General features: G+C 41.1%; 1 protein-coding gene, 1 long non-coding RNA gene and 1 pseudogene across 5 annotated transcripts; 1 reads left to right on the forward strand and 2 right to left on the reverse strand.

Annotated features, from left to right (window-relative positions):
* Positions 1 to 331,732: 331,732 nt before the first annotated feature.
* On the reverse strand, positions 331,733 to 905,006 carry NCAM2 (neural cell adhesion molecule 2). Of its 3 annotated transcripts, XM_084617433.1 has the most exons (18): positions 904,804 to 905,006; positions 590,491 to 590,565; positions 587,282 to 587,488; positions 583,213 to 583,356; positions 574,653 to 574,790; positions 564,480 to 564,597; positions 557,712 to 557,872; positions 541,420 to 541,565; positions 509,552 to 509,702; positions 485,971 to 486,158; positions 479,068 to 479,164; positions 465,746 to 465,919; positions 419,721 to 419,840; positions 414,018 to 414,139; positions 388,812 to 388,992; positions 350,521 to 350,725; positions 346,779 to 346,898; positions 331,733 to 335,682 (listed from the first exon to the last, which is right to left on the reverse strand). In XM_084617433.1, the coding sequence occupies exons 1-18, from the start codon at positions 904,853 to 904,855 to the stop codon at positions 335,571 to 335,573; spliced, it is 2,511 nt and encodes an 836-aa protein (XP_084473559.1). In that variant the 5' UTR covers positions 904,856 to 905,006; the 3' UTR covers positions 331,733 to 335,570. The 3 variants fall into 3 exon arrangements, with proteins under 3 accessions (XP_084473559.1, XP_084473557.1, XP_084473558.1); XM_084617432.1 differs by lacking the exons at positions 331,733 to 335,682; positions 346,779 to 346,898; positions 350,521 to 350,725 and adding exons at positions 375,241 to 375,323; positions 376,066 to 376,119 and having other exon boundaries at positions 904,804 to 904,975; XM_084617431.1 differs by lacking the exons at positions 331,733 to 335,682; positions 346,779 to 346,898; positions 350,521 to 350,725 and adding an exon at positions 375,183 to 375,323 and having other exon boundaries at positions 904,804 to 904,975.
* On the reverse strand, positions 444,797 to 446,093 carry LOC311515156 (DENN domain-containing protein 11 pseudogene; annotated as a pseudogene). Its single transcript has one exon. The product of its transcript is annotated as a DENN domain-containing protein 11 pseudogene (transcript).
* A 132-nt stretch (positions 905,007 to 905,138) lies between the features above and the next one.
* On the forward strand, positions 905,139 to 916,759 carry LOC311514741. Its single transcript, XR_014709930.1, has 3 exons — positions 905,139 to 905,450; positions 909,486 to 909,558; positions 916,392 to 916,759. It is a non-coding gene; the product is annotated as an uncharacterized lncRNA (long non-coding RNA).
* The last annotated feature ends 236,674 nt before the right edge of the window (positions 916,760 to 1,153,433 follow it).

A 1,153,433-nucleotide genomic window follows, 5' to 3' on the forward strand; every position in this document is an offset into this window, starting at 1 on the left:
ATGTTGTTTTTCATATGCCAGTTTAATGCAAGCTCATGCCTTTTTTCCCAATATGCCTAGAAAAGAAAAATGGTAAAGAAGCCATAAGGAACTTAGGTCCTGACCCAATTCCCTTTAAAGTTAATGAAAAGAATCCTGTTGGATTTCAATGGGGATTGGATCAGGGCCTTACACTGAGGTAAATTTGGAGTAACTCGACTGGGGTCAAAGGAGTTCACCACAAGGGATGAGAATTATGGTCTCAGAGTGTCCTGACTGGAGGGTGAGGGGGCTATTTAAGGCTTAGTGAGTGTATTGTTTTAGTCTTAAATGTACAATAAACCTGCTATAATGAAGGATTATTATTCTAATGCCAATGGTCATTGACAATGCTGTCTCACATATGCCAACATCTGTGAGTTGTCCCTCGACAAAATCTGGCTAACTATCAAGTACAAAAGCCTAAACGTCTATGCCAATTATGCACAGCAGTATGTGTGCCATTGCTATTCCATCTGCACAAGCCGCACCATATGCCAGTTGCCGCTGAGTTGGAAGAAGTCTCCATTGAAGAGACGCTCCAGTGACTACTCGAGAAACAGGATTCCTACACTCTCTGCCCTAATTTTTCTTTTGTTATATTTAAGAACTTCACTGCCTTTAATTAACCTCAGCTTCCTCAGACCTGTAAGTCTGGATACTAAGAGAGTCTATGCACCAGCTGGAAATTATCAACTTTTCCCAGCATGTCTGAAGACATTCCTGGCTTTACAATACAAACTGATAGACTGTAAGCCTCTTCTTGTCTCTAAAAGTACTTATTAATATTGTGAGTATATATGCTCTCTTCATTTCGATCTATCTATACAAGCCTAGAATGTAAGCTATGCCATCTCATTTATATAATAAAAGTGATTTATTTAAGTTCAAATTGCTACAAACACCCTCCCCCCACATATTAAAGTATATAATGCAGAACCATTGAATAATCAATATCCAATCACTCAGATATAACTTCCTATAATAACCCAAAATGCACATACCAGATTAAGATGCAAAAGATACATTGGAATTATCAGCCGTCAAACAGCTAATTTAGTAAATAAAAGAAAAAAAAAGGGGGGGGAGAACAAACAAACAAGAAAAAAAATCACATCCTATGCAAATATTTAAAAAAAAAATCCCCATCTATCTCCATCACGGGTTGCTGGAAAATTCAGCCCAATAAAGATCTTGGAATGGATCTTATATAAAATCATAACATTCAGTTTCCCATGCCTAGCATAAGGAGCTTTTCCTCATTTTTTTGCCCAGTATTCTGTAGGTAATTGGTTCAAGCTGATTTGCATTTAAAGTTCTGGAGCATAACAGGATGAACTATATGCAGCAGCAGTTTTGTGGACAAAGTCTAAAGGGGCTATCCTTTTTCTCTTCATGATCTATCCACAAAGCAACTTTTGATCATTACAAATTGGTATGATGTTCTGAATTATACAATAAAAGATCTAAAAATATATTTTAAACTATCAATTTCTCAGACACAAGAGATAAGGTAAAGGACAGGTGTGAGAGCACTTTTCCACCTCCTCTGCTCCAAAACAGAGGGATAGCACCCCTTCTTTTTGCGTCATATTGCTTGGCGAAATGAGAACAGGTCAGACAAGAGAATCTATAGTGGGAGGTGGAGGAGCAGCCAGTGCCAGGCTGGGAAGTGTATGGGACTCCAAGCCTTCCCCCCCAGTAAGTGGAGCAGCACCAGCACCTCACGGGGGAATTATTGAAGTTACTGAAGACTGAGAGTCACACAATACCATATATATATTTAACAACAAATTTGTTATAACTCTCTCCAGGCTGGATTTAAATGAAAGTCAATGGGAATTAGGCCCTTAAGTCACTAAGGTACTTTTGAAAATGTTACCCCAAGTTATCTGAAGTGTAAGCCCTTAATTGACTAGTCTATGTGGATTAGTCCACAGTGTGCCGTTAAAAACTGATGCAACTATGAATGGTAGCAATGCTGGAATCGGATTTAGCATAGATTTGAGAAAGAGTCCGAGTCAGAGTGGAATACGAGAGACATAGGATAAGAGAGAAAGAGAAGGAATAGCAGTTGGACAGGGTCAGTTCGAGGTTTGGAAGTGGAAAACAGACCAATGATCTCAAGATCAGTGATGTGGTGACCATATGGGAAGTACTCAGGCCTTCTCCCAAGGTTCCCTTTCCCCCCTCCTCCCTCACACCAATCTTTTTTCTTGTCTCTCCCTCTTTCCTCATTTATTTACGCCTTCCCCATCCCACCCTGTTTACTCCCCTTATTGACACCTCTTACTTATTTCCCCCCTTTCATCTCCTCTTTCAGGTCTCAATTTCTGACTCCTCTTATGTTTCCACCATTCACAGCATTCAGAGACTTCAGGAGAAGCTTAGAGAAGGCACACACTCCAAGCTGCACCCTAGCCAGTCAAGGAAAAGGAAAGTAGGTTTGGAAATCATCCCCTGGGGCCTTATACCCAGGCCCATTCTCTTTTCCATTCTCACAGGCCCAGTCTTCTCTTCACAGGGCTCTTTTGTCCCAGGGGTAAACATGCTAGACCCTTAACAGGTACCAATCCAATAAAGCTGCCATAAAGTTAGACATGAAGAAGAAACGGATGTCAGTGATAGTACCTTAGCACAGGGTTCCCTTAAGTGAATTTGGACTTCTGATGTCCCACCTGATTAATGCACCTACATCTATTCTTTAAATGGGAGTTGGTCACTTCCTTACCCTGTGGGTTGCATTGGCATTCAGTTACTCCATTGGCAAAAACTATTCGCGGACACAAACTTGGGTAGCTGTAAGCATGACTGCCAGGAGCTTTGTCACCAGTCTTGGCCATCCTAGCTCGTGGCAGGCTGGTGTGGCCAAGGTTGGAGTCAATACAAGTTTCCTTAATTGTGCGAATAATGGTTTGAAGCAGACACATTTGACTTCCCTTTCTTTACATGGACAATTTTTAATGTTTTAAGGGGAAAATCAACTATAATATGTAAAACTGTCCCTAAAGAACTGATAACAGCTGCTCTTTTTAATTTAACATTTTGGTGTAAGTCTAAGATGGCACTAATATTCACAAAAAATGTACGATCTCTCTCATACCTTTCTGAATAAGTACTTTGTATGGGTTATGTTTTGAGAGCAACTTTAAAAAATGTCCAATAAAATAAGTTTAATAAAGAAATGAATACCATTTGTACAGAGTAATATGAAGAGAAAAGATGCAGAACAATACTCTGCCAGGTTACTTTGCACTCACAGAACTCAAAGGGGATCTATGCTTTAAGGCTTCAGTGAGTGATGTTTCAAGAACTGTGTTGATGTGTGCTTGATGGGCCTTTAAGGCCTGGATTTTTCTGTGCAGCATATTCCAGAAGATTCATTAGTTGACAGTCATTTGTAGCTGGACGCTGGACACAAGAATGGAGTGAGTTAGCTATTTGCTTCTAAATAAGTACGCATTCACAGGCCTAACCCACTTACTCTATTTCTTTCTTGCTTTTATTTTGGTTTTTCCTTTATGTTGTTCTCACTCAATTTAAACAATTTCGGTTAACTTTTTTAAAAGTCTGATTGATTTATTTGCATTTGGAAAAATAAAACATTGGAATTTTCAAAAGCACTCAAACGTCGTTAGTTGAAAAATAAGTTTTTTTTACAATTTTCTTTTTGAAAAAATTAGTTTTGCAAACATTTGTGCATGTTAAAAAAAATCATTTTTGGCTTTCAGCTGATTTTGGAGGTGGTGGAGCGGGTGTTGGGTTGGTTACTGAAAACAAAAAACATAGTGTTAAGTTTTTTTTCTACAAACAACAACATTTTTTTGCCAAATATAATTTTCACAAAAAAACTAAAAAAAAATATCTCATTTTGACATTTTGGCCAGGACAAAAAAAAAAAATCATTTCCCAACCAGCTCCACTGAAGAAATTACCAAAAAAGGCAGCAGTCACTGCCAACTGCATTAGTTGTTATGATGTATTTTGCTGATCAGTTGGCTGGTGTCTACACCATACATAACTCAAGCTAGCACATTCATTATTTATATATTCATTTATATAAATTAGTCATGGCATTACTGAATAAGGAACAGTTCTTACCATTAGTAGAAAAAAAGCCTCTAACAAATGATGACAAGAATTGGGTGAAATAACAACGCAGATGCCAATCCTGCAGACTTGGGTCTGCGTAAGTTTACTCACACAAGCAGTCTCACTGAAGATGTGTGTATAAATGTTTGCAGGATCTGCTCTAAAAGTATTTTCCACCAATTCAGAGAGATAGAGAGGAGAGAGAGAGAGAGAGATCTCTTGCCTGACATATTTATATATTTATTGAATTATGACCAAATAAATACATACTGAATATTGTTGGTCCAGTGACTTCTTGCCCTGAATAGTCAGTAAATGTAGTATTTTGATTTGCAGTCATGATAATAATAAGTGTTATTGAATAAGATGGAAGGAGTTTAGTATTAATTGCACTTCTCTTATTCTCACCAGTATTTTTAAAACAAAGCTGAGGAGCCTATATAGGGTGTTCTATTAATACTGGATATTGTTGGTTCATTTTCCTTTGTTATTACAGCACAATATATCAAGATAGGGGTTTCATGGGGTCCACTCACTGCTAGGGTTGCTTCCTCCTAGCCACTCCAACTAGGTCATTAAACGTATTTCCCCCTTTCAGGATATCAACATCTTTCCTCACTAGCAGTCTTCCCATTTACTGTCTCTGTCATAAACATACAGCTAAGGGTATCCTAGAATTCCTCCTAACCTGTAAGGCATTAGAAAGCTTAGATAACCAGGTTAGCACCTGACCAACAGGACCAATGGGGAAAGAAGATACTTTCAAATCTTACTAGGGGAAAGGTTTTTTTCATGCTCTTTGTTTGTGTGGGGGTTCGCTCTTGGGACTAATAGGGACCGGACATCAATCCATGTTCTCCAACTCTTTCTAAACAAGTCTCTCATATTTCAAACTTGTAAGTAACAGCCAGGCATGGGGTATTAGTTTATCTTTGTTTTCTCAACTTGTGAATTTTCCCTTTGCTAGAGCGAGGTTTATCCGTTTTGTTGTAACTTTGAAACTAAGGCTAGTGGGGGTTCCTCTGTGCTCTTTGAATTTTCTGCTACTCTGTAAGGTTAACTACCAGCCTAAATGTACAGAGGTGATTCTTTTTACCTTTTCTCTTTAAATAAAATCCTTCTTTTTAAGAACCTGACTAATATTTCCATTGTTCTAAGACCCAGGAGTTTGGGTCTGTAGTCCCTTTGTAACCAACTGGTGAGGATATATGCTCAAGTCTTCCCCAGGAAAGGGGGTGTAGTTTTGGGGGAATAGGACTCCAACTGGTCCTTTCCCTGATTGTTTGTTAAATCACTTGGTGGTGGCAGCGATCCCAAGGCAAGAAAGGAATCTGAGCCTTGGGGAAGTTTTAACCTAAGCTGGTAAGAATAAGCTTAGGGGATCTTTCATGCAGGTCCCCACATCTATGCCCCAGAGTTCAGAGTGGGGAAAGAACCCTGACAGTCTCTATGGTGCCACTTCCCCAGGGATTAGCAGAAGAACCTGGGCACATCCTCTACTCTTGGTTCCAGCTCAGGGACCTGTTAGTCAGCATCCAAGGTCTCTTCCCTCCAGGGCCTTACTGCCTTTCTCTGAGTCCTCTCCTACACCTTCTGACACTCCCGCTCCCCCTACCCCCAGGTTTGCAAGCCTCACAACTCCTTCCTCCTAGGAAGTAACTGTAGGCTACTTGCCTCTGTAGCCCCAAACACACCTTTCTTCTCCCAGGGAAAGACAGCAGCCTACTTCCCAGCAAACCTCCTCTGCTATCAGCTCCCTCACTTTATAGAAGCCCCACATGTTCCCACACAAGTGAACTTCCCCTAATTAGGGATTTCTTCTCAACCTTAATTCTCCCAGCTTGTATTTTAACAGGTTAATTGGCCCATGTGGTCTCCATTAACCCCTTCAGGGCAAGTATGGGCTTAACACCCCATCAGGGTTCAAAACTCTAGCTTGGATTGCTAGGTGCCCAATATCTGCCGGCAATTAGGCTTGTCAGCATTTCCTGATTTATCCAGAGTCATTGCCAGCAGACAGCTGAGTCCCTGGAAAGCAGAGATAATGTTATAACTACTTATTTGTGTAACACAATCCTGATGCATGGGGCTTAGTGCACAGCTTGGGGACAGGAGACAAAAGTCCAGGGTAACTTCAAGCCATTCTTCCACAATCCTGGGTTGAGTCCCAGCTTAAATTGGAGCAGCCTCAGGTTTGCTCTAATATATATATGGGCTGCTAATAGCCATGGCCCATTCTGGCAGAGCTAGCCAAGTGCAGTGATACCTCAACCATGCTGCTTTTCCCTAGTCACACCCTCTGCACTGGCAGCTGGTTGGGGGAGTCGTGCAGAAGGCAGTACAGTATCTTACCACCATGCCAGTATTTCCTAATGCTGGAGGAATTCTTCAGTGGCTGTGTAAACTGTGATGCTGTAGTACAAATCTACCAAAATGAAGGGCCAAATAGCTGTGTCAAAGGGCTAATCATGCATTTCTACTCTGCTTTTAGGAGCTGATTCACCACTATGTTCTCCAGTTTTATGGTGTAACTCCACCAATGATGTCTGAGTGGCATAAAGCTAGAGTATCGCAGTGGTGAACCATGTCCTGATAACATGTCAATCACAATGATATCTAAATGTGTTTGTGGTTTTGACCATTGAAGGTTTATTGTAAGTCACCCTACCATTGTTTGAATGCAGCTTTGTCAAATGTGAATGTAGCAGAACAAATTTGTGTTGAGATCCAAGACAGTAATGGAAACTGATATACAAAAATTTTGTGTAGACACAACCTTGTGGTGTAGAGCTGTTTAGATATGCTCAAATTTCTTCCAAAATTATTATTTTATTATTTTAAATTGCAGCTATAACTTCAGATGTCAGGAATATTACACACACACACACTAATGTACTGCATATTTTAATTTTATTCTACAAAAAGCAAAATAATATCCTAGCTTGAGTATACCATAATAGTTAGTTTTTTTTAATTAATTTCTTGTACTAGGAGTTGCATAGTTATAGTATTTTAGTTTGTTTAGATTAAATAATTTTAATGCTGTACTCAGCATAAATGGAGAGTGCTTTTAACCATGAGAATAAATATTTGGAAGCTGAGGTTTTTAAATTGCATTAATGCCATTAGTCTACTTAATAATAGACTTTTCATTGTAATTTAAAAGGTAGTTTATCTTGCACTAAAAGTAATAAAATGTAACAGTATATAATAAAAAAAGCTATCTCTAAACCACTGATTTAATTATATTCTGTGCTTGTAGTGAACTAGTTTTCTAATTTTATATTTTCATTGTGCTTTTACTTTTTTCTTAGCTGCATAGATGTAGTATTTTAATAACATATTCAGATTGCATTGCCGAGATATGTAGATTAACATTTGCAATGGACTGGATTTTAAATGTTAGAAATAGTTTGTAAGCACTTAGAATTCCCAGTTCTCTGCAGAAATAGGTTATGCAGAAGTAATAGTTTTCATGTAAAATGTGTGTGCTATAAATAGATTTCCGCATATAGAGTGAATGTATTGCTGAAGTACAGAGTGATCTGTGAAATGGTTCCCTCAATAAAGCTCCCAGACTTCCATTTCTGAGTTAGTACGTTGAACAGTTAGCAGTGGGGGGGAGGGGGAGGAGTCATGGACATGTATACACGCATACACATATACTCCAGAGAACACCCCTAATTTCCACCTAATCAGTGGTCATTCCTGTATAACAGTTGACTCCGTACAGCTAATAAGATGGTATCTAGCACCTTCTTCAGTTCTCAATGCTGATTTTTCAGCCCATCATAGGGGAGAAGGAAACTCATTGTAAAGGTGTTCCCACCCTCTGTTGTCATTCCTCAGATGAACAAGTGCATTACTTTAACTCTTTTTAATCTTGTGCCAAGAAGCAAGCAAACAGAAGAAAAAAAAATGATCAAGTCACCATGCAGAAAATAAATTCAAACATCTGCTGATATAAAAGCAATAGTCCTCTTGTAATGTATATGGCAATGATCAGAATATGACTTTTTTCCCCACCGTTGCAGAGTGCAGCACAAAGTTTATGCAGCACTTAAGTCTCACTTTAGCCCTCAAATTGATGGTTAAAGATGTGATAAATTGTCTCGCAGATTTAGGGTCACCAGATGACAAGTGTGAAAAATCGGAACAGCGGGGTGGGGAGTAATAAGCAACTATTTAAGACAAAAAACTCTGAATATTGGGACATCTGGACACCCTACTCAGATTGCTATCAAAATAGGGTTTAAGTGGAAACTAAGTGGGTTTTTTTGGATTCTCTAGACAGGGCTGAATTTCCCCAAATACTGATCTCACATGTGGAATTGCTCCCAATTTCCTCCTGAGTAAATGAAATCAATTTCAGGCCCATAATTCATATCTGAATTCTGACACTATAGCTGAAATTGGTCTTGCAGAATTCTTTTGACTAGGTGCCTTACCAATGGCTCTTAAGGAAAGTAGGCACTCATGGAACAAGGGGAAAAAGTCCTCTCATAGATCAGCAACCAGTTAAAAGACAGTAAACAAAGGGCAGGAATAAATGGACAGTTTTCACAGGAGAGAGCGCTATGTAGTATCTGTATCTGTACTGGGACCAGTACAATTCAACATATTCATAAATGATCTAGAAAAAGAAATACTCAGTGAGATTGCAAAGTTTTCAGACAATAAAAATTACTCAGTGTTGGGCTTAATTATCCTGACTATGAAGAGTGACAAAGGGATCTCACAAAACTGGGTGACCAGGCAACAAAATGGCAGATGAAATTCAGTGTTGATAAATGCAAAGTAATGTACATTGGAAAATATAACCCAACTATATTTGTACAATGATGGGATCTAAATTAGCTGTTGTCACTCAAGAGAGACCTTGGAGTCATTGTGGATAATTCTCTGAAAATCGATGTGCAGTAGCAGACAAAAGCTAACAGTGTTATGAAACATTAGAAAAGAGATAGATAATAATACAGAAAATATCATGATTCCACTATACAAATCTACAATACTCACACACCTTGAATATTACTTGCAGTTCTATTGGCCCCATCTAAAAAAAAAACCTGTTAGAATTGAAAAAAGTACAGAGACTTTTCCGCTTAGAAAAGGAGAGGACTAAGAGGGGGAATGACAGAGGTCTATAAAATCATGAATGATGTGGAGGAAAAAAAGTTATTTATAGGGCTGTTGATAATCCCAGTTAACTCATGCAATTATCACAAGAAATTAATCACAATTTAAAAAAAATAATCATGATTAATCGCACTATTATACAATACAATTGAAATTTATTAAATATTTGGATCTTTTTTCTACATTTTCAAGTATATTGATTTCTATTACAGCACAGAATACAAAGTGTACAGTGCTCACTTTATATTATTATTTTTATTACAAATATTTGCACTGTAAAATGATAAACAAATAGTATTTTTCAAGTCACCTCATACAAGTCCTGTAGTGCAATCTATTTATCATGAAAGTGTAACTTACAAATGTAGATTATTTTTTTGTTACATAACTGCACTCAGAAACACAACAATGTAAAACTTTAGAGTCTTCAAGTCCACTCAGTCCTACTTCTTGTTCAGCCAATTGCTAAGATAAACAAGTTTGTTTACATTTACGGAAGATACTTCTGCCTGTTTCTTATCTACAATGTCACCTGAAAGTGAGAAAAGGTATTGCCATGGCACTTTTGTAGCTGGTGTTGCAAGGTATTTACATCCCAGATATGCTAAACGTTTGTATGCCCCTTCATGCTGCAGCCACCATTCCAGAGGACATGCTTCCATGATGATGATGCTTGTTAAAAAATAACGCATTCATTAAATTTGTAACTGAACTCCTTGCGGGAGAATTGTATGTCTCCTGGTCTTTTTTACTGGCATTCTGCCATATATTTCATGTTATAGCAGTCTTGGATGATGACCCAGCACATGTTTGTTTTCAGAACACTTTCACAGCAGATTTGACAAAATGCAAATAAGGTACTAATGTGAGATTTCTAAAAACATCTACAGCACTCAACCCAAGGTTTAAGAATCTGAAGTGCCTTCCAGAATCTGAGAGGGACGAGGTGTGGTGCATGCTTTCAGAAGTCTTAAAAGAGCAACACTCAGATGTGGAAACTACAGAACCTGAACCACCAAAAAAGAAAATTAACCTCCTGCTGGTGGCATCGGACTCAGATGATGAAAATGAACATACATCAGTACATTCTGCTTTGGATCGTTATCAAGGAGAACTCATCATCAATATGGATGCATGTCCTTTGGAACGGTGGTTGAAGCATGAAGGGACATATGAATCTTTAGGATATCTGGCATGCAAATGTCTTTCGACACCAGCTACAACAGTGCCATGGGAACTCCTGTCCTCACTTTCAGGTGACATTGTAAAGGAGAAGTGGGAAGCATTGTCTCCTGCAAATTGTAACCAAACTTGTTTGTCTGAGAGATTGGCTGAAGTTGGACTGAGTAGACTTGTAGGCTCTAAAGTTATACATTGTTTTATTTTTGAATGCAGTGTTTTTGTACATAATTCTAAGTTTGTAAGTTCAACTTTCATAACAAAGAGATTGCACTACAGTTCTTGTATTAGGTGAATTGAAAAATATTATTTCTATTGTTTTTACGTGCAAATATTTGTAATAAAAATAAATATAAAGTGAGCACTGTACACTTTGTATTCTGTGTTGTAATTGAAATCAATATATTTAAAAATGTAGAAATCAAAAATATTTAAATAAAAGTTATTCTTTTATTGTTTAACAGCATGATTAATCACAATTACTTTTTTAATCACACAATTGGAATTATTTTTTTAATCGCTTGATAACCCTTGTTATTTACTCCTTTACTTAACATAAGAACCAGAAGTCACACAATGAAATTAATAGGCAGCGGTTTAAAACAACAAATACAAGGAAATACTTCTTCAGGAAATGCACGGTCAATCTGTGGAACTTGTTGCCTGCGGATGTTGTGAAGGCTAAAACTGTAAGTGGGATCATAATAGAACTGGATAAGTTCATGGAAGATAGATCTATCAATGGCTATTAGCCAAGATGGTCAGGGATGCCACCCACATTCTGACTGTCCCCAAACCTCTGTCTGCCAGAAGCTGGGACTGCATGACAGAGGATGGAGAACTTGATAAATTTCCCTGTTCATTCTCTCTGAAACATCTGGTACAGGCCACTGTTACAAGACAGGATACTGGGCTAGATGGCCATTAGTCTGACCCCGTATGGCCATTCTTATGTTCTTAATGAATTAAGTACACAGTTCTTATTTTCAGTGGGTGAATTAATCCATTTCACCTCACTAGATACCAAATTGAAAATACCATGTTTGCAAGCTTGCAGGTACTATGATAGGTTCACTCATTAGGTCTCCCATTTGACCATTAGTCCAATAGATTAATGGGTATTGAAAGTGACCATATTAAAAATAATGTAAAATATCTATACATACTTATAGATTTCATTAAAACATGTAGCATGGTGATGAAGCTTCTGAAATGCATGCAATGAAAATTTTTCAGAAATGGCAAGACTGTATATTGGATTAGAAAATCAAAGTATATATGCCATTTTAAATAGTTAAATCTTACCTTTTAATCAAATAAGTCATTCTCTTGATATTTGAAAAGACTGGGCAACACCACAAAATGTCTAAATGATAAAATGTTGGCTCCTGTTGGAAAAAAACTGCAGAAAATTAAATTTCTGTTGGAAAGACTGTGCTAATACTTCATATTGCATATTTCCCCAGTGAAAGATTAAAGCAAACTATACAGTACTAACCAAATGTTTACAACAGCTAAGTCTCAACTATTCACAGATTAAACGTGACTGCAAACAGAAGGAATTTGGCTCAACTCTAGTGTAAAGAAAGTTGAATTGGGAGCATATGAGTGGCCAACATATTTTTTATTGTCAATATAGCAGCCTATGTTGTAGGCTCCACAATATTGGAATATCTAAGTTTTTGTAGTGTGTAACTTTATTTGTATTGTGCAAAGGTGCGATAATAAAGATTTTCTTCTAAGTGGCTACAATAGTTTTAGGAAGTTGCAATCCAAATTACAGTCATTCCTTTTCAGGTATTGTATTTAAAAGCCAAGAACACTGAGAAGCTTTTCACATCTACCATTATTCCAGGACACTTGCTTGTTCTACTTTATCAGCAAAAGGTCTTTCTTTTACAAGATGAGCAGTACAATATTGATCAGAGTCTAATTTTAAGGCTGAACTACTTCGTGTAATACTACAACATGCATATAGGCTGTCAAGGCTGATTCCCCACTCTGGCACTTCGAGTGCAGAAGGTTGGGGCCCACAAGGATTCTAAAAATTAATACTGGCCACTCCTTGGTTAAACTCCCAAGGTTATAGCTTCTCTCTGACCTTGGCTGAGTAAATGTTGCCACCACTCAAAATGCAAAACCCCTTGGAACCCAGGAAGGTGCACTTGGGAATTCCTTCCTGTGGGGTACTCTCAAGCCCTTTCACCCCCCTCGCCCTCCCCAGGAAAAAGCTGAAAAAGGAAAACAAAGAAATCAGTTGTTGCCACCAGCTAACTAGAAAAAATGTGCACAAACCTCTTAAGTCACAAAAATCCTAATCCTGTTCTTTAAAAAGGTAAATTTTATTTCAAACAAAAAGAAGGAAAATACATCTGAAAATTCAGGCTATTGCTAGATTTTTAAAAGAGCAATTCCAAAAATTAAGCACCCAGAATAGTTTTCTGGGGGTTCAGCTTAAAGGTTACAAGCAACAAAAGCATCTGGAGTTAGCACAGAAGAATCCACAAACCATAAGAAATAAACCAAATAAATTGTGTCTTTCTACACATTTTCTGATCTACTTAAATATCTGGGCTCCAAATAAGCAACCCTAGGGATGATTCTGATGATTTTCATACCTGGCCTTCAGCTTCTCACAGCATAACTGCTGCACTGTTCCCCTCTTCTCCAGAGGGCAACAACAGACACAAAGGGAAAGTTTTTTTTTCCCAATTTTAAAAAGTTCTAGCCTTCCCATTGGCTCTTTTGGTCAGGTGCCCACTCCCTTCCTTTACCTGTGGACTTTTTTAACCCTTTACAGGTAAAACAAGTTGAGAACAGCTACTAACAGGGATTTTATAGCTAACTGGCTGGTTGGGTGTCCATAAAAGGGAGTTACCCCCCCCCCCATGTTCATTTATCACATAGGCTCTCAGAGCAGGTTTGAATGCCAAGGGCCTCTATGTTTCTCTGTGTGGCAGGGCTCACTTGCTTTTGCCTCTGCTCAAGTCCACAAACTGCTCAGAGACCTTTCTTACTAGTAAAGCACCTGGTGCAGCTTATGTACAATATTAGTTTCCTCCACCCTTATAGACTATATAGCCTCACCCCTAAAGTCCTAGGGAGCCCTCAGTTTCTGAGGCAAGTTTCTCTCCCTCTCCTTCTTTCAGATTGAGCACAGCTGATCATGAAGACGATACCCCCCAACATGCTCCAGCCTGGTCTGCACAGGAGGTGGTGGATCTCGTCACTGTGTGAAGAGGAGAATCTGTGTAGGCAGAGCTCCGATCCAGCAGAAGAAACTCTGACATCTATGCAAAGATTGCTTGTGAAATGGGGGAGAAGGACTACATGAGGGACACACAACAGTGGCGTGTGAAAATAAAAGAACTATGCCAAGCAAACCAGAAGGCAAGGAAGGCGAACAGTTGTTCTGGTGCTGAACCCCACACATGCCGGTTCTACAATAACCTGCATTTAATTCTCAGGATGACCCTACTTGCACCTCCACAAGCAACGTGGACATCTCACAGGTGTTTGAGTCTAAGGACAACAGGGAGGACGATATGGTGGATGGGGAAGAGGAGACTGGGAGACAGGTGAGAGCCAGGAAATATTTTTAACCCTGGAGCCCTGTGGGTTGCAGGACATCACAGTGGCATTGTGATGCCAGGGAAGGCACCTCTGGTGAGTATACAATTATAATCAAAGTCCAATTAAACTTTGGTGAGCAGACACATTCGGTAGTATTGCATGTTTACTGTGAAGAAAAAGTGAGGTGCTGTGGATCTCTGCTTACAAGAGGCTGCTCCAGCTACGCAGAGGGTGGCCCCCAGAAAAGACTTTTTATGTGGACTGGGATAGCCCGGGAATCCTCCATGGATATCTTTAGGAAACTCTCATGGAGGTACTCTGCAATCCTTTGCAGAAGGTTTCTGGGCAGGGCAGTCTTATTTCTTCCACCATGCTAGGACACTTTCACATGCAACTCCTGAATTAATTCTGCTGGCCTCATTGCAGTACACATAAGGACCGGGTCGATACCCAGATGCTTACAGCATCTTCTTTCTGCCTCTGTTACCCTCAGGAAACGGATATCACATAGGGTCGCCTAGGGGAAATGGGGGAAGTTCTCATTAAAAGTGCTCTTACAAGAAAAAAAAAGGGCATGTAGACCCACCCCACCCCCCACATTCCAGATCGCCAAACCACGCAGCCGCTAATGTGCCTTTACTGTGCTCAGCTTGGGTCAGCAAGTAGTTTAAAGTGGCTAATAGGGGACTGGAGCCCCACATGAGAGATTCCGCAATTTGGGAGTGAAATCACACCCCCCCGCCCTGTTTGTAAACAGCTTCCCATGGTGCTATGAGGAAGGGCCATTGTTTGACTAGCTACCTCTGCTTCCGACATGAGCCTGACATAAACTTCATTAAAGTGCAGTCATCCATGACCTGGAGGGACCTACTCACCAGGGCTGGAGCAACAAAATGGCACAGTGAATCGTTGTGGATTCTGATTATGTTATGGCTTGCACCTAGTGTAATAAGGGTTTTATATTTAATGAAAATGGCCTTGCTATGGAAACATTTTATTCATGAACAATGACTCCTTTATTTTTTCCCATGACCGACAGTTTGAAATGTGTCCTTTGGTGGGTCATCAACACCTGAAAGCAGACTTTCGCTGATTAGAAGGAGGAGAAAGAGAATGCGGGAGGAGATGTTCACCAAGATACTGAATGGCTCCAGGACAGCTGACACAGAGCTGAGAGCTTGGAGGATTTTACTGTCCAGGAAGTTAGATGTGGACATGGAGAGCAGGAAAGCTTCCAATGAGCAAGAATGTGTGGCACAGGATGAGATGCTTCGGATTATGAAGGACTAAGCAGACATGTTGAGGCATCTGGTTGAACTGCAGGAGAGTAGAATCTCTCTGCAGACCCTGGTGAAGAGCCAGCCAGCATCGCCTGATGCAGAATCACCCTCCCCCAAACATTCCCTGAGGCATAGGCAAAAAGTCCATTATCCCTTTCAGTTAACTCAGGGGGTGGGTACAAGGAACAGAAGGCACCCATTCACAGACCTTTGATGGTCTGGAATGTGGCGTTATGTTACACAGCTGAAAATGTTTCTCCCAATTGAACTTTACAACCCCATTTCCCCACGGTTACCTTTTTTTTTTCTGTTCTCCCTCTTTACTTATGTTTGTTAAATAAAGTAAATGGATTCGAGAAATAAATGTTCTTTACTGAGTAGAAGCAGTGGGCTTGGGTGGGAGGTTGGCTTTACAGGGACAGTGATACAAGGCAGCTGAAGGTTTGGGAATGCACAATGCAGACAAGCAGCTCACATTACTGTGGCTCATTATTGAAATGGCTTTTCAAAGCCTCACAGTTATGCAGCACCCCTTGCTGTGCTCTTCCTATTGCCCTGGTGTCTGGCAACTCAAAAATGGCTGCCAACCCCTGTGGAAAATTTCCCCGCTTTTTTCACAAGTATTATGGAGCACACAGCAGGAAGCTATAACCTGGGAATGTATATATGGGGATGTTCTCTTCACTAAGTTAGTAAACTTCTCTAGCACCCTTTCAAACGACCAAAGGCACATTCAAACACCACTCTACACTTGCTGAGCCGATCTTACTGCTGTGCAGATGGCTGGTATACAGTTTCCTGAGTCATGGGAGCAAGGGGTAGGCTGCGTCCCCCAGAATAACTGTAGGCATCTCAATGTCATCAGTGTTCATTTTGTGGTCTGGAAAGAAAGTCCCAGATAAGAGCTTTTTGAACAGATCCAAGGTCCTAAAGATGCACGTGTCATGAACCTTTCCCGACCATCCTACGCTGATGTTGGTGAAACGGCCCCTGTGATCCACCAGTGCTTGCAACACCATTGCCTTCAAGGTTAGGTCCCCAGCCAGTAGCCTCCATTCTCTGTGCTGCCTTCAGAGCTGGGTGGCCAGAGAATACCTATCTCTGAAGCCAGCACTGCAGCCATCAGCAGCACAGAAGAAGCTACAGTTGGCAGTGGCACTGGCTTCATAGCTGGGCACCCAGCCAGCAGCCACTGTTCTGTGCTCTGCTTTCAGAGCTGTGAGGCTGGAGATGAGATGTCACGGTCTGTGACACACTTTTCACAGCTGTGGATTTGGTAGATGCCTACTGAGAGACTGTAATAGTCACCTCTAACCCTTCTCTTTATTAAGCTAACTAGATTGAGCTTCTTAAGTCTACCACTAGAAAGCAGTTTTTTCTCATCTTTCAACAGTCTCATGGCTCTTCTCTGAACCCTCTCCAATTTATCAACATCCTTCTTGTATTCCAGCCGCAATCGCACCAGTGCCAGTCTTCCATTGGTTATATATACTTTTTTTATACCTGCCTTCCTTTCCTCTCTAAGACAAAACAGTTCTTTTACCCAATATGGCCTTCAACCTTGATTGTAGCTTTTGGGACATTTAGTAAAGCTTTCTTAAGCAATTCCATTCTTTTGATAAAACACTTCCTCCCAACTGTCTTGGCTCGTAATTATTTTCAGCTTTGTGAAATTGGCCCTTTAAAATCACTAAGTGATTTATATCTGTATATTACTACTTTGGACTTTATTCTGTCCATACTTTATAAATGGGACCAAGTCATGATCACCTGTACTTATGCAACCATTCATTTTTACTAGTTCGCTGATCAGTTCCTCTTTATCTGTGAGCTTAATATAGAATTTCCCCATGTTAGTTGTGACACTTTTTGAGTTAAGAAATATCAGGTATAATATTTAGAAATTCCAGGAATGTTTTAGTACTAGCAGCATGAGACCACCAGCATTTTCCCAGTTATAGTTCCAAGGAAAGTGTGTGTTTTTACCCTACCAAGTCAAACAGACAGAAAAATAAGGACTCACTCCTTGTAGGTTGCTTCCTGGTTTCAGCCCCACTGAGTGTTCAAAAATTGATGTGTGACTTAACTCAGCCAATTCACAAACATCCTTCTCCTCCTTCTTTCTCCAAGTATCTTATTCCTTAGCTGTCTCTGCTCTCTTCCAAGTGGCCCTATTACAGCAAGGGCAGGACTTCACATGGTAGCACATTGGAACGTAATGTATTATATCCATAGTGCATCCCAGTCCATTAAACACCTCATCAAATTCAATCTGATACTTTGTATCCTGAGTATAGAGAAATAATACACTCACTTGGTCATCTGCATTTGCCAATTCTTTAATATTCCAAAAAACACAAAACTTCCTGCTCCCCTGTTTCAATCCTTGTTGAGTGGGTTCTGTATGTATAGATATGCCAATGTAGCTTTGCTATAGGAGGTTCATGTTGTGCACATTGACAGAAAATGCGCTTTTTAAAAAATTATGATTATTTTAATTTAACATAAATTGGGCACTAGTCTTTTTTGGAATACATTTCCTGTGATTATGTTGCACTCAGCTGCAGTACCTTATTTTGAAATTTACTTTTTATTTTATGTTGTTGTTACAAACCAATCTGTTATAGACCTTTGCTTTGTAAATTTGAGATCCAGTAAAGAAATCTGTTTCTATAATATCATAATCAGAGTTTTGACCTCCAGCAGTTTGGTTCTGAATGTATTGTGCTTATCTTTACACTTTTTCCTGAGTGTGACACACTTTTCCAAAAATGGTTGTCTTTACAAGGTTCACAATTCTCTATCCCTTTGACTTGTGTTGATAGGCATTGCTTCTATATTTATTGTATATGACTCTGGTTTCTGCTGTTTGCTTACTCTTGTATTCTGTCTTAATATCTATTTTTAATTAGGTACATGTCAGTTCTTTCACTGCTTGCTAAGGTTTTCCATTTGGGAAATTCACATTTCACTAATCCTGCAAATATCTACTGTTCTTAGCCCTCCAACACAGGAATACCATAATCATCATCTAATTCAATTCTTGTATCTTAAATTGATTTTGGAAATGGTTCTGCTTGTCATCCACTTTTTCCTAAGTAGGAGTTTGGATGATCTGCATCTTCACTTCTCTGAATAACATCTAATTGGTCTCCTGATACAGTGAATGCTAAGTCCCAAAGAATTCTACTTTGGATATCTGTACTTGAGTACACGATAACAGAGACATCAGTGAGTATATTTGAAACACACTATTTTATGCCTTTGGGCAAAGAATCCATGAGTAGCAATTATATGAGATGCTTTAGACACTTTCATCTCCTACCCAATAAGATCTTTGGTCTTTTTGGTCAAATAGGCTTTTGGCTCATCTATTTTATGTTGCTGCTCCTTAGGAGAAAAAGGAAAGAGTTCTAGAAACACATTTTGTTACCTATTAAAACAGTAAAATGTGCAGTAAACATGGCTTTGATGCATATGGAATGACAATAACAGCAGCTGTTGAAATAAATGTTTGAAAACATTTTGGAAGTATATGGAATCTGAAAGAACTTTCTAAAGGGCAAGGGGTTGAACTTCAGCCTGCTTTTAGAAGAAGAGAAGGACCTTTATCAGATCAGGACACATTATAATATTTACAACAAATAATAGGACTTATTTTTACCCCACTTTTAGTGGTCTCTATGGGTGAAATTCACCTTAAGGTATAGAGGCCAAGACTTATATTCTAAGGTCCTTACTTTGATCTGGTTATCAGCTATACCGCAAATACTTTGGTTTCTATTGTCTAGAATTGAACTGTTTAAATAACGTGGGCTATCTTTATTATATAGGTGTAACATAATGGGCACTCATTTCTTGATATTAAAATGAGCCTTTCCAAGTAGTATTCTGGAATAATTTTGTCTAGCTCTTTGCAGACCCCTCCATTGGAATTCAGTATTGTCAACTCCAAGCATTCAAAAATCATGATTTTTTTTTATGTGTGTGTGGGGGGGCCTTATTAGTCGAATTTTGAGTCTTCAGGATACTCTTGGATCACATTTTTAAGCTTTTCCTCTACAATCGTGAAGGCTAGAAACTTACTGAAGAAAAGAAAGCTGAGATTTTCACTTAATCACATGCCTCCAGGCACCAGAGTTTTAACATATGCACTAAATATCACAAGAGATGGAAACAATGGGAACAACTTTCTCTAGTTCTCTGACAGGTTCCTTTCTAACCTGAGCAATTCATGTGGTTTCATAGTCTATTTTTGCCAAAGATATAATTTACTTTTTAACGCACATAATTAAAGGTGAAACAGACAGGAGTGGTGGCAAGATATGGATTTTTATTTTCTTGTTCCCATCAAATAGCATGGGTCAGTATCCATTTATTCCAGTGGATACAGTGACGCCAATCACTGGCCACAAAGCAAGGAGTCATATGTTCTGTCTTCTCTGTAATCAGCTGGGTAGCGCACCCCCGCCCCCGGCCTCCAATTAGTTTATCAGGTTATCTCAAGTGCTTATATACAAATGCACAAAGCCTTGGAAACAAGCAGGGAGAACTGGAGGTCCTGGTGATGTCAAGGAACTATGACGTGATCGGAATAACAGAGACTTGGTGGGATAACTCACATGACTGGAGTACTGTCATGGATGGTTAAAAACTGTTCAGGAAGGACAGGCAGGGCAGAAAAGGTGGGGGAGTAGCCCTGTATGTAAGGGAGCAATATGACTGCTCAGAGCTCCGGTACGAAACTGCAGAAAAACCTGAGTGTCTCTGGATTAAGTTTAGAAGTGTGTGCAACAAGAGTGATGTAGTGGTGGGAGTCTGCTATAGACCACCGGACCAGGGGGATGAGGTGGATGAGGCTTTCTTCCGGCAGCTCACGGAAGCTACTAGATCGCATGCCCTGATTCTCATGGGTGACTTTAATTTTCCTGATATCTGCTGGGAGAGCAATACAGCGGTGCATAGACAATCCAGGAAGTTTTTGGAAAGCGTAGGGGACAATTTCCTGGCACAAGTGCTAGAGGAGCCAACTAGGGGGGGCGCTTTTCTTGACCTGCTGCTCACAAACCGGGTAGAATTAGTGGGGGAAGCAAAAGTGGATGGGAATCTGGGAGGCAGTGACCATGAGTTGGTTGAGTTCAGGATCCTGACGCAGGGAAGAAAGGTAAGCAGCAGGATACGGACCCTGGACTTCAGGAAAGCAGACTTCGACTCCCTCAGGGAACGGATGGCCAGGATCCCCTGGGGGACTAACTTGAAGGGGAAAGGAGTCCAGGAGAGCTGGCTGTATTTCAAGGAATCCCTGTTGAGGTTACAGGGACAAACCATCCCGATGAGTCGAAAGAATAGTAAATATGGCAGGCGACCAGCTTGGCTTAATGGTGAAATCCTAGCGGATCTTAAACATAAAAAAGAAGCTTACAAGAAGTGGAAGGTTGGACATATGACCAGGGAAGAGTATACAAATATTGCTCGGGCATGTAGGAATGTTATCAGGAGGGATAATCGCACCTGGAGCTGCAGCTAGCCAGAGATGTCAAGAGTAACAAGAAGGGTTTCTTCAGGTATGTTGGCAACAAGAAGAAAGCCAAGGAATGTGTGGGCCCCTTACTGAATGAGGGAGGCAACCTAGTGACAGAGGATGTGGAAAAAGCTAATGTACTCAATGCTTTTTTTGCCTCTGTTTTCACTAACAAGGTCAGCTCCCAGACTGCTGCGCTGGGCATCACAAAATGCGGAAGAGATGGCCAGCCCTCTGTGGAGATAGAGGCGGTTAGGGACTATTTAGAAAAGCTGGACGTGCACAAGTCCATGGGGCCGGACGAGTTGCATCCGAGAGTGCTGAAGGAATTGGCGGCTGTGATTGCAGAGCCATTGGCCATTATCTTTGAAAACTCGTGGCGAACCGGGGAAGTTCCGGATGACTGGAAAAAGGCTAATGTAGTGCCCATCTTTAAAAAAGGGAAGAAGGAGGATCCTGGGAACTACAGGCCAGTCAGCCTCACCTCAGTCCCTGGAAAAATCATGGAGCAGGTCCTCAAAGAATCAATCCTGAAGCACTTGCATGAGAGGAAAGTGATCAGGAACAGCCAGCATGGATTCACCAAGGGAAGGTCATGCCTGACTAATCTAATCGCCTTTTACGATGAGATTACTGGTTCTGTGGATGAAGGGAAAGCAGTGGATGTATTGTTTCTTGACTTTAGCAAAGCTTTTGACACCGTCTCCCATAGTATTCTTGTCAGCAAGTTAAGGAAGTATGGGCTGGATGAATGCACTATAAGGTGGGTAGAAAGCTGGCTAGATTGTCGGGCTCAACGGGTAGTGATCAATGGCTCCATGTCTAGTTGGCAGCCGGTATCAAGTGGAGTGCCCCAAGGGTCGGTCCTGGGGCCGGTTTTATTCAATATCTTCATAAATGATCTTGAGGATGGTGTGGATTGCACTCTCAGCAAATTTGCGGATGATACTAAACTGGGAGGAGTGGTAGACACGCTGGAGGGGAGGGATAGGATACAGAAGGACCTAGACCAATTGGAAGATTGGGCCAAAAGGAATCTGATGAGGTTCAATAAGGATAAGTGCAGGGTCCTGCACTTAGGACGGAAGAACCCAATGCACAGCTACAGACTAGGGACCGAATGGCTAGGCAGCAGTTCTGCGGAAAAGGACCTAGGGGTGACAGTGGACGAGAAGCTGGATATGAGTCAGCAGTGTGCCCTTGTTGCCAAGAAGGCCAATGGCATTTTGGGATGTATAAGTAGAGGCATAGCGAGCAGATCGAGGGACGGGATCGTTCCCCTCTATTCGACATTGGTGAGGCCTCATCTGGAGTACTGTGTCCAGTTTTGGGCCCCACACTACAAGAAGGATGTGGATAAATTGGAGAGAGTCCAGCGAAGGGCAACAAAAATTATTAGGGGACTGGAACACATGAGTTATGAGGAGAGGCTGAGGGAGCTGGGATTGTTTAGCCTGCAGAAGAGAAGAATGAGGGGGGATTTGATAGCTGCTTTCAACTACCTGAAAGGGGGTTCCAAAGAGGATGGCTCTAGACTGTTCTCAATGGTAGCAGATGAGAGAACGAGGAGTAATGGTCTCAAGTTGCAGTGGGGGAGGTTTAGATTGGATATTAGGAAAAACTTTTTCACTAAGAGGGTGGTGAAACACTGGAATGCGTTACCTAGGGAGGTGGTATAATCTCCTTCCTTAGAGGTTTTTAAGGTCAGGCTTGACAAAGCCCTGGCTGGGATGATTTAACTGGGAATTGGTCCTGCTTTGAGCAGGGGGTTGGACTAGATGACCTTCTGGGGTCCCTTCCAACCCTGATATTCTATGATTCTATGATTCTATGATAGTTAGGCTGAAATAAATTCAAAATATAAGGTCCTAAAACATTTATTTGTGAATAATAAGTGAGCTGAAAGAAGCTCAATTTATTACTTTTTTTGCTGGGAATAGATCACAACCAACTTTATAAAGGGTTTTTAAAGTGACACTGGTCCAGGAGTGAAGGGTATCAATCCTACACCTCAGACCAGTGTAATTTGGGGAGCAAAATTCCACATTTTGCAGGATTTTTCCCCCATAGAAAGTTAGTTTTGTTAAAGAGAGAATGAACGAACATAAGAAAAAGAAAGATCAGTATCTGAAAACTGTTCATGGGTCTGGAATGCAAGAGTTGGGCTTTACTGCCAAGTTTGGGTTCAAGTCTCAACTCCCCAAAAGTTTAGAGTCATTCATAGCTGATGTCAAGATGAAGCAAGAAACTACTGATGCTGCTAATGATTACTTCATTTTTTAATGGCCTGGTAAAAAACCAACTGCACTCATGGTCAAAGACTGATTTATTTCAAGATGCATATTTAGGTAGAAAGGAGGAACCTTACATAAGGATTTTACCTCCCTTATACAGTATATCTAGAAATTTGAGAACAGAGGGGATCTTTTCACTAATTACAATAAAGCCAAGGATTTTTAAAAAAAAGTTAATAGCGTAAAATACCTGAGACGGAAGATGGCCTATCTTTTTGAGATTGTCCTAGAAGCAAGCTAGTTTCCTGTTCAACAAGATTTATTCAGATTACTCTTAGGACAACAAAAATTAAAACTTACAAAGTTTAACGTGGATCCCAATTGTTATTGTATACACTTACTATTTACACTTATTAGTGTGCATTTACAGTTAAGAAGCTTGTATTGTACTTGAACATTTTATGGAACTCTCAGGAATGATTGTACTGTTATTGCTAATCATTTTTGTTTTCCCCTGCCATTTGTTGGGAGTTATAGAGTATTACTCCTTGGATCACTAATGATAATTGCCTGTCTGCTCCAAAGTTATAAAGCAATTTTAAAATGCGATTTTTTGTTTGCCTCATCTGTAATACTAATGGAAATTAATTTAAGAATTTAACATTCACAAATTTCATTTTCACTTTGTATATTCAGACTGATGAAGAGGTTTAGTAATTTGTTTGGTATGAGATTAATTTATGTAGATTCATTCACCTTAATTCCCAATGCCTGGATCATCTGTCTTAAATATTTGGTTTATCAATTATAGTATGTTAAATATAGTTGGCATAATTACACAAGATTACTGGTTATAATACACTTAAAATACAAAAACCTTAACATCTGTAAGTTTCATATTAACCATATTACTTTTTAAAATAGAATAATATGTTGTGGCTGTAGGAGATTAAGACTACACAGAAATGTAGATTAAGTATTTAAAGATAGAATTTCTCTACCATAATCAGTTACATGAAGTATCTTTATGGTCTTAATGTAATTAATATACACCATATTCACCAGTCATGAACAGAGGTGGCCACAAATGGTGCACAAACAGCTCCCTCTTTCAGAAATCTCAACCCAAGCATATTGAGAAGTCCCAAGGAGTAACTCTGGCCATAGAATTGACTCTAGTTAGATTAAGTTATAACAGCTTCCACAATGAACTGCATCACAAAATTAACATTGTATTTCTTCAAAGACTGAACAGACCTCAGACGCCAAGAAAAAAAACTTGCAAGAATATGTGTGACAACACCATTTTGTGACTACTGATATGACATAACAGTATAATGAAATTGAGGAAGTTAAAGGTTATATTCCTGTGGGTCATAGGGGTAGAAGGTGTATTACACTTTGTACTTTATGTCTTCTGCAGGGTTTTTGTTGTGATTAGCTAAGAGATGTTTCAGAGTAGCAGCCGTGTTAGTTTAGCTAAGAGATGTGTTCCACTTGTATTTTCCTTTGACATCTATTGGAGTCATATGCAATAAGCACAGCCCAGGATCAGATTCTTACTATGACTCATGGCTAACAAGAAAATGCTTTTACTAACAGACAAGATTTAAGCTCATCCTGTATGAGTGGACCTCACCCTGTCTTCTAGATACTTATTGATGTCAGTTGCTAATCCTTCATTCTTCCCAAATAAAGGTTACATATCTTAAAAGATCCATCCCTTAAAGCTTAAAAGATAGGCAATATCTCCAGGAGAGATTGTTTGCTCTCCATTATAACAAAGAAAGTATTTCCTTTCCACAACATAGATTTTTTTTTTAATGTCCAGAGACAATACTGAGAATGGCTAAGATAGAAGGATTTTGTGCAGGTGAATACATAAATTTAATAAACTCAGGAGAGTTTTGGCAGAGGAGAAGCTGCACAGTAGATTTTTCTGATTTGCCTGCAGTACCGAAAAAAAATACATCTACAATTTCTGTCAAACTGAATCCAAAAATTCGGAAAAAAATTTGCAAAATGGAAAAGGTGATTGTTTCATTGAGATGCCATTATAGAACCTGATATCATTCCACAACATGCTTCAATCTTCCTAACATGTGAATTAATGAAAATAAACATTTTGATGATGTTTCCAATAAAAATTTCAAGACTTTTCCAAAGAAATTAAAAAAATGAGTGCATTCTGAAACAATTACAAATGGTTTTTTGTTGTTTTTTGTTTGTTTGTTTTGTTTTTTGGCAAAGCTAATGTTTCCCATTTTCACCTCTCCTTACTAATGTTTAAGAAGCTCATGGTGGATTGCAAGGAATGTAAACCTCAGATACAATAGTGACACACACTAATCAAATCTACATGAAAGAATATTATGTGAATATTCATCTTCATTTTAGTGACTATGGGTTCCGTTAATGGGATGTTTTGCATAAGGACACAGTCAGGACATATAATAGGGTGATGAGAATGTGAGCATTAACCACATGTGTTGAGTTGTATAGTTGAGTATAATGCCCTGGTCACTTTCTCTTTTCAAAGAGAGTAGTAAGGCTAGATAGAGATAAGTGTAGGTGGATTGGGGAAGTGAAATCTAACCTCCCAACTTCAGTGTGTACATAGATTTGCTATTCAGTCTTTCCCACATCACCACAACTTCTACTCCATAGTTGAAGCAGTGGCTACAGTCCCTCCACATCACGGACTTGGTGTGTTGGGACCACCAACTGTATCTGCATAAACATGGATCACACAACCCCTCACCCAGGCACTCTCCCAGATCATCCATATTGTAGCCATTCATGGTGTCCTATATGAGTTCAGTGCAAGGACCTCTGCAACGGCATGCATCACATGCACAGGATACCTGCAGGACCACAGACTCTCCCCCTTTGGCTTTTCCAGATAGACCCAATGGAAGATTCAGTTTGTGCAGAAGACCTTCCACTGGCTCTGAGTTTGATGTAAACAAAACCTTTTTTTAATAAACCACCTTCTTCCTATCTGACCCAATCAAAGCTCTTTTTGATATTGAATGAAATGGTAATTTACTCCATCTCCTCTCTAAGAGTTATTTATGATGGCTAAAAGCCTCAGATGTTCTAATTAGGGTGTCTTTTTAAATATAAGCCCCACCCACTTAATGCTTTTCATCTTTGGAATCAATATTTCAAATATGTCAATTCCCATTTAATATCTGTATTAAGTAAAGGGCTACAAGGAAATAGATTGTTATAGCCTCCTAAAGTGCAAAGACGAGAGACAAACCATAAGATTCAATGAGCTGTCTCCACACATGTGATATAATTTCCTCACGTATAGGTCCTAAATGGTGCAATCACCTCAGGGATTTAAGCATAAAGCTCAACAGAAAACCACCTAAGCTAGGTGATTTAGTAAATGTCAGCTTTTTAATAGAAAAGGGAATATCCTCACCCACGGTGGCCCTGTACAAAATATTGCTGCCTACTTGCAAGAAGATGCTTAACATCATATTCTGTAGAAGAACATCAACTTTTTCATGTGGAAAATCTAACCTTCTAACAAATTCTGTATATCTGTGCATAGGATACAAAGCTGCCTTTCTGAGGCATGACTTTTCAGCTCTAATTTTGAATAGGTATACCAATGTATGTCTTCTTTAAACTGAATACTACCCATTATAAATAAAAATAGATATAGATGCATTATTCAATTTAACATTTAGCTGCAAGAATCAACAGTACTGTTTCAGTTAGTTATCATTATTTGTTAGAATAATGATGGTTATTTATTTCCAATATTCATTCCATTCTGAAAATTTTCCATTTAATGCTCACATCTCTGCCAACCAACATTTTAGAAAGGGAACCCATGAAATCAGTGAAATTACTCACATAGATAACATTACTCATATTTGCAAAATCAGGGCCTAAAGTTGCATCTATAATGTAATTAATTACTGAACTTTATCAGCATATCATTAAATGGATGGATGAGGGCTTTATGATCTGATTCGCCATTTTGTTACTACAATTTTACTTTTTGTTTAACATAAGAACATAATAAGAATGGCCATATTGGGTCAGACCAAAGGTCCATGTAGCCAGTATCCTGTCTTTCAACAGTGGCCAATGCCAGGTTCCCCAGAGGAAATGGAAAGAACAGGTAATCATCAAGTGATCCATCCCCAGTTTCTGGGAAACAGAGGTTAGGGACACCATCCCTGCCCATCCTGGCTAATAGCCATTGATGGACCTATCCTGTATGAATTCATCTAGTTCTTTTTTGAACCCTGTTATAGTCTTGGCCTTCACAACATCATCTGGCAAAGAGTTCCACAGGTTGACTGTGCAATGTGTGAAAAAATACTTCCTTTTGTTTGTTTTAAACCTGCTGCCTATTAATTTCATTTGGTGACCCCTAGTTCTTGTGTCATGAGACAGGGTAAATAACACTTCCTTATTTACTTTCTCCACACCAGTCATGAGTTTATAGACCTCTATTATATCCCCCTTAGTTGTCTATTTTCCAAGTTGAAAAATCCTAGTTTTATTAATCTCTCCTCATACAGAAGTCATTGCATACCCCTAATAATTTTTGTTGCCCTTTTCTGAATCTTTTCCAATTCCAATTGTTTGATTTAAACTCTTCCAGCAGATAGAAGGAGCCAACAGTATTTTTAGGGATACAAGTTCATAAAGTGCTCTAGATCAATCTGATGTTTTCTTTAAATAAAGAGTTATTTGAATTAGAAAAATACAGCAAATGAAAAATCTTCTCAGAAGATTTTTAAAAAAATGTATTTAATTGCAAACTATGAATATGTACATTGTAGGTACTATGACAAATGAAGTCTGTTGTAATGACCTTGCTTAATTAATAAAATATTGCTGCTCAAATCAGGTTTCACTTACAGCATTTTTAAATCAGTAGTCAATTGAATTATACCAGAGAAACACTCGTCACAATAAAAATAGAAAAAAATTACAGATATAAGAGATGTATTAGGACATTGTAGTAAATGAGACCCTAAAGTTATGAACTATTACTATTAAATAATTACCAAAGCATTAAGGGTTTTTTTTTTTTAGAAAAGATAGAATAGAGAGCTAAGAGAATAAAACCCACAGTCTAATAGCTTGATTTCTTCAATAACCTGAGAAAACTGTTGTTGCAGCCTTTCATGAACTGTACCACTGTTGCAGCTGTAGAGACTTCCCCTTTTTCCCTACCTCTGAATAAGTAAATGAATTAAAAATCACATTAAATTAAAATCAAAACATTAAGAGATTATATGATTACCAGATAGTGTAGTAAATTAGGGAACTTTATAATATCATACGTAAAATGTGTATGAAAAGGAACGTCAACTATAAGTAATACAGTATCAGGCAAAATTTTTGTAAACTTAAATGACAGGATTTATTTACCTCATGAGCAATCCTGTTAGGGAAAGAAAGGGATTGCATTCATACTGGTTTATTTTAATGTAAGTGATAAAGAGAAGTAAAGCTAATGTTTGCAATCAAACTTTCTTATTCTAACAAGTTAGTGAAATACACATCTGTACTGAGAGAGGCAGAAAATAAAAGGAATTGAAACCAAATAGCATGTTTATGAAGACACTTGACCACAGAGTGGAACAATCAGAAATGTAACTGTTTGGTTAATAATGAACACACTAAGTTCAGTCATACCTACAAGTCCCTCCATTGTTATAAAACCTAGAAGAACAGAAATAGAAGTATTGTATAGTTGTTCCAGACTGCTGGAGAACCAGACTTCTTGACATGACTTTGCATTGTATAATGAGCTGTTAAAACACGTTTAAATAGTATCAGATAATATGGAGGAACTTTGTATAAATTATATGAACTTTAAACTGGACATTTCAGTAACTAGAAGAGTGTTGATGGAGCAACTGCAACTTGAGCAAGCATAACTACAAACATGGCCAAGGGATGCAATGCAAAAGGGTTAATCAAAAATGACCTCCAGAGGTAAGTTGGTAACTGGAATAAACCAGCTGATATTCAAAGTATGTTCCAAGATGTTTGTACCAACAGCTATGATCTAACTTGTCTTAGGCAAGCTGATGTCACAAAATGTTGCACAAAAAGACTGGAAAATTCCAGTTCCTTTTGCAAGAACTCAAAAACAGATGTTTCGTTCCTTGACTGAATGGTGAGAAAGTACAACTCTCATTTTGGTTGGACATTTTGAATCTTCAGCAGAAGTATGGGTCACCATCTAATTGGTCCATGTCAGTACCTCCCAGAAGAGGAATCCAGTTGAGCTAACCAGTAGAAACCACCTTGTCTGTTGCAGCACATCAATTCCAGAAAGCACTGGGGAAAGTCATGTCTGTCCTTCATTCCACCTGTGAATGACTCCTGCTGTGAATGACAACAAAGCTGAAAACTGATGGCTGAGCAAAAGATCTCAACAAAAGTTACAGAGAGACTTTCTCATGGGTGATGATCCAAATGAGTCAATTGACCACTTCTGGAAACTGGGTACCTAATTAGTTAGGAGGTATATATGCTTATGTATGTGCTTTAAAGACTGTCAGAAAGTTACAGTGTGTGTCCTTGTGTTGTAAAATGTTCTAATCAAGATTGGTGTTAAGTAGCTTTAAAACTGAACAAGTTACTATTAACTAGAATTGCAGAACACTGTACATGTGTCTGCCATAGTTCAGGGGCACCAGAACAGAGGGGTCAGGGGCTTTTTAGTGGTGGCAAGGGTGAACGATGGGGAAGGGGGTGGGGCAAAGGGGGCTGGGCCACAGGGGAAGAGGCAGTGCAGGTGTGTGGCCACAGCTCAGGCACAGTTGCCCCCCCCCCCCACACACACACACTTTTAGGAAGCTTTTGTTGCTCCTGCCATACTTAATGGTTTCACAGTCCTTTTCAAGCTCTAGGTGTACCAGACATAAAACAGACCAAGTGTGCACGCCTCTTGTACGGCACCCAGTATATACGCTTTGTCATAAATGTAGGAGTTTGTTAGATTGTTAGGAGTGTTAGTTAGATCCTGGGGCTAATATAATTCATTTGGAAGCAGGGTAAAAATGTTGTCTAACTATAAATCTACTCAGAAGGAGACCCTGATGAATTGGCATGTAACTAACTGACAGAATTGTCTTGTGATCTAACTTTGGATTGTTTTTCCTCTGTGTTAGCAACACTGGAGTTGATAACCAATTCACGTAAGTGAAACTCTGAGGGACTCAGTCAAAAAGCTAAACAAAATCACCTTTCCAAGAGAGTGATTGAATAGGCGTTATTTTCTATTTTGGTTCTGTGATTTGATTCTGAAAACTGAATGGGTTATCTTGACCAATTTTCTAATGTATGTAGCCAAATCATACTTCAATATAATGTTGCCTTCTTGTATCCAAAGCTATTAGTTGCTGTTAAGAATATTTACTAAACTCTATACAACTAAGTTCAAGTCCTTTTTCTTTAATTAAGCAATCAAAATTAAAAAAAAAAAACTAAGAAAAGTAGCACAGGCAATCAGTAACGATGTTGCTTAACTAAGGTTTGCTTTATGCGCTGTCCCTCTCACAGCAGCTAGTCTATTCCTCCACCAGTGTAGAATTATTCAATACAATGTATTTTCTGTCGCACTGTCGAATGCACTACTAAGTGTTTCTAGTGGTGGCAATATCATAGCCCATGAGGTTAAAGCTAACTGGAAACTTTTCCACCACTTCTCTTTAGAAAGCAATAATATGCCAGTTCTTGCCTGATATTCTTATGATGCAAAGTTTTCATAAATTGGAGTCATTCTGAAGATCCTGAGAGAAAAAAATTCAATACAGGTTACCATTTGGTGGTTTGTTGGTGGGTTTTTTTTTTATTTGTTTGTTTTGTATTTTTCGTCAAACACATCTGAAAGGAATGTAATGCAATGGACAACATCAAAATAACAAAAGAGCATATCTGGATTAAACAGATCACAGAAAGGAAAACAAGTTAATGCAGCACTACATCCTTATATTTCTCTGCAATGCCTACATATTGCATTACAAGTGGTAAACAACATCATGCACTTCTCAGAGAGCTCTCCAAAACTTTGGAATGAATGAAGGAGGGAGTAGGTGCTAATGTTCATTCAGAATTTCCTTGCTTACATCAGCTTAAGGATTTTAACATCCTAGGGTTTGTTTTGTTTTTAATATAATAGGAGATTTGGTGATTTATCTGAGAATGAGCCCGATTAAGGAAAGAGTCTATGTGATTCTAGAACAAAAGCACTGTTCTTAGGGTTCTCTCACTGACAAAGCCTACCTAGTGTGAAAAATTATTAAACCAAAACAAACAGCAGTCTGAGATTCCTGACCAGGCTGATTGGCTGATGTGTTCCATGTCTTAGTTTACATAATCTAGTCAAGAGGTTCTCAAAGTGAGTTCCGCGGACTACCAGTGATGTGCAGGGAGCTAGTTGGTAACATTGCTCCTCCTCATTTTTCCTGCTGTGTTTCTGCTTAAACACCTTCCTAACATTTCTTTTTCCAACTTGATCAATTGCATAACATCTTGGTAGGAACTATAACAATTACAAATGGGAGGAGAGATTGACCTCAGAAGGTACCATACATCTATGGAGTGACACATAGCCCTACAGCAAGTGAGGAGGGCATGCGTCAGAAGTTTTAAAGAAAAAAGTGCCAGCACATCCAGAGTTCTAAGTGAAAGGAGGCCAATGAAATAAACTTCATTTTTACATTGTTTTAAGGTGTCGTGTTATAGGATTTTTTCAGAATGTTTACATTAAAGTGAGCTTGACACTATAGAGTGTATCTTGTGGACCACATGCTACAACTCCTGTTCAGCCCATCTGTCTTTCCCAATGCAACTATAATCCTTCCAACAATAATGCTCATACACTACTTTGTTCAATCATTAATTTACTAATTTTTACAAACACCTCTCTGAGGTAGCTCAGATATTATGGTGATGAGTGTGGTATAAATGCCTAGATAAATAAGGATTATGAACCCTTTGTGCAGATGTGAAAGTCAAAGTAAAAGGTACAGTGAATTTTTCTTTACACCACAGACCATGTCAATTTGGAGGCAGAATTTGGCACCAAAGTCTTCTTTTCATTCCCACTTGAGAGAGAGCTGTATTTAAAGTGAGCTAACCTATGTTATATCTCCTGGGTGCTGGGCTCTGTAATATTTCTTTCTGCTTCTCTACAACAAATAATGTTAGTCTCTCACAGTAGTAAAATACCATTAAAACCCATCATCTATAGTGTACATCTAGAAGGTTTTGTTTTTAATTTAGAATTCCACTTGCACCAAAACTTGATACGAAATAAAAGTCAAATTTAAGAATAAAGTATTTTGTGATTCATTTAATATCAGCAAATTTTAGTTACATAAAGTTATTTAATTAAAAAAACTTATATTTTTCCATACTAGAGATTTTGTTTGTTTGTTTTGAAGAACAAAACATTTGCCTGCAGATTCATGTGTTTGCCATTAATTTCAATGGGAAACACATTAATGCTTTTTAGCGTAAAATTTGGACCCAATTATCCAAACTTTGAGGGCCCAAACTGTACCATATTCCAACATGTTAGGGGCCAAATCCTCACTTGGTTTAAATCAGAATGGCTCCATTAAAATCAGGGAGCAATACCAATAGTGGAGATTTGGTTTTAGTTTTCTTTAGACATCTCAGTTACATTTGTCAATTAAATAAATAAAGTCGTGTTCCCCAGGTCGACTCAAAATTATAGGAGTAGCTAATCAGAATAAAGCTGTAGTAGTCTTATGGCTATCATCATTCTTGTCTGCAGCACTGAGCCAAGATTTGTTCCTGCAGCAGTGAGGCAAAACTCCATTAGACTTCATCTGGAGTTTGGTCTGAAAAAGGAATGGAGGCTTGGACTCTTTGGGATTACACACACTATTCTTCAGTTCCCTTTGATGCACCACCTATAATATTTCTGGATTTGTGCTCTCGTGCATAAATATTTTCAAAAAGTTACTAGAATGGAACCATCTCCATTCTTTCTTTTTAGTCCGTAAGAGGTTATGTAGTTTATAAAAAACAATTCTTACTGTACTGTACTTCTTCATGAAGAGTTTCCCTGAGAATACACTGCTCTGTTATAAATCTAAGCTTTAATTGCAGTGTCATCATCTTCCTTTGTGTTCTGATGGATTTATAGTTCCCACTGTGAAAGTGAACCAAACCATGCAAAGCTAATACAACCAGGTGGAATAACACTCTGATACAGGACAAATGAAAGACACCCAAGTTAAACAGCTTCCCTATGTGTTTCATCAAGTATGTGAAGATGATCTTTTCCAATGAGAAAGTACCATATGGCATTGAACAAGGAAAATAATCTATTTACAAAGAGGAAATATGTACTGCCTAAAATTAATTTGCAGAAGCATTACTATAGTGAAGCAGGTATCCATTCATTTGTTTTCATATTACCATTTAACCCTTTGTTGGCTTCTCCCAGTTAGTTAAAATTCTAATGATCTAATAAGAGAGATTACCAGAAGGTGCAACATTCCACGTATATTTCAAAATAATCATATACATACTCCAAGCTACTTTACAAACAAAATTTATGAACCGTGTACAGTATGGAAATGAAGAGTTGGTCAGGAAATAGGTCCCCTCCCTCCCACCAAATAATTTTTTTTCAATATTTGGTGAAACAAATCAAATCCAAAAATATTGATTTGCAATACTACGCAGCACCTCACAGGAGTTGCAGTTCAGATGCCTCATTGGCCTGGCTTTTGATGCACCACAGTTTCCCCTGTTGTTGAACCACCACAGTGCACCATGGAAGATGTAGCCCAGCGAGGGAACCTAGCCAATAGAGAGAAACAGAGCATAAAACACTCAAATTATAAATCCCATTGAGGACTATGGCAGCACTTTCAAACTGAATTTTTTTAGTTGTTGTCCCAAAATATTTTGAGTTTCCAGTGTTCAATTTTATATTTTTCACGAGAAAACAGATGCTTCTCTCTCTCACACACACAATTAGTACCAAAAAAAAAAAAGATCAATTTTCTCTCAAAAAGTTCAATAGATTTTTTTTAACTGCCCTATGGAAATCACTTGCCTGTCACTGAGACCATTTAAACAGCACACTTGAAAACTCCACAGCTTTTACAGACAGGAAAGGAAAACCATCATTCTAATTTAACTGCAGAGAGAGTTCAGGCAAGCTGAATATAATTACCCGAATTAAAATTTGTGAAGGTGAACACCGCTACTTCTTAGAATAATATCCTGAGCAGTTGTTTCTTCCAACTACCAATAGCCTAGGCAGTTTCTATTAAATTTTGCATTAAAACTAAAAATGAGAATTTTTTCCATTACCACATTTATTTAAATGTGTAAGTTACTCTCTCTCTCTCTTTATATATATAAACTGTACAATATAGCAAAAATGATTCCCTGCCCCCAAAATGTTGGTGTGTAAAGATATGAGAGCATGAATTAAATTGGGAGAGGAAAGGTAGTGGTACTCTTCCAAACCCACTTGAAATTTCAGAATAAGTCACTTGTCTGTAGATGTTTCAAACACTGTGTGTTTTCTTTGGGCTTGGCTCCCTTCACCCAGGTTTGAATACACCCACGGGCTTGGCTTGGGCTTAGATGCCCTCCTCAGTTCCTTTGGATTGGCTACTGCTTAATCAGGGACAAAATAATACATAGAATCATAGAAGATTAGGGTTGGAAGAGACCTCAGGAGGTCATCTAGTCCAACACCCTGCTCAAAGCAGGACCAACACCAACTAAATCATCCCAGCCAGGGCTTTGTCAAGCCAGGCCTTAAAAACCTCTAAGGATGGAGATTCCACCACCTCCCTAGGTAACCCATTCCAGTGCTTCACCACCCTCCTAGTGAAATAGTGTTTCCTAATATCCAACCTAGACCTCCCCCACAGGAACTGGAGACCATTGCTCCTTGTTCTGTCACCTGCCACCACTGAAATCAGCCGAGCTCCATCCTTTTTGGAACCCCACTTCAGGTAGTTGAAGGCTGCTATCAAATCCCCCCTCACTCTTCTCTTCTGCAGACTAAACAAGCCCAGTTCCCTCAGCCTCTCCTCCTAACTCATATGCCCCAGTCGCCTGATCATTTCCGTTGCCCTCTGCTGGACTCTCTCCAATTTGTCCACATCCTTTCTGTAGTGAGGGGCCCAAAACTGGACACAATACTCCAGATGTGGCCTCACCAATGCCAAATAGAGGGGAATAATCACTTCCCTAGATCTGCTGGCAATCCACCTACTGATGCAGCCCAATATGCCATTAGACTTCTTGGCAACAAGGGCACACTGCTGACTCATATCCAGCTTCTCATCCACTGTAATCCCCAGGTCCTTTTCTGCAGAACTGCTGCCTAGCCACTTGGTCCCTAGTCTGTAGAAGTGCATGGGATTCTTCCATCCTAAGTACAGGACTCTGCACTTGTCCTTGTTGAACCTCATCAGATTTCTTTTGGCCCAATCCTCCAATTTGTCTAGGTCACTCTGGACCCTATCCCTACCCTCCATGTATCCACCTCTCTGCCTAGCTTAGTGTCATCTGCAAATTTGCTCAGGGAGCAATCCATCCCATCATCCGCATATTAATAAAGATGTTGAACAAAACCAGCCCCAGGACGGACCCCAGCCTTATTCATTACCCACCTTCTAAGATTTGCCCTGACATCAAATGCCTTGGGTCTTCAGAAAGGATGGAATCTTTAAATACATGACAGAGACCTCTGTCACTTGAGCAAACGGAGTAATTGATAGCAGTACTAGGTTGCAATCCACTAAGCGGACAAGCACTAGAGATGAAGGAGAGACACACTTTGCAAATGGGTTTTACAGATATTTGCTCACAGCAGAGGAAGGGTGAGACTTAGGAATCTCAGGTTCCATTCCAGGCTCAGCAGGTGAGTGGGCTCCGGGGAGAGAGGAGGAGTGACGCAGGTCTCTTTTGCCCATTGTCCACCCCTTCCCCTGCCTCCCAAGTTTAATGCCTTCTACCCCTTCTCCAATCTATCCCTGACCCAGTCCTGTCTCTTTCTCTCTTCTGACTCCTCATCCCAGCACCATTCTCCATACTTACCCACTCCTGGTCTCCACTCCTCAGGCTTCCAGTCCTAGTCTTCTCCCCAGCTTCTAAACTTGATATAATTCTCCCCATTAACACCTAATTTTCAATCCCCACTTCCACCCAACCAGTCCCCATCTCCTCTGCCCCGTCCCATAGCCCCTAGCGCTCATCTACTTGCTCAGCCAGTCGAGTTTCCCCCCTCCAGGCCCAGTCTCCCTCACTAGCCTCCTTGTCTCAATCTATTCCCCCCACCCCAATGTACTTCTTTAATCTGTCTTTTGTCCTCTCTGCATTCAAATTAGGCAGCTTCCACCGTCATGCTGACTGGGCATTAGCAGGGGTGCACAGAACATAGAAGAAATAGGGTCCCTGTTATTAGTTCTGGTACGTGGACCTGGAATGACCTGCAGAAGCTGGGAATCCTGGACTGAAGAATGCCCAGTGAGGAACAAATCTTTGGGAAATTTAGCTACAGGGATCTAGCAAGTCTCCACTGAGCTTGTGTGAACTGTGATTTTTCAGAGGCTTATGATGTGGACAAATCTGGGTAGATTTTCATGGGAACAACCAAAGCACTTCTCTGACAAAAAGGACACACCTGCCAAATTTCAAGTTCCTGCTCCAAAGCGTGGGGCAACTCAGGCTTCTCAAAGAATAGTTTGACGGTATATACTTAATATGGAAAAGTTTAGCCCAAATGGTTTAAGTTTGGCTAATTTATGAGCAACTGAAAACAGGGTCTTATAAGAGGAAGTGTAGGACTGATAATGCTTCATATACTGATGTTTAGTGTGGGGGGAAAGGGACAGATCATGAGCACATGCATTTTCATTTGACGTGATGATTAGACATTCAGAAAGTGATGTTTGAAAGACAGGTGACAACTGAACAAATAGTGAAAGGTAAAGAGGCAGATTTAAGAGCTGTTGACATAGAACAGTGGTTTTCAAAAAGGGATATGTGTACCCCTGGGGGTACGCAAAGGTCTTTCCGGGGGTTCATCAACTTATCTAGATATTTGTCTAGTTTTGCAACAGGCTACATAAAAAGCACTGGCAAAGTCAGTACAAACTACAATTTCATACAGACAATGACTTGTTTATACTGCTCTGGATACTATACCCTGAAGTACAATATTTATATTCCAATTGATTTATTTTATAATTATATGAGACAATCTGTAATTTTTCAGAAATAGTGTGCTGTGACACTTTTGTATTGTTAAAAGAAAAGGAGTACTTGTGGCACCTTAGAGACTAACCAATTTATTTGAGCATGAGCTTTCGTGAGCTACAGCTCACTTCATCGGATGCATACTGTGGAAACTGCAGAAGACATTATATACACAGAGACCATATAACAATACCTCCTCCCACCCCACTGTCATAAATATAAAGGGAAGGGTAAACCCCTTTGAAATCCCTCCTGGCCAGGGGAAAGCTCCTCTCACCTGTAAAGGGTTAAGAAGCTAAAGGTAACCTCGCTGGCACCTGACCAAAATGACCAATGAGGAGACAAGATACTTTCAAAAGCTGGGAGGAGGGAGAGAAACAAAGGGTCTGTGTCTGTCTGTAGTCGTCTTGGCCGGGGATAGACCAGGAATGGAGTCTTAGAACTTTTAGTAAGTAATCTAGCTAGGTATGTGTTAGATTATGATTTCTTTAAATGGCTGAGAAAAGAATTGTGCTGAAAAGAATAACTATTTCTGTCTGTGTATCTTTTTTGTAACTTAAGGTTTTGCCTAGAGGGGTTCTCTATGTTTTTGAATCTAATTACCCTGTAAGATATCTACCATCCTGATTTTACAGGGGGGATTTCTTTATTTCTATTTACTTCTATTTTTTATTAAAAGTCTTCTTGTAAAACACTGAATGCTTTTTCATTGTTCTCAGATCCAAGGGTTTGGGTCTGTGGTCACCTATGCAAATTGGTGAGGCTTTTTATCCAACATTTCCCAGGAAAGGGGGGGTGCAAGTGTTGGGAGGATTGTTCATTATTCTTAAGATCCAAGGGTCTGGGTCTGTAGTCACCTAGGCAAATTGGTGAGGCTTTTTACCAAACCTTGTCCAGAAAGTGGGGTGCAAGGTTTTGGGAAGTATTTTGGGGGGAAGGACGCGTCCAAACAGCTCTTCCCCAGTAACCAGTATTAGTTTGGTGGTGGTAGCGGCCAGTCCAAGGTGTAATATTTTGTACCTTGGGGAAGTTTTAACCTAAGCTGGTAAAGATAAGCTTAGGAGGTTTTTCATGCAGGTCCCCACATCTGTACCCTAGAATTCAGAGTGGGGGAGGAACCGTGACACCCACTCTCCTGCTGGTAATAACTTATCTAAAGTGATCATCAAGTTGAGCCATTTCCAGCACAAATCCAGGTTTTCTCACCCTCCCCGCCCCCCCACAAACTCACTCTCCTGCTGGTACTAGCTATTCCAAAGCGACCACTCTCCCTACAATGTGCATGATAATCAAGGTGGGCCATTTCCAGCTCAAATCCAGGTTTTCTCACGCCCCTCCCCACACACAAACTCACTCTCCTGCTGGCAATAGCTCATCCAAACTGACCACTCTCCTTACAATGTGCATGATAATCAAGGTGGGCCATTTCCAGCATAAATCCAAGTTTAACCAGAACATCGTGAGGGTGGGGGTGGGGGGGTAGAAAAAAACAAGGGGAAATAGGCTACCTTGCATAATGACTTAGCCACTCCCATTCTCTATTTAAGCCTAAATTAATAGTATTTAATTTGCAAATGAATTCCAATTCAGCAGTTTCTCGCTGGAGTCTGGATTTGAAGTTTTTTTGTTGTAAGATAGCGACCTTCATGTCTGTGATTGCGTGACCAGAGAGATTGAAGTGTTCTCTGACTGGTTTATGAATGTTATAATTCTTGACATCTGATTTGTGTCCATTTATTCTTTTACGTAGAGACTGTCCAGTCTGACCAATGTACATGGCAGAGGGGCATTGCTGGCACATGATGGCATATATCACATTGGTGGATGTGCAGGTGAACGAGCCTCTGATAGTGTGGCTGATGTTATTAGGCCCTTTGATGATGTCCCTTGAATAGATATGTGGGCACAGTTGGCAACGGGCTTTGTTGCAAGGATAGGTTCCTGGGTTAGTGGTTCTGTTGTGTGGTATGTGGTTGTTGGTGAGTATTTGCTTCAGGTTGGGGGGCTGTCTGTAGGCAAGGACTTGCCTGTCTCCCAAGATTTGTGAGAGTGTTGGGTCATCCTTCAGGATAGGTTGTAGATCCTTAATAATGTGTTGGAGGGGTTTTAGTTGGGGGCTGAAGGTGACGGCTAGTGGCGTTCTGTTATTTTCTTTGTTAGGCCTGTCCTGTAGTAGGTGACTTTTGGGAAATCTTCTGGCTCTATCAATCTGTTTCTTCACTTCCGCAGGTGGGTATTGTACTTATAAGAATGCTTGATAGAGATCTTGTAGGTGTTTGTCTCTGTCTGAGGGGTTGGAGCAAATGCGGTTGTATTGCAGAGCTTGGCTGTAGACGATGGATCGTGTGGTGTGGTCAGGGTGAAAGCTGGAGGCATGTAGGTAGGAATAGCGGTCAGTAGGTTTCCGGTATAGGGTGGTGTTTATGTGACCATTGTTTATTAGCCCTGTAGTGTCCAGGAAGTGGATCTCTTGTGTGGACTGGACCAGGCTGAGGTTGATGGTGGGATGGAAATTGTTGAAATCATGGTGGAATTCCTCAAGGGCTTCTTTTCCATGGGTTCCATGGGAGAGTGGTCACTTTGGATAAGCTATTACCAGCAGGAGAGTGAGTTTGTGTGTGTGGTTTTTGGAGGGGAGTGGCGGGGTGAGAAAACCTGGATTTGTGCTGGAAATGGCCCACCTTGATTATCATACACATTTTAAAGAGAGTGGTCACTTTGGATGGGCTATTACCAGCAGGAGAGTGAGTTTGGTGGGGGGGGGGCGGAGGGTGAGAAAACCTGGATTTATGCTGGAAATGGCCCAACTTCATGATCACTTTAGATAAGCTATTACCAGCAGGAGAGTGGGGTGGGAGGAGGTATTCTTATATGGTCTCTGTGTATATAATGTCTTCTGCAGTTTCCACGGTATGCATCCGATGAAGTGAGCTGTAGCTCACAAAAGCTCATGCTCAAATAAATTGGTTAGTCTCTAAGGTGCCACAAGTACTCCTTTTCTTTTTGTGAATACAGACTAACACGGCTGTTACTCTGAAACCTTTTGTATTGTTATGTCTGATATTGTAAACAAGTAGTTTTTAAGGGAAGTGAAAGTTGGGGGTATGAAAGATAAACCAGACTCCTGAAAGGGGTACAGTAGTCTGGGAATGTTGAGTGCCACTGGCATAGAGGATATAGCTGATCCATGAGAGTGGATGCAGTCAAGAAAAGACTCAAGAAAAGACAGGTCAGCAGACATGAAAGATAAGAAGTAGGAAACAGGAATCCCATGAGCTAATGGGGGATGAGAAATTCAATCCAAATATATAAAATATTTTAAACCCTTTCAGTAACTAAATTTTATTATGAAGTGTTTTATAAAAGAATTTTAAGTACAAACTAACCTGAGGAGATCAGTGTACCACTGACTCCAGAGTAATAATTTGGAAAGATAATGAATGTAAAGGTTATTACGTGGAAAGGGTGAAATTTTATCCCTGTGCCAGACCTCACAGGAAAGGAGCAAGGCATGATTGATTGTAGGACAATGCAACACAAAAGTCCAAATCCATTTTAGTATACTGCATGGGAATTAATGACACTCTTTTGGATAGACATAACAGGAGCTAAACCTAACCCCCGCCCCCACCCATTAACTATACTAAAATATAAATCTTTAAGTTGTTTTCTTATCTCAATCATATTAGAGCAGTACATTGGTCACTATGAATGTTGGTTTTGTTTTCAAAAGAAAACTGATTAATTTTATCACTTGCAGATCATTTTTGTATTGGTTTCCTTGTTTAATTCATGAACAAAAACTGAGCAATTTAAGTATAAGAGGGCCACTCAAACTAAAGTGATTTGTTTTAATTATAGTTTGAATAGCATTTTGCTAAGGAAAATCCACGCACTGCATAATTTCATAATTTCTGTATGTTTGAATAAAAGGTTCAAGTTGCCTTGATAAGACTGCAGGCTGCTGTTCTGAAGCACTGCAACAAATCTAAAACCTCTCATAAAATGAAAACCTTCTAGATGAGAGAGTGCGGGAAGACACAGGGAAAACAATAAATGAGGGTGTATTGAGTCCTGTGAAAAATGAAAGGGCTTCTATGATGTGGGAGTATATTATATATTTTAAACACACTCTAAATACAAGAGATGACAACATTCTACATGATGCAGATACTTTTTTCTTGTTTTTAATATATAAATACAGACACGCCTTGAGAAGATTTCTCTCTATGCATGTTTTTCTGTGTTTTTTAACTTGAAAATTAAGACTGTCTCTTCAAAAATCTGAAAGAAAAGAGAACCCAAGGTAAAAAAAAACCCACACTACTTTTTCTTACAGCACTGATGCTCTATATTCTAGTTTCTCATCTTACAGGTATGAGTGGCAGCTGTGTATCTCAGAAAATCCATCACCGTGTGAGTGCACAATTTCAATAGCAAACTTTTCAAGATACACAGCAGCATAGGCCTGCACATTTGTGGTGCTCTTCTAATCCAGCTGATCTCAAACTTTAGCAGCCTGAGGACTCCCATTTGGAATTTAAAATTTATCATGGACCCCCAATCCTTCACTCAGCCCCAGGCCCTGCCCCCACGCCATCCTCTTCCTGGTCCCGCTCCACTTCTGCCCCTTCTCTTCACCGTCTCTTTCCACTCCCGCCCCTGAGCAGCAGTTCCCCAGCATGCAGGAGGCACTGGGAGGGAGGGGGAGAACTTGAGAGAGGAGGAGGAGGAATTGATCTGTGGGGCTGGCAGACCCCCTGGAGTACCCCAGTTTGAGAAACACTGTTCTAATCTATTCTTCTTTTAATGTTAAATGTTGCTTTCTTACATGTATGGACAAAAATTCACAACAGGCCCTTATGCCACATGATTTTAGCAATCATGAAAGCAGGAAAAAACAAACAAACCCAGAAACATCAGAACAGACCAAATTCATGTCCAGTGTAAATAGGTTTGAATTGATTAAAGTCACCATCCAAAATCAGAATCACAATATTAATCCCAGTCCATGCTAGGGAAGTAGTCACATAGAGTATACCACAGAAGAACCATTATAGAGCTGTAAATAAATAGAACAAAATGGTCTGAGTTTGGATTTTACTACTACCAATTAGTGATTTTTTGCAGGGGGTTGCAGCATCTTCAGGCTTTCTCAGGGAGAAGCTGCAATGGAAGGCTCATACATTCAAAGACAGTCTCAAACTAAATATATTAGCAGTCAACAAACAGATGGGAGAGTGCACAAGAATATTCTTTAAATTGCTACATGTGCAGAAAAACCATAATATTGTTTCTTGGACAGATGTAATTTATGGCTTATTTGGGACCACACCTTAAGAAAACAAACAAACAACCCACTCACCATGAGGGATTCTATTACCTTACCAAATGTTTTACAGTGATAAGGGACACTGCTACAGCATATACAATGAGGAATTCTTGTGGCACAATAGAGACTAACACATTTATTTGGGCATAAGCTTTTGTGGGCTATAACCCACTTCATCAGATGCATGGAGTGAAAAAAGTAGGCAGGTATAAATATACAGCACCTGAAAAGGTGGGAGTTGCCTTACAAAGTGGGGGGTCAGTGCTAATGAGGCAAATTCAATTAGGGTGAATGTGGCCCATTCCCAACAGTGGACAAGGAGGTGTGAGTATCAACAAAGGGAAAATTATTTTTGTAGTGACCCAGCCACTCCCAGTCTTTATTCAGGCTTAATTTGATGGTGTTAAGTTTGCAATTTAATTCCAGGTCTGCAGTTTCTCATTGAAGTCTGTTTTCTTTTTTTTTTCTTTTTTTTTTTTGGATGCATGGCCACTTTTAAGTCTTCATGTTTTTGCTGATACAGACTAACACGGCTACCGCTCTGAAACCTGCTACAGTATATGTCTTACATCAATACCTAAATGTTCCAGTCTGGGATCAGGACACCATTTTATTTTTCAGTGCAAATGCAAGTAAGTGTGTAGGTAGCTACTAAACTATTTTACAGTTGAGTATTCCTTGAGACCCTGACTTTGGCCAGGTCTAAACTATAAACATAAACTTGGTATAACTATATCACTCAGGGGTGTCAAAAATCCACAGCCCTTGGTGATGCAATAATATTGACCTAACCCCTGGTGTAGAGAGTGTTATGTCGCTGAGAGTGCTTCATCTGCAGACATAGCTACCGTCTTTCGCAGAAGTGGATTAACTATGCTGACGGGAGAAGCTCTCTAAGAGCCAAGCACCTCCTACTGACTTCATTGTAACACAAATAATACACAGTAAGTCAGGCAACTCATTTTTGGTTAAGCCTGTCTTCACCTTTACCACATACCCATATAATGGCAACTTTTAATGGCAATAACTATATATATATATATATATATATATATATATATATATAATAGTGCTTGCCAACAGAAGTTAGCACTGTACAGTTTTTATGGGTAAATGTAATCATTACCCAACTTCCCATCACTCCTCAAAACTCCTTTGTTGTATTGCCTACAAACAGCTTGACCACATTTAGGCTGTCAGTATGTTGAGACAGCTGCTTATCATACTAACCAGTTATGTCTCATTGTTTCTTTATACTTTATTCTTTATACTGTCCATCTGCCGTCTAATGACTTATACTTCCATTGTAAACTCGTGGGGTAGGAACCTTCTTTTTGTTCTCTGTCGGTACAGCGCCTCACACAATAGATTCCCGAAGTAGTGCCTAGGACTCCTGGGCACTGTCGTATTACAAATAATTAAATACTATTTCCCTCTAATTAGGGAAGGAAATAATTGTTTCCTCCAATACAAATGTTTATAATAACAGAAAGTAAAAACACTGAGTCTTCACTAGTGGCCATTACCAGGATCCTGCCACTTTAATAGAATTATAGTGAACTTAATTTTGAAAAATCCTTGCCTAAGGACTTGGCAATATTTCTATTACTTCTGCTAGAAAAAAAAATTATCTCCAAAAATGAAAAGTCATGAACAAGGGCTGACTTTTTCAAAACTTGTATTACACATGAAATTTGTGAGTTATTGGAAATGTTATAGAAGATTTCCATTTACCAAAACCCCACTCTTCAGAGTCCTTTTTATAATGTTAAACACCAAAGTTTGATTAAGACATTTTTAAAAGATAAGAAATGTGTCCATTTTGAACCCTGCATCTTTCAAATTTTTCATGAATTTAAAACAGAAAAATCTCAACTTGTTCTAAGGGTCCGGCAGCTTTAAAAAAAACTTGTCAAACTCAGGGGTCTAAGAATACGCTTAAATATATATGAAGTAAGACAACAACTGAAATAAAAGTAATAATTACTATATTTTACATACATTCAGGAGTAAGATGTCAAAGTGACTCAGATGACATGGAAACTTAATTGAGACAAAATGAATGGTGATTGGGGATGCTCAGTAACTGCTGACACCATAGCTAGGAACCTACCAAATTCATGGTCCATCTTGGTCAATTTCACGGTCATGGGATTTTTAATTGTTGGGTCCTGATCCAAAAAGGAGTTGTGGGGGGTTGCATGGTTATTGTAGTGGGAATTACAGTACTGCTACCCTTCTGTGCAGCTGCTGTCGGTGGCACTACCTTCAGAGCTGGGCAGCTGGAGAGCAGCGGCTACTGGCCAAGATCTCAGCTCTGAAGGCAGAACCACTGCCAGCAGCAATGCAGAAGTAAGGATGCCATGGTATGGTATGGCTACCCTTACTTCTGCGCTGCTGCCTGCAGAGCTGGGCCCTCAGTCAGCAGTCACCACGCTCTGGCCATCCAGCCCTAACCATAGAATAACTATAAAGCAACACTCACTTCTCACCCATTAGCTTGGTGCTTCTCACCCCACCTCAATATTTTCCACCACTCTTAAAGTTTAGCCACATACAATATCGCATTCAGAAGAATTAACTTTGTTAGGGCAGGGAGGAACACACAAATAAACACACCACAGAACAGCAGTCTATGCATTTGGCAATACATTCATTCTATACCTTTCTCGGAGTCATCTCCCAGTCAAGAAAAATCAGCTCCCTGAAGTGCTACTGTAATGAGACTGAAGCCAGAGCCAAAGGATTTCTTTTCACTTTTATTGCAGCTTCCAAGACTAAACTGAGAGTAACAAAACACCATTCATTGCTGTCAGTGTTAGCAGCTACACACATTTGGTATCTGCAAGCAGTGGCATGGTACTATTTTTCTGGATGAAAAGTCTCATCTATACAAGGGATGTGCAAACATCTAAACACTCAGCAGTTCAGTTTGCTTCCAAGCCTGTGAGGCCCACATCACCAAATTCCATTACCGCTGCCTTCAAAAGTGTGATTGAGCCTTCCCCTGATGGAGTTCTCTCTCTTCTGGGGAAGTGTCATTTCCTTCCCTCAGAAAGCCCTAGTGACCTCTCTGCACAGCTTCCTGACAATGCTACATGCTTAAAGCAGTCCAGGTTCATAGACTTCCCCAGCAGAACAAATGGTTCTTCTTAGGAGCAGAAACACTCAAGATTTAACAGTAGCAGACACCACTCAAGGATGCCAAATCTCATCACAAGAGGCAAAATAGGGATAAGAGAGAGATAACCTATCCAAACCTCATAAACTGTTTCAGCACAGCTCAGGGTGTTGGCAAAGTTTGAGGTCACTTTTTATTTTGTGCTAACTGGTCCTGCTCATTAATATATTCTTAGTATTGAGGCTGGTTAATGAGTTGGACATCAGGTCCAGACAGCACTTATGCATGTGCTTAAGTTTCATGGTCTTCAGGTGCTTACAATTAACACGATGTGTAATAAATGAAGGGGGGAGGGTAGCTCCCTTTTATGAACAGCCAGTAGCTATAAAATCCCTCTTAGTAGCTGTTGTCTAATTACTTTACCTGTAAAGGGTTAAAAAGTCTCACTGTCATGCATAAGTAAAAGGAAGTGAGTGAGCACCTGGATAAAAGAGCCAATGGGAAGGCTAGAACTTTTTAAAATTGAAACAAGACTCCCCTTTCATCTGTCTCTTTTTCTTCTCTGGAGGGGAGGCAGACAGGACAGGGCAGAGCTATGCTGTAAGAGCTTGGGCCAGGTATGAAAAAATCATTAGTATCATACCTAGAAACTAATCATTTAAAACCCCAGATATGTAAGTAGGTCAGGAAATGTCTAGGAAGTTGTGATTAAGTTTATTCCTTTTATTTTGTTATGGCTTGTGGATTCCTCTGTGCTAACCCCAAATGCTTTTTGTTTTGCCTGTAACCTTTTAGCTGGACCTCAAGAAAGCTATTCTTGCTGCTTACTCCTTATAGTGTTTTGTTTTGTTTTTTAAATCTAGCAAATGCCCAAGTTCCCTGATGTGTTTTCTTTCTTTTTTTTATTGTTATTAATACAATTTACCTTTTTTAAGAACAAGATTGGATTTTTGTGTCTTAAATGGTTTGTGTACATGTTTGTTAACTGGTGGCAACAGCTGATTTCTTTCTTTCTTTTTTTTTTTTTTTTCAATCTCAGTTCTTCCTCCGGGGATGGGGTGGGGAGTGAAAGGGCTTGAGGGCACCCCACAGGAAGGAATTCCCAACTGCACCTTCCTGGGTTCTAAAAGGGGTTCTGCCCTTGGGTGGTGACAGCATCTACTCATCCAAGGTCAGAGAGAAGCTGTAACCTTAGGAGTTTAATACAAGCCTGGAGTGGCCAGTATTAATTTTTAGAATCCTTGTGGGCCCCCACCTTCTGCACTCAAAGTGCTAGAGTGGGGAATCCGCCTTGACACCATGTTTAAGTTCCATCCTGAATCGAGACTTTAATATGGATAGTCTCAACTGCAGTGAATGTGCATTCTAGATAAACAATTAAGAAGAGTCCACTCCAGCAGAAGACAATGTTGGCATTGTGGAATAAATCAGTTGGTCCAAATGAAGCTTCTATACTTTTATTCACAAATAACTGTGGTACCATAGATATTATTGATACATTGTTTCATTATACTAAGGAAGACCTAGGCCATAAAAACGAGTGATTGGAAGAAAGGGACATTGAAAAGGAGTCCATGAATGTTCCAACAAAATAGGGGCCTTTATGGATTTCAAACACACACATGCCCAGACAAATGCACCAGCAAAACCAATATTTGTGTAAGCTTGAGTAATTCCATGTGCAAACAGTTATTTACAGATTTTTGAAGCAGAAGAGGGAGGGTTTTTCCTGCCCAGTTACATTAGTAGGAATATGGGTTATTGCTTCTTTCCTCACCCTGAGAAAAGACTCGTGGATTACAGAAAGCAGTCTATATGCAGTGGCAAGCCCACTGAAAAACCTGCTGAGGGAATGGCCATCCAGTGCCCCAAAAGTTTATGGAGGAAAGAGTACCTTCCTCAAGAAAGGCAGCAGAGCTAATAACACAGACTTCCTCTACCCAAGAACTGATGCAAGGTTAAATTGAACGTATGTCTACACTGCAATTATAAAACCTATAGCTGGTCCATGCCAACTGACTTAGGCTCGCAAGACTCAGGCTAAGAGGTTGTTCAATTGTTGTGTAGATGTCCACGCTCAGGCTGGAACCTGGGCTGTAGGACCCTGCGAGGTGGGAAAGTCCCAGAGCTCAGGCTGCAGCCTGAGTCCCAATGTCTACATGGCAAATAAACAGCCCCTTAGCCCAAATGCCGGGATCCTGAGTCAATTAGCATGAGTCAGTCGCCGGTGTCTAATTGCAGGGTATACATACCCTGAGGGGCCCCACATTTTGCTGGATTCAGTTTATAAAAAAACTTAGCACTTATATAGTTCTTTACATGATTAAAGCTCTCTACAAACACTGACCATCTTCAACATTGAGGCAGATAAATGAAGTAACTTGCCCATGGCCAAACAGCAACTCAGTGGCTAAACTGGGATTAGAATTTAGCCATTCCCAACCATACATTAAGTCCTCCAGATCACATGGTCTGTCTCTCTCTGCTGTGTTGCAATCTTTAGCACAAGTCTCTTTTAAAGCTGTTGGTGTATGGACTAGCTGGAGGTGATGTTTGTTTAGCTCTGTAAAAGATGCCCATGTTTTTTTTCTGGTAGATATTCACACACAAAAAACTACTCAATAAAGGGCAACTGAAAGATTAGCAAGAAGGAAAAACATAAGAATTTGAGGTTACTGTAGGTTAAATGGAGCGAGGTAATTTTGCTGTTGTTCCTGCCTGTACATAATTCTGTGTTCAAGCCAACATGCTGCATTCACCTCTGTTTGCTTCCTGTACTTATTTAGAAGCAGCAAAACCTGAATAATTGAAAGAAATGTATCAACTACTGCCCAACGTTTGCTGTTGGAAGAGGCAGAATTTAAGTCTAGTCTAAGGCAGGGATTGGCAACCTTTGGCATGCGGCCAACCAGGGTAATCCCCCTGGTGGGCCGGGGTGGTTTGTTTACCTGCTGCATCTGCTGGTTCAGCCAATCACAGCTCCCACTGGCTGTGGTTCATCACTCCAGGCCAATGGGGGCTGAGGGAAGTAGCACGGGCCGAGGAATGGGGTCTTACCCTGGCGGGCTGTGTGCCAAAGGTTGCCGATCCCTGATCTAAGGAATATGAAAATGATTCATGGTGTTGTTAAACAACTGTAACAGAGATCCCTAAGAATGGCTTGCATCTGTGAGGTTGAAACATTGCTGCTGTTGAAAAAAAGCATTTTTTGTTAGGAATGTTCTTTAAAGAAGTGGAATCAATAAGTGATAATCCTAGCTTCCTACCCCCTGTCAAGACAACTGCAAACATAAAGACTACTTACAAATGACAGAAATTTCTTCAGGGTCTGATATGTTAATAGAATGCAATTATGTATTTCCACTTAATATCCAGTCATCGGAACTTTGTGTAGATTGCATTATTTCTTTTTGCGTTTCAAACAGGAAAATAGGAATTTTGGTATCAGACCAGATCTGAGGTCCAGCTAGTCCAGAATGCAGTCTTTCACAGTAGCCATTACCAGAAACTTCAGAAAAAGGAAGAAGATACAGTGTCTTGGGATAACTTGCTCACAAGTAACGTTTCTTCCCAACTCATCTTAAAGGTTTGCTTAAATTTGAAGCATGAGGGATTACACATCCCTTCTAAAACATTTGATTAGTTGTTTTTTTTAAAAAAATCCTTGCCTAGAGCACTTGGGATGTTCTTATTATCCATATATAGATGTCAAATTCTTTTAAACCTATAAGCTCTTCTATTTAATTTTATATTGTGGCAATGAGTTCCATAGGCTAATTATACATGTAAAAAAATCTCCTTTTAAAATGAGCAGCAGTCCTCCATTTGTGCACTTTTAGTCTTCCCCTTCAACTCACACAAAAAGTCCCTTTCCCTCCACTAAGAAAAGCTGGATTAGTTTCTATCTGAAGTCCATGCCATACAAATACGTTTTTTTCAGTCAGACGTAGTGCCCCTGAAGACTCACACAATGGGCTTCTTGCCTAGTTGCTCTGCCCAGTATGACCACAGTAATCTCGGGCCCTGCTGCCTAGGGAGCTCAGTGCAGTAGAAACAAGGCCTAAGATACAATTAGTATCCACTCTTTTTGCCTTAAATTACAAAAACTTGAGATTTTGTATACAACATATCTGTGTGTAGAAAGTTACTTTGGCATTACAGCCATTTTGTAGAACTTTTTATATCCTAGAGGTAGGATTGCTCTAAACCTTTAAATACATTTTTTTTAATTCACACCAGACAAGTCAGTCAAAACACACTGCTTGCACCTCATTCATTCAGAGAGCTCTCCTACACTTCCCAGACAAAATAGTGCTATACCTCTCAGCTGGACCATATTTATTAGTATGTATATTGCTGTAACATTTACACACCCCAGTGAGGGATCAGCGCCCCACTAAGCTAGGCTCTGTGTACGCACACTGAAAAGAAGACATACCCTGCCCTCAAAATCTTATAATCTAAGGCCCCCATCCTGCAGAAATATGCATGCGCATAGATGTACATACTGAGGATAGGGCTACACTTAAGAGAACACACACTGCTCACACAGCTAGCACAGGTCTAAATAGCAACGTAGATGGTGAGACACTGCTTAGGCAAGTAGAGACATGGCAAAATCCTACAGTATGTACCCTACATGGTTCTGTAAAAGCCCAATCAATGCCTCCCATGCCTACACTACTGTTTTTAGCAGCATAGTGTCCCACTGCCTTTCCCTCCCATTAACTTCAGTGGGACTATGCATAATGAATAGAGCAAAGCACATGAATAAGTCTTTGAAGAGTCAGTTAGAGCTGTCTGAAAAATTTCTGTTGAAACTTTTTGGATGGGCAGTGTACTTTCAACCAAAACAGCTTTCATGATGGTCCAAATTGTTTCCATGGATTTCCATGGATTGCAAAATGAACATTTTCATTTCATTTTGGGGAAGAAAAACCACACACCCCACCTTCCCCCTTCTTCTGTTTTCCCAGTGTGTGTGGGAGGGGAGGGAATATTCAGCATTTCAATATTTGAAGGTTGGATGCCAAAATGCAAGGCAGAAAATGGTGAAAATGTAGTTTTATGTCCATGGGTCCCTCCTGCAATTACTGCAAATGACTCAATTGGATTTTGGGGAATGGGACTCATTGATACATTAGGATTCCTTATCACCTCAGTCAACTGTGATGTCAACGCTTTTATCTTTTTGATGAAATTGTTAATAAGTTGTGATGGTGGTACTCATGCTGGAGGATGTAGTAATCTATGGCCTAATGATCAACTACATGAGACTATTGTGTATGCCAAGGATTTACAGGTGGGCCAAAACTCTGCCTCCAAGTACAAGTACACTCCAAATTTGAAGGTGAGTATGGTCCAAATCTAGACCAACATCTGATGTTTGGATTCAAAGGGCAGATTTAAACTTTGGATTCAAACTCCTGAGCTCCCTTCTAATCCTACATTTTTATGATGTAAAATTTGAGCTTCCAGGTTTGGAGCCCACTTACTCATCAGAAAGAAGGCTTAGCAAAGACATTCCCAAGCACCCTTTTCCTGGTATCTTTTTGAGGGGCACTGCCAAACTTCTCTCCCCCTTTGCCACCCCGGCACCAGGTCAGGCTGATGATTCTTCAATTTTGTAGTATCTTGGAGGTTTAAAGGGGCAGTAGCTGGTCCGATGCCTCCTACACCTTCACAACTCTAAGCACTATGATAGCAAGGAAAAGCAGAGACCACTCCTTGCTGCAGCTTTTTTCACCTCTAAGTCACTCAGGCTGTGGTTGGATATGCAACCAAAACTGCCCAGAGAAAAAAAAATATACCAGCAACTGACAACCCATTGAAACACCGTTATAGATACCTGGCACATAGTTGCATCCTAGAACATGAGGCTCAGCCCTTGTGCAACATTTGAAATGTGGTCCTACTGTTACTCAGCATAAGTAGCTCCAGGAAACACTGAATAAACAGTCAATGATTATAAATATAGCAACAACATATACCTTATTGGATGTCCAATTGAAAGCCAGAAAGGGTAAATGAGTTATGCACTCAGATATACACTGGTACAAATGAAAACTTTCCTTCAGATTATCTATTCCATAAGTATCTCTTAATTAGAGATATCCAATGAGAAAATCAGTGTAGCATATATTATTTACAATATGTGTTGTTATATTGATGATCTTCTCGGTGATATTCAAGGTCCAGTTTAAAAATTATTGAAGACATTGTACATCACTGGTTGTTAAATGTGATGATGATACACCCTCACAATAAAATGTATAACTTTTTTATTGTTTTATTTTTTGACAGAGTTCATAACTTAAAATAGCTGAACTAATCATTTTTATTTTAAATGATTTATATAAACATTGGCTAAGACTTTTAGGTCATATCAAAATTTACCTTGGAGCAAATTTTTATAGCCAAGTTATATATTGCTGGAAATAAAGATTTATAATGCTGACAGACCCTCAACAACCAGGGCTGCTATAAAAAGGTGCACCATAGAAATGCCAAGGTGATATGAGGGGAAAACATATCAGTGAAAACCCCAACAAGGATGTTAACAGTGGACTTATAGGTGATAATTAATAATAAAACATGCCGAACACTGTACCGTTCCACCACCAAGTAGACGACTTTAACAGCCTAACTAAAAATGAATTATTTCCTAAGGTGTTTGCACAGACTGGTTGCCAAGGTTAATGCGATGGGAGCGATGCAGTAAAATGGTGTGTGTCAGTGCTACAGATCCGAGTGTTCTGAGAAGTCTTCCCAGGGAGCACACGGATTTTCTAAAAAAAAAAGGTGTAAAATTCATCATAATCACTAGCTTAAGAAGAGTCCTTATGAGGTCCCCTGTTATTAAATTTACCCTGAGAGAAGTACACGAGGGAGCAGAAGTAGCAGAGTCCACCCCTTTAACACCAGGTCATAATTATCATAGACATAGTGTATGCATGGTCACTACCAGCTGCCTGATAGAAGTGGCAAGAATGCCAACATTAGCCTACCCCAAGTTTTAGTGTGTTGGTTCCTATTTCTAGCCCACTCATGATAATCTAGATTTTTATATTGCTCTCATCACCATGATACCTGAACAATTAGAATAGGATCAGTCTACCATCTACCAATATATACTACCTTTAATCAGAAAAAGAAACAAGCAATTAAAAAAAAAGAGACATGTTTTGGGAATAAGGGAATGTAATTTTGTGTGGGGGAAGGGGTTAAGGGTCAAAACTGTATTTTCCACTGAATGCATCCGATGAAGTGAGCTTTAGCTCACGGAAACTTATGCTCAAATAAATTTGTTAGTCTCTAAGGTGCCACAAGTACTCCTTTTCTTTTTGGGTCAAATTATAGTTGCAGCAGTGCTGTGGTCAATATGGAAAGAAGTAGATTTTAATCACTTGATATTGGTAAATAAAAGTTTTGTGTATACCTGATCCAATCCCAAAACCTTACTCAAATTGATTGCTTACCTTACATTACTGATTACCTTATTGATTTCATGTACATTTAGAGGTGATGTATTTGTGCCCTTTTGAAATGGGAGCACGAGAAGGACATTTATCTTTTCATTATAAGGGCAAGTTAGATGATGACCAATAGGTTAATGAAAGTGAACTTTCAGATTTAAAGGTATCTACTCTCTACAGTTCAATATTCCAGTGAACAAATGATCCCACTTAAAAAAAATGACTGAAATAAGCAAATAGAAGGATATTGTTTAGAGAGGCCTGACTTCTCGAGAATTAAACAAGTATAAACATTATCAAGTTTTCAGGTCATATGTTTCTTATTTGAATGTGTGTGCAATTTTGGTCACAAGGAAAATACATAGTTAACGTTAACTTTGTTAGGCAGACATTTTTAATCCAAAAGTAGTTAACACACGTAGAATAAGGGCTTTCTTCAACTATGAGAACAAAGGTATTTGTTGCCCTAAGTTTATCAGGTTACATTTATCTCTGGAGTAACAGAGGTGTAATTGCACCAGAGGTGTAATGGGCCCATTACATTTTTGTCATAATATATTACAATCCCATGTAGAAAAATGTTTTTCTAAATATAATTTAGAGGTGATTTCATAGGAAATACTTTCAAACCTTTCCCCACATATAGGAAGGAAAGCCAGGAAGCAATTATTTGTTCTTGATCAGAGATGAGACGTGTGCTCAAGGCAACTGTATTTGCCTAAAGGGACATACAACTGAACTAAAAACAAATCCAGTAGAGGTCTCTCTGGATACAGTTGGATACTGCGAGGAAGAGATAACTGCTGTGTACTGTGCATGCATAATATTAAGAGACAAAAGAGTAAAGTATGACTTGTAAAGTAATGAATTCAATATGGAATGCCTGAAGCATCTGCCCCAGAGAGTGTAATAAATAAGGTCAGTTAGTTAGAAAGGGCCCAATAATAATGCAGTATGGTTTGCTCTCTTCCAAGTACAGTTTTTCTGTCTTGTGGAAGGAATTAAAAATCCTTCAGTGGCTATTTAAGGAATTTCTGAGGGGAAAAAATAATACAGGTGTATTACTGTTAAAGAAAACATTGTTTAAAGTCTTTTTGTATTTAAAAGTTACTGTGTCCCCTATGCTGATGAGCGATTGGACTGAATAATCATAAGCGCAGAATATGTTGGACTACGGTGCCCAAGTACATTCTTAAAGCAGTGTTCACAGGATAAGTCAAAGCTGATTTCTGGAAGTATTTAACACTTTTCCAGTTTTGCATTTTTGGGTTTTTTTTACTTTCATTTCTGTGGAACATATTGTTTGACGTAGGTACATCATTTTATAGTACTTTTCTATTTGTGTGCCTTTAAACAGTAAACTGAAAGCCCACCATGCTGTTCTTTCATACTCAGAACATTCATTAGTTTCAATGTTGTGCGTGTATAATGGCCGCAGGGTATTGTCCAGAGGGTTTAGTCCTCAAATCTGCAAATACAGGTCTGGTCTACACTATAGATCTATATCAGTATAACTACGTCACTCAGGGGTGTAAAAAATCCAAACCTTTTGAGTGACGTAGCTATAATGACCTAACCTCCATGTAGACAGCACTGGGTTGGCAGGAGAGCTTCTTATGCTGACATAGCTACTGCCTCTTGGAGAGGTGGATTAACTACACCAACAGGAGAGCTATCTCCCATCAGGTTAGAGCATCTTCATTAAAGCGCTACAGCAGTGCAGCAGCATTGGTGCAGCATTTTATGTGTAGATGTGCCCTTAGGCATATGAGTAGTCATGTTAACTATACTCATGTGAGGGATGCCACTGAGGTCAAACGTGCACAAGAGCTTGCAGGATCAGGGATGTAGTCTTTTATATATTTCATTTGATTATAAGGAATCTTCATGTGCAGAAAAGCAGTAGAGTTTGAGAGAAAAAGTTATTAATGTATTTGGATTTGGATGTATTGACATTGCAGCTTTTATTTATTCATTTAAATAAAAGGAATTGGAAAACAGAAGCCATTAATAAGTAGCTATAAAATTTCACAGTTTAAATGCTTATGAGGAAGAGATGTTGATACACCACATTCAACGTTGTTGTTTTATTACAAGGATAGATATTCTTTCCATATTCCTGAATACATATGTATATTATTTACACACATTGTGAACTTGAGAATAAGAGCATAGTATACTTTTTGAAGCATGGAAAAGTAACTGGCACCAGTATTAGAATAAGTTTCAAGAAGTGTGGAAAACAATATTCCTTTGACAGACTTGTGATATCAAAAGGACATACTATCTCCATACTTTTGATCTAAAACTTGTTTGTGGTGAATTTCTCTATTGCTTGGAAAATTTCCTTAGAGGCTTTATACTAAAATAGATTTGAAAATCTCACTAGAGTGGGAGATTGTGTCTCTCCCACTATTTCTCTTTCTTTTGTTTGTTCAGGAATGGACTGAGTATGTGACTTCAGTACAGACAGGATAAATCTAACAAATAATGTCTTTGCACACTCTACAAGGCCTTCTTTACATTTTCATCTCCTCATGCTAAAAGGTGGCTGTTAGTTTTAAATGGTCTCTCTATTATCTTTGATTGAAATTATGGTATTTTGATTCTTTATATTTTCATGTCCTCATGCATTTAAAGATAAAGGAATTGGAAAGCAGAAGCCATTAACAACAAATGTAAAGTTTGCACAAAGCCCTGACTTGGAAGTCTTCGTTCCGTTTCTTCATCTGTAAGATGGGGCTAATGATACTAACCTCCTTTACGAGTTCTACAGAAAAACTAGGGACTTTTTATTATTATTACTGAAGTTAGTAACACTGCACGTGGTAGTCAGAAAAAATCAAGGTGCCAATCCTGAAATCTGACCTGTGTGGTTAACTCCAGGCCCCTGATACCTGCAACATACTCTCAGTGGGTTGACCTGTGCACCTATTTATGGGCCTCTGTGAAGACTTACGTGTCTTGCTACACTGACCCCGTTGAAGAATCAGAGCCTGAAGTTCCAGTCCTACGATTTCATATACACATGAGTAATTTTCCTAATATGACCATTTCACTGAAGCTAATGGGACCATTCATATGAGTAAAATTAAGCACCTGCATAAAGCCCCAATCCTGCAGTTGACTTCAAAGCAGCTTTGGGCAGGCATGGTGTTATGTCTAGCTATGTACAGTCAGTTACAAGATGAGGAATTAGATGTTTGTAGGATTAGGGTTCAAGTGATGTTTAGTCTTTGTCTATCAGAGGGAACACCCTAGCTAGATAGCAGTAGCTCATTCATTTCCTTACAATAAGTGGAGGCTCAATCCCCATATGATTAGGCAAGTACAAAACTTTCAGGTTTAACAAAGTTTTCCAGAATCACATTCATGCTGAGCATTACCCCAAGTTAAAAAGTTGAGCAGAACCCGCAGAATGCATTCTAATTTCTTGTATATCCTTTTACAAGTTTCAGCCAATATCTTCTACAGTCTTCATACAAAATGTAACATTCTAACTTACTTGAAAGGGCACCTTCCAGACCCTACGCTGCCAGGAATGGAAAGGAAAGCTCCCTTTTCTGCCACAGAAGCTGCAAGTCTATTGTGCTGTCTCTGGCACTAGAAACAGCTGAGATAACACCTGCTTCAACTAGTGAATCAAACAACTGGGGAATCCTCTCTGGTTGGGTAACACCAGAAAAAAAAAATCTCCGAAAGCTTCCTACTTTAGAAAGAAGTGGAAAAGCTTTCTTTATATCTCAAAGAAAAACAGAGGGAAATATACACACAACAAACATTAGTATTGTCTAGAAAGAACAGACTAGTTAAGCAGCATTTATTCGATCCCTCATCTTGCTTTAAATTTCTTAATAGAAAAATATGAATATCCCCATCTGATGAAAAGTGTGTTGAGAATTTCAGCATTCTTTTGGCCATTCACACTCCCATCTTCGAAAAATACAGAATTATTTTAAAAATGTTAAAGTTTATTTGAATATTAAAAGCATCAAGAGTTTTAAAATTCTAAACAGACTACTTACTTGTGTAGCTAGTCAGTGTGTACAGCATAAGCAATACATCATAACTGTGGTGCTGGATAATGTATTAGCATTTGCTGTAAATGGGACAGAAATACATTGAGTATATTGAAATTTATACTTAAGAAAAGGGAGAATATACCTAGAAACTTTTCATATTTTAAAAAAACAAAAGTATTATGCCAAGATTTATCCGCACATGCCCTGGAGCACCCATGGAAAAAAATTAGTGGGTACTTAATAACCACTGGTAGCCAGTTCTCCCCCTCCCCTTGCAATGCCTACCATCCACTGGTGGCCCCACCGATCAACTCCACCTCCTACCTTGCACCCCCAACTTCTCTTTCAAGCCCTACCCATGACTTGGGCAGCCAACCATCTATCTTCCTCTGGTTTGTGAATCGCTAGCAAAGATACTACAGCCTGGACTTAGGTGCCTATCTCTGTGATAAAGGCAGGGCTTAGCACACATCTCCCCAGGCTAAATTAAATGGCTCCCCACCTAGCGTGCTGACTTTATGAATCATATTCTAAGATGTCTATCTCTCCTCATTCTTTGTATAGGGAGCCTAGGTGCCTAACTCAGGTATTCTACACTACAAGCATTGTAGTACAGACACTTATTATAACGATAGAAGGGTTTTTTTTCCATTGCTGAGTAAATCCATCCCCTCCAGAGACAGTAAGTAGCTCAACAAAAGAATTCTGTCAACCTAGTGGTGTCTACAGTGGGGCTTAGGTCAACTTAATGAAATCTGTCAGGGATGTGATTAGTGATGTAGCTAGGTTGACATAAGTTTTAGGTGTAGACTAGGCCATAGGCTTTGTTGCTCACAGTATTATTCTAGTGATTTCTGGATCTCACCCTCAATTCTTTGAGGGTGTCATGTTAGAAGTGTGTCATTAAGAGCGCCATGATTCTGGGAGGATTGTGGTCTTTAGGACTCTACCTCAGGTCAATTTTAATTTGGGAAAGAGGATCATTCACAAGAATTATAAGCATGCATAAGTGTCTCTCTCTATTTTGTCTCTATGGCACATCCCACCCTCTGGGTGCTATATAAATAATAATTAAAAATTAGAAATTAAATTTAAAAATGTTGTCCTAGCCTTTGAAAGGGGTAAAAAGGTAAGCTGATACAAGTGGCTGTTTTGTATAAGGCTAGATATAAAATATACATATTTATTCAGAATTTCTTGTTCTTGTTTTTCATTCTGCCCACTCTCTCATCCATCCTATTTTTTCCTGCTCCATTTTTCTCAGTCTTGTGCCAGCAGAATACCAACTAAGTACACTTCAAATTTCCAAACAGATTTGAATGTTTATTAAATTACACAAAATGCCTTTCCATAACACTGAATTTCCTAAATATTTACAACAAATGACAATGCAAAAGTTTATAAAATGCTAAATTTACAGGAAACTTTTAAAAACAGATAAACAACAAACCCTGTTTGTAATTCGTTTTTCACTTTAAGCATACCTGGCAAAATGAGTAGAAAATGTGCAGTAGGTTGAAACTATCAAGCTCCGCTCAGTATTCATCAGAGAAGCTTCAGGCACTCCATCTGAGATAATTTGCAAAAGGACATGATTCAGTAGAGTGTGATTGCATGGAAAAAAAGTCAGTCAAATAGTATTCACAAAGTAACTTGAAAACCAGTGTGGTGCAGTTTCAATGTGATTCTGTGAGGAATTTAGCAGTTAGTGAAAATGTCAATATCAAATGGGAGCTCATTCACTGTAAAACTATCCAATTGAAATGTAATACATATATTTAACATCCCAGGCCTAAACGTTTGGTATAATATGTCTCTAATGTTGACATTCAAGGAGCGTTCAATTTTTTTAGGCCTTGTGTCATTTGTTTAATTTCATAAATGAACTGTAATTTGCAAAAGAACTTATGTGATCATGAGATTCCAGCAAAGAACCAATAGTCCCTTGTTCCTACCTCCAGTTTGAGCCATCTATTCATTCCCTTCTTTTCTTTGTGCCTCATCTTGTGCCTGTAAAAATTTACTGAAAAGTAGATTTTCCACCTGTGCTGAGACTTCCTGGATAATCTATCTCCTCTGAAAATAAATCCCCTTAAAAACATAATGAGATCTGGATTCTCAAATATAGCCCACACAATGATTTATCAACAAGGAAAGTCCTACCTCCGCTTACCATGAATTGCTAGTTCTGCTCATGCTGCCTAAAGCATAGAACAAAACAAAGGATTTTTCCCTGATTTTCAGAGCACTCTATATGCCCCTCATTCTCCCTGTTCCATACCAGCAGCTCTGTGTTCACCCCCTTTCCACTTCCTCCAGGTCCTCCATTCCCTTCCATGGCAGGGGTTGTGTGCCCCACATTTGCCCCCATCCCAGGGGTTCTGTCTGTGCCCCTGTTTCCCTCTTTCCTCCATGCCACTGTCTGCCCCCATGGCTCCTCCTCCACCCATTCCATGGTCCCTCATTTCCCCCCCATGACAAAGGCTCTCTGAACTCTCATTACCCCCTTTTCTCCCTTCTTCCCAGGGGCTCTGTTGGTCCCCCCACTCCCTCTTCCACCCATGATAGGGGTTCTGCGTACCCTCTTCTCCCCTTCCCACATACAATAATGCCCCAATCGCTTCCCCACCAGGGGTTCTGTGTCCCTGATTTCCCCCTACCCCCACATCAGGACCCCCCAGTTCTTCCTGTCCCTCTATGCCAGAGCCTGTGTGAATACCTGTATTCTCCCCTTCTACCCCCACGGCCCTCACCCCCTCTTCCTCCTCAACTATTCTGCTTTATCTCTGGGAGATAAATCATTCACAGTATCAACATGTTATACTCCTTAGAGGGTGAGCAGAGATGGGGTATTGTTTTTCTGGAAGGCGTTAATGAGCACCATCAACCAATTGTTTGATCTATGGACGCTTGCAGAGGTGCTTGAAGCTGTGGCTATACTAAAGAGCTGGCAGAGCTTCATGGCCTCCCCCCCAATGAAGTCTGTGGAAGTGCAGGTGCTCAGCCCCTCTCCAGATTTGACCTATGGATTTGACATTAAATGCAAAATCCTTGGTATTAATGGGAAAGAGGGAGCTCTAAAATAATCTTGCAAGTCTTTACATATCACCTGTCCGCCTGAGGAATTCTTATAATTTTTCCTAACGGGGACCGCATTTTAATAGACCATATATCAATATTAGGAACATATATGGTTCCCACAGTATGTGAGTACTTCACATTTTTTTAATTAAGTTAATGTGTTTTTCCCCCACTACACCTCTGTGAGGTAGGGAGATACTATTATCCTCATTTTATAGCTGGGAAACAGAGAAATTAAGTGACTTGCCCACAGTCACACACAGAGTTTGCAGCAAAGCAGGGAAATGAGCCCAGTTCTCCTGAGTATCACAGCAATACCTTAACCACCGGACTGCCCTTCCTCCCAAAGGGACTGTCCATCTCTTCTATGATCCAGGATCACATGACATCCTTACATGGACAGCACTAGGAAATAAAACAATATTAGAAAATAATTTAGTGTGTGTAGCTGTGTTTTAATTGAATTTAACAGCAGGAAACAAGGAGGGGAAACCATCATCACATGTCTAGCCAGTCCTTCTCTGACCACCAGCAAGTTACCTGCAGAATACAAATTCTTCATACAGCATAGTTTGGCAACCTCTGTTAATGCCATATAAAGTTCCAAAGAAGCCACATACCACTGAGAGAAAGAAATCTCTCACTTTTCAAGGAATATAGCTAACGGTACTGCTTTTTAAACATGACTTTCTAGGATGGTATTTCAGTGTCAGCCAATACATGAGTAAGTAAATATACATCAACATCACTCAAATGATATTTCCAGAAGTAATAAATATGACCCAAAATGCCCAGTTCTACACTACGGGATAGCAGTTATTGATATTCCTATAAATCCTTACAAAGAAGAAGGTGTAGGGCTGGATATATTTTAGCAGGAAAGCACCTTGTTATTGGAAAGGGCAGGAGACACAGAACTAATGGGAAGAACCAGATAATGGTAGAATCATAACACAGACAATACCATAAATTGCCTGTGTGCAAGACATTAATCTTTCCAAAGATGTTGCAGCGTGCCTTATAGATGATGATATGCTATCCAAAATAATCTTTGCAGTGCTTTGTGTTGCATAGATGCCATATTAACAAGGAACACAATGGGTTCTTTCTCCTCACCTCAGCAAGTTTAATTGATGTCATGCCAGATTCTCAGTTTGTTACTGCTGATGAAGTCTAATATTTCAGTGTTAAGGTTTTATCTCAAGAAAAGAAACTATTTGGAATATAGTTGTGACAAACTACCTCAAAGCAACACAAACGACCATATTTAGGAATCATGTTCTTTCCTGTTAAAGTAAAATGTCCCATCAGCTGTACTGAAGGAGAGCTATAATGACATTAATTATCCCGTCAAAATAAATTACAGGTGAGCATTCCCTAAGGATATTGCAGATAATACAATACAGGTCATGTTTCCTATGTAATTAAGGTAATCTGCACCCCAGCTATCCAGTAAGGTCTGTATCCTGTGCAATTTTATTCTTCATTTAAGAAGTAAAGAAGAGGATTTTCAGTAGAAATTTGATGTTCACTTTGCAAGCAATCCACATTGCATTGTTTCTGGACACATAAGCCTAAACAAATTGTATGACATTCAAGAACCACTTAAATCTTTAAACAAATAATAGCAGTACAACTCAGTATTGAATCTCTAGAAAAATATCAGGTCTGAAAAGCTCTGTGTAAGCTTGAAAGCTTGTCTCTCTCACCACCCGAAGTTGGTCCAATAAAAGATATTACCTCACCTACCTTGTCTCTCTAAAGCTGCAGCATTATAGATAGAGCCAAGGCTGCCTTTATGAAGATAACAAATAATGATTAACGAGTAATGCATTTGCAGACGTGGGGTTATATCATTGTAAAACCAATGTAAGAGAAAAGAGAATCAGGCCCAAATTCTGCTCTCACTTACTCCCACATAACTTAGTAGAGTTACTCCAGATTCTCTTACACTGGTGTTAAGCAGAAGTGATACTGTTGAAGTCAACGGTAACGATATAAAGCTGGTATGAGACAAAGGAGTATCAGGCCAAGCTGCTCTCAGTGCCCTGATCTGACCTACTGAATTAGGTGCATATTACTTTGACTGCATATAGTGTCAAAAATCATGGGAACAGACACTCAACATGTGAAAGCTGTCATAGCTCAATTGAAGTCACTGAAGCCATGACAATTTTCATCAGCTGGGGAACTGAGCAGCAGTACCCAGTTTTTTTTCAGTTAGAAGTTTCTAGATAGTACATTTCCATTCTGAACAAGAGTAGGGAGTTATCAAACTGATTATCTTGAATATAAGGGGCCAAATTATCTAGTCCATGAACTCCACTTTGCCCCTCATGAGTGTAAAGTGGGTTTGAAGCATTTAAAGCTGGAGATGGCCTTCAGAGCATTTACCCTGTACAGCAGCTCTCTCCTCCAATGAAAAGCTGATGTTAGCAGCTATGCATCAACCGCTACCCTACATAAAGCGTAAGTGTGGGAAGTGGGTGTGGGAAGATATTCAAGGAGCAGGCTAGAGCAGAGTTGGGGAGGGAGCATGCTAAAGCAGAACTCTGCGAAGCCCAATTCTCCCCAGGCATAAGGCTCCCAAGGGAGGGAGTAGCTCCTTTAGAGTCCAAAATTGCATTGGAGCTGAGCAAGTTCAGTATCAGTTACCCACAGCCACCTCCCCACGACAGCTAGTGAGAAATTTTATGACAAAAGTTAGCATTACAGAGTTAAGTCAACTTAAATTATGTTGAAGAACATAAGTCACTTTAATAACATCAGTTGTGTACGTCCACACTGTGTGTCAGCAGACTGTGTCCACAGTCATTGCTCTTGTATTGACAGAGAGAGCATTCCATTGTGGAAAGCTATTCCACTGTGCAAATCACCACCCTTTGCCCCTTGGGAGCTCTGGGAATGGATCGAAGTGGATCATGGGGATATGCTTGCCTTCCCATGATGCAGTTCTTTCCGTCCCATCATTCCATGGGCTTCCTACTTGTTTTGCACCATTTTCAACAGCCCTTGTAATCTGTGCACCTGCCATCTCTCCCTGATAGCATGGATGCTGAACTGCTGACCAGTATGGTGATGAGCGTTATGAACACAATGCAGCTGGTCCTGCAGTACTTCATGAGCTGTAAAACAGAAAGTGAAACAGTAGTGCCTGATCTGTGGTCTGCCATGGAAACAAATAATTCAAGTTTGCTGCTGGCATTCGTGGAATAGCTTGCCACGGTGGACTTTTGGTACTGGGCTCAAGAGACAAGCGCTGAGTGGTGGGATCTCTTTGTGATGCAGGTATGGGATGATGAGCAGTGGCTGCAGAACTTCTGGATGCATAAAGCCATCTGCTGTGTGGAAGCTGGCAACTTCAAACTGCTATCAGTCAGGCGTGAATCAGTTTGTAGTTGGAAAGTCCACTGTGGGGGGTTGCGTTCATGCAAGTGTACAGGGCCATTAATTGCCTCCTGCTTATGAAGGACTGTGACTCTCACTAATGTGCAAGCAATACTTACTGGCTTTGAGGCAATGGGATTTCCTAACTGCAGTGGGACAATAGATGGAATGTATATCCCAATTTTGTCCCCTGACCATCTTGAGACGGAGTACATCAACCAAAAGGGCTACTTCTCCATGGTCTTGCAGGCATTGGTGGATCACCAGGGCTGTTTCGCTGACATCAGTGCGGGATGGTCAGGGAAGGTGCATGATGCATGCATCTTTCAGAACACTGGACTGCATAGAAAGCTGGTACTTTCTTTCCAGACTGGAAGATTCCAATGCGTGATGTGGAAATACCCATAGTGATCCTTGGAGACCCCACTTATCCCTTGCTTCCATTGCTCATGCAGCCTTACACCAGGAACATAGACAGCAGCAAGGAGTGCTTCAACAACAGGCTCAGCGGGTGCCAAATGACCATTAAAAGGTTGTTGGTACTGTCTTTTTGGCCGGTTAGACCTCAAGGACATTCTCCAAGGAAAGATCAGCAAAACAACTAGTGCGAATCTTTTTAACTCGACTGTGCTTCCAGCAATGTTATATGGCAGCAAAACATGGTCGCTGACAAAGACTGAAGAACATCAACTGTCTGTTACACAGAGGATGATGGAACGAACATTTTGGGGCATTTCTCTCCGCAATCACATCCCCAATTAAATAATTATGCAGCAGTCTGGAGTGTGAGACGTTGTTGTTGAAAGCAGGCTCAGCAAAATGCAGTGGGTGGGACATGTGGTCCGACTCAGCGACAAAAGATGGACCACAGCTATATCTGAGTGGTATCCATGAGAACAGAAATGCCCATGCAGTCGGCCTCCAAAGAGATGGAATGACTTCCTAACAAGGAGATATGGACAAGCATGGCGAAGGATGGCCAGAGCGAGAGAAGATTGGAAGACGTGTTGTGATCAGCTCAGTTTCAACTGATGAAGGACCGACAGTCTACGCAGTCTATGCAGACCTCAATGAGGAAAATATTCCAATGGTCACTGTGACCTGCTCCACTCTGCATAATATTTGCAAAGTGAAGGAGGAAAAGTTTCCCCGTGGGTGGATCACCGAGGCAAATACAAGTGCAATTAGAAGGATGCAGGGGGAGGCTATTTGAATCAGGGAGGCTTTGAAGGAGCATTTAGATAATGATTCCCAGTAATGTGTCTTTATGTGATGCATTTGGCCAAGCAATATTTACTTGCCACCTTGAATTATCCCGTAGTGCTTGCTTCCTGAGCGTTAATTGTAGTAAGCAAATATTCCTACCTATACTCCTGTGTTTCAATATCAGCACTGACCGATGTGTGTATGTCACCAAAAAAAAAAGCATTTTATTTTAAAGATTCAAGTTTTATAACAGGACAAAACAAATTTTTGGTCAAACAGAGGATATGGCAAAGAGGAACAGTCTTGCAGTTAGGGCTCTCACAGCTGTGTGTAACTCCAGCTTTTGTTGGGAAACCGGTCCTTAGGCAGGAATTGCACAGGGTACTGTGAGGGACTAGGAACACTCAAGGAATGTACTGGGAGTCTGGGGAGGGCATGGACCAGAGTTCTGTATTGCTGCACGGGGAGTCATGCACAGATATGCTTGGATTGTAGGGTAATAAGGGACTTCATCATCTCTGTCTGGCCCTTCAGGAGCTTTATCATCTCCTCCTGCCCCCGAGTCCTTTCCAGGCTATTCAGCCTCTGTCATTCATTAATTGTCTCCCTTCACACTCTTGTTTCGCTATGTGCTGCATCTGTTGACTGCAGCACTTTGTGAAACATGTCCTTCTTACTCCTCCTGGCTCATCACCTTATCCGCCAGTGTGGAGATTCGGTCCTCAAGGGCACATCTGCAGAAGCCAAACAAACAATGAACAGAGACAGTATTATAAGTGAGTTCACAGCTGTGAATCCCAAAAGTTACTCACACTTCTTTCTCCCTGTCCCTTGGCTAGCACACAGGTTGGTGAAAGTCCCAAATATGGTGAGTTTGTGAGGAGTGGGGGTGGATGGCAAGGGGGAATGGGCAAGAAGGGACAAAGGGAGGTTTGCACAGAGGGTTACTACAAGTGGCTAGGGGGACTTTTCTGAATATTGGTACCCTTTTCCACGGGCTAGGGTAATTGAACCTGACATCTCACTCCTAAGGGTAACCCAGAATTCAAAGAAGCATCTCATGCATGAGTGCAGCTTCAGACCAACTCCGTATGCTGCTTGCCTGTATTTTGCTTTGTTCCCTGCAGAAATAATTGTCGGTTGGTGTGACAAAGTTTCATACAGTGCGGGGAGAAACAACGTAGCTCTGCCAAGGAACCTTTGGCAGAGGACTGCAGAATACCTACAGCAAAGTTTCCTAAAGATCTCTATGGATGATTCCTGGGACATCCCTGTGTACATAAACAAACATTTTCATTGTGGCCCCACTGCATAGATGGACAGGGTCTGTTGTTAATTTCTATCCCTTACTCCCACGTCTACCATATAACAAAGTACATGAGACCTCAATCTGTTCTCTCCATGCAGCATCAAAGCAAAACTACTATTTACTGGAGCTCCCCTTTCCTGCATTGTTCACACCAGAGCTAGAGGGCTAGGACTGGCTAAAGCCCTCTGGAGTGGAAAAGAGTCCTGACTTGCCATGCCACCAGATGACCTTGCTATGTGCTCCACATTGTCCTCCAGCCCCACTTTCTCATCCACCACTTCATCATTGGGGTTGAGTCCACTGGCCGCTGCCTCTGGTTCCACTGAAGTATCCACACAGTTGGTGATGGTGGAGGTGGGGTCACCGCTGAGGCTGGCATGCAGCTCCTTATAGAAGCATCATGTCTTCAGCACTGCACCAGAGCTATGATTGGCCTCCCTTGCCTTCTGGTACACCTGCCTCAGCTCCTTAATCTTAGCAAAGCAGCACTGCTGTGTGTCCTTCTCATGCCCCCTCTCCTGCATGCCACTAGCAATCAGCTTGTAGATATCAAAGTTCCTATGGCTGGAGCAGAGCTTCAGCTGCAGAGCTTCCTTTTCCAATAGCCTCAGCAAATCCAACAGCTCCGGTGTGCTACATACAGGAGAGCATCTGCTGCAGAAAGCCAGCAAGGTCAGCTGGGAAGATGCTATGTGAACTGTGCATGTTGAGCAAACAGAAAGAGGAATTTCAAAAATTCCCAGGACTTTAAACAGGGGAGGATCTCATACCTGTGTATCTTCAGGGCAGCGGCGTTCAAACTGCTGACCAGAGCCATCATGAGGGGCACTGTGAGATACCCATGGGAGGCCAATTTGGGTGACATAAGCCCAGTGTCTACACTGACACAGTGTCACTCTAACTATGTTGCAAAAAGCTCTATGCCATTTGCCAAGGTGGTTTTATTATGTCCTGTAGCAGGGGAGCTACATCAAAGGGAAGAGCATTTCTGTGTGTACACCTCGACTGTTTTGGTGATGATATCTGACTTTTGTGGACAAAACTGTATAGTGTAGACAAAGCCTCAGTGTTGTTGGAAAATGTCAGTTCAAGGATGGAAAAGGTTTGCTAGTTTCCTAGTGGGCTGCGAGCTCTCCAGGTTCCAGGGTCCACAACTCCAGGGCAGGCTCGTCATGGGGTCTGCCCCGGGGCTGGGGACTCCAAGGCTACCAGACTCCTTTGGCTCCAAACCAGCCCTGAGATGCTTCTGAGGTCCCAAGTCTTCCAGTCTCCCTGACATGGAGTAGAGAGCGTAGATGCTTTAGAGCCTCAGCTCCATCCAGGCCTCCAGGGCAGCTCCATTGTTTGGGCTGAGAACCTGAAAGCCTTCAGAACCCCAGCTCCAGCTCAGGCTCAACTCTCAGCTCTGCAGCAGAGGCTGAAGTCAGGCATCTCAGGACTTCCAAGGTTCCTTCCGTGGAGCTGGGACCCTGGAAGTCTGGCACCAGCTTACAGGATCTGCAGCTCTAGGGGAGCTCCACCATGTGAACTCACCTGGGCCAGGGACTCCAGATGCTTCCAGATTCCCAGGATAGCTTTTTTCTGTCAATATATTACAGGAAAAACAGAACAAAGCAAGGGCCACCAAATAATCTCAATCCAAAATGCCGTGTAAGGTCAAAAAAGATTAGAACTTTATTCTAGCACACAGCAAACAGAGAGAAAATTCCAGAACAGTGCCCAATGAAGAAGAGGTGGGGAATCTATTGTCCCACAGGATTTCTTGCTCACACTATTTATCTTTAGTTTTACTACCAAAATTCTCTTGCCACTTATAATAAATCTGCCAGGCAATGCAGGAATCTTTTTCCCTTTAAAGGATTACATATAATATATGGATGATTCAGTAATTGTAGTGCCTTGTACTGCAGACAGAAAAATGATTTAAAAAAAAACAACAACTTTTCATCCAAATGAAAATTATGTATGTACTTATGTGTTCATATATAAATGCATGCATACTCCATTACCTGTTCTGCAAAATAGAAATACTTGCCTGTTTTATATCTTTTTTAAAAGCAACAAGTGTTCCTCTTTTGCAAACTGGAACAACACTTTTTCCCCATCTGGCAAAACATTGCATGATTTCCCTTATGTATTACTTCAACGGTGGGTTCTCCCATTCAGCAAAATAGATGTTTTACAGCTTTCATAATAAAAATGCTGATTCAAAAGCAACTAATTCTAAACATATAAGTACGAAATATAACAGGGAAGTTCAGAAAAGTTGGGAACAAAGAAATTAATGAAGAAGTGTTAGATTACCAAATTCATGGTAGAGAGAATTTGAAACAGGATTGATATTAAAGTGTTGAAGAGGTGCGCATGCTATAGTATCAATATGTCACTTAGAATGAACTGTACGATGACATTCATAATGCTCACACAAGTTTTCTTTTTTCCATTAAGGTTAAAAGACAACTTTTTGTCAGCTCATTAGTAAATGTATATCAATGTAAAGAACCTAGAATAAATGTAGTTGTTGAAAACTTCTTATAAGACATAGTATTTAGTAAAACAACATTCAAATTTACTGCTATGTGTTTTATAATTGCATATGCATCATATATTTTTGTTATTGGATATATTGTTAAATATCAACACGGGAGCTGCCCCTTTAAGAATAGGATGGGACACTTGATGGTAGGATATACTTGCAGGCATCCTTGAACACAGCATTCATCCACAAGATCTGCTTGTAGTCCCAGACCATGGAAGACTCAGTTTGTATGAGCTCTAAAGTCAGGACTCAAGTTAATAAACTTATTCTTCAAGAAAGTAAACCTCATTCTTGAAATCGTATCATGAAGTGAGTTAAAAGTACATATCACACTCTGTGAATTATGGTAGCTAGAAAAGAAAAGAACGGTGTTCCTGTCAAATCTTATGATGCTCATTAAGTATTTGGATGAGCTCAGGTGAGTTTAATTATGGTTCAGATTTTGGAAGATAAATCTCAAAACTGCGCACAAAATGAACAAGACTGCCTCACAAAGTTGGTGGTTTGTCATTGACTAGCACTCATATATAGAATGATCTGCTTAGAGCACTTGTGTCTTTAGCACTCTTGAGTAATGTGTTAACTGTCTGTTCATTACATTCATTTGCTCATAGATCTTCTGTACACACTACTACACAGGTCCTGGTTTCTTCATGCCCCAGAGGTTCTCAACCCCTGTGCTCTGCTCTGGGACCCACCCCACACCTAACCACTTCCCTCAAGCACCCACACCCACCTTGCCTCTTCCTGCCCCAGTTCTACCCCAGGCCCTGCCCCTAGCCTACGCCGTCTCCCAAGCACCCATCCCTGCCCTGCCTCTTCCCGCCCCTTCCTGCCCATTTCTGCCCCCTCCCCTGAGTTCGCCCCATCCCCACTCCTTCTCCTGAACACCGTGGAACAGCTGATCGTGGCAGGCAGGATGCACTGGGAGGGAGGGGAAGGAGTTGATTGGTGGAGCCACTGGTGGATGGGAGGCGCTGTGGGGCTGGGGGGAGTCACTGGCTGCCAGTGGGTGCTAAGCACCCACTAATTTTTTTCCGTGTGTGCTCCAGGGCTGGAGCACCTATGGAGTCAGCGCCTGTGTGCTACTAGAATACTCTATGGACATTCTGAAAAAAAGCCCTCATAAACCCCAGATGAAGTAAATAGATGTATTCATAACTACATTTTCTAGATGGGGAAGTAGGAAAGTAAGTCAACTTGCCTAATGTCATACAGCAACTACATGTCAAGCCAAAGAGCAGAATACATGTCCTCACGCTCACAGGTTTAGGCCTATGACACTATGCCAGAATACTGCCCAAATAAATAATTGAATCTTTCTGTGTCTCAGTTTTTCTGCAAAGTGAGCAAGTGAGATTGTCAATGATACGTAAGTGTATCACATGGCTCTAAATGTGTCACATGAATATCTCCCTTTCTCATACGGTATAATGCTGGTGTGTGTGTGTGTGTATTTTCAGTACACATACACACAGTCCATAGGCCAGATATATAGTATATATAATATATATATATATACGCCTGTGGTCTGGAAGAGCATGTGAGGTTCTTTACCTTATGAAAGGCTCACATAGGTGCTGCATTGGAACAAGGTCCAACAGGTAGAACTGCTATACAGGCATGGAAGACCACGCCATGACCTGGCCACAGATTTACATTTATGTAGGTCCAGTGGCCCCAACACCTCACATGACTGGTGCACAGGTGCTGTGGCTGCTAGTCATAGTTTGGAATAGGTTTCAGAGTAACAGCCGTGTTAGTCTGTATTCGCAAAAAGAAAAGGAGTACTTGTGGCACCTTAGAGACTAACCAATTTATTTGAGCATGAGCTTTCGTGAGCTACAGCTCACTTCATCGGATGCATACTTGGAATAGTAGATTTGGGGAACAGAAGATCTGAACATTGAGCTCTGACTAGAGGGTGGATTTCACCTCAGAATTTCACTCACATAGAGCCTGACTACCATGCAGGTAGAGTGAATTTCACTGCTATAGAGTATAAACAGTGATTTTGTAGAAATAAGCCCATACAGAAATAAATTGCATTGTACTGTATGGTAATGTATCATTAGAACACTATCTCAATTGACTGTGAATTTGCCTTAGTACCAAGATACAACTAAACACAGCACAAGCAGAAGAGAAATTTGTCTAAAGCAAGAACCCAATGCTTAGAGCTTTTGAAAAGATAAATATGCTCTCAGCTAGTTATATCTGTAAACTGAGCACAGGATTAATTTTATGTCAGCAAATTACAGTTTTTAACAAGGTATACATGGCATGGAAACATATAATTGTTCAACACTTGAAATATGCTCTCTTTCAAATAGAGGTAATGAAGTTAGTTGAAGGTGCAGTACAGGGGAGGGGGGAGAGAACCTCACTTCTTATCTGTTCAATGACTTGTTCTTTACAGGTGGTTGGTTGGCAAATTAGCAGCTATTATTTTCTGCAGTGATAAATCCTAATATTTGAAAAAGCTAGTACAGATGGATTGCAGTCCATTGCCATTTGCCACAGTACAATGAAGATTTAATCTTTATGATAAGCAATTCACTTCTTTACACGACTGCTATAGTGGTATTTAAATTTAATGTCATCAGTCCATTTTTAAGGCAGGTAGCAACTTAGTTTCCTGCAGTTTTTCAATATAAAGTTATTTTTATGGTTTGTGTGACAAAGTTCCTGCTCTACCTTGGTGGGTCTTGCGATTTTTGGTGGATTTGCTCACCTTGGAGCTTCACGGCAGCCCTCAGCTTGGCCGTTCTTCTGAACCCACAGTCCAGGTCAACTCCTCCTGTGTCTGACCAGGAGTTGGGAGGATTTGGGGGGAACCCAGGCCCACTTTCTACTCCGGTTCCAGCCCAGGGCCCTGTGGAATGCAGCTGTCTAGAGAGCCTCCTGAAACAGCTGTGTGACAGAGACAACTCCCTGGGCTACTTCCCCATGGCCTCCTCCCAACACCTTCTTTAACCTCACCACAGGACCTTCCTACTGGTGTCTGATAATGCTTGTACACCTCAGTCCTACAACAGTCCACGTTCTCACTCTCAGCTCCTAGTACCTCTTGCTCCCAGCTCCTCACATGCACACCACAAACTGAAGTGAGCTCCTTTTTAAACCCAGGTGCCCTTATTAGCCTGCCTTAATTGATTCCAGCAGCTTCTTGATTAGCTGCCGATGTTCTAATCAGCCTGTCTTAATTGTCTCCAGAAGGTTCCTGATTGTTCTGGAAACATCCCTGTTGGGAAACGGAACGTCCCTCGCTTGCTCCTCAGCTATCTGTTTTCTATTCTTTCCTAAAGCCCCCTGGCCTGGATTTTTCTTACTTTTTGAGCCTGCCTTAGTCCACCCCCCACCCCCCTGTGACCGGGCCAGACGCTTTTTTGTTTTGGTTTGTTTTTTTGCCGTTTTTCTTTGCTGCTGTTGAGTGCTGGTCGGCCTCCAGCTCGCAGCCAGCACCCACCCCCCGCCCCACGCCTGCTCCCGGGCACTGCTATTTGCCTTAGCTGAAACCCCCGGAGGAGGGGGGGAAGATTGCCAACCTGCTATCCGGAGGGGGGAGTGGAAGCCCCCAGACGCAGCCGTTTTGCTGTTAGCTCGGAATTCCTTATTATCTCTGAAACATTCTCAGCATGCCGGAAGCCTTGGTACAAAGCCAACAGAGCTGGAGAAGAAGAAGATAGATGACAGAAGAAATCACCCAGGGAAGCTACAAATCATCATGGAGGGGGGCCGTAAGACTGAGTACTTTTTTGAATTATACTCTCGTGGGGGGGAGTTTGACTGTGGCTTAATTGCATTTATGGCGGCACAGGGGGTGTGGCACGGAGCTGCCCCCTGATCCATCAGTGCCCCCCGCAACATTATTACAACTGTCACGCCCCCACCGCCCCGCCGTCCGTCCCTGCTGGCAACCTGCCATCTGCCTCGGATCCAGCTGTTTGCTTTGAACTTTGCCTTTCGGACCGGACATAAAAGCCAACCAAACGAGACTCTTTGGACAAACATGTGTGTGAAGGGTTAATGTCTAGCTATTCCACCTGGAAGCAGGCGGGGCACACCCTGACTGTTTCCTAGGAGCAATGCACACATTGCTCTATCCAAGGACAAGGGCTAGATATGAACCCTGAGAACTTGATTGTTTGGACAGCAACTGTGGGAGGTTTCTTTAGCCTGGGCTCAAGGCCTGAGAACCAGGATTGTAGTAGATAGAGGATGGTAACTAAGCATATGAATCAACGTCATACATTCCTTTGTGTAGCAGTGTGTAATGCTTAGGGGGAGAAATATAATAAAAGGAGAAGGTGGAAGGCAGGGGGGGCAGAACAGCCCATCTCCGCTGACCAGCCTGTTTGCTTGCATAAAGCTGTGTTCTGTCTCATCACTGAACCGCAACATGCGTGGGTCCACACACACCCCCCTCCGGACTGTTTATCCCACAGCTTGCCCCTAGCACCGGACCCCGATTCCTGTTTTTCCCCCCTTCCAGTCCAACCCATTTGGTACCCACCCCTGGCCTGCAGGCCAGCAGGGAGGAGCGGTTAATCTGCTTCCCCCTCCCCCTTCTGGTGTCTCCCTGTCTCTCCCTGCTCACAATGGCGGGGAATGAGAGGGGCGAGGCCCCTCTACCAATATCAGTTGTTCTTCCCCCACCTCCCCCCCTACCCAACCCCCGAGCCCCCCCCCCCACCACCACTGTCAAAACACCTGCCACCACCCCCACTGGGGCACCGGCAGCAGGAGGCACCAGGGAGACTACTGCCACTGCTACGTCCACCGCCCCCCAGATTCTAGGAACACCCCCCCCACAGCTGGCCGGAAAGGCCAGGGCGGGAAGAAAGGAAAGGGCCCCGCTAAAACCACTAGGCCCTCCATGGCAGGGGCTGCCCCCACCGCTGTGGCCTCGTCATCGACCGTGGCGTCCCCTCCTGCTGGTCCCTCCACCAGCTCTGCAAATGTCCCTCCCCTGGCCCCCAGGACGTATGCCCGGGCGATGGCAGGCTCCCCCCTGCCTGCCGCCTCATCATCTTGCCCACCCACTGCCTCCGCTACCATCACCAGCGGCCGGGGCCCCTTCCCCACCTTGACCAGGAGACACGGTGTCCGTTGCCTCCTGGTGCCCACCTTGCCCCACGTGGAGACATACGTGCAGGCGTTGGCGAAGGTGGTAGGACCCACGGCTATTGTGGCGGCCTCCAAAATGTATGGGAAGGTCACTTTTTTCTTAGCTTCGGAGGCTGCCGCCCAGGAGGCGGTAGAGAAGGGCCTGGCAGTGGGGGGGAGGGGTGTTTGTCACCCTAGAGCTGCTAGAAGACCTGGGCGTTCGCCTCGTCCTCACCTCCGTTCCTCCCTTTTTACCCAATGCTGCCCTGTTATCCGCTCTCTCCACCCTGGGGAAATTTGTCTCTGTCATCAGCCCTCTCCCGTTGGGCTGCAAGAACCCCACCCTCCATCACGTCCTTTCGTTCCGCCGGCAAGCGCAGCTTCTACCGCCGGCGGTGGCGCGTGACAGAGAGGCGCTCGAGGGGTCCTTCCTAGTCCTCTACCAAGGAGCCTGCTATCGGGTCTTTTACTCCACCGGAGAGGCCCGGTGCTACCTCTGCCGCTCAGCGGGGCATGTCGGCAGAGACTTCCCTTTGGCCCGGGGGGACGGGCACCCGAGACCTGGCAGGACATCGGCCCCATCGTTGCCGATGCTCCTGGCAGCCCGGCACCTGAAACCAACCCTCCTCCTACTTGACCTGCCTCTGCTCCCGTCCGGGCCCAAGAAACACCTCCCCTACAACTCCCAGGCGAGCAAGGGAGTCCCACCCTTGCTATTACCAATCCAGCAGAGCCTATGGAGGAGGGTGTGGCCAAGATATTACCGGATATAGGAGAGGGCCCGCCCCAAGGAGAACCCCCTGCCCCTCATCCTGCCTCACCATTACCCCCCCGAACCCCTGAACCATCGCCTCTGCCCCCCCGACACGACCCCTGCTAACCAATCCCCAGACGATGCTATGGAGGGCTGGACCCTAGTCCAGTTGAAGCGAGGCAAGCGGAAGGCACGAGCTCTGTTGCACCCATCCTATGAGGAAGCCCCCCGGAAGACCAGGAAGGGAGGCCCTGATATTGAGCCTTCCACTAAGGCCAGGAGTGAGATCCATCTGCTGGTGTCGGGAGGGGAAGACAGAATGGCACTGGAAGGCAGAATCCCCCCTCCACGAGAGACATGCCCCTCCGAGACCCCTGAGGAAGCTCCTTCTGCCCAGATACCACCCGAACCCCCCGCGAACCCCGAGGCGACCACTGAGGCGGGCCCTAGAGGAGAGGCCCCCGGGGTAGCAGGAGTTGGCCTCTCCTCCATGTATGCGGAGATTGAGGCCCTAGATTTGACCCTGGTCACCCAGGGAGAGGATGATCTACTGCCGGCTGGCTTCGATCTGGGTAACCTCACCCTAGCCCCCCTTTCCCCATGCTCCCTCCCCCTAATTGCCTTCCCGGGCGAGCACCCCGCAGAAGGTGGTCCACCACCTGATGCCATGGCCGCCAAGACCACCACGGAGCCAGTGCCTAGCGTCACTGGGAGCCAGCTCCCTTACCCCTTGACCCTCGACTCTGCTCAGGAGGCACCTTCTTTTAGTTGCTCGCCTCCTGAAGCCCAGAGCCTTACCTCTTCCCCTGCCCCCACCCCTGTCCCTGCCCAATTCACCTCCTCTTGCAATGCTATTGCCGCCCCTGGGGTTATTTCTTTCCCGCCTTCTGCAGATCACCCCCAGGGAGCAGCCTTTGCACTTTCTAGTTGCGACCCATTAGGAGTTGCAATTTTTCCCCCGCCATCCTCTTCCACCCCCAGCCTGTCAGCTGCCCCACCAGTGGTCCGCACCCTGCCTACCCGCCTTAGCAGACCACGAGGCTGTATTAAGAGCCCCACCAGGGAACACCCCGGAAATTGTAACCCCACCCCCCATGAGCTGCAGCATGCACTACGGAAGTTCCTAGAACACACCCGTGGTGCCCACAATAGGGTACAGCTAGCTCTTCAGCTATGGGGGGACTTTGATCAAATTCTTCAGGCCACAAGGGCCCTTATAAAGGAGGGCAGGGGGCAAGGAAAGTGTGGTGCTGCGGCCTATGAGTGGGCCCGCGGCTTCTGAAAAGATTTACTCATCCACGGGATGGGTCACAGGTTGCTGCGCAACCCGCAGGGGGCCATGGACACCCCCACCAATAAGAACCCCCCACCCTCCCAGCCCTCCGCATGATGCCTCTCATTATTGCGACCCTGAATACCAGGGGCTGTAGGATGGCTCTCCGCAGGTCCCAGGTGCTCTCTTACCTTCGGGAAGGGGGGTACTCTGTAGCTTTTCTGCAGGAGACCCATACGGACCCGACTGTCGAGGCCAGGTGGCGGCTGGAGTGGGGGGACAGGGTATACTTTAGCCACTTCATCACTTGGCAAGCTGGACTGGCGACCCTGTTCTCCCCCACCCTCCGGCCCGAGGTGCTAGGGGTCACTGAGGCAGTGCCGGGCCACCTGCTGCACCTTCGAGTCCATATGGAGGGGCTCGTGGTCAACCTTGTTAACATTTATGCCCTACAAACGAGCCCAAAGCAGCCACAATTCTATCAGCGGCTGTCCGACTTCCTCAGCACCCTAGATTCGCACGAGTGCCTGGTCCTGGGAGGGGACTTTAACACCACCCTCGAGGAACGGGACCGCTCAGGGGCCGAGCCGAGCCCAGCCACCATGAACATTCTCCGTGGAATAGTCGAACATCACTCCCTAGTGGACGTCTGGCGTGACTATCACCCAGATGACACTTCCACGTTCACCTTTGTCCGGGTGGAGGCCCATCAGTCACACCACTCTCGGTTGGACCGTATTTACTTATCCCATTTCCATCTTTCACAGGCCCACTCCTCCGCCATTCGGCCGGCCCCATTCTCCAACCATCATTTAGCCACCATAACGGTCTCCCTCCGTGCAGAGAGACCGGGGCCGGCCTATTGGCACTTTAACAACAGCCTGTTGGAGGACGAGAGCTTTGTGACGTCCTTCCGGGAGTTTTGGCTGGCCTGGCGAGAGCAGTGGCGTGCCTTTCTCTCGGGGCGGCGATGGTGGGATCTAGGGAAGGTGTGCGCCAAGCTCTTCTGCCGTGACTACACTCGGGGCACCAGCCGATGGAGAAATGCGTTGATAGAGCAGTTGGAATGGGAGGTCTTAGAGATGGAGAGGCACCTGGATGCCAACCCCAAGGACCCGTCCCTCTGTGGAGCGTGCCGGGAGAAGTGGGAGGAGCTCCGGGCCCTCGAGGACCACCGGGCCCGAGGTGCCTTCGTTTGGTCCCACATCCGCCTCCTTCGGGAGATGGACCGTGGCTCCTGCTTCTTCTATGCCCTGGAGAAAACGAGGGGGGGCAAGAAACACGTCACCTGCCTTCTTGCGGAAGACGGTACCCCCCTCACGGATCCGGAGGAGATGTGTGACTTCTACACAAGCCTTTTCTCCCCGGATCCAACCGATCCTGGCGCTTGCCAGGAAGAACTCCCCACAGTCAGCGTGGGCGACCGAGACCGGCTAAAGCTGCCTCTCTCCCTGGCCGAGTTCTCGGAAGCCCTCCGTCACATGCCCACCAATAAATCTCCAGGCATGGACGGGCTGACTGTGGAGTTTTAGCGCGCGTTCTGGGACATTCTCGGCCCAGACCTAGTCATCGTCTGGGCTGAGTCCTTGCAGAGCGGGGTCCTCACTCTGTCATGCAGGCGAGCGGTGCTCGCTTTGCTGCTGAAGAAGGGGGACCTCCGCGATCTACGAAACTGGCGTCCCGTCTCACTCCTTAGTACGGATTACAAAATCGTAGCGAAAGCAATCTCGCTGCGGCTAGGGTCCGTGATGGCGGACGTGGTCCACCCAGACCAGACCTATACTGTCCCGGGTCGCAGCATTTTCGACAACCTCTTTCTCGTCCGATACCTTTTGGAACTCGGGCGGAGAGATGGTCTATCGTTCGCCCTCCTGTCTCTTGATCAGGAGAAGGCGTTCGATAGAGTAGACCATGGGTACCTCCTGAGCACTCTGCAGACGTTTGGATTCGGACGTCAGTTTGTGAGTTTTCTCCAGGTGCTGTATGCCTCTGCAGAGTGTTTGGTTAGGCTCAACTGGACCCCGACCGAACCGGTCAGCTTCAGGTGAGGAGTGTGGCAGGGGTGTCCCCTCTTGGGCCAGCTGTACGCTCTGGAGATCGAGCCTTTCCTAAGTCTCCTCTGCAGAAGGATGACAGGGTTGGTGCTGTGGGAGCCGGAGCTGCGGCTGGTCCTGTCGGCGTACGCCGATGACGTACTCCTCATGGTCCAGGACCCGGGGGACTTGGCGTGGGTGGAGGCTTGCCAGGCCATCTATTCGGCAGCCTCCTCTGCCCGAGTCAACTGGGTCAAGAGCTCTGGCTTGGCGGCGGGTAAGCTCCCTCCCACCCGTGCTTCAGACCGTCTGGTTGAGCGCGGGTCCACTGCTCTATCTAGGCATTTACCTTTCTGCCACGCACCCTTCTCCGCTGGAGAACTGGCAAAATTTAGAAGGCGGGGTGATAGAGCGGCTCCGGAAATGGACGAGGCTACTCCGATGTCTCTCCCTCCGTGGGAGAGCACTGGTGTTTAACCAACTAGTCCTGTCCATGCTCTCGTAACGGCTCAACACCGTGGTCCCGGCCCTGGATTTCCTGACCAACCTCCGGACATCAATTCTAGAGTTCTTTTGGTCAGGAATGCACTGGGCCCCTGTTGGGGTTCTTCATCTACCCCTGAAAGAAGGAGGGCAGGGCATGAAGTGTCTGCACACTCAGGTCCATGTATTCCGCCTCCAGGCCCTGCAGAGGCTCCTTTATAGTGCAAGTAGTTCGACGTGGAGCATATTGGTGCACGCCTTCCTGCGCCGCTTCCAAGTGTTCCGATACAACCGGCAGCTCTTTTATCTTTGTCCGAGATGTTTTCCGCAAGACCTCTCCGGGCTGCCGGTCTTTTACCAGGACCTCCTCCGGTCCTGGAAACTGTTTTCAATGACCAGGTCCATGGCGGCCACCGTGGGAGCAGATCTCCTCATGGAGCCCCTGCTACACAACCCCTAGCTCCGTGTGCAGGTGGTGGAGTCCAGCTTGGTGAGCCATGGTTTGTTCCTGGCAGAAGTCATGAGAGTCAGAGACTTCCTAGACTATGACCGGGGAGACTGGCTGGATCCCCTGATGCTCGCTCGGTGCATGGGGCTCTCCAGACCTCGTATCCCCCGACGCATACTTCAGGAGGTGAAGGCCGCCTTGACGCACGCTGCTCAGGCTTATCTCAACCGAGCCCTGCGTGAGGGCGCACTCCGCCCATCCTCTACCCCAGGCCCACCGGACCTTTCAATTGGGCCCCTACCCCGTAGATTCCAACAAACCCCTCACCCTTTCACTGCAAGCCGGCTGCATGAACTGCAGCTGGTCAGCTTCCAAATCGTACCACGGAAATATCTATACACACTCACGCTTCACACCATTCACGCCCACACCCTGGTGTCCTACCCCGATACAAAGTGGCGGGACCTCCTGCCACCTTTGGAGGGTGAGCAACCCCGGTGGGCCAGCCTTTATTCCACCTTGGTCCTGAGGCCTGTCGGGGACATTAGTTGGAGACTCCTTCATGGAGCTGTGAGCATGGGCATGTTTTTGACATGGTTCACCCCCATCCCGGATACTTGCCCTTTTTGCAACATGAGGGAAACCCTGGCACACGTATATTTAGCATGTGCCAGGCTGCAGCCCCTTTTACGGCTCCTCATGAATATTTTATTATGCTTTTGGCTACACTTTTCCCCTCACCTTTTTATCAACACACACTCCCCATCCGTGGCCCCACAAAATCGGAAGATCTCCTGGTTAACCTCCTCCTAGCCCTAGCTAAAACAGCCATTTATAAAACCAAAGAGGGGAGGTTGGCTAATGAAGCGGCCTGCGATTGTAGGGCCGTTTTCCGATCCTCAGTACATTCACGTATCCGGGTGCAGTTCCTCTGGGCAGCGTCCACCGACTCCCTTGATGCCGTCGAGGAGCGATGGGCACTGTCCGAGGTTCTCTGCTCGGTGACCCCGTCCGGTTCCCTCCGTCTGTCCCTTTGATTGAGGGGAAGAGGGAGAGACCCCAGCCCCAGCCGTTGCTGTCGTGGATACCGTCCTATCACACGTGGTGTACATCCCCCCCCGCACCTCCAAACCGCCCACCCCGCAGCCGTGCCCATCTTGTTGGGCACTCTCAGGAGAGGAATAATCGGTGACACTGGGCGTGGCACTAGGTAACTCGAGGGGGTGGAAGATGATGAGTGTCGAGGAAGCCCCCCCGCTCTAGGCCACCAGGTAACTCAGGAGGGTGGAAGAGCATGAGTATCGAGGAAGCCCCCCCGCTCTGGGCCCAGACTAGCCTGAACACTTCTCCCTCCTGAAGGCTGCTGTGTTATACCTTGTGTTTGCTTTTGTTTTGTTGCATAGTTTTGCTTTATCCTTTTTAGTGATTCTTTGTAAATGTTACACAAATAAAATTCTTTTCTGCCTAAAAAAAAATAAAAAAAATTACTCTCCTATAGCCGTCTGGCCTGACCCTGTCACATTTGTTACTGCATTTCAATCAATTTAAGACATTTTAACATTAGCCATGTTTATCACCCAAGTGGTAAAAGCAGAGGACAGGAGGAATTTTAGAGTTACTAGAAATGCACATGGGTGTCCATGGTTATATTATGCACAGAGCTATTTTCCAGGGACTATTTAAAAGACAAAATATATCTTTTGGTCATACTTTCCCAGGTTTTTTATTTTGCAGAAATACATTAAGATATGTTGCGCAATATTCTCAGCTGTACCCATTGTCTATGGGGCACAAAGGAATTGGTTGTGGCTCCCTGAGTCTGAGGCTGGTCCCACACTGGCACTGACCTACTTTAAGGTAGCCTTGAGTCTGTTCTAAAATACAGTATCTGGCTCTGGCCCCCAAGGATCAAATGTTACATGGAGATTGCTGGAGTACAGTGAAATTTGAGTCAGAGCTCCCTAGTATCGCATACGTCACCCACCTAGGGGACAATGCAAGCCTTATGCCTGCTGAGACACAGTGGGTGAATCTACATCTGTTAAAATCCATACCAGCAGCTTTCTGGCTCCTTTGAACCACAAGAGAAGTACAAAAGGAACATATTATAGAAAATGAATCGTACCCATTTTCTTCTCGGATCCATGCACAGAGACCTGTTGCTGGCACAGGGAAACAAACACACATCCTCAGCGATGTAAAAATGGGCAAACATGTTTTCCACACTCCCTATTTTCACTATCCTCACAATATATTTTAATCATATTTGTTTTCTAATGCAAGTGTCTCTGTACAGAGCCATTGTAGACTGTAGGGGATAGTTATTTAGTCGCTAGTATGTAACAATAGTGAAGAATCATAAAAGTCACATTCTTCTAACACTGAACAAGCATCCTATAAGTAGAATACAGAGTAGCAGCTGTGTTAGTCTGTATCCGCAAAAAGAAAAGGAGTACTTGTGGCACCTTAGAGACTAACAAATTTGTTAGTCTCTAAGGTGCCACACGTACGCCTTTTCTTTTTATAAGTAGAATAGTATCCTGAAATCTGTTCATTTCTGTGTCCTCTTTTCTCTTTCTCCATTTGTGTCACTGTATAGCTTCTACCTAGAACTTTCCCCAGTCTCCTGCCTGAATTCCTGCTACAGTTTTAAGGAAAAATATCTTCACAGGATATAATAGTAATAATGTCCCAATTATTACTATTGCCTCCTCAAAGGACAATGTCAGACAGCTAGGCATTTTGTCTTCTAAGTATGTAACTTTGATCTTTGACCTCAGTTCTATTTTATAAAGTCCAATATTTTGGTGGCCATGCTTACTGCATGCAATGTTTGCTGATATTATTAAAAAATATTATTTGGGACCTTTTTAAACTAAGGTTATTTCTATAAGAAATGGTATAGTGGTGAGCTGCTGAGTCTGAATATGGAAGGGTGACCACCTATCCTCTATTTGAAAAGAGAATCCCTTATTTTGAGACTAAAATTCCATGGCCTACATCCAATAAAGAACTATTAAAGCAGCGGTTTTCAACCTTTTTTCCACGTACAGAGCCCTAACAAATTTTCAGTGGAGGTGAGGACCCCTGTGGAAATCTATGCATAATCTACAGAGCCCCAGGGGTCCACAGATCACTGGTTGAAAACCACTAAATTAGAGGATTAAGTAAGATTTAAAAGGTATGTTTTCAAGAAAGGATCATACACAATGATACAAACATTTATTGTGGGATGGTATACATGAAAAATAAGCTTTGCTATGTATTTTTGTACATAACCTACATTTCAAGGAAATAAGACATCATTTTAGTTTAAGGCAACTATAAAGTGGTTAAATGGCTAGAGAACCGATGCAGCTAGGGTTCCTGGGGACTTCAGAGCCTAAACGTGACATGTAAAAGGGATAAATAGGAATGAAGGGGCTGATGGTATAAAAAGCTGTCCTCAGCCTGGCGGAAGACCAAACACAACATTCTGATCCCCTCCAGAAAGGGGGAGGAACTTTGTACCTGATTTTCCCTGTCCCCTGGAGAACATTATGGCTTTGGTTTTCTGGTTTATACCCTGAAAGAGGGAGACACTTTTTATTAAAGATTAAGCCCTGGAAAGGGACAAGTTGAGGGTTTTATTTTTTGTCTGCTTATTGAACTGGTGAGTTATTCTCATCACAAGAGTGCTTTATATCTGCATATTGTAAATAATTAAAGTGCCACTGAACGGTTCTCCAGAATACATGGCATAATTCCTAGATTTTGTAACACCAATGAAACGTCTTCTTGTTTTGCACTGCAAAGAGCTTCCTTTGTTTAGCTCTTTACTTCAGCTCCTAACAATTCTCGCAGATGGTGAGGGCAAGCACTCCATGAGACTGGCCCATTTGCACATATTTTTTTTTTAACGTAAATGTTCATGTTCTTTCCTTCTAAACAAAGTTTCAAACTTTTCCTCAAATCTGTGACTGCTTTGACCATCTTCTGAGGCAGTCTGTGCATGAGAAACAAGCTGGAAAGCAATGTAAAATGAAAGCTATTCTAAGTTTCAGTGAGGTCATTCTATATGATGAGTGATCTTTTGTTTTTTGTTTTCATTCAAGACACTGTTCAATTATCATGCTGGAGGAAGTTTCTTGGCATATACTTTATGTTATTAAAAACCTGATTGTGATACTCCTAAAACCTTATTACTGATTTGCTAAATTCAGCTAACATGAGAATACAAAATGTCTTTAGAAGAAAAAAAAGTAATCTCAGATGTTGCTAGCTCTTACAAGAAGGAAGAGAATTATTATAGGAACATTTTGAAACCACTAAAATAGAGTACTTACTTTTTTTCAGTGGAGAGACTTTGGAGGTTCACTTTCTGTTTGAAAACATGACTCTTTTAAACAAAACAAAACAAAAAAAAGAGTGGTTAGTAGAATGTCCAGATCATTGTTAAGGACTCTGGAAAATGAAATTATGTGAGATGTTGACTGTGCACAAAGGAAGAGGAGATGGAAAAATTGTTCATTGTGAATAAGTTATCTTATAATTTCAGTTCTTTTTGGTCACACTCCAACCCTTTTCTCTGCATATGAACGAGACATTCACTTGTGTTCAATTTATACTTCACATGAACCAATGTCAGCCTGTGGACTGTTCATGAAGTGTTCACATTAACTATTTGCTATTTGTACTGCTAAAGCACATGATATTTCTACTCTCAGACTGGAGAACTGAAATGTTAAACAGGAGAAGAAGAAATAGCAAATAAAGAATGAATAGTATCTGTGGTATTTGAACTAACAGCCATTGTTCAGATAAGAATGGTGAATGAGAAACAACCACTAAGCAATGTGGTTAATGTATTGGTCACAACTTTTGTAGAACATAACCTGTAAAGGGAACAAATCAAACAAACTAGCAGATAACTTCTCCAGTACAAAATGAAATCTTTGCCACTAAAGCCCCAAAACACAGCGGTAGGTTACCCTTCACCAAACTCTAAAAATAAATGGGAATTTGGTAAGTCCTGAAATCCTCCTCAGTATGCATAAATATAAGGGCATTTTACAACAGTTAAGCTATTATATATACAGTACCTAGATATAAAAACATAACAACCAATCTGATTTTTACAATTATGCAGGTGCAGTTGCAACTATTAGTACATGAACAATAGAATGACTAACTTGCACATATAGTTCTTGCAGCGGAGTGAACAAATTGTGTATTTGTGCATGCAAATGGAAAGCTAACTAGCCAGTATACAGTATGTGCTCAAAATCATGCTCACACAAATTTGAAAGTCAGGCCCTTAATATAAGCCTTTGACAAAGTGGCACTTGCTGAATCCCTTGTTGAAATGTACACTGATCTGGCTAAGTCAGTGATTCATTACATATAGTGGAAGAAAATACACGTGCCTCATGCATACATCTAGAAACATGAAGTCCAGTGTACTGACATTTTATGCTATGAATTGCCATTGTTACTGAGTGGCATGCAATTTTCAACTGTTCAGACTTGTTGACAACAATCCTTTATAATATGCTCATGGCAGTTCTCTTCTTTGTGACAATCCAAAAATTGTTGAACATGGACAGTTGAAAATAGAGGATTTTTTCTCTTCCAGTGGGAGCTCTTAACCCGTTGATTTAAAAAAAAAAAGTTTGAGTAGAGATCAAGTAAGGAAAATTTTAGTCTAAGAAGGAGAATTTGTAGGCAAGTTAAGTGTGGGATTGGGGAGGAGGCAGTGCTTAATTTGTGCCGGAGTTGAGCCCCAGCTCATGTAGGCTTGGCAGTTCATAGCCCCAGCATTGTGTGCTTGCCACACCAGTTATGAAAATAAAAAAATTGCTTGAGCCTGGACACCTCTTTCGTTACAAATTAAGCACTGGGAGGAGAGTGAAGACTGCAAATAAAACTATTTTGCAGTCTGAACTACACAACATTTGTTCCTAAGTAAATGCTACACTAGATGGAAAAAAGCATTCAAAATATATCTTTGAAAACAATATATTCTCACTGGTCCTTAATTAAATGTAGTAGTCTAAGGACTATTACCAGACACTCTCAGCTCAGCTAGAACATTCTCTCTAGATGTCTTCCCAGCCAAATTAAGAACATCTCCAAGACTCCCTGCTTTTTAAGGCAAGCGGAAGAATTGACATAGTACCCATACCTTGACCATCAGCTTTTGTCTCAGCCCTTCTCTGCACTTCAGATGGCTTCCATTGTTGTCAAAGGATTTTGGATTAGTTACCAAGACCACACCTAGTATCCAATTCAAGGACTTATCAACAAATAAAAAGGGAGAGAAGGAAACTGAAATAGGAAATGTAAACAGGGCAGCTGAGGGAGAAGTAAAACCCAGGAACTTGAGTGAAGCCGGGAGAAGTGGTCTAAATGAGATACGGGTGTAAGAGCATGTCCTTAATGGATTAATTTTCCTACTTAAGCTAGAATAATTGTCTTTACATAGATCCACAATGCTTTCAAGAGCTCTGCTGTTCTTCAGGTGTGGAATAAAATCCATAGTTTTGTTAAAGTGTATTTGACATAGATCAATCCCTGGCTAATTTTGTAGCTCATTTTTAAATGAAAATGCTGAGTGTTGGAGTGTTCATGATGAAATTGCTGAGAGCTGGTTAGTTGACAACTTTGTCTGTTACCGAGCTTTTAATATTAATACAATTGCACTCTTATTTTTCACAGGTTCTAAAGAAAGAATTATTGATTGCAGGGCTGGTACATTCTGCCGACAATTTCTGAGCCTCTTTCCTATGTACTCTTAACTCCTTCGTTGCCATTCCTGAAGTCTGCAATTGTTCTTTTTCTTGATGTATAAATTCTTGTATTCTTTAATAAGAACTTGTTTGCATGGAGAATTATTCCAGAACCACTGTTCCTGAATGACTGTATGGGGTGATGCGCCTATTCTGAATTATCTTAATCCAATTCTGCCTCACAGTCATACGCGTTCTCTCTGTCCCTGGCCCAATGACTGTTCCAATATGAATAAATATATAAATAATCATTGGGCCACAGTGAGTGACAGTGAGAATAATGAGGGCATTGACCTGGGAGGTGGGAGACCTGAGGTCCAGTCCCCTTGATCCTATCACTCTTTCATAGAATCATAGAATATCAGGGTTGGAAGGGACCTCAGGAGGTCATCTAGTCCAACCCCCTGCTCGAAGCAGGACCAACACCAACTAAATCATCCCAGCCAGGGCTTTGTCAAGCCTGACCTTATAAACTTCTAAGGAAGGAGATTCCACCACCTCCCTAGGTAACGCATTTCAGTGTTTCACCACCCTCCTAGTGAAAAAGTTTTTCCTAATATCCAACCTAAATCTCCCCCACTGCAACTTGAGACCATTACTCCTTGTTCTGTCATCTGCTACCACTGAGAACGGTCTAGATCCATCCCCTTTGGAACCCCCTTTCAGGTAGTGGAAAGCAACTATCAAATCCCCCCTCATTCTTCTCTTCCGCAGATGAAACAATCCCAGTTCCCTCAGCCTCTCCTCATAAGTCATGTGTTCCAGTCCCCTAATCATTTTTGTTGCCCTCCGCTGGACTCTTTCCAATTTTTCCACATCCTTCTTGTAGTGTGGGGCCCAAAACTGGACACAGTACTCCAGATGAGGCCTCACCAATGTTGAATAGAGGGGAATGATCACATCCCTCGATCTGCTGGCAATGCCCCTCCATATACATCACAAAATGCCATTGGTCACCTTGGCAACAACAGCACACTGTTGACTCCTATGCAACTTCTCGTCCACTGTAACCCCTAGGTCCTTTTCTGCAGAACTGCTGCCGAGCCATTCGGTCCCTAGTCTGTAGCAGTGCATTGGATTCTTCTGTCCTAAGTGCAGGACTTTGCACTTGTCCTTGTTGAACCTCATCAGGTTTCTTTTGGCCCAATCCTCCAATTTCTCTAGGTCCCTCTATATCCTATCCCTACCCTCCAGTGTAACTAACTTTCCTCCCAGTTTAGTGTCATCTGCAAACTTGCTGAGGGTGCAATCCACACCATCCTCCAGATCATTTATGAAGATATTGAACAAAACTGGCCCCAGGACCGATCCTTGGGGCACTCCACTTGATACCGGCTGCCAACTAGACATGGAGCCATTGATCACTACCCGTTGAGCCGGACAATCTAGCCAGCTTTCTGTCCACCTTATAGCCCATTCATCCAGCCCATACTTCTTTAACTTGCTGGCAAGAATACTGTGGGAGACCGGGTCAAAAGCTTTGCTAAAGTCAAGGAACAACACGCCCACTGCTTTTCCCTCATCCACAGAGCCAGTTATCTCATCATAGAAGGCAATTAGATTAATCAAGCATGACTTGCCCTTGGTGAATACATGCTGACTGTTCCTGATGACTTCCCTCTCCTCTAAGTGCTTCAGAATTGATTCCTTGAGGACCTGCTCCATGATTTTTCCAGGGACTGAGGTGAGGCTGACGGGCCTGTAGTTCCCAGTATCCTCCTCCTTCCCTTTTTTAAAGATGGGCACTACATTAGCCTTTTTCCAGCCGTCCGGGACTTTCCCCGATCGCCATGAGTTTTCAAAGATAATGGCCAATAGCTCTGCAATCACATCCGCCAACTCTTTTAGCACTCTCAGACGCAACACATCTGGCCCCATGGACTTGTGCAACTCCAACTTTTCTAAGTACTCCTGAACCACTTCTTTCTCCACAGAGGGCTGGTCACCTCCTCCCCATGCTGTGCTGCCCAGTGCAGCAGTCTGGGAGCTGACCTTGTTCGTGAAGACAGAGGCAAAAAAAGCATTGAGTACATTAGCTTTTTCCACAGCCTCTGTCACTAGGTTGCCTCCCTCATTCAGTAAGGGGCCCACACTTTCCTTGACTTTCTTCTTGTTGCTAACATACCTGAAGAAACCCTTCTTGTTACTCTTAACATCTCTTGCTAGCTGCAACTCCAAGTGTGATTTGGCCTTCCTGATTTCACTCCTGCATGTCCGAGCAATATTTTTATACTCTTCCCTGGTCATTTGTCCAATCTTCCACTTCTTGTAAGCTTCTTTTTTGTATTTAAGATCAGCAAGGATTTCACTGGTAAGCCAAGCTGGTTGCCTGCCATATTTACTGTTCTTTCTACACATCGGGATGGTTTGTCCCTGTAACCTCAATAAGGATTCTTTAAAATACAGCCAGCTCTCCTGGACTCCTTTCCCTCTCATGTTATTCTCCCACGGGATCTTGCCCATCAGTGCCCTGAGGAAGTCAAAGTCTGCTTTTTTATAGCCCAGGGTCCGTATTCTGCTGCTTTCCTTTCTTCCTTGTGTCAGGATCCTGAATTCGATCATCTCATGGTCACTGCTTCCCAGGTTCCCATCCACTTTTGCTTCCCCTACTAATTCTTCCTGGTTTGTGAGCAGCAGATCAAGAAGAGCTCGGCCCCTAGTTGGTTCCTCCAGCACTTGCACCAGGAAATTGTCCCTACATTTTCCAAAAACTTCCTGGATTGTCTGTGCACCGCTGTATTGATCTCCCAGCAGATATCAGAGTGATTGAAGTCTCCCATGAGAAACAGGGCATGCGACCTAGTAACTTCTGCGAGTTGCCAGAAGAAAGCCTCATCCACCTCATCCCCCTGGTCCGGTGGTCTATAGTAGACTCCCACCATGACATCACCCTTGTTGCTCACACTTCTAAACTTAATCCAGAGACTCTCAGGTTTTTCTGCAGTTTCATACTTGAGCTCTGAGCAGTCATACTGCTCTCTTACATACAGTGCAACTCTCCCACCTTTTCTGCCCTGCCTGTCCTTCCTGAACAGCTTATATCCATCCATGACAATACTCTAGTCATGTGAGTTATCCCACCAAGTCTCTGCTATTCCAATCACATCATAATTCCTTGACTTTTCCAGGACTTCCAGTTCTCCCTGCTTGTTTCCCAGGCTTTGTGCATTTGTGTATAGGCACTTGAGATAACCCGCTGATCGCCCCTCTTTCTCAGTATGAGGCAGGAGCCCTCCCATCTCACGTGCTCCTGCTCGTGCTTCCTCCCGGTATCCCACTTCCCCACTTACCTCAGGGCTTTGGTCTCCTTCCCCCGGTGAACCTAGTTTAAAGCCCTCCTCACTAGGTTAGCCAGCCTGCTTGCGAAGATGCTCTTCCCTCTCTTCGTTAGGTGGAGACCATATCTGCCTAGCACTCCTTCTTGGAACACCAGTCCATGGTCAAATAATCCAAAGCCTTCTCTCCGACACTGCCTGTGTAGCCATTCATTGACTTCCACGATTCGATGGTCTTTACCCAGGCCTTTTCCTTCCACGGGGAGGATGGACGAGAACACCACTTGCGCCTCAAACTCCTTTATTCTTCTTCCCAGAGCCACGTAGTCTGCAGTGATCTGCTCAAGGTCATTCTTGGCAGTATCATTGGTGCCCACATTGAGAAGCAGGAAGGGGTAGCGATCCGAGGGCTTGATGAGTCTCGACAGACTCTCCATCACATCGCGAATCTTCGCTCCTGGCAAGCAGCAGACTTCTCGGTTTTCCCAGTCGGGGCAGCAGACCGATGACTCAGTCCCCCTGAGGAGAGAGTCCCCAACCACCACCACCCGCCTCCTTCTCTTGGGAGCGTTGGTCGTGGAACCCCCAACCCGAGGACAGTGCATCTCATGCCTTCCAATCGGCGGAGTCTCCTTCTGCTCCCTTCCCTCAGACGTATCATCTGGTGCACTCTCCACGTTAGTACTGTGGAGAGAACATGAAAACGGTTACTTACCTGTATCTGCGTTGCTGGTACATGGACGTTCCCCTTTTTTCTTCTGGAGGTCACATGATGCCAAATTTCTTCACCATCCTCCTGTCCCCGCTGTGCAGCCTGCTCTGAATCTTCAGAACCTTGTGCCCTTCATTATTGCCAGGGGAAAAGTATTACCAAGTGTGAAATGCTAGCTTACCACGTTATCTTCACCCCAAGGAAAGATGATCTACAGCCATCAGATAAGCAGTTATGGGCAAAATACTTTGTTGATTGCTTCCCCAATGCCCCAGAACATGCCTGCATCCCATCACAGCTTGAATGCTAGGGGAAGGGAATAAAAATGCTTGTTAAAGGGTGTCATAAATATAAAGGGAAGGGTAAACCCCTTTAAAATCCCTCCTGGCCAGAGGAAAAATCTTCTCACCTGTAAAGGGTTAAGAAGCTAAAGGTAACCTCGTTGGCACCTTTCCAAAATGACCAATGAGGAGACAAGATACTTTCAAAAGCTGGGAGGAGGGAGAAAAACAAAGGATCTGGGTCTGTCTGTATGCTGCTTTTGCCGGGGACAGAATAGGAATGGGGTCTTAGAACTTTTAGTAAGTAATCTTGCTAGGTATGTGTTAGATTATGATTTCTTTAAATGGTTAAGAAAAGAACTGTGCTGAATAGAGTGACTATCCCTGTCTGTGTCTCTTTTTTGTAACTTAAGGTTTTGCCTAGAGGGATTCTCTATGTTTTGAATGTAATTCCCCTGTAAGGTATCTACCATCCTGATTTTACAGAGGTGATTCCTTTACTTCTATTAAAAGTCTTCTTGTAAGAAAACTGAATGCTTTTTCATTGCTCTAAGATCCAAGGGTTTGGGTCTGTGGTCACCTATGTAAATTGGTGAGGATTTTTACCAAACCTTCCCCAGGAAGTGGGGTGCAAGGGTTGGGAGGATTTGGGGGGGGGGAAAGATGTGTCCAAACTATGTTTTCCCAGTAAATCCAGTTAAAGTTTGGTGGTGGCAGTGGAAATTCCAAGGGCAAAGGGTAAAATTAATTTGTACCTAGGGGAAGTTTTAACCTAAGCTGGTAAAAGTAAACTTAGGAGGTTTTCATGCAGGTCCCCACATCTGTACCCTAGAGTTCAGAGTGGGGGAGGATCCTTGACAAAGGGAAATTGGTATTTTTATGCTGTCTGGACTCTGAGGGCCAAAGGTTCCCAAACATAAGCAAGAGATCCCCAAGCTGCTTTTTTGGCTACCCCTCAAGGACATAAAAGCTTGCTCATTATAGCTTTTACTACCTTTTAAACTTAAGATAGTAACATGTGTGTATAAAAAACATATAGATAAATATATGCACATATATATTATATTATAAAAGTGAAAAGTGTTCATGGAAATTTTTCTTAAAATATAAATGCTGTAAAATTTCCCATGAACTACAAATTGTCTTTTTTTAACCAGCTCTCCTAAGCATAATCGATACAAGGACTACGTATTAGTCAGACTGCACTAGCCTATAATAGCTGTAGTCAGAGTTAAAAAATTAGGGAGAAATATAAAATGAATTTAGTAACAAATGTGTTTGTATGATTTATACGGTGCATTTATATTTTAGAATATTCATATTTTGTATAATGACAGGTTTCAAAGTAACATCCGTGTTAGTCTGTATTCGCAAAAAGAAAAGGAGTACTTGTGGCACCTTAGAGACTAACCAATTTATTTGAGCATGAGCTTTCGTGAGGTGAGCTGTAGCTCACGAAAGCTCATGCTCAAATAAATTGGTTAGTCTCTAAGGTGCCACAAGTACTCCTTTTCTTTTTTCATATTTTGTGTTAACTTTTTGTAGATGGGGTCTTTTTGCATATTTCAGTGATGCAGGGCGTTTGTAAAATCAATTTGGGTAGTGGGTGACTATAGTGTAAGTAATATTTTTTTCCAAAACTGAGACAGCACCGACAAGACTGTTACTGCACAATATTATGCCTACTGCTCTGTTCCAGGATAGTCGTATTCCAATTAAAATCGGAGGTCTTATGGGATTTTATACACTGTCCATTTGTTTGTGCCATTTTTAAAATTCATGCACAGCATGGAATGAAGAATGCAGTCTTCAACATAAGATAAGAACCATGAGTTGACAAAACAGAAGCTTGACACTTAAAATTAAGTTTTTATATTAATGATAGATATCTGTATTTTTTGATGCAGGGCACTGAATAAGTCTGAGCAGATATTACCTCACAGGAAGTTTGGCATACTGTTTAGTAATATGAGCTTTCAGCAATATAGAGAGTTCTTTCTTATTTGAAAGTCATTTCATATCATGAAATCTCTATATGAAATCTCAAAGTTTCTTAATAGCAAAAGAAATGCCAGGAGACACTTATCAGCAATTGTAAATCTTGCATAAAATATACAGTTCGGAAATACACTTAAGAAAAAATTCCCAATATCTGGGACTTAAAATTGTGCAGTTCTGATTCTCCCCATGAATACAGAGTATTTGAAGAAAAACAGCAAGTAGATAGACTGATAGAAAGAACTTAACTAATGCACTCAGCTATCTCAATAGCATTTCAGACAGTCTCCTTTCCCCTGTCCAACCCTTTCAGTAACTAACCTTAGAAGCCTGACATTTTCCCACAGTATTTGCACATACTATTATGAAGTAGAAAGGAGTTGGATCCCAGGTAATTTTCAAAGTAAAATTACCAAAAAAGAAAAACAAACAATTAACAAAATTAATAATTGGGTGATACAACAATAAATTAGATGGAATTATTAATTGCTTCTCCTATAAGTAGTTCAGGGAAACCAAATCAAAAGTTGGAATTATTGATTATGGTTATTAATAAGAGTGCACACAGGGGCTAATCACATACACTTTATCAAGGATATTTTTCCTATACATTAAAGGATGCCCAAAAATAAACAACCAAAGTTGATTTTGAATTTAAGAAAACATTTAAGTAATCAAAAATGATAAATGTATCTTATACACCATTAAATCAACAATGATTATGCAAATGAGATACACCAGATTAAAAAAGGTAAATAAAATGAGCAATACAATGTATCAACTCTTAAAACAGCCTCAACTAAAACATGAAATTCTAAAATATAAAGCAAATTAAAGCAAAGTTGATTAAGTATGTTGAACGGACTAGTATTATAAAAATGAGTATAAAATTCAAAGAGCCATGAGCATAAACCACAGTGGTATTTACTTCATTATTTAGGATGCTAAGAGCATCAACAGGTTGCTTACCCTAACTAAGGTTAACTAGTAGCAAATCATTATTTGCTTAATTCTACAGCTAAAGTTAAAGAAATAGTATCAGGCGTAAACTAAAGAAAGTAACCAGATTACAACAACTAAAATTCAACTTGATATCAAAACCGCTTAAACTAAAGAATGAATTAGGATGAAACGACATAGGCTGGATAAAGTAACATAGTTGAAAGTGCTGTCAACTTAAACAAAAACAAACAAGACCTTTACAATTTTGACTTCTGTCTTAGAAAATATTATTCTGAATCTAAACATGATTTTTAGGCAAATTCATAGTCATATGATGACTATGCCTCAAAATTAAGTAGTTTTTAGATACATGTGTCTAACTAAATGTGTTACTATGACAACATGGAAAGCAAAGATATAATAACTACATACACAGTGACTGTCACAGTAACTAACAGTGCAGCAAGAATAAAATAGCTTTGGGTCTGATGGCGTTAATATGCAATTTTACAACTGTGAAATTTCAAAAAGCAGTTTGATTAACCAGTGTGTAGAACTAAAGTTGAATCAAGTAGGTTGAGGGAGTCAGTCTTTAGAGAGCTTATAGGTGGACAGTGCTCTGCAGAAGACACACAATAGCAGATTTAAAGGTAGCCATGCTGCAGCAAAAAACATCAGGACCAGACTTCAAAGAGTCGGAGAACACTTCAATCTCTCTGGTCACGCAATCACAGACATGAAGGTCGCTATCTTAAAACAAAAAAACTTCAAATCCAGACTCCAGCGAGAAACTGCTGAATTGGAATTCATTTGCAAATTGGATACTATTAATTTAGGCTTAAATAGAGACTGGGAGTGGCTAAGTCATTATGCAAGGTAGCCTGTTTCCTCTTGTTTTTCCCTACCCCCCCCCCAGATGTTCTGGTTTAACTTGGATTTAAACTTGAAGAGTGGTCAGTTTGGATGAGCTATTACCAGCAGGAGAGTGAGTTTGTGTGTGTATGGGGGTGGGGGGGATGTGAGAAAACCTGGATTTGTGCAGGAAATAGCCCAACTTGATTGTCATGCACATTGTGTAAAGAGTTGTCACTTTGGATGGGCTATCACCAGCAGGAGAGTGAATTTGTGTGGGGGTGTGGAGGGTGAGAAAACCTGGATTTGTGCTGGAAATGGCCCACCTGATGATCACTTTAGATAAGCTATTACCAGCAGGACAGTGGGGTGGGAGGAGGTATTGTTTCATGGGTCTCTGTGTGTATATATTGTCTTCTGCAGTTCCCACAGTATGCATCCGATGAAGTGAGCTGTAGCTCACGAAAGCTCATGCTCAAATAAATTGGTTAGTCTCTAAGGTGCCACAAGTACTCCTTTTCTTTTTGCGAATACAGACTAACACGGCTGTTACTCTGAAACCTGCTGAGCTTCAGTTCATTTGCAAATTTGACACCATCAGCTCAGTATTAAACAAAGACTGTGAATGGCTAGCCAACTACAAAAGCAGTTTCTCCTCCCTTGGTGTTCACACCTCAACTGCTAGAAGAGGGCCTCATCCTCCCTGATTGAACTAACCTCATTATCCCTAGCCTGATTCGTGCTTGCATAGTTATACCTGCCTTTGGAAATTTCCATTACATGCATCCGACGAAGTGGGTATTCACTCACGAAAGCTCATGCTCCAATACGTCTGTTAGTCTATAAAGTGCCACAGGATTCTTTGCCGAGTGTACACACAGGACACCTGTTCCATCTTTCAACTAGCATTATATGTATACAGTACATGACAAGCTGCTGCCATAAGTGTGAGGTGTTCAAAGAGGGTATCCCCTGGTCCTTTGCTTCTCTGCTGAGAACTATGCATCCTGGGATTTTTCTTGCTGTGAAGTGTGGGATGTATAGCAGAAGCCAGGCAGTTCTTTTTATTTTAATCCCACATTTCCACTGTCCTACCCCATGCTTCCTTTGTGGGTAGACTAGTGCCATTTTCAAATTGCTGTCAGCCAGAATGGGCCTGACAATGCACCATGCCACTATGCTGGGACCCTCAAATACTCAGAGGCTGCTTAGGATGTATTTCAGCACTCAAAGGGAGAAGAATTTAGCTTTGGACTCTGCCCACTGTCGAGCCAATCAGGTGATACGATAGAAGTAGCAGTTCTTCCAGCATCAGAGGATTTTCAGCAGTGGAGGAAATGAGACAAGTATGAGGAAGAAGAGGAAATCACTGAGCAACTGATACTAGCGGAGGAGTCCCTGGAGCAGCTTTTCACCATGCAGCACCATTTCACGGAAACCAACATGTATTGGTGGGAAAGGAGTCCCAAATTGGATAAAAGAGTGACTCACAGATTCATGGGTGTGCTTGTTCTGAGCTAACAGTTTATAGGAACTTGTGATACCCCTTGGTGAGATAAGAGCAAATCACCTACCTGAACCCCTGTGAGCGTGAGAGGGTGATTTCAGCTGAGCTTATTAGCGTGTGTATAGGTTCTTTTATTGTTTCTGTATGTTTTTTTCTATAATGAGTTTACCTTAAAAATAAATAGGTTTGCTTAGAAAGAGTTGTACTGCATAATTATGCTGTTTATAGCCTCTGAGAAGGCAAAGGGACCCTGCTGAGGCAGTCTGTTTTGCAGGGGAATTCAGAAGGAACTGTGCAGCCTAGAAATGCCCACAAAGAAGAGAGGGAGATGTGGGTCTCTACCCAGGAGGGCTGATGACTGGGGAGCTGGAATTCTGAGAGTGCATGCCCTTGATGGACTGTAGAGGAAGAATATAAGTGCTCTTCCTCTCAACTGTGACATTTATTATAGACACTCTGATTTATGCCTCACGCTACTGGCTAAGTGTTAATTTTGTCATTTATCTACATGGAACCTTGAGATTTTTTGGTTGGGAAGTACTGTCTGTATTGACACAGAGAAAACAGATTGTACCATCTTTTATGTACGTTTCTGTGTCACTTAATAGGAGATGTATTGAAAAATCTGTTTTGATACCAAGTATATTTGTGGTGTTACATTTTATTTCTGACTTTATTAGCATTTTAGTTTAATACAGGTTTATTCAAAATGTTAAATAGAAATCTAATCAAAGAGAGGGGGAAAGAGGACAGGTCACTCTTTTTAGGGTCTGAAATGTGGGGACATTAATATACCTTTGTTTAGTTCTTTCCTTAAAACCACGTATTTCCCTTAAAGGTCACAAGAGAACATTCATACAGTTAGAAATGTCTGTTAGCCAAGGACAAGGAAGCATCCCAAGTTTCAGATGTTGGTAACTTGGTCTACAATCAAGCCTTGGTTAGCCTTTATTGCAACAATACATGATTCAAGTGTGTGTTATTTCATTGTATCATTACATTATACTTCTAAGCAAAAGACCATCAAATTTGCATATTCAGGTGTCAAACATCAGGCCATGTTAGGCACCACAGTATGCAGCTCTGCGTAATGCTGTTTAAATCTTGGTTAATAAAAATGTTCAAAATATATTTGCAGCAACTCACTATCCAACTTCCTATTCCAGCATGTATTCTAGATTATTTGAGATATCTAAAATTATGAAAAATCAGAATAAGCAATTATGTTTCTCAACTTGAAAATCAAAAGTAAAACATCTGAAGTGAATATTTTTAGCAGTGCAGCAGTCTACACAGAATGCGCCTTAGCTATAGCAGTATTACCAGCCTCAGATCTTCAATAAATAAGAGTCAGGCTGTTAAAAATGATATTATGAAAACATATATTTTGGGTTATTTAATTGACTTTCTGGTTTTTCAGCTTTTACAAAAACAATGAGGAGTCCTTGTGGCACCTTAGACACTAACACATTTATTTTGGCATAAGCTTTCTTGGGCTAAAACCCACTTCATCAGATGCATGGAGAGGAAAATACAGTAGGAAGATATATACACTGCACCCTAGCTAGAATGTGCGTCTATATAGCATGAATTCACATATAACACAGTACCGCGCATGGATCCCAAATCCCGTATTCTAGTGAGGGTCTGGTGTATATACAGAGAACATGAAAAGATGAAGATTGCCTTTCCAACTCTAATGAGACAAATCAATTACAGTGGGCTATTATCAGCAGGAGGAAAAATCACGTTTATAGTGTGTGATACATCATGGCCACAGGGTAGCAGGAGAGGTTTTTTGTTTTTTTTTTTAAACGGAAAATAATTTTATTTGTGTAACACTTACAAGGAATCACCAAAAAGGATAAAGCAAAACTATGCAACAAAACAAAAGCAAACACAAGGTATAACACAGCAGCCTTCAGGAGGGAGAAGTGTTCAGGCTAGCCTGGGCCCAGAGCGGGGGGGCTTCCTCGACACTCGTGGTCTTCCACCCTCCTGAGTTACCTGGTGGCCTAGAGCGGGGGGGCTTCCTCGACACTCATGGTGTTCCAACCCCTCGAGATTATTCCTCTTCTGAGAGTGCCCAACAAGATGGGCACGGCTGCGGGGTGGGCGGTTTGGAGGTGCGGGGTGGGATGTACACCACGTGTGATAGGACCCCTCCTAGGTGACAGTAATGATGGTTTCCACAGCAGCAATGGCTGGGGTCTCTCGCTCTTCCCCTCAATCAAAGGGTCAGACGGAGGGAACCGGACGGGGTCACCGAGCAAAGAACCTCGGACAGCGCCCACCGCTCCTGGAAGGGGTCAAGGGAGTCGGTGGATGTTGCCCACAGGAACTCCGCCCGGATACGTGAATGTACTGAGGATCGGAAAATGGCCCTACAATCGCAGGACGCTTCATTAGCCAACCTCCTCTCTCTGGTATTATAAATGGCTGTTTTAGCTAGGGCTAGGAGGAAGGTAACCAGGAGATCTCGCGATTTTGTGGGGTCACAGATGGGGAGTGTGTAGATAAAAAGGTGAGGGGAAAAGTGTAGCCAAAAGCATAATAAAATATTTGAAAGGAGCCGGAAAAGGTGCTGCAGCCTGGCACACTCCAAATGTACGTGTGCCAGGATTTCCCTCACATTGCAAAAAGGGCAAGTATCCGGGATGGGGGTGAACCATTTCAAGACACTCCCATGCTCACAGATCCATGAAGGAGCCTCCAACTAATGTCCCCGACGGGCCTCGGGACCAAGGTGGAATACAGGCTGGCCCACCGGGGTTGCTCACCCTCCAAAGGTGGCAGGAGGTCCTGCCACTTTGTATCAGGGTGGGACACCAGGGTGTGGGCGTGAAGGGTGTGAAGCGCGAGTGTGTATAGATATTTCCGTGGCGCAATTTGGAAGCTGACTGGCTGCAGTTCATGCAGCCGGCTCACAGTGAAAGGGTGAGGGGTTTGTTGGGATCTACGGGGTACAGGCCCAATGGAAAGGTCCGGCGGGCCTGGGGTAGAGGGTGGGCAGGGTGCGCCCTCGCGCAGGGCTCGGTTGAGATAAGCCTGAGCAGCGTGCGTCAAGGCAGCCTTCACCTCCTGAAGTATGCGTCGGGGGGTACGAGGTCTGGAGAGCCCCATGCGCAGAGCGAGCATCAGGGGATCCAGCCAGTCTCCCCAGTCGTAGTCCAGGAGGTCTCCGACCCTCGTGACTTCCGCCAGGACCAACCTCTGGCGCACCGAGCGGGACTCCGCCACCTGCACACGGAGCTGGGGGTTGCGTAGCAGGGGCTCCGTGAGGAGATCTGCTCCCACGGTGGCCACCACAAACCTGGTTGTTGAAAACAGTTTCCAGGTCCAGAGGAGGTCCTGGTAAAAGACCGGCAGCCCGGAGAGGTCTCACGGAAAACCCCTCGGACAGAGATAAAAGAGCTGCCAGTTGTATCGGGGCCCTTGGAAGCAGCGCAGGAAGGTGTGTGCCAGTATGCTCCACGTCAAACTACCTGCACTATAAAGGAGCCTCTGCAGGGCCTGGAGACGGAAGACACGGACCTGAGTGTGCAGACACTTCAGGCCTTGCCCTCCTTCCTTTAGGGGTAGATGAAGAACCCCAACAGGGGCCCAGTACATTCCTGACTAAAAGAACTCTAGAATCGATGTCTGGAAGTTGGTCAGGAAACCCGGGGCCAGGACCAGGGTGTTGAGCCATTACGAGAGCGTGGACAGAACTAGTTGGTTAAGCACCAGTGCTCTCCCTCAGAGGGAGAGACATCGGAGTAGCCTTGTCCATTTCCGGAGCCGCTCTATCACCCCGCCTTCTAAATTTTGCCAGTTCTCTGGCGGGGAAGGGTGCGTGGCAGAAAGGTAAACGCCTAGGTAGAGCAGTGGACCCGCACTCCACTGGATGGTTTGAAGCGCGGGTGGGAGGGAGCTCACCTGCCGCCAGTCCCCCACCGCCAAGCCAGAGCTCTTGACCAGTTGACTCGGGCAGAGGAGGCTGCAGAATAGATGGCCTGGCAAGCCTCCACCCACGCCAAGTCCCCCGGGTCCTGGACCACGAGGAGCACATCATCGGCGTACGCCAACAGGACCAGCCGCAGCTCCGGCTCCCGCAGCACCAACCCTGTCATCCTCCTGCGGAGGAGACTTAGGAAAGGCTAGATCGCCAGAGCATACAGCTGGCCCAAGAGGGGGCACCTCTGTCGCACTCCTCGCCCGAAGCTGACCGGTTGGGTCAGGGTCCAGTTGAGCCTAACCAGACACTCCGCAGAGGCGTACAGCACCCGGAGAAAACTCACAAACTGAGGTCTGAATCCAAACGCCTGCAGAGTGTTCAGGAGGTACCCATGGTCTACTCTATCGAACACCTTCTGCTGATCGAGAGACAGGAGGGCGAACGACAGACTGTCTCTACGCCCAAGCTCCAAAAAGTCTTGGACTCGAAATAGGTTGTCAAAAATGCTGCGACCCAGGACAGTATAGGTCTGGTCTGGGTGGATCATGTCCACCATCACGGATCCTAGCCGCAGCGAGATTGCTTTTGCTATGATTTTGTAGTCCATGCTAAGGAGCGAGACGGGACGTCAGTTTCGTAAATCGCGTAGGTCCCCTTTTTTCGGTAACAAGGTGAGTACCGCTCGCCTGCATGAAAGAGGGAGGACCCCGCCCTGAAAAGACTCAGCCCAGACAGTGGCTAGGTCTGGGCCAAGGGTGTCCCAGAACGCGCGGTAGAACTCCACGGTCAGCCCGTCCATGCCCGGAGATTTATTGGTGGGCATGCGACGGAGGGCTTCCGAGAACTCGACCAGGGTGAGAGGCAGCTCTAGCCGTCTTGGTCGCCCACGCTGACCATGGGGAGTTCCTCCCAGAGCACCTTGCAAGCGCCAGGATCAGTTGGATCCGGGGAGAAAAGGCTTGTGTAGAAGTCATGGGCCCTCCCACACATCTCCACCGGATCCATGAGGGGGGCACCGTCTTCTGCTAGAAGGGAGGTGACGTGTTTCTTGGCCCACCTTGTTTTCTCCAGGGTGTAGAAGAAACGGGAGCCGTGATCCATCTCCCGAAGGAGGAGGATGCGGGATCGAACAAAGGCACCTCGAGCCCGATGGTCCTCGAGGGCCCGGAGCTCCTCCCGCTTCTCCCGGCACGCTCCACAGAGGAATGGGTCCTTGGGGCTGGCGGCCAGATGCCTCTCCATCTCTAAGACCTCCCGTTCCAACTGCTCTATCGCTGCATTTCTCCGTCGGCTGGTGCCCCGGGTGTAGTCACGGCAGAAGAGCTTGGCGCGCACCTTCCCTAGATCCCACCATCGCTGCGCCGAGGGAAAGGCACGCCACTGCTCTCAACAGGCCAGCGAAAGCTCACAGAAGGACGTCACGAAGCCCTCATCCTCCAACAGGCTGTTGTTAAAGTGCCAATAGGCCGGCCCTGGCCTCTCTGCACGGAGGGAGGCTGTTATGGTGGCTAGATGATGGTCGGAAAATGGGCCTGGCCGAATGTTGGAGGAGTGGGCCTGTGAAAGATGGAAACAGGATAAATAAATACGGTCCAACCGAGAGTGGTGTGACCGATGGGCCTCCACCCGGACAAAGGTGAACGTGTAACTGTATCTGGGTGGTGGTCACGCCAGACGTCTACTAGGGAGTGATGTTCAACTATTTCTCGGAGAATGTTCGCAGCGGCTGGGCTCGTTTGGCCCCTGAGCGGTCCTGTTCCTCGAGGGTGGTGTTAAAGTCCCCTCCCAGAACTAAGCACTCGGGAGAATCTATGGTGCTGAGGAAGTCGGACACCCGCTGATAGAATTGCGGCCACTTTGGGCTCATTCCTGGGGCATAGATGTTGACGAGGTTGACCACGAGCCCCTCCATACGGACTGGGAGATGCAGCAGGTGGCCCGGCACAGCCTCAGTGACCCCTAGCACCTTGGGCCGTAGGTTGGGGGAGAACAGGGTTGCCACTCCAGCTTGTCGAATCGTGAAGTGGCTGAAGTAGACCCCGTCCCCCCACTCCAGCCACCAGCTGTCCTCGGCGGTCAGATCCGTATGGGTTTCCTGCAGGAAAACCACAGAGTACCCCCATTCCCGAAGGTAAGAGAGCACCTGGGACCTGCGGAGAGCCATCCTACAGCCCCTGGTGTTCAAAGTTGCAATAATGAGGGGCGTCATGCGGAGGGCTGGGAGGGGTGGGGGTTCCTTGTTGGCGGGGGTGTTTGCAGCCCCTGTCGGGTTGCACAGCAATCCGTGACCCATCCTGTAAGTGAGTAAATTGTCACGAAGCTGTGGGCCCGCCCGTAGGCCACGGCACCATGCCTTCCTTTCCCTTTACCCTCCTTTATAAAGGCCCTTGTGGCATGGAGGATGTGATCAAAGTCCCCCCATAGCTGGAGAGCTAGCTGTACCCTGTTGCAGGAGCCATGGATGTCTTCTAAAAACTGTCGCAACGCTTTTCGCAGCTCATGCGGGGGTGGGGTTGCGATTTCCGGGTTATTCCCTGGTGGGGTTCTTGGTGCAGCCTCGTGGTCCGCTGAGGTGGGCAGGCAGGGTGCAGACCACCAACGGGGCATCTGGCAGGCTAAAGTTATTAGGTCCGTCTCAAGCCTTGGGGTAGAAGAGGATGGCGGAGGGAAAATTGCAGCTCCTAGTGGCTCGCGGTTGCTCCTTGGGGGGGATCCGCAAAAAACGGGAAAGAAATAACCCCAGGGGCAGCAATAGCATTGCAGAAGGAGGTGAATTGGGCAGGGACAGGGGTGGGGGTGGGGACGGGGGCAGAGGCAAGGCTCTGGGCTTCGGGAGGCAAGCAGCTAAGAGGTGGCACCTCCTGAGCAGATTCGAGGGTTAAGGGGGTGGGGAGGGGGCTGCCAGTGATGCTAGGCGCAGGCTCTGTGGTGGATTTGGCAGCCATGGCTTCAGGTGGTGGACCAACTTCTGCAGGGTGCTCGCCCAGGAAGGCGGTTAGGGGGAGGGAGCATGGGGAAAGGGGGACTGGGTAAGGTTGCCCAGTTCGAGGCCAGCCGGCAGTAGGTCATTCTCTCCCTGGGTGACCGGGGTCAAACCTAGGGCCTCGATCTCCTCATACATGGAGTAAAGGTCGTCTTCTTCCACCCCGGGCTACTCCCCTCTGGCGCCCGCTACGACGGTCGCTTCGAGGTTAGCAGGGGGTTCGGGTGATATTCGGGCAGAAGGGGCTTCCTCAGGGGTCTCGGAGGGGAAGGTCTCCTGTGGAGGGTAGATTCTACCTTCCAGTGCTATTTTGTCTTCTCCTCCCGGCACCGGCAGATGGATCTCACTCGTGGGCATAGCGGAAGGCTCAGTATCAGTGCCTCCCTTCCTGGTCTTCCGGGGGGCCTCCGCATCGGATGGGTGCAGCGGAGAACGAGCCTTCCGCTTGCCTCACTTTCCCTGGACGAGGGTCCAGCCCTCCATAGCATAGTCTGGGGGCTGGTTAGCAGGGGTCATGTCAGGGGGCAGAGGCGATGGTTCAGGGGCTCCGGGGGGTAGCGGTGAGGCAACATGAGCGGGGGGTGGTTCTCCTTGGGGCAGGCCCTCTCCTATGCCCGGTAATATCTTTGCTGCACCCTCCTCCATACACTCTGCTGGATTGTTAACAGCAAGGGCGGGGCTCCCTCGCTCGCCTGGGCGTTGAAGAGGAGGTGTCTCTTGGGCCCAGGCAGGAGCAGTGGTGGATCAAGCAGGAGGAGAGGTAGTTTCAGATGTCGGGCGGCTAGGAGCGTCGGCAACGACGGAGCCGATGTCCTGCCGGGTCTCGGGGGTCTTGGGTGCCCCTCCCTGCTGGGTCAAAGGGCAGTCTCTTCGGACATGCCCCGATGAGTGGCAGAGGTAGCACCGGGCCTCTCCCGTGGAGTAAAAGAGCCGATAGCGGGCTCCCTGGTAGGGGACTAGGAAGGACTCCTCAAGCGCCTCTCCATCACGCGCCAGCGGCGGCAGTAGAAGCTGCACTTGCCGGAGGAACGAGAGGACGTGATGGAGGGTGGGGTCCTTGCAGGCCAGCGGGAGAGGGCTGATGACAGAGACAAGTTTCCCCAGGGTGGAGAGAGCGGGTAACAGGGCGGCATTGGGTAGAAAGGGAGGGACGGAGGTGAGGACTAGGCGAACGTCCAGGTCCTCTAGCGGCTACAGGGGGACAAACCGCCCCCCCCCCCACCGCCAGGCCCGTCTCCACCGCCTCCTGGGCGGCAGCCTCTGATGCTAAGAAAAAGACGACCTTCCCGTACATTTTGGAGGCCACCACAATAGCCGTGGGTCCTACCACCCTCACCAACGCCTGCATGTATGTCTCCACATGGGGCAAGGCGGGCACCAGGAGGCAACAGACGCCATGCTTCCTGGTCATGGTGGGAAAGGGGCCCCGGACGCTATTGATGGTAGCGGAGGCGGTGGATGGGCGAGGTGACGAGGCGGCAGGCGGGGGGGGGGGGGGGGCTGGCAGGCAAGCTGGCAGCTGACTAGCACTCGAATGGCAGAAAAAAATAAACAGCAAAAAAAACCCCAAAAAAAACAAAGAAAAAGCGTCTGGCCCGGTCGGGGCGGGAACTAAAGCAGGGGCAAAAGCAAGGAAAGCCCAGGCCAGAGGGCAGCAGGAGAGGGCTAGAAGGGAGCCTTGTTCCCTGTAGAGGGAAGAAAGTTTGCTATAAATTAATTAAAGCACCTGAAGCCAATTAAAGCACTTGAAACCAGTCACATGATAACCCCCCCACACACTTCAATCAGAGAAGAGGAGGAGTTGAAACAGAGTAGGATTGGTGTTGGAGTAGAGAGCAGTTTGGGGGAAGTGCTGCGGTGGGCTAAGAAGACCAAGACCCTAGGTAAAGGGACACCTGGTTTGTGCAGAGGGAGAGCAGGAAGCCCCACAAGCTGAAGGACAGGAGAGGGTTTACCTAGTGGTTTACCGCTATCCCTGGGGCCCCTGGGCTGAGACCCGGAGTAGAGGGTGGGCCGAGGTCCCTCCCTCTCCACTCCCTTCCTCTAGGACACTAGTGGGACAGTTAATACCCCAGTTCAGGGGCAACAAATGGTGCCCTGAATGCCCCCCCTACTCCCCAAGATGAGAGAGTGCGAGAATCATCATAGTAGTGCCGGCAATTTGCGACAAGTGTTAATCAGGATGGTCGATTTCAAACAGTTGACAAGAAGGTGTGAGTAACAGTAGGAGGAAATAGTTTTTAGTTTGTGTAATTACCCATCCACTCCTAATTTTTATTCAGGCCTAATTTGATGGTGTCCAGTTTGTAAATTAATTCCGCTTCTGCAGTTTCTCGTTGGAGTCTGTTTTTGACGTTTTGTTGTTGAAGAATTGCCACTTTTAGGTCTGTAATTGAGTGTCCAGGGAGGTTGAAGTGTTCGCCAACTGGCTTTGGATGTTATAATTCTTGATGTCTGATTTGTGTCCCTTTTGTGTAGAGACTGTCCGGTTTGGCCAATGTCCATGGCAGAGGGTCATTGCTGGCACATGATGTTATATATCACATTGGTAGATGTGCAGGTGAACAAGCCCCTGGCGGTGTAGCTGATGTGATTAGGTCGTATGATGGTGTCCCTTGAATAGATATATCAACAGAGTTAGCAATGGGGTCTGTTGCAAGGATAGGTTCCTGGGTTTGTGTTTTTGTTGTGTAGTTGTTGGTGAGTATTTGCTTCAGGTTGGGGGGCTGAGTATAAGCGAGGCCAGTCCTTGCTCGAGAGCCCGAACTGCAACATGTACACGGCTATTTTTCAGTGCACTAGTTCAAGCCCCACTAGCATGAGTCTTTCTACCCAGGCAAGGAGGATTGCTTCCAGCTGAAGCATAGACATATCCTTAGGGATCTGGGGAAGGCAGGAGTTTGAGACACTGGACCAGATTCGGCTTTGGCATATGCTAGTTTATCACCACCCCTGATGACCATTTTAAAAAAAAAGAAAACAGGACCCATGCCACCAGGCTATCCTATGTGTTTATTACCACAAATATTCAGCGATCATTTTATGTAAATTTGAAGGAGGAGATATTGTCTAATTTTTAGAATATGGAGCTAGGAGTCTATTCTGGGCTCTATTCTGAATACTGCCAAGGAAGTGCTACATAACCTTGCATGATCACTTAACTGCTCTGTACCTCAATTTCCTTACCTGTACGATGGCTGCAATTTGTGTGAGGCTTACCTAATTACTATTAGGACTCTGTTAAGACCTTCAATAAAAGACATCAAAGCTTTTTTCCAATGTATTAATATTTTGATAAACAAATCCATCAGAGAGTCTTTGCCTAGCAAATAAAACAATGACCTTTATAGAGAAGAGTTTTTTGCTACAGCACATGAGCTTCAGTTAGTTTGGCACATATCTAACTAAAATGTCACCTTTAAATCAGTATGCACGTCAGAATGAGAGCCTCATTCATTAAGACATTTGTATTCAAAATAATTGCAGAAGTTAATAACAGTTGATACCCTTTGCTGTTCCAAAAGAATGTACATTGGCATTATAAAAACCACCAATCTTTAATTTGCATGAGTCAGTTCAGATTCAAGTGCCTTACCAAACACCTAGCATTTTTACCCTGAGAGATCAGTCAAGGCCTGGCTTTTGCTTTTGAACACATTGAAGTCATCCAAAGGGCTTTCCTTAGGCACCTGAGAAGCCTCATGCTGTGGAAAAGCCCAGAATAATTTCGTTCATGTCTGCATTCACTATAAATTGTTTTAAAATCTGTTTTGACTTTTCTGACATCTTTAATCTTCGGTGAAACCTCAAACTACTTAGGGCCCCCGAAAAGGAAGAATCTATTTCATCATTCAGAATAAACAATTTATAACCAGGTGCCTTCAATTCTGACTATCCTGTCTAAGGAGCAACAACATTCTATTCTCAATTAGATGTTGGTTTCCCTGTTCCCAGGAGCATTGTACTCTCAAAGAGCTGTTATCACTCCAACTCTGGGGTGAAAAAAACCCCTGCTAATTATACCAATTAAGTGGTGTGAATGTCATTTCTACATTTCGTTCTGTTCCAGGTCAGTAAGACTGCAGCTGGAAAACAAAGACATAACAACCTTAAAACAAGTTTATTGAAACAGTCATTTGTGATTTGTCACAGGGAAAGGAGAGGGCGCTGCACAAAATCTTAAGTTCAGAGAAGTCATAATAACAGTCTGACTGAGAAAGGAACTGACAAAAGCCAGGGAATTCACAGAGAGAATTGCTATTCTATTCTTTTCTGATCTGACTCTGCCTAGGCAATATAGCATGTGTGATACACCATGTCTGCTTCTGTTTTTAACCCTTGCAACAGTTAGATGCAACAAAATAGACTAAGAACAGAGTGGCAGCTGTCAATTAATGTTGATTTATTTTCAATTATTTTGATTTCCACACATAATTAGTTTTATAATTCCCTTTAATAAGCTTGAAAATGACACTTCTCCCCTGATGCATTTTGGCCTCCCTTCAACAAATATTTGCACCTCCTCCTAATTTCTAACAGAACAGAAGTCAGTGTTTCTACCTGTTGTGAAGTTTGTCTGTACACTAACATCAGTAGCAGAACGTAGTGATTTGAGCATCTCTCTCAGAGCTTGGACTTCCCAGACTCAAATTATGGCTTGCCAATTGTGGTGCAACACTGGAAAATCATTTATCCTCTTTGTAGGTGTGAGCAGGTGATGCTTCCAGAATAGTTAGCATATGCTCCACAGGTTCAAAACTCACCACCCTGCTGGGGATTTCCTTTATTAACACACACAAAACTAACAAATTCCCATCTTAACAATTCTCCCCGGGCTTGACTGTTGCTAGAATTTTTCCATTAACGCTGCTCAGAACCTAGATTCCTTGGAGCAAATTGTTTGCTCCCATTGTCCTTATGTCTAGAATAGGTTAATAAGCTGCACCTGTCCTGGTGAGCCAGTCCCAACTAATCTGCTAACTGAGTGGCTCAACAGAAGAATTTAGCCATCCAGACCTTTCCTACTCTAGGAAAAATATCCAATGCTATCTGCAACTGGTGCACCTGAAGCAGTGCTGAACTCATTTGAACTGCTAGTGCAGCAAAGGACAAAGAGTGTACAGCACTGTTTCAGAGATGCGGGTAATACCTATCTCTGTTGACACTCACACCTTGTTGTCAAATGTTGGGAATGGGCCACTGCCACCTGATTGAATTGGCCTCATTAGCATTGACCCAGCCCTACTTGGTAAGGCAACTCCCATCTTTTCATGTGCTGTATTTTTACACCTGCCTACTATATTTTCCACTCCATGCATCTGATGAAAGTGGGTTATAGCCCACAAAAGCTTATTCCCAAATAAATGTGTTAGTCTCTAAGGTGCCACAAGGATTCCTCATTGTTTTTACCATATAGTAGTGTTTCTCCTCCTTGACTAGATGAAACTTTATAAAAAGTAGTGAATACAAAATAAGTGACAAATAGCAAATAATGTCACCACTGCAAATCCCCATTCTTCCTGCACGAGATTCAGGAGAGATTGGAGGCAGAAGAATTCCACAGCTGTATATGTTAAGGGAATGGGAATGGATGCTGGTGCCAAAAGAAGCAGTTGAGTTCGAAATTGCAATCTGTGCACATGCATAAAGATTCATCAAACTGGGACACTGTGGTCAGGAGGAGCAGTGTCATAGGGGACCTTTTTGCTGAGTGATTAATGTGGTTAGGGTAGAAGTGTGAATTTAAAAGAGGGACCCACTTTTCTGCTACCTTTTCTCTGAATGAGAAATTGGGAGGGACACTTAACAGTAAAGGGCAGAGTGGTGAGTGGGAGAAAACAGTATTTATCACTCGATGATCCCGTTCATGTTCTGTTCCCAGACACCACTCTCCCTGCTTAGTCAGCAATTGGATTTGCTGCCCACACTCTGCCCCACACTTAATCATATGAAACCACCCATCCCCCTCCTGGCTGAAAACCTCCTCAATTCCTCTGAAACATCTATGGATGCTTAGAGTTAGAACTGGCTGAAAAATTTCCTCTGGGGTTAGTACATTCATGTTGTGAGCGTGTCTATACTGAAGCCAACCACCTGTGACAAGCTCATCAATTGTCCTTGTAGCTAAAATAGCCAAGAGTCTCTCTACCACTGAAGTGAGTTTGATCAAATGGACACCTTCCTAAAGTAGCCATTCTGGTATCCAGCATGTTGGTGGCTGTCAAGGCTGAATCCCCACTCTGGCACTTCGAGTGCAGAAGTGGGAGCCCACAAGGATTTTAACAATTAATACTGGCCACTCCAGGCTTGTATTAAACTCCCAAGGTTACAGCTTTTCTCTGACCTTGGCCTGGTAAACGGTGCCACCACCCAAATGCAAAAAAACCCCTTGGACCCAAGAAGGAGCACCTGGGAATTCCTCCCTGTGGGATACCCTCAAGCCCTTTCACACCACTCTCCCCTTTGGGGAAGAGCTGAGAAAGAAAACAAAGGAATTTAGCTGTTGCCCCCAGCTAATCAAACAACATGCACAAACCTCTTAGGGCACCAAAAATCAATCCTGTTCTTAAAAAAGGTAAATTTTATTAAAAAACAAACAAACAAAAAAAGAAAATAGATCTGGAACTTAGTCTTTTGCTAGATTTTAAAAGAGCAATTCCAAAAATTAAGCACCCAAAATAGCTTTCTTGGGGGCTCAGCTTAAAGGTGACAAGCAAACAAAAGCATCTGGGGTTAGCACAGGGGAGTCAATTAGCAATAAGAAATAACCAGAAATAACCCTAATCGAGTCTTTCTAAACATTCCTGATCTACTTACACACTTGGGAGTTCCAGATAAATAGTTCTAGGTATGATCTGTTGATTTATGATCATACCTGGCTTAAAGCTGTTTACAGCACTGCTGCTCTGTATCTCCACGCTCTGGAGAACAACCACTGACACAAAGGGAAAGCTTCTTTCCCAATTTTAAAAAGTTCTAGACTTCCCATTTCTCTTTTGGTGAGGTGCCCTTTTCTTTGCCTGAGGGACTTTGTTAACCCTTTACAGGTAAAGCAAGCAGAGAACAGCCACCAAGAGGGACTAACTGGCTGTAGCTGGGTGTCCTTAAAAGGGAGCTGCCTTCCCCACCCCCCCACACACACTTAATTTATCACATGGCCCCCAAATCAGACGGTGCTAGCCAACCTGGTTTAGGTCAGGTCCACTCTGGCTGGGATTTCTTCCTGGAGGCTTAGGAAACAGAGTTAATAAAATACATGCACCTTTAATTTCACTAATAATTACACAAAGAACTAAACAGTACTTTTTACATTTCAAGGACAACAATGACTTAGAATGCAGGGACATTTTTAGCCAGTTGATTCTAGGAAACCTTCCCAGAGAGTGCATCAGCCACTTTGTTAGAGGCTCCTGAAATGTGTTGTATTTCAAAATCAAAAGTCTTGAAGAGCTAAGTTCCACTTAAGAAGTTTTTTGTTAGTCTCTTTGACTGTGTGAAGCCACTTCAGTGCAGCATAGTCAGTCTGCAGCTGGAACCACCATCCCCAAATGTATGGGCATAGCTTCTCCAGAGCATACACAATGGCATAACATTATTTTTCTGAGACTGACCTGTAGCTTTCCCTCTTAGAAAGTTTTTTGCTGAGAAACACAAGAGGATGAAATGGATGATCTGGTCCTTCCTTCATTAAAACTGTTCGTACACCACACTCGGATGCATCTGTGGTTACGATGAAAGGTTGGTTGAAGTCCAGAGCCCTTAATACAGGGTCAGACGTAAGGGCTGCCTTAAGCTGGTTAAAGGCTTTTTGACACTTTTCAGTTAACTGAACTGCATTTTCAGTTAACTGAACTGCAACTGTTTTTTCCTCTTCAGGTCTGTCAGTGGGATGGCAATTTGGCTGTAGTGTGGTACAAATCATTGGTAATACCTGGCCAAACCCAAGAAGGAATGGACCTGCTTCTTTGATTTAGGGACAGGACAATTTTGGATAGCATTTACCTTAGCCTGTAGAGGGTTGATAGTAACCTTGACCCACCTGGTATCCAACGTATGTTACCGTGTTTAGGCTTATTTGACACTTTTTGGCCTTAATGGTTAATCCCTTATGTGCTTGAAGACAGCTTGGAGGTGTTCCAGGTGTTCTGCTCATGAATCTGAGAATATAGCCACATCATCAAGGTAGATGACTGCAAATTCCCCAAATCCAGCCAGAAGGTTATCTACCTGTCTCTGGAAGGTGGCAGCTGCATTTTGCAGTCTGAAAGGGAGCCCATTAAATTCATACAGCCCTACATGTGTGCTGAAGGCTGACTTTTCCTTGGCTGGGTCATCTAGTCACAGTTGCCAGTACCCCTTATTTAAGTTTCTCCAATAGCTCATCTGTGCATGGCATTAGATAGTTTTCTAGGAGAGTTACAGCATTTAGTTTATGGTAGTCCACACAAAAGTGGATTTCCCCATCTGGTTTGGGAACCAGAATCACTAGAGAGGCCCACACACTCTCAGAGGGGCGGATTACAACCATCTGTAACATGTGCTTGATCTCCCTTTCTATTGAGGTTTTGGCTTGAGGAGCCATCCGGTAGGGTTGGGCTCTAATTGGGTGAGTATCACCTGTGTCAATGGAGTGGTATGCCTGTTCTGTCCATCCTGGGGTGGATGAAAACATTGGTGCGAAGCTGGTGCACAGCTCCTGGATTTGCTGTCACTGCTTATGCCCAAGGGTCATGGAAAGGCTCACATCTTTTACACCACCATTGTTTTTTCCTTCATAGTAGACTCTTTCAGGCCATTCAGAGTCATGGGCTGTAAACTGGAGAACCTTGATTTCTCAGGAATAAAAGGGCTTTAGAGAATTAACACGGTATATTTTATGTTTTAGTTTAGGGTCTGGGAATGCTATGAGGTAATTAACAGCTCCCAGGCACTCTCAGACCATAAATGGCCCCTCCCATGATGCTTCCATCTTATTGGCCTGCAGCACTTCCAGGACCATGACTTGGTCACCTACTTTGAAGGAACACTCTCTGGCATGTTTATCATACCAGGTCTTTTGCTCCTGTTGAGCATTCTGTAGGTTTTCTCGAGCAAGAGCTAGAGAGTCTTTGAGGGTGTTTTGCAGGTTGGTTACAAAGTCCAAAATGTTAGTTCCTGGAGAAGATGTAACCCCCTCCCATTGCTGCTTTACGAACTGTAATGGGCCCTTAACTTTGTAGCCATAAACAAGTTTAAAGGGTGAAAATCTCAAACTGGGATGTGGTACAGCCCTGTAGGCAAAAAGTAACAGTGGCAACACTAGATCCCAATCATTGGAGTACTGATTCATGAATGTATGTATCATGGCACCCAAAGTCCCATTAAACTTCTTCACTAGGCCATTTGGTTGATAGTGGTAAGGGGTGGCAATCAAGTGTTTCACCCCATGAGCTTCCCAAAGATGTTTAATGGTCCCTGCCAGAAAATTGGTCTCCAAATCTGTAAGGATGTCTGAGGGCGAAACTACCCTAACAAAAATGTCTGCCAATGCCTGGCTCACGCTTTTAGCCCTGGTGTTGCTTAAAGCTACTGCTTCCAGCCATCGGGTGGCAAAATCCATGAAAGTCAGTATGCACAGCTTTCCTCTGGGTGTCTTTTTAGGGAAAGGACACAGAATATCCACAGCTACATGCTGAAATGGAACCTCAATTATGGGACGTGGCTGGAGAGGGGCCTTGACCTGGTCTTGGGGCTTTCCCACCCTTTGGCACACCTCATAAGACTAGACATAGGTAGAAACATCCTTGCCTATTCCCTCCCAGTGGAATGACTTCCCCAAATGGTCCTTGGTCCTGTTCACCCCAGCATGGGCACTAGGGTGATCATGGGCTAAGCTCAAGAGCTTTTCCCTATACTTAGTTGGAACTACCAACTCTCTTTGAGGATGCCAATCCTCCTTGTGCCCGCCAGAAAGGATCTCCTTGTATAAGAGTCCTCCTTCTTTAACAAACATGCACTCAATCAGAAGAGCTGAGAGGCAGTGGGTCACTCCATGCTGCCATCCAAGCTCCCTTGAGTCTCTCATCCACTTCCTGCTCTCCCTGGAACTGTTGTCTTGATGCTGAAGACATTAGATCCTCGCTGTGTAGTGGATTTGGGTTTGGTCCCTCTGGAAGTGATGCAGGTGATGGGGTTGTTTCCGTTGACTGTGAACTGCTCTCTGCTGCTGCACTACGCGGTATTTCAGGCTCCAGGTGAGCCTCTTGCTCTGGTTTAGTTGCTGCTGCAGATGCAGGCTCTGTGGCGCCCTTTGGTGCTGGCTCACCTGATTCTGGTAGGCTTACAAGCATGCTCTCTGGTGCTCACTGCTCCACCAGTTTCAGTTCCTGGGCTGATTTTGCTTGGGTTCCAGGAACTGGATCTACAACTGCTGCCAAAGACTCTGGGCTGAATTCTCGTTCCACCACCTCTGGCTAGGTTCCTGTAGAAGGCTCAGGAATGGAGTTAGGTGTGGAGGCCTGTTTAGCTTGGCTGTAAGTGACCATTCCCACCCTTTTTGTTAGCCTCACATGGTTGGCTTAGTCTTCTCCCAGCAGCATGGGAATGGGATAATCGTCATAGACTGCAAAATCCATATTCCTGACCAGCATTTGTACTGGACAGGCAACTTGGCTGTAGGCAAGTTAAGAGTTGTCCCTAAAGGGTTGTACCATCACTTGGGCCTCTGGGTCAATGAATTTTGGGTCCACCAGGGACTGGTGGATAGTTGACATCTGTTCTCCAGTGTCTCTCCATGCAGTAATATTCCTCTCACCCACACACAGTTTCCCCTCGCTCTGGGGATATTTGTGAGACATCTGGGCCTGAAGTCTCTTGGTTGGACTCCGGGGTGATGAGTTGTAGTCGGCTGGTGCTCTTGGGGCAATTGGCCTTCACATGCCCCAGCTCATTACATTTAAAGCATCACCCACCTGATTGTGGCCTGGGGCGAGGTGGGTGGTTGGAGAGTGGGGTGGTGGGATAAGAGGGCATCTGGGGTCTCCCTGGCTGTGTGGAGGGCTCTTCCTTGTGAGGTGGGGCTTTGGGCTGACCTCGATGGTGGGGTGTTGATAAATGGGAGTTACCCTACTCCCCCTTCATTTATCACAGTGGCAAATGTAATGATGATAATGGGAAATGGAAAATTTTTCAACTCATTGCTGTTTGAACTCTTACAGAGCCAGAGACCCTAAACTAAGGCAAGTATCAGCGGGTAGTAGTGTTAGTGTGTATCCACAAAAACAACAAGGAGTCTGGTGGCACCTTAAAGACTAACAGATTTATTTGGGCATAAGCTTTCTTGGGTAAAAAACCACTTCTTCCGATGCATGGAGTGAAAATCCACTCCCCACCCTGATCTAATTGGCCCTGTCAACACTGGTTCTCCACTTGTGAGGTAACTCCCTTCTCTTCATGTGTCAGTATATAATGCCTGCATCTGTAATTTTCACTCCATGCATCTGAAGAAGTGGTTTTTTACCCACGAAAGCTTATGCCCATATAAATATACTAGTCTTTAAGGTGCCACCGGACTCCTTGTTGTTTTTGTAAACTAAGGCAGAGGTTGCCATTGGTTGTCTCTGGGTCTGTCCTGAAAGACATTTTGAATTGACAGATTACTGTATCACTATAATCTTTAGGAACCACAGATGGTAACTCATTTGTGTGTATGTTTGCATGCTTTAACTTGTAAATAAACTTTCTTATTTCTTTTTCCTAGTTAATAAATCTTCAGTTAGTTTGTTACAAAATTGGCTCTAGTCACTGTCTTTGGTGTGAAATCTAAGGTACCAATTGATCTGGGATAAGTGACTGGTCTCTTGGGACTGGGAGCAACATGAATATTTTGTGATTTTTTGTGTAAATCACCATTCACCACTAAGTCCAGTTTGCCTGGGTGGCAAGATAGACTGGAGAGCCTAAGGGAACGGTCTGTGACTCCATGATCAGACTGTTATAGTGATCCAGGAATTAACATTTGTTACTGAGTTGGTGAAATCTAATTATAGAACATACCACCAGTTTCGTGTGTCTACCCTGAGGCAAGTACTCATGGTCATGAGCCACTCCAGACAGCGTGACAACAGTTGCCACATATTAGTTGCATTCCGTAGTTAGTGCTCAGTTAAACAGTATTTGGGCTGTCACCTTCTATGTTCCTGTGAAGAGAGAAGGAGTAGTCAAAGTAGCTTGACCTGATTGAATCTGAGAAGGAAATTCACCTTCAGAATCTGTAGTGTCACACCAGTGGAGACCAGCACAGGCTTTATTAAGCATTTGGCAAGCATATAAAACATCTTTTCCTTTGTGAGCTGCATTTATGCAGTTTCAAAATCATGTTGCCGTTGTCATTTTTCTTAAACATTTCTCTCATGTAATGTGATGTATTTTTTTCTAATTAAAACTGAAGTGTGCGATTATTACTGATTCATTAAAGAAAATATTTCAAGGACTTTTTGAAGCTAGCTGAAAACATATTTTTGAAAACTGGGAGTACTAAGAGAACTAATTAAGGAAAGGGAGCAAATTTTAATGTTGTAAGGCTAGGTCTGTGAACCAAGTTACAGTTATTAGACACATTGCATAACAGTACACACTTGGGTCCCACTCCTGCAATGAGCTCTGTGCAATAGAAGTGGTCAGGATTTTTTGACAAAACTGCCCCCACCCCCTCAGAAAATATTGAGTCATCTTTTTTGGGTGGGGAGGGGGATGTACCAATTTAGGTACTTTTGCTAGGAAAGCTTTCTCAGGTCCAACAGAGGAGAATTCTCAATATGAGAGCTCATTCTATCCTGTAATACCCAATAGCCCAGCAATTATGAGACTCAGCTGTGATGTGGCAGACCGGATCTGATTCAAAGCAGAGACTTGCACCTGGAGCTCTCATGTCACAGTGGAGTATCACAACCACTAGCCAATAGAGTAAGTCTCTGTCTTTAGCCCAATTAATATTAAATACAAAATAGAATGGCTCCAGTAGGAGAGATTGAGTAGAGAACAGAGGCTGAATCAATAGTCCAACAGTTAGTGCACTTGTAACCTTTGGGTGAGCTTGAGTTTACTTTATTGCCCTTCTCCAGTGGCTCATAAACCCAGCTCCCATAAGAAAGTACCTAGAGACCCAGAATTCAGTCTTTGGGGATTTTCAAAAAGAATTGAATAGGGTCAACATCTCCACAATCAAGTCCAAAAGAATTTAATTCTTAAATACCAACTTTATAAACGCTTAGGAAAAAGAAACAAATTATAATAATAATTTTTATAATATAACTTTGCTACTTGATAAGCTACATACATTAAAATTATACAAAAACATAAAGAAAAAAAATAAATCTAAACAGACCAGTCCCCACAGAAACAGTGAGAAGAAACTCAGAGTATCCAAAAACTTAGATTGAATTCACCTAGTCTCAGCTACAGTCTTTGATCACCAAAATCTACACGGTCTGCTAAATCAAAAGAAACATCTTCCCTCCACTTGCTTGTAGAATTTTTCAGTTTGAATTCACGCAGGCTCTTCCTCCTCCTTTGCTGAAGTCACTCAGCTAGGCAGCTAACTAGTTAACCAACCAACCAACAATCCTGTTACAAGAAAAATAAAAAGAGAGAGAATAGAAAAATAAATAACTCTTTCCCCATCACCACATTTAAATAAGAGAAAAGTTGCTGAATCACACTCATTAAGAGAATTTAACAAAAACGGATTGGCTAATATCAAACATTCAAAGTGTAGAATTAAAATAAATATTTTCCCTTCCTATTTCCACTTTCTATAATTAACACTGCCTGGGCTCCTCTGTTGGAGGGTGTAGCAATATCAATAACCTGCTGCAAAATGTTTCCGAGTTAGGAGGAAACATTTGCCTGCTTTCTGTTCCTGTGGCTCAACTTCTCCGAACACACACAGTGCAAATTGCCTTCTGTAAAGGCAATTCTGCCTTCTGCCCTAACTATTTTCCCTCATGGCATCTGAGTCCAGCAACAGGGAACTTACTGGGCACACCCAAAACTATCACACCCAGTTCCAGAAACTTCTGAGTATGGAGAGCTAGTTGTGCCTTGCCTAGCATCCATGACCCAGACACAACTCATACCTACCCATCCCCCAATAGAGGTCTTCAGGAGATATCTCTCTATTAGACACATGGGTTATACACTCATGTGGGAGACATGGGTTCAAGTCCCTGCTCTGAATCAGGCAGAGTGAGGATTTGAATGTGGGTCTCCCAATTCCCAGGGATGCACCATAACCCTTGGGTTATGTGGGAGTGGAATGAATCTCTGTCTCTCTCCCTTCAAAAAAACATCATAAAGTCTCCATTTTGGCCTGATGCAGACTGGGGAGTTTTTTTGAACTCTCAAAAATTTGCACAGGAGGGGAAAGCCATTTCCTGCCCATCTCTACTGTGCAGATGAACACCAGTTCAAGCTCACTGTAGGATGCAAAACCCAGGCTTTAGGGCCTAGTCCTGAAGGCTTCACTCATGAATGAATTTTACCCTTAAGGGCTTCGTCCTGCCCAATGAACTCAATGGGAGATTTAAGTTATCTAAGTTCCACTGGGAGCCATTTAGGTCTCCTGAAGCATCCCAGAACTGGGAGGGCATAAAGGGGACTTTAAGCAAACTTAGCCCTCCCATTGCTATGAGTTCACTGCTTCAAGAGGCACAGACCAAACTCTCTCCCAGTGTTTGTTTGTTTTTTTAAAAAGGGCAGTAAATTAGCACATTATTATGCAACAAGACAAGGAGCTTTAATACTTACACCACCTAGTAAGTCACCTGATTTGAATCCACCTCAGTTTAGACCAAACTGACCTCTGAAGATGGAGCTGGGGTCCATCACAGCATGTCAGATTCCCCAAAGGTAAACAATGAGGCAACAGAAGCAAACCAGAGCAAGAGTAGTGCTGCTCAATTTGTTTACAGTGTCAGCTCATCTATTCAATTTGTCACTCGAGTTCAGTTCACAATACAAATACATGTGAGACCACCAGTCGATCAGCGTAGGATTAATTCAGTCTAACACATCTGCCAGGCTATTATGTTATGTTGCAATCATCCCTTCTCCTTAGGCAAATGTGGGGCATTTTAGGTGATTTTTTATTTATTTGTTTTTGTTATTATGTGTAGTTAATGTCTTCGTATGGACACTTTGCAGTTAGTAGTTAAACATATTTAGGGTTCAGTCATGAACCTACTTTCATATATATGATGCAGGGGGTTAAGGGAGCATAAGAAGACAGAAGACCCCCTTACTCCTCTGCACTGGCTACTCACGTGAGCAGGTCAAGAGGCAATACAAAGGATGGAAACAAACAAGGAAACAAACAAGGATTTTTTTAGGTAATTTGTAAATGAGACATGTACCTTTAGAAAGGATTTTACTTCTGCTGTGTAATTTGATACACCAAAGATAATGGTATAAAAAACTCACCTCACTTGTGCATTACTACCATCACAGAATGGTAATGGGAGGGAAATTTTAAACTCACTTCAATGATGTGGGCTTGAAATTTCCCAACAGAACTGAAGCTGGAACATAATATCTTTGATGCTGTTTCTTTAAAACATCTGGGAAAGTGCTGTGAATTTGAAATGAGAGTTCCTTCTTTTTCTCCCACTAGCCAATCAGAGGTACAAGAAAAATAAAGCAGTAACAGAAGCAGTGAAGCACAGGGACAAAGGAAGCAGGTGGCCACAGTTCTTTGTTTTTGTTTGTTTTGTTTTTATTTGTTTTTTTTAAATCAGCTCCATCTTTACTGAGTGTGAGGAGTTTGCACTAGTCACTGCTAGAGTTCAGCTGCCTTACATCTTATTTTCATGTAGCTGCTACATTTAATTCATCCGAAAAAATTGTATACCAATACATAATCTTGGGGAATTACATGTTTTTCTTAGAAAATATTTATAATTCACCATACCCAGAACATTCTAGGCTCAGTCAATCAATGTCCAGGCTAAAAATACTTTCTTTTCCTTTCTACCTCCTATCTTGTTGCCAGATATGGAAAATTAAGAGCAAATGCAGGCAGCATATCCATGGCTAGCATCACGGTTGCCTGAATTCCCTGCTCTGGCTTCTTTCTCTATGGCCTGCTAAATGCCACTCAGCCAGAAACGCCCCTGTAGCAGCTAGGTATATGGCAGGATCTAGGGACTGACACAACTCTAGGCTAGGCCTGACACTATTCAACTTTTTCATCAATGATATGGAAATAAATATAAAATTACTGATTATAAAATTTGAAGGTAATACAAAGATTGGCAGAGTGGTAAATAATGATGAGGAAAGGATAGACCAGGCAGTCATACAGACTGATCTCACTCTGGACCCATTCAAACAAAATGTATTTTATTATAGCCAAATACAAAGTAATACATCTAGAAACAAGGAATGCAGGCTATTCCTAAAATAGAGGACTGTATCCTAGAAAGCAGTGACTCTGAAATGGATGTAGGTGTCATAATGGACAAACAAATTAACCCGAGCTCGTAGTGCAGTGCTGTGGCAAAAAGGGCTGGTGTTATTCTTGCATGTAAAAATAGGGTGTTAGAGCATAGGATTAGGGAGATGATTTTACCACTGTACGCAGCATTGGTGAGACTGATACTAGAATACTGCACCCAGCTCTATTCTCCACATTTTATGTTAAAAACTTGGAGAGGGTGCAGAAAAGAGCCACAAATATGAGTCAAGATCTGGAGAAAATGGATTACAGTGAGAGACTTCAAGAGCTCAATTTGTTTAGTTTATCAAAAAAGTTAGATTAAGAGATGACTTGATTACAATGTATAAAGTACCTCCAGAGGGAGAAAATACCAGGAACTAAAGGTCTCTTTAATCTAGGAAAGAAAGACATAACAAGAATTAATGACTAGAAGTTTAAGCCTGAAAAATATACAAAAGAAGTTAGGCACAAGTTTTTTTTAATAGTGGGATTTGATTAACCATTGGACAGAACATAAGAACGGCCATACTGGGTCAAACCAAAGGTCCATCAAGCCCAGTATCCTGTCCTCTGATAGTGGCCAATGGGAGGTACCCCAAAGGGAATGAACAGACAGGTTATCAAGTGATCCATGCCCTGTCACCCAATCCCAGTTTCTGGCAAACAGAGGCTAGGGACACCATCTCTGCCCATCCTGGCTAATAGACACGGATGGACCTATCTTCCATGAATCTACCTAGCTCTCTTCTGAACCGCATTGAAACTACCAAGGGAGGTGGTGGATTCTTCATCAGAAACTTCTGATATTCTATTTTTTTCTATCAGCTCTGGAAAAAAAAAATCCTCCAGGGGGTTGACAAGACCTTGTACATTTATTGAGCCTCATGTCTGCTTGGTTTTCTTCAGTATTTCTTAGGGACACACAGCCAATGCTCACAGCACTTAGCTAACAATTCTGGGTCTTTAGTCTTTCTGAAAACAAGTACTAAAGTTCCATGCCACTATCCCAGCATGTAACACTCATTAAAGGGACAGTATTTCCATATTTTAGACATAAAAACTATAATTACTTTCATAGAATTCTTGGAAAATATTTATTGAGCGTCAAACACACGATCTAAAATTGTACAATCAGTCACTGAGGTAACACCCAAATAAACTTGACACATTTATGAACTGCTAAGAACCTCTGGTATTTCAGGACTGGGGAAATACAAAGGATTGGGAAATACAGTGATATAAATTGTGTTTTTCATGCTACACAGTAAAATATTAAAACAATTTATTGAGGTTCTTCACCAAGAAAAAATATTTTTGACAGCAAATCTCTGTAGTATAAGTACTTCTTCCACTCTTAAAATGGGTTTTGGCCTTGGTTGTACTTGCTTATTCCTAAATCTCCATAATCATAAATCTTGATTGCTATAATTACCATACATTTATGCACTACTTAACACACCAGTAACAACACTTCATCTACTAATTTTGAACAAGCTTGTCTTTATAGGAACAAATATATCTAGAGTAACATGTAAATATGAACAAGTATTTTTTCCCCCCATCGAATGTATTCCACTCCACTTCCTTTATTTTGGATAACATATATAAAACACTTTAAAAAAAAAAAGGTCACACACTTCCAGGTCTACCACCTTCCCAGTCCCTTCCTGGCTCGTAACACAGTTCAGCTGTTCTCCCTGACCCTTTCCCCTCATCCTGCCCCAGAAGAAGCTGTTTTCTTTGTCTCCACCTCCACTCAGCCCCTCTAGCTACCCTTACTTCTGGCTGTCAGCTCAACACTGTTGTTTCTGATGTCACACAGTTATCCCTAGCTTTCCCAGTTCTCCAGTGGATAGGACATCTGACACTTCTAATTTCCCAAACAACATTTCTACTTGTCTTGGGTTTCTGGGCAATAGGATTTTTCCAGTTTGGAATTTTAAATCAGGGATGTAATTGAATTGGAATTAAATCAATAGGTTTTTTATAGAAATCAAAAGAATTTCTACAGAACTTGTTCTACAAACGTTTTCTAAAGAATGCAATACAAATTATACTCTTTAGGGTTTTTTAAACTGTACTTTAGACTTTAATAGAATTCTTTCTCAAATTCTATAGAAAAGTACACTCTATACTAAATTTTGTAGAATTTAGAAGATTTTTTACAGAATTCCTTTTAATTTCTATATATTCTGATTGTCATAATTGATTACAAAGATAATTCTGTATTTATTTACAAATATTACAAATTAGAACATTGTCAAGTGTTTGCCAAACTCAAGGAACAATCCTAGCACAGACATACATAGAAGATAATTATCCAACAAATATGTGTCTTTCCACCCTCTCCAACAGCTTGTCCACTGGAACAAAAGAAATTCATTTTGATGGATTCTTACCGTCATCACCAGTTTTTATGTTTGCTCTCCTCTAGAACAAACCCTCCAACCTCAAATGACCTCACTGAGACACCATCTATTCTATCAACAGTCACTCCTCTCTCCAAAAACTCATTACAACTCCTTGTCTTTCACTAATGGCTCTGTTTGCCCTTCATCCAAGTTTTACTCTCTAAGGTCAGCTGCCTTTCAAGAACATGCACATCCCAAAGACTCTGCTGTCCTACAAAGAAAGATAAGGTTTCTATTGCAAATGGGTGATTTTTACTTATTTTAATCAGTCAGATCTCAGATTATTACCAAAACATGTAGTTTTTACAATATAGAGCAACCTATTAACTTTCATTGTCACATTATCTGTATCAATTTTCAAAGGAAGTACTGAACCTATTATTTACCATTTTAATAATACTGAAAATTAAACATGTGTTGAATTGTTCTTATCTTGCTGTTAGTCTAACCTCCACCTTGATATCTACCTAAAAATCCTTTTATAAATGAAAATCCATAAATTCCGCAGTGATACAAATATAATTGTATTGTTGACAACAGCCTACAGACCAAGTCAGGAACTCCAACCTTGACTATCTGAGTAAATAAAATAAGGAAGCATTCTGAGAGTGTCATTGTTCTTTAATCCACTGTTATTATAGAGTGTAGGTTTCTTCATCCACACAGTCTAGATTTTGAAGTTTATAACAACATCTGTTCGCTTAGAGAATATCTTAAATTAAACTTTCAGACTGTGTCAAACTTTCAGAATAGTTCTCTTTAATACTTCTTGATTTTTTCCTGTGTCTTTGACCTTTTCCACTTAATCTTATTTTATGCATGGTGTTATATAGAGTCCTATTCTCTCACCTTGTGTTTAATTATATCTCCTTGTGCTTAATTCTTTGATTTTTTTTCCAGAAAATGTTTCAGCCATTCCTATTATTCTCTGTAACCTGTTCAATGTAGATGTGTTTATAATAACACAAGGACTCAAGCTGCAAGAACCAAAGATTGTAGATATTGAAAACATGCAGGTAGGAGGGATGATGTTTGGGTGACATCAAACTAAAAAAACACAAAGTTCTTTCCCAAGTTACAGATGCTCAGGATCCTGCTTACTGATTTCAGCATTATAATATCTAAAGTCCTGTGGCAGAAAGGCTTTACATTAGGACTCCTAAAGTTTTTAAAATAGTGAGAAATTTTTCATAAATCTCATGTAGACAAGGCTTTTTTTGTAGGGGACAAGGAACTACAGCTGCATTTACTCTTCCCACAAATGGAGCAGTGGGAGAGAAACTGTTGTGCTTGGATGACCTGGACTGGTTATTTCCTTTTCTCCATCTACCTTTGGGTACACAGCAATTAAAGGAAGACATGGTGTTTCTGATCCAAGATGGTTCCTCACTGAATCCCAAAGGGCTGGTACTCCCCGTAATGATGGTTGTAGAGACAATGGCCCTGATTCAAAGCCTATTGAAATCAAAGAGAGTCTTTCCACTGATTTCAAGGGACCTTTGGATCAGGTCCATTGATAAGATAGAATCCTATTTTTAGGGTGGGAGGTGTGGGGGCAGAATCTGCTTGTAGTCACAGCATCTGCCACCTTAGATGAATAAAACTGAAAGAATTTCTAAAATGTAATTTTTCAACATTTTTGCTTTTTATATTTTGCACTTCACTCAGCTGTGAAACTAAACTGGGAAATTTTAATTTCTGGTTCTCATGAACGAGTATAATAGTGATATGTTTGGTTTGCTTTGTAGCTATTTAGAGAAATATTTACATTTTAAAGTTTCTAATATTTCTATTAATAGTTTAATTTCTATTTTCCCTCACTAATATAACACCACTGAACACATCAAGTATTATACCCAACCCTGATTTAATTAATTTTGAGCATTATCTTTGTTCTTTTACTACATGCCACACACCTACAAAACTCCTTCTCTTAGAGGTATGAATCACTGGAAATGTTTAGAATTCAAGCAAACAAGAAGTTAAAAGTAGATCATAATTTAAATGATTTATTCTGATGTGAATTTTCTCCAAGAGAAAAGAACATTTTGTTTCACATAAAAGATCCATTTAAAAAAATACCTTTGAGAGTTTAGTTACAATTTTGGACTGCCTGGAAATAAAACTCTACACAGAGATCAAATCTTAAAACTTGTTTTTAAAACCTTGTCTGGAATGATGACACCTAACTGATCAGACTAATCAAACTTCCCTGTTCCTAGGTCTCTCTAGTTGGAGTTTTGATAGCTGTAATTAAAAAAGCACTTAACACTGTAGTGTAGTAGTTAAATTCCAGCAGCAGCAGCAGCTTCAACTGCATACTGGTACCTTTGTGATAAAGTATCTTCGAAACATCCCATTAATAATGCAAAACGTACTTTTGTAGAAGTTTCCATTTGAATTGACATTGTATTTTGAGCAGCCTTACCTCAAGAGGAGCTTCACATATGCTGCTACTTGAATATAGGAAACCTCTTCCATACAAAGTAATTGATACAGTTTTCGGAATAGCGTAAAGAAATGTCTCACTCGGTGATCTCTTAACTTAGTCCTAAATTGATCTGGTCCAATCTTATAACCGTGACTTAATTCAACACCATCTATCTGGAACATTTCTGTCTGGAAAAGACCCAGGACTTAAAATGGATTAACCCTGAAGTGCTTTATGAAGGAAAGTAGTATCTGAATGTGCAATATAACAAGCATTATGGATTGGAAAGGTGTGTTGTGGGGAGCGTGGTTTAAGTGTATGTGACAGATCCTTGTATATCCTTAGAATTTCTGATGCCTCAGTTCTGACTGGCCCTCTCAGCCCCTTCTACAGTCCTGCTCTGGGTGAAGGCCACACACTGCTTCATGCCCTTGAATGGCATGGTGCATTGGCTTTCATATTCACCTTTCTCGACCATCCCTGAAGACTAAGTTCCAGTTCTCATGAGAGAGTCCATGGAGCAGTTTTACTAGGTAACAGTCAATAACCCAATTCTGCATGAATATTTTAAAAATCAGGATATTACTTAGTCGCCTCTGTAAAAAAAAAACTTTAAAACCCATGCCTGAAAAAATGACGTGTAAGTGACGTATTAGTCAACAAAAAGGGGTATTTATTCCTCTTCTGCAAATACAAACAAAATAAATACATAAATATGCCTTGATTAAAACAGAGGGCCAGACCTTGCAGTCTGGCTCAATTGCACAAGCCAGAGGTGATGATAGTACAGGTTGTGCCATTAGGGCATTAAAGCTCACCTTTGCTATCTCCTGACTCTAGAGTTACTATGTTCACAATAGAGCCTTTCACAGTGCCAAAGAGCTTGAAACTGGTATGATGATATGGTCACAGCATATACACAGAGAAGTTAGATTTAAAAAAAAAACATATACATCTCTTGCTGGCAGGTAGCAATGTAACATTATTTTATTTCTTAAACTTTAGAACAATTACACACAAGAACCCAAAAACACACAGAGAAAAAACAGGCTGCTCCTTAAGGTAGAAAAGCACAGCTTACCCCACCTTGCTTTAATGTGATTTTCCATTCTGACTCTGATTGCACACTTTCCTTGATAGCCTCCTGGCGTGCAAGCAAGACCAGGAAACATCCCTCAAACACAGTCTTCAAGTGATACTAAAAATTTGCACTTCCAGCGCAGTGGACATCAGGCAGGGGGGCAACACAGAAGCCTCTGCATTTCCTTTGTGTCACCAAAGGATCCCCTGTAGGCCAATATGGTATCTCTCAGACTTAGTCCTGTAGGATGCTACATTTCCTTTGTAGAAGGCCTTCTAATTAGAGCTTAAAGAGAGAACAGATTTCACAATTAGTTTTCATTCTTGTTTGGAAGAAAAACCCAATAGTTTTAAATTCTCCTCAAAAGAAAAATTTTTAAATGGATTTGTTGTGTTTCAATTTTGAAATATGTTTTATACTATAATATATAATACAAATAATAAATTCTAACTGAAAACATTTTGAAAGGAGAATATCAAAGTCTTCATTCCAAAAATGTCAATACAAAGTTTCGACATTGTCTGATTTTTTCTCCCTGAAATTAAATTTCAGCAAAATTGACACAATTTCATGAAACTTTTTCCTTTTGGCAGAACTGCATTTTCTGTTCCACTGAGGTTCTTCCAAATAGCTGTACTCATAATCTCTACATTAACTTTGCTTTTACAACACTAATCATCTGAGAGTATGCAACATGAGTATACTGATTGGTGCACTTGGCTGAAGTCAATAAATAGCCCTGCTCATATTTCTAGACATCCCTGAGCTATTCTTCCCATAAACCAGGTATCTCTAAGTAATCTGCATCTCTAGGATTTAAGACTATCCCTAAAAAATAAATTGGTTCATTTGAAAGTATCATTATTTTGTTTCTAATGATGCTTTCCCCTAATATAAATGCCAATTGTAAGGAAGATTACAAAACACATCAGTGATTACATGAACAAATTCTCTAAAACACACAAGGAGTTACTACCATTTTTGTGCGTGGGACTCCTCACACCAAGAAGTTAAAAGTATGGAAATTGCTAATGCTTTCAGCAAAGCTCAACTGGATTTTCCATTTGTCTGATCATGTATATCCTCAGCAGTAGTTTGGTTTGGTTTGAATATTAGTATGGTTTCAGTACATCATATTGTCATTTTTTGTGTGCATGAAGGGCACCTTTAAGGCAAACTGATGGATGGGTTCCATATAAAAACATACTGTCAATACTACTTTTTATTTTATGTCCTAATTTTAGGCAATTGACATTGTCAGAAAGCTGAAGTAGAGTAAACAACACTGACTGCTCTTGCCATTTTTAAATAATTTATTATCTGGATCCTGGAGGAACACTTTTCATTTTCTTAAGAGAATTTGTTACTCAAAGACTGTAAGTGGAATGAGATTCCACAGAGCGAGGAAAGATTTAATGCACCAGTATGGTAAGCTAACAAGGAGATAGCAGAACTTTGCTGCTTTATACGTTTTCTTTTCTTTTGCTGAAAGTAAATTGTAAAGATTTTTAATGTAAATGAAAGGGTTTACTCTCTTTATATTAATCTGTTAGATACCCGGTGCTTTACAGAGAGCAGAAACACTAAAATTGTTTAAAAAGATATTAACCGACACTTACAAGCAAACCTACTAATGCCAAAAAAAAAGGGCTCAATATATTTTTGGTGATAGATATGTTTTAATTAACCTATTTCGCTAAATTGCAAACATCTAGGCCAAAATTTTCAAAACCAGGAACTGAAGGTTAGTCTCTTAAATCCATATTCAAGCACCCAAATAAATGGCCAGACTGTCCTAATGCTAGATTATTTTTGGAAAACTTGGCTCTGTTGTCTTGCTGATGTTGATGAGACCCTCCTTTAAGTAGCAAGATATCTTTCACCTATCGCTCTTGATAAACATTGGTACACTGCATGGTAAGCTTTCTTTTCTTTCATTTCTATCCACTTTACATTACAGCACCTATACTTTCCTTCTATTTTATTCTAATTTTCATTTTGTTTCATCTTTTCTCTTTGCTGCCGCACACAACCCCTAAATAAACCCAACAGAGACCAGTCTTATTAAGCATCATCCATTCTTAGGAAATTGCCCCCCAGGGTATGCCTATACTGCAGCTGGGAGCAAGCCTCCCACACCGGGTAACAGACTCAAGCTAGCAGGGCTCAAGCTAGCGAGCTAAAAACAGCTTGGACCGAAGCTTGGGCTCTCAAGCCTTTGGGACCCCCTAAACTTGAAAACTCAAGCTCTGGCTTGAGCTGGAACATTCGCACTGCGCTTCTTAAGGCACTAGCTCAAGCTACACTAGCACAAGTCTGTTTACTCAAGCTGGAAGGCTCGCTTCCATATGCTGTGTACACATACCCAAAGTGTCCCCAAATGGACTGAGTACAACTGGTTAGAAGATCAACTCAGTGAAACTCAGGGTTTTTTTGTTGGCTTGAGTGGTTGCTGAAGACAGTTTAATTAGATATTGAATCTAAAAAATAAAATGCCACACACTCAAATAAAAGAGAAAGGAGGAAGTGCTGTCAAAGAAGCTACAAACATTTTCAAACATAGGCCCTAATCCTGAAAATATTTACATATGTGCGTTGACTTTTATGGGAGTACTCACATGAGCAAGCATACTTATCTATAGTGTATAGGAATTGGATAGTACCTCTTTAAATATTCAAGCCCTCTAATGGCCTTACTGTCTTCTACACTGCAGAAGCCATCACAGGGCTCAGGCAAAGGCGCTGTTTAATTGTGGTACTGATATTGTCCTTACAGGGTCCTAGAGCATGGGCTCGAGACTGAGCCTGAACATTTACACCACAATTAAACAGCCCCACAAACCCAAGCCTCGTGACCCCAAGTCAGTTGGCATGGGCCAGCCAGGGATTTTTAATTGCAGTGTAGACATACCCATAATTCAAGAGTCTGCAGGACTAGAGCCAAAGATTCCTATACTCAGTCTTTGCTTTTTCAAAGTACCTTCCTAAGATTCCACATCATCTTAATCCTCTCTCTAAATAGTAATTTAGTCTTTTCCTCTAACTCCTATTTTCATGTCTGTATCTCATTTCCCTGCACCAATAAGAGATAAAATTTAGTTTTTGACAAATTCCTTTAAGCAGTCTAGCATTTTCATAACTTAGTGGTGAACATCATAACAGTAAAATAAAATAAACAAATAAAAAATAATACTTTTCAGAAAATAAAAAAAATGCTTACAACTTTGGCAATTTCATTCTCTATTTGATTCATTTATTTTTTTTTTGTGACAGCCACAGCAAGTCTCAAAGAAAGTATTTGGCTCTTGTTAAATGCTAACTTGGTTAATGAGAATCTCCAATTTCTTTCTGTCAGTATTACAGCTATTTAGGGAGAGAAACCCTATTTGTTTATCTATGTCTTTGGCTCCTCAATGGACCATGGTGTCTTGGTATCTACAACACATGGTATTTGTTTCTGCTCCCTGATTGGATGCATACGTGCTGGAACATGATACTGCACCCCACTACCCTCCCACACCTGGCTTGAAGTGGTTTCCATCATATACAGGGTTTACAATTTTGTTCAATGGCTCTCAGCACCCTCACTATAAAAATGGTTCCAGAACCCCTGATTGGATGTCAAACTGTTAAAAACAGGAGGGAAAACTAATATTTTAAGATGGCCACTTGCACAATTCTGATGTGAAGCCACCTGAATAAATATTCATAAGACTTCCACCTTCCACTACCATTCTTGTAAAGAAACCCAAACTTTTACACATATTTGAGGGAAATAATTTTAAAATATTCCAAAATACCACAGAGTGATTTTTTTTTTAATTAGGGTTCATGGATAATTTGTTTCTGTTTTCAAACAAGTTCTAGCAATAATTATGCAATTTAATATTTCTGGCGGATGAGTTTGTATTTCTTATTTAAATAACTTCAGAAAATTACACACAAACACTCATCCTCCAATATGTTAAAACTGTCTGGCAGTTTCACATGCAGTAAGTTAAAGACAAGTATGGGAAGTTCATTATCCACTTTTCTTTTCCCTAAAGAGACAATATGGCAAAGGAAGCTGCAAGATGCACATAAAACAAATGTGAAAGAGATAAAAGTATGGAACAAGCCGCATTATTAAGGCACAGTGCTTTAGAGGATCTTGAACATTGACTGTTTTGCCTTCTGGGCAGCCCAGGGAAGACAAAGTAAAACGAAAAAAGTTCAGGAAAAGATACAGTATTTTGAAGGTCAAAATGTCTCTCTAAAGCTTACAAATAGCTTTAGTATAAAATTGTACTCCTCCTGTACATGGAGGACATGACCTTTTGAGCCACTTCAGAATGTTTGCTCTGTGCGGCAGGATGGAAGAAGATTCATTACTAGGTAATGAACATACACCTTTTCATTCCACTTAGAGCATTCAGGTGTGAGTGGAAGCAGGGAAAGTCAGAAACCTTATGCTTCAAGGTCTACCACAGCAAATCTATATTCTCACGTTACAGTAGAAAAGGAAATGTTGCTCAAATTGGGGTTTAACTCAAAATACAAATCATAGTCTGTCCTGCTAGTTTAAAGATATTTTTAAAATCTATATTTGATCCTAAATTGAAGTCTCCTACTTCCCATGTTTGTAAGACCTAGGCGTGTCATGGGAACAGCGTATACACTTGGGGACAAGTAAACCGCACACTAATCTGAGTTTGACTTGCTCTTCTTTGCTATACACTCCTATTCCACATACAATAAAGTATGTTGAGTTTTTGAAGATTAAAAAATAAATTGATAATGTATTAAATAATGCAAGAATATTGCCTAAAACAAATAGTTTTCTCTATGATTCAACATTTCTCCCAGCTTTTTCAGTATAACTCTAATGCATATGTATCCTATACTTCAGACATTGAGGGATTTTAAAGCATGTAAGAAAGAGGGCAATATTTCCAGGGTTTTTTATCCAGAAAATGATCACTTACTGGGCCATGTCCATTAACAACCATACTTTCAAGGTCTATTTATAAGCCTAGTCACTGATTTAGTCTTTGCCAATGCCCAGCTGTGCTTAATTTGTAATGAAAGAGGTGCCAGGGCTTAAGCAATTTAAAAAAAAAAATCATAACTGATGCAGCAAGCCCAGAGATGCCAGGGCTATGAACTGCCAAGCCTAGAGGTGTCAGGACTCAGCCCTGGCAAGCCCTGGCACAAATGAAGCACTAATGCCCAGTAAATCATGGATTGAATGCCTGTGCACAAATGTGCTAGGCCCTGATGTTCTGTCACTCTAATCTAAAGCTTGGTTGGCGCAATTTTTTTTCAGATCAAAATTTTTCTCCATATTTCTGGTTGTTAACAGCTATTCATCAGATCTCCACACATTACCATGATAGACAAAAGCAGAAATTGAGACCTTGGAATTTGTAAAGCAGTAAGACCAGGGAGAAGGGGATGGTGATGGGGATACCTGTTAAGGAAATACCAGATATATCCATTGTTAAAGAAACATAACCTTTTATTTTATTTATGGTAACATCATTCCATTGCAGGAGGCAGAGCTCCTTGTTTTGTGCATGCCTGTTATAATCAGATTATACAGCTGTGCACTTAAGAAGGAGTGTAGATAACTGAGTTAACTATAACAGGGTCATGATCCTGATGTCAATTCATTGTACTGAAAATTCGCCCAATTATCTGAAATTATTCAGTGCCCCCCATTACAGTCAGCTAATTGAGGTTGTAGTCTAGTTTCTGTGTAATCTTCATTAATTAAAGAGGTCAGTTTTGTTCACTACAATGACAGAGGCTCTGTTGACTGGATATAACACTGTATAAGAGCTGTGGAAGAGAAAGAGTTCTTATAGAAGCAAACATGGACATAAATATCCAAGGCCAAGATTCAGAATGATCACAAAAATACCTCAATTGTAGATGAGGAAGGTATATATAATTCTGCCTTTAAAAGGTACACATTATTATTATTATTATTATGTTCTATGTTGCTAAAGAATTGATTGTTCTGTTTTCTTCAGCCCAGTAATTAGCTCCACTATAACTGAACAAGACATGAGACCCTTTGCAGCATCTTCACACAATACAAAACAGATCACTTTCACAAATGATATGGGTATTCCAATCACACTTGAGAGACATGAAAACTCAGAAGACAGCCCCAAACACTGAATGAAAAGGAAGCTGTGCTACAGAGGAATGTGATGCAGTTGCTTTTTGAAAAACCCCAGAGGCCTAAACTTGATTTATGCCATCATGCTAGAAATTCTCTCGGTGATGCACTATTTCCCTGACATGGCTTCCAGACTGCAACTGGTCATGAGTAACAGTTTCTACAGGCAAGTATCTTCGATGAAAATGGACGAGTCAATGGCCCACAGAGACAGATGAAAAACAAGGGATTCAAGAGGAGCAGCTGGAGAAAGTCCATCTTAATATCAAGTTTGAAAGTACCATTACCAAATACCAGGTAAATAATACAAATCTGTCAGCATTACTGCAGATAATAAAAATGTATTTAACTGATAGGCTGTAGCTAATCACCTTCTTCAGGATGCCGCATACCAGGTTTACATACCATGTGGGTAGCAATGCACAAATCACTGAACTTAGCTGCCACTTAGTTTTGTAATTTTGTCTTTTGAACAATATTCTGAGTTAGTGTGGGAATGTTCACATACTGCAGTATATGCTGGTACCTAATTACACATTTTTATTATTCATATCATACTAATGGCCAAAGGCCACAACTGAGATCAAGATCCCATTATGCTTGGGCTAGATTGTATTATACCAGGGATTGGCAACCTTTGGCCCGTGGCCCACAAGGGTAAGCTCTGGCGGGCCGGGCCAGTTTGTTTACCTACCGTGTCCGCAGGTTCAACCAATTGCAGTTCCCACTGGGCGCGATTCACCACTCCAGGCCAATGGGGGCTGCGGGAAGTATGCTGCATGCCAAAGGTTGCCAATCCCTGTATTACACACACGCACGCATGCACGCACAGAGTAAGGTCACTTTTTCAAAGAGTTTATAGTCTGTATAGCCAAAGCAGGTAAAGAACGGGAGAAAGGAAGTATTACTGTCCTCAGTTTACAGATGGGGAACTGAGACACAGTGATTTGCAAAAGGTCATAGGGGAAGTCCGTGAGAGAGCTAGGAGGTAAACTCAGATCTCCTAAGTCCCAGTCCAGCATCTTAACCACAAGACCAGCCTTCCTCTCTACATATATGCCTGTAATAACTAGGTCTGAGTAGAGCTAGTTGAAAAAAAAAAGGGGGGGGGGTCACAACATGTTTCCCCCCCTCCTCTTTTTTTTAATTGTTCAACCAGCTCTATAGTTGGTCAAAAAATAGGATGATTCATTCAGAAATAATTCCCATTTTACTTTATTGAAACATCAAAATTGAGAGAATTCCAACCATTTAATCAGAAAGAAAAGAATCAAGTCAATGGTTTAACTATTAAACTAGATCCTTAATGCAGTGTATCTCTATCTTCCTCTCATCCCAACACATGGAGTTGTAGGCAAGGGCCACTCTAGCTATAGATGAACTAGCCAGCTGCCTAGGGCAGCAGATTTCTGGGCAGTTGCCTAGGATGGATGATTTGGACCAGCCACCCTTCCACCATGATGAAAGGACAGCTGGGCCAAATTAGTCATCCTAGGCCTATTGGGAGAAGGCAGTGAATCCATAGAACACTGAAGTTTTGCCGGGGGGTGGGGGGGAAGGGGGGCGCAGATTGCCTTGAGTGGCCTGATACAAAGCCCATTAAGGTCAATAAGGGTCTTTTCATTGACTTCAATGGACTTTGGGTCTGGCCTATAAAGATCTGTGCAAAACATTGCGGGACCAAAAAAAAAAAAATTAAACAAAAATAACTGAGTAAATTTTAACGTTTCACATGATGTACCACAACACAGAATTCATTTTTATCAGCACAGATTCACATATATTTGATTTAAACAAAAAATCACTGCAGCCAGAAAATAGAAATTTTTGAAAAATATAATATGATTTTTTTCTAACAAGCAACACTAAAATTCATTCTTGGAGGGCAATTTACTAACTTTTTGTATAGCACTAGGGAAATTTTCACATGCTAAAACAAAAATTTTCCACAATTCTAATTATATCAGGTACAATAAGTAACAGTAATTGACATTGAACTACTGGAGTGCACATATACAAAACTGAATGACTTGTATAAAATGCAGGGGAGACAAATTTCTGCAAGCAGCTATCGCTACTGTATGTGTGACTCCTGTGTTTACATTCACAAATGAGCATTTAAGGTATAACTGCCCATTTGAATGCTTACTGCAAGTGCCCATTTGCTTGCCAAAATGTGGAATTTCCACATGTGATTTACCTCACTATGTATGAAAATTTGAATTTTTTTCTTACATTGGCTTATGCAATACCTATACATTGAATTTACTGTATTTTTAATGGTGCTCTAAGTAGTTGGATATCTAGAATTACTGTACGTGAATGGTTAGCATGTATGACCAACTACTTTATCTTCCCTTATCTGGCAATCTCCCAATATTATCATTTCAATATCTCCCTTTTGTGAAAACAAGGGTTTTTTTTAAGTTTTGCTAGAAATGACTAGGGATTTAACTGAATGTTGTCCTAGTTTTACTCTTGAAGTACCACAGCTATTTTTCATTTGACTTTAGCTTCTCTTTTCTTGAATACCTTTGGGGAAATGATAAAGAGCTAGCTTCCAGTACCTAACGAAGGACAGAATTTGATGAATGTAAAAGAGCAAGTCCAAATAGGTGGTATGCACTAAGAACTTTGCATGGAGTCTAAAAAATAGAGGTTAGTGTACTTTTTGGTTTTGCTTTTTAATGGCCTCCTGTGAAAACATGAGATGAAAATTGATATTTAATCTTTGGAACAATTTCCACAACATAATATCACCATATTGTTTTTGTTGGGACACAAACTGCAATATAAGGGAGTTTACAGTGGGAGAGCGGGGATGGTGGTGAACAGAATGAGAAAAAATAAATATGAAATATGTCATTTAAAATTTTTTAAAGCTATTAGTTCATTTATTTAACATCATGGTTCTAGTGAGCCATGAAAGGTATCTTTAGAATAAAGAAAGAAAGAGCCTTCTTAAACCTGTGAAACTCCTTCCTGCCACCTAAAAATGTTGTTGAGGACTTTACCGTCTCACATTTACTGTAGCTCTACATCCATGACAGAATACATTTCCACTCATACACACCTGAACAATCACAGGCAGAGACCTGCATTCCAACTTCAGCCACAGCAGATGATACTGCTGACAGCTAGTCAGCTTCAATATCTTTCCTTTAACACTTATCATTGTGGAGACCTTCTTTACTGGAAGAACCATTTTGTATTTTTATTTTCTACTGGTCTCCTTTTCTCACTCAGGCTATCCTTTCTTCTCCTTCTCCTCCATTCTTTTCTCCCTTTTGATTTTCCCATACCCTCTATTTCTCCCTATTTAGTCTCTTTTCTTCCCTATTTCTCTCCCTCACTTCCTGATTTGATTTCACTAGCCATTTTTACCATTGCACCTCTTCAGCAGAAGAGCATTAGGAGGCAGTCTGTGCCCTCCCTAATCCCTCCAGTCACTGCATATTTGCACAGAGACCAAGCTAGATCATGAACTACTGGCAAATATGTTGTTGCATATTACATCAACGGATAATGACGAGTAGATTTATCCATGGTGGAACTGGTATTTAGCCAATGAGATTTGTGAAAAGGAGGAAGCACTAAGGCTCAGTGGCCATCAACTTGTTTCCAAACCTTGGTAACAGATAAAATTGGATCAAGATTATGAGCAAACTGTGTTTGAGATTTTAATATAAATTTGGTTAAAAGTGTTCCCTCAGTGCTTCCAAACTATGGATAGGTCACTCTAAGGGAGACCTTGCATGCTCAGCCTCATTTGACCAGTGACACCACTCTGCCTGCAGGACAGGGGTGCAAAAATCCAAAGAAGGGCTCACAGTTAGTGTTAAGGTGCCACCAGACTCTTTGTTATTTTTGTGGATACAGACTAACACAGCTACCCCCGATAGCTTCTTTCCTTGCTTCTGTCTCTGATTGGTCATCCTGTGACTGGGAGAGGGGAGTCAGTGTGACAGCTGGTGAGATCAGCACCAGTTAGAGGACACTATGTATATAGATGAATGCACACTCAGGAAGCTTTGTCTTCACTGCCCCAAATGGTGTTTTACCTCAGGCTAAATTATGAGTGCTAGCAATCTCACTGTGAAATCTAGTGGAGACAAGGCATTGAAGTTTTACTGCTATCAAATTAGGTGAGGTACACTACAGGCAGGTGATATAGAGTTGAACTTGCCTAGCTACCTTGCAATAAAAACTAGAGATGCCTTGTTTCCACTAGGATATTACATGAGGATAACTACACGTGAGCCAGCTGTTTAAAAAAAAAAAAACCTACCTTTTTTTGCTGGAGAAGCACTCCCTTAGCTAGGAGGCAGAAACTAGGGGGCACAAAAGTGCTTCTTTTAAAGCCACCGCCCTGACTTCTCATCCTTCCCCAAACTTTTAATTATTTGCTCTCCCAGAACAGACAGGCAGCTCAGAGTTGCTAGAGGGGATCTTGCCTTCTTTGCTTCTAGTTTGGATTCTTCCAGTGAGTGGGGAATGAAGAGAAAAGGGAAGCCAACAGTATATCTCCTTGTTTAAGTCTGGGCTTTGAACCTTTTCCAGGCCCAGCTGTCCCAGACAATGTCCCAGGACTGTATCTAAAGCAGTTACTCAGTGGACACTCTCCCCTATTCCTTGACAGCTGCTTCTCTCAGTTTAGCTTGAACAATTAAATGAACTCCTAAGGACCTTGATATGATTAATTCAAATGGCTTCTCTTCACCAGTAGGTATTTGATATTGTTTTGAGTACAGATGTGAAAGTAAGCCAGTATGGTATGGCACACCTGACCAGCTTCCCCAGGCTGGCAATTTAAAGGGCCCGGGGCTCCCTACAGCTGCTGGAGCCCCAGGCCCTTTAAATCGCCTCCCGAGCCCCACTGCCGGAGCCCTGAGGTAGCGGTGGCATGGCTCCGGAGGTAATTTAAAGGGCCCGGGGCTCAGGCAGCCGGGTGTGGGCAGCAATTTAAAGGGCCTGGAGCTCCGCTGCAGTAGCATGTCTGGAGCCCTGGGCTCTTTAAATTGCCCCTGAGCCCCAGGGCTCCCAGCCGCCTCTGCAGTTGGGAGCTCTGGGGGTGATTTCAAGGAGCTGGGACTCCCAGCTGCAGCCAGATCCCCGGGGCCTTTAAATCTTTAAAGGCCCCGCCTCTTCTGGTTGAGGCCACGCCCCCGCTCAGGACTCCGGCATACCGGTAAGTCCTTTAAGTTACTTTCACCCCTGTTGGAGTAACAACTGAGTGGAAAGGCATTGGGATCCCTGGCCAACAGGAGGCATTGGCAGTATAGACCCTGCCTATGCCTTGCTGCTATGGAGGTCCAAAAAACAGTTCAAGAGGTGCACAAAGGAGCTGGATAGGGAGAAAGCATCAGGCCCATATGGCTGAGATCCATTCAAAATTTACTATTTGGAGACACACTGAATTTACGCAGGTGAAATTCAAATTAGTGAACATAGGCAAAACACAACATTACGAATTTACAACCTCAGAAGCAACATATTGTAAAATGTTCACACTAGCAACTGAAAGGAAACACTGCTGGATCTTGTCTAAAAGTCTGCATAGAAACATTAAATGTTAATAGATGCAGACAAGTTGCTTTTGTAGAGTCAGGCTTTGCAACCTTTTCACATCAAAATCTACATTGCATTCTGCTCTTCCTATCATAATTATAGCATTGATGTTTGACTTTTATAGTAATTTTTCATAATTTATTCTCATGCCTTCCTGCTGCTGCTAATTTATTTGCTAACTTCCCCCTTTCCCTTAAAAAAAATCACTTTTAAGAATAAAATTACACCATCCCATACATTTTGCTCATTTGATTGCTATCATTTTGAAAATGCTGTAGCATGCAGGACAAATCAGAATTCACTTAATAGCTGCATTTGTTCCTTTCAGCACTTCTAAACTGATAATGCCTAGAAAGCAAGTATTTTGGTATAGTGGATTGGAATATTTAGGTGACCTTCAACTGAAAACTTCAAAATGGAGCTCCGTGGTAGTAATAAGCACTTCAGCATACCAGACACACATAATTATATATTTTATTTATTCAAGTACTCCTGTATTTTTAATAAGCTGACAATATTTCCAATTTATAAAGCCAAGAAGAGAGAATCCCTAAACAATCTTCAGCATGTTATTTGTAGATTTCCAGCTGTTTCTCTCCTCACCATGGGAATTTTGTTTACAAACATATCCACATGCATTTTAAATAGGCTGTGTTTAAAAATAAGGTCATATTTGTTGATGAGGCATCAAAAAGAACAAAATGAACATAAGAGAGACAGAGAGAGGACACTGCAAGTGTTCATAAAGTAAATCAACAGCTAACACTTCATCTACAATTGTAATTAAAAAAGAGACCCAGTTACACCACCATTCTCCCATGACACAGATAAAACACAGTTAAAAGCTGAAGCATAAAGGAAAGCTCACTGTTTTGCTGTGACTTGGTTAAACCCTGGACAATCTGTACTGAAATCCTTCACTGGTTTCTGCTGGTATGTGAAGGTTTCAGAGAACATTCGGTACACACATCACATCACACTATAGCCAGCACCAGCCCCCAAAGCTGTGAAATTTCACATGGAAAGTTAAGCAGCTTTAAGAATCTACCATATATATGTGGGGGTCAAATTGGGAAGAAATAAAACTTGGTACGTTCCTATACTCCATTCATAAAACAAGCTCCACCCACCTGGGATGCCAAAAGGAGACTCTGCTCACCAGTAGATCTTAATAATATGATTGTCCACCTCCTTTTTTAGATGCTTTGGTCAGCAGTGAAATTGGGCACTGTCATAAATATAAAGGGAAGGGTAAACCCCTTTGAAATCCCTCCTGGCCAGGGGAAAGCTCCTCTCACCTGTAAAGGGTTAAGAAGCTAAAGGTAACCTCGCTGCCACCTGACCAAAATAACCAATGAGGAGACAAGATACTTTCAAAAGCTGGGAGGAGGGAGAGAAACAAAGGGTCTGTGGGTCTGTCTATATGCTGGTTTCTGCCGGGGATAGACCAGGAATGGAGTCTTAGAACTTTTAGTAAGTAATATAGTTAGGTACATGTTAGATTATGATTTCTTTAAATGGCTGAGAAAAGAACTGTGCTGAATAGAATAACTATTTCTGTCTGTGTATCTTTTTTGTAACTTCAGGTTTTGCCTAGAGGGGTTCTCTATGTTTTGAATTAATTACCCTGTAAGGTATCTACCATCCTGATTTTATAGGGGGGATTTCTTTATTTCTATTTACTTCTATTTTTATTAAAAGTCTTCTTGTAAGAAAACTGAATGCTTTTTCATTGTTCTCAGATCCAAGGGTTTGGGTCTGTAGTCACCTATGCAAATTGGTGAGGCTTTTTATCCAACATTTCCCAGGAAAGGGGCGGGGGGGTGCAAGTGTTGGGAGGATTGTTCATTGTTCTTAAGTTCCAAGGGTCTGGGTCTGTAGTCACCTAGGCAAATTGGTGAGGCTTTTTACCAAACCTTGTCCAGGAAGTGGGGTGCAAGGTTTTGGGGAGTATTTTGGGGGGAAAGACGCGTCCAAACAGCTCTTCCCCAGTAACCAGTATTAGTTTGGTGGTGGTAGCAGCCAATCCAAGGACAAAGGATGGAATATTTTGTACCTTGGGGAAGTTTTGACCTAAGCTGGTAAAGATAAGCTTAGGAGGTTTTTCATGCAGGTCCCCACATCTGTACCCTAGAGTTCAGAGTGGGGGAAGAACCTTGACAGGCACAATGGTGAAATTTAAATGCTCATCACTGGATTTCAGAGTTTAGCAGTCCTTTTAAAGAAAATGTGGGCAGATCACACTTCTCACACAGCTATTGTTTCAGGCTGTCTGTATCTATTTATATTCAACCCACATTTTCAGGAGTTTCTACAGAACCATAAAAAGCTCTATCAGTTTAAAACAGTAGCAAATAGGACTCTGAATTCCATCAGATTTGACAGACCACCATGAACCAGCACAATTCAACTGCTTCTGCAAAGTGGTCTGTATGCTTAACTTCCATTAACTTATTTTTATTATTAATCTTCTTAATGGATGCTAAGCGTGCAAATCACAATATGGTATCAACCCTTTATTTATGCCATATTTTATTTATGGCAGGTAGTGGAGAAGGCTGTGGCTCTATTTTCACAGATTGTGTCATCTCATTATTTACCTGTTAAAAAAAGAAATATGTAACATACCTTACAATTTAAATACTCAATCTCAAATTGACATACATCTATATACATTGATCCTTATGCCTGGATATGAATATATATGTACATTATTCATACTGTAGTAAGCTAGTGCTCAGAACTGCAAAATGTGAACTAAAATCTGCAGAGGCAACATAGTCCAATGGATAGAGCATTGAAATGGAATATTTTTTCTACCTTGTGGATTCATGATAGGCAGAGAGACAGCAAACTCAGATTCATTCTTAGACTGTGGAAAAGGAGACACTTGACAAATGTATCTTACAGCTGAATTGAAAATGGGATTACTTGTGGCATTAGGTGTTACTTAAATTAAGTAAGAATGGTGCTTCAGAGCAGGGACCATCTATCACTCTGTTATTATAATGCCTAACAAAATGAGGCCCAGATTTCTGCTGGCCCCTACATGCTACCATAATACATATAAATAATAAGAAGAACAACAACAATAGCAGCAACATCTGGATCTCAGACTGTTAAATCTTTGGGGCAAGAATTGGGGTCCTCCTGTTTTTGTATAACACCTAACACAACAGTGTCCTGACCAAGGACTTTGGTAAACTAGCAACGACAGTAATGCTAATAGAAATGCAATAGTCAAATGTCCATAATGCCAGCAGACGTGTCAGGATTATAAAACTGAAAATTGAGACTGGGAGACATGGTACACTGGAAACCCAAGGAGGACAAACTATAATCATTGTGACAGAAGAGAAATAGTAACTGAAAGCCACTTGCTACTTCACTGTACAAAATACAAATTAGTGAAAGAAAGATAATTCAAGCTATCATAAATAATAAAAGAATTCCTGATAAAAAGGGAAGAAGAAAACCCTGGGAACTTGGAGAGAAAGGGAAAAAATAAGAAGTCAGGAAGAGCATTTCAGTGTGTGGCAAGCTGTCGCTGGAGCAGACATGGATAGTAATATACAGTGGACACGTTGTTTAAAACACCATTATCATTGTGAAAGAGTGCTCGAGTCCTAAAAAAAAAGTAAGAAACAGGACACACTTCTAGTACATCAGGAATACTGGAACGCTGCTCTGTCTCCCACAAAAAGCGCCAGAACTGCATTTCAGTGTGTTCCAGCATGACTCAAGCCCTGCTATAAAACCTTGCTCTGTATATATACTTGATGTATTAACTCTGGCAACACTTTCGTACCTTGTCATTCCATTAAAGTTAGTGAAACTGAACTGAAAATGAGAGATTTTAAAATATTTCTTGTTGTTTGTAAACATTTGGGACCTCATTCCCATTTACAGTAAGACTTCTTTACAACAGTCTGGCAGTGTAAAGGGGCCTTAAGGCTGGTTGACCTACAGAAATTGTACCACTTTGACTACACCAGTATTCTTAAAGCAATACAACTCCTTTCCTCTTCATCACCAACACCACCCACGCACCCCTCCTGTAGATGCAGCTAAATCAGTATAAAGGTGCATTATACTGGTATAGCTATTCCAATACGGGCAGGGGAATAAGCTATACCAGTATAATGCACCTTTATACCTGTATGACTGAACTAACACAAGGGCTTGTACCGGTATAACTATTTCAGTGAGAAAGCACACACCTAACTGACATAGTTATACCAGTAGAAAAACTTGTGTTTAGAGCTGGTCTTAAGGTGGGGGTGCAGCTGTGATTTACATCCCTTTTCACTGCCAGAGTAGTGTAAAGGGGCCTTACTGTAAATGAGAATCAGACCCTCAAATTCTTTAGTTTCCCATAAAAATCAGTGTCAAATAGGAAGAAAATAGCCTTGGTTTTGAATTAAAGGACATTGACATTTTTTTCGGCGAGAGAAACTGGTTTAATTGTATGTTACTGCATCTTTCCCTCTATTTGCATAATTCTCACGGATAAGACTAGAAAGATAAACATCTTTTCTGACAGGTTTGTATAACAACAAAGTATAGCAATACACTGACATTCTCAACATTTATTTATTTGCATTTTTACTTACTATTTCCCTCTATTCTTCCCATCTTTCAAGCAAGCTTGATAGGAATGGTGACTAAAGCTCTTGTCATTCTTGTTTAAGATGCAAGATCTGTTGTAGCATGCAATATGTGTTAATATAAGAGCAGAAGAGAAGTCATGCATTGTAATGATCTGAAGCAAGACTCTAATGCTGTTGGCTGTTTGAAATAACAAACAATACTTGTTCAAACAAAGGGCCAGGTTCCAATACCCATACTTGTCTTGGGTAGCATCTTATGCCATGAATGTTTCAACTGACTTCAGTGGAACTGGTTGTGGAGTAAGGTACTATTTAATAAGAGGAAGATCATAAGTCTCTGGACCAAAGTGGGTCTACATTGTTGGCAAAGCTACTCTGGAGTATCTAATTAGCTTCTAAAAGCCAAGTTCAGCTCTGGGGTCAAAAGGGGACGCTTCCATTAACTTTAATAGGAGTGGCACCTGCTTGTGATAGTGCTGAATTTGATCCTGTTTCTTAACTCTGACTCCTCAGTTAGGCTAAGGTTGAAACTTTACACTCTGCCCCTAGTAATGGATGAGATAGAATAAATCGCAACTCATCATCACAGTTCCTCCCGTTTTACCATCTAATTGTATGGATGGAGGGTAATTTATTTAATCTCTTTTTCTGAAACACCTGCATCCACCCCCGCACCCCCCGGTGATCGAGCGCCTCCCACTTTCTCTCCCTTTGCTTGTAGAGGGGAGTAGCAACTGAGCTGTCTCTACCCTCATGACTGGAATCAATCTGCACATGGCCAAGCAGCAGAGTAAGGGGCAAGGGGCTTTACTCCCGTTTGGCAGAGCAAAAGCTGTGAGAAGATAGCCGACAAGAATGAGAGGCTCCTGGTCGATTGGTGTAGCTTACAGGCAACACACCACCCCCTGTCCCAACTGTAAGCATACCGTGTTGCAGTGCACTGAAATATTTTGTGCTAAGAACTCACCTATACTAGATACTGTCATTCTTAAGGCTTGTTCCTGTCTCTCTTCATTACAGCCACTAAACTGGTGATGCAAGTAAGGCTATAGCCTTGGCATAAAACAAAGAAAAGGATTTAAACTTTGATTAAAACACACAGAAATCCAAATTGCTTCCCTACAGAAAATTCCCTAAGCATGTCTTGAGGAATTCCATTGAGCGTGCAAATATAGGTGCTTCTAGGAGAAGCCAGAGAAAACAACCTGCCTATTTCTTACCTACCTGGCCATGCCTGCCTGTGCCTTTGGCTGCCCTGTCACATGCCCTTTCTAGAAGTGCTGTCTGCAAGTACATAAAATGGGATACTTCCCTTACATCTTTGAAGGCTTTGTCAAAGTCACAGTTCTTCCTGGTGAGTTTGATCTTCTCAGGCACAAGCAAAAGAGAGGGTGATCATAGTGGTGGCTCTTATAAGCTGCTTCATAGACCACAAACTGAGCTCTGTCTCCAGAATAATGAGAGAGGACTCCACCTGCTCTCTTCAGGCTGAAGAGTCTTTAAAATATTGTAAGTCTCCTCTGCAGAAGAAACATGTCACCCCTTCTCTGGGAGGCTGTGGAGGAGAAAGACAGAGTGAAGGCCTTGCCCCACTTTCATTAGTCTTTGTTCAACATGCTCACCAATTTGTCAGACTCAAGGGGCAGGAATTGTCCTCCATGGTACCCCAGAAAACTATTGCTCAATAACGTTTTGACTCAAAGCCTCAAAATTCTAATCAAGATTCTAATTAACTAATTTGGAGTAGTTTTGGTAGATAAAGTAAGGTAAATAATGCAGATGAACATGCAAGTGTAACCTTTCCTTGCAAATATTCATACCAAGTACAACAACTGACAAAGCTCTCTCTTTTCCACAATTTGCAATAGAAGGGTTCGATTCACTGCTTATGATGCTATAATGGACTATACTGCCACAGGACTTCACATAAAATATAATCTAGTAAAACCTGTTCAGCAGATGTTATATTGCACAAGAAAATAAACATCAATCAGGTCCTCATTTAAGAAAGCCATAATAAATTATACACATACATAGACTGTATTCTAACTTTTGCCAATCTAACTAAATTGTGAGGAAAATTCCCAACGTTTAAACTAAGAATTGAATTTCAGTATATGTCCTTTATATAGGGACAAAACTGAGATTCGAAACATCAGTGCTAATATTACTAAATCTATCAAACTCAGTAACTAAAACAACTGTGAACCATTCAGTTTTGGTAAAGAAAATTCAGTTCTTTTATGCCAAAGTATTTCAAAGGGGTTGAGTTCCTTATCGTCCTCAAACAGAATTACAGCTAGTGTTTCTGTATTTGAGTGCTTGTCTGGCAAAGAAACCCGTCCTCCATGGTGGAGGAACTGGAATCAGGAACAGAATAATTGCAGATGGAGTTATGCTATCGTGTTATTACTCCAATTCTGTACCCCTCAGGATACTGGTCTTCCTGGCTGAATCTGCATTGCCTCCTGTTTCGCATATTTCAACCTATTTTCAGTGCAATTCTAGTCTACTGTGCCTAACAGGAGTTTCCCAGCCCTTCCTAATTGCTCCCCAACTGGATTCTGTCCCTCTGGGGCAGATCTACTCTGCTGCTCCCAACAGAAACATGCCTGGCATATAGTTAGAGCTAGTTGGGAATTTTCCAATGACATGTTTTTAGTCTAAACTGAAACTAATCATGGGAAACTGAAAGGGCTGGTTTAGAAAAAAGTCCCAATTCAAACTTTTTTTTTTTGAAAAACAAAGTTTTAACATTTTCAAAATGAAATAAAAATGTGTCAAAACAACTTTTAATTATGAAATTTTAGTTAATTTATACTAAAGAAGATATAAATAATTTAAAAGGCAAAATCAACCCAAAACATTTTGAAATTATTGAAATGAACTGTTTCAATTACCCAAATAATTTCCCCCCCCAGATTAACAGGTCACAAAAATGTTCAAAGTGTTGCCTTTTTCCCATATTATTTTGAAAACTTCTGTGGGATGGTATATCTGTTTCCTGCCCAGGTCTACATACAGCACCTTGTGATGTGGCTGACTAATTGGTGCTCTTCCACACAGGGAACCGCTATAGAATGCTGCCCCTCCCTCCCTCTGGGCTGACATATGACGTCATCTTCATCATCATTATTTATTATTTACTTAGCCTCAGCCATCATGCAGGTCTTATCCACCCCCAACACAGTCTCTATGGCCTAACCTGTAGAGCTGTTGAATAAGGCAAACAAGTTATTTTCAAATAATTGTTGTGAATCAGTGTGTCAAGTTCACTCTGCTACTATTCAAGAGGCCACATTATTGATTGCTTGCAAATATTGGGACAACCTTCAGTTTATTCATGAAATGTTCAAACACCCTAAATGTTTAATGATATTTTAGCTAGAATGATTATCCACTGAAAATTGGTACTATCCATGCATTATTCATTGCTCCTATTATTCATTCTCCTGCTTATAAAGTTTCAGTCATCTGATCAGAAACACCGCTGTGTAACTTAGAGGACCAATCATGCCCTATGGAAAGGGAGTAGTCAATTAGAACAATACATGAACCATTTTTCTCCAGAAACCATTGAAACAAATTCAACAAATATATTAGCAGACATCATGATTTATTCGCAAACAGAAAAAAGCTAGCTAAATCAGATAATGTTTAATTTTCTCCACCTATTTATCTGCATAATTGATTGGTTCTGCAATAAATTCATTCCTTAATTGATTCACTGCATAACTATTTGTCTATATAATTTATTCATTTTACTGTTCATCCCCTGCATTATTATTGCATATAATTGATTCACCACATAAAGGTTTTACTCAAAGTTAAATTGATTCTTTGCACAATTGATCAATAGCATACTAGTCCTGGCCAGTCTCTGCTTATCCTCCGACTCCTCTCCTCAGCACCATAGAGGATCTGTTCTTCGCTTCTTATTCCTCCAAAACGTGAAGACCATGCCACATGTTGTATTTCAGACATGATACCAATAGTCAGGATAGCTGGTCTGTTAGGCCATAGAATCATAGAATATCAGGGTTGGAAGGGACCTCAGGAGGTCATCTAGTCTAACCTCCCTGCTCAAAGCAGGAACAATCCCCAACTAAATCATCTCAGACAGGGCTTTGTCAAGCCTGACCTTAAAAATATCTAAGGAAGGAGATTCCACCACCTCCCTAGGTAACGCATTTCAGTGTTTCACCACCCTCCTAGTGAAAATATTTTTCCTAATATCCAACCTAAACCTCCCCCACTGCAACTTGAGACCATTACTCCTTGTTCTGTCATCAGCTACCATTGAGAACAGTCTAGATCCAGCCTCTTTGCAACCCCCTTTCAGGTAGCTGAAAGCAGCTATCAAATCCCCCCTCATTCTTCTCTTCCGCAGACTAAACAATCCCAGTTCCCTCAGCCTCTCCTCATAACTCATGTGTTCCAGTCCCCTAATCATTTTTGTTGCCTTCCACTGGACTCTTTCCAATTTTTCCACATCCTTCTTGTAATGTGGGTCCCAAAACTGGACACAGTACTCCAGATGAGACCTCACCAGAGTCTAATAGAGGGGAACGATCAGGTCCCTCGATCTGCTGGCAATGCCCCTCCATATACATCCCAAAATGCCATTGGCCTTCTTGGCAACAAGGGCACACTGTTGACTCACATCCAGCTTCTCGTCCACTGTAACCCCTAGGTCCTTTTCTGCAGAACTGCTGCTGAGACATTCGGTCCCTCTTCTGTAGCGGTGCACTGGATTCTTCCGTCCTAAGTGCAGGACTCTGCACTTGTCCTTGTTGAACCTCATCAGGTTTCTTTTGGCCCAATCCTCCAATTTGTCTAGGTCCCTCTATATCCTATCCCTACCCTCCAGCTTATCTACCTCTCCTCCCAGTTTGGTGTCATCTATAAACTTGCTGAGGGTGCAATCCACACCATTCTCCAGATCATTTATGAAGATATTGAACAAAACTGGCCCCAGGACCGAACTTTGGGGCACTCCACTTGATACCGGCTGCCAACTAGACATGGAGCCATTGATCACTACCTGTTGAGCCCGACAATCTAGTCAGCTTTCTATCCACCTTATAGTCCATTCATCCAGCCCATACTTCTTTAATTTGCTGGCAAGAATACTGTGGGAGACCATGTCAAAAGCTTTGCTAAAGGTCATCTGAACATGTCATCTAAAGGGGGTCCCTTTTAGCAGTAGTGCCGGTCAACCCAGTTCTCTTCTATGAGTGCCTTCTACACATAAAAAAAAGCAAATACACACCAAAGAAAACCCAAGATTTGTGTTAAAGGAGCACCCCAAAGGTAGGTCAATAAATTAATTATTCAATCCTGAATTACGTTAAAATCTCTTGATTGTCAGTTACACATAGTGGAAAGGGGCCATTAATTGTAATATAGCCATAGTAATGGTTATCTCTGGTAGAAGCTGTAGGAATATATCTTTTGCATATGTTAATTTTGCATTCCAGATTATCAGCCAACAGACAAATCAGTCTCCAAGAATGATATGAGCTTTTCCAACTAAATACTCATTTTATGACTTTGCACATGCCTGGGATTCGTGGTACCATTACCAATGTTTTGTTCCATGGCAGGTGGCATGATCTGAGACCACAGCATCAGAACCAGCTTTCAACAGGTTATGATGCTGACCAAGCCATTGTGAGGATGATGCTCACTAATTATTAACTGGACAACTGGGCTGATATTTTCTGAAAGGCATTGGTTCTCTGTTAAATAGTTGTCTATTTCCCAGCAGGCTTTGGCTGGGAACAATCAAGCAGTTTTCTGGCATTCCTATGGTATAAGTCCCCTTGCTGTTAAAGGTGGTTGTTGTGGCCACCTTTACCATAATTTATTTGCAGGTTTGAGTGCAGTTGTGTTAAGAACACAAGAAACACTGATATGGAGCAGGTCCTCAAAGAATCAATCCTGAAGCACTTGCATGAGAGGAAAGTGATCAGGAACAGCCAGCATGGATTCACCAAGGGAAGGTCATGCCTGACTAATCTAATCGCCTTTTATGATGAGATTACTGGTTCTGTGGATGAAGGGAAAGCAGTGGATGTATTGTTTCTAGACTTTAGCAAAGCTTTTGACACGGTCTCCCACAGTATTCTTGTCAGCAAGTTAAGGAAGTATGGGCTGGATGAATGCACTATAAGGTAGGTAGAAAGCTGGCTAGATTGTCGGGCTCAACGGGTAGTGATCAATGGCTCCATGTCTAGTTGGCAGCCGGTATCAAGTGGAGTGCCCCAAGGGTCGGTCCTGGGGCCGGTTTTGTTCAATATCTTCATAAATGATCTGGAGGATGGTGTGGATTGCACTCTCAGCAAATTTGCGGATGATACTAAACTGGGAGGAGTGGTAGATACGCTGGAGGGGAGGGATAGGATACAGAAGGACCTAGACAAATTGGAGGATTGGGCCAAAAGAAATCTGATGAGGTACAATAAGGATAAGTGCAGGGTCCTGCACTTAGGACGGAAGAACCCAATGCACAGCTACAGACTAGGGACCGAATGGCTAGGCAGCAGTCCTGCGGAAAAGGACCTAGGGGTGACAGTGGACAAGAAGCTGGATATGAGTCAGCAGTGTGCCCTTGTTGCCAAGAAGGCCAATGGCATTTTGGGATGTATAAGTAGGGGCATAGCGAGCAGATCGAGGGACGTGATCGTTCCCCTCTATTCGACATTGGTGAGGCCTCATCTGGAGTACTGTGTCCAGTTTTGGGCCCCACACTTCAAGAAGGATGTGGATAAATTGGAGAGAGTCCAGCGAAGGGCAACAAAAATGATTAGGGGACTGGAACACATGAGTTATGAGGAGAGGCTGAGGGAGCTGGGATTGTTTAGCCTGCAGAAGAGAAGAATGAGGGGGGATTTGATAGCTGTTTTCAACTACCTGAAAGGGGGTTCCAAAGAGGATGGCTCTAGACTGTTCTCAAGGGTAGCAGATGACAGAACGAGGAGTAATGGTCTCAAGTTGCAGTGGGGGAGGTTTAGATTGGATATTAGGAAAAACTTTTTCACTAAGAGGGTGGTGAAACACTGGAATGCGTTACCTAGGGAGGTGGTAGAATCTCCTTCCTTAGAGGTTTTTAAGGTCAGGCTTGACAAAGCCCTGGCTGGGATGATTTAACTGGGAATTGGTCCTGCTTCGAGCAGGGGGTTGGACTAGATGACCTTCTGGGGTCCCTTCCAACCCTGATATTCTATGATTATATGATTCTATGAACACAGAAGCGGGCCTTATTACCATGACTAGGTACAAGACCCCTGTAGGAAAATATTTCTCTCCCACTATTATAGTAGATTGAGTATTGAATCTCCTTAAGATCCAGGACACGTGGCAGGTGCCCTCACATTTATAATTACTTACTATGATTAGGGACTTCTGGCTGCAGGACAAACACTGCAGTTTGAATTATTGTATTTCAAGAAAACCTGTAGCGTTGGCCTTTAATCCAATTGCCAATGTGCTGTGCTTTCCTTCTGCATTATTCAGAGTGGCATCAGAAAGGAGTTTTTGCATACATGCAATAAATCCTTTTCAAATGTAAATAATCTGATTTTCTGAAGACATACAAACAAGCAAAAAAACAAACTAAAACAAAAAAATCTAAACCCGATAAATATATCTATTTTAAAATCAAGATAGTTGCAGCATCAAAGACTAAGTAAAATACCTACCTGAATGTCTGTTCTTTAAATAAACCATTTGCAGTTTCACTAAGTGACAAATTGTACTTGACTGAAAGTACAACAAACTTCCTTTTTGAATGTTCTATATTTAAATATTGCTTAACTGATTTAAGTAAATTTTTCTTTCAGACATTTTTTCATTTTGGTTGACAAATTACATGCCAAGTTTGAGCTTAGTGCAAATTAATAAAATTGAAGCATAAATTCATGAAAAATTTGGTTTATAATGTAAATGGCAACTATCCTTTAACTACAGCAGCCTCCAGGCTGTTAGTGTAGTATTCTAATACATCACCCATGAAATCAGTGTATTGTACAATAACATTTAACAATTAATGTCCAGAGAAATTATGCATAGTAGTTTTAATATATGTATCTCATGAATTTTACAGTTTGAATGTAAATGGTATATAAAGCATATTTGACCATGGGTATTTCCAGGCTGAACAGTTCCCTTCCTTCACTGTGTTATTCCCAGAACAGACAGTTTACCCAACGACACCGGCTTGCTTTTTCTTCAATGATCAGAGCTGTAATTGCTGCCATTGCAAGTTACCCACACAGCACTTCCTGTGAAAGCTTACTTTATTCCTAAGGTAGAAGCATTACAGAAAAAACATATTAAAAAAAATTAAGAAACTACATACATGTTAATAAGTTTGCCAAAGTTAACTCCAACCCTAACATGGGCTTTGGCAGGAGCAGTCCTTCAAACGCCAACTCAAAGGGGTTACAAGTTCATCACAGCTTTAGCTCAGAACAAGCACTCAATTATGTGGCCTCAGTAGGCCCAGTCCTTCCAATCCTTTCCAAAGGATTGGGCTCCTCTGTGGCCCAGGGGTCCTGTCCATTTGCTGCATCAGGAAGAGTCCGTGAGCCAGTTTAAAACCAGGCTATTTATCCAAAATCTCTTTCTTTGTCCCTGGATAGTCTAGTTTGAACTAGTATATGCCAACATCTCCAGGGGAAGAGACTTCAAAGGGTGATAATGGAGCAAGCACATTAGCATCCCACTTCCCACTAGAGAAGGTATATACAGTGCCAAAACAACACATACACAATGGCATTTTTAATACAATGTACCTCAAAATTAGTAACCCTAATTCAAAAAGATTCAACTTAATTGAACAAAATGTATCTTAATTCCATAAGGTTTGTTCAGGACATTACAGGATATTGTCAGTCTGTCACACTACTTTCAGTAGACAGGGACAATAACTGATCACTGTCATCTTTGTAACAACACATTTGAAGACTGTTATGTTCCCCATTGGTCTTCTTTTCTTCTGACTAAACATATCCAGGGGTTTGTTTTGTTTTTTTTAACTTTCCCTCATAAATTAGGCTTCCAAAAACCTTCTTTTTTGCTTTCCTTTGTACTATCTCCAGTTTCTCCACATCTTTCTTTCAAGTGTGGTGCCCCAAACTGGACACAATATCTAGCTGAGGCCTGACCAATATCGAGTAGAGTGGGATAATTACCTCCCCTGTCTTACATACAACATTCCTGTAAATACAGCCCAGAATATTAGCCTTTTTTCCCCAACTGCATCGTATTGTTGGCTCATATTTAGTTTGAGATTCATTATAATCCTCAGGTCTTTTGCAGCAATAACACTACCTAGACAGTTATTCCCCATTTTGTAATTGTGCATATGATTTTTCCCTCTTAAGAGTAGGATTTTGCATTTTTCTTTATTGAATTTCATTTAGTTGATTTAAAACCAATCCGTTCGAGGTAATTTTGAATTCTAATACTCTCCTCTAAAGTGCTAACAACCCCTCCCACCTTGGTCATCCACTACTTTTATAAGCACACTCTCCACTCCATTATCCAAGTTGTTAATAAAAATGTTGAAAAGTACCAGAACCACAACATAGCCCTGTGGAATCCACTCCAGTCTGAAAGATAAGTGCTCTTTGAGTACAGTCTTTCAACTAGTTATGCACCCACCTTTTAGTAATTTCATGTATACCACATTTTTCTAGTTTCCTTATGAGAATGTCATGAGGGACTGTGTCAAAAGCCGTATTAACATCGAGATATGTAATGTTTACTGTTTCCCCCCAAACTATGAGCCCAGTAACCCTTTATACACCCACACAAGTTTTGAATATTACCAAATTAATTTCAAAAATGGATATTCTTTGCAGACTAATAATTGAATGGATACCCTTTTGTTTAGGTTTTCTAACTTTTGATAAACAATTTGCTACTGTACATATTTAGCAGAAGGGATTGCTTTATTGTGACAACAGCTGACCTTTCCACCCTGTTTCTCAGTCCTAAGAACTTCTATTCATCATAACTATTTCCACAGGAAAAAAATGTGATAGAGCAAACAGAGGATTATAACCAAAAAAAAAAAAACCTTTTAGTACAAATCAGCAGCAGGAGGCGATGGCTTGTGGGAAGAATATTTAATGAACATTTATTCTTCAATAATTAACCACTCTGGGAGTAAGTTAGCCATGGATACAAGAAAGGCAAATTGGCATTTACTTTATGAACATTCCTAAGCTTTAACAGTACCAAAAGAGCTATTTATCAATGAAATTCTAAATCATAAACACCAACCAGCTGCTGCAAATACATTTGAATGAATCTTGACACAGGGAGGCATAATTCAAATATTTAAATGTATAATGAATCATTTAAGCCATTGTTGAACAATGATGGGATAATACGTCATTTATTAAATGTCTCCTTCTAGCAGCAGAATATGAATATGATCTTCACAAGCATTTGGTTTAGATACTCTAACTAGGGCAAGAGTACTTACATTACACTAGATCAACACATGATTATTTACTGGGGAACTAAAAAATGACAGTGCCTAATTTCTGTCAAATGGAATTTTTTTATCTACATATGAAAAAAAACCCACTGGATTAGTACATTTTGCCACTTTGTGCAATAAATTGGAATACAGAAAAAAATTGTACTTTAAGGATGGGGGTGGCGGTCCAAAATGTTCTGTGGCAAATTGCCGGCACTACTATGATGGGTCTCGCACTGTCTCTTCTTGGGGCGGGGGAGGGGAGAGGAGGTTCAGGGCACTGTTTCTTGCCCCCTGAACTGGGGTATTAACTGCCCCATGAGTGTCCTAGAGGAAGGGAGTGGAGAGGGAGGGACCCGGGCCCACGCTGTACTCCGGGTCCCAACTCAGGGGCCCCAGGGATAGCGGTAAACCACTAGAACTAGCGGTTCCTTCCCCTGGGCTACTTCCCTCTCCTGCCTTCAGCTTGTGGGGCTTCCTGCCCTCCCTCTGCACAAACCAGATGTTTTACCTAGGATCTTGGTCTTCTTAGCCCACCGCAGCACTTCTCCAAACTCTCCTCTGCTTCCCTCCAAATCTGCTCTCTGCACCAACACCAATCCACTCTGCTTCAACTCCTCCAAACTGCTCTCTGCTCCAGCACCAATCCACTCTGCTTCAACTCCTCCTCGTCTGATTGAAGCAGGGGGGGGGTTATCATGTGACTGGCTTCAGGTGCTTTAATTAATTTACAGCAAACTTTCTTCCCTCTCCAGGGAAGAAGGCTCCCTTCTAGCACTCTCCTGCTGCCCTCTGGCCTGGGCTTTCCTTGCTTTTGCCCCTGCTTTAGTTTCCTCCCCCCCCGACCGGGGCAGACACTTTTTCTTCGTTTTTTTTTTTTTTTTTTTTTGCTGTTTGCTGCCTTTCGAGTGCTGGTGGGATGCCAGCTTGCCTGCCAGCCCCCCTACGCCTGCCCTCGGACGCTGCTATTGCTTCAGCTGCAACCCCCGGAGAAGGGGGGGGAGGACTGCCGACCCCCTCCCCGGAGGAGGGGAGTGGACGCCCCCAGACCCAACCGTTTTGCTGTTTGTTTGTGGACCCGCAATTAATCGTCTTCTTATCTTTGCTTGGCATTTTTGGAATGCTCCACAAAGACCGGGAGAGAAGACAGCTGACAGAGACATCGCCCGGGGAAGCTACAAAACATTGTGGAGGGGGCCGTAAGACTGAGTAACTTTTGATCTGTACTCTCGTGTGAGGGGGGTTGACTGTGTCTTACCTGCGTTTGTAGGGGCACAGGGGGTGTGGCACGGAGCTGCCCCCCGATCCATCGGTGCCCCCACCAACACTACTACAACCGTCACAGCCCCCCCGCCGTCCGTCCCTGCTGGCAACCTGCCGTCTGCCTCTAGCCTCAACTGCTTGCTTTGAATTCCATCATCTGGACCAGACACAACAGCCGACCAAACGAGACTCTTTGGATAAACGCGTGTGGGTCTGCATTCCCCCCCCACCCCTGGACTGCCCACCCCAAAATTTGCCCCTACTTCCTGACCCCAACTCCTGTTTCCTTCCCCTGTCCAGTCCGACCCTTTGGCCACCCACTGCCTGCAGCCCAACAGGGAGAAGTGGTTAATCTGCTTCCCCCTCCCCACTCCTCCTTCTGGTGTCTCCCCGTCTCTCCCTGCTCACGATGGCGGGGAATGAGAAGGGTGAGACCCCCTCTAACAACCTAAGTTGTCCCTCCCCCACCTACCCCCCTGCCCAACCCCCAAGCCTCCCCCCCCACCACTGCTGCCAAAACACCTGCCACCGCCCCCGCTGGGGCATCGGCAGCCGGAGGCACCGGGGCGACTATTACGCTGCTATGCCCACCGCCCCACCAGATTCTAGGAAAGCCCCCCTGGTTAGCTGGAAAGGCCAGGGTGCAAAGAAGGGGAAGGGCCCCGCCACAACCACCAAGCCCTCCATGGCAGAGGCTGCTCCCACCGCTGTGGCCTCATCATCGACCATGGCGTCCCTCCCCGCTGTTCCCTCCACCAGCTCTGCGAGCGTCCATCCCCCGGCTCCCAGGGTGTATGCCCGGGCGGTGGCGGCCCCACCCCCGCCTGCCGCCTCGTCATTTCGCCCACCCACTTCTCCCTCCTGAAGGCTGCTGTGTTATACCTTGTGTTTGCTTTTGTTTTGTTGCATAGTTTTGCTTTATCCTTTTTGGTGATTTCTTGTAAGTGTTACACAAATAAAATTCTTTTCTGCTTCAAAAAAAAAAAAACCACTCTCCTGCTACCCTCTGCCCATGATGTATCACACTTCCTTTCAAAGTCAGTGCCAAGGCTCTCACTGACTTCAATGAGAACAACATCAGGTCTGTTATAAGATGTTCTCTTTAAAATAAACATTCAAAGCCCTAACCTACTCAGACTGAGGTCAATAGAAAAACTCACAATACTTCAATGAAAAGAAGATCAGCTCTTCATACTCTACAATACAAGATCTGTTCCAGTTTTCAAATGAAGCCATAAAATTTCCATTGTAGTCCACTCATTAAAGCAATCAATGCATAGTCCTTAACCTTTACAATGGATGATACACATATTCCTGAGTTTACTTTCCAGTGAAAAGACCCGGGGGAAGTGACCAGCATTAGCTATTTCTGTGCACCTTTCTTCTATATGACATGATTGTGCAACCTATACTGCTATATAGGTGCAAGGTTAGATTGCACAATTAGGGCATCTTTTAAAAAAATACAACATTGGAGCAGTAGTTGCATTCCTTCTCGTATTCACTTCCCTATCGGTCACTAGACTGAATATAGAAGAGCTAGTAAGGATTCAATTTTCTGAAAAATCAGGCCCGCTGTGTATATGGGCACAACAAGTCAAACTATGTCATAAATGTTAACCTGGAAACATTGTTTCATATTGTGAAATAACAGTATATGTGAACATTAGATTGTTAAGTAATGTCTGGTCCTCCTCAAATTGTGTATAAAAACATTTACTAACTTGGGAGGAAAAACATTGTGATAGTTTTTCTGTCAAGCTCTAGCGTAAGCACCAGATAAGGAATTACTGCTGCAAAGTCAGCCAAAACTTCCTTCTTGACAGCTGCTGTGCAAGCTTTGTAGGATATCATAAAACATATGTTTCCCTTTTCTCCCCCAAGGACTGCTCACACTATTTTACTCATACCATACTCCCAGTTTTGAGGTCATAACCACCACATGTGTGAAATCTGCAGATCCAAACTTGCATTGATTAATTTATTCTATATCATACCTACTTTGATAACAGTTCCTGCAGAATGAAAGACCTAAAAAGTTTTCATAAGTACACAGTACAGATCAGATAGTAAAATAAAAGCTTTTTTCAAAAGCGATATACATAGCATAAGAAAGACTAATTAAAATACCAGGGGCCATAAATACACAACAAAATCAGCAGGGGTAAATCAGCACAGCTCTATTAAAGTCCATGGAGATATCTTGATTTATAGCAGCTAATGATTTGGCTTCAGATGTTATTTTTAAATGAGATACTAATAACTTGAAGAAAAAGTTATCATTTTCTTATAGTGAAATGGTAAATAACATTCTTTGCAAAGATACCACTATACAAAACAGATACTTAATTTAGTCTCATCTATTTTAAAAATGAAAAGCCAGAGATGGGTTGTATCATTTCAAAATATGATAATCTCTTCATAACCTGGATATACTGGGAATAAGTGATAGTGTCAAATTATTTCTTCTGAGTATTTTTGTAAGTGTAAATAATTGTGTTTGTGAACAGTTATGTAAAATATTTTAAACTCATTGTCATTTACCATAAGAGCACTTCTCAATTAATAGTGGATAAATCATTGAATAGCAATAGCTAATTCTTAATACAAACAAAATCCATCAGTATAAGCATATATTTTATGTCACAAGGCTATAATTAATTAATAAAGCAGAAGCAAAATAGAAATCACAGCCATAAGTAATTACATTATTCCACAGCTTCATTTGATAGTTTTTCTGAGACATTGCCATGAGAAGAAGAATAGCTATAAGCTTAGCTGATGGGGCTAGATGGTGCAGTGGAGTGTTATACTGCCAAAACCCATTGGCTTTTTAGTTGTGTAAATGGGTTCTGTATTCCAGACTTGTACAGTTGTAAAATGCTAGAAGTAAATTGAGCTAAAGGAATTTCTGTGAAGAATCAGTCAGAAACATATTAAAATGTTGTTTGAATAATTTACGATTTGTAATTGTAATGATGTGATGTATCATTTGTGATTATGACCAGCTTTTTTTCCATTAGCTTTTCAGAGTTAATTTCAACAAATGAATTCCTGTTTAAAGATCAATGTGCTGTGTAAGACTGAGGTTGCATCAATATGGAACATTTGATGAGAAGAAGAGTTTCTGTTTTTAGTTAACATTTTATGGCCTAAGGTGATAAGAGTTAAACAAATGGGAGTTGTGCTTGTTTGACATTCTAGATACCCTTAAGCCTATATTTTAAAGCTGTACGAATTTTTCAATATGAAATTGAGCTACCTTAAAGCATGATATCAAAAAATATGGTTCCAAGTGGCTGTTCTTCATTACCCTTCCTGCAGGATTGATTATATACGAAGTTTACTAAGTCAAAACAAACAATTAAAAAAAAAAAGCTTTATGGAATGCCTGTAGTTCTTAACTACTCTTAGCCATGCCCCTTTTTTCTCTGCTTTTCAATCAATAGAAGTAGTGGTCTTGCACAATACCAATTACATATTTTAATCAGAGACTTACCACCACTGCACATTTTGCTCAAATGAAGTTGGGAACTAATGGTGCAAACATTCTATAAAACAAAGAGTTACTTTACAGTGTTAAACCTGTGAAAAAGCATAGTGCTCCACAGCCTATTTTCTGAGCCTTTTGCTCACTAGTGATGGGGCAAGAGTTTTTATAGAATACTATAAGAACTAAATATAGCCCTTGATAAACTTGAGCTCAACTCAAAATCAAAAATGAGTTCTGAAAAAGTTTAACTTACCCTAGTTTCAGTTTGCTTGAAGCTCTGAACTTCCAGGTTATCACTAGGGCAAAAAGTATCAGTGTCATAATACTGAGAAACAGAATCTTCTTATAATATTTGAGGCCTGGCCTCAAATAGGCTTTTTTGTTTTCTTCAGGATTTCCTGTACTGCCAATCTCAATAAAGTATTCAGCCCACTTTTTCAGACTTAGTAGTTTCATACAAGTGAAAAAAACTTTTGGACAAGCATCTGAAAATATTTCAAACTTTTAGATGCTCAGAGATCACTTGTTCAAACTTAGTACTTTGACATAGACACAATTAGATAGTATTGTGCTGGTAGATCCGGTTTTCTCCAGCACTGATAGCTTGAGTTGTAATGTTTTGGGAGTGCTGACTGGCTAACTGATGGAGCGTGTGGAGTGAGTTCAAAAAGAGTACCTCTGCACAGTAGACAGGCACACTCACAAGGGGTGTTTCACCTGAAGTTGGTCCTGATGCCTCACTCAGCCCTCGCTACTGGCTCCAGATAGCTGTTTGTGCACCACAGCGCCAGACCCCAAGACCTTGCCTGAGCTGGCAGGCTAAACCTGAGGAGGGGTAGCAGGCTGTGATCACTAGTGAAAGGGCATGTCTGGTGCTCCTACTGAATAAAGTATCTTATGGTGAAGCCAACAAAACAACTTCCAAAATACAACATTGCTGGACCCAGTGCTGGAGGAAGCTAATGGATAGTTTAGAACAATGTTGCAGATGGATTATGATACACTGGTCAAGGAGAAAGCTAAGGAGTCATGGTCCAACACATGGCAAATACTGAACCTTAGAAACTTAATGAAAATGGAAAGAGAAACAAAATTATACGAGCTCAGTCATTGCCACGAGAAACAAAGACTATGTTCATTGCTCAGATACCGAGGCAGGAGCAAAAAAAAAAGTATGTGATTGGCGCAAACATAACATGCAGAACAAGGAATTAAAGGATGAACACAAAGGATAAGACATTTATCAGATCATAAGAACATTCTACCAGGCTGAACCATTTTTGATAACAATGCACATGTTGAAAAGTTGAGTAGGGAAAAGTTGGTTTAAAACAAAATGAGATGGGTAGACAAAGGAGAATTCTACCATGATGAACACAGGATATTGACACTGGGAAGAGAAGATGGTGGACACCAACATGGAGTCACATTGATGCTAAAGCTGAATGCAAGCCAGTCTCTTATGGCATTTGTCAAGGTTCCTCCCCCACTCTGAACTCTAGGGTACAGATGTGGGGACCTGCATGAAAAACCTCCTAAGTTTATCTTTACCAGCTTAGGTCAAAACTTCCCCAAGGTACAAAATATTCTACCCGTTGTCCTTGGATTGGCCGCTACCACCACCAAACTAATACTGGTTACTGGGGAAGAGCTGTTTGGACGCGTCTTTCCCCCCAAAATACTTCCCAAAACCTTGCACCCCACTTCCTGGACAAGGTTTGGTAAAAAGCCTCACCAATTTGCCTAGGTGACTACAGACCCAGACCCTTGGATCTTAACAACAATGAACAATCCTCCCAACACTTGCACCCCCCCTTTCCTGGGAAATGTTGGATAAAAAGCCTCACCAATTTGCATAGGTGACCCCAGACCCAAACCCTTGGATCTGAGAACAATGAAAAAGCATTCAGTTTTCTTACAAGAAGACTTTTAATAAAAATAGAAGTAAATAGAAATAAAGAAATCCCCCCTGTAAAATCAGGATGGTAGATATCTTACAGGGTAATTAGATTCAAAAACAGAGAACCCCTCTAGGCAAAACCTTAAGTTACAAAAAAGATACACAGACAGATATAGTTATTCTATTCAGCACAATCCTTTTCTCAGCCATTTAAAGAAATCATAATCTAACACATACCTAGCTAGATTACTTACTAAAAGTTCTAAGACTCCATTCCTCGTCTATCCCCGGCAGAAACCAGCATATAGACTGACACAGACCCACAGACCCTTTTTCTCTCCCTCCTCCCAGCTTTTGAAAGTATCTTGTCTCCTCATTGGTCATTTTGGTCAGGTGCCAGCGAGGTTGCCTTTAGCTTCTTAACCCTTTACAGGTGAGAGGAGCTTTCCCCTGGCCAGGAGGGATTTCAAAGGGGTTTACCCTTCCCTTTATATTTATGACAGCATTTAAACAGATAACTCTTTGTACGCTGAAGGCAAATCAAATCCTGTGCAGTCATGATAGTACAAGTATATGTGCCCAAGGAAAAAATAAGACTAATTTTATAACAATCTTCAGAAAGCAATACAAGAAGCTTCAAGAGCAGACATGCTGTTGGTGATCAGAGATGTAATGTGAAAGAAGAACCATATTGGAATTTTTGGGCTGCAGCAATAAGCAGATTCAGACTCAGTGAAGAAAATGAAAAAGGGAAAGGGTTACTAAATTTCTGCTGAAGTAACAATCTGGTGATGATGGACACACTATTTCAGCAAAGAAAGCTGCAGAAGAAGTGGTCCTGATGGGCAAAGAAAGACCATGACAGACTTTGTACTTGTGAATCACAGATGAACATCAAGTGCATTGTCGTGCAAATTGTTTGCAGCCAATATTAGAGCAGATCATAAGTTAGTGCATCAATCAGGTTGAGGCTGAGGGCAACTGAAATAGTGCTGAAAACTTAGATTTATGATGTGGACAAACTGAAAGAGACAGCCGTCAGGAAAGGATACAAAGAAATCACATGGAAAAAATCATGGCTTTTGTGAAAGAAGAAAAGAGCATTTAAGAGACATGAACCAGTATAAAATATGGGAGTACAAGAGCAGTTGAGCAAGTACTGGGCTACAGAGCCAAAATGAAGAAACCAGCGTGGATGATGAATAAAGTGCTGCTGCTGCTGCGTGACAGGTGTAAGAAGTTGGAGAAGAATACAAAGGAAGAGACGAGTCTAAGAGCTGAGTACAATAGACGGACCAGAAAGATGAATCGGAAAAAAGAGACAGAAACAACTGGGTAAGTGAAAATGTGAAGAGAAATGCAAGATGGGTTGTACTGAGTTAGAGATATCAACAGTGAAAGACAAACAAGCAGCAGCAAATCACTGAGGGTGAACAAGAAGAAGCAATGGACAAAATATTTTGAAGAGGTGTACAATGTACACAACACCGTAAATGAACAGTCCTGGAGAAGCTTTCCAGTACAAATGAGGGAGAGCAGATTCCAGGATTCTCAGAAGGAAAAGTAAAGATCTCAATAGAAAGTTTGAAAAAGGAAAAGTTGCAGGAATGTGACAAAGTGTTACAAATAGGTGAGGAACACATGGCAAAGGCAATGCATGACAACTCCAAGAAATTGATCAAGGTTACAGAAAACATCTACAGCAAGTTGATGAGTGTAGTGAGTGTAGACAAGAAGCTGATGAAATGACTCAGGACAACCATAGCAGAGAAGGATGCACTCTATTGGACAGATCTGTTCAACTTGGTACTGGAAGCAGTATTCTTCAGAAGTCATGGCTGTAGCACTGAGAGATTAAATGAGAGGAATTATGTTACGTCAGAGGTATGTGAATAACTTCAGATGTGCAGATAGCAATGACCTCAGAGGATTGACCAAGTAGGAAATAAGTGACAAGGTAGACCAGGAAAGCAAGAAAATCTGGATGGAAGATCAGCATGGAGAAGACCAAAACTTTGGCAATTGCAAGACAAGGGGAAGATGCAAAGTCAGAGACAAAACTGGAACATGTAGAAGAATTTATGTACTTTGGAGGTCTAGTGTTGAAGAATTGGAATTGTGAAGATGACATAAAAAAGAAGAATCAGACTAGTCACTACTGCATTCAGAAAAATCTGCAAGTTTTGGAAGATTAACATTTCAATACAAAAAATAAAATCACTGTAAATGAGACAATCATCATGCTGATACCAACTACAGGTTGGGACACTGGAGTATGAGGAAAGCTGATGAATGTAAGGTATTTACTGCAGAAATGAGTAGGATTAGGGGAAGACTGAGAGTTTCAAGACAGCAGAATATGAAGAAATGAAGTGATAAGAAAATGGCTAGGACAAGAAATAATGGTGTTATTGAAGATTTAAGAAAGATAACTTCAATGGTTCAGACACACGTCAAGAACAAACTCAGAAAGTGTGTCATACATGGCAATACATAATACAGTGCAAGGAACTAGAAACAGAGGAAGACCAAGGATGTGTTGGAAAGACATGGTGATTAATGGCATAGGACAAAAAGGTTTTAAAATGAACAAAGCTGTGAAGCTAGTATAAGACACAAGGAGGCAGAAAGGCTTCATTCAGCCCAATCACTGCTGAGCTGAAAAATGGTGATCAAACAAGAAGCTGTAACATTGTTCCTAAAGAAACAAACTTGAGGAGTCAGCATACCTGGAAATAGCAGAAAACCAGAAGACCTCATGGGGATATGATGATAGAGACAAAGGATAGGCTCAGAGTTGAGCTACCACATTGAGACTCAGGAGATATAGATTCAGTTCCTTGGCCTGCTACAGATCTGTTGCGTGAAGTTTGGCACTTCACAGTCTATATGTGCCTCATTTCCCCATCTGTAAAATGGGAATAAGAGCACTTTTTATCTGAAATGTCCCAGGTTCAGGGAAACTGCATCTGTATTCCTCCTCTGTGGTCCAATCCAGGAGTGCCCAGTCAGTTCTCAGGCCTCCAGACATTACCTCTCTCTGGGAAAGGCACCCTTCACATCAGGGGATTAAGGCTGCACAACCTAGTGTCATATATTGTGATATCCTCAGCAAGCCAGTCTGCCTGAATGCCAGCACCTGTGTGTTGCTTTCTTCCCAAGAACTTGCCAGCGGTTACAAGTTATAATGCATCTCTTTCTCAGCACACTACCTTTTTACTTAGGATAAAAATATTAAATTGAAAAAACTATATAAACAATAAAAGTTCCTACATATTTACCAAACAAACCAGAAGTCACCCATTTTCAAAATGGGAAGTCTGGTTTGCCAATGTCCCTTCTGACCTTTCAGCAGGATTTGGGGTATTTTTTTGCCTCAACAAAATGAAGATAGAGTCTGTTTAAACTCATTTTTACATGCTCAAAGTTTGTTCTGTCTCTCTTGGTCTCTGAAAAGCACAGTTTTCAATGAGCCAGAGAACCCCAAAATATGTCTTAGCCGTAGACCACAAAGGAAACTCAGAATCTACAGAAGTCTTAGATTTTGCTTTTTACATTTTAAAATGCAATGAAGAGACAACTAAATGAAATCATGATCCCATTGAAGTCAATGGCAAAGCTCACAGTATTTAAAATAATATTGCCTATATTATACTCCAAAAAGCATATCAATTCATAATTAAATCTAAAAGTCCTTATTTCATCTAGACACAACCGGATGTTTAAAGGTCCTTAAACCTAAGGTGATCTTTCATACGCCTTACATTCTGCGCTTACTCAAGACAACAGGTAAATTAATATCATACTTTAAAATCTTCATTTCTAAGTTACCTGCTCTCGGTCCTTCAATCATTCTCTTAAACCACACACCTAAAAAAAAGTTTTAGTATAAGAAATGGACTGAAGGAAAATAAATGGAATAATAGATTTCAATACAGAAACTACAGCTGGTTTTCATTGTTTTATGTAAGTTCTAAACATCTGGTCTGGAAAATATTCCATTGCTTATATATTGTAATGGTACAAATGTGCTATTAGTAAAACCCTCGATGTAACACCACACGACTTAATATTTTGGCAGAGTTTAATATTTTTGAGGAAACGCTTTTGGGGAAGGGAGGGGTGAGACACTTGTTTATCAGTTTAAACTGCAGGTGCTTGCTCTAAAATTATTGAGCTTGATGGGTGCCAACACAAAGTCTATGTTAACCACGGTGCCATCAATCTGAGTGCTAGCTGGGAAAGTATAACATCCTAAGTTTCTTGATTCAGAATTCCTGTCATGCTTCTTATTGCAATGTGCAAAGCATACTGATACAGTGGGGGATGAAAAAAAGCAACATGATAAACTGAGGATTTATTTCCTTTGAGATCAACAGAATGCAGAGAACTGTGACAAATGAGGGATCTAGTGGGACTGTGAAAACGTCAAAGGCCTGATTACCTTATCTTCTGTAATTTATCACTCTTTCCTCTCATGACTTATCATCATTGCAAGGCAATATCTGAGGTCTAGAAAATATCTGCAGATTGGCCCTGTAATGCTGAAATATGTAAGGTCTTCCCAGAATCATGGAAAATTAGTGAAAACAACAAACTCTAATGCTGACATGATTTCTTTCTCAGAAAAGGAAGTCAGTGAACAAGGATGTGCTTGAGACATATAAAACCTTAGTATCGGAGTATGTAAAAGTAATAAATATTTATTTCTGACAGCATATCACCAATTATATTTGTTTAACATTGTGGAAGTTGAAAGAGTACCAGAATACTAAGGGAATGAACATTATTTTTATTGTTAAAAAAATTGGATGTGCCTCAAAAATATCACCCTCCAGCTTTTTATATATAGATATATAGGGAAATCACAGATAGATTGAGCCTAACTAGTTTAACTCCACATGAATAGAGTTACCCCAGAGTAAAATCAGATTAACACCAGGGTGAAAAATCATGGAGCAGGTCTTCAAGGAATCAATTTTGAAGCACTTAGAAGAGAGGAAAGTGATCAGGAACAGTCAGCATGGATTCCCCAAGGGAAAGTCATGCCTGACTAACCTAATTGCCTTCTATGACGAGATAACTGGCTCTGTGTATGGGGGAAGGCAGTGGATGTGTTATTCCTTGACTTTAGCAAAGCTTTTGATATGGTTTCCCACAGTATTCTTGAAGTATGGGCTGGATGAATGGACTATAAGATGGATAGAAAGCTGGCTAGATCGTCGGGCTCCACGGGTAGTGATCAGTGGCTCCATGTTTAGTTGGCAGCTGCTATCAAGTGAAGTGCCTCAAGGGGTGGTCCTGGGGCCAGTTTTGTTCAATATCTTCATTAATGATCTGAAGGATGGTGTGGATTGCACCCTCAGCAAGTTTGCAGATGACACTAAACTGGGAGGAGTGGTAGATACACTGGAAGGTCAGGATAGGATACAGAGGGACGTGGACAAATTAGAGAATTGGGCTGAAAGAAATCTGATGAGGTTCAACAAGGACAAGTGCAAAGTCCTGCATTTAGGACAGAAGAATCCCATGCACTGCTACAGACTAGGGACCGAGCGGCTAGGCAGGAGTTCTGCAGAAAAGGATCTAGGGGTTACAGTGGATGAGAAGATGAATATGAGTCAACTGTGTACCCTTGTTGCCAAGAAGGCTAACAGCATTTGGACAGTAAAAGTAGGAGCATTGCCAGCAAACTGAGGGAAGTGATCATTCTCCTCTATTAGGCATTGGTGAGGCATCATCTGGAGTAATGTGTCCAGTTTTGGGCCCCACACGACAAGAAGGATGTGGAAAAATTGGAAAGAGTCCAGTGGAGGGCAACACAAATGATTAGGGGGCTGGAGCACATGACTTATGAGGAAAGGCTGAGGGAACTGGGATTATGTAGTCTACAGAAGAGAAGAATGAGGGGGGATTTGATAGCTACTTTCAACTACCTGAAAGGGGGTTCCAAAGAGGATGGATCTAGACTGTTCTCAGTGATACCAGATGACAGAACAAGGTTTTAAGTTGCAGTGGGGGAGGTTTAGGTTGGATATTAGGAAAAACTTTTTCACTAGGATAGTGGTGAAGCACTGGAATGGGTTACCTAGGGAGGTGGTGGAATCTCCTTCCTTAGAGGTTTTTAAGGTCAGGCTTGACAAAGCCCTGGCTGGTATGATTTTGTTGGGGATTGGTCCTGCTTTGAGCAGAGGGGTTTGTGGCAGTTCAATGACGAGACAGAACACAGCTTTATGCAAGCAAGCAGGCTGGTCAGCTGAGATGGGCTGTTCTGCCCCCCGCCTTCCACCTTCTCCTTTTATTATATTTCTCCCCCCTAAGCATTACACACTGCTACCGCAAAAAGATACACAAAGGAATGTATGACGTTGATTAATATACTTATTTACCATCTTTTATCTACTACAATCCTGGTTCTCAGGCCTTGAGCCCAGGCTAAGAAAGCTTCCCACAGTCGCTGTCCCAACAATCAAGTTCTCATGGTTCATATCTAGCCCTTGTCCTTGGATAGAGCAATGTGTGCATTGCTTCTACAAAACAGTCAGGGTGTGCTCTACCTGCTTCCAGGTGGAATAGCTAAACATGAACCCTTCAGGGGTTGGACTAGATGACCTCCTGAGCTTGAGGACACTTAACAGTATTAGTTTTGATTGAACTAGTGTGCTAGAAATAGAGCGTAGCCATGGTATTATAAGAGGCAGAAGGGGCTAGCCTTCCTGATTGTGCACCCATCTGAGACACTAGGCACGTGGGCAACTAGGCACATTGGGGGCAACTACTCCCTCCCATTGCTCTCAACACCAAGGATACACACTATTTCTAGCATGGTAGCTCAATCAGAGTGAGAGCAGATATGTCTCCCTGAGCTCAAAGTGCAGACATAACCTTAGACCCTATACTCCTCGTCTGGTATATCACAACGATTCTTCAGTTGAGCTACACCAATTTACAGCTGCTAATAATCTGGTCAATGAAATCTGCTAGCAATGCTTTAAGTGGTTGTTGCCCCACAAATCTATAACCTTCTAGTAATTTAAAATCCCATTTTCTATTCAAGGAATCCATTTCCAAAAATTGATTCATTTGTTATTTTGACCTTTGTGTATATTTTTAGCAAAGATGAAGGGGGGCAAGTTAAATGTCGGAAGGCAGAGTAAATTGCATGGTGTGCCACTGAGAAATGAAGGATTATAATGCAGAGGCGAACAAGCTGATCTCTTCATTGTTCATCACAGGCATTCTAATCTTTGGAATTTTTAAAAAGTGTCTAATTTTTGTAAAAAAAAACAAAAACAAAAACCAACCCCAACTGTTCTGTAAAGAATAAATGGACACAAATCAGATGTCAAGAATTGTAACATTCATAAACCAGTCGGAGAACACTTCAATCTCTCTGGTCACGCGATCACAGACATGAAGGTCGCTATCTTAAAACAAAAAAACTTCAAATCCAGACTCCAGCGAGAAACTGCTGAATTGGAATTCATTTGCAAATTGGATACTATTAATTTAGGCTTAAATAGAGACTTGGAGTGGCTAAGTCATTATGCAAGGTAGCCTGTTTCCTCTTGTTTTTTCCTACCCCCCCCCCAGATGTTCTGGTTTAACTTGGATTTTAACTTGAAGAGTGGTCAGTTTGGATGAGCTATTACCAGCAGGAGAGTGAGTTTGTGTGTGTATGGGGGTGGGGGGATGTGAGAACCTGGATTTATGCAGGAAATAGCCCAGCTTGATTGTCATGCACATTGTGTAAAGAGTTGTCACTTTGGATGGGTTTCAGAGTAGCAGCCGTGTTAGTCTGTATTCGCAAAAAGAAAAGGAGGACTTGTGGCACCTTAGAGACTAACCAATTTATTAGAGCATAAGCTTTCGTGAGCTACAGCTCACTTCCTCAGATGCATATCGTGGAAACTGCAGCAGGCTTTATATATACACAGAGAATATGAAACAATACCTATTCCCACCCCACTGTCCTGCTGGTAATAGCTTATCTTATCTTTGGATGGGCTATCACCAGCAGGAGAGTGAATTTGTGTGGGGGGGGTGGAGGGTGAGAAAACCTGGATTTGTGCTGGAAATCACTTTAGATAAGCTATTACCAGCAGGACAGTGGGGTGGGAATAGGTATTGTTTCATATTCTCTGTGTATATATAAAGCCTGCTGCAGTTTCCACGATATGCATCTGAGGAAGTGAGCTGTAGCTCACGAAAGCTTATGCTCTAATAAATTGGTTAGTCTCTAAGGTGCCACAAGTCCTCCTTTTCTTTTTGCGAATACAGACTAACACGGCTGCTACTCTGAAACCTCTGAAACTCACTTTCATACATCAATCACTTAAGGATTTTTATGAATTATAAAAGTCTTCAATAATTATGACTGCAGATTGAGATTTCACCTCCTTACTGTATTATTTTTGCTTACTTGGACAAAAAATTACCAGCAGCTATGGTAACTAAGGCATACAGAGTTTAGGAGTCTTTGTTTCCTAGCAACAATGGCCAAAATTATATAACCAAAAGTTTCCTTGCAATTCTGGATTGTAAGAGCCAGAGCCATAAGGATCATTTTATATCTCTCAAAACCAGACTGTCATAATTAAATGTTCAAATATGTAGACCTACTGTGCAAACAGAAAAATAATATAGAATTATTCAAATCACCTACAGTAAATACTATTTTTAAAGGCTGTTATTTTGAAGTGTATGCATAATTTCTCTCAGGGCACTGCAAAACTAATTAGCATAAAATGTATGGCAAGATTCTACCATCATTACAGTGAATAGTATTTTACAAATATAAGTCCTATTGGTTTACTTGGAGCTACTCATGAAGTAAAGTACAACTCAATTTCTATAAATGTGACAGTTTTTGTCCCTAAGTGAGTACATTTTATGCCCTATATTAGCTGAAGATATGTTTTGAATTTGATAACATACTGTACTACATTAATGCATTTATGCTGGTATATTTAACAAAATTATTAATATTTTAACTGACATGCCATTTTGTCTGTGTCAAACTCCATAGTGCAGTTGTTTCCTACTACTCTATCACTTTATACAATTGAAGGGAAAAAAACTTCGTTTTTATGGAGAAACTGTAAGCAGAACCACTTTCCACAAATAATTCATACATAGACTACAGAATTGCAAAGAAACATCTTGTAATTCAGCATGTTATATTAGAAGCCTTGTACATGCACAAGACATGCTCAGTAATATCCTAACTTTATTTGAGGCATCTTCCTTCACACAGCCTCTGCAGCATGCCAACAATCCCTTTGATCCCATGGTCTGAGAGGAAAAGACTCATTCATGGCCAATACTAAATGGAGACAGACACTATAGTTAAGCTGAAAATGGACTCCCAAGTGGAGGTTCTCTCTTTGGTATAGTATCCAATTTGGGGAAAGAGCTGCAAGAGACAAATTGTGATATAATTTAGCAACTGTAACAAAAATATTACTAAGGATTATTATCCAGGAATATATAATACAACTGAGATTTTCCATTAAAATCTATTATTTTAGCAGCTTAGAGCTGGTCAAAACATTGTGTTTTGTAACCTTCTTTTTTAAATGAAGGAGAAAAGTTAAAATTTTCATGAAAAAGTGTCCACTTTTCCAAACCAGCTCCACTTACAATATGCTTTAAAAAAGATTCAAGGCTGAAATTTCTCGTGATTATTCACAGGTTTTGTACTCTTTTAACTATGTCAGTTCAAAAACAGTTACAGTTAAAGTGGTGCAACAACCTAAGGGTAGACATAGTTATCTCAGTATAAAGGTGCTTATATTGGTATAGCTTATTAACCTAAATTAAGGGCAATAAACTTTGCCAATATAGCACTGTTATAGTGGTATAGTTGCATTGTTCACGCTTCAGGGTTGCGTTACAAACTATATCTGTTTCTGAACTGATAAATTTAAATTGGTATAAAAACTGTGTGTAGACAGTGTGGTAAGTGACATACATATTTTTCAGCTAAACTTTTTTAAATTGGAGAATCATTATCTAAGAGCAATATGACTTTGCCTTTTCAATTGTGCCCAAAGGAAAGTTTCCTAGCAAGTTTTCAAGGCAGGGCTAGAATAGAGAGGTGTATTTAGTCTATGGGGCTGTATGTCTAACTTTAAGCTAGTGAGTAGATACAGATTTCAGTGGGGCTCCATGAAAGCTTAAATTAGACATCTCCTTAAGTATATTACTGAACAAGGGCCTTAAGGATTTGAGAATTACTCTTAAGAGTAACATCAGCTGAAAGAAGATAGATGGATTCTCCCTCAAATTTAAAATTAAGGTACAGTATCAGTATTGAAGTTTAATTTTGAAGGTTGAGCCATAGGACACCTTGTTCCAGGGAAAAAGACCAGTCATCTCTGTGGTGTTGGCTGAGAAACTGCAGCATAAGCCAAGAACAATCAGACTCCCAGAGTGGGATTCACAAAAAGTTATTAAGCATATGAAATGGGATTTACAAAAGTATTAACGTAGAGAACTCCAGGGTGACTTTCCACCTGGGACTCTCTCACATTACTAAGTCCCTCCTACAGCACTCTTGTAACTGCAGGACCAAAAATTCTAAGTGTGACTCAACCTAACAATTTCTGTAAACAGAGGGAAAATTTGCCTCCTGCTCTTATTTTAGAAGTTACTTATTAAAGCCAATTCTTGGAGGCTAATACCTACAGACACATTTACTAGATTTCTAAAATATTTTTATTGCCATGCAAAGCAAAATAACTACATCTCCTTTCACTGTATTTTTTCCACAATTCAAGACTGATATTTCAAACCTTAGCAATTTAGCAAACACTCACAGATCATCATTACTGAAGTTTCAGGTAATGAACCTACGTTTATAGGTAACCCCTATGAAAAGGCATTCTTTATCCTGTTCTGTAAGACTAGATGCCAAACATGTTCATCTTGCCACTAGTATACAAATTCACATTGGTAAGCTTTCCATAATTTGTCAAATAAAAGCTGAAGGAAACATTTATTTATGTTCAAAATGCAGGAGTCAATCAATGACTCAATGTTCTCAGTTTTATCTTTTGAGATTTTTTTAATTGACATTAATCATAGCTTAATTAAAATACATTTCCTTCCAAGCTCTTTAATAATGTACAGTTCATGAACCTAAACTGTAAAATATAGTATTACACCGTGCAGCTAAATATGCAGAAAAGTTAAATACCTTTGAGTTATGCAGACATCCTTTTTATCATGCCGATTAGTGTTGGTTTGTAAAACTACAGCTGTATTACTATACTAAAATCTTTTATTTTGCATTATGTAATGTGGAGCACCCTAGGTTTTTCACCCTCTCCCACCCGGCATGGTGCATATTCATCCATACCTTCAGACTTCTATAACATCACCAAATCAAAGACTTTTCTAGTTATTGACTTTTATTATAAAGAATTTTAATTCAATACCAAGTATGCATGATGAAATAACTAGATTTCTTACATGCTTTTATAGAAACCAATACACATTATCAATCACAACTCACGATTCCCGGTAGCTAATAAGAAGGTCTGTCTTTTATACATATTTATAAAGGGTTGGCACACCCACCTCTTGCGAGTGCCCCCTTGTTTGGGCATGCGTCTGTACTTCTTTCAGTCCATGGTGACCCCTTCTGGCAGTTTCTCCGACAGTTTCCAGTCACTCAGCCTCTGGCTGGTGTATTAGTCCAACAAAGTCTTAAAGCCAGTCAGTGGTGGGCAACCTGTGGCCTGCTGCTTTAAAAATTCCCTGGAGACTCTTCATCTACTTTAGCGTGTTCTGGCTCCAGCTGGGCCTAACAGTTCAGATCCCCTTCCAGTGGTTTATCACTGTCCAATTGTAGGGCACTTCCCCTGTGGCTTATGGGGTGGACCCAGGCTCACCCACTACTCCAGATCCCAGCACAGGGACCCTAAGAATAGCAGCTACACATTGCTATGTCCCTTTAAGACAACTGCTTTCAGTTATCTGGGTCACTTCCCCATGGTCCCAGCCTTCACCAGTCCCTCAGGGCTCTTCTATGTTCAGGCCCAGCAACAAGCCAGGAGCTCTTTTTCACTTCTCCAGTCCCTGCCAGCACTGAGCTGTCTGTTGTCCTGCAGTCCTTCAGCCCACTAGGAGCACCACCTTCGTTCCTCAGACTCCAAGCAGCAACTGACTCTGGTCTGCATGGAATCTCCTTTTACACTAGCCTTAATTCCTCTGATTGGCTAGCCCATTGCAGCCTCCCCCTGATTGCACAGGATGTGGCCAGTTTGGAGGACTCCTCTACTACTCTTTTTCTGGGACAGGTGTAACAGGAGCCTGAGGTCTCCAGCAGGAAGCCTCTAGGCCTAGTCCACCCTGTCATAATATGATTGTACAGGTCAGAGCTCTAAAAATGTTAGATTTCATCTGGAGAAATGCAATAGTCTCTAACTACTTATATGTTAAAACAGTAAATTATGATTTTTATAGTTCAATTTTTAGATTATGTGACAAAGTTCCTCCTCTACCTTAGTGGGTCTTGTGCTTATTGGCGGATTTGCTCGCCTTGGAGTTTCACGGCAGCCCTCAGTTTGGTCGTTTTCATGAACCCACAGTCCAGATCAACTCCTCCTGTGTCTGACCAGGAGTTGGGAGGCTTGGGGGGAACCCGGGCCCGCCCTCTACTCCGGATTCCAGCCCAGGGCCCTGTGGAAGGCAGCTGTCTAGAGTGCCTCCTGGAACAGCTGTGTGACAGCTACAACTCCCTGGGCTACTTCCCCATGGCCTCCTCCCAACACCTTCTTTATCCTCACCATAGGACCTTCCTCCTGGTGTCTGATGATGCTTGTACTCCTCAGTCCTCCAAGAGTATGCGTTCTCACTCTCAGCTCCTAGCGCCTCTTGCTCCCAGCTCCTTATATGCGCACAACAAACTGAAGTGAGCTCCTTTTTAAACTCAGGTGCCCTGATTAGCCTGCCTTAATTGATTCTAGAAGCTTCCTGATTGGCTGCAGGTGTTCTAATCAGCTAGTCTGTCTTAATTGTCTCTAGAAGGTTCCTGATCGTTCTGGAACCTCCCCTGTTACCGTACCAGGGACAAGGGACCTACTTAACCTGGGGCTAACATATCTGACTTCTATTACTCTCCTGTAGCCATCCGGCCCGACCCTGTCACAATTATTTCAGAATTTTTTTTAATAATATTCCTTCAACTTGGTGTCAACTTGAACCTGCTCCATTTGTGTCAGGTAAATATATTTTTCTCTCTCAGTTTATATGGTTTTTTAAATTATTTTATCAGGAAAGCTTTTTGAGATTCCTGCATCTTAGTTTTAGAAGGGTATCAGACACACAAGAATGGCAGCAGCACTACAAAGCTTCCTAAATATTAGATACAGATAAAAGGATCCAAGATTCAATTCTTTTCAAGATTCCATTCATTTCCATTCTGTGTTCTGCTACACAGGCTCAAAGGTGGAATTCTGAGGTGCTCAAAAAGCAGTTTGGTGATGAGGGAGTTGAAACTGCAATACTACACTCAACTAGAGGATCTTCAGTAAGAACATTTTTGGGATAGCAGTGCAGCCACCATATACTGTACAAAACAAGAGCAGCTATCTGTATAGAAAATATGGAAAGTGTCAAGCAGGCTATGATGTCATGACGTGGGGCCACATCCTTGTGACTTAAATGGAGTTATGCTATGAGGACCCCAATCCTGCAAAGACTTGGGCACATACTTAACTTTATGCATTGCAAGTATTCTCAGTCTTCAATAGGACTACTTTCAGTGCATAAAACAGATGCATAAGTTTTGCAGGACGAGGGCCTAGCTAAGCAACTGGTGTTACCTTTATTTGTGAAAAGTTAATTTGGATGAAACACCTGGTAGTCTTAGCACTCTATTCACTCTAATAGACAGATTCAGATCCTCATTCTGTCCTAGGGGCCAGGAGATGAGGTGCACTTAAAATCTAGAATTTTCTGTCTTCACTTCTCTAATGCTAATCTTCTATAAATGCTTATATACACACACACACTGACAGTTTTAAAGTAATCCAACAAATACTTGTCCTTATAGCTCACATTTCCCTGCTGAGTTTAGCAAATGAGAAAAAAGCAGTTAGATATAAAACCCTATAAGCTACCAGAACACAATAGAACCAAACTTAATTTTGTACTCCCTGATAAACATCTGTTCTTTTAAAAAGTCCACCCTTTCAGCAATTATAAGATTACCAAGGAGCAAATAAACATCCAAATAACCTTTATTTCATTTCATCTCCCACAGAGAGACACTGGAACATCTATTGTCATCTCTCTCTCTCACATACACACATCTTCTCTGTTCCCTTCTGTTACCTCTAAATTGTTTGCATCCTACATGTATGCTTCAAAGAAAAAGTCTTAACTTCAGCTGTTTCCCCATTGATGTGTGTCATAAATATAAAAGGAAGGGTGAACACCTTTAAAATCCCTCCTGGTGAGAGGAAAAATCCTCTCACCTGTAAAGGGTTCAGAAGCTAGGACAACCTCACCGGCACCTGACCAAAATGACCAATGAGGAGACAAGATACTTTCAAAAGCTGGGTGGAGGGAGAAAAACAAAGGGTCTGTGTCTGTCTGTGTGATGCTTTTGCCGGGGACAGAACAGGAATGGAGTCTTAGAACTTAGTAAGTAATCTAGCTAGATATGCGTTAGATTATGATTTCTTTAAATGGCTGAGAAATTAAGTTGTGCTGAATAGAATGAATATTCCTGTCTGTGTGTCTTTTTGTAACTTAAGGTTTTGCCTAGAGAGATTCTCTATGTTTTGAATTTAATTACCCTGTAAGGTATTTACCATCCTGATTTTACAGAGGTGATTCTTTTTTCCTGTTTCTTCTATTAAAATGTTTCTTTTCAAGAACTGAATGCTTTTTTTAATTGCTCTAGAATCCAAGGGTTTGGGTCTGTGTTCACCTTTGCAAATTGGTGAGGATTTTTACCAAACCTTCCCCAGGAAGTGGGGTGAAAGGGTTGAGAGGATTTGGGGGGGAAAGACGTTTGCAAACAACACTTTCCTAATAAAAATAAACCCAGATAAACGTTTGGTGGTGGCAGTGGAAGACCAAGGGCAAAGGGTAAAATAGTTTGTACCTTGGGGAAGTTTTAACCTAAGCTGGTAAAAGTAAGCTTAGGAGGTTTTCATGCAGGTCCCCACAACTGTACCCTAGAGTTCACAGTGGGGAAGGAACCTTGACAATGTGTTTTGGCTCAGAAGTCGACCCTAATCTGTGCCGGTTGTAAAAGTGTTGTTTGTGTAAGTCACCTTAAAAATTATCCTCTTGTTAATCGCCTGCTTCCTCCAGGGCTGGTATCACTCAGCACAAGTTAAGCAGCCCCACTTAAATAAACAGAACTGCATGGAACATAAATCAAGGAAGAATTTGGACACCACATTCCCCATATGCTCCCTGCATAACACTTTCCCTCATAAGTTCCTACTATTCCAGTAGAGACATTAGAGGTTTCCCCATGTTTTCTTCCACCACAGGACAGTTCTTTCTTCCTCTCCTCCACAATAAGAAAAACCTGAGACATCATTTAAATTCAGAGATCCAAAAAGGAACTGAAAAGGGATGGACGCCCTACCCCCATCCTCCATGAATTCTAAAAAACCTAGCAACAGAAAATGCAAGATAATTGGTCGCTGATGCAACAGATATGGATGGGTGTGAGTTTTGGGGCTGCCACAGAACAAACTTTCCTTATTTTATTAATCCAAGTAGCAAACTGATTTGTTTTACTTCAGCATTAAACAGCTAATTTAATAAATAACATGAACAAATCATTCCCAAGAACATCATGCCACCCCCCCCCCCACAACTCTAGGGCATTTTTTCTGTAGGTGTTTTCTCCAATAAACAGATACATAAATGTGTTCTATTAGCACCACATTTCCAGGCTCAGACAGTCTATGTCCCTAACATCTCTTTGTCTACAACATGTGCACACTGATGTAAGAATCATAGAAACATAGACTTTAAGGGACCATTATGATCATCTAGTCCAGTGGTTCCCAAACTTGTTCCGCCGCTTGTGCAGGGAAAGCCCCTGGTGGGCCCGGATGGTTTGTTTACCTGCCGCGTCCTCAGGTTCGGCCGATCACGGCTCCCAGTGGCCGCAGTTCGCTGCTTCAGGGAGCTGGTGGAAGTGGTGGACAGTACATCCCTCGGCCCGCACTGCTTCCAGAAGCTCCCATTGGCCCGGAGCAGTGAACCACGGCCACTGGGAGCCACGATCGGCTGAACCTGCGGACATGGCAGGTAAACAAAGCAACCCGGCCCACTGGGGCCTTTCCCTGCACAAGCAGTGGAACAAGTTTGGGAACCACTGTTCTAGTCTGACCTCCTGCACAACGCAGGACAGAATCTCACCAACCCACTCCTGTAACAAACCCCGAACCTACATCTGAGCTATTGAAGTCCTCAAATTGTGGTTTAAAGACTTTGAGGTGCAGCGAATCCTCCAGCAAATGGCCCGTGCCCCACGCTGCAGAGAAAGGTAAAAAACCCCCAGGGCCTCTGCCAATCTGCCCTGGAGGAAAATTCCTTCCCGACCTCAAATACGGCGATCAGCTAAACCCTGAGCATGTGAGCAAGACTCAACAGCCAGACACTCAGGAAAGAATTCTCTGTAGTAACTCAGATCCCACCCCATCTAACATCCCATCACAGGCCATTGGGCATATCTACTGCTAATAGTTGAAGATCAATTAATTAATTGCCAAATTAGGAGTCAGACGTATATAGAAGATGTTTGATGGCCATGTTCTTCAAATGGTCCAACAACACACAAACAATAAAAGCAAACAACAAAGTGAAACTAAAATTGTAAAATAAAAATATTAAAAACATAAGTAAAATTAATTGTCAAGCAACTTTCTGGACGTTTGCTCATATGGGCTAGATTGTAGCCTGTTCTATGCACCAATACAAGGGTGTAAAGGAGTGTAAGGTACTTCCTTTCTCTCTTGTGCCAGTATGCTGTTCCACCACTTCCAGTGCGAAGGGGCTAGGAGGCTCCAGAGAGCCACTTCATCCTTACTTGTGTCATGGTCTGACTTGGTTTCTGGAGAGATTGGAACACCTAATGTTAAGCTAACACAATACATAAATCTATACCTTTTATGGACATTATGCATAACTCAAAAGACAGAATTAGGTGAGCATTCTAATCCCTTGTTATGTTTTCTAGTAAGGATAACCCCTCCACGAAAGCCACATCAAAGTCATGATTCTGAAAATAAAGAAATAAAAGCAGGGGGAAGGTGCGTGTGTGTGCGCCCGCACAGACATGCATGCAGATGTGCACTCACATATATAATATTTTTCCTCTCAGAGCTCTTAATAAGCGGATTCTCCCTCCCAGGCCACTCTCATAGTCAACTGAGCCTGCACCAGTCCAGTTTAGTTAGTCAAAGGAAGGCAAGAAATGCTTTAAAAAATAATAATCAAGCTGTTCTTAATCAGTCAGGTTATTTTTCCTCAGCTCAACTTTATGCAGCACAAAATCAGCTTCGTTTAGGCCCTTAATTTGCCATTGTTGACATCATATTGTCCTGACAGTTTAGAATTGAAAAACAGAAATCATCCACAAGTTCAAAGTGCAGGCAAACTCCTGTCAATAAGGGAAAGAGAAGCACTCACATTTACCCAACATGTGAAGATCCCCCTTCTGGAACCCTAAAACAAATTTAGCAATCTACAACAGAAGACCCCCTCTCCACATTCCACCTCTTTCCTTAGTGTGTTTCCCTGAAAGAAAACAAACCAAGCCCTCTTCCCAACTTGGTTTCATTAAGACTCTCTCCAAACCTACCTCTGTTGCTGGTGCTTTGATTGCTTCAATTATCTTTATCCCACGATTACAGAATTAGTCCTTCCTTCTAGTGCTGCAGCCATTATTGCATTTTGAGTGTGGTAATACGTAATTTAAAGGTGTGTTGTGCTAAATGGCATTTTATTTTTTCCCATTTTTTATTACTAAGTGTACCCACATTAAAATTGGTATTTGTACTCAGTCTATGTAATGCTGATGCACACTTTAAGAGGGAAGAATGGCTGTGTGTTACAGCACATCATGAGATCTTGGCCTAAAGTTTTAAAAGTGACATCATTTTGGGTGCCTCAGTTTTTGTGTGCCCAAACTGACACCACATAGGGCTTGATTTCCAGAAAGTGCTGAGCAGCTACCCTCTTTAAACTAGGCCTAGTTAAGGTGTCTCAAGTTGGGCACCCAAAATCAAAGTCACTAGTCACTTTTGAAAATTTGGAGTCTGGGCTCTATTTCTCATTCTGCCATTGACTTTTTGAGCAACCTTCGGGAAATCATTTAACTTCTCTGTGCTACAGTTTTCCCATTTATAAAATGAGGATCATAGCACTTTCCTATTTTACAGACGTGGTGTGAAAAGTAATTAGTGTTTATAAAGCACTGAGAAAGCCTGGAATGGAAAGTGCAAAGCATTCTTATTTATTCTGTTGTGCTTCTTAACAGTAGGATGTGCAGAAGAACCAATTAAAATTCAATGTTTGCCAATCATGACCAGATGGTGACTATAGCTACCTCCAGTTCTAAATAGTACCAACTGGATATGGGATTATGTCACTTGGTGCTGACTTTTTAATGGGAGCCAGTGCAGATGTCATTATCTGACCCAATGTAATTCTCCCCATCAACCAATATTAATAATGCAAAACTTCACTGTATTATTATGGGCACACAGGGAAAATGAGAACTACAAGGCATCAATCTTGAACAGAGCTCTGTGCAAGAGAATCCCTTTGTGGAATTTACGGCAGGATCAATGCCTGGGAAAATACCCAACTCAGTTAGCCTACAAAAAGGAGAAATTGCTCATTTTGAATTTCCAATCAGAAAATATTTGCACCCCTGATAACACATTTGTGTGTTGATTCTCCAATATAATTCTTTTCTCTTATGTTTTCTACAATCTGGAAGGCCAATTAAGGCATGTCTACACTGCAAAGAAAATCCCATGGCACCAAGTCTCAGTGGAAACATGTCCCAAGTGGCCTTCCACATTGTAGAAACCTACGTAAGACTACAGATGCCTTAGAACTTTAGTTTTCTCATCTTGTGTACAGGCTTCAGCAGTGCAAAAGGTTATTCTATTTTTGTTAAATTGAGCCTTTAAAGAATAATACGGAGCTTTCAACCTGACCAGAATTGATCTGTGTATTGATATTGTTTTGCTTAGTTAAAATGTATAATACAGCAAAGAGTGGGTTGGGTTTTTTTTTTTCATATGAGAGTTATGTGGACCAAATTCACTGACAATGTGATAAAAAGTTCAGTCTTCAAAATTAATGCTTGTAGTACATTTTTAGTAACACTTTATCCTAAGTGTCCATCATCCAGTGTTTAACTAAAGCTAAATAACCATGAAACATTTACAGAAATACATGTAAAATGTACATGAAAACTCAATGAATTCATTATTAAGTTGTGACATTTAAAATGTTAGCTATTTAAACATATATCTGTGGAGAGAGAGAGAGAAGCAGAACAATGCAATTTAACATTTTTCAAACATCAGTGAAACCATTTACTGTTACTTTAGAGACATTAAAAGACAGGACTAGGATGGAATGCAATTTTTAAAAAAATACCAATAATCCACACAAAGTGCATTATCAAGGCATTTTTTATTTCCTTTCAAAATTAGCAATGGGGCTAGAATCTTAGTGGATATTGACTTCTGTTGCATGTTAGTAAATTACAACCCAGAATTGTGTGGGGGAGGAGGGCATTACTACCTGGAGTTTCTCATGTTTAGCATTCAGAGTAAACCCAGCAAAACTAAGAATTTCAGTTGTCTTTTCTCTGTGATTGGAAAACACAGACTGAACATATAATGTCGTGGAAGTTCTATTTCCATTCTCATTTCTAACCTATCGTCTTTTCTCAACTACTGTTTCAATTAAATATGATGTACTCAAGATGGATATTCAAATAAATGTAACATAATGAAATGCTGGGTTACTCATTAGGTTAACCTCATTAGCATGAGATTAATGTAGTGATAAATAGATCGAAATGTCTTTAAGTGATGACAAACCCAAACAGATAACTAAAAATACTCCAATTGCTAATTATATAGAAAGAAATTTCAATTATGAAATGTATTTAATGTGGTATGACAACTCTGCCTCATCTTTAGTTCAAAAACTGCATTTCTCATTGATATTTTAAAATAAAATAAAAATTGTTTCTTATAAGGTATCATCACATTACCTGTAATTTATGGTGATGAAGTGTTTTCTGAAGTAAAACCTGTGTAATGAACCTATTGTCTGAATTGAGAGAAGAAGACCAGATAGGGCTGGATCATTATCTCTGCCTTTGTATATTGAAACAACAAAAATCTTGTCAATTCCTGCTGGGGAGGACTGAAGAAAGGGCACCTCCATCCCACAGAAGCCTGTCCACAGGGGTTTGTAGGGATCAGGACGCGTGGCAGGGGAGTGGATGGGGCAAAGGAACCATCCACATATCCCCACATAAGCTCTGCGGTTAAAACCCTAAGCTAGCATTACCTCTCCTTCATGCTTTGGAAACCCCTCCAGGGGAACTCTGAAAGCACTGGCTAGCATTGCAGTCCCTGACAACATTATTCTGACCGAGCCATGCTTCCGTAAAGCCGGAGAAGAGGGTTGCAGGGGGCAGAGCAAATGCAGAAGCATAGGACCTCTGTGTGAATGGCCCTGTTCTCTGTGAATGCCTTGAGTATAATCACCTGGTTGGTGGGGGCAAACTCTCTGCTCATTCCACAGCTGGAAGTAAACCTCACCCTCAGAGAGAACAATGCCAGCAAAAGTTCCCCTGAGTTTCCAGTTTCCTATGCAAGTACTTCACAATGAAGGGACACTCTTCCAGCCTGTGGTTGTTCTGTGTGAGTTTAGTCTCATCCCTTTGCCCCTGTGTCTTGAATGCCATTAACAATGCTAGCTTTGACCAACCATTTATCAGCTTTTCACCAAAGTGTCCCTGTTAGGAATGCCCTTCCTAACCCTATTCATATGGCGACAAGACTCAGGGTTTGGTGGTGGGAAAAAAGGGGGGAAATCCTTAGAAGCTCCTCAGAGAAGGGATCATTTTCTCCAGTGAGATTGAATACATGTAATTGGAGGGAAGACACAGTATTTGTAATTAGAATTTGGTTAATAATTCTGTTAGCCACGATGAGCTAGAAGAGAATCCAATTCCAATCCAATCCAATCTCTCTGAGTTTCATTGGCTCTGTAGGACTGGTAGAAATAAAGAAAAGAAGTACAACCATATTTTTATCACCAAAGTAAACATCTATAGCTCTGAATACACACAGAGAGCACATCTGTTGCCATACTGATATAGTCACTTTTCCTGAATAGAATTACACTTTAACACTGCCTCATTGGGTATATGCAGTACAATACAGATCATTCATCTTATATTCATGGACACTGGGTAATAACATAAAATATTAAACAAATAAAAAACTTCTTTGGAAGTGAGCACCGAGGTATATAGAACAGAAAGATAAATACTGAGGCAAAGCCAAGCCAATCAATAGCGAAGGCAATGAGTCAAAGTCTGTTCTCAGATAAGCATGCTGAACTCCAACTGAAAGCAATGGAAGTTGTGCATTCTTATTTGATGGTGAACTTTGGACAGGAGTGTTAAATGCATTATGCAGAAAATAAAGAAAAAATTCTCATTGCTATGAACATCATACAAGTTTCAGGGTGAAATCCGGACTCCACTGAAGTCAATAGGAGTTTTGCCATTTATTTCAAAGGGGTCTGGATTTCAACCACTGACTGTAGTGGGGAGGTGTCTTGGTGTACCGCTGCATGTACTGCACCCATGAAGACAGCTGTCTCCAGGGCTGCAGATAACAGGAAAATGAAAGAGAAAACATTTTTCATGGCTGTACAGACTTTGCTCCAATAATTGCATCTAGAAAGAGTCATCAAAGCAGCATCTCATCCAATTCTGTTGATGTCTGAATGTTCTGATTAAACTAAAACTAAGATATATTATGTTAATTCCTTCAAGCCAAATCAGATTTTAACCGTCAACAAAACATTACTGTATGCCCCACAGAATATCAGAGACCCATTAATACAACCAATTAGGAGAGAGAAGTATTTTTTTACATCTACTATTGTCATCCATATCAATAAGAAAGACATAGACAGTCACCTAAATACGCGAGGTTAGAATGTTATTATGTGATTGATATTTGTCAAGACTTCAACAGTGAATTAATTACAATCACTGCTGTTATTATTTCTGAAATATGACATAGACATAGGTGATTTTATAACATAAAGTATGAGAAATATTTTCCTGGCCTCAGGTAATATATTATCCCACATGGGAAAATGAACATTCAAAGGAAAAAGTAATTTCTTAGGGCATGGTTACACTAGAGATTTTACAGCAGCGCAGCTGCATCAAGATCTCTAATGTAGATGATGGTGGTAGCTATGTCAGCAGGAGAAGCTCTTCCACCAACATAAGCTCTGGAGTGGACAGTGCTATGTCAGTGTAACTTATGTCGCTCAGGTGGGTGATTTATTCACACCCCTGAGTGACATAAGTTCTGCCAACATAAGCTGTAGTAAGAAAAGGAGTACTTGTGGCACCTTAGAGACTAACCAATTTATTTGAGCATAAGCTTTCATGAGCTACAGCTCACTTCATCAGATGCATTCAGTGGAAAAGCTGTAGTGTAGACATAGCTTAACTAAATACTTCCCTAAGGGAATTATTTCTTATTTTATCTGCTGCTAAAGAGTTGTCATAATATTAGAGCACAAATTCTTAAAAAGTCTCCTAGGATTGCCATAACTGTTGAGAATTTTTGCATTTATTTGTAGTCTTTTGTGTCAGGTAAAACTACATTATTCTATATTATTTTCTCATTTTTTCTTGATTTTTGTTACAAAGCAGCTTGATATAATTAAAGTCCAGTGGCTCAGCAGGGAAACATTTTTTGTTTTTATTTTTAATGTCAGAGTTTGAATTTAAAGGTGAGCACCAAAATTCTTTCTGGGACATTGGAGTCACGTGAAACTACTGATTTTTGCTTTGCAGTGGTTCCTCTGCCAGAGCTGAATTTGTATCCCATGGTGAAGTGGCCTGTAGCACCCAAACTGGTTATGCCTGCTTGCAAACTTTAATTTAGTGATGTTAAGTTGTATATTTTTATTTTGATGAACCAGTGGTCACACAGGTACCTGGCGTTCGTATCAGCCCATCACATTAGGATTGCTGAGGCAGTAACCTCATAAAAGTCTATGCCTTGGCAAGCTAAAGGAACTGAGCCAGTTGTGCTTTGACTTGTGCCATCAGCCCAGAAAGCTAGAGGTGCTGAGCCAGAAAGTTCATAAGAGTCCTGGCACTGCCAAGTAACTAAAGATACTGCAGCAGTAGTTCACAGATGCCCTTGACTTATCAGCTCAGTATGCTAATTGTGGCTTAAAATAAGGGGGTGGGGAATGTGGGAATGTAGTTGCCCCCTGTCTGCTAAAATCAGGAGAGTTTCTTTTTTCTCCTCTTCTGATGGGGTAGGGGATGCTCATCTCTCCCAGCATAGTCCTCCTGCTGCTTCTTCCTTTGCTGGTGAAATAAGGACTCATCAGGTAATCTAAATGGGTATCAACAGTGGGCAGCTCATACCTGGCTGAAGAGTTTATAGGGCTCCAACTCTACGCACCATTAAGTGGGGCTGCACAAGCATCTGATGCAAGAAGAATCTTCCAAGCTGGGAGTCCCCTATCTGCATCTGTCTCCCTTTTATCTACAGGCAGATCTGTCCCTCTGCTGATCCCCTCATCCCTTAAGAGAAGAGGGGAACGAGGAGAAGCCTGTCACCTCCAGGTTTTCCTTCCCCTACAGGGTAAAAAGAGGCCCTGACATTGGCTTCTTTTTTAAACAGAATACAGTGAAAAACAGATCAGTTCCTTCTCCACAGTGTCCCGCTACTGTGCATGTGCTATTTTGAAGATTTAGTAACAAGCTCTTGGCTAGTTATAGGGATACAAAACAAGAGTTGACACAGGAAAAAAAATACTAAAGAACCCATTTTTAATTAACTTTAAACTTGATTTGGTTGAAAATCTTAAAAATTCAACCTGTATTTACAGATCTTGCACTGTCATTCTGGGGAAGATAAAGTATATTCTGCACAAGAGAATATCTGCTTTAAGTGAAAAGCTCAATGTCACCTTGAATATGGAACCAACCCCTCCACAATATCTAGTTAGTGAGGGTCAAAGTTTATATTATTGTTTATTTGCTGTTTTATTTAATAATTTTTCTGTTAAGGTTTTCATGCCTTTTTGTATACTGGTGTAAATAAATCTTCTGTGTGTATTACCCTAGGAGTGAGATGCTTAATTAGAGAAGTGAAAGAGGCTAGAAAGATACTTATAGCCTATTCTGTCTGCCTTCAGGGCCTGTTAAATGATCAGTGAGAGATACAGGAAAGATATCAAGAAGCTCCACTATGTAAGGTAAAACAATTAAGCGGCAGAGACTGCACATAAATCAAAAGAAAAGACCCACCAATACAATTTGTTACAAACTCAGGCGGTACTAAAGGAAGTTGTCCGTGACAGAGCCATATTGGCATTTCTGCTGCGTTGTGCCTAGTGCAATTTATTCTCTACAGGGATTTTAAGTATCCTCCTATGCAATCATTTGACTGGCATTTTGGAAAAATGCCATTTTCCTAACAGTTGATAAAACTGAGGCTAGATTATTCAAAGAAATGACATAGAATTTGTCACCGACCCAAAGTCACTGTTTTGGGCCAAGTTATTTAATTCACTATGGTGTGTAAGTAAAATGGGAGGATTCTACATTTTTCATTCCTCTTTTAATTAGATCATGAGTTTTCAAAAAATTGCTAGTGAACAGTTACTGAGGAGAAGGGTGTCCGAGCACAGAATACTGTATCTCAAGTACAGTGGCCATTTCCACTGTTTTTAATTTGTTTACTCCAGTTTACTCCACTGTTTTTAATTTGTTTACTCCCTGTTCTTGCTTTTCACTTCTAACATTCTCATCTCCAGCAGCCAATGTTATTTATAAACAAGGTTGTATTCCAGCTTCCATACTAATTTGCCCCCAATTTTTTGCTCATAACTTCCTTTTTGAGCTGAAATTTTCCATGTTTGATCTTAGACATATGTGTATTCCTCAGTAGATATACTGGCTGAGCCATTTTTAAGTTGTGTGTGCAAGGAAAAAAAACCAACAACACTGTCCATGTGTTGTGATGAAACTTTACGCTTGCATTAATGACACACACGTGAGTCTAGACCTTGGTGCGTTTGGCTTGTTTTAATGGCCAGACTGTGAATAGATCTGACACAGCTGTGCAGGGAATTAAGGATTCCTTGATATTTCATTGAATGGCTATATTAGGGCTACCTAGATATTAGCTTTGGGCCCTTGGGAGCACAGGAGCTACACCCTTCTTCTGAAAGGAAATGGGCCATGGACTTCAGGTAGACCCAAGCACATGCTTAAGTGCTGTCCTGAATAGAGATGCTTTCCTAAATTGGGGCCAAAATATGTAACTGAGCCCTAACACGTGAAAAACAGTCAAGTTCTTGACTCACTGCATATTTAAACATTTGCATTGCATTTGAATATGCAAATTTACACTCTGGCCCCTATCCCACAAGCTTGTGCAGATGTGTTCATGCAGCCACACAGAATCCCATTGATTTTATTCAGGCATCCATCTATATGGAGCAGCTTTCAGGATCGGGGCCTCTATGAATAATTCTTAACCGTATCATTTCACACAGGTTCCTAATGCTGATACCCAGCCCAAACTTCTGGAAGAAAATATTTGTCATTATTTGAATTATTAACATTTGAAAATATTATATATAGTCATTAGACCTGAATGTTTCACTGAAATGCTTTACTTAAAAAAAAAAAATCACTGAAGGACTGCAGTAGCTTTACAAAGTGTGTGTTTCAATTCATTAAGTTGCAAGGCCATAGCAGCTGCTAGAGGAAGAACTACAAAGTTGCACAAAAAAAATATTTTAAAGTCACCATATCTCCAGTGGCAGAATCTATGATACAAGAGAAAATAATAATAAAAAAGATTTAACTGTTTGCATTTTTTAAAAGCCACATTATATATATCAATTGGACAGATTGTAGATGAAAAAGATTTTTCACTGGTAAAATGCTTTAGAGTTTGTCATATTGTTCTTTGATTTCTCCAGAATTTAAAAACCCTTCATACCTCTTTTCTTAAATTCTGTATAACCTTTGGTCATTTACTTTCTATAGGACACTTAGAATACATGGAAATCTAGCTATTTCAACTGTGTAATAAAAAAGTGGATTTTGCCTTTTCAGTTCTTTTCTTTACACCACTTCACTGTGCTTATAGTGCACATGAAAGGACGAAATAGATACAGACTGTAATAACATCTCAGAATGAAAGGAGCATCAGCAGCTATCTATGACCAGTGTCCTATCTGTTTAGTGTTGGGACCCAGTTATGTTATTTCCTATCTCAATTGCTTGTCTTTTTATGTGGCCCGGGTGAATACAAACACTTACATCGTATGACATGTTACAGTACAATCTCAGTAATCCACAGCTTTTGAAGAATACACAACTTTTAGATAATGAGTTGAGTCCATTCTGGAGCCTCCCAACCTTGAACACACTACCAGTGTTCAAAACTACCAGTTCTTCCATTTACAGAGCTACTGAGGTACCCATTAAAATATTGATTTTGAGTCGCTAGCCCTGTAAGTGACCTGCAGAATTCATCTTATAGAGAACCAATAAATTAAACTGGACAGATTCTTCCATTGCATGCGTCTCCCACTGAAATCTTTAGGAGCCATGGGCAATGATACTGCTGGGCTAGGGGGACTCATCTCCATCAGAATATCCCTCCTGTTGCTTCTTTACCGGCTGGTGAAATGAGGACTTCTCAGGTAACCTAAATTGGGATCAGCAGGGGGGTTGTGTTGTACCCTTACATCTTACTAGTCTCACTTTGCAGTCCATAACTCAACCCCACTAAGATTTCCTCTCCAACATCATATCAGTCTGGCTTTTGTTTCCATCACTGATGTATATAACCAAATGACTCAATCTTTTGCAGCCCTGTATTGGCTATCCTCCATTGCGACAATACACACTTCTAGTAGTGCTTTCCCTTCATCATTCATAGTGCATATGCTGCATTTTGCTAAACACATTTCTTGCCCCTTTCTGTTTTAGCCTCTGTGCGCATTCAGATCACCCACCACCAACAGCAGGCTCCTCAGAAGCTGTTGTGTTCACTAGTCCCTGCAAGTCTTGGTGGAAATTCTCTTTCTCCTCTTCATCACATTCTTGTTAAGGTGCATGCACTGATGTCACACACATGACCCACTTTAACTTGGCTCATACAACCATCAGTCTGTCACTTCCTCTAATAACTTTAAAACACATCTTTCCTCAACTCTTCTCTCATTCCCCCTCCCCCCCGACACCTTATGCTTCCTTTTGCTATCTGTGTAGGTTAAGTAGATAAGTGCCTGGGGTCCAGTTAGAAGGCCTCTTCATATATTGATCTATCTACATTTGTGAGCTTAGAGGAACCTAGCATTGATTAGAAAAATAGCAAATCCTCTTAAATAAATTCCTTTACCTGCTGATAGAAGTCCTCTATTGCACTGAGACCCAAAAGTATCATTCTGCAAACCATTAGCTGTCTGTGTTTGAACTTCAGCACATGGAAAAGTGTGCATGAATTACAAGCTGGCCTGTTTGACCCTAGTTCTTATTAACGTACCTCATCTTAGAAGTTATATTACTTGACCATAAACAATAGGATACATGTTTGTGCTTTGATGGAACTATTTATTAATCTTGGGTAATCAAAAAAGCAATATTTGTTTTCTTTTTTCTTCTGAACTGTATATTCTTCTATTATATTCCCAGCTTTTGTGCCCATTTAAATATACATATTCATTTAACAAAATTGAGAAATACTATTGTTTTTGAATGAATGAATGGTTATTAATTGATTAGGATATTAATATTAAGTGGTCTGATCTAAGATTACTGCCTGAGTAACAAATACTTTACTGAACGAACCGGATGTTGAAATAGTAGGCAACATTCCCTCGCTACAAATCCAAAAGCAGTTATAAAAATTAATAATAAGCCTGTAATAAATTACTAATGAATTAAAACATAATTATATCAATTTAGTTTGCAGGTTTCTCCCTAAAATCAACTGGCACCCTAATACGTATTAATACTTAGGCACCCTGTCATCCCTTCTTTAAGTATCGTTAGATAATTGTCTATTTTTCCCCTTAGCTGATAGCGAATTGACTCAGTAACCACAGTTACTGCACTGGCTTCCTTTTACAGATACTCACTATATCCTTCCCAGTGTATCAATACATTTCTTTTTCATGCATCATATAACCAAATACTATGTTCAGTTGAAAGCCCTCCAGGCTCCTCAATCTTGTTTCTATGTGATTCTTTTTTTAAAAAAAATGTTGAAATGCAAATGTAATCCCAGTGTAGGAAAATTAATGCATTGCATCCATATGAAATTCATAGGACATTTCACATACTACAATGTTTTAGAGACAGGTCTTTTAGAAGTTTGTCTGTATACCACTGAATGCTAACACAGTATTAGATATCTAACTGGAGATGCCTTTATATTTATTCCATCTGCTTATCTGTGGGGGAAGTACTTGTAATCTAAAGAACTCATGTTTTAAATCAATTACAAATTAACAGCCCAATCCTGCAATTTTTACTCACATGAATAGTCCTTCATGAAAGTAAGGACTGGAACATAATTAACATATTCCAATTCCTTGCTCAAATACATATTACCATTTGAGAGTTGATCTCATTCTCTGATACAGATTCCTTGTTGTACTTACCACATTGGTTCAGTTTGTAGCAGCATTTCCAATATAAACAATTATTTATCAGGAGATCATATTTTTGTCATAGAAATTCCTATCAGACTGAGTCTCGGCATATTATCAAATTTGGAAAAAAATATTTTTGAATATTTTTTAGGTTAAACAGGTTAGTGGTTCTATATATTTCTACTCTCTCCTCTTCCTCAGATTTCTGTAAAAAAAACCCAACAAAAACCAACACCCACAAATATATAGGGTTGCATTCTTGTCACAGTTACACCAGCATAATCCTGGAGTATCTTCACTGACTTCCACAGAGTTAACGATATAACTGTGATGTGTATCTAGGCCTAATTCAGTTTTTCACAAAAATGTTGAAGGCCATGAGTTAAAATACGAGTAGTTGCCTATAAAGAGTTTTTTTAAACAATTACCAGTGGACGGATACCTTGTCCAGACAATTGCCCACTGTGAATGCAGAGCACTATCTTAATAGCCAAAAGCAAGGTTCTTCCTTGGCAAGGAGCAGAATCTATTGCACAGAGTTGTTCCTTTACTGGAGGCATCCACCTTCCTGCTGCGGGAAGGATGTTCCAAGGGGAGCAGTGGGGGCAAAAAACCTAATTGGCATCACAAATGAGCTTGATAAGTTTATGGAAGGGATGATATAATGAGACTGCCTACAATGGCATGTAGCCAATCTGCAACTGCTAATAGCAAATATCTCCAACAACTGGTGCTGGGACACTAGATAAGGAGGGGTCTGAATTACTACAGATAATTGTTTCCCAGGGTCTGGTTGGTGCATCTTGCCCACATACTCAGGATCTAACTGATCGTTATACTCTGGGTCTGGAAGGAATTTTCTCCCAGGTCCCATCAGCAGAGACCCTGGTTTTTGTTGTGGTGGTGGGGTTTTTTTGCCTTCCTCTGCAGCATGGGGCCCAGGTCACTTACAGGTTTAACCTAGTTACAAGTCTCTTTAACTTGAAGTCTTAAAATCATGATTTGAGGACTTCAATACTCAGCCAGAGGTTAGGTGTATATTACAGGAGTGGGTGGGTGAAGTTCTGTGGCCTGCAATGTGCAGGAGGTCAGACTAGATGATCATGATGGTCCGTTCTGACCTTATAGTCTATACTGCACTTTCTCCTCCCCTCAGCTCCATCCTCTTCAGTGGCCTCTGCTCCTAATGGGTAGTAAAGAGCGGGCGCTCTAGGTCTTATTCCCCCACACACACAAGTTCTAGGTCTTACTCCCCCCACAGCACAGCTAATGGGTAGTAAAGAGCAGGCGCTCTAGGTCTTACTCCCCCACACACACAAGCTCTAGGTCTTACTCCCCCTGCAACACTAGCTTCCAAGCTATGGAGAAGAAAGGGAACTTCAAGCACTTCTATTCTGTCTGTGGTCATTACTGTTTCTTCTGGCCAGGGGGAAGATGCTCCCCACTCACCTGAAAATACTGGGAGATGGTACTCATGGAGTAGTAGTAGTGGAGAAGTACTTCATGGAATTCTCTGTAATGGAACATCAGCCACTGCTGTAGGATAAACTTTTAGTTTTGAAAAATAATAGGGGGAAATGATCATTCAGCCTTAAAAAATAATTCAAACATAGTCAATGCACAAGATTTCATCGAGTTTAAACTATATGGGAAGTTGGAAGAGTGTGTTTTACTGTTACTGAGATAACTTGTAGCATGTGGGGATTGAAGGGGAAGGATAAATATCTCCAATTTTGAATGCTACATTTCTTAAAGGATTCCTTTAAAAAAATCCTTAATGAATTAACAGATTTACCTGTAAATTCTCATAAAATTTATTCTGTACTCAAAGAGTAAGAGCCATAATTTAGGGGAACATATTTTTGGTGGCTGAATCCCTGCTTTAAGCACAAAATTTAACTCGTGCTTAACTATGGAGTTGCTACTGATGCTTCATAGTGATTTGAACCTAGAACATAAGGCATCTTTACTTGGCTCAGCATCTCAAATATTTTACAGTTTCAGTTTCTCTCCAGTTCTCTGCCGAGGAGAGGAGAGAGATCTCTTTACCCGAAGATTCAATTTGCTCTGGCTCTGTTAGCCAGTCTCTCTCACCGGCACTTCCTTCCTATGCCTTCTTATACTACCTGTGTTAATGGACCAATTTGCTCATTAGACCTCCTCCAGCCCATACTAATCAGGGTGAGTCAGGTCCATCCTAGGGGTAGTTAATTTGTATTTAATCAACCTGAGTGCTGGCTCAGCATCCAGTTCCCAGAGCTCTGTCACAGAAAGCAACAGTTTTACTTCTGGAAGTGCCACCTCTGATTCCCAAATGTTTAATGTCAAATGTACTAAAAAGAATAAGAATGGCATACAGGGTATATCTTTATACATGTACAGATTAGATCCCAGCAAGCCATATTACTCAATGTATATGTTTCAACTTTTAACTCACCTGCTTTCTTTCAAGAAATATTTCTAAACCTGGCAGATTTCCCACATCATCATATTTTGAAAAGAGATTTAAATTCAGTTCTTAATTTTATACTGAAAAAATCAATTTCTGTCCCAAGAGCATAAATGGCTAAAAACAATTTGTCACTTTCTCCCAGAATTAAGGTTAACTGATCTACGGTACTTCTTGTAATCCAACATAAACATTTTACTATTTTTTATCTTTTACATAATTCCTACACAAGGACTAATTTTAACACTGAATTCACTGAGGAGCAATATAGGAGATTGGTCCAAAAATGAATAGGATTAAAAATACATTCACCAGTATCCTTTGTATTTTCCCATCAAAATCTTGTCAGAAGATCAAAGATAGTTGTTCAATAACATCCTTTTGAGTTTATTAGAAAGTGGAACCTTTTCAATGAAAAGAGGTGTGTTTTTTTTTGTTTTATTTATTTATTTATTGCTTTGTTTTGTTTAATTTCTCAGGACACACAAATCTCTTCTATAGTGTAATGAGAAATACTGAAGGCTAAGTCAAAAAAGACAAATGATCTCTTATTCCATTAAAAAGGGCATAACACACTCCCCCCCACCCCTTCAAAAAACCCACCCTATACTAAGAGACATTTTAGTTTGCATGGTTTAGCACTCAAAACTCTGGGAACACCAGAAGTTAAGGTTCCATGCACAACCTTAGCTCTGTCTCCCTGTGCGTATGCATTTCAATGAAGTCTTTGATTGCATATCACATACTATTTGTCAGCTAATACATTATATTATTTTCTCTGCAACTATATGATATTCAATCAAGTGTTATATATGAAGTGCCTACCCCTGATTCTGGGCACTTTTCCAGCAATTAAAATATATAATAAAAAAATAAAGATCACTCAAAATTCAAATAGATGCTGGACTGCCCATAAAAAATCCACAACAATACTCACAATACACATTGGAAAACTCTTTGCCTTCAGTCCCTAAGAATGCATCCGCTACAAACACATTAGGAAAGAAACATGAACTCTGCAGTATGCACTGAATATTTTCTAGTTGGTGAAAGGGAGAAGTGGGTTTCAGAGGCTTGGCCCCTTGTAGAAAAAAACTCTCCTACCAGCCACCTTCCTTTAAGACAAATGGCTATGTAAAATATTACAGCTGGACTAGATAGATGTTCCTAAGCTTTTGACTGCCAGAAGCTGCGAGTGGACAACAGGGGATGGATCCCTTGATAATTGCCCTGGTCTGTTCATTCCCTCTGAAGCATCTGAAGCAATATGATGACTCAGCAAGCACTACCGTTTGCAGAGTGCTGCCATTTTGATGCGCATACCTGTCAAAAGACCTTTTCCTTATATTAAAGATTGCAGCACCTCAGACTCACATCTTGAAAATAAAGTGTTCTTGCAATTTATCAGACATGTAGGAGAGGGGCTTCCCTGAGTGGGCCTCTGGTAGCTGCAGGCTGCTGAGGAGACTAATGCTATTTCTGAGACTAACACCCCGGCTATGATGCAAGTCCTTTTACGTATTTTTATTCACATGTTCTGTGTTACAGCGAAGTGAAACCATTTTTTAAGCCCCCAAAGAATGGCATTTAGATATCAGATACATGTTCAAAACATTTTTCATTTACTTTCTGTTTTCATAGTTTTCCTGTAAAAGGATCCAATGTCCATCCAAGTTAACTAAATATTTTGATTCAAGCAAATAATTCTGAAAGGGGGAAGAGCAAAAATGATATAGCATAGTGCATGTAAAAAATGCACAACAATTTTAACTGCCAAGGTTAACATTTCTGGGCATTCAATCTATCTTGGGAATATGCATTGTTGGATCTTGGTATTACCAAAATACGTTTCCCTAACGATCAGTCACCATCATGATTGCCATTGTTGATCTGTAGAGTCAGTAACTGAATCTATCCACAGAATGCAACATACGCTATCTTAATATTATATAGCCCCATCTTTGGACCTAAACATATTGAACTGTCATGTGTGCGTTTACATCATTTTTACTTGAGGGGACTAGTGAGAGTTTTCCGTCTTTACTTGTTTTTAAAATACATCCAAGACTAAACTATTGTATCCTGAAAACTCCATTTCATGTCATACTTTGTCTCCAGTTAGCATGGTTGCAAAGAATAACAAATTTAATAACTTTTAAACAGCAGGGTATTGGAAATACCAGCATTAGAAATATTTAAATTAGACATTTGATATATAATTCTTCAGTTCCCATCAAATGCTGTCTAGCTTTTGTTGCCCACTTCAATGGACAGGGATATGTGAATTGTATTTTTAAGGTGCTTTCTTTGATGTGAAAATAAACAACAAAGTTCAGATAAGAAAATTCAATATATTTGCTGTGTACTTCAAGTCAACGAATGAAATAGATGAAGTGCACTTGCTTTATTTTGACAGGGGAAAATGTCACAAGGCACATTCAAAATGAAATGTAATAATTGCAGGAAAATATACTTTAATGTTATTATAACAACAGGATATTGGAGATGAAAGAATGGAAATAACATTTCAATATCTCTGCTAAGGGATAGCTGAAAATTGTGCACTAAAACTGTACTTTTTACCTTGATACAGGTCCAGTGATGAACCTCAGAACGCTTTTCAGTTACCTGAAAGTTCACAGTATTCTTTCTTCTCCTTGGGCTGCCACCTTGATGTGGTGAAGAAGCTTGTGTATACTTACGACCGTAAGAGTGATGCACTCGGGAGTCCTTTACTCCTGGTTGGATCACCCATGGCAGTAAGGTCGAAGGTGAGGTGCCAGACAAAGCGCAGCCCACCACAACCCAGTATAAGACCTCAACAGCAGAACAGGCAGATGAAGCAGGATCACCTCTCAATGGCTGTGAAGGCAGACGAAGGCTGCAATGGAGGAGAAACCCCCGGTCGTCTTGGACCTCCTTGCCACTGGACAGAGATGCCTCTTCTGCCAAGAGTTGTGTTGCTGCTGGTGCACAATAGCTCCCCAACATTAAACTACTCATGCACAGGCTTCTTTCACAGGAAGAATTTCTGCCCCACCCTTACCCATAAAAGTCCTGCAGCGATGGGCAAGTGGCAATGGGGATAGGTGAAATGATCACCAGGAGTCCCTACTCACAGACCCACATGCAGGTGCTGCCCTCAAGATGTTTTTCATGTGCCCCTGGACTGGGATATGGGGGTGTTTTCAGCAGCAGTGGTCATGACTGAGCAGGCCTTTTTAGGAACCCCTTTGTTCACCCCATATGGAAAGGGGCTATAAAAGATGCCCCAAACATAGGCTATCCCACCATAGCTGACTGCATAACTGCATCCAGAGGGATTACTCCCAATGCAGTCATAAAACCAAAAGGTTTCTTGCAACTTGCAACGTCCATACCCTACTAGACAGATCAAAAGGTGAAAGACCAAAATGCAGAATGGAAATTGTTGCCTGAGAACTCTCGAGATACAACATCGACATTGCTGCTCTCAGTGCAACAAGACATGCAGATGAAGGCCGCTTGAGGGAAGAGGGCAGCAGTTACACTTTCTTCTGGAAAGGAAAACCGGAAAGCGACAGGCGAATACAAAGTGTTGGCTTTGCAATCAAAAACCTTCTAGTCAACTGCCTGCCTGAGCTCCCCATCAGCTTCAACGAGCGCCTTATGATCCTCCCCATCCAACTGATCAATAAGTCATTTGCCACTATCATCAGTGCATATGCACCAACACTTGACACTGGAGAACAGAAAGAATCCTTCTCCACTGACCTTGATGAAATTTTGTCATCCATTACAAAAACAGATACGATAATCTTCTTAGGGGACTTTAACGCAAGAGTTGGCCAAGACTTTAACATATGAAATAGCACTGTTGGGAAGGAAGGAGTAGGCAAGACCAATTCCAATGGCATCCTTCTACTCAGCAAATGTGCAGAGCATGACCCTGTTATCACAAACACACTCTTCAGAAAAAGCAACAAGTACAAAACAACTTGGCAATACCCCCGCTCAAAACTGTGGCACCTTCTAGACTATGTCATTGTAAGAACACAGAATCTAAGAGATGTCTAAATCACCTGAGTCATGAGAGGAGCTGATGATTGCTGGACTGCTGCTTCCTGGTGAGGTCAGTCATGTCCATCAGGATTGCACCGAAACATAGAAAGCAATCCAAATCACATAGACAGCAATACAAAATCCAAAGACTTCAATCCTAAATGCAACAAGAGAACTTCCAAACACTCATCAGTGAAAAACTGACCATGTGCACATCAGGAAATGAAAACACAAGTGTTGAAGAAGACTCGGATGCTCTAAAACAGACCATCCATAAGGCTTGTGGGGAATCCATCATCCTTGTTACGTGCCGCCATCAGGAATGGTTTGACAATGACAACATTGAGATTACATCCTTTTTGGACCAGAAGAGAAAAGCTTCCTGTGACTGGCAAAATCAACCACTATCCAGTCAGAAGCAGAGCTCTTTCCATCAGCTCAAAGCTGAAGTTCAAAGGAGGATCCAAGAAATCAAAAACAAAGTGTGGGAGGACAAAGCAAAAGAAATCTGAACATTTGCTGACAGACATGATATTTGGAGCTTTTTTGGGGAGACAAAGGCCCTGTATGGACCAAGCTCATGTGGCCTCACACTGCTGAGATCCGAAGATGGTAGTACCCTTCTTAAAGATAACAAATCCATGAAAGAGCACTGGAAGGAACACTACCAAAAGCTTCTAAATTGAGAATTGACTGTCACCGACAACATCGTCGACTCTGTCCCTCAACACCCAATCTGGGAAACCCTTGCCAACCCACCAACACCTGAGGAGGTCTTCAAAGCAATTAAACAAATGAAGAACAATAAAGCACCAGGTCCTGATGGCATACCAGCTGAAGTACTGAAAGTGGGGGGGGGGAACCCTGACTGGCAAAGACTTGTCAGAGAGGGAATGTCCATTTTTGAGGAAAATAGCCTTGACCTGGATGCAGAAAAATGCCAGAAAAGAAAGGAAAGACAACTGTCACGCAGCAATTGTGGCCCAATCCTGTCTTCCAACACCACCTGCAATGTCTGCCAATGAGCCTGTGGCTCCAGGATCTGGCTCCTCAGTCACCAAAGGACCCATGAAAAATAAAACCTGTGAAAGAGATCATCCTCGACGTCAAGGGATCGCCAGTGATGATTACAGTATTCCTTAGCTACAGGAAATATTGAGACATCATCTAGTTAGCTAATGCAATTATTGAATAGTTGTTTTTTAAGAGTGATTGCTATTGTTCAATGTCCTGCACTTTACACTGTCCAAAGCAGGTTCAGAGTAACAAAAGTCCAGCTTGGCAAAATACTGATACAAAATGGATGTGTTTAAGCTAAAAACTAGTTTGAGATCTTCTAGGCTCCTGGTGAGGTCAGAAAACTGCTATAGCTACAGATAGAAGCAGTGCTAAAAACAGACAGATGAAGCCATAATTGGAATCAGCAGATAACTATGTAACTTTGATGGGAGGAAGTTGCCACCTCTTTCTGGACATTGCTTTTCTGGGAGTAACTTGGTAATTAGCTTAAACTAGCTAGCAGAATAAACAGTTTGAAGGAGCTAGTTTTATCTTTATGGCTGATACCTCCCCACAACTTGCTCAGAACATATGATTTAACATCACGCTGTTGCACCTTCATTGTCCCACATGAAAAGACCACCTTCATCAGGTTTGGCTAAATTCCTGAGCAACACTGGAAATATGAAGCCGACATTCCTGATGTTACCTCCTCCTTAGCATCCCTCCTAAAAGGAATAAAGAAAAGTGTTAAGATGAATTTTTTATTAACTTTTTAAAGTTTCAATCACTTTCAAAGTTTTTCTGCCTTCATCTGTGTATTTAGTGAAAGATTTAAGAGTTTTTGTCCCCCATTTCTCCTAACTGCTACTAAAATGGAAGGATACCAGAGTTAGCAAGGATTTTAAAAATACCTTATCTCAGTTGAGCCCAAGACACCTCTTCCTAATCAATTCAACATCTATAAAATTACAGATTTCATTTCCTAAAATATATATTTTGGATTCTGTTCTATGCAGATTCTTATGCTGTAATTGTCACCACAGGATCTTAGCAAAAAATTTACAAAGAAATAATTTGGTACATTTTGACTTCTTTTTTCCTGTTCACATGTCCATCAAATTTCAAGATACTGTTGTTATTAGAAATTATTCATTTTCCAGGATTTCTACACAACCCTTTGGAGCTTGGTAAATACTGTCCCTAGGTTTACAACTATAGCAACACACCACACAACACTGTAACTCCACACATCAAATTAAGCTCAGCAGCTTGTTTTGTTAAGGACCTAATACTTGGTCTGTTTGTTTCACAATTGCGAGACGAGTTGGAGTGAAATCACATAGAGCAGTCTGAGCTCACCAATGTACTGAGAATTAAATGCATTTTAAAACTATTTTCAATTTCTAGGCAGAGAGGTTCATTGGCTAGATGGTGTCATTTCACCTGAGGCTAACAAAGTATCACTTCAAGCGCCACAGAAATGTCAACACACTGTAGAAATTATCAAACAGATTTCTTCTCTCTACAAATGAAAACGAAGGTGAAATTAAAGAAAAGTAATAATCTGCAGCCAGATGGTGCTGTGTAATTCGCAAGGGGGCATTCATAGCTCTGTAACATCTTAGCTGCTACTTGTAATATAAATGATGTGAAATAATGGGGAGAACATACCAGTTTTCAGCAAAGGTGGCCTAACTCTGCTCTCTTTGAGGTTGATAGCAAAATTACCGTACAGGATCATATCCAGATGTATTAGCTTTAATGAGTTCTCATAATCTTTATACTTCATTACTTGTACAAAATATACTACAGTGTATTTACTCTATCGTCAATAAAAAACTATTGTCAGAATAAATTACCAGTAGAACGATGCAGACTACAGTGCATAATATAGCCTCTAACAGATACTAGAGCTCACCTTTCCTTAATATCTAAACAGCAGGTGCACTCCGTACCTTCTAAATTTCTGTGCAATCACTATCACACAAACTCCACTGACTGCAATGTACTACTGTGTAATAATCATCTTGAAATTATTGCATTTCATGCAGGAGAGTCTGGTTATGATTTAAAATGATTCAGGTTGATGCAGGGGTGTATCAGTTATTTTTATGCAACACTGAAAATATACAAGGAATGAGAAATTATACTATCTGTTTTCAGTTTTAATGAATACTGTACTGGAATGTGTGGAAGTACCATGAGCTAGCAGTTAGAATCCTCTTGTCAAATTACACAGATGAGCTGTGATAACTTTGCTATGATTCTTTATTTGCCGACACAGTACAAAATCCGGGTTGCCAGGTTTTTCAACAACTAGCCCTCTGGCCTCTCAAAACAAGCTCTAAACAACCCACTTCTTAGCCAACAAACATTAAGCACTGCACTGCTGTTTAAAAGTTATAGTAACACAAAACAGCAGCAATGAACTTACAGATTGCATAATATAACAATGGTACAGAGGCTTTGTTCAGCCAATTTTTCTAGCTGCTGGGTATACATATACTGAGAGTAAAATAGACTAATGTTCATTATGGCGCTACTTTTCATTTTTAGTTTAGCTGGCTATTACCATAGTACAGATCTCTATCTTTAGGTGTTTTGTTTTGTTTTTACTGTGTTGAAGTGGCCTGTGTATGTAGCAGTTAAAGAAAAGTTCTCCACATAAAAAAAGTAAATATGAGCTTAGCGTCTCCGCTCCTCAGACAAAACAAGTTCTCTCCAATACTCTGCCTTTGTCTCTCTGCACAGTGTGCTGGCAGCTGTAGTTCTGAGCCCCTTGTCAGTTCTTCAGCGTGCATCCTTCTTTATTAAGCATATCACTGCCGTATTTGCGAATAGCTTCCTGAAGTCTTGCTGAAAACAACACGGCAACCTGATTTACTCATATTAAATAGCTGAAAGAAATGCGTCTTTACAGTGTGTTTTTCATTGTTGTTTATACTCTCTATTTTCTGGGGCATGTAAAACTACATATGGTGTTGTGCAACAGTTTTTTTTTAAACAATAATTATACAATCTGTTTTCAATTTGCCCAAGGTTTATGACTTATATGAAAAGAGACTTTTTTCCTGATTTGCTTTTGAATATCCTCAATCCAATTATATATATTAAAAAAAACAACCCTGCAGAGATGTTGAGCAGTACTGCAGAACGTGAAAAGCCTGATATGAATATCTAAATACAGGGGGGGAAACATGCACTAATAGTGAGCCAAATAGGTGCCAAATTCTATTCTGTTCCATGTTTGAGATACTGGGCAAATGATCAAATAAATTAATTCGCATATTTGCATATAACCATAAACTTAATCTCATGGTCAACACACTTTGTTTCAAACAATGGTGAGAGTAAAATTAGGAGCTGCACAAAGTTGGTAGCTCTGGTGGAGATAGCTGGGTGGGGGAGTCTGAACAGAAATCTAACCGGTAGCTGGGTGAGTGCCTGATGGGGCTGTTGGTACTTCTGGGGGTTAAGCTGGTGCTAGGGCTTCTGGAGGGCAGGTATTTGGAGTAGAGATTGTTGGAAGGATCATGGGGCTCTTGATGGGGAAATACAGGGGCTGGGACTCCTGAGGTATAACTGGGTTGTGGGGAACCAGGGTCTCTTGGAGGGGAGGTAGGAGGGTTATCAGGCAGCTGTGGGAAGCCTGGTATAGTTGGCTGCAGAGAGAAGGGGAAGGGAGTCTGGGGCAGGTGTGTAACACCTCACCTTGTGCTGCTACATGGGCCTCTGCTACCACCTCCCCGCTGCTTGTTCCTGGCCCTGATCCAGCAGGGAGAGGTGGAGCTTGGTGGCTTGCTCAGCAAGCACAACAGCAGCCTCCAGTAACCAAAATGCAAAACTGCGGGTAAATGCTTGCTGCCTTCCAGAAACTTGGCAGCCTGGTGCATGAGAGTCCAGATGTGACTGACAACGGGGCTGCCAAATGTGTGGCTGCCACTCCAGCTTCATGGCATTGTCTTTAACTATAGGTCTGCAACAAATAGACAGCAATATCTCTGTTGTATGGTACCTGCTGCCTCTGGGCACTGTATGAACCACTCTATGGAAGATCACTGGGGCTAGATCTCTACAAATCAGCTGGGAGAGATCTGGGGATGATAAAGGTAGGTAAAACATATAAGATTATGATGGCAAACATCTGACTGTAGAAGATTTAACTAACCAGATCCTCACCCCTATAAAAGCCACATTGTGCCCCCATAAAGTTTCCCTAACTGGGCAACTATCTCCCCATGGTACCAGAAATAGCGTAACCTGTTGCTAAATAGTCCTCCCCTTGCTCCCCCAGAAGAGAGAGTACGTTAAATATTGGCCTGGGGAGGGGTCATATCTGGAGTGCTGCTGCTCTCAGTCAGTTGCTAGGTGATGAGAGGACCCTTTGGGCATCTTCACAGTGCACCAGAGGGGACTGCTTAGTTGTTATACATCAAGATCTGCACTAGACATAGCTTGGTTGGGCCCACACATTGGGGTCTGTGGATTCCCCCCTGGCATACTGTAATCTGGAGAGAATTAAAAGATGAACACTGGGTGATGATTTAGCTCGACCTTTAACACCGAATGCACAAAGATGTGCAGGATGATTTTAATGTACAAATGTCTAGATAGAAAGTTCAAATAGACTCATGTTTGTTTTTAAATGGAATCTGCCTGCATTTTGGAAACAAGGTTCAGCAAGTCAATAATATTGTTCTAAGTAAGACCCCATGATGTGTGCCAGGATCATCCAATACTGTTCAGAACTATGACCGGTGTCGGAAACCAACATATCACAGCGAGTGACTAGTGAAATAGCTTTGTTTATTTGCACAGACATATTGTACTGATAATTACAGCATAGGTGTAGGTCCCAGATAGATTCTTTTGCACATGCTATAGTTCTACTGAGATTATGCCATTTTACAAAGAAAACTGGGGAGATGAAAAATTGACCAACTAACTTGCACATAATCGGTTTGAGATTGATCTATTGGATTTATTGCTCTTGAAAGGTTCTAGTTCAACTCATCATACCTCTTGTTGTGGATTTCCCTAGGTTTCTATGTTAAATGTAAATTTATGACATTTAACAACAGAACAGTGAAAGAACAGAGAAACATCAATTTACAAACAAACAGAAGGGCCTTGTTTGAATTCCTTCAGGTACAGAAACAACTTGTTAAAGAATTGAAAAATCAACATCTGCCCTACATAGCCTGATGGAATACATCTAAGGTAAAATGTCCTACCTATTATTCAAGACAAATATTTTCAGAATTCCTGATCTGAATTTCCTGTGTTTATTCCTAATGGCAGTGAATCAAAACTTAAAAAAAAAAAAAAAAAGATTATTTCTTTTCATGGTAGTTTGAATTTTTTTTTCTGTGGTTTGCTAAGTTAAATTTTAAAATGGTTCCCAACTCAAAGTCTGCTGAAAAATCCCCATCAAGCAAGAGTGTAACAGGGACTGCATGGTGAAGAATGGTTCCAATGACCCTCCCTGCTTTTCATCTTTCTAGGCTCACTCATACCATGCAATAAAATACGTCTGCATAGTTCTCTCTCAGACGCAGCAGGGTAACCAAGTCTCCTATGCCTGAGAGCCTTCACACTGTCCACTCAAAGGGAGATCTCCTCCCTCATTTTCAGCCATGGGAAAGGACTCCCTGTGTGCAGAGCCCGCATAGCAAATACTATACCATCCCTTGCCACACTCCATGGTGAGGGATGTGCCTAAAAAGTTATGAGGGATAGGAGGTGGAGTGGCCAGAGTGCTGTACTCTTCAGCAATCTTCAGCTGTGGCAGCACCCACTTGGACTTCCAAACTGCTCTAACTAGGAGCATGATACACTAAAAAAAAAATTGTCTCCACTCTCTTCAGCTATGCTAAGCAGAACTTTGGCACAGTTAAGGATCTGGACTTCAGAGCTGAATAATGACCTATGAACAGAATTTGCTTTATATCTTGTATGGCTCCCGTCATAATAGCAACGGTCCTAACAGAAGGTGAGTTTGCGGATGCAATCCCATCATCACCAGCACAAAAGGACTTTCCTCACTCTTCTTGTTGGGTCCAATTTTCTGTGCCTACTCTGCTTATAATGGAAATGATAGGCCTCATTGCCAGTTTCACCCATAATAATTTATTGTTTCTACAGCATTAGATACACATCATGGAATTACAGTCTTATGTCATAAAAGAATAGAGCTTTCTAAAGGAATGCCTATTTCATGTGTTCATTGTTATTAGCAACAAGGTTATAGGAGTTTAAATTATTTAAATTAATCCGTTAATCTAAATGCACTGCCTCCAAGGAGGGATTTATTCCAGAAGTGCTGATTCTACATATTGGACAGGGGACATTGAGTGCTCTGAACTGGCTAACCTAACCCCTCACCTAATATTAGCTCATAATAAAACATGACATGTTTAATCAAATTATTTAAATTCAAATAGATGAGACCAGACACTGACTATTTCCAGAAATGCCTATTCAGCAATGAGGAACAAAATGCATAGACAATTTATAGGAGTCTTCGTGGCTTAGATAGGCAGTGCACTAAAAGTTATTATAGCAGTCTTTGAGACCAGGACAGGTAGATCTGTTGCATGAGCTAATAACGCTATTATTCAACTGCTGCAAGAGTAGGCAAGTATGTACCAAGATGACATGAGAGATTCAACATTGCTAACCTCAGTGATTAGATTTGCTCATAGAAAGTTGGTAATTTATTTAGTACCCATGAGTAGCTAGTCATTTATAAAACTTTAGCATTTGTATCTATTTATATCTGTATCTCATGTCACAGCTAAGGATTTCTGAGAAGTGAGCTATTTGATATCCTTAGACATACTTGTCTGTGTTTCTCACAAGAAAGTCATGGTGCTGTCATTCCCCTCCAGCTGCACCAGAACCCCACCAGCTTCAAATGACCACTCCAAAAAGCCACATGCACAAAAATCTCATGTCTCATACAAATGGCCTATAAAATATTTATTATGAGATACTAGTTAATATATGCCTCTAAAGAACTGCATTAAAAATAATCAGGTTAGCAGTAGCATGTAGGGATGGGACAGCATGAGATTTGGCCTTCTCCTCTGTTACCATTCTTGAGCAATGTGTTTCTAATGTGGTCAGTGCTTTCCTAAATATTTTTCATGGCAGAAGCCATTTTTTAAGCGGTAGTGCCAAACACCTCTGCTCATTTCAAATTTATCATAATTACTCTGCCTTAAAAAGTGAAAACAACATTAATAAAAATACAGCCTCATGGAAGTGTTTACTTAACCATGGTGCAAATGCAGATTGTAACAAATTTAGCAGGACTGATTTGCTTTTTCTCTGTACATATTAACACCACTATATTTCTTCTACTGATGTAAACAACAGCTCAGCCTATAAATCCCTTCCCCCTGCCCCCTTCCCTGCCATTGCTAACATCAGGAAGCCCTTCCTTTTCCAATGTCTGGCAGTCATAGACATGGTGCATCAGACAAAGGAAGCTATTTGAATCCACCTCTACTAGAAGGAATAGGACTAGAATTGGTCAGAAATTTTCTGGCAAAACTTAATTTTTCCATTGACTCGAAGGGGCTTTGGATAGTACTCATAGTCAGTTATTTTATCTGGCTTGCTATGTTAACTTTTCCAGTTGAGCCATGGAGATGTCTGTTAATCAAGGTTACATCTGTAGCCTTCCCAATCTCAGGGGCTGTTGCCATGGCAATGTAAAGTAGCCAGTTTTTAGCAAAGAAAATACATCAACCAGAATCATAATCAATGAAGTTCAAGATTAACTTGGGGGTAGGCCTTAAAATTGTCCAATAGGGTTACTAAAATCTTTTCCAATAATGTGTTAGAACCAGGCAAAGTGAAAGCATTTGTAGTAAGTCAGACCTTTCACATCTGGCTGTCTATCTAGATTACCCTTTCAGCACAACAGTCAGACTTTTAAATCAGTTTTATATAAGCTGTTGGGCACCCAATAAAGGGATCCTGCTCTCAATGAGAATTTTTCATATTGCTTTCATTGGAAGCAGGATTGGCCTCAAAATCTAGCAACAACATTTTGTCTTCTTGAAAATGAAGTGAAAAGCAGCAAGATGTAAACTTAATAATGACATATAGCAAAAGGTCATGTTTCTATTTTATATATCACCTTCACCATTCCACTATCAGGGATAGCATAATGGAGAGACCTTATGTAGCAGTCACCTTTAACGACTGCCAGCCATTATTTTTATAGTCACACTTAACTATAATTGATTCTAGGGAAGACATTACTATTGATTCTTAGTACTCTACAGTGGAGCAGGCAGTTGAAAGAAAGGTGGGTATATATATATATATATATATATAGTGGGTACCACAAAATTCACTACAGCACCCATTAAAATCAAGAATTACTTACATTTAAACTTTGATTATATTATTGTAGTGCTCAATGGCAATGATCAGTAAAAACACATAAGACGACAAATTTTCCAAGTTGATCCAAAAGGTAATCTTTTCAGTCTCTTCCAATAGCAGCCCATGATATCTAATTAAAAAAAATAAATTCCATGGGTGCAAGATGCACTGAACACGATATAGTTTAACAACCAAAGGTGTGGTGCAAACAATTTTACAGATGTGATTAACTTCAGATAAGTAGTCTCATTGACTACAATGGACTTTGCACATTAGCATTTCATGCACAATGCCCAATAGTTAAGACCTCTGTGACAGATTCTCAAGAGACCTTAACCCCCATTTAGGAACCTAAATAAGTGGCAAGAGCTCAGCATTCAAAAGCTACCACTGAGACGAATGAGAGTGAGTGCTGAACTCTGGCCACTTATTGAGGAACCTCTGTTGGAGCGGAGGTCTCTGGAATATCTGGCTATCTGTTGTTAAACAGTAACAAAAAGAAAGATTTACAACCCTGTGCAGACTAAAGAAATGTCATAACACCACGTTTTTCATTACTCATTCTTCCCATTAACAATGCAGCTCACCTCTGCACACAACAAAAATTGCCAGTACTCTGACCACACAGACACACACTTTCTATTAAAATATTGTGTTTCAGTTAGACACACTGACCTCTTACAGTTGTCAGAGATTAGATATTAATTATTGATCATGTAAGAGGTCAGATTGGACATTGAACTTTATATGCAGGGTTTTATCTTTAAAGACAAATTCCATTCAAGTGCTTAAGATTTCTTGGTGGGAAAAGTAAGTAAATAATAATAAAAAAAAAGTTAAAATTTTGGAAGATCACACTGCAGATTTACCCGAAACCAGAGTTTGCCAAATTGCTAGTGAATAAGTAAAAGGCCATACTGTAAGTATGCTATTAGAGGTGGTCAAAATTTTTCGGTCAAAAGTGATTTTCTATGGAAAATTTGGTTTTTGACTAAATGATTTTTTCTATTAAAAATGCTTTTCCTGAGCAATTTCAATTTTTGGTAAAAAATGAACATTTTAAAATCTGGTGGTTTTTTCTGTTTTTTTTTCTTTTTTAGTTTTCATCTGCAAAACACAAATTTTCATTCAAAAACTGAAAAAGAAAAAAAAGATTCTGAATCACTGCTGCGTACCACATGTGAAATATCACTCAGGTGCTTCAGTGCCTAGTCTTCTTTAGGGGCTGCTCTTCATCTCACATAATGCACTGTGCAACTGCTATGATGTACCCTTATCTCTACGCACCAAGAAAGGACAATATGGAGTATCAGGGGAAATTTAATCTGGCCAGGGACCTCAGCCTCTCAAGAATAGATGCATGCATCACTTGACCTCAGCTCCCAGGAGGCACCATGGTGATATTTCAGAATCAAAATAGTTTGGACAAAATATTTGAAATTTAGATTTTTTTTTGGAAAACTCTAAATTTTCAGTGGAAAAAAAATTCTGACCAAGTCTAATAGTAATGCACCTTTACTTTTGTATTATTGCAGTGTCTAGGAACCCCAGTTGTGGATCATGACCCAATCATGCTAGGCACAGTACAAACACAGAACAAAAGTAAAGATGGTCCCTGCCCCAAAGAACTCATGAAGATCTACACAATCTATTTTGAGTGACTGCCTCATTTGGGGTTGGCTTTTAACAACAAATGGCAGACTGACCATTGTGTGTGGCTGGTTTCATTGACCCAAAGAAAAGCTCAGCTTTCAAAAGCTTATGATATAATGATTTAGTGTCTGAACAGAACTGTATCAAAAACAGAAATGTGTTTAATCTGGCAATATAAGTAGCTAATAGGAGTGCAGAAATCAGTGGTGATGGAAAAATTTGTATAGTGGGGATGATGAGAACCATTGAACCAAACTCTAAACCCTATGTATAATGGAAACCACTTCAAGCCAGAGGGTGCTGCAGCACCCGCAGCACCGTAATTCCAGCACCTATGGCAGAAATTACAGAAAATAAATATGAAATGCATTACTTTCCCTATCATGTTATATTGTGCATCATATGTAATTCTCATCCTAAACTCTAATATCCAGGAACTATTCCATTCACATAAAATAACAAAATAAAATTAGAATAAAAAACATTTGCCCTAATCCCAAATTCTTTGGGCTTTTCACCGTTACACATTTAACACACAGATACTTTCAAATGAAGGCTCCAGGAGACAGATGTTTCAGTGCCCCACAGTATATAGTCAGTTTCAAAGTGGCAGCAAATCCAAGACTTCACTGCACAGCCATGGTAGTCACTACATACCATTGATACCAAGTATCAGAGGGGTAGCCCTTACACACAGCCCCCGCAACCTGAAGCAAATACTTACCAGCAACTACACATCACACCACGGAAACACTGAGCCAGGAACCAATCCCTGTAACAAACCCCTTTGCCTTCTCTGTCTCCATATCTACTATAGTGACACCATCATAGGATCCAACAACACCAGCCACACCATCAGGGGCTCGTTCACTTGCATATCTACTAATGTGATATATGCCATCATGTCCCAGCAATGCCCCTCAGCCATGTACATTGGCCAAACCAGACAGTTTCTACGCAAAAGGATAAATGGACACAAATCAGACATCAAAAACAGTAACATATACAATCCAGTAGGAGAACACTTCAATCTCCCAGGACATTCAATAACAGATTTAAAAGTAGCCATCCTTCAACAAAAAGAAATAAAAAACAGACTTCAAAGAGAAACTGCAGAGTGACAATTCATGTGCAAACTTAACACCATTAATTTCAGCTTGAATAGGGACTGGGAATGGCTGGCTCACTACAAAAGCGATTTTCCCTCTCTTGGTATTGACACCTCCTTATCAATTATTGGGAGTTGACCGCATCCACCCTGACTGAATTGGCTTTCAGCATCGGTTCTCCACTTGTAAGATAACTCCCTTCTCTTCATGTGCCAATATATATTTATGCCTGTATCCGTAATTTTCACTCCATGCATCTGACGAAGTGGTTTTTTTACCCATGAAAGCTTATGCCCAGATAAATCAGTTAGTCTTCAAGGTGCCACCGGACTCCTCAATACCATTGATAGGTACTTTCAAAAATGAGTGCAGGAGAGAATTAAGGTAAGTTATAGCACCACACCTAACACTCTGATTTAGGAGTACCACAGATATGCCAAGATGTCTTTCAAAATGTACATGCACATTGCCATACAACTCTGCTTGGGATGTTAAGAAAACTAGTACCAGATTTGAATAAAACTATACTTTTAAGAACACTGAATACAATAAGAAAAACTATGATTAAATCAAGCATTAATAAGCAAAGAGTTACGACAAACAAGTTCAATTAAGCTAAATTAATATCACATTTAAGTAATGAGAAACCCTTTCAGCCTTGAACAATTAAAATAGTCAACAACCAACTGTGTCTGAATCTTTTCAAAACCAGTGAACTCAAAATATGCAACTATTAGAACAGAACAAAATATAAATTATGTATGAGAGAGAGAGGGGTGCAGACAAAAACATTAGTCTCAATGAAACTATAGCCTTTTAAGTAAACAACAAACTAATCACCCTGGGGAACAATGTCAAAAGCCATAAGAATTTTAGAAAAATATTATATAATTACTAAAGGGGGTATGGAAGAAAATATTTCCAAGATCCTAGAAAGTTCATGGGATTGATGATGGAATACAGAACCTTTTCCTTTAGGTTATTGGCTTAAATCCAGCCTAGACCAGTAATAAATGGAAGTTACCTCTGTTCTGCTATTTGCTCATTCATATTCAATATGTTGAACAAGTTGGTGGTTAGTCCAGTTTCTAGTGAACATATCTATGTAAGAAAAATCATCATTGCAGTATTAACCAATATAATATTCTTAGCATAGCTTATTGATTAGGGCCCCATTTCAGGAAAGCAACTCATTTCAGGAAAGTACTTTATCATATGCCTAACTTTAAGAATATCTAGTGAAGTCAAAGGAATTTAAGCAGATGCTTAACTGTTGCGCTGAGGAGGGATGGACTTAAGCACATGCGTAAGTGCTTTCCTAACCTGGAACTTGAAATGCTACAGGCCAAAAATTGACTGTGATACCATCAGAGACACACTAGCAGTGTATTTTCTGTCTATTTCTGTCTATTTTGCTTGTGCACTTTTCACCATCTAATTGCTGATATTGAAAAACATGTAATATTTTGTTTGCTTGGGTGAGTATAGCCTGGAGGCAGCAGCCACACCAAAGAATAATGATTCAATAATTGAGAGAGAGAGACCGACACACACAGGACTTATACAGGACTTTATTCTGATTGGCACAACAAATAAAAAGTGCAATATAGAAGACAATAGGCATAATAATATCTCTAAGAGCCAACTGCTTATATATTCAGAGAGATGGAACTCTGTGTAATATTGCCATCCAAAGGCTCCAATGAAAGGAAATGTAGTTTTCCCTAAAGCTCACTTAAATTTCCTTTTGCTTAAACTATTTTCCAAAGGCCAAAACTGAGGTACTGATTATTCTGGATAAATCTGCAGCATTTTATTGTTCAAAATATAAACAAATGGACACCTCTGCCACCAAGAAAATTAACTACAACTACATGTGACAGTAGGTAGCCATTAAATATTTTAAATGCTTGAAATATCACACCCAACAGCTTCATTGCCCATGAACTACAGTTCCCAGTATGCCACAGTCAAATCCATCAGTTAACCCTATTTTCTCCATAGCTCCAGAGAAATATACTGAATGTTTAGCTTAAAACAAAAGGATTTGGTATAAACACCACATATTTTAACAATAACTATCTTTTTAAAATTAAATTAGTGGGATTTATATCTGTATACACCTTAATGATGATTCTGTAAATACAGGTTTCAGAGTAGCAGGTATGTTAGTCTGTATCCGTAAAAAGAAAAGGAGTACTTGTGGCACCTTAGAGACTAACAAATTTATTAGAGCCGAAGCTTTCTTGAGCTATAGCTCACTTCATCGGATGCATACTGTAGCTCACGAAAGCTTATGCTCAAATAAATTTGTTAGTCTTCAAGGTGCTACAAGTCCTCCTTTTCTTTTTTCTGTAAATATACACACTGTGATGCTGCCAAACTAAACGCCAGCTCATGACAGGGACCCTATCTCTCAACTGAACAATGACAAATACATAGCTGGAATTAGTCCAGCTCATCTGTATATTAGTATTGTTAAAAGAGATGTTATGTTTATAAGGATGTGTTTAGTGTTTAGACTTTATGAAACATTTGTAGGATGCTGCATATATTAATCTCATTTACAACATCTGTTTCCCATGTCAAAAGGTCATATCAAGTGTTTGCTTGGAATCCTCTGTAATCATGTAAGTCTTCAAACAAAAAATAAACATTAGTTAATGTAAAATGCTGGCATCCTACAGAAGGCCCATTGAAACCAAATAAGCCATTGTGAAACATCAAAGACTTTGTTATTGCATTCCTTCCCACTCCCTCCTGAAGAGGAGACTTGCCTCTCCCATCAGCTTGAACTCTGTGGGGAAGGGAATAAAAATTCCTTAACAAGAAGAAACTGTATCTCTACGGTGCTTGGAGTTTGGGAAGGTAAGATTTGTAAGCATAAGAAAGGGATCCCCAGATTCTTAACCTGGGTTATCCCTAAAGGACATAGAATTTCCATATTATGGCAGCTTCTATTACTTTTTGGAACCTAAGACTAACTCATTTGTATATATGTTTACCTGCTTTAACCTTGTAAATTACTCTCTCGTTTCCTTTTCCTAGTTAATCAATATTTAGGTAGTTTATTATAGGACTGGTTACAAGCATTGTCTTTTGTGTGATATCTAAGATACAACTGACCTGGGGTAAGTGACTGGTCCTTTGTAACAGGGAGTAACTTGAGTATTGCTGTGATCTTTGGTGTAAAGGGCCCTCTTTCACAAAGGCAAACTTGCCTTTGTGGAAAGATAGACTGGAGTATCCAAGGAGACTGTCCGTGACTCCATAGTTAGACTGTTATGGAGCCTGAGGAATTTACCCTTGTAGGTTGGTAAAATCTAATTATGGAACTTGCAGCCAATGCGGGGTTTTTGCCCTGCTTCTTAACAGAATGCCCTGGGGTTGGAACTCTCGCTCCTGAGCCACTCCAGACAGCTAGACACACACTATTTACCACATCCCACCCTTACTCACATTAGTAATCCCATTGATAGTGCTGTGCAGCAAGACAACTGAATATCGCTGATGCTTTGGAACCCTGCTCCTGGCATGCCTTCTCTGCTGTGAATCCTTATAAGGTTTTACAGAGGGAGTCTGCTGCTCTGTGTAACACTCTCCATCAATGCTAATGCATATTTTTACAACAGCACTTGCATAGACCTGTTTCAATCTATTAAATTAGACAAGTGAGACTTTTACCATCGTCTTGAAGAAGGGATGCATCAGCTGTTTCCAAGTTCTAAATATTCCATCTATAACTACAAAGGTGAAGTCTATAGTCATGTGAGGAAAAAATTGTCCATGCACATGGAAACAAAAGATACCCCATTGTTTTAGATTAGCAAGCAGTGACGATTCATAAACTAAGCTATATTCAAGGGTTCTTCCTCCTGCATTTATGTCTGAGGACAGCATATATATGCATAGGAAGCAAGTACACATACATAAAGGTGAGGCACATACAGTGCCATAAATAGCTTTTTGAATTATGAATTTTTCCCTGTTGGAAAATTTACCTTTTGTAGTAAAAAGTATTATTTTTTCAGTGAAATGAGAGTATTTCACCTGTAGCATTTACTTTTCTCCTCCAAGCTTTGTCAGCTTAAGTCCCCACTTTTGTCCTGTTGTTAGGACAGATCAGAAAGCAGTCCCCTTTGGGGCCACCCATATGAACATCCAGGTGCCTCTGGAAAGCCATAACCATTGGGGCTACATGCTTGCTCCTTGTGGAACTGAATGTTCCATTCAGAGCTAGTTGAAATTCTTTTGAAGAAGAATATTTTGGTGAAAAAGGTACACTTCATAAAAAAAGTTCTTCTGTTTTTTTAAAGAATTGGCCCCATCTTGTCACTACTTTTCATTTTTTCACTAAATATTTTCCTGATACAATATTTACTTACACACACACAATATTATTGAAATGGTTACCAAAACCAGTTTTTTTGTTAAGAAAAAATGTGATAACCATTTTGATAACATTTTCCAGCAACATTTTTGATCAAAATTCAACAGGAAGTACAACGATTTTGGAAACAAATTAAACCTGGGTCCATTTTGAACACTCTGAAATGAAAACAAACAAACAAACAAACAAACCCACCACCCTTTAATTCACTTCAAAGTAAGACTTTATCAATAGCTATGTAAGGGCATTACACCATAGTGTCTGAGCACTATCCACACATAATCAAAAGCAGTAGGGAAGAACCTAGAAGTCTCTGGCTTGCCTCCCTTTTGTGGATATGTTTTTATGGTTTAAAACATAAAAATCAATCAGCTGTCCTCCCAAAAGGAGTTTATGTTTTATCTTTTCTTGGGAGTCTGGGGGGGGGGGGGGAGGGAGGTTGTTCAGATGGGAGTGTCAATATTATGAGTGGTTTCAGAGTAACAGCTGTGTTAGTCTGTATTCGCAAAAAGAAAAGGAGTACTTGTGGCACCTTAGAGACTAACCAATTTATTTGAGCATGAGTTTTCGTGAGCTACAGCTCACTTCATCGGATGCATACCGTGGAAACTGCAGCAGACTTTATATACACACAGAGAATATGAAACAATACCTCCTCCCACCCCACCGTCCTGCTGGTAATAGCTTATCTAAAGTGATCATCAAGTTGGGCCATTTCCAGCACAAATCCAGGTTTTCTCACCCTCCACACCCCCACACAAATTCACTCTCCTGCTGGTGATAGCCCATCCAAAGTGACAACTCTCTACACAATGTGCATGATAATCAAGTTGGGCCATTTCCTGCACAAATCCAGGTTCTCTCACCCCCCTCCCAAAAACCACACACACAAACTCACTATCCTGCTGGTAATAGCTCATCCAAAGTGACCACTCTCCCTACAATGTGGGTGGAGGGTGAGAAAACATGGATTTGTGCTGGAAATGGCCCAACTTGATGATCACTTTAAATAAGCTATTACCAGCAGGACAGTGGAGTGGAAGGATGTATTGTTTCATATTCTTTGTGTGTATATAAAGTCTGCTGCAGTTTCCACAGTATGCATCCGATGAAGTGAGCTGTAGCTCACGAAAGCTCATGCTCAAATAAATTGTTTAGTCTCTAAGGTGCCACAAGTACTCCTTTTCTTTTTGCGAATATTATGAGTATCATTCTTGCTATGGTGGAAAGGCTTTTTTCCCCAGACAGGAAGGTTTTGCAGGTCTCATGACAACAAAGAGACTCAGGATTTGCTAAATCTCCTCTGGAAGTTGTATCCAGGTCCAGATCCTTTTGACCAGCAATCCTGTGCCCCTCTCTCTCATTTACTTTGACCAGTGTTTATATAACAGTATAAGGAAGCACCCTACTCCCGTTTTGTTAGACTGCTGGGGACAGCCCTGAGGCTCCTCCATGCATTTTATTTGAGCAGCTGTTTTTTTTTTTTTAACTATTTACCTTGTTTTAGCTCTACTGTATCTTTTTTGTTGATATTGGCACTAAAAATAACTTTCCATACTTATTAGTTTACAGAGCTGGTTGAAATTATTCAAAATTTTGAAGACATTTTGAAAATTGGTCAAAGGAACATATTCAACAAGATTTTGTTGATTTTTTTAACCCAGAGTAGAGCTAGCAGAAATGTTCTGAATTATGAAATTTTGAAGTTAAAATTTTGAAAAAAAAATATACTATGAGAAAAAATATTGATTTTTTTTTTCACAAGAAGATTGTCCCTGGATTTTTAGACCAGGTCTATTAGTTAGAGTTCCATATATATATAGTGTCCAGTCAGTTACAGTCCCTTATGATGCCAAACGGCTTGTTCTGCTTCATGCAAACAAGTTTCCGCCCCAGTAAGGGTTTCAGCACCAGGCTTGTTACAACAGCAAGATGTAGGTTTCAGAGATAATTGTGTCCATTCTCTTCAATGCTGCAGGGAGAGCCATTCCATGAATCTAGTTCTTCTTGTGAAGACATCACCCTAAAGGCAAATGCTGATACATTTGACTTAAGACTCTTCTAAACGAAGGAGACTATGTCACAATAAGTTAAACATCAAGTTTTAAACCCACTAGAACAAAATGTGTCACTTCAGGCAGATGTTCCAATGACTTTGCCAAAAGCATCTAAGAAATAATATTGAAATGATTCTCAGATCCAAAGACTGGATCCAGAAATCCAAGAGAGAAAGACAGTGTGGACTTCAAGATCACCAACAACCCAGAATTTCAGAGAAGCATACCAGTTCAAGCAACTCACCAGGTTCCAGCTCTGAACACAGGGAAAGGAAGTGTGATGTCATTTACAAGGAAAATCAGTACAGCCCTTGCATCAGCATACTTTGAAATTCCAGTTCCTGCTGAGTCCCATCTCGAAATAAGACCTTTGGTTGGGCCTGGGTGCTTTTTTTGTGTTTTGTTTTTGTTCCCTTATCTTTTCCAGACTAACTTTAAAATGAATTATGTTTATTTTCAAAAGTAGTTGGGAGATTTACGGCTTGACAGACAGAGCACTGCATAATAGCCAGATTCTTAGTACTGTAAATCCAGAGGCAGTGAAATTTGTTTTGAGTAATTCTTGTTCCTTTGTCTGAGAAGCTGTTGGAATAATACAGAACATCTGAGAGGTTATGGAAAACAAATAAATTATAAACACCCTAAAATTATAACAACAATAAAAAAGTGTTATGGAATCATCCTCTGGACATTAATAAAAAAATCTGTCACAATGCCTGCAGCATGTTTTTGTATGTTTTTCATTGTGTCAGATGTAGCTCTCATCCATAAACTAGAAATGTGAGCAAGTTCAAATTAAACATATATTTTCTGTGTATCTTCTAATTCAACTGTCACCTTCTGACTCGTTTAAAAGGAAGCTAAAGGGGAAAAACCACTTTGTATCTGTCACTTGCTTTGATTGAACATATATATTAAGCGGTGTTTTCATTTTGCTGATGCTCCAGTCAATATACCTGCAATGTTTCCTCTGTGTTAACCATAAGTTTGTGCTGGGCCCCCTTGGGAGGAAAGGGCATGCAGAATCTTTCAAGACCTTGCATTCCTGTGCCGAGGTCATGCTTAGTTACAGCCTTTTTGTTCGCTGCCCTGAGTTCAATGACTATATGTGAAGCTAGCATTCGCCTGGTTTGCTTGCCTACTCAAAGGAACGTGGAGGATTGTCAGGCCTGTAGGGGCAGGAGCAGATTGGGGCAAGAGCAGTCTCTCAGACCTACCAGGAAGCTGGGTATATACCCCGAAAGGTAGTGACATTAAAGAGACTGGAGTGGCTGCTTTTATTATGAATCTATAGCCTGCCTTGGGCTCACCCGGTTAGACCCTCGCTTGGAGGTGGTTGAATGGATGGCTCCTCCCCGCATCTCCTTGTAATAATCAGTAGATAGGCTTGGAAGCACTGGATTATTGGTAAATGTCAGTTAAAATCAATTTCACTGTACGCACACAAACCAATGGAAAATATTTCTATCAATAATAATGAAACTTTATAGACAGGCAAAGTAAGAAAAATGCTACTTGGGAATTTATCAGAGTTTGATGTAAGGACATATACTTTGTATATTTTGACACGATGTTGACAATTTGTGTTTTAACAGTTTTAAAGCTTTAACTTTTCAAATCTCAACATCTACTGTCATTAGATAATTATTGTCTGACCCCCGCCCCATAATTTCCCTCAATTGTAAAATCTCAATCTATAAAAAAGAAAAAAAAATGATTAAAAATAAACACCAACATTATGCATCAACTTATAAAAAAAACATAAAAATCTAATTCTGCCAAGCCTATCAATATAGATGGTGTCTCACTGGAAGGGAATACATTCTATGCCTTTTCAAAATCTAACACGGCAGCCATGCTCTTCCTGCATTCCCGGAGGCATTACGCGTGTCTGTACTACAATGCCTCCAGGAGATCCAGAACATGTAGAGATGCTCAAGACTCTATCGTAGGCACAGAAAAAAATGACAATTTTTGAAAGTAACCTGCCTTTTCCCCATGGCATTTATTTACCACTAAGTACTTTATCAGCATTTTAGAAACATCAAATAAAAAATAAAGTTGGAATGTACTTACTATATTTCCCCTGCAGCATATATCTAGCCTTTATTGAAATAATGTATCCATTACTCTTGGAGATTGAACTTTCAGTGGCAAGTTAAAGCACTGGTTGTTTAAATAGTAAATATAGCTTTTGTGTTGCAACACTGTCCCTCATCTAATTTGTTTCTGTTTTTCACAAAATTATGTTTACCTGTCAACATTTTTAAATTATCTGCTTTATGCAGGAAATGTTTATCACCACATGGGCCCCTGAGAAATAAAAGCCACCACATTTTCTCTATTACCTATCACTATAATTCCAAATTAATGTGATATCAATAACAATTACATCCCAAAGCACAAATTGCTGCATTTGATAAAAATTAAATTATGCAATTTCCTCCGTGATGTCTCCCATTTCCTCTTTCTTTCCAGGGATTTTTGAATTATTTATGTTGCTTTGTTTCTTTTGCAAATGTTTGAAATCTCAGTACAACCTAGTTCTTGCAACTGCCTGCTATAAATATACCTTCTGCTACCTGTACACCATCTCCTGAATCTGTCCTTTTTGAGATTGTACAAACATAGTGTTGTTGCTTAGCCTGATTTCAACAGAAAATAAGTCACTGTAATCAATGGAATATTAATCAGTTCAAAGGATTCAAATATGCTTTAGCAAAGGCAGAGCCATTCTCAGCAAAGGGAGTAGCTTCACTGCCAGAATTATGTTGCCTTGAAACCCAGAAAGAGGTGTCTCTTTCAACACTTTCAAGAACTCCCACCATTACAGCCATCTCCGTGCCTGGGGTATGGGACAGCATGACTCTGTCCTTTAGGCCCTTTCTAGTGATGTTACTTTGAATTCCCTGGGCTTGCAATAGTTGCCCCTTGGAGACTTTGTGGTGGGTTGCGTAATTTCTGGTATGTTTAGTATGTGTGTAGGAATTTTAATTGTTTTTATAGATTTTTTATGTGATGCTTTCATCCTTAAAATAAATGTGCTCTGCTGAAAGAGAGCTGTGTGGTGACTTATAAGTCCTGGCACACACTATTCATAGATCTCGGACAGAAAGAAACACACAAGTATCGGCCTTTAGGAAGACTGGCTTGTTGGGGATATCACAGTGTATTGGAGAAAACTATTCAGCCTTACAATCCTCAGTCAGAAGGGAGTAGGACTTGAGTCCCTGCCCAGAGACAGGTGATGGATGAAGGCTTGAGATCTGACTTGGCACTCCTGGAGCGGACCATAAAGTGGGGATATAGGTTGAAGTTGAAATCACCAAGGATAAGGGTGAGAGTTTGTGAAGAGAAGGAGAGCCAGGAGTAAAAATTAAATGAGAAAGAGGAAGGTGATCAGTCATGAAGGAGGGTTGGGGGGAGGTGATGTTTACATAAGGGAAGAAGCAAAGGGAATGTTGCTTGAAGAAGGTGAAGGAAAGAGAGAAAAAGTGAGGGGCTGATAGAGGCCAGAGAGAAGTCAGACACCACATCACATTTCTGAGGGATGGCATTTGATGGGAAATGCATAAAGAGTGACTTTTGTAAGAGTAAAAGAGTACTTGTGGCACCTTAGAGACTAACAAATTTATTTGAGCATAAGCTTTCGTGAGCTACAGCTCACTTCACCGGATGCTTATGCTCAAAAAATTTGTTGGTCTCTAAGGTGCCACAAGTACTCCTTTTCTTTTTGTGGATACAGACTAACACGGCTGCTACTCTGAAACCTTTTGTAAAAGAGTGGCTGTACAGGCAGATTCAGAGGTGGGGACCCAGGTCTCACTGAGTGCCAGGAAATGCAGGGATTGAGAAGTGAAGAAGTTTTGAAGGGTAGTGATCTTCTCAGAGATGGGGTGGGCATTCAAGTGGGAACAGAAGAAAGAAAAGAAGGGAAGAAAAAGGATGGGGATGGGGGTAAGGCTTAAAAGGTAGAGATGGTGACAGAGACGGATGAGGCGGGTGGTAAGAGTGGTGATGGAGAAAGGAAGGGCCAGGGGTGTGGGAGATGTCACAATAGGAACATGTGGCAATACGGTGTAGGGTAAGGGAAGAGAGGATGAAAAAGACAGAAGAAATGAAAAGTGGAGTGTAGAATGGAAGGGGAAATGAAGATATAGGGAGGGGATGAGGTAGATGGTGGAAGGAAGAGGAAGATAGGGATTAGGCACAGAAGTGTGAGGAGCATGGAGGCTAGTCAGAGATCCGAATGAATAGTAGATCAGTTAAATATGAAGCAAATAACTGAGTTACTTACATATGCATAAGATCAAATCTAACAGCTGGCAAGATCAGTCAGTGAGTCACAGATGAGGTGGTTACAGTTTCAGTCATTCAGCTGAGCTGAAAGTTAATTTGGGAGGCAAAAAGAAAGAGTGATTGTTTCAGAGGATGTAGGAGACACAGCTAGAGACTAAAACAGCATCCCCAGGGGATGAGAAGATGGGCTCCTGGCCACACTGGGCACAGCCTGTGGTGCACTTGGAATTTTAAGAGAGAAAGGGTCGAGGACCATGGTAACATGACGAACACCAACAAGACCACAGAGTGAACTCTAGTGAATGCAGTGGGAGGATACAAACCCTTGGTTCCGTGAAGCAGATTCTGTCCTAGTTGGCCACAGAGTATGGCTCAGTAAACTGGTGATAGCATTTTAATGAGGAAGGGTGTTTAGTTCAAAAATGTTTATTAAGTGCTTTGGAACCTGTGATGAATGGTGCTATTATATATAATTCTTTCCATTTTTTATTTTTATTTTTTTTACAGGCAGGCTTGTGGGGGCCCATCACTATAGTCTCTGTGCAACACACATATTAATTATTGAATTATATAATTATTAATCATTAGAGACAAAGGATTTATGTATGAAGATTTACTCTCCAACAATAGTAGGCACAGCCTAGAGGGGAAAAGCAAGGAAGTTAATGAAGTTCCTGAGGGAGACACAATATAAGGTTACTCATCCACTTGCCCTTTTTGCACTCTCCCTCTCTTTCTCTCTCTCTCTCCTGACTTTAGGAAATCTCAAATGAGAAAAACAATGCATGCTGTGAGATGAGTAATTTAGCCACGTGTCATGTTTTCCACTTTGATTTGATTGACTCTGATCTCTTAAACAAACACCAGAATCACTGAGTAAGTAAAGCATGCTTGACCAATGAACATAAACCATGTAATAACAAGGTCACTTCACCTGCCCTGTGTTGTCCACCAAACCTCATAAGGATGGCCACTAAGTTGCAATACAATCTAGCTCTGCAGCAGCTCACAAGGAACTACCAATGAGGTGGAATATAACTCTCTCTAGGCTTGAGTGATTCTCTGTGAAGAAAGTAATTAATCAGAACAGTGATAGGAGTCAAGGGGGCACTCCATGTCTGACGTGTTCAGATGAGTCTTATGTTTAGAGTGTTTATATCCAGCGACCTTTTGAGGATGTTAACAGAAGTAGCAAGAAGCAATTATGTTAATTTCAGCTGCAGGTGGTTGAGAAGTTTTGCTAGTCAGGTAAAAAGGGAAACATTTATTTATAACTATTTTGTGAAAACTACTTCCCTTGCCCCCTACCACTGGTGATAATACAAAGACTTGCACCAAAGTAGGACAGACGCATAGATATTAAGGTCAGAAGGGACCATTATGATCATCTTATCTGACCTCCTGCACAATGCAGGCCACAGAATCTGTCCCACCCACATCTGCAATAAATCTCCCACCTATGTCTGAGCTATTGAAGTCCTCAAATCATGGTTTAAAGATTTCAAGGTGCAAAGAATCCTCCAGCAAGTGACCCATGTCCCCTGCTACAGAGGAAGGCAAAAAACCCTCAGGGCATCTTCCAATCTGCCCTGGAGGAAAATTCCTTCCCGACCCCAAATATGGTGATCAGCTGAAACCCTGAGCATGTGGGAAAGATTCACAAGCCAGATATCCCAGAAAGAATTCTCTGTAGTAACTCAGATCCCACCCCATCTAACATCCCATCACAGGCCTTTGGGCCTATTTACCATGACTAGTTAAAGATCAATTAATTGCCAAAATCATGTTATCCCATCATACCATATCCTCCATAAACTTATCGAGTTTAATCTTGAAGCCAGATAGGTCTTTTGCCCCCATTGCTTCCCTTGGAAGGCTATTCCACAACTTCACTCCTCTGATGGTTAGAAACCTTCATCTAATTTCAAGTCTAAACTTCCCAATAGCCAGTTTTCTCCATTTGTTCTTGTGTCCACATTGGTACTGAGCTTAAATAATTCCTCTCCCTCTCCGGTATTTATCCCTCTGGTATATTTATAAAGAGCAATCATATCTCCACTCAACCTTCTTTTGGTTAGGCTAAACAAGCCAAGCACCTTGAGTCTCCTTTCATAAGACAAGGTTTTCCATTCCTCAGATCATCCTAGTAGCCCTTCTCTGTACCTGTTCCAGTTTGATTTCATCCTTCTTAAACATGGGACACCAGAACTGCACACAGTATTCCAGGTGAGGTCTCACCAGTGCCTTATATAACGGTACTAAAACCTCCTTATCTCTACTGGAAATACCTGGCCTGATGCATCCCAAGACCGCATTAGCTTTTTTCACGGCCATATCACATTGGCAGCTCATAGTCATCCTATGATCAACCAATACTCCAAGGTCCTTCTCCTCCTCCATTACTTCTAATTGATGCACCCCAGCTTATAACTAAAATTCTTGTTATTAATCCCTAAATGCATAACCTTACACTTCTCACTATTAAATTTCATCCTATTACTACTACTCCAGTTTACAAGGTCATCCAGATCCTCCTGTACAATATCCCGGTCCTTCTCTAAATTGGCAATACCTCCCAGCTTTGTATCATCTGCAAACTTTATTAGCACACCCCCACTTTTTGTGCTGAGGTCAATAATCAAAAGACTAAATAAGATTCATCTCAAAACCAGTCCCTGAGGAACTCCACTGGTAACCTCCCTCCAGTCTAATAGTTCACCTTTCAGTATGACTCACTGTAGTTTCCCTTTTAACCAATTCCTTACCAACCTTTCAATTTTCATATTGATCCCCATCTTTTCCAATTTAACTAATAATTCCCCATGTGGCATGGTGTCATAAATATAAAGAGAAGGGTTAACACCTTTAAAATCCCTTCTGGCCAGAGGACAAATCCTTTCACCTGTAAAGGGTTAAGAAGCTAGAATAACCTCGCTGGCACCTGACCAAAATGACCAATGAGGAGACAAGATGCTTTCAAAAGCTGGGAGGAGGGAAAAAACAAAGGGTCTGTGTCTGTCTGTGTGATTCTTTTGCCAGGGACAGAACAGGAATGGAACAGGAATCCTTCTTTTCAGAAACTGTATGCTTTTTCATTGTTCTTAAGATCCAAGGGTTTGGGTCTGTGTTCACCTATGCAAATTGGTGAGGATTTTTACCAAACCTTCCACAGGAAGTGGGGTGCAAGGGTTGGGAGGATTTTTGGGGGAAAGATGTTTCCAAACAACGCTTTCCTAATAAAAAAAAACCCCGGATAAACGTTTGGTGGTGGCAGTGGAAGTCCAAGGGCAAAGGGTAAAATAGTTTGTACCTTGGGGAAGTTTTAACCTAAGCTGGTAAAAGTAAGCTTAGGAGGTTTTCATGCATGTCCCCACATCTGTACCCTAGAGTTCAGAGAGGGGAAGGAATTTTGACACACAGTATCAAACACCTTACTGAAATCTAGGTAAATTAGATCCACTGTGTTTCCTTTGTCTAAAAAAATCTGTTACTTTCAGGTTGGTTTGTCACGATCTACCTTTTGTAAAACCATGTTGAATTTTGGCCCATTTACCATTGACATCAATGTCCTTAACTACTTTCTCCTTCAAATTTTTTTCCAAGACCTTGCATACTACAGATGTCAACTAACAGGCCTATAGCTACCCGGATCAGTTTTTTTTTCCTTTCTTAAAAATAGGAACTATGTTAGCAATTCTCCAGTCATACGGTACAACCCGAGTTTACGGATTCATTAAAAATTCTTGCTAATGGGCTTGCAATTTCATGTACCAATTTCTTTAATATTCTTGGATGAAGATTATCTGGGCCCCCCGATTTAGTTCCATTAAGCTGTTCGAGTTTCACTTCAACCTCAGATATGGTAATATCTACCTCCATATCTTTATTCTCATTTGTCATGCTACCATTATCCCTAAGATCCTCATTAGTCTTATTAAAGACTGAGGCAAAGTATTTGTTTAGATATTGGGCCATGCCTAGATTATCCTTAACCTCCACTCCATCCTCAGTGTTTAGCAGTCCCACTTCTTCTTTCTTTGTTTTCTTCTTATTTATATGGCTATAGAACCTTTTACTATTGGTTTTAATTCCCTTTTCAAGACCCAACTCTACTTGACTTTTAGCCTGTCTCACTTTATCCCTACATGTTCTGGCCTCAATAAGGTAGCTTTCCTTGCTGATCCCTCCCATCTTCCACTCCCTGTATGCTTTCTGCTTTTTCTTAATCACCTCTTTGAGATGCTTGCTCATCTAGCTTGGTCTACAACTCCTGCCTATGAATTTTTTCCCCTTTCTTGGGATGCAGGCTTCCAATAGCTTCTGCAGCTTTGACTTGAGATAATCCCAGGCCTCCTCTGCCTTTAGATCCATAAGTTCTTCAGTCCAATCCACTTCCCTAACTAATTTCCTTAATTTTTGAAAGTTAGCCCTTTTGAAATCAAAAACCCTAGTCGCAGATTTATTTTTGTTTATCATTCAGTTTGAACTGAATTACCTCGTGATCACTTGAACCAAGGTTGTCCCCTCCAACTATTTCTTCTATGAGGTCCTCACTACTCACCAAAACCAATTTTGCACCAAATGTGACAGGCAATTTACACTGTGATAAGATTGGTCTAGACTTGGGAAAGTGGTTGAGGTTAACTCACAGTTAGTTATCACATTTCGGGTAACCCCAACTTTTATGTTGATAATGCAGTATCTCAATCCCAACAAGGAGTAAGTGCCATGTTTTCAAAAATTACTAGTGATTCTGCTGTCTTAGTTTGTGGCTACCCAAGTTGAGGTGTCTTAAAAGAAGCATCCGCCCGATTTTTGGAAGTAGGGTGCTCAGCCCTTTCTGAAAATCAGATCCTATCAAGGTGTCTCAAATTAGGTACTCCAAAATTGAGGCATCTAAAGTCACTGATTACTTTTGAAAATCTTGGTCAAGATTTTAACTGTTATAGCAGACAGTTGTGAGCACTTGTTCACTGGCACAACATTAAACAGTTAAGTGTGAGCCAGGGTTTCATGTCAAGTTTTCACTGGTGATTCCCATTGTAACAACCACCATTCAAAATCTTTTTAACCTTTTATTAAAAGACACAAAAAAAGAAGGAAAAAAACAGTTCAAGCATTAGGAGCTTAAAATATTATGTAAGGCTTTTAATTTAATATTATTCCTCATACATTTTAGTTGTATAGAGTCTTTTATAGGGCCTCTCATTTAACTGTTTAATCTCTAGAATTTTTCAGCTCATTTGCCAACCCATGACTTTACCAGGATCCTTGCAGATTACTGTTACTGTTCTTTTAACTTAAATAGTTAAGACATCTGTTTGGTATTTGGCCACTCAACCCTCATTTTGTGTCTAAAACTCAATGCAGCTCTTTGGGTTGCATAAGCAATGAGATGCCTTTGTATAAGTCAATGGCATGCCCTCTTCTGGAACACTGTATTTTGTTATGGTTATCCTATCTTATAAAAGGATACAGCAGAAAAAAGGTGGTTCAGAGACTGACTTAAAATGACTAGAGGCATTCCATAATATCCATATGAAGAGAGATTGAAAAGTTGAGACTTAATTTCGAGCAGATGCATTGGCAAGAATATGATAAAAATATACAAAATAAGGAATGCTACAGTGAAGATAGGATAAATAGAAGTATACTTTCTCATAGTACAATAGTGAAATGGTATGAAAAAAGTATTAGAGGAAAAAATGTTTAAAACATACACTCAGGATTGCTTGTATATGCAGTTACTCAGGAAATTGATTGAAACAATAATCATATGATTTTAATCTATCAGAATTGAGAAACCCTAATCATGATCAATCCATATATTAAAATAATATTTAAATAGATTTGAATAACATATAATGCTAAGAAATTCATGATCTGTTTGTTGATATTGGATGAGAAGAAAAAAAGGCTACACTTGTCAAATACTTTTTTTATTATCTATTTGTTCAATTCTACGTTTTTCAACATTAAAGGTGTAAACTGAATTACAGTATTTATTAAAGTGCTGCCTAAAAATGCATTAAACAAAAAATAGCCACTATCTCTGAAATGGAAAAATCAACAGTTTTCCACATATCTTTCCAAGGATGTTGCATATCGTATGACTTTCTACCAATTTTGCCTAAGTCATCTGCTCTAATCCTCAGTTGGCAGATAGGACAGCTACAAAGAACCAAGTCTTAATGGATAAATAAAAGGCTGACACTGAAGTCAGAGGCTTGAAGGGACAGCTTATCAGGGCCCTCAAAACAAAACAGAAGGGCCCACGCTTCCAAGTGTAGTGCTGGACTCCTTATTCCCCCGTGGTTGTTTAAATATACAAAAATAGTTGTGTTGTATTATCTGATTAAAACAAGACATGCCTTACAGTAGCCTAGAACCTTCTCAGAGCTAGTGTGACTGCTCTCAGTGGTTTATGCAATGAGCCTTCTTCTCCATGCTCCAGAGACCCTGGGTTACTTGGAGACCCAAACAAACTCCTCAGTCCTCCAGGCTAGTGTTGGTTGTGAGGGATCTGGAAGACAGATGGGTATGCAGCCTCTACATCTACTGAAGTCTCAAGTCCCTGTGGGACACCACAGAGGCCAGGGACACCATCTGAAACTTTGTTGAGCCTTTTGGGGTTGAGAATAGCTCTGATACCCCGCACTATACTTCTGTACAATGAAGAAGATAAGTTCTCTATGTTCTACAATTTCTACTGAGGAAACACTCTCTATCACATTCATACCCAGAATGAGAGATATTTTCATTTTGGATCAGATTATGTTTTATGCAGTCATTGGAGCTGTATGACTGGATAAAGAATGGATGGGGTGGAGCCCACAACTCTAGGGAGTATCCCTGGCTCACTGTTTCCCTGAACTACTTGTCTGTGGTTGATGAAAACCATTTCTCTAGGACATTGGAAATCCTATCCCCTATCTTCAGCTCTGGGCGGAGGTGTCAAGGTTCCTCCCCCACTCTGAACTCTAGGGTACAGATGTGGGACCTGCATGAAAAACCTCCTAAGTTTATCTTTACCAGCTTAGGTCAAAACTTCCCCAAGGTACAAAATATTCCACCCGTCGTCCTTGGATTGGCCGCTACCACCACCAAACAAATACTGGTTACTGGGGAAGAGCTGTTTGGACGCGTCTTTCCCCCCAAAATACTTCCCAAAACCTTGCACCCCACTTCCTGGACAAGGTTGAGTAAAAAGCCTTACCAATTTGCCTAGGTGACTACAGACCCAGACCCTTGGATCTTAAGAACAATGAACAATCCTCCCAACACTTGCACCCCCCCCCTTTCCTGGGAAATGTTGGATAAAAAGCCTCACCAATTTGCATAGGTGACTACAGACCCAAACCCTTGGATCTGAGAACAATGAAAAAGCATTCAGTTTTCTTACAAGAAGACTTTTAATAGAAATAGAAGTAAAGAAATCACCTCTGTAAAATCAGGATGGTAGATACCTTACAGGGTAATTAGATTCAAAACATAGAGAACCCCTCTAGGCAAAACCTTACATTACAAAAAAGATACACAGACAGAAATAGTTATTCTATTCAGCACAATTCTTTTCTCAGCCATTTAAAGAAATCATAATCTAACGCATACCTAGCTAGATTACTTACTAAAAGTTCTAAGACTCCATTCCTGGTCTATCCACGGCAAAGACAGCATAAAGACAGACACACAGACCCTTTGTTTCTCTCCCTCCTCCCAGCTTTTGAAAGTATCTTGTCTCCTCATTGGTCATTTTGGTCAGGTGCCAGCGAGGTTACCTTTAGCTTCTTAACCCTTTACAGGTGAGAGGAGTTTTCCCCTGGCCAGGAGGGATTTCAAAGGGGTTTACCCTTCCCTTTATATTTATGACAGGAGGCCTATCCAATCTTTTGCATAAAGTGGATTCTGGGGGGGAGGAGGACATCGGGATGGGAACTTCATTACATCCATTCAGGCATCAGCTACAAATGCTGTTGGCTATGTAGACCCTCTTCAAAATGGAGCCAAAATCAGGGTTATATCTGTTCCTAAGGACTTGGAGATCCTCCAGCGAGGAAAGAGATGCTCCTGCAAAGCAAGCTGCCAGGACACTCAGAGTGACAGAGGAGGCCTCAAATCCCTCTCTGAGGGAGTCCTCCATCTTTCTATCCATGGGTTCCTCAGGATGGAACTCTCCTTCTGAGGAAATAACTGTATCTCTGGTGAGGGACGCTTTCGTAGCATCAACCTTTGGTATATCAGCAATAGAGCCTTTTGGTTCTTGAATGTTACAGAACCTGAGGTTGCTCTGGTTAATATGCTTAGTTTTATCAGGCTTGTTCCATTCATCCCTAATCACACCCTCAATGGAGGAGTGAAGATGCATTGCAGCCTCAGGGGAGGCTTTTGAAGGAAGAAATTTACTTTGACGTTTACCCACAGGAGCCTGCTCAGGTTACAGAGCTCGACAGCTCATCTTCCTGAGTGGAGGAGGGAAAGTAAGAGTCATATCTCTTGGATTTTTTCTACTTCTTCCTCCCACCCCTCACACCACCTCTTTTTAGCCTTTTTAGATTTCTTAACCTTTTTAATACAGTTTGCGAGAGTGGAAGCTTTTCTGAAACTTAGGCAAAGCCTTTTGTGGCTTGCCTTCCTTAGGGCCTGTAGCCCTCTCTAGAAGTCTGTCTCAGAATCCTGCCCCACTGGCTCCCATTCCCCGTGTGAGAGGGGCGAGGGGAACTCACCACAGCCCTCTTGGTTGGTTTGGGAGGGAGGGAGGGGCTGCACAGAAGCCCTGCTTCTTTCCCCAGGATGCTCAGGACCCACTTTAAGATGGGGAGGGGAGACTTGTGGCCTCGCAAGCCTTCCCTCTTTGCTCTGTAAGGATCCCCTGGGATTTACCCCCAAATCAAGTGATCAGAGTCCCCCTCACTTTTGGAGCCTTTCCCCGCTTTGGATTGGGGTTTCTGGTCCATGCTCCCCCTGTTGGAGTCACGGCTGCCTTGGTGGGCTGGGGACCCTACACGCCTGTCTGACTCATGGCCCCAGGATCTAATGGAGTTAGGGATGGAAGGCTGGGTGCAGGCTGGGCACAACTTGCTGTCTGCCAAGCTTGGAAAGGCTGCCTCACATCTACAGCACCACTTGGATTTGAGTCTGTGCTTTCTTGGCTCAACTTCTATGCCTTTATGGGACAGAGAAATTGGCAGGGAGACAGTGAAGTGGATGCTCAGGGAGGGTTAAACCCATGAGAGATTGACCCAAGGAGGGGGAAGAACACCAAGGATGGAGAATACCGCTCCCGCTGCCCAAAAAATTAGGCAGAAAAATTAAAATAGGAGTGAAAGAAACCATCATTTTCTGCTGAGGCAGACAATTTGGCACCAGAGGGGTGTGTGGCCAGACCATGTGGAGCCAAACAATGATTTGCCTCCCTAATAGTCAGAGAGAGGAGACCAGCTCAGATGTCCAGAACTGTGGGAGACACTGGGCTGCAGAAAGGACATACAGTACATAAAATATAACACATATAATTTGATAATGCAAAACCAAAGCTACTTGATTGATCTATACTGATGAGTATCAGTGATAATTAGAGCTCTGTGAAGTGACAAGTTACCATTTTTCAGTCCAAGGCTTGGCAAACTGGGTCTAAGGTGAACTTTTTGCTGTTGCTGCCAGCGAACAGAGTTCTGAGCAGAAAAGTAATGCCTTGATGTGCAATGGGCAAATAATTAATTTGCCTTCTTCGTTGCTTTCACAATTTTTTTTGTCCCTTATATTGGTCAACAGAGCATTGTGTGGGGGAAGTGATACTGTATTTTTGGAGGTTGGGGGGGAGTTATTTTTATTTATACCTAAGAGCCCAAGTCATAAAAAGACTCCAGCATGCTAGGTGCTGCACAAACACAGAACAAAAAAGAGGGTCCCCAGCCTAATGAGTTTGCAATCTAAGTATAAGACAAGAGACAACAGGCAGCTACAGACAGACAAATGGGGAGCTCAAGGTTCTTCTGCATTTAGCAAAATGCATATGGAGAGGTAGAAAATATTTCACTGTTTTTATTAATCTCACAAACTTGAAAATTTTCCACAGATTCACCAAAATGCATCTCTAACTATTCTGGTGGAAAGGTGGTCTTATGTTTAAGGCACTGCACTATAACACAGTATATCCAAATCATCTTCATAACTCTGCCACCCACTTCCTGTGTGAACTCATTAATCTGTCTGTGTGAATTGTCACATTGCTGAATTTCACCATGTGTGCCTCATTTCTCCATCTATTAAATTAATATTACTTCTCCCCGTCACAGGAAAGTTTTGAATATACATGTGTATGTTGACTATACATCTGTTTAATTTTAAGCCTGGGGTTTTCAAAAATGCTCAGCATGGGCCTAGCTCAACTTACATTAAAGTCAATGTTGCAGCTCCCAGTGACTTCACTGGGAGCAAAGTTTGACCAATGACAAAATGTTTTTGAAAATTCCATCCCCAATTCATCTTGCATCTTCAGCTGGTTTCATTATGCTTTTGTGAGTTGAAGTGCCTCCTTCATATTAAATTACTAAATTTGAACCTTCAACGTTCCCGTTGTATGAGAAATTCCTGTTTTCTTTCTTGTTGTCATGTATCTAGCACACATTTTCTTTTTTTTTTGCAGGAATCTTACTTTTAATTACTGACACTGGTATAGCCCACCCAAAAATATATACACCGTATTTAAAATTAACAAACTGTTACTTTGATAAGAGCAATGCTTTAACACTTGATGATTGCACTGCTGTTTACTTTTTTTCCCTCTTCTGAAAGTTACTGTATTGCAACCTCTGCTGAATAAATAAGTGAGAAATTAGTGTTTTGCTAGTGGGGAACTCTCAGTTCCCAGTTTATCTTAAACAATCATTATAGAAAATAGGAAAGGTTGACAATCATATGCCCCTGGAAGCCAATACTACAGGATCAAGCCCTAGGTCGCTTAGAACTATGTGTTTGCCTGTGCCAGATTGTCCCTTACAATATAATTTCTAGCACTCTTTAAAAGCTTTCTTTAAAAAAAAAAGTGTGTTGAGCACTACAGCTTCCTAATAGTGCCAGTCCCCTCCCCCAACTCTTCCTACCCATTCTTGATGGTTATTAATGGCCTTCAAATATTTATAGACAAATATCAGAGCCTTCCTGAATTATCACTTACAATGAAACTATTTCTTTTAGTCTTTTCATCATAACTCAGTCCTTCCAGTCATCGAAGGACTATTTGATGTTTCCTATACTATTTCCTGTACTCCCTCCATTTTCTCTACATCTTTCTGGTAATGTGGTACTCATGAAATAAACACAATATTCCAGGAATAGTTTTGCCAGAATCACAAAAGATGAAATTCTCTTCTGTTCAAAGGGCCAGTAAAACACCCGTTTCTCTCTTTAGCACTTAAGTCCTATTGTGAGAACAAAAGAATGTACTTGTGATTAAGCAAATCCAGATAGATTTTGCACCAAGACCGTCATACTCTGTCAGAGTCTGATGACAGGCAAAATCCAGTCTCTAACTATAACAAAAGAAAAAAAAATCCCTTGACAAGGAATTAATAAATTAAGTTGTTCGTTGAGAAACAGAAGCTCCCAATACTTTACTGCTTAGGGAGCAACATCTCTGCTGAATGGATGTGCTTCCATCGAGACAAAAGATACAATACACTCAACCAGTCACTGCACGCAAGTCCATCTTACAAATCATGCTCTCTGTGGTCAAAGATTTGAAAGGTAACTTTAAATAATCACACAGCTCTGAGTCCACATTTTCTTGGCTTTGTGTGCAGTTATTATTTATTGTTTGCTTTAGAAGAGCAGTGGAGAATTTGGCCATCCATGACTTACTTAAGGTCATGCAATAAGGCTACGGCAGAGTCAGAAATTGAGACTCAGCTCTTCTCAGTTCCAGTGTAGCATCTTATTTATTACTCATGCGGCAGTGCTGCCTAACTGCCCCGAGGCTGGGACCCCATTGCGCGAGTTGTTGTACAAACATGGAATGGGAGACAAGCTCTGGCCCATAAAAGCTTACAATACAAACAGATTAAAGACAGACAACACATGAAAGGAAGAAAAGGCACAGAGAGCTGTGGGGCTTTGCCCAATCTCATACAGCAAATCAGTGGCAGAGCTCAGAATAGCACCAGAGGCTCCTGACTCCCTGTCAAATGCCTGTCCATTAAACTCCACTGCCTCCAGGGGACAGAACCCCTGTCTGATATTAGACAGACATACACACAGAATATTTTTTCTTATGGATTTTGCTATGGTGGCCTATGAAAATCTCCAGCAAGGAGAAAGAGATGTCAACCTAGTAAGTTTAACAACAGGGCGGGCGGAGGGAAATCAGTAAAACTGTCTGCGAAACTCGTTCAACATATTTTCAGTTCTTTATTCTTAAATACTCTCCCCATCAATCTGCTCAGGGATAAGGAACAATATTTAATTTGTAGCTTGTGGATGGAGATGGAGCAGGTGTTACTTCATGTGCAAATCTCTGTTGCCTACCAGTATGTGATCAGACGAGCACAGATCAAGTTTAATATCATCTCATACGCCTATATCTGAACTCATTTTTACAGATCTTTGAAGTGTTTTTTCTGAGCTTTGATGTCAACATAATAGCTGCGTGTTCTCCCAAATTGCAACATTTAAATCACACAGAGATGTTCCTAATCTGTGTGATATTGGAGAAAATTGCTCTCTAAAGATTTGCCCTTGACGAAGCTAAATACCTATGGAAAAATAAAAAAAAAAAAAGTCAGTGGAAAACATTCCATCCAATCATCCTGTTTTAGTTAAAATTCAGTGCAGGAGCAGAACTATCACAGGCAAAAGAGTGGATCTAGTGCTCAGGAGTACGTGATGTGGAGAGCACCAGCCTTACATGACTGGAACCCCTCCATTGCAGCTGCATTTTCCTCCCTTCCCCCACCAGCTTCTGAGGACATTATCTTTAGGAGACTGAAGTAATACTTGGGTGGAGATTTTCAGCTACTCACACTCCCCGCCCCCAGAATACAAAACAGAGCAAATAATCCTGATTACCCAGTATTGGGTAAATAGGTAACTAGGCAAAGATAAGTCCAGGCAGACACTTTGTGTCAGAAATCTCCTAAGACTGTGCTTATACACATTCTCCCCCAAATTAAATTTAAAAACCTATTTTACCTCATTTTATAATACCCAGGAGCAAACCTATATCTATCCTTCTCAGTACTTATATGTATCCTCACGACACCACTCTAAGGCAAGGATCTACTATTATTCCCTTTTTACAAATGGAGAACTGAGGTACAGAGAAAGTAAATGACTAGACCAAAGTCACACATGAAGTCTTTGGCAGAGTAGGGAATTGAGCCAAGATCAGCACCTGAAGGAAAGTTTCCTGAAGCTAAACGTAAGTGAGGACAATGGAAGCAAATAAACATGGGGGAAAAACCCTTTTTATACTTCCGGCCACCTTCCCGAAATTCCTCTGCCCCCAAATTCACTCCCAATGTACTCATTGCCCCTCACAGCATTTTTACTTTCTCTCCCTATCCTCCCCTATATTCACCTGCTCCTCAAAGTGTCACACTGTCTCCGAATAGCACAAGGGAGTTAGTGGACTCATCCCCCCTGATAATAATGGGCTTATGATGGCCATTTTTAAAAAAGAGCATTGCTTCATGACTTCCTCTACAGGGAAAGAGTTTTATGTTTCAACCTGTAGTATACTCCAGGTTGAAGCATCACCATGGGCAGCTATTCATCACTGTATCCTACGCTCCCACTGAGGAAGCTATAGATACTAATACAGATGAATTCTATTAGCAGCTAGCAGCAGCAGTGCAATCTGTTCTGCCACACAATGAATTTATTATACTCAGAAATATGAATACAGCACTAAATTGTCCCAAAACTGGCTTAAAAACTATTCTCAGGCCCCATTTTATTCTGGAACAATAAATGGCAACTCTGAAGATATTTACTCTCCCTTTGTGCTTCTCGCTACATTACCATCACTGGCAGTTGATTCAGGCACGTTAGAATTCTATCGGGAAACCTGGATATCCAAGGATGACCAGATAAGGAAGGAGATGGACTGTATATTGGTCCAGAATCGTAATATAGCAAGGTCATACATGGTCTATAGAGGTGCAAATCCTGGTAAATACTGACCATAGTTTCCTTACTACTAAAATGTCAATTGCTCCAATTTCAACATAAGAATTCACCTATTAATGGTACATAAGGAACAACACATCTGTGAAAATTCAGTACATGGTAACAAGTTCTCTGTCACAGTGAAAAACACATTTGAAGCACTTGGTGCCTTCCTGGATGACCTAGAATTAGCCTGGATAGCAATAAGGAATGAATATTTTGAGTGCACATTTAACGTGTAATGAAAACATTAATGTCCAGACCTGGATGCATTAGCTGAAGATGCAATCCCTAAACCTGAAACTTGTGTAGGTTCATCTACACTGGATAAGGTTCACACTGCAAGACCCAAAGGCACACCACCTTAACTTCTCCATAAAGAGCACCATAAAGCCCATAAGCATAGCATTACACCAACTATTTGTCTGGGCATGGACCATAGGGAAGTTACCAGCAGAGTGGAAGGAAGAGATCATTATACCTCTCTATAAGCGGAAAGGCCCATGCACTGTATGGTAACTACAGGCCAATAACTCTACTTTCTGTCCCTGGAAAAGACTTTAAATGTGTCTACTGGTGCAACTCCAGTATTAGCTTGTGAAATGCCATCACCCAGAGCAATCAGGTCACTGCTATATAGTCTACAATGGACACTATACTTACTCTCCATCTTTTATCTGAGATCCATCATGAATTTATCTTGTCTTTGATATCAGCATTTGTAGACCCAAAGGCAACAGAGCTGTCAACAGAGCTGCTTTGTAGAAAGCCAGATTAATGTAGCCTGATCTATAGATTATGTATTAATTATATTGATTACTTAAGAATTCCAAGTTATCACTTTGAGGATAGTTATCACTTTGGTCCCGAGATCAGGCTCAATATTATTAAAATTACTATATAGTTGGGAACCCCAATGTGCACAGTTGCAACTTTCAAACTATAGGAACTCTTCTATATTTACAAATAGTTTATTAATGTATTTAGCAAAGTCACAAACACTAACTTAGTAAGGTAGATAGGGACTACAGAATGTACATCTGCACATCCTCACACCATCACTTGCAGAAAGACCTGAAATGTAAGCCATCATCTTCCTCACCACCATCACCTCATCACCAGTAGCCATCTTTCTGCCACATCTCTCTCTCCCTCTGCCCATAGGCTAGGATGTAACTTTTATAATATACGCTGATGCCACTATGTCTAATGTATATTCAGTAGAGGCATCTCCCCTCTTCCTTGTTTGTATCTCCTCATCCTACTAATATTGAGGTGTCTTTCTTCTATAATTTAGTATATTAATGAGATCAACTTATTATCATATACATCAATTCGTTGACATGACACTCTTGCAGTTGGATGTTCTTTCCAAAACTTTCCAAAAGCTGGTGTTAACTCATGTTTCTGTGGCTGGCTGATGTCATTATGGACAAAGTTCCCCCTTACACACTCTACTTCCAGTTCCCCAAAGCTTAGGGGTTACTGTTAGGCTGCTTATCTGTGCCTCAAGCCTTATGCTAACTGCTGAAGCCAGTGTCTTACAGGATACAAACCTGTAGGTTCCTTGCATTACTGCTGTATATAATAAAGGCAAAATATAATGAAGGCAAGGCAGTGAATATAATAAAGGTAAGCTAGCCCTATGGGCTACATGAGGCATCAGTGTTTCAGACATCTTCCAGAGGCTAATTCTAGATCTACATAATGACTCAGGGGCATGAAAGCAACGGGGGTCCCAGAGATCCCACAGGTTTTACACTAGCTCCGGGGTGAAGCAGGGATGTGTCCTGGCCCCAGCCCTGTTCTGCTGCACAATGGATTGCCTCCTTGAACATATCTCCACACATACCAGTATAACTGTCAGTTCAAACTCTTTTACCAACCTGGATTATGCAGATGATGTTGTTCTCTTTGGTCAGGAAGCATATGATTGCAAAGATGCACTGGAGAGTTTCCAGCACAGGGCAGCTGTCTTTGGGTTAAGGGTTTCTTGGGCAAAAAATAAAAATCCAGAGTATCAACACAAAGGTTGTGATACAAGACACCTGTACTTCTGGACAAAACATGGAAGTAGCGGATGACTTCATCTACTTAGGCTTTAAAGCATCATCAAATGGGCACAGTCAGACAGACATCCTGAAGAGACCTGGTTTAGTAGCCTCAGCCATGAAGAACCTGCACAGGGTCTGGAGTCAAAAGTTGATGGAACTATATACAAAAGTACAGATTTATCAAACTTGAGTGTTTCCAGTCCTCTTAAATGGATGTGAAATATGGACATAGCTTAAACAAGACATCAGAAGGCTGGAGGCATTTCACATACATAGCCACTGGCAACTACTGGATACAACATGTTTGACTTTATCAGTAATTGGGATGTATACTTGAAAACTGGCTTTGAGAAGATTGAAGTTATCATTGGCCACAGCTGGCTGACCCTTTTTGGTCATGTTGCTTGCCTTGGAAACACAGTCCCCACACATACAGTTTTGAAGATCAGACGTGAGATCAGGAGGAAACACTGCACAATTACTGACTGGCTGTGGTCACATGGTCACCCGTTATTCACATGGCTTCACTAGGTCAGTAACAATCTTGTGGAGCTCCTGGAATAAAGTTGTCCAGTAGGGTCACAGACACTTGGTGCTACAGATCTCTGTTGTCTAAGCATATTATTGCTGTGCTTAAGGGTAATATTTCATTTATGAAGAAAGGAAAATGGTTAAGCCTAAATATTTAATTTAAAAAAATTATCAGAACTACCTGAAATTCACGTCTGCCACTTTCTATGTAAATACACAGTTGTTGTTTTTTTTAAATATATGGTGACATAGACCTGAAACACTGAAATATTTCCAATTAAAATGCACACAAAATCCAAAACAAACTACAGAGAAAATACAAAGGGAATAAAACCTAACACTGTTTTAAATTTCACACTGAAATGTGTGTGTGTGCACGCGTGTGCGTGTGTGTAAATATGTCTGTTGAAGCTAATGAGGGAGACCAGGTAGGTGAGGTAACCTCTTTTATAAGACCAACTTCTGTTGGTGGATAGGACAAGTTTCAGCTACACAGAGCTCTTCATCAGGTAATTTCAGAATAAAACATTAATTCTATAACTCTATAATATTAACTATACAACTTTTTCACCTAAATTATTTTAAACGGCCTGAGCTCAGTCTTACAATTTAGCTTGGGCAATCTCTGACTGGTGCCTTCAGAAACAAAACTGATCTGTGCTCTTGTAGAAGGTAGAGTCAGCAATAGGTACAAGGGCTATGGCAGGAAGCTATGATTCCCCTCTCTAAATCACTCAACAGAAAGGCTAGCTACGGACATTGAAGGCACACAGAGATCACCATAATCTGAAGATACAAAGCTCCATCACATTATTTCGGCTTTCCCCATATTTCCACAGAACTAATTCAAGATTAGTTTCTTACTAGAACTCCAGTGTGTCCTTTATCACAATCCTTCTGTCACAGGGTGGTACTGTCCCTTTTCGAGTGTACCTGTGCCTGGTCACCTGACGCCAAATGGACTATACGAATAGGTACCTGGGCAAATCTGGCTTAAGAGTCATTTAGGAAAGGGGCAGAGAAAGCAGATACAGGGCCCTCACTGCCAGCTCCCTGGCAACAGGGAGACAGGCCAGGAGCAGAATACCCCCTGCAAGTGATTAGGAGGGAAGGAAGTGGGAATGTGCTGGGGAAAGCCCTAGGTGGCGCTGCTCAGGGAACAGAGCATGGAGTATTCCTGCAGGAAGCCCTAAAGCTGGAAAGATTGAAAGGTAAAGGGGAAAGATCCCTGGGAGCTGTAGCCCAGGGAGGGCTGAGGAACTGTTTTTGTTGTATGTGCCTATGTTTGGAGAAATAAAGCTACCTGGAAAGAGACTGTGGGCATGGCAATTGTTTCTTTGGGAGCTGTGGAGAAGGACAGCTTGTTACACCTTCCGTATTTTTATTTCTAAGTAGCTCTACATGAAGACACTAAGAAGCAAGCTTGAATTGTGCAGGTGCTAGTTTGTACTGTACTATATAACCAGTGTCAGCACCACGGTAAAACGACTCAACTTCTGGAGCTCAGAGACTAAGGAGCTAAGCAGATCTATTTCAATGCTGCAACTTCTACAGGTCGCTGTCCACAGCTGGATCAAACCTCTGTCAGCACATGATTTAGTAGAATAGAGTGGGATGGAACAGAAGAGTGGAATTTCAAGCAACACAGTATATGCGGACGTAAAATTCCCATCTGATGAAATATATATGGCAAGATGAACATGACCATCTCTATAGTCTTCCTTACTCCCACTGCTTGAACTTGCTGTAAAGCTAAAAGTGTCTCCAAAACAATTCTGTAACGGCTTTGAGCTCTTTCCCATTAATGCAACTTTAATGTGCCAGTGAAATGTGTGCGCCTAACTTTTGCAAAATATATTTATCTTTTTTCCCCTTTTCTTTGTGTGAAGAATGTGCACTGGTTATTTTAAATCACTTCAGAAATATGTAATAGATGTAAAAATAAAAGTATTTGTAAATCATGTGAAAACAATCAGAGTTAAAAAAAAACACAAGGCAAATACACTGTTATCCAGCTTAGGAGCATAAGTACAGAAAATTATCATATGAAAAAATGGCACATTCAAAAAAACAGCTATGCTAAGCTCTTCGATCACCAAAACGTTCCGTTAAGAAATATAAAAAGTATTAGCAAGGAAAAATTACGACAAAAACAGGGGAAAGATGCTTGATTGAAAAAACGAATGTGTTGTATCCAGTAATATACATTGCAAAACAGTCTACATACTGTCAAACGATTTTCCCATGCACAGAGGATTTAGATAGCCCTGGTCTACACTTCGAGGTTAGGTCCATTTTAGCTGCATTAGGTCGATTTTATAAGCAATGCGTCTACGCAACCAACCCCGTTGCTTTGACCTAAAGGGCTTTTAAAATTGACTGCTGTACTACTCCCTGGCGAGGGGAGTAGTGCTGAAATCGACCTTGCTTGGTCAAATTTTGGCTAGTGCAGACACAATTCAATGGTATTGGTCTCAAGGAGCTATTCCTGAGTGCTCCAATGTGACCACACTGGACAGCACTTTCAACTCCAATGCACTAGCCAGGTACACAGGAAAAGCCTTGGGAAATGTTGAATTTCATTTCCTGTTTGGTCAGCATGGTGAGCTCAGCAGCACAGGTGACCATGCAGTCCCAGAATTGCAAAAGAGCTCCAGCATGGACCGAACAGGAGACACTGGATCTGATTGCTGTATGGGGAGAAGAATCCGTGCAGGCAGAACTCGGATCAAAAAGAAGAAATGCTAATATAGATCCCAAATTCGCACAGGGCATGATGGAGAGAGGCTACAACAGGGACACACAGCAGTGCCGCATGAAAGTTAAGGAGCTGAGGCAAGCCTACCAAAAGACAAAGGAGGCAAACGGTCACTCCGGGTCAGAGCCCCATACATGCCGCTTCTGTGATCAGCTGCATGGCATTCTAGGGGGGGACCCTACCATTACCCCACCACTGTCCATGGATACCTGCAAAGGGGCAGTCTCACGCAACAGGGAGGAGGATTTTGTGGATGAGGAAGAGGAGGAGGAGGAGAATGTGCAGCAAGCAAGCAGAGAATCTGTTCTCCTCGGCAGCCAGGACCTTTTCATCAGCCTGGAGGCAATACCCTCCCAAGGTGGGTTCCTGGACCCTGAAGCTAGAGAAAGAACCTCTGGTGAGTGCACATTTGTAACTACACTACAAGGTTTAAAAGCAATTGTGTTTAATGCTTGATTTTAGAATCAGGGGTGAAGAATTGGGATGCATTCGCGGCCAGTACAGCGACTGGAAAAGTCTGTTAACATGTCTGGGGACAGAGTGGGAATCCTCCATGGATATCTCCATGAAGCTCTTCTGGAGGTACTCTGAAAGCCTTTGCAGAAGGTTTCTGGGGAGGGTTTCTGCCTTATTTCATCGTCCATGGTAGGACACTTTACCACGCCAAGCCAGTAGCAAGTAGTCTGGAACCATTGCAGCACAAAGCTTGGCAGCGAATGGTCCTCAGTTTTGGTTGCATTCAAGCAACATTCAGTCTTTATCTTTCTGTGTTAGCCTCAAAAGAGTGGTATCATTCATGGTCACCTGGTTGAAATAGGGGAATTTTTGTAAGGGAACAGTAAAAGGACCCTGTTTGTGCTGGGCTGTTTGCGTTTGGCTAAAACGGATCATCCCCTGAGAATTGCCATGTGGTGGGAGTAGGGGTGAAGGGATCAACTAAGAGAATAGCAACACAGTGGAGTGGGGGGAGGGGTGTGCCGCACATCCACCCAAAAACTGCAGTCCCTCCTTTTAAATGGCAAACCCAACCAGCATTGCTTGCTATGGGAAAAGAGGGTGCTACAGTTTGAAACCATTCTCACATGTTATGAAGGTGGAAGAAGCCAACCCTGAATACCCTTTGGCTTACCATGGCTGACTGGAAACCAAATTCTGTTGCCCAGCCATGTGTGACGTGTCACCATACCGGCATGCACCCAATACAAAAGGCAAAATGCAACCTTGTACCTAAAGCATATGTGCTGTCTGCTGTGAGTTGCTTGATTCATTGTGAAAGAATCTCCCTTTTGTTCTCAGAAATGTATCTTCTTATATTCTACTCTCCCTTTTTACCCCCCCCCCACCCCCGCAGGTGCAAATGTTTTTACACTCCCCTTATCATCTCCATCCCAGAGGTTATAGCAGATTAGAAGATGAAAAAAAAACACACTCACGGTGACATGTTTTCCAAGCTCACGCAGTCCTCCCTCACTGATAAGGCACAGCTGAATGCATGGAGACATACAGTGACAGAGGCCAGGAAAACATTAAGTGAGTGTGATGAGAAGAGGCAGGAGGCGATGCTGAGGCTAATGGGAGAGCAAATGGACACGCTCAGGCATCTGGTGAGGCTGCAGGAAAGGCAATAAGAGCACAGACCACTGCTGCATCCACTGTACAACTGCCTGCCCTCTTTCCCAAGTTCCATAGCCTCCTCACCCAGACACCCAAGAATGCAGTTGGGGCAGGCTCCAGGTACCCAGCCACACCACTCCAGAGGATGCCCCAAGCACCAGAAGACTGTCATTCACACAGTTTTGATTTGTAGTGTGGCTACAAATCAAACATGTGGCCTTATCCCTCCCTCCTCCCCCACCCTACCTGGGCTACCTTGTCAGTTATCTCACTTTTTTTTCAATTAATAAAGAAAGAATGCATGGCTTCAAAACAGTAGTGACTTTATTTCCTTTGGCATCTGTAATTGAAGGGGGAACGGTGGTTGGCTTACAGGGAATTAAAATCAACAAAGGGTGCAGGTTTGCATCAAGGAGAAACACACACAACTGTCACACTGTAGCCTGGCCAGTCATGAAACTGGTTTTCAAAGTCTCTCTGATGCGCAGCACACCTAGCTGTGCTCTTCTAATCGCCCTGGTGTCTGGCTTGTCAAAATCGGCCACCAGGCAATTTACCTCAACCTCTGACCCTGCCACAAACGTCTCCCTCTTACTCTCTCAGATATTATGGAGCACTCAGCAAGCAGCAATAACAATGGGAATATTGGTTGCGCTGAGGTCTAACCTAGTCAGCAAACAGCACCAGCGAGCTTTTAAACATCCAAAGGCACATTCTACCACCATTCTGCACTTGCTCAGCCTATAGCTGAACTGCTCCTACAGTTGAACCGCAGCCTATAGTTGAACTACTGTCCAGACTGTCCAATGTAATTTTCTGGTCTGGAAAGTAAGTCCCTTCTTGCAGCCGCTCAAACAGCCCGGAGTTCTTAAAGATAAGCGCGTCATGCGCCTTTCCAGGCCATCCCACTTTGATGTCGGTGAAACGTCCTTTGTGATCCACCTGTGCTTGCAGCACCATTGAGAAGTAAACCTTGCAGTTTACATACTGGTTGGCAATGCGGTCCAGTGCGAAGATAGGGATATGTGTTCCGTAGGGGATATTGCCCCTCCACAGTTAGGAAACCCCATTGCAGCAAAGTCATCCACTGTGACCTGCACATTTCCCAGAGTCACTACCCTTGTTAGCAAAAGGTCAGTGATTGCATTGGCTACTTGGATCACAGCAGCCCCCACAGCAGATCTGCCCACTCCAAATTGATTCCCAACTGACCGGTAGCAGTCAGGCATTGCAAGCTTCCACAGGGCTATCACCGCTCGCTTCTCAACTGTCAGGGCAGCTCTAATCTTGGTATTCCTGCGCTTCAGGACAGGGGAAAGCAACTCACAAAGTTCCAAGAAAGTGGCCTTACGTATATGAAAGTTTCACAACCATAGGGAATCATCCCATACCTGCAACACTATGTGATCCCACCAGTCTGTGCTTGTTTTCCGGGCCCAGAATTGGCGTTCCACTGTATCAAACTGCCCCACTGCTGCCATGATGTCCCAATTGCCACATCCTGTGTTTTCAGGAATGTCTGTGTCCATGTCCTCCTCACAATCGTCCTTGACCTGGTGGCACCTAGCCAGGTTCTGCACATACTGCTGGATAATGCATGAGGTGTTTACAATGCTCACAACAGCAGCGGTGAGCTGAGCGGGCTCCATGCTTGCCGTGCTATGGCTTGCCTGGGTAACCCAGGAAAAAAGGCATGAAATGATTGTCTGCAGTTGCTTTCGTGGAGGGAGGGGAGACTGACTACATATACTCAAAAACACCTGTGACAATGTTTTTGCTCCATCAGGCATTTGGAGCTTAACCCAGAATTCCAATCGGCAGCGCAGACTGCGGGGACTGTGGGATAGCTACCCACAGTGCACCACTCCCTAAGTCGATGCTACCTATGGTATTGAGGATACACTCCATTGACTTAATGAACTTAGTGGAGATATACACAATCGCCTATATAAAATCGCTTTCATAGATTCATAGATACTAAGGTCAGAAGGGACCATTATGATCATCTAGTCCGACCTTCTGCACAACGCAGGCCACAGAATCGCACCCACCCACTTCTGCAAAAAACCTCTCACCTATGTCTGAGCTATTGAAGTCCTCAAATCGTGGTTTAAAGACTTCAAGGAGCAGAGAATCCTCCAGCAAGTGACCTGTGCGTCATGCTACAGAGGAAGGCGAAAAACTTCCAGGGCCTCTTCCAATCTGCCCTGGAGGAAAATTCCTTCCTGACCCCAAATATGGTGATCAGCTAAACCCTGAGCATATGGGCAAGATTCACCAGCCAGATACTACAGAAAATTCTTTCCTGGGTAACTCAGATCCCACCCCATCTAACATCCCATCACAGGCCATTAGGCCTATTTACCATGAATATTTAAAGATCAATTAATTACCAAAATCATGTTATCCCACCATACTATCTCCTCCATAAACTTATCAAGTTTAATCTTAAAGCCAGATAGATCTTTTGCCCCCACTGCTTCCCTGGGAAGGCTATACCAAAACTTCACTCCTCTAATGGTTAGAAACCTTCGTCTAATTCCTAAACTTCCCAATGACCAGTTTATATCCATTTGTTCTTGTGTCCACATTTGTACTGAGCTTAAATAATTCCTCTCCCTCTCCGGTATTTATCCCTCTGATATATTTATAGAGAGCAATCATATCTCCCCTCAACCTTCTTTTAGTTAGGCAAAACAAGCCAAAGTACTTGAGTCTCCTTTCATAAGACAAGTTTTCCATTCCTCGGATCATCCTAGTAGCCCTTCTCTGTACCTGTTTCAGTTTGAATTCATCCTTCTTAAACATGGGATACCAGGACTGCACACAGTATTCCAGGTGAGGTCTTACCAGTGCCTTGTATAACGGTACTAAAACCTCCTTATCCCTACTGGAAATACCTCTCCTGATGCATCCCAAGACCGCATAAGCTTTTTCCACAGCCATATCACATTGGCGGCGCATAGTCATCCTGTGGTCAACCAATAATCCAAGGTCCTTCTCCTCCTCCATTATTGCTAATTGATGTGTCCCCAGTTTATAACTAAAATTCTTGTTATTAATCCCTAAATGCATAACCTTACACTTCTCACTATTAAATTTCATCCTATTACTATTACTCCAGTTTACAAGGTCATCCAGATCCTCCTGTATAATATCCCGGTCCTTCTCTAAATTGGCAATACCTCCCAGCTTTGTATCATCTGCAAACTTTATTAGCACACTCCCACTTTTTGTGCTGAGGTCAGTAATAAAAAGATTAAATAAGATTGGTCCCAAAACTGATCCTTGAGGAACTCCACTGGTAACCTCCCTCCAGCCTGACAGTTCACCTTTCAGTAGCACCCATTGTAGTCTCCCCTTTAACCAATTCCTTATCCATCTTGCAATTTTCATATTGATCCCCATCTTTTCCAATTTAACTAATAATTCCCCATGTGGCACGGTATCAAACACCTTACTGAAATCTAGGTAAATTAGATCCACTGCATTTCCTTTGTCTAAAAAATCTGTTATTTTCACAAAGAAGGAGATCAGGTTGGTTTGGCATGATCTACCTTTTGTAAAACCATGTTGTATTTTGGCCCATTTACCATTGACTTCAATGTTCTTAACTACTTTCTCCTTCAAAATTTTTTCCAAGACCTTATATACTACAGATGTCAAACTAACAGGCCTGTAGTTACCTGGATCACTCTTTTTCCCTTTCTTAAAAATAGGAACTATGTTAGCAATTCTCCAGTCATACGGCACAACCCCAGAGTTTACAGATTCATTAAAAATTCTTGCTAATGGGCTTGCAATTTCATGTACCAATTCCTTTAATATTCTTGGATGAAGATTATCTGGGCCCCCCGATTTAGTCCCATTAAAATGTTTGAGTTTTGCTTCTACCTCAAATATGGTAATATCTACCTCCATATCCTCATTCCCATTTGTCATGCTACCATTATCCCTAAGATCCTCTTTAACCTTATTAAAGACTGAGGCAAAGTGTTTGTTTAGATATTGGGCCATGCCTAGATTATCCTTGACCTCCACTCCATAATCAGTGTTTAGCGGTCCCACTTCTTCTTTCTTTGTTTTCTTCTTATTTATATGGCTATAGAACCTTTTACTATTGGTTTTAATTCCCTTTGTAAGGTCCAACTCTACTTGACTTTTAGCCTGTCTCACTTTATCCCTACATTTTCTGACCTCAATAAGGTAGCTTTCCTTGCTGATCCCTCCCTTCTTCCACTCCCTGTATGCTTTCTGCTTTTTCTTAATCACCTCTCTGAGATGCTTGCTCATCCAGCTTGGTCTACAACTCCTGCCTATGAATTTTTTCCCCTTTCTTGGGATGCCGGCTTCTGATAGCTTCTGCAGCTTTGATTTAAAGTAATCCCAGGCCTCCTCTGTGTTTAGATCCATAAGTTCTTCAGTCCAATCCACTTCCCTAACCAATTTCCTTAATTTTTGAAAGTCAGCCCTTTTGAAATCAAAAACCTTAGTTGCAGATTTGTTTTAATTAATCCTTCCGTTCAGTTTAAACTGAATTAGCTCATGATCATTTGAGCCAAGATTATCCCCTACAACCATTTCTTCTATGAGGTCCTCACTACTCACCAAAACCAAATCTAAAATGGCATCCCCTCTAGTTGGTTCAGCAACTACTTGCTGAAGGAATCCATCAGCTATCGCATCTAGGAAAATCTGACCCCTATTATTATTACTAGCACTCGTCCTCCAGTCTATATCTGGGAAGTTAAAGTCTCCCATGATCATGCAGTTTCCATTAGTATTTACTTTATTAAATAACATTAAAAAGGGCTCTATCCATATCCAGTTTAGATCCCGGCGGTCTATAGCACACCCCAAGCACTATTCCAGGGGAGACTTTAATAGTTTTCTTCCCCAATGTACTTTTTGCCCAGATGGACTCTGTCTTATCCATTCCATCGCTTTTTATTTTGATACATTCTACCTCATCCAATGCTACTATATACAATGCTACTCCACTACCTTTACCTTTATTTCGGTCTTTCCTAAACAGCACATACCCTTCAATACCTGTAGTCCAGTCATGACTACTATTCCACCATGTTTCTGTTATCCCTAGAATATCTGGTTTCACTTCCTGCACCAGAAGCTCTAGTTCCTCCATTTTGTTACCTAGGCTCCTCACATTGGTGTATAAACGTCTTAATTTTTGCTGTTTGGCCTCGCTCACATTCTGTACCCTATTAGGCACGGTCATTCTACAGCCAGTATAACTGTCATTCCTCCTTATATACATTCTCCTACCCACAGCTGTATCCTTTCTTACTTTGTTTTCTCAATGCTAAAATCCGGCGTGGAGATTACCTGGACATCTCCCAACCATCTCCTCCAAATTGCTAGTTTAAAGCTCTTTTAATCAGTTGTGCCAGCCTCCATCCTAGAAATCTATTTCCTTCCCTACTCAGATGAAGTCCATCCAGAGAGAACTGTCCTCTGTCCATGAATGCCTCCCAGTGGCCATACATCCCAAAGCCCTCCTTATAGTAACACCGCCTAAACCATCTGTTGATAGTCATAATCTTGTCACACCTTTGTTGCCCTTCTCTAGGAACAGGCAGAATCCCACTAAAGATTACCTGAGCCTCAATTTCCTTAAGTGTCTTCCCCAGCCTAGCATAGTCTCCTTTAACACTTTCCAGAGAGAATCTAGTCGTATCATTTGTTCCCACATGAAAGATAATTAGGGGATTCTTTCCTGCTCCCTTTAGGATCCTGTTCAACCTCAGGTCTACATCCCGTATCTTAGTACCTGGAAGACAGCATACCCTTCTATTCTCTGGATCAGCTCTGGTTACAGGCCTGTCTATTCTTCTCAGTAAAGAGTCCCCGATCACATAGACCTGCCTTTTCCTGGTGATGATGCTATTCTCCAGTCTATCTCCTGTTCCCTCTGGCTTTCTGAAGATCAACTTCTATATAATCGACCTAATTTCATAGTGTAGACATACCCATAGTTATTTGTAATCAGAAGAGTTGGTTGGGATGTTTTCTAGTCAGTTCACCAGTTTGATGAAAGTTTGGTCTGGAATGTTTCTGAGGTCCAGGATGAAATTTCTATTGGAGAAAGAAAAAGAAACAAGCCAGAATAGCCCAGCGGTTAGGGCACTCACTGGGGATGTGGGAGACCCAGGTTCAAGTGTTTACTGTGAATCAGGCAGAGCCCTATCACTGAACTATTGGCTATTTGGAAGGGGGAGGGAATGTCAGATTTTTTTCCCCACAAAAAATTTCAAAATGACTCATTTTCATTACAATGTAGATTGAAAACAAATTTCAAAATCTCAAAGATTGCAGCAAAATTAATTTCTTATTTTCTAGGAAGTCCTAGCAGTTAGTGGTGCACTGTGCTATTTGCTGTAATGTTTAGGTCTGAAGCAAGCAAATTAAAGCCCAACAAGGCCCCACAGAAACACTGTGCCCATAAAGGATTAAATAAAATATTATATATTTGTATTGCTCTAAAAAAATATTGCAATTTAATATTCTTACAACAGTCAGACCACATTCAGAAACTTGAACCTCAATCCTTGTGAAACGTCAAGGTTGGTGTGAGGCATCTGATTTGGATCCTTGAATCCAAGCCCACCCTCTGCTTTGGGTTCTATGTTAAATCCAAAACCAGAAGGGAGTTATTTTATGACCCTCTTTCAGATGCAACTGAAATCCTATGACAACAGCTTACAAGATATTGGTACCACTGATTGCTAACCTGACTGTTATCCTTGATTCAGTCTTGGAACCTGACCTTTAAAGCTAGTACAAATCCAGGTGTGAACATCATTGTTTTAAACTTTTTTCATAATACTGTAGCAAATATAATATTTTGCATTAGTGTATATAATGCCATGCATCTTAAAGCACTTTAAAATTATGCATATATATGTCTAACACAGTGCATCCAACTCTGAGTTAGTACTTAGCAGCAGTTTAACAGAGTATAGCAATGCAATCAGGTTTAAAGGTATCCTGTAGTTCCTAGAGATTCATATTCAATACTGGTGCTGTATTTCAGAACAGGAAACTGATTATCATCTGGAATATGGAGAGGTGGGTTTTTTTGTTGTTATTTTACTATCGACTAATTGTGAGACAAAGAGATTCTTGTGTATCACATGGTGCACAACCTGATCACTGTAGTTTATTGTAAAAATACAGTTTAAAATTACGTTAGGAGTAATTTGACACTATTAGTAACTTACAGCAAGCAATCTTTGTAATGTAACACCTACTGAAAATAAACTCACTTACTCTTACAGCTGTTATATGCATGGTTGCCACACCTGAAATACTATTCCAGTTAATGCCAGACATCATCTTGCTTCAAAAGAACAATATACTAAGGGTAAAAAGATGTTAATATCCAAATATTAGCGATAATGCCTATGCTAATGTATACAAATCAAAACCTCATTTGAATATTCATTTTGCTACACTGTTGCTATTACCAGTATTCTATTGAACATTTTCTGACTTCTTAAAAAAGAAAATTATTAAAAAGACAAGACACAAACTAAAGTAACAACATGATGCCAGAAAAAGTTTATCTAGAAAATGCTAGAATACCTACTTCATTGCCAGCCAATTTTTTCTCATTGTTCTTTAAAACAAGTGTTGCAATACCGTATGAGCCATCATCATCAAACAAGTCCTTTAGGTAATACTGGAATTTAAAGACATTTTCTCTCTATGAAAATAGTAGAGAGCAATCACATATATTTTTTTTCCCTTTAGAGTGCTGTATATAGTACATAATTGTTGTTCCTCACAATGATTGGCACTAATTATATATCATCACTCCTGGAAGGAGGCATGCCTTTCAACTGTCTCTAATTTGGCTCAAAAATACTCCTTGTTCCTCCTCCATCCGATGTCTGCAATTTATAAACTAGAAAATAATGTCAAACGTTGAAGTAACAGTTGTGGGGTTTCCTTTTCCAAGTCCCCCCCTACACACACACACAGTCACCTAAATGCACAGTCCTAATTGCTCCTTTTCAGAAACTGTTCCTTCACATTCTATGAATATTATCCCTGATGTCTGCTTGACAGAGACTAGAGAGAAATATGGAATACTGCTAAACCACATATGAGCTGAGTCTTTGTTTGTGCAGGATAAATATCTGGCAAATGGGTTGAATATATATTGGTGGTTTCAGCAATATCTAAACAAGTATATTGACAACAGCACTATGCTGCTGTTAAACTTGTATCAGTCACTTACTCTATAATTTTCTGTGCTGAATGTCTCAATTACTGGAGATTCTGTTTTGCTCCTTAATGATCTGACTTTTGCAAATTCATGGACATGGACTTGCAGCCACAGAATCACTAGTCCTGCTCTCTAATCCACTAATAAAAAAATTAAACCAGGTAGAAAAAACTTAGTTGATATAAAACAGGAAATGTAGTTTACCTCTGGTTACATTAGCATTATTCACAGAAACAAACAAATACAATGAGACCCTGATCTTGAATGGGTCTGTTAAGCACTAGTGCAGTACAAACAATATATAATAAATAAATAAATAATAATAATGAGCAAATGAGCACTTATAATTAATGTTATGTATTGTTTTATTTTGAAATACAATCAAAAGGAGGATGCATAATATATTACAGCAATTACTTAGTTGAACTGCTGACACCTTAATCAAATTCTGCACGGAGTAATAACTCACAGTAGTTTCTCAGTTTCCTCCCTGATTTGCCTGAATCTCACAATGTCTTATAACATATTACAGTAACAAAGATGGACAAAATGTTGTTTTCTTTGGAACAAAATGGTGAAATTTGAAAGTGACTCCAGAATGACAGACCACATGGATGATGAGTATCTAAAGTACTTACATGGGCTCCATTACCATCATATCTGTGCACCTCATTTTTTTTTTAATTAAGGCAAAGTTACAATGAAATGTTTACAAGTTACATCATGCATTACTTATTATTCAGGATCAAGTTAATACTCAAAGAACCTCACTAAAGATTCTGGCTTGCAGTCTGTGGACCTTCCTCTTCTGAATATGGTCAAATGTGAGCACATTTCTAAATACCTATACTCTTTTTGGTGCTTCTCCATTCCATAACAAGGACAGTCCATGTTTTATTCTAACACAGTTCCATAGGAAGAGAAGTCACATTTTTCCAGTAATGCGCAATACAAAGTGTTGCTGCTAACTTTTAAAAAAAAGAAACCTGAGTCTCTCTGAATTAAGTTAAGAAGTGTGAGCAACAAGGGTGATGTCGTGATGGGACTCTGCTATAGACCACCGGACCAGAGGGATGAGTTGGACGAGGTTATCTTCTGGCAACTCACCGAAGTTACTAGATCGCAGGCCCTGGTTCTCATGGGAGACTTCAATCACCCTGATATTTGCTGGGAGAGCAAGACAGACAATCCAGGAACTTTGGAAAGTGTACAGGACAATTTCCTAGTGCAAGTGCTGGAGGAACCAACTAGGGGCAGAGCTCTTCTTGACCTGCTGCTCACAAACCGGGAAGAATTAGTAGGGGAAGCAAAAGTGGATGGGAACCTGGGAGGCAGTGACCATGAGATGGTGGAGTTCAGGATCCTGACACAAGGAAGAAAGGAGAGCAGCAGAATACAGACCCATGGATTTCAGAAAAGGAGACTTTGACTCCCTCAGGGAACTGATGGGCAGGATTCCCTGGGAGAATAACATGAGGGGAAAAGGAGTCCAGGAGAGCTGGCTGTATTTTAAAGAATCCTTATTGAGGTTACAGAGACAAACCATCCCGATGTGTAGAAAGAATAGTAAATACGGCAGGCAACCAGCTTGGCTTAACAGTGAAATCCTTGCTGATCTTAAACACACAAAAGAAGCTTACAAGAAGTGGAAGATTGGACAAATGACCAAGGAAGAGTATAAAAATGTTGCTCGGACATGCAGGAGTGAAATCAGGAAGGTCAAATCACACTTGGAGTTGCAGCTAGCAAGAGATGTTAAGAGTAACAAGAAGGGTTTCTTCAGGTATGTTAGCAACAAGAAGAAAGTCAAGGAATGTGTGGGCCCCTTACTGAAAGAGCGAGGCAACCTAGTGACAGAGGATGTGGAAAAAGCTAATGTACTCAATGCTTTTTTTGCCTCTGTCTTCACGAACAAGGTCAGCTCCCAGACGGCTGCACTGGGCAGCACAGCATGGGGAGGAGGTGACCAGCCCTCTGTGGAGTAAGAAGTGGTTCGAGACTATTTAGAAAAGCAGGACGAGCACAAGTCCATGGGACCAGATGCGTTGTGTCCGAGAGTGCTAAAGGAGTTGGCAGATGTGATTGCAGAGCCATTGGCCATTATCTTTGAAAACTTATGGCGATCGGGGGAAGTCCCGGACGACTGGAGAAAGGCTAATGTAGTGCCCATCTTTAAAAAAGGGAAGAAGGAGGATCCTGGGAACTACAGGCCAGTCAGCCTCACCTCAGTCCCTGGAAAAATCATGGAGCAGGTCCTCAAGGAATCAATTCTGAAGCACTTAGAGGAGAGGAAAGTCATCAGGAACCGTCAGCATGGATTCACCAAGGGCAAGTCATGCCTGACTAATCTAATTGCCTTCTATGATGAGATATCTAGCTCTGTGGATGAGGGGAAAGCAGTGGATGTGTTGTTCCTTGACTATAGCAAAGCTTTTGACATGGTTTCCCACAGTGTTCTTGCCAGCAAGTTAAAGAAGTAATGGCTGGATGAATGGACTATAAGGTGGATAGAAAGTTGGCTAGATTGTCGGGCTCAATGGGTAGTGATCAATGGCTCCATGTCTAGTTGGCAGCCGGTATCAAATGGAGTGCCCAAGGGTCGGTCCTCGGGCCGGTTTTGTTCAATATCTTCATAAATGATCTGGAGGATGGTATGGATTGCACCCTCAGCAAGTCTGCAGATGACACTAGACTGGGAGGAGAGTAGATACGCTGGAGGGTAGGATACAGAGGGACCTAGACAAATTAGAGGATTGGGCCAAAAGAAATCTGATGTGTTTCAACAAGGACAAGTGCAGAGTCCTGCACTTAGGATGGAAGAATCCCATGCACCGCTACAGACTAGGGACCGAATGGCTTGGCAGCTGTTCGGCAGAAAAGGACCTAGGGATTGCAGTGGACGAGAAGCTGGATATGAGTCAACAGTGTACTGTTGTTGCCAAGGTGGCCAATAGCATTTTGGGCTGTATAAGTAGGAGCATTGCCAGCAGATCGAGGGACGTGATCGTTCCTGTCTATTCAACATTGGTGAGGCCTCATCTGGAGTACTGTGTCCAGTTTTGGGCCCCACACTACAGGAAGGATGTGGAAAAATTGGAAAATGTCCAGCGGAGGGCAACAAAAATAATTAGGGGTCTGGAACACATGACTTATGAGGAGAGGTTGAGGGAACTGGGATTTTTCATCTGCAGAAGAGAAGAATGAGGGGGGATTTGATAGCTGCTTTCAACTACCTGAAAGGGGGTTCCATAGAGGATGGATCTAGACTGTTCTCAGCAGTAGCAGATGACAGGGAGATTACAAGGAGTAATGGTCTCAAGTTGCAATGCGGGAGGTTTAGATTGGATATTAGGAAAAACTTTTTCACTCGGAGGGTGGTGAAACACTGGAATGTTTTACCTAGGGAGGTGATGGAATCTCCTTCCTTAGAAGTTTTTAAGGTCAGGCTTGACAAAGCCCTGGCTGAGATGATTTAGTTGGGGATTGGTCCTGCTTTGAGCTGGGGGTTGGACTAGATGACCTCCTGAGGTCCCTTCCAACCCTGATATTCTATGATTCAGGCTTTAAAAAAAAAGGAAAGGAAATTTAGCAATGAAGGGTTAGGTTCAAAAGGTAATTTAGATGCGTTCACAAACTGGCGGTGGCACCTGCTACCTCTTTACACCCAATATTCCAGTGGTTAGAGCACTTACCCAGGGTGTGAGAGATGTGTATTCAAGTCCTCACTTTGCTTGATGTGGTGCAGGGACTTGAAGTCAAGTCTCCCATCTCACAGAAGAGTGCCCTAACCACTGGACTATAGACTGTTGTGGGATGTGTCTCAGTCTCTCCTGTTGAAGCTGTTCCACTTTGTATAAATAAACAAACATTAATTGGGGCTGAGAACTACTAACCTCATTTTGTGAATGGCATCTAAGTTCCACTGTGACTTGAGCCTGAAAAATTGAATCATTTCATTTCAGACATGTCAAAATGTCTATTTTTTTTCCCCAACCAAAACAATTAGCTGAATTTTACACACATTTGCTAAATGTTTAGGTCTACCCAATTTTCAGTGAAAAAAAGTTTTAGCTGAATAGTTTCTAATGTACTATTCTTCAAAACCAATTTAGAACAGCCATACTGGGTCAGACCAATGGTATCTAGCCCAGTGGCCAGTGCCAGATGCTTCAGAGCAAATGAACACCAAAAGACAATTATCAAGTGACCTATCCCTTTGACCCAGTCTCAATTTCTGGCAACCAATATCATGGTTTTGGAAAGCCCAGTTCAGGATTTTTGAACACTTAGGACTGGCTACATTGTGTATTTTCTTTCCTTACCCAAACCCTATACACTACCACCTACAGTGATGAGATAGAGTTGGTCACAAAGTGAACATAATTTGAAATTGCATTATAAAAAAACAACCTCTGCCCATATCATCTGCTGCTCCCTTAAGTAACCAAAGTTCTCTTTCTAGCTGTATCCAGTATTCTGACTGGAGGTAGGATATGGCTTCTCACTTATTGGAACAAGATTTCCTTACAACTCCCCCACCACAGCTTTGCAAATTAGTTCTGCCTCTAGGTAGGCTCATTTGTTGTCCTCCAACCTGCTTCACTTCTACAGACCAAGACATGTTCTTTCCTTCTCAGTTTTCAGCCAACTTTTCTTTGTTTTTAGTTGATGCCCTCTTCTGTTGTTGGAGGGGTAATCTTCAGGAAGGGGTTTCCCAGGTTTACCAACAGCAGCAGGTTTTGTTTTTTTTTCCCAGTAAAGATGAACTCCAAAAGGGCAGACATTTTGCTGAAGCAAAAGACCAGAGACAGGGTTGCCAACTTTCTAATCACACAAAACCAAACACCTCCCCTTCCACAAAGCTCCTCCCCCACTCACCCCATCCCTCCTCCCTCTGTTACTGGCTCTCCCCCACCCTCACTCACTTTCACTGGGCTGGGGCAGGGGATTGGGGTGCAGGAGGGGGTGAGGGCTCCGGCTGTGGGCTCTGGATTGGGGCCAGAAATGAGGGGTTCAGGGTGCAGGAGTGGGCTCCAGGCTGGGTCAGGGAGTTGGGGTGTGGGAGGGGGTGAGGACTATGGCTGGGGGTGTGGGCTCTAGGGTGGAGCCAGGGATGAGGGGTTTGGGATACAAGGGTGGCTCAGGGTTGGGGCAGGAGGTTAGGGTGTGGGAGGGGGTGCAGGCTCCAGCTAGGGGTGCAGGGTCTGGGGTGAGGCCAGGGATGAGGGGTTTGGGGTGCACAGGGGGCTCCGGGCTGGAGCCAAGGGGTTCAAAGTGCAGGAGGGGGCTTAGAGCTGGGGCAGGTGGTTAGGGTGCAGATTCTGGGAGAAAGTTGGGTTGGGGTGCAACCTGGGGCAGGGGGGTTGGGATGCAGGGTGCAGGCTCCAGCCGAACAGCGCTTACCTCAGGCGGCTCCCAGTCAGCAGCACAGCGGGACTACCTCAGGCTCCCTGCCTACCCCAGCTCCTCTTAGCTTCCGGAAGCAGCTGGCATGTCACATTGGGAGCTGTGGGGGCAGTGCTGGAGGGTGGGTACAGCGTGTGGATCTTCCCTGATTTCCCCTCTGCCTAGGGGATGGACATGCTGGCTACTTCCAGGAGCTGTGCAGAGGCAGGAAGCCTGCCTTAGCCCCACTGCGCCGCCGATCAGACTTTTAACAGCTGAACGGAGCCGCGAGGGTCCCTTTCCGACTGGGCGTTTTGGTCGCAAACTGGATGCCTGGCAACCCTATTGGAGCCCCTTTCTCATAAAGTTTCTGTTCCACTGAGAATCATCTCCTGCTATAGTCCTTTAAACTGAAAGAATGGAATTCACAATCAAACTTATGGATCCAGCGGTGTGGAAGTCAACAGGGTTACATTTGCTTACATCAGGTCTCAGTTTGGAGCAATCTCTAAAAAGGCATTGCTACTATAAGATTAAATTTATGAGAAAATATTTAATGCAAACACATTGAATGACTTTTTTAATTATTAGCTATTAAATATTTAAGCATAATCACATATCATTTGGATTTTATTATTCTCACTGTGTTCTTACAAAACATACTACAAATTTCCAGGTAAGAGGAGGAGTATGCATAATAACTTGCAACCATTCATAGCATGCTACTACTGATAATTTTACTGTTGCTATATACTTAACATATACAATGACTTTTTCAGAACTAATGTTTTCTTGGGATTCTTACAGAGAATGTAATTTGGTTTTTGCTCTTAATTCTTTCTTTTTTCATAGATCGACACTGTAGCAATAGTCACTGTAAAAAATAACAAAGAGGACTTAATCCAGCTCTCAGATATGCTGCTGCTAATTATTATTTTATAAACAAAGAATTGCCATGCCTTCCTACACATCCCTAGGAACTGATCATTCAAGATATGCATCATGTGCACCTGAGACCTGGCTTGAGCCAAAGGATCCATTTGAAATCAACACAAATCAAGAAATTCAGAATTAAAACTGAAACTTTAGGCCAGATCCAGCCAGTCGTAACTACTAGCAGAGGAGTGCACAGTGCAACTCAAGAAGGGTAGAGCACATGAAAATGAAATATCCTTTTTCTGAGTAAGGACAGTCAACCTGAAAATTTTCAAATGATAAAGGTCTGCCAAGTCTGAGCTATGTGGGATCACGCAAATTTACTTAATATAGCCCACAACTGGGTCTGATTACATCAATACATTCTAGCAAGAAATAGAGTACTGTATAATTTAGATAATTAAATACAGACCTCTGTATTGGTGAGGATTAAAATGAACTACATTCCATCTACTACCTAAAGGAAAGCATGGGGCATTGAATGATCAACACTATGAAGGTGATAGATAGCAATATAGAATACTCATACTACAATAAAGATGATAGTTGACAGGAAAGCATCATAGAACAAGCACATAATTCATACAGATCTTTGGTGCTTGTTATACATTCATGTTCTTAGATAGGTACTGCACATTTATGGCAAAATTTCCCCTTTTATTATTGTGATTATTAAACTAGTGATAAGTTTTAGTCTGGATTATGCCCAGTTTCTTTTTTAAAAACAATAATGTTTCATTCCACTAGCTGGTTTATGCGAAAGTTGGTTTATCTGCAGTTTATACGTTATATACACTTTTAACAACAGCTACTGAATTACTTTACAGAATGTAATTGCACAGTGCTTCAGGAGAAAATGCATTTAGAACTTGTATAATAAAAATAAATGGCAAGAGTTACTGTGACTATGCTCAGTTAAACATAATTTCCCCCCCTCCCCAAGTTCCACAAGCAATTAGACTAAGCTATTTGTAAACTGATGTTGGATGGGAGTTACTGAGAGACAAAAACAATCTTTACCAGTTTAAGTTCTTTTTTTTTTTCATAGCTGCATAATTTACTAAATATGTTCCTTAGGCTAAGAGCTTGTATGTTGAGTTTCAGTTTGGAGGGATTTTATAACTATATATATAACCTAGTTGCAAAACCCTTGGGAAACTGATTTTATAAAATCTATTATCAGATGCTTTTGTTACTGATTTATGTATTGTCCCCCCAAAATTATTACAAAAATCCCCAATTAACTTCTTACTATATATATATATATATATATTATACACAAATGCACATTGAAGCTTGCCTGTGAATAGTAGGATACTGTAGTTGCAAATGTTTTTCTGTAGGTAGATGAACTCAGCTCTTAAACCTGCCTGTTTCCTATTAGAAAAAAAAAAAAAAAGCAACCTCATCTGTGATTGCACAGTGATTTTTTAACTGAGTTTCTTTACTGAATACAGAAATGTATGTACATTCTGTACTGTCATGCCCCATATTTAAATGAGGTCATCTCCGAGTCCTTGCTTGTTCCCTGGGACAGGTTTCTCCAGACAAATATATTCGTTTGTGAATAAAAGTAATATTTAGTTCACTACAGAAGCTTAAACACCACAGCCATTTTTACGGTTCATACCTAACAGAAATGTGCTGGCCTTGTACTTCAGTTGAGAAAACAAGGAGCTATGCTTGTTTTCAGAAACTAAGACCTGATCCTTTTCCCATTCAAATCAGCAACCAAACTCCCATAGTCATTAGTAATGCAGGATTCGGCTATAAACGTCTCACAGAAGAGAAGGCAAATAGCTGAAAACATCCTGTTTCATAAATGACTTGATGGCCCTGTTATTTTTCCTGCAGTAATGATCCAGTGATCATTTCAAGGTATTATATCTTGTGAACCAGCACGGATAGAATGTAATGATATCCGCCACTAGAAAGTGCTGAATTCTAGATTTCCAAGGTATGTTGTCAGTGCTTTCCAGCTTTGGTAGTCTGTGATATCAGAATTTAAAAATGCATTATTAGGATCATACTATTGTTTATCCTCTACCTGTAAAGAAGAAGGCTGGCCAGTGACACAGCCAAAGTTCCCTCACAAGGAATGTCCTAAAACAACGTGCACAGTAATACATTTACAGACAGGGAAAGCATGCAAGGACAAAACATGCAACAAACCCAGCAGCATTAAAAACAAGCAGTTCCATATTGCAAACACAGCATATCATGTACCACGTCATGTTTTGCCCAGAGAGAGCATTCTTGTTTGAGGATGTTCTGCCTTCAGCATAAAGGTACTTAAACAGAGTTTCTCCATAAATCTTATTATCAACATTCTTAATTGGAAATTTGTGCAATGCCTAACATAGTTAGGCCTTGATCTGGATGTAGCCTCTAGGAACTGCCACAATATTAAATAATAATATAATAAAATAATGAGCGTTCTTTCATGAGTTGCCTCCAAAACAGAACTTTCCCAGTATAGATCACCTGGTCTGAATCATCTGATTTAATGATAATGTAATTGTATTGAATTTTTTTTAACTATAACCTTTGAATACTCTTTCTGCCTTTCTTCTTTTCAGCACAACGTTTTACATGCAGACAAAGCTGCTTGTTTTCTGGAAATAGTCAAATATCATTGCAAGTTTTTGCTCTGTGATGGGTGCCGGGTAACTTTGTCATAACATTAAATACTTAATTTGTATTGCATGAATTTTAAAAGGTTTAGTTAGACATTAAGCCATTTAATTAAAAATGGAATTAACATCTTATTTTAGAAATCCTCTCTGTCAAGGACATATTTTGTATGGTATGTTAAACCTTTCCTCTCAGGAGTGCCTTTTTTGTGAGTTCCAATGGACTAATACACACCTGCATACAGGAGAAATAAGTGATTTTTTCCCCCTACTCTTGCATATCTGTAGATCTAAGAGATTTAGTTCTCTTTAACCTCTGTTGTTTAATATAAGCAAAGCTGTGAGTAACATAAACCATAGATCCAAGTTTCAGTTTATGGGAGCTTCTATCTGTGAGTTTTACTTTTGAGTTTCAGATTTGAAAACAAAGGCACAGTTGCTCTCAGAATTCCCAGGCACTGAGAGTGCATAATGCACCATCCCTTTGGTTGGTGCAGTAGGCTTTCCTCACTGTGAACCTGGTCAGCTCAGCTGGGTCTTGAAGTCAGTAGACTCCCATTGACACTAAATGAGCATTTGAACAGGCCTTGGATCATACAAAGGGGGTAAGATTATGACCTAGCCTCTGCCCAGCCCTTCCTTGGTTTTTTTAGGTGATTTCTGTAACCAGAAAACATAAGGACTGTGATTATGGCTTGCTCTTGAACAGCTGGTATGTACAATGAAAGCAAAACATTATTTTCCTCTTATCTCTCTTTGGACTCCCTAACAAAAGCCAGTCAGGATCTAGGCCTTACCTTGGAACTGCCTGAGAAATAAAATATGACATAAGCCTTCCTTCCCTTATTCCCTTCAAAACCCGTTACATGAAGCATTCTGGCTGTAATGAAAGCTACTCCCTGTTCTGCATAGTTCAGTCTTTAGGAGCTTGTGGTTTTACCTAAGAGCTCTTTGAGGCACAGATTTCTTTCATTTGTCTGACACATTCTAACTATTGTAAAGAGCCACAGCAACTTAGGCCATGTCTACACTAGCTTGTTTACAATGGCACAGCTGTACCGATGTAGCTGTGCTGCTGTATGATTGCTCGGGTAGCCGCTCTATGCCTGCAGGAGGAGAGCTCTCCCGTCAACATAATAAAACCACATCCACGAGCTGCAGTAGCTATGTCAGTGGAAGTAGCTCTCCTGTGCCTTAGCGCCGTCCATACCGGCGCTTCTGTTGGTGTAACTTATGTCACTCAGGGATGTATTTTTTCACACCTCTGAGTGACATACAATATACCGACAAAAATGGTACTGTAGACATGGCCTTGGAGTGCTATGTAAATAACGATGATCGTAAAAGTTCCAGAAAATATATTCTGAGGAAAACCAGAGTGTTTAAAAGCTTTATAGAATGCATCCAGCTACAGAAAGAGTAAGAAGAGAACACAAAAAAGGACATGGATACTTCAGTACCACAGTTCTTCATAATGCAGAAAGGCCAACACTTTCAAATTCTGTTGCCTAACATTGGGCACTTAAATCTATATTTAAGCATCTAAAGAAGTGACCTGGTTTCATGTGGGTTGAGTTCCTGTAAATCCCATTAAATTCATTGGCATTAGTGAATTCCTGAAAATCAAACTACTTTAATTTAAATGCATAAATATGGATTTAGAAGCCTAAATGTAAGCACCCATATTTGAAAATATTGACCCATATCTTTCTGGACTTGTCTGAGGCTATTCAATACTACAGTGTGCTCCGATATGTTCTGGCTGACCATTGATTTCTGAGTAAAAGCTAAATGAACTTGTCTACAACACAACTGTCTCCCAATATGATTCTGTGGCATTTGTTATCAACCAAGATTCTCAAGTGAGTAGTCCTTTGGATTAAATGAAAGAGGATCGGTAGCAGGTTGTATTATAATTGGGGTCTGACTTTGGAATTCAATCTCCACCTGCCTTGGTCTGCTAGTGCCCAGATTTGATTATCCAAAGGATATACCTAGGCATGTGTAGTGGGGTGCTGGTGCAAAAGCATCTAGTTAGCCCCTGCCCAATCAAGTCCAATCAAGGGAAGCAGATTGGGGCTGAAGGAAAAGGCCTGACGTGAGCCTGAGGATTGGCAACACCTGCTGGCCTGACAAGCCAAGGGCTATAAAGCTGGGATGGAGCCAGAAGGCAGGGGGCAGCCAAGGAGAAGTCAGTCAGGGAGGGAGCTGGAGGCCTCCTAACTGAAGGCTGACTCTGCCTGTACAGTTGTATATAGATGGACACTGATAATGGGACAACCTTAAATAAATAAAGACAACGGTGTTGCGCAATGCTGAATCCTCTCTGAGCCTTAATGGGAAGAGCAAGCAGGCCCCAGGGAGAGGGGCATGTTGTGAAGGCATGTTTCCAAGGCTTTTTCTAGATGAAGTAGTGGATGTTGGGTAAAGATGTGGGGTACACAGCTGGGGAAATAATTTAACATCATTGGGCTAAACTGTAAAACATTTAGTAGTTTTTTGTTCTTCTGCTTTGTTTTACACTCTCCTGCCTTTTACGTTTCCTCATAATTTCAGTTCTAGCATAAACCACTCTAATGAAACTTAGAATTAATATCTCAAGTGCAGTCCTCACTGCCTGCACAGAATATCCTGCTCAAAAGCTTTATTTGCTATTGATTCCAACATGAAATGACTTCACAACTCTTCTCTCCAAAGGTAAACATTTGATACAATTTCAAATCATATGCATAAACTACCCACTAGCAACATTACACTTCTCACAAATATCATTTGCACTAGCATTGATCTTACTGCGTGTGGCAGGTGTAAAGTAAGTGGTCCTAGTGCAGTAAATCAAACGGAGGGAACTGCTTGGTTTGTGTTTGTCTCTGGTTTGGGTGCTTTTTTGCATTCTCCTTATCCACAGCAGTTCCCTAGGTGGTTACTGAGTATTTTCTAACACAGTGAATAAATTAGTTTCATAGGTAACTTATAATATCTTGGGAATACATTTATAGAATGAGTTATATGACTAGTTTAAATAATGTAATTTAAAGGCACTTTAATACATTTGAGTCAGGCCGTGGTAGCAACCACAAACTTACAACGGTTTATAAGGCAAGGATCACCAACCTTTGGCACGCAGCCCACCAGGGTAAGCCCCCTGGCAGGCCGGACCGGTTTCTTTACCTGCTGCATCTGCAGGTTCGGCCAATTGCAGCTGTCACTGGCCACGGTTCGCCATTCCAGGCCAATGGGGGCTGCAGGAAGTGGCACGGGCCGAGGGATGTGCTGGCCGCTGCTTCCCGCAGCCCCCATTGTCATGAAGTGGAGAACCGCAGCCAGTGGGAGCTCTAATCGGCTGAGCCTGCGTACATGGCGAGTAAACAAACTGGCCCGGCCCGCCCGGGGGCTTATCCTGGTAGGCCACTTACCAAACGTTGTCAAGCCCCGTTGTAAGGATTTTATTATCTCACCCTGATATAATAGAAATCAACCTTTGATAGTAAATGGTAAAGTCCCACATTATTATCACTGTAGAAACTACCAGCTACTTATGGCTAAGAATGGAATTTCTCATTTTCAAGGGAAAAAAAATCAATATTCTATTGCTTTTTCTTGTGGCTATAATAACACAGGGTTTTTGTTTGTTTGTTTGTTTTTGGAGGGGAGGGGGTGGCGTTATGACTGATTTGCAGACCGTGTGTGTGCGTCAACACATGTGCACACAAACACATACATAGGTACACATGCATATTAATCCTAATTGTCTCAGGTTAACTTAAATATATAAAATGACTGTTTAAAATGTATTCATCTGTCAGTTCACCAGTTTGGCAACAGGAATTATTTCCAAAAGAAGAGGGATTTGCTTTCCAATTTTCAGATGTCTTGTAGTTTCCTTGCCTTGCATATTAAAAAACCTTTATTTTTTTGAGGAAGAAAGAAGTCTTAGGTTTCAGTGGAATGGTTTTAACAACTACATAAACAAGATTCTGTACAAAGCCAGAGTCAGTACCTTAGGCAGAGAACTGCTAAACTCCATCAGTCTCCACTGGTATGTCTACATTGCAAAGAAAAACCTGCAGCACCGAGCCTCACAGCCTTGGTCAACTGATGCAGGCTCATAGAGCGAGGGCAGATGATCTAAAAATAGCAGCATAGATGTTCTTGCTCAGCTGGAACCTGGGCTCCGAGACCTCTTCTGACACTGGGTGTCAGAGCTCAGGCTCCAGCCCAAGCGGGAATGACTATACTGTTGTTTTTGCCACCACAGCATGAGCCTGAGTCAGTTGACCAAGACTCAGTGTTCTGGGTTTTTCTTTGCAGTGTAAACACACCCCGTGACTCTTCCTAGCACCTATTGCTGGTTGCTAAGTGCCTGTAGTATCCACAAGATGGCACTGTACCACACAATCTATGGCCAGTTGCAGGAGATGCCCACTAAACTCTGCAGTAGTTAGGCTTTAAAAGAGAAAATGATCTTGGTTAAGACTTTCCATGCTTGCACTTCAAAACAATGGGGAAAAGTATAAGTTGAATTATGTAGCAACATTAGCTATCTCATCAGTCAAAACACTCTTGTTTTAGTTGTGTAACATTAACTGGATATGGTTGAGAATATTCATCACATTGACACGGAATATTGTATTCAATACCATTCTTTTAAACATTACTGAATCACAGTATTTTCATTATTATTTTATTATAATAGTTACTCAGTAGACCATACAGCGCATTATGTATTAGTCATTTAGGTGCCAGTAACAAAGGCACTTAGGGGACTACATTTAGGCAGGTGAACAATTCAGTTGACTTTAACAGGATTATTCATGTGCTTAAAGTTAGGCACATACTGAAGTGCCTTGAGGAATCAGGGCCATAATATACAACATTCTCTCATATTCTATTTTATGCTAAAAGCTTGTTGATAATCTCTTCATTGGTTTGAGGGCAACTACAAATCTTGCTCAAACCAAATGCCTGTTCCATGGCTTACCTACAGGCCTCTATCCAAAGCCCATTGAAGTCAGTGGAAAGACCCCCACAGATGTCAACAGTCTTTGGGTCAGGCCTTATGTGGAGTGCCCTCTGCAGTGGAAATGTTCCATGGTTTAGGAGGAAGCTGGCTGTGTATCTTTGGTCACATAGTGGGGCTAAAACTTAAACTTTGTAGGTTGGCTGTTCCACTTCTCTCCCCTTCCTCTTTCCGTAAGGGACTGGCACACTGGAGTGGTTGTAAGGAACTGGATTTTATTTTCAACACCAGTCACGAGTTACCACCACTGCAGTGAGATTAAGGGACAATGGGGGCGGATTCATAGCTCTCAGGTTCACTCTTTCAGGCTGCCTGCAGACTCAGCAAGGCAATTAAATTGGTTATATACTGTTCATATTTGGAAGGCTCCCTGAAACCATAAGTGTTAATAACTTATTTTTTTATTTAAATGAAATCTCAGAATCTGACTATGCCACATATCCACATAAACACATCAGGAAGGTCAGATTCAGTCCACAGGTCACATGATGACTCCCCTGCTTTAAAACATATACCAAGATGGCTCCTTTGGAGATGGGGCTATAAACAACCACACATTTTTATGTGACCTTGGATACCTTACTTGTCCCCACCTCCATACCTCAGTTTACCCATATGTAGAACAGGAATAACAATACTTACCAACATGTTGGAACTGATTTGTGCTGGGCAGTGAAATATTATGAGACAGCCACATCCCTAAGAGGCTTACAATGCAGACATGGTGTCATAATGTATTAAGTGTGAGGATTATGCACTAATAGAAATATCCTTTTCTAGGTCCAACATATTTAAAATTATAAAAAATACAAAGTTCCCAGGAAAAGCTTTCGTAATGTGAATGTGACTAATCTTTATTTATCCTGCAACATTGATTTTATTGAACACAGAAATGCTTCCTTCAGAAACGTCTGGAGACTAACCACTTAGTATAAGGCATTCATTATGGTTTTTTGTTTGTTTATAAGACCATTTGTGTTTCATTCACATATTAGCTTACATTAAGATGTTCAGCTTTCTTTCCTGACAGAACAAGAACTAGAAAGGAAGTAATACTTACTCACTGTCTATATATGGACACTGAACTTCCCTCAGAGGCAGTTTATTTGTGGGAGGAGGGTTATTAAATCATCTTGCAAGCTAGCATCCCGAGAGCTAAGTAAGCCAATTTTTAATATTGTAACTGGCAGCTTGGAAGCAGTCATTTTAAGAAATAAATACAGGTCATGAGACAAGCCTACTTGGTACTCCAACCAGCATTCTCAAATGGCAGAATGACAAACACTTTGTTATTCAAAGAATGCATTTTATATAATGAAGTGAAATTAAAAAAAAACAGAAATCATGCATAATTAATATGTCCGACCAATAACTTTGACCTAGAGGACTTAAGACGACCACAGGACCCCAATAGTGTGCTTTCAGTAAATATCCCTAATGGAGCTACATTAAGAAGATTTAAAAAAAAACAGTTTATTTGGGAAAAGCCAATGAAAATCATTACTTCTCTGTTACTCAGTTAGGGAGATTTTCGTGAGCAGAAAAGTTGATGCACAGTCAATGCTTCTTTTAGGAAATCCTGTCTCTTGTTACCTCTTGCTCTCACATCACTAAATCAAGGAAGAAAAAAAGAGACCGTGGATTCCAGACAACTGACAAGCTTTCTATTTCACTCAAATCCCCATAAAGTTAAATCCCCTCTGAGTAATACTGTGTTTCCAGTCAAATATCAGTTTTCAAAATGCCCCAACTCAGTTCATGGTGATGCTCACAATTTTTATGTCACGATGCTTTTATTTATGTATTTATTTATTTTTGAAACACAATGTAGGTTTATTGGTATCAGTTGTGTTTGTGTTGAAAATATGTTCTTTCCTATGAAACAATTGTTTCAAATACATGTCTTTTTTTCAAATTATTGGTAGGTAACAATTAAGACTGATATCTGGATCACCTTCATGTCAGACTGAGAGACAGATTGACACAAACACACAGGACATTTTAGTAATCTGCCCATGTAGGGATGCCAGCCTCTGCACCCTGAAATTTAGAGTGAACAACATATACAGAGCCTTGCCTGTCACAGCAGAGTAGTCCAAGGTTCAGGGTAAAATTTTCAAAGATACCTAAGTAATTGAGGAACCGAAGTTGGATTTTCAAGAGCATCTAAGCAGGTTAGGCGCTTAACTCCCATTAAGAACAAATGGAACTGAGAGGCCTGTCTGCATTTTTAGGACCTAAAGACCTTTGGACATCTGTTCCTTAGCAGTCTAAGCCTCAAGTGGGAGTTTTGGAATTTAGGCACTTTTAAAATTTTTACCAGGAGTCACATCTTAACCTGATAAAGCATGATCCAGCACCTTGCATCTGCGTAAAAAAAGCAGTCAAATTCCTAACCTGAAAACATGATAAAGTTTTGGTAATATGTTGAATGTGAGTCATCTAATTCAAGTTCTAAACCAAGAGCACACAAAGATTTTTGATGGAGCTCACAGGGAAAATGAACCACCAATAGAGATGTCGGGGGAATAATATTCTTAATTTTCAAAGCAATTATAGGTAAGCATAAGAAAAGTAAAGGACAACTGATTTCATCTCACAAGCTTGTTCAGGTCAGAAATGCCTCCCGCAATCCATACAAATGGACGAGCAAACCAAAATATCATAGGATAAGCAGACGAAGCTCAAACTGAAACAGTAAAACCACAAACTTGTTGGCAAAAATATCTGAAGGGCCCAGTGGGTAATACAGACAGGTAATTGTATGCAACCAGAGTAAAGATTGCAGTGCATGTCTGAGGTGCTCAGTAGTTATGACAGTGGTAAGATGTGTGCCTGTGGGGGGCAGAGTAGAGTACAAACTGCTAGATAGCTTATTATATCATTTCCATGCTTTTGTGATTTTGGTCAGATACATTATATGTGCATCAAAGAATTGTTGCAATGACAAAGACACACAGACAGAGGCAAGGAAAGGAAAGAAGAAAGTAGACCATTTTCCCCCCAGAAATACTGTATTTTATTTATATTTAAACTGTAGCTTAAAAGTGTTTGAATGAATTGATAAGAGCAGAAGTATTTCTAGTGGCACACAGTCTAATATTAATTATAGTTTTTATATATTTTTTTTCAATTCATTTTAGGATTGTAAGAATTTATTTTCAAACTCTGCCATTACCAGAGGTGTAGAATGTTGTTTGAGAACTGGGGAAATTTCACAGGAAGCAAAAAAATTGTTTAATATGCAAAATAGATTAGAAAAGTTTTCCTTCTTCAGATAGTGCTATAGAGCTCACTCACTATTAGTGTATCAATTTTATTTTTCAATCTCTATAAACCTCATCTTGTAAAGTATTTCTTCTTGCAACTTACATCTCTGCCAGCATTTGGAAGAACAGTAAAGCAAGAGAGGTAAGAGATTGAAGTAGCATATGGCAGGACAGACAGTACAATATCAGCTTTATAGAGACTGCTAAAATAAACTAATACCAAACAGTTCTTACAAGAGCGTGTGTTGCTTATTTTATTTTTACAGGTATTTCATCATCCACATGGAACACTTCCTGCTGCCTTTCAAAGATAACTGATGATGATCCACAGTATGCATTCAGTCTTTTGTGACATTCATCATAGAATATGATTCTTAAACCTTTGAACCAGTGAAATAAAAATAATCAATCTGATTTAGATCATTATTCTTGAAAATAACTGATGCAGTCACCCCACTTGCTTGGATGTGTGCAATTCACAAAGCAGCAGTCTCCCCTCCCTTCTCTGAGCCAAGTTAAAAGTTTCCAAAGCTCTGTCCACATTTTATTTGGGTTCCATGGACAATAACCACCTCTTTGCCCATACCTAGGTAGGACTCTACCTCATCTATATAGTGCTGTGGTTCCCACAAGGAAACCTTTTCCAATTGCTCATCAGTTGCTGAAGTCCCACCCATGTTCCACTTGGGTTGCTGAACTGTGATTTACTGAGCCATGGAACCTGGATGAAATGTTGCTTTAAGTATAGTGGGACAGTAATGTACACCTTTCTGTATGTATGTAAAAGTCTTTTTGTCTATTATTCTTAAATGGGAAGCTCTAATACCAGATTTCTGCCAAGCAATCTGGGCATGCCCAACATAAACAAAAAGCCCAGGAAATTTGTATTTTCTAAAGGCTGTGTGTGTGTGTTTGTTTACGGGGTGGGGTGGAGGGCGTTATTATAGGACTGGTCAAAAATTTTTGTTGAAACTATTTTTCAATCATATAAATTTTTCATGACGTGTCTGCTTTTCATGGAAAATTTTGATTTTTCATAAAAAAAAAAGAAAGAAAATCAAGACACCTGAAAACAGACATCTTCTGCCTTCTGTCAGTCCCATCAAATGGGGTCTACTGTATGAGTCCTCTCCCTCCAATGTGCTCTATCCAGTGTCATATTCTCTATCACAACACATGCTAACAGGTCTTCTTTTACGACATCCCGCCACTTCTTCTTGGGTTGGCCTCCCTGTCTTTTTCCTTCTGTTTTGATCTGTTGGATTCTCTTACATGCATAATAGTCAAGACTGTGCTGTACATGAGCAAACCATATGAGCCCCGCACACCTTTCTTTTCTTATTTATGTTTGTTACTTTAAGCATGTGTCTAACATACACATTCCTCACATGATCTTTCTTGCTTACACTACTCACCCACCTCAACATTTACATTCCTGTGGAATAGGTCATCTGCTCATGTTTCTTCTTTGTTGCCCAACTTCCAGCACCATATATTCTCTCTCTCTCTCCATTTGAGCCAGGCATTTATTATCCTAGCGCCAATTTTATCCTCCATGTCCCTGGATTCTGGAACCCAGTTACTTGAAACTTTCCCTTTTTCGTATTGTCTGCCCACCTGGTTCTGTTCTGAAAACAGAAATATTTCACCCCAAAACTGATTTTTTTGTTTTTGTTTTTAAATTTTTTGCTTGGGATTTTTTAATCCAACTATTAAAATCTCACATTTTCAATAATATCAATGAAATGTTCACACTGGTAAGTAAAAAGCAATCATTCCTCAGCTTATGGTTAGCCATCATTTTACATGTGTTATTAAAATTTGCTTCTTGAAATCTACTGATAAAGAAAGCTTGTTCCATCACTTATAGGGTATCTTAGGTCCTGACTCTGATCATTACTCCTAAAAATAAATTTCTTTAAATATAATTTATATATAAGATTTAAGGGAGTTTTCACTATATGGGAAGATGGAAAAGTCTGAATTATTGCACTACTAAGATCATTTATGACACAACAAAAAACAAAATCCTACAAATGACAGGGTACTAAACTTCTTAAGAGATCAATTTTAATTAATTTTGACTTGTAAACTAATTAACAAATTTTCTTGTGAAATTTTATCTTACTAATTTAAGATAAAAGCTATACATTATATTATGTGTGCATATACATAATATAATGCATATTACACACACACACACACGTATATACACACACACAAACACATATATATACACACACTTCACATATTAAAAGCTTAACTTAAAAAGTTCAGATCTCCTCTCAGTAGATGCCTCTAGGTAGATCATTCATTTCATGTGCAACCTACATAGTACAGACTGATTAAGCAAATCAGATCCAAAGACATTCCATGGAGAAGCCTTTATAAATGTATTCCCTTGCTTCAGCTCTAGAACCTTCCATTATAAAACATGAAAAATGTGAAAATCATGTGGCTTCAAACTTCATTACAAACACCAACACAATCCACTTGTCAAAAATTTCACTGAACCATCCCAAACCTAAGGATATATAAAATATATATTTACACCTCTAGAGGCAAGGTGGGTGAGATAATATCTTTTATTGGACCAGCTTCTATTGGTGAGAGAGACAAGCTTAGACAGAGCTATAACTATACAGCATATTCATAACTTCATATTCATGTATGCACATTGCACACAAAGAGGCACTATGCACTATGGTAACTCCACCTAAACTGAGCCAAAAACAGAACCTCTCATTTAGCTGTAGAGAAATCTAGCAAATCCTATAGTCACCAAGACTCACAGGAGTAAAGACCATATGGATACCATCACCAACCCTAGAAGAACGGGGAAATGCTGTATTGTTCTCACTCCAAAGATACTCCATGAAGATTTGTAATAGGATTGCAAGGCATCAAAAAGAAAATGAAATATTGGATGCATTAAAGTTACTGTTGTCTAGAAAAGTTTGCTCTCTTTTCCAAAGCAGTGTCACGCTCTCATGAGCTATTGATGCCACAGGACACAAGAGTAAAGAATTTAGGAATCTGGCAGGTGTTTTAAATTTTTTCACCAAATAAACACTGAACCATTTGCTCATTTGTCTTGAGGGAATGAGAAGCAATAACAACCTCCACTGAGTGCTAGTATAGAATACGCTCTGGAAATGGTTAGTGAAATAGTTACAACTGTCTATGCTGGCTGGCCATAATGTGTTAAAATGTGTTGGCATGTGCTATATTTAAACTGTGTTTACAAATGAATCAGCTAACAGCGTTTCATTGCCACAGCAGAGTTCTGAGGGGACACATTGGTCCCAGATATCAAAGAGCAAAGAAATCAGGATGCCTATGTGGAAAAGATGGCAAAGCTATCAGCAAGAGAGCAGAACAGAAATAATCACCATCTCTTCTGAGACCTAGAGAATCGTCTGTGTTTTATATCCAATTGTTTTCTGTCATCCATATGCTCAGGAGCACTCTTGACAGTGAAACATATGTTTAGTAATATCCTGTGAACAGCAACCCCAGAGTTGTTTTCAGCATAACTGTAGTGTGAACGGTTGAAAGAAGAAAAGTTCAACTGCAGAAAATGGTAAATAGTCTGAAAGAGAGAGTACAACAAATAAAAAGAGCCATGCTATGAGTTATGACAATTTGTCAATCTTGACTTTAAATTTCCTGGGGCAGGTTTATTAATATACATCAAAACTCTACCGTGATTTCAGTTTTGTGTTTTAAATTCCTTGTTTTGGGAGAAAAGGAAGAAATAAAACCAGAATCAGTCAGAAAACATGTACTAATTGCCTAGAAGATTAGGAAGACTTTCTGGGAAATACTCACTTAAACGGGATTTTACAGGTTTACACAATTGTTGAGCAGCTCACCCAACCGGGTTGAAGGAGTCAGATGAAATAACAGGTGCTGGCACAGTCTGATAGAGGACTTCTTTGGTCTAAAAAGCCCACAAAAGACTATGGCCAAATAAATTTGTTAGTCTCTAAGGTGCCACAAGTGCTCCTCATTTTTTTTTTTTTTTTTTTGCTGATACAGACTAACACGGCTACCACTCTGAAACATTTCTAGCTCTGGTATCGTTGTCCAACAGCTAATTCTTGGGAAAGCTCAATGCAAATCTATCTCTACATAGTTCTTGAAAGTGGAAATTAAGTAAGTAATGATTATGGAAAGGATGAAAGGCCTTTAAGTATCTGAACAAAATATAAACAGGGAACCTAAGTGCAATGAGTCAAATCTACCCCTGGTCTATCTCCTCACTCAAAAGAGTGACACAAGAGATGAACTTGCTCCTACTAGACAAATCCTCTGCTGCTGTAAATCAGCATAGTTCCACTGACCTGCAACACCCGAGGATAGCCTTAAGTCTCTAAAAGCAGCCATTACTCAAACTTTTTGCTAGAGAATTATTATGAAGAATAGAGTTGGCTGGGAATTTGATCAAATTATTTTGGGGGGGGGGTCAGAAAATGACTGTTCATCAGAACCAAGACTCTTCACATGAATGTATAAGTTTCAGTAAAACTTTTTTTGGGAAAGGTTTCTCAAGATCAGAGCAGATTTTCTGATCAAAACCAGAGGGGAAGGGAGGACAGAGAGAGACTGAACCACATTCCAGTAGCCCAGGGGCATGTCATTCAACTGGGATGGGCAGACCCAAGATCCATCTCAGCTCCAATTACTATTTAATTATTTATTTGATGTAGAACAGCTTCAACAACAGAGACTGAGAGAAGTCCACCCCAGTAGTCTGGTGATTAGGCCACTCACCTGGGATGTGGGAGAATGGCAGCACAGGAACTTGAACTGGATCTCCCACATGCCCGATGAGCACTCGAACCATCAGGCTACTGGTTTACTGACGGCGGAGCTTTTGTTGTTTACAAAATAAATTCAAAAGATTGTGGTTTCATCCCCATATGGAACAGAAACATTTATGAAATCTCAGAAATGTTTGTGGGATCAGACAACTGTTTCTTGCCCAGCTCTAAAATGTATTTTAAAAAAAACCTGGATACCGTAGGAATGCAGAACCAATAGAAAAGTTATTCCCTATTAATAATCTTAATGTCTAGAGGGTCACAAAAACATAGCAATGCCACAGAAACCAGAAATACAAATCCATAAACTAATTCAGAATAATTGTATTTTTAATGGATCATATTCCTTCCTGGCTTCTTTCGAAAACTTGTCACCGCAGAAAAATATTCAGTTTAGATTTCCTACAGGATTAATAATCTAAGATCCAGTTCTGCATTCTGATTCATGTGGACAAACCCTTATGAATTAATGAAGAACATATAATTCTCTTTAAGGATAGTACACACACCCCCCCCACACACACAAAACAAATCTCTTACCTAAAAATTATTATTTTTAAGGATATGGTTTAGTCATGAAGGTCACAGATTCCATGACTTTAATAGACCTCTGACTTCTTCAGCTCAGGCTTCCAGCCCCAGGGGGGCTCGGGCTGTCAGTGCCCGCACCTTGTACCCTGAGTTTGTACCTTTTTACTCCCAACCTCCAGCTTGGACTTCGGCTTCAACCTCCTCCACCCATCCCCAGGCCTGGATTTTGTACATTTTTACTGTGACTATTCTGTGCATTTTGCTTTATTTTACCATCACAGAATCTTATCCATAATTATTTTTAATGCAAGTCATTGTAATTTGGCAGTCTTGCTATATAAAGCCAAAAAATCTGACTATAGTTTAAGGCCCAAATCCTACATCAAGATCTCCTAGTGAGGACCCCGAGTGATTATCCCATTTCCCGCACTGAAACTAGAACAAACCTAGCTCTTCAACAACTAGAATCGTAATAAAATCTCATTGCAATGGATGTAGATGGGGATACCTTTTTCAGGGTCTTGATTGACCCTTTTTAAAAGTAACTGTATCCAATTTCTATTTGTAGTAACAGATCTAGTGTCCTGTTATGGAAATCTCTCTCATTCCCCTCCCCATTGTTATCTGATGCTTATGGATCTATCAGTGGTAAACATATCTTCAGTGCCAGCTGATGTAATGGGTATGTCGCACCATTGAACTGAGATTTCAATGGATTGCCAGATCATCAGCAGAATATTGCTGCAACACAGATGTAGGAGTGGGGAATAAGCAGCTTGGCAGTTAATGTATTTATTTTTAAAAAGACACTAAACTGAAAGGTCTTATCGCCAATTTCCAAGTCTTTCTGGAAGCAAAGGTAATAAGTAACACAAATTCACACTGGACTTCTTAACCTAAGGACTATGGCACCTATAAGTGAGAGTCATCCATCAGTAGTCAAACCAAAGAGACAACATAAACAGTTATTTTCATTAAATTTTCCCACTGCCATTTCAATTTCATCCAGTCACATATTTCACTGTGCTCTGAACTCCCAAATGCTATATTCCATCCATTCCCACATAGGTTTGAATTTTCAGTGGTTTGCTAAATTTGATCCCAGCAGCCTAGTTAGTTACAGCAACCGAAAAAGAGTCATATCATCTGACATTTACAGAGGTCACCATACAACAGTCAACATCTAGGGTCAAATTGTGACTTTACAACCATCCCTGTGTACCAGGGCTTTGCAGTCCCAGGATCCTCTCAAGGGCCATGTTCTCTTGGTGAAATCCTGGGAGACTGTAATCTGCTTTTGGCCCATACTAGTCGTAGTTTACTCCTGCATCAGGCTGACTGCCATGGCTCCACCCACTGCCTGCCCCTCTCCACCCTTCTGTTCAGTGAGGAGGAAGGTAACAGCCATGAATCCCATTTAATATTTTTTCTAGGGCCTGGATTGGCTAATTGGGGAAGCCACACAGGGCACATGGGTGAGAGGGGAGGAAACATCTTACTGGGCACTATGCCTTTGTGTGGCTGTGCCATGATCTAGCCCTTTGTAATGTTACTATGCTATCTCACATAAGGCAACCTGGTATTTTCAGAAACAGGACATATCTTAAAAACCATACGGCATGGCAAGATTTGGGTAAAGGTTTAATTTTTAATGACAAACTATATGTAGCATATTTCATTCTGAAGGGTATGAATGTGCTTTAAGGGTGAAATGTCCTAAGGCATCTATGTAATGTAGGAGCATAAGTCCCATTGACTTTGAACAGGACTTGTGCTCCTACATGAATGGTGGGATTTTTCTACACCACATTTGGATGCTTTAGAAAAATCTCACCTGCCCTGTACCAGTATCCATTCACCTCCACAATGATGCAGCCATATTTGTAGTTGGAATGTGGCAGATAATACAGTGCTATCAGCATTACAAAAATGTTTCTAGAACTTGAAGGCTGTCAACAGACTAAGCTAGACTCACTCCAGAATATAGACTGTTATTAACTTAGAGGAGGTCCTCAGGGAGGAAAGTTTGTCAGGAGACTAGACTGTGATGGCTGCAACTGAAGAGATCCTCACCTTTTTTGCCATGCAGCCATAGGAAGCTAATGCAACCCAGAAAGCGAGCAGTGTGATTAAGAAGGGGGCCAAAGATGACCAAAGACTGTGTAGATTCAGTGTTTCCCTTCAGCAGCACATATCAGCATGGCTCTTTGGAGCCACTTGTAAGAGTTAAAACTGCTCCCAACAGGCAGAAATGCTGTCAGAGAATGGAACCTCTGTCTATCTTCTCTTTGGGTGAATCCCCTCTGAAATGCGAGATAGATAATTACTCACTGTGCCAGGGAGCTTAGAATGATCTCTTCAAGGAAGAAAAAAAAATTTGGGAGTGAGGACAAGACCTGCCAGTACTTGAGAATGAACACAACTGAGATGTGCAGAGAGTGTGCCAGAATCAGAGAGAGCTTTATTGTAACCCAGTAAGTCAATGAGATAATACTTTGCTTCACATAAGTAACTCCTTTAGATTTAATAAGGTACTGATTGTCTCTTAATAAAATATCAATTAATTCTATTTTGTTAAATGACAGTTAAAAGTGCACTATAATAAAAGTGCTATAATAAAAGTGCAATTACGGCTCATTTAAGGCCCAGCGCTAAAAATACTTAAAGTATTATTGGGGCACAGTGCATAGAGTCATGAGAAATCCCCCTAGCTGCCCTAGCCTAGTGAGGAAGGGGGACTCTGGAGGAAGCTCAAAATGCTGTGGAGGTGGCAGAATAAGTAGAGTGCTCTCCAGTGGTCTGAGATCTGTACAGGAGGGGAGGATGGCAATGAATGGGCCAAGGGGAGAGACACATATTCACCCACCAGTCGCACAGGGGTTCTTCTGAGATATTATCTTTCTTCTACTTCCCTCCATTTTGGGGAACCCAGAGAGTAATGATAGGACAGGGGAGATACAGACAGCGTGAGACTCTATGTTGAACTCTTACGGAACCTTTGTGCTCTCGTGATTCTGAGCTGCTTTTAAGACTAGAGAGAGAGACATGTGGTACACCGGGGGCCTAAGCTATGGAACCTTTCCTGTGCTGCCCTGTGGGTCACAGTATTGCCTAGAATCTCCACAGTGCTCTACACTGTGGAAATCCTACCCACCATCAGAATCAGTGTTTTTAGAGCCCCCTTATATAATTCTGGTCTTTCTCTGTGGTGCAAAGGGGCCACTGTGGGAGTAAATTTGCAGCCACAGGTTCTCTGTACAAATGTTCCTGGAAAGCCACAGATTCTCGAATAGGTAGGTTTTCAGGGCTGCTCCCAAGCCTAGTTCTTTAGTTTGTAAGAACCCATCCCACCTCAAGGAAACAAGTGGGGATTAAAAATTGTGAGAAGCTTGCAGAGACTTTCCTTCCCTTTAACCCCTCTCAGGGTGTTTCCTTCAGGAGGGAGTGATCAGGCCCTTTGATCCCTATAGAATGAAATTAAGATACCATATTAAAGACTCTTCTGCACAACAAAATGAAACTGCATGATCAAATCACCCTTAATAAATATCCCCATAACAGATAACACAAACATACACAGAACAGAGACAAGGAACCTAACTGTGAGGCATAGTTATTCAGTGGTTACGGTGGTCACATCTAATGCTAGAAACTTTGGTTCAATTCCCCGTTACCCCTGAGACTTCCTGCATGACCTAGGACAAGATATTTAGTCTCTCTGTGCCTCAATTCCCAATTTGTAAAATGAGAATAATAGCACAGCCCTTCCTCACAAGGATGTTATGAGGATAAATCCATTAAATTGCAAGGCGCTCTGATATGACTATAATGGAGACCATATCATTTGTAGATTTAGAACTACCACAATCCAATAATTTTATATAACTTTAGGAACAGTATTTTTTATTATCTGAAATTAGTTCTGTCCTATGCCTCAGCACAACACATACCCTGAAAAAGCCCTGTGCTTCTGTCCTCAAAATGCCATGAAATTGATTTATCCACCTGAAACTGCATGAAGCTAATGCCTTTCTTGTGATGATTCGAGAGAAAGCATGTCCAAGACTATTTAAAATGTTGTCCCCAGCAAAGTTTTGTTCAATAGTGAATTTCCAAGGCTTACATTTATTAAAAAATGTCTATGTACTTAAAACAGAATCTAAAGCCCAGAAGGGGCAATTATGATTATGTCATTTGTTCTCCTATATTACATAGGCCAAGCAAGGTTAAGTCATATGATCAGGTAAGAGTCAGTTATCAAGTAAGGCAGCATCCAACCGCTAAAATATAACTGTACCTCAAGTAATAAGACAGCTTTATCTAACAGCTTTAAAAAAAATGAATCCTAAACAGAAGAGCTCTTGTGTCTAATTATATGGGGCTACTCACTGTATTTAATTTATGCATAAAGCAGTTAGCTGTATTTTCCATGAGTTCTCTGTGTGGTTAAATTGGTGCACTGTTTGCATTGTGTTCATTAGAGCTGAATGAATAGTTCACCGTTAATAAATTATTTGGCTAATGAAGCCCTCTACTTCTGCTTGGGGAACAGTCAATAGCAGATCACAATTTCCTTGAATTTTTCGTTTGAGGGTTATTTTAATATCATTTTGAATTTTTTACTCTGTGGGTTGAGCATACATGTTCAAAATTCAAACTCTGTTCCTTGGACAGATAAAACAGAAAGACTGTGTTCCCTAATTAGATAACAGTGCAAGCACTTCTGATTTGAATGTATGTGAATTTAAAATTTTGGTTTCCACAAATCCTAGTGCATGTGACTTTGAACTTTGTTTTCCATTAACATTTGTATTATTAAATAGCAATCATTTGAATGCATGATAGAAAAAGAATGTAAAACAGCACAAAATGGCTGACATGAATGCATTTAAAAATCCAGATGAATACTAACAGATAGTATTTTGCATTATTCACTCAGCTTTAATATTCATTTGTAAAAAATCCATAAATGCACAATGATGATTGAAAGCCTCGGCAAGATTTGGCCAACTATACAGCCGAGCATAAATTTAAATTGCAACATAGACAGAGGGAATTCCTTTTTCACTGCTCATGAAATGTTACTAACTGTGCAAGTCACCACAGCCTGTCAACTTCCTTCATCTTCTACAGAGAATTATTTGATAGTGACAGACTGTTTTGTTTGTGGCACACAATAGGGAGACTTTCAGAACACTTGCTGCTCATGGTGATAATTCTGATACTGCCATAGCTGATGTCCTAAAACTGGCTGCCTTTAAGTTTTCTGTCAGTGCTATGACACATATTTTGGCAGTGGGACAAAGGGCACATGGTGAATTTTTATATGAGAAAAACAGAAGGTTATGAAACACTGGCAACTGCTCTTTGACAATGCAATACTGATGTGTGGAGTAGTCCAACACAGAGATATGTATTGGGGACAAAATTCTGTGGCTTTTGACAGTACATACAGATACAGGGGAACCCCTAAAACAATTGAAAAGTCTAGTTCTCCACACATACTATAGAAAATATGTCCTAATATAAAAGTAGTAGTGACATAAAAAAGATATGTTTGCATGTTGCTGGAAGAAATATCCAATACTGTACATTAAATAACTTGCTCAAAATATGTTTCTAATGAAAGGCATTGTCATCTTGGTTCTATAATGCAGTTAGTAGATACGAGACCTGCTCGGGAACTAACATAGCCATTAGAAAATCTATTTTAATTCTGCCTATACATCAGCAATTCTTGCTCATTTTAATAGTTCTCGGTTTGTTTATGATTGTATCGTTCATATTATGTGCCAGGTGACAGCCTCAGGAACTTCAGTCCTCTAGTCAGAGATAGAAGCGCATGTGTAGTGACAGTAGAAGCTTTAACATATTATATTCCCAATGTTCTGAACAGGTTAGGATCTCCAGGATTTATTCAGCTCTTCTCCTGCTAGCAAGGCATGAAAATTTGCCAGTTATGGTGATGACTTTTGTAGTATGGACCTATGCCCACAACAAACTGGACTAAATCTACCAATTCATTTCATACAGATCAGCAAGCAGTGAGAACATGGTAATGACTTTTTGTCACTCTGAACCTGGGTAGAGTTCGAACTACTCAACGTTGATAAATGCAAAATAATGCACATTAGAGGGAAACATTTAAACTACACATATACTTCTCAATGGGGTCTAATTTAGCTTTATCAAATAAGTAAAAAGAACTGGGCATCTTTGTGGGTAGCTGACTGAAATTCTCTGCTCAACAAATCAAAACTAATGTTAGGAGGAAAAATGGGCACAGAATAATACAGAAATTATAATGCTATTTGATAAATATAGCAACGGTTCTCCCCCATCTGTGGAATACTGTACTCAGTACCCATTACCCCATCTTAAAAAGGATATTGCAGGATTAGAGAGAGATCACAAATTAGTGACAAGAATTGTTAGAAGCATGAAAATACTCAAATGAGGAGAGATTGTAAAGACAGATTGTTTATTTTAGAGAAGAGACCTTGAGGGGCAGAACAACGAATGCTAATTGGAAGGTTGATCAGGAACTTCTATTCTCCTTGTCTCATAATACAGGAAAAGAAAAAGAACGTTCAACAAAATTAAAAGGTGGAAAACTGAAAACTGATAAAAAGGTAATATGCACTGAATGCGTGGTTATACTGTGGAACTCGTTACCACTGGATGTTCTTCAGGCCAAGGATTCAACAAGAGTCAAAGAGGGATTGGACATTTATACGGATAATGAGCACAGAGTCATAATAGTAAATATTAAACACATAATTTTAGAAGGAATATAACACCTCATGCTTCAGGGCTTAAACTGAACTCTATTAGCGATTAGGAGGAGACTCCTCTAGTAAGCAGATTATACCACATCCATCTAGTTCATCTTACTCTGAAGCATCTGGCATTGGCCTCTAATGGATTTAGGATATTGGGACTACATCAACCATAGGTCTGATCCAGCATGGCAAGCCCTATGTTTTTTATTGAGTTGCAGGGGAAAGACACCACAGAACAGGGATCAGCAACCTTTGGCACGTGGCCCGCCACGGTAAGCCCCCTGGCGGACTAGGCCAGTTTGTTTACCTGCCGCGTCCGCAGGTTTGGCCGATCGCAGCTCCCACTGGCCGTGGTTCGCCGCTCCAGGCCAATGGGGGCTGCAGGAAGCGATGTGGGCCAAGGGATATGCTGTCCACCACTTCCTGCAGCCCTCATTGGCCTGGAGCGGCAAACTGCGGCCAGTAGGAGCTGTGATCGGCTGAACCTTCGAACACGTTCCAAAGGTTGCCGATCCCTGCCATAGAACCTATTAAATATTTTTCTGAGTAATCTGGCTTCATGTTCATTTCTTTCATATTTCCCCCGATTATCCATTTCCTTTCATTTGAGGACACATTCCCAAAATAACACACTACATAACTGTCCCATTGTACATTACAGAAGTCAAGTTGGTGAATGCAAATTAGATGGTTTTTGTTTTATTTTTATGCACGACTAACAAACCAAATTTGAACTGAAGCAGGGTTTTTAATTCTGAAACGTGTCATAGTCTGCTCTGTTCTCCAGCACAGCGCCAAAAAACAAAGAATGACAAAAACCTAAAAACTGTCATGCTTGTACCCCCTAAATTTCACAAATTTTGTTTAAATATTATGTTACTAGTATCTGGTTCTTTCCCTTATTGATGCCATAAATTCTATTAGGAGATAAACCACTCTGTAGAACCTCCACCTCCCCTTTTCCTCTCCCCCAACTACTTTGTTCAGATGCATAAGTCTTGAAAAGCAATGGTTAGGATGTGTAATGGAGGTGGGGGTGAAACAGGTTTCAAAGATGTTTGCATAGGAAACAAGATTTGGCCCTACACTAGTTAAATACACAGATACACTCCACAGACGATGTAAAGACACATAAATCCATTTGAGTCAATACAGCTACACAGACTTAACGCAGCAGAGGATCTGGCCCATAAATTAGTCATAGAGTGTAAGGCAGGAAGGGACCACCAGATCATCTACATTGTCACCACCTTCTCACACTGTAATATACAACTCAGAATAGCACAATTGAATTGTTTTGTGTCTTTTCATAATTAAACATAAAAAATAGTAATTTATATTTAAGATCACAGTCATTTTCAAGTCAGTATTATTTAGTTCAAGAATATGACAAGCCTCAGTCACAATTCTTTTCATTCAGATTAATGAATGAAAATTATTTAAAGCATCATATTTCACAGAAACACACACTGGAATACATTCACCCATTATTTGTCTCCATGTGGAAAGGAAGTAAACTATTTGGACTAACAGAACATGGGAAGAAATTAACAAACTTGTGGGTGGGGAAATGAGAGTGTGTGTAAGGGAAACTGGGACTAAGAGAAGTAAACTTGTAAAGGCAAAAATGTAGAATTCCAACAGAGCCACGGTTCATAATAGAGATCAATACGGATGAGCAGCTTTTCACTGATTATGACAGACAGCAATAGGAGAGCAATAAAGCCACAAAATGTAGGATATTTATGCCCCCTTTGAGAGTCTCAACTATGAAAATAAATGGATTTATTAAGAGGTGCTCTTCCTTTTTCTTTTTTTTTGTTCATTCCATGTGGGGCATGGACCCATCTAACTAGACACCTTTCTTGTATTTATTTGGATTTAAAGGTTTCTTATAACTATGGCGTAGTAACTGTCTGGATATGTTGGCATAGATACATGCAACAGGAAGCATGGTCAGAGCATCCGTGGGGCATGCATGTATGTAAATAGATGTGTAGCGTCATTTCCTTCCCCGCCCCCATTTTGTTAACTAATAGGCTTCTCCTTTTGTTTCAGTGTGACCTGCTGTAATCCTTAAACACACAAGTTTTACCCTGAGAAAAGCCCTGATCTACAGGCCATTGAAGTCAGTGGAAAGATCTCATACCACTGAACTATTTCACCATTGATGGTTTTAGGAGAACATCAGCTATTCTGCCTATTCTACAGTCCCAAACAGTCTCCTATTCCTGATCCAATGCCTGAAGCCACAGCTGTCCTCTCCTCCCCTGCCAGGCCCTCCACAGCTTTCACTCAATAACTTCTATAATGCATTTCTGATTTGCCAGTAGGAAAATATGAGATTCCCACCCCCCAACCCACGCAATCTGAAGCAGCCACACTGCTACTCTAAGTTATGTTCAGCGTGTGTGCACACACACACACACACACACAATATAGGCTTACCATTGTTATCAATAATTTTGTATTCTTCCAGTAAATGTAAAGCTTTGACTTTGCATAAACCTGATAGGTTTGAGAAATACTACTTTGAACATTCAGATTTGTCAGTGACTGCACTTTTGCCATTTTAAATCGGTTTCTTTGTTGTTCTAAATCTGGTGACACTTTTCAACCAATACTGGGAATACATACAACTTATTTCATTGCAATTCATGCAACATAATTTGGTTTTAAAATAAATTTGCAAAAGATACAAAGACCATGACAAGTACAGTCATCGATAGCTGATGTGACTTCAAAAGAAACTGTTTAACTGGAGAAAGGGGCCAGGGATTTGTCCCCAGAGACATCTGAAGGACATGAAGACCTCTTACTTTGCCATTGAACGTCACTGTTGTTGCACACTAAATAAAGACAAAAGGGCCAGTATACCTTTAAGAAAAAAGTGGCTCAGCTATGAAAAATTGTGAGTATGTTGGCACCTCTCCAGAGAATGCTTCTGACGGAAGAAAGAGTTAAACAAGCGGAGACTGAAGCAATAGAACAGTCAGACAAATTCCCACAACAAAATGAGAAAAAGGAGACTTGGGAGGAAAGGGGTTAATGGAAGTTTCATAAAGAGGTTATAATGCTCATTAGAACTGACTAATAGCAGTCTCTCCTGTTTCTTTTAAAGGGACTTACCACTTAACATATGCTAGTGTGGGCTGTCACTGTGCATGACAACTGCACCTGTATTTCTCCTTAGTGTCCCAGCCAGGTCAACAACATTCAGGCCACCAGCTCCCCAGCTGTTGCTTCTCTTGGGCAGAGACACACATCCCTTTCCCTCCAGACTGGGGTATTTCCAGGCTACACAGTTCCCTGCCTTCATTGTGCATTTCTCAGCACAGACAGGTTGTTCAAGAACACCTGCTTGCTTTCTTTTCAGAGACAATTAACTGGTATAATTGCTACAGTGATACGTTACCACACAGCTCTTTCTAAGCAAGCCTATTGTATTCATAAGGTAAAAGCAGTACAGAGAAAACATTAAAGACAATAAAAGAATCTATACACATACTAATAAGCTTTCCAGAGTTAACCCCAGCTCTAACATGGGCTCTGGCAGCAGCAGTCCTTCAAACATCACACACTCAGGGTTTCCTTTGTGGCCACAAGTTTATCACAGTCTCAGTTCAGAACTAGCACCTAATCCTTCCAACCCTTCCCTAAGAACTGGAGTCCTTTGTGGACCGGGGTCCTGTCCATTTGCCATAAAATAAAAAGGCCCCAGACCAGTTTAAAACCGGGATATTTATCAAAAAATCTTTTTCTCTGTTGATCCCTGAAGAATCCAGTAAAAATGAATATATGTACACCTCTCAGGTGTGGGCAGTCTGGGGAGTTCAAAGGGATGATAACAGGGGAAATACATTAGCATCCCCCCCTTTACTAGAGAAGGTACATACAATGCCACAACAACACGTACATAATTGCATTTTTTAAATCAATGTACCCCAAAGGTATTAACCCTAAATCAATAGTTTATCTTAATTCCACAAGGTTTGTTCAGGTTATTACAGGATATTGTCAGTCTGTCACTTGGGCATTCAATGCAAAAGCCATTCTTCTGTTAGGTCAGCTGAGGTTTCCTCTAGCTATAGCTCTGCAGTCTGCCTTATCAAATCAGAAGCAAACACTTCTTTTTTTTCTGCCAGCCTTAGAAATGGAAGCCTGTACACTACATCTGACAGGTGAGCAATGTGTTTCCATTGACTATGAACATGGTTTGTATGCTATGTTCTAAAATACTTTTTTTAATATTAATCTCTTGGTTCACATGGTACTTGTGTACACTGGTCTAGGCCCAGACACATTTTACTTTCACTTTTAGAAATATCAAGAACTGCCTAAAAACCTACCTCTTTGGGGAACAGAAAAGTTGGGTGATTTAACAGAGTCAGTGCAGAGATCATCAGTGCAGTCCCTTCTTCTCTCATGCTTAGTTTATTGGCCCACCTTTCCACTGACATGAAGTGGGGGAGGAGTTTTGGCAGCTGTAATACCATCAGCAAATCACCACTGACATAAACAACCCTCAAGGCCAGGGAATAATTTGGCATGTTCCCAGATTTGAGAGGCCTGTCACTATAGGGAGCCAAACTGCCAGCTCAACCGTGCTGTAGGTATGATGGTGAATAACCTGTAATTATTAAGGGGAAAAATTACTAATTTCCACCCTCACAGTTAGTTTACATTTTTAAAATTATAATCAAGGACAAGGGGGGAAAAAGAGAGATTAAATCTTATATTCATATACTTCTAGGATTCCAAATTGGGAGAGGTCAGGGAGTTGGATTAATCGTAGGATTCTTAAACCCGAATATCCAGCTATGGCACAGTATTCAATATTGTGGTATAACAGGGCACTGGGCCCTCAGGCACTGGCTTTAGTGTGGGTCCATAGGTTCAATTACACCTCCTGAAATCAGGAATGGATTAACCAGTGTGAACTGGGCACATTTGCACAGGGTCTTCATCTCACATTTGGCCCAGTCAACCCTCCATCATGATGGAGTAGTAGCCAGGCCAAATCTGAGTGGCACTGTCACCCAATGCACCAGATCATAATGCCTGGAGTGGGGAGCCATGCCTGGCCCTATAGGAAAGCAGCCACTGCTGCGGTGGCAGTGTGGGGCAGGCCCATGTTCCATCCCTGACCCTCCCTCTCCAGGCATTCCCCCCACATTGGTTTTAGGGTTGTGATGTCATAGCAGAGGATTCTGTTGTGTGTGGTCAGGAGGAAGAAGGAGAAGCAGCAGCAGCAAAAAAAGAATGCAGACCTATGATTTTGGGTCCTGCCCCACATTTACACTAGAATTTAACATAATGCACCCATTGACTCAGGAGGCTACATCTGCTGTCTTCTCTGTCCATTTCTGTCTCTCTCTGACACATAAAACTACAATTCAATTAATCTCCTACCGCTCCTCTTTTTTGGGAAACACCTTGCCCCTGCACTGCTCAACATATACTCCAGCCTTGCACATGATATGTTTTTTTGGGTGGTGGCTCCATTTGCTTCAGCTATCTATTCCACAAAGGAACTTTTTACTTTTATCATGAACAAAGGGCAGATGTTACATCCACCAGCTTTAACCAGGTTTTTCCAAATCCCTAGCACAGCAATATATAGCATTAAAGTTAGCAAATATATAAATTACTCCTGGGGGAATTCTGTGTCAAAAAATTAAAATTGTGCACACAATATTTTCACATTCTGCAAAATTTTGCATATTTTATTTGTCAAAATAACATAATATAACCACACCGGTTTCAATAACTTTTGGTCATTTATTCCAAAATACCTGTAAGCAAGTATGTCTAACAAACAAAAAAGATTCCGAATTTTTTTTTTTTTGCAAATAGATTCCTTACTAGGCATATTAATATGGAACTCTGATTAATAATTCATTTAAACTACAACACAACTATTTCCCACACCCTCAAGAAACCGTGCAAAGCTGTGTGTATGGAGGCGGGGGGAGAGTGTGTATGGGGGGTAACGGAGGAGCTGAGGGAGAGGGAAATAATTGCTGGAAAGGAGCCTGGGTGTGAACTGGAGGATTGTTGGGTATGGGTGTGAAAAGTATGGAACAGGTTTTTTGTGGGGGTGGGCAGGGATTGTTAGGGAGCTTCTCCCATGCAGACGCTGGCTGACCCCTAGCCTCTCCCATTCATTCAGGCACATGTCCCTCCACTTACACTCAGACATCCTCTCCCCCCATCCTCATATGGCCCTGCACTCCCTCCCCGTGCTCATGTGTCTCTGTGCCCCAACTTAGACACTCCCCCATCCCTATGTGGCCCTGAACCGCCTCCCCCATCACCATGTGACCCTGCACCTCCTCTCCCACTCAGCTCCTGCCCAAGTTTGTCCTCCCCCATTAGCCCTTATAAGTCTGTGTGAACCCCGCCCCCAGCACCTCATGTTGTCTATCTCCCCATAGTCCCTGTCTCTGGACTTGCCCTGACAGTCACTGTGAAGAAGACAGACTCTTTCTCTTCCCTAGTTTGCTGGGAGCTGCTGCTGTGGTCTATGGCCACAGTGCCCTCTGGTGGGAAAAAGGCAGAACTGCAGTAACTTTTCAGGATAAACCTTTTTCTGCACAACAAATTTAAAAAAAAATGTGTGGCTCATTAATTAGGCACGCACACAGTGGCATAGAATTTCCCCAGGAGTAATAAACCTCTGAATACACAAGAGCAATTTTTTTGCACAAAAGCTACACTAAAATAAGATCAAGTTGAGTTCTTCAGGAAGGTTATACAAGGGAAGCCAAAGAAAAAGGTTCCAGAATATATTGGTTTCAGAGTAGCAGCTGTGTTAGTCTGCATGTTAGTTTGGATGCATCCGATGCAATGAGCTGTAGCTCACAAAAGCTTATGCTCAAATAAATTTGTTAGTCTCTAAGGTGCCACAAGTACTCCTTTTCCTTTCGCAGAATATAATGGTTTCCTTTCTGAGTTGTCATATTATTCCCAGCTTCACAGCAATGTTCCCGGTGACCTATTGTAGAGTGTGTGTGTGTATGCGTATGTGCATCTATTGGGAAATAACACTAAGGTGATGATGCAAACCACTGACCTCTGGCTGGTTAAAGGCTATTGACCTGTTGGTGTACAGAGATCTGCATAATACATAGGTACTGAGAAACAGTTATGTAGTTATTATTTAAATCAGGCATGCAGAACCAGACTTCAGGCAATTGCATATGTGGGGGAAAAAAACACTGTACAGCTATGCCTCAGTAACTCAAGACCATCCCTACTCTTTGACTGGCTGAGACGCCTTGATTTCAGTATAGCATTTTAATAATCTGAATTAATGCAAGTTTTGAAAGAGAGAATGAGCCTTGCCTGCAATATTCAGCAGGAAGCATTTGCTTTCCATGAGAATGAGAATTTCTTTGGCTCTGCTGTGTTAGAGATTCTCAAAGACTTCATGTTTACTTCTTTGTGAACATTTGCACTGTACTGTAAAATGCAAATACAAGTGCAATTTTCAAAACATTGAAAATCAGATACATAAGAAACCCAGTTATTTCTGACGAAACTATTTTTTTTAAAAAGGGTGCTTATGAAGTTTTTATTTGTTTTTCTGTCACCCAAAAGATCTCGCTTGCACACAACTGACAGAGTATTCAACAAAAAGAAAAGGAGTACATGTGGCACCTTAGAGGCTAACAAATTTATTTGAGCATAAGCTTTCATGAGCTACAGTTCACTTCAGTTTATGCTCAAATAAATTGGTTAGTCTCTAAGGTGCCACAAGTACTCCTTTTCTTTTTGCGGATACAGACTAACACGGCTGCTACTCTGAAACCAGAGTATTCAACGTCAGCTAACACCGCCAGCTGCACTGCACAATTAATTACATTGTTACTAGGCAGAACATAGTCTGGCACACACAAATTAATATTATCTCAATCCAGGACATAGCCATTACTTTCCTCGACTGCTGTAGTGGGATAGCTATATTTCACAGCAAAAGAAAGCATTTGAAAAGAACTCAACTACAGTAATGTTGTCATTGTTTTGAGAATGTGAATTTATCTTTAAAGAACACTCATTGTGTAATACTTCCCAAGCATGAAATTCTTGTCACTTTTTTGTTTGTTTTTTGGGTTTGCTTCTCTAATTTTCAGCAGAATAACCACTGCAATAGATGGAAGCTTTGAGGAAAAACTATAAAACAAGACCTGTGTTCATGCTCCATGACCTCAAAGCAATATCCATTCTGGATCCCGAACGGAAATTATCAAGGCACACAATTATAAACACTAATGAATCAGATGACAGAACTGAACTCTTTTTTATAAAAAAGAATGTGATTTTATCGTTTAGAGATTCTCCATCACATGTCCAAGGGAAGCAGATCATTCAGCAACCATCAGTCAAATGAAGCAGTTATTTCAATTATTAATCAGGCCACTTCTCATGTTCAAAAAACATGTTCCCTAACAGTCGGATAGTTTTCCCAACTATCTTACATAAGGCCTGGATATTTTCATTTTACCAGTGTCTTAAAAACAAATAATGTCAGGAATCTAGGAAACATAATCAGAACATTTTAGTTTTGTTGAGTGCTTAGCAAAGTATAAGGTGATATCCTCTAGTTAATGTCCTGGTCTTCCCTCAGGTTTATTTATTTTTAAACAAAGTTACATGTCATTACTGTAACTAGCAAAATTACGGCAGAGTATATTTTTATTTGTAATTTACTTTCAATTTGTTTTATGTATTGTCTCTAACATATTGCTAGATTTCTTCAAACATTAAGCCCTAATAAATAATTTGGGCCTGTTTGATATTTTAGAATGATAAAACAAAAGTAAAGTCTTCAAGAGAGAGCACTGTGTTTGTCTCCTCTGAAGCCTTGTCTACATTAGGCAAGAGTTTTGCAACACTTCTCAGGGTTACCAATAGTGTTCAGCTCCAGCAACATTAGCAGCATTGCAGTCAAAGGACATATGCTGTGCTGGCTTCAGCGGACATTGTAAGCATAAAATGCTGGCAGGAGCTGATGACCTATCTACATTAAGTCTCAATGTTGCTATCACTAGTGGAGGTGAAACAGCATTAATAATGGGAAATCTAGCAAAAAAAAAATCACTTAGTGATAGAAAAGTCTTTAGAGTCTGTGCTTAACACTAAGAAAAATGACTGATGAATGTGATTAAAATTTAAATGTGTTTTATATGAAAAAACTAAAGGCCTCATAGTTTCATAGGTGCACCCATCAAACTTGTTCATGTCATTGATGGCAAGCATGATGCATCAGAATGGGAACTCAAAACAGCATTTTTTGTTTGTTTGTTTGTTTTTAAGTATGGAATGGGACAGACTTGAACACTGTTAATATGCCTACTCTGCAAAGGCAAACATGTTTCCTGGTACTGTGAATGGTGAAAGGTTCAATCAATGGTGTGAAACATTCTCACCTCCCAATCACTCAATGGGATGAGGACAATGCATCTCTCTGGAGGTGTGCAGCACCTTTCCTGCTGCCATTGACTCATGGCTTAACTCTAACAGACAGGAATTAAATTCAAGGTCCAGATTTCTGCTGTTCTTACAAAGGCAGACCAACCAATGATTTCAGTGGCAATGCTGCCTGCATTGAGGCTGCAGGATCAGCCTCTAGATCATCGGTGTATAGCATCTGATACTGTGTGATGAGCAAGAAATGTATTCATTACTTCATCATATTTATTTTCATTTCTTTTGAGGGTTTGTAAGCAGGTAGCTTGAAGCTGGTAATGTGCTCTTCCCCAAATAATTCAGCCTCCTCTTTTTGTAATTACACATGATCCTACATCCTTTATTTTTGCCAGAGGCTTATGGTGTGCCTTAATTCCATACTAAAAATCATTAGTAAAATTAAATACAGAAGCTAAGTAAGATCTTTTTGAATTCCATATACAAGTTACCCTTCCAGTTTTATAATTTAACAAGTTATGATTAACTGCACATACAGTAGCTGTGGTACTATGCCTAGATTTCCCTACTGGCTGTTGGGACACACTGAGACTAATAGCTATTTTCCTCCTCCCCTCCTCCTCTTGTCACCAAACTCTTAATTAGGAGAAGCGGCAATAATACAAAACCCTTACAAATTACTTAGCAGGGATGGTGTCATTTAGCTGCAGCAATATGAAAGCAAACTACGAAGCAGCCTTCATTACTTTGGGGGTTTTTTTGCTGGACAGGTGTCAGTGGAGGTGAGTCGTATTTTTAATATTGTTCAAGTTGAAGCATTTATATACAGTATAAAACTACTTTTTTCTTCCAGTTCCTTACCTCCAGCAGAATTGTTTTAAGGTGCTCTGACTGCATAGGAACAGATTACATATGTCACTGTGGATTGTGGCATCAGCATGAGGAGCTAAAGGGGAAAGACAATAGACATTAATATTGTTATATAACATGAGGCATTTACAAATGCATGATATCACTGATAACTGATAGTAGTTAAACAATAAGCCAGCATTGTCAACTTTTGTTGCCTAAATTTAGGCACTGTCATAAATATAAAGGGAAGGGTAAACCCCTTTGAAATCCCTCCTGGCCAGGGGAAAGCTCCTCTCACCTGTAAAGGGTTAAGAAGCTAAAGGTAACCTCGCTGGCACCTGACCAAAATGACCAATGAGGAGACAAGATACTTTCAAAAGCTGGGAGGAGGGAGAGAAACAAAGGGTCTGTGTGTCTGTCTATATGCTGGTTTCTGCCGGGGATAGACCAGGAATGGAGTCTTAGAACTTTTAGTAAGTAATCTAGCTAGGTATGTGTTAGATTATGATTTCTTTAAATGGCTGAGAAAAGAATTGTGCTGAATAGAATAACTATTTCTGTCTGTGTATCTTTTTTGTAACTTAAGGTTTTGCCTAGAGGGATTCTCTATGTTTTTGAATCTAATTACCCTGTAAGATATCTACCATCCTGATTTTACAGGGGGGATTTCTTTATTTCTATTTACTTCTATTTTTATTAAAAGTCTTCTTGTAAGAAAACTGAATGCTTTTTCATTGTTCTCAGATCCAAGGGTCTGGGTCTGTAGTCACCTAGGCAAATTGGTGAGGCTTTTTACCAAACCTTGTCCAGGAAGTGGGGTGCAAGGTTTTGGGAAGTATTTTGGGGGGAAGGACGCGTCCAAACAGCTCTTCCCCAGTAACCAGTATTCGTTTGGTGGTGGTAGCGGCCAATCCAAGGACAACGGGTGGAATATTTTGTACCTTGGGGAAGTTTTGACCTAAGCTGGTAAAGATAAGCTTAGGAGGTTTTTCATGCAGGTCCCCACATCTGTACCCTAGAGTTCAGAGCGGGGGAGGAACCTTGACAGGCACCAACATGAAAGCGGTCTGATTTTCAGTCCTTCCGACTAGTGCCCACTGATTTCAAGAGCCTTGATGTGCCCAGGACACTGACCCTCTGCATATTGCTGGGAATGCTAGCACCGGGGAGAATTCATGTTACACTTTTTCAAAAGGTGCAGCAGGAGACACTGGGAAATTTGGCTGTCCCACTGACCTTAGGAGCTGTTGTCTGCACAGGTGTAATGCTCACAGTCATTGACTCTTGGGTGACAAACTTCTTTCCTAACTCAGCTCAGCATTGGTGCAGTTCTCAGAGTTGTGGGGGAAGATTCTTGTTTGCACAAAGGGTTGGACAGTAGAAACCTCACACAACTTGTGTTACCTCTACAGGGGTAGCCAGGATACTGGAGCATCTGCTACCTAAACACAATGTCCCAGGAACATTAGCAGCACAAGAACCACTAGACTCGTCAAAAGGGAGTATGATGTGGCTAGGTATAGCCATAGCTACTCCCTACTCTGCTATATCCAGTAGTGTCTTTAGGGTTGTTTTTGGTGAGGGAAAATATACACAGAACCTTTTTCACTAGCATTAATAGCTGATTTATCTAAGTAGTGCTCCCACACTACTTTCAGAAATATTCTGCCTGCTTCTGTTTTCCGCAGGCATAAAACAGCGGTACCCTGCAGCTCTGCACCCCACTAACGTGTCCGTAAATTTGAACCTTAAAAGTAATGTAAGAAATTCCATTAACGTTTACAGGAGTTACACGTGCATGCTACGGGGAGACTAGACCCCTAACTGCTTATATTATAGGATTAAAAACCTGATTAAACTGAATGCTGTGGTGTTTTAAGGCCCAATTCCGCTTTTCTCACTCAAGCAAGACTCTCATAAGAAGAGAATGTTTGAACTCAGGAAGAGCACTGAAATAAAGCCAATATAAGAAATAAAACACTTACCATCAGTGATTAGAGTCAGAAATGTTTCCAAAGGGAAAATCTGAAGCCTCTTTACAAATATTTAATGCCAGCAGATAGTTGGTAAAATTCCCTGTGAAGATACTCTGTTTGCTTGATGTCTTTCTAAAGAACACTATGTGAGGGAACCATAAAACTTACTGGTTTCTTTCCTTTTCATATATACACCAAAATGTCTCCCCGCTTTTTGTTCTCACTCTTTCAAACACACACCTCACACACCTGACTCCGAAACGCACCCACATGCACATGCATGTTTCCCCTTAAAAGTTGGGATTGTGAACCCTCTATCTTTTTGTCCAGATTTTTTGTCAGCTTCTCCCCCCTTTTTTCTTTAGGAAATCATTTATCAATCTGTCCTTTCTTCAAACTGTAATTCCATTCTGTGACCAAAGATTTGAGAAATCATGTACTTATATTTGGCTTATTGTATTTTTCAGACGATAGTGTCATATGGTAGTTTAACATGTCATGTTACACTGCACTCTGTCCGCTGAGACATTTGAAAGCATGCAATTTTACTCAAAATCATAAGGAAAAATATCCTGAAACCTCTGAAAACTGGATTAAAAAAAAAAAAAAAAGTAAAGTTTCAGGGCAAATGTGCATTTTATTATAAACAGTTACTCTCTCATTCTAGAGAGAAAAAACGTTTTAGTATCATACAAAGGTAATCAGGCATTTTTATATCAGCCATTATTATATTTTATCCTTAGTTCTTATTTTGCCCTTTTCAAACATGCCACAGTTAGATAAGGCCTAATTCATTTTATCTGCCTTTTATAATTGCTATATTTTTATTATCTTCTATCTTTTCCTGGGCTCCATCATTGAGTTCTGAAAATTAGAAATGTCTTCTTCATCCTTTGCATGATATCTTGAATGATTCATTTCCATAGAATTATATTTTCAACATCATCAAATCTTTAGTTACACTTTTTACAACACAGTGTGAGAAGCCTCTTTTGTTATAAACCATGTACTTCTGAAAAGGATTCATTTTTTAACCAACTCCTTAAATTGTATTAATCTTTCTGAACTAATGAAAGTCACAATGTACTGTTAGAATACCAAAGCACTTAAAAGTTTTTTGAGGGGGTCCAACTGAAAAGTCAAAGCCTTTCACAGAAGACTGCCACATATTTTTCCTCCTGACCAAATATCACAACAAATAGCATATCATACAAGCTGGAGCCCTAAGAAATATTCAAACCACTTCTTGCAAGGAAGAGCCATATCTCTTGTCCGGTGAGAGCCAGTGAAAAACAACCCATTACTTGTGGAAACTATCAGCACCTATTTCACAAGAACAAACCTGCCAACCTCTCTGAACAGTACTACAGTCCTCTCAATCCTCAAAGCCAACCATCCATGCAGAACTATCACTCTGTCTTGAACCTCACATTCCTAAGCTAAAATAATTGAGAAAATAGTAAAAACCAAGCTCCAAAAATGTGTGACATCTGTCAACATCCTGGATGCTTTGCAAGTGGATTTCTGACAGGGGAACAGCACGGCAACAGCTTTGGTAGCACTAAAAGATGATTAATAGATTCACAGATTCCACGGCCAGAAGGGGCCATTGTAATCATCTAGACTGACCTCCTGTAATGTCCCAAAAATAGTTCCTAGAGCAAATATTTTAGAAGAAAAAAAATAATCTTGATTTAAAAATTGTCAGTGGTGAAGAATTGCCCATAACTTAGTAAATTGTTTCAATGGTTAATTACCCTTACTGTTAAAAATCTACACCTTATTTCCAATCTGAATTTGTCTGGCTTCAAATTCCAGCCATTGGCTCCTGTTACACCTTTCTCTGTTAGACTGAGGACCAATTATTAACTATTTGTTCCCCGGCTAAATACTTATCAATTGTAATTGTAATCAATTGTAATCAAGTCACCTTTTAATCTTTTCTTTGTTAAGCTAAATAGATTGAGCTCTTTGAGTCTATACTATACCGCATGTTCTCTGAACCCTCTCCAATTTATCAACATCCTTCTTGAATTGTAGACACAAGAACTGGACACAGTATCCAATCAGTGGTCACACCAGTGCCAAATAGAGTTATAATAACCTCCTACCCTACTTGAGATTCCTCTGTGTTTATGCATCCCAGGATTGCATTAATTCTTTTGGCCACAGAGTTACATACTAGGAACTCATGTTCAGATTATTATCCACCATCACCACCAATCTTTTTCAGAATCACTGCTTCCCAGGACAGAGTCCCCTAACCTGTAAATATGGCCTATGTTCTTTGCTCCCAATGATGTTCTGTCCATTGCCAGGATCTCCTCATTTCAACAGACAGCGATCATGTCTAAGTGGTCACACTACTCAACCCCTCCTCATCTTTTGAGGCAGTTTACCACAGATGCTGCTGTTCCATTTGTATGACCTAGTGAAACAGAAGATCCCCAGTCTATTCCCACCTATCTGACCCAGCAATGGTCATGGATAATTGGTCCTCTCCTCCAACAGCTCTCAATCTATAGGGTTTGCCAGTGATCCATCCTGTGTACCTTATACCTTCAACATCCACATAAGATCACTTAGAAAAGTGATGATAGGACACAAGCTCTATTGTCAATAATCTGCTGACCCCTATCTGTATCTCTCATTTTTTCACAGATGCAACCAACACCTTCATAAGGTTGTCACAATGCCTCAAAGAGATTGGCTTAAACTAGACAAGACCAAAGTGATGCAGGAGAGAAAGGGGAAATGTGTCAAGCAATGAGGCACACACTGTCCTCCCTCTTTGACAAAGTTTTCTACCCCTGCCCCCATTTGGCAAAGTGATGTGAAGCTTCAGGGTTCACTTAGCACTTAAGCTAAATGATCGGTTAACATCATTGGCTAAAATCATTTTTGTCCCTCAGCAGCTTACTTGGAACCAATACTCTTCCCTCCTGAAAGAGGGTCTGGACAGTGATCCATATATTTGTTACCTCCAAAGTGGATTACTGGAACACATTGTCTCTGGGGTGAAAGGTAGCAGCAATGTGGAGGCTACAGGTCATGCAGAATTCAGCAACTTACCTCCTATAGAAGCCAGGCTTCTGTGATCATATCGCCCCGTCCATCCACCAGCTTCCAATTCAATTTCCTTGTCAATAGAAGGCCACTCGTGGACAGGACCCTGGTTACATCAGTGACCTCATATCAATCCCTCATCTACCATGACAGCACTACACCTCTGGGACTAAATTTTAAAAAGCCCAGGATGAAAGAAGGCAAGAGCCAGAGATAAAGCATTCTTAGGTAAAGAGATTTAGCTGTGAAATCAACACTAGACTGATCCAGAAATGGACTAATTTTAGGGCACATTGCAGGACTCTCACTGTCTTATGAGCATTTGCTTCATAACTGGAATAATGGCTGTACATTATACTCCAGGCAGAGCCTAGTAAAGGAGATTCCTCTAAAGAGCTCACAAAGCATATCTGATTTACCTGTGCAGTGTGAATCCTAAAATAGTTACAATAGGTAGGTAGGTAGGAAGAAAAAGTACTATTGTAATGACAAAAATAGGGTATCATTAAAGTGTGTTATATTATATAGATACAACTAACACGGGTATCAATATGAATGTGATAAATTGTGGTATATTATGCAGCATCAGCAGATACCAAGATATTCGAAGCCGGCCCGAAAAACTGTCTCCACCAGCACTGGTTCATTTTCCGCAGTTTTCTTGGTATGGTCATATTATTAAAATAGAAGACCAACGAATTTCAAAGCATGTAAACCAAGGAATGTCGGTATATGGCAGGCAATCACATGGGCATCAGAAACTATGGTGGCATGATAAGATTGTGTGTGAGGGACATAAACTGAATGTACAGATTGACCACCTTAAAGACCTAGCCAGGGATTGATCTGGTTGGTGCTAGATCTGCAACAAGGCCACGTCACTTTGGGATTTGACATGCTACTGCTGATGAATCAATATTCAGTGTTTTAGCATCTAACAACAAAAGGAGTATCCAATAAAGGAACTAGTTGGTTCAAGTTGGCCAGTTCTGTTGGACTTCTCTTAGCATTGTTTCCACTGGGGCTGTAATGCAGAAGACTAAAGATCTGCAACTAGCCACAAGGATGATGAATTAGGTGGGCTGTGGGATCTTTGATTCAGCATATTTTTTTGTTTCTATGGACTTTAGTTAGAACCTTAATGTTGCCTCACATAGAGTTGTTGGTTTCTTCCTTCTAATTCAATGCCACAATGCAATTTCACATTTTAAAAATATTTTTAAAATATATATCTTTGGGGAATTAATGTGAGCAAAAACACCCGAGCAAAATTTTACATAAGTGATTTCCTCTACTATTTTGGTTTCTCCCTTATTTCCCCAAATTTACTCAAAACCAGGCAGTAGATGCATGTCTGACAAGCTGAGAAAGGAACATAAGAACTGGGAGAGCAGAGGATAAAACAGACCAAGGAATAAGATGTCAAGTTTTCATTACTGCTGAAATTTTTCATTACTGCTGAAATTCACTAAGAATAAAAGGATAATAAAATGATGGTATTGTGACTCAAAGTATACCCCACAACAAGCCCTCAGAGTCTTGATTTCCTCAGAAGTTTACAAACTTAATGAAAAGTATTTTTATTGAAATCCCTCAAGGCAAGTTATAACTATTGATTCCAAAGTCTGATATTTGAAGTTTGAACGTTAGGAAGCAGATGGGCTGGAAAGATTTTTTTTTTTTTTTTTTTTTTTTTAGGTTTCAGAGTAGCAGCCGTGTTAGTCTGTATTCGCAAAAAGAAAAGGAGTACTAGGGGCACCTTGGAGACTAACCAATTTATCTGAGCATAAGCTTTCGTGAGCTACAGCTCTCTTCATCGGATGTGAGCCAGACAGTTCCAACTTGGAAGTAATCATCACATGAACGCACTCTTAATACTTATAACATAATGTTAACAAAACAATCCACCTTGCATGGCCTTTATGTTACACATTTGAACTCTACCATCTCCCTCTAAATACATCATCTTGTAGAATAGATACTAGGCTCTTGGCTTGTTGAATACCATTCACTAAAGTCAAGAATTTCATATAGTCAAACACTCTGGATAAGCAAGCAGACATCTGGAGCAACATTGGCTATAATAGCAACAAACAATACTTAGCACTTATATAGTGCTTTTCATCCATACATTTCAAAACACCTGTCAAAAAGGTGGATTAACATTATTATTCCCTTTTCACAGTTGTCAAAATGGAGTCACAAGAGATGAAGTGAATTGCCCAGGACTACACAGTGAGTCAGTGGCAGAGCCAAGATTAGAACCCTGCAGTCCACTCCTCTGCTAAGTCCACTATTTGACATAACAAAATTTACCTTGCCAGAACTGAGGATGACTATACGCTATATTTATTTATATATAGTGCAATTAGAGATGTACACTATTCCCTTAGGGCTCTGCTGGGAGGTGACAGCCGTAAAGTGAAGTTGAAGCTTAAATGGAGAGCTGTCACTGAAAGATACCCACGGGATGTGTCAAATCATTGCATCATTCAGGTCACGTCCCCTGAACCGCCACCACTGGACATTTCTGAAGCTGAGCTGGCCAGCTGCAAGTTGCAACACCCTCTGGCTCTACTCTCTATTGCTGTTGTTGTTTCCTTTCTTAATACTGGTGGAAGTCAAGCCCATCCCATAGAGTTATATTATCTTTCATAAAAATTCAGCTTACTTCTCGATATATTTTTCCTGCTTTGAAAGGAAAATTGCAGTTTATGTTTGGTAGCATTTCAACAAAACTAAAATACACTTTCTAGAACCTGAAAGCAAAGCTCTCATTGGCTTCAAAGGGAGCAGGCATAATTATTTACCTTTTCAGACCCGAAAACTGACATTTTAAAAAAATGGTTTACAAGACAAATGTCAATTGAATCATCAAACTACAAGTGCTCTGGTTTTATGCTGCTGGAAGTATGTGCAAGTGAAACATCAATAAAGACAACAGAGATGGATTGGGATTAGATAACCAATTCTTCTTCGTCTAGGCGCCTACAAGGAAGGTTTTTATAATGTTAGGTTTTGTCTCTCTCCCTTAGAATTATTGAACCTCAAGGTGAAAGCTCACATATTTCACCCTGACCATGACACCCTCCCCACCCCCACAGTATCACATCTCTTCAGTGGCTCCTTGAACTTCATCACATTCAAACTCCTCATCCTCACTTTCAAGACTCTGCACAATTCCAGACGGCCTTATTCCTAGACCTTTCCTCCTGTCAACTCACCACCTTCCATCCTGTGCTCTGCCCACTCTTCTTCCTTGGTAGGTCCCTTTTCCCATCCGTACCTTCATGTGCTCTCATTGTTGCAATCATGTTTGCTCTTCATCTAATTTAGGACACAATCCTGTAAAATACTGAGCCCCCCCTTGCAAGGGGCTGAATGCTCCTACTATTGGTGGTAGGTCAGGGAGCTCAGCTTCTTGTTGGATCAGACCCTTATATTGTGACCTCTTTAAGGTAGAGGCTTTGGGTAAAAATTTGGAAGACTTTGGGCCTCAAATCCCATTTATTTTCATTCTAACTCCGGTGCAGATGCACAGCTGGTGTAAATTGTCATAGACAATGGAGCTGTGACAATTTACACCAGCTGAAGATCTGCCCCTTAACCTCCTAAGTGCCAAAGTCATTTTTAAAATGGAACTTAGGTTTCTAAATCATGTGGATTTTTGAAAAAAATTACACTTTTTCCTTTTCAATTATTATAAAACACCAAGCAAATATAAGGCATATTGTATATATTAAATAAACCATCACCCTCAATAAAACACAGCACTGTTAAACACAGTGTAAATACTAGGCCACCCCCACCATGCCCACCAGCACACACTTTTGCCGATGTTAATGCATCACCCAATTTCTTACTTCTGGAAATGTGATACTGAAGACCATACTGGCTTGTTATACAGAAAGAAGCTGCACATACTGTGGACTTAAAGGAAAGAGGCATCAGAGTCATGGGGGTACTGGCAAGCCTCAACCAACAGATGTGCGTCTGATGTAGAGCTGTCTCGGGGACAATAGGCAACATAAGGATAAACTGAGGGAGATGTGGATTAATATATAAATATATAATGTTCTGAGTGGTGTGGAGTGACCCAGGAGAGAGAATGGCAGAATATTTTATTTAAAAGGAGCATATGATCAGCATGGTTGATCAGAAAATTAAGCTGCTGGGAATAATGGCTGAAATCCTAGTGCTGCTGGCCATGTTAACACATTGTTCCTGGTGTCAATGGGAACATGTCCAGGTCTTGATCCTCCCTTGTATTTGCTCCATGAAAAGAGGTAAAATGGCTCAAATCAAAGACATCTGCTAGAATCACTGAGTACCTTGTTTACTAAATCCAGCAAGAGGAAAAGCCTGCAGTAGCTCAGCTGTTCTCTTGCTGCTGTAATTGGGAAATTATATTGGATTTCATGGGACACAAAGAAAACAAAAACAGCATGAAACATCAAAATGGAAAGCCCCCAATAAGAGCTGAGGTCAGGACATTTGTTTTATTTTTCTACAAAATAGAGCACAAATAGGGGAAGCAAACAGAAAAACTCTAATTTCAATTTTAAAAAAATCTATGGTATATGTATGTTTCAACCTAAAACAAGTATATGTTTTTCATTGTTAGCTCCTAGAAACACTCTTGAGAAAGCATGAAAACAGTGAATATGATTAAATGGTGAGCATTGTCTCTTCGATTAAGAATGAAATATATTGTTTTCTTTGTATTGCTGCTTTAGGATGTATTCTTCCATACCAGAAATGCATGAATAGGGTTCTATGGTTTTACAGGTTACTTCTTTACTTGTCTTTTCACATCATGCGCATAAGATGACCAGAATACAATCAGGCCTGGTCTACGCTAGAAACTTTTGCTGATATAGCTATGCCAGTTAGAGGTATATATATTTGACATTGGTGTAAACATAGGAATACCAGCAGAAAGGAGCTTTTGACTGGATAGCTTATTTCACTCACTAACTAGTATAAGGTACACCACCAAAACAGCTTTTTTCTTTGGTGCTAATATAAGCTGTATCTACACGAGGGGAGTTGATAGTATAGGACACGTTTCCTTCATTGAGAGCTGGCCTTAGTGACATTTCCTATCATATAGTCCGATGCCGTTACAATCGACAGAGTGTAGGCTCCCTATATATTTTCTCATCTAATTATTCGGCCCAATTAAAAATGTCTCAGCTAACTTGCCAACTGTTATTTTTCTTTTTATCTCACATACAGCACCGTCGCTGCTTTTTCAAGTGTCTCAGAGTTCCCTAATTCCCTTCTTCTGATCTCACTTGTCACCCTTGTGCCAAGAAATAGCAGATGTTGAAACCTCACAGGTCAGCTTTGCATTGGAGGAGAATCAGTATCTAGTTCTACACTTAGTGCCACTTGTTTATTTTATCCTATATATAGTCCTGGAACTGTGAGGATCACAGAAAACACACAGGCATTCCCATCTTCCAGCATCCGTTCCTAGGAGCACCTCTGATATCACTTAACCAGAGTAAATTCTTGAAAGAGAGAGCTAATGCTCTTACTGATTGTCTGAGCTCCCCACATTGAAACTGTATCAGAAAAAACCCCCACCGCATTTCTTCCAAGACTAACAACTTACTTGCACTCTAAGAAAACACCACTATATATAACAATGCCATCTGATAGCTCTTGCTGTAACACAATGTAAAGTTCCCCCATTTGCCACACCATTTTTATTATTTATATAAGCTTTATTTTAATTTCTTAATTTGCTGTCTACTGTTATGACAATAACTTCAAAAAGTGCTGTACAAAAATTATTAAAACCATACACAGCTTAAACCTCAAACAGTCCGGCCCTTCAAAAACTTCCCTGGCAGGCGACATCCAATTAATCAGAAAGAACAAAAAGCAAAACAGTACAGCAAGAAGATAATGATCATCCTAGAGCCTGCCTGAGGGGACGGGGGGTGGAGGAGGTGGGGAAGAAACCTGAAGTTCACTAATTTTAGGCTCTGATGGAGATCACAGAAGAAGTTCCAACAAGGAGGAAGATCTTCAACTGAGAACACTCAAACCCAACCTCAGAAAGCAGAGCATCAACCACAGCCCTTCAAGAGACAATCAGACCTCAAGTTTCAGGGCAGCATATAAGGAAGAAGGCACTCTCTTAAATCTATGGGTCCCAGACCATCCTTTCTTTTCTATTTAAATACCTAAGAGAATGCATAGCTAATACTCTATGGACAGTTGCCATCTATTAAAGTCAGAGTAGCAAAAATAATTAAGGCCAAAACAGCAACACATTCTCCACCCTATCACTATACATAAATCACCAGAATTGGAAAAGGTGCAGAAAAGGAGGAAGGTCTTCAACTGAGAACACTCAAACCCAACCTCAGAAAGCAGAGCATCAACCACAGCCCTTCAAGAGACAATCAGACCTCAAGTTTCAGGGCAGCATATAAGGAAGAAGGCAGTCTCTTAAATCTATGGGTCCCAGACCATCCTTTCTTTTCTATTTAAATACATAAGAGAATGCATAGCTAATACTCTATGGACAGTTGCCATCTATTCAAGTCAGAGTAGCAAAAATAATTAAGGCCAAAACAGCAACACATTCTCCACCCTATCACTATACATAAATCACCAGAATTGGAAAAGGTGCAGAAAAGGGCAACAAAAATTATTAAGGGTATGGAGCAGGTTCCCTATGAGGAGAGATTAATAAGACTGGGACTTTTCAGTTTAGAAAATAGATGACTAAGGGGGGATACGATATAGGTCTATAACATCATGTCTGGTGTGGAGAAAGTATACAAGGAAGTATTATTTACTCCCTCCCATAACACAAGAACTATGGATCACCAAATGAAATTGATAGTCAGAAGGTTTAAGACGAACAAAAGGAAGTATTTCTTCACACAATGCAGTCAACCTGTGGAACTCTTTGCCAGAGGATGTTGTGAAGGCCAAGACTATAACAGGGTTCAAAAAAGAACTAGTTAAATTCATGGAGGAGAGGTCCATCAATGGCTATTAGCCAGGATGGTCAATGATAGTGTTCGTAGCCTCTGTTTGCCAGAAGCTGGGAATGGGTGACCAGGGATGGATCACTTGTTGATTACCTGTTTTGTTCATTCACTCTGGGGCTCCTGGCATTGGCCACTGTTGGAAGACAGGACACTGGCTAGATGGACCTTTGTTTTGACCCAGTATGGACATTCTTATGTCCCTAAACACACCCTAAACATGAGTGAGTGGTGTTGTGATATGTTGCAATGTCACTCACTCAAATTTGGCTCACCTGCCTCTCCATTGTGACAGAGGGGCAGCTGGACCAAACTTGAATAGCACTGTGACCCTACATGCCAGATCACACCACCACTCACTTACACTGAGGTGGCCAGGCAAAATCAGAGCAACTGGCGGTCAGGCCAAATCTGAGCAGGTGGCATTGCAACAGAGTCGCAGCACCACTCAGGTCTGGCCCAGCCAAAAAGTGGTCAGGTAATGGCCTGGGTGACCCCTGCCAGTTCTATGGCTTATGCACCCAGTCCTTACTACACTGAACTCTCATGGACTTCAATGAGAATTTGCCTGACTAAAGACAAAGCAAAAACTGTAAAGGATCTCAGGATTTGCACCACTGTGTGTTTCTCATTGAAAAACCTTTTCAGTATTGTTATATTATCAAATGCTGTCTGGTTCTCCTTTATCAGTAATAGAAAAAACAATAACATCTTCCATGAGACTCTCAAAGCATTAATATACTATGGCTCCTCACACTCCTACAAGTGATTTGGGGCAGGGACCCATGTTCTTGTTTGTCCATCACCTAGCACAGTGGGATCTAGGTCCATGACTGGGGCTCCTATGTAGCACCACCATACAAATAAATAATAATGTCTTTAAGTAATATTGTTTCCATACGAGAGATGCAGAACTGAAGCACAGATGGTAACATTTTCAAAAGTGCCTAAGTAAAAAGAAAGCTTCAGTTTCATTGACTTTCAAATGTCTACGGGATTCTGACTCCTAAGTGAGGTAGGTGCTTTTGAAAAATTGCCCAGGAGAAGTTAAATTCTCCCCACTCGCACTCTCCATGGAGAGTCTCATCAGGTCTCATGCAAGTTGGATGTTTCTTGTTTCTTTCAATACCTGTAAACGTCTACACAAGGCCACATATGATTTGGCCTTAAACTACATTGGCTGCAAGTGAAAGGATTTTGTCCTGCATGGAAAAGGCACATTATACGTTATGATTATTTGTTTGTTTGGGGTTCTGTGGGATGCATTATAGTTCATAAAACACCACCTTTATTTTCCCCCTAGGTATTTATGGAAATAATTGTGTTTAAGTTACATAGAAACTATATGGAATAAACAATGTGATCAATCTTCAGTAGTGTAGGGGAGAAGGCATATGGCAGACATAGTTTTGGGATTAAATTAGGAGAGAGACTTTTTGCTGTTGATTTTATAAATAGCTAGCTGGCTCAGAAGATTTATACAGCCTTTTACTGCTGCAGACATGGTCTGAATCTGACGTGTGTGTGTATGAGAAATAAAAAGATAGGCACCATCTGAAGTCTGCTTGAAAGGCTCAGAGCATGATTAGCTGTGGAAGGAGGAGTTCCAAGTCAGGTTGCATTGGCAGAGTTAGGTTCAGTGTCTGCTTGGACTACATTTGGATGTTGCCTTCAGCCTCTCAGTTTCAACATTAGTGTCCCAATTCCGAAAAGTACTTAAACGAACGTAGTCCCATTGACTTTAATGAGACTAAAGGCTTAAAGTTAGGTATGTGCGTAAGTATTTTGCTGAATTGGGGACTTAAAGATTATGCCGCAGATTCAGGAAGGCACACCCACTCAGAGTGCTGAAGCACATATTTAAGTCCCTAAGCACTTGTTTCAAGTTAAGTATGTGCTTAAAATCAGTCCTAGATAGAGATGGACTTTACCAAGTGCTTAAATGCTCCCTTTAGGGCTCAATTCAGGAGAGCATTTAAGCACATGCTTAAATTTAAGTATGGGCTTATGTGCTTTGCTGAATTGGGCTTAAATTATCTGTAATATTAAATTAACAAGACAGTCCCCAGCCAGTAGAACACACATGGCAAGCCTTTTTTTTTTCTTTTTCCTGAGATTTAAGTCACAAAATATGCATACTGTAGTCATAATATTAAAAAAAAATACTCCCTAAACTTTCTGATTACTAATAGAAGAGGAATTTGATTAGCATATTGGCATAAAAGGAAAGCCCTTTAAATTGCTATGATCATAAAAAAAGGTGAAAATGAAAACATAGAAGGACAATAAAATGTTATTACCAGGATGAACTACATTAATGGAGATGAAAGTCAGATGAAAGTTACTGAAAATATGTACAAGTGGAGCAGTAAGGAAAAGGAAGATCTATTTACAGAGAGTGTTGAAAAAACAAAAGGGTGTTTTCTGTGAAGTGTTCTTGATTTGGGGACCTGCTCCCACCTCGGTCTGCCAGAGATCAGATTTGTGAATGTCCAGGCTTTCCTGAATGTTCAGGCAAAGTCCATCTTTATTCCCTTGTTGTTCCCAGAGTGCTGAGGCCAGAAGTGGCTATATTTTTGGGGGGAAGGAGACTGGGGTATCAGGCTTTTGCTTATGTTATGATTTTTAATTTTGGGGTAGGTGCCCAGAGCACTGGATGGGCCCCTCTTTGTATATTTTTGAAACATGGATAAATAACTATGAAATCACAGTTTGAAATCAGCAGGGAGAGGGAATGAAAATATTACTTTGGAGAGAGAGTTACACAATCAAAATGATAAAACATGAATGCTCAAGAGAACAAAAATAAAATATAATCTCTCTCTCTCATGCTGGGTCTCATTCAGCCTTATTTACCGTTGCAGTGACACAAGCTAATTATACAGTTATCAAGAGATAACATGGCACCAAGAGCGCTTGTCACCCCACGCTGTGTAATTACAATAGTTTCTAATAAAATTACTGCAAGGGGGCCCCAACCTCTCCAACACTGAGGTCCACATTGCCTACTTGCCAGAAGAGTAAGGGCAGTACCTCATCTTCATATTAATGCACTTACACATTTAAATAAAAAAAAACACACACACACACACAATTTGCTTGTTCTGGTATCTCTCGAATGAATACAGATTGCTTGTTTGAGTTCAACAATAAACATCTGCAATTACACCTTGTCTTATCCTTAGATTGTCAGCACTCTGGGACAGAAACTGTCTCTTTGTTCTGTTTTTTAAGTGCCTAGCACAACGGGACCCTGGTCTGTGACTGGAGCTCTTAGATTCTACTGCAACACAAATAATAAATGATAATATTAATTCGTGTAAGGCTAATACCTAGATATGTCTACCACCAGAATCTTAGTCTAATTAAGAACAAGTGCAAGAAAAACAGTTATTAAAATATGCTTTTGCATAGACCAGATCTTATTTTATGGTTCAACTCGTTTTAAGGACAGGGATCATGTGCAAAACTGAAAGATAGTTTTTGACTTGGTGTGGGTCCAACTCTAATTGTACACATTTGGTTTTTAAAATTTTTTAAACCTAGGCAGACACTTAAATTGTACGGTTACATTTTGATTAATCAAAATATTTTTCACCAAAGTAGTAGTTGAGAGAGGCAGCAGAACACGTCTAGAACAAATTCACATCTGTTTCATCTTGCCAAGACATTGTGCAATCATCTTTAGAAGGGATTTTAGTAGACTAGACTGTTTACACTACATAACTTGTCACCCCTAATCATCCTTCCTCAGTTTGACACTAATGTATCCTACAAGGACAGCCAGAAGTTGTGTAAAAATAAAGATTTTTGGCAAAGGGCTGGGGATGTCAAAAATCTTGTAAGTGATTCAAGGTGACTGTGTCAAATAATGTACTTTAGCCATGGTAGAATCACAAATTGATGTACAAGACAAATATTTTGTCAAATTCTCCCTAACATTCCTAGCTCCTCTTCCTTGTCTGTTTTCAAGAGTGAATTTCAGACAGCTTTAATTCTCTATTGTTTGGAAGCAAAACAAACAAATATTGATTTATCCATTAATTGCATCATTTTCCACTAATGCCCCATAAGCTAGGAGAGAGACAGGATGGGTGAGGTAATATCTTTTATTGGACTAACTTCTGTTGCTGAAAGAGACAAGCTTATCTTTTTTTCATATCTGGGACCAACATGGCTGCAACAATACTGCCAACCATAAGCTAGAACAGGGATCGGCAATGTTTGGCACACTGCCCGCCAGGGTAAGCCCCCTAGAGGGATGGGCCGGTTTGTTCACCTGCCGCATCCTCAGGTTCAGCTAGTCGCGGCTCCCACTGGCTATGGTTGGCCGCTCCAGCCCAACAGGGGCTGCAGGAAGCAGAGGCCAGCACATCCCTCCACCCACGCTGATTCCTGCAGCCCCCATTAGCCTGCAGCGACGAACCACAGCCAGTGGGAGCTGTGATCAGCCGAACCTGCAGATGCAGCAAGTAAACAAATGAGCTCGGCCAGCCAGGGGGCTTACCCTGGCGGGTCGTGTGCCAAAGGTTGCCAATCCCTGAGCTAGAAGTAGGTCAACAAAACAGAGGGGAAGGGATAATGACAAAGAATTCCTAGGGGCAAAAAAATGATCTTCCCACATCTCAGGTTGGGAACACAAGAAAGGAGTTCAGAAATTGTGTGACACATAATATTTATTGTTAACTTATTATAATGCCTAGAGTTCCCAATCTGAATTCAGCTCTCATTGTTCTAAGTACAGTGCAAATTTGCTCTGAAAGCTTAAATTTGATTGTAAGATCAAGGCAAAATAAATGGTCTTAAACAATAGGGCAGAGAAGGGTCAGGGAAAGTGAGGGTAATAGAGATAAGAACATATAGTTACAGAGTTACCTAGTGCACAACTTAGTCAGGCAAGCATCGTGGCTCAGTCTGTCAAAACTAAGTATATACTATAGGAAACAAAACATGTTTATTAGGCTACCGATTCAACTGAACAACTCTCTGCAAGAGTCAGTTCTCAATGTTTTTGGATGTTTTTCTAAAATGTATATTCTAGGCATTATTTTGGGGAAGCTTTATAGCTTGTGTTATACAGGAGGTCAGACTAGATGATCACAGTGGTCCCATCTGGCTTTGAAATCTGTGAATCATAGTAAAAATATGGAAGAGATGAGAGCTTGAAGGTCAAAGAGGCCAAATCTACACTACAGACTAGGAGTATGATTTGCTTGCTCACGTACACATACTAGTTCTAGATGTCATTGAAGAACTATTGGCATGTTTCAACCAGCTCTAATGCAATATGGCTCATATGTCCAGTCAGTACTATCAGATCCTGCTAAACCAGTGAGCATCAAGTATCTGTGACTTGTTTGCAAGCATTTTGTTACATACCAAGAATTATTAGCAGAAATCATTAGGTCAATATTCCTGATCAAAACTATTTAAGAAAATGCTTATCACTTTGTAATCAATTCACAGACAGAAATAGGCACAAATAAAGTACTCCATACAAATTAGTCACCAAGCTCTAGTCTAAGAACATACGGTATGATGTTTCTTTTTCATCTTCCTGGTATGTGTGCGCCCTACAATCTGTCTCTGGAGACACTTTCAATTTGATATATTAAAGTAACAAGGCACCTTCATTTACCACATAATTGGAGAATGGACTTTAAGTAGTCATATGGCTGGATGTGCTTATTTTCATGACGATGAGTTTATTGTAAGGTTTTCTTTTTCTAAAGCTTGTTATTTGTTAATCTGAAGCCACCAGAAAAACAAAAGGATAAAGTGTCATTCATAATGTATTCATGTATTCTGGTAATATTTAAAGTTAAATTTAAAAAAAAACCAGAAGAACAAACTCTGATTGACAGTAGAATTCTTCTGTCTGCACTACAGACCTCTGTTGAATATTCTGCATGCAGAACAAGAGCTAACTAAGCTGTAGAGATATTTAATGGGGACTGGAGAGGAGAACTTTCCCATTAGATAGAAAACTGAGCTGCCAGTACAATATGAATGGTCATTTAATTTTTCCTAATATTGCAGCTTAAAAGAGAGTCCCATGTTTCAAAATTATAATGCTTATAATTTAGTGGAAGTGACACTATACTTACCTATTGACTTGGGGCTGTTAATCAGGATTAGATTGTGCCCTGCAAACTGCTAGGTGCCCAAATTTGGAGGTGGGCACAAGAAGCCTTCTTGCTTGAGCCTTGTGCAGCAGCAAGTAACAATTGCATTGTCAGTGTTCCATGGAGCATAGAAGCTGCATCCTCTGGGATGCAAATCCCAAACAAGATGAGGAAGAGGGTGTCTTATGTCACCCACATACACACAGGCCAGAGTTGACTGAGCGTACAAAGAACAATACACTTTGCTCATTGAAATGGGTGTAGCAGTAGCTGAATTCTACTATACACCATGACCATTCTGCCCAAGCTCCCCCTTGGGTGGTACTGAACTATGCTTTGAGGTTAAACAGGGGGAGGACTAGAATCCAGATCTATTGGGTGCAGGGTGGCCAAAGTCTCCAAATCCACTACCCAGCAGCCATGGCAGAGCCACATGGATTATCACATAGACCCTGTGGAGTTAAGCACCATAGGAAGTACTACCTTGTAAGGATGGACTGATGGCTTCTCTCATGGCCCTGACTGGTCCAGGCATCCTATTTAAGAATAGGATCAGTTCCAGGAAGTGTCTGTGCTAGGAGGTGTACTCCCTACTAGCTGTAGCTATGGACCTGCCTATCATCTCACTCTTGGACTCTCAACCCTGGCTTGGAACCTTGAACTCCAATTCTGATCCTGACCCCTGGCTTCAGAACATGGAGTCTGAAACTGGCTTTGATATTGGAACTCCAACTTTGGCTTTTGACACTGGTTTTTACTACTTGGGCTCTGACTTTGACCCTGGGCTTTAGGGTAACTCGGGCTATGGACCCTGGTTTTGCCCCTTGAGCCCTGTCTCTGTTCCTGCCCCCCAGACATCCGTACTAGAATCCTGACCCTGACGTCAAACTCAGGCTGTCTGTCTTGGACTCTGACTCTGTTTCTGACTCCTGACCAAGGCCATTGGCTGTGACCACTAGGCATGACTGCTCAAGCCCCTGTCATGACACACACTGTATCAAATAAGAGGATGTGTCTTAAGAGTACAAATGAACCCTACACTTTATGTAACTGTGTGGAATGACTCAGCACCAAACTAAGTTGACAAGGAGAAGGGGTAAATTGGTTAAATTAAAGAGCAGTCAATTTAGAACAGATACAAGTGAATTCTACAATACCATTCCATGCTGTATAAAACACAAAATGAAGAATTACGTAGGAGTGGGATTAACTCTAAAAAAGAGCCAGCAAGAGAACGCGACAACTGCCTTCTCCAAACGAAACTAGACAGAAAATTTGGGCAAGCCATAGTTGGCCTGATTTGAAAATGTCCTTAGCACTGCTGATGTATCTAACTTAATGTAACTACCCAACAGGAATTCAGTCAGTTACACTATGATCATCCTGTCTTCTATTATCTGCACCAACGCTTAGGTCTGATCTACGCTTAAAACTGAGGTCAACCTAATTACAGCATTCCATCCAGGAGTGTGAAAAATCAACACCCCTGAGTGCTGTAGTTATGCCAGTGTAACCTCCAGTGAGTAGATGCCGCTAGATCAATGGTAGAATGCTTTCACCAATCTAGCTACAGTCGTTTGGGGAGGTGGGGCGCCTACGGTGATGGGGAAAAAAAACCCTTCAATCACTGCAGGCTGTGTCTAGACTTATATTATGGCCTTCTGCCAGCATAGCTACACTCCATAGCTATGGTACTATTGTCCCCATAGTGTAGACACAGCCTTCATTCTTGATCTGTCCTGAACAAAAATCAGGACAGCTGATTATGTTGCCAGTGGCAATTAGTCCAGCAGGGTATGGCCCAGTGGAGAATCTTATGATCAGTAGATATGTTAGCAACCAATAAAATCTATTCAAAACCAGTAAGAAACTATTAAATGAAATCAGTAACAATAAAAAGGCAAACAAAAGATTATCTGAACAAAACATCAAACAAAAGCCTATTTCAAAATAATTCTAATGAAAAAGCGCACACATCTTCTAAATTAGAAGTGCATAATTTAAATCTGCCTGGAAGCAGCTGTAACTTGCCCTCTGGCTATTTGCTCTAGTATACATTATATGTGGCCAATTCCTATTTAATTCCCAAAACAAGTCTGTATTTTGCCTCAACCTGGTATACACTGCATGATATTGCAGCAATGCAGAACTATTTTTAAAAGAATGTGTAATCGAAACACAAGGGTTGGTTATGGCAAAGGATAGGGGGATTTTTATTTCCATCTACAAGGACTGTTCCACTGACACCAATGTAACATCACTGAGTTCATTGGAGTTATTCCTTATTTACAGTGGTGTAACTAAGAATAAATTAGGCAAGATATTTCAGTAATCCAGGATAGCCCACCCATTATACACCATGGACAAGGATTCACTGACCTCTTTGTCCCACAACATTCTTGGAGGCTCACACAAAACCTAGTTATCAGAGTAAACTCTGCCTAATTACCCATCTCCCTCCACATATGGGGCAGAAGAACTGCTGTCTTTCCAGTTATCCATTGGTGAAGAAAACCCAGTTTGGCATTCCTGAATATAAAGCTGATTTTGTTCTGCATTTCTCCCTCTTCACTCTTTCAGTGGAATAAAAGCTTAAAATAAACAGCTCTTTTTTAACCTTACCTGCACATTTCCCCTAGGGTTGCCAACTTTCTAGTCACACAAAACTGAACACCCTTGTCCTGCCCCTGCCCCGTCCCTCCTCTGAGGCCCCTGCCCCACCCCTTATCCAAGGCCCTGCCCTCCTCTCACTCCACACACACCCCGCTCTCCCCACTCTCACTCACTTGCTCATTTTCACCAGGCTGGCTTAGAGGGTGGGTGAGGGCCCCAGCTGGGGGTGTGCACTGTGGGGTGGGGCCAGATTTGGGGTGCACGAGGGGGCTCCAGGCTCGGGGGGGGGAGCTGAGGGGTTCAGCGTATGGGAGGGGGCTCTGGGCTGAGGCAAGGGGTTGGGTTGTGGGAGCTGGTATGGGCTCTGAGCTGGGGATGTGGGTTCTGGGGTGGGGCCAGAAATGAAGGGTTCAGGATGTGGGAGGGGGCTCTGGGATGGGGCAGGGGTTTGGGGTGCAGGGTAGTGAGGGCTCCGTCTTGCGGTACAGGCTCTGGTGTGGGGCCAGGGTTGAGGGATTTGGGCGCAGGAGGGCTGGGAGGGGGATCAGGGCTGGGGCAGGGGGTTGGGATGTGGTGGGGGGGGTTAGGACTCTGGCTGTGGGTGCGGGCTCTGGGGTGCAGGAGGGTACTGTGTCTTGGGACTGAGGAACTTGGACAGCAGGAGGGGGATTATGGCTGTGCTGGGGGGTTGGGGTGTGGGTGGGTGAGGGCCCTGGCTGGGGGTGCAGGCTCTGGCGTAAGGCTGGGCATGAGGGGTGCGGGGTGCAGGATGGTGCTCTGGGCTGGGACTGAGGAGTTTGAGGGTGGGAGGGGGATCAGGGCTGGGGCAGGGGGGTTAGGGTATGTGTGGGGGGGTCGGGGTGCAGGCTCCGGATGGTGCTTACCTTAAGCAGCTCCCAGAAACAGTGGCATGTCCCCCCTCTGGCTGCTACCTAGAGGCACGGCCAGAAGGTTCTGCATGCTGCCACATCCTCAGGTGCCGCCCCTGCAGCTCCCATTGGCCACAGTTTCCAGCCAATGGGAGCTGCAGAGTGGTGCTTGGGGCGGAGGCAGCACACTGAGCCCCCTGGCTGAGTCCCAAAGCCTAGGAGCCAGAGGGGGGATATGCTGCTGGTTCTGGGAGCTGCGCAGAGCCACATCAGGCAAGCCGCATTGCACTGCCAACCGGACCTTTAACGGCCTGGTCGGTGGTGCTGACCAGAGCCGCCAGGGTCCCTTTTCAACCTGCATTCCAGTCAAAAAAAGGATGCCTGGCAACCCTAATTTCCCCAGAAAATGCCAGGAGCTAAAGTAGGTCAAAGAAAGCAGATGGGTATGGAGTTCTAAGTTTTCTCCCATGTGTTCTATTAAAGGTGTTGGTGTTCTGTTAACATACTACCATACCCAGTGGAACCCACTGAAAACATGAAGGGGATTTTTGTTTCTACTTCCATGTCCCATGTTTAGAAGAAAACTGGAAACCATCTATGGTATAAAGTTGTATTGAATTTGAGAGATATGGATCAAGAGTTTCCAAAACGACTAGTGACAATTATTGAATATCCAGCTTAAGACATCTTAATGGGACCTAATTTTCAGAGAGCTGGCAACTAAACCTATTCAGAAAATGGGATGTTTTTCCATGGAAAATTTTTGCATTTTTTTGACAAAAAAATACAAACACTGATTTAAAAAAATTGCCCCGAATTTTGATTTTTCCAACAAAATATTCATTTTTTTAAAAATGAAAGCAGACACTTTCTGCCAATATTTTTCTTTGGTTAAAAGCCCATTTTTATGTTGAAAAAAAAATTCAGCAAATATGCTATATCAGCCCTAATGAGTATTCTTGCTCTGAAAATTAGGACTCTTCAAGGTATCACAAGTTGGACAACCAAACACTACAGCACCCAAAGTTGCTAGTCACTGTTGAAAATCTTGGCCATGGAACTTGAGCTTACTCAGCAGTTTAAGAGTTAATCAGTCAAGAAAAAAGATTTAAACTGTCTCTTCTTCCAGCAATTTGGATGTGACTTGGAATAAATCAACCTGATTAGTAAACAAAGCCACATAGTGTGTAGTTGATATGAATTGCATAAAATGATGTATTGTTAATCCTCCGATTGCATTAATTCTGTCATAACAAATGACAATTTTTAATTATTCACCCAGAAAAATATGGAGAAGATTTCAGTTTCATAAGCACTGGAAGTTTTGAAAGTTCTATCACAGATCAAAAAGTTTTAGAACATCAAAAAGTTTTAGAATATTCAAGAAAAATGTTTAAGAAATTAGTAATTTCTCCTCTATCTCACATTTAAATGGATCATAAACCTTAATATTTTCTCAATTATCTTAAATTATAGAATGCATAACCATAGTATTAAAAATAATTTTTGATTCTGCCCTGTTAAGAAAAAAGTTAAGATATTTATGATGCTAAACAGAAATCAGCAGTGTCCAAATAAAAATTGGATTGTTGACTGACTGTTTTAATAGAGGTGAAAGAAAGATGCATTTATCATCTGTCTCATGAATAGCATTTAGCAACATAACTATTAACGCTAACCAGCATAGGACAGGAATTATTCAGTAGGGAATCAGGCCCCATTTTTACAAGCCAAAAAGCTAATGTACATCTTAACCATCTCAACCATCTTGTAATATTGGTTAGCATAATTCCCTTGTATTTGTGGATTTTCTAGGTTTAAGGCTTTTGATTTCAAGAAAGCACTTAACACATGCTTTAATTTAAGAACATGTACTGATGACATAAATGGTATTCAGTTCATTCTTATTTGCTTTGCTGAACAGCAACATGGAGCTATGTGGGTTTTTGGGGAGGAGTTCATCCGTGGACCAGTCCACACAAGAGATCCACTTCCTGGACACTATAGTGCTAATAAGCAGTGGTCACATAAACACCACCCTATACCAGAAACCTACTGATCGCTATACTTACCTACATGCCTCCAGATTTCATCCAGACCACACCACACAATCCATTGTCTACAGCCAAGCTCTAAGATACAACCGCATTTGTTCCAACCCCTCAGACAGAGACAAACACCTACAAGATCTCTATCAAGCATTCTTACAACTACAATAGCCACCTGCTGAAGTGAAGAAATAGACTGACAGAGCCAGAAGAATACCCCGAAGTCACCTACTACAGGATAGGCCCAACAAAGAAAGTTACAGAACACCACTAGCCGTCACCTTCAGCCGCCAACTAAAACCTCTCCAGTGCATCATCAAGGATCTCCAACCTATCCTGAAGGATGATCCCTCACTCTCACAGATCTTGGGAGACAGGCCAGTCCTTGCTTACAGACAGCCCCCCAACCTGAAGCAAATACTCAACAGCAACCACACAACAGAACCACTAACCCAGGAACCTATCCTTGCAACAAAGCCTGTTGCCAACTGTGCCCACATATCTATTCAGGGGACACCATCACAGGGCCTAATCACATCAGCCACACTATCAGAGGCTCATTCACCTGCACATCTACCAATGTGATATATGCCATCATGTGCCAGCAATGACCCTCTGCCATGTATATTGGCCAAACCGGACAGTCTCTGCGTAAAAGAATAAATGGACACAAATCAGACGTCAAGAATTATAAAATTCAAAAACCAGTCAGAGAACACTTCAATCTCCCTGGTCACTCGATTACAGACCTAAAAGTCGCAATATTACAACATAATAACTTCGAAACCAGACTCCAACGAGAGACTGCTGAATTGGAATTAATTTGCAAACTGGACACCATTAAATTAGGCTTGAATAAAGACTGGGAGAGGATGGGTCATTACACAAAGTAAAACTATTTCCCCATGCTTATTTTTCCCCAACCTACTGTTACTCTCACCTTCTTGTCAACTCTTGGAAATGGGTCATCCTGATTATCACTACAAAAGGTTTTTTTCTCCTACTGATAATAGCTCACCTTACCTGATCACTCTTGTTATAGGGTGTATGATAACACCCATTGTTTCATGTTCTCTCTGTGTGTATATATCTTCTTACTGTATTTTCCACTGCATGCATCCAATGAAGTGGGTTTTAGCCCACAAAAGCTTATGCTCAAATACATTTGCTAGTCTCCAAAGTGCCACAAGTACTCCTGTTCTTTTTGCTGATACAGACTAGCATGGCTACCACTCTGAAATCTTTAAAGCTTGCTCCCTGTGCCCTGCAACAAGTGGATGAATAAAAACATAATGTCCTGTTCCTCACAGGTTTTCTGTACATACATGCAGATATTAACAAATTAATAGAAACCACTATGTGCTCATGAACAATTTGCAACATAAATGTTCAACAATTCGCAAAAAGATTTGTCAGATAAAGTATTTCTTGCCACTAGTTTTCCCAACTCTAGTAATGAAAAAAGACCATGCCCAATTTTAGAGTGTAAATAAAATATATATGAAAATATGACAACATTTGCAGAATGTTTCTTTGTCTACATATTTAAGAATCAGCAGAGTGCAAAGGAAGACCCAAAATTTCAAGAAAAGCCATCATTCTACACATTCAAATTCCTAGCTATGCAAGGTTTTCCCACACAGCTGTTTTGGCACATGCACACTACTCGAGGATAACAGTTTCATCACAGTGGGCACCTCCACTGAAACCAGTGGAGTTACAGCAGTGATGAATTTGACCCATTAGCCAGAACTATCATATGGTCTACATTCAGATCCTGTCTTTTTTTTTTAAACTATGACATTTTAAATATACTTTACTGAACTCTTTAGGGACGTGTAGATTCAGTCATCTTTCAAGAACCTTCTACTTTCACATTTATAGTTACAGACATGGAAACTCTACAAGTCAATAGCAGGCTTGTGTGGGGAGATCAGAATATCTAGTACCTGTAGACCTCAAACGAAGTCTGGGCTTCATGGTGCTAGGTGCCATATATACATACATAGTAAATGAAAGTCCCTGGCCCAATCTACATAGACAAGTTGGGAGGAAGGAATTGATCTTTTTCCATTGTACGGATGGGGAACTGAGACACAAAGCAATTAAATGTCTTACCCTACATCACACAAAATGTCTGTGTCAGAGTTGGGAATGGAACCTAGCTATTCTGAGACCCAGTACACTACTTTAATCAAAAGGACATCTTTCCTGTCATCTTACACTGATGATGAATTACAAAATGTTCCATAGGCTGGCTGGGGTAAACATGTGACCTTGAGGGTAAACAGAAACTTCAGGGGAATTTAAATTGTTTATCTATAAAACTGGTTTTATTTTCTATAACTTGAGTCAATCCAGCAAAGCAGTGCAATAGTTCCTCACCTGTAGCATTTAAATTGCATTAGCATAAAGAAGCTCTAGATTTAGGTTTGAAAAGAACTGATGTGAATTAAGAATTATGTACCTCAGGACACATGATTGGTGTATATATATATATATATAATAGAGCCTTTCAGAACACTGGCTTAGGGCGTGAGAGGTAATAGGATACAAAGCTTCTTGCTTCCAGGTCACTGTTCTTTATACAGTCAACAACAAGTGAATGTTGGTGCCTGGCAGTTGGCCAACCTATGTGAAATGAGTTGGTGGTTAACTAGGAACTGGACTAAGGAAAGTGTCAGCATCAAAAGCCCACCGCAACTGGTTCCATTATTGGCTATCTCAATAGAGAAACAAAGGAGGAAACTAAATGGTGTAATAATTGAGTGACCTACTTCATCCCTAGAGGTGGTTCCTCCAAGTCTGGTTGACATGTTTCTGTGGCAGTGTGGAGAAGCTGCTTCTGCATGAGCTGTATTTGTTTTGTGGACAAATAGAGGGCTTTAGTCTCCAGGCTGTCAGCCTAGCAATTCCCACCCTTAACCATCACCAGGAACTAGTGTGATTAGCTGATTCATTTTTGGCACTGCTCACTTGGCCTGAAGGGTGGTCTGCTGAGTGCCAGTATCCAGGGGCTGAATATCCAGGTGCTGAGGTAAAAAAGGCCAGCACCTTTCATCAATACTAAAGTAAACAAATAACCTTTAAAATCTAGCTGATTTGAAAAACTTAGTTCAATTCACATTTTAAAACTTACACTTTTCAGTGTAAGAAAGTACGTTAACAACAGGAGCCAGGAATTTGGCTAGTTGAAAAAATGTGAGAAAATTTTTCAGGAGTTGGTGCTTTGACAGAGATAGTGATCCTGTGATGTTAGAGGCAGATTGGTAAAAGTATTTAGGTGCCTAAAAGAATGCAGGTAGGTGCTTAGTGAGGTTTTCAAACTTGTTTATGGGAGTTAGGCACAGAGGTGTTTTTTGAAAATCCCACAAGGCATCCATTTGCAACTTTACATGCATAAATACCTTTTAAAAATCTAGCTCTTGGTCCTTAGAGCTAGTATCACAGAATTGTTCTGTACAAGCTTCTTGTCCTTTTCCTTCATAATACTAGTGTACAGCAATGCTACCTTGGTACTCTCCAGCTAATTTGTATGAGCTTGGCCAGGGATGAGGAGGAGGGTTAGAACAGAGGGAAATCTAGTGGTCCTGTTCCTACTAACTCACATAAGTGTTGCAGGACCGGGTCTTTAAACTGTAAATACTTGTTTGTTTATTTGTGGATCTTTGAAATAACAAAAATCATCAATAGCATTTCTTTTAAGAAGGTATGATGCACTTGTCTAAACAGACAGTATCATTCTATTGTCAAATTAATTTATTTATTATTCTGCACTGATTTGAATAGCTTGTCACTAGTCATTTCTTAATTAAAGTTATTACTCTTCAGGTGATTAGACAGACTTCAATCTGAGTAGCCTTCAGTAGTTTTCTTTCCAATAACAGTCTAAAAATTAACAATCAAGTTTATACTGTGGGTGGGATTCACATCTTTTAGGTGCCCTGCCACCAAATGGAACTCCCAACCCTGAGTTATATGCCAAAGCCCTATGTATATGTATATGCCCTATACAATACACAAGGAGAGTTAGATGCCTACGAATGGGACTCATAAAAGCCAGCACACTGAATGGGTAGCTGTCTAAGCTAGCCAACAGGAAATGCCTAAGTCCCACCCTTCAAAGGGAGTTAGGTGCCTCCCTCCATTTGGGATTCACAGTGTAAACCCTCTCCTGAAGTTAGACGCGTAAAGCCAGGTGAGTGTATTTCATAGAAAACCAAGGAGGGGAGGGGTACTATCCTTTTATCCAAAATTCAAGTGGTTACAGCACTCACCCAGACTGAGGGAGACCTGGCTTCATATCCCCACTCTGTCTGCCTGGAGCAGGGATTCAATCTCCCACCTCCCAGGAGAGTGCCCTAACCACTGGACTATATGTCTCTCAATCTCTCCTGCTGAAGCCGCTCTAAAGTATAATTAAACAGTTAAATTTAAATAGTCTTCGGAACGGGGGATGAGAATCTGGGTCTCCCACCTCCTATATGAATGCCCTAACCACTGGTTATAGAGTCACTGTCTCTGTCCCAAGAAACAGGTCACATATTCTGTCCCCTCATTTTCAGAGGCCCGTCACATTGTCAAACTGGTGGGGTTCCACTGAACAGGGGTAGCAGGATTTGGGTGGAGGTTGTAAGGGATCATCACTGACTGTGCTTTAAGCACAGCTCCACAGAGGTCCAGACACAGGACAGTAGATGAGCAGGGATTAGGATGGTGGATCAGCATGGGGAAGATCTATTGACCATCTTCTTGCCCCTTCGGAGTGAAGGCACAGCAGCAACAGAAGCTGCTAATTCCCCATGATCTTTGGAAAACTAAACCTTGGAATTAAATTTGGCCCTGTAAGAGTATGTCTGCACCTCAGCTGGGAGAGTGCCACCCAGCCGGGGCGCACAGATTAGGGCTAGGTTTGCTGGTCTCAGTCACCATCTTTGCCGCAGTGCTAACACTGTTATTTTTTAGCAATGTTAACTCAAGTGAAGCTAGCTTGACTCTGCATACCCGGGCTGGGAGGCTCACTCCCAGCTGCAGCGCCACCGCACCCTGAGGGGAGTGAAGCTTCTCTAAAAATAGGATGAAGGTTCCTTTGGAATACATTCAAGTCATTCAGAGCTTTCATTCCACCTCACTCTCAATGGGCCCCGCTGTGTCTATTGAATATTTTTGTCACATATTGGTTTTCATCACTAAGATTATAGAGTGTGATGTCTTAATCACGGGTTCACTTTAGTTGTATTAGAGACTGTGGCTCCTTAAGTCACTTTATCATGTGAAATATATTGAAACCCCAGCTGGGACTTCACACATTGCCATTTCCGTTCCTGCAAAACACTGGGATACATATCACAGATGGTCCATCCTTACAATGATTTATTTGTGTGTATATCATCTCAACTGTTTTGGCAGCACTGGATGGGATGGGGCGTTTGCCTGGCAAAGACTTTCAAGTGGGTACAATATTCTGATCAAAGGGATCCAACTGTGATGAATACTTCTGGAATATTTTCTAACAATGGCACATCTGTGTTTATTCATATGCAACTGTGTATTTTCTGACCCGAGAAGTGGGGAAAATACAACAAATGCCATATGGTACTGTATGTAACATCAATGGAGTGATGATGTGTTTCTCTATAATACAGTGGTATCTGATCTTTCTGCATTTTAACATGGACCCTACACAAAGTGCAGAGGAAAGACTGTACAAACACTAATCTAACATCTCTAGATGCAGACTATGTAGACATTACCAGTACTTAAATTATACTTTCATTGTCATTTAAACCCAACCAGGATTAACATATAAAATTGAGATATATCGCATATCTTCATTTACAAACTGCAGCTTCTATTAGAGGAAATTACTTTCCCCTGCAGTTTTAAATTTTGGGAGGTTTCAAAATGAGGGCAGCTTCTGTATCAGCACAATAGAACAAAGGTAAGCTCAGGTTCCTTGCTACAACTGCTGCTCATGATATTCTACTGCATTATTGTATATCTCCGACTAGCACACACCAAATCCTCTGACGAGGCAGATAATCACTTGCTAACAGCCTCCTAAAATGATGAGAATAAATGATGGCCAACCTGGCTGCAAAAGAGATGTTATAGAGAAATTAACTTTATTTGGAATGTGTGTAGGGAGTGATTCTTAAAGGGTATTTGTACTTGTCAAATGGATGAAGGGGGGGGTGTTTTATTTTTACCTTTTGTGGCTACCAAATGTGGGAAGCTTCCATTAATAACTGAATGGTTATGGTACGGCTAATAAATGGGGTGTTATTAAGAGAGTGTTTCTTCCCTAATGAGCTGTTTGGGGCCTGAATCTGGACTCATTTACACTTGTGTAAATTAGGAAGTGTAAAACAGGTGTAAAGTCAAAATGAGTACACATGGTATCCAGACAGGAGGCTATGTATGGCCCAGATGAACTCAATATACTTGGAAACAGGATCAACTGTCTTCATTTACTAAATAGATTTTGAAAACAATCACATCAAATGTTCTCTCCTTTAAGGATGTCTGGCAGTAGCTGAATAAAAAAAAGCTTGCTAAATACCATTTATCTGCATGAAAAAGGTTTGTTCCAATAAAATAGCAAATTGAAATAAATCACTTAGAGAGCTTCTCAGACAGCCAGTACATAATAGTTCACTATATTGCAATCTTAATCTGCATCCCTAAAAATTCAAACTGAAGAAAACATTAAGCCCGGCAGTTCACAATCAAACACATTTCAGTCATCATGACAAGGAGTGTACATCTGCCAGAAGCAGGAGCTGCTCAAAAATGCACAAGACAGTCCTAGACAATTCCACCTCATGATGGATGCACTCTATACTGAATGTTGCTAAAATCTGCATGCTATTACAGTCAGATTTTTAAAGGAGGCCCATAAAACACACCTTAAAAGCATCATGCATGTCTGTTTTTCTGCACAAAACCCTACATTTCAGAAGTCTGCTCTGAAAATGTGGTCCTCTACGTTAAGGTATAGTCTATGATGGGTAAATGCCAGAAGATAGAGTGCATATAGGGCTCCAGTCAGGAATTTAGGAAACATGGGGTTTAATACTCTGCTACAGACTTCTTGTGCAACCTTGGGCAAGTTACTTAGCCTCCCTGTGCAGCAATTTGCATTTGTAAAATGGGAATAATAGCACTTTCCTACCTCAGAGGGATGTTGTTAGGATAAATACATTAAAGACTGTGAGGTGCTGAGGTACTTCAGTTGATGGGGGCCATAAAAATACCTTAGATACACGGTTAAAGCAGCAATTTTTTAGCCTCTCATTTTAAGTCCAATTTTAGTTGAAGGAAAGCTTGCCTCCTGCAAAAGTTTCCAGATACATAAAAATCTTTTCTCTCCAGTCTACAATAATTCTTTGATCATATACAGAGCTGGGAGGGAGAATTTTTTGGACATTCCCAAGCCAGACACCAGAGCAAGTTTTCACCTAGTTGTTGGAGGAAAGGAAGAAGCCCGAAAGTCACTTCCCCCTCTCTCTATTGTACTCTCTTACTGGCCTTGTAAGAGCCAATCACAACTGCTGTCCCTGCCTGCATTCAGAGGACAAAAGTGCTTAGAACAGTTGTTCCCAAACTTGTTCCACCGCTTGTGCAGGGAAAGCCCCTGGCAGCCTGGGCCGGTTTGTTTACCTGCCGTGTCTGCAGGTTCGGCCGATCGCGGTTCCCAGTGGCTACAGTTCGCTGCTCCAAGCCATGGGAGCTGCTGGAAGCAGCGCAGGCCAAGGGACGTACTGGCCGCCGCTTCCCACAGCCCCCATTGGCCTGGAGCAGTGAACCGCGGCCACTGGGAGCCGCGATTGGCCTAACTTGCGGATGCAGCAGGTAAACAATCTGGCCCGGCCCACCAGGGGCTTTCCCTGCACAAGCGGCAGAACAAGTTTGGGAACCACTGGCTTAGAAGCATGGAACATGATGAAAAATCGGAAAGATGGACGGTTTAGTTTAGTGAAGGAGACATGCTAGAAGTATACAAAATGATTAATGGTAGGGAGAAGGTAATCCAAGTGTTCCTACTTACTATTTCTCATAAGGGAATAGCCAATGAAAACGAAAGGCAACACATTCAGAAACAATAAAATGATTTGTTTTTAAACACAATGCATCATGTGGAACTCATTGCTCCAGTACAAAAGGGAATCCACAATTTTAACAGGAGAGGTCAAAAATGGATTAGTTATTTACACATAGAATGAGGACATCAACAATCACATTAGATAGTTTGAAAAAAAGAATATAAATCCTCATGCTAAAGGGCATATAAAGCCATCATTTGATAACGGTTAGAAGGAATCTTGCCCTGTCGGCAAGTTAATCCATAATTGTCAGTTGCAGGGATTCTTACCCTTCCTCTGAAACAACTGGCACTGAGCACTATTGGAGACAGGGCACCTGATTAGATACAGTATGGACACTGCTATATTTCTGACTCCCTATGCTGCAAATTACTGAGGATTTTCAGAGGCTAGTGTTAAAATCAAGCCCCCAGTTCTTTAACAACCTCTGCATCAACTTAAAATGCAGCTAACACCAGTTAAAGAGAAACTAAATAAAGAAACCAATGAGAAATTAGTAATATAACCAACAATAATGCAATATCCCCATTTTTGCACCACAAAGACTTCAGTGTTGTTGCATGCATTTCAGTAATGCATAGAGGCCACAGTCAGAGAGCAGGGCTGTATTGAGCTAGGCACTGTATCAACACTATGAGAGGCAGCTGCTGCCCTAAAGAGCTTACCATCAAAATAGGGGAAACAGATGACTGGTAAGACAAAATACCATCAAAATAGGGGAAACAGAGGCACAAACAGGTGAAGCAGTGTTGCCAACTCCAACAATTTTATCATGAGTCTTCTGATATATGTTGTTTTTCTTAAAGCCACAGGCTCCTGGAGAGAAACTCTCATGAAAAAAAAAGTTTATTTCTAGCCCTCATGGGGGCAGAGAAAGGCTCAAAAGCCAGAGATCAAGAACCCCATGATGATTATTTGTAAAATATCACGATTTTAAAGCTAATCTCTTGTTTGGGAGGGCTGACTCAAGATTTTTGAATGCATGTGGTGGGCTGGCAATACTGTGAAATGACTTGTCCAAAGTCACCCCACAGGTCAGTGGCAGAGTCAGGAACAGAAACCAGCTCTCCTGAATCACAGTCAAGTGCACTGACAGCTAGACCATACTACCTCAGTTCTACCAAATTCTAAACAACCTTCTTTGTGTCTGAGAGGGGAAAAAAAAATTATTAACTGTATAAAGGAATACAGACCACATTTCACTCACAGTTTTAATACCAGTAATACTAGGATGAGTCCTGAATATATGAATCAGTGGCTCAGAGATAACGTTAAATAAAAGAGGAGACAAAGGGCAACTTTGCCATTATTAAATGCAATGTTTGAGTAAGTTCACCATTCATCAGGGTTGCAGCATGGAAGAGGTGTGTGTAGAGTAATTCCTCCCTCCCCCAGATGGTTTTTAATAAATCAAACTATAGCTCCCTATATAATCCTGTCAGTGCTCACCAAGGAAACTGGTCTGGGATGGACCAGTACTGAGCTGAAAGTCTGCTAAGGAAAACTTTGGCACACTCTTCTCTTTGAGCAGCCCTGCCTCTAATCAAGCAGGAAACAGGGACAGGATGAGAAATTGCAAACAGGCAGGACAAAAAATCAGTGGAGAGGTCCAGATGAGTTCCCCCAGGAAGGTATGAAGTATCAGGAGCAATTTCCTGCAGTAAAAGTTTGCAATAAAAAGTTTGTACCCAATAAGAATTTATCTTGAATCTGCACACAACTAATTCAGCAGCACGGTAAGCCATGGTTTGTTAAAATACCAGTCCTTCTATTTCACTCAATTCCATAGCCCCTGGTAATCACAGCAGATTGTTTTACATTATTTTCTACCTGCTGTTTGCCTCAGCCTCCTGCCTTCCTCTATTTATTTCCTATTTCAGCCTTCATCCTCAATGCCCCTCTTCCCAACTCCCTTGCCCTTGTATTTGTTCATCCCCTCTTGACAACCTCCACCACCTCTACTCCTCCCCACAATAAATTAATGACCCAAAAGGAAATAAACAGGTTTAGTCCCCAACATAATTATTACCCTGTTTGCTGTGCTTGCATAGTATGTGCTTGCATGTCATTTTCTCCATACCCTTTGTCTGGTGTGGTGTGCTGTGGTTTGGTTTATTTATCTTACAAAATGTAAGGGCCAAGCACCATGTCTTTCTGTGTGGTAGGAAAGCTCCTAACACAATGGAGCCACAACGCTGAACAAACCATGTGGGTGTTAAAGTGCTACAAAAATAATAGCTTTGTTTCTCTGTATGTACCACTAATCATGATCCATTCACCTTAGGGACAGGAGAGGAAAACCTAGCAGGGGCCAAGAGTACTTACCAGCTGAAAAGCAGGGAGACACACCAGGCAGTAACTGTTTACAAAATGGCCCCTTTAGGGCTGCCAGTCTTTGGCTCTGCCAAATTTAAAGGGCCAGACCCAGAAACTCTCTGCAGGAAAAGTAGCTCAAAAAGAGTGTAATCCTGCACTAGGGACATGTAGAAGGAATCAGATAGTTGCCAAGAAAGGTGTTTCTGGGAAAGGAGCTGTTGCTTCTCAATTGGTGTTTCACTGGGTATTTGTTGTGACACTTGATAGGTTGCTAGGGCCATTGGTGGGTGGTGTTCTCTGGAGAAAAAAAGATGTATTTCTCTGTACAGCATGTTGGCTGGTTGTTGTCCTTCATACTAGAGGTGGCAGCATTTCAGGGATGTACTATGTATAGAGAGAATAATCTTGCTATTCTTGGAGTTAATGGTAAATCTTCAATTGAGGTTAATAGTTTAAGCACTTTGGGATCCTTTTGGATAAAGGTGTTATATAAAAGTCATTATTATTACTAAAAATAATCTGGTTTGACTTTTCCAGTTTACCAATGGACTCTTATTTATTGTGGCTCCAAAAATCAAGACTGATGGTCAGACCTAGATTCAGGGTATGCTTTTTTTCATCCTCCCAGTTAAGAGTCATCACTTTCAAAGGATGCAGTGAGCTAGTTAACCCTTTTGTGATTCTTTATACTGCAGGAATGTTTAGAGGCTCCAGCAGAGATCACTGCCATATTCAGTTAGGTGCTGTACATACATACATATAGTGAACGACATTCCCTGCCCCAAACAGCTTACATTCTAAGGCCTCAACCCTGCAAACCCTTATACACATGCTTAACTTTAGTACTGTGAGTAGTCCCATTAAAATCAATAGGACCACTCATGGTAGTAAAGTTAAGCATGCACATAAGTGTTTGCAGGATTGCCAGACAAAAGGTGTGAGTAAAGAAACATTACTATCCCCACTTTACAAATGGAGAATTGTGTCACAGAGAGATTAAGTGACTTGCCCAAGCTCACAAAGGCGTTCTGTAACAGCACCAGAACTGGAGCCTGGATCTCCCTAGTCTCAGTCCAGTGTCCTTTTTGTTGATTTGATATCCCTCTATTTGCTAGCAAATTATGAATTAGGACCTGCTTCACCTTCTAAGTGTACATGGTAATACAGCTTTACCGAGAAAACAAACATAAGACAAAGTATTTGAGTGATAAAACTTCACTGAATAAGTTTTCATAGCATTGTGTGGACTTGTATTGGTGAATGCCAGGGACGTAACCTTAAAATGGTGGAGGTGAAAAGATAATCTTCATCTCAGTCACAGACAGCCGGAGTAAAGATATTTTCAAGAAGCAGACCAACTCTTTTACTTGAATTCTAACAATATATACACTTCTCACCTGAAAACAAATCTTCTCCCTGGTTGTCTTTCAATATCACCAAAGCGCTGATGATTATTTTTAACATCCGCTCTCTTCTTTTTAGGCAATATTAACATGAAATTCATAAGTAACCCACCCAGTAGTTCCTATTTACTATCATATTTCACCACTTCTAGTACCTCCCTTTCATTTTGATTCTGCAGATTTAGAATGAGATCTTCAAAGGCACCCAAGTGATTTAGGAGTACAACTCTCATTAAAACTCAATCCGGCTTGAAACCCTTAGCTCCAATCCTTCAGTGAAGGTTACTAGCATGGACACTGCCTTTGCACGCCACATGGTGCAAGGGTGTGCACAAGCAGATTGTGTTTCAGGATCAAGGCCTTAAACTGTTTCAGTAAATACAAGTGTGTCTGTTTAACACTGCCAAGTTATCCACTAACTGAAATTAAATTAACTAGTGGGTTTCTCTCTCTCTCAGCCCTGGTCTACACTAGGACTTTAGGTCGAATTTAGCAGCGTTAAATCGATGTAAACCTGCACCCATCCACACAATGAAGCCCTTTATTTCGACTTAAAGGGCTCTTAAAATCGATTTCCTTACTCCACCCCTGACAAGTGGATTAGCGCTTAAATCGACGTTGCCGGCTCGAATTTGGGGTACTGTGGACACAATTCAATGGTATTGGCCTCCGGGAGCTATCCCAGAGTGCTCCATTATGACCGCTCTGGACAGCACTCTCAACTCAGATGCACTGGCCAGGTAGACAGGAAAAGAACCGTGAACTTTTGAATCTCATTTCCTGTTTGGCCAGCGTGGCAAGCTGCAGGTGACCATGCAGAGCTCATCAGCACAGGTGACCATGATGGAGTCCCAGAATCGCAAAAGAGCTCCAGCATGGACCGAACTGGAGGTACGGGATCTGATCACTGTTTGGGGAGAGGAATCGGTGCTATCAGAACTCCGTTCCAGTTTTCGAAATGCCAAAACCTTTGTCAAAATCTCCCAGGGCATGAAGGACAGAGGCCATAACAGGGACCCGAAGCAGTGCTGCGTGAAACTGAAGGAGCTGAGGCAAGCCTACCAGAAAACCAGAGAGGCGAACAGCCGCTCTGGGTCAGAGCCCCAAACATGCCGCTTCTATGATGAGCTGCATGCCATTTTAGGGGGTTCAGCCACCACTACCCCAGCCGTGTTGTTTGACTCCTTCAATGGAGATGGAGGCAATACGGAAGCAGGTTTTGGGGACGAAGAAGATGATGATGAGGAGGAGGTTGTAGATAGCTCACAGCAAGCAAGCAGAGAAACCGGTTTTCCCAACAGCCAGGAACTGTTTCTCACCCTAGACCTGGAGCCGGTACCCCCCGAACCCACCCAAGGCTGCCTCCTGGACCCAGCAGGCAGAGAAGGGACCTCCGGTGAGTGTACCTTTTAAAATACTATACATGGTTTACAAGCAAGCATGTGAAAGGATTACTTTGCCCTGGCATTTGCGGTTCTCCTAGATGTAGTCCTAAAGCCTTTGCAAAAGGTTTCTGGGGAGGGCAGCCTTATTGCGTCCTTCATGGTAGGACACTTTACCACTCCAGGCCAGTAACACGTACTCGGGAATCATTGTAGAACAAAGCATTGCAGTGTATGTTTGCTGGCATTCAAACAACATCCGTTCTTTATCTCTCTGTGTTATCCTCAGGAGAGTGAGATATAATTCATGGTCACCTGGTTGAAATAGAGTGCTTTTCTTCAGGGGACACTCAGAGGAGCCCATTCCTGCTGGGCTGTTTGCCTGTGGCTAAACAGAAATGTTCCCCGCTGTTAGCCACAGGGAGGGGGGAAGGTTGAGGGGGTAGTCACGCGGTGGGGAGAGGCAAAATGCAAGGTTTACCATGAAAGAGTGCAAGAGTGCAGCCACTGTTTTATAAAATGTGTCTTTTTAAATACCGCTGTACCTTTTTTTTTCTCCACCAGCTGCATGTGTTTCAATGATCACAGGATCTTCTCCTTCCCAGAGGCTAGTGAAGCTTAGAAAGAAAAAAAATGCACTCGAGATGAAATGTTCTCCGAGCTCATGCTGACCTCCCACACTGACAGAGCACAGACAAATGTGTGGAGGCAGACAATCTCAGAGTGCAGGAAAGCACAAAATGACCGGGAGGAGAGGTGGCGGGATGAAGAGAGTAAGTGGTGGGCTGAAGACAGGGCTGAAGCTCAAATGTGGCGGCAGCGTAATGAGAGGAGGCAGGATTCAATGCTGAGGCTGCTGCTGGACCAAACCAGTATGCTCCAGTGTATGGTTGAGCTGCAGCAAAGGCAGCTGGAGCACAGACTGACACTACAGCCCCTCTGTAATCAACCGCCCTCTTCCCCAAGTTCCATAGTCTCCACACCCAGACGCCCAAGAACGCGGTGGGGGGGCCTCCGGCCAACCAGCCACTCCACCACAGAGGGTTGCCCAAAAAAAAGAAGGCTGTCATTCAATAAATTTTAAAGTTGTAAACTTCTAAAGTGCTGTGCTTAAAGTGCTGTGTGGCATTTTCCTTCCCTCCTCCACCACCCCTCCTGGGCTACCTTGGTAGTCATCCCCCTATTTGTGTGATGAATGAATGAAGAATGCATGAATGTGAAGCAACAATGACTTTATTGCCTCTGCAAGCGGTGATTGAAGGGAGGAGGGGAGGGTGGTTAGCTTACAGGGAAGTAGAGTGAACCAAGGGGCGGGGGGTTTCATCAAGGAGAAACAAACAGAACTTTCACACTGTAGCCTGGCCAGTCATGAAACTGGTTTTCAAAGCTTCTCTGATGCGTACCGCGCCCTCCTGTGCTCTTCTAACCGCCCTGGTGTCTGGCTGCGCGTAACCAGCAGCCAGGCGATTTGCCTCAACCTCCCACCCCGCCATAAACGTCTCTCCCTTACTCTCACAGATATTGGGGAGCACACAGCAAGCAGTAATAACAGTGGGAATATTGGTTTCGCTGAGGTCTAAGCGAGTCAGTAAACTGCACCAGCGCGCCTTTAAACGTCCAAATGCACATTCTACCACCATTCTGCACTTGCTCAGCCTGTAGTTGAACAGCTCCTGACTACTGTCCAGGCTGCCTGTGTACGGCTTCATGAGCCATGGCATTAAGGGGTAGGCTGGGTCCCCAAGGATACATATATGCATTTCAACATCCCCAACAGTTATTTTCTGGTCTGGGAATAAAGTCCCTTCCTGCAGCTTTTGAAACAGACCAGAGTTCCTGAAGATGCGAGCATCATGAACCTTTCCCGGCCATCCCACGTTGATGTTGGTGAAACGTCCCTTGTGATCCACCAGAGCTTGCAGCACTATTGAAAAGTACCCCTTGCCGTTTATGTACTCGGCGGCTTGGTGCTCCGGTGCCAAGATAGGGATATGGGTTCCGTCTATGGCCCCACCACAGTTAGGGAATCCCATTGCAGCAAAGCCATCCACTATGACCTGCACATTTCCCAGGGTCACTACCCTTGATATCAGCAGATCTTTGATTGCGTGGGCTACTTGCATCACAGCAGCCCCCACAGTAGATTTGCCCACTCCAAATTGATTCCCAACTGACCGGTAGCTGTCTGGCGTTGCAAGCTTCCACAGGGCTATCGCCACTCGCTTCTCAACTGTGAGGGCTGCTCTCATCTTGGTATTCATGCGCCTCAGGGCAGGGGAAAGCAAGTCACAAAGTTCCATGAAAGTGCCCCTACGCATGCGAAAGTTTCGCAGCCACTGGGAATGATCCCAGACCTGCAACACTATGCGGTCCCACCAGTCTGTGCTTGTTTCCCGAGCCCAGAATCGGCGTTCCACAGCATGAACCTGCCCCATTAGCACCATGATGCATGCATTGTCAGGGCCCATGCTTTCAGAGAAATCTGTGTCCATGTCCTGATCACTCATGTGACCGCGCTGACGTTGCCTCCTCGCCCGGTATCGCTTTGCCAGGTTCTGGTGCTGCATATACTGCTGGATAATGCGTGTGGTGTTTAATGTGCTCCTAATTGCCAAAGTGAGCTGAGCGGCATCCATGCTTGCCTTGGTATGGCGTCCGCACAGAAAAAAGGCGCAGAACGATTGTCTGCCGTTGCTCTGACGGAGGGAGGGGCGACTGACGACACAGCTTACAGGGTTGGCTTCAGGGAGCTAAAATCAACAAAGGGGGTGCCCGTACATCAAGGAGTATTTCAGGCAGGACTTCACGGAGGGTTCCAATAAGAAATGGTGCACCTAAGTTATCGTTCTTATTGGAACAAGGAGGTTAGCCTGGCCTCTGATTGATACATGGCTAGATTTACCTCGCTGCACCTTCTCTGTGAGTGACTGCAGTGTGACCTAGAGGAATGAGTCCCCTAGACAGGGGAGGAGGCAAATGAGTAAAAAACAAATCTGGTGTATTTCTTGTTTTGACCCACTCCATCTTTTACATCTTTGGCTGGCAGCAGACGGTGCAGAAGGACTGCATGCCATCCACATCTCATGGCTGCTCGGCAGAAGATGGTACAGTATGACTGCTAGCCATCCTCATCTCTTGCCTGCCTGGCAGAAGATGGTACAGTACGACTGCTAGCAGTCCGTATCGCCTGCCCGCTCACCATAAGACGGTTCAATAGGATTGACTGCAGGACTAAAGAGAATGACCTGGTCAAGTCACTACAAATTTAGTCCCTGCGCCCATGTCTGCCCAGGCACTCCCAGCCGACGTGGCCAGGAGCACCTCGGACATGACGATGACGGCTACTAGTCGTACTGTACCGTCTGCTGCCACAAGGCAAGGGGTTGCTGCTACTGTGTAGCAATGCCATACCGCGTCTGCCAGCACCCAGGAGACATAGGGTGACGGTTACCTGAGCGGGCTCCATGCTTGCCGTGGTATGGCGTCTGCACAGGTAACTCAGGAAAAAGGCGCGAAACGATTGTCTGCCCTTGCTTTCACGGAGGGAGGGAGGGAACGGGGGCCTGACGATATGTACCCAGAACCACCCGCAACAATGTTTTAGCCCCATCAGGCATTGGGATCTCAACCCAGAATTCCAATGGGCAGCGGAGACTGCGGGAACTGTGGGATAGCTACCCACAGTGCAACGCTCCGGAAGTCGACTCTAGCCTCGGTACTGTGGAAGCGCTCCACCGAGTTAATGCACTTAATGCACTTAGAACATTTTCTGTGGGGACACACACACTCGAATATATTAAACCGATTTCTAAAAAAAACGACTTCTATAAATTCGACCTTATTCCGTAGTGTAGACATACCCTAAGAGGATGTTTTGATCAACAGCATTAGAAAATATTTCTCACCCTACACTTGGGAGTCAAGATAACTGTCTACACTTTCAGCACATTATAACCTGTCTACTGCATATGCCCTTTTAAAAATATAGGCAGTACAAAATACTGCAGCCAAACATGTCATGCATACCAAGAAATCCAAGCACATTACGCCAGTCTCACAATTAACACAGAGTTCCCATTAGGGAATGAATTGATTACAAAATTTTGCTGAAGACATAAAGAGCTGTGCATAGTAAAGCTCCATCATCTATCACAGGTGTAGTTCTGGCCTACTTATCACAACATATTTTGCAATTTATTGGAAGGTGGCCTTTTAATTAAACTTGCTGTTTGTCACATGCAAGAAGACTTTTCAGACCAGACAAGCTTTTACTTTCTTTTTAAGACGGCTGTATGTCTGAGTCCATTTACAAGAGTTTTTTTCAATAGTTGTAATGTTTATTTCTTTTATTGCATTGGAAAGTGTCCTAGCAGTACATAATATTGTCCTTCTGTAAAGTGCTGTATGATATCTTGGTCTTATACTATGTGAGTGATTGTTTTTCTTCCAGAGGTGAACGAGGATGTTCAAACACAAGACTTGTTTGTTACTGAGCTAGCCCATTAAACACCTCAAAGAAATGCCCTCTTTGGTCTGAGATTATTAAGAAATAGAGTGTCCCTCAACAGAAAAAAATGAACTCTGGTAGATTCATTAAAGGAGCATTGTCAGGTCCAGTCTGGTCCAAATTTTTATCATGTCAAAACAAATTTTACAAAGCTAACTTTCTACTCTGTTCTTGTCGCTGCAGCATCTTTTGCTGCCTTAATCACATAACTAACTTCTGCCACATGTGGTTCATTCTGTCTCTTCAGCAGAATTATTGCTATGATGATTTTTTTTAAAATTCCAGTAAAAGACTATTTTTTGTTTAACAAAAGATTATTCTCCTACAGTGAATGAAACCCAAAGACTGCAGTACTGTGCTAAAGCACAATTCAGGAAAGCATTTTTAACAAGAAGAGCACTTAAATGTGTGTATAACTCCAAGCATCTGCTTCAATGAGACTCTGGCTATGCCTGCCCTTACAGTGTCATGAAAAGTATACACTATATGTGTAGCTACATGCCTCAGTGAAAGGCTCCCCTTCAATGTGAAAGACGTACCCTTCAATGGGTCTTAAGCACATGCTCACAGTTACACGTGTTTAAGTGCTGTCCTGAACAGGGATGGACTTACACATGTGCATATGGATGCAGCTGTACTGCTGGCTAAGTCTATGGCTGTTCCTAAGTATGAGCTCCAGACATGGTCATTCGTAGGGGGTAGCAGCAATGCTTAGGATCCAGTGGGGCTTAGGATGCTGACCTTTAGGTGCCAATAGGCCAAAAAGCAGGGATCACAGGCACCAGGGTTAGGCAGCAGCTTAGCGGCAGGTTTGAAAATGCCTGTGATGCCTAATTGGTAGACTTAGACACCTATCTGCCTCTTTAGGTACGTAAGTACTGTACTTTCAAAAATCTGTCCCTATGCTCTTTGGGACAGGGCTATTTCTTATCATGTGCCTAGCACACAAAGGGGTCCCATTCTTGGTGTTACTGTAATAATACTAATCTATGCTACATTTGAGATAAAAGGAGTATCGTACACTGTAAGTTTACTGGGACATTTCTTAAATCATGTATCTTATTTTTTGGCATTACCACACAATTTTGGTTTGTTTCAAAAATACTGTAAGGCTTTAAAATGTTCTGAAAAGGTGAATGTCCTTGAATTAATCCTGCCTACAGAATCAGCCCCTCACTAGCTGATAGACACTTAGCAAAAAAGTAAATGTAAAATGCAACACTTCATGAAAGTAAAAGTATCTTTACTATTAATATACAAATGGTGAAGAGTGACAAATAATTGATATACTTTAAGCCATACTTTCTATGTCTTTCATAAATACAAAACTTCAGCATTTGCAGTATTATTAATTATTATTATTATTATTATTTTTACAGTTTAGATATATATATATACAGCATTTCATAGGGACATAAGATTTTGAAACAATAAACAAACTAGCCCCAGTAGTAGCTAACTCATCAATATATAATTCAGATGGTATATACCATAAGTGGGCTGTTGACAACGTGTGGAATAACAAAAACAATATATGGCATCCCTTAGCTTATACTGTACACAGCATACAAAATACATACCAAGTGCTCATTGTAGCAGGAAAGCTATTTTTTTTAAAGTCTTGTCTAAATAATTTACATATTTGTAGTGAGAACTCTATACCATGAGCAATAACATTTCCTGAAGGAGTAAACTGTTTTGTTTTATTTTTTGTACTGACTTATATACATTCTGAGGGGTTATTCTCCCCCACTCCCACCCATAGTTTTCTTTATTTTTTAAATATAGCCTAATTACATGGCAAAATTATAGGGTCTATCTGGGCTAATGTTCTCCCTTCGGTAGCTTTCAGAATTCAAAAATCCCCTGAATCGGGCTAACCTCTTCAGCGGCCTCTTCTGGTTTAGCAGCTCAGTTTCTCTGCCACCACCCTATCTTGCTGCAACCTCTCATCTTAGCAGCTGCTCCCTCTTCTAGATTGATCAATCCTTTACACCAGCTGCCTCTTTTTCTGGCTTTCCTTATTTTTGTCAGCTTTCTTGCCCTGCATCAGGTCATCCTGCCATGTCTCCAATCCCAACTGTAATTTAAAATCTGTCAATACAAATTTGGCAGACCATATTTATTTCATTATCTTGGGCTAGAAAAGGCAAATCCGAGTTTGAAATTCAAACAACATTGGGTTCACAATATCTTTTAAGAGGAAAGATACATTGGTAAACTACAATCTTTAAAGGGCCTGATCCTAAGCCCATTGTAGTAAGTGGAAAGACTCCAGTTTGTATCAAGCCCAATCCAATCTTCTATCAATTGCTCATTTACATGTATGGTAGAAATTCTGCAAATCCTTTAAAACTTGGTGGTTTTCCAAAAGCAATCAATTTGATTAGGTGCGTCCTTAAAATTATATTAATATCTGAAAAATGTTGCAGTGAAGTGTGAAGGGACTTTTTTTACAGGACTGTTAAAAAAACAAAAACAAAACAGAAATATTGACTTAACCATGGTAGTTTTCCACTTAGCACTGCTGCCGTCTGCAGCAAACCAAATTGAGTTTAAACCTCCCCCCAGAATACGTCTCTTACCTTTCTGACAAAGTCAGGTAATCACCATTTGTTACTTAGAGAGAAACATTTATTCATCTCCTTACGAACTTTGAAAACATGCTAAGGAATGGGATAAAATTGTGATGCAATTTTGAGATCAATATTAAACCCTAATAAGGAAAAAATTCCCTATGAAGAGAGCCAGTATAAGGCTGATATACCACAAGTCCCATGTGTGTCCTAATGGTATGTCTACACTGTAACTAGATACCTGTGGCTGGCCTGTGCCAGCTGACTCCTGCTCACAGGGCTCTGGCTAAGCAGCTTGCAGTGTAGACATTCGAGCTTGAGCTGCAGCCCAAGTTCTGGGACCCTTCCCCTTCCCAGGGTCCTAGAGCCCAGACTCCAGCTCAAGCCCGAACAAGGGAAGACTGGAAGGGGGACATGATAACAGTTTTCAAGAACATAAAAGATTGTTACAAGGAGGAGCAAGAAAAATTGTTCTCCTTAACCTCTGACAAGGAAAAGAAGCAATGGGCTTAAATTGTAGCAAGGGCAGTTTAGGTTGGACATTAGGAAAAACTGTCTCTCAGGGAGGTTAAGCACTGGAATAAATTGCCTAGTGAGGATGTGAAATCACCATCATTGGAGATTTTTAAAAGCAGGTTAGACAAACATCTGCCAGGGTTGGCCTAGATAATACTCAGTCCTGCCATGAGTGCAGGGAACTGGACTAGATGACCTCTAGAGGTCCCTTCCAGTCCTATGATTCTATGATCTACACTGCCATTAAACAGTCCCTTACCCCAAGTCCTGCAAGCCTGAGTCAGCTGGCATGGGCCAGCCGTGGGAACTTTTAATTGCAGTATAGACATACCCTCACTTCTGATTCTCCAAGGTGATTCAAGTGGGAAGAGCCATGAACACATGTAGAGCCCGTTGAAATCAATAGATAAAATCCTGGCCCCCACTGAAGTCAACTGGATTTTTATCATTAACGTCAATAAAGCCAAGATTTAACTCAATGGGTTTCTACACAGGGATTCCCCTCCACATCCCTGCAGGTCAACTTGCAATATTTGTGTCTGTGGGCTCATACGGTACATACGCCTGGTTGTGGTTTTCTACACAAGAGTGAATTTCACCCAATACCTGTAGAAAATACTCTAAATAAATAAGTTATTTTCAGAGACAGCTATAACAGAGACAGTTAAGCCATGAATATTTCCGCAGGTAACATTCACAATGGTTTTACTCAAAGTAAAATGGTGGGGAAAGATTCCAGGGTTCCTTTCAGATCTGAAAGGGGCTGTTAACATTTTAGAGGGAAAGGGAGGACTAATAACAGTGTGGAGGATCCCTAGATGAATCTCAAAAAAGCTTCAACTTGAGGCATTTGGTCCGAGTACCCCCACACAAGGCAATGCCTTCCCCTACCTAAATCCTGAACACACCATTCTCTACCTACCGCAAAAGCATTTAACAATGGCTCCAGCAAATTAGAACAAAAGTGCTACCTCTCCAAATCTTTTACAGGTTTGGGGTTTTAAATATTAAAGTGAATTGAAAAATATGATTGCCAGCTTAACTTAGATACATTTTACATTTCTGAGGAGGAAATTATATCAATGTAAAAATTTCAAATCTTCTAAACAGAATTAGTAGGCAAATTATTGAAGGAGATTTTTTTTTTTTTTTTTTTTTTTTTAATAAAGCAGAGTGGCATGCTATTCAAAGGCACAAATACATCTTGATTATCTGCTCTGAGAAATGGAAAAAATGACATGATTGTAATATTACCGTTCAATGATTGCCACTTAAATGAATAAGGACTTGATCGATTTCATTACCATCATGAAAAGAAAGCCACTTTTCAGATAAACATCAGTTCAAAGATTGAAGATGTCAAGTGAAATTTACTATGCCATGAACTGTTGTCAAAACAGCCTATCTACATGACTGTCGTATGCTAAAGTTGTACATATCTATGAAGAGGATAAAAACTAGGCCCTGATCCCACAAACTGTTCCAAGCAAGTAGAACCTTCTGCCTATGCACATCCCCACTGAAGTCAATGGGGTGCTGCATGGGTGAAGGGTCTGCCCACCCTGCAAAATAGCTTGAAAGATTAGGGCCTAAATAAATTAAGCTTTATCACATCAGGTATTAGCATCAACAGAATAGTAAATATTTCTGGGGCCCCCACGAAAAACAATAAATCATTGGTGAGGGGGAAGGAACAACAAAAATACTCTCCATAATATATATTTTAGAATAAATTGCAAAAATATAATCGCAAATAATTTTTAAAAAAATATTGTGGTAAATCAAAATGCATCTCCTACTTAAAAAAAATCTAAGCAGTTTTCACTCTTTTTCTCTTTATCTGTTGTTGAATAGAGATTGTCTTTGCCATGTTTCATGTAATCTGCCAAGAACTGTCAAAAATTTAAGAGACTTCTTGGCCTCCTTCCCCAAACTAAAACAGTGTAACAATTCAGGTTACTTTTACCAATAGTTATATTCAGTCAACTCTTCTGACATTTCATACTAACACTTAAAATTACTTTCAGACAGTAAAAGTGACATTTATACAGATATGTTTTCAGTCTATAATAAGAAAGAAAAACAAAGAAAGGCTGTTATTCCAGTTCTACACATATCTTACAATTTAAACTACAAGCTGCCCTCATTCGGAAACATTAGCAAAGAGAGATATTTCAGCACATTCTTTCATAATGTAAAAAAACAGTTATAGGTTTGCCCTTCACCTGCATGGCATCGATGACGAGAGCAAGAGAAAACCTATTAATCTTCAAATCAAAGAGTACACTTGGAATAGTCTATCACTAATTTAGCTCCATCTGATTCTCAGACCATCACACAGCACCCCGGGCAAGAGACATAACTTCAGGAAAAATAAATACTTCTGGGAATACCAGTTGATTTGTAATGTAGTGTACTCAGACATGCTTTAGCTCCTATTAATATACTGAACAACAAAATATATTTGTAGGGTGGGTTTTTGTTTTTGTTTTAATTTTTAAAGAGTTGTACAATCCTAGTAATAATAAACATGCTGTATAGAACTTTTAGATTTTCAAATCCCTTTGCACTTGTTTTCCCCCCTTACTTCTCTCCCTGCAATTTAGATCCATATCCAAGCAAAAATTGCCTCCACAGATGAAGAACCAAGGAAACATCCTGGGGTTTGCAGCCACAGAAGCCACTAACAAGATTCAGAGGGAAATAATCCCTTGGCAAGCAACTATAGTCTGGCCTGGATTCTGCCACCCTTGCTTACAGTGCAAATGTACCTTATTGTGTGAATCATCCCATTTGTTTCACACTGGATTATTTGTATAGTGAGGTTTTCCTTAGCATAAGTGAGAGTGGGGAGGGGATAGCTCAGTGGTTTGAGCATTGGCCTGCTAAACCCAGGGTTGCGAGTTCAATCCCTGAGGGGGCCATTTAGGGATCTGGGGCAAAAATTGGGGACTGGTCCTGCTTTGAGCAGGGGGTTGGACTAGATGACCTCCTGAGGTCCCTTCCAACCCTGATATTCTATGATTCTATGAGAGTGACAGGATCTGGCACTCTAATGGCAGAAGCATGAAGGGAATGGAATTCCCTACTTCCTTGATGAGCCTGGAGAAACTACTGTTGGGGAAGGTGACAGTGTAGAAGGTGGAATACACAAATGACTGTCCCACCAAGAGGATTAACTGACTATTTTCCTCCCTGCTCCATCCCTCGATGCTTGTGCCCCACCAGCCTACTCTTCTACAATTGCTTGAACAGTGCGTTTCCCCTTCCTTTACCTTAAGCTATCTGAATGGTCCAGGATACTATTTGGTTACACACTCACACAAAAAAGGGCTTCAGTGGAAAGGTCTCTGGCGCTGAGCATTTTTGCCAGTGGGAGAAGCTCCAGCTGCATGTACGTATTCTGTCTGGGGAGTGGTCTGTCAATTACAGATTAGGGACCAGCCCCACTCACTTTACGAAGGATTCTCACTGACTGCTCAGTTCGAGAAAGACACGAAGGAGAAAATTAGCAGGGTAATTGTGCTGCTACCTGCTCAGTGCATGGGAGCAACAAGGCAGGCTTCTGAGGAGCCACCCCTTCAGCTTACCTTGACCCAGAGGCATTGGCTGAGCATTATAAGTAACAGAGTTGCAGCAGAATCATAGATCATCTTTCACAGCCTCTGTATTCCAGTGCTACCTCCACTACCCCATTATTGTCTCATGATTCTGTTTAACCTATTTCCCCAACCATACCAACCGTCTGCCCTGATATCTTGACTCATTGTGCATTCTTCCCTAGGTGATGGCCAAGAAGGATTTAAAAAAAAAAATCACAAAATTGCTGGGTTCTTCTTGACTAATATGTCAATTTTAGAAGCAACCCAAGGAAACGAAGCCAGGGGCCATGAATTTCAGCACATCTGCAGCAAGAGCTCCATTAAACACATTAGTGTTTAGATGAGTTGGGACACTAAATAATAATTCTCCCACCTTACAGGTAATTTCCCACAATTCTTTTTATCGTAGTTGACTACAAAGTCATCTGCCTGGCCACGATGACCATATCAATTAAAAGTTACATGATCTTCTCCTAGAGAATGGACAACCAAAGTACTAAGACTATGAACCAAATTTAGATGTAGGTTACGTGGGTGTCACTCCACTGAGTAGAGTTAAACCTTCATATAACAGATCTGTATTCAGTTATGGAGCAGTTCTACGATGGGATGATCCACAACTTGCCCCTGAAGAGCAGATATTTTAGTTAGTGGTCATTTGTTGACTATGTCTGCCTCTTCCAAAGTCAAGGCTTGATTAATATAGAAGATGATGGATGCTGAGGGCTGGACTGGGCACAAAATGTTATTCCTCCAATTGGTAATAATGAAAAATCAATTGTCAGTAGAGGAGGATTAATTTTTCACCAAAGGAAGAAGATCGTCTGATCATAATAGTTCATAGCTATCACAACCAGCATAAGTAAAAGTGATTGTCTTGGAGACTGTGGAGCTTAAAAATATTTAGATTATTGGATACCACAAATTTAATAATTTTATAATGTTCTTAACCATTTAGTCAAAGTTCTTCTCTTCCTCCTTTCTTGATGTGTTTTTTTTATAATACAAAGGATATGCAATTATTATTCCTGTGCTACAAAACAAGTGCTGTGTTAAGGACAACTGTTTAACAACATACCTACTGGGTTGGGATGAACAACTCCTTTGTTATACTGAAATGCAATACTTTATTCCTTGACTAGGTGGTTAAAATTAAGAAGGACTGATATATATCTATAAGTACATGGAGGCAACTAAGTTGAGCTCATGTTTATTTTAAGATTTCACTTGAAGCCAAAAACTGTCATAAATCAGTTTTCTTTTCACACAAAAAAACATGTTTCCACATTTTAGTTCACACATGATCTCCCAAACATTAACACAGAATATCTGAAAACGGAGTAGCCTTTCAGAGTCAAACACTCATATAGTTTAGACAAGACCAATTTTTTTTCTGCAAAATATTCAACCAGTTTTGTTTTAAATCTGTACATCATGTTTATTACCCTTGTACTATATTTAAAAAAACAATGTGCAGGTCTGTCACCATCTAATAGTCAGTCGTTCTATTTTGTGTCAAATGATAAAATACAGCCAAGGTGGCTATTCAACTTTTGCCAGCCCTCTGTCTCAAGTTTCATACTGAGATTGATGTTTCCCCCCTTCTTCTTTTAAAGGCCACCTAAACCTTTTGTTCTATTACCAGTGGAAACAAATACAGGAGTATATGGCACTTTCTTTCATGTGTTTAGCTTGCATTGTAGGATGTGGAGCTATTTGTTGTATTGTCTGTGGCTGGGGGTAGCTTGGTAAAAGTGGTTTTATAAATAGATCACCTTTGTAATGTAATAAATTACAGTACTTTTTCTGCAGATTCAAATTGATACCAAGGGACTGTGGTCAGCAAGGACTACATACTAAAACATTAACAAAACAAAATAGAGAGGTACTGTAGACAGAAGTAGTTTGATCATATGTACACGTGTACTAACTATTCCAAGCTTAAGTTGCCCAAGAAATTAAGGTCAGCTGTAGAGTTTTGGTCAAAGGGTTACTCCAATCCAAATACTTTTTTCAGACAGCTGTAGTCATCTTTTTATGCTTTGCTATCATCTTCTTTTGACTGGATGATGTCATTAGAAACTTTGATTTCTATAGTTTCTGGATTTAAAGCTTCTTTCCCATTTTCTTCTTTTAGTGGCAGTTTCCTGTGAGAAATGAGAAAAAGCCATGATTTACTTAAAATAATGCAACAAACTGTTTTTTTAAAGAACAATTATATCTGTTATCTGTAGAGTTATATACATATAAAGAACTAAATTATAAGCACCAAACTGTTTTGTAAAGAAAATATAAGTGCAGTATCTATTCATATAAAGCCTCTAAGGGCTAAATTGTGGAGGCTGCTCCCTGCAACGCACTGCAATGCAGGTAGCTAGTTCATGTGGACACAGGCACTGACTTTACAATGTGCCGGGGGGTGCTCACCCCTGGGTCTGCTCCAGCCCCTGCCCCCACTCCACCAAAGCCTCACCCCACCCACCTCTTCCCACCCCTGCTCTGCCCCCACCCCACCTCTTCCTTCCCTTCCCGCCCCCTCCCCTGAGCGCGTTGCATCCTTGCACCCGCCCCCTCCCCCCGCAGAGCCTCCTGCGTGCTGCGAAATAGCTGATTGCAGTCGACGGGAGGTTCAGGGAGGGAGTAAGAAGCACTGAGCTGCTTGCTGGTAGGCATGAGACGCAGGGGAGGGAGGTTCTGATGGGGAGCTGCCGGTGGTTGCTCAGCACCCACCATTTTTTTCCTGTAGGTGTTCCAGCCAGGAGTCAGCACCTATGCAGGTGGATAAAGGAGTGTCATGTGCACTGTTACTTCCCTGTGTGGTAGCCTGAGACAGGTATGAATCTGATCCCGTACAACCAGTGGATTAAGATATTCCTCATTAATCCAAACAAAGATTCAGAAATAAGTTGTGCATTTGTTAAAAAAAACCCAATATTCTTAGATGATATAGAAGTCTTTCATGCCCTTACATCCAGAGAGTGAAATCCTGGCCCCATTGAAGTCAATAGCAAAATTTGCATTGACTTCAGTAGGGTCAGGATTTCACCTATCACAAGAAGAGAGCAAGTGTAAAAAGATCTGAAAGACAGAGTTTATTTAGGAAGTTTCAGAAAATGGAAGGAAACACCAGAAAGCTGACCAAGGCCCTGATTCTGCAAAGCACTTAAGCAAATGCTCGATGGGACCTAAACACATGCTTAAGTGCTTTTCTGAAAAGGGGCAGACCTAGATCAAACATTTTTGCTGAATCAGGGCCTAAATCAAACTTGATTTTATAGAAGAATTAGATTTATCTTGGGGGGGGGGGTTTGATCTTGTGACTGATAATGTATGCTATATTAAAAAGGGAAATGGAAACTTGAGTCATCATTACAAGTCTGCTCATTATATCAAGCTTGTTTTAATTAACAGTATCTCTTCAGGATGACTGACTACTCAAATCTTCAAGCACAAAACACAAACACATTGATCATCTTCACTTCTCCCATTGATGAAAGCTAGGCATGTAGACCTTCAGGATGGGATTTTCCAAAGCATTCACGGCTGACCTAACAATGCATTGGAGTTGCTTCACTAGTGATTCCAATGGAGTAAGAGTTCAGAAAAATGCTAAAGAATTTTTAAATTCATTTCCTTAATCTACAGAAAAGATTTTTTTTTTAAACAGAGAACATGAGACATCTGATTTTATTCAAGAAAATTGCTAAACTCTTTAGTCTAGAGTGCATTGTACTAGGGGCATCAAGGTAAAGTTCAAAGCCTGTTTGAAGACCCTCTTTGGAAAACCTTATAATCACAGTATCTAATATTAATAAAGAAAAACTAATCCCCCAATCCCTGGTTTTATGAAATTTAGACTTGCTGAATGAACAACAGTTTATCAAAAGGTTAAACAATGATCAAACACTACCTGAAAGACAATAAAGACAAGACAAGGAGGGGATTTGTGACTTTGAAGATGAAAATCTAAAATAATTTTTGAGAAGCTGAAGGAAAGGAAATGACTCAAAACACAAGTGATTGGGCAACAGACAGATGGATTAATTGAGATATTAAATAGAAGCTGACTATGCACAAGTAGTAGGCTTGGAGCAGGTCACTAACAATTTCAAACTACTTCAAATAGAAAAGTTCCTGTGACACCATGAATGTAGGGAAATGAACTCCAGATAGCCACGTTTTTAAAGATCATTATGAGAAGACTGAAGAATGGCTTTAATTACAAAGGAGAAAGGAAGAAACAGAACACTTGACAAATCTAAAGAACCCCCTTCTTTGACTTCAAAGTCTTAACAAGCTTTTTTTTTTTAGGTTTGATATATACTTTAAAAAAAACCACAACTCCAGTTGTAATCAGTTTAATAAAATCTCACAAGATATTGACAACGTTTAATTTTATTTTAAGTGCAGGCAATATTTTTTGTTGGTTTGGAGTTTTCCTGTATGCCTTAAATTACATTCAAATGTTAATTTGTATTTGCCAGAATTCATATTTTTCCCATTTGAATTGGAATGCTTTTACTTGAATTAACATGAGACTGAAAAGTAGAAAGCAATTGTTAACTTGTTTTCTGGGCTTGCAACATACTGTGATGACAAAAAGCCCATGGCTATCTGTAATAATTTTTCGGTTTCCTTAGATAACTAAATAATGCTACCTGCGTAACAGTCATAAAAAGACTCATTTACTTCACTGGGCTTTGGATCAGGCCTTAACTGTGTAATTCCAAAGGTATTACCAATACTAGGGAGATAGAATTACAGAACAATAGTTTTCAACTATTTCAGGACTGTAACCCATCCATCACAAATGACCCATTGGTATGACAAATTATATTCCAATATTAATATACACGCAATGGTCATGTTGCATGTGTTATTGCATTCATATTACAAAAATAAAATGAAGTACACTTCACTTTTCACAAAGTAACTACAATTGTAACATTTAATTAGTTAGTTCTTGAATTAGAGAGAAGTTTGCGCTTGCTTATTTTTGAATATTTCAGAAAGGTTTTAAAAGGTCCCTCGCCAAAGGCTCTTAAGCAAAGTAAGCAGCCATAGGATAAGAGGAAAGGTCCTCTCATGGATAAGTAACTGGTTAAAAGACAGGAAACAGAGGGTAGGAATAAATGGTCCATTTTCACAGTGTAGAGAAGTAAAAAGTGGGTCTCCCAAAGATCTGTAGTAGGACCTGTGCTGTTTAACATAATCATAAAAGATCTGGAAAACGGGTTCAACAGTGAGATGGCAAAGTTTGCAGATGATACAAAATTGCTCAAGACAGTTAAGTCCAAAGCTAACTATGAAGAGTTATAAAGGGGTTACAAAAAATGGATGACTGGGCAGCAAAATGGCAGAAGAAATTCAGTGTTGATAAATGCAAAGTAATGCACATTGAAAAATATAAATACCAACTATACCTACAGAAAGATGGTGTCTAAATTAGCTGTTACCACTCAAGAAAGATCTTGGAGTCACTGTAGATTGTTCTCTGAAAACATGAGAACAATGTGTATTGGCAATAAAAAATGCCAACAATGTTATGAACCATTAGGAATAGGATAGATAAGAAGACTGTAAATATCATAATGCTTTATATCCATGATATTGAATATTGCATGCAGTTCACCCCATCTCAAAAAAGATATTAGAATTGGAAAAAAGTACAGATTGGGGCAACAAGAATTATTAGGGATATTGAACATCTTCCCTGTGAGGAGAGATTTAAAAGAATGGGACTGTTCAGCTTGGAAAAAATACAACAAAGGGGGGATAGGATAGAAGTCTATACAATCATCATGGGTGTGGAGAAAGTGAATAAGAAAGTGTTATTTACCACTTCACATAACACAAGAACCAGGGGTCATCTGATGAAATTAATAGGCAGCAGGTTTAAAACAAAGAAAAGGAAGTATTTCTTCACACAACACAGTCAACCTGTGAAACTCATTGCCAGGGAATATTGTGAGAGCAATTTGGTTTAAACAAGAATTAGGTAAATTCATGGAGGCGAGGTTCATCAATGACTATTAGCCAAGCTGCTCAGGGATGCAACCCCATGCTCTGGGTATCCCTAAGCCTCTGACTGCAAGGAGCTGGGATGGGACAACAGGTGATGTGTCACTCAATAATTGCCCTGTTCTGTTAATTCCCTTTGAAACATCTGGCACTGGTCACTGTCGGAAGACAGGATACTGGGCTAAATGGACTATTGGTTTGACCCAGTATGGCCATTGTTATGTTTTTATCCTGGTGGTGCATAACTGAATTAAGAGTCAGCTGTGACCCATTTTCAATCCCAAACCTATTCAAATACCATGGCTTAATAACTTTTCATGTAACTGATGACAATACTAGCTCACAAAAACATATGATTGTGTGTCAAAGTAAGTAGTTCCTTGCCTTATTAGTGAGAGAGGTCAACCTCGGCACAACTCCAATATCAACCAATGGAAGACAGTGTGATTGGGTTTTTACGGCTGGTATCACATATTAAATTCAATAAATTTGGTCTCAAATCCCATGAGGATATCAGGATCTGCAATATCTCAATGCTAACTGTGCTCAAAACTTTCTTATCCCTCTCACTGTGTACAAAGTATTCTGCAAATTTTAATTTCATCTTGGTTCAATATTCAATTAGGATTTCTTTTGTAGATGACAAATTATATCTTTATAATCTTTGGAAAAAATGATTTCAAGACAGAATGAAACTAGGCTGTGATTCTCGGCCCATTCTCCCCACAAGGTTTTTAAATGTTATTATTTCCCCTCCACCCAGTCAAAAATAGTGAAGCATTTGCCCTACATACTTATATTAAGATCATTCAGGAGAAAACATATCTGCCAAGTACTCTGGCTTTGACAACTAGCTTTTGTCATTCTATAAATTTGATTTTACTAGAACAAGACTTTGATTTCTTTGTGCAGCCCAAACTCTATTTGCAACACTTTCCTCCTTGAGAACCAGGGTACTTGTGTACAGAGAAGAGTGTAATCTGAGCCTTTTCCATCACCATACACTAGACTTTGAACTGCCTAGCATTAACACTTTTATCCTGGACCCTGCTATGATTGCTTTGTGCTGGTCTGTAGCCACAAAGCGGTTGGAAAGCCTGATTAGCTGACTACCTGAGGATTAGGAAATACCCAGTTAGCATAGGGCGGGTGCATATTTCATGTGCTCTGTGCTGGGTAATAACATGAAAGGACTGCATGTTTTTTAAATTAAACTGACTCTTTACTGAGATAACTATTTGCAGGGATATTGTACCTGCAGCTAGCATTATAACCATGACTAGGTTCTAGGTGATTCCTCAAACACTTCCTTTCTGTACCCTGGGCTCCTTCCTTCAAGTTCCATGCCTGTTGCTACATCTTTTAAGATTTGTTGTTGTGCTTTTGTGCAAGCATGTGCTGATTTGCTTGGGCCAGAGGTTATTAGTACAGAACGCACCCTAGGGACATGTCCTTTACTGCCAGTCCATTACAGCCTGTTAGGCTTCATAGTCCTTCAAGCTGGCTGGTTTTCAAACCAGTCTCCCACTGGTTTGCGTTACTGCTGTTGGCAGGGAACTTGCTTCCTGATGCTGCTTGCATTCTGTTGGATTGTGTCCTGTTGGTCCTGTTATTCATATACCTCAATTCTTGTGACTCTCCTGTATGAAGTGAGCTTATGGCTGAGGCTCTTCCATATCCTTTTTGTCCTGGCTGTGGCCCAGTCTCTCTCTGGATGTGCTGGCTGTCTGCTGCTATTCTGCAGTTATCATCAGTTTTGGCTCCATCGCTGTCCTGAGTCTGTAGCTACCTCATATGATTGGTGTCCCACTGTAGCCTGGACTGTTGCTTTGTGCTATTACTTTGAGTGGCTATTGGATGGTTGAACCCAGACCTGCTCATCTGTGCATAGTGGCCTCAGGTCCTTGGCTCCTTTGTAGTAGTAGGTTGCCTGATTAGCTTATCATTCTCTTAACTGTTTCCGTGTACTGTGATTGTTCCTCCACGTGGCTGCAGCAGGGCACCCCTCATCGGAAGCAGAGTCTTGATTCTCCAACCCATCAGCCTCTGTGCTTGGCAATTATGTAGTCCCTGGGAGTGTGTATTTCAATGATAAAACATTGCCAGGTATGGATCCCTTCCTGCCTCTTTGCCTTTGCTATCGGGGTCCTGGCTGTCTTTCTTGAGGACTCTGCTTTCCTATTGGTTTGTGGGTACTCAGGGGGAAGACCTCTTGTGCTCCGATTCCCATTTGGTGCTGAATCATTTGAATTCTGCTGCATTATAAGGCATGGTGTCTGGGCCAAGTATGATCTACCTTACAAAATTCACCTTTCAGAGTTCTAGTCCTCCAGATAGTCCATTTCTCAGAAACTGGAGTAATGATCTCAAACAATTTCTCTCTACAGTTTCATTCTGTCTGGGATCAGACCTCACCTTTATCAACTGTCCCAGTGTTTCAGGCATTATTCTTTGCAGCAATGGGCTTGTTTAGATCAGTGGCTTTCAACCTTTCCAGACTACTGTACCCCTTTCAAGAGTCTGATTGGTCATGTGTACCTCCAAGTTTCACCTCACTTAAATACTTACAATTCAGACATAAAAATACAAAGGTGCCACAGCACACTATTACTGAAACATTGCTCACTTTCTCATTTTACCATATAATTATAAAATAAATAAATTGGAATATAAATATTGTACTTACATTTCAATGTATAGTATATAGAGAAGTATAAATAAATAACGGTCTATGAAATTTTAGTTTACATTGACTTTGCTAGTGCCTTTTATGTAGCCTGTTGTAAAACTAGGCAAATATCTAGATGAGTTGTGTACCCCCTGGAAGAGCACTGTGTACCCCAGGGTACACATACCCCTGGTTGAGAACCACTAGTCTAGATGGAGAGTTAGTGAACAGGAAGCCAGGGTACAAGTCGACAGTGCATTAGCTGGCTATGCGGACCCTGGTACCACACACTGAATGTTCCCTAGTGTGCTTTGATCTATCCGGTTTGATCTACTCCTGTTTGAGGCAGGTCTAGACCAAAGCACAGTATGGTACTTTAACTTTGCAATAGCAGTATCGACATGGTCAGTTAGTGTGCAGCTTACTATGTACTAACTCTCCATCCTGCCCCTCCCCACCCACTGCAATGAGAAAGTAAAAAAGCTTTACCTTCATTTCTCATCAAGTCCCCCATGGTCAGCTCTGTATAAAGACACAATTTCTGCTTCTACAAGTCTAGACTGAGTCTCTCCAAGCTGCCTGTTAGCTCTGTTTCTAGGCACTGCGTTTTTTACCTGTCAATCACTCTTACTTGCTGTGGGTCTCATTAGACTGACTGCCGCCATGTTTCACACACCATGTGCTGGGTAATATATGAGAGAAATCCATGTTTCTTTCAACTAAAGAGCTTTTTATTAAGGGAACTATGTACAGAGATATTGTACCTGCAGCTAACATCCTAGCCATGGGCACAGACTGACTTCTGGTTCCCCTTCCAAACCATTCCCTCCTGTAATATGTGCTCCTCCCTCCAAGTTCCAGGAAGGTTGGTACGGTGCAGCTGGATCTATGCCACTCTCTTGAACCCCACCCTTTGTGGTGAAGATAATGGTAAGAGGACAGGGCTGTGCCTAGAGTGTCCCTTTGCTACAGCTATTACAGGCTACCAAATGACCCACTGGGGGTCATTGCAGCCAGAGGAGGTTAGAGCACCCTTAAGGGTGCTCTAACTTGGGCTGGAGAGCAAACCAGCTCCCAGGATCGGGGATGGGCAGGAAGTGACCTTTGCCTCTTTCACATCATGTTTTGTGCAGAGTGCAGCTTATCTGGGCTCAAAGATCTAGTCAAACAATTTTTACTGTAGTCTTCAGGATGTTCTGCAATTTGGCTCTTCTGTCATTAATGGCTGGTAGTACGTCCCAGTATACTAAGCCTATATGACTGTTTTTGTGTAACAGTATGTACTCTCCACATTACTTTACACTGCCAGCATATCATTGATGAAGTCCCATCAATTGTGTTCTGTCTTAAGCATTTCTATAATGCTCATCACAGTAATACTGTATAACTGCAGTCATATTACATAGTTACACAGTTATGACATAACACAATTCAGGAACATAGAATTATCCAGTGACAAATTCTGCTGCAGTTGTTTTGTGTTGAAAGCTTTTCACTGATGTATTCCCAACAGAAACGGACTATCTAGACAGGTATGAGTTTTCTATAGCACTCCTCACTGTAGTATCTCAGCTCGTCCCCAAAACTCAAATCTGTATTACAGTGGACCAATAAAATAGTATTGCTGGATATATCAGTTAAATTATCCAGCTGAATGTCAAGTACACACTTTTTTATAGTTGGCCTATTAGCTGAAGTTTGAACTCTTCATACACATGTTATTTAAAAAAGAAACATACTAACATGGTTACCACTCTGAGAATTGATGTATGTATCAGCAAAAAGAACGAGGAGTACTTGTGGCACCTTCGAGACTAACAAATTTATTTGAGCATAAGCTTTCGTGGGCTAAAACCCACTTCATCAGATGTATGCAGTGGACAATACACACACAGAACATGAAAAAATGGGGGTTGCCATACCAACTCTAACAAGACTAATCGATTAGGTGGGCTATTATCAGCAGGAGAAAAAAAAACTTGTAGTGATAATCATGATGGCCCATTTCAAACAGTTGACAAGAAATTGTGAGTAGCAGTTGGGGGAAAATTAGCATGGGGAAATAATTTTTAGTTTGTGTAATGACTCATCCACTACCAGTCTTTATTCAAGCCTAATTTAATTGTGCCCAGTTTGTAAATTAATTCCAGTTCTGCAGCTTCTCGGGGTCTTTTAATTTTTTTTTTGTTGAATATATTTTGTTATATATTTATATCTTCCTACTGTATTTTCCACTGCATACATCTGATGAAGTGGGTTTTAGCCCACGAAAGCTTATGCTCAAATAAATTTGTTAGTCTCGAAGGTGCCACAAGTACTCCTCGTTCTTTTTACATCAATTCTTGTTAGAATCCCCTAGCATTTCCCCACCAATGTCAATGGTGGCCAGTAGCACCAGATCTTCCCTGATTGTGTAGGGACTCCTACATTTTGCAGTTGTGTGTGATGGCAAGTAAGATGCCTTTTCTGTATTTTCAGAAACAGACAATGATTAAGAACTTGTTTTCCTTTACAAAAAATATTTTATTTTCTATAGAAATATTCAGTTTGCTGGTTTCTGTCTCCACATCATTTACTATTTAAGGGTCTTTGCACAGCAATGAGAGATTTTTTGCTCTCATTCACCCAAAGATCACAGAAGCTTTAGCTCAGCCTCTTCTTCCATAAATATAAATCCATATTTGAGACTTACTTTCTGGATGAATTTCTTTAGTAATTGATCTGTCTTTCTTAGATTCACATGGTTAGGGCCCCAGTACCAGTAATTATGCTGCCATTATAGCTATTTAAATATCAGTCCATTTTCACAAATAAACACAATTTTCAAGAGAAGAAAAAAAATAAGATATGTACATCACAAATACTCATCACAATGAAAACTCAGTGGCTGACTTTGAATAGTGTCACACTTATTTGTGATCTACCATAAAACCAGTCACACTCTGCACACATCTTGAAGAGATTATTTAAAATGGTAATAGCAACAGTGTTGCTCCACTGAATTTGTTCTATTGGCTATAATATGTAGAACAGAGGCCAGAATCTGGTGCTCATCAGAATTCAGACTTTTGGATTCTATGGATCCAAAAAGCTCTTCCCCCCATAATGGGGCAATTGTCTCCAGAGAACCTCCTGCTGGCAATGCCCTGCCTCCATTTTCCCTTCCGGGCAGGGCCCCTTAAAGAACTCCACACAATCCAGAAGGTATGAGACAAAAGTCCCCCATTTGAAGTCCTACGCTATAGAAGTTCAAATACATTCAAAATAAAGTCTCTTTTGCCCAGACTCCAGCTGGGCCCAGCCCTTCCTCCCTAAGGGACTGTCTTGTCCTGCTCTCTGAGCAACTGGAGAATATGCAAGGCTTGTCTGTACCCTCTCCCTGCTCCAGCCTCTGACTCTCACTAAAACTCCTCAATCTCCTCTCTCTTTGAGTCAGGAGCCCATTAATCTTCGTCCCTGGAGCTGAATCTCATCCCTGGAGCTGGATTCAGTCTCTCTCCTGGAATTATTAGTCCCTAGTCCTCATCCCCAGAGCTAGCATACAATCAAACAGACCATTTTACTTCTTGCAGGAGCCATTCTTACCCCCTGCAGCACTCACTGCTTTTCTCCAGGCAGCTACAACTCCTCAGGCTTTTGTTCTGCCTAACACTTCTAGCTCAAATACTAGGCTCATACTCCAGCTCCCTCCCCTAGGGTCTACCCCATGTGTCTCTCTGTTCCTCCCGTACATCCCCAGACTTGGCCTGACTTAATTAACTCATTCATTGCTACCCATCTGGGGAACTGAGAGGATCTTGGCACAGGTGCATTTCCCCTTCAAAGGGCCAGCCACCCTGTGACATCCCCTTGATTCTTGAGCCACCATAGATTGTGAGGTCCTTGTAGCCATCCTGGAGAGCTCCTTCAGCTGCTCCTCAGCATGCAGCTTCCAGCAATAGAGATGAGGGGTGGGAAGTGAGCAACTCGGAGGTGCCCATACCTGAGCACAGTTCCACCAGCTATACCAAATGGCCTTGCCCAGATAGCTGGGCTCTGAGTTACACAACTGTAGAGTGTGTGTGGGGTGGGACAATGGGGAAAACCAGAGAAGACCTATGTTCACAAAGGGCACACAAGCAGCTTTAGGATGCAGCTTGGGGAGGACCGCATTCATTTGGAGTGTATCTCTAGGACCACCGGAGAACAAGAAAGGGAGTGTGTCCTACAATTTTCCTATTTCCTTCCACCCTCAATGCCAGAAGCAATGAAAAGAAAGGCAGGGGTCTAAAAACTACCACTGCCCCCTCCCATCTCACAGCAGCAGGGAAGGGCTGGACAACCCACAGCTTCTGTTGTGCTGTGGGTTAGACAAGTGAGTGGTAAAGGGATGGAGCTGTCCTTCCTGAAGCTGTCGCTGCTAGAACAAAATACACTGATAAACAGAGCATCCCAGCATATCCCACAATTCTATTAGTGCTACTTTTTTTTCCTTGCACATCGCTGAAAATATACTCATTCTAATCAGGCAGTGCATAGTTATTGAAAAGCTGTTAGAAAGACCAGGCTACATACTCAGGTTCTGTGAGTGGTGTTGTTTCATTTGGCTCATTTACTGGACTCCCGTCTTCATGATTGGTAATTCTTTCATCCTCTGTTCTCATTTCCACTATTGGCTCTTTTGATCCATCTTTCCTAAAAAATATTAAGAGTCTTAACCTCCATCATTATGGTCTCAGAATACATTACACTTTATTAATTACCATGATCCCTCCTTTCAAAAAGTCACTGAAGAAAAAGCAAAACCAATTATCAATGATTAACACTGGAATATGTTCAGCAGTTTTGCTCCTGATTTCTTACAACCCTCAAAGCATTCCTTCACTGTGGCTGCTTATCTGGCCTAAAAGCACACATGCGTACCATAAAATCTCAAAAGAGCATTTGTTTATGAGTACATAATAAATGGACAGCTTCTCGCTTGCAAAAGATCTTTACTGACTTCAGCAGAAGCAACAAGTAAAACATAGGGCTTAATTGTTATTTGCACTATGTCCCCTTTACAACACTCTGGCAGGGTACTGAGCCTTAAAGTCGGTATATATATAAAGCTATGGCCATTTTAGGGCTTCTCTCCACTGCTGTAGCAATGTAAAGAAGGCTTAGTGCAAAATGTAAATCTGACCCTTACTCATCAGACTTGAATAGCTCCCACCAAACATTTCAATCATCTTGAGAAATATATTTTTTTCCTATCTCACACTTCTCTTGTTTACAAACAGATGAAGACCCCCCCCACCCCTATACTACTGCCCCCCCCCCATAAAATCAGACGAATGCTAAGCAAATTTTGTGTTGGGGGTGGTTGCTTGCTATGCACTCTAACAGTGTCCAGCACAATATGTCCCCAATCTGGGCTAGAACATCGAATCACTACAGCAATACAGAAAATGATAATTAATAACTAATACAATTTTTATGTTAGAAATGCAGATCACTGTGTACCCCAAAATGTTGTCATCTTCCAATACAGAAAGAACAAACAAACATCCCTTTCCTCTCCTTGAGATCACATTCTGAATCCAGTTCCTAGGAACTGTAATCATTTGAATGCCGAAAACCCAGGACAACTGACATAAGTGGGCAATCACTCATCTTTAGCAATCTGATTTCTAGACCGGTTGCAGTCCAGAAATCAGCCTGGTTACTAGCTCCTTGAGCTTAGCCTGGGTCCCATGACAAGGGATATGTCTTAGCTTACCTCATGGCTTATATTTCTATATTGTTGCCAGAAAATACAGTATAATTCTTACACAGAGGTAAGAGCATTTGTAAAGTCTATCTGAAATATGGATGGAGAGCTCTAACCCTGAGTGGCTAGATATTCTCAGAAAGAGTCCTTCTTTCCTACCAGCTATGCAGACTGCTAGAGAGACAGGTAATGGGAGTGTAGCAGAAGAAATAGTGTAGACCATATTGACCAGCTAGGGATCTCTGTTACAGTAATACTCAACAGCCCTTTACATTCTGTAAAAAGGATGCTTAACCAGTGTTCATATACTTGTGAAAATGACATTTAATTTGCAATGCATTTAAATTAGTCAAACATTTATTTTTTTAAGGCATCAACTGGAAGTGATCAATTTAGGAAATATTTGAGTGTTAATTAGGAGCTAGCTAACTGCCAACCTTTTCATAGAGACACACATTAGAATGAGGCTTACTTCAAGCACGGGCAACAATTATGGATCATAATTAGATTGATGAAGGGTCTTATAATTTCTACTGATTTTATCCTATATATTTAGAATCTTATTCCCAATGAAAAAAAAAGTGTATATCCAAATCCTAGAACATATGATTTTATTAGAAAGCAGAATGGATGTAGAATGTGCTTTCATTTATAAAGAAATAATTTATATACACTATGCAGAAAAAAACATACTAATTGCAGGAAACATCTTACTTTAGTTCTATCTTAGTTGCCTTGTAAATTCTGCACGGGCTATATTTCTACAATCAGTACATATGGAACATAGTTCTTGGCAATACATTTCTCAGAAATCAAATGTCATTAAAAAAATAAATTGAGAGTGTTACCTGCCCTACTGAAAAATATGCAAACATCCAATGTTTTATGTTAAGATGCCTAGTAGATGTGAAATAAATGGAAATTGAGACTGCTCAAGATTGTCTGGAAATTTTAGATTGTCCTGCATTACACTATATATGATGTGTTGAAACATGCGGAAATAAGGATATAGGACTGGGATCATAAGACAACAAGACAAGATTTGCATCTCACAAGACCATCCCAAGAGAAAAATAAACGTAAATAAATAAGATGTCATGCCTACCAGAAAAGAGTCTTGAAGAAATCCTAGCAGAAATCTCTTTTTTTATATGTGCTTACTGGTCAGCTTTGTATTTTCTTGAAGCTGCATATTGTTGGTAAATCAGATATTGACCGATCAAATGAATCTGGGTTTGCTACTTAGATATAAAATGTTTATCAATGACATTTGAAACTTTAGCACATTAAGGTCCTGATTCTGGAAATTACCTAAGCACATACTTAAATCCCTAAGTACTTATCCCCAAGCCTAAGAGCTTTGCTGAATAGGGATGAATTGCTAAATCAGAGCCTCAGAGCTCTGTTATGTCTTTAGATGTTGTATCTATTGAATCTGAAGATATGGTGTTAATAGAAAAGGCGATGCTATTATTTTCTCTTATTGTAAGCCACATAAAGATAGTATACTTGCAGAATTTGTTACATGCCTACTCAATTATGCTAGATGGACATGTGAGAGAAGGAATGTTTTCAGATCTAAAATTCAAGGGAGGAAAACATTTCAAAAATGGGAGGAAGTTAATTATAGATATTATCTCCTTCAAATGCTTCGGAAACTTTGTAAAAATTGGGAAATAATCTTGACTTATATGACCAGGACATATATGGATGACTTCCATAGCTCTCATTGATCTCTCAGCATTTAAGGTCATTTCCTTCCACATAAATTACCTGTGCCTTCATATACCTCCTATGCATATGGCTCCCCCCGGCCCCCGGTAACTGGCATGCTGTTTTTTCTTAGTCACTTATTTTATTTTTAGCTACTATTTGCAGTAGCATTTCAGCAAAATCCCACTTTCTATTAATTTATAGTTCCACTATGTCCTTCTTCTGACATCTAACCTTTTTTCCTTTTTTTTAAATGCCCCCAAAAAGCATCATGTCAAATGGCAGTGATAGCAGCTGTTCAGCTTTTCTAGTGTTAGTTCTACTTGTTAAGATAAAATGTTCCTTTGCATACTTCACAACAAACCAGTGTGCCCTTGTCTCTTTTCCCAGGGCTATTCAGTGGCACCAGTCTCGGGGGAGGTACAGAAGTCCGAATTTTGGCAACACAGTTCACTGCATTTGGAGCTCCAGGACGAGCCGAGTGTGTGTGGCACTACAATGGCTCTATCGTCTGTTCCCCATGAAAAAGGGTGTTCCTGTGCATATTAATCACTCAGGAACACTGTCCCTCTTATGGCAGAATAGTTTAAATAGCCAAAACAGGGAATTTTAACATCTTTTAAAAAAGCAACATTTGCCATCAGTTACCATAAACCTGATATACCACCATTGTTGTCGTACAGTGCAAATATCAGGATAACATGAAGATCCACTGATTGTCCCATGTAGGAGAAATAACTTATGAAGCATGACTTCCGTCATATCGCAAACTTGACACAAAGGTACTATACACGTTTTGAACAGACAAACTTTGTTTTAAGCATTTTCCTGAGATATATTATTGATACTCACAGGTATGCAGCTTTTCCTTCTTCTAGTTCTTTACTCTTTCCACTGGAGCCACTCTTTTTCCCACAAATTCTCCTAGTGATGCACATTAGCAATCCACATTGCCGTACGAAGAAGCAGCTGACATCAGTCACAACAAGGATTAACAAAAGGGCTGCTACTCCTAGGCCAATGACTGCACCGAGCCCAAGGCCATTAAAAAGGGTGTCTTAAAAACAAAGAAAATATTAGAGTTTGTAAATAAAGTCTCTATTGGAATATAACATTTTTGTTCCAACAATTTAAGGAAGGTTTGGACTAAAAAGAAAAAGGAAACCCCAGTCTCACTAAGGAACCAATTTTAAATCAATGTAACTAATCAGGCATAAAAAATTAAGCATGCACATAAATTGCTGCAGGAGCATGGTCCTAAATACATAATCTTTATTTTAGAATGCTTTCCTGTGAACCAAATTCTACACATGTGTAACTCCCCTTGACTTAAAGGGAAGTTGCCTATGTGCAAATGAAAGTAGAGATTAGCAGGTTAGCGGATTAAGAAGTTTATCCCCAAAATATAGATGATTTTGAGATTACATTCAGGTGTTTGAGAACAGGTTTAGCTGAAAAATAAAGAAGCTTTTTAGAACATGTGTTATCTAACTGATAATCCATTATATCATATCATCCCACAACACCAAGGACTCACAATGTTAACATGAAAAGAAAAGGAATACTTAGAGACTAACCAATTTATTTGAGCATGAGTTTTCATGAGCTACAGCTCACTTAACATGGAAACCCATTTTAAACATTATACAAACCTCAGTTTTTAAACTGAAAATTTAATAAAACACCAATTGCAAAGTTACTTAAATAGGATTATTTTACATTGAGAAGGAGGCTTCAAAACCTGTATTTTCCCCTTAAAAATCCAGGTTTGAATTAAAATTGAAAGAAATGTGTTAAAAGAAGTAAACATGGGCCCTAATCCTGCAAACACTTACACACATGAGTAGTCTAAGAGAAGTCAGTAGGACTACTCGTATGAAGAAAGGTATGTGTGTTCTTAAATATTTTCAGGATCAGGGCTTTGTCTTGCTCTCACCTGCACCTTAAAAAAAAAAAAAAAACACACTTTAAAAATAATTGTGAAAAAAGCATTTTGCAGTAGATTTGAATACCTATACTCTAGAGTCCGAGGCAAAGCTAATTTCTGGATGTACACATCTCTGGAGACTGGCTTTTTAATGGCAATGCAGGATAAATTGAATTTTACACTAACACCTACCAGTGAGAGAGAGAGGTTTAGGAAGGTCATAAAGTTTTATCTGCGTACAGAAGAAGAGGAATTGTGTCTGATCTCTGAGGTTGGAAAGCACCTCAACAAGAGCTCATGACATGAGGACTAAGGGATCTAGATAAAAACAATGGGTAGTGGTATCCTAGCCAGTGACAGAATCCATACATAAATTGACTATTGCTATGCTTCTCATGCTAGAATCCATGAGTAAATTACACAAGGAAGTACTAAATAGCCCACAGCAGCGTGTTGTTGCTTGCTCTGTGCTATCTTGCCTAGCAACGATGTTCCAGATATCAAGCCAGCAAAGTACTGATACCCTCCCAGCTGCTCGAGTAAGGGAAGGATTTTGTTCGACAGTAGTATAAACAAGCACTATGATGACACAGAGCAAAATGTATAATCGCAAACTGGCAAAGACTTTGACGGTGTTTTTACCTGTCTCTCTCCACCCCTCTACCCCGACCAGCACTGCCAATATACTTTGGAACAATCTTAGTTAAAGCACATATTTTGTAGATGGATTTCTATTTTTTGCTTAAATTCCTTAACTAAAATACAATGTATTTGGCCATTATAATAAGTTGATGTTGCTTGTATATACTAAATCACTGCATTATTTTAACAGGAATATATGCTTCATTAATGTATGTTATGGAGCTCTAAAAAGGCGGTTTGAAAGGGAGCTGGGTTTTTCTAATTCTGTTGCAGTCAATGTCATGCCATTTTGTATGGGTTTTTTTATTATAACACCATTATTTAGAAGTTTATCATGCAATAAAACAGAATTCAGTATTTTTCCCTTTGAACTCTTTTCCCAAAAAGCGTAACATAGAAAGGAAAACACTAGATAACACCTAAACTGCTGGCATAGCCCCAATGAAAATAATGCATTATTTATGCAATGTCCCGGCCAGCAGTCTTGGAATCCTGACATTTGAAATGAATTAGTTTCTTTATTTTTGATGTAAAATTTCCAAGTTAAAGTTGCCAAGTGTGACTTCTAATACTTGAACACATTAGATAAAGACTGACATGCCTTGACTTACAGTACCCCTGTAACTATGAAATGCCTATACAGTCAATGGGTAATTTACATACAAATATATTTTGAATTAATAATTTAATTCAGATTGTCAAAAAGACTGAACTGTGCACACACTCAGACCTTATGGAAAAATGTAGATTTTAATAGTGATTAAACCAGCAGAGTCCTATAAAATGTAATGAGGTTCTAGAGAAATGGCTCTAAATACCTACAGAAAGTAATATTAAATGAGGTCATTTCTACATAGTTTTGAACCATCCTATAGACTTTTGTGGAGTGGAAACTGTGCCCAATAAAATCAAACATCCATCCACCCATCTCTGGAAAGAGTCTTGTTTTATAGGTCTGTTCCATAAGGAGCTAAAACTCCCACAAAAGTTTATTTTTAAATTTCAACCAAGTATCATTATTATGTCAGAGGATAATGTGTGTCAAACTTTCAGCCAGAAAAGACAAGCAAGCACCTAGTGATTGAGGAGGCTGCATAACTAATTCTTCCTGATCACAAAAACCCAGCCATCTGAGGAAAATGCCTATTACCACAGCATTGGTATCCTCCACAAGGAGATTCTGGCAATTGTTTATGATTCAGGATTGGCTGAGACATCTTCTGAGTCATTAATATTTGATTGATGTATATTTGTCTGCCTCTGTGTTAGAGAAGTTTCCCTTTCATTTTCAGCTGCCCCCCCACCCCATCTGAATGTTTGTAAATAAATTATGCAGATACAAAAGATCTGAATAGGTATTTATGCCAGGAAATGAAAGACACTGTATATTAATCAATATATCACTACAGTCTCATCTGGTATCAGAAAAAAAAAAATTATGCAGAAATCAATGTATTTTTTTTTTTAATGACATTGTCCTGAATCTCCTGGAAGGAGCTTCTTCCTTCCCGTATACCTACAGAACAGCACAGCAGAATCAGTAACTAATGAGGGTGACCACTGGCAGGGACGGGGAACATGTCACATGCTTGACTGCAGTACATGGTTCCAAGAGCAGTGTTTTGGTGTGAGGTGTTGGTTGGAAGGTATGCTTGTTAGGAAGAGGTACACATAGCTTAGTTTTGGAGGGACAGTAAGATGTACCCACAACAGGGCACCGTCTGCAGCCATCATATGCTCCCATAGCAAGATGGCTCAGGGACAAACCACACCCAGTAGCAGTCTGCTTCCCCACTGCCCTACTCTTACTGTGTGCTGGTACAGCACCCTGCACAACGGGGCTCAGATCTCAGCTGAGGCCTACAGGTGCTACCACAGTATTACTTCGACTACTAACAAGAACATTTCTATAGTGCTCAGTATTTCCTGTTTCAGAACTGAAATGATTCATCCACATAACAGACAATCAATAGGCGCATTAGCGCAAGAGCATTTTATTATACTTGGGTTTTATAACTTTGACTATAAGCACACATAGAGCTTTCTGAGATCTGAAAGTAATTCGTTCTTTCATCTTGTTACCTGCTGGCTCCTGCACATAAAACATAACTAAATGCTTAAAACCTTTCTGACTTTATCTTAGATAACATGACTCCAGTATTTGCAGAATTCCTTTTACTATCCTATACTACAGAGGCACCACTGCAAATATCGAGGACATGCTATCTAGTCATCAAAAGCAAAAAGCACTGTTTTGGCAAACTAAATTTAAAAAGCAGATATGACAAACTAATGTAATGTTGGATTTAAATCTGAATCTCATAAATTAATCCTTTCTTTCTATTATTTTTGTTCTTTTGCTCTGACACAGATATGGGCTGTTTTTTGTTTGCTTTTCTACTTTATCTCACTAAGAAAATAAACAACCACTTTTTACATTTTAGGTTCTTGAAGCAAAGCCCTATTTCAGTAACTTTTCAAGTTCATTTCAGTTCAGGCTATTCATTCCGAGATTTACATACTGTTTATCAACAAGACCAAAAAACAAGAGTGTTGGTACAACATGTTATCCCAAACATCCTTTACTACATACATGACTGGAAGAAACCATGTACTGAAAATAAGAAAAAACATGGTTTAAAATCTAGGAAAAAATGCTCATTTTTCTCTTCTTCACTCTTTCCTTATACCCATACTTTATTTGGGCTTGATAATCTGTTTTCTACTTAAGAAAAACTCCCAGTAAAGTCAGTGAGCATTTAGGATGTGAAAGGCATTCAGGGTGAAGCTCTTAGAATGCATCAATGGAGGCTCCATGTCTCAGGAGCAAGCACTCATTATGGGTACAATTCATTCAGCATATTATTTATTGTGATGATTATATTTCCTTGTGCAAACATCCTTTGGATAGGCAATATTAACCCTAGCGGGGCTGTGATTCTGGGAAGCCCATCACTGGCCTGTGTAAAGGAAGTGGAGGCTCCTTACCCTCTCCCCCTTTGATTGGGTATAGAGAGGCTAATCACTCCTGCCTTTCTGAAGCTCTGAAAAGTAGGTGCCGAATCGCCTGAAATGAAAATGTGAAAAAATCCATGAAATATTTCATAATTTTTCACTATTTTGTATAGCACTAATGGTATCCCAGCATGCATCACTGCAGTTCTCTGAACATCTGTCCTTTGTGATGCAATAGATCAAAATGTGTAGGTGTTCATCACTTCATCATGAGCTCAGTCTTCAATAGCAATTCTGGAAATACATCAGCCCTACTAGTTACATAGATTTGGACTGTGCTCCTGAGAGACCCAAGGGAACTTTCCAGACATGGATCTCCCTCAACCCATGCAAATACACGCTGGACTTCACAGCCCCCAACCAATTCTGGAACCCAAGAAGAGTCTGGGGACTGCTCAGGGGCGCGGGTGCTGAAAGACCTGGACAGTTTAAGGAGAAGTGACAGGCCAAAGCTGGGAGAACCGCTGATGATTTCTGGATTCCAGCAGGATCCACCAAGCTTAAGAGGCAGGCCTTGTAGTCTGGTCTACAGGAACCGAGCAAGCCTACTCCCCTCAATGGAACAATGAGGGGGAATCTGCATGAAACAATCCTCAAAGTAAGTCCATCCTCTCAAGTCTCTGCCAAATGATTTAGTGCAGAAGATGATGATGTGGCCCATAAGATGTGGCATACTGGTTCAGAACTAACTTCCATCTAGCCAAGTATCCTGACTAACAGTTGTCAGCACCAGATGCCCCAGAGAAAGGAAAATTAAACTCTGTAGGCAATAATTATGTTGTAACCCACTTGCAGAATTTTCCTCTTCCGACCTCTTAGTGTTCAGCTTATATCTTGAGGTATAAGGTTTGTTTTTTATAATTTAAAGAGCCTGTGTAGGTTCACTTCCCACATATAAATCTCTAATACTTTTGTGAATCCATTAAGATCTTGGGCCCAATGTTTCAACCGTGGATGCTAGCTGCTCCATATATAAGAACCTAACTTTAGTTTGAAAATTATGGATTCAGCATTATCATGTAGCAATGAGTTCCACAGGTTAATTATGAATTGTATATATAGTATTCCCATTCATTAGTTCAAAATTTTCTCCATACAGTAAATCTTTCTTGTTTTGTTTCCTCATTATCATTCCTTAGTTTCTCTTTGCTTTGACCCTTTCCTTCCCTCACTTCTGACCCCTGTTTTTCTGACTGCCTCCCCCTTTCTTTTCCATTCATTCTGTCTCGCCTTTTCTTCTTCTTACTACAGCAACCATGTGATCCCTCTTCGGTCCTTGGTTTCCTGATATCTGTGTCTTTTCTGCCCCCTTTATTCCTTCATGAAGACTTATTTTTAGAATACTTGACCCTAGTTAACAATTTTCCTCATTTTGCTTCTGCACACCTATCTTCCTGGTTTACCAACTCCACCAAAGTCTGAGGCTGGACTTGATGGTTGGGATGCCATAGGTTTGCCATCATTGCTTTTCTAATACTGATGGACCCATTATCCTATCCTGTCATTCCTTACTATGGACATTTAGGAATAAACATTAAATTAGTGCAAAAATGCATCTGTTTTTGCTGCTTTTTTTTCCTGTCTGTTTCTGAATTATTGTTTAAGGATGTGATTTTTCAAAAGTAACCAGCACTGGTTTAACTCTGCTCCCACTGAAGTCAATGGGACTCAGCGTTAGCCTAACTCAGCTTCCAGTGAAGTCAACGGGACACTTTTCAAAATGTTCCATAATGTATTATATTGACTTAAAGTTCTAGTTGCCTTCTGTGAAGAGCTACAATAGTAAAATATGTTTAGATTCTTTATGTGCATGGCTTCCCTACTATATTGAACACTTAATATACATCCTATTAATTCTATGTTAATTTGAGTGAATTGAGTCTGAGCATATTCCTTGAAAGGTTTATTATATACCCATCTTTAGTAATCGAACCATAACCATACCTTTTAAAACACTGATCTGAAAAATATATTTGTCATGCATTTTGATTGTCATTTGTCAAATCAATGCTGCTTTTAGTATAATATGCTTTTAATTGCACAGAATGTGGCATTAAGAATATGCTATACATTAACGTCATGATAATGAAAGGAACTGCCAGCTTCAAAAAAGCACCGTGTGCATCCACTTCTTCAAATAAACACTTATCAGAGGACAATGATTCATGAAGCTTTAATAATAAACGTGGTACACGTTCTTAAAATAAAAGGTGGAAAGTTTTGGCAAACTCTTCAATACTGAACTGTATTTTCAAGATCTAGTAATACTTTTGTTTAGCATCAGAAAAAAGTTTTAAATAAAGTAGGTGGGACAAAAAACAGAGGAATTCGGCAATTAATTCAGAACTTCCTCCTAAGTGGGGAGAAATGAGTGGAAATACTTAATTTTGTAGACTCCAACTAAGTATTTATTGATTCCAAAACTAGTGCTTTATGTCCACCCCTGTACGTGGTTACTACAGGTATTCCGAAGGCTGCTTTCACTTGAATATGCACACATAGCTGCACAAGGGCAATTCATATACTGTCCTCTACATCCAGAGCACAGAATCTATTGCTTGTCCACAAGGGGATAGCATTCTTACAGGCAAAACTTGTGTATTCAAATAGATTTTGTTTGTGTAAATTCTATTGCTTGCATGTCCATGTATCACCTGTGTATCATGCCTTCTGTGATAGAGCACAAAAAGTTCACATACAGGTACTTATGCACAAAATTGTATGTACACAAATGATACTTGAGACCCCTCCCCCATAGGAAAAGCCACCTTTGCACTTACAAGTGTTTATTATTTTTTCCTCAATTGCAGCTTAAAAATATTGGAGCTGATTCTCCATTGCCCTCAACCTTGCAGTTATTTATACCAGTGCAAAGTAAGTGCAATGGTGTAAAAGCCTGCCATTCCGATGTAGCATTTTACACCCATTTTGAACTGTAAATGACTGCACAAATGTAGCGCAGTGGAGAGTCAGGACCATTGTATTATACCTAGAATCCACAATTCCTTCAAAATACTGTGTCCCTCCCCCCCCACACCAAAAAAAAAAAAAAAAAAAGGGAAGAGTCAGAAAGCTGAAGGAACTGATAACTATGTGGTAGAGAGATTTTCTGAAACTACTAACAAAGAAGGTGGCAGGTGGAAGGAATTACCTTGTTTGTCCTCTCTTTCACACTGCCCGCTTGTACTCATTGCAATAGAGGTTGTCCATGATACCAAATGGCTGGCATCCTCACATCAAATATCCTTAAAAACAGTATCTAAAGTCACACTAGATATTGTTATTGCATCTATAAAGGCTGGAACTTAGCTTTGATTTAATGGCTTCTTATTTAGTTCATTAAAAACTCTTGCTTTTGATTTTAAAAAAAAGTATCTTTTGACAGGCATTCAAATAGCAAGAATGTAGTATTGCATTATTTCAGACACATAAGGATAATGCTAAATATTATCCTTTTCTAGGCTGTAAAACTGGAAAATAGTATCTGACCTTATAAGATTCATGTGTTAGGATTTAGCGGTTTAGGGCTAGACAGTACAACTCTTACTCATATTGGTGAGTAATTAATGAGTAGTACCAACTGAATTCCATTGTACTATCTGTGTGATAAAGTGTTCAGCAGAGTGAGGAAGCCTTATAGAACAATCTTTTACATTAGACTCTTATAAATTATTATTACCTTTATTAGAATTCAGATTACATATTCCATTTATTCCTCCTCACTAGGGGCCTGCTCCTGCCCTCATTACAGTCAATAACAAAACTTCAATTATGTAGGATTGGGGACTAGATTCTTAAATGCCTTATATTGCCATTAAAGAATAAAGCAACTACTGTCTAGCTATCTAGTTTCTGAGCTGCTACACTTCACTATCATTCCTTACCAATGTAAGTTGGCAAAAAGAAAAGGAGTACTTGTGGCACCTTAGAGACTAACCAATTTATTTGAGCATGAGCTTTCGTGAGCTACAGCTCACTTCATCGGATGCATACCGTGGAAACTGCAGCAGACATTATATACACACAGAGATCATGAAACAATACCTCCTCCCACCCCACTGTCCTGCTGGTAATAGCTTATCTAAAGTGATCATCAAGTTGGGCCATTTCCAGCACAAATCCAGGTTCTCTCACCCTCCACACACACAAACTCACTCTCCTGCTGGTAATAGCCCATCCAAAGTGACAACTCTCTTCACAATGTGCATGATAATCAAGGTGGGCCATTTCCAGCACAAATCCAGGTTTTTGTGTGTGGTTTTTGGAGCGGGGTGAGAGAACCTGGATTTGTGCTGGAAATGGCCCTACTTGATGATCACTTTAAATAAGCTATTACCAGCAGGACAGTGGGGTGGGAGGAGGTATTGTTTCATGATCTCTGTGTGTATATATAATGTCTGCTGCAGTTTCCACGGTATCCATCCGATGAAGTGAGCTGTAGCTCACGAAAGCTCATGCTCAAATAAATTGGTTAGTCTCTAAGGTGCCACAAGTACTCCTTTTCTTTTTGCGAATACAGACTAACACGGCTGTTACTCTGAAACCAATGTAAGTTGGATTTTCCTGTGTCTTTTGTGTCCAATACTTATAGAGACAGAAGTATATAGTGTGTACAGAAGTGCAAAAGTATTCTAATGATGGGCCACGAAGGAAATAACATTTGTCCAGGTCCAGTCAGTCAAATAAGAAAATGGTTTTGAATGTTCAGTTTCTTCTGTTGGACATTAAAGAATCAATACTTTTTTTCTGGTCAATTCTGGTAAAAAAATTTCTGGTAAATTCAGTGTTATTTTTGATGGAAATGTATATATGAGTTTGCCAATGCTGTGACATTTTGACATGCAAATCAAAAGAAATTGATGATGTGCCTGAGTTTAATTTCAAAGGCTCAGATAGTGAGATTATATCTTATTCAATACTTCATGAATATGAATAGTTTGGAGTCTGAAAAGCCAGTAGTTGGACATTTGTCACCATTTACTCTTTCCTTTCACAGACATACAGTTTTTGTATGTCTAACTCACAGGAGCAAATCTAGAGAGAGAAGATAGGTGAGGTAATATCTTTTATTGGATCAGCATCTGTTGGTGGAAGGGACAGTCTTTCTAGCTTACCCAGATGTTGTCTTCAGGTTTGGGATACATACTCAGTGGCATAGCTAAATAGAAGGTGGAACAGATTGTTTAGGGTAAGTAGTCAAAACATATTTTAAGGGCCCATTAAAGGTGCAGTCGCCTATTAACACTGCTGTAGTCATAGGACAAAGAAGGTTAGTGGGTTACAAATGGTTGTAATAAGCCTTAAAACTAGTGTCTTTATTGAAACGATGATTTTTAGTGTAGAGCAAATTTTTTAATTTAAGCTCCCAGGTTCATCTTTTGAAAGTGTTGTGCAGGTTTCCTTTGAGGGTGAGGACTGATAGGTCAGACATGGACTGATCAGTTTGTGAAAAGTGTTCATCCACAGGTGATATGGTATTTTTGTCTTTTATCATTTTCCTGAGTTCATGCAAATCTGTCATTTTACAACAGCATAGCTCTTATTTACTAGTGAACTATTATAGGCTAGCACAGGAGGCATTCCTGTCCTAGCTGTCTTTTTTTGTAGCAGTTGTCACCTGAGATGTTGATGATGACTGCAGTTTGACAAAAGTATATTGTGTATTTTTATCTTATTTCTTCTTTGCTATATGTTTCTATTTTGTACAATTTATCAATAATTATTGCTGCATTATTTTTGGATATACACATAAAATAAACTATAAAAATTAATATTTGAGCATAGTGCTGAGATTCAAGACCATCTGAGGTCTTGCATAGTTGTAATTGTTTTGTAAATAGAACTAGGGGAAAGAAAATTAAAAAAAAAATAATTACATGAACACCTTATAATGAAAGAGAAAAGCAGTCCTACTTACCCATTCAGCCAGTCAGGAGCACCTTCCTTACTCCCTTGGTCCCTGCCAACAAATGAATCTATTCTGTCCAGAAGCTCCTTTTATGTGAGCCTACTGGGCTCTGATTGGCTGCCCCCTGCTGCCTCTTCTCTGATTAGCTGCTTTCTCAGAGTCTCTCTAGGCAGCCTGGAGGTCCCACCTCTATTGCTCTTACCTGAGTGTGGTAGGAGCATGAGGCCTCCAGCAGGGGGCCTCTGAGCCTAGTACACCCTGTCACAATAAACAGTTATGCCTTGTGTTGCTTGATACGTTCAGCAACATTCTGATTCTGATGGTCTTTGTGAAATAAGATCACCATATAATTCCGCCTGCTGTAGATATACTGTGAATGTTAACCCAAACTCTTTCCTTGTCATTATATGACAGCAAGTCAAATGCCTACCAAATGCCCCAGTAATAAATTAGCTCATTGCTAGTTATGGCCATAAGCCAGCTAACACTGAAGTCAGTTGCATGACTTCAATGACAAAAGGATCAGATATGGAAGTATGTGCTGTAAATAACAGAAAATGTGGGTGGAGGAGGGGTTGATATTTTCAGTTTCATAGTTGAGAGTGTCCATTTTAGAGCTGATACAGTTTCTGAGCTATGAGTATCAGAAATGATGCTTATCAAGAATGTTATGCTTTTCTTGTAAATCCAAGAGAGGCTTTCCTTTGAATTATATATACCGTAATTACCTCTTGTAGAAAAGCAGTCTTTCCAAATGCATTTGTCCTCTACTTTTTAGGCAAGGATTGTCCCTTAATGACCCTTTTAGACAAATGAGTTATTAGGGCTTAATTCTCCTTTACACTAAAGCCCTTTTATACCATTCTGGCAATGTAAAAGGATCTAAAAGTGGATGTAAATGAAATAGCCACAGTGGTGTACAGGGACTTCAGAGTCCAGTACAGGGGTGTCCAACTGATAGCTCTTGAGAATGAAAGTGCTAACAAGAAAATATATATTTTATTGTTAATTGAAATGCCTTCCTGGAGCCATGGCTTTTGATATTTAAAAAGAAGGCTTTGAATTATCCCTGGCACCTCAAATCCCCCCCCCCCCCCGGTAGTTCCAGGAGCACTTCTGCTCTGACCTGGGAGTACTTCATGCAGCTCTGGGTCTTTCTTTTCTGCAGCTGCTCAGCAGCTCCGCGGTGGATACCTGCTGTGTCATAGGGGAGGAAGAAGTAAGGGTATATCTACACCACAATATAAGCCCAGGGTTCAAACTCAGGCTTAACCCTCTTCTGGCTACACATAAATTGCGCTAAACCAGGGTTCAGTCCCGAAACATCACTGTGTTGGAGGGTCCAAATCTGAGTCAGGTCAAGCCCTATTGCTTTGCAATTTACATTCAGTGCTACTGGATTTGTGCTCTGGGAGTCCACCAAAAGTATCGCACAGACTGAATTTCTTTGTCTTCTGGACAGTCAAAGTTTCCCACACTGCACCACAAACAAAGAGCTACAATGGCCACGTTGGAAGAGCACTAGGCAGTCTGGGATATGGGTGGTTAAATTTTGGCCTGCGTAATGCAGTGTAGATGCCCTTTGTTTGTAGTGCAGTGTGGGAAAACTTGACTGTCCACCAAACTTGACCTTCCAGAGGACTTAGAATTTGGACAACGCAATTGTGGGATACTTTTGACAGACTCCCAGAACACAAGTCCAGTAGGACTGAGGTTACAAGTGAGTGTAGACACTCAAGTTTCAGGTTAACAATCCCAGGATCTGCTACCTTGTGTTCTAACTCTGGGCTTTTGTTGTAGTGTAGACATACCCTTGGTTGCTCAACTACCTGCTTCCCTGCTAGATTGTGAGTGCCCCAGAAACATCCAGATAGACCATTGACTAGTTCTACCTGGGCCTAGTGCCTAGCAAAGAATGGCTGTCCTTTTGCACAGAGCCATCTGGGGCAGCCCAGGAGAGGTGGAAAGGAGAAGAAACTGAAAACCCAACAGCCAATTATCTGATTATCTGCCCCAGAACAGGTTGCTTCAAATTTATGCCAGCTGACTATGTACTAGCTGGAAAAGCCTGATCACTACATCCTTCAAAGTGCAGATTGTGGCTCCTTGGCCTTCTTGAAATAAAAATTTGGCTATATATAATATGGCTGAAAAGGTCTAGTTGGATACTCAACTCTGTCTCCACTGTCATTACAGTACTTGAAAGATTTATTAGGCTAGGGAGACAGACAAGTATGCACAACATTAATTATGTGAAAGGGAATGCTGTGTGTCTCTCCTTAAAATAAACATACACACAAACACACACACACACAAAAAAAAAAAACCACACAGGAGGAATTCATCATTTATATTCTTCCTCAGAACATTCCCTGTTTTAGGGAAAAAAAGCCAAATTAAAAAAAACTCCTGTATATTGGGTAACATTCACACCTCATTTATCCTGAGAAAACAACATTTTTTTGACAAGTGCATCTATATGAGTGCACATGAATTTACTGAGGAGGAGATAATCTGATGGGCAATATCATGCCATCAGTCTTTAAACAGGCCTCCCCATTGCCTTCAAGCATACATTTGCTTAAGTAGCAATGACACAATAGTGACCCATCTAAAGATAATGCAAAATAAAGGGGTAGAAGTATTCTGAGAGTGTAGCTGAGCTAAGGTATTAACAAGTTTCGTCATAATTTTTACTCTCTTTACCATTAGGAAGTGACACCCATAACCTGGACAGTTTTTGAAATACAAGGTGGAATTGAAATTGGTCATTAAACATACTTCCAAATTTGTGATCTTTGCGGTTTTTATTTCAGGGGTTAATTTCCATATAGGCATGGTACCATAGCAACATTTATTAAGAATAAAGATTTCTGGCTTGTCCCAATTGATTTCAGAACCTGAAAAAACAGGGGAAAAAATGGATGACAGAAAATTGCATTGAAGGAAGGTACTAGGGTCTTAAAGAAATAGGGACAGATCATCAGTGTTAAATGCTAACACAGAAACAGCATCTTGGAGCCCTGTATGTATTCATGTCCCCTTGACTTCAATGGCCATTTCAGTTATGCAGGGCTTGGAGATTTGGCATTTAATAGTGATGTCCCTTCAATGCAAATCCTTACACCAATTCACGCTGGATGAGGATGAACATGAATTCAATCACTAACACAAAGACTTGAGTTTTAGGCCTGGATTTTCAGCTGCACCAGTACTGTACACAGCAAAAGAAGGGGCAAAGCAGGCTCTAAGCCAGCTATATGATCGCATGACCACTGGAGGCTGCCCTTAGTTATATCCAGATGCAACAAGAGTCATTCTTCAGCTGGGGATCTTTAGAACACACCCAGCTCTCGGAATGCCCTCTTCTCCTTCCTACATGCTTCCTCCACTGGGAAGCTAAGAGGGGATAGCGTAGAACTAGCCCAGAATTCCTCCATACTGTATCCAACTAGGGTAGTTTTTGTGTCATGAGTTCTACCACTGACTCATTATATAGCTCTGGGTAAGTGACTTAACTTCTGTGCTTGGTTTCCTAATTTTAAATTGGGAACAATATCATTTACCTACCTATCTCATGGAAGTGTTGTAAGGATCAGTGAATGTGTGTGGAGGGCTTTGAAAAGGTATGGCTTTATATAAGTGTTGCATTACTATGAAGTGAAGAAAAAGGACAATGCCTTTGTCTTGCCACCTGTTGAACCCAAATCATGTTGTGTGCACTCCACGCAGTTTTGATTAGTAACCTTGTGCCAGCTGATAGTATTATTCAGAGAGAATACAGTCAGAAGGCCTGAAAGAGAAATAGGACCTATGTTAATTGGTCACTATATTTGGACTGACAAAGCATTTAAGAGTTCCGTGGGATTTTCTGCCTGTTCACTAAAGTTGGGGCAAATACAAATACAGTAGTTGTGAGCTCATCAGAACAATTTAAATTCTAAATACTATTGCACAATTACAGTAAAACCTAATCTATACAGTTTTTGTACTGTATAACTATTTTGGCTATTTTGGCAGTGTGATTTTCTTTTTACACAAATAACTATGTCGGTAGAAGCCTTAATGCGAATGGAGTTATACCGCAATCAAGGTGCCTTCTATTTATTTAGCTTGTTCCCCTTTTCATATGGCAATAAGCTATACTATATAAAGCATTTTTATACTGTATAGTTAAAGTGGTACGACTTGTGCGTGTGTGTGTGGACAAGCCTTAAGGACCACTAAAACCATCTTGGAAGAGACCAGATAATTGCTCTTCTAGAAGAGTAGTGTAGCAGCCACCTAACATAAGCCAAAATAAGAATGGGGGAAATGGTATTATGGATTTTAGTGATAAAATATTGGTGTTAACTGTTGAAACAAAAATGTTGTCCATGAAGTTCCGAATTCTAGTCAGCCAAATATGATATAAAGGAAATACAGGACAAGGACAAGAGGTTTCACCAGTAATAAAGAAAATACAGATAAGGATGCTTTCATTCAATTTTCTTTATTACAAAAATGGAGACAGAAAGGGTACATAAAATAAAATGGACATTGAACAACAAATGGAAGACATGCATAAGATGACATACATTTCTGGACATTATGTTTGTAATGATGCTGAGGAACATCACATGTACAATATGCACACATTCTTCAGGGAAGAAGCTGAGGTGGCAGGAAATGCCAATAGAGCAGAATGTCAGTGAAACAAGAAAGGGATGGAGGGGAAATTAAAAGTTAATGTTTCACAAATTAATTATTAAAACCCCAGAAACTGTTTGTATTTAGAGTGTTTTTAGAAAATAGAAATTCACAGAGATTGTAGCAGTTAAAGTATTTTTCACACTAGCAGAGTGAACACATAGTGTATAACATTTTCAATGAAACAGTACTGAAAATACGCAACTGATCAGGTTTGCTAAGCTTGTGTTACATTTCAGTTAACGTGCATCCTGATAAAAATGACATGCTTTATAAAAATAACTATTTTCCCAGGGAGAAAATGTGCACATTGGATTTGTAAAATAAATATGCTATACTGTTCATTTTAATAGCATAAAATACAGTGTGCCTCTAATGCCACATAATAATGCCAATTTTAGTTTTTCTCAGGATTATGTACTAAATATACACTGTATAAAATAAGGGTGTATAAAAATGGGTGTAACTAACACCAATTTTCAAACCCAGTGCTGGAAAAACTGTTAATTCCGTAGGAAAGTGCCTAAGGCCCCAGTCCTGCAAACATTTATATATGTGCTGAATTTAAACATATGAGTTGTCCCATTGACTTCTATGAGACAACTCAGATGCTTAAAGTTAAGGACATGCATAAGTGTTTGCAGGATTGGGCCTTATACAACTGCTCCTTGCCTACACGCTTTTATTTAATTGTATAAATTGCTTTTAGAAATATATTATATGATAGATACTAGTTTATAATCTGCTGATGTTTACCAAGTAGACTTTAGATAAGCTATTACCAGCAGGAGAGTGGGGTGAGAGGAGGTATTTTTTCATGCTTTGTGTGTATATAAAAAGATCTTCTACACTTTCCACAGTATGCATCCGATGAAGCGAGCTGTAGCTCACGAAAGCTTATGCTCAAATAAATTGGTTAGTCTCTAAGGTGCCACAAGTACTCCTTTTCTTTTTGTGATAAATTATATCATTCATTTGCTAATTTATATAAAATGCATAGGATGATATCACAGGTATATGTACTATTGTCTGTTAAACTTGTATCCTCTCAATTCAGATTCAGTCAGAACAATAATGCCATGCTCATCTCCTACAGATTAACATAATTACACTTAATTTAGTGAAGTAATTTTACTCTTTATTTTATGGGGAAAAAATTCTTCCCCCCGTCTCCCCCCATAGAAATCTATGTAGACACATCTACACCACTGTACACTGCCATATATTGTATTAGTTTTTCTACTAGTTTTCTATGGACTGATATGATTAGAAGTCAAAAATAGTTGGACTACTTCTTAAAAACCAAAAAGAGACTATTTGGAAAATGCATGGGTTAAAGGGATGACTTTGGAGGGATATTTGGCCTTGCACCATTAAAGTGACTCCTGCAAAGGTGAAATACACCCTTGCTCATAGTACCCATGAATGGGGTATATTCTACACAAATGAATTGTGTGTTCCAAAGAAATTTACTTATACAGAACAGGTTTAGGGTGATGAAGAAATATTTACCTTAATGGTCTATTTCTATTACCTAAATACAGCTAACATGTATTATTAGACAATAGTTAGAAAATATACAGGTTTTCTAAGGATAAAATAAATGCTGGTCCCATCAAAGTCAATAGCAAAATTTCCATTGACTCCAGTGGGGCCAGGATTTCACCCAATATGTAATTTAAAATGTACATCTAGGGAATAACTGCACTGGCTACATTATATACTTCCATGGGGAAGGCAAGGCCCAGGCAATAATAGATTACATTATGCTGGCTCTTCTGAGATTTATTAGGAGCTGAAAGGAAGATGAGGTGCAACTATGCAAGAAGGAAGCACAATCCAAACAGCTGACCATGGAGCCTCAGTCGATCTCTGACTGCTGTTAACAGGGTACATGCTGAATATGCCACTGGTGTCATGAAAAGGAAGCATGCAAGTTAGGATGGTAAAATGAGGAAAAACAGCTGATTTAGAATGAAAATGTAGATGTTAAACATCCTGGAGGAGGGAAGCACATTCTGAATGTGATTCTGAGAAGTATTTTCCTTGTGTGAATCATTGCACGATGTATGTTCAGTACAAAAGCAAAGCATGAGAAAACCCAGAGAGCAGTCTCAATATTTTGATCACATTGAACACAGCTTGAGGTCTCCTCATGTTTACCCTTTCATGAAAACCTTTTGTCAAACAGGTAATAAACCATTTAGTGCTCACATTTGTGTAGCTTCTTGATAGAAAGCTGGAGATAATACTGTAGAGTCAGAGGTTAGCATATAAGGCTACATATGCTAAGTGTCCAATTCTGCAGATATTATACGTGCATTTCCTACTGTAGTGAATAGAACTGTTCTATACATAATGACCACAGCATATCAAGGATTGGGAAAACATTCTGGTAGATACAATAATAAACCATGTTTAATTGCAATAAATAATGTCAAGAGAATCCAATCATGTAAGTGCAGGCTTATTAATTGTTTTCCCTCTATTTTGCTTTATACATTTGAAAAAATGTGGCAAGACTTTAACAAGGAAAACACACAGGCCCAGATTGTTGACCCCTCAGAAACATAAAGCAGGCTTATTTTGCCTTAATGGCAAGCTGGAGATTCCCCCACAGCTTTGGCGAATGGGGTGGGGGTGGGAGTGGTCATGGAGTGAGCACAGTGTACTCAGATGTTCTCCAGAAGCCATAGTGGTCCCTAGGAGGTCATTGTAGATGTCCAAAGACATAGCAGGGGTTTTGAGGCTGTTCTAACTACTTCCAAAGGCCAAACTGTCCCGCAACAACCCAGATGATCGAAGAAATTAAAAAAATAGCATATAGTCAGCTCCACCTGTTGTGGTTCCTGTGCAGGAGATTGGAGCCCATATCATGTAAATCATTACAGTATAAGATTCCCTTTTGCCCTCTTATTCTTGTTTATTTAAGAAGATTATCCAGTAGAATCTCAGAGTTAGGAACACCAGAATTATGAACTGACTGGTCAACCACACACCTCATTTGGAACAAGATGTGTGTAGAAGGCAGCAGTAGAGAACAAAAAACAAAACAAAACAAAACAAAAACAAATACCGTACAGTACTGTGTTAAATGTAAACTACTAAAACAAGTTTTTAAAAATGATGTGACATGGTAAGGAAACTGATTCTGTGCTTGTTTAATTTAAATTAAGATGGTTAAAAGCAGCATATTTCTTCTGCATAGTAAAGTTTCAAAGCTCTATTAAGTGGATGTTCAGTTGTAAACTTTTAAAAGAACCATAATGTTTTCTTCAGAGTTACAAACATTTCAGTTATGAAGAAGCTCCATTCCTGAGGTGTTCATAACTCTGAGATTTTATTTTATTAGCCTTCTCATTAGCTGGTTTTACACATACAGTTGTATTTCAACACATTATGAACAACAACAGGACGACACTGGGTGACAGGATCATGATTCTGAATTTGGCTCAGGAAATTACCATGCAGTTGAATTTGGTTATTTGCATACTATACATCTATTATGTTATTCCATTAATTTAAATGTTGTAAATGTCATTCTCTGTTTTTTAAATATAAAGTTTACATTTCCTGGGTTTTATTTCAGTGTTGTCAGCTCTCTAAATCCATTATAGCTTTGAAATGGGACTTTAGTGTGGTGATTGTTTATATTTAGCTAGAGACAGAATGTGGGTATGTACATCATACATACAAAAATGTAAACACACAAAAATACAGATAAACACATTTTATTTCTAATGTATAAAATATAGGTAGCTTTTAGTGTGTAGTATTATACTGTTTTTATTTCTCTTTTTAGCCAAATGTTTTATATTCCAATATCTCTGTTGTTATAAATAAACCATTGTACTCTGGCTTGTACCCGTATTATGTAAATCATTTGGCTGATAAATTATTTGTACATGTTTGTAACTTGTCAAAATTCAGGAAGCAAAAAAGATACAAAGGAAACCTCTTTGGGGAAGAATACAGTCCTAGACTTAAAAAGTTTTTTTTTTTTTTAAATTGTAGCATATCTAGAATGAATAATACTAAAACCATTGTTGCTTTGAGTTGCATCACAATATTGTGGAGGTTGTTTTTGTTTTTGTTTTTTAAAGTTCTCTGGGTCACTAATTAGGATTTCAGGCTCAAATTCAGTAGCAGTGTAATTTAGGACTTTAAATTATATTAAATGAAACAATGTCTAGGTACATGACAACACTGGGAAAATGTTACATTTTCAATCATAAAAGCTAAAAGCTTTTTTAGAATTACTATATTGTAATAATAAATTTACTTACCTAACATTTAAGTCCTAATGACAGCAATGTATCAAATTAAATCTGTGCAGATCTATATATCACTTAACTTTAGTTTGAGTTATCATCTGAAAGTTGATACGTATATACCTGGCAATTATTATTTCATCTGTAAGCACTTCCATTCTCTCTACTTCCCTGCTCCTTCTTGTGAGAAGGTATGATATTACAATTTACTGTACAATAATCCTATTTTACTAATGTTTTAAGGATAGGCTTCTCAAACTATATTACAGACCAATACATACATCTCTATATTATCTCAGGAAACTACACAGTCTGAGTTATAGACCAAGGGGTTATACTGGGCTTGATTCTCCTCTTACTTGCACTGGCTGAAAGACAATGTAACCTCATTAGGCCAGATCTTTGACCTTACTCTGGTGACACAGAGCAGCTGTAAGAACAGCTATTCATCCCTGCTGTAGAATGTATAACCAGGGGAAAAGGAGTGGGGCCAGGTGTCCTTATACCCCATGAATCTCCAGCTGTACTAGGCAGCTAGCTGTAAGTTACCAATAGCCCTGAGATTTCTCTAATTTAACCTGGTGATTGTTCCAGTACCTAGTTGATCCCAGGGCCCTTTATTTTCCAGGGTGGAAAATATTTTCAGTGGCCACCCACCACCCAAATGGAGTAAGCTAAAAAACAATTCAGTTTTTTAAAATTTTTAAATAAACTCCATTATCACAAAGAAACAAAAATGGGGATTTGGTAACCGAATGTGATGATCTAGCGTCCAGGAATGTTGGTGCCTGGGACGGTTGCCCTGATTGCAGGCCTCTAAACCCAGCCCTAGTCCCAGGATCAGGAGAAGTACAAGTGATATAAAGGTTTCAGAGTAGCAGCCGTGTTAGTCTGTATTCGCAAAAAGAAAAGGAGGACTAGTGGCACCTCGGTTAGTCTCTAAGGTGCCACTAGTACTCCTTTTCTTTTTAAGTGATATAAAGCTTTCTCATTGTCTCCACTCCCTATGGGAACTATGACATAAATGTGCTCCCTTGGGGATAATGGAATCCAGGTTGCCTTCTAAGACACAGATTTAACTCCCATTAAGGTTTTAGTAAGTTTTCCATAAAGCTTCAGTGGGTCTTTAAATAGCTTCGAGTTCATCAGATTCTGTGTGCCTGCTCATTATTTTTCATTTGTCATCCTAAATGTCTGTCTGCAATATCAGAATTGTTTGTTGTGATAACAGAGGAGTACTTCACATGGGGAACAAGGAGAAGGTAAACTGTTTAGAAACAAACATTTTGCTTTTGCACATATGTCCTTAATAGGTTTTTGTTTTGTTTTTTTAAGAGGGAAGAACAAAGGAAATATATGATATATTACACACATTAAAAAAAATGTTAAGGTTGTAAATCAAGCACTCAAACGTCAGGAACTGCAAAATTAAGGTTGTCTATGCCTGTCCTTGTGTGCATGCACTATGATAGTTTTTAATAATATGATCACATACTATTTTTTGCACAGGACCCTTCCCTCGTTCAGTGCAGAGAATGGCTGGTGCTCACTAAATAAGCAGCTATTCAAAATTTTGTTTTCTCTTCCTAATTCAATATGTGGCCCCAGGACTTATTGACTGCACACTATTTAAATCCTGCTCTGAAGACAGAATTATTAATTTCCTCATGGGCTATTCTATGGTGCTCATTAATATAATATCAGAGCGCTTCACAAAGATTAGTAATTTATTTTCCTAACATGCCTGTGTATTATTTCCATATTACGTATGGGGAACAGAGGTACAGACAGACTAAGGCAGGTTACTATTGTCTATGTGGACTGTCACAAAGGGGACACTTTTTGCCAGTGTGTTTTACAACTGTTTTGCAGACAGAAGAGGAAAGTTGAAAATCGGGCATCTCGGGATTCATCTGGGATAAGCATGCTCTAGTGGTCACAGATCTCTCTGCCCTTTCTCCCCACCAAACCTGATCCTTTCTGCCTGGTGCCCCCCCCCCCCGCCTGTCTCTGTCCTGTCTCTCCCACCCTTAGCTCTTCATCTGAGTCTCCTCCATGCCATTTCCCTTTCCCAGCCCCAATCACCTTCTGTAGGCAATTCCAGGCTCCCCTTCTGAGTCACAGTCTTTCCTCAAATGTGGTTCCCAGGCCCAGTCTCCCTCAATGGGGCTCCTCAGCCAAGAACTCTCTCGGTACCTTGCTCAATAAGTCCTAGTATCCCACTCACCCAGGATCCTTATCAATTTTAGTGTCCACTCACATCCCATTAGGTCTTCCAGCACTCTGGTGCTCCTGTTTTCCTCTGACTCTCAGTTCCATTCTCCATGTCCAACCAGTCCCAGTCCCCCATCCTCTCCTAGTTTTCTGTCCCAGTGCCCTCCTCCCCACCAGCTCACAGCCCCATTCTCCTTGTCCCAGTCTACTTCCTCTGACACTGCTCATGCAGCTTTTGCTCTCTGCCTTCCAGTCAGTTTGCTTCCTCCTACACAGGGGGAGCACTGAGAGCACAACAGAGAAAGTCTTCCTGCTCTTAGGTCCTGTCCCCAGGACCAAAGAGGCCACTGGCAGCAGGAAATAGTATTTGCAAGGAAACTCCAGTTCAGACCCTGTATCCTTGGGCTGAAGTATGATCAGCAGAAACAGATTCTGAGAATCTAGCTGCCAAACTCAACAAATCTCTACCGAAGGTGTGCGGATTGATAGTTTCAGATGTTTATAACTAGGCCACATTTGGGCATTTCTACATGGGGACAGCAAAAGACACATTCCTGATACAAAGGCAATATGTCTACACATTTCCAGTATCTGCCCCAAAGCAAGGAGGCACTAGAATTTCTCAACAAAAAGTTTGTACATTTTTTTTTTAGCATGGGAAAAACAATATATTATCCCCAAATCTTGTTTTCAGAAATGGCTGAAGAAAACCTGAAAAAATCAGCCTGAGCCAGACAATTATTAAAAAATTTAGAACAAACTGTTAGAATTTGGCAGTTATAAGCAACTGAAAACAGGTTCTTAGACTGGAGTGTGTTAAGCAACCTTAACTACAATCGGTGCTTACAACTCCACCTATAATCCAGATAAATATAATAGTTTCTATGAAAAATAAACTGCTTTTTCAGTGCCAGATCAAACAGTCATTTCTGGCTTCAGGCTCCAACATGGCACAACCCTTGAGCACATCTTTCGCTTACGTTAGGGGGACTCTGAAGCCCCTTGCTGAATTGCAGCCAAAATGCTGAATTACCATGAGTAGGTATATTGACGAGAAAGTCTGATTCTCCACTCTTTCACACAAATTTTATGGTGGTGTAACTCTATTCAAATTAATGGAATTGCACTGATATAAAAAGGATGTAATATAGTGGGGTGGGGGGGAGGGGGAGAGAGTCCAGGGATGAAACCTTGGCTCCACCTAAATCAGTAGGATTTTTGCCATTGACTTCAATGGGGCCAGGATTTCAAACAAAGTGGTTTCTGGATCAGATCTTAAGATTCCTAGTTGTACTAGATATTTCAGTTTATAGACAGGGATGTCTTTCTATAAATGCATGTAAGTCAGTTTTGGGAGTTACACATATGTAATCTGGGAAAAGGATACGCTCTTGGATGAGAGATCAGCCATGCAAGATCATGTTTCTAAAAGACCATATCTGATATGATATACTACAAGTGGATTTATCAATTATCTTCTAAAGTGAAAGCTTTCAGGAATTATTTGAAACCGGTAAAAACTGTCATTTACAAGTTTTTAAATATGTGAAGACATTCCTTTACATTGGTGAAGATGCACAGTTTTTCTTTAGCAGATACACTGATTTGGGCCAATCTTTCTTCAAATATAAGGTATATTTATAACCTTTTTAAAAAAGCACAGAATGAAAAAAAAGAAAAAGTTTTCAAAATATTGTATAATTTTGTTCAATATCTCAATGTTTTGTCCCAAGATCATACCATCCTGAAGAATTGCACAATTTCACAGCAGTAATTTTACTTTTTGAAAAGAGTTCTTAACACAAAGCTCTAGTTTCTGCCTTATTCTGGAACTGCATTGCTTTCTAGTATTATGAAATATGTAATAGGATTATGAGTTCCACCTCTTTAGTCTCTGATACCATGATCAGATCCATATGGGTAAACCTTTACATCCATGTGGATCCTCACCATGAATGAATCTCTATGCACAAAGAAAGGTCTGCCGACGGGAATCTAACTGCATGATCTGGCCTACTTTTTTAAGTATACCAACTGTGCAATAAACAGTTCATATGAGTCATAACTATGTTTACTGTTCTTTGTTAAAGTTCAAGATAAAGAACTCTGAACGTGTCTTTCATGACCAACACATGCTATGGAAATAAGGCTTGGGAATGCCAGCTTTCCTTTTTCGAAAAGCAGGTACAGGGGCCATAAGTGGTCATCACCTTGGGGTATAACTGTGAAGTACCTATTATGTGGATAGAAGCATTTTGGTAGAGAGGAAGAAAGAAAGTAAAATAGATTAACTAGGGAAATTTACAAAGCTTAACTGAGATAGGGATGAATACTTTAAAACAATCCTATATTGTAAAGCATAAAAAAATCTAATATGCATACAGTTTAGTATTAAATACCACAAAAGTAGCTAATGAAGCAGAATATTTGACAGAACAAATATTATATAAATATTTTTTAAAAGGAAATACATGCAGAGGGGCATATATGGGATCAAAATACTCTCATGAAAGACACACATGACAAACATAAGAACCCACTGCACCAGCAATGACATATAAAAGTCTATGGACATGTTTCTTAGGTAAACAAACTATAACTGAGAAAAAATGAATAAAATCATGAACACAGACAAACAGCCAATCATTGTCAGTTTGTGTTTGTTATGAGACATATGGTTTGTGTGTTGAGAAAAAAGCCACTTGTGAGAATTTTTCAGGCATAGATTGATCAGTTACTTCCATTATGATATTAATTGGAAATGTATACTTTACAAGAGCTCCAGAAAGTCTAATTTTTAGCCAGGTCTTTATTTATTTCACCCCTAAAAATAACATTCCTAGGGAAAAGAAGAGAACCTGCTGCTTGTCTTATTAATAATCTCAAAACATGGACAACAGACTTATGGCTACAATGAAAGAAAAACTAGCAGCATTTGGCTGCCATGATTGGCTTCCATTTTCACCGTTAGTGGCTTCGGAGCATCTATCTGCATTGATGAAGATTGTTATAGAAAATGAGGAGTGTAAGAAAAAAGTAAATTAGAGAAAAAAGTGGAAAGGTTGTAAAATATGTGAAATAAAGTACAAATTAAAAGAAAAAAGCAAGAGTGGGAAAGAAAAAGAGAAAAAAATAATTAATGCAATATTTACACAATGTCAAAGACAGTCACTCAAAAACAGTCTCTCTAACAGTAAAAACAAATTATGTTGAAAATATTGACAAAAGTTGTACTTTTTAAAGTGAAAAATGAGTTCCTTTGAAGTTGTAGAAATGACAAAACTGGATACCAAAATGTGTAATCCACAGAAAAGCAGCACCTCTATAGTAGCAACGCATGCTTCCCCACAATAACCCAATAATCTGTGTCAACATTACTTTGTCGGAAACACTTTCATGGGCACGAGGGATATTCGCTCTCCTTGCTTCAGGACCTAATCCAGCACAGTACTTATGGACATTCTTGTGGACAGTACTTATGGACATTTAAGCATAGGAGCAGTCTCATTAAGCAAGCCTAAGTGTTTTGCTGAATTGGGTCCTCAATCTATCGTCTCTATACTGAGCAAGAGTTTAGTGAACATTGGGGGTGGGGGGCACTGAAACCTTTCACTTCAATATATTCATGACCCCTTTTATTCACTTCCACAAAAACTCAAATGAGCTCATCTTTGTTTGGAAAAATGTGGAAAGAGAAAGGGTTATAAATGCTCAACCAAAGATGAATTTACCTGAGTACTTCTTGTGCAGTGTTTGACAAACATCCTAAATCAGGAAACAGTCACCTGATTGAGGAAATCAAACACCCAACATGAATTACAAACAGCGGATACTTGAAGCAATTGTGAAGAGCAACCCATAAGCTGAAATATTTTCACTTACATTAATTGTCGAACAATTGTGAAAAATGAACAAATTCATAAAAATGAAGTGTCTGTTCATGGCTTATTCATGCTCACAAAGAAAAACTATGTTTGCTAAATAAATTGGTTGTGCAAATTCATCCAGCTCTTATGTTCAGCCTGCCACAAGAGTGCCACTTTGTGTGGCTGGTCTTTGTAATATTGTTTACTTAGAATTTGAATGAGACTGTTGAACTCATTTCAAACAGGCCACTGAATTAATATTGGAGGGTGTAGCCTTCCCGACTACTGGGAAAATGTTCCATGTCCAATTTCCCATCTTTTGAGACGTTTAGTCATCACAAATGCCACTTTCGATGACCATTTCAGTGTAATGTGTAAAGCATTATGTGTACAATTCCCATGGGTATTTATGGCTGTGGCAGAGCTAATTTCAGTATATTACGTTGAATATTTACTTTTCTGGCATGTAATCTATACCCCCAATTATGTAACTTTGTCTGGTAATACAAAATGTTTATATATTTGAAACAATCAAGATTTCTGAGAAAACATGATGAAACAGCAATTAATATAGGGTTATATTGACCAAATATTGATATTGACCAAAATAAGAAAGGTAGGTGGATTTATAGAAAACAATTCCAGTGTAGAAAATCTGGTCTAGAGACAATAATATCATTGGCCACATTAAATTCAACTGACTTAAAAATGTGAATTTCCAAGACTGGCAATTATGAAAGTAGGAGGAAACCACAAGAATCAATTATAGTCTAAACTATACTGTTTACATTCCTTATTATAATTATTGTTGTCATTATTTCAATGACAGTAGCACCTACAGGCCACAACCAAGATGGGGCCTCATTGTGCAAGGTACTGGACAAACGCATAGTAGGAGACAGTCCCTGCTGTTAAGAGCTTGCAGTGTAAACAGACAAAAAAAGACAGAGGGTGGGAGATAGGAAGTATCTCCCCACCCCCCCCTTTTGCAGATGTGGAACCGAGGCACAGGAAGTATAAGAACTTGCCCAAATTCACACAAGAAATCTGTGAAAGAGCCAGGGCTTGAAACTGCATCAAGTATTATCAATGCATTTAAACTTTGCTTACAGCATTAATAATCTTGCTCTTGTGTGCATATGATTTTTATAGAAACAACGGACAGTTTTCAAATACTCATACAATCAAAAACCCATTTCCATGAGAATTCTTGTAATAATGAGTTGAAAAGACACAATGTGATCAAACCAACCAGTTACTGGGAATGGGTGCAGATGTTCATGAGACTGGGTCTGCACTATTTCACTTTACACAGCATACTTGTTTTCCCAGTAGTCATGACTATCAGACCTTTTCAAAAGCAACATTTTTCTTTATGAAATATAAAAGAAATCAACCTGGAAAGAAACAAATTTTTTTTTGCCTTGAGACTTGTGGAAGTTATTGTGCTAAACTTTTAATATCTAAGAAAACCTTTGACCAGCTTAATTGATTTCTGACAGCTTTTTCATATAAATCTTTCAGACATACATTTACATCAGAAATATTCTTTAAAATGTCCTCTCTAATTCGTACAATAGTGGACTTTTAAAATTGTAAAGCAATATGCTAGCAATTACATTTAATATGACAACTAACTTTTGTGAATGAAAGTATTGTATATTTAAATGGTAGTTAAGCATTTCAATATTCTGCTATGCCTAAAAAGCCTATTTTTATTCAAATGATAAGATAACTTTTAAAAATTGCCCCATTTTCAAGGAAAAAAATGTGAAAACTATTATGCATATTTTTTGTTGAAGTGGAAGTTTTGTGCAATTTGAGTCGGGATGGGCCCTCTATTAGTGATAAGAGTCTGTGCCAGCAGTCATGCCTAGTAGTAGGGGAACATGGGCCCTCCCACTCCACCAGATTCTGACCAAGCGGCCCTCTTGGGCACTGTAAGAAAGGCATCTACTACCTGCAGTCAGCTAACACACTTCTCTGGGTCTCTTCCTACTTCTCTGTCCCTCCTGGCTTCATGCTGCAGTCCTGCTTCTGGGGATACTGTCCTGGTGTAACCCCTCCATAGCAGCAAGCACAGGTCTGTTTCTCTCTGCCTGCCACCTTGCTGTGCTGAACAGACTCCCTTCTGAGCCCCTTCTCCAACTAGAGTATACCCAGCAGGCCTGCCAGGGTGAGTTTGCCTGGATCCACAGTTGTTCCTCTCCCAGTCTCTCTCCACTGTGGGGTCTATCTACCCCATGGACCTCTCCCCTTAAGTTCAGTGCCAGAGTTTCCAAGTCCAAGGCTTGCATTCCCCCACCCGAAGAAAAGAAATCTGCATTCTGATGTTTATTCCCTGACCTATGGGCTACGTAGAAGGTGTGGGATTGAAAGGCTAAATACCATTTCATAATCCATGGGTTGGTGTCTTTCATGGAATTTAGCTAGTGGTGGGGTGTGTGGTCAGTTATCAAGAGGATTGAGGTTTCCCAGTAGGTAATACCGCAATGCTTCTATGGCCCACTTCACCCTCAAGGCCTCTTTTTGCATAATGAAATAGGCCTTCTCTCTGAGAAATAGTTTTTAGCTGACATAGAGGATTGGATCCTCTTGCTCACCCAAATGTCAGGACTCCACTGCCACTAACTCCATGTTTGAAGCATCTGTGTGGGGTATGAACTATCATGTGAAGTCAGGGTGGCAGAAGACTGGTTCTTTGCTTAGAACATCTTTCAAGATCCTAAAGGCTTTGGGCCAAGCAACCTTCTTGAGGCTAGAGTTCTTCACTAAGTCACTAAGCCTTGGCCCTTCCCAATCAGAGGTCTAAGCTTGCCCTTTCTAATGGATTTCAGAGTAGCAGCCGTGTTAGTCTGTATCTGCAAAAAGAACAGGAGTACTTGTGGCACCTTAGAGACAAACAAATTTATTTGAGCATAAGCTTTTGTAGGTTAAAACCCACTTCATCAGATGCATGCAGTGGAAAATACAGTAGGAATATATATATATATATATATATATATATATATATATATATATACACCCACACACACACACAGAACATGAAACAATGGGTGTTATCATATACACTATAATGAGAGTGATCAGTTAAGGTGAACTGTTACCAGCGGGAGAGAAAAAAACTTTTTGTATTGATAATCAAGTTACGCCATTTCCAGCAGTTGACAAGAACATGTGAGGAACAGTAGGGGGGAAAATAAACATGGGGAAATAGTTTTACTTTGTGTAACTATTTCCCCATGTAAATAGTTGTACTTTGTGTAACTATTTCCCCATGTTTATTCCCCCCACACACACTCACTGTTCCTCACACATTCTTGTCAACTGCTGGGAATGGCCCATCTTGATTATCACTACAAAAGGTTTTTTTTCTCTCCTGCTGGTAATAGTTCACCTTAACTGATCACTCTCGTTATAGTGTATATGATAACACCCATTGTTTCATGTTCTCTGTGTATATCTATATCTATATCTATATCTTCCTACTGTATTTTCCATTGCATGCGTCCAATGAAGTGGGTTTTAGCCCACGAAAGCGTATGCCCTTCTAACAGAGTATCCCAGGTACATTACTTCATGAAACCCCAACCGACTCTTGGCTGGATTTGCCATGAGGCCATCTTTCTCAAGGGCTTGTAGGGCCATCCATATTCACTCGAGGTGTTTCTCCTGTTCGTAACTGTAGTGATTATATTATCTATGTCGGCTGCCACGTGCCGGCCATGTGGTCGCAGGACTATGTCCATCAGACATTGGAAAGTGGCCACTGCCTCATGAAGGCCAAAGGAAATGGTCTTAAAATGGTTCAGTCTGGCCAAAAGGACTTGTGAAGGCCATTTTCTCTTGAGATCCCTTTTTTGGGGCGGATCTGCCAGTAGCTCTTGATCAGATCCAACATCAAGATATACATTTTGTCCCCCACTTGCTCCAACAACTTCTCAACTTGATGCATGGGTTATGCATCAAATGTAGACATCATGTTCACTTTTCTGAAGTTGATACAAAACAGAGTTGTCCCATCTGCCTTGAGCACCAACACAATGGGGCTTTGCCACCTGCTGTGAGATTCTTCTATCATCCAGGGGTGCAACATCACTGGCAGCTCCTGACATACAGCATCCCACATCTTCCTGGGCAGGGGGTCAGTGGCTCTGGTGGATCTTCCAGCTGGGCTCCATAGTGATTTGGTGACAAATCAGCCAGGTTTGTCCAGTTTGTGACAAGAACACAGAAAAGAAATATCAGACCACCTATCTGAACCCATTGGGCCAGAGCCCTTCCCCCAAGGCAATTGTGTCTGAGACCTGCAGTAAGATAATATGCAGACCCAGCTCTAGATTGGGAGGAAAGGTGTTATGAATAAGCTCTTGCAGCCTTGCCATGCCTTCAGAAGGCTTATGGGGTAAATCTGGGTCTCTTTCTTTTCACTTCAGACCCATAGACCTTCACTGGGCTACCATCTTGGATGGACCCTTCTTCCAGGCTCTGAGGGGCAGCTGTCCAGGCTTGCCCCTAGCTACAATCCATGAAGGGGTAGCAGTGTTGAAAATCACTGTGCTGCTCACACTTGAAACAACTGCCTGCCTGTAGAGCTGCTGTCTTTCCTCACTACATTGGGGATGTCACCTTAGCTTCCACACTCCCTGGCTCACTAGGCCTCTGTGACATCAGTCATTCTTGTTCAGTGTTCAAGTCTCTGTTGCAGAAGGGATTTGGGTCTTGGCCCAGCCAGCAGTCTCCTGCACCCTGTTCCCTCCACTGCATTTGATCTTTCACATTCAGTGATGGTCTATCCTCAGGGCTCCCACCCTTGGGGGTCGGGGTGCCTGTTCAGCTGCCACAACATTTTCAATGAGGCCAGTTACTGCAGGTCTCAGACACTGCCTTTGACAGACCATCTGGCTGGTGTCTCTACACCCACTCTTATCTCCTGACCAGAAAAAAACTGGATAAATTACTTAAGCACTTTATCCTCTGCCACTTGCACCCCAGTGCACCCACCTGGAATTAGACAATGCCAGCAATAATATTTCAGGCACTGGGCCATGACCTGGTGGTGGGCCCCTGGTAGGTACTTTTCTCTCTGGAAGTGTTGGCAGTACATCTCTGGGGAGATATCATAATAGTCTAAAAGAACAGTCACAATCATATGGTAGTCTCAAGCATCCATGGGATCCTTGGGCTGGCCCGGTCAGGTAATAGGACCAGAAGCATAGCCCAGTGATCTGGCGGCCACTTCGCCACAATAAACACATGTTCAAATGTCCCTAAGAAGGTTTTGGGGTTATCTTCTGTGCCTATATCTGTTAGCTTGACCAGGATCTGTGACATCAGGACCCTCCCATAGACTCTGACCTTTGATTAGCAGTGACTCCTGAAGGTTGTAGGAGTGGTGCCATCTGCTGACCCAAGTATTCTTGCTATTCTTGATGTTGTGTGGTCAGGTCTCAAATGAATTGCTGCTACTGCTCCTGTGGCTGTTGAGCTGCTTGCTGCTGGTGTTGTGCAGCCAACTGTTGGAGTAACTGGCTCTTTTGCAGATGTGGCTTGGTTGCCTGTTGATGTTGGCTCTCCACAGTCCATTTCAGCAGCTTCTCCACATCTATGTTGTCTTTTGGTGGGGTTTTTTGTTTGTATTTTTCTCTGCTGGCCTTCTTTTTGTCCTTCATGCACTGGGGTGCATCAGGACTGGACTGTCATGCCCACATTCTCCACCAGCTGTGAGCGGGGATATGCCTCCTCACCTACTGGTAAGAGACTGTAGCAACAGCTCCATCTAGGTAGGGGACCCCAGTCCTTCCACTTCATCAGGTACTGACCCAGGGACCCTCTTGGGTGCCATAAAGAAGGCATCTGCTATCTGATGTCCAGTAACACCATCCCTTGGGTCTCTTCGTACTGCTCTGTCCCTCCTTGGCATGTGTCATGTCACAAACCCTTGCAACACGGCCCATGAGTGGGGGGTCCTGGCTTCATGCATAAATCTCTCCCTTTGGAATTACTTTCCTGGCATAATCCCTCTGTAGCAGTGATTGCAGGTCTGTCTATCTATGCCTGCCACCCTGCCATTCTGAAGAGACTCCCTTTTAAACTCCTCCTCCAATTGAAGCACACCCAGCAGGTAGGGGCTTCCTGGAACCAAAGTTGTTCCTGTTCCCCTGTCTCTCCACTGCAGAGTTGATTCACCCCATCCCAGGCACAGAATGTAATTTTTCAATTGTTGAGAGCTTTTCTTGTCTTTACTGACCTGTAGTTCTTCTGGCTACATAGGTATCTGGATGCCTATATTTCAAAAGTGCCTAGAGATACAGAGTCCTGAATTTTTCAGTGTTCAGTCTGAGACACCAAATAGGGTGGGGGCTTAGCACTTTTTGAAACACAAGCCTCTTTAAAAATTTCTCAAGTGAAGCACCCAAAACGCTGCACCTAAAATCATTAGCAACTTTTGACAACCTAAGGCTGAGTATTCTTTATCTTGTTTAGTTAATGTTCAGATTTAAAGTCCCTCCATTTATGAGTACCAGTGGGGCGTTAGTATGCTATTATGGTTTGTTATCAGACATTTGGTTCACCTCAAAAAGGAGATTAGTAACCTTGAATGCAAAGTTCTTATTAGATAATGCTGTGATTTCATTATTGTGATTAGACATCACTGTGATCACATTACTGCACATTTTTTCCTCTATGGACTTACCTGGAGTTTCATTATGCCATGTTCACTCAAAGTGAGTAATATTTTATACTGTGAATATCCCCATTGCAATCGATGGAATGATGTAGTAAAATACTACATGGAATATGGCTCACAGAAATCAGTGAGATTACTCACCAAATAAAGTGCGACTCTATGTGAGTAAAGTAGGCAGAATTGTGATCTTGCTGACAGACAAACCGCAAGATGCTTAGTGATTTGGTGTGATTAAACAACTAAAAGACTGGCCTATCCAAACCTCTGGGTCATCAAAACTGTGCTGGAAATCTGCTAATATTAGCACTATGTGTGATATTTCAACACTGCTGCTTTCAGACTTGGATGAACAGAAGTGAAGATGCACAGAAATGAAAATAACAAAGATTTTTCACAGAGCAAAAAATGTTAATTTCAGTTATAGATGGCTTTTCACTTTATTGAAACTAGTTGCTCCACTCCTCATCCAACTTTCTCACTGTACAGGGATAGGGAAGATATGGGCGTATTTTCATTATTTCTCTATTGCTTTCCATTCCAGTAATCTTCCCATAGTTTAACATTGTCTTGAGCCACCATATGGGAAGAATTTAGTTCTTTTGGGAAGGATGTGCAAGACTTTTTTGACATTTCTCTCAAATGTCCTACTTTCTCTGGATGTGAGTGTGGCTAATAATAATAGTGTGAGGTTGTTTGTACATTTCTCTCTCCTCTGGAGTCACATCAAGTGCTGTTCTGTCAAAGTCTGTTAATGATTTCTAGCCTCCCCAGCACAAAACCATTAGAGTTTCCTCAGGGAATGGAGTACACAGAGTTATTCCTACACTACACTGAGAGCTTGCCATTTCAGTTAGAACAATACTTAAATCCTGTCTGTAACTAGATAATATTCTTATTCAACATACTTTTAGTATTCTTTTGCAGGATTCCCTTACGTGCAAAACATGGCATGTTTGCTATGGCTATTACATCACCATTTTGAGGGGACTGTCAACTTAAATATATTTCTTGTTGCCACTTTGGATAAGCATTTCTCTAAGAATACAATATGGATTGGATTCCTAGCCGTGGATTGTATACTCATAGTGTAAAACAAGTATGAATTCACCTAGCTCTTTACGGTCTCACTGTCCTCTAGAATATTCTGCTTCCCTTCAGCTCTCTTCTGATTGTGGTTGACAAAGAAGCTTCTGTTTGGAAATGCACCAGTGTTGCTATTTTTAGCTCTCTACTTCTCCTGTGGACTAGACATTTGTTTAGGATTACGCTTTGCATCCTTTGTATGTGTGTGCCATGTTCTCTGAAAGATTCTTAGGGACATGGTGCAAGTTTTTAGAGGAACTAGTTTTTTCCTAGCCTTCTGACTTTGGGATCACATCATCTATCAAACTACTGATAATTGGTTTCAGATAACTTGGTAAAGCTGTAGGGGTTGTTCTGCCTTGTATTAGATGCACTAATATGGGTGGCTGCTTACAGATTTACTGTTTCAGAGAGCACTGATACCTTCAATGCTTCCTTTAGGATGACTTGTGTTTTGTTCTTCTAGATTTGGCTGAAGACAAATGAGTAAGTGCTGAAAAGGCCTTCATGGGTGCACTGGAGAATCTTTTTATCTTGGAAATATCACCCACGGGTTTTAATTAACACTGGAACACCTTAGTTCAACTGAGGCCTGCATGTTAGACACTAGCTAGTTCAGGGTGCTTTATGGGCCTCTGACCTGAAACAGGTTTCAGAGTAGCAGCCGTGTTAGTCTGTATTTGCAAAAAGAAAAGGAGCACTTGTGGCACCTTAGAGACTAACAAATGTGTAATACATGTGTAATACATTTGTTAGTCTCTAAGGTGCCACAAGTGCTCCTTTTCTTTTTGCGAATACAGACTAACATGGCTGCTACTCTGAAGCCATTTAAAAACTGATTACTTTATTTTTACTGATGATACATACATGTCCCTGGAAACAAGAATAAGAACTGGAAGCCAGCAGCTGACATTGATACAACCTCTTAGCTGAATGTATTGCTTTAAAAGTGGTGTCATTCTGAAAATAGCATAGTTTCATTCAATAGATCTCCTTCCTGAGTGTATCCGGAGTTACACGTGCTCACTAGTGACTAAAGTAAATTTTTACTACTTTTTGGTTGCTGGCAGCACTGAAGACCCAATATAATTCAGAAAGGCTGAACGTGGATTCTGTTCCTTCATGTTCATTATCTACAGAATTGTTTAATAAGATTTAGCTACTTGACCACAGGTGCAAACCCAGTGAGGGCAACGTGTTTGCATGTAGATTACTGAGCACATAACTGAAAGAAAATGCAGTTAAATGCATATAGCTGAAGACCTAACATGGCCTGAAAAATATTTGTTACTGGCAATGATATAAAAGGAGATAGGATTCTGGCATGGCTTTCATGGAGACAGATTAAGGCCTGTAGCTGGGAATGCAGAACAAAGGCCAGGAGGGTAACTAAGTCAGGAAGTCAGCACTGGAGAATGGAAATCCTCCAATGAACACTGTCAACTTCCTTGGCAAAAAAATAGAACAGATGTTTAAAAGAACTGAATAAAACAAAATCCACAACAATCTACCATTTTTTGTATCTTGAACATTTTCTTCTCCCCCAAAATCACTTTCTTGGGCTTTTCTGTAGGTTGAATCCCCGTATGACATTACATTTGTGACTTTTGACATTGTGGTGTTAAATGGAAGGAGTGATTTAAAATCTACTAGAAATCTGCAGAGAAGGCTTTAATGGATATGATAAGTTCCCAGGATTGTCACCATCCACTTGGGGGGAATTATTTCTGTGATTTTTTATGTTTTATTAAGAGTTTTAAACCACACCTGAAGCAGAAAAATCTCAAGACACGCTTATCTGTGGGGCCACGAAAGTGCCTACACAAATGTCTTGGACGCAGATGGAAGAAGGGGCTATTGTATTCATATTGACTTCCTAACTCTCTTAATATAAAAAACCTGTTGCATCAATAGAAAAATATGTTGTAATACATTCCCTTCTAGATGAACCTTTAGATCTCATAAAGCTGTCATATCTAGTCAATACTGATGATATAAAGTATCTGTTTGGCATGATGAACACTGACATCTTTGCTGCTATTGGGCACAGTGTGAAAATCAGAGAAAATATCACCTATTAAATAGATTGTCCATCTTTGCCCATCACTAAATGACTTTGGTCAGGATGAGTGAAGGTGCTTTAGCACAACTGACAGCCATTTGTTCAAAAGGGTAAGCAAGATGCTCAACACTGACAGCAAAGGTCATTCTGTTTGTGGGAACTGCACAGAGATTCTGACTGTTTCAAGGCTGTTAATACAACACATCAACATTGGGGGCAGCAGTTAAAATAAAAATGGCTCCTGAAACCGGTATAGTAAAAAAATTGATACATTGGGGAGGAAAAAAAAAAAAACCTGACAAAGCTGCCAGTCATTTTTCTCCTAGATGTGAGCAGAGTCTTCTGGAAAAATATTCAGATCATTTAAAAATGGTTCTACAGAATTCCTATGGGATGTTAATTTCACACCCACTTTATGCTTTGCAAAAGTAGTTGTCAAGGAAACTAATTAGTTGCATAATCATAATTGCAGTAATTACCTGTATCTAAGGGACTATACGCTACATGTTCAAATAGCTGCAAAAGCATGTGCATAAAATGAAAAATGCTCCATCTCCATTTAGATGTTGGTTACCTGAATTGCCTTTTATACACAAGTATAGAGCTTCGTTACCACATGTGCAGGTATTTTGTGTTTGTGTCAGTTGTTGCAATTATTTATGATTTTAAACAATTATAAACAATTGTAAATGGGTAAACTTGTGTTTCATTTGATATATCTATATCTAAGAAGCATTTTGGTGAAACTTTCATACCGTTAAACAATTCCAAATATATCAAGTGTATAAAGGAAATTGGTTGCCTTTCTTCTGTTTTACACAAGGTTCTATCACATTTTCTACTCGCAAAAGTTTTTTCATTGAGACAAAAGCTTTTTTCATAGAGTCATGTGAGCAAGGCCAAAAGGGACTATTGTGTTCATCTAGTCTGACCTCCTGCATAGAACTTGCCCAAATAATTGCTCAGCAAATCTTTTTTTTTCCTTACAGTCCACAGCTCCTTCTCCATTTTGTCCTGAGGTGAAATCTTAATGCTGAACAGTGACATCATAATGTTTCTGTGGCAAACAGATTGATGTCATGAGGCATCCCCTTTCACTGCAGAATCAAACAGAAGTAGACTGGACTGTGAGGCAACTGAGCCCCTGTCAAAACCCTAACAAATGTCCACTGACTTACACCGACCAAGGGCACACACCAACACCCTGCTTACACCAGGGCTTGATTTGATCCTAAACTATTCTTACTAAGTTATGTGAAATGCTTCTTAACTATATATAAATTCCAGAAATACGACTTTTAATGTCAACAGATCATTTCTGATAATATGAGAAAAGCCATTCACATAGATGCCTAAGACACTCCTCTTGAAAATATGTTTTCTAAAAAAATCCACTAACACTGTGGTGGGTTGATTGTTTTTTAGCAGCCGATAAGATAACAGGAGAAAAAAACAGTGTGTTATTTATCTGAAAGATTTCCGGTCTATAGCTCATTTGGAATCAACACCAGTTAAACCAGTGCTGTTCATACATTCAGACTCCATAAGAAACACAAGTATTGCTATGGTATTACTTTTCTCCTTTGTTCCCATTGGCCTTGATATATATTTGGCAAGTTTTAAATTTTAGTTTAATGCATTATCTGTGTAATTTATAGGATTAGATGCTGCAAAAGGTTAGCACCTGATTTTTAAACTTAAACGTTACTGCCATAATCTGAACTAAAACCTTGAAAACTCATAGCTCTAAAATTAAGATGTGTTTTAGTTATAGCAGATCAGAAAACATCGCAAAATCCTAAAAATCTAAATTATGTCCATTGCATAAATTAAAGGAATCAAATTAGACTGTTGCTGAAAATGATGCATAGGAATTCGTGAGTTGTGCCTCAAATTTCAGTTTGAAATATTTTTTTTATAGGTTACATTTAAACTCAAGAATTTAATAACTGAAACACCACTAGCCCTGAACTACTTTGTGTTTTTTGTTTTTAAAAACTGTTAACACCCAATTATGTAAGCACTTATGCACATGAGCAACTTTATTTATAGAAATAGTCACGTTTGAAGAGTTGGAACTTTAGAACTGTATCCTTAAAGAGGAACTAAGGAGATTAAATCAAAACAGCCCTAGTTAAAGGCTTGATCTTGCAAGGTACTGAGTATGCAACCTGCTCAAGCAGAGCCCTTAATACCATGCTTAATTTAAAGCATGAGTAGTCTGATTGACTTGGACTGAACCCCAGGATACCAACACATGAATAGATTTACAACAAACAACATAAACCATTAAAAAAAAAACTTAACAAAGGTACAGCAAGTGCATTTCTGAATAACAACAATCTCTCTTCTTAACTGCCAGCAACTGAGTTTGGGATTCTGTGTTTCTTCTGAAATTATGGATGACTTCACTAATACCAATAGTAGTGAAAGGAAAGGAACCTTGACTGAAAGTCCTTTGGGGCAGGGACCATCTTTCTGTTATGTGTGTACAATGCATAAGAGCACAAGGGGGTCCTGGCCCATTACTAGAGATCCTAGGCCCCATAGTAATATCAATAACAACAACAAACTCCTCCAGTTTAGGGGTTATAAATCCAATTTTTGCTGATAATAAAGAGTACTGGGATCTCAAGTCTAAGCAGTTAAAAAGTTTTCAGTTCTCAATAGGCTTAAATTCAGAGACTGCAGCAAGAACCAAAAAGCACACATGTTAAATACTATCAGCAGAAAACAACCAGCTCAATATTACACTATATTTTAAAATTAACTTACCAGTAATAATATTGGGCTTTGGTGGCATGCTGAACTCATACAATGTTGGTTCGGAATAACCCAGTCTATTGGCAGCAGTAATTTGCACTTCATAACCCATGGTCCATTGCAGATGCTCTAAGATTATGTGGTCTCTACTACCCTGTACTTTTTTCTCTAGCCACTGGTCTTCCTTATCTTTCTGTAAAGATGCAAATATTAGTTTAAATAATCACAAATTCATATACTAAAGCCAAAATTATTAATATTGCATATCCTAAATTAAGCCCCAAATCTTTTTCAAAGGTTATGAGTTCTCACAGTCCATTTTGCCTTCAATATGAGTTGTAGTAATCAGCTCCTCTGAAATTAGGACATTTTTTACTTTGGTCCCTAAATATGGATTTAAGAACATATCATTAGGTGTCTGAGTTTGAACAGTTTGTTATAAATTTGTATTTTGTTCAAGTACTGATGCCCATTTCAAAACAGAAGAATCACAACATATTTGTTCTTGTAAAGGTACGAAACTGCTTCATTTAGAATAAACAAAGTTTCAGTGATTTTTATTATAATCAATGGTTTTTAAAAGAAAATTCCTAATATAAATAAAGTTGGCCAGTTACCAAATGCAGTAAATAAATGCTCATAAAAACATAGTTGTGACTGCATCTGTCCTTCGTCTCAGTGCAGAACTCTGAACAATGATAGAAATTCAGTGGCCCTACATTAACACTGAAGCAAACAGCATATCCCAGTGATGCAGGTTATGAACTCATTTCTAACATCCGGTAGGATATATAATATCATGTATAGTGTATTTTACAGTTTTCTGAATTCAAACCTTTTATGCTTATTAACTTTCATATGGAGCATCTAATTTAATTGCAAAATTAATTAAATAATCAGTGTAAACATGCCTTATTTTTATTGAAGTTAAACATGTATGTAAGGCCCTCATCAGTGAAAGTAGCAAATGTTATTTGATAGAAATTATATTATGTTTAAAAGATGGATATATAAAAATTTTATATTGAGATCTTAAGGTAGACACATAAACAATAAAAAAATAAAAATATAAAGACATTGTATTGGTATATTTGAGGCAGCGCTAGAAGTGCTGCCCATAGTTACAAGGAGCCAAGGGCTGAAGGTTACAAGGGCTGAAGGTAGAAATGAACTGGCTGGGCAGGGAGACTGCGACTGGAAACAAAGAGTTGGGTGGGATAAGTGGGATCAAATGAGGAGCCAAGTATAGTGGCAGGAGAGACTGAGACAAGGATACTTGGATCGTATGCTGGGGGAGGATTCAGATGAAGAGCGTAGGGAGCCAGGAGACTGCGGCTAGCTGAGCAAGAAGACTAGGCCAAGGAGCCTGGGAATGATACAGAAACGATGAGTTTGGGGAGGGAGAGTAGGACTGGGAGCAAGAGTGGAGGAAAGACTGGGACCCAGACAGGGAGCCCTGAGATGGACTGAGATTAGTTACGGAAACTGATTGGGACTCGGACAAGGTGGTGGGGAGAGAGATAAGATTGGGACATGGATGTATTTGGAGGGTAGAGGCAGACTGGGTTAGGCTTGGGAGAAAAGGGACAGAAGGGTCTGAGTCCAATAAAGCACCCTCCAGAACCTGAAATAGAACCCAACCTTCCTGAATCTGAACAACCTGCTGATGTCAGCTAATATCTGTGAAACCCACTGGCAATATTTGTCCTAATCCCCATTTAATGGCTGGCCCACACACAGAGTGACAAACTACATTGCTATTAATTACTCCATTAGTGAAGTGGCAAGGGGACTGTGTGGTGGATCTAAAGGTTCAAACCTGCCGATGAGAATCAACATGACACTACACGTTAGAATTTTTGTTTTTTAGTGGTTGTTTAAAAAAAAAACCCAGGAAATTACACCCAATAAACTATGTTAAAAGAATGTTATGATTGCAAAGTTAAGCCCTGAAAAGTTATGAAAGTAGCATTATATATAGTATGTTATATGTTCAAAGCTCCTAATGACTTGCAGATGTGTGTGTGCTCAGCACTTCTGCAAATCAGACACCAGGGTCTCAAGTTGGGCACTCAGAAAAAAAGGAAAATGCATTTAGTTACCATCTATAAAAAGCTTGGTTTAAGTGAGTTGCCTAGCATCACACAGGAACCCTGAAGCAGAGGCATGGATAGAATCCAATTCCCAGAGCTGCATTCAAATTCCTTAACCAGAACACCATCCTTTCTCTTCTTACAATCCCCTACCTCATTCACTACACACCTTCCAATTTCTGCCACAGATGAGGCAGAAGTTCTACAAGCAACAGCCTCTTTCACTACAGAACCCTCATCCAGACCCAGAACAGGTCCATCATGTGAACTGAATGAGGCTGGGGTCCTGTGGAAAAAAATAGCATGTGATTATATAGTTAAAGACTGTAAAATAATATATACACACAGTGGGGCTGAATTAAGATTCACAGGCAATCTTAATTCTGGCATTTCCTATCTTTTGAGTGTTTGACTTTGTAACCTCAACATTTTTAAAATAGCTTTTTGTGTATAATACATAAATGAAATTTTGGTGATCATAGTGTATAGCTATAGAAATCACAGCACATTATGTTTGTATATGCTTTGTATCTATATCTATCTATCTATCTATATTCAAGTGCATGGGCTATAGGTCTTTTTCCTAAAGTCTATATCTGTGCCCTATGGTAACATGATCTATACTCTGTGGAGCCCATTTCAAAATTGAATAAGTACATGAATAAGCACAAGAGCTAAGGGCCAAATCCTGTCTCTACTCCCTAAAGCCCATGTATCAGCAGAAACCCAAACATAAAAGCATTGCAATGGGATATCCACCCCACACAAGGCAGAGCAGATTAAGTGAGGTTAATTAACTTGAGAGGCTGCAACTGAGGAAGAACGAGGGATTTTTAAGTTCACAAGATAGAACTCAGCTGAGTAGACAGGGCTGATATAAAGCCAGGAAGTTGTCCACACAAAGGGGCTGCAGGGAAAGTAGGCTGCAATCATCCCCTCAGAGTAAAGATGTGTGTTTGAGCTACAGAGTTCAGTAATCTGCAGTTACTTCCTGGGATGAGGGAGTCTGGGTCAGTAAACTCAGATTTGGTCCAGAAGATCAAGAAGGAAGTTGCAAGGAGTCCAGGAAAGTAGCAGCAGGAGCTGGCAGACCACAGTTATCAGATATAAGGTCCCTGGACTGGAACACGGAGTAGTGGGCAGGCCTGGATTCCCCTACCAGCCACTAGAAAAGCAGCAGTGTACCTGGCCTTGGACTGGAAGGCTGACTGGAATGGCAATTGGGCTGCTGACCCAGTGGGACTTTAATACCCTGGAAGGGGAGGAGCATAGTGACCTGGGCAGAGGCCTGAGTCACAAAGAATAAGCACCCTGAGTCTCAGAGGAACAAAGAGAAGACAGGGCGAGGAAAAGGGAATCAGACCTAAGTGCAGCATATTCCCCGATGTGGTCACAAGGAGGCATTCTATTCATGAGTGTACCCAGTGACAGGCATATTCTTTACAAAAGAAGAAATCCAAGAACTGAACTCAAGGACAACATTATGTAAGAAAGATTTAGCAGTATGTTGCTAACACAAATTGGAAACAATTAGAATAAAGGCAAAATTGGGAGAGTGAGCTGCCTGGGATTTCATCAAGCTTTGCTAACTCATCTTTCCCTAAACACAGGTAAAACCTGTGTTCAAAGCCCACCAATGGCATCTTAGGTAAACAGATAAAAAGAAGAGCAGAAGATTCCTTCACTATCACTGATAATCTCATATGAATTTTCAAGAGTCCTTTACTCAGGATAGTACTGGGCAATATGCTTAAGCTAATTTCTTTGCTAGAGTGTAGGTGCATGTATGTGGGAAACCCATTCACTATTTCTATAAATCTCCCTGTTTATGCTAAGCCCCTTTAATTGGTTACTTTAGAAGCAGAAAAACAGAACCATAAAGAAAGATTTCTACCTCATTAGGCTTTTCTTGTGATTATACTACTAATTATTATTTATAGAATGCTGTACACAGTGCTTTACCAACACATAAAAGACAAGAAGCTCCTTTAAAGCAAGGGCTTGCAATCTAAAATCTGTTCCTTTAGGTACAAAGGCCTCCTATTAGTATTACTATTAGCAGTTTCGTCTCTAATATACATAAAGAAATGTAAATCTTCAGATGTTACAGTTAGAACAGCAGTAGCTTCAGAGATTGCACTGTGGGTTTTATTTTATTTATTTTTTTTTTGTAACACTGCTTATTAAGTAGATCACAGATGTTGTAAGCCTGGTCAGTGGGCACTATTACGACTGAGATTTTCAAAGCTGTCTAGGAGAACTGAATACCAAGTTCCATTAATTTTAAGGCTTAGGGGACGAGTTTTTTTTTTCAAAGTATAATCTCTTTGCTGAAACAAACCTCACACAAAGTCATAGACCAAAGAATATTATTCACTATATGTATAATGCCAACTCCTTGCTAAGTGCTTTACAGACAGGTATGAAGTCAAATGGTAAAATTTTCATAAATCTCTAAGGGTCATATTTTAAAGGTATTTTGGTGCCTACAGATAAGCTCCTAATGAGTTTATGAAAAGCACCTAAGAATCTAATCCTCATTGACTGACTTAGGCCTTGTCTACATTACAGAGGAAATTCGATCTAAGCTATGCAATTTGAGTTACGTGAATAGTGTAACTCAAATCGACTTAGCTTAGATCTACTTACCAGGGGGTCCACACTACGTGATGTCTAGGGGAGATGCTCTCTCATCGACTCCCCCTACTCTTCTGGATCCGGTGGAGTACAGGAGTTGACGGGAGAGCGATCTGCAGTTGGTTTAGCAGGTGTTCACTAGACCCGTTAAATCAACCGCTGATGTATTGATCACCAGTCGTCGATCTTCTTGTAAGTGTAGACTAGCTCTCAGACTCCTAAGTGACTACCAGTCAAGTGAGATGTAGAGATAGATGACACCATACACATTAGTAAAATACAAAGCAAATTCAAGAAACTGGCAGTCAAAGTGGAACTCTGAGAAACCAGATCCAGGTACTCAACTGCCATGTGGTAGGTGTCCCAGAGGAGGAAGAAAGAACAACATGCTGTCTTCTAAAATATCCATATAAGTAAACAAATATTTCCTAGTGCAGTTAAAAAAAAAAGAACCAAATTGAATTGAACCCCACCACAGCCTCCAATCCAAAGTCTTGCCAATGAAAAAGCTCAGAGCCTTAATATCAACATTGTGACAAGTGAAAATAGGGAACAATCCTCAAAAGGAAACAACTTTCTCTTATCCTGAGATAGCTTTATGGATACACTGCACAAAAGAATGTGAGCCTTTGGAGAAAAAAAAGACAAAAGACCTTTATTTTTCATTGTGGTATCCAGCCAAACTGCAAATAATTTACAAAGGAAAGCCAAAAATGTACGGTACTCCAGTGGAACTGATGGATATTTTTGACTTCAAAGAGACCTTAGGTGAGTCTCTAAAATCACCATGGGAACTAAGCAGATAACCAGTGTGAAGTAGAGATGGGAATAGGAAATACAAGAAAACTTCATGAAAGAAGAAAGAAAACTGCATGGTGAATATTAAAATATGTGGACTCCCAAAAAGCGGAGAAAAACAAGTTAGTCAATACTTGGTTAGCAGCATCTTTGAAACTACTATTGGTCGGTGACTCACACTTGTTTCAGGCAGCTGGGGACTGCAGGTAGGCGATAATGCTCTACAAACAGATTTAAACAATTCCTGTTTAATACTGATGTATTAGTTTCTTTTGTCGTTTTCTTGCTCTTGTTGGGACCTGGCAAGGAATACAATACGCTGCCAAGGAAGCAGGGTCTGAGAACTCATTAGGAACAAGCCTTGCAGAATAGGGAGGAGAGGCCTATGATTATTGGACCAGCAGCTATATAGGCTGACACTTACTGGAGATGGCTCAAAAATTCAATAGGCCAAATTCCCTGCTGGTGTGAATGGGCAAAGCTCCACTGAAGTCAGGGGAGCAGCACTGTTTGCCAACTCTGACGTTTTTATCACATCTCGCAATATTTGATGCTCTTCATACAGCCACACCTCCGGGTCATTATGTGAAAACCTCAGCTTTCAGTGGACCAAAAAAAAAAAGTTCCTGATCCTCATGGCTGCAGAGAAAAGCTTAGAAATGTGACCTGAATGCAACATAAAATCTCAAAAATCAGGAGGAAAATTCAAAGGACCCCAAAGGAAGTTGGGTATGTCATTACTCAATTCTAATTCTCAACTACAATGGGACCAGGGGTGTCAGGGAAAAGCTTTGTTAGCTGAACAGTGGCCTGGAGGAGTGAAGGAGGATTTCTCCCTTCCAAATCGATATGGAAACCCCCCTTACACTAAGCCTATGTATTTAGGCTTAAAGCAATAGGTGAGGATTTGGGCCTAAAACAATAACCCAGAAGTGTTTCAAAAATCTGTATTCAAAATCATATACTCTGCAGTATATAACAGAAAGATCTGTGCTACAGAATTACTTGGTTAAGTTTATGAAAGTTTATGAAACAGAACAATTATCTGATGCAAAAACTGACAGGAGTAGGACAGACAATTTACATAATACAAACTGAAAAAATGCCCTGGACTAGACGGCTTTGCTATGATCTTCTATGAAAATCTTTTATGAAAACTTTCCTCAGTCTTAGGAAGAGTCTTTGTAGAAATATTAATAATGAAGGAACTGATCCCAAGTATCAAATAAGCAATTGTAAAACACTGCTCCCAAAGAAGGAAAACCTGTTGATTGATGTTCAGCTTATTATCTAATATACTTGTTAAACACACAAGCAAAGATGTTGATCAAGAGGCTGGCAATGAGGCTGGAGGGAGTTATAGGAAAGCTAATTAAATGGGACCAAAACAGATCAGAGAGGGGAAGCAGTCAAGAGATAACTAAGAAATTTAAATAGCATCCATTCATTCTGATGAAAGCATCATGAACTTATGATTGTATTTCTTGTTGCGGAGAGGACTTTAGGCAGCCAACGGGAAAAAGTCATTTAACCGAACTGGAGAAATATGGACTTTGGCCAAACAAAAGCAATATCTATCTATGATTATAATGCTCCAAGGTACTACTTTAAATAGAGGAGGCGGTTGCAGTGGGGAAAAAGCATTTGCACTACACACTGGTCATGTTCTCAAGGCTCTCCCCCTAGTTGTTCCCCCTCTGTCCTCTTTTATTCTCCCTAGTGGATGTTGCATTTCCCCTTTCTTGGAAGCTTTTCTGTCATTTCTCTCTTCCTCATTTCATCTCCTTCCCGTTTACCAGATTGCTGTTGTCTCTCTTTACCCTTTGCATAGAGGCTGACTTCAAGCAGTAGGAGTAATGGAAGAAAATAAGAAAAGAAAAATTTAGATGGTCAAACCCGGGTAAAACATCCCTGTAATAGCTCTATCGAACTGTTGAATTTTCTCCCAAGGGAAGTGCAGGAAGGCTCTTCATTTAGGAAGTTTAAAACTGGACGAGACAAAGTGGTATGGGGAATAATCCTTCATCAGCAGGGAGATAATGTGGATGACAGCCTTTTATTTCTATCCTCTTCAACAAAACAGAATGAGAAGATTTTCTGGATGTTTCTGCTAAAATATCTAGCAATAAAATAGTTAACAATGACTTTATCTAAACTTTCATCATAGGCTTGATTGTTAATATCTTATGGAGATGATGCGATACTACACTTATTTTGGGCTGCCACGCTGCGGAGACGAATACAATGGCTCACACTGGGGAGACTTTATTGGCAGGCATAAAAGATAAAAAACAATCTTTTAAAATAAAAACTTCTATTCTGCACAAAGTGCCATCAAAAATACTGAAGAGATGCTATGGCTTGCTTCAGACCCTCCTCACAGATGAAATAAGATTGGGTAATGACACATGTCTGGGATACACCTTATCACTCTTGCTGTTTCATCTAGTTATAAATACTTAGCTGAGCAAATAAGAATTAACAGAATGAACCTAGGACTGCAGTTGTGAACAATAGAGCATAAAATTGATCTGTAAGCTGACTCTGTATTACTGTTTCTCACTCAGCCTCTAACATCTGTACCTAAACTAGTGTTAGAATTGGGTAGATTTAGCTTTGCACCTAGATACAAACTAAACCTATAAAAACAGAAATGCTCCCAGGAGGATCAACCCTTTCTAAAAACAGTGAACTAAACCCAAACTCATCTGGTTCTGTTGGCATGGAACAAAACTTAAATACCTATAGAGTCAGATAAAGGACTTAAACGAAGGCAGCTCTTTTGATTTGACTTAAATGTTGTTCACAATAAGAGCTGAGAATTGGTATGGGGTGGAGACATGGAGTGGACTATGCTATATTAGAACTGATTCTCAGTTCCCTAGCTCACTCATCACACCTGCAAGGTCTCCCCTGGAAAATAAAATGAATAAATAGACAAGAAATACAATTTTATGCAGTTTCTTCTTTTAACATTCATTCATTCTTGCATTACCATGATGAAAAAAAAAATGTTTTCTTGACTCACTGATTTTTTTAAAACCTGGTATGTCACAATTTCATGACATTTCATAAAATAAAAATGTAGAAACACATACTCATAACAATATGGACAATATCAAATATTCTCTGTAGATATATATCCCCAGAGAATATTTGATATTGACCATATGTGTATGTTATGTGTATGAGTTTCTACATTTTTATTTTATGAAATGTCATGAAATTGTGACATGAATATATATAGTTCAGTATACAGGAATGATGTAGGAATGATGTTTTGCAGCAGGTTAGAATTGTTATTTAAATCAAATATTTTATCTGGACTCTGTATATAGTACACTCAGTAGTCACAAATTACATAAAACAGATGCTTTAAGTGAATGTATTATATTTTGGCCAAAGGGCAGACCAAAGAGCATATGATACACAAACTTAAAGTTCCAAGCTTATCCAATATAGGCCCAGAATTAAGTAACATAGGAACATTTCAGAACAGATAAGTGAGAAGAATTAAGGTCTTTATAGTGTGTACATACATTAAATCCATATCCTGACCTGACACTTTTAACATGTATTTTATATCTTTCTGTACATAAATATCTAGACATACTATATTTAACTGGGAAACTCAGCTTCACACAACTGTGTTATATCTTAAGAGGAGGTTACTCACCCTGTGCAGTAACTGACTTTATTCAAGATGAGTGTCCCTGTGGGTGCTCCACTCCAGGTGTTGGTGTGTCCCTGCGCCTTCACTCGGAGATTTTTACAGCAGTACTCGTATCGTTTGCGCACGAGCAGAGCCTACCCCCCCGCTCGGAGTGTACCTTAATAGTACACGTGTGAAACAGATCTCCTCAGTTCCTTCTCTACAACGGAGGCTACCCCAACTCCAAAGTAGAGGGGAGGAGGGTGGGTAGTGGAGCACCCACAGGGACACTCATCTCAAAGAATGTCAGTTACTGCACAGGGTGAGTAACCTCCTCTTCGAGAGAAAGATATCCCTGTGGGTGCTCCACTCCAGGTGACTTAAAAGCAGTGTACCTCAAGGAGGTAGGGACTTTGGATTTGGTAAGAATGTGGTAGATAATACAGCTCTGCCTAATCATGCATCAGAGAGAGGGCCCTGAGTAAGGCCCTTACTTAATGCTTAACGAATGTGTGTTCAGAAGACCAAGTGGCCGCTTTGCAGATGTCAGCCAGAGGAACTTTGCGTAGAAAAGCCACGGACGTAGCCACTGATCTAGTGGAGTGAGTTCTGATGCTGGCAGGAGGCGTAACTTTCTTTATCTGGTAGCACAGTTGGATACACTCAGAAATCCAGTTTGAAAGTCTCTGGGTAGAAATAGGTGTCCCTCTGGAGCGCTCCGCAATGGACAAAAAGCGTCTGGAAGAATTCCTAAAGGGCTTGGTTCTATCCAGATAGAAGGACAAAGCCCTGCGTACATCTAATGTATGCATTGTAGATTCAAAAGAGTTTGTATGTGGTTTAGGAAAGAAGGTTGGTAGGTGTATTAGCTCATTGATGTGGAATGACGAATGCACCTTTGGAAGAAACTTGGGATGTAGTCAAAGGGTAACCTTGTCCTTGAAAAATAGCGTATAAGGTGGGTCTGCCATGAAAGCTGTTATTTCTCCTGCCCATCTGGCGGAGGTGATTACCACTAAGAATGCTGTTTTCATAGAGGGGTGTAAGAGGGAGCAAGTGGCTAGGGGCTCGGATGGTTGTTGAGTTAAGCATGACAATACTAAGTGAAGGTTCCATAGAGGGGTAGGAAGTTTTTTCTATGTCCAGGTATAGGGATTGTAGCCCCTTAAGAAAATGCTTGCTGATTGGATGAGCAAAAACAGAGATATTATCCATCTTGTCATGAAAAGCTGTAATAGCAGCTAAGTGGACTTTGATGGAGTTGAAAGCCCGATTGCTTGAGGTCTAATAGGTAGTCAAGTATGAGAGGAAGAGGTGCAGAAGTAGGAGGATGTTGTTTTGTTGAGCATCATTGTGTGAATCACTTCCATTTTCAAAGATAAGTGATTTGAGTAGATTGTGTTCTGCTACGTAAGAGTACTCTTTGAACCTGCTCAGAGCATGCTAGTTAGTCTTGGGAGAACCATGTAGGAACCAAGCTTTGAGATGAAGCATAGACAGGTTGGGATGAAGAAAATGGCCATGTTGCTACAATAGGAGATTCAGAGCCCTTGGAAGAAATGAAGTACTTGTGATCCGCCCACTTACAAGTTGACAGGCTTGCAGCCGGAGTCTACCAGATGGCCTTAGCAGGTTCCAAAAGGGCTGTGTTGATCGGTAATGCAATCCTAGAGGAAGAAGAGAGTTATAGGATGTCTGTTAACTCATGCTGCTGTTCAGGAACCTCCTCCAAGCTAATTCGTAACTCACTAGCAACTCTTTTGAAAAGATCTTGAAATTTTGAGGAGTCGTTTGAAGATGACGGGGGAGGAGGCAATAGGGCTTCATCAGGGATAACAAATGGCTCTACTGGGTTGGAGGCAAGTTGGGACTGATCCTGTAGTTGTGATGGTGCTGCCTGGACCCTTACGTTAGTGGCAGGTTCATCAGCTGGCAGTGGCGGGCAGGTTTTGCGCCTGGCTGTGATGGTGTAGCGAGTGTTGTCTCGAGGATAAGATGCCCGTGGAGCCCAATATTGCCACTATGGTGGGAAGGGCATGGGTGGTGCCATCAAGGGGTTCACACACCATGGGGCAGGATCCTGAGAGTATGACCAGGTGATTTTTCTATGACCTCTATTGATTGGGGTCTGAGGATGGCAGATCTGATAGGGTGAAAACTCCCCCTGCAGACCAGCTTCCTCATCACTGGAGGAATGCTGTCTGGACCCTGACTGAGCATTTGGAGAGAGGTAGGCATTAAGTAGGGGTGACTGCAGGATAGGTGACACCAGCAGGTCCCTTGACTGTATCAGTTGTGGTGCTGGAGCTTCTCTGTGAGGTGAGGGCTGTGGAAGAGGAATCTGCTGTGAAGAATGGTTCCTCTGCACCGGTGCCCTGAGCATTGTTTCATTGCTCAGTGGGAGCTCAGTGGGAGACGGTGCTAGGAGAGCAAGAATAGCCTATGGGGGGGTCAGGCATGTCAACATGCGTCGGCACCGCTTCCGTCACGGTGCCAAACGGTGCCACGAGAGAGGCAGGCAACTGGAAGCCTGAAGCATCAGCACCAGAGCTTCATGCTAGTGCTACTGCTGCAGCCACAGGTGGCTTTCACGCAGCACAAGAGGAGCCCTGCCCATCATAAGTGCTCAGCTGGGAAAGCACCAGGAGGGAGACTGTACACCTGCCGGAGAAGTCTTGTCCCGTGAAGAACCCTTTGCGGGTGAGAGAGGGTGCCGTTTCTTTGCAGTCTTCTTGTCTTTTTTGGGGGGGGTGGGGAGCTGCGGCGTGTAGCTATGTCAGCACCCGGGTCTGAAGCTGACCCTAGAGATTTCTGGAGGAGGAGCAGTTTTAATCTCAGCTCCCTGTCCTTACGTGCCCTGGATTTAAGTTTACTGCAGTGGGCACATTTTGGGGGGATGTGGGACTCCCCCAAACATTTTATACATTTTGAATGGCCATGTGAAAAAGGGATGGCATCATTGCAGTTAGAGCAGCGCTTAAAGCCTGGGGAGCCAGGCATGTTGGAAGTGGCTGCCGCTGACAGGAACACATTTTTTTTTTTTGTAGTTTTAAAGAAAGACACAGGAAAATTGCTATCTAATTACTACTGGTAACAAACTAACTAACAGGGAAAGTATATGAACGAAGGAAGAGAAAAGTCTCTAATGAGTCTGCTGAGCTCCGTCTCAGGCCGGGGACAGTAGAGAAGGAACTGAGGAGACCGGTCTTGCACGTGTACTATTAAGATACATTCAGAGTGGGAGGGCAGGCTCTGCAGCTGCGCGACCGATATGTGTACTGTTGTAAAAATCTCCGAGCAAAGGCACAGGGATGCACCAACACCTGGAGTGGAGCACCCACAGGGACATCTCTCAAAGAAGAACAGTCCTTTGCTCATTTTACTAACATGTCTCTTCTAGACAATTGCTTTTCCCCCCCTCTCATCTCCACTGAGATATTATATAACCTACTGGACTGCAAGCTGCTTAAATAGGTCAATTAAGATTTAGGGATTTGTTGTTAGTGTCTATAACAGGCTATTACTGCAAGATCTGCCACCTCATTCTCAACTGATTTTGAACTACCAATCTTCTCTGGCTACGGTTAGTCCAGGAAAATCACTTCACATGCCAAGTTTACAATTTGTATAATTCCACGGCTATCATCAAACAAGAAGTTACATAGTAAGAAACATGCATGACAAAAACTATTTTTAAAAGAATATGTTTGCCCATTGACAGAGCTAACAGTAAAGGTAAATAAAAAGTAGCTCTTCTTGCAGCTCGCTAGTTTCTCTATAATGTAAGGTCCTAGCTATCAGCTGTTGAATGCAGCGAAATACAAAATTTCATCCCCCTGGTTTCTTTCACACTGACCATCCATCTGGACTTGTACCTCTCCTTTTATACTCCAGTGCTGGTAAAATGACCTCCTGGTTACACCTAGTGAGGTAATACGGGGCTGATGGTAGATGGTATAGTCATTCATAGCATATGCAGAAGTTAAGACAAGTGCAATGATAAAACTTACACTCATTGAGTCAAATTCACCACTTTTGCAGGTGGTAAATTTGTCCCCCACCATGTTTAAGTATGCTACAATATGTTGGGATAGGAAATACAGTTTTAAGTATCTTGTTAGCTACTTTTTATCCTGCTATTGTCATAAGTAAATAAACACATTTTCTAGTCCTTTTCCTTTTAAATGAAGGTCTCAGGAAATGAACAACCACTGTAATGTTGCTAACAAAATGAATGACCGCCCTGCACCTTTAAGCAGGGTTTTTTAGGCTGGGCTGGCCCAGTGAAGGGAGCAGTGCTTTATGGCCGGGGGTGGTGGGCTGGGGAGAGGTGAAAATTGCAGCAAAAGAGGCAGAGTGGTGGCTAACTCATCCCTTGGGAATACAGGGTTTGAAAAGGAGCAGCAGAGTGCTGGGAGCCTTCCTTTTTACACAGACCAAAGCCCTTCCCCCCCTTCAGTCCCAGGAGAAAGGCAGGAACTAAGAGGAAGTCTCAGCCCTGGTCTACACTAGGACTTTAGGTCGAATTTAGCAGCATTAAATTGATGTAAACCTGCACCCGTCCACACGATGAAGCCCTTTATTTCGACTTAAAGGGCTCTTAAAATCAATTTCCTTACTCCACCCCTGACAAGTGGATTAGCGCTTAAATCGGCCTTGCTGGCTCGAATTTGGGGTACTGTGGACACAATTCGACGGTATTGGCTTCCGGGAGCTATCCCAGAGTGCTCCATTGTGACTGCTCTGGACAGCACTCTCAACTCAGATGCACTGGCCAGGTAGACAGGAAAAGAACCGCAAACTTTTGAATCTCATTTCCTGTTTGGCCAGCGTGGCAAGCTGCAGGTGACCACGCAGAGCTCATCAGCAGAGGTGACCATGATGGAGTCCCAGAATCGCAAAAGAGCTCCAGCATGGACCGAACGGGAGGTACGGGATCTGATCGCTGTTTGGGGAGAGGAATCGGTGCTATCAGAACTCCGTTCCAGTTTTCGAAATGCCAAAACCTTTGTCAAAATCTCCCAGGACATGAAGGACAGAGGCCATAACAGAGACCCGAAGCAGTGCCGCGTGAAACTGAAGGAGCTGAGGCAAGCCTACCAGAAAACCAGAGAGGCAAACGGCCGCTCCGGGTCAGAGCCCCAAACATGCTGCTTCTATGATGAGCTGCATGCCATTTTAGGGGGTTCAGCCACCACTACCCCAGCCGTGTTGTTTGACTCCTTCAATGGAGATGGAGGCAATACGGAAGCAGGTTTTGGGGACGAAGAAGATGATGATGAGGAGGAGGTTGTAGATAGCTCACAGCAAGCAAGCAGAGAAACCGGTTTTCCCGACAGCCAGGAACTGTTTCTCACCCTAGACCTGGAGCCGGTACCCCCCGAACCCACCCAAGGCTGCCTCCTGGACCCAGCAGGCAGAGAAGGGACCTCCAGTGAGTGTACCTTTTAAAATACTATACATGGTTTAAAAGCAAGCATGTGAAAGGATTACTTTGCCCTGGCATTCGCGGCTCTCCTGGATGTACTCCCAAAGCCTTTGCGAAAGGTTTCTGGGGAGGGCAGCCTTATTGCGTCCTTCATGGTAGGACACTTTACCACTCCAGGCCAGTAACACGTACTCGGGAATCATTGTAGAATAAAGCATTGCAGTGTATGTTTGCTGGCGTTCAAACAACATCTGTTCTTTATCTCTCTGTGTTATCCTCAGGAGAGTGAGATATAATTCATGGTCACCTGGTTGAAATAGAGTGCTTTTCTTCAGGGGACACTCAGAGGAGCCCATTCCTGCTGGGCTGTTTGCCTGTGGCTAAACATAAATGTTCCTCGCTGTTAGCCACAGAGAGGAGTGAGGGTTGAGGGGGTAGCCATGCGGTGGGGGGAGGCAAAATGCGACCTTGTAATGAAAGCACATGTGCTATGTATGTAATGTTAACAGCAAGGTTTACCCTGAAAGAGTGTAGCCACTGTTTTATAAAATGTGTCTTTTTAAATACCACTGTCCCTTTTTTTTTCTCCACCAGCTGCATATGTTTCAATGATCACAGGATCTTCTCATTCCCAGAGGCTAGTGAAGATTAGAAAGAAAAAAAAACGCACTCGAGATGAAATGTTCTCCGAGCTCATGCTGTCCTCCCACACTGACAGAGCACAGACAAATGTGTGGAGGCAGACAATCTCAGAGTGCCGGAAAGCACAAAATGACCGGGAGGAGAGGTGGCGGGCTGAAGAGAGTAAGTGGCGGGCTGAAGACAGGGCTGAAGCTCAAATGTGGCGGCAGCGTGATGAGAGGAGGCAGGATTCAATGCTGAGACTGCTGGAGGACCAAACCAGTATGCTCCAGTGTATGGTTGAGCTGCAGCAAAGGCAGCTGGAGCACAGACTGACACTACAGCCCCTGAGTAACCAACCGCCCTCCTCCCCAAGTTCCATAGCCTCCACACCCAGACGCACAAGAACGCGGTGGGGGGGGGCCACCGGCCAACCAGCCACTCCGCCACAGAGGATTGCCCAAAAAAAAAGAAGGCTGTCATTCAATAAATTTTAAAGTTGTAAACTTTTAAAGTGCTGTGCTTAAAGTGCTGTGTGGCATTTTCCTTCCCTCCTCCACCACCCCTCCTGGGCTACCTTGGTAGTCATCCTCCTATTTGTGTGATGAATGAATAAAGAATGCATGAATATGAAGCAACAATGACTTTATTGCCTCTGCAAGCGGTGATTGAAGGGAGGAGGGGAGGGTGGTTAGCTTACAGGGAAGTAGAGTGAACCAAGGGGCGGGGGGTTTCATCAAGGAGAAACAAACAGAACTTTCACACTGTAGCCTGGCCAGTCATGAAACTGGTTTTCAAAGCTTCTCTGATGCGTACCGTGCCCTCCTGTGGTCTTCTAACCGCCCTGGTGTCTGGCTGCGCGTAACCAGCAGCCAGGCGATTTGCCTCAACCTCCTACCCCGCCATAAACGTCTCCCCCTTACTCTCACAGATATTGGGGAGCACACAGCAAGCAGTAATAACAGTGGGAATATTGGTTTCGCTGAGGTCTAAGCGAGTCAGTAAACTACGCCAGTGCACCTTTAAACGTCCAAATGCACATTCTACCACCATTCTGCACTTGTTCAGCCTGTAGTTGAACAGCTCCTGACCACTGTCCAGGCTGCCTGTGTACGGCTTCATGAGCCATGGCATTAAGGGGTAGGCTGGGTCCCCAAGGATACATATAGGCATTTCAACATCCCCAACAGTTATTTTCTGGTCTGGGAATAAAGTCCCTTCCTGCAGCTTTTGAAACAGACCAGAGTTCCTGAAGATGCGAGCGTCATGTACCTTTCCCGGCCATTCCACGTTGATGTTCGTGAAACGTCCCTTGTGATCCACCAGAGCTTGCAGCACTACTGAAAAGTACCCCTTGCGGTTTATGTACTCGGCGGCTTGGTGCTCCGGTGCCAAGATAGGGATATGGGTTCCGTCTATGGCCCCACCACAGTTAGGGAATCCCATTGCAGCAAAGCCATCCACTATGACCTGCACATTTCCCAGGGTCACTACCCTTGATATCAGCAGATCTTTGATTGCATGGGCTACTTGCATCACAGCAGCCCCAACAGTAGATTTGCCCACTCCAAATTGATTCCCAACTGACCGGTAGCTGTCTGGCATTGCAAGCTTCCACAGGGCTATCGCCACTCGCTTCTCACCTGTGAGGGCTGTTCTCATCTTGGTATTCATGCGCCTCAGGGCAGGGGAAAGCAAGTCACAAAGTTCCATGAAAGTGCCCTTACGCATGCGAAAGTTTCGCAGCCACTGAGAATCGTCCCAGACCTGCAACACTATGCGGTCCCACCAGTCTGTGCTTGTTTCCCGAGCCCAGAATCGGCGTTTCACAGCATGAACCTGCCCCATTAGCACCATGATGCATGCATTGGCAGGGCCCATGCTTTCAGAGAAATCTGTGTCCATGTCCTGATCACTCACGTGACTGTGCTGACGTTGCCTCTTCGCCCAGTATCGCTTTGCCAGGTTCTGGTGCTGCATATACTGCTGGATAATGCGTGCGGTGTTTAATGTGCTCCTAATTGCCGAAGTGAGCTGAGCGGCCTTCATGCTTGCCTTGGTATGGCGTCCGCACAGAAAAAAGGCGCGGAACGATTGTCTGCTGTTGCTCTGACGGAAGGAGGGGCGACTGACGACACGGCTTACAGGGTTGGCTTCAGGGAGCTAAAATCAACAAAGGGGGTGGCTTTACATCAAGGAATATTTCAGGCAGGACTTCACGGAGGGTTCCAATAAGAAATGGTGCACCTAAGTTATTGTTCTTATTGGAATAAGGAGGTTAGTCTGGCCTCTGATTGATACATGGCTAGATTTACCTCGCTGCACCTTCTCTGTGAGTGACTTCTCTGTGAGGTTCAATAAGGATAAGTGCAGAGTCCTGCACTTAGGACGGAAGAACCCAATGCACAGCTACAGACTAGGAACCGAATGGCTAGGCAGCAGTTCTGCGGAAAAGGACCTAGGGGTGACAGTGGATGAGAAGCTGGATATGAGTCAGCAGTGTGCCCTTGTTGCCAAGAAGGCCAATGGCATTTTGGGATGTATAAGTAGGGGCATAGCGAGCAGATCGAGGGATGTGATCGTTCCCCTCTATTCGACATTGGTGAGGCCTCATCTGGAGTACTGTGTCCAGTTTTGGGCCCCACACTTCAAGAAGGATGTGGATAAATTGGAGAGTGTCCAGCGAAGGGCAACAAAAATGATTAGGGGACTGGAACACATGAGTTATGAGGAGAGGCTGAGGGAGCTGGGCTTGTTTAGCCTGCAGAAGAGAAGAATGAGGGGGGATTTGATAGCTGCTTTCAACTACCTGAAAGGGGGTTCCAAAGAGGATGGCTCTAGACTGTTCTCAATGGTAGCAGATGACAGAACGAGGAGTAATGGTCTCAAGTTGCAGTGGGGGAGGTTTAGATTGGATATTAGGAAAAACTTTTTCACTAAGAGGGTGGTGAAACACTGGAATGCGTTACCTAGGGAGGTGGTAGAATCTCCTTCCTTAGAGGTTTTTAAGGTCAGGCTTGACAAAGCCCTGGCTGGGATGATTTAACTGGGAATTGGTCCTGCTTTGAGCAGGGGGTTGGACTAGATGACCTTCTGGGGTCCCTTCCAACCCTGATATTCTATGATTCTATGATTCTATGAGTGCAGTTTGACCTAGAGGAACGAGTCCCCTAGACGGGGGAGGAGGCAAATGAGTACAAAACAAATCTGGTCTATTTCTTGTTTTGATCCACTCCATCTATCTTTTACATCTTTGGCTGGCAGCAGACGGTGCAGAAGGACTGCATGCCATCCACATCTCATGGCTGCTCAGCAGAAGATGGTACAATAGGACTGCTAGCCATCCGTATTGCCTGCCTGCTCACCATAAGACAGTTCAATAGGACTGACTGCAGGACTAAAGAGAATGACCTGGTCAAGTCACTCCAAATTTAGTCCCTGCGCCCATGTCTGCCCAGGCGCTCCCAGCCGACGTGGCCAGGAGCACCTCAGACATGACGAGGACGGCTACCAGTCGTACTGTACCATCTGCTGCCACAAGGCAATGGGTTGCTGCTATTGTGTAGCAATGCCGTACCGCGTCTGCCAGCACCCAGGAGACATACGGTGACGGTTACCTGAGCGGGCTCCATGCTTGCCGTGGTATGGTGTCTGCACAGGTAACTCAGGAAAAAGGTGCAAAACGATTGTCTGCCCTTGCTTTCACGGAGGGAGGGAGGGAAGGGGGGCCTGACGATATGTACCCAGAACCACCCGCAACAATGTTTTAGCCCCATCAGGCACTGGGATCTCAACCCAGAATTCCAATGGGCAGCGGAGACTGTGGGAACTGTGGGATAGCTATCCATAGTGCAACGCTCCGGAAGTTGACTCTAGCCTCGGTACTGTGGAAGCACTCCACCGAGTTAATGCACTCAATGTACTTAGAGCATTTTCTGTGGGGACACACACACTCGAATATATAAAACCGATTTCTAAAAAAACGACTTCTATAAATTCGACCTTATTCCGTAGTGTAGACATACCCTCAGTAGGACTCCTCTGGGGTACTAAAGCTTAATTGGGCTTCACTCCAGGTGGAAGCAGAGCAGTGAGCAGGGAGAAGGAGGAGGGAGAAAATCCTCCTCCCACTTCAGTCCTGGAATGGAGAAGCAGGGCTTTGTCCCAGCATGGCTCCAGGCAGACACAGAACAATGAGAGCAGGGAGGAACAGGGAGAGGATTAATTCTCCCTTTACCCTGGTACAGGCTGGGCAAGGCAGGCATAGCAGAGTGAATTCACAAAGGGAGGTGCAGTTGAGTACTGAGGCAGCTCGGAGTCAGATTCTATCCCTAAGTATACAGAGGAGGAGAGGGAAGGGGAGTGAGGCTGTGCGGTGCACAGAGGTTTAGGGAATAGGGTTTCTGCTTTTACCTGCTGTGGGTAGGAGACAGCAGGGGGGTGGAATTTTGCTTCTCCCTCCCAATTAATGTCAGTGGGACAGGGAACTGGGGAGGAATCAACCCCTGCACAGAGTTGACAGAGTACAGTGATTTGGGCCGGGGTGAATCAAGGGCAGGATTCTTGCAATAAGAGTGAGGGGCCCGGGGAGCCTGGGATAGTGCCTTTCATTACAAAGGGCAGCCTATCAGGCTTGGGCAAGGGGAGCTCAAGGTGAAGCACTCACCCAGACAAGTGAACTGGCTGCGTTCGATGGTGGGACAGTCAGACGGGATTTGATACAAGCAATCAGGGTTATTGTGTCTGAGGTTGTTTCCACAGCTTTGCAAGCCATACAAGGTGTAATGGCTCGCCCAGATCTAGGACATTCAACTCAGGTAACTGCAGTACATTCCACGCAGGTGATTTCAGGAGATGAGGCAGACACAGAGGGCGGGGTGAGTTAAATCAACAACGGATAAACGTTTACAATTGTAGAGGTGTTTGGATCTGCTTTGGGGAGAGGTACATGAGGTGGTTTAGGGTCCCATACCAAAATGATGTGGCAAAGGTGAGGACTGTGGGCACTAGTGGTTCCTCTGAAGCTTACCCCATCATGTGTTGGGGTTTTTTGGGTAATCATATGGGTCAGCAAGAAACTGTCTCAGTTTGTCTGGGGAGGCCCAGCCCGTAAGCAGATGCAGAGTGTAAGCAGATGCAGGGTATTGCACGGCTGATACAGGCTAACTAAATTCCTCCAACATGGGGACAACCTTGGGAGAAGTGTCTTGCTAAGGCTGCATTCTTTAGCTGTGCTTGTGTTACAGCTGAAGCTTACCCAGAGAGAAGCCCGGCCTTATCAGATATGTAAATATAATCCGGTGGACATGCAATACATTCAGTGGCATACATCTAATCACAGCAGTTGCTGTTGCAGAATTGGGCGGGCATGCAATACATTCAAGGGCATACATTTCTTTATAACAGTGGCTTTTGCAGCATGTGTACATTCAGGCATGCATGCAAACCATGTTTTGGGTCTCATACAGGACAATCCTGCCATGGTGGTGAGGGGTGGTACAGGACGCAGGGTCGAACAAATGTGACGTGCAGGTAGGCCCTGTTTGAACAGGGCGTGGATGACAGAAGAAAGGTGGTGCAAAGGTCCAGCTTCAAGCATTGGAATGGGCGAAGGCCTCCTGTGGGACTACCCCAGCAAAGCCAATGGGTCAAATGTATGTGCTGGGTTTCTTTTAATGGGGATTTTTATCCTCTTTATATAAAATAATAATGATTAAAGTCAAGGGTGGGGTTTGGCCATGTTGTTAAGGCAATAATTCCACAAGGAGGAATTCGGGGGTACAGTGGCAGGGCCACCCAACCAATTGCCTCTGCACAATTTCTGTATTTTGCCCTGAGGCTTGGCCCCCGGAAAGGCTCCAGGGAATTACATTGCTTCATAACCTCTCTGGGGTTGACAATGGCCTCGCACACACCTTGTCTCATTTTCAGCTCCACAGTCTTCTGGAGTTGGCACCAGGAGCCAGCCGAGAACCCAGGCAGATGCCCCTGGCACTATGGAACCTTGGCAAAGAATGGTTGTCAGGGTGTTGTGGAGATCAGTTGCTCCGTGCAACGTGGCAGGGCTGTGAGAGAAGTTTTAATGATTCCATGCAATTTCGGGATCAGGAAGGCCGGTCATCAATACGGCCCTTTACAGAGGAACCGGTGCTGCGGTACATGCTGTCATTCGCAACATGCTGTCAACTGGCATCCTCCACAATCTCAAATTGCCTTTCTGCCATTACATTCATCAGTAGGCTAAATGGTTATCCTAATCCTTGCAGTGTTTTTTTGTTTGAAGGTTTTTGGCTGGGTGGTCACGTACTGGTGGCCGCAGGGTGGATTGTTGTTGTTGTCCCCTCATGGTTTACATACTTAGGAATCTTATGCAGATCCTTGGCTATGTATGTCGTAATGGACAGGAGGCAGCCTTGTTCAGGGCTGCATTCTTGACAGCATTTTTTGGTGCTTTCAAGATCAGTGAGCTAGTACCTGGATCCGGTAGGGACTCAACCGGAATGGCTTTGCAACTGCGGGATATACAATGGCATGAGCATTCAAAAATGTAGCACTTGCGACGGTCAAAGACAGCTCAACTCAGCTGGGGTGAATCTGTGATCTTCCAGCAGGGTGGTGAGCCTGGATCTGCCCAGTTCAGGCTTTGAAGGCCGACAGGGTTATAAGGCCAAAGGGGGAAGGTCCCTTTTTATGCATGGTGAGGGGAGTCCCCTCACAGCATATCAATTTGTTACTGTGTTGAGATGGGGGCTAATGAGGATGGGGCTGCCAGCCCATGAATTGGGATCCCCCTCATTCAGAATCAGGGCAGCAATGGCAGCAGCACAGCTAGGTATGGGAGCAGAGGCAACCCAGGCAATTGGGCGTTGGCATTCAGTTGTGTACCGAACGTATGTCAGACCTCAGGCGGCAAGTCAGCATTAATTTCTCGTAATCTCATTACAAATATTGGACGACCAGTCATGAAGATGGATCTGTGGGCATAGTATTGTCTTTTGGACCCATAGGCATGTGTTCAGGTTGCCCAAGGGTTTGCAGCTGGGCTTCAGTGATGAGGCGATACTCAGTTGGCATGCAAGGAAGAGCATGTTTTGGGATCAACTAATACCAATGCTATATGCTGTGCAGGCCGGTCAGTGGCCCTCCAGACATAATTGTGGTGCATCTTGGGGAAAACGATTTGGGAATGCTTAAAGAGGTGGAACTAATGCTCAGAACAAGAAGGGACTTGGGGCTGATCCTTGAACTTTTTCCAGGAGTTAACATGATTTGGTCAGACATCCTTCAGTGCAGGGTCTGGCGGGGGAGCCATGAGCCGCACAGTGTGAACAAGGCAAGGAGATATGTGAACAGAGAGGTGGCCAAACTCCTTGAGACCATAGGAGGGACAGTAATTTCACATCCTGGTATAGTATATGGGGCAGCAGCATTGTTTCGGAAGCATGGGGTTCACCTGTCTGACTTAGGTGCTGTCCTGTTTTTAACGGATATAAAAGATGGCATTAGGAGATGTCTGGGAACCAGACTGGGTATGGGGAGGAGGCAGCCATGCTAATTGCTGGTGCCTCCTTGTGGTAGATGTCCAGTCCTCCATAGGAAAGGTATACAGTGACCGGATAAATGGCTTGGAAAAGGACTTAAAAAGAGGCGTTCATTAAAGGAATGAATGGGGGGGGGTGTCATAAATATAAAGGGAAGGGTAAACCCCTTTGAAATCCCTCCTGGCCAGTGGAAAGCTCCTCTCACCTGTAAAGGGTTAAGAAGCTAAAGGTAACCTCGCTGGCACCTGACCAAAATGACCAATGAGGAGACAAGATACTTTCAAAAGCTGGGAGGAGGGAGAGAAACAAAGGGTCTGTGTCTGTCTGTATGCTTTTTTCTGCCAGGGATAGACCAGGAATGGAGCCTTAGAACTTTTAGTAAGTACTCTAGCTAGGTATGTGTTAGATTATGATTTCTTTAAATGGCTGAGAAAAGAATTGTGCTGAATAGAATAACTATTTCTGTCTGTGTATCTTTTTTGTAACTTAAGGTTTTGCCTAGAGGGGTTCTCTATGTTTTTGAATCTAATTACCCTGTAAGATATCTACCATCCTGATTTTACAGGGGGGATTTCTTTATTTCTATTTACTTCTATTTTTTTTATTAAAAGTCTTCTTGTAAAACACTGAATGCTTTTTCATTGTTCTCAGATCCAAGGGTTTGGGTCTGTGGTCACCTATGCAAATTGGTGAGGCTTTTTATCCAACATTTCCCAGGAAAGGGGGGGTGCAAGTGTTGGGAGGATTGTTCGTTGTTCTTAAGATCCAAGGGTCTGGGTCTGTAGTCACCTAGGCAAACTGGTGAGGCTTTTTACCAAACCTTGTCCAGGAAGTGGGGTGCAGGGTTTTGGGAAGTATTTTGGGGGGAAAGACGCGTCCAAACAGCTCTTCCCCAATAACCAGTATTAGTTTGGTGGGGGTAGTGGCCAGTCCAAGGATAACGGGTGTAATATTTTGTACCTTGGGGAAGTTTTGACCTAAGCTGGTAAAGATAAGCTTAGGAGGTTTTTCATGCAGGTCCCCACATCTGTACCCTAGAGTTCAGAGTGGGGGAGGAACCTTGACAGGGGGGCAGTTGGGGACTCCTCTGATTGGTACGGCAGCCAATCCCCCCATCCTTATAGCCCACCTTAACCCTCCTATGAGGCAGGGATGGATGGTAAGGTCCTGGCAATGGATTTGCTGGAGGGACAAGGAGAGAAAAAGAAGGGGAGCTGGTAAAAGCCGGGGATTTATGGAATAAACATGGGGTTACCTGCATTGTTACCTGCTAGGTAGTCCCAGATATCTAATAATAAAGTTGTGGCCTGATTTAACCCATGTCAAATGTCTCCTGTCCTTCTTTCGGCATAGCAAGACAATGGTTTCTTGTTTCACTTCAGTGCTTAAAATCAGGAAAAAATAGGATGGAATGGGATGTCGTCACTTCCTGCAAAGAAGCCATGTGTTTTTCTTCTTGTTTCGACCCCTGCACATTCTTATTTGTTTTCAGTAAGAAATGGTGGCATGATCACCTTGTACTTAACTCTAACTGAAGTGTGCTTCAATTTACATACACAGTGTAATATATGGGGTGCCTCCATACCTTTTACATCATGACCTTTTTTAACACTACTCTTTATTTAGCAAAATGTATTAATAAGTGGTAGAACCTACTTAGTTAAAGATATTTGGAAGATCATATATGAAACATCATTGAAAGGAGTTGATCTGTGTGGCAAAGAGGAGTGAATTGTTTAAACCTGCTAGATTTGAGAAGAAATACTAAAATCAGACATCCACCCAATAGAATCATATAATTACCTGTTAAAGAGCTGATACATTTACTATGATATATGAAAGTCCTTCCTCATTGCAATCTATCTGTGGATCAGAATATCTAAACTAAACTTTAAATGTGTAGAAAAGGTAGAAAATGCACAATGGCAAGACAACTTCCAAATGGTAGTTCTGTTAACCTAGAGAACAATTAAGCTGATTTAAGTTGCATTAGCACATTAGGATGCCCTTACATGTGTATAACACTACAAATAAACACAACCATAAAAGGCTAATTATTTTGTTTCAGAATATTGTTTAATCACATACTCTGGAATCTAACACCAGCTCTCTCTTACGTATTATATTATCTTATTAAACTTTTTAGATTTGAAAACAAGACAAACATTTTACTTACCATATACTAAAACAAAATCTCAGAAAAGTTTCTGACTTTTCAGTCACACATTTAGTATACTAATCTGGCATTAAAAATCACATCAAAAGGAGTGATCCAATCAATCAACAATAACTACTATACATTTCAAATATACAAATGTTTTTCTTCAGCTGTGTAATAAGCAATCTATTTTAAAACAAAATATTGACATTTTCCATTAAACCTCTTCTCAACATTCAAAACACATAATATAGATCAAAATATTCCCCAGTGATTAATGGAATACTTACACTTCTGTATTTCACGATATATTCCAATATGGGGGATCCTCCATCATCCTGTTTAGTTATACTAAGTTTAAAGCTCTTTCCACTGCCTGGCTGTCCATGAATTGATGGAGGGCTTGGCTCACCTGAGTATTGGGGTGGCCGGGGGAGGGGGGGGGGAAGGGAAGAGAAGAAGAGAAATTCAATATTTCTATTTTATATGTATTATTTCTACTGTTTGTTTAATTAATATTATTAATCAAAACCTTCATAATCAAACAGGATGTTTTCAAGATTTCTGTAACATACTTAATGATACTTAATGATCATCCTGGCATCAGTGCTGTCACGTTTGTTACAAAACATATAAAAGACTTGTACACTAAAAATAAAAGGGATTTAGAATAAAAATAGTCTCAGTCTCTGTGATTTGATATTTCTTATCCTTTCAAATTTAACTTGTTTAAGAAATGACTCCTTATGCAGACACTAATTTAGAGAAGCAGCTGGTTAATTTTAAGCACATAAGTAATCCCATGCTATTCAGCAAATCGTTATACGCATCCTTAACTTAAAGCATGTGCTTAAGTCCCATTGGTGGAATCTAAATCATTATTAATGGACAATAAACTGTCATAAACAGTAGCAATAAACTGTCCCAAAGCAAACCCGAGGCTCTTTTAGATTATAGAATACTATCATTTTATTAAGAATGAATTTGAAGAAAAGCATTTTGTAAGATCTTGAAATGTATGAAATTTTACTTCAAATACACTCTATTTTTATAATAAACCCATCCTTTGATGTTGTCTCTGTTGTTTCTTACAAGTAGGTTCTATTATAATAGGAACATTTGTGCTGAAATTTTGATCAGAGTACGTTTTAAACCAGAGCATAAATACAGGACTCAAGAGTACTGCCACTGCTAAAAGGAGAGAGCTGTGTTATGGTCTGCTGGAGCACAAGTGCATGTTCCATCATATCTTTACTCTAAGTATCTGATCCCTTCCAGGAAAAAACAGGGCACTGCCATAAAAAAGAAACTTACTCCTGGAATGCTTCAGAGGGCAAGATTCTTGTATATTTCACTACTAGACCTGTTTAAAGTTTTGCCTGAAAGCTGTTTTTCAAATTATTTTTGTTTTTTAAGGTAATCATTTTTTTTTCTTTCTAATTGTTCTTAGATTTTTTCAACTAAGAAAAGGAAAAAAAAACTGTTTTCTAAAATGGAACATTTTTAGTCAAAATATTTTTTAACTTTTGGTTTTTCAGTGAAAATTTGAAAAACAAATCACAGGAAATTTGGGGGAAATATTTTCTTTCAAAATTTTTCCTCAAAAACTATTAGCATTTATTAACTACCTCTATTCAATACCTTTTCTTCACCACAAAATGAAGCAGGTTGTCTGAGCAAAAGGGTGGGACGATAGTGCAATTGTGAATGTAAAAATAAAACACGTGTCTTAGGCCTGTTTTTCTCAGGTCATCAAGAAGAGAGGCTAAATATGTGCAGCTTTCTTGAGAGACCTGCTGTGAAAAAAAGCTGGAGACACTGAATGTAATTTAATTAGGCTGAAACTTTATTCCTAAATGTCTGGGAGTATCCAACTGAAAAAATTGTACAGTGCAGGTAATTCCATAATTATTTACATATACCCAGAGGGCTGCTGGCAGCTCTTCCTCTTACTCATCCTGGTCCCCAGCCAACTTGCTGCTGCAACTCACCACACTTCCTTGGATGAAGAGTAAGGGGTCTAAAATGGGAGGGGGGTTGACTCCCGATATACCAATCATATGAGCCCAGGACCACCCCCCTGTTTTTGCTACTTTAAAGAATACCTCCTCTAAATTATTTTCCAATTCATTCTGTCTGAGCACCATATCCATTCCCTATAGAATCTGTGATAAGACATATTCCCCACACTGGCCCTGAGAGGGCTGAATTAGTCCAAGTGGGCCCAATCAATCAATTCGGATGCAAATGGGGGAGACTTAAGCTGGAGGAAGCTAATTAGAAGAACGCTCACCTATGAGGCAACAGGTGGGGCTTCTACAAAGCCACGAGGTTAGCAACAATGTGGAAGGCATCAAGCAGGAAGCCTGCAGTCCTCCTCCCTGAGATAAGGGAGAAGGAAGGGAAGAAGAGGCCAGAGGTGAGAGCAGTAAGATGGTGGAGCTACACATCTTAACTGTTCACTACATGGCCCTAGTCTGGAAACCAGAGTAGAGGGTTGGCCTGGGTTCCTTTACCAACCACTGCAGAGTGATACTGGCAGTGTTCAGAAAGACTGCCTGAGTCACTGTGGGAATGACAGGGTCAGAACAGCAGGCATGAGGACTGCCTGATGCAAGGTGGACAGAAGAGACTTTTAAAGGGTTCCCAGAAAGGGAACCCAATTAATGACCTGGCCAGAGGGCTGAATCACAAAAGAAGCAGTAGCAGCTCCTGGAGTGAGAGAGGAGCTGCAGACCAAGATAAAGTGACAGAGAGATAGGGTGCAACTACAGGAAGGGGCTTCTACCTCACATTGCTAATCCCCAGAGTGGCCAGGAGGAGGCACCATCCAGCAATGAGTAGAGTGCCCTGTCACAGAATTCCTGCACTGGATATATCCCCAGCTTACACAATGAGTTGTGACTTCATAGCCTAACCCCCTTTTGTTTTTTGCCCCCACTAAGCCTCCAACCTGCTGTGGGGCTTGTGAAAAACCCACTCCATCTTGGTGAGGGCGAAAATTCCTTCCCAGACCTCCAAGAAAGGAGCAACTAGTGTAATGGTCACACAGCAGGTCCTGAAGAAACCTGTATTTTAACTACTGCCACAGGTGGAAGCTGTTCAGCTTGGTCCAGGTAAAAAGGGGACCTTTTGCTGCAGAGACGTGGGCATAAATAGTTCCCCTTTCTTCCAGTCACCTGGAGGGGGGCATGGGTCTGTGTTCCCACATTGACCTGTAATTGAGCTGCCTGACTCCCAAGCAGGTAGCTCTCTAGTCCTTAAAGGGGCAACACACCTTCTCTGACAAACCACACAAAGGGCCCCAATACTTAACATGTGGTAAGGTCGTATCAAGAGGCCAGGTTTTTTTTTTTTTTTTTTTAAAAGTAATTTAAAGGCAGGCTATAGTTCAGGTCACTCAACTTTGACGGTGCCTCTCTTTAAAGATAGTGTTAGAGCAAAGTAATAAAATGGGTAAGTGTATTTGTAAAATAATTATTATTATGAATATGTAGATAACTGATGTAAAAAACTTATTAAACATTAAGCATATGAACCTTCCCTGGGATAGTGATGTAGGTACAGTAGTATTTTTAAGAGAAACAGAAATATGAACATGATGGGACAACAGAAAAAGAGTCAAAAATGGTCATGTTAGATTATTCAGTTCTTGCTCTTTAGCACCACATATTTAAATTTGAATTCAGTTGTTTAATACTCTTTGTTATTCTAACATATTGTACCAAACAAAAACTTCATTTACTTTGATGTAGAAATGAATGCACTGATAATTAGTCATACTTGCTGTGAACTGTTGCACTATATAACTGAACCACACAACCCTGAATTTGAAAAGCTTTCTATGAAACTGCTACCAAAACGAATGCTGACTTCACCAGCAGTGAAAAGACAAATGGGTCCTAACTACATATATCAAAGTACTGACAAATCTATTTAACCTTTCCCCCATAGCCTTCCAAACAAAAGTGCACCCATCACTGTGGCATCAGAGTGCATCTAACGTACCTTAAATTACATGTATTAATATTTCCAAACTAAAGGCCTGATCCAAAACCCACTGAAATCAATGAAAATCATTCCAATTTTATCAATGAGTTTTGGACCAGGCCCCAAGTAATTATAAACAGTTATATAAAAGCTGCTGCTATTCAGAATTACTTTAACTTTACAATTATTTTGAAATGTTTGTGAGTTTGCAAACCATACATGATTTTATGTATCCTAGGCGTTGTAACCCCATGGCAGATTGTGAAAACTTTACTCGGTGTGAATGAGCATGGCAAAAATTGGCCTAATGGCAACAGTATATGCCTTTTGCTATAACTATTTGTCAAAGAAACAAACACTATACATGGCCATCTGTCACTGGATAGCTTCTAAAGCCCAGTCTGTCCGTGACTACTTTATGAAGTACCTCCCTGGGGGTAATTGAGAGTTGGCTGATTAGTAAACAAACAATTGGACCTGATAAAGGTTACCCAAGCTCAACCAGAGTGGACTCCAACGGGAGACAGGAGACTCCTGTGGAGGGGAACCCCAAGGGAAGCCTGAGCCAGAGGAGTGAATGGGGAGCTAAGAAGGAGAGCTCTCTGGGGAACCTACCAACACAGGCAGCCGGTAAGAGAAGCTCCTGGAGAGGAGAGCCTCCTAGATGGAGGGCTGCAGCCACAAGGCCTTCAAGAGGACCTGGTCTCAGCCAGCAGTTCCACAGACACAAGCCAGAATACCGGCCCAGCAAGGATCACCTGCTGTCTGTGGAGAAGAGTTGCAGTGGCAGACCTCTCCAGATTCCAGAGGACATATTTCAGTATGGGTAAGAGACCTAACACTAGAGGCAGAGACTGGAATTCAGAGACCCCTGAGGAAAAGCCTGGATGGAGGTGAACACTGAATTCAGCTGTGGGACATGGACTAAGAATGACCTAGCGTGACCAAATTGATCCTGTATTCACACCCTACACACTACTGTAATAATCTTTGCACAAAGTATGCCTTGTAAAGTATCATTTGAAAACTCATAATTCACTGGTCAATAATATTGTGATGAAATGTGTATGGCATCATTTTATGAATTCCCCCCGAATCACATTGGTGGAGCATGTTCAAACTCACGTAGCAGGTCTTAAATAAAGGGATGTGTTTACCTGAAATTTACATATAAACTATAAATAAAGTCCTCAGACAATGAAATGGGGAAGGCAGGGGACAAAGGAGATCTGAATTTCAGTGAACATGGGCAAGGGATAATTTGCTGGGGGAAATTTCTACTGAAATGGCCACATTCTATTCTCATTAAAGTCAGCGGTACAGCATGGGTATAAATGAGAACAGAATTTAGGCTCATATGCTTTAACATTATATTCTCCAGGATAAAACATTTAAGAGACTTTTTTTCTAATATTCTGATAAATATAAATAACTAGAGAAATTTTCCAATATAGGGTCATCAAAATGACCTGAAAATGTGATTTCTGGGATCATCATAATCTGGGGCAGGGATTGGCAATTTTGGCATGCGGCCCGCCAGGCAATCTTTGGCACGCGGTCCTGGTGGGCCGGGCTGGTTTGTTTACCTGCCGCATCCATAGGTTTGGCTAATCACAGTTCCCACTGGCTGCAGTTTGCCACTCCAGGCCAATGGGGGCTGCAGAAAGTGGCTTCCGCCGAGGGATGTGCTGGCTGCCGCTTCCCACTGCCCCCATTGGCCTGGGACAGTGAACCGCAGCCAGTGGGAGCTGCGATCAGCCAAACCTGTGGATGCAGAAGGTAAACAAACTGACCCTACCCACCAGGGGGCTTACCCTGCATTACCCTGGTGGGCTGCATGCCAAAGGTTGCTGATCCCTGATCTAGGGGAATGTGGTATTGTAAACTGTGCATTTTACTCATAGTGAATCATTTTTGAAATTATGAGCTGAACTAGAGGTAAAATAGGCTTACAAGAGTACAAATAAACTAACTTTTCATTTAAAAACAAAGGCATTACTCACGAACAGGTAAAGTCTGAAAGATCTCAATTTTGCTATACTCTCCTTGTCCTTTTCCATTTACAGCTGCAACCTTGATTTCATATGTTGTGTTCGGTTCCAGATTGCTAAGAACAACCATTGCTAAAAGGAAAGGAAAGAAAGCGGTGAAACAAAAATTGACAAAACGATTAAGACAATAACATTTCCAAGGCCATTTTGTAATTAATTGGCTTTGAAATTAGGAGTCTAATTTTACACTGTTTTATTTACAAAAGTGAAAAATAGTCATCTGGTTCAATGCTAATAGTTCCAATTGGTTTTGTTACTACACAAATTTTGCTGCAATTAAATAAGTTATGCCATCTGCGGACGTTAGTGTAGGATTTACAGAAGTCAGGTGCAAATATAAAGAGCTTGGTAGTGCTTCACATTTCTATGAGATGCCGGGCCTGATTCCCCAGTAAGACTGGGACAACTCCATTGACAAACAGTTGCCCAAGACACCATTGGATGATGGCCCCACTGAAGGGACACACAGGCTATGTCTACACTAGAATAAAAGACCCCGGCATGGCCGTGGTTGGCCCACATCAGCTGACTCGGGCTTGTGCTACAGAGCTAAAAATGGCTGTGTAGACACTTGGGCTGGATACTGGGATCTGGGACCCTCCCCCATTGTCGTGTCCCAGAGGTTGGCCTCCATCCTAAATGTCTACACAGCTATTTTACAACCCTGCAACATGAGCCCTGTGAGTCAACTGACCCATGTCAGCCGCAGGTGTTTAATTGCTGTGTAGACATACCGTCAGGTGGCGTGGGGCTGCTTCAGTGGTTATTCTGGCATCCTCCCACTCCTGGCCACCTGTATGGAAGATGCAGATCTGGAAAAGAGGTCATGGGCTCCCTTACTTCCAACTGAAAACTGACTGCTGTAGTGCCTTCCTTGGGACCATTATCAGCTGCTGTAAATTGAGCGGGACAAATAAGCAAGTGAATGACAAACACTTGAAATGGGTTTAAACTGCAGGCTGCAAGTTTATTAATTATACCTTAGGGAGGGGACTACCCTGCTCACCCCTAGCTCCAACATAACAGGGAGTTATTTGAGTAAAGCTAGTTACAGGGCTTCAGCCACAAACCAAACAACAAGTTGGGGTGAAACCTCTCACCACCATCCCACATAATGAGGAGGATGGAGAAACAGAGGCCACAAGGCTGGGAGGGAACTTCATTCTGCAAAGACTTCAGATCTCCTCCCCACATGTGCAAGATCCAGCAATGAAATCCAAGGTCTCATTTACCTCTGAGAGCTGTCCCGTTTATCCTGTACCCACACTGCACACCAGCTACAAGTTACAACAAGTCAATTGTCTTAACAACACTGTATGAACTTTGAATCCTTTTGTTCCCAATCTAATTGTGCCTCCAGGAGGCTGCAAGAAGGGCAAAACAACCCACCAAACCACATGGCAATTTGGTCCTAGGAGAAAAATTCCTTCCTGATTCCTAAAAATGAGTGATCAATCAGGCCACAGCATCATATGCGGTATACCCTCTAACCTACAATTGGGAGAGGGGAGGGAGGAGGGCAGGGAATGAACTGGAGAGTAAGAGTCTTTTGAAAAGCCTGAGATAATTTAAAGAGGCAAAGGGGGGAGGCACCTGGCAGCCAGTCACCTGACCCCATTCCTATTGCCCAGCCGATGGCTAGGCAAAGCACCAAAGTTGGGTGGGGAGATAGCACCCCCCATTCCTGTGATGCATGTGTTTTGGGCTTCCCTCATTGCCTCCTGTCCACACCAGGTCCTCCCTGACTCAGGGTATTAGAAAAGTTTTTCAGACATGTCTGTATCCATCACCAGCTCCCTCACAATGTAAGCTGAAGCGTGGTCTCCGAAGACAGAGCACAGTGTCCACCCTTGCCCTTTGAATGTAAATTATCCATTTGCCATGCTGTGGAAATTCCACTTTGTTTTACTAACAAACCTCTAAAGAGAGAAGATTCTTGTCAAGAGCAGAAGAAATTTTCTAAGTCCTAATATCAAGAATTTGAAAGTTAACTGATCCCATCTGTAGATTCTTGAAGAGAGGTCTATGGAATGCGTACAAGCCAAGGCACTCAGGGACATTCTCAACAAATGATTCAGAAAAGAAGGTTGGCACCTTAACCTTAGATACATAAATATGTCACCTAATATCTTCAGCCAGCTGTTGAAGAGCACTTAAAAGAGCAAGAGCTGATTACCCAAGATGTGCATCAGTAAGTGCCATGTATTAGAAGGGAAAATCAAACCCTAGCCTGAGTATTCCATGCAAACCAAGCTTGACTCTAGAACTGTAGCTGTACTTCAGGATGAAATTATAAGCACATGCTTAGAACAGTAAAAAAGTTGCATGAAATGAACTATACTCCTAATAATACAAACATAGAGACAAGGTACAGCAAATCAGCAATATAATCTACAAAAGAGTTGGATTTCAGATTCTCTCTGGAAACACAGTACAGTATATTATGAAAAGACTTGGCATGATCAATGCAAATGTTATTGATGTCACATATGTGCCTTGAGACTTGAACACAACAGGAATCCACAGAACATGATTTCCCTGTGCCTACATAGAAGGGATACTCAGTTGCCCTGACAATAAAGTTCCCTGTTCCCTCCCAGGGTTCAGATCCACATGGGGAAAAAGGATGGAGATTTGATGTGCTGCAAGAGAAGCACATCAACCCTCACCTCCCTGTAGAGCTAGGGCTGTATTCTCTTTATTGTGCAGTCACCTTTGAGGGGCAGCCACAAGTCTTTGGTAGTGCAACTCCATTGGAGTCACTGTGCCAGGGAGCCTTTTTCTTTCTTTCTTTCTTTCTTTCTTGCAATGGTGAAGTATTTCAATGGTTGATTTAGTATCATTTTTAAAGTTTTATTTATCCTGAACACATATTGTTTCTGTTATTACTTTTGTTATTTTATTGACTCCATATTTATTATCCTGTCTATTTTGGATGCCTCTTGTTTTCTGTAGTAGATAGAAGCCCCATTACAAGTGGATCTAAATGAGTTTAATGAGTTTTGGAAAACAGGAATTTACACATTTCACACTTTATTATGAGCATATTATATGAATTAGTCATTGACACATGGTGATCATTTTCTCACAAACAAAGCTGCAGAGTTACGTCTGACAGCATTCCTTAGTTTTGTCATTCTTTCATATTTTTTTAAGAAATAAACTAAATTATTAGCAATTATCTATTGAAAAAATAAAGACATTGGATGAGAATATTCATATTTTCAGAACAAGTGTAATTTTACAATATATAGCATTCAACCATAGCAAGATGAAATTAAAAGAGTAGAATAAGCAGCAGCACTGTTTGATGTGCCTTTGAGCCATGACTGCTTTCCACATCTGAATAAGGGCATTCAGAATAAACCTTCGGGCACACAAAAAATTAGTGGAACGGCAAATGTTTTTAAAATTTAAACAGCATTAAAATGTGGCTATGCGTCTGCCCTTTATAAAATCCTAGCGTGTTAACAACCCCATAAAATCCAAGCACCCAAGCCTGCAGATACTTACGCACATGATTGAGTCTATGGGACTACTGAAATGAGCAAAACTATTCATGTCGTCAATGCTTAAAGGACCACGGCCTACATTTGAATCTCCTACATACCACTGTACATCAGATACCTTGATCTGAAAAACAGCTTTATGAAAACAATATGCTTGAAATCTGACAGCATAATCTGGCCCCAAGCCTTGGCATCGATGGAAAGTTCTGCTTAAAAATCTGAGCGTATGATGTAGCCCTTGACTGTTTTATGATTGTATTCTTAGAAAAAAGGAAGAAATTAGCACAAACTATAATATTTTGTAGAACCCCTTACTTTCGTTAAGCAGAAAACAAGCACTAGAGTAATAGGCAGGTGGTGGTAACTACAGGAACTATCCAACTACTGAAGGGTAGAATGTCCAGGGCTTAATAGGATCTCAAAGAAATGATGGACTTTCCATTGCCAGATAATGCAGTTTATTACTTTGTAATGAAACAATGGGGATGGGAGAGCATTATTAAATACAGTAATTATCAAAAATGTATAATGTATGCACCCATTGCAGTGGAATCTGAGTAAAATAATGCCCAGTTCCTCTCTCTCCAACTTCAAATTGATCTTGTTCTCTCCTTAAACAGGGTTTATAGTCTCCAACGGCCAGTCCTAGGTGACTGTGAATGACTCAGGATTTTTATCAATGGTCACCTGGGCAAACTTTCACAGGCATCAGTGCTAAGGTTTACATTTGCAAAGCATCTCCACAAACTAAAATAAACCCAGAAGAAGTTTTACTAATGTGTGCACCATTTACTATATACATGCATGATACTGTTGGCAACAGGATCATGTCCCGAAGACCAGCAGTAATTTAGGGCCACCTTCTGCCATCCTTACTTACATTCTATTCTATTCTATTGAAGGTATGTTGCCCACCTCCCTATAGCCGCTGAGCATTATCCACAAGTGCTCTAAGTGATGTGACTAGCGTTTGTCATATATGACTCGCAAATAGTGGGATGCATTAAATAGCATCTTACTCTGCTCCGCTGGCAGACTCATTCACTTTGCTGGGATTACTAACAGAGTAATTGCTCAACAGGGGTAGGCCTTATTCATGTCAAGTCATACATATTGAGCAATTACTCTGCTGGGGGAAGAAGAGCTTCTCAGGTTTTGAAGGCATTATTGGACCTATAAATATGGTACAGACACCCTAAACTGCCCTGGCCTTGTTATTCCCACTGGTAAGGAGTTAGCTATTGGTGTGCAAGTCATATGGTGCCAGCCAATAGCTCTGAAGGATTAGAAAGGCCTTGTGCAAGAGGAGTGTGACCCAAAATGTTAGGAGAAAAGCTACAAGGGATGTTACACTTAAAATAGAGAAAGCAAGAAAGGAAAAGGAAAAAAAAATCAGTCTCTGCGTGTAAAAGTCAAACAATATTTCAGCTGCAGTCCATAAATGTTTCAGCTTGAGAAGTCTTGTTCATTATCACAGGATTTTAATGGCTATGAAGCAGAATAGTGCATTTATATAAAGTGCAAAGAGTGCTACTGCAAGGTTAGCAGTGAAACAAATGGTGTCATAAATCTAACCACATTTTTAAAAAAGATTTTCTGGTACCAAGATTAGGTTGTTTATATTGCTTGGTTATCATAATAGGATATGAGAATAGAATTATTTAGGTTTTATAGTCATATTAAATTGACACCCACCCTCCGCCCCCACAAGACTGCATAGCATAAGGACTCCCTTGTGATTGCCACAGATAACATAAATCATCACCCAACAAAGGAAAGCTAGGGTACAAATAATACAGTTATAGTACATTTAATCCCACAGTAGATACTTTTATGAGGACAGTTAATAGAAATATTGTATACATTAATACACTGAGAAGATTGTGGACTTAGCTGTTGCACAGAACAGCTTTCTTCTGGTCTCTGTTTCTAATTCACTGAAGAAGTAAATAGCATAAAAAATCCTAGACAAAAGTTAAGTAACTGCTATATGAAATTAATCTTCTGTTTTGATAACTTCCAGAATCAAGTGGAACCTACCGCTAGCTACAAAACCAGAGTCAGACCATGCTCTCAGATGCATATCTTAGAAGGTGGGAGCACTGCAGAATTTCCATTAAATGGGAGAAATTTCTGTCACAAAGAGGATGGTTGATCCTAGGATACATCATCTCTCCTATCTCCAGGTATGATTCTCCATTATGTTGCACGTTGTAGTAAGTAAGCATAAAAGAACTACACCAGTGCCAGTATGTGGAAAGTTCTCATTTAGTAGTGTTTTACAGTCTGTTTGCCCTCACCTGGTAAGTGACTACATATGGTGCAAGGCAATAGGGAAACAGGACTACTGACTTCTGACAAAATTGCTTTTCTCAAGCTCCACAGTGTTGGGCAGGAAGAAGGGAAGGCTTCCCTCCACTGCATCATCTCCCTTGAAACCTGTGTGGCCTCTTCTTTGTAAGATTATGCCGACCCACGTAATCGTAAACTGGTTCTATGCTGTGAAGCCCCCTGAGGGTGTGAGATCTAGGGAAGCAACTGGAGAAGAAAAGGGAGCAAACTATGCCAACATTAAGAATGGGTCTGGGAGGACAGTGTTGAAATACTGGCAATCTGTAAAAATGTCACTGCCTTCTGTTGATATCAAGAGATTTGAGGAATTTCTCTGCAATCCTTGGAATATTATGCGTTTGGAGAATTATGTCCCCTGTCTGATCTATGTGTGTATATGTGAGGGAAAGTCTTAAACCCCCTCTCTATACCAATGATTCACAGAAGTTCTAACAAATTAGCCCTCAGAAGATTGATCTTCTGATCTAGGCCACAGAAGTTTTGCAAAACAGAGAGAGGGGATGTATTCTGATTGGAAATAAATTAGAAAGAAAAGAAATTTAGGGATTTTGCTTCATAGTAGGAATTGTGTTGATTCATATTCAGAAACAGTCTCATTGTCCCAATTCCATCTGTCCGCCTTACCCAAATAACAACTAATTTCACTAATGATGATTCAAGCATCTGGCTGTAAATGTCAGAATTTGACTAAGACTATGTGCTGCACTTTAATAAGGAAAATATTTCAAGCTGCATACTAGATTGGTAGAAAAAACATAACTAAGGGTCCAATCCTTATCCCATTGAAATCAATGGCACAACTCCCATTCACTTTCTTGGAAACAGTTTTGGACCTTATGCTGTCTCTGTTTAATAAAAATTCAAAACTAAATGCAGACCTGATAAAAATCAGTGAGATAATGGCTCTGTCCAAAAGTTGCACCAATCTGTAGACTATAATGTAAAATTATTACAGTGGTGAAATAAAAAAAGTGACAGCTTAATTACCTGTGAATCAAATATACTGTTACATGGATCATTTCATTTTAAAATATAATTTTCTGTAACTGATTAAAAAACTGCACTTGGCAAAAGCATATTAAATGTTTTGTACACAGTCACCAAAACACAATTACCCTTTAAATATTTTCTTCCTTCACATATTTAATTTTCATTATTATTAAGTAATTTGAGGATTCCAGGATGTCAGGTACACAAAATGAATCTAAAGAAACTGCAGGAACCTCATGCCTGAGGATAGCTCAGGGATCATCTTTGATGCATCTTTTCATTGAATTAAATCTAATAAGAAATGCTAATAATACACAAGTGGAACAATTACTGTTATAAAAATTTGAAGAGCCAGAAATTAAAGAAAATGAAGAATAATGTTAGGACCTGATCCAAAAGAAAAAGAAGTCAGGGTAAGTCTTTACATTGATGGGCAGTGGCTCAAACTCAATGTACACAATAGCTAATAATGTTTAATGAATACAACTGGCTGGTTCTATAAATGCTGTACTCTAACTTGGATTTAAACTACAGTAATATGCTTTATTTAGAGAGGGCCCAATCTTTATTTAAAAATCACAACACTGAATTCCTGAGACAGTAGATTTTTACTCAAGTCTAGCATTTATCTGTTTTCTCTATATACCATTCAAGGATACCACCCATATATTGTGAAGCAAACACATGGAATAGCCCAGATATCAATCCAGAATTATCAGGATTTCATAATGGAGTTGAAAACAGGGGTTCATTCCACTACTTTCATGCAGTAAATAAGCATCCTGACTTTCACAATAAGCCAAAAATCAAGCTAATCCCATTTTAAAACAAGTCCAAAACAAGCCAATCACTAAAAACCCCAAGACTCTACGTGACTAGATCCCCCCAGTGTGCAGCCTGGGACTGTGGTGGGCCCGCTGTTCACCCCGACTCTCTCCCCACCCTTGTCCCCACTTGTCCCCACTTGTCCCCACTTGCCAGGAGCCGATCAAAAAGAAGCAGCAACAAGCTGCAACAAGCTACATGCCAAACAAGTACAAGCCAAAAAGCAACTCACAAGCCCATATTCTGTTTGTTTTTTTTTTATGAGTTTGGCATGTCTGGTTCATTCAACACAACTGAGTCAACATTAGTATCAAGAAAGCAATTGTGCTGTCCTTAAAACATTCTTTAGGATATAGTTTCTTATTAGCAAGAATTAGGTTTGCATGAGGAGACTTATTTATATTCATATTTTCATTTTCCATTTCATTTTGTTCAAAGAGCAACTTTCAACTATATTTACTCCAAATCATGGCTCAGCAAACAATTCAGTGAACCTGGAGACATAAACAGAACCATAATCTGAGAACAGAAACAAACCTATTTAGATGGATCTGTGTTATATGTGGTCAGTGAATTGTTCAGCTAGCCTGGATGAAATACAAAAATACGTTCATGAGCTGCATTTCAGATGATGTGTGGAAAAGACAATAAGAAGAAAAATGAGGAAACATACAATTGCTCCAAAGGTTTATAGAATATAGACGAAAAATAAAAAGCTGCTAATGTTCCTTATTAGTGATGTCTCTTATTGTTATCAGGTCTTTTTTTTTTCAAATTGTTGCATCAAATAATAAAGGACAGTTAAATCAATTAATGGTTTAGAACTTGATTCCACCACCCTTACATTGAATAGTAGTTTACTTGGTGAACAGTCCTAAGAAGTGGGATTATTTGTGTTGTCAGAGACTAACTCAGAGTAAATTTAGTAGAACCTGACTCTTAAATGGTGATTGTCAAGAATCATGTAACTGGGGCATCTGACTTTAGTTATCCAAGGACATTTAGAAACATATTCCAAATTTAAACATTACACAAACATACTGAAATTTCCTTTTAGGCACTGCCTTTCATGTTGTGCAGTTTCCCGTTGCTTTCATCCTTAGTAAAATCTTTTTGGAGCACTGTTAAAATATTTCTTGCAAATAGGAAACAGTCCCTTCTAGGTGTCCACAGTTCACTGCTTCAGTTGTTTGTTGGTGTAGGTTTTCTTAGCTATTGCTTTCTTCATATCACTGTACTTGATTTAAATCACTTGACTGTGATAACAGTAAGGAAAAACACATGAATAGAGCCAGCCAGCTTTCCCTGACCTGACTTGACTCTGTGTCTGAACATAGTACGTAAATCTTGAGAGGGGCTCCCTCTTCTGCAGCTGCCACTCTCTATGCTCTGCTTCTGCCACTGCCCACTCCCTTGCTGCCTCCCTGCACATCTAAGCCGGGGCAGGGGTGGCGGGGGGTAGGTCAGAATCTCTCATTTTGTTACTTAGCTGAGGGACAGACGAGTGGTCTGAAGAGAGATGGGAACCAGCTGTCAGTTTTGAAGCTGAGCCATCTCTCCCTATGCCAGGGTAATGGGGGAGGGGGGGCAGAGAAGCACTGCACTCACCCCCCAGTGGAACACGTTCTGGCCCCATTCTCAGTCTTCTCTGTACTCTCACAGAACCTTGGGATTGCAAGAGGACATAGATGGCCAGGGTTACTGCTGCTTCATGGTAACTCAACAAGACTTCCACAGGGAAGAGAGGGACTAAGATATGCAAAAGGGTTGGAGTTTATATGTATGAACTCACTCCCTCCTTCTTCAGCTGCTAGTGACCTGAGTGTTGCAGAGCTCCTGAAGGCCCATTTCTGCACTGTCCTAAAAATTCCAAATATCAATCACACTGGTGCAGAGCTCCAATGTGTAGAAATAAGGGTCTCTCAATTACCCTTAGGATTCTGGTCACAATCTTCTTTACATTGAGAAGGCTTGTAGATATCTGTGTGTTCTTGTCCTGATTGGGGGCAGGAGGAAATCTTATTCCAATGGGACCATTTGTGATGCTCCTATCTTTTAATCTTCCTTTTATTATTATGCCATCGGGAAAACACAGCTTGCCAACGCTTTCAAAAGACATACAGATCTATGTCATAACACTACCTCCACCATGCTTAACAGCATGGACCCAATCACCCTTCTTTTAGGATTTTTCCATCCCTTCTCCATATGGAAACTTTTCCTAGAGTGTAGAAAATTTATATTGATATTTCATAAGACAATAAAACTTTGTTCCATAACTTTCACCGTGTCCCACATCACTTGAGTAAATTTTAATTAAATTGCTTTGTACTTAGTGTTAGTTTCAGCAGGCTAGACTCACATTCAATTCCTTTCTCCTTATCACTTTCCTCACAGTTTTTGAACTGATGTTAGCAGTATTTTACTCCTTAAGCAATTTTGCAACTTCTCAGGCTTTACACCCTTCTGATTTCTTCAACTATTTCTATTCTGTTCTTTCACACAATTCTGTAGCTCGGTAAGTCTCATAATTTGCTGGCTTGACAACACTCTTCCTATTTTATAGCATTTTCTATCGTCCACTTAGGTACTCAGAGATGTTGCCTTATTTTTCACAAGATGTATTTTACTTACAAAATGATACTTTTCTACAACAAGGCCAGAAACTAGACAATTTTTATCATGATTACAAGATACTCCTATTCTTCCCCTCAGTTGAAGCAACAACATGTGTGAAAGCACACCAATCCATCTTTTCGCCTTATTGAATAGCTGAGAGGTACCTGTTTAAAATGATTTACTTTCTTTTCTTCTCCCTCTCTCGCTCTCTCTTTTTTTTTTTTTAATTTTCAGTATGCCTCTATAAACTTCCTGCTGACTAAAATTTGGTGCTCAGTGACATAAATGTTCGCCAGTACAATTGTTATATTTACTAACTGATACTGGTGCCTTGTAATAGCTGACACATACAATGAAAAAAAAAAGACAGAACAATACAGAACACATTTATCAAGTACAGCAGCAGCAATCCACTGTCTATAAATTTTAGGGCCAAGTATACACAACTGTTAATTATCATTCCACAGGAACAAGAGTGGTGAGTGAAACTAGGACATACTTGATAAAGCTGCATATGTATAGAAGAGCACATACTAAAATAGAAATACACGTTCAGCTTTATGCAAACAATTTAGCTGCATTTTAAAGACAACAGATCATTTGCATCATATGATCTCGTGTTCTCTGGTGCAGAAACTCCATGTTCCTTTCCAACAATCATTAGCCTTTTCATTCTCTCCTGGTATTTCTACATATCGTTTTATGTAGTCTTTCCTGAGAAAGTTAGCTGGGTTGAATTTTTCTGTGCATGGGGTTTTCTGTATTCTGAATTTGTTCACATTGAAATGATTTCTTACTTTTAAACTTATCTCCTTTGATTGCTTATCATTTATGGTCCCAAGAATGAAGACCCTGATCCAAAGCCCATTGAAGTCAGAGTCTCAGAAAGACTCTGACTAACATCAGTGGCCTTTGAAGAATTGGGTCCATAGAACCCAGTTCTGTTTTCAGTTATGTGAATGCAAATATTTCTGTACTTCCTTCTCTGGCTGGTGTAAGGTCTGAAGGAAGCTGCATCCAGCCCTCAGTCAGAAGCACAGTTCTCATGCTGCAGAACCTTGCGAGTAAGACAGTGAAGCCAGAAGTGGATGGAGATTCCCACTGTTCGCAGAAATGTCCAAGAAAAAGACTTCCAAGCCACGCTGGGATGGGGAAAGCAGACATTCTTACATATGGTTCCTTCTGGAGATATGACGAGTGTCCACAGTAGATCATTAACAAGTGTTTAACCTTAATACACCTTTGATTGTCATTGCTATACTTTTAATAGAACCAACGTTATGGCAGGATAAAATTATTACTATATATATAATCTGAGAAGATTAAACCCTTTTAGTAAATCAAGTTCAGATCACAGTTTAATTTCTTTTAAAACTTTGATGTAACAAATAATTCTGGGCCAAATCATGCAGGTGTTGTGCTCATGAAAACTCTTACTTTCATTGGAGATATGAGCGCATAAGGGCTGCAGAGCTGGGACCTCTATTTGTAAATCAAAGTTTTACTGAATGAATGTACTATACAACAATAAATGATAAAGAATAGGAACAAACCATATTATCTTACTATAACAAGGCACTGACCCTTTAAGGGACCAGCATTGCCATTACCCCCTGTTATGATGTCTCATCTCCCTTAAGGCAAGGCATTCTATGCCTTGTTGTTTTTATGGAGCATGTGACTGATCATGTGGCAGACAGCAATGCCTGCTGGGAGAAGAGACAGGAAACAGAAGGCAGATCTTCAAGAAGAAAAACAATTCTCTCCACTAGGAGACCTGAAGGGAAACAGTATAGCTGTTTGGCCTGTTGTGGTAAGGGCCTGCCGAAGGAGCTTGAGGATAAGTCTAAGCTGCAATAAACCACCCATGGCTAGCCTGTGTCAGCTGACTTGGGCTCATGGGACTCAGGTTGAGGGGCTACAAAAATGCAGTGCAGACATCCAGACTTGAGCTGGAGCCAGGGGTCTGGGACCCTCCCCCTTCTTGTGAGTGTCTGGGACTTGTATGCTAGAATTTTATAGCCCCACAGTTTGAGCTCTCTGAATCTGAGTCAGTTGACATGGGCCAGCTACAGGTGTTTTATTGCAGTGTAGACATATTCCAAGTGGCCAGAAGCTAGTGAGAAGGCCAAGAAATGTCTGAAACAGGTGTAGACCTCTGCAGCTAAGACTGGTAAAAAGGACTATTCACAGACCTTAGTGGCAGGCAGAACAGGTAAAATAGCCAAGTCGAAGGTCTGTTGTGATCCCTGTTTTTCTCTGTAACATGGGGTAAAACACCTGAGGCCAGACATGGATGGGAGATGGAATCCTATGCAAGTATTGGAATATAACTTGCATATTAGTAAACTGGAAGTGTAAAGGGCAAATTTTATTTTGGGACTCCGGTTGTGTTGTGTGTGATTACTCCAGAGGTGCAGAGTGAGGGGAAACTAGAGCTGGCTGGGCATATGGTGAGGGAGCAGGTAAGATGATCTTTTAACATTTTCGCTTCCAGAATAATATGAAAGTATGCTAGTAATATTTTGTGTATTATTATTGTGTATTTCACCTTAAGAAGTCATCTGAGACAACCCAATGCAAAAACCTTTGATATTTCCTAAACAAAACAGCAACAAAAAGTCATAAGAATAAAATTAAGGTTGTAAATATTTATCTATTAACTTAAAAATATTATTAAAACTATCTATTGTAGAAAAAAAACAAATGCATTTATATAAATGTATATAAAATATACTCATGTCTCTTTATATAGATGTTCTAGAAAAATATAGAATATAAAATTTCTTATTATTAATTATCAAGTTTGTTAGAGCAGTGTGTAATAACCAACCAAGAATGAGGCCTCATTGTACAAACACAGAGTTCTAGATGGTCCCTCCTCTGAAGTGTTTACGAGCTAAATGATAAATTCACAGTATTACAAATTCCACTTGCAAAAATAAAATCAACTGCCCCACACAGCCAGTATTTTACCTTTACCAGCCCTGAGACCCAATCCATGACCACCATCCACACTTCTCCCCAAACTCCTGAAAAAAAAAATTGAGCTTTGCAACATGTCAAAAGTTTAACAGATCAAGGTTTGACTGGAGCCAGTTCCTAAATTGAGGGAACTTAAACGGGAAGGTCCAGTTTGAGCATAACTGGCAATTTCAGCTGTGACAAAACAGTACAGGGTCAGGAAAGATGGGCTCTTAGGAAGCAAAATCCCCAACTGCTAGGGTGACCAGATGTCCCGATTTTATAGGGACAGTCCCAATATTTGGGGCTTTTTTCTTATAAAGACTTATATTACCCCCCACTCCTTGTCCCGATTTTTCACACTTGCTGTCTGGTCACCCTACCCTACTACAGATGGCCTTATTCAAACCTAATACCTTGAACTGTGAAATAGTCACCACAAGGAAGCCAAGAGGAGCCAGTACAATTCATGGACCACTTGTGTTAGCCCAATTAATGCAGAATTCAATTGCGTTCTTGTTATCTTACACTTCCAGGAGACCTCAAGATGTTGCCTCACATAAGGGCTTGATCGAAAGCCCATTGAAGTCAATGGCTATCTTTCCATTAGCACCACTGGGCTTTGGATCAGGCTCAGAGAGATCATTGCAGTAATGCCTAACCCTGAGGTGACAGAAGCATGAATCACTGTAGCAAATTCGGCATCTGACAAAAATAATTACACTTGCCCCCCTTACCAAATTAATTTGGAATGATGCACTGCTTGTTGTAGGTGCCGTCCAGCTCTCCATTAGTAGACAGGGATCAAGCAAGACTCCTAAACCGAGAATTTATGCCACAGATAAGATTTGCATACCTTCCAGCAAGGCTGTTGAAATTATACTGCCAGTGCTGCGGATGTCCCTTCTTCCCTGCCTCCAGTCTAATAATACCTGTCCCTCATCCGGATTAAGTGTGATCTGTCATGTAGCCCTCATCCAAGCTGTAATATATTCCAGTATTTTAGTAACTGCACAAAGATACCTGCTGTATTTCTCATACCAGAAAGGAGTGACAGCACTAAAGGAGTTAATGCATGAACTGATAGATGGCCATTGTCATGTCAACAACATCTTGTAATCAATGGTATCAGAGGCTGCTGACAGATCTAATAAAATCAGCCTGGATGCAATCTACTTCAAAGAGATCATGGACCAGTGATAACAACCATTCCTTGTCCCATAGCTGGATCTGAAACCAGAATGACTGGAGTCAAGGAAATCCATAACCCCCAAATACTACAAGATGTGCTATTCACATATTATTACTGTATATGAAGATGTATAATTTAAATGCTATCTTCCACAGTTTTACACGTCATCAGTGTAGCACAAGTAGAGTAGGGGCATTAGGGGACGAGAGCTGAGGAAGCGTTGTTCTAGGTCAGCCATAAAAATGTTGGCATACTGTGGGGCCATGCGGGTACCCATAGCAGTGCCGCTGATTTAAAGGTAAACATTGTCCCCAGATGTGAAATAGTTATGGGTGAGGAAAAAGTCACAAAATCACAAAGTTCAGCTACCAGGTTTGCTGTGACCTTATCTTCATCATCTGGACCCATGGAAAAGAAGCCCTTGAGGAATTCCACCATGATTTCAACAATTTCCATCCCACCATCAACCTCAACCTGGACCAGTCCACACAAGAGATCCACTTCCTGGACACTATGGTGCTAATAAGTGATGGTCACATAAACACCATCCTATACTGGAAACTTACTGACTGCTATTCCTACCTCCATGCCTCCAGCTTTCATCCAGACCACACCACACAATCCATTGTCTATAGCCAAGCTCTACGATACAACCGCATTTGCTCCAACCCTTCAGACAGAGACAAACACCTACAAGATCTCTATCAAGCATTCTTACAACTACAATACTCACCCGCTGACGTGAAGAAACAGATTGACAGAACCAGAAGAGTACCCAGAAGTCACCTACTACAGGACAGGCCCAACAAAGAAAATAACAGAATGCCACTACCCATCACCTTCAGCCCCCAACCTAAACCTCTCCAACGCATCATCAAGGATCTACAACCTATCCTGAAAGATGACCCATCACTCTCACAGATCTCGGGAGACAGGCCAGTCCTTGCTTACAGACAGCCCCCCAACCTGAAGCAAATACTCACCAGCAACCACACACCACACAACAGAACTACTAACCCAGGAACCTATCCTTGCATCAAAGCCCGTTGCCAACTGTGTCCACATATCTATTCAGGGGACACCATCATAGGGCCTAATCACGTCAGCCACCCTATCAGAGGCTCATTCACCTGCACATCTACCAATGTGATATATGCCATCATGTGCCAGCAATGCCCCTCTGCCATGTACATTGGTCAAACTGGACAGTCTCTACGTAAAAGAATAAATGGACACAAATCAGATGTCAAGAATTATAACATTCATAAACCAGTCGGAGAACACTTCAATCTCTCTGGTCACTCGATTACAGACCTAAAAGTTGCAATTCTTCAACAAAAAAACTTCAGAAACAGACTCCAAGGAGAAACTGCTGAATTGGAATTAATTTGCAAACTGGATACAATTAACTTAGGCTTGAATAGAGACTAGGAATGGATGGGTCATTACACAAAGTAAAAGTATTTCCCCATGTTTATTCCCACCCTCTACTCCCCACTGTTCCTCAGACGTTCTTGTCAACTGCTGGAAATGGCCCACCTTGATTATCATTACAAAAGGTTCCCCTCCCCTCCCCCACTCTCCAGCTGGTAATAGCTCACCTTAAGTGATCACTCTCATTACAGTGTGTATGGTAACACCTGTTGTTTCATGTTCTCTATGTATATAAATCTCCCCGCTGTATTTTCCACTGAATGCATCCGATGAAGTGAGCTGTAGCTCATGAAAGCTTATGCTCAAATAAATTTGTTAGTCTCTAAGGTGCCACAAGTACTCCTTTTCTTTTTACGGATACAGACTAACACGGCTGCTACTCTGAAACCAGTATTTGAGAAGTGTATTTTATTTGAGAAAGGAAATTATTTTCCCTTCAAGGGGGAAAACAGTCCCAATGATTATCATGAAAATTTACTCGACCTGGCAGATAAAATTATATATATATATATATATATATATATATATATATATATAATTTAAGTAGATGTGCAACCAGTATAAAGCTTGTATTACACATCTGTTCTGAGAAATGTAGCCTCTGGGAGTGGAAAATGAGATTATTTATTCATTACAAAAAATCAGTGAATTCTGAAGACAAGAAACTTTAAAACTCATATTATTATTTCTTTTCATTTTATACAGCCCTTTCAGATATGTAAAATCATTGTATTTTCTTTCTCATATTCTAATGCTCAAAACCTAACCAGTCACATGGACTTTGTTTCATTTAATGCTCTTGAATTGTAATGAACAAACACTGTATGACTTACAGCAAATAGTTACATGTAATAACTCTACCCAGATGTACAGACACTCTTTTCTCAACCTGTATATTAAATAATTTTAAAATTAACTTTAATATTTTTTTAAACACAGCATGTAACCCACAGTACCATTCAGTCATGAGGTAATGAAGATGAGTATACCTTTAGAACGCCTTTCCTCTCACCTCAACAACAACACTACAGATCCCTCTCTCATCCTTCCATCTAATGTATCAAGTCTTTACCCATTCTCAGTCCATCTGTTGTGTGGCAGAACACAAAGATTTCTGCCCTATAGCACTACTGCTAACTGTAGAGCCAGGCTGCTGGCTTTTTACCAGTTATTCCTGTGCCCCCAGACTGAGCTCCTGATGTGAACTAGCTCCATATATCTAGTCCCAGTACAAGAGTGTGGTTGGGAACAGATAACAAAATGGGTCATATATTTGGAGCTCAAGAGAGAAGAATGAGAGAAGGTTATATGCTACGGAAAGGTGACAAGAGAAGAAGGGAGATGTAGTGAGACTCTTAAGAGATGGAAGAGTTTTGCCTGACCTAATCTTCCATCAGACAAAACTGTTATTTCAGGTCTGGATAGGGAGCCTACAATCATTTCTTCCCAACCTCCCACCCCCAGCCCAATCATTAGGAACTAGTCACTTTTGTAAGTGTTACATCAAAAATCTCCCACAGTATCTATCCAAGGCCCCCATGAGGCACCCATTACTACAGCATTTGAACACCTCACAATGTCTCTGTGAGGTAGGGAAGTGCTATTATCACCATTTTACACATGGAGAACTGATGCATGGGGAGACAAAGTTCTGGAACAGCCTTCCAAGGGAAGCAGTGGGGGCAAAAGACCTATCTGGCTTCAAGATTAAACTCGATAAGTTTATGGAGGAGAAGGTATGATGGGATAACAAGATTTTGGCAATTAATTGGTCTTTAACTATTCATGGTAAATAGGCCCAATGGCCTGTGATGGAATGTTAGATGGGGTGGGATTTGAGTTACTACAGAGAATTCTTTCCTGGGTATCTGGCTGGTGAATCTTGCCCACATGCTCAGGGTTCAGCTGATCGCCATGTTTGGGGTCGGGAAGGAATTTTCCTCCAGGGCAGACTGGAAAATTCCCTGGGGGTGTTTCGCCTTCCTCTGCAGCATGGGGCACGTGTCACTTGCTGGAGGATTCTCTGCATCTTCAAGTCTTTAAACCATGATTTGAGGACTTCAATAGCTCAGACATTGGTGAGAGGTTTATTGCAGGAGTAGGTGGGTGAGATTCTGTGGCCTGCATTGTGCAGGAGGTCAGACTAGATTATCATAATGGTCCCTTCTGACCTTAATATCTATGAATCTATAAAAGTGACTTTGGTCACACAAGATACCTATAACAGTGTAGAGAATTGAACCCAGTTCTCCCACGTCCCCGACCTAACACCCTAACCACTGGAACAACTGTCCTTGATGGTTTTCAGACTGGAACATTCCTGCTTGCACCTCAACTAAAAAAACACTTGCAACAATGCACTTTTAGCACACCTATCTTTTCTTTTTTGGAAGTCACAATGTGCTACAAGCTGCAAGATTACAAATTAGGTGACTATTTCACAAGCTCCCAGTGATTTTTTTTTCTTTTGAGACCTTACAATGATTTTTGCTCAACAGTCTATACAATTCTATATTTTTTTATGATGTTGCAGGATTGACACGTTCTTAAAGACACAAAACCCCAAATAGGGGAACCACTTCCTTAATCAGCTAGCCCAGGATTGCCCAAGAAAAAATGTTCTATCATAGCTACTTCACAATTCCATGACAACATGTAAAACTTTTAAATTCACAATTTTAAGCCAAATAAATATCTGCATGGCACAAAGATATACACATTTCCATCACTGTTCAGTGTATTGAAGAATTCAAGACAAATTAATTTATTTTATCAAGTCCAACACCTTCACTGAAACGGCTGCTTAAAATTGTGATACCTTTCAATTTGGCTAAAACTCTGCATATAGTAGCAGGAATAAACAAAACAACATGTATACAATCCCAATGTATTTTCACCTGTTTTTTTTTTAATTTTTTGAAGAACTGTGTACTATAATGCACAGCTGTCTCCACTTTTATCCATGATCCATGGTTGATTTATTAAATTTGCCCAATCTCCAAAATAGGCACATATTCTTAAACCATGCAGTTAATTTGAAAGGCAATAAAAGTAATGAATTTCACTTCTCTGGATTTTGCTTTTCCCATCTTGTTATCAGACTCCTAAATGTGCATCTTTAATTAACACTAATAGACTAATGAAATGATGTCCCTTTCATGAGGCATAGTTGTGCTGCTCCAGGAGCAGCCTAAGAAGCAGATTGTGACGTAGAGTGTCTATGTCACAATCTGCTTTCCATTTCCTTCCTTCATCCAGGGGAGTACATACCCTGTGCCCATCCACTGCCTGGTGCAGCATACATATCTCTGCTGAAGGGGGTTGAGATGAGAGTGAGGTGAGACTCCACCCATTCTTGACCCCCACACAGGAGAAGGCAGGGATGTAGCAGTCCCCACATGTGGGAATGATGGAGGATGCAGTAATCCCTTAGAAGTTGCTATCCCCCTTCATCCAGCTATCCACAGCATGGGTACCTAGCAGAAGGGAGTAAGGGGTTGATTTGCGCTCTCTTACTCTCCTGGGCAGGTATACAAAATGTGCCATAATCTAGCCAGTAGGATGACATTCACCTTTGAATTTTATGTTCAGGGACATCAAAGGCAGTAAGAAGAGGTCCTTTAAATACATTAGGAGCAAGAGAAAATTTAAGGAAAAAGTGTAGGTCCTCTACTTAGTGAGGAAGGAGCGCTAAATACTGACATTAAGAAAACTGAGGTACTGAGGTGTTTAATGCTGATTTTGCTTCCATCTTTACTAAAAAGACTAATGGTAACCACTGGTCAATACAATTAATATTAATAACAAGAGGGAAGCAACAGAAGTCAAAAATCAGCAAAGAACAGGTTAAACAATATTTTGATAAGTTAGATATATTCAAAGTCAGCAAGGCCTAAAGAAATTCATGCTAGGCAATTTACAGAATTAGCCAAAGCAATCTGGAAACTGTAAGCAATTACCTTTGACAACTCCTGGAGGATGGGTGAGTTCCAGAAGACAGGAAGGGGGCAAAAATAGTACCTATCTCAGGGATCGGCAACCTTTGGCACGTGGCCTGCAAGGGTAAACGCCCTGGCAAGCTGGTTTGTTTACCTGCCACATCCGCAGGTTCAGCTGATCGCAGCTCCCACTGGCCACAATTCACCATCCCAGGCCAATGGGGGCTTTAGGAAGCGGCATGGGCTGAGGAATATGGTGGCTGCTGCTTCCTGCAGCCCTCATTGGCCTGGAGTGGTGAACTGCAGCCAGTGGGAGCTGCGATGGGCCGAACATGCTGATGGGCTGTGTGCCAAAGGTTGCTGATCGCTGACCTATCTTAAAAACGTGGGAAGGGAGAGGACCCAGGCAATTATACATCAGTCAGCCTAATTTAGATATGAGGAAAGATACTGGAACCAATTATTGAATGTGTAAGCACCTGGAGGAAAATAGGGTTATAAGGAATAGCCAGCATGGATTTGTCAAGAACAAATCATGCCAAATAAACCTAATTTCCTTCTTTGGCTTCTTATACTGTCCTCGTCGATGTGGAGAAACAGGAGACTTCCCATATCTTGATTTTAGTAAGGCTTTTGATAGTCCCATATGACATTCTCAGAAGCAAAGTATGGAACTGTGGTCTAGATGAAATTATTATAAGGTGGCTACACAACTTTTTGAAAGACTGTATTCAGAAACTAATTATCAACGACTTGTTGTCAAACTGGGAGAACTGGTATAAAGAGAACTGTGATCAATTGTTCTCTATGTCCAGTGAAGGTAGGAGAAGTAGTAACGGGCTCAATCTGCAGCAAGGGAGATTTAGATTAGATATTAGGAAAAACTTTCTAACTATAAGAGTAGTTAAACTCTACAATAGGCTTCCAAAGGAGGTTGTAGAATCCCCATCTTTGGGTATGGTTTAGGGTTATTTGATCCTGCCACAGTGCTCGGGGGCTGGACTTGACTTCTCATCATCCCTTGCAGCCCTACATTTCTATGATTCTATGATTATGGAAATGGCCAGCAGAAAGCCTCTGTGGCACTTAAAACCTCAAAATACAATTTCAATGGCCCTTAAGTGACAGACAGACCTTGCACTAACCCTTTGCACAGGGATGAATTTCATTCTTAACATTTCTTCTACACCCCCACTGCATGGCAATGCTGCTATACAAGGTGGTGGTTTACATAGTTATACTAGGCTCCCATTTCTTACTGCTGCCAGTTGGGAGAAAGAAAGGGGGAGGAGATAAGAACTGAGAAAATGTTGGTTCATATAATTATGTTGGGAATTGTAATGGAGGAAGGGTTAGACTATTCATTCCATTTTCTCCAGTTTTGTCACTGCCCCACGCAGCAGTAAGAAAATCTTGGTAATTCCATGTCACTTAATCACTTTGAAAAGTATTTGCTTGCACAATATTACACCTACCAGAAAGTATGTTGTTTTATACTACAAAATGCTGCTGAAGTTTATCTAAGCATAAATATTCGATGTGTACTTTACAGTTTATAAACAAAGTGGAAATGTAAAATAGATGCAATACTGCTGTGGAAGGCAAAATCTGCAGCTGCACCATGCTTTCCATTTATCATTTATTCATATCCAATATTGCATTACATGACCCTCTTTCTTAACAAGGGTAATTCATATGAATCAAATCAGGAAGTCTATCATAAATGATCAGCATGTACATTGTGAATTTCTAAATATCAGGAGCTTGCTTTAGATTATATAGTGAAACGGACTTTAAAACAGGTCTAAATGTACATTAGCAAAAGTGTAGTGGGAAAATATGAGAAACACAAGTGGTAATAGCATACCAGATATAGCGAAATTTGTTTTGAATAGTCATACTTTGCTTAGTCAAACATATTTGCTACACATATATTTCTTATGAAAAAAGAACTCTTTTATTTGTTTCTAGAGGCTTTCAAATATTTGTATCCCTATTCTTAAAGAGCAGCACAATATAAATCAGAAAGAATGGCATACATTTTGCAATGTGCTTTCTCTCCTCTATTGAAGGCAATAAGACACAAAATTACAAGCTACAGAAGAACAAGAACATCAAGAATTGGCAGTGGTTATATCTGCATAACACTGAGTTACTTTTAGGTATGCACTCAGGCTGTGAAATGGATTCTCTGGGTTTTCTTTACTTCCTGAGTCATTTTATTCACCTTTGATAGTCAGAAGTGTACACACGTTCATCCACTTGAGGATTAGATTCTATATAAAAACTTCCTGAAATATTCAGACTTAGCTTTCCCTTTACTTAGATGTCTTCTGTATAAATGTACCAACTGGCCTTAAATGACCCTAATCTACCATGTAGAGATTTGTTTTCATGTGAGACAAGTCTGTCCCTAGGAGTTTGCACTGTAGTTTATTTTAAAATATTTATTTGCAAATCAGAAACAAAATCAACCTTTCTATGCCATATAAGACATCTATGTTATGAAGATGAACATGGATGCAGACAAAGAATAGGTTATAGGCAGAGTTACATGGACTTATTTGCATATGTGCATGCATGCGGACACATACACATAAAAGAACTAATGAATTTGAAGGTTTTGCTTATTTGGAAAGAAGGTTGAAAAAGGAAGTTTCTAACACACACACACACACATCCCTCCCTTTTGGTAATTATTTTCAGGTTTTTTGGTGCTTCGTGTATTCTGTACCGTTATGTGGTTGCTTTTATCCATAGAACTTCAATTTATGAGAGTGGAGATTATAGTTGTGATTTCTATTCTTAAAGTTGTACATAAAAGACATAATGGTGACACCACCACTGGCTGCTAATAGTACAAAACTATGTAGGAAACTCAAATGCTCAGACAACGAACTGACAATAATACCGCTAAGCCTAGTATTATGGGTCTACCATTTCAAAACTGATCAGTGATTTGGGGAGACTTGATGCCCAATTTCAGACACTTAAGTGGTCCCAATGTTCAGAAAGGACTATGTACTCACCCTCTGCAAGCCTTTAAAACCTCCTCAAGTTGGACACTCAAATCAGTGGTACTCCAAACTCCTAATCAGTTTTGAAAATGTATAAGATCTGACCAATATGCTTCCCATACCCAAACTCAGTTAAACACTCTGGCACCAGAGTCATACCAGCATATTTTAATTTTAAATGGAATATTTTATGGGTGACTGCCTTCTATTTTCTCAATTTCATTTTTGATTATTACCCTTTACTATACAGTTATAACTGAGTAAAAACATTTAACTACCCATTAAAAAATCCCCCCCAGATGGATCAAACCCAATCTGACACTAAGCACACCAGTATTTACACCCCACATGCTGTTGCAATAATCTTTGTATAACATATGCATTGTGAGGTATCATCTGAAAACTAATAACACATTGATCATTAATATTCTTGTGTGATGTATGTGTGTGGTGTGAATTGAGAGTTAGGACATATGCTGGAATGATTACTAAAGTGTGTTTAAACCAGGCATTCAGGAAGGTTGGTAAACAGTTCTGCCCCAGACAAAGGAATGTGTTTTCCCCATCTTGGAGTTACTTCCAAAGTACTTTAAAAGACAATGAAAATGTATTTACATGTCATGTAAACACACCCATCAAGTTAACAGGTGGAAGCAAACCCCATACTAACTAGTGTGGGAGAAGACAGCATGGTGTGTGCACCCAGAAGGAGAGAAGAATCTTTTTTCAAGAGTTTACTGGTCTACTGGCTGAACCTCAAGTGATAAGTACCCGAATCATACGATTGTATACAATATTACTGTATTAACAAATGTATAGAGTGAAGTCTTTTAATTACACACTGGTGACTGATATCACTGTGAAATGTATGTATTAGCACTGTATAAGGAATTATTGATACTCACTGATATTAGACTCCACAGTTTGCCCCAGACTTAAGGGAATGTCGCAGCTATCTACCTGTCTCCTATGTAAATTAAGCATGGTGGAATCAGAAACAATGGACACCCCATTTACATAGACATCATACAGGAGGTTGGGAAGCCCACAGGAATGGAAGAACAGCATGGGAGCATCCTTCCTCTTGAAATAAAATCACTGAACTTTGGAAGATATAAGAAAAGACAGAAGGCATCTTTGGTATCCATCAGACAGACGCAAGAGGCTAGAGATCTTGTAAGATGAAAAAGATGGCCCTTAAACTAACGGTGTGTGGGGGGGTGTTCAAGTATCTGGAGATGAATACGAGTAAGAATCCGACTTAGGTAAAGATTTTTCACCAAAGGTTGCAAGGGAAGCCAGCACCCTGAACTTTTGTGGAATGTCCTGACTGATCTAAGCTGGGAAGAAGAATGACTGGTGAGAGAAACTATCTTGAACAAAGCCTGTAGCTTGCTAGATTAAGTTTTAGACATTTAGAAGTGTATTTTGTGTTTTTACTTGCAACTCTTTCTTTCTTCATTCGTTATACTTGAACTTACATAATCCTGTGTATATTTTGTTAATAAATGTATTTCAGTTTTACCATAAACAAACTCAGTGCTGTGTTTAAAGGGAAGGGTGTACTTACCCCCCCAGTTTACAGGAACAACAAACCTTATTATCTCTCTGAGCTGTCCAGGAGAGGGCTGGGCAGTTAAGAGAACACAATTTGGGGAAAATTTAGGACTGGGAATTTGCTGGGATTATTTATTCATTGTAACCAAGGTGGTGGAAGCCAGAGTGTGACTGGTGTGTTGCTGACAGATTGCTGGGTTCAGTCTAATGGACCAGGGCTGCAGCTATACACAGTCACTTCAGGATGTGACCTGCACGCTGGTATGCTGCTTGTGAGGGAGCCAGGTGAGGAACTACAGCCACAAAGCACGGTGAGGGTTACAAGGCAGGCAGTGACCTAACCCCTCACTGGTCTGAATTGTCCCCCAAAGACCATGGCACCCATGACATCCTTAAATATCATGCCATTAAGGAAACTTCTCTCTTTCCAGCAGACCTACAATGGAGGGGCAGGAAGGTCCCAAAATACTAGTTATAGTGTCATAATTAAAGTGCACATTTAGTAGGAGTTCATCTTGTAACATGCGTAATAAATAAATGAGATCCTTCCAGTGACTGTGTGGTGAGTTCCAGTGATGCTCCTAAGCAATGTTCCATAGTCTTTAAAAAGCCATCACTGCTCCCTGTCTCTCTTGTCCTCAGTTTAAGTGCAGCAGGGGTTATCAATGACTAGCATGACATCAATGCCATACACTTCCAGCAGGTCCATTAGGAAGCTTCGGTCACCTTGTGGGTCCAGGCCCATGCCCCGGGCATGGTCAGCTGTCAAGGTCTTGTCCTGGCTGGCTGACACCTCCATCAGTGTCTGAAATATCCGATTGTTCTGCTCCATGAAAAACAAGATAAAGAGGTCCTCTTCACAGGAGCTGCAGTCCTCCTCCACCTCCTGAGAGTACATCAACATCTGCCTCTGGTCATTGAGCCACCGGTATTTTTCCTTGTCGGCACTGTTAATCTTCAGGAGCGGCTGCAGGTGCTCATTCTGCGTCTTCACATTCTGGTTATCCACATAGACATCGTAGAGATCTCGCTTCTCCTCAAAGATCTTTTCCGTCATGCAGGCCACATAAGACACTTCAGTCTCCAGCATTTCTATGTCTGCCACATTCACATAGAAAAAAGGCTTAGACTCTGGAACGGTGCCCCCAATGCCAGGCAGCGAGACATTGGCTAGGCAGCAACAGCAGTACACTCTATAGCAGACAACTCCTACTGGCAGTGGTGAAAATATCAAAATGCGCTTGCATAGCAGAGAGAACTTCCAGAGGATGAGGATCTGCTCTCCAAAGAACTTAATGAACTGAGACATACAGCCTGCGGGGTGTGTGATCTTCATCTCTGGATACATGTATCTGTGGATGGAGGGCAGCCAGTGAACGGGTGGCTGAGAGCTGGAGGTACCCTTGCCAGCAGGGAGAACCCCCTTCTTGTCATCATAGAACACCTCTAGGTGGGAGCAATGCCCTGGCATCTCCAGCTGGTGTCGGACCAAGGTGTACGAGCAGGGTGTACGAAGGGGAGAGAATCCCCAAAGACTTCATGCGGGCGCCAACCTCTAATTCGCTCTCCACGGGCATGTTTTCAAAGCAGGCCAGGCCGAAGCAAAGCCCTTTCCGGAAATAAATGAAATCCAACTGGACTTTGTGCAACCCACTTGCCATGGATTTGAACTCAACACCTTCTAAGTCAATGTCTTGGGGCAAACACCATTCCACCATGTTACCGGAGCAGGGATCGAAGGTGACCACGAACACCGCCACGATCTGGTCCGCCTCCGGCCCCCACGGCAGCTCCCCGGGGCCACCCCACGCCGCGCTGCCCCCTGGGGCCAGACTCCAGCCACCCCACTCTGGCTCGGGCTGCGGCAGGGAGACCGTGGGGCCCTCGGCCCAGAAGAGCAGCGGCGCCTCGTCTGCCGGGTCCACCATGGCCTCGGCCGGCCGACTGCGCCGCGGAGAGCCAAGCGGGCGGGCGGGCGGGCGGGGAGGGGCGGACAGCTGCAGAGCAGGGGGCGGGCTCAGCCCGCTCGGGCGCGGGGCTTCCGGGCTGTGTTTCTTGACTTTAGCAAAGCTTTTGACACGGTCTCCCACAGTATTCTTGTCAGCAAGTTAAAGAAGTATGGGCTGGATGAATGCACTATAAGGTGGGTAGAAAGTTGGCTAGATTGTCAGGCTCAACGGGTAGTGATTAATGGCTCCATGTCTAGTTGGCAGCCGGTGTCAAGTGGAGTGCCCCAGGGGTCGGTCCTGGGGCCGGTTTTGTTCAATATCTTCATAAATGATCTGGAGGATGGTGTGGATTGCACTCTCAGCAAATTTGTGGATGATACTAAACTGGGAGGAGTGGTAGATACGCTGGAGGGCAGGGATAGGATACAGAGGGACCTAGACAAATTGGAGGATTGGGCCAAAAGAAATCTGATGTGGTTCAATAAGGATAAGTGCAGGGTCCTGCACTTAGGACGGAAGAAACCAATGCACAGCTACAGACTAGGGACCAAATGGCTAGGCAGCAGTTCTGTGGAAAAGGACCTAAGGGTGACAGTGGACGAGAAGCTGGATATGAGTCAGCAGTGTGCCCTTGTTGCCAAGAAGGCCAATGGCATTTTGGGATGTCTAAGTAGGGGCATAGCGAGCAGATCGAGGGACGTGATCGTTCCCCTCTATTCGACATTGGTGAGGCCTCATCTGGAGTACTGTGTCCAGTTTTGGGCCCCACACTACAAGAAGGATGTGGATAAATTGGAGAGAGTCCAGCAAAGGGCAACAAAAATGATTAGGGGTCTGGAACACATGACTTATGAGGAGAGGCTGAGGGAACTGGGATTGTTTAGCCTGTAGAAGAGAAGAATGAGGGGGGATTTGATAGCTGCTTTCAACTACCTGAGAGGTGGTTCCAGAGAGGATGGTTCTAGACTATTCTCAGTGGTAGAAGAGGACAGGACAAGGAGTAATGGTCTCAAGTTGCAGTGGGGGAGGTTTAGGTTGGATATTAGGAAAAACTTTTTCACTAGAAGGGTGGTGAAACACTGGAATGCGTTACCTAGGGAGGTGGTAGAATCTCCTTCCTTAGAAGTTTTTAAGGTCAGGCTTGACAAAGCCCTGGCTGGGATGATTTAATTGGGGATTGGTCCTGCTTTGAGCAGGGGGGTTGGACTAGATGACCTCCTGAGGTCCCTTCCAACCCTGATATTCTATGATTCTATGATAATAGTAAGTTAAAATCAAAGTAACCGTTTTAGTATTAGGATAACAAACCAATTCTGCTTCTACTATATATCCTTAATCAAGTATGAACATTTTCCTCCCACAACGCAAGTTTATAGTTATAACTTGTGGAACTTTTTATGGTTTTCACTGAAATAACTCACATATGAGGCAGGTAATTTCACTGTTTAAGCATTCATCGATAGCTGGCAGGTGCTTTGGCAAGTAGACCAGAGTGGCCAAAATGATTAGTGGTAATATCACAGGCTCACTGCCTGTACATGCCATGGCTTTGTGATCCCAGGAATTAGTGCTACCATGAAGACTGATACTTTCTAAAATGCCCATTTAATTAATTTAAAGTAAAATATCTATCTGGGATTTTAAAAATAAAAGGTCTGATTTTCCATTACCATGCATCTTGTGCAGCCATTTACAAAATGCCACCATAGTGATTTGTTAGTATTTGACACACAGTTCTGCCTCATTTTGAATTGGCGTAAATGATGGCCCGTTGGGAGAGTCAAGTCATAAAAGCTAGACTCTAAACCCAGACGTGTATTTTGTGTAGCTTGGAGTATCATTAAAAACGTAAACTCAAAAAACACCACCATGATAACTTCTGATCCCTTTAAGTTCCCACAGTGTGTTCATAATATTCTGCAACTGGATACACAGTTCTCACTAAAGGAAAAAAAAAAAAAAAACTAAACTAATCTAAAACAGGGTTGTCTTGGGACAGACATCTGGCTATATCAGAGTAACCAAGCTTTCATAGATTTTGGATTGTTCTAAGTGGCTTGCACTGTACCAGGCATTTGTTTACAACTTTTGCTCATTGGAATGGGCTCCTGAGTTACACATCTCTTGCCATGAATGTCCTGGCCAGAGATCAGTTGCACAGCCTTTTTTTCAACATGGTTCAGAAATGAAGAAATGGGTAAGACAGAACATATAATCTAAGAAGCAATGGGCAATAACTATCAACAATCAGACATTGGATGACCTCACTATGAAAATGTCATGATAATACAAAGATTAGATTTCAGCACAAGAAAGGACACCTTATTATAATGTGTTTTTCATATAGAGATGTGGATAAGACCTCCATGAAAGATCACATAACATAAATCTATGAAGTCTCTTGAGGGTACATGTGTTTGAATTATGAGGCATCTGTCAAATAAGTCTAAGCATTTGTTTGGAGACAGCAAAGTGAAGCTGAGTAGTTTTATCCTGAATCTTGAACTGCACACAAAAATTACTACAATTTTACCACAGGTACACTTGGAATACCATATATTATGAAAAGTAAAACAGAATAACATCATAATAAATTGATAGACCACCTTTTATCCTGAAGGATCCCAAAGAGATTTACAAATTATATGCATTCTCTCTCTCTGATACAGCCACCTCCAGGGAGGAAAGGCAACACCCACATGTATAACTTCAGGGGTTCAGCCATCTCATCAGTCATACAAACACAACTCCCATTCACTTTAATAGGATTTGCAAGTAAGGGAGGATCACCCCAGGCATGGCACATAGAATAACAGTGGACAAATATTTGGGTAAAGGCAAACCCTTAGTCTATTAAAATGTGTATAGGAAAGTTTAATAAATGTGCCCAGACCAGACATGGCCTTTATTTTTAAAATCTCATGAGAAACTGTTCTCACAATAAAGAGGATGGAATTCAAGGTACCAATTTAGGAAGGATGCAAGAGGAATTGACCCTACTGGCATTTGAACTTGGGAATGTAGATATTTCAAGCCTGAGATGCATGGCCTCAAGAGCCTAAAGAAGGACTGATATTATTTTAAATGCATTCTCGAGATAGATAATAAAGTTAGCTTATACTTATACTTGTACTTATAACTTGAGAACTATTTGGGAGCAATCTGTAAAAAGCTACATATTTATAAGAGCAATATAACTTTTCCCTTACATATTGTTCCTAAAGAAAACATGGTTGAAACCTAATTATTAAGTGTTACATTCCTCTGTGTGTGTCTTTCTGTCTCTGTTTAAAATCACCCTATTGCACCGCTTGTAGCCCATATACTGATAAAAAATCCTTTTGTAATAATGAAACATGGAACTAAGCATTTTTATGAAAATAAACGTATTATTCCTCCTTCTATTTTACATTATAATGAAGCACTGGAAGAAAATCATAGAAATTAGGAGAACATACCCTTCTTACAGACAGTGCTGTTCAGTATTGACCCAAAGAATATATTAAAATGAATGAAATTTAGTTATGAATGATAATATGTTAATCTGCATTCCCCTTGGGAAAGTGTATATATAGCAATCTATCCTAGCAGAACATGAATAGTATGGTTTACATTTCATAACTAGGGCAGCACCAAGTTCATTGACGCTTGATCCTCCTCTGCCTTGTACATTGTGCAGTCATTTATACTTGTGCAAAATGTGTGGGAAGGGATTGTGAAACACTACCTATGAGGGCCTGGTTTACCTTTACTTTGCACCTAATGCTGTCATTTGCATCAGAGGTCAAAAGAGTGTAAACCTCTATCATTCTGCTTTCATAGCATTTAATACCAAGTTTTCACAGATCTAAACGCCTGCAGAATGTGAAAGGCAATAGAAAATCATGCCTTGACTTTTTGACTTTTACCTTCTTATAAATAGTAAGGAAAGTTTGCAGACACGTGATAAACATAGACAATGGCATGTAGCCAATCTGCAATTGCTAGCAGCAAATATCTCCAATAGCTGATAATGATACACTAGATGGGAAGGGCTTTGAGTTACTACAGAGAAGTCTTTCCCAGGTGTCTGGCCGGTAGATCTTGCCCACATGCTCAGGGTCCAACTGATTGCCATATTTGAGGTCAGGAAGGAACTTCCCCCAGTTCAGGCTGGCAGAGATCCTGGGTTTTTTTCACCTTCCTCTACAGCATGGAGCATGGGCCACTTGCAGGTTTAAACTAGTATAAAGGTGGATTCGCTAGAACTTGAAGTTTTTAAATCATGATTTATGGACTTCAGTAACTCAGCCAGAGGTTAGGCATCTATTACAAGCATGGGTGGGTCACGATGGTCCATTCTGATTTTATAGTCTATGAGTCTATTCTTCATTGAGGAGTAGGCAAGATAGCAGGGTGAAGGCTTAAAAGAAAACTGGTTATGAATTATCTAAACACACAAAATAAACAGCCTCAAGGTTTATTACAGTTGTAGACTTTTTTCTCATTCAAAAAGACAAAAATGGGGGAAAGCATTTTCATTGGGGTGGGGGGAAGAAGCAGCAGCAGCAGTTGTAGGCTGACAAATGCAAGAGAAACTGCAACCAATCTCAAAGATATTTTTTTGAAAACGTTTTAAACAATTGAAAATAGCAATTTAATATGGAAGTGCTATCTCAGTGTTAACTACAATGACATTGAAAATGGGATAAAAAGTAACAAAGGGGAGTTTAGAAAGACTTTTAGAAAACATGCTGAAGCAGTCTGAAAGTAAGAGAAAATTGAAGGAATGAGGTGAAGGCCCGTATCTTTATACTGGGTCCTGCAATGTTAGTGATCACCTGTCACAGAAGATCAAAAAGAATATTTTATGGTAGTTTTGGCTTGGTGAACTTCTCTGTCTCTGTAATGAAGAGATAGTCAATAGAGGGATTTTTGTTTTGTGACTACATTACATCATTAAGAACAGCCAAAACAAAACTGAAATGAAATACACTTGCAATATCTGCATTGTTTTACAATTAAAATAAATCAGGCACATTTTATTGCTTTGTCAGACAGTGTAGTATAGGATTACCAATCTGTGTATGCTGTGGGCTGTTAAAAATGAACATTTTTCTCCAGTGGTATCAGAGATATTGCAGTAGTTTCCTATATTTACAATAGTTTCAAGGACTGTACTGTAGCCGTAAAATATTTTACAAATCTTTACTAAAGTCCTCAGTGTACTAGCAGAAACAATGATTTACTATATCATCCTCTGTTAACTATGGATACATGATGAATTTTTTACTCTAATCAACTGCACACTCAACTCTCCCTCATATGGTCAGACATTCAATTTTTCATTCATTTACAAAGCACAGAGGCTCTCTGAAGTTCAAAAATGATTCTTCAGGTTTTGGAGAGGGGGGCTCTGAACTGTTACTACTAGCAGAAGTAGTCACAAATATTACCGACTTCTGAGTTATTAGAGGATAATCTGATTTTTTCCCCCACCTCTCAGTGTTGCAGTGTGGGGCAGAGTCGCACAGTGGAATGGAGTGTAAAGTAAGAGACTCTAGGGAAGTGGAGCTGGATAGTTGAAAGGAAATAGAGTGTGACACTAAGGGAAAGAGAGGGGAAATTGTGTAGAAAAGGGAATAAAAAAACGAATACAGCGGGGAAAAAGGGGACAGCAAGAAGAAAATGGGGACATTATGAGGTTTAGTGTCCCATATTACCATTCATTCTGAGGGGCTGTGTACCACATTGCACCAGTTGAGTGGTATGGCTATGCAGATCCAAGGAATTTCACAGTCTTGTTCACAGAGGGGCTGATCACAAACAGCAAGTACTTGTGCTCACTCTCAGTTTTCACAATGAATTAATGTACACTTCAAAGAGATATTGTACTAAAGCAATCCCAGCAATCAATAAGCCTTGTTCCCCTAACTCAAAACACATGAATCAACTATAAAGTATAATGCCCCCAAAAAATCTTTCAAAATCAAACAGTGGAAAACATGGCAAATAGACAACTCCAGGAAGTACTGATAACAGGATAGGTCAATGCAATTACTTTTTTATGTAATCAGTTCATCTCTGTACACTCCCAACATTAAAAACAAAGACTAAAATTCAAAGAAAGTCTTCTGGGGAGATGTCTTAACATATTGTGATACACAGTTAATGCTAAAGCATTCTCTTCTTTAGCCTATCTCTCAGCTTAAATTAAGCATCTTGCTAATGTCACACCCAGATGCCAACTGTATTGTCTTTGGTAACAGGGTCCAGATTACATTTCCCTATATCACAATTTTCCACATAGCAATGCAACTTAATTTTCATAGAATATCATAGAATATCAGGGTTGGAAGGGACCCCAGAAGGTCATCTAGTCCAACCCCCTGCTCAAAGAAGGACCAATTCCCAGTTAAATCATCCCAGCCAGGGCTTTGTCAAGCCTGACCTTAAAAACCTCTAAGGAAGGAGATTCTACCACCTCCCTAGGTAACGCATTCCAGTGTTTCACCACCCTCTTAGTGAAAAAGTTTTTCCTAATATCCAATCTAAACCTCCCCCACTGCAACTTGAGACCATTACTCCTCGTTCTGTCATCTGCTACCATTGAGAACAGTCTAGAGCCATCCTCTTTGGAACCCCCTTTCAGGTAGTTGAAAGCAGCTATCAAATCCCCCCTCATTCTTCTCTTCTGCAGACTAAACAATCCCAGTTCCCTCAGCCTCTCCTCATAACTCATGTGTTCCAGTCCCCTAATCATTTTTGTTGCCCTTCGCTGGACTCTCTCCAATTTATCCACATCCTTCTTGAAGTGTGGGGCCCAAAACTGGACACAGTACTCCAGATGAGGCCTCACCAATGTCGAATAGAGGGGAACGATCACGTCCCTCGATCTGCTCGCTATGCCCCTACTTAGACATCCCAAAATGCCATTGGCCTTCTTGGCAACAAGGGCACACTGCTGACTCATATCCAGCTTCTCGTCCACTGTCACCCCTAGGTCCTTTTCCGCAGAACTGCTGCCTAGCCATTCGGTCCCTAGTCTGTAGCTGTGCATTGGGTTCTTCCGTCCTAAGTGCAGGACCCTGCACTTATCCTTATTGAACCTCATCAGATTCCTTTTGGCCCAATCTTCCAATTGGTCTAGGTCCTTCTGTATCTTATCCCTCCCCTCCAGCGTATCTACCACTCCTCCCAGTTTAGTATCATCCGCAAATTTGCTGAGAGTGCAATCCACACCATCCTCCAGATCATTTATGAAGATATTGAATAAAACCGGCCCCAGGACCGACCCTTGGGGCACTCCATTTGATACCGGCTGCCAACTAGACATGGAGCCATTGATCACTACCCGTTGAGCCCGACAATCTAGCCAGCTTTCTACCCACCTTATAGTGCATTCATCCAGCCCATACTTCCTTAACTTGCTGACAAGAATACTATGGGAGACCGTGTCAAAAGCTTTGCTAAAGTCAAGAAACAATACATCCACTGCTTTCCCTTCATCCACAGAACCAGTAATCTCATCATAAAAGGCGATTAGATTAGTCAGGCATGACCTTCCCTTGATGAATCCATGCTGGCTGTTCCTGATCACTTTCCTCTCATGCAAGTGCTTCAGGATTGATTCTTTGAGGACCTGCTCCATGATTTTTCCAGGGACTGAGGTGAGGCTGACTGGCCTGTAGTTCCCAGGATCTTCCTTCTTCCCTTTTTTAAAGATTGGCACTACATTAGCCTTTTTCCAGTCATCCGGGACTTCCCCGGTTCGCCACGAGTTTTCAAAGATAATGGCCAGTGGCTCTGCAATCACAGCCGCCAATTCCTTCAGCACTCTCGGATGCAACTCGTCCGGCCCCATGGACTTGTGCACGTCCAGCTTTTCTAAATAGTCCCTAACCGCCTCTATCTCCACAGAGGGCTGGCCATCTCTTCCGCATTTTGTGATGCCCAGCGCAGCAGTCTGGGAGCTGACCTTGTTAGTGAAAACAGAGGCAAAAAAAGCATTGAGTACATTAGCTTTTTCCACATCCTCTGTCACTAGGTTGCCTCCCTCATTCAGTAAGGGGCCCACACATTCCTTGGCTTTCTTCTTGTTGCCAACATACCTGAAGAAACCCTTCTTGTTACTCTTGACATCTCTGGCTAGCTGCAGCTCCAGGTGCGATTTGGCCCTCCTGATAACATTCCTACATGCCCGAGCAATATTTGTATACTCTTCCCTGGTCATATGTCCAACCTTCCACTTCTTGTAAGCTTCTTTTTTATGTTTAAGATCCGCTAGGATTTCACCATTAAGCCAAGCTGGTCGCCTGCCATATTTACTATTCTTTCGACTCATCGGGATGGTTTGTCCCTGTAACCTCAACAGGGATTCCTTGAAATACAGCCAGCTCTCCTGGACTCCTTTCCCCTTCATGTTAGTCCCCCAGGGGATCCTGGCCATCCGTTCCCTGAGGGAGTCGAAGTCTGCTTTCCTGAAGTCCAGGGTCCGTATCCTGCTGCTTACCTTTCTTCCCTGCGTCAGGATCCTGAACTCAACCAACTCATGGTCACTGCCTCCCAGATACCCATCCACTTTTGCTTCCCCCACTAATTCTACCCGGTTTGTGAGCAGCAGGTCAAGAAAAGCGCCCCCCCAGTTGGCTCCTCTAGCACTTGCGCCAGGAAATTGTCCCCTACGCTTTCCAAAAACTTCCTGGATTTTTTTCATCACTGAGTGTTTAGTGTGTTGTAATTATCAGTGGAGGCTCCTAGTCTCAGTTCATTGCACCACCCTTATTTGAAAACAAAAGGAAAAATGGAATGGGGAGAGGAGGAAGACCACCCACACACATGCCATCTGGAGGAAATGGATTGTCTTAATACATCTTGTTTTCCCTAGACCTGCAAAACTTCTGAGTTCTGAGGCTAACTACTACTGCTATTATGTTGTGGTAAAATGCACTAAAACCAAGACACTATCCAACTTCCACAAAACACTGATGCAATATAGAGTGTTCAAATGAAAACAAATAAATAAATAAAAACAACACTACTACCAAACGCCTAAGGTTGACTCTCCCTCTTATTTTCTCTTCTCTACTAAAACTTAGGAATGAAGAACAGATGGAGAACAGGAAATAAAATAGAAGTATCACACTACATATGCGACAGCAGAAGCAACAGATTTCCCACTGACATTTCAGACTTTGGATTCCAAACTGAACTAATGAAGCTCACAGGTGTGGTTCTGATACAATATGCATCTAATTGTTCAGCTACTTTTTTAAACTTCTTAAGTCAGGAAACCAGGCTGCAAATCTGGCAAGATCACAGTCTCATCATGAAAGTTGCAATCAGGCCAGAAATGTAGTACTTCCAATCTTTTCTCTTGTGGTATTTCCACTGAAAATTATGAACAGCAAAATCTTGCAGAATTGGAAGGATGGGAATAACTAGAGCTCTGGGATATACTTTTTTCATTTTATTTTTTTTAAATTCATTTTATTTCATTATATCCATTAAAATATTTTATTTTTATTAGATTTACATTAATAAAATACCTGAAATCGCCATATATAAATCCCCACATCCAGCCCTGCTATCCACTTTCTGCCCCACATCCAGCCCTGTTCGCCTTCCCCGCACAGGGTTCCCTGAGAGGGAGCTGCCATGACAGCCTGGACCAGGCAGCAGTGCATGGATCATGCACCCTTGCTCCAGTGGTGGCACCAGCTCCTCCCATCCCCTCACCCTCAGTTCCCTACCGAGCCAGGCTTCTGGAGGGCCATTTTAGCATCACCAGCCCTTGAATACTACTGCCAGCGACAGGGACCAACAACTCCACAGCCAGCTCCATGTGGCTCTGCTCCCCGCCAACAAGGAGAACAGCCTGGCCTGAAATGGTGCCCCCATTGCTATCCTGTGTGCCAGGTCAGAATGTCATTCACTCGTATTTGACATCAAATTGGGGGGAGTGGTGTTGCAGCCTGGCACCCAGTGTTGGAACTCAGGGGTGCCATTCCAAGCCAGGCTCTTCTCTTTGTCAGCGGTGAGGCAGGGAGCAGAAGAGCATGGAGCCACTGCTGAGAGACTGGTTCCTGCTGCTGGCAGCATCATCCAAGGGCAGGTGGTGCTAGAAACTGTGGCAACTACAAAAGGTGAATTTTCACTTTATACACTGGTTTGTTTTATTTCATGCTATTTCATATCTGTGATAAAGACAGAGCTCTAGAATAACCAATCCTATCTGAATCTTTAAAAATGGTGGAGTTGGTTCAGGTTTTGAGTGAAGGCTTAGGTCAGCTCCTATTTAGAGATCTGTAGTTTAACGCTAGAGCTCACACTGACTTACTGCATCACCTTGTCAGGAATTAAGGTGGGAAAATAATTTTGGGGCAGCAGCGAGACCAACAGCAGCTGGGAGAAAAATAACTATTTTTAAAAGTAATCTTTAAATACCTAGTTAGACTCAATTGACTACACTGAAATACTCAGCAGTTAAAAAAAGTCCAGCACAGGTCTAGGCACCACTTAAGACCCATTCAGGTCTTAGATAGTTGTGAACATTTGCACAATACACCTGGTTTTAAGATCACCATTGAAAAATTAATTACATTTTCTGCAGTAGATGTGTCATAAAAATAAAGGGAAGGGTAAACCCCTTTGAAATCCCTCCTGGCCAGGGGAAAGCTCCTCTCACCTGTAAAGGGTTAAGAAGCTAAAGGTAACCTCGCTGGCACCTGACCAAAATGACCAATGAGGAGACAAGATACTTTCAAAAGCTGGGAGGAGGGAGAGAAACAAAGGGTCTGGGTCTGTCTGTAGTCGTCTTGGCCAGGGACAGAACAGGAATGGAGTCTTAGAACTTTTAGTAAGTAATCTAGCTAGGTATGTGTTAGATTATGATTTCTTCAAATGGCTGAGAAAAGAATTGTGCTGAATAGAATAACTATTTCTGTCTGTGTATCTTCTTTGTAACTTAAGGTTTTGCCTAGAGGGGTTCTCTATGTTTTTGAATCTAATTACCCTGTAAGATATCTACCATCCTGATTTTACAGGGGGGATTTCTTTATTTCCATTTACTTCTATTTTTTATTAAAAGTCTTCTTGTAAAACACTGAATGCTTTTTCATTGTTCGCAGATCCAAGGGTTTGGGTCTGTGGTCACCTATGCAAATTGGTGAGGCTTTTTATCCAACATTTCCCAGGAAAGGGGGGGTGCAAGTGTTGGGAGGATTGTTCATTGTTCTTAAGATCCAAGGGTCTGGGTCTGTAGTCACCTAGGCAAATTGGTGAGGCTTTTTACCAAACCTTGTCCAGGAAGTGGGGTCCAAGGTTTTGGGAAGTGTTTTGGGGGGAAGGACGCGTCCAAACAGCTCTTCCCTAGTAACCAGTATTAGTTTGGTGGTGGTAGCGGCCAGTCCAAGGATAACGGGGGTAATATTTTGTACCTTGGGGAAGTTTTGACCTAAGCTGGTAAAGATAAGCTTAGGAGGTTTTTCATGCAGGTCCCCACATCTGTACCCTAGAGTTCAGAGTGGGGGAGGAACCGTGACATGGTGGCACAGTGGTGGGATTAACCTGAAATCATTTTGAGATCCAGTTGAGATTTTTTGAACTAGAAATACAGATTTTAAAAAGGAATTTTTAGGAAGTCCAGAAAGCAGCTTTGAAACTGAAAGCAGCTTGGTTTCTCTCTGCTTTGTTGTCAAGCAGAGACAAAAGGGGATTATCTTGTGAATTGCAGGTTTTCTTTGCCTGGAGGCAGGGTACTTAACTCCTGCAGGGAAATTCACAGTCTTCCAACCCAGAGGTTTTTTTTTTCTTTTCTTCCTAAAAGTAAATAGGGGGTGTGTGCTCTACCCATTTGCCTGGAGACAAAAGTGGCAGGGTTTTTTTTAGGATTTTGATTTTTTTTTGTTTTACAAGGAGCACAGGTTTGAAAAGAAATTTTTTTTTCCTTTGGGCTGGGTAAGCAGGTTTCCAAGTAGTTGGAGGTTTTTTGCTTTAATTTGGGCCCAGAGCAGAGACAAGGGAATTGTCTTTTTCTGTAGGCTGACAATCACTATCAGAGAATAGGTATTCTATTCCAGCACAGCAAAATTTTACAGCCAAGTTTTGTTTGTTTATTTCTAAACCTCGGGTGTAAAGTTAGTTAAAAACAGAGAGGTTAGAATGGCCAAATCCTCGGCTCGACTACAGCTGGAATTAGCCAAATTTCAGGCTGAGGAAAAACAAAGGGAACATGAAAGACAGATAGAACTCATGCAGCTGGAGAAGGAGGTACAGGAGGCTGCCCACAAGAGGGAAATGGAGGCAAGGAAGCATGTGGAGGAGATGGAGAGGATAAAGGCCCAGCAGAATATACCAACAAACCCTAGCAATCCTTCTCCAGGTACCACTTCCCATCCCAGAAAGTTCCCCACCTACAAGGCAGGTGATGATACTGAGGCCTTCTTAGAAAACTTCGAAAGGGCCTGCCTTGGGTACAACATCTCTACTGACCAATACATGGTAGAGCTGAGGCCGCAGCTCAGTGGACCCTTAGCTGAGGTGGCAGCTGAAATGCCTAAAGAACATATGAACAAGTATGAACTGTTTAAATCCAAGGCGAGAGTCAGAATGGGGATAACACCCGAGCAGTCTCGTCGGAGGTTCCGAGCCCTAAGGTGGAAACCAGACATGTCATTTACCCGACATGCCTACCACATTGTGAAACATTGGGATGCCTGGATATCAGGAGCAAGTGTTGAATCTCCAGTAAATTTGCCCTTCCTAATGCAAATGGAACAATTCTTAGAGGGTGTTCCTGAGGAAATAGAAAGATACATCCTAGATGGGAAACCCAAAACTGTAATCGAGGCAGGAGAGATTGGAGCCAGATGGGTGGAGGTGGCAGAGAAGAAGAAAACTGGTCGCAGTTGGAGCGGAGACCAGAAGGGACCACCCCAGACCACACCCTATTACCGGGGGCCGCCCAAAGCCCCACCTACCTCCCAAAGAACCCTCCAGACCCCTTATCGTCCCACCACCCCGTTCTCCAGCAACCCACCTCGCCCCGGTGACCCGTCAGCTGGACGATGTTTTAAATGTAACGAGCTGGGGCATGTAAAGGCCAACTGCCCCAAGAACCCCAACAGATTACAGTTCATTGCACCGGAATCACACCAGAGGTCCACAGGCCCAGATACCTCCCAGATACCCTTGGAGCGGAGGGAAACTGTGAGTGTGGGCGGGAAGAAGGTCACCGCATGGAGGGACACCAGAGCACAAGTGTCAGCTATCCATGCTTCCTTAGTGGACCCCAATTTAATCAACCCAGAGATCCAAGTGACGATTCAACCCTTCAAGTCCAACTCTTTCAATTTGCCTACAGCCAAGTTGTCTGTCCAGTACAAGGGCTGGTCAGGAATGTGGACTTTTGCAGTCTATGATGATTATCCCATCCCCATGCTGTTGGGGGAAGACTTGGCCAATCACGTGAAGCAGGCCAAGAGGGTGGGAACGGTCACCCGCAGCCAGGCTAAACAAGCCGTGAGGCCTAGCTCTGTTCCGGAAACTTCTATCAGGGCCTGGTCAGAGGTGATGGACCCGGACCCCAGGCCAATGTCTGCAACAGCAGTAGTGGATCCAGTCCCAGAGACCCAGACGGAACCAGTCCCAGAACCGGAACCAGCCAAACAACCAACACCAGACCCCGTGCCAGCACTGAATCCAGTACTTGCAACCTCAACACCAGAGGGCCCCACAGAACCTGAACTGGCAGCAGCCGATAACCCTACACAAGAGGCTCAGCCGGAGCCTGAATCCCAACATAGTGCACCAGCGGAGAGCGGTTCACAGTCAACAGAAACAGCTCCATCCCCTATATCGCTTCCAGAGGGACCAAGCCTATGTCCCCAATCCAATGAGGAACTGGTGTCTCCAGCATCAAGGGAACAGTTCCAGACCGAACAGGAAGCAGATGAAAGCCTCCAGAGAGCGTGGACGGCGGCACGGAGCAACCCACCGCCTCTCAGCTCTTCTAATCGATCCAGGTTTGTTGTAGAAAGAGGACTTTTATACAAGGAAACTCTTTCTGGGGGACACCAGGAAGACTGGCATCCTCAGAGACAGTTGGTAGTTCCAACTAAATACCGGGCCAAGCTCTTGAGCTTAGCCCATGATCACCCTAGTGGCCATGCTGGGGTGAACAGGACCAAAGACCGTTTGGGGGGGTCATTCCACTGGGAGGGAATGGGCAAGGATGTTTCTACCTATGTCCAGTCTTGTGAGGTGTGCCAAAGAGTGGGAAAACCCCAAGACCAGGTCAAAGCTCCTCTCCAGCCACTCCCCATCATTGAAGTTCCATTTCAGCGAGTAGCTGTGGATATTCTGGGTCCTTTTCCGAAAAAGACACCCAGAGGAAAGCAGTACATACTGACTTTCATGGATTTTGCCACCCGATGGCCGGAAGCAGTAGCTCTAAGCAACACCAGGGCTAAAAGTGTGTGCCAGGCACTAGCAGACATTTTTGCCAGGGTAGGTTGGCCCTCCGACATCCTCACAGATGCAGGGACTAATTTCCTGGCAGGAACTATGAAAAACCTTTGGGAAGCTCATGGGGTAAATCACTTGGTTGCCACTCCTTACCATCATCAAACAAATGGCATGGTGGAGAAGTTTAATGGAACTTTGGGGGCCATGATACGTAAATTCGTAAATGAGCACTCCAATGATTGGGACCTAGTATTGCAGCAGTTGCTCTTTGCCTACAGAGCTGTACCACATCCCAGTTTAGGGTTTTCCCCATTTGAACTTGTATATGGCCGTGAGGTTAAGGGGCCATTGCAGTTGGTGAAGCAGCAATGGGAGGGATTTACACCTTCTCCAGGAACTAACATTCTGGACTTTGTAACCAACCTACAAAACACCCTCCGAACCTCTTTAGCCCTTGCTAGAGAAAACTTACAGGATGCTCAAAAAGAGCAAAAAGCCTGGTATGATAAACATGCCAGAGAGCGTTCCTTCAAAGTAGGAGACCAGGTCATGGTCTTAAAGGCGCTCCAGGCCCATAAAATGGAAGCATCGTGGGAAGGGCCATTCGTGGTCCAGGAGCGCCTGGGAGCTGTTAATTATCTCATAGCATTCCCCACCTCCAACCGAAAGCCTAAGGTGTATCATAGTAATTCTCTAAAGCCCTTTTATTCCAGAGAATTAAAGGTTTGTCAGTTTACAGCCCAGGGAGGAGACGACGCTGAGTGGCCTGAAGGTGTCTATTACGAAGGGAAATGTGCTGGTGGTGTGGAAGAGGTGAACCTCTCCATGACCCTTGGGCGTATGCAGCGACAGCAGATCCAGGAGCTGTGCACTAGCTACGCGCCAACGTTCTCAGCCACCCCAGGACTGACTGAACGGGCATACCACTCCATTGACACAGGTAATGCTCACCCAATTAGGGTCCACCCTTACCGGGTGTCTCCTCAAGCTAAAACTGCTATAGAACGGGAGATCCAGGATATGTTACAGGTGGGTGTAATCCGCCCCTCTGAAAGTGCATGGGCATCTCCAGTGGTTCTAGTTCCCAAACCAGATGGGGAAATACGTTTTTGCGTGGACTACCGTAAGCTAAATGCTGTAACTCGCCCAGACAACTATCCAATGCCATGCACTGATGAACTATTAGAGAAACTGGGACGGGCCCAGTTCATCTCTACCTTGGACTTAACCAAGGGGTACTGGCAGGTACCGCTAGATGAATCTGCCAAGGAAAGGTCAGCCTTCATCACACATCTCGGGCTGTATGAATTTAATGTACTCCCTTTCGGGCTGTGAAATGCACCCGCCACTTTCCAAAGACTTGTAGATGGTCTCCTAGCGGGATTAGGAGAATATGCAGTCGCCTACCTTGACGATGTGGCCATATTTTCGGATTCCTGGGCAGACCACCTGGAACATCTACAAAAAGTCCTTGAGCGCATAAGGGAGGCAGGACTAACTGTTAAGGCTAAGAAGTGTCAAATAGGCCTAAACAGAGTGACTTACCTTGGACACCAGGTGGGTCAAGGAACTATCAGCCCCCTACAGGCCAAAGTGGATGCTATCCAAAAGTGGCCTGTCCCAAAGTCAAAGAAACAGGTTCAATCCTTCTTAGGCTTGGCCGGTTATTACAGACGATTTGTACCGCACTACAGCCAAATCGCTGCCCCACTGACAGACCTAACCAAAAAGAAACAGCCAAATGCTGTTCAGTGGACCGGAAAGTGTCAGAAGGCCTTTAACAAGCTTAAAGCGACACTCATGTCTGACCCTGTACTAAGGGCCCCAGACTTTGACAAACCGTTCCTAGTAACCACAGATGCATCCGAGCGTGGTGTGGGAGCAGTTTTAATGCAGAAAGGACCTGATCAAGAATTCCACCCTGTAGTGTTTCTCAGCAAAAAACTGTCTGAGAGGGAAAGCAACTGGTCAGTCACTGAAAAAGAATGTTATGCCATTGTCTACGCTCTGGAAAAGCTACGCCCATATGTTTGGGGACGGCGTTTCCACCTGCAAACCGACCATGCTGCACTAAAGTGGCTTCACACCGTCAAAGAAACTAACAAAAAACTTCTTCAGTGGAGTTTAGCTCTCCAAGATTTTGATTTCGACATCCAACACATCTCAGGAGCTTCTAACAAAGTGGCTGATGCACTCTCCCGTGAAAGTTTCCCAGAATCAACTGGTTAAAATCATCCTTGAGATGTGGAAAATATTGTTAGTCTTTATGTACTTGGTAGTATATTTAGAGATGCATGTGTCTTATTAACTCTGTTTTCCTAGAGCTCCAGGAAGAAATCCCAGCCAGTGTTTCACCCTAGCTGAGATTTGGGGGGCGTGTCATAAAAATAAAGGGAAGGGTAAACCCCTTTGAAATCCCTCCTGGCCAGGGGAAAGCTCCTCTCACCTGTAAAGGGTTAAGAAGCTAAAGGTAACCTCGCTGGCACCTGACCAAAATGACCAATGAGGAGACAAGATACTTTCAAAAGCTGGGAGGAGGGAGAGAAACAAAGGGTCTGGGTCTGTCTGTAGTCGTCTTGGCCAGGGACAGAACAGGAATGGAGTCTTAGAACTTTTAGTAAGTAATCTAGCTAGGTATGTGTTAGATTATGATTTCTTTAAATGGCTGAGAAAAGAATTGTGCTGAATAGAATAACTATTTCTGTCTGTGTATCTTTTTTGTAACTTAAGGTTTTGCCTAGAGGGGTTCTCTATGTTTTTGAATCTAATTACCCTGTAAGATATCTACCATCCTGATTTTACAGGGGGGATTTCTTTATTTCTATTTACTTCTATTTTTTATTAAAAGTCTTCTTGTAAAACACTGAATGCTTTTTCATTGTTCTCAGATCCAAGGGTTTGGGTCTGTGGTCACCTATGCAAATTGGTGAGGCTTTTTATCCAACATTTCCCAGGAAAGGGGGGGTGCAAGTGTTGGGAGGATTGTTCATTGTTCTTAAGATCCAAGGGTCTGGGTCTGTAGTCACCTAGGCAAATTGGTGAGGCTTTTTACCAAACCTTGTCCAGGAAGTGGGGTGCAAGGTTTTGGGAAGTATTTTGGGGGGAAGGACGCGTCCAAACAGCTCTTCCCCAGTAACCAGTATTAGTTTGGTGGTGGTAGCGGCCAGTCCAAGGACAACGGGGGTAATATTTTGTACCTTGGGGAAGTTTTGACCTAAGCTGGTAAAGATAAGCTTAGGAGGTTTTTCATGCAGGTCCCCACATCTGTACCCTAGAGTTCAGAGTGGGGGAGGAACCGTGACAAGATGTCTTATTTTTTTCAATACTGCTCATAATTTTTGTAGTTTACAATCAAACTGTTAGAGCTGGATGGGAACTGGATTTTTTTATTTCACAGGGAATTCTGCAATTTACAAAAAAAAGAGGTCTAAATTGACTGTAAAACAAAATTCTAAAAACACATTATATATGTTTATATATTGGGCTGGTCAAAACATTTCACTTAGATAAAGTTGAAATGTTTTGTTCCAATTTTCCTTTTATATTTTAGATTATATAACATAAAGCTTTGAAACAAATATAAATTCAAAATGGAAAATTTAAATTTCTGATTCTGAAAAGATCAAAATGGAACATTTCAATGACATGAGAACACCTTTTTCCAGTTTTTTTTTAACAAGCATTCATCAATATTGAAATATTTCTGCAAATATGTCTACCACAGACAAATTGGCATGTTCCAACAGAAAAATATGCCATCAGAAAATTTCCAAACCAGGTCTGAAAATTTTAATTTTAAGATATTCCCTTTTGAAAAAGGTGAATATATATATATATATATATTTTACAATGGGAATATTGTATACTTTATATATAAAATGTGTGTGTGTGCATGCATGCGTGTGTGATCCTTTCATATCTGGAAAACTGTCAAAAAGATTGTGTTCAAACTTTCAAAAATTCAGGTTCAGGAAAGTAAATCTGGAAAATGTGAGAAACAACAAGTGAAGGTTTTATGAAGTGAAGAGGTGGGAAAACAGGATGTTTGAATATATATCTTGTGCACCCTTAACTGTAACAGTCAAATTGACCAAAATCTTAATAATATATTTCTGGGCAACAAAATAAATGAGCCACATTCTGATTCAATAGCTATAATAATACCATACTAAAGATTAAAAGGAGATGATTTGGGGCTGAACCCCTAATCCTATCCTCTTGATTTGACTGGACTATGCTAAACACAGAACATGTGTGTGAGAGTCAGAGAGATTGGACACATTTGTGTTCCCCTAATCCTGTAGACAATGAAAATTAGTTCAACCCCTGTGTAAATCAGGAGTCTCGGGGCTACTCTAACCTATACCAGCTGAGAACAATACCCAAGGGCAGGAGAGGGCCTGAGAGGGATTGCTGTACTGCAACACCTTCTGGCCAACACCCTTCTGTCTCCTCTAGGCATGCAACTGACTTGCCGATGCCAGGGGGATCCTCAGGTGACTCTATTTAGATGAGACTTATAGACATTTTGTGTCTTCAGAGTGGTGTCAAGTGGCCACAGGTTGGCCAAGTTCTGGCCCATCTGTCCAGCATCTCAACCATGCAATATCTCAGGACATTTATTTTAGCACTAAAGAGATACGAGTTATTAATAGTTTATAAATATGTTTTAAAACATATGTAACAAAGATTAACTAGTATATAAAAGGTTATAGAGTAGCTAAAATCAATAATTCATCATCAGGATTTAAATAGCACACACTAGCCCTCTTAATATTTCTTAATTAAATGCACAGTGAAGCATATTCAAGACTCTTAATTTAATTCTTCTGTGATTTCCCTTCTTTGTGATTGATCACTTTGCAAACTGTGTTCCTCATATTGCATAACTGGCATAATAAATAAATCAAAATCATTACTCTTTGAATAACTTTAGGTTTGTTTACCAGACTTCTGTAAAACCAAGAAATAATGTCAATGAACATTTAAAAGACTATAAAAGGCCAGATTCTCAGCTTATGTAAATAGGTTTAGTTCCACTGAAGTCAACAGAACTATCTACAAGAACTGAGGATATGACCCAGGAAGTAATATTGATAGGTGAGACAAACTCAGATAACAAGAATTTATATTATTACTCCTTGATAGTATCTTAATAATTTTTTTTAACTTTTTTACAGACTCACTTTGAACTCCATGGGAGCGCACTACTTTCCAAGTTTCTGAAGCAACTTCTTTCACATCCACTTGGTAATGATGAATGGGCACACCTCCATGTGAATCTGGCTTATTGAAAGAGACCTTGGCAATAGTCTGTGACAACTCTATAATTCTTACTCCGTAGGGACTGGATGGCACATCTAGAAAAGAACAAACATCAATTTAATTCAACAGTAGTAATCAGATAATCCACAGAAAGCACTTGATTATCCATCTCAAACAGCCTCCTCAGAAAAAAATACGTTATAAAATATTTTAATGCATATGACTTCAGGTTCTGTTTTAAATAGTGAAGTTTACATTATAGTCCAGTGATATGAAACCACAAGTAAAAGAAACAAACATTCTTGTATGGACAATTAAACAGTGTTAAAGTGCGTATAAACATACTCCATTTCACCAAGGAGATGGTTCTCTTCTGTCTTTCTTTCATAGTACAATCAAGCTAATTTAGAGGAAAACAAGAGTGGATTGACTTTTTTTGTTCACTATCAGGGCTGTTGATTAATCGCAGTTAACTCATCCAATTACTTCAAAAAATTAATCACAGTTAAAAAATTAATCATGATTAATTGCACTGTTAAACAATACAATACCAATTGAACTTTATTAAATATTTTGTATTTTTTTTACATTTTCAAATATATTGATTTCAATTACAACACAGAATACAAAGTATATAGAGCTCACTTTATATTATTATTACAAATATTTGCAGTTTAAAAATGATAAACAAAAGATATACAGTAACTCCTCACTTAAAGTCGTCCCAGTTAACATTGTTACGTTGCTGATCAACTAGGGAACATGCTCATTTAAAGTTGTGCAATGCTCCCTTATAATGTTGTTTGGCAGCCGCCTGCTTTGTCCACTGCTTGCAGGAAGAGCAGACCATTGCAGCCAGCTGGTGGGGGCTTGGGGCAATGTGCATCTCTCTCTCTGTCACACAGGGTGTGTGTCTCGGTCTCTGTCTGCCATGCTGTTTCCCCTCTCTCCATTCCTGCTGCCTTGCAGAGTGTGAGGCTACATTAACAACAATGGGATAACCCTTGAGGGCTCAGTCGAATGCTAGTTCATCATTTAGCAGTAAGGCATTCCCTGGGAAATATTCCACCCTCTTCCACCCTCTGACTTCACCACCTCAACCAAGCTTCATAATCATCATTGCTGGGTACAGTATTAAATTGTTTATTTAAAACTTATAATGTGCGTATATATATATTTATATAATATAGGTTTTTGTCTGATGAAGAAAATTTTCCCCCTGTTTACATTAATTCTTATGGGGAAATTGTATTAACTTAACATCGTTTCACTTAAAGTTGCATTTTTCAGGAACATAACTACAATGTTAAGCAACGAGTTAATGTAGTATTTTTCAATTCACCTCATACACATACTGTAGTGCAATCTCTTTATCATGAAAGTGAAAATTACAAATGTAGGGGGGTTTTGTTACATAGCTGCACTCAAAAAACAAAACAATGTAAAACTTTAGAGCCTAAAAGTCCACTCAGTCCTACTTCTTGTTCAGCCAATCACTAAGACAAACAACTTTGTTTACATTTACAGAACATAATGCTGCCCGCTTCTTATTTATAATGCCACCTGAAAGTGAGAACGGACATTTTCATGGCACTTTTGTAGCCAGCCTTGCAAGGTATTTACATGCCAGATATGCTAAACATTCATATGCCCTTTCATGCTTCAGCCATCATTCCAGAGAACATGTGTCCATGCTGACGACACTTGTTAAAAAAAAATGTTAATTAAATTTGTGACTGAACTCCTTGGGGAAGAATTGTATGCCTCCTGCTCTATTTTACCTGCATTCTGCCATATATCTCATATTATAGCAATCTTGGATGATGACCCAGTACATGTTGTTCATTTTAAGAACACTTTCACTACAGATTTGCCAAACAGTGTGAGATTTCTAAAGATAGCTACAGAACTTGACCCAAGGTTTAAGAATCTGAAGTGCCTTCCAAAATCTGAGAGAGATGAGGTGTGGTGCATGCTTTCAGAAGTCTTGAAAGAGCAACACTCCAATGTGGAAACTACAGAACTGAACCACCAAAAAAGAAAATCAACCTTCTACTGGTGGCAACTGACTCACACAATGAAAATGAATATGCGTCGGTCCACACTACTTTGGATCATTATCGAGCAAAGCCCGTCATCGGCATGGACACATGTCCTTGGAATGGTGGTTGAAGCATGAAGGAACATATGAATCTTTAGCTCATCTGGAAGGTAAATATCTTGTGACGCCATCTACTACAACAGTGCCATGCAAACACCTGTTCTCACTTTCAGGTGACATTGTAAACAAGGAGCGGGCAGCATTATTTCCTGCAAAAGTAAACAAACTTGTTTGTCTGAGCAATTGGCTGAACAAGAAGTAGTACTGAGTGGACTTGTAGGCTCTAAAGTTTTACATTGTTTTATTTTTTGAGTGTGGTTAGTTTTTGTACATAATTCTATATTTGTAAGTTAAACTTTCATGATAAAGAGATTACAGTACATTATTTGCATTAGGTGAATTGAAAAATACTATTTCTTTTGTTTTCACTATGCAAATATTTGTAATAAAAATAATAATATAAAGTGAGCACTCTACACTTTGTATTCTATGTGGTAATTGAAATCAATATATTTGAAAATGTAGAAAACATCCAAAAAAATTAAATAAATAGTATTCTATTATTCTTTAGCAATGTGATTAATCATTCAATTAATCAGAATTAATATTTTTAATCGCTTGACTGCCCTATTCACTATATAACTAAGTAAAGGGGAATAGCAGCTTTTAAATCAAACTTAAATCAGCTATGCTTTCTATCTAAATAGAGAATTCAGATTCTGTATTCCTATAAACAGATTAATCTGTCATAAAAATAAAATATTAAAGCAAAATATAAAAATATTCATACAAAACTATTTAGCCATTTTTATAAAATTCTGCAGTGCAGTCAAACATACACATTTCTTTTTCCTGGACTGGATTCCAAAGTATTGTCAAGGATCTTTCTGAAAGGTTTCTGTTCTATTTGCATTTTAAGGATTAATTTGCAGTCTAACTTGGAGATGAAATATGTTCTCTGTAATCAAAAACTAGAGCACAGTTTTCAAAGCAGAAAAGAACAATAAAAATATTAATCATAGGTGTTTGTGTTGAGATTTTAAGATATTAAATAAAAGTGAGAAATCTATTTCAGAGTCTCTACATTTTCAGAAGCAGGAACTCGGCTTTATATAACATGTCCCAACTAACTAAAGTCTTTTCTTTTTCTTTTTTTTTTTTAAACTTGCCTGGTCCTGTAGGTTTTTCATGTGATTCAGCAGATGAGTACTGTACATGGGCATTTTATATACATGGTAGTGCATGACAAGTACTGGCAAGCATTTTTTGTTGTACATGCAGAAGACAAAAAAATCACATGTGATTAGACTCTTTTTATATATTTGAAACTGGCCTCTACGCAATTTGCTTCCTACTCGCATATTTCACATTCTACTATTCATTATCCTACAATATAAGAAGAAATTTATTCCTCTGTTTCAGAGTGGTATGTCAGAGACATGTTCAAAGCTGTGCAGATGTCTGAAGATGACTAAAACTTATCCATGTACTAAACTATTCACATAAAATGAAGTCTTCATCTACGAATGATCAAACCATCTGGGATGAAGTAAGAATCAATATGAACTTCTGTCAGTACTTAAATATAATTTTCAGTTCATTTAGACACAAGATTCAAAAAACTATTTAAAGACACATTCATCTTTCTAACTCTCATTGAAAATGGGAGATAGAGGAGACTATAAGTGACTGTTGTACCTCTGTGGAGAAAAAGGATGTCCCAGTGGTGAAGGAACTAGCTTGGGACCTGGGTACAATTCTGTCCTCCACCACAGAATTCCTGTGAGACCTTGGGCCTGTTACCTAGCTTAGAGCGGCACAGCTGTACCGATGCAGCTGCACCACTATAAGATCTCTCGTATAGCTGCTCTATGCCGATAGCATAGAGCTCTCCCGACGACATGCTAAAACCACCTCAATGAACAGTGGTAGCTATGTCAGCAGGAGACACTCTCCCACTGACACAGTGCTGTAAACTACCACTTATGGTGTGTGTTTTTCACATCCTTGAGCAACATTAGTTTTTCTGGCAAAAGTGGTAGTGTAGATATGGCCTTAGTCTCTCTTTGCCTCAGTACCCCATCTGTAAAAGAGTGGGAAAAGCACGTCCCTACCTCACAGAGGGGCTGTGAAATACAATAAAAAGATTGTCAGGTGCTCAGGTATGATGATGATAGGTGCCTTATACTTTTATACCTTCCCTTACCTTCATCCTAGGAAACACATAATTCCACTCTCCAACAGGCCTTCCTCTCCTCCAACCTCTATTAGCCACTGCTGGTTACCCTTTTAAAGAGACTCTTATCCAATAGTGCCTGCTGCTAATTCCCAAAACTATCCAGTGGGTTCCTCTGTCCTACTCTTTTAGCTTTGTATATAATTCATTATGATAAACATGGCATATGGGAGGAAACATCATAGGTGCAGAAAGGATTTTTGTTTTCTTTCTTACTGCAGATCTGAGTATAATTTCTGCCAAATGATTAATGTTCAGTTTCTTTTTGTTACTGCGCATCAAGTAAAGGAGTACTTGTGGCACCTTAGAGACTAACCAATTTATTTGAGCATAAGCTTTCGTGAGCTACAGCTCACTTCATTGGATGCATACTGTGGAAAGTGTAGAAGATCTTTTTATATACACAAAAAGCATGAAAAAATACCTTCTCCCACCCCACACTCCTGCTGCTAATAGCTTATCTAAAGTGACCACTCGCCTTACAATGTGTATGATAATCAAGGTGGGCCATTTCCAGCACAAATCCAGGGTTTAACAAGAATGTCTGGGGGGGGGAGGAAAAAACAAGGGGAAATAAGTTACCTTGCATAATGACTTCGCCACTCCAAGTCTCTATTCAAGCCTAAGTTAATTGTATCAAATTTGCAAATGAATTCCAATTCAACAGTTTCTCGCTGGAGTCTGGATTTGAAGTTTTTTTGTTGCAATATCACAACTTTCATGTCTGTAATCGCATGACCAGAGAGATTGAAGTGTTCTCCGACTGGTTTATGAATGTTATAATTCTTGACATCTGATTTGTGTCCATTTATTCTTTTACGTAGAGACTGTCCAGTTTGACCAATGTACATGGCAGAGGGGCATTGCTGGCACATGATGGCATATATCACATTGGTGGATGTGCAGGTGAATGAGCCTCTGATAGTGTGGCTGATGTGATTAGGCCCTGTGATGGTGTCCCCTGAATAGATATGTGGACACAGTTGGCAACGGGCTTTGTTGCAAGGATAGGTTCCTGGGTTAGTGGTTAGTAACCTATTTCCCCTTTTTTCTTCCTACCCCCCCCCCGACATTCTTGTTAAACCAGCTTTTTTTTAAAATAAAAGATAGCCCTCATGGATTAAAAAAAACCCATGAAATTAATGTATCTTGTGCCTGTCTCAATCTGCAAACAGACTGAACCAACAGCTCCAAGAGAGGTGAACTGACCCATTCATCTGAACTGTGAACCCTGCTGCTACACCAAGAGAACTAGGAGGTCTTGTGTAGGAGTGTGGCTGGGGAGCCCCAAGTGAGTTTTTCCTGGATTGCCTTAATTCAGTCCAGCATCATGCTGATAAGCATCAAATTCATACTGATCTTTCTTCCAAAATCCTTGTGTTTGTCTCTTCCTGGCACAAACTTAACATAAACCACTTTTTGTTTTAAAAAAATATTGACTCAAATGATAAATTTCAAGATCACTGTTGGCAATGCAACTTTCTATTCATGGTTCACAACCATTTGAAATAATACTACTAAAATCTCAACCAAAAGGTAGAATGTGTGTTTAATAACCAATGTCTTCTTCCTGCACACTAAGATTTCACGTAATATTATGCTTCAACGGGACCTAGGCAAATCCAGGAATGGATGTTCTCACCTCAGGCTCTGAAAGCCAATGGGACAATCTGCCAAGCTCACCTGGTTTGTCAAGCCTAAGCCTGTCCTAGAAAAAAACCACACAGTTTTAGTAGACTTCTGTATTAAAAGTTGAGGCTATGATGTGAAATAATGTATTCAGAGTGAAAAGAGATGAAAAATAATGGGACTTTTGCATTCTAAAAGTTGTTTGTTCAGCTATTCAAATACTCAGGCAATGAAGAAGGGGAAGATACAAAGGGCCTGGTATTGCCAGGAGTTGAACACCTCCTGGGAGGCACTGGGCAACTCCAAATTAGATTGCTTTAATGGGAAATGAGGATCCTCAGCACCTTGCAGGATCACACCCTAAAAATAAACTAAAATAATCCAGTTGTTTGTATAGCTGTAAATAAAAGTGTCTGGAGTATAGACTGGTTCAACAGCTCTGTATAACTAGGGTTAACCATAAGAAACAGTACAGCTGCAAATTTGTATCATCACTGAGTCTAATATTTAAAGTTTGGCAGCAGAAAAAAGACAATGGCATTGTGCCTCAGGAGCACTTTCCAACTTACAGAAAGTACAACACAAATAAAATAATATTATCTTACTGGCTGGGAAAAAAACAATGCCCACACCAAGCAGTGGGTAAAACTGCCCACACCAAGCAGAATAGCACACCAAGGAGCAAGTGAATCCTGTAGTGCTTTAACAGAAAACAATTCAGTAAAACAATAAGTGTTTGGGACTTTTACCATAGAAGCAAATTTGTTTAATGCTGTCTGCTTAATGGAAGTTTATGTATATATATATATATATATATATATATATATATATATATATATATATATACATATACACACAGAGTACACCAGGATTAATGCTTCCAATTAAAACCAGACGGTGAAATCATGGCTATACTGAAGTCAATGTTACAGTACCCATGGAGTTTAAATAGCCAGCATTTCACCTAGAATGAGCATTGTTAAGAGGACTCCCTAATCAACCAAAAGTAAAGCAGTCTGGACAGTAAAACTAGCAACCAATCAGCTGTCAATGATCTGAATCCTCTGATTGCTCTGTTCTTCATTATTCTTGGATTTTCCTCTCCTCCTTCTCACCTACTTCTCATCCATGTGTAAAGTTCAACGTATTTTTTTTTAAATCAATTAGTTAAACTGGAGCATGTTTTGTGTGTAGACAGGACCTGAGATTGAAACTGTTTGAGGCAGGGACTGACATTTACTATATCTTTGTACAGTACTTAGTACACTGGAGCCCTGACTTGACTAAAGCCTGTAGATACTACTGCAATATAAATACTAAATAAATAATAATTAATTAATAATAGCACTGTAACTAAAGCTACTAGCAGAAAGTGGGTATCTAATACAATGTGAATTTCACATTTTGCCATTTACAAAGGCCAAATACAGTATATGATTAATAATGTAACTGAATACAACATTTTTCAAAACTAATAATAATTCTTTTTTCATATACTGTTCCTCACTAAATGTGGCTTGATTTATCTTGATTTGAACAGAACTTTGCTACATATTTTTCAATAAGTGCTGGTCAACGACTATACAGAAGCGATTGAAATAAATTACTGCCACAGGTGGAAAAGTGCAAATCTGAAAAAGTGACATCAGTCTCATCTGTGGTATAAATGAATAAAAAAGTAGAAATAAATCAGTGGTGGGAGTATAGCATTTGTACAATATTTGTTTTGCAAACATTTTTGCCCTTGACTTGAATAACTTTATTATACTGAATTTCCTGTCTGTCAAGTAAGAATTCACTGCAGCAAGTACATTCTTATAAATGTCATAATTTTTCTTAACTAATATTTTGAAGCTGATATTAAGGGTCATTCTGCAAAAAATTAATAAAGTTAATGATAAAACAAATGTTAATTGCTTATGACTGTGAAAGAATGACTTGTAGCCAATATAGTCAGCCTTTAAGAGCTGATGAGCCATTGTAGCAGCAAGTGAAGTTGGGGAGAGAGCGCAATAAAATAATCACTCACCATTCTGGGGTTGTGTTGTGATGTTGTTTTGTGACTTTGGGCCAAAAACCTCAGCTGATCTGAACTGGCGTATCTCCATTGGCTTCCAGTTTACACCAGCTGAAGCTTTGGACCTATGTGTGGTGATAATACAGTGTAGTCACATATTCACAACATTACAAGGAAAACATCACAAAGCAATTCTATGACGTGACATTGATTATGTAGAAACTCTTTCTGATTCTGCTAGCTGGAATTTTTCTCTTTTCCCCTCCTGAATGCTAGGAAGGAGACTGGAGGTACTTTTTTCTGTTCTCTCTTCCTCCTTACCTCCTGGATTCATGGAGTGAAAGAAAGGTTCTAGCAACAAGTTGTTTTTGCATTTCACAGTAATGGGAAAGTGGTTCTGACAGCTTACATACTGTTGTAACAACTGCCCTGCTCTCCCTGAGAAAATACACCTGAGATCAGTGTTCTGCTTAGTCTACCAGAAACACAGGCATAGCCAGTAGGACAGTTGAGTCAAACTCTGTGTATGTGGCCCTGAAGATATACATTCTGAGGAAGAGTCATATGTTGAGTATCACTGACTTAACACCCGACCCTGGTATGTTGCTTAATGCTGTGAAGAGTCTCATGGACTTAAATGAGACTCTTCAATATAGAACAGACTTTGCCTAGTAGTGAACGTTTACAAGACTGGGGTTTAGTGTTGGATGAGTAAAGAATTTGACTCACATATAAATAGGGGCAGAAGAAATACGTGGATGAGTGTACGTAGTTTGCCTATTACAATCTATGGTGTCTTCCTGGAAGACTTGAAGGGCTTGAAAGCTTGTCTCGCTCACCAAGAGAAGTTGATCCAAAAAAATATATTACCTCAAGCACCTTGTCTCTCTAAGGGACTGACATGGCTATAACAAACCTGCATATCTTCCTGCAAGCATAATTCTTAATATTAGTTTTGTTTGTTTGATTGATTTTAAATAGAAACAGGTTAGTCTGCAGAGGAACTAGTTATTAAAATTAAATCACTTAAGGGCCAGTGCTGCATAGCAAAGCACACCCAGTCTTTAGATTTTTCAAGATTGGGTCTATATTGTGTATTTTGAAATTAAGTAGACATATGTACTGCAGCAGGATTAACTGCAGCAGGTGATGTAGCATTGGCAAAGGGAACTGCAATATGTTTTTACTATAATCTGAAGTACACATGGGATTATTTTTTTGGGCTGCTATAATTTATGCACCATTGGTTTTCATCACTTTTCCTGACCAATTGTCTGTGTTATATCTAATGCAAGTACACCCTATGCGAGATATTAGCCCCTTCTTTATGCTTTATGCTAGTACAAAACACTACTTTAGGAAACACTATACATGAGAGATGATTGTGTCTGCATAGACTGCAGGGAAATGATAAATTGATTTTTTTTAAATGGTATATATGCCATAATTTAAAAAAATAATTCTGAGAGAATTTGCATGGCAGAGTATCTCTAATTACATAGGTTGGAGAATTAAATTTGGGAAACTTCATGAACTTAAGGGTTGGTTTGAGAATTTATATCTTACACACTTAGCTTTGGAAATGAGAACAGAAGTGCTAAAAAGTCAGTGTTTGTCTGTCAAGCCTATAACACCAACTTTAACTTTGACTTCTCTTTTATGAAAAACCACAGTATTTTACAGTAAAGCTCTGTCATAAATATAAAGGGAAGGGTAAACCCCTTTGAAATCCCTCCTGGCCAGGGGAAAGCTCCTCTCACCTGTAAAGGGTTAAGAAGCTAAAGGTAACCTCGCTGGCACCTGACCAAAATGACCAATGAGGAGACAAGATACTTTCAAAAGCTGGGAGGAGGGAGAGAAACAAAGGGTCTGTGTCTGTCTGTAGTCGTCTTGGCCGGGGATAGACCAGAAATGGAGTCTTAGAACTTTTAGTAAGTAATCTAGCTAGGTATGTGTTAGATTATGATTTCTTTAAATGGCTGAGAAAAGAATTGTGCTGAATAGAATAACTACTTCTGTCTGTGTATCTTTTTTGTAACTTAAGGTTTTGCCTAGAGGGGTTCTCTATGTTTTTGAATCTAATTACCCTGTAAGATATCTACCATCCTGATTTTACAGGGGGATTTCTTTATTTCTATTTACTTCTATTTTTTATTAAAAGTCTTCTTGTAAAACACTGAATGCTTTTTCATTGTTCTCAGATCCAAGGGTTTGGGTCTGTGGTCACCTATGCAAATTGGTGAGGCTTTTTATCCAACATTTCCCAGGAAAGGGGGGGTGCAAGTGTTGGGAGGATTGTTCATTGTTCTTAAGATCCAAGGGTCTGGGTCTGTAGTCACCTAGGCAAATTGGTGAGGCTTTTTACCAAACCTTGTCCAGGAAGTGGGGTGCAAGGTTTTGGGAAGTATTTTGGGGGGAAGGACGCGTCCAAACAGCTCTTCCCCAGTAACCAGTATTAGTTTGGTGGTGGTAGCGGCCAGTCCAAGGTGTAATATTTTGTACCTTGGGGAAGTTTTGACCTAAGCTGGTAAAGATAAGCTTAAGAGGTTTTTCATGCAGGTCCCCACATCTGTACCCTAGAGTTCAGAGTGGGGGAGGAACCGTGACAAGCTCAAAAGACTGCATGACATTATTGTAAGCTGTGGGGATGTGGACCATTACTGTAGGTACTAATATCATGCTTTGGGGAGGTTGCTGACCTGTAAATGGGGAGAAAGGTTTGAATGGAGGGAATCAATGTCTTGCCATTGGGGAGGAGGAAATAAGAGTTTTTTAACAGCTGGGAGGGTGTAACTGGTTTATTACAATAGAGGAAGTATTAGGAGCCAAGAGGAGAGCTGGACATTTGTGTGTGTGTGTGTGTGTGTGTGTGTGTGTGTGTGTGTGTGTGTGTGTGCACGCGTGTGTGTAGCGGGGATAAACGGGGGATAGGAAGAGATATTCATCTTGTCATATTCAAATTTCATTGGTTTCAGAGTAGCAGCCGTGTTAGTCTATATTCGCAAAAAGAAAAGGAATAAGGTACTAATGGCACCTTAGAGACTAATCAATTTATTTGATCATAAGCTTTCGTAAGCTACAGCTCACTTCATCGGATGCATTGGATTTCATTGGAATGCACATGACATAACACTGGACAACAAGCATTTCCTTATGCCCTGTCCTGGAGTCACACCCTCTTCACCTGGGAAGAGTTGTTTTTCTCTATTATTTCAGAGATTTGGTCTTGGAATTGGATTTCTCTCTTTTACTATTTTATATCTCTACAGATGTGAAGATTTTTGGAGAGCTAATCATTGAAAGAGCTTAGGGAAATAGATTTACTGTGCAAGTATTTTCTAATTTTCAGAAGTACAGAACTTTCTTAGTTATGGACTAAACTTTTAACATATCAAATGCACTATTTTAACTGAGGACTAGTCTAAAGTCTTGAACCCAAGTAAGTGGGGACACTAGAAGATAATCAGATAAGTTGCTACATGTGTGTTTTTGGCCTAGTTGTAGAAGCTTACTCACACAAATAGCCCCATTATATGTGACCACTTCAGTAAATACTCACCAACATGAGTAAATGTTCCACAAGCAGATCTTTTCTGTTTTATTTCTACACAACTAAGGTAAAATATTTTCATTTCTGGGAGTGGATTCTAAGTTGTGGGAGGTTCTGAGTTGTGGAGAGGCTGAGTGAGGAGGTAGGGCAAGGAATTCGCTTTATGTGTAATGCTTGGAGCCTGATGGTGTTTCTATGCAAAAGGCAGATTAGGAGGTTCCCGGAATATATATTTTGATTCACTGGCAGGGGGCAAAGGCAAACCAAAGTAGGATCAAAAATGTTTTTCTCGAGTGTTTACCAGGCTCACTTAAAGTTGGATGGAAAGTCTACTTAGTTTCTGATAAATAATACTTTCAGCTACTGTTGGCAGCACAACTGTTTTGATAATTGTTACAAAGGAGAGATGTACCACAACCAGAAAGATCAAAGATGTTTAAAACCGTCTTTTCTTTAGAGGTAATGGGGTAAACTTTCAAAGCTGTGCATGGTTTCTACACAGTAAATCCCCTCAATAAATAACACAATTTGCTTCTGCAACTCTTGAAACACTGAAATAAAAGTGTAGTCTATAGTGCAATGTGTTATAAAAGTTTAAAAGTAAAAGTAAAGGAAACATCAGACAGTCTCCCTTCAGTCTGAAAATGCATAAAGTAGCAATAATACCAAATATATATTCCCACTAGGATTGTAAAGAGTATATCTTATTCTTTAGCCTTACATTTTATTACAGTTGCAACAAAGCAGATTGCAGAAAAATATCGTATAAAATAATTCCTTACACTACTAAAAGACAAAACAAAAACACCAAGACCTCCTTTATGTAACTCTAGTTAGCTAAAGTAGAAAAATGATCTATGACCAGCTCCTCAGTGGTTGTAAATTGGAATGAGTTCAGCAGAACTATGCTGATTTATATTATAAGAATTGGCCCTTACTGTTTTTTGATCCTGTAAACTTGGCGAAGTTTCACTGCTCTATTTTGGCATTTGACATGTGAGAAGTGAAAAAATGCTATGAAACCAAATCTGGTGTATTCTTTTCGTCATTCAACAAGAAAAAAATCCTTCCACATACTCAATACTCTGCAAAACCGAGCATATTTGTGAGCACTGCCAAAGGGTGAATACACAAATTTATTTTAAAATTAATCTACAATCCTCTAGATGAATTTAAAAACTTCCAAAAGTTCTGTTGCAATTAGCATCCAAAAGTCTGACAGCTTGAATTAATTTAATCCTAAATCCTTGGGCCAAATCCTGCTCTAAATTACACCTGTACAACCCATGGATTTAACTGGACTTCTAAAATGAAGGAAAAATTCTGCACTTTTAGTTGGCAGACCTGGACTATACATCTCTTGAAAATAGGCTTTGCTGCAGTATTTCAGCACTTTTAGTTCTGATCCTGGTCCTCACATGGAAACACTGGATGCAAAAATGAAAGAGATGGACCTGATTCTCCTTTTCTTACACTGGCATAAAACAAGAGTTACCCCATTAAAGTTCAAGTTCAGTGCAAAAATTTTGGGAAGATCTTATTTTGTGAGAACCAGTTTGTTTTACCTACACAATGTCACATTTTATGAGGACTAAAAAGACAGTTCTAAAGGCTCCAGTGGAATTAAGTGAACGGAAAAAGTCCAATTGTACTTCACAGTGGTAAAAATACAAAGGTATGGATATAGTAACTTGGACACAATATACTCACCGGCTTGCCCAAGGGTGTATTCCTGATGTCTCGTTCCTATTCTGTTAGTAGCTGTGCAGTTGTATCGCCCAAAATCATTGTCAGATGTGGGAGCAATCTTTAAAAGAAGCATAAACAAATTTTAAATATTATTTTCTAATGATTAATTACAAAAATGCCATTGACCTTCTCAAAATTTAAATTAATTCTCTTTAAACTGTATTAGGATGTTCCCTTATTTTACCTTATCAAATACATTTCACAAAATGGTGACATAAAAGTGGTAGATCTGTAACAAATTCTCTCTTTTTCAAAGCTTGTATGAAAAAAAATATTCATTAAACAACAGAAGGACAAGGTGAAATATTTCAAATCCACAGTTACACCACTGAATAGAAAATATCCTCTAGGGAAGTTAAAGGCAACATGACCCCTCCTTCTGTCCATAATATGCAAAGGAGGCCACTTTGTCCCAAGAAAGAGGAAGGGACCAGGCTACGAGCCCTCTGGAAACATTTAACCTAACATTAGGGGTAGGCTCAAAGAGGAAGGTGAGCTGTCTTCCAGGATATCTGGTCCCTCACAAATGGACACTGCAAGATTCAGGGTATGCATAGCCTTATCTGTGATCATTGGACAGTAGCATGGCTGTGAAATATTGGTAGGGGAAAGGTATTAAATGTATTTCCTTATTTGAGTAATACTATTTTAATTTAAAACGGCGTTTCTCAGATGTGGCCACCAGGGGCTTTCCTTGTGTCCACAGCCTCTTGGGCTGTGATGGTGGGTGGGGTGGGCAAAGCAGCAGCCCCTCTCCCTCCTCGTTGCTCCTGGGTACACCACCTTGATATTGGTTGCTATGGAGATACCTGGGGCACAATGTGGGAGGACCAGGCAGCCAGTGAGTGTCTCCACCTTCCCCGAAGGGGGTAGGGGGGGGGCTCAGGCTTTGGGTTCAGCCCTGGGGTAGTGAGGCAGCAGCCTTTTCACAACAGAATTCTTAGCTAGCATTAAATCAATTACAATGATTTGGACATGTATTTGTGCATATTTCTTTGTTTTTCCTACAGCTAATTAAGTATTTTACGAAAAAGTGTGAGAGCGGCCACCTGGAACAGGTGGTGGCTGCACTATGAGGCCACCAAATAATTTGTCCTGTGAACCCCTGATTTAAAACACTGGATTCTTAGAACTTGTCCATATAGAGAGTTAGTGCATGGCAAGCTGGGATATAAATCTGCAGCATACTAGTAGTCACATAATAAATTGCAGTGTGAACATAGCGACTGGGCATTAAAAGTTCCACAGAGCACTTTGATCTACTGTTGTTTGAAACATCAATGGGTCAAAAAGCACTATGGAACTTTTAGTGCGTGGTAGCAGTGTCCAAATGGCCAGCTAGCACGTAGCACACTAGTGGTTCTCAAAGCCGGTCCGCCGTTTGTTCAGGGAAAGCCCCTGGTGGGCTGGGCCAGTTTGTCTACCTGCCATGTCCGCAGGTTCAGCCGATCGTGGCTCCCACTGGCTGCGGTTTGCTGCTCCAGGCCAATGGGGACTGCGGGAAGGGTGGCCAGCACATCCGTTGGACCCCGCCGCTTCCTGCAGCCTGGAGCGGCGAACCGCGGCCAGTGGGAGCTGCGATTGGCCGGACCTGTGCATGTGGCTGGTAAACAAACCAGCCCGGCATGCCAGAGACTTTTCCTGAACAAGCGGCGGACCGGCTTTGAGAACCATTGCACTAGAGCACTGTAGATGTACACCACAGCTTGCTATACACTAACTCTCCATATAGACATTCCCTTAGTGGTCATTTTTTTAAACAGAAGTTGTGACCTTACAATTTGTATGAATATTGAGGATTATGATCTCTCTATCTCCTACAGATAATGTAGGGACCCAATCCTGACGTCCTCTTTTAAGCAAAACTCCCATGGTGTTAATGGGATTTTTGTCTGAATGAAGGACTCAGATTAGGAATTCAGGCAAATTTATAGTCACCATTATGTAAACCATTGCACATTTTCCTGATTACTAACTTATTTTTGCATTACACCATTGGATTCAACACTTCACTCCCCTAACAATATATATATATAAACACTATTAGCGCCAGTAATGGCTATAACAAGCAGAAACAGATTTGTTAAACCCAAGATATCATATTCAGAACATTTCTCATTACCTCTTCAAGGACTTTTCAATCATTCATTGTCATTATTGATACACTGCAAAGGGTAGAAAGATCCAATAGGGAAAACAAGCAGGTAAATAAATGAGAAGGAAAATCAGGAGGGATTTCTTTCCGGGCATTACTTTTTAAGTTGTGAAGATCTCATTTTTTAAAAACAGATATTCTAAGACACCACAACGATGCATTTTTCAGCCACCCACTCACAGTGACACTTGAGTTCTCACTGCTCAGGAGCCTCCAGGGCTGGCCTTCCCATGAGGCAAACTGAGGCGGTTGCCTCAGGTGCCAGACGTGGGGGGGGAGGGCAATGGGAGGGGTGACTAGGACCCAGATTGTAGAAAATTGTGTCTGCTGCTGGTGCATATGTATTCTCTCTGCTCTAGATGCACAGAGATGGTGGAGTGCTGTGCTGGAGGAAAGAGGGCACAAGAGACATAACAGGCAAGCAGGAGAAAAGGTGAGAGGAAATAACAGAAAGCAGCAGGAGCTGCAGGGAGAGAGAGGAGGAGGAGGAGCCTCTTATGTACCTCTCTAGCACCCCTAAGAGCCTGGATGGATTAACACCAGCTTCTCAGGGAGCTTCCTGTTTCCTGCTGCTTCCCTGAACCCACTTGAGGAGAACAGGCAGTCAACTGAAGTAGTAGGACCCAGTTGGGCCCTTAAGATGTTGATATCTTCCTCATTCAGGCCCTGCTACCAGCCTGCTTATTTGTCCCCTTCAATTGAGTGTTGAGAGCCACTATAGCTGGCACAGAACAGCAGTCATGAGTGAAAGAAGAAAACACCCCTCTGGGGCAGCATTCAAAAAAACAAAGAAAGCAAAGAAAGCTTTACTATCTAAGCAGGACTCTCCTGAGATACATAGACATAAATGTTCATGGTGAGCCTTCCGGCCCCAGTGAAGATGTGAATGGTGAGGAGATGCCTGATCTTCCAGTTAGTCAGAGTGCAGGTGACCTGGCAGCTACTGCAACATCCATATCTCCATCTCAAATGGATGCAACCATGCACATTCCTGAAGAAAAGTATAGATCAGAGAAGAGTGTGGTAGAGGCACAAGAAACAGCTGCTGCTGAGTTTAGTTCCTTAAGTCTAGATGATGCAGAACTGTGGACCCACTTGTGCAGTAGCCTGAGGGACCTCCTTGTACTGCATGGGCCACTTCATGTTCCCCAAAGACAATTAAAATAGACACATTACTGGCGTGAAATCCCCAATGGTGACAAAGTAGAGAGGTCATGCCTTATGTACTCAAAAACCCAGAATCCTGCATACTGTTTCTGTTGCAAACTCTTCCAGTCTAATGTTCCAGCCAAATTGGGTTCTACAGGAACAAAGGACTGGAAAAATCTGGCTAGAAATCTGGCATGGCATGAGAAGGTAGCAAATCACCAGAGAACATTCCATAGGTGGAAAGAGCTTGAGATGAGACTCAGGTCAAGGGCCACCATAGATGATCAGCATCAAGAGAAAATTGCATCAGAGTCTCTTTACTGGCAAAATGATCTGAAAAGGCTCATTGCCATTGTGAGAATGCTTGCTACCCAAAACCTAGCATGGTGTGTCACTTCAGATCAGCTGTATGTGCCAAACAATGGAAACTTCCTTAAAATTGTGGAGCTGATGGCTGAGTTTAATGCTGTACTCCAGGAGCATCTAAGAAGAGTCACCACCCAAGCAATGTACACACACTACTACCTTGGAAAAACAATTCAAAATGAGATCATACAGTTACTGGCAACAAAAGCCAAGCAGAAGATTGTGGCAGATCTGAAGTCAGCAAGATATTACTCTGTTATTCTGGACTGCACACCTGACATCAGCCGTATAGAACAAATTACTTTAATGGTGCATTTTGTAACAACAACAGAACCTAGTGAAAATGTCCCTGCAATGGTGACTGTCAGAGAGCATTTTCTAGAATTTATTGACATTGATGATACTACAGGAACTGGTATGACAAATGTGCTTCTTAAAAAGCTGGAAGATACGGGAATTGTGATAGCTGACATGAGAGGTCAGGGTTACGATAATGGTGCCAACATGAGAGGAAAGAACAGAGGACTGAAGACACAGATCCAAGAGTTAAACCCTCGAGGTTTTTTGGTCCCATGCAGTTCTCATTCATTGAACTTGGTGGTCAGTGATGCAGCATCAGCTTCTAGTGAGGCTGCTGAATTTTTTGATGTAATTCAAAGCATCTATGTATTTTTCTCTGCATCAACTCATCGATAGCAAATTTTGAAGCAACTTCTGGGAACATCCTCTCTGACACTGAAACCACTGAGTGCCACACGATGGGAAAGTCAAGTGGAGATGATAAAGCCTTTCAAACACCAAATTGGGAAGATAGACGATGCCATAGTTGCTATTATGGAGGGTAATGCTATGACAGAAACTGTTCGTGGGAGAATAGTGGCAGAGGGAAATGGAATCACCAGAAACATATCTAACTTCAAATTTCTGTGTGGCTTAGTGTTGAGGCATGACACACTGTTGGAAATAAATGTTGTAAGCAAGAGACTCCAAGGTGTTGACCTTGATATATCTGGAGCAATGTAACAACTGGGCAAAGCAAAGTCATACCTACAGTCTTACCGGTCAGATGAGGGATTTCAAAACGTTCTGAAGAGTGCACAGAAGTTGGCAGAGGATCTTCACACTGAAGCTATTTTCCCACCCATTCAAGAATACAAGAGTCACCGAAGGAGAAGACATGTTGATTATGAGGCACAGGACAATCCCAGTCCCAAACAACAATTCAAAGTTGAATTATTTAACCAGGTGCTTGAGAGGAGTAGAACAGGAAGAAGGTAGAACTGAGACCTTTCAAAGTTTTGGCCCAAGCGAGGGTGCCTGGGGGCATCATTTGAGCTCCCTGCCTCAGGTGCCAAAATGTTGTGGGCCGGCTGACCCTGGGAGCCTCAAACAAACAGTCAGTGGATTCATGCTTTAAAATCAAACTTCATCTATGAACCTCCTTTTCATGTGACATAACTACAAACTCAATTTAAAAGAAGACAGTCTAAAGATAGTGACATAGAATAGCTAGCTAGCCAGTAGTATTTGTTTGTGTCAAATTCACAGTGACTTTGAACCCATTTTCTCTTACAGTCTCTTAAAATCTTGTTGGCATGATAGTAAGCAGATACTATCCTGCTCCCTATGAAATCAATGACAGGGTTTTCGCTGACCTCAAGGGAAACATGATAAGGCCCACTGACAACTTAGAAGCACATGTGTCAACAGTAAGCACTGCATTGTATTTTATAGACTACACGGATTTGCTGAAATTACACAGGAAACTTTCCCACAATCTATTCAGCACTAAATTATCAAAGAATTAGGAACAAAGCAACTCATTAGGATTAGATTTAATGTAAAAATATATTAGCAATCAGATATAAAATACATTTGTTTTACTCACACAAATGGAAGATCTAAAACATTATGTCTTGTGTAATTTTATATATGTAATACTGAGAAATTATCCCTCCCCAGGAGTGATAATATTCTTTTTCACTTTTAGAGCACTTTTCATTCAAGGACACCAAAGCACTTGATATATATTAATTCATTTACCTTCACAACACTCTTCTGAGGAAGACTCTTTCTGACTCTTCAGGGGCTGCCCTACTGAAACTATGAGCCAAATGTATGTTAAAACTTCATAACTGTTTTCTACTATCTTTATAACTTTAGTAGAATAACTAGATCAGATACTTATCTGAAATAATGTACATGTTAGCAATGCTACTTCATTCCTTTCATTTTACATATTTTTGATGTATTTTGTTGTAGTGCATCAGGATGCCAGTACATAACCTTTATTTCCATATTTACTAACTTCATTGGGGTCCATTTCCCCGATAAACCAGAACTGGAAATGGACTTAGGGAAAGGCATTCCCTAAAAAAGGCGGGTAACAGGACTGGTGTCTGGTACAGTGAGGAGACAATCTCCTCTTCTCCACCTCCTCAACCCTCACATGAGAAGAGAGTGCTGGAGTCCAAGCAATGGGCTAGGGACCAGCTGTTGAGTGGGGAGGGGCTGACATCAGTCCTGCCCCAGGTGAAAATTATTAAGGAAGGAATCATGACCTGCACTGTATGAGTTATTGCAGGATAGTTCCCAGATGAGTTAAGTTAATAAAATTGTTGGGGCCTAATTAAATCACATCCTTGGCATCTTCTTTTTCCTCATGTGTGGCAGACAACATAGCTTGTTCCTGACTTATTGGGACTGGCTCTAAGAGATAAGAAAGGACTTTAGTCTCTATACAACAGCCTTGTTATGGAGACTTACAACAAGACAATTAGTTTTGTATTGCATATACCTGTCTGCTTTGAGCTGGACTGAAATAGCCAATTTTTTTTAATGCAGGCACTAAATCATTGATAATATCAATCTACTGAATCAGTTTTACTATTTTTTAAATCTTCATGTTTTATTTACTACTCTGCAAAAAACTCAGGTTATATTAATGTTCACTGAGAGTGGTGAACTGAAGGCAAGACAATTGATTAGAACCAAGGACTTCTTTCTAGCTGATCACAAGGAATATGGAGATAAATAGCTCATAAGATTTTTTTCCCCCTGAAACTTCTTCATTACATCACAGATCTGATCCGCAAGTGTTTTATACAACCCCAGTAATAATTCCTGACCGGTGAAGAAATTAAATGACTCCACACTGATAAATGTAACGTGCTAATTTACATTTAAAGCCTTACCTCTAATATCAGCTTTCTTCCTGCACTGTACGTCTTTAAATGGGTAGTGTTTTTTGCTGGTAAAACCAATTTTCCTCTTCTCCAGTGAACTGAAGCTATAGGATTAGATAGTACTTCACAACTTATATTGATAGGATTGCCTTCCCAAGAATAATACAAGGTTTGATTTGACACAAATGTTGGAGCATCTGCAAAAAAAGAGAGTAGTAAACAAATATGTTATCTGCCTCTGTTTCCATAAAAAATGCAACACATTTTTATTCAGGTATATACTATTGAGGTTATCATAGAAATCTGAATTTAGAAATGTGTCATTTCATAATGTGGACTGCTCCAATGTCAATTCTCATCTATGAGTTTCTCACGTAGTCATCTTGGATAGTTCTCTGAAACCATCCCATCAATGTGCAATGGCAGTCAAAAAAGCTAACAGAATTTTAGGAACCAATAGGAAAGAAATAGATAATAAGATAGAAAATATCATAATGCCATTATATAAATCTATTGTATGCCCAGACCTTGAGTACTGTTGAATACTGTGTGCAGTTGTCCAGCTATACCAAAAGAAGGACAGGAGACACTTGATATGGATTTAATCAGGCTGCAACTTTATTATTAGATGTCTGGGACTACCTGAGAGAAAAAAGTGTACAGTGAACGTAAACCCTGTTTGTTTTGTAATTAACTGGGAATGTGGCTTCCACCAGCTCCCCCTCTTTTTCCATCCAGGTCCCACCAGCAAATCCATTGTTGGGACCTTACCATCCACACCCCCTCGTAGGAGGGGTAAGGTGGGCTACAAGAGAGGGGGTTTGGCTCCATGCCGTTCCAACCATAGGAGCCCAACCCCTCCCCCCCCCCACCGTTCTGTTAATTTAACCAACGCCACCTTTTTTAAGTCCTTTACCAGGCCATTCGTCTGGTCACTGGATGCCTTCCCAATGGAGAACCTGCACTGGACATCCGCCGCACACTTACCAAGTAAGTTGTGACATACAGCCTACCACACCTTTTATGCTCAGCATAATAGGTCCTCCCTAACACCCGCTGTGGGGAAGGTGAAAAAAACCTACTCCACCGAAGCCAATATGGTGGTGAGGGAAAAAATTCCTTCCCGACCTCTCAAAAAGGAGTGACTACCACAATGCCCACAACAGGTTCAAACCCACCTGCTAATCATGCCTTAAGGGGAGGGAGGGTGGGTGCTGCCTTGCCTGCTGCATGGAGAAAGAGGTTTCCAATGCCAGAGCTTGCACCTTTAAGGCCTTCCACTCTTACATTCCAAGGGGATGAGTCAGTGCTGCAAAGCAGACCAACACCACCTATTTGCAGCAGTTTCTGAACTCTGTTCTCTTCCCCTTTGCCCCATGCTTGCCATAAAGCACTACTGTCTTCCTCCAGCAAGCCTGGACAATGGCCCCCTGCTTTTGGTGCAGGGCAGTCATTCTTGTTGTCCCATCTATATATCTATATCAAATCTATACCTATCTATCTATTGATAGATTAGATTCATATGAACTGGAAAAGTTGAAGAGAACGGCAAAAAAAAAAAGATCAGAGGGATGGAGCAGCTTCCATATGAGGAGAGATTAAAGGACTGGTATTATTCATTTTAGAAAAGAGACAACTAAGAGGGGATGTCATAGATGTCTATAAAATCATGAATGCTGTGGCAAAAGTGAATACGGAAGACTTATTTACTTATTCCCAGAACGTAAGAATCAGGGATCACCCAATGAAATTAATAGGCAGTGGGGTTAAAACAAACATAAGTAAGCAGTTCTTCACACAATGCACAGTCAACCTGTGGAACTCATTGCTAGGGGATGTTGTGAAGACCAAAATATCAGTGGCTTCAAAAAAGCATTAGGTAAATTCTTGGAGGATAGGTCTAACTGCTATTAGTGAAGATGCATCCCCATGCTCTAGATGTCCCTAAACCGCTGACTGCCAGAAACTGGGACTGGACAACAGGGCATAGATCACTGGATAAATTGCCTTGTTCTGTTCATTCCCACTGAAGTATCTGGTACTGGCCACTGTTGGAACACAGGACCTTTGGTCTCACCCAGTATGACCATTCTTATGTTCATGATGGATTCTGGATCTCTTATTTTGGAAAAATTCTCTTCCGGTAATACTGTATTAGATGAGGCCCTAGTTAATCTATTTCAGAGTATTTTATTTGTTACTGCTCTAAATAACTCTATACCATATCATTTGAATCCTTCTGAGCTCTGACTTGACAAACTGCACATAACTACCTTGCTGCTAGCTTGTTGGAAGGAAGATATCTACATAGTTAACTTAGAGAAAAAAATTAATAAAATTGGTTGCAGCTTTATTATGGCCAAAAAATGATGAACAATTAATGGCCAGTAACAAGAAGCCTATGAAAGCTAAATCTTAGAAATGCAATGGAGGGCCTGTCCTAGTCTCCAGGCATATAATCTGAAAGAAACTAAAGCCACACCTAGTATAATAAAGTGCACCAGGGATCAACTGCCCAAAAGTTTATGTATATTATGAAAGCAACCTAGTTGTTGTACTGAGAGCATAAGCCCTCATCTCACATGGCAAAACTTTCACCAATCTCTTGTGGTCAAATTTTTGGAATCCCTCTCTTACCTGTGGTCTAAAGTGGCTGACAAAGGGTACATTATGACACAAAGAGGAAAATCCAAAGCATCACAAGAAAGCATCTGTAAAACCTGAGGTTAGAGACAGTGACATGTATTACCCACTATCCACTCTATCCTGAATCCTGATGATTAGTATCCTTGTACTTAGTTAGGATGAATTTAATCCTAGTCCTTTAAGAAAACTTTAAGGGAAGGGGCAGGACAAAAGAAGGCTGCACCGCTGTTGCATACATGCCTTTAAAATTGCCAGGCTAAGCAGGTGGCCAGCTGGGGAGTGTGCAAGCCTACCTAGTTGCCATGCTGACCACCAATAGGGAATTGGCAGATTGTGATATGATCACTACAATCCTGTCTTCTCCCAGTTAGGCCATGTCTACACTTGGAGCTGGGGGTGTGATTCCCAGCTCCTGAAGACATACTTGTTCTCGCTCTCAAAGAGCTAATGCCCGAGAAACAGTATTGTAGCTACAGTAGCATGGGTATCGGTGAGTGATGGCATGGACTCGCCACCTCTGATTAAATATGTACAGGGTCCTTGTACGCACTGTGTTTGTTCTTACACTGCTGTTTGCCACCACCTATGCAGTGATCCAATGACTGGAGGTTGAAGTTACACAAATTCAGACTGGAAATTAGGGGTACAATTTTAAAAGAAAGTAACCATTGTAACAGTTTATCAAGGGTTGTGGTGGCTTCCCCATCACTAACAATTTTTAAATCAAGACTGGATGTTTTTCTAAAAGACATGCTCTAGGAATTATTGTTGGGATGTTCTAGGTTATGGATAAAGACATAGTAAATAAGCACAATGGAGTCTTCTGGACTTGGAATCTATGTTGCTGTGGCTACATTACTATTTGTAGCGTGCTAGTTGATGAGAGATAGAGTGAGTATGTTTACACGAGCTGCTTCAATCACACCTCTTTCTCCAAGTATTGATGTAATCTCAGTGTTCCTCAGAGTAAAACAGGCATCCAATGGCCCCCTAGCTGAATTAAAGGAAGATGATGCATCCCTAGTCCATCTCCTGCTTCTGTAAATAATCCCTATCAATCTGAAGAGGTTGGATGAATTTTAATCTCATTGTTGCTAGTAAATTTTTTAATCACACTCTTGTTATATTTTAGGGGTATTAAAGAAAAATTCAGTGTGTTAATCAAAGTCAAAATTAAAAATTTTTAGTCTTTTTCATTTTGGAAGAAAAAAGAACATATGTCCACTGAGAACATATCCTAGAAGCTGATCACACAGTAGTGCCATCTTTGGAATCTGAATGTCTGAAATTTGGCTTTCTTCATATATGTAAATGGTTGTTAGCCATCTTATAGCCTAGTGGGCAATCTTACCTCTATTATATTCTGCTTTCCATTATATTCTGTTTTATTATATTCAGCAGTAATACAAGGAACCTACAGGCTTGTATCCTGTAAGACATTGGCTTCAGCAGTTAGCATGAGGCTTGTGGCCTATGAACTTTGGCATAGATTAATTTAGGTAACTCATAAATTTGGGGGAACTGGAACTACAGTGTAGGGGGATTTTCTTTCATAATGACATAACCTGAGAACATTAACTGACACCAGCTTCTAGAGGTTTTGGATGGAACATCTGACTGCAAGAGTGCCATGACAACAAATTGACATATATGATAACGGGGTGAAATCGTAAATACACTAACCTATAGAAGGAGGACACCTTAACATTGATAAGGGGAGGAAATACAAATAAGGAAGGGGGGAAGAAACTCCTATTAAATATGCATTAGACATGGTAAGTCAGCATAACATATTATAAAAGTGGCATGCCAGGGGAGCGGGGAGAGAAATGTAGCCCTTGGGAGGGCCCAGAATGATGGCTACTGGTGAAGATGAGGAAGATGATGGTGATGAGGAAGATAATGGCTAACGTTTCAGGTTGTTCTGCAAGGGATGGTGTGAGTATGGATGTTCAGATGTACTTTCTGTGTTATCTCTATCTACCTTACTGAGTTAGAGTGTGTGTGACTTTGCTAAATGTATGAATAAATTAATTATTTGTAAATATAAAGGAGTTCCTATAGTGTGAGTGTTGCAGTTGTGCAAATCAGGGTTCCTAACTATACAATAATTTTTAATAATACTGGGCCTGATCTTGGGACAAAAACCTGTCAACCCTCAAAGTGATAACAGGGATTTTTTATTCTTAATCTATAGATCAGGCTACAGCCTCTATAACTAACTGAATGAAAGAAGATGGTCTTGTGTTTACAACTGAACTGAGATCTATGAGCACTGGGTTCAGTGCCTGTCTCTGTCAAAGACTTCATATGTGACCTTCAGCAAGTTACTCACTTTCTCAGTTCCTGGAGTGTAAAACAGGACAATTAATATTCCTCTCCCCCATCCTTTTTCTGTTTAGATTTAGATTTCTATTTAGATTGTAAGATCTTTGGCGCAGGGATAGCCTTTTCCTATGTATATGTACAGCACCTAGAACAATAGGGCTCTAATCTTGACTGAGGTCTCTAAACACTACAGTAATCCAATAAGTAATATTTGAAGATCCAATAGTACACTGTCCCCCTACTGAAAAAGCAGAGATGGTATATCCACATATCTTCAGCATGTGTACTTGAAGTCTCCTCCACAAGAGGGTAGCTTAGCTAAATGTGGGTAAAATTAAATTGAAATCAACACTAAAATGTATTACACTATTAGAAAATGGTGGATCTGGAGGGAAAACTGTAAGTCCGTGAAAAGACTAAAATAATCAGTTTATATTTAAGGGGAGTGTTAGGAGCTATGAGACCAGAACAAATGCTGACGTCTAGCCTTAGGAATGGTTTAAGTATGTGTTTTTTGAAATGCAAATATACAAATTCCTTCCATATTTGCCTTTGTGAAAGAACATCATCTTCTGGTGTAATTCTGCTACTGTTACAGGTGTATATACTGGCCTTGACTGACATCACTGGGAGTTCTGAACGCAGTAGTCAAGGATGATTTATTACTGAGAGAAAGCAAAGCTTTTCAGAAGTATTCAGCTTTTTCCTTTTCCAAAGGGCAGCAGCTGGATCTAATTTAATAAGGAGTGAAAATATGTGTTCTCATGGCCATACTTGAGTTTTGTGGTAGAAGCAGGAGCTCATCTTACTCTTCCAAAGGTTATAATACTGAGTAATTTAATCACACCTCGGTTCATGCAATACTTAAATACTTAAGTCAGAGCTATGGTACTTATATGTAATATCTAAAGGGCAGATTTTGGCCTGAAAGTACTTTTACATGAAGGATGAAATAGCAGAGGAGTTGCAGAATTTGATATTTCATATTAACAGAGCTTTGTGAATGGGAAAGCTTGCCATAGCATCTGCCTGCATTATGATTAGATGACTTCAGCACTCTTACAGCACTAAACCTAAGTACTATGGCGACTGCTGGTATGATGGGTTGATTAGGGAGAATGGTCAGGAGGGTAACTGAAAAACTGGCACTCCCCCAGCAGGCAATTTTTGCATACCCCGAATTATATGTAAGAGTGACACTGCATACTAGAGCCAAGAAAGTATGTGTGCACCATGTCACACCACAGCAATATGTGCCACAAAATGCAGCAATCCCATCATGCATTTTAGATATGCAATTTCTAATCCATAGCACATAATTTCTCAAAATTACTTGATATTCCTGAACTAGTGGACATTAGGGTGGATGCAGAAGGTGGCAAGTTGTTCTGTCTGGTCAGCAGTAACTTTTCCACCTCAAGGTCCGATTTTTGATAGTGATATAATCCAGGCTGGTTGTGTGCTGTTTCTAACTCACTTTTGATCAAATCACATCCCCTGTATCAAGGGAGGTTTTATAAGGCAAATGAGGAGGTTGTGAATTTCTGTAGGTACACACATCTTGGAGAACAGAAGACTACCAGGGGAGACATCTATCAACCTCTTAAAAACAAAGACAAATCCAAGTTTCTGAGACCTACATTATTTATTCAATTATGTTTTTAAAAATGGACTGAATCTTATGTTCAGGGCACATACACTCATGCTTAGGCTGTTATGGGAATAGGGTGCCATAGAGAATAGTAGAAGGAAATTACAAATAGGACCAAATGTCCCTCAAACAAAGTTGCTTCTGAAATCAACAGTTCAAAAACACTTGGCATTCTAAACTAAAAAAAAAGGTCTCTCAGTTTTCCCAACCTCCCAGAAGCCCTGAAAAAAGGTCAACAGATCTGGGCTTTGGCAAAGCGATGTGGGAATCAAATTCCAAAGTCCATGGCCCTTCATGGTAAATTCCATGCTTTAAGACCCTTCATGAGCTCCTTCACTCTTACCAACCGGGAGGGATTGTTTGCAAATCTGAACTCATTGAGGATGGGTGAGGGTCCAGATGACTGAAGAAGGGCAAACATAGTACCTGTCTTTAAAACTGGGAACAAAGAGGACCTAAGGAATTCTAGACCAGTCAGCTTAACTTCACTGGAAAGATTCCTGAACAAATTATTACAATCTATTTGCAAGCACCTAAAGGATAACAGCATTATAAGGAATAACCAGCATTGATTTGTCAAGAACAAACCACACTAATTTCCTTCCTTGACAGGGTTACTGGCCTAGTGGGTAGAGGGGAAGCAATAGATGTGATATAACTTGATTATACTAAGGCTTTTGACACAATCCCACATGGCATTCTCCCAAAGAAACTAGGGAAATGTGGTCTAGGAGAAATTACTATAAGGTAAGTGGCACAACCGGTTAAAAGATGATACTCAGAGAGTAATTATTAATGATTTACTGTCAAACTGGGAGGATGTATTTAGTGGTGTCTCACAGGAATCAGTCCTGGGTCCGATACTATTCAACATTTTCATTAATGGATTCGATAATAGAGTGGTGAGTATGCATATTCAATTTACAGATGATACCAAGCTGGGTGGGGTTTCTAGCACTTTGGAGAACAGAATTGGAATTCAAAATGACCATAACAAATTGGAGAACTGGTCTCAGTTCAATAAGATGAAATTCAATAAAGATAACTGCACACTACTGCACCTTGGAAGAAAAAAATCAAATGTACAACTACAAATGGGAATAATTGGCTAAGTGGTATCAGTGAAGAAAAGGATCTGGAAGTTATAATGGATCACAAATTGATGATGAGTCAACAATGGGATGCAGTTGTAAAAAAGGCTAATATCGTTCTGTGATGTATTAACAGGAGTGTCATATGTAAGACATGGGAAGTAACTATCACTCTCTAGTCAGTATTGGTAAGTTCTAAATTGGAGTAGTGTGTCCATTTCTGGGGGTCCTACTTTAGGAAAGATATGGACAAACTGGACAGAGTCCAGAGGAGAGCAACAAAAATGATTAAAAGTTTAGAAAATCTGACCTATGAGGAAAAGTTAACAAAACTGGGCATGTTTAGTGTTGAAAAAAGATAACTGAGGGAGGACCTAACAACATATTTGAAGACTGTTAAGGGCTGCTATAATGACGACTGTGATCAGTTGTTCTCTATGGAGCTAGGACAAGAACTAATGGGCTTAAACTGAAGCAAGGGAGATTTAGGTTAGATATTAGGAAAAACTTTCTAGCTATGAGGGTAGTTAAGCTCTGGAACAGGTTTCCAAGGGAGGTTGTGGAATCCCCATTATTGAAAGATTTTAACAATAGGTTAGACAACACATGTCAGGGATGGTCTCAGTTTACTAGGTCCTGCCTTGACACAGGAGATTGAACTTAACTCCTCAAGATCTCTTCTAGCCCTACATTTCTGTGACTCTATGATTTAACTAGGGTATGGAATCATGAGAAAAGAGAAGTGATCTCTGAGATAAGCAGGACCCAACCACTTAAGATCTTAAAAGACTATAACCAATACAATAAATTGCATCAGGAAGTGAATAAAAATCTAGTGCAGATTGTAGAGCAGAAGGTATACTATGCATTTTCTTCAGGAAATGCTCCTCAAATGGGCTCCCATATTCTGCAGAAGCTGAAGTTTCCCAGTGATGTTAAGCAACCCATCCCAAAGGAAAGGGCATTACAGCAGGAGAGGGTGTCAAGGCTGAATCCCCACTCTGTCACTCTGAGTGCAGGAAGTGGGGGCCCGCAAGGATTTTAAAAATTAATACTTGCCACTCCAGGCTTGTATTAAACCCCCAAGGATACAGCTTTTCTCTGACTGTGGCTTGGTAAACGCTGCCACCATCCAAATGCAAAAAAACAAAACCAAAAACCAAAAACCTTGGACTCAGGAAGGAACACTTGGGAATTCCTCCTGTGAGGTACCCTCAAGAGCTTTCACACCCACTCCAGGGAAGAGCTGAGAAAGAAAACAAAGGAAATTAGCTGTTGCCCACAACTAATCAAACAGCATATTCACAAACCAAAAATCCAATCCTGTTCTTAAAAAAGGTAAATCTTATTAAAAAGAAAAAGAAAGAAAATACATCTTAGGCTTTTTGCTAGATCTTAAAAGAAACAATTACAAAAACTAAGCACCCAAAATATCTTTCTTGGGTTTCAGCTTAAAGGTTACAAGCAAACAAAAGCATCTGGGATTAGCACAGAGGAGAACCACAAGCCAAAATAAGAAATAAACCTGATAGTGTCTAACTAAACATTCCCTATCCAAATTATTTCTTCTAGGTATGGAAGATACTTTTCATACCTGGTTCAAACCTTACACAGCTTTTCTGCTTATAGCATTGCTGCTCTGTGTCCCTGCAGCCCAGAGAACAACAGACAAAGGGAAAGTTTTTTTCCCAATTTTAAAAAGTTCTACCTTCCCATTTGCTCTTTTGGTCAGGTGCCCACTCCTTTTCGTTTACCTGTGGGCTTGTTAACCCTTTACAGCAAGAAGAGAACAGACCAAGAGGAATTTTACAGCTAACTGTATCGCTGGGTGTCCATCAAAGGGAGCTACTCCCCTCCCCCTCTTCATGTATCACAGAGGGCATTACAGCAATCCTGTCTCAAGGTGAAATGGCAGTGACCACTGTGGCAAAATCCACATTCAGAACAAAATAATGTTGACACCCGAGTCAAGCACAGATTCATCTAAGTGGGACTAGATGTCACATGGAGAATATAACCCCCATAAGTTGCTTTTTTACAACAAAATTAAGGATCATATTATAATGGAAAAAGTCCTGGTGTATGTATGTGTGCTTTTGTATGGCCTGTATTGCCGTTAATTGCTTCTTGTATTGTATTATGTCCTGATGAAGGTTCAGTAGTTAGCATCTGCCTCACAAAAATACACACAGTTTCTTACAGAAACATTGTATGTGTTTCAGAAAAATAGAAATCATTAAAATAGAAGCATATTTTTGAAATTACTGAGGCTGGAGCATATAAACTATAAACTTCTGCAAAATCAAATCTCGTAAAAACGACAGTATTCTAGAAAACTGAGGAATAAGTTAAATGCCCCAAAATTCTGGTGACAAAGAAGAATACAAATCAATTGAATAATAAAGCATATCCAAGTAGAAATGAATGGAAAGGCCTTCTCATAAGTAAATATCTCCTTAAGCAAACACAGAAATGATTAGAAAAGTTCAACTAATTGCTACATTTTCTTTGTTGAATATTTTACCTAAATCCATTATGCAGAATTTACAGAGGATTTGAAATATACTAGTATTTAGAATACCTATTGTCTTGTCATACATAAAGAACAGTTCACATATATTAGACAGTTAAAATCTTTGGAATACAATTATGCACTTCTTATACACGTATAGCATGGATGCATTACAAACCAGAGATTAAGCGGATGTGCAACATAGGTTTCATTTGTGCCTGCCAGAAAATAGATCCAGGACTGACCTTAAATACATCCCACCTTTTTCTGCAAGATATGCTTCCCTAGACAGACAGTGAGCTGCTTGCAAAGCAAAGCAAAGCAAGCACTGTCAGTAGAAAAGTAAAAATTGGACTTCTGTACTTTAAAATACAGATGATCCAGAACCTAAATTCCAGATCTGAATACACTGAACTTTGGTTAAGTTTAGATCAGGGGCCAAGCTTAATGGCTGGTCCATAACACTGTCACAGACTGAACTCCAAAACCTAAATGCAATCCCCAAGGACTCTGGGGAATGTTGGAAACAGATTACCTTTCAACTTTGTGGATCTCTACTGAAAAGAGAGCTGTAGAAAAGCTACTATTGATAGTTACTACAGTTGGACTAAAAAAAAATATAAATCTGAATGGTAAAATGAGGAGGAGTATCTTTGGGAGGCAATTCAACATATAGTGAACAAGAATACACAGCACAACATAATAAAGGCATGTAATTAAGCTAAAGTCACTGATTATACTAGGATCCTTTAATAAGACTATTTCAATTTTACAGTGACATTTAAGAAGTTCAGAATAGGGTGAAAAGTAAATTCATACTGTTCTTGTTCTTTTTAAATAGGAAAAAAATAGTCTTAAGTCAGCATTGCAACTAGGAGAAGTTGATCTGCATAAATTATGTAGAGCAGGAAAGCCTTGGCTCAAATCTGTCTCCATACATTTGATTATCCCTATTAGGCTTAATGCCTCAGAAATAGCAAGGGGAGCACAGACTAACACATCACTTGTCACATCCAGAAGGTAATTCAATTAATGATTTCATAGATCCAACCCTAGTGTATGTTCAGAGTCATATGCAGAATTGGATATGGCAAATTACCTGATTCAGCATGTGTGCTGAGGGACCTATAACAGCCAAGTGGTACACTGAATCACATTTTTGCTTGTTAATAGAAGACCAGAGGTTTCCAAACTTTTGACTATTTTTTTCCCAAGGAAAAAATATTCAGGACAGCAGGATGACACTATAGATATAGTGGACCAGATTTAGCCTAGGTTGATGCTGGCTTTATGCCCAGGCAGCTATCCTGTGGAGTGGTAGAATTGGATTGCATTAACTATCCTCCTGATGACTGGAGGATAGATAATGTGACACCAACTTTTAAAAGAGGCACCACAAATGATCCTGGTCATTATGGATCAGTGAGCCAAACTTCAGAACCAGGCAAATTGGTTGAAACTACAGTAAAGAACAGAACTATCAGACACAGAGATGAACATGATTTGTTGGGGGAAGAGTCAACACAGTTTTTGTAAAGGCAAACCATGCCTCACCAATCTATCAAAATTCTTTGAGGGGGTCAACAAGTGTTGGGACAAGGGTGATTCAGTGGATATAGTATACCTGGACATTCAGAAAACTTTTAACATGGTAACTCAACAAAGGCTCCTAAGCAAAAAAAAAAAAAAGCAGTCATGGGATAAGAGAAAAGATTCCCTCATGGATCAGTAACGGGTTAAAAGACAGGAAAGAAGGATAGGAATAAATGGTCAGTTTTCACAATGGAAAGAGGTAAATAGTGATGTCCCCCAGGCATCTCTACTAGGATCCATACTGTTCAGCATATTCATAAGTGATGTGGAAAAAGGGGTAAACAGTGAGGTGGCAAAATTTGCAGATGACACAAAATTACTCAAGAAAGTTAAGTCCACAGCAGACTGCGAAGAGCTACAAAGGAATCTCACAAAACTGGGTAACTGGGCAACAAAATGACAGATGAAATTCAGTGTTGATAAATGCAAAGTAACGCACATTGTGAAATATAATCCCAACCATACATCCCATATGTTGGCACCCAAATTAGCTGCTACCATTAAAGAAAGAGATCTTGGAGTCATTGTGGGTAGTTCTCTGAAATCACCCGCTCAGTGTGCAGCTGCAGACAAAAAAGCGAACAGAATGTTAGGAACAATTAGGAAAGGGATAGATAATAAGATAATACATATCATAACGCCCCTACATAAATCCATTGTTACACCCACACCTTTAATACTGTGTACAGTTCTGGTTGCCCCATCTAAAAAGTGTATATTAGATTTGGAAAAGATAGAGAGAAGAGCACCAAAAATGATTAAGTCTATGGAATACCTTCCATATGTGGAGAGATTAAAAAGAGTGGGCCTGTTCAGCTCAGAAAAGAGACAACTAAGGGGGGATATGATAGAGGTTTATAAAATCATGACTGGTGTGGAGAAAGTGAATAAGGAAGTCTTATTTACTCCTTCACATCACACAAGAACCAGGGGTCACACAATGAAATTAATAGGCAGTAGGTTTAAAACAAACAAAATCAAGTATTTCTTCACACAACACGCAATCAACCTGTGGAACTCATGGCCAGAAGATGCTGTGAAGGCCAAAATATAACTGGGTTTAAAAAAGAATTAGATAAGTTAATGGAGGACAGGTCCATCAATGGGTATTAATCAAGATGGTCAGGGATGCGACCCCCATTCTCTGGGCGTCCCTAGTTTCTGACTACCAGAAGCTGGGAGTGGACAACACAGGATGTTTCGTTCAATAATTGCCCAGTTCTGTTCATTTCCTTTGAAGCACCTGGCATTGGCCACTGTCGGAAGACAGGACAGTGGGCTAGATGGACCATTGGTCTGACCCAGTAAGGCCACTCTTATGGTTATAGAGCTCCTGGTCCTCCATAGTTACTAGAGAAGACTAGGATGTGTTGCACTGGGGATCACTAGAACTTGGAGAAGCAGAGGGAGTTCACAGACTTTTTCCTACAGACCTTTAAGAGGTCTGCAGCCAGGGAAGGCACCTACCCTGCAGTACTTCTAAACAGTTGCCTCCTATAACAACTCCTTTGCTCCTTCCTAAAAAATGAGAATTGCACAATATGGGAAGGCTACATGCCACATGAAATAACAGCCTCTATGTTCTCTACTTTTGTTCCCCTTCATACCTATTTTGTAAGGTGCAATATTTTGGGATCAACTGCTTTTTCTATAAATGTAAGTGGAAAAGCCACTGGTTGACAAACTGGCCACCATCTTCCCTTCATCGTGAAATAGCATCAGTGATATCTGGATGACAGAGGTAAGACTGTGTAGTCTGAAAGAGTCCTTTCAACCAGAAAGCAATCAGAGCACTCACACAGAAACAGTGTTGCCAACTCTTGTGGATTTTATCTCCAGTCTAAAGATATTGCTGTGGTTTTGTTTTTGTTTTTTCCTGAAAGCTAAATATAATAAATAAATAAAATAATATAATAAATAAATATAAAACAAAACAAAACAAAAAACAATTTGGCTTGCAACTGTACATTCTGAATAATGTAGTTTGTTTTTTCTTTCAGATCATAGTATAAGGTAGGTGTCCAGTCATTCCAAGGTGTGTCTTTTGAAAAATGAAGGAGGGGTTGGAGAGGAGAGAGAAATTACAAAGAACTCAAACATATTCAAAAGTAACAACTCTAAAGGTTATGTGCTGAATGTTCCACTTAAACATTCTGCATACTGCTATTGCTCAAAGGTTCATTCTCTAGGTCACAAAGTCCTCACAAGCCCTCATCCAGTGAGATGCCACAGCTGGAATCCTGATGGTGATGTCACACATACCATTGAACCATACTAGATTTTCAAGCCTGCCTATAGTATTAAGATACAGAAAATTCTACTTTTTTCTGCATATAATTCTGTAATGTTTCTCTTTGTTTTATTTTCAACAATAATGGGGAGCTGCGTGCCAATCAGTGGGCCATGTGTCATATGTAGATTCTTTGGACAGCCACAATTCAGTTGTTATGCTGGGCACAAATATGGTATGCAGAGAATGTAGCTATCATTGAGAACTGGCACATCCTCCAGCCTCCTTTGGCAGGGTGCCTTAGACTGGTGATGAAGCATCAGGAGCTTATGGCCTAGAAAAGTATTTTAGTTTATATGTTTTAGATGGTTGAGGAAGCCTTTAAAGAGTACAGGGAGGAGTCAAAACTGAATGAAGATGAATGATTTCTCTCTTTACATGTTTAGAGAATCTTCTAAGAGGCATGTGAGAGGAACTAGTGTCAAATATCACAATTTTGCCCTCACTTACAAGGAGTCTCACTCCTAGTAATCCAGGGCTTTCTCGTGGTTCTCCAGCAGGCCATGGCCATACTGAGTGAGAGCCGTCCCACAGCAACAGGAGACAATTCTCATTTGGACCACCATGTGCTTCCGTTCAGTGGAATGACCTGATAGTAACTAACTCTCTCTTGCAGTTGACTCAGTGCTCCTGATGATCTGTCTTGATCAGACCATGAGGTAGGGAATCTGACAAAGAAGATCTGATGCAGATACTTGTACTGCCTGTGGTAGTGAAATCAGAGCACAATATGTCCCAGGCTTCTTTTAACCCTGTTTTCCAGGTGTATGATTGTGTATATAATACTATACATTCACGTGTGTCACCATGGTTTGTTTTTTTGTTTTCTTATTTGTCTTCTCTCCATGAATCAAATTGCCCAAGATAGCTGTCTTGATACTTTCGTAAAATATTTGAAATGTGTAAAATTGTGAATATGATGTGAAATAGTGGAAAATGTACAGTGACATCACTGAAAAAAAATTATTATTTTTGCTTAGCTCCAAATACGGTCACACAACCACATGAGGTAGCTAAGTACCATGTTCTGGCAACCCATAATATCATCTTAGAGAAAAATCTAAGAATTATGCATAAAAGAGTCAGATACCATGGTGAAAAGTGTGGTCTTAAAATTTGAACAGAACAAAGTATTTTAAATTGATATTTGTAACCGTGGTATTTTCTGAAATGCAAAGGAAGACATATGTGATGGGAAAATAGCTTTTCCTTTTTTGAAAGATTGTTTTACTGGATATGTTTATTACTTTACTAGCTGTTCTTTTACTACAGGAAATTTAATATTTCCTAGAAGATGATACTTTAAAGTAGGTTAAATGAGTTAACTTCTACCTTCAGCTATACCAAGGCAACCTCAATAAAGGAACTGAGTTTGCACATACATAATAGAAAATAGAATTTGCTCCAATATTATTTAGCATTAGTTTGTCACAGTGAGCATATTTGGGTCTGTGAGGGGAAACCTATCCGAATTAAATGCAATTTATTTTCTGATATTGAGGTTATATCTAATGTTTTAGTTTAGGATTTCTAGCTAGTTTAAACTTAAATGTAAACCTAAACTTAAGCCTTAAATTTAAACCTGACACTTCTCAGTATCTCCAAAATGCTGATTCATCTCAGATGCTAAAATGTGTCAGGCTGAAGTTTAAACTAGCTACTAATATTATATATATGTGCAGTTCCATGTAATCCTGAAATCCACAAACCTCTATTTATTATACAGGATATTTCGGTTATTACTTATAATGACTTTTAGTGTGTACATTAATTTGATATTGACTTTGGGTAATAAGTATAATTTAATAGGACATACTTTCAAATGTCTCAAAGTTTATTCTGGAACATTTTAAAATCTGAATGGTATCTAAAAAGCTGCTAGAATACAAAACTCCTGCTATTTAGTAGAATATAAATCCAAATGAGTTGATCTAAGATTTATTCTTCATAAATTCAAAGAGAACTCAGTCACATGTATTAATTTCTGACTCTTATGAAAAAGATTGTATTGCAATATTTAAAAGTATCACTCTGGTCAGCTGCATTACTTTGAATATCATGAAAGGTAAGCATCACACACACACAGTTACAGTGACAAAGGAAATGAGCTGCAACACTCCTATTACATTTTTGAAAAAAGTATTAGATTATAATTATACCTTTGCACTTCATATTTAAATTTTTCTATTTAAAGAGCAGCATCTCTTTAAATAGCCACCAACCAGCAGTTGGTTTTAGCCAATTAGATGTAACATGAATCCATTGAATAGAACAACTTGCAAACTACTGTAAGGAAACAGGTTTTTTTGCTTAGAGAATACTGAATTTAAAAATAGTCTACTACCAGGCAGCACTGTTGAGGCAAACACACAAACAAGTAAATTTCATCTGGATGGAAACAGAATAGCAAGTGTAGCTACGTTCTTCTTGTAAAAAGAAAAAAAAGTCACCATGTTATTAAAAGTACACTTTAAAATTACATTATGCTTGCGAGAAAAAGCGAACAAAATCCATAACTAAAGTTTACATTTTAACCTTGTGCTTATATTTCAAGTATTGTCTTAGAACATTCACATGAGCTAGGACAGTGGTTACCAAACTTTGGGCTGTGGCAGTGGACTGCGACTCAGTCCTGGGTGATCTGCTGGTGCAACTGCATTCTCCAGTCAAGCTCTTAGTAAACCTTTAACTCCATGTGACTCATGTAATCTTGTTCAGTTTTATACAAAACTGTGTTTTTCCTTGTTTGGACACCACATTTTGCTCTCAACATTTTTTTAAAGTGTAGTTTTTCTAAAACTGTTTGGTTTCAAAGATCTTGAGGCATTTCTATGAGTGCATATTGCTAGGGATTTCTAACATTAGAATTGTTTCCGTTACAAAGAAAAGGAAACACATACATTGTTTATTTACAGTTTATATACAATTTATATGTATGTAAAATTAAAATTAACAATTTCCTTAATAAGTGTTAATAGTGGGCCACAGTGCCTGATGCAGCTGCACAGGTGGGCCTCAAGGAAAAAAAAAGGAACCCCTGAGCTAGGGAAGAGATAGCCCATTTTACAGATGGGGAAATAGAAGAATGGAAAGGTTGAGCCACTTACTTCCCCAAGATCACACAAGGAGTCTGTGGCAGAATCAAGAACACATATCTTGACGCTCAGACCCCGCCTTAACCACAAGACCATCCTTCCTCTCTGCTTAGGAGTCTTGGAGTAGTGTTTTTATAGATCCTTTGTAATGTGCCTGATCCTTTCGTCATGCACCTAAAACTTTTAATTCCCTTTAGGTCTTGTTTGCTCCTATAGCTGTGCATAATGTTCACGGTTAAAGTAAAAGTTGCAAGTTTTAATAGATTTCCTGGGTTTTGTTTTCATGTTAAAACCTCAACATTTCTTTAGTGTAGTTTACATTAAATAATTACGACCATAATTTGACAAGGAGCTGTGTAACCAAAGTCAATTTTATTTTAACAGTACCTGGTTTGGTGGGGTGCTTTGAAAATATTTTAAAATGTTTTGATACTTGTGTCCTCTTGGGTGCAGCTGATATCATTTAAATGTCTCCCATGCCATATCTCTGGGTTTAACATCCTATTCTCTAGTCCTGCATGGTTTATACCATTAAGACTAAACTGTGATTAATCCTGACCTTTTCCTTTCTTTTTAATTAAGAAGCTTATTTTATCAACCTCACCCTAAATCCTAACCTAATCAATGTAATCTCTAATCATAGGATATATATTTACCCTTCCTCTTCCCCACAGCCCATCCTAGAATCTTAAATCCCTTGTTCACAAGTGGCTTAGGCTCACAGGGCCAAATTTGTAAAGGCATTTAGGTGCCTAAAGATACAGATAGGAGCCCTATGGGATTTTCAAAACTGCTTAGGTGCTTAATTCCCTTTAATTTCAATCCTACTAGACTCCTATCTGCATATTTCAATTCAATGCCTGAATACCTTTAAAGATCTATCCTAATGGGCCTTTTTCAATAGAAGTTAGGCTCCTTAGTTCCTAAGGCACTTTTGAAAATGGACTTAGACTCCTCTGTCACTTAGGTTCTTTTAAAAATTGTATGGCTTGTCAGCATGAGCATGTTCGCTATTTTGTCTTCGTTCAGGTTGTTAACAGTCCTTCTTCACTTCACTTCATTGCCATGTCAGTGAAGTGACATAGTAGTGTTAAGACTTTGCAAGATTATCATATGACGTATAAGATTAGAATTATTCATGAACGAAAAGAAAGAGGAACACAAGTGAGCCTAGCACATAGTAAATCCTAGAATTCTAGGTAACAGTGTGTCAGTATATAGAAGTTTGGGAGGAATCTGGAATATAATTGATGCGATGCATAACCATCATTAACATATAAGGGGATAGAGCCAGCCTATCATAACTTTGCTTGGAGACTAACTACTAACAAGAAATTCTTGTATCAGCTTCTATGAAAAGAAAGCGAATTGGAACAATACATTTCTACTCTCATTAGTAATATATAACAGTACAAACATAACTTAAATGGAATATCAATTGGAATCAAACATGCTAGGTCATTTGTTCTTATTACATTAAACCCTGAATGTCTGGGTTTATCTGCACTGCTTTTCAATCAGTTCTCTAGGCTGGTCCTCATTTGTAGTTCAACTTCCCTTTAAGTAATGCAATACCTTTGAAAAGCTTTAAAGTTAAATGGCATTGAGCCAATGAATTTGCATAAACTGCAACACAGTACAGTTCACTAACATAAAAGAAAGTGAAAAGGTCCAAGACAATAATCTGCTCAGCATCTTAAATTCAGTGCTCTTACATTAATGAAGTTGACTTCAGCTTGCAGACAAAAACAATGACTCTATTGCCAATAAGAAGAAAAGAATATGTTAATGACAGAATCATCATAGGCACTGTATAGGATTCTTTACAGATACATTTTGTAGTGTGTTGTAATACCATTTCTTTGTTTATTCTGTAGCACTGAACGCAATATCAGCAAGATGAGAGACAAACTATGCACTGATGATGTTTAATATAATTTGGAAGAAAAGCAGCAGTAGCATAATGCTTTAATGACTATTTCTTTTTTTTTTTTCTCTCCACAAAGTAATATTTTGCTATGAAAGCACATATGTCTGGAAATCACTTGTTCAAATCTCATTACTGCATGAAATATGTACCACATTGCATTCAGCACCTTGGTATTAAAGTTTATGGTGCTAGGTAAAACAAAACAAAACAAAGAACAAAAACTTAGAATATCAGGGTTGGAAGAGACCTCAAGATATCATCTAGTCCAACCCACTGCTCAAAGCAGGATCAGTCCTAATTTTTGCCCCAGATCCCTAAATAGCCCCCTCAAGGATTAAACTCATAACCCTGGGTTTAGGAGACCAATGCTCAACCAACTGAGCTATCCCTCCCCCAAAACTTCAGTTGTGCAAAGGAAGTCCTCATTGTTTGGACATGCCAGCACATCATACATCTGTAATCTCCCTTATCCATGCTGTCAGTGCATCATTTTGATTTCAGTGAGGACAGAGGAAGCTTCAGAGGCATGAACAGACTATTAAAAAGGGTCATTTGGGGTTGACCAAATTCTATGCTGGCTTGATCACTATACAAACCACCCCACTGATGACAACCCAGTACAAATGTTAATTATTCTGCTGAACAGTTTGTAACAATCATTTCAAGAAATCAGTGTGAACCATTACTAGAGCGAGGAAGATTTCCATCTTTTGGTCAGGATTCTGTTATTTTTTTAGGATTTCTTTACTTTTCTAGTCTTCATTTTTTTCAGAACAAACATGGATGGCAGGTGAACACCCACCATTGGGAAGGCTAGCCTGCCTCCCACCTTTTCTGCCCTCTTCTCCCACCCACTGGAGCCCTGAGTGTCTCCCCACGGCTGAAGAAGCCCTGGCCCCCCAAAGCTCCAGACGAAGCTCCACCAACACCTACCCGCTGGCCCCAGCACCACCCTGGGCCACACCTGGCTGCTGGCAGGCCAGAGCTCAGGGCCACTAGCTGGAGCTGAGTCCCTGCTGGCTTCAGGTAGAGGGGGAGGGAGGGCAGGGACTCAGGATGCAACATGGGCAGGGACATGGCCTGGTCAGGGGACGCTTAACCTGCCCTGGCCTCTGATACCTGCCACCCATGAGAACAAACAGATTCTCATAATAAGGAGATTAACAGTATTAATTAGAAACACTAAAGTGTTAGTTGTGTAGTAATCTTGGAATTTTAAAAGGAGCCTAATAGTGTTAGAAGCCCAAATCTCATGGAAATTCAATGGGATTTGCATGCCTAACTCCTTTACGACTCTTTTAAAAACACCAGCCTAAAAAATCTTTTGCTTATGCTTTCTATATATTAGGAACAACACTAGTATTAGTCGTGAATTACAGTGTAATATACATTTATGTCTCTGGATTTAATGAAAAAATGCAAAGGCATATACTATTCTAGTATATAAACCAAGGAATTAAAAACTCTGGGATAATCCCAGTGTGTTATTGGTAGATTAGTACATTGACTCAGGGATTCCTGAGAATCCCTCTGTAGCCTTCAGCAAGTCACTTAACTTCTGTATCTGAGTGTCTTCACCTGTAAAATGGGGAATACTTTGTTTTCAGTAAAGTGTGCAATACAATAATTATAGTACCTATTTCCAAGAACTGTATGGGGATTGGTAAATTTGTTTTTAAAAATACTTAGAAGGTGTAAAGGACATTGTTGTTATTACTATTGAAGTGCTGAAAAAGTCGATAAATTTAAGTAATCTGGAAAATCACAAAGATTCTACAAAGAACCTGTTCAATACAGACTTCACAGATTCTCGTAAAGAATCACTCCTTTTCACCATTTTGCTGTGGGAGTGCAGCATAATTTAATGGTGGAACAGTAGGGTTGTCAGAGGAGATCTCCAGCCCAAATATCATCAAGTGACTGGAAACAAGAGGCAGCTACTGGATGTTACATCAGCTACAGACAAGGAATTTACTTGTGGAGGAGAGAACTACATTTTGTTCCTGATGATTTTGACAAGATTGTGGTATGTAAAAAATAGCAAGAGTGTCCTGTGAAGAGATAATTTTGAAGAGATCATTTTGTTAAAAAAAGTTTTATTATGGGAACTGGATGTCTTGGGAGATTGATATTGGAATAAAGACGCTTCCATCCCTAGGACACTAATTTAAATATGGCTAAGGTCAGTAGAAGTCATTATCATTTGGCAAGATCTCTGTGGTTTGGGCAAATTAAGTTGTGGTCTCAGTTCATTTACTCGCGGACAAGTGTTCCCATGTTAAAAAACTTCACTACGAATGGCGGTCTAATCAGAATAGGCATGAAGACAGAACTATTCTCTCATCACTAGAGGTATATCCTTCATGTCATGAGTAAGTTTCACTGTTTAGGCAATGTGGAGAAATTTGCACTCCTGCTACCAGAGCACACTTGCTCTGGAAATAAATATTGTACTTCAGTTATCAGTCTCACAGAACCATTCTTAAGTATTATGGTCCTTTACAAATATTCAAAAGTTAATATAAAAGCGTAAAGTGTCAATAAAACACTGAAAGTGATAAAGAATTTTCATCAGGTCTAATCATATAATGCTATGTGAGGTCAAAACAACAAGTCATGCATTATACATTTAAAATGTTTTCATCTTAAATCGTGCTAATATATTAACTGTCCAAACAAACAAACAAACCAACCAACCCACCAATTATTCGCTGATGGGTTCAAAGATTTTTCAATTTTCAATGTAGAAAGTTTTCTGGCATTTCAAATTAGTTTGAGCAGTTAACCACATTCAGATTTAACAGTAAATGCCAATAAATGTTCACATTTAATACCTCCTGATTAGTTTAATTTAAGTGTTAAAAGTAAATCTACCATACTACTGCCTCTCACTCAGAAGGAAGACGGTACTACAATTCAATTTAAATTAAAGACATCTGCTATCATACTAAAACTCATACTAAGACAGAGACCTTTGACTACATTATTCCATTGTATTCATCTAGAGATTAGGTTATTGTGCCCTTCAGTATTAACTTTGTGCTTTTAATGTGCTCTTAAATTTCTGTAGCTCATATGTTTCACATAATGTGGCCCATGAACCATTTCTATAATTGGAAAACCCTACACTGGACACAGAATATAAAAGCAGAAGTAAAATTGATTTTTTTAAAAAGAGTAGCCACTTTATAATTTCAGTTGAACAATATATTTCATGTCACCGTAGATTTATATGACAGGAAAACAGATCTTAATGACAGGATTTTAACGGAACACATCAGAGTATTCATTTTTTGTTCCTTACACCAGTGACACAGCAAAAGCATTTTAAATTAAAATGTACAGAAAGGAATAAATTTTCTGTGCACTGAGGGGTAACACTGAAATGTGCAAGGAATGCATCTTTTAAGAGAGTACACTCTCAAAAACATAAGAGTATTTCACAAATCTCAGAAGTCTCCAAATGAATATTGTTCATGAATAACTGCATTAAATCTATTTTTATAGTTAAGTTTAACAGCTTCTGCTGTATTTGTTTAGTTCTATTTGTGTTGGCAAATCTCTCCATCTCCTGTATCCAGCATAAATTACTTGCTCCAATTCTTCAGTCTGAATACTGTTCATTGTCTTTTTGGACTCACTTCCTGTCAGAAAGGTGGCACATGCAGCCTACTGTGAGATCTCCGTCAATGCTACTTCAGGATTCACCCAGCTGGGATTCAGCAACAGCAAAACAATCATTACTTATTTTCCCTTCCTCCCCACTATAGACCCAATCCAATGCTACTGAAGTCAATGGAAAGATTCCCATCGACTTCAGTGGATTTTGGATGAGGCCCAATATACCAGTCAGTCTCAGATACTGATGAATGAATATCACTACTGTTGCTTGTGAAGTTTCTACCAAACAAAATTTTGATTGGAAGTGGCAGGATCAGTGGGGGTGGGGGATTTTTCACGTTTGAACTCCAAGAATGGTTATAACAAAAGTAGGAGAATAGTTGAGGGGGAAGAGGAGTGTAATGGGGAGAGAGGTAGAGAATATTCCCAACATTTTTAACTTTAGAAACTTCAATTCAAGACTGAGATGCAGCTCAGATGAGTTATTACTTTATTCCCCAAACCATTTGCATCTACAGCTAGTCTCCACCAGCCTGAAAGTCTTGAAAAAGTTTCTAAGTTCATTTATAAGGTATGGCAGTGAGGGAAGCCACCAAAATATCATTATGGGTGAAACTCTGACCCTCATGAAGTCAATGGCAAAAATCTCACTGGCTTCACTGGGGCCAGGATTTCGTCCTGTGTATTCAGAATTGCTAACTTTGGAAGAACACTTTTTCTTAAATTATTCGAGTTTAAGCATGAATTACCAGTAAATCTTGATCTTCTATTAAGAATGTATCTTTTTTTCTTTTAAAACAAATTTAAAGAGAAAACAAACTGTTAGAACTTACATTCAATATCAAGGTACATGCTCTTTTGATGCCCACCAATTCTACTTGCAGCTTCACAGTCATATCTCCCTGAATCTGACAACTTCACATCTTTAATATGCAGTGACGATTTTCCATGCTGCCCTTTGACTTCTATACGGCCATCTGGGCTCTGTTTACATTGATTCAAGAAAGAGAAAGGGTTTTATATATAGATAGATATGTATATGTGTATTTGTTTTATATATAAAACACCATTAATAATTATGACTGATTGTACAGTATTTGTTGTGAAAACATCTCATAATGTACGGTGAAATAAATATTAATGACTAAGTAATTTCAAAATCTGTCAAACATACATTTTAAAACAAAAATCTAAAGACAAGTCTGATTCTAGACTCCATGGTCAAGGGAATAAATACATTCTTAAGGGAACACTGTCAAGTAGTTAAACCCCCAAATTACCTTTTTAAGATTGATATAATCTGTCTGTTCAATTATAAAGGGCCTGATTCTGATCTCACTCAGACTGTTGTAAATCAGGAGTAACTCCCATCATGTCAATGGAATCATACTGGTTTAAAATCACTATAAATAAGATTAGTGTCTCTCTCAGTTGTCCTTCCTGTCTGAGAAACTGAAAAATCCAAAAATGAAAAAGCAGCTATTGATTTAGCTTTTCTCCTAAAAGTACAAATTAACTGAGAAATCATGGTCTGGAAACACTCTGTGAACCACTGGATTTCACTGGTGATACCTTTGATGACATAACATAGAAGTAAACTGTGATAAACCATCAAACAAACAAACATATATACGTGTTGGCTTCTGCTTTACCAGGAAAACAAGTTCAATATTTGCCAGCCTGGGGGTGAGGGAGGATATATTGAGGTTGGGCAGAACAGGTAGGAAGAAAAATATAATTTACAAGCCTATAAGGGTATGAAAAATAAAACAGACATTGAAAAACGTTTTTAAGTACTTGAGAGTGGCATTTTAACTTCTGTGAAGTAACATTGTCCAGAGGAATGAGCAAAGGGTTAGGAGTTTTGAACTCCTCAATTCTAATCCTTACTCTGCAGTTTATTTGCTTTATAGCTTTCAACAACTCACTTCACCTCTTTGCCTCAGTTCTTTCATCTATGAGATGGGGACATGATACCTACCTCTCAGGAGTGTTGCCAGGAGTAATTAGTTAATGGTTGTACAATACTTTAAACATCTAAAGCACTCTGAGGTCCTATCCTGTAAACACATGCTGTCGGGCTCTACTGCTTACTACCATAAGTGTTCCTATTGTGGCTGCTAGTGTTTGAAGGATTTTACCTCATGTCTATATGATTATTTTCTGAGTTAATGAAGGAAAATGACATGCAAATCAGTTCACAGAATTGTTCACATCAACACAATATCAGCAATGTATACGCCGGAATCATGAAAGAAAGAAACCTGTGGTCCTGTTCCCACCTCAGAATCCAATAGCACAGACCTCGTTTCTTGTGCACAATCCCATCAAACTCAATAGGATTCTGCATGGGTGCAGGGGTTTGCAATAGTAGCTGCCAGTGCAAGAATATGCCCTAAAATCCCTCAGACTGATAGAAGTAAAACAAGATCACTATCTCCTACTATGTCGATCTTAAATGCTGCAAATTATATTAAACAAATGCATATATTCAAGTCATCAGGAATATTCATACAAATGTCAGAATTTACAGTCACTACTGAACAATTACTAGACTAAAAGATCTTGATACATCATGTTTTGTGTAGATTGTTTTGTTTATTCGTTTGTTGTAATCTTTTTTAAATTTTGTTTTTAAAATATGTTTATTTATTTATTTGCAGATCTGGCATGTTTTCGATTTTTGTTTTAATATTTGTAAAAGTTGATGGTTGTTGTTACTTGTTGGATGCTGCTTAATTGGTTCTACTTTAAAAAGTGAAATAAACAAATGGATAATTCTACATCAAGTTTGTTCCTGTTTAAAAAATAAATTGAAGCTAAAATGTTTTAGCAGTTTACAATACATTCAGTGACTACACTTTCTGATTTTACCTTGAGAATTGCAACTGGATCATATTGGGTAACTTTTAAAATTGCTATCAAGAGACTTCCTATACTGAAACAACCTTATGACTTGTGAATGTAACTTTAAGTTAAAAAAGTCAGAGGTACAATAGGGAGAAGTTAACAGCACTATCCATTCATTAACAACTGTCATCATACAGGAGTAAGGTAGTTCAATAGAAAGAAAAAAATGATCTGATTGATGCACAAGATGTAAGAGCTGATGTTAGGGTTAATACCAGGGGGCAACATTCTCGTTCAGGACCAGGAAGCTCTGATTGAAATATAGGTCTCTTCATTAAAATTACACCTACTTAATTCTGATAAACATACAATAATAGATTTGTTCCTTAGAAGAATCTAAATCTGTCCTTTCAGATACATCAATACAGAGTAATGAGAGATGGCATAAGACAAATATTGTCTTTGCACTGTTGGTTTACTAAAGCCCTGCAAAAAGAATGCAATTTTTTTTAAAAAAAGTCCCACTTAAACAATGATGAAGGACCTTTTCATTGCACAGTGCAACAAATTCTCCCTGAGAAATTGTAATGTGTTATATTATCTCTAGACAAATATATCTGCTTAAATTCTTTTACTGTCTGACTTTTACAAACAGATTGGGGCAATGGTCTCCTGTTTCCAACAGTGGCCATTACCACATCTTTTGGGGAAAAGGTGCAAAAAAGCCTAAGTAAACAATTACAGAATTAAAATGGTTAGCACAGAAGTTCCTCCATCAGTTGGTTTATGTCCTGAAGGATGGGGGTTTGTATCCCTTCCAATTCTTGGGGGTTTTATTTTATTTATAATACTATCTAATGAAACTGTGAATATTTCCATTATTCATATAAATCATAGAATCATAGATTAGGGTTGGAAGAGACCTCAGGAGGTCACCTAGTAACCCCCTGCTCAAAGCAGGACCAACTCCAACTAAATCATCCCAGCCAGGGCTTTGTTGAGGCGAGCCTTAAAAACCTCTAAGGATGGAGATTCCACGACCTCCCTAGGTAATCCATTCCAGTGCTTCACCATCCTCCTAGTAAAATAGTGTTTCCTAATATCCAACCTACCCTTCCCCCACCGCAACTTGAGACCATTGCTCCTTGTTCAGTCATCTGCACCACTGAGAACAGCCGAGCTCCATCCGCTTTGGAACCTCCCTTCAGGTAGTTGAAGGCTGCTATCAAATTCCCCCTCACTCTTCTCTTCTGCAGACTAAACAAGCCCAGTTCCCTCAGTCTCTCCTCATAAATCATGTGCCCCAGCCAATCCCATTTGTTTGTTTTTGATAATAAAAACATCTTCACTTTTATTTGTTAAGTAGCAGTACAATAGCTTTATTAATTACCAGTGCCACTCCTTTAAACCTGCCGAAGCTGAAATTAGGGACTTGGTGTTTAACGAAGATCCGAAATGAGGGGAAAGAAAAAAAAATACTCACAGTGGAAATTTAAGATTATGCTTGATTTATTCCTCAAGCATAAATAATTCCTACAATAACCTCAGTTTCCTGATTCTTTATTTTGGAAGTACATAGATTTTAATAATGTTTCACACTACATATGTCCAATGTAGGTCTCTTTGGGGCTAAAATGAATGATGTTCCTCAAAATGAGAAGTATGACTATCCAATACAGAAAATATTTCTGCATAATGTTAGAATAATCCCAATGAATCCAAAGCATATGTTCTTGAAATCAATTGGAATTTTGCCTAAGGACTTCTGGTTTCTCTGTGTATTTATGGCATCATGGTTTCAGAAAAGGAAAATATACACACACAATGATCAACATTATATACAATGGTGAACATTATAAAGGAAACATTTAATTTAGTGTAAAGTTAGTTTTATTGTAATATTTTTCTGTAATTGGACTGTATGCCATGGCAGGACATTATAGTGATTATCACCACAGAAGTATATAATAAATAAAGCAAATATTTCCTTTTAAATGTTGACCACCATACCTCATTGTTCTAAGTTTCAGATGAATTTTGTCTATTAACTTTGTTAGAAGAGTAAGAAGTTATGACTATCTCCAAACCACCAGAAATGGTCAGCAAGGCCATATCTCCTTATCAAATTCTAAATAAATTTAATAGGCCAAATTCTTCTCTCTGTTCCACCTGTGCAAACCCTCTATAGTTGATCAGTTAAACAGGTACAACTGAGAGCAGAATTTACACAAATATGGATAACTAATCAAGATGTTACAACGTTTTGCAATGCTAGGGCTAGAAACAGGGCCATCAAAACTACCTACCTATAAAAGTGTATATTCTACTTTGATACTCTACTGCTCTGATATTCAGGCCCTCTACCTCAGTCATAACCCAGTGGGCTTTATCAGGGATTACTCTGTTTACTTTTCCTTTATAAGTCACCAGTATGGCTTTATTAGGTTTAAAAAGGATATAGGTGGAGGAAATAAAAATGCTATGGGAATATACAGTATTTCAAGAATAAACTGACATGTCTATATATAAATATTTCTATTTATTACTCTTCATTGACATAATTTGATAATTAGAAAATATATATTATAGTGTCTTGTTCATTGCTATTTCAATTCCATTGTGTTTCTCAAAAAATTAATTGCCAACTCTTTAGGCCTAGAATAGTGGTTGAAGATGCTTTTATGTCACTGCTACCAACCAAAATTAGTTTACTCATTTACTCTCAGTTTGTTGACTTTTTAATGTACACATAAAATACAGTGTCTCCTATTAAAATAGTCAGAATTTGTCCAGAGATACAACATTCATACCACAGCTACCTCCTATACTTAGTAAAGAGAAAAGCTATGTGGTAGCTGAGATCATTATGCGGTAACTGTTGTCAAATGATGACTTCAGTATGACCACTGTACTTTGTATTTCTTAAACATGTGAGGGTGAAAGTCATCCCCATTTGAAGTTATATTGTGGCCAACAGCAATCAGTTCTACAATTCAATGCTGTAATAGTAAACTCTTATCCAGAGGGTCTTAAAAGCTAAGTTGGAGCACAAATTATCAAAGTCAGCGAGATACTAAACCACAACTTATTAATTAGCCAATAGATGAACATAAACTCAGACTGGCACTTTCCAGGAAGCAAATGCCGGCTGTAAGTTGTTCATAATGATCAACAATAGATTATGGCATAGCAGTAACATTTCCGATTGCTGAAAGTGGTAGGTTCTCTTCTCAGGAGAGCCAATACATAAATAATAATTATAATTGCTTTTTGTATAGCCTCTTTCATAAAAGTAGCATAACATTTAATTGCTATCCAAAGTTCTTCTGCCATGTAAAACCTAGTAGATGGGGTGAAAAAACCCTAATATATGTATTTTTAAAAAAACTGCATTCATCCCAGTTCTCTGGGATTACCAGAGGAGCATAGACGTCAAACAATCCCAGAAAAAGCAGTTCAGACAATCCCATTATCTATCTAGGTTTTTATACAGATGCCCATCACTGTGTTATCTTTCTGGATGGTTTCCAGGGCTTGAACACTTCAGACCCCCAGGCAATTATGTATAGGCACTATACTGCTGGGCTTGTCTGACCCCAATACCCATACATAGCCACAGCAACACGGTGGGATTAGTCAATACACATGGTGATGTACAAGTGTGGGTTGCCAACACAAATGTGGGCACTCAGCCTGTGGGAAGATGTTACCAAGAAAACACAGGAGAGGAATGCTGATTCAAGCAGCATTAAGCTTCCTGTATAACCCTTTTTAATGTAGTGTTCTACAGTTCTTGGATGGGAATGTACTGCCTAGTGTAGCTCCTCCCAGTCTCTTCCCCTCTACTCCAGGCCAGAACCCCATTTTCTACCAGGCCCATTTTTTCTGGAAGAGAGTGAGGCTACTATACAGATGGGAGAGTGTTATGCATAGCTGCCTTTTCCCTCCATGTGGCCCTTCTCTGGCTTATTCTGTTTTGGTCATACACACATAAGAGAGCACTGTGCCACAGAAATTTACAAACCAGTATATTTAGACACAATAAAAATGTCAAAAAAACAAGCTAAATTTGGAACACCATATACTTCAAAAATACACCAGCTTAACGAAAGTAATTTTAAAATTGATGTAGTAAAACCTGGGACAATCCAGACAAGGGAACACATTCTGTGGCATTGGCTACACTGGAGTTTCACCCACTTATGGGAGGTCTCAGTATGGCCCTATGACCTCATACAATAATGCTGACTATATTTCCAAAATCTTGATCTATGACACTTTCAAAATGTAGTCAAGTAGGACTAGAAGCTAATGATCTGATAAATGAGAGTTCAACAAAGCAATCCATCCCAAGAAATCTGACTGAAACACGTACAACCTATTCAGTGAACTGGAAAATTTAACCTCTCACAGCATGACAGCCCTAGCATTTTGAATAGTGATAGCAATCTAATTCCATCAGCCTTATTTACAAAGCTCTAGAGATTAAATATTCAAGGTACAATAAACTGTCAAGAGCAAAATGAGATTGTTCTTTATAGATGCTGAAGTGAGCTCAAAGTTAATAACTGTGTAGAGCCATGATAAAAAATAAAAATCTTTCCAAACAGAAATCAAGTTGAGAGGTTCTCTACATAAATACGATACCCCTGCCCCAAAATTCAGTTCACTCCTAGTGAATTCTATCAAATACCTTAAGATGATGACATCAGTGTGGTTACCTGGTTATCTGTGGGCTTTGCAATTTATTTATTACTTGTATTGCTTTATATATCATCTGTTACCTGAATTTTCCTGCTGTGATCCCTGGAACTTCCTCCTGATAGTTGGTGTCCCATGTATTCAATTATTGGCAGGCTGCTGGGTGGAAAACATCTTCCAAGGCTCCCAAGAGAGGAGTGGGGTTGATGAGAACCTCATATTTAAGGGTTCCAGAGGAGACATCCTGCTTTCAGGAGTCTCGAGGAAATTGCTAAGAGAACAGTATCCAGGGAAAGAAAACAGCAGGTTTTGGTGTAAACCAAATTTTAGGACTAATCATGTGCTCTGATTCAGAGAATGTCTCCAGGGGCATGATTCCAGTGATGTTACAGATTCAAGTATATAATTTCTCAGTTGTTTTGTGTTGGCAGATAGTTCACAATGAAATGATGGTTGGAAACTCTTTTCTTTTCTTCTTGCTTCACAATTGTAGCAGGTTGTTACTGGTATGACTTGGGGGCGTATTTGTTGGTTGAGTTTGATTGATCAAACCCTTCTCTAACTCCAACTGTGGGATTACTGGACCAAATGAGATGGCATTGTACATTTGCCAGAATGTGCATTTTGAGTTGGCTGGGAGTAGCGTGGCAGGTGAGAACAGCTGCATGAAATGGTGACTGGATTGTGGCTGGGCTTTGATAGTATTGTTTGTCTGGTGAGAGCAGCTGTGACATTGTGTTGATTATCTTCTCTCCTATAGAGCTCTGTATTCATACGTTAGGCTGTGAAAGGATCTATTTTATATTATCGAAGGACAAGTACAAGATCTCTAATAAAATCTCTAAATTTAACATCTAGACAGGTTGAAATAACTTTATTTGTTCTCATATTAGAGTTTAAAACTTGTTTTTATGACTAAAGGATCATGACTCCCCATATCACTCTATTAGAGTTCAGTGCCTGTCACTGTACAGAGAGATCAGGCATTTCTCACTGACAACTTGCACCTTCCGTGATATGCTTCAGTGTTGTTTTGGATACAAAGAATGCCACGTTTCAGCTACCAAAATGATGAAGGAACAAGGGTCTAGTATTTAAATGTTGTTTTTTTTCTTAAATACATTCCCATAATTGTCCTGGAAACACATAAAAGCCTCTGCAACACTTGCAATATTTCTAGTCTGAAATCTTCCAAAGTAGCAGTCACAGATGTCAACAGTAGCAGAGCCCAAACAAGAAGACACTTTGACTTTATGCTTAGTTCTTCATTCTTCCATTTTCTGCCGTCAGATAGTTCCTAACTATAAAAGCAAGGACCCATTACGATATGTCTAGTGAAATTTTGAACACATGATATTGAATTTTCAAGAAGAGGCACAGTAATTGAAGTTGATGAACAGAATCATCTTTGGAATTTCATGAAACACAACCATTGTCAGGAAACTTGCTGCTTTCAGTTGCTGTTGAATTGTCATCCATGAAAGAGGAAAAAGTTCAAACCAGACACTTGTGAGTCATTCAGTCTGAAGCAACTCAACCAGCAGATATAGAATGGCCCAGTAAGCTGGTCCTTGAAGTAACAAGGTAGAAGAAAAGAATTGCCAACTGAGTTGAATTGGATTAGGATAAAATTCCAGAAGTCCAACAAAAATAGGTGATGAACAATTCCTAGTCTGAGAATCTACCTTTGACGATGAAAAAGGGCTGTCATTCACAACAGCCATCAACGTCCAGAAGCTGATGGAAGCTCCCTTCTGGATGGTATATTCACAACATTCCCCATAGTCTTCAGGTAAATGTATTCTATCCATGCACCTGTTGAAAACAGCAGAAAATTCCAGAGTATTGCTACGTGTTTATGCCTTAATGTCCAGTGAATCAGAATAATGCTACAGCAGAGTCTTGGACTTGAATGATTTTTATGGAAGACCTTGGGAGTCATCTAGAACAGCAGCTGGCTTATTACAGATTTCAAGCAGGTAGCAATCATTGCAGCATGCTACAAATTTTTGAAGGGGTTGAAAGCTGCTTATTCCACATGGGATAACTTATTCAGACTAAGCCAGTAACTGAAGGTCTACAGTGTAATACATAGGAAGTCATGAAAAACTAGTCTTGAAGTAAATGCATTTTGTTGCTTTGACTTTCTTTCCATCTGCAGACATAGTGGCTACTTTCAATGAACTCAAAGCGGAAATGCAAGCAGGTACTATGCAGATTTTTATAATTCAGGAAAATTATATTCTTGAGAGCTCCAGATGGCATTTAAGAAATGACAACATGATATAAACTATATAAACCTTGATTGCTTCGTGCTGGTGCTTACTTGCAACATTTTAGCTGGTGAGTAGTCAGGTGACACAGCACATACCTAAATCAAATACTATGGCATAAAACAGAAGGTCGGGCTGCTGTTCTCGGAAGAGCTCACTTTGGTTTGCTTTTAATCATGAAGGCATGTGAAAGGGAAATGATAAGGAAAGAACATTGTATCTGGTCATTTAAAATCATCTCCTGTAAAGGTGCAAATCACTAAGGAGAAATGGTTGATGACTAATAATGATGAGTATATTAGCAGCATGCGATAGAATCTTACAGAGAAGCTCGGCAACACATGCCTCTGTGGTAATAGAAAAAGGGGAAAAATAAAAATAAAGAATTAAATAAATTGTTTCAATCATCTGCCCTTTGTTATTAGAGGCTCCGTTCCTGCAATAAACAATTTTATTCAAATAGATGTCAGTTCTACAAAGCAGGATGAGCACAATTCACAGGAATAAGATCATAAAACATAAGTCTTATCTAATACAGACCTTCTTTAGTACCGCCATCAAAAATAATAGTTTTACCACAGAATCACATCTAATCTTAAATGCAGTTACTGAGATAAAATAATCTGGCTACAAGAGGATCAGCCACAGGTTGCTATATTACACCTTTGTGCTCCCTTTGGAACTGCTCAGCCCCAGTTCAGACTCCAGCAGAAATTGGAGTAGACAGAGAATCCATTATTCTAGTGGGAGACGGCCAGAGCACACACAGTCCCAAAGCATGTGCAGATATGGGGTCTAATCCTGTTTAGATTCTAATACCTTCACTCACCAGAATCTAGCTACTAGTGATCAGTCAAACCCTATGCATGTGAACAAGAATCACCAGTATGAACTATCCATGGCAGCAGTTGTGGTAAGTAGGATCACTCTGCTCAAGAACTTTGACCAGATGCCCTTTTTATTTAAATCAATAGCAAAACTGTCAAGATCAAACCTCCACATGTTTTGTAACTGTTTACAGGAAACTATTCTTTTAAATAAAGCACTTTTAAAAAATCATAATATGGGGGTACAATTCTGTATGTTGACTCACAGAAAGTGGTGATAACATGGCTCTAGATACATTTTCTGCTTGCTACAATGATATTACAGAAACACTATAAAGCTATTTTGTCACCTTACTTATCTATGGGATCCTTTTTTAAACCATACACTCAGGGCAACATTTAACCGTGGCCATATGTATTCCAGCTCCATGCCCTCCTCTGTTTGATTCAGTGGATTTTTTTTCTTTTTTAACTCATAAAAATATTTTGGAGATGGCACATATGCTAATGATCACCACACAGGATTTCTGAAGGCTGTCATAAGGCACTCAAAACTCAACAGTAAATGTCATCAGTCTTCTACATTGAGTAAGGATATGAATGGGCCAACAGAGTGCGGATCCTGGATCTGTGGTAAGACCCAGCATCAAAAAGGTCAAAATGCTATATGAGCTTATTTATTTGATTTTATTTCTTGGTAATGTGTTACACTTTGGGAAACTGTAAGGTGGACTGAGAAGTGGAGAGCTATGGGAAGAGATCTCCTTCTCCCAGGGAAGATAACTCTGAGTTCACTTAAATTTTAATATCTTGTTCCTCATTCAGAGAGTCACTGTACATTTATAACTGTGTATTTTAAAGGCTCCCACAGCAGCTTCACTCATTCTGGCAACTTTCCTAGGCACAATTCTACAAAGCACTGAGCACTCCCATGAGGTGCTGAGCTCCCTCAATTCCCATTCAAGTCACTAGTAGAGGAGAACACACACACCTCACAGGTGTGCAAAACATCCTGCAGGATTGAGACAATAGAATGCGGCTGGAGATGGGCTAGGCAGGCCATCTTCTGCAAGGCACTTCCCCTCACCCCACAGATAAGCTAATAAAATACTTCGAAATGCTGAGAGCTGTGGAACATTGGTGCAATTATGGGTGAGTGAAGGGGCATATTCCTCTCTGTCTTTCAGCCTGTGGGGACCAACAATGTTTTTCTCCTATGAACTTTCAGCTGGCTGAAAGACACAACAGAAAGCAGGACCTATTGCTGCTGAGTGCTGCAGCCTCAGCAAACTCTTCCTCTACTCCTCTTTCCTCTTGCCACAGAGTTGAAGGGGCACAAACCATGTATGCCGTGGTATCTACAGAGGAGTTTTTATACCAGGTCAACTCATGTTTTTTGCCACCAAGGGAAAAACTAGTTAATTCCAGTGTAAGGCATTTTCTATTTTTAAAACTGCTTTGTTAATGAAAACCACATCACACTTAGTTTTAGTTACATATTCAAATTGTGGTCCTGTATCTCTGTATCTTATCTGACAGTGGCAAGCAGAGAGAGAGAGAGAGAGAGAGAGAGTTAATACAAATTAATTTGCCTTGCTTGCTTGTGTCCTGTGTTGGGGGCTATGTGCTGAACCAAGAGGCTTGCTAGACTTGGCAGAATTTAGAGACTTGCTAGGGTTGGCTGAGTTTACTAACAAGGCTCTAGCCCACTACCCTTTGATCCCTAATCCCTTTAGTAACCCTTGACAAGGAGGCGGGACTAGCTCAGGGAGAACAGGGGTTTAAAAAAACAGGTCCAAAACAACCAGATGAGCTAGTGAACATGGGAGATTTGCAAGGGAGTCTAGAGACGATGTGTTAGAGACAAACTCATCTAGCAAACATACTTTAAGCTTAGGCCAATAACGTTCCCCCCCCTTTCCTCCCCCCAACCAAACAGATAAAAACACCTACAAGAATAAAAATAATGCAGGCAGAACTCCATCAGCAAAGTAGGGGCAATCCAGTTTACTGCACTCTTTGAAGTATGTATGATTAACTGCCTTGTGGGCAGGTGGCATATATGTATATTTGGTGCAAGCAACTCATGGCCCTCAGAGACCGAATATGGGTGCTTTAGACCAGAGTGGCTGAACTGGAGGAGCAAAGGGAAACAGAAAGGCACACAGAGGAGACTTTCAGGGACATGGCAGAGTGGTCCCACACCCTTTCTGTCAGTCTCTGTGCTGCTGAGGACAACAAAAGTCTTGGGGAATGAGAACATCAAGCTGGAGCACAGGGAAACAATACCATAATTGGGACTCCCCTTCCAGATGATGTCATGGTATCTTCTAGCACTGGGGGACCCAACATTAGGAAGAGACAGGCAATAGTAATGGGGGATTCAATTATCAGAAAGAAGGATAGTTTGTTTTGTGATAACCAGGAGAACTGCATGGTGAATTGCCTGCTGGGTGAGAAGGTGCAGACCTCCTGAGACATCTACACAGACTTACCTAGAGTGTTGAAGAGGAGCCAGTGGTAACAGTACATATAGATACCAATGTCATAAGGAAACATATGAGAAAGTTCCTGAGGTCAAACATAGGCTGCTAGCTAATAAATTAAATTCCAGGACCTCCATGTCAGCATTTTCTGAAATGCTTCCAAATCCATGCACAGGACCAGTTAGGCAGGCAGAAGTGCAGGGTCTCAATGAGTGGATGAGACAATGGTGTTGGGAGGAGGGAGTTAGGCTACTAGGAACCGGGAACCTTTAGGAAAATGTGGAGCCTATAACAGAACCAGATTGCTGGCATGTAAATTGAAAAGGTTATAGATGAGCTTATACACTAAGAGATGGGGGAAAGGTGATGGGTCCGGAGCACACAGTTTGGACAAAGACATATCCCCAATGAGTGTCTGTGTGTGTGTCAATTACCATGTTACCAAATTTTGCAATTTTACTGTGAGCAGTGAGATTTTGCCTCCTGCGATAGGAGGTTTCACTTGAGGGACCAAACAAGATCTTGTCCCTATTGCACTAGGCATTGGACAATTGCATAGTAAGGGACGTCCCAACCCTGAGCAGTTTACAGTCTAATGCAAAGAAAAGTGTTAAGTTTGTGATGAGAGAGCTGGAAATGGGCCCACCAAACTCATCCCATATAAAGCCATCAAACATCCATGGATTGGAACAATTTTCAATCTCTGTTGATTCTAACTGCTGGCCTACAGTCAAAGGCTCTGCCATGAACTAGCAGACCTTTTGAAGTTTATGCAGACAAGATCTTCCACTTTCTGGACACACAAGAAAAATCTCTTACACCTGGCACTCAGCCCCAAACATACCTTACATTAAAGCATCCCACCCTCTTCTTGAACAAACATCTCCTGTTAACCAAAATGCATATACTGAAAATAAATTAAGACAAATATTAACAAAATCTCCAAAATCACTTCTGAAAACAGTATTTTGCAATATAAAAGCATCCCAACGTTTCAATTATTCCAGGGTCCTTAGTGTGATTTTTATACATTTATATATAAATTTCAAAGTTATGGGAAACTTATGTATATGTTTGAACCCATAACTTTTCAGATTTACTTCAGCTGTAGTGTGATGGGGTGTCCACCCCATACAAGGCTTGACTTGGTTAAGGTGGCACGGTGGGCCAATTAACTCTCCAGACTGCACCTGAAGGAGGAGCCAAGGAGCAGGAATTGATTAAATGAGTCTCAGCTGGGGAGGAACAGAAGGGGCCTGTATAAAGCCCAAGAGCTGAGAGCAGAAGGGGGCTACTTTGTAGTCACTCCATGTGAGAAGGAAGGTGCATTTGGATCTAGGATAGCTGGCCCACAGTTACTCCCTGGGAGGAGGAAGTTGGAAGCTGGCAAACCCAGAGGAGGAGAACCAAAAAGGCTCAGGGGAAAGGCAGCAAGGTATAGGACAGGGAAGATCCTTGGTTGCTGAGGAGAGGGACCCTGAGCTGGAACCTGGAGCAGAGGGTAGGCTCTGGTTTCTCTCCCAACTGCTGGGGAAGTGGTGCAGACCAGATAATGGAGAGCAGTCTGCCTACACCAGTTACCCTGAAAGAATCTGATGCCCCAGGCTGGGGAAAACATGCCCTGGCTGGAGGGCCAAGTAACAAAATGGAAACTGCAGCTTCTGGAGCCAGAGGGATAATGGCTCAAGAGGGTCCCAGAGGAGGGCACAGCACCTGGAAAGAGCTAATCCCCAGAGTGACACAGACCCAGGTGCACCTAGTGATGAGTTGACCCCATGACATGTAGGAATAACTTGTGTGGGGGAAAGCATGCTGTTATCTGTTATGTGGATCAGTCCATGTTGGGAGACCCATCAACCTCCTTTGCTTGTGGGTTACACAATTACCTCTAGACAGCAATGAAATGTTGGACATCAGGATTCCTGGTGTTTATTTCCTGACTCTGGGAACAAAGTGTGTTACAGTGATAATAGATAGCAGCCACATACAATCTGACTCCTGTTTGGATCATTTCCAGGGTTTGAACCCATGACCTCTGGATGTAAAAGCTTGAGCGGATACCACTTCAGATAAAGACCTACATGTACTAGTCTGGAGACAGTAATAGTCATACACCTCTAGAACATGACAGAGAGCCAAACTGCGTTAATGCATTTGTCATGATCCTTCTAAAGGGGAATGTGGCAAAGCAGATGAGACTTGGCTCTGTTGTGTTAAAAGCTTGGGTTCTAGTCACAGATCTATCTTTAGCTTCCCAGTGAAAACTCTGCATGATCTTACCTGTAAAATGGGTGAATGAAAATTATTCACTTAAAGGTAGCAGTATGAGGTTTTAGTTAATAGAATTGTTGTGAAGGCATATAAATGTAATAAAATGTCAAAAAAAGTACTGGGACTAGAACTCTGTCTTTCATTTTATAGTTCAGTGCACCATTTCTCCAAGATTCCCCTAAATCATATATAGAGAGAGGACCTTAACATATTGTCCTGAAACCGCCTGCAGCAAGGGCCAAACTCACATTACTCATAATACATTTGTGAGAGTTGCAGCACTCCACCTCCTGGCTGACAACAGGAAAGGGCCCACCATGGAAGAGTCATGTAAGAACCCATGTAAGAACACTGAGGGAACTTTCCTGAACATGCTCAATTCAGCATCATTAACATCATTGTAAAGACCCTATGTGCTATATATGATAATCAGATTGGGTCGAGCTGTTGCCCTAGATTTGAGGCGTGTATATACCTGGAATATGAAAAAGCTAATTGCAACCATATTATGTGCACTCAGCCACTATGAATTAATGAAATAGAACACCATATAGTTAAGGGTTAATTTGGAGACAGGTTTTCAGAAGCAAGGTCATAATTACTGGCAGTTTTAATCAGTATGGGAGGAGGAGAGGAAAAAGTAAATAACTGAGAGTGAAAGAAGATATCTGGATGGATGGCCTTTACTATCAGACACATCTAGACTCAACGTTTATTGAAAGTTAGGAAAAGTGATAATTTAGTAGGGTTCATTATGACCTATGTGTTTAGTAGAAGTTAGTTATAAAAAGTTCAGATAACAGAGTGTATTTGGGAGCAGTCCTCTGGAGCTATCCTGGGAGAGACACTTTCCTGTGATCTTTACTCCCCGGCAGGGAGGCGTTTGGTCAGCACTGACCTTTTGTTGATTACTCAATACCATCTCAGAATATATGTAAATATCTGGGATGTTCTAAACCTATTGCTTATGTCTGTGTTTGCTTAAATCTAATAAACTGCAGTGTTAGGCAAGAGCATGCTTACTTGCATTGCTCCTTGATCAGACAGAATTGCTGAGTTCCTGTTGATTTATTCCTTACACCACCTGGAGTGAAATAGTTAAGTTACCCCTATTGGGGGTGCTGATAATTCCTGGTAACAGAGTCCATGGGCAAGATTCAGCATTGGTATAAGTGGATGCACCTCCCCCTCATTTAAACAGAAGTCAGCTCTGCTTACACCACTATTGAATTGTATCCCATATTGAAAGGGGGAGGTTGCAGCATAGCAGCACAGAAAACTGATGTGGAATTCTGCTGATGTAAATAAACATGACGTCTTTACAATTTTCTCTGACCAACCTGATTAAAGCACCAAAACTCATGAGATTCATGGAGGCTTTCTTATTATTGAATTGAGTTCAAAGAAGCAATCATAATGTATTCAGCCAAAGAACTAGAAAAACAAGTAGTGAACTGAAGAGAGTGTTTGCATGTGTCCTCCTCTATGTGAAACTGCCAAGTTTCACAATTCTCAAATTAATTTCAGTGGCAGATAATGTTGCCATGGTTAAGATTATGTAGCGTTTCCATTATATGTTATTCTTCTTTGTGGTTTGCATCTTAGAATAAAACTTCTTTTGGACTACCACTTCCCAAAGTCCAGAAACAAAGTCACTCAAACAACTCTCAAAAGAATGTGTTTGTTCAAGTGTAAATTACATGAGTGTTTAAAAAAAAAGTTTAAGAAACACTTTTGCCCCTCCACTTTGGTAAATGACTCATCTGTAATATGGTTTGATTGCTTTGGGTATTTTAACAAATATAGTAGCCAAAAACAGTGATAATTAACAAATTATTAATGTTCAGTGTATTTGCAGTAATTAAAAAAAAGTCATAGAAATGTTTACAACATGAGCAGAATACTTTTGTGGAATAAATTGGCCTGTCGGTTCAGTAATTCTTGAACACAGAATTTCCACGAGTCTCAGAGTTACTTCAATTGAGCATATCAAACATCTACAAAAAGATTTAAGGGCCAGATTCTGCCATTACTCACAATATGAATAGTCTCACTGAAATTAGTCTGAGCCTATAAGATACTATTCAAAATAAGTATTGGAACATCTGGACCTAAGTAACTAGATATATTTTATACTAGAAATATGTTTTCAGAATCAACACACATACTAAACTACTGTTTACTTGCTAAAGTATGAAAGCTCATAAACAGAGTCATTATAGTTTCCACTTATGCATTTTCATGTTTCCAAAATTAACAGACATTAAACATATGTATTTAATCAACAGATCATAACTCCAAATGGGGCCACTGAAATGTATTGGTTAAACAATATTCATTCACATAAAATTAGTCTACACATATTCATAGCAACGTTATAAGGCTGTTATGTTTTTTTAATGTAAATTCCCATACTAAACATTTCCTCTTTTTATTACTATAAAAAGTGAATGTTATGTTTAAAGAAATATTAAGATTATGATAAATATTGGAAAACCAAATACATTAAATTTAAGATTCATGAATTATAATACCAGAAGGGATCACTGCAAACATCTAGTCTGACCTGCTGTTATAAGACAGGCCATAAGACATTTCTATAAATTAATTCCTCCTTGAAGTAGAGCTTATTTTTAGGGGAGAAAAATCCAATCTTAATTTAAAATTTTCCGGTGATCGGAATCACAACACTCGGTAAATTGTTAATTACCTTCACTGTTAAAAAAAAAAATCTTATTTCCAGTTTGAATTTGTCTAGGTTCAATTTCCAGCTATTGAATCTTGTAGCTTTGTCTGCCAGATTGAAGAGTCCTCTATTATCAAATTTCTGTTTCCTGTATAGGTACTTATTGACTGTGATCAAGTCACCACTTCTCCTTCTCTTTGTTAAGCTAAATAGATTGAGTTCCTTGAGTCTGTCACTACAAAGCATATTTTCCAGTCCTTTAATCATTCTTGGAGCTCTTCTCTGAATCTTCTCCAGTTTATTAAAATCCTTCTTGAACTGTTAACACCAGAAATGTACCCAGTATTAAGGCTGAATCGCTGTCTGTAGATTCTAATTCCATCCTTAACTCATCCTGTTTTGCCTGAGTATTACAATCCTGTCTGTGTGGTTCTTGACACAATACATTATATCAGATGCCTGTAATGTATAGTGAGGTATATTAAAGGTCTAGCAGCAATAAATTAAAGAGTACTCCATAGGAGTAATTCCCTCACCTTTGACATGTGTGTCACATCCTTGCAAGTACTTGCACTTGGTTTATAGAACCAGAGAATTCTATAAATTGAAGATTCATTTTTTTAAAAGCCTGTTAGGTCACTTGCCCCACCTTCCGGACAACACGAGATAATCCTCACAGTACAAGTTCTAGTTCTTTGCCTAATTTAATTTTAAATGGTTTAAGGAACTAGGCTTCAAATATTTGCCTTTAAATAATGTTCTAGAATATAGCCAGTCTCTGTTTCAGGGAGTTTTTCTTCAAATTTATGTTAATTTACCTATGTATTAAATGCTACTTTATTACTCTTACATCCTCTTGTATCATGATAAGTAACTCCTCACCAGGTGTATATGTACACACCTGTGCTAGGTTTGTGGAACATAGCACTAAGCATATGTACATGGGTAGGGAATTCTATATCCAAAGACCACTGAAATAAAATACTGGTCATAGAATAACCTAAAACACAAAGCTGGAACTGCTGAAACATTGATGGTATTAGAGGGCAGATTCCCCTTATAGGATGAGGTTCAACAAGGAGGTCTCAAACAAAGACAGATTCCTCCCCATTATACTGTTTTGTTTTGTTTTTTAAAAAATAACAGAACCAGCTTTATAAGTAGTCAGTATACTAAGCAAAGATAAAGCTTAATAAGGGACCACTCATCTCTTATCTAGCGCTGTTTTATGTCTACATTTCAAACTGTTTCACAAAGGTTAGGTAACAATTATTGATATATTATTAACAAGGTAACTGATGCACAAAATGTTTAAGTAATTTAATAAGGGCCAGATGGCAAAACAGTGGCAGACTCCGGAATATAACCCAAGTTTCCTCACTCCCAAAGCTGCTCTCAGTCCACTATATCACAGCTCCCATGGTGAAAGAAGATTCTGGAAAAGGGACTCCTACAGTAGATAAAACTCTGAAATGACACATATTTCAGAACTTTCTGGGTGATACCTTACAATACACTACCTCATGTCTCCTATCCTATGTCCATTGCATGACTGTAACAACTGAATGCATTTTCAGAAACAATATCTATCCTTAGTTAAAGAAACAATAGCTATTGAAAAACTATATGAAAATCACTGGAACATAAAATAGCTGCTGCTTACACAGAAGCCCACAAACCGATATGTTGTGCTATTGTGTTTTTTGCTGTAGTAGCAGTTAACTAACATTAATTTCCAAGCTTTACTGATATAATAGGAGATGCTGGTGTATAAAAAAGCTTAAAAATTAAAACCTGTTAATTTCATTCTCTGTTAGTGTAACAGAGGTAATTGCATTCGTGAAGGGTAAACGGGGGAAAAATGTATTTGCAGTGAAAGTAATTAAAGGTGGGTAAGGTAATGTCTTTTATTGGACCAACTTCTACTGGTGAGAGAGACAAGTTTTCAAGCTTATATAGAGTTCTTCTTCAGGTCTGGAAAATGTACTCAGAGGGTATGTCTGCATTGCAATTAAAAATCCATGGCGGCCCACGCCAGCTGATTGGGCTTGTGGGTCTTGGGTTAAGGGGCTGATTAATTGCAGTTTAGATGTCTGAGTTTGGGCTGTAGCCCAGGCTTTAGGGTCCTGCGAGGTGGGAGGGTCCCAGGGCTTGTGCTGCAGACTAAGCCCAAATGTCTACACCGCAATTAAACAGCCCCTTAGCCTGAGACCAGCAAGTTGGACTCAGCTGGTGCGGGCCAGCTGTAGGAGTCTAATTGAAGTGTAGGCATATGCAGAGTGTCACAGCTAAATACAAGGTGGAACAGATTGTTTAGCATAAGCAGTTAACGCATATTTCATAGAATCATAGAATCATAGAATATCAGGGTTGGAAGGGACCCCAGAGGGGTCATCTAGTCCAACCCCCTGCTCGAAGCAGGACCAATTCCCAATTAAATCATCCCAGCCAGGGCTTTGTCAAGCCTGACCTTAAAAACCTCTAAGGAAGGAGATTCTACCACCTCCCTAGGTAACGCATTCCAGTGTTTCACCACCCTCTTAGTGAAAAAGTTTTTCCTAATATCCAATCTAAACCTCCCCCACTGCAACTTGAGACCATTACTCCTCGTTCTGTCATCTGCTACCATTGAGAACAGTCTAGAGCCATCCTCTTTGGAACCCCCTTTCAGGTAGTTGAAAGCAGCTATCAAATCCCCCCTCATTCTTCTCTTCTGCAGGCTAAACAATCCCAGCTCCCTCAGCCTCTCCTCATAACTCATGTGTTCCAGTCCCCTAATCATTTTTGTTGCCCTTTGCTGGACTCTCTCCAATTTATCCACATCCTTCTTGAAGCGTGGGGCCCAAAACTGGACACAGTACTCCAGATGAGGCCTCACCAATGTCGAATAGAGGGGAACGATCACGTCCCTCGATCTGCTCGCTATGCCCCTACTTATACATCCCAAAATGCCATTGGCCTTCTTGGCAACAAGGGCACACTGCTGACTCATATCCAGCTTCTCGTCCACTGTCACCCCTAGGTCCTTTTCCGCAGAACTGCTGCCTAGCCATTCGGTCCCTCGTCTGTAGCTGTGCATTGGGTTCTTCCGTCCTAAGTGCAGGACCCTGCACTTATCCTTATTGAACCTCATCAGATTTCTTTTGGCCCAATCCTCCAATTTGTCTAGGTCTTTCTGTATCCTATCCCTCCCCTCCAGCGTATCTACCACTCCTCCCAGTTTAGTATCATCCGCAAATTTGCTGAGAGTGCAATCCACACCATCCTCCAGATCATTTATGAAGATATTGAACAAAACCGGCCCCAGGACCGACCCTTGGGGTACTCCACTTGATACCGGCTGCCAACTAGATATGGAGCCATTGATCACTACCCGTTGAGCCCGACAATCTAGCCAGCTTTCTACCCACCTTATAGTGCATTCATCCAGTCCATACTTCCTTAACTTGCTGACAAGAATACTGTGGGAGACCGTGTCAAAAGCTTTGCTAAAGTCAAGAAACAATACATCCACTGCTTTCCCTTCATCCACAGAACCAGTAATCTCATCATAAAAGGCGATTAGATTAGTCAGGCATGACCTTCCCTTGGTGAATCCATGCTGGCTGTTCCTGATCACTTTCCTCTCATGCAAGTGCCTCAGGATTGATTCTTTGAGGACCTGCTCCATGATTTAAGGCAAAGTGGCCAGTTAACACCTCTCTAGTCATGGCGGGGGGGGGGGGGGCGGTTATTGTGTAGACTGAATATTCACACTGGATTTATGGTTTATTGCAACAATCTATAAACCACTAGCCCCTACCCACCAACTATGTTCTGTTCTTTTGTCTTCCGTTTCCCCATATATTTAGCTGTTACACCATAAGACAGCTTATGCCAACCTAACTCTGTTAGCATCTACACCGGGATTGGCAACATTTGGCCCGCAGCCTGCCAGGGTAAGCCTCCTGAGAGCCAGGCTGGTTTGTTTACCTGCTGAGTCCACAGGTTCGGCTGACCATGGCTCCCTCTGGCCGCGGTTCACCGCTCCAGGCCAATGGGGGCTGCAGGAAGTGGCGTGGGCCGAGGGATGTGCTGGCCACTGCTTTCCACAGCCCCCATTGGCCTACAGTGGCCAACTGTAGCCAGTGGGAGCCGTGATTGGCCGAACCTGCGGATGTGGCAGGTAAACAAACCAAATGTTTGCCAAATGTTGCCGATCCCTGATCTACACTAAAATGTCACTCCCACTGATGCAACTTGCCTGCTATGCCGACTTAATAATTCCACCTTTTTGAGAAGTATAGTGTTTCAGTCGACGTAGCTTCCATCAACTGTTACTGCCTTTCAGAAGGTGTCCTACAAAGCTGACAGTTAAATCAGTGCAAGTGCTCCTGGTGCTGACACGCACTGTCGACACAGGGAGCATACTGTGGACATGGAAAAAGCAATCTAATTACTCTGGTGGCAGTACGGCAACATAATTTAGGTCTACGTAATTCTGTAGTGCAGACATATCCTAAGGAAGAGTTTTGTGTAAGTTTGAAAGCTTGTTTCTCTCAGCAACAGAAGTTGGTCCAATAAAAGACATTACTTTAATCACCTTGTCTTGCCAATATTCTGGGACCAACATGAACACGGCAATATTGCATATAACACAGAGAAAGAAAAGTCATTTACAAGCTTCTGGAACTTTACTGAAAACATTACATGAACTATTACAACTCAAAGTACTTGACAGCATCCATTTCATGTGTAGTTAGCACATTAGGAGAAAGATTAAATGGCTGACATCTCTAAACTTGAAATTCAACTAGACAGGATATATCCATTCCTTTTCATAATGTATTAACAAAATGTAAACTTTGTATTTAAGTAAGTTTAGAGATCGGGTCAAACAATAAATTAAATAAGACTTGGTCCAAACAAATAACTTTTTATGAAAAGAGAAAGAGAGACCCACAAACCTCAGAAAATAGCCCAGTAGTTAGAGCACTCACTGGAGGTATGGGAGCCTCAGGTTTAAGTCCCTACTCTGCCTGATATAGTCTGTCTCAATGTCTCCTGCTGGAGTATTTCTCTTTGTGTATATATTCATGGGGACACAGAGACACACATTAACTCTACATCTTGGTCGTCAGCACAGTCACCTGGGCTGTGGGAGAACCAGGATCACATCTTTGCTTCAAATCGTGCAGCACAGGCCTTAAACTTGGGTTTCCCAAAGTTCAGGAGAGTGTCCTAACCATAGGGCTGGGTGGCCTTTCTCTCTCTCTCCCTAAATTCCATCCTGGACCTTACAATCCTTTCCTGACAACATTTCTTGTGGAAACTAGTATTTCCAGAAAAAGTTGGTTTAATCAAATCAGTATTTTACAATGAAAAATGTTAAGTCTAAAAATTCTCAACCAGCTCTACTTACTATTTTTTTTAAAAGTGCCTTATTTCGAGTCTGAATCTGTCAAACTTAAACTTCCAGCCACTGGAGCTTATTATACCTTTGTCTGCAAGACTGAAGAGCCCTATATTACCAAATATATCTATTTCCCAAGTTTGCACTTATAAATAGTGACAAAATCAGTCCTTAATTTTCTCTCAATAAGCTAAATAGATTGAGCTCCATGAGTCTTTCACCTCAAGACATGTTTTCCAATCCTTTAATCTTCTCCAAATGCTCTAATTTTTCAACATCCTTCTTGAATGGTGGACACCGGAACTGGACACAGTATTCCATAGCAGTCACACCAATGCCAAATAAATAGGAAATATAACCACTCTTCTCTTGGTTTATTTCTATTTATTCATCCAAGGATCACATTAGCCCTTTTGGCCACAGCATCTCACAGTGAGGTGACATTCAGCTGAATATCTACCATGACCCCCAAGTCTTTTTCAGACCCACTGCTTCCCTGGATAAAGTCCCACATCCTGTAAGTATGGCCTATATTCATTGCTCCTAAATGCATACATTTACATTTGTCTATATTAAAATGCATATTGTTTGCTTGCATCCAGTTTACTAAGCAGTCCATACCAGTAACCTATTATTTAACACTTCCCAAATCTTTGTGTTCTCTGCAAACTTTATCAGTAATGATTTTATTTTCTTCCAAGTCACTGATAAAAAAGTTAAATGGAACATGGTTTACAAACAGTCCTTACATTACACTATTACCTTTCTCTGCCAAACCTGTAATCTGATCAGAAATAAATATCAAGTTAGTTTTCTCAAAGTTCTGGGGTCGCTGCATCTCTGACTCTTTTGTGGCCCTCTTGAGAGCACCCCCATTAACATCTCTGGCCTCCAGTTGTCACCTCTCTTGGGGTCGGAACTCACTTTCCTCTTCCTCTAGAATGGGGGTGTAGGCTGCAATTTCTCCTGCCCTTCACTGTTATCACATTAGCAAGCCTGAGGTTACTTCAGCACTTGTAGTCCTGTTATCATAGAATCATAGAATCATAGAATATCAGGGTTGGAAGGGACCCCAGAAGGTCATCTAGTCCAACCCCCTGCTCAAAGCAGGACCAATTCCCAGTTATCTCCCAAGGTCTATGACAGGTTTTACCAGTGATCAGCCAGACTTCATAAAACAAAGTATTTATTTACAACAAAAGTGTTAAAGATAAAACATAACTTGAAAACAATGAACAGCTTATATGCATGCCTGTCTTACCAGTTGTCACCCATCTTCTATATCAGGGAGCAGCAACCTTTGGACCACGGCCTGCCAGGCTAAGCCCCCTGGCGGGCTGGGCCATTTTTTTTACCTGCCGTGTCCGCAAGTTCGGCCAATCGTGGCTCCCACTGGCCGCGGTTCGCCGCTCCAGGCCAATGTGGGCTGCAGGAAGCAGTGCGGGCCGAGGGATGTGCTGGATTGGAATACCCCTAACATCTGGCTGATCCCACTGGAATAACCCTAACATCTGGCTGAGTTACTGAAGTCCTCAAATCGTGATTTCAAGACTTTACTCCCTCTTGGTGAAAGTCTCATGTCAGTTCTAAGACTGAGTGAATGTGATCCATTCTCTATAGCAATCTTCCCATTTTATGCAATTCTCAATTCTTTGTCCGCAGGGACTCTCGAACCCACTCAAAACCAGTATATGTAACTTTCCACAAGGGGTGGTACTTCCGCAATCTTATTTACACATTTGGGGATTAACAGTAATTTCCCCCTAGTTAGTTAGTTTCTGATAGTTCATTCATACTAGGTGACTTTCTCTCAGTTGCTGCATTGCTTATCATATTTCAAGAAAGATGTTAACTCCTTCAGTGGGCAACAATGCAAGGTGAGAAGGAAAACTGACTCACATTTCTTTCATAAAATTAAATCAGATGACAAGATCTGGTTTTTTTTATAAACCCATGTTGATTGGCATTAATTATATTCCCTTTTAAAATTATTTATTAATCAAGTCCCCAATCATTCATTCCATTATATTTCCCAAGATCAATGTCAGGGTGGCAGGCATATAGTTACCCATTTACCCTTTTGCACATTAGCTTTCTTACAGTCCTCTGGAATTTCTTCAGTATTCCAAGACTTATTTCAAACCAACACTGACAGTCCAGAAAGCATCCCAGCCAGCTCCATTAAAACTCATCTTCAGTTATCCGCCATTTGTTATTTAGCCAGATACACTCAATAACTCAACCTCATAAGATTTCCGGAGGCTGCCAGAGTCTGGAATGACTGAATGGAGGCCTAGAGGCTGGAAAAGGAGCTGTCTGGTTTGCAAAGGTCGGGACAGGTGTCTATAAATCTGACAAAGAGCTGCTGTGCAGCCAAGTGGGTATGGAGTAGACAGGCCCTAGAAGAACCACTAATGCACAAAGATTTTAATCTTCATCTATCATTAGAGGTAGATCACTGATAAGTCATGTTAACATGATTAACTAGGTTCAACGAAGTATGAGGACCACAGAGAGCAGCCAGCTACAATCTTTTCTATGATTTTTTCCCAAAAAAACATTTTGGACATGTCAAAGTTAGCAAGATTGTCAGCACCAAGAGATGATTTTGAGCAGACATCAGACACTAGCTTTCTTAAAAGAAACCAGGACCCTGTGATCCCAGATGAAAATGTTGCTTGTTTCAAACATCAATAAACTCTAATACTGCACTACTACTGTTGGCTATCCAGAAAGGACATGGATGCTATTCACAGGTCATGATGGGGACACTCCTGAAACTTTCAGAAGCTTAGACAGTCAAATTAGCCACTCCTAAAATAAACTCAGCCTTTGCTCCTCAAGATATTGATTTGCCTTTCTAATAGGTGACTACTCAGTCTAGGTCTGAGCAATGTAATGTATACTGTAGCAGGAAAACTCTTTAGAGAGAAAAAATGCAATCCAGTTAACTGAGTGTCAGGAACCCAGATTAACTAAATTATGCACCATCTGAAACTATGCTTCATAGATGCTATGATGGTAAAGGCAAAATAACCTATCCTCACCTTCTGCATAGCCATGGCATAAGACTTCAAAACTCTTTACATCACAATTATTTGAACTCAACATTAAACATTTGCATCCGATGCTGTAGCATATTTGCTATCACTTCTTTTGTCAAAGATCTTCTATAAAGTAAGGTGATCTATGAGAACAAATCTTGCAGAAGGCATTCAGGCACCATTATATGTTGACAGTTGGGGATAAAAGATTTGTATCAAGTCCTACCAAAACATAAAATCAGTGGTATTTCAATACTCTTCGTCTCCAGGATGCCTGGAAGTTCAATGATCCATCAAACTCTGAGGGCAAATCATGAAAACAGGTCAGTGTCTTGACCTCAAATAGAGGAGGCAATGACTGGTCCATAACAAAGGTGTAATTTCCACTTTGCCAACATCTCGTCCCAACTCCAATATGAGATCCACAGAATCCCACAGAGTTCCAAAGCTAACCTCAGCCTAAGCCCAAAACAAGTGTATACAATTCTGGCATCTTTCACCTAAATCTCAAGTATAAACGTGGGTTTGGGTTTCTTAGTGTACTGTATGCAGCTTCTGTGGGACTATCTTTATCTTCTTTGACAGTTCCACAGAATGAACACTTTCCATTGTTTTACCATGCAACATAACAGTAATATGAGCAGTAAATATTTTAAATCATATTAAAATGAGATTATTTCTGCCTAACCCTTGTTTTATGTAATCCTTATTGTATGCCTAAAACATGGTTTAATTTCAAATTTACAAAAAACTTAAAAACATTTTTGGAAATAACCCTCCTTTAACTATAAATATAAGTTTTCAAGTACAAATCTCCAGGATATTTAAGCTAGTTAATTTAAGACTGAGGGATATTGTTTGTACGGTCTCCAAGTCTATGACGTCCAGCAGATTCTGTGAGTAAATACAAATAGGATTGTTTTATAATAGGTTGGTGAGTCATCTTCTTTTTTTTTTTTTTTTTTTTGGTCTAAAGAGATCTAAGCTAAATTTATGAAACCAACTGAACATGAGCTCCCAGAGTGGTGATGTAGCAAAAGGGGCTAATATATTCCTTGAATGCATTAGGAGGAGAGTGTCAAACTGGAATATGGAGACACTGTATTTGTATGTGGCATTGGGGACACCACTACCAGAATAGTGTGTCCAGTTCTGGGTCCACCCTTTAAAAAGGGATGTTGAAACACTGTAGAGTGTTCGGAAAAGAGCTACTGGAATAATTTGTTGTCTGCAAAACATGCCTTACACTAAGCTTCATTTATATACCTATTAAAGGGAAGGTTAAGAGGCAACTTGATCAGTTATTTACAAAGAGAGGAAGCACCTGATTTTAGAGAGCTCTTTATTTTAGCAGATAAAGATATACCTTGATCTAACGGCTGGAAGCTCAAGTCAGCCAAGTTCAAACTGGAAATAAGATGAACACATTGGGGGACAATTAAAAATTGGCAACAGATTACCAAGGGATGTGATACATTTTCCATCAAATGGAGTCTTTATTTGAAAGATGTGATGTTTTTCTTTAAAAAAAAATGTTCTAATTCAACTGTAGGCTGGTGGGATAGACACAGCATTCACTGGGTGAAATTCTATGGCTTGTATTATCAGGAGGTTGGATTAAATAACTATAAAGGTTCCCTTTTGTCCTTAAAAAAATCTATGAACAACTGTGAGGGTCAAACAGTGGAAATAACAGAGTCTGTCAAAAAACAAACAAAGTCAAAACCAAGGAATATCTACGACTGCCACAAGCACTCTTAAGTAACCCCTGTTGTGCCTACTTACTGCAGCACACGTTTTATCAGAAGATCTTAAAACAACTTAATCATGAACAATAATATTCCTTTATTTATAGCCTAATGATGCATTCTAGTCCACTTATAATGCAGGTACAGTTTTGGTTGGTTGGTTTATATAGGATATACCCATTATATTTCCTTTGTTATGACTAGATTCTGTCCTGGTTACCCTTCTACCATGGCTGTAGTGCACTAAAGGGATAACACGTTAAGAGACTCCTGGGATAGGTGGAAAACCACAAGCCTTGTGGGCATCACAGGCCTCACTACTGCTTCTCCACACATACCTTCAAGGGGCCTCTTGAATGACTAGTCAGTTATACAAGCTGAGGAATTAAAAAGGGACCACTTTTGGTTTCTCAGTATATTTTAATTGTACTGTATAACATACATGTCAATTCTGTTTCATAGGAATTGTAGTGGTCTATTTATATACTTTGAAAAAAGCAATTAAATATTTTAATGTAAAATAAAAATGTTATCACAAGAGTAAGCTACCTACCTGATAAGACTTTTGCGCTGTAATTACAAAACTGAACTGACTAAAAGGGGCAGCAAAAACTTGCAATAAAAGCCAACAAAGTAGATATTACACTCTTAACAGCATTTGCAGCTTAAGAATCTATTTATGAAGACCAAATTCATTGTCAACTCTAATATTTTAAAGAATTACTTTCGATAGTTTGAACACAAACATGTTTAATGACATACATTTGTAATAATATAGTTTTATCTACTTAAATGAGAGCTATATCCAAAACCCATTTAACTCAATATGAGCTCTTTACATTAACTTCCATCGACTTTGGATTAGGGCCTAAGTGTCTGTGTAGTGTGTTAAATAATTGTTTTTTTTTAAATTTATATCTATATCTATACAACTCTCATGCTATTGGCAATTTTAATATTAATATGTTTTGCAATTTAAAACATTTTTATCCTCTAGCTTCTAAATATCATTGATGGAATCTACAGTTGAAAACATCCCCATGTCCATTCAGAAACTTTTAGGACCTAGATTTGATTTGCAAATGCTGAACAAGAAGTTTGAATATTTATTTTCAAAGAGATGGTTCATTTAAATAAAAAATGCTGAGCAACCTTCAGATTTTTAATTTAGTCTCAGTTATTCATTCTCAATTAGAGATAATTCAATCAGATTGGAAAAAACCACTGTACAGCAGTCAAAACTCTATCCATGGCAGAATAGTGGATCACATTAAAAAAACTCCACTTAGTAACGTTTTTTTAAAGATTACATTCTTCCAAAGATGAGGGTGCCAGACCCAGAAACAACCAAAAATATATGGCATGCACCAGTATTCTTCTTCTTGCTAATATTGAGAAGAAATAGTATAAGAGTCATTACTGAAAACTTTATTTTCTCATTCACTTTTAGCTCATCTAATAGCATGAAGTGGAACAAGCAGAACAAGTTAAGAACTACTTCCCAAGAGTCACATTCGAGCACATATTGGGTTGATTTTGTAGCCCAGAAGCCCGTAATCTCACTCATTATACATGCTTATTGACAAACAAACCTGGTGGAAAAAATGCTAAAAACGGTGGCATCTTCCCATTCTTTTTTAAATGAGAAACAGATGACTTGTCTTACAGATTTTACCAATGGAAAAATGATACTGTCTATTGAAAGACTTTAATCTGTAGCCAAATGTACTTCTTTTCTAGTACAGGCTAAACTGGCTAGTGATATAGTACTATCATTTCCAAAGGAAGGAAACAGCTAACTTTAAATAAATAAAGCTAACAGCCACAATGTCCTACTCGCTAGCAATAGAAGACAATTGATACAATTTTGCTAGAATCTTTCAATAAGAGAGAAATATAATTGGGATACATACTTGTGCCGACCATTTGTGAATGTGGTGCTGATGTGCTTAAAGCTATGGTGGTGATTAACCACAGCAGTCTATGTCAAAAAATGTGTTAAATTTAAAACTAGTGACAATCACATAAGTGTCCTCTATTTATATATATATATATATATATATATATATATATATATATATATATAAATAATAATATATATTATTTTTTTCAAAGGAATTAGAACTTTAGAAGTAAAGTCATAATATGCATTGGGCCAATGTATTCCAATATTAGCTTTTAGCCTGCAGAGATCAGTGACAGAGTAGGCTCACCTCACTTACAGTGCAGGTAGCTCCCTGAACTGATTAAATAAATACTACCCACAAAGCTGAACAATAAATTATTGGGCTCAATGCAGGAATTACTGGAGACATTTTATAGTCTATGCTATGCAAGTCAGAACTGTTGATCATGATGTTTCATTTTGGTGTCACAAGTAATGTATCTATAAAAGCTCTTTTTTAAAATAAACTCCTTTTTCAGGATACAATCTAAATGTAAATGTAAACAGATTCAGAGATGACACACCCTTGGTTATGAAATTTCCACCATGCCACTGTAATAAGGTTCAGATACAAGTGAGTTGGGGAAGGTATAAGTGAACTCCAAACTGAATAGCCAAGTTTCCAAGCTGGTGACTTATTCTCTGCCCCATTAAATATTGTCCGGATGAGCAATGAATGAAGTAAGAGGGACATTCAGGGGTAAAACCAAAAGGCAATTGTATAACTCTCTCTTTGACCTTTTATGTGCAGTATGTCAAGCACACAAAAGGTAGCCGAACTGAGTTTGTTCATCACTACCTTTTTAGATTGATGCACAATCTAAACAGAAAGAGGTGCAACATGTATCAATATTGACACAGAGAGTTTTTAACTTCCACACAATGTAATGAAAGCATAATACTGTATGAAATATAGGGAAATACTTAGGTCCAGATTGCTCAAAAAGTTATCAAGCTATTAATGGAATTTATTTCAGTTCACTGGCTGATATGACAAAGCTATCCCAAGGTATATTCCAACACCAGAAATTTTGCCCTTTGTATGCACAATAGAAGGATACTACCATAGGCAAAATTTAACCAAACATATTTTGGTTGGTCTTTTGCTTCTGTTTTAATGTATACTTCTTGCAAAGATTGTGATATAAAATTATATGTCCGAGTGCAAATATTAATTTATATGGTTTTACTGAAATGAGAATATCTCATCCAACCAGAGTACAGGGAGTAAAGGAAGGGCCTCAAGCAAAGGCCACTTAAAGTCAATGAAGATCTTTCCATTATTTTCTTTTCACTTTAGATCAGACCCTTGAGGAGGCAAAAATGTGCATTTTTCTTCCATTCATTAATTCTCTGTACTCTGTTTGGCTCTGGAAGAATCTGACTGGCAGAATCACTGTACAGTTATTTTTCAGTAATGGTACTATGAATACGGAAATATCTCTAACCTGAGCGGCTACTACAATCCATCTGCTCTGCTTCCTGTACTCAATATTCTCATTTTTGCTACCAATCAAGATGCCATCTCACTCCCTTCAAATGAAGCAGAGAAACTCCAAAATGTACATGAAAAAAGAAAAAAAACACCAGAAAGCAAATAGCATTGTGGAACTACTGAAAGGGAAACTATTAAACATTTGACTCAGTCCCCTCCTGTGGCCCTGCTCCTGTTCCTATTGCAATCAGCTGGAGTCTTGCTTTTGACTTGATTAGGGGTAAAATTATGCCTTTTTTCTAATACCTCTCTGCCCTTCACCGCTCCCCTCCTGTACAGTTCTTGTTCCCACAATAACTGTAATCTATTTATGTTTTTGGTTATATCAGAAGAATCTTATCCTTTCCCACCCCATTCAGTTGTGAAAGAAAACATTGTAGAAACAAATGTATTGCAGTTATGGTGGGGTGAAGAGTCTTTCTGAGCTTTATGAAGGAAAGTTGGGAGCAAAAGAAAAAAAATGAGGATAGAAGAAAAGGAGGAGTAAAGAAAAGATGCAAAGGTTTAGGCAAAAGTCTTCCAAAATGTTCTTCATTTTGGCTGCCTCAGTTTTTGGGTCCCCAACTTTGGACACCTGCAGATTGATTTTCAGAAGTGGTGAGCACCTAAAGCTTAGGCTAAAGTCAATGGGAGCTGTGGAGAAAACCACACCTATGAAAACTGGGTTCTACATGTCTCAAGATGGGCACCAAGAAATTAAAGAACCCAAAATAATCTCAAAAAGTTTAGTTTTAATTTTTGACAGTTTGACTTTTAGTAATTTGACAACATATTTTGTTTCATATTTTCATTTCTTTCATTTAAAATGTTAGGATTTTTATACCACAGTGCTATGACCTTGTACACATAAAGCATCCTCCAGTTCTAATAGAAGCCTATTAATCATTTTCTGCATTAGTTTTATACTTATAAAAAAAAAGACAATACATATTTAGACTTTTTATCTCTAATCCTGTAGAAACATACATGAAAGGCTGCTTTACCTTGTCACCTTCAGAAAAAGTTATTCCATCGATGGCTCTTTTCCAAGTAATTTCTGGGACAGGTTCTCCTTCTGCCTCACATATCAGTGTTGTTTGACCATTTTCAAATGTGGTTTCATTTTTAAGATGTATTATCTGAGGCTGTACTGTTAAAAGTATAAATTATATTACTCATTGTGCATTAGAAACATTATATAACAGTCTCTTTTAAAATGTCCTTTTTGTTTTAAAATTTCATTCATGTTTAGTCCATTGAGATTATCAGCAGCACTAACACAGCAAAACAAACTGCAAAGTGGGATTTATTTTTCAAAACAATGTAGGTCAAAACTGAATACAGACCTTGCATTAACAAGTTAAATACATCCTATGAAAACAACAAACAAACAAATAGCATTAACGTAATATTAAGGCAGAGAAATCAAGCACTCAGGAGTGCAGACATGAAATGTTCTCGTTGAAATCTCAACTTTATTTCTGCTTCTTTGTACTTATGCCTTAAAACACTGATATTGAAATGATCCCGAGTTTGAGGCCTGCTCTACACTCAAAATTTAAAGGTTTCAGACTAGCAGCCGTGTTAGTCTGTATCCTCAAAAAGAACAGGAGTACTTGTGGCACCTTAGAGACGAATAAATTTATTAGAGCATAAGCTTTCGTGGGCTACAGCCCATCCACTTCATCGGATGCATAGAATGGAACATATAGTAAGAAGATTATATATACATACATACATACATACATACATACAGATCTGTTGGAAGTTCCCGTACAATCTGTGAGAGGCTAATTAGGTAAGATGAGCTATTATCAGCAGGAGAAAAAAACTTTTGTAGTGATAATCAAGATGGCCCATTTAGACAGTTGACAAGAAGGTGTCTAAATGGGCCATCTTGATTATCACTACAAAAGTTTTTTTCTCCTGCTGATAATAGCTCATCTATAGCTGACCTAGTTACTGCAACTTAGGGAGATGAATTACCTTTATTCACAGAAAAAGCCATTCTGTTGCTGTAGGAAGCATCTACCTATGAGACTGTAGCTGTGCCATGGTAGTACCTGTAGTGTAGCCATGCCCTGAGATCACTCTGATATTAAGACAGATCAATGTCCTATACTACATTAACTTTGAATCAGTCTAAACCGTAGGGAGGAAAAAATTTTAGCCTGATGAATTTAACCTTTCATAACTGTAAAACTATTGAAATAATTTTCTCCAAACTGGGGCCCTGATCCTGAAGAGATCCATGCAGGAGGACTCTTGACAACTGGGAATCCACATGGATGCAAGGGTCCACATGCATGGACAACATTACAGGACCAGAGCCTGTACTTCTGCTAAATTGTTATTTGCTAAAGCATCAGTTGGAATACAAGTCCCACCATGCTTGGTGCTGTAAAAACACAGTTCCTGCCTCAAAGAGCTTATTTAAAAAAGATAAAAAACAAACACAAAAATAGACAAAGGTTGTGGGAAAGGGATATAACATAAACAAAGTGATTAAGATAAAGATGGTCACACATCTTGTTATTTCCATTTTTTCGATGTATTTATTCTATTATTAGGTTTTTGCTGTCTTCTACACACACAAATCATCTTGAAGCAAAGACTAAGCATGAAAAAATTTAGCCTGATACTTGAACAGTTTACAAAGTAATGTGTGAGAAAACAAGGTTCCAAAATTATTTCCGTGATTTCCCCTAATTATAGTGTTCAGAGTGGAAGCCATGTTAGTCTGTATCAACAGAAAGAATGAGGAGTACTTGTGGCACCTTAGAGACTAACAAATTCATTTGAGCACAAGCTTTTATGAGCTAAAGCCCACTTCATCAGATGCATGCAGTGGAAAATACAGTAGAAAGATATATATATATACACAGAACGAGAACATGAAAAAATGGGGTTGCCATACCAGCTCTAAGCAGACTAATCAATTAGGTGAGCTACTATCAGCAGGAGAAAAACAAACGTTTGTCGTGACAATCAGGATGGCCCATTTCCAACAGTTGACAAGAAGGTGTGAGTAACAGCAGGCGAAAAATTAGCATGGGGAAATAGTTTTTAGTTTGTGTAATGACCCATCCACTCCCAGTCTTTATTCAAGCCTAATTTAATGGTGTCCCAGTTTGTAAATTAATTCCAGTTCTGCAGTTTCTCATTGGAGTCTGGTTTTGAAGTTTTTTGTTGAATAATTGTGACTTTTAGGTCTGTAACTGAGTGTCCAGGGAGGTTGAGGTGTTCTCTGACTGGTTTATGAATGTTATAATTCTTGATGTCTGATTTGTGTCCATTTATTCTTTTGCATAGAGACTGTCCTGTTTGGCCAATGTACATGGCAGAGGGGCATTGCTGGCACATGATGGCATATATCACATTGGTAGATGTGCAGGTGAATGAAACTCTGATAGTGTGGCTGATGTGATTCTGCTTTAGGCAACTTGCCTGTATAGCATCATATAGGATTTCCGCTGCATATCTAGGGACCAAAAGAAGTTCTCTTGGATGGCAATCAACTACCTTAATTACAAGACTATCCTTTCTCTTCTTACAATCCTTTGATGCATTATCTTCCCACTTCCAAACTTCCCACTTCCAAAGTAAACAAGACAGGGGTCCTCTAGCCTCATTCACTACACAATTCTGGTTCATTCTTGGAACACCATTGATCTCGTATATTATAAGGCAGGGGTTCTGTTGGAAAAAATAGTGTGTGATCATATAACTAAAGGTTGTACCTTCATGCATATGCAACAGCAGGCAAATTTATGGTTGTACTAGTCAAATTAATTTTAGCCTCTTTTATGTTTGAGTATTGGACTTTGCAACTTGAACATTCCTTTAAGAGACTGTAGTGTTTTGCACGTAGCATTTTCCTAGTTTTTTTAAAAGAAAACCTCAAATTGCATCCTGTAGAACCATACTGACCCTCCCATTGGTCCCCAGAACAGGCCTCTACCAATTGAGCTAAAGGAATAACCTATAGCTGCAATATGCTGTTATCTTCAGTATAAACCAGTCACAATGTAACACATTTTACTATTGGTTTGCACAAGTATTTGTTAGACAGGAGAAAAATATTAGATTGTATTACTGGCTTAGGAGGGGAATGCTATCCAGTGGTTACAAATAGCTAAACCAAGTACCCAGAACTACTTCAGGAAAGCAGTTTCACAAAGTGGGTGGATAATACATGCCTGCTTCTTAAAAGAAGTACTAGGAGGCCTTGCCCAATAACAAGAACCATGATGTGCACAGAAGTAACACCAGTCAGTGGAAGACCAGAGGCTAGAACTCATAACTTCCTCTTGGCCACCGACACAGCGCATCTTGAGCTAGCCCAATATTGCCAGCCATAAGAGTTCAAAATTTATGAGTCAAAGCCAAAAATGAGAGATTATAAAAATTATAAACTGCAGTGGAGGACTTTTTTCCCACTCTTGTCTCTGGACTTTTTACTTCTTAGAGGAAGTTCTCACTGCCAATATCTGTGTTTCCTTTCTGGTTGAAAATTCAACCTTAAATGTATACACAAATATGCTCTCCTGCCCCACAATACTATGCAGAGGGTCAGGAGTTACTCTCTTCTAACTTCTATGGCAGGAGACATGTCATTCTATTGCTCTCGAAATTCTTGCTCTGTCACCCTCCTGCCTCCTTCTCCACCCACCAACCCCTTCCCTTCACAATCTCTTATTTTCCCACATTTTCCAAGTGTGCTCTCTTGGTCTCTCTATGCCTAAAAGTACCTGTGGCTGATAACGGGTGCACCTGATCAAGTGCTAAACATGGTCTAGCTGCCAGGCATGTCCAATATCAGTTCAGAAAACTGGGTTCAAACAAGGCTTCATTTTCTTGCATCCAACAGACTCTCTACCACCCCACCACATCCCCCTGTCCCTCTTTATTCCCCAGTCTCCATTCCTGATCCCTCCATATTCCCTATCAGTATCTCTACTCACATTCCTTATACCCGCCACATCCTCCCTCCCTGCTGTCCCTCATCTTCCAGATCCTCACATCAGTTTCATGTCCTGCATTTGAACATTCCCCTTTTCTCCACCTGGATCACATGTATAGTGACTAAAGGGCCACACTCTTTCTGAATGGCAGGATGGCTTTTGCCTCATTGGAAACAATGGGAGGTGATGGTCACCTTTACTAAGCGAATCCTCAGGTTTATCAGCTAACACTGTAGGGAAATGGTGGCCATCTTGGCTGAGGGCAGCCTGTGGCTTTAGTCCCATTGACAATAATGAGAGATGATGTCCATTTTGACTAAGGTCAAAACTGCATCTTTGAAGATAGAAGAAAATCATGTTAAATCTTAAAATAATCCCCATCTACCACTCTCCTATTCCTTTTCTATAGGAAAGATATAAAGCTTGATGGTCATCAACCACAGAGCTAACCTTACAAATTGTACGTGCCTGCCTTTTGTAGAGGTTATTCGGATTAGCACATGAATATTTTCCTAAATTTATGCATGACAAACAATTCAATTTCCCCAAAGGGATGCATGTTCTAAACCTCACAACTAAAACGCCTTGGTTTTTACAGGTTCCACTATTCTAAATTTCTTGAAGATCTTCTTCCAGTGGGTCACTATAAGAGGAAATAATTCAGCTTGACGTTTTAGACACAAGGAGCTGACATTTAACGGACTAACCACTGATTAATCATAGAATATTCCTAGCTGACAGTTATTACTAAGAAGAAGGAGAAAAGCTTGAAAGGGAGAAAAGGATACTATTTCATTGCCCTGTTTTTATAGGCCATAAGATCATAATTCACTATTGACCAAAAGGTCTTCAATGTATTATGGTAGTTGGTTAACTTTTAGCTATACAGGTAGGATAATAAGATAGCATTTAAAAAAGAGTACTATGTATTTATGCCACAGTGAGGTTCCAGGACTTCTGTGGATAGGAAAACTAGAACAGACATTTTAATATGTAAATGTTCTATTTCTGATTGGACAAGGACATTCTCAAATTAAATTGATACTTTCTTACAATGCTATTAACCAGACAAGCAACCAATGGAATTAAATAATTTTGGTGCCAATCCAGACATGCCACTAATGAAATTATGGAAGTTTGGGATGGTAATCCAGAAAGGTTGAAGGCGTTATGTTTCTTCTGCTACAAATACTAACGCACTTACAATAAAATGTACTAACAAGCTGTGATCTTGCTGAGATATGTGTCTGGAATGAAAGAAGATTCAGGAAAGAAAGGACTTGCACGCAAGCTTAGTTAAAGTGAAATGTTTTATGCAGAAAACAAAATGGATGGTCCCCTGTAAGAAAAAAAAAATATTACACAAATGGGACGCTAACAAAGAGACTAAACATATATCAGAGAAACAGCATTTAAAAGTAAGTAAATACGTCTGTTGTCTGAGCAATCACGGTCAGTAGCATTTTATCAATAAAGGTGACATTATTTCTCCAGAACATAAAGTTTAATGTACAGAACTATAAGTGTCCATCAGAAGTATTCATGGAAGATTATATGGAACCTTTTCTAATCTGTGACACTAGTTTCCATATATACCCACTTAAATAAAACATTGGGTTTGATTTTAGTTTGCTTTGTTTTTTTCAGCTTTTAGAATTCAGGTTTTCAAGCTTTTCTCTGCAAAAGAATGAGGGCTAAAAACTTTATTTATGCTTAAGATGAGATTTTCACGTAATCAAATAACTTTAGGATGTGGCACTTTAAGAAAAATATTGGAAGATTCATAATAGAAATCACTAGACCTGGCAATACTATAATGTTGTTGTTGTCCTTTTCTTTAACATCTTCAAAAGAGCCCACAGTTTTACCTAGGGTCAAAAAGTTCCTGTAGGATCTTCAGACAAGGGGTTAATAAGACTCAGGATTAGGAAAAAGTTTAAGATCAGAGCCATTGCTGCTTCTGGAAAGAACTACCTCAAGCCAGCTAATCATCAAGATATAGCAAAACTGCAACCCCCTCTGCTTCCAGATGGATGGTGAATTTGGTAAATATGCTGCAGGCCAATGAGAAGCCAAAGAAGAGGCAGAACTACCTGAAATGCAGGTTCCTGAGACAGCATAGAATCATAGAATATCAGGGTTGGAAGGGACCCCAGAAGGTCATCTAGTCCAACCCCCTGCTCGAAGCAGGACCAATTCCCAGTTAAATCATCCCAGCCAAGGCTTTGTCAAGCCTGACCTTAAAAACCTCTAAGGAAGGAGATTCTACCACCTCCCTAGGTAACGCATTCCAGTGTTTCACCACCCTCTTAGTGAAAAAGTTTTTCCTAATATCCAATCTAAACCTCCCCCACTGCAACTTGAGACCATTACTCCTCGTTCTGTCATCTGCTACCATTGAGAACAGTCTAGAGCCATCCTCTTTGGAACCCCCTTTCAGGTAGTTGAAAGCAGCTATCAAATCCCCCCTCATTCTTCTCTTCTGCAGGCTAAACAATCCCAGCTCCCTCAGCCTCTCCTCATAACTCATGTGTTCCAGTCCCCTAATCATTTTTGTTGCCCTTCGCTGGACTCTCTCCAATTTATCCACATCCCTCTTGAAGCGTGGGGCCCAAAAACTGGACACAGTACTCCAGATGAGTCCTCACCAATGTCGAATAGAGGGGAACGATCACATCCCTCGATCTGCTCGCTATGCCCCTACTTATACATCCCAAAATGCCATTGGCCTTCTTGGCAACAAGGGCACACTGCTGACTCATATCCAGCTTCTCGTCCACTGTCACCCCTAGGTCCTTTTCCACAGAACTGCTGCCTAGCCATTCGGTCCCTAGTCTGTAGCTGTGCATTGGGTTCTTCCGTCCTAAGTGCAGGACCCTGCACTTATCCTTATTGAACCTCATCAGATTTCTTTTGGCCCAATCCTCCAATTTGTCTAGGTCCTTCTGTATCCTATCCCTCCCCTCCAGCGTATCTACCACTCCTCCCAGTTTAGTATCATCCGCAAATTTGCTGAGAGTGCAATCCACACCATCCTCCAGATCATTTATGAAGATATTGAACAAAACCGGCCCCAGGACCGACCCTTGGGGTACTCCACTTGATACCGGCTGCCAACTAGACATGGAGCCATTGATCACTACCCGTTGAGCCCGACAATCTAGCCAGCTTTCTACCCACCTTATAGTGCATTCATCCAGCCCATACTTCCTTAACTTGCTGACAAGAATACTGTGGGAGACGGTGTCAAAAGCTTTGCTAAAGTCAAGAAACAATACATCCACTGCTTTCCCTTCATCCACAGAACCAGTAATCTCATCATAAAAGGCGATTAGATTAGTCAGGCATGACCTTCCCTTGGTGAATCCATGCTGGCTGTTCCTGATCACTTTCCTCTTTAGGTTCTGAGGTAATCAGGACTTACAGATACACTTGTAAGGAAGGACTGACTTGAACAAGTCTATCTTGAACCCATGGGCCATGAGGGAGCAGTCTTCTTCTGAACAATTCTTCAATATCAAATTAAAACAGTAGGAATCTAAGGCTTCCTCTTCTGAGAGCACTGATATCATTGTCTCTATAGCAAGGCATACTAGACTGTAACATGTTTTATTTCTTCTCTAGGAGGGAGAGAGAGAGAGGCAGAGGAGTAATAAGGAAGGCAAGAGGTAAATTTGAAAAATGTATAAACTAACTATGGATGACAAAAGATCTTAGCCAGCTCATGGAATTAGACAGGTTATATTGCAGGTGGCACTTGATGCTGAGTGGAATGAATTAGGTCACAGGTAGTTAGAAAGACGCCTCCTACATGCACAGCCCTAACCACTGGTCCCCCTGCCTCTGGTACAGAACACTTTTTCTTTCTGGGAATGATAAATACCTGAAATTAGATTTAGGATATTGATAACTCCTGGGTGTGCAGAGTTCACTTTTCTCCTCTGTAGAATGCATAGAATTCCTCCTCTGGGTAGATCTGTAGTGTTTAATCAGGGAACTTCCATTGGGTATTGATAGGCCTCTTTTTCTGAAGTTTATTAACCAATTTAATACATTCAGAGAAAACATTACCCACTTGCACTTTAGCCACTATAAAGTCTTCAATCAACATGGATGATAAGTCTGGAGGTAATGACGGAAGTGGGGGGAAGAATCATGTCCCAAAGCGCACATTCAATTTTAGAGCTACTGCAGCGTATCTATTTAGTCCTGAAAACCATGGGTAGCTGAGACTCCTTCTTGCAATATGTTGGGTTATGTCTAACAAAGGTAGAATAGGAGATGGTAGTTGTATCATCTCACTTGCCTGAAGAAATGGGGAGAAAGAAATAGCAGTAATATATTCTCTCCAACACTGTCATACATCTCTTCTGCTGGAGGGCAATTGCCAGGAACTGTGTAATGGCAATGAAAGCTTTGCTAAATCTCTTGCACATTGAATTGATAAACACTGGCTATTTTATCTTCCTTTCAGGTATAACATTTAAGCAGCACTTTGTTAAAAAAAAAGATAGATTTGGCAAAAAAGTTCTATCTTAGAAAGTTTTGAAATGAACAGAACCAATCATTGAAAACAGAACTCCTTTGGATTCTAGTGTCTGTTTTTATTGGAGAACAGGAATTGAAGTCCATAATCAACTCTCTTTCTTTCCCAAGACTTTGGTGTAAATGGAATTCTGATAAAATCAGTTGACAACAGCAAACATGGAGGAGGTTGCAAACATGCAGAATGGCAGAATCAAACTGCCAAGTGACCTAGTGAGGTAACAGCAGTGATGTCTGTGAGCAACAAAAGAAAAATAATAGAAACAAAATTTAAGTCCTGTACCCAGAGAGGAAATAAGCATCCCTGATACAAAGCATGGGCGCATACGTAATTAGAGTTAGTATTTTTTTATCTGGTCCCATTAGTACACTTACTTTAGGTAAGCAAATATTGCAGTCCCCATCTTTGAGAATTAATGATTCAAAGAAGGGGCTTAGGTCTGTATGAGAGGATGGAGAGATTTGCAGGAGTGCTCTAGGGGTTTGAGCTTTGTTGGCTGAAGCAGGGTTTAGCTGGTAGTTAGTACCTGTTCTCTTGTAATATATGTCAGGGCACCTACAGCTTTTGGGTAGTCACCTCCTTTTTATAAACACACAACACAGAGACAGAGATAATGGCCTAGACAAATAAAAAGTGGAACTATAAGGTAAGATTGAAAAAAATGAGGCCTGGGTTATGACAAAAAAGGAAACAAACAGAAAAATAAAATCTTTTAAATCAGTATGTATTTAGGAAAGTCCAGATAGCAGAAATATTGGAAATGACAACAACAGAAAGAAATAAAAAATCAGTTAACACTCATGTTTTCCAGCAGCTGTGGAAGGATCAAACAGAAATGAATTTATAGCAAAAACCTTGGTGCAAGTCTTAAACATTAATTTGGATGAGACCTCCTAGATGGCATTGGATATCAATACGAGTGCCACTATGCCAGGAAAACAGAATGACAGAGAGAGATTACCAAGACTGGCTCATGATCAGCAAGAGATCCTCTATGAGGGAAATAGCATGCTTCTGACATCTTCCTGATATAACCCTCATCACAGAGAACAGATATAAAATCCTCGCAAAGATAAAAAAAATATTGTGTTCCAGAATGTAAAGGTAGAAGTTCTATAATCTTCCAAGTTTAGGATTTTATATAAAGAGAAAACATATTTTGGGGGAGTGAGAAACAGCAAAATAATTGTTGAATAAAATAAAAACTGTAGCCCATATAACAAATCCAAAGATTGATATTGATAAGCACAGACATAAGCATGTTAACTCAGAAACACAGCATTCAAAAACTTTTACTACCCTCTCCGCTACATCCTCTGGAGTTTAAAAGTGCTGAGTTGTAACTTATTACATTACTACTTAACCTTTATATTGCAGTGATGACAGGCTTCAACCAGATCAGGGCTTCACTGTGTTGCATACCCTACAAACATATAGTAAACATATATAGTCCTTGCCCCAAAGGTCTTGCATTCTAAAGAAAAATAAATAACAGGTGGATGAGACAGACAAGCAGGCAGTAGGGTTTCAAGGACAATAAAAAAAACAAAAACTGATAGGATGTTTTAGCATAGATTGGCTGTGTGCACAATTCTGAGCAGTAATCAGAAGCTATCTTCCTAATCATTATCAGACTGCAGTTTTCTGAATGAACTATGTCATTAAAGGAGAGATTTGAAGGAGAATATGTGTTGTCTTTACAGATTATGACTAGGAGTTTTCCCTTTGTGGAGAGACAACACGGAAGAAAGGGCAAAGAGTCTCATGGGAGAAGAGGAATATCAGGCAATTGAAGCTGGTATTGTTAAGAGTGAATGCAAGGCGTTGCGAAAAGGTAGTATGATAGAGATTGTGCAGATACTTGTAGCTTATGACAAAGGATTTGTGTTGGATACAATCGTTTTCTCTTATTTTCCCTCATTTCTTGGAAACAGCAGAAGGATTATTATAATTGAAATACACCCAATAGATCTTATAGCTATTGTGTGAGCCTAGTGTCATACAGGAGCCTCCTACACCTGCCCATTCAATCCCTACATCTGGTGAGGTGCTGCTGCACTCTGGCGGCTTGGCCACTGGGGACCCTAATTCTACTCCTCAACCCTCCCCTTGTCTGTCCCATGCCCCTTTCTTCATCCCTTTCTTGGGGGATGACCCTCAGGAGGTGGTATTTGTATTCCCCTTCCTTGCTCCCCTGCGGGCTGCTGTGTTCCCTCTGCCACTCACTCCCGTGCAGTGATAATGCAGTGTACATGGTGCTGCACCAGCGTCCTGCTACCACTGAGGGAGGAGTGCTCATGCCCCTGCCCAAAGGCTGCAGGGCCACTGATGGTGCCCAGCCGGAGGATGACTGGGAGTCTGTGGGCTCAGTTGAGGCTACAGAGCTCTCAGACTCTACCATGCTCTTGGACAAGCTGCGCCTGTTGTTGGTGCAGCTCACTCTCCAGTGGTGGGGGTATTTTAATCTTTTACTCCAGGCTGTGAGAGCTGTGATGGGGGAAGGCAAAAGCACCAGGAAACAGGATGCCGCAGCCTACCAGTGGGCCTGCAGCTTCTGCAATTCTCTGATTGCATTTAGGGTCAACCCTGGGTGGTTGAATGGCTCCGTGGGGGTGGGCAGTGGCTGTAGTGTGAGTCTCCACAGGTGCCAGGTACTTTCCTTCCTTTGGGCAGAGGGGTTCTCTGTGATGTTTCTGGAGGAGACTCAGTGGTGAGCTGGAGCTGGTTCACACCAGTTCACTGGAACGGGTTGTTAAATTTAGAAGCCCTTTTAAAACCGGTTGTCCTGCAAGGGACTGGTTCTAAAAGGGCTTCTAAATTTAACAACTGGCCAAAAGTGGCACATTAGGCACCGACTCCGTGGGTGCTCCGGGGCTAGTGGAGAAGCAGAGCATGGCCGCACATTCAGGGGAGGAGGCGGAGGCGAGCTAGGGCCAGGCGCGGGGTGGGAAGCTGCCGACCACCCACCAAATTTTCCATGGAGTCAGTGCCTAAGCCACCACTTTTGGTGTGATCAGTGGGGGGAGCGGCCAGTCCCCCCTTAGCTATGCTACCCTGCCCCTAGGAGCCAGAGGGACCTGCCAGATGCTTCCTGGGAGCTGCCCCAGGTAAGCACCACTGGGACTCCCCATCTCATCCCCCAGCAGGTCCCTCTGGCTCTTAGGGGTGGGGTTGGCACCCACTACGGTGGCCCACAAGACCCTTCTGCCTGGTTCTGGGGGCAGTCAAGGGACAGGGGAGGGGGGTTTGGATGTGGCAGGAGTCCCGGGGGGGCGAGGGTGGACCACGACCCCCTCGTGGGGTGAGGAGGGAACCAGTTGTTAAGATTTTGGCAGCTCATCACTGAGGAGTCTCACACTGATTCAGCTGCCAAAGGAGATGAGGAGTACTTCAGCCACTTCACCAAGCTCTCAGATGGGGTGGCAACCCTATTTTCCCCACACCTATTGTCCAAGATACTGGGGGTTGCCAAGGTCATGCTGGGACGCCTTCTGCACCTCCAGGTCTGTGTGGAGGAGCTGATTCTCAAGCTGGCTAACATCGATGCCCTGATACTGGGCCCGGCGCTGCACCAGGTGGAGGACACTTGATCATGCCCCTCAGAGTTGGACCTCATTTATATTTCCTGATTTAACATCTTGCAGGAGCGCTCCTCCAGCATTATGCTGGCCCCATTTTCGCACCACCACCTGGGGGCTGTGACAGCCTCAATGATATCTGAGAGGCTGGGGCTGGCCTACTGGCATTTCAATAACAGCCTTTTTGAGGATGTGGGGTTTGAGGCATCCTTCCAGGAGTTTTGGCTGGCCTGGCAGAGGCAGAAGCAGAGGCACACCTTTGCCTTGGCACAGAGGTGGTGGGACCTGTCCTTTTGCAGAGAGTGTCAGGAAAAGTGGGATGAACTTTGGGCCCCCAATGACCATCTGGCCTGGGGTCCCTTCATTTGATCCTGCATCCAGCTTCTTTGGGAGATGAATTGTGGCTCCTGCTTCTTCTACAACTAGAGAAAAAGAGGGCCAAAAGGCACATCACCTGCCTCCTGGCAGAGGACAGTATCCCTCTCATGGACCCAGTGGAGAAATGGGGAAGGGTTAGGGGCTTCTGTGCCAACCTATTCTCCCCAGATCCGACTGATGCCAACACCAGTGGGGTCCTGTGGAACAAACTCCTTATGGTCAGTGTAGGCGACTGGGACCAGCTAGAGCACCCACTCACTCTGGCCAAGTTCTTGGAAGCTCCCCACCTGATATTCACCAACAAATCTCCAGGCATGGATTTCTACCACTAATTCTGGGACATTCACTGTCTGGACCTCTTCACCATCTGGGACAAGTTCTTAGGTTTCACAGAGCTCCCCCTGTAATGTTGGCAGGCTGTGTTGAACTGCCACCTAAGAAGGGTTACCTTCATGACCTAAGGAACTGGCATCTGAGTCTATGTCTCACTCCTCAACACAGATTACAAGGTCATAGCAAAAGCCATCTTGCTGAGGCTGGGGGTCTGTGCTAGTAGACATGACACACCAAAATCAGATCTACATCGTCATGGGCAAGACCATCTTTGATAACCTCTATCTGGTCTGGGACTAACTCCATCTTGTGTGTTGGGATAGTCTGTCACTACCCCCATCCTGTCCCTGGACCAGGAGAAGGTGTTTGACAGGATAGATCACAGTTATCTCATGGGCACTCTGTGGGTATTCGGCTTTGTGTGCATTCTCCAGGCACTGTACACTTCTGTCAAGCTCAGCTGGTTCTCACCCGAACCTGTCACATACGGTTGAGGGGTACATCAGGGCTGCCTGCTGTCCAGCTAGCTCTATACCATTGGCATCGAGCCCTTCCTTTGTCTCCGCCACAAGAGGATGATGGGGTTAGTACTGTGGGAGCCAGATTTATGGGTGGACCTGTCGGCAGACGTCAACAATGTGCTCCTCATAGCCAGGAACCTGGGCCACCTGCTGTGGGTAGAGGCTTGCACCAAGGTCCTCATTTGCCCAGGTAACAGGGTCAAGAGTTCTGGCATGATAGTTGGGGACAGGTGGCAGGCATACCCCCTCCCCCTCGCACTCCATGCCATCTGGTGGGGTGTGGGTCCTCTGCTCTATCTTTCTGTCACTGATCCCTCCCCACTGGAGGCTTGAACTGGAGGCCAGAGTGGCTGACCACTTGCAGAGATGGATGGGGCTGCTCTGGTGCCTTTCCTTTTGAGGTTGGGTACTGGTGCTCAACAAGCTGATACTGTCTATGCTCTGGCACCAGTTCAACACCCTGAACATGTCCTCAGGAATTCTAGCCAGCATCCACAAGAAAATCCCAGGGTTTTTCTGGCTGGGGCTGTAATATGGTCTCTGTGGGGGTCCTAAGCTTCCCCCGGGGGAAGGGTGAACAGGGCCTCATCTTCATCCACAGCCAGGTCCACTCCTTCCACCTTCAGGCTCTGTAAAGATTCCTTTACACTAGAGGTACTCAGGCATGGAGCATACTAGCACATGCCTTCCTCCACCACCTCTGAGAGCTCCAATCGGACTGGCAGCTCTTTTTTCTCCCCCCAGAGGTGTCCCCCGAGACCTCTCTGAGCTGCCAGTCTTCTACCAGGACCTCCTTAGGACCTGGAAGATAGTCTCTGTGACCAGGTCTGTAGCAGCTGCTGATGGGGAGAACCTCCTTGCAGAAAGCCTGCTGCAAAACCCCCATCTCCATGTACAACTGGTGGAGCCCCCCCTAGGTGCATTGGAAGTTGGTCCTAGTTGGTACCACCCACCAGAGTCAGAGTCCTCCTGGATTATAATAAGAGGGATGGGATGGGCCCCATTGTGCATGTCCAGTGCGTGGGGATGCCCACCCTGTGTTCCCTTCCAGACTCTGCAGATGAGTGTGATCGAGTGGACACAGACCCTCTTGCCCATTCTTCCCAAAATTAGCCCCTTCTGTCCTGCTCCTTCCAACCTATTTTACTTCCAGTTCTCTCTCTTCATTACTCCAGGCTCCTCGTCCTGATCCCATTCTCCTTGCCTACCCACTCCTAATCACCACTTCTCAGGCTTCTCATCTGAGTCCTAGCTTCCTTCCTTGATCAGTCTCAGTTTCCATATAGGATGGTCTGTGCACGAGTCATGCCAATGATGTATACAGGCTGATGTAGAAAGCCATTAGACAGGCAAGGGAAAGTTTAGGCTGAGGGTTAGCCTTATAGATATGCCATTTACACAGACCAATGTTCCCAACATCCTGCAGAAGTGGTGCAGAGGGGTCATGATTAATGATTGGTTGGGACGTGGATTCCACTTTCCCAAGCCCTCTTCATGCCATTCTCTTAGAGCCAGCTTTATACAGATGGAGTGGATTTAATCCTTAGTATTACTTCTATAAAAAGGTAGAAATTAGCCCTTTTTTAAAATAAACAAACAAACCTGGAGTTAAGGAATAAATTGAACAATACAGTAGTGTATTTGTTTTCAACATTGTTGTCTCAGTCATTTCAATTGTTAATATTTAGTGTTAATGTCAATGAATATTTATGTATACTTTTTGTTTTACTTGTGTATTTTCAGGATTATAATTGTCAAGTTCTTTTATATTTCAGAGACTGCCCCCCCCCCACCAATATAAATAGAAGTTTTTTCTACTATACTACATTTTTAATTTAACAATTTAGGTGACATTATTTTATGGTGGCAATGCTATGTGCTGACATAAATGTGAGAATTTTGTGTGTCTTCTCTGGGGTTTATTTTTTCCCCTTCTTTCTTTATCTGACATTGTGAACCTGAGATGTTTCTTTACCTTAGGGCTTTAGTGAACAAATTATAGCCTTGATCCTGCAGTCTGATCCTGCAGTCTTGACCTCTTCACCTGCACAGAGCCTTAGTGTCTGCAATAGAGCTCCATCTACAGGGAACTCCATTTAAGCTAACAGTATTACACCTGTGTAAGCAGAAGAGTCCGCCCACATAGGTCGGTTTGGAGTAACAGAGTTCATAAACAGCAATAAGATTTTTGGCTTTCTCACTTAAAAACAAAAAAGTATCAACCAATACATTTTTTTTTAAAATGAATAAAATACATAACAATAAAACCCCTGCCTTTGTATGGTTTTATCTGGCTTAAAAAATCTGTATTTAGAAGGCTAAATATCCTTTTTTTCACTCCCAATGCTTCCTCTCCTTCTGGCCCTTCATTTTCTCACAGTCCAACAGCCAACTTTTAGAAGGAAACCAGAGAAAATTAACAATTTACCAGTTCAGTGTTCTGTATCTGAATTGTAGAACAGCAGATGCTGAAGATAAAAGAATTTCCAAGTCAAATTCAGGAGTAAAGCTTAAAGTGGCCATCTCAGGGAAAGCTTTCCTTCTAACCCAATGCCAAAAGTTGGCTGCTGCATCAATAGGAACCTCCTGGGGGCACGGTTCCGTATAAACTCGTGAATTATAATTTCAGTTACTACTGTTCCTCAGTAACTGTTGCTTGTATTTAACAAATAAATAAGAAATAAACTTAGCTGGCATTTGGATTAAAAAGTCAATACTTTATAGCTTCACTTGGGCTTCTTGATACTTTATTTTCTTCCATAGATTGATGTCTACAAATAAAATTGTGACCTCAGTATGGGCCTAATATTCCAATGGTATCAAATTGCCAGTGTTCCACTGACTTCATTTTATACCCAGTGAGGCTCTATCCCGATATGTCTTTTTATATCAAATATTACAACCAGATGCAATCAGATAACTGACAAAACAAAAACAAACAAAATATCATGATAGTATATGCCATGAAATACTTACCAAAAACTTGGAGGAATGTCTGTTTTTTATCATTTCCTGCTTTATTTTTTGCTCCACACACATAAGGACCTGCGTCAATATTTTTGATATCTCTGATTGTTAATTCTGTATTGCTTCCTCTCAAAATATATTTTTCATTTTCATCAATAAGTTTGCCATTCCTGAAGAATAAAAGGGATTTATAATCACTCAGTGTATCTCATAGTCTGAAAGACCACGTTCAGTTTTCTGATTGAGAAGTGTCAGTCCCTTCAGTGATTTTCACCAGAGGACATGACTATTTTGCTACCATAAAAAGCACAGAAAAATGTGTGGTAGAGACTAGCATTATATTTGGAAAGCTGTTGATTTCACTCTGATGTAAATTATTTGAGTGGGTAATTGGATGTCTTTATAAATGTGTCCAAATTCTGGGCATAAGGGAATCATTCTGGACTGTATCTTGATGCTCAGAACTCCTTGCCATATGATTTTTATTACCATGTTCTAAAATACAAATTAATTAGAAACAGTATAACATTTTCATTCCAATACATTTTAACACTGATTAAATGACACTACTATTCACATTAGTGCAATAATTTATAAAAATGGTTTCATACTACTTACACATATAGTACACTGGCACTTGTGTCCGTTTTTTTTCTTCTCAGCTGTTGTTGGCTACTCACAAATCAGTAAACAAACAAACCTCCAGCCACTGGGATATGTGCAGTGCAGATGGTTTAGAAATAATGAAACCTGTGAATACTCTGATGGTTGATCAGTACTTGACCAACTCACTTCTTCACCCTGGCATATACACGATTATATTGTGCATTCTTTCTACTAGAATGTAATCTTAACTTTATTTCTCTTCACTTTGCCATATTTCCTTTGACCTATTTTTTCTGTTGCTCAGTTATGCAGCTTCTTCACATAATAAATAAATAAAAAAAGTGCCTGATTGTCACAAGTGCTGAGCTCTCTCTGACTTCCATGGGATTTGGGGGACCAAATCAGGCCGGTTTTTTTAGGTGCCTACATATGATTTAGGAGCCCAACTTTAGTCACCCAAGTTTAAAAATCGGGGCCATGGTGATTTTCAGTTTCTTTCTGATCATTTTATGGTGATAGTCATATTTATTAAAACAAATTCTAAAATAATTCAAATATATATCTTATTTTAAGCAAGAATATAGATCCTTTCTAGGGAAGATTAATTTTATGCCAGCAGCAGTGCATTGATAGGGTATCTTTATGTCTTGTATTTTAAGAACAAAGTTAAAACTCACTCCAATTTTAATCCATTGATGCTTTAATTTTATAAACTTGATGGTGACACTCATTCATCTCCTTTTCAATGTGAGTTACTTTATTTGTTTAGCAGACTTACTTCTGCACTCAGATATTTCCATACAATTTCTAGTGTTTTCAGTAGGAGATGCAAGGGAGTGTCTGCCGTAAAAAATGGTTCCAAAATGTCTCTTGTCACGAACGTTTCCTACAGCCAGGAAGATTTGAAAATAGAAACTGGGACTTCCAGAAAACGGGACAGACTTAAATTGATACTGATGTTAGAGAACAAGAAGCTATGTTTTACACATTAGAAGATTATTTCTTTTGTGGGTTAATTCTAAGTCTTGTAACTAAAGATAAAGGGATTGATCCTGCAATTAGTTGCATTGATTCCAATGAGATTACTCACATGAGTATGGCTTGCAGGATCAGTCCACACTTATCTTACAAACTTGGGAAGTTTAATTCTGTTGGAATTCTTCACTCACTTATTCTGGTTTTCTACTAGTGTAACTCCATCAACTTCAGTGGAGTTACCCTCGATTTACACATGTGTGACAGAGGAATCAGTCCTTCATAGAAATGAAATTTTAACTAGGTATATTCACATATTAAATAAAACAAAAACTAATCTTTGCTTATCTTTCTTCTTATATACATCCCAAGACTAATATGTAAGTGTTCTATTGGACTGGTAGGGAAACACTGACACATTAGCTCAATTCCCTTAATCATGCATAATGCAATCCAGAATGTGACTGGAATTTAAAATAATGTTTACTTATACTCCCATAAGAACATAGCTAAAACAATTGACAGACAGATGATCAATAACTTAAAACTCTATCATATAAATACCATACAAAGGAGGACTTTGGTTCCAATCCTGAAGCTCCTGGTTTGGTCAGCATTTTGCTTACTGAGTCAAACACCACAAAGGGACCTTACAAGAGGGCTAAATGTTATTGGTACAAGGTTAGCCCGGCTGTAGCTCAGCTGACTTCAGTGGTGAAGCACCTGTTTATGCCAGGGCTGAATTTGACCCTTAATTGTAGCAACATGTGGGAAACTGAAAAGAAAAACCCCAGGGGACGAAGTGAAAACTGAATTTTTAACTCAGCTGAAATCTGGCTCTATTCAACTGTAAGGAAGAAAAGATTATGCCATAATAAACCAAAATCTTTCAGTCGTTAAAGAAGAAAAAATTCCACTGATGTCAATGAGAGTTTTGGCCGTGTCAGGATTAGGTCATAAAATATATTCCAAAGAATTTTGTGAGATAAGTAATTTAAATAACGAAACAGGACTAACACAATACTTCAATAAATCAAAACTCATTATTTCATTTGAATGGTTGTCATATGAAATTCCTATTGTTTTCAAACTCATATTACTCATTCAACAGCTGTTTTGGCAAAAAAAAAATCAACTCCATATAAAATTGATACTAAATTTTACATAAACTGTGAACCCATTACTCACAGAAGTCAGTGGGGATTGAGTAAGGGGTTCCCGGTCTGGCCTGTATGAAGAAATAGTCCTGATGAACCATAGTTACTGATAGTAATGCTATGTAGATAGAGTATTATTGGGAAACCCCACTGGAATTTGTGTAATGGAGGATGCCCAGTGCCCAGTCTCCCAGGCCAGCAGGATTTTGCCCAGAAAATGCCTGAAAATCCAGTACACTTCTGCAAGATAGTTAATTGTGCAGGTTATCAGTGAAAAAAATAATATTTATTATTACTTCAGTTTGTGGAATCAGAAGTACCTGTCCAGTACTGTAAAAACCTACAGTATTGTAAAAAAAATATTTCTTCCTTAGTGATTGTTACCAAGCATATAGCATAAGTGTGTAGATATCTTGGCATAAACACAAATCTTCGATTGCTTTTGACATAAATGGTAAATAAATTACAATAATAGTACTATGCATATTTCTAGCACTTTCCATCTTAGGATCTCTATGTGCTTTTTATATAGTACCCATTTTACAGATAAGTAAACTGAGGCACAAAGAGGATAAGAGACTTGCTCAAGGTCACAGAACTCAATTGCATAGTTGGAAACAGACTGCAAAATCATGGATCCCAAACAATAGATCACATTTCTTCTCATAGTCTACTTTAAAATCTAATAAAATCAAACTCTGGTGGGGGAGTGAAGATGAATTTAAATTGCATATTTCTGATAACTCTGGAAAACAAATGCCAAAATAACATTGTTTCACCAAAAACAGAAATAGCACACAGTACTAAACAAGACAAAATAACATTCTAACCCCATATCTGAACAAAAGCTCTGTGTAGCTCTAAGCTTGTCTCTTTCACCAACAGAATTAGGTTTAATAAAATATATTACCTCACCCACCATATCTCTACAACGTCAATGAAGCAGTAATGCTGAGGAAATGGTTTGAATTAAGGTCCAAATATAGACTTATAGATCAGTCTCTTGCAAAAGCCTCCTCATATTGCCTACAAGTGGCAAGATTTTGGTGGAGTAAACTTTAAAATTAACTTCTCAGAAATAATAAGGGAGGTAAATATTTTGATCTGTTTTTTTTTCCTCAATACAGTCAAACCTGATCTATTAATTTCAAAAGAAACTAAATCTGAATGGATTTTTCTTTTTTTGGTTCAGTGGCAATTCCAAAAATAAAATAAAATAGTTTTGATTCAACCTGAAAAAAATTTTTTTAAAAAAATTGACTAATTGAAAAGTGATTAAAAAATCAATGTTTTGTTTAATCCAAAACAAAACGTTTTTCATTTTAAGCATTTTCCCACATTTTTATTTAATAAAAATAAAATTAAATATTTCAAAACAAAAAAGTTGATTTGAATCGAGAAATCAAAATGTTTCATTCTGAAAATGAAGTGTTGATTTTTTTCACAGATTTTTAAAAGATTTTTTTCCACCAAAATAATGTGGGTAAATCAATATGAATTTGTGAACTATTTGAGTCATCAAATCTCGATTTTTTGTTGAAAAAAATTATTCAGCTGAAAATTTTGCCCAGCTCTACTTAAAACTCATCTTGAGATGTCTCTGAGATGAGCATGAGAACAAGATAAAAAATATCATCAGATAAAGATACTGATTAGTCAACGGAAGTGAAATCAGAAATGAAATTGACTATATGCATAATAACATGTGGAATTAAGTTTGCTCCATCCACCGAGGAAATAGTTGAATTCCCACCTCCTATTATTATTACTTATTTGTATTTCAGTAGCATCTAGGTGCTGTTACCAAGATCAAAGCCCCATTGTAGCAGGCATTGTAGTAACACATAATCAAAGACAGTCCCGCTCCCCCAGAGAGCTTATATTGTAAGCAGACAAAACAAATAACGGGCAGGAGGAGAAACAGAGAAGTGAATGGACTTTCCTAAGGTCTCAGAACACAGGTCAGTGGCAGAACGAGAAATAAAACCCAAGTCCACTGGCTCACTACCACATTCACTGGACCACATAGTCTCTCAGGGCCTGAGTAAGGCTTTATCCACTAGAGGTATTGGAAGGTTAACAACAACCATTTTCCTTAGTGAGGGGTCATTCTTGCTACTGAAGGAAGATCTGGTTCACAGACTATTTGCATAGGGCCTTCTGTAAGGTGTTTCATTTGTTTGTGTATTTTACTGTGATACTTTCAAATTAAAGTACACTAAAGATATGGTACTGAAGACTGACAATTCTAAACATACAGCTCCCCAAGACACAAGATGACTGTGTCCATCCTTCTCATCTTGAAAATGTAAACCACCATGTTGAATTGTCTTCTTGCAGTGAGGCAAATGAGGATATTAGATTTCTAATAAACTTGAGAGAATTCTGCCCAGCTGGGAGCTACATTTTATAACAAAAAGAAAAGGAGTACTTGTGGCACCTTAGAGACTAACCAATTTATTTGAGCATGAGCTTTCGTGAGCTACAGCTCACTTCATCGGTAACTCACGAAAGCTCATGCTCAAATAAATTGGTTAGTCTCTAAGGTGCCACAAGTACTCCTTTTCTTTTTGCGAATACAGACTAACACGGCTGTTACTCTGAAACCTGACATTTTATAACATGACCTCAAAGGGATACCAAGTTCCCAAAATGTGAAACTTTTGTTTGTGAATTCCACATCACCACTTCCAATAATTTGGGTTTGCATGATTTATTTTATTTTTGTTTCATCAGATAGAAACTGAATTCTCAGCTATATTAGTGAGTGGGGCAAAGATGGCACTTATTTACACCTTCTGCAATCCAAAGGAATTCATGTCAGACAAAGTCAGCACACCATTTGACACATACATCAGAAAGCAGGTGTCAGTCAAGGGAAACCAACATCTACCTAAGATGAATCTAACAGAATCTCTTAAGTTTCAAATGCTGAGTAACAATGAGAGAAGATAGCTGAGGAGAATCCCTATGGAGTCCAGTGCACTCTGAAAGATGTTCACAAATCTCTTGATCCTTTTGAAAGAGCACATGGGGGACAATTCATTCAAGCCCCAAACAGAAATATGTGTCCATACAAGGAATCTGAGCTATTTCACACTCAGACACCGGATTCCATCCTTTGTGAATAGATCAGGTGTTGAAACAAAAGGCATGTAAGTCTGTGCCATAAATATGCATGGAAAAGCTGAGAAACCAATGAAAAGCTTTCAGAGAGGTAACCGTGTTAGTCTGTATCAGGAAAAACAACGGGGAGTCTTTGTGGAACCTTAGAGACTAACAAGTGTATTTGGGCATCAGCTAGAACCTACTTCATCAGTTGCATGCAGTGAAAAATATAGTAGACAGGTATAAAAGCTGAGATCCTTAAAGACGTTATGTGGCAAATTTTCAAAATTGCAGTTTTAACCATATAAATCTCACTGACTTCACCTGGAAGATATACTCCATATCCCCCAAACAGTTTTCTATTTTTACAGATTCAGATTTGCAAGAGTATCCACAACTTGTCTGCAAATAATGGAATCAAATATCCAGACAAACTAACACAACACACAGAAGCCATACCTGTTACTGAATATCTGGCTGCACTGGACGATCAGATGATTAAAATCAGCTTAAGATACATCTTCTTTTACATTGTATTGATGTATAATATAATACTGTTACTTTGTGTGTTGGACATGTATTTATAGCATTACAACTGTATTCAGTGTTATTTTAGGTAGTTGTATTTGGGATTGGAGAGTGAAAATTTCATGGAGAAATTCAGAAATATATCTGTTGCCTTTTTTAAAGTCATAGGTTCTTCAGCTTTATTTGTTTCTCCTTTAATGTGAGACACATTAAAATATGTTAGATATTTTCCAATTTTTCTTTCTTGATGATAAACATAGTTTGATCACATGTGTGTTATTTAATTTGCCTAGCAATTCCTGATAAACAGCCATAAACACAATGGAGGTAGTTTATTTCAGTATGATACAAACTCGTAACACATTTCAAATCTTTCTGATATACAGAACTAAACTGAATTTACCTATGCCAGCTGATTTCAGGTTCAGGAGAGCCAGTGGCTCTACAGAATAAAGTAATTGCCTCTCCCCGATCTGCTGTAGCATTAAAGGACTTCTGTAGCAAAATAATTGCTGGAGGAACTGAAAGAAATGTAAAAAAATACATGTGAGGTAAACTAATTGAAAAAATATAAAGGTTCAATTGCTTCTGTGGAAACTTTGAACAGAACAATCCTTATTAAGCATTTAATTTACAAATACAAAATGAAGTCAGCTTACAGTATCAGATAACACTAAGATATTTTCAAAGTTGTATTTCCTTCAGACGACATTAATCATTATTATTTCTTTGTAATGTTATCAAACCACTTGTGTATGGTTTCTTTTGAAGTAAACTAACAACAAAATGAATATAAGCATCTTTTTCTCCTGATCTGTTTTATTAAATAAGATTTAAAAGTAGCTGAAGGATCATAGCTACTGTGTGCATGTCAGTGCAGAGAGACTGATTAGTGTTAATTAAACTACTTGAAATGAAAATGTCTCTCTTTTCTCCTCCCTCTGACACAATCGTGCAGCTGAGAGGCAACCATGCACTGATGTGAGACAGCACTTTCAAATTAGGTATCAACCCATAATGTTCTTCTTGATTAAACATATTTAATTCTTCTAAACAAACTATAGTATATTTTCTGGACAGGAATATCATCAGCTTAAAATGATACATTGTGCTAGAGTTCTGCATATACAATCCATATCTAAAATTATATTTCCAAAAATTCTAACTAATTATTGTGTCCTGAGAATTGCATATTTTGCATTTTTGACATAATGCAGTTATTACTAAAACAGTAATTTGCACTGAATACCTCATCAATATTCATAATAAAAAGCTGTTTAAGAAACAATAAAGTAGAAGATGTAATTTAATATCTCCATTCATGATACTAATCCTATTATTCTACTGGAATGGACTAAAGACAGATGGTATGAATCTTAATTTCCACAAAATTCATACTCAAGATGAACTAAAAGCATCTATTATATAATTAGAGAAGTCATAGTTAGACATCTCTGATAGGTAATCAAAAATCCTAGATCCTCTATGGCCAAGCAGATTTGAAATCACATATGTTCTTTGCTTGTACTGTACCGAGAGAAGCTCAAGGACTTTGACCTGAATTTTCTGCCATCAAGTTCACTTTGCTCTGCTGCCTGACATTCACGCTGCCTGTGCTGGAATGCCATCCCACAGAATAAGGAAAGGAAGGGGGGGTGTTGGAAGAGGACAGAACAGGGAAAACAGAAGAGCTATTTTCCACCAAGCCCAATTCTCTGCTGGCAAGGATATCTTGTCAGCAGGATAACTTAGAGTTGCCCCTGTGCAGCTTTAACTTATGTGGTGGCTGCTGGGTGAGGATCAGGGAACCACAAACAGCTCCCTGTTAAAGTCTCCTCCCTCCACTGTATCCAAGCTCTGCTTGGCCAGAGGAGAGAATCACTCCCTTTTGCTTTAAGCCAAAGACTTTATTTTCACAGACAAATCACTGCCTCCCACTTTTAATTTCAAAACATCTCTCTGGCAATTACAGAAATTTCTTATATGGAAAAATATTAGGCATGTGTTTAATGAATTTCTAGCTCTTTTGTGTTATGCTCTAGCTCCTGGACCTGAGCAGGAACCAACTCCAGGTAATCAGACAGCTCTTTGTGGACCAACAGCAAGTTCTCCATTGACCACAAACTCCATGTATGGAGTTTGGGATGTATAAGTAGGGGCATAGCGAGCAGATCAAGGGACGTGATCGTCCCCCTCTATTCAACATTGGTGAGGCCTCATCTGGAGTACTGTGTCCAGTTTTGGGCCCCACACTACAAGAAGGATGTGGATAAATTGGAGAGAGTCCAGCGAAGGGCAACAAAAATGATTAGGGGTCTGGAACAAATGACTTATGAGGAGAGGCTGAGGGAACTGGGATTGTTTAGTCTGTAGAAAAAAAGAATGAGGGGGGATTTGATAGCTGCTTTCAACTACTTGAGAGGTGGTTCCAGAGAGCATGGTTCTAGACTATTCTCAGTGGTAGAAGAGGACAGGACAAGGAGTAATGGTCTCAAGTTGCAGTGGGGGAGGTTTAGATTGGATATTAGGAAAAACTTTTTCACTAGGAGGGTGGTGAAACACTGGAATGCGTTACCTAGGGAGGTGGTAGAATCTCCTTCCTTCGAAGTTTTTAAGGTCAGGCTTGACAAAGCCCTGGCTGGGATGATTTAATTGGGGATTGGTTCTGCTTTGAGCAGGGGGTTGTACTAGATGACCTCCTGAGGTCCCTTCCAACTCTGATATTCTATGATTCTATGATTCCACTGAAGTCAAGAATTTCAAGATTATGGACTCAATTCAGAAACTTGCTTAATCATTTCAAATGATCAAAAAGAGATATAATGAAGTAATTTTATTCTAAGCCTCATTCTTTCTTTGTAGGCCCAAGGCTTGCAAACATTTGAGCTTCCCATCTTTCTTGATTGATCTGTAATTTTATTTTTGGTCCAAGCCTATTAGGTACCATTAAGAGAAGATGGTAATAAAGAAGGAGCCTAAGAGAAAAACAACAAACTCAAAGCTCCAGAAACTAACATTTATATATCAAACACATTTTCTTTTAAAAAAATTGCTTTTTAACTTTTGTTTGTTGACCTGGATTTTGTTAGCATTTCACCTATTGTACAATAAAGTCAAGATAACCAATCCACTGAATAGCCATTCAATGCTAAATCAGTTCTTGGAGGGTTCAGAATACATCTTTTCCTTGTCATCCATGAACATTAATTAGAGAGAATAATTTGTGGAAGAGAGATCATCAGGAAACACATACCTTATAATTAGGCTTGGAAGGATTAGTTTTTAATTGGTTAATGTCAGTATTATATATATATATATATATATATATAACCAATTAAAAACTAATATATAGTCTATACAATTTTGACTTTAAAACTAGAAAAATAAATGAACTGAAGGATGGAAAGTGATGTAAGATCAACAGATCCTATGAATTTTCATTAACCAGAAGTTCTAAATTCCAGCCCTGCTTTCAAGGACACCCAGAGAAGTGAGAAATAGCTCAGTAGTCAAACTGAAATAAATTACCACTAAAATATTCTAACACTAATGTAAGGTACAGGTTCAGCACAGAATTGTGTTGAGATACTACACTGATGGGAGGCAATATAAAGTCCTAAAATACGTATGCTAGTGTTCTACATGTTTCCCACACCCTAGCTCCAATGACAGAGAACAAGTGGCAGCACATTAGGCCTGCTTCTTCTCCCACTGAAGTCAATAAGCCTGTTGTCATTGACTTTAACGAGAATAGTATGAGGCCCTTATTGCCCTTCTGTACTAGTATTCATGTCTTCTGTCAACTGTAATTCAGTTGCCCTGTATCAGCATGTGATGTGAAGATAAATTTACTTCTTGTCCTATCATGTCTGTACAATATACAGTGGGCATAAATGGCAAAAAGTACATAAGCACCATTTCAGGTATTAGAGTAATCCTAAGAAAAAGCAAGCTCCAACCTTATTCTATGACACCAACCAAACTGGGTGCACTATGCTCCGAAGGAACCTCTCTCTTCATAAATCAAAGTGAAATCAGGTGCTAATGTGCAAATGTACATTTCAGATGTTCTATTTTTAATATATTTCAGACAATGCACCTGACTTGCTGTGAAGAAAATTCTGGAGAGAAGATATGCATCCCTAATCAAATACTGGAATGTAATGACTGAAGAAAGGAAGATGATAATGAAGATTTTGTCTTCAGATAGAAAGCTCCAATTATACTGTCTTGGTCATAGATACGAACTACAAGAGCACAATAACATCAGCTCTTTCCATCACAAAGTACTGCATTATTTTTCTGAGCACTGTTTCCTGAAATGAGATATTCAAATGGTGCAATAATAATATGCCAATAAGTTATACTTTTTATTGTATCATGTTTATGATTGGACATAGAAATATTGTATTCCCAAAACAAGGAACCTCCACAGCTGACTGTCAATTATCTAGACAGATATATTACAAAACTTTTTTTCGGGACATTCATTGCATTTTCCTCTCCTCACAAATTCAAAAGGTGGATGTGATAAAGGAAGCGTATAGAGCCTCAAGAGTTACGGTGTTAACAATACATGGAATTTCAAAGAGTTTTGACATGACTGTGGGATTGAGACAGAGCAGTGTGCAGAGTCCACTTCTCTTCATTCTAGTTATGGAGTTAATTAGTAGGAGAATCAAGACTGTGGAGACACAGAGAAAACAAATGTATACTGAAGATCTGGCCCTTTTGATTGACAGAAAAGAGGGACTGGTAAATATGGTATCAGAGCAGGCATCTGTTTTTGAAGACCATGGTTTGAAGGTAAACCCAAAAAACCATGAAGTTATACAAGTACAGACAGGAGAAGAAGAAAGAATGAGAGAAAGAGGACAGCAGGAAAGGATGTAGAAGATCAAGGATACATGAATGACTTTGTCCAGTTAAGTTTGAAGAGAAAAGGACTGGAATCACAAGATTTATGAACCTGCACTATAGACCAGAGTGGCGAAGAACTGCTGGCACTCTTACCCCATGTACATAGGAATTGGAGTCAAGACGTGAAGTGAAAAGACATGCTGTATATTTTTAACTTGACAAATTTTCCTTGATATTTCTTTAATTCTACGAGTCTCAAACATGACAGCAGACTTTTATATGGATAGTTTATGTTTCCAGAACATTTTAAACTAAGATCCCATGATCCATTTTTAAACAAAGAGGGCTAGATCCCTAGCTGGTGTAAATTGTGAAAGCACCATTGATATAATGGGGATTCACTGATTTACACAAGCTGAGAATCTGGTCCAATGTTCCCTACATTTCAGCAAAAGCCCAAATCCTACAGGAGACTGAGCCTTGAGAGATACTTGAGAGCTTTTACTGAAGCCACTGTAAGCTCAGGGTGCTCATTGCCTTGCAGGATTGGACTCACAGTTATTACAGTTATATAAAATACTAAAGGGGGTGAGGGGTTAATCAATATTATTATCTGCGTTTCTAATCTATGTAGTGGGTGGATATTCAATGAGATACAAATCCATATCCCAGGCTACCCTAGTGGTAATGCATAGGACTCACATATTTTTATGGTCTGAAAAATGTACTGGTCTTGAAAGATGCCCAGGTTAAACCTCTTCTGGTCTAAAAGAACTTGTAATTTCCATAAAGAAGTAAAAAAAAATAATACAAAAAATAAAATTAAATTTAAAAAATCACAATAGAATATTGCATTTCCAATAACCAGAAGGACTAATCATTCAATAATTAAACCTTAAAGCCCTGAAGGTCTGTTTATCATCTACAGTGCCAAGCTACGGACAAACTTGTTTAAACAAATAGGTATTGTGTTGTATGCAGAGTCCTATCAATGCCACACTTTCAGTTGCCCATCCAACACTTGATCATAAGCCCTTCTGCCAAACCATCCCTTTTACCTCCTTCTCATTCACATGCATCAACTCTCTTACCCCAATTCATCTTCTGAACTTCCCTACCCTGTATGATAAGTGCCTCCTAAAGACTCCTTTCTCCACTATCAAACACTACTATCTGCTGTACTTCTGTTACCTGTACATAATCTTGTCCTCTCTGCTTCCCATGAGTCAATCTCACAATCCCCAGCGTATCTCTACCTCGATCGAAGTACCCCTATGGACCACATCACCTCTTCCCATTTACCAGACTCTGTTGTCATCCCATTCCCTACAAGTATCCAGTCCTAACCTGCTAGCTGCATGACTCAACTTTTATATCTGTACTCCAGACTAGCACTTAGTCCAGTCCCCTGCATATAAAAGGAAGACTGTTAGACACTCTTCAGAACAAAAACTTTTAAGCTCCACTTTTGATAGAAGACCCCACCTCTGCAACCTCAGTATATTTTTCAATTTATTATCAACGTCTAAATATTTTCCTTACTTGAATGTAACTTTAAAAGGTGAAATTATTTTTTCAGATAACATCAGATTGTTACATTTTAAAAATGTAGGCTTTGACTCTTTATTTAATCTAAATCTGTACGAGAGTTACTGTCTCACAATGAGAATGATCTTCCATTTGTATAGTACTTTTTCATCCCAAAAGGAATCCAAAGCACTTTGCAAACACTCTTTATCCTGTGATCCCTTCAAATAACATACAACTGATATTTATCCACCTCTCTGTTGAAATTCATCCATGATTTAATAGCACTCATCAATACTACACAACATTTTAGACCAGTATGTTAAGAAGAAAATACTTTCCAAGTGAAATTGCAGGGAGAATTTAGGTAGGTGGGATGTATTTGCGTCCTGGGATAATATTTCATTAGGGACACTTGATTTAATAACTTGGCTCTTAAGAAAAGCACTCTGGAATCTTTAAAGGTACCAAGGGACCAGCACCTAAGTTTTGTACCTCCTTTGAAAGACAGTTCTCTTAATACTACAGTAAATTTTAATCCCATGTTGGGACATTGTTCATTATTGACCACATGTTTATTTGTCTGTAATAAGCTATGCGTACCCACAGAGCTGAATAAATGATAACAACACTGACTTAGAGGGACAAGTGTCATCTCCTGAATTACAAATACTTCAAGTAGCTTCCTGGGTTTCCCTCATGGCTAGCCAGTACCAACACAGTCAAATCCTTCTTAGTGTATGTGATTTCTCAAGATAGCTTGCAAAGTGGCATGAAAGCAGCCACCTAAATGAGGGAAATTCTATATTCTGAAGATATATCTATATTTTAAAATAGGCAAATATGACCAAGTGCTATACTTCAGCCTTCCAGTATAAGATTGATACTATAACCACCATTAAAATGATGAACCTAAGTCTGTCCATCTTAGGTATTTATGAGGTGGTATTCAGATTGGTATCGAGTACTTTAGTACAGTGTTTCCCAAACTTGTTCCACCGCTTGTGCAGGGAAAGCCCCTGCCGGGCCGGGCCGGTTTGTTTAACTGCCGCATCCACAGGTTCAGCTGATCGTGGCTTCCACTGGCATGGTTCCTTGCTCCAGGCCAATGGGAGCTGCTGGAAGTGGTGCGGGCCAAGGGACGTACTGGCCGCCACTTCCAGCAGCTCCCATTGGCCTGGAGCAGCGAACCTATGGACGCGGCAGGTAAACAAATCAGCCTGGCCCGCCAGGGGCTTTCCCTGCACAAGAGGCAGAACAAGTTTGGGAAACACTGCTTAGTATATGTTGTTTATTTTTGTTCCTAATATCTCATACTACAATGAATTAATACTACAGTATTTATATATTTGATAGGTGTTTTAACACCTGAAGAGTTGCTCTAACTCTCCAAAAAATGTTAAAGTACTCTAAGAATTATCACTTACAGAGATCCATATATGTGCAATTTGTTCCCTTTTAAAACTGGCTTCTTTACCTATTTGCTCTCCATTCTGGCACTTCCCTAGTACCAAGAATTCAAATGTCCAAGGAGCCATGAAGGGTAGGGCAAGAGAAGGGTCTAGAAAACAATCAGGGAGCTCCTGCAGCAAAGGATGGGGAAGGACTCTATATAGGTGGAACAGAGAGATGCTGGGGCCCAGGATGATTAAGAAGAAGGGGGAAAAAGGTGAGTTGACCTACAGCATCAGCTTTTTCTGCACCTTCTGCTCCTCAGTTGGCCTTTCCCTGAAGAACTCAATTAAAACTGTATTAAAAATAAAATGGAAGATTTCACAAAGCTCCAAAACTGGACAGTATCCATGCACAAAAAAACCTCTTGCATAGCTCTCCTATGCTTTTTTAAAATTATTTTAACTATCTGACTATCCCATTTTTATTTTATGGAAGAGGAGAAGGTACTGTGGGGCTGCACTTGTGAAGGTTTTACAGGCAGAGAAAATTGATGCATTTTTGCTGAAACAGATTCAGAGACATTTCCCTTTCTTGTTAGGTGTCATTGCAATTTATTTATTTATTTATTTATTTGTAATGTTACTTTACAGACCCAGTTGGAAATAGATTTAGTACACTTAGCTTCATCTTACAGAAGACAGTCATTCTGATAAATCAAGGAGGAGACTCTACAATGTGAAATGATTTTAGTGTTGCTCAGTTGGTAACTCTTTTGCCTCTAGATCATAACACTGAGTTCAAAGCTAGAAGTGTTCACTGATAAAGATGTTGGGCCAGATTCAGACTGAGTATGAAGAGGTACAACTCTACTGACACCATTCACTCACACAAGGTTAGAATTTGGCCCACCATTTTTAATGCAATGCGTTGTGCCAGACACAGCCTTCCTCTCCATCTCTTTTTAAAAGTCCAGTATGAAGTGAAAGATTTCATAGCACTCTTCAAAATGAGAAGGAGATAACTCCAATGTTCAGGTCAACAATTACCTGTCTTGATAAATTATGTTCCAATATCCATGCTGTGAGTGAACTCACTGCAAAATGGTTGCTCTTTTTCTGTACCCAGTGATGGAACTAACAGCATTTATTTTATTTACTTTGTGAAACACTCAAGGATACCTAGAGCATTCAATACATTATAGGCTGTAAAGCTTTTTTTCTATTCAAATCCCCTTTATTATATATTATAGTCAAGAATTTTTTTTTCCAAGTAAGAGACACCCAGCCATATAGGGTATATCTACATTTGAGGTGGGCGTGTGTGCTTCCCAGCTCATATAGACTTACCAATGCTAGCTCTGCTTGAGCTAGTATGCTAAAAAACCCAGCAGTGTAGACAGGTAACATTGGTGGTGGCCAGGCTAGCTCCCTGTATATGTGGTGGGGCCGGATGGATATGTACTCAGACAGCTAGTCCATGCAACCCCAGCCACACTGCAATTTTTAGTGCACTAGTTTGAGCCAAACTAGCACAGATAAGTCTATGTGAGTTGAGAATCACATGTCCCAGCTCAAATGTAGGCTTACATATAGAAATACTGTGATATAGTAAATACTATAGGCTAGACTATGGGAATTGCACATAGCCAGGACTCAGGAGTATTGCACACAGAGGAACCAGAGGGAAACATTTCCCCTTATATACACAGAGCATGCACACTCCTATACCCTTTAATTGGGGCACAGCACAATCTTCTGCCCTCCCTCCCACTCCCTTTCCGTGCACTATTGATAACAATCTAAAGATGTATTGCTTTAAATATCACAGCTATTGTTTATCGCTATGGATTCAAGGAATACCTGTGCAACGAGTAACCTTTACTCACACGAGCAGTCCAGACTTCAATAGTTTCATTGATACTCAAGTGAGTAAGGGTTTGCATGACAGGGTCATTCAGAAACAAGACATTAGATATTAGAAATGGCACTTAGATACTAAGGAGCTAGTATAATAGACATACCTATTAGTTAGATAGAACCTTGCTGGCCAACAAGTGAATAGAGACCCATTCACATATGTTTTATTGTGCCGACACTGACTTTAACAGTGAGGTCAACCTACATATTCAATTTTATGCTTGCACTTTCATATTCCTTGTTAAAAGGGTTTCTAATAAATTGTTAAAATTTATTATGACTTAAATAATAGTGGCGTATCCATGGTGTATCCAGTTAATTCAACTGTAGTCCTACAGTTAAAAATTATGTTCATGGTGTTTAAACAGGTTTTAAATACTGACAATTCATAAAATAACTGTGTTACTGTGAAACTGAATAACTGCATAAAATTAAGTGGTTTATAACAACACATGACATGCATTGAAAGATATATACCCAGCTAAATTACGGCATGTTATAATCTGAACTCTGATCTTGGTGTGGTTGGCTATATCCTGCGAAAGATATTTTTTTTAAACCACTACATTTACACATAACATTTACATACATTTATACCATTAAAGGAGATATGATATCTCCTTAACTACATAATTATATTAATTAAATTAAACATAAAAACCCACATAAGGTAAATCTCACAATGTACAAATTGTAAACAGTAAACAACTCAATTTCTATTTAAAGAAAAACAATGTAACAATTATAGTATGTAGCGATCCTGCAATACGTGGCCTAATTAAGATTTCATAGAAGATGATGAACCTTGTTTAAATAATGCTATAATCAATGAAAGCAAGACCTCATTTCAACTTCAGAAAAATCACTGTACACCTTACCATTCACGATAACTGTGATATCCCGAAAGTCGATTTCTCCTCTAGCTTCCACTCTTCCTTCACATCTATATATTCCTTCATCACTTTTATTGATATTAAGAATTTGGAGGTTGTTGTTTGGTAACATCACAAATCGATCTAGAAAGGCATGTAATGAATAAAGTGATATCGGTAAATTAAGACAGTTTTGGGATACTAATTTAAATTACTAAGATAAATGAACTTGTCTAATGAGATCAAATAGTTCATCAACAAAACACTTTCAATTTAAAATTAAAATGTAATATCATAACCTAAGTTATTTCACCCCCAAAAATATTGGTTTATCTTTTGTTTAAATTCAGTTAGGATTTTTTCTATATAAAATGGAAATGTAGTTGTTCCTCTGTACATTTTTATTCCAGACTTGTTACTGCAGTGCCAATGGAAGCACAATATACCTACAGTACATTCAACCAAATATTCAATGATGTGCTATTTTTTTTAAAATAAGATATATTATATGCATCCTCCCTCACACCCTATTCAGTTCTTGTCAAGGACCAACTACCCTGCTTTTCCAAATTAATGTTAATGGGTGAAATCTTGGCTCTATTTAAATCAATGATAAAACTCATACTGGCTTCAATATGGCTAGGATTTCACCCAATATGACATCATTTATTTCCCAATTCTGCAACTCATTATGTGTAGGCAGCCCCCACAGAACCTTGCTGACTTCAATAGGTGTCCATCAGTATGAAACAAGTTGCAGAACTGGGATCTTATTGCAGATGATATGGTGATAAGATTATGAAAAAATGTGCAACTTTTGTTTCTGGCAACAGGAAAAATAGAATATTGTAATAGGTTAGCCCAGAAGTAGAATCCTTAGCTCATTTAATGTCTTTTGTAAAACTAAGAATCTGACTCAAATTATTACAAAGTGAATTAGATGCTTATTTACCCTAGACTGGTAAAAGGATTAGAGAAACATAGAAATGTCACACATCAAACCTTAAAATTGTACAGATGGAACTAGATAATGTTCTTCTAGGTAATAGTTGTCTCTGTTCTTACTAAACAACTGTTTGTACAGGATCTTTCAGTTTCAGCCAAAAAATTTATATTAAAACTATTTTTCTTACATATTATGACCCCGGATCATGTGTCTCACTGTGAGCTTGGCATTTCAAGATGCTGAATACACCAACCCTAATCCAGCAAAGCACTTAAGCACATGTTGAACTTTAAGCAAGTGGTTAAGTCTCATTGACTTCCAAGTTACATAGCTTAAGTGCTTTGCTGAATTGGGCCTAAGCATGCACTTAAGTGTTTTCTTGGATCAGAGTCACCACTCGTAGCACCCTATAAGAGGTGCAGATATAAGAGGCAGATGGATTTAATTTTTCAAGTCCCTCAGTCTAAATCAGCCATTATCAGCTTATACCTTTTGAGAGACATATTCCTCCTTAGGTCACTATATGTGATTCTTGTGGTTACTGTATACATGGGCCTCAACTCAGCAAAACACTTAACCAGGTGTTTAAATTTAAGCATGTGCTTAAGGGATTTGCTGAACTGGGGTCCTGGTGCTCCACTCCCTTTGTCGAGTTCTAAGTATATCATGAAGAAAGACACTGGCCGTTAAGATCTAATCACTGATTTTCAAATCAATAAAAGTCACAATCCAATACACCTAGAAGTAAAACCCATTTCCTGGTGTGATCCTCTGACAGTCACCCTTCAAAATGTTCTCTCTTTCAAAAGGTGTGTGGGGGGGGGTGGGGGGGGGAAAGGGAGATAATTTCTCTCTTTAAACTTTTGTTAGCTTTTTATTTGTTGAAACACAATTCTTAGATCATAAAAAATGTACATTTTCAAACATTTGGAAAGTGCTGTTCAGAGGATTAATTTAATATAAGAAAAGCTTCATCCCTGCTGGCTGGATGTTCTGTCAACTACCAGGCCTTTTCAGCTAAGGAGGCTATTTCAATTTCATCAAAGAAAATGAAATGAAAATGAACTCTAACGTTGGGTGACTCGGAACACCATAAATACCCTAATCTTGTCATGGGATAGACTGGAGAAATGTGTGTATAATAACAGGAGAAATTCTTATGAGTAAATTGGGTTGATCAGATGAACAAAGCTCTTTCTACATCCCATACTACATACTAGCATTTAGGCAGACAGATTAATACACAGCACATACAATACCTATCGGAAAGTTGAAAAAGAGTGGAAAGTGAATTGAAATGATTTCTCAGAAAAGCCACACACCACTCTGTATGACGTATCCACTGATAGAGGTGGAAGGAATTACTGCCTTTCAAGACATAACACCAAATATTTAAAAGAATTGTTATCTACCTTGCATAGTAATTATGTAAAGTCAGGCTGAACCAGTAAACTCACCTGAAGCTTTGCAGTCATGCATTAGGCCTGGATAACGTGATTCACATAAATAATAGTATGCTCAGAGCAAAGTTCAGAGCATCCAACCGCTCTAGCGGACACCATGTTTATACAAGTACTAATTTATGATACATCCCATAAAGTACTATATATGATATACCCATAGGTTCACAAATATATAAACTGTATGCTTTTGTAAGGGGATCACAGTCAATGGATGTGGGCAGTTAACAGCTACCAGACAATGCCAGCTCATCACACACGACAGTCAACAACATTCACTATAGCCTAGGACAGTGTTTCCCAAACTTGGGACTCCACTTGTTCAGGGAAAACCCCTGGTGGGCTTTCCCTTGGCCCGCGCCACTTCTAGCAGCCCCCATTGGGCACGCACAGCAAACCGCGGCCAATGGGAGCCGCGATCGGCCGAACCTGCGGACGCAGCAGGTAAACAAACCAGCTGGGCCCCAATGGGGCTTTCCCTGAACAAGCGGCGTCCCAAGTTTGGGAAATACTGGCCTAGGACACTAAGAGTATGTCTATACTGCAATTAAAAACTTAAAGCTGCTCCAGGACAGCTGACTTCAGCTCACAGGGCTCGGGCTAATAGGCTATAAAAGTGCAGTATAGATGTTTGGACTCAGGCTGGAGCCTGGGCTTTCAGACTCTCCCCACTCACATGATCCCAGAACCCAAAGTCTGGCCTGATCCCAAATGTCTACATTGTAATTTTATAGCCCCACAGCCTAAGCTCCATGAGCCTGAGTCAACTGACCTGGGCCAGCCACGGGTCTTGTACTGCAGTACAGGCATACCCAAAGCAGGATGTGAATACCCATAGCTAATCAGTAGACAAGCATGAAGCCTACACAAAAACGTGCTGGAGAGCTAGCAAGGCACCTCCATGAAAAACTTGCTGAGGACAAAATGCTGGAAGTACTTGAAACCATTAGGGCTTCCACCAGTTCTGCCACTGATGCAGCTGAAACAATGGTAGTATGAGTGATTTATGGTCCCCCCCTCCCTGCCCCACCCTAAAATTTCCTTTTAGAGGCAGGGCCTGAAAGCAGCTGCCAGCCCACCTTGAGTACAGTAGTTTTTCAGAGAAAGGGTAAAATTCACTTCTGTGATGGCAGCCAACACAAGCTCAATGCACCATTAAACTCCCCCTTAAAAGGACTTATGCAGGCTCTCTGTATCAGGATTAATTTCACCCAGAGTGCACACAAGAATGCACCATTTTCCTTCCCATAGCTGCACAGTTCTAATTAGAGGTGTGTAAACTCTTGATTTAAATCAGGAAAATACTCAAAACCATCATGGGTCTGTGTTCAGCTTGTTTCCAGGAAACAGTGATGGCTTTCATAAATGTTGTTTCTTCAAGCTATCAGCAGAAGCTTTTTATAACCTCAACCCTCCTCTCTGTTTATTGGTTCACTTTATGGCATTCATAATGTAATTTGAGTCAAGATCACTGAGATAGGTCATCGGGTGCAAATCACATGGCATTTCTTCAGTGGCCCTAAATTGGTTGAGCCTATCCAATATGATCAGTCCAATAGGGTCAGCCCAGTTCAGTAGAAGTATTTTTCATTTGTAATCTCAGAATGAGAGAGGCTGTAGTTTGTTTAAGATTTTTGATAAAAAAATAAAGTCATCATAATCTATCTTGAAATGTCAGGGGAAGAACCTTAGAAAGCAGAGTCCTAGTATACTTGTAATTCCACCGTTATTGGAAATTTTTCCTTATATTTTATATACTGGCTCCCATATTAATATCTAGATTTCTGATTGGGAAAATCTCTTGAAATCAAAGTTGTCTTGTTGTATCAGGCCTAGTCCCTTAGATTATGTTCCTGAAGCAGGCCCTTATATTTCTCCCGTAACTGGCCCGTTATTAGGCACTATCTTATTATTTTATATTTTGGCTCATGCACCATGTTTATCATACTTTTAAAAGGAGAAGTTTTCCTCACTGAAATAAGACTTGTGTTGTAACATCAGGACGCACGCCTACTTCCTGTTTCATGTTTTGTGAAGCAGTGATCCTGTATGAAGAAGTATGAATGGGTTGAAAAACCATACGAACCAGTTTCCACAAAAAAAGTCTGCAAACTTTTTTTGCACTGAACTTGGAATGGTTTGCACACCTGTAATTCTAACAGTCTGAAGAATCGCTTACAGATGTAAATTGTGATGGTTTTGAAGAGAGTTACACCCCACATTGAAATGATCAGAAAAAAAACCCCAAAGGAACCAGACAAAAAGGAAAATATATAACATAACAGCACACCACAATACATGACAGGGGTGAAGTATACACCAGTACACCTTCAGTACAATATCTCCGCAATCAGCTATGATGTAGACCAAAACAACGTTTACATACAGTAATCCTGAACCTTACAACAATGTCATATCCAGCAAGTGGTAACTGCATGTATGACAAAACTATGCAATTGAGCACCAGACTGTTGAATAGAAAGATTCGTGCAGGTGATGTTCAGACTAGCCCTTGGTAGTTAGTTCCTCTTGTGGCTGACTCCAATCAGTCCCAGAGACCTGAATGCCTCCATATAGCCTTGCAGTATTTGTGATAGGCACTATGGAGTGGGCAGTGTGCTTAACTACTTATGCAGCAATACTGCTGTGCAAAAATAAAGAGCAAATCACTGTCTTGGTGAACAGAACAAGGTGTGATCTATAAAAAACAGTTGCAGGCCACCTTCATCTCTAGTACCAGGCCCTTGGCGCCTGCACAATGGAATTGTGATTCATGACAATTAAGCTTTTGAGGCTGACATTACAGGAACTCTACAGAACATGCTCAGAGAGTTCTACATTCCATTGAGCTATTGAGCTCTTACATCCAACTTTAAAGATACAACATCAAGTCAAGAAAGAATCTTTTAAAAGAGCGTGGGCTCTTTCCAAGGTCATGGTCTCCTCAGTAATTTTATTTAATTTCCTTGGTCAAAGGATGATGGAAAGCTGACCCCTCTGTCCCTCATTCCCTCCCTTCATAGATAAACAGGAGAAGGACTATCGGTGTCGGGAATGAACAGATGTCTAGGAGTTTGGCTCTGGGGGGAGAATTAAAACTACTTTAGAATTAGGAGTTGCCATTCCCAGTCAGCTCTACACTTCCTTGTGGAACAATTTTTTAAATCAGGGGTCTCAAAGTCCCGGCCCGCGGGCCTTCTGCGGCCTGAGCACCTCCCCACTGTCGCCCGCAGAGGAGAGACGCATGCAGACACATTGCTGGCAATGTCTGCTGCAGGTGCCGGCCCCTGCAGCTCCCATTGGCTGGGGAGAGGGATAGAGATACCATCACTAGTTGCTGGGCAGAGTCAGCCATGGAGGCAGCCTCACTTTTTTCAACTGCCCAATCACTGAAGTCAAATGTCAACAAACTGACAGAACTGAAGCATTGCCAGGTGTCTGGCAAACACTAAAAACTCTCTGGCAGGCGAAGAATTGTATAAAGTTATATGGTAGTTTTATTATTTCTGAGAAATTCAAAATAAAAAATACAATATAAATGTTTTCTTTTCTGAACACTATCTTCAGTGACATTATCAACTACCTGAAAGGGGGTTCCAAAGAGGATGGCTCTAGACTGTTCTCAGTGGTAGCAGATGACAGAACAAGGAGTAATGGTCTCAAGTTTCAGTGGGGGAGATTTAGGTTGGATATTAGGAAAAACTTTTTCACTATGAGGGTGGTGAAACACTGGAATGCATTACCTAGGGAGGTGGTGGAATATCCTTCCCTAGAAGTTTTTAAGGTCAGGCTGGACAAAACCCTGGCTGGGATGATTTAGTCGGGGATCGGTCCTGCTTTGAGGACCCCTCAATCCCCTCAGGAGGTCCCTTCCAACCCTGATATTCTATGATTCTATGACTGGGACTGGCCCTAAGGTAAATTGAATTTGAGACCCCTGCTTTAAATGTTCACTTCTGATTCAGTAAACAACCTTCCTTTCTGGTAAGCAGATCAGTCTCCTGTGTGGATAGCACATTCAAGCATTAGGAACTGCCAAGACTTTGTACAGCCTAAATAATCATAGTTAATTGTGCTAAATCATATCCGAGAGGTTTATTCACTTTGTCACATATAGCAGAAATATTTTCACTTTATAACTAAAAAGCCAATCACAGTGTATCTCTCCACAATGCAGGTGCTAAAAAAGATTTTAAATGGAAGCTGCTTCCCAGTGCACAATAAAAAGCTGCATAATATAACTGGAAATTATCCTTTCAACAGCAGATGTCAAATTATTCTACATTTTAAGCTTTCTATAAACAAAAAAATGAAAAAGACAATTAAAATAATGAATATTTATCTCTATAATAAACTAATCTTCTTGTACACATAACATTTAATGAATTTAAGTATTATATACTGTAGAAATAATGATCAATTGGTTACTAGAGAATAATCTCTTCTCCACCATCCATGGTAGTATGTCCAGGTGATACTGTGAACACTCACACAGCTCAAACTCTTCTAGCTATATACTATTTAAAGCCCCAATTCCTACAGCAGGAGCTGCTATCTTAGGTCCTTGCAGAATCCCTTTGAATTTTAATGGGGATTTGTATGGGCATAGCAGTCTGTGCTAGGAGTTCTCAATGCAAGATCAGGGGATAAAGGAACAACATTTTTTTCTGTTTTTCTTTAATCCGTTTTTCAACCATATACTGTTTAAAATCCTAACATTTTATATCTGTCTGGCTCAAACAGCTAAACAGCTTTATGTCCTGTCACATCTTAAAAGAAAATTAAACAAACTCAAAATTACATTATGAAATGCAGCATGGCACACTGGAAATATTTTAAAAATTCAGATTAATTTAAAATGCATGATCTTAAGAAAAAAAATTTCAAGATTTTCTTTTTATGATTAAATCTTCTAAAACAGGGTTGATTGGTAACCAGAACAAGAACTAGAAGTGCAAAAGCAAATTAAATTAACATACTGTGGAGTATCCCTGATCTTTAGGAGAAAATCTCACATTTGTAGGCTTTAAACTGTAACACTGACAAAAAGACCGCTTGCTTAATTGTTCAGCTACTGTTTGTTTCCAAAATCCCTTAACCCCTACCTTCTTTAACAATTCAATTATATATAAAAAAGTTGCATTGCTCTTCTACAGGTAACTCTTTCACCATGAATTCTGCACATGTGACTATGTGGGTAACGACAGAGATTAAACACAGTATGTAAGTAGCAAATCCAATTAAATCTCTGCCTGGCTTTTGTACCATGAAGGTTCACACATGAATCTGAAAGCACCCAAATAAGTGATTTTTCAGCTTTACAATAAAAAGCCTAATAGGTTTATTAAATCTGCTCTTCTTTGGCTGTAATCGTACCTTAGAGATGCTACAGTTCCATACTTTCATGTCACTAAATAAACTTTAATTTCATTTTGAATTAAAAAGAATATGAAAAAACATATCTTAATGACCAGCATGAGGAATGTACAAACTCAACCTTGCATTTTAGTCCATTTAATGCCAAAGCTGTGAGAGGATAGGCAGGTAGGCAGATAGCTCTCCAAAGATGTTTTCTGTGCATTGTGAGGTACATAATAATTGTGTTGCCCCACAAAGTCATAAGAAGCTGTATTGGGACAGTCAATTGCCTCCTAAAGACATCACTAGTGTGTGTAGTGGATACTGAAGGCCACTAGTATACCACATCCCATGAGAACAACAGGCATGGGGAAGAGAAGATGATCCAGGGTTTATGGTTTGGAATGAAAATCATACACAACTCTATAGACCCAACTGTACAATCCTTAAACATGTTGGTGAGAACTCACTCGCTCAGGTAGCTCTATTGGCTTCAGTGGGACTACTCATATGAAAAATTGCTCACAAATGGGCTGACAGTCCTTGGCTGAATTTTGCTTTAAGCTTATTGGGTTAATATGAAACCAAAGTGAAACTGAAAGCATACTCTTCAGTAAGATATCTATTCTTGATTTAAAGCTTCAAGTGATGGAGAATCTACCACATCCAAAGGTAAAATTAAAGTTTATGCTTAGGAATTCTTCACTGCTATCCCACATTACAGTTTTGATATATCTTCTTTTAAATAATATTTTAATATATAATTAGAACATATAACCTAAAGAGTTACCAAAATACTAACTGTCAGCAATAGTTGTGACTTCCTCATTTCGATACAACCAGCTGACAACAGGTGCAGGTGAACTAGTAACATGACAAATCACTTCAGCATCTTCTCCTTGTCTGAATTCTTGTGGTGTTATTATGTCTCGGAAAGTGAGCTTTTCTAAAAAGAAAGAAAACTGAATTTAACAAGCGTTTCCTGTTTTGTTTAGCAATACAAGTTACATGCACAGTTACTCTGAATACAGCAAGAAATCATAGAAATTAGAGATGTGAAAGCTAGTTCATTTTTTCTCTGAGTGCAGCAGAGGACTGTTCCAGTGTATTATCTATGGCTTTGGCCAGCCTAGGCATAAATGTTCCTGGTAATGAGAATTCCACTATTTCCATTGAGAAATAATTGCATAATATCTTAGAATCATAAAAAATGTAGGGCTGGAAGGGAGCACAAGGGAGCTCAAGAGATTATCTAGTCCATTCCACCACCACTCCCTCTTAGGCAGCACCAAATAAGATCATCCCTTACTGATGTTTGTCCAACCTGTTCTTTAAAACCATCAATGAAAGAGATTACACAACCTCCAATTACGTAACCAATTCCAGTACTGAAGTATCCTTCCAGTTAGAAAAAATTCTCCTGATATCTAACCTAAATCTCCTATGCTGCAAACTAAGACCATTACTTCACCTAGTTTCTGTGGACTTGAAGAACAATTGGTTACCATCCGCCTTACAAGAGCCCTTAACATATTTGAAGACTATGAGGTCCCCCATCAGTGTTCTTTTCCCAGGACTAAACATGCCCAGGTTTGTTAACCCTTCCTGACATGACAGGTTTTCTAAACCCCCTTTAAAATGTTTTTTGTTCTTCTGTAGACTTTCTCCAGTGTGTCCACTTTTTCCTTAAAGCATGGTGTCCAAAACTGGACATAATAGTCCAGCTGAGTCCCCACCAGTGCAGAGTAGAGTGGTATAATTACCTCCCTTGTGTTTAGTAGAACACTCCTATTAATATGTCACAGAATGATATTAGCTTATGGTTTTTTTGCAAATACATTGTATTGTTGGCTCATAGAACTACCGCCTAGCTAGTTATTCCCCAGTTTCTATTTGTGCATTTGATTTCTCCTTCCTAAGTGTAGTGTTTTGCACTTGTCATTATTGACTCTCATCTTGTTGATTTCAGACAGATTCTCCAATTAATCAAGATAATTTTGAATTCTAACCCTGTCCTCCGCAGTGCTTGCAATCCCTCCCATCTTGGTGTCATCCAGAAATGTTATATGCAATATGTCCACTCCATTATCCAAGTCATTAATTAAAAGATTGATTAATGGGACTCCATTAAATATGGCCTCCCATTTTTATAGCAACCCCTTAATACCTAGTCTTTGAGTATGGTATTTCAACATGTTATGCATCCACCTTATAGTAATTTCCTCTAGACCAGATGTCCCTAGTTCGTTTATGAGACTGACATGTGGGATAGTGCCATAAGGATCTTTGAAGTAATCTCTTCCGTTTGAATATACAAAATAATTTCTTACTTACTTCTTGCTTTCAACATTTTTGGGCTCAACTGTGGAACTCTTACTCATATTGTGAGCATTAATTACTCCAGTGAGTAGCCTTGTTGACTCAATTATTTGGTGTTTTTCTTCAAGTCCCGGCTGCTGAAGGCAAGTGATTGTGAGAATTTCAGTTTTCATGGGGGAGGAGTAGTGTGGGGGACGACTTTCTAGCTATCATGTTGTGGAGAAAAGCCTGACATCATCAACTGGCTCAAAACCCAAAAGGCAAATAATAAGAAACCTGATTATTTTTAAATTGTGATTTTTTTTTAGCCAATAAGACCCATTTTTTGGAGATCTGATTTCTGAATATTTGGGGAGGTAATACCATAAGTAAGTATTCAGTTGTGTGAGTAAGGGTTGCATAATTTTAGCTGTTATTGCAGGATAGCTCAACAGCTACACTGTGGCTTTTAATCCACCACCTTCTTTAGGCACTACTGTGGAACTGTACAGACCTAAGACGAGCTCTGGAGGAAACTGCTTCTCAGTGACACATCCTCTGTCGATGCAACTCACTGCATATGTGTAGTGCACAAACATGTGGTTTTATCAATAACATTTATTTTTAAAATTATCTATCATTTGATATCTGCTGCACTGTTAAAGCTGCAGTACTTTAAGATTTTATCTTGCATTTACCTGGCACATTTCAGTTCATAAGTCTTGGCCTGACCATGAACCATATCCTGCCATGAATATTTATGCAAAAGTCACCATTCAAATCAATAAGGAATTCTGCTTAAATACTAATGGCACAGTATGGCCCCTCTTTTTGGTTTTGTGTTAGCCTTAAGCCTCTTCTGTATTATGTATTTTGCATTGAAGTAAAGAATTCTGATTGATCTAATTGATGTAAAGAATTCAGTTCAATATTCCGTACTTTTTAAAGTGATGTCAATTACAACTTGACAAAAGACTAGGGACCGAATGGCTAGGCAGCAGTTCTGCGGAAAAGGACCTAGGGGTGACAGTGGATGAGAAGCTGGATATGAGTCAGCAGTGTGCCCTTGTTGCCAAGAAGGCCAATGGCATTTTGGGATGTATAAGTAGGGGCATAGCGAGCAGATCGAGGGACGTGATCATTCCCCTCTATTCGACATTGGTGAGGCCTCATCTGGAGTACTGTGTCCAGTTTTGGGCCCCACACTACAAGAAGGATGTGGATAAATTGGAGATAGACCAGCGAAGGGCAACAAAAATGATTAGCAAAAAGAAAAGGAGGACTTGTGGCACCTTAGAGACTAACCAATTTATTAGAGCATAAGCTTTCGTGAGCTACAGCTCACTTCCTCAGATGCATATCGTGGAAACTGCAGCAGGCTTTATATATACACAGAGAATATGAAACAATACCTATTCCCACCCCACTGTCCTGCTGGTAATAGCTTATCTAAAGTGATTTCCAGCACAAATCCAGGTTTTCTCACCCTCCACCCCCCCACACAAATTCACTCTCCTGCTGGAACACATGAGTTCTGAGGAGATGCTGAGGGAACTGGGATTGTTTAGTCTGCAGAAGAGAAGAATGAGGGGGGATTTGATAGCTGCTTTCAACTACCTGAGAGGTGGTTCTAGAGAGGATGGTTCTAGACTATTCTCAGTGGTAGAAGAGGACAGGACAAGGAGTAATGGTCTCAAGTTGCAGTGGGGGAGGTTTAGGTTGGATATTAGGAAAAACTTTTTCACTAGAAGGGTGGTGAAACACTGGAATGCGTTACCTAGGGAGGTGGTAGAATCTCCTTCCTTAGAAGTTTTTAAGGTCAGGCTTGACAAAGCCCTGGCTGTGATGATTTAATTGGGGATTGGTCCTGCTTTGAGCAGGGGGTTAGACTAGATGACCTTCTGAGGTCCCTTCCAACCCTGATATTCTATGATTCTATGATTCTAAAACTTCTGTAGGATGCTTTTACATATTCATTTTGCATCATGCAGTATATTTACATTTGAAGAAATAATCCTCCATTAATTGTTTAACTCTATTTTAAAAATAATAGTACTTTGGTGGTTTATAAATATTTATACCTCATCACATATAGGATTTTATGTCACATAAGTCCTTATACAACCAAGAACAGGAAAAAAAATAACATAAAAGCCATTGCAAACTCTTTTAAACTGTATATGTTGTGTCTCTTGCACTCCAAATCAATGCACAATTTGACTATTGTAAGAGGATTTATTTTGGTGCAGATCTATCTCCCTCACAAACACATTTTGTCCTTTTCATGATAGAGAGGTATATATGGTGCATCCTCATGATAAGACTTTGTATTTCAAGACATCAGGTAACTGATGCTATAGCATACTGGATTAATGTACTCTGGATATCAATTCCATTCAAGTCTTTTTCACAGTATATATGCTTGACTGCAACAGATACAATCTATTGCTCCTAAAATTAGATTTATAGAGAAGGGGTATATATTAATTTAGTGTTAATTTTCTGTATAGCAAATGGAATTCAAAATAGATCCTCTCTTTTTATTGTTAGTTTTTCCTTTATGTTTCACTTACGATAAATTTCCAAAACAACAGTAGCTTCTTGAGTCTGTCCTTTTGCATCAGTTGCTTGACACCGATATATCCCAGCATCTTCTACATTTGCATTGTAAATGGTTAGCCGTGATCTAACACCTTCTTTTTGAATGACCACTCTTTGACTAGACACAATCTTCTCTCCTTGTGGATTGTACCAATCTATATTGTCTGGCTCCCCAATCGCTAAAAAAAGCAATGTAAAAAGTAAAGTTCAGCTATAGACACTAAGTAACATTCAGTTGAGTTCTTTCTTTGCAATATCCAGCTTGCCTTGTCTGTAGGAGAAACACAAGTTATAAGACAGACAAAAGAGAAACCAGCAAGTCTGATGGCCATAATTTAACTATTTTGAGCTATTAATAAGAATTAGGAAAATGTTTATACATCCAGCTGAGCCAGATAGCAAAAATTACATTATCCAGTAACTATTTGGGCTATCTGTGGGTATTTTAGAAATAAAAGATTTGGATCAAACCTTTGCCCAAAATCCGAACAAACTTTTTACAAGATTCAAAGACCAAAATCAGAGACCTTTCCCTCCTCCATGACATACTCTAATATTCAAGTACTAGCAAATTTGTCCTACTTAGGTCCCAGCCAATGTTCAAATTTAAAAAAAAAAAAAGAGGAAAGAAAACAGAACCCCCCCCCTTTTTATTTGCTCTACTGATTTTTTTTCCTCAGAGATGTGTTTTCACTATGTTCTATCTGAACCAAAAGCAAGTTTTTGGTTACATGTCAAATTACCATGGTGTACAGCCATGGTAATAATCACATTTGTAGAAAGAAACAGATTTTGAACCAGAATTACAACTTCATTTTGACAGTGTTTTTAGAAAAAAAATTCTTTTTAATAATTGTCTATGGAACAAAAGCATTTTGGCAAACAAAATTTGTAAGAACATTATACAACATTATAGATGCAATCAGATACATGTTTACCTATTTGTATTTAAGAGTAACTATTTACATTTCCATATTTAAAGGTTACATTCTAGTTTTACGTTGCCATTGGACTAACGTTTTTAAGTGAGCCAGGAATTGGTGAGCAACCACTGGCCTATATTCAAAGAACAGTCCTTAAAACTGTATCACACTTTTCAGAACGATCTGATTTCCAGCTGGTTGAAGCTGTTTTTTCCTCTTTTTCTTTTTTTAACTCACAGTGAATAAACTGTAACCCATCTAACTGCCTGAGTGGTTGGCATAAATCCCCTCAGATATAACTATATGCTAGATATTCAGATAACATTGGGCCAGATTCAGTATCAAATCCTGCTACTACCACATTCTGCATCACAGAATTACATAGACCATCCCCCAACTTGGAATAAAACTAAAATCCCAAGGCGGAGAAGTTTACTTCTCTGCAGAGGTTGTTGTATATCAGCTATGTGACATCAGATCACATCCCTGCTAAGGGAGGAGAGCCTGAAACCCTTTTTGCCCCGATAGATTATGAGAATGACACCGGTGAGTCTCCCAAGTAAGTGAAAAGCCTCCCTGAGCCTGTGGCTGTGGGGATTGGTTTCTACAGGTGACTGACAGTCAGCTGTGAAGAGCTCAAAAAGGGTGCATGCCCCAATGAGCAGTGACAGCTGAGAGTTCCACAAAGGTTCAATGGACTTGTTTGACTGGACAGGAGGATATGCCAGCAAATCTAAGACATCCCCCAGTGAGACAGGAGTGGTAAAGGACACAGGATCAGTCTGGACCAACACAAGATTCCGATCTGGTCCTCTGCTTTTGGCTGTTTGGAGTTCTAGATAGTTGTTGTTAACAAGGCTTATGAGGACATGTATTTTGCACACTATGAGTCATCCAATGATGAGTCATTTGAAAATAATAAAAATGAACTCTTACCTAATAACATTTAAAAGATACGGCAGTTCCACTGTTACTGCAACAAAACTGTAACATTGTTTACAGATTATTGATTAAGCAATTTGACAAAACAGGTATGAATATTCTCATCTTAATGCAGGGATAATTTTGACCACAATGATGGCATAACTCTAAATGCACATTTTATATTATATATAAAATTATTTCTAAGAAAAATTACTGGCCTCATCTTGAGAGAAGCTAAACACATCAGTCACAAATTTGATTTATAAAACGCAACCTCCAGGTTCCCTGACTTTTTTTAAACATGGTCAATTAATAGCAGAACCATGACTCCAGCAGGTAACTCAATCCTATCCATAATAATAAAGCAACTGTCTCACCTATGCAGGTCTCAGCCTGACACTGGTTAAGACCTTGGACCTCACTAATTGAACAAGATACAACAGAGATACAAAGTGAAATCCTGACCCTTTTAAAGTCAGTAATAGTTTTCCACTGACTTAAGTGGGGCCAAAATTTCAGTCTTATAGCTGGATGTCAGTAGCAAACTAAAACTACTTCAATGCCACAGAATGAAGCCTGGCAAAACTCCCATTGACTTAACATGGGTCAGGATTTCATCACCATCTCCACACTAACCCTCTTAACATCTCCACATACACCTTCAATTAGAGATGATAAAACAGACCCACGTCAAAACCCACATGAAAGCATCTTTGATGTATGATTTTTTTTTTTTTTTTTTAGTACTTTTCAGGTTCAGGTCCTATGTTTGAGAAATAAACTATTTGGCAAAGTTTTCTAAAGTACTGCTAAAACTTTCCCTGGGTAAAAAGTTGATTGCACGAGAAAAAGTAATTCTAACTTTTCAGGTTACATATGCTCTGTTGGATACTGAAACAGTCACTCAGGTGTAACTTCAGAGCAGCATGCTATGTCTAATTTATTCATTAGCTATTTACCAAAAATGATTCAATTATGATCTTATATATTCATTCTAATATTAGTGTTTAGACAAGTAAAATTATTTTAATAGAGCAAAAAATTTACATACATAAATAATTTATACTGATGGAAATCAATTTCAAAATAAGAGATTTAGTCTGTTTGGCACGTGAAATCAACAGTCTGTAGACTGAAAGCATACATTATGTGAAGCCAATGTAACAGGACTTGCTATTTATCACAACATGCAAATAGTCAGAATTCAATGCAAATATTGAAACAATATACTTTAAATATAAATATTTCTAAGCCAATTAATAACATTCAAATTATGAAAAAGTTTGATCTGAAAATTTAGCAAAACATACCTGGAGATATAATGAAATACATACCTGTGCATGTGAAGAATTTGGATTCGCCCACGCTAAGCTCTACCTTGCTAAGTGAAATCGTCACTTGAAGGAGAGCTGAAAAATACAATGTAAATACAGCATGAATACATTCTGCATGTATCAGTTAAAAGATGCCTACACACAGTATATGTACTGTACAAGCAGCACAAAAAAGATTGAGTGTCAGCTAAACATAGTATCTCCCAAAATAGAGTATTTATAGCAGTGGTGAAAGAAATCTAAGAGTAAGTTAGAGATCACGTTTTAGATGCAAACTATAACATCCCAGTAAAGTTAACTTGATGGGAAATGTCCTGGAGATCCTAAGTATTCAGTTTCTCTCTCTCTCACACACACACACACCCAAGAGATAAAAAACCCTCTCAAATACATAGCCACTCTATATGAAGGACCTAAGCAACACCGATACTTTACACGCTGCTTATTGTAGATGCAGCACTGAAAGCACAAATGAACTAAGAAACCCTTTTTTCCAGAGATGGAATACAATTAACACAGGGCCTTACTGAATCCTAGAGTAAGTAGGTGCATCTGCATAAGTCAATTGGGTGCATAGAATTTGGCTTACATATGCACACACACCAAGATAGAATACTAAAAGAAAAAGTCATACTAATTTCAAGTTCTACTAGAAACAGAAAAAAAGTAAAATATCTGCCAGATGGAAAAGAACCAAAGTTTTAGGGAATGAAATTTTATTTACAAAGTTCTGAGAGTATTATAAACAAAAGAATTATAGGGTGATTGGGACTCTAAAAAATATTAGATAGTGTCTTTTCAACATTTTTTTAGTTTTGAAACACATGATTGATTCATATATCTCAAAGGCGTGAGGAAGTGACTGAACTCCTTTAAAACCATGTTCTGTACAATTGTGTACAGTGAATGCTAAAGATGGCCATTTAGACGGAAGATTTCACCTCACCAGATCCTTGATCCACCGTTATCATGGGAGTCTGAGGATATGTCTACTTTAGAACTAAACACCCATGGCTGGCTCGTGACAGCTGACTTGGGCTTGCAGGCGTGGGGCTCAGGGGCTGTTACACTATGGCATAGACATTTGGGCTTGGGCTGAAGTCTGAGCTCTGGAACCCTCCCCCCTCGCAGGGTCCTTGATCCTAGGCTCCAGACCGAGCCCAAACACCCACTACAATTAAACAGCCCTTCAATCTGAGCCCCGCAAGTCTGAGTCAGCTGGCACAGGCAAGCTCAAGGTTCTTCTTTGCAGTGTAGATGCACCGTAGAGGACAGCTGGGGGTGAGCAGAGTTACTATCAAATTTATTTTATATGACAAAATCTTTTTCTTCCATGAATATGTTACATTTTATAACACTTTGAAAAACTCCTTGTACAGTACTGACTGTACTGCTATTAACTACAGAATAAAAAGTGAAAGCATAAGCCCAAAAACAGATTTGAAAGAGTATTTCATACATAATATAGCGCCATACGGCAATTATTACCATCAGTAAAAGACAATCCAAACAATTATGCAATACCTGTTCTAGCTCCACATAAACAGCTTGGATAAGGGAAGACACAGACCATATTTGAATTTATAGACTAATAACCCATTTCATGTAAGAGAAAGTGGTCCTCTCCGTAGAACTTCAATAATGGCCTAAAACATTTACAAATCAAAAGTTCTTCTTAAACCCACCGTAAACTTTTAATGAATAACAAGTGGGCATGATTTAAGTCATTATCTTCTTAACTACTTTTAATTTATTCAGTTGTTCTGAACAAGAATGAAATGTTTGAGTGTGGAATTGGGGGATTGTCTGTGAGGGACCCTCAACTATGGAACACCTTTTCTGAGGGCATCAGAATGAGCTCAAGTCTTCCCATTTTCAGAGACTGATGCCAAACCCATTGTGACAGGATCCCCAGGATGCAACCTGGATTTAGGGTAACGCTGCTCCCCCATAACTCTCTAGCCTGGGCTGTCACTCACAATACTATGTTAGTGACATGCAGAAAACTCCTCTGGGAACTATCATCACTCAGTACAACAGCACGTGCAACCCCAAACCCAGCTATATAGCATGAATGCTCCCTGAGCCATTCACAAAACAGAAAGGCACCAGCAAATCTGTCAACCCCCAGCCTTGCACCCCGAGAATATTCCATTCCTGGTCAGAAGCCAGACCAGTAGATGTTTATTACGCAGGCCATCCCTCCTTCCATGTGGAGAGGACATTCACTATCCTTTGTAAACTGAGTTGAGATTTCCCAAGCACTTCAAGCAAAACAAACTGTTTTAGGTAAAATATAAAACAGATTTATTAAGTACAGAAATATAGATTTTAAGTGATTATAAGTGTTAGGCACAAAAGGTCAAAAATAGTTACCAAAGAAAATATGAGATAAGTGCAAGTCTAAATCTCTAGTCCTTATTTGTCTTGACAGTATTTGAATCAATCAGTTTTCTCACCCCATTAGATGTTGCAGTTCTTAATACACAAGCTTCCCCTTTAAGGCTGGGACCAGTCTCCTCAGTTCAAGTCTTTGTCTTCTCAATTTCTTGTTGCTTCCAACATAGGTGCAGGAGGAGAAAGGCCAAAACATGACGCCACTATCCCCCATTTTATATCCTCAGTCCATGTGCCTGGAAAACACTAGCCCAAGCATGTCCTGGTGGACTTTGCTGAGTCACAGGGTTGAGCAATCTCCCACTATGTGATGCTTGTGCAGCTCTCTTATAGTATTGTAAATTCCTTGTTTACAACTCCCCTTCTGATTAATGGTTGCTTAACACCTTCCTGGAAGTGGATCCCAATGTAGCAGGAGAGACCCTCAAACTTACAAAATATTTCAGTAACAACCATATAGGAAAAATCTCAACTTTATACATACTAATGATATACATATTTGGACAAAACAATGGGTTCCAGCAGATCATGACCTTTCACATGATACCTCATATGGCATGCTTTGTATGAAATATATCATATTTAGATGACAGGAGTGACTATGGGGGCTCCACACTGCTGCTTTCAGAGTACCTCCCCCATCTTTTCACAACAGCTCTCCCACAACAACAGAAGAAGACTATATTAATAATATTAATAAAATAATAACAACGTGTTCAAAGTATAAGTGGTCAAACCCCAAAATAGCAAGCACACAGCCCATTTCAGGTTAAATTATATGCTAGTCTAAATATTGCATCTGACACTCCATAAATGTTTGGCACTCCATAAAAACAGTCAGACAGTGAGAAAGGTTGTACAAATAGAAGTTTAAGCTCAGTTTGTTGAAAAGTCTGGGAGACTTATTGATCTGACAAAATAATTCAGGACACTATATGTTTATACATCTGACCACAAACAAGACCCAGTAAACAAGAGATGAACTAGTTATCTAAAATGTTAAACCCATTGTTTTAGAGTTCCCTTTTAAGTTTCATTGCATAGAATCATAGAACTGGAAGTGAACTCGAGAGGTCATCTATTTCAGTCCCCTGCACTCAAGGCAGGACTAAGTATTATATGGACCATCCCTGACAGGTGTTTGTCCAACCTGCTCTTAAAAATCCCCAATGGTGGAGATTCCACAACTTCCCTAGGCAATTTATTCTAGCGCTTAACCACTCTGACAGTTAGGAAGTTTTTCCTAATGTTCAACCTAAACCGTCCTTGCTGCAATGTAAGCCTATTGCTTCTTGTCCTATAGTCAAAGGTTAAAAAGAACAATTTTTCTCCCTCCTCCTTGTAACAGTCTTTTATATACTTGAAAACTGTTATCATGTCCTCTCTCAGTCTTCTCTTCTCCAGACTAAACAAACCCATTTTTTTCAATCTTCCCTCATAGGTCATGTTTTCTAGACCTTTAATCATTTTTCAAGTATCAGAGGGGTAGCTGGGTTAGTCTGGATCTGTAAAAGCGACAAAGAGTAGATTATAGTTAGTTCAATCAGGGAGGATGAGGATGAGGGAGGATGAGGCCCTGATTGAACCAATCCTCCCTAACTAACCTCATTATCCCAAGCCTGATTCTTGTTTGCATATTTATACCTGCTTCTGGAAATTTCCATTACATGCATCGGACGAAGTGGGTCTTCACCCACTAAAGCTTATCCTCCAATACGTCTGTTAGTCTATAAGGTGCCACAGAACTCTTTGCCACTTTTAATCATTTTTGTTGATCTTCTCCAATTTGTCCACATCTTTTCTGAAATGTGGCACTCAGAACTGGACACAGTACTCCATTTGAGGCCTAATCAGTGTGGAATAGAGCAGAAGAATTACTTCTTGTGTCTTGCTTACAATACTCCTGCTAATACATCCCAGAATGAGGTTCTCTTTTTTTTTTTGCAACAGCGTTACACTGTTGACTCTTATTTAGCTTGTGATCCACTATTACCGCCAGATCCCTTTCCGCAGTACTTCCTAGGCAGTCATTTCCCACTTTGTATGTGTGCAGCTGATTTTTCCTTCCTAGAGTGGAGTACTTTGCATTTGTCCTTATTGAATTTCATCCTATTTACTTCAGACCATTTCTCCAGTTTGTCCAGATCATTTTGAACTTTAATCCTATCCTCCAAAGCACTTGTAACCCCTCCCAGCTTGGTATTGTCTGCAGACTTTATAAGTGTACTCTCTTGTGCATTTTCAAAATTAAACTCCATGTGTGCTGCACCAAAGAAACTAAACACTTACTTTGCTCCATTGCTGGGATGACTATATTGCAATTCAGTGTGGAAAATACCCTGTTGTTGCAGTACATAATTCTTCATTAGATATTCTATTTCCCCTCCTTCTCCAGAATAGAGTAGCTGACCCTTGAGAATAAACTGGGTGGACTCCTTTGAATAGTTTCCAGAAGCAGCCGACACCCTACACAGTTAAAGAAAGTTTCTTACTCAGAAGACCAAACATCAGTCAGAGATCACCAAAGAGGTTGTAGTTCAAAGTTGTCATCCTTTTCTTTGGCTAACAGGTTTTATTGGTTGTTGTTTTATCAGAGCCAAATAAAATTAAACTATCAAGGACAGGTCACACAGAATGACTATCATACCACTTGCTGTCATACAGTAAGCTATCAGCTCTTCATGGCATGGACTGTCTTTTACAGTGTGTTTCCACAGTGCCTAGTACAATGGGATCCAGTTCTTGGTTGGCTCTTATGCACTACCAAAATACATACATTACTCTTGTTTGGAGCTTGCATAACTTCTTTTTAATGTAGGTCAGTGGTAGAGGAGGAGGTTAAAGCAAAGCCAGAATCCAGCATTTTGGTCTGCAGAATGAAGAGAATGTGTTTCCTGACGGTGTGTGCAGCTTCCAGTTGCAAATGGCACTGCATTGTTTTTTTCCTTCCCCTTCCCTTCCCCTGGGCCCTTTGCCTTTTTTTAACAAAAAGATAACCTTTGTAATGAACAGGTGGCCTCCCTTAAGGTCAGGCTCTGTGACTTTCTGTAGACATATAGTCATATATTGTCTACTGGATAAGGTCTTTATATATATGAACTGAGTTCACATGCACTAGTTGGTGATCTATATTTAGGCCATGCTAATAATGTGCACATGGGATGACTACTCCCTTTCAATTTGCATCATTGTGTACACACATCAGGGGCTCGGGGCACACTAAGTGTATGATGTTCTGGGAGAGTATCCCATAGTCCTTTGCTTCACTGCTGAGCAATATGTATTCTGGGATTTTTCTCACTACATATTATGGGATGCACAGGAGAAGCCAGGTGGAAGCCAGTGGAATTCTGGAACTTGGGGTCAAACTAAAAAAAAAAATCTCGTGATTCTGCTGTCTCACTCCTGTTTCCTTTTTTTTTTCTGGATTGCTGTCAGCCAGCATGGACCCAGCTATAGATCTGCAGCACTATGCCAGTAACTGTTGTGATGGGGCAAGGCCAGATGGCTATAGAAAAGTAGTGGGAGATAGATATATTAGCTCCAGGCTAAACAAATCCCTGGTACCAGGTTAGTGAAATGGAAGCTGCTCTGGGTCAATTAAGACACCTGGGGCCAATTAAGAACTTTCCAGAAGGCAGGGAGAAGGCTAGGTTGATTGGGACACCTGAAGCCAATCAGGGGCTGGCTGAAACTAGTTAAAAGCCTCCCAGTCAGTCAGGTGGGTGTGCATGTCAGGAGCTGTGGGAGGAAGTTGTGCTGTTGGAGAGGCTGAGTAGTACACACCATATCAGGCACAAGGAAGGAGTCCCTGAGGTAAGGGTGAAGTGGAGCTTGAGGAAGTGAGGGCTGCTGTGGGGGAAGTAGCCCAGGGAATTGTACATGTCATATTTCTAAAAGGTCAACTACCATAGCTGATACTATTAGGGTCCCTGGGCTGGAGCCCGGAGTAGAGGGTGGGCCCAGGCTTCCCCCCACCTTTGCCCCCTGATTCATCACTGAGACTGGGAGACAACAGAGACTGTGCAAGAAAGGATAACTTCTCCTTAGCTCCCTTGCTGGCTTATGAAGAAAATGGCTCAGTAGACTTTGACCCTTGTCTCTAGTGAGAGAAGGGTTACATGGAGGGTCACAGTGAGCCTCTGAGGCTAGCGAAATCCACCAGGAAACACGGGACCCACGGAAGCAAGGACAGAGCTTTGTCACACTGTGAATACTCAGACACTGTTCGGGCTTTATCTGAGCTCTTGAAGCAACATGGCTTTAGTTTTGGACTTCGCCCATTGCACCAAGCAGATGCTGTGACTGCAGCAGCGGCTTCTCCAACAGCACCAGCAGCAGCAGCAATGGAAAAAGGAGGATGACACTAAGCAATTGCTACTACGGAAGCTGTTCCTGGATCAGCTCCACGCAGTGCAATGCTATTGCTTAGGATTGCCCCAGAGCCACGGTGGCAGTGTACCAACATGCCACACTCTCTACATGTTGAGAAGCAGGTTGTCATTGCCATCTGGAAGCTGGTAACCCTTGAACATTAGCAGCCCATAGGCAACTAAATCAGCCCAGGGAGATTGACTGTTGGCGCCATTACTGTGTGCAATGCTGTTGTACCCAATATCAGTCCCAAGATATTAGAGACCAGGTGGGTGAGGTAACACTTTTATTGAACCAACTTCTGCTGGGGAGAGAGACAAGCTTTCAAGGTAAACAGAGCTCTTCCTCAGCTGTGGTGGGCCTGGTTTCAATACTGGGGTCCTGGCACTTAATCCTCAGGTCTGCTGGGGCCATTGTCACACAGATGCATGATACCATGGATAAGGAACTTTCACACTGGGTTATAAAACTTCCTAATGATCAGGAGATTAAGTCTCTGCCTTGTCTTGTTCTTAGGCCTTCTAGCATTGAGTGTCAGGTCTCAAAGTTATCAGGGGAATAAAATGGCTTTAAAAGAGTTGGGATCCCAGTTGCAATTGTTCACACTGCCTGGAGCTGGGGCCAGGGAGGGGAATGGCCTCTGGAAGCACAGCTGTGGAGGTACAGCAGGGAACATATGCTGGTGTTTTCAGTACCTTGTACTGTCCAGGAGCTGAAAAACATGGCTGGGTCCTGGTTGAGGGCATAGGATTGTCTGTGGGTCCACTAGCTGTATGATCTGCAGAAGAATATGCTGCTTCTGTACTGCCTCCGGAGTGGAGTCGCCTCTGCATGTTCCTGTCTTTCTCTACAGTGTCTTTGCCATGGCAACACTGTCTCTGGAGAACTGCCTGTCTTTTTCCCCTCTTCAGCCTCAAATACAACCTCCACCTTTCCCTTGTATTCAATCTGGGGGAGAAGAGATTCTGCACTTAGATCTGTGAACATTGCAATCTGAATTCTCCATTCCTTCCCCCTCAGGTTAGCCAGTCATTCCAGCCATTGATAAAGGCCCTGGCCTTTTAGGGTCTGGGTGCTGAAGGAACTGTGGCTGGGGAAGTAGGAAAAAAACCACAACAAGCAGCAGTTATTGTTCATATTGCAGGGAGGCTATGATAGCATTTTTAACATGCATTTCTAATTTTCCCTCCCTGAGATTCTTCCCAGTCTTAGAGGAACCTCAGAGCTAGGGTGTGGAGGAGGGGGCTAGAATAGGATTTTGGGGTAGGCAATATATACTGTTTGGGTTTGCAGTTGTGCCTTAGAAGCTGGGTGTGGGGGAGCTGGGAATCATGTTCCCAGTTTGGCTTTGCAGTTTTGCTGTGCCTTGGAAGTGCTTATGTGGGGCCAAAGGGATTAGTGGGGGGCATCTGGGGGCATCTGGGGGCAAGCTGGATAATAATCCCCTCTACATCCCCTTTATGCTGTCCTCACTCTTGATGACATTATATCGAGGCAGGTGACTAGGACTAGGTGACTAGGACGTAAATGATAACTCTTTTCAAAAAGACTAAGGCAGACCAACAAGATATGCTGTGAAGCTATTCACCAGAATGGCCCCCCCACAGCACAGAAGAGCTGTAGGAGAGGAAGAGAATTGCAAGCTATACTGCAGGCAATGACCATTCCATTATCCCACAAAATGTCCATACCAAATGAAAACAACTTATCTGTCTTAAATTCTGCTTACCTCCCCTCCAGACATGCTGAAGGTGCAGAGAAAAATGGACTGGATTCTCCATTAATTGATTGAAGCCAGTTCCCAGTCTCTGTAGGTCTATGAAAACCCATTAAGAGCTATACAGCTATGATACCCCTAAGGTAAACTTCTTTTCCCATATGAATGCTTGTTACTGGGTATATATACTTCAGCAGAGCACAGCAGCCTTAGTATCTTTACAGGCATGCAATGCCGCAGTCTGTGTCATGTACGTTGATTATGCTAACCAAACACCTTTTCCTGGAACCATTAAATCAATAAATGGTGTGAATTTCACACAAGTGAATGTTTTCACTAGTTAAATATGCTGTGGGAGGGGACATGTGGTACAGATTGCAGTTGCACCATGCTGCCATCTGCCATTTTGAGTAAGTGAATGGGTTTGGGGGGAGCATTTGCCAGGCTGGGAAGAGGGATAGATGGGTGTGCGCCCTCCATGGCATTGGCTTGTAAACGGTTGATAGAGCTTTAGCACGAAATAGAAGCAGATTGCCAAGTGGGAGCAGCCACCATTTTGAAAACGTGTATAGGGAGGAGCAAACAGAGTGCGGCTGAGGGAGGGAAAGAGGCAGATGGGGGTGGAGACTTGGAAAGGCTCCTAGCCCACATCTGCCAAAAATAACTGCAGCTGTGCAGCAGCCAGAACGGAAGTTAGCACAGCTGTGTAGTAAAAGAAGAAATTGTGAGGATAGACACTTACACGCTGAGGTATCGTCGATATATATTTATTCCAGTGACTGGCCTCAAGAGCTTGCTGCACGAACACTTCACCCCAGACGGAGAGATCTAGAGTCTCAGCATGACTCCAAGCGGCTGCTTGAGACATGGTGTAAAGGCTTCTGGAGTAATAGTCTTTCAATACTGATACAGTTGAATTGAGGAGCTCCATACCAGTTTTGAAATGAGGGAGGGGACATCCAGTCAACTTGACATGAGAGAAGTGGCGGGCACACAGGTAAACAGACTGAGCATCAGGAAGGGAAACTCATAAAAGCACTGTGGGATAGCAGTTGGAGGGCTGCCAAAGTAGTGCTATGGCAGCTTTGCAGGCACACAAACAACGGACTGAACTAACTCAATTTGCATCAAAATTAGTATACTCTGAAAGGGGACTCCAGAGTTCTTAATACAAATGTGGAGTTGGTGCACTCTAAGGAATTGTGTTGTGTATACACAGGCATTTTCATAGTAGACTAACTAAAGTTACAGCAAACAAATGGCTCCCTCCTCCTGCCCACCCACCACGTACACAAGCCCAATAAATGATATACAGTATAATACATTTTCAATATGATAAAATGAAAATTGGATTGGAAGAAATCTAATTTGCCAAAATGGGAATAAATGTGCTTAATTCCCCAGTTACTGCACAGCTGAAGGTTTGTCCAGAGGAATCACCGACATACAGGTTAATATGCTAGAAGACCCATACATTCCAGCTCATAGGTATTAACAAGGAAAAGAGGTTTGTCTCTTATCTATTGTGCTGAACACAGTACAAATGAAACTAAGTTTGTATGGCATAGCATGACATAAAATGAAGTAAACTGTTAAAAATGCCCATTGAAAGGGTCATAAATAAACCATTTCACTAGAAAACTCTTTTCTGAGACTAAGAAGCAAGTATTATATCTGGAAGAAACTGAAGAAAAAAAAACATTTGAATAAATTTATTCCAACAGAGTCACTGTTGTCTGCTTTTGCATATGTCTACACTGCAGCTGGGAACATGCCTCTGAGCCTGGGTAAATAGATATGCTCTAATTCTGCTCAAGCTAGTGCACTAAAAATAGGTATCCAGAGGTTGTAGCTATGAGAGCATCTACACAGAGATTGCCTGATTCCACTCAGCAGAAAATGAGTAATTGCTCAGGCCTTGCACAATTCGCATTTCCTCTGGTTGCACAAGAGAATGGTTAATGGAAGCGCTTGCATCCTGAGAACTTTGGAAAATATAGTCACTTCATTTAGGTGCCTTATTAGGAGCTGAATTCTTTTGCAAGTCTGTCCACAAAGGTATGTCCACACTGCAGCTGTCAGGGTGCCCCCTAGCCCAGGAAGACAAGTATGATCAAGCTAACACTCTCTAGAAATAGCAGCGTAGATATTGTGGCATGAGCAGCGGTATGGTCTAGATACCTGAGTACAAGCCTGTCCAATACCCTGAGTCTATACTAGGGCAGCTAGCCCATCCAGCTACAACCTCTACATACCTATTTTCAGTGCACTAACTTGAGCAGAATTAGAGCATATCTGTTTACCCAGGCTCAGAGGCACGTTCCCAGCTGCAGTGTAGACATATGCAAAAGCAGACAACGGTGACTCTTTTGGAATAAATTGATTCAAATGTTTTTTTCAGTTTCTTCCAGATATAATACTTGCTTCGTAGTCTCAGAAGACAAAGTTTTCTAGTCCTAAGGACCATGAGGCTTACTGGCGGAGCCAGTGACAAAGTCCCATACCACAGCTATTAAGAGAAAGAATAATGTTCTGGCTTGCAGATGGTTCTGATGCTCATGGAGCCAGGAGCAGGACACAAATACAGGCATATCTTCGGCTCCATTACCAATAGCAAATTCTTGCTCTGACACCACTGTCAGTCCTAGAACTGCAATCTAATTTTACCCTTCCTCCCTGCAGTCCATGGAGATGAGGCAGGCCCCCTGAGATGGACAGTTAAGAAGCTGTGTGATCTGACAGACGCACTGTGGAGCAAAGGAAAAGACTTTGAGACCAAGTGTAGAATGTGTATTTTTGTTATACTCTATGGAAGCAATAAATCATCCAGAAGTCCATGATGTACCCAAAGCATTCCTCTTTATATTAACCTGTCCATAATAACTACAAGAGGAGATGGGAAGTAAATCCTAGGTTCAGTTTAGCCAAACTCTGTATAAAAGCAAGTTATCCAGTCTCACTACAAGTTACACTACAAATAAATCTGGTGATTGAGGGACCTCAAAAAGTCAGAGTCTGGATGCATATCCCAATTATGAAGAAACGTATAGAGCTCCTCTACCCCCAACACAAGTCCCATATACATTTAATGGTGTGGTAAAAAAAAATCAGTCTTGCTGACTTTCTTCAGGAATTAAATATCTTAGCATCTCAATAACACTGTTTGCAGAGTTTAGTTACACAGCATACCTTTGCATTTAATAAACTGATGGCACTTTGCACATTCTGTATATTAAGTGATATGTTCTAGATAGGTTATGAAAACAACATGTGCTATGAAAGGTCAAAGCAAAAATAGGAATGGAATATACTTTTCCTCCAAGAATGAAATATACTTTTGAAATAGTCCTCTCTCTTCTCTAGCTTAAGAGTTTAGCAAAAATGCTCAACCACATTTAGAATTCTAAGCATAAACGCAATAATAAACTCTATAGAGATATAGTAGCTACATCCCTGAAATCAAAATGAAATCAGATTCTACATATGGCACTTTAATATTTACAAAATAGGAAAATATCAGACCATCTGCCCCATTTTTCCAACCTAGCCAACATTGCCCTTTACTGGCATTGCTTTATGTAAATAGGAATAGAAAAATATCCCTTTATGTAAATTAGAACAGGAAAATATTGTCTAAGTGATTAGTCTAGCAATCTGTGCTTTTGAGGTAGTCAAGCAGAGAGTCCATTACAAGGCTAGCAGAAGCTCGCTCATCACTTATTTGTAGTGTGACATTTAATTAAAACTAAAATATTGTGAAGAGACTACATAGCACAAAAAGTTTTACATCTCATCCACGTTTATTTCAGCGGAAACCACTTAGACATGTAAGGTATTAGGTAACCTGATGATGCCAATATACAGCAGCATGCATATTTTTAAGTTGTTGCTGTACATCAACAACTAATAAATTAAACTACAGGCAACAGTTTGTATCAAGACTGGTTTCAAGGTCTCTGGATGCATGAGTGAATGCTTTGTCCATCTCGTCAATTAAGCTGTTCCATGGACTCATGCCAGCAGAGAGTATGTTTATAACCGTGTTACAGAGAAACCAGAATTCAAACATTTGCTACCTGCTGGTTCTGAGAAAATACTGCTTTTTCCCATGTTTCCAAGGATATTACAGTGCAAGCCAATGAACATTTACAGTGCATTCCTGGGCATACAACTTGCAGGGGAACATGCTGTGAAAAACACTGCTACCATAACATCAACTGTTGTGGGGAAATAATGAAGGGAAGTCAAAATACGCACTCAGCCTTAGGGAGGTGTTATTGTACAGCAGTGAATAAAGTAGAATTGGAGAGGAAGCTGGATGGGATATACAATCTCTCTCCTGTACAATGCTGTCAGTAGTGACAAAGAGTTGTTACCATTTGTAATGGGGTAGCAGGATTCTGATGTCGAGCTACCTGCTTAACTGGTTTGGGAAACATCCAGGGTGACATTGATACAAGAGGAAACTAAGAGAGGGGAAGACCTGAAGGGCATTCCCTAGTCAAACTCCAGGAGAAAGCTTGAGATCAAGTTTATATTAAGTTATCGGAAGATTTTGTTTTGGTTTTAATTATACAGTCACACCCAAGGAAGAGTTTGAAGTTTGACAGAGGGTCTATGTGTTCTGTTAAGTACGAGGAGAGGTTAAGCTCATCTGTGCCCCCCAAAAACTATTCAGTAGTCCCTTCCATGACTACAAGATCCAGGCTAGGACTGATGGGAAACCCTAGCTATTTCAATAGGCAGCAAAGGCTGTGTTTTTAATTAGTCTGTTTGCTAAAGAGCAGGTCTCTGAGTTCAGTGGCTTGAACAAAGAATTCCTGTTCTATTCAGTACAACAGAATCCTAACTCTTCTCTATCTTAAGAGTCATGATATGGTCCAATTGCAAGATCTCAATTAAGAATAGTTCAATATCCCAAACCCACATAAGGAGGTCAGCAGAAGTAGTACTGCTCCACCAGGCAAGAGGGGGACAGGATTTGGGGAGTTTGCCCATCAGAGAGCATATTATCAGGTGGTACTTTCAGAGGGTTTTGTTGGAAATGGTGGGGGTAGATTGATGAAGGGGCAAGGTTGCTGAACCTATAACTACACAGATCCATTGGCCATTCACCCCTAAGGCCACTCCACAACCTGAAAGAAAGTTTCATTCCATCACCACCCCAAATCAACAAGTGACTGCTGAGTGCAGCAAGGACTTGCCTTCAAGTGAGGTTTCAGGAAAGATTCAACATTGGCATGTCCAAATCCTTATATCTGCCTCCATTTTCATGGTTACCTAATGATCATGCAGCATTTGAAAAATAAGAGGGGGGTGGGAAATGTACAGATTTCGACAAAATCTATTTCAGTAAGGTATGAAAAGTTTTAGATCAACTATACTCCAGCTAATAATTTTAATTTTAATTCATTCTGTGTCTTACAATTTACAAAACCTTACCATGTCAGTCCATTTATTTTTTTTTACTTAATTTCTGTTGCATTAAAATAACCATAATTTGGAAAATGTTGATTTTATAGAGACCCTGGATGTAAGAATGTAATTTCTCATGAAGATTCTGTAGCAGAGGTGGGCAAACTCTGGCCCGTGGGCCATATCCGGCCCATGAGACCCTCCTGCCCAGCCCTTGAGTTCCTGGCTGGGGAGGCTAGCCCCTCCCTTACTGTCCCTCCTCCCTCACAGCCATGCTGCCACACGGGCAGCAGGGGACAAGGAGCAGGGGTGTGTGGAATCCCGGGGGGGCAGTTTGGGGTGGAGGGTCTTGGGGGGGGCAGTCAGGGGACAAGGAGCAGGGGGGGTTGGATGGGTTGGGAGTTCTGAGGGGGGCAGTCAGGCAGCAGGATGTGGAAGGGGGAGGGGACGGGGGTCAGGCTGTTTGGGGGGCACAGCCTTCCCTACCCAGCCCTCCACACAGTTTTGCACCCCAATGTGGCCCTTGGGCCAAAGAGTTTGCCCACCTCTGTTCTATAGCATACACTCAAAGAACTAGATATTAAAGAAATTCAAGACCACTTGAGTATAGTTAGCTTGTATATCCAGAATGAGACTCATTTAAGTCTGAGTCTGAACACTGATTGCAATCATGTTTGTACAGTTTTGTTTTATAATAGATTTGGTCCCTATTACCCAATGAATCTTAGATCTGTTCATTTTATTAAAGAAAATCAAACCATTACAAACATACAAACAAACAACAAACCACAAAACAATGATAAAGTTTGCTCAGCTTCTCAAAATACTGTCACTTATCTCCTGCATACAGTGTTGTATAGGTGTATGACACTATACACAGATAGTAAAGACAGAGGGTCAGATTCTGTTCTAGTTTCACCGGTGTAAATCCAGAGTAACTCAGTCGAGATCAATGGATTCCATTGGAATTATACAGGAATGCAGCATATGACCCACCATCCCTATTCTGAAGAGTGTACAATCTACTACAAAGATGAGACAGGACGCTGGAGGAGAGGATATCAGCAAGAGGGGTACAGAAGAATAGACAGATTAAGGTTTTACAGTTACTTGGTAAGCATAGTATGCACCATATTAATTAATGGTTTTTGAGGTCATATTTGACTGCTGAGATCACTGCTTGCAACACTGTATTGTGTGTGTCATACACACTTAGAACATTGGTTGCAACTACACTTGAGTGGTGACATGTTGATTGTATACTAATGTGGTTCTGGGTGAATTAATACATTGTTGGGCAGTTAAGAGTAAGCAAGTATCCTAATTGAGAAACACTGTTCAAGTTAAAAGTTGAACTGAAAAGAACCCAGAGTTAAAATTAGGAAGCTGAAGCTCCCTGGACTCAGTACAAAGGGGTAGATTCCAGTCTATATTGGCTACAACACTTATTCAATCAGAAAACCTAGTTTGTTAGATTTTGGCTATAAAATGTAACTGGCACATCAGGGAATTCATAAAAAAAAATATTCCCTTTCATGCTTACATCAAGACAACTGGGATGCAGGCAGAGGCAGTGATGTGCAGAGCCTTGAAAGTGAGAATAAGGAGTTTGATATGTAATCAAGGAAAGAAGCCATGGGAGGGGTAACTTAGAGGAGCAGAAAGGAAGATGAACTTGTCAGTGCTTTTTTGTACAAATGAGAGAGAAACAAGGTAGTGTAGTAAGGGGGTGTGGCCTCCTTCAGAGATTCATGGGGAGGAACCTCTGCCCACCCCTCGTGGGTGGAACCAAGACACCCCCACCCACCCTGCTGGAAGCAGAGCGGTATGACCGGAAATATAAAAGGTGGGTCATGCAGCTTAGTTGGGCTGGATCCACTGGAGGAAACAGATGTGTCCCTCCCACTGCTGGGGCTGGAGGCTGAAGAGGACCCCTGCTTTGCTGAGGACCTACCAGAGCTGCCGGCCATCCAGAGCACTGGAGGACGACTCTGAGCCACAGGTACAGTGTGAGGGGAGTGTAAGAAGTAGCTCAGGGATACCTGACAGTAGTTTGGTTGTGTTGTTGCCTGAATCCCGGTCACCATGTTTCAGCTGGACCTGGTGCAGTAGGGTGGGTCTGGGTCCCCCTAGATCCCTGATGCCAACCCCACCCCATGGTGGCGGCCTCCATAACTTAGGCCAACAGGCCTGTGTTTACCTGCTATCTGCCAGAGCTAGGACATCAGACTGCCCTGAGACCCTAGACTGTCTGGTACTCTGCCCTGCCTGAGGGCCTGAGACCACACAGCTGTTGTTGCTCTGCTCTGCCTGAGGGCCTGAGCTGTTTGGTGCTCTGCCTGGCTGGAGGCCAGAGCCCTGGACTACTTGCTGCTTCACCCTGCCTAAAGGGCCAGGGCATTAGACTGCTAATCCCCTACTAAGTCTTGCCTAGAGAGGGTCCTGAGAACAAGTGGGTGTGGCCTCCCTCCGAGATTGATGGGGAGAGACAGCCACACACTCCTACAATGACAATGAGAAATCTGTCAGAAGGAGCAATGTCCCCTTTAAGCAAGCATATAGGTCAAATTCCCTGATGGCATAAGTCCACTGGTCTCAACTTGGTCTTAAATATTAACTAGGCTTATATAAATGATATGTTTTTGCCTTTGGGAAACTATTATATCACAACTTTTCATCCCAGTAGGACTTGTTTCTTTTATGCTGGAGCATGAAGAAGTTAATGATCACATTTTAATAAGTATTGGGCTTCATCCCCTTCATTGTTATTTTAAGTTTCTTTCTTCTTATTGTCCCTGCCTTTTTCAATCCTTTTTCAAGCCTGTGATACTCCATGTAGCAATGGAAGAATCTTTAAAGACTCCAAGTTTAAGTTAATTAAACAAAATTTAGATGCTTAAACTTTTTTTTTTAAAAGTGATTATTGTAAAAAATCAGGCCCTCCCTGAGATTTCTATTACTTCCTGGTTTTAGTATAGTTACGAACATAAAAAAACTATGTGGCTGATAGCTGTTGGTTTTTTGGGATATTATGTTTCCATTCTGTATCCTGGATTAAACTAGGAAGTAGAAAGGAATTGTTAAATGTTAATTCAGCTTTTTGTACATGAGGTGTTTCAAAATAACTTTGAATTTAGGGCAAATCTTCTAGTTCTCATTTTTATCTGAACCATTGACTCATTTCTAGGATTAATTCAGCAGAGACAGAATTACAAAGATGATATACAAATGACCTATCAAGGTTATAGGTTGGAGAAAAAGAGAAGATATGAACAAAGCAGTTTCTGTATCAGATCAAACAGCTAGGAAGCACATATATGTATGCTGAAGAATTCTATTTTAAAAGTTCCAGTCCAAAACAGAGCGGAAATAAAGAAAGGCCTTATGGATGCAAAATGCTAAGTAAGCCTTAGTGAAAAACAGGAAGTAATTCATTTAGTTCAAAGATAAGTTAGCCTTGGTTGTAGGCTTCCTATAATGCAATCAGCAAGCCCCCAGCATTTCCCAACTTTGGAGAAGATTACAGTATTGTCAGCTTGTAACAGGGTGCTTAGAGAGCCAGGGGGCCTAGTGGTTGGCATGCCTTACTTCTGCCTCCCTGTTTCTCTGGTCAAAGTGCCTCCGTTTTTCAGGCAGTGGGGGTAGGGGAACTCGGACCCTCCCATTTCACTAGGTCAGCTTACCCAGGGCCCAGTGCAAGCTGATCCCTGAACAGGAGGCACTCAGAGCAGGGAGTCTAAATCCACCGCCCTGGGCTATTTCCTACCAGACTCCCTTCAGTTTGGGGCATAGTCATCATCGTCCCATTTGCTGGGATGCCTTGCTTCCTGTCGTGCCCTTTTGACGATCTTGGGTAGCATGCTGCTGTGGTCCTAGGCTCCTTCAGGTGGGGCAGCCATGAGTTTGGTGAAGTCAAATGGGCCACGTTCTCTGGGATGCAATCACCCAGTTACCAGAGGCTCTGAGGCAGTGGTGGGCAACCTGTGGCCCATGAGCCAAATGTGGCCCATCGGTGTAATCCGCTGGCCGGCCGCCAGACAGTTTGTTTGCATTTGCATGGCTGCCTGCAGCTCCCAGTGGCCGTGGTTTGCCATTCCCGGCCAATGGGAGCTGCAAGTGGCCATGCAAATGTAAACAAACTGTCTGGCAGCCTGCCAGCGGATTACCCTGACGGGCCGCAGGTTGCCTACCACTGCACTCCTCCATAGTCTCCCTTGGCTGAGCAACAGAAAATGCTTCCTGGTTGCTGCCTTAGTCAGCAGACTAGTGATCCTTCCTTTCAGGTAGGGTGGTAGCTAGCTCTTGCCTCTTTACCAGTCAACCCTGAAGTGGGCCCAGCTCTCTCTTTTTCTCCCACCTCCAGGCCTGGCATTGGCTGCAGGGTGAGATGTGCCCAAAGGCTCTCCTTAACCACTGCCATGCTGGTGGGCAATATCTCAGCTTCCTCACACAGCTATTAATATAATAGTCACAAAGGAAGACTAACACCATCATTAATATAGAATAGCAAACAAAAAACAAAACAAACAAATCAGTAAAGTATTTTGCAGCATATCACCACACCTGTTTTTTATCTTCCATAATTACAATCTCTTTGGGGCAGGGATCTGTCTTCCAACATGTTTTTAAAGCACATAACACAATTTTGGCACCATATAAATAAAAAGTTATTAAAGGAATGAATGAACAAAGGCCGAGGAAAAAGGTCAACACTAGAATTTAATCCAAAAGCATGTTATCTGCTTCTAGCTAAAATGTGTATCAATACTTCAAAAAAAGAGGAATCACTAAAATCCTGACTTTGCCTATTTTACCCATCCTAAGTAAATAGACGCTTTGCATAATCATTAGTCAAAATTTTTTTGAGTAAAGGTCTAATCAACATGAGGTAGGGTGGCACGGTTGACCCAAAAAATCTGAGAGTTAAAAACAAGTAATTGGTTCTCTTCCTCTTAGATAAAGGCCCATCTAATTGCTTTTTCTATTGTCCAATTTCACTCCTACTAATTACATATTTTTAGAAATCAGCTGAAAAAACACCCCCATCTTGCCAACACTATGCCATTTCATTCAGTACTTTCAGAGGAGCTTCATTGGAAATAAGTTATTCCACTGGACATCGAAAAGGGGTTTGATAGACTCCATGGGGCCTTCTTCTACTGAGAGCTGGATAGGTTTAGCTTTCTTGCTAAGTAATGCAAGCAGAATTGATGGCATATCCAAGTAAGCTATCCTGTAAGAAATTCAGAGCACATTTCATCTTAAATTGGAGTGTGGCTTTCTCCATTATTTTTTTTTTTTACTCAGCATTGTGTTAATTAATGATATTTTCAGAATCTTCTCTTATACTTCTGTCAAATGCATGTAGCATTATATAATAATTATCTGAATTTTTCAAAGTTTAAAAAAAGTTCTTTGATAAGTCTAATGTCCCATGAAGTGAAGTAGCACCATATTCCCCAGTACTGTATCCATGAATGAAGTTTCAATTGGGCTAATGATAATTTATGTTACCCATACAAGTGTGTAAGTGGCTTGATCATCTGCCTGCAATTTGGTTTGTGCAAATATCTACAAATCCCATAAACTGCACCTGCAGTCTCAATGAACAAATTTAAACTCTATGGAGGTTGGTTAGTTTTTAACTGCATGTTGGCAGGACTACCGGCTCATTATGAGTTGCTTCTCTAGAGTGTTAAACTACTGAGAGATGTTTGCTACATTTTTAATTGCTTGACATCAAGTTTCAGGATTAATTAAAGAGTACAGCATAAATTTCCACTTCATCATTTTCTCATGAAGGGCATTTGCTTTGGATTTATCAGCAAGAAATAGAGTCCTGATATAAAGAGAGATTTTCACTTGATCGGTAAAGATTATTAGTTCATTATACCTGGTGCCTTGTGGAAGAGTGCATGATTTGTAGGTAAACATGGGAGTTTGTGTGTCATAGCATGTGCAACTTCTACATCTGTTAAAATAAGCTAGTTTTCCCTGATGAAAGAGCTAGAACTCACACAAAGTTCATTTTGCCTCATGGGACATTACAGATGGCTCATGTTGGTGAAAAGGTTGATGTGAGAGACTCATTCTGATGTAGTCTGTACAATAACAGCTATGAATTCTGAAATGTAGTCTGATCAGTAACCACGGCAATATTGTACTGAATATTGTTACCTACACTCTGGGAGGCATACAGTAAAATCGAAATAGCTTAGCCACTGTTGTGTTGGAGCAGAGACAATATTCAATTTTAATACGTCATATTCCTTGAACAAGGTTTTTTTATTATTATTATGGCTTCTCAATTGTACAAATATATATCAGGCAGGGAAAATGCTATAGTTCAATATAAAGAGTAACTCACTAAAACTATTTTTAGTGGCAAGACCTTTTTTTAAAAAAAAGATGCATAAACCTAGGTTTTATTTAGGCACTTCTCTAGGTCACCTGATTTTCAGAGACACTGAGCATCCAGCAGCAGACATTAACTTTAATGCTCAGTATTTCATAACACCTCTGATAACCTGGCCACTGATTTAAAAGCCTAAGTATGTATTTAGAAGCCTACATTTAGGTACTTGTTAAAAAACACCTTCAACCAATATTTCAGTCTTATCTACTGTAGCATCCTTGAGTCAAAGCAGCTGAAAACAACTTACAAAACAAGAAAAGCCAGGTCAGAGAGGTCTGATATGACCTTTGATTTAACCAGCTTAATTGATTTGGGAAAGCCTGTGTGGGATGACAAAGATTTTCAACAGATGGAGTGTAATAAATTGTAGAGGACTTCATCCATTTCTAGCTACAGAAAGTCCCTTTTAAGGCAGCTATTTAAACTACATGTAGATTATATTGAAGGCATTTTAGTTGGAATTATAAAACACCATAAAATATATAAATAGAAAGCATGTGAGGTTTAAAATAAAATAAACTACTTAGTAAGATCTCATTGAATTTATTAACTGTGGAGAAATATGATGGGGAAATATTAATCTTAGATTTAATGTTAAAAATTGACTTTGCAAACACTGCAGACAATGTGGATTAACCACCAGATAGCACAGGATTATAACACATTTAGGCAGATGAAATAATTGAATAGTCAGGTGAACACTACACTGGAAAAACATACAAGTCTCTCAGCCTATAAATGTTCCTGTGAGCAAGAGCAGGGGAAAGGAATAGAGTCTTAAAATGTTGTGGTATTCAACAGAACCATATTCCAAAAAATTTCACGTGATGGAGGCAATGAATAAAGCCCTGATCCCACAGATTATTCCATGTCCATGCAAAAAGCCTTATTGAAATGAGAGGTCTGCCCATACTGAAAAATGCACAGGATCAGGATCTAATTTACTGTCATCAAAATGTATTTTAAGAAGATGACAGAACAAGCCCAAACTCTGTTTACTCTAAGGATTTAAAATAATTTGCAGAACTTCAGGAAGGGCTATGAGACAAATTGAAAGATTGACTATAACCTGTGGAATACTGAGTATTCATTTATGGATGATATCACCCAAAGAAAAATATTAATGCAAAATAAAACTGGTCCCACTACAGAGCGTTAGGAGACTTCACAGTTTACAATCCCTTGGCATTCAAGGAAAATAGAATAAAAATGTAAACTATGGGCCTGATTCAATGCCAATTACAGTAAATGGAAATAATTCCATTGGACCAAGTTCAATATCAATTTACAATTATATTATTTCCAGCAATCTAAGACACACTGAAAGATGTTCAATCAATTCAACTGTTCAGGCCCTGCACAACCCCACTACATACAATTTTGCTGAAAAAATAATTCAGCCATTTAAGTGTGGATAAGCAAAAATAAATTAGATTTAAGAGCATAGTAGGCTTCAAAGCTAGATGATTATCTAGAATAAATATCTGAAACAGCTAGGAATCCACTTCAAGGCAAAACAAAACAAAAAAGTTGGAAATGAATTATCTACAGCATACCAAACTACAAGGAGATTTCACACCCTGTAGACATTCTCTGAACTTCCTTAGTTTCCAAATGAGATTTAAAAGTTTTATTTGACAGTAAAACATACAAAGAAGATATCAGGAATATCTTTTGATATAGGCCTAATTTGATGAAAAATGTGTTTTCATTTATTTTTTACAATTAAGTTTAATAGCTGGAGTATATTATATGAACTCCGCTTGGTGCTTTCTCTCCAAAGTTAAATTGAATTAAATTTAAGAGTGACAGATCCCAGTAAATTTGACCCTGGGACAAATTCAACGCTGACTAAAATGAACAAGCAAATCTCCAAAGTCAGTAGAAGTAAGTCCCTTTACTCCAGGGCTGAATCTGGCCCAGTCTCTAGGATGATCAATGTAAATGATGAACAGTGATATTTGTAATTAACTATAAATTGTTTACCACTCATAACATAGTCACATGAATCAAAGTATGACCGAATAAACCAGGAAAGAATGATAAGGGAGACTGAAGAAAAGAGTCAGAACAGCCTCCACCTCCCCATTTTTATGCCTGCCAATACCGACACTGGAGGAAGCACCAATTCCACATCAGCATCGTTCCAGGAACAACTTGTTTCATACATTACCATCAACCATCACCAGTATAGGTTAGATCCTAAAGACAATTGAGATAATTGCGTACTGACAAACACAATAACAGTACTTATAAATGGCGCCAAAACCAAATACTTCGAAGTCTGTCCATTGTTACAGGCACTGAAGGCGAGGGAGATGGAAACGATACCACATGATAGAATGTTGGGTTATATTTTAAAGTATTTCTGAGCATGAACAAAACAAAGTATTAAAATGTTAGCATTTGTATGATTTAGGGTTAAATTGGGATTGTCGGCACAAGCATGAGCAAGGGATAATGCATAATCTGCACCACCTGTGAGCTATTGTGACACTTTTATGACACACAATTCCCCCTCTGCTTCCTTTCTCCTGAAGGATAGCAATTAATTGTTGACCACAAAATGGCAGAAAGCGTAGGGGAAGAAAAAGTGAAAACTCCATCCATTCCTGCCCATCCCCACCAATTTCTTCATTATTTTCCAGGAGACCTTGGAAACCCAGAAGGAAAAATACCTGGGGGCCAGAAAAGTGCCTTTTCTTCATCCCATTAAATGTAGTTCGGGTTCAGCTGAAATACAATTTTGAAAAATCACTTTTTCATTTGTCACTTGTGTAATCAGGAAAAGTTTGTGCACATACCAAAATAATTCATCAACTCAAGGGTCCAAAAGGGACCAATGTGATCATCCAGCCTGACCTCCTATGAAGCACAGACCATAGAACTTCTCAAAAATAATTCTTAGAACATATCTTTTTGAAAAGCATCCAATCTTGTTTTAAAAATTGTCTGTATGGAGAGTACACCACAACCCTTGGTAAATTGTTCCAATGCTTATATTGCCCTCACTGCTAAAAATGTATACCTTATTTCCAAAGAATTTGCCTGGTTTAAAACTTCCAGCCATTGGATCATGTTATACCTTTCTCAGCTAGATTGAAGAGCCCACTTTTGAATAGTAGTTCTCCATGTAGGTACTTATACACTGTAATTAAGTCACCCATTTTCTCCTTGTTAAGCTAAATAGACTGAGCTCCTGGAGTTTATCACTATAAGACAGATTTTCTAATGCTTTAATCATTCTTGTGGCTCTTCTCTGAATCCTCTCCAATTTATCAACATTCTTCTTTAAGTGTGGACACAAGTACTGGACACAGTATTTCAGTAGCGATTAAACCAGTGCCAATCAGAAAAATTAAAAAAACCTCTGTGCTCCTACCTGAGATTCCCGTTTATGCATCCCAAGATTGCATTAGTCCTTTTGGCCACAGCATGCACTTGGGAGCTTATGATCAGACATCTTTTTTTAGTCAGTGTTTTCTAAAATAAAATCTTTTTTTAGTCAGTGTTTCCCCAACCTCTAAGCATGGCCTACAACCTTTGTTCCTAGATGTATACATTTTACACTTAGCCATATTAAAACTCAAATTATTTTCTTGTGCTTAGTTTACCAAGCGATCCAGGTCGCTCTTTGTCAGTGACTTGTCCTCTTCATTATTTATCACCCCCCCCCCAAGTTTTATGTAAGCTGAAAACTTTATCAAGATGATTTTATGTTTTTGTCCAGGTCATCATAGAATATCAGGGTTGGAAGGGATCTCAGGAGGTTATTTAGACCAACCCCCTGCTCAAAGCAGGACCAGTCCCCAATTTTTGCCCCAGATCCCTAAATGGCCCCCTCAAGGATTGACCTCACTACCCTGGGTTTAGCAGGCCAATGCTCAAACCGCCAAGCTATCCCTTCCGCGTCCGTCCCCCCCCACCAATTCCTGCAGCACTGCATTAGAAACACTCCTGCTCAGTGATGATTCCCCATTTACAATTACATTAGAGACTATCAGTTAGCCAGTTTTTAATCAATTTATGGTGTGCTGTGTTAATTTTATATCATTTAGGTTTTTTGGTTTTCATCAAAATTTCATGCACTACCAAGTGAAATGCCTTCCAAAAGTCTAAGTATATTACATCAGAAACTGAACATGAATATTGTAACCCAAGGCTGAACGCATACAGTCTCCAAAGCAGCAGCAGACAACATTACACTGGGAACCCTAGTAGTAGAGAGCTTCTGTGGGAAGTTGGGGAGAGAGAAAGCCAGGTCAAGATCCTGCCCCTTGCCTACAACCTTCTTCCAAACTCAGCATATGGACCAAGTGACCCATCCCCTTGTTTTGGGGGTACATTGGGAAGGAGCTCCTTTCAAGTGCTTGATTTTTAAACCTAGTTGTTTACATAAAATAATTATTGTATAGTACAAAAAAATCTCACATAGCTGATGCAGTTTCACAGATATGGCCGGAGGGAAGGAGCAAGAGAGAATGGAATAGATCCCACTTATGATTAATTTCCTAAACATATATAGGAAATTAGACATTTTATTAGCTTAAAGTGAAGCACATATAACCCATAATTATCATAAATGCAAATAAAAAAATCATGTAGAGGACCAGGTGGTTAAGAGAAGGCAATCTGCACTTCAATAATGTTTTGTGTAATATAATTAGCTTTCTTACATATCAAAGAGAAGACACTTCAGCTTTTATACAAAGGATACTGAAGTATGGTTATTAGGGCAACCTGTGGTAGTAGAATAGGTTCTCTTGACATAATTGTGAAGAAAGGACTACCACATATTTATCTTGTAAACAGAGAGAAAAAAGAGACAGAGATTGTCTATTCTTTATAGACTTCGTAACCTGTATTTCTCATCTTTTTCACCAGAGTGGTGCATAGTACTCCTTTCCAACTATCTATTTCCTGTGTTTATATTTTTAAGTAACCTATTTTAAATCCTATTGTAAGTGACATTCAGAAGACAGAATGTGGTTGCATAAAGGAAGTGGCCTTCTAATAAAGAGAGCAGAATTGTAGACAGTGGATCAGATCACATCCTCTGTTGGTGAAAATCACGATAGCTCCATTTACTTCAAAATAAACTGTATCTTCATAACACAAGGTGTTACACTAAGTAATTGCCTACCACTATCACAGCATACAATTACCACAAGCAAGTAGATCTGACCTGGGCAATTTTTCTTAATTAGTTTTTTGCATGTAATTGTTATTGTATAGTACATAACTTCTCACATAGCTGATGCATTTTCACAGATGGGTGGGGGTGGGGCAGCAAGAAAAAAATGCAGTTTCAGTGACATTGACAAGCTTTGTGAATTCATGTTGATTGGGTCGGTGGGGAGGAATCCAAAAAACAGAAATGTTTTGTTTCAAAATAAATTTTGTTATTCTTGGTTCAAACTTTTTTTATGACAAAATGTACTTTAATTTCATTTAAAAAAACCAAACATTTTAAAAAGATCAAAATTGAAATGAAATATTTTCATTGAACCAAAGTGATTTTTTTTTCAAATATCACATGTCAAAAATTTCATTTCAGTCTGCCCCAAAACTTTTTTTACTTTTTGAAACTGACAAACAAAAAGGTGTGTTATTTCCTTAACAAGCAAATAAGACCTCAGTATTCATCCCTCTTGAAAATATAGTGATCTCTATAAGATGCACTAGAGCAGGAATCAGCAATGTTTGGCATGCGGCCTGCCAGGGTAAGCTCCCTGGCGGGCTGGGCCAGTTTGTTTATCAGCCACGTCCAAAGGTTTGGCCGATCGCGGCTCCCACTGGCCACGGTTCACCGCTCCAGGCCGATGGGGGCTGCTGGAAGCGGCGGCCAGCACATCCCCTCAGCCTGCGCTGCTTCCTGCAGCCCCCATTTGGCCCAGAGCGGCAAACCGCGGGCAGTGGGAGCCGCGATCTGCCAAACCTTTGGCCGCGGCACGTAAACAAATGTGTGCCAAATGTTGCCGATCCCTGCACTAGATGCATAAACCACCACCATGACCACAATAACCCTAACACATTGCCAGTCTACTGAATTACTTCTTGAACCCATATCTGGTGATTGACCAAGCCTGCACAACTGAATGGGGATTATTTGAACTCAACCTCTGAGTCCCCCTAAAACATCAGTCATAAAGAAGCAGCTTTGCATATGGAGTAATTTATTTTTCTTCCCCAAATATAGCCTATGCCAAACTGACCTGCTTTAAAAGTGTAGAGAAAAGAAGCAAGGGACATGAAAGGTTTCTACCAGCAAAGGAATAGGTCAGCTCTCTATTTGGCTGGCTCCTTTTTAAGCCAGTTTAGTAGAGTTCCTTGAACCAATCCAGAATGCACAGGGTTATATTAAAGCATGGCATTGTAGGTCCAAGCTCCTTGAGTCTCAGCCTGAAATCAGAATCTCAGTTTTCATTGGGAGAGCAAAAAAACTTGCCATCCCTCTCTGACACTTGGAATATTTTGAAAAAGGTGACCCAGGTGTAACTGATGTCTGCATGAGTCTGCAGAGTGATGGAAACCATATTTGCAAGAGATGTGAACTGCCCCATTCATCTTAATTTTGAAGCCTGCCGCTCCCCCTGCCCCTTAAAATGGCATAGTGCCACAGAGCACAGGAATGTACATTAGGGTTGCCAACTTTCTAACTGCACAAAACCGAACACACTTGCCCCGCCCCTTCCCACAGCCCCTGCACCCTGTTTACTCCCTCCCTCTCCCTCCATCGCTCGCTCTCCCCCACCCTCACTTGCTTTCAATGGGCTGGGGCAGCGGGTTGGGGTGGGGGACTGGGGAGGGCTCGGGCTGGAGCCAGAAATGAGGAGTTCAGGATGTGGCAGGGGGCTCAGGGCTGAGACAGGGATTGGGGTGCGGGAGGAGGTGAGGGCTCTGGCTGGGGGCGCAGGCCCTGGGGTGGGCTGGGAAGGAGGGGTGGGGAGTGCAGGATGGGGGCTCAGGGCTGGGGTATGGGACACAGGAGGAGGTGTGGGCTCTGGAAGGAAGTTAGGGTGCAGCAGGGGGCTCTGACCTGGGGCACGGGAGGGGACTTGGGGTGCAGACTCTGGCTGAGCGGAGCTTACCTCAGGTGGCTCCTGGAAGTGGCCGGCATATCTGCTCCTAGGCGGCGAGGCCAGGGGGCTCTGCGCGCTGCCCCCTGCCTGAGTGCTGGCTCCGCAGCTCCCATTGGCCGCAGTTCCTGGCATGGACTAGGCGCCAGACATGCCAGGTGCCTCTGGGAACCACGCGCCACTTAGCCCCACTGCACCACTGACTGGACTTTTAACGGCATGGGTCCCTTGTCAACTGGGCTTTGCGGTCGAAAACCGGACACCTGGCAACCCTAATGTACATAGGGAACCCTGGTTTCTATTTTTAGTGCCAGTAGGCCTCTGGATCGTCTTCATCTGGTGTTGAAAGCCTCCAGTGGCTTCCTCTATCTTCATCTGTCCAATGTCAGCACTCAGAGGCACAAACCCTATAGGTAACTGATTTGCACAAATGAGTATGGATCTTGGTGCCTACTTTTCTGAGTAGAAATTGTTTTCTGCTCAAGAGGAAAGGACGACCTCCTAATTATCTACATCCTGCCACCTTCCCCCTGGCGCCTCACATAAGGGTGATTACCCAGAGGGAGAGTAGGAAATCTCCTTTTTGTTTCATTAAGTGTTTCAGACCACTTTTAGGCAATTTGTTAGATACATTATTAATCACCTAATCACCAGGTACCCTATTATGTGTTTTTTGAAAACATAGTAATTGCTTGGACAAACCATCCTAAATTTAGCTGCAAAAATGTTTTCTGCAGTTACAACTTCACCCATTAACATCTACTTTGCTTTGAGCAGTTTTCTTCCTTCTCCCTCATGTCCAGGTATACACATCTCAAACAATAGTTGTTTCCCCTATACAGTATTTCATGCCTTTCTCAATCCTGGATGTTTGCAAAATGTACACTCAGACGTTAAAATCCAACAACAGTCACCAAGTTATTACCATTGTTTTCCCACTTTTGCTAATATATCCATGACTTGATAATATTTTACAACATGCATATGTGGAAATTACCTTGATAACCTAATAAAAAACATCTCTGGAATAAATTAAACTCTAACAGCAATAAAGTGCTGACCCTGAGACAACTGAAGTGGGAGCTTTCCCATTAACTTCAACAGGTGCAGCATCAGACACTAAACAAATGTATTCTGGAGAATTTCTTTTAGAAATAGAGACGTTTGAGGCATATGATGCAACTTCCATAAAGAGATTAATTTTCTCTCTTTAATATAGACGTTGGTAACTATCTGTTTCTCTAAAGTAAATTCAAAGTTATAATCCAAACAAAGTGTTAACAAATACAGGAATGTGTTTACTTAATAAGCAATTACCTTGTTATATTTATGTGCATGTAATACTCTTCCATAATATATAAATATGATTCAAATAATTATCATATTATTTCTGAGCTGTACAGTTCTAGAATGACTGCCTTCTATGCTTTCTTTAATGTTTCCATACTTATAATGTGTAAATAATTTAAAATGCAATGAGTCTGGAATTCCTACAGTGAGTCTGGAAATTCTGCGTTAAAAAAAAGACTATTTTTTAAAAAGTTAGTTTTAGTGCAACTGAAAGGTGCCAGATTGAGAGCACCTGACTCTTACTACATAGAAGAAAATACAAATTCAAGACCCCTGTCATTCCAAAAAAGTAATATTTTAAAATACTTTTCCATCACAACAACCAGCTCTGTCATAGTCAAAACTGACAACTTTTGTGACAGCCCTAACAGAGAGGTCAAGGACTCAGTGAATATGGAAACTGATCTAATGCTAGTCAACTCAAAAGAGGCTTGAGACATGCAGAGGGGGAAGTGTGAGGAACTTGTACTGCTACCTCAAACGCTGCACATGTTTTGTGGATAAGCAGAGAACTTCAGTAACCAGGACTGCCAATCCAACACTTGAAAAGATATGATTCTCTTCAACACTAATCCTGAAAGATGTGGAGTGTTCTCAATGGCTTAGGGAGAATAAAGCAGCCGTAGGACTTTTTTTTAATTTTTTTTTTTAGGGGGGAAGGAACATTCATAGGAATCACTATGTTAAAAAAAAAGTTAAGGATACAAGATCAGCTCTCAAACGAAGAGCTGGGAGAACTATTCATAAACTACCAATGTATTATATAGATTTGTTCAGTTTGTTTGTTCTAACTGTATTCTTTATTTTTAATTGTTCCATAAACAATCTGTGACCTTGATCATATGCAAACACTTATGCAGATGAGTAACTTTATGTGCAAATAATTCTATTTTGCATAATACTAGGCATGTGCATACATAGTTGCAGGACCAGACAGCATGTATGCTAATACAGTCCATCTTTTGCGTTGTTTGTGATCTATGTTCTTTTCTTTACTATTGTTGTGGCATTGGGTCACCTCAGTCACATGGTAATGTTTTTGTTTATTGATTGAATGCATGTAAATGTAGCAAAGAGGGAGAAGAAACTATCAAGTCACTGGACATTTGATTGTCAAAAGGAAAAGGATAGAAATAATGGCATTAGAAGGAGTGACTGGATATGAGAATTTTCAAGATGTTTAAAAGTTTTTCCTCTTCAAGCCACTGGAGATAGGCCTTGACCAAGAAATTACAGCTAAAAATATTTGGTGATCTTATTGACTGGAATCAGGTTTAAATCATACATTTATGTAACAGAAAACTGACTCTTTAACAAAAATTATAAATAGCATGTTCTGATTTATTTTAAAGTCTCGTTAACAGTATAATAGTTCTTCCCTGATGATGTTTAGAAGGGTGTTTGGGAAAGACTCCAGAGTAGCATCACTTCATCTACAAACTTAATTTAAAAAAATACACAGAAAACTTATGTTTGATGGAGAAAAAATATTTTTAATTGCATTGCATTCATAATAAATAAATGCAGATAGTTTATTAGGTAGCTCTTGGAAATACGCTTAAACAAACTCACAGGAAAACCTTACCAAGCCTAGCATTCCAAAGAACCTTATGTATTTCTATCTGTTAAAATCTATCCCTTAAGTCACTTCCTAATACAGATCAAAGACCCACACAATAATTTAAACTGGAAAATAATATTATGAGTAAGATTTCATGAGTCCAGCTACACTCTTTAAAAACAAAAAAGATTTTCACAGTACACTTGACATTCTACATCATCGGGGTCTTTTAAACTAAGTATTAACAGCAATCTTGCCTTTTCTCCCTTTTGCAGCAGATGCTTCTCGCTTCTATCTATAAGACAAACAGATGCATGCAATTTTGGGTACACAGAAGGTCACTAAAAGGAACGAGTAGCTAGAATAACAAGTGTATCTTGTTTCCCAGAACTATTATTGTTTGGAACCTAAACATCAGAATACGTTTTTTTTTTCTTTTGGTAAACTAATAAAGTCAAGGATCTTATTTGTATGTTTGGTTTTTGCCTCCCCCACCTCCCCCACAATATTATCATGCACGAAAACATATGGGACCAGATCCTCTGCTGATGTGAATGGACATAAATAATTTACACTTGGTGAGGATCTAGCTCATGAGGTAAATAGTAATTTTGTAAGCTAACGAAATAAAGATCGGATTTTGTCAACGTAGCATGTTTTACAGCCACAAAATAAGTCATTGCACATTGTTCAGTTGAAAACTTTAACATGATACTTCAGATATTTTGAGAAGTGTAAAATATTTCTATCATACAAAAAGCTCACTTCTTATTTCCTTTGCACGAACCTGTCCTGTGAATTAGCAAACGAGTTCTTCCCAATGCAATATTGCTTCTAAAGAGCTGTAGAACCATCGAGGAAAAACCAGAACTGTCTATATGAATCCCACAAACATTCTGTATTTGTGAGAATGCACCTCTTAATGTTTAGCATCCACTTCAACATGTTTTAAGACAACATACTGCTAGTATATATGAGCTGGTTTATAGCCGTATATGTATGTAGACGTTTTATATTTACAGTATTATCTTTTTACAGCTGCTGTCATTCTTGCTTTCCCAGGACCCTTCTGAAAACGAGACACAGGACCGCTAGGAATGTTCTTTTAAAAGCTACTTCATGAAGTGAAATACACATAGTGGGTATGAAACACATAAAAGTCTCTTAATCCTCAAAACCTTCACTTCTAATGATTATTAAATTGCTTTTTTCCATCCTACTGGTAATTGTATTGAAAATTGAATACTTTTTAAGGGCAGTATAGTAGGGAAATGTTGTGCTTACAGGTACATTGGGTTTTTGCTCATTAGATGAATCTGGAAGGTAGGATTCCAATTTGGCTTACTTGGACAGGCAGAAAGACCAGATGCAAGACTTTAATGCTGGGCACCCTTAATCCACTTTCTGAACCATTCAATCTCTCCCAGTATACACTGCCTTCAAAATCAGCAATTAAATATAATAAGCAATTACTGCACTCACATAACAGAGAGCTATCCAGAATAAAGCACAAGGCAGAATTCCAGATACTTTTAGCTCCTATTACTAGAAACTTCACAGAAAAGACACCTTTCAGAAGCAGATTCAGGATAAAACAAGTTTGCCCTGAGCAAACAGAATATCAGCAGAACTCCCATTGGCTTCTACAGGAATTGCACCCACTTATTCCAGGTTCAATTGGTAAAAAATATTTAAGAGACAGTTCCACTATTTCCAAGGACTAACTGAAGCTAAGGGACACTTTCCGTATATTTTCTTACGTCTGCCATGTAAAACAAGGCTTGCACTGATTATGAAATTTGTGTAGTGTCCCTCAGGGAACGTCCACAATAAGAACCTTGTGAGTTAGGACATGGCAGAAAGTGTTAATGTACAGTAGCCTCTACAGGGAAAACTTCTCAGCAGCATGATAGTCTTATAAAATAAAGCAGTCCTTCCGCTGCTTTGGCAATGCTGTCCTGAGTGCAAACTATGATCCTTCTTCAATTGTGAGACTGACCACCAGCACAACAGAAGGGCCAAAAGGGAGTGATTAATCTTATTTAGACAGATCAGTTACCCTGAACTGGCCCCACATCACTTGAATTTGTGACCAGAGTACATCTGACTCCACATCTGAGGAATAGGTCTAGCATAACTGCTTCTCTTTTTTTTTGAATTGTAGAAAAAAAAATTAAAAACAAGTTTCAAACCAATATCCAGATATTCTGTAAAAAATAAAGCCTGGCGCTGACGTAGCATGTCGGGTGAAGATGCATTTTGTCGATGGGAGAATGCTCCTCGGTCAAATAATTACTCCATCTCAAGGAGACTCAGAAGCTATGTTGGCAGGAGAGCGTCTCTCGCCAACATAGCGAAATATAGACACCACTTTAAGTCAATGTAACTTACATTGCTCGAGGCGGGGGGCATTTTTTTCACACCACTGAGCGACGTAATTTGCATCAACTTAGGCAGTAGTGTAGACAAGCTGTAAATTGTAAAGTAGATACTGGATAAAAAAAAAGTGTCATCTATGAGGTATCCCAAAGAAAATTGGCCCAAGTGCAGTGAAATGTAAAGATTTCTGCATCTCTCTGGGCAGATTTCCCTTTTCACATAGTTTGCATGTGAGCAGTTTCCTAAACTAGCCTTCTTTGGCTCTCAACTTCCAGGATGAGTGAAAGGAAATGCTAAGCGCCCCAAAGAAAACTCAGGTCAGCATCCATTATTCTTAGGAACTTTACCCTGAAATGGGAGTCTATAACCAGGCCAGCCACCTCCCGTGCACCCCCTTATGGCCTATGGTGATGCTACAGGCATCCTGCCTCAGTTTCCCCCTTGCACTGTTGTAAAAAAAATTACCATCCTTGGGGATTAGTTTTATTAATGTAAAATAAATTCCCCATGCAACTCAAAATTTCCAAAGTCCATTCCTAAGGCCATACAACACAAGATTTCTCTTCCACATATCCCTGCCTGAGGCAACTCCCTTGGTCTCAGGGTCTTCCCTGCAGGAACCTTTTCTCACTCTCTGCAGCCTCTGCCACAGCTCCCTGGGCTTCCCCCTTCACAGCCACCTGCTGCCATGAGGTAATTACTTGATTAAACCCAAGCACTTTTTTTATAAGTGCCATATGGCTTATAATTTCTATAATTACTGAAAGATTTCTTTGACAATTTAAAATGTGTTTCACTTCTGTTTCAAATGTCCTTTTTCCACATGGTTAATCTTCTTTACACTGAAATGTGTTCCTTCTCCTTACTTATTCTCCTTGGCCACAGCCCAGCCTGCAGCACTGTGGACCCCCCCACATCCTGCTTTCATATCTAGGCATCACTTATTTCCTCCTGTCTGCTCCCACCTATCATGTTCATTCTCTCTGTTTTTTTTTTCTTACACCTCAAGAACCTATCTGTATGGATTAATTTTGGCCTATTGCTCTTTTCTCTCTGCCTTCTCACTCTCTGTGACAGAGATGACAATTTCCTGCAATATCCTTGAAAAACTCTATTGAACTACATTTAGGTATCTTTGGAGTACGTTGTAGTAAATCAAAGAATATGTATTAGTGTGGGCCTGGATGATTAAAGGACTATAATGAGTAATGTGGCTGATAAGAATGGAACGTGAAGTAGATTTCCTGAGGAATCTCTAGGAGGAGGTGAATGCAAATTCCCCTCCCCAGTTATGCAAACCCAGACATTTGAAACTATGCACTGAGGAGAAGACCACTGTCTGATTACCTGTTCCTGAAATCTCAAGATCAAAGGCCCAAGCTGCATAAAGGAACAACTGAACTATTAATGGTTGTGCTAGTTCTGAACAAAGGCTGTTATTAATTTGTTACCACAGAAAAACTCCTTTGTCGGGTGTGAAGGACTGACTTCTACCAGAACCGTTGTTGGAGTTGGGGGGTGATCTCTGGTAACTTTATTAGCATACATGTAGGTTCTTTCATTGTTTTAGTATGTTTTTTCTGCAACATTTTCACTTTAACAATAAATTTGCATGCTTATAAAGGGCTGCATGATAACTCATAACTGCTGACAATTTAGTTGTTCATAGCCTTGAAAGAGAAAGCAAAATGCAGATGCTGGCCTCTTTAGACTGGCTGTCTTGCCAGGGATATCACAGAGGCAAGGAACTGCAGTCTGGAGAATCTCTGGTCAGGACGGAGGGAGACCTGGATCTCTACCCAAGAGACGTGGTGATTGAGGAGATGGGAAACTACAGTGGGTTCCCTCAAGGAACCACAGAGGGGGAACACAGTTGCAGTTGCCCTTAAATGGTGGAATGCGTGGGATCTATTGACATAAGTGGGTGAATTGACATAAGTGCCATCAGCAATGAATACAGGCACCACAGAAGGGAAAAGCACAGTGGAAAGTCTCAGTCCTTTCAGGAAAGGAATAGCAAAAAGAAAGAGAGGGGAAATGAGGTTTGAACAGCTGAAGAAAGGTCAGCTGCTTCAGCTATACAAAGAAAGGTAGCGTGACATTGAGGATGGACAAAGACTCAGTTAGTTGACTTGCTTTATTCTGATGACCAGAAGAGGATGGTCCATGTTTGCAGGGAACATCCAGCCAATGGCAGAGGAAATTCTGTAACCAACACCATGGAGAGAAGCAGAGAAGAGGCTTAATTCAACTCAGTGCAGCAAGGTTTTTCAAGGATATTGCAAGAAACTGACTTCCGTCACACTATCTATTTCTATCCACTTTTAAAGTTGCTCTTTGGATCAGGCCCAGAATGAGCAACTAACTCAGTACAGTGAGTGGTGGTAACCAATTCTGAATTCTTGTGACTGGTCTAATTGTCAAAATGAACTGAGTAGCAAACTCAGCTCTCCAGAATGGTTTTCTAATTATCAGGAAGCAGTATATGTCCATGTATACATTTATGAACAAATTATAAAGAAGATCAGCTAATCTCTACCAGCTCAACCCCCCAAAAACCTATTAAAAAGTAAAGTAAATATAGTATATAGTAGTATATATATATAATATATAAAAAGTAATATATTTGACAGAACTATTTGTTTATTAAAATACTATAAAAACCTCAAGTTAATGTAACCCATCCATTAAAAAAAGTCAGCGTTTTAAATTTTAGAGGAACAGCCAAACAGTCCTCATGAATCCGTTTCGGAAATATAAAAAAAAACCAACATTGTTTCAGGCACAAATATTCTTTCATTTCTGTTTATGCTTCTAAAAATTAAAGGTTCCAGGAAACACTCATGAGAAATAACCTGCCTGCAATCATAATGAAACAGACTGGCTGTGGAACCCCTTTCATTTAACCCCAAAAGCCCTTTGATCTTCTAGTGCTATTGTATGGGTGCTAACAAGTTTCCATTTCTAATTTTCCATCATGGTTTAGGAAATTAATTTCCTTTCAAAAGATTGTTTTGAAGGTTTTCTTAATTAAGTAGAGAACAGGCATGAAACGGATATGAAATTAGCTAGACACATTCATAAGCAAATAACCTGTGGTTCCAGGCAACCATAGGTGTTAAAAATCAATCTCTTCCTGGAACTGAATATGTATTTATCAGTGCTGCTATAGTTTCTTTACTTAGATCTTAATCTGTTCAAATTATGAGTAGTTTAAAATAAAATACACAGAACCTTAGAAAATGAGGCTTTTCCATGAATAATAACAAATAAGCTCTGGATCTGAGACTGAAAAAGTCTTTTCCTCTGATCACGCAATTGAGATTAAGAATTATAAAGGCTTTATGGAGACCATCCTGTTTCTGTTGCTCAGCAGAATATTAGAAGAATGTTAAAATTTCAATTTCCATTTATGCTTGTCAACTGAACTTTTTAAAGAATGACACTTCTTCACAATTGGAGATATGCAAACTAGTAAGAATCCAGTTCAAATTTCCTTTTCTTATACTATGCAAAATAAATCCAAGTTCAAATCCAAGTAAATAAAAATATTCCACTGATATTATAATTAAAAATAGGGGGACAGTTCTGACCTAGGCAGAGGAGCATTTTCTAGCGGTTGGGTAGTAACAGTCACGTTGGAGTCAGGATTCTTAGGTTTTATTCCAGCCTCTGCTACTAACTCATCATTTGTGCTGTAGTACAGGTCACTGAACTGCTGTATGCCTCAATTTTAACATCTGAATGAAGGGCAATATTTTTGACCTGTATATCACTTTTTGAATCACAATGTTACATATTAAATTATGTAGTCAGGCTTCTAGAATCGTACATTCTGTGACAAGACATCTCCAAAAAATGAGTAGTTCCAAAAATGGAAGAGAAACAAACATTTGATCCTGTCAGAACCCTTTCACACTTTTAGCAGCAATTTGCATTTACTCTTTTTTTTCCTAAAACCAGAACCACTCCCCAACACAGAAGTAAATTACATCTGAAAACCCCTTCCATGGATATATAGAAATGGCAACCATCAACTTGCTTTTAAAAGTGAAACACCAACAAACAGGAAATAAGTCAATTGACTAAACATAGGACGGTGACAAGCATGAGGATACAAATGATATTTTCATTCGGTAGGGATGACCTTTCATAATCCACTTTGGGATCTGCTTGGCTGTAATCACTGAATACTGAAATGTCTTCACTTAATTAATCATGAACATATTTCTCAGATGGCACTTCCCAAAACTGAATTCCTTGGGGCAAAATGTGCCTATAGTACATCTTCCCAAACAATCAGGATATACCTCTTTCTGCTGTTACAGGGGCACCGCCCCCCTTCAAGGAGCCAGATGCAGAGTCCAGTGAAATCAGCGGGAGTATTTCCCGTTTGATTTCTATGGGCATTTGGATCAGACCCATATGCAGGGGAGTGATGGTGGATGGAAACAATATCAGTAAGCCACGTTTTCCCTCCCAACACTGCCCCTTTGCCTAATTTTTCTGCAGACAATTAGGAACCTTCTGCTACTTTCCATGCCACATAAAAGGAAGGGAGGTTATGGTCCTATAGTTTCTCACAAGTTTAAATAGCGTTTTCAGGGCTCATTTAAAATTGGGGAGGAGTGGGAGAAGACAGTGCAAGCCGATCCCTTAGGACTCTCTACATGATACAAAATTTTAAAGAGTAAGAAGATTGACTAATGAAGAGGATTAAGGAATTAGGTAGTCATGCTTATTACAAATTATATTCTTTAGTTCATTCCCCTACAGAAAAAAACAAAACATATTCCTGGAGAAAAATGGGAATAAATATCAAGCACTAATAAACCATAAAGGAATATTATTATGGATAGAGACAAGGGGAGTTTAGTAGATTTAGAGGTTTCCTGTGGCCCTTTAAAAATAAATAAATACATAAATAGCTTTATTTAAACTTAATATATTTCATGCTTCAAAGGTATTCCGGTTGCATTATTATATGTAGTTAAATTCCTTTTTTCTATTTTGGCTAGTTGTTTGAAAACCATAAAATTGAGATAAATACTGGGGGAATGAGTAGGGTGAGACAGTTAAATAGGTTAATGCACCAACCATTCACCTACAAATAACTGGCCTTCAATCTGGCTCATTTCACAAGTAAATGTAGATTACTTCAGATGCTGGCATAGTTCCAACATTTATTTTTATTTACATCACATAATTAATTACAAATGACAGTTTCTTTTCAAAGGGGCAATGTTGCTGCAAACAAGGAGCAAACTATTTGCAGAACTTTGTAGAAAAGAAAAACACACACAAACTTTGGCAGATTAAATATCAATTATTTTATAAAATGTAAGGATAGTCCTTTAAATGTGCTACAATTATAGTACAATTCAGTTCAGTGGGACTTTACTGGCAAGTAAACTATAAATATGAGACAGACCCTCTGGGTAAAAGTCAGAGGCAAGTATCATCTCCACAGGATTGGGCTATACATCGTGTTTGGTGTTTTATCCCCTGTGTCTATTACATTTGTTACAGAAGGTTGCTAAAGGCCCTGTGTCTTACTTGCATACAAGCTGATAAAAATCTAAGTAATTTCCACCATTATAAATCCCTAATTGTTAGGTTATATCTTAAAACTCTAGGGCCAAGTATGCTCTGCTCAGAAAGGAGAGGATTAGGAGCTGAATTTGTCCCTCTCTTACTCTACCACCTCCCTACTCTATTTCTGCCTCTGCTCCCATTCTAAGTCCCTTCCATCTTCTCCAGCACTATGGAAAGGACTCCCAACACCCTCCTAGTATTATGCCACAGCCTCCTCATCAGATTCCCTCCTTGCTTCTCACTGAGGAACCATATTAAACTTTGTGTCAGATTCCCTCCTCTTTGGCTTACAATTCTCATCCAAGACTTCTCTACCTTGTTATTTCTTTCCTAGGAGATTAGTTAGGACTCAGCAACGAAAGGGAGGAAGACACAAGTAAAAGAGGGGCTTTGTGACAGGGTAAGTTGTGCAGGATGCAACTATCTAGGAAAGATTCCAAATGCTGCCCAGCATCACTGGGCAAAAATGCCTAAATCCTCCTACCACAGTGCCCTACCTCTAAGGGTTCACATCTCTCAAATTCACAATATAATTTGAAATGGTAATTTTGGCATGAGTTATCAGCCATGCATATATTTATAACTAAGTATATGCAGCCTTCATTGTGCTTGTAGGTCAAGCTCATTGCATATACCAAGGGCTCCTTGCATTCCTGCTTTCCTCCCCACATGCTCCTTGTGTTCCATCCTCCCATCCCCCATGTTACTCAAATAAGAAAAGAAATACAGTATTTGATATGAAGAAACTGTCTGACCAAGAAACAGGAGGGATTTCAAAATCCACCTCTCAAATGGATATCACCAATGATAGGTAAGAATGATGACACAGAGGAACTATGGGCTTTCTTTGAGATATTTGCTGGGAAGCAGTCACAACTTCACTTGGACCAAAAAAGACAAAGAAGAGAAGAGTAAATACAGCCACACACATGGAAATGGACTGAGGAAAGAAAAGCCTTTAAAAAATGAGACAAGCACAAGTGACACAATAAGACCACCACCGTGTGCTACAATGAGAATATGTAGAAAAAGATAAAGAAAGATGAGAGGATAGCTTCACAAAAATAGTGAGAGAAGCTGAAGATGAATCACTAAGCGGTGGCTCCAAGACACTATTTCAGGTGGGTAAGCAACTGTCATCACAGTTCCACAGTCACACTGGTATCATAAAATTGAAAGATGGAAGATAGTTAAAGGAAGCAGAACAAAAGGAATGATGATGAGAACAAGTACTCAACCAACCAGAGCTAGCAATTCCAACTGATGGATGTGAAGAAGATGAATTAAATCTCTCACTGCTAGAAATTTCAGAAGCAGAAACTGAGAAAGCAATTAAGCAACTAAAAAAACAGCAAAGTTCTTGGTCAAGATAAGATCACTGCTGAAATGCTGTAGTAGTACATGAAATACATAAACTCTGTAATATATTTAGGAAGAAAGAATTCTGCCCAGAGGAAGAAAGGTGTGATAGTTTGGAAGTAAGATGTTATGTGTAAATTACCAAAAAAAGGTGTATGATAATTGGCGAGGAACAATACTACCTACATACCTGGAAAAGTGTTCTGTAGTATACTATTGAAGAGAATCAGATTGGTCCTTGATGAAAAACTGTGTACTAAGAAAACAGGCTTTAGACTACGACTGTATATATCACATCTTTACCCTGAGATGGTTGATTTAAAAAGAGCTTGCTTACCAGAGATTAATCTTGAACGTCATAGATTTCACCAAAGCTTTCAACTGCATTCAGAGAGATTTCTTATAGAAGTTCTTGCAACTGTTTGGGCTTCCTAGAAAGATAGTGTTACTGGCCAGATTCTGTATGAAGGCTCAAAATGCTGTGTGAGGACAGAAAGTGGAAAGACTGATTGGTTTGAGATCATCACTTTAGTGCAGCAGGATTACATTTTATCACCAATCGTTGCCTGTACTGTGATAGATTTTTTGTGTGCGAAACATCAAAGGAAGATATGAGTATAGGGAAATTTCAGGATCTTCACATTGTTCTGTTGGACACATACAATGATGCCATGAAAAAACCACTGCCAATGTCAAATGTGAGGCTGTCAAATAGGATTAGGAATCAGAAAAAAAAAATGCTCATTGTTGAAAGAGAAGTCAGTATGTGACTGATAGTGAAGAATATGGCATGGTTAATGAGTCTGTATATATTGGAAGCACAGTCAGTGCTGATGGACGACTCCATAAAAAGATGGAAGCAAGAACTTGGAAGGCAAGTGGAGGCTTTTAATGACTGACAAATATCTGGAAAAATAAGGAGATTCACAGAAGAACCAAGATCAAGTTATAGAATGTCATTGTGATTCCCACCTTGTTATATGTTTCTGAAACTTGGCAAATGCTAAATGCCCAGAACAGGAAAATTAACACATTCCATTAGAGATGCTTATTAAGAATACATGGTATCCATTGGTGGTACAAAGTAATCAATGCTAATGTATTACAAAGGGCTGGTGAAGAGACTATAAAAAACAATTATTCAAGAAAAAAAGGTGCAGTGATTTGCACATGTTGTATAATGGTCAAAAAACTGTATTCCTACACAAGCCCTTAAATGGATATCACCTAGTGGAAGACAGAAAAGAGGAGGATAACAGATGACACCTAAGAAAACCATTGAAAAAGATGCTGTCATGAAAACAGACTAATGCAGCAAGAAATTTGGTATTAAACAGACAGTGCTGGAAACACTGGGTTGCCTCATGTTACAAGACATGAGATCATTTAATAAATCTAATAATTCTCCCCCACCTTTTCATGGACTCCCTGCAGCCCCTTCACCACTTCCCTTATGCCAGGGGCTGTGTGTGACCCCATGCCCTTCTCCTCAAATACCATTGCCCCTTATTCTCCCCTATCCCCGTTACAGGGGTTCTGTGTACTCCTGCATTCCCCTCTTCTTCCGTAGCCAGGTCCCTCATTCTCCTCCCCCATACCAGGGACTCTGTGTCCCTCCATTCTCCCCCGCCTCCCCATGCCAAGGGCTCTAGGTGCCCCCCTTCTCCCTTCTCCTCCCACACCAGGGTTCCCATTCTCTCCCCATGCTATGGGCTCTGTGGCCCCCTGATTTTCCACTTCCTTTCCATTCTCCTCTTCCCCCCATTCCAGAGGCTTTGTGTGCCTCCACATTCCCCCTCCATGTGCCAGAGGCTGTGTGCGCCCTCAATTCCCCCTTCCAGTATTCCAATTTCCCACCAAATCAAAAGGATTCTTCCTTTTGATGCCGAGAAAATTCCCTAAAATTTTGATTAATTGTGGTGTTGAAAAGTTATTGTGTTACATCCAGACAGACACCAAAGAGGGAAAGTCCATCAAGTTGAGTGTAGGGCCTTGCTTTGCTCAGGCAATTAACCAGAGCTGCTAAGGAAACCTATTTATCTATTGGCAAACTGGCAAAGAATGGGATATAATACTCCCAGAAGCTGAGAGATTTACTGTCTACTGTAGGTCATGTTGGCAACCACAAGACTAAAGTTTCCATGTAAACTTAAAACTCCAGACTGTGCCAGCTTTTCTTATATCCATTAGAAATACCCTTTTTACCTTAATACAATGGCTACCATTAAAAAGACAACATTTAACAATTCACTCATATTACTTTCCTATACTTAGAATAAAATAAAATGAAATGATGCATCTCAGATATTGTGGTGTGGTTACTGCTGATAAAATGTTGAATTTTTTTTTTTAATGCTAGTGGTTGAATACCATTGTTTCTTCCATCACTCTCTGCTGAAGCTTGTCCAATCTGGCATACAGTGGCACACAGAAAAGGCAAGAACTGTTTTGAATCAGCATAATCAAGTTAAAAATCTTCCTTAGTTTTTAATATTTCTCTGCATGAATTTAATTTTTATTCAGAGAATTGTGAGCTGCAGTTCTGGATGTCCTTGATTGTGGTGAAAATGCTGGTGGATTTTAAAACTTACTTTCCTTACATTTTTCTTAACTTTTCTGAAAATATGCATGCCCGGTCATCCTTACAAAAAAGAAATCTATATCCCCAATCACTCTAGAAGGAAGAAAATTAGTTTCAGGAATGAATTGTCAGACACATGGTCAATTAACCTAATGTGTCGCTGTGAAACCTTTTGCCCAAACAGACCTAAAGACACAGGATGTTGTTGTGGTCAGGTTATTCAGCCTCTGAGACTACTGCCTCTTTTCAGAATTCCACCAGCTCATGTAGAGTGACTTAGGTTACACATTACAAGATAGTCATGATCTTGATTCAGAGATGGACCAGGTGGTATCTGATCAATTCTTTATTGGTAACGAGGCTAGCAGTTGGAGTAGGGAACACAAACATGCATTCATACATCTGTATACCCTTGTAACACTAACACATACACCTTTTAAACTAGAGTAAATCTGTTACTTGCTGGAAAAAAAATAAATAAAAAAAACAAGTAAAATAATGTTAATAAAAATCAATACTTCAAAGTTGTTTTGAGTCCAACATTTTGCTCTGAAAACTCAGACCATATTTAGGAGGAATAAGTGAACACTGACAACAGCCGAATCTAACCTATGTGGCACTTCAGCCTCCGTTGGCCAGTCTTTCAAAAGGGCTCAAAACATTGGGTATTGAGTTCTTTAGATAATCTGTCGTAAGTGTCACAAAAGTAGCTGCTGAGTTCTGAGCACTCTTGAAAATCTGAACCTTATATGACTGCCTCTAAGAAATGAAGCCCCCTGAATATCTGGCAATTGGAGGTGCTATACGCATGAAATCTCATCCTCAACTCTGGTCCTGCAGCAGAGTTCACAGAGCCACAGAACTGATACCAGCAGCTCGTGTGTTTCAGGTTCTGGTGTTGCAGGATTTAGAGCTGTGTGTATACCCATTCGCTAAAAGTAAATTAATTGCTTTGTTATTCTGAAAGAAAAACATGTTAACGCCTTGCACTTTATCTTTGAAAATCAGCTAATGTAAGTATGCACCAGATCAAACTTCTCCTGGTATTTTTAATGCAAATTCTTACTCCTGCTGCTTAATAGGTGGCCAACACATAAAACTCAGTTTCCAGGTGAGAAAGCTCTTTTTATTCCTTTCAAATCAAGTAAGGCTCAAATACAATTAATGCACTGTAGCAAACCCACAAGCAAAAGTTTTGGAAAGCTTTATGTAAATAAGTTAAACTGTTACTAACTCATATGCAAAGTGGCAAAAAAAAAGTCAGTTTTAGATACTTATTTTCTAATCAGGTTCTTTGGCTAAGAGAATGCTTAATCATTTCAACTGGATGTGATCCTTTGTTATCTCAATGTCTAGTGATGCCAAGGCATATTTTGAAAACTTTGTCTTCAATAGGTTAAAAAGTCTGAAAAGCGAAAGTCATTTTCTTCTAGAATTACAAATTGTACAATAAAAAGACTCAATATTGAATTTCTGCAGGCCATAGTAGAAGAAAACAAGGTGTTTCACAAGTAGTGAACTCTGAAGTAAAGTTATTTTAAAAGACAGAAGGCAGCTGGAGACCAGAAAGGAATGGAGCCACTAGCAGGACAGGTATGCAAGTTGTATGGGAATTGTTGATGAATTTGAAATGTGACCTAGTTTCAAAGAAGTTTGTCTCCTTATACTACTGATCTTTTAGCTGCTACAGTAAAACACTCCCAAAAGCAACCAGCTATATAATCCTACACTAATGCCAGTAAATATCAATGCTGGAAGACAGGGATAGGACCTACACCCATTATTTATCTATTTGTTCCCAAAGAAAATAGGCAGCTTTAAAGGACAATGAGACATCCTTTAATGCAACAGACTGTCATAAATTTGTCATCCTCTTCTACAAGTGTTCACCGTTAGGGATTTACAAGGTCTGTAATTGATATTATTAATATATTGATGAATAATATAATTTGGTCCATGCTGTGTACTTCAAACTGACCCCACTCTCAGAGCTCCTGGCATCAACACACTGGAACTATCACAACACTATAAATTGGTTAGTCTCTAAGGTGCCACAAGTCCTCCTTTTCTTTTTGCGGATACAGACTAACACGGCTGCTGCTCTGGAACACTAAATAAGATTACTGTTCTCTACCTCTAATCAAATCAATCCTGCCATAATACAAGGTTAGGGACTAGAAGAGTAGATGACCCAATGGAGTTTCCAAAAATACACCACAGACAGAATGTAAGATGTGCTTGGAATTTGGATGAAATAAAAGGATGCATTACTAATAACTTTTCTCTTTTGCTTGTTTTAAAATGGTGTCATTTTAACAGCTCCTGTGGTCAGACAAATATGCTAATGTTTTGCCTCTTAGTGTGAGCTTTATAGCCCTTTGGATCACTACCAACTTCTGTCACACTACCTATGGGCCAAAAGATCCCCTACATGCAGTATTCCACTGTAGAGGACTAGAAACACCATGAGTTTGAACTCCTGTGCTTACATATTCAAAAGTGATTAGTGATTCTGGTGCCTCACCTTGTGGGTGCCCAACTTGATACACCTTAAAAGGACTTAAATTTCAGAACGTTCTGAGCACCCACCCACTGAAAGCCAGACATCTCTAAAGATGGTCTTATGTTGGCCATCGGAACTTGCTAATCACTTTTGGAAACGTACACCATGGAGTTTCCACATCATTCCTGGGAATCTGAGTATGAGAAAAGGAATGGTTTATCATACACCCACACATAGAACTGCATTCATGTTATTGGTATTAGCTAATAGATTTCTTCCCTATTTTCCATCAATTTCTCAACTGGATGGCTAGATTTCTTATGGTTCCCAGTTCATGTTGTCTTTACTTCACGGTTCTGACCTCACTACAACTTACTCCTAGTCTTAGTTTCTGTCTCTGAGTTGTTTGCATATTACTGCAAAGCAGGGGAGGTTAAAGATCAGTTCATTATTCATTCCATGGGATACAGGTTTCCGCTAGATGCTAAATTATAGCTGTATATGTAACACACTGATGCAGTATGTGTCAATTCTCCTCTAGTATCTGGTATACATAAAAGGATAAGAGCCTGGTACTGTTGCCAGACAATGAAATTAAGTGGTAGAGGCCAATGTGTTTAGTACAAAGGCTCCTGGATATAAACCTCACTGAGGATACAAATGGGATTGTTACCTATTCTGTTTTACCTCTCCAGTCTACTCAAGAAAATTCTAAAGCTTATATACTTAAAAGCAAAACAACCTCTCCCCTCACGTCCCCCCCCCAAAAAAAACAAAACACTGTCATAAATATAAAGGGAAGGGTAAACACCTTTAAAATCCCTCCTGGCCAGAGGAAAAACCCTTTCACCTGTAAAGGGTTAAGAAGCTAGGATAACCTCGCTGGCACCTGACCAAAATGACCAATGAGGAGACAAGATACTTCCAAAAGCTGGAGGGAGGGAGAAACAAAGGGTCTGTCTGTGTGATGCTTTTGCCGGGGACAGAACAGGAATGGAGTCTTAGAACTTAGTAAGTAATCTAGCTAGATATGCGTTAGATTATGATTTCTTTAAATGGCTGAGAAAATAAGCTGTGCTGAATAGAATGGATATTTCTGTCCTTGTGGCTTTTTGTAACTTAAGGTTTTGCCTAGAGGGATTCTCTATGTTTTGAATCTAATTACCCTATAAGGTATTTACCATCCTGATTTTACAGAGGTGATTCTTTTTACTGTTTCTTCTATTAAAATTCTTCTTGTAAAAAACTGAATGCTTTTTTCATTGTTCTTAAGATCCAAGGGTTTGGGTCTGTGGTCACCTATGCAAATTAGTAAGGATTTTTATCAAACCTTCCCCAGGGAGGGGGGTTCAATGTTTTGGTGAGGATTTCGGGCGGAAAGACGTTTTCAAACAATGCTTTCTCAAAAATAACCCGGTTAGACGTTTGGTGGTGGCAGTGGAAGTCCAAGGGCAAAAGATAAAATAGTTTGTACATTGGAGAAGTTTTAACCTAAGCTGGTAAAAGTAAGCTTAGGAGGTTTTCATGCAGGTCCCCACATCTGTACCCTAGAGTTCAGAGTGGGGAAGGAACCTTGACAAACCTAGATTTATGTTAATTTAATTGATTTTCCAGAAAGTTAAAGTATGGCCAAAAACATGTGTCTTATTTGCAGTGTTGTTCTAGCCCGGTTGGTCTCAGAATATTAGAGACTCAAGGTGGGTGAGGAAATATCTTTTTGGGTGAAAGGCACAGGCTTTCAAGATACAAAGAGCTCTTCTTCAGGTCTGGTTTCTGGTCAGTGACAGAAGTTGGTCAAATAAAAGATATTGCCTCACCCACCTTCTCTCCAGTGAGATCTAAATAGATGCATAGTCTTTCCCCCTCCACTAATCAGAAGAGTCATGTATCAATTACTGAAATGAGTTCCATGCCCAGATTATTCTATACACTACAAATGGTTCAGTTTATGTCAGATGTAAATATTAATGTGATTAATTTGATATTTATTGTGTTTTTAATGGAATAAGCAAGTGACCCTCAGAGGGCATGCAATGCTTGAGTGAAAAAATTAATAGCTGGTGTACAATTTCCTATTCCTAAATGACTGGCATTATCTATATCACTACTTAGGATAACTTTTGGCCTCATTTTAAGCACTGGCAATTCCCACTGACACAACGCATCTCAGGTTCAGCTCCTCTGATGAGAAGGATTGATGCCTTTTCAATACTGCTGAAAGCTGTTATAAAATGGACAGTAATCTCTCACTCTCACTGTCTATTTAAAGACTCCCATCTTTCCAATTATTGTCATGAAAAATCCAATTTAATTGTCATTTCATTCCTTGATTATGTAACTGAAAGTACACGTGCATAAGGGTACATAGACAACAACTGTTGTTCACTGTGACAGCAAACTTATACAAGTAAATGCATACAAAATAAAGATGGCCTACAAATATGGTATGATTTAAATTCTAGGAATTGTGTGCTAATTAAATCAGTGGTTTGGCTCCAATGGGTACTACGGTCCAAGATGTCTAAAGTTATCTAAAACTTTATATCAACACGGCACATACATTTAAGCTTATATTTATGTGAAATTGTATTAAAATATGACCATATTGTTTTCTTTCCTAGTGTAATGTACTAAAAAAGTTAATACAATAAAATTGAATCTTTTTAACCATATATCTTCACTAAAATGTTACTACTTGAATAAACAGCAGGTGTTCATCTTCCTGAAATAATTATGCAGTCTCTCCTTAGGCGCATGAGAAACATCAAGTAGTTAAACCTAAATAAAGATTTGAGAGCAATTATATTTTTGCACTCACATAGACCATTGGGTTTTGTAAAAATACAAGCCCTTTGGTAGTGTATCTTTGTTGCTAATGCTTAGTTTGTCAGAAACATTTCTCTTGATGTTTGTAAGTGTGAATCTGCTAAAAGACAGATGTCTGACAAATTTAAGAAAAAATTGTACAAAGGAGGTGATACAGAACTGAAGTATTATTTAGTTTTCCATGCAACATACCATTGACTTCTCTGATAAAAATGTAAAAGCATATTTATTTCCATAAATTACATTCCTGGAGATAAGACAATATGCATATGTTCTTCACTGAGTTGTTTGATTTGACTAAGGGAACGGCCTATTATGAAACTATTACTGCTTGAGAAAACACCACAAGGCAGAGACTTATCACATTAAGCCAATTTATTTTTATAACACAAAATCCATATTTGATCAGTATTTATCTAAATTGAATTTGGTTTGTGTTCTGGAGGTTCAAAAAACTTCGACTGCTGAGACCAGAAGAAGAGCTCTGTGTAAGTTCAAAAGTTTGCCTCTTTTCACCAACAGAATTTGGTCTAATAAAAACATAATACCTCACCCACCTTGGGACCAACTGGGCTACAAGAACACTGAAAACAACAATGGAAGATATTAACTGCTGATGTTGTTTGTATCTGCAAGTTAGTACTAATATTACAGAAGGAAGGAAATTAATTAGATTCTGAAAATTGATTAGCATTTTTGGACCATTGAAACAATTTGTATGGCACAATTTGTACAAAAAACTGATCTATGGTTTGTTTGTTTTGGTTTTTTTTGGGGGGTGGGGTGGGGGGTTAAAGTATTAAATTAATTAAGTCATCTGCTTAGTGTGCCAGGGATTGCACTAGTGCAAACACTGTTCAGCAGAGGACTTAAAAATGTGAGAGATCTCCATGCCTACAAATTTAATCTGTGCATATTTGATGCTGAATGTCTTCTTTGTTAAGTACTTTATACCAGTGGTTCTCAAAGCCGGTCCGCTGCTTGTTCAGGGAAAGGCTCTGGCGGGCCAGGCTGGTTTGTTTACCTGCTGTGTCCGCAGGTTCGGCCGATCGCGGATTCCCACTGGCCGCGGTTCACCGCTCCAGGCCAATGGGGGCTGCGGGAAGCAGCGCGTGCTGAGGGATGTACTCGCCGCCCTTTCTGCAGCCCGCATTGGCCTGGAGCAGCGAACCGTGGTCAGTGGAAGCAGCGATCGGCTGAACCTGTGGACGTGGCAGGTAAACAAACTGGCCTGGCTCTCCAGGGGCTTTCCCTGAACAAGTGGCAGACTGGCTTTGAGAACCACTGCTTTAGACTATCCTCAAAAGGAGCCCAAAATACAATAAAACCGTGTTTTAAGTTAAAAAGTGACTCAGCAAAAGTAACATTATGGGGGTTTTTAGCGAGTCAGGGCTCACCAGCATGGCATCTCCTGCTGGTCGTCCAGGGAATTAGCTCTTGCAACCCGGAGCGCCCTCTGCAGGCTGGTGTGCTGCTTGCCTCAGGCCCCCGTGTCCCTCTTGGGCCCTGGTGCCCCTTTATCTTGGGTGCTGCCCCCTAGCAGTACACCCTCTCTCCAGGTCTCCCCACTCAGGGGAACCCCCAGCCCTCTATCCCCACCTCACCTCAGTCTATGGCTACTGCCAGTCACCATCTAGCCCCCACTCACTGGGGCAGACCGCAGTGTACAAGCCATTCATCATTGGCAAAGGTGGGTTTGGACCTGCTGCCTTTGCCTAACCCCTGGGCTGCAGCCTCTGCAACCCCAGTACCTGGTTTGGCCTTTGTCAAGGCCTGCAGCCTGCGGAGTTGCCAGGCGGGAGCTCTCCTGCTCCTCTCGCCTTTCCCCAGCCCTGCTCGGTTGTCTGTACCCTCAGCTCCCTAGCAGCTAGGTCCTTCTCCCTCTGAAGCTAGACGGAGAGTCCCTGCTTGAACTCCTAGCTAGCAGCCCTTTTATAGGGCCAGCTGCGCGGCCCCAGCTGTGGCTGCCTTCCCCATCAGCCTAGCCTTTGGCTTACTGCTCCAGCCCTCTCCCAGGGCTGGCTGTAACCCTTTCAGGCCCAGAGCGGGTGACCACCCCACTACAGGTTTCCATTTTTTTTGTCTCAAATTCTATGTAAAATGCAAGTCCATTTCCAAGTAAAAAGGTGTTTTCTTTCAAATTGGCAGCCCTTCAAACTCCATGTGGGACCTGGCAGTCAAGCTGGGCTCTTTTTTCTTATCCATCATTTATAATAAAGGAACTCCAGGGCACAGTCAGCTACAAATGTGAAACTCCATTTTCCCTAAATTATGCCTTTGGTGACATTGTGAAATCCCATTTCATTCAATGAGTTTGCACATATGTAAATGATTATTACGTTCAAAGTACAAGACCAAACAAGATGATGGATGTTCAAAAAAGAAGGACCTGTCTTCTATTCTGTCTTAGCTGTATTGGTTCTTCAGTGCTAAGGGAAGTAAAAAGTGAAAATAAAAATATTAAACTTGCTTTACTCTCTAAAAGCAGATAAATCTCTGAGTACACATCAGGAACAGATACATTCACAGTAAGAAGGTGCAATTTTACAGTCACTCTTCAAAGAAGAATAATTTTAAGTACAGCCACGTCCTTGCTTAAAATAAGATTGCTTCATACACAGATGATAGCAAGGAAAAATATCATGTTCCTAGTAGGGTGTGACTATATTAATGAGATAATGTTATATTACCTTGGGAATAACTTCTAATACCATACATTAACTTTTTGTCCAAGCCTAGATGTTTCCAGAAGCCTGAGCTGAATCAGTGTTGAGCATTTCTGCAGTTAATAAAAGTGCTGTGCTTTCTCTCCTGGCAAACCTGACTTCTTAGTGATTACATAATTTGGAAGTGTAGACACTAAGATCCTTAAAGGCTTCTTCTTGTCTGACATTGATTTAACCTTGGAAGCAGAACTGGAATCTGAGAATGTTTTAAATCTTAAACTATTATCTGCAATATCTGCTTCCTAACATCAACCCAGGCAAGGCACTTGAGAAGATTTAGGAAAAGAAAAGGCAATGGATAAAATAGATTAGCCACACCTGTGCATACAGTAGCTTATCTCCAACAAAATACAGCTTTACATGACATTTACTTTATAGTTTGGAAGTGCAAATAATCAGTTCTGAAACAAAGGACTAAATCTAAACAGTAAAGGTATGCAGGGGGTGTTAAACAATTTAATAATCTTTCCAATTGTACACCATTACTGCCTTGTGCAATATGATTTACATTTAACAGATTCATTTTGTATCATGTTCCAGAATTTTTAACAGAAATCAGAGATTATTTTGCTTGTTAAATATACATTTTTGAGTTTACTCCTTAGAAAGAAAAACACACATTTCTTCTCATTGTACAATAATACAAAAGATGCAAAATATTGAAGATAAAATTAATGTGTTCCTATAAGTTGTCTACAGAAACAAAAAAAAATATAGTGAAGCATCTATATAAGAGGATTATTGATTAAATCCTTCTGGTGTAGCAGACTAGTTATTCTGACTACTTTGCCAATGTCTAGCCCATGTAAACAGCGAAATTTACGGCACTTTTAGAAGTGAATCATTTACTGAATCACTGAATCAACTTTACTGAATCAACTCTATCTCCCCATAAAAATGATACAACAAACTATTCGTGATATTTATTTTATTTTAGTGCAGATCAATAAACAGACTTCAAATTATTAGTGATGATTTGTTTACCTAATCATTCAAAAAGACAGGCAGTTAATTTTGCTATTGCTCTTGGTATCTCCCTTGATTTAGTGATGGTATTAAAACATCTGAAACCTGAATACAAGGAAGGACATTTTCTATAACATGTCAAATTCCACTAATAAATAAGGTCTTTATGGGTTCCCACATGCCGGGTGTTCTTTTGAAATTCTGTCTGTTTGACATTAGCTGAAGACACTTGCACATATAAAGTACTACTCATTACTGCAGAGCCTTCCATCTAATTTAAGAAATGCTTTACAAATGTTAATGATTAAGCCTCAAGACTACTGTGAGATAGGTATTATCTTCATTTTTATAACATTACTTTGCACTTGTATAGCATTTTTCATTTAAGATCTTAAAGTAACATACAGATACGGATGAGCATGATTATCAAAGTTTTACAGATGAGGAAATGGAGGAAGAGAAAAGTGAAGTGACTTTCCCAACAACACTGACTGAGACCAATGATTTCACCACAAGAACATTATGTGGATTTTGTTCAAAGTTTATCTGATCTTGTGGATGTCTCCATTCTCTGCTTTTCATCCTACTCCCTCCCATCTTGCAACCCAACCAGATTCTTTCCTCATCCTTCCATGCCCCTAATGCTCAATTTCTTCCTAATCCCCTAAAGGATATCTACCCCCTACATCATTCACCCACTGAAATGCCAAACAAGTTGATAGGCCGCCAACTCCTCTACCACCATCTTAATCTCCATAACTCTTCTGTGCAACCAAATGCCCTCTGTCTTTGAGGAGGTCTCAGATCTGGAACTCTGTTTGTTTCTTTCTGTTGTCTCCCCACTCCACTTATTTAAACCTTGCATTCACACGGCCCTCTCCAAAACAAAAGCAAAGTAACCCAACCAAAAAAACCAAACATTCTCCACACTCTGATCTCCTGTAATTCACAAAGAACATACAGAATCGCTAACATGAAGACTCACTAGAGTCACTAGAAACACATAAATCTCTGCATGTGAACAATATCCCAACCTGCCCAGTGCCCTACCTATTGCTTTAAAGGAAGGCAAATTCCACCTCAGAATGCTTCTTGCCAAAAGTCTGAGTTAGATTACAAGATAAAACATTCTTTCCTGTCCCAGTTGAAAAATTGGCATATGCCCTGAGACATGATGATTCATATCCTTTTCAAGCTAGCCAGTGTTAAAAGAAATGCTATGCCTATTCAGATAAATGATAAACCTTACCAAACTATTTGTTTCAGTAATATCCATGGCAATGAAGTCCACAAGTAGATTATACACTGTGCAAAAGACAATTGTCCATGACAGAGTTTTGCGTCTTCCTTGGAAGCAGCTGGTATGAGCAACTGTTGGAAACAGGATATTGGTCTATTTGGAATATTTACCTAACCCACTATAGCAGTTTCTATGTAATAACATTTAGTTTTTAATCTTTGTAATGCTGGAATTTTTCAGATTACCAGTCATGCCATCTGAATACTTAGAACATGTCCACAGAATACATCCATTCCTATGTCCCTAACAAGGTCCACAGCTATGGAAGGAGGCTTGCTTTGCAGGCAGCTGCCTACTTTGCAATCCTCTCTCTGCTCCAGTGTTGCCTTATGCCCCCATAGCTGGGCAACAAAACATTTTTCAGCCTCTGTAGCACAAAAATGTTTTTGAGAGAGCAACTTTAAAAGGACAATTATGAAGCCATTTGCACAGCCCCATAACTTCACTGTTCTGCAAATCTCTGCCTGGTCCAGGTAAAAGAGGGCTTTTCCTGCATGAGCATGGACCTAAATAGGCTGCCCCTCTCTTCTAGTCACCTGAGGGGCATGAGTCAGCATCCTCCTCGCTTACCTGGTCTGTAGCTGCCGCAGCAAGTCACCTTCAGGTTATCAAGCCCTTTAGGGGGCCACACACCTTTTTCTAGAAGCCAAAAAAATGGCTCCCACCAGTTAATGTGCGGTTAGGTCATTATCGAGAATCAGCATCAAGTTTGAAACATTATTGCATTTCATTCTGCTGCAACCCATATTTTATGTTACTACCATCTCATTTGATGGATATGAATATACTGTGGCAACTCTAAAAATGCACACTGTGTAGGTACCAAGTTTTAAACCAATAGAAACAATTTAGCAAAAAAATGTACGAACCCACTTATAAACAAATCAATTTCAGGAAGAGATTCTGGCAAGTTCTTTTAATACACAAAAATGCATTTGTGATTTGTGTGTTATAAAGGAGTGTTAAGAATGCTAAAACGTCTACCTCACTGTGGAGTTAAATTAAGAACCCAGGCATTGACATTCCTCTTATTTAGTAGTTTTTATCCTCAAGTTTGTAGCGTCCATTGCTTGGTTAATAGGGACTAGGAGCTGGGTAAATAGAGTAGTGCAACTTTCCTGAATATTTACTTGAACACTTAATGGATTGTGTTCTGCATCTGTGTGGCTGCACAGGGTAATAAGGCTCCAAAACTCACCCACCTGCACTGCTGTGTCATATCCACCCATACTGTGGCTCTGGCAAGGAGAAGAGCATGTGGGGGCTGAGTTCTCCAACGGTCTCCCCAAGAAGTAGAAAAGGAGCGGGCTAGAAGTGCTCTATGTATTATTTAGTGCAGCTGGTTCCACTAAGGGTTTTGCCTAGAGGCACAATCTAACTCTACATGAATTAATTTTGGACAAGTTTCCCCTCCTTTTTTAGTTTGCTTTCAATAAACCTTAAGAGGGCTTAGTTTTACTGGAACAAATATTTGCAAACAGAGGAATTCAAAGTTGCATTCCATGAAAAAGAAATGTTAAATGGGTATATATGAGGTGTGTATCCCAGAAGTGACTGTGCACTCGTCAAAAAATTAATCACTACTTATCCACTGTCAAATAATACATTTGAAGAAGTTGCAATCAGCTCATGGATAATTCCAGAAGCAGAAAAATTAGGCTAAAGTGACTAAATAAATTATTCATCATGAATTATTTTCTCAACTCTAGTAGGCATGACATTCACTCATTCATCTCACATTAAGTTCAAATATTTTTTTTCTGAAAGGACCTATACCCACACAGTCTATAGGGCGACAGCCTCTCTCTGACTTTCTTAAGGTAAATTTCATAGTTTAATTTTTAGATGAAAAACTAAATCCTGGTTATGCATCTGGATGTGTGCAAGCACAAGTGCCTTCCCCATGGATGCAGTGGCAGGAACAGGGTCTTAAAAGATAATCAGGATTGCCACAGTACCTAAGTGAAGAAGATTGTCTTTGCTATACCAATGAGTCTATGAGCACCCTCCGAGAAATATACAACTTCCACTGAGTAGTAGTTACTTCTAATTTATATCTGCATTTTTGGCTCTGATTCAGCAAGGTATTTAAACACATGCCTAACTTTAAACACATGAATAGTTCCATTGACTCAAATGGAACAATACAATCTTGGAATCAAGACCTTAGGTGGGATTCTTAAAAGCAACTAAGTGATTTAGGAACACAAGGAACACATACTGAAAGTCTGTAGGATTTGTGCTCTTACTTCAAGTAGACACGTTTGAAAATCCGACCCTTAGTTTATAGTTTGCTCCATGGACTCTAGCCACAACGGGAGTGCTACATTTAAAGCCTGCAGGATCAGGCCCCGCATTAGTGCAAGATAGAAAGACTGGCAGCTTCTCTAGAGCAGTGCATGATTGCTACCATGAGTCATCTTCAAACTTTGTTTCTTTGCAAAAAATAATTTCACATTTTAAAAATTAGGCTCCCCCACCCTGCAATTCAATATACCTACATAGAAATTATATTAAAATGAAATCTCTGACGCAATCCAGCAAAAGCAAGGAAATGTAATGAATGCTAAATTGGACTATATAAAAGGAAGAAAAAAAGTAGTGGTCTAACACAAGGGCTATGTTTTACTGTCAGATACATTTTTTTTAATATACTGAAATGCAGTGTGTTCTAATATACAATAGTGCAGGGATTTAGTGGCATATTTTTATTGCTCGGTATATGGCATACCTCAAAGCAGGAGCAAGTATCCAAATATTTTCCCAGGATTTGACTTTATCATAGGGCCAGATTTGATGAAAACTCTGTCTGGCTTCCATACTTCATCCATATTTTATACTGGGGAAGCCAGACAGAGTTTTTATAGAATCTGGCCTATATTTAGGCAAATTTTTAAGAAGTGTTATCCATCTTGAAAGGTCAGAACAGTTCCAAGGGAGTCCTTTCAGTCTATCAGTTAAATACTCTGTACAACATATGCTTTTTCATACATATTATATAAAACAAGCATTTACCTTCTAGACTAGACCAGGGGTGGGCAAACTATGGCCCAGGGGCCACATCCAGCCTGTTATAAATATAAAGGGAAGGGTAAACACCTTTAAATCCCTCCTGGCCAGAGGAAAAACCCTTTCACCTGTAAAGAGTTAAGAAGCTAAAGATAACCTCGCTGGCACCTGACCAAAATGACCAATGAGGAGACAAGATACTTTCAAAGCTGGGGGGGGGGGGCAAAGGGTTCTCTCTGTCTGTGTGATGCTTTTGCTGACCAGAGCAGGAATTCAGTCAGAACTCCTGTAAAAAATCAGTAAGCAATCTAGTTAGATATGTGTTAGATTCTGTTTTGTTTAAATGGCTGATAAAATAAGTTGTGCTGAATGGAATCTATATTCCTGGTTTTGTATATTTTTGTAACTTAAGGTTTTGCCTAGAGGGATTCTCGGTTTTGAATCTGATTACCCTGTAAGGTATTTACCATCCTGATTTTACAGAGGTGATTCTTTTACTTTAATTAAAATTCTTCTTTTAAGAACCTGACTGCTTTTCATTGTTCTTAAGATCCAAGGGTTTGTGTTCACCTATGCAAATTGGTGAGGATTTTTATCAAGCCTTCCCCAGGAAAGGGGGTGTAGTGCTTGGGGGGATATTTTGCGGGGGGAGACGTTTCCAAGTGGGCACTTCCCCTGTTCTTTGTGTAACACTTTAGTGGTGGCAGTGTTTAACCTAAGCTGGTAAGAATAAGCTTAGGGGGTCTTTCATGCAGATCCCCACATCTGTACCCTAGAGTTCAGAGTGGGGAAGGAACCTTGACATGGCCCATCAGACCTTTTGATCTAGCCCTCAGCTCCCGCCGGGGAGTGGGGTCAGGGGTTTGCCCCGCTCCAGCTGGGGAGTGGGGTCAGAGGCTAACCCCACTCCACGCGGCTCCCAGGAAGCAGGTGGCATGACCCCCCTTCAGCTTCGAAGTAGTATGTGGAGGTTTGGCCAGGCAGCTCCTCTGCTGCCGACTGGCCGGATTCCCAGCCAATGGGAGCTGCAGAGGTGCTGCCTGCGGACGGGGCAACACGCAGAGCCTCCTGGCCGGGCCTCGGAGCTGGAAGCAGGACATGCTTCCGGGAGCTGCTTGCGGTAAGCACCACCCTGAGCCTGCACCCCTGAGCGCCCCCCGCCTCCATGCCCCAATCCCCTGCCATAGCCCTGATCCCCCTCCCACTGTCTAAACCCCTTGATCCCAGCCCAGAGCCCCCTCCTGCACAGCAAACCCCTCATCCCCAGCCCCACCCCAGAGCCTCACCCCTCCTGCACCCTGAACTCCTCATTTCTGGCCTCACCCTGAAGTCCGCACCCCCAGCTGGAGACCCTCACCCCCCCCCGCACCCCGACCCCCAATTTTGAGAGCATTCATGGCCCGTCATACAATTTCCATACCCCGATGTGGCTCTCAGGTCAAAATGTTTGCCCACCCCTGTTCTAGACCAAGACTCAGCTATTTCATTCTTTTGGATACGTACATAATGAAATGTCTTAACAACCTGACAAAACATTTTTAGCAATGTATTAATCATCCACAGAATGGTCATTCATATTGGTAATGCAAAGATGCAAAATTAAATGTTTTGGGCTGGATGAAAATAGTTTGCAAGTAAAATGTGGGAGTTTAAGATGTTCTTATGCAGGTATTTTATAAAACATTAAAATAACACAAAGCCAAATTCATAATAAAAATATGAGATTATTTTTCTCCATGGGCTATTCCTAGGGGAATTGTGTGCCAAAAATTGTGCACCAAAAAAATTAAAAAATTGTGCACGTTTTAAAATTCTGCAAATTTTGTCAAAATAACACTACATAATCACACAAGTTTTGATTATTTTGATCATTTATTTCAAAATACTTGTCAGCTAGTATGACTGTAACAATACACACAAACATACACAAAAATTTCTCCAGGAGTAGAGAGATAAAGAAACCCCTATGACAACCCAGTTCCTGTTTCTCTGCCCCTTCCCTACTCCCCAAGCCCAGCCGGGGTTCCAGACACCCACAACCGCTCCCCCACCCCAGAGCTCAGCTGTGGAGTCCCCCCAGACAATACCTCCAACCCCCCCCCCAGAGCCCTGCCGTGTCCTCACAGCTCAGATACCCACACCTCCTTGTCAGATACGTCTCCCCCCTCCCCCTAGAGGCTAGCCGCAGGGCCCCCCAGGCCCAGGCACCTGCATCCCCTACCCCCTAGAGCAAAGCCATAAGGTCCTCTAGCCCAGACACCCACCCCCTACCACCCAGAGCCCAGTGGTCCAGAGGGAGAGAAAGCCTGAAGTTTGGTCCCAGGTTTGTGTGGAGTTTCCTGCATGCTGCTGCTGCCACCACCTCCTTCCCTCTGGGTGCGTGGTGAACTGCAACTGCCAGAAACGCTCCAGCTCCTCATCCCCTTCCCGCAACCCCCAGCAGTGTCTTCTACGTGCTAGCTGGGCTCTGCCAGATCCAGAGGCCCCTAGTGGTGGCCAGCAGCACTGCAGCCTATTTCTGTGAGGGAAAGGAAATTCTGTGCAAAAACCATTGATTTCTGCAAAATTCTGCATTGTGCAGTGGTGCGGAATTCCCCCAAGAGTAATGGGCTAAATTCTAAATTCCACACCTTATTGTCATGTGTTATTTCCATGGATGTAGTACTCAGTGACCTCAATCAGGAACCAGGATTTCCTTGAGTTAGGTGCAGTACATACGCATAATAAAAAGATAGTCACTGCCTGAAAGAGCTTATTCTAGTGTATAATGCAGCTGTAACAGATGAAGTTAATGGAGTTATGCCAGACTTGCACCAGATGGATGATTTCACAATTCTGGCCTTTTATTTCTGAGTGACTCCTGTTGCTGTTAATAAGAGTACTGCATGTGGAGGGAGAGAATTACACACTGCTATGTAGGATGCATGTTCAATTAAAGCACTTAATTGAACTGAGAAGTTTATGCATTTCTTTAAATGTCTATTTGCTAGAGCCGTAACACTGTTCCTGAGTTCCTTTACCGCTGCTGCAATGAGCATTTGTCCTCCACAGCAGCTGTCAGCAGAATACCTATTTGTATGGAACACAAGAACATACAAGTACATCACCGATAATAATAATAATACCTGACACTTATATAGACCCATTCCTCTTCTTGTGCTTTACAAACTCTATGTACTGCGATTATTTCACTCACTATTGAAACTCAGGAGCTTTGACAGGGAGTGGAAGGTAAGAAGACTGTTCCATGGCAGCAATCTTTGTTAGGTTGGAGAGGCTATTTTCTCAATTACACTGCCTTAAAGAGGCCAAAAATTGTATAATGTATTGTTTTGAAGCACTGGTAAAACAAAAGTGTGCTCTCAGGCTAGTTCCACTTATGCCACGTTTCAGCCTGAAGCAAATGTGTATGGCTGAGTTTTAAACCATTGAAAATAGGTTCTCAAAATGGAAGTACTTGCATAAAGCATTGCAATTCTAATGTGCGTTTCTGTCTCTCCCCTTGACATGCCACTGTGCTGAAGTGATTGCTTTCCACACTCTGGTTTATTTTCTTGATTATATTGGAATACGATTATTCTGAATGCTAAGTCCTGCTCCTTTTCTCCTTCCAGTTGCTGGAATTGGATCTTTTCAAATGTGCTTCTTTTTCCTGCTCTTTGTTTACCATATTTAGCTTGAGTTTTTTCCCCCTCTGTATGCAATACTACATACTGAAACTCCAGTGCCTCTATTTTCACTCTGCAGTCAGCCTTTTCCTCTCATTTGCATCCCTTAAATACATACAAGTGTAAAAAAAGAATGATCAGAACAAAGGGCCATTCCTACTGTGGTGACTTAGCTGTTGACTGTATTGTACAGACACAGTACTACCTTGGTCATTTTCATTGTCTCCTGTAGGTTTATGGCAGTTATCCCCATGCACCTTGTTGTGATTCAAGCAAACTCAAATGATTAGAAGAGGATTTTCTCTTCAAGATTTAAAATGCATGTGTTCCTTCTCAGAACATACAGAGTGTAACTTAGTGAACTATATTGCCTTATCCACTACAGTCATTTGGTTCATTCTTGTTCCATGATCTATTAATGAAACACCTTATGCTCCCTCTCCTTTGCAAACATCAGAAAGCAAATCAGCACAAGAATTTCGCACAATTTGAGTCAACACATTCAGTTTTCCATTGCTCCTTTAGATAAGTAGGTGTTCAGAGTGGGCAGGTGGGAGGGCATATGGCTCAACCCCAAATGAATAGACACACTTTCTTTTTTAATCCATCCCCAGCCAGAACCACGAGGCCCTGCCAGTAGGTATGCTCCTAGGGGCTGGCAGTCTATTGCAGTGTGCTGTGACCCTTCTGTGGGTGGAGCAGCTGCTATGGTTATGTAGAGGTATAGGATGTAGCTGGAGAGTGCAAAGGGCTACCATTCACATAGCAGTGAAAGGCTGAGAATGCTAATGTAAGCGGGGGAATAGTCCCACTATTGTGGGGAACTTTCCTGGCTTCTGCACTACCCCGGTGAAGTGGGCTAGCGAAAGGATCTGAGTCCTCGCTCCCACTTCCTTTACCCAGTGGCCTCCCTGCCCTTGAGGACTCCCCTTCCACTCTCCTGTCTGGCAGAGTCCTTGTAACCCCATCTAGGCTGGGCCCAGGATTCCTGGGGGGGCTCAACCCCCAACCCTGCTGTGGTCACCTAGGACAGGGGTTAGGATGTCCCCACTCTGGGGTACTTTCTCTGCACTGAGCCCTTCTCTGACCCACTGACCATTACATACAATTTAAAGCAATGTAAGTTATTTAATCAACAAATAATTTTAAAAAGAATGAGGAAAATGGGAAAGGTTAAAGGAAACACATCTCCCCGCTCTGTGGCAGGGAACATCACAAACAGTGTCTCTGGAATGTCAGGGCAGGTCACAGTCTGTTCCTTGTAAGTCCCAGGCCTTCTTCTCAGGCCCTGGCTGTGCTGTAGGGATGCTGTGGGTTGGACACTTGCTCTGGGGGTGGCCACACGCTCTCAGGCTCTAAGTGGTAGGACCCTTCTTCCCAGCGTCGCCCCCACCCTGTCAGGGTTACAATCCAAGCCTGGGCTGCAGAGCCCCTTGGCTGAGGCGTCTCCCTGTGCTGGGACCACTGTCCAGGGTCCCCCTCACTCTCCCCAGCTGCTCACCACACCCAGCTCCAGACTGCTCCAGTCCCAGCTCCACCACTCGGTCTCAGCACTGCTGCTGCTGCTCTGTCTCCAGCTCCCTGGGCTGCTTCTCTGGCTCCTCTACCTCTGGTTGCTACAGTTTTGCTCCCAGCACAGGTCTGCTCTGCAGGCTGCTTCTGTGACTCTGCTCCCAGCACTGACCTGCTTCTTGGGCTGCTTTTCTGGCCCCTCTGGCTCTGGTTGCTGCAGCTCTCCTCCCAAGGCAAGTCTGCTCTCTCTGGGCTGTGCCTCTGGCTTTGGGGCTGCAGCTCTGCTCCCAAGACAGGGTCTGCTCTCTCTGGATCTTGCACAGCTCTGCTCCACAGCTCAGCTTGGGCCCCTGCTTTCTCCTTAACTCAGCCCCACTCTGTCTGACCCAGGCAATTCCAGCTCACACGGAGGATGGGAGCTCCCTGGCCTCCTGACTCCCTGATTAGCCGGCCTGCCCTGTCATTCAGGCTGACCTGGAGCATTGGCCTCTCCCCATTGTTCCTGGGGGCTGTCAGTCTCAAGGTCCTGATTTCCCATATGCCCTTCCCCTTTTAGTACTGGGAGCTACCTAATCAAAACATCCGCACTGAATGTTAGTAAGGGGCCAACAGTCCCCTTACACTAATAAGAACATTGAGCTACCTGCTGCAGCTAGGAGGTGGCTCTGGCTTGTCTTCTGTTAGGTGGATACACAGTTATAATAGAACCTAATTGTGTAAGACAAGCATTCCTTGAATTAATGCAGAGAAAAGCACCATGTTTGGGGGGGCATGCATAATCAAGCATTGGGTAGATCACCCATCATGCTACACTAAGCCATACTTGCAGCTGAGGTAGCCCTCTACTGGTACTCAGAAACAGTGAGCTGCAAAAACAGCACCAAGACACATTTACTCTGTCCCCTAAAGTCTATATGGACCTGAAAATTGGGGCCTGTGCACTTTAAAAGAGTAGATTTTATGTCTCAGTATGAAGCGCATAGTAGGAGTCCAAAATTATGAACAGCTAATTAAAGAGATTTCTTGGCAGCAGTATTTGAGAAAGAAGGAAGAAATCCAAGGTTTCAGGAGACTGGGGAACACTCCATAAAGCAATCTCAGTACTTAAGTGACAAAGAAGTGATTAGAAGTTAGAAATTAAGTTCTGGAGTTGTCTAGTCTTCTGTGCACATACTGCAGTATCCTCTTCTGAATTAGCAGTCAGTATGCTCACCTGGGTGGTGACTTCTTTCAGTATCTCAGGAATTATTTCATAATAAAGCTCCCAGTGCTCATTGTCTCCTCTTTCGTTCATTGTCTAATGGTTTGGTCTCATTAAGTTATACATCAGCTTGCCAGGGAAAACCTGCTTGGGACTCCCATTGCTGTGCACTACTCACATTCATCTCTTTTAGAAAATGAATTCAATTTGTTCTGTTAGCTTAATCATAAAAATCTGACCTACTGAAAACTCAGAGCTACACACAGAGAAAGAGCCATTAGTATTCATAAGTGAAACTGTGGATGTCCTTATTAGTGAGCATTAGAACCTGTATACTGCGGTCTATAATGCATCTAAGTCTCATCATCTCAGCATGCAGATATATTGGTAAACACCAGATGAGTTCACATGTAGCTGTCAGACAAGTTCAGATAGGGAATGCTCACTATTGTCCAGCTATACCAAAGGAGGACAGGAGACGCTTGATATGGTTTTAATCAGGTTGCAACTTTAGATGCCTGGGACCACCAAGCAGATAAAAGTGTACAAGGCAGGTAACCTCACGTTCATTCAATAACTATATGGAGGCTTCCATCTGCTCCCCCTCTTTTTCTATCCAGCTCCCCAAGCCAACCCATTGCTGTGACCTTACCATCCACCCCCCGCCCGTCATAGGAGAGTTAAGGTGGGCTATAAGAAAGGGGCTTGGCTCCCTACCATACCATTCATAGGATCAAGCAAAAAAGCTGCCTGATAGACATACAAAGAGAACAAGGATTGGACTTCAGAGGATGTTTGGGGAGACAAGACTGAAACAAGGAAACCTGGTGTTGGGGGGAGATTGGGTCTGGAGGAAAAAGGAAAACTAGCATTGGGAGTTGAGAGGAGGCTGGGAGTGGGAGCCGTGGGGAGGAGGATGAGGAGGAAGTTGCAACTGTTTGGGCAAGGAGACCGGGACTAAGAGCCAGGGAGCAAAACATGATTACATATTCAACAGTCACAAATACTGAAAAGCATCCAAGAAAGACAACAGAATTGCTGTACTAAAATAATCACTGAAATTATCTGTTTAAATAATGTCAGATTCTTAGAAAAATCAAGAGAAACCCAGTAGATTGCTCCCTTATTAAAGAATATTTCTCTTGAAAAAGCCAGTCAGTCTCATGTACCATTTTGTGATTCCAAAAGTAGAAGTCACTGGGATGCACTTTTTTCTTCGTGGTCTGTTGTTAAATTTAGCTTTATTTACAATGCTGTGGATCCCCTTTGTGAAGCTAAGTGGCACTCCTATGTAATAAGGGAAGTGGTCCCTTTACGCCCCACAATTTTTTGGCAGGACTAGGGAGTGACAATGAATACTAGGCCATCTCTGGGAGGCAGAGAACAGCAGGGGCAGAAAGCACACCTTCTGTCTTCAGCGCCAGTGATGTCACCAATTGACTGCCATGGACATTTGGTTCTGATCAAGGGAAGGGAGGCTGACTAACTATGAAATGGCTGCATTCAGACCTTGGGATGAACAAAGCACAGGGAGTCAAAATATGGGCTTGGGGTCCTGGGGGATGGCCTGTCAACTGACCGAACCCTGGACCCAACTGCCTCCTGCTATGGGATCTATGCCCCCTCCTGTAATCCTGCTGTCTCGGGGGAGGAAAAGGCTGTCTAAAGGTACATTGCAGATGGCATTACTGCTGCTGTTGGCCACTGAAGTGGCACCTTTGCACTATGGTGTATGCACCCCCAAGGAACCTAGGGCATCCCTAGAATCATTGAAGGAGGGCAGGGGTCTCATCCATCTTGTTCAAAAACAACACCCAACCATTGAAGTGCAAATCTTCTAAGGCCTGTTGCACGTTGAGAGCATTGCCTGAAATCTACAGCCAGGATGTCCTTCTCATGGTCACCAGAGGACATAACTCTGGCCAAAGTGTCTGTGACATCCAGCGCAGACTGCAATGACATCTTGGCCACTAAACAGCCTTCATTGACATACACCTGAAATTCCTCTCTGGAGGTTTCAGGCAGCTGGTCCACAAACTTAGACATAGCTGTACAATGTACAAAGTCATTCTTGGACAAAAATGACCTCACCTTAGAACAACTGGAGGAGTGTGACCTCCGTGACCAAGGGGCATCCCATGGATTCCACGGACTGCACTGAAAAGAATAGGGAATTGGTGGGCCAGGGCCCGCATCCCAGCCATGAGATGAGTGGCAATCGTGGTGCACAAAGTGCTCCATAAACAGTTCCCAATGTTGGTAAGGTGATTGTGGGGGGGAGGAGGGGGCGGAGAGAAGATCCCAATATTGACACCAAGGAGCCTTGGGTTTCTGGGGATAAAATTGGAGACCGTCTTGAGGAAGTGAGTAAATGGTCTCACTCATTCTTCAGCCAGAATGAGGGAGGGATCAGCACTGATGAAGGAAGTGGTACCATTGGCACCAAGTATGCCAATGGTGGAAGCAGTGTTGTCCCAGAAGTCAGCAGCAGTACCAAAACAGCTGACTGTGCTGAAGTGGAGGGCAGTGAAAGCTGCCATGGTAACATCCGCAGGGCTGACAGTAATGGTGCGGATGTCCTTTGTACCAAACCTGTTACTGGCCCTTCTTCCACAGACTATGGAAATGGAACATTGGGGTCTGGTGCTGACAGACCCAAAGGTTCAGTGGCCTATCCAGCCAACAGGGCTATATACAATGCAGCCTTGGCCATATCCTGGACCAAAGGAAGTCAGGGCAAAGGTCTGGTATGCTGCCAATGAGGAAAAAGAGTTAGGGTTGGAATCATCCTTGACGGTACTGGACTCAACCAGTATCCTGAGGCCAGATCCAGAGTTGATGTTACAGGGTCTCTAACCCCCACTACTCAGTACCAGGGCGAAGTTAGAGGCAAATGCTCCATCCTGTCAACCAGCATTAACCCTGTGCCAGTCCACAGTCTTCCTAGGGGAGGTGGGAGAGTCCCCACAAAACCTAGAGTGGTCTTGATTGGTCTTATGCAAACTTCTCTTTGGTGTACTCGAAGGGAAATGGCTCCTCTGTCTCTTCAAAGAGACACTCCTGGGAGTGAGGAGGCAGCACTCATGAAATCAGAGGGAAACCTCCAATCTGACAACCGCCTTGGTGCCAAAGCAGGCCACCTGGCTTGTTCAAGCAGGTACTGCGTTAGGTGAAAGTCCCTAGCCACTTGAGTCTGTTTTGTGAACAATCTCCAGGTTGAACGCTGCTCCTTGACATGGGCCTCACCCAAGCACAGAAAGCACAGCATGAGGGGATCATTGTCAGGGATTGCTCTATGACATGACAGACAATGTTTAAACCCTGGTGAGGGCAACACAGGGGACTACGTAACTAAATACAACAAACAGAGTTTAATTTAGAATCACTTACCAACAAAAAAACCCAAAACAATCCAGGTGAACTACACCCAAAACCAACCCGAAACAAAATAACAAAAAACATTTTGGGTTGAAAGACACATTTCATTTGACATGAAACAATATTTGTTTGGTTTTTTTTGTTTTGGTTAAAAAAATGTTTAGTTTCTAACCAACTATTTTTCATATTTTTCCATTCGGCCCATAAACTGAAAAAAAATCAATCATTTGCCAAGCTCTAGTTCTACCACACAGATTACTTCTCCATCACAGAGTTTCAGTGCTCCAAACAGGCATATTGTTCTGCTCAAGCATTGCAAGTTGCAGAATTAGGCCCTATGTTTGTACGGCCTAGCATAACTGGACTCCAATCCTAACTGGAGCCTGTAGGCACTACTGTAATACAAATAAGATTTAGTTATATCAGAATTTAACTATTTCTTCTAACATTCAAATTTTCCCAACCATTCTCCAGCACTTTCCAGGTTGTAATGAGTCATTTTAACTTTATAATACATCTATCCAAGAAGGATCCTTAAAAACAGTGACAACTGCAATCACTAACTAATATTTCAACTTGAAATATTCAAAACAAACTATAGAAGAATAAACACTAGCTGAAACCTTATCTATTTTATGCATATTAACAGGTATAATTTATAGCACCATTTTTTCTCTCTACAGGCAGTGCAAAAAGCTACTAAATATGCTCCCACAGTTATAATTTGAAGTTCTACTTTTCATCAACAGATGACAGTAGCAATCTATAGATTCACTACAATGTACTAGGTATGTCCAAGATTGCTACAGGACCCTATACAGAGTACCAATATTGTATGGGTGATTGTCCTATTTGAATTTGAATAGACTTTTAAAAACACAACAGTCTTAAACAAAATTGTTCCAACTATTTTGCTACCTCTTCACATGTGTATTGATTTCAGAATTTGGTTAGCAAGTTGTCACCAGAGTATTGTCCTGACAACAACGGGAGCTGGAAAGGTCCTAGGGCAATCATTTGTGTATTTTCGCATCAGATTTAATAATCTAAGTGTTTAGATGCTCTAGACAGGTGCTACAGAAAACCCTTAGATTTAATAACAAATAGCGCCGTGCATAAACCATGAAGGAATACTGGACACCATATACATTTCCTTTTTCTGAATAACGTATTTATCCTACTCAAACTAAAGGTTTGAGTCTGATTTTATCTCTGCACATACACAGCACTAGAAATGGGAATAATCTATGCATCTGAGAAACAAGTAGCACACTGTGAAAAATGCTGCTGTGCCAGGATACTGCCCTTTTCCCAAAAGGTGTATTAAATCAGGCAAGCATGTCTGATGTGCTTCTGCATCAAGGTAATAAAAGAATGCATCAGAGTTTGATGGAAAGTGAGAAGTAGAAACCTTATGTGCCAAACACCCCCGTTTGAAACTAGTGCATCATTCAGGAGCAGATTTCATGAGCACAAATATATAATAAACACACAAACCTCATCAGGGGCTAGATTCACAAAAGGACTTAGGTGCTTAACTGCCACTTTAGGCACTTAAATCCCAGAATCAGACCCCATTGGGATTCACACAACCTCCACTCAACTGCTGCCAAAACCTGTAGGTGCCTACATTCATTCAGCAACTAAAGTTTTGCAGTAAAAGTCCCCTAGGTGCCTATGTTTCTGCCTGTTTGTGTGGTCACTACATCCTTATTCTAGACATCTGTATGCTTAAGCCCCAGTGTGATGCATGAACTGAGGGAAGAGGGGTGTTCCTTCACCTAGCTCACCTGCGTGGCCCAATGTGGTAACATATTCAGTGCTCACCTACCAGATTGGGTCTAAATAGACAAGCTTACACAAAACAGAGGTGAGGGGACGAGAAGGAGCTCCCTCATAACTTAACCCAGTGGTTAGGGTACTCACCTTGGAGATCCAAGGTTAAAGGTCCTCATCTTCCCCTCCCCTCCCCCCGAGGTGGGAATGAGGGATCTACCATCTGGCAGGTGAATGCCCTAGCCACTGAGAATCCCAAGCAGAAGGAGGTGGTCCCCTGAGAGGGGCATGGTTTAGGACACATCCCTCATCTTGGCATAGGGAGGCCACTTGTCTGGTATTATACTGGACAGTCCTCTTTTTGAGAGGTTTGCCCCTGTCCAGTACCATCACAAAACCAGATGTGGTTTTGCTCAGTACTGGACAGGGGAAGCCATTTTGAACAGCATGCTGCTCCACCCCCACTGGTGTAATCTTGCAAGCATGCTGCATGCCAGATCAGGCCATCAGGGTGAGACGCTCTTGAAAATGGCATCTCCTATGCGGTGTGGCATTTCTCTATGCAGGGAGCCACCAAATGATATGGGTTTGGTGAATCTCACTCTGAGGTGCCTGTCTCTCCCCATTTGTTATATTGGAAGCCTAGGTACCTAACTCAGGTTTTGTTAATTCTAGAAATTTCCTAGGCACCTAAAAGTTAGGTGTGTGATGCTTTGCATGGCTCTGTCTAAATTCCTTTGTCAATCTAGCACCAGATATTTAGTTATTGAGGAACTGTTTACCTACATTTGATGCTTAAGTCAGGTACATCTGAGCCATTCTTTGCTTCATACTGGTCCATACCAGTACTTTTCCTTGACAAAGGCCGATGGTGGAAAGGAGTAGGGACAAGCAGGTGACACATAAGCACTGTGATGATGTAGCTGCTGTATTGTGGTGGCCTGGTCTCCTTTCTACAGATTGTGGCATTATGCTGGTTCTAATACTATTTCAAACTAACATGAGAACTGAAACTCCAGAGATATGCACAGAAGCTGTATAAATTTATTTTCAACTCCAGCATTTAGAAGACCAGAATCTGAATCAATTCTTATGTACAGGAGCTAAAATGGTTTATGGAGCCTTCTCTACATCTTGGGGAAAACAATTATCTGGTTGGTTGGTTGGTTCTTTTTTGTTTTTTCAAACAATTCAAAATAAGGTTGAAGTTATTTGTTTTCCAAACAATTCCTCCCTTCTTTCAACATTTTAAAACCTTTAATTCAATTTCTATAACTTAATTTCCTGATGCAGCAGTGGAAAACTGGTTAGAAAGTCTGGAAGGAAAAAGTGTAAACTAAATCTAAAGGTTGAAGAAAATAAATAAAAAGGGGGAAAAGGCACATTCCAATCCCAATGGCTGGATGTGTTTTGAGCATATTATTATTTTCCCCTCTCCACTATTTAGACCATTGCCAAAATGTGATTTTACCTATGCTTCACCTAACTTAAAGATCTACATTTAAAATTAAGAATTGAGGGACATGGGTGCAAATAGAAGGTAGGTCAAGGGATGCACATCATTCCCTTGCAGACTGTCATACATAGGTGGTAAAAATAATGCATACAAGACCCTGCCCTTCTGTGAATCACTCAGAGGACCTATCAGGTTTGGGGCAGAAAGGAGGACCTTTTCTGAAGGGGATGGGGGAGGCAAGTGTCACCAACATAGAAAACGTCCTACATTTCCTCCCCGCAAAATCACCTCACACAGGTTTTTCCATGGAAGGCGGTGATGTTTTTAGGCCTTCAGGTCTACTGTTTTCAGCCAGGTGTTAAACTCTGTCATGAGTATGTTAAATGTATTTCATCTTTCACAGTAGCAGCCGTGTTAGTCTGTATTTGCAAAAAGAAAAGAAGTACTTGTGGCACTTTATAGACTAACAAATTTATTTGAGCATAAGCTTTCGTGAGCTACAGCTCACTTCATCGGATGTTAGTCTCTAAGGCCACAAGTACTCCTTTTCTTTTTTTGTATTTCATCTGCTTATCTCAGACAAGAGTAGACATGTAACACACAACTGTATCTCTATGCTACAGGACATTTGATGGTTATTTATCCCTTGCTATACAGTACTGTAGTCTCCTATCCAGATCCTATTTGCACAGTTGCATAAAAAGTATTTAAAAGGTTTTTGCTCATTTCAAGGATTCTTTAGATCCTGTATATGACAAAACTCAAATGGATTCTACATACATTGGATCTTTTCAAAGGAGAGACCCTCCCATCTGTTGTCTGAACAAACATCCCCGTTAGGATATGGTCTATTCATTTTTTAATAGATTCCTCACCCCAGGAATTGACTTTTTCCCTGACTAACTTGTCAGTTTAGTAGATTATTTAATAGACCAGATAATAACCTCATTATATTTTACACACAACAACAACAATTATGCTAGATGGCGAGATTTAGCCTGCCACACTATTGATGAATGATATACATATTTTGTCTTTGTTGGTTAAGCTGGTTGGCGCCTCTTGACTGTGTAGCATACGATCTATCAGAAAATGGACAACACAACCCTATATAAAACTGTGGCCTATACCTTGGCAAGGGTTTGGGCCAGATGCTCTGCTTTGTTCAATGTCTGCTGGAAATAAATGGAGGTTTATCACCAATGAGTCAGTTGTGTCTTCCTGATCTGGGTCTTGATGCAATTTAAAGGAACTTTGACCTGCTATAATCTATATCAGTTAACTATGGCACTCAAGAAGCCACTCACAAACAGAGGATTGAGGCTGCCCCATTACTGTCATGCTCTGACCACATTTCCTTCCTCTGATATGTGGCCCTGCAGCCTTCTATGATGAAGCTTCAGAGCCTTGTGGCATAGATCCAGAACAATGTGATAATAATGAACTACTGTGATATAAACTGCAGTCAAAATATGCAAAAGGCATTTTCATTACCTCATTACAAAGATAGATTAATAACCACTGATGTGTAATCATGGAAAATTATGTTGTATACTGTTTGAATGTATAACGTGAGATTATTACATTAACGTATATAAATAGTAGGAAAGAAATAATGTAATTTTTCATAATTCTCCTAGTAAGAGACAAAATGCAGTAATTTAAATATTATACAGGCACATTATGAAATTGTTACTGAGTCATTCATTTAATTTTCTCTGTATATTAATCTGCTTAATCAAATTTAGTTTAAAGCTCAAAAAAAAATCCAGAATAAAGATCTGATGAAAAGATATCAGAAAGGAGTAGATTCCAAAGTGTACAAAATTACCTTTATATTTGCTTGAATGTAATTTCTAACCTTAGTAATATTGTTCCATTGCAAATGGATTTAAGTAGAATATTGGGCAGGGGGAGGTTTGTAATGTACAGCAATTGGTGGCACCATTGTAGTCCTCAGTCATGAGGACTACATTAATGAAGCTAATCAACAACTGTTTGATACTACCCACTATAAAAAGAACAGGAGTACTTGTGGCACCTTAAAGACTAACAAATTTATTAGAGCATAAGCTTTCGTGGGCTACAGCCCACTTCACTGGCTGCATAGAATGAAACATATAATAAGTATATATACATATACATATACACACACACATACAGATAAGTTGGAAGTTGCCATACAAACTGTGAGAGGCTAATTAGTTAAGATGAGCTGTTATCAGCAGGAGAAAAAGACTTTTGTAGTGATAATCAAGATGGCCCATTTAGACAGTTGACAAGAAGGTGTGAGGATACTTAACTTAGGGAAATAGATTCAATATGTGTAATGACCCAGCCATTCCCAGTCTCTATTCAAACCCAAGTTAATGGTATCTAGTTTGCATATTAATTCAAGCTCAGCTGTTTCTCATTGGCATCTGTTTTTGAAGCTTTTCTGTTGCAAAATTGCCACTCTTAAATCTTTTACTGAGTGGCCAGAGAGGTTGAAGTGTTCTCCTACCGGTTTTTGAATGTTATGATTCCTGATGTCAGATTTGTGTCCATTTATTCTTTTGCATAGAGACTGCCCAGTTTGGCCAATGTACATGGCAGAGGGGCATTGCTGGAACATGATGGAATATATCACATTGGTAGACGAGCAGGTGAACAAGCCCCTGATGGCGTGACTAATGTAATTAGGTCCTATGATGGTGTCACTTGAATAAATATGTGGACAGAGTTGGCATTGGGCTTTGTTGCAAGGAGAGGTTTCTGGGTTAGTGCTTTTTGTTGTGGTGTGTGGTTGCTGGAGAGTATTTGCTTCAGGTCGGGGGGCTGTCTATAAGCGAGGACTGGTCTGTCTCCCAAGATCTGTAAGACTGAGGGATCATTTTTCAGGATAGGTTGTAAATCTTTGATGATGCACTGAAGAGGTTTTAGTAGGGGGCTGAAGGTGACAGCTAGTGGCGTTCTGTTATTTTCTTTGTTGGGCCTGTCCTGTAGTAGGTGACTTCTGGGTACTCTTCTGGCTCTGTCAATCTGTTTTTTCACTTCAGCAGGTGGGTACTGTAGCTTTAAGAATGATTGATAGAGATATAGTAGGTGTTTGTCTCTGTCTGAGGGATTGGAGCAAATGCAGTTGTATCTTAGAGCTTGGCTGTAGACAATGGATCGTGTGGTGTGTCCTGTATGGAAGCTGGAGGCATGTAGGTAAGTACAGCGGGGTCAGTAGGTTTCCGGTATAGGGTGGTGTTTATGTGACCATCGCTTATTAGCACAGTAGTGTCCAGGAAACGGACCGTTTGTGTGGATTGGGCTAGGCTGAGGTTGATGGTGGGATGGCAATTGTTGAAATCATGGTGGAATTGTTCAAGGGGTTCTTTTCCATGGGTCCAGATAATGAAGATGTCATCAATGTAGCACAAGTAGAGTAGGGGTGTTAGGGGATGAGAGCTAAGGAAGTGTTGTTCTAAGTCAGCCATAAAAATATTAGCATACTGTGAGGCCATGCGGGTACCCATAGCAGTGCCGCTGACTTGACTATATATTGTCCCCAAATGTGAAATAGTTGTGGGTGAGGACAAAGTCACAAAGGTCAGCCACCAGGTTTGCTGTGACATTATCGGGAATACTGTTCCTGATAGCTTGTAGTCCATCTATAAAGAACACAAAGAAGACTCCACACCACAACTTACCCAGGAATGTAAGGATACCATCAAATCCTTCCCCAAACTACTCCAAACTCATCCCCCAAGAACCCAACCTGGAAGCCTTCTACATGCTCCCCAAGATACACAAACAAGGGAACCCAAGCAGATCCGTCATATCTGGCTATGACAGGACACTTCCTGTCTTGTGTGCATTATTCTTCCTGAAGAAATATCAGGACTCATGGAAACCATCCACTCACCACACAAAGGGTCAGTTTCCTCCAGGACACAACCGACTTTGTCCACAAATTCTACAACATTAACAAGCTCCCTCAGGACCCCATCCTTGCCACTATGGACGTCACTTCCCTCTACACCAACATCCCTCACAATGACAGCACTGCTGTCTGCCTCAAATATTTACAAGAAATTGGACAACCCTCAGATATCCATTGTCAAACTCATCCATTTTATCCTTACCCATAACAATTTTACATTCAACAATAAACACTTTGTCCAAATCATGGAACAGTCACGGGCACTAGGATGGCTCCACACTATGCCAACCTATTCATGGACCACCTTGAGGAAGAATTTTGGGGCAAATGCATTACAAAACCAATGCTATACCTGACATTTATTGATGATATTTTCATCCTCTGGACAGATGACTTAAACTCTCTCATAGATTTCCACCACAACTTCATCAACCACCACTTGTCCATTTAACTCTTTCTGGAAAAATCCCACACTACCATCAACTTCCTGGATAACACAATCAGCTTCAGCAGTAGAACTCTCCAGACAACTATATACAAGAAAGCCATGGAACACCCCACTTACTTTCACAGATTCAGTAGCCACCCCAAACAAACCACAAAATCAGTTATGTACAGGCAGGCACTCACATATCACAGAATATGCTCCAAGGAGAAAGTCCAGGATATATATCGTAACACACCCAAAAGTGCCTTATTCAAACAAGGACACTCCACCAGAGAAGTAGATCGTTACATGGGACAGGCCACCCAAATAACTTGAGAATCTGCTTCAGGAACAAAAATCCCACCCTTTAAACATAATATTTGTGATAATTTTCCCTTGTGATGCAATTTTGCTTTTAGGTATAACTGGAAATAAAGTAAAGTACATTTTCATTTAGCTGATCATATCATTTGAGCTTGTGTACAAACAAATTAATTTGAAGTATGTGAGTAATGGCAATGGTGGCTTATTCAGAATAATAAAGAAAAGTATACTCTTGAAAGCCTATCATATAAAGCTATCATTTTCCATCTTCTTTTTGTTGTAAATCTTGAGAAATGCTATATTTTTCCATCTCAAAACAGTGGGTTTTTTTGTGAGGTAGTAATATGACTTCAGGAGTTTTTGTCTAGACCAAATCATATATGATTAAAGAGAAATATTTTACTTACAAAGACATCTTCACAATGGGTGGTCACAAGTCTATAAGGTTTTTAGTAGCCCTTCTGTCAGTTTTCCCTGGGGCTACACTCTTACTGAAATTTAGCATGCTGCCTTTAAAGGCAAGGAAAGAATCAAAAATTTAATTGAATGGTTTTGCCTGCATAAGCAATCTACAATTGTCAATATAGAAAGAAATCAATGAAAACAAATTCCTCCTTGGTTTTCTTAACTTTTTCCAGTTCTGAAGCCCAGAAGAGAGACTGAAAGAAAACCAAAGTCAAATACCAAGAAATGAAATGCAGACTTAGTTGTGAATGTGACTTTTTTTAATGGGGTGGATAGTTTCTGCAAATACATTAAATTGAGAGGAAGAATCCTAGTCCATTCAGAGTTGGGAGAACTGATAGTTCAAAAATACATGAACTACCTCACTGTAATGCTAAATGGCAGTGTCTATGCTGCAGTGAAATCTTGCATCAGCAATCTTGAAGGGCCAACATTTTATAGAATTGCATTTTGCCCCAGGTACCTAATTATTGGTTATTGATAATGGGAGAATTTATACTAATTCCAAATGACTTTACATCAGACCTTATTATGCAACACTGAAGCAGTTATGGATGAGCTATCACTTGGAATTTATGAGTGAGTACTTCTACTAAATCAAGATGAACAGATTCACTAATTGCAAATTTGTTAACTGTCCCATCCTAGCATTTACACACAATTGTGGTCTCCTTCAACATTTCACCTAATCTTAAACAACGTGCTGCAGCATGGTCTTATATTACTTGCAACTAAAATATCACTTTTTACAAAATAGAATTCAGTATATTTAGTATCACAGAAAATACCATAATTTAAATGACACCACAAGTGTCAAACAAACGAATATAGAACATTTTATGATTCATTACCATTGCAAATTTCAACATTTGGTCTCCTAGTCATTACTGTGAATTAGTGAGGCTCTATGATGAATGTTTCCCAAATTATCCCTTTAATTAGCAAATTGACTACGTGAAGTCAGCATACCAAGAGCTGGAACATGGCTGAGAAATTAGGGCTCTATGCTGTGTCATTAAAGTAAATGGAAAGGGTTTCCCCGCACCACTGAGTTGAATGGGATCAGGATTGAGCCCTTAGAGTTAAGCAAACTTTTGTGAGCATTCCAAATAGCAAATTTTACATGGGTCTTGTTTTGGCTCATTCAGGATGGGCAGGAGATCACCTTGGCTGTGAATAAAGACTCATCAGGTCTCCCTCCCTTTGATTCTCCCTGATCCGCTATAGCCCCAGGCGCTGCATCACCCTTTTAAATGGACAAATGGGAGCACCTGTTCTAACACAGAAGAGCTGGATTTACATCATTTACAGGGGGCTAGCCTCCTTGTGACTACACCTTCCTGGATTTTGAGAACTACCCGGAGTAACATGTACAACTTTACTGATGTGAGTTGTCAGTATTGCAAAATGTCAGAGTGTCTTAGCACTCAGCAAAGAGGCCACATTATTAGATACACCAGGGATTTATTTGTCCTTAAGTCACTATCAAAATATTCAACCTTATACGTAACTGGCTGTCACAGTTTTCAGGCTACACATAGATGGATAGCACTAGTGATACCACACCATCAGAGGCTCGTTCGCCTGCACATCTACCAATGTGATATATGCCATCATGTGCCAGCAATGCCCCTCTGCCATGTACATTGGTCAGACTGGACAGTCTCTACGTAAAAGAATAAATGGACACAAATCAGACGTCAAGAATTATAACATTCAAAAACCAGTTGGAGAACACTTCAATCTCTCTGGTCACTCGATTACAGACCTAAAAGTTGCAATTCTTCAACAGAAAAACTTCAGAAACAATCTCCAACGAGAGACTGCTGAATTGGAATTAATTTGCAAACTGGATACAATTAATTTAGGCTTGAATAGAGACTGGGAGTGGATGGGTCATTACACAAAGTAAAACTATTTCCCCATGTTTATCCCCACCCCCACCCTCCACTGTTTCTCAGACATTCTTGTCAACTGCTGGAAATGGCCCACCTTGATTATCACTACAAAAGGCTCCCCCTCCCCCGGCTCTCCTGCTGGTAATAGCTCACCTTAAGTGATCACTCTGGTTACAGTGTGTATGGTAACACCCATTGTTTCATATTCTCTATGTATGTAAATCTCTCCACTGTATGTTCCACTGAATGCATCGGATGAAGTGAGCTGTAGCTCACAAAAGCTTATGCTCAAATAAATTTGTTAGTCTCTAAGGTGCCACAAGTACTCCTTTTCTTTTCACCATTGTAAAATGTTTCATTCTTGTTGGCAGAAGATCAGTTATAGCAGAAGTGAGGGTAACATTCTCTTATAACTTTAGCTTGAGCGATGACAGAAAAACCCATAAGAATGAGGTCTGTTAGAGTAGCTGTACTGTGCTCAGCTTTTGTGATGGCAGAGTTCCCCATTTTCATTTGATGATGTTGAGGTCAAGCAATTTTTCAACACAAACTGCTACTGACTTATGGAAGTATATTGTTGAGCTGACTCTTCACCTGATTATAGATCACATAAGCAATATATGCACATTTGAAATCACAAATCTGGACTGAAGCAGCTTGTGATGATGAGAAATGAAACAGATGCATCAATATACCTAGACAATATATAGGATGTTTGATTTTAAAATGTTATTTTGTTGTTTTTTGCTCTTTTAAAGATCAATGACTTTGCTGTCAGTGCAGCCCTATGAAAAAGAAATCCATTGTGCTCAGCAGTTCAACGTGTTCCTAACCGATATACTAAATACTTGTGTTGGGGTGTATGGGGGGATTTCTTCTTATCTGAATTTGCCAATCAATTCTGTTCTCTTCTCTCTATGGTTATATTTAGCTTAAAGGTTCTACAATTCTTTCAGTGTGGACCAGTCTCCCTTCCCCTGTACTGTCATGGGATATCACCTCTAATCCCATTTGTCGTCATGCAACCGTGTGGCAACTAAGCAATAACTTATAATGGAACAGTCATATTAGGAAAGTATTTAATGTATTTTCGTCTGTTTAACAAACTTTCTGTCCTTTTCCCCCCCAAAAAAGTTAACCACACTGCCTGCTTTAACTGTTCCTTTTCAACCCCCTTCCATTTGTTCAGTTCCTCTCTCTTAACCTTTTCCATTTTACATGTCTCTGTCACCTGCATGTTTCTCCTCCTCCCCTTGCACAGCAGTAGTCCCTAGTGGAGGCCACTAGGTGGCTCCTTCTCCTGAATCTGAATGCCTGCAAACACAACCCAAAGAAGGGAGGGTGCTTGTGACCTGTGGGTGTGGACCACTAGCAAAAGCTACATGAACCTCATTTTGAGAATGACTGAGTGGCTGCTTTTGCTCAAGTGCAGATGCAAACCCTACCCCTCACCTCAAATACACAGACAAAAATCAAAAGCACAAAGCTTTAAGCGATCAGGCAAAAAAAAACTATTTTTCAGATTTTCATTATTTTTTTCAGCCAGCCCCTAGCAACCTCTTGCCCCTAGGCAGTTACGCTACAACATTATATATCATAGTGAACAACCTGGAATGTCGGCCGAATCCTAAGCTTATCCCCTTCCCCTACAACAGGCACATAATTCAGAACAACAACAAAAAAGTTGTTTAACATAAAAATACCCTTTCTTCTTTTTAATAGATTTGTGCTAAGTCTCACAATCTGACTATGAAAAGAAATATTTCAGCTTTAGCTGGTCTCAAAACCATAACAGAATCATGAGATAAATGTACAGAAGCAGGTCCTTAGCCTGTTAAAAACGTTAGCCCATTAAAAAGGCTTCTTCTGATGCAAGTGCAATTAGAGTTGATATATATACAAAATGTTCTGGATCTGATCACTCAGTGTGTGTGTGTGTGTGTGTGTGTGTGTGTATCTATATATATATATATAAATAAACAGAAGGTTGGAGCCCAAATGTTGTAGATTGAGCAGCACTGGTAGTGATATAATATCCTCCTTGTAGTTTGCATAGTTACTTAGGAAAATCCTCTTACTATAATAGTATTGCAGCTTTCAGAGATACTACTTTTTTTAAGTCTAAATATGGAGACATGTCATGGCTATCGAGTCCTGAGGTGTTTACATTGGCTCACAGCAATGGAAGCTCTTTCTGGATAGAAAGGGCCCTGAGCAAAACTTAGTAAATAAATATTCCAGCTGGCAGTGGGAGTGTGTGATGTTTCTTGGGGCACCCAGGACTGAGAGTTGCCATATTATCCCCTGTCTCTAGCAAAAGGGAGGTTTTTTTTGTGGTAGCTGTTTGTCAATGGGAGCTTTATCCTGGACTTCACTGAGCATAAGAATGGCCATATTGGGTCAGACCAATGAACCATCTAGCTCAGGATGCTGTCTTCTAACAGTGGTTCGTGTCATATGCTTCAAAGGGAATGGACAGTAAAGGGCAATTTATAAAGTGATTCAGCCCCTGACATTCACTCCCAGCTTCTGGCAGACAGAGGTTTAGGGAGTCCCAGAACATGGGGTTGCATCTCTGACCATTTTGGCTAAAATAGTCATTTGATTAACCTATCCTTCATAAACTTATCTAATTCTTGTTTGAACCCAGTTATACTTTTGGGCTTCACAACATCCCCTGGCAATGAGTTCCACAGGTGGATTGTGTTAAGTGGTACTTCCTTTGGTTTGGTTTTAAATCTTGCTGTCTATTAATTTCATTGAGTGATCCCCTGGTTCTTGTGTGATGTGAAGGGGTAAATAACACTTCCTCATTCACTTTCTCCACATTATTCATGATTTCATAGGCCTTTATCATACCCCTGCCCCTTATCTGTCTCTTTTCTAAGCTAAACAGTCCTACTAGTTTTAATCTCTGTTCATACAGAAGCAGTTGCATACCTCTTATCATTTTTGTTGCCCTTCTCTGTACTTTTTCCAATTCTAAATGTACCTTTTTTTGAGATGGGATGACCAGAACTGCAGACAGTATTCAAGTTGCAGGCCTACAACAGATGTATACGGTGGCGTTATGACATTTTCTGTCTTACTATCTATCCCTTTCCTCATGGTTACTAACATTCTGTTAGCTTTTTTGACTGCTGCTGCACACTGAAGTAAATGGGACCTTAAGCTTAATTTGCTGAATTGGGGCTATAAATCCCGAAGAAGAACTATCCTTGACATTTCATATTCCTTCCAGTAAATGGGACCTACCATCGAGTTTTATTTTAGTATTGTTCGACCTGGATGAACAATGAGTTTGTTTTGATGAGACAATTAATGTGATCAAATTGATCGATTAATGTGTTATTACCTATTTTTTATAAACATTTTTACATTATGTAAACATCTAGACTGGTTTCCCAACAGGAATTTTCAGAAAAACTGCTGTTCCAGAAATCTATTCCATGCACCATTTTTTACCTTATAACTAAGACTACAGTAGTGACACTGACTCCCTGTGCTGACTAGGACACATTGTGTTTTATTAGTCTGAAGTCAGTGACATTTATTTGAAGCGCTAATTAAAATGTTACTCAATTCCTCCCCCCCCCCCATTTTACTCATCATTACACTGATTCAAGGTCATATTATTTGTCCAGTACTACATACTTGCACTTAATTGGTTTGTCTTTTATGTGTTTTCAGTATACCTCAGAAAATGCTACCTAGCAACTAAGTGTAATTAACTTCAAAGGGACTTATGAACTACTGCTGCATTGTCATCAATTTGGCGAAGCAAGCTAATAGTCACGACAGCCTAATACATGGTTTAAGCAGTATTATTTCATAACTCACAGGCACTGGTTCTTGTCAAAGTGTTTCACTTTTGTTTTAAGTGACAGTTAAACATTTTTGAGGAGCAGATTAAATAAAGTTACAAATAAGGTTTATTACAATATTTTAGAGTTCTATGCATAAAAGGTAAAGTAGGAAGAAAGATTTAGCATATCAGAAATTTCTATTTGTGAATTTAAATTACATCTCAGCAAGAGTCTGCATGAAAGAAATTCTGAGTTTAGCATTCATTGTCTCTTTTTTTTTCCATGAGCTTTGGGCCTCTTAAAGCCAGGAGGAGGATCCATGGCACTTAGCCAACAGAAGCACCTCAGCACTCCATAGCCATAAGAAGTCTCCAGAGGTTAGACATCTCTATCATGGTCAGAATACTGCATTTGATATTCCACAGCAGCTCCTCTCCTTGGAGGGGAAGGAGATCAGATCATATAGTTTGATTGCATCCAATGTGATAATCATATAAGACAATAATAAAAGTTGATTGAAATGACATGGAGGATACAATTGCATACATTTTTCTCTTCCTCCTCCTGCCAGATTGCCCCGCAATTCCCTAAAAGGCTAAAGAAAGAAAAAAAATAGCTAGGGAGAATTCAGAAGAAGTCAAGAACCAGATGTATTTTTGAATATCACGCCAAACTCTCTAAAGCATTCTAAACAACATGCCATGCTGACCAGAAGTATTGAATCCAAGTAGGAATAATGAGGGACAACTTCTGAACCCCATTCCTGCCACCTCACAAACCTGAAGATTATTCATCTATTTATAACTGAGGATCTGAACAGAATTATGATTTTTCAAGTTTCTATACGCCAGGTCCAATTCCACATCCCAATGCTCTAGGTCATCAATTTCATTCATAAACTCAGTAATGTATTAATCCACAAGCATTTGGGCTTCTTCTACAAAACTTTATATGGCAAATTTCCTTACCTCCCCAGAATCACCCTTGCTCCATAATAATTAATATAGATAATTTATATCCATAAACATACAAAAAACGCAGACGTTAAAATATGTTATTAAGGTTGCAAAGTTAGGAAATGCCAGATGGATGCTTAAATGTGTCCCCTTGTGCATCCATCCTGAGTACTAAGTTAGATAGGGATTGGGGGGGCACCGGACATCTGACTCACACTTATGTCATGTATTGACACATCATAAACTAACCTCCTCTTTTTTTTTTTGCTCCCACTAAGACCCCAACTGCTGTGTGGGGAAGGGAAAAAAACCCCAAATACCTTGCTTGGGCCAATCAGGTGAGGAGAGAAAATTACTTCCCAATGCCCTGAAAAAGGAGTGACCACAGTATAACATGACAAAATCTAGTATTTTAATTACTTCCACGGGTGGGATGGTGGGTGTGCCTCAGCTTGGTCCAGGTGAAAAGAAGAGAGCTTTTACAGCACAAACGTGGACCTAACTAGTCCCCCTTTCTTCCAGTCACCTGGTGGGGGAGGAATGGGTCAGTGTGATCAGCTATGAACTTTCTCTGGCTCTCTAGCCCTTAAAAGGAACAACACACCTTTTCTGACAAGCTACAGAAAGTGCTCCACCACTTAATGTGTGGTGAGGTCATTTGCAATAACATAACACTTAGTTATGGAATCATTATTTTGCTGTCAGGAATGGCACCATCAGTCTTGTTCTGGTTCTGGCTACTCTGGAGATTTAATGGTTAATAGTGCTCTGAGTAAATCTCTTTGTTCTGAAAGGCTTGGAATCTTCCCTCCCTCCCCGCACACACACACCAAAAAGTTGAGTGGATGATCTCTAATCCCTCTGTTTCTAGGATTAGTAGGATACCAGAAAGAAGCGGAACATCCAGAAATGTATCATCTACCTTCTTGGGGGAAGAGCAGTAAATGTATTTCTCAGAACAGGCATCATGCCAACATATTTCCAAACAGTATTGGTCTTCAATCTGAAATCACACATTCACTCTCAGTATCTGTTATCAATGGAACGTGGTTCACTGGAGCCTGGGCAATCATCTATATTCTGCTTATACCTCCTCCCCACTGACCAGGGCCAGTGATAGTTCCATGAAATCAATGTACAATATCTCATCACTGGATTCAGTTTTACTTTGCTTGCTTTGCCAGTAACATGGTTATATATTAATGGTAAAATCTGTACATTGGCAAAAATGCTGGGCAATCTCTATATGCATGTTCGTGTCCACTCCTCCCACATAGTCAGTTAGCCGGCTGGTGGTTGGGTTTGTCATCCTCTCTTGTACTTCTTGATTTCCTCATGTTTTCCTCTCACATCCATCCTTCATATTCCACTTTGCAGTAAGCCCATATGCACTTTTTTTATTTTTCTCTTTACTTATACTTGCACCTACAATTTTACTTATTCCACCACTTTGCAGATTTGTATAATTTAAGAAGTTCAGTCTCTGAACAAATGCTCATGTACCTTCCCATCTCTGCATCCCACCACCCAGGGCCGGCTCCAGGCACCAGTGTTCCAAGCAGGTGCTTGGGGCGGCAGTTAGAAAGAGGCAGCAGTTCCTCCGGCCGTGGCTGCAATTCGGCAGCAGCTTCTTTGTTTTGCCTGCCACGGTGGCAAACCGGCGGCAGCTTCTTCCTTTTGCCATCCACAGCAGCAGGTTTTTTCACTGCTTGGGATGGCAAAAACTGTAGAGCTGGCCTTGCCATCACCAGTCTGTCTGTAATCTGTGAATCTCTTAAGACTAGCTCACAAGCCTCATATCTAACATTTTTAATATTTCTTTATTGTTCCTTCTAGATTTTCATGTAGAAGAAGATTCTTTCATAGAATCATAGAATATCAGGGTTGGAAGGGACCTCAGGAGGTCATCTAGTCCAACCCCCTGCTCAAATCAGGACCAATCTCCAATTTTTGCCCCAGATCCCTAAATGGCCCCCTCAAGGATTGAACGCACAACCCAGGCCAATGCTCAAACCACTGAGCTATCCCTCCGCCCTGGATTTCATTCTTCCTGGATACACAATCAGCTTTAATTTCTGCTAGGACATTATCAAAATGAAAATATATTGAAATCTAGGGCCTCTGAGTCAGCTACAGTTAACAATAAGGACACTTATGTCACCATCCATTTCTGCCAGCATCCTTCATTCATATAAAAGTTGAACCACTACTGGAAATACTGTCAGCATTTCTCCACATTGTCACTGAACCTTAATTATGGAGGTAGTTTGGAACATAATTTGTGTAAATAGATAATTATTTTGCATACCAAAGACACTAAATCTACACTAAGTCACATCAGAAATAAGTCCTAGGACCTTTTGCTCCAAAATTATGGGCCTTTACCACTTGAAATGAAGGACCATCTCTATTACCTGACAGTAGTTGTAGGGTTTTTATCTTCTGTAGGGAGCGAGCAATCACTAGAGAGCTCTCTCTCTCCCCCCCTCTCTCAGGCACTACCGCACAGTCACTTATTTTTCAATAATAATGTTTTAATCATAAATCATTTCTGATTTTGTATGAGTTTTTATTAAAACTTTAAGCCTTTATAAGGAGAAAGAAAAAAATCTAAGAATTAAAAAAAAAAAACAGTAAAATACATTATAAAAAAGTGCAGTAAAATAAGCTTACACTATCCATATATTTTTCATTTATTGGGGTAAAATATTCAAAGGCGCCTAAATGACTGAGAAACCTACATAGCCTTGGAAGTAAATGAGACAAGCTCCTAAGTCACATATGCACATCTGTAAATGTTTCCTTGTATCTACTTCTGAACTGCCTGCAACAGCTACACAGCTTGGTGCTGAAATAAGTTCTGATAGTTCAGCTTTGCAGATTCATTCAATTTTTGTATTTTGAGAAAACATTAGAAAGGTACAATATAAAATTAATCACTTGAACAAGTGAAATGATATTCTTATTTGTTTATTTTCCTATTAAAAAAAAATCAGGACTCTATTCTCCCACTGGTGTAAATACAAGTTCTGAAAGTGACAGATTTAGGTTTTTTAGTGTTATTTGCACCAGTTTTTAGGTTTAATTTCTTCCATTGAACCTATTGGTTAAAAAATAAAGTGAGTGTTGTTCTCACTCAAAAACTATTTACATCAAAAACCTGGGCATTATTATGTTGAATAATATATCCTAGGTAATATTCTAAATTATGTAAAGTTGGTTGTGGAACTCCAATTCAGATTGTCTTTATATAATTTGTCATTCACTTTTTGCTTCTTTTGTAGCCAGTTATACTGTTCAAAGTGGGTGCAAAATGCCATCAAATCAGAACTTTTAATTTATAATGGGAGTAGTATTTTACTCCCACTTTGCACATGAGTAATCGAGTGCATAAGTTGCAAGGCAATTAAGAATCAGGCCCAGTTGTTGTTGTTGGTATTGGGCTTTTTGCTTGTGCAGGGAGTATAGGATCTGGCCTTTTAAAAATGTGTTCATAATAGTATGTAAATCCTATATGCAAATCTCTTTGAAGGTCTTACATTTCCTTCGCTTTTCAGTATAAATCCTATCCGTACATAAATCAATCTTATTCTTGTTCCAAGCTTCTATGTCCTTTGCCGTTTACCTGAAGTCACATTTGTTCTAATATTGATTTTTATCCTACTTCCAGCTTCCATGTCCTTAGATTTAATTTAAATGACAACTAAACTTAAGCTTCCCTATTTTTAGCCATTATTTTATTTTATACCAGCATTCTTTTTAATACCCTCAATTTTTTATTCTGAAATATATCTTATTTCTTCCTGGGGAAGAAAATGTAAGGGAAAAAGGAGTGCAGGAAAGGGCTATTTCTCTAAGAAAAAATATTAAAGGCAGAACAGCAAACTCTCCCACTATCAACACAAAATGAGGAGTAACCGGCAAGGCAGTAGTATTTCTGGGGATCATAGTGTATCACAAATTGAACATGAGCCAACAATGTGATGCAGCTGCAGAAAATGGCTAATATCATTCTGAAGTGTATTACCAGGAGAATCATATATAAGATGTGAGGTCACTGTTCTGCTCTAATCAGCACTGGTGAGGCATCAGCTGGGATATTGTGTCCAGTTCAGGGCACCATACTTGAGGAAAGATGTGGACAAATGGGGCAAAGTCCAGAAGAGAGCAACAAACATAATTAAAGGTTTAGAAAATATAATCTATGAAGAAAGGTTTACAAAAATGGGCATGTTTAGTGTAGAGAAAGACTGAAGGGAGACTTGATAACAGTCTTCAAATAGGTTAAGGGTTGTTATGAAGAGGACAGTGATCAGTTGTTCTCCATATCCACTGAAGGTAAGACAAGAAGTAACAGGTTTTATATGTAGCAAGGGGCTGTAGATGCACCACTTCTATGTGGGGGGAAGTTGTGGAATTCTGCCTTTGGAGGCTTTTATGAACACCTGTTGGGAATGGTCTAAATATACTTGGTCCTGCCTCAGAGTCTGTGTGTGGGGGAGGGTGGAGCGAGAGAGAGAGTAGGCTAGATGAGTTATAATTCCTTGATACTGATATTTACACACTGCAATCGACCACAGTGGTCAAACCTATTATAAAAGCTTTCTGAATTGCTTTTACATCCCCAAATCACAGACATAGTTTGACTTCTATATTTTTTTTAGGGGGCAGCTCTAGCCAGGCCAACGGGGTCATAGAATCATAGAATATCAGGGTTGGAAGGGACCCCAGAAGGTCATCTAGTCCAACCCCCTGCTCCAAGCAGGACCAATTCCCAGTTAAATCATCCCAGCCAGGGCTTTGTCAAGCCTGACCTTAAAAACCTTTAAGAAAGGAGATTCTACCACCTCCCTATGTAACGCATTCCAGTGTTTCACCACCCTCATAGTGAAAAAGTTTTTCCTAATATCCAATCTAAACCTCCCCCACTGCAACTTGAGACCATTACTCCTCGTTCTGTCATCTGCTACCATTGAGAACAGTCTAGAGCCATCCTCTTTGGAACCCCCTTTCAGGTAGTTGAAAGCAGCTATCAAATCCCCCCTCATTCTTCTCTTCTACAGGCTAAACAATCCCAGCTCCCTCAGCCTCTCCTCATAACTCATGTGTTCCAGTCCCCTAATCATTTTTGTTGCCCTTCGCTGGACTCTCTCCAATTTATCCACATACTTCTTGAAGTGTGGGGCCCAAAACTGGACACAGTACTCCAGATGAGGCCTCACCAATGTCGAATAGAGGGGAACGATCACGTCCCTCGATCTGCTCGCTATGCCCCTACTTATACATCCCAAAATGCCATTGGCCTTCTTGGCAACAAGGGCACACTGCTGACTCATATCCAGCTTCTCGTCCACTGTCACCCCTAGGTCCTTTTCCGCAGAACTGCTGCCTAGCCATTCGGTCCCTAGTCTGTAGCTGTGCATTGGGTTCTTCCGTCCTAAGTGCAGGACCCTGCACTTATCCTTATTGAACCTCATCAGATTTCTTTTGGCCCAATCCTCCAATTTGTCTAAGTCTTTCTGTATCCTATCCCTCCCCTCCAGCGTATCTACCACTCCTCCCAGTTTAGTATCATCCGCAAATTTGCTGAGAGTGCAATCCACACCATCCTCCAGATCATTTATGAAGATATTGAACAAAACTGGCCCCAGGACCGACCCTTGGGGTACTCCACTTGATACCGGCTGCCAACTAGATATGGAGCCATTGATCACTACCCGTTGAGCCCGACAATCTAGCCAGCTTTCTACCCACCTTGTAGTGCATTCATCCAGCCCATACTTCCTTAACTTGCTGACAAGAATACTGTGGGAAACCGTGTCAAAATCTTTGCTAAAGTCAAGAAACAATACATCCACTGCTTTCCCTTCATCCACAGAACCAGTAATCTCATCATAAAAGGCGATTAGATTAGTCAGGCATGACCTTCCCTTGGTGAATCCATGTTGGCTGTTCCTGATCACTTTCCTCTCATGCAAGTGCTTCAGGATTGATTCTTTGAGGACCTGCTCCATGATTTTTCCAGGGACTGAAGTGAGGCTGACTGGCCTGTAGTTCCCAGGATCCTCCTTCTTCCCTTTTTTAAAGATTGGCACTACATTAGCCTTTTTCCAGTCATCCGGGACTTCTCCGGTTCGCCACGAGTTTTCAAAGATAATGGCCAATGGCTCTGCAATCACAGCCGCCAATTCCTTCAGCACTCTCGGATGCAACTCGTCCGGCCCCATGGACTTGTGCACGTCCAGCTTTTCTAAATAGTCCCTAACCACCTCTATCTCCACAGAGGGCTGGCCATCTCTTCCCCATTTTGTGATGCCCAGCGCAGCAGCAGTCTGGGAGCTGACCTTGTTAGTGAAAACAGAGGCAAAAAAAAGCATTGAGTACATTAGCTTTTTCCACATCCTCTGTCACTAGGTTGCCTCCCTCATTCAGTAAGGCCCACACATTCCTTGGCTTTCTTCTTGTTGCCAACATACCTGAAGAAACCCTTCTTGTTACTCTTGACATCTCTGGCTAGCTGCAGCTCCAGGTGCGATTTGGCCCTCCTAATAACATTCCTACATGCCCGAGCAATATTTTTATACTCTTCCCTGGTCATATGTCCAACCTTCCACTTCTTGTAAGCTTCTTTTTTATGTTTAAGATCCGCTAGGATTTCACCATTAAGCCAAGCTGGTCGCCTGCCATATTTACTATTCTTTCGACTCAGCGGGATGGTTTGTCCCTGTAACCTCAACAGGGATTCCTTGAAATACAGCCAGCTCTCCTGGACTCCTTTCCCCTTCAAGTTAGTCCCCCAGGGGATCCTGGCCATCCGTTCCCTGAGGGAGTCGAAGTCTGCTTTCCTGAAGTCCAGGGTCCGTATCCTGCTGCTTACCTTTCTTCCCTGCGTCAGGATCCTGAACTCAACCAACTCATGGTCACTGCCTACCAGGTTCCCATCCATGATGGTGACTGGCAGTCAGGGCCGGTTCCAGCTTTTTTGCCTCCCGAAGCGGCGAAGGGGAAAAAAACCAAAAACCCAAGCCTGGTTGAGCAGCCGCCGAAGTGCCGCCGAAGAGGAAGAGAGGGACTGCAGGGCCCACCACCAAATTACCACCGAAGACGCGGACTTGCCGCCCCAATGACAGAAGGAGTGCCTCCCCTTTCTATTGGCCACCCCAGGCACCTGCTTCCTTCACTGGTGGTGTTGTTTTTTTGTCCTCAGCACAACTTAGACTACTGTTGTAGTTAGACACCAGTCTTTCAAATCCCCCATATTTTTTGTGCCAATATAGCATTCTCTCCATAAGCACTAATATTTGGTTATAATATGACAGGCGTTTAGGAAACATGGATAGGTTAAGACAATAGTAGTCAAATATTTTTAACTCTATAAATGCCAAATCATATGCTAGTTACACTGAAATTGTTTTTCTTTCACAACCAACCTATGCAATAGTGTTGCTATGGTGATTACCCTCGCAAAGAACCTTCTGTAGTAAGAGTGGGACTTTAAAAAAACTTTGAAAATCTGCAAGTATGTGCGAAGTCTGTTAAATTCTGTATCTGGACTTTCCGTCAGTGGAAATTCCCTCCTTATTAACTGAGTGTGTGAGGTATGTCTCCATTTATTTGGATCCAGTTTCAAATTTACAAACAAACATACATTGATAAGGCTTCAGGATAAAGACCATGGTCAACACTTCTCAGGCACAACAGAACATTCTACAATAAAGGTAAAGCTCATCAGTGCGAGAGGGAGAGAAAGAGAGAGAGAGAGAGAAAGCGCTCTCTTGGGGGCTGGCCCAAGACTGTGGTATGAACAGGAGACCATTAAAAACCCCACTGCATTCTGCTCTGTGTAAGATGCATTTTTTTGACCATGTCTTTTCTGACAAACATAGCAATGTGTGTGGATAAAATATCCCAAAACAAACACATCTACATGCACTTCTTCACCTGGGGAGAGGATGAAAGAACAAACGGGATAGATATTAGTCATACTGTCTAAGGCACTACTGGAAGGCATTCTATGGTGATGAGTGTGCAAAAGAATGTGCATATATAATAGAATAAAGTAGCAACTTAAGATGATCAGACCCTCCATGATATTGTTGGAAAATATTAGCATGTTCCAGGAACTCCTCCATGTACACTAGACAGGCTGAGTAGAACATGCCATGCAATACTCTTTCCATAAGTCTCTCAAAGGTGCAGTGACGTTCCACAAGCCTGACTTTTGGATCCACTTCCACTCAACCCACTGCTAAGATCTAGGGTGGAAAGGTCAGACTGAACCGACTACAATACACAGAATATTATCTATTCAAGTCAAAGGGTAAAAATTATCTAAAACAACTGCAGATTTATATAGTCCACACAGAATGTAGTGCTACCATCTTTTTTCTTCACCAGAATTATGGGGGAGGCCCAAGAGCAGGACGAAGGCTCATTTCTGCCTTCTTGAGATGCATTTCACCAATGGCTTTTAAATCTCTTCTTTCTTTGAAATTGATAACTGGTGAGGTCCTTGTATAATAGGTTGGCATTCCACTCTTGTACTGTTCTAGTGTAGTATACCTTTATTGAATTAGGAGAACAACTTTGTACCAGAATCATTTTCAAACATTGCTGCTTATCATTTAAGTGTAAAGAAACTCTGGGAGCTCACCTTCACCCCTTTCTCCTTGTGCCAACATTTACTCAAGTGACTGGTAACTTCTTTACAATTTTTGGCTTTGTTAGAAAGATTCAACAAGGGATCAGGTGCTTGTTTCTGTTCTATTTTTATACACATACATTTTAGCAGCTGTTCAATTCCTCCTTTTCCTTTACTGGAAAGCTACCCCGTAATTTGGTGGTAATTATGGTTTCAGACTCCGGGGCTAGGATAACTTACTCCCCGCAGAACAGTCACCTATAAAGCATTTGTTTCACCTGGCTCACTTCTTTAATGGGAATTTTCACAGACAGAATTTGCAGAACACATTTACTGGCATCTATTATATGGTTATTAGCCATAATGAAATCCAAGCGAACTGTGAACTCATTCACTATCTCAGCTCTCCAGACCTCTTGTTCAAGTTCCAGGCATTTTTATACCCAGTTTTCCCTATTTTTGAACAGTCTCATATTCTCAATTTCCTGCCTCCATTTGAGACCAGACAGGCTCTCCTAGGACTTTCAGCAAGTCCAGGGTAATAATTTCTATACTGAGCCTGTGCTCACAATTCCTGTGCATTTCATGATCGCCATTATATATTCAATAGCTAACCTCCCATTCTTGTTATTTAACTGTCCAGATTTAAACAAAGGACTGTGGGGTTTCACCCTGTGCCTACCAAGTATGTCTTGCTTCAGGCTGGTGTCACAGCATCTTCTGAAATGAAGGAGGGGCTCTCATTAGGTACTTAGTCTTGCCTTAAATATGTAAAAATCCTTTTCACAGCCAATCTTTTCACACTACCTGAATTTAAAGTGAACTGGTTACATTAATGTGGGCATACTTGCTAATTTCACTTGTTTTAATACCATATTTAACATTCAGGCTGTTCCAGTTTACTCTGGGGAGCAGCCTGGTAGTCCCAGGTAGACTGTAAAAGGTGTTTTAATGCCATTTTTACCCAATCTGCTCCTGTCTTAAGCAAAGCACTGCTCAGGCAGATAGAGGAATCTGGCCCCAAATCTCCAGTAATCATTCTGGCATTCCCTACTCCCTTCTTCTGTATGTTACAGATACTCCAGGAAATTGACATAATGAGGTAGAAAATTTCAATTACATACAGTTTGACAGAATGTGAGATCCAGTGACACTGCTGCTTAAACAACTGCAAGTCTGTCTGTACTGCAGCAGTAGGGAGGGCTGATATTATTCCTTTACATTCTTTCTTAACAAAAAAGCAAAACGGTAAAGAAAAGAGTGACACTAAGCTAACACAAAAAAGTTATTAACATGAAAAAGCAGTCAAAATGAAATGTCAGTATGCTTTGTAGCTTTGGAGTTTATAAGAGTCCTGGGAATACAGTATTCCTACAAGTTATTGTTTTAATATCAGATAATCCAGTAGTAAGCAACAAAGACGGAGTTAAAACAAAAATAAAAAAACATGACATTTTTAACTCTAAGGCTTGTATGGTGCAATGTTCATAAAAGGAGAGCAGCTTGAGTCCTATCACATTTTGTACAGGCACAGAGGAATTAAAATAGCAGAACCAGCCAATGGTTCACGTAAATTCAATCACCTTTCTCTAGTAGTTGCCAATGTTGGATGTTTCCGAGGAAGCTATATATTGTCCAGTGCCAACCTAACCTGGCAATACAACATGGAGAGAAGTTTCTTTTAGACTCTGTCGTGACACAGGGACTCACAGTCCATCCTAAACAGGAGGCATTTAAGAAACAACTAAACTGTAGAAACAAAAAGACTTCTACAGCGCGTCAATGCCAGCTTTTGCTCCCTTGTTGTTTGGAACAACCTAGTGAACACTGTTGCAGACACCAGTCTACAGTCAGCTTAAGCCCTCAGAAATAAGGATTTCCAACTCTAGTGATTTTATCTTATCTAGTATGAGTGTAGGTCACTATTTTTTACTTCTCTAAACACTGGGATTTAAAACCAGTTAGGTCATTTGCTTCCGTAATATCATGCAGTATTGAGTGTTTTAGTTCCACTGGCTGCTTTTTTTAACCTCTAATTTCAATTTGAGACCAACACCTGTTTTTCATAGTAATCTGTTAGAATTGCTGGATTCAGTTTTTATCACTATACTGAGATTTTAGACAACGAAATCTAGTTTTAACTGAAAGACACTAATTTCTTATTGTCATTTTCTTCAGTGTATACTCATTGCCTAGTCAGGCAAAGCTCCTATTGAAGTTGATGAGTAAGGAGTGTTTAATACAGCTCTTAAATCTTTTCTTCATTAATATGTCTGCAAAAGGGCAGTCTGGTTGCTATCTTTAGATTGTACTGCAATTCCCTTAAGTTAATCAGGTTGCATAGTGAGATGTTACAGGGCCTCAATAAGCATCTTTTTACTAAAATATTTTAATTATTGCACATTCACTGGATAATGTTCCTAGTTTTATATTATCTTAGTGGTCTCATGATTTTCAATTATTGAGTCCCATCTTCTACGATTAGCTCTTACAGTATGCTGCATTAGAGTACCAGTAGAAGCCACAATGGCTTTTTAAACTACATATTAAGCACTGAAGGAGGCGGAGAACTGCTTCTTTAAAGATGTTGTAATCATAATTTGCTCATTAAACATTGAATTTTCTGCTAAAATTCTAACTTTTTCTCTTTATACAATTATCTTAATACTACCTTGTACCTCTATAGTACTTCTCATGAGTAGATCTAAAAATACTTTACAAAAATGGGTGAAATATTATCATCCACCTTTTATAACTGGGAAATGGAGGCACAGATGTTAAATTACACAAGTCAGTTGCAGGCTCAGGAACAGAATCTATGCCACCCAGTCTAGTCCTCTGTTCATTGGTGAGTCCTGCTTCCCTTAAAGAGGTTTGATATATCTTACAACTTTTCTGTAAAGAGTATGTTTAAAAAGAGCCGATTTCACTACAGAAACTTAAAAAAAGGGGGGGGGGGAGTGGTTTGTTCTGAGTTATAACTATTACACAAATCAACTCTAAAATTTAGAGAGTTCAATCCAGATGAAAATCTTTTATGTTAATGACCCTCTGAGCTGCAGGATTCCCAGTTTAACTTATTCTAGAGCAACTGCAACCAAGTGATTATAGCACAGTTATACCATTCACTCTAGTATTATTATAATTTAAAAGTATAGGAGTCAATTTAAAAGACAGTTACACTGGAGTAAATCTGAAATTAATCAATTTAAGTAAATTGAGTTACTTTGGATTTACATCAGTATATTGAAGAACAAAATATGCCTCTGGGTGGGTGTGAGAAACTTTTGAAAACATTAACTAAAGCCACCATCTGGTATGCAATATCACAAACACACACACACATACACACACAAACAATCTTATGGTCACTGTGCTGACATATTAAATATAAGATAAGCTCACTCAGTGCCAAATATTTCACTTCTTGTGAACCCACAAATTCCATTCAAGTCAGTGTGAGTTCTGAGAGCCCAAAATATGCAGGAGTTCATGAATTAAGGTTAAACATCAACACTCCAAAATATGATCAATATTTGTACAAGAAACTCATCTATTTCAAGGTCTTTGATTTATGGCTGTCAAGGTTCCTCCCCCACTCTGAACTCTAGGGTACAGATGTGGGGACCTGCATGAAAAACCTCCTAAGCTTATCTTTACCAGCTTAGGTCAAAACTTCCCCAAGGTAACAAATATTACCCCCGTTATCCTTGGAATGGCCGCTACCACCACCAAACTAATACTGGTTACTGGGGAAGAGCTGTTTGGACGCGTCCTTCCCCCCAAAATACTTCCCAAAACCTTGCACCCCACTTCCTGGACAAGGTTTGGTAAAAAGCCTCACCAATTTGCCTAGGTGACTACAGACCCAGACCCTTGGATCTTAAGAACAATGAACAATCCTCCCAACACTTGCACTCCCCCTTTCCTGGGAAATGTTGGATAAAAAGCCTCACCAATTTGCATAGGTGACCACAGACCCAAACCCTTGGATCTGAGAACAATGAAAAAGCATTCAGTGTTTTACAAGAAGACTTTTAATAAAAAATAGAAGTAAATAGAAATAAAGAAATCCCCCCTGTAAAATCAGGATGGTATATATCTTACAGGGTAATTAGATTCAAAAACATAGAGAACCCCTCTAGGCAAAACCTTAAGTTACAAAAAAGATACACAGACAGAAATAGTTATTCTATTCAGCACAATTCTTTTCTCAGCCATTTAAAGAAATCATAATCTAACACATACCTAGCTAGATTACTTACTAAAAGTTCTAAGACTCCATTCCTGTTCTGTCCCCGGCCGAGACGACTACAGACCGACACACAAACCCTTTGTTTCTCTCCCTCCTCCCAGCTTTTGAAAGTATCTTGTCTCCTCATTGGTCATTTTGGTCAGGTGCCAGCGAGGTTACCTTTAGCTTCTTAACCCTTTACAGGTGAGAGGAGCTTTCCCCTGGCCAGGAGGGATTTCAAAGGGGTTTACCCTTCCCTTTATATTTATGACACGCCCCCCAAATCTCAGCTAGGGTGAAACACTGGCTGGGATTTCTTCCTGGAGCTCTAGGAAAACAGAGTTAATAAGACACATGCATCTCTAAATATACTACCAAGTACATAAAGACTAACAATATTTTCCACATCTCAAGGACGATTTTAACCAGTTGATTCTGGGAAACTTTCACGGGAGAGTGCATCAGCCACTTTGTTAGAAGCTCCTGAGATGTGTTGGATGTCGAAATCAAAATCTTGGAGAGCTAAACTCCACCGAAGAAGTTTTCTGTTAGTTTCTTTGACGGTGTGAAGCCACTTTAGTGCAGCATGGTCGGTTTGCAGGTGGAAACGCCGTCCCCAAACATATGGGCGTAGCTTTTCCAGAGCGTAGACAATGGCATAACATTCTTTTTCAGTGACTGACCAGTTGCTTTCCCTCTCAGACAGTTTTTTGCTGAGAAACACTACAGGGTGGAATTCTTGATCAGGTCCTTTCTGCATTAAAACTGCTCCCACACCACGCTCGGATGCATCTGTGGTTACTAGGAACGGTTTGTCAAAGTCTGGGGCCCTTAGTACAGGGTCAGACATGAGTGTCGCTTTAAGCTTGTTAAAGGCCTTCTGACACTTTCCGGTCCACTGAACAGCATTTGGCTGTTTCTTTTTGGTTAGGTCTGTCAGTGGGGCAGCGATTTGGCTGTAGTGCGGTACAAATCGTCTGTAATAACCGGCCAAGCCTAAGAAGGATTGAACCTGTTTCTTTGACTTTGGGACAGGCCACTTTTGGATAGCATCCACTTTGGCCTGTAGGGGGCTGATAGTTCCTTGACCCACCTGGTGTCCAAGGTAAGTCACTCTGTTTAGGCCTATTTGACACTTCTTAGCCTTAACAGTTAGTCCTGCCTCCCTTATGCGCTCAAGGACTTTTAGTAGATGTTCCAGGTGGTCTGCCCAGGAATCCGAAAATATGGCCACATCGTCAAGGTAGGCGACTGCATATTCTCCTAATCCCGCTAGGAGACCATCTACAAGTCTTTGGAAAGTGGCGGGTGCATTTCGCAGCCCGAAAGGGAGTACATTAAATTCATACAGCCCGAGATGTGTGATGAAGGCTGACCTTTCCTTGGCAGATTCATCTAGCGGTACCTGCCAGTACCCCTTGGTTAAGTCCAAGGTAGAGATGAACTGGGCCCGTCCCAGTTTCTCTAATAGTTCATCAGTGCGTGGCATTGGATAATTGTCTGGGCGAGTTACAGCATTTAGCTTACGGTAGTCCACGCAAAAACGTATTTCCCCATCTGGTTTGGGAACTAGAACCACTGGAGATGCCCATGCACTTTCAGAGGGGCGGATTACACCCATCTGTAACATATCCTGGATCTCCCGTTCTATAGCAGTTTTAGCTTGAGGAGACACCCGGTAAGGTTGGACCCTAATTGGGTGAGCATTACCTGTGTCAATGGAGTGGTATGCCCGTTCAGTCAGTCCTGGGGTGGCTGAGAACGTTGGCGCGTAGCTAGTGCACAGCTCCTGGATCTGCTGTCGCTGCATACGCCCAAGGGTCATGGAGAGGTTCACCTCTTCCACACCACCAGCACATTTCCCTTCGTAGTAGACACCTTCAGGCCACTCAGCGTCGTCTCCTCCCTGGGCTGTAAACTGACAAACCTTTAATTCTCTGGAATAAAAGGGCTTTAGAGAATTAATATGATACACCTTAGGCTTTCGGTTGGAGGTGGGGAATGCTATGAGATAATTAACAGCTCCCAGGCGCTCCTGGACCACGAATGGCCCTTCCCACGATGCTTCCATTTTATGGGCCTGGAGCGCCTTTAAGACCATGACCTGGTCTCCTACTTTGAAGGAACGCTCTCTGGCATGTTTATCATACCAGGCTTTTTGCTCTTTTTGAGCATCCTGTAAGTTTTCTCTAGCAAGGGCTAAAGAGGTTCGGAGGGTGTTTTGTAGGTTGGTTACAAAGTCCAGAATGTTAGTTCCTGGAGAAGGTGTAAATCCCTCCCATTGCTGCTTTACCAACTGCAATGGCCCCTTAACCTCACGGCCATATACAAGTTCAAATGGAGAAAACCCTAAACTGGGATGTGGTACAGCTCTGTAGGCAAAGAGCAACTGCTGCAATACTAGGTCCCAATCATTGGAGTGCTCATTTACGAATTTACGTATCATGGCCCCCAAAGTTCCATTAAACTTCTCCACCATGCCATTTGTTTGATGATGGTAAGGAGTGGCAACCAAGTGATTTACCCCATGAGCTTCCCAAAGGTTTTTCATAGTTCCTGCCAGGAAATTAGTCCCTGCATCTGTGAGGATGTCGGAGGGCCAACCTACCCTGGCAAAAATGTCTGCTAGTGCCTGGCACACACTTTTAGCCCTGGTGTTGCTTAGAGCTACTGCTTCCGGCCATCGGGTGGCAAAATCCATGAAAGTCAGTATGTACTGCTTTCCTCTGGGTGTCTTTTTCGGAAAAGGACCCAGAATATCCACAGCTACTCGCTGAAATGGAACTTCAATGATGGGGAGTGGCTGGAGAGGAGCTTTGACCTGGTCTTGGGGTTTTCCCACTCTTTGGCACACCTCACAAGACTGGACATAGGTAGAAACATCCTTGCCCATTCCCTCCCAGTGGAATGACCCCCGCAAACGGTCTTTGGTCCTGTTCACCCCAGCATGGCCACTAGGGTGATCATGGGCTAAGCTCAAGAGCTTGGCCCGGTATTTAGTTGGAACTACCAACTGTCTCTGAGGATGCCAGTCTTCCTGGTGTCCCCCAGAAAGAGTTTCCTTGTATAAAAGTCCTCTTTCTACAACAAACCTGGATCGATTAGAAGAGCTGAGAGGCGGTGGGTTGCTCCGTGCCGCCGTCCAAGCTCTCTGGAGGCTTTCATCTGCTTCCTGTTCGGTCTGGAACTGTTCCCTTGATGCTGGAGACATCAGTTCCTCATTGGATTGGAGACATAGGCTTGGTCCCTCTGGAAGCGATATAGGGGATGGAGCTGTTTCTGTTGACTGTGAACCGCTCTCCGCTGGTGCACTATGTTGGGATTCAGGCTCCGGCTGAGCCTCTTGTGTAGGGTTATCGGCTGCTGCCAGTTCAGGTTCGGTGGGGCCCTCTGGTGTTGAGGTTGCAAGTACTGGATTCAGTGCTGGCACGGGGTCTGGTGTTGGTTGTTTGGCTGGTTCCGGTTCTGGGACTGGTTCCGTCTGGGTCTCTGGGACTGGATCCACTACTGCTGTTGCAGACATTGGCCTGGGGTCCAGGTCCATCACCTCTGACTGGGTCCTGATAGAAGTTTCCGGAACAGAGCTAGGCCTCACGGCTTGTTTAGCCTGGTTGCGGGTGACCATTCCCACCCTCTTGGCCTGCTTCACATGATTGGCCAAGTCTTCCCCCAACAGCATGGGGATGGGATAATCATCATAGACTGCAAAAGTCCACATTCCTGACCAGCCCTTGTACTGGACAGGCAACTTGGCTGTAGGCAAATTGAAAGAGTTGGACTTGAAGGGTTGAATCGTCACTTGGATCTCTGGGTTGATTAAATTGGGGTCCACTAAGGAAGCATGGATAGCTGACACTTGAGCTCCGGTGTCCCTCCACGCGGTGACCTTCTTCCCACCCACACTCACAGTTTCCCTCCGCTCCAAGGGTATCTGGGAGGTATCTGGGCCTGTGGACCTCTGGTGTGATTCCGGTGCAATGAACTGTAACCTGTTGGGGTTCTTGGGGCAGTTGGCCTTTACATGCCCCAGCTCGTTACATTTAAAACATCGTCCAGCTGACGGGTCACCGGGGCGAGGAGGGTTGCTGGAGAACGGGGTGGTGGGACGATAAGGGGTCTGGAGGGTTCTTTGGGAGGTAGGTGGGGCTTTGGGCGGCCCCCGGTAATAGGGTGTGGTCTGGGGTGGTCCCTTCTGGTCTCCGCTCCAACTGCGACCAGTTTTCTTCTTCTCTGCCACCTCCACCCATCTGGCTCCAATCTCTCCTGCCTCAATTACAGTTTTGGGTTTCCCATCTAGGATGTATCTTTCTATTTCCTCAGGAACACCCTCTAAGAATTGTTCCATTTGCATTAGGAAGGGCAAATTTACTGGAGATTCAACACTTGCTCCTGATATCCAGGCATCCCAATGTTTTACAATGTGGTAGGCATGTCGGGTAAATGACATGTCTGGTTTCCACCTTAGGGCTCTGAACCTCCGACGAGACTGCTCGGGTGTTATCCCCATTCTGACTCTCGCCTTGGATTTAAACAGTTCATACTTGTTCATGTGTTCTTTAGGCATTTCAGCTGCCACCTCAGCTAAGGGTCCACTGAGCTGCGGCCTCAGCTCTACCATGTATTGGTCAGTAGAGATGTTGTACCCAAGGCAGGCCCTTTCGAAGTTTTCTAAGAAGGCCTCAGTATCATCACCTGCCTTGTAGGTGGGGAACTTTCTGGGATGGAAAGTGGTACCTGGAGAAGGATTGCTAGGGTTTGTTGGTATATTCTGCTGGGCCTTTATCCTCTCCATCTCCTCCACATGCTTCCTTGCCTCCATTTCCCTCTTGTGGGCAGCCTCCTGTACCTCCTTCTCCAGCCGCATGAGTTCTATCTGTCTTTCATGTTCCCTTTGTTTTTCCTCAGCCTGAAATTTGGCTAATTCCAGCTGTAGTCGAGCTGAGGATTTGGCCATTCTAACCTCTCTGTTTTTAACTAACTTTACACCCGAGGTTTAGAAATAAACAAACAAAACTTGGCTGTAAACTTTTGCTGTGCTGGAATAGAGTACCTATTCTCTGATAGTGATTGTCAGCCTACAGAAAAAGACAATTCCCTTGTCTCTGCTCTGGGCCCAAATTAAAGCAAAAAACCTCCAACTACTTGGAAAACTGCTTACCCAGCCCAAAGGAAAAAAAAAATTTCTTTTCAAACCTGTGCTCCTTGTAAAACAAACAAAAAAAAAATCAAAATCCTAAAAAAAAAACCCTGCCACTTTTGTCTCCAGGCAAATGGGTAGAGCACACACCCCCTATTTACTTTTAGGAAGAAAAGAAAAAAAAAAAAAAAAACCTCTGGGTTGGAAGACTGTGAATTTCCCTGCAGGAGTTAAGTACCCTGCCTCTAGGCAAAGAAAACCTGCAATTCACAAGATAATCCCCTTTTGTCTCTGCTTGGCCACAAAGCAGAGAGAAACCAAGCTGCTTTCAGTTTCAAAGCTGCTTTCTGGACTTCCTAAAAATTCCTTTTTAAAATCTGTATTTCTAGTTCAAAAAATCTCAACTGGATCTCAAAATGATTTCAGGTTAATCCCACCACTGTGCCACCATGTCAAGGTTCCTCCCCCACTCTGAACTCTAGGGTACAGATGTGGGGACCTGCATGAAAAACCTCCTAAGCTTATCTTTACCAGCTTAGGTCAAAACTTCCCCAAGGTAACAAATATTACCCCCGTTATCCTTGGAATGGCCGCTACCACCACCAAACTAATACTGGTTACTGGGGAAGAGCTGTTTGGACGCGTCCTTCCCCCCAAAATACTTCCCAAAACCTTGCACCCCACTTCCTGGACAAGGTTTGGTAAAAAGCCTCACCAATTTGCCTAGGTGACTACAGACCCAGACCCTTGGATCTTAAGAACAATGAACAATCCTCCCAACACTTGCACTCCCCCTTTCCTGGGAAATGTTGGATAAAAAGCCTCACCAATTTGCATAGGTGACCACAGACCCAAACCCTTGGATCTGAGAACAATGAAAAAGCATTCAGTGTTTTACAAGAAGACTTTTAATAAAAAATAGAAGTAAATAGAAATAAAGAAATCCCCCCTGTAAAATCAGGATGGTATATATCTTACAGGGTAATTAGATTCAAAAACATAGAGAACCCCTCTAGGCAAAACCTTAAGTTACAAAAAAGATACACAGACAGAAATAGTTATTCTATTCAGCACAATTCTTTTCTCAGCCATTTAAAGAAATCATAATCTAACACATACCTAGCTAGATTACTTACTAAAAGTTCTAAGACTCCATTCCTGTTCTGTCCCCGGCCGAGATGACTACAGACCGACACACAAACCCTTTGTTTCTCTCCCTCCTCCCAGCTTTTGAAAGTATCTTGTCTCCTCATTGGTCATTTTGGTCAGGTGCCAGCGAGGTTACCTTTAGCTTCTTAACCCTTTACAGGTGAGAGGAGCTTTCCCCTGGCCAGGAGGGATTTCAAAGGGGTTTACCCTTCCCTTTATATTTATGACAATGGCTGACATAAGAAGCTGTTCCTTTTAACTGTGCCTGCACCAGTGTAACAATAAAAAGGTAGGTTTCAGAGTAGCAGCCAGTAGATATTGAAGAAAGACTGTTGCAATATCAAGCTTTAAAAAAAAAAAAAAACCCACACACAATACATAAAATTTGGCCATTTTTTTTTCTTTTAGATAAATAGTTGTTAAAACTTTCATTTCTCATGTTAACTGTGGCTCTGTGGAACAAACTTACGTGTTTATCATCTCAAGCTTAGACAGTTGTGGTAGCATTTGTTATTGAAAAATCCAGCCACTTATTTTTGTTGACCATTTTTTTCCAACAGGCTTGAGTCACTATGTCTCTGAATGACATGTTTTCCCAGGTGATGAATTTAGTTCTCATATTTTTAAAAAAGTCATCAGCTTCTGGGTCACATTCTTTCCTATTCCATCTTATATTTTAAACTCTTCAAATATTGTTTTAAAACATATTTCATATATACATCATATAGACTCTTTACAGCTACTAGCACATCTCCATCACCATATTAAGAAACAAAACAAAAAAGCTTCAATGTTTAGGGTAGTTACTGAAGGGGTTTTTTTGGTTTGTTTTTTAAGATCAGAGGAAGACTTAGAGCCTGCCCTAGATGAGAAGTTTGGAAGAGTTGAAGCTTCTTCCAGAAGGGTCAAATCCTAGTCTTCTGCACAAAGCCTTAGTAAGGATCTTCATGAGATTCAGAGGGAATGGAATCCTCCCTCTAAATTTTGACCATGGCCCATCAGTAGAGCCACTCCACACAGGTTTTATAGGCTACTGTGCACATAGGAAGTCTTGACTGTGGTTGTCTGCTTCCCAACATAACCAGCCGCTCTTAGTCACTCAAGAACTCTCCTCTGAACTACACCATCCCTGTCTTTGCCTTGCGGATTGACAGCAAATGCACCCAGACCCCAACTCCCTTCAAAGTGCCCCCTGTGGAATCCAGCTCCTGATCCCCGGATAGCCACAGAAATCCCAGCTGCTCTGTTCCCACAGGAACAGTGTACTACAATTTGTCAGTTTTACCTTAGACCCCTGGTCGTATAGTAAACACAGCACCTGAGTTCAACTGGAAAACAAAAAGAATTTAAGAAACAATAGAGATTCAAATAATAACAGTGTGAAAGGTGGGACCAAATAGTTACACATACATTGTCAGAACACACATTCTAAAGCCTAAACTTAACTAACAAGTTATCTTCCTGTCTAGAGTCTACCCAAAGTTCTCGTTAGCATTTGCTAAAGCCCTCTCTAACGTGGCTGATCAGCACCCAGCCTCCCAGCCAGGGTTGAGATCCCTTTTTCATGTTTGACAAAGAATTCCCCCGGGAGTAAGTAATAGTTGCATCTCTAAATTTCATTTGTTCGTTGTGCAACACAATGCATCTAATTACCATACTATATCAAAATATCTGTCACAGACTGAATGGCTGGGTTAGCTGAAAGGAGATACAGTAAGATGTATTATGGATACAAACAGATGCTGTGTTGAATTCCTTTACTGAATGGGTTATGGCACATTTAGTACTAGTGTGAAGTCACAAAATTTAGTGAACCAGAAATTCACTTCTTAGAAAAAAAATATTTTTCAAAGGTTATTTAAATCTTATTTCTATGCCAAATACCACTTACAGACTAGCTCGCCAGACATTCTTGGTTTAATTAGTTTTCATTATAGATTTGCAGTTTACCTTTCAAGAGTTACTGTCGCAATGGAATACTTAAAATGCATTCCAGCTTCATAACATCTTTGGATGCCAAAACACTGTCCCTTTAAGAAGGTGCTATAATGTTTTTAGAATGAAATGTCAAAAAGGATACCGAGGGTGTGACTTACAAAGAAGGGTGGTTTGAAACTCAGGTACTAAGAAGACAACTAAAAAGGCTCTGAGGACTGAAATTAAAGCTCGTTGCTCCATAATGATTTGGGGGCACACTCAAATCCTGCACCATTCATCTGTTCTGCCCAATGTGCTATATTCTTAGGAGCGGGCACAGCAGTGCATTAGACACCATTAATGAATTCCTAGGACTTCAGGGAGAAGTTTTAGGGTATTTCAGTGGCCAGATTATAACAAGGTAACAGATAGAGTAATGAAACTGTGCAATAGGTCACCAAAGAAAAAAAAAAGCCAATGTTTTATTAATGATACAGAACTATTTTGGGTCATGGTGTAAACTAGGGAATAGTTTAATTTTGAACTAATATAAATTTTATACTGAATATATTATACTAGTGCTAATGTTTTCCTTGTAATTATCACCATGTTTCTATTGCATTTAGGTAACAATAGGGGAGCCAACAAGAGGCTAATTCAAGACCAGTGAATTTATGATTATTAATCAAGCACACTAATCTGATGTACAAATTCTCTGCCCTAACTGAAAATGGAGTGACATCAAACACAGTGGAGGTTTATATTTTGCCTAGATATTCTTATTTTTTATTCTCTGTTATCTGAATGCTTCATTTGAAGCATAAACTACTTGCCAACTGCTATGACAAGGATGATATAACAAATTTTACTCACCACTGGGGGAAAAAAAATCCACCGTGATCTGAGGACAAACAATTTTGCAAGGGTCTATTCTTGATGCAACTCTCTCCCATCACAAGGTCCACTCTAACAACCTGCAACCCTCCTTAGCCCCACAATTCACTCCTTCCCACCCCTGAGATGTTCCTATATCTCAAAGCCATGACCATATGCAGTGTTATCCTGGAAAATTTCTCAACGCGGCAATTCATTGACACGTGGAAAGCAGCATTACCAGCACTCGCTAATTAATATGATACTATCTATCCATTATAATCACCAAAATTAATCAAATGTAATACAAAAATTGGGATCAGAAGTTTTTTTTTTCACATCACAATATGAAGAAATTAACCTACAGGCCTTGTCAATATTCGCAATCACATTCTGGTTTCTTTTTATACATTTAGGATATGTTCAGACACACATACAGTCATGTACAAGAACTTTTTCCATTATTAAAAATTAGCTCCTTAACAAACAGGACTTAGTGCCAACAGATATATTCATTTCTCAGTCTAGCAGTGAACATCCAAAGTGGGAAGAGGTGCTGTCTCCCTTTCTGTTCCCTCCATCTTAAGTCATATAAAGGAAAGTTTACATACATATAAAGGAAAGTTCACAGAAAGTAGACATGTAAAATATCTGTAACTTCATCTCCTGTCTTGCTATTGCAGGATTGTTTCTTGCACTATATTTGCTAGTACTCTGTCCAGTCTACTTTCAGATGATCCACACAATGATTTTTCCACAGATTCTATGGGGGAAATTAGTCCTCCTTTTAATAGATCTCATTCTCCTCTGCTCCCCTCTTTCCCACACTCATCTATCAGCCTCCACACTTGCCAGCTCCTGTATTCCCTTATTCTGTTCCATCTACGGAAAACTCTTCCCAATTCAGGACCACTTTATCTGTTCATCACGTCTTTATCTTACACATTGTATCTCCTTGAGCTCACCTAGATCTGTCAGACTCTCAGCAACACAGATCTGCTGATGTCCTTGCGTTCAGTGGTCTCTCCTCTCACTCTCTTCCCCCAGATCCACAGCTGCTTCACTGGAATTGGACTCCTTCTCACTCCCTGTTGATTACAGTCCCTTTCCAGCCCCACATATTTTCCTCCTTTGATGTCCATTGTATTTTATAGCTCATCTCTCTCCGACTTAACTATCATTCACCTTCTCCTCCCCCACATTACAATTTGACTGATTACCCTGCTTTTCTCCTTAATTCCCTATCTGCAGTTTTGGTGCTTCACTTTCTGAAATGAATTCAGTGCAGTTGCCACTGGCAAGTGCTCCTAAGACAGAATTCCAGACAAATTTCTGCCAAACTTACATTTTGGCATACATTTGTTTGTTTTGTAATACATGAAAATCTCACATTCGGGAAGTTACACATGACTTTTCATGCCCCCCCCCACCCCTCGGGAGGGCACACATTTCATACATTCATTCCCACAGTCTCCTTGATTTTATTTAGCTGGCTACACAGATGATGAATCTTAAATTTGTAGCTGTAGTGCATTTCAATTCTGAATACACTGGAAATATTTACTAAGACAAATTAAAGGGGAATTTCCTTTGGAATTGTCATGTAATTAGAAAGTCAACATCTTCTGCTTACCCACTAATTATAGAAAATTGTATTTGATAGCTGCATAATTATTGAAAGACAATTTCCTATTCCTCTGAGATATTTCCTCGTCTTTAGTGCTGTTTAAAGGATATTTCAAGATGTCTGCTCAATTCTTCTGCATTTAATTTTAACGTATGCATAGTGTAAATAAAGCATACTGTATGCCAATGGATTGCTTCTATGTATCTGCCAACTTAATTTACATTGCATTATTGCTTCTGTTGCATACAAATTCCTAAACTTTAATCTCTTTCAGCAGACAAACATTTATGATCTCTGTTTAGAATGATGTCAAGTGAGGACCAAATAATACCTCATGCCAAATATTTGATCCTCCTATATAACGTGACTTATTTTCAAGTCACATAAATCAGAACTAGACATGAATAGAAAACAAGACTAAGGCATCTCTAAAGGAATACATTTATTATCCACAGCAGGCAAGAAAATTCAGTTAATATTGCGGAGGAAAAAGCATTAGTGAGAGGGTATGTGCGCGTGCCTGTGTGTATTTTGAATAGTAAACATTACCAAGAAATTGACATTTCCCTACCATACACTGACCATATTATCTGAGAATGTAAGGTATCACTAGATATTTTATGCCCAAAATTCAAATACATCCTATGAAGAATCCAATTAGGCATTACTGAAGTAGATCATACTCTTGTCTTCATTAGGCTTTAGACTCTGGACTTGGGTTATTTGTTATGGTCTTCCTATAAGGGAAGAAAGGAGAGGGTGGAAATTTACCTTGACACAAGCAACGTAAGATAAAAATATTTAGTGTATGTGAATGGAACAGACATACACGAAACAGTTAGTCTAGATATAATACGGAGATAGAAGGAAAAATGAAGTGAGTCCCTAAAATTAAACAGAATTAAATGTTCTTAAAAGATACTCTTTTCTAATTCTTCAGGGCATGATTCCACAATATATTCTTACAACTTAGAGGTACTACATTCACAAGACTTGCAAGTGAATGGTGCAGGTGAGATGGTAGGTCTCATCTGAAGGCTTCTAATAATATTTTATAGAAGTCTTGTCGTCAGGCTTCAGGTATACTATAGTCTAAAAAACAAAACAAAAAACTCAACAACACTATTCCTTGTTCTTAGTACTGCAGATGCCCCTCTCATGGGACAGACCCCAACTTGAACACTTTTAAAACAGTGTTTCTCATGCAAAATTTAATCCAGACCTTTAGGGCATTAAAGTTAAGATATACACAGAGAAATTCAGCTGTTACAATGAAAATATACAGATACTTCTCTTCAATCCTCAGAATGTTCAGGACATTTCCTGAACAGTAGGGAAAGGACTCATGAATTTTGCTTATCAAAGCTATATGGAGCAGAGTGACAGTACAATCTGAGCTGCAGTTTTTCCTGGGCAGGAGAAATTCAGACCCTTTAAAATCTTCATTTAGCCAGGTTTTATTGGTTTTTAAAAGAACCAGTTTCAACACATCAGGGGTCTAGGCAAAAGAGTTGTAGCACATAAATGCATTTAATACCTCGCTCCCTAATGCTCCAAGAGTTGTCAGCTGAGGTTAAGCGGTTTAGCTAAAGAAACTCATATTTAGGCTTCATTGATTTGGCCAGGAAGCAGCTCTGTCTATCATGCCAAGCTCCTTAGTTCCAGTTACTCTAAGGAAAACACAAGCCAATACAGGAATACACACTTAATCCTTGAAGTAGATTCATCATCTGCTATTTTGCCAAATGATCCAGAATTAAAGGCTTAACTCTGGAAAGAATTATTTCCACACTTAGATTTTGTCCATAAAATAAAGCCCTTATGGATCCACTGCACTGTCCAAACTGAAAACAAGAGCTGACAGTTCGTTCATGAAATCCCACATGAAGGTCCTGTGACAGCATGGTCTTCAGGAGAATCCTTCAATGAGATATTGTCTATATGATCCCCATTAATTTTGATGGCTATGCTCCATTTTCTGAGCTCCAGGGAAGCATATCAGGAATTTAAGAATTGAGTGGCACCGTGGTTTAGATAGTCAATGTGGTAGGGAAATCTACACCATCCTGGCTATTATGTTTGTCAAAACCTCCTGGAGTACCAGGAGGGAAGGGAAGGAAACAAGGCAAAATCTGAGAGCAATTACTAAGGACTAAGTATGCATTCCTTCACTCTGAACTCTTTCATGTGAGCCTTGTGAAAAAAGAAATCTTGACATTCCAAGATTTTTGTCAAAAAGATATAGCACCAGAGTTCTCCCCGGTTTGAGGAATATTTATGGGGCTAAAGACTTTTTTACGAAACAAGTTACCAAAGTTAGAGGTTTGAAGCAGTAACCTCATGTCAAGTGCACATCTGTGTCTTTTGCTTTGTTTTTTTCTCCCTCTCCCAATTTGTAGTAGGCTTCCAAAAAAAAAAGACCGCTCTGACCTCTCAGATAATGTCTCTCTCTCTCTCTCTCTCTTTTTCAGATAGGAATTTCAAGTATGGAGAAATTAATCTTTCTTACTATTGCTGTGTTTGTCCCTGGTCCATTGTCTCCAACAAATATTCTGTAAGCAGGCCCAAACATGTTATGATGCTGGTAGACAGACTGCATAGACTCATAGAAGATTACGGTTGGAGGAGACCTCGGGAGGTCATCTAATCCAGCCCCCTGCACAAAGAAAGCCCAGTCCTAACTAATTCATCCAACCAGGGCTTTGTCAAGCTGGGCCTTAAAAACCTGTAACCATGGAGATTCCACCACCTCCCTAGGTAACACATTCCAGTGCTTCACCACCCTCCTAGTGAAATACTTTTTCCTAATATTCAACCTAGACCGCCCCCACTGCAACTTGAGATCATTGCTCCTTGTTCTGTCATCTGCCACCACTGAAAACAGCCTAGATCCATCCTCTTTGGAACTCTCCTTTCAGGTACTTGAAGGCTGCTATCAAATGCTCCCTCACTTCTCTTCTGCAGACTAAATAAGCCCAGCTCCATCAGCCTCTCCTCATAAGTCATATGCTTCAGCTCCCTAATCATGTTTGTTGTCCTGTGCTGGTCTCTTTACAATTTGTCCACATTTTTCTGTAGTGGCAGGCCCAAAACTGGACACAATACTCCAGATGTGGCCTCACCAGTGCCGAATAGAGGGGAATAATCACTTCCCTCAATCTGCTTGCCATGCTCTTACTAAGGCAGCCAAATATGCTGTTGACTCATATCCAGCTTTTCATCATCTGTAATCCCCAGGTCATTTTCTGCAGAACTTCCACTTAGCAAGTTGGTCCCCACCCTGCAGCATGGGATTCTTCCATCCTAAATGCAGGACTCTGCACTTGTCCTTGATGAACATTATCAGATTTCTTTTGGACCAATCCTCATAGAATCATAGAATCATAGAATATCAGGGTTGGAAGGGAATCCAGAAGGTCATCTAGTCCAACCCCCTGCTCAAAGCAGGACCAATTCCCAGTTAAATCATCCCAGCCAGGGCTTTGTCAAGCCTGACCTTAAAAACCTCTAAGGAAGGAGATTCTACCACCTCCCTAGGTAACGCATTCCAGTGTTTCACCACCCTCTTAGTGAAAAAGTTTTTCCTAATATCCAATCTAAACCTCCCCCACTGCAACTTGAGACCATTACTCCTCGTTCTGTCATCTGCTACCCTTGAGAACAGTCTAGAGCCATCCTCTTTGGAACCCCCTTTCAGGTAGTTGAAAGCAGCTATCAAATCCCCCCTCATTCTTCTCTTCTGCAGGCTAAACAATCCCAGCTCCCTCAGCCTCTCCTCATAACTCATGTGTTCCAGTCCCCTAATCATTTTTGTTGCCCTTCGCTGGACTCTCTCCAATTTATCCACATCCTTCTTGAAGTGTGGGGCCCAAAACTGGACACAGTACTCCAGATGAGGCCTCACCAATGTCGAATAGAGGGGAACGATCACGTCCCTCGATCTGCTCGCTATGCCTCTACTTATACATCCCAAAATGCCATTGGCCTTCTTAGCAACAAGGGCACACTGCTGACTCATATCCAGCTTCTCGTCCACTGTCACCCCTAGGTCCTTTTCTGCAGAACTGCTGCCTAGCCATTCGGTCCCTAGTCTGTAGCTGTGCATTGGGTTCTTCCATCCTAAGTGCAGGACCCTGCACTTATCCTTATTGAACCTCATCAGATTCCTTTTGGCCCAATCTTCCAATTGGTCTAGGTCCTTCTGTATCCTATCCCTCCCCTCCAGCGTATCTACCACTCCTCCCAGTTTAGTATCATCCGCAAATTTGCTGAGAGTGCAATCCACACCATCCTCCAGATCATTTATGAAGATATTGAATAAAACCGGCCCCAGGACCGACCCTTGGGGCACTCCACTTGATACCGGCTGCCAACTAGACATGGAGCCATTGATCACTACCCGTTGAGCCCGACAATTTAGCCAGCTTTCTACCCACCTTATAGGGCATTCATCCAGCCCATACTTCCTTAACTTGCTGACAAGAATACTATGGGAGACCGTGTCAAAAGCTTTGCTAAAGTCAAGAAACAATACATCCACTGCTTTCCCTTCATCCACAGAACCAGTAATCTCATCATAAAAGGCGATTAGATTAGTCAGGCATGACCTTCCCTTGGTGAATCCATGCTGGCTGTTCCTGATCACTTTCCTCTCATGCAAGTGCTTCAGGATTGATTCTTTGAGGACCTGCTCCATGATTTTTCCAGGGACTGAGGTGAGGCTGACTGGCCTGTAGTTCCCAGGATCTTCCTTCTTCCCTTTTTTAAAGATTGGCACTACATTAGCCTTTTTACAGTCATCCGGGACTTCCCCGGTTCGCCACGAGTTTTCAAAGATAATGGCCAGTGGCTCTGCAATCACAGCCGCCAATTCCTTCAGCACTCTCGGATGCAACTTGTCCGGCCCCATGGACTTGTGCACGTCCAGCTTTTCTAAATAGTCCCTAACCGCCTCTATCTCCACAGAGGGCTGGCCATCTCTTCCGCATTTTGTGATGCCCAGCGCAGCAGTCTGGGAGCTTACCTCGTTAGTGAAAACAGAGGCAAAAAAAGCATTGAGTACATTAGCTTTTTCCACATCCTCTGTCACTAGGTTGCCTCCCTCATTCAGTAAGGGGCCCACACATTCCTTGGCTTTCTTCTTGTTGCCAACATACCTGAAGAAACCCTTCTTGTTACTCTTGACATCTCTGGCTAGCTGCAGCTCCAGGTGCGATTTGGCCCTCCTGATAACATTCCTACATGCCCGAGCAATATTTTTATACTCTTCCCTGGTCATATGTCCAACCTTCCACTTCTTGTAAGCTTCTTTTTTATGTTTAAGATCCGCTAGGATTTCACCATTAAGCCAAGCTGGTCGCCTGCCATATTTACTATTCTTTCGACTCAGCGGGATGGTTTGTCCCTGTAACCTCAACAGGGATTCCTTGAAATACAGCCAGCTCTCCTGGACTCCTTTCCCCTTCAAGTTAGTCCCCCAGGGGATCCTGGCCATCCGTTCCCTGAGGGAGTCGAAGTCTGCTTTCCTGAAGTCCAGGGTCCGTATCCTGCTGCTTACCTTTGTTCCCTGCATCAGGATCCTGAACTCAACCAACTCATGGTCACTGCCTCCCAGATTCCCATCCACTTTTGCTTCTCCCACTAATTCTACCCGGTTTGTGAGCAGCAGGTCAAGAAAAGCACCCCCCCTAGTTGGCTCCTCTAGCACTTGCGCCAGGAAATTGTCCCCTACGCTTTCAAATTTGTCTAGGTCACTCTGGACCCTATCCCTACCCTCCAGTGTATCTACCATTCCCCCCAGCTTAGTGTCATCTGTGAATTTGCTGAGGGTGCAATTCATCCCATCATCCAGATCATTAATAAAGATGTTGAACAAAACTGGCCCCAGGACCGACTCCTAGGGTACTCCGCTTGATACCGGCTGCCAACTAGGCATTGAGCTGTTAATCACATGAGCCCGATGATCTAGCCAGTTTCTATCCACCTTATAGTCCATTCATCCAATCCATACTTCTTTAACTTGCTGGCAAGAATACTGTGGGAGACCGTATCAACAGCTTTGCTAAAGTCAAGGTATATCACGTCCACCGCTTTCCCCGTACCCATAGAGCCAGTTACAGCATCATAGAAGGCAATCAGGTTGATCAGGCATGACTTGCCCTTAGTGAATCCATGTTAACTGTTCCTGATCACGTTCCTCTCCTCCAAGTGCTTTAAAATGGATTCTTTGAGGACCTGCTCTATGATTTTTCTCGGGACTGAAGTGAGGCTGACCCGTCTGTAGTTCCCCAGGTTCTCCTTCTTCCCAACCCCCTCCCTCACCCCCACCCCGGCTTCTTTTTTTTCTTTTTCTTTTTTTTTTTAAAGATGGGCACTATATTTGCCTTTTTCTAATAACCTGGGACCTCCCCCAGTCACCACGAGTTTTCAAAATTTATGGCCAATGGCTCTTCAATCACATCAGCCAACTCCCTCAGCACCCTCGGATGCATTAGATCCATACCCAGTCTGGCAGCTGGCCTTGTCTGTGAAGACCAAGGCAAAAAAAGCATTGAGTACTTCAGCTTTTTCCACATCATCTGTCACTAGGTTGCCTCCCCCATTCAGTAAGGGTCCCACACTTTCCCTGACCACCTTCTTGTTGCTAACATACCTGTAGAAACCCTACTTTTTACCCTTCACATCCCTTGCTAGCTGCAACTCCAATTGTGCTTTGGCCTTCCTGATTACACCCCTGCATGCTCAAGCAATATTTTTTATTCCTCCCTAGTCATCTGTCCAAGTTTCCACTTCTTGTAAGCTTCCTTTCGTATTTAAGCTCACTGAAGATTTCTCTGTTAAGTCAAGCTGGTCACCTGCCATATTTGCTATTCTTTCTGTACATCAGGATGGTTTGTTTCTGCACCCTCAATATGGCTTCTTTAAAATACAGCCACCTTTTCTGGGCTCCTTTCCCCCTCATATTAGCCTCCCAGGGGATCCTAACCATCAGTTCCCTGAGGGAGTCAAAGTCTGCTTTTCTGAATTCCAGGGTCTGTATTCTACTACTACATCTTCCTCCTCCCTAATCCTGAAGTTCAATACCAGGTAATTAGAATAGCTTAATGTTTGGGAAGAAAGGGAGTACAGTTGGAGAGGCAGGATGCTGCCTGAGCTCCTGCTGTGACTGTTTGGTTAGGAGCCCCAGCAGGAGAAGAAATGGCAGGTATAAGATCTCCCATGAGTTGCCTGCTGCTATATATTTGCAATGGGAGTTGTGGATCCAGGGCATGTGTCTTTTTCCAGTCCCATTGTTACACTCTGCACCCCTGTCTTGTACTAACCGTGCCCCTATCCAGGAGGGCCCATACTCCAGCTTGAATATTTTTTCTTTTATAAAGTCTCTCACACATTCATATGTGGAGCACACCAACAGGAAAAAAAAAAAAAAAAACACAGAGGCAGGGAAAGTGAAGGCTCCACCAATGGAAAAGGTGAACCCAGTTATTGGCACAATGACAGACAAATGTATTTTTAAATCATAATTCAGCTGGATTTGAAATTGAATTACTGTAAGCAGAAGGCCCCTAGCTTTTCAGTTATATTTGCATTATACATTCCTTGAAATAAGGCGTTTTGTTAAACTAATGGGATTAATAGGCACTAAAAAAAGAATACACCAAAATGGAGCATAATAGCCAGTTTTAATACTGTGCACACACCAAGTCATTTCCTGAAAAAAATGCCATCTAACTCCTCACATAGTTTTTAGACCTGAAATGTGAAACATTTAATTTTCTTTGTTATTATTGAAAATGGCAATGAATGTTTGACCATGGAGAACTCTAATCACCACACCTACAGTACAAACCCTCTCTAGTTTGTGTCATTTACAGATTATGTTTACTTGTTTTGATTTGTAACATACAGTATTTCTCTAATGTAGTTTTCCCTTCATCAGAATTTTTAAAAAAAGAACTGGTGTTTTTTTCAGTTGTTGAGAGACATGAAGTGCACTGGGTCTGTGGCTCTCAACCTTTCCAGACTACTGTACCCCTTTCAGGAGTCTGATTTATCTTGCGTACCCCCCTGCCTGTTTCACCACCCTTAAAATCTACTTGCTTACAAAAATCAGACATAAAAATACAAAAGTGTCAGAGCACACTATTACTGAAAAATTGCTTACTTTCTCCTTTTTACCATATTATTATAAAATAAATCACTTGGAATACAAATATTGTACTTACATTTCAGTGTCTAGTATATAGAGTACTATAAACAAGTCATTGTCTGTATGAAATTTTAGTTTATACTGATTTGCTAGCACTTTTTATGCAGCCTGTTGCAAAACTAGGCAAATATCTAGACGAGCTGATGTGCCCCCTGGAAGACCTCTGTGTACCCCTGATTGAGAACCACTGCACTGGGCAATTAACCCTGTATCATCTACCATTTCACAAGTCTCAGAGTAACAGCCGTGCTAGTCCGTATTCGCGAAAAGAAAAGGAGTACTTGTGGCACCTTAGAGACTAACCAATTTATTTGAGCATAAGCTTTTGTGAGCTACTAAATTGGTTAGTCTCTAAAGTGCCACAAGTACTCCTTTTCTTTTTACCATTTCACAAGTTACTTCACAGGCAATATCCTGGTCAACATGTTAGGAGGAGCCCTTTACACTTAAAGGCCTGTCCAAAATTTCCAACCTAAGTGCCTGAAGTCTTAATACTCTCCTAAATCCATATTTGGGCACTTTAAAAAAGGCTTAATTTTCAAGAGCACTAAGCACCTGCGGACTTTTTGACAGTCACGGCCTTTACTTGGCTGCATAGTAGAGAAAGACTTGGTCCTGCTTAGTTTACAACCTTGGCCTTGTGGAGTGTGTAAGCAGAGACAACTCATCTGATACTATTCCCTACGGATAAGTGGGAAGAAAGGGGTTAGAGAGGCAGGGAATGGGAGGAGCTCTGGATTTATTCCCCACCTCCTGCACTCAGTGATTAAATATATAGTAGGGAGTATATTGCTCCATGAAAAGGAGTGAAGTAACTTATTCCCTGTTTCAAACAGATGGACAGCAAGGAAGGAACTGGGTCTGAGTCACACTTCATTCTCTCGTCTGGTCCTAGGGCAGTGCAGCTTTATGTTTTACTCTGGAGAGGCTGTAAAGTTACAATTTAGCCCTGCAGGATTTGTGCGTGCTCTGCACTTCTCAACATCGAACTACCATTTTAGGTACTAAAACATGGATTTAGGAAATAAACATCTCTTCAGGGTTACAGACACCCACGAAATGATGCAGCCTTTCTGTCATATGCATGTTCACTGTCCAACTGAGGGAAGAGAGAATGGAAATCCAAAAATTTTAGTTTCTACCATTTCACTGTCCATGGCCTGGCTTCCAAAAGTCTCAAACAGTGTTTTTATGAAGTCAAGTTGCTCACTGTTTTAAATCATCTATAAGAAGAGTATGTGTTTATCGTTTCTTAAAGTCACGAATGGTTATAAAAATACAATCAATTCAACCCAGTCATTGGCAGACAAATGAGAAAATAGGCCATCTTCTCTAAATTATACAGAGTTCAGGTTCAGTATCTATTGGTTACTCTCATTAAATTAATGTATTTATTAGAGATTAAAGTTTTGTGGATAGTCTCATTAGGGCAGAACAGTAAAACAAACCTTTCAGTAACTAACGTTTGGTTTCTCCCATAAACTTCCCCTACCCCAAAAGGAATTCATTTGGCCAAAGCAAGGGAAAACAAACTGGAGGTCAAAACAATTTCTGATAAATTTATCTTGCTCCAGTTTCTCCGTGGGGTAGAAGATGACATTACACATCTTTCACCTACAGAGTCCCATAGGTAAATTCTCTCACCCAGGGATACCACACAGTATTATGGTTCTCTTTGGGGAATTAAAATTCAATATTCCAGTGCACTATACCAGTGGTTCTCAACCAGGTGTCCGGAGGCCCTGCGCGGCAAAGAGCAGGTTTCAGAGGGTCCGCCAAGAATGGTCCGTGTTAGACTTGCTGGGGCCTAGCACAGAAAGCTGAAGCCGAAGCCTCACCGCATGGGACTGAAGCCTGGGGCCCCGAGCCCTGTCACCCAGGGCAGAAGTCGAAGCCTGAGCAATGTAGCTACACAGGGGCCCCTGTGGCATGGGGCCCCAGGCAATTGCCCGGCCTGCTAACCCCTAATGCCGGCCCTGACTTTTATATGTAGAAAACCAGTTGCTGCGGCAGAGGTGAGCATGGAGTTTTTATAGCATGTGAGGGGGAGCCTCAGAAAGAAACATGTTGAGAACCCCTGCACTATATCATCCCATTACAATATGTATACATCTTTCAATACCTTATACAAAAAAGTATTAATAAATAATCCAAGTACAATTTGCATGCATACTTTACTGTTTCAGAGCACAAATGAGTAAGACCTCCTTATTAATTTACAGCAGGATTTTCTGACCCCGGGCATAAGTCTTTTTTGGGGGGTAGGGCCGTGGTTTTGTTTGGTTTGGGTTTTACTCCAGCTTACCTGGCATGTCAGCACCAATAAGCCATTATATAGTAGGTCTTTCACTTCATATTGCATGTGCCACAAAAGGATGTAACCATCATTTTATTCATTTATATAATGTGTGTCTATGCACGCACACACACACACAGAACTGATAACTCTGTGTTACTTGTGATGGCGATACTTATGAACACAGAGAGAAAAATGGAAGAAAATATTATAGACGTCTTGTATCTCCAAATAATATATCCTACTAACATGTATATGTTCAGTATATTCTTTAGACTTTGAAGTTTCAGCCCTACACTATTTCCAATACTGGAATTTTAAAAGAGTGCTGTCAAATAAGAAGGCTGTTCAGATATTGCTCTAGTGGTCAACAGTGACAGATTTTAGTCACTGGTTACTTACTGATAGCAAAAACTTATTAGCAGTTTCCACATACAAATGTCTAATATCATAAGATGCTGAGTATATCCTAAGAAAGTTTAATGGAAGATAGACCAGCTCAGAAGCTAGGGATGTGTTAGTGCTTGATCTGCATACCTTAACTCCAGAAAGACCACTATTGAGTTCATTAGCAGTTTTGTCTGAGAAAAAAAAAATAGCAACGAATCCTCTAAGTAATGCATTTACTTAAATTTGTAACTCTTTTTCATAGGAGGAGAACAGAAGCCACTCGTTATAGAGTAAATTATAACTTTGAGTGATGTTATTTTTTGTTTATCTTTGCCATCAGTTTTTCCAATATCATATTCACCTAACCTTATTCATTATGAGTCAAAATTATTTGAAAACTGTAGTATCATTTTGATACCATACAGTGAAATAAATAAATAAATATTAAATATTATAAAGGTTGAACATTTTATCACCTTAGTATTTTATGATACTAGATTTCAAAATTTACAATAAAATTTAAGCTAGAAGCTCTACCTACATAACACAATCCTTGGGTGTCAAAAAGAATTGCTACTGGAAAAATTATACATATTAGAATAACATTTCTACATTCATAAATAAATTACAAAATACATACAGAAGCAAAATAAAAAGTTAATTTTATTCTGGTCAAAAAGCATTATTGTTTGGGTTTTGTTACAGTCAATAATAAAGGAAATGTATTTGATATATATGAAAAATAGGTTTGATTTCACAAAGTGAAATAAAAAGACATATGACAGGAATTATGCAAAATAAGTTAAAATCACAGAAACTCAATAAAAGTATCAGAAACAAACTGTTTTAAATTAAAATCTTTAAGACACCATGAATTATGGAGCCCACCAAGCAAACAAACGGACTTCCACAGTGGCATATAGCAAGAATAAGTTAAAGACATAACAATGCAAGGCCAGATTTTACTTAGAATTATATCAGTGCAACTCTGCAGACTACAGTGAAATTGTACAGGTGTATTTCAGGACAACAACATTTGGCCCACAACATTTATATTACATATAAAGCGCTAATCAAACTAAAATCTGAGCACTAACGTTTAATAGATCTCATTGTGCAACTATCAATCTGGAACTTCAATTTTGTATCTGAACTAATTAAAAATTAAACAGGACATTTTCTTACCTCTAAATTGAATCTCTGGGATTTATATACACCATTCTGCACTGATGGACTTGCCCCTTTCTATTTTATCAACAAACAGATGGACCAGTCACATTAAAGCATTTTCCACTGAGAAGTGAGACATGAAAATGACTGTTCTGGTTCAGTGGATTTCTACAGACTTATTCTCTAATAAAATAAAACATTAGAAAGAGGAAACATACATAGACCTAATTATAGGACAGTCTCCAGATTGGTTTTCAGTGACTCAGATATATCAATTTACTACTAGAGAAATGTCATTTTCTGCTCATCAGATGAGCCAATCAGGAATGATTAGTTCCGATTAGTAGTTAGTGAGGACAGAGAAGAACTGTCAGATTAAAAGACTTGGCATCTAAACATGTATTGTGATATTATAATGAGTTCAATATTCAGCAAACTGAGAGGTCACTAAAAGGCAAATATCCAGAAGACAGAATATCATCTGGATTTTTCATCTCAGGAGGATGGACAGAACACAGAAAGCGTGTGATTTAGTGTAAAGCAGTTTTGCTTTATAGGCTACTTACATATCAGATCTCAAAAAAAAAAAAAATCTTGGAACAGGAGATGTTAATGTATGCTTCTACATGAAAAAATCTGTCACCCGCGCTGAGTAATCAAGTTACAGTGGAGTTTCTCCAAGGACACCAGATGCACAGATATAGTTATTTTTTTTTCCAATATATTTAGCTATTCTCAGCTTTTCTTTAGTAGTTCAAAGTTGAATTGGTAGATGTACTGTAAACATATAAAAACTGCACATCTTTGAACATCGGTTTTTAACGTCAATTTGGTGCTTGTAAAGCAGGGATTGGGAACCTTTGGTACGCAGCCCCCACCAGGGTAAGCCCCCTGGCAGGCTGGGCCGGTTTCTTTACCTGCCGCATCTGCAGGTTCGGCTGATCGCAGCTCCCACTGGCCACTCCAGGCCAATGGGGGTTGTGGGAAGCGGCGGCCAGCACATCCCTTGGCCTGTGCTGCTTCCCATAGCCCCCATTGTAAAAAAATAAATACATAAAAAAATTAAAAAGTTATTGGCAAACAGATAACAGCTTATTTCTATCTTATCTGGAAAGGGACCATTTTGGCTAGTCTGAACGATTTGTTTGTTTTGTTTTCATTTCACACAAATGAATTAGATGCTACCATAAAGGCTATATGAGTAATAAGACAGATATAGATAAGTGTGAGTATGAGGCGATAGAGATAGCATTATCCTTAGGGAAGGATAAAAAAAATGATTGCAGGGGAAGACTCACATTGTCCGGCTATAACGAAAGAAGGACAGGAGACATTTAACACGGATTTAATCAGGCTACGACTTTATTATTAGATGTCTGGGACTACCTGGCAGATAAAAATGTACAGTGCAGGTAGCCTATGTTTATTCCATAATTACCTGGGAGGATTCCACCAGCTCCCACTCTTTTTCCATCAAGGGAGGGAGAGTGGATGCTGCCTTGCCTACTGCATGGAGAAACTCCAGGGCTTGCATCTTTAAAGCCTTCTGCCCTTACATTCCCAGGGGTTGAGTCAGCGCTGCAAAGCTGATCACCACCCACCTTTTTACAGCAGTTTCTGACCTTTTGTTCTCTCCCCACCCCCACCTACCCAACCATAAAGCACTACTGCCTTCTTCCGGTAAGCCTGGACAACATCTCCCCCCACTTTAGGTGCAATGCAGTAATTTCAACAATACTCCTAGTAAAAACAATTGCTACTTTTTAAAAAAGTCTTGTGTATAAGAAAATCTTCCATCCACACACAATGCTTTTAAAAAAAGTTCTAGATTCAGTCAACAAATAAAGTATAATTTAAATGAAAATGCTTTCATGAATAGGGAAGTGCAGCTAAATATGAGGATTCTTCCACAATCGCTGTAACAAGGCCTGTTACGTACCTTGGAAGCTTACCAAGTCAAAGTATTCTGGTTCTATAGAAGCTAATACTGACTTGTTTTCCTTCTGTACAAGTTAGTGCAATCACATGCATTCAAACAGAGACCTACACTCTTAAACTTTCTGGAATACTGAGAATTATATATAACTGCCTCAAAACTGGACTTACAAGAGCCACTGACATAGATCTGGTAAAAAAATGTGTTTAGAATAGAACACCTGATGATGTGGAAGTTTTCCACGAAAAAGTCTACAGTTTATTTGAAAATATTTGTGTTTCCTATTTTAAAGTAAAATCCAGACAAATTTGAAAAATAAATTGATTTTCCCCACCATAACAACAGAACAACTTAATTTGCTCCACTGAGTGGTGAAAGGGGATGGGTGTTGTCATATAAAAACATCTTTCCTCCTGAGAAAGGCTGTAGCTTGAATAGCTCTAAACCTTTCAGAGACAGCGCTACCCTGTATTCTCTTCTTGTAGGTGGAGGCTTCACTGTACTTACAAGGGTATGGTTCAAAGAAGAGAGGCAGCTCACTCAGAACAGCTACTAAGTTTGTTGAAAGGGTGAGTGTGCCTACCACTGTCATCTACAGCAATTATAGCCAAGTGATGGTGCAAGTCAAAGAGCAGAGAGATAGACAGAGATTAACCTAGTTCCTGTCACTCTGTTCATCTTCTTCTAGTTTATGTTGATGAATCCTGCATCTTGCCTGTGCCCTGGAGGCATGAAATCATCTTGCTCAAATTTTTAACAATCAGATGAATGTGCAGTAGGCATAGAATATAAACAGCCACATTCCCACTGAAAAAGGGCCTTTCTGCCAAACAGTGCCCCATTACTTTCACCACTGATGTTTACCTTTCTTTGTTCCAGAGAAATGACATTAACAACATCTCACTGGGTACACACTGTCTCTATTTAGTTGCATTTTAAGTGCACCATTACTCATCAAGACTATCATCCATCTGAATAGGTGGAAGACACCAATTTGATAAGGTACATTATTATTTTCCTATAACACAGTGCACATTTGCATAGCTTTGCCATGAACAATAATTCAAAGAGATAGTATTTTGAGACCTGAATCTCGGCCTTGGTACTGTCTGAAACACTTAACAAAAAAGGTGTTATAAAACACTAACACTACATAGTTGGAGGAATTCAATCTTCACCCTCTCTCACATCAGTTCTGCTAAAATGGCATGTACCTCCAGTAAGTGCTGTATCTTCTGGATACTAATTTAAGTTGTGACTCTGATGCAGAGCTAAATCAGCTGAACACAAACCCAGGGAGACAAATCAGCATTGACCATCATCTGCCACAGAGTGGCAGCTAAGATATCAGTTTCCCCATGAAATTAGAACAGGGAATAAACGTGGTCTTCACAGAGAAAAGGATGATGGAAGATGTGTTGTTGATATCATACTTAAGGTATTAGAGATGTATCTTTGTTGTCCATGAAGATGATACATCAAAGAACACCTTTATTTGTCATTATAGCAGAGACCACAATGCTTTGTTCTTCTTAGAAGATGGTAATGAAATGTCAAGATCAGAATAGATGGTTACACTTTTGAAAAATCAAAGGCAAATTATTTTGGATAGAAAACCCTCTAGCCAGGGAAGCAGTGGTGGGAGGATCGATTCTCTTTTAGCAGGTGTTCCTGGGCATCAAGTTTGCAAGGATTCTCAATAGATCTAGATTCTCATTGGATTAAAATCCTACATCCTAAGAAACTGACTGCTTTTGGTTCTCCCACCTGGTGTTTATTAGTACTTCATCCCCATGTGGGGTAGCTGTACTAAAACTGTTCATAGGACATTTTTTCAAGCAGTGTGAAACTTAGATCTTTAATACTTTGTTGAACCACTGATTTGTGTAGCAATGTATCCTTTCTTTCTGTCATCAGAAATCAAAGACGTATAGCCTCCTGAAGTAGAGAAGATAATTTAAGAGTATGGTACTGTTTGATCTATCGCATTAATCTATTTGGCCATGAGGTAAATAATACGTTTTAAAATATAGCAAAGGGAAAATCATGAGGCACGGGCTAACCATGTATCCTACACCATTTTATCTTGCAATTACAGGCCCAAGAAGAAGGAGGGGAATTTGTTCAGGAATTAAATTATTTGAAGTAGATTCAGTATTTAGATGCATAGAAGTTGCATTTGTTTATTGAGATATTTTTGACAGATAACTTCAGGAAATGCGGAAGGAAAATCTTTACTTTCTCTTTCTGAGAAATAGGAATAGGTTTGTTTCAAATTCAAATTCCATATCCAGTTCAGGTTTCCCCAATAGTAATACCAAATTCAAAAGCCGACAAATCTTGAAGCTAATACTATTGTAACAGCAGGGCCTACCTAAAAATACTGCAAGTTTGGGGAGAGCAGATGGAAATGTCCTAGGAGGGCCAGTACTATCTCTATTTTAAAACATCTGCATGTATGTCCAGGATTGAATACAGACCTATTTCCACAAATCAAGATGTGCTTGCCATGATCCCAATGCTTTTTGGCCTTAGAAGAGTTAGCTATGTGAGGATGACCTTGATACATCTGCCCATGTAATTCTATCTATAATAAACATTCTGGCCAGAGCGCACAGATTGCAGCAGTATACAACAGTAGTCAAAAACAGGACATTTAGCCTCTCAGGGTATATGTGGACCATACATTAAAGACAATGGGTGGCTTCTTGAAGGTAGAAAAAAGAAAAAAATGTGAATTCGATATAAAAATTAGTAGCAATTAAGCAGCTGCTTTTTGTTGTCACAAAGGTTGGTAAAAGTTCATTCAGGTTCAAAATCAACCCTCACAAGCTATCCTGGTGAGCTTTACACACACATGTACAGAAAGTTCCCAAGTATATGAGGTTTGGATCTTTATTATGGAAGAGTTGGGAGGCCAAAACAACGAGTAAGGTGAGCCCTATACATCTTCATTAGAGAGAAATAAGATTCCTGCTATGGAAAGTGGGAGGGAGAAGTTAGAACCCAAGCATTTTCTGCCACTTCCTACTCTTGCCCCCCAGAGTTTGCCGCATTACAAGGGCCCTACCAAATTCATGGTCCGTTTTGGTCATTTTCATGGTCATAGGCGGTGCTGCTTTCAGAGATGGGCAGCTGGAGAGCAGCAACTCCAGGCCGGGAGCCCAGCTGTGAAGGCAGAGCCACTGCCAGCAGCAGTGCAGATATAAGGATGGCACGGTATGGTATTGCCACCTTTATTTCTGTGCTGCTGGTGGCAGGGCGCTGCCTTCAGAGCTGAGGGGCCAGACAACAGCCACCAATCTTCCGCCGCCCAGCTCTGAAGTGAGCGCAGACCTAAAGGTGGCAATACTGCAACCCCCCTAAAATAACCTTATACCCCGCCTGCTTGCAACTCCCTTTTGGGTCAGGACCCCCAGTTTGAGAAATGCTGGTCTCCCCCATGAAATCTGTATAGTATAGGGTAAAAGCACACAAAAGACCAGATTTCTCAGAAGGAGACCAGATTTCATGGGCCGTGGCGTGTTTTTCATGGACATGAATTTGGTAGGGCCCTACACATTACAAATCGATCATCTGTAAAAATATAGAGAAAATAAACTGCAATCCTACTGAAGTGGACTCGTAGCACTCATCTCCCAACAGAGGAAAAAACCAACTTTAATGTGACTGGTCTTTCTGCATGCCAATACAAATGAAGAAAGGAAAACCTATCAGTCCAGATCAGTGGATCTAAGGAGCAGAAATGAGGTGAGCATGCTGACTGCTGTGCAAGGAAAATATATAAGTATGGATAAATTGCCAATTAGTATAGATAATCTGCACTGATTAATAGACACAAACTTTAAACATTTTTTTAAATATTAGAATGGTTACATTATTTATTCATGCTACATGTCAAATAATACTGCACCTACAATTTCATAGAAAAAAATCACTAACTTACCTATTTGCAGTATTAGTCAAGCCACAAAACAGATCACATTCCAGTTGAAGGAAATACAGTTGGTTAGGTTGACAAAAGCCAGTTCATTTGGTTAAAAATAAAATTAAAAAGGAAATTAATATGTATATTTGCTCTAGAAATTTATAAAGATTCAACATCATTTTCCTTAATGAAGTGTCTCTTATTTTACCTCATCTTAACATTTAGGATTTTTATTTGTTTTAATTTGTGGTGCAGTAAAAACAAACAAAGAAAACAAAATCAGCAGGGACGCAGGCAAACCAGAATGATACATATGCTTATACCCTATACAAGACCAGCTACTTTCCGCACAAAAGTAGTCTAATAAGTTATTATGTTGCAGTTTTAGAAACTGCTATTGATATTTATCCCATGGGTTGTAAGACTGCAACCACATATGGCAACATTAGAATTAATCCAAAAATATATAAACACAAGGCACATATTGTATGCTGGCAAAAACTGATGCCAACAGACAAAAACAGGGGCCCAATCCCATAACCACTAAAGTTCGATGGAAATATTGGTACTGATTTTAGTGGGATTAGGATCAAAGTCCATAACATTTATACTTAGATCAGTGGGATAAAAATAGAGTGGGTAGTGAGGAGCAGGGTGGGGGGGGAAGGAAATGGGGACAGAGGAGCGGCATTTTAAAAAATGATCCTCCTGGGACACAAACAACACGAACGCCCTGGCCAGCAGCCACTGCAGCACAGAACTAAGGGAGACACATCAAATTCCATGAATAGTAAGGAGGGGACACAACAGAAAAAGTCTGCACATCACTGACTTCGAGTATACTTTACATTTAGATTGTAAATTCTTTGGGGTGGGACTGACTTTTTGTTCTGTGTTTGTACAGAGTCCAGCACCATGCAGTCTTGGGCCCATGACTTGGTAGAGCCGGTCAGAAAAATTCCAACAAAATATTTTTCTTTGGAATTTGTCCATTTCATCAAAATTGAAACGTTTCAAGGACACGCTTCTGACAGAACACTGCCTGGTGTCCTGCCAGTTTGCCTGCCTGGTGGGCTGATGAGGAGCAGAGACCTTGGACGCCTCAGATCCCAGGCTTGCAGCTCCTTGGCATTTGGAGTTCCCAGGACTCCAGCGTCCATGGCAGTCTCCCAGGCAGACTGCCATAGAACCTGGTCTGTTTCCTTTTTCAGAGAATAGTGAATATTTTGTTCCAAATATATTTTGTTCTATATATCAAAGCCCTCCGCAAAAAAGTATTAATTTTCTTCATCTAACTCTAAGCCTAGGTGTGATGATGTATAAAAAGAAAGATAACTAGTTATGCTATTACAGTTACCACTGTTACAAAATTGCAATAAATCTTGTACAAAGTATGTCATGTAAGGTATCAATGGAAAAATTATAATCTGTTAGGTATGATTATCCTGTTTAAATCCATATATCTGAAGTTATGAATACTGGCTATGTGTTTCCATCTCAAATGTGTTTTGTTCTTGGAGGACACCCACAAGACATATTTAGATCCAAGCAATCCCCGTGTTGATGGCTATTGAACAGACTCGACTCGCCCAGTGAGCCCCTCCTGGAGATGTTTTAGAGAATGTCTGAAGGGTGGTTCCAAAGAGGATGGAGTTAGGCTGTTCTCAGTGGTGGCAGATGGCAGAACAAGAAGCAGTGGTCTCAAGTTGCAGTGGGGGAAGTCTAGGTTGGATATTAGAAAACACTATTTCACTAGGAGGGTGGTGAAACACTGGAAGGCGTTACCTAGGGAGGTGGTGGAATCTCCATCCTTAAAGGTTTTTAAGGCCTGGCTGGACAAAGCCTTGGCTGGGATGGTTTAGCTGGTGTTGGTCCTGCTTTGAGCAGGGGATTGGACTCGATGACCTCCTGAGGTCTCTTCCAACCCTGATATTCTATGCTTCTATGATTCTAAAACAGAGGCAATGGCCATCCCATGACTCAGCAAGGAACGTAAGGGCATATGATTTAAGACTCCCTCTTTTTTGCCACCAACTTTCCAAGCTCATGGGCTGAGGATATAAAAGAGGAGACTGACATCACTGCTTTGTCTTCAATCCTGCTCTACTTTTCTGGACTGTGATTTCTAACAAGGAAGCTTTGAATGAACGACTGATGACACCCAATCTTTTAGGTGATCCAGGGAGACTTATTGAATGCTATTATCCTGATCTACAGACTCTGAAATCAATTGTAATGTATATGTTTCCTTTAATCATTTAATAAGTCTCCTTTTCTTTTTATTAATAAATCTCTAATTTTTAGTTTACTAAAGGAATTGGCTGCAGCATGGCATTTGGTGAAATCCTGAAGGCACATTTTGACCTGGGGAAGTGGCTGGTCCTTTGGGATTGGAAGAACTTGTTATGTGACTTCTGGTTTTAATAATCATTTATCACAGAAGTCCATTTGCCTTGGTGGTAAGCCAGGGGCTGGGATTCCTAAGGCCTTTTTGTGTGTTGGCTTCTTGTTAACCAGTGTGGTGACACATTAGCTCACTTTTGCAACTGGCTTGGTGAAAGCTAATTACAGGATAAGCCACCGGTTTTGGGGTGTGTGGTCCCTGTTTCTTACAGTCTGTTCTGAATTTGGCAGTGACCCATACTAGGCAGTGTGACACTAAGCACTACCACAGGTATCGGTAACCTTTGGCACATGGCCTGCCAGGGTGAGCCCCCTGGCAGGCCGGGATGGTTTGTTTACCTGCCACGTCTGCAGGTTCGGCCGACTGCAGCTCCCACGGGCCACGGTCCACCACTCCAGGCCAATGGGGGCTGCGGGAAGTGGCGCGGGCCGAGGGATGTGCTGGCCACCAATACAATACAATAAATAATTTATTAGTTTGCCCAATCTAAATACAGATTTCACCCATCTCATAATCAGTAGTATATCGTGCTGCGATAGGGTGACCAGATGTCCCAATTTTATAGGGACAGTCCCGATTTTGGGTCTTTTTCTTATATAGGCTCCTATTACCCACCACCTCCCGTCCCGATTTTTCACATTTGCTGTCTGGTCACCCTATGCTGTGAGTAGTCTGATTGAAAACATGGATATGGCAAGCAGAATGTGGTCCCCAATGAGTCACTTAACAGCCTGGGCCCACAAATCATTGCTCACATTAGCAGCCCCCTTGACTGCAACAGAGTTACTCACAAGAGCAAGTATTTGTAGCATTTGGCTCTACTACTTCTCCATTTTCATCTTTGTCTTGTAAAAATGATATGCAGAAAAATCAAATGCAGGATAAAATACACATTTAAAATATACTGAAACTATCACCAAAGATGTTCATAATAAAATGTTAGGTTTGATTCAAATCTCCATTATGCTGGCATGAACAGCTGAATTTCTCTAAAATGTGCAGTTGCAAATTGTTATTACAGTGATAATCAATTTTTCTGCCTATCTGTAATTGGCTAATATAACAATAATAAATATTAAACAAAGGAAATAAGAAAAAACAAAATCACATATCAGCACCTTTCATCAAAGGTTCTCAAAGTACTTCACAAAGTACATTATTATAGGGGAGGGTTTATAGTAACACCTATTATTAAGGTTGCCTGCCTGCCTGCCACTTCCCATTATAAGACCTTGTTTTCAGTTGGGTTGTAACTTCGTCAAATTTCAACAGTTCAGGCCAAGGTGGGTTTTCCTTTTAGAAAACGTCACCCAAAAGGATTGAGCCATTTCTAAGAACAAGGCTCAGGAAAGTTTGGCTGTTTTGTCCGTATTAAAATATGCTGGCAATTTTTTTAAAAATAGCTTTAGTCCAATTCCTTGGAGCAGAGGGTTGAAATCAAGCCTTTTTGTCTGGGATATACCTTTTGCCATCCCTGTGAAAATCCACCCAAATTTGAACTTTGAAAAACAATCTGAGTTTGTACATCTGTCAAGGTTCCTCCCCCACTCTGAACTCTAGGGTACAGATGTGGGGACCTGCATGAAAAACCTCCTAAGCTTATCTTTACCAGCTTAGGTCAAAACTCCCCCAAGGTACAAACTAATCCACCCGTTGTCCTTGGACTGGCCGCTACCACCACCAAACTAATACTGGTTACTGGGGAAGAGCTGTTTGGACGCGTCCTTCCCCCCAAAATACTTCCCAAAACCTTGCACCCCACTTCCTGGACAAGGTTTGGTAAAAAGCCTCACCAATTTGCCTAGGTGACTACAGACCCAGACCCTTGGATCTTAAGAACAATGAACAATCCTCCCAACACTTGCACCCCCCCTTTCCTGGGAAATGTTGGATAAAAAGCTTCACCAATTTGCATAGGTGACCACAGACCCAAACCCTTGGATCTGAGAACAATGAAAAAGCATTCAGTTTCTTACAAGAAGACTTTTAATAAAAATAGAAGTAAATAGAAATAAAGAAATCCCCCCTGTAAAATCAGGATGGTAGATATCTTACAGGGTAATTAGATTAAAAAACATAGAGAACCCCTCTAGGCAAAACCTTAAGTTACAAAAAAGATACACAGACAGAAATAGTTATTCTATTCAGCACAATCCTTTTCTCAGCCATTTAAAGAAATCATAATCTAACACATACCTAGCTAGATTACTTACTAAAAGTTCTAAGACTCCATTCCTGGTCTATCTCCGACAAAGAAGACTACAGACAGACACACAGACCCTTTGTTTCTCTCCCTCCTCCCAGCTTTTGAAAGTATCTTGTCTCCTCATTGGTCATTTTGGTCAGGTGCCAGCGAGGTTACCTTTAGCTTCTTAACCCTTTACAGGTGAGAGGAGCTTTGCCCTGGCCAGGAGGGGTTTCAAAGGGGTTTACCCTTCCCTTTATATTTATGACAACATCCCTAGTGGAAACTGCTTAGATTTTAACAGCTCAGTAACCCCAAAAGATTCCGCCTAAGCATGCTCCAGCCTGGGGCTGAACGAGACTTGCCTTCTGTTGTAGTGGGACATACTGGATCCAGGTCTGGGCACCTTAACTCAGAGAAGAGGTATTTTATTCTGTGTTCTCAGTGCTCTCACTGGTCCTCCTGCTGGGCCCAGGCAGCATGGAAAGTAACCATTCATTTCAATGCTCAGGGGACCAGAAGCCTTGGTGTTGAGAGAGGACAGGAGCAGAGAATGTGATTAGGAGACATAAGGAAATGGGCCGTACTGGGAGCCACTAGGAGAAGGGTAAATGGGACTGGTGGGCAAGGAGATTGAGGTAGCGGTCTATCCAGCACATGGAAAGGTTCCATCCCTGTTAATGGCCCGTCTGGGTGTCAATATGATGCCACGTGATGACATTTTTTCTCCTTTTAAAATTAGAAGTTACACAGATACACCCTACATTAAAAGAACACTATTAACATTGCCAAGTTAATCACTCTAGAGTCAGGAAATGCCAGTAATAAGGTTGCCTGTGCATTATAATGAAGTCTTTAATTACGTGATTACATACTATATTTTTCCCCACAGGAGATCTCTGCCTCATTCAGTGCACAGGATGGACCTGCTCTGGGGATCTCAGGGTTGTGAAGAGAAGGAGGCTGTTGTCTATAAGAGCCCTGCTTCATTTGTTGCAGAAGTTGGAAGCTTTGTAATGAATGAAGCTGGGAATTGCAGAAGAGAAAGGTCAGTTTCGTGGCTAGGTGGAATATTGTCCTGGAGAACTGAATTCTGTCTTTGCCTCTGCCACACAGGTCCTATGTGATGCAAAGGAAGTTACATAAAGCAGTGTATCCCAAATGTTTCAGTAAGGTGACCCATCAACTGCATTTTTTTTTGCGCCCCACCCAGGATCCAAACTTGCAGGTGACAGGGGGAGCAAAATCATAGCTCAGTGTCTTCCTCCACCACTGCTGTGTTGTCCTCCTCACCATGCTGAGGGGGTGTTGACTACCTGCAGCAGCTCCCTCCATCCTGGCATGAAAACCCTACTCCTGGCCTGGTGTGAAGGCCTGTACTCCTCCTGCAGCAATGGTTCCTGTCCTGCAGGGCGAGCCCTGCTCCCCACTCTGGGCATTGCAACCTGGCTCATAGAGTGGCAGTGGCACTCGGGTTTAGCCATTCAAATTTGGCCCAGCCACCCTGGCATCACAATGGAGGGGCAGACAGGTCAAACCCAAGTCACCCTGCAACCCCATGCATGAGGTTGCAACACTCGGAGTGAGGAGCCAAGACCAGCTCCATGGGACAGGAGCTGCCACTGCAGGGTGAGTTCAATCTCCAACCCCCCACCCCCACCCCGAGCCTCCACTCATACTGGGCCTGCAACCCATCTGCAAACTTCCCTTGCACAATCCACTTTTGGAGTATACAGACTTAAAATACTCTTTTCATGGTTGGTCACTAATTGTGTGCTCCTCTTCTTCTGTGTGACCCCCTCCCCACAACACACATGCACAGACACCCATCTCTTCACCACAAAACTAAAATGCAGTGGTGGTTAGAACTATCATGACTCTTTTATGGGAAGTCAAGTTTGGTGGCCTGAGCAAATTAACTAGTTTGGATAATTATAATATACTTTATCTACGATACCTACAATTTCAACTGCAATATCAAAGGAAACACATATTTTTACTCCTCTGCTATGCTTTTGTGCAATGTCCCTCTGAGCTTTAAACAGCTTCCAAGTATGATACCCAAAGGTATTTCTCATACAGAAGGAAGAATGCAGCTACTGAGTTTCAAAAACCACTAATCCTGGCACCATTTAATACAAATATCTCCAATCTAATACAGATCAGCCCTTCTTAGGTTGCAAGAACAGGCAAGGTCACAACCACAGCTGGAATGTGGTAGGCATTTCTTTTGTTAAATAGCACCCCACCTTCAATAAGTCAAAGATTTAAAAAGAAAGGCATCCACATTAATGGGTACAGTTAATATGCAAGATACAATGGATAGAAAAAACAGATATAATCAAAAGAGGTAATTTACATTAATTACACTGTTTCAAAATCCCCTCCTCTATTACATCTGTGCTTACAAAGCTTTAGCAGGCTGGCAAAATTGAAAAAGGTTATTGCACAGAAACAGAAACCCTAAAGCTATGCATTTGCATTGCTGTTTCAGACATCTAGAGAGCTATTGTGTATTAATTTCCATACTACTGTACTGTGATGATACAGAATTTAATACTTTGAGAAGAATACTCCTTGAAACAATGTCATTTTTAAGTTAAGTTTAAGTTTTACGTAAAAAGCAAAAACTTGTACACTAATTTCTTATGAGACCAGATAGCATGAACATGCTGGTTTACTTGACAACAAACTCTCTCCATGCCCTTAAACCTAATAGAATGCCTGCAGATAGCTTGGTTTCATGGATTTCAGAGTACATTGCAGCAACTTGTGTGCTCATCCTAGAAGTGTATTAAAAATATGACCTTATATTCCATAAACAATATCCTGTTTCACTTTGTAACAGGGTCAACTAAAAGACTATTGGAAACTAAAAATTCTGAAGATATGTTGCCGTGCACACCACATGCAGCAAGCTGCAGTAAAGGTTGTGTGTTTCCTGAGTAACTGTTTTCACCTTCAGTGGACATAGAAAACAATTAACATTCTCACTCTGTAACTCAAGACACCAATAATCAAAGGATCTTTTCAGGTGGAATTCACTGGTGTGTTTCACCACCTTTGCACTGGAATAGTAGGTGTAAATGGGCCATAAGCCCCTCCCCCCCGTGAAGTACCCCAGGTACAGGTGTCCCTCTTTGAAAGCTGCAGAGCCAACTCTGTGCTCCGGCTCCACTCCCCCACCCCCAAGCACAAGGTAGAGTCTGGGGCATGTTGATGGGCGGGGAGAACATTTCTCATTGGCAGCATGGGAGTGGTTAGAATGCTGTGTGTGTCACAGGGACTCCTGCAGCCTGCATCCAAGTTAGAACAGCCCTCCAGGCTACTCTCACCTGTAGGAGAAGCCATGCTGGCCCCCAGCAATTCTTGAACAGAGGAAAGTGCAAGCTGTCACACCTTGGCCCCTGCACTAGCCCCAGGACCAAATGTTAATCTTAAAGCATACCTCTAAAAAATGCATGTTCAAGGGAAGACTTTGGGATCAAGATATCTAGGACTTTATTTTGTTGTAATTAATTATTTTATAAGTCACTAAGCCAGTTTAAAAATAGTTGTTTATTTTGGTGCCTACACAATATACAATACTGTAGGTTGGCTCTGTTAAATGCTATTACCAAAGCTGTGCTGTATTCATTGATAATGTTGGCACACCAGCAGAATGTCAGGCAAGATAAAAATGGATGGATTTGAAACAAACATTTAATATGAGGAAAAACTCATTGTTTGCCATGCAGGAATAATACTTTCAAGCTCTTAAGAAACCACACCAACCCATAGAAAACAACCAACATACCAGGTAATAAAACACATTTTAAACTTTCCAGAGGGTCTAGTGTCTGAAATAAAATTTTACAAAATTTTGGATTTTAAAATGCCTCTCAAAATGGATAGTTTTTAAATAGCTTTTCAGTGCTTTCAGGTTGTGATAAGGGGTATATCATCTTCTTATAATAAATACTCACTATCATTGAATTAATTTGGTTAGAAAGAACCCCTAGTGGTCATTTAGTCCTGGTTGATGGCAGGACTGATTTCAAGTTCCTTAGCAACTCTCCCTGATAGGATGATGTCAAGTCTAGCCCTGAACATATCCAGTTAAATTGTTTCTGTAATTCCCCTTTTACAGCTCATTCTACCACCAAGTTGTTCCTGTATATTTTTTTAATCCACCATGCTGCCTTTTAATCCTACTACTACTACCATCTCTTCTTTACTAACTAATGCATTATTGTTCCCGTCCACTTCAACATGTCCTTTTGTACATGTGGACAATTATCTTCTCTCCCTTCACTCTTCTTTTATGTAAGCTAAATGCGCGCAATTTTCTCTATTCTGTCGTCAGAGGTCTTATTTACCAAACCACATTTATCATTTGAGTTACTCTCCACTGAACTCTAATTTGTCTTTTTAAATTGCTGCCCTAAATAAATACTACACTCCAAATGCCGCCTAGTCAGGGTCAAGAGCAGCAAAATTATTTCCTTGCTTGTTTTACATTGATACTGCCATTAATGGCACCTAATATAACATCTCTTTCTCTCTCTCTCTCTCTCTCTCACACACACACACACAGACGCACACAGTGTCTTTATAAAATAGTTTAACTCTCATTGTATTTATTGTATACTATAACCTCCCGATTCCTCTCAATACCACTTTACTAATTTCTTTTTCTTAATATTATAATATTAATAACTATAAAATGTTCTAGGCATATGTAGAATTGATAAAACAGTATTCTAAAAATCTAATCTGTCAACTGCAGCAACAACAAAGCTAGTCTACAAAAACTGAAATATATCCCATTTCTCTATTAATCCTTTCTTCCCTTAAGCCATGTGGTTAAATGTGGGTTAAGGGAAGTAAACGTGGACTTTAGACTTGTTCTCCTTCAGCACACTTTGTACATTGTGCCACACCAGATGGAGAAAGATTCCAGACTGAGAACTCTCTTTCCTATCGCTCTGCTGTATGACCTCAGATGCATAAATCTAGACATTTTCACCCCAGGTGGATTGATTTAAATCACCAATTTCATTCATGATTTAAATCAGCAAGCAGGATATAATCCATTTTAATTGTGTTTTGAATTTATATTTTTAGTTATTTCCCTAAAGAAAGGTTGGTTCTCATTAAACCATTAAAACCGAATGCAGCCTTCACAGTACATTTGATGCTTCTTCTTGTTAACCAGAAGCATATGCTGTAAGCAATTATTTAAGCAATTCTATAGCTTAACTTACCTTTATTCAGATTCTTAATTTTTAATTTTTTATGTTTGAAAATGTTGGAAGATGCATTTCTGATTCACTGGATCATGACAAACGTTTTACTTGTGATGTGTGCCAAGCACTAATTGGATGGAAATCCAAATTAATATAAAATACACAAAAAAACCCAAACATTTTTATTGAATTAAAACTACCTTAAAAGTGCTGGACAGACAAGAAAAAAAGTTTATCAAAATGTATCAGAACACGTTTTGCATTTAAAACTAATGGATTTTTTCAACAAAGTATTATCTGTAGTTACTTACTGAACTAATTGTTTCTAGTTACCATTTTAGAATTTATAGATCTAATCCTCTCATACCTACTTTCTATTCCTGGATTGAAAAAGGAAAACAAGCTTTCTTACCAATTGATTTCTTACCTTTGAATGAACTAATCATTTAATTGAATAAGTTGAATAAACTGAAATGAAAAAATCTTCTCTTTGGACCTCATCAAGACAAATCCCTTACTATTACAAGCAAACCTGTCATATAATCCCATTCATGAACTGAACTGATCACTTTCCATTTTAAAACTAGTTAAGCAGTTTGCCCATGAGCACTACTTCAGAAGCTCTGGCTAAACATTCCTGCTAACTGCATTTTCTAAACACAGTTTGTCCTTGCCCATATTTGTGTCTAAATCATATTCATCAGCAGTTTCGCTGCAACCATTAATCAGCAATGGGTAAATTCAGGTAGGCAAGACTCCAGAAAGCTGTCTTGAGAAACTGTTTATTCTCTTCCCTTTCTTCTCTCAAATTTTACTGAAAGAAATAATGTAATTTGGTAGAGCTGTGAATTATTCCCATTTTCAAATGATATTTCATTTTTACTTGCATTAAGGTAGCACTAGTAACTCCATCTAAGATCAAGGCCTCATTTTACTAGGAGCTGTACCAGGTACATTTTAACACTGTAAGCACTCAGAAGTGGGGACTATACATAACTTGACAAAGACAGACAGGGAGTGGAAGGAAGTATCATCCCCATTCAGAGAGAGATTAGACAATTTTCCCAATGGTACAAAGGAAGTCTTTTGAAGGGCCAGGAATAGAACCCAAATATCCTCAGTCCAAGGCCCTATTACAAAACTATCCTTTTCAGCCAATTTTCTAGCCAACAGAAGTGTTATCCGCATGGCTGCAGATGTATAACTGACAACTCCATTTTCTTGAGAGCCTTGCTGGAGTCAAGGCATTTGCATGAAAAAACTTTAGATATTTCGTGCTACTTTTACCATAACTTAGCTTTTGTGACTTTATTCTGTAAACCTACTAGAGCCAGGCTAGCCAGTTATTCAGAAATACAGTCAAACCTCCTTTTCAAACCATCTATGGAATACCTCAATCTGCAAGTTATTAATTTTAAATTAATTCTCAGCTTCACTCCCTTTGTACTGTATCACTAGTACTTTTACAAACAGCCTCAGCTGAGGAATCGTGTGAAAAAACTTATTACATTTTCTAAGTCTCTGTGACTTATTTGTTGAAATAAATGGCATTATGCCCAGTTATAAACAGTGTTATATATTAAATATGTTCTGTTAGCAATTACTCAAGTCTGTGACATTTAAGAAAAGATGCATCTTATTTTATGCTGACTTTGCTACCATTGAACATCCTAACAGAAGAAACTATTCCTATTAACTTTTTATTAATCAAAAAGACCACTACTTTGAAAACTTCTTAGTTGCAAGATGGAACAAATTTAGACAAATTGGCTCTAGACAGCTTTAGCTTTTCCTCATGCCAATGTCCTCAATAAGCTGCTGATTCAGCAAATAGAAAAGCCAAATACTTCCTTTGAAGCCACTGCTTTTCAATGTGTCAGGTGTCAAGGGATGTCACAAAAGCAAAGCAGCCATCACTCTTACATCCAAACTGCAAAACGGGGTATTACTATTATCTTATTGTCTCTTAACAATTTGAAAAGTTAGTGTGCCGTGGTCACTTCCAAAGTGGGGGCTATCAGCTGCCAGTGACATGTGCCCTCCCACATACTAGTGTAATTTAAATTGTCTCACACTTAAACACTCAAAACGAACAATTCCATAGATACACAGAAAAGGCTGGATCTCTTAAAACATTTGTCAAATATAGTGTGATTAAATTACCAATGTACAGAATTTAAAAACAATTCACTTTATCTTACCTGAAAGGAACCATATTTCTCCTGGAAAAGTTAAGGACAGCACACATAACTCACAAACTTTACAGAATACAGCTCCCTATGGTAATGCAGCACTGGGTTTACACTGCCATTACGTTGTCAACAGAATCCTAAATGCAGGTATTGGAAGGATATATATATACACATACACACACTTCCAAATTGGCTAGTACAATAACGGCAATACAGATATATTATACATTTTTTTTAAAAAAATCAGAAAGGATAAGTAGAAATACAAAAGGACAGTACATTTCTCCATGTAAAAGAGGACATATCATAACTCTGGGGGAAAACCCCAAGCAACTACATACTAGATAGGTGAAATAAATATGTAGCTTTAAAATATATTTGTGATTTCAAAGTCAACCCAAATATACAGCTATGTAAAAATTCCAGCTCTAATAAATGAAAATGATTCAAGTATGAAAAATAATCACAATTTGAGGATAGAATATCCTTATCAGTTCAGTATATTTTTGAATTCTCTATATATAGTAATGTGGAGCATGTAAGTATAATTCTCTCAGTTTTCTTTGTTGTTTTCTACACAGAGCAAAAAGTACTTACATCCTAGATTACTTTTATTTTGGATTAAGAAAAAGCAGCAAAGAATGAACAAATTTAAAAATATCCAGGATCAGTCATCTTACATTTAGCATTGCAGTGTATAGAAAACAGAATCACAGCTACATACACAATGAGTAGAATTAAATGAATCATTGTGGAGGATAAAATGTACATGTAAATGGCCAATGGAAATAGGAAGAGACTATTTGGTGTACCGAAAGCTTATTCACTTACCAGACACCATACGCTCCTTAAAAAAGAAAAATCAATCTCCCCCGTACCCATCCCCACAAACCTCCCTGCCCCGGACTCTGTGTTAAGCACCGGTACTGCGCTCAACAACATACAGTGAAAGACAAAGGAAGATATGCTCTGCTTAGAAGAGATTAGTTTTAATACACTATTTTCTTTTTCTCCTTCCTGAATACTGCTAGCTCATCCTTCTGACATAATTATTATGCTAAAAGATATTGGGCATATTCCTGTAGTCTTTACTCTTGCAAGAGACCAACTGAAGTGAATGAGAGTTTTGCTGGGGCAAAGTCTCCAGGATATATTTAAAGTGTCTTCATCATTCTTTGCATACTCAGAATTACCCATTTTAGAGCACCAGTGAGGAATGTGTCAGCAGTCGTTATCAGGAAATCCAGATAGCTAGCATCAAGAGGTTTGGGTTTTGTGAAAATGCCGAGTATTAGAGTTGGCATCACTTAATAAGGACCCAGAAAATAGGGTTGTCAGCTTAACTGGGATGAGTGGCCATGAGCTGATTACTTGAAAATCATTTAAATTCTGTTTTATTGAGACCTCCACGACCTTATGTTGGATTATAGGGACAGCTGCTTGCTGATTTGGCAGTTTACCACTCAATTAAATCTGAGGATAGAAGTCAAGTTAACATGCAGCAAACCCAAGCTGCTCTAAGCTATATTTGGTGCACACAGTACCTCTTGCCATGTTCTCAACATATACAGAATGAGTCTCTGCAAACTAGGAAAGCAAGGATTGTAGATGCACTTGACTCACCTAAATACTAGCTCACTCAAATTGCCAAAATACCTGAAGTATCTCAAAAGCATCACGGGAGGAAGAATTAATGATGAAAATAGGACAATTTTGTTCTTGTGGTCTTCCAGTAGCAGGGGATCCATCAGGCCAGAGGCAGTCTATTGTGTAGTTTCATCCAAGAACATTCACAGAGAGAGCTCAACAGGGTACCTTTTTGTCCAGAATGTACAGAACTTCAGAAGAACTCCAGAATGATATCTTCTGAAGCAAATATAACCCTATTACATAACATTAATTCCCCTTCTCTAGATGGTTGAATTCCCTGCTACAAGATGAGAAATTTACGATTAAGAGCAAAATTGGCCTGTTCTCATGAGCAGATTCTGTCCATCTGAAGACAGACTACTGTGAATTAACAAGCAATCCACAAATGAGGAAGGGCAGGAGAAGAAGAGACAGGAAAAGAAGACTCAAAAAGGATGATGGTGGATTTCAAGACTTGATGACCAAATGCTTCAGTTAATGAGATGGCCACCTTGTAATGAGTGAAAAGACCCCCAAAGTTTGCAGAACTCCTTATGCAACACACTACTCTATCCCCCTTAAGTGGAAATTGACCTACAAGGTAGTTTCTAACCCAAGGTGTTTTACCCCATTTGCTAAAGACCTCAAAGATGGCTCTTCAGACAAAGCTTGAAGTGATGGACTTTGATATTTTAGTTCCCTTGTTCTTTCCTGCATATGCCACAATTAAAGCATCTGTCTTTCTGAATATGTTTGTTATGACCAAATAGCTTTTGTTTGTCAGCCTTATATCAAGGTGAGGTTATATAATCTCTTTTAGCGGCGATGATTTTAGACATAACAATGGTAAGCAAATGGCTTAGTTAATGTGATATGGAGGAATAATTTTGAAAAGAAAAGGCAAGTACGAGCCAAAGTACAACTTATCAGGGGGAAAAATGGTACTTTCGTGGGCAGGCATTCAATTTGTCTAGAGCACCAACTTCTGAACTTATGCAAATACAATAGAAGAACAGGTTCAGAGACAGGTTCTTTCCTGGAATATGGAAGCAAGTATGAGAGTTGTTATGTATCTAAACTTCTGAACTGTGGCTCAGTTTTCTCTACTTTATAGGTGGTTCATTCAGCACTAGAAATTACCCAGTTAAGCTACCTCCATTAAAGCTATGGATATGGTTGTCAGACTCCAGAATCATTGATTTCTTGGGCATCAGACAATCCTAGTAGAGTGGATAACTGAATCCAATTTCAAAGTGTGCACATGACACAGCAGTCATCCATTTTTCTTGTTTGGTTTCTGCCGACAATAACAATGTAGGTGGAATATAAGGACCCATGTTGCCTGATCCCTTAAAGTTGAACAAAAATGAGCGGCTGGTTATAGATGAAGAAGTCATGTTGTTACAACAGTGTCTTCAAAGGAAGCATAATGATCTTTCATATCTGGTTATCTGTCAGGTCATCTGACTGTTTGCCTGTGTTTCACTGTCAAGGTTCCTTCCCCACTCTGAACTCTAGGGTACAGATGTGGGGACCTGCATGAAAACCTTCTAAGTTTACTTTTACCAGCTTAGGTTAAAACTTCCCCAAGGTACAAAATTATTTTACCCTTGGATTTCCACTGCCACCACCAAACTTTATCTGGGTTTACTGGGAAATGTAGTTTGGACACGTCTTTCCCCCCAAAATCCTCCCAACCCTTGCACTCCACTTCCTGGGGAAGGTTTGGTAAAAATCCTCACCAATTTGCATAGATGACCACAGACCCAAACCCTTGGGTCTTAGAACAATGAAAAAGCATTCAGTTTTCTTACAAGAAGACTTTTAATAGAAGTAAAGGAATCACCTCTGTAAAATCAGGATGGTAGATACCTTACAGGATAATTAGATTCAAAACATAGAGAATCCCTCTAGGCAAACTCTTAAGTTACAAAAAAGACACACAGACAGGAACAGTCATTCTATTCAGCACAGCTATTTTCTCAGCCATTTCAAGAAATCATAATCTAACACATACCTAGCTAGATTACTTACTAAGTTCTAAGACTCCATTCCTGTTCTGTCCCCAGCCAAAGCATCATAAATACAGACACAGACACTTTGTTTTTCTCCCTCCTCCCAGCTTTTCAAAGTATCTTGTCTCCTCATTGGTCATTTTGGTCAGGTGCCAGCGCGGTTATCTTTAGCTTCTTAAACCTTTACAGGTGACAGGATTTTTCCTCTGGCCAGGAGGGATTTTAAAGGGGTTTACCTTTCCCTTTATATTTATGACATTCACATATATGCAAACCTACCAGTAAAGGGAAACAAAATGGGTACCTAAGTAAATGTCTAAGTTTTCAGAAAGATCTCAAAACATTTCCTTGGACAAAATAGTTTCACAAATGCCAATATTTGTTTTTTCCCCAAGAATGACTTCAGGTTTTGGAAGAATGAGAGTCAGGGGGAAATAAGAGTCCAGATGATAGGATGTGGTACAACAGTTTTGTCAGTGCACTGATGGTAGGCCTTACTTAAAGGCATATTGGCTGGCTATGGAAAGATCACTCATGTACAGAGCACTAATGTACAGAGTATCCCTTGGTGATGTATAGTTCTTTTAGCAACTCCTATACCAACCAGCACTCTGTGCTGCCATTGTAAGGGGATGCTTTGTGTGCAGCTGATCTGGGTGCATTTTCAGGTTCTCAGGATCAGGGTCATTTAGAGCGACCTGAAGGCAAGAGAATTAATTGTCTCAGACAAGCAGAATGCACTTACTCTCCCATATCTGCAGAGCTATTTCTCAGTTATGCAATTCCTGCACTCCAGTTGGATGAAAGCTAGTCTAAATTATACTAGCAGACCAGGCAGGCACACAGCTGGCCCAAGATCAGTGAAATGCAAAGGCCACTTTTATATACACCTCTCCTTAGCTGTGCCGGGCACTCCTTGACAATACCAGGAAATAGGGAAATACAATCATCAACAAAGAAGCTCCCACCCAACACCTTTAACAAAAGATAGCAAAACAGAAGCTTACTGCTTCCTAAAACACAACCATACCAGCAACATGGTTTTCTCATGTGTTCTCTCTTTACAAAGAGTCCTGTTCCGGCCATACCAAAAGAAGGACAGGAGACCTTTGACTTGGGTTTAAATCAGGCTAACTTTATTACTAGATTTCTGGGACTACCCAGCAGATAACAGTATACAGTGCAGGTAACCCCATGTTTATGCATAATTACCTGGGGAGCTTTTATCAGTTACCCCTCTTTTTCCATCTAGGTCCCTCCAGTAAATCTATTGCTGGGACCATACCATTCAACGCCCCCACCTCCCTCGTAGGAAGGCTGTGGCTCCCTGCTGTACCAATCATAGGAGTCCCCAACACCCCCCCCCCCAGTTTGTTCCTTTAATGAACACCTCTTTTTAAGTCCTTTCCAAGCCATTTATCCGGTCACTATATACCTTTCTTATGGAGTACCTGCACTGGACATCCGCCCTACACTTAAACAATGAGTTGCAACATGTGGCCTACCGCCTGTCATGCCATGCATGAACAGAGCCATTCCTGAACCTGCTGTGGGGAAGGCAAAAAATCCCCACCTGCACCTAAGCCAATATGGTGGTAGGGGAAAAATTCCTTCCCAGACTCCCTAAAAAAGGGGCGGCTAGCATAATGCCCACAGCAGGTGTTGACTAAACCTGGTATTTTACCACTAAAGGGGAGGGAGGGTGGGTGGTGCCTCAGCCTGCTCCATGTAAAAGGGAGGCTTCAGGCACAGAGCTGCCTTTTTTAAACTCTGCATTCACAGGGGATGAGTCAGCAACCATGCTGACCCCTCCTTTTGCAGCAGTTTTCATCTTCCCCCACCCCCAGCCATAAAGCACTGTTCCCTTCATTAGTCCAGCCAGCCAAACACCCCCCACCCCCGGCATAAAGACACATCGTGGTGTGCTCAAACTCAGCTTGCCAACAAGATAAAGCACAGTTGCCTAAATATGAAGACAGATTTTAGAAAACACTTTCAATAATAGAAGCAGTCCCATTTCAATCTATACTAACTTTTATAACACCATTCGTTGATTCAAAATACCGTCCACTTTATGAACTGTTATGACTCAAAAAGAATTAAAATGATTTTTCAACATGAAGTCAAAATACTACAATTGCTCATGTTATGTCTCTCTCAGTACCATTAAGAGAGAGAAAGGACAATTGTTAATTACATGCATTATTTTATGCTCAAGGACACAAGAAATCAAGCCCCAGCTTTTTCTCCTCCCACCTCCAAAATGTTGCTCTTTCTCACTGCGAAACACTACGTTGGCATAAATGTACTGTAAAGCAAAAAGAACAATCAATCCTACGTTTAATAAGGAATAATTAATATCTCAGTTTCTGTATGGGTTAAGTTTTTCACTTTTCTTTCTTCTGACATTAAGCATACTTCCAGAGACCAGGTTTTGTAGCAAAATTCACCCTTCTGCAGAAGGCCAGCACAAGGTCTATCCACGATTTCAGTCTCCAAACTAGCGCTGAAATAATTTAAGTAGAATATAAGCTTCGTGATAGCCTTCTTCCCAAACTTGGCTACTCCCAAGGTTTCTCTCACGCTGTTGAACTGCAGTTGGGAGGTGCAACTGCACCACACGTAGACTTTAAGCTAGGTTTAATTGAGCTAGCTGCCCAAGAACAATCTCAAGCAGAATGCTGGTCTGTACTCAGAGCGGCTACTTATGCTGCTAGCCCATGTCCCCGCAACTACAAGGCTATTTTCAGTGACCTAGCTCAATCAAAGCTTAAACATGCTGCAGTTACACCTCGTCATTGAAAGGTAAATATACCTTCAAAGGACTTGGTGAGAGACTAACAATATCCTGAACAGACCTCATAGAATTAAAATAAATTACTGAAAAAAATTAAACCTTAATAAATTAGGGTTAATACCTTTGGGGTCTGTTGTATTAAAAATGCAAACATGTAAATGTTGTTCTGGCATTGTATGTACATTCTCTAGTAGGAAGTGGAATGCTCATGTAATTCCTCTGTTATCAGCCTTTTGAAGCTGCCCCCAGAGAGGTTTGTATTCTAGTTCTCCAGGGACCAACACACAAAGAGAGGGGATTTGGGTAATTAGTCTGATTTTAAACAGTCTCATGACCTTCTTCCTGTTCCAGCAAACAGGCAGGACACCCTGTCCACAGAGGGTAGGGTTGGAAGGACTGGGCCCTACCAAGTCCTCATAGGACTAGGTGTTCATTCTGAGCTGAAACTCTGTTGTACTTAAAAAGGAAAGGAGTACTTGTGGCACCTTAGAGACAAACCAATTTATCTGAGCATAAGTGATCTGTAGCTCACGAAAGCTCATGCTCAAATAAATTGGTTTGTCTCTAAGGTGCCACAAGTACTCCTTTTCTTTTTGCGAATACAGACTAACACGGCTGTCACTCTGAAATCTGTCGTACTTGTAACAACAAGGAATCCCCTAGAGGGGTGAGGGGGTGATTGAAGGACTGTTCCTGCTAGAATCCTTGTTAGAGTGAATTCTGGTAAGCTTATTGGCATGTCTGTAGGTTCTTCTTTTTAATGTTTTCTCTGTAATACTTTTTACCTCAAGAATAAAAGAATAAAAGGTTCAATGGCCCTTAGCTGTGACGGACTTCTCAGCCCATATGATAGGTTGGGTCTCTCTAAATTGCCATTCCCATCTCCCTTAAAATGGGAGTAATAAGACACTTGCCACAGTGAGTCAGCAAAGCACACTTAATATTTCAGCAGGCTCACTACCTGATAGTGGGTGCGGTTTTCAGACCAACATTGCCAACTTGTTATTCTCTCGTTAATTACTTATTTTCTTCAGTAAAGAGACACTTTAGCTAAATAAAACTGGGGGGGGGCGTTATTTGAGGGGGGTAGAGAATCTTTCCTCCATGTTCACATTATTTCTTCCTAAAATATTTTACAGCTTTTTAAAAAAACAAACCCAAAACTAAAACCAAACTCAGTGTCATTCATCTTAAGAGATTAAACTGTGTGTGCACTTTCCAGGTGAAAATCTAATAAAGTTTAGGTTAAAAAGCAGTCTGAAAGAGATTGTTCTCCCTGCAGAGAAAAGGTTCAAAGTTAAAACTAATAGTGCATTTAAGGGATGACTATCCAGACAACCACTGACTAAAATAACCCTACTTCCCCACCTCTACTCCCTTTTCACGTAGAAAACCTACTGAAAGGGTTTAAATGCTGTAGGTACATTTTTATACCAATAATGCCAGTGTAAAGTCTTGTATATCTCAATTTGTAGTTTGTTCCATTTTCTGTCCCAGATAAAGTAAAAATGTATGAATGCCAAATATGAATTGTTAAATTTTGCAAAAAGTCCCTATGGAAGTTTTTAAAGTGTAAATCCTAAAGTTGTGCTGCTTTGTTCCAATATTCCTTGCCACATTCAGTTTAACCCAAGAACTGTATTCTCAATAGTACACAGGCGCTCCAGATTTGCACTTTGCACTCCCCAGCCACTGCTAAAGATCTAGGCCCACAATTTTAATGGACATGTACTACATATACATACTTTAAGTCACCATGAATATGTATTTCCTTTTTCTTTGAATATATGAGTGTTCCTTTTCATGTAGACATTGTTATATGTATGGTTTGTGTCTAGCAAATAAATATTCAGTTGGAGAAAGAGGAAGTCCTGTTTTAAGAGTGCAGTCCTGATCCAAAGCCCACTGTGGTCAATGGGAGTCTGTTCATTAACTTAAGGAAGTTTTTGATTAGGACCTTAATAAGAAGGACCCCACTTAGCAAAAGTAAGGCAACCCTGATCTTAATCTAACTACCAAAAAGGTTACTACTGTATTACATATAACACCTAAAGGATTAAAAATATTACCTTGATAATTTTGTAATATTTTTTTATAAAATATCTGATGGCACCCCAGCCAATGGAATAATCCTCCAAAAAAACAATTCCATGCATTCTTCCTTACAACGACACTGTCTAAAAGCGGCAGCAGCAGCATCTTGCTGCTGGTGATTCGTTCTGACAACTTACATGCTGTACATGCTCCTTTATGCAAAAGATATTATTTCAGATTATCATTAATTCCTGTAACTTTTATGAGGTTCTGGTTATTTGCCTGGGTAGGTCTTTAGTTTAATCTATCAGAACATTTTGACTTACAACTTTTTAAAGTTGTATAGGTACACATAAATCATTCAAAAGAAGGAAGTGTTCACTTTGAAGCATTCCAAGTCACAATTCCCTCCCCTCAACAAGTCATATATCCCCTGCTTGTGACGGGAACCAAAAAAGTTGGGAAGGTCACTGATTCCAAACTAGCTATTCCCTATCTTATCAGCCGTGTTTTGTTGCCTAGGAGACAGACTTCCCCAACTATGCTTTGAGAGTTGTATTAAAAGGGGAAAAAAATACCAACTTGCTAAAATCATTAGGAGAAACCTATAGTGACCGTTAACACAGTTCCCTGTTGTTTTCCTTAGCCAGCAATGTGTTAATCACAATAAACAGGAATATGTATAAATAATGCATTAACTAACAGATGTCCAGTCAGGTGCTTGAAAATTTATAAAATTACCAGACAAATATGTATTTTTCCATGATATAGAAAGAGGAACTAATGGGATTATACACAACCTTACTGTAAGTATTAGCAAGCATTAAGCAATTATCAGAACCAAGACAAGGCTGGGATTAGCTTGTCATACTGCAGGATCGGGTTCTCACAGAAATTGTGGAAACTATTTCCTTTTTTGCTGTGTGCTAATTGTATAATTTTCTAACGAAACCAATCATTGACTTATTTGTAGTCTCTATTTAATAAATTCAAACCAGTCAACCATTATAAAATTAGACAAGATATATAACTATAGATACCAATTACTGAATTATTTATCAATTTGTGGATTCTAATTATTATTATTATAATTGGAACCCTGATCTGCAGTTTTCAATACCTATTTCCACCTCAAAAATAATGATAATCTTCTCTTTCACGTCTATTCCCATCTCTGCTTCCATTTTAGATTCATATGGTCTCCCAAGCTTCTTACAGTCAGAACACTGTAGCCCATTTTCCAATCCAATGTGTAACTGTATGAATCTAAAGTCTTGCTGGTCTCGGAGTCTTTATTTATTAAGGAATATAATTCAACATTTTCCTCTTTAAAAATAGGGTTTTTTTAAAATAAATATAATAAAATTTATTTTAAACCTCTAAGAGAAACAGCATAGTATGCTGTATAAAGCAGTATAAAGTAGGTTTAGTAAAACAAGTAGCTATGAGATCCATTGCTGCTCCTTTTATCTTAGAGGTTTAGAAAAATAAATATTATTTTAAGATGAGTATATTCTTTATAAAAAAGAATAAAAATACACACAAAACTTCCCTTCCCCGCCCCCATATGTATGGTTGATTATGAGAATGTCCTTTCCACTGATGATTGAGCCATCGACAAAGAACTACTGATCATTAAAATGTCAAGTGACTCCTCATGCATTGTCCAACACAAAAGTCACCCACCTAGTTTAAAGATGCTTGGCAACATCTTCATCCCTGCATCTGAATTGTATAAAATAATTGGTTCCAAAAATTAAAACATTTGGATTGTTGACCCATTTCTGCACTCGTAACATACCCAAACAGCCACTCGTAACATACCCAAAAATACCCAAACCAAGGTCAAGTATTTCCTTCCTAACATCCTGTTCATTAAAAAGATAATATCTTTACAATATGCCAACATATCTTCCCTAAAAAGGCATTTGGAAGATAAAGCAAAGTGCCACTGGATTATCCAATATATACAAAATATTAGCATTCTGTATTCTGTTCAGCCACTGAGATATAAGTGTGTGATTTGTGTTTACCACCACAAACAGACCAACACAAGAAGCACAAGATCTATTCTTCAGTTCAGCAGACTATGTAAACAATCTTATGGCATTCTGCATTAATTATTCACCACTGCATAAGTAGAAGAAGTCATTAGGCTAGATTCGCCTTCCCTCTTTTGGCCACTCTGTACAGGTTAAGACAGGTGGCACTAAACTGAAGAGTCAGGTCTTAACTAACCATGTGATTATTATCCCTACAAAGGAGAGCTCTCAACAGCCATATAGGGGTTGGACAGAGCTCTTCTGAAATTCTGACCAGACTAAGGCAGTGGTGGGCAACTGTGGCCTGTCAGGGTAATCTGCTGGCAGGCTGCCACAGTTTGTTTACATGTGCATGGCCGCCCACAGCTCCCAGTGGCCGCGGTTTGCCATTCCTGGCCAATGTGAGCTGCAGTAAGTGGTGGCCAGCACATCCCTGTGGCCCGTGATTCTTCCCGCAGCTCCCATTGTCCGGGAATGGCAAACCACGGCCACTGGGAGCTGCGGGCGGCCATGAAAATGTAAACAAACTATCTGGTGGCCTACCAACGGATTACCCTGACAGGCCACAGGTTGCCCACTGCTGCTCTAAGGGTATGTCTACTCGGCAATTAAAAATTCTCATCTGGCCCATGCCAGCTGGCTCGGACTAAGGGGCTTGGTTTAAGGGGCTGTTTAACTGTGGGTTAGGCATTTGGGCTCAGGCTACTGCCTGAGTTCTGAGAACCTCCCCCCACCTCACAGCATCGTACTACCAGACTCCAGCCCAAGCCCCAAAGTCTACACTGCAATTTAACAGGCCCTTAGCCTAAGCCCCACAAGCCAGAGTCAATTGGCATGGGCCAGCCACGGGTGTCTAATTGCAGTCTAGCTATACCGTAAGATTCTCTAAGTTATGCAGATAGACCACGTCCAGACGCACTGTGAAAATTATGGAGATGTCCCATTGCAACATGACAGTTCCACTTCCCATCTCTTGCACCAAGTGAGCCTTGGCACATGAGATAATCTGGGCCATATTTTCTAAGTGACAACAGAAGAGAAGGCATTATTTTCCTAATATCTTCTGTCAGCACTAAATCTTCCAAATTTACAAAAGTTTCTTTAAAGTCTGAGATTTTCAAGAAGTTACAAAAAGTTTTAACTATGCAGCTCTTCTTAAATCTGGTTCCAATAGAGTCAGGCAACTAAAACCTTGTGAAACATTCTGAAAATTCAGGGAGGTTGTATATCAGCGGTTGCACATTTCAGCAATCTTCACACTGAGTTGGTGGCAAAATAAAATATGTTCCCCAATAAATGTACAGTCATCTTAAGATTCAGGCAAAACTGATACAAGGTTTTGCAATCTAGAAATATATCTTGAGTTGTACTGGGATTAGAATTCCTAAATTTAGATAAATTGTTTTTCCAACTGCCACTGCTTAAAATTGTATCTTCATTTTCTCTTAAAGTTCATACATAAGTCAGGAAGCTTGCATTGCAGATTCCGAACATTGTTCTGCCAGTGACCTCCTCTGGTAGCCTCTAGGGAGAGAAGAAAAATTCAGTTTCCACACTAGCTCAGTTCAGGGATTTTTCTCAGCAAATAACTGTCAAGCACACCAAATTATGTATGATTACTTTCTTAGTTTTGTTACACAGACTACTGCCTATTGGGAACTCAGCTTATTTCACCTCCTTCGAAAGGCTGAGTTCTTCAAACCACAATAGCAATTAGGATAAAACTAAGTGATTTATCCATCAAGTCACAATTCCCTTGTGTCCAGTTCTGTTCAGGTCAAGAAGTTCAGCATTAGCTTTGATCTAGTATTGTAAATTTAGTTGTCACTACATCAGACACAAATTAAACTATGCTAGAACTATATCACACCATTATTAATCAATCCTTCATGCAGATAAATTCTCAATTCACAAACAGACTGACAGCAACATTGAACCCTAGTCTACACTACGGGGGGGAATTGATCTTAGTTACACAACTTCAGCTATGTGAATAACGTAGCTGAAGTTGATGTACTTAGATCGACTTACTGTGATGTCTCCATTAAACATAGGAAATTGAGGCCCCACCTAATGCTTCTCTCTTTGATGTTAGCTGACTCAGGGTATGTCTTCACTACCGGCCAGATCGGCGGGCAGTGATCGATCCCCGGGGATCAATTTATCGCGTCTAGTCTCGACGCGATAAATCGACCCCCGAGCACTCTCCCGTCAACTCCTGTACTCCTTATAGATATGGAGGCAGCTAACACAGAGAAATAGCTCACAATGTTACAACAAACATGTCTTTCATGCATTTCCCTCTGGCTCAACTAGATTCAGGAGACTACACTTCCTTGTGATAATTGCTCCTAGGACTCTTAAAAGGCACAAACCACTATGTTGTTCTAGAGTATAGTTAGAAATTAAATGGTTCTTTTTACTACCTCTGAGCACCACTTGTTCTCAAATACCAAGAGACACCACCATGTACCTCATAAGGATCATCCACTGAGCCCACTTGTACAATCTCATACCCCTATTTTATAGCTTCTCCCTACCAGAGCTCTGATTATTCATAATTTGAGAAATGAGCAATTTATGACTCTCCCACCACAGAAACTTACTTTCCAGGTGATGGAAATATACTCATCTGCTCGGTGTCCATAGCCCTTGCTTATGGACAGTTCTAGGCACTTCAGGTAAATGACCTTGTTCTGTCCTCTTCCAGGTGTACACAGACAGACATGAGCAAACAGAAATCCATTACTTTCTCAGCTGCCTCCCTTCAGTGCAAAAGGCAGTGGATTACATTAGTTTTGTATTGTTGTATGTTCTTCTATTTTTCTTGGGGGTGTGGGTGGGGTGGGGTGGGTTGTAACAAGGGAGAAGAAGCTACATGTACAACCAGAAATGAGCAACACTGGTGTCAAAGCAGGACACTGTGAGGTAAATTGACAACATTCTTCAGAGAGCAGCCTCTAATGTTGATTCCAACACCTGGGAATGGGAGGAAAAACTGCCATGGCTGCAGACCATAAAAATGACCCCATTTGGATTTTTTTTATTCCTGTACCTCTGGGTTAAAAAATAAGGAATATGTGTCAAATATAAACAGTGCAACAAAGATGGAATGCCTGGCTGGTTGTCAGAATGAAACATTATGCAAAATGCTCCTCAGAAGGCAAGGACTTTGAAGATGACAATATGGACATGAATATGTCTGAACAGTCTGCATCAACAGGTTAGTAAATTTATTTTTGCACCATTCTTATGGATTGCCTCCATGCCTCAGCATGCTAGTAAATAATTTAGATTTATATTTGTGTTTTTGTGGATTATTTATGAATTTCAAAATGTTTGCGTTCAAAACAGAATAGGAATATGTAGGTTTGTCACAGACAATGCTCCAAATGTAGTAAAGGTAAAAAGAACTCCAGAAGGAGACAGCGAAGGAAACCTGAGACGTATAACATATGGATGCAGTGATCATTCAATGAATCTTTTAGCCAAAGACTTAAACTCCAGGAATAAAAAACAATTGTTGAAATTGCAAAATACTTACACAACCACCACTTTGCTTAAGTTTCACTGAAAAGAGAAAGCAGATCCAAACAAATTCTCCTCCAAAATGTATGACAAAATTTGGTGGTTGGTTGTTTTGTGCTATTTATTAAGAAGTAACCTATGTTGATTACAACTTGTGAAGAATATTGTGACAGAAAAGACTGAACTATCACAGCCAAATAAGTTAACATTGGACTAAAGTGAAATGCAGAAAATATGCTGAATGTACTGAAACCTATTTCTGTACACTTGGACAAACTGAAGAAAGATTGATGCTATTGACATTTGTAAAGAACTTCAAGAGACACTGAAGAAAGAAATACCTGACTACAAAGTTGACAGACTGTAAAGCAAATGGATCATAGAATATCAGGGTTGGAAGGGACCTCAGGAGGTCATCTAGTCCAACCCCCTGCTCAAAGCAGGACCAATCCCCAATTTCTACCCCAGATCCCCTAAATGGGCCCCTCAAGGATTGAACTCACAACCCTGGGTTTAGCAGGCCAATGCTCAAACCACTGAGCTATCCCTCCCCCCGTACTTACTCTACCTTATTTTCTTGCCAATATTCCAAACCCAAAGAACCAGGGTAAACATTTAACTGCTGACAGTGCTGCTGCTTTTATGATATGGACAACTAATAATCATCCAGCAAACATGCCAACTTTAATAAATTTGCGGACCAAAGGTAACCCATTCAAAGCAATACCATGTTTGGTGGTGATGTTTTAAAGAAAGTCACATCACTGAACTAGGGGAGGTCACTAGCTAAGCACATGAAACCACAGATTGTTGAAGTGCTAAACCAACTTTTGACAGCAGTAACCTCTTCTATAGTGACACCCATGTCTCCATGAGTTACAACTTGTCAAGGTTCCTTCCTCACTCTGAACTCTAGGGTACAGAGGTGGGGACCTGCATGAAAGACCCCCTGAGCTTATTCTTACCAGCTTAGGTTAAAAACTTCCTCAAGGTATAAACTTTGCCTTGTCCTTGAACCCTATGCTGCCACCACCAAGCGTGTTAAACAAAGAACAGGAAAAGAGCCCACTTGGAGACTCTTCCCCCACAAAATATCCCCCCAAGCCCTACACCCCCCTTTCCTGGGGAAGGCTTGATAAAAATCCTCACCAATTTGCATAGGTGAATACAGACCCAAACCCTTGGATCTTAAGAACAATGAAAAAGCAATCAGGTTCTTAAAAGAAGAATTTTAGTTAAAGAAAAAGTAAAAGAATCACCTCTTGAAAATCAGGAAGGGAAATACCTTACAGAGTAGTCAGATTCAAAACATAGAGAATCCTTCTAGGCAAAATCATAAGTTACAAAAAGACACAAAAACAGGAATATACATTCCATTCAGCACAGTTATTTTACCAGCCATTAAACAAAAGGAAATCTAACACATTTCTAACTAGATTACTTACTCTTAAGGAGTTATGAAGAGCATTCCTGGTCTGTTCCCGGCAAAAGCATTACACAGACAGACAGAGCCTTTGTCCGTCCCCCCCAGCTTTGAAAGTATCTTGTCTCCTCATTGGTCATTTTGGTCAGGTGCCAGCAAGATTATCTTAACTTCTTAACCCTTTACAGGTGAAAGGGTTTTGCCTCTGGCCAGGAGGGATTTTATAGTTCTGTACACAGAAAGGTGGTTACTCTTCCCTTTATATTTATGACACAACTGAATACCAAATTCAGGACAAACTACTGAGAAATAGGGCAAGCACACTCCAAAATTGGTGTTTATTCTCCCATAAGATATACCAGCCCAGCAACAAAAGTAAACTTCTGTTTCATCACACTGGCTAAGAAGAAGTCAGAAAAAATGGTCTCCTTAAGTATTCCAGTCCTTGTATTACCACCAAAAACGCTAGACTAGTGGTTACTTAAAACCAGTTTCATCAACCAAAGGGTTCTTCTGATCCCAAAGGACTAGCCACATACCCAGGTCAATATGTATCTTAGATCTTACCCAATAATCTTGCTGTTTAGTATCTAATATCTAAAGGTTTATTTATAAAAAAGAAAGAAAGGTGAGAGTTAAAATTTGTTAAAGGAATCGAATACACACAATAATTGCAAAGTTCTTGGATCAGGTTTCTAGCAGTGATGGAATAAACTGCTGGCTTGTTAAGTCTCTGATTGCTTCCAAATCATTGGAAGACCCTCTGTCCTCTGGTTAGAATGCTCCCATTGGTATAAGTCCATAGTCCAGAGGTTTGAGCAGGAAAAAGGCAAACAAGATACTTCCAGGGCCTTTTATAGCTTCTGCCATCTGGCAGGAAACCCATTGTTTCAAACAAAGCCCTTTGCAAAGCTTATGGAAAAATACAGGTAACAAGATGGAGTTTGGAGTCATGTGGGCAAGTCACATGTCTATGCCTGGCTCACTTAGTCATAACAGAGGCCATTACCCATATTCTAGTTAGAACATTCACAGGAAAGTCCGTCAGGTGTGGATGAGGGTCTTCCATGGCCAATTGTGAGTTAAATATTCCTTGATTGGCCATTCAACTTGAATAGTCCCTTCACGATATGCTGGCTAAAGGCATAGGCCTGTAACCAGAGCTGATCCAGAAAATAGGAGGGTGTGCTGTCTTCCAGGTGCTAAGATACGGGATGTAGACCTGAGGTTGAAAAGGATTCTAAAGGGAGCGGGAAAGAATCCCCTAATTATCCTTCATGTGGGAACAAATGATACGGCTAGATTCTCGCTGGAAAGTATTAAGGGAGACTATGCTAGGCTGGGGAGGACGCTTAAGGAAATTGAGGCTCAGGTGATCTTTAGTGGGATTCTGCCTGTTCCTAGAGAAGGGCAACATAGGTGTGACAAGATTATGACTATCAATAGATGGCTTAGGCAGTGGTGCTATAAGGAGGGCTTTGGGATGTATGGCCATTGGGAGGCATTCATGGATAGAGGACAGTTCTCTCGGGATGGACTTCATCTGAGTAGGGAAGGAAATAGACTTCTAGGATGGAGGCTGGCACAACTGATTAAGAGAGCTTTAAACTAGGAATTTGGGGGAGATGGTTGGGAGATGTCCAGGTAATCTCCATGCCAGAATTTAGCATAGAGTGGAAAGAAAATGAAGTAAGAGTGGATACAGCTGTAGGTAGGAGGAAGGGCAGTGTAGATACAAGTCTAATAGGTTATACTGGTAGTAAAATAACCGTGCCTAATAGGGTACAGAATGTGAGTGAGGCCAAACAGCAAAAATTAAGATGTTTGTACACTAATGCAAGGAGCCTAGGTAATAAAATGGAGGAACTAGAGTTACTGGTGCAGGAAGTGAAACCAGATATTATAGGTATAACAGAGACCTGGTGGAATAGTAGTCATGACTGGGCTACAGGTATTGAAGGGTATGTGCTGTTTAGGAAAGACCGAAATAAAGGTAAAGGTGGTGGAGTAGCACTATATATCAATGATGAGATAGAATGTAAAGAAATAAAAAGCGATGAAATGGATATGACTGAGTCTGTCTGGGCAACAATTAAATTGGGGAAGATAACTATTAGAGCCTCCCCTGGGATAGTGCTTGGGGTGTGCTATAGACCGCCGGGATCTAATTTGGATATGGATAGAGCCCTTTTTAATGTTTTTAATAAAGTAAATACTAATGGAAACTGTGTGATCATGGGAGACTTTAACTTCCCAGATATAGACTGGAGGACGAGTGCTAGTAATAATAATAGGGCTCAGATTTTCCTAGATGCGACAGCTGATGGATTCCTTCAGCAAGTAGTTGCTGAACCGACTAGAGGGGATGCCATTTTAGATTTGGTCTTGGTGAGTAATGAGGACCTCATAGAGGAAATGGTTGTAGGGGATAATCTTGGCTCAAGTGATCATGAGCTAATTCAGTTCAAACTGAATGGAAGGATTAACAAAAATAAATCTGCAACTAGGGTTTTTGATTTCAAAAGGGCTGACTTTCAAAAATTAAGGAAATTAGTTAGGGAAGTGGATTGGACTGAAGAATTTATGGGTTTAAAGGTAGAGGAGGCCTGGGATTATTTTAAATTAAAGCTGCAGAAGCTATCGGAAGCCTGCATCCCAAGAAAGGGGAAAAAATTCATAGGCAGGAGTTGTAGACCAAGCTGGATGAGCAAGCATCTTAGAGAGGTAATTAAGAAAAAGCAGAAAGCATATAGGGAGTGGAAGAAGGGAGGGATCAGTAAGGAAAGCTACCTTATTGAGGTCAGAATATGTAGGGATAAAGTGAGACAGGCTAAAAGTCAAGTAGAGTTGGACCTTGCAAAGGGAATTAAAACCAATAGTAAAAGGTTCTATAGTCATATAAATAGGAAGAAAACAAAGAAAGAAGAAGTGGGACCGCTAAAAACTGAGGATGGAGTGGAGGTCAAGGATAATCTAGGCATGGCCCAATATCTAAACAAATACTTTGCCTCAGTCTTTAATAAGACTAAAGAGGATCTTAGGGATAATGGTAGCATGATAAATGGGAATGAGGATATGGAGGTAGACATCACCATATCTGAGGTAGAAGCGAAACTCAAACAGCTTAATGGGACTAAATCGGGGGCCCCAGATAATCTTCATCCAAGAATATTAAAAGAATTGGCACAAGAAATTGCAAGCCCATTAGCAAGAATTTTTAATGAATCTGTAAACTCAGGGGTTGTACCGTATGATTGGAGAATTGCTAACATAGTTCCTATTTTTAAGAAAGGGAAAAAAAGTGATCCAAGTAATTATAGGCCTGTTAGTTTGACATCTGTAGTATGTAAGGTCTTGGAAAAAATTTTGAAGGAGAAGGAAGTTAAGGACATTGAAGTCAATGGTAAATGGGACAAAATACAACATGGTTTTACAAAAGGTAGATCGTGCCAAACCAACCTGATCTCCTTCTTTGAGAGAGTAACAGATTTTTTAGATAAAGGAAACGCAGTGGATCTAATTTACTTAGATTTTAGTAAGGCGTTTGATACTGTGCCACATGGGGAATTATTAGTTAAATTGGATAAGATGGGCATCAATAGGAAAATTGAAAGGTGGATAGGGAATTGGTTAAAGGGGAGACTACAACGGGTCCTACTGAAAGGTGAACTGTCAAGTTGGAGGGAGGTTACCAGTGGAGTTCCTCAAGGATCAGTTTTGGGACCAATCTTATTTAATCTTTTTATTACTGACCTGGGCACAAAAAGTGGGAGTGTGCTAATAAAGTTTGCAGATGATACAAAGCTGGGAGGTATTGCTAATTTAGAGAAGGACAGGGATACCCTACAGGAGGATCTGGATGACCTTGTAAACTGGAGTAATAGGAATAGGATGAAATTTAATAGTGAGAAGTGTAAGGTCATGCATTTAGGGATTAATAACAAGAATTTTAGTTATAAGCTAGGGACGCATCAACTAGAAGTAACGGAGGAGGAAAAGGACCTTGGAGTATTGGTTGATCATAGGATGACTATGAGCTGCCAATGTGATATGGCTGTGAAAAAAGCTAATGTCGTCTTGGGATGCATCAGGAGAGGTATTTCCAGTAGGGATAAGGAGGTTTTAGTACCGTTATATAAGGCACTGGTGAGACCTCACCTGGAATACTGTGTGCAGTTCTGGTCTCCCATGTTTAAGAAGGATGAATTCAAACTGGAACAGGTACAGAGAAGGGCTACTAGGATGATCCGAGGAATGGAAAACTTGTCTTATGAAAGGAGACTCAGGGAGCTTGGCTTGTTTAGCCTAACTAAAAGAAGGTTGAGGGGAGATATGATTGCTCTCTATAAATATATCAGAGGGATAAATACCAGAGAGGGAGAGGAATTATTTAAACTCAGTACCAATGTGGACACAAGAACAAATGGATATAAACTGGACACTAGGAAATTTAGATTAGAAATTAGACGAAGGTTTCTAACCATCAGAGGAGTGAAGTTTTGGAATAGCCTTCCGAGTGAAGTAGTGGGGGCAAAAGATCTATCTTGCTTTAAGATTAAACTCGATAAGTTTATGGAGGAGATGGTATGATGGGATAACATGGTTTTGGTAATTAAATATTCATGGTAAATAGGCCTAATGGCCTGTGATGGGTTTTTAGATGGGGTAAGATCCAAGTTACCTGGGAAAGAATTTTCTGTAGTATCTGGCTGATGAATCTTGCCCATATGCTCAGGGTTTAGCTGATCGCCATATTTGGGGTCGGGAAGGAATTTTCCTCCAGGGCAGATTGGAAGGCCCTGGAGGTTTTTCGCCTTCCTCTGTAGCATGGGGCACGGGTCACTTGCTGGAGGATTCTCTGCTCCTTGAGGTCTTCAAACTACAATTTGAGGACTTCAATAGCACAGATATAGGTGTGAGGTCTTTTTTAGGAGTGGTGGGTGAAATTCTGTGGCCTGCATTGTGCAGGAGGTCAGACTAGATGATCATAATGGTCCCTTCTGACCTAAATATCTATGAATCTATGAATCTAAATACCTTGTGGGGGTAACCACAGGAGCAAACACATTTGAAATACAGGTACATAGTCAATATCCATAACATCAGCTACAAAAAATGATACATGCATACAAACAGGATAATCATATTCAGCACATCATAACTTTTCCATAGATACCTTACTTAACACACTTTGTACAAGATTTGTTGTGATTAGGTAATAATGGTAGCAACAATTATCTGCATAGTCATCTTCTAATCAGATAATGTCACATACGGCACAGAATTTTTTATTCAATTGGACTCCATTCAAAATTGAGAAATCAACTGCAAGCTGAAAAAGCAGAAATACATGTATTTTTTTCCTCTTCCAGTCAATGAATGAAAATGAGGGATGGAAGGAGAGAGGGAGGAAGGGGATGAGTTCTACTACTTTGAAAAGTCTGAAGGACAGTATAAGTAATTTAGCAGATTGTTCTGACATTATCAAGAGATTTAGGCAAGTATGAGCTTGAGCTCCCGTCACTTTCAGATAGGCATATTTGAATTTTTTCCCAGGCCCACCTGAAATAATCAGTTTAATTTCCTGACTACAGTTAATCCTTCTGTTCATTTACGAAATCATTTGTTATAAATGTGAAGCATTTTCATAAAATAAATGTATGCATCCAAAAACATTTAAGATTGTTTTAATAAAAATAAATGTTATATGCTGCTTTGGGTGTTTAATTAAATTCCAGGTACCATCTTAGTGCAGTTTGACACAAATCAGGAGCAAAAAGTTAATTATCTAGTAAATAAGCAATATATCATTAACCACATTAACCATTTTCTAACACTAAAAATGTACAATTAAGAATCTGAAACTATTAAGCTACATAATTCCTTAAATAAAATATATATAGGATACCAGATGCAGTGTAAAGTTTCTATTTAATTGTAAAATGTAAATCAACATGTTTTATCAAGTTATATCTACCAATGAGAATGCACATTTCTTTAGAAAATAACTGAAGTACAAATGGAAAAGTTGATTAAAGTCAATTACTTAAATTGAGGCTTGTGATTTAAAATCACTTTGATTATAATCGATCCACCTGATGCAGCACCTTAGTGCACAACAGGCTAGAGCTGTAGATTTGCACTCCAGCTTGCCATGCACTAACTCTCTGTATAAACAAACACTTAGATTCCTAAGTCTTCATTTAGGTACCTGAGATGGATATTTCAAAGTGTCTACATTATTTAGGAACACGAGTCCTATTGAATATCAAAGGCAAGTTCTAGCAGTGAATACAAGATATTATATTATGACATAGAAACAAAGTATGAAGACACTGAAATCACTAGCCAAAGATTATCCGACAAAAGATCACAGTCCACAGAGTCAGAGTTATCTGTTGCTTTCATTTCAACTTTTCTACAGTGTACAGCATGTGTATGGCATGTGCTTTTAAGTGAACGATTCTAAGAATAGCACTACAGTATATCAGCTTTGATGTGTCCATTTCAAATTGCTTCCCCTCCTACAGAGTTGAAAAATGTGTGCGCTTTACATTTTTCCATTGAGACTCTGGAATAAAATTGCTAGAGACTGGGCTGCATATGGGTAGCTACTGTAGGCAAACCATGCAACTTTTAAAAAATAGGAAAAATACCCTACCAACTGGAACAAAGTTTCATATATTCCTCTCACTGCTAGGTATAACCCAACTAGTACAATGAGCAAACAACTTTTAAAAAGGAATGCGGTCTCAGGTGGATTGTGTTGATTGGTGCAATATCACAGAAGTATTAAATGTGAAAATGAGAGTACTTCCACATTCCTTTATCAAACAAATGAGAAGAGGGAAAAATGAAATGAGTTACAAGGGTTTCACATGCAGACTTGTGATGAGACGCAGCACAGATGGAGCAAGTGCAAGGTTTGAGTTATAAGTATCCCTTGAATGGTATTACCTGCCCAACTCCTAATTCATGTTCAAATATTTATAGCTTGCAGACTTTCCTGTCTCATTAGGGTTGCCAGGCGTCTGGTTTTTGACTGGAACACCTGGTAAAAAAAAGGGACCCTGTTGGCCCTGTTCGGCCCTTTTAAATGTCCGGTCGGCAGCACAGCAGAGGGCTGGGGCTAAGGCAGGCTCCCTGCCTGCCCTAGCTCCACGCAGCTCCCAGAAGTGGCCACCAGGTCCTTGCAACCCCTAAATGCATGGCAGCCAGGCAGGCTCTGTGTTCTGTCCGCGCACCGAGGGCCCGCTCCGCAGCTCCCATAGGCTGGGAACCACGACCAATGGAGCTGCAGGGGCAGTGCCAATGGAGCCTCACTGGCCGCCCATGCATGTAAGGGCTGCAGGGACCCTGCACCCCAAACCCTCTCTGGCACCCCAACCCCTCATCCCCCGCCCCACTCCAAAGCCCACACCCCCAGCCAGAGCCCTCACCCCCTGACACACACACTCCGAACTCCTCGGCCCCAGTCTGGAGACTCTCTGCACCCCAAACCCCTCATTCCCAGCCCCACCCCAGAGCCCACACTGCCAGCTGGAGTACCCATCCCCCCCTGAACCCCTGCCCCAGCCCGGAGCCCCTTCCTTCACCCCAAAACCCTTATCCCCAGTCCCATCCCAGAGCCTGCACCTCCACCCAGAGTCCATACCACCTGCACCCCAACCTCCTGCCCCAGCCCAGAGCCCTCCCCCACACCCCAAACCCCTCATCCCCAGCCCCACCCCAGAGCCCGCACCCGTAGCCAGAGCCCTCCCACTCCCACACCCCAGCCCCCTGCCCCAGCCCCAGCCTGGTGAAAGTGAGTGAGGGTGAGGGAGAGCGAGTGACGGAGGGAGGAAGGGGGGATGGAGCTAGCGGGGCGGGGCCTCAGAAAAGGGGCAGGCGTGTTTGGGTTTGTGCAATTAGAAAATTGGCTATCCTAATCCCATTCAACAATAAAACTGTTTCTCTATACTTTTAACTCTTTTGTAAGCTCACCATGAAGAGTTCTTTCATTCATTGGACATATAGTAAAACATCTCAAAGCATCTAGATCATTAATGGCTTATTAATTCTACAGTTTTGAAGAGGGAAGTAGCCTCATTTAAAAGTATTTCAGGGACAAAGTGTTTTTTTTGTTTCTTTGTTTTTTGGAAAGTGTGCATTAGCTGTTATCCTACAGTCCCTCAATATAGAAACGATCATCCATGTTTTTTTTAAAAAATCACCGTAAATGTTACTCTTTCTTCATTGTTGACTTAGTTCTGGATAGTTACTAAAATACTAAACTTATTACTTAAAGAAACAAGGAAAGTTAAGAATGAAATAGAAGCCATGCAGGGAGACATAAAACACACAAAGATGCTGCTAGTAATTTCAAATTTATATACACACTAACTGAACAATATTCAGAGGGGTAGCAGTGTTAGTCTGTATCAGCAAAAACAACGATGAATCCTTCAGGCACCTTAGAGACTAATAAATTTATTTGCGCATAAGCTTTCCTGGGCTATAACCCACTTCATCAGATACATGGAGTGAAAAATACAGTAAGTAGGTATAAATATACAGCAAGTGAAAAGATAGACGTTGCCTTACCAAGTGGGGGACAGTGCTAAAGGACTTCTTTTTGCACAAACTGGACACCATCAAATTAGGCCTGAATAAAGACTGGAAGTGGCTGGGTCACTACAAAAAATATTTTTCCGTCTGTTGATACTCGTACCTGCTTGTCAACTGTTGGGAATGGGCCACATGCACCATGACTGAATTGGTCTTGTTGCACTGACCCCCCCCCCCCCCACTTGGTAAGGCAACTCCCATCTTTTCATGTGCTGTATATTTATACCTGCTTACTGTATTTTTCACTCCATGCATCCGATGAAGTGGGTTCTAGCCCACAAAAGCTTATGCCCAAATACATTTGTTACTCTAAGGTCCCACAAGGACTCCTCATTGTTTTAACTGAACAATGAGTTCCTGCAGCCAGGATAACCATTATCTCCCACCGTACTTTTCCAAAGAATAGCACCTCCAACATGGTGGGGCCAGATAAAGAGGTGTGTTGACAAAAGGCTTGCTTGACAGAGGACCTAAAAGCATACCAGTCATCATAAGAAGCATTGCACTCATGAAATTAAAAAAAACAAACTATATGCCATGGTATATATGGTGTATCCTTGCCTATTCCCATGAGAGCAAATAAAGTACTATATAAACCACTTTAAAAATCAAACACAGAATAAACAAGTAAATCTGATCAAAAAATACAAGGCCAAATTCTGCTACCAGATAATTTTAGTTCATATTGTTTCAGAGCATTGATATATAACAAAAGTGAATAACATTAAATTGATAAATATCAGCTGAGATTCAACCCCAGGATACAGCCCATCACCACCCCCTTCAGTAAAATCCCTGATGAAACTGAAAAGCCTTGTAGTATTCTCTGAAAGGCAACTTATTTTAGATCTTTCAGACTGTAACCGGGATCATCTGCCCCTTTAAGGGCCAAAAGGCCCTGAAGCCAACCAGTCCTGTTCAATCACCAGGGACAGCTGGGAAGGGGTCAGGTGCTTTCTACAAACATCTGAGTTGGAGAGCACCTGCAGCAGGTGGACATGTTCTTTCATCAGGGCTTAAAGCAGGGAGATCAAAGAGAAAAGTGTGCCCTCCTTTCAGCATTCAGAGAGGCATGGGGAAAAGCCTCTGGGAACTGTAGCCCTTGGTGGGCAGAGCACTGTAGCCCTTGGTGGGCAGATAACATTTTCATGTTTTGCTTAAGTTTCATGTTTGAAGAATAAATGGTGTCCTGGAGAAAGGGGCTGAAAGACTCTGGCTGTGGCAGAGAGACCCTTTTGTGCTGGGGAAAACAGACCAGCAGCCCTACACAGACCAATGAGTGTAAGTCAGTGTTTCCCAAACTTGGGACGCCGCTTGTTGAGGGAAAGCCCCTGGCGGACCGGGCTGGTTTGTTTACCTGCCGCATCTGCAGATTCGGCCAATCATGGCTCCCACTGGCCGCAGTTCACCAAACCTGCGGATGCGGCAGGTAAACAAACCGGCCGGGCCCGCCAGGGGCTTTCCCTCAACAAGCGGCGTCCCAAGTTTGGGAAACAGTGGTGTAAGTGAATTCCAGACATATCCAACCTGCAAGCCAAAGAAATTCAAATTTGGTGACCACATTCAAGAACACTTAGGCTGCTTTCATCTAATGGAGAGGTTCAGACTCTGACTTTAAGGCCAGAAGCTCAGTCTTGAAGCCAATTAATTCTTTTGCCCCCACTGATCCCCTTGGAAGGCTGTTCCAGAATTTCACTCCTCTGATGGTTAGAAAGCTACATCTAATCTCACACCTAAGCTTGTTGATGGGCCAGTTGATATCAGACAACTTCCACTGACTTATGAGTTATTCAGACAGATCTGAAGATAGACTTTCACTCCAGAACAACTTAATGGGCACACAGCACTACAGAATGAAAATGACAATGACCCTGAAAATGCACAACAGACTTAAACTACAATAGTCTTTGGAGAGCTAAGAAAGCAGAAAAAAAAGAGGGGTGCACACAGATTCTAGTGGCAAACTGAGAGAAAAGATAAACTAGTTTTCATGATAAAGGAATTTCAGGAGATGTCATTTACACTTCTTAAAATCTCAGCTTTTGAATTGTTGCATCTGAGATCCACACAGGAACCAGTGAACTGAACTAGGCAGATGGATATACAGCTAAAAAAAGCAACAATTGACGAAATGCCATTAACTGCACGTAGGGTTGGGCAGGAAATAATTTTCCTATCCCATGAGAAATTTTGAGATCTAAATTTTTTTCCCTATCCCCAAAAGTGAAATATCTCAATTTTTTGAACCAAAAAAATGTTGAACCAAAAATGGGGAGGGGGGTTTCAGATGTCTCGAAAAATTAAACTTTTTTTCATTTTGAAAACATCAAAACACAGCATTGACAATTTTGAAATCTTTTAATTCCTCTCCTGCAAAAAATGAGAAATTTGTTGAAACTGACAATTTAAAAAAAAATATTTTTATGTTTGACAAATCAGCATTTTCCAAAGTTTCAAAATTAAAAAAAAAAAAAAAATCCCAGCCAGCTCTAACTGCAAGTAAGCATCTATCACCAAATACAGCTTTAGCCATTCTACTATCAAGATTATTCTTCAATATTTATATAGTGATAGGGATGTCTGCCACTGTTATATACAATATTAATGAATTCTTGTGGGAAAAAAGGGATCATATAATTAGAGTATAATACACATGTGGGTCAAATAAAGCTTGCATGGCAATTTTAATTCTTGCATTTCTTAACTTCTTAGAGCTTGCCTTTTTGACCTGAATGTTCTCTTAACCTATTCTCATGTAAAATAATCATATGTCTGAGTTTAGTCTATATATCATTTATTAAAACTGCCTAGTATATCTGACCTTCATTGAGGTGATCAGGAAACCCAGTCCCTTGGTGGAAGAAGATGGAAAACAACTATATTCCTTTTCCTTATTTCAGGGTTGGTATAATTAGGACTTCTTATTTTAAACAGCTGATGTTTGATAAAAGCCACTAGGCATATTAAGGACCCTCATGAATTTAAAAAGACGTCCTCAGCAGTATACCCTTCTTCAAAGTTAGATATCAAGACCAAAGACAAACAAAACCCCTAGCAACAGTAATGATTCTAGAAAAAAAAAATGAAAGCTATGTGCAGAGCTGTATTTAATCATTTACCAAGATGAGGAAAAAAAAGTTTATACAACTCACTTTTGATTACACAAGTCAAGCACAACTGCTTGCAACATCTACTAATCAACTTCAAAACCTTCCATTCTGTTTTACTCTCTATGTTAAACCTTTTATCCTAACAAAAAAAAGATTGAACACCATAAAAAACAAACAAAAAAACCCACCCTACAATTACCTATAAATAAAGGAAGTCAGATATGATAAACATTACTGGAAATCTACAGATTCACACTGGAATATTCATGGGCTTGTCAAGGGCTTTGCATACATGTTGTAATAGGTTTCCTTCACTCTTACATAATGTTCCTGTTTGCCTTTAAAAAAACAAACATTATTTGGTATCAATGTGCAACTATACATAATGTGTTCATACGTGTTGGCTATTATAAATGATAGACCATGGGCCAAAAAACAATGCTGAATCTGAAGACATTGTAAATTTTGGATTTGGTCTATGAAACTGAGGCATCTCTCATACAAGCACATACAGTGATCATAAATTAGCAAGAATTTACCTAAAGATTCCATATGGTGTCTCTTGTGCCAAATGAATCTAATTCCCTTTGACAGGGTTACTTTCTTAATGAATAGGGGAGAAGCAACAAATGTGTTATTTTGACGTTAGTATGAAATTCTCAAACAAACTAGGGAAATGTGGTCTAGCGTACAGCAAGATGAGTGCAAAACTGATTGAAAGACCATACTCAGAGAGTAGTTACCAATGGTTTTCCGTCCAACTGGCAGGATGCACGTAGCGGCATCCTGCAGGGGTCTGTCCTGGGTCCAGTACTAGTCAGTATTTTCCCTAATGACTTGGGCAATGAAGTGGAGAGTAGACTTATGAAGTTTTCAGATAACACCAAGCTGGACTGGGTGACAGGCACTTTGGAAGACAAGATTAGAATTAAAAACGACCTGGGTAAACTTCAGAACTGGTCTGAAATCAACAACATGAAATTCAATAAAGACAAGTGCAAAGTACTGCACTTAGGAAGGGAAACAACAATCCAATACACAACTACCAAATGGAGGATAACTGGCTAGGTAGTAGTACTCCTGAAAAGGATTTAGGGGATATAGTGGATCAAAAACTGAATACAGGTCAACAATGTGATACAGTTGCAAAAAAGACTAGTATTCTGGGGAATGTTAACAGGAATGTCTTATGTAAGACACTGGAGGCAATTGTCTTGCTCTACAGGGCATTGGTGAGGCTTCTACTGGAGTACAGTGTCCAGTTTGGGCATCACACTTTAGGATAAATTTAGGAGAGAGTCCAGATGAGAACAACAAAAATGATAAAAGCTTTAGAAAACGTGACCTATGAGGAAAGGTGAAAAAAGCTGGGCATGTTTAGTCTAGAGAGAAAAGAAGACAGAAGGTGGACCTGATAACAGTTTTCAAATATGTTAGGGGCCGTTACAAAGCGGATGGTGATCAATTCTCCATATCCACTGAAGGCAGCACAAGAATTAATCAGCTTAATCTGTAGCAAGGGAGGTTTAGGTTAAATATTAGGAAAAAATCTGTCTAATTATAAGGATAGTTAAGTATTGGAATAGATTACCAAGGGAGATTTTGAAATCCCTGTAATTGGAGGTTCTTCAGAACAGGTTAGACAAACAACTATCAGGATGGTCTCGTTATACCTGGTCCTGTTTCAGGGCTAGGGAGGATGGACTAGATGACCCTTTCAACCCTTCCTTGCTATGATCCTATAGAAAATATTTCAGTATTTCACTTCACTTACAATTGGGAAACTATGTAATAATTCAGATGCCACTGTGAAGTAACTGGTAGTAAACCTTGACTTTTTAATGGCTACCAATATGTTTGGTTATTCACACACACACACAGATAAAAATGAGCTTGGTGGTCTTTTAAATGTGTTTTCTTATCACCGGATATATTGTCACAAGGACTGAAATGCTGATTCATTCTTTTCTCAGAGGCAACCCAGACTATCATGGCTAACTTAATATTTTGATGAGTTTCACTGGCATAACTAGGTGAGTAAGTTTGCACAGTGCTTTTCTATATTGCCTCTTTCTGGATTATACTAGCAGTCATTTTAATGATTTCATTGTGGGTCTCCCCGCCAAAAAAATGGTAAAGATAATAAAAGAAAGCTTTTTTTTTTTAATTTGTATTTACCACTGTACATCTAACAGATTTCTGGCACAATTCAACGATAGTTCCACTTAAATGGTAAAAATGGGAAATGATAGGATACAAAACAGGATACAAATAAATAGGATATTAAAAAAACATTAATGAAAATGTTTATCCAGTGCCAGTAAGTATTTTGGATTTGTTTAACTTGTTCAGTGCTGCTTACATCACTTCTGAACTCATCTGAGTTCTCAGCAACATTTAAGGGACTTCTCATGGAAGTAAGAGACAGATGTCAAGTTTGTTACAATCTATGCAAAACAGCTGTTTTTGAATGTAACCCCAGTTGCTAGTTACAACCACTGGGGGAAACAATGAATAACTACATGCGAAGGGCAAACCTTTGCTGTAGGGCCATCATTCCACTATTATGGCTAAAATTCACCATCTGTTTCAACACCTAACAGATTTTTTGTTTGTTTTTTCCTCAGGTTGATGTTTTCTTGACCTGGGACATCTAAGTATGCCTCCAGCATTACAAGTCTTTACACGAAGTACAACAGGGAACTACATTACCTTATTCCAAGATTTTTACATGCACAAGCTAATGCTAAGTGGGAATACGAATCACTTACCACCAAACACACACAAAATAACATGTATAATGTGATGTATAGGGATTTTTAGCTGTGAAAATCCCATTAATAGGATTCACATAAATAAATCCCCCAGGTAGTGCCTTAAAAGTAGATGCCAATGAGTTATTTATAACTTTACAAGTCTTTTTGAATGACAAACAATTGTACCACTTTAATGACATCTTCTGAGAGACTGTGTACATATAAAGTGCATAGCCTCAAAATAATTCATATGGCTGGAAGTCTTTTTATGCCAGTTGTCAAGGTTCCTTCCCCACTCTGAACTCTAAGGTACAGATGTGGAGACCTGCATGAAAACCCCCCTAAGCTTATTTTTACCAGCTTAGGTTAAAACTTCCCCAAGGTACAAACTATTTTACCCTTTGTCCCTGGACTTTTTTGCTGCCACCACGAAGCGTCTAACAAATATAACAGGGAAAGAGCCCACTTGGAAACGTCTTTCCCCCCAAAATCCCCCCCAAGCCCTACACCCCCTTTCCTGGGGAAGGCTTGATAAAAATCCTCACCAATTTGCATAGGTGAACACAGACCCAAACCCTTGGATCTTAAGAACAATGGAAAAACAATCAGGTTCTTAAAAGAAGAAGTTTAATTAAAGAAAAAGTAAAAGAATCACCTCTGCAAAATCACGATGGTAAATACCTTACAGGGTAATCAGATTCAAAACACAGAGAATCCCTCTAGGCTAAACCTTAAGTTACAAAAAGACACAAAAGCAGGAATATACATTCCATTCAGCACAACTTATTTTATCAGCCATTTAAACAAAACAGAATCTAACGTATATCTAATTAGATTACTTACTGAGTTTTTACGGGAGTTCTGACCTGCATTCCTGCTCTGGTCCTGGCACAAGCATCACACAGACAGATAGAAGCCTTTGTTTCCGCCCCACCGCCCCACAGCTTTGAAAGTATCTTGTCTCCTCATTGGTCCTTTTGGTCAGGTGCCAGCAAGGTTATCTTTAACTTTTTAACCCTTTACAGGTGAAAGGGTTTTTCCTCTGGACAGGAGGGATTTAAAGGTAGTTAGCCTTCCCTTTATATTTATGACACCAGTATTCTGTGAGTTAAAATGAATCTTCTAGAGACCGCATATACTTTTTCCATTGTAGAATCCAAGTTCAATATTTTTATTTTGAGGTAACCAGTTTGGAAGCCTATTTTTCAATGATTACTGATTCATGCCAACAGACATCTTATTTAAAATATTGGAAGATAATTACCTTTGTGACAAAAACCAAACAATGAATCTTGATGTAAGAAAAATTCCCATTGAATTCAAATTAATTTTAGATTTCTAAAATGAGACTTTCAGCAAGACTCATGTACACAATTTAATATCAGCCTGCACAAGTTCCCCTTCACTCCACCTCCAGCACTGAATATTGAGAGGGTGATGGCAGGAAGAGAAGAGAATAAAGAGCTTAGAATGGTGGAAAACTATGAACTTATAAAACTCCTCAGAAGGATACCAAGAGCCTACACATTCAATCAATGAAAAAGATTATAAAATGCTACATCCAAACAAACTTCCATCTACAAAGTCTGATCAGCCAGTCACACAGGGCCAAATGCAGAATTCTTCTCTCTGGCAAAATTCCCATTGAAATAAATGAGGGTTTTGCTTGAGAATGAATTAAAGATTTATTCCACTGTTACCATCAGCCTCTGAAAGCTTCCTCATCAGAATTAACTCTTTCACCATACCAACTATGTAACACTTAAGTCCTTGCCCTATATACAGGGGTAAAATGTCACACTTATTGGATACCCTTTAATTTACTCTTCATTCCCAGGAGAAACAAAAGTTTAGAACTGAGAGAACAGTATACTGACCACATACTAGTACTTTTAAAACTACATGCACAATAAAATGTAATTTCAGAACGATGTGCCTTAAGTGCTTGTGCACTATAAGGTGGATAGAAAGCTGGCTAGATTGTCGGGCTCAACGGGTAGTGATCAATGGCTCCATGTCTAGTTGGCAGCCGGTATCAAGTGGAGTGCCCCAAGGGTCGGTCCTGGGGCCGGTTTTGTTCAATATCTTCATAAATGATCTGGAGGATGGTGTGGATTGCACTCTCAGAAAATTTGCGGATGATACTAAACTGGGAGGAGTGGTAGATATGCTGGAGGGGAGGGATAGGATACAGAAGGACCTAGACAAATTGGAGGATTGGGCCAAAAGAAATCTGATGAGGTTCAATAAGGATAAGTGCAGGGTCCTGCACTTAGGACGGAAGAACGCAATGCACAGCTACAGACTAGGGACCGAATGGCTAGGCAGCAGTTCTGCAGAAAAGGACCTAGGGGTGACAGTGGACGAGAAGCTGGATATGAGTCAGCAGTGTGCCCTTGTTGCCAAGAAGGCCAATGGCATTTTGGGATGTATAAGTAGGGGCATAGCGAGCAGATCGAGGGACGTGATCGTTCCCCTCTATTCGACATTGGTGAGGCCTCATCTGGAGTACTGTGTCCAGTTTTGGGCCCCACACTACAAGAAGGATGTGGATAAATTGGAGAGAGTCCAGCGAAGGGCAACAAAAATGATTAGGGGTCTGGAACACATGAGTTATGAGGAGAGGCTGAGGGAGCTGGGGTTGTTTAGCCTGCAGAAGAGAAGAATGAGGGGGGATTTGATAGCTGCTTTCAACTACCTGAAAGGGGGTTCCAAAGAGGATGGCTCTAGACTGTTCTCAATGGTAGCAGATGACAGAACGAGGAGTAATGGTCTCAAGTTGCAGTGGGGGAGGTTTAGATTGGATATTAGGAAAAACTTTTTCACTAAGAGGGTGGTGAAACACTGGAATGCGTTACCTAGGGAGGTGGTAGAATCTCCTTCCTTAGAGGTTTTTAAGGTCAGGCTTGACAAAGCCCTGGCTGGGATGATTTAACTGGGAATTGGTCCTGCTTGGAGCAGGGGGTTGGACTAGATGACCTTCTGGGGTCCCTTCCAACCCTGATATTCTATGATTCTAAGCAGTCGGTACACAAATAGTCCCATTGATTTCAACTAGCCATATGGTTAAATCAAGTCCACACTAAAAACCTTGCTGAATCAAGCCCCAGGAGAGAATGAAGGAAGCTTTGCTTGAGTAATGACCGCCAGATAGGACTACCGAGTCCAATCCAGCTCCCACTGAAGTTAGGGGGGAAACTGCCATTGATTTCAATGGAAGTTGAATTGGAGCCCCAAAAGTACACTGTAAATATAAGAACTAGTCCCCCCACACACTTTTTCCCCATCTTGAGAAAATGTTTAAATATCCTTAATTTACTATCAAAAATGTTGGCAGGTTCCCTTGGCAAATGTTTTGGGGGTTTCAGTGTTAATCATTGAATCATAGATCATCAGGGTTGGAAGGGACCTCAGGAGGTCATCTAGTCCAACCCCCTGCTCAAAGCAGGACCAATTCCCAACTAAATCATCCCAGACAGGGCTTTGTCAAGCCTGACCTTAAAAACCTCAAAGGAAGGAGATTCCACCACCTCCCTAGGTAACCCATTCCAGTGCTTCACCACCCTCCTAGTGAAAAAGTTTTTCCTAATATCCAACCTAAACCTCCCCCACTGCAACTTGAGACCATTACTCCTTCTGTCATCTGCTGCCCCTGAGAACAGCCTAGATCCATCCTCTTTGGAACCCCCATTCAAGTAGTTGAAAGCAGCTATCAAATCCCCCCTCATTCTTCTCTTCTGCAGACTAAATACTCCCAGTTCCCTCAGCCTCTCCTCATAAGTCATGTGCTCCAGCCCCCTCATCATTTTCGTTGCCCTCCGCTGGATTCTTTCCAATTTCCAAAATCATTAATGAAGATATTGAACAAAACCGGCCCCAGGACCAACCTTTGGGGAACTCCGCTTAATACCAGCTGCCAACTAGACATGGAGCCATTGATCACTACCTGTTGAGCCTGATGACCTAGCCAGCTTTCTATCCACCTTATAGTCCATTCATCCAGGCCATACTTCTTTAACTTGCTGGCAAGAATACTGTGGGAGACTGTATCAAAAGCTTTGCTAAAGTCAAGGAATAACACGTCCACTGCTTTCCCCTTATCCACAGAGCCAGCATTTTTTGATGCTTGATTTAACTGACATAAGCAGATTGAAAGAAATTAAAAGAACCCCTGCAAACACAAAGGTTGCAGAGCTTTGTCTGGATTGGTGGGAGGAGGAGGGAGAATAGTCGTTCTTTTAATGACTTCTCAAGGGTTGGGAGGGGGAAGCATCCCCAGAGATAGTGGGAGACTCTGGTGCGGCTTTGGTAAGTCCTTGAGTACCCAGAACAGCCTATAGAATCACTGCCACCTCCCATATGAGCCCCCCTCCCCTGAGATTCTGGGACTAGCTGGTGCCCTTTTTAGGCTGTTTGGTAGCAAGGAAGCAGGCACCTGAAATATTATTTAACACCTGGGTGAAAATAATTTGGGATTTTGTCAGTGGGTTGATTTAATCATCAGGACAGAGGGAGATAAAGGGTACATCCAGGACCTTTTCCTGGGAGAGACTGTAAACTGGTCAAATGCTGCAGCAAAGGGTAGAATGAGGAACCACCAGGCCTCCATGGATTATCAAGGCCAGAAGATGTGAGAATCAGTGGGAATGGCGAGGATCAGTTATTACCCACCAAAACTATATTTGGCACCTGGATTATTCAGGGACAAAGGGGTACACCTCTCTGACTGAGGATCAGATAAGTTTTTGACTGATGTTAGGAAGAGAACATGGGTGGTGGGTGAATGAGCCGTTGGGGGAGGCTAGTCACCGGCCCCTCCCCCTCTTCCCAAGGCTCCACCCCAGCTTCCACCTCCCCTCCCCACGGCCACCGACCCCCGCAGCACACCCCCAGCCACAGCGTGCCAGGCAGACAGATGGCACGGATGGAGCACCCCTAACCGCACCGCTGGCCAGATCAGCAGCATGGTCTCAGCGCCCCCAACTCCATCCCCAGAGCACCAAATGGGTGGCACAACATGGTCCTGCCCCCGTGCCACCAGCCCCGGGCCTGGCAAGCTCCAGCCTCACCCTGCCTGCTCCAGCCTCTCTGCCACAGAAGAGCTCCAGGAAGGGAACTGGAAGCAGGCAGGAGGAGGTATATCAGGTTGTTTGGGGAGGTACAGCCTCACCTGTCCTATGGTAATAGTTCCCTTCCGTGGCCGGTGGGTAACTATCTGGGAACACAGCAGGCAGTGGGGGAGACACCCAAGCTAATTACTGGCACCTCCTTGTGGCTGGTGTCTAATGCAGGTACTCACTACACAGGGGTCTGGTACTCTGAACAAATGGAATTGGAAGTGGTCCTAAGGGAAGGCATCTCCTAGAGAAGCTGGGGAACAGAACTGGGGCTCTTAACATCTCCTACAGTGAGGAGACAACCCTCTTTCCCCAGTTCTTTAACACTTACACAAGAGAAGAGTGGTGGGGTCCCAGCAACAAGCTAGGGACCAACTGTGCCAGGGTGGAGATACTGACAGCAGCCCTCCGTCAGGTGGAAACAATTAAGGAAGGAATCATGACAGAGTTATTTCTGGAAAGTTAATAAAGTTACAGCCTAATTAAACCACATCCCTTGCATCTTATTTTTCTTCACACACGTCCAGGATAATGAAAGAAACTACAAATAATGATGGTGAAGCAGTATAGTTGCTGCCCCACCCAAACTGAGACTATAAATACACTAACAGCCAAGCAAAGAGCCCGTGCTGCACACGTTAAATTACAATGCAGACAGCCAACATTTTCTGTAAAATGTAAACGTTATTTTTATTTTATTGTTTTACATTAAAACCCCACTCTGCTCAGACAGCTTTACAATTTTTTTTCTGGGCCTATATATATATATATGCCGAGAATCTCCTTATTTACTTTTTACATACAACACCACTAGTACAAACTAGACACTTAAAATGTTAAAAGAAAAGGAGGACTTGTGGCACCTTAGAGACTAACCAATTTATTAGAGCATAAGCTTTCGTGAGCTACAGCTCACTTCCTCAGATGCATATCGTGGAAACTGCAGCAGGCTTTATATATACACAGAGAATATGAAACAATACCTATTCCCACCCCACTGTCCTGCTGGTAATAGCTTATCTAAAGTGATTTCCAGCACAAATCCAGGTTTTCTCACCCTCCACCCCCCCACACAAATTCACTCTCCTGCTGGTGATAGCCCATCCAAAGTGACAACTCTTTACACAATGTGCATGACAATCAAGCTGGGCTATTTCCTGCATAAATCCAGGTTCTCACATCCCCCCACCCCCATACACACAGAAACTCACTCTCCTGCTGGTAATAGCTCATCCAAACTGACCACTCTTCAAGTTAAAATCCAAGTTAAACCAGAACATCTGGGGGGGGGGGGGTAGGAAAAAACAAGAGGAAACAGGCTACCTTGCATAATGACTTAGCCACTCCAAGTCTCTATTTAAGCCTAAATTAATAGTATCCAATTTGCATTTCCAAAATACCTCTGAACAGCATACTAATCCACAGAGGTCTCCCTACCAACACTACAGAAAGAGGGATTCTAGGTGGACTCCTCCTGAAGGTCGAAACAGCAGACTGGACTTCTACATAGAGTGCTTCCGCCGACGTGCACGGGCTGAAATTGTGGAAAAGCAGCATCACTTGCCCCATAACCTCAGCCATGCGGAACGCAATGCCATCCACAGCCTCAGAAACAACTCTGACATCATAATCAAAAAGGCTGACAAAGGAGGTGCTGTTGTCGTCATGAATAGGTCGGAATATGAACAAGAGGCTGCTCGGCAGCTCTCCAACACGAGTTTCTACAAGCCATTACCCTCTGATCCCACTGAGAGTTACCAAAAGCAACTACAGCATTTGCTCAAGAAACTTCCTGAAAAAGCACAAGATCAAATCCGCACAGACACACCCCTGGAACCCCGACCTGGGATATTCTATCTACTACCCAAGATCCATAAACCTGGAAATCCTGGGCGCCCCATCATCTCAGGCATTGGCACCCTGACAGCAGGATTGTCTGGCTATGTAGACTCCCTCCTCAGGCCCTACGCTACCAGCACTCCCAGCTACCTTCGAGACACCACTGACTTCCTGAGGAAACTACAATCCATCGGTGATCTTCCTGATAACACCATCCTGGCCACTATGGATGTAGAAGCCCTCTACACCAACATTCCACACAAAGATGGACTACAAGCCGTCAAGAACACTATCCCCGATAATGTCACGGCTAACCTGGTGGCTGAACTTTGTGACTTTGTCCTTACCCATAACTACTTCACATTTGGGGACAATGTATACCTTCAGATCAGCGGCACTGCTATGGGTACCCGCATGGCCCCACAGTATGCCAACATTTTTATGGCTGATTTAGAACAACGCTTCCTCAGCTCTCGTCCCCTAAAGCCCCTACTCTACTTGCGCTATATTGATGACATCTTCATCATCTGGACCCATGGAAAAGAAGCCCTTGAGGAATTCCACCATGATTTCAACAATTTCCATCCCACCACCAACCTCAGCCTGGTCCAGTCCACACAAGAGATCCACTTCCTGGACACTACAGTGCTAATAAACAATGGTCACATAAACACCACCCTATACCGGAAACCTACTGACCGCTATTCCTACCTGCATGCCTCCAGCTTTCACCCTGACCACACCACACGATCCATCGTCTACAGCCAAGCTCTGCGATACAACCGCATTTGCTCCAACCCCTCAGACAGAGACAAACACCTACAAGATCTCTGTCAAGCTTTCTTACAACTACAATACCCACCTGCAGAAGTAAAGAAACAGATTGATAGAGCCAGAAGAGTTCCCAGAAGTTACCTACTACAGGACAGGCCTAACAAAGAAAATAACAGAACGCCACTAGCCGTCACCTTCAGCCCCCAACTAAAACCCCTCCAACGCATTATTAAGGATCTACAACCTATCCTAAAGGATGACCCAACACTCTCACAAATCTTGGGAGACAGGCCAGTCCTTGCCTACAGACAGCCCCGCAACCTGAAGCAAATACTCACCAACAACCACATACCACACAACAGAACCACTAACCCAGGAACTTATCCTTGCAACAAAGCCCGTTGCCAACTGTGCCCACATATCTATTCAGGGGACACCATCACAGGGCCTAATAACATCAGCCACACTATCAGAGGCTCGTTCACCTGCACATCCACCAATGTGATATATGCCATCATGTGCCAGCAATGCCCCTCTGCCATGTACATTGGTCAAACTGGACAGTCTCTACGTAAAAGAATAAATGGACACAAATCAGATGTCAAGAATTGTAACATTCATAAACCAGTCGGAGAACACTTCAATCTCTCTGGTCACGCGATCACAGACATGAAGGTCGCTATCTTAAAACAAAAAAACTTCAAATCCAGACTCCAGCGAGAAACTGCTGAATTGGAATTCATTTGCAAATTGGATACTATTAATTTAGGCTTAAATAGAGACTTGGAGTGGCTAAGTCATTATGCAAGGTAGCCTGTTTCCTCTTGTTTTTTCCTACCCCCCCCCCCAGATGTTCTGGTTTAACTTGGATTTTAACTTGAAGAGTGGTCAGTTTGGATGAGCTATTACCAGCAGGAGAGTGAGTTTCTGTGTGTATGGGGGTGGGGGGATGTGAGAACCTGGATTTATGCAGGAAATAGCCCAGCTTGATTGTCATGCACATTGTGTAAAGAGTTGTCACTTTGGATGGGCTATCACCAGCAGGAGAGTGAATTTGTGTGGGGGGGTGGAGGGTGAGAAAACCTGGATTTGTGCTGGAAATCACTTTAGATAAGCTATTACCAGCAGGACAGTGGGGTGGGAATAGGTATTGTTTCATATTCTCTGTGTATATATAAAGCCTGCTGCAGTTTCCACGATATGCATCTGAGGAAGTGAGCTGTAGCTCACGAAAGCTTATGCTCTAATAAATTGGTTAGTCTCTAAGGTGCCACAAGTCCTCCTTTTCTTTTTGCGAATACAGACTAACACGGCTACTACTCTGAAACCTGTCTTTAAAATGTTAAGATTCACAAGGTGCCACATAATGTTCTTAACATGCTATTAATAATTTTGTTTCAAAGTGATACCTCACATAGAATATTATAGAGCAAGGGTGGCCAAACTGTAGCTTGCAGAGCCACCCACACATCCCCTCATTCTCCACCTACCAGACTGGGTGGAGGAAGGCTCAAGGCTTCTGCCCTGTGGCAGAATGATGGGGCTAAGGGGCTTCTGCCGGAGATGACTGGTGTCCCCCGCAATACCTTGAGTCATGCCCCCCCTCTTACCCTCAGTGGCCCATCCCTGCAGCTCCCAGATGTTAGCGCCTTGTGGAGAGGTAGTAGCAAAGAGCTGGGAGCTGCAAGGAGGGGCCACTGCGTTAGTTCCGTGAGGAGAGGCACCAGCAAAAACAGTGGCTCTTCCTGCAGGTCTCAGCTGTCTGCCGCTGCCTCTCCCCATGGCCGCAGCTCCCAGCTTGCCAGCTCCAGCAGCTGCTGTGCAGGGAGGGGGCCTGGCGGCACCATGTGACTGAGTGGGGCCAGCAAACCATGGCAAAAATTGGGAGGGGGGCTCTGGCCTCTGCCCAGCGGGGAAGGTGATCTCAGGGCTTCAGGCCTGTAGGAGGCGCCCCAGCTCTCCAACTTCTGACGACTGTTGTATGCGGTCTGTGCGGTAAGTTTTCCAACCCCTGTTATAGAGTGCCATGATACATCAATCTACACTACTGGTTCAATAGCTACACTTTCAAACAGCTGTTCTTTTTCATACAGTAATTTTTCCAGGTATACAATACCTTCCACATAATATTCTGATAAGCCAGACTGCTTTTAGGTTTCATAAGGAAATAAAATTTGTTGACCACACTGTATTTGTGAAGTACTTTATGTTGGATTTCCATATATTTTGTTCAATAAATGTTAAATAAGAGTGCGTAAATTATTAGCAATATTCTTGGAATGGATTTTGATGGTTTCCTCTCTGATCTACTTTTCTGTTCTACTGTATACATGTTCTTATCCCACCCTCCTTACTGTAGAATCTGTGCACCTTTGAGTAGTGCATTAATCAACATGAATAAAATTTGTCACATGTGGTTTGTTGTTTTCTCTCTCGTTTCCCGAGAGGGAGAATCGTGTGTGTTGTGTATGGTTCCCACTCCCCCACAGCGTTTTCCCGAAATTTACACCCTGCTATGTGTTTCTGGTAGAGAAGGCAGATCCATGCTCCTCAAAAAGCCTGAAGGAAATCATGACATATTGCAACCCTAAGATCCATCATCTGTATTTGTTCAACGTGACATTAATAGAGTATGAACTCATATGTCGAAAGAAGTTCCTGCAAGAAAGTCCAAGCAAAGAAAGTTTGGAATTGTGTAGAGCTTAATTTGCAGCAAAATGAAGATGTCTGCTTAGTTTGCACCAGTAATTAAATAAGCAAATATGATGTTTGGTTACATTAGTTAAGACAGAGGAGAAAGAAAACTACATGTTAACCACAAGACCAAATTTTAAAATATTAAAAAATTATGACACCTGGGACTCAGCCCCCCAGTTTCACAAAATCTCACCTGCTTACTTCAGTGACAGTCCTCTTCCCTCTTCCCATTCCCCTCCACCCCCCGCTATTTTTTACTCACGAGCCCAGCAGACAAAAGACAATTGTGTGTTTGAGCTGGGCACTATTTTAGCTCACACGTTACAGAATTAATATCTGTACTGCAATGGCAGACACAAATTGTGGTGACTTTCTTGCCGCCTCTTGGTAGATTTGCACCTGTTTATACCTAGGTTGAATTTAGCCAAACAGTTAAATTCTACGGCTGGGTTTGAATTAGCATTGCCGTTGCCAGCACAGCTACTGTTTTAGTCATGCTGCAGTAGGAAGAGCAATCCGTCCTTCTGCTTTCAGGCATCAGCTGATTCGCAGGTGAGAGAAAGGAATTTCCCTTCCCACCTGTAGCTGGCCAATTGCCTTAAAAGGGGTTGACCTTTTCTGAAGCATCAAAAGTAGGTGATTCCTAGGAGGCAGGACATTTGACTTCACTGACCAGTAGTCTGACCTGGTATGGAACACTATGTGCATGTAGGCTACACCCATAGGCTGCTCAGTCTTGGGTGCTGTTTTTCAGCATTTTATATCCTTTCATGTTTAGTTCCTTAAGACGGAAACTAGGATTAATTCTTTAGATGATTTGTTTGTGCAATAAAAACCATTATACATGCAAGGGTATATTATAATAGTTGACTCTCAATGTTTTTTTCCCCCCCTTAGGAAGAAGAAAAATGGCAGGCTGATCAACAATACTGGCATTTTAGGAAAATAAAACAGTCTTTGGCTAGTGGTACTCCCTTCCTATTGGACAAAGGGACCACATTGGAGGGGGGCATGGATCAGCGTTCACGTTGCACTCCCCATCAGTACTTGGGCCAAGCCAGGGAAGCGAATGATCCAATCAGAAGAACATTGCATTTTTGGATAGAAGACTGCATTGGGAGAACAGATACAGATTGTCATTTTCCTTTACCTTTCTGCATTATGTTCCTATATTAAGTTGTCCATATTTGAATAAGACATCTAAAAATGCATGCAAATGCTCAAATTGGCATCAAGGCACCCAATATTATTTAATCAATTTAAAAGTTGCATATATCAAGGCATTTCTGTGCTGTACAAAAAAATACATTTTTAATATACCTTGTCCAGATCAAATGAAAGCAGTTTACTTTAGTAAGATATATATGGGTTAGTGGTCTCTGTTTCATATAATAGCTATTAAAAAATACCAGTGCAGCCAACTAGCACATAAAAATGCCTATTTGGGGCTACAATATATTTATACAGTTTATGATCTGAAGGAAATAAAAATTTCTAAATATATTTCCTAAGATTCCCTGCAGACATTGTAAAGAAATCCCTACAGCGATCTATCAGTCTTGCTTACTAGCATTATTCGGTTGGTACTTATATATACTTATTTGAACCACTCCTTTAATTAGGAAAGAAACAGAATACAGTATTTTAAAGATTAAACTTTTCCCCCCAGATTAACACATCCCGCCCTCACTAGATGGAAATGCACACTTCCTTAAACAGAGTTGATTCCATTTTTAAAATATGTCCTGTTATAAATAATTAGAACCATCTTATTTCTATATAAACATGGCCTTGAAAAATAAGTAACTATATCTACTATCAATACAATTTCAATATAATTTAAATCAAACCTGAAGCATATCCTTCTAGCTGCTGCCATTTCTATTCTCTCAACTGTGTATTAATAAAGTGCAGTTATGAATAGATGCTGGTGATGAAGAATACTGGTGTTTTGCATTAGCTATAAGGTGTCTTTATCCAAGTGCACACAGTTTAAAGTATTATAGTTAAGCAAGAATAATTGTAATTAAATGAGGGACTTGATTTTAAATAGCAAGAAAGATATTACTTTTGCCTTAAACTGGAATTGGATACTTTTCTATATTAAAATTTGCAGTTTTATCCTGAGCTGTTGATAGCTGAATTTGCCTAGTCCCTCCTTCAAAGAAATGCATGTTATGAATTTTTCTGCAAACAATATACTCTCAACTGTGGACTAGAAATGTTCACATTGTTCTGTCTGAAGACTAATTAGTCAATATTTGAGAACACAGTAGTGCTTTTAAAGAACAAATGGGATGCAGAAAGAAGAATTAAAGCTTTTTTATACAAGAATATTCATACTGGGTCAGACCAATGGTCCACCTGGACCAGCATCCTGTCTTCCGACAGTGGTCAGAATAGAATGGAGTATGCTTCCTTGAATTCCCTCCCACACTTCCAGTAAATCTTCTATTTGATGCAATCTAAAGTCTTCCAAAAGCAAGGGCATTTATCTACAGATGCATCTTACTTACATCCAAGTTTCTCAGATAGGTACAACCTTTCTAAAAAGAAGCTAGAGAATAGAGTTGGGAGGGTTAAGATAGAGCACCCAGTTAGGGTGAAATCCTAGCCCCACTCAAGTCAATGCCCAAATACCCATTGAGTTAAATGAGATGGACTCCAGTTTCTTACAAAGCCAAGCACTTCAAGACTGCTGCCCTGTAGACTGCAGATATAACAAAAGAACTTAAGCTGTGAGTTTAAATCAACATTTAATTCTTGTCGCAGTCCATAAATTGGGCCAAGTAATGGTCAGAAAAAGTACAACTAGTCTGACACTAGCTCAAGTCTTCCTGAAGGTTGTTCTGTTGCAATCAACCAGAACCAGTCTGCCTCTTTTTAATAAAATAACCTCTTGGTTCGGCTGTTGAGGAGTTAAAGAATTCAGTGGAGAGGGAAAGGGGTGAGAGATGGGAAGAGAGAGATAGAAGACAGATGGGAAGGAAATTTAAATTTAAGAGACAGAGGCAACAATGCAGTCATTCCTGAAAACAATGATTTGGCACAATATCCAGAGAGAGGAGCAAATACTCCATTATAGGGAAGAAAATCCCTCCCACATCTCCTCTCCATTTTAAGTACTTAAAAGGAAAGATTCTTGGACTCTAAATGGAATAGTTGAGACACCCTCCACAAATGATTTTATGTATAAGAAAACTGAGCCATAGCTTCAGTTAAGTGAATATAAATACTTCCTTTTTCACCAAAAGGGTTTCTTGGGGCATGTTTGTAAAGCACTCTGGAAGCTCTCCAACAGATGGACACTAAAAGTGTGACTGCTTGTGAGCACCCAGGAAAGATTTGTACTCTACGAATAGGCTATTATCATACTGGAGGTGAAATGGAAACTGTCTTGATACTGTAATATTAGTCTACTGTATTAATATAGTTGGAAGTAAGTAAACCCTTCAAGAATATTGGAATAAAACAAAATTAATCTTTTAATTCATAGTATTATTACCGTTTGCATTGTAGTTACATTTAGACGACTCAGCCAAGATCAGGGCCCCATTGTACTATGTATTGTACATACATATTGTAAGAGACAGTCCCTACCTCAAAGAGCTTATTACAAATTAATTAGACAAAGGGTGGCAGAAAGTAAGCATTATAATCCTGCAAGACACTGAAACCAAGAAGTCTGTGGAAGAACTGGAAACTGAAGCCAGCTCTTCTGAATTGTAGGTCTGTGCCTCAGCCACAAGGCCATCCTTCCTCTCAAAGGTATGGTGAGCACATCACATTTAGCATATTTATATCATGGCCAGACTCTCTCTCTCTGCTTCTTTCAAATATTGTTCCAACTACCCACCCTCTATCAAATCAGCTCCTGTGTAACAATAAGCAAAATCCATCTAAATTCAGTGTTCAGTCCTACTTATCTTAGCACATGGACTCAATTTCAAAGGCATGAGCTTGGAGCATTATTTGATTAGTTTCTACAGAATCCAAATTCCTTTGCTCCTTCTCTTCCAGGCCATGCAAGAAGTTTGCAAGGATACTCATTTCACAACAAAACATAAAAGAGCTGTGATACATTTTTATTGCCATTCTTGCACTCTGGACTCCAGAAAAGAAATCAAAGGTGCTGGCCCTAATCCCTTTTAATGTCACTTTATGGTCCAGTTAAACAGCTCCACACTTCTATCAGATTGTAGTGTCCCATTATGGTGCAAGTTTTGTGGATTCCTAGTATTTCACAGATCTGCTGAAACAGTTTGGAATCAAAATTTATCTCCTGACTTTGCATAATTAAATGGGGGTGCTAAATTTTTCCCCCAAAAAAGAAGGCAGTGTACGTTTTTTTTTGAACACACACAAGCATAGCAATTTCTGCAATGTTTTTCCACATCAGAGCCATTCTGATCTTAGAAGCTATGAAGAAGAAGAAAAATCTGTAAATAAGAACAGAAAAGTCTGTAAATATTTATCTCACCCCTAAATTCCCTTCTTCTCATTGTTCAACTTATTAATTTCTAGAATAGTCAATAAGTTTAATTGACCAAGCCATTTTTAACATTCTTAAATCTTTTCCATTAAACAACTTCCAGTGTAGTCAATTTTGTCTCTTCCATTTTCTGTTAAAAAAAATATGGTCACCATATATATGCAATAAAACAATCTGGATCATTTGTAACTGTGATTCTATATCTTTTCATGGAATCTCAGAGAACTCACACATTGGAATTTTTTTTCCAATTGACTATTTTCTCTATTCCTTGGAAATGAAACTTCCTCGAAACTTCACTTTAGCTGGTGCTCATAGAAGTATAGGACTGGAAGGGATCTCAATAGGTAATCTAGTCCAGTTCCCTGCACTGAACACAGGACAGGTTCCTTTCTACGAAGTTGAAGGAGACTGCTTTTAGACAGCTTTAATTTTTTTCAGCATGCTAGCTACGTTTACAATTTAATTTCAGGAAGGAACCACAGGTCTTCCATAAAAACTAATTTTCTACCTTGGACTGTTACTTCATACTTTTAAAACCGGTTGTCCATGAAAGTAAAAGATTTGAACTCAAGTTCAGCAATAGTTTTTTTTGTTTTTTTTTAAACTGGGGCAGCAACGTGTCACTAAATATAGTATTACAATATTACAAATATTACAACCCACTCTAGTTTAGTTAGAAAAATGTACAAAGATGGTAGATGGCAAAAAACAAGTTATAACAAAGTACGTCTTATAATTCACAGAAGTGTGGGACTACATCTCTTTCAGGTCATTAACCAACAGTTTTTTTTTCTTACCACTCCTCTCTTGACAGTTTATCCGCTTCTCTATCAAATTACATTTACTGTTATCTAGTCCTAAAACCACCTAATACTACCCCTATCACATACCATTGGATGCTTTACAGCTTAGGAGAAAGCTCACCTCAAGTCAGGGATTGGCTACTCTCCGTCTAAGTTTTAAGTGTCCAGCATTACTAGTTCATGAAGCTTTGAAAGCACCATTGACCCTGTCATAAATCTAAAGGGAAGGGTAACCACCTTTCTGTATACAGTGCTATAAAATCCCGCCTGGTCAGAGGCAAAATACTTTCACCTGTAAAGGGTTAAGAAGCTAAGGTAACCCCCCTGGCACCTGACCCAAAATGGCCAATGAGGGGACAAGATTCTTTCAAATTTGGAAGCGGGGGGAACGACAAAGGGTTTGGACTGTCTGTGTGATGCTTTTGCTGGGAACAGATCAGGAATGTAAACCTTACAACTCCTGTAAAGTTAGTAAGTAATCTAGCTAGAAAGTGTGTTAGATTTTCTTTTCTTTAATGGCTTGTAAAATAAACTGTGCTGGAGCGAATGTATATTCCTGTTTTTGTGTCTTTTTGTAACTTAAGGTTTTGCCTACAAGGATTCTCTATGCTTTGAATCGGATTACCTGTAAGGTATTTACCATCCTGATTTTACAGAGGTGATTTCTTTTACCTTTTCTTTAATTAAAATTCCTCTTTTAAGAGCCTGATTGCTTTTTCTTTGTTCTTAAGATCCAAGGGTTTGGGTCTGTGTTCACCTGTACAAATTGGTGAGGATTATCATCAAGCCTTCTCCAGGAAAGGGGGTGATATTTTGGGGGAAGACGTCTCCAAGTGGTCTCTTTCCCTGTTCGTTGTTTAAAACACTTGGTGGTAGCAGCATACTGATTGAGGACAAGGCAAAGTTTGTACCTTGGAGAAGTTTTTAACCTAAGCTAGTAAGAATAAGCTTAGGGGGTCTTTCATGCAGGTCCCCACATCTGTACCCTAGAGTTCAGAGTGGGGAAGGAACCTTGAGAGACCCTCACTGATTAACTTGTGATTATGATCCCACCCATTTCAATTTATTTTAACATATTTCTGTGGGAAATGGGGACAATTCAAACTTAACATAGTCCAATCTATTTTCAAACTTGTTACCATGGTGAGTAAGAAAGGGTACATTATCGACACCAGACCATTGGTAAACCATACTGAAGACACTTCATGAAGAACTTTCGATAGAAAATTATTAGAATCAATTCTGCTTGTACAGTAGATATTAGATGGATTTTGTCCATTTTTTATTGTTTTTGGGAAAATGCTCATATTTGCTTTTAAGAACACTTTCCCCTGCTGCTTATTCCTTGCTAAAATATGCAGGGCTTGATTCGTCACTGTGTTACTCCAGTTTCACAAGCTTGTAATCTATTCACAACTTGTTTCCATAGGGGAAAAAATTTTGAAATCAAGCAAAACAATATACACATGATTAATCATAATGTATCCATGACTTTCTGGGCAGCAGCTTACATCCTATAAAGTTCAACTTGCTTGACCTAGCAGGCTGACCTAGAAAAACAGTGAGTTTGCCACTTAATCTTCCCACAAACAAATTTATGTCACAGGCGTGAACTGCAATTTCCTACTAGAAAATGCTTATGGGAAATAAGCTTCCTAATTTATCTTTGGGATTATTTATAATTAATGAGCAAAAAAGGGAGATCTCTACTGAGATTTCTGGAGAGTGCTGGAGCACCGTTTGGGGCTTCACATCTATTTCCATTGTGTTTTTGGAAGGTTACCCACCACTTTGGGGACCTTCTTGAATCTTCCTCCTCAACAGGTTTTACTCAGAATGCAGTTTTTAATCTTTATCCTAGAATGGGTCCCTTTTCCTCACACTGCTGATCGTAGAGTAAGGTGTGTCATCCAGTGGTATATGGACAATTGAGAAAGTGGCTAAATCCTCTCCTTTATTATCCCAACAATGGTCCTGATCTATCAGAGTACTTAATGCATGTTTAACTTTAATCATATGACAGTACCATTGATTTCAATAAAATCAAATGTGTTCCTGGATTAGGACCAATAAACCTGAATTTTGTTCGGCAGAATTAGGGTCTCTATTTTAGCTAGTACAGCGGCAGTGGGCTACCTAGTTAGGCATTCCACTGCTACTAGAGATGAGAGTATTTTGACACCCTCTCAGATGAAGTAGCCTTCACTACTGTAGAAATCACACCCAGATTGCTTGCAGGACCTAAATAGGCTGAACTCTGCAGAAACTCATTTCATATTGATTGGAGCCATTATGTCATTGAGTGATAAAATAAGCAGTAGAAACACAACTCTAAAAAAATTAGGAGATACTGTTTTCATGTAGGTGTCTCATCATTTTTTGTGAAAAATAACTATTATAAAGAAATGTATGATACATAGCAGTATTGTTAAATTATTCAAAGTTTTCCTCAAAGCACGACCAATACTTTAGAGCAGAGGTGGGCAAACTATGGCCCGCAGGTCACATCCGGCCTGTGGGACCTTCCTGTCCGGCCCTTGAACTCCTGGCTGGGGAGGCTAGCCCCCGGCCCCTCCCCTGCTGTTCTCCCTTCCCCGCAGCCATGCTGCCGTGTGGGCAGCACACCTTGCATCCGCCCACCTCCCAGGCTTTCCAATAAGCCTGTCCTGATGCTCTGAGCGGCTTGGTAAGGGGACGGGGGTTGGATAAGGGGCAGGAGGTCCTGGTGGGCAGTCAGAGGACAGGAAGTTGGATACGGAGGTCAGGGGACAGGGAGTAGGGGGGTTGAATAGGTGTGGGAGTCCCGGGGGGCCTGTCAGGGCAGGGCTGTGGATAGGGGTTGGGGCAGTCCAGGGACAGGGAGCAAGGGAGGTTGGATGGGTTGGAGGTTCTGAGGAGCACAGTCAGGGGGCGGGAAGTGGGAAGGGGCAGATAGGAGGCGGGAGCCAGGCTGTATGGGGAGGCACAGCCTTCCCTACCCAGCCCTCCATACAGTTTTGCAACCCCAATGTGACCCTTGGGCCAAAAAAGGTTGCCTACCTCTGCCTGAGAGGGCTAAAATTACAATTTAAATGAATTAAGCTATAACAATGTTCCATTATTATGTTTTATGATATGTAAATTGTTGCAGCCTGAGGGGAGATTATATTGCTTGAATAAGAAAGCAATATGTACTAGATTAAAGATATGTGGTTCTCTGATTTTTTAAGAGTCTACAGATTTTTGGGTGCACATTTCAATGGATTGCCATTCCTTTACTGTATAGCAATTTTAATACTGTGGACAAAATATCTTAAAAGACTGGTCTTTATTTTATATTCTTACTCTTTTTATCCAAATGGAGCAAAATAAGCCCAATATTTCTTTTTTGTTACTGGCCAATTTATGACAAGAAAGACAGCGTGGGATTAGGTGGGGAAGATTAGATAACAGTAAAACAGAGGTTAGCAGGAAAGCAGACATCATAGGTCACAACAGAAGTAATTTTTAAGGAGGGATTTAAAGAAAATTAAAGGTTGTGGGGCTTTACAAATTTTGATGGGGGGAGCACGGGCGTAAGTGCAAAGGTGCTTGAGGGAGAAGCAGATGGGCAAGCGAGAGACTCCCTTTCTTAGTAGAGTGAAAGTGGTCGGGGTGGGGGTGGGGAGGGGTCACTGATTCAATACCCAAGTAGATCTGTGTGCAGCTAAATGGAAAAGAGCCTTAAAATGAAAGAGAAGACTTTTGTGTTTGATGCAGTGGAGGATGGGGAGCCAGTGGATGAGTGCTAAGACTGGACTACTGCAAGATCTGGCATATCATATATGCTAAATACCATGACTCAGTTAGGAGTAAGATAAGCAGGAGAAGCCAATTTCTATGTTGAGACACATATGTCTCAACTAAACTGGGAGGAGTGGTAGATACGCTGGAGGGGAGGGATAGGATACAGAAGGACCTAGACCAATTGGAAGATTGGGCCAAAAGGAATCTGATGAGGTTCAATAAGGATAAATGCAGGGTCCTGCACTTGGGACGGAAGAACCCAATGCACAGCTACAGACTAGGGACCGAATGGCTAGGCAGCAGTTCTGCGGAAAAGGACCTAGGGGTGACAGTGGACGAGAAGCTGGATATGAGTCAGCAGTGTGCCCTTGTTGCCAAGAAGGCCAATGGCATTTTGGGATGTATAAGTAGGGGCATAGCGAGCAGATCGAGGGACGTGATCGTTCCCCTCTATTCGACATTGGTGAGGCCTCATCTGGAGTACTGTGTCCAGTTTTGGGCCCCACACTTCAAGAAGGATGTGGATAAATTGGAGAGAGTCCAGCGAAGGGCAACAAAAATGATTAGGGGATTGGAACACATGAGTTATGAGGAGAGGCTGAGGGAGCTGGGATTGTTTAGCCTGCAGAAGAGAAGAATGAGGGGGGATTTGATAGCTGCTTTCAACTACCTGAAAGGGGGTTCCAAAGAGGATGGCTCTAGACTGTTCTCAATGGTAGCAGATGACAGAACGAGGAGTAATGGTCTCAAGTTGCAGTGGGGGAGGTTTAGATTGGATATTAGGAAAAACTTTTTCACTAAGAGAGTGGTGAAACACTGGAATGCGTTACCTAGGGAGGTGGTAGAATCTCCTTCCTTAGAGGTTTTTAAGGTCAGGCTTGACAAAGCCCTGGCTGGGATGATTTAACTGGGAATTGGTCCTGCTTTGAGCAGGGGGTTGGACTAGATGACCTTCTGGGGTCCCTTCCAACCCTGATATTCTATGATTCTATGATTCTATGTGCATTCTGCCTTTAAATACTGCATGCGGAATGTTCAACAACAGTCAATTTTCAAATTTTTATAGCTGATTTCCAATCTTTTATACAAGCGGTATATATATAATTAAAATGCAAACATAACCACAGAAAAGCACATTATTCATAACACTACTCCCCATTTAAACTGTGGCATTGAGAGGAACTGCTACATCACATACAGTCTCTCCCTTGAATCCAATCTCTATAGCCTACTAATGGAACTTGGGTTAAATTCTATCAAAATCTTCTATATATATTAACCCAGCACTTATACACACATACACACGATGGTTCCACAATTGTGCATAAATATCACTAATTCATTCTCTAGGTGTAACTATAAGATTTTGTCGGCCACAAATCATGGAAATATTTATCAAGTTATTTCATTAGACCTCTAGACAATTTTGATCTCTTACACAATGAAATACATAACTAGAATTGTACAACTTAATTTTGATACAACTTCCAAACATTATCTCAGTCATTAGCAGTCATTAGAAAATTTTAAATCCAACCTTTGAACTATCACTATTGGAAGCCACAAGAATGTAGTTTGACTACTAGTGTACACCAATGACTTCCTAGATACACAACTTGAATGTGAAATCCCTAGGTACGAAGAAAAGATATTCTGTCTCTTGATCCTAATTCCACATATTAATAATTCTGATATATTTAATATTTACATGGCTTTGTAATAACTTGGCAGTTCTTTACAAAATGTTATTCCTTATGTCAAGGGCTTGCACTTACAAACAGTATTGCAATTCTAATAACTCACTTTTGTTCTAAAGGTAAAAATGAATATCTATTTCATGAATATTGTGTAGATCCTTTTTACAGTCAATGAAGACTGGTTTTTGTATTTTACACAGGATGTAGTACTAATGAATATTTTCTTTTACTCATGCCCCAAGGTATTTTCCTTTCGAAGCTTATTTTCATGGGTTAAATTGATTAAATACTATAACCACCATCATTCATATGCATAGCTCACTGATTCATAATCTTACCTTAATCATGTACAAGTATATTTTAGAACACAACAGGATTATGGATAGTGTACGTTTCATAGATATATTCTTTCGGTGTCCTTGTGATAAAGGCAAATGCAAATAACGTAATTTAGATGCAGCCTATAACATGTTCTTTTCACTCCTGAAAGGCCAAAATCCATCTTGCATGTGTAATTTATGATCTTGGATTTAATGAGGACTTTGACAGCTGACAGGAAAAGTATGACAGTTTCCTTTTCAAGTACACCTAAACTCTGATTAAGAAACTGTGATACGGAATGTTAAAGGCCATTTTTGTTGTCCTGTGCTGCTCATTTTGTACAACCATTGTAAATGGGGTTTATTAAGTTTATGTAACCAAACGCGTTATTAAAACTTGACGCATACAGCATGTATTAATTTCATTTATGCTAGAGAGGAAGGTTAACTGCTTCTGTGGTAAAATTTGACCTTTGAATTTCAGTTGAATAGAAGAGCCCATTATTCATGCAGTCTGATTTTCTTCCCTTTTGTAATATAAAAATGAGTTTAATTTGAATTATTTTATTATGCCACAAAATGTAAAACTCAGAGGAATAGATAAGGAAATCCTTATTGCTATTGACGTTATGTCTTGTTTCCGCATAGTGCTCTGTGTACCACAATACTGTTTTTGTATTTGGATTTAAAGGTAAAGTATTCCTTGGATGTGCTAATCAATGGCATCGTGATACACATTTTTATTCTGTGTATTTTTTAAAGGAATACAAAATGTATAACAGAAAAAGTAGAAAACCTATGCAACTTGCAAAACTGTATAGTTTGAGACATTATCCTGTTCCCACAGAGAGAGCATATACATCTGCTCTACTGGCTGGATTTTCAGAACAAGACACATCCAATCATAAACATAAGTCTTTTCACGCGCTATTTTTCATATTTATCTGGCTATTTGCAGTCACAGTTACCAGTCTGTGTGCACAATTATAGTATTTGTGGGCTCAAATCATATGTGCAATTGAGCATGCCTAATTTAGAAAATCTGGCTGTAAGTGTCGTAAGGATTTCAGAATGACCATCTTAAAATGAATAAAAATACAAGCTGCTTTTGAGCGTTAAGTCTACTGGACTAACTCTCCACCAATATTTAGGAGGAAAGTTAAATCAAACAGTACATTGTCATTTCTTTGCAGTTTTATTCACCATCTGAAAAAGGAGTAAATATATATATATATATAAATCATGTTTATTATATTTGAATGGATTTTTTAAATTTACATAATGCTAGTTCTTTACCTTCTTCCCATCTTACAGTCTTAAATGACTAGAGTGGGTGTTTATTTGATTTCTTTAGTTTCCTAACTAGTAGTAGAATTTCAGATTTTATACAGATTTTTTTCTACTAATATTTCACACAAACTCATTTACGCTTTATTAAAAAGTCTATGCTTACTGTGAGAACAAACCAAGAAAGTGACAAGGAAATAGCTAGTGCTACATCTGCAGACACTACACCACCTTCCGATATGTTGAGCTTCCGCAAGAAAGCTGAACTGCTTTGAATAGGCTATGCTCCTCCATCTGTGTTTGCAATTTGAAGCCAATGCGATTTGTGTCATCTGTGTCACTAAACGGAATCAGTACCTAACTTTAGGCTCCTATTTCTGAAAATGTTGGCCCCCGTGTATAAAAAACTTCACAATAACTTTGTCAGTGTACTGAAAGTCCAAATTACTTCAACCACACTGAAGCAATTTTGTATTGAAGTGACAAAGCTTTTATGCCACTAAGAAAAAATATGTTTGGCCTCTGATACATGCACATACACACATGCGTATGATTACTTTAAACTTGTGACCAGCCAAATAGAAGTCAAAAGGACTGCAATAAGGCAATTGCTGCCTGGGGTGCCTCAGCACAATAGGTGCACTTGCCTTAGAGTCACCTTTATTCATTCATGCAAAGGAATGTTGTTTTGCAGCATCAAGAAATCAAACCCTTTTATTCATATGATGTGCCACAATCCGGAGATCCTTCATAGTAAAAACAGGTCCTGAAGACCCCAAAGTAAATATGCAGCAGCGCTTCAATTCCATTCAAAGGTCAACTATCCACAAAACATTAACCATTCTGTTCCCGTTCCTTTAGGCTCTGTTCCAGGGTCTCACTCTCCAGGCCTTCTTGCCTAGGAGTTCCAAGACCTGCTTTTTCTCCCCAAATCTGGCCTCACACAACATGGCTCTTTTCAGAGTTTCTCTCCTCCAGTTTTCTTCATCTGTGAATCCTAGCGACACTCAGGGGACCCTCCATCTAGAACCAACCCCTTTGTTCCTGGGCTCTTCATGCATACCTCTACAGAACTGGCAAAGAGAGATACTGAAAGCAGGTTAAGTTGAACAAGTGGAACTTTATCAAACACTGTGTACTGCTCTGTCCATGCGTCCGAGTTGCTTCCAGCCTAACTCCCTGCATTCCTTGTTCCTCTGGTGTCCACTCAATAACTATACCTCCAGGGAGCAGGTGTCCTCTGTGTCCAGTTCTATTGATCATGATTCATCTTACCTATTTTACATTAACAATAAATAATTGATGGCCAGAACTGCTACCCTGTGTCCCCTTGGAGACAGGTTGCTAGCACAAAGCCAAATTGGAATCTCATCTTTACCACAGACTCAGCTGGCTCCATAATCTGAGATACTTTGGTCTGCTCAACAGGCAATCACACTGCGAGTGATCAATCTCTGTCTCCCTGTCACCTGTCTCCAAGTCTAGCAAACTTTCTCTCTGTGGAGTCTCCTCCCTCCCTCTGGGGTTGGCCTGCGGATGGTTTTCTGTCTCTCCACTCTGATTAGCTCTCTCTAGGTGTTGTGTCTCCTTACGTGTAAGTAAGGCTATGTCTACACTGGCAATTGAATGACAAAACTCTTGTTTTTCAGAGGTGTTAACTCTCCCTTCCACCCTCAGAAAGACAAAAAGGTTTGCTGACGACAAGCGCTGGTGTGAACAGCGTTTTGTTGGGAGGAGCCCTCTCCTGCCGACAAAGCTAACTCTGCCTTTTGGGGGTGGAAGTTTTGGCCAACAAACAGCGGCTACACTGCGTGACTTTCAGCGGCACGGGTGTAGTGACACAGTCATATCGCTAAAAGCTATGTAGTGTAGACATAGTTTAAGTGTCTCCTGTTCCTTCGTATCACTTTTCCCCCTTGCTTAGTTATCTCATATGGCTTGGGTGTCACTAAGTGCATCATGACTCCCTTAGTCCACTCCTTCTCCAGTCTCTTTATTGGCTGGATCCTCAGAGAAGTGCCTGTCTCTGGGGCAGATAGGTCCTTGGCTGACCTGTCATATTCTAGTGCCTGTTTTCCTGATTGTTGGCCATCTCCTCTCAGCAATGTCCTCATCCTTCTGGCCCCAACAGGTCTTCTCTCATTGGTACTCGGTTTTTGGTCCTTCATCTTAACAGCGACTGAGCTAAAGTGTTTTGGCACTCCTGTGTAATAAAAATGCTAATAAGGAGTCTGAACCAGAAGAAATCGCTTTGCTTAACAGTCTCGGCAATTTTCACAAATGATTCTACTTTAACATTACTCTGTGGGTATGCTGACCAGGTGGTGTGGTGGTCAAAGTCCCATTTGAGTACAAATTCACTGAATTCTTCCCAGGCAAATTGGGTCTGTTGTTGGTGAGAATGCCACCTGGAATGCCATATCTCGCAAATTGGGCCTTCAATTTGCCAATCACAGACTTGTTTGTTGCATCAGACAGGGCATTGACCTCCCAATTACACTGGACTGTTATCAAATACTGCTTTTCCTTGAAGTCCTCTCCCACCTTTTCTTATGGTTGGGCACCTCATATAGTAACTGTCTCTTCTGCTAGCAGTTATCACAGAGCTAGCACATATCAGACCCTTCTATTAGGGAGCAGAGTTGTGTATCCATTCCTAGCCAGTAAACACATACAAGCTCATCTTAGAGAGTTATCAATCAATGCGCAGGTGTGAGGCACGCATTTTTTTTTCCATGGCATTCTTACATAATCAGGCAGTGAAATGGTTCTCGGTCTTCAAAATATGATTCTGTCCTGCATTCTTGAGCTCATCTTTAATCTGAAAAGATGATTCGGCTCCTACTATTACTTAGCTTTTGTCTTCTGGTCACTGCTAGTATTGCTGTCTTGACTACTGTTGCTGGATGTTGTTTTCTCTAGCCTCTTTGATTTCCATGAGCTTCATTGCTGTAACTAGGAGATTGAAGCACGTTAATGGATTCACTATGTCCTGATCCCCTTCCTCCAACTTGCTGATGCTGGCTACATATGTCCTGCTCAGAGAGTCAGCTAACAACAGTAAGCATCCTGGACAATATCTGATCTCTATCTGATAGCACTGGAGGCTTATCAACATGTGGTGCAATCTCTTTGGAGCACTAAGAAGGGGCTTTGCCATGATTACCTCGATGGATTTGTGGTCTGATTACACTGTTATTGAGTAGTCATGGGGTAGTGTACTGATGGACTCGCTCCATTCCAATTATCAAACCCAGAAGCTCTTTTACTATGTTCAGTCTCTCACAAGGCCATGCTGGCACAAGTGACCAGTTGTTCCTGCAAAAGAGCTACACCCAATTCTTTCTCTCATGTATCATACTGGAGTCTCAGGGGCTATTGTGGCTCACAGTACTGCAGGACAAGGGCATCAGTCATTTGTTCCATTGTGTCAAATGTTTGCTACTGGAAACCTGCAAAGTCCCACTCAACTTTCTGCCCTATGAGATGACAAATGGGTACAGCCAGGTGTAGACATAAAATTGATCAATCCTACGACGTGCTCTACCTTTTTTACATCAATTGAAGTTGGCACGTCTGACTCCCTTGATCTTGTTGGGATCTGCTTTCAGTACTTCTGCTGTGATTAGCTGTCCAACATATCCCATTTCATGCTGTTTGAGTTGCATTTTTCCTGGGTTGAGTTTTATGTTCTTATTCCTGCATCACTGTAGAAAGAGCTTGTAGTGCTCTGTGATGGTCTCGTTCAGCTTCTGTATCAATGCTTCCTTAACCTACAATGAGGATATAATCTGCAATTATTTTCACACCAGCAAATCCTTCCAGTGCTTGGGAGAGTCTTCTCTGGAAGACCTCTGGTGCTGGGCTTATGCTATTTGGCAGGCATATCTGTAGCAACCAAACGGTATTTCAAAATTTGCCAGAAGGCTGGACCCTTCATCCAGGCTTATGTTGCCTGGTCCATTCCTCACATCACAGACCATAAAGATTCTGGCTTTGGAAAGTTCTGGCAAGAGATCATCAATTGTGGGCAGTGGATAGTGGCATCTTTTCAATGCCCAGTTCAGTGGCTTTGGGTCTATGCAAATGCTTAAATTTGCCTGATGGAATCTTTACCACCACCACCATGCTACTTTTTCCAGATGGTACTTTCTGATATACTGTCTTCTTTGAAAAGTGAGCAGGCTGCCTTTTACAATTCTGTGTTATCCTACACCTTTCTGGCTTCTGACTGCAATCTGTGCCAGGTCTGAGTTCAGTTTCAAAACAAAGAAGTTCTATTTATGTCTTATTTATGCATGAGGCAGAGCTACACTGGCTGCAGACTGCTCTTGCACACTGAATTACATAGGCCACTGGAATTTTCCTTCATGGGAAGCAGAGTTTCCACTGTAGGGTCTACTTCCAATCACAGCTTTTACTGGAGGCACCCATTGCCTTTGAAAAATCTGCATATGCTTTTAAAATTCTCTCCATTATCCATGGGACTCTCCCTTTTGCTTCTTGCACTGACCCTATATATTTCTAACACTGTGCCCTACCAAATTTATTGTGTGCATGGCTGTATTCCCCCAAGAGGGGTCTGTGGTGCTTGCCATCCACCAACACCACAAGCTTCTGTTGGTACCATCTTTTATTTTTTGGGTTAGTTACTATAAGTTCACACTTTGTTATGGGCTGCATTATGCTCTCACTGTACATTATTAGAATGTGCCTGCTCTTTGTAATGGATGTGCTCAAGCCCAGTTCCCTCTGAGGAATCACGTTACAGGAAGCCTTGCTATCCAGCTGAAAATGCACAGCGTGTTTCCTTAGTAACATCATTGTATGCATGAAAATTGGTATTTTCCCTTGTTGCTTTCCTGTTTCAACAGCCTGAACCGGATATAATCTTAGGCTTAAGGAGAGAGAATCTTGATGTCATCGCCGCTGTTTGATGAGAGTGTGTGTATATATAATTTGCCTAACAACTTTGTCCAACTCAAATATATCTTACCTATAGTGACATTAACATTAAAAATAACTAAATAAAAATAGCATTTATAATTCAAAGTTGTAAAAACAAAGTATTTTCAATTAAGTTTTACACAGCATCAACCAGATGTACAGTGATTTAAAGAAAAGCAAGTGAAAAATATATAATTTACATTGACTTGATTTAAAAAAAAATAATCAATCAACGTTGTGAGAAACTCAAAGAAATTAAAATCCAAAGCAAGACAAAGAAGCAAGACACCTCTTCAAAAAGATTTTCTGTCTCAGTGTGGACATACATGTATACTGTATTTTTCTGTAATCACAGTCCCATAGTTAAAAATGGAGTTGTTCTCTTCACGTAAAAGCAGAGATTCAACAATTTATTACACACAAGGAATACATAACACAGTACTTACTGTTTGGTCACAGAAATATTTCATTTTATTCATTCAGAGAATTTGCAAATACATGTTATTTGCAGAGTACAAATTCATATAGAATGGGTTCTTTTTGAAATTTACCACTTAATGTTAGACCATTTTTTTTCAAATGATCTCAGGAATAAGATATAGGCTCTTCAAACTTCCTATACAATTAAAACTCACTGATATACTATTTATGAGCAACATATAAAAACTTAGTTTTGGATGAATAGAAAGACTATTTTTTTGCAGATAGTCTTCATAGCTGAAAATTTCTGCTTCAGCTTGGGATGATTAATAAAATAGACTTCCACAAAGAACAGTCCTCTTTCAAAATGGTTATTGACTTATATTGTTCCCAACAGCAGTCAATCCAGACTTCCCTCAACTGAGATGGCCCCTTACAGCATAAGGAGACAGCAGTTTGGTTCAGCTCCTCCCATTAGTGACATCAAGAAGGGGGGAAATGAAAAAAAAATCTCTTTAAAAATCAGACAAATTTAACTTAGAACTATAAACACTGTTATAGACTAATTAAAACTGTATGTTTATTGCATGGTCTGTGTGTTGTCCTACTCTAACATGTCTGGACCTATTAAATTTGGCCCTAACTCTTAATTTACTGGGTTTGTAATGCTCGTTTTGGGGATAATTACAGTGTTTTTACCCTTAGATTACTGATATATACTCTTAACATTAACTCCAGTGTGTATTTGAAATGTGTTTTATGTTACACAAATTTTAATTGTATTACCAGGATTTGCTCACAACTGAACTGTGTGAACTTATTGCTGTCTTTACCTCCCCAATCCTTGTTCTTTCCAATCATTATGTCATGTCAGATAATAATTGTACCGTACTTTGTTTTGGGGAGGGGGATTGGGGGAGATAAGAGGCACTCCTCAGTCTATCCTATAAAGTGCCTAGCACTTCTGTATCTTGTAAAAACAAAAATCTTCTGAACAAGTAGGTTAAGGGGAACTAGGGTTTATGGACCAAGTCATAGGAAACTTCAAAAACAAATGCAAAAGCCAAAGTATACTTGCGATGTCACTTCTATCAAAATAAGATTGTTTGGCCCAGTAAGCTTTATCAAGAGAGAAGAACAAACTTATGAGGGTGAGAACAAAACATCTGATAGTGAGCATCGGCCACAAGAAAAAATATGCTCCACTGGACACAGAGTATATAAAACCATCACCCCAGAAGATGAAAGAGTTGCCAGTTATGAACAACTGAAAACACTGGGTTAGAATGGAAAGCATCACGCAAACTTAAGTGGCCACTGCTATTCCTGTTATAAGTAGAAGGTTTTACAAGTTCAAAAAACAAATTAAGTAATTGAAGGGTTACAGATCTTCAGAACAAAGAGGGGAGGGGGGAGTTAAAAATACTTATAGAAAACAAAATATTTTAAGGGAAAAAATATTGCTGTAAACAAATCCATCTCCTTTTGCAGGATAGATCATTCACATTTAACTCTTCTGACTAAGTCAACAGGCAGCTCTTACATTTCCCCCTTCTAGGTGTAATTTTGCAATTCTTATCTACATCTTCTTATACCTGTTTTGAGTATTGATAGATTTAACTGGTAGAGTCCTCTTTCTTCCTTCCCCCCAACCCTCCGAATTTTTAAGCACACCAATCCAAGTATGTAAAGCTTTTTTAGTAATTGACTCTGATAAGCTGTTTATTTTTAACATCTAGCCCTCTTCCTCTTTGTGTAGCTAATACATGTCAGTCTGTGAAGTTTTTAATCTTATGTCAGCAGGTTTTTTTTTCTGCAACACTAGCTGTGTTCAAAGTTATCACCTCAGCCATTTGATTGCCCACACTCTTCTGTAGTGATTATAAGTTTCCTTGATGGTCTTTTTAGGGATGATATTCCAATAGCAAATATATATGCTAAAGTCTCCAGGGCCGTGATGGCCCTGGGCCTCAGCCATTTGATTGCCCACACTCTTCTGTAGTGATTATAAGTTTCCTTGATGGTCTTTTTAGGGATGATATTCCAATAGCAAATACATATGCTAAAGTCTCCAGGGCCGTGATGGAAAGAGGCTACTCCAGGGACACAGAACAGTGTTTTACAAAAATCAAGGAGCTCAGGGAAGCATACCAAAAAGCCAGGGAGGTGATCAGGAACTCTGGGTCACAGCCCCATACATGCCGCTTCTACTGTGAGCTGCATGCAATTATGGGGGGTGACAACACCACTACCCGACCACTGTCCGTGGACACCTGCAAGGGGGAAGTAGCATGGAGCGAGGATGATGAGTTTTTGGAGGACGAAGAGGAGAAGGAGGAGAACGACAGTGCACAGGCGGCAAGTGGGGAATCTGTTTTCCCCCCTGGCCAGGAACTATTCTGAACGCTGGAGCCAATAGTCTCTCCCCACTCCCAAAGCATGCTCCCAGACCATGACCCTGGAGAAGGCACTTCTGGTGAGTGAGAGCTTGATCGGAGCCACATGGTGGTGGGTGGGGGAAACCCAGCCACGCTGGGCTGTTCACGTTTAGTTTAAAGGGCTCATCCCTGCTCAGAGTCTCATCGGAGCTCCGCGGTGTGTGTGTGTGTGGGTGGGGGAGAATGTTGTGTGAAACGATCATCCCAGAGAGCCTTCAGGCTGCCTGCAAGCTGAATTCTGTTGCCTGGCCGTATGTGATGGCTTACTCACACCAAAGTGGCAGGCACTTCAGTATAAGAGGCAAAATGCGACCTTGTACAGAAAGAACATGTGCTGTGTACTATGAATTGCCTGTTTCACTGAGAAACAGTGTCCCCTTTGTTCTCTAAAATGTATCTTTTAAAAAAGTATTCTCCCTTTTCCTCCTCCTGCAGCAGGTGCAAATGTTTCAATGCGGCCCCTATCTACTCCGTTCCAGAGGCTGATCCACATTAGAAGGCGGAAAAAACAAACTCGGGATGACATGTTTGCCGAGCTCATGCAGTCCTCCCACACTGATAGGGCCTAGTTGAATGCATGCAGGCAAACAACTGTGGAGTCGCGTAAAGCATTACATGAATACGAAGAGAGGAGGGACGTGCGCGATGAAAAAAGGCAGGATGTTATGGTCAAGCTCATGGGGGAGCAAACTGACATGCTCCGCTGTATGGTGGATCTAATGCGGGAAAGGCAGCAAGACCACAGACTACCACTGCAGCCCCTGAATAACCGCCCTCCCTCCTCCCCAAGTTCCACAGCCTCCTCACCCAGATGACCAAGAACACAGGGGGGGGGGGCTACAGGGACCCACACAGTCAACCCCAGAGGATTGTATAAGCAGCAGAAAGCTGGCATATCCTAAATTTTTATTTGGTTTCTGGACTTGTCCTTCCCTCCTCCTCCACCCCACTAATCCAATACCCCCCTCCACCATCTAGCTTCTGATTTCTCTCAATGTTTTGTGCAACAAATAATAAATAACGGTTTTTAAACATATATATATATATATATATATATATATATATATATATATATATGGGGCGGGTAACTTTAAGAGAAACAAACACAACTCTCACACTGTACCCTGGCCAGTCGTGAAACTGGCTTTCAAAGCTTCTCTGATGTGCAGCATGCCCTGCTGCACTCTTCTAATCGCCCTCTTGTCTGGCTGTGCGAAACTGGCTGCCAGGCGAGTTGCCTCAACCTCCCACCCCGCCAAAAATGTCTCCCCCTTACTCTCTCAGATCTTGTGGCACACACAACAAGCAGCAATTACAATTGGAATATTGGTTGTGCTGAGATCTAACCGAGTCAGTAAACTGCGCTAGCGTGCTTTCAAACATCCAAACACACATTCTACCACCATTCTGCACTTGCTCAGCCTACTGTTGAACTGCTCCTTACTGGTGTCCAGGGTGTCTGTGTACGGCTTCATGAGCCATGGCATTAAGGGATAGGCTGGGTCCCCAAGGATAACTATAGGCATTTCAATGTCCCTAACAGTAATTTTCTGGTCTGGGAAGTAAGTTCCTTCCAGCAGCTGTTCAAACAGACCAGAGTTCCTGAAGATGCGAGCATCATGTACCTTTCCCAGCCATCCCACGTTGATGTCGGTGAAACATCCCTTGTGATCCACCAGTGCTTGCAGCACCCTGTGCAGTTTATGTACTGGCGCCCCAGTGTTCTGGGGCCAAGATAGGGATATGCGTTCTGTCTATTGGCCCGCTGCAGTTAGGGAACCCCTGGGCATTAAAGCCATCCACAATGGTCTGTACATTTCCCAAAGTCACTACTCTTGATAGCAGCTGGTCAATGATTGCTTTGGCTACTTGCTGCACAGCAGCCCCCACAGTAGATTTCCCCACTCCAAACTGATTCGCGACTGACCTGTGCATAGCTGTCAGGTGTTGCAAGCTTCCACAGGGCTATGACCACTCGCTTCTCAACTGTGAGGGCTGCTCTCATTTTGGTGTCTTTGCACTTCAGGGCAGGGGACAGCAAGTCACAAAGTTCCATGAAAGTGGCCCTACGCATACTAAAGTTTCTCAGCCACTGGGAATCATCCCATATCTGCAACACTATGCGGTCCCACCAGTCTGTGCTTGTTTCCCGGGCCCAGAATCGGCATTCCACAACATGAACTTGGCCCAACAGCACCATGATCTCCCAATCGCCACATACCGTGCCGTCTATGTCCATGTCCTTACCACTACAGTTAATCGCACTGTCATCGCTTCCTCGCCTGGTTCTGCGGGTACTGCACATACTGCTGGATAATGCACAAGGTATTTACAATGGTCAAAACTGCAGTGGAGATCTGATTTGGCTCCATGACTATGGCGCCTGCACGGGTAATCCTGGAAAAAGGGCATGAAATGTAGGAGAACAGAGTGGCAGCAGAAGCTGTGCTGTTTGGTTCACGGTAGCTGAACAAAGGCTGAAAATGGTTGTCTTCTGTAGCTTTCACGGAGGTGGGAGCCCAGGACAGACAACATGGAGAAGCTCGGAAGCGTGGCAATAGCAGGAGAGCAGAGATGGTGGTGGAAGCTGTGCTGCTCGGTTCATGATGGCCAAGCAGAGTTGAGTTGGAGAGGTGGATTCATAGTAGCAGAAGAGCAGCGGTGTACCATCTTCTGAAAGCAGTATGGCATCTGCATACCAAAAAGGCACAAAAAGATTGTATGCCGTAGCTTTGACGACACACACCCAGAAACACCCACGAGAATGTTTTTGCCCCATCATGCACTGGGAGCTTAACCCAGAATTCCAATGGGTGGCGGGACCTGCGGGAACTGTGGGATAGCTACCCACAGTGCACCACTCCGATATTCGATGCTAGCCTTGGTACTGTGGACGCAATCTGCCGAATTCATGTGCTTTAGTGGGGACACAGAAGATCGAATGTATAAAATAGATTCCGAAAATTCGAATAGAATAATTTCAAAATAATTTTGTACTGTAGACGTACCCTTAGTGACATTTTGATTTACGGTCTTCTTCTTTGGAAGGTGAGCAGGCTACATGTAGAGTGCATACGCTCTCCTGAACTTATTATTTTACTATTCTGTGTTCTCCCACACCTTTCTTGCTTCTGACTGCAATCTATGCCAGGGTTCAGGTCAGTTTCAAAACAAAGAAGTTTTATTTATGTTTTAACTCCCTTGCATGAGGCAGAGCTACAGATATATATTTATATAAAACACACACGGGTTTCAAATATCTAGCTCAGAATATCTCTGCACAGGAACTATTTAGTTTTTAAACATATTCATATAATAGTCTCTGTGTTTCAGTTGTAAGAAGGAAAAAAACAGCATTGTTTTTGATGCAGACATTTAACTTAAAACCATAAGCAAGATGTCACCTGGAGGGAAGGGGAAAAGAATAAAGCCCTCTGAGTCACAAATGTCAAATCACAATCCATGATTTAATCAACATTTGCCATGACAACCAGTATACTCAAAAATCCAAGTGGAGGTTTTGGGTGTACAAGGAATAGAGGGTCAGGCCTTTTAAGTACACCATAAATTAGACACTCTTCCTTATCAATAGCATAAACCTAAATAACCTAACACGATGCATTAAGTTTTCCATTTAACATTTCAAAACACCAAAGTAGGTGCATTACAACACATTTTCCATTCTGAACTGGAGATTGGGTCATTCATAAGTCCAAAGAGGGACTCAACTGATGCAATAGCTGAAGCACCTGCTCAAAAGTGCTAGACAGTCAGAGTGCTCTCTGGCTAGCTGTGGTTTTAAACATCTGCCCACTGATCAGATCGAAATGTAAGACTCAGCTCTCAGAGACCCCACATGGATTTTTGACACACAAGAACTCGGTGGGGTCCGTAAAAACAAATGAATGGATTAAACTCCTACATATATTAGTTTATTCCCCAATCTCTATTACAAAGATGTATAAATACAAGCCGTTGTGACTAGTACAAAATAAAAATAATTGTACGCAAGTTGTTTCTAAAAATGTGACGGCAGCAAAAGTAATGTGACATGTTGTATCCTTTTGAGTGAAGCAAATGGCACAACACACTCTGGGTTGTCTACCGTGCTACAAATGAAGTGGCACATCACAGGTTAAAAGCCAAGTTTTTAAACTGGAAACAGTTTTTAAAAAACAAACAAACTGTGTTTTGTTTTGTTTTTTTTTAAAAACAGATTGAGTTACTGTTTCCAGAACATGCTATATATTTTATTTCATTTCCTGTTTAGCTAAACAGTACTTTAAGCAGCCTAGAGATTTAGACTAAGATTTTTGGCTTCCCTGGAATTTTGGCTGCAGGGGCAAAAGGAAAGGCAATGTTTAGCTATTATTGCTTCTCACTATTGTAGGCAATTATATACTACATGAGAAATTCTCACCCCATTGGAATCAATGAACAAACTCCCATTAACTTCAGTAGGGCCAGAATTTCACCTTATGAAAGGTTAGGAAGCTGGTTTTAGGTTGTATGCACAAAATTGATTTAATTAGCTTCTCTGTATCTCTCATTATCATACTATCAAAGCACCAGACACCTGTTAATGAATAAATATTTCCTAAAAACACCTCAGCATGGTAGGGCAATGTGGTAGGTTACTTTCCTTTTACTAAAAATTAACGTGGACAGAGGTCTTCTCATGTTCACAGAGGAATTCTTCTGACAGAACTGGAAATAGAATCCTGATCTCCCAATCCCAGCGCAGAGCCTTAACAAGAGGCTTTCTTAACAAGGTTCCTTTCTTCCACAAGGAATATGGTAGATACAAAAAACCCACCCATGTACAGAGACATATTTGGGTATGCATCAGGTGGGACAACACAATATAAAAAGGGGCAGCAATGTTAAAGTTTCCATTCCATTTTTTAAGACATTCAGAATTCTCTTATCAGCCGAAAATGTTCATCCTACATATATGCTTGAAGGTGAACTTTTTGGAAGTCTGAGCAACACTGGTTCAGCTATTTGAGCACAAATAGAATAAAAAGAAAAGAAGACGACCACCCTTATCCAACCTCTGCAGCTGAAACTGCCGGGGTTCCATTTTGAAACAGCCAAGTTAGGATTTTGAAAGCTGAAATTTAGCAGGAAAATATCTCTCTATGAAGAGAAGTGTCCTTGGTTGTTCTCATGAAAATTAGTTTTATGAATTATGAGCCTTTCAAAAAATTGCCAACTGAATATGCACACTAAATTTTTTCCCCTCAGCTGAAGAAGTACTCAACTAAGAGAGGATTTCCTGAGCGTGCATGTTTGGCTAAATTAGCTATGTACTGAAAAATGTAATGAAATAGGTTAGTGCAAATTGGTTTGGACAGCTGGGGCTGAGAGAAAAATCCCTGTTGTCCTGCATAGGAAGGGCAAGATTAAGGCATAGGCACTATAGACTTGTGCCTAGAGACTGATCTCCTGGAGTCACGCTTATGCTAAAATAAATTGGTTAGTCTCTAAGGTGCCACAAGTACTCCTTTTCTTCTTGCAGATACAGACTAACACGGCTACTACTCTGAAACCTGTCATGATGAGATCAGAATCTCAGCTTTCCATTCTAAAATATGTTTCTTGCCTTCCTGGATGTTAAGAAAAGCTTGAAAACATGACTCAGGAGTCAATGCCTGTCAGAGTTTGTAGATAGCCTGAGATATCAGCTGTGAGAGGTGCAAACTGCCCCATTCATCTTTCTGAAACTTGCAGCCGCCTAATGAGGACCAGTGCTGGCATTTTGTGGGGCAGCAACGTTGCATGGTCATTTGGTTCAAAAGCTGATGACAGGTCGTTCAAAAATGCAAGGAAATCTTTCCGATTAAACGTAGTCTCAGATCTATACTCAAGACTGAGCCCACACTGGTACAGATTAAAAAAAAACAACAACAGACGATCCAGATGTAGTAGGAACTAGTTCATACCCATGGCCTTTGCTAAAAATGAAAAGTTTGAAATCAGATGGTATTTGGCAAAGTTAATATCGAAAGAAGTTTGACTGAAGGAAAAAAAAACATTTGTGAGTGCTGCTGGTAGTTTGCCCTCCTATAGGAAGGCATTAACAGCTCTCGTAAATAATGGGTCTAATGACTCTCCACTGAACTCTCAAAGGCTATAACATTCTATTTCTGACTACTTTGTCACAAGATGTCATGTAGAAAGCCTAATGCCAATGTGTAAAACAAATCTGTGACTACTTGAGTTATGTTGCAAGACAACCTTTTTTTCAGAATTCAGAAAGCCTTATTTTATGAGGTTGGTATGGAAAAAGTCAAAACAGATCATGCATGTGTAGAAGAGGACTAACAATAAAATTAGAAGCATTAGCAGGATTATGAGCACACTGAGTTAATTAGTTTTTTTTTTTCAAACGTAAATTCTTCATCTCAAATCTCTGTAAATATTTAGGATTACAGGGGACCCTGATAGCTTTACTTTGTAACTTAAATACTCCCAATGTAAGCTATTTTTAGTAGAATGTGTGTATACACACACACACACACACACACACACAAATAGTAGGCTGAAATCTCCAAAAGCATACATCAAAGGAAAGCAACATAGATTCCTTTCTATACTCAAAAGCACAGGGGGAAAAAAAAAAACACAAAACCCCCACAAAAAGTCTTGTTGTCTACTGTTTTTTGAACAGAGTATGCAAAACAGATCCCATACCCAGAAGAAATAGCCTCCAAAGTGGAATTTCACTAATGGTATATTTTCCAATGAAGATCTCCACTGCAGAGATTCAACAAAACTAAACATTACTAAATATCAAAAATTCCTAAAAAATATTTGTATAGTGTGCAAACTTGTAGTTGTTTATTACTGCATCATCTTTATATGAAAGTAGTTTATAGTGTGCTCTAAATTCCCAAGTTATGTTATATATTAATCAGTTATGTGAAATGGCTCAATACATTACATAACTGTTTTACAAGTGTGGGGATGCCTTCCTGGGTGCAGAAAGAGAGGAGAGGAGAGTGTGAAGAACTATCTGGGAAGACACAAAGCGGGACAAATGCTTCCCAGAATCTCAGCTTTTTGTTGTGTATTTTAGTTATTAAAAGTAAGTCTCTGGCTATATGGTTGCAAAGAAAACATTGAAAATGTGACTAAATGTAATGGACACACAGTGAGTCTGCAGAGAACCTGAAACAATAGCTCTGAGGTGTACAGCTCTTCTCACCTCAGTTGGTACTAACCCACGTGCCAATTATGATACTTTAACTATCAACATTGTTAGCCATTTCATCACTTATAGAAGCATATGAGAAAGGAACGATATAGTGGGAAGATCTACAAAATCTATTTTGAGGGACTGCTTATTATGAATAGGTCTTTTGTAAGACAGAGATGCTGAAGGGGGATGTGATTGGTTTCCTGAAGTGGTCTCAGCTAAATTTGGAACAGGCTGTTGTATTGTATACTTTATGTCAATCTACTGTTGACAGGATGAATGCAAGAGACAAAATGGGTGAAAGATTAATGAATTAAAATGATTAATTTTGACAGTTGAAGAAATGCATGCCTTCCTGATATTTAAAATAATGATGCTGAGTTTGAGAAGAAAGTTTAAACGCTAAAACCTTACAAAGTAAGATGAAAGCAGAAGAGTGAGACAAGAACGCAAATGCCCTTATATAACATGGTTCCATTGGGCTTCAGTACATATGTATGTTAATCAGAAAGGGAAAATGAGGCTTTCAATCACTCATGAAAAACTGGAAAGAGAGGAGAGGCCTACCCACCCAGGTCAAGAAAGCATCCTTTATTTCAGCAAAGCACTTAAGCACGCAGTTGACTTTTAGCATATGGTTTAAATGATTTGGAAGTGATTGTGCAACTGCAAATCCATTGAGACAGGTTGAAAACCAATAACGAGAGAGAGAGAGAGAGGGAGAAAGACAGTGCGAACACATGTGCGCAAATGAATGAACTCTCACTTTTGAGATTTTTGGGCTGCTTAAATGTGCAAGTAAGATGGAGTGAAACCATTTGTTCATGAGACTCACTCAAATTAAAGACAGCTTTACTGGCAATTAGTGGGGAGAATCAAAGAATCTTCAGGAATATTATGAATATAGATACCTCATTTTTATGCACCTACTAGGATTATTTATGATACTACAAGAAAAGGATCAGTTAAACTTTGAACTTTGAAGAAGTTGAATATGGTGTGTTCACTACAAATATTACACAACATTTCTTGTCTAACCAATTGCCATTAGCAGCGTGATTTGATGACGGCTGTATATGCGTAAATTCTACCTGGCAGAAAACAGCAAAAGAAACCTTCCTCCTTTTCCTGTCTCATCTGCATTGTGAGATAGCCCTTGGTTGAACATGAAGTGAGAGCTCTCAACATTATCCAGGAAAAATGTGAGCACTTCTCTAACAAGAACAATACTGAAGCACAATTTGTAACCATCAACCATCTGTAATTTGTTTACAGAGTAATGCCAAATACAGATTGAGAAATGAAAAAAAAATCTCAAAATAAATGTAAGTTGTTTATTTGATACAAAGCAAAATAGACCTTCAATCTGTTTGTGTCCAGGATATGCTGGTGATATAGATCTAATAATGGCAAAATAAGAGATTTCATTTCTTTCTTAGGACTAACAATAAAGAGCAGAACTGTTGACTTCATATAGCACCTTGTTGAAATATATACATAAAGCAGGAGGATCTGCCGTGTCAGAAAAAACAAAGAAAAAAATTCTGTTTGTCATATGCCAGCCAGATGCTGTTTCATTTTATGAGAAGTAACCCTCCATGATTCTAGACTTGTGTTACTACCCAGACATATTTGAATTGCATCCAGAGTTATAGCTGTTCTTTTGTTGCCATGATGATTTTCCCTATGTAGTTTTACTTGTAATTAACACTTCACACACATTAATTATGCTATACCGTATATAGCACCAAAAATAAAACCCAAAACCTTTATGTGATGATATTCCCTGACAATTAAACTAGTATTTCAGATATTGACATACAAGAGTAAATTTTCCCCCCCTCCAAAACTGGGTATGAGGATTTATCTGTTCATTCCTCATCATAACCTAAGCTGCATAGCTAGAACCTTTTTGCATGTTTACAGTGTAAATAGAGAAGAGATCAATAGTGTCCATAAAAAAAAAAGAGTTATTCAGTAGAATACATGCAGTAGGGCTTTATAAATATCAATATTAACAAAAATTATGAAACTATGAACCATTTTATACTACAGAGTTTAATATGTTGTTAGTTAACTATTACACCCTATGGGGTCAGGTTTCGGGGGGAAACTATTTTAACTTCTTTTTTATGATGCAAGTCAGTTGATAGATTCAGATGTAGCCATACTCAGAGCCCTGCACAGATACAAAATTTGTATCTGCATCCAATCCGCAAAAATGATCCACAGATATCCACATCCATATCCACAGATATAAGCGGATATCCGCAGATTCGCAGGGGTCTACATATTCAAACTTCCAAGCAATGACAATTATTTTACAGATTTGTTTTTATCAGCATGAATATATCAGGTGTGGAAAAGTTATAAGCTCCTTCGGAATAAGATTTTTTTTAAGTCATTTTAACAAAAAAACCTATTTTTGTAACTCCCTTTCCTTAGCGTCCTGTCAACATCTTTCAACATGTCTGTATCAACCTATTTTATAAACAGATACTGTCTCAGTTGTGTTTTTTTAAGCACACTTTTTATATTTGTTCAGGTAACACTGTGCTTTTGTTGAAAACTAAAAAAACCCACCAAAAGACCTTTATTTACTACATGACATATTAATATCCTCTTTATTTGTAAGGTCTGAACAAGTTTAGCACAATACAATGACAAAGTTCGATCACGAGCTAACTCTACCCATCTGAGTAACCTGAAGGGTATTTCTTCAGGGAGTTCTTTATGGCTATCAAGTGAATTTGACAACTATGAAGTCATAAATTGATAATAAGCAACATTAATTTGGGCTGTTATCTACATTATTTTGTTAGAGCATTATGCAAATCAAAGCATTTATTTTCAGGTATTATAATTTTTGTTGCTATTCAGTAAAATATAATTTCAATTAAGTATGTGAATCCTTTCTGTATATTGCATTCTCTTAAATTACAATCATTAAGTCATAAGAATTGATGATTGAAGTATATTTTGCCTTGTATATTTAAAATCATAACCAAACTGATAAAAATGCAGGAAAAATGCTTTTTAGAATACAAGAGTAAAATCCATAAAGAGCAGCGACAGAGAGCGAGAGAGAGAGAGAGGGAGAGGGAGGGAGAGAGTTATACAACTACTAACATGACAAAATCATCTTTACTTGTATAATTATGGTAACAATAGCAGCTTAAGTTCAATATGTTCTATTGTTTTTTCAAGTAGACTTAGGTCTTGCATCAGTATCAGCACATCAATTGGTGTTTTGCCACAGACTTCAATAAGTGCAAGATTAAGCCCTAGATGTCAAGATGTAATTCATTACAAAATAATATTTCCACTGAATCACTGTAAACTGTAATTATTTTCAAATATAAGCAGCACTGAAACTAAAGTATTCCAAGGCAAGTTACAACATCTTCCTTAACTGAACAAAATAATAATAATAAAAAAATCAAAGTTACACTACAACTGATTTTGGAGGAAACTACTGTAAGATTTGTTTGTCATATTGTGAATGTACTGTCAGTCAATACTTCTAAAAAATACCCATTCTCAGCTAGGAAGGAGAGTTTGAGTACTCAGGCTAAGAGAAGTGCTACCCAGCACTTTTAGCTTTACTCATAATATCATCAGCATAGTAATTTCCTACTTACTAATTGCCATGCTTGCCCTGTTTCAGAGTAACAGACGTGTTAGTCTGTATTCACAGAAAGAAAAGGAGTACTTGTGGCACCTTAGAGACTAACCAATTTATTTGAGCATGAGCTTTCGTGAGGAAGTGAGCTGTAGCTCACGAAAGCTTATGCTCAGATAAATTGGTTAGTCTCTAAGGTGCCACAAGTATTCCATGCTTGCTCTGTAAACTTACGGCTCCAGGTATTTTAGTTTTAACAGTCCATTTCCCTTACCATGTTTTCCTTGGATAGTCACTTGAGAGTTGATCTTGTGAGGGGCTCAGCTTCCACTGATTTTGATGGAAGTTGTGTGTTCAGAGACCTTTCTGGGGTCGCGTCTTCTGGCAAGATGAATCCCCCCACCCATGTCTATCAGCATTTTATGGGCCCAGCTCTGCTTCCACTAACAATTTTTAGTGGGATTAGGATCAGGTCTTAAATCACTTCTGGAATTTAATTTGACTTAAACAACTACAGACCACCTCATACACAAAGCACACAAATTGAAAGAAGCTCAGCTGTTCAAAACGCAGGCCATGGTGGGCTGGGAGGGAAATGGAGGAGCTAGAACTGTGCTACTTTCAAGTTTGTGTTTAGAAACACAAATCTGATTGTCAGGGTTCCTTCCCCACTCTGAATTCTAGGGTACAAGTGTGGGGACCCACATGAAAGAACCCCTAAACTTATTTTTAACAGCTTAGGTTAAAAACTTTCCCAAGGCACAAACTTTGCCTTGTCTTTGAACAGTATGCTGCCACCACCAAGTGATTTAGACAAAGAACAGGGAAAGGACCACTTGGAGTTCCTATTTCCCCAAAATATCCCCTCAAGCCCTTACACCGCCTTTCCTGGGGAGGCTTGAGAATAAACAAGATGAGCACAGACCAGCCTTGGCTTTTTAACACCCCCAAAAACCCAATCAGATTCTTAAAAACCAGAACTTCATTAAAAGAACAAAAAAAGATAAGAGAACAACTGTGTAAGATCAGAATGGAAGATAATCTTACAGGCAGTCAGATTCACAACATAGAGAATCACTCTAAGCAAAACCTTAAGTTACAAAAAGACACAAAAAGAGGAATACACATTTCCTCCAGCACAGCGAATTTCACAAGCCAAAACAAAGAAAACCTAACACATTTTCTAGCTAGATTACTTACTAACTTCACCGGAGTTGGAGGGTTTGCATCCTTGATCTGTTCCTGGCAGAGGTATCACACAGACAAAAGCCTCCCCCCCTCCAGATTTTAAAGTATCTTGTCCCCTCATTGGTCATTTTGGGTCAGATGCCAGCCAGGTTACCTGAACTTCTTAACACTTTCCAGGTAAAAGGACTCTGCCACTGTCCAGGAGGAATTTTATAGCACTGTATACTGAAAGGTGATTACCCTTCCCTTTATATTTATGACACTGATTCTGAACAATTCTCCTAATTTAGCTTTTTAAATTAACAGGAACTTTTAGAAAGAAGTCTAATTCTATCTAAAGTGCTCTGGCACACAATGGCCTGAAGAGGGAGAAAATCATTTCCCTTTGAAATTTGGCAGCTTGTGGCCAAAACCAAGTTCGGAACTGGCTGAACTTCACAAGAAAGCTGTGATTCTGTTCTGTACAGATTCTTTTTCCAACAGTTCATGAGACAGCTGGGCTTTCATTTTTGTTGTTTTTGGTTTTTTACCTTCACTCAAGTTAAGGATTTGCTTACCAGCTTGTGAGAGGTATGAAGTTCCACTGCCCCAGGAGGAATTTTGGCTCAAACAGGCAGAATTCCACCTAGTTCCCCAATATTCATGAGGTAGCATGTTTGTTGTTAACCACATTTCAGAGCCTGAAGAATGACTTCTCCCCAGCCCTACCCCCAAGCCACTGTGAACACGGCCATTGCTGCTGACTAGTGGGGAAGAGAGATGAGGTCACATTCCTTACTCCTTTCTGGCCTTCCCAAACCTTTAGTCTGACACTCCGCACCCCACCCCCCAGACTCTAGTCGAGAGAAGCCCCTAATACAGGGACTGCCCCTGCGATCCAGCCTCACTACTGGCAAGCAAGGGTGGGCGAGACTCCTTGCTGATTCCCCCTTGTGCACCCATAGAGCAGCTGGACAAAATCTGGTGTAAAATCTGGAGTATTTGAAAGACTTCAACTGAGTTGGAAGTAGGCAGCAGAGGAGCAGGATGTGCCCACGTCAGCAGTGGGAATTCTTTTTTCTGCTAAAGCATATAGTGGATCATTAACAGAAGTATTAAAAATATTCAACACAGTAGTTTTCCCACTTATATTAATTTCAGTCAAAATAAGTAATGAACTGAAATTCAATACCTTTGCTGAATTATATATACCAGTGGCGCCATTAAAAAGTCAACGTTAACCAACAGGCATATCTCAGTATCAGAGATATCGTTGCTGTTTCTGGACATATTCTATATGGGGTGTGATGCTCTGTACCTCGGGGGAACACCCTACATCCCAATGTCCATCCTTATAATATGATTGTGTGGTATCCAATGCAAAATTTGTCATGTTGGGTTTCTTCAGAAGGCTCATGATGCACTGAGCATTGTTGTTATAGTAATTTTATAGGTTGTAATTTCATGTATATATAATTATAAGGCTGAATATCTGTCCTCATGGCTTAAAACAAGCCCAGGCAAAAATTCTCCAAGAGCAGAGGGGCAATTCACACCTCATCAGGGCATGTATGGGACTAACCCAGCCCAGCTTCACAGGAACAAAGGATACTGGCCTAGGCATCAACAAAGGATCTGTTGGACTCTCGAGTGAGACACCCCCGCTTTCTTTGGTCAGTTTTGCACTATGATGAGGTAATGCTCACCTGACTCTGAAGAGGTGCGGGGGGCAAAGCCAAGAGGGAAGAAACATGATAAAAGGGAGAGACGTTTGCCATGCTCTTCCTCTCTTCCACCTCCATCAACAGACATCACCACCAAGTGACTGAAGCGCTGATCAAAGAGGAGAGCCTGGCTGAAGGGCAACCAGCCAGCCTGTGGTGAGAAGCATCTAAGTTTGTAAGGACACTGAAAGTGTTAAGATCAGCTTAGAATGCATTTTGCTTTTATTTCATTTGACCAAATCTGACTTGTGCTTTAACTTATAATTACTCAAAAAATCTATCTTGGTAGTTAATACATTTGTTTGTTTATTCTACCTGAAAGAGTGCATTTGGTCTGAAATGTGTCAGACTCCCCTTGGGATAACAAGCCTGGTACATATCAATTTCTTTGTTAAATTGACAAACTCATATAAGCTTGCAGCATCCAGCGGGCATAACTGGACACTGCAAGACCGAGGTTCTTAGGGTTGTGTCTCAGACTGGAGATATTGGCTAGTGTCATTCGCTTGCACAATCCAAGGAGCAGCTTAAATGCCAGAGGCTGTGCATGAACAGCCCAGGAGTGAGGGTTCTCACAGCAGAGCAGGGTAAGGCTGGCTCCCAGAGTCAAGGATTGGAATGACCTAGCAGATCAGTGGTCCAGATAACACCAGGGGAACATGACAAGGAGAAACACTACATTTCCTTTAATAGACTTTAGAGAGTCATATTATAGTGTCTGCCAGCAGTGAATGTTCTAAGTAAGTTTGCAGAGGCACTTTCATATTATTTTCCTTCATGTTTCAGAAATTACACCGCAGGCATGAGACGATTGCATTTCTATAGCTTCATTCCCCACAGGACTTGGTGGTACATTAGTAGTGTCCAGTCTTCCAGTATTTGAGCAGATCAAAGGAAGCCAGGTGACATTCTTATTGTAATTTGGTATTTTCATAAAGGATTTGTTTGGCTCCTTTTTAAATTGAATTGTATCACTTTACATAAAGGAAATCCAGCAAAAAAAGTTAAAATGTAGCAATACAATCATTATTTCTTACTGTATATTAAAAATGGGGCACATATTGCTTTGGATTTCCTGCTTCTTAAAGCCTGATTATGCATAGTGCTTATTTATTTCTTTGAGTTTAAACAAATCCAGGATTTTCTTTTATTAGATTAAATGTATATCACATCATGAACCTACATGCATTAAGTTTATGCTGTGCAATTTACATAATCTTTGGGAATTAAACAGGTTCCACTCACTTTCCTTTGTGATATTTTAGAGCAGTTAAACATGCTAGTAAGTTATAGTGTAATAATTCACAACCAGGCAAATTTTGGCACACAGATATAGGGTGAGTACAGTTAAACACACAAATGGTATGGTATAACTCTCACTCTTGATTGTCTTGTTATTATTAAATGATCTTGTTCTATAGAGTTAAAGATTAACATTAACCAACAGTTACCATACTGTTGTATCTGAGATATAACAATTTTCCTTAGCATTGTGCTTTTCCACTGCATGATAGCATGAAAAATATGCACAATTTTTAAAACTCCTTTTGTTTCTTTTAATAGCATTAATCACTATGCAAATACTGTACTTATTTACCATGGTAGACATGAAGAAACCGTGCTAAAACTATTCATGAGCATAGAAGCCCTGGAGTGTGAAAAAGACAGATTGCATCCTATTATGCTACAAAAGAATGTCCTCGCACTAATAGATGGTCACATATCATAATGAAAGGGGACATGGGTACCTGAAAGAGAGACCTATCTGGCCTCAAATACCTACATACATATAGGTGACATATTAAGAGATACTAAGTAAGGCAGACATCATCCACTGCACACACACTACCATCAGCAGTAAGTGTTACTGTAGCTAACAGCAGTTTTAACAAAGAGGTCCCTGCTGAGAGGAGCAGTAAAATGTGTCACATCACTCAGCGCGCTTGGCAAATGGCAACCTGCTCTGTGATGGAAGCCTGCATCTTGTGTTGCATATATTTCATAACCTTCCTGACCGACCACCGCTGTACACATTGCAAGTATTTGGCCCACATTTACGTGTCAGTATATTGTTCCACTCAATAATATCTAATCCTATAATCTTCCTCACCTCTAACGACAGCATGCCCACACACAAGAGAACTCTAAGACAAGATAAATAGAAGAAAAGCAGTTTATATTAACTGTATATTTTTATATAAACTCTATATTAATATATTAATATAAACTGATTAGATGAACAATTCCCTATAATTACACTATATGATATTATTTTCTTCTATTTATCTTGTCTATTTATCTTTTATGTACTTGAAAATTGATATCATGTCCCTCCTCAGTCTTTTTTCCAGTTTAAGCAAACCTTTTTTTTTTTTTCAATCTTCCCACATAGGTCATGTTTTCTAGACCTTTAATCATTTTTGTTGCTCTCCTCTGGACTTTCTCCAGTTTGTCCACATCTTTTCCAAAATGTCAAAACTGGATACAAGACTCCAGTTGAAGCCTAATCAGCATGGAGTAGGGTGGAAGAATTACTTCTTGTGTCTTGCTTATAACACTCCTGCTAATATATCCCAGAATGATGTTTGCTTTTTTTTTGCAACAGTTTTACACCTGTTGACTCATATTTAGGTTGTGGTCCACTCTGACCCCCAGATACCTTTCCACAGTACTCCTTCCTAGGCAGTCATTTCCCATTTTGAATGTGTGCAGCTGATTGTTCCTTCCTAGAGTGGAGTACTTTGCATTTGTCCTTATTGAATTTCATCCTATTTACTTCAGACCATTTCTGCAATTTGTCCAGATCATTTTGAATTGTAACCCTATCCTCCAAAGCACTTGTAACCCCTCTCAGTTTGGTATCATCCACAAACGCAGTTTAATTGTGCCGAATCACGTCCTTAAATTTTGTGATGTCAATGGGAGATCTGTATCGGGGTAGCCATGTTAGTCTGCATACACAAAAACAACAAGGAGTCTGGTAGCACCTTAAAGACTAACAGATTTATTTGGGCATAAGATTTCATGGGTAAAAAAAAAAAAACACTTCAGGTGATTGATTTTCTCCAGAGTCCTTCTCTGCATCCATCATTCCAGCACAAGCCTTAGGGTAAAGAATCTAACTTGTTATATCTACCCTTATTACACAAAAAGTTTGTTCCAAAATGATAAAAATCTCAATAACCTCTCAAATCAATTAGCCTGATTATCCCACAGCTGTCCCCTTGTATAGTCATTGACATTTGGATAAAGTGAGTGCAAAGGGGGTGTAACCTACCCTGGTAACTTTTTGACAGTCACTTTGCACAGGTGCAGAAAATGACAAGAAGCAAGGCAGAGGAGTACCAGATCCACTCTATTTTTGAAACACGAAAATAAATAACCTCACAGGAAAAGTGACCCTCCATTTTGTATCAGTCACTAGACCCTGTACTTCCCCCAGGATGTGAACATTAGCACTCTACAGACTGCAACTGAGCTAATGAACTGGTTGCCACAGACAACATCTTGTTAAGTTCTCTTTCACAGATAAATTTCCAACTAGATAGGAGGGGGAAAACAAAACAAAACCCTTTTGCAACAGGATAGAAACAGTTCATTAAAACTTTCTGCATATCTTCACTCAAATTGATATATTTTTATTATTAAATACCATTCATCATTTGAAGAAGCTTTCTAACCACTAGTTTAAAGTACTTAGGCGAGTTCTCCAGACTTTTTTCCATCTTTCTTCCTAATTGGATACTCTTATTATCCCTCATTAATGATTCTCTCAGCTTGTAAAGACCTAATTTTTTGGTGTTTGTCTATCCACTATTTCCGCCCATACAGTAAGCGTTTTGTTCAAGCTCACAATGCGGAATTTCAGTCCCCTTCAACCAAAATATGGATCGTATCCAATTTTTGTTTCATTCTGTTAAAGCCTGAAGAGTCTATTTTCATATCCCTGGACTGTGTTTTAAGTTAAGATGAAATTATCAAGATTGCTTCCATGGGACCAATGATGTCTGATTCAATATAAAACTTTTGCAGCTATTTACTTCTGTGTTTCCAAGTTATCAGAGAATCCCATTTTCTAGAACAGGTTGTATTCCTTAAAAGCTAGTCTAATTATACTAGCAGTATTTCATAGGCTTGAGGAGACTTTATATGAATTTCTCCTACATGAGTATCTGCTCTAAAATTCGAGGTTAACCTAGAATTCCTTGTTTGTTCCTTTCATCAATTTATACTGAAGAAATCAACCTTATTTCATCCTGTTTAACCTGAATTACAGGTTTCAGACAGGAAAGGAGAAATGGCAGCATATTGCTTGCTTCTTGATTTTCAGCTCTCAGAGTTTCATGCTATGTCAACTTTCTAGTGTTTAATTCTAACCGCAATCACCAACATTTTAAAATGTGACTAATACTTTTTTGGGTGCATCAGTTACTGGTTGCCAAACTTGATGCACCTTAAAGGGACCAGATTTCAAAAACTTCTAAGCACCCAACTTCTGAAAAATCAGAACTCTTTAAGGGGCCGGAAGTTGGGCACTCAGTAATTGATGTACCCAAGATGCACTAATTCTTTTTTAAAATATTGGTTTACAATTATTAGGTTGTGTCCACTTGTCCTCAGCTGGTGTAAACTGGCATAGCTCTATGAAATTCATTGAAGCTATGCCAAATTACATCAGCTGTGGTTTGTGGCCTTTTGCACTGCTCTGTAGTTTCTGTATCTACACATTCATACTAAGAATGAACTGATTTCCTTTGCCATCTTCTATAACCTTTGTGACCTGTGAGTGAATTAATTGATCCTTTATTAAGGAGCAAATATCCTACTGGATCAGTAGCTAGATTTACAATGATTATTTTAAAGGATACTAGGTCTGTTTATTAAATCTTGGTAAATGCAAAGAAACCAGCAGGCATCCGCCCACTCCCACCCCAATATACTGTAGCATTACAAAAATCTTAAATTGAAAAAGAGGAATGACAGGAAAAGTTGTCTTCTTACTAAGACAAAATTTACTTAATTATTTTAGCACAGGAATAATTTTGTGTTGCACATAAAATGTGTGTACAATGGATCACTATAATCTTCACTAATCTTTGAAGATTTGGAGAAACATATAAATTTGATTGGTAAACAATACCATAAATACAATGGAGAAAACATTAATGTAATGTTCCTCATCCCCAATAAAGTTTGAATTAAATACGGTTATCGCCTGATATTGTGATACACATCACCATTTGGCAGAGGTCATATGCAGAAATTAAAAAAAAATATTTTGTCAAGTGCAGACTTATTAAAATACTCTAGATACAGATTTCCCTTTTTAGCTCATTTTAACAACTTTGAAATAGGAACTGCAAACATCTGACTACAGTAGTTTCTCTGAAGAAAGTACTTCGTAATGTATCATCTGTTGAAATGCTATATTATAACAATACACCCACAGTAAACCACACAAGGTAGTTTTATGCCTGCTAGAATGACAATAGAAATGTGGGGGGCAGGAGGGGAAGGCCAGTTATTCTACCTTCTCCATGGTGGAAGTATACTAGTTTTTCAAAAGTCTGAGCTAAATAACAATTCTAGTTTCCCTGTACACACAGACCAATAGATGCTGCATGTAAAAGTCAAACATAATGGTTATATATGTCCTTCTCCTTTTTATGCCCAATGGGTATGACATGATGAATAATTAATGGCATTATTTGATCCTAAATGGCAATACCAAAACCAGGAAAGGAAAAAATATTAACTTTAAGTATTAGAGGAAGAACTGTTATCATAAAGACAGGAAGCATTTTATCTCTTTGTATAAGAGATGCATTCATTTTTTCACATATTATTTCTGTAATTTCTGTAATTTGTTGTGAAAACAGACATTTAAAGTACATTTTAAGAGTGCTAATGATCAAAGTTTAATATAATTTTATTTAATAAAGAAAAAATCATATTTATCTTAAATATAATAGAGATAGAAGCTACTGAGGTAAAAAGATTATTTGCTACTTGCTAAATATTGTCCTATGATTTTACATGCACACACACAGTGTGTGTGTGTGTGTATAGAATAAATAACTAACTCACTCTTAGGGAGTAGCAAGTATCAATGATTTTAAAACACTATAAATTATAGTCATAATCTACAGCAAAAATATTTAGAGTTGAAAACATACTTATGACTTTTATTAATTCTTCTTAGACTACCGTTGTATACTCTAAAACTAGAATCTAAAAATCACCTTGTTTATGTTCATTATTTGTGTCTCAAACTTTCAAAACAAAGTGTTCTAAATTTATAAAATCAAAGTGAGGATGGTTTTATAAACTGCTATTCCTGAAACTCAACCTTAGAGTCAAGCAAGGTTCTTTCTTTTTCTCACATAGACACTATTAATAAAAGCTCTGTTGGTCAACTTGCTTCTAAATGAGATTCGCTGGAGTAACTACTTTAAACTCACCAAGATCTGGATTGTGATACTACAATCTAGCCTGACTAAGGGGACACTATAGTAGGGGCAGGAACCAGATTGTGATGCATTCATTCACAAACTGGTCCCTGCTTCGTCCTTGCTCCAATGGGAAGTCATCTTCAAACACTCACCCCTATGCTTTATTTATTTATTTATTTACTTACTTGAGGGAGGGCATCGATTTCTTCACTGTTCATACCAACTCCAATATGCTCTGCCTACTCCCCTATTGCCACTCCCTCTCACACACCTGCTCCCTGTGTGGAAGAATCACAATCCAAAGACAGCTGCTTCTCCCCATGCAGATACTGGTCATGGGATAGCCTGTGCAGAAAAGTAAATGGTCTCCTTGAAACCCCTACACTGCTCTGCAAGGGTGAGCAGCAGGACTCATGATAGAGCCCTAAACAGTCCTGTTGATGATGCACAATATAATCCAGTTATAATCTAGTTTACTAAACAGGAAAATGGAATGGGGAAAGCAGGATGTATTAGTGAAGTGGCACTGGGGAGGAAATGAAAGTCCTGCAGCAGAGTGAGTTGGCAGATTCAGAGAGGCAAGAGCAATTAACAGCAAATTAGCAAAATGTAAAAGCACCAGAAACAACTTTGTTCTGTCAACAATATTCTTTAGTATGTACAAAGCAGTCTTCATTTAAGTTATTTTCTAGCCATTTATAAATGGCTATCTACTACTTCACTAAAAAAAATATAAAAGTTAAAAAACCTAAAACAGATTCTAAGATTTTACAGGCATTTATCATTAATATCAGCATCTTTCCTGTTCTTTGGTGTGAATATCCCTTGTTAAATGTTTACAATCTGAATCTACCCTCTCAAGGTTCCTTCCCCACACTGAACTCTAGGGTACAGATGTGGGGACCTGCATGAAAACCCCCTAAGCTTATTTTTACCAGTTTAGGTTAAAACTTCCCCAAGGTACAAACTATTTTACCTTTTGTCCTTGGACTTTATTGCTGCCACCACCAAGCGTCTAACAAATATATAACAGGGAAAGAGCCCACTTGGAAACGTCTTTCCCCCCAAAATCCTCCCAAATTCCTACACCCCCTTTCCTGGGGAAGGCTTGATAAAAATCCTCACCAATTTGCACAGGTGAACACAGACCCAAACCCTTGGATCTTAAGAACAATGAAAAAAGCATTCATTTCTTGAAAAGAAGAATTTTAATAGCAGTAACAATAAAAAGAATCACCTCTGTAAAATCAGGATGGTAAATACCTTACAGGATAATCAGATTCAAAACACAGAGAATCCCTCAAGGCAAAACCTTAAGTTACAAAAAGACACAAAAGCAGGAATATACATTTCATTCAGCACAGCTTATTTTATCAGCCATTTAAACAAAACAGAATCTAACGCATATCTAACTAGATTACTTACTAAGTTCTAAGACTCCATTCCTTTTCTGTTCCTGGTAAAAAAACACACAGACCGAGAGAATCTTTGTTTCTCCCCCCCTCCAGCTTTGAAAGTATCTTGTCCCCTCATTGGTCATTTTGGTCAGGTGCCAGCAAGGTTATCCTAGCTTCTTAACCCTTTACAGGTGAAAGGGTTTTTCCTCTGGCCAGGAGGGATTTTAAAGGTGTTTACCCTTCCCTTTATATTTATGACATACCCCTTTTGTGATCATGACCTGATTTTCTATACATCCATCTTACAGACTAAGACCAAACTTTTTAGAAGTGACACGTGATTTTTGGTGCTCTACATGAAACACTTTGTAGGCAACTGGTTTTTCAGAAGGCAAGCGCTCAGCACTGTCTGAAAAATCAGGTTCTTCAAAGTTGGGCACACAAAAATTTGCCTCTTGAATAATTTGGGCACTGATAATACTCTGAAAGTCACTCCTAGTTTATATGAGCCTTGTTTCTTTCCATCTATGTCTCTTGACAGATACTTATATAGAATCCTCCCTAAATGGAGAGAGTACCATATTAGGTTAAAACTGTCTGCAGAAAATCTTATAGTTTAACTATATATGGTCTTATTTCTTCTTTGTCTTCCTTCCTTCCTTGTCTACACAATTCACTGTACATATCATTACTTTATGTGTTAAACCAAAATATCAACAGGGATGTAGAGCTCCATGCATCAGAATAAAAGGGTGGAAATGACACACTAGCTTCACTGCACCAACATGATATAAATAGCTTCATGGGACTCATGCAAGTTTCGGCTATGAAAAAAGCATTACTACTCCAAAATATACTAACCAGACACTAATTGTTTAAGCCATCCTTGGAGAATATCGTTCCCCCTTTCTCTCTCCCTCCTCCCTCGAGTTTTCTCCAAGATTTCACTGAAGTGCAGTACACCAAAATACTTTCTCCCTCCGGTACAATATAAAGGTCCTCCTGACTGATTATGTAAGAAAAATCATAGCATATGTTTATACAAGGAGATAGAAACATTATAAGTATATAAATGGTCCATCAAAAACCACAGTAAACATTGTTACACTTTGGCAATTTGCAGTGTGATAAGGTGTCCTTCTTTCTGACTCCCTTGAAACTTCTCGTTCTATAAAAAATCAGAATATACTTCTGTCTTAATTTGATTTTATTACAAATATTTTGATCCAATTTAAATATTGCACCAGGTGGACACTCTAGAATCCTTTTAGTCTGAGAAAGCACATCTCTGGGTGATATGCATAACTGATGGTAAGTGTTGAAGTGAGTCCATCAGGCAGACTCTATTTTCTTTTGGAAGAGAGGTGAGATTATCATTTTTGTCAGAGCGAAAAAGAGAGGGGAAGGGTGGACTCTTCAGATCTCATCAGCACAGATGTTTTAAAAAAAGCCTTAGGTAACGAATGCAAACCAGTAAACTTACCATCCACTGGGGGGATGAATTTGAAAGTTATCTTTAGGGATGAGGTGGAAGAACATGTGGTGAAGCACAGTTTGATTAATGACAGCCAGCATGGATTCAGACAGGAGAGGTCATGCTTAACTAACCTTCTTTATTTCTTTGAAAATTTTACTGCCATAATAAATAAGGGGGAAAAAAATCAGTGGATATACTCTATTTAGGCTTGCAAAGAGCATTTGTCAAGGCTCCTCACCAGAGATTAATGGCCAAGTTCACAGCCATGCATTCAATGGTAAAACTGTGTTCTAAATATGAAGTTGTCTTAAAAATTAAGAGAGAAAGGAAATCCATAGAAGACTTCTAAGATTAAAAAACTATTACAACTAGTTTGTCCCAGAGGTCAATTTTCAGGAAATGAGCAATTTGAAGTCTGAAAACAAGTCAAATTCAGATCTCTAATGAGAAAGTGCAATTCCAGAAGCATCTAACTCTAAATTAGAAAATTAAGAATTTGGATCATTCAAGTAACTGAGCAGGCAGTTGGGAAATACTGTTCAATACAGACACATAGCACTTAGTGTGTAAGCAAAGAACCAATCTCGGAAATTTACTGTTTCAGCTAGCATGTTCTAAATGTTGGACATGCGACACAAATATGCAAAATGATGGATACAAGGAACAAATACAAGGAAGCTGAAGATGGCGTGTGATTGATGAATACATATCACTTTCTGTCAACCTCTTACACCCCTCCCCACCAATAATTTCTCTCTTCCACCACAGAAATTCCTTTTAATGTACAAGTTCCACAAATTCTGTCCTACCAACCCAACACAATGGTTTTGTTTTGTTTTATTAAAAGCTAATTGCTGATGATGGCCCAGAGGCACAGAGAAAACTAGAGCAGGAATGGTGGGAGGATTCAAATAGGAAGTACAAGAGTAAAAGCATTTCTCAACTGCCAAAGCTCAATCTGCTGAGATTCCTACATACAAGCTAGTGTGCAGAAAAAATACAACACCATACATGCATAAGGGGAAACAGGAGGTACTTCAATAGCTAAGTCTTGTAGTGTAGCTTTTAAAAGTTAATTTTACTTTAAAACTGTCTAAATCCAGGCAGTAAAAGTTCCAATGATAAAAAAAATAGGACTTCAGCAGTGTCATGACTTTGTTTCAGACCAACCTAAAGTTAAACTGACTTTTATATTCTACAGGGGTCACCATGAGCCACTGAAAAATATTGCCATGAGAGTAGAAGCACTATCAAAGTTTCAGAGTGGACACATTATCTCCTCACCTTGGGCCATCTCCCACAGTTTTTAACAGAGGCAAAACTCCCACAAACATGAATGGAGATTTTAACAGACTCAAGACTACAGGAAGAGGATTCCTCTGATTTTTTTTAATACAAGGCACTTAGATAATAACCAGTTTGTCTTACACTTGTATCACCCACATTTAGCAGCAGCACTTATGATCTATCTAATGTTGGACTGGGGGGAGGGGGGAGGAGCAGGGAAGTGAGACATACCACTGGATGAATGATACCATCTTCTTTTTGTCATAGCTACCTCTCTATTCATCCATTTTGACACACGTAATCATGGTGTCTCCAGTTCCCAGTGCAAGGAGATAAATTAGATTTTAAGGTGACATCTCACCTTTGATATGCTACTGGGCATTCCCAGATAGCTTGTAAAATATGCAAATACGCTTATGCATGCATAATAATTGATTTTATATATTGCAGGGTGATGCTTAGGAAACAATTAAGTCCTGTGATTTAAAAATCTTCTCATTGCCTTTTTTACCTAAGAAAAACATGGAAACTATTTTCTTTTCAATCTCTGTAAATTCTTTGACATGCCTTTCCAAAATAAGTTTCTTTGATCCCTCCTTTTGCCAGTGCAAGATTGCTCCCTACAGTAGTAGGGAGCAATCTTGCACTGGCAAGATTAAACCCTTTGTCCAGTCCACTTTTAAATGACTAAACACTTTTCCTCCCATGTGTCTAGTAGATCTCACTGAAACAGGATTTCAACCTTATTACTTTAGAACAAAGCTTATAAGGACACAGGGAAAAATAGGAGTCATAGAAATAGTGGGAGGAGAGGGAAATAATGCATCATGCCATGCAGCTCTGCACAGAGCATTTCTCTGCACTTTGCCTAACATATAAAGAACAAGGACAGTGGCTTTTTTAACCTTGGACTAAAGACAGAAGGATAGCAAAATTCCAAATAGTTCTTAAACTGACACAAGTCCACTTCTTCCCCTCACGGCCCTCCTTCCAGTTTTCCTCTGCTTTCTATTTATATCCCTGCTCTAGTTAATATTTTCCTTGCCTATCTTATTGCAAAATGTATATATACATGCACACATTTTTAAAATAAATTCTCTCTAACCTTTTCTGCTTCCAAATACATTATATCCCTAAGACACTTTTTCTCAAGGCCAATCAAACAAAAATATAAAATGTGTAGGCCAGCTGATTCAGGATAGACAGGATAATTAGGTATAATTAATAATTATAATTATTTCATAATTAGGTATGGAAGAATAATATTTTAATAGATAAATGTTAGCAAGCATTGATTTCACCATAAGCACACAAAATGACAAAAAAAGTGCTTCCATTGATAATAATCAAAACTTAGAGATAGGCAAAGTACAAAAAATGCTGCTTGAGGACGTTTGATTTAAGGCTGTTTACTCTATATATTTTGCCATGTGATGTTGATAACGTGCGTTTTACTGGTGGTAAAGCTTTAACTTATTGAATATCATCTACTAACATGAAATAATTATTGGCTGATCCCCCTCTCCTATAATTTCCCATAACTGTGAAATTCCAGCATCTGAATTTCCAGAAGGAGTGATTTCTATTTGGGAAGATGGCTCAAGTACGCTTGAAATTAGGGCTTATTCTGGGAAGTTAGATTCAGTTTTAAGTATGAAGTAGCTACAGCCCCTCTGCCTGGATGGTGTCAGAAATTCATGCACATGAAATACATTGTCAGTATCAGATACTATTTTATTATTGTTTTAGTTTGGGAATTATTTTTTGCCTAACCATAAAGATTAATTCTCTCCATTGTGCTTAAGTTTTGCAGGGGTATCGGCTCAGTGCCAAATCCTATATACTTTGAGTGAAAACTGTAATAAATGGTTGTACTGTAACTGATTCATGTATCCTGTTGGACATGCAGTGAAAATACTTCAAATTAAGGCATTTTGAGGTCAAGGTCATTACTGGAATCAAATGGCTCTGAACATTCAGTTGCCAAGGGGTTCACATTTTTTATTCTACTGAATTCTTCCTGGAATCTCCAGGGATTGTGGCAGATGGCTTCTGAAAAGTCTCCTCATGGTAGTGGAAAATGATTATCATAAAATGGAAATTATCGTCTACATTTCACAGTAGTGACTGATATTTGAAGTTCTCTGAGCTACAAAGTGTATCTGAAAATTCTCAGAATATTTTACTCTTTTAGCAGAATATGTTCTAGCATTCAGGAAAAATAAAGGCCTGGTCTACACACAAAAGTTGTAATGCTGTAAACTATACAGTATTGTTCTAGAAGTAGAATCCCAACCCAGCCTCAAATTCAGTGTGGATGCAGATGTGAAACTGCTTATACATGTGAGTGTATATTATACACACCTGACAAAAGCATATATATTTTATTTCATAGGATGTTCACCCCATAACAGCCCTGAAAGGGTGAAGGAAGCTGAGAAAGGGGCCAATTAGTGAGAAAGGCCACACAAGAAGGGTTTAGGCTGGAGAAGCACCCCTGACTGGAAGATGGTGCTCAGATGAGCAGATGGGGGACTAGGCTAGTATAAAGCCAGGAAGCTGGCAACAAAAATGGCTGCAGTGAGGAAATCTGCAGCCACCTTCTGTACATTACAGGGAACCCAGGGAAAGAGCAAAATGCTGGGAACCTGTCCCTGAGGGTAGGGCCTACCCTGAAGAAAGAAGGATGGAGGAGAAAGACTGTGGTAGGAAAGTAAGAAGCACTCCAGGGAGAGAGCAGCAAGGTGGGGGACTGAGCAGATCTTGGCTGCGCTGTAGGGTCCCTGAGCTGGAATCTGGAGGAGTGAGTGGGCCTGGCTTCCCCTACCACCCACTGACAGTGTGGCAAACCTGGACAGCATGTCCAGAGAAACACTAAATCCTGGAAGGGGAAACCACAGAGTGACTTGGACAGAGGACTGAGTCCTGAAGAGGAAGCTGCAGCTCCTGTGGCAAGATAAGGGGGTCGCAGAGTGAGAGAACAAAGGAGGGTAAGAGACTGCAAAAGGAGTGGAAGCTAGTCCACAGAATAACCAAGAGGAGGCACCACCTGCAGTGAGTGAGTACGCTATGGCAACTTTCTACACCAAGGGTTCTACAGGTAAACTATTTGGTTTAAAAAAAAATAAAACAAAAAACACCTCAAACCCACAAATCACATTTATAAGCAAAATAGTTGTACTGATCCCAGAAGCTATGTAGACCAAGCCTCAGTGAGAAGTGAATCTTGAGGAATGTCAAAAAGGATATATGTAATGAAGTGACAAGAGTAAAGTCAATTGAAATTAACTCAAAAATCTGAAGTATTTAGGCTTTGCCATACGGGTTTGAATGGCTCAATCCATGAAAAATATGTATATATATCTTCAGTTGCACACAGATAGCCCAACCAGAGACTGGCTTGACAAAAAGGTTCAAGACCACACCCAGTGCCTGCTCCTTGTTTACACAAAAGCCTTTTGTAGTACCTGGACAAAGCTCTGGGAGCATAAAGGGGCCTTAAATTGTAAGCAACTCACCTCCAAGACCCTTTACACTGCCAGAATGGCGTTAAGGGTCCTTCAAGTAAAGGGGAAAAAAAAATCACACCTGAAGGTCTGAGGCCATAACTATTTCCAAGTGAACTGTAGTGAAGCCTCCGAGTAGAATGTTTAATCAAAATGTAATAAAAATAAAGCCACAGTAGTCAGCTGACATATTCCATAGCTACTAACAGTTTAAAAATCTCAGAAGACAGCTCTCCAATGTGAAGTCAACTGACAGAAGCTTCATCTTTTCAAAACAAAACAAAACAAAAATCATGAAGTAGAGAACATCTAAAAATGAAATGTGGTATTCTACAAGGAGAAATAGTTCTGCAAGATATCTAGAAAAAATAGATGTTAAAAGGAAACCACTACGTTTTCCCGGATGCACATTAGCTGTAAGTTACATAATTATGTAATTTACAATATCGCTTGGTAGTACTTGTAATCATGTCCTTTAGCAGTACTATACCTCTCTTCTTCTAATGGAAAGAAAACAACGGAAGCGTATCATGATTTTAGTTATTTCTTTGCAATTACTACTAGGAACAACTGTACCTAATTTGCCTAAATTTTCCACTTATTCAGGCTCATTTTCAAGTGAGACTGTGTACTCAAGCTTTCCTCAGTTTGCATTCCACACCTAGATTTGACAATAAAAGGTCTTCTGCCTCATTAGTAAATTGTGTTTATGTTCTGATCCAAAATCAAGTTCTCTTGATTATAAAAACCCTTAATGAGCTGCAAATGTATATTGTGGGCTCTCACTATTTTTGTCCCAAATAAAATTGAAAGGACTCAAAAACAAAAACAAAACACCCCAAACCCACACAAACAAACAAAAACTAAGAACAAAACTGAAAGGGAGGAACAGAAAATAGAAGGCTTTTGAAAATAGATTCTGGTTGGGGGGGGAGAAAAGAAAGGAGACAATGTTTCTTAGATGCAGAGTTTGTATAAAAGGAACACAGGAGGACAAAAATATTTATTCAAACTAAAAACACAAGGTAGAAGAAACTAAGAAAAAAGTTTCAAAGGGTATGAAACAAATCTAAACTTAAAGTCTACTATATGCACCCCCCCCTGCAAAAAAAAGAGTTTCTATACAGAGCTGCCATTTGTTTCACTCTAACTTAATGGCTCAGTTTTCTTTTGGCCTCTCCTCAATTCTGTACTATGAAACAATGAGGCACTTCTGGTGTTATCAGTTACACTGTTATTCTGTTGTTGATAATCTGCTGGGCTGTAGCTGTAAATATTAGTTATATAAGAAGAAGAACATATTCTGATGTTGTATAAGTGTAAATCCAGTGTAACTCCATGGAAAAGTGAAGTTACTCTGGTGTGAGGGAGCTCAAAATATGTTCCAAGGGGTATGCAGTACACCCATGTATAAATTAAAGTCTTTGAAAAGAGTTACAGCTTCAAACTGTGATCATCTATCCACTAGTATTACCACCTATTGCACATTTTCTTCCAGCAGTTGCACCATTATGTTACCTAGATGCTATGTATACATGTGTTCAATTAAGCAGAACCACTGTTGTTTTTTTATTTTGTGTGGTTGTATTCTTATCTCCCAACCTAAAACAGACATGTCCTGTGCTTCTGGTTTGGAGAGACAGTTTCTGGCTTCAAAAGTTATACACAGTGTTTCTCTTAAATTAGGTGACCTCTATTTGGCCCAAATGATATACCTGCCTATGTTCCCCTATCCCGTAAGACCAGTATTACATGCACTTTTCCACTTATTTTTTATCCTACCATATGTCGCTTATTCTGCACACCATGTCATAATACTCTTTATGACTGCATACACTAGCTGTGATGTCTAGAATACATTTCCAGCAAGTCAATGTTACTCCTGCATTATAGAGCTACAGATAATTTATAAAAAGTTATGCGATTAATAATGACAATCACTTGGGTCACCACTACTTTTTCAGGGTGGAAGGCTGTGGAAAGGAAAGTGTGGGGCATATCTCATTTGCTATACCTAAGGCTACACAATTGCTGTGCCACCTATTTCATACCGCTATTTACTGCTGTGCTACATTACAAAGCTACTATTAACATTACAGGGCTCCTCAATTCAGAGGTGACCTACTTATGCTATCACTTCCTTTTGAGGGAGTCTTGACTGTTTATGCCTGTCACAGGGCTTTTGAGAGAATCATCCTCCCCAACATAGAATATGCCAGTTTTCCACATCCAAGAAAGTCTACTGCATTATTTGTTGATGAACAAAACCAGAAATGCTATGTGGGCACACACAATTTATTCCATTCAGGTTTTGGACCAAAAAAAAAAAAAGGTTGGCTATTGCTACAGGTATCAGTATTCCAGGTAGGAAGAATTTGATAATGCAGTGCAGTAGGGTGCTATTGTGATTGTTTATACTGAAAAGGAGATAGGAACACTCATATCAAAACAACTTCTAAATCTGAAAGCCAATGATTTGGAAAAAGCCAAACACCAGGAGACTTGCCTTCTGCTGCTCTTGCTACAAGATAAAACTAGAAATACTAAAAATAACAAAACTTTTGCCCCTCACAAGGTATAGTCGTATTACTAGTAATTCATAGAGGAGCACTTTCATATCTGCAAGTAAAGATCAGAAACAACTAACAGTACCCTTCTCTGCAATCTCTATTATGTCAGTTTTAGATGAGTTATGAAGCTGAACAAACTATATCCACACTATCATTCTGCCTGTCATGCCAATTGCATTGTCTCTTCATGATGTGACCTACATAGTTAAGCCTTGTCTATACTAGGAAATTGACCTTTTGCTGACAACTAATGCAGAAGATTGTTTAACTGCAAGTGGAGGCAAGACCAAAAGTTTAGCAATATTGCAGAAAGTGTGGTTGAGATTCATTCTGACTGCTTCACTATAGTAGCATATTTCTTCAAAATATACCATCACTTTTCTTCCTCTAGTCCACGTCATTCTGTGGTAGCAAGAGTGGAAGCTCCCATTTAGTCAGGCTGCTGGCATCTTAACCATGTGTCAATTAAACCTGTTCAGGATTAAAAGACCAGAGGCCTCTTGTGCTTTGACTACACCAGTGCTTCAATCAACCCTACCACCTATGGAGCTGCACTAATAATGACAATAAGGTGAGAAAGTGTAGGAAAAAAGTAGATACCATTTAGACTAGACCTTGCAGATTCAACCATAGTTACTGAAATAGTATGAACAGTTTGGTCCTGGCTACACTTGCAGTTACACAGTCTTTTCAATCCGTTGAAGCAGAACCCATTCCCTGGAATTGACACATCTTATGGTGAAATTCTGGTTCCACTGAAGTCAGTAGCAAAACTCTCTGACTTCAATGGGACTGGCAATTCACCTTTTGTGCATGGTTTATGGTATTACCAAACCCAAATGATATAAAATCATGAGTCAGGGCCAAACAATTATGAGATTGGTTTAAAATCGATACTTTACAATGTTGTGCTCTTTACCTACTGTTTGGGTTTTTTTTCAGCTTTTATGTTATATTAATGCTTTCAAGCATGTTGTCAAGCTTTCTTCTGGAACCACGAGGGCTAGAATTGTATCTTTGTGTTTTCAAAAGTGAGATTTTCCCACACGCACCTGACTTAAGAAGTCGGGGCTTTAAAAGTAACAAGAGTTGGCAACTCTGCATTCACGTGAACCTACACCAACTACTGCTACGACCACCGCAAAAAAAAGTGGTGTGGGGTAAGTCTTCTTGATTAGCAAAGTTGGTCTTTGCTGTATCATTACAGTTAAAATAACATCAAAATAAAGCAGAGGCAAAGAGTCCTTCATATCCTTGGAGTGTTACTCAAAAACCATTAAGCCACTCACAATAGATTTCTGATGTTAAGTAAACATCACGAAAAGAGATACGTTATGAAAAAAGTAGAGTTATGGTCATCAACCCTTTGTTAGCATCATCAATGCGAAGAGTCACAGTCTAATCAATTCCTTCTCTTCCAATACAATTTCTTATTTTTATATATCCCTCTCACAATCAGCTCACAAGTCTTGTTCATGTAGGCCAGGGATTGGCAACCTTTGGCACACGGCCCGTCAGGGAAATCCGCTGGCAGGCCAGGCTGGTTTGTTTACCTGCAGTGTCCACAGGTTTGGCCGATTGCAGCTCCCACTGGCCACAGTTCACCTTTCCAGGCCAATGGGAGCCAGGGGAAGTGGTGCGGGCCAAGGGATGTGCTGGCCGCCCTTCCCGCAGCCTCCATTGTCCTGGAACGGTGAACCATGGCCAGTGGGAGCTGCAATAGGCTGAACCTACAGACTCTGCAGGTAAACAAACTGGCCCGGCCCGCCAGTGGATTTCCCTGATGGGCCACATGCCAAAGGTTGCTAATCCCTGATGTAGGCACACAAAAGGACTGAGGGAAGAGTTGTACATTTGATTATATGGCACTTGCTTATCTATCATTTCTTGTTGCCCATTTTTGTCTTTATCTAGCATTAACGTTTGACCCACTGAAAATGTGCTCACCGTGACTGTATGTGGTGGGTCCTTTGACCGGCTGGCCAAATGAAAAGGGTTTGCTGCCTAATAATGGCTCCTTTTGGAACTGGTGGCAGAGGGAAAGATTTACCTGGATGACGCAAGGAGAAACAGGAAGTGGCCAGACCAGATGGAGGGGCACTGTCCTTCCAGGTGACCAGAGGTGGGGTGGCATTTCTACAATGGGGGCAGTTCTGGAAGAGCCCACTCACACTGGGATAAGGCTGGCAATACTCACCCTCCCACCTATGTAGTCAGGGTAGAACTAATTTCTTCATGATTTGTGGGGGTATTATGCTGATTGTCCTCTCCTTGTGGTTGTATTAGGAATTTTTCCCTCACAGCTAGGTTGGCCAATGTGTGAGTGTGGGGAAGTTGTCTTCCCCCACACCACTGCTTAAGGGACTTTAAGTCAAAATGCTGCAACTTAACCAAAAATGTGACAGATGTCCAGTGCAGGATTATGGAAGGGACCCTGATCAGATCAAATGGATTGGAAAGGGATTTAGAGGAAAACAGCCCTTAAGGAAGCTAGAGAAGGAGAGCCCTGGGCTCCTAATATATGGTACTGCAGGGAGCCACTTCCCTCCTTCCTCTTCCAACCCCTTAACACTTATACAAGGGAAAGGTAGCAGGAGGCCAGAAATGGGCTGGCTGACACCATGTTGGGAAGGGGAAGGACTGACAGCAGACCTCCAAAATAGTTGGAAATGATAAAGTAAATAATGATGACCTGTGCTTTACAGTTAATTGGTACGTATTCCCAAATATTTTAGGTGAATAAAACTATGGCCTATTTAAACCACATGCATTGCCTCATGTGTCTGTGTCTTCCATGTGGCTGGAAAATGGCATTGCTGCATCTCAAAGCCCCTTTTTTAAAAAGGTCAAGAGGTTTCAACCTTCAAGAGCATCAACCACAAATAAAAGAACGGATTTCTTCTTCATCAAGTATGTCAACAGAGTACATTGTTAGAGGCAATGGTGCAGACATTGCTAAAGTAATTAAGGATGGAGGACTTACAGGTGACAAGTTTCACATCTTGTATTTAGTTTGTGAAAAATGTCTGGCAGTCTCAACTGCTAAGAAAGTCTTCTTCTGGTTGAATATAGTTTAACTTAGAGGCAAAACAAACTGACGGGACATGAATACAAGGTGGAATTACATATTTCATTAACAGAAATAAAAATGTATGAATACTGTTTTTTAAAAAGTTTGTATCCCTTCTTCAGTGTAATTTGGTTCAACACATATGTATACTCCTTTGCCTAAATGAGAGAGACCTTCTAAGTCAGCTTCCTTGAGTCATCTAACACAATAAGCTTCTGGAACCTCAAATTAATTTTGATCAATTAATTTACTTGAAGCACAAATATTCATTAGAGATCCCAAGGCTAGCTTTCAGAACGTGATGGAGCAGTTGTAGGGTAATGTCCAGTTTAGCAAGGCGATCAAAACCCTGATTGAATGAGCTTGTCACACTAATGGCTTATGTTTGCACAGCTTGCATTTGAATTGAAAGACATGCATTGCTCTGTGAAAGTTAGGAATCTTCAGATCAAAAAAACAACTAAAGTAAAGAATACTCTTTTGAGGAATTGGGAACAGCATCAGCAGTAACTCCCCAAACAGCTTTCAGTTCCTTTCTCTGCTTAAGATTTCCCAGAAGCACTAGTAGGAGCAATTCCTAATTCAAGAATTCACACATCAGCCTTTGGAAATGATTTTCACAAACTTCTTCAATGGTATGCCAGCCACAAAATGAGCAATTTGTTCTCCAAGTGTTTTGCTCTCAAAATTCTTTGCTGTTCCTGTCATGAATAACTTCAATATAATGTGAGCTATTCATTATATTCCTGGAAGGAGTCATATTGACCTGATCTTGCCAGTTCACTTTTTGAATTCTTAAATTCTCTACCAACAAGCAAATGTTCTGAATGAGTCTAACATATCAGAAGATGACTCTGCAGTCCTAAAAAAACAGGTTGGTATCCAAAGAAGCAGAGTATATCATTTTTGAAACTAAACCCCAGTTGATTTACAGACATGAGTGCAGCCCTGATAGAAGTGCTGAGTCAAATGAACTGCATGACAGCTAAAGCAAGTTATATTGTCTGCCAGAATTGACTACTCTTACCCTCTTGGTCCTTGTCCCATGTGACATCTACTGTACCTTTCTCTTCTCCCTCCCCTTCTTGATATCAGTGTTTAATTTAAAAAAATAACACTTGCTGACAGGGCCGTCCCTAGGGGAGTGCAGAGCCTGGGACATCAGAAAGTCGGCACCTATCTGCTGCGGGGGTGCTCCCCCCCACGCTGCCCAGGGTCCACTCCCACTCCATCCGGTAGGCGCTGGGAGGAAGAGGGAGGCGCTGATTGGCAGGGAGAGAGTCCCCGACCACCACTACCCGCCTCCTTCTCTTTGGAGTGGTGGTCGTGGAACCCCCCATCTCAGGACAGTGCATCTCATGCCTTCCAACCAGCTGAGTCTCCTTCTGCTTTCTCCCCCCAGACATTTCCTGGTGCAAGTGCTAGAGGAGCCAACTAGGGGGGGGGAGCTTTTCTTGACCTGCTGCTCACAAACCGGGAAGAATTAGTAGGGGAAGCAAAAGTGGATGGGAATCTGGGAGGCAGTGACCATGAGTTGGTTGAGTTCAGGATCCTGACACAGGGAAGAAAGGTAAGCAGCAGGATACGGACCCTGGACTTCAGGAAAGCAGACTTCGACTCTCTCAGGGAACAGATGGGTAGGATCCCCTGGGGGACTAAAATGAAGGGGAAAGGAGTCCAGGAGAGCTGGCTGTATTTCAAGGAATCCCTGTTGAGGTTACAGGGACAAACCATCCCGATGTGTCGAAAGAATAGTAAATATGGCAGGCGACCAGCTTGGCTTAACGGTGAAATCCTAGTGGATCTTAAGCATAAAAAAGAAGCTTACAAGAAGTGGAAGGTTGGACATATGACCAGGGAAGAGTATAAAAAATATTGCTCGGGCATGTAGGAATGAAATCAGGAGGGTCAAATTGCACCTGGAGCTGCAGCTAGCGAGAGGTGCCTCTCAAAATCGCACCTCAGTCAAGAGTAACAAGAAGGGTTTCTTCAGGTATGTTGGCAACAAGAAGAAAGCCAAGGAAAGTGTGGGCCCCTTAATGAATGAGGGAGGCAACCTAGTGACAGAGGATGTGGAAAAAGCTAATGTACTCAATGCTTTTTTTGCCTCTGTCTTCACGAACAAGGTCAGCTCCCAGACTGCTGCGCTGGGCATCTATTCCCCATGTTGTGATGGCCAGCCCTCTGTGGAGAAAGAGGTGGTTAGGGACTATTTAGAAAAGCTGGATGTGCACAAGTCCATGGGGCCGGACGAGTTGCATCTGAGAGTGCTAAAGGAATTGGCAGCTGTGATTGCAGAGCCATTGGCCATTATCTTTGAAAACTCGTGGTGAACGGGGGAAGTCCCGGATGACTGGAAAAAGGCTAATGTAGTGCCAATCTTTAAAAAAGGGAAGAAGGAGGATCCTGGGAACTACAGGCCAGTCAGCCTCACCTCAGTCCCCGGAAAAATCATGGAGCAGGTCCTCAAAGAATCAATCCTGAAGCACTTACATGAGAGGAAAGTGATCAGGAACAGTCAGCATGGATTCACCAAGGGAAGGTCATGTCTGACTAATCTAATCGCCTTCTATGATGAGATTACTGGTTCTGTGGATGAAGGAAAAGCAGTGGATGTATTGTTTCTTGACTTTAGCAAAGCTTTTGACACGGTCTCCCACAGTATTCTTGTCAGCAAGTTAAAGAAGTATGGGCTGGATAAATGCACTATAAGGTGGGTAGAAAGTTGACTAGATTGTCGAGCTCAACGGGTAGTGATCAATGGCTCCATGTCTAGTTGGCAGCCCGTGTCAAGTGGAGTGCCCCAGGGGTTGGTCCTGGGGCCGGTTTTGTTCAATATCTTCATAAATGATCTGGAGGATGGTGTGGATTGCACTCTCAGCAAATTTGCGGATGATACTAAACTGGGAGGAGTGGTAGATATGCTGGAGGGCAGGTATAGGATACAGAGGGACCTAGACAAATTGGAGGATTGGGCCAAAAGAAATCTGATGAGGTTCAATAAGAATAAGTGCGGGGTCCTGCACTTAGGATGGAAGAACCCAATGCACAGCTACAGACTAGGGACCGAATGGCTAGGCAGCAGTTCTGTGGAAAAGGACCTAGGGGTGACAGTGGACGAGAAGCTGGATATGAGTCAGCAGTGTGCCCTTGTTGCCAAGAAGGCCAATGGCATTTTGGGATGTATAAGTAGGGGCATAGCGAGCAGATCGAGGGACGTGATCGTCCCCCTCTATTTGGCATTGGTGAGGCCTCATCTGGAGTACTGTGTCCAGTTTTGGGTCCCACACTACAAGAAGGATGTGGATAAATTGGAGAGAGTCCAGCGAAGGGCAACAAAAATGATTAGGGGTCTGGAACACATGACTTATGAGGAGAGGCTGAGGGAACTGGGATTGTTTAGTCTGCAGAAGAGAAGAATGAAGGGGGATTTGATAGCTGCTTTCAACTACCTGAGAGGTGGTTCCAGAGAGGATGGTTCTAGACTAATTCTCAGTGGTAGAAGAGGACAGGACAAGGAGTAATGGTCTCAAGTTGTAGTGAGGGAGGTTTAGGTTGGCTATTAGGAAAAACGTTTTCACTAGGAGGGTGGTGAAACACTGGAATGCATTACCTAGGGAGGTGGTAGAATCTCCTTCCTTAGAAGTTTTTAAGGTCAGGCTTGACAAATCCCTGGCTGGGATGATTTAATTGGGGATTGGTCCTGCTTTGAGCAGGGGGTTGGACTAGATGACCTCCTGAAGTCCCTTCCAACCCTGATATTCTATGATTCTAGGGCCTGCCAGTGGGCAGAAGGCACTGGGGTGAGGGGGAGACTCTGCTGGGGGCGGGTCTTCCTTGCCCCCCCCACCTGCCTCTCACCTCCCTGTTTGCCTCCTGACCTGCCTCGCTCACCCTGCTCCCGCCCACCTCCCTGCCCAAGGAGCCTCCCAAAGCACCGGGCCTGGGGCAGTCACCCCAATTCGCCCTATCCAAGGGATGGCTCTGCCTATTGATATCTTGCTTTGTTCACTGTTGGACAGCTCTGCTGCTCCATGGCTGCAATGCATCAGGGAGAAAGAAAGGGCATTCTCACACTTCTATGCAGGGCATGATTAACTCAAGAATAAGCCTAATATTGTTAGCCCTTGATGGTAAGAAGAGCAGAGTAACAAAGAACATCCTAAATACAGAAGAATATATTTGGATTCTGTTTGACAACTGTAAAGGTTTTATCTGGGATCAGCCCATACAGAAATAACTCTGGATAAGAAAAAAATGCATTAATATATGTTCCATGAGGCCCATGACTGGGAACAAGAAATAATAAAACCAATTACTAGACCTTATTGTTTTGCACAGTGCGTGGGTGGGTTCCAGTGGACATATACTCAATTTAGTACATTTTTCATATCACTATGTGTGTGGTAAATTAACTTGTAGTGCCTAAGGCATCTGTTCATTGGTTACAGCTTAATTATTTTCCTACACAGAACAACAACATACAAAGGAAACCTTGCATTTTTTTAAACACTGTTTCCATAAAACAGGTTTCATTTTAGGTACAAATAATATTCTTTGTACAGAAAAACAGAATCTTTGTAGAAAATAAAGAAGGTCTAATCTACGAATAGGTTTCTTGAAATTCATTTGTGAAGTGCCAATTGTCTGAAAAAGCATTTATAAATACAAAACTGAATTCCAATGGGTTCACCCACTCTTAGTAATAATTTTAGAAGTATATAAACAAGCATATTTAATCTTCTCTTGTATTTTTTATAGTTGAAATGATCACTTGCTTGATCCTGATGATTCTGGTATAAGCATAGCAGGCTATCAGCTAAGACCTAACTGCCAGCAGATGCTTCCACTCCAACTTCACTATTCATTACTAAGTGTTTAATTTTGTACATTTTCCTCTTCCATTAAGAGTGGAAATTCAAAACACTTTTTGAAAAGATATTTTATATGATGGAAGGGCACAAACAAAGTTTTAAGGCAGTTGCAGTGAAACGTCAACATTAAGCTCGCATTTTATGTAACATAAGTGTGTAAAAATTCCAAGAGATGCATCTTCTCTTTTAAAAACATACTTCATTTTTCATTAAAACACAACTTTAGTTAAACACTGCTAGAAAGTAATAAAATTTGACGTTATTTGACTAGAAATACGAGTGCAACAGAGCCCCAGTAATTTGGATAAATGATTGGCATTCTGAATAACATCACAATATGGTGGCTAAATAATACATTTTGGTAAAATAAAGATAATTTTACAGTTTTTTTTTCTTTATTTAGTGAGAAGTGGTTGATTCTTGATAATGAGATTTCAACAGCGCACTCTGCTATTAAATCTCTGCTTAGAAGTTGGGGGAAGCAGTCATAATAAGTGTGCAATTTATGGGACATGCCGATTTGCTAGATGCAAACTGGTGAGGCTCTATGGTATAACACTTTCATTAGAAGAGTTGGGTTCTTCTGAAATAAGAGCAAATATACTAAAACATATACATTCAAAGAGGATGGGAAATAAGCAACAAGAAATCCCCTTAAATGATGGAAATTATACTCTAAAACAAAATGAAAACTTGGTGACATAATCAGAAGGTTAAAATGTCCAAGAGGGAGACAAAGTAAATAGGTCGAGGATGGATATATATATATATATAAACTCCAAGCCCCCACAATCTGTTCTGTCTTTTCTATTTAGATTTTAGGTTCTTTGGAGAGGGATGGTCTCTTACTACATATTTATACTTGTCATAAATATAAAGGGAAGGGTAAACCCCTTTGAAATCCCTCCTGGCCAGGGGGAAGCTCCTCTCACCTGTAAAGGGTTAAGAAGCTAAAGGTAACCTCGCTGGCACCTGACCAAAATGACCAATGAGGAGACAAGATACTTTCAAAAGCTGGGAGGAGGGAGAGAAACAAAGGGTCTGTGTCTGTCTATATGCTGGTCCTTACCGGGGATAGACCAGGAATGGAGTCTTAGAACTTTTAGTAAGTAATCTAGCTAGGTATGTGTTAGATTATGATTTCTTTAAATGGCTGAGAAAAGAATTGTGCTGAATAGAATAACTATTTCTGTCTGTGTATCTTTTTTGTAACTTAAGGTTTTGCCTAGAGGGGTTCTCTATGTTTTTGAATCTAATTACCCTGTAAGATATCTACCATCCTGATTTTACAGGGGGGATTTCTTTATTTCTATTTACTTCTATTTTTTATTAAAAGTCTTCTTGTAAAACACTGAATGCTTTTTCATTGTTCTCAGATCCAAGGGTTTGGGTCTGTGGTCACCTATGCAAATTGGTGAGGCTTTTTATCCAACATTTCCCAGGAAAGGGGGGGGTGCAAGTGTTGGGAAGATTGTTCATTGTTCTTAAGATCCAAGGGTCTGGGTCTGTAGTCACCTAGGCAAATTGGTGAGGCTTTTTACCAAACCTTGTCCAGGAAGTGGGGTGCAAGGTTTTGGGAAGTATTTTGGGGGGAAGGACGCGTCCAAACAGCTCTTCCCCAGTAACCAGTATTAGTTTGATGGTGGTAGCGGCCAGTCCAAGGACAACGGCTGGAATATTTTGTACCTTGGGGAAGTTTTGACCTAAGCTGGTAAAGATAAGCTTAGGAGGTTTTTCATGCAGGTCCCCACATCTGTACCCTAGAGTTCAGAGTGGGGGAGGAACCTTGACAATACTGTTCATAGATCAATGGGGCCCTTGTCATAGTTGAGCCCTCTTCTCACTAAATACAAATAATTAGTAAATGGCTTTATTACCTTGTCAACATTTTTAAAATGGCTTTGTGATTCTTCTGTCATGCTTAAAAGAACTCTAAACAATTTATGTTTCTGCCAAATAATATTTGCTCTCAGCTGTGTTAAATAGAAGTTCAGTTTGATTGAGTTTATTGCCAGTGTGGACCTCCGTAAATAGGTCTCATTGAACGAGTTCAGATACTCATCCCATGATGCATATTTTGCTTTTGCTGTCTCCTGGAATCTACCATATGTGGAAGCTGTGCTGGGAATTCTAGGATAGGTTCCCAGAGAGAGTTCAAACTGTAGTGGTTTAGAGTATTCCAGTGTGGACACAGTGCAAAACTACAATGTTTCAGGGAACAAATCAATATAACTAAAGGTCAGAGTGAACTATTTGTGCTAAAAATCAGTACCATCTCACTGGTTCAATCAGGGATGTTTCATTTCTCTTGTGTAGACAGCCTAAATATATATATAAAAAAGGTCTCAGGGAGCTACATTTTGACCACAAAATGGTGGAGAAATATGTTGGAAAATAATGGTGAAAAAAATGAGTTATTATAGACCACCAGGAGAGAGAGAGAAAGAACAATAAAAATCCTGGGACCAACTCTCAAAGTATTCTAAAATTCACAGGTTACTATGTTCATGGGGTATTTTAAGTACCAACAGTTAAACAAGCAGGCAGGAAATATCAAAAGAGTTTCTTAAATTACATAGAAGACACTTATCTCTTAAGTGTCTCATTTCAAGGGGGATCACTCATGTTAATCACAAGGTTACTTATGTTCCATCCATACTATTTGGAATCTCCTCATTTTTATTGTGCATTTGCAATAGAAATACACAATCATGAAACTGCAGTTATAGAAATAATTATTTACACTAACTGAAGTAATCGTACTGCATTTCAAGTTTACTGAATGAAAAAACACCTTCATTATGTGTGTTTGTGATCCATTGTGTCTCACATCTGCACCTTGGCAGGGTAAGAGGAATAGTAAACGATGACTTTCTAGATAAACTGAGACACCAACCAGAGTAGACATAATCCAGGATCTACTTCTTACAAGGAACAAATTGCAAATATGGAAAAGATAAGAGAAATTTGGAACTACTAACGAATCTATTTGTTTTCCAGCATCTTAAGGAAATGAATAACAGAATGCAGCAATGGCATCACACATCAGGAATGTCAGACTATCCAACAAGTGACATATGTGAAATTAGTCTGGTATTTTCAGTCCAATTCCCCATGGACAGATGTGATGGTTTTGTGATCTGGACAACTGGCACCATTGACAGTTTCAGCAAAAAGGTCAATAATTGAATGGAAACTTGCAATTATTTTGCCTGTTCTGTGGCTAGAGGACTGCAGGCTCCAGAGTTGTCAATAAGTCACCTTTCTTAAACACTAAATTCAGATGAAAAATCCAGATAAGTTTAAAAAAAGAAAAAGGAGAAAGCCAATAAATGGAGGAGTGAAAAAATGAGTCATCTATTATAAGAGAAAGCAGTCACAGAGTCATATCTTGCTACAATATCTTACTAACAAAGCATTTATATAAAGTCATAGATCAGCACAGCGACGATGATATTTTGTCCGATTACAACTTTGAAACCTACACCACCACCACTTACGACAAGATGAAATTCTAATAAGATATATTCTCATATCAGCACATTAGGTCATAACTTGCAGGCCTCGGCATGCTGTTCAATGCACAGCACAAAGGTGCCATTGGGTCATTGGCTTCCATTTTACACAAACCCTTTTATATCAGAGTGCTTTATCACAACTGGAATGTCATCTCTGACCCTAAAATTGAGAGTATTACTCAAGCAGACAGCCAAGCCCATCTGTCAGTTTTCTCCCACACATCCAGGGGAAAGCACTAAAGGAAAGATATATAGCCTGACTCTGTCACCTCACACTTTTATGTATTCATTTATACCTGTGTATAGCATATCAGAACGATAGCATTTTACTATAATATTATAAAGATGAAAATGACCACGTAAGGAGTATCAACCTTGTTGTTTTAGTTATTACACATAACTACTAGGCATAGTTACACATCTACCCCACTATCCGTTCTTCAGCCAGCCGATCATCCAATCCACACAGACTCCTTCTACCCAATTTCCTTAAACTTTTAAAGATAAAAAGTTTTTTAAAAGAAAGTGGAAAGAACACCAACTGTAAGATAGTATTTGCTGTATTTCTTCAAATAGCTTTGTATTGTAATGTTGATATTTTTAAACTGCCTCATTAGTGCAGTAGGAATTCTGTTTCAACTGTAGTTTGAACATTCAGAACAGAGGCTTATCATGCCCTTCTAAGAAAAAATGCAACAAGGAAACACTGGTCTCCAGGAATGACCAGTTTCCAATATATACCTCAGGACCTGATCTTCCCAAAAAACAAAAACACCACACAGCACACCAAACAAAAAAAAAACAAAACACCACACAGCACACACATATCAGCACACACTGTGTCAGTTGATCATGATTAAGCCTTAATCTCATCACATCTATCACCTTCCTTTATACATTCTTTCCAGGGCCAGGTACATTCTGTGAATGAAGTTGGTTTAAAACGTCAGTCTAGGGACTAGCATTTGTTTATATGGTATTTATCTGGTTACACAAGTTAGCCCGATCAGTACAGAACATCTGAATTCCCAGATCACTTTCCTGCTTTCTACTTATGACTATATTACTCATATTAAACTAAGCTAAGGTTGAAACTTTCTCTCTGCATCACATGCAGACTGTATAACAGATTACAATTTGACTGAACAAATTAGTAACTTCCCTTTAAATGACATCCTATTTATAAATATCTACAGTGAGGAGGCCTATGAATGTCATAAGTGAAGGATGGCCTCCCAAAGTAAAATCTTAAATTCATTCCTGACAAACAGTAGCCATATCAATGAGGAGACTAACATCCCAAAGGGACAGAATGGAATGGGGCACATAAGAACAGACAGAATTGGAAGGACTGAGTAGTAGACTGGCAAATGCACTGACGTGTGCCAAGGTAATCCTGAGGCTACAGAACCGACTAATTGTTGATGTCAGCTCAGTCAGAATGGAGGTAATACTGAGTCAAGAAAATGAGGATGGGGTCTTTCAACCAGTACATGGTGCAAGCAGTGCCTTCTCCAACACTATTATTCACACCTAGAAAAGGAAGTGTTGGCTCTGGCCTGGAAGTGCGGATAGGTTTCATACATACCTGTTTGGAAAAAAGTTCAAATTTGTCTCAGAAGACAAGCTATTACAGGTGACTTTTTCACCCATATCTAACTTCTGAAGCGGTATAAAGGTGGGTAATATGCTTTTTCATCCCTTATTGTTTTAATGTACAGATAAGGCTGAAACCAAAAGCATGGACCTGAACAGTCCATAACACTGGTGTGAAGTTTTAGTAGGTTGACCCAGGCATGAGTATTTAGAGGCACAAACAAGAACTCCAGCTTTAAGCCATCGGGATTTCAAAATACGATGCAGACCCAGCAACTCGTGGTCTATTATTTACCACACAGGTTTTGGCAATACAGCAGATGACCTTCCTGAACTATCATGAATGTGATATAAACAACATAACATAGTAGACGAGCACGTTTGTTCAATTCCTTCATTAAGGAATTGAGTTTTGGGTTCTGTGGTGAAGCTTCACCTCTTCATGTGCAGTGGCTCTTGGGACTGCATTTACTGTGATTAAAAACAGAGTGAGAACATATTTGAAACAAGCAAAGAGCAAGTTATAGTGGGGAAGATGGTACTTTAAAGAATTAAGTAATTATGCCTAACACATTTCGGGAAAGAGACTAAAATAGATCTTGGGATTGTAAGAATTATTCTTTTTTTTTGTGTGGAAAAAAGGGCACAGAGACCAGCAATTGATAAATATGTGAGGTAGGATGTCCATGCATGCCATGGGAATCGAGTGGTGGATCATTCTGGCTAAAGACTTGTGTGATTTGCCTAGTCACCGCTGACTATTATTAAAAGGCAGGAATCTTAGGTACTTATATGATCACATTACCCTCCAGACACCTTGCCTCTGTGATCTGTTCCTCCACAATTACCTTACAGTAGCATTTTCCAGAGCAAAACACCACACACGAGGATTTTGTCCTCAGTCAGTTAACAGAAAAAAAGTGAAATTGATGCACAATTCAAGGGTGAGACAAGAGTTCATTAATTCCCAAAAAGTTCACTATACAAGTGTTTTTAAAAAGATGTATGCAGTGTTGTAGTAGCCATGTTGGTCCCAGGATATTAGAGAGACAAGACCAGCTTCTGTGGGGGAAAGAGACAAGCTTTTGCGCTTACTCAGAACTCTTCTTCACATCTGGGAAACTAACTCTGACTGACACTGATAAATGCAAGGTGGAAGAGATTGCTTAGCATAAGTAGTTAACACATATTTCAAGGGACCATTCAAGGTAAAGTGACCTGTTAACACCCCTCCAGTAATAGGGAGGAAAGGAAGGGGGATGCATCCGATGAAGTGAGCTGTAGCTCACGAAAGCTTATGCTCAAATAAATTGGTTAGTCTCTAAGGTGCCACAAGTCCTCCTTTTCTTTTTACGGATACAGACTAACACAGCTGCTACTCTGAAACCTAGTTATAGACTGTTTCTAATAAACCATAAATCTAGCATCTCTATTCAGACCAATTTCTGTCCGCCCAATAAAAGATGTTACCTCATGCATCTTGTCTCTCTAATATCCAGGGACCAACACAGCTACAACAATACTGCATACATATATACACTATATACACCTTTATATTTTAAGACACCAGAAAAAGCTCAAGTGTCTAATCTATTTTTTTCCAGCCAGGAGGTGAAGCCAGACAAGTCCAAAAGAAATCTACATGAACCAAATATCTTTAAAAATTCCATTCAGAGTTACACTTGCAATTTCGGTGGGGCTACAGGAATGAAATTCACAGCTGAACTTTGTCCCCTGAGCATAGAAAGTACTCCCCTCACCCCCCGCCCCAAAATGGGAAGCCACTGTCGGTATTAATGGTGACAGTCAATTCTAAAAGAGTCAAGTCGGAACAACACAACTGAATTAAAAGTGTAATCTTTCTAAAAAGCAAACAGATGAAAGATTTCCATAGTCTAGCTCCAATTATGTCAATAACATTACACCTGGGATAAATTTGGCCAAACATCATCTGGATAATAGAAAAGTTGTTTGTCTCTGTCAGCAGTTTATATGAGAAGAAATCAATGCCAAGAGAGAGAATGTATCAAGATTTCCTGAGAGATTAGTTATAATGATTTAAAGCCTTACAGTCTTAAGCTTTTTGTTACCCTCCTACTGCTCTAACAGACTGGAAGCAAGGAAGACTGGTAGAAAAACATTTCCATTCAAGACATCCAACATGTGCATCTTTCAAGCGGATCTTACATGCCATGCTCAAGTATTAGACACTTTAAATGGTTCAAGGTTAGCTCATAAGCTCATTTTAACTATTTCTGTCCTAACAAATACTCACTACTGCCAAAGAAATGTCAATCCAAGGGCTTCAGCTAATAACATGAAAAGTGTTCATTTCTTGTATGGTACTGTTGCTATTAAGACCTTCACAACCCCTATTTGTCAGTAATTAACATTACCACAGTTCACACAATATACTTTTTACAAAAAAAAAAGGGCACACTATCAGTGTGGTACCATCTGTTAGAGAAAAGGCAAAACTGTAAACATTAGTTGTAGAATGTCATGAGGATTCCATCCCAAACAAGCATTATCTGCCAAGGTCTCTATAATAAGATCTGTTCTTCATATATGGGGAACCCGATCCTGACACTAAATCTCTGTCTGCTGGCACAATAATCTGCCCAAATGTATGTGATTACTGGATCAGCCTCATGGTATGGATAATGCAGACAGTTATGAAAATTATGGAAAACTGCTTCTTTTGAAGACAGTAACCACAGTAATTTTTGCTCAGGGGGCTTCAAAAATAGAAAGGAAGACATAAAAATATATAAATAAATCAAGATTTATTTTGTCACAGTATCTGAGTTGGCATAATTATTTCCTGTTCAGTAAACAAATGAGTAATTCCCCTTTAAATAACATCTGAAGTCTGATCCTGTGAAGATACCAGTTTAACTTTCAACTTGAAAAATTGCCGATACTGTTAAGTACACTCTGATATGGTGACTGTTGGTAAACGTACTCTGCATGACAGTTTTATGGAAACAAAAATTCCCTTGATGCTACGACTCAAGGAATTCAGAGAGGAAGTGGAGAAGGCCGAAATAGGGCCTAATCATGAACTATTTACTCACATTGGTAAGCAGTTATTGACACAAGTGGCTGCACTGAAGCCAAAATTTATAGGAGCACACATGTAAGTATAGGTTACTTGGCTTATCAGTTGGTACAAATGTGGGAGGTACAGAATTGAATAAAGTTTACCTTTCAAATGAAGTACAAGCCATATTTCACAGTTTCCTGTAGTTGTAATATAAAATATTTTTTAGGCACATTAGAAAAAGACTCCAACTATAATATAATACAGGATAAGTAACTTTTGAAATACAACACAAGTGTTCTTTAAAACTAAAAGGAAACAGTGGTTTGAAGGATTTATTATAACTATGAGAAATAAACCAAAATCATAAAACTTCAGACAGGAAGCACTTAGTGAAACCACCTGGAGGAGTCTGCTGCCACTCAAGGCGTCTTCACCTACTTTCCAACATTAGGATTGGCTCTGGTTAAATCACGCTTAAGTAATCAATGCTGGCATGGGAGGGATGCTCAATCACGCAACAAGGGAGTGACCCAAGTTGGTGTATCTTTTAGGAAGCCTCTTCCAGCTAGGCCCTTGTGGCCCCAGATGCAACGTGAAACTGCCCTCCTTTGGTTAAACACCCAGGAGAAAGCACCCATACAAACATCTGTAGGGCCAGAATACCCTATGTTGTCCCTGTCACTCTGCAGGGGACAACAACTTGTGGATTCATACAGAAACAGATCCACCTCTTCCCCACAACTTTCTTCTGCCCCCTGGCCCTTCCCCCGACACAAATACTCTCTCTGCCCAAAAGAGCTGTTGCATGTGACCACCACACAAAGCCCTCACAGAGCTGGGCTTGGCATATGTAAAATTGCTAGCACCCCCTACACGGGGTCCTGAAGTCGCACCCTCAGATAGCCAAGGAGCGTCAGTTCTACGGAATCTGGAAGGATTGATGACGTTAGCCCATAAGGGTCTAATTCTGCTTCCTCTGATTTACTGAGGGCAGGATCAGTCCCTAAGCAATATGACAATGTTATCTTACAGACAGTGATCAACTGGCAGGACACCTTTCTGAAGCTAACAGAACCATAATGTCTGTGTGTCCAGTTTCATGATTGGTTTGTCCCATATCATGGCTATAAAATGAAGAGATAATCTAACATTAACATACTTCTAACTTATGTATAAACAAACAAGAAAATAATCACTGATACCATTGAAAAAATATATATTTAAGAAATGTTAACAATTCAAACAAGCTGCCAAGATGTGGATTAAGAGAGAGGGAAACATATGAAGGTATGTAAAAGGCATAGAATGGTGTGAGGCACCACTCTGCATCCCCCGTCTCAGTTTCTCCTTCCCTCAGGGCCCCTTAAGAACTACATAGACTCCAAAAGGTATAACACAATTCCACTGCTGGTGTTCTACTTTAAGTCCAAATAAACTTAAAGTTTTTTTCCACCCAGACTTAACATAAAGTTTCTTCCAACCAGACTTCAGATGTCCCTGGTCCTCCCGGAGGATCTGTTGTCTGTAGTTTTCCACCATCTCTCCTCACCAAGGAATGTCATCGTCTTTCTTCTTTGGGCTGTGCAGATTCATATAGGTTGCTGGTGCAGAACCTTTTTCACCCTGTTCTCAGGCTACTCCCAGTCCCAGTCCTTCCTACCTGAAGTACTGTCTTTTCCTGCTCGCTGAGCCACTGGAGAAGATGCAAGGACTAACCTGACTTCTTTCACCTTCTCTCTGCTGCAGCTTCTGGTTGCTCCCCCTCAATTAAACCTCTTGCTCGCTTTTATAATCACTTACTTTCTTTTCAGCTGGGTATGACAACTGACAAGGAAGGCCACCCTGTTAAAATATGCTGGACAAGAAAAAAATAGGTTTATCAAAACATTTTGCATTTAAAACAAAGGAAATACTACCTGTGGTTAGTGAACGTAACTGATTGTTTCTAGGCACCATGGCCCAGATCCACAAAGGTAAGCAGGTACCTAAACCCCAAGCTCAGATGCCTACATTTAAAGTTTAGGCATTTAAATCCCAGGTTTGACTCCACTGCAATACACAAAACTCCTGCCAAACCTTGTAAGCACCTAAAAGTATTCAGCAACCAAATTTTCAGGGTAACAATTTCCTAAGTTTCTTCCTCTTAGCATGCACACTGCTGCCTATCTCACACCTAACCCCAGATCAATTAACAAATGGGTGGGGTGGGAAGATAGACATCCAGCCAGCTAAGTCACATGTGGGGCTCAATACAGTAGGTGTGCTCAGAGGCCATTCAAAATCCAACCTGAGGAGCAGGTGCTGCTGCCCACCTTATAATTCTTTGACAAGTGGTTAGACCATTCACTTGGGATGTGAGAGACCAAGGTTCAACCCTCCCCTCCCATCTCTGCCAAAGGGGGAGAAAGGATTTGAACAGGGGTCTCTCACCTCAACAGAGAGTGCCTTAACCACTGTGCTATGGGGTATTCAGATGTGGGACTCCCTCAGTCTCTCCTGTTGAAGCTGTTCCAATTTGGATAAATAAAGTGATTGGAGCAGGGGGACTGGACCGGATTCAGAGTCTCCCACAGATGTACAAAGTCATTCTCAATCTCACTGTCAGTCTATGGTTCTGTCAAGGCTGAAACCCCACTCTGTCACTCCGAGTGCAGGAAGTGGGGGCCTGCAAGGATTTCAAAAATTAAAAATACTTGCCACTCCAGCCTTGTATTAAACTCCCAAGATTACAGCTTTTCTCTGACCTTCACTTGGTAAATGCTGCTACCACCCAAATGCAAAAAAAAAAAACAAAAAAAAACTTTGAACCCAGGAAGGAGCACTTGGGAATTTCTCCCTGTGGGGTACCCTCAAGTCCTTTCACCCCCCGCCTCCAGGGAAGAGCTCAGAGGAAAACAAAGGAAATTAGCTGTTACCACCAGTTAATCAAACAGCATATGCACAAACCTCTTCAGACACCAAAAATCCAATTCTGTTCTTTAAAAAGGTAAAATTTATTAAAAACAAAAAGAAAGAAAATACATCTGGAACTTAGGCTTTTGCTAGATTTTAAAAGAGCAATTCCAAAAATCAAACACCCAAAATAACTTTCTTGGGGGTTCAGCTTAAAGGTTACAAGCAAACAAAAGCATCTGGGGTAGCACAGAGGAGTTCACAAGCCAATAAGAAATAAAAGAAATAATCCTAATTGCGTCTTTTTAGACATTTCCTAATTTTCCTCACATATCTGAGGCTCCAGATAAGTAGGTTTGAAGTATGAATTGATCATCTATAATCATGCCTGTCTTAAAGCTGGTTACAGCATTACTGCTCTGTGTCCCTGCAACCCAGAGAACAACAGACAAAGAGAAAGTTTCTTTCCCAATTATAAAGTTCTACCTTCCCATTGTCTCTTTTGGTCAGGTGCCCACTTCCTTTTCTTTTACCTGTGGACTTGTTAACGCTTTACAGGTAAAGCGAGCAGAGAACAGACCGAGAGGATTTTACAACTAACTGGCTGGCTGGGTGTCCATCAAAGGGAGCTACTTCCCCCCCCCCAGCCCCCGGTATCACAGGCGCCATGATTGTTCCTCTGTGAATAAATACATAACTAGTCACTAGGCCAGAGAGAGAGGGCGCACGAGCATGAGAGTGATTCTGTAGTCCAGTGGCACCCACCTGGGAGATGCTAGTCCAGTCTCTCTGCTCCAATCCCTGTTTCATTATTATCTCCAGTGTAGCAACTTACAGCAGAGGTTTAGGGAGACCCACATCAGAATAGCTTTCCTGTTTCTTGCATTTTCAACTCCTAACTGGTGTCTCAACACCGAATCAACTCATCATTGAACTGAACAGCATATGCACAAACCTCTTAGGACACTTCTGCAGACTATGAATCTGACCCTCTGTAACTCAGATTCTGTCACTCAAATGGGGATACTTGTTAGTTAGCTCACAAAAGGATATTTTAGTATTAATCAGAGCTAGTTGAATAATTCACTCAACGTCTTCCTCCTCACAGAATGTCCACAAACAGATGACAATTTCCTTAAATTATTCACTATTCAAATGTACTTGAACTTTTTAGATATTTTCTTTGTTAGTTTAAAATATGTAATACCAGATACTCAAAACTGGTTAGTTATAACAGATCATACAGTATTGTTTCTGTTCCCTAATTAGTTGAGTGACATTCTTTTAATCGGGAGGAGAGTTTGAAGACACAACCATGGCTTAAAATGTCTCAGGGAAACTTAATAATTTAAAAGAACTGCTACATAATCAGGATTGGGATTGAATACAAACTGACTGATTTCTCTCCCGCACAGCCTTCAGCTCATCATTATTCTGTATGCCACAGAACGATTTATTATTTCAGTGCAAAAAGTTTAATATTCTCTTGTCACATTCACCCTAAATAACTGCAGGTGCATGAACAGTCCCAGGCAAAAATGGTGCTGTAAGCTGCTTTTTGTCTTGATTACCTCGTCACTAAGGCTCTGGTGCGATGTATTTTAGGAATCCTGTCCATGTCATAGCATTTACTAGAATGTGATTCTTTCACATCATCAAGGTCACTATGTAATGGCATTTCTGGTCCAAGAAACAAAGAATGGAGGCTAGAGTGTAGGAAAGGGTCTCTAGGAACCCTGTCTGCCTGCTGTCCCAAGCAGCACCCCATTCAGTATCACATGTATTTGTACCAGAGGTTATACAGGTTTAAAACTCACGGTCCTCGACTACTTGATTATGTGACTGTAAAAATGAATGAGTTGCAGCCACGCTTCCATACTCTTGTCTTCACTTTTTGCAAGCTGAGTGATTATTTTGCTCATACGAATACTTGTGGAAAATAAATTTTAAAGTCAAGCTAATACATGAGTAAGTTCCCGCTACCCTAATTTATTAATTAGCTAATATTTTACAGTGCTCTCAAGAACTGTAAAAGAGATTTCTATTCTCCCTCCTATGCAGAGCTTTGGCTACAAGCCAAAAGCACAGAATATAGATTAGGGGGTGCAAATGCAGTGAAAACTCACCTTTGCACTTCCTTGTCCTAGACAGCTCCATATCAGCCTAGAGCACAAGCGTAAGAGCAGCCAGAAGGTTACCACAAGTTACCATGGCTTCCAACAGTGTAAAGGAATAAAGAGGGCAGGAGGGCATGAGGGGTAGATAAGAGGGGATTTAGGGAAGCTCTGCCTTCGCTTGCCCTCTATGTTGACAGTGGTCTCGTGGATGGGGGAGTAGTATAGACGGTTCTTTTACAGTTCTATGCTATTCGATGTTCCCTCTTGATAAAAAGAGGAGTTCTCTAGTGACCTTTTCTTCTCTTTTCCATCTCTGCTTGCTTCAGGGAGGAGAGCAAGGTCCATGAGTAGAGGTCAAGGTTTTCAAGAAACACTGCTGATTTTGTATGCCCAACTTGACACACCTTAAAGATATCTCATTTTCAGAAAATGCCAAACACCTGCCCTCTTTAAATCAGATCCCATTTAGTGGGCATCTAAAAGTCATTATTTGCTTAGAAAAAGTCTTGGCCATGAGCTCTAAGTCTAAAATAAGTAACATAAGAAGTAGAATCATAGGGTTAGAATGCCATCATTTGAACCTATTGGCTCTTGTCCTGTCCTCTGTGGCAAGAGAGGACAACTTCCCACCCCCCCAAAAAAAACCTTTTAAATAATTAAATAGTTAAATAGACAACTGTATCGTCTCCTTCCTTAGCTCTAATAGAGACAATTGTAGTAGTCAAAAGAGAGGCAGAGTTGTTGATAGAGTGCTTTCATTTGGTGACTTGTAGACTTGAGAACAAACTCCACTGCAGCCAGTCCCAAACCCAGTTAAAAAAAGAAGGGGGGTTGGCATCAAGTTGGCAGCATGCCATAAAACTTTGCCAAAGAAACACAAGAAATGTGTCTTTTATAGACCCATATGAAACTAGGGTGTTCCATGGAAGAAAGCAAAGTGTGTTGGATCATATTAAAGAACTTCTGTATTAAAATCACAAATCAGTTTGATTCCCCATAGTTTAAATTCCAGGGTATTACTAATTAAGAGGTATCCTGGTTTTTAGTACTGTTTCTCTCCCTCTATGTGTGAAACTTGCAAGCTGCTAACTTTGTTAGTACATTCTAAGACAGAGTCTGTTCTCAAAGCAATTCTTTATAACAACAACTACTCACACAGAGAGAGACTCAAAGCAATACTCTGTAACAACACAAACAGCACCCAGAGACTCTCCGCCTTTTTGTTGTATTCATCTCGCTTTGTTAACAATTATGATTAAAATAGAGATAGAGGATGTATGTGGATGCTTAGTGTGGATAATAACTGAATGATCAGGGAGGTGCCAGCCTAAGAATCCAGTGTCCATCGGCTGAAGAAGGCGTCAAGTGGAAATAACCAGAGGACCCCCGGAGGACAGACTGAAATCCACCCAACAGCCTCAAAAATGGGAGAACCAAAGAACAAGATAACGTCTGGCAGCACAGAGCCGTCAGGAATGTGCCATCTGCTGATTGATTCAGCAACAGCATGATGAAGCAATTCCCATAGACTGGCATAGGAAGAAATTCTTATAAAAATGGACTCTAGAAAGTGAGTACTTTGGGGTCTGATTCTGCAAACCCACTTCCAGGAGCATCAGATGGATGCTGCTCCCTCCTCATGTCCAGGCCACCTAGCCAGTGGCTTGGCATGAGCAACTCTAAGGCTGGTAACTATGATAACAACCTTGCAGAATCTGTGTGTGTGTGTGTGTGTGTGTGTGTGAATAAATATGAAATTGAATGGAATGTTAAAGCTATAACTAACTGCTTACTATGATTCTTTCTGTATTCACAATAAATGTGGCATTTTGCCTTTTCTCCTTTAATAAGATGCTACTGGTTTTTATTTTATTGGTATAACATTTGCTCTGGTTGTGCATTCTGGACACGTGGTCAAAGAAGAGGGTCCAGAAAATAAGATGTGTAGCTTGGAATATAGGGACATTAACTGGAAAGAGTGCAGAGTTGGCTCAGACATTAAAGAAAAGGAAAGTACAGATTGCCTGTGTTCAAGAAACTAAATGGAAGGCAGCAAAGGCAAGAGATACTGGGGAAGGCTAAAAGTTATTATAGCATGGCATGTTGAATAAGAAAAATGTAGTTGGTATAGTTTTAGACAAAGTGATGCAGGAATGTGTAGTGGTTGTGGATAGGAAAACGGACACAGTAATTTTGGTTAAGTTAGATCTAGAAGGGCCCCCTAAACATTATATGGTCCTATGAGCACAAGAGGGATGTGACAAACAAGGAAAAAGAGGATTTATAAGGGGTGGGAGTGTGTGTGAGAGAAGGGACACTGTTGTTCAGGTGATAAAGAAAGTCATCATAGGAGTTGAACTTAATGACACATGGGGAGAGATGCTAAATGCTTCAAAAGATCTCAGCAGCTGTGGATACGGCCTGTCAATGTACCTTCCCCATTCTGAACTCTAGGGTACAGGTGTGGGGACCTGCATGAAAGACCCCCTAAGCTTATTCTTACCAGCTTAGGTTAACCACTGCCACCACCAAAGTGTTACACAAAAAACAGGGGAAGTGCCTACTTGGAAACGTCTCCCCCAGAAATATCCCCCCAAGCCCTATATCCCCTTTCCCAGGGAAGACTTGATAACAATCCTCACCAATCTGTATAGGTGAACACAGACCCAAACCCTTGGATCTTAAGAACAACGAAAAAGCAATCAGGTTCTTAAAAGAAGAATTTTAATTAAAGAAAAAGTAAAAGAATCACCTCTGTAAAATCAGGATGGTAAATACCTTACAGGATAATCAGATTCAAAACATAGAGAATCCCTCTAGGCAAAACCTTAAGTTACAAAAAGACATAAAAACAGGAATATATGTTCCATTCAGCACAACTTATTTTATCAGCCATTTAAACAAAACAGAATCTAATGCATATCTAACTAACTGTTTACAGGAGTTCCTGCTCTGGTCCCGGCAAAAGCATCACACAGACAGAGAGAACCCTTTGTTCCCCCCCCCCCCGCCCCCCCTGACTCCAGATTTGAAAGTATCTTGTCTCCTCATTGGTCATTTTGGTCAGGTGCCAGCGAGGTTATCCTAGCTTCTTAACCCTTTACAGGTGAAAGGGTTTTTTCCTCTGGCCAGGAGGGATTTAAAGGTGTTTACCCTTCCCTTTCTATTTATGACATGGCCATAAGGAGAAGGAAGGGGCAACTATTTTACAGGACACCGAGATAAATGATTTGCTAGTTGTTAGTGGACAAACTGAACAGTTTTAGTAAGAAGCAGAGCACATCAAGGCTTAGCACTAAACCACATTTTGTTTCCTTTGGTACTCAATGCACTCACAGAAAACACCCAGAGAGTGGCACCCTGCTACATGTTTTTTCCGCTGCCGAGAGCAAAGAGGAAGTGGAAGAAGATTTAGAGAGATGGAGGTGTGTACTTGAAAAAAATGGCATGAAAATCAGCAGAAATAAAAACAGAATTGATGATACCTTACAGGAAGACAATGGGACTGTAAATCTGGGAGGCCATCTACAACCAAAGGTACAGAAGTTCAAGTACCTAGGTATGATTGTACAGGATAATGCTGAATTCAACAACCAATTTATAAGCAGAATAGGAAAGGTATGGACTAAATGGTGAGAAGAAGCAAGTGAAGAATACCTATCACATTGAAAAAAAAAAAGATCTACAAGATGGTAGTTAGGTCTGCACTTGTGTATGACTCTGAATCCAGGGCCCTGAGGAAGAGACTGGAGCAGATCTTGAATAGTGGAACTGAAAATGTGAAGACAGATGCTTGGAGTTACAAGGATGGACCATAATCAGAATGGATAAATGAGGGGAAATGTGAAGATGGTACAAACCAGAGAAAAGCTCAGGGAATCCAGGCTTAGATGGTTTGGACATGTGAAGAGAAGAGTGGAAGAATATATGGGAAACAGAGTGTTAAACTTAGAATTGGAAGATAAGAGAAAGGTTAGAAGACCCAAAACTAGATATGGGTGGAGTTTCTGAGGAACTGCTTCAAGCCAGACTGGAATGAAGCAGAAAGACTCAAAAGAGCTGACCCCGTATAAATGGGACTAAGGCTAGAATAAGAATCAGAATTTAGAGCTAAAAAGGCGGTACTTTAAAATGCTAACAAAGACAATTTCTGTGCATATGGAGAGAATGTTGGAATTTGATTGTGCCCATTTTATACTGTGTTTAGCAGAGAGTATGATCTAATAGCTAGAACCTGAAGCTAGACAAATTCAGACTAGAAGTAGAATCACAGAAGATTAGGGTTGGAAAAGACCTCAGGAGGTCATCTAGTCCAACCGCCTGCTGAAAGCAGGACCAACCCCAACTAAATCATTCCAGCCAGGGCTTTGTCAAGACAGGCCTTAAAAACCTCTAAGCATGGAGATTCCACCACCTCCCTAGGTAAATCATTCCAGTGTTTCACCACCCTCCTAGTAAAACAGTTTTTCCTAATATCCAACCTAGACCTCCCCCACTGCAACTTGAGACCATTGCTTCTTGTTCTGTCATCTGCCATCACTGAGAACAGCCTAGCTCCATCCTCTTTGGAACCCCCCTTCAGGTAGTTGAAGTCTGCTATAAAATACCCCCTCACTCTTCTCTTCTGCAGACTAAACAATCTCAGTTCCCTCAGCCTCTCCTCATAACTCATCTGCCCCAGCCTCCTAATCATTTTTGTTGTCTTCTGCTGGACTCTCTCCAATTTGTCCACATCCTTTCTGTAGTGAGGGGCCCAAAACCAGATGCAATACTCCAGATGTAGCCTCACCAGTGCCAAATAGAGGGAAATAAGCACTTCCCTTAATCTGCTGGCAATGCTCCTACTAAAGCAGCCCAATATACCATTAGCCTTCTTAGCAACAAGGGCACACTGTTGACTCACATCCAGCTTCTCGTCAACTGTAATCCTCAGGTTATTTCTCTGCAAAACTTATGCTTAGCAAGTCGGTCCCCACCCTGCAGCAGTGCATAGGATTCTTCCTTCCTAAGTGCAGTACTCTGAACTTGTCCTTGCTGAACCTCAGATTTCTTTTGGCCCAAACTTCCAATGTGCTTAGGTCACTCTGGACCCTATCCCCACCCTCCAGCATATCTACCTCTCCCCTCAGTTTAGTGTCATCTGCAAACTTGCTGAGGGTCCAATCCATCCCATCATCCAGATCATTAATGAAGATGCTGGACCCCTGGGGCACTCCGCGTAATACTGGCTGCCAACTAGATATTGAGCCATTGATCACTACCTGTTGAGCCCAATGATCTAGCCAGCTTTCTATCGACATTGTAGTCCATTCATCCAATCCATACTTTTTTTATTTGCTGGCAAGAATACTGTGGGAGACAGTATCAAAATATTTGCTAAAGTCAAAATATATCACATCCACAGCTTTCCGCATTTCCACAGAGCCAGTTATCTCATCATAGAAGTCAATCAGGTTGGTCAGGCATAACTTGCCATTGGTGAATCCATGTTGACTGTTCCTGATCACCTTCCTCTCCTCCAAGTGTTTCAAAATGGTTTCCTTGAGGACCTGCTCCATGATTTTTCCAGGGACTGAGGTGAGGCTGACTTGTCTGTAGTTCCCTGGATTCTTCTTCTTCCCTTTTTTAAGGATGAACACTATATTTACCTCTTTCCAGTCATCCAGGACCTCCCCTGATCGCCACAGAGTTTTCAAAGATAACGGCCAGTGGCTCTGCAATCACATCAGCCAACTCCCTCAGCACCCTTGGATTCATTAGATCTGGACCCATGGACTTGTGCATGTCCAGCTTTTCTAAACAGTCAACCTATTCTTTCATCAATGATGGCTGCTCACCTCCTCTCCATATGTTGCTTCCCAGTGCAGCAGTCTGGGAGCTGACCTTGTCTGTGAAGACTGAGGCAAAAAAAAGCATTGAGTACTTCAGCTTTTTCCACATCATCTGTCACTAGGTTGCTTCCCCCATTGAGTAAGGGTCCCACACTTTCTCTGACCTCCTTCTTGTTGCTAACATACCTGTAGAAAGCCTTTTTGTTACCCTTCACATCCCTTGCTAGCTGCAACTCCAATCATGTTTTGGCCTTTCTGATTACACCCTTGGATGCTCGAGCAATATTTTTATATGCCTTCCCTAGTCATCTGTCCAAGTTTCCACTTAAATAAATTAAGTCTGCATCCTTAATAGTGACAGTAAATTCACATTGCAACAACTTAACTAAGGATGTGGTGGATTCTTTGTCACTTGAAACCTTTAAAATCAAGACTGAATATCTTTATTGTCTAGCTCAACCAAAAGTTATGGTCAGACTAGAGGATCACAGTGGTCCCTTTTGGTCTTAATCTGTGAAATTGACACATAGATTAAGGCATTTTTTTCCTGAATATATTCTCCTTGATTTGAGTGCACAATTTGGGGAATTAATTTTTCTTAATAGTACTTTGGCAACTTTTTTTGAGAATGATGTCTGCATTTATCAATAAGATTGGACTGCAGTTTGTATATTCACTGGATTTTTTGTCCTTTTAATATTATGGTCAACAGATGAATACATAAGGACAATAGCAATTTTTCTTCCAGGACTGATCTTTGCAAACAGACAAATTAGATTTCTACTGAACCTAGCTGAATCCTTTTAGTTATCCAGAGATATATGGCCATCTATTTTGATTTTTTTCTTAATATTTATATATCTTGATTCATTTTTGGTTGGCATGTGCAATGTGTGCATTTCAAAAGTTCTTTCCAGTTCCACAGATATTCCCCATCTATAGTATTAGGAATACTACCAGAATGGGTAAGCTTTGAGGTACCCACTATGGATACTATGGGGAGGTATAAATATTTTAAAAACAATTCTAAATGAATGCGTGGATTAATTCTTTTTATGAACTAAATAATTATTTTGCCCCTATTATCAATGTAATAATTAACTTCTAGTGATCCAATTCAGGAAAGCATCCTTATTCAGGAATACACCTCTACCCCGATATAATACTGTCCTCGGGAGCCAAAAAATCTTACCGCATTATAGGTGAAACCATGTTATATCGAACTTGCTTTGATCCACCAGAGCGCGCAGCCCCGCCCCACAGAGCACTGCTTTACCACGTTATATCCGAATTCATGCTATATCAGGGTAGAGGTGTAGTACATATACATGTGCTTAATTTTAAGCACATACGGGAGCACTTTCCTAGATCAGGATACTCAATTAGTATTTTCATGTATTGATGTGTATATATACAGACCAAAAATCACCCTTTTTTGATGGTTCCCGAAAGTTTTTTAGCTATTGCTTAACACAAAGCATATTAATTCTTTCCAGTTACAGATACATCAGTTTGCTATCTAGCTTGCATTCACTTTTAATTTGAATTAAGGTATTCTGAATATTAATTATGCAAAGCTGCCAACCCAGCGTCCCCTGTTTTTTTCCCCTCAGAGTTTTTTGTTTTGGAAGAATAAAAGATCATTATTCCTCTAATGTCTGCCTTCCAGGCATCCCCACCACATAGAATAGCTTGGGGCTCCTTGTTCATTGAATTCTAAAATTGATTCTGTTTCTACTCATAAGAAATCATAAAAAAGATTTCTCTAATGTGAGAACTACATTCAGACTCCATCTAGAATTGCCTTTGGGCATGTCTAGATTGGCAATAGCTTGTATAATTTGAGCATTATCAGATATACAGTACATGTACATATACACACCTATGCATATTTAAAATGTTAACATGTCTATGTATATATTATCAGATATTTTGGGATAAGAAATCTATTCTTAAATCCATTCTAGATGTGTTGTATTAACTAACCTCCTAATGTCTACTAACCATAGGTCTTTAAAAAGATTTTAACTCTGTCTTATGCCTGACTTAGCTTCATTGCTCTTTGGCTCTCCAGCAGAAGGTCAAACACTTGATTAAAAGTCACTGTCACCAGCAGATATGACTGAAACAGTATTTAGCTCAGAAATGTATTTGGATACATTATAGATAAGTCTGAGGACTTCAGGCTTGATGAATATACATTATATATATTATATATATATATATATATATATATAGATTATATAGTATGATATCATATTGGCAAGGATACTACCATATGCCATGATTGACAAACCACTTAGCAACTAAGTAGCAATATAGTCAGTCAACTATTCTATTATCAGTGTCATTCCTGTCTTCCTGATTCATAATTTCAGTGTTTCATATTACTTTTGACTCTTCTCTTTCCTTCTAACCCCATAACCAGTCTCATGTTAATTCTGTAGCTTTTTATGGATTCAGAGATATTAAGACTATACATGACCACAGGAATCATCTAGTTCTTCCTCTCTTACATGACAAAATCTGCTCTCTTTCTTTCTACAGACCCCATTGTATTAGTCATCGTTCATCATAATTTATATAATCATTGGACCTTCTAGCTAAGGAACAAAAGTATTACTGTTATGAGACCTTAAATAGATGTATTTTTCTTAGTTCCATTAGGCTGAGAAATGGCAAAGGAGTTCTGAACTACACTTATTGGTCCTTATTAGCCAGTGTATGTTGGCCTTTATGGTTTAAGTAGTGCATTTCTGTCTAGGAACATAACATATATCAAAGAAAAGGAGTACTTGTGGCACCTTAGAGACTAACCAATTTATTAGAGCATAAGCTTTCGTGAGCTACAGCTCACTTCATCAGATGCATATCGTGGAAACTGCAGCAGACTTTATATACACACAAGGTGGATGGTGAGAAAACCTGGATTTGTGCTGGAAATGGCCCACCTGATGATCACTTTAGATAAGCTATTACCAGCAGGACAGTGGGGTGGGAGGAGGTATTGGTTCATATTCTCTGTGTATATATAAAGTCTGCTGCAGTTTCCACGATATGCATCTGATGAAGTGAGCTGTAGCTCACAAAAAGCTTATGCTCTAATAAATTGGTTAGTCTCTAAGGTGCCACAAGTACTCCTTTTCTTTTTGCGAATACAGACTAACACGGCTGTTACTCTGAATCATATATCAAAGGCTTCAATACTCAAGAACTTATTATCTTGTATGCTAATTTGTGAAACATCTATGTGCAAGAAACCTTAATTGAAAAAAAAAATGTTGTGAAGCCAATGAATGATCTCCACAACAGCAGTTCCAATTTAAAATCCCTTACTGATTATGGGCGACACTGGAGCAAAGACACTCACAGTTCAGAAAATCTTGAAGCAGATCAAACATCTTCTCTACATATGACTAGCTAGTAAGGTCATTTGACACAAATACTTAGCTTTTGGGAGGACTTAATTTTTATTAACAAAATTATTCTCAGTAAAATTTAGCAAGACGAAACTCTGATGGAAAATAAATTATTTCCTCATGTCTAAATTGCATATATGGTATTTGTTAGTGTTTATTGGCCTTGTATTTCTAGAAATATCACTTATGTGATACGAAAACATGTTAGCACATGAATCATCAGTTCAGCAATCACGGACCTGCTTAATCTTGGCCAGTAGTTAGATCTCAGCCTTTAGCAATGAATATAAGGTTACTGTTGGTGTTCAAAAATCAATGAATCTTCTAGAGAGAAAGAGCAGTAATCTAGCAGAAGTGTCTTTCATTTTAAATCAAGATTGTGTTAAATATATTACTCCAATCATTGTTTATCAAACTTAACCCAAAAGAGCAATTGTCCTTAAATATTAAATAACAGGAAATATTTTGAAACAATTCTATTCACTTTAGGGGAAGTTAACCACTACCAAAAGCAGATGCCACTCAAATTTATGTCTATGGAGTTGCATCCCATTAGGCATATAGTGAATTTGAGCCTCTACATTGTCTTTTTCCTCTCTCTCTCGCCATTTATTTCGGCTTAATGTCATAGGGCGAGATTCTGTGCTGCATCTCTTAGAGGTCCAATACTGAACTTACATCCCAGGGGAGTCTTTAAGTCACCTTTGCACTCTACTGATCCTGGGCTTCTCTGAGGACTCTGGCTCTGCCCCCTGCTGCCCCTAACATGAGGTCTCCCACTCCTCTGCCATTATTTGCTAGGGAACCCTTGGAATGCACCCTTGCCAGATGCATAGTTCCTGCACCAGGGAATCCTTCCTCCAGCTGGAAATGGGGCTTTTAGAGACCCTTTTTGCCACTCCTGCCATTTTACCAAGCATAAAGGGGCTAGAGTAGGGGTAAGGGTCATAGTCATTATCCTTACATAAAGAAAAGGAGTACTTGTGGCACCTTAGAGACTAACCAATTTATTTGAGCATAAGCTTTCGTGAGCTACAGCTCACTTCACCGGATGCATACTGTGGAGCTGTAGCTCACGAACGCTTATGCTCAAATAAATTGGTTAGTCTCTAAGGTGCCACAAGTACTCCTTTTCTTTTTGTGAATACAGACTAACACGGCTGTTACTCTGAAACCTATCCTTACATATTACACCACCAATGCCACAAAGCTCGAGAGACACTTCCTCATTTTCAGGAGATTTGAATAGACTCCTCTGATTTACTGGTGTAGTCAGCAATGTGATAGAGATACTTATTGTACACACCCCTCAACAATTTACTTTGATCCACCTGTCAGATTGGGGAGCCAAGCAGAAAATCAGTTGCACAATTTAAATAAAGTGCTGCCCCAGTTCCCAATTGGTGCCTCACTCTGCCCTGTGCTTCAGAGAAAGCAGCAGTGCTGTTGACTGGAATTACTTGAGCAGACTTACACTATGAGGCATTCCTGATTTATATGGTCTTTTATCCCTAACTCCTTTCATTTATCTCTTTGTTAAGGCACCTCCTACATTGCTTCTTCCTGCTTATTCTTCATTGCCTTTTTCTGTCTTGCCCTCTATTTTCTATCTAAATATTTGTCTAGGTACTTACATAACCTTCAGCTCCCATCACTGTTTCATCAAGGAGCTAAAGTGTTGTTATACCCATTTTACAGATGGGGAATTTAGATACAGATTGAGTGACTTGCCTGAAGTCACACAAGAAGTCAGTGTCAGAACCAGGAACTAAACCCAGACCTTCTGAGCCCTGGAATGGTGGTAGTATACAGGACCCTAGTAACACAACAGACTTCAAAGAGAAACATACTGAATTAGTATATTTCATATGAATGGATACATGGCAAACCAAATTATGTGTTGACAAATTATGGCCTGATTTGGAAGAACTCCGCAAGTAGTGAATTTAAAGTGTGAAGTTTATTTTGTTGGACAGCTGTGGATTTCAGCAGTACCTCATGACCAGAACATGTGTACTGAAGCTCTAGTAAGGAAGGACATGGGACTAAACGTCTCAACATGGGTAACTCCTGCATCTGGTGAGAGTCTTGACAGCTGTCCATCACAGTCAGTTGCTTTAGAACAGAGATCCTCAATCTGTGGGGTGCACCTTCCTAGTAATGTTAAGGAGGGAATGGCTGGGGCCTGGACCAGCCCCCACAGGGGGTGGGGAGAAAGCACTGCACAGCCCATTCCCGGGGGCCTCAGCTGCCAATCCAGGTCCCCGGCCTTGGTGCCCCTGGCTGAGGGTCTGTTCCTGCCCCCACCCCCAGCTGTGGCCCCAGCTTTGCTCCCTTTCCCCTGTCCATGTCCCCCCACTCCCAGCTATGTGGAGTGGGGCAGACAGGGATAAAGGGGGGATGTAAGGTAAAAAGTTTGGGGACCACCGCTTTAGAACTTAATTGTGAAAAAGGTGTAAGAGGAAGATGAGCAAGAAGGCAGGGATCAGAAAAAACAGCAGATGAGCACTTCACAAAACAAAGATCATGCAAATATCCTTAGCGGCAAAAAACAGAAAGAGCAATCAGAAAATATATGGTAGAGAAACAGAGTATTTTATAGATTACTACGTTCAAAAAAATTGAACAAGTACATAGTAACATCTATTTAAGTGCAAAGATTACTGAAGTAACTAATTATATACCACTTTGTCTTCACAGCAAAGACTAAAGTTCAAAAATGCTTTATATTTTGGATTCCAAGAACAATATTTTCTAAACTGCTGTAAGCATCTTAAAATGCACCACCGCTTCCCACTAATAAATTCCAGTCAGAGCCAGTTGTGAAGTTATGGAAAAAACAAGTAATGTAGTGCATTCAAGAATGGGAAGTTTATTTTTCCCCAGTAACATTAATCCTGTATTCTGAACTAGAACTACCATAAGAAACAAACTTATTTGCAGGTTTCAGAGTAACAGCCGTGTTAGTCTGTATTCGCAAAAAGAAAAGGAGTACTTGTGGCACCTTAGAGACTAACCAATTTATTAGAGCATAAGCTTTCGTGAGCTACAGCTCACTTCCTCAGATGCATATTGTGGAAACTGCAGCAGGCTTTATATATACACAGAGAATATGAAACAATACCTCCTCCCACCCCACTGTCCTGCTGGTAATAGCTTATCTAAAGTGATTTGTGCTGGAAATGGCCCACCTGATGATCACTTTAGATAAGCTATTACGAGCAGGACAGTGGGGTGGGAGGAGGTATTGTTTCATATTCTCTGTGTATATATAAAGCCTGCTGCAGTTTCCACAATATGCATCTGAGGAAGTGAGCTGTAGCTCACGAAAGCTTATGCTCTAATAAATTGGTTAGTCTCTAAACTTATTTGCGTTCAACAAATGCTCTAAAGCAGTGGTTCTCAAAGCCGGTCTGCCGCTTGTGCAGGGAAAGCCCCTGGCGGGCCGGACCAGTTTGTTTACCTGCCTCGTCCGCAGCTTCAGCCAATCGCAGCTCCCACTGGCCGTGGTTCGCTGCTCCAGGCCAATGGGGGCTGCAGGAAGCGGCGCGGGCCAAGGGACGTGCTGGCTGTCCTTCCCTGTTAAAAGGGGGTTTTAAAATAAACGTATTTAAAGCTAAATTTGAAATTGACAATCTATGTTAAAATCTAGTAAAATTATTTACATTAAATTCACAAATAAATATTTAGTAGTACATGTCTGCTGCCAAGTTTTAAAGGAATGCGAACAGCTGATAGAAGTCACTGGCTGGGCACCTAGAATCAGGGTTTCTTGAATCACTAAACCAAGTGAGCTGTAGCTCACAAAAGCTTATGCTCAAATAAATGTTAGTCTCTAAGGTGCCACAAGTACTCCTTTTCTTTTTGCGGATACAGACTAACACGGCTGCTACTCTGAAACCAGCTTTTGACAGCAGTAGCCCCTTCTGCAGGTGCAGAGACAATATTTTCTTTCTTTTACTTTACTCAGCTAGTTCAGTTCAGTGACTAGTTGATTCAAAATTAAGAAACCAGTTGGGAGTTGAAAAAGCAGGAAAGCTTGTTTTTCCTCTTTCAATCTATGAATAAAAACTATATATGAGAGGGTAAAATCTACCCATTCTAAAATCTTGAATAGCCTGGCTACCCAATTCAATTCACCAACTATACTACACAAAACTACACAAAACCATTTAGTTTTAAATGCAAAATATATTTTGATCAAACAAGTATATAAGGTTTTATTTAATAAAAGCATTTAAAATGCCATTTGTGTTTTTCACTTTAATTTCCAATGGAATAGAGCTTGACACAAGTCACAAGTGAAAAATAAATCATCATCCAACAAATAAGAAATCCATGATTCACCATTTTTAATATAATAAACATGTAAAAATTAAGCATCTGAATAAATGCTAAGTTAAGCTACGTGATTGCTTAAATAAATATATATAGAGATAGCATGTCCTCCTGGTTAGCAAAAAGAAGCACCAAATTTAGTGTAAAGGCTATATTTAGTTGCAAATAACATGTTTTAATGGCTACCAACTCACGAGAATTAATCTCTCTTAAAGGAAATAACTAAAAAGTACAAATGCAAAATATGGTTAAAATCAATTATTTAAATTAAGGTTTCTTGATGATGATTTAAATCATGATTAAATATCTGCAATTAAAATCAATCCACCCTGCTATCATCTTGGTGGAACACTCCATTCTGGGAGCAGGAGCCACCTCATATAGAAACAATACCGATCAGTTGAGATATCACTCTAGTCCAGGGGTGGACAAACTACAGCCTGTGGGACAGATCCAGCTCACCAGCCATTTTAAGCTGGCCCTTGAGCTCACGCTGAGGAGCAGGGTCTGGGCCTTGCCCCTCTGCAGCACTCCAGACAGGAAGCAGAGTCAGGGGCCGCTCCACGCGGCTCCCGGAAGCCACCGTAACACAAACACACACCTTCGCAGCGTTCCCATGGGAGTTACAGGGGAGGTGCCTGTGGACAGGGCAGCGTGCAGAGCCGCCTCGCCGCGCCTCCATGTAGGAGCCGGAGAAGGGACATGCTGCTGCTTCTGGGAGCCGCTTGAGGTAAGTGCCGCCCGAAGCCTTCACCACTGAGCCTCTTCCCATGCCCCAACCCCAGCCCTGATCCCCCTCCCACCCTGTGAACCCCTCATTCCCAGCCCAGAGCACCCTCCTAAACCCCAAACTCCTCATCCCCAGCCCCACCACAGAGCTCGCACCCCCAGCCGGAGACCTCACCCCCCCAGCACCCCACTCTCCCCCAGAGCCCCTTCCTGCACCCTGAACTCCTAATTTCTGGCCTCATCCTGGAGCCCGCAGCCCAAGCAGAGCCCTCACCCCCTCCTCCACCGCAACCCCAATTATCTGAGCATTCATGGCCTGCCATACAATTTCTATTCCCAGATGTGGTCCACGGGCCAAAAAGTTTGCCCACCCCTGTTCTAGTCAACGAACCAGGTCCCACAACATTCAATATGGTACACCTGGTTTTATTTATTTTCAGGAAGAAAATCAGAATAATTTTAGTCTTTGATAATTAATGGCAAAGGTACACAAAAATGTGTTAATCTGTTGACTTCAACAATAGTCAGCAGTATGGTAATGGCTTGCTGTTCAAAGAAGATATATTCTTATCCACTGAACCTTCTGCCCTTGACTATTTTTTCAGAACAATTAAATCATTTGATTTCCTGTAAGGTATTTTTCCATTTCTACTGTTTAGTGTTGATATGTAAAGGTAGCTTTGCTCATTTATTTAGAAGATAGAGGCTTCCAGTCTTGCACTACTCGTGATCTCTCTAAACATCCCTAGAGAGGAAAAGTGCATTTTGATTGCATCACCACAAGTTTATTCTTGTCATTGTAATACTGGTTAGTGGAGCATCAATGTATATTATACAACCTGAGACAAGACATTTCTGGCATAAACAAATGAAAGAGTTCAGGTAAGTATCCACAATTATACTGGAATTCATCAAATAGTTACGCTAGCAATTCTGCCTAATTCATTACAAATGTATTATATTTCCAACCATATGTTTATAAAAACTTAGCACTAATATTTTTCCTTTAACAAACAGTGAAGTGAAACTGGCCAACTGTGAGCATTCAAGATGCCAGGCAAATAAAGCTGCATAAAAGATGATCTTATACTTCAAAATTAACATAATCATACTGGAAACCTTGGGATTACCTAAAGCAAGGTTGCACAGCACACCTATATGTAAGTCATTACAGTGACAAGGTGGTGAAGGACACTCTCTGGAAGGTTATCATTAGGGAGGAGATGGTCATATTTTTAGTGCCTATCTTAAAATATTTCCATTGGCAATAATTCCTTCATAGGATAGCCAAAAAGAATACTCATTGTAACTAGATACTTTATTTTCTTACAGACTAGATTCTACTCTCACCCACACTGATGTAAATCAATGTTGCAGGTATTGTAAATACAAACTGCACTTCAACATACTATCTTCTATCACAGCTTAAACAGTCTCACACTTCACTATGATATTTGTTATGATATGATATGATATGATAATTGTTCAAAGCACTAGCAACAGAGATTTGAGGCTATGTCCAATGTTTCTACAAGGCACAGCAATATAAAATTGCATTAGTCGCCATACTGTCTTTCAGATAGCACCTCAAGAATAATGCTGACTGGCATTCATCATGTATGTGCACCCACTGCATTGTTTTTAAATTTGAGTTTAACAAATTCAGTGCTTGTTAGAGGTGTCCTTGTCCATATCAGCACCTGTGCAGACTGAAGTAATCATCAGTTTAGTCACAATACAGGTACAGGAGGGGCAGCAGTAGTGAAAGCCTCCCCACACTGCCCTGTCAATGTTTCAGTCCTGACCTAGAGGAACACAAAGCTCATCCATGCCGACTCAGTCTCTACCCTCTGCAATAAATACCCATTCAACAATGAAAATTAGTGCCAAGACTAATAGTACTACTTGGTGATGAAGACTTGTGCTCACCAGAATGTGGACTGTGATGATCAAGTCAATTTACACAGGCCACTGAACTGACACCTTCTCACTGTCAGAGTAAGCCTGGGTCTGATGAATATTAGAGGCCTAGAGTTCTAAGACTCTACATTATATATCAACCTAAAACAAAAGAAGACGGGGAAAAAGGCATTTGCTACTGCTCTCCTGCAGGAAACAGATAGTGAGGGCTATTCCTTTCTAATCCCAATGGAGAACAAACTTCAGTGGAAGGCAATAACTCTATCAGGGCCTCCTGAAATATGTCCTGGGGGAAATATTTTTTAACCACTTCCTTAATCTCATGCTCCCTGACCAAACAAAAAGTAAGATTTATAAAGGTATATATGTACACTCTCTTGCCACCACAACAAAATATATTTCAGTTCACATTAACGCACTTCTGTAGATTCAGATTGCAAAACACTGGAAAACAATTTATTCCCATCATCACTTCATTTATGTAGGGAAATACATCTCAGCAAAAAGGAGGATTATGCATTATTTAGAGCCATCATTTCTGAGCTCCTATTAGTTTAATTTGAATTTAATATGGAAGCAGTCCACGTAAAACTACCCTCCTCAGAAAGAGAAAAACAGAATCACATTCTCTAGGAGTAACTGTGTTGTTGTTGTTTCCATTAGCAATGACAAATGGAATGCAACTTTGTTGATTACTTCATCACATCAATATCAAAACACTTTCCCTATTATCACTCCCTCCCTAATTTCCTCAGTTTAAAATTGAAGAAATCTTACCATTATCAAAATTACTCTATTTTCTGTTTCCTTGTGTACGAGTCCATATGAACATGTTCAACTCAAATTTTGATATGTACGGTTTCTTAAATAGTCCCTATTTTAGGTCAGTTTTTGCATTTTGACAAGAATCTGTGACTTCCAGTGAAGTCAGTGTTCAAATTCAAGAGTAGGACTTGGACCTTTATTTTTTACTCTATTACCTGATCCTCTTTGATGATATGGTTGTTTAGAAGCCTAAACACAGGAACGATAAAGACCCTATTCGTTCTTTCACAGACTCAAATTAAACTGTTCACCTTCTTATTTGTGAGCAAGGCAGACAAGCAGGACAACCTGTATACTCCAAATGAATGGAAGCATACTTGCATTCAACTGTCATTCTCTAAAGTAAATTACCTTACAGCAGAACTAGTTAGCTTGCACCCTGCCTTTCTCAGATTATTAATTGCGAAGATGATCCATACTTGTTTGTCAAGCCTCTGTACAACATTCACAATACTGAGCCTCCACTTTTCATTGCAACATCAGTTTATCAACTTTCATGCCGATATACTTCTGATTGAAAAGGTAGTAAATTCCTAGGAACTGCAGAGATTGATTTAATTTATACCTCTTTGTCTTGTGCTCTCATGGCCTATGTAATTCTATCACATTCAATTAGACTGACATATCATTAACTTTATGGACACAGATTATTTCCCAACTTTCATCATTGATTTCTTCATTGTAAAATTAAGCCCAACTCTCTATTCACTTCCCTTTCACCATGCATCCTGAGAAATAATTTCTTATGCTTATGTAATAATCCACAGGACAACATTCAGGTTGTTATGCTCCAAAAAGTTAAGATGATTACTTCGGAGGACCAAATCTGCATGATTGCCTGAGTGATCATCTGAACGGCAAACCTTGAATTTAATGGTACTGAAAAATGATACCATTTTAAAGCAGAAAGTAAGCCGGAAACAGTTTCCAGTTCATTATCAAGCAATAGCAGCTCTGGTCTATTAACAGAGAGACTATTAATACTGTAGAACACTTGCAATTTTATCTAGTCTTGTTTGGAAAAAATCCTCATCAACGTAACAGATGAATGTTACTGAAGCTGAGTATTAAAGATAGAGTACCAGAAAGTTCAAAATGTGAGAAATAATGAATTAAAGTAGCTAGTAAGAAAGCCCATTTGTTTTTTTAAAACCACTGACAGTGCTGCGTAAGAGAAAGATCAGATGCCACTGCTGGGGAACTGGAATTCCAGAGTGTGAATGAATTAGGCTTGATAAAAATTGAAATTATATCCCCCCTCTGCCAAAAATTCATATTTTTAGGAATAAGTGGTGAATTTATAAACCTGGTGGTAGCTTTTAAAGTAAGTTGAAAGTGGTAATAAAGTTGAGAAGGTTCATATTATCTACTAAAAATGAATATAATCTTACTTTCCTTGTCATATTTACTAGTAATCAAAGCACCTAAAACATGTCCATTAGCTAAATCAAGATGGAGTTAACAGGCACTAGATACTAAAATGACAAAAGAACAAAGTTCTTAGTAACTTGGTAACCACAGGTGATCAAAGCATGTGAAGCCAATCTGATAAAGAGAAATGCATCTGAATTTTATCTAACTTGTTTTGACAAAAGTAAGTAATTTATAAATAATAGTTATTTTAGACATTTGACTGAATGGGAGAAAGAACAACAGTACACTCATTCAGGATTACAATTTTTAACCTGAAAATGTTGCCTGCAGTAGCTGAGGATTTTAGGAGGGAGAACTGGTATAAAAGATGGTCATACAAGTCACAGATATTAATAACTATCTAAAAACATTTCTGCTTTAGCATCTGCTTTATAGAATGCAGTACAGCATACTTTAATTGAGCTGATCTGCTACCTGCTGAGCTTGTTATGCTTACAGATGAGAGTGCTGTCTGATTAGCTATATTTTATTACACCTACAAATTTAAAGGTGACAGCTCACTATGGAAGCGTTATAGGGCACGCAAACCCTTGCAGCAATGTACTGTTTTGCATATTTTAAACAGATATTTTCTACATTCTAAACTACATGGATCTTTAACACAAAATAAGAGGCAAATAATAAATAAATGCATTCAAAAATCATACAATCTCTTTGGCATTATCCAGAGCTATTGTTCATACCAGCTTCAATGTTATCTGTTTAAAAAAAATGTATCAAAACTCTTCCCTAAGATTTAGTCTAAAACTACTATCAAACCTCAGTTTATAAATAAAACAGCAGGAATTTCCCATGCTCTGAAATGGTGTCATTTCCATATAACGAAACTGTCAGTGACACCTGTTTAGAGAAAGGTCTCCCCCTGTGTAGAGAACAGCAGTGGAGGAGAAAGAGGTTTTAAAATATTAAATGCTGCTTTCTTTTCATTCCATGTCGCCAAAAAGGAAACAATTAAAACAGGTTACAATAACCTAAGCACTGAGTTCATTTCATCATTATTAATTTTAGTCACTGCCAAATATAAAGGCCTGCAGAATTGGCACGAATACAGACTTCAATACCATGACAAATAGTAGCTAGCTGATCAGATAATGTAAATAACGTAATACAATGTTATGTTTGTTACTTATATGACCTTATGTTAAAAAAATAAGAAAATAAAGACAATGTTATATAATAACCATTCCCCTTATTACATTTTTACTAGCCTCTAGTTTACAAGTAGCATAGGTCATGAAATGTATAGTAATTTCATCACCCACAGCTAAATGTCAATCTAGCACAACAATGAATAAAGTGTATGTCACATTAACTACAATTAGTTTATTTCATTAAACAAAACATCTAATGCTGAATGGTAACACATTTAGTCATCTAAGAGCATCCCCGTACACTCACTGTTCTCAGTTTAACAAATTTATTTGAGCATAAGCTTTCGTGAGCTACAGCTCACTTCATCGGATGCATGCAGTGGAAAATACAGTGGGGAGATTTTATGTACACAGAGAACATGAAACAATTGGTGTTACCATATACACTATAACAAGAGTGATCAGGTAAGGTGAGGTATTACCAGCAGTACAGCAGGGGGGAGGGGGGACCTTTTGTCGTGATAATCAAGGTGGGCCATTTCCAGCAATTGACAAGAACATGTGAGGAACAGTACAAAGGGAAATAAACATGGGGAAATAGTTTTACTTTGTGTAATAACACATCCACTCCCAGTCTTTATTCAAGCCTAAGTTAATTGTATCCAGTTTGCAAATTAATTCCAATTCAGCAGTCTCTCGTTGGCGTCTGTTTTTGAAGTCTTTTTTGTTGAAGAATTTCCACTTTTAGGTCTGTAATTGAGTGACCAAAGTGATTGAAGTGTTCTCCAACTGGTTTTTGAATGTTATAATTCTTGACGTCTGATTTGTGTCCATTTTTTCTTTTACGTAGAGACTGTCCAGTTTGGCCATTAACTTAGGCTTCCCCCCTACCCCCGCTCTCCTGCTCATAATAGCTCACCTTACCTGATCACTCTTGTTACAGTATGTATGATAACACCCATTGTTCCATGTTCTCTGTGTATATAAAATCTCCCCACTGTATTTTCTACTGCATGCATTCGATGAAGTGAGCTGTAGCTCACGAAAGCTTATGCTCAAATAAATCTGTTAATCTCTAAGGTGCCACAAGTACTCCTTTTATAGAATCATAGAATATCAGGGTTGGAAGGGACCTCAGGAGGTCACCTATTCCAACCCCCTGCTCAAAGCAGGACCAATCCCCAAATAAATCATCCCAGCCAGGGCTTTGTCAAGCCTGACCTTAAAAACTTCTTAGGAAGCAGATTCCACCACCTCCCTAGGTAATGCATTCCAGTGTTTTACCACCCTCCTAGTGAAAAAGTTTTTCCTAATATCCAACCTAAACCTCCCCCACTGCAACTTGAGACCATTACTCCTTGTTCTGTCATCTGCTACCACTGAGAATAGTCTAGATCCATCCTCTTTGGAACCCCCTTTCAGGTAGTTGAAAGCAGCTATCAAATCCCCCCTCATTCTTCTCTTCTGCAGACTAAACAATCCCAGTTCCCTCAGCCTCGTCATAACTCATGTGTTCCAGTCCCCTAATCATTTTTGTTGCCCTCCACTGGACTCTTTCCAATTTTTCCACATCCTTCTTGTAGCGTGGGGCCCAAAACTGGACACAGTACTCCTTGATGAGGCCTCACCAATGTCGAATAGAGGGGAACAATCACATCCCTCGATCTGCTGGCAATGCCCCTACTTATACATCCCAAAATGCCATTGGCCTTCTTGGCAACAACGGCACACTGTCGACTCATATCCAGCTTCTCGTCCACTGTAACTCCTAGGTCCTTTTCTGCCGAACAGCTGCCGAGCCATTCGGTCCCTAGTCTGTAGCGGTGCATGGGATTCTTCCGTCCTAAGTGCAGGACTCTGCACTTGTCCTTGTTGAACCTCATCAGATTTCTTTTGGGCCAATCCTCTAATTTGTCTAGGGCCCTCTGTATCCTATCCCTACCCTTCAGCGTATCTACCTCTCCTCCCAGTTTAGTGTCATCTACAAACTTGCTGCGGGTGCAATCCACACCATCCTCCAGATCATTTATGAAGATATTGAACAAAACCGGCCCGAGGACTGACCCTTGGGGCACTCCGCTTGATACTGGCTGCCAACTAGACATGGAGCCATTGATCACTACCCATTCAGCCCGACAATCTAGCCAACTTTCTATCCACCTTATAGTCCATTTATCCAGCCCATACTTCTTTAACTTGCTGGCAAGAATACTGTGGGAGACCATGTCAAAAGCTTTCCTAAAGTCAAGGAACAACACGTCCACTGCTTTCCCCTCATCCACAGAGCCAGTTATCTCATCATAGAAGGCAATTAGATTAGTCAGGCATGACTTGTCCTTGGTGAATCCATGCTGACTGTTCCTGATCACTTTTGTCTCCTCTAAGAGCTTCAGAATGGATTCTTTGAGGACCTGCTCCATTTCTTTTTGCAGATACTGACACACACGGCTGCTACTCTGAAACCTGTTCTCAGTTTACAATTGCTAAATGACAGAATTGAGAATGTGGTAAAGGCTAAATTCTCTGCCAATTGTTTTGCTTTTTAGAAGGCACTTAGGATCTAATTGCCCATGCTTTTGAGGGAGGGGAAAGGATGTCTCACATTAATGCTAATGTGTGTTATACTCACACTTCAATTTGCACATGGATCTGAAAGCAGATTCTTCGTAACAAGATGGTGACTTTCCATTTTATCAGTAGCTACTTACTGAACATTAGGCATTAAATTAAATGGAGAACTTTTTGTTAAAACTTCACAAATATTTGGAGAATTCGTTAGGGTGATCGAAAGTCAAATTACAGTACTAGTTAAAACTGGAACTACGAAGGATGAATCCAGCTCTTTGTGTTTAAGAACAGCCATACCGGGTTAGACCAATGGTCAGTACCAGCTGCATCAGAGAGAATACACAGAGGGCAACTGTCAACTGATCCACCCTCTCATCCAGTCCCAGCTTCTGCCAGTGAGAGGTTCAGGGATAGCCAGCTGCAGCCCAACCCTCAAGAGCCCAAGCCAGCAGGCCTGGGCCAGCCATAGGTTTCTAATTGTAGTGTAGACTAGTGGTTCTCAACCGTGGTCCAGGGCCCCCTGGGGACAGCAAGCTGGTTTCAGGGGGTCCACCAAGCATGGCTGGTATTTGACTTTCCAGGGCCCAGGGTAGAAAGCTGAAGCCCCACCATGAAGGACTGCAGCCTGGGGCCCTGAGCTCCAGCACCTGGGGCTGAAGCTGAAGCCTGAGAAACTTAGGCTATGTTTACACCAAGCAGCTTTTAGAGATACCAGCAGTGTCACTACAGCCGTGCCGCTAAAAGGCACACCATGTGGCCGCCGTTTGTCGCCTCACCTGCCAACAAAAAACTTCCACCCCCAACAAGCAGCGGAGAGAGCGCTCCTGCTTACACAGGCACTTGTCATCAGCAAAACATTTGTCTTTTGTGGTGTGGGGTGGGAAGGGGGTGGTTTAACATTGCTGAAAGACAAAAGTTGTGTCATTCCGTTGCTAGTGTAGACATAGTCCTGGTTGCGTGGTGCTCCTTGTGGCATGGGCCCCCAGGCAATTGCCCTGCTTCCTACCTCTTAATGTCAGCTGTACTTTCTATATGGAGAAAAACAATGGTTGTGGTACAGGCGGTCCGTGGAGTTTTAAATAGCATGTTGGGGGGGCCTCGGAAAGAAAAAGTTAGAGAACTCCTGCTGTAGACAGACCGTCAAACTGAGGCTTCCTGAGGTGTCGCTTAACCTGCAAGCTCAGGCCCTTTCAACAAACCCTCTCTAATCCTTATGATTCCACACTCAGGCTGAGCTCTCTCCCTTTTATGAAGCCCAGGTGTCCATTAAGTTATTACCTGACACCTCTTAGTCCCACCTACCTCTGGCTGAGAAGCAATTACAGCACAGGTGTTATAGATGTGACTAACTTTCTTTTAACCCTTCCTAGCTTGTGACCCCATCACAAGTCAAAATCCAGCAAGGTACATAACCCAATTCAGTGGAACTACTCAAATGCTTAACTAAGTGAACTACTCATGTGTCTAGAGTCAGGGCACTTACCTAAACTTGCTGAAAGGAGCTGTATTTTTTTAAATCACTTCAGCCATTCTTCTTGCTCCTTTTTGAGCAAGTCTCACAGAAAGCAACTTTCCAAATTGGATGCACAAGTATTTAAGAAAAATTAATTAAGAACTAACCAATCTAACCAATTAAGCACTAACCATCTAACCAACCACAACACTGTTTGGATTTCAAATATTTGCAATCAATCCAAAAAGTAATTTTATTTATATACAAGTTATTAACTGAATTTAAATAATAAATAAATTCAAATAACTAGTGATCTATTCACATTTATTCTGTGGGGAGGAAAACAGACTAAATTAATCTAATAAATTAATCTCAGATCCAGGTTGTAATCAAATAGTTTAAAATCCAATAAAAATCATTTTAAAAGGCAGCAAGAAATATTAAGGTTTATTATTATTCCCAGATTAAATGATCTGACTGACACAAGTTTTGCTCTTTTTATTATCCATCTTTGGATAAGTTTATTACTACACTTGAAAGTACACAAATATTAATAGCAAACCCCTCCCCCCCAACACTATCAGTTCATCCAACCTATTTTCCGTTCCAGTTATCACTTGCATTGAAGTGTCAGATTATTCAGTGCAATGTACAGAATCAGGTATTCTATGTTTGTTTTTTTTACATTGGGTTTTTACTGGAATATTTGGTGTACAATCTATCCTGGACCACCATAAATTATTCCTGTTCAAAGGTGAGGTAAGGGAAAAATATATTTAATTATGCAGAGAGCATTTCAGGAAGAATTGGAGATAATTGATTTCCCTTTGGCTCTCAGTAGAGCCCAAGACAAAATCAGAACCACCACACTCCCTGGAATTTAATTATACTTACTTTTAAACTTTTGCAAGCTATAAAAATCAAAAATAGAAACTTTAAAGTAATTTCAGTCATTGTGTGGGTTATTTTAACTCTGAAGTACATATTACTCCAGCAGGCTGGATATTTTCCCCGCAATACCAGGAAATGCAATTATAACATGCATCTGAGTAGGATGGGGGAGGGATAGCTCAGTGGTTTGAGCATTGGCCTGCTAAACTCAGAGTTGTGAGCTCAATCCTTGAGGGGGCCATTTAGGAATCCAGGGGAGAGAAAAAAAATGGGGATTGGTCCTGCTTTGAGCAGGGGGTTGAACTAGATGACCTTCTGAGGTCCCTTCCTACCCTGATATTCTATGATTCTATGAATGAGTGTCCAAAAAAGGACTTAATATTGTGGCTATCCTTTGGTCACAATTTAATGCTGTAATCAATCTGCTTTTGTTAGCAGGATGACTTTAATCTCTTTAAAGAAGCTGAGTCTGGAACTGGGAAATAAGGGGTAAAACTATAAGGGTATGTCTACACTACGGAATAAGGTCAAATTTATACAAGTCGTTTTTTTAGAAATCAGTTTTATATATTCGAGTGTGTGTGTCCCCACAGAAAATGCTCTAAGTGCATTAACTCGGCGGAGCGCTTCCACAGTACCGAGGCTAGAGTTGACTTCTGGAGCGTTGCACTGTGGGTAGCTATCCCACAGTTCCCGCAGTCTCTGCTGCCCATTGGAATTCTGGGTTGAGATCCCAATGCCTGATGGGGCTAAAACATTGTCGCGGGTGGTTCTGGGTACATATCGTTCGGCCCCCGTTCCCTCTCTCCCTCCGTGAAAGCAAGGGCACACAATCATTCCGCGCCTTTTTTCCTGAGTTACCTGTGCAGACGCCATACCACTGCAAGCATGGAGCCCACTCAGGTAACCGTCACCCTATGTCTCCTGGGTGCTGGCAGACGCGGTACGGCATTGCTACACAGTAGCAGCAACCCCTTGCCTTGTGGCAGCAGACGGTACAGTACGACTGGTAGCCGTCATCCTCATGTCCGAGGTGCTCCTGGCCACGTCGGCTGGGAGCGCCTGGGCAGACATGGGCACAGGGACTAAATTTGGAGTGACTTGACCAGGTCATTCTCTTTAGTCCTGCAGTCAGTCCTATTGAACCGTCTTACGGTGAGCGGGCAGGCGATACGGACTGCTAGCAGTCGTACTGTACCATCTTCTGTCGAGCAGCCATGAGATGTGGATGGCATGCAGTCCTTCTGCACCGTCTGCTGCCAGCCAAAGATGTAAAAGAGAGATGGAGTGGATCAAAACAAGAAATAGACCAGATTTGTTTTGTACTCATTTGCTTACCCCCCTCCCCTGTCTAGGGGACTCATTCTTCTAGATCACACTGCAGTCACTCACAGAGAAGGTGCAGCGAGGTAAATCTAGCCATGTATCAATCAGAGGCCAGGCTAACCTTCTTGTTCCAATAAAGACAATAACTTAGGTGCACCATTTCTTATTGGAACCCTCCGTGAAGTCCTGCCTGAAATACTCCTTGATGTACAGGCACCCCCTTTGTTGATTTTAGCTCCCTGAAGCCAACCCTGTAAGCCGTGTCGTCAGTCGCCCCTCCCTCCATCAGAGCAACGGCAGACAATCGTTCCGCGCCTTTTTTCTGTGCGGACGCCATACCAAGGCAAGCATGGAGGCTGCTCAGCTCACTTTGGCAATTAGGAGCGCATTAAACACCACACGCATTATCCAGCAGTATATGCAGCACCAGAACCTGGCAAAGCGATACCGGGCGAGGAGGCGACGTCAGCGCGGTCACGTGAGTGATCAGGACATGGACACAGATTTCTCTGAAAGCATGGGCCCTGCCAATGCATGCATCATGGTGCTAATGGGGCAGGGTCATGCTGTGGAACGCCGATTCTGGGCTCGGGAAACAAGCACAGACTGTTGGGACCGCATAGTGTTGCAGGTCTGGGACGATTCCCAGTGGCTGCAAAACTTTCGCATGCGTAAGGGCACTTTCATGGAACTTTGTGACTTGCTTTCCCCTGCCCTGAGGCGCATGAATACCAAGATGAGAGCAGCCCTCACAGTTGAGAAGCGAGTGGCAATAGCCCTGTGGAAGCTTGCAATGCCAGACAGCTACCGGTCAGTTGGGAATCAATTTGGAGTGGGCAAATCTACTGTTGGGGCTGCTGTGATGCAAGTAGCCCACGCAATCAAAGATCTGCTGATATCAAGGGTAGTGACCCTGGGAAATGTGCAGGTCATAGTGGATGGCTTTGCTGCAATGGGATTCCCTAACTGTGGTGGGGCTATAGACGGAACCCATATCCCTATCTTGGCACCGGAGCACCAAGCCGCCGAGTACATAAACCGCAAGGGGTACTTTTCGATAGTGCTGCAAGCTCTGGTGGATCACAAGGGACGTTTCACCAACATCAACGTGGGATGGCCGGGAAAGGTGCGTGATGCTCGCATCTTCAGGAACTCTGGTCTGTTTCAAAAGCTGCAGGAAGGGACTTTATTCCCAGACCAGAAAATAACTGTTGGGGATGTTGAAATGCCTATATGTATCCTTGGGGACCCAGCCTACCCCTTAATGCCATGGCTCATGAAGCCGTACACAGGCAGCCTGGACAGTAGTCAGGAGCTGTTCAACTACAGGCTGAGCAAGTGCAAAACGGTGGTAGAATGTGCATTTGGACGTTTAAAGGCGCGCTGGCGCAGTTTACTGACTCGCTTAGACCTCAGCGAAACCAATATTCCCACTGTTATTACTGCTTGCTGTGTGCTCCACAATATCTGTGAGAGTAAGGGGGAGACGTTTATGGCGGGGTGGGAGGTTGAGGCAAATCGCCTGGCTGCTGGTTACGCACAGCCAGACACCAGGGCGATTAGAAGAGCACAGGAGGGCGCGGTACGCATCAGAGAAGCTTTGAAAACCAGTTTCATGACTGGCCAGGCTACGGTGTGAAAGTTCTGTTTGTTTCTCCTTGATGAAACCCCCCGCCCCTTGGTTCACTCTACTTCCCTGTAAGCTAACCACCCGCCCCTCCTCCCTTCAATCACCGCTTGCAGAGGCAATAAAGTCATTGTTGCTTCACATTCATGCATTCTTTATTCATTCATCACACAAATAGGGGGATGACTACCAAGGTAGCCCAGGAGGGGTGGTGGAGGAGGGAAGGAAAATGCCACACAGCACTTTAAGCACAGCACTTTAAAAGTTTACAACTTTAAAATTTATTGAATGACAGCCTTCTTTTTTTTTGGGCAATCCTCTGTGGTGGAGTGGCTGGTTGGCCGGAGGCCCCCCCACCGCGTTCTTGGGCGTCTGGGTGTGGAGGCTATGGAACTTGGGGAGGAGGGCGGTTGGTTACAGAGGGGCTGCAGTGGCAGTCTGTGCTCCAGCTGCCTTTGCTGCAGCTCAACCATACACTGGAGCATACTGGTTTGGTCCTGCAGCAGCCTCAGAATTGAATCCTGCCTCCTCTCATCACGCTGCCGCCACATTTGAGCTTCAGCCCTGTCTTCAGCCCGCCACTTACTCTCTTCAGCCCGCCACCTCTCCTCCCGGTCATTTTGTGCTTTCCGGCACTCTGACATTATTTGCCTCCACGCATTCGTCTGTGCTCTGTCAGTGTGGGAGGACAGCATGAGCTCAGAGAACATTTCATCGCGAGTGCATTTTTTTTTCTTTCTAAGCTTCACTAGCCTCTGGGAAGGAGAAGATCCTGTGATCATTGAAACACATAAAGCTGGTGGAGAAAAAAAAAGGGACAGCGGTATTTAAAAAGACACATTTTATAAAACAGTGGCTACACTCTTTCAGGGTAAACCTTGCTGTTAACATTACATACATAGCACATGTGCTTTCGTTACAAGGTCGCATTTTGCCTCCTCCCACCGCGTGACTACCCCCTCAACCTTCCCCCCTCCCTGTGGCTAACAGCGGGGAACATTTCTGTTTAGCCACAGGCAAACAGCCCAGCAGGAATGGGCTCCTCTGAGTGTCCCCTGAAGAAAAGCACTCTATTTCAACCAGGTGACCATGAATTATATCTCACTCTCCTGAGGATAACACAGAGAGATAAAGAATGGATGTTGTTTGAATGCCAGCAAACATACACTGCAATGCTTTGTTCTACAATGATTCCCAAGTACGTGTTACTGGCCTGGAGTGGTAAAGAGTCCTACCATGAAGGACGCAATAAGGTGCCCTCCCCAGAAACCTTCTGCAAAGGCTGCAAAAACCTTCTGCCCTCCCCAGAAACCTTTTGCAAAGGCTTTAGGACTACATCTAGGAGAACCGCAAATGCCAGGGCAAAGTAATCCTTTCACATGCTTGCTTTTAAACCATGTATAGTATTTTAAAAGGTACACTCACCAGAGGTCCCTTCTCCGCCTGCTGGGTCCAGGAGGCAGCCTTGGGTGGGTTCGGGGGGTACTGGCTCCAGGTCTAGGGTGAGAAACAGTTCCTGGCTGTCGGGAAAACCAGTTTCTCCGCTTGCTTGCCCTGAGCTATCTAAAACCTCCTCCTCCTCATCATCATCTTCTTCGTCCCCAAAACCTGCTTCTGTATTGCCTCCATCTCCATTGAAGGAGTCAAACAACACGGCTGGGGTAGTGGTGGCTGAACCCCCTAAAATGGCATGCAGCTCATCATAGAAGCGGCATGTTTGGGGCTCTGACCCAGAGCGGCTGTTCACCTCTCTGGTTTTCTGGTAGGCTTGCCTCAGCTCCTTCAGTTTCACGTGGCACTGCTTCGGGTCCCTGTTATGGCCTCTGTCCTTCATGCCCTGGGAGATTTTGACAAAGGTTTTGGCATTTCGAAAACTGGAACGGAGTTCTGATAGCACCGATTCCTCTCCCCAAACAGTGATCAGATCCCGTACCTCCCGTTCGGTCCATGCTGGAGCTCTTTTGCGATTCTGGGACTCCATCATGGTCACCTGTGCTGATGAGCTCTGCATGGTCACCTGCAGCTTGCCACGCTGGCCAAACAGGAAATGAGATTCAAAAGTTCGCGGTTCTTTTCCTGTCTACCTGGCCAGTGCATCTGAGTTGAGAGTGCTGTCCAGAGCGGTCATAATGGAGCACTCTGGGATAGCTCCCGGAGGCCAATACCATGGAATTGTGTCCACAGTACCCCAAATTCGAGCTGGCAACGTCGATTTAAGCGCTAATCCACTTGTCAGGGGTGGAGTAAGGAAATCGATTTTAAGAGCCCTTTAAGTCGAAATAAAGGGCTTCATTGTGTGGACGGGTGCAGGTTTACATCGATTTAACGCTGCTAAATTCGACCTAAAGTCCTAGTGTAGACCAGGGCTGAGTGTTTCTTTTGTGAGAGACTGATGTGCTGACCTCCATGTTCAGTCATGCCTAGGTAAGAATAGTATCTTTTTAGAATTATTTCTATTTTTAAGCAGCTACTGTAAGCTGTTGGATAGGTAGATTTATACTTCAGCTACAAAGGCTCTCAGTATGCCTGCAACCATGTGGCCCAGAAATCCCAAGGAACATTCCTATTTTCAAGGAACATACCAACATTCCCATCAGTTTTAAAAGAATGCTTGTTTAGTTCCATTTTTGTTCGTTTGTTTGTGGTTTTATTGGTAAATTCCAACAGATTCTTTTCAACAGGACTTTGCGGATACAGGCTTCATTGGGGAACCCTTACTTTTTTTCGAACTAGTCAGAAAATATCCAGATACTGCAGTAATGGGTATCAACCAAAGTTTTGAACAGGGATCCTAGAAATCCATTTGCCATGGAAAATCTGGAGTTTGTGTTTTTACAGAGAATCTTTAGGTTTTGCATTTTCTGAAAAAATAAAAAGATACAAAGCAGAACCCCATTTTTCCAAACCTCCATTAACCAGCTCTCCATATTAACCAAATCACCAGCTGCCCAGGACTGACAGCGGCTTAGGCAACCCCAGCCCCAAACAATCAGCCCTTGGCGGCTCGGGCTCAGGTAGTCAGCCCTGGACATCTAGTAGTTTAGTTAATCTGGAGAGCCAGATAATGGAGGCTTGGATAAATGGGGATCTACTGTATATCAATAAAATGTGTTCAACTGATGCTTATATATATTGTAGCTAGTGAAACTAAAGTTCAGTGTTTCATTTTAATCATGGAAAAACACAGATTTTTATTATTTTATTTTATTGGAGAATTTTGGCTTTTTAATATGGAAAACTAGGATCCTGGTTATGAAGTATTTAGATAATGTAGCTTTATTTGTCTCTCTTCCCTTCATTCAGCAGGGACTGAACTTGTAATTATTCATGTGATTATTCACAGTAAACTTCAGCTGAAAAATTGCAGTGTAATTTAGTTGGCTGAGTATATAGTGTATATACACAAGAATGGTCCACCACCAGTCATATATTTCCACTCTGACAAGACTTCCCATTGTGCCCTGATGTCCTCTGCTCCCCTAGCACCCCTCTTTCAGATACATTTCTTTGAATCCTACCAGTAACAAAAAAAACTGACACTGCCTTTCCCTCTTAAAGTTATCATTAGGGCCCTACCAAATTCATGGTCCATTTTGGTCAATTTCACAGTCATAGGCTTTTAAAAATAGTAAATTTAATTATTTCAGCTATCTAAAACTGAAATTTCACAGTGTTGTAATTGTAGAGGTCCTGACCCAAAAAGGAATTGGGGGGGGGGGGGGGGTGTAGCAAGGTTATTGTAAGGGGGGTTGCCGTACTGTTATCCTTACTTCTGTCTTCAGAGCAGACTGGTGGCTGCTAGCCAGGAGTCCAGTTCTGAAGGCAGAGCTGCTTGCAGCAGCAGCAGCATAGAAGTAAAGATGCCATGGTATGGTATTGCCATCCTTCCTTCTGTGCTGCTGCCTGCAGAGCTTGGCCCTCAGTCAGTAGCCGCCACTCTCCGGCTGCCCAGGTCTGCAGGCAGCAGCGCAGAAGGACGGGTGACATGCTATGGTATTGTCAACCTTACTTCTGCACTGCTGCTGGCAGGATGCTGACTTCAGAGCTGGGAGTCTGGCCAACAGACACCGCACTCCAGCTGCTGAGCTCTGAAGGCAGCGCAGAAGTAAGGATAGCAATACTGCAACACCCCTAAAGTAACTTTGTGACTCCACCCCTGCAACTCCCTTTTGGGCAGGACCCTCAATTTGAGAAATGCTGGTCTCCCATGTGAAATCTGTATTGTATAGTGTAAAAGCACACAAAAGACCAGATGTCACAGGGGGAGACCAGATTTCACAATATGTGATGCATTTTTCATGGCCATGAATTTGTCAGGGTCCTAGTTATCATGATTGGTCAAAGACTGGTGCTCCCTTAGAGAAAGACTTTGCTGGAAAATGATTAACAAACTAACAATTGCTTTCAGCTCCAAGCTGGAGCTGGGTATCAGGGCATTTTTATCCCAAAAGTAAGCATGCAGATTCCATGTTTAACTCCTGGCCATTTGCAAAGACAAGTTTCTTTCTCTGACTCCCTTTGTATGCAGGAAAAATTCAGAAGCAGCTGGAACTCAGTAATATAGGTTTTCCCACCTGGAACAAAAGAATAAATATCTTACACAATTGCTCCTCTATAAAAGTAGCATATGTTTTAGTTATTGGATGTACATGGGATTTTATGTTGAGTGACTCATATAAAGAACTATAAATGTGGCCCATCTTGAGTATTACAGTACATACATATACATCAGAATTTTCACAAGAGGTCAGTTCCCATTTAGACACTGACATAAGTGGCCAAATTTTCAGAAGAGCTCAACATGCAATATGGTGAACCTTAAAAAAAAAAAAAAAAAAAAAAAGCCCTTATTTATTTTTTCATTTAAAGATTTGTTTTTAGGTAGTTGGCAGCCAACCAAAAAGGTGAACAAATTAAAGATGAGGCTGTAAAGCTATATGTACAAACAAGCTGATCTTCAATGGTGTTGAATACTCAGACAGCTTTTAGGATAAATCTCGGCATTTATACAACAGTCATTGTACTGGGCAATGTGGAGCTATACTTCCCCAATAGGCACACCAGGAACACTGTACCTCAATCTCTGCCAGGGCTGCCCCTTGCACATGCCGCAGTGCATTTGTTCCATTCCTTAGGAGGGAGCATATTGCTCCACCTAGTGTGCCAATCCAGTTCTGCCACGACCTCATCTCCTTTCCAACCCTTCTAGGGGCATATCTACACTGCAATCTCACATAGGTAGGCATACCCAGGCTAGCTATATTTGTGTTAGTATTACTAAAAATAGCAGGTTTCAGTGCAGGCTAGCAACGTGCTTTTACAGCCCATGCTGAAGCCCACGCAACCGTGTCTACACTGCTAATTTTTAGCAATGGTAGAGGAGATAAAGTTAGTGCAGATACGTCTGCCTGAGCTATAATCATCCCTAAAAACTGCACTGTAGATATACCCTAGGAGTCTGGCCCCCCAGGGGAAGAAGAGAACAGGAGCAAGACATCCCAGGACTCGTCAGAACACAGAGACTGCAATTGTGAGAGGCCTTCACAGTCCACGTGCTCTGGGGATTTCTGCAGAGCCACACAAGAGGGGAAAGCACCTTACCCCTCCCTCTTCACCTTCACAGCTGTACACAATCTGGCCATCTGCCTTCACTTTCATTTGTGAACACTCAGCACCTCTGAAAATCAGGCCATTAGTATTGGTCTCTCAGGTGCTAATCAAATCTGGACCAAACCTCAGTTTTTCTATTTAAACCACTGTTAATTATATTAAGCACCCACATATCTGTATAATTGGTATAAAGAGGCAAAAGTGGCAAGGGAAATCTGATCTGTGTCTAATAATGATACAGATATACACTTTTAGCATGCTATGGGACTCAGAGCCCAGACCTATATCTTTATAGCATAAATATCCACCATGGCCTGATTTCCAATGACCACCTCTGCCTCCCACTGACTTTTAACAGGATTTGAAAGTCAGGCCAGAAATTAATTTCTGAAGTTCATTTTAATAATAGTTTACCTGAAATAAAACAAAGTCATTGTTTTCATTTTTTCCCAGTAATGTGTGCCAGCTGAGGTGTTCAAAACTTCTCCCTCTAGATTTTTCCTTTACATTCATTATTTACGGTAGGTAAGCTTAGGTGCATACTTACTGAAACACCTGAGTTCATCTAATTAAAAAGTTGCAGTGTAAATGTTTCAGGCAATTTTCATGCAATTATCCCTAGGGAACTGCTAGTAGCAAGAGTTGTAAATAAACCAACAGTGAAAAAAAAATATCATTTTAAAAGACTGTATGATCTAATTAAACAAAGGAATACTTCCCTTACTTAGGACTGACAAATTCACCTCAATACTTTAGTTACATTCCCTGTTAATTTCACATTTATTTCCTAAAAAGTTTGATATATCTTTTAAAAACTACAGTGCTATAAAAACTCTAAATGACGTTTCATATTATTGCATTTAGTCATGTGAGAGCTCTGAAAGGTTTTCTTTACCCAAAATGCTGGGTTTTCTGAAAATCTTTGTTTCAAAGCCAAGTTGGAAAGCCACTTCTCCCATGAGTTTCAATAACCACACACATGCACAACACTGACAGACACACAGAAATACCCTGGGATTATCTCCAGGATCCAAGAATCTAAGAAAATGTGACTGAGTGAATAATGGCTATTTTGTCTGCGTTTCTGACAGTCTGAAGTAAGTCTTCCAAAAAAATAAAATAAAAAAGCAGCCCCCTGGCAACAATAAACTGTCAATCATACTATTTCTTCTTTTAATAAAGAATAATGCAATAATGTCAATTCAAAAGTATGCCTTATCTCTTGCAGGAGAAAGGAAAGGGATGAAATGTATGCATAGATTATTATAATCATTATGTTTCTGGCTAACAATATGATTAAAATAAAGAAAGGATTACATTCATATATAATCTAAGTGGTTTTGTGTTAGAAAATAACACACATTTATATGAAAAGTGGTAGCCAAGAACATGCCTCAACGCTTTCAGTTAGCTAATATTGCTATTGGAAAAATGCTACAACTCCTGATGCTCTCATGTGATTGGAGGAAATAAGAAGGGTCTGCAATGATGCTGAATCCAGGAGAAATGTTCTTTATCTCAATAGAGGTAACTTAAACTATGAACCAACTGGTGTAACTGGGCAAATCACAACTTCATTGATTTCAGTGGAGATGTGCTGCGCACTAGGCCTAAGTACATGGCACTTCAATATCACATATTGGCACAGGATTCAATTGTATAATGCTAAGAAAAGACAATCAAAAGTACATATGTAAAGGAACCATAAATAAATGTGGGCTGTATGTACTATATATACTTTACTCGGATATGCCTGGGATTCCTTGCATCTCCATATTAACTTGGGCAGCTATACTTTAGTTTTTTTCTCTCTCAATGAAGATATAAACTATTAATATCTGCTTCCTCTTCCATAGTTTGACCAGCACATTGGGCAGTAGTGTTTAACCTCTTCAATGGAAGACTGGATCAACTGACTTTTGGAAGTCATACTATTTCCCATATTCTCAATGGAGTCATAAATTCCTTCATGCTGACTTGTAACACCTACATCTTCAAAAGCTGAACCTTTTTTTAGTCAGTGTAGACATCATATATGTAACAGAAAGGGACAAAAAAAAACCCCACTTCAATATTATTCTTAATCTGCTTGGTCTCATTAGATTTACTCTTTAATGAAAGAGAGAAATTATTAAACTATGGCAAAAGAATAATGGGGGGGAAGTGGGTCAAGATTCAAGCAAAAGCACCAGCTCCTTAATTAAGGATGTTTCCACACATCTATCTATAAAGTCCAATTAGATTAATGTCTACTTGCAGAATCAGACTTATTTATTCAGGTTATGTGGGGGGACCTTTAATCCTCCAGACTTCCAAAAGTTTATACAACATTTTCATTTATCTGATGCATGAGTAACAAAATCTTTTTAGTTTTTTTCTTTGGCATGAAATATATCCTCAGTAGTGGACTTAGAGTGTGAGCTCAAGTTCTCTAACAGCTAAGTTATATTTAGTTTGATTATTTCTCAAAAGTCATTTGCTTTCAAGAGAATAAGGTAGATGGGAGGCACTTGCCATCCTCTGCAAGAAAGAATAAATAAGTCCTTGAAAAATGTAGAACTTTCCTTATACATGGAGGAGAAGGAAGCAGCAACATAGAATTATTAGGGAGGAAACAGACCCGAGAAAGGCATAAAAGTAACCAGACAGTGCCAAACTTACTGAGTTAAAGTTCATATTTCAGTACTATACCTAGATTCCAACATCCAGAATATTAAGCTATGATTCCCATACCAGTTTTCATTTGTTGTTTCTTATGTCAAGAGATCATATAAATTGCCCACTTTTGGAGGGACTACTGTCTCAGGGGAGTTGTCTATATATTGTATAGAAAATTAAAAATAACCATGAATATTACTTTCTTAAACTATTTTCAAGTCATAGATTACTTCCTATAACACTAGGCCAATTTCTCAGAAAATGTTAGCCTATTATGTGTTACTAGAAGAGAGCCTTATTAATCAGTTATCCCATTATCCCTCAGCCTACTGTAATTTAATAAATAATAATAATACTTTGAAAACCTTGGTTCAAGATATAAGTTCTATCTTCTCATCTGGTACACTCAGTGTGACACAATTTTTTTTTTCCATTTTGTTTTAGTATTAGTGATTTAAATCAAATGTGTACCTCCTGGCACCGTCAAATCAAAAGCTCTTCTGTTCACTGCTGCTGCTCAATAAAGATCCACTTTTTAAAGGCCAGAATGTGAGCCACTATCGGTATCTGTACAGGTGAGTTAGCAGACATATGGCATACCATTACTTGTGTGTATTGACCATTCATATTACAAGTCATGGGAAAAGGAAGAGAGCAGCTACTATTCTCTCTCCAGGTGGGCAGAGAGTGTGCAGGTGTTGAGAGGAAGTCTTGGCTCCTTTACCCAGCACAGCAGCCAGCTCAGCTGACACAACAATATCCTGCACCAGATAGAAGGGGGGAACCAGGCACCAGATTTGATCTGATCTAGTACTGGAGCAGTGCAACTGTACAGGGCCACTTATTTAGTGTTTCTGACAAAGCCACAGTATACTCTTAATATCTCCTAGGTATCGGAACCTTGCAGAGCGAACAACAGACCTAGCTCTGATTCAGGATGCATGTGTAGTGTATTTTCAGTTTCTCATTAGTTACTAGTTTTGAAAAGACAATACAATAGCAAATGCTGAAGATTAAACATATCATAGCGCTTCATAGCAAAACTGTCTGCAGTTCCTTTTTTTGCAACACATTCCTTGCCACTTAAACTGAACTTCCATAAATAAAAATAGCTCTATTTAAGTATGGTATTAGCCATGAAATACCACTTATCTATTGAGTTTTAGCTGTTAACTGATCAAGTTGAGGATGTGATATATTGTTGGATGAAACAGAGCAAGGAAGTGGATCCACGCCATGTAATAATTGCACATAATCTCTACAGCACTCGAAGAAAAGGAAAAACCTTGGTCAGCTACATCAATGCAGAACCTATTTCTTGGATCACCTCACTGAGTCGGATGCCATATTGGCACATGCCTATGTCATAATCAAATGCATTGAGCTGGGAAGCTAATTAGTGAAGTGGTTATATCTATTTCCTTTCTAAGATATAACTTAGAAGGATGGAGGTCTCATTTTTCTTAACGTTAAATTTAAAGGAAAAGAGGCCTTACTTTCTGTTAGTTTCACCCTCAGTAATACACAATTTATCCTTTGGGGAAAGTTTATCTTCTGCAAATTATGACAGCAGTACTATATTTCATGCTTTGTAAGGGAGATCCATTGTTTGCTTTAGGTTACTTCTCTTTCCCCCTTCCTTTCAGTATTCATGTTTTGTGTATCTCTCTGAACAGTAATTCAGGGAGAGCGTAACAAACAACTTAATGTTTTAACTTTCAGTACATAAGAACAACATTTATTTTAATGCAAGTATTACTAGATTGTGCCCTTTACGTTTTATATTAAAATTCCCAGAGACCTCGGTCAGGTTCTGGGTGCTGTTGTGCTTGGTGGACTGCAAACAGGCAGAATCCTAAAATCAAATCAGCAAATGTGGACTCTTGAGCCCTTGTACAGGACCATTGACTTCAATAGGTCTCCATGCAGGCACAGGAAACAGGTTTGGGCCATAGAAGTAGACATAGTGCCTGCCTTTACAATCCAATACATTAAAACAATAATAATTAGGTTTTGAATGCACTTTCATCATCAACCCTGATTTTGTAACACTGATCAACTTGTAACTTTGCTGTAAAAAAGTCCTCGGCCTGTGAATGATTTTACATCAGTTTTAAACTAAGAACAGAAGAGCTCCTCCCTCTCCACTGTATTGTGAAAACAGCAGTATTAAAATGTATATTAAAAATAAAACCTGCTTTTATTTCAGAAATATATAGCCTCAACCTAAGTGCCACGATTAAAAAGATATCCCTTACTCAGGACAATAGATATGCTACTTTTTTTGGGGGGTGGGGGGGAGCCAAAATCACCAGGTGTATCAGAAATAATCAAGTATGCCACAGGACTGAACAAATTAAATAAAGAATAACAGATTGAACAGATAATAGAAAACATTGTGTATAGCAAACATTTCTCCAGATAATTAGCGCAAATCAGAAAAGCAATTCAGACATACACGTATACAAGGCTTTAAAATAGTTTAAACAGCTCTGCAGGTTTTCCACTCTGTAGAAGAAGAGGTTAAGGAGCACCTCTGGTCCAAGGCAGCCCTACCTGCTGCACCTGCAAAGCCTGCACAAGCTAGAAGGAGGGCTTAAAAGGGGATGCAGAGCAGCTCAGAAGGAGGCAGACAGTGGAAGGCATAGGTGCTGAATGAGGGATGCTGCCAACCATCCCCTGGCTTGAAGTAGTAATAGCAACCCAAGTGCATGGTTTCTGCCTTCAGCACCCCCACTATACAAATTGTTCCTGCACTGCTGGTGGAAGGGAACAGACCTATGCTCTGAGCTTTTGGGAAGGAGTATCCCAGGAGCTCTTACTGCCTGATGCTTGAAGAATCTGAGCAGACAAAACATGCAAAGGAGGGACTGATGACTTTTGAAGGTTAGAAACTTTATTTTTTGTGTTCAGATCTTTATTTACCCTGCAGGAAGAGGGGACTGTGTTGCTGACAAACCAGGTCAGTCCAGAGCCACAGGCCAATTCACTTGTGTTAGTGTAGATCTAAGTGATTGTTCATGTATAAGTGGTTTGGGTGTTTAAAATTCATACAACTAATGGGATGTTTCTTGTATTGTTTTCACTTTTCTATTCCTGTCATAGTGTAATAGCAAACATTTACATGATAAATACCCTTGCAACTAAATTACCCACAAAAGAAATCTTGTGAAATGTGCATTCCTCACACACCATCATCAGAGGAAAGGCCCACTTGGGTAAAGAGACTGTCACAGCTTGTCTTCTGTGAGAAGAAGATATAATATGGATTCAACGAAAAAATCCTTTATCACTAGACTGTTTGGATTCTAACAGGGCATAATAACTGAACGAGAAGTCAGAGATTATTCTGGGTAGTCCTGGATAAGACATTTGGGAAACTGGCAATCTATTTCATCACTGCGTTACAAACTGTGATTTATCTGTTTTTATATTGTACCTGCTTTAACCTCTCAATAATTCTCATTCTTTTTTCTTAGCTAATAAACCCAACCTTACCATAGAATTGGCTGCCAGCATTGTCTTTGGTGTAAGATCTGGAGTACCAATTGATCTGAGGTGAGCGATTAGTCTCTTAGGACTGGGAGGAACTTGACGTGTTGTGATTTTTGTTTAAGTAACCTGTTACCACAAAGTTCAGTTTGTCTGAGCGGCAAGATAGGGGCTCTCTGTGACTCTATAGTAAGACTGGGATAATGGCCCAGGAGTTCACATTTGTTACTGACTTGGTGAAATCTAATTATAGAACAGGATTCGGCAACCTTTGGCCCGTGGCCCGCCAGGGTAAGCCCCTCGGCGGGCCGGGCCGGTTTGTTTACCTGCTGTATTCGCACCTTCGGCTGATCGTAGCTCCCACTAGCTGCAGTTTGCTTTCCTAGGCCAATGTGGGCTGCGGGAAGCGGCGCGGACTGAGGGATGTGTTGCTTTGTGTTTTTTGCTTCTTTTGATGAAAAGTCTAGAGTTTCCATGGAAAAAAGTCAATTTTCCATCCACTTCTCCCCAACATTGCAGTAACATTTGTCTATAATCAGGAAAGCTAAGCAAAGCAAAGCATTCTATGATGTTAATTGACACTGAAGCTTCAGTTTGTCTAAAGGGGTCACACAAACACAGCAGGTAGTCCATCTTTCTTCCTGAAAGATGAGCTCCTGCCTGCCACAGAATTTTAATACATATATCTTTGAAAATTTAGGCATATATATATATATATGCCATCCTAATGGCTGCCAGGGTGCTTTTATTTTTAAAACCATAATCAACACTCAAAATAGACATAGAAGGAATTATTCTTTCTTTATAAAGCTTAACCGTCTGTGATACTTTTCTCAAATTATATAATATGTAACTTTATAGTCATACTTTGCACTTCAGACATAACTGATATGGATAGCTTTGTAGTTAGAAGAACACAAATTCATTTGATTCTTGTGCCTTGTGTCTGGAAAGACTTTCTTTCTTTCCTGTGGCAAATTGGCAATTCAGGGAACATTTCTTTGCAATGGGCTACAAAAATATGCTTGAAGAAAGTACATTATGCTAACTTTGAGCTGCCAAATACATATTTTATACCTCAAGCAATATGCAGAATATGAATGTGAAACACTTCAGCGGTATTTTGATGGCTAAAGTCAACACTCATTGTTCTTTATAAACGGAAGTAATGCAGCCATTAATACAGCTATGCTAATGGAGAATTTGGCAATTGCTTCACCCTTTGAAGGTGCTTATGCATTGGATCCTTGTAAATTGCACAGCCATCCTGGTACTTATGCAACATGAGATACAAGATGAGTAAAAGAAACTTAAAATTAAATATATTTCACCTAAATGAGGAGAGGTTTTAAACACTAAACAACTTATCTGACTAACAAACTCTGACATCTTATTTGTTTAAAGGAAAAAAGGACTTAATCTGAGCGCACTAGTTCTATCTATTTAGTTGCTGGCTATGACATGCTGCCACTAGGTGGAGATTGCTTAATGAGAAACTACCTATTTATCTACAGATGTATAAGAAAAATAATGTAAAAATATAAAATTGTTAATGGAAATAAAATAGTAAATTATTTAAATCATATTCTACTTTCTTCTGTGTCTGATGTAAACTTAAACTGAGCACAGAAACTTGACAAAAAAAGAATCTGACCATCATAGACCATAAAAGTTCAGATTGTACTGAAATGTATTTAAAATAATCCAGTTTGGTGAGCATTGCTGAAATATGTGCATCCCTTGAAAATCTTCTCTACAGACTGTTAGCACTCCTTTGTTTGAATCATGGAGAAGAAAAGACTTAGTAGAAAAAAAAAAAGATGTCAAACATTAATACACAGAGACCTACATTAGTACATTACCACCCAAAATCAACAGAATTATTGCTTCTTGCCGATGTAGAAAATAGAAATGATGCAAGTTCTTCTTTTTTAACAAAAAAGAAAAAAAAGAAGAAGCTGCAAGTTAAATAGGATTTGAACAAGTATGCCTAGCTATTTCCTCAGACCACAGGACTGCGGCATAAAATGGAAAGAATATGCCATTCTGCTCAGTCAGCTCTACTACCCGTGTCTTTAATATGTAATGGAAACATTACAGGGACACAGTCAACTTAAAATAAATAAGTCGCACTTTCTGAATGTGATGTACTTATGTTGCGGGATTTTTTTCACCCTCTTCCTCAGATTTACACATGGTGGGGGATCCTCTTTATATGGGTCTCCCTCTCCAGGTGAAGGGGAAGAGGGGTGATCTGGTCAACTCCCCTATAGTTGGGCTAAGCAGATTTCTAAGTACTTAATACTGCTTACAATATTTCTTGTGATGTCATAAGGCCATGTCTAGTGTCACGGGATATCAGCATTTTCTGCTTTTGTTGTTGTTGTCGTCTTTTGAATAATGACAGTATGAATATGGGATTTTTGTGTTTTACTTTTATATGCTCCTCTTCCCTAAAATGAATCCTTCCTTTGTTCCTATCTTGCATCTTTTTTTAAATAAAATGCTCTACTGAAATAAGGATTTGTTATACACTGATCTGTCGCAGCACCCCGTTACATTTCAACATACTACTAAAATAAAACACAGCATTTTGATGATTGTAGCTGGAGAATAAGCAGGACCAAATTAATTTAAATAAATAAGAATCTTCTTTTCACACAAATACAACACTGTACATGTGAGGTAATAAAGAGAGAGGAAAAAATCAGCCAGTGAAGATTATGCTCATAGAAGTGTTTTTAAAAGAATAGCTTATTGACTTAGAAATCAATATATGAATCCAAAGAAATTTTTAGACACATTTGGATAAACAATGTTGAGACTGCTCAAAGAAATCTGGACCTCTATGTTCCATCTAATCTCACAGGTGGCAGGTAACTAGGGCTAGAGGGATTTTAGATTTCCCAAATCTATTATCTGAGCCACGTTGCTGCCCTGGCACCTGTCCAATTTGCTGGGAGATGCCCCGCGACTGGTGAGGTTAGGGCCAGCAGAAGTAGAGCAGGGGAGAAATCCTGGGGCCCTGCATCTGGTGACAACAGTCAGGAAGAAAGTTGGGGGTGGGGACCAGACATCATGAGGAGAGGGTCCTGCCTGCGTGCAGATGTGCTCATCAAATGACGCTGTGGCAAGCTCCTCAAACTCTACAGCCAGTGAGAGCCAATGGGCTGAGCAGGGAGCCAGGCCCAGCCCTGCAGAACAGGAGCCACTGCTGCAGGGGGGTGTGGGGCAGTCTCAGCCCCTACACTCCCCCAGAATATTTTCACCAGTCACCTACATCTAACTCCCCTTTCTTTTCCATTCCCTCCCTAGTGCCCTCCTTCCCATTTATGTATATCTTCTCCTATTTTACAACTGTACCTCCCCACTCCAATGTGTTATGTCTATACAGTATTACTTGGTTTTGTATTGTCAGGTCTTGCAGCTTTTATGAGTTGTAAAACTGCATAATTCTGTTGTAGATCCTGTGATGCATGCAGTATTCAGAAACAAATGGAAGCTCTAAGTCATTTATCTTTTTTTGTATTTTTTATTGTTTCTATTTTTAAAAAAAATCAATAAAAAAAATCACAAGGCAAGTTACATGGGATTTAAAGCTCCCACCTGTCTAACCTGTGTTTAGGACCATACACATACAGCTTTTTATAGTGCGTGATTTTTAAAAATCCAACACTTACATCTAAATACAGCAAAGGGGCATTCTCTTACTAATATTGGAGTGATTATACTAAGGGATGATAGAATGTTAGTAAGGAATAGATTGTGCTAAGCATATGAACATGCCTAGTGTGAGGTAGATGTTTCCAGAATCCTGAGAAGACTTAGTCGAAGTTAAATGCTCATGGCAGTCATGGTTGTAAAATTTTTGCAATGGGAAAAACAGGAGGGTAGAATCAGTATTCAAATAAGTGTTATGTAAATTAGAATTGCAGTGTATCTAATGCTTTACAAAAGAAACAGCCTTCAAGAACCTAGTTGTCTTACGAAGCAGTCAACTGTATTTTCTGTCAATTTGTCTGTATCTCAGGTCATCTCCAAAATAAACACGGAGGCTAGTCCATTCAAACAGTTATTAGACACTGCAGTGTGTCAAAAGCTTTTCAGGTAAGCAAGATGGAAAAAAAAATGTTTCCTACATTTGTAATTACAGACAGAGTAATAAATATCTTTAGCAATATGTGGATATTCAAAAAGATTACCAAGTCAAACTTAAATAGAATTTCAATAACCATGTCAAGCAGAAACTCTTTTCTTTGTGAATATTTCCTGCACTGCTGGTAGTCCACAGAAACCAGATATTTCTCATGAGATAAATTTAACAAGTAGTGGCTATCCGATTATCCATGTTCATTATGCTTGTAATTGTTGAAAAATGAGTGGCAAAGCAATGAAAGCTTTTACAAGTTTTACTGTAAGCTCCAAAACTGTCACTGATCTGCATAAGTAAAGCAACCATAAATGAAAGAAATAGTGAACGTTTACACTATTGCAGTGCGGAGTCTGATGATAGATTTTGCTAATGTTGCTGTTGCTTGACAAAACTGCTCAGTGAAAATTCTAGGCCAACATCACTTTTCATATGCCATTCTCTTGAAAAAAGATTGTTGACATAATCTTAATTTTGACACAAAACTTGTGAACTTCATTTTTATATGGTTGTTGACCACAAGTCAGTTTCAGGGCACTATATTTCACTTCTTGTCTCAAGCAAAGCAGCTTCTACAATGTTGAGTAAGATTATAAATGTAAAACACCTAGAAGAATATTTGCATTTTTTGGTGTGTTCCAATCTGTGTGATCTTTTGAGTGTCCACAGTATATGGATTCAAATTTATGGAAAGTATTCACAGTGTCATATAAGTGAACAAATCAACTGTCAGAGCAGTTATGAGCCATTGACTTGGTTTGTCTTTAGAAACTCTCTTGATATGAGGTTCCAAACAGGTCACTCTTTAGGCTGAGGTTAATGATGAAAGGTTTTTTTTTTTTTCCTGGCAATTATACCCCAACAATTATGAAGTGCAGTTACAATCTGATTTACTGATCACCAAGATTAGACAGTCACTTGGACAATGGACAGAAAGCACCACTGAGTACTCACTGCAAATGAGTGCCCAAGTTCCAGAAAAGCTTCCTCTCATTTCACAAGCCGCATCAAACCCAAAACCACAAGTCAACTGTGATACATTTCTATGGTTTGTGGCTCAATCAATATCATATCTGCTATGCTTCTTCCAGTCATCTCATTGATTTCTGTAAACTGGAGGACGTTCTCTCTGGTGACATTACTGTGCAAAAACCTTAAGCAAAGGGTCACATTCCTTTTACCCACGTTGTCCATTCTTTCATCTGTAACCATGTTAACTAACCTTGAATGATTGAGCTGTTTCATAAGTGTGACTTATTTCATACCGAACACACTCTTACTGCTTTTAGCAGAGATAAAGGAACTTTGGACAGTAAAGGAATAAGGAAAGTCCAAACACGTGTGTGGCTGGATGGGGGGCTGCTCCCCCACAGCCCATCCCCCTTTGGTTTTCTCCTTAGTCATGGCCTGGGTAAATGGGGATGATGTGAGTTAGCAGGCAAGGGTGTGCATACAATAGCCAAACTGAGTCAAGCCTAGGTTTTGAAAGAGCCTCTTATCTCTGGTTAGCTCTCCTTTCTTTAGTTTTAGATTAGGATCTGTGCTACATATGAGGCTACAGGTCTGATTCATCACCTATTTTTAGAAGTCAGGAAGGATTACTTCCCGTTGGGCCAAACTGTTATGTAGCTCAGTTGGTTTTTTCACCTTCCAGGGAGCCTCTAGGTAGAACAGTTGGGTTAGAAGCAAGAGGATTTGTGGCTTTCAGAATGCTGTTATAATTATTGACTCATCACAACTTGAGGCCAGTGTCCAGTGTGGGGAAATGCTAAAAGGGACAGCTCCTGAAGGTAAATGAGACCTAGGATTGTGCAGTTGAACCTTACGCTCATGGGAGTAGAGGAGCTTGAATGTTTGCAGATTGAGGAGCCTCCAGTCAAGTATCTTCTGAAGTTTTAAGTTACTATTTAGGGACCTAAAGAATGGACTTAGGAGTCTAACTTTAGGCATCCAGTCAATTGTTCTCTGAGCACAGTGAGACAGGTTTTTCCAGTCTGATGAAGTACTCATTTCTTTATACTTGGTTACAAGTCGGGTGTCTAAATATAGGATTTAGGTGCCTAGCTTTAGGGAGACCCAGGTTTGAAAATTTAAGCCAATGTATTTATGCTAATTATGTAAGCAGTGTGTTTCATAATGTCTTTAACTGTTTGTTTCCTTGCTCTAAAGTGATTGGGATTTGTAAATGATAACACAGGTTAGTATGTTACTGTTAGAAACCTGACTGACTATTGAATTTAAGATTTTTGTTCCTGGAATATGAACTAGTATTTCAAAGTTAGAAGGGTTGTTGCAGAAGAATTAAAGTAGATAAAAGCAGCTGAGGGGATGTAAGGATAGGTATCATGCTACCACCATGGGAGTGATCATGATAATGAGATGATTAATATTAGTATGAGAGTAACAATGCTACTATATATTACATTTTGAGCATAGTAACTGAACTAGAAGCTACTAGAAACCTAGAAAGAGTGGACACAGTAAATAAAACGGATGTGCCTTCTCTTTTGAGAAAAATGGCTCCTGCCTGAGCACTTGCTGAATGTTAAACAAAGTGGTATATAAAATACTGAGGTAATTGTACAGGAAAATGCTTTGATACCCCAAATACCATTGTTTGGTAATCTTGGGCAAAGGCTGACTTTAAATTGCTCCAAGGTGTGGAGGGCGAGAAGAGGGGTGAGAGAGATAGGTGGGAAATGGGTGGGACCATGTCCATGTAGATCCATAGTCCAAAGCCCATCTAGATGAGAGGAATGTAATGTGCAAATGCTGTTACAACCAATAGGCTATAGTGGTGGCCAAAATGGAACTGTAATGGTGTTCCACATCTTGCCAACTGAGTGAGAGGATTCTATTCCACCAACTACTGCACAGATTACAGGCACAAAGTTGGTTTCCTCTGGGTTTGTAGAAAAAACAGCATTTTGTCTAAAGTGACAGCCTTAACATTCTTAAAACAGACCTGAGCAAACAGTGGAAATTTCCATCGTTTTTCTCCAGAATGAAAAAGCAAAATTTCATTTAGCATTCATAACAGTAAAGAGATGGAGTTCCTACTCTGACCCAAACAGATTTTACATACACAAGCTGTAGTTCAAATTTACCCCTCTCCTGGAGTTTGCTTTTTATTGTTGACTTACACAGTGCAATATAAATATCAGAATTAGCTTCCTCCTCTGAACATTTCCTGCACATTTTCTTTGCAGGGCCTCCGCTGCCTGATGCTCAAAACTTTTATTGCTCCCAGATTGGAATTAATTGGGCTCAGCTAATCTAACATCAGAGTGAGTCAGCACAAATAATTCTGCATCTCCACAAAGACTTCTAGCACCTGACATCAGTGTGACAACGACAAACTACTCTGCAGTCGTATGTAAGGTCCTAAAAATGACAACATTTTACAACGATCCTTTTGTATCTACTTACTATCATTCCAGTGTTTGAGCTTTACTAGCAAGAATACCTACAAAAGTGCATTTTTAAAATCTCACAGTAGAAAATTCACCTTAAGTGAATGATGACTTGTATATTTCATCCCAAAATTCATAATTTGTAGTATTTCATTGCACGTCATCAAATCTAAAACGCAAAAACATTATTCAACTAATCAACACGCTATAAACTGGAAATACAAATTGTTCACATGCCATCTGCAGACTAAAACTTATTTGCTAAAGAAATAATGAGTTAATTATGAATGACAAATACATTTTTAAATGTTGATTTGTTTGACAATTTGCAAACAGAAAATATACCTATAATTTGAATACATTATTTGTTGTGTATTATTCACTCAGCTCCATCTAATGGGGTCATGTACTTTGTTCTTGATTGACAGCTGCTGCTTGATCAGATTTTTCTGACATTTTAAGTATTTTTTTCTATTTTTACAATACTTTTTCTACCCTGAGTCTCAGATAATGTTATCCTAATGATTACAGCCAGGCATGGGAGAAGGGTGTATTTTTGTTTTCTACCCCTTTTGCAACAACCCAGAAGAATTGGAATAATCATGAAATACACTTTCTGTAAACAGTACTGAAAACTACTACAGTTTTGTGTGTCACTTTTATCAGTCAGCAGTCCCGCATGCTATTATTTGAGAAATTAATCACAGCTGTTTCTTAAAAATCAATCTTAAAAAAATTCTACAAATTGAATATTCTTGCACTCTTGCCCACTCTTGCCCTCTCTCGCCCTCTCTTTCGAGATGTGATACAGCTTGAATATTTCTGTGAATCCAAAATATACCCTAGCACTATTTCATGAAAACAGTTCATTTGTCTTAACTAGTTAACTGGTCAAATTACACTGAAACTGTATTTGTTACAGCTGACATTCAAAAGTTAATTACTGACATAGATTTGGCATCTATCCCAGTACAGAAAAAGGGATGTATGGATTAAAACTACTTTGCATTCTGGTCAGAAATGCACTCTAGCAACACGACAACGAAGAACTTGGACTCAGAAAGGATCTTTTTCACAGGATTGCTTTAAAGGCTGGAGATTAAATAAGAAATCCACCTTGTCAAAGTGACAGATTTGCTCTGGAAAAGTTAACAATTAAGATTAGAAAAAAGAAATATATATTGCATGTTACAAATCATAGTTTGTAATACAAATAGGGCTGTCCTTGTTGAGCAAGTCATGCTAAAGCAGAAGCAACTGTATTTAAATTCAAATAGAACAAAGAAAGATTAATTTTACTCAGATTTCTCTCATCTGCAGGAAATGTTTACTCAATATACAATGCTAACAGGTTATGGAACATATAATTGCAAAGCTTAAAGACTTTCAAATGTAGTGTTAAAAGTTAAAAATCTTTGCAACATTCAAACTTGCATTTTTGGGGATTACCGTACTACCTACAAGGCTGTGCGGTCTAGGGACATAGAGCAGGTGAGTGCTGTTCCTGGCTCTACCCCTGAATCACTTTGTAACCATGGTCAAATCAGATTACCTTTCCATACAATCATATTACTCAGGTGGAAAACAGTGTCAATAGTAACCATTTAACTTAGAGGTGGGGGAGAGATTATGTCTCCCTAACAGTGTAGAGGCAGGGAGTTATTTTGCCCCAATCCACCTTTGTGGTGTGGGGGGGAGCGGAGAAGAGAATGGAGGCATAGTCTCTCTGCTTCCCAGTAGTACTCAGCACATGACAGGAGTGACTGGTATTACTTCCAGACGCTCTAGTGGCCCTGGAATAGGTGTCTCTGTGTGGGACAAAGGCAGGGAAATGCACTGGGGAGGGCACTACCATGGCTGTAGCAAGGGACACTTCCCAACATACTCCCCTCAAAACACAGGAGGCATTAGTGAAATCCCTGCCCCACTGAAGTATCTGGAAGTTTTGCTATTAACATCAGTGGAGCCGAGATGTCACCCATTGTGTCTCCAGCCACCTCCATTTAGGTGGCACATCATCTTCTGCAGTGCAGGTCATCTAAGCAAGAAGCATAAATCAGCCCTTATTATTTTGAAATCCTCAGTTGAAAGTTCCTAGATAAGTAACATATTTATGATTGTTGTTATATGGCTAATTCCAAATAGCACTTAAATCTAGGTGAAAAACTTAGATGGGACACAAAGCCATGAGTTTGTGAAGCTGGGAATTGGCAGAACATGCTGAAGAAAGGACTGTTATCTCTAAATGTCGCCAGTTATAACCATAAACAACATATGTGCTCCACAAGCAAAGTTGTATCATGGAGCCTCTGCTAACCATCCCAAACTTACCTAATATGCAATACAGGCTGTTCTGAAAACTACCATGACACTGGGGCCCCAGAATGAACCCTCCTTTGCAATCTACCTCTTGTTCCTGTTCCTCCTAGTAATTCCTCTTCTCCCATCTCCAAGATTGAGTTTAACCTAAGTTGAAATAGGTTATATTGATATTTACAAAGCTTCTCCAGTTTGTTGCAGTGGATGTTCAGTATCATGTGAATATAACTATGGATGGAACACACCCATTTTCTCTCTGATTGCTCCTTCATCTCCTTTGTGTAAGGAGTTGTTTTGGAACTATGTGTCAGAGCTGGTATTCCAGAATGCTCCCTGTATCAAAAAATGTGGGTGAGAGCATCCACCTGGATAATAACTTCCACTTTTGTAGGCAAATATTGGCTATTTGGTTGTATGTACAAGGTTCCTCCCAAAGTGCCTTCTTTTAAATAAAAGTATTCCCTATCAATTACTTTTAGTATTTCCTTGATTTTTTCTAATCAAAATTGTTATGGCTTTATTGTTTGTTTAATTCTTGAACTAACATTACCATTATGATAAAATCTAGCACTTTCATAATGTGTACACTTAAAAAAAAATCCATAGGCCTCAAGGCAAAATACAAAGATGGCCGTGCATGATCATCCCTGTTTTAAATAAAGAGAAACAGTACTCCATAGTGCAAAAGTCACTCTAAAATGACTGATTTGAAAAATCAGTAAAGAGTAGGAAACAGAACTCAAGTATATTGACTCTTGGTCCAGAAACTTTAGTAATAAGTCTTGTTAGAGAGATATACAGCACCCAGGTTGCCGAGGTCACCGGGGTCAAGAGGCTGCAGAAGGGACAAGTCCACCTGGGAGGCAGGAGGAGGAGGTAAATGGAGCTGCGGAGTGGGAGCCAGGGGCTCAGACATGTCCCCTCTCCACCCTCCCAGCAGCATAACTCCTACAGGGCCGCCGCCACTCCACCTGCTGCTGCTCTGCCTGCTGAGCAGCTGCCCTCTGCTCAGGGAGCAGTACTTAAAGGGTGCCAAAGAAAGTTCATCAGGGTGCCATTTTCCCTAAGGCCAGCCCTGGAGAGATACAAAAGTACCGGAAGGCTCAAAGTATGACCTCCCTTTTTCTCATATAACCTATTCCAAAACAATGATACAACGTTAGCAGTCCCACACTCAAGACCAACCTGGAAAAACAAAATGATTGGTTTTCCCACAGAGGGAAAACAATTTGGTATGGAGAAAGAATTTGTTTTCGTCCTTCAAAGAGATAAACCATGAGCGATTATTTCAAAACTATGAAAAACAATCTTGACTGTATCATATTTTATTGTAATTACTCCTACAGAGCCAGAGTACTGAGCTGAGTGCATAAAACAATGTTTGTATCAAGGTCTTATGAAAACTCTGGCAATTTTTCTTAAATTTCCCAGCAAAGAGAGTGTTTGCTTAGTTGTTTTTTTAAATCAATGACTACTCAGAACAGACTCAAGAGGATATGCTTCAGAATATAACTGATATATACTTTTGTATGTTCTGTGCTTAGTCTTTTCAATAATGTAGGGATGGCATTTAGTCGGACATCAGTACACATATTTTGGGCCAACTACAGTCCTGGGAGAGGAATTGCACTGGAGAGGAATTCATCCCCTGGGGCAGGTCAGATAGTGATAGTGCCAGGGTCCTCCCTTGGGTACTCTGCAATGGGAGCGAAGATTTAGGTTCCAGGTTGGTCTCCACAGAAGCCCTTGGAGGTGTGCTGAATCACCACATTGACCAACCAGTCTGGCCCCAACTCCTTCATGCAAGTTTCAAGGCCCCGGAGATAGAGGCTGAGGGGGTAGAGGATATTCTTTGCTCCGAGAGACTGAAGGAGTGAGATTAGTATACTAATCATCACCTTTGTTGCCAGTTATGCTACTATGTCTTATCACTGTGGTTCTCAACCAGGGGTCCACACCAAGCAGGTGTCGGGGGTGGGTGGGCACCCAGTATGGCCAGCATTAGATTTGGTGGGGCTCAGGGCAGAAAGCTGAAGCCCCACAACATGGGGCTGATGCCCTATGCCCTGAGCCCCACCAGTGCCCAGGGCTGAAGCTGAAGCCTGACTAACTTAGCTTCATGGGGCCCCATGTGGCATGGGGCCCAGGCAGTGCCCTGCTTGCTACTCTCTAGTGCTGGCCCTGGCTTTTATATGCAAAAAACAAAACAAAACAAAACAAAAAAAAACCAGTTGCTGTGGCAGAGATAGTCTGTGGAGTTTTTTTTTTTCCTTTTTACAGTGTATTCGGGGGGAGGGCTCAGAGAGAAAAAGATTGAGAACACCTGTCTTGTCATATAACAGAGGCAGGATGATCTTGTAGTTACGACACTATTGTGCAAATCAGATGCATCTACCATAGATCTGCATCTACCATAGATTTCCTCTGTAACCTTGGGTAAGCAGTTAGTTTCTCTTTGTTTCATTTTGAATTAGTAAAATGGGGAGATTAATGGGGAGCTGAAGCTTCTCGATACCACCATAATATAAATAAATAATAACACAATAAACTCAATAGACTATGAATCCAGAAACAACTAATTTGACTATGCCACAAATGTTGCTGATTTGCTTCTAAGTTGGTAAAATGTTATCACAGTTTATGTGCAGAAAAACAGTTATCCTTCAGGACAACTAAGAAAAAAAAACCTCCAGGCTTGATTTTCTTCATTAAATATCACAATACTTCACACTTATAGTGGCTTTTATGTAAGAATATCAAACCACCTTACAAAAAGTGGCTAAGTACTTGTATTCCCATTTTATAGATTATTAAACCGAGGTACACAGATGAAGTAATTTACCTAGGTCACAGGATATGACAGTGGGAGAACTAAGAACAGAGCTCAGGTTTCCTACTTCCTAGTTCCGCTGCTCCAACCTCTAGAAAATGGTGCTTCCTTTACCTCCTTTCCAAAGTATTTCTTCACTATTAATAGGTCCTCTCTTTCCATGTCAACAGCTGGATCAGAGATCACTTTATTCCTCTGTTATTATGAAGAAGATCAATGGTTATCTTGACCAGAGACGATGCAACAAATGTTAATTTAACAAACCTGAGATATCATTTCTTATGAGATGGTACATTTTCTCTGCTGTCTAAAGAACATCACTTCTTAACTGACTCACCACATAACTGGCTAGCCTATATATTTAAAGACAAATAGCATTAAGAAGGAAGGAAAGATTCCACTTTTGCTTAGTCTTGGGCGCCTCTTCTAAGACGAACAACGATGTCAGTTATGAGTGTTGATTTCAATAGCTGAACACCTAGGCATTAAAAATTGGATAGAGATCACCTACATTCAAATAGACTTATATCTTTCCTGTACTGTGCAAAAACGTGTTTTATTTATTTATGTATTGTAATTATTACCAGCAGATCAAGCACTAAATTTCTCAGTATAACCAGCTGTTTTGATGCCACTTGGACCTGTGGATCACTAACGTGCTACTTTAACACTAAACCAGCCCTCCTACATCTAAAAGGTGAGCAGCTTTGAGTGAGACGATTTACCCCCATTAAAAAGAAAATAATACTGCAGAAAAATTGAGCTTGGATAATTCAGTTACATTGTATTTGGTCAGTGAATGGAAGCACAGCTCAAAGGAAAGACTTGTGTCAAATAAGTGTAGGGCAAAGCTCAGAGTCAACTCAGTGAATCTTTGAGAATGACCACACCGCACCCCCCGAAGCAGGGGGAACACTGTCTGGACTTGCTGAAGGAAGACAGCAGTGCTTTATGGAGGTGGAGAGAGGGCAAAAGAAGATCAGAAACTGCTGCAAAAGGTGAGCAGTGATCAGCTTTGTGGGACTGATTCACCCCCGCCCCCGGAATGTGAGGTTGGAAGGCTATAAAGGTGCAAGCCCTGGGTGTTGGAAGCCCCTTTTTCCACACAGCAGGCCTCATGGGCTGACGGATGGAGATGCTCATGGGAAAGCATCCACGCATGCAGGTGGGCAGGCTGTGTTTGCTAGTGGGACCATCAGCAGTGCTGTGCGACAAGTGGTCAGTGAAGTTGTTTCTGAGGTTGTTTCAACAGCATTGCAGAGCTTTCAAATTATATGGGTTCACCCAGAACCAGGATGTTCTTCTCCACTGAACTCAAGAGATGGGGGCCATGCTAATTGCAGTATGATCTGCAAAAGACGGAGGTTGTGGGGGCGGGGCGGGATTGTTGGCATGGGTGATATCCTGGCTTGCAGTGTGGCAAAAAGTAATTGTTGCAAGGGCCTCAGTGAGCTGTGGGGTCTGGGTTCAAACTGTCCCTCTGTGAGTTTACTTGGGGAAGACAGGAGTGGTCCTAACGGGGTAATAGATAGTCTAGCCTGGGAGCAGACAGACAGGGTCTCTCTGTCTTATCAGAGACCCATGACAGACCCGTCTGAGGGGCACACCCTTGAGGGGGACACTAACGGTGTTATACATTGCTTCAAGCTAGTTTGCAATTGTTGCAACAACTTCAGGGATCTCTGAGTGAGGGGTCTGGACGGGGTGACAGGGTGGGCCCAGCATGGGCTCAAGTTTGGGAGGCAGGAGATGGGCAGATGGGGCAGATCCCCCGCACAGATATGGGAGCCCCTGGTGGGGATGAAGCCCCTGGGCACATTTTGACTCAACGGCTGTTAGGAAATACAACTTCATGGGATAGAGTAGAGGTTCCTGTGGGGAGCTAGGGAGGTGCAGGGCACTGAGAATACCCCATAAGTCAGTCTCAAGTACAGTTATGGTGGGGTGGCTGACCCGATGGAGTTCACCTTCTCAGTACAATTAAGGATAAAATCCTGAGAGGGGAATACATGGACATATTATCCTTGTCGCACAGGGAGGTGTTGACAGAGAGTAAGCATGGGCAGAGCAAGCAGAATAGAGAGCTGCCCAAGCAGCCAAGCGTGCCTAGAACATGGGAAAATTGAGAGGCTCCCTTCCTTATCTACGCAGGTGTGATAGTACAGGCTTACCCGGAGAGAAGCCCTCCCTTGTTTAAGTGTATGGACATAATCAGGCGGACATACAATATGTTTAGGGGCATATCCTGGTTTAATTATAATGAGCAGTTTAGATTGAAGGCAGCAACACAAACTGGGATCCAGTGGGACATACGTCATCACACACTGTGATTGGAGTGGATGACTCCGAGGGGACCAGGAGTTCACACAGACAGTAGCTTGTTCATCCCATAGGAAGCTCAGTAGGGGCCTGAGTCATGTAATGATATTTGCAGGCATTTAATGACCGTGGTTGTTTTTGCAGTACCTGTAAATTTAGGCATGTTTGCGAGACATGTTTTGGGACCCATTCAGCCCATTCTTGCCAGAGCGGTAGGGGACGGTCACAAGGAGGAAACAGGATTGCGGGTGGCTGAGGTGCCAGCCACAGGTTTTGTTCGGTTGGAACAGATTATGTTCACAGAACAGAAGCAGGGGAAGGGGGCAAGCTGAGGATGGTGCAATGGGTATGGGCACCAACACCAATTAGGTCGGAGGTGTTAAGGGTTCTCCTCTGCGATTACCCTAACAAAACAGATGGAGCATATTTGTCTGAGGGGTTTACTGTGGGATTTCAGATCCCCATTTCAGAGAATAGGACCCATGTGATGTCAAAAAAATTGAAGTCAGTATTTGGGATGGGACATATTGCTCAAGAAAAGATTACACAGGAATTAAATGAGGGCAGGGTGGCAGGGCCATTTGATCAATTATCTATAGAAAACTTAAGGGTTTCTCATCTGGGTTTGATCCCCAAGACGAATTAATTGGTATGTCCCTGGAGTCATCACCTCTCATACCCACGAGTCGGCTCTATTAATGATGGGATAGACCCGGCGATATGTTCGTGCACTATTCCCCCACTGACGAAGCCATTTGTATGGTTAGGTCTTGTGGCCCGGGGGCACTAATGGCTAACATTAAGTGTGATATCAAGTCTGCTTTTTGACTGCTGCCGGTGCACCCATTGGACTTTGACCTTTTGGGTTTCTCTTTTGAGGGACAATTGTATTGTGACAAGGTTATGCCCATGGGCTGTTTGGTATCTGGTTCAGCATCTGAAAAAATTAGTACAATGTTGCACTGGGCAGTGGTTTCGGGCAGCTGGACTATGCCAAGTAGTGCATTATTTAGACGACTTTTTGTTTGTGGGACAAGCTGGGTCAGATGGGTGTGTTCACCTGTTGGACACATTTCAGGTCCTGGCTAAATGACTGGGGGTACTCCAGTGGAAGAAAATACAGAGGGCCCTTCCACTATGTTGACCTACCTGGGGATCGAGCTGGACACCAGGGAGTGCATTCTGCGACTCCCTCAGGATAAGCTTCTGGAGCTATTGAGATTGCTCAGGAAAGCTGTAAGAGCCAAAAAAAAAAAAAATCCATGCTGCGAGACCTGCAGTCTATTCTGTGGCACTTGAACTTTGCCTGCATGGTTGTTGCCTTGGGGTGAGCATTTTGCGCCTGGATTGTGGTGGCAACAGTGGGCATAGCCAGGCTACACCATTACATACGAGTTAATAGAGAGATGAAGGAAGACTTGAAGGTGTGGGAACGTTTTTTGAGCCAATTTAATGGGGTGTCATTGTGGAGGAAGTAATGGTTATGACGGGGGGTGGGGGGGTTAAAAATCCATTCGGATGCTTCAGGGGGTACAGGTTTTGGCCTGTTTTATCAAGGCAGATGATGTGCCCAGAAATGACCTGCTATCTGGATGCAAATTGGGACTGTGTGTGATATGACTTTCCTGGAATTCTTCCCCATTTTAGTTGCAACAGTTATTTGGGGACCGGAGCTGACTAAGTAAAGGGCATGTTTCTGGTGCGACAACATGGCAGTGGTACAAATTATTAATTGCCAAACGTGCAGATCACAGAGGATTATGAAGTTAGTGAGTTCTACAATGTTTAAACCTTAACATCTGTTTTTCTTCCAAGCACATGCCAGAGATGAATAATGGCATAGCAGACACCTTGTCTCGTTTTCAGTTTGACAGATTTTCTGAGCTTGCACCAGGAGCTAGCAACGAACCTGAGCAGATGCCACTGGCTCTATGGAGCCTCAGTATATGATGTTATCAGTGGCATGGAAATTCTTGGCTCCAGGCACACAGCTCAGCTATAAAGGAAGTTTAAGGAGTTCTTCCAATTTCAGGATCTGGAATGCTGGTCACAGATATTGCCCACTACAGAGGGGCAGAGGTTGCGGTACCTGGTCATTGACAATCCAGCTGCTGACGTCCTTGATAATCCTGGCATAGTGCAAGGCACAATGGGTTATTTCGGGAGAATGGGGCTTCACATATTTGAGCTGCTATAAAAGAGGCTATTGGGCAATGTCTGGAACCCAACTGGGTTCGTGGGGGAGGCAGCCAAGCTAATTGCTGGCACCTCCTGGTGGCGGGTGTCCAGTGCAGGTACTCCATAGGGAAGGTATCCATTGACCAGATAAATAGCCTGCTAAAGCACTTAAAAGGAGGTGCGCGATAAGGGAACAGAACAGGGGAGGGAGGAGCCAACCCCTCCCCATTCTTATAGTCCACCTTAACCCTCCTACGAGGGGGTTGGACGGTAATGTCCAAGCCATGGATTGGCTGGGGAACCTGGATGGAATATGAAGGGGGTGGAAGCCCTAGGTAATGATTTGAATAAACATGGATTTGCCTTCACTGTGCACTTTATCTGCTGGGTAGTCCCAGACATCTAATAATAAAGTGGCAGCCTTATTAAAATCCATATCAAGTGTCTCCTGTCCTTCTCTCAGTATAGCCAAACAAAGTTAACTATTCCCACTCTGTTCATACATTATCTGAGACATTAGTCACCAAATGTAATATATAATATAATGTATATACTATAATAGACAATGTAATAAGTTCATGACAAAATGATTTATCATGACAAATATTAAAAATACACAAAAATATTTAATTCACAATATCTTACTCTTTTTAATAAATATGTAAACAATACTCTAGATGATGTATGTAACAAGAAAATGTGTGTGTGTGTTACAAATATGGTAAGAATAAGATTCTGCCTTCCAAGTTTGATGAGTCCCTTCTCTGGCAGACCGCTTCATGTCCTCAGAGATGCTAAGGTCTCACAAGCTGTGCCTTGAGCTCTCCTCACATTTCTTTCATGTGCTGCTGATTTTTAGATTAAATATTGACAGATGAAGTTATAAAATTCATTATACACAGTCAGCTTTTCCAGCATTGTATTTATTAGTAGAAATAGGACACTTCTCCATAAACGTCTACATCTATGGGTTAATACAGCCTTGTGTTAGACCACCAAAACCTGCAGCTAAGTCCTTTGAGTTGCGGAGCAACCCCCAGAGATTTTCAGCACTGTCAACTCCTTTTGAATTTAATGTGAGTGGAGGGTACTCTGCATCCTTCAGGACTGGACCCATTCACATTCAGAATCTTGAAAATAGTCACAAGGACATTCAAGTTGTGATTAAGCAGTATACTGTTTGGTATAAAACAGAAGACATTTTGAATAAGGCTTATATATAAATGTTTCTAAAGTGGCATCATGATGTATTCTCCATTTAAAAACATACACACAGAAAAGAACACTGCTCTCTAGACTGACCTAGACCAGATTGGGTATAAGCAAGGAGATATTTCACTTTCAAAAACAAAAGGCTCAAATGGGTAAAAAATCCGTTCTTACAATTTATGTATAACTCAAATAACAAACAAACTGAAATCTGAAAGATGACCTGGTGACTTTCCAACTCAGCTGCAGAAGGTGAGATCATGCAAAAAGTCAGGAGCAAATGTACATTTCTTCCTGCCCAAAAAATTAGGATTGACAAAGCTGCACTAAAGCAGGATGAGAGATGACAAACTTGGTGCAGAGATAGTCTTTTTGTTCTGTGTTCGTAAAGTACCTAGTTCAATGGGGTCCTTGTGTATGATTAGGGCCCCTAGACACCACAGAAATACAAATAAATAATAATAAATGTATAAGAACTGCCTGTTTTCTAGATCTGGTCAAAAATTTTCATCAGAACTGGAAAAAAACAAAACAAAAACAAACAAAAAAAACCAAGAAATGGAAAATAGCTTTTGTTGGGCTATACCAAAAGAAGGGCAGAAGACTCTTGATATGGATTTAATCAGACTGCAACTTTATTATTAGACATCTCAGACTACCTGGCAGATAAAAGTGTACAGTGCAGGTAACTCTATGTTTAGTCAAATGACTCCCTGCCATACCAATCATAGGAGCCCTGAACCCCCATTCAGTGCTTTAACCAGCACCTTCTTTTAAGTCCTTTACTAGGCAATTTATCTGGTCACTGGATGCCTTCCCTCTAGGAATACCTGGCCTGGACACATGCCCCACATTTACAAAATAAGTTGCGACATATTGCCTAACCACCTTTTCTCCTCACCAAAAAAAAGGTCCTCCCTCACACCCACTGTGAAGAAGGCGAAAAAACCCTACTCCACCGAAGCCAATATGCTGTGAGGGAAAATTTCTTCCCAGCCCCCCTATAAAGGAGCAACTAGCACAATGCCCACAGCAGATCCTAACCACACCTGACATTTGAACCTCTAGGGGAGGGAAGGTGGGTGCTGCCTTGCTTGCTGCTTGGAGAAAGGGTTTCCAACACCCAGGGCTTGCACCTTTAAAGCCTTCTGTCCCTTATATTCCTGGAGAAGAATCAGTGCTGCAAAGCTGACTGCCACCCACCTTTTTGCAGTAGTTTCTTACCTCCTTCTCCCACCACCATAAAGTACTGCTACTTTCCTTTGGGAAGCCCGGACAACGTTCCCCCTGCTACAGGTGTGGTGCGATCATTTTAACAACACAGAAAAATGTCTGAAAATGTCTCGGTTGCCATAAAATGTTAAGTTTTCATCAAGAAATCAGTCTCCCCCCACACCCCATTTTTGGCTTTTCAGTTTTGTGATACTTGGAAAAAAAATCAAGGAAATTTTTCTACAAGAACAAAATTGTTTTTCATCAAAAATGGTCACAGGAAAAAATAATTTCTCCAATCAGCTCTACTGTTAACATATAACACAAAGCAGAATGAGAATCCAACCACCGTCCCAGCTAACTGAAGGTATCACAAACTGAGTACTCATAGGGTGAATAGAATAAAGGAAGAAGTTCCTCAGGTGTCACTCCACAGAGGTCTTTTCTTACACTCAGATGTCTGGAAGTGTGACAGAAAAAGTACACACACAACAAAATATATAAAAAACACATAACAAAGAATAGTTTTAAAAGCATCAACATGCCAGCAAATAGAATTTTCAGCTAATGCTCTTGGCACAGCAATAATACTCAGGAGGGGAATGAACTCCCACCAGAAATAAAGGATACTTATGCAATCTCATTTTGCTATGAATGGTAAAACCAGGCTACTTCAACAATGAAGTTGTTGTAAAAAAAGTCCAACAAGCAAAATAACAATTGTAAAAAGAATCATATAAATCATACAGCATACATGATCAAAAATAGTCACAGAATTCTAATACAAACCCATGGATGGGTGTGGGGAGAGGAAGTGAATTTTACCCAAGTGCTAAGAAGCTGTTGGACTCAATGCCTGGCACATAAATTGGCACAAATCCATTTAACATCCAATCATTCAGCCACAATGCTTCAATGACTTAGCAACATGATCTGAATACTGAACGCTTTAAAAATAATTTTGATGGGTGCCACAAAGCCATAGACCATACCAAAAAAGAAAATAAAAAAGCCTCTGAGACATGCACAAACCACAAACAGTGCATTTGCCTTGAAAGGTAAATGCCCCTACAAAAATATTCTTTCAACAAAGCTTTGACCTGGGCAATGCCCCCTGGGCATAAACCTAAAATACAAGAGTCCATACTTTTACTGGTTGGACACTATTCTAACCATACTTCTAGTATCCACTTCATAAACACTATATGAATGTTCAGTGACTCAAAGAAAATGGTAGTACTATTTTATTTCTACCAATCACCCCTCAGCATGTCATAAACAGAAACAAATATTTGATTAGTTTTTGTTTATTTTGCTTTGATTATTTAGTAGAAAAAGTACAGTATTTTTTATTTATAGTTTAAGAGAAATTCTAGAGTTTGCATTATTCATGAGCAAAGAACAGAACCACCCCTCTCTGTGATTTATTAAAGTGGCAATCCTGGAGGTATTTTGGAAATACCTGCATACAATCTATACCACAAGGGCAGAAGTGCTGTTATTTCTCACTGCTCAATACCTCTCTATCCAAATACCTCATCTCCATTTGAAATTCCTCATTTGAAACATAGGCCAGGTTTAAAGCCACCCTCACAAAGCTCTAAACAATGTTGGCCAACTTCAGCCCGGCTGCAACTCTCTTGAAATGAATGGATTTGAACCTGTCTACATCACGTAGGGTGACCAGATGTCCCGATTTTATAGGGACAGTCCCGATTTGTGTGTCTTTTTTCTTATATAGCCTCCTATTACCCCCACCCCCGTCCCAATTTTTCACATTTGCTGTCTGGTCACCCTACCACCAGGCCTGAACATGGTCCAGTGTGTTTTAATAATGAGAACACTAAGGGAAATTTGTTTCACTCTGGATTCCATGATATGTTCCAAAGAATGCTATTTGAATAAAACACTGAGGACACCATCATTTTGTCTAGTATATTGCCCATCTGCTTCCATTTAAGAATTTCAGTCTACACAAAAACCCCACAATTCTTCTTCGTATTTAAAATAGGGCTACATTGTAAATATTCAGTGTAAACTTCATTGATTAGAAAAGGAAACTGCAGATGCCAGAAACAGGAGTATATTATTATTCTTAATGTCTTATATCTATGTGTCATTTCTCAACCCAGAAAATTCTAAAGAGCTTTACGAAATGATATATCATTAAAGAACCACTTCACAAACTGCTGAAATGCATCCACCTTTGGTAGTTGTTTATGAGTGCTCAGCAACATTGTACAACTGTTTAGAACAAGAAATAAAAAATAATCTACCCAGATGAAATTACATAGAGAATTTTAGGTAGGCAAAACACAAACAAATTTAGCCAGGATATAAAGGAAAAAGGATAACCTATTTTTCAGAGAAGAGTCATGGTACTATTGATGCCCATGAACCATCAGAACCCTATTTTTATATCTTGTCTCAAAGGTGGTATTTGTCAGTTCTGACTGGGAAGGAATTATGCCCCAACCTACTGAATTATCAAAATCACTTCCTGAAGCATCCAGATTTTCCTTGGATGTTTTCTGTTCAAGTGCTGACCAAATCAGACCTGACCGTGTTTACAGTGTGAGAACGGAGGAGATCACAGCCTGTCTTTAATATGGCTGCAGGCTTACTGAAAGATCTATCAATGCATTATTTTACAGACATATTCAGAACAAAGTTCCTCTCTTAATCCTATTTGCAATGTTCTCAACAGGTCACATTAAATCGTACAGGAAATCAATAAACAATATATTTCTATTCTAAAAAAAATGAAGGATAAGGGAAAACATTACAGAACTATTCTACAGTAGTTTGTTTATGACAGTGTAGCAACTGCAGATAACCCAAAATTCATCATATAGAAACACGGTTCAGTGCATAATCATTCCTTACTGAAATTAATCACATTGGAAACAAGAAGGAAATAATTCCTTTTAGAAGGCCAAGTGTTGTTTGTTATCCTCACACATATAGTCTCATTGAAGTCAGTGGAAATACTCATTTGAGTAAAGTGAACAGAATTTGGCCATGGCGCCAATAGTTTTCTAGAAATTAATAATTACAGTACACATATCTCACTTTGCAGTAGATCTTACTTTAGACTCAGAAGTTCAAGACACTGCTTCGGTGCCAGGTCATTAAAGCTGTAAATTCTGAAGCATAGGTGTATCACGATGTATGTTCTGTTAATTAAGTCCTTAAAGAAAGTGTGTTCCATAAATCACATCAAAAGTTATCCAACTAGATGGTATCTTCCCAATCTATATTTCTTCAAAATCCAAACTGTTTATTGTGTCTCCAAATCAGAAAGCTACTTGTGCAAGTGCTAGGGCCTGATCCAAAGCCCACCGAAATCAGTAGAAAGACTCCAATTAACTACTCTAGGCTGTAGATCAGGCCCCTGGTGCTTCAGTGGAACTACTCACAGGCCGAACTACTCACATGCTTAAAGTTCACCATGTGCTTACATACCTTGCTGAGCAAGGGCTTATAAAAGTATATTTGTCTGTATATATTTGTTATTGTTTCTGTTTTACAAAACAATAGAAACTTTTCCAACAGAAAAGATAAAACACCTGTGATTTTTACTTGGCAATGTTTTTTTTCAGGGGGCAGTGTTAGTTTTGGCAGGGTTTTGGTTTTGGTAGGGGCAAGGATGGTGTCCCTAGCTTCTGTTCGCCAGAAGCTGGGAATGGGAGACGGGGATGGATCACTTGATTACCTGTCCTGTTCTGTTCATACCCTCTGGAGCACATGGCATTGGCCACTGTTGGAAGACAGGATACTGGGCTAGATGGACCTTTAGTCTGACCCAGTATGGCCAGTCTTATGTTTTTTTGTTGTCTTGGTTTTGTTTTGCTGAGTGTTAATTATTAAATCTATTTGAATATGCATTTTATTTTCAGTAAAATAAAGGAATTTTGAAATCACGTCTGTCAGCATAAATTGCTATCATCAATCAATGTATAAGCTATCTTATGCTCTTTTGGGTTGTACTGACTAACCTCCTATAGTTACTTTCACTGCACAAGTTAAGAGACAGATTCTGATCTGTTACACTGGTGTAAATCCAGAGAAGCTGGCCTGAGTTAATGAAGTTTTGAAGTCAGTGGAGTTACTTTGGACTCACACCAGCGTAACTGAAGTCAGATTCGAGTTCTAAGGAAGAAAAACAAGCATCTCAATCTCCTGTCTTACTTTTGAAGGTATCTGGTTTAAAAACAATTGTATTAATTAAAGTGACTAGAGAGTATTTAATAAATAATAATAATAATAATTTGTTTAAGACCAGTTCATAGTACTGGACATCTTTAAAAAAATAACATTGGGCTCATTTTGGTTACCAATGTAAGAAAACTATTCAAAATATCAATTTGTTGAAGTGAAGCATTATCTTGAAACTAGCCGTCGTGAGATTACTGAAGTACTACCAAATAGCGTTCTAAATGCTGAACTTGTAATTGGAAATTATTCTGAGTTAAAATTTAGCCACTGAAAATTCAATTATTTATCAACAGGCTAGAGGATAGAGTTGTGGGATTTTTTTTTTTTTTTTTTTAGATTTAGCTATCATAATTGATCAAATCTAAAATGTTTGATATTAATAAGATACTTTTAAGATGACAGGCATAATTTTAGTCTCTAAGCCTTAAATGTGCCTTCAAAAATCTTGAACTACTGCAATTTAATAGAATATCCACATTTTTCTTGCCAAGCCACTTCACTTTGTGACCTTCAAAATCATTAAATTGACCCAGTCCAATAATTATAATTTGTAATATGGGCAACCCTAGGATATGCTTCATTAACCAATTACCCTAATTTTATAAAATAAATAAATGTTAAAAAATCAAAAATGTCCTTTAAGATGAGATGGGACAGATCCTTATCTGGAATAATTTGGAATAGTTCCATGCCTAATATCTGGATATAAAGGACTATCTGAATTCCATAACTGAGTGAAATATGTGTCCTCATTTCTCATACTGTACCTTACAATGCAGGTACAACAGCATAATTAGCCACAAATTGTAATTTAAACAAAAGTATAAGTCATAATTTTCTAAAATGTCGTCATTTTAATAACTTGACCTTTCTGAATGGGAATCTGTGGCATCAGCTGAATGTAAATATCCTTCAATAATTTAAGAAAACCATGTACAAACATAATACAATCATCAGGGCTGGACAACCTCTGCAGAAAGGTCACAAAAAAGGCAAATAAATATAGTGTTCAAGTTCCAAGGTCTTTTTTAAAAAAGCAGGAAGTGCATTTTCTCCTGCAAAACATTTATAATTTGGTCATTTCTCTATGTTAACACTCATAAAGCATGATAAAAGTATTATTAAATAAACAAACAACTCCCACTAGAAAACAAAACAAAAACATTAATTCAAACTCTTAGGAAGAATCAGTACTTTCTCTCTAGTGCTTTATTCTATAAAAGAGCACCTGGGAGTTCCTCTCCATTTTTTCCACTTCATAGTGCTGTTGCAAACTAACTAAAATTCCTCCACTCTCCAAATGTTTATTTGGATGTTTGTTTATTTGTTTGTAAGAAACATTCAGTTTCTTCACCATCCATCTTCAGGTGACACTTCAGAAACAACCCTTTCCTTGGTAAAAGATCATTCTGTTGTAGCTTCCAGGTATCCTTGTATCCACCCAAAATACGACTCTTCCATCAGTTGGTGAACAGTAGACCCTCAGACATTCCGGGTTGGCTGCAGTGCACTTCCTTTTGGGGGAGATGAGGGTAGGAGTGTATTTTTATTTTGTTGCTGATGTTTTATAAATGTGTAACTGGGAGAGAAAGGAGATTTTCTAGGTACCAGAAGGTCCCCAAAACCTTGACCCAACCAGACGTTGATATCTGGGGTAAAATCCTGGCCCTACTGAAGTCAATGACACAATTCCCATTGACTTTAGTAGAGCCAGTATTTCATCCCTGCAATCTCACTCAAAAACAGACTGTGTGACACACCTGGCCTCTATTTTGAGAGATGTTCGTGATTGATGAATAAACCCTTATTAGGACTTCCTGGAAGGAAACACTGCATGTGGCTAGCAGGAAGCACAGCAGCAGAACAGATTAACATCTAAGAGGTGAGAACTAAAAACATGCTTCTTTCCCCATATTACATCAGAGAAGGATGAAACTTCAAGCACAGGACATGACAGGGAAAACCATTTGATAAGCATACAAATGCATCTCTTACCACAGCATCATCGTGTGTGTTTAAAATAACTGAAATTCGACTGTAGCAGTTTTTGTATTCCAACTTAATAAAAGGGAAGGATTATAGTGTGGCAACTCAGAGAAAAGTCTCCTACCCATACCAGTAAAATTTTGAACATTGACATCTTGAATGGTAGCTGCTTCATTCACTATCAACCAGTGTCCCTAGTTACTAGTAAAGATTGAGTAAACCTACTCTCTTTTGTTTGAATATTTCCACATCTGTTAAAAGATCAATTTATATATAGCCAAGTATTGTTGGGGGTATTTTTGGTTTTTGGTGGTGTCCCCCCGCCCCGTACTAATTTAATGTGGGCCTTTCCACACTGGAGGATTGTCTAAGCATCTATGAGAGGTTACAAAAAATATATCTTTTTTAGTTGCAGTTTAATGACATTGCCAGTGAAAAAGAACTTGCTTCTCTGTGATGAAAGTTAGGAGTGGGAGTATTTGGCCTCGTTAGCTAATTATGACATTGATAAGCACTTAAGTTAGTCAGTTTTTCACTTCTGTCATTTGCTTACAGTCAGCTGCTTAGTTTCAAAACGTTTTGACTGCTTAAAAGGGAATACATCACCATTTCCTTTCCCCAATCTAACAGCACTTCCCAATGAAATAGTTTCAATCATGCTTCATAAAATCCACTGCAACTATATTGCTGGAAACATAAATCCTCGAGCTAGGTTTTTAGTATTTCCAAAGCAAATGATGCCAGTGATTGTTGACTGGCTTATTTTTGTACCCAGCCTCCTTCTCTATTAAAAAAATATAATGTACATATGATTCAGGTTGTTTTTTTTAAATACTTGTGCTGGTGATGTGAATGTCCTTGCTACTGCATCCCCAAATACTCAGACTCAGTAGAAAAAAATCCCAAGTGTTTACAGAGCAGCCTTTCAGATTGTGAAAGGCATTTCAAGAAATCCTTCAGTTTTTGTCATTTCCTTTGAGTAAACTTTTATCTATACATTCCTTGCCCAGACAATGTTTATTTTTCAGAAATGCTGATTTTTTTCTCCTGTACCAACCTAAATAGAGAGATTTTCATTACACAGATACTCCTCTCACTCCCATTCACCATTTATTGCAGCCGATTGAGGTTGTTTGTTCCTTCCACATCTAGTCAGTCTCATTCTCCCTAATTTTCTAATACAATTCCCTTGCTCTACAAAAATAGTGGTTTTCTGTTGACAATGACACCAGATACTATATTATATATGTACCAAACACACACACACACATACCTCTCTCATTTGTCATTGTTAAAACTCTTGTTCAGTCTCCCTTAATGGTATTTGTAAATTTCACCCCACTGCGTAACTCCTGGCATTTGCAATGCTAGATTTCAAGGCTATGTAATCCTTTCCAAGAGCAGCTAGAGAATAATCACAATTTGCAAACTTGCTTTCTTCCATTCGCCGCCTTCCAGGCACTACAAACACCACCTATATACCCTCTACACCTAGCTGGGTCAATGCAAATTCTGAGGGATGCTTCCCCCACCCCTGTGTATGGCTATGGTGAAAATCCTCCAGACTGTTACTGAATTGTTAATTGCAATAGCTCCAGAGCTCACTCAGAGATAGTGAAAGCACAGAGGCATTTCTGCATAGCTCGAGAGCATCTGATGGCTCTTTGCTACTTACCACTTCTTAAACAAAATGTCTAGTGTGCCAGGAGCTTTAATCGTAACTGCCATTAAGTGGGGATTTGCAGTGCTCTACAGCCCCAATGCCTTTTTTAAAAAAAGGTGCAACAGTTCGCACAGGCACTTTACAAGCTAGTGTATAAAATCTCTCTGCTGTAGATAGTCATTCCTAACGCTCCCTGGTCTGTGTGTGCGTGCTGCTAATCTGCATCTGATTGTGTCACTTCAGCTCCTATGGAGGCGGGGGAGAGGGGAAGAAGAAGAGGGGGAAATGAAAGGCTTCACATCCAAAATGTCAAGCTGTGCTTGAAGAATGATAGAAGACAGACTGGTTTCAGACTCTCACTCTCTTTTCTTAATACAGCCAGATACTAAGAGGTACAATCACCTGAATGGAGCTCTACCACCCCCTGCTGGCAGAAAAAGCAATGGAGGGGAAAACTGTCTGGAGCACCAGCTCCTACACCATCCCTTGACTGATTTTTTTTTAAATCCCCCCCCCCTCCCAAAAAAAAAAAGAATTGCATGCGATACACATACACACAATCATTTTTCACCAGGTCCTTGACTTTAGTGTGGTGATTCCAGATATAATTTGTAGATCCTTGTACAAGGGAATAGGGGGGAAGGAAGAGACTGGTGTAGCAATCTAGTTCAGTTTTAAATTAACACCAAAAACTTGTCTGAACAGTTTGAAATAGTGTAATTAGTTTACACAAATGGGCACAGTCAATGTGTCACAACCACAAGCACAACCCCTCTTCACCAGTCCCCCTTGACCTTCTCGCTCCCTAAAAGTAGCATAAATTCTGAAATAAATGTATAGGTAACACAGAAAATAACAAATCTATATCTTAGGGACAATTGCTGTAGGATGTGTATACTTGTACTAAGGAAAATTAAAGCAAACAGTACATACAGGTGTAATCTTAGTATATATCACTTCTCTCCAAACACCTTCGTTTTTAGCATTATTTTATTTTAAATGTTATACACACACCCCTATATCCAGAGATATATTCACATATTCAACTCACTGTCACAGATACCCTGCTTTACTGATCACAACAATTCACCTTCACTTTGCAACAGACTGAAATGAACCATTCTCAGCCACTTTTTATTACAGAAGGAGAAAGAACTTGACAGGGAGGCTTCAAGTATTACTTCTCACCGACAACGGAGTGCAGGGGAGAGCACAAAATCTTTTTTCCTAAAAATAAAGCCCACGTTGGCTGCACACAAAATAGCAGACCTGTATTTCAAAACATGCCTCGGTTTGAGGGTTTTTTTAACTGACACAAACTCTTGCCAAAAAAAAAAAAAAAAAAAAGCAAACAAACCACACACACACACAAACACACACACACCCCACCAACCCCAAACACATTAATTATTAGAAAAAAAAATAAGAAAAAAAAGACAAGATCCCAAGCAAAGCAGCTAAGTGCAGTTAGCATCTTCCAGCTCTTTTTCTTTTCTTTTCCATCTAAATGACTTATTTTTTTTCCTTGCAGACATTTTATAAGAAATAACAAAACACAACTTTGGGGGGGTGGAGAGGTTAAATAGGCTTCCTCCCCCCGATGGCCTTTGGAGTGAGACATTTGCTTATTTTTGGTTACTGTAATTAGGGCGCATTCTGGTGTGCAGGGTAGCTAGGAAATGCAAGAAAAGCCCCGCTCCTACCTTGCCCGCAACTGAGGAGCAATCCGAGCAGGTAGAGAGAGAGGCGGCTCATGTTCAGGAGCTCACGCTGGTGGACAGTTCCCAAGTTAGAGGTGCCGAGCACAGGAAAACCCAGCCACCGCTGCCCGCCGCCGCTCTGGCCGCCGCTCCCGGCTCGCGCGCACAGCCCGGGCAGCGCCGCTCGCCAAGTGACTGCCAGCGCCGCTCCGCGCCGCACTATATCAGGGAGGCGGCGGAGGAGGCGGTGGGGAGGCAGCGGGGGAGGGAGGTAAGTATCGTGTATCCCTCCGCGCGTGCTCTCTCTCCCCCTCCCCCCACACAGAGGCGCGGGGATTCCTCCGCCGCTCAGCCCGCGGCTGCTGCTGCCGCCGCTGCCGAACTCCCTTCCCCGCCCGGCCCCGGGGGCTGGTGCAGCCCGGCGGGAGGGAGGCGCCCCCCGGCATCCGTCCGGCCTCTCCCATGCACCCCGGGGGAGCAGCTGCGGCTGGGCCGAGGAAGCTACCTGGGGGTTGCACGGGGCGTGGGGGCGGCGAGGTTGCGCCTCGCTCCCGGGGCTGCCAGCGCCGGGGCCGTTGCCGGCAAGGGGCGCAGGGCTGGGCGGCAGCGGGGGCGCTCGGCGGGGAGCCCCCTATTCGCCGGCCGGGCAGGTGAGCAGCGCTGGGGTTGCAGCTCGCTCGTGGCTCGCAGCCGGAGCTCGCCTTTGCAGGAGGGCTTGTGCCTGTCACCTGCCGGATTCGGGCCAACGTGCGTTGGGCAGGGTGCGTGGGGTGGGGGTGGCGGAGGTGGGTGCATTTGGTCTTTCATTCGTGGGACAGGCATAGGTGCTGCTGCCGTGGGGGTGCCGCCCCACCCCTGGCTTGAAGTGGTTCCCATCATATACAGGGTTTGCGGTTTGGGACGATGGCTCTCAGCACCCTTGCTTTACAAATTGTTCTAGCACCCCTGGGGGCAGGTGAGAAGGCCTTTGCATGAGGATTGTCCCCCCCCCCCACGCGCACACACACCCTGTTGTGAGCATAATGCTGTGGTTTATCTTGCTCTTGTCAGCCTTTCTGTGTGTGTTACAATATTCTAATATCGGGCAATGAGACATATGGGAGCCTCATTTATGTTTTTAAAATGTCACAGATCTTTACACTTATTCATTTATTTGTCTAGGAAATTTCCTGTTTTGACTTTTTATTAACCAAAAAAAAGGGGGGGCGCTCTACGATTTGTAGGAGTTTATTTTGAAACCATTCTGCACTAAAGCATACGGCTTGCACTCTACGTTTCCTGATACTATGGTCAGTACAGTCTTGTTACAGACCTTGCTATATAAAGAGTCCACTTTTTTAAAAAAAAAAGGAGAAAAAACAGGAATTTTTAACCAGCATGACTTTGAAAAGGTAAAATCCATCCTGTTCTTTATTGAACTTTGGTCTCAGGAGCCTCATGAATGAACTTATCACCTTACTCCCTCTCTGATACATGCTGGGAGATAGAAGCAGATTTATTTTGACAGAAAGCTGTGATATGTAATTAACAAAAGACTACTCCAGTTTAACACTTCCATAATATTTGAGATCCTTTTCCCTCCAGCCTTTATTTGGGGATGGGGATGGAGATGGGGAGGGGGGGGGACTGTTTATAGAAAACTAACCTAAAGTAACATGATAAATATCTTCAGCCTGACACTTGCTGGGAAATATTCATAAAAAATTGGAGCTACAGGAAAGGAAGATTATACCATTAGCTAAACCTTGCTGGACACAACAAGAAATATAATACAGCTGAATGGTTGCCTTTAGTGGATGACATTTAGAATCCTCAGAAATATATTCAGATAATATTAATAGAGAAATAAGTGAGACACTTGTGGTCAGTGGTTAATCTTTACTACATACATCAAATATGTAATTATTCCAAGGATATGCTAGGCCACCCTGTTCTTAAGGGGAAAAGTTTTTGGAGCATACATTTCAAAATGAAAAAGAAGCAGCTTCTTGCACAATGAAAATGAGCTTGGTGACTGCCATTCTGTATGAAGTATTACTGAAACCGATATATGGCAGGTTCAGCAGTCTTTGACTTCAGTAGGCTAAGGGTCTAATCCAAGCCTAAAAGGGAAGACTCCAATTGATTCCAATGGACTTGGGCCCTCATTTAGGAAAGCACTTCAGCATATGCTAAATCCATACTTATGTGCCTTCCTGAATAGGAAGGTTTTTCTGAAACATGGTCTTCATGCCTAGCTAGAAAACTTTGAGAAGAAGGGGGGTGGGGGGAGTTACTGCACAAGACAAGAACCCCTTTGCGTTAAGCAGATTGGATTCGATTGCCAAATTAGTTTACCATTTGTTTTAATTTTATTTTGAAAACACTACCATGCAACAACTTGATATATAACAGAACTTTGGTTATTATTATTAGGGAAAAAAAGCGTTAAAAAAACAAGACCAGAAAGTAAAACGCAAAAACAGACAGTATGGTCATCTTCACATTGACACTTTACATAGAGATTGAACTAATATAACAGAGGTTCATTTAACACATAGCCTATGATCTTAACTTACAGTAAATGGCAAGAAATCACACATGAACTTCATATTTGTCATTTAAAAAATTTGCTGATGATTATATTCAAAAGATACTACAGTACAAGAGGAGGCAGGAGGTCAGTGGTCACAAACTCCAATTAGAATGCCCCAGTTGGACAGATAAAATTGTAATCCTTTATAGATTCATATGACCCCAGATTTTTTGTACTTTCAGTTATAAACCTGCTAAGAGTTTCTCCATCAGTGCTGTATCCAAGAGCACAATTGTTATTGCACTGAACTGGGATTAGAAAACCATTTTCTAAGTCTGACTCTTTATTCTGACACTGTTACTAAAATACATTTTCCTGAAGCAACAGACTGCTCAGATATGGGCTGTTCGAGCAAATAGAGCTAAAGGGATGGGCATTTTTTTTAATTGAAGAAAGGTCAACAATGAAGTAAGATATAACAGAATATCACACTCAGAACTTCAAAATAAAGACTACAAGACAATGTGAGAAATTATCATACCTGCTACAATCCCCACCTAGGTGGTTTTTGGTGATCATGACAGCATATTAAATGAACAGAAGTTTTGAATTTTGAAGCACTGTAAAACTTCAGTCTATATCAATATAAGTAGTGTCTGCCATTCCTTGGATAAAATAGATACTGTTCCTTCAAGAGAATGGACCATACTGGAACAGTCATCTGTGAGTCTTTTACATAACCATTTCTTAAACAGTAAGGACCTATTTTCTGGATAAGATCACATGCATAACAAGTGCACTGATTAAAAAAAAAAGTTCAGTTGTTCATGATTACATGCTGCTTACTCAACATGCACATTGTTACATAAGGCCTGTAATGTAACTACCATCAAACGTAACACCCCCAAAAGGTGATGAGAATATCCAACTCTGTAACGTTCTGAAACAGAGTAATAATCAGTCTCAGAAGTGGCTTTAATGTGAAAGATTGAAAGTCAATGTTGATATGTCACCACAACATTTAAAGAACAAAACAGTAGTCACTGGGAAAAATTAATGAGCAGGAGAAAGGTCATTGTCATAATTTAGGGGTAGCCATTATTGGATCCATACCTTATTATTTGTGTTATCATAGCACCTAGGAGCTCCAATCATGGACCAGGGCCCCATTGTGCTAAACACTGGACAAACACAAAACAAGCCAATACATTCATTTAATTTGCAGTAAAGGTGATAAGTTTCACAAGACAACACAAAACAAATAACGTCTCTGAAACTTGCATATTACTATTTATTACAAAACAGCAAGTGTGTTCAGCAAAGCTTTGGATTTTGAATATTCAAAACTATATTAAGTCATATGCTAGATGCTTCATAGAAGGATGGTTTGGCTATAATATTGTATAGGAAATATAGGGGGAAATATCAAGGGCTACATTTTGCCACTTTTATTCAGGATGAGTACTTAAGTGGTGCCATTAATTTCAATTAATTTCAGTGGGACTACTTGTAAACTACTAGTCAGCATGAGTAAGATGGCAAAATTAGGCCCTGAACATATGGTGGCAAAATCTCAGCTGGTGTAAGTTGTCATAGCTCCATTGATTGGTGTAAATTGTCATAGCTCCTTTTAAGTAACTGGAGCTATGAAAATTTACATCAGCTGAAGATTTTTCCTTCCTTTATAAGCTCTATGAGACATGGACATTATTTGTAAAGGCTTTCACTTGCTATCTGAATAATAAAGTAGCAGTTATTTTAAAAAATATGATTTGATGCATGCACATACTACACAAATATAATTAAATACTAAAACTTAAATTCTGCTGATAATGTTGTTGTATATTGAATTATGGGTTCTTTGTTTACATTCCAACTGGTAAGAAAACCAACTAGCTTTGCCTATCTATCTTGTACAGTTTGAAATTTTCATGAAGTACCTTGAAAATCAGTTAAGTACCCCTGGAGACATATGATCATGGTTGGCAATGATTTCAAAATAGACGATGGCATTTATAGTACTAAAGATTGTTGTATTTAGAAACACTGACGAACAATTGTAAACAAGTCAAAATGTTCTAGAATAATTGCCTAACACTTCAGTAGACGAAAATGAAATAAACTCCTTTTTTTTGTTTGTTTTAAACATATAGTATCTTTGTCTTTGTAGGAAACTGTCTTCTTCAAACATTTTGACTAATTTTCTGAAGTGTATGTGAGCCAAATTGCTGATCTTCACCGAAGTGAGTAATTATCCCAAAAACGCTTATTTCTTATGAATACCGAAAACACAATTAAAGAAGCACTTTAACAGTGAACAATAGCATTGCAATGGTGAGGAAATGATATACAATAAACAAAAGACAGTTTCATAAGTATTTGCACTACTGTTATGTTTCAAGTTCTTAACATCTTACGAAGATTTTCATAAAGATCTAAAATTACCACCATTTAGATTAAAACTTTATGAGTAACAGTCATGTAAAATTATAACATTGTTTTCATTATATTTAAATTCTCCTTAAATAAAGGATTCTCCTTTCAGCTGGAGAAATTTCAATGGTTTAGAAATTATTCTGATGCATGCAGAGACTTACAGGCTGCCATTATGGAGATAATTGCCTGTTTTATTCCTGCGTTGGAACAAAGGAAAGGGGATATATTTAAATAATATATATATAATTTTGTCCAGTTAAAATACTGATTAATATTTAGTGACAGTGAGGCTGTTTAAAGTAGATTGTATTAATTCTGATACAATACAAAACACTGTACTCACAGAAGAATCAATAATATGGTGCATTTATATAGCACAGTGGTTCCCAAACTTGTTCCACTGCTTGTGCAGGGAAAGCCCCTGGCAGGCCGGGCTGGTTTGTTTATCTGCTGCGTCCACAGGTTCGGCCGATCGCGGCTCCCAGTGGCCGGGGTTCGCTGCTCCAGGCCAATGGGAGCTGCGGGAAGCGGCGGCCAGTACGTCCCTCGACCCGCGCCGCTTCCAGCAACTCCCATTGGCCTGGAGCTGCGAACCGCAGCCACTGGGAGCCGAGATTGGCTAAACCTGCAGACACAGCAGGTAAACAAACCAGCCCAGCCTACCAGGGGCTTTCCCTGCACAAACGGCAAAACAAGTTTGGGAACCACTGATATAGCACAAGAAACTACTGTTACTCCTTTTGACCTTAGTGACTAGTCAGAGTTCCAAGTCCTTTCAGTTGGAAGTAGATTCTGGTATTTTCTTTCATGCAATCTTATTTATTTAGTTTTTTTTAGCTTACAGCAACACGCGTTTTTAGCCAACATCAGTCCCAAAAGCTCTCTCTCTAGCTCTCACGCTGTGCTTACAGGATGCTGCTTGGCTTTCTTCCCCCTCTGAGTTTCTCTCAGTTTCCAGCTTCTGACTCTCTCTCTCTCTCTCTCTCTCACACACACACATACACACACACACACAAACAAAACCTCAGCAAAAGTCCTTTGTTCACAATCCCCATTGTCTTAGGTGGTGGGCTTGCGATTAACTCATCCTAACAGTTATATTAATTTAAGGTTGTGTTCATACCCAATCTCAAAGAGGTTTGTGATTTATGCAGGCACCAGTACCTCTCAGCATAGGAGTACTTTTAATGGATCAAATGCAGCCCAAGTAGTATCTGAGGCGTGGAACGGAGCCAGACATTTAAGTGGATCGTGACATGAACCTCACATCCCTAAAGTTGACTGCTTTGCACTTATGTGGGCCACCCAGCTTCTTGTCACCCAAATAACCATGGCTGGAGATGGACATTCTTTCCCACATACTGCTGACTAGTAGTCTGCATCTCCTCTTGTCAGAGTCACACCTGGATGTGGTTATCAACTCTTTTATGATTTCTAGGCTTAGTTACAGAACTTAGGATGAAAGTGCCAACCTTAAAAGGCACAAACTTGTTCAGATACAGCTGTCTATTCAGCAACTCGCATCACTCCAGTGCTCCACTCTCCATTAGCTTGTCATTGAATACAGAGTGAAGTTCAAACTTTTGGTCATGACATTCAAAGCTCTCCATGAGCTCAGTCCATGTTTTAGATTGTATACTCTTTGAGCCAGAGATTGTGTCTCTTTCTGCACTTGAAAATCAACTAGCAGGTTTTGGGTGTTATCATGGAAATCATAAATTATAACAAGCTATGTTACATCAGGTAACTTGATCATGACCTCCTATGCTGCACTAGCCCAATGGAACTGTCAACCTCAAGAGTGAAACTTTTGTATGCAAGAACTAGGCCAAATGGTCTATAACTGTAGAACTTACTTCCAGATGTGCTCAAAATCACTACAAACTTCAGAAGCTTCAGAAAAAAAAGTCACCCTTCCACGCTTCATTTAATAACCAAAATCCAAATCATGTTATCAAGACACAGACCAAAACAACAGACTTCCTACAGAATATAGAAGAGGGATCAGTAACGTTTGCACGCGGCCTACCAGGGTAAGCCCCCTGGCGGGCCGGGCCAGTTTGTTTACCTGCCGCATCCACAGATTTGGCCAATTGCGGCTCCCACTGGCTGCGGTTCACCACTCCAGGCCAATGGGGGCTGCGGGAAGCCGTGGCCAGCATATCCCTTAGCCCGTGCCGCTTCCCACAGCCCCCACTGGCCTGGAGCGGCGAACCGAGGCCAGTGGGAGCCGTGATCGGCTGAACCTGCGGACGCGGCAGGTAAACAAACCGGCCCGGCCTGCCAGGGAGCTTACCCTGGCCGGCTGCATGCCAAATGTTGCCGATCCCTGATATAGAAGATAACCTTCTTGATTTAATATTAGTAAGGAAGTCTGATTTCATGGTGCTAGACATGGTGTAAGAATATAGAGAGATTACATAGGTATTCTTGGATTCTGCTCAATTTAAGTATATCATAGACCTGTGTCTCCGCCTTCCTTTTTCTGGTGGAACCTGTGCAAATATTAACTCCCATAGTCCTACCTGGTCAGAGAGACCAGGTCTTGTCCTACAATTTGTGCAACTTGTACGGAGGCCTTAGATAGACAGCCAGAAATTAATGGGATTGTTTGATTGTTGGGGGAAGATTTTATGGCTGGGGACAGCACAGAAGGAGAGTATTGGCATTTGGAGGAATCAGGAAGAGTCATCTTCCTAGGTTTATCGTTCAAGGTGGAGGTGAGATCATATGTGAATTCTGAGAGAGGGTGCTGAAAAGCAGTAAAGGAAGTTCCAGTGAATGAAGTCTTTGAAACTTCTATGCCCTGTGAAGTGGAAAATTCAGAATGTGCTTAGGGTTGATCCCAGGAGAGAGAGAGAAAGACTGCCCAGAGTGATTGGAGTAGTAAGAGTTCATTTGCATGTCCTCTGGAACATAGAAGTTGCCATACTGTGTGAAAGCTGTGGTCTATCTAGTCCAGTATTCTTTCTCTAAGAGAGGCCAGTACAATATGTTTTAGAGGAAGGTGGAAAAAAAAAACATAGTTGACAATTATGGAATTACCTGACTATTCAGGATGTTTGTTTTTAACCTCCATCAGTTAGTGGGGTCTTGTGGCCTGAAACATGAGTTTATATACCTAATTGTTTTGAATTTTAGCTTTTATCCTATAATTGTGGATATAATTTATCATTATTCATATCAACGTCTAGTCCTTTTCTGAAATCTTCTAAACCAGTGGTCCAGAAACTTTTTTTTTCCCGTAGACCACTTGAAAATTGCTAAGAGTCTCAGCGGACCACTGAATGATCTTTCCAAATGTTGTTTGTGCCTTTAGTTAACTATTGTAAAGTGCTTTGGATAAAAGCGCTATATAAAAACAAACTTAATAATAATTAACTTTTTTTGTTCTACAAATAAAAGCACACAACTCATATTTTAATATCAGTAGTCTTACCTTTCTAATGTGATGGATGTGCCCTCTCTCCCCTGTCATGGCAGCCCCCAAGCTGGGTCTGGGAAGGAGGGCGCTATCTCCCCCTCTCCTGCACCACAGTAGTCCCCTATCTGAGGCTGGGAAGGAGGGAGGTCTCTCCCCGACAGCTGCAGCTCTGGAGCTGGGGAAAGTTGTCTCTTTCTCTGGCCGACGCAGTCCTGCACATCCCAAATTCCCCCCACCCCCGATTCTCACCCCACTGCCCTCTCCCACCTATCCCTTATTTCCCCTAAGGCCACGACCTCACATGTGTGTCTTCTCCAAGGTCCAGGCACCTAATTAGTGCCTGCACGGCTCCACTAATTAGGTGTGTGACCCTTCATTCTCTTGTGTGAGGCCACCCAGGAGCTCACCTTAGAGGGAACTATCCGTGGACCACGTGAATGGAGATTGTGGACCACTGGTGCTCCACGGACCACAGCTTGAGAACCTCTCTTCTAAGCTCTTGGCCTCAATGATACCTTGTGTCAAAGGGATTCATAGGATAATTATGTGTTAGTTGAAAAAATTATTTCCTTTTAGGAGATTTAAATTTGTTGCCTTAACATTTCATCCCTTGCTTTTGTACTGTGTAGAAAGATAAATAAGAGAACCCAATTTGCTTTCTCTAGACACTGCATTACTTGTGTAGACTACCATGCTTGTTTGCCTCCTTTCAAAACTGGACAGTCCTGGTCTTTTCACTGTCTCTGTCTGTCTTTACATGGAAGTCTTTTTGTGCCTCTAATCATTTTTTTTATTATCCATCCATGGCCTATGCAATTAGTTATATCTTTTTGAGATAAAAAGGCCAGAACTGAACACAAAACTCTAGATGAGGGTGTATCACTGATTTAAATAGTGAGATAATAATATTTCCAGTGTCCTTTTGTATATACCCCGTTGTATAGTCTCAATTTTTATATACCCTAAGATTCTGTTTGTTTGTTTTTACCACTGTGCCATTTACCAGGTGATCTGTCCACTCAGTACACAGCCAGTTTACATGGCCATATGGTTCTGCTGCATTGTGTAAAGTTACCTAAACTATGGCAAGTATATCATTATGAAAAAAACATAAAATACACTTTCATTGTCCTTAACTAGAGCCAAGAGATTTATCCAGAATTTTCCAGAATTTATGTCAATAATGTACTTCTTTCATAGTAATGTAAATACCAGTTGAGTGAGCAAATGTCAGGGTATTCTGACTATTATCCTGAATCAGGCTGAAAATATCTTATACTGTAGAAGATTAGTGTATAATCCAAAGTACTTTTCCATGTAAAATTGTTTCTTCCCTTGCAGCTACATATCACATTACTGAGCTCATTTAGACACTCTTAGGAAGAATTTGTTTTCCCTTAAGGCACTTCTGATGTATCAAGAACAGTAACTATTTATCATTAAATGTTTGAGATATCTGGCAAACAAGAACTCACTTAAAATAATTAATTGTAAAAACAGCATACACTAGTTTACAGAACTTGACTACAACCAATGGAGAAATTAAAAGTGGCGTAAATATTAAGGCAGAAGAAAATCTAGAAAGTATTTGAGTCCATTTGCTGCTTTTAGAATGAATCAGCATAAAATGGGAAAGACCTATGTGCTTTGTGTTCAGATATATTTTCTAAATGTAATATTGATAAATGTTGTGATTAAATGACAAAGGATGAAATCCTGACTTCTTTGAAGCCAATAGGAGTTTTGCTATTGACTTCAATGTAGCCAGGATTTTACGCAATACATTTACTAGCTTCTTTGTAACAATTGCATAAATAATTCTTTTTTCCTTTGTGTGCATGTGTGTGTGTTTTGTTTTTCAGTTGTTTGTTTTTAATCGTACAAATAATTGCTTCCCAGCCTGGTCCTAGAGCTTTGAGCCCTTAAGAAAGTTCAGCTAGACAGCCAGTTCTTTAAAACATCATTAAGGCCCCAATCTTGCAAATTTCTCTGTTCAGGTAGACCACTACACCCACTCAGAGCCTGGTTGGCTTCAATTAGGCTCTGCACAGATGCAGGGCTCTGCCCACATGGAATAAATTGCAGAATGAGGGCATACAAAGAGTCAGTTTTCAGAATGTCCCTGGTCCAATTTATCTGTTTGCATGCCCAATTTATGCCCACAAAAATGTGCAATTTCTGGTTGGCAACAGACCTATAGCAGTGTGGGGTATCCATCTTCCTGCCATATATAACAACCCGCTCCTGGACAGTGAAGGGTGCCCTCATGTATGTGTCTTTACACTGAAGTGTCAGGATGAGGTGCTCACAAAGCTCCAGAAATGTAGGTTTCTTCATAAGAAAGTTCTGGACCCACTGCTGGTCATCACAGGTCAGCTAAATGGCATGATCTCATCACTCTGTGCTTGTGGCACTGCACCAGAAACACCCGTCTACATAGGGAGCACCAGCAGCTATGCTGGTTGTACAGAGCAGCATCTACCAGTGCAAGTCTGCAAGGCCAGGGTGCTTCTCCTTTGCTGCCTCCTCCACCATGAAATCCATCAGGTACCTTTGGTGGGTCAAAAAACACTGCCGAAATGTCCACTGACACCTCGCAGAAGCTCTGTCGGTTTCCTGACACAGCTATGAAAATGCAAGCAAGATAATTTCTTCAATCAGCGCCTCCTTCATGTTGCTGGCTCTGGTATCTAGGAGCACAAAGACCAAAATGACTCCCTGGCAGGCTGTTCAAACTTCCTGTAATGTGCAGAGTGGGCAGTAAAGTTTTTCACAGAGCATCATGGTCAGAGAGCTCCAGTGGTTACATTTTGAGAACGCTTCAGGGACTCTGGGATGTGATTGGTTTGACTTGGGTTAGCATGCAGCATAGATGCCAGAGGCCCGGGTTAGAAAAGTTTTAATATAGGGTTAAGAACCATTGCAGAAGCTCAAGCCCAGGGTTCTCTAATGTGTGTCAGTTGACTCAAATCCCACTATCCCTGGGCTTATTTTGCAGTGTACACACACCTTTAGTGTCATGGTTCCCAAAGCTGCAATGGGAGGGGTTCTCCAAGTCCCCCTGAAGGGCTTCCCCTTCCTATAGCAGTGTGTTTGCTTTAGAAGTCATGCTGCCTTTTCCAGACTCCTTCTGTTTCTGTGCTGTAGCAGCAATGGGGAGGGACCAACTTAAGTTAATGCTGTTTCAAGCACATTAACTCCCTATTGACTTTTCAGGTGAAAATCTACAGGCTCAGAAAAAAGATGATGACATGGACAGCATCTGGTCCCCTTCTTCTCTCCTCTTGGCTTTGCCCTTGAAATTCCAACGTCCCAGGAAGAATGATACAATGCCAGAAAACCATGGCAACCCCCTGCATATGCTCCCACAAAGAGAGCACACCAAAGCTGGGGCCCAGTTTGCAAAAGAGGAAAGGACAACCAAGACTCCAAGTCAGCATTATCTTGGGCCATGTAGGCCACTGCACAGTAAAACCACCCTTTCTTGGAGGGTGATTCTGGGGCAGGGATCAACAAGGGAACTCTCCTAATGGACTCTTTTGACCTTTGGGTCTCATTCTAAGCTCTGTTTCACGATATCCTTCTCTCAGATGCTTTATATATATATATATATATATATATATTCATTCATTAATTATGCCCATGTCTGCTTCTTTTCACTGTCCCTTTGATACTTTTGTCACTTACCATGCTCAGAAACCCATAAGGATGTAATTTGTTTACTATTATTGTCTTAGTCCATGTTTGTTCCTTGTCTGTATGCTGCTAGATATCAGTTTTTGGTGTGAACATATACACAGTCACACTTGGAACACACAATGGGATTTTTTTTTTATTATCACCTTATAGTGTTAGGAACTCTATCTAACACTGGCACATTGCATTCTGAAACTTTCTGGTGGCCCAGGGATGTAAGAAACTTTTGATTACCTTTTGCAATACACAAAACAGAAAAGCAGTGAGTTACTGGGTATAAATGGGGTCTTGTTGATCCCAGCACAGTTCCCCAGTATACAACTCAATGTAGCTCTAGACTTTGAACAAGTTCAGAAGGAATTCTGTTAACACAATACCTAAGCCAAAGCCAAACACTTCATTTCTCACTCCTCATTTATTCAAAACTCTAAAAAGCCAGAAACCTGCGAGGAAGTAGTATGTTCCAGAGTGGTACTGAACTTTTCATTTCCCTCTTTTACATCAATTCTTTAGGGGAAGCAACTCAATGATATTATTTAGGATTTAGTTTTTCATTGTGATATAAGGTGAGTCTACATCCTGCTCTGCATGCTCAGGTAAACCTCCTATGGTCCTCATTGTGAATCAGGGTTGCAGAACTGAGCCCTATGTGTCTTTGGCGATGGACAGTTTATTACAGTGGTTCTCAACCAGGAGTACAGGTACCCCTGGGGGCATGCAGAGGTCTTCCAGGGGCTACATCAACTCATCTAGATATTTGCCTGCTTTTACAAAAAGCTTGCAAAGGGAATCAACAGAACTTTATAGTGGGGGTCCATATCCAGGTTTATAGTCTCCTTCTTTTGAATATAGTTTCTCTACCTTCTTTCTCCTCATGTGCACCCTTTCTATAAGAGACAGACAAGTGCATGTAAAAACAAATCCATCTTTGTACAAAATGTGATGTATCTACCCTCTTTGCTGTTTTTGATATTAAAAAGATATTTGATGGTTGTACCTATCTGATTTATAAATGTGATTTGTTTATATACATATTTTATAAAAATACAAAATTGTATAATTTCCTAAAAATCTCCAATCCACAAACAATCCAGCTTCCACATGGTATACAAATATATATTCAACTAGAAAGATGAATGCTCTGGCAAAAAAAGAAAGTCAGAGTCCATGAGATCAGCTATGAGAGATGTGTCTGTTACACCCACAGTATTTCATTGTAAGATCCTACAATTACAGCCAAGCATTTCACTTCCCTGAGTGTACAGCTAGTTATATTTTAAGAATGAGGGAAATGACTGTCTACTACACTGAGGTATTTATAAAGTCATCATCCCCATAGTGTCTGAGTGTCCCCAAGCAGGAAAGAAAATCTCTCTCTCCTTTTTCTGCAAGTAGGGATAGCTAAAAGGTAGCTGAAGTGTATGTGTGCATGTGGGAGCAGCTACTGTAGGAAAAAAAAAACTAGGGCAAGGAGCTGAACTTTGTATTTAGTTCTGAATGCATGAGAGGTCTGTGGTTATTTTTATGTCTCCAGGAATTCCAGAGTCTAAGTCCAGTTCCTATAAAGTTCCATCTCCTGCAGTCATGAGCCTTCCCATTTTGATCAACAGCTTCATAGTCCATTGGAACATAGCTATCAGTCAAAGTTGTGGAATGAGGCACATTGATTCAGGTAGCCAGAGCCAGATTCAAGGAGAGATTTTAATATTAAAACAGACCTTTAATTGGATGCTGTAGCTACTGGAGAGAGAAGCACTCTAGGGTGATGTGTTCATGGCAATCTGTGTAACTGGGCACACATTCTGTGCCAGCTGAAAGTTTTTCAGACTACTAGACTTGAATGACACTGAATTTAAAAATAAATGGAAACATGGTGTAGTAGATGCAGCAGACGCCCCTCCCCCTCTGGGTCAGAGGGAGGCCACACTGCCTCACTACACCATCGGAATCACTGCCTAGTGTCTGGGGGAATTAGCAAATAGGCCTTAGTGTCCCAGCTAGTCCAGTAGGGCTGAACCCCAGATAATCAATGGACTGTGACCCTTAGGGAGGAACAGGGCCTCCCAGGAGTCTGTATGCTCTGACTCTTAGGCTGAGGGAGAACAGCCAACAGTCCATAATCCCTGGGCCCTTTTATCAAGGGCCAAAGCAGTCACCACAGTCTGTGGGTTCTGGACCCGTTTGGCCGGGTCAATTAACTCTGGGCTGTTGATGCAGGGTAGGAGCAAACCCAGTGATTGGGCGTCCTAGTTCCGGTGGATGGCCAACTAATGCAGGCCTCTTCACGTGCAGACGGGAGGCTGTCTGCCATCCCTGGGGATGTGGCCAGTGGAAGTCCTGGCAGGTCTGTGGCAGACACAGGTTTTCCAGCGACCAGGGTGTCGCTAGGCTTAGCAGCAGAGTCAGCAGCCTGGAGTGAGCAGGATACATCTGTCTCCCTCAGTGTTACAGCCCCAATTAAGCTGGAGGCTCCACCCTTTATACTTCCTGTTCCTGTTACCCACATCTGGTGGGAGTGGTGAGGCATGTCTGGCTCTGCCCACTTGGGTACAGCGGGTGGTTCCTCCCCCTCTGTCTTGGAGGGAGGCCACACTGCCTCACTACACCTGGATATGCACATGAACATAGCAACTGCCATAGTGAATCAGACCCATTGTCCATCGAGTTCTGTACTCTGTTTTAGATAATGGCCAACACCAAATACTCCAGAGGAAGGTGTAAGAAACCTCCTTATCCCTTGTAGTTAGAGAGTGGTTTAAGCCTCATTGTGTGGGGTTTAATATCTCTTCAAAAATCTATGTTAGCATTAACTATGATAAATTGATATTCTTGTTATTCATACAAATGGTTGTTCCTTTTAAATCTTGTTAATTTCTTGGCAATGAGTTCCACAGTTTAAATGTTGTGTGCAAAGGTTTTTCCTTTGATCAGTTTTGAATTTGCCATGGAGCTAATTCCACCAGGTGCAACTGATCCAGCACAGTAGCTTATTCTAATGTCAAACTGAAGTCTATAGCACAATTTAATGAGTGTGTGAGCGAGTATGCCAGTGTGACAGTGTCCCCTCTGGAGTGTTGCAGAGTCCACTAGGTCTGGTGGTACGGTTAGTCAGCTCTTCTTGCCTGCGTCCCTATGATAATCCCATTCTGGGCTATAAAGGTTGTTAGTCACAGTTCAACTGGGATATACACATTTACCCTTATACTTGATGGGGTTAACTGGACCCTGTCCTCAGGGAATGCTACAAAGTCCTTTGATTCTTAAGACTCTGAGGTATTAGTAGAGGAACCCAGGCCCACCCACTCTACTGGGTTCCACCTCAGAGCCCTTAAACAGGCAGGCAGAATCAAGCCTCAGTAACTCCTCCTGCTGTGCCCTGATCTCCTTCCTACTTCCCTTAGTCCTGTGGGTATCTCCAACCTGTCGATCTGATCAGATCTTATCTGGGGTGTTGTCTCTGGGCAGCTTCTCACCAGGACTTTCTTTCTCCAGCTTGCTTGCTCCTCTGGCAGCCACCCCTCCCCTCTGCTTCTCTAGCTTTTTTATTCTCTCGTTTGCTGTAAGGCTGCCAATCATCACTAGCTGGTGTTTGCTATGTTAACTCCTTGGATGCCAGGCCAGCATGGGATCTATACACCCCATGACAGGGCACAAGCAAACAATCTATGTTTCAATGAATGCAGCCTAATGTAAGGTCTTACATCGAGGAACAAAGAATGCAGTCTATGTTTACGTGATAGAGGACTCTGTCCTGGGAAGCACTGACTCTGAAAAAGACTTGGGGGTCATGATAAGTAATCAGCTGAACATGAGTTCCCAGTGCACTACTGTGTTCAAAAGGGCCAATGCAATCTTTGTATGTATAAATGGGGGAATCATGAGTAAGAGTAGGGAGGTTACAGTTCCTCTATATTTGAGACTGGTGCAACCTCTACTGGAATATTATGTCCAATTCTGGTATTCACAATTCAAGAGGGAGGTTGATAAATTGGAGGGGGTCATAGAAGAGACACAAGAATTAGAGAACTGAAAAACATGTCTTATAGTGAGGCCTGAATTTACAATTCAAATTTAGGTCAACAGAAGCCGCTTTCTGTCAATCTAGTTATGTTTGTGTTTACACTGAAATTTGTCTTCCACCGATGTAAGTGCCCCTGTAACAGAGTTCACTCAACACTGAGGTGCCTCCTGCGGGCTGTCCTGGGGATTAGCTCTGTTCACCAATGCACCCTCCTCTGGTGGTGCCTCACCACTGTCACTTTTGTTCCAGGACCCGCGCTTTTCTAAGGCCAGCTGCATCCTCTTCAGCAACACAGCCCTCCACATGTGCCACATACGGTGCTCCCCCACACCCGGGGGACCTGCAGTCTGCTGTTCAGCCACTTCCCTTCGTGGCTACTGCAGCATATTGTCTGGCCACTTCCTTGTGGCTCCAGCATCCTCTTTGACTTTGCCTAAAGGCTTCTGCCTGCAAACCCCAGCTGCCAGCCGGAGCTGTCTCTGGCTGCCCCAGTCCCTGCTTATAGGACTTCTCTGTCCAGGATTCTGGCAGTTCTTTCAGCCCTCTAGAGACTCCGTCCGTCCGTCCGTCCGTCCGTCCGTCCGTCCGTCCGTCCGTCCGTCCGTCCGTCCGTCCTCCCTGGGCCCTCCAGCACAGAACTGCTCTACTCTGCCCTGCAGCTCCCTTCTTATATAGGCCTGCTTGGCCACTCCCTTTAGCCCTTCTCTGATTGGCTGCCTCCTGTGCAGCCTCCTCTAGGGCTCTATTAACCCCTTAGAGCCCAGTGCAGAGCAGGCATCCCATCACAGCCCCTTTATGCGAGCGTAGTGACACCACCTCCCCAACTGGCATAGAACCATGGCCAAAGTATGGAGGTCAATGCAGTGTGAGTGTAGACACTGTATTACTTTTGTCGACCGTAACAGTCTTCCAGCAACTGTCCCACAATGGCTGCCACTAACTGCTCTGGTCACCATTGTGAGCTCCACTCCCCAGGGGTCACATAGACCAGAAGCATCCCCCACCTTTAAAGCATCCCGCCTGCAAATTTTGGAATGAGTTTTCCTGATTGCCCAGCTGAGCAAGTGTACCTAGCAGTAATCCATGGCTGGGTGCAACTGCCTAGTTGAAGATGTTGGCTACACACTCCAGATATGTTCTTCCCTGGAGCAGACAGAAGATATTGGATCCCCTGGGCATGTGGGGAGAAGAGGATATGCTGGAGCACCTCCAAACCCCCTGTAGAAATGTTGGCATCTATGAGCCCATTGCCTGGGGGATGTACAACAGGGGCCAGCAGCAGTGCCATGGGAAAGCCAAGGAGCTATGGCAGGCATACCAGAAGACCAGTGAAGCTAACCATTTATTGGGTGCAGAGCCACAGACATGCATCTTTTACAACGAGCTCCATGCAGAGACCCCCACCCCGACCATGAATACCTCAGAGGAGCCTGAGTCACAGCCCCCTGGCCATGAACAGCAAGGAGGAGGAAGTGCATGAGGAAGCAGAGGTGGAATATGGAGGACGGGGGACTGGAGGATCCAGCTGTGCAGCAAGCCAGACTTATTTTTGATGCCATCGCAATCCAGCCACTCCCACAAGTCAAGCACAGGTAAGCCCGATGCTGGGGAAGGAACATCGGGTATGCATGTAAATAAATTTTCCATTACAGGAATGGCACCTCTAAGTTAGCAGGACACAGATTTCTACTTTTCTTTAATTTACTCACACTGGAAGAGGCAGCGGTACAACAAAGAGAAGTAATGCTCTTGTACACTTACTACCCATCAGATCAGTGTGAAACACTGTAGTTGTCAGAACTGTACAGTAACCCCATCCACATTAATAGGTGCATTGTCATTGATACATTCACAGATAAGCAACAAGCACAACACAGTTCCTAGCAGGCTCCCAAACTGCTCCTACAGATTGAGCACAGTACACCACAACACAATACTGTGGCCCACTGTTAAAGTGCTCTTTAAAAGCCTCCCTAGGCTTTATCTTGGTTTATTTTGTCTGGTAACCCTGGTGTCTGGCTGTTCTAACTCAGCAGACAGCTGTTCCACCTTCACCTTCTAAACGTGCAGCAAGGTTTCCCCCTTTGCTTCACAAATATTATGCAGGACACAATGGACAGCTATAACCATTGGGCTATTTTTTGCACTGAGATCCAATCTGGTGAGTAAATAATGCCAGCACCCTTTCAATCTACCAAAAGCACATTTGACTGTCATTCTTCATCTGCTGAGCCTGTAGTTGAACTGTTCCTTGGTGTTGTCAAGGCGGCCAGTGTATGGCTTCATGAGCCAGGAGAGTAAGGGATAGGCTGAGTCCCCCAGGATCACTACTGGCATTTCAACATGACCGATAGTAATCCACCAGTCAGGGAAAAATGTCCCTGCCTGTAGCTTTTTGAACATTCCTGTGTTCTTAAAGATGAGAGTATCATGTACCTTCCCTAACCACCCACACTGATGTCAGTGAAGCATCCCTGATGATCCACCGGTGTTTGCATAACCATGGAAAAGTAGCCCTTTCTGTTGATGTACTCTGTGGTAAGGTGCTTTGGAGCCAGAATGGCAATGTGCATGCTGTCTATTGTGCCACTGCAGTTCAGGAATCCCATGGCTGCAAAGCCATCCACTATGTCCTGCACAATGCTGAGAATCCCAGTTCTAAACAGTTGGGAACAATTAATGGCCTTGAATGCTTGCAGGACAATGGCCACCACAGTGCATTTTCCCACTCTGAAATGACTTCCAACTGACCAGTAGCAATCTGGTGTTGCAAGTTTGCACTGTGGGATCAGCACTCGCTTCTCCACTCTCAGTGCTGCTCTCACTTTGATGTCCCTGTGCTGGATGTCTCAGAGCAAGCTCAGCACACAGATCCAGCAATGTGGCCTTGCACATCTGAAAGTTCAGTAGCCACGGCTTGTCATCCCGAGCCTGCATTATGTTGTGATTGCACCAGTCAGTGCTCATTTCTCAGGCCCAGAAACAGTTCTCTTCTGTTTGCAACTGCTCTGTGAATGCCACAAACAATTTTGAATTGATTATCCCTACATCCCTCAGTAAACTGGCCACCTGGAAATCATCATGTTCCCAACAGTTTTTCTTGCAGCTCTTCAGATGTTGGAGGATCATAAATCCTGTGCTTACAACACTCATGGCAATAGTGCAGGGCTGTGCAGCTTCATGCTTCTGTCAGAGATGGCAGACAGCAACAAGTCCCAAGCAGGTTCATGGGAAATTGCAAATAGGCACAAAAATTATGGGATGGAGAACACTAACTTATGAGAAGTTGACCCTTTTTATCCCACTCACCTCTGCACAACTCGTTTCTGCCCCACCATGCATTACGCAAAAGACAGTGCACTGAACCATGGTGGGCCGCACCCTGGGACACTTACCCATGGTGCACCTCACTGTGTATCAATACAAGACTGCTGGTGAGTTTACACTGTGTCAACATAAGAAGCCAACTATGCATGCGCACGAGTGATATACTAACTGTGGTGGCTGTATGCTGATGTAACTTACATCAGTGAAATTGTGTAGTGTATACATGGCCTGAGACTCAAGTAGCTCAATCTTTTTATCTTTGCCAAGAGAAGGTTAAGGGGTGACTTGATCACAGGTTTTAAGTGCCTACTTGGGGAACAAAAAGTTGATAATGGGCTCCTCAATCTAGAAGGTAAAATTTAACAACATCCAGTGACTGGAAGATGATGCTAGACAAATTCAGACTGGAAATAAGCCTTCCTCCAGCCTTCTCAATATTGTAGTGAAAGATAGTGTACATTTCCCAACCCCTTTCCTGCACCCCGCAATTTCCAGTGCCATGATGGGTGGTAAATCAGTCCTCAGGATTATGGGAGGCTTTTATACTAAAAGTACAATTTGGAATTCCACTTGCTGAGCAACAGGCAGCCTCTCTGACATACTGTATGTCACCGACTTTCACAGGGACGACTCTTTGAGCCGTCATGCTGTCATGTTCTATTCGGTCTGTGCTCAATATGTTGATTTCAAGAACAGCTTCAAATAGGGCCCATTACAGTCATCTAGCCTGGTGGGGAGCTGTGGTAATATTTGTAAGATTATGTCCATTCAATAGTTTATTTTACATTCTGAATTTGAATCCTTTTTCTCTTGTACATTGTCAGTTGCAGCTAGTGTTCTTCTCCCCCCGCCTTTCCAAAAAATAAGTGGGTAGCATGTCAAGGGTAGGCTCAGGGCTTGCCTACCCTTGACTTGCTACACCAGCAGAACTGCACTGCTGTGAAGAGCTTCAATGAAGACACTATCAATGCTGATGGGAGGGCTTCTCACACCAGTGTAGGAAATCCACCATCCCAAGAGGTGATAGCTCGGTTGACGAAAAAATTCTTCCGTCAACCTAGTGCTGTCTACACTGGGATTTAGGTGAGCTTAATCACACCACTGAGGGGCATGGATTTTTCACACCCCTAGCCAATGTAGTAGAACCAACCTAATTTTCTGCAGTAGTCCAGGCCTTAGTTGAGACATTTCCTTTCTGCTCACTTTTCCTGCTACATTTCAAACAAGTCCTCCAGTGGTCACATGGGCTGTCATTAGAGGAAAATTGTTTTCAGCTGTGCAAAATGATTTTTTTTTAAATGCTAACAAACTCTTAACAAAATCTTGAAGTTTGTTAAAAAAGTTAGAAAAGATTTATACAAATGATATGTGTCAGTCATAAGCCAATGTTTTATACAGGGCCAACTTCACAGATCTTTTCCTTTTTTTTAATTTAATCCCTAATACAAATAATAGATTTAAAAAAACTGAATCAAAAATAAAAGTTTATTTCCGTTGACTATAGTGACTAGATGTTTCCCCACTTTTGAAAACCTGTCACTTCAAAAGTCAATTTGCTAAAAACACACTGGCCAAAATCTTGAAATCTCTTTAGTTTAAATTGGGCTCCTGAGTCTTTTTTTAGGCAAAAGGTTGTCATTTTGAAAAAGTATTGAGCACCAGGAACTTCCACTTGGCCATATTGCTCCATAGATTATGAAGCACAGCTACCCAGTATTTGCAAGAATGAATTTGATTCTAAATTGATTTAATGATATTGTCCTTTGACTCCAATCGCATTTGTGGATGCTCAGCACTTCTGAAAAATGAGGACACTTAAGCACCCAAATATGAATTTAGAAGTCTAACTTTAGGTGCCCAAATTTGCAAATTTTGGCCATTTCTTTTAAGTAAATAGACAGTTTGCAATCCAGAATTCCTTAGGCTTCAAAAACACCTTAGTTGGAGTTCAGGTTGCACACTCACTGTGCTTAGGCTTAAACAACACTATTTGCTGATGAACATTATGAAAAAAATGTCTCTCCTACCTTACACATCGCCACCAGCCAAGAGAGGGTGGCTGCATTTGTAGGAACTGTTTTCATTCCTTAGCAATGGCTTCTGAAACAGGAATAAAACAGAAAAGAGAACATTACTATCATTACTAAAGATGAGTTATCCTCTTTGTTTGTTTAGCAGGCAGTAATATGTTGTGCATTTAACAGGAACACTAATGCCTGTCCTATAATTCTAAGAGGCTGAGCTTACAAACACATGTGAGTTTACTAAAGTAGGTATATCATCAAACCCAAAAGTTACTCAGACACATAAGTGTTTTCTGGGTCAGGCCCTAAATTTAAACAAAAAACAAATACCAGCTGTCAGGCTTTTTTTGTTTTGTTTTGTTTTTTAATTTATGGCCAGATCCAGAAAACTCTTATGCACATAAGCAAATTTTGGTACAGCTTGAGCGCCATGATTTTATAGGCATAACTCTGATTGCCAATGACAGGATCTGTGTGCTCTATTCCCTGAGCTCTATGCTGAATGTTTACCCCTTCGAGTTCTCTCAGGCTCTGGCACACAAGTAGAACAGGTAGTTGCCATAGGCAGCAAAATATTAAAAGAAGCAAAATATTTAGAGACTCTTGATTGGGTGAGTAACTGCAGCCTGTGAGAAGAATATATTTTTTTAATTTATTTTAGGCAGCAGAAATCTGAGTCGGAACTGGCTAGACGCAAGACATCAGCAGCGTATGTGTGCACACTTGGGGACAGAGAAGAGAAAGACAAATGTAAATATCCCTCAGTACATATCAGTTGCACCACTTAGCCAGTTATTTTAAATAGCATATGTCATAAATATAAAGGGAAGGGTAAACCCTTTGAAATCCCTCCTGGCCAGGGGAAAGCTCCTCTCACCTGTAAAGGGTTAAGAAGCTAAAGGTAACCTCGCTGGCACCTGACCAAAATGACCAATGAGGAGACAAGATACTTTCAAAAGCTGGGAGGAGGGAGAGAAACAAAGGGTCTGTGTCTGTCTGTAGTCGTCTTGGCCAGGGACAGAACAGGAATGGAGTCTTAGAACTTTTAGTAAGTAATCTAGCTAGGTATGTGTTAGATTATGATTTCTTTAAATGGCTGAGAAAAGAATTGTGCTGAATAGAATAACTATTTCTGTCTGTGTATCTTTTTTGTAACTTAAGGTTTTGCCTAGAGGGGTTCTCTATGTTTTTGAATCTAATTACCCTGTAAGATATCTACCATCCTGATTTTACAGGGGGGATTTCTTTATTTCTATTTACTTCTATTTTTTATTAAAAGTCTTCTTGTAAAACACTGAATGCTTTTTCATTGTTCTCAGATCCAAGGGTTTGGGTCTGTGGTCACCTATGCAAATTGGTGAGGCTTTTTATCCAACATTTCCCAGGAAAGGGGGGTGCAAGTGTTGGGAGGATTGTTCATTGTTCTTAAGATCCAAGGGTCTGGGTCTGTAGTCACCTAGGCAAATTGGTGAGGCTTTTTACCAAACCTTGTCCAGGAAGTGGGGTGCAAGGTTGTGGGAAGTATTTTTGGGGGAAAGACGCGTCCAAACAGCTCTTCCCCAGTAACCAGTATTAGTTTGGTGGTGGTAGCGGCCAGTCCAAGGACAACGGGGGGAATATTTTGTACCTTGGGGAAGTTTTGACCTAAGCTGGTAAAGATAAGCTTAGGAGGTTTTTTCATGCAGGTCCCCACATCTGTACCCTAGAGTTCAGAGTGGGGGAGGAACCTTGACAGCATATCAGCATTACATCAAAGACACAGAATCAGAATAATTAACACTGAGTTAGAAACAAACTGCTTTTTAGCCTATTCTCTTTTATTTCTTATTGAAAAATTGCTTGATTACAAAACATACAATTGAAAGAGGTCAGAAATCCTTAAGTGGATTTCTGTAAATTTGCACCCAATCCTGCTCCCACTGAAGTCAGTGGGAGCTTTGCCACAGACTTCAGTGAAACTGAATTGGCCCCTTTGAAGTTTTATGATAACCTTTAGTTGCATAGGGTTACTTGGGTTTCACAAAACCCTACCAACTATCTTATTTATATGATATTTCTAACATTTTACAACCACAGAGATTGAGAAATTATTATTCATTTAAAAATTGACTGGCCTCTGGAAATCAGGTTATAAGTACACAAGTTTATATTATATTTAAAAAATAAAAGGGGACTCCCTGGTTGGGAAGAGGGGAGAGTGACAAGGTGCTGTCCATCAAAAAGATTGCTGGCAAAGCAATATGATTATTTCCTGAGTGATTCATGAACTGTGAAATACCATTTCTTTTTCTCTGCTCATACACAAATATTGCACAAGCTCCAGACCAGAAAATATTAGGAAAAAATAAGTAAATATGTAAAACAGCCTGTCATATCTCAGAAGAGATGCTTTTAACCCTTAGTTACCTTATCTAAAACACAGCAACTGTCCCGCTTAAGAAAAAGAGAATCCTTTATTTTTCTCTATGAAAAATGTTTACCCTTCCTCTTTTTCTGATACGGATTGCTCTCTCTGTTTGTCTTTTTTTGGTGCATTGGACCAGAATCTCATTCATGTCAGGTCCTTTTTAGTTTGCAGTATAGTTGTAGCTGTGTCGGTTCCAGCATACTAGAGAGACAAGGTGGGTGAGGTAATATCTTTTATTGGACCAACTTCAGTAGGTGACAGAGAGACAAGCCTGAAGAAGAGCTCTGTGTGGCTTGAAAGGTTGTCTCTCTCACCAACAAAAGTTCTCTTACCAGTAAAAGGTATTACCCCACCCACCTTGTCACTGAAATGTTTTTTAGATCATTTTGGAAGCATAGAGGGGCTGTATAACAGGCAGAATTGGCCCCCGAGAGTACCATCTGTGTAGAGGGATTCTTTAGCCAGTGTAGACCTGTCATAAGGTATCTAAACCAGCCCTGCATCCCACTCCCAGCACAGGAGGAAAACGCTGGAGCACCTGCTGGGAAAAAATGGTGGGTGCTGAGTACCCACCAGCAGCCCACTTATCAGCCTTCCCCCTTCTCCCCAGTGTTTTCTGCCTGCCGGCAGGCCCTACAGCTCAGCACCTCTCCCTCCCTCCCTGCACCTCCCACCAGCCGTGATCAGCTGTTTCGCTGCATGCAGGCACTGCTGTCAGAGAGGACAGAGGAGTGAGAGCATGGCGCACTCGAGAGAACGGGTGGAACGGGGCATGAAGAAGCGGGGTGGAGCAGTGGTGGGAAGAGGCAGAGTCGGGTGGGGGCGGGAAGAGGCAGGACAGGAGTGGGGCCTTGGGGGAAGGGTTGGAGTGGGGGCAGGACCTGTGGCAGAGCTGGGGATTGAGCATCCCCTGGCACATTGGAAAGTCGGCGCCTGTGCTGGCTGGAATGCATGGCACTACAACTGGTCTGCTTTTCAGGGCCCACAGAGGCACATGGGAAGCAGATAATAAAGGGTAGTCTCGGGGCTGCTGTAACATACACCAGGGTCCAAGCAAGGCCATGCATGACCCCCAAAAGTCAGGAACACAAAGGAGATGAAGTCAATTTTTCTCCCAGCACTTGCAGCTTCCAGGAAAAGAGTAACAGATTCAGCCCCATTGTTTTATATGGTGATGTTTATTATATTGTTTTTACAATGGATTTTCTAAATTTATTAATTATGAAGTTATTGCACAGAGCCTCAGCCATGTTTTTTTCAGAGTAGCAGCCGTGTTAGTCTGTATCCACAAAAAGAATAGAAATACTTGTGGCACCTTAGAGACTAACAAATTTATTAGAGCATACGCTTTCATGGGCTGACAGCCCACTTCATTGGATACATAGAATGGAACATATAGTAAGAAGATTATATATATATATATATATATACACACAGAGAGAGAGAGAGAGAGAAGGTGGAAGTTGCCATACAAACTGTAAGAGGCTAATTAATTAAGATGAGCTATTATCAGCAGGAAAAAAACACTTTTGTAGTGATAATCAAGATGGCCCATTTAGACAGTTGACAAGAAGGTGTGAGGATACTTAACATGTGGAAATAGATTCAATATGTGTAATGACCCAGCCACTCCCACTACACCCAGCTGTAGCTCAAGAAAGCTTATGCTCAAATAAATTTGTTAGTCTCTAAGGTGCCACAAGTCCTCCTTTTCTTTTTCCAGTCTCTATTCAAACCCAAGGTAATGGTATCTAGTTTGCATATTAATTCAAGCTCAGCAGTTTCTCCTTGGAGTCTGTTTGTGGTGGTTGGCAGATGCTTACTTGATGGCCAGTGATTACTTCTTTAGATTTTTACAGTGTTCCTCTGCAAAGCTCAAGGCACTTGTACAAACCATTTTGAAAATACAGACACAATTTCCCATTGGCCCATAAAGAGAAAGATCAAGAGCTTGTCAGGAACAATTTTGATCAAGGTGTGTATGAGGATGTGCAATTTCCCTCCAGAAAAAGAAAAGGAAACTAAGAATACTAACCAGCTGAAATGGAAAGAGATGTAACAAGCAGCAGCCAGTTGCAAGTCCAGTTAGTTTGTATTTTTTTTTATGATAACTTTAGAGTTGCAGCTTTTTGTTTCTGCCAAATTGAAACAGCCATGCTGGGGGGAAATGTTTCTGATGAAAGCACCTCTGCAGTTGGGAGACTTAGTAAGGATTACGAATTCACCACAGGAGGTGTTGTTGGGGAAGAGGCTGCCTCTGTGTTTTGAATACTACCAATATGTTACAGTGGCAAATTTAATACATACACTCAAAGTCATTTTTTCACTGTGAAATAAGTTAATGTACAATGACAGAACTTGATCACTCTTTTCTGCATCACTGGTAGTAGCTCTGTAGTCTCCCTGTTGGATAAGTCATTAAGGGAGTGTGATGGAGTATATAAAAACCACACTGGGCAACAAGGGGTTAAGGAGAGGCTCTGGGCTCAGCCAGCTCCGCCCCGCCTCACCTGCATTGAATGCACAGACAGGAGGAGGACTTTAAAAACGGTAGCAGACAAGTTTACATTTGGGCAGATCGTTAGCCCTCAGCTCCTGAAGAAGGGGCTGGCTGAAGGCAGGAGCTTCCCAGATGCTTGCTGTCTGACAGCCCCTGAGGGACGGGAAGGCTTGATTTTGATGCACCCTAAGAGGGAATCATTCCCCACCACTTTCATATTCACTCTGTATATTTGTATTAGTTCCCCTTGCTTTTTATTCATGGACTCCCCTGGAAGCGGAGAGACTTTAAAAGTTAGTTGGCCGCAGGAAGAGACAGACCACTGCAGAGGTGGAGTGACCATTGCAGGAGACACCCAAAGAGGAGGGAGGTGTTATGCCATACCTGGCTACAAGGAGGAGCTAGCAATGAGTCAACCCTTTGCCCTACAAGCAGGGATCGGCAACCTTTGGCCTGTGGCCCTCTCGGGTAAGCCCCCTGGCAGGCCTGGCTGATTTGTTTACATGCCACATCTGCAGGTTCAGCCAATTGCGGCTCCCTCTGGCCGCGGTTTGCCGCTCCAGGCCAATGGGGGCTGCGGGAAGTGGTGTGGGCTGAAGGATGTGCTGGCTGCTGCTTCCCGCAGCCCCCATTGGCCTGGAGCGGCAAACCGCGGCCAGTGGGAGCTGCGATCGGCCGAACCTGCAGACGCGGCAGGTAAACAAACCGGCTCAGCCCGCCAGGGGGCTTACCCTGGAGGGCCGCGGGCCAAAGGTTGCCGATCCCTGCTCTACAGGTAGAACATGAGCTATAGCCAGAGGTTGAACTTCTGATACTGCTAAGTTACCTTTATGAAGGCTGCTGGTATACAGAAATACCCTAGTTGGAGAAGGGGGGATGACAGCATCCGGGGCAGCTGCTGTTTCTTTGACAGTGGCAATGATTTTAGATTTATGAACCCCTGTATCTTTATTCCTTTCTCCTACAAAGGAAATCTCAATTTTCAAAAATGGGGCATACTTTCAGTCTTTTTCCACTGGCTGTATGGCAAATGCTGCTTGTTACAAACATTTCTATTAGGCAAAGGAGGAGATTTGGAGTTTTTGCAGGGTTGCAGTGTCGGGGGGAAAGGTTCTGTAACTTCTATTTCTCTCCTTGTTTCTATAGCACCTCCCCTAACCAAGGCCTTCTCATTTAGGCCTTGTCTCCACTGGGATTTCAGCCACTGGTGTAGTTGTACAAAAGCAAACCTCCAGTGCAGTTTACATCAGTACAGCACAATTTGCAGTCATGTCTATTTCAGAAGCCTACACAAGTGTAGCTACAGTGGTGGATGACATTCCTATGTAAACAAGGCCTCAGTCCTTCTACCCAGGCTATATCCTGCTGGTTTTTTAGGAGACCTATAATAAACTTGCCGTTCAGTGGTCTGGCTAGAACCAAGTGTCTCCCCAGCCTCTATGAGGGTGGCTTTCACCTCTTCTGCTTCACCTTTTTTCCATTTCAGAAGGATTTTGCCTAAAAAGGCAAGAGTTATGAGCCAGAGTCTGTCAACCTTTTTTCACCCTGAATAGTACTTTATGCACTGAGTAGTCACATTGGTTTCAATTAGACTATTAATGGAGTAATATACTGTTCACCATGAGTAAGAGTGACAGAATGAGGTCCTGTTAATAGCAAACTTCCCTAACATATGCTGCACTCCTTCCTTTCCTTTCCTTTCCTCTACCCCTCCAACTAGAGCAGGGGTGGGCAAACGTTTTGGCCCGAGGGCCGCACCTTGGTATGGAAATTGTATGGCGGGCCGTGAATGCTCACAAAATTGGGGGTTGGGGTGTGGGAGGGGGTGAGGGCTTCAGCTGGGGGTGTGGGTTCTGGGGTGGGGCTGGAGGTGAGGGGTTGGGGGTGCAGGAGGGTGCTCCGGGCTGGGCCCAAGGGGTTCAGAGGACAGGAGGGGGATTAGGGCTGGGGAACGGGGTTGGGGCACAGGAGGGGGATCAGGGATGCAGGATCCGGGTGGCACTTACCTCAAGCAGCTCCCGGAAGCAGCGGCATGTCCTCCCTCTGGCTCCTATGTGGAGGTGCGGCCAGGCAGCTCTGTGCTCTGCCCTGTCTGCAGGCACTGCCCCTGCAGCTCCCATTGGCCATGATTTCCGGGAGCTGCTTTCCTGCAATGGGAGCTGTGGGGGCAGTGTGCAGAGCCCCCTGGCTGCCCCTACACGTAGGAGGTGGAGGGGGGAACATGCTGCTGCTTCTGGGAGCTGTACGTAGCTCTGGCAGAGCAGGGCAAGTCCCCAACCCTGCTCCCCAGCTGGAGCTTGAGGACCAGATTAAAACATCTGAAGGGCCAGATGCGGTACCCGGGCCGTAGTTTGCCCACCTCTGAACTAGAGAAACATGTTGTAACACATTTTACTAATGCAGTATCCTTTGCCACAAATGAAGGGTCAATTTTTTGTATGACAAATAACAAAATAAACTAAATTATTAAGAAGTCCAGTTTAGGTTTGAACAAAGCAGTGCATCTTGTTTGCTCCCTGTACTACATTTGATGCAGATATAGGCAGCCATACATTACCTACGTTAAGAACAAGGCTCTCCACAGACATTACTGAATTAATAGGAAAAGGGAATGAGATTCTGTAAATTGGAAAAAGCTGGCATCTCAGAGTATAGAGATAAGGGATGTTACGAGAAACTACTCGTGGTATGAAATCTCTGTGGCTCAGTATTTGATAATAAAAGGAGAAGGCTGTTGATGAGAATTTGTTACAGAACAGTCATTCTAAAAAGCACAGCAGATCAAGGTATTGAGAGCAGAAATGTAAAAAAGGAATGGAAAGACGACATATACATATGTATTGCAGTAGTGCCCAAATAACATTCAGGATCAGGTCTCATTGTCCTAGGCACTGTACAAGCACTTTAACAAGACCCAGTTCCTGCTCTGAAGAATTTACATTAGACATAGATATCAATTAATCAGGCATAATTAAGGGAACAGTTGTGCATGTTGTGCACACACAGTAAAACCTCCTATATTTAAATTGCCTGTAGAAAATACAGTATATGATCATGTAATTAAAGGTTGTGTATTAATGCATATGCCCAAGGAGAAAGAATCAAGATTGCAAGTTAAAACACACATTTCCTAACTTTGAGTTCTTGCTTTTGTAAACCAAATAATGTTTTAAAAATTGTGTATAACATACCCACAAACACGAATATATAAACTTAGCTGTAGTTCTGTACAAAAACTAGTTGTGCACAACATGTGAAAAGCAATTCTCTTCTTCCTCCTAGTGACAGATACTAAATAACTGATGATGTAAATGTGGAATAGCATTTTTAGCAATAGCAATAATCCTTTATGTTAGGTTTCTAATCAAGATTAAGGGGCAAATCATATCCCACATTGGCTATTGCCAGAGAAGGGAAAGAAATTCTATACATTCTGCAGCAAGTCTACACTAGGAATAATTATTAAAAAAAGAGTATTGAGAAAAAAAAACAGAAATGAAAAAAATTTCCAGCCTAAACTGAAATCTGTTCTTTTTAGCTTCTCTTTTGGACTTTATATTTGACCTTTAGTTCTGTGCATCAGTTTCCCCATCAGTAAAATGGAGATAATACACTACTTTTAAGAAGGGCACTCAGAGTCTTAGCTCATTAATTATGGTAAAGCACGTAGGTCCTCAGATGGAATGCACTATTGAAGTGCATATTATTAATTATTATAATATAGGAGGAAAAAATTTGAAACATAAAACTTCAGGCATAGAAAAGGATGGGAGGTTTATGGAATGAGGCTAACAGAATCCAAAAACAAGTTTAAAGAAAGTTGAAGCTGACAGTGAAATGTATATTACAGGAGAAAGTAGGCTTCTGAGGAGTGGGTAAAACCTTAAAGAGATAGCAGGGGTAATGTATTGGTAGAAGAGACAATGCACAGAATTTAAATGAATTTGTTCCATCAGTATTCTCAAAGAAGGAAGAAGGTTGTTGAGAGAATTGATGACAGGGACACATTTTTACCAGGCCACCAGAAAAAAAAATACTGAAGAAATGCAGTATCATATGAGAAAGATAATTACCCCTGTCAAGGTTCCTCCCCCATTCTGAACTCTAGGGTACAGATGTGGGGACCTGCATGAAAAACCTCCTAAGCTTATCTTTACCAGCTTAGGTCAAAACTTCCCCAAGGTACAAAATATTCCACCCTTTGTCCTTGGATTGGCCGCTACCACCACCAGACTAATACTGGTTACTGGGGAAGAGCTGTTTGGACGCGTCCTTCCCCCCAAAATACTTCCCAAAACCTTGCACCCCACTTCCTGGACAAGGTTTGGTAAAAAGCCTCACCAATTTGCCTAGGTGACTACAGACCCAGACCCTTGGATCTTAAGAACATTGAACAATCCTCCCAACACTTGCACCCCCTTTCCTGGGAAATGTTGGATAAAAAGCCTCACCAATTTGCATAGGTGACCACAGACCCAAACCCTTGGATCTGAGAACAATGAAAAAGCATTCAGTTTTCTTACAAGAAGACTTTTAATAAAAATAGAAGTAAATAGAAATAAAGAAATCCCCCCTGTAAAATCAGGATGGTAGATACCTTACAGGGTAATTAGATTCAAAACATAGAGAACCCCTCTAGGCAAAACCTTAAGATACAAAAAAGATACACAGACAGAAACAGTTATTCTATCCAGCACAGTTCTTTTCTCAGCCATTTAAAGAAATCATAATCTAACACATACCTAGCTAGATTACTTATTAAAAGTTCTACGACTCCATTCCTGGTCTATCCCCGGCAAAGACAGAATATAGACAGACACACAAACCCTTTGTTTCTCTCCCTCCTCCCAGCTTTTGAAAGTATCTTGTCTCCTCATTGGTCATTTTGGTCAGGTGCCAGCGAGGTTACCTTTAGCTTCTTAACCCTTTACAGGTGAGAGGAGCTTTCCCCTGGCCAGGAGGGATTTCAAAGGGGTTTACCCTTCCCTTTATTTTTATGACAACCCCCATGAATTTGAAAGTTTTAAAGCATTGTAACCAGACCAGTTCCATCCTAAAGCTGGGAAAGATCTTGCAAATTAGGTGGAGAGAGCTGTCACAGTTTCAGGGTAACAGCACCAGTATTCCCATCCTGTGGTCCTCCCATGGCACCCACTTGGGCTCCCAGCTACTAGCCCTCACCTCTTTTGGGCAGAGACCTACATCTTACTCCCTTCTGACCAGGGTTTTAAGGCTGCACAGCTCCCTGGATTTATGATGTGATATTTTGAAATCCCCCAGCAAGTCAGACTACCTAAACAGGATCCAGCATCTGTGCTTTGTTTTCTCTTCAAAGCATATGACAGGTATATTGCTCTGATGGGTTCAGTCACAGAGACCCCCTTGGGACTGTCACCTGACGTGCTGAGATTACCTCTGATCCCATTTTCCCTGCCAGCTTGGGACTCCAGAACCCTGCCTTATTGAGCCAGACAAACTAGCCTGCTGTAACCCGGACTCAGGGTCTGGTCCACGCCCCCAAAGCTGCAGGCTTTAACCAAAAATTGCTCAACAGGTTACCCATCTCTGGCACCCAGACACCCGTTCCCAATGGGATCCAAACCCCAAATAAATCTGTTTTACTCTGTATAAAGCTTATACAGGGTAAACTCATAAATTGTCCGCCCTCTATAACACTGATAGAGAGATATGCAGAGCTGTTTGCTCCCCCAGGTATTAATCACTTACTCTGGGTTTACTAATAAACAAAAGTGATTTTATTAAATATAACAAGTAGGATTTAAGTGGTTTCAATTAACAACAGAACAAAATAAGTTACTAAGCAAAATAAAGAAAAAAACATGCACATCTAAGCCTAGTACATTAAGAAACTGTTTACAGGTAAAATCTCACCCTCAGAGATGTGCCAATAAGCTTCTTTCACAGACTAGACTCCTTCCTAGTCTGGGCCCAATCCTTTCCCCAGTACAGTTCTTGTTAGTTCCAGCAGACATCTTAGGCGGAAAACAGGGATGTTTTCAAAACTGGCAGCCTCCTTTGTTCTGTTTCATGCCCTTTTATAGCTTTGGCACAAGGCAGGAATCTTTTGTCTCTCTGGGTTCCCACCCCTCCTTCTAAATGTAAAAGCACCAGGTTTAAGATGGATTCCAGTATCAGATGACATGGTCACATGTCCTGTGAGACCCCCAGCCTTCATTCCTCCAGGGCTGGCCTGCAAGCACCCAGGAACGTTTGCAAGTAAACAGACCATTTTTAACCAATTGTCCTAGTCAATGGGAGCCATCAAGATTCTAAACCATCATCAATGGCCCATACTTGCATCTGAAGCTTAGAAATATAAAGTATAACTCTGAGGTCCTACTGTAATTATGCAAGGTATCATACATACATACATACAAATAGGATGAACACACTTAGTAGATTATAAGCTTTGTAATGATACATTACAAGAGACCTATTGCCTAAAGCATATTCAAGTTACATCATATTCACACTCATAAGCATATTTCCATAAAACATTATGGAGTGCAACATCACAATTCCCTTCATTTATAAGTTACCACACAGCCTTTTCTAAGCAAGTAGATTTATTTTTCAGATAGCATTATAGAGAAAACATATTAAAATAAAGGAACCTACACTTATGCTACAGAGCCTACTAGAGGTACCCATCAGTCTCATGGGATCCTAGTAGTTCAAGTCCTTCCAATGCTCCCCTGGACAGAAGGTTAAGAAAATAAGAACATAAGAACGGCCATACTGGGTCAGACCCAAAGGTCTATTTAGCCCAGTATCATTTCTTCTGACAATGGTTAATGCCAGGTGCCCCAGAGGGAATGAACAGAACAGGCAATCATCAAGTGATCCATCCTCTTTCACCCATTCCCAGCTTCTGGCAAACAGAAGCTAGGGACACCATTACTGCCCATCCTGGCTAATAGCCATTGATGGACCTATCCTCCATTAACTTATCCAGTTCTATTTTGAACCCTGTTATAGTCTTGGCCTTCACAGTATCCTCAAGCAAAGAGTTCCACAGATTCACTGTATATTGTGTGAAAAAAATATTTCCTTTTGTTTGTTTTAAACCTGCTGCCTATTAATTTAAAAAAACCCTAGTTCTTGTGTTATGAGGAGAAAATAACACTTCTTTATTTACTTTCTCCACACCAGTCACGATTGTATAAACCTGTCATATCCCCCCTTAGTCATCTCTTTTCCAAGCTGAAAAGTCCCAGTCTTATTAATCTCTTCTCATATGTCAGCTGTTCCATACCCCTAATTATTTTTGTTGCCCTTTTCTCAACCTTTTCCAATATATCTTTTTTGAGATGGGGCGACAATATCTGCACGTAGTATTCAAGATGTGAGTGTACCATGGATTTATATAGAGGCAATATGATATTTTCTGTCTTATTATCTAGCCTTTTCTTAATGATTTCCAACGCTGTTTGTTTTTTTGACTGCTGCTGCACATTGAGTGGATGTTTTCAGAGAACTATCGACTAAGACTCCAAGATTTCTTTCTTGAGTGGTAACAGCTAATTTAGACCCCATCACTTTATATGTATAGTTCTGTCCCTTTGCTGCATTGGACAAAAGCCCCTGCATCAGTTTAAACTCAGTCTATTTTTCCGAAAGTCCCTTCTTTATCTTTGGATCTCTGGTCTGATTTGAACTAATATATATGTGAGCCTCCCCAGGTGGTGGTACTTCTCTGGAGGTGTCACATTCTATGTGAACTTTCCTAGTCCTCTCCCACCCAATGTGTTTAGTTTTTGGAGGAGCTGCGATAGCTTTCCCACATGGAGTAGAACATTCATACATAATCTATTCTTTATAATCAATGGACCCCAAAGATACTGTGTGAGGTTGCAATATCTGGCACATCTCTCCCCCAGAGAGGTTATATACAATCCTCACCCACAATAATACATAAACTTAATACAATCAGATCTTTCAAGGACATTGCAGGAAATTGCCATATCTGTCACAGGCACCACTGACAGAAATCCATAAAAAAGTAACAGGAAAGAAAGCTAAGGCCTAGAGAGAAGTAACTATTATACACATTTTAAAGATAGATTTTAGGGGAGTTCAAATAATAATAATAAAACCCCATACAAACCTATATGCTTGACTGCATTTTTGTGGAAAAGTACAGATAATTCTGATCAGAGATAGATTAGGACAGCACAAAGGGAGACATGCATTGTTTAAAGATTATCAGCATGATTTCACAAAAAGAAGACCATACATGACAAACCTGATTGTATTATATGCTCAACCAAAATTCTAAGAATTGACAGGGAGAAGTTGTGGATATAAATTTACCTCTCATAGAAAAACTACAAGAAAACTTTTAATACACAACCATACAAAAGACTACATTCTGCAAGGTCAGCAAGTATTGTGGGAGATGTGAGCTGCTTATAAGGATAAAGAACTGTCTTCAACAATGAAGACAAAGAGTAGCAATGAGAGGATACACTGAAGAATGGATAGATGTGGCAGGTACAATGCTACAAACATCCGAAGTAGGTCCTATTGTGTTCATTTTATATATTTATATATCTGTTGCCAGGAAGAATGGATGCTTAAAAAGATACAAAATATACAGATGGACCAAATCTGGACTAAAGAGAGAAATGTAAAGTCTACACAGAAAAGAACAACCATATTTAGAATAACCTGAAAAAACAAGTGTCTTAGATGCAATTCAAATTGGAAACATTATTATGTATTCCCAAAAATATCCACAATGTGCTAGGAGCTTTTATAGTACAATTGAAATGGAGAAGGTCCACCAAAGAGGAAAACAAAAGTAATTATTACAAATAAATGTAGTTATAGACAAAGAAACTACATCTCATTTCTTGGAAAAGAGGCAGTGACATATTTGAAGTATACATAATTTGGAAATGATCCTTTCTACTACAACAAGGATGAGCTCCTGTCATGTATTTTATATGAACCTAAGAACCAGAAGAGAAGGTTGCAGCCTAAAGAGAAAGGTATATTTATTATATGGGATAGACCACAGAAGTTAGTACTGTCAAATTGGGCATAAATATTTAAATAATGTAAACAATGTTTTGTTAAAAAAATAAACCTTTTAAAATAGGTTATTGCTAATTTAGTATGACAGGTTGAATTTACTATAGGTCAAGGATGTGCTGCAAATATTTGAAATAGGAGTGTCCTCATGTCAAGGGTCCATGTCCTGGCAGGGATGGGGTGAAGGACTGAAGAATCTATTCACTTAAATAACATTTTCACAAGGCCATAGATCTGGGAAACAAGAGTATTGAGTTTCATGTGCTGGGAATGTTATTCCTGAAAAACATATACTGACAGTATATTACACATTCCAAGGAAGGAGGCTGGGGTGATAAAATGCTTTTTTAGGCATAATATTTTTTTCCTCCCCCAAGAACATTTCTTGAATATATGTCACACATTGTCCAATCTGATCTGTTGCAAAAGCAAAACAATGGTTCTTCACACGTATTTTTATTAGCTGGAAAGATCTCTGGCACGCATGTCTTTACACAATCCAGAGGAGTCAAAAATCCATGAGGAGCAGGGAAAATTCACATCCACATTCCCTTCACTTTGCTAAAATAACTTTAATCATAGACCCCTGGAAACTCCTATCACATTCCACTGTCCCATATTAAATGTCTGGTCCTTATCAGTCTCTGTTAGTCTCTTTGTTCCTTTGAAAGGGATTCTCCATCAAGTGTATGAGAAAGTGTGGTGAGAAAAAGAACACAAGAGATACTAACAGTGGTGCATTAAATGGATTAGGATTCTTAGTCCAGGATACCATAAACTACTTTAAAACAAGATTATATTTTACAGATGCATTTTTCAAGAAAATAGGATTTGAAGGCACACAATATGCTACAAGACCATGAACTGTGGGAACAGTCTTAAAAAGACATTGTATAGAGAGACTGGAATTTGCCAGTCATAAATTTACTTTTTAAAATATTTTGTATGACATTTTCTGAAACTTAAAAACTACCACAAGTTTCCTGCATATTTAATTCTGAAGTTTACAAATCAGCATAGGTTTGCTTAAAGGTTATTTTGTAAAATGAAATTTTCAGATTGGCTGCTTTTGAATATACATGTGCTTCACATCCATTTAAAATAATCTCAGAATATTTCAAAGGACACAATTAAAATTTAGAGAGACTCAGCTTTAAGCATTTATTTATACACACACACACCATCTCCAAGACATTTAGACTACTATACGCCCAATTGTAATCCCACTGAAGTCTATGGGAGCAGGAAACTAAAGCGTGTATGTTAATGTTTTTGCTGTAAACAGGTTTAATCAGCATGAGTTTGGGATAGCTGCTTTACTCCCTTTTGGTTAAATGAGGATTACAGATCTTCCCAAATGAGTACTAAAAAAACCTTTACACCACACCATACTATCGTGGATTTTGTACATGTCACAGGATTGGCAGCTCCAATTTCCAACAAACAACTCCTCAGGTTACATAGCTGGGAAAGGATCCCATGCTTTCTTCATCCTAGAATGATGAAACCCAAATCAAGAACGAAACCAAACCACCATGTTCTGCCAGCTCCAGTTCCTGACAAACAGGATCCTCTGTGATTGCTCGCCCTCTACTTATCAATAAAATTATTAAGGCTAAAGTGATATTGAGATTGGGACAAAATAATATAGAGCCATATGAATAGAGCAGCACAGCAATATCTCCTGCTGGGCTATTGGGGGAACAGTTCTTGAAGGACTCTCCTTTCCACAAACAATCCCATGTCTAAACCTTAACTTGAGAAGCAAGCTATTTTTTCATGCCTCACCACATCATAACCTAAATCAAAGCCAAAGAAACATACCCTTCCCTTCCCAAAGGGAAGTCCTGCAATCAGGGTGGGGTGTGTGATGGTGGTGGTGGTGGTGGTGGGGATTTTAACAGGCTGCCTCTCCTTTCCTTGGCTGTTCCTGCTGCGGCTGAGAAAGCAGCCGGCTAGGCTGAAGTGACAAGGACAAGCAGCACTTCCTTATATAAAAGGGTTGTCTGGGGGTTAGAATCCATATGAATCCACCTCAAGCAGAATTCATTTACAGTCTGTTCTACACTGGAGACCTTTATACCTCAGCAATACATAGCTGTAAAGAGGTAATTTCTGAATTACTGCTCTTAATTTCCACTAAGTCATAATTGCTATACTCCACAGTATCTGTATGTCGACACATTCTATTCATGCAACAGGAGTTAAAATGACCCAATTCTGCAGATTACGAGCAATGTGCTGTATCAGTTTTTAGATGCAGTGCCAATATTTATGACATAAAATATCCTTTTCTTCTCCTCAAGGCATGAATACCTCTCCTGTTAGTAGGAGGATTGACCGTTGTTGACCCTGTCACATTTTAGAAGCAGAAGAAAATATCCTGCTGCTGAAAACTTGAAATTAACATATAAAAATTATGCAGTTGTAACTAATTCCAAGAAATGATTTCCCAATGATTAAACAAAAGATATGAGGCTAGATTTTACTTAAGTAATTGATTCTTCTTCTGTTTCTGCTGGTCCATTTAATTTTTCAGGAAAATACAGAAGCACATAAGGTCTGTGATAAAGGAATGTTTACAGGTTGTGATACAGCATGGCCAGAGGGCAGCAGCAGGGTGATCCTATTGGGACCCAGGAAGTGGGTGGGCGAAGCCCGCCCACTGCTAAAGGATCCCCCTGCAGCCTAAGAGGGGGATTCACAGGACCTGGAAGCCAAATGATTATGGGGGACAACTAATGAAATAACAGGGACACGAGTGCGGTGAAAGGGTCAAACGAAGGGAAACAGATGGGGACACCAAGCAGAGAACCCCGGACAGCGCCCACTGCTCCTCGAAGGCATCAAGGGAGTCAGTGGACACCACCTAGAGGAACTCTTCCCAGATACATGAATGGACGGAGGGTCGGACACAGGCCTCACAGTCACAGGAGACTCCATCGGCCAACCTCCTCACCCTGGTTTTATAGATGGCCATTTTAGCCAGGGCCAGGAGGAGGTTGACCAGGAGGTCCCGTGACTTTGTGGGGCCATGGATAGGGAGTGCATAAATAAAAAGGTGAGGGGAAAAGTGCAACCAAAATCTTAACAAAATGTCTAAGAGGAGCCAGAATAGGGGCTGCAGTCTGGCACACTCTAAATAAATGTGCGCCAGCGTCTCTCTCATGCTGCAAAAGGGGCAGGTGTCCAGGATAGGGGTAAACCGTGCCAAGTACATGCCCGTGTTCATGGCCCCTTGAAGGAGCCACCAACTCATAAGTCATGTGTTCCAGACCCCTAATCATTATTGTTGCCCTTCGCTGGACTCTCTCCAATTTATCCACATCCTTCTTGTAGTGTGGGGCACAAAACTGGACACAGTACTCCAGATGAGGCCTCACCAATGTCGAATAGAGGGGGACGATCACGTCCCTCGATCTGCTCGCTATGCCCCTACTTACATATCCCAAAATGCCATTGGCCTTCTTGGCAACAAGGGCACACTGCTGACTCATATCCAGCTTCTCGTCCACTGTCACCCCTAGGTCCTTTTCCGCAGAACTGCTGCCTAGCCATTCGGTCCCTAGTCTGTAGCTGTGCATTGGTTTCTTCTGTCCTAAGTGCAGGACCCTGCACTTATCCTTATTGAACCTCATCAGATTTCTTTTGGCCCAATCCTCCAATTTGTCTAGGTCCCTCTGTATCCTATTTCTGCCCTCCAACGTATCTACCACTCCTCCCAGTTAAGTATCATCCGCAAATTTGCTGAGAGTGCAATCCACACCATCCTCCAGATCATTTATGAAGATATTGAAAAAAACCGGCCCCAGGACCGACCCCTGGGGCACTCCACTTGACACCGGCTGCCAACTAGACATGGAGCCATTGATCACGACCCGTTGAGCACGACAATCTAGCCAACTTTCTACCCACCTTATAGTGCATTCATCCAGCCCATACTTCTTTAACTTGCTGACAAGAATACTGTGGGAGACCATGTCAAAGCTTTGCTAAAGTCAAGAAACAATACATCCACTGCTTTCCCTTCATCCACAGAACCAGTAATCTCATCATAGAAGGCGATTAGATTAGTCAGGCATGACCTTCCCTTGGTGAATCCATGCTGACTGTTCCTGATCACTTTCCTCTCATGTAAGTGCTTCAGGATTGATTCTTTGAGGACCTGCTCCATGATTTTTCCGGGGACTGAGGTGAGGCTGACTGGCCTGTAGTTCCCAGGATCCTCCCTCTTCTCTTTTTTAAAGATTGGCATTACATTAGCCTTTTTCCAGTCATCCGGGACTTCCCCCGTTCTCCACGAGTTTTCAAAGATAATGGCCAATGGCTCTGCAATCACAGCCACCAATTCCTTTAGCACTCTCGGATGCAACTCGTCCGGCCCCATGGACTTGTGCACGTCCAGCTTTTCTAAATAGTCCCTAACCACCTCTTTCTCCACAGAGGGCTGGCCATCTATTCCCCATGTTGTGATGCCCAGTGCAGCAGTCTGGGAGCTGACCTTGTTAGTGAAGACAGAGGCAAAAAAAGCATTGAGTACATTAGATTTTTCCACATCCTCTGTCACTAGGTTGCCTCCCTCATTCATTAAGGGGGCACACTTTCCTTGGCTTTCTTCTTGTTGCCAACATACCTGAAGAAACCCTTCTTGTTACTCTTAATATCTCTCGCTAGCTGCAGCTCCAGGTGCAATTTGGCCCTCCTGATTTCATTCCTACATTCCCGAGCAATATTTTTATACTCTTCCCTCATCATATGTCCAACCTTCCACTTCTTGTAAGCTTCTTTTTTATGTTTAAGATCCGCTAGGATTTCACCGTTAAGCCAAGCTGGTAGCCTGCCATATTTACTATTCTTTCGACACATCGGGATGGTTTCTCCCCATAACCTCAACAGGGATTCCTTGAAATACAGCCAGCTCTCCTGGACTCCTTTCCCCTTCATGTTAGTCCCCCGGGGGATCCTACCCATCCATTCCCTGAGGGAATCGAAGTCTGCTTTCCTGAAGTCCAGGGTCCGTATCCTGCTGCTTACCTTTCTTCCCTGTGTCAGGATCCTGAACTCAACCAACTCATGGTCACTGCCTCCCAGATTCCCATCCCCTTTTGCTTCCCCTACTAATTCTTCCCGGTTTGTGAGCAGCAGGTCAAGAAAAGCTCTCCCCCTAGTTGGCTCCTCTTGCACTTGCACCAGGAAATTGTCCCCTACGCTTTCCAAAAACTTCCTGGATTGTCTATGCACCGCTGTATTGCTCTCCCAGCAGATATCAGGAAAATTAAAGTCACCCACGAGAACCAGGGCATGTGATCTTGTAGCTTCTGTGAGCTGCCGGAAGAAAGCCTCATCCACCTCATCCCCCTGGTCTGGTGGTCTATAGCAGACTCCCACCACTACATCACTCTTGTTGCTCACACTTCTAAACTTAATCCAGAGACACTCAGGTTTTTCTGCAGTTTCGTACCGGAGCTCTGAGCAGTCATACTGCTCCCTTACATGCAGTGCTACTCCCCCACCTTTTCTGCCCTGCCTGTCCTTCCTGAACAGTTTATAACCATCCATGACAGTACTCCAGTCATGTGAGTTATCCCACCAAGTCTCTGTTATTCCAATCACGTCATAATTCCTTGACATCCCCAGGACCTCCAGTTCTCCCTGCTCGTTTCCAAGGCTTTGTGCATTCGTATATAAGCACTTGAGATAACCTGCTGATCGCCCCTCATTCTCAGTATGAGGCAGGAGCCCTCCCCTCACAGACATTCCTGCCTGTGCTTCCTCCTGGTATCCCGCTTTCCCACTTACCTCAGGGCTTTGGTCTCCTTCCCCCGGTGAACCTAGTTTAAAGCCCTCCTCACTAGGTTAGCCAACCTGCTCGCAAAGATGCTCTTCCCTCTCTTCGTAAGGTGGAGCCCATCTCTGCCTAGCACTCCTCCTTCATGGAACACCATCCCATGGTCAAAGAATCCAAAGCCTTCTCTCCGACACCACCTGCGTAGCCATTGTTGACTTCCACGATTCGATGGTCCCTACCCTGGCCTTTTCCTTCCACGGGGAGGATGGATGAGAACACCACTTGCACCTCAAACTCCTTTATCCTTCTTCCCAGAGCCACATAGTCCACAGTGATCCGCTCAAGGTCATTCTTGGCAGTATCATTGGTGCCCACGTGGAGAAGCAGGAAGGGGTAGCGATCCGAGGGCTTGATGAGTCTCGGCAGTCTCTCCGTCACATCGCGAATCTTAGCCCCCGGCAAGCAGCAGACTTCTCGGTTTTCCCGGTCAGGGCGGCAGATAGATGACTCAGTCCCCCGGAGTAGAGAGTCCCCAACCACCACCACCCGCCTCCTTCTCTTGGGAGTGGTGGTTGTGGAACCCCCCCATCTCAGGACAGTGCATCTCATGCCTTCCAACCAGCGGAGTCTCCTTCTGCTTTCTCCCCCCAGACATATCATCTGGTCCACTCTCCTCAATGGTATCTGTGGAGAGAACATGAAAGTGGTTAGTTCCTATATAAATCAGTGTTACGCCCACAACATGAATACCGCATGTAGTTCCACTCACCCCATCTCAAAAAGAATATTAGAATTAGAAAAGGTACAGAGAAGTGCAACAGAAATGACTAGGGGGATGGAACAGCTTCCGTATGAGGAGAGATTAAAAAGACTGGGAAATCCTCAAAGGGACTTTGATAGAGGTCTATAAAAATCATGACTGGAGTGGAGACAGAGAATAAGGAAAAGTTATTTACTCCTTCCCATAATGCAAGAACCAGGGGTCACCCAATGAAATAAATAGGCAGCTGGTTTAAAACAAACAAAAGGAAATACTTCTTCACACAACTCACCATCAACCTGTGGAACTCATTGCCAGGGGATTTTGTGAAGGTGAAAAGTATAACTGGGTTCAAAAAAGAATTAGCTAAGTTCATGGAAGAGGTTCATCAATGGCTATTAGCCAAGATGGGCAGGAATGCAACCCCATGCTCTGGGTATCCCTAAGCCTCTGACTGCCAGAGGCTGGCACTGGATTGTGGAGGATGGATCACTCAATAATTACCATGTTCTGTTCATTTCCTCTGCCCCAACAGTGACTGGTACCAGATGCAAGACAGGATCCTGGGCTAGATGAACCTTTGGTCTGACCCAGTATGGCTGTTCTTATGACTCTGTAAACATTTATGTCAATGGGCAATGCATAGTGCTATGGAGGATCAGAGCCTAAATCCATTAGATTTAGTGTAGTACGTAGTGCTTAAGAAATACTATGTGTTTTTCAGTTGCAGAAACCACTCACAATGGGCTTTATAGAAGTTCTCTAGTCATGTGCTAATGTGCTTCTCTAGTCACAATATGAAAACTTGATAGGAGTCTATGCAAATGGAGACTTTCTTTCCCTCCCCCCCCCCAGACATTCTGTGAACATTTTGACGACATTTTGTTTGGTCACAACAAACATTTGGGTGGGCCTGCACAACCATTGTGCATGTGTGTAATGATACCATCTTTAATTACACCATCATTTTATATGTTTATAGGACTCTTGCTACACTCAGTGCCCAGGTTGGGACAGTACTGTTAATATGTCCTTTATTTGTGGCCAAATTCTATATGAAGTCAAAATAGTATAAATCTGGATTGAACTGAAATTTGGGTCATTGTAGCCAAAAAAACACATTCACATTTAGGCCCTGAGTGGAAATGTCAAATAGCATATAGCAAATAAGATGTGGCACTATATACTGTGGTAATGAAAACAAGATAGGCTAAAAAGAAAAATGAGAGAGGGATTTGATAGATGGATAATACCCTTAGTTCATTCATTCAGTACACAGTATTGAAGCTGTGCACCAAATGAGGCAAGGACCACTTTTTGAACAGGGATGATAAAATACTAAACAGTTGCCTCAGTCACTGTGCACCGTCCAGCATGTGCACTAAGGTCCAATCCAGCTTCCATTGAGCTTTGTGGGAGTTAGTTTAGGTATGGAGTGAGACAGGAGTTCTACAGAAAAATATACATCATACAGTACGTCATACAGTACATGATCATATAGTTAAAGTCAGTATTGCAAGCCATGCTCATAAGGAGACAAACAAGTTTGCCTAGCAGTCTTAACTTCAGCGTTTCCTCACTTTTGAGTACTTCACTTTGCAGCCTTCAGATTCTTTCTGCAGAATGTGTATTCAAGTTAAGTTATATATGCAGTAGAAAATAATGAATAAAGTATGGTATACCACATACTAAGAAGGAAAATTTAATATTTTCCTGTTCATCTTTATCTCACATTATTTCCCTTGCACATAAAATTTCTGAACAAAATACAGTCCAGTTTGAAGGCAATATGCAAGACAAATGTGTAACAAAGCTTATACAGTCCATGCTGCAATATAATCTGTGCAGTTGCTGACACAATATCACCACTCCAGGTTTCATTTATCCCTTGTCAGGAACTATTGATTTGGGATAGGGTAGAAAGTTCTTCTGTATTCAGTGCTAAGCAGCAGTATATCTGAACCATGTTACACAGTAGAGAAGCAACTCCCTGTCTTAGGAAGTCAGTAACATTTACACTTCAGTGGTAGAGGCTGGTACAGTGTCAGGTTCAGTTTCTTAAAACTGCAGTTAAGTAACAACTGAATTTCCAAGGCTTTATGGAAACATAAGGGCAGGCCTAAAGGTCTTCTTATAAGAAGATAATTTCAACTTTTTGTTGCTAAAATTCATGTAGTTTTCACTGCTTCATTTTCTACTCTTTCTTCTGGTTCACAGAACATATAATCTTCCTCAACAGCTGTCTCTGGCAACAAGAGAAAAGCCTGTGCCATGAATGCCTACGGGATATAAAATGGACTAAACTTCCATCTCTTCTGTGGGCTACAAGAGGAAAGAACTGCACTAAGTGGTGTCAGTACTGAGCAGGAAGCAAAAATAAACTAACTCACTTTTTCCCCTGGACCACTGCATCATATCACATGAGGAAAAGGTGAACTGTGCCCTTCCCATTAGATGTACCAGAACAGAAGGTCTTACAGACCCAATTATGTTCAAAGATTTTTGTAGTTCTGAATAGAGAGATCAAGCACAGCACTTGGCAATACACTTGCCATTGTGTATCTAAGTTTTAATCTTATGAAAAAAGCAAAAAAATCCTTACATTAGTTCTGTTTTCAAAGCAATGGAGTAGGCAAAACTGTATCACTCTGAGTCCTGGATGGCCTTATGCTGTATGGAATGCATATTTTGAAATGTTGTGCTTAAATACATATCATCGTCCATATATTGCATGTCTAAGGTCTCTATTAATCAAGAATGTGCTATGCAACACTGACATTTCTTTGTTATGCTAATTCTTTCTTCCCGGCTATTTCTGGAACATCTGTTATGCGTTGCAAGTACAACATCGACAGACCCCGATGGGCAGAATCGAACCTGGGTTCTCTGGAGCTTACTGCATGAGCCTCTACTGCATGAGCTAAAAGCCAAGTGCCTCTTAGCTAAGGCTTTAGAGCAGCCTCATTTAACTCTCTCTAAGTGGTCTCAGTGCAACTAGATGGGACCCAGGAAGTGTGTGGGTTACACAATGATAGAGCCAAGTACCCCATCATACATAGTCACACGAGAGGGCAACCCTCGATTTTACTATCTGTTAAAACATTTTGCTGCATCCATGCATGATATCAACAGAGGCCTCTTTGCTAATGCAAGCAAAGAGCCCATAAGTTAATTCGTTCGCAGTGCCCATAAAACATTCTGGGCCTAAGCATTGTGTGGGAGTACTATATACTGCATGGTGTTCCCTAAGATTTTTACATGGAATATAGGAAAGAAGAAATTAGTATAACTTGGTTAGCTCTGGGTAACAGAAGCCTAACAAGAACATTCTACAGCAGGGATCGGCAACCTTTGGCGCTGGGCTGGTTTGTTTACCTGCCACATCTGCAGGTTCAGCTGATCACAGCTCCCACTGGCCACGGTTCGCTGCTCCAGGCCAATGGGGGCTGTGGAAAGTGGCTGCGGGAAGTGGCTGTTCAGCCTGTGCCACTTCCCACAGCCCCCATTGGCCTGGAGCGACGAACCGTGGCCAGCGGTAGTCACGATCGGCCGAAACTGCGGACTCGGCAACAAACTGGCCTGCCCAGCTAGGGAGCTTACCCTGGCGGGCTGTGTGCCAAAGGTTGCTGATCCTTGTTCTATAGTAAGGAATACTACAAGCAGTAAATGACAGAGTATTAACACTCAGGATACTTCTAGACAACGGTGCACACTTCTCCTCCACTTCATAGAATCATAGAATATCAGGGTTGGAAGGGACCCCAGAAGGTCATCTAGTCCAACCCCCTGCTTGAAGCAGGACCAATTCCCAGTTAAATCATCCCAGCCAGGGCTTTGTCAAGCCTGACCTTAAAAACCTCTAAGGAAGGAGATTCTACCACCTCCCTAGGTAACGCATTCCAGTGTTTCACCACCCTCTTAGTGAAAAAGTTTTTCCTAATATACAATCTAAACCTCTCCCACTGCAACTTGAGACCATTACTCCTCGTTCTGTCATCTGCTACCATTGAGAACAGTCTAGAGCCATCCTCTTTGGAACCCCCTTTCAGGTAGTTGAAAGCAGCTATCAAATCCCCCCTCATTCTTCTCTTCTGCAGGCTAAACAATCCCAGCTCCCTCAGCCTCTCCTCATAAGTCATGTGTTCCAGACCCCTAATCATTTTTGTTGCCCTTCGCTGGACTCTCTCCAATCTATCCACATCCTTCCTGTAGTGTGTGGCCCAAAACTGGACACAGTACTCCAGATGAGGCCTCACCAATGTCGAATAGAGGGGAACGATCACGTCCCTCGATCTGCTCGCTATGCCCCTACTTATACATCCCAAAATGCCATTGGCCTTCTTGGCAACAATGGCACACTGCTGACTCATATCCAGCTTCTCGTCCACTGTCACCCCTAGGTCCTTTTCCGCAGAACTGCTGCCTAGCCATTCGGTCCCTAGTCTGTAGCTGTGCACTTGAAGAACACAAACCCAAAGCAGGAGTGTAAAGGAGAAAGGAATGGAGGGGCAACAGTCAGCCAGCATACAGCAAAGAAGAGATGCATTATAGAAGTTTGTGTTTCATTCACATGAAAGTCAAACCAGAGACAGGAAGATAATTTTAAGCTCACTCAAGGGGTTGAAGAAAATATATTTTTTATTACAGGAGTGCCTCGGGGCCCCATGGTACTAGGCATTGTACTGAGATATAGTACACAAACTGGAAATCTTAATTCAAAACAAAACCAGCAGGTGGACAATACTGTTAAGAGGGGGCTGGGGATGGAAGGGAGGATAGGATAAGATAACAGTAATGAGTGTTTATTTTCAACCAGTAGAGGACTGGGATAGCTTTGTGATCAAATGAGACTCTGCCAGCCTGTGAACGATCACAAAAGAACTATTACTTGTCTAACAAGAAGATTCTGACACAGAAGGCAACCACAGCAAGGAAATGCAATGTTAACACATGGATACTACCCTTTACTTATGTAAATACATATTTATGGATTTTATTTCCCTTCAGTCACTGTCTCCAGTTTACATTTGCACAAGGAGTCCTTAGGACAACTGAAAGGCATTGAACAAAATCAATATAAAAAGAAATAGGCTTAAATATTTAAAATTACACCTTTAGCTGCACATGCTCTCAGATCAGCTTGAAAAACAGGTATGAATTCTGGGGGCTTACTCCAATCACATTCAAGAATTCATAGGATAGGCACCATAGTGAAGGGCCTGCTAGAAATCCATTAGATTAGATATAAAGCTGTATTAATGGCCAAATCCTCTGTCCAGTGCCTAGGTCAAGTAGTCAGGCTGCATGATGTGCAGATGAGCAGTGGATTAAATGGAAGAATTCCTTCCTCCCAGGCTGCAAACATGCTTCCTGGGAGACACTGCAGCCTAATGAAGTCCATTATGCAGCCTTCATCACCAGCTCATTTCCGGAGAGTGGTAAGGAACAAGGATCTGCAAATGGTCTCTCTACTGTTGTGGAAGGCTTGCTCTGAGGTCCCAGGCTACAGAAGAGGACACAGTCCTACACTGCATCTGGAAATGTACCTCAGTGGAAACATTTTAATTCCACTGGCAAGGGGCCCTTTCTGGGTCTAAAGGAAGGGCCTTCATTTGGCCCAGAAAATGCACAGTGAGGTTGTTAATTAAACAAATCACAGAATGACACAAATTTGTAAAGCTCTTTCTCTCTCTGTACAAGAAAAAAAATGCCATTTTCAGTTTTTAATTACAAGGCTCATCACTGACAAATGAATAATAGACGAAGTCAATGACAGCATCTCTCATTCTGGATGATTTGGCCTGCTATCTAAGGTTAATCCCTGATAAACTGGCCAATATATGGCTGAAGGTTATCCACTATCTGGCGATTTTGCGTGATTTAAACAAAATGTGTGTTAGAATCCTCAGGTAGTTGTTTTACAACAAACTGTAGAACTTTTCCAAAAATACTCAGTGAAGTGTTTCCAGAAATCAATACAATATTAAAAATTGATTTTTTTTATATACACACATACACATATACACACACAAGCACACCCTGCACACCAGTGCCAATCATCATAATAATTATTTTAAATGATTTTGTTAATGTCTTTTGTCTGTGAGTGAACATCAGCTACAAGTATAGGATATTTAGGGCTTCTTGGGAGATTCTGAGACACACCATGCAAGCTACAGCTCAGTAGGATCACAGCATCACAATTATGAACCTGTGTTTGAAGTGGAGATGACACTTCCATTCTAAACTATTTTTCAGTGCAACTTTCTAAAACAACTTTTTTTGTGCTTTAAACTTCTTCTGATTCCTCTCATTCCCTAAAAGCAAAGAATTTTGGAAAACTTCCTCAAATTCCATTCAGCAGCTTTGGAGTTATTCATATGTGAAAACATCTTTTGTCAGTAAAGAAATTTTCTAAGTCACTTTCTGGGAGCAGATAATTCAGAAATGCATTTCCTTTAAAACTTCTATCTTGGTATGTATAGAATCTGGAGTGAGCATTTTGCTTTGTTTAAAAGAACAGTTTGCTTTTGAAATAAAAGTTATGAAATACTTTAAAATAGCAGAGTTAGCATGTCCTACTGTATTGCACAATCATAGAAACCCAATTTTGAATTGGCTTGCTTTTGTTCAATTAAAATCTCAGTAAGTACTGCATATAGTTTTTTTTCCCCTTCAAAATTATGTAAATTCATTTGATTGGAAACATTCTTCCAAGCATTTCCCCCCTTAATTTTAATCAGTACCATATTTACTGATAAATGCATGAAGTCTCGGGTGAAGCAATGCTTAGGGCACCATCTTGGAGTGTAAGTTCAGAAGGAGGGAAAGCAGCACCAGTAAAGGAAAATGGGAAAAAAAGAGGACTTGGAGTTGTGACTTGCTGGCATTTAGTTGCAGCAGCCATGCCAGACAACCTAGAGGAAGGGATGTAACTCTGCAGACTTGTTGTGCATTTCTGAACTATTAAATGAGACTCTTAGTAAAATCTTCATCAAGAGGCATGAGAAAACCACAAAGGCTACTCCCCACCCCCCTTAATTCCAAAGAGAAAACCAATAGGTGGTCTGATTTTTATAATTATTTTTTTAAATAAATAAATCCAGTCTAGAGACCCTTTTACATAATTTAAGCCTGAAGGGTTTTTTTGTTTTAATTTTAAAAACTTGTTTAGAATGGAAATACTGACAAAACCTTAACTCTGGCATGGGAAGTAAAACGCTGCAATAAAACGGATATCCATAACCACTGATCTACTGTGATCTCTTTTGTAAATATGTATTCGGGACTTTTTAAAATGAATTGAATACTATTATTTAGTTTTATTGTGATTCATATTTCTATTAACATACATTTTGAAGCAAAAAACATCAGGTACAATATCAGATTTGGTGTGTTAATGCAATTTCTTTTTGTGAAAAAAGCAAAAAGCGTATGCTTTATTTGGAAAGACAATGTAAAAGAAGAGAATGTTTGCTGAAGTTTTCATTTTTTCAGCTCATGAGTTTCATTGCTTGAGCTCAATGGAAACAAAACTCGGAACGTAAAAAGAGGAAGCAAAAAGCTGTCTGAGTGAGTGTCATAGAATCATAGACTTTAAGGTCAGAAGGGACCATTATGATCATCTAGTCTGACCTCCTGCACAATGCAGGCCACGGAATCTCACCCACCAACTCCTGTAACAAACCCCTAACTTATGTCTGAGCTACTGAAGTCCTCAAATCATGGTTTAAAGACTTCAAGGTGCAGAGACTCCTACAGTAAGTGACCTGTGGCCCATGCTGCAGAGGAAGGCGAAAAACTGCCAGGGCCTCTGCCAATCTTCCCTGGGGGAAAAATGTCTAATCCTTTTTTGAATCATCCTAAACTCTTGGCCTCAGTGATACCTTGTGGCAGTGAGTTCCACGGAAAACTAGGTTTGGTGTAAAAATATGTTTCTTTTTATCAGTTGCACATTGGTTGGCTATCAGCCTTATGTGACATCCCCTTGTTCTTGTGCTATGACACAAGGTGAACAGGAACATCCAACATACCTTCCCTATCCCTGTAATTATTTTGTATACCTCCTGTGTGCCCTCTTCTTTCTAACCTAAACAGTCCTCATCCTTCTCAATCTCTCCTCTCCTCAGTCTCTCACTGAATGGGGCAGGGTCCTATGGAAAAAACAGCATGTGATCATGTAATTACAGACACTATTATAATACATATGCACAAGAGGGACGAATTAATGGAAGGGTAAACACCTTTAAAATCCGTCCTGGCCAGAGGAAAAACCCTTTCATCTATAAAGGGTTAAGAAGCTAGGATAACCTCACTGGCACCTGACAAAAATGACCAATGAGGAGACAAGATACTTTCAAAGCTGGAGGGGGGGGGAACAAAGGGTTCTCTCTGTCTGTGTGTTGCTTTTGCTGGGACCAGAGCAGGAATGCAGGTCAGAACTCCTGTAAAGATTTAATAAGCAATCTAGTTAGATGTGTTAGATTCTGTTTTGGTTTAAATAGCTGATAAAATAAGTTGTGCTGAATGGAATGTATATTCATGTTTGTGTCTTTTTGTAACTTAAGGTTTAGCCTAGAGGGATTCTCTATGTTTTGAATCTGATTACTCTGTAAGGTATTTACTATCCTGATTTTACAGAGGTGATTCTTTTACTTTTTTTTAGTTAAAATTCTTCTTTTAAGAACCCGATTGCTTTTTCATTTTTCTTAAGATCCAAGGGTTTGGGTCTGTGTTCACCTATGCAAATTGGTGAGGATTTTTATCAAGCCTTCCCCAGGAAAGGGAGTGTAGGGCTTGGGGGGATTTTGGAGGGAAAGACATTTCCAAGTGGGCTCTTTCCCTGTTATATTTGTTAGACTCTTGGTGGTGGCAGCAACAAGGTCCAGGGACAAAAGGTAAAATAGTTTGTACCTTGGGGAAGTTTTAACCTAAGCTGGTAAAAATAAGCTTAGGGGGTTTTCATGCAGGTCCCCACATCTGTACCCTAGAGTTCAGAGTGGGGAAGGAACCTTGACAGTGAGCATATTCTGTTTATAAATGGAACCTGTGTTAAAATAGTTGAAGATTATATAAGTGGAAAAGCTAATAGACCAATCCTGGCTGCCATTTATATCTACCTGGATCAACAACAACAAAAAAGAATCACTGTCCAATGCAGGATGTGTGCCACCTCAATTGTGGCTCCTGGAAAGCTTCTACAGTGAAGGGCTTCTATCAATTCTTAGTGTATAACTACCCTGCAAGAAAAAACCAGCAGCACTGATTCTCAGAACCTGTGTCAGTTGACTTGGGCTTGGGGGGTTTGGGCTTCAGGGCTACAAATTTCAGCGTAGACATTTGGGCTGGAGCCTGGGATCCATTGCGGTGTTTCAGATGCTGGGCTCTAGCCCATGCCTGAACATCTAGAGTGCAATTTTGAGCCCCACAGTTTGAGACCCACGAGCCTGATTCAGGTAAGTTGGTCTAGCTGTGATGCTGCAAGTCTTAGTGTAGCCATACCCTTTGTGAGTGGAGGTGAAATGGGACATTCTGGGCAGAACATAGGTCAGGAGATACATATATTAGAACATTCACATACTGGCCTATTCCTGGTGGCATTAATTTGAAGAAGGGGTTGTGTGTTGGGCTATGGTCAGTCAAAATTCAGATTCACAACAAGCTGCTCCTGTAGTGTTAATGTGCAATTTTTTTCAGACCACAAACAAAGATTAACAGAAATTGGATGAATCTATTTCCATTTGTGTAATTCAATCTGTGGCATCAGTTCCAATGTGCTTTCCATAACATCCTGATTTTACTTGCCTTTTAATGGCTAGGCATAGTGAATTTGGCTTCGGTCAGCAGGTCCTTTTAAGAACATTAGGGCAATAACCTATATCCACAGACAAATCACAAAGGGAGGATATGGACATGAAGTCCAGAGTGGTAAGTATAGGGGAGGTAAATTGCGTATGAACAAGAGGCTTCGCCAATCTTTTCCAAAAACAGGCCATATAAGCTTTAGCTGGTCAAAACTTACCTTCTTCTTCGGGTTTGGTTTTATTTCCAAGGTAACTCAAAATTAAGCATACAAATCCAAGCCTTCTCCCCAAGTTTGGTTGTTCTATGGTCCTTCTGCAATGATTGTCTGGCCTACCGTCAACCCACTCCTTTCTCTTTAGGGAACGACTCTCACCTCCCTAATATCAAGGTACGATAATGAGCCACCTGCCTCAGTGAGTCCACAGAATGAACATAGACTCATAGATATTAAGGTCAGAAGGGACCATTATGATCATCTAGTCTGACCTCCTGCACAATGCAGGCCACAGAATCTCACCCACCCACTCCTGCAATAAAACTCTCACCTATGTCTGAGCTACTGAAGTCCTAAAATTATGGCTTAAAGACTTCAACATCAACATTTTCCAGCAGAATCAACACCTCCCAGCAGGGTGAGGTGTTTCAGGCAAATGCTGCCATCCTATTCTACCAAGTCATGGAAATATTCATTCTTTATTATGTCAATTAAGGAGTACTTATAAAAACACATGTAACTAGAATACTACATACAGTGCAAAATTGGTTAACAAAATGAGTTGCAAAGTCGATTTTATGTAGGGGAATTCATGTTCTTTAAGGACCCTGGGACAATGTGGTGGCTAAAAGAGAACATCAGACAGGTGTTCTGAACTTTCTCACTTTAAGAAGCTGCTATCAAGCCAAAGGAACATCATGAAAAGGATAGGATACAGTAAACAGGGAGGCTTTGTTGCACGAAGAACCACTAATGCAACTGACTACAGATTGCAACTGACTTTTTCAGTGTAAACGACTATATACATAAAGGATTTCCGTTCATTTATACAAACATATAAATAATTTAATATGCAATAATTAAACACAGGAAAATTGAAGTAAAATAAAAAGAGAATTGTGCTCTGTATAGAGAAGACTGGAATTGTAAATACCTTCCCTGACCTGCTATTAGTTAATGGCAATAAATGAGCATGTGTTTGAAGGAAACAAATGAGTCACTTCTACTGACCAAACTTTGAATTTTAGAAGAGTGTTTACAAATTAAAAAAAAAACAACAACTTTTCTTTATTGTACAGTGGAAAAATATTGATGGGATTTGGATTTTCATTATAAATACTTTGGTAAGGCAGTCAGGAGGGTTTTGTGCCTCTGGGCACAATCAGCTCGAACCCAGAACACCTAGGAGGTTTGTAATGCCTGGAGATGGGCAGGTCCTTAAAAGGGCACATCTCTGCTTAGTGTAGGGTGGCACTTTGAAGGAGCAGAGCTGCAAATTAGAGCTCTCAGGAAGCAGGGACTGCTGACTAGGGAAACAGCTTGAGAGCCTGGGGTGCCAGTTCTTTGCTCTTCCCCACCCCCAGCTTCCCAAAGGCAAAGGACTCTGCCTTTTGTGAACTGCAGAAGTATACTGACCCTTTTTTTGGTTTACTTTATTGCCCCCACAGCTTTTAAGAGTGCAGATGCCCTGGACAGCACAGCCCCAGATTGTGAAAAAAGGGCATTTCCCACCCTCTCCTCAAGGTAGTGCTAGGGAGGTATATCCTTCTAGAAAACCATATGGATAACCACCATATACTTCCAGCAAAGTGTACTAGCTGTTTGATGTGGAAATTCCGTAAGAACCACTTTTTGAAGAAAATTATTTCAACATGAATTTCATTGTGGTGTGCTGGGCATTGTTTATTTTATTTAGATTAAAATACCCAGCATGATGCCTATCCACTCCTCTAGGTGTCTTGAGATTTGTTTAAACTTATGGTCAAAATAACCTCCCAAAACCGTAACAGTGTTTGCACACAACATTGAATAAAATTTCTGAGACAGTAATCTGAAGCTGCAAAAATATACCCCACCCAAAATGCCATTCCCTTAGCCTTCCCCCAAAGCTCTAGCATAGAGGTGCTTTTTTTGCAGCATACCTTGAAGGTCAACTAATTCTAGCTATTTTTGACCAGTAGTCTAATCTGGATCTGATAAAGGTATTGCAAGATCTGTGTTCAAAATAAAAGGTCTGCAATCTCCTAGCCAGGCACAGTTGATCCAAGTTCTCATGGGTCTCTGCTGTAATATGATCATATAAAACCACCCATGGATCTAAAGCCACCCATAAATTGCAAACTCAGGGGACCCAGGATGGATGAACCCCCTTAATCAAAGGGACTCATGCCATTTTCTTTGACTAAGGGACTAATGCCATCTTCAAACCAACGTATTGAGATTAAGATTATTTTGTTTTCACCGATTCGTGCCCTAATCCCAACCAGACATTGGAAAAGGTGTCTCAAATAGAGACAAAGCTGGGTATCTACCCATAATGAAAATGCAACACCTTATGCATAATTAACAACCCCTCAATGATCCCATAATTCACTTGGAGTGTGAGGGATGACAGAATGTTACTCTGGCACACCTCATACTCTAGAGCCATTGGGGAAATGAAGCAATGTCCCACAGTTACCTCTTGTGATCTCTGAACAAAAAGAAGAAAGCCACTGAAGGGCAGTCCTATCTACTTTGAATAAGGTCCTCAGACATGTCCAGATTATCTGATTATCAATCACATTGAACAAAGCGAATAGATCCAATGATTAATACTGCTTTAAAATTTCCTGTTGAAACTGTTGAAGAGAAAATGGGGGGTTAATGCTTTTTTCTTTTTTTGCAAAAAGTACCCTGCTTTTCAGGGAAAACTTTGATTTTCCATTGAAAACAATGAAACCTCTGAAAGCCAAAAAGTTTTTCATTTTTTGCCCAAAGATGGAAGAATTTTGGGCAAAACACACAATATTTTGACTCAGATATGCTGCAGGAGTGCCTCATGGGAGTTGCACAATGATTGCATCATATTCTTAGTCTCCTCCATGGGTTGACCTCCTCAACTGGATTTTTCCCCCTTGTAACACCACAGCCATGGGACTGCCCTAAAGCACTTCCTTCCCTCCCCAAGGACGATGTACATGGTGTATCATGGGAGATGTAGAGTAACCATGGAACCTGGCCTGTAGAGGAGAATGAGAGTATGAGGCAGCTGAGGCAATGAGGTAGAATTTCAGATGAAAAATATTTTGGTTTTCAAATGAGATTTTGTTTTTTTCAATTTTTCATTAAAAAGTGAAGATTCACCAAGGGGTGGAGGGGAGAGGAGAGGAACTATATTTTCTGTTCTAACAATATTGACGAACATTTGATCTTCATCAAACAATGCTGTTTCTACATCAAAACTAGGTCTGTAATTCAGACTGACCATAGTCAAGATGTGCAGAGGCACCTAGATACTGCGAGGTTAGTCTTGTCACAGCCTTCTCAACAATCTTAATAATATAGGGAGGTACGGCTAGGAGATAAAAATTAGCCAGATAATCAATGTCAAGCAATGTTTTCTTCAGTAAAGGCCACAAAAATTATTCCTGCAAAGCAAATGGCAGTCTGTCCTTCCTAAGAAAGGTGCTAACAATCTCTATTGACACTGGACCTGGTACTTCCACACTAGCCTTCAACAGGCAGGAAGTGCATAACTCCAAAGCTGAGGTTCTGGCAAAAAGCTCTAACACCACCATTACATGAGCAAAACACAGGCTAAATTACTAGCAGGGAATGTTTACCATATGTTCCCCCCCCCCAAATCTTGCTCTGCACCTTGACCTGAGACTGACTGATTTGATCCACACAGCAAGAAGTTTCTATTGCACTTCAGTTTGGTTTCTGCACTAGAAACTTAGACAATCTGGAAGTTTTCCCCATTGGCACTTGAAGGATAAAAGTCATGGCCAAAAAGCATCATTATAGTTCAATTTAATACCCTTTGGACATTCTGATAAAAATCCAGGTTGAGTCTGGATGAACAGCGCATTTGTCATACCAACAAAAGGGAGTTAGATATTGATTTAAAGGATTTGGAGTGGGTAAGGTGACTTATTCTTCATCCAACTAACTGATTGATATTGTTAAGACATGCTGTATGTTTCTGTAATGGCAAAAGGATTTATAAAATATGCATTTTTAGTTGTTAACGTGGACCTGGATAACTTTAAGTTTAAGGGTCTGATCCAGTTCCCACTGAAATGAATGAAAGACTTAATTGATTCGGTGGGAATTGGATTGGGTCTTAAAGATCCCATCTTAAAGCCATGTAAAGTCAACAGGTGATTTGCATGTATAAGATTGAAGAATTTGACCTCATATTCTTAAATATTATCCTTAAGGCTACTTTAAGGTCTAAAAAGAAAATCTTTCCCTCATCCTGCACTCTGTCTGCCACAGAGAGAAACAGCATCAGTGGCCCCAGTGTTAAGAGCAGCATAGAGGAAACCAATTGCAGAGCAGAAGAAGAACTTTATTGAATCTACAAATTAATTAACGATGCTGTATATTTTATATGCCAGTAGATGGCACTCTTTATATTAACAGTTCACATACAGTATATACATATCTTCTGTATACCCATTAGTAACACTAAGGAGAAATTTTTATTCCCCCCATCCCAAAATCACTTTTCCCTAGATTACTTTCCCACTCTCTTTCTTCTCCTTCACAGAGGTTATTAGCTGGTGTACCTGTAGCCCCTCAAATAGCAGCACTATGTGTGGGGGTCAGTAATCCCCATAATTACTGACATTTGTCAGATTTTTATTTTAGTTACTTGAAATTGTTGTTTTGGAAGGTCAAGTGAATCCTACTTCTTTAAAACACAGAGCTAACCAACTAAAATCACCACATTGAACAAGATCAACTGGAGATGCCAAAGCCTCAAAATGGAGCAAGAAATGATGACCAGACCTTCTGCCATATCAGACTCCATACCTGAGAAATGGATGCACAACATTACAGGTAGGGAATTATCAGCTCTATACTGCCAAATTGAACTTATTTCCATAGCGGTCACATGTCATCAAGAATCTAAACCCAAATCTATCAAAGTGGTTTTGATTGGCACCTGGATCAGATCACATCACATCAGACCCAGATGTCACAAAAAACGGAATGGGTTGGAGGCGTTAAACACAGCAGGCCTGATTCTCCATTCCAACTGAGATACACTCAGTGCAGGAGTGGAGGAAGGGGCATTAAAGATGGTTTTAAAACCACCTTTGTGCCTTCTGTACTCTGAAATAACATACAGCAACTTTAAGGCTGCTCTGGTGTACACTTGGGCTTCTCATTACTTTGTAGTGGCTGCTGACAGTAAACAACAGCCAGAATGCAGTTGTGCTCTGTTCCTTGCTTCTTCCCTCCCCTTAGAATGCTCCTTTTTGCTTGGTTCTAGGGTTCCCACTCTCCCTCACAGTTATGTTAAAAGAATTATTAGTATATTAGCCGGAGTTCCCATAGAACTTTGTGAAGTAAAGATGAGAGAAACAATGAAAATTAGTAGTAGATAAATTTATACCTTGTTTATACAGCAAAAATATGATTTTTATAAGCCTATTGTTGTGACTGCAAGCAGAAAGCCAGTGCAGAGACTTGAGTACAGGTGCAATATATTTACTTATATACTTATTTATATATATTTATTTACTGCCTTTACTACCAAGAGCCACATATCTTCCCTCTGAACCTACTGGAGCTTAATTTCTTAAGATAAAGATAGTTGACTGATTTATAGATGAAAATATAAGAGTTATGGCCACAGTAGCCTGTCCATTTACAAATGATCAAAGTGACCACTACAGGTCTCCTACTTAAATCTTTTTATTTACTTATCATTATTGTTATTATATTTTCTCTGGAGTCTGGACCTTGATTATACCTTGATCAAGACATTTGGACTTGAACAAATAATTGGCTATCCCTACTTTAGGTTATCCGTATGCCATGGTGACCTGCAGTGATGATGCACTAGGGGCAGGTGATCAGGTGCAGTAAGTGTGACATTGTATTCCATGAGTATTACAGATATTTATAATATCTAGTTGGGAGGTGGTAAGAACAGGACAATGGCTGAGCGGTGCATTTTCACAGAATACTCTAGAACCCTTGCAAGCTATAGCAGTGCCCAAGGACAGATCTTGGAAATAGAGCCATATAAAGGGGCAAAGGCCATGACCTTAGTACAGAGGAGATCGGACCATAGGGTCCAAACAGGAAGGTATGTTTAACATTATTTCTTTCTCATCCCAACCCAACTGTCAGTTCCAGGATGGGCTGAGTCAGAAGCCAGCTGACAGTCTCCTATGGGTACCAAGAAACCATGGACTCTTGAGCAAACACACAAGTGGGGTTGATTTGAAAATGTTTGTGGAAAAAAGTTTAAATAACATTTTTCATTTAAAAAAAAGGAATCTTTCAACCAGCTCTATTTACAAGACACAGTGTAGATACTGAATTCACCAGTGTAGCCAAACTCAAATGTTGAAAAAAGTCACGAATCAGAGACAGAGATTCATGGAGTTGGCTTAAAAATAATGAGATTTAGGGGAACTGAGGGGGGAAAAGAAGTGCTGCTCACCCCCACTTTAGGTATAATTGTTTCAAGCTAGAAGTGCAACCTTAAAGTGCACACCAAAATATGGGCCCCCCCATGTTGGTTGTCAGAAAGGAGAAAGTAAATGGAGGCCCTAACTCCTGGGTGTCATTCTTTCCCATTTCCCCTAACTACATTACTCTCCTACATTCCTCCCAGTTCTCCTATAGATTTTTCTCAGCACCCCAGTCCAATATCCTGCCACAATTCCGTTTTCCCTCCATGCCTCTTCGGAGTCCCCTGTGCTACACCTAACCCACTTACATTCATTTGCCATCAATATATGTTGTCCTTTTCCCACTGTCTCCGAAACTTCAGATTATCCCTTTCTGTCCCCCACATTCACCAGCACACCTTAAGTGTCCCTCTTTGCTCAGTTTTCCATCTAGTTTCAAAACAGAACAGAGGAAGTTATTATCTCCATTAATTACATCCCAGTTTCTAACCCAAAGAAAGTAGTGGGAGATTGGTAGCAGTTTGTTCTAATACTTCTGGATACCAGAAGACCATGAAAAGCTGTAAACTGATGCAGGTCCCACTCAACAGCAAATAAAAACTGCATACTCATTGTAGAGTCAAAAATGTAAAATCAGACCCTCCTGGAGCCTGATTTACTAATACAATGATAATTCTAAAAGTAACACTACCTGAACCCCAGCCTAAGCCTCCTCCTCAGGCTTGGATGTTTCTAGAATTTCCTTTCCCAGAGGCTACTCCCATCTCCCTTATATTCTGGTTGGAGTCCTACTTTACACTCCTAACTCAGTACATCAACAACACTTAGCTTGTAGCTCCTTGAAGGGCTCCATCACCACCAGCTAACATAGTATGTAGCAGGAAAATTCCTGACATTCTGTTACTGACTCATGATAATGTCACAAATGTTTGACAATTCTGAGCCAACCTGAACAAGAAGTCTTGATGGCTCCAAAACCAGACACAAGAGCTCAATACACACGGATATTGATCTACTCATATGGCCTCCATCACTGTAGTATGTGAATACTACACAAACATTGAATTTATTCCCTCCCCCCACACACCCAAATCCTCCTGTATTATATTTTACAGATGGGGAACCAAGAAATTAAATTACTTGCCCAAGATCATAAAGGATGTCTGTGGAAGTTATTGAAATTTAACTCACAGCTTTTGAGTCCTACTGTAGCCCATACTCTGAGGAAGAATAGGCTTCTGGTTAAGTTGGGTGATCTGTAAATAGCTAAAATTCTCAAGTTGAAATTATCCTAGCTCTCATATAATAACAACTCAATAGGACTATTTATTTGAGCAAATTCCATTCAACAACCAATTGCAATATATACATATCACATTTAGTCTCTATGCAAACATTCAAATGAAAGCATCCTCCACAGTGCATCTTATCTTGGTACAAGATATAGATGCTCAAACAGAACAGCTTCATGCCATCTCTTGTTCTTTCTTGTCCATGTTTTGACAAATACTTCATTTGAGGAAGCTGAGCCAACACAGGGCAAGTTAAGAATTCCACGAAGTTCTACTGCGTGTTTCAATGTAGGTGTTTCATCCATGTTATTAAATCATTACTGTCTTCTTCACTAGACCTTGGTGAATGGGGTTAGCTGCAGACAGGTTCTAGTCATGTTGTGTGCCCAGTGCTTGGAATCAATATTCATGATAAATTTAGCAAACAAACTACATTTCACATATGCTTGAGAATGCACTGGATACTGTGATCAGAGGACTATTCACCAGATCATAACAACACACACAACCAAGTTAAATTTGAACAATGGAAACAGTTTATGAAAATTCAGCAGTGTATTCATTTTCTCTTCTGCATGCTGGAAGATTTCCCTGATTTACTGTTGCCTCAAGCAATAGCTCTTCTGAGCCTTAGGTAAATACAGCATAGCAGTAAAGTCACAGACATTAACGGTGTCCTGAATAGGCAATGAGAAATTATTCTTGTTTAGAAGTTTTAGGCAGGCATATTTGTCCCAGCCACAGCACATTATCCACTCAGAGTATAATCTTTAATTGCTTTTTATTCTTTTGAGTGTTGGGTGCTATTGGGTGTTAACATTGCTGTTTGGGGACACTTCCAGTATATCAAAAGCAAACCTATTAGTCTTCTCTGGCTCACTTTCTCTGTGATTCCCAGCATCATATGACTTGTACTGATAAAGGACATTAATTGGCTAGATATTTCATTCTCTTCTTACAATACTACTTAGCGCTTATATAGCCTTTTATGCTTTCAGATCTGGACAAATATTAACAATGTAATCCTCACAACAGTCTGTGAGGTAGTTAAGTATTATAATGATTTTACAAATAGGGTAACCAAGATATTGAGACATTAGTGGCTTGATTTTTCGGAGATGCTGAACCCTCATTTGACTTCCATAGGACTCCACGGGAGCTGGAAGTTGCTCTGCACCCCATCTCTGAGAATCCAGCCATAAGTGATTTATCCACAAATAGAGAACAAATCAAAGTCAGAGCTGGGATTAGAGCACAGTACTTCCTAACTCCCAGCTAGAGCTGTTTGAATACTACAGACGTAACTCTGATATACAGTAGTTTGATATGTCAATGTTCATGACCGTTGTTACTTGCTATTTGTGAACATTCAAGTGTCTGAGAAACAGTTTTTCTTTGTACAAATACCCATGTGGGAATAAAAGTATTATTTATTCAGATCCAAAATACAACATATTCAATATTCTCTGTTTCCAAAGCTTGTCTCCAATCAGTAAAGAGAAACAATACCATGTGATTTAGGTGACTGATCATACAGAATGAATATCAAATAGTGAATCAAATAGTGAATAGCCAAAATGACAGCTTGAAAACAACTCATAGGTTGACATTTATTGAAATCAGACTGCTCAGAAGTGATGTATAAACACAAAATGTCTAAATTCACAATGAATGATCATAGTGACTAAATCACCCAACTCTGCTCCCAAGCTAGTGTTCAGACAAGTACACTCTGTCCTCCAATGGCAATTAAAACCAAACAAATTAATCCTTTAACTCATAGTAAAGATGGATATCATGTCATATCATATTTATCTCTATATATCATAGAAATATAGGTCTAGAACAGAGCTCAAGGAGTCAAAGTCTAGCACACTACACCGAGGCAAGACCATGTAAACCTAACAGGTTTTTTCCAACCAATTTTTTTAAAGCCTTTAATGATGGGGATTTCACAGTTCCAGAGTTTAACTCCCTATATAGTTGAAAAGTTTCTCCTAATATTGAACATAAATCTCCCATGCTGAAGCCCATTACTTCTTGTCCTGCCTTCAGTGGACATGAGAAACAAGTGATCACAGACAGTCCTCTTTATAACAGCCTTTAACATATTTGAAGACTTATCAGGTCCCCCTTCAATCTTTTCTCAAAACTAAATATGCTCAGGTGTTTTTTTTTTTAAACCTTTCCTCATAGGTCAGGGTTTTCTTTTCCTAAACCTTTAATCATTTCTGTTGCTCTTCTCTGGATTCTCTCCATTTATCCACATCTTTCCTAAAATGAGGTGCCTAGAATTGGACACAGTACTCCAGCTGAGGCCTCATCAGTGCTGGGTGGAGTGAGACAACTACCTCCCACGTTTTACGTACAATACTCCAATTATTACACTCCAGAATATTAGCCTTTTCACAACTGCAGCACATTGTTGACTCATATTCAATTTGTGATCCACTCTAACCCCCACGTATTTTCAGCAGTACTATCACCTCACCAATTATTTCCCATTTCGTAGTTGTACATTTTATTTTTCTTTCCTAAGCACTTATCTTTATTGAATTTAATCTTGTTGAATTTAAACCAATTTTCCAAGGTTGTTTTGAATTCTAATCCTGTCCTGCATGGTGCTTGCAATGTCTCCCAGTTTGGTGTCATCTGCAGATTTTGTAAGCATATCCTCAACTCCATTATCAAACTAATTAATGGAAATATTGAAAGCAACTGTATCCACCACTGACCCCTGTGGGACACCACTGGATACACCCTCCCAGTTTCACAGTAAATACTTGATAACTACTCTTTAATGTATGCACACAACTGGTTGAAAGACCAGACTCAGTCATTTCCCCTAGACTGCATTTCCTTACTTTGCTTATGAGAATGTCATGTGGGATTATGTCAAAAGTTTTGCAAAAACCAAGATCTATCACATCTACTACTTCCCGGCATCCATGAGGCCAGTAACCACGTCAAATAAGGAAATTAGATTGGTTTGGCATGATTTGTTCTTGACAAATCCATGATGATTATTCTTTATAACCCTATTATCCTTTATGTACTTACAAACTGATTGTTTAATTATTTGTTTCAGTATCTTTCCAGGTATCAAAGTTAGGCTGACTGTCTTATCATTCCCAGGGTCCTCTTTGTTCCCCTTCTTAAAGAGAGGTACTATGTTTGCCCTTCTCCAGTCCTCTGGGACCTCACCTGCGCTCCTAGAGTTTTCAAACATAATTACTACTAGTTCGGAGATTGCTTTAGCTAACTCCTTAAGTATCCTAGGATGAAATTCATCAGGGTCTGCTGACATCAGGCGTCTACCTCATCTAAATATAGGTCTGTGTGTGGGGAACACACATGCATGAGTGACTCATGTGCGTATTCACAATGGCTGACTTGCTAGTGAGCTAAATGTACTTGCAAAACTTTTTAACCCTTTCTGCAAACTTATGAACAAAAAAATTGCTAGTTCATCTTTGCCACTTACTACAATATTTTATGTAAGTTTGTTTAGCTGTTTAAAGTGCTCTCTTGTCACATCAGTCCATGATCTCATTATCACATATCAAGTTGTACTGAGAGAACAAGTCTATTTTTAAACACAACGTAAAGTAAAATAATACATTATTTTCTTTTAAGTTTCTGTCCTTGCACACTGTGCATATTTCCTTTGTTGACTGGATTGTTACAACTGCATCAATATCCTCAACACAAACCTGTCATTTCAATGCTTTACATTTCATTTCAAAGGGTGTATTCTGTATTCCTTGTGAAATCTCACCTCCCACTCTGATGCCAAAGGATATCTCTGTATGAAATTTAGTTTTTACAATGTCAAATTTTGCAAGAAGAAGCTGCATTGCATTGCAAAAGACATTAACTTTTTTCCACTTTCAATCTGAAAAGCTCTGCGGGTTGGTTTGATTCACCAATTAAATCTCAATGAGGAGATAAGATTTTTCTGGTTTACAGTGATACTGGCTCTAATACAAATGGTAAAAGTATGCTTCTTACGGAAGACAGTAATGATATTGCTAGCATGTTGGTAACCTGGAAGTCCAGTCATGCGGCTGAAAAACTCCTGTTGCCCTTTCTTCCTCTGAAAGAGCAATGAAAAGACCAGTGGCAGATTTTAGCTGACTAATGCAAAATACAACAAATATTTATGAAGTATGAGCACTATTGTCAGTGTATTCATGAGATTAAATTAGATCATCACAGGATCATGGAAGTTGTACTTTCTAGCTGCCAAGGTTTTTGGGAGGAAACATTTTATCACAGGGTTCATTTACATCATGTACAAAGTTATGCACCATAAGATATCACAAATGTGAATTATCAGCACTTAGACCAACAGAAGTGTAGTCTGGAAAAAATGTAGTCTGGAAAAAAAAGTGCAAAGCTGATTAGAAAGTGGTTGGAACATTTCAACTTTTCACTGAAAAGTTGAAAACTAAAGTATTTCATCCAAACACTGAAAACGTTCAATTTAGAAATTCTTCCATGGTGCCTCTTGGTCATTTTAATTCACATGCCTGAGGCTTCCATTCTCCTTTAGAGGACAGACTCCCTGGTTGAGCTACATCTCCCATGGTGCCACACATTGGTGAAAGGAGATGGGCATCATGGAAGTCGATGTCTGGCTGGTGATCCCAGTTTATAGAAAATGAGGATACAAGGCAACTGAACTGTAATTACCATGAGGCACTGTGGCAATATAACTGAAGAGAAATATTTTGTTTTGGGGCCAAAATATTTCCGTTTTTGATGAAAAAAATCTAATTTTTCCTTAGCAAATGGACACTTCTGGTGAAACAATATTTAATCAAAACCCCAATTTTCTATTGAAAAACTATCTTGATAGATGCTATTTTTTTACTATTCCTAGGAAATACCAATCCCACCACCTAATGCACAAACAATAAAAGACCATATGAAGCAGGTAACAACATGTTGATCATTCAGATAACTTTTACTTGGCAAACTATGTGATCTATATTGTTTTTACCTGGCAAAAATAGTATATGATCTATGAAATATACAAAATAAAACACACAGATATGTTACTATGAAGTAATTTAAACCCCTTGTAAAGACATGTTCTCACGTGCATGACCTTGTGAAATGCATTGGACTGTATTGCAAAATATTTGTTTGTTTCCTAGGTCTTCCACAATTATTCTGTGTGACCTTGAGTAAGACCCATAATCTCTCTGTGTCCCAAGCCTCCATCTGTTAATGGAAGATAAGATTTCATTTCTCTCACACTTTGCCCATCTTTAGGACAGGATTGTCTCTTAATATGCAAAAATATGGCTCTTAGCACAATGGAGCCCCAAACACACTGCTAATGCAATACAGCTAATAAATAATTCTAATAACTTGTAACATGTCCTGTTATACATATTTATTTTTACATTGATCGTTATTGAAAACAAAAGGGGGGGGGATAATTGCAAGTCTTCACATGCTATACAAATGTAATCAATGTATCAAATAATAAGGGTTGTCAAAACACCACTTTTTGTTCCTGAGTAACAGAAACCAAGTGTTTATGCATAAAGGACAGTTTAATTGTTTAGCAAAGTTCATATGTTCCTAAATTTATTCATGACAAAACAAAAGAGCAGTAAAGTTGAGATTTTGAAATCAGAATTGGTTAGATTAGGGGCTTCCCTGCCAAATTAAGGTTTCCTATTTGTTGAAATAAGTGAATAGACCAAGAACATATTGGTGACACATTCACTGACAAATATACTGACCATTTCACTCTTGAAGCAGTGTATAGGTGTCTTTATTATGTAATATACATTTGAACTTTTTTTACACAGATCATAAATAGACAACTAAGTTGTTCGCAGTCACACCTTTGTTAACATTAAACATCCAATTCCTACTTACTGTATATCTTCTTAGGAGAGAGCTACATAGCATCTTATCAAAGGTACACCTTCTTCGAGAACATTCAAGCCAAAAGTGCCTTCTTTCACCCATAGTTAGAGGCTCCTCACTCCCTCTAATTGGGTTATATGGTCTATTTGTCAATTTCACAAATCAGGAGCCAGGAATGACTGAGCATCCTCCTGTCTCTGGAACTATAAAGCCAATCTCCAGAATTTACTAATTTTCTGAATGATGCTAAGAAACCAGTCTTTCCCCCACTCAGAAAAGTAAAATAGAAACATATATAATGTTCTATGTATCAAACAAATACAGTGTGGATAGTAATATCAAACCATGTATAATGGTAGTTTTAATCCTGTTTTAATATAGTCAATTTAAACCCAGTCCTGCTGCCTAAAATTACTAGCAACATTGCCTTCAGCTGCACATTACCCACAGAATAATTGAATTAGACCCAATGCTCGGTTAGAAATAGCTATTTGTAAGAACTTCTCTAAGTTACAGCTTGCAGCTCAGAATGGTAATCATCACTGAAAAGAAAAAAGAGAACGAGAAAATGCTTCACAGCAATAGACTGAAAAAAGTTGTAGAAAACTGTTCACATCAAGAAGCAATGAAACCCTTACTTACAAAGCTTTTAGACAGTCATAAACAAACCCACAAAACTGTGTGAAGGATCTTCCCAGTTATCAGTGTGAGAAGGTTAAATTATGCTGCGAATCAGAAGCTGCCACAGCAATTCACTTCTATAGTGGGTAGAAGGGAACTCAAAGATGAAGCAGTGATGATGTAATCACAATATTTTATTTAGCAGATCAGTCCTTTTATTTAGTAGAAGAATTTATAGAGCAGTGATATGTCAGTAGCTTGGCATTTTGACTGGTGGGGTGTTTCCATTTTAATGTAATCCCAGTTAAAGTTCATGCACTAATAGGTCTCTAAAAACAGGTCAGTACTGTTTCATTGTATTTAATATTTAGCAATATTGTTTTATCACTTAAGCAGCAGTTTACGATAATTACATTCACCATGTGACTGGAAGGGCAGTCAACCTAAAGCAGTAGCTCTCAACCTTTCCAGACTACTGTACCCCTTTCAGGCGGCTGATTTGTCTTGTGAACCCCAAGTTTTCTCACTTAAAAACTACTTGCTTACAAAATCAGACATAAAAATAGAAAAAAGTGTCACAGCAAACTATTACTGAAACATTGCTTACTTTCTCATTTTTACCATGTAATTATAAAATAAATCAATGGGAATATAAATATTGTACTTCTATTTCAGTATGATACTCGAGGCAGTTTTTCACTTGTGAGCCTTGTCTGAAGCCCAAGCCCTGCCACCTGGGGCTGAAGCATGTAATTTAGCTTTGCATGACTCCCTGTGGCATGGGGCTCCAGGCAACTGCCCTGCTTGCAACCCCCTAATGCCAACCTCTGCACTTGCAACCCCCCTAAACCCATCACATGACCCCCCCAAGTTGAGAAACAATGACCTAGATGAATTAAGTACCCCCTGGAAGAGGTCTGAGTTCCTAAGGGGTACACTTACCCCTGGTTGAGAACCACTTCCCTAAAGAGTGTAGTGATTGCCTTCCTGCTCCTTAACTTAAAGGCATAGGTTAAGTGTCCAGTCTCTGAATATTGCTCCCAATTTCCACAATCTGAGAGTTTGTTGCCCCAGTTTAACTAAGGAGTAAGGTCCTCAAGTCAAATTTGAATCAAGGTCTCCCATCTTTTCACCATTAATAGCACCCATAAGTGTGGGTTTCTTTACTGTATGTAAGCTAGATCCTATGTACAAAAATGTGACCCACATCCATTCTGCTCCAAAAGGCTCAAACCCTCTGTTCAGTTTAGCCACTTTTCCAAGTAGGCTAAATAGTTGAGGCTTTCTGCTCTCATTCAAGTTGATGGAAAAGCTCTCATTGACTTCATTGTGAAAGGATCAGTGTTGGTCTTGGAGGTTGTCACCCAGGAAGTCACTAGCAATCATTGTGCAGCTTTTTATTGGCAATAGGCTAACTCAGAATGATAGGTCTTAAATAATTTTTAAAAATAGCAGAACTAAGGCTCAAGATGAGTAGATTTCAACCATGTAGTGCAGAGGTGGGCAAACTACGGCCTGCGGGCCACATTCGGCCCGCAGGACCGTCCTGCCCGGGCCCTGAGCTCCTGGCCTGGAAGGATAGCTCCCGGCCCCTCCCCCACTGTATTCCTTCCCCCGCAGCCACGCCACTGCTGCTCTGGGCAGTGGGGCTGCACACTCCAGCAGGGCAGCGCAACAGCGAGTCTGGCTCCGGCTGGGTGGTGCGGTGGCTAGACATGATGCTCTGAGTGGCATAGTTAGGGGGCTGGGGCTAGCCGGGGCCGGGGGATTGTGTAAGGGGCAAGGGGTTCTGGGGGCCAGTCAGGGGACAGGGGGCATTTGGATGGGGGGGCAGTCAGAGGATGGGGAACAGGGGGGTTTGGATTGGGGGTGGGTGCTGGGGGCGGGGGTCCCAGGAGGGGGCGGTCAGAGGTCAAGGAGCAGCGGGGGGTTGGATGGGTCGGAGGTTTTGAGGGGGGGAGACAGGGGGTGGAAAGTGGGAGGGGGTGGATGGGGGTAGAGGCCAGGCTGTTTGGGGAGGCACAGCCTTCCCTACCCAGTCCTCCATACAGTTTCACACCCCGATGTGGCCCTTGGGCCAAAAAGTTTGCCCACCCCTGGTGTAGGGGCTACCACTGAGTGTATCTGGTAACAGCCCTTTAACAGCCCTACTGGAAGCAGAACTTTTTTATACTCCCACAAAGAAGAAAAGGCAGAGACTCCATATAGTCTACCAACTTAACCATTGGTATCAATTTTATGTGGAAGGAGCTCAGATACTATGATGATGAACATAAGAAAATAGGAACAGCCATGCTGGGTTCCTGCCTTCCAACAGTAGCTAATGCCAGATGCCCCAGAGGGAATGAACAAAACAGGCAATCATCAAGTGATCCATCCCCTGTCGCCCACTCCCAGCTTCTGGCAAACAGAGGCTAGGGACACCATCCCTGCCCATCCTGGCTAATAGCCATTGATGGACCTATCCTCCATGAATTTCTCTAGTTCTGTTTTGAACCATGTTATGGTCTTGGCCTTCACAACATCCTCTGGCAAAGAGTTCTAAAGGTTGACTGTGCATTGTGTATTTCCTTTTGTTTGTTTTAAACCTGCTGCCTATTAATTTCATTGTGTGGCCCCTAATTCTTTTGTTATGAAAGGAATAAATAACACTTCCCTATTTACTTTCTCCACACCAGTCATGATTTTATAGACCTCTATCATATCCCTCTTTAGTTGTCTTTTTTCCCCCAAAATGAAAAATTCTAATCTTATTAATCTCTTCTCATATGGAAGCTGTTCCATACCCCTAATTATTTTTGTTGCGCTTTTCTGAACCTTTTCCAATATATCTTTTCTGAGATGGGGGACCATATCTGCATGCAGTATTCAAGATGTGGTCATTTCATGGATTTGTATAGAGGCAATATGATATTTTCTGTTTTATTATCTATCCCTTTCTTAATGATTCCTAACATTCTGTTAGCTTTTTTGACTGCCGCTGCACATTGAGTGGATGTTTTCAGAGAACTATCCACAATGACTCCAAGATCTCTTTCTTGAGTGGTAACAGCTAATTTAGACCCCCATCATTTTATATGTATAGTTGGGATTATGTTTTCCAATGTGCATTATTTTCCATTTATCAACATTGAATTTCATCTGCTAGTTAGATCAGTTTCCTCCCAAATAGAAAACTGTGGGAGGGAGCCAAAGGACAGAAACATCTTGGAGGGATCATCTTGCAGAGTTGCCTTCAGTCATTGAAGAGGGAGAAATTTGTGCCCCCAGTCTCCATAAAGTTCCACACCCAAAACACACAAATCCCAAGGAATCTACATGAATCAAAGACTATTTGCTGGACCCCCTGGCAACCTTCCTTACTCTCTGGAAGCAAAATTTCAGTGAATCTGTGTAACTGGGACTTCTCCCTGCTGCAGGTCTCCTTAAAGGGATTTTACCCAGTGTGGAGAGGGACTACAGAAAAGACAATATAACTTTGGGAAGTTTTGTCTTTTTTGAGTAATCTCTATGGGGATAATAGGTGCTGAAGCCCTGTCTGAATGCGATGAATGCATCATTCAGGATGACCATACATGCATCAGAGAAGTAGGGGCACATTGTTTTGGTCAACTGAAGACAGAAAAAGAGTATTTCTAGCCACTGCAATTGCCTTGGTTCGAAGTGTTGCAATGAATGCCCGAGGCTATTCCCTTGATTATCAGAAAGTGGATGTCTTCAATAGAAGATGAAACCATAATTCCCACCACTTCCTCAAAATATTTTCCCCTTCATTTAACCATCAACATTCATCTTCAGATACAGCTTGATCTAACTGGTTTTCATCAAGACTCCAGTTTCTCTCAAACCCTAGGATAACTGTGAGGCAGCAGGGAAGAAGAACTATAGAGCTGAATATGCTACCACTTCAGTTCTGTTCTTGCTGTCGGTATTGTATTGGATCACTTGTAAATCTTGGGCATGTTACAACTTTTCTGTGCCTCATTCCATCCATTTTTTCAAATGTGTGTAATGCAAATTTTACAGGGGTTGTGTGTGGCTGGATTGTTTGTGAAACTTCACCACCACCAAGTGTAAAGCACTGTGTTGCACAAACAGGAAATTCAAGCACTAATACCTGCAAAAGACTTGTGAACCCAAACTTCCTCCTTTGTGTTTATATTTCTGAAGAGTTCTAGTCAAAAAGAAAAGTATCATTTACTTCTAAATCTCTCTGCAGGGGTAATGACTTATTTACCTTTTGTTGACTATAGTGTGTCAGTGTGAGATTATCCTAGCCAGTATAATTAGTGTCTAAAATGGTGCTGTGCATATGCACATTGCACATGAATATATAAAGCAATTATAGGTTTCAGGAAAAACAAAAGCCCTCATACAATGAGATATTTCTAATGAAAATATTAGATAAGATGCATCTCCTCAGGTACAGTCTCAAGATGGCACTTAGGGAATTAAGCACGGAAGTCCTGTTATTTTCAATAAGCTGCAAGCACAAATCATTTCATGGCATATTGAACTTGTTTTGTACCTCCCTGATCTGTGTAGAAATGATGGATAAGCTTGGCTATGTACCTCAGTTTGTTTAGACAGCTAAGGGAATTCAAGAAGAGTGGCTAGTGATTCTATGGAGTCCCTATTTGGAAGCTACGTTTCTTATTGGGCGTTGAGGGGAGAACACAAGCAGCACCCAGAGAAGACAGTTAAAATAAAGCTCAATGAGTCTTTGCTTGACTTGGATTCCAGAACCTCATTACTGGTGTATATTGTCACCACCAGCCAACATTGTGCATGTTCTTGTCCTGAAAGGTGTGGAACAACCGATCCTCTTTCAGAATCACTTACCAAAAGCCAATGGCTGAGTGACTGGTACTCAGAACAACTCATTTCTCCAGCCTTTTTCTTTAATCACTAAATCCCCAAATTGATAAGTCTTCTCCAAAGGGTAGAAACTGTGAATAGCACGCGAAAGAAGATACAGGAAATTGAGAGGGAAATGAGGTGTAGGGAGAGATAAAAGAAGTTGGTGTCAGTGAATAAGATTTAGAGAGAAGGGAGCTGGTTGATAGCCTGATCTCTCATGTAAAGGAGTAATAAGAAGAGACAGAAGAAAAGTTAAGCAGGGAGACTGCAAGAGGAGGAAAAAAAGTGAAGAACATTCATTGGTGCTTATGAGAGGGCTGCCAAAAATTTAGGGCTAGATTGTGCCCTGTCCTGCCATGGCCACACAAAGGCATAAGAGGGAGTAAGGAATATTCTTCCATGTAATTCACTTAAGGGATGGTCACAACTGCAACCCTTGACAACTTAGATTGCCAATTCTTTGAGGCATGGACCTTCTCTTCCTATGTGATTATACAGGGTGCAGCACAGTAAGGGAACCTGACTGAGGCCTCTGAATACCACTGTAGCATAAATAATATATAAATCAATAGTAATAACAGTGCATGCTCACACACACACACACCTTCTGATCTGACATAATCTCGAGGGCCTCGGCGAGACAGTTCATCTTAAAAAAAATTAACTACCACAAATACCAAAGAATAAATAAAAATTTAGCTAATTTATCATTTTTTTAAAAAAAGGTATGGGAATCTGATGCAGAAGCTGTCAGTGACTAAGGATCAACCACATCTCAAAACAAGGCTTTTCAAAATGGGGAGTGTTAAAATGTGGCAGGTATGGGGGAGTGTGTGAGGGTAATTAGAATAAGCTCCATACCTTAGGTGCCACTTCCACTAAAGCTCAATCATCTTTCAAGCTGAACCACAATAGTGGAACTCCTTGGGACAGGTGGTGTCATTTTTCATAATATAGCAAATGCATTTATGTATTTGGACTGACTAGTTAAATTGTGAGTACATTCATGATGTTTTAGTGTAAGTATTGAAGCTAAGGATTTTGTTTTATTTATTTTTGGTGTCTGAGAAGTGTTTCTTGCTCAAACGAATGCAGATGATATAAAATACTATAATGTTATTGGGCATTGAAATATGTGCTTGAAATTGGTGTAATCCTGCATTCAATACTATTTCATAGCTCAGATGCTCTAACTTTAATTTTCTTGTCTGTTATTGTTAAACCATGCTGGCAAGGCTAATTCCCTGCTCTGGCACTTCGAGCAGTTGGGGGCCTGCAAGGATTCTAAAAATTAATACTGGCCACTCCAGGCTTGTCTTAAATTCCCAAGGTTACAGCTTTTCTCTGACCTTGGATTGGTAGATGCTGCCACCACCCAAGTGCAGAACCCTTTTGAGAGGCTAGGAAGGCGCACTTGGGAATTCCTTCCTGTGTGGTACCCTCAAGCCCTTTCATCCCCCCTCCAGGGAAGAGCTGAGAAAGGAAAAAAAAATAAATCAGTTATTGACACCAGCTAATTAAACAACATGCACAAACCTCTTAAGACACAAAAATCCAATTCTGTTCTTTAAAAAGATACATTTTATTTTTAAAAAAGGAAGAAAATGCATCTGGGAACTCAGGCTATTGCTAGATTTTAAAAAGAGCAACTACAAGGATTAAGCACCAAGAATAGCTTTCTTGAGGTCCAACTTAAGGTTACAAGCAAAACAAAAGCACCTGGGGTTAGCACAAAGGAATCCACAAACCATAACGAAATAAAAGGGATAAACCTAATCACGTCTTCCTAGACATTTCCTGATCTACTTACATATCTGGGTTTTTCAAATGAGTAGTTTTTATGATACTGTTGATTTTCATACCTGGCCCAAGCTTTTACAGCAAAGCTGCTGCCATGTCTGCCTCTCCCCCAGAGAGGGACAGACAGACAGACAAAAAGAGAGACACTTCAATTTTAAAAATTTCTAGCCTTCCCACTGGCTCTTTTGGCCAGGTGCCCACTCACTTCCTTTTACCTATGCATAGCACTGAGACTTTTGAATCCTTTACAGGTAGAGCAATTAGATAACAGCTACTAAGAGGGATTTTATAGATACTGGCTGGCTGGGTGTCCATAAAAGGGAGCTACCCCCACCGCTTCTTTATCACACATGCTGTTTCTCTCTTCTATATTTGAGTATAAAAAGTTCATTCCTTACGACAGGTCTACTGATGAAAACCTGCATAGAAAATGAGAGAAGGGCAAGAATGGAAATGCTCGATCATGAGGTTATTGAGAAGAGAATAAATTGGAATTAACCAGATAACAGAATTCACCTAGCATCCCAAAATGAGTATATTATGAGGGTACCAGTACTGTTATTGCCCCACAGGAAAGACTGTTTGGAGAACCACCAGCTTCTTTGTTACCTTTATTTGGTTACCACTGTACAAATATGATATGGTGTAGGCAATCATTAGAAAGCTTGTTCTGATCAAGACAGCCCAAATGACAAGCACTGCAGGTTTTTGGATTTTATTTTGTTTTTAAATGGGCTGATGTGCGTTTATAGATACCTGATCATGCTAATAAATTTTGTAATAGATTTTCTAGTTATGGGGAAATTGCATTGCTAACAGGAGGGGAAAACTCTTTTTATAACTGATAGTGAAATACAGTAAACTTTGTGATGTGTGCATGCATGCACACTCTTTGTACTAATGAAGGAACAAGCTTTGTTTGTATCCCTTAGATCTTATTTGCTTTCTATTAAATTACTACCTTTGAAGCTGCTTCTGTTTTATTGAGTCGAAACCTTGTAATTGAATACCCAATAAGAACCATGTTTTTTACTCAAGTTAAATAGCTGTAGTTACACAGTGCCTACTTTAGATTGCCAAAACGGGTTTAAAAATGTAGGGGTAAATCCTGGGGTGGGGTTATATTTTTATTACACTGTGTCAAAGATCACTTCATATTCAACACTTTGGGATCAAACTTGCAAACACTCACTTTGCATCATGCTCATTATCATGAAGAACCCCACAAAAATATATCTGGTAAACATGGACAGTTTTGTACCCATAACATTACTCAAGAATGGGAATTATGTGTCTTCTCACTATCTATCTTTTTATTATTTTATTATTAATTATTATTATTATTAATTATTATTATTATTATTGCAGAAGCACCTAGGAGCCCTTGGAATAAACAGGAATCCCATTATACTAGGTGCTGTATAAACCCATGTGTTTATACAGCATCACTATCACAGAATGGAAGCACCTCAATCATTAATAGATTTTATTCTCAACATGCCTGTAAGGCAGGAAAATATTATCCCCATTTAACTGATGGGCAGCTGAGGCACACTGTAAAAAAGGTCACACTGGAAAGTGTGTGTGTGCACCAGAAAATGAACCCCAGTTTTCTAGTGCCCCATTCAATCCTACCCTCTACTCTTCTAGCTATTGTCTGAATAATACCTTCCTCATCAAAGCTGGTCATATATATACACACATATATATATATATACACATACACATATATATATACATATATACACATATATATATACATATATACATATATATACATATGACCAGCTTTTATATATATATAAATTAGTACAGGTAGAATTATTTTTCTACCTTGGACTGAGTTACTTATGCTGTGACTCTGAATGGGGGAGAAAAAAACCCAGTGTGATGCTTTTTCTCCATCTTTACAAGGAATTATTTTGCTTGTATTCCTTTTTTGTGATGAGGGATAGAAACAAAGCAAGAGAAAGCGTAGAAAAGCAAACCTGAGTGATTTGAGGCATCAAGGCATTATTCTTAAAGCCCTGTTGTTCACCAAATGCAAACCAATAACTGTTATAAATACAAGTGACAAAATATGAACCAGCCTGCAGAAGTGGCAATATAGGTTTACCTATGCTAAAACTGATTTTAAACATGGTTAATATATTGTTTACATAAATCAAAACCTATCACATTTAAAGTGGACAAAAATCAAAGATCTCACTTACAAAGTTTTAGAAACACTTTTACAATGCTATTTATACAATAAATTTGTTTTATACTTTTTGTAACTTCTCTTTGCCATTTTTGCTAATTATCGAAGATATTTAGGGTAACATTTTCAGAACTGCATAAATTCCATTTTCAGAATTAACTGAGGTAGTTGGGAGCCTAAATCCTACTGGACTTAGGGTTCTAAGTGCTCAAAGGTACATCTAAACTGCAACTGGAGGTGTTATTTGCATCACGTGTAGACATACCTGTGCTATCTGTACTCTGGCTAGCTTGCTAAAAATAGCAGTGAGGATGTGGCAGCGTGGGCTAGCAGCATTTGTACGTACCAGGTGGAGGCTTTGCTCTCCTGTAGAAAAAGCAAGAGGTTCAGACCCCACATCAGACCAGTTGATAATCCTATACCATCTCACCGTGTAACCACTAGCCAGACCAACCCTGAACTGGGGTACCAAAAAATCTAAAAAAAAGTGCAAGAAATTTACATTTGTGGGGTTAAAATGCTGAACTGCAACCTCCAATATGTCAATTATCAGTGCACAAATATGTATCTCTCTTCCTAACAGTTTATTAGCAATATCCCTCTCCACAGTCTATTATTCCCCTCTCCGACATATCCATCCATTCCTCTTCCCTCCCAAACCATTGGTCACTCTCCCCTTCCAGTATCACCCTCCTTCAACTTCCCCTAAGTAAGCTTGGGCAGAGCATTAGTTCAACATGATTTGTCTATGTTGGAGATGTTCCAGATCACTTTTCTTCCATGTTTTATCCCTTCCCTACCTCTTGGGTATGTTTTAGATTATACACTCTTGAGGGCAAGGACAATGCCTTTGTCTAGGTTTGGAAATAGCTTAGGATAATGTGGGTACTACTATAATGCATCAATGATAATAGAGAAACTGGTGCAAGCTGCTACATTATGTTCATGGCTATTTTATCTTTTAAGACTATGTCTGTGACAAAAGAATCCACTTGTTCATGTTTGGAGCAACTTGCCGCTGAAATCAGCAACACAAGGGCCTGCAGTTCTTTGATTCTGCTTTCATTAATAGGAGTTATTCAATGAAAATTATAAAGTGTTTCCCAGGACACTATTATAGTGTATTAATCCCTCAACAGGATAAAATATTTAAAATGCTAGGAAAACAAGTACAGATGTTTTTAAGCTTCAAGAAATTTATGAAAAAGAAATGGAAATATAGATTCTAGGCAAAGGTAAATCATAATTTTTGGCCACTAGATCATCATTAAAGAAAGTAATGTGTTCCTTCAGAATTCTAATACAAGTTGCTATCTTATGTATATCTAATCATATTAACATATTATACAATATGATTGAATATTTTAAACAGCATTCAAGGTATGGTAGGTTCCTCCCAAAAATAGACAACAAATATGATCCCCACACCAAGGAGCTTAGAAACTGAGGGCCAATCCTGCAGACACATTGGGTGAACTCTCGGACCCTTTGAAAGTTTTGACATCAACTCAGCGGAGCCAAGATTTCACTCGAAGATTCCATTGGAGTTAATGGAATTGTTCCTGTCAGCAAAGTTACTCTTACAAACATTTAAAGGGTTGTACCCAAATATTAGGTCTCATCTACAGGGACAACAAGACAGTAAGGAAAGAAGGAATAGGCAGAGGTAATATCAAGATAACACAGTTGAGAGCTAGTGTATTGCATGTTGAGGTTATTTTTAATCAATTATTTTATACATGAATCAGATTTATTTATGCTATTCAAGAGGAAGTCCATATGGGACAGTGTCTTTAATTTCTGGTAATTAGGTTGTCGGAGGGCAGAGCTGCCTGAAGTGCCCTCCTGCAGTAGACATCAGCATGACAGACTTGCTTCCTCCATTTCCCTTCTTTAGAATCCTCAGAAATACTCCAAGCTATTTTCCTGAATATAAATATAGCCCTTGTGGGGTTCATTTATAGTAATGTCCTATGCACATAAACCATAACTAAACAAGTCCTAGAAGTCCATCAACAACCAGCCCCAGTGTCACTCATCACATACCAGCTCCAGAGTCTCATCAGACCTCTTCCCAGCCTTTAGCCCTCTCCATCCCTCCAATTTCAGCTTTCCAGCTTTGACAACCAGCAGCTATTTCTTTCAGCCTTCAGCTACCTCTTGCCTTCTCTGGCCTGGCCAGGACTGTCTAGCTCAGAAATATGAGCATACTAGCCCCCAACTGGCTTCCTGATAAGTCCTTCCTCTTTCCATGGAGGGCAGGCAGAGACCCTTCTGTTCTCTACAGCTTTCCCCAGAGATTTCCTCTAATCTCCTACTTCCCAGGTAGCTCTCAACTACATTTTCTCCTCACTAAACCAGCCAGCTCTAACTCATGAAGTATTTCTCTTTCCTGTGGGCCCAGGTGTCTTCTTTTAAGTCCAAATGAAATGAGCTGATGAGTCACAGTTGTACTTGCATTGCTCTCTCTTAAAAGGCCAGTCTAAAACAGTGAGGCAGAAAGCTAGTAACAGATTATAGTGACAGAAATCTAACATATTGGTCCAGCCAAAATAGAAAGAAGTCAGTGGACACACATACAGTGCACACAGAATCTTTTGCAAATAACAAAAAATTGTAAAAAATCAAGCATTAGTTGTATTATAAAATTTAAAAGCACAATTTTCTTACTACTTACTTTTTCTTAGGCCCTTTCTTTCTCGCAACTCCCATCAGTAAAGTTGCACACATTAAGTGCTTAAGTATTTTCAGAATCAGACCTTCTTTAGACAAACAAAAAAATATGGTGTCTGCAAACCCTCTTGACATATAGCTCATACAATCAGTGAACCAGAACAACTGCCATGTGATCAACCATGACCAATGAACCCCGCTTGCAAATCCAAACTAAGTACTAATATTTTCTTAAACAGTGAACAAAATCAGCACACAACTTCAATGGTATTTTTCAAATCTAAACTCTTCTCTAAATGTGACATTTTGTTTGCAGTGTTGTTGTAACTGTGTTGGTATCAGGAGATTAGAGACAGGATAAGGAAATATCTTTTATTAGACCAACTTCTGTTGGTGAAAGGTACAAGCTTTCAAATTAAAGATACGGGAAAAGTATTCAGAGTGTCATAACTAAATACAGAGGAATCCTACAGACAACTATATATAAGAAACCCATGGGTCACCACATATACCTTTACAGATTCAGTAATCACCCCATACACATCAGGAAATCTTTTGTCTACAACTAGGCACTCAGATACTACAGAACAGGATACACACCTTAACACACTTAAAATCTCCTTCGTCAATCAAGGACACTCACCAGAGTACATCATGGAGTGAGCCACTCATATATCCTGAGAGAACTTGCTTCAGTACAGAAAAAACAACAACAACCCTGTGACCACACACCCCTAGTTGTCACTTATCATGCACACTGGAATCCATATTGGGTATCATTAAACAATTAAAACCCATACTTGATATGAACCATATCCTGAAAAAAGTGTTTCCTGAATCCCCTCTTCTGGCCTTCAAACAAACAACCTTGAAAAGCTCATCATTAGACGCAAGCTCCATAGACTAATTAAAAGCAGCACCAGATCATACCAGAACATGCAAAACCTGCAGACATATCTCCACTGCTACAATGATCAATACTCTACACAAGATTCTTTCAAGATCCATGGCTCCTACACATGCCTATCACAACATGTGGTGTACCTCATCCAGTGCATTGAATGTCCCAATAATAACTACGAAGGTGAAACCAAACAATCACTATGTTCTTGAATAAACTCATACAGAAAAATGATAAAAGAACAAGAACACCTTATCTCTAAGGCTGCGTAAAAGTCATGGGTATTTTTAGTAAAAGTCATGGACAAGTCATGGGCAGTAAACAAAAATTCACGGCCTGTGACCTGTCCATGGCTTGTACTATATACCCCTGACAAAATTTTGGTGGTGGTGGGGGCGGCCTGGGGGTGCCGCGGGTGCTTGGACGGGGGCAGCCCAGGAACCCCGCTGGTGCTGGGGGGGAGGGTTAGCAGGGTTGGCAGGCTCCTTGCGGCTCCTCAGGAGCAGCGACATATCCCTCCCTCAGCTCCTAGCTCCGTGCGCTGCCACAGCTCCAGTTGGTTAGGAACCACAGCAAACGGAAGCTGCGGAGTTAGTGCCTGCAGACAGAGGCAGCATGCAGAGCTAGGAGGGACATGTTGCCACTTCCAGAGAGCCCCCAAAGGTAAGTACCACCCAGAGCCCTTACCCCCTCCTGCGACCCAACGCCCAGCCTTGAGCTCCCTCCCACATGCACCCAAACTCCTGCTGCTGCTGGTCATTGGGGATTGGCCTGAGACTTCCCCAGCAGCGGCTGGTGTGGCTGGCCTAGGGGCTGCCTGAGCTGCTTAGGTGTCCCCTGGGCCAGCTGCACCAGCCTCTGCAGAAGTCACAGATGTCCCGTAAAGTCACAGAATCCGTGATTTCCATGACCTCCATGACAAACTCACAGCCTTACTTATCACCCATTTCACAAAATGAACACTCCATATCTGACCTCTCAGTCCTTGTCCTCCAGGGAAATCTGCACAAGACCATCAAAAGATGAGCCTGGGAGCTTAAATTCATTTAGTTTTTTTAGAAATTAAAATTCATGGTCTTACTAAAGTCACTGACTGGTTCTATGGCTTACTGCCCCCACCCCCTCCAGGTTTTTGAAGCGATGCCTGAGGAGTGGGTCATTGTCTGCTGATCACCTATTACATGAGGCCAAGATCAAAGGCCCAACCTGTAAAAAGGAAAGACTGACCTATTTATAGGATTTCTGGTTTTGAATCTGAGACATGAACTTGTAACCATAGGAAAAAAACAGTTGTGGGATTTGAAGGACTGACACGTAACAGAACCTGAGATTGGAGCTGGGGTGATCTCTGCTAAGTTTTTGTAGGCATGCATGTAGGTTCTTCTATTGTTTTTAATATGTTTTCTCTGTACTTCACCTTAAGAATAAATGTACTTGTTTATAAAGATCTGTGTGGTAACTTGTAACTGTACGTCATTACACTGTTCATTGTCTCTGAAGGGAAAGTAAAATGTAGATGCTGGCCTTTCTGGGCAGTCTGGGTTGCTGGGAATATCACAAGGAATCGCACAGCATGGAAAAATCCCAGTCGGGAGGTAGATGGATGCAGGTCTCTATTCAAGAGGGATGAAGGCTGAAGAGCTCAGAGCCTAGAGTGGGTGACCTCGGTGGATCTCGAGGGGAAAATACAGGTGCAATTGCCTTGAACTGTGACAGATAGCTTTCTGGGAAATTGTATTCTTTAGTTACAGAAGGAATTGAGAGACAATGGTGATGGGCATGTTATAAATACCGAAACAAACAGACCATTAGCATCACCTCAAAAGTATCTTCTTCCCGGAAGAGCTGAACTGAACTCCCTTAAAACTGTTTTTGAGGAATCAGAAGGTGCTACTGTTGAGCTGCAAGAGATTTACTGTCCTTCTGGGAGCTAAAAGCAATACCTCGCTGCAGTCCCAGCCCCTACTAGCTAAAGTGAGACACTGGGAGCTGGTCTACACTAAGGCTGTAAGACGACTTAAGTTACCCTACTTCAGTTACGTGAGGTACGTAACTGAAGTCAGTGCAACTTAGGTCGACCTTCAGTGGTGTCTACACTCTCCCAACTACTTACCTTCTGCCTCTCAGGGAGGTGGAGTACCAGATGTAGATTGGAGAACACTTTGCCATCTACTTACCTTGTCTTAACGAGACCCACTAAATTGACACTGCTGCATTGATCGCACAGTGCTTATTTAGCCAGAAGTATAGAAAAGCCCTGGGTCAGATTTATTCCTAGAGTCAACAGTTAATTTGGCTCACTATGCCTGTGCCTTTTACTTAATGGTGCACAATGTCACCAATACATGGACAAAGCAGCCCTTCTATCATTTAGCATTTTTTATTTAAGTAAAGATGGTATCAAGTGGTGGATGACAATTCAGTGATTATACATGGTTTGAGGTTAGAAGAATAATGTTTTCAGTCTCTGCATTATCATTGTGATTCTTCCCTTACATTATGTTTGTAGATCGGTGCCTGTTTGTGCATCTCAACAGGCGAATACTATATTTAGCTAATTTGACATCACTTGTTTTGGCAGCACTCTCACTTAATTTAAGTGAAAAGCTCCCTTGCATATTATGCAAATACACAATACAGCCTTGTGATGAGAAAAGAATATCACATTTTTTTCTATTCTAATTTGTCCCACTGGGACAAATTGAGAAGTCTAATGAAATTTGCTTCCTTCCCCTTTTATTTTTAAAATAACATAGTTGTCAACACACAGAAAGTGAAATAATTTTCTGTGTCATACACATTAGCAGGAAATCTAAACAAGCTATATTTGATGTTATCTGACCATTACTACCTTCCTAGAAAGATTCAATGGGTACAATATTACGTTATTTATACTATGAATTTTGTTAAGGCACTGTTGCAATTACTGTGTTATTGCATATCTTATTGCTCAGAATCAGCATTAATGTTATTACATTTCTTCTAAAATCACCTTATAAGAGCATTCAAGCAAATGTGTCTGGCTCAGGTAGCTTTCTCCTATTTCCTCTCAGAATGCAGCTCATGTGTAGAGAACAGGGATGGCCTGAACACAAGAGATCGTGGCTTTGTTCCCAGTCCTGACAAGTAAGTGTACTTCCTCTGTGCCAGTTAATCTAGCTGACCAAATCTTCCACAGAAGGTGGTGGAATAACACTTTCCTACTACACAGGCAAACTGGGAGGGTTAACGTTTAAGGTTCCAAAGATAAAAGTGCTAATTATTATCCTTATTATCTGAATCGTTGGCTGCTAGCCTTAGTAAGTTAGGACTGGACAAGGCAAATACCAGGCCTTCATTCCCAGCAAAAATATCAAATGGTTGAAAATAATGGACCCAGTCCTACTCAGCATGAAATTCCCATGGACATCATTGCAAGTCCAATTGCACAGAACAGTTGCAGGAGTAGGCCCAACATGAAGGAGCTTGAGGGTCACATTTCAGTGTGGTATAGTTCTGTTGCACCACTGACAAATAAATAAAATAAATAGACAAGCTTCCAGTTCTACTGCGTTGTTTGATGGGGCGGCGTAACATGCAAGCTGAATGGCTGCTGGAAGCTAGTTTTCTCCCTTTAACAAGTAAAATGGGAAAGAAGCCAAATATAATAATTGAAAGACTGACCTATAGCCACAACAAGCATGCATAACTGATCTTTACTGATCACAAAAACATGCTCAGTGGTTGGAAGCACTGTATTATTTAGTAGTACTATTGTGTTATTAACTGGGGACACAATCTTGTTCTTCCAGTTTTAGTCACAGTTTATTGATAACTGGATTGATGTGGCTGGCTTCATCCCTTCATTTTCAACAAATCACTTCCTTATATTCTGACCTGGTTGAGAAATTCAGCTTGATGCTTATGTTGACAGGTGGTATTAATTTGCAGTGAAATCATGCCGTATAATTACTAGTAATTCACACTGGTCAGGGGGCATTTAGTTAACAAAATGAAGCTATATTAATTGTGCCGTAGAGACACAGTTTATGATAGTTGACTTAAATCTCAGTAAAATATTTTCAGTTATAATTGTGGTTAATAGCCCACTCAATGGTCAAGTTATTGTGTTTTACTGCTATAATGGTAAGAAAGAGCAAAACTTTTCACACTAATTTTTGATTTCTTCTACAATAAGACCAATCTATTGTGACTTAGTGACCTGAAGCAATGAATATATATATACATAATGGATTAAATTTATAAGTCAATGACAAATCTCCCATTGTCTTCAGTGAGGCCAGGATTTCATCTCACTTATATGCACATAGTACACATGGAGTTGCAAAGTCATAACAGTACTATTTGGATCTTGGTATGGCTGACCCTCTAGATAATGTCCTCCCCTTGACTTTTAATATTAACATTGTGAACAGGAGCACGTTCACTTCTGTTCTTGGAATAAACCAGATGGACTGAAAAAAAAAGAAAAAGTGTTGGGCATTGTTAGAAATACTTCTTTAATTCTGCAGCCTTAAACACTGTCATGTGGAACTATATATGTCTAGTGAAAACTCTATTGACAGTGGACTATATGGCATTAAATTATAGTTGTATAGGGATTTCTCCTTGCATCTTCTTGAACATTGTTTACCAGATAACATGGGATTTTTTTTTCCTTTTATGGTTTTTAAAAGACAAAACAAACAAACAACAGTTCCTAACTGTAACAGAAAGTAAGGTACCCAACACCTAGTGAATTGAATGGAGAGATTCCCATTGATGTCAGTGGCATCTATTTACACTCCTGATCTATGTTCACTTATTGTCAGTTTGACAATATTTCTACCCCAATCAATTATATATTTACAATGTAGTATGATTTGTGTATGAATTGGAAAGGCCTGACCTAAACCTTGACTGAATTATCCTGATTGAGAAAGGTCTCAACCCTGAATAACATTCTATTCAGGGCTTAAATTCAGCTGGAGCCCACTGGAGCAGAGCTCCAGTAAAATATTTCCAATCCACGGGAGCCCCGGTGCACACCACCGGGCTAAAGTCATGAAGCCCAGTGCCTACCGTAGGGCTGAAGACCCAAGCCATGGTGCCTGTTGCACGGCAGAAGCCCCAAACTCTGGCATGCCCTGCGAGGTTGAAGCCCCAAGTCCTGGCGTCCTCTGCCCCCTACCCCACAGGGTTGTAGCCCCAAACTCTGGTGCCTACTGTGGGACTAAAGCCCTCCCCACCCTACAGGGCTAAAGCCCTGAGATTCCCAGTCCCACAGCTGAACCTGAAACTCCAAATGGGGAGGGGGGGGGCGTTCTGGGAAATAATCTCTGAGAATGTAAACCCTGATTCTATTATTATTTTTGCAAAATGTCAAATCCCAAGGTTCTCACTCAGTCAGACCAAATTTCTCTAGGTTCTTATACAATACTCATCAACATGGCATCACCTCTGTATATGCCATCCTCTTCACTACACACACACTTACACAATGCTGTTTTGTTATACACTTTAGTATTTTGTGTTTTCTTTTTAATGTGGGTTGTTTTTATATCGTATCAATTTAACTCACACCCAAAGAAAGGATTCTGCAGGTTTTTTTTTTATACAATTATAATTCTAGCTATTAATATTAGACCATCACAGAAGTGCATTTTTAAAAGCTGCTTAGGCTACTTCTATACTGGCATGCATACTCAGTTACTTGACTGTGTACATGTTCACACATGGTCCCCATACCTGCACTGAGCATCCACATATGGCATGCTGGATACAGGCATAACACTGTGTACACACATCAACCCCCATCCACACTGCTGCTTTTGTTACATGATGTTAGTGCTACCATTTTGGGGGTGGTATCCCAGGTTTCTGTGCATCACAAGGAGACACTGTAGGAACCATTTTGCTGTGTGTTGTAGATACTGTCCACTGCCTTTGTACATTTGCCGATAGCAGTTCCTGCTCACCTCTCCCTCTGGCCAAATTGGTGGAAGACATGAAGAAAATGGATGATGATCTAGTTCTGCTCCTGTTCCTTGTTGTGGACAAATGTTTGTGCACTGGGGTAGGTGATCAGGAAGATGCAGGATGGAATCTGGGCCGTTTTCTAATATGCTGAAGAAAGCTGACTGGGAGGGTGAATAACAATCCATTCTGGTCCCCTGGGACAGATATGATGAATGCTGGAATTGACATAGTACGCCCAAAGGTGGACCATCGCTTCTGGTGCAGGACAACCAGCACAGTGTGGTGGGATCACATCATTTTGGAAACCTGGGATGGCCAGCAGTGGCTTCAGAACTTCTAAATGAGGAAACACACTTCCATGGAGCTGCACGAAAAGCTTGCACCACATCTCCAGCACCAGAACACGCAATTCAGACCAGCTATATCAGTGCAGAAAGGGGTGGCTATTGACCCATGAAAGATGTCAACCCCAGACAGCTATCAGTTAGTTGCAAACCACTTTGGGGTTGGAAAGTCCATTGTCGGGGTCATGGTCATGCGGGTGTGCAAGGCAAACAACACTAAATCTACCCATGGTGGATACCATAAGCAAAATTCCAGAAATAATAGCTGGATTACAGAGGATGGGACTTCCAAACAGTGCAGGAGTCATCTATGGCATGCACATGCCACTACTTTGCTAACCAAAAGGGTGAGTGAGTGTGTGAACTGGAAAAGTTATATTCACCACAGAGGCAGATTGATGAACATGGGGAAACACTGGAAAGGTTCATGATGTCAGGCTGCTGAGGAGAACAGGATTGTCCATAGGTAGGGGGATAATGCACTTTTTCCCCCCAGAAACTACATTGTTCTCTTCTGTGTGTCTGTGGCAACAGTTATGTTGGGGGACCCCTCATATCCACTCCTAACTTCGCTCATGAAACTATACCCTGACATAAATGAGCATGGAAAAAAGGGAATTCATCTACAGACTCAGCAGGTATAGAATGGTTATGGAGTGTATTTGGTAGCCTGAACTCTCATTGGTACTGCTTACACACCCGTCTGGATGTCAATGTACCCAGTGCCATTCACATAATCATCACCTGTGGGAAAACGGGAGTGCTTCTATCCGGATTGGGCACAGGACAAGTCTGGTTTAAAAACTTTGCACAGCCAGTCAGATCCCACCCACCTGCACAGTGGTTTTCATGCCCAGCACACAAAGGACATCAGAGATACAATATGTTCACACTTATTGGAACAAGAGGAAGGCAGAGAGAGACCTTTGCCTTTGCCAAAGGACATCTTCACACCCTGTGCAGCTGCTGGAACAGTGCACATTAAAGAACATTGGCAGACAGTTTTGGAGCTGCATAGCTTTTGGAGGGTTTTATTCTTCTGTAGCCAGTGGTCATTAGCCATTTGTTCCTGTAACTATTCACCCATTATAGAAAACTACAGGACACTATAAGTATAGAAGCACTGGGTTAGCACTTTAGGGTTTGGGTTTGTGCTGTGGATGATGGCAGGCGAGTTGCAATGCAATCATTATGCAATGCTTTTGTCTTAATTGCCTTCACTTGTTTACCAACCTCTGTTATCAGAACCATTTAATCTCTCTTAACAACCTTATGAACATTTTGGGGAGATGGTCAGTTAATTCCAGGGGCTATGTTGCCAGTTTGTAATTTTGTCTGTAGAAGATGGCGATTTTCAAGATACCAGAATGGAAAAGAGAGGTGGCTTTTCAGTCCTGTGGAGGAGATCCAACAATTTATGTCAGAGAGATATTTTGGCTAGTGTTCACCTGTCAGCATATTGATGAATGGAGGAGTTTGGTCAGTTATGAAGGTGGACCAAGAAGATTTGCACTGCTGTGGAACCTCGAGATCTAGGTGGAGTTTCTACCACATCAGAAATTTGCTGAAACATTCTTACAGGACTGGAAAGAAATTTGAATGAAAACTGACTATATTCTCAGCTAGCAGATGGAGTTTCCATGGAAAGGGAGAAGTGAACCATGAGCACCATGCACTCCTCCACTGAGCATCACCAGAAAATCTGGCCCTTCTGCTTGCCTAACAACCATAGAATCATAGAATTGTAGGAGTGGAAGGGACCTCGAGAAGACTAAGTATTATCTATTCTAGCCATCCCTGGCAGGTGTTTGTCTAACCTGCTCTTAAAAATCTTCAGTGATGGAGATTCCACAATTTACCTAGATAATTTATTCCAGTGCTTAACTACCCTGACAATTAGGAAGTTTTTCTAATGTCCAGATTAAACTGCCCCTGCTGCAATTTAAGACCATTGCTTCTTGTCCTATCCTCAGAGATTAAAGAGAACATTTTTTCTCCATCCTCCTTGTAACAACCTTTTATGTATTTGTAAACTGTTATCAGTGGTGGAATGGACAGGGAAAAAAAGAGACACTCCACAACTGTATTTCATTCCCTCAAGTTTCAGATCAGCACCACAAGCCACTTGCTATCCACAACAAATCAACACTTCACTGCATTTGTCCAACTACCAGACTGGATCATTTTCCCATCCTCACCCTCCATTTTCACTTGCTTGCACAGAAGGCTTGGTGCAGGGAGAGGCCAGACAGCAGGCAAAGGGACAGGAACAATTTTTGAAATCTTCCTGTGGAGAAAACTGCTGTAATATTCTTTGGACTATCAAAACATTCTCTTGCTGGATCTTATTCTCCTCCATCACATTCCACATGGTTCCAATTTGTAAAGGGACAGTACGATTGGGGGTTGGGGTGGGGAAGCACTGAAACTGTGTAATGTTCCCAGGAAGAAAAGCCGGCTGTTACTAACCTTAGACAACCAACCATCCTCATTCAAGACATTTCTAAATCAGCCTTCTTCCTTCTCCTGGTCTGCCTGGACCCCAAGACCATTGCTGCCTGTGTGCTGGCTGAGAAATGCATTGACCCAGGGGCACAATGATTGTTCCTTAATAATCTGTTTTATAGCTTCTGTCAAATGTGTAATAGGAATTCATGGGAAATCAATAAACTCATTGATTTATAGTTGTGTCTTGCTCAGGGACCATTTCAGGGTGGACCAGAGCTCGGATTGCACTTAAAATCAGGGATGTAGCAAGAGGGAATATTGGTGGGGAGGGGGAGGGTCCATTGTAACATACCAGCCTCAGGTTCTGGTTCCAGCTGTGGCTTGGGGTTCTCCTCAGGCTTGTCAGGGGGTTAGCGGCAGGGCTTCCTCAACTGGCTCCTCCAGTAGAGGTTCAAAATGACATCTCCTCAACCTCTGGATCTTCCAGGGCATCCTCCATGGTCCCTGCTGTTTCCAAGCCCTGGCCCTCATTGGCATCCCATCAGATGATGAGGCTGGCAGGGTTGAGGAGAGGGTCATGAGGCTCTTTAGCCTCTGTACTGGGACCCCTTGACAGTACCCAGTCCAGCTCAGTTTGGAAGGGGCATGTACAATAAAGCTTCCCAGAGCCACTGTTAAGAGCATCTTTTTTTCCTCCAGTACAGGAGCCTCAGGTGCTTGATATGTTCCTGGCTCTGGGCTGATGTCCACTTAATGCTGCCTGCTCCAGCCTCTGTTAAGTTTCCCAGAACTGGTGAATGTTCCTGCTGTACCAGGTGAAGTCTTGGAGTTCAGAGTACTCCGACCACACATTGATCAGCACTTGGATATAGTTGATGGGTCAGGGGGCTGATCTCAGAATCCATATTCACCTGTACTGAATAAAAGAGCACAGAGGAAAGCTGTTCTGATGTGGTCAGCGCAGCTTGCTACTACCAGTGAAAATGAGTGGACAGGGACCTTTATAGATTGGTTAAGGGTCAGGCAGAAAAGGGTTTAGTGCATAATGGGAATGGAGGTGGAGGAGTATTGAAATATGTCACCTGGTGCATGCCCCTTACCCCCTCCACACTGGTATGGTTATGGGGCCATGCCGCAATCCTCAGGCATGCTAGCTTACTTGCCCTGTCCTCTCTTTCAGACACAGGCTTCTGGGGTTTAAATGTGGACAGTAGGGGGATTATGGCAGAACCGGCACATGAACATGTGTACTGTCACTAGTGTGGATGTGTATGCAATAACTGATTTGAAAGATTGAGTTTTTTATGAAAATGTTTGCAAAAAAATGGCCATATTTTGTCAAAAAGTTGGAATTTGAATTTTTTTGATCAGCTCCAGTAGAGAATTATGTCTGAACAAAAGCAATTTCTCTCTCTCTCTTCCCACCTCTTTTTTTATAATGTAAGAGAGAGCACAAAACTCCTGAGAAGAAACACTGAGATAGGAAAAGTATCTGTTTCCACCACTCCAAGTCTATATCTCAGAAGAAATAAAAGAGATTGTTATTCATTGCTGAAATATCTTTCTTAATGCTCCTAGCATTTCTTATTGGCATCGCAATCAGCAGACTTAGCAGCAATAATGAAAAGTAGAAAGGTGAGACTGAAAAGTGATATGAAAAGAGAAATGCTTGAGCAATAAAGGAACATATGTAAGGCAGACAGGTGGGATTGCGGTAGTTAAAGGTCTGTCAAGCTTTCCATTACCACAGCAGTACAGCCCTAACTGAATGTTAATATAAGTGAACCACTTGGAAGACACCCTTGAAAGTCTTCAGAAACTGTTGAGAAAATAAGAGAAGCTAAAAATACATGAGAAATAGACAAGGTGTAAGGAAGGAACAGAGATAATCAATGCCTGAATGGTAGGAGTAAGAAATACACCCATATATGAGTGAGAAACATGAGAAGAAAGAGAGAAAATTAATGCACTTATCTCATCTATTTCTCTTTTAGAAGCTCAGCAATAAAACAGAAATAAGTGAGCCAATTTGAGAGCTCCTATTGTAAGGGGAGACTTTGGCAAACCAGTAAAGTACCTGAAACCACTATGGCTTACTGCTAAAAGCAGCCAAGTCAGCAGGCTGTAAATTGGCCATTTAGCAGTCTCAGTTTAACCAAGGCAGGACGGGAAGGGGTTTTTGGGTGCCACAGAGGGGGCAGCTTGACCCCGTGTCCTTCCTGATAAGAATTGTGCTGAAGTTGCTGATACATGCTGTCATAAATATAAAGGGAAGGGTAAACCCCTTTGAAATCCCTCCTGGCCAGAGGAAAACTCCTTTCACCTGAAAAGGGTTAAGAAGCTAAAGGTAACCTCGCTGGCACCTGACCAAAATGACCAATGAGGAGACAAGATACTTTCAAAAGCTGGGAGGAGGGAGAGAAACAAAGGGTCTCTGTCTGTCTGTCTGTCTGCTGTTTCTGTTGGGGATAGACCAGGAATGGAGTCTTAGAATGTCTAGTAAGTAATCTAGCTAGGTATGTGTTAGATTATGATTTCTTTAAATGGCTGAGAAAAGAATTGTGCTGAATAGAATAACTATTTCTGTCTGTGTATCTTTTTTGTAACTTAAGGTTTTGCCTAGAGGGGTTCTCTATGTTTTGAATCTAATTACCCTGTAAGGTATCTACCATCCTGATTTTACAGAGGTGATTTCTTTACTTCTATTTCTATTAAAAGTCTTCTTGTAAGAAAACTGAATGCTTTTTCATTGTTCTCAGATCCAAAGGTCTGGGTCTGTAGTCACCTAGGCAAATTGGTGAGGCTTTTTACCAAACCTTGTCCAGGAAGTGGGGTGCAAGGTTTTGGGAAGTATTTTGGGGGGAAGGATGTTTCCAAACAGCTCTTCCCCAGTAACCAGTATTTATTTGGTGGTGGTAGCGGCCAATCCAAGGACAAAGGGTGGAATATTTTGTACCTTGGGGAAGTTTTGACCTAAGCTGGTAAAGATAAGCTTAGGAGGCTTTTCATGCAGGTCCCCACATCTGTACCCTAGAGTTCAGAGTGGGGGAGGAACCTTGAAATGGTGGCAGAGTGGTGGGATTAACCTGAAATCATTTTGAGAACCAGTTAAGATTTTTTGAACTAGAAATACAGATTTAAAAAAAAAGAATTTTTTTTCCTTTGGAAAGGAAGTCCAGAAAGCAGCTGAAACTGAAAGCAGCTTGTTTTTTCTCTGCTTTGTGGCCAAGCAGAGATAAGAGGAGATTATCTTTGTGAATTGCAGGTTTTCTTTGCCTGGAGGCAGGGTACTTAACTCCTGGAGGGAAATTCACAGTCTTCCAACCCAGAGGTTTTTTTTTTCCCTAAAAGTAAATGGGGGGGGGGGTGTTCTACCCATTTGCCTGGAGACAAAAGTGGCAGGGTTTTTTTTGGGGGGGGGATTTTGATTTTTTACAAGGAGCATAAGTTTGAAAAGGAATTTTTTTTTCCTTTGGGCTGCTGGTAAGCAGGTTTCCAAGTAGTTGGAGGTTTTTTGCTTTGATTTGGGCCCAGAGCAGAGACAAGGGAATTGTCTTTTTCTGTAGGCTGACAATCACTATCAGAGAACAGGTATTCTATTCCAGCACAGCAAAATTTTACAGCCAAGTTTTGTTTGTTTATTTCTAAACCTCGGGTGTAAAGTTAGTTAAAAACAGAGAGGTAAAGATGTCAGGCACCAAGGCACTACAAAAATTGGAGTTAGCCAAACTGGAGACAATGAAAGAAACCGAAAAAGCTCTAGAAGCTGCTCACAGGAGAGCAATGGAGGCAAAGGAGAAAGAAAGGGAGGCAGCGAAAGAGGCAGAACAACACCAAGTGGCTGCTCACAGGACAGCTATGGAAGCAAGGGACAAAGAAATGGAGGAGAAGGAAAAAGAGAGGCAACATGTGGAGGAGATGGAGAAGATAAAGGCTCAGCAGAATATACCAACAAACCCTAGCAATCCTTCTCCAGGTACCACTTCCCATCCCAGAAAGTTCCCCACCTACAAGGCAGGTGATGATACTGAGGCCTTCTTAGAAAACTTCGAAAGGGCCTGCCTTGGGTACAACATCTCTACTGACCAATACATAGTAGAGCTGAGGCCGCAGCTCAGTGGACCCTTAGCTGAGGTGGCAGTTGAAATGCTTAAAGAACACATGAACAAGTATGAACTGTTTAAATCCAAGGCGAGAGTCAGAATGGGGATAAAACCCGAGCAGTCTCGCTGGAGGTTCAGAGCCCTAAGGTGGAAACCAGATGTGTCATTTACCCAACATGCCTACCACATTGTGAAACATTGGGATGCCTGGATATCAGGAGCAAGTGTTGAATCTCCAGTAGATGTGCCCTTCCTAATGCAAATGGAACAATTCTTAGAGGGGGTTCCTGAGGAAATAGAAAGATACATCCTAGATGGGAAGCCCAAAACTGTAATCGAGGCAGGAGAGATGGGAGCCAGATGGGTGGAGGTGGCAGAGAAGAAGAAAACTGGTCGCAGTTGGAGCAGAGATCAGAAGGGAAAACCCCAGACCACACCCTATTACCGGGGGCCGCCCAAGGCCCCACCTACCTCCCAAAGAACCCTCCAGACCCCTTATCGTCCCACCACTCCGTTCTCCAGCAACCCACCTCGCCCCAGTGACCCGTCAGCTGGACGATGTTTTAAATGTAATGAGCTGGGGCATGGAAAGGCCAACTGCCCTAAGAACCCCAATAGATTACATTTCATTGCACCGGAATCACACCAGAGGTCCGCAGGCCCAGATACCTCCCAGGTACCCTTGGAGCAGAGGGAAACTGTGAGTGTGGGCAGGAAGAAGGTCACCGTGTGGAGGGACACCGGAGCACAAGTGTCAGCTATCCATGCTTACTTAGTGGACCCCAATTTAATCAACCCAGAGATCCAAGTGACGATTCAACCCTTCAAGTCCAACTCTTTCAATTTGCCTACAGCCAAGTTGCCTGTCCAGTACAAGGGCTGGTCAGGAACATGGACTTTTGCAGTCTATGATGATTATCCCATCCCCATGCTGTTGCGGGAAGACTCGGCCAATCATGTGAAGCAGGCCAAGAGGGTGGGAACGGTCACCCGCAGCCAGGCTAAACAAGCCGTGAGGCCTAGCTCTGTTCCGGAAACTTCTATCAGGACCTGGTCAGAGGTGATGGACCCAGACTTCAGGCCAATGTCTGAAGTGGATCCAGTCCCAGAGACTCAGACGGAACCAATCCCAGAACCGGAACCAGCCGAACAACCAACACCAGACCCATTGCCAGCACTGAATCCAGTACTTGCAACCTCAGCACCAGAGGGCCCCACTGAACCTGAACTGGCAGCAGCCCATAACCATACACAAGAGGCTCAGCCGGAGCCTGAATCCCAACACAGTGCACCAGCGGAGAGCGGTTCACAGTCAATGGAAACAGCCCCATCCCCCACATCGCTTCCAGAGGGACCAAGCATAGGTCCACAATCCAATGAGGAACTGATGTCTCCAGCATCAAGGGAACAGTTCCAGACCGAACAGGAAGCAGATGAAAGCCTCCAGAGAGCTTGGATGGTGGCACAGAGCAACCCACCGCCTCTCAGCTCTTCTAATCGATCCAGGTTTGTTGTAGAAAGAGGACTTTTATACAAGGAAACTCTTTCTGGTGGACACCAGGAAGATTGGCATCCTCAGAGACAGTTGGTAGTTCCAACTAAATACCGGGCCAAACTTTTGAGTTTAGCCCACGATCACCCTGGTGGCCACGCTGGGATGAACAGGACCAAAGACGGTTTGGGGGGGCCATTCCACTGGGAGGGAATGGGCAAGGATGTTTCTACCTATGTCCGGTCTTGTGAGGTATGCCAAAGAGTGGGGAAACCCCAAGACCAGGTCAAAGCCCCTCTCCAGCCACTCCCCATCATTGAAGTTCCATTTCAGCGAGTAGCTGTGGATATTCTGGGTCCTTTTCCGAAAAAGACACCCAGAGGAAAGCAGTACATACTGACTTTCATGGATTTTGCCACCCGATGGCCGGAAGCAGTAGCTCTAAGCAACACCAGGGCTAAAAGTGTGTGCCAGGCACTAGCAGACATTTTTGCCAGGGTAGGTTGGCCCTCCGACATCCTCACAGATGCAGGGACTAATTTCCTGGCAGGAACTATGGAAAACCTTTGGGAAGCTCATGGGGTAAATCACTTGGTTGCCACTCCTTACCACCATCAAACAAATGGAGAAGTTTAATGGAACTTTGGGGGGCATGATACGTAAATTCGTAAATGAGCACTCCAATGATTGGGACCTAGTGTTGCAGCAGTTGCTCTTTGTCTACAGAGCTGTACCACACCCCAGTTTAGGGTTTTCCCTATTTGATCTTGTATATGGCCGTGAGGTTAAGGGGCCATTGCAGTTGGTGAAGCAGCAATGGGAGGGATTTACACCTTCTCCAGGAACTAACATTCTGGACTTTGTAACCAACCTACAAAACACCCTCTGGACCTCTTTAGCCCTTGCTAGAGAAAGCTTACAGGATGCTCAAAAAGAGCAAAAAGCCTGGTATGATAAACATGCCAGAGAGCGTTCCTTCAAAGTAGGAGACCAGGTCATGGTCTTAAAGGCGCTCCAGGCCCATAAAATGGAAGCATCGTGGGAAGGGCCATTCGTGGTCCAGGAGCGCCTGGGAGCTGTTAATTATCTCATAGCATTCCCCACCTCCAACCGCAAGCCTAAGGTGTACCATATGAATTCTCTAACGCCCTTTTATTCCAGAGAATTAAAGGTTTGTCAGTTTATAGCCCAGGGAGGAGACGACGCTGAGTGGCCTGAAGGTGTCTACTGTGAAGGGAAATGTGCTGGTGGTGTGGAAGAGGTGAATGTCTCCATGACCTTGGGCGTATGCAGCAACAGCAGATCAAGGAGCTGTGCACTAGGTACTCGCCAACATTCTCAGCCACCCCAGGACTGACTGAACAGGCATACCACTCCATTGACACAGGTAATGCTCACCCAATTAGGGTCCAAACTTACCGGGTGTCTCCTCAAGCTAAAACTGCTATAGAACGGGAGATCCAGGATATGTTACAGATGGGTGTAATCCGCCCCTCTGAAAGTGCATGGGCATCTCTAGTGGTTCTAGTTCCCAAACCAGATCGGGAAATACATTTTTGCGTGGACTACCGTAAGCTAAATGCTGTAACTCGCCCAGACAACTATCTAATGCCACACACAGATGAACTATTAGAAAAACTGGGACGGGCCCAGTTCATCTCTACCTTGGACTTAACCAAGGGTTAAGGTACCGCTAGATGACTCTATCAAGGAAAGGTCAGCCTTCACCACACATCTCGGGCTGTATGAATTTAATGTACTCCCTTTCGGGCTGTGAAATACACCCGCCACCTTCCAAAGACTTGTAGATGGTCTCCTAGCGAGATTAGGAGAATATGCAGTCGCCTACCTTGATGATGTGGCCATATTTTCGGATTCCTGGGCAGACCACCTGGAACATCTACAAAAAGTCCTTGAACGCATAAGGGAGGCAGGACTAACTGTTAAGGCTAAGAAGTGTCAAATAGGCCTAAACAGAGTGACTTACTTTGGACACCAGGTGGGTCAAGGAACTATCAGCCCCCTACAGGCCAAAGTGGATGCTATCCAAAAGTGGCCTGTCCCAAAGTCAAAGAAACAGGTTCAATCCTTCTTAGACTTGGCCGGTTATTACAGACTATTTGTACCGCAATACAGCCAAATCGCTGCCCCACTGACAGACCTAACCAAAAAGAAACAGCCAAATGCTGTTCAGTGGACTGAAAAGTGTCAGAAGGCCTTTAACAAGCTTAAAGCGACACTCATGTCTGACCCTGTACTAAGGGCCCCAGACTTTGACAAACTGTTCCTAGTAACCACAGATGCGTCCGAGCGTGGTGTGGGAGCAGTTTTAATGCAGAAAGGACCTGATCAAGAATTCCACCCTGTAGTGTTTCTCAGCAAAAAAAAACTGTCTGAGAGGGAAAACAACTGCTCAGTCACTGAAAAAGAATGTTACGCCATTGTCTACGCTCTGGAAAAGCTACGCCCATATGTTTGGGGACGGCGTTTCCACCTGCAAACCGACCATGCTGCACTAAAGTGGCTTCACACCGTCAAAGAAAATAGCAAAAAACTTCTTCGGTGGAGTTTAGCTCTCCAAGATTTTGATTTTGACATCCAACACATCTCAAGAGCTTCTAACAAAGTGGCTGATGCACTCTCCCGTGAAAGTTTCCCAGAATCAACTGGTTAAAATCGTCCTTGAGATGTAGAAAATATTGTTAGTCTTTATGTACTTGGTAGTATATTTAGAGATGCATGTGTCTTATTAACTCTGTTTTCCTAGAGCTCCAGGAAGAAATCCCAGCCAGAGTTTCACCCTAGCTGAGATTTGGGGGGCATGTCATAAATATAAAGGGAAGGGTAAATCCCTTTAAAATCCCTCCTGGCCAGAGGAAAACTCCTTTCACCTGTAAAGGGTTAAGAAGCTAAAGGTAACCTCGCTGGCACTTGACCAAAATGACCAATGAGGAGACAAGATACTTTCAAAAGCTGGGAGGAGGGAGAGAAACAAAGGGTCTCTGTCTATATGCTGTTTCTGTCGGGGATAGACCAGGAATGGAGTCTTAGAACTTTTAGTAAGTAATCTAGCTAGGTATGTGTTAGATTATTTCTTTAAATGGCTGAGAAAAGAATTGTGCTGAATAGAATAACTATTTCTGTCTGTGTATCTTTTTTGTAACTTAAGGTTTTGCCTAGAGGGGTTCTCTGTTTTGAATTTAATTACCCTGTAAGGTATCTACCATCCTGATTTTACAGAGGTGATTTCTTTACTTCTATTTACTGCTATTTCTATTAAAAGTCTTCTTGTAAGAAAACTGAATGCTTTTTCATTGTTCTCAGATCCAAGGGTTTGGGTCTGTAGTCACCTATGCAAATTGGTGAGGCTTTTTACCAAACCTTGTCCAGGAAGTGGGGTGCAAGGTTTTGGGAAGTATTTTGGGGGGAAAGACGTTTCCCAACAGCTCTTCCCCAGTAACCAGTATTAGTTTGGTGGTGGTAGCGGCCAATCCAAGGACAACGGGTGGAATATTTTGTACCTTGGGGAAGTTTTGACCTAAGCTGGTAAAGATAAGCTTAGGAGGTTTTTCATGCAGGTCCCCACATCTGTACCCTAGAGTTCAGAGTGGGGAAGGAACCTTGACACATGCATTTTAGAAGAACAGGATGTGCCCCAGGGAATGTCTATCAGGGCCTCAAGGCTGCAAACTCTGGAAAAACCCACACCTGGTTAATTGATAATCAGAAGGAACCTCTTGCTTGACCATTGAAACTGCTTACTTAAGAAGTTTGCTTTAAGGGACATGTCATTCTATTACTAATGTATAAATAAGGGGAAAAAGTTTGAGGTGGTGGTACTCTTCAGGACTGGACTCTCTCTCTCTCTCTGGATGCAGCTTGTGTTCCCCACCGGCAGACGGGCTGCCGCTGTGCCACTCGAGAGCCACACTCAGCTTTGGTAATTATCAATGGTTGGGGGTGTTTTACTAACCTGTTGCGGATGTGTGCATAAGTGCTCGAGACTAAGTAAAGTTTAGCTTTAAGTGAAAGCACTCTTGTGTTCTCCTGTTTGTTCCAGCCATCTATTGGTCGGATGGCCGTCTCTCCCTTGATTTATTTTCTGACACCACCTCGCACAGAGTAAAAGTTACCAAGAGCTTTGGGTTGAAAGAACCCCGGGTAACACTATTTTAAAAGTATAGTTTTATTTTGTCATGTAATGATAAATGGCCAAACTGGTTAATTTAAAATATGTATGAATGAATGGGGGCGGGGAAATCACTTTTAGGCTAAAAATGTACATACCGAGTTTCAGCCTGCAGCACATTCTTATGGCTGATTTCCAAATAGCTGAAGAATGGGATTTACAATGGGAAAGTTGACAGGACCTTAATTATAATGGCATTAGATGGGTGCTACTATAATTAATTTGTTCAGATAAGGATAGCAACTGAAACAATGAGTTTTAGGCTACAATTAAGACTGTTTCAGTGCCACCCATCACACTTTTGATATTGTAATGGAAAGGTCACAAAACTAGGGATGCTAAATTTTCTTCCTGGCTTATATCAGCCTTAAATACAATTGAAAAATCCAACAAAATAGAAAGCATTTGCTCTTCTCTGACAGATCATAATTTCTTTAACATTAAATAAGACACTAAGTGCTGTAAAGTAGACTGGTGGGCTTTTATTCAGCACATTACTTTTCTCCAGATCCTGGTTCCAAATCACCTTCCATTCACTCTCAGTGGGCCCCCTTAAAAAATTACATTTTGAAAGATCAGCCCAGGAAGTTCCCACATGCAAACACTCATTTTAAACTGTAGCCAAAGCAGAAATATAGCAGTCTTAATTTCTGCTGTAAAATGGGAAAAGGAAGGGTTAGGCTCACAGAAACTTTTGAGGAGTCATTCATTGGTCATAGTAATGGGGTAACCATCCCACACAAAGCAGAGCAGGTTAAATTAGGCTAATTAGCTTGATAAACAGCAGCTGGGGGAGAGCCAGGGCTTAAAAGGCTAATTGATGATGAAGACCAGTTGGGCAGGGGCAGCCTGAGCCAGCAAACTGGGAACAGAGTAAGGTTACAGGGGAAGTAGTCTGTAGTCACTCACTGGGAGGAGAGAGTTTGGGCTGGAAAACCTAGAGGACAGAAGAAAAAGCAGAGTGGTAGGAAGGAGTACAGGGTAATAGCCATAAGGTCTGGAAGGAAGCAGACCATAGTTGCTAGACATAGGGTCCCTGGATTGAAGCCTGGAGTAGTGGTGAGGCCCGGTTTCCTCTCGCAGCCCCTTAAAAAGTGGCATAGGATCTTGCCTTAGATTGTAAGGGTACCTGGAGTGGCATGAGGACAGCTGGTCCACTGTGACTTTGATACCCCCAGAAAAGGAAATGTGGACAGTGACCTGGCTGGAGCCCCAAGTCACTAAGGGGGAGCATGCTGAATCCTGGGAAGTAAAAGGGGATGCAGCAAGAAGAAATAATGTAGGGGGGTGTCAAATGTGCCTGGAGCGAATCCCTGAGCAGCTAGGTGCCCTAGCAGTGAGTGAACCCTATTACAGTTATATTCTAGAACTTGCCAACCTTATTGCTTGTTTTCACTTGGGGGGTACCATTTTCAAATGGCTGACATACTATGCATGCTTATTCAGATTCTTTAGTTCCTTCCCATCAGTTAACATAGTGGGAATTCAATAATACACTATGTAGGTTGAGAAAACATTAGCTGGATATTGTGAGTAGATAGAATAATTCTATTTCCTTTTTCTGACAATGAATCATCATTTCTTTTGCATTACATCTTGTTCGATGCATATTTAAATGATTGGAGTCTGAATCTAGAGAGATACTTCAGGCAATTTTCATGTAAAGCTTACTGGACAAAAAACTTGGTCTTCTGTAAATTTCCAATTACATTTTTGTTTGGTATGAAGCACTGAGTCAATGTGAATATTGTCTTGAGGATTTTTCAGCTCATTCTCAAGGGAAACTATTCCAGGTTTTTCAACTTTCTTTTTTAGGCCAAATGCTGAATTTTCAATAATTACACTGAGTTCCTAGTATACAATATGCATCCTCCTCCATAGAGGAGTCATGTAAATGGAACTCATTACCACAAGAGCACAGAATAACCAGGGCCATCTTAAGGATACAATGTAAGATACTTCTTTGACTTAGCTTCACATCAACAAGAGAGTTAAATCCTATCTGTCCAGGGGCAGGAATTATGCTCTTGCTGGAGTTTCACAGTTCTGTAGGGCTCTCAGACATCCCAGCAATCAGCATGATACAAGTGACTGGTTGGAAGATGGTAGGCAGAATGTTAAAACCAGAATTTGCAGGTTCCCCTTCATGTTGGTCTGAAGGCTTAGGTTGGTTTTACACTGGAGAAGAGCCAATAGCATTTAGCAACAGATATTATTATTGATATTTAAGATTTACACAACAGTACACCAAGTTTGGCCCAATTATACTAGGCACTGTACAGGCTTAAAAAATTGGCCTGGTCTGAAAGAAAAAAAATATATAAACACACTTGGATAGAAAATATCATTAAAACATTAAATAAGAACATTTAGGTTGCAAATTCAAGCATGTGATAAAAAATGCCAGATTTATAATTGATAGTATAACTCTAATTCTGCCCCATGGGCATCCAAACAGCAACTTCACTTGCAGTAGAAGTGAGAAAAAGAAAATGGAACTTCTCAACAATTTATATCTCAGGAAAAACCTTAACAAAATGTGGAGGGAAAAAGAAAAGGAACTTCTAGTCTTGAGGTCCTGTTACATTTCAAAGGCCTATTGCAGACAATAGAAGTGTTGGAACTTCCCCAAAAGAGTTGCAAGAATCTCTTCTAATGGGAAGCATTGGGCAATGTAAATACAGAGATTGCTACCACTTCCAAATATAATGCAATTTTTTTTATTGAAAGATATCGAACCAGGAAAAAGGAAACTTAAGGAGAAATGATGAAGACATGTTAAAACTTCATTAGCATGAAATTATGCTGTTCTTATTGAAAACAAAACAGACATTCACAAAATACAGAACAGAAACAGGATTTTATAGGTATCTTTTAAAATTTCAGCTTGATTTTAAAACTGTTCTAAAACCGTTTGTTCCTCTGCTGCAAGAATGTGACCTCAGAGGCAAACAGGAGATAGGAAAAGAGAATCAGAGAGGTTAGCTACCAAATTCAATGGGGTTACATAGGATGTATGTCAGGGAAGAATTTGACTGTAAGCAACTGCACAGCCAGAGAGAGCATGAGTATTGGAGCTTTGATAAGAACTGAAGTCTGAATCAGGTGGTCTTGCCTCCTAGTCGTGTGTGCCAACCACTGGATTTTGCCTTTCTTGCTTTCTGAGAAGTCAAGTTCTCTGCCTTCTTTTCAGAACTACTCAGTTAAACAGTCTAGGTCAGTGGTTCCCAAACTTGTTCCACCGCTTGTGCAGGGAAAGCCCCTGTCGGGCCGGGCCAGTTTGTTTACCTGTCGCGTCCATGGGTTTGGCCAGTCATGGCTCCCAGTGGCCTCAGTTCGCTGTTCCAGGAAATGGGAGCTGCTGGAAGCGGCGTGGGCCAAGGGATGTACTGGCCGCTGCTCCCTGCAGCCCCATTGGCCTGGAACAGTGAACTGCGGCCACTTGGAGCTGCGATTGGGTGAACGTATGGACGCGGCAGGTAAACAAAACGGCCCAGCCCGACAGGGGCTTTCCCTGCACAAGCGGTGGAACAAGTTTGGGAACCATTGGTCTAGGTTAAATGCACAGCACACAGGCATGTAAACACAGGCAGGCTTTTAGGTTGGAAAAGAGGTGATTTAAAATAAATGAGAATAGGGTGACCTTCTCATTATAAATACTCTTGTATTGGCTGAAAGAGATGCCTGGAGGAAAGCTGCACACCCTGGCAGAAACCATTGACCATAATATGCAGGTTATATTTCAATCCAAAGAGAGGTTCTGACAATATAAAAAGGCTATATAGGAGATAAATCAATTTAACTTGTATTTTCTTTGTACTGCTAAATATAAATCTTTTACAGACCAGTGCCTACATTGTATTACTTTACTACAATATTTGGAATAGCTTACATTCTTAATTCTTCCAGTATTGTAGTGTCATTTTTATGATGTTGATGGAATGAAACTTCTCGTCCTGCATAGGATAAGTGAATGGCAGGACTGTATTGTTAAGTCAATCATACATATTTGTACATTTTATATGCCTTTTAATTCAACTCACATGTAGCATATTGCCTTCTGATTATCCTCTTCACCAACAGATAACAAGGACTAATAGTTTATGTCTTTGGTATCCTCTTACCTATAATGGCTTGAAGCTCTTGACTAAATTTAGAGTGGGTGAGGTACTGAAGCTACTTTATTTGTCTTCCACCTGGAAAAGGGTGAGAACTATAAATAACGTTTTTGAAGCTTCCTGTTTTTGCAAAAAGTCAATTGGGCGAAGTGTTCCAGAGCACTTAAGTGAATGAGACTGAAGTCACTTGGATACTCTCAAAAACTTTGCCCAATATGCCTAATAATCATGATAACTAGTTGAATGATGGAGGTCGGAAGCAGGGAAGGCACTGCTGGGTTTTCTTGATGTAAATGCTACTTGCAGTTCAGTAAAGGCAGGTCCTGAGAGTTGCTGAGTCACCCCAAATGCCTATTGTTTTCAGCAGGAATTGGAGGTGCTCAGCAGCTGTCAGAAACAGACCCTTAGTATATCTACGCTGCAGCTGGGACCATTCTTCACAAAAGGAAGGAAGGAAAGTAGCAAAATATGGACCCTGGTCTTCAGAAAAGCAACCTTAGACTCCCGTAGGGAACTGAAGGGCAGGATCCTCTGGGAGGCTAATATGAAGGGGAAAGGAGTCCAGGAAAGCTGGCTGTATTTTAAAGAAGCCTTATTGAGGGCGTAGGAACAAACCATCCCAATGTGCAGAAAGAATAGCAAATATGGCAGGCGACCAGCTTGGCTTAACAGTGAAATCTTCGGTGATCTTAAACACAAAAAGGAAGCTTACAAGAAATGGAAACTTGGTCAAATGACTAGGGAGGAGTATAAAGATGTTGCTCGAGCATACAGAGGTGTAATCAGGAAGGCCAAAACACAACTGGAGTTGCAGTTAGCAAGGGATGTGAAGGGTAACAAGAAGGGTTTCTACAGGTGTGTTAGCAACAAGAAAAAGGTCAAGGAAAGTGTGGGACCCTCACTGAATGGGGGAGGTAACCTAGTGATGGATAATGTGGAAAAATCAGAAGTACTCAATGCTTTTTTTTGCCTCGGTCTTCACAGACAAGGTCAACTCCTACACTGCTGTCCTGGGCAACACAGTATGGGAAGGAGGTAAGCATCCCTCAGTGGTGAAAGAACAGGTTAAGGACTATTTAGAAAAGCTGGACATGCACAAATCCATGGGTCCAGATCTAATGCATCCGAGGGTGCTGAGGGAGTTGGCTGATGTGATTGCAGAGCCATTGGCCATTATCTTTGAAAACTCGTGGTGATTGGGGGAGGTCCTGGATGTTTGGAAAAAGGCAAATATAGTATCTACCTTTAAAAAAGGGAAGAAGGAGAATACGGGGAACTATGGACTGGTCAGCCTCACCTCAGTCCGTGGAAAAATCATGGAGCATGTCCTCAAGGAAACCATTTTGAAACACTTGGAGGAGAGGAAGGTGATCAGGAACAGTCAACATGGATTTACTAAGGGCAAGTCATGCCTGACCAACCTGATTGCCTTCTATGATGAGATAACTGGCTCTGTGGATATGGGGAAAGCAGTGGATGTGGTATATCTTGACTTTAGCAAAGCTTTTGATATGGTCTCCTACAGTATGCTTGCCAGCAAGTTAAAGAAGTATGGGTTGGATAAATGGACTATAAGGTAGATAGAAAGCTGGCTAGATTGTCGGGCTCAACAGGTAGTGATCAATGGCTCGATGTCTAGTTGGCAGTCGGTATCAAGCAGGGGTCAGTCCTGGGGTCAGTTTTGTTCAACATCTTTATTAATGATCTGGATAATGGGATAGATTACACCCTCAGCAAATTCGTGGATGGCACTAAGCTGGGGGGAGAGATAGATAGGCTGGAGGGTAGGGATAGATCCCAGAGTGATTTAGACAAATTGGAGGATTGGGCCAAAAGAAATCTGATGAGGTTCAACAAGGAAAAGTGCAAAGTCCTGCACTTAGGATGGAAGAATCACATGCACTGCTACAGGCTGGTGACCAACTGGCTAAGCAGCAGATCTGCAGAAAATGACCTGGGGATTACAGTGGATGAGAAGCTGGATATAAGTCAGCAGTGTGCCTTTGTTGCCAAGAAGGCTAACAACATTGTCATAAATATAAAGGGAAGGGTAAACACCTTTAAAATCCCTCCTGGCCAGAGGAAAAACCCTTTCACCTGTAAAGGGTTAAGAAGCTAGGATAACCTCGCTGGCACCTGACCAAAATGACCAATGAGGAGACAAGATACTTTCAAAGCTGGAGGGGAGGAGAAACAAAGGTTCGCTCTGTCTTTGTGTTGTTTTTGCCAGGAACAGAAAAGGAATGGAGTCTTAGAACTTAGCAAGTAATCTAGCTAGGTATGCATTAGATTCTGTTTTGTTTAAATGGCTGATAAAATAAGCTGTGCTGAATGGAATATATATTCCTGTTTTTGTGTCTTTTTGTAACTTAAGGTTTTGCCTAGAGGGATTCTCTATGTTTTGAATGTGATTACCCTGAAAGGTATTTACCATCCTGATTTTACAGAGGAGATTCTTTTACTTTTTCTTCAATTAAAATTCTTCTTTTAAGAACCCGATTGCTTTTTCATTGTTCTAAGATCCAAGGGTTTGGGTCTGTGTTCACCTATGCACATTGGTGAGGATTTTTAATTAAGCCTTCCCCAGGAAAGGGGGTGTAGTGTTTGGGAGGATTTAGGGGGGAAAGACGTTTCCAAGCAGGCTCTTTCCCTGTTATATATTTGTTAGATGCTTGGTGGTGGTAGCAATAAAGTCCAAGGGCAAAAGGTAAAATAGTTTGTACCTTGGGGAAGTTTTAACCTAAGCTGGTAAAAATAAGCTTAGGAGGTTTTCATGCAGGCCCCCACATCTGTACCCTAGAGTTCAGAGTGGGGAAGGAACCTTGACAGACATATTGGGCTGCATTAGTAGGAGCGTTGCCAGCAGATTGAGGGAAGTGATTATTCCTCTTTTTTCGGCACTGGTGAGGCCAGTTTTGGGCCCCCCACTACAGAAAGGATGTGGACAAATTGTAGAGTCCAGCGGACGGCAACGAAAATGGTCAGGGGGTTGGGGCATATGACTTATGAGGAGAGGCTGTGGGAACTAGGCTTGTTTAGTCTAAAGAAGAGAAGTGAGGGGGGATTTGATAGCAGCCTTCAACTACCTAAAGGGGGGTTCCAAAGAGGATGGAGCTAGGCTGTTCTCAGTGGTGGCAGATGACAGAACAAGGAGCATTTGCAGTGGGGGAGGTGTAGGTTGGATATTAGGGAACACTATTTCACTAGGAGGGTGATGAAGTACTGGAATGCATTACTAGACAGGTGGTGGAATCTCCATCCTTAGATGTTTTTAAGACCTGGCTTGACAAAGCCCTGGCTGGGATGATATAGTTGGTGTTGGTCCTCCTTTGAGCAGGGGGTTGGACTAGATGACCACCTGAGGTCTCTTCCAACCCTAATGTTCTATGATTATGCTCCCAGCATGGATGGACAGACACATGCTAGCTCTCCTTTAGTTTGCATGCTAAAAACAGCAGTGAGCCTGTGCAGTAGCTCATTTGCCCAAGTACCCCAGGGTCTCTGCCTGAGTAACTTTAATTCAGGCATTGCCTAACTTTCAGACTGCAAAGTGAAGCACTCCATTCTTTTAAGGGAATTATTTGGCTGTAGTAATGTAAAGAGCTGGCTACAATATTTTTAAGTCATTGACATTTTGAATCTTTAAACTTTAAAAAATGCAGCATTATGATTGTTTTGACCAGTTCTAATAATGTTTGATCCAATAATTTTAGAGGTTTTATAACTCCCCTCTTTTACACACACAATGTGATTTTTGGGGCCATATATTCCAACAGCACATGTCTATCCTTAAGGCCTTTCTTTCATAAATAAAGGCCACTGGGGTGCAAAATTTTTCCTTGTGAGTCAGGAATAGAGTCTACAGACTCTCTGCTGTGCAAACAATTTCTCATTTACACTGCACTGCTACATAAGGTGTTTCTTTACAAATAAGGTCTCAGCATAAACCCTGTGCCACTGGTGCATGGAACTTCAAACATATTCCAAATATAAATGCTGCTATAAATCAAATACTGCCACAAGCTGCTTATTTTCCATGTCAAACATTACACACGAGTATCTCTGAGTGCTTAACACCTGGTATTAGGTGGTCTCTTCCAGTAAACTTATCTTTAAAATGCACACAGGCATCAGAGTTTATTTCCTGGAGCATCTGGGCTGGGGCCCAGCATTCACCCAGGCCACTGCTCTGCAACATTTGGTGACTTTCCCTCACCAGTGTTGGTCCTAAGATAAAAAGAAAAGGAGGACTTGTGGCACCTTAGAGACTAACCAATTTATTTGAGCATAAGCTCAAGTGAGCTTGAACACAGCGCTTTGCATTTTCATTCCTCTAATTTCTCTTTTTGAGAGCCTATTGTTTCATGTTTAGTGAAGGTTCCAAAATCAAAGTCTGGAATCATGAAATTCTTCGTTTATGTACAGAACAGAAATAGCATAAGCATTGGTGATGCAGATTGCCTCACAATCTTGATGAGGAGGTAGTAGCCCTAGAAAGAGGGGAGAGAGTTCAAGATGGTAAATCAATTTCCATGATCGTTTGTTCCTCTCCTCAATCTGGTGAGACTGCTGATAGGGTTGCCACTTAGTGCTAATGTGGACATCTTTTCATAAGGAACTGGATTGAGACCATCAAATCATTTCACAAACGCTACAAAACAGCTATGGTAGACTTGGTTACTGCTGGACTAGATTTTTGAATTTTCACTCTGAGTGAAACTCTGTCTGATCTGTGCAGCATATAATTTCTCTGTAGTGAATCTGTGATATTTTGCGCTAGTTCTGTATGCACACCAGTAAGAGCTCTGACAAAATGAGGGCAAGATTTGCAACGGAATTACAAGCTGTAAAAGAAAGATCTACAGCGTGTGAACTTCAGAGGACCGTTTGGTTGCAATAGGCTCCGTATGCTATTACCCCTGAGCAATCTACTCTCCTCCTTATCTGTTTCCTTCAGAAATATGGTAGTTTTAAAAGCTAGAAACATTGGAGACAACTTTGTACTCCTCCAAAAGTTGTAGTAGAGTCATTTATATCAGATAAGCCCTTGTGTCATAAGTACTAAAGGAAAAAATGAACCTTGGGCTACTTGTTCCATCAGCAGACTCAGCATGCAGTGCCACATGTAGGTTTAGTAATTTATAACAGTATGTAACTGAAGTTATAAAAATAATTTTACAACTGTGTGTTTACCAAGATTATCTAGGTAGGTCTGGATGGCCTGGGGGGCTTTTCTCCCCTTCACTTTTCTTTCCCTTTTTGTAGGAACAGGGCACATAGGACACACATAGCTTCTAAGCATTCTATTTAGTTTTATTATTTAATAGACTGCACTGATAAACTCTAACTGTACATTTTACTGTGCAGACCAGTGGACAATAATTATGGATGTTTCATTTCAAGAGGCTCTTATGATCCAGATTTTTGTTGCAACCTAGGAGTACAAAAAACAGTAAATGGAAAAAGGAACGGTTTCTCAGTGCAAGTTACCTAATGGTTTTGGGAATATTCTTCACTGGATCGATTTTATCCAAGACAAACAGCTATTTACATAAAAGTTAATAAGATATAATAACTCAGTGTCCTATTATTCTGCTTCAACTTGATGACAAACTAAATACTTCAAAAAGGAGCTGTTCAGAAGCTTTACAGACATTCCCAAACTTTTGTAGCTGGTGCTTCCTTTCTTCTACAGTGTTGTTGAAAGTAGTAGTGACTGGGGAAGGGAGGAAAGGTGAAATAAAAATTAAAGTTACACTAATTAGCTTTGATGTTTGATAAACTGCTCCAATATTTCAGTTTGTTGTCACTGTATTTATTTATAATGAAGCTTTTTATTGGTTATTGCCATAAATCCTATACAAATCAGATAATTCATATTTTCATGACACAGTAAAAGGAAAATTACAAAATATGTGAGCACATGTGTGTGTGCGCAGACACATTTATTTAAAACAAATACAATATTAAATGTGTGCAAATGTCCTCTATTGTGGCCAGTAAACGCCATCTGATAGCAGTGATGTCTAATGTGTACACAGACTTGCAGAGGCTGAATAACACTTGTTGAAATCCTGCCCAAGCTTAGAAATAGTTTTCAGCTGTGCATATTGTTTAAAGCTTTCAGCTTCAGGCAATACACCACCATCGCATGATCTATCTTGGGCAATATTTTACTGCTGTCACCCTTCAAGGCAGTACAAATATGTACAGCAGGTAGGTGCGTGTGTGTATTACAGACAGTCATGTTCTAGCAGTATTAATAGACTGAACCCAGCTACCAGATAAAAACTGTGTTACTGCATCCAACTTCAAATATTTTCCTCCTATCTTTTGACCAAAGATTATGGCAAGATTTCCTTTTCTGATTTCCCAGTTCATCAGACTATGTTTTTTTTGTTGAACAATCTCTGCCTCTTTTAGATAACCAGAAATCTTCTGAAACCATGCTTTCTTCAAATTCAGCTGTTGCTCATGGAGAGAGACTGCTGAGTTTTTTGGTTTTAATACAAATTCTAAACAATCTGCTCATCTTCTATAAGATATGTGCAAGTTCTTATGAGAGGAAACCTGTTTCTGCAGGTAATTAAGCTTTGAAAAGGAATCTATCCAGAAAGTATAGATAGCTGAATTACATGCAGAAACAGATTTATTTAACTAAATTATGTGTGTGAAGATATATATTAACATACATAATGAATTAGAAAAAAATGGTAAGTTTTCTAGAATTAAAGTTGGCTTCCTATCTCTTGCAAGAAAAGGATTCTTCTTCCAATATAATGGAGTGTTCTAGTATAATTAAGTGGTTTTAAAAAATACTCAAGTAAGAGTTCTGTGAGGACCTCTCTTTCAGATTTCCTGACCAGCACACTAGAACAATTAAAGAAAAGTCTGGCCAATGCTCCCATATAATCCATCTCTAGTTCTGTCCTGAGTTTCATATATGCTGAGACAAGACACTGAGACATTATACACACAGTACTTTTTACTCCTACAGCGTAATTATGTTTTGTGTCTTTGTGACGCAGGGCTGTTTGTTGAGCTGGCCTGCCCCCATTGGCCCACTGTGGGCTGGGTACCCTCCAGCACCAGTCATTGTGATTCCCCGTTAGAGCAGGTAAATTGCAGTATGGTGGGCTCCGGACCCCTGACGGTGCCTAGCAAACAAACAGTCCTTAGCCTGTGAGCCTCCGGGCTGGGGTTGATAACAGCAATTGGAGTTCCAGCCCTCTGAGCAGGGCAGAACACTGATCAGCCTGTAGCACCAGGGTGGGGCTGAGGCTGGGCAAAGAAATAGGCTATGACCCTTAAGCCACCCGGGTGGGTCTGAGCCTCTGGGCTGGGACCAAGAGGAAACAGCAAGCACACCTTGTGGCACATGGGGTGTGGTAAAGGAACCCAGCCCCGCCCAGTGCTTCGAATTCTGACCCAGGGCCCTATGAAGCTGGGGTCTTTCCCGCTAAGGGTTTAGGCATCAGCTTCTACTACATCCCCTGGGTCACTTCCTACCACAAATTGTGTCCCAAAGGCATCTCCTTGGCTGGTGGTGTCCTGCCATCCCCATCAGTCTCCACAGTCGGCAAGTCATCTGCAGTGTAGTCCAGGTTTTCAGACTCTGCCGCTTGGAGCATCACCGGCACTTCTGGAGGAACCTGTAGTACACATCCTTCCTCCTCCTCAGTCAGCCCCAACTGAGCTGGGCTGCCTCCTTTTATCTGGCTCTTCCACGTGGAGCATGTGCAGGAAGGAAAGGGGTGTGGCCGCCTGGGCTCACAGTGATTGGTCTGGTCCTGTTGGCCCAGTGCGGGGTTGGTACACCCTGTCACAGTCTTGTTTTAACCAGCTCCCTATTATTGTAGGACAACCACCACGATATTGCAAATACAACTTCTCCTAACACTATTCTATCTTATTAGGTAAAATTATTAAGATGTCAGGTCTTGAGGCCAGATTATTGCTGGCTTTGCATTGTTGCATAAGGGGAAAAATATGCAAGAAGACATTTGTCTGGAAGTCTCCTGTTCAAGGTCCAGATAGCGCATGGCTTATGAGTGAAACCCCAGCTCCATTCTAGTACCATCAATGTTTGACTTTACAGGCTGGGTGAGGTGAGGATCATGGCCACATACACAGACTCCAGCAATGACTAGTGATGGCTGGGCCCAGGCGGAAGATCAAACTGTATCCCTAAAGGGTATTAAAAGCTGCTGTTGTAACATGTGCTGCCTGGTGTATTCTATAGAGATGAAGCTTGCTTATGATTATACAGAAAAGTTGAACTGTAAATATGCCCAAAACTATTGCCTAAAAATAGGCTTGACAATAGTCAAGAAAGGCCTACCAAAATATAAGTAAAGAGAAGTGAGGCAACTCAGAGGCAAGCTGAAGATAAGTTTGGACTTCACCCCAGGTCACGTTGCAACCATATTTTGGTTCTAACTGGTTTTGACATGTGTTTTGGGAAATGCTATTTAAAACACTAACACTTTATCTCTATTTGATAGTTATTGGTATGGCATTTACACAGATGTTAATTAAGATGACACTTAATGTTAACAAGCCAATAGCAAGGGAGACAATATTTAACTATGGTAAAAAGGTGGATTTAATGTTAATTAAGGCACATTATTATAATTGATTATAAAAAGGATTGATAGGTACCCCTAGAGTACCATTAGAGAGGATAATACCTATTTTTGTCATTTCAGGAATGACCATCCATAAATGCACCATTTCATCTTAGAATGTGAGTATCCATGCAGGGTAGTCCTATTTTAATGCCTGTTGCTTAATTATTTTATAATAAATAAAGTATTTAAATTTTATCACTCTGTTATTCACAGTCCTCCACTACATTAAATGATCTGTAACAGTCCTGGAGGCTCAAAACTTATGATTTGTTTGGTTTTATTCTTTGTTTTAACCACTTACCTGGAAACACACACATCAAAGGTTGCATTGGGAGCTCCAAGAGGAATTCTAGATGAATCAACCCAACTGCAGTGGGACTTCTGTGTCAGGGCAGTCCCACTATACCTCTTATTTCCTCTCCCCTACCTCACTGTGCCTTTAAAGCACAACACAGCCCTGAATGTGTCTCTCTCAAACCAAAATCCTTATTCCTAGTTATAACCACCCTGCTTGGTTTACCCTATACAATTCTTGTCTCTCATGAGTTTAAATCCTTTGGGAATATTTGCCAAAAATTATTTTAGCCCTCCTTAGCCATTGATTATCCAAACTATGCATCCTTCATCTTTAAATCTTCTCTCATGATAGATAATCCCAGATGACTCAGCGCAAAGAGGAAACAAACATTTATGTAACTTTATTGAGTCATAAATAACTAACATTGTCACCAGAAGTATTCAATATTTACCCTAAAATAAATCACTTTGTATACGAATTCTTAAGTATTGGGACATGGGAAGTGGTTCCCTGTAACCAGTGCAGCATTAGTATAGGCAAAAGTGGTTTGAATATTCAAACTTCTGTTTTTGTCTCCTGAGCCACCTAAAAGATATTTATCCCTAAAACAGCTTATAATTCACAAGTGGATGGGCAATACTGGGGGATGGGTGAAGCAGAAAGATAGACAGAAGGGTATTGGGGAATAAAAGCCTCAGAGGTGCAGAGAGAAATCTCTCTCATTTTCAGATGTGGGTTTTGGTTTGGGGATAGTCAGGGATTGGCAACCTTTGGCACGCAGCCCACCAGGGTAAGCCCCCTGGCAGGCCGGGCTGGTTTGTTTACCTGCCATGTCCGCAGGTTCAGCTGATCGCAGCTCCCACTGGCCGCAGTTCGCTGCTCCAGGCCAATGGGGGCTGCGGGAAGTGGCTGCGGGAAAAGGAATGTGCTGGCCACCACTTCACGCTAAGTGATGCACCTGACATGCTGAAGGAACCCAGGATCTCTTCCATTTAGCCATGCTTCAGCACTGAATGTAGCTGCATATTTTGACTTCCACTGGATTGAGTGTGCTGGGACTTCTAAAATTCCAAATCTCACATCTGTATGATTATATAATGTTTGCTGGTTAGGGATTTTGTCACAATTTGCATTGGATTTTGTAATGTGTACATTCTTGGAAACTTGAAAAAAAAAATAAAGGCCTTTATCAACCAATGTTGTACATTTGATTTGATATACAGTAAGGACATCAGGACAAGGCCTGTGTTTTCTAAGGTATCATCAAGGCTGATTCCCCACTCTAGCACTTCGAATGCAGAAGGTGGGGGCCCGCAAAGATTCTAATTAATAATACTGGCCACTCCAGGCTTGTATTAAACTCCCAAGGTTACAGCTTCTCTCTGACCTTGGATGTTAGATGCTGCCACCACACAAATGCAAAAAAAACCCTTTTTGGAACCCAGGAAAGTGTACTTGGGAATTCCTTCCTGTGGGGGACCCTCAAGCCCTTTCACTCCCCCTGCAGGAAAGAGCTGAGAAATAAAACAAAGGAAATTAGCTGTTGCCCCCAGCTAATCAAACAACATACTTATAAACCTCTTAGGACATCAAAAATCCAATCCTGTTCTTAAAAAGGTAAATTTTATTAAAAACAAAAGAAAGAAAATACATGTGAAAACTCAGGCTATTGCTATATTTTTTTTAAAAAACCACTTACACAAATTAAACATCAAGAAGAACCTTCTTGAGGTCCATCTTAAAGGTTACAAGCAAAAAAAAGCATTTGGGGTTAGCACAGAGGAGACCACAAGCCAATAAGAAATGAACAGAAAGAAACCTAATAGTGTCTTTTTAGACATTTTTGATCTACTAACATATCTGGGTTTCTAAATAAGCAATTTCTAGGTAGGATTCAGATGATTTTCATACCTGGTCTTCAGCTTCTTACAGAATAACTGCTGCCCTGTTCCCCTCTTCCCCGGAGAACAGCAACAGACACAAAGGCAAAGGGTTTTTTTTTTTCCAATTTTTAAAAAGTTCTAGCCCTCCCATTGTCTCTTTTGGCCAGGTGCCCACTCACTTCGCTTTACCTATGCATGCAGTCAGACTTTTTGACCCTTTACAGGTAAAACAAGTAGAGAACAGCTACCAAGAGTGATTCTATAGGTAACTCAGTGGTTCCCAAACTTCTTCCGCCACTTGTGCAGGGAAAGCCCCTGGCGGGCCAGGCCGGTTTGTTTACCTGCCACATCCGCAGGTTCGGCCGAATGTGGCTCCCAGTGGCTGCGGTTCACTGCTCCAGGACAATGGGAGCTGCAGGAAGCGGTGGCCAGTACGTCCCTCGGCCCGCACCACTTCCAGCAACTCCCATTGGCCTGGAGCAGCGAACCGCGGCCACTGGGAGCCACAATCGGCCGAACCTGTGGAAGCTGCAGGTAAACAAATCGGCCCGGCCCGGCAGGGGCTTTCCCTGCACAAGCGTCAGAACAAGTCTGGGAACCACTGAGCGAACTGACTGACTGGGTGTTCACAAAGGGGAGCTACCCTCCCCCGCCTCATTTATCACAAGTATATAGATTGCACGGGTACGAAAGAAAAATCAATGTTCACTAAATACAGAATGACAAAGCTGGTTGGTTTTTAAAAAAAACCCTGTTTGTTTTACCATTTTCTGAGAAGAGTTTAAGTATGATCTTCAGGTTTAATTTCATAATAACTACAATTGATATTGCCAAATTAAAGATTAATTATCAACTGACTTTTTGGCTTTTTTTAATTAAGATCTAAAAAGTCAGTGGCAGAGCCAGGGTTAAAAATTCCTAAGTCCCAACACTCTGCGATGGGAGACAACTTCTAGGTCATTTAATCAGTGCCTACTCTGCATAATATACCCAGACTCAGGTTTAAGCCCAAACCCCCTATCACCCACAAACAAAACCTTCTGATTTATGCTAGAAACCTATTGGTATTTAGGCCCACAGACTTGACAACAGGTGTGGGTCCAACCCTGAGTCCTGCTGTAGTATGGGTCTAAGTTCACTCATTTTGTAGTGTGGATGTAGCTGAAACCCAAATCACTTGATTTGTGGCCAGAGACTCTGCCAAAATTATCCCACAATCCCCTAGGCCTGTGTCCTGCCTTTCTATTCCTAAACTTCCCACTCAATTCCCAGAAACTGGTAACAACATTCTGGTTAAAATAAAGCTGCTCAGTGTTTAACCCTTCCTTTACATGCGGGCTGCTCAGCTGTGAACACAGTTAACCCAATCATGTTTCAGCTATGGCCAACACTATGAATAGGGCCCTACCAAATTCCTGGCCATGAAAAATGTGTCACGGGCCATGAAATCTGGTCCTTTGTGTACTTCTACCCTATTCTATAATCATATATACTTTTACCCTATAGTATAAAAAACTACACAGCATTTTTCAAACGTGGGGTCCTGACCCAAAAGAGGACCTCAAGCCTATTGTAGCGGGGTCACAGTTGCCACCCTTCCTTCTGTGCTGCCTTCAGATGTGGGTGGCCGGAGAGCGGGCAGCTGCTGGCCAGGCACCCAGGTCTGAATGCAGTGCCACCGCCAGCAGCAGCAGCAGAGAAGTAAGGGTGACATAGTATCGTCTCGCCACCCTTACTTCTGCGCTGCTCCTGGTAGCGCTGCCCTCAGAGCTCGGCACCCATCCAGCAGTCGTCGCTCGCCAGCCACACAGTGCTGAAGGCAGCGCAGAAGTAAGAGTGGCACTACTGCGACTCCCCCTACAATAGCCTTGCCATCCCCTTTTGGTTTGGGATCCCCGGTGTGAGAAACGTCGACTGAAGGGTGTCACATATTTATATTGTGCTGTTTTAAAGTACATATTCATGCTTTGTTACAACTCTGTGAAATTGAAGATTTAAACATCAAACTGTGAAATTAAAGATTTTTAAAATGTTACAAGCCCTGAAAATTATGAAAAGGGACTGAATTTGGTAGGGCCCTAAATATGAAGCATGCTTCAAGGTGGCCAAAAGAACATAGCTGGATTCTGGTAAATCGGCTGTGAGATAAGCAAGACATTTGACTTCAGCAAGAATGCAAGAAATTAGCATGTGTATGTAGAAGTCTCAAAGTGGCTGGTGGCTTTGGGGATCCAGCTTGCCGACCAATGCAGAGAGTGAGTCAAGTGCCTCAAGACTGACTACTGCAAAACCAGGGACAACTGCACCTGAGGCAATTTCCTGTTTACCTGCTTCTTGTGCAAGGAATTTGATCGGGTGCTGGGAACTGCACCAAGCAGAGAGCCCACAGTGGTGCATGACCGTCTGCTGAGCAGGGATGGCATGCTTATAATCCTGCAAAGAGGGGCTCTGCTGGAGAAGAGCCTGCAGTCACTGGATCAAGCACCTGAAGTAACCCTGATGCTGACACTGGTCCCAGATCAGGCTAGGCCACTGGAGAAGTCACAGCATATCCTGGGTCCATATTCAGAGGCCCTGTTTCAGAAGCAACCCACAGCTGAAGCAGCATCAGTAGAAGTAGCGCTGGAGCTGGAGCCTCATATGCTTCAATATATAATTTAATATTAATACATTATATTTCCGGATATTGTAAGACTGGAAGGGGGTTGTAGTGAGTTTCCACTGGGGGCGGAAGCCATGCTACTTCCCTACCTCCATTTCTTCTCCCTCCAATATCATGTGCGGATTCAAAAAGAGTCCCTGGAAGTTGGTGGGAGGGGAAAGAAATTAAACAAGCAGTTAGCGTGATTTCTTTACAACACAGATGCTTATTGTTAGAAAGATGGGTTGAGGTATTAAACTTAAGAACCTTCCCTTCCCTTTCATGGAAGTACAGTGCATTTTATAATTGGCCATGCTGGAGTGTCCCACTGGTGATGTGATCCCACCAGTCTGTACTTGTGGCCCTGCTCCAGAAGCACTAGTCTACATATGTGGAATGTGCTGCAGCCATCATGAGCAGCATCAGCTGGATCACAGCTTCCATGTCTCTATCCCACTCCCCTCCAACTAGTGTCTTTGATAGGGCAAATACCATTGATGAAATGTCTGAGTGTCTCACATATGTTGTCCCTGATCCCTGAAATAGGAGTGACAGCATGAGCAGCAAGAATTTGTCCATCCCTGCTGAATCAGTGTTGCTGACTCTGTTTACAGGAAGCATGCAGACCCCAAAATGGCTAAAATTGATGTGTTGAAGGGCTAAGAGAACTTCTGGTCAAGTGCTGTAGGACAGACAAGTACTCTCACAACACACAATTAACCAAGTAACAGCATGGCTACAGTTAGGAAGGGTGCTAAGAACCCTACGATATGACTCTCAGAAACAACCATGTCTTAATAATGTCTATGTAGTAAAGTGCGGACATGTCGGCACAGATGTCTCAGTTAAGAGCAATTTCACATGTATTTCCCCCCCAGTAGTTGAGCAAGGGCACCTCTTCTCAGCCTTCAGCTGCCCAGCCCCTGCCTTTCTTCGGTGGACACCAGCATCTCGTTCCCTTCCGACTGGCTGCACAGTTCTCTGCCCTTCATTGCGTTATTCCCAGCAGAGACAGGCTGCCCAAGCACTGCTGCTTGCTTTCTCTTCAGAGATTGATAAGAGTCATTGTCAACAGTTATAAGTTACCCCCCCCAGAGCACTTATGCAAGCATATTTTATTCTTGAGGTAAAAGCACTTCAGAGAACATATTAAAACAAACAGGTATGTCTACATTATGAAATTAGGTTGATATTGTAGAAGTCGATTTTTAGAAATCGATTTTATACAGTCAATTGTGTATGTCCACACTAAGCGCATTAAGTCGGTGGAATGCGTCCTCGCTAGCATCGACTTACGGAGCGGTGCACTGCGGGTAGCTATCCCACGGTTCCCGCAGTCTCCACCAACCATTGGAATTCTGAGTTAAGCTCCCAGTGCCTGATGGAGCAAAAACATTGTAGTGGGTGATTTTGGCTACATGTTGTCAGTCGCCCCCTCCCTCCGTGAAAGCAACAGCAGACAATCATTTCACACATTTTTTTCTGTGCAGACGCCATAACACGGCAAGTGTGCAGCCTGCTCAGTTCAGCTCACCGACACTGCCGCTGTTGTGTCCTGGGTGCTGCTGGCAGCAGATGGTGCAGTAGTTCTGCTAACCTTCGCCATCCACCGCTTCCGCTGCAACTCTGCTCTGCTGCTATTGTCTCAATAGTGAATTTCTCCATGTTATCTGTCATGGGTGCCCGGGTACGTGTGTTCTTCCTCAGGAAATGTGCACGGTGCTAACCATCGTCCTCCACCTCTTCCACTGCAACTCTGCTCTCCTGAACACGCCATACCACGTTAAGCATGGAGCCTGCTCAGATCACTGTGGCAGTTATAAGCATTGTAAACACTTCGCACATTATTCTGCACTATGTGCAGAACCAGAACCTGCAAAACCAGGCGAGGAGGCGATGGCAGTGCAGTGATGAGAGGGTTGAGGACATAGACACAGACTTCTCTCAAAGCACAGGCCCCGGAAATTTGGACATCTTGGTGGCAATGGGGCGGGCTCATGCTGTGGAATGCCGATTCTGGGCCCGGGAAACAAGCACAGATTGGTGGGACCGCATAGTGTTGCAGGTCTGGGATGATTCCTGGTGGCTGCGAAACGTTCGCATGTGTAAGGGCACTTTCATGGAACTTTGTGACTTACTTTCCCCTGCCCTGAAGCGCAAGAATACCAAGATGAGAGCAGCCCTCACAGTTCACAAGCAAGTGGCGATAGCCCTCTGGAAGCTTGCAATGCCAGAGAACTACCAGTCAGTCACGAATCAATTTGGAGTGGGCAAATCTACTGTGGGGGCTTCTGTGATCCAAGTAGCCAACGCAATCACTGAGCTGCTCTTATCAAGGGTAGTGACTCTGGGAAATGTGCAGGTCACAGTGGATGGCTTTGCTGCAATGTGATTCCCTATCTGTGGTGGGGTGATCGACGGAATGCATATCCCTATCTTGGGACCGGAGTACCAAGGCAGCCAGTACATAAACCGCAAGGGGTACTTTTCGATAGTGCTGCAAGCTCTGGTGGATCACAAGGGACATTTCACTGATATCAACATGGGATGGCCGGGAAAGGTACATGACGCTCACATCTTCAGGAACTCTGGTCTGTTTGAACAGCTGCAGGAAGGGACTTACTTCCCAGACCAGAAAATAACTGTTGGGGATGTTGAAATGCCTATAGGTATCCTTGGGGACCCAGCCTGCTCCTTAATGCCATGGCTCATGAAGCCGTACACAGGCAGCCTGGACAGTAGTCAGGAGCTGTTCAACTACAGGCTGAGCAAGTGCAGAATGGTGGTAGAATGTGCATTTGGACGTTTAAAAGCACATTGGCACAGTTTACTGACTCGGTTAGACCTCAGTGCAACCAATATTCCCATTGTTATTGCTGCTTGCTGTGTGCTCCACAATATCTATGAGAGTAAGGGGGAGACGTTTATGGCGGGGTGAGAGGTTGAGGCAAATCGCCTGGCCACTGATTATGCACAGCCAGACACCAGGGTGGTTAGAAGAGCACAGCAGGGCGTGCACGCATCAGAGAAACTTTGAAAACCAGTTTCATGATTGGCCAGACTACAGTTTGACAGTTCTGTATGTTTCTCCTTGATGAAAACCTGCCCCCTTGGTTCACTCTACTTCCCTGTAAGCCAGCCTTCCCACCTTTGATCACTGCTTGCAGAGGCAATAAAGTCATTGTTGTTTCAAATTCATGCATTCTTTATTAATTCATGCATTCTTTATTAATTCATCACACAAATAGGGGGATAACTGCCAAGGTAGTCCCGGAGGGGTCGGGGAGGAGGGAAGCACTGGGTGGGGTGGTGGATGAAGGGAGGAGGGAAGGACAAGGCCAGACTGCACTTCAAAACTTATTGATGCCAGCCTTCTGTTGCTTGGGCAGTCCTCTGGGGTGGAGTGGTTGGGTGCCTGGAGCCCCCCACCCTCACATTCTTGGGCATCTGGGTGAGGAGGCTATGGAACTTGGGGAGGAGGGTGGATGGTTACACAGGAGCTGCAGTGGCGGTCTGTGTTCCTTCTACCTTTCCTGCAGCTCCACCAGATGCCGGAGCATATCAGTTTGATCCCCCAGTAGCCTCAGCATTGCATCCTGCTTCCTCTCATCACGCTGCCGCCACCTCTCATCTTGCTCCCGCAATCTCTCATCTTGTTCATCCCTCGTGTCCTCACGTTCATTTTCTGCTTTCCTGGACTCTGACATTGTTTGCCTCCATGCATTCTGCTGAGCTCTTTCAGTGCAGGAGGACTGCATGAGCTCAGAGAACATTTCATCGTGAGTGCATTTTTTCGCCTTCTTATATGCGCTAGCCTCTGGGACAGAGATAATAGGGGGAGCATTGAAACATTTGCAGCTGCGGGAGGGAAAAAAGGAAGACTAGTATTTAAAAAGACACATTTTAGAGAACACTGGGAGACTCTTTCACGATGAACCAAGCTTTTAACATAACATAGCACATGTGCTTTCGGTACGTCACATTTTACCTCTTATATTGAGGGCCTGCTGGTTTGGTGTGAGAGATCATACACGCAGAGCTGGGCAACAGAATTCGGCCTGCAGGAAGCCATGGTAAGCCAGAGTCTTTTGGCTTCTTCAACCTTCATAATATGTGGGAATGTTTTCAAACAGCAGCGCCCTCCTTTCCCATACCAAGCACCCGTTGGGTTGGCCATTTAAAAGGAGGGGCTGTACTGACCGTGAATGCATCCCAAGTCTTCATTACAAATTAATCATTAAACATGCTTGCTTTTAAACCATGTATTATATTTACAAAGGTACACTTCCCAGAGGTGCCTTCTCCGGCATCATGGTCCGGGAGCCCACCTTGGGAGGTTTGGGAACGTATTGCCTTCAGGGTGATAAACAGTTCCTGGCTGTCGGGGAGAATGGTTTCTCCGCTTGCCTGCTGTGTGCTATCCTCCTCCTGCTCCTTGTCCCACAAAACCTCATGCCTGTTGCATGAGACTCCCCCCTTGTAGGTGTCCACGGACAGAGGTGGCGTAGTAGTAGGGGCGCTCCCTAGAATTGCATGCAGCTCATCATAGAAGTGGCATGTCTGGGGCTCTGACCTGGAGCGGCCATTTGCCTCTTTGGTTTTTTGGTAGACTTGCCTGAGCTCCTTAATTTTTACGCGGCACTGCTGCGGGTCCTTGTTGTAGCCTCTGTCCATCATGCCCTTGGAGATTTTGGCAGATATTTTGGCATTTCATCTTTTGGAACAGAGTTCTGATAGAATGGATTCGTCTCCCCATACAGCGATCAGATCCAGTACCTCCTGTTCGGTCCATGCTGGAGCTCTTTTGCAATTCTGGGACTCCAAGGTCACCTGTGCTAATGAGCTCACCATGCTGGTCAAACTGGAAATGAAATTCAAAAGTTCCTATGTATCTGGCTAGCGCATCTGAATTGAAAGTGCTGTCCAGAGCGGTCACAATGGAGCAGTCTAGGATAGCTTCCAGAGGTCAATACTATTGAATTGAGTCCACACTACCCCAAATTCGACCCGGCAATGTTGATTTCAGCGCTAATCCCCTCATCGGGGAGGAGTACAGAAATCAATTTTAAGAGCCCTTTAAGTCGACAAAAATGGCTTCGTCGTGTGGACGGGTTCAGGGTTAAATCGATCTAACACTGCTAAATTCGACCTAGACTTGTAGTGTAGACCAGGGCAAAAGAAACTATATGTATACTGGTAAGCTTACCAGAGGACCCCCTCCCCAATCCTAACATGGACTTTGGCAGGAGCAGTCCTTCAATAGCCCATCAATGCTGTTTCCTTTTTGGTCACAAGTTCATCACAGATTCAGCTCAGAAGAAGCACTATCGTATGTGGCCTCAGCAGGCCCAGTGCCTCCAACCCTCCTCTAAGGAGTGGGGCTCTCCATGGATCAGAGTTCCTGTGTATTTGCAGGATCAGGAAGAAGGCCCTGAGCTGATTTAAAACCAGGGTATTTATTCAAAAATACTTTCTTTGTCTGTTGGTCCCTGGAGAATCCAGTTTGAGGTACTATATGCAAACCTCGCCAAGGAGTGGCTTCAAAAGTCAGATACGAGGAAATTATTAGCATCCCCTTCCTACTAGAGAAGGTGTTCCACAATAACACATACACAATCACATTTTTATACAATGGATCCCAGAGGTATTAACCCTAATTCAGTAAGGTTCAACTTAATTCAGTAATTATCTTAATTCATAAGGTTTGTCCAGGATATTCTCAGTCTGTCACAAGAGGTATGAGGCGCCTGTGTATGCTGGAGCATGAATTTGGAGAGAATAGGTCTGCAGGTGCCAGACCCTCAGACCACGTTTACTATGCAATGTAGACAGACTCTTGTTAAAATCCCAACCTAGCTCTGATGCCACATTTAACAGCAAGACTTCAAGGTAAATAAACTAGCTATGATATTAGGGATAAAGTCTCCCTTTTGATAAAAGGAACCAGCTTCAGCTAACACTAATGGAATATTGAGACACAGAAAATGCTTCTGTATTTTCTCCAGGCACTTGTACAGGATATATAGCTTTGTATTTACTGACCACTTTTATACTTTGAAATAGAGGAATAACTGCTGATATCGAATTGGGATACAGTTCCTCTAAATTTCTTATTTCTTCTTTTGGTATAGATGAAAGCCATAGGACATCAGAAAGATTTCAATATCATACATTTCACAGTACCTATAGAACATTTGACTAATCACCTCCTACAGGGCTCTTTTACAGGAATAGCATGCTTTTTTTCTTACAGATATACCTTGGAATTGGCCTTTACCAGATTAATAACTCAGAGTTGTAGGTCTTTGCTTTCCATTCATAGGATTTAATGTCCCATCTGAAATGATTATTAGTACCATCATGACATTATCTCATTCATTGAAACAAAAAATGTTTTTTGGTTTATGTATTAGCTGGAGGAGAAAAACAAATCCATTTCTTGTGACTCATTTAATTTTCCTTCCCTGTTTTCCACAGGTAGTTGGTGGATGAGAAACATTTAACTTCAAAAGCACAAGCCTCTACCACTTGAGCTCAAATAGGAACTTGATTATGTAGTAGCAGCTGTAGGTCCTTATCACCTTATCAGGAGTTCCCGACCTGTTTTTGACTGATGCACTACCCATTTGTCACAGACCAGTTTACCACCACCCACATATATCATGCTTTGGCACAAATGTAACTTCTCATATACTGTTTGTCCACTCTTTCCTTTCTTGTCCTTTTCTATGCACATTTCTAATTTTGCCTTCCATGCCTCCATATTTTCTCTCCTGAGTATCTTTCTCCTAGCAAAAAGAAAAGGAGTACTTGTGGCACCTTAGAGACTAACCAATTTATTTGAGCATGAGCTTTCGTGAGCTACAGCTCACTTCATCGGATGGATACCGTGGAAACTACAGCAGACTTTATACACACACAGAGAATATGAAACAATACCTCCTCCCACCCCACTGTCCTGCTGGTAATAGCTTATCTAAAGTGATCATCAAGTTGGGCCATTTCCAGCACAAATCCAGGTTTTCTCGCCCTCCACCCCCCCACACAAATTCACTCTCCTGCTGATGATAGCCCATCCAAAGTGACAACTCTCCACATGTGGGGGATAAAATGGGGGAGGGTCGTTGACATGTGGAGAGTTGTCACTTTGGATGGGCTATCACCAGCAGGAGAGTGAATTTGTGTGGGGGGGTGGAGGGCGAGAAAACCTGGATTTGTGCTGGAAATGGCCCAACTTGATGATCACTTTAGATAAGCTATTACCAGCAGGACAGTGGGGTGGGAGGAGGTATTGTTTCATATTCTCTGTGTGTGTATAAAGTCTGCTGTAGTTTCCACGGTATGCATCCGATGAAGTGAGCTGTAGCTCACGAAAGCTCATGCTCAAATAAATTGGTTAGTCTCTAAGGTGCCACAAGTACTCCTTTTCTTTTTGCGAATACAGACTAACACACCTGTTACTCTGAAACCTTTCTCCTAGCACTTTCCTTCCCTTCTGCCTTTGTGTGCTCTCTCCCTACCACAGTTCTCTTTTCCTTCTCTATATCCCTCCTTCTGCATCACCCATCTCCAGTGCTCATCTCACTGTTTTATCCTCCATTTTATCCCCATATTCCATTTCTCTCCCAATCCTTATTCTGTTCCTAATATCTCCCTCCACATCTCAAGTGTTGTCTCATCTGTGCCTCCTACCTTCTTTCCTTCACTTCATTTTGGGACTTCTGCCTCATTGTAGAAGATTGCCGCCTCCTTCACAGACAGTCACTGCTGCTTCCACATCTGCTCTCTCACTCTTACAATTTCTATGTCCCCAGAGTTACACAGTGCTGCTCAATTCCTCTTGTCTTGAGACTACAGGGACTAGCTTTTTGCAGTATCACCACTGAGGTCTCACCCCACCCAAGGGAGGGGAAAGACCTCAGTGGAACAGCAGCAGCTCCTGAGGAGGGAACAGAATCATGTCTCATTAAGGGGATGTTCCAGAGGCTGGGAGTCCTTGCTTTTCTTTCCTCACTAGACTGGATAAGTGAGAACCCACGCGCACACACACACACACGCTTAGCCGCTGTGTTACACAAATGCAAACCTACATTAAAAAAACCCAAACATTAACATTGCAATTTCAGGTCTAATTCTGTCCTTTGTTACACCCAGTTCAATCCATTAGTTCAAGTGATGTGTGACAAGGGCAGAACTGGACCTTTAAGAACTCAGTTTTTGCACACACTGGGTAATAGTTCCATGTAAATTTATGTAAGCAGTGTTCTATTCTGAAAGTCAGTGTCGGATATGATGGACAGTCATAGTGAGTAACAGCAAATTATGTGAACATCTCTGTAATGAGTGGGGCGTGTGTGTGTGAAAAAGTAGTTTAGTATTTTTGGAAGGTGTACACTGAGGTTAAAAACAACTTGTTATGTTTTCAGTTAAAATATTATCAATACTTTATTCAAGTCAAAGTTTATCAACTATTTACTACACTGAATTTATCTCAGCTGTAGATGAAGACCACAGCTATTTTACCATTAGCAAAGTGAGAAGGAAAAAATAGTGAATGCTAGAACTGTAGATAATTGGTATAATGAGATATCAGTAAACATTCTAGAACATGTATTTGATTTTGTGACTATAAAAAAAAAGAAAAAGAGAAGAAGAACTTTGTAAAGAAAGACAAGTCAGTATATATCAATGCACATTAACATTTTTGTGTACATAGAGGATTCTGTTTGTTATAAACTCATGACTGCTGGATATGTTACATTAACACATTCAGTGCTGTGATGTATTGAATCAATGCTGCATAATTCACGCTAAAATACCGGGCAAATTAAGAGGCTGAATTAATCTTTTTCACGTTCACCTCTTTAACATAGGTATTTACATTTCTAATATGAATTGTTAGCTGTGCTTTGCTGCTTGTCTTCATCAGTCTCTAATTTCCATATACCAAGACCTGACAGTCTCAGAAATATTGCAAGAAGCGAATATTATTTGTAAACTTAATCTTAGTTACTATAACCTAAAAAGTTATTCATAGGTTTCAAGGCAAAGAAGAGAAGTTTGAGAGTATTTTGAAGTTACATTCTCAAGAGTGTTTCTTCCCAATATGTGACATTAGTCACTCTTTTTCCATTTCTAGTGTCTCAGAATTATTAATTTGGGAACCAGTAAACTTATATTAATCCAGATGATATTTTCCCTTGAAACTATTTTTATCTCAGAAATATCATGTAGTGGGAAAATGTATGTGACAGCATAAGCACAATCTCATAATGAATTAAATTTCCACTGTCACATGGACAACTCCTGTACAGTTTAAAAGGACTTGGCCCTAAGCCCTATGTATTGGGCCTTACAACTCACTCCTGGGCCATTTGGAATCCAGAAATTGGCAACCAATATTGTGAATGGAAGCTCTACTACAATTTTCCATACTGACATCCTAACTTAGGCCCTGCTCTGCCAGATGGCCAGAGCACTGCATGTGTGTGGATGAACTTGCAGGACTGGGATCCTAGTTCACCTAGTAGTTCTTTTTTATCTATATATGTCTAGATATGTATAGTTCCATGTCTTCATTCATTTAAAATATTTATTTCTACTTCTAAATCCAAAATGCCTCTTTCTGCTCAAGTCATTCCTCCCATCCCCCAAACACGTACACACGATTACCGTCACTCTCTGCTTTTGATACAGGATCTATCACTTGGAATCACAATGCTTCAGACTGTTAAAATGACATGCTACTACTGATTTTCATGTCATTATTACTTGTAGCACTTTTATGCCCTGGTACTCATATTTTTAGAATACTGACGATCTCTCCAGTATAATTTAAATCAGATGGGTATTTTAGAAAATAGTCACCATGATAATCCAAAAGAAACATAATGTTATTCTTTCTGCATCTGAGGATGATAAAACATATCCCCTGAAATTTAATTATTCTTCTTTGCGTATGGATAAAGTCTTCATTATATAGCTGACAAAAAATGACTTTCATGCAATGTGTGCATGTCAATATATTCTGAGTAACTCTTTCTTATAAAAGAAAAAAGAATGACATTTCTTTTAACTGCATTAATTTAACCAGCCTTTCAATGCAATATTTTAATCTTATCAGAATTATGACTAAACCTTGAAACAAATATTATCTTATGAGCATCATCTTTCCTACTTTGAGTTTTAAATCATTCTATCAAGAAATGTAGCCCTACATCTCGCCTGAAAAATTATAAGTCCTTTTCACTTGTAAACTCTATCTAAAAATTGTTTTTGCAAACCTAAATATCTCTTATCACATAATGGGATTCTGGGCCTACACCGGGTCTCTTCTTGGGGCAAATTCTGCAAATACATTCTTGAGCCTACATGTTGCATGTGCAAATAATCAAGTTTCTGATCACTTGAGCACACTGTTTAAATAGCTCTACACTTGCATGCCCAGCCCTATATTTGCATGAATAAACTTTAAATAGTTCAAAAGTATTAGGTCCGATTCAGGAAAACACTAAAGCAGGGATCGGCAACCTTTGGCACGTAGCCAGCCAGGGTAAGCCCCCGGTGGACCGGGCTGGTTTGTTTACCTGATGCATCCATTGGTTTGGTCGATCGCAGCTTGCACTGGCCATGGTTTGCTGCTCTAGGCCAATGGGGGCTGTGGGAAGCAGTGCAGGCCGAGGGATGTTCTGGCTGCCGCTTCCCGCAGCCCCCATTGGCCTGGAATGGCCAACTGCGGCCAGTGGGAGCTGCAATCGGCCAAACCTGCAGATGCGCAGATAAAACAAACTGGCCCAGCCCGCCAGAGGGCTTCCTCTGGTGGGCTGCAGGCAAAGGTTGCCGATCCCCTGCCCTATTAAGGAAATCACATAAATACATGCTTAAAGATTAACATGTGCTTAAGTGCTATTCTGAATAGGGATGCTTTCTTGACTCAAGACCGTTGTTTACACAAAGGCAATGCAGGCAAAAGCATTTGTAAGTGACTTTGCAAGTGCACATTGGAAAGCCAAGGTGTGGGGGTGGGGAGGGTGGATATATGCCAATGTGCTTCTCTCAGTTACTCAGAGAAGGAAGGTACGCTTTTTTTTTAGTAATTTAGGTTGATCACTATTTGCTAAGAGCCATATATATTTTTATTTTTTGAAAGATCTCTAATTAAACCACTGCCCTTTTTTCAATACTATGAAATCTAAATAACTGCTTCCTCACTGTATGCAATCAGGCATTTAATTTTTTGATAGTTGACATTCTAAAACCTTGAAATATTTTTAGTTTTTCATTAGTACTACCCCAGATTACAAAGTTATTTGCTTTGTCTCTGTGGCAATTGAATATATTTTAGCTAATTGTTCATGATGTAAAACCCTTTTTTTTTGCTTTAGTTAGATTAGCATTAAAGATCTTTGACCCCATAATATTATTGTGCCTTGTTTCTAAAGATAAACATTTTGAACCTAAAGTATTCTTACATCACATAATCACTGACAAGCAAATACAAATATTTTTAATTAATTAATAAATTTCCATCATTCAGTCTCAGTAAACCTGCCCCACCAATTTAATCCCCTCATGTAGAATATTCATATAAAAACTAAAAACATGGAGTAAATCTGTGCATTCAAGTGATTTCTGGGTAAATTCCCCAAGGTGATAAGAGGGTACCACAGAGTGTGTATACGTTCAAGAATCACTTCATCAACCCCTGAAACGTGGAATCTGTTTCTCAGTACACCATAACTTAGGACCGAGAAGGTGGAATACCATATCTAACAGGAACTATAGGCACAATTTAAGAAGGCAACAGCATATTGCAATTACTGAAGCTGGAATCTGGCTGGGACAGCAGAACTAACAACACTACTCTTGCAAAAAGTGTCATAAGATATCTAATGAGCACAACTGACCAGTACCTCAGCTTTAAATTATTCAAAAGACAAGATAAGCACATGCTATTGTATAATAGAAAAAAGAGTTTGTTTCCTAATATTTCTCTTATTCAGATGGGGTGGGGACCTCCACAGTTTAACAACGTGAGAGTTGTCCACCTCAATGGATGAATGACATTTTTAAAGAAAACTCCACCATGAGAGCTGTGCAATGTATTGGGGAAATAAAGTTTAATTTCTGTTGTCATTTCTGTGCCTGCTACTAATGACCACCATTAGGCATAAAGGGTAACAAATCTCATTTGTGATAATAGCAGCAAAGGAACTCTTTGAGACTACAGCTGAAAGCGATGATTCTAAATGCAGTCAGAGATTGTAAACCATTTTCCATCTTGTTTTAATATTGAGTAATCAATCACACTAAATTTTTAATATATTAATAAAGTTCAATATATTTACAGTGCTTGTATGACTCCCATTACTATAGTATCTGAGCATCTCATGAACTTCAATGTATTTCTCCTTGTAATACTCCTGCATAGTAGGGAAGTGCTTTTATTCCCATTTTACAGGTGGGGAACTGAGGCACAGAGAGACTAAGTGATTTGTCCAAAGTCACACAGGAAGACTGATGCTCAGCAGGGAACTGAACCCACATCTCAAATTCCAGGCTAGTATCTTAAGCACTGGTCCATCCTTTGTCCCTAATCAGACAACATGTTTTAGTTTTAAAACCTGAAGTGGTTTATGATTGTTAAAGCAGGATGGAAAATTTTCTATAAACTCTCACACACTGACAATGACAAATGATTTATATTTATTGGAGATACTAAATCAAGCTGTTAAGATCTAATTTAAATTAAATCAACTAAGAGCTAATTTAAATTAAATCAGCTAATTGTTCAAATATTTTTCTAGACATTTGCAATAGGTATCAATCCTTCTAACTTCAGCCTCATTTGGAAAATGTATACATCCCTTTAATGTCAGTCGGTTTAGATGAGAATAAATAGAAGTATCAAAAGCAGAGACAGAGAAGGAAAAAAGAAATGAACAGAGAAACTGTGAAAATGTTCTTTGCTGTTAAATATTCAAAGCAATTTGAATTGGAGATGAATGTTAAAGTTAATAAAAAGTCTATGTCCTACTCTATATTTAATTTATCAGTATTTTCTCTTACAAAGTCAAAAGGAACATTTGGAAGGTCATTAATTTCTAAGATTTTAAGCAAACTGTCTTTCGATGGTTGGGTTTAGTGCGTGGATGATGGGTGGTGTTTGTGGCTTGATTAGATGATCCCTTCTGCCCTTAAACTCTATGACCTAACACACTTTTAGGTATTATAAAATATTACAACAACAGGGAGATCAACATACCACCAGGATATGGATGATGTTACAGGAAGTCAGGAGCATCTAAGACTACATTGTCTCCTTCACTGAGAGATTAGTAGAAGTGCCTTAAAGGCAACATCTTTCAAATGCTTATGATAAGTAACTGTAGTTACTCTAAAGCAGAAGTAACTCCTTTTGATATTCTAATGGCTTTAGAAATAACACTGTTGAGATGTCAGAAAAATTAAGTGTAGCTTTCCCTTCAGGTACCAGATTTTTAGTAAGTAAGGGCCTTATCCAAAGTCCACTGACATCAATGGAAAAATACATTGGGATTTGGATTATGCCCAAAGGAAATTTCTGGGAATTTTGAGAAATTTCCAAAATCAATACTAGGCTGTGGGAAGTTAATGCCACACGCTTGATCTCGTATAGCTTTGTGTCTGGCTTTTTGAATTTTGGGCAGGAGTTGTGTGCCTCTTACTACCAATTCTCCAATTTAATGACAGTAGCTTCTGGAACATTGTTTTATTGTAAACACAGTTTATGGCTCCCAGAAATCAATAAATTATTATTAATTTATAAAAACACAAAAGTAATCTTTTATAATTAATGAAAAATTAAGTCAGTTGCAATCCAAAATACACAAACTTGTAATTTTTGAACCTACTCTTTTTTGGAGAGATAATGACTTTTGCTGTTCTCTATCTGATACCCCTTCTTCGAAATAAGCAAATACATATTAATGTTTCTGTTTGACTTTAACAAAACTACTGGGTATATAACAAATTACACCAAAACCTTGAAAAGTATTTTTACAATAATATGTCAAAGTATTGGAAAAGTAATGACATTACTTCTAAAGAATTATTAACATTTATGGATGAAAAAACAGAAAACTTTATATACAATCAGTATAAAGGCTTCTGAGTTCTTTTGCTGACAATCAGATTTAAGAAGTACAAAAGCCTACAAAACAGGCAAGGTTACCCCCCCCCCAAATAATCTAAAGAGTAGCTAGATTAAGTGCATTTAATCCCATACCTTGCTGTGCTGAATCCTATTCCTTGCAGCAAATCTCTCCAATTTTCTCTCATTTCTCCTAGTAACTGTTTCCTTAAAGCAGTGGTTTTCAACCAGGGATACTTGTACCCAGTGATGATCTGGAGCCAGTTCGCACCAGTTCGTGCGAACCAGTTGTTAAATTTTGAAGCTGGTTTAGAACCGGTTGTTAAAGGGGTGAGCAAACTATGACCCGTGGGCCACATGCAGCTCACAGGCCCGTCCTTTCCATCCCGCCTGAGCTCTCGGCTGGGGAAGCTCCCCTGAGAATTTTTACTCACCTGGCCTTCGGCGGCACTTCGGCGGCAGGTCCTTCAGTGCCGCTGAAGACCCGGAGTGACTGAAGGAACCGGTTCTTCAGCTTCTGGCAGCTAATCACTGCTCGTACCCCTAGAGGTACACAGACGTCTTCCAGGGACAACATCAGTTCATCTAGATATTTGCTTAGTTTTACAACAGACTACCTAGAAAGCACTAGCAAAGTCAGTACAAACTACAATTTCATTCAGACAGTGACTTGTTTGTACTGCTCTATACACTATACACTGAAATGTAAGTACATTATTTATATTCCAATTGATTTATTTCATAATTATATGGTAAAAATGAGAGTCAGCAATTTTTCAGTAATGTGCTGTGGCATTTTTGTATTTTTATGTCTGATTTTGTAAGCAAGTAGTTTTAGGTGACGCTTGGGGGCACGCAAGACAAATCAGACTCCTAAAAAGGGTATATTAGTCTGGAAAGGTTTATAGAGCCACTGCCTTAAAGGATAAGCAAAGTGTTAAATCCTGACCCCATTGTACTTTATGGTGAAATTCTCACTGATTTCAGTGTGGCCAGGATTTCACCCAAAACAATTACAAGGGGGGGAAAGTCTTCTTAAAATACATTTAAAAAGGAATATATTAGTAGCCCTACTTTAACTTTTAAACACAAGTGTGAATCTATGAATTGTATGCCACTTTTACATGGCCAAGTTCAGAGCACAACTTCGTGTAATGCTGTTTGCTTTTAACACCAGCTTTGATTAAAACAATTTGTTCCTCATCAGCAGGGTCATCACCATTTTCCATAGTGATTTACAACTTCTGTATGTCAAGCAACTCTCTCTTGAATTATTCTAACATCTAATCAAAAGACAAGAAAACCTGAAATGAGTCCAAAAATGTTGGATATACTCACCTTGGCCCTTGGCACTATAATATTCAGGAGGTTCCAAATCCTGGTATACATTCACACACCTAGCCAAATCCCCTGAAAGAAAACCACGTGTACAATTTAAACCACTTTGCAGCCTTTTACAACTCCCTTACACATACCCACAGGATACCTGCACTTTCATTAAAGTATTCGAATCCTCTCATATTCCACCTCACTGCTAACTATACCTTTTATCATGAAAGCCCTATGCCCTGACAAAATTCTGCATAGAAATTACATGAGAGGGTGCAAAACAGATCTAGCATAATCACAGCTGTCATGCACCTCAAAGTAATGCACACAGGTTCTCCTCACAACCATACCTTTATGAAGCAGACCCAACTACTGTCTCCACCATTTAGTGCAGATATATCTAACACATTGACTGCACCTGAATTTAATTCAAATAATTCCCACTGTCTACTGCCAACTCCAGAGGAACAGAAGCAAAGTGGTGTGGGCTACTTTTTTTTTGGTCTTTAATAGTGTTAAATAGAATCTTGTGGCTGAGAGTGAATGGGTTGTAAAAGGAGATAAAAAGCTTGTACATTTCAGGATCTGTGAGGTTGGCAGAGCAAAGTTATGAGTCTTAACATGGCGTACCGGGGTACAGCTGAAAGAAGACAGAGTTAAGGTCGCAGGGCAACTTTAATTGTGCACTTGCTGTTTTGCAAAAGTTTGAGTTTTGAGTTCCACAGTGGGATGATATTCCACCAAGCAACTTCAGTCCAAGAGGTGTGCCCCTCTTCAAGAAACAGAGAGGTGTCAGAGCTTGTAATGTTTTCTATGCCATACACAATACATTTTCTAGCCAGCCACAAACCTTCCGATTTCCCCATTAATGTTCTTCCAATACTTATTAATAGCTTTCATATTGATACTGTAGCAATTATTCAGATACTCAGCCAAGTCACAGAAAACTACCACAGGACCTGGACCTAAATCTCTGAATACACCCAAATCTGCTCTCATAGACTGTATGAGCAGTACACCAGGCTAAGACCCATGTCATTTCCTCCTGAATGAATCACCACCTCTTAAATCATCACAGCCTCTTAAATCATTAGTCAGATGCTACAGACTGGGCAATACATGATGCCAATGCAGGCCACTTCTGTCCTTCCAAATCAGCCTGTAATTAGCGATCCCCACATCACAGTGTACTCCTTGATTTCCCATAAACTTCTGAGACTTGTGGTCCCAGGTGTGATGTTTTGGGGTTTAACCCAGACCACTTAGGGGCTGTGTCATGGCCTCCTCTGCAATTCTGGGTGCCTTAAATGCTATGCTACTGTATCTTGCAGCCCTGAGAGCAGCAGCCAGCATACAAACATGCAGGTCACAGTCCAGCTTCTACTGCCCATTTACTCTTTACAGCTGAACCCCCAACATCCTCCCAGTCCTGAACATCCCCCAGATCATCTACCTATGTGCCAATCTGCTGAGGTTCCCAGAACTGTGAGCTACTGCGTTACCTCTCTCAGCCTCAGCAATTGAAAATTTAGCTACTGCTAAGCTGTGAGACAGCTCCCTGACTCCAGCTTGTCTGTCTTGCGAGACAACTTTTCAGGACTCTGCCAGGCCCAATTTTGTCTTGCAGGTAACAAATAGTGAACCACTATTCCCAAACTCCCCAGAGACATCTCTCTGCAGTGTCTAGCCCTCTCCTAAAACACACACAGGAATAATTACGTTTGTTGCTCCTTTAGAGAGACAATACTCTGCAGCTCATTAATTTAACTGGGTTTGACAAACACTCTTATTTCAATCACAGTGCTGAATTGGTTTATAAGTAAAAGTAAAACAAGTTTATTAAACAAAAAGTTACATGTTTAAGTGATAACAAGTATAAGGAGTAAAGGTAGAAAAAAAGGGTTACAAACAAACAAAAGTAAAAACATGCTTCTGAAACTAAAATTTAACATAATCAAGTTACAATCTTTGCCTAAGCAAGTTTCTCACAAAATTAGGTTCCCAGAGACTTCAACCTCCTGGGCTGAGGGACCCAATATTCTGTGATTTCAAGAGCTGAGGCCCCTTGGAGCCTTCAAGTGATGGACAATGGTGGTGTTCTCTCTCCTTTCTGTTTATAGACCAGTAAACATTTGAAATGTTTTCTTTGAAAAGTAAGCCCGGAGCGTCTTTCTCCTGCTGGGGTATAGATGCCATGCTGTCTTCCCAAAGTTCATTAATCCTGTTTCAAGAGGCAGGAAGTCTTCCCGGGGTGCAGTCTCAATCCCTCTTGTGATTCGTATGTAAGTAGGGCTTCCATTGTTTTGATTCCACACTGCTTAATTTACAGTGGAGATTGGTAGATAGTTGCCTTCCCTCCTGTCTGGGAGAAGCACTTTCTCCTTGTTATTGGTTACAGACTTTAAAAGCATATCACTGAGTATCCATAATTTGTCATGTACTGTTATTGCAGACATTTCACAATGATATTAGTCACCAGGGTGTCACAGGCTTTCATAAAGACCTTTCTCAATACACTTTTATAATGCAGCAATATTGTATTCAAGGAGCTGATTCAATTCCTTATCATTTGGGGTTCAACCCCCCTGTCTCTATAGTGAAGAGAGTATCTCCCTCACTTGCTAGGTTGATGACTTTGGATACCTTTTATGTAAATGTCTCTGCCTGATGACCAGGCTGGTCAGAGAAGAAAATATATATTCCTTTGTCTAAGGCAGACTGTACTTATACATTATTTGCCAAACACATACATAATTCTAGCGCATACTTATAACTCTTTTTACACATCCTATGCATACATCACAAAAGAAAATGATCAATGAGTTATTAGTTTTCCAATGATATACTGCATGCCAACTTTTTAGTCTGTAGCATGATGATAGTGTGTTAGGTGTGCTGAGTATGTCAGGCCTGACAAGAGACGCTGACACAAAGTAGTGAACCACCACTGAGCCTCTGTGTCACATTAAGAATCACCCAGAATCCACCTTGGCAGTTCACATTTTTTTTTCCTGAGCTGTCAAGGTACCTATCAGTGTGAAACCTCCATGCAATCAATGGTGTGCAATAACAGTAGTGTTGTATGTAAGACATGGGAGGTAACTGTTGCACTCTACTTAGCACTGGTGAGGGCCTCAGCTGTACTGTGTCCAATTCTGGGTGCCACACTTCAGGAAAGATGTGGATAAATTGGAGAAAATCTAAAGGAGAGCAACAAAAATGATAAAAGGTTTACATAGCCTTCCCTATGAGGAAAGGTTTTTAAAAAAACACATATTTTAGTCTTGAGAAAAGAAGAGTAAGAGGAAACCTGATAACCGTCTTCAAATATATTCAGGGCTGTTATAAAGAGGACTGTGATCGATTGTTCTCCATGTCTACCCAAGGGTAGCAGAAGAAGTAATGGGCTTAATCTGCAGCAAGGGAGATTTAGGTCAGATATTAGGAAAAACTTTCTAACTATAAGGATAGTTAAACTCTGGAACAGTTCTTTTTTTTTTTTTCATCTAGTAATGGCCATAGATGTAATCCAGTCTTGTAATTTTTCTTAGTTTATTTTATTACTTAATAGTTTGAGCATTGTTTCCATGTTTTATGGTGCTACATAAAAAAGCTTAGTCCATCAGGCTTTGACCAGATAGGAAAATGCATAATACAGAGAAAACAAAGGAACGTTTGGGAACCAATAACAACTCATGGATAGAACATAGTGATTTGTTGATTATCCATTGGGGCCAAATTTTCTCCTAGCATAAGTCCATTCACTTTAATTGTCCTTCTGTATCCAATATTGTCACTAACCTGGTATAGAGGTAAGAAGACTGTAGACAACAGAAACATTTCACTTTGATATCTAAATGCATTGGCAGAGAATGAAGGTGAAAACAGAGGAGTATTATGTGGCAATAAGAAAGACAATGAAAGATTAGTCCACTATCTAATTATGAATTGACTGAAGTCCATTTCTGGAGGAAGCAAGTAGTACATTTTGAAGATTATTACAATAAGTTCCAAGACAAAAGTTACAATAAAGAGTCTCTAACTTCATGAATGGTGAAAAGTAAATTAGATACTTAAAGTTACTTCAATTTTAATAAACAAATATATTTATTTTTTTAAATAGCAGGTCAGAAAATTTATTTTTAGTAAGGATGTGTGACTCAAGAGAATTCAAGTAAGACAGGTTTTCTTTTTTTAAAAAAATGGACCAGATACTCTTCTCATTTATTCCAGTTTTATGTGGATGTAACTCTATTGTCTTGGAATTATTCTAGATTTACTCCAGTTTACATAAGAGCAGCAGAACCCGTGACAATGTTCTTTCAGAGAAAATATGTCTGTCAGTGATTATTTACATACGGAAATATATTATTTCATCCTGCAAAAGCACTCAGGGTACATTTCTGGCCCTACCAAAATCAATGACAAAACTGCCCGTGATGTCAGTGGCACCAGAATTTTACACATACTCAGTCTGGACTTTGATCAGTGTTGCTTCAGTAGCTGTGGCTGCTTGAGTCTCACTTTTCCATTTCAGTATCTCTTACATACTTGTAGTTTAATCCTATATACTCCATGGGTCAGACTGTGGACATTCCTTAGTCAAATGCATAGGGTGGGTGACTCAGGTCCCAGCACATGGGCTAGCAACAGTTGGGATCTCACCACTCTGCTGTGCACAGGGACTCTTCCTTCCTGTCATGCATTAGTCTGTAAGCCACCCCAGAAAGGACAGGGAGGAGGCAGGGCTGTGGCGCAGCTCCCCTCTGCAATGTCCAGTAGAACTGGGGGAGCATGATTTACCCTGCTGACAGGTGGTGCATTCCTCATATATGCTTGTGAGCTCCAGGAAAAATCATGCCTCAGAGAGTGTGGTTCTGCATTGCCCTCCCTGTGGGCCAATACCAGTCAAGCCCAATGTGGCCTCTGTGCCTTTTATTCAAACCGATAGCAACATATTTCTGTTATTTCCTTAATGTTCTTAATTTAGACATGGGGCCCTCATGCTGGACTGCAAGGGATGAAACAATTAACACACTAAACCTGCAATATTAAATCATTAGCATATTGTCTCACATAAACGTGAGCAGGTGGCCAGGAACAATTGTTAGCCTATGCTCCACATATGATGATATGTGCACTGGTAGTACTTTATCAATATTTTTATACTTGTTATTTAAATACCTCATTTAACTCAAAATACTTATTAAAATGATTATGTTCTAGGTTTTATGAATGAGAAGATTTAGGATCAAATACATCACCTTAGGGTTAGCTGTCAGTATAGACAATGAGAACTGCCTTCCTGTTCATGTATATAACTTCTGACTGCCAATGTAGGTTGTTTACCTGTGTAGAAAATAAGGCATGCTTGCACAGAAAGCAACTTGAGAACACTTTTTGTATGAAAACTCAGAAGTAACTAATATAGAAAAATTAAAAATGTATGATACTTTTAAAACAAGTTCACTATTTTTCAACAGCTGGTGAGCAAGCATGTGTTAATTTGTGTGACCTATTATCTTCAATATCTATTTGTTTGTGGTCTCTGCTTTTAGAAGAATTGGCATTAATTATAAGTGTGGAAGTAATTTAAAATGTCAGTTCAGACTTTTACAGCTTGAAACAGTTCATCCTTCAATAATTAAGTCAATAAAATTAACTTAATTTAATTTAAACAGTGATGCTTCTTTTTTAGGCCTTGTGGAGTGATTACAATTAGTAATTCATAATTAGTATTTCATTGATGTCCATACACCGGATTGCCAGGCATCATCAAGATACAGTGATGATTGGAGGTAATTTGATAAACATTCAGAACTGTTGCATTAATGGCTTGCTTCCCAGTTATGTCTGGAATTAATGAATGCATTTAAATGTTATGGAAATGAATTTAAAGGACAGTTCAACCTTAATTATTATACAATTTCCCCCCAACATTCTAATTATAACTTCACTAATTATCAGATTTTAGTATAAAAATAAGATTTATCTATAAATGTAAAACTGGAATGTTGATAAACAAGTGTGTTTCCTAAAAATGTACTGACCATGTTAAAATAACAAGAGGTGCAGTTTTGAAGTGATTTAGAAAATAATTAATGTCCTTTTCACCCATTCACATTTAATTTTCTAGAAGAGTAATAGGAGAGAGTGAGTGAACAATGAAGGCCCTCTTCGCTAGTTTTAAATTTCTTACCTTAGCCCTTTCTAGATACTATTCAGGGACTGAGGGGCTAATCCTGCATTGACTTGGTGTTTAAAGGTGTGTACAGTGGAAGACAATGGGGCCAGTTCTGCTTCCATTTAAATCAATGACAAAGCTACCATTGATTACAATAAAAGTAGGAGGGGGTTCAAAGTGACATTTGTTCTTGAGAATCCTGGGTGCATAAAACTGCTTCCTTCACACATGGAAGACACTCATCCCTATATACCCCACTGCTGCTACGAGAAACACGTTTAGAAAAGTGGGAGTATTTTGGGGTAGATTGTGATACTGACCTGGGGAAGAACAGTTGTACTATGATGCCTCTTGTGAGAATGTGCAAAACTTCAGTTATAAGAAAAGGGGGAAACAAATTGCCAGCTTTAAGAAAGGGAAGGCAGATGCAGCAGTCAGCTGCCAAATAACTAATTTAGGGCTGCTCCTTTTTGTCTGACAAATTTAAACTGTCCAGCTGTTAGAAATGCACACTAGGAAAGGTTCCTATAAAAGATGGCCTGACACTGAGGAAATTTAACAGCAACTAGGTGGTTATAAAGGAGAAAAAAAGGCTTGAATTACTACTTTTAAAAGAGGACAACTGAGCTTTTTGATAGATACTCCTTAGGTCTTTAAGTTTGGTGCTTGGTATTTGGGGGTGGGGGAGAACCACAACTCTTGTTTTGCTGATAGTTTGTTCACTAAAACGAGGATACAAGCTTGACTTCATTTCTCTCTTGCATTTAAGTGTGGTGATACATTCACTCAAGGTACAAGAAGTGGGATTGGAATAATAGAATATCATAGAATATCAGGGTTGGAAGGGACCTCAGGAGGTCATCTAGTCCAACCCCCTGCTCAAAGCAGGACCAATCCCCAATTAAATCATCCCAGCCAGGGCTTTGTCAAGCCTAACCTTTAAAACCTCTAAGGAAGCAGATTCCACCACCTCCCTAGGAAACCCATTCCAGTGCTTTACCACCCTCCTAGTGAAAAAGTTTTTCCTAATATCCAACCTAAACTGCAACTTGAGACCATTACTCCTTGTTCTGTCACCTGCTACCACTGAGAACAGCCTAGATCCATCCTCTTTGGACCCCCCCTCCCTTTCAGGTAATTGAAAGCAGCTATCAAATCCCCCCTCATTCTTCTCTTCTGCAGACTAAATAATTCCAGTTTCCTCAGCCTCTCCTCATAAATCATGTGCTCCAGCCCCCTAATCATTTTTGTTGCCCTCTGCTGGACTCTTTCCAATTTTTCCACATCCTTCTTGTAGTATGGGGCCCAAAACTGGACACAGTACTCCAGATGAGGCCTCACCAATGCCAAATAGAGGGGAATGATCACGTCCCTCGATCTGCTGGCAATGCTCCTACTTATATGGCCCAATATGCTGTTAGCCTTCTAGGCAACAAGGGCACACTGTTGACTTGTATCCAGCTTCTTGTCCACTGTCACCCCTAGGTCCTTTTCTGCAGAATTGCTGCCTAGCCACTCAGTCCCTAGTCTGTAGCAGTGCATGGGATTCTTCCATCCTAAGTGCAGGACTCTGCACTTGTTCCTGTTGAACCTCATCAGATTTCTTTTGGCCCAATCCTCTAATTTGTCTAGGTCTCTCTGTATCCTATCCCTACCCTCCAGCGTGTCTACCACTCCTCCCAGTTTAGTGTCATCTGCAAACTTGCTGAGGGTGCAATCTACGCCATCCTCCAGACCATTAATGAAATATTGAACAAAACCGGCCCCAGGACCGACCCTTGGGGCACTCCACTTGATACCAGCTGCCAACTCGATATGGAACCCATTGATCACTACCTGTTGAGCCTGATGATCTAGCCAGCTTTCTATCCACCTTATAGTCCATTCATCCACCCATACTCCTTTAACTTGCTGGCATGTATGCATATATATGGCTATTTGGCAGCTGTTTGCTGCATCACCCTACTTTGCAGCTATTAAGTATTCCTGTTTATTTTTCCTCACTCTTATAGCTTACACGTTGGAACATCCTCATCCATCCACAGGCAAACATACACCAGAAAGCAGGCTTAAAAATCAATATGTCCATGAATGAGATCTCTGCAGCATAAAGAATAGCACAAAGAGGCCAGTCCATCATTGATATCTGAAGGGAGCAGGGCTATGCAACATCTTAGGGATCTGATGACATTACAACATGCTCATAATATTCTGTTATGGTTACCAATACCCTTTAAAATGTGAATAGCTTGATGATATACAGTAGTCTTTACCTGTGTGGCATTATGAAGAACACAACACAGAATCACTAAACTTGCTTATAAGCCCATGTTTTTATGTTTTCTGAATCATTGTAGGGGTTCAACTGCTCAAATACAATTCCTCTCTATCCTAGGCATTTAATTTGTTTTTAGCTATTTAAGAGAGCTTTTCACAATGCCCTCAGATGCAATTTCAGCAGGATTTCTTCAACAAATTACTAGATGTAAATTACTGACAGTGGGAACTGAGAAGAGACAGGTACATTGCTATAACTCAGCATGGTGCCAGAGGCAGTTGGGTGGCTTCAGACTGAAGCTGCTAAATGACCTAGATGCTGCCCCTAGAAAGAGATCTTTAAAGACTCAGTATTTCAGTGCTAGAGCTGCCAGAGTCAAGCGGTCAGTGCTGTGAGCTGATAACTCTACGGCTGGCGAGACAGCAAGTGGCAGACAGACAGCTATGTGAGGGACACCAGTAACAGCAGGAGCCCGTACCACCTCAGCACTCTGTTTGACATGCCCATTTAGTTTGTGATTGGGTTGTCTCACACTGAAAAAGCAGAACATGTGCCGAGAACTGAGAGGCCTTGTATGAGTGGATATATATTGGGACACATTAGCCTTTTATTGGACCTGCGAAACTCCATTGATTTCAGTAGGGTTGAGGAGGGTGGGAGGGAGCACAGAAATTGGCTATTCTAGTTTATTGAGCTTGTGACAAACGTGTTGGGCATTTGTTCCTATTTAAGCATTTTACATTGTAAACGCAGTGGCAGTTTTATTTCCTTTGAAAGTAAAATATTACAGTGGTTCCAAAACTCGGCATGCTCTCTTCAGCTTTTTGCAAAGAGGTACAAGGAAGAAGAAAACGGATATAAAAGTGAAGGACAGCAACAACAACGTAAGTTAGATGTATGCTTTTAGCTCCATTACAAGCCTTTTAAAGGCATGGCAGGCCAGACTTTCACAGCTATTTAGGCATCTAACTCCCATGGAAATCAATGGGAGTTTGGCACCTAAATGCCTTTGAAAATCTGGCCTTCCCTGGTTCAAAATGTAAATTAACAGATTTGTGTACTAGCACTGCCCTCTACTGAATGCACTCAGAACAGTTCAAATCTGTATCCATCTATGGCCCTTTTTACCATACTGGAGTAGCTGATACAGGTTTCAATTAATAAAGAATTAAAATATAATTAATGCCAATCGACATGGGTTTATGGAAAATAGATTCTGTCAGACTAACCTGATATCTTGGTTGATAATGGTAATAGTGTCAGTGTAATAGACATCTGTCAGGCATTTGACTTGGTACTGTGTGACATTTTGATTAAAAACCTAGGAAGATATAAAGTTAACACAGCACACATTAAGCTGACTAACTGATAGGTCTAAGACTGTAACTACATTCAGAATCATCATTGATTGGAGGGGTGTTTTTTTCTAGTGGAGTCTCACAGGGATTGTTTCTATGCCCTGTGCTATTTAACTTTTTTATTCGGGGCTGGAAGAAAGCATACAATTATCACTGATGAAATTTGCAGATGACACAAAATTGGGAGCTTGGTAAATAATGAAGAGGACAGGATTCTAATACAGCGAGATCTGGATCACTTGGTGAACTGGGTGCAAGCAAAGTATACATTTTAATACAACTAAATGTAAATATATACAGGTAGGAACAAATAATGTAGACCATACATATAAGATGGGGGACCCTATCCTGGGAAGCAGTGACTTTGAAAAAGATTTTGGGGTCATGCTGGATAATCAACTGAAGATGAGCTCCCTGTGCAATGCTTTGGCCAAAAGAGCTGAGATGATCCTGGAAACATGGAAATATCAGGTAAGAGTACAGAGGTTATTTTATTTCTGTATTTGACACTGGTGCAACCACTGCTGGAATACTGTGTCCAGTTCGGGTGTGCATGATTCAGGAAGGATGTTGATAAATTGGATAGGGTTCAGAAAAGAGCCAAGAACATGATTAAAATATTAGAAAACCTGCCTTATAGCAAGAAACTCAAAGAACTCAATCTATGTTACTTAACAAATAGAAAGGTAAGGGGTGACTTGATTACAATCTATCAATACTTGTATGGGAAATAAATATTTAATTATGGGTTCTTCAGTCTCACAGGGACAGGTATTACACTATCCAATGACTGGAAGTTGAAGCTAAACAAATTCAGCCTGGAATTAAGGCTTAATGTTCTTTTTTAATAGTGAGAGTAATTAACCATTGGAACAATTTACCAAAGGTCATGGTAGATTCTCCATCACTGACAATTTTTAAATGAAGATTGAATATTTTTCTAAAAGCTATGCTCTAGGAATTATCTGAGGGAAATTCTGTGGTGTGTGTTATACAGGAGGTCACACTATAGCCTCATAATAGTCCCTTCTGGCCTTGGAATGTATAAAAAACATAGTATCTGAATACCTCACAATCTTTTAATGTATTTATGTTTGCAATAGCCCCCTGAGATAGGGAAGTGCTATTATGTGGAAGAAGAGAGAGACTATGGTCCAGATCATTAAAGGAGCAAAAAATATTTGATGTTTTCTTTAAAGCCCCATCTCATTGAGGCATGTGATTAGCTGAGAATCCCAGCTTTCATTTAAAAAAATAAAAAATAAAAATATCTATTTCTCTAGCCCTCATGCTTGTGGGACAAATATCTTGAAAATGTGACCCCAGTGTACCCTAAGAGCTCAAGAAACCAGAAGGCAAACAAAAAGAGCCCCAAATTTATTATTAAGGGAAAAGAAAAATTGTAATTGCTTCATGATTTTTGACAGTTTAAGGTTGGCACTACTGCTATCCAAACTACTGTGGTGAAGTTTGGAATGGCCATAGTCAGTTTTCTAGATGCCCACTCTTGTAAAGAAAAAAAGGGGGGAAATATTTCTTTTGGGGGCACAAACTAAATTAAGTAATGTATTAAAATGTTCCATTACATTATTTTCTGACGAAGAAACACAGTTCATATCCCTAACGGTCACTATCAATATACTTGAATATATATTTTTATTCAATTTATCATTTTTTCAATTAGGTGGTAGCTTTAAACATTTATTTTACAGTGAGATGATGTGTAATATCTTTGGAGTTCCCTTGAGTAGATATTCCTTCTGGTTCATTGTCTTAAACAGCGCATTGATTGATAAGAGGCAGTGAATGTTATTCTTCCGCCTTACTCATAGGTATAAAAAGGTTAAAGAATCAGTATGTTCCTTCTAAAAAGAGACCATCAGTCTTGATTTTACAGGAGAGACTTGTTTTTCAAAACATTGCTCTGTTACCCTGAACATTTCTTCTGGGACAGGTGAAATATCATAGCTTTTCATTTCAGTTTTTTAAAAAGTTATAGCTAATGAATGTAGTTCTATGTTTACCAGGAACGTACAGTCGTATGGAGCAAGTGTTCAATGTGATAAACAGGGTCTAGAGTGATTTAAAAAAAAATCAAATAAGTGAAGAAACTATTACTGCTGCTCTTTTTCTCAAAGTGAATGCAGTTACTGGAAAGAATCCTCCACTTTGCTGTTTATGTAATCTAGTGTAATCCTTCTGCCAGTTGGAGTAGGCAGCAACAAGGTCTGAGTTCAGGGGTTCCTCTTAACAGCACAAAACACAAGTGGCTTGAGCCCCCGACCTAATAATCTGGGAAAACACAATCCCACTTTGGGCACCTGTAAGAGGCAATATTTAGCCACTCACAAGCACTGAATCTCTGTATGACAAAAAAGGAATTTTAATAAAAGGGAAAAGGAACAAAGCATTAGTTTGTGAAAACACCACAACCACGTCAAAAGCAAGCAACTGTACGCAAACCTGACCCACAGTGCCTTGGGCAGCGCCCCTTGCCTCTGTTTTCCACCGTGTGGTGGGAAAGTCCCTTTAACACATTACTTCTCTCCTCTCACAGTTGGCTGTCACTGGTTCGTGAAAACCCAGAGTTCAGAGATATGTTCACAGGGGTTCACCACCTACCCCAGAAAGGAGCGAGGGTGTCAAGCAATGTCTCTGTGGTTGTTGTGCACTTCTGCAACGGGCTGTTCGCTATTGCTCCCACTGGTTTTCTCTGCCACTGGTTGTCATGTGCTGCTGCTTCTGCTGGACATTCGCTGCCACTTCTGCAGTGCAATGTCGTGATGCTCCACAGGTCTTCAGTGATTTCACTGTGTAGCAATGAATCTCACTGATGATAGTGCTTCTGCATTGTCTTTTCTTTCACCACTGTCCTGACGCCAGGTTTAACGCATAGCACCTAGTGGGACTGCAGGAAGTGACGCAGGCTGAGGGTTGTGCTGGCCGCCACTTCCCACAGTACCCATTGGCCTGCAGTGGTGAACTGCGGCCAGTGAGAGCTGTGATTGGCCGAACCTGCGGACACTGAAGGTAAACAAACCATCCCAGCCCATCGGCAGATTTCCCTGATGGGCCACATGCCAAAAGTTGCCAATCCCTGATTTAGAAAATCTTGCTCTTTCTGGAACATTGGATCATCGGATTCATCTTCTGAATTCAAACTAAAGGATATAATATTGTTCTGATGATCAGGAACATTCATTCTAGAATGATCTTGATTTAAGCCAACAACCCATTGAAATTCAAATTCATGAATAGTGGAATGCTATATGTGGTAACAATCTGTTAAAGACCAATAAGGAATTATAGTTTCCCGACTGTTACAGGGTTTAAATAAGTTGTGAATTCTGTGAGATATCATGCAACCAGCTGGCCTCTGAAGTTTTAGAAAACCAGTTTTGTAAGGGGAGATTTTAACAGCCCAGTAAAGTGCCTAGGCCTCTGCCATTAACTAGAATATCAATTGCCACAAGCAGCTAAGCTAAAAGGCCTTTGTACCAACCTTAGCATAGCTAGGCAGGCCAGAAGGGGAGCGGGAATGACCATGAAAATTGAGGATTATCCTGCGCCATCCTGTTGGGCTTTCTTTTAAACTGCTGAAGTTTGTGGTTCTGAAGGAAGTCTAGCTATATTTAACTTGTGGTGTGTGTTTGTCGGGACCCATGAGACTGCAGATCCTGCAAAACACATCTGTATAATGACTTGAAACTTCTTGCTTAACAAACTGCTTGCTCTGTGGTTATCCTTGATTGACAAGCTATGTGGCACTTACAAGAATAAAAAGGGGAAAAGGTTTGAGTTGGGTGGACTCTTCATGGACACATCTCAAGATCCCCAGCAGCAGATGGAAGGCCAGTCACTGGAAATCTGTTGACGACTCACTCGAAGACCTCTCCAGACTTTTGGGGTAACTATTGGTTGGGGTGGGGGTTAGACCTCTAATCTGTTGCTTATTGCTTGAGACTAAATAAAGTGGATGTTGTAAGTAAAAGCACCCTTGTGTTGTGCTGCTTGTGCCACCAATCTATCAGACAGACATACTGTAGCCCCATTGATTTATTTCCTGACACCACCTCTCAAAGATTAAAGTTACCAAGAGCTTTGGGGTCAGAAATACCCCAGGTAACAGTATGTGCCTTAGTTTTAGTCCAGTCCATAAAAATCTGAATGCAATAAAATCTCCATGGGGAAAATGTCAGCCTGTCTAGCTACTCTAGTTACTGTACTTCACTGTGTTAACCATACTGCCCGCAGTTCAACACTGTCCATAAATGACAACAATGGCATGAGTAATATGTAGTTATGGCTCCATCTAATGAGAAAAAATGTTCTTTGATTGTCAGAAAAAGTATCATTTCAAAATCTTAGTAGTAGGGGCCTCTGTGTTAACTCAGCAGGCTAAGAGAATAGCAAGCTAGATAAAGACCAGTATAATGAGGGGTGTTGTTACTGTATATTTCTGGAACATCACAACACAGAATGAAACCCTATTCGGTAAGGTCTGAAAATGAACTTTAAGAGAAGCAGCTGCAAGTCTCCTTGCAGTGTACGTAGCAGCAAAGTGAGGTCAGACACATGCATGGAATTAAATGGCAGATTGCAACTTTTATTAAACTTTAACATGCTTCCAGCTTTCATCCAGATCACATCACACGATCCATTGTCTACAGCCAAGCTCTACAATACAACCACATTTGCTCCAACCCCTCAGACAGAGACAAACACCTACAAGATCTCTATCAAGCGTTCTTACAACTACAATACCCACCTGCTGAAGTAAAGAAACAGATTGACAGAGACAGAAGAGTACCCAGAAGTTACCTACTACAGGACAGGCCCAACAAAGAAAATAACAGAACGCCACTAGCCAGCACCTTCAGCCCCCAACTAAAACCTCTCCAACGCATCATCTAGGATCTACAACCTATCCTGAAGGATGACCCATCACTCTCACAGATCTTGGGAGACAGGCCAGTCCTTGCTTACAGACAGCCCCCCAACCTGAAGCAAATACTCACCAGCAACCACACACCACACAACAGAACCACAAACCCAGGAACCTATCCTTGCAACAAAGCCCGTTGCCAACTGTGTCCACATTTCTATTCAGGGGACACCATCATAGGGCCTAATCACATCAGCCACACTATCAGAAGCTCATTCACCTGCACATCTACCAATGTGATATATGCCATCATGTGCCAGCAATGCCCCTCTGCCATGTACATTGGTCAAACTGGACAGTCTCTATGTAAAAGAATAAATGGATACAAATCAGATGTCAAGAATTATAACATTCAAAAACCAGTGAGAACACTTCAATCTCTTTGGTCACTCGATTACAGACCTAAAAGTGGCAATTCTTCAAAAAAAAAAAAACTTCAAAAACAGATTCCAATGAGAGACTGCTGAATTGGAATTAATTTGCAAACTGGACATCATTAAATTAGGCTTGAATAAAGACTGGGAGTGGATGGGTCATTACACAAAGTAAAACTATTTCCCCATGTTTATTCCCCCCCTGCTGTTCCTCAGACGTTCTTGTCAACTGCTGATAATAGCCTACCTTGATTATCACTACAAATGGTCCCCCCCCCGCTCTCCTGCTGGTAATAGCTCACCTTACCTGATCACTCTCGTTAGAGTGGGTATGGTAACACCCATTGTTTCATGTTCTCTGTGTATATAAATCTCCCCACTGTATTTTCCACTGAATGCATCCGATGAAGTGAGCTGTAACTCACGAAAGCTTATGCTCAAATAAATCCATTAGTCTCTAAGGTGCCACAAGTCCTCCTCCCATTACCCATACCCTCCTCAACCAGGCATTTAATTGGTTCTGGGGGAGAGGAGAGGTTACAGAGCTCTTAACCATATAACCCATCACTAGTACAAGGGTTACAGGGCTCCTTACCAGATAACCCATAACATGGGGTAGGCTCTCCTCAGCTTACCCACCCAGGACTCAACTCTCTCTGAGTCCTAGCTCCCTCCCACCCCATCCCGTGAGGGGGACAGCGGGCCCAGCAGGGTGGGGACCTTGGCCCATGAGAGCCACTAAGTCTCACCCTGTCACATGAGCCCAGGTCTCAACACCAAAATCTAAGGTGTTTGACCTCTGGTAATTTCACTTTATTCTCTTAAGCAGACTGGAAACTGGTACAAGTTGTGATGATTAAACAATTCCACCCCAGTACCTCAGTTAGGCGCTAAGCACCTTCCTACTCAACCCACTGTGGCTTGAAGGTGCTGTGAGGAAGGCAAAAAGACTCTCTGGTCCTCTGCCAGCTGGCCCATCAGACAAAAAAATCCCTGCTGACACTTTAAACAGGCAATAGGCTAGACCTGCAGCATTTGTCAGGATAGGTTCCCTTTCTGGGTTTGGGGCGGGGGCACTGGTCTGGGCTGAATGAAGGGAGCCGAAAGAGGCTCCACGTGGCTCTTGCACTGTGCTAAATCCTGGGAATGGGGGATCAGTGGCCAATCAGCATCCCTCTCCCACAGCTGACCAATGGGTGCTACAGTTTCCCAGGGGGTGGAGCTGTCTCTTGTTCATTGGTGAGCATCTCCCTCCCTTGCTACTGAGACTGTCCCCCTTTCAGCGCTGGTCCCATCAGTTTCCCCCACCATTTGATGCAGGTGGATGGAATTTTATCCTTGTAGGTGCACTGGAGAGTTTCATTCTGAGAAATGTTAGTAATGGTCTGCCCAGACTGACAGGTATGTCAATGTAACTGCTAACACATATGCAGTTGATGAAAAAGTGTAATGAAAAAAATAAACAAGATTATCTTGAGTATAGTTGAATCATTTTTTTCATTCCCTCCAGTTTCAGGGTAAGCCTGAGAAGTCACTTTCCGTCCTTAATTTTAATACAAAATACTTTCCTTATATAACCTGCCAATTTTTTTTCCAAATCAGATCTCCTAAAGTTGGTGTCAGGAGAATTTACATTTCCAACAGGAGATTTTTCCTGAACTCCCCTTGGGGAATTTCTCCTCACACAGAGAATATAATGGTACTGTCAGCACATTTCCTCAGAGTTTCATCTATGGGGGATATACATTGAAGTTCAAGCCAGACTTCACAGGAACACAGCCAGTGAACACTACTGAAGGAAGTGCTAAAATCAACACATCACCTAGCTGCCCTGCCTACATCCCTTTCCTGGCCAGTGATGTGCAGGGTGGCTTTTCTGGGTGGCTTTTGCTTCTCTGTGATGTCTCTGACAGAAGGGTGGTTGTGATAGTTTTTTTGATACCACAAACTCCCCCAGCAGATATTTCCACTACCACAGACCTCTGTCAGAGCCTATGCCAACTTTTATCAGACTAGATCTTAGGATGAGTCTAGCATCATATCATAATCTACACAGCGGGCCATATTTTGCCCTTAGGTAAGTCTGTGCATCCCTACTGAAATTCATGGGGTGCCTGTATGTAACTGATGGAAGAATATGGCTTTTTCCCCACAGAGATTTACAGAGTTAAAAATTCCTTTGCTGTTCATGGAAGAAATTTTGAGTTTTTAGCTGTCTGTTTCATGCAAAACAAATTCTTTCTTAGTGAGTTATGCATGAACACACACATCCCTCCTCCCCTGGAGGAAGTGCACTCTAGTAATCTCAAAGGATAGCTGATATGGGTTGTTATTTTTTAAGTGAGCTCTGAGAGTCACTTTCCATGAAAATTTAAGCTGAGAACCTTAATGTGGCAGCACTAATATCACACTGAAAGCAAATTAAAATACAAACTAAACAGCGTTAAGCATAACATAGATCAACCTGTAGAAACTTCCAAAATTTGGAGTTCTAAAGTACTGCACTTCCCCCACAAGAAGTTGGTTCTGTCTCTGTAGAGATCCCTCAACCTCATGTCCCTAGAAATCCTTTTTCTATATTTTAGCAACATCATCTGTTCCTTAATCTGGAAGCCATCTTTCCACAGAGTGTGTTACCATTATTGTCCCTCAGGTGAAGGAGCACTTAACTGGGCTCCCCTCAATGATGTATCTGGACAAGACTGGTGTTGAGCAAAGCAAAGTGTTTTTCAGGTGTTGTGCACTTTATCTCTGCAAGTGTCCTAACCACTGTTAGCTGGGGACAGATGGATCAGGAAATGAAGTGAACCTATCTAGCAAAGTATATGGTATGTCTGTGTGTGCACATGTGTGTGTGGGGGGGAGGGGTACTTCCTCTGTAATTATAAAAAACAAATAAAACCATGCCTTCCTATCTCCTCCTATATAATTTTTTTCTGGAATCATCTATTAAAATTAATTCTGTATTGTTTGCAGATTAACATCCTTATACTCTTTAAATTTTAGAGAATTAAAACATTTCACAACTTTCAAATATCCCAATAAACCATTATTAATTTAAAATTCTATGTAATGCTCTGATTTGTATACAGTATTAAATATACCAGAGACATAAATTGTTCTTCATGTCACAATGATTCAACCGGTAGCAAAGTGCGACTAAGACAGGGTGTTAATAATTATTGCCAAAGTAAGTCATGTCAGAGACTGAAAAAAGATTAGAGGCAGCAATGCCATTCCAGTATGAGACTTGATGGTAACATTTATTTGTGGGTTCAATTCATCTGACCTCATATGGATCCTGAGTGTGGATGGGTTGAGGAAGGTCAAAATCCAGCCCCACAATCCACAGTGAGAGGCTGCCACCCAACGTATAGTCCAACATAGTAGTCATGCCTGTTCATGCCATTTCCATGATCATAGATTCATAGGACTAGAAGGGACATCAAGAGGTCTTCTAGTCCAATGCCCTGCCCTTAAGGTGGGACCAAGTATTATCTAGACCATCTCTGACAGGTGTTTGTCTAACCTGCTCTTAAAAATCTCCAATGATGGAGATTCCACTGCCTCCCTAGGCAAATTTATTCCTGTGCTTAACTAACCTGACAGGTAGGAGGTTTTTTTCTAATGTCCAATCTAAACTGCCCTTGCTACAATTTAAGCCCATTGCTGCTTCTCCTATCCTCAGAGGTTAAAGAGAACAATTTTTCTCTCTCCTCCTTGTAACAACTTTTTATGTACTTGAAAACTGTTATTATGTCCCCCCTCAGTCTTCTCTTCTCCAGACTAAACAAACCCATTTTCTTCAATCTTCCCTCATAGGTCATGTTTTCTAGACCTTTAATCATTTCTGTTGCTCTTTTCTGGATTTTCTCCAACTTGTAGACATCTTTCCAGAAATGTGGCACACAGAACTGGACACAATACCACTTTTGAGGTCTAATCAGCATGGAATAGAGCAGAAGAATTACTTCTTGTGTCTTGTTTACAACCCTCCCACTAATACATCCAGGAATGATGTTTGCTTTTTTTGCAACAGTGTTACACTGTTGACTCATATTTAGATTGTGACCCATTATGACCCCTTGATTCCTTTCCCCAGTACTCCTTTCTAGGCAGTTATTTCCAATTTTGTATGTGTTGTGACAAAGTTCCTCCTCTGCCTTGGTGGGTCCTGCCCTTATTGGCGGATTTTCTCACCTCAGAGGTTCACGACAGCCCTCAGTTTGGTCACTTTCGTGGCTCAAATCTGCCGTTCACTCAGTTAGCCTCATCACTGGCCAGCATGGGGAAAGAAAGAAGAACAATCCCCGCAGTCTCTGCTGATCCACCTAGTGGATCAGGGAACAGGCCAGAGACCTTCTCCTCTGGTGGAATCCACAGTCCAGTTCAACTCCTCCGCAGTGGCTCCTGTAACAGCTGCATGAAAGCTACAATTCCCTGGGCTACTTCCCCATGGCCTCCTCCCAACACCTTCTTTATTCTCACCACAGGACCTCCCTTCTGATGTCTGATAATGCTTGTACTTCTCAGTCTTCCAGTAGTATGCCTTCTCACTCTCAGCTTCTTGCACCTCTTGCTCCCAGCTCCTAGCACGCATGCCACAAACTAAAGTGAGCTCCTTTTTAAACCCAGGTGCCCTGATTAGCCTGCCTTGATTGATTCTAGCAGCTTCTTGATTGGCTGCAGGTGTTCTAATCATCCTGCATGCCTTAATTGTTTCCAGAAAGTTCCTGATTGTTCTGGACCCTTCCCTGTTAAGGAGCCGGAATCGTTCTTCACTCGCTCCTGAGCTATTTGCTTTCCTTTCTTTCCTAAAGCCCCCCGGCCCGGATTTTTCACACTTTTCCTTTTGCTTAGTTTCCCCCCCCCGCGTTTGGGCCGGACGCTTTGTTTTTTTGGTTTCGTTTTTTTTCGTTCTTTTGAGCTGCGTCAGTGTGCTGGCCAGTCGCCAGCACCCCCCCCCCCCGATGCCTGCTTTTGGATTTTGCTCCTTGCTTACTTGAAACCCCCGGAGGAGGGGGGAGGACTGCCAACCTGCTGTCCGGAGAGGGGAGTGGACCCCCCCAGACCCAGCTGTTTTGTTTTTTGCCTGGACTTTTTCCGAGAGCCTTGGGACAGAGCCAACAGCTGTAGCAGACGCCAGAGGCCGGAGAACTCCCGGGCAGCTATGAATCATCGTGGAGAGAGGCCGTAAGACTGAGGGATTTCTTTTGAATTTCTACCCTCGGGGGGGGGAGTTGACTGCATTTCAGCTGCACCTGCGGCGGCACAGGGGTGTAGCAGGGAGCTACCCCCAGATCCATCGGTGCCCCCAACCCCCCCCACCACTATTACAACTATCACGGCCCCCGCTGCTTCGTCCCTGCTGGCAATCTGCCATCTGCCTTCGGATCCAGCTGTTTGCTTTGGACTTTGCCTTTTGGACCAGGCATAACAACCAACCAAGCGAGACTCTTTGGACACTTGTGGTGGGTTGTCCTCCCCCCACCCCCCACCCCCGGATTGTTTACCCCATAGCCTACCCCTACTACCGGACCCCGATTTTTGCCCCCCCCCCCAGTGTCTCCCTGTCTCTCCCTGCTTACAATGGCAGAGAAGGAGGGACGAAAGGCCCCTCCACCGAAATTGGTTGCCCCTTCCCCATCTACCCTCCTGCCCACCCCTCAAGATTTCCCCACCGCCTCCATTGTTAGAACCCCTGCCACCGCCCCCGCTGGGGCATCGGCAGTGGGAGGCACCGGGGCGATTACTACTGCTGCTCTGGTTCCTGCCCCACTAGATTCTAGGAACCCCCCCCCAGTTGGAAAGAAAAATCGAAGCGGGCCAAAAGGGAAGGGCCCCGCTAATGCCGCTGGACCCTCCGTGGCAGAGGCCACCCCCACCACAGTGGCCTCGTCATCGATCGCGGCACCCCTCCCAGCTGTTCCCTCCACCAGCTCTGCGACCATCCCTCCCCCGGCCCCCAGGACGTATGCCCGGGTGGCGACAGGCCCCCCATCACCTGCCGCCTCCTCATCTCGCCCTCCCACTGCCTCCGCTGCCATTACTAGCAATCGGGGCCCTCTTCCCGCCCTGACCAGGAAGCACGGTGTCCGTTGCCTCCTAGTGCCCGCCTCGCCCCACGTGGAGGCATACGTGCAGGCGTTGGCGAAAGTGGTAGGACCCATGGCCATTGTGGCGGCCTCCAAGATGTATGGGAAGGTCGTTCTCTTTCTGGCCTCGGAGACTGCCGCCCAGGAGGCGGTGGAGAAGGGCCTAGTGGTGGGGGGGGTGTTTCTCCCCCTAGAACCGCTAGAAGATTTGGGCGTTCGCTTCGTCCTCACCTCCGTTCCTCCCTTTTTACCTAATGTTGCCCTGTTACCTGCTCTCTCTGCCCTGGGGAAGCTTGTTTCTGTTATTAGCCCTCTCCCGTTAGGCTGCAAGGACCCCGCCCTCCGTCACGTCCTATCGTTCCGCCGGCAAGTGCAGATTTTACTGCCGGCGGGGGTGCGTGACGGAGAGGCGCTCGAGGGGTCCTTCCTAGTTCCCTACCAGGGAGCCCGCTATAGGGTCTTTTATTCCACCGGAGAGGCCCGGTGCTACCTCTGCCGCTCGGCAGGGCATGTCCGCAGGGACTGCCCTTTGGCCCGGGGGAGAGGGGCACCTGAGACCCCCGAGACCCGGCGGGATGTCGGCCCTGTTGTTGCCGACACCCCTGGCCACCCGGCACCCGACACCACCCCCCCTCCCACCCGATCCACCGCTGCCCCCGTCCGGGCCCAAGAGGCACCCCTCCAACAACGCCCGGGCGACCACGGGAGTCCCACTCTTGCCGTAACCGCCTCGGCAGAGCCTATGGAGGGGGGTGTGGCAAAGCTTTTACCGGGTGCAGGAGAGGGCTCGCCCCAAGGAGAACCCCCCGCCCCTCATGCTGCCTTACCACTACCCCCCCAAACCCCTGAACCTTTGCCTCCGCGCCCCGCTCCGTCCCCTGCTACTCAACCCCCGGACGACGCCATGGAGGGCTGGACTGTAGTCCAGGGGAAGCGAGGCAAGCGGAGGGCTCGAGCTCCGCTGCATTCATCTGACGCGGAAGCCCCCCGGAAGACCAGGAAGGGAGGTACCGGCCTTGAGCCTCCCGCCTCGGCCACGAGTGCGATCCATTCGCTGGTGTCGGGAGGTGAAGATAGACCAGCATTGGAGGGTGGAATCCCCCCTCCGCGGGGGACCCTCCCCTCCGAAGCCCCGGGGGAAGCCCCTTCTAACCAGATACCACCTGAACTCCCAACGAACCCCGACGTGACCGCCGAGGCGGGCCCTAGCGGAGAGGCCCCTGGGGTGGTGGGAGTTGGCCTCTCCTCTGTGTACGCAGAGATTGAAGCCCTGGATTTGACCCCGGTCACCCAGGGAGGGGATGATTTACTGCCGGCCGGCCTCGATTTGGGCAATCTCACCCCAGGCCCCCTCTCCCCATGTCCTTTCCCCCTGACTGCCTTTCCGGGTGAGCACCCCACGGAAAGTGGTTTACCGCCTGAGGCCATGGCTGCCACGACCACCCCGGAGCCAGTACCTAGCATTCCTCGGAGCCCCCTCCCTTGCCCCTTCACCCCCGACCCTGCTCGGGAGGCACCTTCTTTTTGCTGTTCGCCTCCTGAAGCCCAGGGCCTTACCTCTGCCCCTGCCCCCACCCCTATTCCGGTTCAGTCTCCCTCCTCCTGCAAGGCCACCGCCGCCCCTGGGGTTATTTCTTTTCCGCCTTTTGCAGATTCCCCCCAGGGAGCAGTCTTTACGTTTTCTAGTTGCGACTCCCCAGGAGTTGCACCTTTCCCCCTGCCATCCCCGTCCGCCCCAAGGCACGAGATGGAGTTAATAACCCCAGCCTGTCAGACACCCCGTCGGCGGTCCGCACCCTGCCTACCCGCCTTAGCGGACCACGAAGCTGTATCAAAAGCCCCACCAGGGACTGCTCTGGGAATTGTAACCCTACCCCCCCATGAGCTGCAGCATGCATTATGGGAGTTCTTGAAACGATGCCGTGGTGCCCGCGATAGGGCACAGCTGGCTCTCCAGCAATGGGGGGACTTTGATCGACTCCTTCGGGCCGCGAGAGCCCTTATGAGGGAGGGTAGAGGGCAAGGGAAGGGCGGTGCCGCGGCCTACGAGCGGGCCCGCAGCTTCCGGAAAGAGTTACTTACTCACGGGATGGGACACGGGTTGCTACGCGACCCGCCGGGGGCCATGAGTACCCCCACCCCTGAGAACTCCCCACCCCCCCAGCCCTCCGCATGACACCTCTCATCATTGTAACCCTGAACACCAGGGGCTGTAGGATGGCTCTCCGCAGGTCCCAGGTGCTCTCCTACCTTCGGGAGGGGAGGTACTCTGTGGTTTTCCTGCAGGAGACCCACACGGACCCAACCGCCGAGGATAGGTGGCGGCTGGAATGGGGGGACGGGGTATACTTTAGCCACTGCACGGCTTGGCAAGCTGGAGTGGCGACCCTGTTCTCCCCCACCCTGCGGCCCGAGGTGCTCGGAGTCACTGAGGCCGTGCCGGGCCACTTGTTGCACCTCCGAGTTCGTTTGGAGGGGCTCGTGGTCAATTTTGTTAATATCTATGCCCCGCAAGTGAGCTCACAGCGGCCGCAATTTTACCAGCAGGTGTCCGAATTTCTCGACACCCTGGATTCACACGAGTGCCTGATCCTGGGAGGGGACTTTAACACCACCCTCGAGGAACGGGACCGCTCGGGGGCCGAGCCAAGCCCGGCCGCCGCGACCATTCTTCGAGACATAGTCGACTATCACTCCCTAGTGGACGTCTGGCGTGACCATCACCCAGATGATACTTCCACGTTTACCTTCGTTCGGGTGGAGGCCCGTCGGTCGCACCGCTCTCGGTTAGACCGTATTTATCTATCCCGTCTCCATCTTTCACAGGCCCACTCCTCCACCATTCGGCCGGCCCCTTTTTCCGACCATCATTTGGTTGCCGTCACGGTCTCCCTCCGTGCAGAGGGACCGGGGCCGGCTTACTGGCATTTTAACAACAGCCTGTTGGAGGACGAGAGCTTTGTGATGTCCTTCCGGGAGTTTTGGCTGGCCTGGCGGGAGCAGTGGCGTGCCTTTCCCTCGGTGCGGCGCTGGTGGGATTTAGGGAAGGTGCGCGCCAAGCTCTTCTGCCGCAACTACACTCGGGGCACCAGCCGACGGAGAAATGCGGCGATAGAGCAGTTGGAACGGGAGGTCTTAGAGCTAGAGAGGCGCCTGGCCGCCAGCCCCGGGGACCCGTCCCTCTGCGGAGCGTGCCGGGAGAAGCGGGAGGAACTTCGAGCCCTCGAGGACCACCGGGCCCGAGGTGCCTTTGTCCGGTCCCGCATCCGCCTCCTTCAGGAGATGGATCGCGGCTCCCGCTTCTTCTACGCCCTGGAGAAAACGAGGGGGGCCAAAAAACACGTCACCTGCCTTCTAGCGGAAGACGGCACCCCCCTCACGGATCCGGAGGAGATGTGTGGGAGGGCCCGTGACTTCTACGCAAACCTTTTCTCCCCGGATCCGACCGATCCTGGCGCTTGCGGGGTGCTCTGGGAGGAACTCCCCACGGTCAGCGTGGGCGACCGAGACCGGCTAGAGCTGCCTCTCACCCTGGCCGAGTTCTCGGACGCCCTCCGTCGCATGCCCACCAATAAATCTCCGGGCATGGACGGGCTGACCGTGGAGTTTTACCGCGCGTTCTGGGACATCCTTGGCCCAGACCTAGTCACTGTCTGGGCTGAGTCCTTGCAGAGCGGGGCCCTCCCTCTCTCGTGCAGACGAGCGGTGCTCGCCTTGCTGCCGAAGAAGGGGGACCTCCGCGATTTACGAAACTGGCGTCCCCTCTCACTCCTTAGCACGGATTACAAAATCGTAGCGAAAGCAATCTCGCTGCGGCTAGGGTCCGTGATGGCGGACGTGATTCACCCAGACCAGACCTATACTGTCCCGGGTCGCAGCATTTTTGACAACCTCTTTTTAGTCCGAGACCTTTTGGAACTCGGGCGGAGAGACGGTCTGTCGTTCGCCCTCCTGTCTCTCGATCAAGAGAAGGCGTTCGATAGGGTAGATCATGGGTACCTCCTGAGCACCCTGCGAGCGTTTGGATTCGGACCTCAGTTTGTGAGTTTTCTCCGGGTGCTGTACGCCTCCGCGGAGTGTCTGGTTAGGCTCAACTGGACCCTGACCGAACCGGTCAGCTTCGGGCGAGGGGTGCGGCAGGGGTGTCCCCTCTCAGGCCAGCTGTACGCTCTGGCGATCGAGCCTTTCCTCTGTCTCCTCCGCAGGAGGTTGACGGGGTTGGTGCTGCGGGAGCCGGAGCTGCGACTGGTCCTGTCGGCGTACGCCGATGACGTCCTCCTCGTGGTCCAGGACCCGGGCGACTTGGCACGAGTGGAGGCATGCCAAGCCATCTTTTCGGCAGCCTCCTCCGCCCGAGTCAACTGGGTCAAGAGCTCTGGCTTGGCGGTGGGGGGCTGGCGGCAGGTAAGCCCCCTCCCACCCGCGCTTCAGACCATCCGGTGGAGTGCCGGCCCTCTGCTCTATCTCGGCGTTTACCTTTCTGCCACGCACCCTTCTCCGCCGGAGAACTGGCAAAATTTGGAAGGCGGCGTGATTGAGCGGATCAGGAAATGGACGAGGCTACTCCGATGTCTCTCCCTTCGGGGGAGAGCACTGGTGCTTAACCAACTAGTCCTGTCCACGCTCTGGTACCGGCTCAACACCCTAGCCCCGGCCCCGGGTTTCCTGTCCCACCTCCGGAGATTGATTCTGGAGTTCTTTTGGTCAGGATTGCACTGGGCCCCTGTTGGAGTTCTCCACTTGCCCCTGAAGGAAGGAGGGCAGGGCCTGCAGTGTCTGTACACTCAGGTCCGCGTTTTCCGCCTCCAGACCCTGCAGAGGCTCCTTTATAGTGCAGGTAGTTCGACGTGGAGCATATTGGCGCATGCCTTTTTACGCCGCTTCCATGGGCTCCGATATGACCGACAGCTCTTTTATCTTTGTCCGAGAGGTTTTCCGCGAGACCTCTCTGGGCTACCGGATTTCTACCAGGACCTCCTCCGGGCCTGGAAACTGTTCTCAACGACCAGGTCCGTGGCGGCCATCGTGGGGGCAGATCTCCTCACGGAGCCCCTGCTACACAACCCCCAACTTTGTGTGCAGGCGGCGGAGTCCCGCACGGTGCGCCAGAGGTTGGTCCTGGCGGGAGTTACGAGGGTCGGGGACCTCCTGGACTACGACCGGGGAGACTGGCTGGATCCCCTGACGCTCGCTCGACGCATGGGGCTCTCCAGCCTTCGCACCCCCCGGCGCGTGCTTCAGGAGGTGGAGGCCGCTTTGACCCCCGCCGCTCGGGCTTATGTTAGCCGAGCCTTGTGCGAGGGCGCGCCCCGCCCATCCCTTACCCCAGGCCCGCCGGACCTTTCCATCGGGCCCCTACCCTGCCGATCCCAACACACCCCTCATCCTTTCATTGCGAGCCGGCTGCATGAACTGCAACCGGTCGGTTTTCAAGTTGCATCACGGAAATATTTATATACACTCACGCTCCATACCCTTCATGCCCGCACCCTGGTGTCCCGCCCCGATACAAAGTGGCGAGATCTCTTACCACCTTTGGAGGGCGAGCAACCTCGGTGGGCCAGCCTGTACTCCACCTTGGTCCCGAGGCCCGTCGGGGACATCAGTTGGCGGCTCCTTCACGGGGCTGTGAGCACGGGCGTGTTTTTGACACGTTTTACCTCCCTTCCGGAGACTTGCCCTTTTTGCAATGTGAGGGAAACCCTGGCGCACGTCTATTTAGAGTGTGCCAGATTGCAGCCTCTTTTTCGGCTCCTCACAAATATTCTTTTGCGCTTTTGGCTTCATTTCTCCCCCCACCTCTTTATCTATACACTCCCCATCCGTGGCCCCACCAAGTCGCGGGATCTCCTGGTTAGCCTCCTCCTAGCCTTGGCTAAAACAGCCATTTATAAGACCAGAGAGCGGAGGTTGGCTCATGAGGCGTCCTGCGATTGCGAGGCCGTTTTCCGGCTCTCAGTGCATTCACGTATCCGGGCGGAGTTCCTCTGGGCAGCGTCCACCGACTCCCTTGACACCTTCGAGGAGCGGTGGGCGCTGTCCGGGGTTCTCTGCTCGGTGACCCCGTCCGGTTCTCTCCGTCTGACCCTCTGATTGAGGGAAAGAGCGAGAGCCGCCAGTCACAGCCGTTAGTTGCTGTGAATACCATCATTATTGTTTTCTAGGAGGGGTCCTATAATACATGGGTGTACCCCCCCTCCCTCCCAACCACCCACCCCGCAGCCGTGCCCATTTTGTTGGGCACTCTCAGGAGAGGGAGGGTCGGTGACCCTGGGCGCGGCACTAGGTAACTCGAGAGGGTGGAAGACCACGAGTGTCGAGGAAGCCCCCCCGCTCTAGGCCACCAGGTAACTCAGGAGGGTGGAAGACCACGAGTGCCGAGGAAGCCCCCCCGCTCTGGGCCCGGGCTAACCTGAACACCTCTCCCTCCTGAAAGCTGTTGTGTTATACCTCTTGATTGCGTTGTTTTGTTACTAAGTTTTTCTTTCTCCTTTTGTATTCTCTGTAATTGTTACAAATAAATTTCCTTTCTGTTTTAAAAAAAAAAAAAAAAAAAAAAAAAAAACCTTCCCTGTTACCTTACACAGGGAAAAGGGACCTACTTAACCTGGGGCTAATATATCTGCCTTCTATCACTCTCCTGTAGCCATCCAGCCCGACCCTGTCATATAGTGTAACTGATTGTTTCTTCCTAAGTGGAGTACTTTGCATTTGTCCTTATTGAATTTCATCCTATGTACTTCAGACCATTTCTCCACTTTGTCTGGATCTTTTTGAATTTTGATCCTATCCTCGAAAGCACTTGTAGCCCCTCCCAGCTTGGTATTGTCTGCAAAATTTATAAGTGTATTCTCTATGCCATTATCTAAATCATTGATGGAAAATATTGAACAGAACTAGACCATAACTGATACTTGCGGGACCCCACTGGATATGTCCTTCTAGAATCACTGATAACTGCTCTCTGGGAATGGTTTTGAGATTGATATGTTGATCTAGGTTGATATGTTGGGATTACTCAATCAACATAAATTTAGCATTTATGGCACCATCCCTGGCCCATCCTCACTTACATGCCACAACATGCAGGGATGTACAAGAACCTTGCTTGGCTGTGCCATTTGTGATGCCTGATTAGCCCCAACACATACACAATAGTCTCCAACAGAATCCTGCTGGGAAGTTAGTGAAAATACTTAAAGAATTTAAATAGAAAACAATGCAAAGCTTTGTCTGATTTTCCAGTAATATTTGTACCTTTAGCTAAGCACAGACATAAAGAACACACTTTTGTACTCTATTCCTTTGTAGCCAATTTGTGGTGATTATTTTCATCGTAACACTCAACATGGGACAGATCCTACCAACCCTGTCTGACACAAGTAATCTCATTGTGCTCTTTTTTTCATTTGTAGAAGACAAAGAATTCCTTTAATGGATAAAATAACCTTTCTAGAGTCCCAAAGCCATATGGTAAAAGTCACTGGCCCATGTGTGACTCTCCTTTTATATATACTGAAAGCCTGTCCAGAGGACAAAGCAAAATGACTAGTTACTCCCCTCTCCTCTCAGGGGGTCCTACACAGGACCCCTGAGTGTCAATGGTTGGGCGTCTGGGGACAAGATGGGGGAACGTTGTCTTTTTGATGATACATTTTCCTCTCAAAGAGTGATGGCCAACTTAATCACGGGACAAAGTTTAATCTTACATTTTCCTTCATATGCCAGTGGTGTGACAACAATCTTAAAGTAAGTCACCATGAACGCCAATGATAGCACCTGACCAAGTAGTTTAGTTGCAGTTCCCAATTTTGTGTAAGACTCCCACTGAATGAATGAGATTATCTGGAAAAAATAAGGTACTACTGAGTGGGAGTAAAAGGTGGCAAAATTGAGCCCTACACTTGCAAGAAACCTGATCTACTCACAAAATAGGCATAGTAATATATAATGAATTAGTTAAGTGGTGCATAAATTATGCAGCCCCTATGCCACAGCAAACACATATACAACAACTTTCCCCACTTATTAGCATCCTTTGAAACAAGAAAGAATGATAAATATTAAAAGCCTATTTTTTTAAAAGAAAATCTTCAAAATAGCATGTGCATGTTGTTGCTGATTTAAGCTTGAAGCCTTTAAAATATTCTTCCAGGACAAACAGCTATTTTGCATATGTTATATGATTATCCTGATATAATCCTGGGGGACCACAAATAATATGAATTAGAAAAGTAAAGTATAAACATGAGCTACTTTTATACCAACACTCCAACATTGTTTACATTTTCAAGTAAACTGTCAATCAGCAAAGGAGGAACAAATATACCATTTAGGAAGATACTGAAACAATTATGAATTTCTGAGAACTATTTAGAATCATATAACATTCTAGAAGCTTCCCTTAATTACTGCACACCTCTAAAGAGGTCCAAGCCATTAATGGACATCAAGTTAGAAGAGTGTATCAAAGCTGTCTCAATTACTTTTTGCAAAATATGACTCAGCACACTTGAAAAAAATCCCTATGCAAGTGTTATTTTAAGAAAATGTGTAAAAACATTTAATACTACCACCTCAGATGTCTCTTGAACAGATTCAGTGAACTTTAAAGACTGATAAGAAGCTTGTTTCTGGAGAGCAGGTGTAGGCAGGTGGAATCTACACCTATTTCCAAATCTACACACCTATAATAGGTTTCAGAGTGGTAACTGTGTTAGTCTGTATCAGCAAAAAGAATGAGTACTTGTGACACCTTATAGACTAACAAATTTATTTGGGCATAAGCTTTCCTGGGCTAAAACCCACTTCATCAGATGCACGCAGTGGAAAATACAGTAGGAAGATTATATATATACAGAGAACATGAAAAAAATGGGTGTATCTATCTAATCTAAACTAATCTATCTACTGCATTTTCCACTGCATGCATCTGATGAAATGGGTTTTAGCCCAGGAAAGCTTATGCCCAAATAAATTTGTTAGTCTATAAGGTGCCACAAGTACTTTTATTAACAGAAAGGGCGTTTAAAAATTATCTTATGGAAAACCCAATCTCAGCATTCTTCCCAGTGTTGGCTGCTCTCAGGGTCTTTCCTGTGGCAAGAAATTTTGCCTCAGTTGCCTGAAATGCCTTATAACACATTAAACACTGCAGAAAAACCTTGGGAAGGGGTTTAAATTTGTGAAATTCATAACTTGCTTAATTGGACATAAAAAGAGTGGTGATGGTGTCAGGACACTTTGGGATGCTTAGAGCAGTGATTAGTTTTAAGAATAAAGCCTTAACTAAAAACAAATTAGTAATAGTTTAAATTAGAAAAATCAGTAATGGCAGCCATCGTGTAAGGTAATTCCACTTCCTGTGGAGAATGACTAAGAAAAACTCCATAGAAATACATTGGAGCCCATAGAGATACATAGGGACTTCCAGGCAGGAAGTAGCGAGGGGTCATTCACAGGTCAGTTAAGAGAAACCCCAGAGGCATACATGGGAGCTCATAGGAATGTATGGGGATGATGCAATCGGGAGGTAGGATTGCACCACTTCTGGGTATGATTCAGCAAAGTCCCATAGAGATTCATTGTAGTCCCATAGAAGTCTATGGAGTGCCTGTCAGGGGTGGAGCCAGCTGAAAATTGGAAGCTGATTATTTTTTTCAAAGATTTACTGCTTACTTGTCTATTCTTGGTTGGAGGGCTGTATGTGTGTCCTTTCAAGGGAAAGCTAGCTAGCTGCATCTTTTCCTGTCAACTCCTTTAGGGCGAACCACAATCTTGGTTACCAGCTTAGATAGTTACAAAGGAAAGATTTTAAATTAAAAGTAGTAATTTTAGGCAACATCATTGGTGTAGGATTATAAAACCAAATCTTCTGGTAACATTCCCATAGGACCTCTATGCCCACTTACACTGCTGTCACCTCCCTTGTAGTTAAGGGTGTTGCCATACCTACTTCAGGTCCTCAGCAGTAATTAACCTGCAGCTCGCTACAGGATTCCAGATTCTGTTAACAGGCTGGAACAATAGGAAAACTCTTCCACTCTGTAACTATGGTGTTTGATTGTGAGACTTTAGCAAAAAGGAACACATAGCTTGATTCTGCTCTTTATTTTAACATAGATAACTTGAGAGTAGAACTAGGTGAACTTTTGTTGGTGAATAGTACATTTGCAGAAAAGTGCATATTTCAGGGTACAAACCTTTACAGATTCAGGTCAGATTTCACAAGTAATTTCAGTGCTCTGAAAAAAACCCTAAAAACCCCAAACATTTCAGAAATGTCAGTGATTGGTTTTGAAAACATCAAATTGAATTGACATTTTCATTTTTAAATGTTACTTTAAAATTGACATTCTAAACTCTTTTGTTGGTTAGAAAAACTCCCCAAAGTAATTCAGTTTAATTTTGAAATAGATTTTTGGACCAGCCAGTGAACCAAAAAAATTAATTATTTACTCAGCTCTAAGTGTGTCTGTATAATAGTCCTGACAGGTTCCAAACACTCTCTGAATCAGATTTCTCTTGTATAGCTCACAAATTGGTAGCAAAGTCCAGGCTGTGTTTTGTGCATCTCCAAGTTTTCAACTTCAGGGGGAACATTTATTTAAGCGCCTGATCTTGCAAAGAATTGAGCAACTTCTGTGATGTGCCAAGGGCCTTCAACTCCTAATGAACTCAAATGTAAGGTGTTCAGTTTTGGCCTCAATGGGTTTAAGCTGACACCAGGAGGAATGTCAGAAAGACAGGCAGAGAGATGGAATCAAGTAGGGGTAGACTGGTTAGAAATGGAAAAAGGTAGATCCTTGAGTTATCAGCAAAAGACATGGGACCATATGAGATCTTCCAGAGAGGATATAAAGGGAGAAGAACGGGGGCCTGAAGATAGAACCCTGCAGGACTTTCATGGACAGTGCAGAGGGAAGAAAGAGGAGCACCCACTGAAAGAATGATCAGAGAAGCTGGAGGAAAACCAAGTGAGAATTACAGAGTCAAGGGAGTACAAGATTTCAAGAGGGCATTTGATCAACAATGTCAAAAGCAGAGAGATTAAGGAGGACTGAAGTGGAATACAGACCTTCAGAAAAGATTATTAGAAACTATTGGGGGATCTCTTTCATTGTAGTGAAGAAGCTAGAAGGAAAGGGATCCAGAATGGAGACGGAGGAGAGGAACTTGAGGCAAAAATTGTTAATAGTGTGTTCTGTGAGTTTAGAGGTGGAGGGAAAAGGCAGAAGAGGCAGTAGCTGGAGAGGTTGGACCAAGGGTGATTTTTGAGGATGGGAGTTATCAGGGCTTGATTACCATTTGAAGGGACAAGGGTAGAAACATTGAAGGGAAAAAGGGACGGAATCTGAAGATTTTCATCACTTTTTCAATTAGATTTTATCTCTTTTGAGTATACAGTGTGCAAGGAACATTGTGCATTGAGATTTGCCTCCATTGTTCTGCAGCAGTAGGTTCTTTTGCCCCATACATGTTGGTGTCTAATTCCTGATGACATTAATGGATGTTACAAGAGAAAATGCAAGAGTATTTACAACATAAATCTCAGGTGAAATAGCAAGGGAGTTATCTTTTAGATAGGTCCACTTTCAGAGGAAAGTTTTAGTTCTGGTATGTGTTTGCACAGTGACATTTGTATGCACACCTTTGATAACAAAGTGGCAAATCAGCTACATTACACATTCTTCAGAATATTAAAAAACAGGAACTAAACCGTTGAGAAAAAAAATCAAACAATTAGCTGTTAAGAAAGACACTTTTCATGTTGTCATTGTCAAATAAGCAGAACTTTTCTGAACATTGAATCACAATCCCTAAAAGCTTGTGACTTTTCTAAAAGTAAAATAATCTAGCCTGACATACATGAGTGGTAGCTTTTATGCTCTATGAATGTACGTGATGAAGTCAAACAGTATTTTACCTTGACCCAATCTAGACAAAATCCTACATTTCAATAGCATTAAAACTTTGTTGAAATCTGACAAAATCCAGCAAATTCAAAATTAATAGGATCTCAAGCTTCACATTTAAGTCTAACGACCTTACACTTATTGTTTTGTTTGAGTGTTTTGCATGGTATTTCTCTCTTTTGCTTGACACTAATATACATTAGCTTACACACACACGGTTATACAACAAACATTCAATAACTATTCTAGTCTTACTGTCTGAAAAATAAATACATGATTCAGAATGGGTAAATATATGTGAAGGCATTTATAAAAGTCTGTTTAACTGCTTAAATATGAATTTTGTTAGATGTATTATTTAAAGGGGCTATTGAGTACACAGATTTTGGTAAACACACTAATTACAAAACTACATTTACCAAGATGGACAATAACAGCTTCCATATCTTGTCTAATTTTTTTTCGTTTTGTGGATTGTAAATCCCAGAAAGTAACTAGTGTAAAGGCAATCTTAAGGTGATTCAGTTACTAAAATGATGTGCTAAATATCTTTATGAAATTTTAATTGCACAGAAAAGGGCATTTCTAAATGAAACCTGTTTTTCATTTCCAACATATCCAATGGCAATAATCCACATATATACTAATGGTGTGTAGAATTAATCTTGTTGACTGCAAAATTCAGGCAATGGATTAGAACATGAAAAGCTTCCAAGTACTTTATCTGGTACTTTATTTTATCAGCTGCGGACCCTCAGAATTTCCTTAAACTTCCCAGGCTTACTTCTAGGGTCTGCTTTTGATTCTAAATGGGAATAGCCCCCACGTAGGGGTTGCTGATTGAGGTACCTCACAGCAGCCTATGGCCATTGCTTTTCTTGAGACAGGATTTGTAGCTCTACCTGCCATAACTGATTGGTGTACATACCAGTTAAACAAGTTAAACACTTGGGGATGATGCTTAGGGATTCAGTATACATCTTCATATCAGCTAGTGTAGGATGAATTTAAAAGTCCATGTGCGAAAAGCAATGGGATATTTCTTGCTAACAGCGCTGCTAAACATGCTGTACCTAGTACATCTTGAAGGGTTAAAGATAGTTGTTACTGTGAGGCAGGGTATTGTATTAGAGATTCTGTGACAACCAAGGGGGAATGTTTTCTCACTGGTTCTTGCCTATGAATGTTTTGTATAATGTTTATGACTTTTGTGGGGGAGAAGTTACTGTAAACCAAGGACTCTTTTCTTTGCTCCTCCCCTGACATATTCAATATTTTTCTAATATAAAGAATACTTCCATCTCCATGAGATCAAGGCCAATTGGGGGCGGGGGGGTTGGCCTGGGCCTCAAGCTCAAAGGGGGCCTCAAATTTAGACACTTGCCATAACTGATTGGTGTACATACCAGTTAAACAAGTTAAACACTTGGGGATGATGCTTAGGGATTCAGTATACATCTTCATATCAGCTAGTGTAGGATGAATTTAAAAGTCCATGTGCGAAAAGCAATGGGATATTTCTTGCTAACAGCGCTGCTAAACATGCTGTACCTAGTACATCTTGAAGGGTTAAAGATAGTTGTTACAGTGAGGCAGGGTATTGTATTAGAGATTCTGTGACAACCAAGGGGGAATGTTTTCTCACTGGTTCTTGCCTATGAATGTTTTGTATAATGTTTATGACTTTTGTGGGGGAGAAGTTACTGTAAACCAAGGACTCTTTTCTTTGCTCCTCCCCTGACATATTCAATATTTTTCTAATATAAAGAATACTTCCATCTCCATAAGATCAAGGCCAATTGGGGGCGGGGGGGTTGGCCTGGGCCTCAAGCTCAAAGGGGGCCTCAAATTTAGACACTGGTTAATTTTTTGGCATTTAATAAGTTTTGCAACTAGTTCTTATGCGCATCCCTATCGGACCAAAATATGATATACACTCTCAGCTTAGAGCTGCACATTTAAGCAAATAAGAGATGTGATTTGGTAAAATACATACTTTTTTTGTTAACCGATATATATTTTGTCATATTAAGGAGTTAAAAATGTTCATAAATATTAATAAAATATATCTGTTCTGATGGCACAAGAGCATTTGAATGGGCTGGCCATGCTTAATATCAACTGTGACATTGCACAAAAGCTAGATTTTTCCTCAATAATTAGTGCATTTGCACAGAAAAAGGCTAGAAAAGCATTTGTTAAATGAAAACAAAAATTAAAATTATGTCTTACCCTTTTTTTGGTGCCTTATTTTGTTTTCATGTATTGTCATTTGTTATTTTTATTATAGCGAGGGGCCTCAAAAGCTGGAAGTGGCCCAGGCCTCTCTGGACCTCTGAGATGGCCTGCATGTGACTCACTTTAGACATTCATATACATTACTTTCCAACAAAAATTCCCCACATTAATACAATAGCAACATATGTTTCTTACAGAATCTTTTTCTTATTAATTTGCCATTTGTCCATAGCACATTTGTTCAACATATGACGATATATCACACAAGACAATCATTAATACTACATGACTGTTGATATTTAAAATAAAATTCCATAGGCACGTTTTTATACCATGTTTTAGTCCTGGGCAGTTTAATTCAGTTAATCACATTCAAGTATCAGTCATGCAGAGCTGTGCTTGAGAAGAGAATGTCATTGTAAAAGAAGCAAATGTCGGTTACTCCAAGTTTCACTACAGATGTGTAAAAAAGGGGCAGATTTACAATCACAGAAAGCAAAGAAATTGAGTTCTCTCTTATTCTGTTCTGCCTAATTATTGTGCTTGTCTGTGTTCAGTGTGTGACATGATGTTATGTGCTGTCTGAAATGTTCTAAAATGAATAGACAGAATAGGGCAGGTTATAGATGAATGGGAAGTTTTAACTCCTTGTTTTTGCCCTTCTGGGTTGTCATCAACAAATCAAGTGGGAGTTTGATCATTCTGCATTTAAAAATATTTTGCTTCTTTTTTGCAGTTATTTCTTTATACATGTCTCTCTCTCTCTCTCTCTCTCTCTCTCTCTCTCTCTCACACACACACACACACAGATAGATAGACTTTCTAGTGTCATCAATGGACACTGGATCAGGCCCTTAGCTCTAATTTCATCTCATAAATTAATTTTGCCACCGCTCCTCCCTTCCCCCCTCCCCCCGCATCTATGATAACATTCTTCTCTGAACTTTTACATGCCCAGAAAGTAATGCAGTATTTCCAGGTGTAGTCAAACCACAGCTCTACAGAGAGACTCTGCTCTGTGATATATGGGATATGTATGCAACCTTGTTGATCATTGTTGTTGCTATAACAAATTCACATGAAAACTGCTCTTCACTAGAGCTGGTTGAATAATTAATTTAGAACAAAAATAGATGCAAATGTTGACATTTTCTTATGCAATGATTGATCATTAGTATTTTGATTATGCAGCCAGCTGTATTGTCCACTATCAGTCTGGATCTGGGTTAAGCTACTCCTTCCTGTTCTCTACTTCCCATTGAATGCGTGTCTTCGTTAATTTTTTCCTCAGGAGTATTAGCTTATATTTGTTATTTGCTGCTTACTTTCTGTTCTTTCAGGCTGATCTTTTTTGTTGTAATTAGTATGTGCAACTCTTCTCAGTCAATACCCGTGAATTTCATTAGTATTATGTTTATTCTCTCTTACATAGCACCTTCATTAATAGATTTGGAAGTGCCGAGTCCTCCACGTCTGAAGGCTTTAGCATTCACTTCAGAGGATGCAGAATCAGTCCCTAAAACCAGACACCTCACTCCATTTTGATATTGAAATAGTCACTCATTGTTTATGCTTTTACCCAGTTCTCCTAAACAATACTGCTCTTACCTAAGTCATTTTGTAAATGTTTTTCAAGTGAGCTTTTCTGAAGATCTAGTATCAAGTGCTTTATAAAAATCCAATTATGTTGGGCTAGACTTTCAAAGAAAGGTGCTTGTATTTGTACTTGTAGTTTTGTTTGGGCCTAATTTATGTATACAAGTATCTACTTATACATGTGAAAATCTTCTATTTTGCACACCTATGGTTGCTAGCCTTCAAATTTGTATTCACATAGTTGCATCTGTCTAGCTTAGAAAATCTGGTCTATATCTACTTCATTCCTTCAACATACACATTTTGTAATTCTGTCAGGAAGAACAATCAAGTTTGTTTATGTGGTGTTTAGTTGCTGCTTGTAATTATTAGAACTGGGAGCACCTGCTGTTGGGAGTCTGAAAGGACAGGAAACAGGAAGGGGGGGGGAGTTGAGGAGGTGGAGTGAGAGCTACTGAAGGTGCAACGGCAGCATGGTAAAGAGGTTTCCACTTTAAAAATAAAGTCCTGCTGAAGTTTTGTCAAGGTTCCTCCCCCACTCTGAACTCTAGGGTACAGATGTGGGGACCTGCATGAAAAACCTCCTAAGCTTATCTTTACCAGCTTAGGTCAAAACTTCCCCAAGGTACAAAATATTACACCCGTTATCCTTGGACTGGCCGCTACCACCACCAAACTAATACTGGTTACTGGGGAAGAGCTGTTTGGACACGTCCTTCCCCCCAAAATACTTCCCAAAACCTTGCACCCCACTTCCTGGACAAGGTTTGGTAAAAAGCCTCACCAATTTGCCTAGGTGACTACAGACCCAGACCCTTGGATCTTAAGAACAATGAACAATCCTCCCAACACTTGCACCCCCCCTTTCCTGGGAAATGTTGGATAAAAAGCCTCACCAATTTGCATAGGTGACCACAGACCCAAACCCTTGGATCTGAGAACAATGAAAAAGCATTCAGTGTTTTACAAGAAGACTTTTAATAAAAAATAGAAGTAAATAGAAATAAAGAAATCCCCCCTGTAAAATCAGGATGGTAGATATCTTACAGGGTAATTAGATTCAAAAACATAGAGAACCCCTCTAGGCAAAACCTTAAGTTACAAAAAAGATACACAGACAGAAATAGTTATTCTATTCAGCACAATTCTTTTCTCAGCCATTTAAAGAAATCATAATCTAACACATACCTAGCTAGATTACTTACTAAAAGTTCTAAGACTCCATTCCTGGTCTATCCCCGGTAAAGACCAGCATATAGACAGACACACAGACCCTTTGTTTCTCTCCCTCCTCCCAGCTTTTGAAAGTATCTTGTCTCCTCATTGGTCATTTTGGTCAGGTGCCAGTGAGGTTACCTTTAGCTTCTTAACCCTTTACAGGTGAGAGGAGCTTTCCCCTGGCCAGGAGGGATTTCAAAGGGGTTTACCCTTCCCTTTATATTTATGACAAGTTTGTTAGTACCTTGCCTGGTTGCTACAACATTTTGGTGACAAGGATGGATCTTCTGCCTCTGAACCCACCAGCAACCTTTCTGCAAAGCCCAGGTGAGCCTCGAATTGCTTTTACTGTCTGGATCCATATGTTTGAGACTTATCTGCTTGCAATGAGTGCTACAGAGATTTCTGAATTAAGAAAGCATGCTCTGCTAATCCACTACCTTGGAGCAGAAGGGCAGCATATATTTTACACTTTTCCCCTTGCAGATGATAAATATGAGACTACACTCACTGCATTAAAGAACTCTTTTGCGCCAAAAGTGAATGTAGTAGTTAATCGCTACAGATTTCGCCAGCGTGAGCAGAAAACAGGGTAGACTATGATGCAGCATATTGCTTCCCTGAGGAGTCTGATTGTAACTTGTGACTTTGGGAATATGGCAGATGAGATGATTAGAGACCAGCTCATTGAGAAAACAACCATGCTTCGTGTAAGAGAACGCTTACTTCTAGAACCACAACTTACACTAGAAAAAGCAATAACCATTGCTACTCAGTTTGAGTCAGCTACAGCTGAAGCCAAAATAATGAGCATGGATACAGGAGGCACAGTCCAGGCTGTGACTCCTTTGCAGAAAAGTTCACTCTCACTGCAGACAAACAATTACAAGAGGAAAACTAATGAAAAACCACTGAATCAGCAAATTCAAAATACAGTAAAAGCATGCTTTCACTGTGGATCCCCACAACACCTTGCAAGCTACACAGGATGTCCGGCAAAAGTAGCTCAGTGCAATCATTGCAAAAAGATTGGCCATTTTGCTAAAGTATGTTGCAGCAGCCAGTTCAATCAATAGGTGCATGCAGTTACAATAAAAGATGTTACTGTGCCGAGCGTGAACAAAATCACTACTGCACATATTCAAGAACAAATAAAGTGCACTGTAAACATTTCCGCCATACCCTCAGGCAAATCACACTCTATTCAGCTGATGTTGGACACTGGCTTAGCAGTATCTTTACTACCTGATTCCATCTATTTGCATTACTTTAAAGATGTGCCTTTTAGTGAACCCAAACTTCACTTGGTGTGCTATTTGAAAAAACATATTCCAGTACGTGGCTGCCTGCCAACAATAGTTACTTTTGGTGATTGCTGTGTAACTGCAGAGTTCTACATTGTCCACAAAGGTACTCCTATCCTTGGCAGAGATTTATTGGCTGCTTTAAATCTCAGGGTAGTTAATGGATGAATTGATCTTCCTCAGCAAAGCACTCTTGCGGTACACACACCAGTTTCAGCTGGGATCCAACACCAGGTTGAAGAGAAACTCAGCTGTGCTTATGGGTTTCTGAATAAAGTTAAAATGTGGAATAATGTGATGTCTGTAAGACAGAAGTTACGGTGCTTACCATTTTCAGTCAAGGAAGCTGTTTCAGAGGAACTGAGAAAACTTGTTCAAAAGGACGTTGTTAAAGAGATTGACTCCTCGGAATAGGTTTCACCTAGGGTAGTGATGCAGAAGAAAGGTGGAGGCATTCGCCTTTGTGTGGACTTAAGGGAGCCAAATAAAGCTATTGTGATTGACAGCCATCCTCTTCCTCACATAGAAGAAGTATTTGCAGAACTCTGTGGAGCAAAGATGTTTTCTACTCTTGATTTGCAGAGTGCATACTACCAGGTTATGTTGCATGAAGATAGCAGAGACCTCACAGCATTTATTACACATGAGGGACTATTTCATTTTAAATGTGTTCCATACCATCTCGCATCTGCCCCAAGTGCCTTCCAAAAAATGATGTCATTGATCTTGAAGAATCAACATGGAGTTCAGTATTATCTGGATAATATTCTCGTGTTTGGAAATACATCTGAGGAGCATGACAATAACCTACAGTCTGTACTAAACTGCAGCAGCAAAGCAGGCCTCAAGCTCAATAGGTCCAAATGCAATTTTAGACAAACTGAACTCTCCTTTCTGGGGCATAAAATTTCACAGGCTGGACTAAAATCCTGTGTCACTTGCCACATGCATGATAACACAGCAGTGGCATGTACTTCTCCATTACAGCCTGTTCCTCTTCCTGAATCTGCTTGGGAAAAAGTGGCGATTGACATTGTAGGACCCTTTGATAGTGCTCCAAGTCACTGCCATTATGCCATCACTTTAATAGACTATTTCAGTAAATGGCATGAAGTAGTGTTTACATCACAAATCTCTTCTGCTACAGTAATTAAGTTCCTCTCTTCAATTTTTAGCAGGGAAGGTAACCCCAAAGAACTGGTTTCAGATAATGGTAGTCAATTTACTTCCCTGAAGTTTGAAACTTTTCTAGCAGAGAGGAACATTTTACACAGAAGGTTATCCCTGTATTACCTTCAAGCAAATGGGGAAATGGAATGGTTTAACAGAAGTTTGAAAGAGAGTTTGCAAACAGCTAATCTGAAAAGGCGTTTGTGGATAACCTTCACTACTGATTTCTTGCAAGCATACCGGGCTACACAACATGCCACAATGCAAAGATAGCCCTCAGAGTTACTGCATGGGAAACAGATGAATACTAAACTGAACATTGCTGGATTGTTAAATGCATGACCTGATGCCCCAACTGAGGATGATGTGAGAAAAACAGTTGAACAGAACCAAGCAAAGTATAAGGCTTTCACAGACAAGCGGTGGGGTGCTAAGGAGCCAAAGTTTGAGTGTGGTTCCTTCATTAGAATACGAAAACCTGGCATTTTATGCAAAGGGGACCATAAATTCACAGGTCCTCTTAAAATCATAGAGAAGAAGGGATCTTACACCTATCAACTTTCTGATGGGTGGGTATGGAATGCTTCTTATCTTGCACCTGCCTATGCACCAAGAGGAGATTGTGCCAACACCCGTTCTGCATTCATTGACTTCACTGTAGTATCAACACAACAAGACATTGCACTGGAACAGGGGCTTGAGAGATGGCCTGTCAAACCCAGACGACCACCTGTCTGGACTAGCGACTATGTTATGTAGTATCTACAGTGTTTCCAGTGTAATATTTCTGCCAAAAGTATAGTGTCTTGTTTCATATTTGTTCCTGTGGTTAGAACAACGTTTATTTTAATTGGGAGAGTTTCTGAAGAGAGGAGGGAATGTGGTGTTTAGATGCTGCTTGTACTTATTAGAACTGGGAACACAGGCTGTTGGGAGTCTGAAAGCACAGGAAACAGGAAGTGGGGGGGAAGTTGAGGAGGCGGAGTGAGAGCTACTGAGGGTGCAGCAGCAGCTTGGTAAAGAGGTTTCCACTTTAAAAATAAAGTCCTGTTGAAGTTTGTTAGTACCTTGCCTGGTTGCTACAACAGTTTAGCAAATATTATTCTTTATGAACTCACACTCATAGTTCTCTTATATAAAGGATATAGATGTATACAATCTAAAGGATATTATTTATATCACAGAAGCACCAAGAGGCCACCACCAAGATCGGGGCCCCATTGTGCTAGGCACTGTTCCAATACATAAGAGACAGTCCCTGCCCTGACAAACTTACATTCTATATAGCCAAGATAGAAACCAAGACAAAATGACTTGCCCAAAATCACACAATCAATCAATAGTGAAGCTGGGAATAGATCAAGAGTGTCCTGAGGCCCAGTCCAGTTCCTGGTCCTCTAGACCAGTGGTTCTCAAAGCCGGTCTGCCCCTTGTTCAGGGAAAGCCCCTGTCACGCCAGACCGGTTTGTTTACCTGCCGCGTCCACAGGTTCGGCTGATTGCGGCTCCCACTGGCCACGGTTCGCTGCTCCAGCCCAATGGGGGCTGCGGGAAGCAGCGCGTCGCAGCCCCCATCAGCCTGGTACTGAAATTCCTGGTATTCCTGGTACTGAAATAAGGTCTATTGGTACGTAATTCCTTGGATTATTCTAGCATCTCTTTTGAAGATAGATACAACATTTGCTATGCTTCAGTCTGCCAGTATTAGAGTTGATTTTAATGAGAAATTGAATAGTTGTTAACAGCTCAACCACCTCATTGTGAAGCTCTTTCAGAACCGTGGGCAGTATACCAGCTGATACTGGTGACTTTTTACACTTTAGTTTACCAGTTTGTTCCAGCATCTCTGACCATTCTGCATCATCTTTGCTTGAAATGATTAGGTCTAAGGTATTATCTCTGCCATCATCCTCTTTATTAAAAGATTGATGTGAAGCAGTTATCTGGCTTCTCTGCAACATCCTTTTCTTCTTTATCTGCACTCTTTTCTCCCTGATGGTTCATCAGACCACTAGTGTAGCTAGGAGTGGAAATTTGGTTGGATCCCAACTTTTGGGTAGACTGGCAATGACAGATTGTGCTAACTCAGCTTCTCTCCTGACACCACTCCCACTTCCTGTCCCTGGTGCCCCCAGAGACAGGGCTTCACCTGCCGAGCTGGACACACACATGGGGTGGCTCAGAAAATGGCCAGGCAGGCTGGTGGAGAGTAGCTTTCTGAAGGGTGCGCACATAGCTATGTCCTGGATTTCAGATGCTTGAGTAATGCTCCGGCCACTGTGGCAGCTTGTAGCGAAGCGAAGACTCACTCCTGCTGGTCATCCAGGGAATTAACTCTCCAGTGTATGGAGCGCCCTCTGCGGGCCGGTGTCTCACCTACCACTGGCCCCTGTGTCCCTCCCAGACCCTGGTGCCCCTTACAATGGGGATCTGCGCTCTGCAGTACCCCCACTATGGGTCTCCCCTCCCAGAGGAACCCCCAACCCTCTAAACCCACCTTCCCTCAGTGGCTACTGCCAGTCATCATCTAGCTCCCCCTGACTGGGGCAGACTGCAGTCTGTAATGGCCACTCATCATTGGCAAGGTTGGACCAGCTGCCTCTGCCTATCCTCAGGCTACCCCTCTGTAGCCCCAGTATCTTTCCTGGCCTTTAACAAAGCCTGCAGCCTGGGGGTTTACCAGGCTGGAGCTCCCCAGCTCCCTTTGCCCTTCCCCAGCACTGCTCTGCTCTAGGTACCTTGCTCCTAGGCAGCTAGCCCTTCCCACTCCAGGGCTAGAGTGAGACTCCTCCAGCTTCTGGCCCCCAGCCAGATTGTGGCCTGATTGGGGCGTGGCCCCAGCTGTGGCTGCTTCTCCAATCAGCCTAGCCTTTCTCAGCCGCAGCCCTCTCCAGGGCTGCTTTTAACCCCTTCAGGGCCGGAGCGGGGTAACCACCCTGCTACACAGCACTACACTGCTGCTCAGATTTGGGTGGGCCTGGATGCTAAGTGGGGTGGTCCACGGCCCACCCGTGGCTACACCACTGCATCAGACCCAGCATTTATCTCAGGCTTTCTGCCTTGGTATTGTTAAATAATTTCTTGTTTTTGTATCCTTGGCTATTTGCATTTCAAAATTCTTCTTAGTCATTGTGATGTCTATCTTACATAATACCTGCCATAGTTTGATATTTTCCAATGGCTTCATGAAGACCAGATTTCTGTTCATAAGCATAGCTACTTGACTCAAAAAAATCAAACCAAATTCTAATCAGTTTACAGTTCATGACTAAAGTTTGAGTCAATTTGGAGCTAATCATGTGTTTCACAATCTCTAATTTTGATTAGTTTTTAGAAAAATAAAAACCTTTGAAAATATTGCAATCACATTTTCACTGTTCCTGCTAACTAAAATCATGGCTGTGGAAGGAAGGAATAGGTGCATTGACTCAGGCAGGTAGTTTATTACACCTGAAAGAAAAAGCAAGCTACTCCTTCCATTAGAAAGCAATTTTGTTAAGAAAGAGTATAATATTTCTTTGCATAAATGTATTATGCTTACATCTGAGAAAGGGAATAAACTACACGAGAGATAATATTCTGTGTATCCTACCCACTTATGTACTCTATCTTCCTATCTTTACAGATTCCATGTTACTAATGTATACATTTTTCTAACCTTCATTGTCTTTTGGCTCCTGGAAAAAACAAAAAACCCGAAAACAAAACACAGGCCAAGTTTACTACTGCTGTGAATTTGTCATCAGATCTGCTGACTTCAGTTAGGTTGTAACTGCTTATGCCAGCAGTGAATATGACCCCCCAAGTCACTTCTACGTCACAGGAACATAAGTGTGCTGGATACAGTACATGCAGTGTACTTCTATTACTGTAGTGTCTTCAGCATAAACTACATGTAGTATGTGAAATGTATCAAAGTTGTCATTCTTTCACAATACACTTCTTCTAACTACTTCTTCAGAGTACTATAGTTCTTATGTCTTTGTGAGAACAGGAAAGGCTCCAGGCCTGGATTATATCCATATCAAGTGCTGTTTCACCCAGGCCCAAAAAGTGGCCATTTCACTTCCTCAGCCAATGTTTCCAGGTCAACTGCACCCCAAAAATCTGATGCAGGGCTAAGGTAATAGCCATTTCTAAACGAGGAAAACCATTACAAGTTCCCAAGAGCTATCAACCCATCTCTCTCCAGTATGTCACATCCAGTATGTCACTGATTCTAATATGCATTAATGAGGTTATCAAACCACAACTGCCTTTTGTTCAGGCTGGTTTTAGACAAGGATGGGTGTACCTAAGATCAACTCATTTACATTGATTTAGAAAGTAAATACAAACAATTTGGTGCTCTCACACAGGGAGAAGACAGCTGCATTTTTTCTATTAATTAAAGACGGTTACTAACTTAGATGTGCACTGTAGCTGCTTAATATTGATATGTTCATAATAAAGAAACCAAAGATTGACAAGTTTTTGTATTTCTCCAGCCATCTTACAACCTGCCCTGCAAATGAACTTCCTAGATTTGCAGTGCCTCTTGTTTTAAAGAAGTTGGAGACAAGTAACAGACCTTGAAAGGCCAAGCAGAACAGTACATGTACCATAATAGAACAAAAGGCTGACCTGTTTTCTTTGCTCATTGCACCACCTAACACAATACTATCCAAGGCCAAGCAGCTCAAATATGATAAAAAAAATGTTATTTGTACTGCTGTAAAACTCTCAGTAATTCTTTGTATGCTTCAAAACATGTGCCATTGTATCAGTTCCCTTCAAAAGCCTGTCGCAAACCAGTTATTTTAATAGTGAGCTGTTCAGATTTTAAATTCATTAAATATCTACCAGTACACCAAAGTAGTTATTAGACCCTTATTACCTTACTGTCTCAGCAAACTCACAAGTATTTCTTGATATATTCAAATCATTAATGAATGAGGCAGATCATTATGTATATAATATAGTAAACATTTGGTTGTCTCTATTACCATTCGTAATAGGGAAGCTAAATAGAAAACTCTTTCATCGTTCTGTTCCAAAGTCTTCTCTAAAGCAGCATACCTACCAGACTTAACTACACTAGTTATAGCTTCAAACAAATATATCATGGTAAGAGGCTGCTGGCAGCACCTGTCACTTGTACAAGGAACTAGTGGCAGGCAAAATGGAGACAGCAATGGTAATGTTTAGAATGATAAGAATGTAATTGATGCTGTTACCGTAAGGATTACTAGGCATTAAGACATGTAGTTCAAAGAGGGTCTTCATGTTCAGTGAGCAGTGTGGCACACACTGGTTGTTATTTTGTTACAGGGTGCTACTGTTCAAGATTGTTCTGATTAGTCTTGTTAGTTTTCTCTACTTTGGAACCTTCAAACAATCCATTATATAGATAAACAAACATAAGAACTCATTCAGACAACATTTAAGGGAATCCAGAAGGGTACGATAGTGTCTCTCTTTTAAAGCTGGGCTCAATTTTTCAAATTAAAGCACGGATTCATCCTCTTTGTTTTGTATGAAGAATACAGTATGTTTTCTGCATTGTTACCAACTTTCATGATTTTATCATGAGCATGAGTCCTGAGATAGTGAGATTTTTTTTTAAAGCCATAGAGACTGTCATCATGTGAACCACCAGAATCTCAGATCTCATTGAAAAATAAAGTAAATCACTCCTGGTTGCAGAACAGAGCTTGAAAACATGAACCCTAAAGGTTCAAAAACCAGAAAGCAAATAAAGAGAACCCCGAGAGTACTATTTTTTAGTTTTCATTATTTAAGGCAATCACATGATCTTGGGGGCCTGACTCATGACATAGGAATTCCTAGTGTTTGCAATACATCTAGGTGGGAAACTTTTCTCATCTGGTGACTACTTTTCTCATCCGGTGAGTTCAAAATCACCCACCCACCCTGAAATTTTGAATCAGAATGAAAAGTCCAATTTCAAAAATATTTGCACATCAAAACCAGATATATTTTTCCATTTTGGAGCAAAATATTTTATTTTGGTTTTGACCTTTTTCAATCTAATTAGCTTAAATTTCTAAATGAAAAGTTGTTTCAAACTGGAAAGCCAGAATATTTAATTTTGAAAATGTCAACTTTTTCCGGAACTTTGTTCCAACTGGGAAATTAGAAAAGCCAGACCTTATTTCACAAACAGTTTTGATTTCAAGAAATCAGCATTTTTTGACAAAAAACAATTCACCAAGAAGTCGCAATAAGCTCTAGTTGGCAATACCTCTTCCATGAATTCACAGTACATAATCTGTGGGGAAAGATAGAATTTTCTGTAATTTGCAACTTCATCTGTTCATGAGTTTATGAACAGATTTATCAGTTCATGAGTTTAAACTGTTAAAAAAATTGTGATGTCCACAGCGTGGTCAACTCATGATTTTGTCAAGAGTCTTGTGATATTTGAGCTTTTATTTAAAGACCCAGCTCTCAAAGAGACAAATTTCAGCTTTTCGTAAAAAAAAAAAAATCCGAGCCCTCATGGTTGCAGAGAAATAGTGGAAAATGTGAGCCACGTGTATCTGAAAGGCTCAGATACCAGGCAAGTAAAAGAAAAGAGGCAAATACGAATGCCCAAATCATTATTTTTTAAAATCTCATGAATTTTAAGTTAGACTTGTGATTTTTAACATTAGAGCTTGGCATTACTACTTTTAATATTTTTTCTCTAGAATTTCACCTTTTTCAGCCTCCTTTTGCTAACAAATAGCTAGTTCATTAGCCCGCACACTTTCCATATGGTTAAAACTCATTGTAAGCCAGTGATGAATGTGTTTTTGAATAAGTTAGGTTATAATTAAGCAAAGTAATTACTGATTCATCTTTCTGCCCCCATCTTTTACATTATGTTCATGAGTTTCTTTTGCTCAAAATAGCTACCATTTCCCATAATTTACAGTAGGACTGATGCTACCCAGTAGGATGGAAGATGCAGACACCATCTGTAAAGCTGACCTCACATGTTGCCAACTCACAATTGTTCCTGTATTTCTTAAAGCCCCAGCTTCTGAATGAAGAGACTGCATGAAAATCTCAACTTTTATTTTTTTTAAAGAGCTTCTAGCCCTCATGATTGCAGAGAAAAGCTTGAAAGCCCATGCAGCAAATGCAATCTAAAAGCTAAGTAACCAGAAGGTAAATGAAAAGAACTCTTTAAAAGATTGATTGACCTGAGATGTGTGTGGTGGGGAGTGGGGGGGGGGGTTGGGGAGTACTTATGACTTCTGTATGCTTATGTAAGAGTTGGGAGAAGAGAAGAAGGAGCAGATCCTTCCCTAAACCTCTTGGGCTCTTTCTGCTTTTCCTCCTGTGGAAAAATGGCATTGGTTCCTCCCACCTCGCTCTGTTCCTGCAACTCCAGACTTGTGAATAACACTGAGAGGTCCCTGCTGGAGGTTCAGCTCCACATCTGGAAGGGATTGGGAGAGAAGAGGCACCACTGGAGCTAAGTTAGTCACCTCTTGTTAGCAGAAAGTGATGCAGCAGGCAGGCAGGGTATTAGGAAAGACCTTTCCTGGGCACGCAGGGAGGCCCTTGAGCACGCTGAGTACTATATGCTGAAGCTCTAGAGTTTGAGTGAAAACAGGTTGACGCCAAAGTGCACTCGGGGCCCTTGCTGTCTCCCAAATTACATCCTGTGACCTGCTGTGCCTAGGGCAACCCTCACTGGAAATGCCAAGGTCAGAGCAGACTGCAAAAGGGAGAGCTGACACTCCCCAAACTGATGGGTAATATTCAAGTTACACTCTTCAGCTAGTCACAAACTGTGCTCCTGATCCCCCACAGTGGTTATCAAGAAGCAAAACAACAACAAAATAAATAAAAATCACACAACCCCCTTTATTGCATTCCAGTTCTCTGGCTCCCAACCAGCACCTAGCTGCAGTAAGATGAGCTATTTAAAAACTCTTCTCACTATACAAAATGTTCTTCTGAACCCCAAAAAACCAGCCACATTGCCAGGTCAATATTAGGTTGGATCTTACTCAAAATACCATGCTGTCAGCCAATCCTTTAGTGTCTAAAACTAAAGGTTTATCATAAAGAAACAAGAAAGAACAAGAAGAGAGTTGTTAAATGGCAAAGCAGTCACATACATACAAAGATTTCAAAGTCCATAAATGAGGTTCTTAGCAATGTTGGTGAATGTGCTGGCTTGAAAGTCCTGCTGGAACATATCCACAGCTTGGATGGGTCATTCAGTCCTTTTTTCCCGAGCTTCAGTTTGTAGAAAAGTTACTCTGGAGGTAAGAAGCAGGATTGAAGACAAAATGGAGATGATGCAGCTGCCCTTTATATTCCTTTTGCCATGTGACTTGTGCTACTTCCTGCGTCCCAGACACAAGCTTGAGCATGGAAAAACCTTAGAGTTCTGTCCATAAGCATGCCACATGCCTTTCTGGCTCATAAGTTGTATCCCACTAGTTCCTTTCAATGGGTTCATTGTACAGTTAATGTCCCTTGATGGGCCATCAAGCAGGCTAGCCAGTGCTGATGCCAATCTGTCTGGGGGTGTCACCCAGATACACAGCACACGTTTGAAATACAGATATACCCTGCATATCTATAACTCATAATACAAAGGTGATACAAATATAGACAAGATGATCATATTTGGCAAATTACAACATTTTTGCAGATACCTTACACGACATATCTGGCACCACTCATAAAGTGTCTCCCATATTCCATACAGCATCACACATCCCTCCTGAGACCCAACTCTCTCCCATTCCACTCATCATATTAACCTCCAACCCCAACCTGGCTTGGAAGAGCATGAAGAACTAGGCACTTCAGTGAAGTTGAGAGACAAGGAGTGAAATGCTGTAAGGAAGTTCAAGAGAGATGCTGGGGTAGGCGTGGGAGGGAGAAACGCAGAAAGGGGTAATGCCTCTTCTTTATCCCGACCATGAGTGTAGCATGAAACTATGAGGGAGGCTGCAGGAGGGAATTGTTGGGAGGTGGCACCAGGAAATCAGTCTATGACCACATGGCAAGAATGCTCTCTGCAGTTGCAACATCTCTGTGAATAGATCTCTTAATAAAGAACCTGTTTAGTTTTAGAGGCATGGAGTCATTTCATGTTATTACCCAGCATGCAGGGACATGAAACAAGGAGAAGCAGTAACTTCTGGCAGTCAGAGGGTTACCCCAAGCATGGGATAGAATCTCTGACCATCTTGGCTAATAGCCATGAAGGACTTATCTTCTATGAAGTTATCTAGTTCTTTACTGAACCCATTTATACTTTTGGCCATCACAACATCCCCTGGCAACAAGTTCTCCAAGTGAATTGTGTGTTGCGTGAAAAAGTACTTCCTCTAGTTTGAATTAAACCTGCTGCCTATTAAATTAATTGGGTGACCCCTGTTTTTTGTATTGTGGGAAAGGGTAAATAACACTTCTCTATTCACTTTCTTCACACGAGTCATGATTTTATAGACCTCTATCATAGTCCCTTTTACTGATCTCTTTTCTAAACTGAACAGCCCTAATCTTTTTAATCTTTCCTTTTATGGAAGCCATCCCATACCCTTGATCGTTTTTGTTGACCTTCTCTGAACCTTTTCCATTTCCACGATATCCTGTTTGAGATGGGACAACCAGAACTTGACACAGTATTCAAGGTATGGAAACACCTTTATATAGTCAGGTTTCAGAGTAACAGCCGTGTTAGTCTGTATTCGCAAAAAGAAAAGGAGTACTTGTGGCACCTTAGAGACTAACCAATTTATTTGAGCATTAGCTTTCGTGAGCTACAGCTCACTTCGATGAGCTGTAGCTCACGAAAGCTCATGCTCAAATAAATTGGTTAGTCTCTAAGGTGCCACAAGTACTCCTTACCTTTATATAGTGGCATTTGATATTTTCTGTCTTATTTTCTATCCCTTTCCTAATAGTTGCTAACATTGTTAGCTTTTTGACTGTTTATGTGCATTGAGCTAAAGTTTTCGAGAACTATTGTGCACAGTGATTCCAATATCTCTTTCTTAAATGGTAACAGCTAATTTAGAACCCAACATTATACATATATAGTCGGGATTATTTTCTTCAATGTGCGCTACTTTGCACTTATCGGCAATGAAATTCAACTGCCAATTTGTTGCTCAGTCACCCAGTTTTGTGAAATTCCATTACTCTTCACAGTCAGCTTTGGATGTAAGCTAGCTTGAATAATATTGTATCATTTGCCAATTTTGCCACTTCACTGTTCACTCCTTTTCCAGATCACTAATGATTTTGTTGAACAGTACAGATACCCTTTTTAGGATCCCACTGTTTACCTCTCTCTATTGTGAAAACTGACAATTTATTCCTATCCTTTATTTTCTAACTTCTGACCAATTACTGATCAATGAGAGGACCGTCCCTGTTATCCCACATCTACTAAGTTTTTTTTAAGTGCCTTTGGTGAGGGACCTTGTCAAAAGCCTTCCTAAAATCCAAGTACATAATATTGGTTGAATCTCCCTTATCCACATGCTTGTTGACACACACAAAGAAATCTAATAGTTTGGTGAAGCATGATTTTCCGTTACAAAAGCTGTGTTGACTCTTCCCCAACAAATAGTGTTCATCAATGTGTCTGATCATTTTGTTCTTTACTATAGTTTGTACCAAGTTGCCTGGTATTGAAGTTTGGATCACTGGCCAGTAATTCACAGAATCACCTCTGAAGCCCTTTTTAAAAATTGGTGTTAGATTTGCTACTTTTCAGTCATCCGGTACAGAGGCAATAGATTACATACTGCAGTTAGTAGTTCTGCAATTTCATATATGAGTACTTTCAGAACTCTTGGGTGAATATTATCTGGTCCTGGTGACTTTTTACTGTTTATTTTACCAATTTGTTCCCATACCTCTTCTACTGATACCTCAATGTGGAACAGTACTTCAGGTTTTTCACCCACAAGGATAGCTCTGATGTCAGTACCTCCCCACTTCCTCTGCAGTGAAGACTGATGCAAAGTATTCATTTGGCTTTTCTGCATAGTTCTTGTCTTCCTTGAATGCTTTTTGGTCATTTAACAGCCAATAGCCCCAGTGTATGTTTGGCAGCCTTCCTGCTTCTGATGTACTTAAAAAAAAAATTCTTACCATTGGGGTTTTTGTTTGTTTTGCTTCTCACATTCTTTCTTGGCCTGCCTTCTTATACTTCTACACCTAACCTGCTGGATTTTGTGCATCCTCCTATTTTCCTCTGTAGGATTTAACTTCCAAATGTTAAAGGATGCCTCTTTTGTCTTTTATGGCCTGTATTACTCTGTTGTTTAGCCATAGTGGCATTCTTCTGGACCTCATAGTGTTTTTTCTGTCTTGGGCTATACATTTAGTCTGACTCTTTATTTGGTATTTTTAAGTAATCCTCATGCTATTTGCAGACATTTAACCCTTGTGACAGCTCCTTTTAATGTCTGTTTAATGGATGTCCTAATTTTTGTGTAGTTCCCCTTTTTAGAGGGTTTTTTATTATCCTCCCCCTACAATTATTGTAATTTACATGATTGTAATGATTTAATTACATTAGAGTCATTATCACCAAGTGCTTCAGCTATGGTTACTTCTTGGACCAGATCCTATGGTCCACATAGGAGTAAAATCAAGAATTGACCCTCCCCTTGTGGATTCCAAGACTGGCTGCTCCAAGAAGTAGTCATTAATGGTGTCAAGACATTTTATCACTGCATCATGTCCTGAGGTGACATTTACCCGGTCAACATGAGGATAGTTGAAATCAGGTATCACTATTGGGCTTTCTGCTTTAGTAGCCTCTCTAACCTCCCTTTGCATTTCACAATCATTGTCACTATCCTGGTTAGGTGTCAGTAGTATACTCCAATTGCTAAACTTCTTTTAGTCAAGCATGGATTTTCTATCCATCAAGATTCTATGGTAAAGTGTGTTTCGTATGTAAGATTTTTACCTTATTTGACTCTATTGCTTTCTTTCATATATAATGCCACTCCCCAACCAATGCAATCTACTCTGTCATTCCGATATACTTTATGCCCTGGCATTACTAGATCCAATCAATTATCCTCATTCCACTGAGTTTCTGCAATGCCTGTTATGTCAATGTCTTCATTTAATGACAGAAACTCTAGTTTAGTGTTTCTCAACCAGGGGTACATGTACATCCAGATATTTGCCTAGTTTTACAACAGGCTACAGACGATCCCCGGGTTACACAAGACCCGACTTATGCAAATCCGCACTTATGGAAAAAGTTGTGTAAGCTAGAAATAGGAGAGGTTTTTTTGGTTTTGTTTTGGTTTTTTTGCGTAATGGTCAGGTATACGTTTCCATATAAATTTGATTTACGTGAGGCGTTCTGGAACGGAACAATCGTGTAAGTCGGGGAGCGTCTGTACATAAAAAGCACTAGCGAAGTCAGTAGAAACTAAAATTTCATACAGGCAATACTTGTTTTATACTGCTATTTACACTATACACTGAAATGTAAGTACAATATTTATATTCCAATTGATTTATTTTATAATGTTATTGTAAAATGAGAAAGTAAGCAATTTTCCAGTAATAGTGTGCTGTGACACTTTTGTGTCTGATTTTGTAAGCCAGAAGTTTTTAAGTGAGGTGAAACTTGGGGTACGCAAGAAAAATCAGACTCCTTAAAAGGGAGAGATACTGCTCTAGTTCATCCATCTTGGTATTTAGACTTTTAGCATTTGTATATAAGCACATGTACATTTTGTCACTATTCAGTTGCTTGCTTTCTGACTTATTTTTAAATAAGACTGTTTCATTTGAATGTTCATCACTAGCTCCTACCTATGCTTACCAACTTCTTTCCTATAATTTTTACTAGCATATAGCATTCCCCCTTTAATAAATTCACCCCAAAGGGACATCTCTACCTAAATAAACTGGGTACCCCTGCCTATCTACTGCTTTTTTTTTTTTTTTGCTTTGCTGTTGACATTTCTGTGGGCCCTCTTTGAGAAGACAGCAGTAATGAGAGTGAGTAACAAGGGAAGAAATTGATGAGGGGTGGGTGTATGAGGTGCAGAGAAGATTGAGAGTAAGAATTGGTGGAAATCATTTCAGAACTGATTTCTTCATAAGGTTTCTGCCATTTTGAGTAGGATGCTGGGTTTGAATTTGGATCCATGGTGCTCTCAGGTTTTGATAACAAAGCTGAACCTGCATACTAATTTTGCTAGCATGAGGATCCTATTTCGGACACTGATGCATCAGCCCATCTTTAAATTCAGTAATGGGCCTTCTTAGTTTGCTATGGTACCAGAAAATAGAAGTGCGAATATACTAAGCAACCATTGCCTGCTGTGTAAAACTTTTACTATTTTGAAAGATAGAACTTGCAGGTCAACTTTGTCTGGGAGGTGATTCATTAATTACAAAGTGGATGGAGTAAAGTTATGATAAGGAAGCTAGGTTAGAAAAGGTGATGAGAAATTAAGTGATTAAGTATAGTATTTCTGCATGCTATCATTTAGTTGGTAGAAACCTCTATTTGTATTTTTTAAAATGTACATTCCAACCGTAAAGGAAAATGTATCTAATCCTGAATAATCCCAGTCCCATTCAAGTCAATTACATTTATGTTAGTGCAACAATATTCGATTTGAAAAACCACCTTATCTGCAAGGGCAAAAAAAAAAAAGGCTTAAAATGTCTAACGTCAGAGATATGGCTTAAGATAATAGCAACTTCTTCCAGCAAATGCAGTCATTTTCTCATTCTATTGTGGAGGCTGGATATGAGGCTGTGCAATACCAGGTGCGGCAATATTTAACCTTATGAACTAAAGCTCTTCGCATTAGCAAGCTTGATTGGGACTGTTCCTCAGCAGATAGACTTATGGAGTAACACAGAAATTTTCAAAGTAGTTGAAAGCTCTGTTTTCAGTTTATTTTTTAAAGGATCAATTTAACAGCCAACTAAAATAGAGTGAAATGTGTACAGTCTGATTTTCCATTTTTTCCTCTGCTGAGATACTTTCTGCATCAGCAGGTTAAAATGGCAGCTCGCTGTACGTTCATTCTTCGTTATTATAGTAAAGAAAAAGTTCAACACTTATTTTAACTGATTTACTGTTCTTTGTAATTTAGATTTAGTGATCAGAATGTCCAGTTACATATGCAGGACTCACTGAAGGTCTCCTATAAACTGTGTCTAAACTTTCATTTTTCTCTGCTCTATGCAAAGACTAGTGAATGTTACTACTGTGAGAAGGCCATAGAAGTAAGCTTGCTTCTCTGATCTGTTCTCCACTGTTGATCATCTGTATTTCTTGGCTGACAAAAACAGGGGGCAGGACTGAAGTACAGGGGATGGGAATTGCAGAAGTGAGATACTGTAGGGAGATGTGAAGTAATATGAACACAGCTGACCTTAGGGAAAATGGCTCCCTGGACTAACTTGTATTTTGGTGTTCCTTCCCCTGCTGCCTTTTCATCCCTCCTCCCTTTGCCCCAGTTGCCTCCCCATCCACCACCTGCATCTCCCCCAGGCCCTGCTGTCTCCCTACCAACACTCCCTGGCCCCCGCTGCCTCCCTGGACACCCCACCCATTGCCCTGACACCCCAGTCTCCCTGGACTCCCACCCCCCTATTGCCCAAAGTTCCCTTTTGTGGCACCGCACCCCAGGCCCACCCTGCTCCTTTCCCCTTGAGCACATTGCTCCTGGACCATGGCACCCGCATCCCCCACCTGTAAGGCCCAACCTGAATACAAAGGAAGGAAAGGACTAACGGACCAAGCCAGGGGATCTGAGGGAGTAATGGAGGAGGAAGGGACTAAAAGTACTGATCGGAGAAGTAGCAAACAGACGAGGATAAGAAATTGATACAACCAGAGGGGAGAGGGGCAATTAATGGAATATGAAGTGTAAGGGAATTGTGTACTGAGGTTCCCACTTTGGGGCTTTAACACTCGAAGACGTGTTATGCAAATTTCTTAAGCTTTTTAGGCAGGTCTTGCAGAAGGCTTCCTTCCTTCTAGGGCTTTCTTCTCTTCAGACACTAAGGTTTTAAATTGTCCAAAACCAACAGTTTATTGTAGCAAAGCAAAATAAATGAATTAATCTCTGGATTAACTGAGTCTTCACTTTTCACTACAAAGATTTCTTTTTTGGCCATTTTCCAGATCTTCCTAGCCCAGTGGACTTTACACTTTATGGGTTACCTCAAGTACACCTTTCTACAAGTCTTTCAATTCAATGGAAGCATTCTGAAAGACCCTGTTGTTACCGTTAGGCTTTTTATTTGTTTTTTTATCTTGCATGTATATTCGTAGCAAGTGCTTTCAAGGGAACTGCTCTGCAACAAATTCTGGAGAAAACTAAGCACTAAACTGCTTTTGGATCTTAAACAGCACTGGATCATGGAGTCAGAGAACTTTGTAATAAAGTAGGAACAAAAGCATCCCAATGTGAAGAGGAAAAATGTTATAACTAATTTTTTTAAAATCTGGCAGGGTTCCTGTAGGTCAATGTTTGGATGTGTTTGTTTCTAAATAAAGGCACCCTATGCTAAGTTTCCTCTTGCTGACACATTCTAATCCATAAGGCTTTATTAGCACACCTACACATTCTAAAAAATTAGCTTACTATGGCAGCACAGCAGGAGCAACAAAGCAAAGAGACAGGGGTTGCAATATGGAACTATGGCACTTCACCCAGCTTTGTTCAGAACTAGCATTTTTCCTTCCCCAAAACTAGGATATATTTACATTTGAAGGAATACTTTAGGGTAGAATGTTATTGTTAAGAGAAACTGCTACAGAAAAACATGTGTCATCTGGCGTGGTCATGGGTGTGATGCTGTAAGATTGAATTAAAACTATTTATATAATTAATATTGCCATTTTAGATAACTGAACAAATCTTGTACAAAGTATATCATGCAAGGTGTCAATGGAAAAGTTATTATTTGCTGAGTATGATTATCCTGTTTATATGCATGTGTCATATTTGTATCTGAAGTTATAGATATTGACTATATACTGGCAGCCTACATATGTGCTATATTACTGAGCAAAACCCACCAGATAAAATCTACATTGAAGCCAGACAGCACATTGTGAATGAACTTTTCAAGTTGGTGGCCTATCAAAATGTAACCCTTCTGCCCATCAGAGTTGGCAGCAACAAGGGCCGGGTTCAGTATCTAAGGGTTTCATTCCAATAACACAATGCAAAACCGGCTCGAGCCCCCACCCGGTGACCTGGGACAAATATATACCACCCCCACTGGGGGCCTCCAAGAGACAATACTTCCCCTCTCGCAAGCACAGAGTCTGAGTGTAGCAAAAGCCTTTTAATAACAGAGAGAAACAATGTGGCATTATGTTGGGGAAACACCACCAACAGGATTCATAACACAACCCATGAGCAAAAAAAATCCACCCCAAGCAAATTGGGGTGTGATCTTTCCCTTGGTTCTTGAGTCCAGCAACCCAAAGACACCCAAAGTCCCAAAAGTCCCACAGCCCAAAAGTCTCTGTTCCTGGTCAGTGCAGCACCAGAGTTCGAAAGTTTATCTGCAGAGTTTTACCTCCCAACCTGGGTGGAGATGTTGGGGGGGTTTAAGGGGCACCTTACGTGGTCCAAAGCGGATTGCCCCAACCTCTCCATGAGGCTCCGCTCAGCTCTACCAGCTACCCCCATGAACTGCTTCAGCCATCCTACGAACCGCTCTGCTCCAAGAGCCGCTCCAGCCGTCCCAAAAACCACTCTGCTCTGCCAGCTGTCCCACAAACTGCTCTGCAATATATCTTCAGGCTCCCCTGCTACTTAACACAACTGTCAGTGATTTCAGCTTGTAGTAGGGGAGCCTCAGTGCTGGTTCTCTATTGGCCCAAAGTGAATTCAGCTCAGCAATCTGTAACTAGACTCCTAATGGAATCAAAATTAGCTCTCATATTCTACAGTAGCAAAAGAAAGAAGTGCAATTAGCATGTAAGGCCCTCACCATAGGGGCCTATTCCACCAGATATTAATACCTGTCCTCAGTCTTTCTCAATTCACTGCATTTTGGAACCCATGTCCCTTGCTTAGTGAGTGCTACTTAGTTGATGGCGAGTCCCTCCATCATAACAAAAGGCCAAGTACAGTTCCACTGTCCTTGATTCACATAATCAGGATAATAACAATTTATTCTTCCTGCCCCAATAACAGAGAAACTGGGGATCCCACAGCAACCAAAGTGACCATTTGGGCAGCTACGGGCTCATTCTAGGTGGGTGTGCCTATGCAAATGAGATCAGCCCCTGAAGTTCTTTTCCACAACTTGCCACAACTCACCACCAGATGTCAGGGTGGAGCTCATCCTGACTCTGCTTACAAAAGAATACTTTTAGCTCTCACAGTGGGTCATAGCAGAAGTTTGTCACCATCCAGTGAGCCTTCCTGTGGACGTTTTAGCCAAAATATTGGTAATGGCTTGGGATAAATGAAGGGAAGGGGGTAGCTCCCTTCTATGGACACCCACGCAGCCAGTAGCTATAAAATCCTTCTTAGTAGCTGTAATTACTCTACCTGTAAAGGGTTAAAAAGTTTTACTGCTATGCATAGGTAAAAAGAAGTGAGTGGGCACGTGATCAAAAGAGCCAATGGGAAGGCTAGAACTTTTTATATTTGAAAAAAAGACTCCCATTTTGTCTGTCTCTTGTTGTTCTGTCAGGGAGAGGCGGACAGGGCAGCAGCTATGCTGTAAGAAGCTTGGGCCAGGTATGAAAAAATCATCAGTATCATACCTAGAAACTACTAATTTAAAACCCCAGATATGTAAGTAGATCAGGAAATTTCTAGGAAGACACAGTTAGGTTTATCCCTTTTATTTTGTTATGGCTTATGGATTCCTCTGTGCTGACCCCAAGTGCTTTTGTTTGCTTGTAACCTTTAAGCTGGATCTCAAGAAAGCTATTTTTGGTGCTTAATCCATGTAGTTGCTCTTTTAAAATCTAGCAATAGCCTGAGTTCCCAGATGCATTTTCTTTATTTATTTTATTAATAAAATTTACCTTTTTTAAGAACAGAATTGGATTTTTGTGTCTTAAGAGGTTTGTGCACATATTGTTTAATTAGCCGGTGGCAACAGCTGATTTCCCTTTTTCCCCTCTTTCTCAGCTCTTCCCTGGGGGTGTGTGTGTGTGTGTGAAAGGGCTTGAGGGTACCCCACAGGAAGGAATTCCCAAATGAGCCTTCCTGAGTTCTCAAAGGGGTTCTGCATTTGGGTGGTGGCAGCATCTACCAATCCAAGGTCAGAGAGAAGCTATAACCTTGGGAGTTTAATATAAACCTGGAGTGGCCAGTATTAATTTTTAGAACCCTTGCGGGCCCCCACCTTCTGCACTCGAAGCGCCAGTGTGGGGAACTAGCCTTGACATGGCTGATCCTATGAATCATTAAAACATGTCAGGGTATGTGACAATGGGCTCCATCTTGTGCCTGTAATTTTCCACAAACTAATATTGTAAATTTATTGTAATTTCGCCTCTTTCCTGCTCTGATCTATGGAATATGGACTTACACTAAAAAGAGCATTCCAATCAGTGGAGCAAGGACCTTCCAATCTTTTGGAAGTTACCAGCGACTTTACAAGCCAGCAAACTGTAACATCACTGCTCCAAACCTGATACAAGATCTTTGGAATGATGGTAGGTGTATGATTTCCTTAACCCTATAAATAGATCTTTAAATATTAGATACTGGAAGAGTGGCAACACTGTCATTATTGGGTAAGATCTGAGTTATATATTTACCAGCCTATGTGGCTGATCTCTTGAGATCAGAAAAGCCCTTTGTTTAATTAAATTGATTTTAAATAACCACTCAAATTCCAGTGTCTGGGTGGTGAAATGAGTACTGGAATGCCTGAGGAGACTTTATTTTTGACTTCTTGTTAACCAGTGTGGTTAGACAGAGAAAAACCACCAGTATTGGGGTGTGTCTGCCCTATTTCTCAGCAGTTTGTCCCGAATCTTGTATTCTCAGCTGTAACCCACTGGGGCATGGTGACAGTGGGGGAGTGGAATCTTTTCTTTTCCAAGCCTCAAAGTACTGGTAGACCCCGATAACCAGTTCAATTGTCTGCAATTGTGATAGCATCTTGTTGATGATAAATGGTCCTATCCTCTGCAACCAGAGCCTATACCTGGACTTTGAACATCTTAGTTTGCCGCTAGAGGGGAGTGGATATATACTCTAAGTAATCCCCTCCATTTCTCAATACCCACTACCTTCTCTTTTGTTTTGTATTAAAGGATTTATTTTTCTCAGATATGCCCTGCTGTGGAGACTGCTTTGGCTATGCAAACAAGGTTTATTTCCACTAGGAGTTCTTTTTGGCTCCATGATGGTTCTGATACGCCAATTCGGACAGCCCTCCTCAGTTCCTTCTTTGCTATTTTTTTTCCTGAATCTGTGGTCTCTCTTCTACTTTGTCACTTAATCCTTAATCTGTCTTCCTGATGCCATTCTATTTCACTTCTGCCTATAAACCTTTAACTGCCTTCTTCTTTCAAGATCAATTCTCTCTGCCTGCAAAACACCTTCCCCTAATTCTAGTTGCTTCTCTACCAAGCAGTCCCTTTGTTTACTTTGTCCAAGACAAGAGACCTTATGGGCAGTGCAGCACATTAAAAGGAAATATTAAACACCTACCCATTAAATGAGCACCAAACATCCCAAGCACTCAATGAGACGGGTCCTGTAGGAAAAGATACTATGATCATGTAATTAAAGACTATCATAATTAGAGCTGAGTGAAATTTGTGATAGCTTTTGGGGCCCAAAAATGCAGGTTGGATTGACCAAAACAATTCATGAATAGAGATCGATTTCAGCAAATTGTTTTGGTACAAAAAACAAAATTAGAAATGCTGAAACAAGCCACTTTGACCTTTGATTGTGGAGTATCCCTTAATTTTATTTAAGATACCATCTATATATTTTTTTAAAATCGTGACATCAAAACAAAAATGTGACATTTCTGTTTTCCGAAACATTTTTGTTTCAGGTAGACTGCAAATTAAAAAAAAATGTTTTGGGGCATGAGTCCAAACAAACTATTCATTTATTCACATATCCTAGTTACAGTGAATATGCACAAGGGATCCAAATTAAGGCTGTACAGGAAACTTTAGTTCTGGCATTTCCTAACTTTGTGTGCTTGACTTTTGTAGCCTTAATGTTCTCTTGATGTAGTGATAGATAGATAGATATAATAAGTAGAAATAACGTGTGCTAGATGCTTTCTAAGCACTCAGGAAGATACAGACCATGGTCTAATAAGTTTATGATCTAAATGTACATGTAGAGGAAAGGTATATCGCCCATACAAGATGATTATCAGGGTGATGTATGGCAAACATCTTTTTAGTTACATGTTTAGTTATTGATTTTTTTTCACAACCGTTCCTAGCTCTCACTGGGCACATTGTAAGCTTTATTGTTTCTTTATGTGACAAACAGCAAATCATCCTTAAACATAACTCTATACCAATTCTCTGTGGGTTGAATGATACAGTCAACTTTGCTGATTAATTCTTGCCCAGAAAAAACAAATTCCTCTTCCTAAACTCAAAAACTCTCAAAGGTACAGGGCTGTTTAGATATGTGAATAAGTGACTATGAACTGACAGATATAACCACCCTCACACACACATTAGAATGCATGATCTACTATATGCATGACTAACCTCTTCTGGTAATAATCTTGGGAGGCACTCAGGGATAGATTCACAAAGGATATAAAGACATTGCAATGCAGAACTAACACCACAAAGGGATTTAATCATGTCAATACTAGCTGTTTCAAAACCTAACTTCTAGTGACTCCACTGCCCAGTGGAATTCACAGCCCCAGGTTAAATGTCCAGGGACCCTGTGCATTGTATGGTGGAGAGTTAGATGGGGATTTTCAGAAGCCAGTATGCTGAGCAGGGAGCCATCTAAGCTAACCAAGAGTGAAAAGCAGAAGAAAGGAGTGGGTCTCAGGGCCCAGATCCACAAAGATACTTCTATGAGCACCTAGCTCTCATTGATCTGGGCCTCTAGGCACTTGACTGAGACTGGAATGAGGCACTTCTCTTCACTCAGGATTCATTCATGAATCCTCTCCTGGAGTTAGGAAACTAAACCCTTTCTCATGGGGTGAAGGTGGTTTGGAAGCCAGAAAAATAAATGACACCTCCCCACACACATCTCATTATGGTCATTAGCCCAATGGGAGATCTGTTTTCAGGATCAGCCATTTACAGACTGATCACAGCACATTAAAAATGAATTGAAACCTGAAGTGTGGGAGATCTGTTTTCAAGTCCCCGCTATGTCTGATTTGAAGCAGAGACTTTAACCCAGGTCTTCAACATTGCAGGTAAGTGCCCTTAAGCACCTGGATATTGGGTATTCTTGGGTGGGTGCTCCTGTTGAAACTGAAACTGTTCCAGTTTGTATAAGTAACTAAATATTCACTGGGAGAGAGAGAGAAAAAATGTTAGGGCTTGACTCAGTAGCCTGGTGATCAGGGCACTCAACTAGGATGTGGGAGAGTCAGGTTCAAGACACTTCTCCAAATCAGGCAGAGTGAGAATTCAAACCTGGGTCTTTCACACCCCAACTGAGTGCACTAACCACTGGCCTACGAGGGGCTGAAAAAACATCCAAACTCTGCCATTTGAGAGTTCTATCATGAATGAGGCTTAATTTTACTTAGAAATTGCTATCAGCCTCCTCTGTCTCCTCCTTACAGAGCTGACAGTGCAAGCCTGGCTGCCTGGGGCTGACAGCAGAAGCCTCTCTTTTGGACTGTGGCTGTCAGCCTCGGTCATGTTGGGGCTCTGGCTTACAACCCTGGATGGCTGTTCCCCTGCCAGCCTGGGAAGTGCGAGAGGGGACCCCACTGCTTCTCCCCCAGGCCTGGGGAGGGTAATGAACCCTAAGACGAGTAGAGGTGAGGCTGAGAGGGCTGAACTATGGCCTGGGAGCCGCAGGGGTGCTGAAGTGAGGAGCGTGGGGGCTAATGGGGTGGCAGGGTGTATTGATGGTTCGTGTTGAGGAGATGGGGTGAGTGCTGGGAGGGTGAACTGAGGGCAGTGGGGGTTGATGGGACAGGGGGCCTGAACTGATGGGGCTGTGGGACTGAATTGACAGGGGCATGAATTGAGGACTGGAGGACAAGATTAATTGCTGGGCAAGAGGTGGGCAGAGGTGGGGGTGAGAGCTTCTGCAGCAGGGGCCAAAATAACCTTTTCCAGAACATGAGAGAGTGGGCAACACATGCACACATGCACATTGTCACATGCACACACCCTGGGGACGTGCAGTGGGAGTTCAAAAATCAAGAAACAAACTTAATATAAAAAAATCTCATGATTTTTTATCTCTTCAAGTTGGCAATACTGTAATAAATTCCCACAAAACAGTTCAATGACCTTACACCAGGTCTTCAGCCAACCCTGCACTCATTATCAGGAGGTTTTGGTGCCATCTTCCTCAGTAAGCCAGTAGAGAAACCCATTTCTTCCTTTTACTCTAGGTTCCAACCCAACAATCTACTCCCTCAGATTCCTTAGGCCACAGCCTACATCAGCCTACCTCTAGGCCCTTTTCCCAAGGTCCTCTTTCCACCACAGACTCTTCACCCCTTCCCAGGTTGTGCAGAGTTCTTTCTTGCTAGAGACCCCATTCCTGTCTACTTCACCCTAAGTTCTCTCTGCGTGTATCTCTCTCTTCCAGAAACCCAATCCCCAGGCTGCCTCCCTAGGAACTTACCCTTTTACCAAGGCTAACCAAAGGGGCTGCCTGCCTGATCTCCCTATGTCTCTTCTAACCCTATAGCAGGGCTTTCTGCTCAGAAAAGGATACTACGGCCTACTTTCTTCCCTTCACTCCCCTGTCTTCTTTCTATAGCCCTACATTCCTTCCCTTATTAGTCAGCCTACTCCTTTCAAATGAGACTCATCCTTAATTCAGCCACCCAGCCCCTCTTCAGATAATCCTAATCCTTAATTGAGCCAAGACCACCCTCCGGGTACAACTGGGCACACAAATTGTTCTTTGGCTCCAGTTAACTCTTTCACTGCCAGTGGGGATTACACACCACCACACAGACTGTCTTTGTTTTATTTGTTTGTACGGCTGGCAAAATGGAGATCTGATTGGGTTCCTTAGGCACCTGAAATAATAATGAGGGGGCAAAATAACTGCATACAGAAACTCAAAGTTATAAAATACTGATGAATACAATCTTAGAACAAATCTAGGCCTATGACTAACTTGGGGAAGAATCCAAGATTTTACTATTTGTCTCACAGTATGACAAAAAGTTTGGGAGGAATTATTTATAACTTCCCACTTTGTTATTCAGTTTATTGTTGAGTGTTGTACAAACCCTATTCCTGCTTGATACTTCTTGTTTATTTTATTCCCATTCACACTGGTCCTAGTGTAATTATCCTGGTACTGTATGCCCACCCAAATTATTACCTTTCCTCCTATATGCACTCTCTTAAGCAAATATCCAAAATATTAATGATATTGATAATCTAAATATGTCACCATTCTTACTTTGAATGTCTCAGACATTCTTTAGTCCAGGGCCAGAATGCTAGTAAGTAACATTTTGGTTTGTATTTAATCTGTTGGAGGTTATTCTAACTCTTCAATCATTTGGTGGTCAAATGGCATCTTTTCGGGCCACACTGTCAGCTGGACTCAGTTTTATGTGTGTGCAAACCCATCTGTCCATGTAAACGCTGCAATTGCACATACAAGTAAGCGGCAGCCTCTGGGGCCTATAAAAATATGTCCATGGAACCTCCAATTTCAGGAGGTCATAAAATATTATGTTTAATCTCAGTTTCTATTTTTAAAGTATGTTTCTAGACCTTTTGTATTGCAAAGAGAGCCTTGATGCTTAATGTCAACCAGTCACTTGAAAATATAAACCAGTTTCTAGGTCTGAAACTTGTCAGTGATATTTTCCACCCCTTTCCTAAAAATCATAGGTTATTTTTGCCCTGCTCGTCTCCGCCCTCCTTTTCCACACATACAGCTGTTCAAGGCTGGCCTTTAGGGCTCATGGTGGAACTCATGTCTGTGGGTCCCCTGATTAATTTGTAGAATCCTAGACCAGTTCCCTACTGTATGCTGAATATAAAACTAGAGCCACCACATACTTGCTCCCTTCTGGCTGCAAGGCAATTTTCTACAGCTGAGCTAGATCCTCTGCTGAGCAGTTAATATAACCTCTAGCCACAAAGAAGAGAAATCTAATACTAAAGAGCAGTATAGGGCTAAACAGGGAGTGAAAGCTAGTAATTCGTACATTCTAATCTTGGCACTGACACTGATTGCAGATGTGGTCTTGGTAAATCAGTTAACTTTTTTTCACAGTTCTTCCCATCTGTAAAGCGAATCTAATAACAGTTACTTGCTGCTTAGATAATGTTTGTTGGGTGCTGCATAAGTGCTAAATATCAGAGTTTGAGCAAAATAAACAAAAGAAATGGGGAGACTATGTAAAGAAACCTGGAATACAGGAAGGAGGAAAAAGACAAATATTGCAAGCTCTCATGGTCTTATCTCAAGTCTTATTGTGTTTGATATCTTCTTAGAGCCACAGCTCCATGATTTAAGTGATTAAGTAAGATTCTTACCTCCTGTTCTTTTGTCAAGTAATTTTCTAGTTCTCACAGTTGTGGAAAAAAACTTGAAATTGTCCCCAGAATATGACCTTCATACTCAAAAACATCAAGGCAAATAAATAGAGAAACCAAAGCTTTTTGAACAAGTCATGATTTTTAGGTCAATCTCATGAATTTTTGATGGCTGATTTGTGATTCTAGATCCCTTGCAGTGGACAATATAGGGAGAGATAGCTGAGACTTCAGAGAGCAAAGGAGATGGAGAACAGCAGGAAAGGAAGTGATAGAGATAGCAAAGGATGGAGTGAATGTTGTAAAGAACCTGCTGGCTCATTGCTGGACATTATTAACTCTCAGTGCATGCAGCCGTCAGGGAGGTCCTTAATTCCTTCAGTACAGGAAAGGAAAGTACTGCTAGGGGTGATAGGTGACTTGATGCACAAGGGAGGCAGGGGCTGTGTGGGAGCAGGAGTTGTAAACCAGTAGCAGCAGAGTAGGGGTTGGCTGCAGAAAGATGGCCAGCGATTTTGGAAACTGATGCTGAAGGCCTGGCAACCAGGCTGGGAAGGGGACCAGCGATGTCCATAGCTTGTGTGTAGCTAAGAGTGGCCTGCAAACAAAGGTGTTGTGTGGATGGGTCTAAACAAGACTACATGTGCTGGAGCAAAGGACAGGACTCCAGCCAAGGGCTGTTCGGCTCAGAATGACTGCCTCTGGTAGGAAGGTAGCGTGCAGTGAGTATCTCTGGAACTAGGCTGAAGGAGCCCTTAGGGGATGGATAGGGACCATGTTTCACTTAAAGCAACTGAGTGGAGGGTAAATGCAGTATTTTTCTGGTAGCCCCAGTAAAGCATCCTCTGTTGTGATAAAGTGTTTATGGGAACCCACTGAGGGCTAGAGCCTGAAAGGCCTTGTTCTTGGAGCATCAAAAGCACTTCCCTCTAAGCATGTGTTCCACCCAGCCTGTTACCAAACAGGTGACCAGATAGCAAGTGTGAAAAATCAGGATGGAGATGGGGGGTAATAGGTGCCTATATATGAAAAAGCCCCAGATGTTGGAACTGTCCCTAAAAAATCTGGTCACCCTACCAAACACCCAGAGGACCGGTATACCACACTGCAATGGGGCTGGTTAGTGTGAAAGAGAATGAGGTAAGGTGATGCTGCTTTTCTAAGGAGAGGGAGTGACCACAAACAGACAGAAATGAGAAGAAATACAAGAGAAATATCAAGATGGATACACTGGGCTGGACACTGAAGGAGAAGAAGAGCTAGAGAAATGAGAGAAGAAAATGAAGGTGGAAAAAACTTAAGTTACTGAATTCATTTCATCATACTGCTCCAAATAAAACATATTATACACAAAATTATGTAAAAGTATATTAATGTTGCAAAGTCAAGCACTCAGAAAGTTAAATGCCTGAATTAAGTTTGTCAATGCAAACTTAATTATCCCCCTTTGTGTGTATGCATTATGATACAGTCTATAATTACATGATCACAAACAATTTTTTTTCCACAGGACCCCAACATCATTCATTTAGTGAACAGGATGGATGGTGCTCACTAAATGAGCAGCTGTTCAATACTTTGTTTTCTCTTAGCTCAATGTCTGGCCTTAGGCCTTATGTACAGCTCACTATCCAAACCCTGCCCTGAAGACAGAATTATTAGTATCCTCATTGGCTTTTCAATGGTGCTCATCACTATAGTGTTTGTGTGCTCCACAAATATTAATATTTTATTTTGATGACACCCTTATGAGATGGATGGGTATTATCCCCATTTTTGCAGATGCAGAACAAAGCACAGATAAATTAAGGTAAAAAGTATCTAGAAATGTTGAGTGCCCAATTTGATGCCTAGACCTATTTTTTCAGAGTAAATAACCTTATAAAGTTATTTATTGTTCAAAGCACAGCTCCCATTGATTTCAGTTGCAGTTGTGAGTGTTCAATATTTCTGCAAAGTCTCAAGTCAGGCACCTAGAAAATGAGGAACACACAGTTACTGACTACCCGTGACAAGTTTTATTTAAATGACTTGCCCAGCACCACAAAGGAACTCTGTGGCAGAAGCTGGGATAGAATCCATTTATCCAGGCCAACATTCAGTTCCCTTAAGCATAGGAGCCGACTCCATGGGTGCTCCAGTGCCCACCGAGAAAAATTAGTGGGTGATCTACACCCACAGGAAGCCAAGCTCCCCACATCCTTCCTGAGCGCGCCGCATCCCCTCTCCTCCCCCTATCTCCCAGAGCTTACCGTCCTTCTGCCACCTAACAGCTGTTTGGCAGTGATTAGGACTTTTGGGGTGGGAGGAGGAGGAGTGGGGACGCAGAGTGCTCAGGGGAGGAGGTGGAGAAGAGGCACAGCAGGGGCGGGGACTTGGGTGAAGGGGGTGAAATGGGGGCGGGAAGGGGGCGGGGCTGGGTGAGAAAAGACGGGGTGAGGAAGGGTCTTTGGCAAAGGGGTGGAATGGGGGTGGGGCTACAGTGGTGCAGGGGCGGGAAGAGGTGGGGCCAGGGGCAGCGGTTGGGGGGCGAGCACCCACCAGGCAGAGAGGAGGTTGGCACCTATGGCCTTAAGCATGAGACCATCCTTTTTCTACCTGCAATCTCCTGTCTAGAACTACAAAATCAATGTGTTTTCTTTTTTCAACTGAATAGGTTTTTGTTGGAAAATGCTGTTTCACTGAAATCCAAATGTTTTGTGGGATCGTGTCTATTCTGAAAATATTTTTGATGGGAAAGTTTCTTAACAATTTAAAACTGTAATGGAGTATCATTTCATTTAGACTTTTATAATGGAATAACCAATTTATAATTGGAATCATACGGTTAAAATGGCCACTCTTTGTCAGGAAAGAAGATGTGGGTGAAAAGCTACATCTTGACAAAGAAGCAGCTGGGCAGTACAAGGTGTATATTTCTGGACGAAAGTCTGGGATTGGTAACTTACTGGTGTTGCTCTTCAATATAATACACGAGTGGCTGGTTATAGTACTCATATACTATAATTGGGAGTAAATTGCATGCTGGAGGCTGTGTGTAAGTAGACCGGGATTGGTAGTTACAGCAAAGCTGTGTAAAAGGCACCCCAGGTTGGAGAACTGAGGGGACACAGCCGTTCAACAGTCCTGATTGTACCTTGGGAAATGTGACACTATCATTTTCTTCTTTTAACCTTTTTCAGGATTTGTGACCCTGGGTAATGTTTTGGTAGCAAGTGATGTTTTAATTGATGTCTTTTGGTCTGACCTGTCTGCAGCAGGTGCAAATGTTTGGTCACAGAGAAATTTAGATATAACAAACTATTGGTGACATATTCAGTAGCTGAAAAGAAGTTAATCACATGAGCATTTCATTGAGAAATAACTGTATATATAAAGATAAATAGAACTTTTAAGACCTTATATAATGCCATCTGGTGATGCCCAATAATATATGATGTAATATGTACTGCAGTAATGTCACATCTATAACAATTATTCTTTAAATGTAGTCAAGCAGTAATAAGAAACTTTGGAAATGAGTTAGACTGAAACAATCTGTTGTAAGTGTAAGTGGCTAACAAGAATTAAGGCATCTAATCATGAGACCATATGGGTCAAAACTATTTAGCTACAAGCTAATTGAATGTCTTTTTTAAGTACAGATACAAGCATTTTATAAGTACAGAAATGACACATATTACTAATTACACAATTACTTTATTATGGAGCTGTAGAAGAAAAAATCACTCAAGTCTAAAAATGTCTAGTAAAGAATTACTTACTGGTAGTGTTGTTAAAGTCACAATATGACTTACATAGATTGTTTTAAGTGTTTATAAATTCTATGTAATTCCTCTTCAGCATGGAAATTTTAAGTTAAGTATTGGGAAAAAAAATGACTAAGTATGGTTTGGCTATTGAACAGGCTGCGATGGAAGGTTATGGAATTGTCGACAATAAAATTGTTCAAGGCTAGACTAAATACCCACTTATTAGGGTTGTGTGGAAACAATAAAATCAATCATACCACTGTGCTGGGGCTGGACTAAATGACTCACTAGACTTGCAACAGAAATTATTCTTAATTAACAACAGTAAAATGCATCAAGTATTTCAGCTCTTTGAAAGACCCCCTGAAAACCCTCTTCCATAGGAGCAATCTCACATTCATCAGCAATCCTTCAGTAGCAAAGCAGATGTATGCATACAATGATGAGTGGGCAAACAAAGGACTATATAAAGAAATATATTTTAGATTCAATTTTCTAAGGAATTAGTTTAAGCAATGAGAATTTTTAAAAAATAGTGTAGATATTTTTCCACTGTTCTTTTCATCTATTTATTCAGGCAAGTAATTAGGTGAAGTTTTCCCCCAAACAAAAGTGTGCTATTAAAAAGTAGTGCGGGTGGTTATGTGTAAATGTTGTCAGTCAACCCTCTCTACCTCCGTGAAAGCAACAGCAGACAATCATTTTGCGTCCTTTTCCCTGGATTGCCCGAGCAGACACCATAGCATGGCAAGCATGGAGACCGTTCAGCTCACTGCAGCAGTTATGACCATCGTAAACACCTCACGCATTATCGTGCAGTTTATGCAGAATCAGCACCTGAAAAACCAGGCGAGGAGGCGACGGCAGCGCAGTGATGAGGACATGAACACAGATTTCTCTAAAACTGCGATCCCCAGCAATTTGGAGATCATGGTGTTACTGGGGCAGGCTCATGCCATGGAATGCCGATTCTGGGCCCAGGAAACAAGCACAGAGTGGTGGGACCGCATGGTGTTGCAGCTCTCGGATGATTCCCAGTTTCTTTGAAACTTTCACATGCGTAAGGGCACTTTCATGGAACTTTGTGACTTGCTTCCCCCTGCCCTGAAGCACAAGAATACCAAGATGAGAGCAGCACTCTCAGTTCACAAGCGAGTGGCAATAGCCCTGTGGAAGCTTGCAACACCAGACAGCTACCGGTCAGACAGTAATCAATTTGGAGTGGGCAAATCTACTGTGGGGGTTGCAGTGATGCAAGTAGCCAACACAATCACAGTGTAAGTAGGTTGCAATTCCTCATGCCCTATCTGGTCTGGAGGGAGAGGAACACAGGTTCCCACCCTCAGAGAGGAGAGGCTGGAGGCGTTAGCCCTGAGTGGGGGTACTCTCAAGGAAGCCTTGAAGGAGTCAGACGGGCAGTGACCCCAAAACTATGACAGCCCGCTGTGTGTATTTGATAGGTATGGACCACAACAGAGTAAAACAGAGATGAGATAAATAATGTTCCATTTCTTATAGAACCACAAACCGTTCACATTTTACTCACTGTGTTGTTCTCATGTTTCATAAGGACACATGGTTACATGGTGTGACAACATGCTAAGGTTGTTTCAATGGTGAGCAATAACGTTATTTGGCTGATGAAGCTAACTTTTTTCCTCCTGGGCTGGTGGATTTCAAATGTAACGTAGGCTTGGTCATCGCCATCAAATCCAGCTATGTTGAGAGTGAGACTTATTAGGTATTTTATGTAATATATACTGGCTTAGGTCAGATATGTCATTTATCTTCACTTGTGAAGAGACCTTAGAATTCACTTTTTGCAACGTCACTGGTGACTTATTAGTCTCATCACTTGTGAAGACAAATACCATATCAAACCTAAGTCATTATGTGTTCCCTATACATATGAATCCAGAGAGCGAGAGAGAGAATAAGAGGATATTCCCAGGTGGCGTATGGTAAAGGGATATTAAACTTTCTGTTGTAGAAATTGGACAGTTATTTTAATAAACATTGTTGGTACATTTCTTCTTTGACACATTGCTTCTGGTAAAAGCTACTAAAACACTCAGGTACTTCCTTCATACCTGCTGTGTTCTAATGATACCAACAGTGAATGGTAGAAACCCTCTACCAAGACGTCAAGCCTTCTTAGCAGAAATGGAACTGGGTGGGACGGGGTGTGTGTGTGTGTGTGTGTGTGAGAGAGACTGACTGATTGACTCTCATTTGTCAGATTCACAGAAGAGCACAGTCCCCATTAAGAAATGCAATTTGAACAGCACTTAAGCCTGTCTTTTGTCCAATTTCATGGACCTTTTTATGTCACTCAATTTATAGGAAAAACCTCAAGAACCAAGTAGAATAAAACAAGATTAGAGGTTGAACATCCTCCTGGTACCTCTCTGGGGGAGGCTCTGTGTAGATTTGGTTATGAAATACCAGAAACCAGGTGAATGTCGTTTTCTGTTTTGATTCCTGGTTGCTGAGAGCATTCGTGTACTGTGTAGTGTCCAGTGTCTGGAATTAACTTAAGCAGTGGTGTGACAGCTTGAATTAGAATCAGTTCAGCTATGGCGTTTGACATGATGCAGATTCACAGGAAAGTCAAAAGGGGTATCAATGGTGGTGTCATAACTCAAATCCCCATGAAATGCTCTAACAGCTGGAGATGTGTAGGTTGTCAAGATACCTGCTTTTGTTGGACTATTTTCTGGTAAACAGAATGCCCTCTTCTTAAACACTGAACACTTTCTCTGTGCTCATGAAGGCAGACGGAGTTAGCAGACTTTCTTTGGATTGATGGACTACAGCAGGAAATCAGTGCCTGCAAAGCAGGTTTGATCTTGAGCATGATTTCAATAGAGAGAAAATCTAATTGCGCCCCTGGCACGTTTATTACATTGAAACCCATCGTGTCCTAGTGTGACAGTTGAGGTCAGTTTAAGGGGCTCAAGCTGGCAACTTAGATTGGATTGTCTGAGCTGGAAGCTGGATGATCTTAAGGCTCTAGTTTTCTGAAATCACGCCTCTTACAGGTTGAAAGAGCTTGTTTTCTCTTCAGGGCATAGCTCTGCATCCATATAATTCCTCAGTCATTTCTCTGAGGGAAGGATGACAGGAGGGGAACCCTTTATTCTAGTGTATGTCCTTCCCTCCCCACCCCCTACCCCCCACCCTTGTTTTTGCTTATGAAACAGGAAAGGAGCAGGGACCATGTATGTGCACACTGAGGCATGCTGTGTTAATTTAGATGAAATGAAGGGACCAAAGGTGTTAACACATCCCAGACGCTGTCAAATATTAAACAAGTTCTCTATACAGAGACCTCAGCCTGATTAGTGCCATGGCACAAACATCATTTACAAATCTTGTTAACCTTTTATTAAAGATACAGAAAAGAAGGGAAAACAGTTAAAGTATTAAATAAAGCCTTTGTTTTAACAACATTTCTTTTCCCCTTTCCCTTTAGCTGGAGAGAGTTTTAGAAGGAGATCCCCCACCCCGGCCCCTTGTTTGACAGTCTCTTAGATGGTAACAAGCATGGTAATAACTGCCTTTTTGGATAAAAGAGAAGCTATTAGTTGAGATGGGCTGGAGCTTTTACTGCTGATGCTGTTAAAGTCCAATACCATTTCATGCCAGGTGGTATTTATAATTCAGCTGGGGCTGGTACAGGTGGCATTGGTATCAGAGTCCCTCTCTCTGGCCTGGTCTGTTATCCCTCAGGAGCAGAATGACAAAGGCTCTTGATCCCATGAAACGGTGAGAATGGTAGCCATGATAAGCAAGCTTGCTCCCATAGCCTTCACCCATTCTTTTGTATAAGACCCGCAAAGGGAGTGATGGATGAAATAGCTCATGCCCTCATTATTTTGTCCACCAATTAGGCCTGTCATCTGACACCAGTTTTGGTTTATCAGTGTCCAGTTCCACATCTTTTGTTTATACCAAGCATGATTTCAATATTGTCCTTGAATTATATCAACATGGCCTTTTTTATTTGGACTAATTTGGTCTCTGTCTGGTTCTCTTGTACCTGTTTATAACATTATTATGGAAAGCAAGTTGACCTGCTTTCCATGAATACTTGTTAAAGGTTATTGCAATACCTTTTGAACATTCACATACTTCTTAAAATTGTGTTCACAGTTTAGAGTATGTGTGGCCCATTTATCACTAGAAGTCTCAATATCTGATTGGAGCCTTTGTGTATTACAACAATATAAATAATTTGTGTGTGCCTGAGACATAGTCAGAGGGTAGAAGTTAGAGACCTAAAAATAGGTTAATATAATCACAAACCCCAGAGCCTATTTGTCTACTCAAGTAGGCATGATTAACTTAAATCAAATCTCCAGTTTATTTGGAGATCTGCTTTAAAAAAAAGTAGATGTTTTACTATCCTTTATTTACAGCATGTCTACGTTGACTTCCAGGTTTTAGGACTCTTCAGATTTTACAAGAACAGCCACACTGGCACACTGTTTATGTAGGGTTCAGCGAAACAGTGTGAGTGATCTGAATAGAACATAGACATGGATTCAGATTGACAAGCTTCTTTCTTTTCTCCTTGGTCTGGTAGGCCTCACTGGCAGCAACCAGAAGGAATTCAACCCTCAAATCAAATATTTTCCCATAATACTGCCAATGAACTAAATCACTATCTGATAAAATATCCTTGCAGCCTTGCACCCCTTCTATTATGATTAAAAGTCAGTTCTCATTATGGCATGGAGTGAGTCAGATCACAATACTGTAAGTGCATTAACTGATTTTTTTTTTTTTTTGGTAAGCTACAAGGAGATTCAGGCAATGTCAGGTCATAAAATGTCTTTTACTTAATATGATACTGTCTCTCTTTAAAAATTACTTTAATGTGACATTGTCCAAAGTGTAATTTGTTCCAGGTCAGAATGAGAATTTACCCATCCCTTAGTCCTTATAAAAGGGGTGGAGGGTTGTGCTGCTCTGATATGATGTGATTCATATTAGCTACAGAACCTAATATGCTGCAGTGTGCAAGAGACCTTAGTATTAAAAAGTATCAGAGGGGTAGCCAGGTTAGTCTGTATCCACAAAAACAAGGAGGACTCCGGTGGCACCTTAAATCTGTTAGTGTTTAAGGTGCCACCAGACTCCACGTTGTTTTTGTATTAAAAAGTAGCTTGCATCCAAATGAGTACTATATTTACTAATAGTTACAGGACAGGCTGTCAAACACTTCTGGTTAGTTCAACACATTTGAATTACAGCAGCAAGGAAAAAGGCAACTAATTCAAAAAATATTTTTGACATACTGAGCTTGTCTAAAGAATAACGAAGCAAGAAATGTCAGAAAATTGACAAGCAGTCAACAGCATTAAATCAGCTGAGAAACAGGACCTTGTTCATACTTTGTTAAAGCAGAATTCTATGGGCCAAAACTTCCCAACCCCACACTTGATGAAGCCTGAGTAGCCAAGTTCAGTTAAGATGTATTATGTGAGAGTTGGGGGAATTCTCCTCCCCCTCTTCCTTTTCGGGTTGCAGAACTATTTCATAAGTGTTACTGAATCCCTGAAGCTGCGGTAGCTCCTACTGTAACCTCCTATCAGTAGGGATCATTGGCTATATAGTAGGTGATAAGTTTCTAGTGTCCCCTTGGGGAGATGGTGGACAGTACTTCTGTCTTGTAGTCAGAGGCACAGCCTGACGTGTGCTATTCAGGGCATCTGCCCCTTTGCAGGGGGAAGAGGGTGGGAGTCAGAGCAGTCCAAACCAAAAATGAAATTGTGAAGCCCATAAAAACTGATTCCTAGGCCTTCAGGAAGTGAAGGTGGGAGGGGGAAGTACCAGACCTCCTTATTTCTGAGGGGGCCTGTGCAGCCAAGGCCATTTTCAGGATTGGCAGGCGTCACAGGTGCACCAGGTTGTGGCAGATTTTGCTCAGAGGAGCTCTTTAAGCCCTCACTGACTGGGGTGGGGATCTGCTCCACCACATACCCTGCCTCTCAAGATGGAGCTTGGATCTCACCACCCTATCCCAACTCCTCTACTTTTGCACTGTCCCTGTATTGTACCATAAAATTATAGGGCTGGAGAGCTAAGTACCACAGCATAAAGCACAAGAGTCTCTGTCATTGTGTTTAGACATTCAGGAGAACATGGTCTGTAGTGAGGGAAATGGCATTACCTACCAAATATTATATTAATGATTCTATGATCCATTTGACTGCTATTGGTTCCTTTTCAATCACATAATGGGCTTTCTTCCAGGAGAATAGCTCCCACCAAGGTACATATCTGGGTGCTCCTCACCATTCACCTCTTCTGGCAGTATAACACTCAGGACTACATCTCAGATGTTTATAATGTAAACTACTTTGAAAAATCGGAACTGAAGAGGACTGGTTCCTGGAACAATCTTTTATTAAGATGTTAAAGGCTTTCTTGTCATTCCAGTGCACCTTCTTTGGACTTCCACTGTTTCTCAGGTCCATCAGAGTGTTGCCTGATTTAGGGTGTTAATAATATTAATGACAGGTTTCAGAGTAGCAGCCGTGTTAGTCTGTATTTGCAAAAAGAAAAGGAGTACTTGTGGCACCTTAGAGACTAACCAATTTATTTGAGCATAAGCTTTCGTGAGCTACAGCTCACTTCATTGGATGCATTCAGGGGAAAATGCATTTTCCACTGAATGCATCCGATGAAGTGAGCTGTAGCTCACGAAAGCTTATGCTCAAATAAATTGGTTAATAATATTAATGTGGATAATATGGGTTTTAGGCTCGCCAATCTGTCTGATCAGAAGATGAAAGTTCTTGTCCCAAATCAGGCTCCACGGAATTTACCAAGGACCTCGGGAGTATGACAGGAAGCTCACACTGAGACAAATAAAGACTTTTTATTAAATTAAATGAAGTAGTAATTAAATGGTGAAATAATCAGAGTTACAAAGTTACAATAATATTACTGCTATTCAAAAGATACATATGGTATTATATGCTACAAAGCTTTTGTTATATACTCACACCCTGCCTTGATAACCTGGTGGTAAGAGACACAGGACCAGCCTCGCCTCTGGTGGTTCAGGTTTCTCAATTTTTGAGTGAGAAGTGCAGCGCTTAGAATGATAAGAGCTATCAAAGCTAACTTAGAGTTTACTTAACTAACTGAAACTTAAAATCAAAACCTAATAAACAAAACTAAGAACAAAAACTTAGGGAAACCAAGCTTAGCCTAGTCCCCTTGGGACTTAGAAAGTTAAGAAAAACAAGTATAACCTACTAATAGTAGTCGTCGTCATAGATGGAACTCCCTAGCAAGGTGGGTTACCTCTTTTATAGGGCACCTGTGCCTGAAAACCTTCCTTCTATGCCCAAATTTCATTCCTCACCCACAAAAATGTTTGGGTACACTTACACTGTAGGCTAGTGTGTTTGTATGTATTGATGACATGTATATACGCACCTATGTTATTTTTGTTCTCCAGTTATTTCAGTTCTTTCCTTGTGGTGTACCTGCTAAGTCTGTGGCTACAGACTTGGAAACTTTTTATGCCATTTTTCCATTATCTATCTATCTAGGTGAAAGGTCTCAGACATATGTAAGCCAACTTTGCTATCTGGGTGAAAGGTCTGAGACATAGATATACTAACTTTGCCTTATCTCAACATACAGGATATGGCCTGTAGGTCCCTTGCATTACAGCCAAACTTACTTTAAAATAAACCTATAAAAGTCAGGTAGTCCAAGAAAGCATCTTACCTGATTCTTCATTTGAGAGAATGGACATGTCTCTAATGCCTGCACTTCACTAATTAATGGCCTAAGTTGGTCTCCTTCTGTGTAAGTAACTTCTTAATTGGTTAACTTGCATCTGGCTGGATTGGCCATGAGGCCCAACTCACCCAGGGACTGAAGGATGGCACATGTTTGTTGCAATATAACACTACATTGGCAGTATGCCACTGTATATGTGGCTTGAGCACCTTGGCCACTGAACATTGCAGCAGTTCCTGTAAACCAAAAGGCATTGTCCAGAACTGGAAGAGCCCTAAGGGTGGCAAGAAGGTTGTCTTTTCTTGTGATTCAGGAGACAAGGGGTTAGCACTCTTCTTTCTCTTTGGGGAGTTTAGATGTTGGCTAGAATAGAATATAAAAAAAAATAACTCTTCACTGCTGGTGAATGTGGAAGTTGGTGTTAGAAAAAAATGAATGTATGAGGTTTTGGTTTTTTTTTTTTTCAAATTGACTTAACTGTAGTGTGGGTAGGATGTGAACAGAGGCATTAAAGAAGTTAATTTGAAAAGTGCAGTTATAGTATGTACGTTCATCCTGTCAGTTCCCTCAAGCTAAGCAGGGTCAGAGTGGGACACTTCTTAGATTGGAAACTAGTCTAGTAATACTTAGGAGCTGTAGGGAGTTATACTGGTGATTCAATAGGTATCACTCTTCTTTAAGTTGCTATGGAACTGATATCACAGCATGGTGAGAAAAGGTCCTAACCAGGTGGCACTCCTTGTAAGAGTAAGGGTCTTAGCCCTGGTATCCTAGTCAATTTCCAACAGGGGTAACTATGTTCTGTGCATCTAAACGCTCTGCACTTTCAGGCGCATAAGGCATTTTTCACTTCCTGCTGTAAACTACTGTTTGGTATAGCTGTGCCATGTTAGTTGCTGTATTTCACACAATAGATTTTCCTCTTTAACAGTGGATGAAGTGATTCTCATGTATATTTAAGTTTTTTGAATGACTCAGAGATCCTTGGAGATGAAAAATGATAAGTACAGTAAATGTAAGATAATAGCCATTAACTACCACACTTGTAAACTGCTCTATTTTTGCTGGAGAATATGCCTTTTTTCTGAATCAGTCTTTTAGTAAACATAGTCTAACGTTCTCTAAAAATCTTCCATTGCAATTTTTGCTCTACAAATAGAGAAATCAGACTTTATTTTAAAAAAAAATCAAGGAAACTATATTTTTATATAGTAGGAGTTTTATTTCTTATTTATAAATAGAGGAAAATAACTAATAGCAGAAGCCTGATAGTCTAAAAAAACAGCATGTTACAGATGCACTGAGACTCTGCATAAGCGATTACTGAGTTGATACATTCCCCTAGAGGGACACGATGAATATTTTATTTGTACTTCATCTCTGAGTAGGATTTATTTTTCTAATAGGCTACTTGTACTCCATGGTCTGGTGGCCCTATTGAATGGAGGAAGCACACCTTGGTCTCCCAGTTCAGGCTGCTTTCACAAGGTAATTCCTGGGAGCTCCACAGACCAGTGTTCCATGTGAGACGCTGCAAAGAACATATATACAGATTATCAGTGCAGGCTGTTTTGGGAGAATATGCACACACTATTTTTTTTACATGGCAATTTGCCTGTGACAGACTACAAGTAGCAATGTTTGTGTTGTCACAAATTGAATGTGTAACCGAATACTGAAATGATTTTCCTTGCGTCTTCTGTAGTAATTGTGCAAAATAATGGTTGTTTGGATTTTGCAATGACTTCAAATTAATAGCAAATATTCACAATCAATTTGCATTGAAACCGTTGTTAATAAATAATAATTACTTGGCCAAGTATTTGTTGAAAATGCAAAGTCAATTAACTTTTGCATCGTTTTACATTCAGTTGTAATTTTGAAATGATCAATCAGTGTTTTTCATGGTATTTATCCATTTTTAAGCAACCATAATACACAGCTGACATTTAATGCTTAAGGAATACCTTTAAAATTGTGGTAAAGCTCAGGACTTTCAAATGGTAAATGTCAACAGTTTAATGACAACCACTGTATACTACTGCACTGCTGTTTGCTTATAAATGTAGATGAGCATTTACTCAGAGAAATGGGGTATAATAAATGAACATATTAAAATAGCACATTTTCCTATTTCAATGACATTGGGCCAGATCCTGTAATCCCGGTCAGGCAAATCTCCCAGTTATTCAAAGGTAGGCAGTATTAGTCACCGCCCAGATTGACGGGCACTGCAGAGTCACAAGAGGGACCATCTGGAGGCATTCTGTCTCATAGGCAGTATGTCTCCCTGACTTGTTCAGCACCTAAGGGGAATGTGACAGCTGCTTCACCTTCCATCCTGCAAGTGCAGATGGCTCCTTTCTGTTCACTGGTCTCACTCCATGGGACAGTGGTGGCCATGGCTTTACCTTGTACTCACTCTCCTCTCTTCTGTGGGGTGCTGTGTGCCCCTGGTGTGTAGGGAAGGGTAGGGACAAAATCCATCCTCTTCCACACTAGTCCAGGGATAGAACTGGTGTATGGAAGGACTCATACAATCCCTTTGGCCCTTAGGCAGGCTATGCAGAGTATGGGGGCAGAAGGTTCCTTGTACACTACTCCCAACTCCGTGTCCGCAGAATCTAATCCACAAGGGCTACAGAATCAAACTCATTACTGATTTATCTTTTTAATACATAACCAATATTTGCATAGCCAAAGCTATCACCTCATCAGAAGCATTGTTTTTGATGCATAGGAAGCATTGTTTGTGATAGATGGTCACACACTTCATTACTTATGTAGGCCAAGCTTAACACTCAGCAGCCTCATCACCACTCTAATCTGAACTTTGGCTGTACTAAAAACCTGGAAAAGCTTCACATGCACTAAAATCAGACTTTTCTGATATCGTTCACAAAAATCAGTAAGGTTATGACCAAAGAGTGGCGAGAGGAGGAGGGAGCCCAGATAAGGGGAGAGGCTAGCTGGCGTGTAATGAGGGTCCCACTAACCCTCACCCTAACTGTAACATCTCACTTTAATGCTGAAGTAACTACTTCACACCTGCCTCTTGAATGACTTTAGTGGAAATCAGTGTTTTCCCATTTTCAGTTTTTCACAAAAATCAACAGGGTTTTGCCCATTAACACTTAGAGTTTTTCCTGGACTTTTGGAAGTTCTCGGATGCAGTTTTCAACAGTTATTGCTTTACATACAGACAAACAGAATTGACACAGAGTTGAGTGTAGGACTTCATTTCACTCAGCCAAGAATCAGTAATTTATATAGCCAAATCTAACGTCTCATCAAATGTTTATTTTGTCAGCTGCTATTAACCTATTTAAATGATGAATTGTTGTCTACCCTTCTAATTTTATACATTTAAAAGAATTATTTATATGTATAACTGTTGTAGTCCCTATTAAAAGTCAACTACTGCCAACAGTTACCACACTGTAGTATCTGGTATACTCAACAGGATATGGTGCAAAGTCTGTTGCTCTGGTTTATGGTAACTATTTGGTAAGTGTTTTGATATTTCACTGGCAACCATTGTTTGCAATAATTACTATGGATTTACAATTTTCTATGATTCTGACTTAAATACAATTCTAAAATGAAAATTATTCTGCATTATCTTCTCTTTCCTTGTTAATTAGTGAATGTGAATATTGTAAAAATAGCCAGTTAGCACAGTGATGGATGCAGTAGAAGAACCTAGATTACCAGCTAGTGGCTATCTGGTATAATATAAATAATCCTGTTTGTCTCATCTCTACTATCTGTTCAGATGTGTGTCTGAGATATGAGATTTCAAAGCTGTTATAGGAGATTTAGTAGCTGCTACTAGTTCCAATAGAGATCATATATCTAAATGTCCTAGACAGTTTTGAAAATATCACATGTGATTACTGGATTGTATTTAATGAAGGTTAAGTGCCTTCCTCCTAGGAGCCAATCTACAATAATTCCACTGTACTGAAGAGAAGCCCAATATTCTGTTGTATGCATCCTTATAATGGCCAGCACTAGACATTGACTTCTTCAGAGGCAGAATGAACTCTCCATTTATAACTGATGAGGCTTTAGATGAGGTTGAGGCCAATATTTTTAAAAACTCTATGCCTAAAACTATGCTTTTAAATCCATTTTAGGCATAATAATTGTCCCAATGTACTGAGCATCCACAATTTCACATTAATTTAGTGCCAAGTATCAGGGGGTAGCTGTGTTAGTCTGTATCCACAAAAACAACGAGGAGTCTGGTGGCACCTTAAAGACTAACAGATTTATTTGGGCATAAGCTTTCGTGGGTAAAAAATGCACTTCTTCAGATCCTGTATCTATAATTTTCTCTCCATGCATCTGATGAAGTTGGTTTTTTACCCATGAAAGTTTATGCCCAAATAAATCTGTTAGTCTTTAAGGTGCCACCAGACTCTTCATTAATTTGGTGGGTGCTAAGCACCTGTGAAAATCAGTGGAATTTTACTAGGTACCTAAATATGGGCTTGGGAGCCTACCACTAGACACCCAATTTCTTAAAATCTTCACCTAATAGTTAAAACAAACATGTCCAATGAGCTTGGGGAAAAGAGTGACATTCAGACAGAAAGAGTTTAAAATTAAATTGAGAGAGTGGAGTTGCCTACTTGCTCTGCTCTTTTTCTGTGAAATGTTTTTGTTCAAGTTCTAAATAGTGCACCTAAAGCCCAAAAGGCCACTGAAATGGAAATAGAAAATGTCTGTTATCCAAGCCAGCATATCTTATTTATTAACAGTGAATCTGCAAACAATTGCTGTACTTAGGCAAACTTTACAAAATGTACGATTTAGCCAAGCATAATGTCTGGCAACTCATGTTCTTTTCTAGGGCTAGACTGTGAAATGTGAAGGTGGCATGGAGCAGTACTGACCCAGCGGGAATGTAGGGAGACATCTGCTTCTCTAAACTCCCCAGGGTGCAAGGGGAGTGTGCTTGCTACTTCATCCTTGCCATGCTGTCTTGAGTGGCTCACAGCTGAGTGCCAACCTTAGGGCAGATTGTCAAGAAGTAGGGCACAACCCCCAAACTGATTGTATGTTCTATAATTAGATTTCACCAACCTAAAAACAAGTCTGAACTCCTAAAGCACTAGGACAATCTTACCATGGAGTCACAACAGTCTTGTCCACCCAGTGAAGCTTAACTTTCATAGATGGTCACTTTACACCAAAAATCATAACAATATTCGGATTACTCCCAGTCCCAAAGGACCAGTCATTTATCCCAGGTCAAATGCAGATCCGAAACCAATGTTTGTAACCAATCCTATAGTAAATTTAGGATTTATGAACTGGGAAAAATAAATGAGTTATTTACAAGGTTAAGGTAAGCATACACATACAGGTTTCAGAGTAGCAGCCATGTTAGTCTGTATCCGCAAAAAGAAAAGGAGTACTTGTGGCACCTTAGAGACTAACAAATTTAGCTGAGCATAAGCTTTTGTGAACTACAGCTCACTTCATCGGATGCATGCAGTGGAAAATACAGTGGGGAGATTTATATACACAGAGAACACGAAACAATGGGTGTTACCATACACACTGTAACAAGAGTGATCAGGTAAGGTGAACTATTACCAGCAGGAGAGCGGGGAGAGGGGGACCTTTTGTAGTGATAATCAAGGTGGGCCATTTCCAGCAGTTGACAAGAACGTGTGAAGAACAGTGGTGGGGGGTGGGTGGGAAGTAAACATGGGGAAATAATTTTACTTTGTGTAATGACACATACACATACAGTCAGGTTTCCAAAAGTAATAACTTCTGTAGCAAGGAGACTGTATAGATCCTTTAGGGCTAACCTGGCAAAACAGTTTGGAAGTCCTTGCATATGCTTACAAATTCTCACCCCTCAGAGTTCAACCACAAAAGGAACAACTTCTCCTTAACAGGTATTTTTATTCCCTTCCCCCAGCATTGAAGCTGTAATGAGACAAGGTCTTGGGCACATACCCTCTTCAGGGCTGTGGGGGAAACAATCAACAAAAGCTTTGTTCCACAATGACCCATTTGGATTCAATAGCCCTTCCTCATGGGCTGGAGAACACCATCTGTAGGAACCCAGCACTTTGCATTAGGTTGCTCCCACCCCCATCCCCAGTTGGTGAGTTACATAGTTTCAGAACAAACATTATAGTGTGTGATAGGGTCAGGTCAGATGGCTACAGGAGAGTGTTCCTATTGGGATCCAGGAAGTCTGCCCACTGCTAAAGGATCCCCCCCTCAGCCTGAGAGGGGGATCCACAGGACCTGGAGACCAAGTAATTCCAGGGGACAACTAATGAAATAACAGGAGTGTGGTCAAAGGGTCAAACGAAGGGAACTGGATGGGGACACCGAGCAGAGAACCCCGGATAGTGCCCACTGCTCCTCGAAGGCATCAAGCGAGTCAGTGGACGCCGCCCAGAGGAACTCTGCCCGGATACATGAACAGACGGAGGATCAGACATAGGCCCCACAGTCACAGGAGACTCCATCGGCCAACCTCCTCACCCTAGTTCTATAGATGGCCATTTCAGCCAGGGATAGGAGGAGGTTGACCAGGAGGTCCCGTGACTTTGTGGGGCCATGGATAGGGAGTGCATAAATAAAAAGGTGAGGGGAAAAGTGCAACCAAAATCTTAACAAGATGTCTAAGAGGAGCCAGAATAGGGGCTGAAGCCTGGCACACTCCAAGTAAATGTGCACCAGGGTTTCCCTCATGCTGCAAAATGGGCAGGAGTCCGGAATGGGGTGAACTGCGCCAAGTACATGCCCGTGCTCACTGTCCTGTGAAGGAGCAGCCAACTGATATCCTTGGTGGGCCTCGGGACCAAGGTGGAGTACAGGCTGGCCCACCGGAGCTCCTCACCCTCTAGAGGTGGCAGGAGGTCCCGCCATTTTGTGTTGGGGAGGGACGTGAGGGTGAGGAGATGAAGGGTATGGAGCACAAGCATGTATAGATGTTTCCTTGGTGCGGTCTGGAAGTGGACTGGCTGCAGATTATGGAGCCAGCTAACGGTGAATGGGCGGGAGGGGGAGGAGGGGCTGATTGGGTCCACGGGGCAGGGGCCCGATGAAAAGGTCCAGAGGGTCTGGGGTGGAGGGTGGGAGGGGCGTGCCCTCTCTCAGGACCTGGTCGAGGTAAACCTGAGCAGCGGGTGGCAAAGTGGCCCTCATCTCCTGAAGTACTCACCGGGGAGTATGAGGCAGGGAGAGCCCCATGCGCTGAGTGAGCATCAGGAGATCGAGCCAGTCTCCCTGGTCATAGTCCAGGAGGTCTCTGACTCTGGTGACTTCTGCCAGGACCAACCTTTGGCACACCAAGGGGGACTCTGCCACCTGCACACGGAGCTGGGGGTTGTGTAGCAGAGGCTCTGGGAGGAGATCTTCCCCCACGGAGGCCGCCGCGGACCTGGTCACTGAGAACAGTTTCCAGGTCCAGAGGAGGTCCTGACAGAAGACCGGCAGACTGGAGAGGTCTTGCGGAAGACCTCTCAGATGGAGATAAAGGAGCTGCTGGTCATATTGGAGCTCTCAGAAGCGGTGCAGGAAGGCATGTGCCTGTATGCTCCATGCCAGACTACCTGCACCATAAAGGAGCCTCTGCAGGGCCTGGAGGCGGAAGACATGGACCTGAGTGTGCAGACACTTCAGGCCCTGCCCTCCCTCCTCCAGGGGTAGATGGAGAGTCCCCACAGAGACCCAGTGCAGTACTGAAAAGAACTCCAGAATCAATGTCCGGACGTTGGCCAGGAAACCTGGGGCCGGGACCAGGGTGTTGAGCCAGTACCAGAGCATGGACAGGACTAGTTGATTAAACACCAGTGCTCACCCTTGAAGGAAGAGGAACTGGAGTAATCCTATCCATTTCCGGAGCTGCTCTGTCACCCTGCCCTCTAAACCGTGCCAGTTCTCTGGCGGAGATGGATGCATGGCAGAAAGGTAAACGACAAGATAGAGCAGCAGACCCCCGCTCCACCGGGTGGCCTGAAGGTAGGAGGGAGCTCGCCTGCCAGCCGTCCTCTACCACCAGGCCAGAGCTCTTGACCCAGTTGACCCGGGCAGAGGAGGCTGCCGAATAGATGGCCTGGCAAGCCTCCATCCGTGCCAAGTCGCCCAGGTCCTGGCCATGAGGAGCACATTGTCGGCATATGCCGACAGGACCAGCCGCAGCTCCGGCTCTCAAAACACCAACCCCATCAACCTCCTACGGAGGAGACAGAGGAAGGGCTAGATCACCAGAGCGTACAGCTGGCACGAGAGGGGGCGCTCCTGCCTTACTCCTTGCCCGAAATTGAACAGTTTGGTCAGGATCCAGTTGAGCCTGACCAGACAACCTGCGGAGGTGTACAGCACCTAGAGAAAACCCACAAACTGGGGTCCGAAGACAAATGCTTGCAGAGCGCTCAAGAGATACCTGTGGTCCACCCTATTGAACGCCTTTTCTCCTGATCCAAGGACAGGAGGGCAAACAACAGACCATCCATACACCTGAGTTCCAAGAGGTCGCGGGTCAGATACAGGTTGCAAAGATGGTGTGGCCCTGGATGGTGTAGGTCTGGTCTGGGTGGACCATGTCTGCCAGCACGGACCCTAACCACAGCAAGATGGCTTTTGCTATGACTTTGTAGTTCATGCTGAGGAGTGAGATGGGACTTCAGTTCTGTAAATCATGGAGGTCCCCCTTCTTCAGCAATAAGGCGAGCACGGCTCACCTGCACGAAAGAGGGAGGACCCCACTCTGCAAGGACTCAGCCCAGATGGTGACTAGGTCTGGGCCGAGGATGTCCCAGAACACAGGGTAGAACTCCACGGTCAGCCCATCCATGCCTGGAGATTTATTGGTGGGCATGCGGTGTAGGGTTTCCGAGAACTCGGCCAGCGTGAGAGGCAGTTCTAGCCGATCTCGGTCACCCACACTGACCGTAGGGAGTTCGTCCCAGAGTACTCTGCAAGCATAGAGGAAGTGGGAGCTGCGATCCATCTCCTGAAGAAGATGGATGCAGGATTGAACAAAGGTGCCTCGGTCCGATGGTCTTCCAGGGCCCGGAGCTCCTCCTGCTTCTCCCAGCACGCTCCGCAGAGGGTTGAATCCGTGGGGCTGGCGGCCAGATGCCTCTCTAGCTCTAAGACCTCCCGTTCCAACTGCTCTGTCACTGCATCCCTCCGTCAGCTGGTGCGCCGGGTGTAGTCACAGCAGAAGAGCCAGGCGCACACCTTCACCACATCCCACCACCGCCGTGCCAAGGGAAAGGCATGCTGCTGCCCTCGCCAGGCCAGCCAGACCTCCTGGAAGGACACCACAAAGCCCACATCCTCCAACAAACTGTCTTTGAAATGCCAATAGGCCGGCCCCAGCCTCTCCGCACAAAGAGAGGCCGTCACGGTGGCTAAATGATGATCAGAGAACGGGGCCGGCCAGATGCTGGAGGAGTGGGCCCATGAAAGGTGGAAACGTGATAAATTTGATGTGGCCCAACCAGGAGTGGTGCAACCGATGGGCCTTGTCATAAATATAAAGGGAAGGGTATACAGTGCTATAAAAATCCCTCCTGGCCAAAGGCAAAATCCTTTCACCTGTAAAGGGTTAAGAAGCTAAGGTAACCTCGCTGGCACCTGACCCAAAATGACCAATGAGGGGACAAGATACTTTCAAATCTGAACGAGGGGACAAAGGGTTTTGTCTGTCTGTGTGATACCTTTGCTGGGAACAGATCAAGGATGCAAGCCTTCCAACTCCTGTAAAGTTAGTAAGTAATCTAGCTAGAAAATGCATTAGATTTTATTTTGTTTTTTGGCTTGTGAAATTCGCTGTGCTGGAGGGAATGTGTATTCCTGGTTTTGTGTCTTTTTGTAACAACATTTTGACTAGAGGGATTCTCTGTGTTTTGAATCTGATTACCCTGTAAATTGACCATCCTGATTTACAGAGGTGATGCTTTTACCTTTTCTTTAAATAAAATTCTTCTTTTAAGAACCTGATTGATTTTTCATTGTTCTTAAGTTCCAAGGGTTTGGGTCTGTATTCACTTGTACCAATTGGTGAGGATTATTATCAAACCTTCCCCAGGAAAGGGGGTGTAGGGCTTGGGGGGATATTTTAGGGGAAGACATCTCCAATTGGTCTCTTTCCCTGTTCTTTGTTTAAATCGTTTGGTGGTGGCAGCGTATCAGGTTTTTAATCTAAGCTGGTTCCCAAAGCAAGAAATAAATCTGTACCTTGGGGAAGTTTTAACCTAAGCTGGTAAGAATAAGCTTAGGGGGTCTTTCATGCAGGTCCCCACATCTGTACCGTAGAGTTCAGAGTGGGGAAGGAACCTTGACAGGCCTCCACCTGGACCAAGGTGAACGTCGAGATGTCGTCTGGGTGGTGGTTGCGCCAGATGACCACCAGGGAGTGATGGTCGACTATCTCCTGGAGGATGTCCGTGGCGGCCAGGCACTGCTCAGTCCCCAGGTGGTCCTGCTCCTCAAGGGTGGTGTTAAAGTCCCCACCCAGGACTAGGCACTCGCGAGGATCCAAGATGCTGAGGACGGTGGACGCCTGCTGATAGAAATGCTGCCGCTCTGGGCCTGATGTTGGAGAATAGACGTTAACAAGGTTGACCACGAGCCCCTCCATACAGCCCCAGAGGTGCAGCAGGCAGCCCAGCCCAGCACAGCCTCGGTGACCCCCAGCACCTCGGAAGAGTGTTAGAAGGCATATATATTAGTCCCAGATTAAGCAGGTCCATTTTCCCTGGGTAAGGTAACGGGCAGTTCCAGAGCAAGAAGGAACTTGCTGGAACAAATTCAGGCAGGCAGGCTAATTAGGACACCTGGAGCCAGTTAAGAAGCTGCTAGAATCAATTAAGGCAGGCTGGCTAATCAAAGCACCTGAGTTTAAAAAGGACCTCACTTCAGTTTGTGGCATGCATGCAAGGAGTGAAGGACACACCTGCTGAACTGAAGAAACAGATTGACAGAGACAGAAGAGTACCCAGAAGTTACCTACTACAGGACAGGCCCAACAAAGAAAATAACAGAACGCCACTAGCCATCACCTTCAGCCCCCAACTAAAACCTCTCCAACGCATCATCAAGGATCTACAACCTATTCTGAAGGACAACCCATCACTCTCACAGATCTGGGGAGACAGGCCAGTTCTTGCTTACAGACAGCCCCCCAACCTGAAGCAAATACTCACCCGCAACCACACACCACACAACAAAAACATTAACCCAGGAACTTATCCTTGCAACAAAGCCTGTTGCCAACTGTGTCCACATATCTATTCAGGGGACACCATCATAGGGCCTAATCGCATCAGCCACACTATAAGAGGTTCGTTCACCTGCACATCTACCAATGTGATATATGCTATCATGTGCCAGCAATGCCCCTCTGCCATGTACATTGGTCAAACTGGACAGTCTCTACATAAAAGAATAAATGGACACAAATCAGACATCAAGAATTATAATATTCAAAAACCAGTCGGAAAACACTTCAATCTCTTTGGTCACTCGATTACAGACCTAAAAGTGGCAATTCTTCAACAAAAAATCTTCAAAAACAGACTCCAACGAGAGACTGCTGAATTGGAATTAACTTGCAAACTGGACACAATTAACTTAGGCTTGAATAAAGACTGGGAGTGGATGTGTCATTACAAAAGTAAAACTATTTCCCCGTGTTTATTCCCCCGCTCCTCCCCACCGTTCCTCACATGTTCTTGTCAACTGCTGGAAATGGCCCACCTTGATTATCAATACAAAAGATTCCCCCCCACCCCGCTCTCCTGCTAGTAATAGCTCACCTTACCTGATAACTCTTGTTACAGTGTGTATGATAACACCCATTGTTTCGTGTTCTCTGTGTATATAAATCTCCCCACTGTATTTTCCACTGCATGCATCCAATGAAATGAGCTGTAGCTCACGAAAGCTTATGCTCAAATAAATTTGTTAGTCTCTAAGATGCCACAAGTACTCCTTTTCTTTTTGCAGATACAGATTAACACGGCTGCTACTCTGAAATATTTCAAGTGAAAAATCTCACTGAAGGACATGGAAAAACACCCAATGATTTTTGCCTTTTTAGTAACATTAGCTCATTAAGATACTAAACAATTATGGATATCAGAGAGTGCAACTGGAAACATTTATCCTCCACTTGATGCATATGCAGTACTGTATAAAACCCTTTAAATCTGATGAGATTTATAGGTATTCATTAAGCGGAATAATAGACCCCTGTGGATGGTAAAGAGGGAGCAGAAGTCTGAGCATCAGGTGGTGGACCACCTTCTGCAGGGTGCTCGCCTGGGAAGGCAATTAGGGGGAGGGAGCATGGGGAAAGGGGGGCAGGGGTGAGGTTGCCCAGATCAAGGCCAGCTGGCAGTAAATCATCCTCTCCCTGGGTGACCGGGGTCAAATCTAGGGCCTCAATCTCCGCATAGACGGAGGAGAGGCCAACTCCTGTTACCCCGAGGGCCTCTCCTCTAGGGCCCGCCTCAACGGTTGCTTCGGGGTTTGCGGGGGGTTCGGGTAGTATCCGGGCAGAAGGAGCTTCCTCAGGGGTCTTGGAGGGGAGGGTCTCCCGTGGAGCGGGGATTCTGCCCTCCAATGCCAGTCTGTCTTCCCCTCCCGACATCAGCGGATGGATCTCACTCGTGGCTGTAGCAGAAGGCTCAATATCAGTGCCTCCCTTCCTGGTCTTATGGGGGGCTTCCGCATCGGATGGGTGCAGCGGAGCTCGAGCCTTCCGCTTGCCTCGCTTCCCCTGGAGTGGGGTCGAGCCCTCCATAGCGTTGTCTGGGGGTTGGTTAGCAGGGGTCGTGTCGGGGGGCGGAGGCGATGGTTCAAGGGTTCGGGGGGTAACGGTGAGGCAGCATGAGGGGCGGGGGGTTCTCCTTGGGGCAGGCCCTCTCCCATACCCGGTAATATCTTTGCCATACCCTCCTCCATAGGCTCTGCCGGATTAGTAATAGCAAGGGTGGGACTCCCTTGCTCGCCTGGGCGTTGTAGGGAAGGTGTTTCTTGGGCCCAGATGGGAGCAGCGGTGGGTCGAGTAGGAGGAGGGTTGGTTTCAGGTGCTGGGCGGCCAGGGGCATCGGCAACAATGGGGCTGATGTCCTGCCGGGTCTCGGGGGTCTCGGGTGCCCCTCCCCCCTGGGCCAAAGGGCAGTCTCTGCGGACATGCCCCACTGATAGCAGGCTCCTTGGTAAGGGACTAGGAAGGACCCCTCGAGCACCTCTCCGTCACACGCCGCCGCTGGTGGTAGAAGCTGCACTTACCGGCGGAACAAAAGGACGTGACGGAGGGTGGGGTCCTTGCAGCCCAACGGGAGAGGGCTGATGACAGAGATAAGTTTCCCCAGGGTGGAGAGAGCGGGTAACAGGGCAGCATTGGGTAAAAAGGGAGGAACGGAGGTGAGGACGAGGCGAATGCCCAGGTCTTCTAGCGGCTCTAGGGGGACAAACACCCCCCACACCGCCAGGCCCTTCTCCACTGCCTCCTGGGCGGCAGCCTCTGAAGCTAATAAATTGAAACTATTAGAAGCAGCACTGAAACTATTAGAAGACAGCACCCCCCCCTCACGGATCCAGAGGAGATGTGTGGGAGGGCCCGTGACTTCTACACAAGCCTTTTCTCCCCAGATCCGACCGATCCTGGCACTTGCGGGGTGCTCTGGGAGGAACTCCCCACAGTCAGTATGGGCGACCGAGACCGGCTAGAGCTGCCTCTCACCCTGGCCGAGCTCTCGGAAGCCCTCCGTCACATGCCCACCAGTAAATCTCCGGGCATGGATGGGCTGACCATGGAGTTTTACCGTGCATTCTGGGACATCCTCGGCCCTGACCTAGTCACTGTCTGGGCTGAGTCCTTGCAGAGCGGGGTCCTCTCTCTGTCTTGCAGGCGAGCAGTGCTCGCCTTGTTGCCGAAGAAGGGGGACCTCCGTGATTTATGAAACTGGCGTCCCGTTTCACTCCTTAGCACGGATTGCAAAACCGTAGCAAAAGCAATCTCGCTGCGGCTAGGGTCCGTGATGGCGGACGTGATCCACCCAGACCAGACCTATACTGTCCTGGGTCACAGCATTTTTGACAACCTATTTCTAGTCCGAGACCTTTTGGAACTCGGGCGGAGAGATGGTCTGTCGTTCGCCCTCCTGTCTCTTGATCAGGAGAAGGCGTTTGATAGAGTAGACCATGGGTACCTCCTGAGCACTCTCCCGGCGTTTGGATTTGGACCTCAGCTTGTGAGTTTTCTCCAGGTGCTGTACGCCTCTGCGGAGTGTTTGGTTTGGCTCAACTGGACCCTGACCGAACCGGTCAGCTTCGGGCAAGGAGTGCGGCACGGGTGCCCCCTCTCGGGCCAGCTGTACGCTCTGGTGATCGAGCCTTTCCTCTGTCTCCTCTGCAGGAGGTTGACAGGGTTGGTGCTGCAGGAGCCGGAGCTGCGGCTGGTCCTGTCGGCGTACGCCGATGACATACTCCTTGTGGTCCAGGACCCGGGCGACTTGGTGCGAGTGGAGGCATGCCAGGCCATCTATTCGGCAGCCTCCTCCACCCGAGTCAACTGGGCCAAGAGCTCTGGCTTGGCGGTGGGGGACTGGCGGCAGGTAAGCTCCCTCCCACCCGTGCTTCAGACCATCCAGTGGAGTGCGGGTCCACTGCTCTGTCTCGGCGTTTACCTTTCCACCACGCACCCTTCCCCGCCAGAGAACTGGCAAAATTTAGAGGGCGGGGTGATAGAGCGGATCTGGAAATGGACGAGGCTACTCCGATGTCTCTCCCTCCGAGGGAGAGCACTGGTGCTTAACCAACTAGTCCTGTCCACGCTCTGGTAGCGGCTCAACACCCTGGTCCCGACCCCGGGTTTCCTGACCCACCTCTGGAATGGACTGGGCCCTTCTTGGAGTTCTTCATTTACCCCTGAAGGAAGGAGGGCAGGGCCTGAAGTGTCTGTACACTCAGGTCCGTGTTTTCCGCCTCCAGGCCCTGCAGAGGCTCCTTTATAGTGCAGGTAGTTCGACGTGGAGCATATTGGCGCACGCCTTCCTGCACCGCTTCCAAGGGCTCAGATACGACCGGCAGCTCTTTTATCTTTGTCCAAGAGGTTTTCTGCGAGACCTCTCCGGGCTGCCGGTCTTCTACCAGGACCTCCTCCGGACCTGGAAACTGTTTCTAACAACCAGGTCCGTGGCGACCACCGTGGGAGCAGATCTCCTCACGGAGCCCCTGCTACACAATCCCCAACTCCGTGTGCAGGTGGCGGAGTCCCACTCGGTGCACCAGAGGTTGGTCCTGGCGGAAGTCACAGGGGTCGGAGACCTCCTGTACTACGACCGGAGAGACTGGCTGGATCCCCTGATGCTCGCTTGGCGCATGGGGCTCTCCAGCCCTCGTACCCCCTGGCGCGTACTTCAGGAGGTGAAGGCCGCCTTGACCCCCGCTGCTCAGCCGTATGTCAACCAAGCCTTGCGCGAGGGCGTATCCCGCCCATCCTCTACCCCAGGCCCGCCAGACCTTTCCATTGGGCCCCTACCCTGCTGATCCCAACAAACCCCTCACCCTTTCACTGCAAGCCGGCTGCATGAACTGCAACCGGTCAGTTTTCAAATCGCACCACGGAAATATTTATACACACTCACGCTTCACACCCTTCACACCCACACCCTGGTGTCCCGCACCAATACAAGGTGGCGGGACCTCCTGCCACCTTTGGAGGGTGAGCAACCTCGGTGGGCCAGCCTGTATTCCACCTTGGTCCTGAGGCCCGTCGGGGACATCAGTTGGCAGCTTCTTCATGGAGCTGTGAGCACGGGCTTGTTTCTGACACGGTTTACCCCCATCCCAGATACTTGCCCTTTTTGTAATGTGAGGGAAACCCTGGCGCATGTATATCTAGAGTGTGCCAGCTTGCAGCCCCTTTTCCGGCTCCTCACAAATATTCTATTACGCTTTTGGCTTCATTTCTTCCCCCGCCCTTTTTGTCTATACACTCCCCATCCGTGGCCCCACAAAATCGCGAGATCTCCTGGTTAACCTCCTCCTAGCCTTGACTAAAACAGCCATTTATAAAACCAGAGAGGGGAGGTTGGCCCATGAAGCATTCTGCGATTGTAGGGCCTTTTTCCGATCCTCAGTACATTCATGTATCTGGGTGGAGTTCCTCTGGGCGGTGTCCACCGACTCCCTTGATGCCTTCGAGGAGTGGTGGGCGCTGTCCGGGGTTCTCTGCTCGGTGACCCTGTCCGGTTCCCTCCGTCTGACCCTTTGATTGAGGGGAAGAGCGAGAGATGCCAGCCCCAGCTGTTGCTGCTGTGGATACCATCATTACTGTCATCTAGGAGGGGTCCTATAATGCATGGGTGTCTACCCCCTCCACCCCGAAACCGCCCACCCCGCAGCCATGCCCATGTTGCCGTGCACTCTCAGGAGAGGGATAATCGGTGACACTGGGCGCAGCACTACGTAACTCGAGGGGGTGGAAGACCACGAGTGTCGAGGAAGCCCCCCCGCTCTAGGCCACCAGGTAACTCAGGAGGGTGGAAGACCACGAGTGTCGAGGAAGCCCCCCCGCTCTGGGCCCAGGCTAGCCTGAACACTTCTCCTTCCTAAAAGCTGCTGTGTTATACCTTCTGTTTGCGTTGTTTTGTTGCATTGTTTGTTTTGTTTTCTTTGGTAACTCTTTGCAAGTGTTACACAATAAAATTCTTTTCTGTTTCAAAAAAAAAAAAAAAAAACCTCCCCTGTTACCTTACCCAGGGAAAAGGGACCTACTTAGCCTGCTCTCCTGCTGCTGCCCTCTGGCCTGGGATTTCCTTGTTTTTTGCCCCTGCTTTCGGCTTCCCCCCAGACCAGGCCAAATGCTCTCTCCACTTCCTGTCTTTTTGTTGTTATTTTTTTTCTTTCTCTGCTGTTGCAAGAGTGCTGGCCGGCTGCCAGCCATCTGTTAGCCCCCACTTGCATGCTACTGCCCCCCAGCTGAAACCCCTGCCCCTGAGAGAGGGGGAGCCTGCCGGCCTGCTCCCTGGAGACGGGGGAGTGGAGGGACCCCGCCCCCAGACCCAGCTGCTTGCTGTTTGTCTGCGGACCCGTCTCTGTCTGAGAGAATTTCTTATCATCTGCTCTGGCATCTCTGGAATGTTGCAGCTGCGAGCCGGAACAGACAGAGAAAAAGCCGTCTACTGGAGGAACACCACCCGGGGAATCTACAAATCACCATGGAGGGGGCCCAAGACTGAGTAACTTTTGAACTGTGCTCTCGTGTTGGGGGAGGCCTTGACTGTGTCGTGACTGTGTTTGTAGGGACACAAGGGGTGTGGCATGGAGCTGCCCCCTGATCCATCTGTGTCCTCCCAACCCCCACACCACTATCCTCATCACTGCCCCCTCCATCGTCATTGCTGGCTGTTTAACATATGCCTCTGGACTTAGCTGCTCGCCCTTATTCCACGGGGTGGGCCAGAAGCACCAGCCAACCAAACAGGACTCTCTGGACAAGCGTACGGTGGTTCATGTGTCCCCTTCCCCCAAACTGCCCATCCCACAGCCTGTCCTTTTTTACCTGACCCCATCTCCTGTTAACCATCTGCCACCGTCCCCGCTGGGGCATCGGCAATGGTGGGCACCGGGGTGACCTCCACCGCTGCCATGCCCACTGCCTCACCAGACTCTAGGGGAGCCCTCCTCCCCGAGCCGGTGGGAAAGGCCAGGGCAAGAAGAAGGGGAAGGGCCCTGCTAAAACCACCAGGCCCTCCATGGCAGGGGCCATCCCCACTGCTGCAGCCCCGCCACCAACCACGACATCCCTCCCCGCTGCCCCCTCCACCAGCTCTGCGGGTGTCCCTCCCTCAGCCCCCAGGATGTATGCCCGGGCGGCGGCAGCCCCCCCGCCTGCCGCCTCATCATCTCTCCCAACCACTGCCTCCGCCACCATCAACAGCGGCTGGGGCCCCTTCCCCACCATGACAAGGAAGCACGGTGTCCGATGCCTCCTGGTACCCACCTCGCCCCACATGGAGAGCCACGTGCGGGCACTGGTGAGGGTGGTGGGGCCCTCAGCGATTGTGGCGGCCTCCAAAATGTATGGGAAAGTCGTCTTCTTCTTAGCAGCAGAGGCTGCCACCCAGGACGTGGTGGAGAGGGGCCTGGCGGTGGGGGGGGGTGTTTGTCCCCCTAGAGCCGCTAGAGGACCTGGGCATCTGCCTGGTCCTGACCTCTGTCCCTCCTTTCCTCCCCAGTGTTGCCCTGTTACCTGCCCTTTCCACCCTGGGGAAACCTGTTTCTGTCATCAGCCCTCTCCCGTTGGGCTGCAAGGACCCCACCCTCTGTCACATCTTTTCCTTCCGCTGGCAAGTGCAGCTTCTACTGCCGTCGGCGGCGCGTGACAGAGACGCGCTCGAGGGGTCCTTCCTAGTCCCCCACTGGGGGCCCGTTACCGGGTGTATTTCTCCATGGGGGAAGCCCGGTGCTACCTCTGCCGGGCGTCAGGGCATGTCCGGAGGGACTGCCCCTTAGCCCCGCAAGGAGGGGCACCTGGGATCCCCGAGACCCAGCAGGACATCGGCCCCGTCATTGCCGATGCCCCTGGCTGCCCGATGCCCGATATTTGAACCTGCCCCCCCTCCTTTTCGGACCACCACTTCTCCCACTCAGGCCCAAGGGGCACCTCCCCTACAACGCCCAGACGAGCGGGAGAGCCCCGCCCTCGCTGCTGACAATCTGGCGGGGCCTATGGAGGAAGGTGTGGCAGAGATACCACCAGGCATGGGAGAGAGCCTTCCCCAGGGAGAATCTTCCTTCCCTTATGCCGCCCCACCGTGCCCCCACCAAGTCCCTGAGCCATTGCCTTTACCCCCTGACATGACCCCTGCTAACCAGCCCCCAGATGATGCCATGGAGGGCTGGGCCCTAGTCCAGGGGAAGCGAGGCATGCGGAAGGCTTGAGCTCCGCCTCATCTACCTGAGGCGGAGGTACCCCGGAAGACCAGGAAGGGGGGCACCAATACCGAACCTTCCGATTTGCCCACGAGTGCGTCCCATCCATTGGTGTTAGCCGGGAAAGACGTGGTAGCACCGGAAAGTAGTGTCTCCCCTCCACAGGAGACCCTCTGAGACCCTCGAGGAAGCCCCTTCTGTCCTGACACTACCCGAAGCCCCCGTGAACCCTGAGGCAACCGTCGTGGCGGATGCCAGCGGGGAGAACCCCGGGGTGATGGAAAGTGTCCTCTCCTCCATGTTCGAGGAGATCGAGGCCCTAGATCTGACCCCGGTTGCCCAGGGGGAGGACGACCTTTTGCCAGCAAAGCTCGATTTGGGCGACCTCACTCCACCCCTCTTTTCCCCATGCTCCCTCCCCCTAACTGCTGCTTCTGCTCCCACTTCTGAGGAGCCCTTGGACTCCTCCATCGACCCGGCCGCTGATGACACCCCGCTGACGACCACCGAGTCTGCTCAGGTGACAGCCGGCGCCACACGGCCGGGACATGAGTCGCCAGGGGCACCCCCCATTGTTGCGGAGCAATCGATTTCCTTCCCGGGTGGGGGCCTAACAGAAGATAATTCATCTCCTGATGCTGTGGCTGCTAAATCCACCATAGAGCCCACACCCGGTATCACTAAGAGCTCTCTCCCCACCCCCTTAACCTTCAAATCTGATCGGGAGGCGCCACCATCCAGCTGCTTGCCTCCCGAAACCCAGAACCTCGCCTCTGCCCCTGCCCCTGCCCCTACCCCTATCCAGTCTACCTCCTGCGATGTTATCGTCAACCCCAGGGCTGTCTCCTTTCTTTTTCCAACTGATGATCCCCAGGGAGTGGCCTTTGCGTTCTCCTGCCCCGACCCCTTAGGGGCTGCTATTTTCCCTCCACCACCCCCTATCGCCCCAGGGCTTGAGGCAGACCTAGAAGCTCTGACCCTTCAGGCACCCCATTGGGGGTCCACACCCTGTGTGTCCGTTTTAGTGGGCCACGGGACTGCACCATGGGCCCCACCGGGGAACAACCAGGAAACTGTAACCCCATGCCCCCATGAGCTGCGAGGAGAGCTGCGGAAGTTTTTAGAGGATGTCCGTGGCTCCCACAACAAGGTACTGCTTGCTCTCCAGTGATGGGGGGATTTTTTTTCAAATCCTCTGGGCCACAAGGGCCCTCATGGGGAAAGGTAAAGAGACGGGGAAGCAGGATGCTGCGGCCTACTGGTGGGTCCGCTTCTTCTGTGACCAGTTATTCATGGGATGGGTCAAGGACTGTTGCATGGCCCGCTGGGGGATGCGAGCATCCCTGCCAGTGAGGATCCCCCCTGCCCCCCCAAGACACCTCTCACCATCGCAACGTTGAACACCCGGGGTTGTAGGATGGCTCTCCGCAGGTCCCAGGTGCTCTCCTTCCTTCGGGAGGGAGGGTACTCTGTGATGTTCCTGCAGGAGACCCATACGGATCTGACCGCCGAAGACAGTTTGTGGCTGGAGTGGTGGGACAGGGTCTACTTTAGCCATTCCACGATTCGGCAGGTTGGAGTGGCGACCCTGTTCTCCCACGACCTACGGCCCAAGGTGCTAGGGGTCGCTGAGGCCATGCCGGGTCTCCTGCTGCATCTCCGGATCCATATAGAGGGGCTCGTGTTTAACCTCGTTAACGTCTATGCCCCGATATCGGGCCCGGAGTGGCAGCAATTCTATCGGCAGGCGTCCGCCTTCCTCAGCACCTTAGATTCTCACAAGTGCCTGGTCCTGGGAGGGGATTTTAATACCACCCTCGAGGAGGGAGACCGCTCGGGGACCGAGCAGAGCCTGGCTGCTGCGGACACCCTCCGGGAGATAGCTGAACATCACTCCCTAGTGGACATCTGGCGTGACCACCACCCGGATGACACTTCCATGTTCACCTTTATCCGGGTGGCAGCCCATCGGTCGAGCCACTCCTGGTTGGACCACATTTATTTATCATGCTTCCATCTCTCACGAGTCCACTTCTCCAGCATTAGGCTGGCCCCATTTTCTGACCATCACCTAGCCACCGTGATAGCCTCCCTCTGTGTGGAGAGGCCGGGGCCGGCCAATTGGCATTTTAACAACAACCTGTTGGAGGATGAGGGCTTCATGACGTCCTTATGGGCATTCTGGCTGGCCTGGTGAGGGCAGTGGCGTGCCTTTCCCTCGGTGCGGTGATGGTGGGACCTGGGGAAGGTGCGCGCCCGGCTTTTCTGCTGCGACTACTCCCGGGGCACCAGCCGACGGAGAAATGCGGCGATAGAGCAGTTGGAACGGGAGGTCTTAGAGCTGGAGAGGCGTTTGGCCACCAGCCCCGAAGACCCACTCCTCTGTGGAGTGTGCCGGGAGAAGCGGGAGGAGCTCCAGGCCCTCGAGGACCATCGGGCCCGGGGCGCCTTTGTTCAATCCAGCATCTGCCTCCTTCGGGAGATGGATCGCGGCTCCTGCTTCTTCTATGCCCTGGAGAAAATGAAGGGTGCCAAGAAACATGTCACCTGCCTCTTGGCAGAAGATGGCACCCCCCTCACGGAACTGGCGGAGATGCGTGGGAGGGCCCGAGCCTTCTACGCAAGTCTTTTCTCCCCGGATCCGACTGACCCTAGCATTTGCAGAGTGCTTTGGGAGGAGCTCCCTACGGTCAGCGCAAGCGACCGAGACCGGCTAGAGTTGCCTCTCACTCTGGCCGAGTTCTCAGAAGCCCTCCATCATATGCCCACTAATAAGTCTCCAGGCATGGATGAGCTGACCGTGGAGTTCTACCGCGTATTTTGGGATGTCCTCGGCCCAGACCTAGTCACCATCTGGGCCGAGTCTCTGCAGAGTGGGGTCCTCCCTCTTTTGTGCAGGTGAGCTGTGCTCACCTTATTGCCGAAGGGGGACCTCCACGATTTATGAAATTGGTGTCCCGTCTCACTCCTCAGCACAGACTACAAAATCGTAATGAAAGCAATCTCGCTGCAGCTAGGGTCTGTGCTGGCGGACGTGATCCACCCAGACCAGACCTACGCCATCCCGGAACGCAGCATCTTTGATAACCTATTTCTGGTTTGGGACCTTTTGGAACTCGGGCGTAGAGACGGTCTGTCATTCACCCTCCTGTCCCTAGATCAGGAGAAGGTGTTCGATAGGGTGGACCACGGGTACCTCCTGAGCACTCTGCAGGCGTTTGGCTTCAGACCCCAGTTTGTGGGTTTTCTCCCGGTGCTGTACGCTTCTGCAGAATCTCTGGTTAAGCTCAACTGGACCCTGAGCGAACCAGTCAGCTTCGGGTGAGGACTATGGCAGGGGTGCCCCCTTTCAGGCCAGCTGTACACTCTGGCGATCAAGCCCTTCTTCTGTCTCCTCCGCAGGAGGTTGACAGGGTTGGTGCTGCAGGAGCTGGAGCTGTGGCTGGTCCTGTTGGCATACGCTGATGACGTGCTCCTCGTGATCCAGGACCCTGGCGACTTGGCGCGGGTGGAGGCTTGCCAGGCCATCTATTCGGCAGCCTCCTCCGCCCGGGTCAACTGGGTCAAGAGCTCTGGCTTGGCGGTAGGAGACTGGCGGCGGGCAAGCTCACTCCCACCCGCGCTTCAGACCATTCGGTGGAGCACGGGTCCGCTGCTCTATCTCGGTGTTTACCTTTCTGCCATGCATCCCTCTCCGCCAGAGACCTGGGAAAATGTAGAGGGCAGAGTGATAGAGTGGCTCCGGAAATGGATGGGACTACTCCGATGTCTCTCCCTCCGAGGGAGAGCGCTGGTGCTTAATCAACTAGTCCTGTCCATGCTCTGGTACCGGCTCAACACCCTGGTCCCGGCCCCAGGTTTCCTGACCAACCTCCGGACATCGATTCTGGGGTTCTTTTGATCAGGAACACACAGGGCCCCTGTTGGGGTTCTTCATCTACCCCTGAAAGAAGGAGGACAGGGCCTGAAGTGTCTGCACACTCAGGTCCGTGTCTTCCGCCTCCAGGCCCCACAGAGGCTCCTCTATGGTGCAGGCAGTTCAGCGTGGAGCACACTGGCATGCGCCATCCTGCGCCGCATCCGAGGGCTCCGATATGACCGGCAGCTTTTTTATCTCCATCCGGGAGGTCTTCCGCGAGACCTCTCAGGGCTGCCGGTCTTCTACCAGGACCTCTTCCGGACCTGGAAACTGTTTTTAATGACCAGGTCCATTGCGGACACCGAGGGGGTAGATCTCCTCGCAGAGCCCCTGCTACACAACCCCCAGCTCCGTGTGCAGGTGCACTGAGCTTGATCCTGGCAGAAGTCACGAGAGTCGGAGACCTCCTGGACTACGACCGGGGAGACTGGCTGGATCCCCTGACGCTTGCTCGGCGCATGGGGCGATCCAGACCTCGTACCCCCCGGCGCATACTTCAGGAGGTGAAAAGCGCTTTGCTGCCCGCTGCTTGAGCTTACCTCGATGGGGTCCTGCTTGAGGGCACTCCCCACCCATCCTCTACCCCAGGCCTGCCAGACCTTTTAATTGGACCCCTGCCCCGCAGACCCAATCAACCCCCTCACTCCTTCACTGCGAGCCGGCTGCATGAACTGCAGCCGGTACTCTTCCAAACCATGCCAAGGAAAGATCTATACACGCTCGTGCTCCACACTCTTCAATGCCCTCACCCTAGTGTCCTGCCCCGACACAAAGTGGCGAGACCTTCTGCCACCTTTGGAGGGTGAGCAGCCCCGGTGGACCAGCCTGTATTCCACCTTCGTTCCGAGGCCCGTCGGGGACATCAGTTGGAGGCTCTTTCATGGAGCTGTGAGCACGGGCACATACTTGGTGCGGTTCACCCCCATCCCAGATACTTGTCCATTTGTGGTGTGAGGGAAACCCTGGTGCAAGTATATTTGGAGTGCACCAGGCTGCAGCCCCTGTTCCAGCTCCTCACAAATCTCCTATTATGTTTTTGGTTGCATTTTTCCCCTCACCTTTTTATGTATGCACTCCCCATCTGTAGCCTCACAAAGTCGCGGGATCTCCTAGTTAACCTCTTCCTGGCCCTGGCTAAAACGGCCATCTATAAAACCAGAGAGAGGAGGTTGGTCAATGGAGTCTCCTGTGACTGTGGGGCTGTTTTCCAATCCTCGGTCCGTTCACATATCCGGGCGGAGTTCCTCTGGGTCGCGTCCACCAACTCCCTTTTTGCTTTTGAGGAGTGGTGGGCGCTGCCCGAGGTTCTCTGCTCGGTGTCCCCAGCCAGGTCCCTTTGTCTGACCCTATTACAATCTATTAATTTACATCTCTAGCCTGAGTAAAAACACATTCCATACTCTCTCACAGTCAAATATACACCTATTATATGCATCCATCATTCTGCATATATCTACCCAAAGAAATTCCAGCACAATTGCACCCAAAGACACTTCAGGATGCCTACATTAACTTAATACTTAGAGAATGTGAACAGTGTTTGATTTCACATATGTCACACATTCTTTGGAGTTTAGGTTTCCTTGAATAATTGTTAGCTCTTTGCTTAGATGTTTCAGAGTAGCAGCCGTGTTAGTCTGTATTCGCAAAAAGAAAAGGAGGACTTGTGGCACCTTAGAGACTAACCAATTTATTAGAGCATAAGCTTTCGTGAGCTACAGCTCACTTCATCGGATGCATATCGTGGAAACTGCAGCAGGCTTTATATATACACAGAGAATATGAAACAATACCTATTCCCACCCCACTGTCCTGCTGGTAATAGCTTATCTAAAGTGATTTCCAGCACAAATCCAGGTTTTCTCACCCTCCACCCCCCCCACAAATTCACTCTCCTGCTGGTGATAGCCCATCCAAAGTGACAACTCTTTACACAATGTGCATGACAATCAAGCTGGGCTATTTCCTGCATAAATCCAGGTTCTCACATCCCCCCCACCCCCATACACACACAAACTCACTCTCCTGCTGGTAATAGCTCATCCAAACTGACCACTCTTCAAGTTAAAATCCAAGTTAAACCAGAACATCTGGGGGGAGGGGGTAGGAAAAAACAAGAGGAAACAGGCTACCTTGCATAATGACTTAGCCACTCCAAGTCTCTATTTAAGCCTAAATTAATAGTATCCAATTTGCAAATGAATTCCAATTCAGCAGTTTCTCGCTGGAGTCTGGATTTGAAGTTTTTTTGTTTTAAGATAGCGACCTTCATGTCTGTGATCGCGTGACCAGAGAGATTGAAGTGTTCTCCGACTGGTTTATGAATGTTATAATTCTTGACATCTGATTTGTGTCCATTTATTCTTTTACGTAGAGACTGTCCAGTTTGACCAATGTACATGGCAGAGGGGCATTGCTGGCACATGATGGCATATATCACATTGGTGGATGTGCAGGTGAACGAGCCTCTGATAGTGTGGCTGATGTTATTAGGCCCTGTGATGGTGTCCCCTGAATAGATATGTGGGCACAGTTGGCAACGGGCTTTGTTGCAAGGATAAGTTCCTGGGTTAGTGGTTCTGTTGTGTGGTATGTGGTTGTTGGTGAGTATTTGCTTCAGGTTGCGGGGCTGTCTGTAGGCAAGGACTGGCCTGTCTCCCAAGATTTGTGAGAGTGTTGGGTCATCCTTTAGGATAGGTTGTAGATCCTTAATAATGCGTTGGAGGGGTTTTAGTTGGGGGCTGAAGGTGACGGCTAGTGGCGTTCTGTTATTTTCTTTGTTAGGCCTGTCCTGTAGTAGGTAACTTCTGGGAACTCTTCTGGCTCTATCAATCTGTTTCTTTACTTCTGCAGGTGGGTATTGTAGTTGTAAGAAAGCTTGACAGAGATCTTGTAGGTGTTTGTCTCTGTCTGAGGGGTTGGAGCAAATGCGGTTGTATCGCAGAGCTTGGCTGTAGACGATGGATCGTGTGGTGTGGTCAGGGTGAAAGCTGGAGGCATGCAGGTAGGAATAGCGGTCAGTAGGTTTCCGGTATAGGGTGGTGTTTATGTGACCATTGTTTATTAGCACTGTAGTGTCCAGGAAGTGGATCTCTTGTGTGGACTGGACCAGGCTGAGGTTGGTGGTGGGATGGAAATTGTTGAAATCATGGTGGAATTCCTCAAGGGCTTCTTTTCCATGGGTCCAGATGATGAAGATGTCATCAATATAGCGCAAGTAGAGTAGGGGCTTTAGGGGACGAGAGCTGAGGAAGCGTTGTTCTAAATCAGCCATAAAAATGTTGTCACATATGGTCACATAAACACCACCCTATACCGGAAACCTACTGACCGCTATTCCTACCTGCATGCCTCCAGCTTTCACCCTGACCACACCACACGATCCATCGTCTACAGCCAAGCTCTGCGATACAACCGCATTTGCTCCAACCCCTCAGACAGAGACAAACACCTACAAGATCTCTGTCAAGCTTTCTTACAACTACAATACCCACCTGCAGAAGTAAAGAAACAGATTGATAGAGCCAGAAGAGTTCCCAGAAGTTACCTACTACAGGACAGGCCTAACAAAGAAAATAACAGAACGCCACTAGCCGTCACCTTCAGCCCCCAACTAAAACCCCTCCAACGCATTATTAAGGATCTACAACCTATCCTAAAGGATGACCCAACACTCTCACAAATCTTGGGAGACAGGCCAGTCCTTGCCTACAGACAGCCCCGCAACCTGAAGCAAATACTCACCAACAACCACATACCACACAACAGAACCACTAACCCAGGAACTTATCCTTGCAACAAAGCCCGTTGCCAACTGTGCCCACATATCTATTCAGGGGACACCATCACAGGGCCTAATAACATCAGCCACACTATCAGAGGCTCGTTCACCTGCACATCCACCAATGTGATATATGCCATCATGTGCCAGCAATGCCCCTCTGCCATGTACATTGGTCAAACTGGACAGTCTCTACGTAAAAGAATAAATGGACACAAATCAGATGTCAAGAATTATAACATTCATAAACCAGTCGGAGAACACTTCAATCTCTCTGGTCACGCGATCACAGACATGAAGGTCGCTATCTTAAAACAAAAAAACTTCAAATCCAGACTCCAGCGAGAAACTGCTGAATTGGAATTCATTTGCAAATTGGATACTATTAATTTAGGCTTAAATAGAGACTTGGAGTGGCTAAGTCATTATGCAAGGTAGCCTGTTTCCTCTTGTTTTTTCCTACCCCCTCCCCCCAGATGTTCTGGTTTAACTTGGATTTTAACTTGAAGAGTGGTCAGTTTGGATGAGCTATTACCAGCAGGAGAGTGAGTTTGTGTGTGTATGGGGGTGGGGGGGATGTGAGAACCTGGATTTATGCAGGAAATAGCCCAGCTTGATTGTCATGCACATTGTGTAAAGAGTTGTCACTTTGGATGGGCTATCACCAGCAGGAGAGTGAATTTGTGGGGGGGGTGGAGGGTGAGAAAACCTGGATTTGTGCTGGAAATCACTTTAGATAAGCTATTACCAGCAGGACAGTGGGGTGGGAATAGGTATTGTTTCATATTCTCTGTGTATATATAAAGCCTGCTGCAGTTTCCACGATATGCATCCGATGAAGTGAGCTGTAGCTCACGAAAGCTTATGCTCTAATAAATTGGTTAGTCTCTAAGGTGCCACAAGTCCTCCTTTTCTTTTTGCTTAGATGTTGTTTATCTACGTGCTACTAGACCTTGTACTGTATATTCAAAAATGCTGAAAAAATATTTGTTAAATATCTGTTGATACTAACCCACCCATATGACTGTAATACAAATGCTCAGTAAAGAAAACTGAACGTAGAAGTATTTAGTCTTTCTATACTCTGACATGCACAGATTTTTGCATACATTGCATAGTAAGCTTTGACTTTGTTTCTTAACTTCTGCTACTGGGACTTCGAAATCCTCCTAAAACAGACTGAGTAGGCAATGCAGTGAGTATGGGGGGACTTTCAGCACCGCAGATAATCAAAATCACTTTCACTTGTGCACTCTCTCTCTCTCTGCTTTATTTCTTTATGTCACAAAATCCCCAAACTTTTGGTACTATTTAGCTGGTAATTAATCTCTTTCAGGGGACACCTGGAGCTCGAACACGAGAATTATTAATGGTCCAGACAGAGGTACATTGTAAAATGTGCCTAGCACTTCTATACGCTTGAGCCAGCTCAGTGCTAATAGTCCCTTATCAAGAGTAGGTTCCTTATGAAAATCATAAAAGGCCAAGATCAATCTCTGAACATAGCTAGCTATCTCAGGTTACCCCCCTACTGTTGTATTGACCTGCCTTACAATCTTATTTCTCAGAATACGCCCTCTGTGGTAGGGAAGTGCTATTATCCCTATTTTACAGATGGGGAACTGAGGCACAGAGAGCCCCAGGTCACCCAGGAAGTCTGTGTGGATATGTATAAACAGTTGCTGGGAGTGAGTGTTGCCGCCTGGCTTGACGGGTTTGTGCTACTGGTGCTCAGGCTAGCACACTAAAAATAGCGGCATGCATGTGCTGGCTTGGGCTGGAGCTCAGGCTCTGAAACTAGAACCTCCAAATTGCTATGTTTAGCACTCTGGCCTGAGCCCTGTTATCCCAGGGAAAGAATTCCCCCCCAGGTCAGATGGGCAGAAACCCTGGGGCTTTTTTTGCCTTCCTCTGCAGTGTGGGGTCTAAGTCACTTTCTGGTTTGAGCCAGAGTATATAGTAAATTCTCTGAAACTTGAAGTCTTTTAAATCAAGATTTGAGGACATCCGTAACTTGCCCAGAGATCGTGGGCCTACTGCAGGAGTGAGCAGGTGAGCAGCTGTGTAAGCATAGCCAGGTGGAGCATGGAATTGTACCTGTGTCTCCTGAGTCTGAGTGGCACCCTAGCCACTGGGCCATCCTTATTCTTTCCTTGAGCATACAGCCAACTAAGTTTGTTGGGGATAGTAATATGCTTCTTATGCTGCATGTAAGGTTGATATAGTTTTAGAAGTTTCACACTGTAAGCACTGTACAAGTAAAACTGTTTTTAAAGACACGTTTACTCAGGTTACGGTTTTGCTTTTAACATGTAAAACATCAACCTCTTTAGTTTTTGAAATTTGGATTAATATTACAGCAGGGACAACTATATGTGAAATTTACAGTTGCAATTACTTTTCTTTTTAGAGGTATATCCAGCTGAAATATTTTGTGACCATCTGTTCCATGGATGATAGCAATTAGGGCTGTCAAGCGATTAAAAAAATTACTAACGATTAATCACACTGTTAAACAATAATACAATACCATTTATTTAAATGTTTTGCATGTTTTCTACATTTTCAAATATATTGATTTCAATTACAACACAGAATACAAAGTGTACAGTACTCATTTTATATTTATTTTTGATTACAAGTATTTGCACTGTAAAAAACCCAAAAGAAATAGGTTTCAGAGTAGCAGCTGTGTTAGTCTGTATCCGCAAAAAGAAAAGGAGTACTTGGGGCACCTTAGAGACTAGCAAATTTATTGGCTCACAAAAGCTTACGCTCAAATAAATTTGTTAGTCTCTATAGTGCCACAAGTACTCCTTTTCTTTTTCCAAAAGAAATAGTATTTTTCAATTCACCTAACATACGTACTGTACTGCAATCTCTTTATCATTAAACTTGAACTTACAAATGTAGAATTGTGTACAGAAAATAACTGTAGATGCCAGATTAGATTCATATGCCCCTTCATGCTTTGGCCACCATTCCAGAGGACATGTTTCCATGCTGATGACACTTGTTAAAAGAATAATGTGTTAAATAAATTTGTGACTGAACTCCTTGGGGGAGAATTTTATCTTCCCTTCTCTGTTTTACCATCATTCTGCCATATATTTCATGTTATAGCAGTCTCAGATGATGACCCAGCACATCTTGTTCATTTCAAGACACTTTCTCTGCAGATTTGACAAAACACAAAGAAGGTACCTGTCAAGGTTCCTTCCCCACTCTGAACTCTAGAGTACAGATGTGGGGACCTGCATGAAAACCTCCTAAGCTTACTTTTACCAGCTTAGGTTAAAACTTCCCCAAGGTACAAATTAATTTTATCCTTTGCCCTTGGAATTTCCACTGCCACCACCAAACTTTAACTGGGTTTACTGGGAAACATAGTTTGGACACGTCCTTCCACCCAAAATCCTCCCAACCCTTGCACCCCACTTCCTGGGGAAGGTTTGGTAAAAATCCTCACCAATTTGCATAGGTGACCACAGACCCAAACCGTTGGATCTTAGAACAGTGAAAAAGCTTTCAGTTTTCTTACAAGAAGACTTTTAATAGAAGTAAAGGAATCACCTCTGTAAAATCAGGATGGTAGATACCTTACAGGGTAATTAGATTCAAAACATAGAGAATCCCTCTAGGCAAAACCTTAAGTTACAAAAAAAGACACACAGACAGAAATAGACATTCTATTCAGCACAGTTCTTTTCTCAGCCATTTAAAGAAATCATAATCTAACACATACCTAGCTAGATTACTTACTAAAAATTCTAAGACTCCATTCCTGTTCTGTCCCCGGCAAAAGCAGCATACAGACAGACACAGACCCTTTGTTTTTCTCCCTCCTCCCAGCTTTTGAAAGTATCTTGTCTCCTCATTGGTCATTTTGGTCAGGTGCCAGTGAGGTTACCTTTAGCTTGTTAACCCTTTACAGGTGAGAGGATTTTTCCTCTGGCCAGGAGGGATTTTAAAGGGGTTTACCCTTCCCTTTATATTTATGACAATACCAATGTGAGATTTCAAAAGATAGCTTCAGCACTCGACCCAAGGTTTAAGAATCTGAAGTGCCTTCCAAAATGTGAGAGGGATAGTGTGACCAGACAGCAAATGTTAAAAATCAGGACAGGGAGTGGGGGGTAATAGGAGCCTAAGAAAAAGATCCAAAAATTGAGACTGTCCCTATAAAATTGGGACATCTGGTCACCCTAGAGAGGGATGAAGTGTGGAGTATGCTTTCAGAAGTCTTAAAACAGCAACACTCCGATGAGGAAACTATAGAACCTGAACCACCAAAAAAGAAAATCAACCTTCTGCTGGTGGCATCTGACTCAGATAATGAAAATGAACATGCGTTGGTCCACACTGCTTTGGATTGTTATTGATCAGAAACTGTCATGATCATGGGCATGTGTCCCTGGAATGGTGATTGAAGCATGAATGGACATATGAATCTTTAGCCCATCTGGCATGTAAATATCTTGCGTTGCCAGATAGAGCAGTGCCATGAGAATGCCTGTTCTCACTTTCAGGTGACATTGTAAATAAGAAGCAGTCAGCATTATCTCCTGCAAATGTAAACAAACTTGGTTGTCTGAACGATTGGTTGAACAAGAAGTAGGACTGAGTGGATTTGCAGGTTCTGAAGTTTTACATTATTTTGGCTTTGAGTGCAGTTATGTACCAAAAAAAGTCTACATTTGTAAGTTTTACTTTCATGACACAGAGATTGCACTACAGTATTGTATGAGGTGAATTGAAAAATACTATATCTTTTGTTTAACTTTCACTGTGCAAATATTTGTAATCAAGAATAATATACACTTTGATTTCAATGACAACACATAATACAATATATATAAAAATGTAGAAAAACATCCAAAATATTTAATAAATTTCAATCGGTGTTCTATTTAATGCTGCCATTAATCATGGTTAATTATTTAAATTGTGATTAATTTTTGAGTTAATCGTGTGAGTTAACTGTGATTAATCGACAGCACTACTAGCAATTCAACTAGTTAATCGGTCCCTGATAAAATAACTGCCCATTGTGAAAATCCAAAACACACAATCTCTACACGTAGCATGGAGTTGCTGAATTATCCAACCACAACAGATTTGGACACATCTGTCTTTCCCTGTTGAATGTTAGGGAAACTGCAGTAATTAGTTATGTTTTAAGAATGGAGACAACTGTTCATTTATTACCCCTTCTCCTTAGTTTTAAAAGTATTCCCAGTTCCAGTTACTCGTGGCTTTTTCAGAAACCCTCAACATTGGCCTTAATCTCTCCTCTTAGAAGATAACTCTAAAACTCCCATTGGCTTCAGTGGGGGCAGAGTTAGATCAGCGCTGAGTGCTTCAGGAAATCCCATCCTAGACATCTGTGTGTGTGTCTGGTTGAGACTCCATAGTTGAGGTTAGGTTGCATTTTCATTTCATACAAAATAGAAGCTGAATCCTTGTTTTAAGTATGTATATAAATACCTTAAGAATTATTAGAAACTTTCAAAAGAAGAAATATTTTAACTGTGCAGTTCCAATAAGAGCATCGGCTCTTCTTTTTTCATTTTATACTTACGCTAAAATAATCTGATATATTTTCTTTGTTACTCTAGCTTTGCTCTTATTGATGGTTCCAGTGACCTTGCTTCTAAATCACCAGTATTTTCCTCTGAGTATCATGGATTTGGAATGAACACAAACAATACTAGAGAAAATAAATGTCTAAGGTCACAAACATATTTCCAAATTCCCTTCATTTTATTTTAATCACCTTTTTCTACATCTTAATCAATGCTAAAGAATCATGCTATAGTTAAAGCTAACACTGAAAGTTGATACTTGCAAAACAACGTCTTGGAGCTAGGAGAGATAAGGTAATAGATAAACTAACTAATTAATGCAAATGATTTTTACCAAACTTTAAATCTTCTCCAGGAGAAAAGGCATAAAAAGGGAAAGCCTGCAGGGAAAAATAAGAATTATTCATCATGTTAAAGAAACCATTAAAAACTGTTAGACCTTAGGAAAGATAGCAGGCATGATTAAGCAAACATTTGTCTCTGAGAGTACTGCTAAGGATCCAGTAGGATGGGTTTGGAATGAATCATTAAGTACAGTACAGAGAAGTTGATTCACATCATGTGGCAAAACCTTGCAGTAACCAATGACTGCCCCCACATATGAAATCAAATCATTATACAGTTCATTTTTTTATACTTGCCTTCAATATACAGATACAGCAGGAGAAATTACTTTGGCCTTAATGTGCCGCACATACGTTACTTTTTGTAAGGCATAAATTTGCTTAATGTAGCGGTGACCAACCAGGTTTCCGGTGCACGTAGAGTAGGAAGACATGAACACAAATCAGGACAGGCAAATGAATGCAAATAAGATAGAATGCAAAGGAAAGGAAGATAGGAAGGGATATGATGGCAGTGCTTTGGCCAGAGGCTTGTAAGCATCATTGTGTTTCAATTTTGAAATTCTTATGCAACTGCAGAACTTTTTTAACGATTCACTTAAAAACCTCAGTGAACCAGTTATCGTAATAACATGCCCTCCAAAGATAGTGATGCATGCACAGGCTACTGAAATGGAAGCATTTTAGAAGTACGAATTGAGAGAACTATAAGAGAACCAGCCACGTTAACATCTGTATATGCAAATTATCAGAGTGTTTTCTGTGATCAAACCCATTGCCTGTCTCCTTGCCAATCTCTGTCAGCATTTAAAAGTAACAAGACTTGCATCCTCCATAAGGTAAATAGCTGAACTGTTGGAGAACACACTGAGCAAGTGGAATGAATTGATTTAAAAACAAATCATTGATATAACTTTTGTAAGAATAGTAGGTGAAATCTTGGTTGCATTGAAATCAGTGGGAAAACTCCCATTGACCTAAGTAATGTCAGGATTTCACCCTATGTGCGTGTTTATTGTCTCCTGTATCCTGAAGTATGTTGACTCTGTTGTATTTTCTTATCTTGCATTTCTGACACTCTTATTGTTTATGGAAGGAAATGAATGTATGATGTGAACAATTCTGTTTAATAAAACTTAGCTCTTAAAGTGTCCTAGTCATCATCTGGAATGCAGGCACCAGGTGTTAAATCAGCAATTGCATTTATTCAACATTCCAAGATTTGCCATTTAAATATATTCATATTACTCACTACAGTATTTGAATTTCAACAGAATCTGTAGGATACTGCTAAGAGGCAGAGTGGAGCAAGTTATGCCCAGAACAGAGTTGTGCAACCAAAAGTAAGCATCATACTGCAGAAGAATTAATGGCTTATTTGGATATTATCCCTACTTTTGTTCTGGTAGATTATTTTGATGTTTTGAGGGTCTATTGAAATCCTAATGGTGGTATACATAAGGTGAAGGTGATTACCCACAGTAGTACTGGATGAAAAATACAAAACTATTACATTAAATTGCTTCACCTATGTTAATATCCTTCTTAAGCTTGCTTTCCATGAACATTTGTGTGATCAAATTATTTTAAAATGTCTGTGAAAACCTAATATGAAAGTTGTGAGTATACTGCAAATTTTAAATTTGTGTACAAGTATTTGCACAGCACATTTCTCAGTTGGAAATATAAATACTATGTGACTATCTGACTAGTCACAATTAAGCAACACAACCTACATTTTGAATATTTTGATCAATCCCAAGAGTAAAACAATCAAACATATTCCTTGAATAATTATACCTATTAAGAAATGTAAAGATATTGTGATCTTTTTTCTCAGATGTCCTGTGAGCAGAAGAGACTGATGTTGAATACTTTATTTGTTGCAGATTTTTTGTGCAGCTCTAGGACAAAGCCACATTCTGATTGTCCACTCAGAAATTTTCTATGCCACTAATCATACATCCATTCCTAACAATGCAGTTCATGAATCCCATCCACAAAAAGAAAGAGAAAATGTCTATGCCCCTTAGGCAAATTGGTTGGGAAACAGTTAAAATGTTGCATTTTTTTTTCACTGTCTCCTACCTGATATGTTACCATTTTTAACTGATATATAAAACACCCAAACTTTAGGTGGAAAGTTCAATGTACTGCATAAACTTTTCTGTTTTCCCATTCACACTCAGCCGCCTTTAAAGAACACCACCATACTGGGAAGATGTGTTGAATAAACCCATGAAAATCTATTGTAAAAATATTTTTGGAAAACTATATATAAATTTTGATATCCTCTAGTAATAGGTCACCTGGAGATGTGCAAAACACTATTGGAACTTTTCTTGTGTTGGAGTAGTTACTATGTCTTGATCTATACATAAAATTTAGGTAGACATAGGTCAGATGTCTGAAACAAACACACCCTGACCAACATAGCTGTGCAGAGCAAACCCTCAGTATAGACACAACTGTGTCTATGGAACAGTTCTCCTGACACTATAGCTAACTTTGTTTGGGGAGGTGTTGTTCCCACACCAGTAGAAAAAACACTTCCTTCAGTGTGGACTATAGTTACACGATGTAGTTATAACTCTTCATAGTCTGCTTTGGACTTAACTATCTTGAGTAATTTTGCATTGTCTTCAAATAATGCCACCTCACTGTTTACCCATTTTTCCAGATCATTCATTAACATGTTGAACAGCATTAGTCCCAGTACATATCCCTGGGGGACACCACTATTTACCTCTCTATACTGAAAACTGATAATTTATTCTTATCCTTTGTTTCCTGCCTATTAACCTGTTACTGGTCCATGAGAGGACCAGGGCCGGCTCTAGGCACCAGCAAAACAAGCAGATGCTTGGGGCGGCACATTTCTAGGGGCAGCATTCTGGCGCTGGCCTTGCCTCCCCAGCTCGCCTCCTCTCCGCCTCTGCCTCCTCCCCTGAGCACGCTGCCACCACTCCGCTTCTCCCCTGTCCCTCCCAGGCTTGCCGCGTGCAAAACAATTGTTTTGCACGCGGCAAGCCTGGGAGGGAGGGAGCAGAAGCCAAGCGGCGGCATCCTTGGGGGAGGCGGCAGCGGTGGTGGAGTGGAGGCGAGCTGGGGCGGGGAGTGGTTCCTCTACCCCCCCATTACTTCCTGCACTCCCCTGCACCCTCGCTCACCTCCGTTCTGCCTGCTCCCCTGAACGTGGTGCCTTTCCCTCACCTAAGAGGGAGGGGGGAGAAGTGGAGCGGTGGCGTGCTCAGGGGAGCAGGAGGAGCGGAGGTGAGCTAGGGCGAGGAGTTGCGAGGGGGGGGAGCCGCAGGATGCAATGGGAGGGGGAAATGCAGCATGCCCGGGGGAGGAGGAGGGGTTGGGGATTTGGGGAACGGGTTGGGAAGGGGCAGAGTTGGGGTGGAGCCGGGAGAGCACGAAAAAAAAGTGGGGGCAGCCAAAATTTTTTTTGCTTGGAGTGACAAAAGTCCTAGAGCTGGCCCTGGAGAGGACCTTCCCTCTTATTCCATGACTGCTTAAGAGCCGTTGGTGAGGGAACTTGCCAAAGCCTTTCTGAAAGTCCACATACACTATATCCACTGGCTTACACTTGTCCACATGTTTGTTGACACCCTCAAAGATTGGTGAGGCATGATTTCCCTTTACAAAAGCTGTGTTGACTCTTCCCCAATGAATCGTGTTCATCTATGTGTCTGATAATTATGTTCTTTACTACAGTTTCAACCAAATTAGCTAGTACTGAAGTTAGGCTTATTGGCCTGTAATTGCCAGGATCACTTCTGGAACCTTTTAAAAAAAATGGTATCACATTAGCTATCCTCCAGTCATCTGGTACCAAGGCTGATTTAAGTGATAGGTTATATACCAAAGTTAGTAGTTCTGCAATTGCATATTTGAGTTTCATATTTCAGAACTCTTGAGTGAAGATCATCTGGTCCTGGTGACTTATTTCTGTTTAATGTATCAATTTTTTCCAAAACCTCCTATACGGACACTTCAATCTGGCACAGTTCCTCAGATATGTCACCCAAAAAGAATGGCTCACGTGTGGGAATCTCCCTCACATCCTTTGCAGCTAACACCAATGCAGAGAGTTCACTTGGCGTCTCTGCATGGCCTTGTCTTCCTTGAGTACTCCTTTAGCATCTTGATTGTTCAGTGGCCCTACTGATTGTTTGCAGGCTTCCTGCTTCTGATGTACTTAAAAAAGGTTTTGTTAGTTGTTTTTTTTGAGTATTTTTGCTAATTGCTCTTTAAATTGTTTTCTGACCTGTCTAATTATACTTTTACACATGACTAGCCAAAATTATGCTCCTTTCTATTTTCCTCAGTAGGATTTGATTTCCACTTTTTAAAGGATGTCTTTTGGCCTCTAACCACTTTTACTTTTGTTGTTTAGCCATGGTGGCACTTTTTGCCTCTTACTACATTTTTTAATTTGGGGTAACCATTTAATCTGAGCCTCTATTATGATGTTTTTAAAAACAGGCTTCCATACAGCATGCAGGCATTTCACTTGTGTGACTACAATTTAACTGCCATGTACCTAGATTCCTCATTTTTGTGTAGTTCCCTTTTTGGAAGTTAAATGCTACTCTGGTGGGCTTTTTTGGTGTTTCTCTCCTCCCTCTCCTCCCAGGATGTCAAATTTAATTATATTATAGTTACTCTTACTGAGTGGTTCAGCTATATTAATCTCTTGGACCAAATCCTGTGTTCCACTTAGGACTAAATCAAGAATCGCCTCTCCCCTTGTGGGTTCCAGGACTTGCTGCTCAAAGAAGCAGTCATCTATGGTATCTAGAAATTTTATCTCTGCATCCTGTCCTGAGGTGATATGTACCTAGTCAATATGGGGATAGTTGAATTTCTCTGTTATTGAATTTTCTATTTTTATAGCCTCTCTAATCTTCTTGGGCATTTCACAATCACCACCACCATAGGTGCCAACTCCATTTGTGCTCTGGGACTGGAGCACCAATGGAAAAAAAATAGTGGGAGCTCAGCACCCACCAGCAGCCGCATGGATCAGCTCCTCCCCCCTGCCCCACCCTCCCTGTCAGCTGCCACACCGACCAGCTCCTCCTCCTTCCTCCCAGTGCCTCCTGCCCACTGTGATCAGCTGTTCAGCAGCATTTAGGAGGCACGGGCGGGGGGGGGGCGAAGAGGGGGATGAGCAGGGGCGGGGGGGAGGATGCGGGGCAAGGGTTAGGGCTTGGGGAAAGGGTGGAGGGGGGGCAGCGTCTGGGGCAGGTGGTCTGTAATAATTTTGCTACTATATTCTTCTTATTCATACTTGGGATTTCTAACCATAGAAATTATATGGTACAATTTCATTCATTTAAGATTGTTACTATATTTGACTCTATGCTTCATTGCTATGCTTGTGTAGTATCCATAATGTAGACACATCATTCGGCATTGTTGAATGTATCAACTTAATTGATTTATAAACCAATATAGTTAAATTGGTGCAACCCCCAGGTGTGTATACTATTGAGTGCCTTGCATCAATTTAGCTTACATTAAGCTAAATTGATATTAAAGATGGGTTTAAGCCAAATTGATATAAAGCTGGGTTTAAGTAGATTTAATAGCCCCTACACTGGGGTTTGCATAGATTTAACTATGTGTATAGACTAGGCCTAAATGACTTGCCCAAGGTCCCATAGATTTTTGAATAAATGTTGGTTATCTACATAAAACTATTAACTGTGTGTATAGTTCAATATGGCTTTTATCTAATAGAGAGTGCCTCTAACTCATTCCCTTAGCTAACATAATGGCATCTAAGAATTGTTTGTGAAGGCAACTGATACAGTATTCTAAATGGAGTCAGAGTATGGCCCAATAGCTCCTCACTTACAAACCAGTTGAATCACTGAAAGAGTATTAGTCTTTTTTTTCCTCTCTCTAAATGAGGTATACTTAGTTGCCATTACATGGTCAAAGAATGAGAGTTACAGTCGCTATTGAGTGAAAAGCCATCTTGTCCTATAAACCAAGATCATAGCTCTGTGGTTAAAACCAGAATTTATTCCAAAGACTAAATTAAGATTCACGGGAAACATGGTAAAAACACTCTCCACTTTTTGTCCCAATCTTTCCCTCTCAAAAGAGATTTAATAGCATACTCTAAATAGCAGGAAGGTGGTGAGGGTTTATATAATCTGAACCTGATTAGTAAGTGAATGTCTTTCTTTTTAACATAATATCCATTATGCAGAAAAGAGGATGTGTGGCGGGAGGGTAGAATTAAAATATATAGTTGCTTTGACCCAGTTTCCTATTGAAGTATAAGCCTACAAAGCTAAAGATTAGTCCATCCAGAACATAACATTATTCTCTACTAGTTTGGCTGGACTTCCTTGGGCCTAGAGAGAGAGGGCTTCTACAGAGGAATGGAAAAAAAATGCCATGCTAGACCACATCACTGTCCATTTAGTCACATATCCTATCTACAATAGTGGCCAATACCAGATGCCTGAGAGAAAGATGTAGGAACCTTGTTCAAAAAGGACAGGTGGGAGGAAAAAGGGAGAAGGTGTTGCATTATAACATCAAGAATAAATCCACTTATTGTGAGATCCAGAAGGAGGTGAGAGGCAGATAGTTGAAAGATATATGGGGAAAAGAACAGGGGTGATGTAATGGTAGCAGTCGCCTATAGACCACCTAATCAGGAAGATGAGGCATTTCTGGAACAAAGAACATAAATTTCTAAAACACAAGAGGTAGTAATGGGGGACTTCAACTACCCAGGCATTTATTCAGAAAGTAATGCAGCACAATGCAAAATGTCCAATATGTTTCTGGAATGTATTGGAGACAATTTCTTGTTTCAGAAGGTGAAGGATATAATCAGGTGACAACAATTTTAGATCTGAATTTGACTAAAGGAGGAATTGGTTGTGAATCTGAAGGTGGAAGCAGTTTGGGTAAAAGTGACAATGAAATGATAGATTAAATGGCTGTAAGGAGTAGAAGGCATGAGAGCAGCAGAATAAGGACAAAGAACTTCAAAAAAGCAGACTTTTAACAAAGTCAGCAAAAATTGATAGGTAAGATCCTGTGGGAAGAAAATGAAAAGGATAAGGATTTCAGAAGAGCTGGCAGTTTGTCAAAGAGATAATATTAAAGTTGCAACAGCAAACTATACTGATGTGAAGGAAAGATAGGAAGAAAACTAAGAGTCTAAGATGGCTCCATCAGTAGCTCTTTAATGACCGGAAGATCCAAAAAGGATTCTATAAATGTGGAAACATTGAGAAATTGCTAAGGATGAGTACAAAAGATTAGCAAAAGTATGTAGGGACAAAATCAGAAAGGCTAAGTCACAAAATAAGTTACACCTAGCAAGGGAAATAAAAGGCAATAAGAAGACATTCTATCAATACTTTAAGAACAAAAATAGACTAAGGAAAGTATAGATCCTCTGTGTAGTAGGGAAAGAGAGCTAATAATCAACAACACTAAGAAAGCAGAAGAGTTTAATACCTATTTTGTTTCTGTCTTCACTGAAAAGTGTAATGCTGACCAGGTACTCAACACAATAGTAATGATGAGGCATGTCATAAATATAAAGGGAAGGGTAACCACCTTTCTGTATCCAGAACTATAAAATCCCTCCTGGCCAGAGGCAAAACCCTTTCACCTGTAATGGGTTAAGAAGCTAAGATAACCTCGCTGACCAAAATGACCAATTAGGAGATAAGAGACTTTCAAAGCTGGGGGGCGCACGGAACAAAGGATCTGTCTATCTAATGCTTTTGCTGGGACCAGGTCAGGAATGCTCTTCAGAACTTCTGTTAAGTTAGTAAGCAATCTAGCTAGAAATGTGTTAGATTTCCTTTTGTTTAAATGACTGGTAAATAAGCTGTGCTGAATGGAATGTATATTTCTGTTTTTGTGTTTTTTTGTAACTTAAGGTTTTGCCTAGAGGGATTCTCTATGTTTTGAATCTGATTACCCTGTAAGGTATTTACCATCCTGATTTTACAGAGGTGTTTCTTTTACTTTTTCTTTAATTAAAATTCTTCTTTTAAGATCCTGATTGCTTTTTCATTGTTCTTAAGATCCGAGGGTTTGGGACTGTGTTCACCTATGCAAATTGGTGAGGATTTTAATCAAGCCTTTGCCAGGGAAGGAGGTGTAGGGCTTGGGGGGATATTTTGGGGGAAGATGTCTCCAAGTGGGCTCTTTCCCTGTTCTTTGTTTAACACGCTTGGTGGTGGCAGCATAGGGTTCAAGGACAAGGCAAAGTTTGTACCTTGAGGAAGTTTTTAACCTAAGCTGGTAAGAATAACCTTAGGGGGTCTTTCATGCAGGTCCCCACCTCTGTACTCTAGAGTTCAGAGTGGGGAAAGAACCTTGACAAGGCATAAGTAATAAAAAATCAGAATGGGGGGGAAACAGGTTAAAGAATACTTAGATAAGTTAGAAGTTGATGTGGCCTGATGAAATTCACCCTAGGTATTTAAGGAACTAGCTGAAACAGTCTTAGAACCCTTAGTGATTTATCTTTGAACTCATGGAGGATGGATAAGTTCCGAAGAACTGGGGAAGGGCAAACATTGAGAAATTGCTAAGGATGATTACAAAAGATTAGCAAAAGTATGTAGGGACAAAATCAGAAAATCTAAGGCACATAGTACCCATCTTTAAAACTGAGAACAAAGAGGACCCTGGGAATTATAGACCAGTCATACTAACTTTGATATGGGGAAAGATACTGGAACAAATTATTAAACAATCAATTTGTAAGTACTTGTAATAGTGTTATAAGGACTAGCCAGCATGGATTTGTCTAAAACCTAATTTCCTTCTTTGGCAGGATTACTGGCCTAGTGGATCAGAGGAAGCTGTAGACATAATATCTTTAATAAAGCTTTTGACCTAGTCTCACAGGACCTTCTAATAAGCAAACTAGAGAAATGTGGTCTAGATGAAATTATTACAAGTTGAGTGCCAAAACTGGTCGAAAGATCATACTTGGAGTAATATCAATGGT

This window comes from Lepidochelys olivacea (genome assembly GCF_965140295.1).
Source record: "Lepidochelys olivacea isolate rLepOli2 genome assembly, chromosome: 1".
Classification (NCBI taxonomy): domain Eukaryota; kingdom Metazoa; phylum Chordata; order Testudines; family Cheloniidae; genus Lepidochelys; species Lepidochelys olivacea.

What these genes read in the sequence shown, in the direction of transcription:
- NCAM2 (XM_084617433.1), bottom strand. Translation starts at nt 904,855, where the DNA reads ATGAGCCGCCTCTCTCTCTACCTGCTCGGATTGCTCCTCAGTTGCGGG. An exon ending in TGTTGTTTTGGAAATTTATC is followed by an intron (nt 583,357 to 587,281) that starts GTAAGTGAAACA and finishes CTTTCTTTTTAG; the next exon opens with AAAAGCTCACTTTCCGAGAC. An exon ending in GACATTCCTCCAAGTTTTTG is followed by an intron (nt 541,566 to 557,711) that starts GTAAGTATTTCA and finishes TACTTTTAACAG; the next exon opens with TACAGCCTCAGATAATACAT.